The sequence below is a fragment of the Globicephala melas genome, chromosome 9 (assembly GCF_963455315.2).
Source record: "Globicephala melas chromosome 9, mGloMel1.2, whole genome shotgun sequence".
In the NCBI taxonomy this organism is placed as follows: Eukaryota; Metazoa; Chordata; class Mammalia; order Artiodactyla; family Delphinidae; genus Globicephala; species Globicephala melas.
The window spans coordinates 51,861,700-53,015,132 of NC_083322.1; the positions used below are offsets into that span (position 1 = coordinate 51,861,700).

The 1,153,433-nt window shown below is 36.9% G+C and overlaps 2 protein-coding genes, 1 long non-coding RNA gene and 1 other non-coding gene across 5 annotated transcripts; 3 read left to right on the forward strand and 1 right to left on the reverse strand.

The window, feature by feature from the left end:
• The first annotated feature begins 311,521 nt into the window (after positions 1-311,521).
• ZNF804B (zinc finger protein 804B) lies at positions 311,522-816,677 on the forward strand. The gene is made up of 4 exons (XM_030857352.2): positions 311,522-311,785; positions 733,757-733,900; positions 806,174-806,304; positions 812,322-816,677. The coding sequence occupies exons 1-4, from the start codon at positions 311,678-311,680 to the stop codon at positions 815,980-815,982; spliced, it is 4,044 nt and encodes a 1,347-aa protein (XP_030713212.2). The 5' UTR covers positions 311,522-311,677; the 3' UTR covers positions 815,983-816,677.
• TEX47 (testis expressed 47) lies at positions 351,883-352,644 on the reverse strand. The gene has a single exon (XM_030857353.2). The coding sequence runs from the start codon at positions 352,642-352,644 to the stop codon at positions 351,883-351,885; it is 762 nt and encodes a 253-aa protein (XP_030713213.2).
• Positions 540,372-540,482, forward strand: LOC115853964 (U6 spliceosomal RNA). Its single transcript, XR_004039807.1, has one exon. It is a non-coding gene; the product is annotated as a U6 spliceosomal RNA (small nuclear RNA).
• A 21,401-nt stretch (positions 816,678-838,078) lies between the features above and the next one.
• Positions 838,079-1,112,768, forward strand: LOC132597833 (uncharacterized). 2 transcript variants are annotated; one of them, XR_009565198.1, is made up of 6 exons: positions 838,079-838,173; positions 972,705-972,830; positions 1,065,644-1,065,751; positions 1,071,238-1,071,532; positions 1,071,935-1,072,093; positions 1,112,599-1,112,768. It is a non-coding gene; the product is annotated as an uncharacterized lncRNA (long non-coding RNA). The 2 variants fall into 2 exon arrangements; XR_009565197.1 differs by lacking the exon at positions 1,112,599-1,112,768 and having other exon boundaries at positions 1,071,935-1,072,413.
• The last annotated feature ends 40,665 nt before the right edge of the window (positions 1,112,769-1,153,433 follow it).

Here is a 1,153,433-nt window from a genome sequence, read left to right on the forward strand (position 1 = left end):
AGGCCACAACAGTGAGAGGCCCGCGTACCGCAAAAACAAAAAACTTTATTGCTAAAAAATGCTAACCATCCTCTGAGTTTTCAGTGGTCATAATAGTAACATCTGATCACAGATCACAATAACAAATATAATAATAATGAAAAGGTTTGAAACATTGTGAGAATTACCAAAATGTGACACAGAGACACAAAGTGAGCAAATGCTATTAGAAAAATGGTGGCAATAGACTTGATCAACACAGGGTTGCCACAAACCTTCAATTTGTAAAAAACACAATATTGAAGTGCAAAAAAGCAAAGGGCAATAAAATGAAGCATGCCTGTGAAATATTGAGTTTCAGAAAGACACAGAGATACCAAGTATTAGAGTGGGTAGAAAAATTAAGTGAATCTATTTTTTTTCATTCCCATCAGCTAAAGTTAGAATTGTCAAAGCCAAATGAAATAGGTGACTTGTTCCTTTTTTTTTCTACTGAGGGCACTCTTCCTACTATGTACTTTCCTACTTTCTGGGACCTTGGTATTGAGATGTGGGTCTAGATTTGAGAACGTGTGCTGTTTGGACATAATTTAGAAGACTGTAAAGAGTGGAGGTCCTGGAGTCAGATGCCCTGACCTTGGGTCCTAACTCCCCCATAGAACCTTTGGTGAGTTATTTACCCTCTCTGAACTTCAGTTTCCTTACCTGGAAAGCAAGAGTAATGGTAGGACCTGCCTTTTTCAGTTGTTGTGAGGCATTTAGAGTGGTTAGCTAATACTATTATCATGCTGGATTAAATACTATCTAGCCAAATACTTTATTTTTTATTTAAAAAAATTTTAAAAAGTCTTTATTGAATTTGTTACAATATTGCTTCTGTTTTATCTAGCCAAATATTTTAAACAAATTATGAGCTAAGATGGCTCCTCTGGGACTGGAATATTTTCTCCTAGCATTTAACTTCTAATTAACTGACAGTGACCCTTAGTTAAAATCACATAAATTTTTAGTTAATTTTTTTCCTCCCCTCTCCCTTCAACCAATTTCTAATTGAAATGAATCCTGCAATGGTCATTTTCTAGTTTTACATTTGAAGTAAAAATCTGTATATAAATTTTATGAATTGTGGAAATTAATAAACAGAAACCTCAATTAAAATAAAGTTAGAATGCCAGAGGGGGAGCTCTCATACTCTTCGATGATAGCAGAGCCCAACAGGAAGAAGAAAGACTTCCTCTTATTGTCTAGTAAGAGCTCAGCCAATGAGAGACTGTCACAACTCAGCCAAAAAAACAAACAAACAAAAAAAACAGGCCACTGTACTTCAAACTCTCAATTCCTCCAATGGACACTTTGTTTACCACAGGCGTCCCAAATTCCTTTCCCCTCTTTAAAGAGTTCTCCTCTCCTTGTGGCATGGGGATTTGAATGTGACTCGACATGGTTGCAGACCCCAAACTGCAATTTTTTGCTGATCCTAAGTAAACCATTTTTGCAGCAGAAGTAACTGGCAGTATATTTGTTTAAGGTCAATGGGATAAAATAGAATTTTCCCATTACTGAGTTTTTGTCATGTGGTCTGAATTTCTAGTTGAAGAGAGAATAACTGGAAGAGCACAAAAATACATCTGAGAAATATAAATTTCAATATCTCACTCTGACTAGGCCTTTCTTTCACATGATCTGATATTGATTTGCAGAAAGGAAATGGATAGAAAAAAGAATTATAATCAATTTAGGTAATTAAAATAATTGAGCAGAAGGAAATTTAATATTGCTCCATTTGCAATGCAGTAATAAATTCTCATTTGTGACATATACTGTTTAGCATGAAATTGATAAAGAATAGGGCTTTCTTCTTATAATAGCATTTAAGCCATTTATTGACTATACTGCTCATGTCTTTCAGGTTAAAAATAGTTTTAATTGCCAAAAAGTTTGTTTTCTATCAAATTATAATGACATAGGTAAATTTATGAATAACTAATTTTTAAGTATTATTGGATGATACTAGGTCTTTGAGAGTCTGAATTATTTTCATTTGATACTCTAAATACAAATATTCTAACCAGGTAAAACTGTAGAAACTGGACTTTTAAGTGAACACAATATCCTCACCTGGAGTTCAAAGACTAGGGCTTCAAAAATGTATGAAAATGCTTTCCTATAAAACTGTTAGTTTCCAAATAATGCAGGCCATTGAATTGGCTATGTAGATGGCCTTGAAACATAACAGCATAAAGATGAGTGTTTGGATTTAATCTTTTTCTGAAAAGTTAAAAAGTGTTCTTTTAGAATATTCTTAAAGAGTTCCTTTTTGGAAAGGTTAAAGAACGTTTATAGAAGTGGGTTTGGCCTAGCACCTTTAATTTTGGCTAAAGATACAGTGATTTTAGTCATAGAGTATGCAAGCTAGAATCATAATGTGTTAAAAAAAAGAAAAAGCGAAAGAAGCAAAGGATGGCTTTATGTTTGACCCTTCTGACCATTGACAGAACTGTATGGACTCTCTGTCATTTTTATGGGACTAGCTAAATACTCATTGTTGACTAAAGGGAAGTGGCACATTGGTAAACATTCCAGGACCAAAGGGTTATTAATAATGTTGTCTTGGTTTGAATTCCCAGAGGAAACATGAAACTGATTTTCTTTATTTGAATCTGCAACCTTAAGCTGAAGAGATGTGGCCTGCTACAGTATATAATGCTGTGTTTGCCTTAAGCACAATGTGACTGTCATTAAAAACTGTATGCTACATCTCCTTGGGAAAATGAGTTGTATAATTCCTTAAGGAGTCTCTGAAAGCAGTGGGTGTGGTTTCTGAGATGGTGGAGTAGGGAGACCCTGAGCTTACCTCCTTTCATGGGCACACCAAAATTACAGCTATTTACAGAGCAACTGTCCATGAGAATGACCTGAAGACTAGCAGAAAAGACTTTCTGCCAATAAAGATATATAAAGGAGGAATCACAATGAAATAGGTAGGAGGGGTGGAGATGCAGGATAGTTAAGACCCACGCCCCCAGGAAGATAACCCACAAACGGGAGGATAATCACAATTATAGAGGTTCTCCCCACGGAGCGAGGAGTTCGAGGACCCCAGTGTGGGGTCCTGGCAACAGGAAGACATGCCCCCAGAATGTCTGGCTTTTAAGACTAGCAGAACTTGTTTATGGGAGAGCTGGAGGGCTATAGAAAACAGACTCCACTCTTAAGGGCTCACACAAAATCTCTCATGCTCTGAGACCAAGTGCAGAGGAAATAATTTGGAAGGAGCTTGGTTCAGACCCATCTGCTGATCTTGGAGAGCCTCCTAGAGAGGCAGGAGGCGAGTGGGATTCTCCTGGGGACCTAGATGCTGGTAGCAGCCATTTTGGGGAGCTTGTTCTACCAGGAAGATGGTGGTGCTGGCAAGCATCATCATGGAGTCCTCCTCTAGTAGATTAGTGCCAGGGTCTTAGCTACCCACCATCTGGTCAGCACCAGTCCCAAGGTCCCTCAGGTGATGCAGACAGCCACCCTAGAATGTGGTCTCACCCACCAGAGAGGTGGTACCAGCCCTGGGACCACCTGGGCCTCACAGCCACCTGTGCTGGGACCCGGTCTCACCAACCAGTGGGCATAGAATTTGCCTAACACCAGGCATCACCACTAGCCATGCTGGATGCTGCCCTACCTACGAGCACACCTAAGCAACCATTTGAGGCAGGGCCTGGCAGCCAACTGGGCTGGGGGCCAGCATGCCTACTGGTGCACTGACAGTAGCTGGTCCTGCCATAACAAAAGGGCCCACACAGCCCACAGGGGGCACCCCTAGATCATATAGCACTGGTGACCAGAGAAGAGTATGTTGCTGGGCCTGTAGGACATCTCCTACCTAAGGCCGCTTCTCCAAGATTGGGAAACAACTGATATAGCTAATATACGGAAATAAAAACAGAAATAGGCAAAATGAGGAGACAGAGGAATGTGTTCCAGCTGAAGGAACAAGAAGAAGAACTAAGTGAACTGGAGTTTCAAAATCCTAGAAGAACTAAGTGAAGTGGAGATAAGCAATTTACCTGCCAAAGAATTCAAGGTGATAATTATAAAGATGCTTAATAAACTTGGGAGAAGAATGGGTGAATACAGTGAGAAGTTTAACAAGGAGTTAGAAAATAAAAAGAAGAACCAAATGGAGCTGAAGAATACAATAACTGAAATAAAAAATACACTAGAAGGACTCAACAGTAGATTATATGATACAGAGGAACTTGAAGACAGAGTAGTGCAAATTACCCAAGCTGAACAGAAAAAGAAAAAAAAATTTAAATGAAGATAGCTTAAGAGACCTCTGGGACAATATCAAGCTTACTAATATTTCTCCCAGAAGGAGAAAAGAGAAAAAAGAAGCAGAGAACTTATTTGAAGTGATAATAGCCAAAAACTTCCCTCACCTGGAAAATAGACATCCAGGTCCAGGAAGCAGAGAGTCCCAAACAAGATGAACTCAAAGAGATCCACATGAAGACACATGGCAAAAATTAAAGATAAAGAAGGAATCTTAAACTCACCAAGGGACAAGCAAGAGGTTCCTTATGAAGGAACTCCCGTTGATTATGAGCTAACTTTCATCAGAAACTTTACAGGCCAGAAGGGAGTGGCATGATATATTTAAAGTGATGAAAGGGAAAACCTATAACCAAGAATTGTCTAGCCAGCAAGTCTGTCATTCAGATTTGAAGGACAGATAAACAGTGTAGCAGACAAGCAAAAGCTAAGAGTTCTGCACCACTAAACTGGCTTTACAAAAAATGTTAAAGGGACCTCTCTAAGTGGAAAAGAAAAGACCACACTAGAAATATGAAAATTATAAAAGGAACAGTCTTATTGGTAAATGCAAACATACAGTAAAGGTAGTAGATCAACCACTTATAAAGCTAGTAGGAAGATTAAAAGACAAAAGTAGTAAAGTCATCTACATCCACAATAAGTAGGTAAGGGATACACAAAACCAAAAGATGTAAAATATGAAGTCAAAGATATTAAACATGGGTGGCGGGAGTAAAAATTCAGAGTTGCTAGAATGCATTTGAACTTAAGATGTCATCAACTTAAAATAATCATCTATCTATGTCTATTTATCTAGCTATCTGTCTATCATCTATCTACTATCTATCTATCTATCTAGCATTATATATAACTTCCTGGTAACTATAAACCAGAAGTCTATAATAGACACACACAAAAGAGGAAAATGGAATTCAAACATAATACTAAAGATAGTTATCAAATCACAAGGGAAGAGAGCAAAAGAAGAAGCTAACGAACAAGAACTACAAAACCAACCAGAAAACAATGAACAAAATGGGGAATCTAAAAAAAATGATACAAATGAACTTAATTACAAAAGAGAAACAGACTCACAGACTTAAGAGAACAAATTCATGGTTACCAGGGGGAAGAGTGGGGGGGAGGGATAGTTAGGGAGTTTGGGATTGACCTGTACACACTGCTATATTTGAAATGGATAACCAACAAGGACCTACTATATAGCACAGAGAACTCTGCTCAATATTATGTAACAACCTAAATGGGAAAAGAATTTGAAAAAGAATAGATACATGTATATGTATAACTGAATCACTTTGCTGTACACCTGAAATCAACACAACGTTGTTAATCAACTGTACTCCAATATAAAATAAAAAGTTAAAAAAAATAGTGTTGGGAAAACTGAAAAGCTGCATGCAAAATAATTAACCACTTTCTCACACTATACACAAAAATAAAGTAAAAATGGATTAAAAACTCAAATGTAAGACCTCAAACTACAAAACTCCTAGAAGAAAACATAAGATGTATACTTTTTGACATTAGTCTTAGCAGATATTTCTTTTGGATCTGTCCTCTCAGGCAAGGGGGAAACAAAAGCAAAAATTAACAAACCCCTTCCCTCTGGCAACCATCTGTTTGTTCTCTATATCTGTGATCAGTGAAATAGGTGAGGCAGATCAAGAGGTACAAACTTTTAGTTACAGAAAAAATGAGTCTTAGGGATGAAATGTACAGCATGGAGAATATAGTCAATAATGTAATAACTTTGTATGGTCACAGGTGTTATCCAGACTGATTGTGATGATCATTTTGTAGTGTACAGAAATACTGAATCACTATGTTATGCACCTGGAAATGACATAGTGTTGTAGTTCATTTATACTTCAATAAAAAAGTATTTGTTTACTAAAAATTAATAAATTTAAACTAGTTAATTAATAAAAGCAGTGGGTTGTATATCATAGTAATTCAGAATGATAGTTTTCCTTTCGGTTTCGTTCAAATTTGGTTAATATATTTTGGGGCCATACACTGTGCCAAGCACTTTGCTAGGCAGTTGGGGCTATAAAAATTAATATAACTCAGTCCAGTCCTGAAGGAATTAATAATACATGGGTGACATGGACTCCTAAAAAACAAAACCAAACAATCAAATTAAAATCACAAACTAAAAACACTAAATATAATGCGAGTTACTAGATTGAAGTGCAACTTAAATAAAAAGGCTTCACTTCATTTAGGACGGATTTTTTTTTTTTCAGGAGGAGGAAGGAAAAGGTTTTCCCAGTTGAGAAATATGATGTGTCAAGGCATAGAGTTATGACAGTTCATACTGCAATTAGTGTGTGGTCCAACTTGTGGTAAATTATAACATAGTTTGTTCAACACTTCTGATAAACTCCAAGAACTTGGTTCTTTTCTTTAACTGTCTTTCTACTTTATTTCTGATGAGTACTGCAGTGTAGCACTTGTACCACTCTCTGAATATCTATTTAAAAGATACAGAATTATAATCACTGAATACTGAATTAAAAACTGATCCATGGTGTCACCCAGTTTTTTTTGCTGGAATGCACCATTTGACTTTATAAATGTTGCAACATTTATTAAAGATCTTGGAGTTGGATGGAAGTGCTGTTTATTGTCTAGTCAAAGAACCTCTCTTGAGGATTGATTATACTGTTGAGTTAGAGATTACGTCAGAGCTTTACTTTGAAACATTGAGTAAAAAGTAGATCTAACTGTACTCACAGATGGCTTCACCTTGGAGGTCAAACTTTTCATCTGTGTAATTTTTAAATACCATGGTTCTCAGATTACAGAAATACCTGTATTGTATTTTTCAGAGTAGGTTTTTGACAAATATTTGTGGAAAGAAGGAAGAGAGGTATGAGGACACCACATCTCCCTTGGATCAGATAAAGTCATAAATATCTGCTTAGACTGTTTACATTTTACACTGGAGATAAATGTCATGATCCTTGGAGTCTCTATTCCAGAATAATAAAATAACCTCCCTGGCAGAATGCAAACTCCAACACTGAACTCCAGTCTAGACTGTGGGATAGAAAGAGTTAACTGTTTAGATAGGAAAGTTTTTAAAAGAGCTGTTAGAAGTAGTTTGTGGTGTAGTCCAGTAATTGTTGATTATAAAAGTCACTAGCTTTTAGTATCTGCTTGTGGTTTTAATTAGTTTTAATGAATGTAAATCATGCAGTCCTCTACTGCCCTGCTCAAGTTCATTACTCACTAGGTTGTCTGCAGTTGGCTGTTTCCGGATTATCTATCATGCTTAGGAAGAAGGGGTCTTGTTACACAGCTTCAAGGAAGGACAGTTTTCTTCCCCGGGGAATGAAATTCAGTACACAGAGCATCTGACTTCAGTGTTTAGCTTGTATGTGTGACCCCACAGAAGGCGTGGGAAGACTCACAGATGCCAGGTGGGCATAGACCCTGGATTTCATGTATAAAGTGAACCCCAGAAATGCCTTTTGTGATATTTGCCTTATTGGTATAATATATCCATATTTATTATTGATTATACTGATGAAATTTGATCTCATTAAAAAAGCTGGGGGGAAGATTTAAGGCTTAAACTCAATGTACCATATCGTGGAAACATTTTACAGGTGAAAGTAAGTTCCTTTAGTTTCATGATTTTCAAGTCTGGTTGTGCTTTTGAATCACTGGGAGAGTTTTAAAAAAATCCTGAATCCAGGTTTCACCCCGAATCAATTAAGTAAGAACTTCTAGGTTTACTGATTCTATAGTTCTGGGATTGGGAACTTTCCTTCTCTTTCTCTAATTTTTGTTTGGAAATAATTTAAATCTTACAAAAAGGTGATAGAACTCAATTATACTCTTTGTCTACATTTAACAATTTTTAACATTTTGCCACATTTGCTTTATTGTTTCCTCTCTCTATGTATCTTGATATTTTTTCTGAACTATTTGAAAGTATGTTTGACAATTTTATTTTTTTAAACTTTTTAAAAATTATAGATTTTCCCCAGGATTATTGAGATATTATTGATATGTAACATAGGTAAGTTTAAGGTGTACAACCTGATGATTTGACATATGTATATACTGTGAAATGGTTACAACAATGAAGTTTACTGACATCTTCATCCCGTCACATCATTACCATTTTTTCTTTTTTGTGGTACTCACATTTAAGACTAACCCTCTTACCAACTTTCATGTATCTAATACAGTATTGTTAATTATAGTCACCATGCTGTATATTAGCTTGTTAGAACTTATTGATATTAATCTTACAGCTGGAAGTTTGTACACTTTAACCAACATCTCCCATTTATCCCACCACCCAGCCTCTGCCAACCACTGTTCTACTCTCTATTTCTATGAGTTTGGCTTTTTTTAGATTCCACTTATAAGTGAGAACATACAGTATTTGTCCTTCTCTGACTTATTTCGCTTAGCATAATGCCCTCAAGCACCATCCATGTTGCTGCAAAAGGCAGGATTTCCTTTTTTATGGCTGAATAATATTCCATTGTGTATATACATACATATATTTTTCTTTCATTATAAATTTATTTATTTATTTATTTTTGGCTGTGTTGGGTCTTTGTTGCTGTGTGTGGGCTTTCTCTAGTTGTGGCGAGCGGGGGCTACTTTTTGTTGTGGTGTGTGGGCTTCTCATTGCAGTGGCTTCTCGTCGCAGAGCATGGGCTCTAGGCGTGCACGCTTCAGTAGTTGTGGCCTGTGGGCTCAGTAGTTGTGACTCACGGGCTCTAGAGCACAGGCTCAGTAGCTGTGGCACACGGGCTTAGTTGCTCTGCGGCATGTGGGATCTTCCCAGACCAGGGCTCGAACCCGTGTCCCCTGCATTGGCAGGCGGACTCTTAACCACTGTGCCCCCAGGGAAGCCCGATGCATATATATCTTTATCCATTCATCCACTGGTGGACATCTGGTGCAATTCATCCATTGTATCCATGTTTTGGCTATTGTGAATAATGCTGCAATGCACATGGGGGTGCAGATATCTTTTCAAGATATTGATTCCATTTTTTTCAATATATACACAGAAGTGAGATTGATGGATCATATGGTAGTATTTTTAATTTTTTGAGGCTCCTTCATATTGTTTTCCATAGTGGCAGCACCAATTTATATTTCCATCAGCAGTGCATGAAGATTCCCTTTTCTCCATATTCTCAACAACACTTGTTATTTCTTGTGTTTTTGATAATAGCTATTCTGACAGGTGTGAGGTGAGATATTGTCATTTGATTTGCATCTTCCTGATGATTGGTGATGTTGAGCATCTTTTCATATGCCTGTTAGCCATCTGTATGTCTTCTTTGGAAATATGTCTATTCAAATCTTCTGCCCATTTTTAAGTTGGACTATTTGTTTTTTGCTATCAATTTGTATGAGTTCTTTATATATTTTGGGTATTAATCCTGTATACGATATATGGTTTATACATATTTTCTCCAGTTTAGTAGGTTGCCTTTTTATTTTGTTGATGGTTTCCTTTGCTGTACAGAAGCTTTTTAGTTTGATGTGTCCCACTGTTTTATTTTTGCTTTTGTTGCCTTTGCTTTTGGTGTCAAATCTAAAAAATTATCACGAACACCAATGTCTAGGACCTTATCCCTTAAGTTTTCTTCTAAGAGTTTTATGTTTTCAGGTCTTACATTCAAGTTTTTAATCCATTTTAAGTTGATTTTTGTGTATGGTGTAAGATAGTGGTCTAGTTTTATTCTTTTGCATGTGGCTGTCCAATTTCCCAGCACCATTTATTGAAGAGACTGTCCTTTCACCATTGTATATTCTTGGCTCCTTTGTCATAATTTAATTGACCATATATGTGTGGTTGATTTCTGGGCTCTCTGTTTTGCTCCATTGATCTATGTGTCTGTTTTTATGCCAATACCATACTATTCTGATTACTATAGCTTTGAAGTCAGGTAGTGAGATGCCTCCACCTTTGTTCTTCACTCTCAAGACTGCTTTGGCTATTTGGGGTCTTTTGTCATTCTGTACAAATGTTATGATTGTTTGTTTTATTTCTGTTGTAAATATCTTTGGAATTTTGATAGGGATTGCATTTAATCTGTAAATAGCTTTTGGATAATATAGACAATTTATCAACATGCTTATTTCTTCTTAGTCCTGAGCAGTATTACATTTTCTGGGTGTTCTACAGTTTATTTATCCATTTACTTACTGAAGGATATCTTGGTTGCTTCCAAGTTTTGGCAGTTATGAATAAAGCTGCTATAAACATCTGTGTGCAGGTTTTTGTTGTATTTATTTTGATGATAAAATTATCCTAGATTTGACCGGAGTCCCATCAAGCTGGCTGTAACTTCTGGTAAATATCATATTTTTTTGAGTACTTTCTTTTTTTCTGGCGTAAGAAGGTGTTCCAGATGCATTTTGGATTCCAGCCTTGGGATTCAGCCATTTTTCCAAGGACTCATCGTTCTTTTTAGTGGGAGAAGTTATTTGGAAACCAAGACATGGGTGATATTACATCCTTTTAACAAAGTCAAGATTTAGAACGAGCATAGTGATGTGTGATTATGGGAGCACATATTCTGAAAACTAGATTGTTTATTTTGAAGTAAAGTTTGCTCACCGATTGCTGAAACCAAGAAGAATACATTTCATTAAGGAAATAAATAGTTAGACCTTACAGTTGATTTTTAGTTTTAAAAGAAGCATTATTAGAGTCGAGAAAAGGAAACTGAAATTTTGTAATCTGTGATTTTCTTACCAGTAACCAGTGTTATTTTTGTTACAAGAAACTGTCATAGCCACATGGGAACACCCACATTTCTCCCTGTTGGGGATTGATATGTATTCTCCTAAAATTCATATGTGGAAGCCCTAACCCCCAATATGATGGTATCAGAGAAGGGACATTAGGGAAGTAATTAGCATTAGATGAGGTCACAAAGGGTGAAGCCCTCATGATGGGATTAGGGACTTTAAAAAAAGAGGAAGAGAGAGATTGCTTTCTCTCCAGCATGGGAGGACACAGAGAAAAGGCTGGAAGCCAGCAAGAGAGCTCCTGTCAGGAACTGAATTGGTTGGTACCTTGATCTTGGGCTTCCCAGCCTCCAGAACTGTGAGAAATAAATGTCTGTTTCTTAAGCCAACCAGACTATGGTATTTTGTTATAGCAACCTAAGCAGACTAATACACCCCTGTAGTCACATATGGGATGCAAACTTGTATTCAAACTGCTTTATTAATTTATCCTAAGATATCTTAACAGAAGGGCTAGAAATACTTGAAGTCCTGTTCTTGATGAATTCTCCCTCCACCAGCAGAGTTACATGGAAAATCAGTTCTTAATCAGACAGTGATTGGGTGACCATGGAATTAGAACAGGAGGCATTAGATGAACTGAATGTTAAATAGATGGCTTGACGATGGTGTTAAAAAATCCAAGGGGAAGTTTTCTCTCCTCAGTAGTTTTCAGCTCAGCTGATCATCTCCTTTATTTTTTGAGCCATACCTCTCTTTGCTCCTAAAACATCAAACATTCCCTGTTTTCCTCCCATCTCTCTGTACCTTCCCAGTCTCCTTGGATAGCAGTCTTTCATTGGCCTCAATATATTGTTGTAAGCAAAACATGTGTTTTCACCTGAACATGTCTTGAATGTTCCTGCCTTTGTACTTTTCTCTTAGTCCTCTTTTTTTCCTCAAATGTTCACCTTCCTCCTTTCCATTCCAGCAAACCAACTACCTTTAAGAATCAGCTCAAGTTATACCTCCATTGTAGAATCTCTATACAGGAGTAAACTTGTTTTTAAATCTCCTATAACTTAACTTTTAGACTGGGGAACAGTTATGGGAAATCAGTGAACTGAATGTATTACAAATACGTGTAACAACATGGATGAAACTTGGAAATAAGTTTGGAAAAATAAGAAGTACATGCAATGCAATTCTGTTTTCATGGAGCTCAGAAACATGATAAATACATATACACATATATGGTAAAACCATAGTAAGAAAGATAGGAACTATAAGCATAAAATTTAGCATAGTGATTTCTTCACTATGGATTTGAGGATAGGATCTAGATGTAGCAAGCAGGTGGATGCAATGGTGAAGGTTATGGTGTAGTTAAGTTGGTGTGGGAATTCACAGATACTCATTTGATGATATGCTTATAACTTACAATGCTACATATATTCTTGAATAAGTATCAAATATTACCAAGTGAAACGTGAAAAAGTTTTATTTGCCACGTATCAGTTAAAATATTCATTCAAAACTTAATAAATTGCACTTTATTTAAAAATTCTGCTGCCTAACTTAATGAGGCATCACCTGGGTAGACTGGCTAGAGGCCCAGACAAGGTCTACTGGGGCACAGACCACTTTAAAAGGGAGCATCGTATAGGGCTTAAAGACACAGGATTGGGAGCCAGACTCTGCCACTCACCAGCTGTGTAATCATAAGCAAGTTCCTCATTTTCCTTATCTGTAAAATGGGGCTAATAATAATTCCTACTGTATAGGGCTGTTGTGAGGGTAAAATATATTGATGTATATATAAATTGCTTAGAGAATGTCTGGCATATGGTAAGAATGAGTTAAATGATAGCTATTTTTATTTGTTGGGGAAGTTATAGGTGTGTGGTGCTCAGCTGTGAACTATGTGAACACAGTCACAGTATCATGGTGATAGATGTAAATCAACCCAGCTTGCATGGGAAGTTGTATAAACCCTATGGCTAACTTACTAGTACTCAAGGAGTGGTAACTTTTTCCAATGATAGAATGCCTGTCTCTTATCCAGATCATCTACTTTCCTGGTATTGAGGGACCTCGAAAATTCAATTTTATTATCAAATGAATATTTGAGGTCATGGCTTCAGAGAAAAAGGGAAGTATTCATTCCAGGCCAGTGTAAGGCTTGATAAATCAATTCCCACCACCCAGCTAGCTAGATATGCACCTCTTGGTCGCATGCAGAGTATTCCTCACCTGGAAAGTGCTGGGAAACGGTGTCCGCTTGGGGTCTTAGAGTTTCTTCAAGTCTCATTTTTCCTTCCACGTTTGTGTTGACTATATGTCTTCTATTTAGTCTTTTTCCTGAAAGGTTAGAATGCAGTTGGTTAGTTTCAGTTCAGCAAAAAGCAATCAGAGTTCTTTTTCCCTGAGGGGGTTAACTGTTTCTCTGTGTTTGAGTTTGGGGTGTTTCTAATCTCACATTTAGGACATTCTTTTCAGCATTCTTCTAACCACAGGCAAAGCAAGGCCCTCCTGTTTTGTGGAAGGGGCACATGTGTTGGGCCTTGGGCCTGAGCGAACATTCTGTAAAGGGTACGCTTATTCCTCCTGGTCCCAGAACTCCATTTCCCATCTGACTTTTCCAGGAAGTTCTAAACGATGACATGGAGAAAGCAGATGCAGTTGGAGAGAAAGAGAAAAGAAGATAGATTTTAAATAGATGCAAAGAACAGGACCAGAGCGGTGAGTGAGCTACAACTTTTCAGTTATAGGATTTCAGGGAGAAAAAAAGGGATAATCCCTCCTCCCCCCCCCAAAAAGGGATAATCCCTCCTCCAAAATTTCTTTCTGTTTTTTGGATAACATTTTCTAAATAGTTCTATTTTCAAGGAAATAAATTCCTTTTTTTCCCTCTGGGAAAATGAGGGAGTCTGTATCCCTTGTCCCCAAATCATTCCTCATGCTACGTTACGAAAATAACAGCAACAACAGCAACAAACTATTACATGCCAATTTCACTGGCAGGCTCATGGCAGTAACTTATTAACAAGTTTTCAGGAGCTATTTCACTATCTCCTCATGAATGGTTTACAGGGAGCATGGGAGGAAAGTAATAAGGAGACTCAGGGCAAGGAAATGGGGTCAGTATTATAGGAGCCCCCAAAGTGCTCCCAGAAAGTCATCAAGACCTGGGAACCTTCATCCTGCTGTTGGCTGATCAAGAGGTCCTCCCCTGGGAGAAGGGAGAGGGACGGACTATTTATGGCGTGACCCAGGAGGTGCTAAAAGGACTGTCGGAAAATAACTTCCTCACAGGCTCGACATGGACCTGTCAGTTTCCACCATTGGAATGACTCATCATGGTCTCCAGAAAAACCTCTGTTAAACATAAATGTTATCTTTGAGGCAGTAGCACATTAGTAAATGCCAGCTTGAGAATAGCGTGCCCAGTAGCTGTACGTTGGAAGGGACTGGGGTGTGAGCAAGGTCGGCAGATTGCGTAGGAAGGTTTGGAAGATGGAGTGAAGTGAGCAGGGAGCAGTAGCTTCCCATTGACCCCACCTCAGCAGAGGACCTTGGATTCTGAGCAGCTGATGAAGGTGGGGAGGTGGGGGGGTCCCAACTCTGTGTCAGGTGGGACAACTCTTTGCTCCGTAGCCCTTGACTTTGCTTGTATTTAAACGATATTGCATGAGCTAGCCAAATCCTAGATATTTGTGCAGAGCAGACCATCACTGAACTTCAAAGGACATTTTTTTTTAAGTTTTCTAAATTCTACTTGGCAGTTGTTTTCATCTCCTGGGAAGAAAGCATAATCTATAGCCTGGCCACATTAAACTAGCTACACTTGGATGGCATTCTAAGTCAATTACGCTGCTTCATTTCAACAAGGCCTTTCTCCAGTTTAGAGGTGTTATCACACAGTCAAGATCACATATTTTTCTGATCCATGGCTTGACAGATCCTGAGTGTTCCTCTTTAGTTTCAGAAAAATAGGAAAGGCTCTCACGGAAGACATCCCAAGTGGTCTTCCGGTCTGCGATCTTTAAATTGGAATGGAGCCTGCTGATTTCCAAACGAGGCATGTGGTTTTCTCTTTTTTGGGAAGAGATATCTTTCATTATCTTAAAATTGATCATTTTATGAGTATGTGCATTATCTAAGTATCTACAAGTTTGTAGGAGTGTCTGTTTTTGTTGTTGTTTTGTTGTTAATTGTATAAGACCTAGCCATGACCAGGCGAATTGTTAGTATTTCACTTTCTATGACTCCAGGATTTAGTTCCTGCAGGATTGATAGTATTGTATTTACAGTGATGTACTGTGTCCAAAAAGTAATATATCTCCACATGACTTAAGGGACTTGATATTTGACATAAAATTATGATCATGTACAGCTCTGAAGCTATGTACAAAAAAGCTGAAACAATAATTTCATTGAATACAGTACATTTTCTTCTCAAAGAAATTGATTTTACATGAATTCCCTTCATCTATTCCACCCTGCTGGGCCTGGCTGCTTGCTGTGAGACACAGCTAAACAGGAAGGAGGCTGTTGTTATTTGATGGCAAATTAATTCAACGATTTCAACAAACATTTATCGAATGCCTACTATATGCCAAATATAATGCTACATGCTAGGCATACAAAGAGGAATCAGATACAGTCCTTGCTTCCAAGAAGTTCACTGTTGAGCGAGGCCAGAGAAATGTTTAAAATGAAGCACAGCGTAATGTGGTAAGTGCTGTCTTAGTGACGATGCACAGGGCACACAGGGAAGGAAACGATCTGTTTTCTTGGGTGACATCTCCGCGGGACTTTGACTCCTAGCAGGTGGAAATCACAGAATGGATGTTTCAAGGAGAGGCAAAAAATAAGAACAGCATTCTGTAAACTCTAGGTCACCTGCTGGGTATCTGGCTACAGTGGGCCTTTGAATCTGGGCTAGGAAGAGAGATGAGGCTTTAAACCCTCCCTAAAATGTGTATAAAACTAACATTTATATAATGTCTTATAAGAGACAAAGTACTTTCCCATGAATTAGGTTATTTATGCCTTACAAAAAAGCCTGTGCAGTAAGAATTACAAAGTTCCTCTGCTTACAAACTTCCATTTATGAACTTTTCCTAATCCAAATGGAGCTACTCTGCAGAGTAAAGGCACAGCAATTTGATTGCTGCCAACAGATGGTGATGGCAGCTGTTCACTATCTTCGTAGCTGCTCTGGGTCTCTGTAGTCGCTCATGGTCAATTGAAGGTGTTGTCTTTGTGCTTAGTTTTGAGTATTTCACAAGTATTATTAACTACAGTATGTGGATTAAGTGCAAAGGCAGAGATAATACGGTCAATGTCTGTTAAGGTAAGTGCAGCAGATGCCTCTGGTGACCCTGTCATGTTCCCTTGGTCCACTTAATTTTTTTTAATTGAGGTATAGTCGATTTACAATATTGTATTAGTTTCAGGTGAACAATACAGTGATTCAAAGTGTTTATAGATTATGCTCCCTTTAAAGTTATTATACAATATTGGCTATATTCCATGTGCTGTACAATATATCCTTGTAGCTTATTTATTTTATACATAGTAGTTTGTACCTCCTAATCTCCTACCCCTATCTTGCCCCTCCCTCCTTCCCTCTCCCCACAGGTAACCAGTAGTTTATTCTCTATATCTAGTAGTCTGTTTCTGTTTTGTTATATTTATTCGTTTGTTTTATTTTTTTAGATTCCACTTATAAATGATAACAGTATTTGTCTTTCTCTGACTGTTTCACTTAGCATAATACCCTCCAGGTCCACCTGTGTTGTTGTAAATGACAGAATTTCCTTCTTTTTATGGCTCATATATACTATATCTTCTTTTGTGTAGTGGAGAAGCTCTGTGGTCTTTGCAATAAGTCATGCTTTCCAGTGACCATGTCAGAAGGGAGTCAGGGGTGGTCATCCAGGGACCACCATGTTAGAACTTAGTGCATATGAAGCTTTGCTTCTGGCCCACAGTCATCCACTGCTGCTCTCCTGAACCACCATTAGTAAAACTTTAAAATGAAAAAAGCCTTCTTAGTTTATATAAGCAAATCTGTGTTTGGAGAATTTCCCAAGAAGCCTAATTTGGGGGAGAAACTCCAAAGTTAGAGTAATTAGAAATAGTCCTTCCTCTCCTGCACTCTCCCTCTAGCTTATACATGACCAAAGACACCGCATGTCAGACTCCACACAAAAAAACACCCCCCCACACATACCATTACAACACACACACACACACACACACACCATTACAACACACATGCATGCATTTGCACACAGCCGTGGTGAGAACAATGACAGAATGCCACTAAAAATATCTTTCTGCAATGTCTATCAACAGGTGAATGGATAAACAAATTGTGGCATAGCATATAATGGAATACCACTAGGCAACAAAAAGGAATAAACTATGGATACAAACTATGGACAAAAACATGGATGAATCTCAACAATATTATGTTGAGTAAAAGTAACCATAGTTAAGCATATGTGCTACCTGAGTCCTTTTATAGTAGTCCCGTTATCCGTGGGGGGATGCATTCCAAGACGCCCAGTGGATGCCTGAAACTGTGGATAGTTCTGAACCCCATATATTCTATGTTTTTCCCTATATTAGTTGCCATGTATTATAGCAGTGGTCCCCAGCCTTTTCGGCACCAGGGACCAGTTTCGTGGAAGACAGTGTATCCACGGATGGGGGTGGTGGGGGGATGGTTCACGCGGTAGTGCGAGCGATGGCGAGTGGCAGATGAAGCTTTGCTTGCTTGCCACTCGCCTTCTGCTATGAGGCCCGGTTACTAACCGCAGTAGTGGTCTGCGGTCCGGGGGTTGGGGACCCCTGTATTATAGCATATACAGTGTGGATGTGCTGCACAAAGGGTTGATTCACGTCCTGGGCGAGAAAGAGCAGGATGGCATGAGATTTCATCACTACTCAGGATGGTGCACAATTTAAAATTTATGAATTATGTATTTCTGGAATTTTCCATTTACTATTTTTTGGACCCCCAGTTGACCACCGATAACTGAAACTACAGAAGGCGAAACTTTGGATAAGGAGGAACTACTGTGTATGAAATTCTAGAACAGGGGAAACTAATTTACAGCAATAGTGGATTAGTCGTAGTTTGGGGCTGGGGATTGGCGAACTGAATGCAAAGAAGTATGAGGGAACTTTTGGTGGGATGGAAATGTTCCATATCCGGGTTGGGGTGTTGACTAGTTGATCCCATGGTTGTACACATTTATCAAAACTTATAGAACTCGTACACATAAAATAGATGCATGTTATTGAATGTAAGTTATACCTTAATAAAGTTAATCTAAGGAAGAAAACAGAAAAGATCTTTTGTGCCCCTTTTGACATGGATGTTCTGGCTAAATGATATTGTGTGAAGCTCAAATATTTAATGTTCTGAAGTACTATTGCCCTATATATTGTAAGTTATTTGTATAATAGCATAAGATGTTAGAATACAGTAACAATAGGCTTAATCGTGCTCCCAAATTAGAAAACTTCATACATGTAAATTCTAAGTTTGAATTGTCGATAAATTTTGAATATAGTAGCTTCTAAAACTTTCTCAAAATATAGTTTGTCATAGGCTTAAAAACACCCATGATTTGGGGGATGTAAATAGTGGCCCACTCGTGACATTTTAAAGGCACTTCTAGTCATTTTGCCTGCAGGAGAGATGGGTATACACACATTTTCAAATGTTTTTTCATGTGTCTCAACTTCTAATGTTGTTTGTTGTAATAAAGGAAAAAAATGTGGCTCTCAAGCCATTCATCTCTCTGGGTACCAATGTGTTCTTAATAGCAGGTTGAGTGCAGACCATTCCAAAACAAAGGAGGTCCACAAATTAGGTATAGGATGTATCTTCTGTTACATATAAAACTGTCAGCTCAATTCAAGTAACCATGAGGCATAAAATATGACCTGGTATAAAAACTATCAAAACCCAGGCACTCAGTAGACATTTCTGTTTCAGGTAGAACTTCAGGATCTTGAAATAAATGTAAAACTAGATGAGTTCAAGCATTTTCTCAACTAAGCCCGATAAAAAATGTAATTAGTTAAGTGTGTCATATCCCATTGTGCCTGGGGAACTGAATGGAGTAGCTTGGAAAGTTATAAAGGAATTTGAAGACTCAGTTCCTTCTTGGGTTGTGGTTTAAAGATAAAATTAAAAATAAGAGATGTTTGACATCTACTATTAAGCATTATGTTTGACATTGGAAATCCAGGGTGGGTAAAGGTACTGCTGAAGTTCATTTTCACTGAGTGCTAGAGATTTGGCCTGGCAACTCAGTGGATCCAAAGGGTGGAGGCTGCTTCATATGTTCTACCACTGCCTGATTTTCCCCAGCACCTTAGCTTTGAGCCTGGGGTTCTGGTTCCACTCGTCACTTCCCCTGTCTTATTCCCTTCCTACCCAGCCCCACTGCCGTGACATCTGGTAGAATGGTGACATTTGTAAGTGTCGTTAGAACAAGTCAGACGTTTCTTGTTTACGTAGGTGTTCCCAGTGACAAGAAAAGTATCTGACACATAACAGTCATGAAATACATATATGGTGAATGAGTGAGTGGTGAGAACTACAAAAGAACAAGTGTGTTTCCTTCTGAATAATGATAAATGAAAAAATAATGGCTCCAAAGTGACTCACACCATAGGAAACAGTCCAGACATGCAGGAGGGTGGGCAGTGGCAGAGGTGAGGGCGATGTGGAGAAGCTGGGGAGCCTAAACTAGATATGAGACCAGATTAGGTAAGAGTAGAAAGCAGGTACTAGAGAGGCTGAAGTTACATTTTAAATTCCTAAACTTCTGTCATAGAGGAATGCTACCATGAGAGAAGTTTTTTTTTTCTTTCTCTTCTGAATGGACGAGTTGCCAGAGAGAATAAACAATAACTATGTGCATCTGTTGTCTCCCCATATGCACACCCCACTTATAGAAGAGTTCACTTTATTTTCAAGGAAGGTAAATGTTGGAGTTTTCAAAGAGTGGTCAATCAGAGTGTCCTGCTGTCCATTGCCATGAAGTACATAAAATATGAATATTTACTTCATTATTTATCGCTAAAATTTGTCAGTAAGTACAAGCCTACATTTCAGTGATGTTACTTACACTGATAACCTAATGTGAAGAAAGCAATTGTACTACAATTCTTTAGATACCTTCAACTGTAATAGGATCATTATTGAATACACAATATTGTGTAGAAGTTGATGACATATTCTGTCTGTTCTGTGAATCTTTGTTCTAATAGAGCTTCCATGTAGCAGACTCTGGTCAGTGACCTTCGTGGGAAGCTCTGGTTCTATATGTACACATACTGAGTATGTAGATATGGCCCATTTGTTTCATGCCGAATCAGTTCTCTGTCCAATTTAGGTTGACCTGCCATTGTGGAGTTTCAGGTGCATAGATTTGATATACCCATTTTAATATGCATACATTATTTATTTCAGTATAGAAATAGACATTACATATATTTCCAGTAGTGTTGTACACAGTTGGTACCTAGTATCTTATTTTGAAATTGTGTGATGAGAACCATACATTTATGGAAACATGGCTGTGTTTTTAAATTGAACAATTAGGTAACACAAATTGCAGATGATGTGTAAGAAATAACTCACTGTAACTGAATATGTCAGTATGTCATTATGCAATTATATGGTACCTTATGTACCAATCAATTGACAATACAGCCAACTAATAACATCATATAGGACATAAATACTACATTTAGACCAGACAATAACCAGGTAGGAGCCTTGTGAAACATGGTATGCGTTCATTAATGTTTAAAATGAAACAACCTTTCTATTATGCTATCTCTCACTGAAATCAACATGATAGGGGTAGTTTGTTTTCATTTTTTATCTAGCTAGTATATTTAAGGATATTTAGTATTTGAAATTTTAATATTTCTTAAAAATCCAGCTGTATTAACCAGTGGGATTGATCTGATGATCAATTGCACAACTATTAAGCAGACTGAGATAATTGATCAGTGGCTTCAAAATATTTTATTTTCTTCCAAAATACTCCTTTTGTCTAGTAGTGTTACCCTTTCTTCTCACCATGTGCTATTACAAGTTCCCTTTACTCAGCTGACGTTGTCACATTCTCATTCTGATAAAATGACCAGCTTCTCTTTAAGGCAGAATATAACAATTCAGACTTGCTCATTTCCCTATCTTTAAATTCTCTGATTTTCCTCAGCATTTTCTTTGCTATTTATGAAGTGTCTTCAGCAATCTATTCTTCGTATGGAATTTCTCCAAGTATGAGGATCTTTTCAGAATGAGATATTTGCATTTGAAACCCTAGATTATTCCTTTAGAATATATTTAATTAATACAGCACACACACACGCGCGCGCACACACACATTTTCTTGCTCAAGGTCCCAGTGTAGGAATTAAATGTGTATATCAGTGTTAGAAAGTTCAACAGAGTGCAGTGGTAGAATGATATATGTGTTAGAAAGGGAGCAAACTAAGAGGCACTGGTCTCAAAATAAACTTGGGGGCTTCCCTGGTGGCGCAGTGGTTGAGAGTCCGCCTGCCGATGCAGGGGACACGGGTTCGTGCCCCGGTCCGGGAGGATCCCACAGGCCGCGGAGTGGCTGGGCCCGTGAGCCATGGCCGCTGAGCCTGCGCGTCCAGAGCCTGTGCTCCGCAACGGGAGAGGCCACAACAGTGAGAGGCCCACGTACCAAAAAACAAAAAAACAAAAACTTGGGATCTATTCTTAACTCACTTCAGTACTTTCGCCCATTAAAGAAAGCCCATTGGACTGTGGGTAGTGCAGACAAGAGGAGCATCAGGACCTTTCAGAGCCCGGATAAATCAAAACCTGCAAAGAACAGAGGCAATAGCATTTTATAGGTGCTAGGATCAAAAGCTTTCTCCTTCAGGGAAAAAATTGCCCTATTATTTTCCATTTCTAGCCTTGGGGTTAGAATTCAGATTGATTCTCCCATGAGTGTAGTCTGGCTGGAGCCTTCTGCAAAAAAGGATTTCACTTACCTGATTCCTTTATGTAACTTTGGCTCTCTAGTGGTGGCTTCAAAATTTAGGACCTCAGTGGAGCAATTGCAGAAACATCCCAGGGATGTACAATTGTCTATTTTATTTTTCAACCCCCTGAACATAGAGATTTATGGGCTATTATGGAAAATTCTTGAAATGAGAAGTGTGTCTGTGTGTGAGAGAGAGACGGAGAGAGAGAGAGAGATCAGTAAATAATCACCTATGAAAATATAAGTACTTGGCATTTAATTCCACATGTGTCCGTATCTCTGTTTACACTGAGTCAATGATCAAAATCATGACTAATACAACTGCTATAAACTCCATATATTTACTCATTAGAGACAAAGTTCATTTGCAGCCTATATCATACCTTTGTGTATGTGACTTGAAATATGTTTCCTTAAAGGTAGCAAAATATGAACACAGTTACTGTCTCCTCGCTAAGTTCATGCCTTCAAATATTAGGCTTCTATGTTAAGAACTTCCATAGTACGTTTTCTCCTTTTCTTAATTACAAGGTATCAGACTACCAGGGAAGGAATCTCTTCCTTTTAGAATCTTCTGGATGTAAATGCAGGGGATGATCATGCAGAGCACACAGTGCATTTTTCATCTGAGTGTTTAGAAGAGGATCCTGTAATCAACAAGATTTGAACCAAGCCCTTATAATTGAAAAGGACCTTAAAAATGACTATAGCTCACTTCAAGGTCCAAAAGTAGCAACACAGTCTATAGCTCAGAAATGGAGGAATTGACCAGGTAAGATGTTCCAATTATACCCTCTCTAGATGAGGTCAAAATATATCTGGTGGGTATGTATGGATGTGCCATTTAGTTAGTTTTTTCCAAGTGACAGACACTGTGTTATATTCTGTGAAGTAGGTATCATGACCTCCATTTTATAGTGAAGGAAATAATCCTAGAGGTCTGAAGTGATTTGTCCAATAACCAATAGCTTATAAGTGACAGAGAAGTAGGTTTCAGTCTTGATCTGCATGTTTCCAGACTTGTGCTCATAACTGCTTTACTTCTACAGACCACAGTAGTTTAAAGTTTGTTAGTAGCTTGCTGATGCAGAAATATTCCCACCTGTCTGTGGAATAACAGACTGCGGTCTGTTATTCTGAAGGCAATAATGGGCATGAATAATCTGTGTGGTTATTTTTACAGGCTCTATAATAACTTTAGATTGACCATATTATAGTTGATTTAATCAATATATTCCCTCAAATAAAATAAAAATAACTTCTCAGCTAGGTTTCTTGGGAAGTTGCAAAATTTAAACCTAATAAGAAGACCTTAAAGATTATCTGGCTAGATCCTCTCATTTTATAGAGGAAAAGATTTCAGAGTTTTTGTTTGGTCATAAAATATGTGAGATTTCCTGAGAGTCTGCTGCTGTGTGTTTGTATGTCTATGTTGGAGGTAAGAAGGAGGTTGTCATATTCATTGGGAGAAAATATAATTGTGTTGCATCTGAGAGCCTCCCATCCAAAGGAAATGGAAATCTATAGTCTGTCAGAGGAATTAACATGAGTCTGCTTCTTCATTTATGTTGAGGCAGTCAAAATCATGACTGAATTAATTTTCTGTAAACTTCATATGCTTACTTAATAGAGCCAGTATATTTGCAGCCTGTATTACACCTTTTTGTATGTGAATTTAATTTCATCATCTTATTCTAGCTCACTATTTTCCAATTTCTTCAAGTATGAGAATCACTTTTTTAAAAAAATCAAAACATTATTGGAATTTCCATACGATAGTAATAGTATTTTTAGCATTTACTAATTGAGAAAATATACAATTTCAAAAAGTTACTTTTAATTCAATAACCCTTTTAAATACATGTATATTTCATGAATGTCAAAAGCATCTCCACACATGTGAATGATAATAGTACATATATGTATGGGAACTATTTCTTCAGTATATAGACATTATCTGATGTGCACATGGAATTTTATAGATTGCCAGAATACCACTTCATTCATTCATTCATTCGTTCGTTTATTCATTCATCACATTAACTTTTCATTTAAAATGTATTGACAGAGCGCGCACTACATGCTAAGCACTGTATAAAGCAGTAGGTATACAGAGGCAGCCAAACAGGCTGGTTCCTGACTTCTTAGAGTTCTGAGTATGAAATGTGCAATGGAGGAAGTTTACGTGGTACCAGAAGGGCATTAGTCATGGCGCTCTGCCTAGTTTGGGGGTCAGGGAATACTTCTTGAATCAGTGACTCACCTGGTCCTTGAAGGATCTGCAGGTTTAGGGCGGTTGCAGGAGTATGGCCACAGTGCAAAGGGAGCCATTGGCTGCAGACCCAGCTGCAGTCCAGAGCTGTCTCCTACGGAGGAATAGAAGCACATATTACAGTCTCATTATTCTCCATTGAATGAATCATGCGGAGTAATTGAGACCAGGTTAAAATGTCTAGCAAGGCCCTAGTGAAGGCGTGGGGTTATCAGCGTAGAGGACTTACATGGGAAATTCTTACAGTGGGGGAGCCTCAATATGGATTCTTTCAGAGTCTCTGAGCCCAAGGCCCATCATGTGGCTGAGTCCCTCCCACAGGTAAAGGCTAGCCTTCCCTCCAGACACCTGGTAGAACTCTCATGTAGCCATTTATTTAATAAACAAACCTTTATTAAGTGCCTCCTATGTGCTAAGCACTCCTCTGGGCACTGGGGATATATAAAAATCCCTGTCCTAAAAGTTTCTATTTTAGTGGGTAAGAGGAAAGAGATAAATATGAGGCATATAAGACGGTGATAAGTATTATGAAGATAAAGCATATTAGGCAGAAGGGAAAGCTCCAGGTGGGGGTGGAGAGGGGTGCTATTAAGTAGAAAGTGTGCAGGTTAGGTATCTCTGACCAAATGCCATTTCAACTGGCGAGAGTAAGAAAGTCCCTTTGCTGCCTGGGGGCAGAGTCCACACTTCCCACTCCCTGTCAAGTCAGAGAGAATAATATGACCCCTCTGTTTCTATTCTAAAGGCCTACCCTCGAAGGTCACGTTTTCTGCCCATGATTTGCTGCATCTTAGGATGACTGACAGTGTTAATATTTATTGCATTCAAGAGAAATCTGAAGGGAGGAACTAGTTTCTGAAGGTCTTTTGACCCTGTCTAGCTTCTAACAAATCTCTCAGTTTGGTCCACTAGTTTCAAATGGTTGCTGACGCCTATAATAAATTATTATAACCTTTGCTACTTTAAGGACAATTTTTGGACCTCACAGTGTGGTTTTATTTTGTCTTTTTCAATGTTACAGTCCCCTAAGAATAAGGTGGAACAAATAGAGCATACATGTTAGTCATTAGGGCCTGCTCAAAAATGAAATTTCTCTCACTCTGGGATTTAGTAGGATTGTTTTTCTCTGCCAGTTTGAACTTAGCCTTGGCCATGTGACTTCATTTGGACAGTAAAATGTGAGCTGAAGTGATTGATGTGTGTAACTTCCATGAAGAAGCTCTAAGAGCCGTTGTATAATTCACCATGTTTTTTCCCTGCCTCTGAGATCATGGAAATGATGTGTTGAGATAACAGTCTTCCGTTAGCTGGGTTCCTAAGTGATAGTGTTGAGTAGAGATCCCTGGCTTATATATGATAGAGTGGGCAATTAATAAACCTTGTTGCTTTAAAGCCACTAGATTTTGGTGTGTGTGTTTTTTTTGCTGTTGTCGGCCTAGTTTGCCTTAGTTTATCCTGGCTGATTCAATAGGGCAAGGAGGCAAGTGTTTTAGTCCCACGCACAAGGCTAAGAGTAGTCAGTTTGGCATTTACCTGTAAAAGGTTCCATCTGAGCTAGGAGCAGTATTATCCATGGAGAATATGAGAGATGAAAGTGTAGCTAGGAAAGAACTGGAGGTGAAGTCCAGGAGCAATTGGATCTTACATCAAGCTGAAGGCCCTGAAATAGTATCAGTGATCTTCACTGAAAAGACAGGGAGACAAATGGAGTGACTCTTAGGATGCTAATAAGGTCAGGCATTTAAGAAACAATAGGCCTGTGGCAGAAGATTTCTTTTTACAGGATCTGCAATATCCTGCTAGAATTGCGTGGCAGCTAAAACCACCGCTGAGGAATGGACAAGTGCATTCCTTTCTAATGAATTCTAAGTGAATTCCTTTCTAATCAACCCATGCCCTGATATGGGATAGTTTGTTGAGTACTTTACATTTGCTCTTCCAGAAGCATTCTGTATCCTTCTCTATGCTACTCTCTTTGCAGGGAATATGACCTGTATGAGTTGCCTTGATCTTTGGCTTTTAATTAAGTTTGGGCAATGGGAGGCCCCATCAGAGGATCGAGGATGAAAGGAGAATGAAGCAGCTGTCCTTGGTCTGCGGGCTCTACCCCTGCACAGTTTCTGTGGGTTGGCTGTAACCCTCTGCCCAAAGTCACAGCTCCTGACAGCCACCCTCTCCAGACAGACCTTTTCTCAGAGTGCTGGAACTCCTCCCTCCTGTCATTGCTCTGGTTGTGTAATAGCATCAGCCTGCTGTTTCTGGCTTGGGACACTGCACCTTTCCTTGCTGGTTCCCCTAAGCCTTGCCCACACTTTTGTAAATGGCTGCTTTAATGAACTGCCCTTCATGACTCCATCTGAGAGTGTCATCTGTTACCTACCAGCGGTCTGACTAGTAGAGGCACCTATTTTCTTATTCTCCTCTACTTTTTTCTGTTTCTCTACCTTCTCCAGTGCAATCATCAGGGCAGTCCTTGACTTCATGTTTGAGACACTTATGATTCTCAAAGTCAGAGTCATCATTTATTCTGTGGACTGTCATGGTCTTCATAGGACTCCCTGGGTTCTGTCTGGATATCATAAAATTTGTGAGGTTGGAATGCCAGTTATGCCCTTACTGGGATCCTTGCCATTTTAAAAATTTTCATTTATAGTTTTAAACACCTAAGCAAAAAGTAGTCATTGTAGAAAAAATTTCAAATTTTTCTACAGGTAATGATAGCTAGTAATTGCCAACATTTATGGGTAGTGCATATTATATGTTGGGTACTATTTTAGGTGTTGTGCATGTATTAACTAAAAAAAAACCTGAAATACTGTGTACAGAGGCACAAAGAATTTTGTTGTACATCCTTTGATTCTTCTTATGCAATACCGCATAATTATTTTTAACATAAAAGAGATCCCATTATGTATGTTATTTTGTAATCTAGTTTTTCATGTAGAATACGTGTGAACATTTCTCTAGGCCAATATAATCTACATCACCACTTCTAATAGAAGTGAAATTTTGCATTTTATATTGTATTTACATATTCTTCTATTGTTGGACATATGAAGTTATTTCCAGTTTTTCGCTATTATGAACAAAGTGGCGACGACCATCCTTGTAGATAAATCTTTGCCACATTTCTTATTATATCTTTAGGATAAATTCCAGTGCCTGGAATTACTGGGTGAAAGAATATGAACATTCTAAGACTTTTGTAAATATTACTAAAGAACTCTATCGAGAGCTGTATCAATTTTTCCTTACCTCAATAGTGTAATAGTGTTTCTACATATCCTACCCCAAAAGGTTCTCATTGTTAATGTTGATCTTTCTCAATACAAGTTTGAAAAGTATCTCATAGCATTTCTTTAATTGCTAGTAAGACTGAGAATATTTTAAAATGTTAATTGTTATTTATATGTTATTTCTCATTTGGTGAAATGTCTCAATGCCCTTTGCCTGATTTCTACTAGAGTGTTTGGCTTCTTATTATTGAATTTTAATGTATTTATTTATTTTTATTTTTTTAGTTTTTTTTGCGGTACGCGGGCCTCTCACTGTTGTGGCCTCTCCCGTTGCGGAGCACAGGCTCCGGATGCGCGGGCTCAGCGGCCATGGCTCACGGGCCCAGCTGCTCCGCGGCATGTGGGATCTTCCCGGACCGGCGAACGAACCCGTGTCCCCTGCATCGGTAGGCAGACTCTCAACCACTGCACCACCAGGGAAGCCCTAATGTATTTATTTTTAATCAAAGTTACATATGCACATAGTTTAAGGAGTCACTAAATGCATAGTTTAAGAAGACAGTAGTCCTGGGAATTCTCTGATGGTCCAATGGTTGGGCTTGGAGCTTTCACTGCCATAGCCCAGGTTCAATCCCTGGTCTATCCTGCAGGCTTCACGGCCAAAAATAATAATACTAATAAAATAAAGAAGACAGTAGTCCCATTTCTCCTGCCCTCCATTCATTTCCTCTTCCCCAGAGACAACCCCTTTCCATACTTTGAGTTGATTCTTCTAGCATTTATCTCTATATCTGTAAAACACTCTAGCTAATTGATCTTCCACTATGCAATATGAACATGCAGCTCTTTTTCCCCATTATTTCCCCAGCATGCATGTGCTCATCTCTCCATTCTCATACTATATTTATACCATCATTTTGGTTAACTCAGTATTCATTGTTTGTGTTATTATGAGTATGTATTTTTAGAGATAAGTCATGTTAAACTATGATTAATTTCCTTTCTGGCACAAATTTTTGTTTCTCCTGGGTTAAAATCTTTTTTTGTTTTTTAAACCAACTTGTCTTTTTTCTTTGTTTGCTTAGTTTCAATAGCTGAACTTCAAATTGTCTTCCAAGTTCCTAATCTCATTTCTATTAGGTTTTCTGTCAAATTCACCCTCCTTTCTTTGCCAGAGTTGTAACTACTCCGGTATGGACTGGTGGTCTTCTATACCTGGAACACAGATGGTGTCCCGGGATCTCCCTTTATTCTCACCTATATGATTTCTTTCCTGTTTCTTTGGTATTGCATTTCCTGTGTCCTGTACCTCAGACGTTCCTCTTTTTGTGTTGATTCTCTCTCATTCTTTGTACCCTCCAGGTTCATGGGGTTAAAATTTTAGATTTTAAAGTCTGATAATGTCTTTATTTCTACATACACACTCGACTGGATTTTGGGCTGGATAGAGAATTCTAGGTTGTAAATAACTTTTCCTCAAGAATTTTGAAGCATTGCTTCCATTTTCAAATCTGAAGCTATTTTCTTTCCTGATCATTTGACTGTGATCTGCTTTTCCTCTCTGGACACTTGGGAGATCTCCTTTTAGTGTCCAGTGTTTTGAAATTTTACAATGATATGCCTTGGTGAAAATCTGTTTTCATACAGTGCTGAAAACTTGATGGGTCCTTTTAATTTGGACACATATTCTTCAGTTCTGAGTACTCTGAACAGTTTCTTTAATAGTTTTTCCCTTCTCTGTTCTTGGTTTTTTGGTTCTCCTATTATTCAATTGTTGGGCTCTGTGAACTTTATCATTTTCTTATTTTTCTGTTTCTCATTTTCTATCCCTATGTTTTTAAAAATCTCTTCCAGTTGAATTCTTCAAATTTATCTTCCAATTCTTCTAATGAGTTTTTTAAAAAACATGTTATTACATTTTAAATGTAAACCTTTTTCTCTTTCGTTATTCACCAAATTTTTCTATGTGTATGGCATCCTGTTCTCATTTATAGTCCTGGGGATTGATTATCTAGGAGTAATACAGTTACTGGCCATTGCCAGTGAGACTTGGGTTTTCTTTGGCAGTTTGGTTCCCTCAGAAACCTAGTAGGCTTCTAGTCTAGTTGCTTCCAGTGGATTTAAGTGTGAGAAACTACAACAAATCTGTTTAAGTTTGAAGCTTTAGAACTTCTGGCTTTTGGCTTCTGTGTTTAGAACACCCTCATTAGCTTAATGGCTGCTGCTTTGCAGAAATCTGAAATAACCTCTTGGGTAGAATGACTGCCCTTACTATGGGCTTAGCTCTTTTGTTTCCTGCCAGAGAACTTTTAATGGAATGTGCTTAAGAAAGCCCAGGGTCACCAACTTCATTTTCTGTCAAGGTTGCTACTTTACAACTTGTAAGAATTTCAATATGGGGTACAGAAGTAATTGGCTTTTTTACCCTGAAAGAATCCTTACTGGGGACTCTCAGTCAATCTAGATTGCTTGCTGAAGGCAGAGTGTATCTCAGTAATGTTGTATTACTTTCCGCTTGTGCAAGCAGAACGGCTTTCTCTAGTGTGAGTTTAACGTTTTTGCTGTTGTTGTTGTTTTTGTAGGAATTGGCTGAAAATTGCAAGAACTAACCATCATTTCCCACATTCTGAAAAGTCCCATTTTAAAACCACATACTGTGTTGAACTCCTGGTTTGTGTTCCAGAATGGGTCACAAATATTCTGCCTCCACGGGACAAATGTCTCTACATTGCAGCCTGGAATGTCTGGGTATTTGATATTCGGTTGTTACCGCCACCTCTCAAGCAACTCTATGTTTTAGGTTCTGTTGCTTGCAGTACCCTGGTTTTGGTCTCCAAATTCTGTCTGAATGAGTTATTAATTTCTTTACCTGTTAGTAACAGAAAACAAAATTAAGGGTGGTTTAAGCAGGTAAAGGTTTTTTTATTTTCTGTTTTCACATAATGTGTCTGGATATTGATAATGCAGTTGCTCAAAGACATCCTCAGCATTCCAGGCTCCTTCTTTCTTCTGGACTTGCCATCCTTAATGTGTGTTTTTCACTCTTGTGGTTGTGAGTTGGCTGCTGTGCCTTTAACCGTTTAGGGAGAAGGGGAAAGACAAATACAGGCCACTTGCTTTTTTACCTTTGAGAAAGCTTTCCAGAAAGCCCTACGCAGCAACTTCTGCTTATAGCTTATTGGCTTGCCGTAGGTCACATGATCCCCACTTGCCCAATCCCTGGATGGGACAGGTGTGCTGTGGATGAAAGTTGGGTTGGTCAACCTATAGTGTCAGCACAGACTTTGTGCCTGAGTTATTGGGACATTTGTCCTAGCCCTCGGCCTGTCTGTGCTGACCTTTTATTTCAACTCTCTTGGATGTGATCTCTCTCCTGACCAAGATCCAATCTGAGTCTAGTCTCACACAGACTAGTGAGCTTTTCAGACTTCTAGTTCAATTGTGCAGAGCTGTCTGGCCTTCTTCCTTCTGTAGGTGGACTTCCCTTCTGCCCTGAATCAGCCTCATTTTCTCTCTATCCATATTCTCCTGTCTCTGCCTTGTTCAGTCAGACCCTATTTATAGGAAGTTTCTTATTCAGTGCTTTAAACTATAATGCATTCATTCATTTAAATGAACTCTAAAGATTTTACAGTGTGGTAAAGTTTTCCAACCTTAAGCAAAATATTCAATGCAAATTTTAAATGCATTTAAAAATACTTCAAGGCATGTAAATAGATCTGTATTTAATTTCTGGTTCTATTAGAGGGAAGATTGACAGTAAGAAAATCCCTTATCAATTTACCTGATCATATATAAATTTGGCTTTAATGAGAATGCAGGGGTCTCTATTTTCACATTATCACTGTCATTCTCATGTTGATCTTTCCTTGTCCTCTAATTTGTCTCTATTAGAGCCCAAAGTCACCTGGACACAGAATTCAGAACCTCTTCAAGTTTCTCTCAGTCATAAGAAAGCATGAATAAGCACAGTAGATTTTACTGAAGGAGACAAGAGGTAGGAGGGGATTTATATCTTGCACCTCACAGAAAACAATATCTATTTTAAACAAAGTCCTTTCTTAGTGGTTCTGCCATGGGAAGTCTCTCTGTGACCATTTCCCAGTAAGTGCTCCACTTTTATGCAACCTCTTCTTTCCTGCTGGATTCTAACCTCTGCCCTCCTTCACCTCACCTTTTGCCTTCTGTTATATGGAACAATTCAGTTCTGACCTGACTCCCACATGGAAAGTTGTACACACAAGCTCAGAAAGGGGCTTATTAAAGCAAAGCTCTGTTCTCTCCTTAGAAGACAGATAAAGTTGCTTTAAGGGAAAAAAAAAGTTTTTTGTTACAATATAATCCAGTAATTCTCAAACTAGACTTCAGTCAGGAGAACTAAAAATATATTTTGTGGAATTTGATTATTTCAAATGAGTTGTTATATTTTTGAGAGACATGCTGGTCCATAGACCATTTTGGCTAGGTAGTCTTTGAAATTTTTATTCCAGATAGACCACAAAGGTAGAGTAAGAAGATGATACTAAAAGGGTAGAACTCCTCTGTTTCTCTATATATTTATCGATACATCTTTATGCATTATGACTGAGAGTCTTGGCTGTTCTCTTTTATAATAGAATCCCTGATTCTTTCTTGCAGCTAGGTGTAGACTTTTGAGTAATTTCTCTCCAATGGGATGTTATCAGAGTGTTGTGTTAAATTTACAAAAAGTGTCTTTCTTTGTCCATTTCTCTTTATTGCTGATTGGGATATAGATATGATGTCTGGAGCCCAAGAATTCATCTTGGATGATGAAGGGGAAGCATGTGTGTGGATGGCAGAGGAGTTAAGACAGAAGGAGCCTGATATCCTGGGACGCCAAGTTAGCTCTTGGATGCTTATCTCCAAAAATTTGTTTATGTGAAAAAGAAACAAACCCTGTCTTGTTTAAGCCACTCTATTTTGTGCATTCTGTAACATGCAGCAAAACCCATTTCTAATGACATATCTATATTTGATCCCAAGGATTTGATATATAACCAAAGAGTTGTCACTTTGTAGCTAGACTGACCTCTAAAGACATGCTTTCCAAAAGGAGTAACTATATACTGCAATATGTGCAAGATACATTGGGATATAGGAGGAAAATAGTAGAGCATTTCTGTTTAAAAAAATCTAACAATAGGGCTTCCCTGGTGGCGCAGTGGTTGAGAGTCCGCCTGCCAATGCAGGGGATGCGGGTTCGTGCCCCGGTCCGGGAAGATCCCTCATGCTGCATAGCGGCTGGGCCCGTGAGCCATGGCCGCTGAGCTTGCGCGTCCGGAGCCTGTGCTCCACAACGGGAGAGGCCACAACAGTGAGAGGCCCGCGTACCGAAAAAAAAAAAAAAAAAAAATCTAACAATAATGTAATAATAAAGAATTTAAGGGTTACTCATATTTAATTAATGAATTGACTGCAGTATCTTGACTCTGTCTGGATGTTGGATAATCATGTAGCCCAAGGGAAATTCTACAACTTGGAAGGATTGGTGGTCACAGTCTCCATTCTTGGTTTCTTTTTAGCATATTGCAACATTCGGCATTTTACTTGCACTAATTAAGAAGAGTTACAAATCATATTCTCTAGTTTTAACTAAACTAACCCTCACAAGATGGCTAAATGACTGAATAATATTTCAGGAAATAAACTATAGATTGAAGATAATGCTAACACAAATGAACACCAAGAAAATGACACTTACCCTGTTCTATGACTTGAGGTCACTCTTTGACTACGTTATGGGATGATTGCATCACACCTATTTTACTTCACTAAGACATTATTATTATTTTTTAGTGTGAGGAAAATAGTTTAGTACTATTAATAAACACAGTAAACCTCTCAAAAATATTTATTCATATTAATTTTTCATTTATAATTTCTATTTTTGTATCTGTTTATAGTATACATAGTATGAATAATGTATAATTTTATATATAAATATATATATATGGGGTGAGGTATTCTTTTTCCTGATGGGGTGAATTTTTCAAAAGTTCATTTTTTTAAGTTTGAAGAAATTGAAAAGCTAAAAGCCTGAATTTCCAAATCCTCTGTAACTGAGATTTCAAAACACGAAGTGAAGGATGGACCTCCTTCCTGCAGTTAAGTCAGGCTATTTCTGAGCTAAAATTGTGATAACTCCATGACTAGCTTGAAAGAAGATTATGATAAACACATTTTGTTTCTTCTCTTTCGAGTGTCCTAGCAGGTCTGGCCTGAGGCCCTGAATGAAAGGAAATATGGAACTAGGGATAATAGTAGAAATAACCAATGTCTACCAGTGAAACTTATCATAATTCTTGAACCATCTTTCCTGGATCAGGCTCACATGTTGACACTGGGCAGTGAAGTCAGCTCATTTCAACTCACTGGATATGTGGGATCACTGTTTGTAGGGAAAATATTTCCTGGTATTAAAATTGAGAAATTCTCAAAGCGTTGAAAAAATACAGCTACTCTTTTCATCAAGAGCTAAGATTGTAGGCAATACGTCCTTTGTTTTTGCTACCATGACAATAATTTCATGGTATAAATTTCTTTCAGTCTAAGGCTAAGAATACTCATCAACAGAATTTCAGAAGATTTAGATCTGACTAGGGTAAATGCCAGAAATGTCTACTGTTACACTGAAATGCAGAAAAATATCATTTTCCAGAAAGGCTGATCACTCGTTTCTTTGCCCCCAAGAATGAGATTCAAAGTAGAATCCAAGGTATAAGATATTCAGAGAGATGCACAGTGCAACCCATGTGGATGAATTTTTCGTCAACCTTTCTGTCTGTCCTTTGTCACTCTGATATTGACTAAATGGTATGAGTGACTGGTACTTGATCCTTGCTGGGATTTTCTGAAGAGCTTTATAAAATATATTTCCGAGCTGTTCATCTGTGGGACAAAGAGGAGAGTATTTATCAGTTCACATTCACACATTTGTCAAGGGTGATCCCTAGGGCATTAACTTCTGAGATATGCATGATGTGTGCCAGGCTGGTTTCTGATGGCATCTCATGCTGCATTGGAGAAGCCATGGGGTAGGAAGCAATACAGGTATACCCCACAGACACCAGGTGACGGGTTGTCAGGTGGTACCTGCACTCAGCTTGTTGAACCTCCATTGAACTCATTATTGCAGGAGGGGCTGGAGTAGGAGGTGGACCAAGAGGATCTGAAGTGGTGCACAAGTGGCATCTATTCCAATAGGTAACAGAAATACTATAGATTTATGCAAAAGCCAGCAGGCACAGGGTGAAGAAAATATTCCTAAAGATCCCTGATGATTAAGATGAGGTAAACTAGTATTGTGAGTAATTTCTGGTAATAATGTGGTTCATTTGAATACTAATTAGCAGTTCATTGTTTTTGAAAATATCTCATTTAATCCTTAAAACTCTGAGAGGTGTGTATTTTTAATTCCTTTCTTTTTTTTTTACATCTTTATTGGAGTATAATTGCTCTACAATGGTGTGTTAGTTTCTGCTTTATAACAAAGTGAATCAGTTATACATATACATATGTTCCCATATCTCCTCCCTCTTGTGTCTCCCTCCTTCCCACCCTCCCTATCCCACCGCTCCAGGAGGTCACAAAGCACCGAGCTGATCTCCCTGTGCTATGCGGCTGCTTCCCACTAGCTATCTACCTTACATTTGGTAGTGTATATATGTCCAAGCCTCTCTCTCGCTTTGTCACAGCTTACCCTTCCCCCTCCCCATATCCTCAAGTCCATCCTCTAGTAGGTCTGTGTCTTTATTCCTGTCTTACCCCTAGGTCCTTCATGACATTTTTTCCCTTAAATTCCATATATATGAGTTAGCATACGGTATTTGTCTTTCTCTTTCTGACTTACTTCACTCTGTATGACAGACTCTACATCTATCCACCTCACTACAAATAGCTCAATTTCGTTTCTTTTTATGGCTGAGTAATATTCCATTGTATATACGTGCCACATCTTCTTTATCCATTCATCCGATGATGGACACTTAGGTTGTTTCCATCTCCAGGCTACTGTAAATAGAGCTGCAATGAACATTTTGGTACATGACTCTTTTTGAATTATGGTTTTCTTAGGGTATATGCCCAGTAGTGCGATTGCTGGGTCATATGGTAGTTGTATTTGTAGTTTTTTAAGGAACCTCCATACTGTTCTCCACAGTGGCCGTATCAATTTACATTCCCACCAACGGTGCAAGAGGGTTCCCTTTTTTCCACACCCTCTCCAGTATTTATTGTTTCTAGATTTTTTGATGATGGCCATTCTGACTGGTGTGAGATGATATCTCATTGTAGTTTTGATTTGCATTTCCCTAATGATTAATGAAGTTGAGCATTCTTTCATGTGTTTGTTGGCAGTCTATATATCTTCTTTGGAGAAATATCTATTTAGGTCTTCTGCCCATTTTTGGATTGGGTTGTTTGTTTTATGGTTATTGAGCTACATGAGCTACTTATAAATTTTGGAGATTAATCCTTTGTCAGTTGCTTCATTTGCAAATATTTTCTCCCATTCTGAGGGTTGTCCTTTGGTCTTGTTTATGGTTTCCTTTGCTGTGCAAAAGCTTTGAAGTTTCATTAGGTCCCATTTGTTTATTTTTGTTTTTATTTCCATTTCTCTAGGAGGTGGGTCAAAAAGGATCTTGCTGTGATTTATGTCATAGAGTGTTCTGCCTATGTTTTCCTCTAAGAGTTTGATAGTTTCTGGCCTTACATTTAGGTCTTTAATCCATTTTGAGCTTATTTTTGTGTATGGTGTTAAGGAGTGATCTAATCTCATACTTTTACATATACCTGTCCAGTTTTCCTAGCACCAATTATTGAAGAGGCTGTCCTTTCTCCACTGTACATTCCTGCCTCCTTTATCAAAGATAAGGTGACCATATGTGCGTGGGTTTATCTCTGGGCTTTCTATCCTGTTTCATTGATCTATCTTTCTGCTTTTGTGTCAGTACCATACTGTCTTGATTACTGTAGCTTTGTAGTATAGTCTGAAGTCAGGGAGCCAGATTCCTCCAGCTCCGTTTTTCTTTCTCAAGATTGCTTTGGCAATTCGGGATCTTTTGTGTTTCCATACAAATTGTGAAATTTTTTGTTCTACTTCTGTGAAAAATACCAGTCATAGTTTGATAGGGATTGCATTGAATCTGTAGATTGATTTGGGTAGTATAGTCATTTTCACAATGTTGATTCTTCCAATCCAAGAACATGGTATATCTCTCCATCTATTTGTATCATCTTTAACTTCTTTCACCAGTGTCTTATAATTTTATGCATACAGGTCTTTTGTCTCCTTAGGTAGGTTTATTCCTAGATATTGTATTCTTTTTGTTGCAATGGTAAATGGGAGTGTTTTCTTGATTTCACTTTCAATTTTTCATCATTAGTGTATAGGAATGCCAGAGATTTCTGTGCATTAATTTTGTATCCTGCTACTTTACCAAATTCATTGATTAGCTCTAGTAGTTTTCTGGTAGCATCTTTAGGATTCTCTATGTATAGTATCATGTCATCTACAAAAAGTGACAGCTTTACTTCTTCTTTTCCGATTTGCATCCCTTTTATTTCCTTTTCTTCTCTGATTGCTGTGGCTAAAACTTCCAAAACTATGTTGAAAAAGAGTGGTGAGGGTGGGCAACCTTGTCTTGTTCCTAATCTTAGTGGAAGTGCTTTCAGTTTTTCACCATTGAGGACGATGTTGGCTGTGGGTTTGTCATATATGGCCTTTATTATGTTGAGGAAAGTTCCCTCTATGCCCACTTTCTGCAGGGTTTTTATCATAAATGGGTGTTGAATTTTGTTGAAAGCTTTCTCTGCATCTATTGAGATGATCATATGGTTTTTCTCCTTCAGTTTGTTAATATGGTGTATCACGTTAATTGATTTGCGTATATTGAAGAACACTTGCATTCCTGGAATAAACCCCACTTGATCATGGTGTATGATCCTTTTAATGTACTGTTGGATTCTGTTTGCTAGTATTTTGTTGAGGATTTTTGCATCTATGTTCATCAGTGATATTGGCCTGTAGTTTTCTTTCTTTGTGACATCCTTGTCTGGTTTTGGTATCAGGGTGATGGTGGCCTTGTAGAATGAGTTTGGGAGTGTTCCATCCTCTGCTATATTTTGGAAGAGTTTGAGAAGGATAGGTGTTAGCTCTTCTCTAAATGTTTGATAGAATTCGCCTGTGAAGCCATCTGGTCCTGGGCTTTTCTTTGTTGGAAGATTTTTAATCACAGTTTCAATTTCAGTGCTTGTGATTGGTCTGTTCATATTTTCTATTTATTCCTGATTCAGTCTTGGCAGGTTGAGCATTTCTAAGAATTTGTCCATTTCTTCCAGGTTGTCCATTTTATTGGCCTAGAGTTGCTTGTAGTAATCTCTCATGATCTTTTGTATTTCTGCAGTGTCAGTTGTTACATCTCCTTTTTCATTTCTAATTCTATTGATTTGATTCTTCTCCCTTTTTTTCTTGATGAGTCTGGCTAATGGTTTATCAATTTTGTTTATGTTCTCAAAGAACAAGCTTTTAGTTTTATTGATCTCTGCTATCATTTCCTTCATTTATTTTTCATTTATTTCTGATCTGACTTTTATGATTTCTTTCCTTCTGCTAACTTTGGGTTTTTTTTGTTTTTCTTTCTCTAATTGCTTTAGGTGCAAGGTTAGGTTGTTTATTCGAGATGTTTCCTGTTTCTTTCTTTTTTTTTTTTTTGTGGTACACGGGCCTCTTACTGTTATGGCCTCTCCTGTCGCGGAGCACAGGCTCTGGACGCGCAGGCTCTGCAGCCATGGCTCACGGGCCCAGCCACTCCGCAGCATGTGGGATCTTCCGGACCGGGGCATGAACCCGTGTCCCCTGCATCGGCAGGTGGACTCCCAACCACTGCGCCACAAGGTAAGCCCTCCTGTTTCTTAAGGTAGGATTGTATTGCTATAAATTTCCCTCTTAGAACTGCTTTTGCTGCATCCCATAGATTTTGGGTTGTCGTGTCTCCATTGTCATTTTTTTCTAGGTACTTTTTTATTTCCTCTTTGATTTCTTCAGTGATCACTTCGTTATTAAGTAGTGTATTGTTTAGCCTCCATGTGTTGGTATTTTTTACAGATCTTTTCCTGTAATTGATATCTAGTCTCATAGCGCTGTGGTCGGAAAAGATACTTGAAACAATTTCAATTTTCTTAAATTTACCAAGGCTTGACTTGTGACCCAAGATATGATCTATCCTGGAGAATGTTCCATGAGCACTTGAGAAAAATGTGTATTCTGTTGTTTTTGGATGGAATGTCCTATAAATATCAATTAAGTCCATCTTGTTTAATGTATCATTGAAAGCTTGTGTTTCCTTATTTATTTTCATATTGCATGATCTGTCCATTGGTGAAAGTGGGGTGTTAAAGTCCCCTACTATGAATATGTTACTGTCAATTTCCCCTTTTATGGCTGTTATTATTTGCCTTATATATTGAGGTGCTCCTATGTTGGGTGCATGAATATTTACAATTGTTATATCTTCTTCTTAGATCGATCCTTTGACTGTTATGTAGTGTCCTTCTTTGTCCCTTCTAATAGTCTTTATTTTAAAGTCTATTTTGTCTGATATGAGAATTGCTACTCCAGGTTTCTTTTGGTTTCCATTTGCATGAAATATCTTATTCCATCTCCTTACTTTCAGTCTGTATGTGTCTCTAGGTCTGAAGTGGGTCTCTTGTAGACAGCAAATATATGGGTCTTGTTTTTGTATCCATTCAGCCAATCTGTGTCTTTTGGTGGGAGCATTTAGTCCATTTACATTTAAGGTAACTATCGATATGTATGTTCCTATTCCCATTTTCTTAATTGTTTTGGGTTCGTTATTGTAGGTCTTTTCCTTCTCTTGTGTTTCTTGCCTAGAGAAGTTCCTTTAGCAGTTGTTGTAGAGCTGGTTTGGTGGTGCTGAACTCTCTCAGCTTTTGCTTGTGTGTAAAGGTTTTAATTTCTCCATCAAATATGAATGAGATCCTTGCTGGGTAGAGTAATCTTGGTTGTAGTTTTTTCCCGTTCATCAATTTAAATATGTCCTGCCACTCCCTTCTGGCTTGCACAGTTTCTGCTGAAAGATCAGCTGTTAACCTTATGGGGATTCCCTTGTGTGTTATTTGTTGTTTTTCCCTTGCTGCTTTTAGTATGTTTTCCTTGTATTTAATTTTTGACAGTTTGAGTAATATGTGTCTTGGTGTATTTCTCCTTGGATTTATCCTGTATGGGACTCTCTGTGCTTCCTGGACTTGATTAACTATTTCCTTTCCCATATTAGGGAAGTTTTCAACTATAATCTCTTCAAATATCTTCTCAGTCCCTTTCTTTTTCTCTTCTTCTTCTGGAACCCCTATAATTCGAATATTGGTGTGTTTAATATTGTCCCAGAGGTCTCTGAGACTGTCCTCAGTTCTTTTCATTCTTTTTTCTGCTCTGCAGTAGTTATTTCCACTATTTTATCTTCCAGGTCACTTATCCGTTCTTCTGCCTCAGTTATTCTGCTACTGATCCCATCTAGAGTATTTTTAATTTCATTTATTGTGTTGTTCATCGTTGTTTGTTTCATCTTTAGTTCTTCTTGGTCCTTGTTAAATGTTTCTTGCATTTTGTCCATTCTATTTCCAAGATTTTGGATCATCTTTACTATCCTTATTCTGAATTCTTTTTCAGGTAGACTGCCTATTTCCTCTTCATTTGTTAGGTCTCTTGGGTTTTTACCTTGCTCCTTCATCTGCTGTGTGTTTTTCTGTCTCCTCATTTTGCTTAACTTACTATGTTTGGGGTCTCCTTTTTGCAGGCTGCAGGCTCGTAGTTTCTGTTGTTTTTGGTGACTGTCCCCAGTGGCTAAGGTTGGTTCAGTGGGTTGTGTAGGCTTCCTGGTGGAGGGGACTACTGCCTGTGTCCTGGTGGATTAGGCTGGATCTTGTCTTTCTGGTGGGCAGGTCCATGTCTGGTGGTGTGTTTTGGGGTGTCTATGGACTTACTATGATTTTAGGCAGCCTCTCTACTAATGGGTGGGGTTGTGTTCCTGTCTTGCTAGTTGTTTGGCATAGGATGTCCAGCACTGTAGCTTGCTGGTCGTTGAGTGAGGCTAGGTGCTGGTGTTGAGTTGGAGATCTCTGGGAGATTTTCACCATTTGATATTATGTGGAGCTGGGAGGTCTCTTGTGGACCAGTGTCCTAAAGTTGGGTCTCCCACCTCAGAGGCACAGCATTGACTCCTGGCTGCAGCACCAAGAGCCTTTCATCTACACGGCTCAGAATAAAAGGGAGAAAAAGTAGAGAGAAAGAATTAGTAGAAGTAGAAAGAAAGAAAGAAAGAAAAGAAAGAAAGAAGGGAGGGAGGGAGGCAGGAAGGAAGGCAGGAAGGAGGGAAGGAAGGAAAAAAAGAAAGAAGATAAAGTAAAATAAAGTAAGATAAAGTATAATAAAGTTATTAAAATAAAAAAATAATTATTAAAAAAAAAAGAAAAACACACCAGAAAAAAAACCGGACGGATAGAACCCGAGGACAAATGGTGGAAGCAAAGCTATACAGCATAAATCGTGCTCTCAAAGTCCACCTCCTCAATTTGGGATGATTCGTTGTCTATTCATGTATTCCACAGACATCAAATTGATTGTGGAGCTTTAATCCGCTGCTTCTGAAGCTGCCGGGAGAGATTTCCCTTTCTCTTCTTTGTTCTCACAGCTCCCAGGGGCTCAGCTTTGGATTTGGCCCCGCCTCTGCGTGTAGGTCGCCGGAAGGCGTCTGTGCTTCGCTCAGGCAGGACGGGGTTAAAGAAGCCGCTGATTCACGGGCTCTGGCGCACTCAGGCGGGGCGGGGCGGGGCGGGGCGGGGGGGGGGGGTAGGGAAGGGCACGTAGGGCGGGGCGAGCCTGCGGCGACAGAGGCCGCCATGACGTTGCACCAGCCTGAGGCGCGCCGTGCGTTCTCCTAGGGAAGTTGTGCCTGGATCCTGGGACCCTGGCAGTGGTGGGCTGGACAGGCTCCCTGGAAGGGGGGGTGTGGATAGTGACCTTTGCTCGCACACAGGCTTCTTGGTGGCGGCAGGAGCAGCAGCCTTAGCGTCTCATGCCCGTCTCTGCCAACCCCAGTCCTCTCCCAGCGCTCGGACCGAAGCCCGAGCCTCAGCTCCCAGCCCCGCCCGCCCTGGCAGGTGAGCAGACAAGCCTCTAGGCCTGGTGAGTGCTGGTCGGCTCCGATACTCTGTGCGGGAATCTCTCCGCTTTGCCCTCCGCACCCTTGTTGCTGTGCTCTCCTCCGCGGCTCCGAAGCTTCCCCGCTCTGCCACCCGCAGTCTCCGCCCGCGAAGGGGTTTCTAGTGTGTGGAAAGCTTTCCTCCTTCACAGCTCCCTCCCACTGGTGCAGGTCCCATCCCTATTTTTTGTCTCTGTTTATTCTTTTTTCTTTTGCGCTATCCAGGTACGTGGGGAGTTTCTTGCCTTTTGGGAGGTCTGAGGTCTTCTGCCAGCGTTCAGTAGGTGTTCTGTAGGAGTTGTTCCATGTGTAGATGTATTTCTGGTGTATCTGTGGGGGAGGAAGGTGATCTCCGCGTCTTACTGTTCCGCCATCTTCCCGGAAGCCCTAATTCCTTACTTAAGAGGGGGAAATGGAGGGTCAGAGATGATTAAATCACTTTCTTAAGGCTCCACAGTGAATTTTGTTTCTGCTCAGTACTTAGTGGAAGCTCGGTGAGAGAAATATTGATGCTGTACTGTCTGAGGTAAATATACTCTATACAATATACTCTGTTTCTCCAGGTGAGGAGTTTCAAACAAGTGTGAGTTACAGGGACCAAGCAGGCAGTGCTGATGTCTGAGGTGGCAGAAAGGGGACAATGGCTAACAGGATAGCTGATCTTCAGCTTCCAGTGACCTCCTCAAGTTGGAATGGGTTGCCAGTGGGGCTAGACCTACTAAATCAAATCAAACACACACTGGAATTGGATCTTATTTGAAACTCCCAATTTAAATGTGGGAAACAATAATAATAACATTAACAATAATAATACAACCCCAATGAAAATACATTTATGGGCTGGATGTAGCCTATTTTCTGCTCCTTTGTGACCTCCTCTTCAGAAACTTTAAGCCCCCATCATGGGACTGGTCATAACACGTCATTCTTTTTTGTAGAATCGGTTTTACAGCATTGTGCTTTTGGAATATTGTACTTTCGGCTTACATCGAGGTACATGAGGTCTATGATAAGAAACTCATTCCTGCATTTATTCTAAGGCTATTTGGAGGACATTATTCACTGCGTTGGTCCTTGTTATAAAAACCCAATGGGAAAAATTTCTCTCTGGACTCAGTGTTAGTAATAGTTGCACTTCTCATGAATAACTGTGTTTAAGTCTTATGGACCCTGTAAATTATGTAACTGAGCATGCTTTTTCACTTGTCTTGCTTGCCAGAAGGTTTGAAACCAAATTTGTGGTCCATAATAACAAAAGATTGAGGTAATAGTGACACATTATTTGCATGCTGATCTGACTGTGAATTTTATTTCATTTCCTGCTTTTATTTTATCTTTGCTCCACTTTACTTATTCTTGAAAATAACCTTGTATTGAATGCATTTTAAAGCTGCTACACACACACCACAGGGTATAAATGATATATATCTAGTAAAGGTTAGAATCCGAATTTAAACTCAGAGCTGCAATTCTAAGTCCAGCCTTCTCTCCTTTAGGACACAATTTACTCTTGCTTTTGGACTCTGAAACTAAAAGTAGTTGGGTTGGAAGGGATGTGTAGTTGGTTATTTCAGTACAGTGCAATGCTTTTTTAAAAAAACATGCTTCTTGGTGTATGAATATGTGTGCATGTGTGTGTGCATGCGGACATGTGGGATGCTGTGAGGTTTGAAGGGGTGAAGGGGTTGCTTGAAATTGATAACTCTTTTATACATTCACAGCAGGGCTGCAAAAAATTTGACTCTGAGCTTAATGAAAATTAACGTCTTCCTTCTCTCAATTTCAGGCCATTTAGATTTATTTGGATAGAAATTGTGTTCTTGAGAAAGCTCTGAATGTGTGTGTGTGTGTGTTACATCTGGCTGTGTATACTCTGTTTGCCTGGAACCAGAGGTAATGCTTAGGGGAAGGCAAGATGACAATGGCAAAATCAGCTCAGGCCGGGAAGATTGTACAGCTGAAATAAAGAAAAGCATGTATTCTGCTCACCTACTATCCCTTAGGGGTCACTACAGAACGTTAAGATACCACATTTGCTCTCACACACTCCTTCAGTCCTAAAGTTTTTGAAAACTCATTGCGAAGCTTCAAAGGAACACCAAAATTGTCCCTGCCTAGCCCATTACTGTATTATTAACTCATCATCCGAAAACCTATTCAATTTCTTATTCTCCTTTAACTTTGGGCGTTTAATTTATCTAAAACTGTATAGAGCTATGCAAGCTTTCCAGAGGTCATTAGTTTAGCCTTCTGCTACCAAGCAAGACTGCATTTTTCAGCATTTCCACAGTCATAGATTTTATAACCTCCTTTGGAAGCACCTTTGGACATTTAATCAGTTCTTGCCTTCTACTTAGCCTTCATCCCTCCAGCTGTATCTTGAACACAGTTCTTTCTAAGTGACAAAGAAAAAAACATCAATGATCTATACCAGTGTTTCTAAAACTTTGTATCAGAATAACCCAAGTTGCTTGCTAAAATGCATATTCCCAGGGCATCAGCATCAGAGGGGTAGATTAAAAGAATCTTGGGTAGCATCGAGGAATCTGTAATGTTCTAAAGCACTGGAGGCAGGCTGCTGTTCCATGCTTTAGGAGGCATTATTTTATGCCTTCAACCAGTGAGCCTCAGACTTTAGAATAGAGTTTGTTGATTTTAAATTTATTGCCTAGCCATCTTCCTGGAGAACCAGATTTTATAGATCAGATATTGGACCTGGGAATTCAGAGAAACTCTTGATGATGTTCAACAGTGTTTGAGATGTATATCATTAGGTCACCTCTAATCTCCTCCATAAATTTAAAGTTATGTAGTTTCTTTTCGCTTAAAGTCAAAACTTCTATGTGTTACGTATTATAGTTAATATTTCAGAGATATTCACACAATATTAAGTAAGGTATAAGTATGCATATGTCATAGTTGTTGTCATCCTGGAGAAAAATTTCTTTTTATAGATACTAAGAAAGTCATATTGTTCACTTACAGGGGTAATTTTGTGTAATAGGTTAAAAACAAACCCAAAACCATACAGGAAAGTAGGGAGACTTACATAACAAATACCTAGATACCTAGTACCTGGATTTAACAAGTGTTGCCATGTTAGTGTATTTAATTCATATTTCTTTTACTTTTAATAAAATGTTATAGATAAAACTGAAGCATCCTTTGAATCCTAACCTCTTAAATTTCCATTCCCCCTGTCATGTTCTTGTAAGTAAATCTTAATCCATATGTATATTATTCTTCCTTAGGCTACATTTCCAGAAATCTAACTGATGAGCCAGCTTAAACAAAGATTTAAGATCTTGACAAAATTGCTCCAAAGAAAGAATGTACCAGTTTGCATGATTGCTGTTTTTTATATATATATATATATATATATATATATATATATATGGTTGCTTTTTTCTGTTAGGCCATTGCCAAACTGCGGGTTTGTTATTAACAATAATACCTAATTTTATAGGTGTAGGTAGTATATTATTGTTTGAATTTTTATTATTATTATTGAGTTTACACATTTATGTACATTTTTAAATTTAGTTTTTTTGAATATAGTAATATATTCACATTTTTCAAAACCCAGAAAGTATTAATAGGTATATAGTGAAAAGTCTCTGTTCCATCCTCGATAGCCAATCCCCTCACAGATAACTATTATTTTTGGTAAATTTGTCTGCTTCCAGAGTTTCTGTATGTATATTTGAATATAACATGTATATTTCACTAGACTTCCATCCCTTTTTACCCTTGACACACCAAAGTTAGCATATTTATTCACTGTTCTGTATATTGATTTTTCCCCACATAACAGTATAGCTTGTAGATGTTTCTACAATGGTATACAGAAAAGTCTCATTTATTTTTTCCTGCTGCATACTATTCCATTATACACCTGTACCATACTTTATTTAACCAGCCCCTATTGGTAGATATTTGGACTGTTTCCTTACTTTTCCTATTACACATGGATTTTACATGTGTAATAATGTATGGCAGTGAATTTGTCAAGTCCAAGGGTATATTCATTTGTAATTTGATAGATATTGTCTTATTGTCCTCCTTAGGTGTTGTACCAATTTACTTCACTCAAGAAATGCATGGAGCTCCTATTTCTTCACAGTCTTACTGAAGTGTGATCATACTTTTGAAATTTTGCCAATCTGATAAGTGAAAAAGTTTTCTAAGTGTATTTCTGTCCTAATTTTCTATTATTTTAAGTGAACTGAGAATCTTTTTTTATATGTTTGAGAGCCATTATTTTTATGTGAACTCTGTTCATATCTTTTGGCAATTATTATATTGAGTTGTTCTTTTCCTTATCAATTCTAACACTCTTTTTTTTTTTTTTTTTTTTTTTTTGCGGTACGCGGGCCTCTCACTGCTGTGGCCTCTCCCGTTGTGGAGCAGAGGCTCCGGACGCGCAAGCTCAGCGGCCATGGCTCATGGGCCCAGCCACTCCGCGGCATGTGGGATCTTCCTGGACCGGGGCACAAACCCGTGTCCCATACATTGGCAGGCGGACTCTCAACCACTGCGCCACCAGGGAAGCCCTAAGACTCTTTTATGTATTAGGGAGGTTATTTTCTGTCTCTCATATGACTTGAAAATTATTTTTCTCATTTTCAGTTGTCTTTTGACTTTACTTATAATTTTTATCCCCAAAAATACTTTAAAAAATTTTTGAGTCATTAAATTTATCTATGACTCAAAATCCAAAATGTACATGAAAATCTACCTTATCGCATGTAGATTCTGGATTTTGAGTCACAGATAAAATGACCTTACAACATAATTCTCCCATGTCTTCTCTTGCTACTTTTACCACTTCATTGAAAAAATATTTAAATCTTTGTTCCATGTGTAATTTACCCTAGTGTGAGGTAGGAATTGCATATTTAACTTTATTTTTCCACATGGCTACTGAATTGTCCAACACTTTATTGATTAATCTATTTTCTCCACTGGCATGAGACTCCATCTTTATCATATAGTGAATTACCATAGGTATTTGGGTCTATTCTGGATTTCCTTTTCTATATCAGTGGTCTATTAATGTCTCACTACAATACTGATTTGATTATTGGTATTTAATAAAATGTTTTAATATCTGATAATTCTAATCCCCCCTTTGATATTTTTTTTCCACTTTTTTCCTGACTATTGTATTTGATTATTTTTCTATATGAACTTAAAGATCTACCCATCTAGTTAAAAAAACTAACTTTTAGGGATTGTTAAATTTATATGTTTCTTTAAGGAGAGAACATGGTATATATTTCCATTTGTTCCTGTCTTCTTTTGTGTCTTTTTGTAGCATTTTAAGGTTTTTTTCATAATGGTCTTGTTCATTTCTTACATTTATTCATTGGTATTTTATCTTTTTCAATTCTATTCCATATGCAATCACTTATTCCATTTTGTTTTCTACCTGGTTGTTATTTTTACTTATGAAAATATATATTTCCTTATCTGCTGTGATTATAGTTATCTATTGAATTTTAAATTATAATAACAATTTTTATATTCAGAGAATTTCTATTTAGTTATTAAAGCTCAGCTGGAGCTTTTTTCATAGTTTCTAGTTATTGTTTTAGTTTCTTAATAATTCTAAATAGTTTATTTTATGGTCTTTTTCAGCTGTCAGGGGCCAACTTCTCAGGGGAATCTGTTTTGTCCCTCATGGCACTACCTTTTCTTAGGAGATTTAAAATTTTTGCTCTGAGTTCCTCTTCAGCTGAGCGACTTTTCCCCACAGGAGTCCCTTGAGCTCTTGGTTGTGAAAATATTCCTAGAGTACTTTTGTGGCTGCTTGCTCCAGAGCCTTAACATTTTCAGTGGTTGTGGAGAGGTCTGTTTCTTAATTTCTTGTCGTCAGGATGCCTTACCATGTAATTAGTGTAGGTTGAGACCCTGCCTGCCTGGGGTTTGGTGTCTCATGAGTTTACTTTGATCCCCCCTTAGATCCCTGGACATATGGCAAATTTTCGTGCTTTTTCCGCAGGCTTTTCAGTTTTTTTTGTTTTTGTTTTCAATGAAAGCAACAGCTCTTCAACACTGTATTTTGCAGAGGGCTCCACTTCAGCCTTTCTGCTTGCTGCAGGCAGAGACCAAGCCAATCTTCTCTCTTCCAGAGGGAGTGGTAACACTCCATGCTCTCATGTGCCGTTGGCCTATGTCTTCTTTAAAGAATCTTAGGACTGATAAGGCAAGACTGTCCAAACAAATTTAAATGAATAAGAATGTAACACTGGGAAATATTGGAAAAGAATAGTGTGTGAACGTGGAGAAATTTCTTCCCTTTCTTATAGGGAAGTATTGGAGAGAAAGTCTGTAGTGCTTTTTCCCCAAATGAATGCCTCAGGGTTTATGTCAATTTGTACCCTTGCCTTAAGAAAAAGTTGATAAGGTCTGCATTTTCTTTTCTCACCTTCATTCCTTTTTATGTCAGAAGTTAATTATCCAGTCTCTCTAATTATTACCAGCACACAGAGTCTCAGGGCCTGCAAGAGGTTCAGAATTACATATGGGCTTTTATTTAGCAGTTTACACAGTATGGGCTTTGAGCCAATTTGAGAAACACTGAAAGCCATTATCATCTATCTGTAAAGTGCTTTGCCCTGTGTTTGCTGCCCTCAGAACAGTGGGTTACAAGAAAGCCACAAAATACTGGTGAAATAATTGGGCATGCAGTTCTGGGCATTTTGTAGACAGCCATTTGCTAGCTGCACATCCATTGTGTGCTTATTGGCTTTTTTCTTTTGAGAAGTCAGGCAAGTTTTTCTTTTGTTCTGGAGAATCACTATCCTATTCCAGCTAATCATTCCCTTCAGAAGATTTCTTTGCCATAATCCAATCTTCCCAGAAGACAATTGATTTTATTCCAAGTCTATGAGTGCCACATCCTTGTTGGCTGGGTCAGTCATTTCAGAGTGATATAGAGGGTTTTTCTTTCTTTCTTTTCATTGAGTCTAGGGATTGAGGAACTGGATTTCATCCAACAGTTGACTTTCTTCACTGTTCTTTCTCTACTTTCTATCTCAGCATTTTTCCCCCGCCCCCAACCCCGTAGGTATTCATACTAGAAGTTATCCAAGCCTTTGGAAATACTGTTTTTTTACCTTTTATAGTCTTTGGTAGACTGTTTCTATCTTGTATGTGAACTACTGTTTGGCTATGAAGAAAATTCTTTTAAATTATTTCAGTCTCTTGACAGTGATATAAGATTATATCATCTTTTCACTAGGTAAAAGACAACAGCACTCTGCCTTCTTAGAAAATAAACAGCATCACACACCAATCAACAAGGTACCTACCACGGGAAACCTCCAGTCCGTGAGTGAGTGGAATAATGAGGGGAGGCCTGAGTTTTGTTTCATTCCCAGACCTCACATACCCTACTGAACTCAACTGCACATTTGGCTGCAGATTCTAAGAGTAAACCATACCCTTGTGTTGTTATATGGAAAGAAACACATAAGTTACAAAGGAAACACATAAGCCTCAGGGATGCTTTGCCCAGAGCACGTGAGCCAATTTTGTGGCCAGACTTAGCATAAACTGAGATTTGCCAGCAGACCCAGAAATCTGCCTTTGGTGTTCCTAAGTTAATACCATTTTCCCTCAAGACAAAAGACATGCCACCTAGAATGGGGCCTCGGATGCAGAACTGGTTAGAAATGAGAAAGTCCTTCTTTCTAATGACAGAGATTCCATTTGCACTGCACGCTGATTGCAAGAGCAGTTTTGTGGGGCTCTCAGGCCTCACTAGGGATATATTTGCGGGAGAATGTGATGAGGATGGCAAAGCGGTACCTCATTGTCTTCCTGGGCTTCTTGCACAGATGTGCTGATTTAACTCAAGGATATGCTGAAAAGACTTTCTCTGCTTGGAATACAGCTTACAGAGAGAAGCACTCTTGCAGTCCATAAGAATGAGGAGATGACTATTTGACCCAAGAGCATTTATTCCCCACTGGAATAAATGATCTCAAGATTTGATAATTATAATTGTTGTGGTTGGGCTGAAAGTAGGCCTCTCTCTTCCTAGGCTGACTGGGTAAAATGGTCTCTTGGTTGATGTGAGCATTACAAGTGTGAATTTGCTGACGTGGTTGGTCCACGTGATATTTCAGGAGAGGTGGGCACTGTGTCTGGCCTGTGGGATGGCAGATAATTGGCTACATGTAGGGGCAGAGAAACAGTAATTTACTTTAAACACCCACTTGCCCCGTCCCCTCCTTCTTGCAGAGAATTGTGGGTAACATACTTTAAACACCCACTTGCCCTGTCCCCTCCCTCTTGCAGAGAATTGTGGGATAATTTGCTCTAAAGTAACTCCTATCATAAAAGAAAACATATTCTCTTGGCATGGGCAGGGCCTATAGTAACATGATGATTTTATATACTACTTTTCCTAAGGAAATTCTGGTTTTATCAAATGAACAACCTGGCAGTACAAAACTCTTCTAATTTTTCTCTTACCTTAATCTCCTATAAAAGGCATTCAAACAGCTTGAATGAACAGGTTCCATTTTATGTCAGGTTTTCTGCTTCATTCAAATAGAATCCACTTTCAGTGCACTTTGTTATGAACATACGATGCTGTTATTTCTAGGGCGCATTGTTTAGGAATTGACAGGTATATGAAAGATATGTGAATCCTTCCACTAGGGGAAGTTTGTTACTTCAGGAAAGGAGTTTTGGTTTTCAAGAATTAGACACACTATTAAAATACCTGTAAATTACGGTGAAATATTACACTTGGCTAGCTACCCTCTCACCAGTCTAGCTTTATTCAGCCAGCTTTTCAGCAACTCAAAACACTTCACAATTTGGCTACAGCTGTTTGAGAAACTTGCCGGCCCTGAGTGTGACATTATTTTCTCCTTATTTACTATTTTGTCTCTGATGCAGAGCCCTTAAATTTAAGGGTCCTAAAGCATCTTTTAGAAACAACAATAAACACAAAATCAAAGTGGAATTCAGTTTATGAAAGCATTCCAACTCACTGGTGCAGGTTGAATCCATGTTTCCACTTATCTTTTCACCAATGTGATGGGTCCCTCTCGTCATTGAACAGAGCTTTACTAAGCCCTCAGTGCTAAGCACTGGCAAGAATGCAGACCTTTACCAAAATCTGTATTTCCTCCCGAGTGTGACCCTCCCACCAAATAATCCTATTGTTTCCCATACTACTGGTTGTGAGAACTTTTTTGAATTTATTTCATAAGAACTTCCTTTTTCTCCCATGTGTAGGTGACCCTCTTCCTCCATGGTGGGAACATGGGTGCATGGGTGGTACTGGGGGGAGGGGAGTAGGGAAGGAAGCTGTCAGTTCATTCTGTGTGGGAAATGAACAGTTTAAGCTTCCTTGAGTAGTGTAGCACGGGTTCTCTGTAATTCTCAGTTTCTCCATTTTGGAAACGTCTTTTCTAAAGTGGAACCACACTGGCTTTAATCCATTTCATACATTTAGAGTTTTACTGAAATAGAACGGCAAGTAAGGGTATGTAATTTGGATTCGTGTATAACAGTGCTCAAATCTGGGCTCACCACTTACAATCTATGTATCTCTGAACAAATTCCATTATCTCTCTGAGCTCAGTTTTTTCATTGTAAAATAAGGCTGATAATCATAGCAAACCTATTACATTGTTTTGAATATTAAATTGAATACTAAATGTGTACTGTCTGTTACATAGTAGTTCCCTTTCTTTTTTTTTTAAATATAATAAATCTGCCAGGAGACTAGTATCTCTATTCGAAATTCTGCATTCACTTCTTGACATCTCAACATCAGATGTTAAATTGGCAAAAGTGAAGGAAATTTAAAAGAAAGGGAGTGGAAGCAATTGATGTCATAAGATTTATTTACACAAGTAATAAGGATAGATGTATTTTTGTATAAACCATGTGGAGAACACACTTCTGCAAATAATTCAAATATAAAAGCATTTTAAATTTAATTTTTAAGTTAATTTATCAAAATGCTTATGCTTTTACTCAAGGATTTTGAAGTCTTTACCCCCGTTTTCAGTAAGTTTTCAGAATCCCATGAGGAAGGTATTATCTCTAAATTGTGGATGGGAGAAAAAAAGATGCATAGAGATAATGTGATGGGAGCAAAGTCACACAATGGATGAGGAGCAGAGACTAGCGCGGGCTCTGGCCAGGCCTTCACTGTTCTGGTCCAGGAGCCTGAATGTACAAGGTCACCAGTAACTATTCAGGAATGTAACACATGCCACCTTGGGTCTCCTTCGCAGAATCTGTTCAAATAAGAGGGATTAATCAACGAGTGACCTGCCACTTTCACTGACCTACGTCCAGCATAACCTCCATGCTTGGTGGCTATAATCCTTCTTTTGTCCCATTCCCTTCATTGTACTCACTTGTACTCTCCAACCACAACTCTGGTTAAATCCAACTCTCTAATTTCTCCAGGCCAGCACCCATATGACTTAAGAAAAATACGTAACGAGGCTGACTAATCTCCTTAAATGCTTGACCTTGAACCTCATCTGGGCTCTGAGTGCCCACCGACAATCATTCCAAACTTTCCCTATTCTGCTCTGCTTGATAGCTAGTTTACTCTTTCCTGCTCCCCAAGCTTCAACACTTTCATTACCTTCATTTTTACAGAGAAAATTCGGGCATTGGAAGAGCATTTCCACAGCTTCTCATGACATTTACTTTCAAAGCCCTCTAGGGTCTGCACCCACATACTCTGCTGTCCTAGCTGTGACCATGGGTGGGTGTCTGTACCCCTATCTCAGCCCCCCGGGTCCCATCTTCTCTCAGCTACTCAAGGACATTCCTCCAGAAATTCTCCCCTCCCTCTCTGATGTCATTAGGGTTTTGTTTGTTTGTTTTACTGGTCTACTGGGTCATTACCATCAGCATTTAAACATGTGGCTGTTTTTATCTTACTAAAAACAAAAAACCAAAACAAAACCCAAAACAAGCAAGAAAACAACTCTTCTTTGACTTCACTTCTTCCAGCTCTTGTTGCCCAGTTTCTTTGCAGCAAAACTCTTTGAAGCAGAGTGGTGTAAACTCAGTTTCCAATTTCTCTCCTCCCATCTCTTTTCAATTTGGCTTTTATCCCCCTACTGTCCTCAAACTACTCTTGTCTGGGTCACTGATGTCTTCCTTATCGCGAAATATAGTAGCCATTTCTCAGTACCCATCTTAGTTCTGTAGCAATGGGCACACTGCTCTGTCTTCTCTTTAATAGACTTTCTTCCACTGGCTTCTAGGATACCATGCCCTCTGTTTTCTTTCTACACCATTGGCTCCTCCTTCTCAGGTGCCTTTGCTTGTTCCTTCTCATCTCCCAGACCTCTTAACATCGGCACGCCCAGGGCAGAGTCCTTGGATGCTCTATCTGTGATCTCATACAATCTTGTGGCTTAAATGAACAAACAAAAAGTAACTCCCAAATTTACGTCATCCCATCAGATCTCTCTTACTGTCTCCAAAGTGATATTTTTGATTATTTTCTGCTTAGATGTCTAATAGATATTTCAAATTTAATGTCTCTGAAGCTGAGCTTCTGAATCCATCTTTGGATGACAGCAAATCCATCTTTCCAACTGCTCAGGCCCAGACCAGAGAAGTCATCTTTCACTCTTCTTTCTCTCATACCCCACATCCAGTTTATCAGAAAATATTGTTAGTTCTTTTTGCAGTGTATCTCCAGATATGCCAGAATTTGGCCACTTCTCACCACCTTGACTACTCCCACTGGTCCAGGGCTCTGTCACCTCCCCTCTTACTTGATAGCCTTGTCACATGGGCCTCCTGCTTCTGCCCATATCCCTCTGCCCATCTCCCACTGCTTTACTGTTTACTCAAAATATAGCATCCAGAGTGAACCTTTTTAATGTGTTAGTCATACTATGTCACTTTGCTACTCAAAATCTAGCAGTAGGTGCCACTTGGGATAAAACCCAGTCCTTACACTGTTGTACAAAGCCTTCCATAGTCAGACCCCATGCCCCTCTCCATCCTATTACTGTGCCTCATGTCCACTCCACCCGGGCAGCACAGCCCTCCTTGCTTCTTCAAACTTGTCAAGCAGGCTTCTGTCCTAGGACTTTTGTACGTCTCTCAGGAACCTTCTCCCCCAAATGTGCACATGGCTAACCACTTAACTTCATTTAATCCTTTGCTCAAATATCAGCTTCTCCATGGAGTCTAACCTGACTGTCCGATTCAAAATTGCAACGCGTACCATCTGCACATTCCTGAGTCCCTTTGCAATACTGGATATTTTTCTATAGTCCTAGTCACCTCCTGATACCTGTTGTATGATTTGCTTATTTATTATGTCTATTATTTCTTGTCTTTATCCTGCCAGAATTCAAGCTCCCCAAGGGCTAGAATCTCCTGCTTTTTTCACTGATATATCCTGAGTAAGTACAGTTGTATCAGGCAAAAAGTGGATGCTCGAAACACATTTGCTGAATGAATAAATGATTTTAGGGATCCTGCTGCCCTAGGGATGCAGTTATAGACAGGGTTTGCATTGGAATATTTTGGGGTTCGTGGTTTTCTATTCCTGGGCTGACATTATTCTTTGTTGGAAAGAGTCAGGATATTCTGTGGGGCACTATTGTGGAACCCTGACCCAGTATGGATTTCACTTGGAGGACTCCAAAATTCTTTTTTCCTAAGATTTTACAAAAGTATCCCACATGTTTAGCACATTATCTGGTACATTAGCGAATGAAGGAAAAAAGCTCCATTTGCATTCTTGTAAAATAATATGAGTTCTAGAACATACTTCCTGGAGAGCAGGGAACCAGCTGGGTCTCCGTTGTGGCCAGCTCCTTGGGCCTCGTGGCCACTTGGCATATACTGCGGCATTGGAAATCTATTGGACTATGCAATGATTGTTAAATAGTTCATGCTGAGGTGGAAACAGCACAAGCTTGAAGTCAGACAGATGTAGGATCAGGTCAGATCCTAGATTTAACGCTCCAAGCCTCTTTTTCTTTACTATAAGGTCATTGCAAGGTTCAAATGATATAGTGTAATGTTGCCAGCTCAGGGCAGGCACGGAGCAGGACCACTAAGGGTGAATTTTTTTCCCCTGGAAAAGAACTCTCTGCATTAACTCCTGTTATATTATTTTCTGGGCATCACAAAGGAATTTACCTTGCCTCAATATATGAACATACACCAAAGAGATTAATTTATGAACTGGAAGAAACAGAACAAAGGACTTCTTGCTTCTCTTTTATTAACTCTGAATGCCTCAGATTTACAATAGAAATTACAAGACTACAGTAGTTTTCCAGGGAATATCAATGAAAAAACCACAGATCATCAATTCTGGAGATAAAAGAACTCAGTAGCCATTTAAATTTCCACTAAGAATATGTGATTGTGAACATTTATTGAGAACCTACTGTGAGCACTATTAGGTGTCTTGTAGAACGGAACATAGAAGAGATGTTAATGTGCTTTAATAGCACTGGGTGAAATATTTCTATCAAGACTACTGAAGTGCTTCTAAGGGACTTTCTCAGAGATTGTTAGGCACACTTTAGAGGATGCTGTTAGGAAGCTTTTAGGGGAGTTGTGCAAATGCATAGTCAGCTTAAAGCTGTTAAACGCATTAATTAAAGCCAATTATTCTCGTGTGGTGGCCATAGTTTCAATTGAAAATGACTCCACCGCATCTGTTTCCTTCAGGCACAAATTTAGGCTTCATTTGAGAGAGTGTGTAGGAGCTCAAGGATTTAAAAAAAAATCCTTAGGAATGGTAAGAAATTCAATTCCTGTGTAGTCCTCTAAAAATCACCTTCCCATTTAGTGCTACAATTAATTCACCTGTGAAATAGAAACAGTAACAATGCAAACAAGAATTATTTTTCTGGAACTTCTAATCGAAGTTCTCCAAAATTGAAGTGGGCTGAAAATGGCTTTGGAAATTATAACGCAGTGTAATGACTGAGGAAGCTCAATTTCGTTAGAAGGCTAAGTAGATTGAACCAGTGCTTGTTCCTGTTTCCCTGAAGTTGTTGCTGCTTACACCAGGAAGATAACACTTTGGTAGCCAGTGCGAGTAATACCAGCTTTGAATTGAATTTGTCTAGTCTTCCATACTGAGTTATTTTCAGCCATTCAGAAAAATATACAAATGTCATACTTCTAATGATGCAAAACCAGTTTGGACTATTGGAGCAACTTTAATTTATTTTCAAATAATTGCAACTAAACAACTGCTGCTTTCTAAGTATTAACTAGGTTGACATAAGCGATGACTTTAAGATACACTTTATTTTTTAAATTAAAAATATTTTTTAGCATCTTTATTGCTTTACAATGGTGTGTTAGTTTCTGCTTTATAACAAAGTGAATCAGCTATACATATACATATATCCCCATATCTCCTCCCTCTTGTGTCTCCCTCCCACCCTCCCTATCCCACCCCTCTAGGTGATCACAAAGCACTGAGCTGATCTCCCTGTGCTGTGTGGCTGCTTCCCACTAGCTATAAGATACACTTTAAAAGTGCGGCAGTAATTAAGTTACATATATAATTTGGTATGTCCTCATCAACAGCTAGGTGAAAAACCAGAACACAAAATTGAAATCAAAACATGATCTTAATTATGCAAAGATATTTATATACTTCACATTTTCTTCATGTATGTATGCAATAGAAAAATATTGGAAGTAGACATGGCAAATGTTAGCAGTGGTCATCTCTAGGTGATGAGATTACTGGTGTTCTTCTGTTTTCTTTGTATTTTCCATGCTTTCTGGGTTCCAGTGAAAATCTATGAGTCTGATAGTAGTAGAAAAAAGCCATTAAAATTGTGCTTAGATGTACTTTGCACAGGGCCAGGGGCATAGAACAGTAAATGCTGAGTGAATGAATGGGTCGATCAGGAAAGCTAACGAGCTTTACCAATTCTCTGGCAGCTTTGTCCATCTTTCTTGTAGGATGAGAGTAAAATGTCACATCATGAAGGTTTTGTTACAAAATAAATGATGACATGTTATAAATCACTACCATAAATAATAAGCATGGACTAATCAAGTCCATTTTGTGAAGAGACGGCCCTAATTGCTTTTTTTTTTTTTTTTTTGCCGTACGCGGGCCTCTCACTGCTGAGGCCTCTTCTGTTGCGGAGCACAGGCTCCGGACGCGCAAGCTCAGCGGCCATGGCTCACGGGCCCAGCCGCTCCGCAGCATGTGGGATCTTCCCGGACCGGGGCACGAACCCATGTCCCCTGCATCGGCAGGCGGACTCTCAACCACTGTGCCACCAGGGAAGCCCCCGAATTGCTTTTAATTTCACGCTTTCCCTTACCGTACTTGCTAATTCTTAAATTTGTAATATCCAGTGTTCTCTCAGTCACTAGCATAAATTGGCGATGTTCTACTGTAGGCAAATCAGTTGGCTGAAAAAGTCAGTTGTGTGGAAAATACTGTAAATAACCTTTTTCAACTCAATTAAACAATTTTGGCGTGATACCCCAGGCTTTAAGGAACAAGTAATTCACTACAGCAGTTAAAAACCTCTGGGTCCAATCCAGAAAACCTTATACAGACAAAATTCTCACTTTCGTCAGCACTAATCTTATACTCCTAAGGGTATCAGGATAAGGCCAGAGATGAAATCCTATGTGGACAAAAGAAGAGGATGTGAGCTAACTCTTACTGAATGCTGCACGCACTATCATTATTCTTAGTTTCCAAAGTAAAAATGGCGTTGGACATACACACTACTATATATAAAATAGGTAACCAACAAGGACCTACTGTATAGCACAGGGAACTATACTCAGTATTTTGTAATAACCTATAAGGGAAAAGAATCTGAAAAGGTATATATGTGTTTGTGTGTGTGTGTGTGTGTGTGTGTGTGTGTGTGTGTGTATGTGTATCAGTGGTTTTCAATGGGCAATAGTCCCCTCTGTGGGATATTTGACAATGTCTGGAGGCATCTTTGGTTGTCATGTGTGTGTGGGTTGCTACTGGCATCTAGTGGGTAAAGGCCAGGGATGCTGCTAAACATCCCACAATGCACAGTACAGTTCCTCACAACAAGAATTGTCTGGCCCCAAATGTCACTCATGCTGAGAGTGAGAAACCCTGATGTGGATCAGTGGTTCTCAGAATGTGGTCCCCAGACCAGAAGTATCAGCATTAGCTGAGAACTTGTCAGACACGTACACCCTCAAAGCCTCACCTTGGGCCTCCTATTCAGAGTGGGCCCAGCAGCTGTACTTTGACAAACACTCCGGGGGATTCTGATACATGCTAATGTTTAAGAGCCACTGAAATGGATATTTCCATCTTCTTCTTTTTCAGCCACTTTAAAAAATGTGCTTTAAAAAATTCTTGCTTTCTGTTCAACCTTTGTCTTTGACCAGTAGCTAAAGTCTGAAATCAAGACCCTTCACAGACTCCAATTTCTTCTACCCTCAAGAACCTTCTTGTCTGGTGGCCTCTCTCTAGTTCTCTGTCCCAAAGAAACCCCCTTCTCAGGAACAAGCTTCTCTTCTCTTGCATTGTTCTAAAATACAACAGCCAGTCCTGTGCTTTGGTCTCCCACAACTGGTCCACCACACAGCTTGTCTAAAGCTAGAGCTTTGTCCTCCAGTGAGTCAGTGCTAGTAAGTGGAAGTTTCACGCAGTTGCTCAACATGTGGCATCAAAGGGCTTTTGAGGTTAGCACTCTGGGTCTTCTTTAGTTTTGAACCTGTTACACCCACTTTTTCAGGAGTTTGGGGCGGTATCCCTTTCCCAGTCTGTCTCCTCACACCCGCCAAATCATTTACACTTGGGGTTTCGCTCAAAACTAAAATCCACCCTGTAAAATGACTCACAGCGCACATCTCAGATGATGGGGAGTTAACATGGGCTTCTTCATGTATGAACAAGTGCACCACCCTTTCTTCCTGCCTGTAGTACAGGAAATGGAACTTCCAAAATTGTGAGACCAGGAGGTGAATTTTATAGCTTATACCTTTTGGTAACTTGAGAAGGACCTTTAGTCCTTAAGAAATACTGTTAGGAAGGCATTTGATTTGCCAATCTGTCCTTTCTCCATCATGCATTTAAACTCTTATTTCAGTGAAGGGAAAAAACAGGTTTTGAATAAGCTTTTATGATGGAGTGGAGAAATGTAAATCTTATAATTAAGAACTCAGTCTTCATTATGAGCCTGCAAATCATACAATAAAATAAATCTGGGACTTCCCTGGTGGCGCAGTGGTTGGGAGTCCGACTGCCGATGCGGGAGACGCGGGTTTGTGCCCCGGTACGGGAAGATCCCGCGTGCCGCGGAGCGGCTGGGCTCGTGAGCCATGACAGCTGAGCCTGCGCGTCTGGAGCCTGTGCTCCGCAGCGGGAGAGGCCACAGCGGTGAGAGGCCCGCGTACACGCAAAAAAAAAAAAAAATAAAATAAAATAAAAAATAAATAAATAAATAAATCTGGCAGACATGGCCAAATGTTCTTACTCGATTAATTTGGAAATATATTCATCTGTTGTGGGCTGCTATTGAAGCTGACAATTTTGCTTTTCTTCATCTCTATTAAGGTTTCTGGCAAGTGGTGCTGCCAAAGGCAGTGAGAACCTGAACAGGGCAATTGTTGCAAATGTGGAGGAGAGGTGGACCATGTCACCACCTGGAGTTTTCTTCCTGAATCACCCCCTTCATTTCCATGAGTGGTGGAGACTTCTACCGATCGTAAGGCTTTTCGACCAGGTGATGGCCACAGAGCCACAATGAAGGAAGCATTAACATACATCCCACATTGAAGATAAACTTCTGTTCCGACCTGCCACCTTGTCTCCTCACATCTCATTCAGTGTCATTCTTCTAGAATGGAGCGGTAGTCATGCTCTTCATGGCCCTAGACTCCTTTCTTTTTCTTGGTGTCCATAAAGGAGGGGTTGGGATCTGAATTTATTCTGTCAGCTTTTATCTAGTTTATTGACATAAATTTGCCTACTTTTTAAGTAGGCAGGTTTTTTTCCCCTTAAAAATAGCCCCAGTGTGGCTTCTTATGCTTTGAGGTAGCAGAACCTGTTTCTGCTCTTTAAAAAGTAGTGAGGTTGCTGGGTTTTTTAAAGATGATCAATAAAATACACGCAGACAGATTCCTTCATAACAGTGATCACCCATCGGAACAGACAATTTAGGGATGACACTAATCTAGCAGACTTGTTTTGTGAGTGTGTTTGCAAGGAGAAAGCAGTTTTTAATTCCCTAAATCTGTGCTTTGGGGGGAGGGGTTAGTGTGGGTGGTGATAGTCCTTGTTGAGGGGGTGTGTGTGTCCCTGACTGCAGTAGACAGTCTGGGGGATGGCATGGACTCAAGGAAGGAATAGGTGTTTCAGAGTAAGAAACAGTGGGTTGCTGGGGTGAAATCCTTCAGGCATTTATCAAATGCTTTCTAGGTCAGGCTTCCCTTTTTGGAACCCCTGCCTTAAACACTTTTTTGTCCTTAGCCATCAGTCATTTCTCAATGCCACTGCTAATTCCTTTCCAAACAGACCCTTTCCAGAAGAGTTGCCTATCTGTACTCTGCCACTATCATGCTTATCAGAGAATTCAAGGTTCTGTTTCATGAGCACCGGTAAATATAAGATACATTAATGTACCAGCATAAAATTTAGTTTCCACTCCTAAAACCTAGAAAGAAATAGAAGGGATATGGGGCACATCTGTTGCTCTGTTAATATGATTTTACACCATGCCTGTCACATTGCTAGAATGCAATAGTTTGTATCTTGAATGAATGAGTATGCAAGCAAAGATGAATTTGACTCCATTAGAAAAGCTAATATGGTTACCAAGAACCAATAGAAACAAGGGGTGCTCTTACTGGTCACTTAAACCATTCCTTTCTCTTGAAATGAAATTGTACATAATTTACTTCAGGTACAATATGAAAGAGAATTTTACAGTTGCCTTGTTCAACTGAGTTATCCATCCCAAACAGGACAACTTTGCCCAAACTAATGTAGTGACTCTGCTCCCCAACAATAGGCTCGAGCTTGTTCTACTTCTAGACTGTTGCTTAAGGATACAGAGGGGCAGTTACCCAGGTTAGTTGAGAATACTGATGGTAGGCAGATTTCAACTCAGTATCTTGGGGGGAAAATAGGAGAGTAAGAGCCACATCTGATAGCCAAAAGAGCTGATATAGGTAGGGATAAATGTTACCCGACCTTCTAAATTCTGCATTGCTCCCTTCGTATCTCTCTTCTGGAGAGTTTTTCTCCCTTTTGATGGGTCCCTTCATCATTGTTTTCAAAGTTAAACACCTTCCATTCTTTTCTAGTAGTTGGTAGATGTTTAGATTGTCTAACTTTCTAAACTGACTGACCTATTCCCTTATTAGCTGGGTACCTCGAAGAGCTTGATAAATAGATGGCTTGGCAAAATACGAGATTTGAGGTTTTTGAAAGGTCCCCGCCAGGTCGATTTATCAGGTCAATTTCAACTGCTTATCTTGCTGAACATCATGCTTATTGCCATCGCAGAGGGAGAGGTGCTAGCACGTACTGCTTAAATTCACACTCAGTTTGCTTGAGTTTCAATCCTCCTTCCGTCACTTTCTAGCTGTGTGACCTTAGGCAGGTTACTTAACTCTTCTGTGCATCAGTTTCTCCATTTGTAAAATGGGGTTAATAATACTATATTTAAAATGGATAACCAACAAGGACCTACTGTATAGCACAGGGAACTCTGCTTAATGTTATGTGGCAGCCAGGATGGGAGGGGAGTTTGGGGGAGAATGGATACATGTATATGTATGGCTGAGTCCCTTTGCTGTGCACCTGAAACTATGACAATATTGTTAATCAGCTATTCTCCAGTGTAAAATAAAAAGTTAAAAAAAATAGCTCTATATCAAAAAAACAAGCAGCCCAATCCAAAAATGGGCAGAAGACCTAAATAGACATTTCTCCAAAGAAGATATACAGACTGCCAACAAACACATGAAAGAATGCTCAACATCATTAATCATTAGAGAAATGCAAATCAAAACTACAATGAGATAGCATCTCACACTGGTCAGAATGGCCATCATCAAAAAATCTACAAACAGTAAATGCTGGAGAGGGTGTGGAGAAAAGGGAACCCTCCTACACTGTTGGTGGGAATGTAAGTTGATACAACCACTATGGAGAACAGTATGGGGGTTCCTTAAAAAACTACAAATAGAACTACCATATGACCCAGCAATCCCACTAGGCGTATACCCTGAGAAAACCATAATTCAAAAAGAGACATGTACCACAATGTTCACTGCAGCTCTATTTATAATATCCAGGACATGGAAGCAGCCTAAGTGTCCATCAACAGATGAATGGATAAAGAAGATGTGGCACATATATACAATGGAATATTACTCAGCCATAAAAAGAAACGAAATTGAGTTATTTGTAGTGAGTTGGATGGACCTAGAGTCTGTCATACAGAGTGAAGTAAGTCAGAAAGAGAAAAACAAATACCGTACGCTAACACATATATATGGAATCTAAGAAAAAAAATGTCATGAAGAACCTAGGGGCAAGACGGGAATAAAGACACAGACCTACTAGAGAATTGACTTGAGGATATGGGGAGGGGGAAGGGTGAGCTGTGACAAAGCGAGAGAGTGGCATGGGCATATATACACTATCAAACATAAGGTAGATAGCTAGTGGGAAGCAGCCGCATAGCACAGGGAGATCAGCTCAGTGCTTTGTGATCACCTAGAGGGGTGGGATAGGGAGGGTGGGAAGGAGGGAGACACAAGAGGGAGGAGATATGGGAACATATGTATATGTATAACTGATTCACTTTGTTATAAAGCAGAAACTAACACACCATTGTAAAGCAATTATACTCCAATAAAGATGTTAAAAAATAATAATAATAATTGGGGACTTCCCTGGTGGTACAGTGATTGAGAATCTACCCACTAATGCAGGGGACATGGGTTCGATCCCTGTCCCGGGAGGATCCCACATGCCACAAAGCAACTGAGCCCGTGTGCCACAACTACTGAGCCTGTGCTCTACAGCCTGCAAGCCACAACTACTGAGCCCACATGCCACAACTACTGAAGCCTGTGCACCTAGAGCCCGTGCTCTGCAACAAGCCACCGCACCACAAAAAAGAGTACCCCTGCTCGCTGCAACTAGCGAAAGCCCGTGTACAGCAACGAAGAACCAATGCAGCCAAAAAAAAAAAAAAAAAATAGTACCAGTATCAGCATATAATTGTACTAATTGGGTCGATATGTGTAACACTCTTAAAACAGTCCCTGGCATATAGTCAGCACTTGGAAAATGTTTTTATTGTCCTTTTTGTCTGTCTCCCTGTAGAATTAAGATGGTTCCCAAACAGAGAAAGACGTGGCTTCTTGTGGCAGCCATGGCTACCTCTCCATAGCATTATAGATTCTAACAGGGAAGGAGAGAAGCAGGACTTAAAGACACTTCCCTGGAGGGAACTGTGAGGGAAGGAAACTTTAATTGGCATAGTTTGCTTCTCTTTTTTCCCATTTTTATATTGATGGCTAGCATATTTCTAGGGAAATTAAACATTTTTTATCAGTACAATTTGGGTACCTTTATTCTACCTAATCCATTTTTAGGAATGGGTGACAGTAAGATAATGCCTGACAGGTGGAGATTTATTTTTCTCATGACACGAGAAGTCTAGAGTATTGATTAATTGCTCAGTGGCTGAGGGTTTTTATGGTTGTGACTCTAATTCTTGTGGCCTTGTCTTCATATTTGTTACTTTACTGTCTGTCCCCTCCCACCTGAGAAAACCAAAGCTTTCCCAGAACTGCCTCCATCCCCACCCTACCTAATATCCAGGAACTTTCTACTCAGGTCTCATTGGCTAGAAACAGGGCACCCCACAAGCTCTAACTGCAAAGGAGGCTGGGAGAGTGGGGACAGGGTTGTCAGAATAGGTCTAAACAGATCATGATTCACTGCTTGGAATTAGACACTGACTGTGTGCATTCTCAGAAATCTGTTTGCAAAGAAAGCGGGGGGCAAAGATGGGCAGTGGCCGGGCCGTTAGCAAAATGTCTTCTAAGTCAGCATCCATTTTACTATTCTTGCCTGTCTCAGTGGTAAGCACTTTTATTTGAAATAGCTTAATTATTGGTCAAGACAAATTTATAAGTAGGTATCTCATCTTGTAGTTGAGAAAAATGAGGAAGCTAGTAGGTGATGGGGACATGATTCCAACTCAGGCCCTCTGATGTCATGCTGGTGCCCTCACCCACTTTTCCATAGTGATTATATTAGAGCTAGAGACAAAGTGATTACCTGGCACCTCCTGAGAAAATGAAACATGATTTGTCAGACTTATTACTAGAGAGAAGACTCCGGAGTTTTCTCCATGCGAGTCCTGAGCTGAGAATTTCTTGTCACAGCAAGTGACCCAGAATTTCCACGAAGCACAGCCTCTCTTCTGAGCCCCGAGACACTTTCATCTCTGTACCCATTTCAGGAATTCTATCTTGATCTTTTGTATCCTTCTGCCTGGGATCTCCTTTTTCTGTCAAATTATGGGCAAGTCCCAGGAAAGTATAACTCCTATAGTGTGGGTGACCCTGGCCATTTCTTGATTTGTGTCAATTACCCTTCTGTAATGAAATCTTTTCAAGAAACACACACAGTAAGTGTGCCTCCTTTCAGTGTTGGGGGGAGTTCACAGTTCACCCAGGATGCTGTTGCATATCTTCCACTCGGATGACGCTTACACTTGGTTTGAGGCCCGTCAGCTCTGGCCTGTGTGTCTAGCTGCACAACGGCAGAGGGTGTTGGTACTGGGCTCGCGTGTAAAGGGAGTTTAGCAGGACTCTCACAGAGGAAATCTAGAAGCCTCTTGTTTAGACTAGAGAAATGCTAGGGCATTCATTTTTTACCTCTGCTTTTTGGCTGTGGCGGACCTGGGCACACTGTGGTTAGCACAGTAAAATGCGATGCTCTCACACCTGTCTGTTGGTATTGGGGAAGCAGACACTCTTCCCCTTTAATCCCCCCAATATCAACACATACTCTTAGCACTGGTCCTTCTCCTTTCCAACCTCCAACACAGAAATGAAAAGACATTCCATGTATCTGACACATCATTAGCATTTCAGTGTAAGTGTTATCTGGTCTCCTCATAACCTTTCAGAATCTGAGACAGGTTTGGAGACCTTAGCACCACCCTCTAGAGCAGAGGTCAGCAAACTTTTTCTATAAAGGGCCAGATGGTCAATATTTTAGATTTTGCCGGTCATACGACTTGTCAAAAATACTCAACGCCATCTATAATATGTAAGTAAATGAGTATGGCTATGTTCCAATAAAACTTTATTTGTAGACTCTGAAATTTGAATGCCACATAATTTTCACATCCTAGAATCTTCTTCTTTTATTTCTTCCAACTATTTAAAAATGAAAAAAACCTCCTTATCTCATGGATTGTCAAAAAAAATTGGACTATGGGCTGTAGTTTCTTGAGCCCTGCTTTAAAGCACCTCTGTTTAATAGAATATTCTGTAATGATGGAAATGCTGTATAACGTCAAACACTTGAAATATGGCTAATGCAACTGAGGAGCTGAATTTTTAATTCTAATTCATTGAAATTGAAATCTGATTTTAAAGAGCCACCTGTGACTAGTAGCTATTGTATTGGACAGTCCAGAGCTCTGCTGTTTATCTGAACAAGATTCAAAATTTCCAGTTTTTGTGTCTTTTAGATTAGAATTTTAACTTCCTGGAAGAAAATGTCTGGCCTAGTTAGGGCAAAATCACATAATGTAATAGACACTTGGCTTCTAGGAGTTCCCCTGTTGGTTGGGGTCAAGAGGGGGTGGTTCCTGCAGAAGAGAGCCTGAATATACAACACAACATGGGTTTGCTACAATTTCCTGAAGTCTTGCATTTCAAAAAGAGGTCTCTAATGGAAAGGAAAGGAATGATTTCAGAATGACACACTGTTGGTAGAATCAGCGCAGGAGAGAGATTTTGTGGCCGTACCTCATAATTCATACTGCAATGTTGACTTGTGTAACCCCAGGCCTGTTAGAAAATATAACTTATCATTTTAAAAGATGCTATTTGTGTAGTTGGTCAACAAGCATTGTAAAGCACCTGCTATGTTCTAGGCACAGTGCTAGGTGCCCTTCACAAACTGTTTCAGATTTATTTTTCATCTCATGAACATTCTCACACAAAATGCTGTTTTATGAAGAATTAAAATGAAATTAAATGACCTTATCATGAAAATATTATGGATTATTATTCTGTTACAGAGGGCATTTCAAAACTATATTATGAAAAAGTTAAGACTTGAGCCTTATGTCAACGTCTGAAACTCTGAAAAAGTTTATTGACATTCAGAGCTTTGTCTTTACAAATTAATGGCATGTTTACCAACTTAAGCTGCTGGTCATTCTTACCTGCTATTGGGAACCCCTTACCATCTCTGGAATGTCCTTATTTGTGTATGATGGGTGTGTGGAGATGGGGATACTAATTCTGAGTGAGAAATAGGGTAAGGCACCACTGACATTTCATTTAAGACTTAGTAGTAGGAAGGTGCAAGTTAGGAAGGTTTGGGAGTAGAGATTACTAGGAACAGCAATTGTAGAAACTCTAAAGCAGGAATGAGCTTTCTTTGTTAAAGGAAAGGAAGGTGGCCAGAGGGGCTTGGAGTATAATGTAGCAGGAGGACACTGAGAGGTGAATTCTGAGGGCGGGCAATGGTCAGATCATGACACAAGGCATGTTAAGCACAGACCCAGGAAGGGATCTCATATTAGCATACAGTAGACATAAGTGACATCACTGACTTTGAAGACTCAAGGCTGTTAGTTTATGGCTGAGTTGAAGGTGAGGGATCAGCCTTCATGAATGGACATGCATCCAGCTGAAATAGAAAATAGGTTTATAGAATCATGTCCCCAGTTTCCTTTAAGGTATCGCAGACCAAGTAGTTCAGAATGAAATGTCTCATACGGAATGCAGCAGAGGGATCTGGCTGTCCAGAAACCTCTGACTATGTGTGAATTAGAATGCTGGTAAATTGAAGGACTCAGATGACCAAGAGATACTAGCATATCAAATCACAGAAGATGTAGAGCTAGGATATCTGACACAATTTGCTCTGAACAGAAATCAACAAAAATGCTAAAGAACTAGAAAGTAAAACAACAAACAAATCAAAACAAATGTACAAACCTATGAACTCTCTAGAGCCCCAAAGAAGCTGAATATGCCACTTAGTCTGTAGTCTGGTTGCTGGAGCCTGGCCACAGCAAACCAAGGGTTTGAATCAGAATTGGTAGAGGTGCCATGACCACAGTGTTTTAAATTTCTATGAATGAAAGAAAAAATAGGATTCCATGATAGAGATAATTCACTTATTTCATTATTAATGTTTGGAAATATACCTATGAACAAGGAATTTACAAGGTAGTGTTTTCCATGGAGGACATTGAAACCATTTTGAACACATTTATTTGTGGTGGTAAAGTGGGGATGACAATTATTACTGAAAAGGCAGGCATACGTGACTATGGAGACAGAATGTGACTCTAAAGAACCTGTTCAAATCCATCAACCCTGTCGTACAGGCCACTGGTTTGAGGTTTCTGCCCAGTTTTTGAACACTGGCACAAAGGTGGTGTGATGTCACCATCAGATGTAACTTACTCAGTTCATTATGGGTATCAAAGTTATTAGAAATCACACTTTAGAGAATACAGACTTGGTGTTACAAAAAATGTTTTTTAATTTATGAAGATGCAAAATTTTTATTGTTAACAATAACAGTGGCTTAATAGTATGTAATACAGAAAAGTACTATAATCCCCAGAAAATTTTATCAAGATTTTAAGGCCTTTTTATGGTTATTTGAGGGAAGATAAGGCAACAATGCATATTTTCCAAGAACTTTAAATATAAAGCTTAAGAATTCCCAAGTTTTAAGTTGTTAATGAGGTCAGTTAGATATTTTGTGTATCTGATTCATCCCAACCATTCTACTTTACTTTTAACCATTGAAGAAGCTTCTTGATGACATGAGATGAGCATAAATGTGGTAAAGGAAGGGGTTGCAAAGGCAGTGAATGTGGACTTGTAGTGTGGGTGTGGGGAGACGTGATCCATTTTCTAGACTCCACTGTATCTTTCTGTTTCAAAGATATAATTGGAAATTAAAAAATAAGCCACTATACTTAACTCAAGCACAAATGATAACTGTGGCCCAGGGATAAGATGTGATTTTTATTGTATAAATATTAACTATCATTCTGTTTCTAGCGAGGCTATTTCACTGTACCTGCTGAGCTGTATAATTTCTTGTAAGTTTCAAAATAAAACAAAAAAAAAACAAACCCACTTCAGTTCTGCTTCTTCTAATTAAATTATATCTTATATTACATCTTTGCAGCTGAGTAATCACCAGCCAGTGCCTTCGGCCCTAGACGGTGTAGCTTAAGAGGACCATTTCTCCTGGCATTGCGATATTGATCAGCCTTGCTTCCTCCCATCAGATACACTTGGCCTTTTCTGGTAAGCCCAGTTCTCATATATCTCTGAGTCCCAAAGGCAAGCCAGGGATGAAAAGTCATTTTTCTGCAGTATGACAGAATGAAGCCCTACATAGAGATACCTACTCTAACTTCTTTTAAAAAGTGCTTACTTGACTGTAAAATAACTCAATTTTAGAAAATGCTCTTTTCCTATTCCCACAATCTTAGGCGCTTTCTTTTAGCACCATGCACATAATAGTAGAAGTAAAGTGTGAACGGTGAAAATACCACCTGAGAAATGAATTATGGTTAAAATAATTGTTGAAGGAGAGCGAAGGTGATTTGAAGCCCACGCAGTTCTAACCCTCTGCTTCCCCCTAAAGGAGGATTCTGCCAGGAACACCATATGATATAATCAGGGGGGAGGGAGGCTTTCCAAAGACCGCTGAGCACTTATATTCTGGTAACCAGGTCATGTCCTATCCTATTCCTGTAATCTTTTTTGACAAACAAGAACAAGTTTTCTTCACCTTTTGGACATCAGAGAAATCTGATGCCCCCAATATTGACTTTTTAATGTAATTGCAATCTCATTTGATGGAATTTCGAACAAATAGGAGTAACAGTCCTGGATGTCAATTCGAATATATGCCCATTAAAAGACTTGGTGATGCAAATACACGTACACACGTACAAATACTCTTTTGGAATGGAATGAAGTGATTCTGATGGTTTTAGATTCTTCTTTAGAAAGATCATCAATTATTTAAGTTTTGAATGCAGCCCTCCAGGGGAGAATGTAATCTATAAGTGGCTGAGATTTTCAATTATACCTAGTCATTTGTCAAATGTTCACTTCACTTAGCATGAATGTTTATTGATAATTTTTATAGTCTCTAGGTTACGATGTCTGATCTTTTTGATCACTTTTTTCTTTTAATATTTATACCTTCAGATATAATTAGTGATTGCTCATCAATTTAAAAAGCTACTTAATAGCCTTTAAATATGCATTTGTAAATGTCCTTGGCTGGTTTGAATGTCTTTGTGTGTGTGTGTGTGTGTGTGTGTGTGTGAAGTTCTTCCTAAATAGCCACAATACAAGAATAAAGCATTTAAGACTGGCTTAAATATACATACTGTTCAGTTCAATCCTATGTAAATTATCTTGGGTTCAATTATGTTATTCCACCTGTTTTTATCATCTGTTGTTACAATACTTTATCATTTCTACATGGTATTAAAATGTAAATGAATCTAGAGGAAACACATCTGTGGACGGTTAGTTAATAAAACTACATTCGGCAAGTGAGCTGTCATAATAATTAATTAAATTTCACTGCCCATATACGCTTGTAATTGTATATTTAGTGTTTATTTGCATAATCACATAATGGGATCTATATGATTCATGCTTTGTTGAGCATAATCTGTATACACAAATTACCACTTCCTATACACAAATTAACCACTTCCAAACGAGTTACTGAATTTTATTTTATTTTTATACAGCAGGTTCTTATTAGTTACCTATTTTATCCATATTAGTGTATATATGTCAATCCCAATCTCTCAGTTCATCCCACCACCCACCCCTCCCCCGTGCTTTCCCCCCTTGGTGTCCATACATTTGTTCTCTACATCTGTGTCTCTATTTCTGCCTTGCAAACTGGTTCATCTGTACCATTTTTCTAGGTTCTACATATATGCATTAATATACAATATTTGTTGTTCTCTTTCTGACTTACTCTGTATGACAGTAGGTTACATATTCTTAAAGTTCAGCAAAGTAACAGACTGAAAAGACAATTCAGGTTACAGACAAGTCCTGGCTTTGTTCTTTGAAATCCTGCTTTTAAAAGTGCACTGGTATTGTATTTAGTAGTTTTTGATCAGGGAAAGATTTGCTCTTTTGAAGAGGTGGTGTGAACAGGTTAGATTAGGTATTGTTCTGAGCCAGGTTATATTTTAGGACCCCATATACAAGAATTTTTGATTCACTAATATTCCACTTAGTCTAATCCCACAAATAATTGATTCAATTTTTCAAAATGGAGCCTAGATAGTTGTTTTAGGACCATATCCTGGGGCAAAATTGTGCATACTGGCCTTAAATTCTTAGATGTATACAATTTACAACATTTGCTGAAGGTGACAGGGGACACTTTTCAGGAGTGACATACTGTAAACAGCAGGCTCTAGACCACCTCCACCTCCTCAAAACCCAGTCCTCTCCAGTTGCCCTGTGTTGAGCTGATCAAAATAACGCACAGCAAGTTTTGAGTGACAAAGGCTTAACCTCTCAGGTTTATCTGCATATTGAAAATGAAGCTTTTAATCAATTAGATTTTAAAGATGTCAGTCTGCTCTAACCACTCCCATGCCTGCTACCATTTCCTGCCCCCTCAGTGCATCAAGTTCAAGTTTAAAATTCTCAGTGCATTTAGCATTGCCTGTCAGGTCCTTCATCATCTGATCATCTTGGCTTTCCTCTTCTGCCTTCCTCATCTCTCACAGTTGTCTGTCTATGACTTAAGAACTGAATTGCCAAGAAACCTCCGGTGAGCACAGGTTGAGTATTATTTTTTTAAAATTGAGAAAATGGTGTCAGAGACTAGACTGTTTCAGTCTCACAATTATATTCTTCCCTGTGCTAATGCCAGATTAAGGAGTAGGTCAGTTGGGTGGCTGTTCCAGGTACAGTCACTTGAAAATGCTGAAATGTGATTGGAACAAATGAGAAATATGGAACCAGTTAACTCATGTATCTAAGTGCAATACCTTTAATAACCGGACAAAATTAAAAAGTGCCCCTTATTCTGCCAAAGGAGATTGTGCCCTCGAGTGAAAATAAAAACGCAGCACATCACAGGTGCTCCGCACTGGTTTATCCACTGAGCACTCTTCCAATGGGCAGAGCAGATTCAAGCTGCAAGTTGAAGAGCTAGGGCAGGCCACCAACCCAGAGAACAACCAGAGGCACAGTTAACTGAAATTCCAAAGGAAATCAAACATTACTGATCTTTAAGAATGAGCGGGTTTGTTTTGGTATTTACATTTTAAACTCTTTTTGGAAAATATATGCTCCCTCCTTAAAAAAAAAAATTCTTCTCAAAAATTTAAGAAAAACCTGCACGTAGAACAAAATCTATAGAAAAGATGGAAATACTTTGTTGCCCTGGAAATAAAAGAAAAGAACATAAACATTTTAAACATATTTTGAAAAAGCCTAATTGGGAAAAAACTCTCTATAATTCATGACATTTTCAAATAAGTTAAAATGCGATATCACATCAGTGCATTTAACAATTACTTATTTTGAACATAAGGAAGAGACGTGATTTTGATTAAAATAACATGTTTCTCCCTGTCTCTGCGAAACATTGAACCCTCAGTTTCCTTCTGTGTCTCCTTGTCAGCAGGAACAACTCCTCCTCTCCTACGTAGCCTTCTCTCTTTTTAAAACTTTTAATTCTGAATTAATTTCAGACTTACAAAAACTTGCAAAAATAGTACAAAGAGTTCCTCATACACTTCAGCCAGCTTCTCTGTGAATAATGCTTCTGACAGTACACCATTGGTAGACTCATGGATGACTTACTCAGCCTAAAGTGATCCCACACAAGAGCATATCTGACAGAGGAAATCATTTCACAGCACAAGTGAGCCTGTGGGCCACGGAATCCTCTAGTTATAATTTACCCTGTAACCCAGAAAAAGTTGGCTTCATAGAACAATGGAATGGCCTACTGAAAACTCATTATGGCTCCAGCTGGGATATGATGCCCTGCAAATTGGTGATGCTGTCCTACAAGATGCCACGCATGCTTTGAATTGGCAGCTAATATAGAATGTTCTTTCTCCCATAGCCGAATCCAAGGGGTAGGAGTAGGAGTGATTCCTCTCACTGTTATATCTAATAATTCCTCCCTTCCCCACAACTCTGGTCTCTAATGACTTTTGATTTCATTCCCACAACCTTGATTTCAGATGTTTCAGAAGTTTTTGTTACTAGGGGAGAAGGCTTCAATAGGGGTATGGAGGGGTGGCATAAAGATGGTTTCCGTGTGTTGAATTGGAGTTGAAGTTACCACTTGGCCACATTGGGCTCTTCATGTCACTGAACCAGTAGATGGAAAAAGAGGTTACTAGCCTCTTTTAGTCTAGTCTCAGCTAGTCTTAGTCTGAGAAGACTGATTCCAGTTGACAAGGGAAAGTTGGATTGCTCTTGCAATGGAGATGCCTGGGACCCAGAGTATTCACTGGGCACTTAGCACTTCCAGATAGAATAAAAAAAGTTAATGTGAGACCAGAACAATCCAGTAAAGGCTGGACCACTAAAGGCTGAGCTTCTTCAGAGAAGAATGTGTAGGTCACTCTGCCAGGCAGAGAATCTCTACCGCCAAGGTGTTGGCTAAGGGCTAAGGGCAAAGGGAACATGGAATGGATGGTAGAAGAAAGATGTGTTAAAATAGTAACAATCACTCATGATCGGTTACTAGAAGGAAGACCAGAAAAGATATGCATATTTTATATATGTGTGTGTGTGTATTCATATGTATAATGAATATGAGTTCTGTGTATATTGAGAAAGAAGAAAAGTAGCCTCCGTCATCTGGTAGCTGGTCTGCTGCTCATAGGTAGCCCAAATTATTCTCCTGTTGGATATAAACAGTTTCACAGAACATCAATATCAGACAAGGTCAGTCTGAGACCACAATGAAGTGAGACAAAAGCAAGGCAACTGAGCCAGCCACAAACAACCAAACATCCTCTTCTCCCAGATAATAAGAGTGACTGCTGCTTCTTTTTCGGTTTCAGATTTATCCTCGTTCTAGTTTACCCCCATTATAGATAAGGTTTTTTGAGTTACCCCATCATAGACGGCTTTCTGACAGCGCTCAATCTAAGGGGAACCCCCACTTCCTCAGAGCATCCTCAAATCACCCAGCTAAAGCCCGAGTCCTACCCTGTAACAGGTTATTTTTCACACCACCTTACCAAGTCAACTCTTGGTTCCCATGGCATGTGTTCTCCCTTGATGCAGTAGGTATTAAACCCAACTTGTTCAACTCATTCAACTGATGGCCTTTGGCTGAAGGACACTGACAATATTAACCACTCATTTCTCTTTTCTACTTTTCCCTTGCTCTACTATTTCATATAAGAAGTGTGCTCCTTAATTTCACAAGTAGTTTTTAGGTTACAGAATACCCTGGTAGGATTTTGAGTGAGTTAGATGAGAAATTCACACAGATGGGACATTCTCTCCCTTTTTGAAGGAGAAGGTGAGAGTATGTTAGCTTGTATGAAGGATCTTTGCATCACGATAGGCAGATACAAGTAGTTCCTGTTGTATGAAGGGTAGAGAGTGAAGATGGATGCTGAGGAGCAAACATCTGGTGCTTTACTCTCAGATGGAGCCCTTTCTTCCTCTACACTGCTCTGTTTCAGGGGGGCCTGATTGCTATAACCCACACTACCCAGGCTCCCTTTCCCACTGGCTTCTGGTTGGGCTTGGCTGAAGGGAGGGCTGCCAGGACATTGGCAAGCACGAGTTTAGAAGAAGCTGGTGGTGCTTCTAGTGATGTTCAAGACAGTGGCTACATCTTTGTGGTCCTGGATCCAGTTATACACACTACTATATATAAAATAGATAACCAACAAGGACCTACTGTATAGCATAGGGAACTATACTCAATATTTGTAATAACCTATAATGTAAGAGAATGTAAAAAAAGAATACGTACATAAAATAAAGAATAAATATATATATAACTGAATCACTTTGCTGTATACCTGAAACTAACACAACATTGTACATCAAGTATATTTCAATAAAAATTCAAAACAATGGTGTTAATACCTGTGGACATTCACATCCTAATAAGGCCACCAATGACATTGCTTAAAAAAAAAAAATGAAAGAAAGCCACTCCCTCCTAGTCACTTCTGCCTGGTTCCAGCTCACACACGGAGGCCTTCTCAACTTGCTTCTGATAACACCATCTACTCTATCTGCGCACTTGCCCTTAAATGGTAGCAATTTCCTACTGTTGTCATTTTCTGGTTACCTCATCTTTCCTTGTTTTCATCTCTTCTCACATCTCTGTAAGTAGTTATCTGTACTAAATTTCCTCTCTGTGGATACCTGGATTGAATTATGTTTTCCTCATCTTACCCAAGATGGTACACTCTGTAAGCTTAATTTATAGATTCCTTTGAAACATCTTTATAGAAAATAGATGATGAGTCTTGGCACTGGTTATTTTGATAAAATTACATTTTCCGAAATGGGACAGCCTAATTCTAAGAAGCTCAAAGTGATTTTTGATAACCAAATCCTGTGCAAACACAAACCACAAAAAGTAGACACAAACCCATCTGTTTCTCCACATTCTTGCTTTATTTTCCTTCGTTATATGCAGTTTCACTAACACTTATAAATATATGAACCAATTAAGTGAAAACATTCTAAATAGTCATTTTCTAATTGTTTGAGATTATAAAATAGATATAATGTGACAGGGGTAGGGGGGTTAAAATGAAGCATAAATCTTAATGATTCTTCTGTCCCCAGAAACTGGTAGAAGCATATGAATTTCTCTTTTTGATGCACAACTGCCCTGGCTTTAGCTAGAGTTATACACAAATCTAGCTGGAGAAGAGGATCTTAATTTTTTATGCTCTCAGTGGGCACCTGTCTGGATCTTCTTTCTCAAGGCTAAACGATACTTGAAGGTGCTTTCAAGATCAGAGTTGAGTAAGTCTCAAATGCTCGATATGTCTGTAGGAGACTTCTGGGGTAGGTCATCATCTTTGCAAATTGCCTCACACCTAAGCAAGGGGAAATAAAATCTAAGTGTAAAAAAATACAATTAACAAAACACTTGATGTCTCTAAACTTGGTACAGTTTATCATTGGAGTTGTGTTGATTCATCTTTTTTGTTGGTATTTTTTCTTGGCTGCTACAATTATAGTCATATCTGGAAGTTTTTTTTAAACAATATTTAAATTGTGAAGAAATAATTCATTTTAGAATAAGAGTGTCAGTCATTGGTGGGCATTCTGCTTGGCTTTGGTAAAACCAAAACGCAGAGTTCTGCTTCCTCTGTGCTAGTTAACATGCTGCAGAGAGCTTGATATTTCCCACTGGCTCAGGGAAGACTCCTTACCCATCTTTGGGACTCAGGGGAATTTTGTTTCTCTTTTGGTTTTTCACTATATATTCAGCAAATGGGCCCCTTGTGGCCTGAAAGAATTAATGCACCACCTTAACTGTCCACATTACCTTTGGGGAGTGACTTAGAACTGTGGCAAATCTGGCTCCATGTCTTTGAAGAGCTTTGAGCAAGTCGGATGAAAGCAATTGCCAAGAAGCAAGTAGAAATATATGCTATTTATTGAAGTGTTGAATATGTTTATTAGATGAGCCTATTAGCTACAGGGGACATTTCAAAATTTTAGTAAGTAAACATCCAAACCAGATAAGCTTTGTGCATGCCTCTCTTCACATACTTGAGCGCAGAAGTCATTTTATAGACTGACTCTTCCGTTGATTCAGGAAAGGTTTCTTCTCTCCCTTTTCTGTTGTTAAAGAGGCAGGAAAGTGGGTAGAATCGTAGAGCTCAGTAATGTCAAGGAATCAGCGTGAAGGAATGGAGATTTCCACTGTGTATACAGTACACACACAAGTCCAGGGCTTGAGGCCTCAAACCACAAGTCATTTTAGATAAAGATTAAAAATATAACCCGGTAATGTGTTTTGATTCATACCTATTTTCCTATGTCTGAGCCACTTCCCTTTTTTTCTGCCAATCTAAATATCACCTACTTCTGAATGCCCAGTTCAGATCTCCCCTTCCTCCAGTGGGAGTTTTTCACCAACAGTTTAATCTGTAAAGATCTCCTGGGGCTTCCCTGGTGGCGCAGTGGTTGAGAGTCCGCCTGCCAATGCAGGGGACGCGGGTTTGTGCCCCGGTCCGGGAGGATCCCACATGCCGTGGAGCGGCTGCGCCCGTGAGCCATGGCCGCTGAGCCTGCGCGCCCGGAGCCTGTGCTCCACAACGGGAGAGGCCACAACAGTGAGAGGCCCGCGTACCACAAAAATAAATAAATAAATAAATTAAAAAAAAAAAAAGATCTCCTTCCTTTGAAATCTCATAGCTCCTATCGACTGTATCACTCTGAGGCAAAGTATAAGGTATTTAAGCTCAATCGATATTACTGAAATGAATCAATCAGAAACTTAAAATATTTTATTACCTTGCATTGTGTTGGAAAATCACATCACTTGCATGTTATTTTCATTTTCTCTTTGCATTTGCATTAAGATTTATTTCCCTTTCCAGACTATAAACTCATTGAAGACAGGGATTAGTTTTCATTTCAGCTGGGTATTATTCACAAAGCCTCCTGCAGTCCTCAGGTTATATATATACACCTATTTTTTAGTTATTGATGACCCCTGTCATGACTTTTTATGGTTGGCCTAGGGCACTCTGAGATGATTCCAGTACTCTTCTCCAGGGGTGGTCCTCGATCAGGTGGCAAGTGATTCAGCACCTAGAAGCCTGGGTGATTACCTTGTTAATTTCCCATGAAAAAGGCTCACTTCTTAGCACCGATCTGATCTATATTTCTTCAGACATAATGTTGCTCCTCTGAGTTTGGTGGGTCATAATTTGCCATTATGTTGTCACTTTGAAGGACGTAGTATCTCAGACATTCCATTTTTGGTAAAAAAATTTGTTTTAATATGATTTTTTTGCCCCAGGGAGCAGAGCTTCTAAGTGATTTAAAGCAGGTTCACAACCTTTATCGGAAGAAGCATTTTCATTTCTCTCCTTACATCTGCCCTTAGAAATTATGAAAGTTCAGAAATGGAAATAGGCTGTGTAATTTGCTCAAAGGCTGCTGTGAGGCTTGCTACTGCAGGTTTCTGGAAATTTAAATAAATGAAGATGGTACTAATATTTTCAGAAAGAGCTTCTTTGTTAAATGGCTCAGTATTGATAAAGGCTTTTTCATATAGAACCACAGGGCCTGCTGAGATCTCAGAGTTCTATTGTGATTTTGAAGGGAAGAAAAGCAAGAAAATAGTCTTTAAAGGTCTTCTTGAGTCTAGCCAATAAAGCACAAAGAGGACTCAGTGCCTTCTGTGTGCTCCTATGCTAGGTCCTGGGATAAATGCAAACCAGCGACAGGCTCTGCTTACAAGAAACTCATAATCTAATGCAGGAGACAGAATATACTTAATAGCATGTGAAAAACTGCAATAACGAATGCGTGTAGAAGATACAGAGATTGCGTAGATCAGGGGATGATTATTTCTCCTCTGAGTTACCAGAAGGCGGGTGACAGTAAAGCTTTTTGCAAGCAGGTTTTGAACTGGATTTTGAAGTTGGAATAAGAATTATCCAGACAGAACACAGGAGTGTGTATGTGGGTTGTTTGTGGCAGGACACGGGAAGGTGGGCATTCCATGAGAGACAACATCATTTATAAATAACAGGAGATGCCAGATGACATGGGCATGTAAACGATGTGGTGCTCTTGAGATGCTGTAAACTGTTCAGAATTGCTGGATCAAGTGTGAGAAAGGAGTAGCAGAAGATAAGTTTGTAAAGTTAGTCCATCCATCTACAATCGTGATGGGCTTGTGATGCTGAGGAATTTGGAATTTGGTCTGTAAGGGACTGGAATCCATGGAAATACTAGAACAGGAAAGAGACATGATAGATTATCATTTTAGAAATTTCTCCTGTGTGTTCAGGAGGTTTGTGAAGGGACACAAATAAAAGCAGGGAGCTCTAAAAGGGACTCTACAGTTTATGCAGTAAAGGAGCACCCACTATATCTCCATTTATAGAAAATTTAAAATTGTTTATTGGTTTTTGACACTGTTCTTCTCGGTGGAAATTCATATTTGCTGGAAAGGAAGATTAATTTCGTATTAGCAGAGATGTTTCTGTATTCTCAAATATATCTTACCAATTATTACTTAGGTATCATCCTTTAACCTGTGTGTGGACTTAAGTTTTAAGGTTAGCTTTACAGATTCATATATGATAAATATATTTTTAGTTAATAAAATTTAAAATATTTTAATTAAATTGATTACTGAATATTTATTCTTGTGTATCTGACTATGGGAATCTCTAAAATCCCAGCACTATTTTATTTTCTTAGATTAAAATAACATTTTAAAATAACTAGACCAGGCCAAATTTAAAATTTTAGATTATCAAACATTCAGAAAATGTTGAGAAGTAATTGCCTTCTGTCAACGGAAATATATTTAAAAACTAAGTCTGTGAATGGCATTTAAGGACTTCGGTGAATTATGAAAACTTTCATCTAGTACCAGAGATATTACACCCATTTAGGATACTCGCAAGTGGTTCATATGTACAATAGTCCAGAGAAGACTTTATCTTTCTGGTGTAAGTTATTTAAAATTTGTAAGAAACTAGACTCTTACTCCTCTTACACATTTTTAGCACATTTTAGAAGCATAAGTAGCCTAGGTAATGATTTAAAAATCTTTTGTACTTATTTCAATACCCCTTATCAAATAATTCATGGAATGAAATTTTATTAAGTGGTACTGATGTATCAGAATATATATCACATTCAATTCCACTTATATCAGTGGTAAAAATATTCACCAACATATACAAAGTAGAGTATAATTGATAGGTTTCTAGACTTTCTATTTTAAAACACATCAAAGACTTAAGCATTATGGGCAGTTTTCTTCTAACCCATAATGCATGGAAAAACAAATGTAGCAAATTATAGCAAACATTCATATAGGAGTTATGTGTCTGGCACATTTCAAGTGTTTACCAATATTGACTCATTTGAATCAGCTGGTATGTTATTCTATAAATTATGCCATAATGTATAGGATTCGTGTCCCAATAGTTGTCAAAGGCAATAATTATTGTCAAGGAAAGTCTCAGTGGTGTCCAAGGAATAATACTGTAGACTCCTGAATAGTTCAAATTATGTTTATGACCAACATGGCCTACTTCTCAAACTTAGAGAGTACACATATAGTCACTCCTCTTATGGTCAAAAATATTCGTTGAGTCCCAGACTTCATGTTGGCAGGGACCACACTCTCCTTTGCCAAATTATCCAAGGAAACTGGGAACTTACTTAATCATGGTGTCACTGTTGATGCTGAGTTGTACATCCCATGGACACTTGTCCATTATAACCTAGGCCCAAACCTGCAGGCAGCTGTGGTTCTTCTAGGGAGGAAGCTTGAACTCCACTCCTCCACCCCTCCACCCCTCCCCCACAAGTGATGAGCACCACCAAAGGGTGTATATACTAGGCTTCCCAGGACGCCAACTGTTTAGTTTACCCAACATGCTCAGCCATTTTTCCTCATTATTCCCAATCTCCCCACCAAGCTGGCTGAACCCTAAAGGTCTTCCAGCATTAGAAATGTACTGTTCAGAAAGCAACTCTCCCCCTGTACTCTTAGTATGAATCCAGTGTCATCAGCCTTGATGGTTATGTTATTTTGGGGCTTCCATAACTATACCCTGATACCAGAGTGTGATCAGGATTATCTAATATATCCTGAAAAAATTTCCCTAGTTTCAAATTTCAGAGAGTAGAAATTAGGCTTTAAGGACTATTTATGTATTTATTTATTTATTTATCATATGATCTTTTTTTATTGAATGAAAGTTTCTTTAAATTCTGTAACGCTCTACAATTTTCAGAAAGTTTCACATGTGTGATTTCATATAATCCTGTAATAACCCTTTTTTTCCCCTTCCCCTGTATTGCCCTTCCCCTCTTCCCGCTCCCCACTGGTAACACCTAGTTTGTTCTATATATCTGTGAGTCTGCTTCTTTTTTGTTTTATTCACTAGTTTGTTGTATTTTTTAGATTCTACATATGAGGGATACATACAGTTTTTGTCTTTCTATGTCTGACTTATTTCACTTAGCATAGTGTCCTCCAAGTCCATCCAAGTTGCTTCAAATGGCAAAGTTTAATCCATTTTTATGGCAGAGTAGAATTCCATAGTGTATATGTACCATATCTTCTTTATCCATTCATCTGTTGATGGACACTTAGGTTGCTTCCATACCTTGACAATTGTAAATAATGCTGTTATGTACATTGGGGTGCATGTATCTTTTCGAATTAGTGTTTTTGTTTTTTTGGATTATACTCAGGAGTGGAATTGCTGGGTTATATGGTAGCTCTATTTTTAGTGTTTTGAGAAACCTCCATACTGTTTTCCACAGTGGTTGCACTAACTTGCATTCTCACCAAAAGTGTAGGAGGGTTCCCTTTTCTCCACATTCTTGCCAACATTTGTTATTTGTGTTCTTTTTGATTATAGCCATTCTGACAGGTGTGAGGTGATATCTCATTGTGGCTTTTGATTTGCATTTTCCTGATGATTAGCAACGCTGAACATCTTTTCATTTGCATGTTGGACACCTGTATTTCCTCTTTGGAAGAAAAAGTTCTTCTGCCCATTTTAAGTGGGTTATTTGTTTATTTGATGTTGAGTTGTATGAGCTGTTCAACAGATTATCAGAAAGAGAAATTAATTCCATTTAACATTGCATCAAAAAGAATGAAATACCTAGGAATAAACCTACCTAAGGAGGTAAAAGAGCTGGGAAAACTATAAGGCACTGATGAAAGAAGTTGAAGACAACATAAAGAGATGGGAAGATATACCATGTTCTTGGATTGGAAGAATCAACATTGTGAAAATGACCATACTACCCAAGGCAATCTACAGATTCACTGCAATCCCTATCAAGTTACCAGTGGTATTTTTCACAGGACTAGAACAAATAATTCTAAAATTTCTATGGAAACACAAAAGACCCTGAATAGCCAAAACAAGAACAGAGCTGGAGGAATCATGCTCCCTGACTTCAGACTATACTACAAGGTAGTATGGTTCTGGCACAAAAACAGACACAGAAATCAATGGAACAGAGTAGAGAGCCCAGAAGTAAACCCATGCACTTATGGCCAATTAATCTATGACAAAGGAGGCAAAAATGTACAGTGAAGGAAAACCAGTCTGTTCAATAAATGGTGCTGGGGAAAATAGACAGCTAGTTGTAAAAGAATGAAATTATAACGTTCTCTAACCCCATATACAAAAATAAACTTAAAATGGATTAAAGCCCTAAATGTAAGACCGGATACTATAAAATTCCTAGAAGAAATCATAGGCAGAACACTCTTTGACTTAAATCACAGAAATATTTTTTTGTATTCATCTCCTAAAGTAAAGGAAATAAAAGAAAAATAAACAAATGGGACCTAATTAAACTTAAAAGCTTTTGCACAGCAAAGGAAACCACTGACAAAATGAAAATACAACCTACTGAATGGGAGAACGTATTTGAAAATGATTGGACCAGTATGGGGTTAAAACACCTTTTAATTCTAAAAGATGCTTTTTTCCCCCCACAAATTGATTTTATTTTGCCTTATCGATAATCTGAGTACAAGAGTTGCAAGTAGTAGCATCCCTCAGCCACACCTTAATTCAGAACAGTAGGTGTGTGTTTACTCTAAATTTCTATAAGTATATAAACTCCTTAAATGATAAAGAATAAAACTTTTCTTATTAAATATAATCAAACCAAACCACATTGCACAATGTCACACCAAATCAAACTAAAACACAGACAAAAAACAAAACAGAACAAAATATCCCAAACTGTATGAAGCTACATGCATATAAAAATGGTTATATGAATTTCTTTGGTTGCTCATCTTTTTTTGATTTAAATATATTCTGTCTTCCTGAGCTGGACTTGAATTCAAAATCCATAATCCAAGTAGGGCATACAATTTCCTTTGTAAATGACAGTCTGATCCTGTACTACTTAGGAGTGAAGATTAAGCCTTCTGTAAAACATTTTAAGCCCAGCAATATCCTCCACTCTCATTCCTCTTCTTACAGAGAAAGATAATAAAAATAGAGAGGGAGAGGGCAAGGGTGTGTGTGTGTGTGTTGTGTGTTGTGTGTGTGTGTGTATGTATTTCTTAATTATTGGCTTAAAGGATGGAGTAGCTACAAAAACTATAGAACAATTTTGAAGGTGAGGAGGCAATATTCAAGGTAAAAGTGGCTCACAAATTGATCTTACTGAGTTGGTTTATATAAAGTTTTTATATACCTGGATATTGAGATTTATAAAAGAAGAAATACATATTTGGTTTTTATCCTGTTTCTGACACAGAGTTCTTAAAACCCTTGGAGTTTCCTAAGTGATGAGAACAATAAAGGTCTTTTATTATGTGAATAAGGTAACTTTAAGGAAGCACCTAAGAATCGGGGCTGGTTGCCAGGAGAACCAACCACGTGATTGTGATTGGAGGGCTGGAACTTTCAGTCCTACTCCTCAACTTCTGGGAAAGCGAGAGGTGCTGGAGGTTTTCAGTCACCAATGGCCAATTATTTAGTCAATCAGGCTCCATAAACCCCCCAAAGGACAAGGTTCAGAGAGCTTTCAGGTAGGTGAACATATGAAGGTTTGAGGAGAGTGGTGTGCCTGGAGAGGGTTTAGAAGCTCCACACCTTTTCCCCATATCTTGTGCTATGCATTTCTTCCATCAGGCTGTTCCTGAGTTATAACTTTTTATAATAAATTGGTGTTCTAGTAAGTAAAATGTTTCTCTGAGTTCTGTGAGCCACTTGAGAAAATTAATCCAACTTGAGGAAGGGGTTGTAGGAACCTTTGATTTATATTCAGTTGGTCAGAAGCACAGGTAACAGCCTAGATTCATGACTGGCATCTGCAGTGGGACAGATGGCAGTCTTGTAGGACTGAACTCTTAACCTGTGGGATCTGATGCTACCTCTGTGTAGATAGTGTCAGAATTGAGTTGAGGTATAAGACACCCAACTGGTGTCCAGAGCATTGCTTATTGGTGTGGGGAACACTGCCCCCAACCCCACTGGAAATTGAGTCTCAGAACACCCTAGTGTACCCTCAAAAGGCCATCATTTGACATATGAAATGAAAGCCAGGAGCCTAGATTTTGAGACTCAGCTGTTAGGCTTTGTCCTAAATGCAATGGAGTGCTGATAGAGCTTTAAGGAGAGTGATGTGATCAGATTTGCTTTTTATTTTATTTTTATTCTGGAGAATGGATTGGGCAAGAGCGAATATCAGATGATCGGTTAGGAGGCCATTTCAATTGTGCAGATAACAGATGGTGGTGGTCTTATGGTGGGTGATGAAGTCTAAAGGACAGTCTTTCTGATAGTTTTTCCTGATTTTATCCATTCAGAAGATTAGCTCATGGCACCAAACCTGAAATATCATGTGTAATTTTTAGTTCAGGAAGAAAGAACACATGGTTTTCATTGCTATTCTTCAAAGGGTTGAGGAAAGACAAGTTGAGGAGAAACTTATTTTGGGAGAGGTATATAGCTGTCACATCATTGCTGAAAGGTCTTCAGACAAGTAAATGAATGCACTCACTCCTGTGATATGTTTCAAGTTTTAATTTACATGATTTCCTGATGGAAGGAGAGTTGATTAGAAATAGATTTCTATCAAAATCACATTTATTATATTGACATAACATTTTAGTCATTATCGTTTATTAATTACATAGCTGGGACTCAAAAGATGACTGTTGACTAAAAACAAATTATTGTAATTTTGGTGTCTCGCATATTAGTGCACAGATATTGTGGTCCTGTAGCTCAGTCAATTACTATGGAAAACTGGTTTGCTCTATGAATTAGTAAAGATCTGGGGAGGAAATGAGCAGGCAGTTTTGAAGCTCAATGCCCTGGGTAAAGGATTTTTAGATACTTTGAAGCTCAATGCACTAAGTAAAGGACTGTTAGTTACTTAGACTTATAAGCTGAAATTTTAGAATATCCTCTTCCCGAAAGATCAGAGAAACATAGGTATGTTACCATGATGAGGATTTTAAAAAAGTAGAATCTGGCTCTTGAGACTAGGAAATTCTAAAACTAGAATCGTGACTGGACAATCTTCATTCATTCAAATGAGAAAAAAAAAGGGAGAGTATATATTCTTAAAAGTGTTTTCTGATGATAAAAGTTAGAAAATTTTGAAATTTGGAGACTACAGAAAAGTATATAGTGAAGTATTAAAAAATATTACTCATTATCCTACTAAACGAAGATGGATTACTTTCTAGATACCTTTCTAGGGTTTTTTTTTTTTCTACCTGAATTTACATGTTATACATATATGAGAACATATGAAAATTTTGTTTTCTTGCTTTTAAAAGACATATTATTATATAAAACACATTTTACCGTATTATTAGGAAGTCGATAAAAATGCCTCTTTTGGATAGTATATGAAACTATCAAATTAATGTGTTGTTTTTAATTTTTTTAACCTTTAATGGTCATTTTCAAATACATAGAAATAGAGAAAATAGCATAATGGATTTCCAAGTTTTGGCAATTAACCACATTTAGATAATTTTGCTTCACTGATCTCCAAAATATTTTTTTTTAAGTGGAGTATTTCCTTTTTAAATTGGAATACTTAAAATTCCAGATGTAATTCCACTTGTAAATAGTTCCAAATGTATATCTGATAAATTTAAAAACTATAACTAGAATGGCATTATCACATCTAAAATAGGTAGCAGTAATTTCCTAATTTACCCAATATGCAGTTTATATTCAAATATTTCCAATTGACTCAATAAATATCTTTTTGATAGTTGACTTGTTTAAATAGAAGCCAAACACTACATTTAGTTGTCATGTTTATTAAATCTCATTTAATTTCTAATAAGCTTCCAGCCCCCCACTTCTAATATCATGTATTTGTCCCCTAGTGTGTTCCACATTGTTGATTTGACTGGCTGATTCTTCATGATTTGTTTTACTTCTTCTCACTCCTGTATTTCTTGTAAATGCATAGCTATATCTAGAGACTTGATTGGATTCAGGCTCAATTTCTTTTTATCAAGAATATGTCATAGTTTGTGATGTTTACTCCTTATTGCATTGCATCAAAGGCCCATATCATCTGGTTGTCCACATTTAGTGATGTTGAGGTAGATCAGGTGTTGTCAGCCCACTAGAACTCCCCTCACCCTTATTTATAATCATTAAACATCCATTGATGAGGATTGACTAGATCCATAACTTCATTAGGACTTTGCAAAATGGTAATTTTCGAATTCTACCTCCCCTTTTGCATTTAAGATCCACAAAGAACTTTCCCTCATTAACAATTTGGCTACTTCAAAAGATTGTACAGATAAAATCTTATTCTTTCTCTCTATTTCTCACCTTTCCTGATAAAGAATTGGTGCCTGAACAATCTCCAAGGGCGACCAAAGAGGTGTTTTGCTTTTTAAATTTCATGGTGAATGAATGCATTTTCATACGACAGTTTTTATTCTTTTTGATAATCCAATTGCCCATCTTTTGTCAGTGGGAATACGACAGTTTTTATTCTTTTTGATAATCCAATTGCCCATCTTTTGTCAGTGGGAATACCTTTAGATTAGTTCCTGTGTCCCTTTGACATGACCCTGTTTATATTGGATGTGTTCCTTGCTTTCTGGCACAAAGAAAAATATTCCCAGCTCTTGTGAATCTCTTGTCCCAAAAGTGGGAACAGTGGTTTCTCCTTAGTACCCTGGTACAAATTAAGGGAAAATCATATCAAACTCTGAAACATTTATAAGACATTGTCTTACTTTAAAACTTTTAATTTTAATAAAGATTTCCAGGGTTAACATTTTTGCAGAGAACTTTCTTAATTTCTGATAATTTTATAAGAATAAATTTTAAGAATTACTCTGTCATAGAGCATCATTGTTTTAATGCTGTTGTTTTGTATTGCCAGATTGTCCCTGAAAAGGTTATATCAATTTGTATTTCTACCAGCAGTATTTAGAAGTTATTCTATACTCCTGTCAATTTGCTGTTATCCTTAACAAAAAGCAGTAGAAGGAAATGGTTTTTTAAAAAATTTTCTTTGTCTTTAATTATTAGTGAGGATGAACTTTTAATTTTTGAATGCAGGGGCAAGTTTTTGAGTTTATTGCACTCTGTGAATCATAGCACATTCCTATTATGCATGCATGCAAGACTGCTATATATCCACCTGTCAACCACCCATCCATCTACCTCTTATCTATCGTTACCTATCCATTCACCCATCATTTATTTATCTATATCTACTGATGTATTGATTCCTATGTATTTCATGCTTCATTCCCATTCTCTTGGTGTTGCATGTAACTATTTTATTATATTTCATGTATAACTTTTGACTCAAAACTTTTCTTGTAAAATGTGTATTATTTTGTTTATATGTATTTTGATCTATATTGGTCATATTATGTTATATATATCATTCTTTTTCCTGTTTTCTCCTATTAACTATTAAGTTCTAGGATCTATCTTTGTTGTTATTTGTATAGCAACTCCTTTGCTCTGACCACTGCAAAATTCTCCATGGTGTGCCACGTTTTGCCCATTTCTTATTTCCTTTGGTGGACTTCCAGGGAGCCTTCAATATTTCACCATCAAAAATATTCCCATATGGACCTTTTTGAAAATTTCCCTGGAATTTATGACTGTTGTATGCAGTAGTTAATTTGACTAAATAGGATCGTGGGATTTATTTCTATAAGCAGTACAAAAATTTTGCTATATACGCACATCCTCATCAACATTTGGTGTTCTAATTTTGCAGACTAAAATATGTATTGTCTCATTGATTTAATTTGCATTTCTGCAAATATCAATGAGTTTTGGCATCCTGTAATATGCTTGCTAAATTTATGTATGCATGTGTGCATTTCTAACTGCCTAATCGTATGGAGATTTTTGGAAGATGATCATTATTTTCCCAATTACTCTCCAGCCCTATCACAATCAATGTTGGGGTTATTATTCATATATTCTCTTTTCCTATTCTTTGATCTCAGCGTTAAAAACAGCAATCACTTTATTAAGGTATTGATAAACCCCAATTTCCACCTCTCTTGCAGCCTCTTCTGGATTGTTCTCTTTTATTTGAAAACTTATTGCAAAAATATTTTCAGTGTCGGCTTTTGGTGGTACATTTTTTGAGGGAATATACATGGACTTATTTTTATTTTGCTCTTATATATATTTTTTCACTTTTACATTTAAATGATACTGTGCTATATAGAAAATTGTAGGTTTCAAGTTCTTTTAGCATTTAAAAATATATTTCTTAGTTGTGTTTTGCATAGAGAGAACTCTGATGGCAAGCTTGTTTCTCTGTAAAAGATTTGCTATTTTTTTTTAACGTCTTTATTGGAGTACAGTTGCTTTACAATGGTGTGTTACTTTCTGCTTTATAACAAAGTGAATCAGCTACACATAAACATACATCCCCATGTCTCCTCCCTCTTGCGTCTCCCTCCCAACATCCCTATCCCACCCCTCTAGGTGGTCACAAAGCACTGAGCTGATCTCCCTGTGCTATGCGGCTGCTTCCCACTATCTATCTGTCTTACATTTGGTAGTGTATATATGTCAGTGCTACTCTCTCACTTCGTCCCAGCTTACCCGTCACCCTCCCCGAATCCTCAAGTCCATTCTCTAGTAGGTCTGTGACTTTATTCCCGTCTTGCCCCTAGGTTCTTCATGACCATTTTTTTTTCTGAGATTCCATATGTATGTGTTAGCATACGATATTTGTTTTTCTCTTTGTGACTTACTTCACTCTGTATGACAGACTCTAGGTCCATCCACCTCACTACAAATAACTCAATTTCGTTTCCTTTTATGGGTGAGTAATATTCCATTGTATATATGTGCCACATCTTCTTTATCCATTCATCTGTCAATGGACACTTAGGTTGCTTCTATGTCCTGGCTATTATAAATAGAGCTGCAGTGAACATTGTGGTACATGACTCTTTGAATTATGGTTTTCTCAGGGTATATGCTCAGTAGTGGGATTGCTGGGTCGTATGGTAGTTCTATTTTTAGTTTTTTAAGGAACCACCATACTGTTCTCCATAGTGGCTGTATCAATTTACATTCCCACCAACAGTGTAGGAGGATTCCCTTTTCTCCATACCCTCTCCAGCATTTATTGTTTGTTATTTTTTGATGATGGCCATTCTGACTGGTGTGAGGTGATACTTCACTGTAGTTTTGATTTGCATTTCTCTAATGGTTAGTGATGTTGAGCATCCTTTGATGTGTTTGTTGGCAATCTGTATATCTTCTTTGGAGAAATGTCTGTTTACGTCTTCTGCCCATTTTTGGATTGAGTTGTTTGTTTTTTTGATATTGAGCTGCATGTAAACTTTGGAGATTAATCCTTTGTCAGTAGCTTCTTTGCAAATATTTTCTCCCATTCTGAGGGTTGTCTTTTTGTCCTGTTTATGGTTTCCTTTGCTGTGCAAAAGCTTTTAAGTTTCATTAGGTCCCATTTGTTTATTTCTATTTTCATTTCTCTAGGAGGTGGGTCAAAAAGGATCTTGCTGTGATTTATGTCATAGAGTGTTCTGCCTAAGTTTTCCTCTAAAGGTTTTATATTGTCTGGCCTTACATTTAGATCTTTAATCCATTTTGAGTTTATTTTTGTGTATGGTGTTGCAGATTGTTCTAATTTCAATCTTTTATTTGTAGCTGTCCAGTTTTCCCAGCACCACTTATTGAAGAGGCTGTCTTTTCTCCATTGTATATTCTTGCCTGCTTTGTCAAAGATAAGGTGACCATATGTGTGTGGGTTTATCTCTGGGCTTTCTATGCTGTTCTATTGATCTATATTTCTGTTTTTGGGCCAATACCATACTGTCTTGATTACTGTAGCTTTGTAGTATAGTCTGAAGTCAGGGAGCCTGATTCTCCAGCTCCATTTTTCTTTCTCAAGATTGCTTTGCTATTCGGGATCTTTTGTGTTTCCATACAAATTGTGAAATTTTTTGTTCTAGTTCTGTGAAAAATGCCATTGATAGTTTGATAGGGATTGCACTGAATCTGTAGATTGCTTTGAGTAGTATAGTCATTTTTGCAATGTTGATTCTTCCAATCCAAGAACATGGTATATCTCTCCATCTGTTTGTATCCTCTTTAATTTCTTTCATCAGGGTCTTATAGTTTTTTGCATAGAGGTCTTTTGTCTCCTTAGGTAGGTTTATTCCTAGGTATTTTATTCTTTTTGTTGCAATGGTAAATGAGAGTGTTTCCTTAATTTCTCTTTCAGATTTTTCATCATTAGTGTACAGGAATGAAAGAGATTTCTGTGCATTAATTTTGTATCCTGCTACTTTACCAAATTCATTGATTAGCTCTAGTAGTTTTCTGGTGGCATCCTTAGGATTTACTATGTAGAGTGTCATGTCATCTGCAAACAGTGACAGCTTTACTTCTTCTCCGATTTGGATTCCTTTTATTTCTTTTTCTTCTCTGACTGCTGTGGTTAAAACTTCCAAAACTATGTTGGATAATACTGGTGAGAATGGACAACCTTGTCTTTTTCCTGATCTTAGAGGAAATGGTTTCAGTTTTTCACCCTTGAGTACGATGTTGCCTACTTTCTGGAGGGTTTTTGTCATATATGGCTGTTAATTTTTGTCGAAAGGTTTTTCTACATCTATTGAGATGATCATATCGTTTTTATCCTTCAATTTGTTAATATCATTTAACACATTGATTGATCTGTGTATATTGATGAATCCTTGCATTCCTGGGATAAACCCCACTTGATCATGGTGTATGATCCTTTTAATGTGCTATTGGATTCTCTTTGCTACTATTTTGTCGAGGATTTTTGCATCTATGTTCATCAGTGATATTGGCCTGTAGTTTTCTTTCTTTGTGACATCTTTGTCTCGTTTTGGTATCAGGGTGAAGGTGGCCTTGAAGAATGAGTTTGGGAGTGTTCCTCCCTCTGCTATGTTTTGGAAGAGTTTGAGAAGCATAGGAGTTAGTTTTTCTCTAAATGTTTGGTAGAATTCGCCAATGGCTTTGGTGAAGCCATCTGGTCCTGGGCTTTTGTTTGTTGGAAGATTTTTAATCACAGTCTCAAATTCAGTGCTTGTGATTGGTTTGTTTATATTTTCTATTTCTTCCTGGTTCAGTCTTGGAAGGTTGTGCTTTTCTAAGAATGTGTCCATTTCTTCCAGGTTGTCCATTTCATTGGCATATAGTTGCTTGTAGTAATCTCTCATGATCCTTTGTGTTTGTGCAGTGTCCGTTGTTACTTCTCCTCTTTCATTTGTAGTTCTGTTGATTTGAGTCTTCTCTCTTTTTTTCTTGATGAGTCTGGCTAATGGTTTATCAATTTTGTTTATCTTCTCAAAGAACCACTTTTAGTTTATTGATCTTTGCTATTGTTTCCATCATTTCTTTTTCATTTATTTCTGATCTGATCTTTATGACTTCTTTCCTTCTGCTAACTTTGGGTTTCTTTTTTTTTGTTCTTTGTCTAATTGCTTTAAGTGTAAGGTTAAGTTGTTTATTTGAGATGTTTCTTGTTTCTTGAGATAGGATTGTATTGCTATAAACTTCCCTCTTAGAATGGCTTTTGCTGCATCCTGTAGGTTTTGGGTTGTTGTGTTTTCATTGTCATTTGTTTCTACGTATTTTTTTATTTCCTTTTTGATTTCTTCAGTGATCTCTTAGTTATTTAGTAGTGTATTGTTTAGCCTCCATGTGTTTGTATTTTTTACAGATTTTTTTCCTGTAATTGATATCTAGTCTCATAGCATTGTGGTCAGAAAAGATACTTGATATGATTTCAATTTTCTTAAATTTACCAAGGCTTGATTTGTGACCCAAGATATGATCTATCCTGGGGAATGTTCCATGAGCACTTGAGAAGAAAGTATATTCTGTTGTTTTTGGATGGAATGTCCTATAAATATCAATGAAGTCCATCTTGTTTAATGTGTCATTTAAAGCTTGTGTTTCCTTATTTATTTGCATTTTGGACGGTCTGTCCATTGGTGACAGTGGGGTGTTAAAGGCCCCTATTTAATTGTGTTACTGTTGATTTCCCCTTTTATGGCTGTTAGCATTTGCCTTATGTATTGAGATGCTCCTATGTTGGATGAATAAATATTTCTAATTGTTATATCTTCTTCTTGGATTGATCATTTGATCATTATGTAGTGCCCTTCTTTGTCTCTTGTAATAGTCTTTATTTTAAAGTCTGTTTTGTCTGATATGAGAATTGCTACTCCAGCTTTTGATTTCCCTTTGCATGGAATATCTTTTTCCATCCCCTCACTTTCAGTCTGTATCCCTAGGTCTGAAGTGGGTCTCTTGTAGATAGCATATATACGAGTCTTGTTTTTGTACCCATTCAGCCAGTCTGTGTCTTTTGGTTGGAGCATTTATTCTATTTACATTTAAGGTAGTTATCAATATGTATGTTCCTATTACCATTTTCTTTGTTGTTTTGGGTTTTTTATTGTAGGTGTTTTCCTTCTCTTGTGTTTCCTGCCAAGAGAAGTTCCTTTAGCATTTGTGGTAAAGGTGGTTTGGTGGTGCTGAATTCTCTTAGCTTTTGCTTATCTGTAAAGTTTTCAATTTCTCTGTCATATCTGAATGAGATCCTTGCTGGGTAGAATAATCTTAGTTGTAGATTTTTCCCTTTCATCACTTTAAGTTTGTCCTGCCACTCCCTTCTGGCTGGCAGAGTTTCTGCTGAAAGACCAGCTGTTAACCTTATGGGGATTCCCTTGTATGTTATTTGTTGTTTTTCCCTTGCTGCTGTTAATATTTTTCTTTGCATTTAGTGTTTGATAGTTTGATTAGTATGTGTCTTGGTGTGTTTCTCCTTAGATTTATACTGTATGGTGGTCTCAGTGCTTCCTAGACTTGATTGACGATTTCCTTTCCCTTATTAGGGAAGTCTTTAACTATAATCTCTTCAATATTTTCTCAGTCCCTCTCTTTTTTGCTTCTTCCTCTGGGACCCCTATAATTTGAATGTTGGTGCGTTTAATGTTGTTCCAGTGGTCTGTGAGACTGTCCTCAATTCTTTTCATTCTTTTTTCTTTATTCTGCTCTGCAGTAGTTATTTCCACTATTTTATCTTTCAGGTTACTTATCTCTTCCTCTGCCTCAGGTATTCTGCTATTGATTCCTTCTAGAGAATTTTAAATTTCATTTATTGTGTTGTTCATCATGCTTTGTTTGGTCTTTAGTTCTTCTAGGTCCTTGTTAAACATTTCTTGTATTTTCTGCATTCTATTTCCAGTATTTTGGGTCATGTTTACTGTCATTACTCCGAATTCTTTTTCAGGCAGATTGCCTATTTCCTCTTCATATCTTTGGTCTGGTGTGTTTTTACCTTGCTCCTTCATCTGCTGTGTGTTTCTCTGTCTTCTCATTTTGCTTAACTTACTGTGTTTGGGGTCTCCTTTTCGCAGGCTGCAGGTTCATAGTTCCTGTTGTTTTTGGTGTCCACCCCCAGTGGCTAAGGTTTGTTCAGTGGGTTGTGTGGGCTTCCTTGTGGAGGGGACTGTTGCCTGTGTTCTGGTGGATGAGGGTAGATCTTGCCTTTCTGGTGGGCAGGACTGCGTCCAGTGGTGTTTTTTGGGGTGTCTGTGACCTTATTTTGATTTTAGGCAGCCTCTCTTCTAATGGGTGGGGTTGTGTTGCTGTCTTGCTAGTTGTTTGGCGTAGGGTGTCCAGCTTGCAGGTCATTATGTGGAGCTGGATCTTAGCATTGAGGTGGAGATGTCTGGGATAGCTTTTGCTGTTTGATATTACGTGGAGCTGTGAGGTCTCTGGTGGACCAATGTCCTGATCTTGGCCCTCCCACCTCAGAGTCACAGGCCTGACACCCGGCCGGAGCACCAAGACCCTGTCAGCCTCATAGCTCAGACTAAAAGAGAGAAATAAATAAATAAATAAATAAATAAATAAAATTAAGTTATTAAAATAAAAAATAAGTATTAAAAATAAAAAAAATAAAATAATTAAAAAAAAAACAAAAAATATCTGGAGAGACAGAACCCCAGGACAAATGGTAAAAGGAAAGCTATACAGACATATCACAAAGAAGCATACACATACACAGTCACAAAAAGAGAAAAAAGAATAAATATATATCTATACATAAAGAAAAAGAAAGAGAGCAACCAAATCAATAAACAAATCTACCAATGATAATAAACTCTAAATACTAAACTATGATAAACATAAAATCAGAAACAAATTAGATGCATAAAGCAAACCTCAAATCTACAGTTGCTCCCGAAGTCCACCTCCTCAATTTGGGATGATTCGTTGTCTATTCAGGTATTCCAGAGATGCAGGGTACATCAAGTTGATTGTGGAGATTTAATCCACTGCTCCTGAGGCTGCTGGGAGAGATTTCCCTTTCTCTTCTTTGTTCGCACAGCTCTTGGGGTTCAGCTTTGGATTTGGCCCCGCCTCTGCGTGTAAGTCGCCTGAGGACGTCTGTTCCCGCTCAGACAGTATGGCGTTAAAGGAGCGGCTGATTAGGAGGGTCTGGCTCACGCTGGCAGAGGCCGGCGTGATGTTGCAACAGCCTGTGGCATGCTGTGTGTTCTCCCGGGGACGTTGTCCCTGGATCAGGGGACCCTGGCGGTGGCGGGCTGCAAAGCCTTCCGGGAGGGGAGGTATGGATAGTGACCTGTGCTTGCACACAGGCTTCTTGGTGCCTGCAGCAGCAGACTTAGTGTTTCATGCCCATGTCTGGTGTCCGTGCTGACAGCCGTGGCTCGCGCCCGTCTCTGGAGCTTGTTTAGGTGGTGCTCTGAATCCCCTCTCCTCGCACACCCCGAAACAGTGGTCTCTTGCCTCTTAGGCAGTTCCAGGCTTTTTCCCAGACTCCCTCCCGGCTAGCTGTGGTGCACTAGCCCCCTTCAGGCTGTGTTCATGCAGCCAACCCCAGTCCTTTCCCTGGGCTCTGCGGAGCCTCAGCTCCCAGCCCCAACCTGCCCCGGTGGGTGAGCAGACGAACCTTTCAAGCTGGTGAGTGTAGTTGGCACTGATCTTCTGTGTAGGAATCTCTCCGCTTTGCCCTCTGTACCCCTGTTGCTGGGCTCTCCTCTGTGGCTCTGAAGCTTCTACCCGCCACCTGCCATCTCAGCCAGTGAAGGGGCTTCCTAGTGTGTGGAAACTTTTCCTCCTTCACAGCTCCCTCCCAGAGTTGCAGGTCCCATCCCTATTCTTTTGTCTCTGTTTTTTTCTTTTTTTTTTTTGCCCTACCCAGGTACATCGGGATTTTCTTACCTTTTGGGAAGTCTGAGGTCTTCTGCCAGTGTTCAGTAGGTGTTCTGTAGGAGTTGTTCCACATGTAGATGTATTTCTGATGTATTTGTGGGGAGGAAGGTGATCTCCACGTCCTACTCCTCCCCCATCTTGAAGGTCTCTCCAGATCCGCTGTTTCTATCTGGAAGCATTTAGAGTTGTATCATTGCCTTCGTTAGTCTTAAATTCACTATATGTCTTTGTAGGATTTTTACTTGTCTCTCACTCTCTGAGCCTTTTCTGTCCACAGCCTTTTATTTAAATTTTTGTGACTCTTTGTTTAGCTCCTTAATACATTTTAAAGCCTATGTTATGTTTTTTTTTTTTGCGGTACGCAGGCCTCTCACCGTTGTGGCCTCTCCCATTGCAGAGCACAGGCTCTGGATGTGCAGACTCAGTGGCCATGACTCACAGGCCTAGCCGCTATGCGGCATGTGGGCTCTTCCTGGACTGGGACACGAGCCTGTGTCCCCTGCATCGGCAGGCGGACTCTCAACCACTGTGCCACCAGGGAAGCCCTATGTTATGTTTTTCATCTAATTTTTTGAATAAATTCAGCTGATACATTTTATCTAGTTTTTAAAAATTCCAGTGAGATCCTTATACTTCTTATTTTGTGAACCCATTGTCACTTGGGGGATGAGCTACTTTGTTTAGTAATGTGAGTTGAGAAAGGGCTGAAGACAGGCTTCCAAGTGTTTGCCTGTCTGGTGAACTTAAGGGGTGAAGGGGATGAACCCCAGTGCAGAGAGCCTCAGGTACAAAAGACCCAGTCTTGATTACTCCCATTTTCCTCCTGTATATCATCTCTCTTCTGCCTTCTCTAAAGCCTTAAGGAGAACAGCATTAGGAGGTTACCTCCCTAAGTTGTAACTCGCCAGCCCCGGGTGATTGGACAGGGAGGGATGTAAAAGCAAATGTCTGGGGCAGCTGCTTAATGGGCACCTGTTTATATAGGCCACATACACCAATGGGGCTTTTGCTCCTTGGACCATCTGCACTGGCATCTGAAAAGTTGCCACTGATTTTTATGGTGAAGACATAGGAAATGATGATCCCAAACACACAGAGGAGAGGCCAGAGCAGTATTTACAAAGTTATTCTAACATATCCTGTCACTGGTCCTCCAACTGTCCTCTGTCCCAAGCTTCAGGCAACTACCTCCCCTCAACATATCTTTTAAATCAGCTTTAGTATCACTATGGAAAAGTTAGTTTCTGAAATACATTTTCCTTCTCACTTCTATAGTTATTCCAGGGTTAATTTTATAGAGGGAGCCAGAAGCCCCATGTTAAGTTGCCATATGGGCAGGAACCAGAAGTTCCTACTATGTTGAGTAAATATTTTTTTCACAGGCTGATGTCCTATTTTACAAAGCATCTGTTCCTTTTTTTTGCCCACTTATCCTTTGGGGTCTTTATTTTTTAAAATTGATTTTATGAGCTATTTATGTATTATGGATATCATTATATTTCCTGCTATTTTAATACAATTTTTTTTAAAATGGTACAACCACTTTATTTATTTATTTTTGGCTGTTTTGGGTCTTCATTGCTGCATGTGAGCTTTCTCTAGTTGTGGTGAGTGGGGCCTACTCTTCATTGTGGTGTGCGGGCTTCTCATTGCGGTGGCTCCCCTTGTTGCAGAGCAGGGGCTCTAGGCACGCGGGCTTCAGTAGTTGTGGCACGTGGGCTCAGTAGTTGTGGCTTGCGGGCTCTAGAGCACAGGTTCAGTAGTTGTGGCACATGGCATTAGTTTCTCTGTGGCAAATGGGATCTTCCCAGACCAGGGATTGAACACGTGGCCCCTGCATCAGCAGGCAGATTCTTAATCACTGTGCCACCAGGGAAGTTCAATAGAAATATTTTAATGTAGATATTGAAATAAGGATATTTTCTCATTTTTTTGCTTTCCTTTTATATGCTGTTAGTGAATAAAATAAATTTTATATTTTCAATACAGGTAATTATATCTACCATGTCCATTAAGATGTCCTTCATTACTTTTAAGCTTAGAAAGTTCTAGGGATCAGAGGAAGTCAAGGTTAGGAAAAATTTAAATCACTTAAATATATAGGCTATATATGTGTGTGAACATCCTGATAAACATAAAGTAAAAAAAAAATCGTGTCCAATAAATGTAAAAGGCATATACATCAATGACTAGTAATATGGAGAAAAATGCTCAGACAAAATTGAGGCTTATATAAATTGATTAAAATATATAGAAAACAAATCTTTTAAGACATTCTTTGGAATAAGGATATCCCAGGATCCAGGAACCAGGATCCAAGAGTCTTGAGTTTTAAAGGCATTTGAAACTTTCTAAAGGATAAGCTTACATATTATTTAGCCTCTTTGAGTCTGAACTTAAAAAACCTTTTAAATGATGATGATAATATAATTGAAAGTACATAGTTTTAACATTTTAAGCATTTTAAATTTAATAAAAACTTTTATATTAATCAATGGTAATAATGTTAATAATAAAAGTAACAAGAAATGACCAACTGTAAGAAAATAAGAGAGAGTTAGTGGGCTGTTAAATTTTGTGTTCACCTTCTAAGAAGGATTATATAATATCCAGAAAGAGTATAACCCCCCTCCCCAGCCAAATGATCTCGCTTCACTAATGTAAGAAAATGATAGAATAATACTTAGGTGTTTTCTTTTTTTTAAATTTATTTTTCTATTGAAGTATAGTTGATTTACAAACATTGGTTAATTTCTGCTGTACAGCAAAGTGATTCAGTTATACACATTATATACATTTTTTTTTGTATTCTTTTCCATTATGGTTTATCCTAGGATATTGAATATAGTTCCCTGTGCTATACAGTAGGACCTTGTTGTTTATTCATTCTATACGTAATAGTTTGCATCTACAACCCCAAACTCTCAGTCCATTCCTCTGCACCCCCCTCCCCCTTGGCAACCACAAGTCTGTTCTCTATGTCTGTGAGTCTGTTTCTGTTTCATAGATAGATTCATTTGTGCCATAGTTTAGATTCCACATCTAACTAAGTGATATCATATGATATTTGTCTTTCTCTTTCTGACTTACTTCACTTGTTTGATAATCTCTAGTTGTATCCATGTTGCTATAAATGACATTATTTCATTCTTTTTTTATGGCTAAGTAGCATGCTATTGTATATATGTACCGCATCTTCTTTATCCATTCATCTATCGATGGACATTTAGGTTGTTTCCATGTCTTGGCAATTGTGAATAGTGCTGCAGCGAACATATGCATGCATGTATCTTTTTGGATTATAGTTTTGTCCAGATATATGCCCAGGAGTGGGATTTCAGGATCATATGATAATTCTATTTTTAGTTTTCTGAGGAACCTCTGTATTGTTTTCCATAGTGGATGCACCAACTTACATTCCCATCAACAGTGTAGGAGGGTTCCCTTTTCTCCACACCCTCTCCAACATTTGTTATTTGTAGACTTCTTAATGATGGCCATTCTGACAGGTTTGAGGTGGTACCTAGGTGTTTTCAATGATTCCAGGATCAGACATCATATTTAAATCCTTCCACCTATTTTCCATTGCAACATGCAGGAGTGATGAAATGCACACACACAATATACCAGTGAATGCCTATGGACATTGATTAAACTCTTGATTGGTTCATAAAGTAGATCAAAGGTCAACACTATTGTGTTGCTTAACCAAGACATAAGTTCAGCTGTAGGTAACAGAAACTAAAAAAACAGTGGCTAAATTGAGATAATTTCATTTTCTCAGACATGTAACTGTTTTTAGGTAGGTGTTTGATAGCTGATATGGCAGCTACGTTCCGGACACCTACACTCCTTCCATCTTTTTTATTTTCTCTGAAATATAATTGACATATAACTTTGAGTAAGTTTAAGGTATACACTGTGATAATTTGATGCATTTATATTTTGCGGTGTGATTACCACCATAGCGTTTCCTAACAACTCCATCCCATCACATAATTATCATTTCTTTTTTCTGTTGAGAACACTTATCATCTGGTCTCTCAGCAGCTTAGAAATATATAGTACAGTATTGTTGACTACAATCACAATGCTGTGCATTAGATCTCCAGAACTTGTTCATCTTCTATCTGTAAGTTTGTCCATTCTATCTGTCCATTCTACTCTCTGTTTCTGTCCATCCTACTGTCCGTTCTACTCTGTTTCTATGAGTTTGACCTTTTTTAGATTCCACATATTAGTGATATACAGTATTTGTCTTTCTCTGTCTGACTTATCTCACTTAACATAATACCCTCAAGTTTCATCCGTGTTGTCATATCTATATCTATATCTGTAGCTGCCTCATGTCTTCTTTATCCATTCATTTGTTGACAATGCTTAGGTTGTTTCCATGTCTTGGCTATTGTGAATAATGGAGCAGTAAACATTGGAGTGCGGATATATTTTCAATATCCTGTTATCATTGACTCTTTCCATTTAAATGCTCTGCTAGAATGCTGCCATCATCTGTCTAATATGGCTCACCCCCATGATTATACTCAAAGCAGCAGGATGGAAGAAAGCAAAGAAAAAGATCATGTCCCTCCCTTTAAGAATATAATCCAGAAATTGCACACTTGCTTTCTCTTACCTCTCAATGGCAGACCTTAGTCAAAGGTCTATTTTTGCTACAAATTTAATGGGGAATTTAGTCTTTATTCTGCACAAATATTGAGGTAAACATAATACTCTGAGAGTGAAGCAGAGGATGGATATTAAGGGGACCATCAGGAACCTCAGCATATTGGCTCTTTGGGCATTAGACCGCTTTCCTACTCAAATCCAAATTTGTATATTTTCCTTTGATTTGGAATTGGTTGTCTATTATGTTGTCTTAAATTCTTAATAATTACAGATTTGTAACCAGAACATGGATTCCCAGCAAGTTTTGAATAAACATTTAAAGAAATACAAAGTGATCACTCAGATTCTACTTTATAAACCCATCAAGATTGATTCACTATCAATAAAACCTTTGAGATTAATGAATAGTAAGAAAAGAATCATTGGATAGAAGGAGAAAAGTACAATCTAATAAAACATACTAATTCCATTATGCATTTTAAGAATGAATATTTATTAAGCACCTACTATATTTCAGATACTGGTCTAGACACTGTCATTAAAATGGTGAGGCCAAGCCACCTTGGTCCCTGCCAGCAAGAAAGGGAGCATGGAGTTACTCAGATCATCACACAAATAAGTTTGATTGGAGCTGAGGTAATTGCTGTGAAGAAAGTTAAATGGTGCCAGGAGAACATATACTAGGGGCATGTACCCAGTGGAAGAGATCAAGGGAGTGCTAATTTAACTATGAGCTGAAGGATGAATGGTCTCTGAAAAGAGATCTAGTTCTCATAGAAGCAAGAAGTCCAAAAGATCCCTCCTTCTCCCTTCTTCATTCTCTCCTTCTCTCTCCCTTCTTTCCCCTCCCCTTCTTCCTTGTCTGTCCTCCTTATCCCCTTTCCCTCTCCTTTTCTTTTCCTTCCATCTTCCCATTTGCCTTCTTTCTCCTTCCCTCCTCCTTCTCTGTTTCCTCCCTTCCTCCTGCCTTTCCTACCTTCCTTCCTTCCTTCCTCCCTTCCCTCCTTCTCCTCTATACGTAGATTGTACCCATCTCTGCTTATTTTTCTAACTGGGGTCATGCCACTGTTCTGAAGATAACTTGGCTCCAAGTCCAGGTTTTGTAAATAGCCTATGTGCAAGTTAAGGTTCCATAGAGATTTTTAAGAAACTAGGGCAGGGGTACCAGTAAGAGTTGGGGTGAAATTTACACACGATGAATCATTTGCCAAATAGGTCTACTTTCTTTACTCTAGCTGATTTTGACTGTGTTTTGGCCACTCTTATAGTAATGGAGAAAAATCCTTGATCTTGCCGTTGAACGCCTCTGGCTCTCTTAAAATTTAAAACTTAGTCCCTCTTTGATGAATTCAGTCTCTCTCGTGTCAATGATCAGTTTCTTAGCACCTCTGCCCTCTGTTGTTTTTTACATCCCGCCCTCTGCTTCCTGGCCAGTATCTCCTCACTACCACTACTGTCACCGCCATAGGCCTGCCTCCTGCCAACATTCAGGACCAGAAGGAAGCTTATAGAACATCATAGTGATGGGGAGTGTGGTTCACTGGCTCCTGCTGAGCTCTGGTTGAGGTGTAGCTCGTCTTGCCAGCTCTTTGGTTGTTGATTTATTTCCTTGCTGTCTTTGCTCCTGACTTATCTGTGGCTGCTGTAACTTGTAGTCTCCTTTCTCAGCATAGGCAGTCCCTGGTAATTGCTCCCATGTAGACTGGCCACCATCTCTCTATTATGTCTATCCCCTGCCCTCAACCTTTCACTAGTACCACACATTCCCAGAGATTCCTCTTTTGATTCCTGGTTTGGGAAATTGATGCTGTGTCTTTCTGCTGGAAGATCACGATCTTGCATCTTCAGCTATCTTCTGAATCTACCAGTAAGACAAAAAGGAATTTCTGGATTCTCTAAATGCCAAACACAGACTGAGCAGAAACAGGGAGCTATTTCAAGTCCATTCACCTGGGCCCTCCCCTCAGTCATTTCTATTCTTATCACTCAGGCACCGTGTTCAACATATTACCACGACAACCTCAGAGCTCCTCTGAAAGGCATGCAGTCTTTGGAGATTGTGAACAAGCAGTAACTCATTTATTCTGGAAATCTACTGAACTATTTGCATGTATTTACAGTCACAACTTCTCCCATCTCCCCCAGTCTCCCTGTTTGACTTTGGGGCTTCCTTGGAGGGTTATATAAAGAAGGCTTCCATCTTCCCCTCAGACTTCTTTTTTTCATTTTCTCTTTCTGTCAGGCAGGGGTAGTCCTAAGTCACTTCCTTCTGCTTCCCAAGATGGTATTTGCCCTCCACTTGCCTATGGAAATAAGAACTAAAGTCATATCTGTCTTAATAGCAGAAGAGCTGCAGAGAAAAATTCAAATTACACTGGGAAAAGTACCATCAGGGAATATTTTAAAGTGTATCACCCTGCTATAGGGTGAAGGGACAGATATTCCAGGCAGAAACAACAGTGTGTAGAGAGTCTCTGAGGTGGGAAGGAGCAAGGCCACTTTGGTGGGAATGGAGGGGGGGACGGTGGGGGTCCTAGGAGATGAGGCTGGAGGCGATGCTGACCAGATGATGTAGAGCCTCCTAGACCATGTGAAAGGAGTTTTGTCGAAAATGTTTATATCCAGGTAAGGAACCTGGCTGTGGTTTTTTCTGATTTCGCAAAAAGCACAAACGAACAGCAGCAAAAAAAAAAAAAAAAAAAAAAAAAAAAAAAAAAATCCTTCCTCTTCTGGGCATCCTGTTGCATTTTATTTCAGCCTAAGATCTGATACGTTTCATGCTTCCATGCAGTAAGTGCAGAATAGATGATGACACAGAAACCCGTGGATGATCAGCCCAGGGTGAACATAAGGGGATTTATGGGGTGGGGGTTATTGTGCTAGAGATGTGTTACTCCAGCAGAAATGTGTTCATTTCTGCTGTCACCATTGCTAGTTGTGGCAAAGAGAAAAGAGGAAACAAATTCCAGGTCCAGACTGTACCAGGGTCTTATAGGCCTGCTGGTCATCTTGGTGACAGTTTTAGAATCTGATTATGGTCTCTGTAGACAGCAGAAAGGAGAAGATTGAAAACGTAAGGGAAACATTTCAAAGCAGCATGTGCAGTCTGAGTTGTGGGCCTTTCCTTCAGGTCAATGTGACCAAGAACTACACTGCCTGTCATATTACAGCTTACTGTTACCATCCAGGAAAGAGACAGGATGGAGGTTTCGGTAAAGCTATTTGTTCAGGTGGGTTTGCAACACTTGTTGTTTATCTTGCACTCTTTGGAATAATATACCACCTCAGCCTAAACTCGGCATTTGTTATTTTCAGTGTTCGAATGCACTTTATCTTTTTTTAGTGAGAAGAGATTTTGGAGAGCAGCCTAATGAGATTTCTTGTCAACAGTTTTTGTTTCCTGAGTTTTAAAAGGTGGTTAGTGTGACTTTGGAGAGCAGATTAAAATTGTTTGAAATTGCGAGAAGAGAAAGTAATCCTTCATTGAATCAGGACAAATCAAAATGAAAGAGAAAAAAAGAAAAGGAAAAAGGTCACACTTTCAAGTTTTCAAATATATGTCTTCTGAAAACTAGTAATTTCCACAATTGAGTTGAGACATCTGATCTAATTCCAGCTTCAATACTAATGATCTTTATGGATTTGGACAAATCCTTTGATATGCTGGTGGTTCAACTTTTGGAAATTAAAAAAAAAAATTGCATAGATGAGATGCTATCTTATTTTTCCTCTTATGTCTTACTGTGCTGTAATAGTTAATTTTGACAGGACCATTGTGTGCCCAGACATGTGGTCAGACATTATCCTTAGTATGTCTGTGAGGGTATTCTAGATGAGATTAACATTTGACTCAGTAGACTGAGTAAAGCAGATTGCCCTCCCTAACGTGGGTGGCCCTCATCCCATCACTTGAAGGTCTGAATAGAACAAAAAAGACTGACTCTCCTGTGAATAAGAAGGCATTTCCTCCTGCCTGACCACCTTGAGCTGGAACATAGGATTTTTATTCCTGCCTTCTAACTCAGGCTGAAACTTTGGCTCTTCCTGGGTTTCCAGTCTGCAGACCTATGGACTTGGGAACTACCCCATCATCTCTCCTGGGTCTCCAGCTTCCTGTCTGCAGATCTTGGGACTTGTCAGCCTCCATAACTGCATGAGCCAATTCCTTATAATAAATGTTTATGTATATATACACACACAAACACACACACACACATATATGCACACATATATATATTCACACACACACACACACACACACACACACACATATATTCTTTTTCTCTGGAGAAATCTAATACACATGCTGATGACTTTTTTAGCAGCTATTCTGGAAAATGAAGACAAACTCCTCACTGGCACCATGGGCCTGCTGTTATAAACCAGTTTTATTGTTTGCTTCTCAGAATGTGTATCTTTTCATTCTGAGAGGAAAGGGTGTTGAAGAAATGTATTGCTCGTTGACTTTTGCTGTGTGGCACACATCTCTAATTCCTTTCTGAACCACTTCTGAACATAAATGAAATAAACACAATCAAAGGATCAGATTTTTCATAATTAACAAGTCTTTGGTATAAAATTAGAGATCAAATATTTTGTCTTCCCTTTATCTTCTGTCATTTTGCTTATTTGCCATTCACTTTTACTGCCTTTAGGCTATTCCTGGCTGACTCAGCCTCATCTCAGGAAGGAACCACTCATCTGGAATCTGGCCAGGTGCACAGCTTGGCTTCCAGAGCCTCTTTCATCTTTCCAGGGAGCTGCCAACTCACATCTTAGTTTGCATTTCTGGAGAACATCAGTAGGAGCATGGGCCTAAGCACTCATGTAGAAGATGTTGGGGAGCATATAATATACTTCAGTGCTAAAATTATAAGGAAACATATACCAGCACTTTATTTAGATTCAGTTTCTTATGGAAATTCTCCCAGATTTAAAATTCTGTACTTATGGCTTAATGTCTAGTTGATAATTGAACATTTTTCTATAAACAAATAGGTAACTTGTTATTAAAATATAACAACAGAGAATACACTTCTTGTTTAATTAGGAGACTTAGCTGATTTTCCCCTCCAAAATCCTAAAATTAAGGCTTTTCATGTCTACCTTTATGTCTTGAACATCTGAAAAATAAGCATAAATACTGAGAATTTTATCATTGATATTTCATGAAAAATCATGTGAAATGCTCTTAGAGATATGGGGCAGGTCTACACCAGAAAATAAAACAAAGATTTGAGGGAATTATCCAGATATTTTAAGCAAAACATGCATTTTTATTTTAGTATTACTTTAAGACCCTTCTAGCACTTATATGTGATTCATTCCCTTGCTGTTTTTGAATTTTAGTAACTGATTTATATCTATACCGTATTTGGTTAGTATAGACAAGTATAGTCATGAATACAGAGGTAATTTCAAGTACTAAATGAAGATTTTTATAATATAATCAAAATGTTTTTACCGTAGTCCCTATAACACACTGGTGTTTTTACAAATGAATTTACACACTTATTTAGCAATGTGCTTCACCATAAAAATAGTATAGTATTCATTGCTAGCAAAAAACTAATAAATGGAACTAAAATCATGATAATTGAAAACCTAAATCTGAAGGTGAAAAGCTTCAAGGCTAAGCTGTGTTTTGCTGCAAATGTAGGTGAATTATAGGCTTGTTCTTATAATTCAGGTGTAAAAGCCTGAAGGTATTTGAAACTGAGCAACATCAAGAATTAACACGCTTAGGGCTTCCCTGGTGGTGCAGTGGTTGAGAGTCCGCCTGCTGATGCGGGGGACGCGGGTTCGTGCCCCCGGTCCGGGAAGATCTTGCATGCCGCGGAGCGGCTGGGCCCGTGAGCCATGGCCGCTGAGCCTGCGCGTCCGGAGCCTGTGCTCCGCAACGGGAGAGGCCACAGCAGTGAGAGGCCCGCGTACCGCAAAAACAAAACAAAACAAACAAAAAAAGAATTAACATGCTTAGAATTAAATTGTAATAAGAGAAATTCAAAGGAAATTATTGTCATTGGTATACAAATTGTCTTTCTAGAATACTGTTTGTCATTTTTCTTACCCATATTTATTACTCACATTTATTCTTGTATAAGATCACTTTTTTTAACCCCTTAAAAAGCATAAAGTCCCTATGTAATATATATTTATTACATATACATGTATACCTTTTTAAGGGGTTAAAAAGGTGATCTATCTACCTATCTATCTATCTATCTATCTATTGAGAGAAAAGAGGGGAGGAGGAAGGCGGGAGGGAGAAAGTTAGGAAAGACAGAGGGAGAAGGAGGATCTCAGAACCCGGAGTAAATATGCTCTTGTTGGACTAAGCTGTTCTAGAAAAGTTTTTCACATAGACATGTCTTTCTGGTCAGAATAGGGTTATCATTCTGCTTGTCAGTTCAGTCATGATTATTTCCTCTCTTCTATGCCAATCAAATAAATTTCCTTTCATTTGCAGATTATATCAGGAAATCAATATTGTTAGTAGATTGAGTCTGATAAGAGCCTTAGATTCAGAATTAACTTTCTTCCAATGAACACATCATTGTCAAATTTCTCCTGGCTGGTGCATAGGAAAGACATGAATTATACTGTGGAACTGTTATACTATGGAACTGTTATGTCACTTTGCTGGTCTCATGCATTCAATCAGCTCTTCTGCTCATTATACAATTAACAATTCACTGCAGTGCTGCTAAGGTTGTAATGATATTTTCCAACAGTGCAAAACACACCAGGAATTTAGATTTTTTAGGGAAGCCCTAAGCATGTTTTAATTATTTTTTTTTCCCACTGTATATCAACAACGACTTAGTCTTTAAGACACAGACCAGGGCGTCCTTCTCTGGAAAGCCTCCTTCGGTACCCTCAGCTGTTCTCTCATATCCCCTGTGCTTTCTTTTAACGTAGCAAATTTTTTATTATAATGATAATGTTAATTTTCTATATCCCCAACTAGATTTTCAGCAAGTCAAGATTTATTGGTCCTTATCTCTAAATATTCAGTATCTGGTATATAAATAGGGACTCAAATATTTGCTGAATGAACAAATCACTGGGCAAATTTATAGAAATTTTCACTTCCCTAAGTCCATTTCATTCTAGGAATTCACCAGGTAGAAAAAGAGGATGAGCCATATCAGGCAAATCATACAGTATGGACAGAGAGAGGATAGGTGAAGAGTTTGGCGTATTTGGGGGACAGCAAAGAGTTTAATAGGGGCATAGCACTATGTGTACTGGTAGAGACTAGGGAACCACTGTTTGTTCTTAGAGACAGTGCTCAAATATTCTCTCTTTGGAAAAGACTCATCAGACCTTCTTCCTTTTCTTTCACCCCAACCAGAATTTATTACTCTTTTTTTTTGCCATTACTTCATAATGTTCATATTTCCATTGTACTTTAAATATTTTATTGCAAGTGTTTACTTGCCCATCTTTCTTGCTTCAGCTCTTGGCAGAATAGTAGAGAGAACCTGGAATTTGCAGTTTGACATATTTTGGTTGAAATCCTGACTTTGCTACTTAACTGGGTAATTAATGATAAACAATCACTTAGTTTCCTTGAACCCTAGTTTCTTTGTCAGTAAAATGTGGAAAATAGTACAAACTCCATAGCAGTGTCATGATCACATATATTAAGTGCATGACAGATGCTCAATTATATTTCCCTTTCTCTTTCACCTTCCCTGAAGACAAGAATCATGTTTTATTAATTTACTCCTAGCAGGTACATTCCCTGACACCTAGGGGATGTTTAATAGATGCTGTTGAATGAATAAAGTATGTGTTTATTTAAATGTCTAATATAAATGTGTGTGTGTGTAAGAGTAGATATTCAGGAACTTTATTTGTAACTTATAACTTCTAAATTTAGTATTTCAGGGCATATACTACTACAGTAGTTCCCATATCTATCTACTCTACCATCCTGGCCAAATTTCAGGCCAGCCTGAATTTATATGTGGAAGATGGGAGGAACGTTCTAGGCATTCCACTTGCTCAGGGCACTCCTATAGGAAAAGCTGGGGCAATAATCATGCATGACTTAGCACAGCTACCACGTAAGTACGAATCATTTTTCAGCCTACCAAAATTTATGTCTTCCCTTCCCTGAGGAGGTGCACAGACAGTTAAATAAATTGAATCGGTGCTGTTTGTTACTGGTCTATTATAAGCATCGAGTGAGTGCATATTATTAACTAGGTTGCTTTAACGTGCCATCCTCTTTGCATTCCCAAGCATAATTGCTGATTAAAGATTGCTTCCAGGGAGGCTCAGCTTTTCCTTTTGGCAGCACGTGCACATGAACATCTTATGTCATTTCTATAAATATTAACTATCAGCAGGGTTGGATAAGGTGCAAGGCAAGGTCTATGGATGACTCAGTCTCTTTCAACTTTTCATTTCACTCTGGTATTTGGAATTGGTTGGGCTTGCTTTTTCTCTCTTCCTTCTGCTTTTCTCCTCCTACTCTTTTCCTGCCCTTCTTCTCTTCTCACCTCCCACTCTCCTTCTCCATTTTTTAATTGGCCCAATAGCTGGGCCAGTGACACAGACTGTAAGACTGCCTGGCTACATCAAGAATGTGATGAGGGCAGGTAAACTTTTTACCCTGGAAATCCCATTTTGGCTGACTGCTGCCTGTTGGGAAAGGTGGCTTCTCCTGCTACTCATTTGGAGAGTCCAATTACTTTGAAAAGCTTCAGTGTTTTAGTGAAAGAAAGTGGAGAAATGAGATAACGTGGTTACGAGGGGAGGCCTCTTCTACTAAGTAATTTATCTGTTATCCTAACTGAGCTCTCAGTATTCAGTTATTATTGGTGGGGGCTGTGTAACCTAGTTGAATTTTCTAACTTTTTACAGTTACATTAATAGGAGTAGGTTTTACTGCAGAAAACTGTTAATTCCCAGGTGAATTTTATCTTATGTCATTTGATGTCATTCTTAAATTTTTTCAAATTAAATGTAGAATAATTTTACTCACAGAGGAAACTTTCGTACATTTCCTTTCTCATATTTGCTTTGTGCCAAATTCTCTTTCCACATTAATAAACAGCCATCAAGAGGTGTACCTTCTGTGATCTCTCCTCATCCTTCAGGGTATCTCAGGATTTGTTTCTGGATGCTCTTCAGTGTGTGGTACTCAACAGAGTCAAGGTATAATCTAAAGAAAACTATGCATTAAAATCTTAATTCTCATTAAATAATGGAAGAGTCTAAAGGTTGTATTGAAGAATTATTTTCCCAGTACAGGTGAAAAGGATACTTCAGACTGACTTAATGCCTGGTATATAATAAATAGCAAGCACATTTATAAGATTTACAGAAGCATATTCAGATATTAAAATAGTTTCTCTAGGTGTGCTGAAAAGCTGATGTGTATTAAGGAAGAGTCCAGTGCTTGAAGTGTTTGTGTGTTACAGGAGCGAGGTATTTTTCTGGATTTCTTGCCCTTCCCATTGTGGAAGGCAGGCTTTACTTCAGCTGAGCTTGTCAAAGCCTATAGCCTGGCACTCTGCCTCTGTCACTGAACTCAATTCAGCCTTTTAAGAGAAAAATGAAAAACATCAACATTCTGTGTTTACACTTTGCCAATTGTTGTACATAAAAAAATCCCTTTTTGATGTTTTATATTTAAGCAATGTATTTACACTGGCATTTTCTTTTCACTAGTCAACGAAGTGTAATTGAAATGCAGCTAACTATACTATGTATTTAGGGGTTCATCCCACTATCTTTGATATAGTTTTACATGTGCTAATGCCATTATTCTTTTTTCAAGTAAACAGTAGGTTGAATTAAAGCATATTCTATAAAATGGATACTCCTTTACGGTAGAGAAATTATATTCCATTTCTTTATATGTTTACGGTAGAGAAATTATATTCCATTTCTTTATATGTTTTCTTATATTAGAAACAGTGACATTAACAAGGGGAAACAAATGATGTACTTAATATTCAGTTATGTCTATGAACTGGCATTCTTTCCACTGTGTTAGTTTAAGTAATATACAGGCACAAAGAATGGAGAATATTATTATTCCTCCCTGTTATGGACTGAATTGTGTGCCTATCCCTCCCCCCCGCCATAATTCGTATGTTGAAGTCTGAACTCTGAGTACCTCTGAATGTGAGTGTATTTAGAGATGGGGGTTTCTAAAGAGGTAATTAAGGTTATGTGGGGTCATATGAGTGGGCTCTAATTTGATTGGTGTCCTTATGAGAAATGGAAGACACATGGGATGCATGCAGAGAGGAAAGGCTATATTGTCATGAGGACACAGTTAGAAGATGGCCACTTGCAAGCCAAGGAGAGAGGCCTCAAAAGGAATCAAACCTGCAACACCTTGTCCTTGGACTTCTAGTCTCCAGACCTGTGAGAAAATAAATTTCTGTTGTTCAAGCCATTCAATCTGGAGTATTTTGTTAGGGCAGCTGAGCAAACAAATTGCACTGTCTGATATTTCTTTGAGGAAGCCTGATGGTACTCATTCTTCCTGAAGGAGAGAGAGAGAGAAAGAAGGAGAGAGAGAGATGGGGAGAGAGAGAGGAGAGGAAGTAGAAGAAGAAGAAGGGAGTGAGGAGGAAGAAGAAGCTGCAGCAACAAAGAGGAGGATAGAAGAAGAAAACATGATGGGATGGTTTATAGAAGCAGTGTAGAGGATATGTCACAGTTTTATTCTCTCAGAACAAAAGGGGAAAAAATAACAGTTAATGGTGAGAGAGTTTTAAATGCATCAGGATTTGTGCTAAACACTGTATGTGTATTAACTCATATAATCGCCTGAATCCTATCAAAAAGTATTATCATTATTTTTGTTCTAGTTCTGTGAAAAATGCCACTGGTATTTTGAGAGGGATGGCATTGAATCTGTAGATGGCCTTAGCTAGTATGGTCATTTTAACAATATTCATTCTTCCAATCCAAGAACATCAGTTTGTGTTGCCTTTAATTTCTTTCATCAGTGTCTTATAGTTTTCTGAGTACAGGTCTTTTGCCTCTTTAGGTAGGTTTATTCCTAGGTATTTTATTCTTTCTGATGCTGTGGTAAATGGAATTGTTTCCTTAATTTCTCTAATATATATGATATATATATATATCCGATATATATCAGATATGTATATACACAGTAGAATACTACTCAGCCATAGAAAAGAATGAAATTTTGTCATTTGCAGCAACATGGATGGACTTGGAGGGTATTATGCTAAGTGAAATAAATCAGACAGAGAAAGACAAATACTGTATATATCACTTATATGTGGAAGCTAAACAAATACAACAAACTAGTATATATAACAAAAAAGAAACAGACTCACAGATATAGAGAACAAACTAGTGTTTACCAGTGGTGGAGGGGGCATATAGGGGTGGGGGAGTGGGAGATACAAACTATTGGGTGTCAGATAGGCTACAAGGATGTATTGTATAATATGGGGAATATAGCTGCTATTTTGTAATAACTGTAAGTGGAGTGTAACCTTTAAAGATTATATAAAAATTAAAAAAGAAAGAAAAAAGGTATCCTTATTAAGCCTATTAGTCTTATTTTATAGATAGGGAAACTAGGGTTTATTGAAATTAAATAATTTTGCCAAGGTCACATATATAGGCAAAAGAGAGGTGGGATTTGAGCAGAGGTCTTCCTGATACCACAGCTGATGCTCCTAGACGCTATACACTATATTCTCTTTTTTTGGAAATAAAAGCCCTCAGAACAGTGAAATTGTGTTTTTCACATTTTCTCTCCAAGCACCAAGCTGACGTTTTCAAGTCTATCATATTTGGCACAATCCAATTTAGTAAACATTCTTTAAGTATCTAAATGGGAAGGAAGAAGACACGTACTCGAAGCAAAAATTCAATAGTAGTAGAACTGATGGTGAGTGCAGTAATCCAAGAATGTTGAAGATAGAGAGGAAGAAATGACACAATTTCCCAGGGGGTTGTGGTAGTGCTGCTGCTGATTTGCCATTTTAGTTTTTCTTCTTTAATATTTTCATGTTCTCTTATATTTTTTCAATGTCTTATGCCATATCCTTGTTGTCAGTTTGATATGCAGAAACAATACTGATTGATCCAGAATTAAAATTCCTTCAGAGGCTTTGCATTTAAGCAATACATTAATATCACCATTGTTTTCATTGGTTGTATTTTTGAACAATTATTTTATTTCCTAGATATTAGGCCCTCTCTGAACTCGTTCAGTAACTTGGCTACCTGTTTCAGAAATGATATTAATGTTGATATAAAAAAATCACATGGCCAATATAGACATATTTTATTTACAGATATGATTGGCTCTCAGCAGTTTCAACAACCTCACATGATTCTCTACTACTGTCAAGTTATCAGCCTATGCCTCTCCTTCCTTCAGTCACCAGAGTATCCAACATCATGGTCTCCCTATCCCTTCTACATGGTTTCTGATCAGATTTCTGCCCCCACAGCTGTCCTATACCAGCCTCATCAGAAGTCACCAGTGACTCTTACCCACCAATCACCTCACCTTTTCTCATCCTCCTCTTCTTTGATTGGTCTCTGCTCAACACAAGACTTTTCTCAAAATGCTCTATTCCTGGATTCCATGACGTGGCCTTTCTTGGTTTCCCCTGTTGTTCTCTGAAAGGCTCCCATAATCTTTCATGAAGTCCTCTTACCTTCACTCCTTAGTGACAAGGCTTTTCACATCTTTTTCCTTGAGGATTTCATTCATGCCTGGGACTTGAACTCTCATCTCTCTAAGGTTGACTTCCAATGTCATCTACTCTTCTAAGCTTAAAATCTCTCAATTAAACTTTACTCTTATATTTCTTAATACCTCCTTTTCTCTCTTGTTATAAAACACCAGCATTTAAAACCAAACAGATCTCAAATACTCTTTTAAGGACATATCTATTTCCATTTTTAAAAAAGACCTCATTTTTCCAGTCATCCAAATTAAAACTTTTATCATGGCTCTAAATCTTCCTCTTTCAGCCACAGTACCAGTTGCTAGTTCTGCCTGTAAACTCTATTCCACGAGGTTTCTTACATCCATTAGTTAGGATTTAGACTTTAGAGCCAGAATGCCAAGTTTGAATCCTGGCTCTTCCAATGAAATTCTGTCATTTTGGCAATAACTTTATTTCTTGTGATTATATTCCTTCTTCTGTAAAATGGGATACTAATAAGGGAGTTGCAATCATGACTGAATGTGTTAACATATGTAAACTATTTCAAATAGTGCTAGTACAGGAATCACATGGTCACCATCATCACCATCACCATCATCTCCTTTCTATTTTTAGATCCATCCTGTTTCAGGTTCTCATTATGTCTTGTTTTGTCCCTTATAGATCTCTCTAACTGTTTTCTCCCATCCTCAATCCTTCCTTATTCTACTCCATTCCATAACATATTTTGAAACCACCATTGCAGAAGCAAGACCAGATCATTATGGCCCCGTCTGGAAAAGCATTCAGTAGTTCCCCAGTTAATGATTTGTGTGATGTCAGCAAGTCACTGAACCTCTCTGGCTTTAGTTTTTTCATCTCTACCACTAGGGGTAGGGCTGAATGCTCGCCGCAAAATGATTGATTCTATAACTTTGATTGCCCATCGCCTGTACAGTGCAACACATATCCCTAATCATGACATTCAAAGATTTTTCTGCTTTGGCTCCAAACCGCATTCCTGGCATTATCTCATTCTTTTTTTTGTGACTAACCAGCCAGAATGAAATATAGTATTTGTTATTCTGTAAAAATATCTGGTGCTGTCCCACCTCCATGAATATAATTGTGACTTTCTTTCTGCCTGGAATGTCCTTTCTTCTTTATTTACCTTACAAAATTCTGACCTTTTTCCCATGTTCAGTTCAATGCCACTGCTTTTATAAATCTGCCCCACAGATAAATCCCCACACAGAATTACAATTCCTTTCTCCTTCATAATCGTATATGACTAGATAGTATTACATACTTGTTTATCTGTCTTTCCTCCCTTAATTGCAACTTCCTTGTGATTTAGGGACCCACTTTTGTTTATGATTGCCTTCCCTGTCCTCACACCTGGCATATGCACTGTGCTTGCCACATAGGTTCTCCGTGGATATTTGTAAAACAAGTATGTTGGACACCTAGTGTCAGCACTTTATGTGGCTCACCAGAAACTTACTGAAATGCAGGGGACACAGTATTGCTATATAAGGATCCTATGGTGGAAGAAGAATCTTCGCTGTAATATAGTCACGGAGAACCCCAAGTTGTATCACCCCATAGATGGTCCTAAGCCATACAGAGAGACCTTTTTCTCAACGGCAGTGATTTGTGAGCCTGTTTCGATTTAGCTTTTTCAGATGACTTCTTATTCTTCTGTGCTCAGCTATTGGATTAGTCTCTTCTTTCCACTTCCGTGAGGACAAGTGCTGTGTCTTAAATAATATATGGGAAGTTATTGAAATGTGACCTTCTTATTCACAATGGCATTTGTAGGGCCTGGCAAATGGTGGGTTCTTCATGTGTCTTTGGGCGGGGAGCTGTAAGATCATGCCTTGTGGGTGGTGCATGACAGGCCCGTCTGAAGCTTGCATTCAATAGCCAAATTCATCTATGCCAGGGTTTAGCACATGGAGGCAGTAGAATCAGGGTCAACCAGAAAGACAAACTTCATAGTCTCTCTGAATAAATAACGCTAAGCTGAGTGACGCTAATGTCTATTTTATTTAGAGGTTTCCTAAAATATATACATTTTAAACAGGTGTCTGGTATTTTTTTCTGGTCACTGAATTTCCAGAGACTTTTTAAGTTATCAGGGTTAAAATAGTACTGTCCTTTGATTTAACATCCATGCATTACTTAGATGAGTCTGGTGTTATCTGTAATCTATTGCCATCTGTCCTTTGAAAGTTAATTGCTCTTCCCAATTCTAATGCAAAATCTCCATAAACAGAGAGAGGGTCGCTGGATTATCTAGAATTGAAATTCTACTTATTAAGCCAAATTCTCTTGATGACCACATAGAGCTAGCCCACAGTGTAATTGCCAATTTTCTATCTGGTGGAGAAAGTCATAGTAAAATAAACTTAAATAACTTGGCCGAGTTTGTATAGCAAACTAAGAACAAGGATAGGAATAGATGTTGAACAATGATGCAGTGTCTACAAACTCTTGTTTCCTCTGCTACTCCTGAGCCTTTCTTTAGCCTTTCTTTAGGGCCATGAGTAACTTTACCCCTGCTATTGTGTTTGGCAAAAATAGAATGATGCATAAAGGTTTTGGCTTGTGAAGTTATCATCTCAGTCACATTCAAAATTCTACTGTGTCTTAGTCTCATACCATGTTGGATTACTACATTTAAATTATAAAAAAATAATGAAGTGACCCTGCTATCACATTTAGTTAGTGTATGCACTTGGAGACAAGGGTTTCCTAACGAAATTTAAGAAATATAGTTGGTATAGAAATATGAGTAGTCCTCAAAGCCAGAAGCATTAACATGAAGGGAGGTTCAAAGTTCAGCTGACTTCTGAAGATCTTTGTTTCAATTCATTATGTAAGCATACTTTTCACTACTTTGCATGTGTTATTTTTGAGTTTTATAACCAGCAAAAAACAACAACAACATTTTATGCTACAACACCAATCCTTTAACAAGTGTCTTGAGATCTGGATTTTTACAAAGAATTTGGTTTGCATTTTTTTATCTACAAAAGCCCCATGCACAAAACTCATTTGTCATTTAAGTATATAGATCAACAATCCTCTCCTGAAACTTCCCTGGTAAACAGCTCCCAAACCAGTAAATTTGTGAGAGAGTGCAGCAGAGAATCATACCTATTAATAGAGTATACAGCAGAAGAACAGTGGTAAAGTCCAGATGGCAGCACCCATAAATCATACAGTGTCATCAATGCCACGTTACTCATGTAAAATGGATGTTTGTTCCAATTAGCCCAACATTCTTTCAGTGTAATGATGCTGCTGCTGAAAGAGTATAGTGCATGCTAAGTATTAAGTACTCTGGGTATCTGATAAGTGTGTCTAATTATGCCGCATCATCTTTCATGGCCCCTTATTATTCTATTAAATAATGGCCCCAGTTTTAACCCTTTCGGCCAACCACCTCATTCCAATACAGTTTTTGACCTTTTCATGGCTATGTTGTCTTTCTTGTTACTTATTTAAATGGTTTCCTCCTACTTCTCCCACATAGTTGGCTATCAATTTCTTCTTCATGTATTCAAAATACCACTGAAAGATAATTTCTTCCAGGAAACCAACCCCCAAGTCACCTTGTAAAGTCAGAACTCAGATCGAGTGAAACTCCCTAACAGATTCAGCTGTATGGAATCTTTGGAGAGATAAATTCATTCCCCAACTATGCATTGAACATTTAAAATATGCTACAGCTATGCTCATTTCTATGGGGAATATAAATACTCAAAGGTCTCTGCTTTTCAAACATTGCCATAATGAGTTGTGATAAATATTAGGAATGAAGAAATGTGTATTTAGCTAGAAGGATGAAAAGGGAGAGTATTAGTGTAATATTGTCTTTGGAGTTTACTCTCAAAGGCCTAAATATCGATAATGACAACCAGCATTATCAGAAGCAAGGAGTCCTTTTCCATTACATAAATACTGAATTTACTCTTCACAAAAGAATGGGGGATTCTTAAAAAACTTTGTCGTGTGTTTCAGAATTTAAATTTATAATAAACTTTACCCCATATCAACAAATGAAGGAAATGGGGGAAGCAATTAATGAAAATAACAAAATGAGATAAAGAAATATGGTAACAAAAAAAATAGAGTGAGCATAACCTCTTCTTGAGTTTTCAAAGATGCAAATGATCACCAAAGCCACATGAAAGTTGCTTTCAGCTTTTAAGATTCTAAAGAAATAAGAAATTCAAACCCCTGGAAGATGGAACAGAATGTTAGTAAATTTTAAAAAATGAAGTACTATTTTTAGAGAAGGGCAGTTGAAGTGAAGCAGTCTTTAAACTGCTTTTTAAACTGCTTTTATTTTTTTCTACTTTATTTCTAAAAATTTGAGAAAGATAAGGAAAATAAATTAAAATAATAATTTATATTTGATTTCCTTTCCTAGACTCGGAACACTAAGGACTTTCCAATGGAAAGGTTATGCTTTCTCATTAATGTTTTAATTGCATTATTAGGGTTTACAGTACAGTATGGGTGGTAGCTTCCTTGCAAAGTCAGTATTCTTGCTGACAAGTACACTGAGTTAAAACAACAGGAGCCAAAGAGCTTATTCAGAGTTGTTAAAATTTCAAAAGGATAATGTAAGTATCATTACTTAATCTTCGTGCTTGACTTGCGTTAGCTGTAAGAACCTAGTAATCAGAACAGCGCCATCATCTGGTGAGGTGTTCGAACAGGATTGTATTACATCGGAGAAACTTCCTTTTTGTTTTGTTCAAGTCCTAACTTTGCCAGTTTCCGTTCAGAGAAATGAAGCATTTTCATGAATATAACATCGTTTGGTTAAAGATACCACAGTAAGTCCATGTTTAACCCTGAAATGATAGACAAATATGATTCTTTCAGATAATGGTGGGTTGAACCGTAAGACACTGCTCATGTTTGGCCATTTTTGACTTAGAAATGGCGTGTTCATATGGTTTAACCCATCAGTAGGCAATATTTATTAAGTGCTTACCACTGCCATACCCTTTTCTAACCCATGTTACACGTATCTGTCATCTTCTTCGTAACATCCTTTCAAGGTGGGTACTATTGCTACTCTCCATTTCATAGATGATAAAATTGAGGCACAGAGAGGTTAAGCTGCTTGTTCAGTGTTCCCAGTGATTAGGAAGGCAGCCATGAAATTCACCAATGTTGTATCTGTGAAGAAAAAGTTTTGAACAAATTAATGACTGGAGAGACTGTTGATAGGATTTTAGAAAAGTCACTCTTGTTCCATTCTATCTATCATCTGACAATTGGACCTCTCCATACCTCAGTTTTCTTCTTTTTTTTTGTAAATTCAAAAAAATTGGGAAAATTTTTAACATCTTTATTGGACTTTAATTGCTTTACAGTGTTGTGTAAGTTTCTGCTGTATAACAAAGTGAATCAGCTATATGTATACATATATCCCCATATACCTTCCCTCCTGTATATCCCACCCACCCTCCCTATCCCACCCCTCTAGGTGGTCACAAAGCACCGAGCTGATCTCCCTGTGCCATGAGGCTGCTTCCCACTAGCTATTTAGTTTACATTTGTTAGTGTATATATGTCAAGGCTACTCTCTCACTTCGTCCCAGCTTACCCCCCCAAACACCGTGTCCTCAAGTCCATTCTCTAGGTCTACGTCTTTATTCCTGTTCTACCCATAGGTTTTTCAGAACCATTTCTCTTTTTTTAGATTCTATATATATGTGTTAGCATATGGTATTTGTTTTTCTCTTTCTAACTTACTTCACTCTGTATGACAGACTCTGTGTCCATCCACCTCACTACAAATAACTCAATTTTGTTTCTTTTTATGGCTGAGTAATATTCCACTGTATATATATGCCACATCTTCTTTATCCATTCATCTGTCGATGGACACTTACATTGCTTCCATGTCCTGGCTATTGTAAATAGAGTTGCAGTGAATACTGTGACGCATGACTCTTTGAATTATGGTTTTCTCAGGGTATATGTCCAGTAGTGGGATTGCTGGGTCATACGGTAGTTCTATGTTTAGTTTTTTAAGGAACCTACATACTGTTCTCCATAGTGAATTTATAAATTTACGTTCCCACCAACAGTGCAAGAGGGTTCCCTTTTCTCCACACTCTCTCCAGCATTTAATGTTTGTAGATTTTTGATGATGGCCATTCTGACCAGGGTGAGGTGATACCTCATTGTGGTTTTGATTTGCATTTCTCTAATGATTAGTGATGTTGAGCATCCTTTAATGTGCTTGTTGTCAATCTGTATATATTCTTTGGAGAAATGTGTAGTTAGGTCTTCTGCCCACATTTGGATTGGGTTGTTTGTTTTCTTGATATTGAGCTGCATGAGCTGCTTGTATATTTTGGAGATTAATCCTTTGTCAGTTGCTTCATTTGAAAATATTTTATCCCATTCTGAGGGTTGTCTTTTCGTCTTGTTTATGGTTTCCTTTGCTGTGCAAAAGTTTTAAGTTTCATTAGGTCCCATTTGTTAATTTTTGTTTTTATTTCATTTCTCTAGGAAGTGGGTCAAAAAGGATCCTGCTGTGATTTATGTCCTAGAAATCAAGAAACATATGCTTATGTTTTCCTCTAAGAGTTTTATAGTGTCTGGCCTTACATTTAGGTCTTTAATCCATTTTGAGTTTATTTTTGTGTTTTATGTTAGGCAGTGTTCTAATTTCATTCTTTTACATATAGCTGTCCAGTTTTCCCAGCACCACTTATTGAAGAGGCTGTCTTTTCTCAATTGTATATTCTCGCCTCCTTTATCAAAGATAAAGTGACCATATGTGTGTGGCTTTATCTCTGGGCTTTCTATGCTGTTCCATTGATCTATATTTCAGCTTTTGTGCCGGTACCATACTGTCTTGATTACTGTAGCTTTGCATTATGGCCTGAAGTCAGGGAGCCAGATTCCTCCAGCTCCGTTTTCCTTTCTCAAGATTGCTTTGGCTATTCAGGGTCTTTTGTGTTTCTGTACAAATTGTATAATTTTTTGTTCTAGTTCTGTGAAAAATGCCATTGGTAGTTTGCTAGGGATTGCATTGAATCTGCAGATTGCTTTGGGTAGTATAGTCATTTTCACAATGTTGATTCTTCCAATCCAAGAACGTGGTATATATATCCATCTGTTTGTATCGTCTTTAATTTCTTTCATCAGTGTCTTATAGTTTTCTGCATGCAGGTCTTTTGTCTCCTTAGATAGGTTTATTCCTAGGTATTTTATTCTTTATGTTGCAGTAGTAAATGGGAGTGTTTCCTGAATTTCTCTTTCAGATTTTTTATCGTCAGTGTATAAGAATGCAAGAGATTTCTGTGCATTAATTTTGTATCCTGCTACTTTATCAAATTCATTGATTAGCTCTAGTAGTTTTCTGGTAGCATCTTTAGGATTCTCTATGTGTATTATCTTGTCATCTGCAAACAGTGACACTTTTACTACTTCTTTTCCGATTTGGATTCCTTCTTTTTCTTCTCTGATTGCTGTGACTAAAACTCCCCAAACTGTGAAGAATAATAGTGGTGAGAGGGGGCAACCTTGTCTTGATCTTAGAGGAAATGGTTTTAGTTTTTCACCATTGAGAACGATGTTGGCTGTCGGTTTGTCATATATGGCCTATGTTATGCTGAGGTAAGTTTCTTCTGTGCCCCCATTCTGGAGAGTTTTTATCATAAATGGATGTTGAATTTTCTCAAAAGCTTTTTCTGCATCTATTGAGATTATCATATGGTTTTATCCTTCAATTTGTTAATATGGTATATCACATTGATTGATTTGTGTATGTTGAAGAATCCTTGCATTCCTGGGATAAACCCCACTTGATCATGGTGTGTGATCATTTTGCTGGTGAGTGCTGGTCAGCACCGATCCTCTTTGCGGGAATCTCTCCACTTTGCCCTCTGCACCCCTGTTGCTGCACTCTCCTCCGTGGCTCCAAAGCTTCCCCCCCCCCCCACCAGCCCCTGTCTCCACAAGTGAAGGGACTTCCTAGTGTGTGGAAACCTTTCCTCCTTCACAGCTCCCTCCCAGAGGTGCCAGTCCCATCCCTATTCTTTTGTCTATGTTTTTTCTTTTTTCTTTTGCCCTACCCAGGTACGTGGGGATTTTCTTGCCTTTTGGGAAGTCTGAGGTCTTCTGCCAGCATTCAGTAGGTGTTCTGTAGGAGTTGTTCCACATGTAGATGTATTTTTGATGTATTTGTGGGAAGGAAGGTGATCTCCACGTCTTATCCTCCGCCATCTTGAAAGTCTCCTCAGTTTTCTTCTTTATAATGGAAATAATATTATTCCTACCTCATATGTGGTAGTAGGCAGCAAGTATTTTCCTACCCTGCTGTTTCTTTCTGTATCAGCCCTATTGTCTGCAGACAGGCCAAATTCTCACACATCAGTCCTTTAAGTAACAAAGGTAGTGTTTGAATCTCCCATCTATCAAACCAATAGTTTGTTTTTCAATTGATTTATAACTTAGGCATGGAAACGGTTTTTGTTCTCCTCAAATCCCTGACAAATAGGGTTGGTAAGAGGGCTAAATAAGAAAAATGTATACAGAAAGTTTACAAAGTAGACTTTGGTAGTTATTAAGCCCTTATTACATTTACTGTTATTACTTAAATATAATCCCTGTAGCAAATTCATACTTTAAAATTCCTCCAAGGTCTTTAAGTTGCAAATTGCCCTTAAGACTAAAGTTACTAAAACTGTATTTTAAAAACATTCTCTACAATTCAGATCTTTTGCTTTTACTAATTTGAAATATTTTACTAAGAAATAGTGAGGTTTAAGTATATCATATTTCATCTAATCCAAAATGCCAACAATAGTAGCATATGTTTATTTTATATGTCATTAAGAAAGAAAAATGCTTCCAATTAATTCTAAGATGAAATAGATTAAAGACACATCACAATATTAGAGGTTTAAATATGCAAAAAATGTCTTAGAATTGATAAAATATGGTAATAAAATCGATGAGTCTGATTTTTCCCTTCACCCATGAGTTGGGATAATTTGAGGCAGCAGGCAAGGCCATCCATATTTCTGAGCTGTATTAATGATTTCCCAGATCTTCCTGGCAGTACCAATAGGCTTCTGTTTCAAATGGGCCAAATCTGGGAAATTAATATGGACTGTACATTCCACAAAAATGTCCCTTTATCATCATGGACATCAACTATGTCCTGAAATGAAACCAGTATTAAGTTGCTGAATTTCAATCCATATTCAAATTCTGCTGTTTTTCTAAGGCACTAGCAAGTCAAAACTTTTTTTTTTTTGAACATTCACAATGTACTCATGGATGTGTATGCGTGACGGTTTGCTGAACTGGCTTGAAACAGAACATTTAGTTTACAAAAACTACTTAATGCAAAGCTAAAACATTAAAATAAACTCTGCAAAGCACCTCACATGTGTCAGTATTTCTTTTGATTTGAGTCAGTGTTTCTAAGAATGAGAGATTTAAAGAAACCAAAATGAATGTATACACTTTATGCAAAAATATCACCAGGAATATTTACAATTTTAGTGATGTATCATATCTTTCTGCTTTCCATTTTCAAAGCCATTAAAAAGAGAGAGTGAATATAAAATTCCCCTCAGCAAAGCTTTTTTCTTCAACTACTGTTTCTTTTTCTTTTAACAGTATTCTACTGCCCCATGGGCATGTTTATTCATGTGTCTCATTGATTCATGTGTATACTATACTCATTTATATCTAGTGCACAGTTGGTAGTATAAAGTATGGGTTTGTGGAGTAAGACTCTTGATTTGAAATAGCTGGCCAATAAAACTAAGCTATTAGATTAACAAGTCATTGCTTTAAAGGGAGGAATCAACACAAGGTTGATTTTCAGTCTGTTTATCGCTTCCTCACCAGATGAGAAAAAAGAGTGACTTGGTGTTTACATAGTTCTTTGGTCTGTCTGGAAAGATTTGTGTTCTTTGCTAATGTGCTGGCAGCAGTTCAAGCTTATAGTCTTCTGACTATCCATTCTATGTCCTTTCGATATTTTGTGGACTACTATACGATGAGACTCACCCAGAATGGCAGTAAACAAATACATATTTTATAGCAATCCACTAGTACTCTAGTTTCCTGATAATTTCCATCCTTCAAGGCCAACAACCAAGATACAGGATATTTTCTGTTTCTGTATGCAAAATTTATTCTGTTTGTGGGGCAGTTCCGGGTCATAGGTTTCTTGAGCAATACAGGTTACAGAATATTTCAGGATATTTAGGACAATACCTTATCAAGGAGCCATTTAAAAAGAGCATGGCAGATTTTAAAAGGATGTTTTTTCAGTGGACTCTTAAATTTGAGGTTTAAAAACATTGTTACTGATTGAGTGCTAATAGGGAGAGGTTGGACTTGGTCAGTATTTTCCCACCTCTTGGGCAGTGGCAGAAACCAAGTAAAGATATGGAAGTTAACTCATTTCCTTATCTCTTTCAATCTTTCAGAAGCCTGGATCCCTGATGTACTTTGCCTATTGACAGAATGGTAACAATGGGATTGATTTTGATTTTGTTTGCTTTACCTCCTATGTTATAGAGACTTACTGCACTAACTATGGGCTGCCATCTGAGCCATCTGAAATGGGCTGAGACTCAAACTGTCCATGGGAATTGGAGGCTTAAATCCAGGCCCTCATGGGTTCTATTTGTAAGAGACAGGACTTATCAACCACACTACTACTTCTAGAGCCTATTTCTCACCTGCTCTCTGTGCTAAGGATTGCACAGAGTGTTTAGGGGATGTTAAAGTGGATGGCAATCTTACTGGGCACCTGCTAAGGTCAGGTTACACCACAGTTCATCCATTACTCCTGATTCAGAGACCTCCGTTTTAATGTTCTCACTCAATTACTTACTCGCAGTTGAAAAGCACAGAGAACACTGAGGCAGGGCCTCCAAAGTTTGATGCTTATTTCTTTGACTAAGCATTTTACTTCAGCATGGAAGAAAAACTGATCTGAGCAAATGTTTTGCCCTGATTCCCTTGTTAAAGAAACAAATATCTAGAGCAAATACATAAATTCCTTGTAACCACCCCCCTCTCCAAAAACCAAATGCCAAAAAACCCAGCATAGAAAAATGACTAAGTCATAGACAGGCTCACTTGAAATCTGAAGAAATGGTTATGTGAAGTAATAATAAGGTGCTCTCAACCATGTTCTACGGGGTTCAGCACACTTCCGTTATCCCATGTCCTCTTAAAAGATATGACCTATCAGAGACATGAAATTGCTCCCTAGATGGATTGTTTCAGAACTTATAGGAAAGAATATCTGCTTTGGAATCATTCCAATGTGGATTTGAATCCCAGCTTTGCCACTTGTTAGCTGTGTGAACTTAGGTAAATTCCTTCTTATCTCTGAGCTGCGAGTCCCTCTTTTATCAAACTGGCATCGTAATATCACCCTGCAGAGCTATTGTGAGGGAAAAGTAAGATTATATTAAATACTTACAGCTGTTACTAGAGCAGCATAGATATACTGGCAATGCTCTCCTGCCCTGACTCCCTCAGGATGAATTCAAAATCCTGAGAATTTCCTTGCTGACGGTATGTTTATGTGAGGGAGATAGTTCTTAACTAGATTATACTGTTAGATTCCGAAACTTTTCCCCCCATTTTCTGTCTCTTTCTGTTTTTTTTGGTTCTCTTTTCTGGACATCCTTATTCAGCCTCATGTCTTTGATGATCACACCTGTGCAGAAGACCAGTGATTATCTACCTTCAGCCCTGATCTTTCTCGACAGCTCTCGTCCCCCATTTCTAATTGCCTGTGGACGCCTCACATTTGCTCTCCTGTCAGCACTTCTAAATAGGAGCGCCAAACTGAACCAATAACTTTTCCTCTCAGACCTGTGCCACTTTCTCCTTGGCTTTATGTCAGTTTAACCAACTAGCCTGGGAGGCTTGGGATTGTAGTTGATTCTTCTGTCTGCCCCTGTCCTTGACAGTCCAACAGTCAGAAAGTCACATGGAACCCACTCCTGGAAATTTCTCACTTCCATCCTGTTCTGTCAATTTCCTCAGCCCTCACCATGCCTTAGATCTTGTCGCGTTCTACCATCATTGTGGGGGAGGCCTTTTCACTGATTTCCCTGACACTTCTCTGTTCCCTTTTTGATCCATTCTTCACTCAGCTCTGAGAGTTGTCACAATCTCAAGGCTGTCATTTCCTTCTTAGAAAGCTCCCCTATTACTTTTAGATTACAGTCTAAAACATCAGTGTGGTAGTCACGTTTATGTCCCAATTTGGCCCAGACCTATTTTTTATTTTAAATAAATATTATTTTAATTTAATATAAAACATTTGAAACATGCAAGCAAGTACAAAGATTATATAAAGGAAACTAATATACCAGTTACTTAGAATTAGCATTTGTTGATATTTTCCAAGTTTCCTTCATATTTTTGTTCTATTTACATATTTTAAAATAAAATCTAGGGCTTCCCTGGTGGTGCAGTGGTTGAGAGTCCGCCTGCCGATGCAGGGGACACGGGTTTGTGCCCCGGTCCCGGAAGATCCCACATGCCACGGAGCAACTGGGCCCGTGAGCTGTGGCCACTGAGCCTGCGCATCTGGAGCCTGTGCTCTGCAACGGGAGAGGCCACAACAGTGAGAGGCCCGCGTACAGCAAAAAAATAATAATAATAAAATAAAATCTAAAACCCTACCTCCTCATCTCCTTCCACTCTGTCCTTGTTATCTCTCTACCTTATTTTCCCCTTCCTTTCTCATATTTCATGTTCTTGGTGGTTGTGATGAAAGAGGGCTGGTATTTGGGGGATGAGAGAAGATCTCTTAAAGTAGGGCTTCTAAGGAGGTGATCTGAGCAGACGTGACTTCTCTCAGGGTAATATCTCCATGTTATATCACTGACACGTGAGGAATAGGCAGCATAACAAAGTGATTTCTAATCATGGCTACGACACTCGCAAGCAAGGTACTCAACTTCTGTAAAGCCGAGTTTTCTCATATGTACATTGAGTGTCACCATACCTACCTCAAGGATCATTGTGAAGGTTACCTGAGATAATGTACATTAAGTACCCAGATCAGAGCCTGGCATCGATATGTCAGTTGAGGAATTGGAATAGACCATAATGGACTAAATGATACAGGCCTGTTCTTTCCTTGCAGGAGCAATGCAACCTGAATGTACAAGAGCTGTAAAAGTGGCCCCAGGGATTTTTAGGGGGTTATCATGAAATATGGAATGTGTGCATTTGGTTTGAACTTGAAGCTGGCAAATACTAAAGTAACCAACTCTCCCTCCCTTTAGCCTGATCCTCTCCACCAGCCTCTGTGTCAGCCCGGGGTTAAAGTGCATAACCTTGTGTCAAGGTATTCATCGCTAAATGTCCCCAGGGAAACTACAATGCGGTTGTTTCATTAAAGACCTTGTCTCCTGCTACGAAAACCATTTCATGTCCCCCATTTCATTCCATTTATGTTTGTATTTGGGCTAAGAAATAGTTAAATGGGTTTCTAACATATCTTTGACTTGAGTCATGTTTAAGTGACTTCCTGAAATAAGAAACCAATGTTACATCTGTCACAGAAGCCAAAAAGAAATCCTACATATGTGAATGATTATATTCCTTGCCCAAGGTGTGAGTCCCCCAGTGCTTCAGAAAAGGCCGTCAATCCCTGCAATATCCCTGACTACTGCATGTTACATCCAGGTCTTAGAGTTACGGAGAGATATGTAGGCCTTGTGACAGACAGAAAGTGGGTTGGCTATAGCTCTGGGGAAGTTCTTGTGCCTTGCTTATTCCTGCTGTTCATCTTGTGCTCCTGAAGACTGGTGCTGTAACACTGCTACCTGCTGACAGGAGCTGAGTAACTTGTGTATGGCTGAAACATATGTCCTGTTGAGAAACCTCTCATCTTTGACTATTGGTTAAAGCCCTTCATGGATAATATAATATCCCATTTAATATAGGAACTAGGAACAACCTTTCTTGTTCTGATATTGAAACTAAGTCTTATATGAACAAACATCAAAACATTGTTACATGAAAACCCAACATTTTGCATTTAAAGAAAGAATGATGTGTTTCTCATGCCTTAGGAAATTTTGAAAAATGTATTGACAAGGGCAATTCCCAAGTAACAGTTTACTAACTGAAAATTCAGATGGCATAGAGCTTAGGAAAGGACAGAAATTGTGGCTGGATTCTTCATATTTGCCTACTATTGAGAGTAATTTAGGTTGAGGAAATACATTTCCATAATTCACATACATTAGTGAATGAATGAATTCAATTTTTATTGAATAATTTTCATCAAGGATCTATACCCGTGAAAGCTGGGTTGGAAAACATGGGTTGATGTAATCATTGCTTATACTGAAGGGAGGAAATGTGGTTGAGTAGGTTGAATGCAGGGAGTGCTGAAACAGTACTTAATTTAAGCTTTCAAACTGGGAATAATGAATCAACTATTAAAATTTGAAGGTGGCAAAGCATTATGGATTAGCTATACTTCCATAAAAAATATAAATTTTAAAATAATTTATTAGTTGGTTCTTTTGTTGTTAACTTCTATATCTCTAAATAATATGCTTATATTGCTATGTTATTATTTGAAAAATTTTAGGCTTTATCTTTTGATTTTCCACTAAGGATTTAGCTCTCTGTTGCCAAATTCTCCCATTTTGCCACTACTCACATACACATCTCCATTTCCTCCAGTGTCCCATTTTATTTTTATCATTGTTTTGGTTATATTAATATTCATATTTATCTTCCTAAAATATGCAAATTATTTAGGATGGAGCCGTGTAGTAAACTGTAATTATCCTATTTCTTGCTTAATTGAAGATTAGTTATATTGTTTTTGATGAATCTAAAAATATATTTGTTACTAATACAACCTCACCTATTCTCTAGTGTTAGTAATTCTGTTGTTTTTGCTTGATTTTTGGAAAAGGTATTTATCAATAATTTAATCTCAATATCTCTTCCAGATATCTAAATCTTTTCAAGGTGTTCGTTCCCTTCAGGTATTATATTAGTTATATCTGTTTTTCTCAGAGCATTCTGACTTGCTTCTACCTAGTCTGGTTGCCCTCTATAGATACAGTTGAATTTCTGAGATTTTTCATGTCTGAAAATGACATCACTTTATCCTCACAGTTGACTGGTAGTTTGGATGGATATACAATTCTAGGTTGGACAACCTTTTCCCTCGTGTTGTTGAAATCTTCTATTTTCAAGTATCTAGAGTTGCTGTTGAGAAATCTTAGGACATAATTTTTGACATTTTACAGCCCTTTTCCCCCCTTCCTGTAGGCTTGTAGTGTCTTTCCTTTATCCCTAGTGTTCTAAATGTTCTTTGGTCTCTTTCTGAGTCAATGATCTGTTTTTTCAGTTTGTTCCTTTTAGTATGAAAACTCATGTCTTTCAGTTATAGAGAATTTTCTAAAATTATTTCTTTGATGATTTCTGCTTCTTCACTTTTTCTGTTTTCTGTAACTATTACTATTTCAGATATTAGACTTCCTTCATTGGTCCGCTATTTAAAAAATTTTTTCCCTGTCCTATTTTTAATTACTTTGTGCTTTGCTGTATTTATCAACTTCATCTTCCAACATTCTCCAACTGAGTTTTCACTTTCTGCTATCATATTTTATATGTCCAAGTATTTTTTTTTCCAGAATGTTTCTTTTTATAACATTCTGTTCTTGTTCATGAATGCAGGATCTTTTCTTACCCACTGGAAAATATATTATTGAAGTTTATCTCTACGCACAGTCTTTGCTGTCTTTACGCTGCTTATTTCTGCAGGTTGTTTTAATCCTTGTCTTTCAGAGTAGAGATTTTATATCAGTATCTGGTGATGCTTGATTATATGTTCATATATAATTATGGGACATTTAAAAACATAATAGTTGCTCTATTCTCATGGACTAGGCTGGGCAATTGTGGAGTTCCCCATAGGATGATTCTACTCTTACCACTTGCTTAAGAAATTCCTGCTATCAGTATCTTTGTGTCTCTTCTCTGGTCTTGTTGGATTCTTCAGGTGGTTTTCTAAATTCTTACCTGAAGGGTTCTGGGAGCCAAACTGGGTAAGCAAATTAGGAGCCTGATTATCCAGGATATTAATCTTTCCTTAATTTCCTTGTTTACCCTTCTACACTGTAAAGTACTACCAGCTTTTTTTTTTTTTAACATCTTAAGTGAGACTCTATGATTTATGTAAACCCCTGGTGCTCTGCCAGGGCTGGAGTGGGGCTGCCACCTGGTTGCATGGAGTGGGCAGATGGGATCTGGAAGCCCCAATGGTTCTTTAACAGATTTTTCAACATTTGTTCCTATTTTTGGCTATCATTACCTCTACTATCATACCCATTTCAAGTTTTGCTGTGTACGCCCATTTCTTTTTATTTAAACATCTTTATTGGAGTATAATTGCTTTACAATGGTGTGTTAGTTTCTGCTTTATAACAAAGTGAATCAGCTATACCTATACATATATCCCCATATCTCCTCCCTCTTGTGTCTCCCTCCCACCCTCCCTATCCCATCCCTCTAGGTGGTCGCAAAGCACCAAGCTGATCTCCAAATGTACACCCATTTCTTTATAGTTTACTCCACTGTCAGTTCAGGATTCAGTTTTCTCTGATTTGCTAAATCAATAAACATTTCTCCAGCAGATTTTTAATGTATACGTATATGTAAGTGTGTGTGTGTGTGTGTGTGTGTGTGTATATATATATACACACACACAAACACACACACACATCTCAATCTAATTTATATATATATCAATATATGCAGACATATATATACATATGTAATTAGATTGATAACAGTGTCAGTCCTGGTTCCAGCAGGGATTAGATGGGATACTCAAATTAGAACATTTCGAGTAGAGTTTAATAAAGGGCTCTCATATTCACAGACATGAGAAGAATATAGATATACCAAAAAGGATCAGGCAGCATGCTGGAGTTAGTAACAAGAAGATTTTACTAATCCTAGGCCTTAAGGTCTGAAGAGAGGTCATGATTACCTGTATCTGGAGGTAGAGACAGCTGTATAAGGAGAGGGCTGCTTGACAGGAATGGGTTTAGGTTGGATAGATACAGCCAGCTCATGGCAACCTTGCAGGAGGGAACCAGGGGAATAAGTACTGTGACCAATTCCATTTCCTCCTGCCATCTCTTGATGGTGCTCACGTTTGGTCAAGTCCACGAGAAAATGTTAATGCCACTGATCCAGGTCAGTGAGTTATCTCCCCCACTCCCACATGCACATAACAAAGTGAAAAAGAAGAGAGATGGATCTGGAGAGGGAAATGAAAGTTAATCCTAATTGACTCTGTGATTACATTGTCGTCATCATTTATTTTAGGAAAAGGTAAAGTTGAAGGGATTTAAACTGTATACAATTGAGCGGTAAGGAATAACTAAAGAATGTTATTCAAGACATTAGGAAAAACATAAAATGAAGTAGGTATTAGGTTTAATTATATACTTTACCTCTTTGTGATCTCACAAAAATGATGAATTTGACTCACCAAGTTATATAAACATACTTAATGTGATTTGATTCTTGTGGCTTCTGGACAAAATTGCTCCCAATTGGATTTCACCCCAATATCTTTTGTGTTTACATTTCACAAAGATGACTTGCAATTACTGTTTCATGAATGGCACCTGTAGAATAAATGCTATTCACGTGCTTTTGCATTTCAAAATGATATGGTGGAACTTTTTCCACTCAAAAACTCTAGTGAATATAGCAATTAATCTTGAAGTTCTATTTCAAAACTAATCAAAGTAGACTTCCTGAGTTCAAATTCAGGTTCAAAGGCAAAGCAAGGATCTTTTCAAGTAACCTTGGTTTTAGTGAAAGTGTTTCTGAGGGACCTAATTATAAGTAGAATATTTTCTTATTGTGTTTCTCCCTGTTCTTCTAATCCTAGAAAAGACCACACAAATTTTGAACATGATGTTAAGTACACACAAAAGAGTTCAAAAGTTTAAAAAATTGAAGGGAGAAGTTCTTCTAGAAGGTATTCAATGCATTAAAACAGAAATAGAAACTTGTTTCTCCCAATATGATTGGTCACTGAAACCATTTCCATGCATCTGGAATAAATTAAACAAGATAACTAGATATACCATCCTAATACAAGTGTGAAGACTCACATATTACAAAGTCAGAGATTATATGATTATATGTAAAAGAATCAAACAGCAAAATATGGACTTTTGAGAAATTTTCTCTACTCCGAAGTCAATATCAATAAAACGGAAGTGTACTTATGTCCATGTGTGTGACATTTAGAAGTAATGACCTGCTCTTTTCCAAAACAGTAACTCTAATAGTTGGTAGGCATATAACTTTTATGTCTCTGAACATCCATGGGAGATTAAGAAGTCTGTGACACGGTCAGCTATGACAAGGAAAACTGGGTGTTTCTCAGATGGCAGAAATGGCCTGCAGTTTTTCTCCCTGAATACAAGAATGAACAATGCAAGCCTGTGTAGTAGTGTGTTGGGAAATTAAACATTTTTCAAATGTAAGAGGTCAGATCCCTCTCGGCCTCACCTAACCATTTGAATACTTTTCCCTGAGTCTAGTCCTTGCCCTTCTCTTTGCTTTTCACACGTGCAGCTAAGGGGTGCTAGTACATGCACACCAGCAAAGTGTTGTATGAGGGTAGCCAATGTGTAAAGTGGGAGTGCTAGAAAGAGCAAAATGTTAACACACAGCTAATGCCCAGTTAAGAATACAGGGTATAGGAAGCCACAGATCATCTGTGGTCAGAACAGGTTAGCTGCTACAAGTTGGATAACAAAAAACAAAATAACCTTTGGTACATCATGAGACCAGAATCTCGATGTTATGGGTTTAACGTATGACTCCCCCAAATCCATATGTTGAAGTCCTAACTTCCGGTTTCTCAGAATGTGACCCTATTTGAAAATAAGATCACTGCCAGTTAGCTAAGGTGCTTCCTCAGCAAAGATCCCAAATAAACAGGTTCAGTGAAAAGGAAACATCAATACTCATCATGTCTCTTTTTATTAACTTTTACAGAATCTGAAAGATGGAATTTTAGGAGGCAGAGGTGCATGAAATTAAGCCTTCTTTATATCTAAACCCTATCAGTTATCCTGTCTTAATTTTTCAAAACTTTTGGTTTCTCAGAAGGATTAAGATGGGAGCCTAACAAAGCCCCAAGATCTCATTTTACAGATTTAGACCTTAAAACATCTGGACAGGGCTTCCCTGTTGGCACAGTGGTTGAGAGTCCGCCTGCCGGTGCAGGGGACACGGGTTCGTGCCCCGGTCTGGGAGGATCCCACATGCCATGGAGCGGCTGGGCCCGTGAACCATGGCTGCTGAGCCTGCGCGTCTGGAGCCTGTGCTCCGCAATGGGAGAGGCCACAACAGTGAGAGGCCCGCGTACCGCAAACAAACAAACAAACAAACAAAAACATCTGGACATGTGATTTTTCAGTGCTCAGCATCTATTCCCCCTGGCTTTGCTAACAGTATGCCAATTGTCCCCTGGAAAAGGATCCCTCCCTCATCCTGCTTGGTCTTAGTGGATGGTCAAGGGAAGGGCCGCATCTCCTTCCCTGGCTAGGATTTATATGTGCAATTGAGGCTAAAAGAATCAGATTCATTCTTCTGGGAATCTTAGCCTTGTCACAAGGACAGAAAACATTTGGAATCAGTCCATTTTGGTGGTGGTGCCTTGAAGAGACTCCTTTTGTTAATGGCCAGGAGAGGCCCCAAACTACCTGCCCCTGTTTTTCCCAAGATCTTAACTTTTTCTTGGGATTCTGTGAGATACTCAGTATCTGTCTAGTGAATACAGTTTTCTTAAGTTAATAAGGGTTGTTTTCAGTTGCATTTAGTCAGAGATCCTTAACTGATTCAGCCTACCATCCTTTTCCAGTGTTATAGTTTTCTAGTATTCTGACACTGGTATTTCCAGGGATGATAATAGTCATAGGGAATTTAAATTACTCATTTGATAATTACTGTTTTGGAGATTTTTTTTTTCTCTCTGAAGCATCTAAATAGGCATTTTATAAATTGATCCTGGATCATTAAGTGGTTAAATTTTGCAGGGGAGTACAATAACTGGGAAACCATCCAGGGTTTTAAGTTTTGTGGGGGGGGATTTTTTTTATTTTAAAGGGCTTCTCAATAATGTATATTGTTTCCCAATTCCTTTGTATATTGTCCTTGAAGAGTAAGATTAAAACTAGAGGGAATGTTTTCAGTTCCCTGAAAATATAAATTGCTGGAGGAAAAGGGAAGGACATTCATGGTAGCCTACATAGCACTATATAAATGATAATTAATGTTTTTGAAAATGCTTTTTATCGTTCAAGAGAAAGATTAGTTTGTTTATGTATTATTTGTCACAATTAATGAGAGTAAAGAAAAGCATCCTGAATTTCAGCAGCAAAAATGCAAAAAAAGCTCTAAGATTATATAACCAAAACAGAAAAGTCTGTTTTAGTTCCTAATCCTTATAACACTCAGTTTAATAATTGTAAATATATAAAATATTTCTGATTATTCTGGTAATAATTCTAAAGATGCATGTAACTTTGACAAGAATGTATAATTATAAGGTTTCTAATTATTGGAAATTACCCAAAGATTAATTAGAAGTCAAGATTGTTTTCCAAATAAACAAAAAAGTCTGTATTTTTTCTAAATAAGGAGATAATTTAAAAAACTCAGGATAGTTGGTTTGTATAAACAATTCTAAAATTTCAGACTTTTTTTGTTAATTAAAACTATAAACAATTTTATGTTTAAAGATAAATTTTAAAGTTTTCACTAAAGAAAACTAAAACAACAATATTTTAATATGCTACACTTGAATTTGTGATTTCGATTACTTCCATTTTATCCTACATCTGCTGAAAAATTATATGCACGTGTGTATATGTAACACACACACATACATACACATGCACTTGTGTTCAATTAAATACATTAAATATTTTTCCCTTTAAAATAGATGTAAAAATGCTCTGCATTTACAGTAAAAAAATCTGATAATGAAGTTCATTTCTGCTACTTACTACACTTGTAGCTGTTGCCTAATACAGTCTTGAAAATGTCCCTTAGTTTCTCTGGACCTCGGTTTTATCTGTTAAATATGACTGTTTTGCTTGCTTATATCAGTCATATAGGGTAGGTTATGTTGTGCTAACAAATGACCTACAAATCTCAGTGGCTTTAATGAACATTTAAAATTTTTCTCTCACTTAAGCCAAACATCTAACAAAGATTGGCAGGAGATGGTGGGGTTGTTCTTGTCACTTGGGGACCCCAGCTAACAGAGCATATTGAATGATGGCTGTCTCTATGCCAGAAGAAAAAGAGAGGGCTCAAGAAACTTACATTGCCAGCTAAGTGCTCTAGTCTGGAGATGACAAATGTCACTTGCATATTCAATTCATTGCCTGGTCACATGGTCCCATCAACCCCAGGGGGGCCAGAAAATGCCATTCTATTCGAATGAGAGAGACAGATATTTTGTCAACAGTACTAATGGCTACCATATCACTGCATAGCATTCTTGGGCTTTGTAAATAAAAGGGCTTTGTAAAATATGAAGTAATATTTATACTCACGTCTTTTGGCTCCAAAGCCCCTCTTTTTTCCACCATAGCAGATTGCTGTTAAACTTCATTGCCATCCTTTTGATCTTTCATTTAATTAGCACATATTTATTGAGTGCTTATAAAATGCTAATCACTGTGCAAGGGGTACAAATGTGGATAGGGCAGGCTTTGTCCTCAAGGCCTCCGAAACTCAGTGGAGAAAAAGAAAACAGAACTCTGCTACCATGAGATTAGTTCTATGTTTGTCACAGAGAAGAGGATGAACGTTTCTGCTGGGGTAGACTGAAAATAGCATATATGAAATGGGCTCTAGGTCATGATGAGGCTTTTGGGGTTCTAAAATCACTGAGTTTTCCTATCACATAATCTTTGCCCCAATCCACTTAAAAGGATAACACCTAAGCTGGCCATTAAAAAAAAAAAAAGAAAATAAAGAAGACCATGTGCTAGTTCTGTCAAATGAACAAGATAATTGTTTTGCTGCATGGCCACAGTTATTGGGCACCTTTAAAACCAAGTTTAGATAACTTATTTTTAAGCTGCTTTTCCCTAAAAACAGACGCTTGCTTCAAATAGAAAAGCAAGTCACAGTTCTGAGAAATCCCATCTGTTTACCTTTAGCAGTACTTGATTTTAAAAAGGCACATTTAAAATTCTTTCACCTTTACGTATTTTAAAAAATTAGTCCTGAGTCCTTTAAAAAAGAAACCTCTTTCTTTTTTCTAAGTCATTTCAGCTGAAACAGGAAGGACAAGTAGGTAATAAAACCCGAGAATGGTGTCTTTTAGAAAAATTAAGAGTGTGGTGGAAACTGCTTTAGTCAGTGGCATTTAATTCAGTTAAACATCTATTATTATAGGTAAGCCATCAAGAGATTTACCAACTCGTGGGGGAGACAGACAAAAATAATCTATATTATAAGTTAGAATGGAAGTGGGGCACATATGTGTAGTGGAAAAACATCAGGGGCACAGAGAAAGGGTGATGATTCTGCTCACTCTGATGTTTCTGATAATGCTTTACAGAGCTCTAATCTAAGCTGGACCTGGAACAATGAATAGGATTTCAAAAGCAGGAAGGGAGGAAGAGAGTGGAGGTGGGACTGGGGTGAGAGCATGAGATTGAAGTCAAAATACGAGGGAAAAGCATAGTGACAAGAAAATGCATATGCCCTATTTGGGCAATGGCAAGCAGTCTAGAATGATAGGGCATTTTGGTGTGTGTGTGTGTGTGTGTGTGTGTGTGTGTGTGTGTGTGAGGTAAGTACAGCAGAGTAGATTGAGGCTAGCTCATGAAGAGCCCTGAACATCATGCTAAGGTGTTCAGAGTTCATTCTTTTTTTTTTTTTTTTCAAGTCCTCTTTAATGGAATAGATTGTTCCAAAACAAACTTTGAAATATATTAATTTTAAAAGGTTTCACTCACATCTTTAATCTTGAATACTATATAAAATTTTAAAAAATCAGAATTTAGTAAGAATATATTATAAACTGGTGATATATTAGAATTGAAATTGTATATTATGATATTTCTTTTTTTAAACGATTTTTAAAAAGATTTATATTGGAGTATAGTTGATTTACAATATTGTGTTTCAGGGGTACAGCAAAGTGAATCAGTTATACATATACATATATCCACTCTTTTTTTTTTTTAGATTCTTTTCCCATATAGGCCATTACAGAGTATTGAGTAGAGTTCCCTAGGCTATACAGCAGGTTCTTATTAGTTATCTATTTTATATATAGTAGTGTGTATATGTCAGTGCTAATCTCCCAATTTATCCCTTTCCCCCATCCCCTGGTAACCAAAAGTTTGTTTTCTACATCCGTGACTCTACTTCTGTTTTGTAAATAAGTTCATTTGTACCCTTTTTTTAAGATTCCACATATGTGATATCATATGATATTAGTCTTTCTGTGTCTGACTTACCTTACCTAGCATGACAATCTCTAGGTCCATCCATGTTGCTGCAAATGGCATTATTCTGTTCATTTTTATAGCTAATATTCCATTGTATATATGTACCACATCTTTTTCCATTCCTCTGTTGATGGACATTTAGCTCGCTTCTATGTCCTAGCTATTGTAAATAGTGCTGCAGTGAACAGTGGGATGCATGTATCTTTTTGAATTCTGGTTTTCTCTGGGTATATGACCAGGAGTGGGATTGCTAGATCATATGGTAGTTCTATTTTTAGTTATTTAAGGAACCTCCATACTGTTCTCCATAGTGGCTGTACCAGTTTACATTCCCACCAACAGTGTAGGAGGGTTCCCTTTTCTCCACAACCTCTCCGGCATTTATTGTTTATAGATTTTTTGATGATGGCCATTCTGACCCATGTCAGGTGATACCTCATTGTAGTTTTGATTTGCATCTCTCTAATAATTATTGATGTTGAGCAGCTTTTCATGTGCTTCTTGGCCATCTGTATGTCTTCTTTGGAGAAATGTCTATTATATTTTGCCCATTTTTTGATTTGATTGGGTTATTTGTTTTTTTTTTATATTGAGCTACATGAGTTGTTTGTATATTTTGGAGGTTAATCACTTGTCGGTTGCTTCATTTGCAAATATTTTCTCCCATTCTGAGGGTTGTCTTTCTGTTTTGTTTATGGTTTCCTTTGCTACTTTAAAGAATGAAATCTAGCTGCCCTAAGAGGGTGTCAACTTGTGCTTTACAAATATAGTTCTTTTATTTTTAATTTTTTTTAGTAAAAATGGTATATATTTGAGGTGTACATGATGTTTTGATCTACATATACATAGTGAAATGATGTTACAGTCAAGCTAATTAGTATATCCATCTCAACATAATTATCTTTTGTGTGTGTGTGTGGTGAGAGCACCTGAAATCTACTCTCTTAGCAAATTTCCAGAATATGATACAGTATTATTAACTGTGGTCACCATGCTGTACATCAGATCTCTAGACTTATTCCTCCTGCGTAACTGCAACTTTGTACCCTTTGACCAGCCTCTCCCCATTTCCTCCATCTCCCTGCCATGCTAACCATGGTTCTATTCTCTTGAATCTGAGTGAAGAATGATGTGGTTAGACCCTGTGGAAGAAAGAGCAGCTAGGAGATCCAGGGATGAGAAGCTGAGAAGCAAAACCAGAGCAGAGGTAATGGAGAGGAATGACTGTAGAAGACTGTGGAAGCGGACTTGATTGGCCTTGGCGACTGACTGCATATGGAGAGTGAGGGAGAGGCCAGAGTTGGAGGGAGACCTGCTGTTCTAACTTGGGCGATGTCCAAATCTTCTTAGCTTTTTAAAGTTACATTCCCTTCTCCTAGGAGTTGCTCAATTACTCCCATAAATGCAGGGGATTTCCCTGGTCTCTTCTCTAGTTTTCCCCTTTTACATTCATTCATATTGTTGGACTGACTGGTGCCAGATCCATCAGTTTGAGTCTGGGTTTTGACTCACTGCCCACACCTTTGGAACTGATATACACACAGGAAAAGAAAGCATAAAAGTAATTCTATTAAAAGGACAGTGCCCCACTGATCTTTCTTTATTCCTCATTAGGGATAGTATCACTGCATCCAAACTTAGGCAGTCTCCATACCTTTTCTCTTCATTCTTAGGTAAGAAGAAGAAATATAGTTGTTTTAAATAAGGAGAATGTATGGTCAAATAATAACAAAACTCAGAAAGGGATTTAAAGTTAAAACCTACTCCTACCACTTCTTTCCAAGCTGGGGCCTGCTTTGCAATGGCTGCTGGCAGCTTCACTCCTAGCATTATTTTTCTTTCTTTAATTTGGCAGAACTTGGAGGGGGGAGGAGAGATAAGGGAGATGCAAAAGTTGCTACTTCTTTGCTACCATTATAGCATGAATGTGCTCTCTCTGAGCCTGACAGATGGATTAAAGCTGATTCTCTTGTTAGCACATTTGTGGGGTCTTTGAAGACCCTGGCACATCCAGAGTGCCTCACCTATAGTGCCTTGATGCAGTTCAAAGTTTCCCTATTTCAGTGAGTCACTTACTTCCTCTGCAGTTCTCAGCAATTCCTTGGTCCTTCTTGAGCATTTATCTGCTGAGGGCTTATCACAAGTGGTCCTTATATATAACTCACATGTTGGCTGACCCTCATCTGATCCATGGAAAGCATGAGCCTGTTTTTAGCCCAGACAGGCTCTAGGAAAGCACATTTATCCTAACTCGGCAGCGTGGTGCTTCTAAACCGGCTCTCCAGGCCATCTCAACATCCGATTGCCCCAGTTGGAGTCAAGCAGAAGGTACATGTCCACAAATACTGAGGATACATTGAAGTCTGAGTGATCCCTAGGAACTCCCTCTCACCAGTCTGCAATGAGGAGCAGGCTTCTGCTGCTTACCCAGCTGCTCCTCCAGAGGTGGGACTCTGTTACAAAGGTAGAAATCCACTAAGGTGCCTTCCACACCAAAATGCTCCCTACTTCTGCTCTTATGCCTATTTTTTAACCTTCAAAATGGCTGAGATATTTGAGAGGATCATGGAATCAATGATTAACTCAGTATTTTGAAACATTTCATATAGTGTAGCGCCCCCTTTTTAATGCAGCATTTATTATATTTTGATATTTCAGTTGAAATTTCCAACTTAACATAACTTTCAGTCACTATCCATTTGATTTTTGAGCCTGTTTTTACCTTGGAGCCCACCCTACTGTATTCAGGCCCCTGTTGCTCCATGACTTCCAGCTGCTTTAGTTTCAAATCCAGCTGTGGAGGCTTCTGGTATCCACATCTTCTCCAGAGCCTTGGGTCACTGGTTTGGCTGGAGGGGAGATGGACAAGTGAAGGGATTAGAGCAGTGTATCTCATTACTAGCAACATTTGGGGACAGATAATCCTTTTTTGTGGGCACTGGCCTGTGCATTGTAGGATACTTAGCATCAGTGGCCCTACCCACCAGCTGCCAGTAGAACCTGGCAACCAAAAATGTCTCCAGACATTGGCAAATGTAAAATTCCCTATAGTTGAGAACCAGTGAAATAGAGAGGAGCAAGTTTAAGTTTTGTTTCTTGTTGGGGAAAGTAATGAATTTGGTTTTTTATGTTATGAGAGGAGATATTTAACAGTTATAGAACAGTTATTAAACATCTGGAGTTATTTAACAGTCTACTAGAAATTGAGGTCTTGCATTCATGAGCAAAGTCAAGGTTCGACTTGTGATTTGGGAATCGTCTGTACACAGCTGATACCTTCACACTTGGGTGTGGAAGCACTCACTTTGTGGGATGAGGAGAGAGAAGGGCCAAAGAGCAATCATTGAAAAACATCTCTGTTTAAGGCATGGACCACTGTCATTGGAGATAGGAGTAGGACCAGAAGGGTTCGGTGGGGCAATCAGAAAAGGAGAGAATGTTTTAAAAAGGAGAGGCTGGCAAGAGGTGTTCAGGGATGCTGCTCTGTTATAAGCCACCCAGACCGGGGCCCACATAGGACACATAGATGTTCTGGGCTGGTCCTTAGTCCTGTTAAATGTGTGGAAAGCTCAGTATGGGGTCTGATATGCTGAGGATCTAAATAATTTTAAAGTAATTCATCATACACAATAGCAACATGAAAACTCTGACATCACGGAGTTTTTTGTTTTGTTTTTAACAATAAAGCTCTTAGATGTCCATGATGGCACAATGCGTGTTGTTCAGAACAGGATCCATGAGGTCCGTCTGTGGAATAGCATCATCTGATGTACCATTCCCTCGAATGGAATTATTGACAAACTAATTTGTCTGTTTCAAAAGTAAGGGTAAGAAGACTTTAGACTATCTTAGATTTTGTAAGGTAACATACAACTCAAAGTGGAACAATATACCACACAAAGACTATACACAATAAGATAGGTTATGGATGCTTTAGATCAATGGTTCTCAAACTTTTTGGTGTTAAGACCGCCTTATACTCTGTTTTGTTTCATTTTTTGTTTGTTTTTTTTTGGCCACGCTGCATGGCATGTGGGATCTTAGTTCCCCCCACCAGGTATTGAACCCGTTCCCCTGCAGTGGAAGCACAGAGTCTTAACCACTGGACCTCCAGGGAAGTCCTGCTTTATACTATAATAATAGACCCATTGCTTATTAACATAAAGAACATATGTTTATTAAAAGGAACTATAATTTTCAAAACATTTCAGTAAAATCATACAGTACTTTTCTTTCTCTGACTTGATTCACTAATACCTTCAAGGTCCGTCCACATTGTTGCAAATGTAAGGTTACATCTTTTTCTATGACTGAGTAGTGGAGTTAATAATCAATCGTGCCTATTGATGAAGCCTCCATAAAAATCCCAAAAGGATAAGGTTAGGAGAGCTTCTGAGCTGGTGAACACATCTGCATATTGAGAGGGTGTGCTACAGCTTGAAAATTTTTCTAATTCAGGGCTTCAGGGGCATATAAATCATGAGTCCCCCAATCACATAGACAGGTTTGTGCACCAGTCAACTCCCATGACATCTTACCTGGCATTCCCAACAACACTGAAAGCTCTGGGATAGATTCATAATATACAGTGAATTTATCCCTTGTACCGTGGTTGATCAAAGCAGGATATTTTGACCCCAACGTTTTAACCACAAGAGCGTTTGACTACACTGACTTCTATTGAGATGACATTCAGTCAGCATCAGAGAAAATTAGAACTCAGCCTAAAGTAATTGGAAGTACACAGAAGCACTGGTTTAGAAGTTCCAGACACGTAGTCGGCGTTCAATGAATAGTCATTGTTGTGTATGTAATGTATATTGAGTAACAAGTCAGATGTACATAAGACATTTTTCAGTGAATGTTGAAGCACCTTTTTTTTTAAGGATATGGCATTTTAAATGATTCTTTTAATTCAGTAATGGAAAACAGATTTTCTGGCTAAGGATATTGCTTCTCTAGAATGAAATGGCTACTCCTGAGGCAAAGAGATGAAATTAGATATACACAACTATTATTTCACAGTCTTGACCAGATCCACTGTGTTTGGTGGCTGCAGTTTTCCTCTTTATACTGCAGAGTTTCTTTATGTCTTAAACTTTTTATTCATACACAGCATAGTTAACTTCTGTCTCATGAGTAAAAGAACTATTGCTAATATTTTTTTAATCTTAAATTTTAAAGAAAATCACTTCACTATATATTTATGAATAAAATAGATTGTTTTAATGCTCAACTTACAGAATATATTTCATACTTGGTTCATAATTGGTGTTCTCTTGGCATATTGATACTGTCCATTTTGGGGAATGGACAATTCTATAAGCAATTCCCATTTGCAAATATCAACACTTTATCTTTCCCTTGGCACCATAAACATAAATATATTCAGTGTCCATGCTGGAGTATTAAGGTCCACGATGGAAGTGTACATGTACAGACAATGTCATGAATTATTCAAATAGAATAGAAGGAATGATGAGCTAATGTATAACTTTGGAGAAATTTTACTCAGTAAGCATTGGTTGATCACCAAGAACATTGTAAAGACGGGTTTCTGTGGCTTTAAATACTCTGCATCCAAACCTCAAAGTGTTCAAAATTATGACATGAGATGAATACAAATATTCCATTTACCAGCAGTTTAGCTACTCTTCTGGTAAAGTAATAGTGAACAAGTTAGGACCAAGCTAGGACTTACGTAGAACATTAGAATTATAGCTAGAACATGATAACCTACAGTGCTGGATTTGTAAAGGAGGTATCTGTCTCTCTTCATTTCCACGTAGGCAGATCTGGTAAAAAGAAGGATTGTATATTGAGTAATCTCTCAAGCTGAAAGAAAAGAGTGGGATCCCTGTCTCTTATTGAGGATGGGGCATAAAGTAGGCACAAATCACATAGGACACAATAAAAACAGCAATATCAAATGCTAAGTCAGCGCTACCTTGTGGGAGAAGAAACAGTTGCTGAAACTGCCATATTCGAATTCTGGCTGCACATGTACTAGCTGTGTAACTTTGGATGAGTTACTTAGACTATACAAATCCCTCAGCTTTTAATTCCCTAAGGCAGAGATGAGATTATTGTTAATATTAGATGAGACAATGCTTATAAAATGATTAAAATAGTATCTAGGGCTTCCCTGGTGGCGCAGTGGTTGAGAGTCCACCTGCCGATGCAGGGGACACGGGTTCGTGCCCCGGTCGGGGAAGATCCCACATGCCGCGGAGCGGCTGGGCCCGTGAGCCATGGTCGCTGAGCCTGCACGTCCGGAGCCTGTGCTCCGCAACCATTATGAGAAAGATGAGAAGACAAAGTATTCCTAAATTTTTGCCAAAGATATAGCAATAACTCAGTTTCAGTTTTTTCGTACAAGTGGCTTATAATTCATTAGGTTCAGGTAAGCTTAAATTTTTTTTTCTTTTTTTTAGGGTAGAAGAAAACATTTATTTTCTAAATGTGTCCCTGTTATACTTTTACATGTGCAGGATTTAGAAATAACCCAAGGGCACTAAGGGTTGAAAAAAATAAAAGCATATGGCATTTACCTCTACAACTTTTTAATCCTCTTTTTAATCAACTTAATTGTTTTAAAACATTTTCTGTTAGATTTATTGACTGACTAATGGGTGGCTAGCTCCACTAAATTTTTTTTTTTTTTTTGCGGTACGCGGGCCTCTCACTGTTGTGGCCTCTCCCGTTGTGGAGCACAGGCTCCGGACGCGCAGGCTCAGCGGCCATGGCTCACGGGCCCAGCTGCTCCGCGGCATGTGGGCTCTTCCCGGACTGGGACACGAACCCGTGTCCCCTGCATCGGCAGGCGGACTCTCAACTACTGCACCACCAAGGAAACCCTCCACTAAATTTTTTAAAAATTAAAAATACAAGAGACTGCACAACAGGAACGATAAGATTTACTTAAAGGTTTAGGGGAAAGGAGGTCTTCATCAAAATGGTAATGCTTAAACTGAGTGTTGAAAGATTGGATAAAATGTTTATTAAACAGGTTAGGGAAGAGCTAGGGAAGGGAGGATGTGATGAGGTAGGGAAGGGAGGATGTGATGGTGGCAATCCAGGTAGAAGGAGCAAATTCAAGGAACAATAGTTTTGCTGGATCATGAAGTATGAAAAGATGGCTTAGTGCAAGGTAAGGATGACAAGTTATGCAGGGATCAGATCATGTAGGGTTTTACATTTTATGTTGAGAAGTCTGAACTTCATCCTGTAGGCACAAGGAAGTCATTGGAGGACTTCAATTAGAGGAGTGGCATGATCATATTTCACCCGAAAAATATAATGTTAGTGGCAATATGAAATGTATATTAGGGACAAGAATAGAGACAGAGAGACTAGTTAGAAGTTTAATGTAGCTGTCCAGCTGAGTTAAATGACTGCCTAAATTAATTTTTTAGAGTATGATGTTTAAGAGAAATAGTCAAGTAGTAGCATTGGCAGATTTTGGTCACTGTTTGAAATATGGTGCTGAAGGAGAGAAGGAGTTTAAGTATTTAAGGTCACTGTTATTGAATAAGAGAAGTGAGAGTTTTGAGAGGAAAGAGGGAATTAATTGTGTCAAACGTTAAGAAGATGGCAGGTAAAATGAGAACCAAAAAGAATTAATTAGAATTTTTAACTAGGTTTCACACATACATGTATGTTGTATATGGAGGAAGGTCTGGGAGGATTAGTGGCAATTATTATAATAGCTGCTTTGGGGCTGTAAGATTGTGGAAATAGTTTACTTCCTACATTTCTAATGAATTATAATTATACTTGAAAAATGGACAAACACGAGGAATAAAAAAAGAGAGGAAATAATGTGTTTTTTTCTTTGTTTGCTTTATTTGTTTGTGTTAAAAGCACTGCAGTTATGAGTGACTATCTCTCATGGTAAAACTAGTGTGTTTCAGATTTGGGTCAATTTAGGCCCCAAATTATCTCAAATAAATAGAAATTGACTTATTGCATGCTCATTGCATGACATTTTATCAGAAGTTTCATGAGGGCCACATCAAAACTTAATTTTTGCAATTATTTAATGAGAATTAAAAAATAGTATAACTAAACTTTCGAGGACTTAAAAATATAGGAGGAGTAAGTTTATAATTTTCCATTAATACGGCACTACGATTACACATTTAATGCAGGGAAGGAAGGTTATTGGGGATATTTGCCTGAGATGTTTCAGGACCATAGTGGGCCATCGGGTCCCAGGACGAGCGAATGGGAGACAAGGCTGTGGGGAAAGAGAGGTGTTTGTTCTGAGGGACAAAGTGTGGAGTCGCGGTGAGTAGAAGGTGATAGCTGGAGGGGGACACCAGATGGAGAGGGTGGGGGTTTGGATATGTTTTTAACCTGGGAAGGAGCCGAGTGTATTTCCAGGCTGTGTAGAAGGAGCAGGGAAAGAGGGGCATTTGAAAACACAGCAGAGATGGGGGTTGGGGGTCCAGGATGGAACAGAGTCCTTGTTCCAGAGGAGATGGGAGGGAGGGCAGATGAGATCAAGCTCACAGGTGCAGGGACTGGCCTGAAACAAGACCAAAGGACACTTCAGCTTTTGAGACTTGAAAGGAGGGAAGTGAGGTCCTGATGTTTGTTATCCAGAGGGCAGGAAGTGGAAGGCTGTTCTTTCTGACAGCTTCAATTTCTCTGTGAAACAGAAACAAGGTCATCAGCAGAGGAGAGCTGGGGAGAGGGAGGGATTGGGGTGGTGCTTGAGAAGCGGGAAGAACTCTGCGTGTGGCTTTTGTGAGGATGGGGGAGGTCTGGCCAGGGAAGGATGAACGGTTTTGCATGGGTCCCACCTGCATGCTTGTGTGATTTTCTGCAGCCCCATTCAGCAGTCTCCCATCTTCCAGTATAGATGGAAAATAGAACGCCCAGATCTGTATTCTGTCTTCTTTTGTACACTTTAAGGTACATTTTAACGATTGAGCATAAAGCATTTCAATCAGCTCATTTAAAAAGAATCATTGAATTGCCATCTTCGCTGAAGGAGATGCAGTTAGGCCTTAGGTGACTGAGGTTATTTTTCTGACCTAACTGTTTCTGAACATGTCTGGTGCTTAAAATAAGTGTCCTCTTGTCTCTCTCATTATCTTATAACTAATTAACTGAATAACAGAAGTTTTCCTCTAATTTTTACTACTTCACTGCTCTTTGCCTTGTTCATCTGCCACAACTCATGTTTAAATGGCTCTGCTTCCTGTATGTGACTTCACACAGGAAAAAACAGAACAAAACAAAGACACCAAACCCAGCATATTTGGGTGAATCTCATTCAGTTGGAAATCACATTCTTGTTCTCTTTCAAACTCTCACTATCTGTAAGCAGACAGGTTTAGAGTAGGGACCAGCAGACTATGGCCTGTGTGGCAGTTCCAGCCTGCTGCCTGGATTCTGTATACCTGGCCCATGAGCTGAGGATGAATTCTGCATTTTGAATGGTTGAAAAAAAATCAAAAGTAGGATAATATTTCATGATCTGTGAAAATTATGAAATTCAAATTTGAGCATCCATGAATAAAGTTTTATTATGACATATCACACTCATTAATTTATGCATCATCTATGGCTGGCTTCTCCTTTACAATGTCAGAATTGAGAGGTTGCTACAGAGATCTGTATTGCCTGAAAAACCTAAAATATTCACTATTTAGCCTTTTACAAAAGAGTTTGCTGACCCCTGGTTTAGAGGTGGTCTCTGCATATATTGTGTTACCATATGTTTAGCCTTTTTTCTTCTTGCTCTTTAGTGGACTTAAATTATTTAAAGGGACAAAGTTTTGACACTCTACATTTAATTCTTTTTGATTGACTAACATGTTTGATAAACTATTTTATGGTAGAGACATTGCCTCTGTCATTAATGTTTTCAGTTGATCTTTATTAAATCCCTACTAGCCTCTTATATTCACAGACACTGTGAATATAATTCTGGGTAAGATGAATATGTATAGTATATTATTATATAGTATATTACTCGGCTCTGGAGTCAGAGAGCCTCAGTTCAAATTTCCTGCTGTGTAAAATTAGATAAGCTATTTTGGTTTCTTTATCTGTAAGGTGGGATATTACCCAAACTTACCTCAGAGTTCTCTTTTGTTAAAAGCAATTAAAGAAGACAATTTAGTATAACTGAGTCACTTTGCTGTACAGCAGAAACTAATACAACATTGTAAATCAACTATACTTCAGTTAAAGAAACAGGCAGTTGAGGTGATACAAACTTTATTCAGCACTTCATGAAGTGGGCAGTCTCTTTTTTCAAGGGTCCAGAGAACTGCAAAATGGAGCAGAAGGCAGGAAACTTTTATAGAATAAAGAATAAGGGGGCTTCCCTGGTGGCGCAGTGGTTGAGAGTCCACCTGCCGATGCAGGGGACACGGGTTCGTGCCCCGGTCGGGGAAGATCCCACATGCCGCGGAGCGGCTGGGCCCGTGAGCCATGGCCGCTGAGCCTGCGCGTCCAGAGCCTGTACTCCGCAACGGGAGAGGCCACAACAGTGAGAGGCCCGCGTACCGCAAAAAAAAAAAAAAAAAAAAAAAGAATAAGGAACAAGGAAGAGCAAAATAGAGAATGAATAAGAAACAAGGAAATAAGTATTGAGCTGAGTTGGCTCAGCGTTTGGGGATTGGCTGAGTGGATATGCTCTGTTTCTGATCAAGTAGAGCATTGGCAGGGACAGGAAAGTTACCTAAGTTTTAGTTTGCTGATGTGGCACCCTGGACAGGAGCATTCCATCTTGGCCCTAGAAATTTATTTCAACACTTGTGACTCTCTAATGAGATAATTCGTATAGTAAAGTATCTGGAACACAGTAAGTACTCAAGGTGGTGGTTGTTGTTCTTATTAGTCTGTAATAATTTCTATGATGAGGGAAGAACCTGGTGCTATGGAAATCAGGAGGTCAGCTGAAACGTCTTGGGTGCTTCAACTTGCACTCAGAAACCTGGTGGGAGACACTCTGCTTCTTTGAATGCTCAGGAAGCATTCCTGAGCCACTGCCAGGGCGTCCAGCACTTTTGGCCAGGTCACAGTGCTTTCTGCTTTGAAGGTGGCTTCCTGCTTTGAGGGCTCAGTAGTCTTCATGATAAAATCTCCTAGAACTCAATGACAATCATATACCAGTTTCCGTGGTTGGTAGAAATCCTTTAGAAGGAGCATTTCTTTGCTAGTATAAATTCTTATTCTCACAAACCTGCATTGTTAATAAGAACTGTGCATTTAATTTATGGTCCCACTTGCAGATGAGCTTTATAAGATGCCCACCTGCCTTATTCTAGTACTCTTCATTGATAACCACATGACGGGGAAATAATTAGACCCACTGCAAATGTGCTCTAAAAACTCCCGTTCTTGTTGCTACTGCAACTGACTCTGGTTTCATAAATTAGTTAAAATTAGAAACAGGTAAAGGAAAGTACAAAGGAAGATACAACTAGGAAGTAGAATTAGTGGGAAATCCAGGTAGAATTCTGTCTGTTAAAAAATCATACCCATGGGGCTTCCCTGGTGGCACAGTGGTTGAGAGTCCACCTGCCGATACAGGGGACACGGGTTCGTGCCCCGGTCCGGGAAGATCCCACATGCCGCAGAGCGGCTGGGCCCGTGAGCCATGGCCGCTGAGCCTGCGCGTCCGGAGACTGTGCTCCGCAACGGGAGAGGCCACAACAGTGAGAGGCCTGCGTACCACAAAAAAAAAAAAAATCATTCCCACGGTCTGAAAGCATCTTGACGAGGACACTGTCCCTACAAATGGAGAACCTCTGCCTTTTGCAAAATATCAAAGTAGCTGATTTGAAATGGTGACCAAGTTCAAGGCTGATTTTACTTGGATTGTGGCAACCTCAATTATGCAGAGACTCAGAAAATATTTCCATGAGTGGGGAGCTTTTGGTCCAAATATTTCTGGTAACAGCATAGTCATACATTTTACTTTGAATAAGCAAGTCTGTCCTTACCTCTTTTTGAATTATTTGTTGTATTTTGACAATGGAATCAACACAGTGGAGTGCCTAAGGGAAATTAGTTTTGGAAAGAAAACTTGTTGGAATCTTGGTATCACATAAGTTGTGTGATCTTGGCAAGTCTTGTTTTGTTTTTGTTTTGTTTTTCTTATTATTATAAGGTGGGATAATAAGACCCATCTCACAGGATATTGTGTGGTGTATATTAGTAAATATGTGTGAAGTTCCTGGCATATCTTAAGCATTACCTAAATTGTAGCCATTATCATATTAGAAATGATGCCTCTTTGCCTCAGATTGAAGGCGAAGATACAGTCGTTCTGTCAACATCCTTTTTCAGAATCATTTATCCTGGAATAATTTTCTCTAACATATCAATGCAAACTACCACTTAACTGTGTTTTAAAATGGATTTTTAGCAGCAGCATTCTATCACAAAATTTGCTTTTCAGACAAAAAAGAAGCTTATGTCCTCATTAAACATTAATTTACAGAATGAGAAAGTCCATTTAAATGAACAAGAAACAGATCCTCTTGGTACTTAGCTGATAGCTTGGTAGAAATTTAAATAGGTAATTTTTAAAGATTATAACTAGAAAAGTAACAGTGGTTTTTAGGCGCTGGTTTAGTTACTTGGAGTACAACCACATTAGGTTGAGAAATTATGTTTCTGATGAGGAAAGAGCCCAGAAGGATCGATGGTGATTAATAATAAAGCATGTGGCTGTTAACCGTTTTTCTTCACTGTACAAAAACATGTATTTCACAGGACAGGAATGAGAAGCTAGCCATAATTAAACATTTATATAGATTTATTTTTATGCCTGACTCCATGGATGGCCCTAGCAATGTAATCTGTGGCAGAGGAATATAATATAGTACCCTGTGAACTCGTTTTCACTACAATATAGTGAAAACGAGTTCACGAGGCCTAAGGCCACAGCCTCAGGTGAAAGGCTTAATAAAAACTCATGAAGAATTCTAATTAAAATATAAAATAGTTTATCTCTAAATTATAAAGCACCTTTTCCCCTCTAAAGTTTATATAATTGCTGTTCTTTAGGAAAATGGTAAAACATGTATATCACAAATTTCTTCTGAAAACAATACTTACCCCTAAAAATTCATATAGAAATCGGCAAATATTAGTGGAGTGATTATTCTATGTCAAGCACTGTTCTTGTGAACAAAATTGATAATGAACAGAGCAGGCAGGAATCTCTTCCCTTGAGGAGCTTACCTTCTTGTGGTCAGAGGCAGACAGTTATATTAATGTGTACGTACGCGTGTGTGTATACACACGTGTGTATATGCATATCTGCATGTGTTTGCACGTGTGTATGTATGCTTAAATAGTGATAAGAACTATTAAGAAAAACTAAATAAGGAAGGAGTATGTGAAGGGAGGGGGTGCAATTTAAAATAGGGTCTGGGAAGGCTTCACACTGAGAAGGTGACATTTGAGCAAAGGTTAGAAGACAATAAGGAAATGCACACAGGGGTTTCTGCAGGATGAGCCTTTCAGGCCGTATGGTCACGTAGTGCAAAGGCCCTGAGGGGGCAGTGACACTGGCACTTTGTTGCACGTCAAGTCGGCTGCTGAGGCTGGAGTGTGTAATAGAAGATGAAACCAGGGTGGTCATAGTTGGGAAAATTAGATTATGGGGCCTCATAGGTCTCTAATGACTTTCATTTTTACCCTTGGTGAGAGCGGGAATCATTGATCTCGTGAGTGAAATAATCTATCATATTTTAAAAGAACTGCTCTGGTTGCTGGGTGACTCTTGGACTGTAAGGATAAGAAAGGAAGTGTTTGGGGCAGTTAAGAGGCTTTTGTGTATTTTAGGTGAGCTATGATGGCAGCTTGGACCTGGTGGTAGTAGTGGAGGTGCAGGAGAAGGTTGAATTCTGGATATATTTTAAAAATAGAACCAACGGGATTTGCTAACAGATGGCATGTGAAGTATACAATTTTTCCCCTTGAGTATTTGAAGGGTAGGGTTGCCAACTACTGAGGGGAAGATAATGGAGGAACAAATTTTGGAGTGGGGTCAATAGTTCAGTTTTACAATAATAATTTGAAATATCAATAGTATCCAGCTGAGTTGGTAGTTGGGTGTAGGAGTCTAGATTTGAAGGGAGAAATCCGTGCTGGGCTTTTAGATATATAGAATAGAAGTTTCAGGCACCTAGATGGTATTGAAAGTCTCTGGTGAGATTACTAGAGGAATAATGTTTGATAGAAGAGAAGGTCCAAGGGCCATTCCCTGGGGCAGTCCTAAAATTCGGGTAGTGTTTCTCAACTTTAGCTGCACATTGGAATTAACTAGAGACCTTTAAAAATACCCTTAATGGGGGATCTCCCCCATAATGGTTCAGATTTAATTGTGCCAGTCAGGGAGCAGCCCGAGTGCCATGGAAGTTACATCCCATCACATTTGCTGTACTTATCCTCATCATTAGAAGCAAGCCATGAGTTCCAGTCCACACTTAAGGGGAGGGGATTACATAAAGGCATGAACATAAGGAGGTGGGAATCACTAGGGCCATCTTTCAAAGCTGTCTATCACAGTAGTTATAAGTTTATCTCAGTGCATATTTGAAAAAGATTCACTTTTCCCACTTAAACCATAGTGATAACATTTTCTTTATAAAGAAAATTATTTATTATTAATTGAATTAATAATAATAAATAATTATTACTGAATAAAATATATTGAGTCACAGAAAAATTTGGTAAATAATAATAGAGGTAATGCAAAAATTCAAGACAGTAGTAGAAAGTATATACAGTTGGGAAATGATGTATTTAAATAGGTGACATTCTGTGTGTTAACATTATCTGCTACTTTCTACTACTGATATTAATGTTCCCTTGGCTGATATAGAAAAGAGAATCATAAGCCACTAGGCTCTGCCTGTTAGTAACTTCTAAAAAGTATAATTCAAAAATATGCTATAGGAACCATCAAAAATGACATTTGAAAACTAAAAGACAATAATCTCTGTATAGAATCTTTATTTTGCTGAAACTCAGGAATGGTGAACTGCTGTAGCAGCAATTATAGCAGTTGTAGAATTAAAGAGTGAAATCCTCCTTCCTTCCCAGACAGCTGCAAAGTTTGAATATTAATTATCATATTACGTCTGGCCCAAATAAAGCATGCAGTAACACAATGAAATTGAAGACAAATGCTCATGGGAAATTTTATAGAGAAATTTCAAAATAGATACTCAGGGCTTTTGCCAGTATTATCATTATTATGAGATCTTTCCTGCTTCTGAGGGCCAACCATCTTATTCCTCTTGCATATTCCTCAATAGAACATTATCCCATGAAAACAGATTTAAGATTATGAACTGAAATCGGAAACATTTAGGCTGAGCTGTGCGGAAGAAAAGGAAAGCACTGGTAAGTGCCTGTCATTAGTAAAAATTTTAATTTTGTTTCTTTCACTACAGCGTGGAGTGAGGCTCTTATAAACCCACAGAGCATTCTCTGCACCTGAGGATGTCTGAGTCATGGAGAGAGTCTAGTCTGAGAGCCAGGAACCATGTGTGTAGGGTTCTGGTCCTAGATCTTTGAATAGAGATGACCATCTATGTAACTAGTTTATGGATCGAAGAGAAAGTTTATGGATCTAAGACACCTTTTCTTTCTTATTTCATGGATTCCCCTAACCCTCTTCTCCAGCAGATTGTGGCACAAGTGTATTTTGAAATGAGACTTGTTCTCTAACTGTGAAAGACTAGCAGCCAGTCTTATATTGGACAAAATTTTTAAACTAGGAAATTGAAAATTACATCTGTACTAACTACCCTTGTCCTTTTACCAAACAGTCTTGGCCAATTGTGAATCACACCACCATCACCCCTTTGTAAAAGCCAGAAACTGAAGGGTCTCCTCTCATTTCTCTCATGCTTTATATAAAATCTGTAACTGAATTCTGTAGGCTTTATTTCCTAAATATCTTTAAAATCTCTTCACTTTTCTCCATCTTTACTATAAATAACCAATTTTGAGCTACCATCACTTATTTACTTGGATCGTTGCAATAAGGAAGTGAATTTCTTAAGTTATGATTTTATGGGCATCAGAAAAGGCCTTGAAATTAGACATGTTAGACTTTCATATGATTGCTATGGAATAAGAAATGGTTCGATTTTGGAAGCCATCATGTTGAGTCTGTCATTTAAAAATTAGGAAACTAGGGCCCCAGTGGAAAAGTCTCGTCAAAGGTTATATAGTTATTTAGTGTCAAAGCCACAGATAGCTGTTCTTCAGAGTCCCAACCCCACATGCCCAGGTGAAACTTGGTAGGGGGTTGGGGTGCAGGGGAGGAGAGGCAGACTATCATATTGATTAGTAACATAGGGTTTGGAATGGGGAAGCCTGACCTTGACCCTTGGTACTGCCACTTACTAACTATATGGTCTTGGGTGATTTTCTAAATCTCCCTGGTCTGTTTCTTCTTTAGTATCTTTTCTTCAGGTATGCCATTCCTCCTCATCTTCTTTACGGGATTATTTTAAGTATCCAATGCTACAACATAAGGAAAGTAGCTGGCATGGTGTTTGATGCCCACTAAGCTTTCAGTACGTCCTGAAGTCATACTTCTGTCTTGTTCAAAATTCAAAAGGTTTAAGATATTAGAATGAATTTTTTTCAAATTATGATCAAAATATTACACAGTTTTCTAAAGTTTCACAGCTGGAAGGATCTTAAACCCAACATCTTAATTCTACAAATGAAGAAACTGAGGTCTAGATAAGTGAGATCATGTGTTCAAGTTTACATAGTTAATTGATGATGTGATGTGAACAGGAGAGGCTCCAGTTCTACTGAGATCCCTTAGGAAGATACATGCCTACATTTCCCTCTTCCCTTGATCAATTTTATCAATGATTTGACATGCACAATCAGAATTTACTTTGAACTCTGCCAAGGAATCCTTTTGCATGATGCAGATAACAAATATCTTTGTAGCAGTTTGACAAAGTATAATGACTTCTAATAATCCTTCACTGTGTACTATGTCAGCAAACTTAGAAAGGTTATCTAGCTTCTGCAGGGAGTTAAATGAAATTTCCTCCAATCCATTTCATCTTTAAAATATTGTGAATATTTATTTTACCACCTGTATAAAATAAGACATAAACTCGAAGTAAATTGGGGACTAACATTTAACAACCAGAGATGATGACTTTGCATTCTTTAGACAGATTTCATTTCATATTTTAAAACATACATGAAAATTCATACTGAACATGAAATAGACATTTATATAATTATGTGTGATAGAAGGGGAAAAATTACATGGGAATATGGGCAATGTGCCTAGACCAGAGATCACTTTCTGAAAGGAGAATAACAAAATTCCTATGAGCTCAAAGTTTTCCATAAAATAGTCATAAAATAAAATTTGATTGATTCTCCAAGAAGTGGTTAACAGATGAGTGAAAAGCAGGTTTACTAAAATGGTAGCTGCACAAAATACTTTTGGCTGCATTTAATTACAATTACATTCAACTTAAAAAGTATCCTCGTAAAAAACATGTTTTTCCTAATGAATATTTGTTAATATACATTTTTTCCTTTCTAAATAGGGTGACCATAAAATTTATAACCCACAGAGACAAGCATAAACCAGGACTGTCCTGGGCAAACCACAGTATACGATAATCCTATCTCTGTTATGAATGTAACCAGTTAGAATAATGCATAGGGTTGACAAACTGGGACATGGGTGAAGTTTATTTTTGATACCTTTTTCTTTCCCTTTCCTCACACTGTTCACCTATTCTGATGCTTTCTCTTTCACTTTGCTACAGGCTCTTTTTTTTTTGCGGTACAAGGGCCTGTCACTGTTGTGGCCTCTCCCGTTGCGGAGCACAGGCTCCGGACGCGAGGCTCAGCGGCCATGGCCCACGGGCCCAGCCGCTCCACGGCATGTGGGATCTTCCCGGACCGGGGCACGAACCCGTGTCCCCTGCATCGGCAGGCCGACTCTCAACCACTGCGCCACCAGGGAAGCCCCTCCAGGCTCTTTTGACGCTCCTCCTATCCTGCCGTCCCTAGGTAGTGTTCCACATGCCACTGTTGTTGTCTGCAGGTGAAAGCCACCATGGTCCCCCATGCTCAGTTTTCAGCTATGTACTGGAATCTGATCCAATCAACCAAGTCATACTATGTATAAATCATAACTTGTTCTAGAGGAAAAGCACATTAAAAAAAAATTAAACAGCTCTGGGTTTGAATTGTGTTTCCCTACTCTGGCTGTGTGGCTCTGGACAAGTTTATAAGCTCTGCAAACTGTCTCTAGAAATATGTGGACAGTACCTGTTTATGGGATTAAAGCAGTATGTCCAGTTAGAATGGGGTGAACTCTGCTAGATGCCCAACTGGGACAGCTAAAAAAAGAACAACTCTCCTTTCCTACCTTTTGCTTCTTTGCTTGGAGACAGCTGTAGTGCTCCAGGATCTGAGACATAGAGTAAGACATTGTCTGAGTGTAATTCTTACATTTTTAAATATTAATACTTGGCTTGACTATGGTCATCAGGTGCCAAGATGTTGAGTTAAATGTAGATTGTTGAGACTCACCAGAAGACAGAACAGAATCTCCTAGGGAATTCCCGAGCTAAGATACAGGATTGGATTATGACGGAAAGATAAAGCAGGTGTTTTTTTCCTTTTTTAAATGATTCTTCAGAATGTTTATTTGGAGATTTTTCCTTTTTTTGCTCCATTGCCCCAAAGACATCAAGACATTAATAAAATCTATAGTGTTGTATGGAACACTAATTTCTAAGTTATCATAGGACTTAAGGGGCTACTGTTAAAGTCATGACCTTGGCACCTAAAATAATACCTAATTAAAAAAAGTTTCTCAAGAATTAAATTAGATAATGCCAGTACCAAGTACATAACTAGTTGCTTAAACATAGATTTTCTTCCTCTAGCAACTCCCTAGTTTTTGTCTGAGTTTACATTTCAAAAGAAAGATACTGGAAAATAATCTAACAAGTCTTTTAGTGTTTAATGAAGGACATTTCTGAGGGTCTGACAGGTTTTGGGGAGATACTTTTGGGCTTAGGGAGGGAAAACTGCGTTTTTGCTACCAAACCTTCTATTCTGAAAAATTTTTTAAATATACAGAAAAGATGGAAGGATTGTACAGTCTCTACCTAGATTCTACAATGAGTATTTTGCTATGTTTGCTTAATCACATATCTCTCCATCTATCCTTATCTCTATCCGCCCATCAGTCTATCTTGGTTTTTGAATGAATTTCAAGTGAGTTGCAGGCATCTGTACACTTCACCCTAGAAACTTCAGCATGCATATAATTAACTGATTCTACACTTACGTTTCCATTTTTAAGGTAAATTTTACCTACAGGGAAATGCATACATTTTAAATGCATACATCTTAAATTTACCTACAGGGAAATGCATACATCTTAAATGCATACATCTTAAGGAAATGCATACATCTTAAGCACTTGGTGAGATTTAACAGATGCATAGACATGTGTAATCCAAACTCCTCTCAAGATATTGAATATTACTGTGAATCCAGAACTTTTCTTTCTAAGTTAATACCTACTTCTACCCTTCATACTCAGTATGTAGCCATTATGATGATGTTTTTCAGCATTGATTAGTTTTTTTTATAGAACTCCATATAAATGAATTTATATTATATGTACTCTTTGGTGTCTGAAACTCATCCATGTTGTTGTGTGTATCAGCAGTTCAGTCTTTATTGCCAATAATAAAGAATTGCCTTTTAGGAGCCCCTTTAATTATAACTCAAAGACAATATATTTCTCTGTTCAAGGGTAAAGACAATCCACAGTATCTTTTAAACAAAATGGGAAAAAAGTTACAGGCAGATTTTTATCTGAATTCCCCTGTATTAGGATCTTCCATTTCAGGGTGTTTTTCTTAGCTGTTCCCTTAAGAATCCAACTTCTCCTTGTCCTTGTTACCATAAGAATTTGTTCCTGCGGTAAAGAACGTGATTATTTCATGGGGTTGAAAATGGACGGCTGTCCTTACTTATTATTTTTCTTTGCTTCCTGAATATACTTATCACGTACAGACAGCTGTGGCAATACACAGGGTGGAGAAGAGGAGAAAACTCAACATGTACGCCTGTTTGCTTCTGTCATTAAGTTGATGTGGGAGTGTTGGGAGTATAGTCTCTCGATTGCACAGATTTTTTCATTAGTTCCCGTTCTAAACCACAGAAAGCTTATGTAAAGAAAGCTTGACAAAGACCATGTTTTGCAATTGACACTCATTGGGTATGGATAAATCTATGGCAGGAGTGGAAAAAGAGATAAGCAACCAATTACCACTGTCATTCCAAGGATATGAAATTGGCTCTAGTTTAGGCCTGAAGCCACTGTTAAAAATATGTGCATGTGTGAAAAATTAAAGGAACGTTGTTGAGATGATTAACAAATGAAATAAAATGAAAAGAAACTCTAAAATCTGTTTCATTAAAGCCCATAGAAGCAATATAAATATTTTACCCAATAATGTCAATGCTAGAGCAAATTGCCTACGCTTGAAAGCAAAACTGGGGTGGAGGAGGGAAATAAAAAGTTAAAAAAAAAATGCTGCAAAAAATTGTCTTAATCTCTCTGGCATAATTTTTGTCAAAACTTCTCCTTTACAAATAAAAGAAAACCAAACCAAACCTCCATATCCCTGCATCTACGTTTTTGTTGTGTTTTTGTTTTTTCTGTTTTCTATCTTTGGGTGAAGTTATGTTCTTTTAAAAAATTTTTGGAATGTTTCAGAGAGATACTTTTTAAAAATACAATAAAAATAAATTACTAGAAAAATGAAACATAAAAACTAAAAAATACAAGTCCAGAGGGTTGTTTTTTTGGATTAAAAAAAGTTTTATCATGGTAATTTAAAAAAAGTAGAAAATGAAAAGCATATAAAATGCCATGTATACATCATCCAGCTACAACAGTTATCAACATTTTGCAATGTTATTTCCTCTATCTTTGCACTTCTTTTTCTAAATTATTTTAAAAACAAATACTAGGTACCATAAATTCTTCAGAGCATATTCTAATGGCTAGTGACTTTTTTCATAAATACATTTCCATTATCATAATTAATAATATCAACAATACCATCTAATGATCAGTCCATGTTCAATTTGCCACTTATCTAAAACATGTCTTTTTACAATTTGTTTAAATCAGAATCTAAACAAGGTCCAAATATTGTACTTGCTTAATGTTTATATAAATTTTTTTTCCTCTCTGGCAGTTTCTGCATCCCTTTTTTCCCCTTGCCATTTATTTGTTGATAAAGAAAGTAGGTCTGGAAGACTTTTTCACATTCCGGATTTGATTTTTATTAGATTAAATGGATATAAAAATCAGTCTGTCAATAGCTATGAAAGTTTACAAACACATCCTTTGACTTCCTCTGCTTATCATGTGTGGACCAGTAGCTGACAGTCACGGGCAGCAGTGCTGACTTAATAAAGGCAAGCGTTACTGTGTTTTGAAGGTTAATACGCCAAAAGAAAGAGACGAACATGAACAAATCTATTCTTATTTTTTAATTCATATTTTATTGAGGTAACATTGGTTTATAACATTGTATGGGTTTCATGTGTACAACATTATATTTGCCCTTCTGTATAGCCTGTATCCTGCTCGCCACCAAAAATTTAGTTTCTCCCCATCACCATACAGTTGATCCCCTTTACCCATATCACCCTCCCCCCACAGTTCTTTCTTTTTTTCCCTTTCTTAAAGAAAATTTTTATTGGAGTATGGTTGATTTACAATGTTGTGTTAGTTTCAGGTGTACAGCACAGTGAACCAATAAGGACCCACAGTTCATTCTTTAGAAAAACATTTACCCTTCCATTTACAGCTCGTAGAGAGTTTACTGGTTGTTAGTAGCTTCTGTATCATAAGTTGATAAAGTGTTTAATTTCATAGGATAAATTTACACTTAACATTTTAAAACAAGCCAATATTTTCAATAAAGCAGAGTTCTTAATACAGAGTTATAATCTGAAAAATGATTGCCCTTCATAATAGGACTATAAAAAGTACCATAATCAATGAATTTGTTAATAGACATTCTGTTACAGATACGGTTAGTTTGATTTTCCTAAATATGTAGTCTGTTAGAAAAAATATGGAGGGTGTATCCTCTCCCTTTTCATCCCCTCCCTGCCCTACTTCCTGTTGCTTGATACATTTTGTCCAGTTCCCCCTCTTTCAGGCTTCAATTGCCATAAATACACCATGGCTTTTATGTAACTCCAAAGCAGCAGAGGGCACTCATAGTATTTTCACTATTACCTGGCAAAAATAAATTCCTTTGTTGTTCGTAAGACACTTATCAAAAAGATAAAGTGCATATATCTTCCAAAGCAATGCTAACTTATCTGTAATTCTACAAAGACTTATCTTCACACCAGAAGTGTTAAAACAGACAGAAACTCTATCACTTCAAAAAGTGCCAAATTAGAAATTTAGCTTTTGAGTTCAGAGCACAGAGCATTCACGCCCACCAAATACACAGTGCCCAACAGTTTCATAACTTTCATTTCTAATAAAGTTGTTTCAAAAATGCATGCTAATTTTTTACATCTTGAATGTATGATTTATTGTACTTAACTGGCTGTATAATGAGATTTTGCATGAAGATTGATTAGTGTATTGCTAGGTCAATCAGTATCATAAAAGGTTAAGAGTGAAAATATTAAAACCTGAATGAGCAGTTAAAACAGTGGAGCAGTGAGTTGATAGAGGAAACAGCTGCTGTGTTTATTATAGTTTTGTCCGTCTATGTTTATGATAGTATTGGATGACATCATAAACAGTTCATAAATTATGTACATTCCCAGCTTATTTCTTCTTGCAGTATCATAAACAATGGCTCTTTTACAGTCACTGCACCTCTGTGTGTTTAAGGGGCCTTGCTGGGGGTAGTGCTGTTTTTAGCAGAAACTCATTACATTGCAGACATTTCTGGAATTGGATATAAAAGCAAAGAAAAACCCTGGAGCAGAGATACCCAGCAAGAAGGAAACGTAGCAGAGAAAATTACTGGAAACAAGGTCCCGACTAGCCAGAAGTCAATGGACACCATACTCTTCCTGGCCTTGAGAAATGATGTGGTTGAAATAGATTGATATAGAGCCACAGAGAGTGGCTTATCTGTTTATTTTGTTTATGTCTGTCTCTCCCCACTGGAGTGTAAAAATCCATGGACATTTGTCTTTTTTATTTGTCACCAAATCCTCAGTGTTTGGCACATAGTACTCATTCAATATAGTAAATATTTGTTGAATGAATGAATGAATGAATGCCTTGTCTTTCTGAATGGATGGGTGGGAGGGACATCCCTTCCACCTCAGGAACTAGTAGACCACCACGAAACACTGCAAGGGGACTTGGATATGGTAGCTTTTTACATTATATCCTCTCTTCAAACGATAGCAGTTTAAACATTTTTAGTTAACTTAAGAAATATTGTTTTAGTTGAGAGAGACTACCAACAAGTACTTTAAGTAACCAGTGGGTCCACTGGGCCCTATCTGTATCTGAGGGGGAAACTTTTAGGTTAGTAACAATACAGTTTTGTTTTGTTTGTCTCTTTGTTTCATTTAGGTTTTTGTTTTCATAAACAATCCATCCCTCACTTAACCAAGATAAAACGAATAATGAGAACATGCTGATGTGTTCTTGAGAGAACATAAAGACTGGGCACAGTATGGTGCAGCACAGGGTTATTTAGCCTTCCCAGGTGGCTCTACATCAGGCAGACAGTGAGTGAAGATTTGGAGTCAGCAAAAGCACTTGAGGACAGTAACAGTGATATTGGGCAGGACCTCAGTGTTTCATGTTGTTACCAAATGCAAGTGAGGCCAAACAAACCGAAACATCTGAGCTTGGAGCAGAGAAATTTTTATTGCAGGGCCATGCAAGGAGAATGGGTAGCTCATGCCCCCCCCCAAACCCTGAACTCCCCAAAGGGTTTCAGCAAAGCATTTTTAAAGGCAAGGTGAGGGAGAGGCGTGGTTGACTGTTGCAAACTTCTTGGTGTAGGAATCCTTTGTTCTTGCAGCTGTCCACGTAGCTCAGGTCACAATGTTCCTGTAAACTTTCAGCAAGACAAATGTTCTTCTCTGTTCTGCAACTTTTTATCTCTATATGAATGAAAAAATGTTATACCCTTAAAGGTCAGAGCCTTGAGAATGGGCTGTCCTGTATATATCATGCTATAGGCAACATTCTTAACTCGAAGCAGTAGCGATAGAATACAAAGGTTAAAGTAAAAGAAACAAATCTGATATGGAGTCAGATTTGTTCTTCCCTATTACAATATGGTTACACAGGTCTTTTGATTTTCCGATATTCTTCAGTCACAGTAGTTGCTGAAGGAGAGCTGTTAAGCGCAGGAGAGTAATAAGCAAGTCTTGTTCTGCACATCCACCATATACCCCTTATTTTGCCAAAAATTTGACCATAGTTCCCTAATTGTTCTCACTTTATTTTTGCTTTAATTCTCCACCCTCATTATTTTCCATCATTAATGGCATTGTTTCTGGGATATGAGCTGGTAATTAACATGTGAGGTTCTTCAAGTTGAGATTTAACAGTCTTACATCCTATCTTGTCATCTACCCAAGCCTCTAATAGCACAACAATGTGGCACAAAACAAATAAGAATATCTAACTTTCTTATTTCTGAATGATATGGAAAATACAATGAAATCCGTCAAGGAATAAGTGACCGTATTACATGATTGACAGAATGGAAAATAGGCTAAAAGTTAATGTGATTTCCTTAGTGGGATTTCAGATTTAAAATATGAGTACCTCTTTGGGTAGAAATATGGATGTCATGACTCTACCATGAACTTAGATATTTTTTCATGTTTAATATCAAGTATGTTAGTGTATAGCCTGTAATTCTATACATCTCTGTGTATACAGGTCAGTTTCAGATCATTTCCAGAATACACACACATATCACACACACACACAAATAAAATGAATAGGTTCAATCAAATTAACAAAATTTAATTCACACACTAAATTCCTATTGTTCAGTAAGGAGCATGGTTACAAACAGTCCAAATTCATTCTGGATTATAGGTAAACAAGAGCTACTTTAAAATACTCTGTCTTTTCATTCAAAAATAATGGATGTTTTTATTCACATCTTCTGTTACACATCTGAATTAGTGTTTGTAGTTTTCTTCATAATGGTCTATATTTTGTTTGTGTTGTTTGGTGATTGACATCTTTTTCATCATGGTTTCTCTTTGTTTTTATATAAGGAAGATATTGATTTTTGCATACAGATGTTGTGACCAGTCACTTTTGTGGATATCTCATATGGGTTCTAATTATTTTAATATAGTCTCTTGGGATTTTTATATAACAAGTCATATTGTGTGCCAAAAATAATAAATTTGACTAATTTCTAATGCTACGTCATTTCCCCTTGCCCCATGGTTTTTGAGTGGTGGCCATGTGATTTAGCCATGGCTGTGTGTTTCTACCTGGGAATGTAAATCTTGTGGAAGGAAAGCAAAGGGAAAGACAGAGGAGAGGTTATTTGCTGTAGTTGTAGAGGGCTTGAGAGCCCAGTGGTATAATGATGACTGTCCAGTGACACTGGGGGCCTCCTGAACAGATCATTTCTATAAAAGGATCTGAGCTTTCTGCCTTCCTTAATTTCCTTCCAAAGGATCGTGACTGGGGGGTGTGGGTGGGGACTGGAGTAGAGGATGGAGATGCAATAAAGGCAGAATTTAGAAAATCATGATTAAATTTGGAGCAGCAAAGGATGTTCGGATTAACTCAGTAGTAGGGAATAGATTAGAATGACCGGTCAGAGAAGATTAGAGAGGGCTTTAGATCATGAATCTTAGACTAAGAAAATAGCCTATGGGCTTTATGAGCATATGGTGATTTTTCATAAAAGTGTGAGTTAAAAATTACTTTTAACAGACTGTGAAAATAGAACTTACCTTAATTTCAGTGGAAATTGAGAATAATTGAACAGGGGTCAAATACCTACTTTGGGTCCTGCAGGACTGCCTACTGCAGAACATGCTAACGGATCGGAAATGTATTGCTACCAGTGTTGTGAATGCCCACTTCCATTTTCTAAATGTGTGGAAGTGAAAATACTAGAGGGAGAGAGTTTCTTGGGACAGGGGTGTCTGTGCATTATATGTCCACCTGTCCCCTACCATGGGGGAGAGCTAGGGACTGTGTCCTGGGAACTGCAGTCAGCAGTCCTAGTAGAGGAACTTTGAAAAGCCAATAAAAGTGCTTCCCAAGTGAGAAATGAATCAAAATGAAACAGTACTTGTGCATGCATTACATCCAGAAGAAGGAACACCTCTAATAGCATGTGATACTACACTGCTTATCTCTAATTACCTTTTATGCGTGGTCCTGGTTCTTGAGGTGTCAGACAACCAGGAATAGAGAAGGTGAAAGAGGAGTAGAGAAGAAGCAAAAATGTCCCCATGCGCCATTGCAGGCTTAAGTCTGATGCAGATGCTATCAGGGGCAGGGGGATGGGGGAAGGAGGAGGAAGGTTTTTAAATTGTATTGAACCAGATTGAGACAGTTTGTCACTAAAGGGCCTTAGAAATTTGGGGGAATCTGCCTGCGACTTGTGGTGGATTCAGGGAAAGAATTAGTTCGTGAGCATATTTGAAGGTAGAGTGGGAGAAAGAATAAAGGTGTTTTCTGCTTGTATCCTATTGAGTCCAGAGGATTCAATGAAATATTTACATATTGTTGTATGAGGGGAAAGTTTACTATGAGGAGACATAGGAAATAAGAAAATCAGGATATAATAACAGCTAGCTAGGAATGAGTTTTTTAAATCCTAAAGCTGGCAGTGGCAACAGAAAGAACTGGACAGATGTGAGAGAGATTTAAAGGATACATTATTGTATTTTTTTTTTGATGATGGCTAATTGAATTGAACAAGAAAATAAAAGATTGCTTTGAAGTTTCAAGCCTGGAATAATGGTGGTACTATTTACAGAAAGAGAGTAATCAAAAGGGACTCGTTATTGAACAAATGAGGAATAAAAGGGAAAAAAGGAATGTGTTTTGGAAAATGAAACTAAATAATAAAAAGAGAAATATTCGAAGGTCTTTGAAATCAGAACAATGTAGGAGCAAGTCACTCTTCATAGAAGACTAGTGATAGAAGATAGTGATAAAGGGAAATCGTTTACCACAGAACTTGTAACATCTCTGACACTGTCTACAAATCCCGTATAACAACAACAAATATAATAATAATTTATGTCATTGATACTTGGGGGAATACTTAATAGAATTTTGAGGGCTTACTATGTGCCATGTACTATGGAAGTGCTTTAAATGCATCACCTTATTTAGTTCATATAACAGCATTCTTAGGTTTATAGCATTATTATACTTACTTTAAGGAGAAGGAATAGGAGAATTACTAAGTTTAAGGAACTTGCTGAAGTCTTTTATTTATCATTATTTAAATATCCTGGTACTGATGATATCCAAAAAGGATTATCAGATATAGAAATGATCCATTTCACAAATAAATCAACAGATAAGGAAATAATCTCCCATGTATAGAATTTCAGTCACAGTGATGACTAGTAATTGACTAGCATTTTCTACGCTTATGCTCTGTTTGCTTCTGTTGTTGGAAATTTGAAGATTTCCTTTCTGTTACTTGCTTTTTAAAAATAGTATATTGTGATTTTGGTTCTCATGTTCTGATTTATTGTTTTTCATGCAGCTATTATTTTCTCTAAACTTGCTGCCCCATTTCCTTTTTCTCAAATATAAGCGTTTTATTTTAGAACAGTTTTAAATATATAGAATTATTGGGAAGATAGTACAGAGAGCTCCAGTAGACTGCATATCTACCTTCCTCTACTGTTAATTTCACACATTTGTATGGTACGTTTGTTACAATTAATGAACAAATATTGATACATTATTATTAACTAAAGTCCATACTTCATTCACATTTCCTTAGTTTTTCCCTAATGTCCTTTTCTTTGTTCAGACGGACCCAGTATATTGTTTATATTACATTTAGTTGTCATGTCTCCTTGGGGTCCTCTAGACTGTGACAATTTCTCAGATGTTTCTTGTTTTGGATGACCTTGACAGTTCTGTATGGATAGGTGTTTTTTTTGAATGTTTCTGAATTTGGGTTTGTCTGATATTTATCTCATGACTAGACTGGTGTTATGGTTTCTCAGGGATAAGAACGCAAAGGCAAAGTGCCATTTTCATCATATCATATCAGGGGTATTTACCACATGACTTACGACTGTTGGTATTGACCTTGGTCACCTGGCTAAAGTAGTGTCTGTCAAATTTCTCCACTGTAAAGTTACTCTTTTATTTACTGTTTTCCATATTTATTCTTTGGAAGAATGTCACTAGGTGCTGCCCATTAATGTAATGGGGAGTTATGCCCCTCCCTCCTTGAGAGCAGAGTATCTATATAAATTGTTTGGAATTCTTTTCCATGAAAGACTTGTCTCTTCTCCCCAGTTTTTTAAAATTAATTCCGTCATTTATTTATATCAGTATGGACTGATGGATATTCATTACTGCACCTTATTCTCCCACTCCCTTCAGTGAGATTTCATACATTTGTAACACATTTAGATTCTTTTGTCATACTAATATACTAGTCTGCATTCCATACTAACATCTACCAACCTCTTAAGTGATTTTTAAAAAAATTTACATACATTAAGGTTTACTTTTTGTTTTGTAATGTTCTATGAGTTTTGTTTAATATCTTATATTGACCACTGCAGTATCATAAAGATACTGCCCTAAACAATACTGCTTCACTGACCTAAAAAATCCTTTGTGCTTCACTTGTTCAACCCTTCCCAACATGTTATTTTTCTATATCAGTTATCTCAGTACTTTGAAAAAAATTCAAGACCTGTAATTAATTTATCCTTATATGAGTGTGTGTGTATAATACACATGCACACATATGTATGTATATATGTACACAGTTAACAAATTGGTTGCACCTTTTTAATAATGTAGGAATCACTTTAACTTCACTGCTAACTATGAACAGAAAGTGATACTCCCACTTACAAAGTTATCAAAGTGTCAAGAATATTGGTACCGTCATCACATGATGAAGTATGTTTGTGAGCTTAACCACTGAAGGATGTTGTATTACCTAATCTGTGTCACAAATCTGGTGAAAAACCTTCCGATTGGAAAAGTTTAATGATATCATTCTGTTTATTCCAAGGGATTGATGCTGAGTCATAGAAAAACAGACATCAAACACATATGTTTTTTTCATGTCCTCCCAAAGGCTTCATTCTCATGCCATTATTGTTTAGTATTTATTAACAATTATCTAATTGTCTTCAGGTGTTATAAATGAGACCCTAGGGCTAAAGATAGATAATTCAAGAACTTGATCAATTTGCAACAGGTAGGAAGAACTAAAGCGCAAATGGAAATTATTCAGGACCTATCAGTATATAACTAAAATGATGCTCAGTAATTGCCCGGTCAATTTGCCAAAATTGGTCTCTGAATCTTCTACACTGCTGCCCAGAAGACAAATATGCTGCACTTTTTATTCTTTTAAAAAGCCAAAGATAACCTTAGTCATGTATTTAGTATCACCTTTTCATTATCTTTAAGAAGAAACTGATGAAGCGGGCTAAAGTTTCCTTGGGAGAAGTTCACATGGGATTTGTAAAAGTGCTCTGGGCTACTCCTCATTACTGGGTACCAATGAGAAGCAAGTTTTTCATTGAATGTTGAAAAACTGTGTACTTAAATCTGGTTCTGCCACTTTCTAGCTATGTTACTTGAGGCAAGTCATTTAATGCTCTAGTTTTATCAGTAAAATTGAAATAATAATACCTAACTCATAGAACTATTTATCTATTTATTCATACAGTCAATAGATATTTGTTGAATGCCTCCTGTATGTCAGATGTGTTTTGATAGGCCCTGGAAATACAGAAAGGATCAAGAAATGTAGGTTCCTATCTTCATGAAGCTTTTATCCTAGTTAAGAAAATAGACATTGTACAAATAATCAATTGCCTTTGTGAAAAATATTACATAGAATAGATGTATAGCATGTTATGAGTTTTATGTTGTGAGGAACACACAATTTAACATACAAAAATACATAATTTGTTGTACATATTTGGTGCTCAAAAGATGTGAATACCATCTACCATTACCATTTAGGTATTCATTTACTGAGCTTGCAGTTATTGACATCTTCTACATGGTAGTGGAATGTGTATGAGCAGGCACCATGTGTGTTTGTTACAATTAATAAACCTACATTGATATATTGTAATCACACAAAGTCCATAGCTTACCTTAGGCGTCACTCCTGGTGTTGTATATGATGTGGGTTTAGATAAATGTATAATGACATGTAGCCATCTTTATAGTATCATACAGATTATTTTCATTACCCTAAAGATCCTGTGTGTTCCATTTTATTCATCTCTACCCTCCAACTCAGCTCCTGGCAGTCTTTTTACTGTCTTCATATTTTTGCATTTCCAGAATGTCATTTTATTGAAATCATACAGTATATAGACTTTTAAGATTGGCTTCTTTTACTTAGTAATATGCATTTACAATTCCACCATGTTTTTTCATAGCTGGATAACTCATTTATTTTTAGTGCTGAATGATATTCCATTTTCTGGATGTAGCACAGTTTATGTTATAGTTTTCTCATAGATACTCTTGGGTTTTCTATGCAGACAATTATATCTCCTGTGAAAAATGACAGTTTTTGTTTCTTTCCAATTTTTATTATTTGATTTCATTTTTTTCTTACTTTATCACATTGATTAAAACTTTAAAAATTACATATCAAATTTTGTAATCATGATTATACCAGAAGAGTCAAAGCGTTTAGTATAATTGGTCTAATATTATCTGGTTTAATGTGTTTTAGAGGGAGAAATGATTTTTCAGTAGGTTTTTTGTCTTTTTATTATTTTATTTAATTATTCTTGAATCAGTTTTTATAATTTATATTTTTTCCCAAAGTTGTTTATTTCATGGTTTCAATTCTTGACAAATCATTATCATATTACTTCTAATTTCTATATTATGTACCCATTTTCCTTTCTAATATTCTTTATTAATGCCTTTTTTTCTTGAACAGTACTTGTAGAGATTTGTTACTTTTTAAAATTTTCTCTAAGAAACTTCCTTTGGTTTTATTGATATTCTCTATTCCCTTGTTTTTATATCATTAATAATATCTTTTATATTTGATCATTTTTTTCTTCTATTTTATTTATGTATGCAATATCTTTTAGATTCTTAAAATTAGCTCGGCTTCCAAAAATATATCCCTGTGCTATTGCAGAACTGATGATTTTATTCACCATCAGGATTGATCTTAGGTATCCTCACTAAACCCTGGTTTGGACTAAGGGCTCCACCTGTCCTGTGCACCATTGCACCTTGTGAATCTTTTCATTAAACCATTAAGTGTTAGAATTGAGTTGGTCTCTTCATTTCTGTATCTTCCCAAGTATGCCCCAACTACTCCAGGATAAGAGTCTTGTCTTAATTCATTTTAAAATAGATGTTTTATTTTGAAATAATGCCAGATTTATAGAAAAGTTGCAAAGATGGCACAGAGAATCCCTGTAAAATCCCCACCTGATTTTAGTTTCTGTAGTGCTATCATCTGTGATTTAGTTTCTCAGTGCTATCATCTGTATTTGTCAAATCTAAGAAACCAACATTGACACATTAACTAAACTTCAAACTTTATTTGGTTTTCACCAGTTTTTTCATTAATTTCCTTCTGTTCCAGAATCCAATCCAGGATATCACATTTCATTTAGTTGTCATATCTCCTTAGCCTTTGGGGATCTATGACAATTTATCAGTCTTGTTTTGTTTATTCAGTTTTATAACCCAGCAACTAAGTAATCTAAACTGATAACTTAGAAAATAGACAATGAAGTATTCTGGTTTTGATAGTTCTGCTCTCTCAGTTTGCTGTTTGCGCAGTTCTGATTTTTCTAACTGCTGCTAAAAATTTGCTGCTTTATGCTGTGCACAGATTTCTGGCCACTAGTTCCAGCTAGCTTTACCTTTGGGCTTTATGCTAGTTACTTCTCACTCATAGGGCTTTCCCACTTCTTTTGGGCCCACAGAAATTTCTTGGATGGCTTGGATGAAAAGGTTGCATACATATGGTTAAAGGTTACAGAACTGAGAAGCTACAGTGTTTCGTATTCACTGACTGCTCAATATAACATCAAGGGGTAAGGTGAGATCCCACAATTCTTTGGAGCTCTTGCATTGTAAATGCAATACACTTCACGTCCATAAGACCAGATGATATCAGACCCTCCTCAGTATTTGGTACCATCGCCTCCTCGCTGGCTACAGAAGGGGATAGCGTGCTAAGGAACATCCATTACATATACAACAAACCTCTCTTTGGAGTAAACCCCCGATGTATGGACTCTGACCTTAATTGGATCAAGCAGCAGTGAGAATGTGCCCCAGGGCTGTGTATATGGCACTGGCACCAATAATTCACTACTTGGAACAGCATAGAGTGGTAAGATGAAGAGTTCTGGAAATACCTGTCTGCAGCTCTGTAGCTTTAGGCTTAGATTGTTCACTCACCTAAAGGCTCTTCTTGAGCCCCATGAATGACAACTTTGACCTAACAGACATGCTTTTAGACAAAGAATTTTTGTTTGGATGCTTAACTTTTATTCCCTTGAAGTCTTCAATGATACATAAGCCTGCCCTAAAAGCAACGAGTGAAAAAATTACCTGATCTAACTGGATACAGAAAGTAATTTTATAAATTTACTAACAATATCCCAATAGACTTTTCATATTATCCCCTATATAACCCTTGGACAAAAATACAATTTAGATAAACTACAGCTTTGGTAATACCTGCAGCTGAGAAATACAATAACGAAGATTATAGAGTTTTTCATGAATGTCATCCCCAAAGAGTTACAGCCAAATTATTTAGAACCTATGGGGAAAAATAAAACTCAGGATTGCATTTATATGTAATTTTATTTGTCCTGAGGCCAGCCTGACTACAGAGGAGCAAAGGCTGATGTAGGGCACAAGGTTTTGCTCAAGATAGATGTTGGACTTTTGTATGATACCTGTTAACACAGTAATTGGTACATGCGTAATTCCCTAAAAATTATATAATTACATAGGATACAAATTTAAAGCCAAATCTGGAAACCTTGGCCATCAACATAAGACCGATAATTCACTACTGGCTCTGTCTGAAAAGCAGTTGTTTAATTCTTTTGTTCATCTTGCTAAATGTGTACACAGCAGTCCCTATCTGCCAGCACCTGTTCACAGAACCCTCTGTAGTTGGGCGACTAGTCTAGAGACTTGTACAAAGTAAGTAGGTGATCAAAAGGTACTTGTTGATTGAATACATGATGGTGAATTTAATTAATATGATAAGTTTAATGGAGCAGTCCAATGCATTTCTGGACTCAAAGAATTATCTTAAACTTGAGACTGACTTTGAGGGGAAAAAAATGGTTACGCTTCATAAAACTAGAGTGGACTTTAGGTGCCAAGTGAGTTTTCAGCTTTTGTTTTTGGGATAGGGGAATATTAGGTGAGCCAGTAGTACTAAACAAGATTGGTCATTCTCCATTCCCACAGAAACTCTCCCAACCCAGTCTTTTATGAACTCTCACAGGACCCCTGTAAATTGCTTCTTCATGTCTTTCCTTTACCTTAGAGAATGTTGCCTCATTAACTCTTTTTTAAGCACAACTCAGATCATTTCAGAGCTGCATGAGGAAAATTTTTAACAGCTTTGTTGAGGTATAATTAATATGAAACATACTATACTTATTTAAAGTGAGCAATTTGATGAGTTTCGACATCTGGATACACCTGCAGATCCTTCACCAGGGTGTAGATAATGAGCATAACCACTACCTCCACCAGCTTCCTCGTTCCCCCTTATAATCCCTTCCTTCAGCCCTTCCCACCCACCCCTTCCACCCCACCTCCATCCCCAGGCAACCATTGATCTTCTTTCTGTCACTGTTGATTAGTTTGCATTTCATAGAGTTTTATATAAATGGAATCACACAGTCTGTACTCTTTTTTTCCTGGCTATGTTCACTCACCATAATTATATCAAAGTGTAGCAGAGAACAACAAACCTGACTCCATATTGGATCTATTCCATTAGCTCTAACCCTTGTGCTTTGTCGCCTGTGTGTAGTCACGCTGGCTTTGCACCTTTTAAAGGAATGTTGCCTCTACCCTGAAACACACATGCTAACCCATTCTCAAGGTTCTGACCTTTAAAGGTATAACACTTATTTGCAGAACAGAAAATAACACTTGTCTTGTTGGAGGTTTATAGGAACATTGTGTCCAGACCTACACTGACAGCTGCGAGAGCAAAGGATTCCTGCACCAAAAAGTTTGCAACAGCCAGCCACATCCCCTCACCTTTTAGTATAAAAGAAGCCTTAATTCTTTGGGACACTAGTCCACCATCTTCTCAGTCTGCTGGCTTTCCAGATAAAGTCCCTATTTCTTTCCCCAACAAATCATAACTCCATTTATTGACCTGTCCTGCAGTGAGTGGTATGAGCTTGGACTCTGTAACAAAGGTTCATCCAATAGCCTATTCCTTTGTATTGATGAGTAGTATTCTGTTCTATGAATAAACCTCAGTCTGTTTATCTGCTTACCTGTTGATGGATATTTAGGATATTTTGAGTTTTGGCTTATATTAATAAAGTTGTTCTGAATAAGACACCAGACTTTGTATGGGCACATTCTTTCATTTCTCTTAGGTAAATACAAGGACTGGAATAGCTAGGTCATGTGGTATGTGTATATTTGACTATTTAAGAAACTACCCAACTGTTTTCAAAAGTGCTTGTGACATTTTACATTCTGATCAGCAGCACATGAGAGTTCTAGTTACTTCACAGCCTCATCATCACTTTGTATGATAAAAATTTTTTAATTTAAGAAATTCGAGGACAACTGACCTTCTAGTGAGCAGGATGCATCCGGATCCCAGGGTGATGGCGGGGACTCATTGCTGGACCCCCAGGCCCATGGCTTCCTCCCCATCCACCTGCTGCCCATTTCTTGGCCCAGGGCTAGGGCGGGGACCCAGGACCTGGGCAACTTTTTCCTCCAAAGTCCCTGGGCCAGGGATGAACACCGGGGAGGGGAAGGATTCCTCCCCAACACTCACTCCTCCTGGCCCATGATGGACCAGCTCAGGCACTGGAATTCGCTTTGAAGTTTCACTGATGGCTGACCTCAGCAGGCAAGCATATTTAGAAATTTTCACCAACTGAAAGACGTCCCTCCTGCATCACTTTCCATCAGTTGGACACCATTTGTGCATGGAGAAATTTTACTTTTTTATTTCCACTGCTACAATGAAGAAACATCAGTAAATTAGAGGAATAAAAATACAGTAATATTTTAAAAAAGAAATTCTAATCAGTGTATACAAGTCTTATACCTTCTTGGTTAACTCTCTTCCTGAGCATTTTATTCTTTTTCATGCTATTGAAAATGGGAATGTTTTCTTTTTTTTAAAAAAAAAATTGAAGTATAGTTAATTTACAATGTGTTATTTTCAAGTGTACAGCAAAGTGATGCAGATATATATATATATATATATACACACACATACATATATATTCTTTTTCAGATTCTTTTCCATTATAGATTATTATAAGACATTGAGTATAGTTCCCTGTGTTATACAGTATGTCCTTATTGTTTACTTATTTTATATGTAGTAGTGTGTATATGTTAATCCCAACCTCCTAATTTATCCCTCTCCCTCACCTTTCTCCTTTGGTAACCATAAGTTTTTTTCCTAAGTCTGTAGGTTTGTTTCTGTTTTGTACATATGTTCATTTGTATCATTTTTTTAGATTTCACATATAAGTGATATCATATGATATTTTTATTTCTCTGTCAAGGTTGAGAAACGTAAACAACCTACCACATACATAAAAATACAAATAGCAATTTAGACAAAATGAGGTGACAGAGGAATATGTTTCAGAGGAAGGAACAAGCTAAAAACCCAGAACTAAGTGACTTGAAAATAGGCAACCTCCCTGGGTATGTTTTCTTAATTTCCTTTTTGAATTGTTCATTGTTAAGTTTATAGAAACACAACTGATTTTTGTATATTGTTTTTGCATCCTGCAACTTTGCTGAATTTGTTTGCTTTTTAAACTATATGAAAGAGATCAAATAAAATCATCAAAATGGTAAATCCCTTTCTTGCTTGGAACCTTGAGAAAAACATAAATTGGATAATTTTTATAGAGACATCGAACAATATAATGAGAGGTGTCTTCAGTAGCAGTTTTATCAAAAGTTTCTTCATAGAGCTCGTTATTATATGAGCCCTCAATAAAAGCTGAGGACATAATGCTAAATCATAGTACTGCAAAGACATTTCTATGATTTCTTGATTTCCAACTATGACATGAACTGGAGGAAAATATGACAGTGTGACTTCCTTGTGCCCAGGACTGATAGGCTTATTTCTGAAGTCCACATTGCAGGGATAGAAAAAAAAAAAAAAAAAAGAACTTTGTAATAAGTTGTGAAATTATACTCAAATACTAAAAATAAGTGTCTTTTCCACTTTCTGTAGTATAATACTAAATATAATTACTTCTATATTAGCCTAAAATAAGAAATGTTTTATTGATTTATATGAATTTTTGAGGAACTTGGTGTAGAAGTCCATCTCAGTTAAAGGAGAAGCTCTTAGTCTTAAAAATCTTAATTATAACCAGAAGGTAGCAAAATCTTTAAACGACTTACCATTTTGGAAACTCTTGTAACTTAAATTGTGAAACTCTCAATTTCTACTTTATATCTTTTAAAAAGGAGACCCAATTAAGAATCTTTATATAAAGCACTTTAGACAAAACTTCTTAAATGAGGTGTAAACACTAAAGTAAACAGGAAGGTAAGCTATCACTGCAATAAGGAAACAAAATGAAGTGTGTGTAAAAGTGTTAATAAGAATGCAACAGGCTTCTACAACACTCAGGAGAGAGATGGGGGCTTATATATAGTCTTTTTCTTTTTAAATAAATGAATAGAGGAATAGAATGTAGGATAATCAAAATTGCTGGGACACAGCTCTTTAAAAATAAGTTTTCAATTTGCACAACTGAAGGAATAACATTATTTTCTCTAAAGCCTCATGAGGAAATACAAGTAATAAAGCAGTAGGCAAAACAAAATAGAAAATATGAATGAAACAGAATGGTTTGCATTTGGGATACTGAAATCAACCAGCTTGATTTAATTATTTTGGGGAAGCCAAACCGAACTTGAAAACAACAGTATTATTTTTTTAAAAAAATTCATTTTATAACAAACAAAGCAAAGATTTATGTAGTGAATTCTACCTCAATATTTATTACTGACTAAATCTGAGTAAGTAAAAGAAGAGGGAAGGGATGCTGATGCTTTTTATGGGAAAATTAAAAATGATAATGATTAGTGGTGATACTTTGTCCCACTTTTCATCATGACTCATGAGCATGATCATTGTGATCACATGCTCCTATGTGGCCTGCAAAATCTAAAATATTTACTACCTGGCCCTTTATGGAAAAAGTTTTCTAATGCTTAGACTGATAGCACTTGAATTATCTTCCACCTGGTTGTTCCATCTGCAAGAGATATGGAATAAAAAGCATTAGTAGAAATGATTGTACGTACTTGATAATATTGGAGTCTAATATACATTTGTCATGACAATGAGCAACTTAGTAGTAGGAAAATGCCTTTTTAAGGGTTTGTTTCTGAAAGAATATAAATTCCTCTTGTTTGATAGTTTGATTTCCAAAATTCAGTGAAGAGAAATAGTATTTTATTCTTCTTTCTCAGTGACCTCAAAATCATTTTCAACCATTAATTAAGCCTCATTGCAAATATTATCCCTATTACAAATACAAAAATGAGAGCAGTGAGAACTCAAATTACTTCTTTAGAATCATGTGGTAAAATGATAGAAGGATTGGGAACAAAACAGTTCTCACAAGTCAGTATTTTATCCCTTTGATTATTCTCCAGCTCCAGCACACGGTTTAAATGCTTTTAAAAATGTTTCCATTTCTTTTTTTTTTTTTTCGCCTCTTGGGATAAGAGTAAGAATACTCACCTGGGATGTTGTGACTATTTCGGCCATTACAATCAAACAAGACTGCAAAAGAAAACTTGACCAACACCTCATTCACATTCTTAATCATCCCTAGAATGTAAGAGTCAGGTGAGGACCAAGTAAAACAAAACATACAGTTTCAGAGGAAATTGGAATTTTTTGCCATGGAATAAAGAAGGAATTTAATAAGGCTTAAAATGCACTAAAACTGTTCTTTCATTCCTTTCGGAAGTGTCAGTACATTGGTTGAAGCCAAGAAAACATCAAAGTATACTAAGTTGTTGGGCAAGGAGACATGGTTTCATAATTTTCATTTCATTCTGCAAGAGTAGAATCACCAAATCACTAAGATGAGAGAAAGAAGAGCCTGAAGGATTATGCCTCTTCTTGAGACTGAAGCAATTATCTCTCAATATCTGAAATTCTGCTTCTTTGTCAAAGCACAGTTCAAAGGCTGAGTCCTCCATGAAGTTTGCTTCTGCTTTGGAAGGCTTATCACACCTTCCTCTATGCTCTCTTACAATTCTGTTGAACCTCTATCACAGGGGTTCTGAGTGTGGCCCCGGGACCAAGCAACATGCCTATCACCTGGAAACTTGTTAGAAATGCAAATTCTCAGACTCCTCACAGGTTTTCTGAGTCAGAAACTCAAGGGGTGGGGCTCAACAGTCTATTTGTTAACAAGCCCTCCAGGTGCTCCCAATGCCCACTGAAATTTGAGAACAATGGCTTTCACAACTTGTATTTCATTTGTGTTTTGTTGTAGCTTGCAACAGTTCCTCCAAGGGCTCTCCAAGACTGCAGGTATGTCCATTTATTTATTTTTTTAATCTCGAATTCCTCGTATTGCTAAGACCATAGAGTTCACAGTAATTTGCATTCAGTATTTACTCGATGAATGTTTGCTGTTAAATTGATATCACACTTTGGTGTTTCAGTATGTCACGTTAGTTGTATTTATAAAATATATACTACTGGATCATTTTCCTGGGAAAATAGCATAGTACTTGAGATAATAATATTGCATATTTTCTCTGATCAGATGAACCCTAAAAAAAAAGCTAATGAAGATTTTCAAAGTTTGGTGTTCCTTGTACCATTCTCAGAGAAGGTTCCTTAGTGATTCTGCTATGTGCTTCTTATCCTCTTGGTGAAAGTGTAATGATTGAGTGCAAGCTTTGAAATCAGATCGATATCCCAGCTCTGCTACTTTTTCTCTGGGCTTATTCAAGTTACTTAACCTTTTTTATGCTTGAGTTTCTATCTGAAAAATAGGGTATCATGTTCATTTTGCTAAGTTGTTATGAGGTTTAAAAATACTGTCACATGTCAAGCAATCAATAAACGTTTGCTGTTATTTAATTACTGGTTTTATTATTATCAACTTGAGGGAAGAACAAATATACATTATCTACAGTGAATAATCATAGCATGCTCAGCTGATTATTCTGAAAGTACTGCATAATTGCTTTACTATGAAAGAACATAATATTTCTATGCTAGGGAAAAAATGTCTGGACAATGGTTTATTCTCTAAATTGTCCAATTGATGAAATTACTATTTTCTAAAGAACTCAGTTGTTACAAATGCCCTTAAAAGAGACAACATGCTGTTTGAGAAAGAACAGTAGACCTGAAATCAGAAGGCCTGGGTTAGAGTCCTAGTTCACTTCTGGTATGGTTAGGATTTGAGTTTAGGTGACAAATCAAGGTGCAAGTTACTTAGCAAATCTGAACTTCAGTTTTCTACCTCCATAAAATAAAAGCAATAATAATTTGTAAACTAGTTAATTTCATAGAGTTGCTAAAAGAAATAAATCATAAACATAAAAGTTGTTTATAAAATGCAAAGCAGTACATAAATACAAGGTACAAAAACACCTTGCTATTGCTATTATTATAGTTATTATAAAATTGAGGTTCTCCACTGCTCATTATTTGCTAGTCTCTTGTGTTATATGGACATGTTTGCTGTTGGAGTGCCAAGTGAGAGCAAATTGAGTAATATTCTTTCTTAAATTTATTTTTTTAATTATTTTATATTGGAGTGTAGTTGGTTTACAGTGTTGTGTTAGTTTCAGGTGTACAGCAAAGTGATTCAGTTATACATATGCATATATCCACTCTTTTTCAGGTTCTTTTCCCATATAGGTTATTATAGAATATTGAGTAGAGTTCCCTGTGCTATACAGTAGGTCTGTATAGCAGACCTGTTGTTGATTATCTATTTTGTATATAAGTAGTGTGTATATGTTCATCCCAAACTCCTAATGTATCCCTTTCCACCACGTTCTTGTCAATGTAGTCATACCTGCTAAGAATGGGGTTCAGAACTTTGAAACATTTCACACGTGCTAATAAAACGCTATTGGATGCAAATGACTTCTGCTCTGACAGCTGACCCTGCTTGGATTTAAATTGGTGTCCGTGAGGAGTGTGGCATTGCACTATATCTTTCAGGGCTATCAGATTCTCTGCCTTTGAAGAGAAAATGTATTTTCTGGCTTACTGTCACTACAGTCCTAGTTAATCATTTCCCTGGTGCTTCTCTTTTATGACTCCAGGCTGTGCAGTAGTTGTGCCGCAAAACTACATTCTCACAGGGCTCTTGATTTTATTTGAAGTTTTCGTGCTTATGCTTGAGTTTTCTATTTCTTAATATTTATGAATGGTCCCACAAACCTGATGGCAGTTTTAGAATCAGCCAAGAAATCCCCCAGGATATCTGATCCGGCTGTTTTTCTGAAAGAACAGCCACCACCAACCCCTCTCCTTTGCTTACTCTGGAGGTTCAATCAACAGAACCATAAGACGCATGCCTGAAGTCTGGAGCTTCTCTTGCTTTTTAGATTGAGGGTTGGAGATAGATCCAGCGTAGCCACTGGATATACTTAATGTGATACATACATCAAGGGACGTTTCTCTAGAAAGGCAGACAGAAGGATAAGCTTGGCTCCCTAGGGTATAAGACCTTGATAAAGAGCGATCTCAGCCATTGAGAATCCAGCTCAGGGTTGAAGTAAATTCCAAAACCCAGTTGGAATGGAGGGTCTTGACCTGGATACTAAGGAACGAAGAGAACATAAGCTGTGCCCACAGGGATAATACAGTATGTGAAATACAGAAAAGCATGAGAGGACAAATGAAAGTAATATTAATATAACCATGTAGTATATTATGTTTCTTCTGTATCTTCCAAATTTTATGTGGTGGACATGTATTATTTTTGTCAACAGGACAAATGTGCTGTGAGATATCTGAGGAAATAGTGTAACTACTTACAAGCTTCTTTCCTTCTCCATCCTTGTATTTCCAGAGGCTAGTATAGTGCCTGGAATGTTGTAGGTACTCAATAAATATTTGCTGAATGGAAGAATTAATTCATCTTAAAAAAACGTTGCAGAGAATTATGTCTCATATGACCATGAATATATTAAAAAGAAAAATATGATGAAATGGATAACATTACAATATGTATGAAGTCATTGGATGGTTTTGGTCACATGAGTGATATAACGTGAATAATATTTTACAAAAAGATCACTGGATACTGTGCAGAAGTGACCTTTGGAGAAGAAAGCAGAAATGTTTGTCCAATTAGAAAGCTATTCTGTATGATAAGCATGAACCGAAGTGTTTGGTAAGGAATGGCTGCTGTTAATTGTATTTTGGCATAGCGCTACAGTTCTTGTTAGCAGATTGGACATAGGCTGTGGGCAACAGAGAGTGGTAAAAAATGACTGCAGGTTTTTTGGCGTGAGCTGCAGGATCAATGATGTATCATTTCCTGAGAAGGAGAATAGTGGCGGGGAGGATGTCTGGGGGGAAGGGGAGAGTACATAATTCTCTTTTGGTCATAATACATGTGAATTTCCCGTTATATATAAAAGATGCTCAGTTAATACAAATCTTATTTATTTATACAAATCTCTATGGTTTAGGAGAGAAATCAGAGCTGAAGATATAATTTGTGTGTTGTACTGTCATTAAATATCTATACACTTAAACCATGGGACAGGGTGATTCTGCAGATATATATATGTGTATACACACACACACATATACATATATACATAAGTGAGGGGAGAGAGAAGGAGGGAAGGAGGGAGGGGAGGGGAAGGGAGGGGAAGAGAGGGAAAATGATGCAGGTGGGTGACAGGTTAAATGCAGGAGCAGTATCCTGAAAGAGCAAAAAAGGATAGGATCCAGGGGCTGAGAAAAATGTTTGGATTTACAAAAGATTAGAGACAGTACCTTATAAAAGCATGGGAGAGAAAGGAGAGTATTTACACACACATGTAGGGAGGCCAATAGGCAGATTAGGTGATTAGAAGATTGTCTAACTGAGAGGGAGTGAGGAGTGAAGGGAGTGTATCTGCAGTTTGGATAAAGAGAAGGTCTGAAATAATATCTTAGCATGTGGGAGAACCAACTGACTATGACTAGACACGTGCTGAGGGTCTGCTTGAGATTTGTGCTTAAAAATATTAGGTGAAATCAGTCAGCAAGGTTGAGTGCTTTTCCTTAACAATTCTCTGATGCTTAGGTGCAGGTGTGGAATAGGAAGACAGTTGGATTTAACCAGGGCTTACATTCTGTAAAATGAGTATGATGGAGTGAGAACAAGAGAATGGAGGGGATATGAAAAGGAGTGATTTACAATTATAGTGAACACCCTACTTTACTGTATAATGTGAAAATTTCTCATGTCGATCAATATTCTTATAATATTCTAAGTATATATCCAAATCAATTTATAATATATCCAAAGCATCCCATCAATGCATAATCATTCTTTGATGTCTATCAATATCGACGATGTCTTCTTTTTGTACTAGAACCCTTTACACCTTCAAATATGTAAAAAATGCTATGAAAAAGTAGAGGTTGCTTTTCCCTGTGCTTATTTCAATAAAAGTTAGTGAACTCTATTGCCGGGTACCAGGAACTTTTTCTCTACAATCAGTTTGACCAATGATTTTCAAAATTGCTTTGTTCTCGAGTCCGAAGGTACCACTTTCTCTCCTTCAGTCCAGAATTTGGTCCTGCGAAAAATCCCTAAGGATGCGCTGAGAGGGAACACACTGAGAAAAACGCTGTTCTTCTCTCGGGAAGGAATCCTGGCCCCTCATGGGACCCAACAGCGTTCCCTTTTGGGTTTGGGCTCGTGGCTGGCCCTACCTCTCAGCCTTCTCTTTTCAGCTACAATGAATCTCTGGTCCAGCTGCGACAGGAAAGCACATTTTACTAGAGAAAAGCAAATCCTTGACAATCGACAAGAAGATTCACAGCCCCGGCAATTGATGATAGGATAACGTGTGGCTGACTTCATAAAATGGCTGCAGTCAGACAAAAATGTGCCGACTGTTAGGAAATGAAATGTAATAAACCAGCTACAAAAATAGATTTAGAACACCATAATGTAAGGAGAAACTGGAAGCCACGAAGGGAAAGTGGTAGGCCTATTAGAAAGCTGAGTATTCAAGCTCTCATTAGACTTGGCTGCGGTCGATGTTCCCAGGTTAGTGGTATGAACTGTTTAAGGACTGTTCAAGTTGACTCAGTTTTATTTAGGGGCCTTTTTTTCCTTTTATAGCAGTATACTACTGTAAAGAAGGATTCTAACATTTCAGAAGTGCCCTTTTCCCTTTATAGCCAAACTTGAACTCCTTTTAGTGTCTGCTTGAAGCTTTGGGAGGTGTACTAACTCTTTTAGGTCACTAAGCAAACATTTAATTAATAAGCATTGTTGAGCCAGGGGAAAGAGCCAGGAATATGTGTTGATCAAAAGGAGGTCAGGCTGTAGGGTTTCGGTTCCCGCTAAAGTGACCAGGGATGTGGACAATTCCCATGTTTGTGTGACATTTGTCCTGGACAACAGAGATTGTCCTGTTGGGACAAGTCAGTCTTCTGTTTGCCTAATGCCACAGCATGACATTTCACAGCGTGAAGGTGGGAGGAAAACCCTTCTGCATAAAGAAGGCAATAAAGAAGCAGAGGAACTAGGGAGCTCTTCTTAATCTCCCTCTGGCAGCCCAAGTAAAGTGAATTGTAAAAGCCTGACTTGGAGCCACACTGTTTTGAATGTAAAGACAAGGCCCAAATGTTCTGAATTTACTCCTAGGGAGTGCTCAGTCCAGCTGACTGTAACATAAGGAATTTAATAAAGTAAAAGCAAGTTATCTAATCAGACCTCCTGCTGCTTTTTTATATTATCAAAATGAAAATAGGCTTAATTTGGTGTTATTGTAATCGAATTCATTACAATATCCAAACATGTTTTATGCTTCCCCCCCTTGGATATTATATTGCCACTGACTGTATGGATGGGAAGGAGGTAAAATGCTCTCTTGCTGAATGCAGATTAACTAATTCTCGACAGTGAGGTATTGTTCAACAAACTTCACAGATGGCAATTTATAAAAGGGTTATTTCAAATGGAAATATGATGGTTAAACTGAGTTCTCTTATTTTATTTAATAAAGAGTTTACTGGGTGATTTTATATACAAGCTTGTTATTAATCCAACATAAGGAGTTGTTTTCCATGAACTCATTGTAAGTGCGAAAGAATAAATTTGTAATTATCAAACAATTGCTATGAGCCCTGGTCTGCTAGGAGCTATGTGGGCTTCCTCACATAATAGGAGTGTGCTCTCTGCCCATGAGGCTGGTCAACTAGACAAAGGAAGCACGTCAGAAACTGAGCCTTAAGGAATACAGAGGACAATAGAAGTGTCAGTCATGAGAGTTCAGAGAGTGAATTCAAGCTATTCCTTTGCTTGAATTCGTGTTATATTACCCCTTAAATAGAGAATTTAAGTTTTCCAACTTCCTATATGGTGATTTCTTGTATCTCTCATTTGCCTTTTTGAAGATTGTGATGAGCTGGGTTTCATTAAGAATAGGTGAAGAAAGATCATTAATTCAGGATAATCAGGCTGGCTCATCGGAATGTACTAAAGATAACAAGCTGATGCTTGTAGAAAACTTGTGTTTAACATACAATATAGAAATAGGAAGTGATATGTATATGCTGTATTCAAAACTTCCCAAATGATGATAGAATAGGCTGTTGGCTAAAAATGTTAAGCATGAAAAGGGTGGTGATATATTCCCAGATAGAAAATTGCTTGTAATGCATAATACAAACCATCAGTCAATACAGGGAAGACTTCCATAACTAAGAAAATGGGTGGGATATACTTACAGACAAAGGGGCAAGGCACACCATCTGTCTACAGAATGACGTTGATTGCTCGATTCCCGATTGTTAATTTATGTATCAGGTGATGACCAATTGAGGGAAGAGCAACTCCAAAATGGAACAGAGACACAGACCACAGACAGTTCGGAAGTCTGTGAGGAGGCTTCTTAACTTCTCTGGTCCTTGTCTAGGTGCTGTGGGTTGATGGTTGTTTGGACTTGCCATATTTTGTTTGTGTGTTGTGGGTTAGGATAGGACATTTCTCCTTTGAGTCGATACTTAGAATAAAAAGATCATATGACATCTTCCTCTCCTTACTCACAGCCCTTGATTTGTGTTGGGGAGTTGTTATTCTCCCAGTCAATAGAGTGTGGTACCCTCCTTCTAGAGGAGCCTGACTTTGCCTTTGTTCTTGGTTCTTAAGTAGTCTTGGGATGTAAGTATTAGTTATTTACCCTAGATAGGACTTTGGAAATTCAAACCCAACACAGTATTTTAGGATTTATATTCATGGAGAAAGAAGTGACCACAGAGTAGGACTGATGAGGAGAATAGAATATTGTCTCTCAGTCAAGATAAAGCATGGTCAAGTTATCAGTAACCCATAGAGTATTTGAATATGAAATAGGAATAATATCTCCTTCTAATTCACCCTCAGAGCACTGCTATCTAACTGCAAGCCCTAAGCGTACTGATGGAAGTGATTGCTAGCAGAGTAGCCTCAAAAGCGAGATGGGAAAATGTTCTCAGTAGTTAATAATAATAATTCCTTATATCTCAATGGAACTCTAAAATTTAAAGTAAGCTCCCACATATGCTATTTTATTTGATCATCAGTACAACCCCTGAACTGTGAAATAAATCCAAGTGGTAGGAAAAGAGCACCCACCCCCATTCCCTCAAACAGCTCATGATCTGTATGAGACAATATCAGTCCAGTCCATATTATACTGGACATCAATAACTCATTCATTGCTTTTCTAAATCAATACCAATATCTGTGGCACTGTATTTTATTAGATTAGGATGGCCACATACACTTCTAGAAACCAAGGACTGAAGATAGAAATTAAATTACACAGGACCATAAAGCAATTAGAAAGTGAGCTGAAATTAGAACTCAAAATTCTTACTCTTATTCTAATGCTGACAAGGAAGATGGTCTCTGCTAATTATTTAATAAAGAGGAAGTCTGAGCTTATATATATATACCTATATAGAGAGACATATATATATATGTCTCTATATATATTTGTAATGGACACTGGCCACATCCTTCTCAATTCAATATCAGTAGCGTATGATACTTAATTTAAAATTATCATTAACTTCCCAGTCAGCATGTGGCATTCTTCTTTTCTCACTTTAGATCACTTCATTCTGAAAGTATAAAAAAAGACCAGAGGCAGCAGTAAGACTTAACTGGACACATTTTCAAGTCAGTGATGCACTGGATTTCAACATTTGTGTCTTGTAATCACAAGTTTGTACTAGCACTTTATATGTAAGGATATTAGCTGAATGGCATGGGGAAGATAAATTGTCCTCAGGTGCCCTTGCTGGCATTACAAAGGAGTTATTTTAGAGAGAACTTTTTATATCAAAGCCTGTTCAAAGAGCTAGTTCAGGGAACCATTTGGTATTTACAAAACTAGTATTTCTAAAACTGCAAGGCTCACATTCTATTAAAAAGGATTCTCACTTCTCAAAAATTTAAAGAACCCCTAGAATGCTAAATGTAAAGCTCTTTTAAATAGATGAAATGGACCAGCAGTGGAGAAAAAGCTGCAGCATGATCCAGTGGAAAGCAGTGGTCACAAGCTCTGGCTCTATCACTCTAGGTGTGTGACCTTGAGAAGGAAATATTGTTTCGGCCTCAGTTTCCTCATCTGAGATCAAATGAGGTTGGACTGTATCACATGCAAACACCATTTCCGTTTTAATAACCTATGGTCATAAAACCTGTATTTTATAGTATTACGTATTTGGATTTCACTCCCTCACCAGCCTCACCAAATAAGGTTGTTTTAGTATTTCTACCCAGATTTCACTGAACACGTTTCTTCTCCTTTTTCCCAACAGACCTCAGCCTTTTGAAAAGTTCACCCATGTATTTCTGGAGGTTCCTGGGGGCGTCTTGCACATGCTCATGAATAAATCTCAGTGTGCCCAGTGGCCAGAGCTCCCCGCCGAGCCTCTGTCAGGGGCACTCAGCTCCACCACACCCACCAAAGCTTTGCTACTGCTCTGCTGGCCAATAGCCACCTTATCCAGACGCGGTCCCCTGGAACTCCCGAACTGTAGACCTTTGAGATGCAAACACTGTGCTGTATTTCCCACAGTCTCACTGCATCAGAACCAGTTTAGAAATGCATTTGCCTCCTGGCTTCAGCTCCAGTCATGGGACTGAACTGTGGATAAAGGCTGGAACGTCTTTATTTTCCTTAGTCACAGGACCCACACAGAAATCTCCTCCTCACCAATCCCTTTTCCGCTTAAGCAAATCATCGGTGTCTAGATTCCTGAGAGGTTGTGGACCCCACAAAAGCCATCTCAATTTCAGCCAAGTCAAGTCTTCTCTTTTACTGTACATTCACAGATATTTGTTGGTGAGAATTAATATTTTAGAATGGTACAGAACACCTCCTGCAACAATTAACTGCAGTCTTTTTAATAAAAGGGGGGGCAGTTAGCACGAGGACACGTGCCTTCAGATTAGAAGTGTCTTCTTGGAGCACATTGATTTTCCTATTAAAAGGTCTTTCATCTAATGTTTACTCTTAGGACACTAAATTGTCTGAGTGATATGGGTTGCCACCATCAAGTAGATGTTCATAATTGTGACTTCAAAAAGAGGAGGTAATACTAATATTGGTATTGATTTAGAAAGGCAATGAATGTTATTAATGTCCAACATATTGATAATATGGACTGATACTGTCTCATACATATTATGAGGTGTTTTAGGTAAGCAAGGAATAATGGGTACACTTTTCCTATCATTTATATTTATTTTACAGTTCAGAGGTTGTATTCACAATCAAATAAAATAGTGTATGTGGGAATTTACTTTAAATTTTAAAGCTCCATTGAGATATAGGAGTTGTTATTATTATTTTTATTATTAACCACTGAGAAACTGTTCCCATCTAGCTTATGAGGCTACTCTGCTAGCCATCCCTTGCATCAGTATGGCTTAGTGGAAAGAGTTTGGGATTTGCAGTCAGACGTGTGGGATCAAATCTTGACTGCACCACTCACTGTATAGCAGAGCAAATTATTTACAGTCTGAACCAATTTTCTCAGCTATTAAATGGAGATAATAATGCATAACTTGTAGAGCTTCTCTGAAGATTAAATGAGCCAATATGTGTAAAGTACTTGATACAGTAAGCCTTAACATATGTCATATCTGAAGGAGTTCTTTTCCATAATGATTGGTTTCTTCTAGATTGTCACTACCTCTTAGGATATAGGGAGTGCAGAATGTTACTGTGTGACATTTATTGTGAAAGTAAATTTACTTCTCTGGTCTTTAGTTAGCTTAATGGAAAAATATGAAGTTTGGCTCCAAATGATTTCTAAAGTCCCCTGGAGCTCTAAAATTAGTGATTCCATAATTTTTAAATGTTTCATTCATTAGTTAAATAATATTACCTTTTCTTTTTGATACCTGTCAAATTCACTTTAAAAACTATTATCACACTTCATTTATTTCCTAATAAATTTCTGACAGCATGAATTAGACATTCAAGGATCCCACTGAGTTTTGTTAAATTAAGCCTACGTAATGCTAAGTGGGGTCTGAAGAAATAAAATCTTGTATTATGGTTATCACACATATTATTTAGTGAAGGATCATATGGAGTTTCCAGATGGTACTTATTTTTAGTGGGAGGTGATAATTAGCTTAATTCTGTCTATCAGGCAATGCACTATATGTCCTTTCATCACTTATTTCCATTGCTCTATGTATGCAAAAAATCAACTGACTAAAATCAATAATTTTCTTTTTTATTGAATATAGTTGGTGTACATGCTATGTTAGTTTCAGGTGTACCACGTAGTGATGCAACATTTAAATGCATTAAAGATGATCACCACAATAAGTGTAGTAACCATCTGTTCCCATACAAAGTTATTACAGTTTAGTGACCATATTTCTTATGGTGTATATTACATTCCTGTGACTTATTTATTTTATAACTGGAAGTTTGTATCTCTTAATCCCCTTTACCTATTTTGCCTAATTCCCCAGCCCTCTGGGGAGTTCTCTGTATCTGTGAGTATGTTTTCGTTTTGTTTTGTTTTATTTTTTAGATTCCACATGTAAGTGAAATTGTAGGGTAATTTTCTTTGACATTTCACTTAGCATGATACCCTCTAGATCCATCAGTGTTGTCACAAATGACAAAATTTCATTGTTTATGGCTGAGTAATATTCCATTGTGTGTGTGAATATCTATATCTGTACACACCTGTTCTATATCCATTCATCTATCAACGGATACCTAGGTTGCTTCCATATCTTGGCTATTATAAATAATGTTGCAATGAATATAGGGGTGCACATATCTTTTCAAATTAGCGTTTTTGTTTTCTTCAGAAAAATATCCAGAAGTTGAATTACTGGATCATATGGTAGTTCAGTTTTTAATGTTTTAAGGAATCTCCATACTGTTTTCCATAGTGACTGTACCAATTTACATTCTGACAAATAGTGTATTAGGGTTCCTTTTTCTCCACATCCTCACCAGCACTTGTTATTTATCCTTTATTTGATGATAGCCATTCTGACAGATATGAGGTTAAATCTCATTGTGGTTTTGATTTGCATTTCCCTGATGATTTATGATGTTGAGTATATTTTCACAAATGTGTTGGCCATCTGTGTGACTTCTTTGGAAAAATGTCTTTTCAGGTCTTCTGCCCATTTTTTAATCAGATTGTTTCTTTTTTTGATATTGAGTTATATGAATTCTTTATGTATTTTGGATATTAACCTTTGGATATTCACCTTATTAAATATATTGTTTACAAATCTATTCTCCCACTTAGTTGGCTACCTTTTTGTTTTGCTGTGCAAAGTCTTTTTAATTTGTTGTACTCCCGTGTGTTTATTTTTGCTTTTGTTTCCCTTACCTGAGGAGATATATCCAAAAAAATATTGCTAAGACTAATGTGAAAGAGCATGTGTCTGTGTTTTCTTTTGTCTATGTTTTCTTTTAGGAGTTTGATGGTTTTGAGTCTTACATTTAACTCGTTAATCTATTTGAGTTTATTTTTGTATATGGTGGGAAAGAGTGGTCCAGATTCATTCTCATGTAGCTGTCTGGTTTTCCCAACACCATTTAATGAAAAGGTTTTCTTTTTCGCATTTTATGTTCTTGCCTCCTTTTGCATAGGTTAATTGACCATATAAGCATGAGTTTATTTCTGGGCTCTCTACTCTGTTCCATTGATCTATTTGTCTGTTTTGTGCCAGTGTCATACTGTTTTGATTACTGTGGCTTTGTAGTATAATTTGAAATCAGGAAGTGTGATACCTCCAGCTTTGTTTTTCTTTCTCAACTTTGCTGTGGCAAATTGGGGTCATTTATGTTTCCATAAAAATTTTATAATTATTTGTTTTAGTTCTTTAAAATATACCATCGGTATTTTGATAGGGATTGCATTGAATCTGTAGATTGCCTTGGGTAATATGTATATTTTAACAATATTAATTCTTCCAATCCATGAGCATGGTATAGCTTTCCAATCATTTGTCTCATTGTAAATTTATTTCATCAATGCCTTATAGGTTTCAGAGTATAGATCTTTCACCTCTTAGGTTAGATTTATTCCTAGGTATTCTATTCTTTTTAATGCAACTACAAATGGGATTGTCTTTTAATTTCACTTTCCGGTAGTTTGTTATTAGTGTATAGAAATGCAACAGCTTTCTGTTTGTTAATTTTTTTATCCTGTGATTTTGCTGAATTCACTGATTAGTTCTGAAAGTTTTTTTTAATGGAGTCATTAGTGTTTTCTATATATAGTATTATACAATCTTCAAAAAGTGACAGTTTTACTTCTTCTTTTTCAATGGATTCCTTCTATTTCTTTTTCTTGTCTGATTGCTGTGGTTAGGACTTCCAGTACTATGATGAATAAAAGTGGTGAGAGTGGGCATCCTTGTTTTGTCCTGATCTTAGAGGAAATGCTTTCAGCTTTTTACCATTGAGTATGATGTTGGCTGTGGATTTGTAATATATGACATTTATTATGTTGAGGTATGTTCCCTTCATACCCATTTTGTTGAGAGGTTTTATCGTAAATGGATGGTAAATTTTGTCAAAAGCTCCTTCTGCACCTACTGAGACGATTATATGATTTTTATTCTTCATTTTGTTAATATGGTGTATCACACTAATGGATTTGCAAATATTGAACTGTACTTGCATCCTTGAGATAAATTCCACTTGATCATGTTGTATGATCCTGTTAATGTTTTGTTGAATTCATATTGCTAATATTTTGTTGAGGATGTTTTTGTTCATCAGTGATATTGGCCTGTAATTTTCTTTTTGTGTGTGTATCATCTTTGTCTGGTTTTGGTGTCAGGGTGATGCTGGCCTCTTAAGAGTTCAGAAACCTTCTGGAATAGTTTGAGAAGAATAGGTATTAACTCTTTTTTAAATGTTTGGTAGAATTTACCTGTGAAGCTGTCTGGTCCTGGACGTTTGTTTCTTGGGAGTGTTTTGTTTTGTATTGTTTTTAATTACTGATTCAATTTCATTACTGGGAATATATCTGTTCATATTTTCTACTTCTTCCTGATTCAGTCTTGGAAGATTGTATGTTTCTAGGAATTTGTCAGTTTCTTCTAGGTTGTCCAGTTTGTTGGTGTATAATTATTCACAGCAATCTCTTATGGTCCTTTGTATCTGTGGTGTCAGTGGTAAGTTCTCTTTCATTTCTGATTTGTTTATTTGGGTTCTCTCCCTTTTTTTCTTGATGAGTCTGGCTAAAGGTTTATCAATTTTGTTCAGCTTTTCAAAGAACCAACACTTAGTTTCATTGATCTTTTATATTATCTTTTTAGTCTCTATTTTATTTATTCCCTCTCTGATCTTTATTATTTCCTTCCTCTGCCATCTTTGTTTTTCTGTATATATAGGTCCTGGAGAAATTTCTGGTCACACTGTGTCTTTTGATTGGAACATTTATTCCACTTACATTTAAAGTAATTATTGAAAGGTATGTACTATTGTCCTTTTGTTAATATCTTCTGGTTGTCTTTGTAGTTCTTCTATTTTCTTCTTCTTTTACTCTTTTCCCTTGTGATTTGATGATTGTCTTTAGGTGTAAGGTAAGGTTTTTATCTGAGATTTTTCTAGTTTCCTGGGGTAGAGTTGTATCACTCTAAATGTCCTTCTTAGAACTGCCTCTGCTGCATGCCATAGATTTTGAATGTCATGTTTCCATTTTCATTTGTCTCCAGGTATTTTTTGATTTCCTCTTTGATTTCTTCAATGACCCACTGGTTGTTTAGTAGCATATTGTTTAGCCTCCACGTGTTTGTGTTTTTCTCAGTTCTTTCCTTGTAGTTCACTCCTAGTTAATAGCGCAGAAAAGATGCTTTATTTGATTTCAGTCTTAAGTTTATTGAGACTTGTTTTGTATCCTAGCATGTGATCTCTTCTGGAGAACATTCCATGTTCTTTTGAAAAGAATGTGTATTCCGCTGTTTTAGGATGGAATGTTCTGTCACTGTCTTTTAAGTACATCTATTCTAATGTGTCATTTAAGGCCTGTGTTTCCTCATTGATTTTCTGTCTGTATTATCTGTCCATTGATGTAAGTGGGGTATTAAAGTCCCTACTATTATTGTATTACTGTCAGTCTCTCCCTTTATGTTTGTTAATATTTGCTTTATGTATTTAGGTGCTCCTGTGTTACGTGCATATATATTTACAAGTGTTATATCTTCTTGTTGGATAAACCCCTTTATCATTATATAATGCCTTTCTTTGTTTCTTATTAGTCTGTGTTTGGAAATCTATTTTGTTTGACATAAGTAATGCTACCTGGTTTTCGTTTCATTTCCATTTGCATGGAATATGTTTTTCCATCCTTTCATTTTCAGTTTGTGTATGTCTTTAGATCTGAATTTCAGGCAGCATGTATATGGGTCTTGGTTTTGTATCCATTCAGCCACTCTGTGTCTTTTGGAGTATTTAATTCATTTACATTTAAAGTAATTATTGATAGGTACATACTTATGGCCTTTTTTGTTATTGTTTTCTGTTTGTTTTTGTAGTTCTTCTCTTACTCTCTTCCCTTGTGATTTTATCTATCTTTGGTGTTATGTTTGGATTCCCTTCTCTTTATTTTTTGTGCATATATTGTAGATTTTTGGTTTGTGGTTACCATGAAGTTCACATAAAACAACCTGTGTAGATCAGTGTCTCTTTTAAGTTAACTATCTCTTAAGTTTGAAAGCATTCTAACAGCCCTACATTTTTAATTTCCCCAACATTTTCTGTTTTTGACATCATATTTTACATCCTTTTATTTTGTGTATCCCTTAACTACTTACTGTAGATATAGATGATTTTACTACTTTTGTCTTTTAACCTTCCTACTAGCTTTATCATTTGTTGATCTACTAGCTTTATTGTATGTTTGCCTTTACCAATGAGATATTTCCTTTCCTAGTTTTTATATTTCTAGTTGTGGCCTTTTATTTTCCTCTTAAAGACATTCCTTTAACATTTTTTGTAAAGTTGGTTTACTGGTGCTGAATTATTTTAGCTTTTCTTGTTTGTAAAACTATCTCACCTTCAAATAAGAATGATAGCGTTACCAGGCAGAGTATTCTTGGGTTTTTCCTTTCATCATTTTTAATGTATCTGGCCTGCAACGTTTCTTTTGAAAAGGCAGCTGACAGTCTTATGGGATTTCACTTGTTTGTAACTAGTTGCTTTTCCCTTGTTGATTTTAAGTTTCTCTCTTTATCTTTAATTTTTTACATTTTTATTATAATATGTCGTGGTGTGGAGCTCTTTGATTTCATCTTGCTTGACACTCTCTGTGCTTTGTGGCCCTGAATGTCTGTTTCCTTCCCCAGGTTAGGGAATTTTCAAGCATTATTTCTTCAGATAAGTTCTCTGCCCTTTTCTCTCTCTCTTCTCCTCTGGTACCTCTATAATGCTAATGTTAGTATGCTTGATATTGTCTCAGAGGTCCCATAAACTATCCTCAGTTTTTAAAATTCTTTTTCTTTTTCCTGTTTAGCTTGGGTGATTTCCAGTACTCTATCTTCCAGATTGTTGATCCATTCTTCTGTATCATCTAATCTACTGTTGAGTTCTCCTAGTGCATTTTTCATTTTAGTTATTGTATTTTTCAGTTCTGATTGGCTTTTAAAATATTTTCTAACTCTTTATTGAAATTCTCACTGTGTTCATCATTCTTCTTCTGAGTTTGATGAGCACAGTAAAATGAGATCTCAAGGGCTTCCCTGGTGGTGTAGTGGTTGAGAGTCCGCCTGCCGATGTAGGGGACATGGGTTCGTGCCCTGGTCTGGGAAGATCCCACATGCCGCAGAGCAGCTGGGCCAGTGAGCCATGGCTGCTGAGCCTGCGTGTCCGGAGCCTGTGCTCCGCAACGGGAGAGGCCACAACAGTGAGAGGCCCACGTACCACTAAAAAAAAAAAAAAAAAGAAAAAAATGAGATCCCAAAAACGGCTGCAACTAGTTTTTGTCCCCAGGGGGAAGTCCCAGCTGCCTTCTGCCTCACTGGGAGGCTCTCCAAGGTCAGCAAGTGAGTCTGACCCACGTGCCTTTTAAACTATTGCATTTGTGTGGGATTTGGAGTGTGTGAAGCTTTGTGTGTGCCCCTTAAGAGTGGAGTCTCTGTTTCCTTTACTCCTCTGGCTCTCCCAAATGTAAGCTCTGTTGGTTTTCAAAGATGAAGGTTCTGGGTGCTCATCCTCCCTCTGTAGGATCCCTGGACTGGGGAGGCCAATGTGGAGCTCAGACCCCTCACTCCTCAGGGAGGACCTTTATGGTTGTGATATCCCCTGTATTTATAGATCACCAAACCAGGGGTGTGGGTCCTGACTAGATGGCATCTTGGCCCCTCCTACCCATCTTGTTGTGGCTCCTTAATAGCTTTAGCTGTGGAAAATCCTTTCTGCTAGGCTTCAGGTCCTTCTCACAGATAGTTGCTCTGTAAGTAGTTGTAATTTTGGTGTACCTGTGGGAGGAGGTGATTTCAGGATCTTCCTACTCCACCATCTTGATCCCGCTGCTCATTTTCTGTGTGTCAGTTGAGTTTAGTTGTGCCAGAAGAATTTAATTTTGGAAGAGTGAAAGGTGCCAAAACAGCTTTGACAGCATAAGTTTAATAGATAGACATTTTTGTGGAATAGAGCCACAAATCAGTCCCCTTGCAAATCTGTACTACTGCAAAACTAGCTAATGCTATGATATTCCACTCCATTTTAAAATGTTGAGCACAGTTAATTCCCTCACTGTATTCCATTATTATGTGAGTAAGCAATTTTTGGGTACCTGTTTTCCAAAGAAAATGTTTTAAATTTTTTGGACAATTTTTTCAACTTGCTTTTCTCTTTTGAAAACATAGTCATCATATGTTTCCTTTGTGTTCTTTCCAGAGTTGACCTTTTTAAATAACTTTTTTCCCTACCATTTCTTCAGAACTCAATGTTTGCTTTTTATTTTTCTATTCAAAATCAAGACCCATGGACTTTCCTTAAAAATAATACATTTCATTCTTAGTAATATCTTTACATATTTAGCTATATACATTTACATTAAAACACTAAAACCTAAGAGTGAGGAATTAGTTTGAATAATTTTTTAAAACTTACCATGATTACTGCATTAACTGTTTATATTCCATATGAATGAAAATGGAGCAGCAGCAATGAACCCAACATATCTCTGAACTGGTGAGATCTAGTATTTCGGCTGCAAAATTGTCACTTTATGCATTTGTAAAGGGCACTAGCTTCTCACTTGAATATTCTTTTTTTATTGCTGTTTTTCTATCACTAGATGGTTTGTTAGTGCCGGTATCTGGCACATGGTTTCTAGTATTTCAGTGTATGTAGTATCAATAGACTCATTATAAAAACCTGTGCCAGTATTCCTACTGCAACCTCCAAGTATCTCATATTCCTCATAAAATTTATACACTGATTCTGTATTTGCTTTTCACTATCTAAATGCAAGAGATCATTGATTAAAACACACATTTTCAAATTTTTTATTAAAGGATGAAATGAAATAATTTTATTAAAGAATGAGAATAATAAGAATTATATCATTTTCATTACAGAAAATTAGAAAAATGAGAAAGTAGGTAAAAATAAAAGTCATTCATCTATACCTTTATGTCTCTAATGTAGCCACTATTAGTATTTACACTTGAGCAATGTGATTTGTTGGCTTTTAATTAGTAAGGTGCTTTCTTTTCTCTTATTTTGAAAGTGAATTGTTTAAATGCATTATATATGCTCTTGGCATTTCTGAATGACAAATATTTAGACAGGCAAGAATTAACCTTAGTCTAAATTTCATGTGAGAATCTGAGACTGAATACCACTCATTGGAATTTAAAAAAATAACATAATTTTATCTTGTAGAAATTAAGTAGAAGAAAAAGTATTATATAGAGATTGAAACAGATGAAAATATTGTGACATTTGGGAAACATCCAAATCCCAGAATTGTATAACTCTTTCAAAGATACATGCTGACCTATTCAGAAGAGAAAATAATCCTGATCCACAACCCAAATATCATGAATTCCCTTTTCATGTCCTCAAGCACTAAAGAGGAGCAATACTCATGTTAATATAAATTTTCTTTGCTGTCTTCCAAAACTTTACTACCTTTCCATCCTTGACCTGATTATATAAGACAAACAGTAATTATTTTGCCTGTACATTTACTTATCTCCTAGTTTTGAGCAGAGAGAATGCGTAGTCACAAATGGAAGAATAGAGAACAAAAGGTAGGAAAAGGAAACAAACGGAGTAGTTATTTGTGTCACAAAAGCATTCATTAAAAATCACTTTAAAAAGTCTTACCTTTTTTTCCTAAAACATGGTTTAATTTAATCACAAAACTTTAAAAGCTAATAAAATGAGGGATATTGGATTAGAAATTTTAGTGCATTTCCTTTATAATCTATCTGGTGGGCTTATTCAAGAAATATTTATTGAGTACATCTTTTATAACACACTTTTTAAGCAAATATACTTGCCCTATTTGGGGAGGCATTGTTTAATACTAACCATATCAACATTACTGACAAGGAGCTATGGTGAGTTTTGCAGTAAGACTTGTTTTAACAGTTGTTCCAGATATTTTTTCTTATGGTGTGAGATTTAGCACTGAGCCAAGAGCTAAATGGATTCTGAATTGATATTATTTTTTTAGAAGATACTATGATCCTACCCCACAGCTGAAGAAATTATCTAGGAAAGTAACAGTGTCTAATATGTGCTAGGAAAATATTACTTTATATTCTGTTTTTGGTTATCTTACTTCGGGGGGTTAGAAAGAAAAAATTGACAATGATCAGTCGGTGTAAGGGATTTCGTACTTAAGTTTTTTGTCCCTTGGACAAGATAGAAAAGACAGCATTAATATTTAAATAGTAAGCATATTTTGGAGAGAGACCTTCAAGGTGGCAGAGGATTAAGACGTGGAAATCACCTTCCTCCCCACAAATACGTCAAAAATACATCTATATGTGGAACAGCTCCTAGAGAACACCTACTGAATGCTGGCAGAAGACGTCAGACTTGCCAAAAGGCAAGAAAATCCCCACGTACCTGGGTAGGGCAAAAGAAAAAAGAAAAAACAGAGACAAAAGAATAGGGACAAGACCTGCACCTCTGGGAGGGAGCTGTGAAGGAGGAAAAGTTTCCACACACTAGGGAGCCCCTTCACTGGTGGGGACGGAGGTGGTGGGCAGGGGGGAAGCTTTGAAGCCACGGAGGAGAGTGCAGCATCAGGGGTGCAGAGGGCAAAATGGAGAGATTCCCGCACAGAGGATCAGTGCTGACCAGCACTCACGAACCTGAGACACTTGTCTGCTCACCCGCTGGGACGAGTCGGGGCTGGGAGCTGCGGCTCAGGTTTCAGAGGTCAGAACCAGGGAGAGGACTGGGATTGGCTGCGTGAAGACAGCCTGAAGGGGGTTAGTGCGCCACAGCTAGCCAGGAGGGAGCCCAGGAAAAAGTCTGGACCTGCATAAGAAGCAAAAGACCATGGTTTCAGGGTGCACAAGGAGAGGGGATTCCCTTTGTGTATGCCCACAGAAGGCAGAGCACCGCCTAAGTGAGCTCCAGAGATGGGCGCAAGCTGCAGCCATCAGCTCAGAACCCAGAGATGGGCATGAACCACTAATGCTTCCACCGCTGCCACCAAGAATCCTGTATGCAAGCACAGGTCACTACCCACCCACCCCCAGGAGCCTGTGAAGGACACCACTGCCAGGGTCCCACCATCCAGGGACAAATTCCCCAGGAGAACACATGACACACCTCAGGCTGTTGTTATGTTACACTGTTGCTGCAGGCTCGCCCCGCATTCCAATTATGACTACCGTACCCCTCCCTCTCCCCAGTCTGAGTGAACAAGAGCGCTCTAATCAGCTGCTGCTTTAAACCCCTCCTGTCTGGGCAGGGAACAGATGCCTGAGGGCAGCCTACACACAGAGGCAGGGCCAAAACCAAAGCTGAAACCCAGGAGCTGTGTGAACAAAGAAGAGAAAGGGTAACTTCTCCATGCAGCCTCAGGAGCAGCAGATTAAATCCCCACAGTCAACTTGATAAAACCTCCATCTGTGGAATACCTGAATAGACAACAGATGTTCCCAAAATTGAGGGGGTGGACTTTGGGAGCAACTGTAGACTTGGGGTTTGCTTTCTGTGTCTGATTTGTTTATGGTTTTATGTTTATCTTAGTTAGTTTTTAGTGCTTGATATCATTGGTGGATTTGTTTATTGGTTTGGTTGCTCTCTTCCTTTTTTTGTATATTTTATTTTTTTAATTTTGAAAAATTTTTTCCCTTTTTTCTCTTTTTGTGAGTGTGTATGTGTATGTTTCTTTGTGTGATTTTGTCTGTTTAGGTTTGCTTTTACCATTTGTCCTAGGCTTCTGTTTGGTGTTCTTCTTCTTTTTTTTTTTCTTCCCTTTCTTCTGAGCCAAGTGGCTGGCAGGGTCTTGGTGCTCCAGCCAGGTGTCAGACCTGAGCCTGCAAGGTGGGAGAGCCAAGTCCAGGATATTGGGCCACCAGAGATCTCCCAGCCCCATGTAACATCAATTGGCAAGAGCTCTCCCAGAGATCTCCATCTCAACACTAAGACCCAGCTCCACCCAACAGCCAGCAAGCTACACTGCTGAATGCCTCATGCCAAACAACTAGCAAGACAGGAACACAAACACACCTGTTAGCAGGGAGGCTGCCTAAAGTTATACTAACTTCAAAGACAACCCAAGACACACCAATGGATGCAACCCTGCCCACTAGAAAGACAAGATCCAGCCTCACCCACCAAAACACAGGCACCAGTCCCCCCCACAACCAGGAAGCCTACACAAGCCACTGAACCAACTTCACCCACTGGGGGCAGACACCAAAAATAAGAGGAACTGCAAACTTGCAGCCTGCAAAAGGAAATCCCAACCCCAGTAAGTTAAACAAATGAGAAGACAGAAAAATATGCAACAGAAGAAAGAGCAAGGTAAAAACACATCAAACCAAACATATGAAGAGGAAATAGGCAGTCTACCTGAAAAAGAATTCAGAGGAATGATATGATCCAAATATGATCCAAAATCTTGGAAACAGAATGGAGAAAATACAAGAAATGTTTAACAAGGACCTAGAAGAACTAAAGAGCAAACAAACAATGATGAACAACACAATACATGAGATTAAAAATACTCTAGAAGGAATCAATAGCAGAATAACTGAGGCAGAAGAACGGATATGTGACCTGGAAGATAAAACAAGTGGAAATTACTGCCACAGAGCAGAATAAGGAAAAAAGAATGAAAAGAATTGAGGACAGTTTCAGAGACCTCTGGGAAAACATTAAACGCACCAACATTCGAATTATAGGGGACCCAGAAGAAGAGAAAAAGAAAGGAACTGAGAAAATATTTGAAGTGATTATAGTTGAAAATTTCCTTAATATGAGCAAGGAAATAAGTCCAGGAAGCACAGAGAGTCCCATACAGCATAAATCCAAGGAGAAACACGCCAAGACACATATTAATCAAACTATCATAAATTAAATGCAAAGAAAAAATAATAAAAGCAACAAGGGAAAAATAACAAATAACATACAAGGGAATCCCCATATGGTTAACAGCTGATCTTTCAGCAGAAACTATGCAAGCCAGAAGGGAGTGGCAGGACATATTTAAAGTGATGAAAGGGAAAAAACTACAACCAAGATTACTCTACTCAGCAAAGATCTCATTCATAATTGATGGAAAAATTAAAACCTTTACATACAAGCAAAAGCTAAGAGAATTCAGCACCACCAAACCAGCTTTACAACAAATGCTAAAGGAACTTCTCTAGGCATCAAACACAAGAGAAGGAAAACACCTACAATAACAAACCCAAAACAACTAAGAAAATGGTAATAGGAACATACATATCGATAATTACCTTAAATGTAAATGGATTAAATGCTACCACCAAAAGACATAGACTGGCGGAATGGATACAAAAACAAGACCCATATATATGCTGTCTACACATGACCCACTTCAGACCTAGGAACACATACAGACTGAAAGTGAGGGGATGGAAAAAGATATTCCATGCCAATGGAAATCAAAAGAAAGCTGGAGTAGCAATTCTCATATCACACAAAATAGACATTAAAATAAAGACTGTTGCAAGAGACAAAGAAGGACACTACATAATGATCAGGGGATCAATCCATGAAAAAGATATAACAATTGTAAATATTCATGCACCCACATAGGAGCACCTCAATATACAAAGCATATGCTAACAGCGATAAAAAGGGAAATTGACAGTAAAACAGTAATAGTAGGGGCCTTTAACACCCCACTTTCACCAATGGACAGATCATCCAAAATGAAAATAAATAAGGAAACACAAGCTTTAAATGATACATTAGACCAGATGGACCTCATTGATATTTATAGGACATTCCATCCAAAAAAACCAGAATACACTTTCTTCTTGAGTGCACATGGAACATTCTCCAGGATAGATCATATCTTGGGTCACATATAAAGCTTTGGTAAATTTACGAAAATTGAAATCATGACAAGTATCTTTTCTGACCACAGCGCTATAAGACTAGATACCAGTTATAGGGAAAAAACTGTAAAAAATACAAGCACATGGAAGTTAAACCGTATGCTACTAAATAACCATGAGATCACTGAAGATATCAAAGGGCAAATCGAAAAATACCTAGAAAAAAATGACAGTGAAAATGCGATGACCCAAAACCTATGGGACGCAGCAAAAGCAGTTGTAAGAGGGAAGTTTATAGCACTACAATCCTACCTCAAGAAACAGGAAAAATCTCAAAGAAGCAACCTAACCTTACACCTAAAGCAATTAGAGGAAGAAGAAGAAACAAAACCCAAAGATAGGAGAAGGAAAGAAATCATAAAGGTCCAAACAGAAATAAATGAAAAAGAAATGAAGGAAGCAACAGCAAAGATCAATAAAGCTAAAAGCTGGTTGTTTGCGAAGATAAACAAAATCGATAAACCATTAGCCAGACTCATCAAGAAAAAAAGGGAGAAGACTCAAATCAATAGAATTAGAAATGAAAAAGGAGAAGTAAAAACTGACACTGCAGAAATACAAAGGATTATGAGAGACTACTACAAGCAACTATATGCCAATAAAATGGACAACCTGGAAGTAATGGACAAATTCTTAGGAAAGTACAAACTTCCAAGACTGAACCAGGAAGGCATAGAAAATATGAACAGACCAATCACAAGCACTGAAATTGAAACTGTGATTAAAATCTGCCAACTAACAAAAACCCAGGACCAGATGGCTTCACAGGTGAATTCTATCAACCATTTAGAGAAGACTTAACACCTATCCTTCTCAAATTCTTCCAAAACATGGCAGAGGGAGGAACACTCCCAAATTCATTCTACGAGGCCATCATCACCCTGATACCAAAAGCAGACAAAGATATCACAAAAAAAAACCTACAAGCCAATATCACTGATGAACATAGATGCAAAAATCCTCAACAAAACATTAGCAAACAGAATCCAACAGCACATTAAATGGATCACACACCATGATCAAGTGGGGTTTATCCCAAGAATGCAAGGATTCTTCAACATACACAAATCAACGAATGTGATACATTATGTTAACAAATAGAAGGATAAAACCGTATGATAATCTCAATAGGTGCATAAAAAGCTTCTGAGAAAATTCAACACCAATTTATGATAAAAGCTCTTCAGAAAGTGGGCATAGAGGGAACTTACATCAACATAATTTAGGCCATATGTGACAAACCCACAGCCAACATTGTTCTCAGTGGTGAAAAACTGAAACCATTTTCTCCAAGATCAGGAACAAGAAAAGGTTACTCCCTCTCACCACTATTATTCAACATAGTTTTGGAAGTTTTAGCCACAGCAATCAGAGAAGAAAAAGAAATAAAAGGAATCCAAATCAGAAATGAAGTAGTAAAACTGTCACTTTTTGCAGATGACGTGATAATACACCTAGAGGATCCTGAAGGTGCTACCAGAAAACTACTAGAGCTAATCAATGAATTTGGTAAAGTAGTAGGATACAAAATTAATGCACAGAAAATATCTTGCATTCGTATACAATAACGGTGAAAAATCTGAAAGAGAAATTAAGGAAATACTCCCATTTACCATTGCAACCAAAAGAATAAAATACCTAGGAAAACCTACCTAAGGAGACAAAAGACCTGCATGCAGAAACCTATAAGACACAGATGAAAGAATTTAAAGATGATACAACAGATGGAGAGATATACCATGTTCTTTGATTGGAAGAATCAACATTGTGAAAATGACTATAGTACCCAAAGCAATCTACAGATTCAATGAAATCCCTATCAAACTACCAATGGCACTTTTTACAGAGCTAGAACAAAAAGTTTTACAATTTTTATGGAAATACAAAAGACCCCGAATAGCCAAAGCAATCTTGAGAAAGAAAAACGAAGCTGGAGGAATCAGGCTCCTTGACTTCAGACTTTACTACAAAGCTACAATAATCAAGACAGTATGTTACTGATACAGAAATGGAACTATAGATCAATGGAACAGGATAGAAAGCCCAGAGATAAAACCACGCACATATGGTCACCTTTGATAAAGGAGGCAAGAATATACAGGGGAGAAAAGACAGCCTGTTAAATAAGAGATGCTGTGAAAACTGGCCGGCTACATGTAAAAGAATGAAATTAGAACAGTTCCTAACACCATACGCAAAAATCAACTCAAAATGGGTTAAAGACCTAAATGTAATGCCAGACCCTATAAAGCTCTTAGAGGAATACTTAGGCAGAACACCCTATGACATTAATCACAGCAAGATCCTTTTTGACTCACCTCCTAGAAAAATGGAAATAAAAACAAAAATAAACAAATGGGACCTAATGAGACTTCAGAGCTTTTGCACAGCAAAGGAAACCATAAACAAGATGAAAAGACAAGCCTCAGAATGGGAGAAAATATTTGCAAAGGAAGCAATTGACAAAGGATTAATCTCCAAAATATTCAAGCAGCTCATGCAGCTCAATATCAAAAAAACAAACAACCCAATCCAAAAATGGGCAGAAGACCTCAATAGACATTTCTCCAAGAAGATATACACATTGCCAACAAACACATGAAAGGATGCTCAACATCACTAATCATTAGAGAGTGCAAGTCAAAACCACAATGAGGTATCACCTCACAGTGGTCAGAATGACCATCATCAAAAAATCTACAAACAGTAAATGCTGGAGAGGGTGTGGAGTAAAGGGAATCTCTTGCACTGTTGGTGGGAATATAAATTGATACAGCCACTATGGAGAACAGTATGGAGGTTCATTTAAAAACTAAAAATAAAACTACCATGTGACCCAACAATCCCAGTACTGGGTATATACCCTGAGAAAATCATAATTCCAAAAGAGACATGTACCACAATGTTCATTGCAGCAGTAGTTACAATAGCCAGGACATGGAAGCAAGCTAAGTGTCCATCGACAGATGAGTGGAGAAAGAATATGTAGCACATATATACAATGGAATATTACTCATCCATAAAAAGAAACGAAACTGAGTTATTTGTAGTGAGGTGGATGGACCTAGAGTCTGTCATACAGAGTGAAGTAAGTCAGAAAGACAAAAACAAATACTGCATGCTAACACATATATATGGAATCTAAAAAAAAGAAATGGTTCTGATTAACTTAGGGGCAGGACAGGAATCAATGCGCAGAGGTAGAGAACGGACTTGTGGACACGAGGGGAAAGGGTAAGCTGGGATGAATTGAGAGAGTAGCATTGACATATACACATTACCAAATGTCAAATAGATAGCTCACGGGAAGCATCCACATAGCACAGGGAGATCAGCTCGGTGCTGTGACCACCTAGAGGGGTGGGATAGGGAGCATGGGAGGTAGACATAAGAGGTAGGGTATATGGTGATATATGTATGCATATAGCTGATTCACTTTGTTATACAGCGGAAACTAACACACCATTGTAAAGCAATTATACTCCAATAAAGATGTTAAAAATTTTTTTAATAAAAAGATAAATAGTAAGCATATTTTGTATCAAAATGTGTTCAGGATATAAAGATAACTTTATGCTGGTTCTAATTATCCCAGCCAAAGAATGTTCTCATTTATTAAATCTGTCTCTTTAAGTCATCAAAAACGTTTTTGAACCAGTAGATCTTAGAAGGAAATACATGAATGCGCAACGAGCACTTCATCTGCTGCTTCTGAGGTAACAGTATTGGATTGAGAGGCTGGTTGAGAAGCTAATTTTGCTTTCATGTATGGAGTTTTGAGGGGTTGTTACAAAAGTCAGCTGTGTTCGGCATTACATTTATTCCATTAGGGTGATTTGTTATGAATGAACTTGACTTTTGCTTAAGGATTAGAAAATTAATCTTTGTGCCAAGGATGAGCCATTGACATCACTTCCACTCAAAGTCACAACTTGCCCTCAGAGAGCATGCTCCGGCTCATTAGCTTTCCTTAGAATGTGACCAGGAATGAGAGAAGGTGAAAGGGAGTTATGGTGGGGGAGCAAGGACTGAGAAATTGATGTGCTACCATTTCTCTCTTTCCCTTTCCATGCACATACCCAGTAAATGGACATCTAAGCCTCCATTTAAAAAATGTGCTTAGATCACTTGATCCTTGTAGAAGGACTGTGAAAACTAAACCAGGCAATGAGTTGTTGAAATTGGTTAATAAGCCATTTTGTAACAGCCAGATGTATTGTTGTTGTCATTTCACAGTGTATAGAAATACCAAACCATTATACTGAATACCTGAAACTAATATAATGTTACATGTCAATTATATCTCAAAAAAATCTCTCTGTACTCTATGTGAATTTAAATGAGATTTCATTTTGTTGTTGTTGTTTAATAACCCCAAATAACCTAAAATATTTGAAGTTGGTAAGCATTTTTGAAACATTCTGAAGCCACTTGACTATATCAGTTTTTATACATCATTAGAGAGGTTTGTATATGTTTGATAATTGCCACAGAACTTGTTCTCTGTTTTAAACTGATATTTTAAAAACTTTTTATTATGGAAAAACTTAAACATACACAAAAGTATAGAGGTTAGCATAATTTTAACATATATAAAATATAGGCAATATGTTCTCGCTTCGTTCCATAGGGCAGTCAAAGAAGACATAATGGTTGTCCTTAAGTAGCTTAATTCTGCAAAGGAGACAAAAAAAAAAAATCAATGACTATGGTGCCACACAGTACAAAGTGTTATGATCGATTATCTATCTATCTGTCTGTCTGTCATTGATCATCATCTATTTGTATCTCCTTAGAACGATAGAATCCTACTGGATTGGTTTAGAAGAGGGCTTCTGGAAGAAGGAGACACTGGTAAGGGGATCTAGTGAGATCAGTAACAGGGAGATGGATGCACTTTTCCATAATGCCATGAGTGCATGTGCCAGGGCTCATGAACACTTGAAGCTACAAATATTACACCAAACAAGAATTCTAAGTGAGTTTGGGAGAATGTCAGGAGCTGAAACGGAGAGGTAGTTAGAAGACCAGATTCTGGAGGACTATTGGTTTTAAAAATTCCAAATTTTGTCCTTAAAGCTATAGGAGACACTGAAATCCTTTTTTAATCCTTATCGGCTTTATACCGATAGACACCGAGTACAGAAATTTTCAGTCTTAGGTGGTTTTAGTTGTTGATTTATTACATCATAGAAACGATAATCATCTATTTGATATGTGTTATTGGGTGTTTGGTGTTCTTCAAATATTTAAACCAAACTTTGGACTACTAATTATACTTCTCTCTGTGTTTTGCTCACTTCTGAGCTCAGGAGCTTTGAATCTGTCGGTGGTGTGTGGGGTTCTAGTGAGTGAGAACTACCTTCTTAGGAAAAGGTAGAAAATAGGTACGTAGAAGTTTGTTGTGAATGGCAGTGTGCTGACAAAAATGCTTGAAACCTCCATATTCATTTCTTTAAGAAGTAAAGTTCAAGTGCTTCCGCAAAGGTTTTCTAATAGCAGAAGCATGTAGTTCTCTGTAGAATCTCAGGTGTTGTAGCAGTCTGTGTCAATCTTACATTAAAATGACAGGAAAAAAATAAACCCTCACCAATTAAAAAAATAACCTATATTCTGCTCTAACATAATTAACATGTAGGAAATTTGTGTACACTTTGACTTAAATATGAAAAAGTATCCTAAATGAAGAGATAGTTTTTAACTTTGTTAGGAATAAAACTTAAAAGGTAAAAGAGCAAACTGCTCCTTTTGGAACCCTTCTTCAGACTGATTAAGATAACAGGGTATTTATGAATATTTTCTCCATTTATCTGATTAAGTTGTGTTGCTTTTTATTGATCCACCTAGTTTATTTGGTTGAAAATAACAAAATAGCACTTCGGAAGCAAACACACAGAACACTCTGTATTATAATGAATTTAAATATCAAAATTTACAGATAATCCATAATATGTATACAGATTACTGTGAATTTACACATACACGTACACACACACGTCCTATAAATATATGTACACAATATTGAATGTTTTCTTTTTTAAGCACTTGTTAATTTTTTCCTAACGTGTGTGTTTGAACTGTTAGTAATTTATTCAGCTGCATTTGATAAATCACTCATGAAGTTACTCACATTTTTTATCATTCCGATATAGCAGTACAGTATTGCCCTAGGTTAATTTACTATATCCAGTAATCTTGAGTAGAACAATGACTCCTGGCTAACAAATATTTTAGGCTGATTTCAATTTCTATGTAACCTACTCCATTTTTGAATAGTCATTATTTAAGAGATTATAATACACTAACCTCAATGGAGGAAATGGGGAAACTCTGCAATAAAAATATGATGTTTGCAAAGTTTTTTCAATTTGAAAAGTTGTTTTATCCAGTATTTTGTAGAGCTTTTTAGTTCATTATTTTAAAATATTTTAAGTAAAAAATAACTTCCATTTATTGAGTACCTATGTTGAAATCCCTTCTGCACCACTTATTAGCTGTATGAACTTGGGCAAATTTTGTAGCATCTGTATATTTCAATTCCAGCATCTGTAAATAGGGTATAATCATACTAATGACTTCCTCGGTTTTGTGAAGGTTATATAAATTAATACATGTAAAAACATTTAAAGTAATCAATGATGGGTAACAAACACTTAGTATTCATTATATTGTTGTTGTTATTTTACATGGAGGTTAAGTAACTAAGTTTCTGTATCTTGTAAGTGTTAGGGCAAGTTAGTTGCATCTGATTCGAAATTCATGTAAGTGCAATATATAATATCTCTTTGAATTTTCTGCAAGCTGTAATGTTATCACCCTTTCCCCTTGCTTCACTGGTTTTAATTATCCTACTGAACTTCCAAGGATTCACATCTTCTGTTAAGATTTGTCTAAACATCTCATCCTATAAAGCTCCTTCTTTGTAGGCATCTTATCTTTTTGATGTATCTTTGCAACAAGAGTGTATTAATGTCAGAGAGATTTGTAACTTACCCAGTCCCTTGCAGAGTATGTGTTTGGTTGATAATTCTTTCTCTTTCTTCCTCTTCATTATCATTCCATAAATGATACACTAGGTTACCTGGATCATAGAAAGACTGAGTGAATCATTATCCAAATTATCTTACTCTTTCCAATATGTCACCTTTGTTAGCCATAACTCACCCATCCTTCCATAGGTCTTTATATTCAGCTTTTCTTTTTTAGAACCTTTCTGTACCTTAGCAGCTAAAGTTATATTGGAAGGATTACTGAAAAAAACAAAAAGTGCCACAAATGATATGCATTGGTCTTTTCCTAAATCACCTATTTGTTCTAGAAAAATTCAAATTTGATTGGCACAATTTTCTCCTTTAAGAAAAAAGCAGCTTTCAAATAGGGAAAGTGAAATCTTCATCCTACTGAGTATCATTACAGAACTGTGGCCCAGAACTGAAGCTTCCTAAAATTCTAAGAAAGCTTAATTGGATGTTCTATCCTACAGTGATAATGAGAGAGCTGAGTCTTTTGTGATACTCAAAGTGACAGGTTTTTGTTTTTGGTTTTAATTTAAGTATTTTGACAAAACAAGATTTATGCATTCAGAGATTAATTTATACATTGAGATAGAGTTTGATTCATAGATCAAAATATAGAAAGAAAATTCAACTTATTTTATTATTATTATAGGCTATTTTTAGTGAAATTTTAGTAGACTTTTAGCATTTCAAAGAATGACCTTCCTGAATGGAATCAGATGATTCTTTTATCTTTCCATTTTTGGGGTATAAAATTTTGGATTATTCATGATAAATGAAGATGATAACAAAGCACTTTGCTTTTCAGACAAATGTGTAGAGAATCTGCCTGCTTCTGTAAATAGTTTGTGACCCTCCAAACAGTGAAATACCAAAATGACAGTTTGGAGTGACCTCTCCACAGAATGTGTTGGAGGCCAAGTGGAGAGAACTCATCTCTGTTTTGACAAAAAAAAAAAAATCTCCATTGTGAATGTCAGCACCTTTGGAGACACTGGGATGGCCAGGAATCAGAAAGCTGAAAGCAAGGATCCAAGCGTTCTGGTGCATTTTACTTACTTTAATTCTAAAGAATGGCATGCTTTTTACACAATTGTGGTGTATTAAAAATCGATTCCCTTTTATGCCACGCTTCTCTGTATACCTCAGTATGCCTCCATGGCAATTTTCCATCCTGTATCCAATTTTATAGTCTTTCCTAAAAGTAGACTGCCTTTTATAGAATCAGGATACCTATGATCTGTGTTCTGACTTGGCACTTATAGATGGGCTATCCATGGACAAGTATTTTGACCTCTTCCAGTATTCCATTTCCTAATCTGTAGATGAGGCTTCTGAATTAGATAACATCAGGTGCCTTCAAACTTCCAGATTCTATTTTTTTTTATCACGTTTGATCAATCTTTCAACATTTCCCCTTCCCTGTTTCCCTCCCTTCCTTACTTCTCTCCTTCCTTTTGATGTCAGAACAATTCTTGGAACAAAACATACAATGCCTCTGCCTTTATGGAACTTATATTGATCATAAGTTGAAGCAGAATAGGTATATGGCTCCCTAATGGGAGTGGCAGTAAGATCAGTGCAATACCCCAGAGTAGGTGCATAGTCTGGCAAAAGACTTTATACCAACTATGTCTCATTAACCGTATGTTCTAAGGAAATAAAATTGACTGTTCCTACTTCATTTAATTAATTAAGCCCCACTTAATTTGCAGGAAAACTTAAAAATTCCAATCTGAATCAACCAGATACTCATTTTATTGCCACATACTCATTTTATTACCTAATTTTCTGAGCTGAGCATCTCCCTTCTTGAACAAGAGGAAGCTTAAGAAAATGATGCTATTATAACACTAAATGTATGTATTGGGAAAGTTGTTCCAACCTTTCTTCAAATGGGATGAGTTGATCTAGTAAATACATAAGAAAAGAGATATTTAAAAAATTGGGGGAGACTGTTGGATCCTGGCTTAATGCTTGCACTAATTCCTGATGTTACAGAACATCACTGAATTCTACTAGTAAGGGGAGATATTGAGGGTAAGGGAATAAATGAAAATGAGCTAAATATGCCTAAGAAGACAATCAATAGGGCATAAAGCTCCAGAATTTCCCCAGTTCCTGATTGTATAATTATATAGGTGTGCTGGAGCCAGCTTGTATTTACTTACAGAGCTGCTTGTGTACATCTCTTTCCAACTCTGCAGTTCAGTGACATCATATTGCTAGCTCGAACTTGGCAATGGTGAAAGTGTTTATGGAAATTAACAAATGCTATAAATCAAGACATTTTCCCCCCAGAATGCTGTTGTTAACAATTTACCAGTGCATGGCAAATAGCAAATCCCTATACTGGTTCCCTTTAATTTTTAATATGAGTTATTATGTTGGGAAGGCAAAGTGGAAGTTCGGGTATTGCTATAGGGGAAAGAATTCTGGTTAAGTTGCAGGATATAAACTGGAAATTGTGTGCTGATGGGGAGGAAGTACGTGTGCGTGGGAGAGTTTAGATCTTATTAGGCGGTGACATTTTTGGATTAAGGAAATAAAGGTGTATGTGTGGTGAGTGTGTGTGTGTGTGTGTGTGTGTGTGTGTGTGTGTGTACATGTGTTGAGAACCAAGTAAAAAAGAACGTAATGGATTTATGTAGAGTTGGGGACTTCCCTGATGGTCCAGTGGTTAGGGCTCTGTGCTTCCAGTGCAGAGGGCACAAGTTTGATCCCTGGTTGGGGAACTAGGATCCCGCAAGCCGTGGCACAGCCAAAAAAAAAAAAAAAAAAACTAGAGTGACTCTTCATGTGCACATGATGCCCCCATGACTGTTACCAAGCCTTGTTTCTGGCCATGACTGATTAATTCTAGGAGAGATAGCAGGGCCACATTTGAATTTACTGTCACTGGGATTTGAATTTGAGCCAAGGTATCTGGAATATGGGGGTCATAAAACTCTGTAATCTATGGCAGGGTGACATTTTATTCCTGGAGAGTAATAATGCAATCTTGGCCCCACTGAGCTGGGCTTATTCCACCTCTAGTGAGATCATGGATCACATTTTTACCCCCACCTTGTTCACTAGAATTATCAGCCTAGTAAAGTGTTTTTCAAAGAAACTACGACTTTCATCACCACTTTGTTCTTTTTTTCTTTTAAATTCTTTAACATCTTTATTGGAGTATAATTGCTTTACAATGGTGTGTTAGTTTCTGCTTTAAAACAAAGTGAATCAGTTATACATATACATATATCCCCATATCTCTTCCCTCTTGTGTCTTCTTCCCACACTCCCTATCCCACCCTTCTAGGTGGTCACAAAGCACCGAGCTAATCTCCCTGTGCTATGTGGCTGCTTCCCACTAGCTATCTATTTTATGTTTGGTAGTGTATATATGTCCATGCCACTCTCTCACTTTGTCCCAGCTTACCCTCCCCCCCCATATCCTCAAGTCCATTCGCTAGTAGGTCTGTGTCTTTATTCCCGTCTTGCCCATAGGTTCTTCATGACCTTTTTGCCTTAGATTCCATATATATGTGTTAGCATACGGTATTTGTTTTTCTCTTTCTGACTTACTTCACTCTGTATGACAGACTCTAGGTCCATCTACCTCACTACAAATAACTCAATTTCGTTTCTTTTTATGGATGAGTAATATTCCATTGTATATATGTGCCACATCTTCTTTATCCATTCATCTGTCGATGTACAGTTAGATTGCTTCCATGTCCTGGATATTGGAAATAGAGCTGCAGTGAACATTTTGGTACATGATTCTTTTTGATTTATGGTTTTCTCAGGGTATATGCCCAGTAGTGGGATTGCTGGGTCATATGGTAGTTCTATTTTTAGTTTTTTAAGGAAATTCCATACTGTTCTCCATAGTGGTTGTATCAATTTACATTCCCACCAACAGTGCAAGAGGGTTCCCTTTTCTCTGCAGCCTCTCCAGCATTTATTGTTTGTATATTTTTAGATGATGGCCATTCTGACCAGTGTGACATGATATATCATTGTAGTTTTGATTTGAATTTCTCTAATGATTAATGATGTTGAGCATTCATTCATGTGTTTGTTGGCAATCTGTATATCTTCTTTGGAGAAATGTCTATTTAGGTCTTCTGCCCATTTTTGGATTGGGATTTTTTTTGATATTGAGCTGCATAAGATGCTTGTAAATTTTGGAGATTAATCCTTTGTCAGTTGCTTCATTTGCAAATATTTTCTCCCATTCTGAGGGTTGTCTTTTCATCTTGTTTATGGTTTCCTTTGCTGTGCAAAGGCTTTTAAGCTTTGTTAGGTCCCTCTTGTTTATTTCTGGTTTTATTTCCATTTATCTAGAAGGTGAGTCAAAAGGATCTTGCTATGATTTATGTCATAGAATGTTCTGCCTATGTTTTCCTCTAAGAGTTTGATAGTGTTTGGCCTTACATTTAGGTCTCTAATCCATTTTGAGTTTATTTTTGTGTATGGTGTTAGGGAGTGTTCTAATTTCATACTTTTACATGTAGCTGTCCAGTTTTCCCAGCGCCACTTAATTGAAGAGGCTGTCTTTTCTCCATTGTATATTCTTGCCTACTTTATCAAAGATAAGGTGACCATATGTGTGTGGGTTTATCTCCGGGCTTTATATCCTGTTCCATTGATCTATCTTTCTGTTTTTGTGCCAGTACCATACTGTCTTGATTACTGTAGCTTTGTAATATAGTCTGAAGTCAGGGAGCCTGACTCCTCCAGCTCCATTTTTCTTTCTCAAGATTGCTTTGGATATTTGGGGTCTTTTGTGTTTCCATACAAATTGTGAAAATTTTTGTTCTAGTTCTGTGAAAAATGCCAGTGGTAGTTTGATAGGGATTGCATTGAATATGTAGATTGCTTTGGGTAGTAGAGTCATTTTCACAATGTTGATTCTTCCAATCCAAGAACATGGTATATCTCTCCATCTATTTGTATCATCTTTAATTTCTTCCATCAGGGTCTTATAATTTTCTGCATACAGGTCTTTTGTCTCCTTAGGTAGGTTTATTCCTAGATATTTTATTCTGTTTGTGGCAGTGGTAAATGGGAGTGTTTTCTTAATTTCACTTTCATATTATTCATCATTAGTGTATAGGAATGCTAGAGATTTCTGTGCATTAATTTTGTATCCTGCTACTTTACCAAATTCATTGATTAGCTGTAGTAATTTTCTGGTAGCATTTTTATGATTCTCTATGTATAGTTATCATGTCATCTGCAAACAGTGAGAGCTTTACTTCTTCTTTTCCAATTTAGATTCCTTTTATTTCTTTTTCTTCTCTGATTGCCGTGGGTAAAACTTCCAAAACTATGTTGAATAATAGTGGTGAGAGTGGGCAACCTTGTCTTGTTCCTGATCTTAGTGGAAATGGTTTCAGTTTTTCACCATTGAGGATGATGTTGGCTGTGGGTTTTTCAAATATGGCCTTTCTTACGTTGAGGAAAGTTCCCTCTATGGCTATTTTCTGGAGGGTTTTCATCATAAATGGGGTTGAATTTTGTCAAAAGCTTTCTCTGCATCTATTGAGATGATCATATGGTTTTTCTCCTTCAATATGTTAAAATGGTGTATCACATTGTTTGATTTGCGTATATTGATGAATCCTTGCATCCCTGGGATAAACCCTACTTGATCATGGTATATGATCTTTTAATGTGCTGTTGGATGCTGTTTGCTAGTATTTTGTTGAGGATTTTTGCATCTATGTTCATCAGTGATATTGGCCTGTAGTTTTCTTTCTTCGTGACATATTTGTCTGGTTTTGATATCAGGGTGATGGTGGCTTCGTATAATGAGTGTGGGAGTGTTTCTACCTCTGCTATATTTTGGAAGAGTTTGATAAAGATAAGTGTTAGCTTTTCTCTAAATGTTTGATAGAATTCGCCTGTGAAGCCATCTGGTCCTGGGCTTTTGTTTGTTGGAAGATTTTTAATCACAGTTTCAATTTCAGTGCTTTTGATTGGTCTGTTCATATTTTCTATTTCTTCCTGGTTCAGTCTTGGAAGGTTGTGCATTTCTAAGGATTTGTCCATCTTCCAGGTTGTCCATTTCATTGGCATAGAATTGCTTGTAGTAATCCCTCATGATCGTTTGTATTTCTGCAGTGTCAGTTTTTACTTCTCCTTTTCCATTTCTAATTGATTTGAGTCTTCTCCCTTTTTTTCTTGATGAGTCTGCCTAATGGTGTATCAATTTTGTTTATCTTCTCAAAGAACCAGCTTTTAGTTTTATTGATCTTTGCTATCATTTCCTTCATTTCTCTTTCATTTATTTCTGATCTGATCTTTATGATTTCTTTACTTCTGCTAACTTTGGGTGTTTTTTGTCCTTCTTTCTGTAATTGCTTTAGGTGTAAGGTTAGGTTTTTTATTTGAGATGTTTCTTGTTTCTTATGGTAGGATTGTATTACTATAAACTTCCCTCTTAGAACTGCTTTTGCTGCATCCTGTAGGTTTTGGGTCATTGTGTTTTCATTGTCATTTATTTCTAGGTATTTTTTGATTTCCTCTTTGATTTCTTCAGTGATCTCTTGGTTATAAAGTAGTGTATTGTTTAGCGTCCATGTGTTTCTATATTTTACAGATTTTTTTTCCTGTAATTGACATCTAGTCTCATAGCTTTCTGGTCAGAAAAGATACTTGATATGATTTCAATTTTCTTAAATTTACCCAGGCTTGATTTGTGACCCAAGATATGATCTATCCTGGAGAATGTTCCATGAGCTCTTGAGAACACTTGAGAAGTATGTGTATTCTGTTGTTTTTGGATGGAATGTCCTATAAATATCAATGAAGTCCATCTTGTTTAATGTGTCATTTAAAGCTTGTGTTTCCTTATTTATTTTCATTTTGGATGATCTGTCCATTGGTGAAAGTGGGGTGTTAAAGTGCCGTACTATGATTGTGTTACTGTCGATTTCCCCTTTTATCACTGTTGGTATTTGCCTTATGTATTGAGGTGCTTCTATGTTGGGTACATAAATATTTACAATTTTTATATCTTCTTCTTGGATCGATCCCTTGATCATTATGTTGTGTCCTTCTTTGTCTTTGTAATAGTCTTTATTTTAAAGTCTATTTTGTCTGATATGAGAATTGCTTCTCCAGCGTTCTTTTGATTTCCATTTGCATGGAATATCTTTTTCCATCCCCTCACTTTCAGTCTGTATGTGTCCCTAGGTCTGAAGTGGCTCTCTTATAGACAGCATATATATGGGTCGTTTTTTTGTATCCATTCAGCCAGTCTATGTTTTTTGGTGGGACATTTAATCCATTTACATTTAAGGTAATTATCAATATGTATGTTCCTATTACCATTTTCTTGTTTTGGGTTTGTTATCATAGGTCTTTTCCTTCTCTTGTGTTTCCTGCCTAGAGAAGTTTCTTTAACATTTGTTGTAAAGCTGGTTTGGTGGTGCTGAATTGTCTTAGCTTTTGCTTGTGTGTAAAGGTTTTAATTTATCTGTCAAATCTGAATGAGATCCTTGCTGGGTAGAGTAATCTTGGTTGTAGGTTTTTCTCCTTCATCACTTTAAATATGTCCTGCCACTCCCTTCTGGCTTGCAGAGTGTCTGCTGAAAGATCAGCTGTTAACCTTATGGGGATTCACTTCTGTGTTATTTGTTGTTTTTCCCTTGCTGCTTTTAAGATATTTTCTTTGTATTTAATTTTTGATAGTTTGATTAATATGTGTCTTGGCTTGTTTCTCCTTGGATTTATCCTTTATGGGACTCTCTGTGTTTCCTAGACTTGATTAACTATTTCCTTTCCCATATTAGGGAAGTTTTCAACTATAACCTCTTCAAATATTTTCTCAGTTCCTTTCTTTTTCTCTTCTTCTTGTGGGACCCCTATAATTCGAATGTTGGTGAGTTTAATGTTGTCCCAGAGGTCTCTGATACTGTCTTCAATTATTTTCATTCTTTTTTCTTTATTCTGCTCTGCAGTAGTTATTTCAACTATTTTATCTTCCCAGTCACTTATCCGTTCTTCTGCCTTAGTTATTCTGCTATTGATCCCTTGTAGAGAATTTTTAATTTCATTTATTGTGTTGTTACTCACTGTTTTTTTGCTCTTTAATTCTTCTAGGTCCTTGTTAAACGTTTCTTGTATTTTCTCTATTCTATTTCCAAGATTTTGGATCCTGTTTACTATGATTAATCTGAATTCCTTTTCAGGTAGACTGCCTATTTCTTCATTATTTGTTAGTCTTGGTGGGTTTTTAACTTTCTTCTTCCATCTGCCGTGTGTGTTTCTGTCTTCTCATTTTGCTTAACATACTGTGTTTGGGGTCTCCTTTTTGCAGGCTACTGGTTCGTAGTTCGCATTGTTTTTGGTGTCTGTCCCCAGTGGCTAAGGTTGGTTCAGTGGGTTGTGTAGGCTTTCTGGTAGAGGGGATTAGTGCCTGTGTTCTGGTGGATGAGGCTGGATCTTGTCTTTGTGGTGGGCAGATCCACGTCTGGTGCTGTGTTTTGGGGTGTCTGTGGCCTTATTATGATTTTAGGCAGCGCCTCTGCTAATGGATGTTGTTATGTTCCTTTCTTCCTAGTTGTTTAGCATAGGGTGTCCAGCACTGTAGCTTGCTGGTCGTTGAGTGAAGCTGGGTGCTGGTGTTGAGATGGAGATCTCTGGGAGATTTTTGCTGTTAGATATTACGTGGAGCTGGGAGGTCTCTTGTGGACCAGTGTCCTGAACTTGGCTCTCCCACCTCAGAGGCACAGCCGTGATGCCTGGCTGGAGCACCAAGAGCCTTCATCCACATGGCTCAGAATAAAAGGAAGAAGAAATAGAAAGAAAGAACAAAAGAAAGAAGATAAAATAAAGTTATTAAATTAAAAAATAAAGAATAATTATTAAGAAAAAATTTTAAAACGTTAAAAAAAAAAAGATAGGCAGAACCCTAGGACAAATGGCAAAAGCAAAGCTATACAGACAAAATCACACACAGAAGCATACACATACATAGTCACAAAACGGGAAAAATATATATATATATCGTTGCTCCCAAGGTCCACCACCTCAAGTTTGGGATGATTCATTGTCTATTCAGGTATTCCACAGATTCAGGGTACATCAGTTTGATTGTTCACATTTAACCCGCTGCTCCTGAGGCTGCTGGGAGAGATTTCCCTTTTTCTTCTTTGTTCACAGAGCTCCTGGGGTTCAGCTTTGGATCTTGCCCCGCCTCTGCGTGTCGGTGTCTGCTGGTGTCCTTCGCTCAGACAGGACGAGGTTAAAGGAGCTGCTGATTCAGGGGCTCTGGCTCAGTCAGGCTGGGGGGAGGGAGGGGTATGGATGCGGGGTGAGCCTGGGGCGGCAGAGGCCGGCATGACGTTGCACCAGCCTGAGGCGCGCCGTGCGTTCTTCCAGGGAAGTTGTCCCTGGATCCCGGGACCCTGGCAGTGGCGGGCTGCACAAGCTCCCCGGAAGGGGGGTGTGGATAGTGACCTGTGCTCACAGACAGACTTCTTGGTGGCGGCAGTAGCAGCCTTAGCGTCCCATGCCCGTCTGTGGGGTCTGCGCTCATAGCCGCATTTCGCGCCCTTCTCTGGAGTTCCTTTAAGCTTTGCTTTTAATCCCCTCTCCTCGCGCACCAGGAAACAAAGAGGCAAGAAAAAGTCTCTTGCCTCTTCAGCAGGTCCAGACTTTTCCCCGGACTCCCTCCTGGCTAGCCGTGGCACACTAGCCCCTTCAGGCTATGTTCAGGCCACCAACCCCAGTCCTCTTCCTGCACTCCGACGAAAGCTTGAGCCTCAGCTCCCAGCCCCCACCCATCCCAGAGGGTGAGTAGACAAGCCTCTAAGGCTGATGAGTGCTGGTCAGCGCCGATCGTCCATGCGGGAATCTATCCTCTTTGTCCTCCGCACCCCTGTTACTGCTCTCCTCTGTGGCTCTGAAGCTTCCCCCCTCTACCACCCGCAATCTCCCCCCGTGAAGGGGCTTCTAGTGTGTGGAAACCTTTCCTCCTTCATGGCTCCCTCCCACTGATGCAGGTCCCGTCCCTATTCTTTTGTCTCTTGTTTTTCTTTTTTCTTTTACCCTACCCAGGTATGTGGGTAGTTTCTTGCCTTTAGGGAGGTCTGAGGTCTTCTGCCAGCGTTCATTAGGTGTTCTATAGGAGCAGTTCCATGTGTAGATGTATTTCTGATGTATCTGTGAGGAGGAAGTGATCTCCATGTCCTACTCTTCCACCATCATGAAGCTCCTCTCCACCACTTTGTTCTTAATTGAAAAGTAGAGTGAACAGTTGTCTGAACCCTGGCAATGAACACAGTGCGGGGATGTATGGGTGAAATGTACAGGATGGATCCAATCTAACATTACTGTCTCCTGCAGTCTTTGAATTCTTTCTTTGACATCCAACTAAGGGGTTTCTTGCTTTTTAATATTCCATAGCATGGGTCACCTTTTAATCTAGTTTTGCTTTGACTAAACAGAAAACTTGTTGGAATCATAGTTAGCTGCCTGCAAGGTGTTGAATTCCAAATTGCTATGTGTTTACCAATAGCAAATAATTAAGCCTTATCCAAAATCATACTCTGCTCCTTATGACTGAAAGCTCTCAAAAAACTCATCTCCAAATTCCCATTTTTTTATGATATAAAATTTTAAAGCCATGAAATCTTTTCTGGGTATAATTCTTTTATTCTCTGACTTTTTAAATTAAGTTGTTGGGGAAATTACGAGGCTACAAATGTTAGAATTGAGTAAGTTATTAGATCTGTGCAGTAAGAAAGACACAATGGGAATATTTTAGAGCAGTTTTACGGGATGGGGTTCTCCAAATCCTATGAATGCTCCTAGATGCCTTTATTTCATTGAGCAGGATTCCCTAATTTTCTATCAATATCATATATTTTATAAAGACATTAATGATACTATAAATTCAACTAATATTTTTAGTTAAGCTTCCCATGGAATCAGTTTCTATATTTGACTTTTAGCAGCTTCAGCTCTATGGCTACAAGAGATAGAGTTTTGTTTGTTTGTTTTTTTAGCATGGTAACATATAGGAATTAAGTATGAATCCCAGCCTTGAGGTAGGACTGTCAAGATTTGCTTTTAGGGTTCTCTCATTTTAAGTTACTCTGTGCTGTTAGTTGTAGCAAAGATCCTATCATAGCCCTGGGAGTTTTCATCCTTTGTTGTTTCTCTAGTAACCATAGTTACCAACTTGATTGACTAATTTAGCACTTTGTACATGGGCTGGCACTTTCCTATCCTGGAAAACGAGCAAGTATCTCAACACTTTTGCTTTACAACAACCTGACGACAAATTCCCAAAGGATAAATTTCTCTGAGAATCTATGGCCCTTGCCCTACTCCTAGTTTCCAATTCTGTATTTGTTGGGGTGTTTGTGGTTGTAAGCAGTAGATAAAATTGTGATAGTGCCTGCCACAGACCTGCCATCATTACATGGTTATGTTGCATAGAATGTTAACACAACAATATACATTTTCATTACTTTATAATCTGCAGAGATGGCATTGGAAGCATAATACAAAATTATACATAAAAGTTGAGTAATAGGTTGTAGGTTACCTGGCTTTCTAAATTATTTCAGAGTCACAAAAGATTATTATCTTATAATTTTAGGGCCATAAGGTTGATGGTATAAGAGGTCTGTAAGCCTGTAGTAAGCCCTCTTATGGCTTCCCATGACCTGTTAGGATCTAGGGCCTGAGTAGGAGAATACCATCTCCACCAACCTAAGTATATTATCCATAACAAACTGGAGAGTATCAAGAAGCAACACTCACCCTAAAGCTTCTTCCTTTGTGCTTCCTACATGTTCCCTTGAGAATGTACCTTCTGTATTTTTTAAATGGTACCTTCTCTCAGAAAAATATGAGAATTCTTTTTCTCCAAGCCTCCAACCTAACCTTTTAGAAGATTGAGTCACAAACTTTGGCTAATATGAGGAAAAAAAAATGTTTCTTAGAAGGAAAGTGGTACAGTTTACAAAGCTAAATAGCTGGATAATTAGGTCTCAGGAAGGACAGAAAATCCAACTCAAATTGCCTTAAACAATGAAAAAATTCATTGGCTACTAGGACTGCTATAGTGGTGTTTGACCAAAACTTTCACCAAGAAATTAGCTTCTTTCTTTCTCTCCCCCTGCCTTTTATATCCTTCTAAAGTTGACTCCTTTCATAGTATCATAGGACTGCAACCATAGGCTCCTAAGACTACATTCTTCCTTGTTTATATTGAGAGTGAGAGATTGAGTGTTTCTGTGTGTGTGAGGGACAGAGAGAGAGAGATGTTTCAGTCATTGCATAAAAGTCCCAGTCTTCACTGTGATTGGACTGATTTACCGCTTGTTTGTTCATGGAAAGCCATATACTAACTAGCTGGCGTAGGCATTGGTTTCCCGGTAAATGATGAAAATCAGCTCTCTGAAAAAAAAAATAACCATGTACATATGTACATAAGTTTATTATAAATTTTACTCGTGTAAAGGATGTTTAGCAAACAATTTGTGAATAATAAGTATATAATACTTTTCAATGTAAATTCCATATGGCCAATTAATTTTCACATAATACTTGTGTTAACTTTTGCCAGACTTTTGTATCTGTAGCCAGCCTATGGTTGCAACCCAGTCATGATTTGAAAATGTTCTAGCTGTTGGGATTGGTTCATTCATTGATGATGTGAATTGTTTGCTCACTTGGACAATACTTTTAAAATACTGCAAGAATATATATCATTTGGCTATCAATGTGATGTCACTGACTACAGAGTTGGGAAAAGGTATGCAGTTGCCCACCATTATATAGAATTTCCACCCTGCACAGTAAATGTGAATAATCTCAAGAACATGGATGCTAATAAAGTATAGTAAAATCATACAAAATAATTAGAAATTGATATATTTTGCATATTTATTATCTTTTCATATAATTTAGATATGAGTTTGTATATAATTTTTAATAATGGCACTGTTAGTAAGTGACTTGAATGTTTGCAAGAAATTTAGCACCTGGCTCTCAGGAGCTGGCATGAGCCAGCTCTAGCACACCCCAGGCTGAGGTCCGGGTTACATATCCCTAATCTAAAAGTGGTGGCATGGGGATGGATTATGCTGTTGGTTTCAGCTGTTGGCTTCAGCATTTTAGGACAGATCTCGAACTAGGGATCAGATAATACCATTCAAACTACATGAATGGGGCCTTAGGTTACTGTTATGGCTGGGGAAGGGAAGGTGAATGTTAGAAAGGTAACTACAAATTTCTGCCACCAATAGGAACCTGAGCCTGCTGGGGTCTGCAGCAGCAGGAACTTGGGGTCTTTTGCTATAGTGCTGCCCTGGCATGATTCAGCTACTTCACTTTACAATTCTGTGTGTCTTTTCCCAACCTTCTAATTCTTGGGGTAAAGAATAGGTTTGGTCCGGCTTAGATCACCAGGAGTCAACATTTCCTCTGAATAAAATGGCTAGATGCAATTGAAGTAAGCAAAATGACTCTAATATATACTACATAAAATATAATTGTCTCATTTTAATTCTCACAGTTGATAATAGATTACAAATTTAAACAAATGAAATCTCAAAGCATTATATTTTGGGGCATTGTATAACTGCATCATGAGTAAGAATTTCAGGGTCTTTGTATAGCCCTTGCTCTTAGATTTACAAAGTTTAAAAAAAAAAAGAAGAAGAAATGAATAACAATCTGATTGCTTATGATTGTGTATTAATTGAATTAGGTTTGGTTACAGGTAACAGAAAATCTCATATAGCAGTGGTTTTTAATAAAAATAAGAAGTTTCTTTCTTTCCTAAGAGTCCAGAAGTAGTTGAAAGATGCTGTGACACTGCAGAGTCTGAAAACCACGTGATTTCCCTTTTTTGTTCTGCAAAGACCTCAGTTCCCAAGATAACCTCATGGAATGAGATGCCTGCTTCAGTTCTAACATTTATCCTCATTCCATCCAGTAGAAGAAAGGACATATTCTAGAAGTTTATATTTGCCTCTGTTCACATTTCATTAGTCAGAATGTAGAGGGCTACTTTGTATTGCTGCAAGATATGCTGAGAAATGTAGCATCTGTTCTAGGACACCATGGTCCATCAGACTATTGAGGAGAAACAGATATCAAAGGCCAAGCAAATACTGAGAGAAAAATAGCCACTTCTGCCACAAAATTCGGCTAACCTCTTCTTTTTAAACAACCTGTTTTTTTCCCATTGTTAAAACCAATCTTACTATCAAGCATCTGGCTCCTGAAAAATCTCTGTTGATACAATGTTTCCCTACTTAAGATATTTTTCATATTATCTTAATTTGCTGAAAGCACAATTAGACCCCCAATACTATTACTTTAGAAAAATACACAAGGTTTTACATTTTTACATAAATATTATACGTAAAAAGGAAATGTTATATTATAGTCATAAATGGAAAATCCATCATCACTTCCCATAACTAGAAAGTAACCATACACATACATTAAATGTAAGTAATGTTAGGCCTCTGGCTTATCCAGATGCCAGTTTTACTCTATGAAGTGGAGTGAGTCTAGAGAATTCCTTCTTTGTTTTATTTTATGCAGATTTAATTCATTCAAATCTTTTTTTCTCCTATTCTTCCTTTTCCTTTTTTAATGTTACACAATGGTTTTAATTTTCTTTTAAAATATACTTAACATATATTTAAATGTAAATAATGTATATGTGTATTAAAAGGAGAAAATATTTATAAAGACCTCCCTGAACTGAATCCACCACGCAATCTAAGTACTGCAACATCACCAATAACTTTCATTTCCTATGTGTTCCTCCCCTCCCATTACTCTGCCACTCCCCCAGGGGAACCACTTGCTGAATTTTATGTTTATCCTTCTATGAATTCTTGTGGTTCATCACATATTTATGTATTCCTAAATAATCAATTATTTAATTTTCTTGTTTTTTGTTTTATTAAATGTAGTACTTTTCACTCAAGTTATTGTTCATTTCCCTGGCTCACCCATTGTTTTTCCTTTGCAAACTTGAAAAAATAGTAATATACTTGCATGTTTGTGTCATGGAAAAAACATAGGGACTATAGTCAAAACAAAAGACAGATTTTTGCGCTGAATTTCTGTAGCAATATGCATTTGCTTAAAGATTTTTCAAAGATATCTGGCTGTGTTATATATAGATATTTAAAAATAAACTATCAATGTGGGTTAGGTTTAGTGATTTTAAGCCAGTATTTACATCAATCTCCATAAAATGAATGAAGCAAATAGGCATTGGGTCTTATTTCACTATTATCTATTTTTTCATATAGTAAATTAACAAATTAAAGCCATATATTTTTTGTATATTAATAGAATAGTATTCTCTCTATATGTTTTATAAACACACTGGACATTCTTGAAAAGAAGGGATATTTGGACCATCCTAAGGAAAATCCACCAGTGGAAGGGACTGTTTGTAGTATATATAAGATGAAAAGGAAATCTGTATTTGAGCAGTAGATATACATTCATTCATTCATTTACCCATCATGTAATTATGCATCATTGATATACTGACACTCTAATCTGTGTGTACAAGGTGAACAAAACACGCACATGGATCTCTGGAAATTTAATGATAGACCCTAAACAGGTTAACCAACAAAGAAATATTTGCTTATAAATTACGATTAGGGCTGTGAAGAAAATAAGTAGATAGCCATACAAGGTGGAATATTATCAGTAAAATCAATGGTAGAAATTAATTTCCCTAAGAGGTAAAATAAATAAATCTGGGAAAGCTTCCTGGAGAGGCTTTTGTTGGGCTAATAGAATTTATAAAGATTAATAAAATGGAGATAAGCTTAGAAAGGGAATTTAAATATATAGAAAACATAAGAAAAATCAGACATCCAAAAATGTGGGATTTGTTCAGAGAGTATTATACAATCCTGTTGGTTGAAGTTAAGAATGTGTGAGTAGTAATAGGAATAATCTAACACTTAAACAGCATGTACTCTGTTCCGAGCACTGTTCTAAGTAGTTATTTTCATTCATTTACTCTGCATAGCCACGATTTCAGGTAGATTCTTTTATTTTTCCCATTTTCAGATGAAGAAATTGAAGCATGCAGTGGATAACTAACTTGCTTACATTCACAGAGCTCTGATTTTAGAAGGTCTAACTCTGGGGTCTAGTCTTAACCCTTGGACTATATTACTTTAAAATTGGAAAGTTGACTCTGTGAGGGAGGGCCTAGATGGTTATACTCAATAATTTAGACTTTATTCTGTAGGCAGTGGGGAGCTACTGAAGACTTTGAGTAGAGGTAGATGGACTTGTGTTTGGGGGATATTGGCCTTGTATTTGTGGGCAGCGCAGATAATTAAATAGACCAAGAATGAAGTATTATGTGGGGAGGTAGTAGAAATGACGCAAAGAAAATCAGTGTGAACCTTGACTGAATAATGAATAAAGCCTTGGAGAGGTTCTCTGAGACTGTAGTTTTCTTATATATAGTGCATATTCATAGTAGAATAAAATAGAAGGAAATGTTGGCTATTCTTCGGCCATGAGGTTTGTGTATTGATTGTTGATCCTCTCTGCAATATGAGGGTGAATTCAGGAAGGAGACAGGAATGTTTATTAAGCATCTGCTTTGTGCCTAGAATCAACTTTGGTTCATTTTGTTTCTAATCCTAACAATAGAACCATATGAATTAGGATTTCTCATTGAATTTCGTGCATCCTGCAGGTGACGAGAACGTGACTAATTTTTGAATGGTTTTGTCAGCACATGGTAGAACTGGAATTTGGAGTCAAGTCCTTTTTTTCCCTTACACTAGATAACACTGATGGCAGTGCTCCGCTCAGAAGGTAAATTTGCCAGTCACATAGGTTCCAAAGGCTTGGCCATGTGCTCATCTTTAGAAATGTTCTGAAATAAATATTCCTTTGAAATAGTCTTCTCTGAGACTACCTTGGCTTTAGATCCAAAGAACAACAGATTGAAGCACGATTGAAGAAATCGTATTTCTGAGGTACTCACATAATTAACTTATATGCACAAATCCGAAGACCTCTTCATTGAGAAGAAGAAGATGCTAAGTGTTCCCTGAGATTCCCAAGCTTTCTTGTTTCATGGAGTTTTCAGTGTCTCACTCATGTCCTCACCATGTCCTAAGGCCAAAAGAAAGACTTAACAGTTCCACTTATTAAACAGTGAAGTCCAAATAATTCAATAAACATTTATGTCCTAATAATGTATTAGATGTTTGAAGAAAATAACACATATAAATTACAAAAAAATATATTTGATATTTAGATAAGCACAATTACTTACTAGTGGAGATATCTAAGCACAGTTACTTACTAGTGGAGATATCTAAGCTTATCTCCAGTTTATTAATCTTTACAAATTCTTACTATTGGGGGAGCTTCAAGATGGCAGAAGAGTAAGACGTGGAGATGACCTTCCTCCCCACAGATACATCAGAAATACATCTACATATGGAATAACTCCTACAGAACACCTACTGAATGCTGGCAGAAGACCTCAGACCTCCCAAAAGGCAAGAAACTCCCCATGTATCTGGGTAGGACAAAAGAAAAAAGAAAAAACACAGACACAGAATAGGAACGGGACCTGCAGCAGTGGGAAGGAGCTGTGAAGGAGGAAAGGTTTCCACACACTAGGAAGCCCCTTTTCGGGTGGAGACTGTGGGTGGCGGAGGGGGGAAGCTTTGGAGCCATGGAGGAGAGCGCAGCAACAGGGTGTGGAGGGCAAAGTGGAGAGATTCCCGCACAGAGGATCACTGCCGACCAACACTCACCGGCTCTAGAGGCTTGTCTGCTCACCTGCCAGCACGGGCGATGGCTGGGAGCTGAGGCTCGGGCTTCGGAGCTCAGACCCCAGGGACAGGACTGGGGTTGGCTGCATGAACACAGCCTGAAGGGAGGTAGAGCACCACGACTAGCCAGGAGGGAGTCAAGGAAAATGTCTGGAGCTTGTTATCATTAGTGAATTTGTTTTTTGGTTTCATTGCTCCCTTTCTTTCTTTTTTACTTTTATTACTTAAAAATTTTTTTTATTTTAATACCTTTATTTTCTTTTTCATTCTTTCTTTTGTTCTCCCTTTTATTCTGAGCCGTGTGGATGACAGGCTCTTGGTGCTCCACACAGGCATCAGGGCTGTGCCTCTGAGGGGGGAGAGCCAAGTTCAGCACATTGATCTGCCAGAGACCTCCCAGCTCCACGAAATATCAAACGGCAAAAATCTCCCAGAGATCTCCATCTCAATGCCAAGATGCAGCTCCACTAAATGACCAGCAAGGTACAGTGCTGAATACCCTATGTCAAACATCTAGCAAGACAGGAACACAACTTCACCAATTAGCAGAGAGGTCCTAAAATCATAGTCACAGATACCCCAAAACACACCACCAAACGTGGATCTCCCCACCAGAAAGACAAGATCTAGCCTCATCCACCAGAACACGGGCACTAGTCCCCTCAACCAGGAAGCCTATACAACCCACTGAACCAACCTTACCCACTGAGGGCAGACACCAAAAACAACTGGAACTATGAACCTGCAGCCTGCGAAAAGGAGACCCCAAACACAGTAAGGTAAGAAAAATGAGAAAACAGAGAACAACACAGCAGATGAAGGAGCAAGGTAAAAACCCACCAGACCTAATAACTGAAGAGGAAATAGACAGTCTACCTGAAAAAGAATTCAGAATAATGATAGTAAAGATGATCCAAAATCTTGGAAATAGAATGGAGAAAATACAAGAAATGTTTAACAGGGACCTAGAAGAACTAAAAAGCCAACAAACAATGATGAACAAAGCAAGAAATGAAATTAAAAATTCTCTAGAAGTGATCAATAGCAGAATAACTGAGGCAGAAGAACGGATAGGTGACCTGGAAGATAAAATAGTGGAAATAGCTGCTGCAGAGCAGAATAAAGAAAAAAGAATGAAAAGAATTGAGGACAGTCTCAGAGACCTCTGGGAAAACATTAAATGCACCAAATTCGAATTACAGGGGCCCCAGAAGAAGAAGAGAAAAAGAAAGGGACTGAGAAAATATAGGAAGAGGTTATACTTGAAAATTTCCCTAATATGGGAAAGGAAATAGTTAATGAAGTCCAAGAAGTACAGAGAGTCCCATACAGGATAAATCCAGGGAGAAACACACCAAGACACATATTAATCAAACTATTAAAAATTAAATACAAAGAAAAAATATTAAAAGCAGCAAGGGAAAAACAACAAATAACATACAAGGGAATCCCCATAAGGTTGATAGGTGAACTTTCAGCCGAAACTCTGCAAGCCAGAAGGGAGTGGCAGGACATATTTAAATGATGAAAGGGAAAAACCTACAACCAAGATTACTCTAACCAGCAAGGATCTCATTCAGATTCGATGGAGAAATTAAAACCTTTGCAGATAAGCAAAAGCTAAGAGAATTCAGCACCACCAAACCAGCTTCACAACAAATGCTAAAGGAACTTCTCTAGGCAGGAAACACAAGAGAAAGGAAAGACCTACAATAACAAACCCAAAACCAGAAAATGGTAAAAGGAACTTACATATCGGTAACTACCTTAAATGTAAATGGATTAAATGCTCCCACCAAAAGATGTAGACTGGCTGAATGGATACAAAAACAAGACCCGTATATATGCTGTCTACAAGAGACCCACTTCAGACCTAGAGACACATACAGACTGAAAGTGAGGGGATGGAAAAAGATATTCCACACAAATGGAAATCAAAAGAAAGCTGGAGTGGCAATTCTCATATCAGACAAAATAAACTAAAACAAACACTATTACAAGACACAAAGAAGGAACTACATAATGATAAAGGGATCAATCCAAGAAGAAGATATAACAATTGTAAATATTTATGCATTCAACATAGGAGCACCTCAATACATAATGCAAATACTAACAGCCATAAAATGGGAAATCGACAGTAACACAATCATAGTAGGGGACTTTAAAACCCCACTTTCACCAATGGACAGATCATCCAAAATGAAAATAAATAAGGAAACACAAGCTTTAAATGATACATTAAACAATATGGACTTCATTGATATTTATAGGCCATTCCATCCAAAAACAACAGAATATACTTTTTTCTCATGTGCTCATGGAAAATTGTCCAGGATAGATCATAACTTGGGTCACAAATCAAGCCTTGGTAAATTTAAGAAAATTGAAATCGTATCAAGTATCTTTTCTGACCACAATGCTCTGAGACTAGATATCAAGTACAGGAAAAAATCTGTAAAAAATACAAACACATGGAGGCTAAACAATACACTACTTAATAACCAAGAGATCGCTGAAGAAATCAAAGAGGAAATCAAAAAATACCTAGAAACAAATGACAGTGAACACACGATGGTCAAAACTGATGGGATACAGCAAAAGAAGTTCTAAGAGGGAAGTTTATAGCAATAAAACCCTACCTTAAGAAACAAGAAACATCTCAAATAAACAACCTAATCTTACACGTAAAGCAATTAGAGAAAGAAGAACAAAAAAATCACCAAAGTTAGCAGAAGTAAAGAAATCAAAAAGCTCACATCAGAAATAAATCAAAAAGAAATGAAGGAAATGATAGCAAAGATCAATAAAACTAAAAGCTGGTTCTTTGAGAAGATAAACAAAATTGATAAACCATTAGCCAGACTCATCAAGAGAAAAAGGGAGAAGAGTCAAATCAATAGAATTAGAAATGAAAAAGAAGTAAAAACTGACACTGCAGAAATACAAAGGATCATGAGAGATTACCACAAGCAACTATATGCCAATAAAATGGACAACCTGAAAGAAATGGTCAAATTCTTAAAAATGCACAACCTTCTGAGACTGAACCACAAAGAAATAGAAAATATGAACCGACCAAAAAGCACTGAAATTGAAACTGTGATTAAAAATCTTCCAAGAAACAAAAGCCCAGGACCAGATAGCTTCACAGGTGAATTCTATCAAACATTTAGAGAAGAGCTAACACTTATCCTTCTCAAGCTCTTCCAAAATATAGCAGAGGAAGGAACACTCTCAAACTCATTGTACGAGGCCACCATCACCCTGATACCAAAACTAGACACAGAGGTCACAAAGAAAGAAAACTCCAGGCCAATATCACTGATGAAAATAGATGTAAAAATCCCCAACAAAATACTAGCAAACAGAATCCAACAGCACATTGAAAGGATCATACACCACGATGAAGTGGGATTTATCCCAGGAATGCAAGGATTCTTCAATATTTGCAAATCAATCAATGTGATACACCATTTTAACAAATTGAAGGAGAAAAACCATATGATCATCTCAATAGATGCAGAGAAAGCTGTCAGCAAAATTGAACACACATTTATGATAAAAACCCTCCAGAAAGTAGGCATAGAGGGAACTTACCTCAACATAATAAAGGCCATATATGACAAACCCACAGCCAACATCGTCCTCAATGGTGAAAAACTGAAACCATTTCCACTAAGATCAGGAACAAGGCAAGGTTGCCCACTCTCACCACTATTATTCAACATAGTTTTGGAAGTTTTGGCCACAGCATTCAGAGAAGAAAAAGAAATAAAAGGAATCCAAATCAGAAAAGTAGTAAAGCTGTCACTGTTTGCAGATGCCATGATACTATACATAGAGAATCATAAAGATGCTACCAGAAAACTACTAGAGCTAATCAATGAATTTGGTAAAGTAGCAGGATACAAAATTAATGCACAGAAATCTCTTGCATTCCTATACACTAATGATGAAAAGTCTGAAAGTGAAATTAAGAAAACACTCTAATTTACCATTGTAACAAAAGAATAAAATACCTAGGAATAAACCTACCGAAGGAGACAAAAGACCTGTATGCAGAAAACTATAAGACACTGATGAAAGCAATTAAAATGATACAGTCAGCTGGAGACATGTACCATTTTCCTGGATTGAAAGAATCAACATTGTGAAAATGACTATACTACCCAAAGCAATCTACAGATTCAATGCAATCCCTATCAAACTACCAATAGCATTTTTCACAAAACTAGAACAAAAAATTTCACAATTTTTTTGGGAGCACAAAAGACCCCGAATAGCCAAATCAATCTTGAGAAAGAAAACAGGAGCTGGAGGAATCATGCTCCGTGACTTCAGACTATTCCACAAAGGTAGAGTAATCAATACAGTATGGTACTGGCACAAAAACAGAAGTATAGATCAATGGAACAGGATAGATAGCCCAGAGATAAACCCACGCACATATGGTCACCTTTTCTTTAATAAAGAAGGCAAGAATATACAGTGGAGAAAAGACAGCCTCTTCAATAAGTGGTTCTGGGAAAACTGGACAGCTACATATAAAAGAATGAAATTAGAACACTCCCTAACCCCATACACAAAAATAAACTGAAAATGGATGAAAGTCCTAAATGTAAGGCCAGACACTCCAAAACTCTTAGAGGAAAATATAAGCAAAACACTGTATGATGTAAATCACAGCAAGATGCTTTTTGACTCACCTCCTAGATAAATGGAAATAAAACCAAAACTAAACAAATGGGACCTAATGAAACTTCAAAGCTTTTGCACAGCAAAGGAAACTATAAACACAACGAAAAGACAACCCTCAGAATGTGAGAAAGTATTTGCAAATGAGGCAACTGACAAAGGATTAATCTCCAAAATTTACAAGCAGCTCATGCAGCTCAATATCAAAAAAAAACAACCCAATCCCAAAATGGGCTAATACCTAAATCGACATTTCTCCAAAGAAGATATACAGATTGCCAATAAACACATGAAAGAATGTGTTTAATCATATTCTCAATCATTAGAGAAGTGCAAATCAAAACTGCAATGCAGTATCATCTCACACCAGTCAGAATGGCCATCATCAAAAAATTTAGAAACAATAAATGCTGGAGAGGGTGTGGAGAATAGGGAACCCTCTTGCACTGTTGGTGGGAATGTAAATTGATACAGGCACTATGGAGAACAGTATGGAGGTTCCTTAAGAAACTAAAATTAGAACTATCATACAACCCAGCAATCCCACTACTGGGCATATACCCTGAGAAAACCATAAATCAAAAAGAGTCATGTACCACATTGTTCATTGCACCAGTAGTTACAATAGCCAGGACATGGAAGCAACCTAAGTATGCATCGACAGATGAATGGATAAAGAAGATGTGGTACATATATACCATGGAATATTACTTATCCATAAAAAGAAACATAATTGAGTTATTTGTAGTGAGGTTCATGGACCTTGAGTGTGTCATACAGAGTGAAGTAAGTCAGAAAAAGAAAGACAAATACTGTATGCTAACACATATATGTGGAATCAAAAAAAAAAAGGTCATGAAGAACCTAGGGGCAAGACGGGAATAAGGATGCAGAGCTACTAGAGAATGGACTTGAGGACAGGGGGAGGGGGAGGGGTAAGCTGGGACGAGGTGTGAGAGTGGCATGGACATGTATACACTACCAAATGTAAGGTGGATAGGTAGTGGGAAGCAACCGCATAGCACAGGGAGATCAGCTCGGTGCTTTGTGACCACCTGGAGGGGTGGGTTAGGGAGGGTGGGAGGGAGGGAGACACAAGAGGGAGGATATATGGGGATGTATGTATATGTATAAGTGATTCACTTTGTTTTAAAGTAGAAACTAACACACCATTATAAAGCAATTATACTCCAATAAAGTTGTTAAAAATAAAATTCTTACTATGCATCAGTTGAGGACTGCACAACCCCTCAGATTTTGGAACCAAACTAGATACCACCAGTACCCTCATTTTACCTGTTCCACATTGGTTTTTGCTTGTACTTACTTTTCATCACAGCAATCACTGAAAATCCAGCTATGCAAAGATATGCCATTGAGAGTAATTTAGCACAATCTACTTCTAAAACAACTTCCTCAAGCTAGTTGTTTGCAGTAATCTGACAGATATCGAGTTTCACTGTGTTACCCTTAAAATTTACCATATTCCATAGTGCCTGATGAATTTGCTGTGACATCCCAGGGCACAGTTGCAGTTTGGGAAACATGGGTACATATTATTTGACCCATATTAAGAATTTTGACCTGAACACATTACAATTTACATTCAAGCATAATTCAAAAAATATTTTTCAAATCTCATGTTTCTATTCCAAATACAGATTATTTTATAGATGTATCCAGTTGCTGGAAAAAAAAAAAAGCATGGATTTGAAGTCATATTGTTTTATTATTAACCAGCAGTTTGTCTCTGAGCAAGTTACCTAACATCTGTTAGCCTTTTTGTTTTTAAATCTTTTAAGTTGGAAATATTAATAAGTACTTCTTATGGTGATTGTCAAAGTATGTGTAAATATTGTATCTGAAATACCTAGCACAATACTTGGCACCTTTTGGGCTTCAGTGAATGTTGCTTTCCTTCTTCCTTCCTCTACAAAGAGAGATTGTCTCATAAATTGACCATGTTTCTTTCCTACGTAACACGTATTTAAAATGAGAAATCCTTCTGTAAAGGCTGTGAAGGGCAATGATTTTTAAATTAGCAAAAGGAGGCTAACGTAGATGAGATCAGATGTTTAATTCTGGAGAACTTGCTGCCAGAACCATTAACAATCTCCTTTCCAGGAACAATTATCTCAGCAGCCAAGTAACCACTGAGTGATACAGAAGCAAGAAGTAGTAAAGGAAAAGACAGACGAATCAAGAAAGGTTGAATAGACAGGTGTTCTATAACAAAATATGTTTCATATGCTTCTAAAACATAAGTTCTAGGGAATAGTGTTCTTCCTGAATTTTTCCTTTATGTTAAGTGTGCCATTGATCAGCATTCTCATTGAGATGAATAATTCCTAACACATAATTTTCTGTGTTTATGTCATGACTGATTGTGGCTGAGAGAGATTGAACCACTGGATTCCCTTGCCCCTTCCACTAATCTTTTTCTGGATCAGCCACATGCAGTTGGGAAAACTGTTTCTACTGGAGAAAAATCTCTCACTCATTCAGCATTCCTCAGAGCTACATCAGATCATTAACAAGGATTTTCTCAATTAACTACTAAATCAGCATTTAAGGCTTAAGAGATACCTACTGCAAATAAAAGGGTTATTGATTTTAATTCAGTCACATCTTTTCATTATGGATATTAGTCACACAATCTTTAACTGTAAAATACTACTCTTCTCACCTGTTAAACATAGCAAAAGGAGGAAAAGTTCAATGATTTCAAGTGGAAAAATGGTCATGAATTAGGAATGAGACTGTACAGTATGGCACTACATTAAAAATAAAAGTCTGTATGCTTTACAACATAATTTTAAAATGACTTAGAATTTATATTTAGGCTTAGTTAAAACTTATCAGGCATGTAACACATGAGCACATTCATTGAAGGACCATATACAATTATAGTAATGAGAAGGCAACATGATACATGAACAGTTAAAGCTATATATACTCTTGCTTGTACAGATCAGTACATATGCCAAATCATGTTTTCATTAACATATTACATGGAAATGTAATTTGTTAAAAATAATAATGGGAGAGTGGTAAGAGTAGAGTACAGTAACCTAATGAATTCTTTAACATTTAAATTTATTAAAATAAAAATTCAGAATTTTTTTCTATCTGGATATGCTCATTTTAGTCTATGAGAATATGTAAAGTCTCATAAAAAATAGAAAAAATCCTGCAGCCCACCACCTTCTCTCTTTTACCAGATGGCAAGATTTTCTTTAGCATTCTTTCATGTTTGTCAAAGCTCCAGCTATCAGCCATGTGTTAAGTTTTGGCAACCTGGAAGACACAGTACTGATTCTAGTGGACATTGTTACAGTTATGCACAAAAATTTTCCTTGCCCAAAACCAATTCTATTTAGGCTTTGTTAAAATTAGTAATCCCAAACTTCATGCTAACTTATATGAGTGACAGCAGACTTTTCACAAAAGGATAGTTTCTGTTTATATCTTTATCAAATGCTACTCCTTCTAGTCTACCTTTTCATGATTGCAAATTAGAAGTATTTTTTCCTGTCCTAAACGGGTTCACAAGTGTCAAAGCAAAAATTGTTAAATAATTAAGGAAGACTCTATTCAGTGTTTTCTGTATCGCAATAGAGAAGGCCAGACTAAAGTCTGAACTCAGTTCCACCGAAACAAAGGGTAGGAAGATTTTTAAGCACTGGTGTGAGAGGGAGGACACCGGCCATCTGTGTTGGCTAATTGGTTTTATTTGAAAGAAAACTAAACCTTGTCGTGTCTTTGTGATAGGAAGTAGTTTCACAACTTGGAGTAAGGCGTCCACTGAAGCTAGGCTCTTATCCCCTACAGAGATTGGGAGATTGCACTACTATATCTTCCTTGATTGACTTATCAAAGAGATGGTTTCTAGGTCCGGAGAAAGACAGTCCTGGGTTGTAAAACTGACAAGCTTTTTAAAAAATTTGCACCACAAAGGGGCAGAGAAAGAATTTGCAGTTACAAGTTTTTTAAAGTAAATGCTGCAAGAAAAGAGATATCAAGGGCCTGGAGTCAGGAATTAGCTGTCTAAAGTTTAATCAAGCTGACAGGAACTTTAAGTCCATTTTGATCACAAGTGTTACTGGGAGTTACTTGTGAGAACTGATGTGAATGATGAAAACCTGATAATAATGGCACATGGTTGGATGGATTTCAAAATTTAGTAGCTAACATATTCCAGTGTTTATTCCTCCCAGAGTCAATTATGGTTATGATGATGTACTCATTCAACACATTTTCAAAATCATTATGAAACCCATTCAGAAGGTGATAGTTTATTTTGTGCCCATTTGTATGTCATACTCTTCCTTGATTCTCACTTTTTCATATAAATATGTAAGATTGAAACTCCAGAACCTGTCATTGTTTCCCCTGAAGCCATGACCTTTCTATGGATTTAACTGATTTTCAAATTTGAAGAAGCAGGTTATATAGTAAGATTCTGATCATAGCTATGTGTCAAACACGTGATAGTGTTTATAGTTTCAAAAGTACTTTCTCATTCATTTTTCATTTGATCCACACAACAACATCTTGAAGCAGAGGGGGACAGATATTATGACCCAATTTTTATAAGAGACAAAATTGAGGTTCCCAGAAGTTAAGCAACTTGTCGAAGGTCACATAGACAGCAATTAGTAGAGCTAGCATCTACTTTGATATCTAGCTTTTGATATAAATTCTTCCCAAATGCTACTACTACCCTAATCCTCTACTTATAACTCAGCCAAAGTGAGATTTTTTTGAGGCACATGTTTTTTTTTGTTTTTTTTTTTTGGTGGGGTGGCCTTTGAACAAATCTGTCTTATTATTGAAGAGATATTGTCCAAATAAGTGAGCCAACATTAGGATGAATAATGTTGTCATTCCTGTCTTTTGGATGTTCCTCCTAATTTCTGTGTACTTGCTTTTTCAAATCCTCATCAAATATTAAGATAATCAAAAACAACATTTGATTTCTTTATTTATTCTTATTACTTGTAAATGGGTAGACAGCCTTATATTTCTTGTACATCCATACGTATACATTTATTTTTATCAGCAAAACTTTAGTTTTGTATGCTTCTCAAATTCCTTGATTTCTAACGTTTACAAAATATTATTTCATCATTAACACTTTCATAGTTTATGTTAGAGTTAGTTTCCTTATTTTGGGGCCAAAGCTATGATTCTCAGAGTGTGCTCCATGATGTATCCTCTGGGAATAAAGTGCAGAATACAAATAGTGAATGAGAATAAATGAGAGTGGGTACAAAGAATCTTCATTTAAAGAAGGTTCCAGAGGATTCTGTGTACATTGTGGTTTAAGATACACTGGCTTTGATTTTTTAATACTCTCAACCATACATCTTGATCAATCTATTTTTTATTCTTATGAAAATCCTCACGAGAAACAAGTCTATCAGTGCTACTACTACTATAACTTACTAAATAATAATAATGTCAGTGATTTCATAGCACCTGTATTTCAAAATATTTTAATCTTCTTGTTAAATCCTTATGACCACATTGTATGAGGAAAGAAAATAACTTCCTCAGAAAACTTTGCAAATGAAAATCAAAGTCAAAACTAAAATTGTAGGCATAGGGGCTTCCCTGGTGGCGCAGTGGTTGAGAGTCCGCCTGCCGATGCATGGGACACGGGTTTGTGCCCCGGTCCGGGAAGATCCCTCATGCCGCAGAGTGGCTGGGCCAGCAAGCCATGGCTGCTGAGGCTGTGCGTCCGGAGCCTGTGCTCTGCAACGGGAGAGGCCACAACAGTGAAAGGCCCGCGTACCGCAAAAAAAAAAAAAAAAGAATGCAGTTTTGGAAAATGTTTTAAATGTGGTACTGTAGTCTAATTCTTTTTGCAATATATATACATATATATATTTTACCTGTTAGGCTGAGGAGAATGTGTTTGATTTTGGAAGTGTCACTGTGATAGAATAAAACTGCCTCAGAAGAGAGGTGATTGTCAAGGGCAAGCAAGTACTAACACACTAACTAGTTCTAAACACAGTATTTGTATCATCTATGAAGTGGTGGAAAAATTTCCATGGTACTCTAGTAAATATTTTATATGAGTCACCATACTTTATAACTTGTAAGTGATTTTTATTGTTAAACTATATACCGTTCATTCCTAATTTGTCAGAAAATTTGTGGCAAGCTCTTTAAAAAATTTTTTATGGTAGTATAATTGCTTTACAATGGTGTGTTAGTTCTGCTGTACAGTGAATTGAATCAGCTATATGTATACATATATCCCCTCCCTCCCCCGCAACCATCCAACCCATCTAGGTCATCAGAGAGTGCCGAGCTGAGCTCCCTGTGCTATATGGCAGGTTCCCGCTAGCTATCTATTTCACACATGGTAGTGTGTTTATGTCAAACCTAATCTCCCAATTCATTCCACCTTCCCCTTCCCCCGTGTCCACACGTATATTCTCTACGTCTGTGTTTCTATTCCTGCTCTGAAAATATGTGCATCTGCACCATTTTTCTAGATTCCACATATATGTGTTAATATACGTTATTTGTTTTTCTTTTTCTGACTTACTTCACTCTGTATGGCACACTCTAGGTCCATCCACATCTCTACAACTGACCCAATTTCATTTATTTTTATGGCAGAGTAATATCCCATTATATATATGTACCACATCTTCTTTATCCATTCATCTGTTGATGGACATCCCGGTTGTTTCCATTTCTGGCTACTGTAAATACTGCTGCAATAAACATTGGGGTACATGTGTCTTTTTGAATTATGGTTTTCTCAGAGTATATGCCCAGTAGTGGGATTGCTGGGTCATATGGTAGTTCTATTTTTAGTTTTTTGGGGAACCTCCATACTGTTCTCCACAGTGGCTGTATTAATTTACATTCCCAGCAACAGTACAACAGGGTTCCCTTTTCTCTGCAGCCTCTCCAGAATTTATTGTTTGTAGATATTTTGATGATGGCCATTCTGACCTGTGTGAGTTGATACCTCATTGTAGTTTTGATTTGCATTTCTCTAATGATTAGTGATGTTGAGCATCCTTTCATGTGTTTGTGGGCAGTCTGTATATGTTCTTTGGAGAAATGTCTATTTAGGTCTTCTGCCCATTTTTGGATTGGGTTGTTTGTTTTCTTGCTATTGAGCTGCATGAGCTACTTGTATATTTTGGAGATTAATCCTTTGTCAGTTGCTTCCTTTGAAAATATTTTCTCCCATTCTGAGTGTTGTCCTTTCATCTAGTTTATGGTTTCCTTTGCTGTGCAAAGCTTTTAAGTTTCATTAGGTCCCATTTGTTTATTTTTGTTTTTATTCCCATTTCTCTAGGAGGTGGGTCAAAAAGGATCTTGCTGTGATTTATGTCATAGAGTGTTCTGCCTAAGAGTTTTAGAGTGTCTGGCCTTACATTTGGGTCTTTAATCCATTTTGAGTTTATTTTTGTGTGTGGTGTTAGGGAGTGTTCTAATTTCGTTCTTTTACATGCAGTTGTCCAGTTTTCCCATCATCATTTATTGAAGAGGCTGTCTTTTCTCCATTGTATATTCTTGCCTCCTTTGTCATAGATTAGGTATGGTGCGCGGGTTTATATCTGGGCTTTCTACCCAGTACCATTGATCTATATTTCTTTTTTTGTGCTGATACCATACTATCTTAATTACTGTAGCTTGTAGTATAGTCTGAAGTCAGGGAGCCTGATTCCTCTAGCTCTGTTTTTCTTTCTCAAGATTGCTTTGGCTATTTGGGGTCTTTTGTGTTTCCATACAAATTTTAAAGTTTTTTTTTCTAATTCTATGAAAAATGCCATTGGTAATTTGATAGGGATTGCATTGAACATGTAGATTGCTTTGGGCAGTATAGTCATTTTCACAATATTGATTCTTCCAATCCAGGAGCATGGTGTATCTCTCCATCTGTTTGTGTCATCTTTGATTTCTTTCATCAGTGTTTTATAGTTTTCTGAGTACAGGTCTTTTGATCCTTAGGTATGTTTATTCCTAAGTATTTTGGAATACACATATATACACATATATATGGAATTTAAGTTTTACTTCTTTTCCACTCTGTATTCCTTTTATTTCTTTTTCTTCTCTGATTGTCGTGGCTAGGACTTCCAAAACTATGTTGAATCATAGTGGCGAGAGTGGACTTCCTTGTTCCTGATCTTAGAGGAAATGCTTTCAGTTTTTCACCATTGAGAATGATGTTTGCTGTGGGTTTGTCATATATGGCCTTTATTATGTTGAGGTAGGTTCCCTCTATGCCCACTTTCTGGAGAGTTTTTATCATAAATGGGTGTTGAATTTTGTCAAAAGCTTTTTCTGCATCTATTGAGATGATCATATGGTTTTTATTCTTTAATTTGTTAATATGGTGTATCACATTGATTTATTTCCATATATTGAAGAATCCTTGCATCCCTGGGGTAAATCCCACTTGATCATGCTGTATGATCTCTTTAATGTGTTGTTGGATTCTGTTTGCTAGTATTTTGTTGAGGATTTTTGCGTGTATGTTCATCAGTGATATTAGTCTGTAATTTTCTTTTTTTGTGATATGTTTGTCTGGTTTTCATATCAGGGTGATGGAGGCCTCGTAGAATGAGTTTGGGAGTGTTCTTCCCTGTTCAGTTTTTTGGAAGAGTTTGAAAAGGATAGGTGTTTACTCTTCTCTAAATGTTTGATAGAATTCGCCTGTGAAGCCATCTGGTCCTGAGCCTTTGTTTGTTGGAAGATTTTTAATTACAGTTTCAGTTTCAAGACAAGAGAGTAGGATAGCAAGGTGGCTGAAGATGTATTAAAAGGAAATGAGTGAGAGAGAATAATAGAGGATACAAAATGGAAGAGGAGGAAAATGTTCTTGGAGTTACATTACCCGAATAACTAAGTCCTGATTAGGTAATGGCAGCTTGGCTTCTATTCCAACCATTGTTCATGGCATTTAAAGGTTCAGACTGTTGGAACAGGAGAAATTGTGCTAGGCTGTCCTGTGTGGTTGCTACCAGACAAATATGGCTATCTAAATTTGAATTAATTTAAATGCAGTTAAAATCCGTTTCCTCAGTTGCGCTAGCCACATTTCAAATACTCACTAGCTGCATGAGTTTTGTGACTACCGTATTGGGACAAGAGAGATACAGAACATTTCCATCATCATAGACATTTCTACTAGACAGAGCTGCTCTAAAGGGAGGGTTGGCAAACTTTTTCCATAGGGCCATAGAGAAAATATTCTAGGTTTAGTGGCCATGCATGATCTATGTCTCATATTTTTTATAACTTTTAAAAATATAAAAACCATTCTTAGTTCATGGATTGTACAATAATTCACTGCAGGCTGAACACAGTTGATTTCTGCCACTCTAGAGCATGTCATTCCTTTCTCCTGATAGACACAGGACAGGAGGTCAGAAGTAGATTCATGAATAAAAAGTTTTGCTCCATCCTAAGATAGGTATTTATACCTCAGGTTGAAAGTTCAGTGAGAACTTTTGCCTCTACTAAGGAACATGATTTAGTCTGTAGAGTTTCTCTGCTATGCTCTGCTGAGCAGCGTCATATCCTTTATTTCAGTGATCCTAGATGATGGAACTTGAGAAAATGTGTTACAATATTATAATATGATTGCTCTGGAAGCATCAGTCTTTTCATACATGGTAATTTTATATCAATAAATTACTGAAAATATGTATTGATGAAATGTTTCTATGCTCTGATGCAATCTCATTGTAATTGTCTAAAAAATTCCTCTAAATGTTTAAAAAAGTGGTACAGTAAGATCTCTTATAGGGTATTTAGGTTCCTTTAAACAATCTTATTGATATTTACAGTGATGATTGAAGTTCATGTAAATTTTTTGCTTCATGAAAATGTGATCATCTATTTTTTTATTATTACTCTTAAAATATTTGATTTTATATTTCTGCTTTAGTCATCACCATTTGTAATAGTAACTTTGGGTCTTACATTTTCACTTGCTTTAAAAACAGGAAAGTAAAATCTAGGAGTATTATTTAAAATATTTATGCCTGCAATTTAACAAGATTTGTTGAATATTAACTATGTGCCCAGCACTGTGGGTACAAAAATCAATTATGTAAATTCCTGATCTCAAGGAACTCACATGTAGCAGGAAGGCAGGCACATAAATCTGTAAAACGGTATATGAAATGCTATATAAGTTGAAGAAAAAGATGTGGAAACCTGGAGCAAAGAGCTATATTAGAGTAATGTCTATAAAACCTTCAGAAGAGAAGAGGAATCTCTTTTGGGCTTTTATGGATTGATAGATGAATGAGATATTTTGGAAGTGAGAGAGAGAGCCAAGGCATAAAACAAATAGCATTATAAAACAAAGAGCTGTATAAAACAAATAGCATGGCTACATATATGCATCTCTCTCTCTCACACACACACACGCATGCACACACACATACACACACACACACACACACACACACACACACTTGGAATAAGTACTCAGAGAAAGGAGGGGAGTATAGTTTGGCTTGAGTAGAAGTTGTGAATGTAGGAAGGTAACATATGTGTCTAGATTTATGGCTAATCTGTGTAGCTTGCTAAAGTTATTGAATGCTATAATAAAATAGGCAATGAGGTGAATTTAAGCATAGTCTTAAGCTTAGTCAGAAATATGATTCTGGCAGCAGGGTATAAAATGGATTGGATAAAATAATTAAAGTAGGGAGATGCCCTAGGAAGCTCTTTCTATAGTTAGGGGAAACAGTATTGAGAACATAAAGTTAAACAAATAGTACCACAATAGAGGGGCTTAGTAGGATTCTCCAGTATTTAGGAATAAACTTGAGCAGAATTTGATCAGTTGGTTTGGGGTAAGGAAGAAATTAAAAAATGGCTCCACATTTTATAGCTTGCTGTCCAAGTCAGCTTTGTAACTGTTAAAGGAGACAGGAAACATGGAAGAGAATAGGGTTTAAGAATGGAAATAGAGATTTTAGGTTGGTGAGGCTGATTTTGAAGAACCAATGGATCATATAGACAGAAATGTCTAATAGTAGTATAGTTATTGGTCAGAACAGAAAAAGCATTAAATTACCATATGATTATCACCTCATCAACACATTGTTTGTGAAGTGTTAAGTACTGTATTAAGTGTTTATCATTCACTGTGTAGTTTATTCCTTACAAAAAGCTTGTAGGGGGCACTATTATTTTACTCATTTTAGAAATGAGACAGATTTGCTTATTTCTGCCAGGATTATCTTTTCTCCACTTATATGATTCAGAAAAATGAGACTATGTTTGAAAACACCTAACAATGCTTGGTTCACAGTTAAAACTCAACCCATTCAGATAGTAGAATATGGTAGTTAAGAGCGTGAGTTCTGGAATCAAACTATGGTTTCAAAATGCACTCCTGGGGCTTCCCTGGTGGCGCAGTTGTTGAGAGTCTGCCTGCTGATGCCAGGGACGCGGGTTCGTGCCCCGGTCCGGGAGGATCCTACATGCCGCGGAGTGGCTGGGCCCGTGAGCCGTGGCTGCTGAGCCTGCGTGTCCGGAGCCTGTGCTCCCCCATGGGAGAGGCCGCAACCGTGAGAGGCCCACGTACCGCAAAAAAATCCAAAAACAAACAAAATGCACTCCTGTACCAAAAACAGACAAAGACATTATAAGAGAGGAAAACTACAGACCAATATCTCCTGTGAACTTACATGCAAACATCCCCAACAAAGTATTAGCAAATCAAATCCAACAATGTATAAACAATTATACATCACAACCGAGTGGATTTATCCTAGGTATGCAAGGCTGCTTCAAAATTCCAAAATCGATTAATATAACTCATCATATTAATAGGCTAATAGAGAAAAAACATAATTACATCAATAGATCTATAAAAAGTATTTAAAAGGAGTCTAACACCCATTCATGACAAAAAATTCTCAGCAAATGAGGAACATAGGAAAACTTCTTCAACTTGACAACATCCACAAAAACCCTACACCTAACATCATATTTAAATGATGAGAAACAAAACCTTCTCCCTAAGATCAGGAACAAGGCAACGATGTCCCTTCTCACTACTCCTATTCAGCATTGTAGTGGAAGTCCTAGCTAATGCAATAAGACAAGAAAAGGAACTAAAAATTATACAGAATGGGAAGGAAGCCATAACGTTGTCTTTGTTTATAGATGACATTTTTACATAAAAAATCCCAAAGAACCAAGAAAACAACTCCTTGCACTAATAAGAAATTATAACAAAGTTGCAGGATACAAGGTTAATATTAAAAAATCATTTCCTGTATACCAGCAGTGAACAACTGTATCTGAAATTAAAAAGACAATACTGTTAATATGAAAATAAAAACACAGCACCATTTGTATTTCAAAAAATGAAATACTTAGGTATAAGTCTAACAAAATTCATACTACATCTATATGAGAAAAACTAGAAAACTCTTGATGAAAGAAATCAAAGGAGATATAAATAAATGGAGAGATATTCCATGTTCATGCATGGGAAGATTCAATATTGTTTAGATGTCTATTCTTCATAACTTTATCTATAGATCCAATGCAATGCCAGTTAAAATCCCAGGAAAATATTTTGTGAATAATGACAGACTGATTTGAAAGTTTATAATGAAGTGCAAAAGATCCAAAATAGCCAAAACAGTAATGAAGAATAGAGTTGAAAGACTAACAGTCTCTGACTTACTTATCATACTTACTATAGAACTACAGTAAACAACATTGTGTGGTAATGGTGAAACAATAGACAAATAGATCAGTGGAACAGAATAGAGAGCCCAGAAATAGACCTACAAAAATTGGTAAACTTATATTTGACAAAGAAACTAAGGCAATGGAAAAAAATCTAACACCCAATCATGACAAAAACTCAGTGGAGATAGGATAATCTTTCCAAGAAATGGTGCTGGAACTACTGGACATCCACATGCAAAAATAAGTAAATAAAAATAATCCTACACTTTTAACTAAAGTTTACTAAAAGTGGATCAGAGACCTAAATGTAAAACACAAAACTATAAAACTTCTAGAAGATAACTTCTAGGTGACCTTGGGTTTAGGGATGACTTTTATATATAAACCAAAATCATGATCTAAGAAAGAAAAAAATAAGTTGGACTTCATTAAAGTTAAAAGCTTCTGCTCTTTGAAAGTCGCTGTTAAAACAATTAAAATACAAGCCATAGACTTGAAGAAAATCTTTGCAAAACACATATCTAATAAAGTATTGTCCCTAAAATATACAAGGAACACTTAAAAGCTCAATAATAAGAAAATAAACAACCCAATTAAAAAATGGGCAAACAATGTGAATAGACAACTCTGCGAAGAAGATATATAGATGGCAAATAAGCATATAAAAAGATGTTCAACATAATATCTCATCAGGGAATTGCAAATTTAAACAGCAAGATACCGCTGTACACCAATTAGAATGAGTAAAATCCAAGACACTGACAACACCAAATGCTTGTGAGGATGTGGAGCAATAGGAACTCTCACTCATTGCTGGTGGCAATGCAAAATGGTACAGACATTTTGAAAGACAGTTTGGCATTTTTTTTTTAAACTAAGCATAGTCTTACGTTATGATCCAGCAATTGCCCTTATTGTGGATTGATTTGCATTGCCCCAGAAAGATACGTTGAAATCCTAACTCTCAGTCCTTCACATTGTGATCTTGTTTGGAAACAGAGTCTTTAGAAAGTTTATTAATTTAAAATTAGGTCATTAAATTGGGCCCTAATCCAACATGATTGGTGTCCTTATAAAACAGGGAAATTTGAACACAGAGACAGATGTCACAGCAAAGACAAAGTGATGACACAGAGGAAAACACCACATGAAGAAGGCAGAGATTGGAGTAAAGCATCTACAAGCCCAGGAACACCAACGATTGCCAGCACATCACCAGAAACTAGAGAGTAGCATGAAACAGATTCTTCCTTGCAGCTCTCAGAAGGAACCCCTAGTGCTGACATCTTAATTTCAGACTTCTAACCTCCAGAACTGTGAGACAATAAATTTCTGTTGTTTTTAGGCACCCAGTTTGTGGTACTTTGTTTCAGCCGCCCAGGAAACTAACACAGAGCTGCTGGGTAATTACTCAAATGAATTGAAAACTTACGTCCACGCAAAAAAACTGTATATGAATGTTTATAGCAGCTTTACCCATAATCTCCAAAATTTGGGAGCATCCAAGATGTCCTTCATTAGTTGAATGAATAAATAAACTTTGATGTTTCTAAGCAAAGGGATAAAAAATTAGCTATCAAGCCATGAAGAGACATGAAAAAACTTTAAATGCATAGTTGCTAAGTGAAAGAAACCAGTCTGAAAAGACTGCATTCTGTATGATTCCAATGATATGACACTGCAAAAGGCACAACTATAGAGACAGTAAATGATCAGTGATTGCTAGGGATTTGGCAAGAGGGAAGGAAGGATGAAAAGTAGAGCACAGGTAATTTTTAGGGAAGTAAAACTATTGTCTGATACTATTATGGTGAATATGCGTTTGTCAAAACCCATGAAACGCTATAACACAAAGTGAACCCTAATGTAAGCTATGATTTTATTAATGACAGTGTGTCATCATGTAACAAATGTACCATAATAACAAAGTATTAATAATAGGGGAAACTGTGTGCAGGAGGTTGGGGAGGGGGAAAAGAGAGTATATGGGAATTCTCTATACTTTCTGCTCAATTTTCTGTAAACCTTAAACTGCTCTAAAAACTGGTCTGTTAATTAAGAAAAATACACTTTAACCTTTAGTAGTTGTGAGGCCTTGGAATGGTTTAACTTCTCTGTGCCTCAGTTTTCTCTTTTGAAAAAGGGCCAATAACAGAACTACTTTATAGAGTTGTTGTGAAAATTAAACGTGATAAGACATGTAAATTGCTTAGTACAGTGCCTTGTACTTAGTGGGTAGTCAAGCGTGTTCTAATTATTTAAAGAGAAGTCAGTTTCATAGATGTCACATACTTGTATTTGTTTTTGAAATAGAAGTTTTTGCCATAGCTAGGCACTAGCCTGTTAGAAATTTAATATATACATTTGCATAGAGTTTAATTGCATTCCATTTCACTTTGAGCTTGTGACTGGTACATAGTGTTGAGACAGTCATCTTAAATGAAAGAATCTACTGGTAATATGTGTTTTCCAACAAGGGCGAAGAACCTTATGCAGCTTCTTTGCCTTATGCAGCAGATGCAAACATTGCATGAAATTTACCAAGTGGAGTTACTATGACAGATAACTGTGGACACATTTTAAATGCCTCATCCTTTGTGCTCTATTAAAACCATCCTGTTCAGACAAATAAGAATTTAGAGCCATATTAGTGCACATATGAGATCTTTAGGGACATTTAATAATGGTTTATCTCTTCTTATTTTATTAGAAATCTTGCCTTTATTAGCAGGTGAGGTTGAAAATCAGCTTTATGTTGTCTAACTCAATTTTCAAGCCCTAGCAACATAAAGCTTATAGGCTGGTAGCAGTATTTGTAAATTAAAGATTGCTTTAATCTTCAGTGACAGAGATTTATGAAATATTGCTTTAAATTTGTGCTTCATGTGGTAAAGCAAATTGAATTTATTTTATAGACAAAAGCAACTTGAAGAAACCCATAGATTACTTTGGCCACTGAAGGGTATAAATTATGTCGAACTAAATTTTGTCAGTGCTGTGTTTGAGCTATTTAGATAAAACATGTTTGTGACATTTATTGCAAAATGATACCTTCTTCTAGACTCCTGCATTCTCTGGAGTTGAGTATAGAATGAATCATTATGGGAATTAGTAATCCTTCTCTTGACAGGAATTGCATTATCCAAGGATATGAAAATTTGAATGTATTTTTCTAAGTAAATTATTATGAAAAAGTATCCAAACCTATTATGATGAATTTGAGGCAAGCCAAAACATTATACAACCCACATGCATAATTTCTAGCCAAATTCACTGCCATTATTTAGGATTTTTAATGTACATTCATTCCCACAGGGTGTAATCCCACGTACAGGCAAGGTAAGTAAATCACTGTGATTGTGGTACTTGTTTGTTTGAAGTAAAGCAGTTCTTACAGAGCGTGAAGCTTTCTAGTGGACACCCCACCACCAGTGTTTGTGTTCCTGTTATTATTTCTCTCAAGAAAGAGAAGAAAGCCATCCATTATGAACAAAGCTTTGCACTAGAAAGAAAAAATATATATGTTTTAAGACTCCAAGGACACAAGCGTTTATTGGGCAGAAGAGGCTAATGTGTACATGTATATAAACATTAAAACATAGACAACCAACCTCAGGGCTCAACAACTGGGGAGGAATGAAAGACAAAGCAAGGGTAGATGGTTTAAAAAACTCTATAACTGGATCCAGAAAAATTATTATTTGGTTATTATTAATATTTATAATCAAATTAGTGTAAGATTCAAATTTATTTATATAGCAAATGCCACTGAACAGCATTTCAATTTAATAATTTGATTATGAATTATATTGGCTGTCATTAATTGGGAAGGAGATAATAAGTCTTTGATTAACAGTTGTTCATCTTTTTCTTGCCAAAAATGTTCCTCTAGACAAATATAACCCAAAACATTGCAACTTACATTTATGTTATTTATATTGACCCATAGTGGCCATGACATGCATAGCATGTAGCCCTCTCTCCTACCATTACGTACTGCTCCACACAAAGGGAGAATCACAACAGTTGGTGGGCTTCTCTGAATATTAAAGTTAACATATTTCATATCTGAAGATGCTTTTTCAACCCGTTTACTGAGTAAACTTCAGATTTTGCAAGGAGCCCAGAACAAAAGAAGGATCTGCAATAGGTCGAGGTTTCAGGGCAACCTGCTTTAACCCAATAGATCCAATTGCACTTAAAGGATAGAAAGGGACAATGCATGGAGCCTCTGCTTCATCCCAAAGAGACCATAATGCAGACTCCTAGGGTTTTCGAGTAAGTTTCTCCTGTGTGCTATATTCTGTGGCCAAAATGGGACATGATGATAGATTCCGTACCAGAACCAGACTACCGTGTTTCCAGGTCAGTGAAGAGTGTTTTGTTGTTAGTTTGGATGATATCTCGATATTCCAATGGTAAATAGAACAATATCTCAAATTCTGGAACTGTATTGGGGTGTATCCACAGTTGGATAGGCAATGCTTCTGCAAATCAGAGGCCCCTGACTACCCTTTTGGACCAGTCACTTAATGAGCTTAATCTTGTAGGGAGAGGCTACAGTTTTGTTGGGTTTTTCTTAACATCTTTATTGGAGTATAATCGCTTTACAATGGTGTGTTAGTTTCTGCTTTACAACAAAGTGAATCAGGTTTACCTATACATATATCCCCATATCTCTTCCCTCTTGCGTCTCCCTCACACCCTCCCTATCCCACCCCTCTAGGTGGTCAAGGTGAGCTGATCTCCCTGTGCTATGTGGCTGCTTCCCACTAGCTATCTATGTTTAAAAAAAAAAAAAAGTTATGAAGAACCTAGGGGCAGGACAGGAATAAAGACGCAGTCGTAGAGAATGGACTTGAGGACACGGGGAGGGACAAGAGTAAGCTGGGAAGAATTGAGTGGCATGGAATTATATATACTACCAAATGTAGAATAGAGACTATAGTTTTGAAATCCCTTTTGTCTTCATTTCTGGGAAGTTCTGAGCCCTCTCCTTATATACCCTGTATCTTAGGTTTTAAGCAGTTGGTTCAATTCCACCCACTCTTTTGAAAGTTGAAGGAAGCCCCCATTCCTACCTCCCAGTACTTCATTTTATTAATCTATTTTATTTTATTTTTAATTTAACTTATTTATTTCACATAAATTAAGACTGGGAACACCATCAGTCTCATCATATTTGGCTTCTTTATCTACAAGCCATTATACAGCCTTGCAAGAGGGAGATTCCTTAGAAGGGTCTATTGAGTGATTCTGTCAGTTTACTTGGTACCCTTGGGTATTACCTGTCTTTCTGGGAGGAGGGATAGTCAACCAGGCCATGCATTTTAGGCCATTTCTATCTTTATTTCCTTTTACATAGAACACGTAGCACCCTAGCAACACAATCCTGTCTTGGACTACTGTACTTAGTTTCAGAGGAAGGTGAAAGATGAAAGATGAAAGAATAAGAGCATCATTCCTCCCATATAGCTTAGCAAATTGTAACTTTATTGCCTACTCCTCTTCATGGAACCTGCTTATTTCTGGGAAACTCCCTTCAAGACCATTAATAACAACAAAATAATGTTATTCTTGGTTTCTGGTTCAGGATACAGTCAACACAGGAGATAAGTGACAAATTAGTGACCTGCAATTCGAATCATTATCATTGATGAACTCTACTACTCCCAGAAGAGTACTTTCTTAACCTCCCTTTGATATGTTTTTGATCTTTAGTCCCTAGGATCCCTTTGAAGGCTGTGATGGGTTTGGCTTTCTGCACCAAACTGTCAGACAAATGAGGACAAGTAACCCAAGAACACACACATCAGGCATGGAATGATGTTTATATTGAGAAACTTCTGATATAGGAGGACTAGTGGATTTGTAGTTCCTCCTGTAAAGGCAATGGAGAAGCACATAGGAATATAAGGCATCTAGATATCATGATGAGAGCTAGTCCCTGGCTGAAGAAGCATCATCACATGACCTGGACCGTGGGCTGAGGATTGAAGTCACAGCTCTATAATGTGATAGAACTTTGTCCAGCAGCACTGCTCTGCCACAGTAGGAGAGCACAAGCCCCTCTCCTATGATCAAGGACTGGGGTCTATGCTTTGCAATTGTAGATATATGACAGAACAAATCACTGGCTTCCAACCCTGATCCACCACTGCCTCAGCATTCTCACATAATTGAATTCCTTAGTGCTTCTCTGTACCTCTTTTCTATGGAGCAGTTTGAGTTTCCAACTAGCCTTGCTCTGCATTTACCCAACACTCTCAGGAAGACCAGCCTATAGGGAATCAGCCTGGGAAATTTAATTCTTCTTACTTTTCATTTAGAATCTCTGAAGGGAAATGCTGAGAAAAATTATGTGATTTGAAATAAACCAACAGAACAAACTTTGGAGATGACATATTCACCTGGTAGATGAATCCTTTGTAAAAAATAACAGCGTATTGAAATACTGCAAAGCTTTGTATGTTGATGGTGCAGCAGCGATGTGGAAGGTTTACACATTAAGTTCAATTCGAAAACTCTGAAATTGAAGTATTACATTTTTCTATTCACAGAGAATCTCTGATATGTAAAGATTTGCCTGGAGTTCTGAAATCCACATTAAATAATGCTGTCAAAATGATGAATCTATTAAAATTCAAGCCTCAGCATTCCAATTCTATTTTCAGCTTTATTTAAAGAAATAGGATCGGAACACCACACTCTACTGCTTCATACTGAAATATGCCCATTATAAAAAGCAAGAAAATTGTGAAGAGTTTGTGCATTAAAAGAACTGTTGCATGTGTGTGTGTGTGTGTATGTGTGTGTGGGTGATGTGCGCATCTGTGTGATTATCACTTAGGAGATATTATTGAAGGAGACTTATTGGGTTTCAAGAATGACTTACCTAATGAAAATTTTGGAACATTCAAATACAGTTACAGAAAAGTACAAAGATTATATATATATATATAATTTGCATATGTATACTGAAAAGGTTTGTGGATTCACAGTCAAAATTCAGCTTTGGAAAAATGAAGTTTAAAATGCTTCCTAATAGGGAGAGAGCCCTTTGGGTGGCTGTGGCCAGGCTCTGCCACCCAGCATGTGCCCCTTTGCCAGCTACTTCATTTTGCCAATTTGACTTTCTACAAAGTGTGCACTGGACCAGTGGGTGAGCTGCACCTGTGCCAGTTTGGGCCCCGCGTGGAGGAACTGGTGCTCCCTGCCTTCCGCACGTTGGCGCTGCACCACCTGTGCAGCTGCATCTTCCAGCTGCATGTGGCCTGCGAGTTACTGTGTGCACTGCCACTGGGTGACTCCTGGCTGTCCTTCGAGGCCCAGCATGGGCAGCTCATCAACTTCTACCCCTGGGACCACCACGGGCTGTCCCCCAGCTTCTGTGTGCCGGGCCTCAACACGTACTGGGTTTTGCAGCTGTCACGCAAACCGATATTCAAGACTCAGTGACGCTGGGCTCTGTTCAGAGCCTCCCCTTCTCTCGCCTAGCAGTTTTCCAACCTAGTTCTGCAAGCCATGTGGCTGACAGGGTCTTGGTACTCCGGCTGGGTGTCAGGCCTGAGCCTCTGAGGTGGGAGAGTCGAGTTCAGGACATTGGACCACCAGAGACGTCCTGGTCCCAATTAATATCAATCGGCGAGAGCTCTCCCAGTGATCTCCGTCTCAACGCTAAGACCCAGCTCCACTCAATGACCAGCAAGCGCCAGTGCTGGACACCGTATGCCAAACAGCTAGCAAGACAAGAACACAACCCCACCCATTAGCAGAGAGGCTGCCTAAAATCATAATAAGGTCATAGACACCCCATAACACACCACCGGATGTGGTCCTTCCCACCAGAAAGACAAGATCCAGCCTCATCCACCAGAACACAGGCACCAGCCCCCTCCACCAGGAAGCTTTCACAACCCACTGAACCAACCTTATGCACTGGGGGAAGACACCAGAAACAATGGGAACTACAAACCTGCAGCCTGTGAAAAGGAGACCCCAAGCACAGTAAGTTAAGCAAAATGAGAAGACAGAGAAATACGCAGCAGATGAAGGAGCAAGGTAAAAACCCACAAAACCAAACAAATGAAGAGGAAATAGGCAGTCTACCTGATAAATAATTCAGAGTAATGATAGTAAAGGTGATCCAAAATCTTGGAAATAGAATGGAGAAAATAAAATAGACATTTAACAATGACCTAGAAGAACTAAAGAAAAAACAAACAATGATGAACAACAGAATAAATGAAATTAAAAATTCTCTAGAAGGAATCAATAGCAGAATAACTGAGGCAGAAGAAAGGATAACTGACCTGGAAGATAAAATGGAAATAACTACCGCAGAGCAAAATAAAGAAAAAAGATTGAAAAGAATTTAGGACAGTCTCAGAGACCTCTGGGAAAACATTAAATGCACCAACATTCGAATTATCGAGTCCCAGAAGAAAAAGAGAAAAAGAAAGGAACTGAGAAAATATTTGAAGAGATTATAGTTGAAAAATTCCCAAACATGGGAAAGGAAAGAGTCAATCAAGTCCAGGAAGTACAGAGAGTCCCATACAGGATAAATCCAAGGAGAAACAAGCCAAGACACATATTAATCAAACTATCAAAAATTAAATACAAAGAAAAAATACTGAAAGCAGCAAGGGAAGAGCAACGAATAATACACAAGGGAGTCCCAATAAAGTTAACAGCTGATCTTACAGCAGAAACTCTGCAAGCCAGAAGGGAGTGGCAGGACATAGTTAAAGTGATGAAAGGGAAAAACCTACAACCAAGATTACTCTACCCAACAAGGATCTCAGTCAGATTCGATGGAGATATTAAAAACTTTACAGACAAGTAAAAGCTAACAGAACTCAGCACCACCAAACCAGCTTCACAACAAATGCTAAAGGAACTACTCTAGGCAGGAAACACAAGAGAAGGAAAAGACCTACAAAAACAAACCCAAAACAACTAAGAAAATGGTAATAGGAACATACATATCGATAATTACCTTAAATGTAAATGGATTAAATGCTCCAGCCAAAAGACATAGACTGGCTAAATGGATACAAAAACAAGACCTGTATATTCTGTCTACAAGAGTCGCACATCGGACCTAGGGACACATACAGACTGAAAGTGAGGGGATGGAAAAAGATATTCCATGCAAATGGAAATCAAAAGAAAGCTGGAGTGGCAATTCTCATATCAGACAAAATAGACTTTAAAAACTATTACAAGTGACAAAGAAGGACACTACATAATGATCAAGGGATCAATCCTAGAAGAAGATATAAGAATTGTAAATATTTATGTACCCAACATAGGAGTACCTCAATAAATCAGGCAAATGCTAACAGCCATAAAATGGGAAATCAACAGCAACACAATTATAGTAGGGGACTTTAACACGCCACTTTCACCAATGGACAGATTATCCAAAATAAATAAGGAAACACAAGTTTTAAAAGATACATTAAATCAGATGGTCTTAATTGATATTTATAGGACATTCCATCCAATAACAACAGAATACACTTCCTTCTCAAGTGCTCATGGAACATCCTCCAGGATAGATCGTATCTTGGGTCACAAATCAAGCCTTGGTAAATTTAAGAAACTTGAAATCATAACAACTATGTTTTCTGACCACAGTGCTATGAGACTAGATATCAATTACAGGGAAAAAAACTTTTAAAAATGCAAACACATGGAGGCTAAGCAACACACTACTAAATAACCAAGAGATCACTGAAGAAATCAAAACGGAAATCAAAAAATACCTAGAAACAAATGACAATGAAAACATGATGGCCCAAATCCTATGGGATGCAGAAAAGGCAGTTCTAAGAGGGAAGTTTATAGCAATACAATCCTACCTCAACATCTCAAATAAACAACCTAAACTTACACCTAAAGCAATCAGAGAAAGAACAAAACACCCCCGAGTTAGCAGAAGGAAAGAAGTCATAAAGCTCAGATCAGAAATAAATGAAAAAGAAATGAAGGAAACAAGAGCAAAGATCAATAAAACTAAAAGCTGCTTCTTTGAGAAGATAAACAAAATTGATAAACCATTAGCCAGACCCATCAAGAAAAAAAGGGAGAAGACTCAAATCAATAGAATTAGAAATGAAGAAGGAGAAATAACAACTGACACTGCAGAAATACAGAGGCTAATGAGAGATTGCTGCAAGCAACTATATGCCAATAAAATGGACAACCTGGAAGAAATGGAAAGATTCTTAGAAGAGCACAAACTTCTGAGACGGAACCAGGAAGAAATAGAAAATATAAACACACCAATCATAAGCACTGAAATTGAAACTGTGATTAAAAATCTTCCAACAAACAAAAGCCCAGGACCAGACAGCTTCACAGGCGTATTCTATCAAACATTTAGAGAGGAGCACCTATCTTTCTCAAACTCTTCCGAAATGTAGCAGAGGGAGGAGCACTCCCAAAACTCATTCTACGAGGCCACCATCACCCTGATACCAAAACCAGACACGGATGTCACAAAGAAAGAAAACTACAGGCCAATATCACTGATGAACATAGAAGCAAAAATCCTCAACAAAATACTAGCAAACAGAATTCAACAGCGCATTAAAAGGATCATACACCATGACCAAGTGGGGTTTATCCCAGGAATGCAAGGATTCTTCAAAATACGCAAATCAATAGATGTGATACACCATATTAACAAACTGAAGAATAAAAACCATATGATCATCTCAACAGATGCAGAGAAAGCTTTAGACAAAATTCAACACCCATTTATGATAAAACTCTCCAGAAAGTAGGCATAGAAGGAGCTTACCTCAACCTAATAAAGGTCATATATAACAAACCCACAGCCAACATCGTCCTCAATGGTGAAAACCTGAAACCATTTCCACTAAGATCAGGAACAAGATAAGGTTGCCCACTCTCACCACTATTATTCAACATAGTTTTGGAAGTTTTAGCCACAACAATCAGAGAATAAAAAGAAATAAAAGAAAACCAAATCGGAAAAGAAGAAGTAAAACCGTCACTGTTTGCAGATGACATGGTAGTATACATAGAGAATCCTGAAGATGCTGCCAGAAAACTTCTAGAGCTAATCCATGAATTTGGTAAAGTAGCAAGATACAAAATTAATGCACAGAAATCTCTTGCATTCCTATACACTAACAATGAAAGATCAGAAAGAGAAATTAAGGACACACTCCCATTTACCATAGCAACAAAAAGAATAAAATACATAGGAGTAAACCTACCTAGGAAACAACAGACCTGAATTCAGAAAACTATAAGACACTGATGAAAGTAATTTAAGATGATACAAACAGATGGAGAGATATAACCATGTTCTTGGATTGGAAGAATCAACATTGTGTAAATGACTGTACTCCCTAAAGCAATCTACAGATTCAGTGCAATCCCTATCAAACTACCAATGGCATTTTTCACAGAACTAGAACAAAAAATTTCACAATTTGTATGGAAACACAAAAGATTCCAAATACTCAAAGCAATCTTGAGAAACAAAAACAGAGCTGGAGGAATCAGGCTCCCTGACTTCAGACTATACTACAAAGCTACAGTAATCAAGACAGTATGATACTGGTACAAAAACAGAAATATAGATCAACAGAACAGGATAGAAAGCCCAGAGATGAACCCACGCACAGATGGTCACCTTATCTTTGATAAAGGAGGCAAAAATATACAATGGAGAAAAGACAGGCTGTTCAATAAGTGGTGCTGGGAAAACTGGACAGCTACATGTAAAAGAATGAAATTAGAACACTCCCTAACCCCATACACAAAAATAAACTCAAAATGGATTAAAGTCCTAAATGTAAGGCCAGACACTATAAAACTCTTAGAGGAAAACATAGGCACAACACTGTATGACATAAATCACAGCAAGATTCTCTTTGACCCACCTCCTAGAGAAATGGAAATAAAAACAAATGGGACCTAATGAATCTTAAAAGCTCTTGCACAGCAAAGGAAACCATAAACAAGATGAATAGACAACCCTTAGAATGGGAGAAAATATTTGCAAACAAAGACACTGACAAAGGATTGGTATCCAAAATATACAAGCAGCTCATGCAGCTCAATATCAAGAAAACAAACAACCCAATCCAAAGATGGGCAGAAGACCTAAATAGACATTTCTCCAAAGAAGATTTACACATTGCCAACAAACACATGACAGGATGCTCAACATCACTGACCATTAGAGAAATGCAATGAGGTATTACCTCACACCTGTCAGAATGGACTTCATAAAAAAGTCTACAAACAATAAATGCTGGAGAGGGTGTGGAGAAAACGGAACCCTCTTGCACTGTTGGTGGGAATATAAATTGATACAGCCACTATGGAGAACAGTAGGGAGGTTCCTTAAAAGACTAAAAATAGAACTACCATATGCCTCAGCAATCCCACTACTGGGCATATACCCTGAGAAAACCATATTTCAAAAAGAGTCATGTATCACAATGTTCATTACAGCACTATTTACAGTAGCCAGGACATGGAAGCAACCTAAGCATCCATCAAGGATGAATGGATAAAGAAGATGTGGCACATATATACAATGGAATATTACTCAGCCATAAAAAGAAAGGAAATTGAGTTATTTTTAGTGAGATGGTTGGACCTAGAGACTGTCATACAGAATGAAGTAAATCAGAAAGAGAAAAACAAATACTATATGCTAACACATATTATGGAATCTAAAATAAGAATAAAAAGGTTCTGAAGAACCTAGGCGTAGGACAGGAGTAAAGACGCACACATAGAGAATGGACTTGAGGACACGGGAGGGGGAAAGGTAAGCTGGGACAAAGTGAGAGAGTGGCATTGACATATATACACTACCAAATGTAAAATAGATAGCTAGTGGAAAGCATCTGCATAGCACAGGGAGATCAACTCAGTGTTTTGTGACCACCTGGAGGGGTGGGATAGGGAGGGTGGGAGGGAGACGCAAGAAGGAGGGGATATGGGGATATATGTGTACCTGATTCACTTTGTAATACAGCAGAAACTTACACAACATTGTAAAACAATTTTTTGGACACCTATTTTTTGAGATATAATTGACATAAATGTATAAGTTTAAGGTGTGCGTATTGATTTGATACATTTATGTATTTGTAGTATGTTAACTACCATAACATTAGCTAACAGCTCTTATTATGTCACAAAGTTAGCATTTATTTTTTGTGGTGAGAACCTTTAATATCTAGTCTCTTAGCAACTTAGAAGTATATAATACCTTTTTGTTGACTATAATCACTGTGTTGTGCTTTATCCCTCCAGAACTTACTCATCTTCTAGTTGCTAGTTTGTACTCTTTGACCAACATCTCCTCCATTTTCCCATCCCCCAGCCCTTGGTAATCACCATTCTACTTTTGGTTTCTAAGAGTTCAACTTTTTGTCTTTTAGATTCCACTTGTCAGTGATATCATACAGTGTTTGTCTTTCCCTGTGTGACTACTTTCACTGAGCATAATGCCCTCAAGGCCCATTCATGTTGCAAATGTTAGAATTTAACTTCTTTCTCATGATTGAATATTACATATATATATATATATATATACATATACACACATACATAGATGCAATGTGTATGTCTGTATCTCTATCTATATCCAATACACATCTTTATCTGTTCATTTCTTGACAGATAATTAGGTTGTTTCCATATGTTAGCTATTGTGAATAATGATGCAGTGAACATAGGCATACAGATATCTTTTCAATAATCTTGTCTGCATTTCCTTTGGATATACCCAGAAGTAGGATTGATGAATCATATGATAATTTTATTTTTAATTTTTTCAGAAAGCCTATGCTGTTTTCCATAGTGGCTGCACCAATTTACACTCCTGCTAACAGTGTGTTGATACAAGGGTTCCCTTTTCTCCGCATCCTCACCAACACTTATCTCTTGTTTTCTTGATGATAGCCATAAAGACGCAGATGTAGAGAATGGACTTGAGGACACGGAAAGGGGGAAGGGTAAGCTGGGATGAAGTGAGACAGTGGCATGGACTTATATATACTACCAAATGTAAAATAGATAGCTAGTGGGAAGCAGCCGCATAGCACAGGGAGATCAGCTCAGTGCTTTGTGACCACCTAGAGGGGTGGGATAGGGAGGGTGGGAGGGAGACGCAAGAGGGAAGAGATATGGGGATATATGTATATGTATAGCTGATTCACTTTGTTATAAAGCAGAAACTAATACACCATTGTAAAGCAGTTATACTCCAATAAAGATGTTAAAAAAAAAAAAGCTGTGAGGTGATATCTCATTGTGGTTTTGATGTGTATTTCCCTGATGATTAGTGGTGTTGAGCATCTTTTCATGTATCTTGGCCATTTGGATATCTCCTCTGGAAAGTTGTCTATTTAGATCTTCTCCCCATTTTGTAATCAGATTGTTTGTTTTGTTGTTGTTGTTACTGAGTTGTATGTGTTATTTATATAACTAAAATAGACGACCGTATACCTTAAAAGTATAAGAAAGCATAGGGACGAAGCTCCTTGATGTTGGTTTTTGCAATGATTTTTTTAGATATGACAACAAAATCACAAGCAACAGAGACAAAAATCAAGCAGGACTACATCAAACTAAAAAAATTCTTCACAGCAAAGGAAGCAGTTAGCAAAGTGAAAAGGCAACATACAGAAAGGAAGAAAATATTTGCAAACCATATCAAACAGAGGGTTAATATCCAAATTACATTAATACTTAAAAAATTTTAGAATATTTTTAGATTTACAGATAACTTATGGAGTAGTATAGAGAATTCTTTTATACCTCACACCCAGTTTCCCCTGCTTAATAACATATCAAGTTAATATGCTATATTTGGCACAATTTATGAACCAGTATTATAATTATTATTAAATAAAGTCCATTCTTTGTTCAGACTTCCTTACTTTTTACCCCAAGTACTTTTTCTGTTCCAGGATCTCATCCAGGGTACCACACTGCATTTAGTCATCAAGTCTCCTTAGGTCCTGTTGGCTATGAAAGTTTCTTAGGCTTCCCTTATTTTTGAAGACCTTGACAGTTTTGAGAATTACTGTTCAGATATTTTGTAGAATCTTTCTTAATCAGTTTCATCTCATGTTTTTCTCATGATTAGAGTATGGTCGTGGGTTTTAGGAGGAAAGCCATGGAGGTAAAGTGCTGTTCTCATCACATCAAGGGTACATATTATCAACATGACTTTTCATTGCTGATGTTAACTTTGATCCCCTGGTTTACGTAGTGCTTGTCAAATTTCTTCAAGTTACTTTTACCCCCTCTTTCCATAGTGTACTCTCCAGAAGGAGGTCACTGTATAGTCCACACTTAAGGAGTAGGGGGTTATGCTCCAGCTGCTTGAGCAGACAGTATCTGTGTCAGTTATTTGGAGTTATCTACATAAACTATTCTCCCCCATTTATTTCTTCAGTCATTTATTTTTATTATTATAGACTCATTGATACTTATTTTACACTTTGACATATAATCCAACACTGGTAGTATTACTATTGGTAATAGTACTTTATTTATTAATAGCAAAATTTGTTCCATCTTCAGTTATGAAGAGCTCTTTCACTTGGCTCCTATGTTGCTACTGGCATACCCTCATTATTATATTTTCCTTCCTAACCCATGGATTTACATATATCTATTTCTATAGGTACCTATCTTTATATTAGGTTAAACAGGAGTTTATACTAACGTCTCCAACTCTAATCTAATATTACATGGACCATTCTAGCCTTCATCCTTGTTTATCTGTAACCTTCTATTCCAAAATTGAGAAACCTGGATCCCACCATCTGCCATTCATTTGCTTAATTATTAAATATAATTTTTAAACATCTTTATTGGAGTATAATTGCTTTACAATGGTGTGTTAGTTTCTGCTTTATAACAAAGTGAATCAGCTATGCATGTACATATATCCCCATATCCCCTCCCTCTTGGGTCTCCCTCCCACCTTCCCTATCCCACCCCTCTAGATGGTCACAAAGCACTGAGCTGATCTCCCTGTGCTATGCGGCTGCTTCCCACTAGCTATCTATTTTACATTTGGTAGTGTATATATGTCCCTGCCACTCTCACTTTATCCTAGCTTACCTTTTCCCCTCCCTGTGTCCTCAAGTCCATTCTCTACGTCTGCGTCTTTATTCCTGTCCTGCCCCTAGGTTTTTCAGAACCATTTTTGGGTTTTTTTGGTTCCATGTACATGTGTTAGCAAGTGGTATTTATTTTTGTCTTTCTGACTTACTTCACTCTGCATGACAGACTCTAGGTCCATCCACCTCACTACAAATAACTCAGTTTCATTTCTTTTTATGGCTAGAGTTGATTTTTAAGTCTCAGAAAAAAATCATGTAAGAGGCAGGCTCTTCTTACTATGGCAAATTTGATCAGGAAAGATTGGCCATAATGAACCAAGAGGGTAATATCATGTGGATGCAAGAGCTCTTAACTTTATTGCTTCTCTTAATGAGGTCTCTCCATCATATTCCAAAAACATTGTAGTCTTAGCCCTGCCATGTCTCCTCCTGGCTGCCCAGAGGGAGGCTGTGCTTCCACCCTCCTGGAGGGGCCTTGAGCAGTTTACTTGCACTCATCTTGTCCAACAGTACAAGGCAGGCAATGGCCAGCCTTTTGACTTATCGATTGATTGAGTCATTCATTCATTTATTCATTCATTTATCTATTTCTAATAACTGAAGGACTGGAAATAAAATTTGTATACTCATTTTGAAATGAGTTCAAGACACTGCACTTAAAATTCATTTAGTTTCAAATATTCAGGTTCATTAAGAGTATGAGGGCAAGTGATCAGCAGCAGGCCTTCCACACAACTCTTTGAAAACTTCTCCTCCTTTCAGTGCTAATAAGAGTGTGGGCTTTAGAAACAACAGCAGGAAAACAAGCCCAAACGGTTAGAAACAAAGATTAGAATCTCATAAATGCTTGGGTTGACCCCGTGACATTTCTAACTGTCTATTTATTGTGCTATACATTAGCCAGCTTAAGTGGACTTATTAGTAACAGGCTCATGCACGATCACATTGAGTGTATGAAGCTATTAGTGCTGCCGGATCATTTACATGCAGCAAACGCAGCAGGAGGTTCTCATACACTGCTTTCTACCTTTAATTGGAATTTTGTATTAAAAGTTCCCCATGAAGGAAATATTTAGCTTCAGTTGGACAGACAAAAGAAAACCATGCCAATGCCATTTTTATCCTTATGCTCTGTTCAACTCATATTCATTTATTTATTCCACAAATATTGATATAAAATTTAAAATAATCTTCTGTATATATATATAATACACATAAGCTTAATATATGTTTAAATTTATATGTATACATAAACTTAATTATATATACATACATATAAAATTAATGTAAAGGAAGTATTGTAAAGGAGTGTCTATGGATGCATTTTTTAAGTAAATGATATTGAGAAAGCTTGCTCCAGAGAAACTCAAGGTAAATTTTCACATCATACCGTACGCTAATTTCCAGATAAATTAAAGACCTAAATGTAAAATTTTAAATCATAGAATACTGGGGAAGATATAGAAGCATAAAGTAATGGATAAAATTTTAAAGCTAAATTGATAGGTTTGACAATATACATTTAAAAAAATTCTGTACATTACAAACATAATACAAAATAGTAATGAACAAATGATGTAACTAATTAGAGAAATAGTTTCAATAAATATGTAAAGAGGTAATCTCAATGTATATAAATAACACAAATGAATAAGTAATGATCAAGGACTTAAATAGACTAATTACAAAAGGAATGAAGATGGTCAAGAAATTGAAAGCTATTCAGTATCATTTATAATCCAGGAAATAAGTGGGATATTATCACTTTTTCCCCACATTCTTAAACATTTGAAATATACAATATTGAATTTTACTTTCTTCACATTCACAGCTAACATTTATATATACTAAATATTTGCTAGGCACTGTTCTAAGCACTTTGTATATAGTCGCCAATGTAATTCTCATGATACACCTGTGAGCTTGGTACCACTATTATCTCCTTTTTATAGATAGGAAAATTGAGGCTCTAAGATATTACGTAAGTTTCCAAAAGTCACAAAACTAGTAAGTGGTGACCAGGAACTAGAATGTGTGCGTTCTAGCTTTGGCTTTTTTTTTTTTTTTAACATCTTTATTGGAATATAATTGCTTTACAATGGTGTGTTACTTTCTGCTTTATAACAAAGTGAATCAGCTATACATATACATACATCCCCTTATCTCCTCCCTCTTGCATCTCCCTCCCACCCTCCGTATCCCACCCCTCTAGGTAGTCACAAAGCACCGAGCTGATCTCCCTGTGCTATGTGGCTGCTTCCCACTAGCTATCTATTTTACATTTGGTCATATATATAAGTCCATGCCATTCTCTCACTTCGTTCCAGCTTACCCTGTCCCGCCCCTAGGTTCTTCATAATCATTTTTTTTTTTTAGATTCCATATGTGTTAGCATACAGTATTTGTTTTTCTCTTTCTGACTTTTGATTCTCAGCCCTTCCTACTACCTTGCCTCTCAACTCTCAGTAAGGGCAGAGTGAGTCAGACTCCACGTGTGCTCATCAAATTGTATATTGATGGATCAATTCTGGAAAACAGTTGTATGGAAGCACACACACATATACACACGTATTAGTTTCCAGGAACTTTAGTTATATAACACAAAGAAAAACCTAATATTAGGCATTGAAATCAGAGCATAAAGTTTTCTGTATAGTATGACACTCACATGGGGATGTTAGCCATGGATGACATGGGGAAATAAGTTTCTAGGTGATGTTTTTAAAGCATACTTTTCTAGGTGATGTTTTTAAAGCATACTTTTCTAGGTGATGTTTTTAAAGCATACTTTCCTGTGTTTTAAAATTTTCCTAAAATGATTTGTATAACCTTTTAGTCCAAAATCTCTGTAAAATCCTATTCAAATGTTAAAATAAAAAATAGTAACACATGGGTCTCCTTAAACCTTAGAGAGGTTACAGGTTAGACTCACTGACTACAAAAAAGGGTGATCTTGTCAATATTTATCCTTTGTTTGCTTTCCCACTTAAGTAGGCTAAAAATAAGGAAAAGCCCTAAGCCTGTATCAGTTACATTTGACTCACTAATTAAAAAAATACTAACTGTGGGCATTCTGTGTGCTAGGCATTCTTCTCAGGATATTGTAGCAAACAAAAATATACCTAGTTTCTGCACTTGGTGGCATTTTCATTCCAGTAGGGAAAGAGAAACAATAAACAATCAAATATGTGATGAACGAAGAAGAAGAAAGCAGTAATCGGACTAGAGATTTACAGGGGATGCTATTTTTATAGGCTGGTTAGAAAAAGACATCCGCATTAAGTGATATTTATGCAAAGACAAAAAGAAGTAAGAGAAGAAGGTATTTAGGGAAGAGCATTCTGCTCAGAGGGAACAGTAAGCATGAAACCCTGGGGTGGGATTGTGTTTAGTTTGCTGGGGAACAGCAAGGAGGCGATATGGCACGTGTGATGTTGGAATGAGGAATGGGGAGGAGGTCGGAGACAAATGCAGTCTAAGTAGGGCTTTGTAGGGCATTGTTAGAACTTTGCATTACATTCTTAATGAGTGTAGGTTTTGACCAGTGGTGTGAAAAGTTCTAACTTAATTTCTCAAGGCTCATTCTGAATGTTGGGTGGCGAAGAGATGCTCGGAAGGCAAGGATGGAGGCAGGAAGACCAGTGAGAAGACTGTTGCCATAACCCACATGTGAGATAACTGGAACTCGAGCTAGTTTCATACATAGCAGTGGAGAGTGTGAGACACAATCCAGTTTGGGATAGATTGTGAAGGTAGACCTAATAATATTCTCTAATGGAGTGGATGTTGGGTATAAAGAAAGAGGGAAGTAAAAAATGACTCTAGAGTAAGAGAAAAAGAGCAAAGTCAATTTTGCTTAAATGATACAATACTTCTTGCTCTTCCACGTCAGAATCCTGCCCCCTTTTAGTCCCGCCACTTTCTGGGCAACATGGGAAAGTGCCTCCCCTTTGTGATTCCCCAGCATCCTAAGTTATCTTTTTGACCAATCCATGAGCCTCTTGGAGAGGGATATTGTGCTACTGTTATTTCTATCTTCAATACCTAGTACAATGCCTGGCATGTAGTAGGTAGTCCATGTAATATTTGTTGAATGAATATACTACTTGCTTAAATGAGTGATTAATTAGATGAATAAATAATTATTGGATTTTCTGTATAATTCATTATAATGTTTTACTCTTTTTTCCAGGGTGGACTCAAATTAATAAATTAATTATATCTATGTGTTTATTAAGGTTTCTTTCATTCTAGGGAGTCTTGAGTTTAGTTTTTCAAGTTGTTTTCCTAAATTACATATACTAAGCAACATGTAATTATTAAACTGGTCTCCAGATCCCCTGGCAAAGGTCCCAGAACCACAAGCTGGGCTCAAATCAAAATACTAATTCACTTTAGAGAGGCATGGAGCCTGCCCAGTGGGGATGACTAAGATGTTATATATCCTGAGTGTTGGGAGCTTCATAAATATTTCTGATGGCTTGATTTGAAAACTTGAGAGCTATTTTTAACTTTTATTTCTTTTTTTTTTTTTACCAGCCATAAAACCTACCAATTCTTCCTTTATAGAAAAATTTCCATTTCTTCATTCTCATGTATTTAGGCAATTATAACTTCAAGCCCAGATTACTATGATTTTCTTCTAACTGATATCAGCTGTGATATCCGCCCTTCTTCCTAATTCCTTCCTACATATCACTTTCTAATTATTTTTTCTGAACCTCAGGATTCATTGGATCATTCATCTTAGAAAGAACTTAAGATCTCCCCTTCAGTCAGGGGATAGCTCAGGTTCCTCAGCCTGATTTTCTAGGTGTCTTCAATTCTGCCCAGTATTTATGGAATGGCTCCCTGTGCAAGACACTTCTCTATATCACCTTACCTCTCTTCTCCAACTGGATTGCTCACACTCCCCTGTTCTAGGTAGAGAGACCTCTTTGCTGTTTCCCTTCTCTGCACTGCAACTGTATGATTACCATTTCTGTCTTTGATCTGATATCTCTGCCTTTTGAGCAGACTTTCAAACTCCTTTATGTCAATCTGAAAGCTGAATAATCTTTCAGGCTGTATCCCTGCACACCACCAGCCATCTCAGCCTATCCTCTCCCACCCAGCTCTCCTGAGGAAATTATGTACTGCATGCATTTCAAACCTTTAAAGATGTTATTATATTGTAAAGTTCCTACAATTTTCATATGAGTTTTCTATTTCACTAGACTGTAAGTGCCTTGAAGGCAGAGGATACATATCTTCTTTCTATTCCCAATTTTTTCATTACCTCACATAGTTTAGTATACTGTGAATTGTTAATAAGTGTGTATTGCCTTGATTTGATTTAAGAAGTATCATAGTAGATGTTAAACATCTTTTATATCAAATTTTGTGTAACCTTATTTTACATACAATTGAAAACTAGCCTGACTCTACAAAGGAATAAGGTATAAAAGAAAGCTTTTTGATAGTTACTTTTTTGGTGGTCCATCAGCCTCAACTTTTAGTCTCCTGGCTTATGTGTTGACAACTTTTTTTTTTTTTTTTTTTTTGCTATACATGGGCCTCTCACTGTTGTGGCCTCTCCCGTTGCGGAGCACAGGCTCCGGACGTGCAGGCTCAGCGGCCATGGCTCATGGGCCCAGCTGCTCCAAGGCATGTGGGATCTTCCCGGACTAGGGCATGAACCCGCGTCCCCTGCATCAGCAGGCGGACTCTCAACCACTCTGCCACCAGGGAAGCCTGACAACTATTTTTAATATGATTAGTATTATTGTAATACAGTCTTTGACTAAATTCTGCTCTCAAGGAGCAGGTTTGTGTATTACAGGATTCGGGATTGGCAGCCACTACTACCCAAGCCTTCATCTTGTGACCACAATATCTATTTTTATTGAGCTTCTTGTCAAAGATTTAATCTTAGTCTGTGACCTCAAGTATTAAAAACCAAGCTTTATAAATTATATAAAAATGCATTTATGATATCTTGTCCATTTATGACTTCTGTTATGATGATTTGCAGAGTCAGTATAGCTTGGTAATGGTGAAACAGAGATTTTTGGAGTCAATCAGACAGGAAGTAAAATCCCAGATTCACTTTTATTTACTCTAGGAACGGGCGATATTGTTTCTCTAGTCCTCTGTTTTCTGTACAATACTACAGATAATAATACTAACTGCTTTATAGAATTGTAATGAGACATGCATGTAAGGCATATAAAACAGTGCTTGACACTTGGGAATCCACAATAAATTTTAGGAATTTTTATTTCTACCATTATTATCATCATCTTTATTATTGTTAGTAAGGTACAACATGGCCTCATTTAGTCAAAGACTATATTACAATAATACTAATCATATTAAAAATAGTTGTCAACCCATAGGCCAGGAGGATAAAAATTGAGGATGATGGACCTCCAAAAAAGTAACTATCAAAAAGCTTTTTTAATACTTTATTCCTTTGTAGAGCCAGCCTAGTTTTCAAAATTGTATGTAAAATAAGGTGGAATAGAAACCACAAGTTCATCCTGTCAGTAATAAGATACAAGAGTTGATTAAAAATAAACCTAAGAATTAGAGAATAGAAGTAACAAAAAATAAAAATTAGAAAAATTGGGGGTCATTTTGTATAAGTAACCTAGCATATTATGAAATAAAATCCTGAGGATATCATTTATTGTACCAAAATACTATAACTGATATATCAAATTACCATAAATTATCAAAAAGGTAAAATTATTTACGATAAACACTGTTTAAGAAAATAAAAAAAAGAGAATAGATATTTCTGCCAAATAGAATAAGAATATTTTATTAACTTGGACAATATATAGCACATCCAGCTAAAACTGTGATGTTGAGCACACAAATTTGTATCACCTCGTCCTGAAATACCACTAAAATAATAGTAATGGCGTTTTAAAATGGGTATAACACTCTTGGACGAAAAGTTGGGAGAGAAGAGAGGAGAAAGTAACAAAATCTTATTAACTGGAAAGCAGATAGATGAGTGGTAATGACCTAGCAAACCCAAGAAAGTTGAATTCTGTGTCAGTTGTGGTGAAGATAACTGACTTGCAAATAAAATTTCTCCAAAGACTCTGGTTTTAGTTACTTCTTGTTATCAACCTGCTATCTCTAGTTGTAGAGGTGAAGGAGGGACTAAAATCAGAATAATTAGTCAAGATACTCTGAGAAACAGATACACAAGGGCCCTTCTCCCATTCCGTCCAACTGGGTAACTAGTCGTCTCCCACTCTATCACAAGAGAGTAGTTTTATTCTCTTGAGATGGTAAAACCAAGGATGCTGCATTGTCCAAGTGAGACCTGCAAACACTTCCTCTACTCCAGTTCAGAGCATTGCTGATGTGGCCAACTCTCCTGTGCTGCTGTGGGTCAGCCAAAGGGAAAGTACCCCTGTAAATGATCAGGTCGATTACCTCACAGGAAATTCCATGGGCAACACACACAAGGAACCAGTGAGCTTTCTAGTGCTTCAAAATTGAATGTGAAAGAAAGAGATAATTAACAACAGTAGTAGCTTTGAAGAAGCAATTTCAGGGAGGAAAGGAACACTTCTGACCCATTATTATTAGGTGCAGAGAGATAAAAGTTGGTAAGCGTCCATGAATAAGACCCTGGTGAAATTAAAAAAAAAAAAAAAGAATTATCCAGAGAACAAAAAGCGCTCTTGGATATTAAAAATATGCAGTAAAAACTAAAACTTCAATTAAATAATTACAAGATAAAGTTGAACAATTCTCCCAGACAGTAATTTTTTATATTAAAATAAGAGATGAAAAATAGAAAAGCATTATAAAGAGAACTATAAAGAAACCAAAAGTCTATTCCAGGAAGTCCAGCATGTATGAAATAGGAGTTCAAGAAAGGGTGGGGAAAAGAAATGGAGGAAAGGACATCATTTAAAAAATTGATTCAAGTAAATTTTCTAGAACAGGAATATAAGATTCCAGAATTTTCTATCAACTTCCTTACTGAATGGATGATAACCACAACTAAATGCATCACTGATATTCCTCAACAGTGAGGAAAAAAAGATCTTGCAACTTTCTAGAGAGAAAAATCAACTTAATACGAAGTATTAAGCATAAGGATGGCACTGGATATCTTAGAAGCATAGTTGGAAGCCAAAAAACATTGGAGAATGTCTTCAGAATCCTAAGGAAAAGAGTTTCTCAGGAGACTATTAAAGGATGTCCTCCACAAAAAAGAGGGTAAAACCAAGAACGAGAAGAAAAAGGGATCCATAAAAGAGGAACTGCAACCCAAGTGAAAAGAGGAGAAAATCTCCAGGTTGATGGTGAAGGGAGATTCTGTCTTAGATTGGATTCCCTCAAAGCAGAGCCTACAAGGACTTGGGTATGGTTTTTGTGGGGGACAATCGCAGGTATCAGGAGTAAGGGAAGGGGTAAGTGAGACAAAGAAAGAGGAAAAGCTAATATAAGAATACCTTTATTAGGGTCACATTGTAAGCAACCATAGCTCAATTCCAGAGGACTTATCTGAGAAGCATCTATAATGGTCCTCAGAATTGTTCTCTTGCAGGAGAGGAAGCTGTAACAGTAATCCAGTGGCTATCATTCCAGTTGTTCAGTGTTAGCCATGGAAGGTTAACTCCTCAATTCTAGGCCACGTTTGGGGGTAGGCTAAGGCACTGAGTTAGAGGACAAAAAGGCATTCAAAGACAGCATGAGATGGGATGATGCCAAGTAGAAGATAAGCCTGAGATCACAGGGCACAGTCTACCCCAGTTTAGCTGAAATCAGAGAAGTGGAGAGAATTTGAAGTGAGACAGCAGAGGTGGCTGCTGTAGATCCCTAGGGTTCAGGGCTGCAGAGCTCTTATCTGAGATTGTAGCAAGTCATAATTCTTCAGAAGAGTTCTTCAAGAAGATGAACTGGGTAGATTATCTTGACTTTTTAACATAACTGAAGACACAACAGATGAGAGAGGGTGGGCTTAGAATATTTACTTATAGATTAGATCTGTAAGTAAATAGAAAACTAAGTAACAGGAAAAAAATTATTAATTCCAAGGAAGATTATTATTGGGCATTAAAGGATAACAGGCATAATCTGTTACATGCCTCAACAGTATCATTTACATGGTAGTAACAGTATAAATACTGAATAGTGAGCTAACTAAAATTATCATATAACTACATTGAGAGTTGTGGGTACAGGGAGTATTCATTTAGAGGTGAATGAAAGAGTGAGGTGCCAATAGTAGTGACTAAAATCTTACAAGTTAAAAGTAGCAATATTAGAACAGTCAATCCTTGAACAACTCGGTGTGGGGGGGATGTTAGAGGTATTGATCCTCCACACAGTTGAAAATCACGTATAACTCATAGTCGGTCCCCCTGCATCCTTGATTTCCCTGCATCCTTTCCAGATTCAGCCAACTGTGGATCCTGTAAACCCCTGTTGTTTAAGGGTCAACTGTATATCATTTAGAAATATGGAATACATCAGGAAATGATGTGACTATTTTCATGTTTCTGCATGGTCAAGTCTTTCTGAACAATGGAAATTAACATTCTATAAAGATAGAGAATGCTTTCTTCCCCAGGCTGCTCTTCACGCCCTTAAGGGTGTAAACACTTGTCCTTCATCTTGGAACCATCTTCTCCCACTAAAGGACAATTAGGGTAATAAAACCTTTATTTCCCCCAGAGCCAAGAACCTACATTTGAGGGTAGATACCTTCCCCTGTTTTCCAAAGAGAGGTTCTTTGTCTCTGTCACTGTCTCTCTCTTGCTGGAGGGGAGGAGGAGTGAATGTGCAGCTCCTGTATCTCCCAATTTCATAATTTCTGGAATTAGAGATACAGACACCCACCCCACCTCCACATACCGCAAAGTGACATATTCCATCATCTTGTCGCCCTGTGGATGAAAATGGAATGTGGAGAACAGAGGCAAGATATTCTGTAGGAAAATAATAGATCTGCCTCTGATACAGAAACCTAATGTTTACTGTTAGGATAAAATAAATGCATATATATATAAAAACTTATAAGAATCATCCGAAACAATTGGATGATTTCAAGATTGGTTAACAGAGGTGGAGTCAGGCAGCAACCTGCTGTTCTTACTACAAGCCTTGTATATCTCTTTCACTCTTGAAACTATATGTGTAATTTTGATAATAGTGAACTTTGAGTTGAAATTTTAAATGATCACCTATAAACCTCATTATCACAAAAGAAGGGTAACTATTTAACATTATCTAACCAATTATATTGACCTTAAAATCTGCACTTGTATGATGTTTACATAGCAGTTTGATTTTTTTTTTTTTTTTACTGAATTGTTTGCTATATCTTACTGAGAATGAATTAACCTGCATTACATACTTGTGGTTCAACACATGAATTCAAGAGCTTTATGGTTAAAGGAGCTAGCTACATGCTATAATTATTTAAGTATGGACACAAATAGCCTTCAAAGAGCACCTTGGGATTTTTTTTCATTTTCACTGAGTCAATACCTTTCCTCTCCAGGACCTTTTGCTGCAAATGTAATTGCAGTTTATCAAGGCAGTTAGTCATACACAAAGGATTTCTGAGATGCCAGTTTGAGAAGGTCTGCACAGTGTTTTCCTAGCTGCTATCAGCTATATAACTTGGTGACACAAGGGTTTTATTCTCGTCGCACATTTTTGTTTCTTAACCTTGAACAGTACTTCTTTGTGTATCACAGTTATGTGAATAGCTTTTGTTGAAAAATAGATGAAAATGGTCCAAAGAACTGTTAATACATTTTGATATTAACATGAAATCTGCCACTTCAAAGATGGAGATTGCTAAATAATGAGTAATGTGAATTTCCAAAATTTGCTGCAGGTCTGAATTTATTACCTATACAGAACTTATTGCTTCTTGCATAAATGCTATTTTTTTCTGTAACTGAGATGTTTTATAGACTTTATTTGGGGGAGTCTTGAAGACTAAAGTTTTGGGAAGTTTCCTTCAGTGATATATCATTTTCTCTGCATAATTTAATTTACTTTTAAAATTTATATTCCCATTTAGTACTTAGTTGCCACTAAAATTATTCTGAGAAAAATTCATTTAAAAATATAATATCATCATTACCATGATTTATTTGTCAGGTGGAGAGTAGAGATAATAGCTAGAGGGGATAGTGGAATAAAGTAACTTTCAAAAATAATTTTTTTTTTGTTTTGGGGGTAATTTAAGATTTACAGAAAAATTGCATAGAGAGCAGAGACTTGTGTTGACTGAAAAAAAGTGCACAACATGAGACTGTGATTTTCAGTTTTACTTGGGGAACCTACTGAGGACTATAGCCTGGGTGACAGCTTCTCAAATAGCTCTGAGAAACTGCTCCAAAAAGATAGGGGGAAAAGTCAGTACATATGTGATTTTGGAGAAGGGGTACACGCGATCAAGCATACATCTCAGTAGGAGGTTCCTGCTAATCACTAGGAACTCAGTTAATGATTTTAGTGCTTATATAGGAAGATGCAGGAATCCAGGTTCATAAAAAAATTTCTCCTGTAGTATTTCTAACTATCTAAGGGTATGTTAGTCTTTTCCCAGAGCACAGAGTGCCTCATCCTGATCCTTGCCCTGAATTCCTTTCCGGGTGTATTTTATGTAGGTCAGTGACTGCTGTGGCTAATGACTTCATTCTTGTAGAACTGGATGGTGGGCCACATTCTTATTTTTACAGTTGCTACATACCCCTCATCCTGTTTCAGTTTCCCCTAATGTTAATAACTTATATTGCCTTGTACATTTGTCAAAATTAAGAAACTGGTATTGGTGTTTTACTGTTAACTAAATACTTCATTTTATTTGGATTTTGCCAGTTTTCCCATTAATGCTTTTTTTTTTCTCTCTTCCATAATCCAATCTAGTCTAACATATACCATTTAGTAATCTTGTCTCCTTAGTCTCCTCTGGACTTTCATAGTTTCTCGGTCATTGCTATATTTGACGGCCTTGACAATTTTGAAGAGTGCTGGTCAAGTATTTTGTAGAGTTTCCTTCAATTTAGATTTGTCTGATATATTTCTCATGATTAGAAGGGGGATATGTACTTTCAGAAAGAATACTGTAGATGATGTGCCTTTTCATCACTTTGTATCAGGGTACATGATATCCACATGACATCATTGGTCATGTTAACCTTGATTACTTGGTTAAGATAGTGTTTGCTAGGTTTATGCACTGTAAAGTTACTATTTTTCCCTTTCCAGATTCTATTCTTTGGGAATGAGTCACTAAGTCCAGTGCATACTCATTGGAATTGGGAGTGGGAGAATTAAACTCCACCTTTAATAAGACAAATTTGTCTCTTTTCCTCCTATTTATTTATTCAACCAGTTATGCATTTATTTATTTAATAAATACACTCATGTATATTTACTTTATAATTTAGATTATAATCCAGTACTACATTTTCCCCCCCACCTTTGGCTATTAAGGGCTCTTTCAAGATTTGCTCTTGTGTCTCCTTGACGTGGCCCTATGGAATTATTTTTGTGCACTTTCTTACTTTTTGATACTTTAAGATACTCCAGGCTCTTGTGTTTTTACTGTTCAACCCTACACTCATCCAAGGAGCTCTGGCTTTTTGAAATGGAGGATGGTACTAGAAACCAAGATATGGGCACTGATGTTTTATATATGGGAGACTTGTACATTTGGTTAAGGGAGAAAAGTTCTAGTGGAGGAGACTAAAATAATAAAAGAGAATGTTACAACTGAAGAGATAAATAATTGGTAATAGGAATTAACAGCACAAATAGTCAGGTAGACATTAAGTGAAAGGCACACCCGTGTCTCTGATATTTAAGGGAAGAATGAGAGTGAGTCAGATATAGCTTGAAATGCAATTGATGGCAAGAAAAAAAACACATATGAGGTTTCCTTTTATTTATGTTATTTTATCACTTCATTTCATTTCATTTCAGAAGTAAGGTTACCATCCAGAACCACTGGTGTTGAATATGGGATTGAAACCTTGACTTGATTAGAAGGGCTTTTAAACAGTTGATGGAATGAACAACAGATGATCTCTTAGAGATAAGTAAAATTATGCTAAATAGCAGGGGTGGTATCCATTTGAAGTTAGAAGAGCTAGCACTGAGTTAAATCAGTTTCTTGTTTCTCCAGTAATGCTCTGTAGAATGAAAGAAAATGAAGGAAAAGGTGAAATTACTTGCCCAGTAATGGTGTGATTTGGGTAATGATAGATACTAAGTATTTGTAAACACAATGAAATGTTTCCCAAAACAGAATTTTAAAACATTGTCACTGTTACGTTTTCAGGATTTTGCATGCTGGTTTATATCCCCTTGGTAGCTTGAAATTGGTCCTGATGGGAGTGTTTATATCATGCATTGGAAAACACAAACTATCAGGCCTTTTATTTCCCCAGAGATGGTTGTTGAATACATAGCAAAACACCACTGCCTCTGCTCTTGTCATCCTACTTTTAGAGAAGGTTATCTGTATCTTTTGCTCAATTTTGCCAACCTAAAGAAAACACTAAGGCTGAGCAATGGTATTCCCATGGAACAAATGGGCAATTTAACTTAATATCCCTCTCAGGTGGAGGTGGACGGACTTGTTTGTAAATCCATATGTGCTTAGAGGGCCAGATGGAATAAGCCTTGGGGGAAGAAGAAGGGAAAACTCAGGATCTGAGCAGATCACAACACTTCTATAGCCCCAAGTTCAGTGGTTACAGTCCTGAACTTTCGGCAGATATTTGGGGTGAAGATAAAAATTGAGGCTCAAGTGCCTTGCAGTGGGTCTAAGTGGCAAGTGGGAAGCAGTCCTGTGTGAACGTGACAAGACTCGTGTGTTCCTTGTGTGAAAGGAGCACTTCCCTGGGACTAAAAGTGATATCGTCTCATATGGTATCATACAATATAAGGGTGTTTGAAGAGGATGAAAGTATGAGACTTTGAGGGCATGAGATTAGGATGAAGGGACAGCCAATTGGGAGGAGAGATGGTTTCCGTGGCAATGATTTAAGCAGCCCCACAATACTCTACAACCTGAAGGACCCCATGCTTGGTTTAATAATTTACTATTGCCATTTTGATATTCTTAATAATTTTATACGTGTATTTGTTACGACCAGGGCTCTTGGCCTCCTTAATCAATAGAAATTGATCAGAGGCCAGAGAAGAAATTCAGGCAAGGCTTTATTGGGGCCCCTGCTGCAGCAGGGGTGGGTGAGAACAAACAACAGGTTCTCTTGCTTGCTCCATCCCCAAGGGGGGCTGAGCTTGTTCCTTATATGGGGTGAGGGTAGGGGTGTGTCCAGGGGTCTGGTCGGAGGGGTGGCTTAGGTGGCTTGCCCATCCCTTAGGCGATGTTGTGTGCAGGGGGCATGCGCAGTACCCTGCTTTTGCTCTCGTCCCCTGCTTTTGCTCTAGGCTCTTCAATAGTGGCTTTTGCTCCAGGCTCTTCAGGAGTTGGGGTTTTTGGTCTCTTTGTATCTTTTGTCCAGAATTTGCCCTAACTGCATGCATGCATGCATGCAGTTATTTTTAGCCCCATATAGTTTCTTTGTATTTTGTTGCTTGAGGAGAAGTGTGTCCAGGTGCAAGCATTGCAGCACTTCAGCAAAGGGTCCCAGCCTGTCTCATATTTATGATTTGTAAGAGAATGATGGGAGCATGCATGTGAGCAGAGGAGATATACACAATATAGCATATCTAATGTTCCTTGCTTCTCCATTCACATGTAGAGTTCATTTGGCCCCATGAACACAGAATTACATGGGTAAACAATGTGTGGGAGTTCAGCAAGACTCAAAGGGAGTACAAAAGCAATGATGTTACTTTTTTTTTCTTAACATCTTTATTGGAGTATAATTGCTTTACACTGTTCTGTTAGTTTCTACTGTATAAAAAAGTGGATCAGCTATACATAAATTTATATCCCAATATCCCCTTCCTCTTACCTCTCGCTCCCACCCTCCCTATCCCATCTCTCTAGGTGGTCACAAAGCACCGAGCTGATCTCCCTGTGCTATGCGGCTGCTTCCCACTAGCTATCTGTTTTACATTTGGTAGTGTATATATGTCCATGCCAATCTCTCACTTCGTCCCGGCTTCCCCTTCCCCTTCCCCGTGTCCTTAAGTCCACTCTCTACGTCTGTATCTTTATTCCTGTCCTGCTCCTAGGTTCTTCAGAACCATTCATTTTTTAGATTACATATATATCTGTTAGCATACAGTCATTGTTTTTCTCTTTCTGACTTACTTCACTCTGTATGACAGACTCTAGGTCCATCCACCTCATGACAAATGAACCAATTTCATTCCTTTTTATGGCTGAGGAATATTCCATTGTATATATGTGTCACATCTTCCTTATTCATTCATCTGTCAGTGGACACTTAGGTTGCTTCCATGTCCTAGCTATTGTAAATAGTGCTACAATGAACATTGTGGTATGTGAATCTTTTTCAGTTATGGCTTTTTCAGGGTATATGCCCAGTAGTGCGATTGCTGCCTCATATGGTAGTTCTATTTTTAGTTATTTAAGAAACCTCCATACTGTTCTCTATAGTGGCTATATCAATTGACATTCCCACCAACAGTGTAAGAGGGTTTCCTTTTCTCCACACCCTCTCCAGCATTTATTGTTTGTAGATTTTTGATGATGGCCATTCTGACAGGTGTGAGGTGATACCTCATTGTAGTTTAGATTTGCATTTCTCTAATGATTAGTGATGTTGAGCATCCTTTCACGTGTTTGTTGGCAATCTGTATATCTTCTTTGGAGAAATGTCTATTTAGGTCTCCTGCCCAGTTTTGGATTGGGTTGTTTGTTCTTTTGATATTGAGCTGCATGAGCTGCCTGTATATTTTGGAGATTAATCCTTTGTCAGTTGCTTCAGTTGCAAATATCTTCTCCCATCCTGAGGGTTATCTTTTCATCTTGTTTATGGTTTCCTTTGCTGTGCAAAAGCTTTTAAGTTTCATTAGGTCCCATTGGTTTATTTTTGTTTTTATTTCCATTTCTCTAGAAGGTGGGTCAAAAAGGATCTTGCTGTGATTTATGTCATAGAGTGTTCTGCCTAAGTTTTTCTCTAGGAGTTTCATAGTGTCTGGCATTACATTTAGACTTTAATCCATTTTGAGTTTATTTTTGTGTATGGGGTTAGGGAGTCTTCTAATTTCATTCTTTTACATGTAGCTGTCCAGTTTTTCTAGCACAACTTATTGAAGAGGTTGTCTTTTCTCCATTCTATATTCTTGCCTCCTTTATTAAGGATAAGGTGACCATATGTGCGTGGGTTTATCTCTGGGCTTTCTATCCTGTTCCATTGATCTATATTTCTGTTTTTGTGCTGGAACCATACTGTCTTGATGACTGCAGCTTTGTAGTATAGTTTGAAGTCAGGGAGCCTGATTCCTCCAGTTCCATTTCTGTTTCTTAAGATTGCATTTGCTATTCAGGGTCTTTTGTATTTCCATACAAATTTTGAAATTTTTTGTTCTAGTTCTGTGAAAAATGCCATTGGTAGTTTGATAGGGATTGCATTGAATCTGTAGATTGTTTTGGGTAGTATAGTCATTTACACAGTGTTGATTCTTCCAATCCAAGAACATGGTATATCTCTCCATCTGTTTGTATCATCTTTAATTTCTTTCATCAGTGTCCTATAGTTTTCTACCTACAGGACTTTTGTCTTCTTAGGTAGGTGTATTCCTAGACAGTTTATTCTTTTTGTTGCAATGGTAAATGGGAGTGTTTTCTTAATTTCACTTTCAGATTTTTCATCATTAGTGTATAGGATTGCTAGAGATTTCTGTGCATTAATTTTATATCCTGCTCCTTTGCCAAATTCATTGATTAGCTCTACTAGTTTTCTGGTAGCATCTTCAGGATTCTCTACGTATTGTATCATGTCATTTGCAAACAGTGACAGTTTTACTTCTTTTCTGATTTGGATTCCTTTTATTTCTTTTTCCTCTCTGATTTCTGTGGCTAAAACCTCCAAAACTATGTTGAATGATAGTCGTGAGCGTGGGTGACCTTCTCTTGTTCCTGATCTTGATGGAAAATGGTTTCAGTTTTTCACCATTGAGGACGATGTTGGCTGTGGGTTTGTCATATATGGCCTTTATTATGTTGAGGTGAGTTCCCTCTATGTCTCCTTTCTGGAAAGTTTTTATCATAAATGTGTTGAATTTTGTCAAAAGCTTTTTCTGCATCTATTGAGATGATCATATGTTTTTTATCCTTCAGTTATTAATATGGTGTGTCACATTGATTGATTTGCATATATTGAAGAATCCTTGCTTTCCTGGGATAAGCCCCACTTAATCATGGTGTATGATCCTTTTAGTGTGCTGTTGGATTCTGTTTGCTCTTATTTTGTTGAGGAGTTTTGCATCTATATTCATCAGTGATATTGGTCTCTAGTTTTCTTTCTTTGTGACATCTTTGTCTGGTTTTGGAATCAGGGTGATGGTGGCCTCGTTGAATGAGTTTGGGAGTTTTCCTCCCTCTGCTATATTTTGGAAGAGTTTGAGAAGGATAGTTGTTAGCTCTTTTGTAAATGTTTGATAGAATTCTCCTCTGAACCCATTTGGTCCTGGGCTTTTGTTTGTTGGAAGATTTTTAATCACAGTTTCAATTTCAGTGCTTGTGTTTGGTCTGTTTATATTTTCTATTTCTTCCTGGTTCAGTTTCAGAAGGTTGTGCTTTTGTAAGAATTTGTCCATTTCTTCCAGGTTGTCTATTTTATTGGCATAGAGTTGCTTGTAGTAATCTCTTAAGAGCCTCTGTATTTCTGCAGTGTCAGTTGTTAGTCTCCTTTTTCATTTCTAACTCTGTTCATTTGAGTCTTCTCCCTTTTTTTCTAGATGAGTCTGCCTAATGGTTTATCAATATTGTTTGTCTTCTCAAAAGACAAACAAAATTAAGTTTGTTTACTGATCTTTGCTCTTATTTCCTTCATTTCTTTTTCATTTATTTCTGATCTGATCATTATGATTTCTTTCCTTCTGCTAACTTTGGTTTTTTTTGTTCTTCTTTCTCTAATTGCTTTACGTGCAGGGTTAGGTTGTTTATTTGAGATGTTTCTTGTTTCTTCAGGTAGGATTTTATTGCTATAAACTTCTCTCTTAGAGCTGCTTTTGCTGCATCCCACTTTTTGGGTCGTCGTGTTTTCATTGTCATTTGTTTCTAGGTATTTTTTATTTCCTCTTTGATTTCTTCAGTGATTTCTTGGTTATTTAGTAGTGTATCATTTAGCCTTCATGTGTTTGTGTTGTTTACAGTTTTTTTTTCCCTGTAATTAATATCTAGTCTCATAGCATTGTGGTCAGAAAAGGTACTTAATACAATTTCAATTTTCTTAAATTTACCAAGACTTGGTTTGTGACCAAAGATATGATCTATCCTGGAGAATGTTCCATGAGCACTTGAGAAGAAAGTGTATTCTGTTGTTTTTGGATGGAATGTCCTATAAATATCAATTAAGTCCATCTTGTTTAATGTGTCATTTAAAGCTTGTGTTTCCTTATTTATTTTCATTTTGGATGATCTTTCCATTCGTGAAAGTGGGATGTTAAAGTCCCCTACTATTATTTTGTTACCATTGATTTCCCCTTTTCTGGCTCTTAGCATCTGCCTTATGTATTGAGGTACTTCTATGTTGGGTGAATAAATACTTACAATTGTTATATCTTCTTCTAGGATTGATCCCTTGATCATTACATAGTGTCCTTCTTTGTCCCTTGTAGTAGTCTTTATTTTAAATTGTATTTTATCTGATAGGAGAATTGCTACTCCAGCTTTCTTTTGATTTCCATTTGCATGGAATATCTTTTTCCATCCCCTCACTTTCAGTCTGTATGTGTCCCTCGGTCTGAAGTGGGTCTCCTGTAGATAGCATATATACAGGTCTTGTTTTTGTATCCATTCAGCTAGTCTGTGTCTTTTGGTTGCAGCATTTAATCCATTTACATTGCAGGTAATTATCGATATATATGTTCCTATTACCATTTTCTTAAATGTTTTGGCTTTGTTATTGTAGGTCTTTTCTTCCTCTTGTATTTCCTGCCTAGAGAAGTTCCTTTAGCATTTGTTGTGAAGCTGGTTTGGTGGTGCTGAATTCTCTTAACTTTTGCTTCTCTGTAAAGGTTTTAATTTCTCTATCAAATCTGAATGAGAACCTTGCTGGGTAGAGTAATCTTGGTTTTAGTTTTTTTCCTTTCATCACTTTAAATATGTCCTGTCACTCCCTTCTTCGTTCAGAGTTTCTGATGAAAGATCAGCTGTTAACTCTATGGGGATTCCTTTATATGTTATTTGTTGCTCTTCCCTTTCTGCTTTCAATATTTTTTTGTGTGTTTAATTTTTGATAGTTTGATTGATACGTGTCTTGGCGTGTTTGTCCTTGGATTTATCCTGTATGGGACTCTCTGTGCTTCCTGTACCTTGCTGACTATTTCTTTTCCCATGTTAGGTAAGTTTTCAACTTTAATGTCTTCAAATATTTTTTCAGTCCCTTTCTTTTTCTCTTCTTCTTCTGGCACCCCTATAATCCAAATGTTGGTGCATTTAATGTTGTCCTAGAAGTCTCTGACACTGTCATCAGTTCTTTTCATTCTTTTTTCTTTATTCTGCTCTGTGGTAGTTATTTCCACTATTGTATCTTTCAGGTCACTTATCCTTTCTTCTGCCTCAGTTATTCTGCTATTGATTCTTTCTAGAGAACTTTTGATCTCATTTATTTTGTTGTTCATCATTGTTTGTTTGCTCTTTAGTTCTTCTAGTTCCTTGTTAAATGTTTCTGGTATTTTCTCCATTCTATTTCCAAAATTTTGGATCATCTTTACTATCATTACTCTGAATTGTTTTTCAGGTAGACTGCCTATTCATAGTTGTTTTTGGTGTCCTCCCCCAGTGAGTAAGGTTGGTTCAGTGGGTTGTGTAGGCTTCCTGGTGGAGGGGACTGATTCCTGTGTTCTGTTGCATGAGGTTGGGTCTTGTGTTTCTGGTGGGCAGGACTGCATCAGGTGGTGTGTTTTGGGGTTTCTGTGAACTTATTATGATTTTAGGCTGCCTCTCTGCTAATGGCTGAGGTTTTGTTTCTGTCTTGCTCATTGTTTGACATGGGGTGTTCAGCACTGGAGTTTGCTGGTCGTTGAGTGGAGCTGGGTGTTAGCGTTGAGATAGAGATTGCTGGGAGAGCTCTCGCCAATTGTTATTCCTTGGGGCCGAGAGGTCTCTCGTGGTCCAATGTCCTGAACTCGGCTCTCCCATCCCAGAGGCTTAGGCCTGACACCCGGCCAGAGCACCAAGACCTTGTCTGCCACACAGCTCAGAAGAAAAGGGAGAAAAAAAAGAAAGACACAGAATAGAATAGAACAGAAAAGAATAAAATATAGTACAATAGAAGTTATTAAAATAAAGTGTATATTATTAAAATAAAAAAATAAAAGAAGTAATCAACAAAGAAGAGAGCAATAAAACCAATAAACAAATCCACCAATGATAAAAAGTGCTAAAAAGTAAACTAAGGTAAACATAAAAATCAGAAACTAGTCAGTCGTCTACAGCAAACCCCAAGTAGGCGTTCAGTAGGTGTTCTTTAGAAGTTGTTCCACACATAGATGTAGTTTTGATGTATTTGTGGGGAGGAGGGTGATCTCCACGTTTTACTCCTCTGACATCTTTTTTTTTTTTTTGTGGTACACGGGCCTCTCACTGTTGTGGCCTCTCCCGTTGCGGAGCACAGGCTCCGGACGCGCAGGCTGAGCGGCCATGGCTCACGAGCCCAGCTGCTCTGAGGCATGTGGGATCCTCCCAGACGGGGGCACGAACCCGTGTCCCCTGCATCGGCAGGCGGACTCTCAACCACTGCGCCACCAGGGAAGCCCTGTATGTCTTTTTTGGGAAAACATCTATTCTGATCTTCTGCTCATTGTTTAATTAGATTGTTGTTGTTGTTGTTTTTGCTATTGAGTTGTATTTTTTCTTTTCAATATTGTTTTGGCTATTTGACGTCCCTTGAGACTTCATATGAATTTTATGATGGGTTTTGCAGTTTTTGCAAAATATATCATTGGTATTTTGATAGGGATTGCATTGAATCTGTAGATTGCTTTGCATAATATTGATATCTTAATATTAAGTGTTCTAATCTATGAATACAGGATGTGTTTCCATTTATTTATATTTTTTAAAATTTCTTTTAGCAGTGTTTTGTAGTTTTCATTGCATAAGTCTTTCACCTCCTTGGTTAAGTTAATTCCTAAACATTTAATTTTTTGATGCTACTATAAATGGAATTATTTTTGTATTTTCCTTTTCAGCTTGTTTGTTGTTGGTGTATATAAATGCAACGAGTTGCATTTGTTGTGTGTTTACTTTGTAATCCTGCTACGTTTCTGAATTTATTTTTTAGTACATATAAGATCATAGTTTATGAACAGAGAAAATTTCACTTCTTCCTTTCTAATTCATATACTTTTAAAAAAAATTAATTTATTTATTTTTGGCTGCATTGGGTCTTCGTTGCTGTGTGCAGGCTTTCTCTAGTTGTGGCGAGCGGGGGCTACTCTTCGTTGTGGTGCACGGGCTTCTCATTGCAGTGGCTTCTCTTGTTGTGGAGCACGGGCTCTTGGCACGTGGGCTCAGTAGTTGTGGTGCACAGGCTCCGTAGTTGTGATGCATGGGCTTAGTTGCTCCGTGGCATGTGGGATCTTCCCGGGCCAGGGATTGAACCCGTGTCCCCTGCATTGGCAGGCGGATTCTTAACCACTGCGCCACCAGGGAAGCTCTCCAATTCATACACTTTTTATTTCTCTTGCTTGCATAGATATTCTAGGTAGACCTTCCAGTGCTCTGTTGAGTAGAAGTGATGAAAGTGAAAAATTTCAGTCTTTCATCATTTAATTTGATTTTTTTTGTGAGTTTTTCATGTATGTTGTGAGCTTTTATTATGTTGAGGTAATTTCCTTTTATTCTTAGTTTGTTGAGTGATTTTATCATGAAAGGATATTGAATTTTGCCAAATGCTTTTCTGCATCAGTTGAGATAATCATGTTTTTTCCCCTTCATTCTGTTAGTTTGGTGTATTACATTGATAGATTTGTTTGTGAAGCCATCTTTACATTCCAGATACAAACCCCACTTGATCATGATGCACAATTCTTTTATTGTGTTGCTGAATTTGGTTTGCTAGTACTTGATTAAGAATTTTTGTATCCGTCTTCAAAAGGAATATTTTTCTGTTGTTTTCTTTTTCTGTAGTGTCTTTGTATGGCTTTGGTAGCAGGATAATGCTAGCCTTCGTAAAATGAGTTTAGGAAGTGTTCCTTCCTATTCAATTTTGAAAAGGTTTGATAACGATTGGTTTTAATTCTTCTTTAAGTATTTCGTAGAATTTACCAGCAAAGCCATCTGGCCTAAGACATTTCTTTGTCAGAAGATTTTGATTATGTATTCAACTGCTTACTAGTTATACTAGTCTATTTAGATATGTTATTTCTTCATGATTTAGTCTTGGTAGGTTTTCTATTTCCAGAAATCTGTCAGTTTCATCAAGTTTATCCAATATGTTGGCACACAACTGTTCATAGTACTCAATTATAATCCTTTTTATTTTTATAGAATCAGTGAAAATGTTTCCACTTTCATTTCTGATTTTAGTTATTTGAGTCTTCTCTTTTTTTCTTAGCCCATCTTGCCAAAAGTTTTATTGATCTTTTCAAAGAACCAACTTTTGGCTCCATTGATTCTCTCTATTGTTTTTTTATTCTCTATTTTGTTTATCTGAATTCTAATCCTTATTATTTCCTTCTTTCATGTAGCTTTGGGTTAAGTTTGTTCTTTCTCTAGTGTCTCAAGTGGTAGAGTTAGGTTGTTAATTTGAGATATTTCTTGTTTTTTAATGTCTGCATTTACAGGTTTACATTTCCCCCTTACCATCACTTTCACTGTTTCAAAGGTTTTGTTATGTTATGTTTTCATTTTCAGTTTTTTCCAGTTTTACTTCTGGTACTGATTTCTAACTTCATTCGTTTGGTCAGAGAAGATACGTTCCCCGATATTTATCTTTTAAAATCTATTGAGATGTAATCTGTGGCTTAATATATGGTCTATCCTGGAAAATGTCCCATGTTCCATTGAGATGAATGTGTATCCTGTCGTTGTTGGGTAGAGTATCCTGTATATGTCTTTTAGGTCTAACTGGTTTATTACATTATTTAAATCCTTATTTCCTTTCTTAATTTCTGTCTTCTGTTGTATCCATTTTTGAGAGTGATGTATTGAGGTCTCCAACTATTATTGTAGAGTTGTCTATTTCTTCCTTTAGTTCTATCAGTTTTTGCTTCATATATTTTGCTAGTCTATTATTAGTTGTGTAAATAATTTTAATTTTTATATCTTCTTGCTGTGGTGGAACTAATAATATATACTATCCTTCTTTTCTCGTCACTGCTTTTGATTTAAAGTATTTTATCTCCTATTAGTATAGCTACCCCTGCTCCCTTTTGATTTCTGTTTGCTTGGAATATAATTTCCCATCCTTTCACTTTCAATCTATTTGTGTCTTTAGGAGTAAAGTGAGTTTTGTAAACTTTATATAGTTGGATCATGTGTTTTTATTCATTCTGCCAGTTGCTGTCTTTTGATTGGAGAGTGTAATCCATTTTATTTAAAGTAATTACTGATAAGGAGGGTTTGACTTCTGTCAATTTTCTATTTGTTTTTCGTACACCTTATAGATTTTTTTGTTTCTCATTTTGTGCATTACTGTCTTCTTTTTTGTTTAATTGATTTTTTTTTTTGGTAGTGAAAAATTTAAATTCTTATTTTCTTTTATATATATTCTGTAGTTGTTTTCTTCGTGGCTACCATGAATATTACATTTAACATGCTAAAGTTATAACACCCTAAATTGAATTTAAAGAAACTTAAATAAAATACAGAAACTCTGTTCCTTTACAGCTCCATGCCCATCCCTTTCAGTTTTTGATATCACAAAATTATATCTTTATAAATTGTGTACCCCAAAACATAAACTAATAATTATTTTAAAGGCATTAGTTTTTTAAATTATGTAGAAAACAACGTGTGGAGTTACAAACTGAAGTTATAGTAATAACTAGCTTTGGACTAATTTGAAAAATGTATATTAATCTCGTAAATCATGTAGAAAACAAAAAGTAGAGTTACAAATCATTGTTACAATATTAGTAGCTTTTGTAATTGTCTATTTTTTACCTTTATTGAGGTCTTTATTTTTTCATATGGCTTCAGTAACTGTCTAGCATCTTTTTATTTCACCTTGCTAGATGCTCTCAAACATTTCTTAAAGGGCAGGTCTAGTGGTAATGGATTCCTTCAGCTTTTGTTTATCTGGAAATGTCTTAATTTTACCCTCACTCTCAAAGGGTAGTTTTTCAGGATATAGTATTCTTAGTTGAAAGGTTTTTGGTTTTTTTTGGTTTTTTGTTTGTTTGTTTTGTTTCTCTTTTAGCATTTTGAATATATCATCCATGGTCTTCCAAATGCCAAAGTTTCTGGTGAGAAATCTGTTGACAGTCTAATTGAGGATACCTTATGTGTGCTCATCCTGGCTCCCATAATCTGTGTGCTGGCTTATTTAGGAACATGTGCACAGCTACGTGGCACCGGCATTGGGGTGGATATGAGTAGATGCTACTGTGTTAAGAGCTGAAATTAACTGCAGTTTCCTATTCAAGCCTTCCCTTGAAAGTTGCAAGCCTTCAATAGACACTAGAGTTCCAAAATAGTTATATCAGACAGATTCTGCAAGTGCAATTTTGTTGTCTATTTGGGGAGACAGACTCCTGGTGCTTCCTACTTTACCATCTTTCCAGAATCCTCCCCCATTTGGTTCTCTTTTATAGTTTTTTATTTCTTCTCCAAGGTTTGATTTTCTTTTCTCATCGTCATCATGTTCTTATTGAGCACAGTTATAAGTTATTTTACACCTTCTTATAATTTCAGTACCTGATTCTACTTGGGATGGGCCTCAGTTGACGTTTTTTCTAGGATCTTGTTTACACATTGCTGATTCTTCATGAGTCAGGTAATTTTTAATTGTCCTGTGCATCATGGATTTTATGTTGTGGAGTCTCTGGATTTTGCTATATTTCTCAGAACTGTGTTGGTGATTTGTTTTAGTAGGTCATTCATTTGGTTGGAGTCAAATTACAAACTCTGCCTCTTGGCTGGCAGCTTAAATATCAGTTCAGTTATTTTATCTTTAGCTGTACATATTTGAGTTTTCCCAGTACATGTGTAGTTCAGGGTCAGCCAAGTATATGAACAGGGTATATAAGCAGAATTTTGGGCTCACATCTATGACTTTCTTACTTCTTTGAATTCACCTTTACTTTTGAATGTCTGCGATTTCCCTGAAATTTTCTCTCATCTTCTAGTATAGAAAGGCTGTGGGTTTTTTATTGAAATTTTAGCCACTTTTGTGGGGCCAAGTTCAGTTTGCCCTCAGGATAAAAGCTATAGTAACTGAAAACTTACTTTATCCTGGTTCATTCTGGTCCTGTAGAAACTTAGCTATTATGGAAGCCTGTTTTTGCAGTATTTTCTAAAATTTTATGGACTTTAAAAATACTTTAATATCATAATTTAGAGCTTTATAATATTACTTCATTTTATATTCAAATGCTGAATATTTCATGATGATTAAATCTTTCCAAAGACTCCTTCAAACACTTTCCAAAATTGAATTTTTCTAAATTATATTCAGATACTGATAGAATGATTTTACAGCTACCAAAATAGAATGTTTTTCACTTTAGGCATTTAAATTAACCAACTATATGATTAAACTCAATTAGGATGCTGAATATTGTGAAGCAAACTAAAAGTTTATGAAGAAGGTATTTCAGTATTCAGAAGGCGTTAGTGGGAATTTTGTCTCTGTAAAGACCAAAGATTTGTGATCTGTGTTGGTAGTCACCTTAGAAAAAAAATCAAGGGAATAAATTATTGTGTCAAAATTACCTTTATAGGTAATGTTTTTGATGTCAGAGGGCAAACTCTGCTTTCCTTTCTTCTTATAATTGTATCGGTTTCTCACTGTTAAAGAATTCCTCATCCCAAGCTACTCTATTATGTCTGGAATTTGTAGAAAGGTCAGTGAGTCTCAGGAGTTGTGATTACTTTTTCTAGCTGACATTTATTGATCTCATTACCTTCATGCTCATATTTCAAAAACTTCTTTTCATTCTGTTACCATTTCAAAGATGACAGAAATGCTGCAGTGCTCACTGTATTAGAACTGTATGTAATTAAAATCTGTACTCTGTGTTTCATCACAATTTCACTGTCAGAACCACAGCATGTATTATTTATAAATAAGATTGTAATAATTAGAATACACAATGTGCATAAAATCAAGGCTGAACATATAACATATATTTTATTTCTTTTCAAAGAAATGAATGTTGTAAAATCTTTGGGCATAAACCTTTTTCTATTGGTGAATGGTTCACTTGATTCTCACCTCTGCCTGTACTTAGTTTTAAATGACTACTTTCAGAGAAGTTTACACTTTTACATAAGCAGTTATGTCCTATAAAAAAAACAAGGGGTAATAAAGAGATGTGAATAGAGGTGATTAAGTAAAATTAGACATAAACGTCTTTCGAATCTCCTTACTAAGACTGATTCGCAAATAGATATATTTATCAAATAAATATATATCTATTTCTAAATAGTTAAGTCCACAATTCTAGCCCAATTTAATTTGTTACATCAAAAAACATTTAAAGGAATTGTGAAAAATTTTTAAGTTATATTTAGATAAGGAGTAATAGGAGTATATATGTAAGAATAGCCCTATCTTTTTTCTGTTTAAACCACAATTATACTTAGGGAATCTTTCCTTCCTATTTGCTAAAAGTCCATTCAACCAGAAAGATTTAAGGAGTCTCTCTCTGAGAATCAAAAATAGGCCCAGGGGCGCAGTGGCGCAGTGGTTGAGAGTCCGCCTGCCGATGCAGGGGACACGGGTTTGTGCCCCGGTCCGGGAAGATCCCACATGCTGCGGAGCAGCTGGGCCCGTGAGCCGTGGCCGCTAAGCCTGCGCTTCTGGAGCCTGTGCTCTGCAATGGGAGAGGCCACAGCAGTGAGAGGCCCGCATACCACAAAAAAAAAAAAAAAAAAAAAAATAGGCCCAGGGCATTCAGCTGTTATGATGAATCAGAAATCTAATTTATGAAATATTTTCTAGAGGATGTTTTAGGTTGATTAATTAACAAATGGCTCTAATTTACAGATGCTAATAAATTGTACTTGATTGTTATGACTGAAACCACTATTGAATAGGTCTGCCATTGTTTACTATGTAATCTTAGTTGTTTTTGCTACAGATTTGACTCCTATTAATTCATTTCTGGGAATCACTAATTTCTTTATTCTTCCTCCTAACTTGAGAGATAAGGTTTGGAGAAGCATGGTCTGCCTCTCAGTGCCATGCATGGTTTTGAGGGATCTATTTAAGACTCTTAATCTAGAATTTTATCCGTGTTTTTTTAATTTGAAGTTTCTTGCTTTACTCATATCTGTATGATGATCACTGACACACTGTATTTGTCAGGCAAATGTCAACCTTAAAGTTTGGCAAAAACAAAGGTATATATAGTAATTTTGACTTCAAGGCAAACGCCAACATTAAAGTTTGCCCAAAACAAAGATATAGTAATTTTTGAGCCAATTAGGCTAAAAATAATTTCTGGATTGAAGACTCTGCTAGCCTTAATAGAATATGCTAAATCCGGGAAATAAGTGTTTTCATGGACCATTTTATAATATATGGATAATATATGTAGAGTTGAGAGGTTCTCTTTATAATAATTGAATTCATCTAGGTGGGCCATAAACTAGTTAAAAAAAGAAAAGTGGTCTATTTTAATGATACCCATGAATTCAGATGTTGGAGGCCACATCTCTGCTTGTCATCACCAAGAAGCTTTTTGTATGAGTATCGTTATGGTTAAAGCTGATTATATGAAATCAAATCAACGTATTTACTGAATATTACATTGGTTAGGTACCATGCTACCTTTAGTAGAAAATATGAGAAAGGTTCTGGTACCAAGTACTGGGTTAGTCAGTTACGAGTGTTATTTTATTTGTTCCCAGCAACATAGAAAAGTGTATTAGTTCCATTTTATAGCTGATGAAATAGGTTCTTGGTTAGTAAGTAGAACAGAAATGATTAGATCCCAGGAATGCCAAAATCTAAAGCCCCTTGTGCTATGGTAATGCCTTCAAACTTCTTTGCTCACATAGCCTTTGAATGAATTGTGAAAAATATGTTACTCATGTAAGTTTAAGTAGATAGCTAAAAATTTTAGTTGAAATTTTCAATAGTCATAAAAATACAATTTGACCTATTATAAACTTTCACATAAAAATTAATCTTGGGCTTCCCTGGTGGCGCAGTGGTTGAGAGTCCGCCTGCCGATGCAGGGGACACGAGTTCGTGCCTCGGTCCGGGAAGATCCCACATGCCGCGGAGCGGCTAGGCCCGTGAGCCATGGCCGCTGAGCCTGCGCGTCCGGAGCCTGTGCTCCACAACGGGAGAGGCCACACAGTGAGAGGCCCACGTACCGCAAAAAAAAAAAAAAAAAAAAAAAAAAAAATAATTAATCTCCAGATCATTCTCTTAAAACTGTGTCTAATTAAACCTAAGTGCCACAATGATTTGATGCTCTCATTTATTTTTTAAAAGTACACAGAGATTATTTTTATGTTTAGTAGTTTTACATAATACCTTTTTCTCCTAGATCTCTGAGTTTCATTCTACAACCTTCAAAAAATTTTATCTTGAAATAGTATTTTTAGGCTTGACATCTTTTATTGATCATCCTATTATACTTTTCTGTAACAAAAATATGTATAATTCAAAATTATGTTTTAAAATTTCCTATAATCATAAGGCTCTAACATACTAAGAAATATCTTTATAATTAATCTGTGAATACAATTTTTATTAGTTCTAATGTGATCAGAACAATATACATATATTAAAAGACTGATAATTATTAAATATGAGCATTAAGATTTATTGGTCATACATTTCTAAATGAGAAAGATGAAACTTTTCCAACTCTTCTATCTATGGATGAATATTAAAAATCATTAGAATAAGGTAGAGTTCAATCAAGTCTGTTGGTTTTAGTTTCTGCTTTTATGAATGTAATTGCTGAGAATCCATTTCACATAATTAAGTGGATGGGAGTAGAAGTATCAATGTTATTCAATTTTTTTGAAGTTTTTATAGACATATGCCAAAAGGCACAAAAATTGTTTTTAATAATATGTTACTGATTTGACTGGACATGCCTTCAATTTTGTTGAAAGAATTTAAATCCAACTGACTTGGAAAACAAGTTGTTAAACAGTCATTAAAGTCATTCACTTGGTCAACATTAACACCAGTTTTTCAATCAAACTGAACTTTCATTTGATGCCTGGGATAGTTTTATTGGCTAGGGTCAGACTTCACAGCAAGATTCTGGATAGTGAGAGAGAATCTTTTCTTGTGTAAAGTAGGAGGAAGGGTTATGAAAGGGGAGTTGGGAATAAAGAATCGGCAAAACCTATTCTTCCTCAGATCATTATTGGAAGGTCCACATAGAAGCTAAAGGTATGAAAAGCATCAATGTTTCTTTGGAAACTAACCACCCTTTAGAAAGTCTTTGTGTATCCTCTGGTATATTTGTATCCAACCAGTATGAAAACCATAGCTCCATGCCACACTGTGGAAATTGCAGTCTAATTAAAAAGAGTGAACAGGTATTTAATTTCAATAAAACAATACAAATTTTAATAAAAGTAGTTCAAATCCACAGTAAAACAAATGTCACAAGATTGTTTCCGATTAATTGCAATCACACCGCATGTATTTTTTCATTCCATAATATGTCAATAATGTTCATCCAAACACTGACATTATATATAAGCCAGCATGCAGTATAAAATGGAGTCAAAGAGATCTAACATTCTTTTTATAGTTTAAACACTCAAGTTTTTATATATCTTATCAAATAAAGGTAAAAGAGCAAGAAATTGGTTTCCCTTCAGGCTCTCACCCCAAGGTTGCCCTTGAACTAAGGGCAGAACTGAAATTAGGCAAAAGTTATCAGCAATAATCCCCATCCATACTATTTCTCATCTGTTCTTACTGCCACCAACCACCATGCTCCCTTAAACATATAAACTCTGTGAGCCCCATCTGAGTTTGACAAAGATGTATTACAAACTCTCACAAACATCTTTCTGTCAAATCCTTCAGTCTCATGTTTGACTTTATGTGTTTCATGTAACAGACACGTAGAAGTGCATGGCTATTACAGCTATAGGGTAGATAATAACCCTTTGGTCAGTGTAAACAATCCTCGTTGCCTCTGCAATTTTTAAAAATCTACTCTGTTAATGTTGACACTTCTACTTTCTTCTTCTTTTTACTTTGGCAAACTTTTATGTATTGTTATATATTTAATATTTCTGAAGCATTTTGCTTTAGATATATTTCTTCTAGGCGTAATATATTTCAAATCAGATGAATCAGTTTCTTTTGCTGAGGAATTTAAATGAATTATATTCATTGATATAACTGAGATGTCTGTTGTATTAGTTTTCTAGTGCTGAGTAAAGAATAACTACAAACATAGTGGCTTCAAACAATACCAATTTATGATCGTACAGAACTATAGGTCATAAGTCCAGGCACAGAGAGACTCGGTTCTCAGCTGGTTGTGTTTTCCTCTGAAGCTCAGGTTCTTCCTCCAAACTGATTCAAGTTGTTGGCAGATTTCAGTTCCTTGATGCATGCCTGCTAGGGAGTCACTCTCATGCTCTCAAGTCCATGCCTCATGACCCCTCTATCTTCAAAGTCAGCAATGGAGAACTTCCTGCACATCAATTCTGTGTTCCAGAATTTGAATCTCTTTTCCAGGAAGAGGCTCACCTAACTTATCCTCACCTATGCTCAGGCCCACTAAGGATAATCTCCCTTTCTTAAGGTCAACTGTGCAAGTAGCATAACCTAATCACAAGAGTGACTGTTCCATAATATTCACAAAGCCTGCCTACCCTTCACAGAGGGGATTATAGTGCAGAAATTTTGGGACCATTTTGGAATTATGCCTACCATACTTGCCTTTACTTTTATAATCTTACTTTATAATTTATTTGGGCCTTTAAATTTTTTTTTCTAAAAATTTTTAAAAGACTATTTTTTAGAGCAGTTTTAGGTTTATAACAAAGTTGATAGGTAGGTACAGAGATTGCTGGAAAAAAAAACCCTGCACGCACACATGCATAGTCTCCACCATTATCAACATCACTCATCAGAATAGTCCTTTTTTTTGTTTTTTGTTAACCAAAAATAAACATAAGGAATTTTTCTTTGTGAACAAACCTTAAATTATAGAAGTAGGGGCTTCCCTGGTGGCGCAGTGGTTGAGAGTCCGCCTGCCGATGCAGGGGACACGGGTTCGTGCCCTGGTCTGGGAAGATCCCACATGCCGTGGAGCGGCTGGGCCCGTGAGCCATGGCCACAGAGCCTGCGCGTCCGGAGCCTGTGCTCCGCAACGGGAGAGGCCACAACAGTGAGAGGCCCGCGTACCACAAAAGAAAAGAAAAATTATAGAAGTAGTTTGGGTAATGATTAAGCGTATGGTGGTCAAGGGCATAGCTCTGAAGCCGTCACTTAGATTGAGATCACACCTCCTATTCTATGTGATTCGGGGCAAGTTACTTACCTTCTCTTTGCCTCAGTGTCTCATCTGTGTAATGGGAGCAATATTACCTACTCCCCAGGGCAATTTTGATTATTAAGTGACTTAATTTGTGCAAGGAACACAGGGTCCAGGAGAACAGCATTCAGTAAGTGTTAGCTATTAGTATTTCTCTTTCACAGTTACATGGAAGATACTTATCCTGTTTTAAAACCTACTAGATTTCCACTATATGTTGAAACTATATTTCTCTAATCACATATAATATCTACTTCTATGTAATATCTAATGATGAGTTTAGCAAGTATTTGCTGTTATGCATGTCCTAGTCTTTATTAACATTCTATTTAATGTCAGGCCTCTATGATAAGTTAACAGAAAATTGAAGAAAGTGAAGAAGCCTGCAGTGTTGGTTTATGTGGAAAGGAGATTCATAGGCAAAGTGAACACAGGCTCCTGGGATGAGCAAGGGTCAGATGTGTTCTAGAAAATAGAAATTATGCCAGTGTGACTAGAGGTAAACGAGATGGAGTAGTTAAGAGTTGGGATCAGAGAGAGATCTTTGTTGGGCTAGATGGTGAGGGCATGGACTTTGGATTTTATTCTGAGGATGCTGGAAAGCCATGGGAGGTTTTTAAGCTGAGGCAGGACATGATCTGACTTTGTTTTAAAAGGATGGCTAAGGCTCCTTTGTGAAGAACAGACTGCATGGAGACAAAGGTGGAAGGAGAGAGCGCCCGTACTTGAAGTGGATGTTGATAGTGACTTGGACCAGGGTGGTAGCCATGGAGGTAATTAGAGTTAGATTACCTCAAATTATTAGATTATGGATATATTTTGAAGAAAGAGTTGAGAGTATTTATTGTTGGTTATATGTAGTTATAAGGAAAAGAGAGAACTCAGTTACACCTCCAGTGTTCTGATCTGAACAGCTGGAAAAAATGGAATTACCATTTACTGAGATGTGGAACCATGGGAGGAAATGCTATGGGGGAGATCAACAATTCACTTTTAAATATGTTAAATTAAAGATGCTCCTTACTTATGTAGCTGGAGAGGTTAAGTAAGCTACTTGAATATATTAATTTAGAGTTCAGGAATGAGGTTTAGCTTTGAGACACAAGTGAGGAATTTCCAGTAGATTGAGAGTATTTGAAGACGTGCGCTTGTGTAAGATGATTTAGGAAGTGGATGTAGATAAAGATGAGAAGATTACAAGGACAGAGCCCTAGGGCATGCCAATACTGTGCACAGTGATACAAAAGAGGAAGAAAGGGAACAGTCACAGGAGTTATTTCTTTGGGTAGTCCATAGGGGATGGCATCCAGTGAGTGAGTAGAACAACTGAGTTTAGATAAGAACTTTGTCAATTCACTCATTCCAACAAGGGAGAACGCAGTCTAGTGCTTGGCATAAGAATTTTGCCTGGGTCGGTATAACATGGAGAGAGAACACTTTATTTTTCTAGTGTAAAATAATATCTTCTTAGGCATAGTAATTAGGACAATAATAGACCCCTATCGCTTTAACAGGAACTGGAAGGAAATCAAAAGAGAGATAAAGCTCCTTGCTTTGAGTGGAGAGGGCTCAGCAGTGGCTAGAAGCTAAGGGGAAGGGTCACAGAGAAGGAAGACAGGGTAAGGGCCGTAGCACTGTCAAAAAGCAGGAAGGCTGAGTGCACATATCTTGGTTAATAGTACTTTAAAACTCAAATAAAGAACACCTCAAGGCTTCCCTCATAAAAGTCAAGTGTCCAACGTGGTTTCAAGATCGTCATGCACTTGTCTGGGGTTGTCATCTCATACCAGGGGCCAAACAGTGTACCTATGAAATTAGATTAGAAATATTTAATTTTATTATTAAATATTATCGGTGACCATGGATAGGTCCAACCACCCTTACTCCAAAGTAAAAGAAGAGAAATATGGTTTCTTGGACAGGAGGCATGTATTTGGAAAATATTATACTCAAATTAGAGTAAAATTACTGGTACTAAACACCAAACAAATATTTATAACTATCTCTTATTGACAAAAATGCAAATAATTTATTGATGAGCTGTTAGAATTTTTTTAACTGTAACAAGACAGAAATACCCACATCCAACTAAAGAGGCTAAATAATCAATCTTAAGACAGATCCAACTTAACAAACTATACAATTTTGACAGACTCTACTGGAATATATTAAACTTTATTTATGTGTTTTTAAGACTGCCTTTGTGGACATTCCCTCCACCTGACCCCAAACTACACATCATTACACATTGAAGAAAATTTTCAGAGGAAAAAAGTGGAAAATGGTTGATAATTTATGAAAATGGTTGATAATTTATGAAAAGAAATACAATTTGAAATAAAATGAGACATCATATTTGAGTTAACAAATTAGCAAAAATTAAAAATGTTGATCTTATTATTTTTTGGAGAGAATATGGAGAAAAGGTACTCTCATTTGTTCTTGGCTAGAGTTTAAATTGACACAGCATTTTTGAGGAGCCATGTGGCAATATATGTTAAAGTTGTAAAGTGTCATCAGTTCAATTTCTAGGAATTTATCCACACAGAACACTCCCACCAGTGTGCAAAGATGAGTGTTCAGGTAAATTCAGTGGAGCATTGTTTGTACCAGGGAACAATAGAAAGAGCTTAAATATTTATCAATATAGGATTTAATAAATAAGTCATGATGCATCCTATAACCTCTAGATATTATTATAAATATTATTTATATTTATAATATAAATAATATAAATATAATATATTATTATAAATATTCTAAAGAACATTTATTAACTTAGAAAAAAGTCCAGCATATGCAGTTATATTTTCCATTTAAAATATAGAGAGTAGTGATTAAACTGGAGGGTGGGCATGGTGGAGACAATCTGTCTTGAGTGCAGGCAATGTGGGCAATAAAAATGATAGAGAATTTCAGCACAGTAATAAAACCAACTACAAGTGGTCTGCCTTTTATTGTTACCATGAGCTGGTAGTTTACACAATATAAATCAAAAAATGCCCCTCCCTCTGGGGTAAGTCACTCCCATTGCACACTTGGACCCCTGCCCTTGATTGGCTACTGCTGAAGATGAGAAGATGGGTGAGTAAGAGATGGAGAGAGGAGAGGAGAGGGGAAAGAATGCTAATAAGTAGTAAATTTGGGCATGGCCCTGAGTATTTCAAATGTGGAATCGTAATGTAAGTTTTTGCTGTATTATGAAGAGTCTTATATGCTGTGACATGGGATTTAGCAAACAGAGTCTTTGTAAATAAAGTTTTATTGCAACACAGACACGTTTATTCTTTTATGCTTGTCTAGGTTGCTTTCTTCCTACAGTATCAGGGTTGAGTAGTTGCAAAAGAAACTGTTTAAGACCTGAAAAGCCTAAAATATTAAGCATCTGACCATTTACAGAAAAAGCTTATGGACCCCCTGCTATAAGTAATGGAATATTTTAATTATATTCAAGAACAATTATTTCCTATTAGGTTTGAATTACTTTACTTAATTATTGAATTAGATGTTAATGGCTATTTTGGTCACCAGCAATTTCTTTCACATTTAGTAAATGTTTCGTATGAATTTCTAGTTTACATATTTCAGCATTTTTGTGCGATTTATGAGCAATCTATGGGAAAGTTGTCAGCCTTTTAACTAAATAACTGAGACTTTTCTATTCAGTAAGTAGTCCTTATTTATAGAGCCTTGTTTGAATGCTGGGGGTTTTGTGTCTCCTGACTCTTTAGAAGTAATGTAATAAATATTTTAATTTAATAAAATATGAAGGTAAAAAAAAATTATTTTATTTCTGCCCCTTTCCATAAATATATGTAGAAGGCATGATTACCAAGTTGCTACCTAGTTTTGGTGAATATGTCTTACCTGTCCCCGCAATTAAGTGCTCATTAAGTTCCAGGAACAGACCTACTATGTTTACTCAAAACTACATGACTTCCTTTAAATTATAGAATCATCCCCTGAAGGAAGTCCAAGTGATTTACACAGGGCCACATTTTAACATACAGTTTATGTTGTGCTCTCACTTGAAAGTCCATTATTTTTTTATGAACCCACCTCCTACCCTCAATGGTTTACAGGTATCCTCCATATCTTTCTTAACAGAATGTTTGCCAGTAGCAGCTGTTCTATAAACTTGAATCAATTGAATTGTGTTTTCTTCTGATCTCACATTGAAGTGATCGTTGAATAGAGTGATAGGAAACCAAAGCTCCCAGAATATAAGGAAAAAGAGATTGTTGTTATTTGGTAGCATGTTTTCAGAGAAGACCAGGTCTCTAGAGTTTTACCACACCTGCCCTGGAGTTAGGCCTGTCCAGTCCTAATCAACTTTTCCCGCTGGAGATTCATTTCATTATTCGATCTTATAAATGGCACATCACAATATTGGTCATTTTTTTTTCTTTTAAAATCATTGCCTTCCTCTGATTTATTCATTTTACCGTTAACTACTGAGCACTTCGCATGCATGAGACTCTTTTCTAGCCGTACGGGAGTATTAAACTAGACAAAATCTCTGTCCTCAGAGGAGCTTATGTTCTACATTCAAATGTAGCTATTCTTGTTCATATTCGCTCCCCCTTTTCCACCCCCGCTCCTGCTCATGTCTTCAAATTTTATCATTACTAAACTAAACCTTTTGCCATGGGATTCGTAGTAAAATGGCAGCCTGAATGCTTATCAATTCTCCACTTCCCAATTGTTTCTTTGTTGAAGGAGGCAGCAAGAATACTCTGTCACTCCCAGAGAGGCTCAGCCCTTGCAGACCTGTGATTTCCCTGGGGGAAAGTAATGCCCACCTGTCCATGCCGAGTCCTGGCAGGGTAGGCTCTGTCCTGCTGACCTTCAGGACCTGCAGGAAAGTTAAAAGCTGAGAGAGGGCTGCCTCTTAAACTTAAGAAAACTGGAAAGATTCTCAGTAGTTGATATCTGGTCTGCAGTTTTGTTTTGCAATCATTTTGAGTGTTGTTTTTGTTGACCTGAAACAAATAGACTGCCAGATGTTTCTCTAGCGTAGATGGGTTTAGTCAGGGGCAGCAGAGAATTGTACTTGGGCGTCTGCAAGCATGGTGAGCTATGTGCAAGTCCCAGCCGGGCAAGGGAAGGAGAAAGCTTTTATAGAGAGGAAAAGGAAGTTGTAAGAACAAAAAAAACAAAAGGTCTGTGGCTTTTCATTGACTGAGTCCTTGCCAGGAAAGAAGAGGAGCTTTCTTCTTCCTGTTGGGCTCTGTTACTATGGCAGGGTGTGTGAGCGCCCCCTTCTGGTCTCCCAACTCTATTTAATTGAGATTTCTGTTCACTAATTTTTACATTTCTAAATTATATACCCCAGCAAAAGATGTATGGAAAAAAATGAAAGAAGAATAGCAACATCAGGCGATAAAGTGGATGGTTTATAAAGTAGCAAGCACATATATGTAAAATACAACCTCAAAGAGTACGTGTAAAGAAATAAACTAACAGATGCAGTGTGGTTGAGAGAAGCTGTCTGTGGAGAAATCAAGCAATGACTTGAGAAGGCATATTGGAAAAAGAATTGAATTTGAATGAGATTTAGAGGGATCAGTTTAATGAGGAATTGTGTTTAGCTGAACAGAAGCTAAAAAGATAATTTGAATGGAGCTAAACTAAAATTTCATGAAAAATGTTCATGTGTTTTGTACACATACCTTGAACTTGTAGAAAATTGTGGTGTTGGTATTTACCAAAAACTTTCCTACTTTGGACTGAAATTTAAAATAATTTCAACAATTTGCTTCATTCTAAATATTTGATCCAAATTATGCTTTTCATACTTTTTAGAATACAAATCAGCTAAAGCAGATTTTGCTCGTATAAATCACACACACACACACACACACACACACACACACACACACACACACACACATATATATGTAATGAGATTTTGTATAGTCCAAATAAAAATTGCCTTTTCTTATATACTCACAAATAAAAGAGATTTGATCACTGTTTTGGAAATGTCCACCAAATAATAAAATCTTCTCTGGGGACGTTATTAATAGGCCAATCTGATGAAAAGGAAAAGACACATTGAAATGCAGAACATGTTCTTCTTGAAAAGATTGATGTATTAAATATTTATACAAGCACATTAAATTGGCAAGTGTATGAAAACATTATTACGTATTCATCACCTTCAAATCTCATCTTTTTGAAAAGAACTTCTTTCCTATAAAACTAAAATGGATGAGTATAAGTTTTCCAAAGTCACATTTTTCAAATTTCATAACACGGACTAGTTTGTTTTTCAGAGTTTATATTAATTCACGTAAATAACAAAATGAATGTTGGAACTAGAAAAGACTCCTTATATTTATTCAAAATACAAGGAGTCAAGTACCGTTTCATCCTCAGCCTTTCTCCGTAACCCTGCCCTGGAGCCTCTTCATATAAAACTTGCTCCCCAAGAGTGAATATTCACTTTGGGGAATAAATGAGCTCTTTTAGGTCATGGAATCATTTAGCAAACAACTGGTTCTGTGGCCTAAATGTCAAAAGGGAATTAATGTATTTCCAAAGTACCTAGCTTCTCCTAGAGTGTAAGAAGTCCAAAATTTTATGGTCTTTGGAAAGTGTTACTTAAATTAAAATTTAAATTGACTACACTTCTCATTAAAAGCTAGAAAGTTGAAATGATTTTATAGAGGCTCTACAAATATTCATGTTTAATATAAACTTCCATATTCTGCTGATATAGTGTTCTGTGTTCTAAGCTTGCTTTCTTCTCCATTTCTACCCCTTTTTCCAGCTGAACTCTTGTCCCATCTCTTACAACGTTTCCTGACTTCAGTGCTTATTTGATTTTTACCCTACTTCTATTACTGTGTGCTTATTTGATTTTTACCCCACTTCTATTACTATTTTACTCCTATAGCATCCAGCTTTTTCATCCCTCTGCCCATTTCCACAAGCTTCTCTTACTTTACTGTTCCCTTCTGCTTGCATCTCTTTCCTTTTTCACCTTTCTCCCCGTCTTTGATGTTTTAAAGACTGCCACTTTAATGTGTTATCTTTCCTCACTATGAGTCCTCACCATCTCTGTGTTTTGATAGTTTATTCTTGGTAACAACCCTAGGGTGGGGTAGGAAGTCATTGGTGTTGGCTCTGTTTAATTTAACTTGCCTATTCCTACCATACATCATAGTAAAAAATAATCTATATTGTAACATGGAAGAGATGAAGGAGGAGGAGAAAGAAAAAGATCAGAGTGTGGCTCTAGTTGGCTAATTTTAAAAGAAACTAGGAGTTTAAGGCTGGCTGAAATTGACTTCTTCTGTAATCCAAACCTCTGTCTGTGTGTGGCCATTCCGTAGCCGTTTTTCCTTTACTATCCAAATGCAGTCACTGCAACCCCATCCTATGTGCTGTATAAAAGGTCCCCTGCCTCCTCCAAATCTCTGAACATTTTCAGGTTTTTGTTCACTGCTCATTACTACTCCCATGCTCCTGCTGAAGGTTGGATTCCTTCTCTGTTTTTCCCCTTTCCTGCACTGCTTTCTCTTCCCCGTCCTGTCTCTCCATAGACATGAAATGCAAACCATGTTCACTCGAACCCTAAAGCACCATTTTTTAAGAAAATCAAAAAATCATGTACTGAAGAATGGGGGGTAAAGGATAGTGATTAAGCTCAGGACAGCACAGAAAAGACAGTAGCATCAACGTAAAACTAAGTTGTTTAGTTTGACAGCTGCCTCGTCATGCCCACCTCGGTCCTGCTTGCCATTTTGTGCCAGATTATTTTCTCCCAAGAGATTGTTTCCCACATCCTCCTCTTCCCCCCATTCAGGGACCTCCAACCATGTTCTCCTGTGGTCAGGAAAATATTCTATATTCTTGCTACTTTATTATGCAGAGTGATTTATTTCATTTTGTATAACCACTCTGTATTTATTTCCCATGGCTGCTGTACCAGTTTACCGCAAACTGTGCGGCTTAAAACAACAGAAATTGATTGTCTCACAGTTCTTGAGGTCAGAAGTCTGAAATCAAGGTGTCAGCAAGGCCATGCTCCCTCCGAGGCTCTAGAGGAGATTCCTTGCCTTGCCTCTTCCCAGCTTCTGGTGGTGCCAGACATTCTTCGGTTTGTGGCTGCATCACCAATTTCTGTCTCCTTCTTCGCATGACCTTCTCTTCTCTGTCTCTTATAAGGATACTTGTCACTGGATTTAGAGTCCACTTGAGTAATCCAAAACAGTTTCATCTCAAGATCCTTAAGTTAATTACATCTGCAAAGACACTTTTTCCAAGTAAGGTAACCTTCACAGGTTCCGGGAATTAGGGCATGGGTATATCTTTCGGGGAGCCATCACTCAGCCCATTACACAGTCTATCTAAGCAGATTTTGGTTTTCTCAACCTTCACAACAAGAGATAGACAAAATTTTACCATTTAATTTAAAGAAGAAAAAGTAATTCTGTCCCTCAGCATAATTCTATAGTCCTTCTAGGGCTCTTAGAGTGAATTACTGTTAGATTTTAAGTGATGTTTGTCTTCTCATTAAAAGACTCCAACCCGTTAAAAATGGTTAAAATGACATAACAGTTTAAAATATGGGAAAATTATTTATACTATCAAAAACTTAAATAAAGTTTGTATATATTTATACAAATGCCTTTATAATTTATATATGTGTTTGTGTATATACATGTATTTGTAAAAGTACGTTTGTAATCATGTACTATAGCTGTGTATTGTGCTTAATCTTAACAAATGATAAATCTTTTCAATATTTTAACATATTTTTTAATTTACTATTTTTATTTTTTAATTTTAGTTAATTAGGACATATTTAATCATTATAGGAAATATAAATAAACAGAAAAATTAATCACTTGAAATTCTACCACAAAAAAAAAAAATAACCAGTTTTGGGACACATACATCCTTATTTTTCTCAAGAAATTATGTCCACATAAATCCATACCTGTAATAGGTATATGAGTCTATACCTGTAACAACATCTACATTTATTTATAATTTTGATTCTAACAAAGTTGAATCATACAATACTGTTCTATACCAGATTTTTTCATTTCTCCAGTTAATGTTATGTTACACTTTTAATTTTAAATTGTTTTATAATAGTATCATTATTCCATATATAACATATATGTATATATAGTACATCATTGTTTTGATGCTCCATAAATTATTATCATTAGAGATTATTTTCACTATTAAAATGAACACTGTTGGGGCTTCCCTGGTGGCGCAGTGGTTGAGAGTCCTCCTGCCGATGCAGGGGACACGGGTTCGTGCCCCGGTCCAGGAGGATCCCATGTGCCGCGGAGCGGCTGGGCCCGTGAGCCATGGCCGCTGAGCCTGCGCGTCCGGAGCCTGTGCTCTGCGACGGGAGAGGCCGCGACAGTGAGAGGCCCGCATACCGCAAAAAAAAAAAAAAAAAAATTGAACACTGTTAATAAATATACTTTGTTTATTACATCTTTATAAACGTGTATAATTATTCCTTTAGGATTGTGTATAATCTTTATAAATGTATATACTTATTTCTTTAGGATTCTCATGGATGAATTTGTTGGGTCATAAAGTGTGTGGTATGTTGTGGCAGAGACTGCTAGTCAGTCACCTATCCAAATTTCTATTCTTCTTCGCCTCCTGGGTAGTACCAGGAATTTCATTTCCCAGCCTCACTTGCAGTTGGGTGTGACTGAGTTCTAGCCAATGGAATAGAAGAGCGTGCCTCTTTTATGCCATCTGTGGGTTAAGGTTATTAACAAGCAGATGTACTTCCTCCAGGTCCTCTTCCCCTAGGCTGCCTGTAAACAGCAGAGGAAGAGGTCTGAAGGACAGAAGAAACCTGTGCCCCTTAGCTACTGTGTGGAGGGAGCTATCCTTTCACTGGACCAGGAATATCTACCTCAGGGGTTAGTCGATGGAAAAATAAACTTCTGTCGTTTTTGAGCCGTTACATTCTTAGGGTCTTTGAACAATTACTGTTCTATGCTAAGTAATACACTTGGTTTTAGAAGTTTTGATATGTACTGTTAAATTGCATTTCTCAGTCTAAGCAGTGGGGTATCCCTGCTGCTTTTCAACCAAGATTATACTCAAATGTTTATGATTAATTTTAATATTTACTAGAAAAGGCCTGCCAACACTTTCTAGAGATTCTCCTACATTTATTCTCGCACATGACCATTATAATCATGTTGCCAATTTTCCTAAAAAGTCTTAGGGCAGATTGTTAAGGCTGCAGCTGATGTAAAACTATTAACTCTATCATTCTTTCATCTTTAAACCTTATATAGTCTTCTAATTATTGATTGTTATGTTGGTGTGATAAAATGTTTTCTGTATATAGATTTCCAGAGGTAGATTATTTCCTTGTATGAATTTCCCAGAAATGTGGGAATTTGGAAAAATGATAGGACTAAATATACAATTTTCCATATGGGTTGTAGTTTGTCTTTTATAAGGAATATGTAAGGACAGTCTCATCAGAGTAAGATGTAAAGACGGTCTCATCAGAGTAAGACAATTTGGCCCCTAAGTCATTATCATTGTGTTTTGATATTAATATTTTAAATATAAAGAAAAAATTTTACCTCAAGGTTAATTTAATTGCATTTCTTGAGTATCAAAATTGAACTTTAAACGAGGTTCAAATGGTTTAAATTCCTTTAATGTAAATTATTATCTTTGTCCACTTATTTTTTGGAGTCTTGATTTGAATAAAGTTTACATATTATTGATGGATTATCCTTCTGGTGATCTGTATTTAATTAAAGCTTCTTTGATTTGATTTTACTTAATTAAACAATTCATCAGGAACTTAGATTCATATAAGGTGTGTGACCTGTGTATCTAAATTAATTTATCCACAAATTTCTAATTAATTATTGTCATTTATTAATTAATATTCCCTTCTCTGTTGCTTCCATATGTTACCTATGTCAAATAAAATTTTTTGTTATAAAGTTTCTTTCAGACATTTTTACTATGTTGTATTCTCTTTATACTTATCTTTGTTCTAGAGCATAAAGTTCTGATTATTGGTGTTTTACAAAGTGACTTGATACCTGATTGAATTGGCCTGTTATTCTACTAAAAATATTTTTGAGCATCTCTCTTATTATATTTTTGCATTTTAAAAAATGCTTGTTCAATGGCAAGAAAAGAACTGGGAACTATTTTAATGGGCATCATACAAACTCCACAAAGCAACTTATGTAAAAGTATCTTTTAAAAACTGATAGAGGTGGACGTTCAAGATGGCGGAAGAGTAAGACACGGAGATCACCTTCCTCCCCACAAATACATCAAAAATACATCTACATGTGGAACAACTCCTACAGAACACCTACTGAACGCTGGCAGAAGACCTCAGACTTCCCAAAAGTCAAGAAAATCCCCACGTACCTGGGTAGGGCAAAAGCAAAAAGAAAAAACAGAGACAAAAGAATACGGACAGGACCCGCACCTCTGGGAGGGAGGTGTGAAGGAGGAAAAGCTTCCACACACTAGGAAGCCCCTTCACTGGAGGAGATGGGGGGTGGGTGGTGGGGTACTTTGGAGCCGTGGAGGAGAGTGCGGCAACAGGGGTGCAAAGGGCAAAGCGGAGAGATTCCTGCATAGACGACCTGTGCTGACCAGCACTCACCAGCCTGAGAGGCTTGTCTGCTCACCCACTGGGGCGGGTGGGGGCTGGGAGCTGAGGCTCGGGCTTTGGAGGTCAAATATACATGTAAGTTGCAGAGATTTTTGCCTTACTTGAAATATCACCAGTTGCATGCCCATCATCCGTGATAACTGCATTGTTCTCACATTCTGCATTTCCTTTAATATGGTAGTCTAGAAACCTACAAAAAGATGAGACACAATGTCTTACAAGGTTCAAGGGTTAAAAATGAAATGTTCAGTATTGTAGGAAATCAGGAAGTGAAGGTTTCTGTGTGGGGAATGGAAATCTATTTATATCTGAAAGTTAATTAGATATTATGCCTTATTTATAACTAATATAGTCTAATTCATAATGAAAGTATTTTATGAAAAAATATTTAAATTTTCATTAAGACTTTTTGTGTTGGCAGTTTGCCTGTGCAGATGATTTGCATGAAGTGTGATTAATGATAACTAAAGAAACAGGCTAACAGGTAGAAGGAGATGAAAAATTACCCTAATAAAAGAACATTTTATAGGATAACCATTTCAACAACAAAAAAACCTCGATTCTTTGAAATTTTGTGACATAAAACAACTATGTGAAATGTTAATAAAGATAAACTTATAAGCCAGTGTTTACTAGTTTGATTTGTTTACACCAGGCATGAGTTTTCTAGGATAAAGTCTCACAGTTCCACTTCTTTGTAGAAACTGCACAAGGTCACAAGGCAAATAACCAGTTCAACACAATTTGACAGCACAAATGGAAACATTACAAACCAATTCATCTATAACTAGTTGAAAATGTTAAAATAAGCATAGTAAAACTGAAGTTTTCTGGTATATTATTATTCTACTGCTAGATTACATTCTCTGTTTCCTTTCCTTTGAAAGCAGGGACACCCTTGAGAAGGCCAGATCCATTTTACAGCTCATATGGTACTTTTTATGTTGCTAATGGCATAGATGTTTGTATATACCTTCCATAAAATATAAGAGCCCTGAGTCACATGATGTGAATGACTAATATATAAATTTATATTTGAAATACAATATAATAACTAGTTAATATTAAATAATATTAATAAAATTATGGAACTTATATATGGAATGAGTACATTGTAGGGCTCATTTATTTCAACTGTGGTTCTTGACAAAGGTATAGTGGCTCAATACAATCTTTATTCTGGCTGAGTGACTATGGATTTTTTATAATTATGGGAAGAACACTGTACCATATTCCACATTCTTACTTGTAATAAAGGTGTGCTTCATGGGCACGTGACCTATGTGGTTGCATAGGGTCCCCCGCTGTAAAGAAACTCACACTTGGTTTAATGTTCTGGCATTGCTTTTCTGAAATTCTTGATAATATTTGAACAAGAGGTCTCTCCTTTTCATTTTGCGCTGGGCCCTGCAAATTATGTAGCTCTTCTGCCTGTAACCAAATACTATAGCCAAGACTTCCTTGTATTAAATTATCAGTTACCTTTAATGCAAAACTTCAGTCCTCTGCAAAAATATATGGGTTTTTTTCTCCCATACTTTTGTGTCCTTAAGGTTCAAAAAGAGAAATTATCAAGAGTGAGACCAGCATGGTTTTTCTACCAGTCATGTGACTTTTGATTTTCGACTACAACTCTTGCAGTTTTCTTCCTCTTAGAAAATATACATAACCTCATATTTTCTCCCTCCAACAAAAAAAAATACAATAAATTCCCTTATATACTTCGCCTAGATTCAGTGATTATTAACTTTACAGACTCTGCTTTATCTCTCTCTATATATTCATACACACATATTTTTCTTCTGAATCATTTGAAAGTAAGGTACAGACATTTTGACATTTCACACCTAAATAATTAGCTTATATCTCCTAAAAACATTCTCCTGCATAGCCTCGGTACCACCCAAGACATTTAAACTTGATACAATAATATTATCTAATATTATTCTGATTCAAATTTCTCTAATTATCTCTACAAATCCTGTATAGATTTTTTTAAACCTAGCATCCAATCCAAAATCATACATTATGTTTGGTTCTCATGCCTCTAATTTAGTAAAAACAGCCATATTTGCTAATGTTCCTCCAGAGGATTTTCTACTTGATGAAAGTAGGAGCCTGTGGCCTATCCTTCTTTGATCATCCAAGGAGGCTGAATGATATAGGATGCTGTAAAGAGTCTAGGCTTTGATTCAGATGCACATGAATTCTAGCTCTACCACTTAGCTCTGTGACCTTAGATACAGTCTTTAAATTCTCTGAGCTTCAGTTATATTACCCACATTAAAGCAATTGGTGCGGAGATGAAATGGCATAATGAATATAAAGTACCTGGCATGTGGATGACACTCCATAAATATTTCCTCTTTCCATCCTTCTGTCAGTTTATGCTGATAGTGAGATTTTGGTATTGTTTCTTTTTTTCAATATGCAGTGGGGGATTGAGAAGAAGAAAAAAAGGAAATTTTCTGTCTGCTCGTCTTAAGAACCTACATGTCTTGTACCATCTCCAAAGTGATGAGAACAGATTTGATAACATTTCAAGTATACTAAGATTCATTTTAAATTTGAAGAGTATATACAATCAGGTTGTATTTTAGAAATGTGGCACTGGGAAATCAGGAACAGTCAAGTCTGGAAAAGGCACTTTGTGTTTAAATGAATGGTTCCTGCCCTTGAGTGTGACAGGGCCATGTTCCAGGAAAAGCAGAAGAGGGTCTCAGCTACAATGAATTACAGTGCTGTCCATCCTTCCAGACTCTAGCGGGATTCTGAGCACCAGTAGATATGATGGTGGCAGTATTTCTTGGCATTTGCTGGCAGCAAGGCTCTCTTCTTTCTGCACAGTGTTGTCAAATTAGCGCCATAGCTTTGGGAAACAGTGAAATGAGAACAGCAAAATGCTAGGTAAGCAGCAGGGACTCCTGTTTCCCTTTCTTTGATTCTGTCATCTGAAGTCTTTTTCCAGCTCCCGTGCTTCAGGGACTCTTCTTTGAGGAGAGGGAGGAGTGTGGAATGGGATTGGGTGCTCTGCAGTTGGAGATTTTTGGATAGGTTGTGTTTGATTGGTTGTGTATCTCAATTATTGTGGGGAGGCTTTGTCTTTCTCTTGATGACTCAGGGCAACATCAATCAGTATCAGTAGTTTCTCTATGATGTAGTTTTCATTAATCCAGATTACTGAACTGAACTTTTTTTTGTTGTTTTCTTACTTGAAGGCATATCTTGGAAAATACTTTTTAACTAATTCCATGAGGTCAGATTGGTTTCATATCCTTTGCCCTATATTGTCATAGTTCACAGAATAAATTTAGCTGTATGACTTGCTGATGTCATTTTGCAAAATTAGTTATTGAATCTAAGTCTGAGGGAACCTTATCCTAAATTGTTTTCTTGACTTTCATTAAATCATCATACTGTCTTTGTTATTTGATCTACTAGGGGGCAATGCTCAAAATATTAAACCTTGTGCTTTAAGGGAGACAGGGCCCTTTAGTCACTCTCAACCCATTTTTAAACTCGCTTGGGTTCATTTCAGGGGGAAATATCACTATCTTAATGATTTTAACATGTTGCAGAAGAAGAATGCTTTCTCTTCCTCCCTCCTCACCTTCCTTCCTCTCTTCTTTTCTTCCCCTCTTTTTTTTTTTTTTTTTTCTTTCTGGCTATCTCTCTTTCTTGGAATGCCTTAAGCATAAATGGAACTTCATCCCTGAAAGTTTGTATTTAGTCATACAATCTTAATACTTAATTTTAATGAAAGAATCACAATATATCTGTGGTCTCTTTTACATATACTTCTGATAAAGTTAGGAAACTCATACCTGCTTCCCTCCCTGGCTCTGTGGTAGTCCAGGTCAGCACTGTCAGGGCAGCAGGGTCCTAGATTTCTGGTCTTCTAGCTCTGTCCCGTCACAGGAAGGTGGCCTATGTCGCCTATGTTAAGTGGAGCCTACACTGAGGAGGGCTCACATTGAGGGTGAAGGCCTTCACCTACTTCATGGTGGTTCCGAGCTGGGAGTGAGCATGATGAACACTTTCCTGAAGAGCGCACAATATCTGAGTTCATTGCCTAACCCCATCTCCACATCAGGTCCAACATGTTTCCTGGGAAACTGGTAACCATGCTCTGTTCATAAGCCTCATGTGAATCCACTTCCCACCAGCGATAAAGGTGAATAAAGAGAACCCAGAATGCTACCCAGTCACTGGGGACCACAGCACTGGTTTGGACTGTTACTCTGCACATGGACCAGAAAAGTACATGGGATTTTAAGCTCACCTCCTTTACTGGTATCAAATGATGACCAGTATACTGATCTTTTGTCCCTTTGCTTGTGCAGGAGATGGCGTGAATGAATGAATTAGCGACCTTAGATTGGTCACAGGAAGAAAGCCCCAAGAAACAAAACAAACAAAATAATCCACCAGCGTGCCAGGCAGTGGGAGACCAGCTCCATCTCCAATTTGTGTGAGTTGAATATTTTTAAGCTTCCTTGGGTTCTAGTGTCTTCATCTGTAAAATGAAAGACTTAACTTTTTAAAAATATACTTTAAAATTTGATTTTGTAACCTATATTAAGGAATGTGCAGATCATATGATGAATATTATCTGCCCCCCAGAATCAACCTCTGCTCCGCCTCCTCTACTGCTTTTAGTGGTTACTAACTACCTTTAGTGGTTACTAAAGGTAACCACTAACCTGACTTCCAACATCATAAACTAGTTTTTGCCAGTTTTTGAATTTCATATAAATAGAATTTTTATTGTTTTATATTGGTTTTATATGTTTCTGGCTGTTTTTGTTCAGCCGGATGTCCGTGAGATCCATCCATTTTCTTTTGTGTAGCAGTTTGCTTGTTTTTATTGCTATATGATATTTCACTGTATGAGTTCACCACAATTTTTATCCAATCTACAGTGGATGAACATTTGACTTGTTTCCATTTGGGGGCTATTATGACTAATTCTTCAATAAACATCTTGTATGTGTATTTTGTTGATCACATACATATATGCATGTGGCATGGAATTGCTGGGTCATAGGTTAATGTGAATACTCAGTTCTAGGAGATGTTACCAGCAGTTTTCTAGAATCGTTGTATTAATTTCAGTACATAATATGTTGAAGTTTCCATTATACCTTATCCTTGCTAATATTTGGTACTGTGAGCATCATTCACTTTAGCTATGTTGGTGGATATGTATTAGTATCTCATTGAATCTTCAGTTTACAGCTCAAAAAATTTTTATACACAAATTCACATACACATAACACTTCCCAGATCAAGATATAGAGAATTGACAAGACTCAGGAAGGCTCTCATATTCATTGTAGGGCCGTGTGCCCCACCTAGGAGATAGCCACTGTTCTGACTTCCATCATCATAGATTAGTTCTGCTTGTTCTTGAGTTTTATATAAATAGAATCATGAAGTTTCTACTCATTTATCTGTCAATTCTTTTGCTCATTTTCAGGCCAGTTATATTAATCAATGTTATTACACATATCAGTCACTTTTCCTTTTCTGTTGCTACATGATATTCTGTTTAATATGTTACATTTTATTAACCACTCTTTTGCTAATGGGCATTTGCTTTGTTCTAATTTTTGGCTGCTAGGAGTAAAGCACCTACTAATATTCCTGTATGTGTCTTCTGTAGACATAAGTACTCATTTCTCTTTGGTATTTACCTAGGAATAAGATTGCTGGGCCATAGTATAACTATAAATTTAGCTTCAGTAGATATTGCCAGACAGTTTCCCAAATTGTTTTTTCCAATTTAAACTCCCACCAGTGATATAAGATAATGCCAGATCCTCACCACAATTTAATGCTTTGGCTTTCTAAATTTTAGTCATTCTGGAGGGTGTGTAGTGCTGCTTCAATTTACATTTCTCTGATGAGTAATTAATTGAGCATCTTATGGTTATTGACTGTGTCAGTATCTTCCTTGGTCGAGTTTCATTGAAGTCTCTCTCTTACTTTTTAATTCTTTATAGTGATTTGTAGTTCTTTATATATTCTAGATGTAAATTCTTTATTGTGTCTCTATGTTGTCTGTTTCTTCTCCCAGGGCAACTCGCCTTTTCACTCATAATATTGTGTTTTTGTTGAAAACTCCCACTGTATTAAAAATACACTCTATTAGTTACCAATATTTAAATACTAGGTTATTTTGTATAAAAATACTGATTTATTATTTTTCTTAAATTACTACAAGGATTCTGCAACATTCTTCTTGAAATCTCATTTACCTGAGACTCTCAGTAGCTGCCCACATGAGATGCCCACCATGGTCCCTGTTGTTTCCTACACCAGCATAATTCACAGGTTCACATTCCCAGCCCAGTGTGGCACCCAGTATGGAATCCTGGTCTAAGATCTTCTCCATTTTAAAGTCTGAGTTCTGCTAACCAGACCTCTTTTGCCTTGATGGACTTAATCAGTTTAAGGGATAAGAAATGTCACTTTGGGGTGTCATGCACTTAAGAATGCCAAATCTCTGGCCACCAAATAATAAAGACTTTAGTTCAGTGAGTACATAGTTTCTACAATAGTTAATTTTCCAAGAATCAGGCTATAAAGCATGGCATTTGGGAGGAGAAGTTAAGAGTTCAAATGGTGTTTAATAATAGTGGAATTATTTTAGTTTAAGTAGAGGAAATAGTGGAATTTGACCAAATGTTTCTTAGGATGCAGACCTAAAAAAACTATGCAAACTAAAACTAATAAAAACCAAATTTCAGAGTTTCTTATATATGTATGTGTACACACAAATGCATGTGATAATACAGAAATAAATGAACTGTGCTATTAGCAGGTTAAAATAGAAAACACCTATTCATTCACTTCCCAAATGTCAAATAAGAACTGCTGCATCGGCAAGGTATTGTTTTAGGTGTTAGGACCACAGAAGTGGACAAAATGGAGACATTCTCTGCTTTCATAGTTGTCACTCAAGAATGAGAAATAGTCAATACATAAATACACAAAAAATATTAAAATATCTAATAGTTTAAAGTGCTAGAAAATAGATTCTTGTAGTAATCAAAAAAAGAGTGGTATTGGTGAAAGAATATACAATGAGATTAATGGCACAGAATAGAGAGCTCAGAAATAAATATCCCCCCCCCCAAATCCAGCCAATCAATTTTTGACAAAGGAGCAAAGCTAATTCAATAGAAAAAGAACAGTTTTTTCAACAAATGTTGCTGGAACAAATGGACATCAACTCACACACACACACACACACACATCTAGACACAGACCTTATACTTCTCACAAAAATTAACTCAAGGCGGATCATGGGCCTAAATGTAAAATGTAAAACCATAAAACTCCTAGAAAATAGCATAGAAGAAAATCTAGGAGACCTTAGATTTGGTGGTGACTTTTTAGGTGCAGCACTGGAAGCACAAGCCATGAAAGAAAAAAATAATAAATTGAACTATATTAGAATTAAAAACTTCTCTGCAAACGACATTGTTAATAAATAAAAAGACAAGCCACATATTGGGAGAAAATAGTGGCAAAACACACATTTGATGATGAAGGAGTGGTATATAAACTATACAAATAATTCTTAAAACTTAATGAGAAAATAAATAACCCAATTATAAAATGAACAATTGATATGAACATACACCTCACCAAAGAAGAAACACAGATGGCAAATAAACATATGAAAAGATGCTCAATGGCATTTGTCATTAGGGAATTGCAAATTAAAACAGCAATGAAATACCACTACACACCTTTTAGAATGGCTAAATCCAAAACACTGACAACACCAAATGCAGTGCTGTGGACCAACAGAAACTATCATTCATTGTTGGTGGGAGTGCTAGATGGTACAGCCACTCTGGAAGACAGTTTGGTAGTTTCTTATAAAACTAAATATAAGATAGGGGTATTTATCCAAATGAGTTGAAAGCTTATGTCCACACAGAAATCTGCTCATGGATGTTTATAGCAAATTTATTCATAATTGCCCACACTTGGAGGCAAACATGATGCCTTTCAGCAGGTGAATGGATCAACACATTGTGGTACATCTACACAATGTGTATTAGTTTCCTACAGCTGTCTGTAACAAAGTACCACAAATTGGATTGTTTCAACAACATAAATTAATTGTTACACAATTCTGGAGGCTAGAAGTTTGAAAACAAGGTGTTGGCAGGATTGGTTTCTTCTAAGGGCTGTGAGAATCTCTTCCATGTCTCTCCTAGCTGTGTGCTGTCAATCCTTTGCATTCCTTGACTTGTGGCAGCATAATTCCAATCTTCACATGGTGTTCTCTGTGCCTCTGTCCCTGTGTCTAAATTTCCCCCCTTTATAAGAACACAGTCATACTGGATTAGGGCTCACCCTACTGACCACTTCCTAACTTGATCATCTGCACAGAACCTATTTCCAAATAAGGCCATATTCGAAAGGGGTTAGTACTTCAATATTTGGGGGGACATGTGGGGGCGTAATTCAACATAATGGTTAAACTATTCCAACAATAAAAATGAATGAGGTATTGAGCCACTGTGAGACATGAAGGACATTTAAAATGCATATTGCGAAATGAAAGAAGCCAGTCTGAAAAAGTGGTATACTGTATAATTCCAACTGTATGACATTCTTGAAAGGGCAAAAAAGGGAGACAGTAAAAAGATCGTTGCTTGCTAGGGATTCAGAGGGATAAAAGGAGGGAGGAATAGGTAGAGCACAGGTGATTTTTAGAGCAGTGAAACTATTCTGTATGAAACTGTAATGGTAGATACATGTCATTTTACATTTTTCAAAACTTGTAGAACATACACCACCAAGAGTGAACCCTTATGTAAACTATGGACTTTAGTTAATAATATGTATCAATATTAATTCATCACTTGTAACAAATGTACCACACAAAAGCAAGACATCAGTAGTAGGGAAAATTGGGAGGAAGAGGGGGAAGGGAAAATATGGGAGCTCTATACTTTCTGCTCAATTTTTCTGTAAACGTATGATATGAAACCATCAGATGGTTTAATAGGGATGTATTAAGATATGTTTAAAAAATATCACTCTCGCTGTTAGATATAGAGAATAAATTGTATATGGAGGCAACATTGGAAGCAGGGAGATTAGCTAAGAGGATACTGCAATAGTTCAAGCAAGAGGTAATGACAGTTTGGGCTAAGGTGGGACAGTGGATATGAGGATATGGGGATCAGTTTGGGATGTGTTGATAAAGAGAGGATTTCTCATGATATCAATCATCTGGTACTCAGCCATGAATCTGGAATCATGTGGAAATGTCGGATTGGTTATAGGCTGAAATCCATGCCCTTTGCCGCTCACATCCCCTTCTGTGGAATGAGAACTCATCAGATCAGATATTACTTTAAATAAATGGGCCTTGTAAAATTGCACATGATTTTTACTTTTCATATTTGTTGTAATAGGATTTGACTTGTATCTAAAACAAGATAGGCTTTAACATAGGCTTAAAGTGTTTTACTTTTCTTTCACTTTTTCTGAAAATTTTATATTACTGGAGTTGGGAAGAAAGTCTCTTCATTAATAAAGAAGTTAATACAACTGATGAACTTTGTATTTATAGCAACTCTGCAAATAAAAACACACATTTCTGTTATTTAGATTGGGCAAACTAAATCTGAAATATAGGCCAGCAATGATGGAGAATTGTTACATACAATGACATCACACTGATAGACATCAGTCGCAATCTGGCAAGGAAAAGAAGGGAATTGTTCTTCTTTTGTTTGTTTTAAAAACTATTCTTAAAATCAGCTGAGAGTAACAAATGTGCCATTTTTTTTTGCCTCAATATTTTAAGATGGGTGGCAAAAAAAATTAGAAGGCAAAGAAGAGAACAACCATAATTGATTTTAAAACATGGCAAAGTAACAGAATTCGCATCATTCATTTCTAATGAACAAGGACCTCAAAAATTAAATAATTTTTAGAAATTAGAAAATCTTTAAGAATTTAGGAAAATTACTCTAGCCTTTGAAACATTACTGTAAAAGGGATTACTGTGTTTCCTATGGGAAAACTCAAATCCACATAGGATAATAGTGAAATGAACAAGATCACCAGGATAGCTAACAGATCATTTAAATAACAAAATAATAATAGGATGGTATATTTGAATTGTGTGATTTACTTAAGTCAGTCCTTTTCAGAAAAGCATACCTAATTCTTTAAAATAATCAAGCATTATTAGGAATCATATTCACTTGTAGAAGGCAGAGTGTCCTTGGAACTGTTATTTACAGCATGTGACATCATTCATTTTTCTAGTCCATTCAAGGATGTTTACACTTAGGTCCTCAATGCTGTTTTGCTACTTACATTTATGAAGAGTGAGATAGTAATTATAGACTAAGCCACACTATCTCCTTTTAAAATTCCACTTTTCTGGGGCAAGGATTTCACCTGATTTTGAAATTCATTCTTTGCAAATACATTGTTTCCTTTGCATAGAATATATCTAAATGTCTGTATATGAGTAATATTACTTACTCTCAGCTTCATGAAACATTTTACAACTCTAAGCTGAATAAACACAGCATTGTTAAACACATCCAGCATCTTCATAGAAAGGAAAAGGTGGATGTGTTGTATCTATTGTTTCTGCTATTTTAATTTCAAAAGTTCTTACCAAGATAGTTACAAAGTAAACAATTCCTACAGAATTTACATGGCACTATCTCAGTCTCAGTAATTTTCAATTCAAAATTTGCAAGAAATTGACACTTTCACCTTATATACTAAGACACTTTCTGGTATGTAAACACTTTAAAAAAAACACTTGAAAAGGACAATCTAAAACCTTTAAAATATTAAGGATATAAGCTATTGTAATAATGTAAACAGAGAGTCAAGCCTTTATTGGGTAGTTACAAAAGTTGTATTCATTGGACTATTTTTTGCTTAAGAGTTTTATGAGTTGCCTGAATAGGAGAATTCTAATTACGTGCTTTCATTTACTGGTTTCTATCATTTGTGAGAGGTCCTCAGTGTCAACCAGGATGCAAATGAGGATTGTGTTAGAAGAGAAAACTGGGGAGAGGACTGAAATTAATTCCAGTGCTAAAGCAAAAGAAGGGAGGTGACCTTTCATCTTCTCCCAGCACAGACCAGGTGAGGGGGTGAGAGAGGTTACACTCAACCCTGTAAGGTCAGCTGTGAGGGCTTCCTTCTTTCAGAGCACATTTCTGCACGTCTTTAATTCTCAGTGCAGCTCACTCCCTGGTGGCTTTATTTGCAGTAAATGACATAAAGTCCATTAAAAACAACACTTCTGAAGGGTGACTGTTGGGGGTTGTGAAGACACAAATGTCCTATATAGACCAAAACTATCTGCCTCTTTAAGGAAACAGAAAGACTTGTAAGCAAATGTTTATAACTCTGGAAATAGATGATAAAAGGATAGATAGATGATAGATAGGAAAAAAGATAGGCACAAGTATACATGTTTCATCTTATTCCTTACGCAAGTTTTCTATCTAAAACTTGCTTCCTCCTCCATCCACTACCCACTCTAGCGCGCCTCATCTGTCTGCCCTGTTTGGGGCTGTACAGCACACCTTTACAGCTCGCTGGGGAGCTGTTGCTTCCGCCTGCGGCGCTGTCAGCCGGAGTACGGAAGAAATGCTGAAGGCGAGCCGGGAGTGACGGTAAAGAGAAGGCTCTCCTCTTGCGCACCTCCTCCACCGCGCCCTCCCGTCATCCCGCCCGCCTCGGCACAGTGCAAAGTTGGCCCAGAGACCGGGTGGAGGGACCAGGGGGCCAGGGCGGCTGATGGCGGGATGCTGGGGCTTCGCGTCCCGCAGCCCGGAGAGCCTCCAGCCGCCGCAGCCGCCGCAGCAGCCGCAGCAGCTGTCACCTCCACGCCGAGCCACGGGCGTGCCCCTCGCCTCCCGGGTGGCTCCGAGCCGTCGCGCTAACAGCTCCCACTCACAAGTCTCCGCGTCCCCAGTTCTCAGCTCTCACCCCAGCCTGCCCCGTCGCCTGCCCCGCCCCCCTCCCCGCCACTGCAGAGGGGGGCAGCGATCTGGCGCTCCGAGGACCCCCAGCCACTCTCCCGGCACAGGCTGCTGCTGCTGATTCGCGGCACCGCAGGGCCGCGGACGCTCGGGCCAGACGCTGGGCGCCCGCGCCTGAGCATCCCCTGCGCGCGCACTGGGTGAGAAGGCGGGGGCGGGAGGGAAAGAGAGGAGGACTTGCTGATTCCCTAGCGGACCCAGGAAGTTGTCCTTAAAATTATATATATCGCCGTCCGCGGCTGAGCAGCCACCTGGCCAGAGCAGCATGTGGACTGGCTCGTCGGGTCACCTAAGTGCTCTGTGGCTGCCGCTGCCGCCGCTGTCAGAGCAGCTGCTGCCGGCAGCAGGAGCCCGGCGCTGGGCGAGGAGCGGGGACGCGCGGCTGCAGCGTCCCCTGCTTACTGCTGGCCGCTTCTTCTCCGGAGGTGGCAGTCACTGTTGCTGCTGAAAAACCAGCCCACATTTCCACGGCTGGTCGCCTGGTGAGGAGTTGAGACTCTACACCTACCGCCCGGAACCCACATGGCTTGTTACCTGGTCATCAGTTCGAGACATCTCAGCAATGGGCACTACCGGGGCATTAAAGGAGTCTTCAGAGGGCCCCTCTGCAAGAACGGATCTCCCTCTCTGGTAACCTGCGCGCACACACACACACACACACACACACGTTCAAAATCAATATAAACAGAAAGAGATATTGTCCTGGCACAATGAGGGGGTGATGGATAAGCTACCTTGCCCGTAGGTATATTGTGTCTGTTTAGACAGTTTATTGACAGACTGTTACACAGTGAGGGGTGTGTGTTTACATGTGTATTTTCAACACAGTCATTAGCATCTATAGTGCTAGGTATGCAAATATTTACTGAATGCATTTAAGTGCAGGCTTGTGAAGGTAGCTCCTGTGTGCTGTGTCAAGTTATGAATCTGCTGATTTGGTCAGTATAGAAAGTTTTAGTGGCACTTTATAACCATACTTCATGAAGTCATCAGTTGGGATTAGTTTAATAATGCTGCATTTACTTTATAAGAAAATAAACTCTAAACATTTTGCATCAGGGTCCGGGCAAAAGGAAAAGTGTTGGATCCCGATAGGATGAAATCTAATGCTTCACTATGTAGGTTCTTCAGGGAAAGCCAAAGAGTTCTTTGTGAAAATATGAATTAGACAGTTTTTTGTACTATATACAGATGTATTCATGTGCAAATTTGAGTGACTGCTATTTAACTTAGTAAACTATTCAATTTAGTTTACTATTTGATGTATTTTTTGTTAAATGATTTTGACCAGAATCTATGACTTCAGTATATTGTCAGTTCATCCCTTAGTACATACTATAAATCATTTTTTTTTAAAGGATTCAAATGTGTTTCAAGAAAAAAAAGTCATGATTTATTTTTTAAAGTTTTGGATTTTTAGTAAGTGACTAAGGGTCTAAACTTAAAGAACGATTTTTCTAGTGTAAGGTGAAAACTAGTACTTTAAGTTTTGTATGATATAAAGAGGGAAAATTGAAGGTGTCTGATTTTTATTTATTCATTTTTCGGTTCTCTCCATCATGGTTTAATGTTTCACCGGCATGAATTATTCAAAACTGCAATATATTATAAAAACCTGTGATTAAGGGCTATATGTGATTTGCATGAAAAATCTGAAATCAGAAAGTGCAGGTACCCAGAGATATCACTAGGACTCCTAATTGTGAAAAACTATTGCCTCACATGCTTTCATGTACTGTACAAAGTAGGTCATTGCAAACCCCCTGCAACTATTTAGTATTGAATTAAAAGTGTAAGATGGAATATACTGTTTATATGGGCATTTACAATTAAATTCACAGGGTTAGAAGCGTCTTGAAGGGTTTTAGATGCATAAAGCCCACATTCAATCTTTCTGAGCAGCTGGTCTGAATCTTTCCTATTTTTAAAGATTCTCAGGATCAGAATTTCCGCAGTCTCAGCAAACCACCTTAATGTTTAACAACCCATGCTGTCAGAATCTTCCTTAGAGCAGTCTTAAATTCTTCAAATTTTTCTTTAAGCTCATTTCATCTCGAAACCCGAGAATGTTCCATCTTTCTCATAGATTATTTTTCCACCCTTTGATAAGCTCTGTGGCTGTCTTCCCAGACCCTCTCTGGTTGTGGAAATGTGAATTGGGTAGTACATTACAGGGTATGTGCCTTAATCATTCACAGTGTAAAGGGAGAATTACTTCATAGTTCTTACATTGTTTGGTTTCATTTAAGTTAGTTAGAACGTGGTGTTAATCTTCCAAAATCTATAGGGTTTGCAGAGGGAATTTCTGTCACAAGGTCAAAAGGTGTCCTGCCTCCCTCCCACCCCGCACCCCTGCCGCCCCATTATGCTCCTTCATCTCCCAGGGGCCTGAGTGACCCCATAGGGACTGGACATATGAATGTGGATGTAAGAAGACAGCCCATAACCCACATGGCCCTGCTGGCTGACCAGAGGCTCACACCCACAGGACGCTATTCTTATTCATTATTGGGCTGGTTTTCACTAAAATACTGATTCGTTTACTTTTACCTAGGTTCCACACTTTGATTCACTGGGCTGTTCTCTCCAATGTTTACACATTTGACTGTACTTAAATTACATTTGCATCATTTTAAAATATCTGAATTAGTCTGCGTAGGTATTTCCTAAACCTGATTTATTTTGTCTTCTTTTACATTTTGCTATGGAATTCGAATGACTTTTTCAAGGTTTGAAAAGTTTCTCACATGAGATGAGCAGTATGTGAAAATTGATGTTCATTCATTCTCTGTCACGGGCAGGTTGTTAAGTCAGAAATGCATTCACATTGCATAACATTTAGTCTTTCTCCTTAAATTGAAATAGGTCGCTATCTTCTGGACCGTAGACCCTTGAGAATTTAAGTAATAGTTCCCTGGTCCAGATGAGTTTATATTTGCCTTCTTCATTAATGAGTTGCAAAGCATAAAACTGAAAGCTGGTTATACATCATTTTCTTTTAATATTCAGAAATACACCCCCCCCCAAGTTACTTTCAGGTTAACATAAGTTTATTGATGTTTTTTAATCAGTACAAATATTAAACTCACAGATCCATAGTATACAGTCATTTATTTTTTATTAAACTATATATCTACTCTGACAGTAATTTTTTTCCAGACTTAGTTCCCAGAATGGCCTCAGATTGACCTCTATGTCAATGACTTAGTTATTTCCAGTCACTGAAACTCAGTTTATCTGGGATTATGGATTGGGGTATGACTCACTGATTTAACTCATTTTCACTAAATTCTACAATGATCTCAACTTTGGTTCTTACTTTTTCAATCTGAGTGTTCTGCCTATTTTAATCCATACTTTTCTGCTTTAGTAGAGCTGTTTAAAAGTAGCGCATAACACAGTTATTGAATAAGACTATTTTGTAACTTTCTTATAGAATGGAGAAAAACCACACTTCTTTTTTCCTATAATGAGTTTCTTCTTTGGTAGTTCTGATATAAATACACCTGGGTCATATGAATTTAACATGTCAGTGTCTTATAATTCTTCAGGTATATATTTAAAGCAATTGTATAATTTGTCATGTTCAAATCACGTCTGTAGAATCTGAACACGTGATATTAAACTAACAGTAAAAAAGGCAATGATTATATTTATATACACTTTTATTTCAAAGAATTTCATTTAGAAAACATTGAATCATTATATGGAACTCTTGTAGTAAATACTCAATGGGATACTTGAGAAATAAATAAAGCATTGTTTTCCCAAACAGTTTTCACAGATCAGTGAACTGAAAATCCTAGAGTGAAATGCAGTTCCTATCTTCAAAGTGAAAACATGCAAATGTCTTATCTGTTACATCTCTCTTCTTTTTGGTGACTTGGTATGAAAAAAATAGCTTATTGCTTTTCATCCTAATTAGGATGTGAATAATTGATTTGAGTTAGTTTATGTTACTTTAAATCCAGGGATAGATTAAAGAAAAGTGACAGAGAGTATTGCATAGTGCTTATTGGTAAGTCTTCAATTTTAGAAAGTAAATTTATACCCTCCCACATTTTAGGATATTTATCCCCCACCATATTCCAAATCTATAATATGAATGAATGATGACTTTAAAAATCATACACACATGCGCGCGTATTTACACGTAGATAGAGATGTAGATACACACATTGTTACCAGTGCTCAAGTATAGGAAGTTACCTATATATTACGTTATAATCTTTACTGTCAGATATGTTAAAGGTAAAACTTACAATCCAGGAACTTAAAAGTTCTTTTACCACCATGTTTGAATTCAAATAAACAAGTAATATCCTCTTGTAGTGTCAAAAATATATTTGAATAGATTCTTAGTTATCTTAAGTAATGTAAAATATCATCTCAAATTTAGAGACAAGTGTGGTTTGTTATAGTTTATTTAATCTGTGTGTGGTCAGTATTAAGACTGTCATTCAGGATATGTAGTGATTAAATGTTAATGATAATCATTCTTTTATATTTTTTCTGTGGTACATGGTTAGCTTATTAGAGTGATACTTCTTAAGAAGTGCTTATTCCTGGGAACACTATAGATAGACACCAGGAATATCTGTTTCTGGGAATGTCTGTTGTCTTCCTCTGAAATATTTGATGTGAAGGAAATTCTTGGGATTTTCATCTCAGCAACAGATCAGGGTCCTTGGATGTTGTTGTTTACTTGTTATTTTGTTTTGTTTAGTGATCTTATTCTAAGTTATATATCTGACTAAATTACCTAATTGAAGGAGGTGGCATACAAACAAACAGGCATTTTAAATGGACTAAAAGATTCTATAAAGTTCTCTTTTAAAAATTATCAGTGTATATGTATAACTGAAAGAAGTTCTAGAAAAGATTAATTACCTTGAGGATGTATCTATTCAGAGAATCCCTTATGAGGAAATGAGTGCAGTTACAACCTTGCTCTTTTTTCTAATGCCTGTAATAATTGCATGTATTTCACTTATGCTTAATAAGTACATGTTAAACACATCCAAAAATGCTCTCAAACTGATGCACTTTTCATGTACCAAATATGATTATGAAGATATGCTCTCCCGTAGAGAAGGCACCTGCCTCCTCTTCTTTAATTCATGAATACATATACTGCCTTTTATGTTGAAACTTTCAGATGTTTTCAGTAAAGAAGACTCAGTTACAATTCTTACAATGCATGTTTTCTTTATGTCAAGTATTGTATTAAGCAGTCTCCTGTCCTCTAGTTGCCTCTTCAACCCATTTCTTCTCTCCCCCAGCTAACTGATTTCGGAAACTTGTAGTTGGCATTATGCTTTCCAAAATAAGTCTCAACTTTCTAGGACTTAATTTATGTTTCTGTAACTTCAGAAGGTTTTCATGATAAGAAGAGTCCAGTAAGTATTTGAGTGCTATAATGTGTGACTTTATTAGCTCATACTACATTTATTTCACAATTAAAATTTGACGAGTCAGTCTCTTGATTTGTTTCTTTTAGACTTACAATTAAGATAAACTGTATTTTAGGTTTCTGCCCTATATTTTGGAAACAAAATAAAATGTATTTTCATCATGTGTAGGCTAAACGGGGATGGTATTTAGCATAGAACTTAATCATTTGTAGTTTTTTTTAAAAATTAGCCTTAGTTGTAACTGTGAAATCTTTGTTATATAATGTATATGCACTAAGATACATACTTTCCATGTGTTAAATATTAATAGGGTTTGAGATGTCAGTAGGATTAAGGCTGTACTGGGAGCAAAGATCAAGAAGAGTAATATATATTTTGAATAACTTTATGAAGTGCATTTCAGTATGAATTTGGTTTGTCAAAATACACATTGGCAGAATAATTCTTTAGTACATATGTACATATTTTGTAGAAAATAATTTGAATCAAAATTGAAATAAAAATGCTACTTTGTTTGAAAATGTCTTTTGGTTTTAACAAATATAGTGTTCCAGGTAATTCCTATAAAATGACAGGTGGCAGCCTTTTGTAGACAGATTTTGTAAATCAGGCTTACTTAGTGGATAAGGTCTAGAGAGAGAAATTAAATATTTGATATGTTCTCATGCAGTGTAGAGTTATGATGATAATAGGAATATATAAATCACCGAGTTCCAGAGTCTCTCTTGCATTGGAAATACTTATTGGACGTGAAAAGAAACTGTGGAAAGATGAATTACTCCATAGTTAGACAGCATTCTCAGTTGTAACTAAGACATTGTTAGCTTATTGAAGACAAAAAATGCAAAGGAATATTATACAGTATTTAAAATGGAAAGGGATTTTAAAAATATTCACTAATGATCCTACTTTTCCCGAAATGGACCCCTGATAACATGCATTGAACTAAATGCTTCTTTCATTCAAATTTGATACCTAAAATTTAAATGTTAGCTTCTAAAAAACTGACAGTGTAATTTTCCTTCACATATAAAGAAAGCTATAGAGCTAACTATCTTTCCTTTCTTCTTTGGCTGTTGGGAAACCCAGAGACAAATGTGTGCTTCACACGTGATGGGGATTGACGTTGGCCTTCAAAACAGCATGATGTCCTCACCCCTACTCATCTCCTATTCCCGGTCTAACTCTTATTTTAATTTTATTTTCCATGACTTTCATTCTTTTAAATTTATATTTATTGTTTTAACGTATAAAGTTTATTTTAGATGACTTAGGTCTGCTGCGAAAGCAAGCAGGCTATAAATAAATAATAAAATATAGACCCTCCAACTCTAGGGATGCTGCTCAGGATTTTAGACTGGACAGTCTTGAGCGTGATTCCCGGAGAGGATGCATTTTGTTCATTTGTAGCAAATATAATTAGGGCTGCCAATTTTTTGCTTTGAGAATTGGCAGATTCCTTTTGGCAAGTTTGCTTTCACTTTTGTGTGGGTGTAAGAGGCAGAACATAGTTTATTTTGAAACGCGTACTGCCAATTTATTTTGTTTTTCTAAACAGTCTTTTCCCTCCCCGTTATTCTTCTTGCCATTGATCCTTATTCCTTTCATTAGCATGGTCACTGTTTTTTTCCAGCATCTTTTTTGGTTCCTGTATAAATGATGGCATATACTTCGAACTCCAGAGGCACAGGCCCCTGCAAATGGTGAGAGACACCCCGTTCTGTCTGCTGCCCCACCCAAGCCTGCAGGTTCCTTCTCTGTCCACCATCCACACGTAACATTCATCTCTAGCTCAGAATTTAGAGCTTCCCCCATATCTCCATTCAGAACCCACCTCCTACCAGTGTTCTTCCCCTGCCCTCTTTCTCACAGCTATTACACAGCACTTCATTTGTCTCGTGTTACCTCCCAGCAACAGAAAAATACCGTCAATTTCCCCCCACATGTGTCCTTTTCAGATCTCCATTTTGCTATGAATAATTATATTCCCTAACATGTTCCTTGGCAAGCAAAGGTGATATGCATTTCCTCTTTGTGAATGATATAAATACCAGATTCTAAAGAGAAGATAACTATTGAACGCCTTATTGAATGACGGAGGGGATGGAGGAGGCTCACTGAAATCTGACCCTCCCTGTTGATTTGCTTCATCTAAATGTGAAGTCAAGAGACAAAGAGGTGTCCATACTACGTATTTTCTTAGTATCTGAACATGTTCATAGTCCTTGGGTGATATCTAAGAGTCTTCATGATCTAGCCCCCACCTACCTCTTCAGCTTTAACTCTTTTCTCCCACCTGATCCTATGGTCCAGCCATACTGAGCTACTCAAAGCTCTTGACTGTGATGGGTGTTTATAGACCTTTATGTCATTGCCTATGCTGTTCTGTCTGCTACAAATCCTCTTTTTGCCATCATTTTTTGGGACATATCTTATATATTCTTTCAGACTTAATTAAAGAGTTGGGTCCTCATGTGAGTCTACACGAAGTTCCCTTGTCTCGTGGGTCAGGTGCTTCTTTTTCAGGCTCTAGTCACATCCATTGCTTGCCTTGATAATCACTGAATTGTGTTTGTTTATTGGTCTCCATTTTGCCATGAGATGTGAGATCCTTGGGGTTGTGTTTGCCATTGTCCTTAGATCCCCAGAGCTAAGCACAGCTTCTGGTTTATTATTGATTTCAATAGAAAACAAAAGGATTTCAATAGAAATTTAACTGGTATAAATATGTTCCCTTTGTTCCTGCTGGTAGCTCCAAGAAGAAAACTTTTCCTTAGAGAATTTTTTTCCCAAGTAGTTAGTCAGAATCTTTTAGAATGCAAACTGTTCTACTGGATTAAGTGGCCACTGTTTTCATGGTGATCCTTCTTACTTTCAATTCTACCAAGATCCTGTGGTCAGTTGCCTCAAGTATAATTTAATACTTCCTATTATTCCCAGTTGCAGAGTGCTTTATTCCGTGTAACCGTTTCTGAACATCTTTTGTTAAAGGCCACAAGAGGCTGAAGATTGGCTATATATAAATGGATGAAATTCATACCTGAGTTAGTCAAGCCATATTTTTCATTGGCACATATTTAGTAGCTTATGTGAAACGAATTACAAGTTAGGAACTTGACCATTCCCTTCCTATTTAGGAGTGTGTCGTAAGGAGGAAAAATAGTGGTTCACACACCATTTCTCCTTTTCTCACTCTCATTTTTCTTTCTTTTGAAAAAGAGACAATAATTTCCTGATCACTGGCCACTGTATCCCTTGAGAAAGCACCATCCTGGAGCAGCTACAGGGTGGTTATTGCATAATTGCCAACCCTCTCCAACTTATCAGTCACACACTTTCCAGCAAGGTTTTGCTAGTACTTTTTTTGTCTTGGATTAGTCAGGATATGGTCACTGTTCACAAAAGAAGCTTGAACTTCTTCTGAACAATGAACTTTAGCTAAAATATCCAGCCATCTCCAGTGGACATACAGAAAGATAGTAATAGTCTCTAGAGTGGAGAGAATCAGGTCTTTTGTATGGTCAGTTTCTTTTGCTACAGTTGTTAACAAATATTTGACTTCTTTGTCTTATTTAGTGGATATAAACATTGAAAGGACTCTTAGCAATCTGGTTTAGCCTCCCCCTGTATATATTTTAATATAGCACTATGATAGCAGAATAATGACTTCCCAAAAATGTCCACATTATAATCCTCAACACCCTTGACTCTGTTAACTTACATAGCAAAAGGGACTGTACAAATGTGACTAAATTAAGACATTGAGAAGGTTTTCCTGGATTATGCAGGTGAGCTCAGTGGAATCACAAGGACCTTTATAAGAGGGAGGCAGAAGTGTTAGAGCCAGAGAGAGAGAGCTTTGAGATGCTGTGCTGCTGGCTTTTGAAGATAAAGGAAGGGGCCACAAGCCAAGGAATGCTTACGACCTCTTGAAGCTAGAAAAGGCAAGTAAATCGATTTTCCCATAGAGCCTCCAGAAAAATCACAGCCGTGCTAACACCTTGATTTTAGCTTAGTAAGACTTCTGACTTAATGGACTATAAGATAATAAATTTGTTGTCTTTTAAGCCAGAAAGTTTGTGGTAATTTGTCAGAGAAGCCATAGGAAACGAACACAACTACTCTTAACATGGGTGAACATTTCCAGTGGTAGGGGACCTCTCTGCTCACCAACGTGATTGATCCTCTAGTGAGACTAGTATAATTAATGCTATGTCTCCTCTGCCCTCCCCAAATGTCTCTGCCTCCTTCCATTCACTCACTGGTCCTCAGCATGCCCTTTGGAAGCAAAAGGATAGATCTACAACCTCTTCAGTGTTAACATCCTTTCAACTATTCAGAGAGAGTTAGTGATTTTTCATTAAAGGACTGAAAAATTTGTGAGAACTAACTAACCTTCTTCCATGTACATCACTTGCTTTATTTTCTTATATATTAATTGAACTTTGTACAACTCAAAATGCTTGATTACACTTTTTAATGTGATAGATGTTTTGAAGTACAATATACTGATGTTTCTTACATTCTTGAAACGTGGTAAACTCAATAAAATATTTTCATATATTTAGACAAATATCATCCACACTTTCAAATCATGTCTACTTTTTCCAGATAGTTCCCTTTTACACTGTATACATCATTTATACAGAAGATAAACTTAAGAACACAAAACCAGATCATTTTAAAGGCACATTTTAATGCTATCTTTCTTAGTTTGTTTAGTCTTTGATTTAGATATCTGAACATTTCCTAGGGGGCAAAAAAAGCTAGTTATAAATAAAAAGTGATGGGATGAGTTGAAATTATAATTTCATGAAATCTTCACCATTTTCTATTCTAGACATAGTGGTATCTAAATGGAAAGTTATTTTTTAACTTTTGTACTGAAGTATAATATAATATATAAATTGTCACAAATCATAAGTGTACAGCTTTTTAATGCCTCAGATGTAGTATAGAATATTACAACTTCCTGGTAGCCCCAGGCATGCCCCTTACCAAGCACCACCCAACCCAAAGGCAACTATTGTCCTAACGCCAGATCATAAACTGCCTTTTTTTTTAAAAATGATATTAAAAAGGATGTAGTAAAAAACATATGTACTTGCAGCTCAACTGACACCAAGGCCCTCTTTTTGGGTGGGGATAGGTAACTAGACAATGTTTCATCTGCTTACTGTCCTACTTCACTTTGACTGACCACAGCTAACTTAACTAGTTGAAACAAATGAACAAAAGAAGATAATTACATTTATGTCCCTTTTACTTTCCTGTTCATGATGATGATATACTTTTTCTTTATGATCTAGTGTTCTTGAACCAGGCTTCTTATTACTTGACTTCAACAAATCCATAGTCAGCTAAAATTGGATCATTTTTGTTTTTCACAGCATGTAATAAAATCGGAATTTCTTGTAATTATTTCCCCTGTTGTAAAATCACCATTTCTTTTGTAACTTTAAATAAGAATGCTTTATAAATATATAATTATCTCCCAAAAAAAGAATACTGATTTGGTAAGTATGAATGGATTTATGCTAATACAGCACAGGGATTATATCCAAGGTGACATTTGTGAAGTATTTCATTATCTTTCCCTTAATTGTACATGTTGAAATGCAAAGATCTGACCATCATGTAGATTTCGATATCTCTTGAGAGTCGTTAGGAATGGCTCTGTTGAGTTTTCGTTATTCGAGGGGAGATGTGAATTATGTATTTAGTGGAAAAATAGTAAATGATTAAAAGAAAGAAACCTCTAGCTTGGAACTCTCATAAAAAATGAAAGTTATGTGCAAATGATGTGTAAACTTTATTGCAAAAGTTGTTAAAATTTCACACGCACGCACAAAGGTAAAATACAAGTTTGTGTTACTATGGAAACAGGATTATTGCCAAGGAGATTATAGATAAAACCCAAACAATGCTTATATTAATCAATCCTAAATTAAATGAATTTAAATATGTTTAAAGAACTGATCGTGTATTTTCAATCAAATGTAATGCTCGTCTTCCAATATCCATATGCTACATGGTATGAGTTCAAGAGTTCTGCATTATGTTGCTGGAAGAAGTTTTAGTGACGATCACTGATGATGCTTTCTTATGATTATAGAAGGAAGATTTGTGAAATTACATTATAAAGGAAAAGTAATAAACTGCAGTACATTTTCCTTTATGTGTTCCTTCCAACAGTGTCACTTTGCTGTAAATTTTTTTAAAAAATCACACTCAGTTCCGTCCTTTGTGATCATCAGAATAGACTCCACCCCTGAAAGTGATAGAGAAAATCAGTTTTCCACAAGGAACAGAATAGGTGAGAACACATAACTGGAGAAAAATTATAATTGGCATAAACATATTCATAGGGAGTGGTCTTACGTGGACTTATATAGTGTATAAGCATCACTTAATCTGCAGATCCTAGAATTAGATCCAGTAGACAGTAACTGGAATACAACTTCTGATCTACTTGTGTGACAAAAATTTGGGAACATAAAGTTTTAAATTCTTCATTAAGTCATGAATATAAGACTAGTTCTAAGGTTCAGTTTCTGACTGTGATGAGCACTGGGTGTGATGAAGTATGGAAGGACCTTCAACCTCACGGTTTCTTACCCGTCTGTTTGGAAACAAGTCACTAATGTTTGACCAGTGGTTTTCATGTTTCTGTAGTTGTTGTTTTATTTTTCCATGTATTCTTTGTTCAAAGGAGATCTTAGGAGCTAGGTAAAAGGCTCCTAAAGGTGGGGGAGAGAAGCTCTTGGATAGTGAAAGCCTCCTCCTTTTCCTCTGTATCTGGGCAAGAATGCTGGGCAGGGAAGACACATCTGGGCATAAGCCCTGTAGCTTTTTGATTTGAATACCACTTAGATGGACCATGAAGGGTAAGTATCCGCTGTTTCCAAAACATAATTAAAATGCATATATCTTATGCAGAGTAACTCAATTAACTATTTGACACATTGCCAGTTAATTCCATCACTAGACATTGATTAGATATTACTTTCACTCTAAGTTTGCAGTTTTTAAGGTGACTTTGGGATTTCAGAACACCTTCGTGAATAAGCTCGAGGAAGCTCAAGTTTTTTCCTGAGCTGAGTCCCTGAGGAGACTTTAGAGTTGATGGGAAATAGCCAATGTGTGGGACAGAAATCTAGATAGAGGAGCCTGGTCTGGGAGAAGCCTAAGATTTCTAGAATTGAAAACAGAAGAACATTTCAATTGAGGAGTCAAAGTCATTCATTCACTTATTCATCCAATCATATTTAACAAGTATTGTAAGGGTCTGCTATTTGCCCAACCCTTATTGGCCATGTAGCAAAACTGAAAGATAAATCACACTATGGGAAAAGAAGATATATTTTTCATGCACCAAATACTCCTGGGAAGTAGTTCTACCTACCAACTTTGGTAAGTGACCAAACTCCTTTGGATAAAGCAGAAGAAAGAAGGTGGGGGGGAGCATCTGAAATGGATGAGCAGAGAATGTGGTTCAGTTGGCCCATGGCACTGAGCACTTAGGTCAGAGTTTAAAAGTAATTTTGACCTAGACAATTCTAAACTTTTATCTCTAGGCTTTATCATTTTGTCCTTTTGTTTTGTTTTCCTTTGGATCTTAGTAAAATTTTCTTTTTTTTAAACTTCAGCTGACCAAGGAAATGACAGCAATTGAAGTCAGGGTTCCTGTGATCCTGCTGACATTATTGTGGGATGTAGCCTACAAGGCCAGCACTGAAAGTCTAATCAGCTGAGGGATGAAGGGATGTGGTAGACATAGTCCCTAGAAGAGAGAAAGCATCAGAGCACTAGACAGGGCTTCATGTGGTGGTGTGAGGGCCTGAGTGCCTCCCTTTCCCTTGAGGTTCTGTATGTGGGGGAGGCATGGTTGGCCACCCCCATAGAGAAGGTCCTGTCTCTATTCTTTGGAGAATCTTCTGTTCTTAGTGGCCGATGCCAGACGTTTCAATTTAGATGCTGCTAACTGCAAATATACATAAGAAACATCTCTTCATCCTGCTACTGATTTAGTCTTTGATGTGAATAAAGAACCTGGAAAAGATTCTTCTCATAACCTAATACCTCAGGTGTTAGGTCCCTAAAAGAAAAAGAAGGAGACCACCGAGGAAATGAAAGCATAGGAAGGGAGCAGTGAAGATGAGTCTTACTTCAAAGTTCAGCTTTGGAAGGGCTTTAGGGGCTCCTAGAGAGTGGAGATCACCAAGAGGAAGGCCCCAAGAGAACAAGGAGGACCTAAAGGGCCCTGGTTGGAAGAGGTCTATGCTATCCTGCTTGGAAGATATACACACCTGTCACCCCGGGTTCCCAGTGGAAAATTCTCAGGGCAGTTATAGCTCTGCCTTGAAGCTGATGGAGTTCAGATCCTAAGTTTTCACAAATGATTTGGGGCCCTTACTACATGTTGGGCACTGTCCAAGGTGCTGATGATAGTGAGGTAAACACAATCGACATGGTTGGTATCTCTCCCAGTGGAGACTACAGACAGAGAATGAAGATAGGCAGTAAACAGATGTTTATTTCACAATACCCCTAGTTATAAATATACAAGTTCTTCTGAAGAAAAAGTAACTGATTCTAAAGAGGGATAACCCTCCTAGTGCTAGGACCATGGAAAAATTCCCAGAGTAAATGATGGCTAATTTGAGACATGAAGAATGAATAGGAATTATCCTGACACAGAGCCTTGAGGCAGGACCCAGAGAAAGACTCCCAGGCCTGGGATTTGCGTGTGGGCTGAGGGACTGAGGGGGTACAAGACAAGGCAGGACTGGCAGGTAAGGGTCAACCACGTCTGCTCCTGTAGGCTATGTAACAACGAAATAAGGAAACCATCTCAGGTAGAAATATGGCTTTTAATCTTAGTACAGAAGTAAACAGTCTGTGGTCCTGGCATGAGTACTTCTAATTACTTCCTGTGGGTTGTGTGAGATAGGAGGAAACCATGGCTTTTTCTGCTATTGTTACAAACAAAAATCAGAAATGATTTATAAACAAGAAAATAAGAGTACTGGAGTTGAATCATCATTAATCTTAGTTTCCTGTGTAAGTCCATTAAAACTAGGCTGTATAGGGCTTCCCTGGTGGCGCAGTGGTTAAGAGTCCGCCTGCCGATGCAGGGGACACGGGTTCGTGCCCCGGTCCGGGAAGATCCCACATGCCGCGGAGTGGCTGGGCCCGTGAGCCATGGCCGCTGAGCCTGCGCGTCCGGAGCCTGTGCTCCACAACGGGAGAGGCCACAACAGTGAGAGGCCCGCGTACCGCAAAAACAAACAAACAAACAAAAAAAACCCCTAGGCTGTATAAAGAGAGAAGAATTGAGAATTAACTTTATAGATCTGCACACAAGAATGATACTATGATTTAAGTTTCACTCAAAATACTCCTCTTTGATGTTTTAGGGTAACCGGGGGTGGTCTGGCCGAATGAGGGTTTTCTTGCTTTAAGGGTAGATAACATTTGTATCCAGAAAGCAAAAGAAAATGGAGGGGTTTTAGAATGTTTTGAATCAATTATAAAAACTCATTTTGTCTTTGTTAGGAAAATTTTCTCAGAAGGTATTAGACACCATTAATATAATAACATTGAAGACCCAAGGTAATAGTAACTTCTTTAGATGAGGTACCTCTCTGGATCTCTGAAATGCCACTAAAAATGTATCCCTTCTAGTGTTGTATGGTGACAAAGGTTGCATGTTTTTATATCAAAAATTTAAAATAAAAAAACCATGATGTGAGGAGGGCTTTACGGTGCCGTCTATCTACATACTTTCCCTTGTTTTATGCATTTACTCCTCCACCCCTACACTTTTAAGGTGAGAGCATGGATATTTTCCCTTCATATATTAAGTATAGAGAAGTGGTTAAGCATATAGATTTGAGTTGGACTGAACTGGTTTGACCTCTGACTCCAGCTCTAACTAGTTGTATGACTACTTCAGTACTAAGAGCTACAGCTTGTTCATTGGTGATGCTACTCGCCTTACGGGGCCATTGGAAGATGTGCGTGAGCAAATGGATGCTAAGTGCTTAGCAGATTTTCTGGTGCATAGTAAGCGTGAAATGAAGACAGTCGATGGTTCCTCCTGGAGCACGTGGATTGTTCTGTTACTCCTGCAGCACGTGGATTGTTCTGTTACAAACAGGTTTCCTTGACCCCTTAAAGTGTTCTAAGCACCTACTGCAAACTTAGCACTTGTATCAAATTGTTGAAACTGTTGCTGCTTTGGATGGTACTTTAAGATGGCTCTTTACCGTAGTTGTGTTTTCTTGGAGGACAAGTATAGGCGTGGGGGCCGATTAGCTTTCTGTTTAACGCAACACTTGCAAAAAGAAACCCCGGGTTTTCACAACTTTCACAATGAAAATGCTCACTGTGCCCTACTTTCCTGATACACCTTTAATTCAAGACAAGGATACATTTGAAGTGGCTTTTCCATTTGTCCTGTTTTTGTCAAAGCGAATTGAGTTAAGCAGATAAATTGTTTTTATGATCTTGCTGCCATGTGGAAGGAATTTTTCTCTTCCTTTCCATACAGATAGATATTTAATCTAAAACTACTAACTTTGTGATGATAAGTATTCACCCTCTTACCGTGTTTAAATATCTTTATTTCACTGCCTTTGAAAATTCTAGGGAACCAATCATGTATTTTTCTCTCCCCAATAACAACCTGCTTTAATAGTAAAATATTTGAAGTGAGGACATACTAGGTAACTGAGGATTGTATATGTTACACCTATGTTCACATTATGAGCAAATATTAAGGTCCATGTGTAGGTATAAACTTTTGTGCACATACATTCTGCTCGGAAAATATTCAGTCATTTTGTTTCATTTGCCACTTTATGATGCAAAAAAGCATTTGTATCTGTCTAGTCAGGATAACAGAACCATTCTCAGCTTTTCAAACAGAGGGAAGCAATGCAAGGAATTGTTTACAAATGTGTTGAAAAGGCTGAGGGAGAGAAAAGGGGAAGATGCTATTACCCAGAGGTTAATAACTGCAGGAAATCGCTGCGGCCTCTAGGGTTGGAGGAGCAAAGGAGAAAGTGGTACCTAAACCCTACAAGCCTTACTCTGGTGGTGATGCTGCTTCTGCCACCACCTCACCACTGCTCTGCAGTCATCCAACAGCTTGCAGTCCCACTGGGGCTGGTGGATTTGTTGCCTGAGTGGCTGGTGCCTACAACTGGAGGCTGCTGGCACCACTGTGCTGCTACTGCAGAGGCCAGCAGTTGTCTGGTGCTGCCGCCACCAGTACCAGAACCCGTGAGCGCTAAGTGCCAAGGTGGCTGGACAAGCCGAAGAAGGAAAATCACGGCTTTCTTTCTTTTTCCTCACTTCCACTCTGACACCAGTCTTCCCATTGGCAGACCTAACCAGAAACCAGCTGGCAAGGAGCTCTGGGATGCACAGTTTATGGGTTCCAGTCCCCAAGGAGAGAGGAATGATGAGGATAGAACTGATTGCCAACAGAGAAATACCGAGCACTGCAGTTACACCACTTTCTTCAAGATTGCAGAAAGTAAGAGGGAGAGGCATTAAATAATAGAGGAAATTATGTTTTATCTGTTATATAGAAATCCGAAGGATATTTATGTTCAGCCTAGACCTTATGGATATTAGGTTCCTATTGCTGCTGTAACAAATTACCACAAACTTAGTGGCTTCAAACAACACAAATTTATTATTATTCAGGTCTGTAGGTCAGAATTCCCAAAGAGGTCTTGCTGGGCTAAAATCAAGGTGTAGGTAGGGCTGCTTTCTTTCAGGAGGATTTAAAGGACAGCCCATTTCTTTGTCTCTTCCAGCTTCTAGAATTTGCCTATGTTCGTTGGCTCATGGCTTCGCATCTCTATGTTCAAAGCCAGCAAGTTCTCCTGCTGCCATCTCTCTGATTCTCTGTAGCTGGAAAAAAACTCTGTACTTTAAAGGACTTATGGGATTAGATTGGGCCCACTTGGATAATTCAGGCCCCTCTCCTCATCTCAAGGTCCTTAGTTTTAATCACATCTGCAAAGTCCCTTTTGACATGTAAGACAGTATTCACAGCTTCTGAGAATTAGATCGTGGGCATCTATGGGGAACATTATTCTGTTTACAACAACTCAGAATTTTGGATTCATAGGCATCTGTGGTTATTCACTCTTTATTATCTCCCATAGACATCTCAAACACATAATATCCAAAACTAAATTAACCTTCCACCAAGTGCATGCTTTCTTAGTTAGGGACATCATCTTCATTTAACGGTGTAGGCTTGAATCTTGAGACTATTTTTCTTTAATTCCTCATCAGATTGGTAAATCTGCTCATTTTAACTCCTAAATATTTCTCCAATCTACCCCTTCCCTCCAACTTTCCTACCACTCCTACCTTCTTGAATGCAAGCATTTTCCATTTTCCTGAAAATAAAATGATCCTTGATTAACTGTATGGCATTTATGCTAGCTGGTGGAGCTACCCCACGTTGTCTGCTCCAATGGAGTTTACAGCCTAGAATGGAAACACACACGTTAAGCAAATAAACCTGTATTATATATGTTCTAGAAGAGGACCTTTCTCATTTTTCTGATTATGATTCATTTTTCAAAAATTTTCTGAATATTCTAGAGAAAGGCCATCAAGTTGGCTGATTTAAATTCAATCAATAGTAAGTACTCTTGGTATATGTATGTTGCTTCCCCTGATTCTGGAGGATAGAGAGGGAAAATAAGACTGCTAAATTACATATCATATATGGCAACTTAGTTACTTGTAGTAAACTCAAGCGAGAATGGCCTTAAGAGCTCATCTTCATCTGTTGTTGTTTAAATGGGGTTAAACTAATGATCTGAGGCCTCTACACTGGACTTAAAGAATCACAATGCCTTGGGTGGGGCCTGGATGTGCAGTTTAAATAAGCAGCCCACGAGTTTGTTGTACACATTAACATTGTAGAATTATTGAACCAATGTGAACTTACCAATACTCCTTGGATTTACTTGGATTTAGAACTTCAGAGGCCAGAGCTGAGGAGGGTTTTATGACTTGCTCACTCTCGTTTCTTCACTGGTAATTCCTATGGGAATCCCCTGTGATGCTTGCTTGGAGTTCAGAAACCTGTCAAATGCCCAGTTCACAATGGTAGTAACAGGTAGGGAGCACTTATTCTACATCAGACATACTGTGCCCAAACAAGCCTTTCACACATTGTCTCATTTAATTCTTAAAACAATCTTAAGATGGAGGCACTATTCCATCTGCTGCTGAGGGGCAGAGAGCTGTGGTTGGACCCAGGACCTTCGGAAGCCAAAGCTCAGGTATGAAACCACTTGACTGAGAATTGATTATTCTCTCTCTATGCCCCCATGACAATTTTCACTTTCATTTATTACAACAGAATGGCATTTTAATTGTCCACTCACATACTTGTTTCTCTTTCGTTGAGTCTCCTGGCAGTAGGACCTGTCTCTTCTTTATCCAGGTAAATGACAGCACCTGGATGCTACAGAGTCCGGGGCTTAGTAGGCATTCAGTGAAACTCTTATCTCCTTGGTCATTCTTTTACACATTCATTCAATCTTAGTTGATTAGAATGGGTCTAAATGAAAATATTAACTGAAAAGTAAAATTCGAGTATCTATACATATGACAAATTTAAATAAAAATTTGACAAAATATTCAGTTGTACAGCAATGTGTAGGTATAATTAACAAATGTTCGGATTTTAGTAAGGAACTAATGGTGCAAACTCTTGTAATTGGCAATTACACAAAACTATAAAGCACTTTCCAGGAGCCCAAAGACACTAATAATGTGTAATAATTAAAAAGTGAGGCACTTTTCCGAAATTTTATCTCACATAAATTGCAAATAACATTATAATTTTTCAAGGTGAAAACCCCAAATTATCTCTGTCCATAGGAGAAAATTAAAATGTGTATATTGCTTCCATTATTGTTATGTACTTTTTCTTGCTTTGTCATATACTAATTTTGCTCATAGGTATGAATATTAAACATCAATTTATGTATGTCAGGTGACAAGGCACAGTGGGGTTATTACCTTTTTCCTTCGGGTACATATGATTAAGCAGCAAATTTTTTATTAGAAACATATAATGGAAACAAAAACCCATAAAACCAACATAAGTCCATCTTCATCTTTTTAGAATTTGAGCTTTTTAAAATAATAATTAAAAAATTCCTTCATAAATATATTAAGCCACTTAATTACAATGGTGGGTGATTTTTTAAATGTTCACATTATTATTGAAGAATATAAATTGGGTATTCACAACACACATTAATAAAAGTTAATTAACTGATCAGGGTCCAATTGTCAGAGTTGGTATTTGAACATCTATCAAAGGGTAGCTCAGATTCTTCCCGCGGATATTAAGAGCAGCAGCGAAAGCCTGCTGGAGCACTTACTCTGTGCTTACCCTGCTAGGAGATTTTCTGGAATATCTCTAGACTACTGGATCCTTGCTGTGGAAGCATTATGTATCAACAGCTTGACTAATTGGCCCAACATTCTTGAGGTCTCCCAAAGCTGTTGGTCAGAATTCAGACCATCTCATGCCCTTGTCACAAAGCTTACTGTCATAACTGCATTATGGAAACGGCAAACTTTCAGAGCACACTCTGAACTCTGATGAATTCAACAAACACTTATTGAGTTGCTGGTTATTTTCATGTGTATTTTATCTCATTGAATATTTGGGTGCTCATTCAATTTATAGGTGAGCAAACAGAGGCCCAGAGAGGTTAAATAACTTTCTCCAGGTCACAGTCAGCCAGCAGAACATAGGAGATTTGAACATGAATCTTCTAATGTGAAACTGAGAACTCTTTGCACTGTGTGAGTAGGTTGCTTTGACAAATATTTGTCAGGCTGATAAGGAATTAATTGCTTCAAGAGGGAAAAAGATACCCACCCCTGCCAAACCACTTTAACTGACTTAAGCAAAGGAGAAGAAATTATTGGAAGGAGTCAGGTGTAGAAAATGCCACCAGGCCTCAGCCAGGGCTGGGAAATAGAATCAGGAGCTGAAGTGATTCTGTCTCTCCACTATTCCCAGGCAACTCATGTCTGCTTCTCACTTCAGCTTCATCATTTGCTGCCTTATATATGGGCTTTCTCTGCTCCCGGTAGATAGTACTAATCCAGGCTGTATGCTGTGTGTGTGCACGTAATAGAGCAGAAAGAGAGAGATTAGGAGGAAGGGAGGGTGACAGGGTCACACAGTTGTGACCCACATGCAGAGCTTCTCAGATGGGAGTCAGAGTAGGGGTGAGGGAGGACATAATTGGTAGAGAAATGATCTGCATTATTTATACAAAGACTTTCTTGTACTACACTGTTAAACTTTGATAGTTAAATCCCTGGTTCTCACACTTGATTGGGAGCAGATTTATGAATCTTAATTGGTTTCTCTAGTTTGGGTTTATATATATATATATATATATACACACTGATCTCTCTTGTCATCTATCTACCTATCTATCTACCCATGTCTTTAATTATATTCCAAAAATGCACATAATTCTATTTATGCAAGCATTTTATTCCTATTAATCAACTGAGAGCTTCATTAAAGAGATATTTTGGTGTCTCTTAAAAATACAAAAGGGAAAACATTGTCTTATTGTCATTCATAAACTAATTACTTGTGCTTATACAACTGTCATTTGGTTAATATTAGCAAGAAGAACCAGGTAGAGCCAGAGATAAGAAATGGCACTTCTGTTAGTAGAACACGCCGACCTTAAGCTGTGGGTTTCCAGCTCCTCTGACGTAATAAAATACTCTGAGTAAACATCTTTAGCAACAGACATGGGTGAGTGGTCCTCCTAAGAATTATCCCCAAAGCAGTTTTTATGGACAAGAGAACTCTTGAGGAAAACATCACACTCTTCTTAACTTAATATTATATGAAAGCCCTAAACTCACTTTCTAAAATCTTCTGCTACTTATACAAGGTCAAAAGTGAAAACGTCAAACCTATAATTACCTTCCTCTGTATGTGGTGAAAGGAATACAGGAACTGCTGAAATTATCCCTTTATAAAAATCATCTTTCTAAAAAAAGTAAATATTGAGTACATTCTTGGATGACGTCCTGGTTTTTAACCAGGACGTTGGATGTTTTTTAAACATCCAAGGTAAGAACTTTCTTTGTTTCTTACAGATCATCACTGAGCTGTTCACTCTTCAAAATTCAACTCAATAATCATGTGGCTAATATGTCAAAGTTTAAAAAACTTCATGTTGTTTGTGCTTTGTAAGACCGTAGAAAGTAATAGTTTGTGGATTTGGGGACATATTCTGTACCAAGAATAAGGCAGTAGAGCTGTAGTCTTGATTTCACCAGAAGGAATAAGATAGGTGTGGACAATGTCTAGTTCTTACTTTATTATCAATCAGTACTGTGCTTTGTTAAGTCCCTACTTGCTCATTTTCCTTACTGAGGAACTAGGCTGGAACAGATAATATCTAAAGCTCCTTCTAGTTCTAGTATTCATGTGCTTTCTTTTTTTTCTAATTAAAAAAAAATTTAGGGGGTTTTCTCTGATTTTTTTAAATTGAAATATAGCTGATTTACAATGTTATGTTAGTTTCAGGTGTACATCAAAGTAATTCAGTTATACACACATATATATTTATTCATATTCTTTTTCCTTACAGGTTATTACAAATTACTGAGTATAGTTCCCTGTGCTATACAGTAGGTCCTTGTTGGTTATCTATTTTATATATAGTAGTCATGTGCTTTCTTAACCTATAGTATATTAAAGAGATAATAGTCATGCTTCTTAACAAACAGTAAATTTTTTTGGCGGGGCGGGTAACGTCGTGTGGCTTGTGCGATCTCAGCTCCCAGACCAGGGATTGAACCCAGGCCACAGCAGTGAAAGCCCAGAATCCTAACCACTAGGCTACCAGGGAACTCTCAACACAGTAAATTTTTAAGAGGTGCTGATCATTGTTGAAGGTAGGTGATGGGTATATGGGTTTGTTTTACTATTCTCTTTACTTTTGTGAAGGAAACTTTTTAGAGAGACAGAGAAAGAGGACCATAGCTGTAGAAATTGGTAGCAATAATGAGGAAGTGCTGCAAGGAGTAGATGAAACATCTGCATCCTAAAAATCATGGTATGTTAGTTTATTTTCATGAGTCACCTGAACATGAAATGTGATAGAAGTAATAGGATGTAGTTGGAAGCAGAAATAGGGAAATTGGAAAACCTTGCAAGTCCCCTTGAGTCATTTCCGTTGAAATGCTTTATCATTTTGTTGTGAATGCCATATGAGGTGTACTTAGAGTCAAGTTTAATGAATATACATTACAGAGATAAATGGTTCATGAATTCACCATCATTTTGGATTATGCATTATTCCTCTTTAAAATCATTAGTTTGGAAAATTGAGATTTGATTGTAATTTGCAATTTCCTAGCACGCCCTGACTGGACAAAAAAGGAAGCAATTTGGAAAAGGGCCAGATTTCAGAGCAAAATTTACAGATGCAAAGTGCTTGATCCATAAAGTAGATAAAACACGTAATCTGCAATCAACTGTAAAGTTTGACAATGGAAATTGTTGAACCCAAGTTCATGTGCCCAATGCACAGTGAGGCCAAACAAGCTGAAATGTCTGAGTTTGGAGCAAAGTTTATTAGTCAAGGAGGTGCCAATCTGGAAGATGGGAGACCTAGACTCATCTCAAATCCATCTTGCTGGCTGGCCAGGGTGTAAGATTTTTAAAGGAAAAAGGGGAAGAGTGGTCTCTGTGATCAGATTTCGGATAAGATCTCAGTGCAGACTTTTTGGTGCAACCTTATGACTTCCTTTGGCCCCAGGGGTCATGATTATTCTATATGTTCCTAGTCTGGTCTGGTGATTCTTTAACTTTCCTCTAGGAGAGAGCAGAAACAGTAGATGAGGCATTTTATTATTAGTTTAGGGCCTATGTAATGGTTCAAGAGTTTCAGTTCTCAGTTGACCCTTCCTGTGTTATCTATTTTTAAGTCTGCTTGGGGCCAGTTGGTTGAAGCCACAGGGCGTTACCTTAACAGTTTGGGTCATAAATCAAGGTATTGGCTTAAGCTAACATCATGGAAAAGATTATGTGGGGCTTGCTTTTCTTTTGTTTCTGCATTCCCTCACTTAACTGTTTGAATCCGATCTTTGGAACTCAGGGAAGGTCTATGAGACTAAAGCCTTTTTCTATAAACAGAAAGGCATATGTACATGAGAGTGTCTCTTAGGGTCCTGCTCGGTTTCAATCCCCCCTTTTCTTTGATACTTATCAATTTTGAGGGGAGCAGGTGTGGGACAAGAAAGGGAATAGGGGTTAATCATAAACTCGGCAGGGGAATTCGATTTTAGGGGGCAACTCAGTTTCAGAAATACGATAGAATAACCCAAAGTTTGAGCTGTAACATCAGAGCACACACATATTCTGAAGTCACTTTCTGGGCTTCCCTGGTGGTGCAGTGGTTAAGAATCTGCCTGCCAATGCAGGGGATACGAGTTTGAGCCCTGGTCCCGGAAGATCCCACATGCCGCAGAGCAACTAAGCCCACGCACCAAAACTGCGGAGCCTGCGCTCTAGAGCCCATGCTGCACAGCAAGAGACGCCACTGCAACGAGAAGCCCACACACCACAAACGAAGAGTAGCCCCTGCTCGCCGCATCTAGAGAAAGCCCGCACGCAATAATGAAGACCCAACGCAGCCAAAAATAAATGAAAATAAACAAGTAAATAAAAAAGTACTTTAGCAAAAAAGAAAATATTAAAAAAAGTACTTTAGCAGTAGTTTTAAAAAAAATAGTCACTTTCTGTGCAGCTAGGTTTCTTCTAGAGATTAATGCAATTATTTATGTAACCCAGATGTTTATTGAGCAAACTTTCTTTTCCAGAACTTTACAAACAGTCACTTGAGGACCTTTACGGTATAAGACCATATCTTTGCCATTTGAAACTGGGTAGAGCTCTTTTCCTCTTGGGCCATGATTGGATATTTAATCTCACATAAGAGGACAGATTCCTTCCTTGAAACCAGAATAAACCAGTGGTCTTCCTTTTAATAAAAATTTTAGAGTTTTAAAAGGGAATTTTACTTGACCCTGCAAATTCACTAACAACTCAGCACCCAAGCTTTTAAAAATGTTGTGTGTACTTGGTCTATTTTCTCACCCAACACTCACTGCTCAGCCTGCTGCATCCTGCTTTTGCCTCCACTACTCTATGTAAGTCGCTCCAAGTCACCAAAGACCTCCTTGTCATAAAATATACTTTTTAGTCCTTGTCTGACTTGACTTTGAGACAGCAGTTGATGCTGATGAGTACTTTCTTCTTTAGCAAATGTTCTTTTCCATGACACTACCCTCTTCTTTGGTCTGCTTCTGGACAATTTAACTAAGGACATCTTAGAATTCTTTGTGGGTCCATGTTCTGCCCTTTGCATTCCCCAGGGTTTTAAAGTAGGCTCTCTTCCCTTCCACTCCATATACTTGTGCCAGGTGATAGCATTACTCTTGAATGCTATCGTTGTCTAGGGTGATTTTCAAGTCACCATCTCTATGCCAGACCTATATTCTGAGCTTCAGGGCAATATATCTACTTCTCTTATTGAGAGTTTAACATTGATGTTTCTCATAAACCTCAAATTCCGCATATTCAAAATGGAAAACTTCATCTCACTCCCTGTGTAACTCCAGCCTGCTGCTCTTCCAGTATTGTTGTCTCAGGGCACAACACCACTGCCTGCCAATTGTTCCGTCCTTGACCCTTTTCTCTTCTTCACACTTTCTGCTTTCAAACACCAAGATATCTGAACTATCTCTTGATTTTTGCCATCTCTTCTATTCTTGTTGCCATGATTTTTGCACAGACTTCCTATCATCTCTTTCTCTGATTACTGTAATAGCCTCCGAAATAGCATACCTATCCTGTCTAGTTACCTAGTTCTCTTTCAATCTCTTCTCTCAGTTCAAAATGGTCCTTCTATGATGCATGTCTAATCAGGGTCCTTCTCTGATTAAAACACGTCTGTGTCCTGTTTCACTTGAGAAATCATTGTACTTATGTAACTTTAAGTGTCTGCATAATCTGGTCCCATGCCTAACTACTATCCAGTCTCATCTCTTATGATTTCCCTTTGTATTTCAGGTCCTGCCTTACTGAAATTCTTTCTGTTCTAGCACAGTATGGCTCTTCTTGCCTTTAGGTTTTAGAACACCGCTCTGCTAGGGTGTGTGTGTGTATATATATATATACATATATATATACACACATATATATACATACACATATATATATACACACACATATATACACATATATATACATATATGTATATTTATTATATATGTATATATATATATATATGTCTCCTCTGCCAGGAACACTCCCCTCCTATTCCTTGCCTTTTATTTGGTTCACCTCTATTTAACTTTCAGAAATCCTTGTGTCTTTCTCCCCTCAGAGGCTTCCCCTAATCCTCTAAACTAGGTAAAGTTAGGAAACCATTGCAATTTGTATATCCACAATGATAACAATTATCATAATTGTTTCATTTTCTTTTATGTGTCTGGGGTAGAGGGAGACAGAGACTGCATACTCTCCAAGGTAGAAATGATGTTTATTTGCACCCCTGAGCCCCCATGCCTGACAAAGTGCCTGACACAGTTTTTCAGTTCATACTTGCTGAATGACAAAATGCAGAGAGAGAGAATAAAATTCGATGTATGAGAAAAGGAAGAGGCAAGTCATTTCAGTATAATGCCAAAGGACAGCTTTTCACCTAAATTTTTATTGCAAATGGAATAAATGATGTACCAGTGGATTTGGAAGGGGGCCCTATGGAACCATTTATATGTTTATGGCTTACCTGGCTCCTAACACATGACTGTACCTATAGAACTCAATCAATAATTATTGAGTTAAATGCTTTGAATGACTTTTATTTGACTAAGGGAAGGAATTAAGCTTAATAAGTGCTGTTGATTTTATGTTTGACTCCACTGAATACAGATATAAGATTCAGGGGAGCTGTGGTGGTGAATATTAGACTCAGGGTAATGTTTGGGATAATTTCTCTTTCAGCTTATTTTTTTAAATTTATCAAACTGCTTTCTTTCACTTTTCTTTCCTAGAAGTTACTTACTTATATGGGAAAATATATATTAGTACTTAGCCATTTCAACAAAGTATGAGATTTAGTATAATGCATATGCTCTAAAGCTCATCCAAAGATATTGATCATCGAAATATCAAACAAAGATTGTTCCAATCTGATGTAGCTATAATATGTCAGTAATTAAAAGGACAATATTTTCCTACAAACCCCATACTCCTTGTATATTTTCAACCTCAGGAATGGTACCATCTTGTTGAAAAAGCTAGAAAACTAATGTATTTGACACTTTTTTCTCTCTCATAACCCAGGTTCCTTTACCTCCTGATTATGTCTCAAATTGGTCCCCTAGATCTATTTCTACCGTCATTAATCTAGTTCAAGCTCTTATCATCTCCTGCCAGAAGACTTGTGACAACTTACTAAGGAACCTATCTGCACCAGCGTGTCCCCTGCCAGCCCATTCTCAACTCGGCAGCCAAACCAATCTGATTATGCTGTGCTTAAAATCTTCAGTGGCTTCTCATCAGCCTTACAGAAAAGTGCCCCCCTCTTCACTGTTTTTCTGACACAGTGCTACCAAACTTGATATTTAGATGTCATGATTTCGTATATCAATTCCTGGCTTTTCAGTTTCCCATCCATCTTTTCACTGAAATGGATGCAACCAAGATAGTTTTTTTTAAAGGAAAATGTTGGTATTTCCTTACAAATACTCTCCAATAGGGTAGATTAGTCATCCATTCAGACATTAGACTTCACAATTTTAATAAAAAATACCTAATCCTACCCTCTGACTGCCTGACTATGAGTTAACATAGTCTTTCCTTTTGGCCATGTTTTTGGTAAGTTCAAGGGCTCATGGGCTTCTTTTATGATGCTTGTAGATTCTACGATGTAGATGAGCAGACACCCCCAAAGGAATAAATCATTTGTTCAAGGGCACATAATGAGAGTACGTAACAAAGGTCAGTCATCTCGCATCAATGTTCTTTTCACTTTTTTCATTTAGATTTTGGCTGGAATAGGGTATGTGTTCAAGAATTGTCACTGTGTAGTATAGAAAGTGAAGAATCAAAGAATTAAAATGCTACAAGGTGTGAAGTTTTTAATCTGTGGTAAAATACACCTTCTTGTCGAGTACTCTAATATTTTTGCTTTCCAAAGGCAAAGTAGCCTATAAACTGGGAAGAGAGGGAGGAGAAAGGTGAGACTTGAATCAGAGAGATCCCTGAGTGGAGGAGATGATTACATTAGTGTGCATTTTGGTAAAATGTAAATATGTTCAATACTCAGACATTTGTTTCTTCCTTCATAAATCAAAGCTTTATATTTAATGCATTGTTTTAAAAATAGTGTCCTTAAAAATGGCTTAGTATTTTAAAAACAGATCAGAAATGTGAACTACATAATTAAAATGGAATCAAATTTACACTTTTATAACCTAAGCAAATATAGAAAATAAATTGTAGTCTTATCAAGCATATATCTCAAAGAACAGATAACTATGGCTAGTGAAACAAGGACTTAAAGAACATAAAAAGAAAGCACCTTTAAGTATGGAATAAAGGTTGTATACCTTATAAGTAGCTTATTCAGAAAGAGTATTTTTAATCCAGTGAATTGGGAATGAGCTCCTGTACTTGGTTCAGTGAGTAGTATTATATAAATGCAAAAGTTTGACTGAATCACTCCCAGAATATATTCCTGGTATCCTTCCAAATTCGGGTGGAAGAAATTATTACGTGGGTAGAAGTGAAGATTTCAGAGAAGGTGCAACCATTATATTTTGACTTGCTATTTTAGAGAGCTTCAGAGACAATGGCCAAACCCTGATCAGTCAGATATGAATATTTTAATGCATTGAAACTTCATAACCATTTTGAAAAGGTAAAATTAACCTTATGGAGAAATTCTTGCAGCTATTTTAAATGACTCGTTTTAAAAATGAGGCACTAAAGATACAAATACCAAAAAATTCCCATGGTAATTGCTTACAAGTTGCTGGGAAATGAGTATAAAAATAAACAGCAGCAATAAGACAGAAGATTTGCTAGATTGTGGTTGAGGACCATGTACGATGAGGACAGAAAAGGGTATCTTGAGTTTGCCAGGCTTCACGGAGGAAATAAGATTTGATCGATAAGGAGAATCTTTTTTTTTTTTTCCTATCACAGTAGCTTTATTTATTTATTTATTTATTTAAACATCTTTATTGGAGTATAACTGTTTTACACAATGGTGTGTTAGTTTCTGCTTTATAACAAAGTGAATCAGCTATACATATACATATGTCCCCATATCTCCTTCCTCTTGCGTCTCCTTCCCACCCTCCCTATCCCACCCCTCTAGGTGATCAAAAGCACCGAGCTGATCTACCTGTGCTTTCTGGCTGCTTTGAACTAGCTATCTATTTTATTTATTTATTTATTTATTTTTAAATTTATTGGAGTATAGTTGATTTACAATGTTGTGTTAGTTTCAGGTGTACAGCAAGTGAATCAGTTATAGATATACATCTATCCAACATTTTTGGCAAATTAAAAAAAATGATAATATTAGGAGAAATTAGGGAGTTCCTCCTTTTTCTTTTTTTTTAACTTTTGAAGAAGAATATTCTTTTATTTTCTCTTCTTGTGCCAATGCTCTTCTCACTTTTATTTAATTTAATTTTTAAATTTTATTTATTTTTTTATACAGCACATTCTTGTTAGTCATTAATTTTATACACATCAGTGTATACATGTCAATCCCAATCACCCAATTCATCACACCACCATCACCACTCCCCCGCTGCTTTCTTGCTTGGTGTCCATACGTTTGTTCTCTACGTCTGTGTCTCAGTTTCTGCCCTGCAAACCGGTTCATCTGTACCATTTTTCTAGGTTCCATATATATGCGTTAATATACGATATTTGTTTTTCTCTTTCTAACTTACTTCACTCTGTATGACAGTCTCTAGATCCACCCACGTATGTACCACATCTTCTTTACCCATTCGTCTGTCAATGGGCATTTAGGTTGCTTCCATGACCTGGCTATTATAAATAGTGCTGCAATGAACATTGGGGTGCATGTGTCTTTTTGAATTGTCATTTTCTCTGGGTATATGCCCAGTAGTGGGATTGCTGGATCATATGGTAGTTCTATTTGTAGTTTTAAGGAACCTCCATATGGTTCTCCATAGTGGCTGTATCAATTTACATTCCCATGAACAGTGTAAGAGGGTTCCCTTTTCTCCACACCCTCTCCAGCATTTGTTGTTTGTAGATTTTCTGAGGATGCCCATTCTAACTGGTGTGAGGCGATACCTCATTGTAGTTTTGATTTGCATTTCTCTGGTAATTAGCGATGTTGAGCACCTTTTCATGTGCTTCTTGACCATCTGTATGTCTTTGGAGAAATGTCTATTTAGGTCTTCTGCCCACTTTTGGATTGGGTTGTTTGTTTTTTTAATATTGAGCTGCATATATATTTTGGAGATTAATCCTTTGTCCATTGATTCTTTTGCAAATATTTTCTCCCATTCTGAGGGTTGTCTTTTCGTCTTGTTTATGGTTTCCTTTGCTGTTCAAAAGCTTTGAAGTTTCATTAGGTCCCATTTGTTTACTTTTGTTTTTATTTCCATTACTCTAGGAGGTGGATCAAAACAGATCTTGCTCTCATTTATGTCAAACAGTGTTCTTCCTATGTTTACCTCTAAGAGTTTTATAGTGTCTGGGCTTACATTCAGGTCTTTAATCCATTTTGAGGTTTTTTTTGTGTATGGTGTTAGGCAGTGTTCTAATTTCATTCTTTTACATGTAGCTCTCCAGTTTTCCCAGCACCACTTACTGAAGAGACTGTCTTTTCTCCATTGTATATCCTTGCCTCCTTTGTTATAGATTAGTTGACCATAGGTGTGTGGGTTTATCTCTGGGCTTTCTATCTTGTTCCATTGATCTGTGTTTCTCTTTTTGTGCCAGTACCATATTGTCTTGATTACTATAGCTTTGTAGTATAGTCTGAAGTCACAAAGTCTGATTCCTCCAGCTCCGTTTCTTTTGATTCCTCCAGCTCCGTTTCTTTCCCTCAAGACTGCTTTGGCTATTCGAGGTCTTTTGTGTCTCCATATAAATTTTTAGATATTTTGTTCTACTTCCGTAAAAAGTGCCACTGGTAATTTGATAGGGATTGCATTGAATCTGTAGATTGCTTTGGGTAGTGTAGTCATCTGTTGGTATCATCTTTAAATTCTTTCATCAGTGTCTTACAGTTTTCTGCATACATGTCTTTTGTCTCCCTAGGTAAGTTTATTCCCAGGTATTTTATTCTTTTGTTGCAATGGTAAATGGGAGTGTTTCCTTAATTTCTCCTTTGGATTTTTCATCATTAGTGTATAGGAATGCAAGAGATTTCTGTGCATTAATTTTGTATCCTGAAACTTTACCAAATTCATTGATTAGCTCTAGTAGCTTTCTGGTGGCATCTTTAGGATTCTCTATGTATAGTATCATGTCATCTGCAAACAGTGACAGTTTTACTTCTTCTTTTCCAATTTGTATTATTTTTATTTCTTTTTCTTCTCTGATTGCCATGGCTAGGACTTCCAAAACTATGTTGAAAAATAGTGGTGAGAGTGGACATCCTTTTCTTGCTCCTGATCTTAGAGTGAATGCTTTCAGTTTTTCACCATTGAGAATGATGTTTGCTCTAGGTTTGTCATATATGGCCTTTATTATGTTGAGGTAGGTTGCCTCTATGCCCAATTTCTGAAGAGTTTTTATCATAAATGGGTATTGAATTTTGTCAAAAGCTTTTCCTACATCTACTGATATGATCATATGTTTTTTCTTCTTCAATTTGTTAATATGGTGTATCCCACTGATTGATCTACATATATTGAAGAATCCTTGCATCCCTGGGATAAATCCCACTTGATCATGGTGTATGATCCTTTTAATGTGTTGTTGGATTTTTTTGGCTAGTTTTTTTTTTTTTTTTTTTTTTTGCAGTACGCGGGCCTCTCACTGCTGTGGCCTCTCCCGTTGCGGAGCACAGGCTCCGGACGCGCAGGCTCAGCGGCCATGGCTCACGGGCCTAGCCGCTCCGTGGCTTATGGGATCCTCCTGGACCAGGCCACAAACCCATGTCCCCTGCATTGGCAGGCGGATTCTCAACCATTGCGCCACCAGGGAAGCCCCTGTTGGCTAGTATTTTGTTGAGGATTTTTGCATCTATGTTCATCAGTGATATTGGTCTGTAGGTTTCTTTTTTTGTGACATCTTTGTCTGGTTTTGATATCAGGGTGATGGCGGCCTCATAGAATGAGTTTGGGAGTGTTCCTTCCTCTTCAGTTTTTTGGAAGAGTTTGAGAAGGATGGGTGTTAGCTCTTCTCTAAATGTTTGATAGAATTCACCTGTGAAGCCATCTGGTCCTGGACTTTTGTTTCTTAGAAGATTTTTCATCCAGTTTCAATTTCATTACTTGTGATTGGTCTGTTCATATTTTCTATTTCTTCCTGGTTCAGTCGTGGAAGGTTATACCTTTCTATAAAATTGTCCATTTCTTCCAGTTTGTCCATTGTATTGGCATGCAGTTGCTTGTAGTAGTCTCTTAGGATGCTTTGTATTTCTGCGGGGTCTGTTGTAACTGCTCCTTTTTCATTTCTAATTTTATTGCTTTGAGTCCTCTCCCTCTTTTTCTTGATGAGTCTGGCTAATGGTTTATCAATTTTGTTTACCTTCTCAAAGAACCAGCCTTTAGTTTTATTGGTCTTTGCTATTGTTTTCTTTGTTTCTACTTCATTTATTTCTACTCTGATCTTTATGATTTCTTTCCTTCTGCTAACTTTTTGTTTTGTTTGTTCTTCTTTCTCTAGTTCCTTTAGGTGTAAAGTTTGATTGTTTATTTGAGATTTTTCTTGTTTCTTGAGGTAGGCTTGTATAGCTATAAACTTCCCTCTTAGAACTGCTTTTGCTGCATCCATAGGTTTTGGATCGTCGTGTTTTCTTTGTCATTTGTCTCTAGGTATTTTTTTATTTCCTCTTTGATTTCTTCAGTGATCTCTTGGTTATTTAATAATGTATTGTTTAGCCTCCATGTGTTTGAGTTTTTACGTTTTTTTCCCTGTAATTCATTTCTAATCTCATAGAGTTGTTGTCAGAAAAGATGCTTGATATGATTTTAATTTTCTTAAATTTACTGAGGCTTGATTTGTGACTGAAGATGTGATCTATCCTGGAGAATGTTCCGTGCGCACTTGACAAGTGTAATCTGCTGTTTTTGGGTGGAATGTCCTATAAATGTCAATTAAATCTATCTGGTCTATTGTGCCATTTAAAGCTCGTGTTTCCTTATTAATTTTCTGTCTGGATGATCTGTCCATTGGTGTAAGTGAGGTGTTAAAGTCCTCCACTATTATTGTGTTACTGTCAATTTCCTCTTTTATAGCTGTTAGCCGGTGCTTTATGTATTGAGGTGCTCCTATGTTGGGTGCATATATATTTATAATGTTATATCATCTTCTTGGCTTGATCCCTTGATCATTATGTAGTATCCTTCCTTTTCTCTTGTAACATTCTTTATTTTAAAGTCTATTTTATCTGATATGAGTATTGCTGCTCCAGCTTTCTTTTGATTTCCTTTTGCATGGAATATCTTTTTCCATCCCCTCACTTTCAGTCTGTATGTGTCCCTAGGTCTGAAGTGGGTCTCTTGTAGACAGCATATATATGGGTCTTGTTTTTGTATCCATTCAGCAAGCCTGTGTCTTTTGGTTGGAGCATTTAATCCATTCACGTTTAAGGTAATTATCAATATGTATGTTCCTATGACCATTTTCTTAATTGTTTTGGGTTTGTTTTTGTAGGTCCTTTTCTTCTCATGTGTTTCACACTTAGAGAAGTTCCTTTAGCATTTGTTGTAGAGCTGGTTTGGCGGTGCTGAATTCTCTTAGCTTTTGCCTGTCTGTAAAGCTTTTGATTTCTCCATCGAATCTAAATGAGATCCTTGCTGGTTAGAGTAATCTTAGTTGTAGGTTTTCCCTTTCATCACTTTAAATATGTCATGCCACTCCCTTCTGGCTTGTAGAGTTTCTGCTGAGAAATCAGCTGTTAACCTTATGGGAGTTCCCTTGTATGTTATTTGTCATTTTTCCCTTGCTGCTTTCAATAATTTTTCTTTGTCTTTAATTTTTGCCAATTTAATTACTATGTCTCTCGGTGTGTTTCTCCTTGGGTTTATCCTCTATGGGATTCTCTGTGCTTCCTGGACTTGGGTGGCTATTTCCTTTCCCATGTTAGGGAAGTTTTCGACTATAATCTCTTCAAATATTTTCTCTGGTCCTTTCTCTCTCTCTTCTTCTGGGACCCCTATAATGCGAATGTTGTTGCGTTTAATGTTGTCCCAGAGGTCTCTTAGGCTGTCTTCATTTCATTCTTTTTTCTTTATTCTGTTCCACAGCAGTGAATTCCACCATTCTGTCTTCCAGGTCTCTTATCTGTCCTTCTGCCTCTGTTTTTCTGCTATTAACTCCTTGTAGTGTAGTTTTCATTTCAGTTATTGTATTGTTCATCTCTGTTTGTTTGTTCTTTAATTCTTCTAGGTGTTTGTTAAACATTTCTTGCATCTTCTCGATCTTTTTTCTCCATCTCCATTCTTTTTCCGAGGTTCTGGTTCATCTTCACTATCATTATTCTGAATTCTTTTACTGGAAGGTTGCCTATCTCCACTTCATTTAGTTGTTTTTCTGGGGTTTTATCTTGTTCCTTCATGTGGTACATAGCTGTCTGCCTTTTCATCTTGTCTGTCTTTCTGTGAATGTGGTTTTTGTTCCACAGGCTGCAGGACTGTAGTTCTTCTTGCTTCTGCTCTCTGCCCTCTGGTGGATGAGGCTATCTAAGAGGCTTGTGCAACTTTCCTGATGGAGAGGGACTGGTGTTGGGTAGAGCTGACTGTTGCTCTGGTGGGCAGAGCTTAGTAAAACTTTAATCCACTTGACTGCTGATGGGTGGGGCTGTGTTCTCTCCCTGTTGGTTGTTTGGCCTGAGGCAACCCAACACTGGAGACTACCTGGGCTCTTTGGTGGGGCTAATGGCAGTCTCTGGGAGGGCTCACACCAAGGAGTGCTTCCCAGAACTTATGCTGCCAGTTTCCTTGTCCCCATGGTGAGCCACAGCCACACGCTGCCTCTGCAGGAGACCCTCCAACACTAGCACGTAGGTCTGGTTCAGTCTCCCCTGGGGTCACTGCTCCTTCCCCTGGGTCCCAATGCGCACACTACTTTGTGTGTGCCCTCCAAGAGCGGAGTCTCTGTTTCCCCCATTTCTGTCGAAGTCCTGCAATCAAATCCCAGTAGCCTTCAAAGTCTGTTTCTCTCGGAATTCCTCCTCCTGTTGCTGGACCCCCAGGTTGGGAAGCCTGACATGGGGGTCAGAACCTTTACTCCAGTGGGTGGATTTCTGTGGTATAAGTGTTCTCCAGTCTGTGAGTCACCCACCCAGCAGTTACGGGATTGATTTTATTGTGATTGCGCCCCTCCTACCATCTCATTGTGGCTTCTCCTTTGTCTTCGGATGTGGGGTGTCTTTTTTGGTGAGTTCCAGTGTCTTCCTGTCGATGACTGTCCAGCAGCTAGTTGTGATTCTGGTGTTCTCATGAGAGAGAGTGAGAACACGTCCTTCTACTCTGTCATCTTGGTTTAGGGCCCTCCATAAGGAGAATCTTGCTAAGAGAAATGAGGAAGGAAGTTAAAGGTATAAAGGCATAAAAGCATGAAAGTATTGGGAAATCATTAGAGAACAAAGTGTGAGAAAGGGAATGATGAGTACAGATGAGGGTGGGTAGCTTAGTAAGCAAGAATCAGAGAATCAAGGCTTTGCAGATCATGATAGAACTTTGCTTTTTATATGGAAGATGAAATGAAAGCCACTGAAGAATTTTGATCAGAGGAATAACATTTATTAGTGTTCACTGTGTGCTAGGATCTTGCCACCATTATTTCATGCAGTGTCCATAACCAGTCTTATAGATACTGTTAATCACACTTATTTTGTAGATGAGGAAACTGAGGTGCAGAAGGTTAAAGAAACAGATTGCATCTCTACAGACTTTCAGAACCAGGTTTCAGTACAGCAATTTGATACCATAGGTGACTCTCTTACATCTTTTGCTATACTGCCTTTAACTTTGATAGACATATTACATAGACTAGAAAGACAGAGAGGCGGAAGAGAAGATTAGAGTGAGGGAGATCCCTAAGAATGGCACAAAAACAAGGCCAGACACTAGAAACACTTACTGTGGAAAATGAGTGGGGCCTGGATTGATTGGCTGTCAGTGAAATAAAAAGGAAGGGAGGAAATTAGGACAACGTTCAAGTTCCGACTTGGCAACTGTGTGGAGAGTGGTCCATTTTACAGCAACGGGGAGTGCAGGTGGGGGAGCAGATTAAAGGGATAGTAGAGGCAAGGAATGATTCTTTCTATCCAGGACTCTTGCAGATGGAGGTGCCTGTGGAAATCCAGTCGGGTGTCTTGAAAAGGCATTATGTGAGGACTGGAGCACAGAAGGTATTTGGCGTAGTAGTGAAGAGAGCACTTAGAGTTAAATCCAGACCCCTAACCATGACTACAGTTAACTATTTAAAGTGATGAAGTGGAAATAGGGGACTAGTATTACCAACTCTTGCTTTTACTGTTGGCAAAGCACTTAATGTCTTTTTCTGCACAACAGTGTGGCTGAGGGGGCAGGCAGGTAGAACAGACATTTGACAGGTACCTTTGGGGCTTCTCTTTATATTTTCTTATAAACTATGCTCTGTATTTATTGTGTAAATCGTATCAGCAGGTAATCTGGAAATTTACATAATTGACCACAAGGGGGAGAACTCTAATTCTACATTAAGTCACTTACTAACAACATGAAATATTCTAAAAGTACTTGCTATATTCAGTTGTTGTTAAGCTGTCCCATTTCCACTTCCTAATGGAAGCTGGGGGAATTCCGTGCTAGAGATAGGTTTCACTGAATTGAAATGCTGTTTTGTCGTGCTAAAGTTATGATAAAGTCACTAAATGTAAGAATCTGTTTGTACTAAGCAATGATTCTCCAGGAAGGGATTCAGATGCTTCTTTAATTAAAATGAAGACAGTAGGGCTTCCCTGGTGGCTTGAGAGTCCACCTGCCGATGCAGGGGACACGGGTTCGTGCCCCGGTCCGGGAAGATCCCACATGCCGTGGAGTGGCTGGGCCTGTGAGCCATGGACGCTGAGCCTGCGCGTCCAGAGCCTGTGCTCCGCAACGGGAGAGGCCACAGCAGTGAGAGTCCCGCGTGCCGCAAAAAAAAAAAAAAAAGAAAAAAAAAAGAATGAAGACAGTACAAATTTTAAAATTCACCCCAGGAGGGTTTTTCCCTCCAAATAACATTATTTCAGTTGTCCTTCAAGAAAACTATAACCTTCCTGGAAGTCCTTGGTTACACTGAAACAAGAACAAGATTGTCAGCATGTCAGTCTATTGTAGAAGATATCAGTATCAAAACAAAAGGATGGGAATGGTGCTGGCCATGCCACTTAAATGTCGTATGTTCCTCAGATATATATGAGTATATGTTATATGGTCATTGTTATATGAACAGTGAATGTTGTATGTTCAGTGTTTAAATGCTCATTTTCTATTTGATTTAACTTCTGTGCTCTGGTTTTATGTAAAGTTTCATTGTAAGAAAACTATAACCCTCATTGGGGTGAGAATTACCTTTTGAGGCTTCCTAACGCTTGAGTCACATTTTTGGACTTCATCAAATTAAATTACATTTGTCAGGTATGAATATAGTATTTCTGCATTTTATCTATATACCGAAACAGACACAGCTAATTGAGTGTTGTCCCCTTTAAAGATGTGATATTGGTAAGCTCTGTAGGACTCTTAATAACACAACTGTTACTGGAAACATATCTGTATTTCCCCTTAGAGGCAGTGTCACACTCTTTTAATATGTTCAGTGACAGCAGATCTTCCTTTGAGAGTGAGTATAATATTTAAAAATAAACCTTTCTATGAATGAAGTTTGAATATTAAGGTCACCAATCAAATTGCAATATATATTATTTGGGGTTCAGAAAACTAGATGTAACTAAAATATTTTAACTCCCTTTGATTTATAAACCTCCTTAATTTATCTGCCATTAATGAGTCACAAAATGTTTTTAGCAATGATGCTGTCACTGAAATAAATATAAACTCTCCTAAGGTGACTACTTGCATTTGAATAAACTCATTCTAGAGTGTCATTTAAATAAATAAATAAATAAATAAGTAGTTTATTTATGCTTACTTTGTGCTTATTTTCCAATTATTTGCACAATTCATGCTTCAGGAATCCTTTAAATGTAAAGTAACAGTCTACTAAGTAAATCAGTGTTTTCATTTAGATATTTTCTATAACTTCTTCCAAAAATGACTGAGGTTTTTTTATGTTTTTTTTTTTCTTTGGCCAATGAATTAATTTTCTGTCAGTATTTCTCACACCAGAAAGTATTATAGACCAATAGAAGTTCTATGCTAGGCAGTGTGGAGGACACACGTCTTACTTCTGCTTGTATATCCAGTGACTACCACAGTGCTTGGTGCCCTGGTAAATATTTACTGGTAGATATTTAGAAAATATTAGTTGCATAGATGAATGAATAAATAAATGATATGTACATATATCAATAAAATGTACATACAAAATTATTCTTGTTATATATTAGTGTTCCAGACTGCTGCATGAACATTCACCCAAAACTTAGTAGCTTGAATCAACAACAATAATTTTTGCTGTTCACAGATCTGCAGTTTAGGCAGGGTTCAGTGGGAGCAGCTCATCTGTACTCTACTCCTCCACATGGTGTCAGTTGGTCTGGCTTGAAATCCAGGGTTGGCTGGGAGGCTAGAGCCTGGAGTCACCTGCAGGTTCACTCAGTCACATGTCCAGTGGTGATGCTGGCTGTTGCCTGGGAGTTCGGCTGGGGGTGTCATCTGGAAACCTGCTTGGATTGCTCATAGCATATTGTCTAGGTTCCATTCAAGTGATCAAGGCAAAGTGCAAGGCATTTTTATGACCTTGGAGGTCACATTGGATCACTTCTGTTGTAATGTTCATCTAGGCAGTCACAAAGAAAAGTCTGCCTGATTTCAAGGGAAGGGTATTTAGAACCCACCATGCGATGGGAGGTGTGTTGAGGTCACGTTGTAAGAAGAGCGTGTGGGATGGGATACATTGCAGTGGCCATTTTTGGAGAATATAATGTGCCGTACTTTTATATACTCAAATATGTAGTTTTACTTGTAAACTACTTCTGTTCATTTTAACTTTAGAAAATATTGTTCCTAAACAAAATTTACCCCATTAAATGGATTCCATCTGGTCCAATAAACATTTTTGGTTCATTTTCTCCTTCCTGCTTTTGCTCGTCTCTGTTCTCTTAAATATGCTCATCTGCCCTCCCAAACCTCTTCCTTACATACATTCAAAGACTGACTGAGGCTTACTCTCTTTCTCTTTCTTTTTTCCTTCCTTCCTTCTTTCCTTTCTTTCTATTTATTTCCTCCTCGTCTTCTTTTTTTTTTTTTGGTGGCCTGGAAAGCATTAACTCAACTCCACTCACTTTGTCACTAAACATTTACTATCAATGGGTGCCTTTTCAGTTCAAAGAGTAAATAGCACATTGCTGAATATGAGGCGTTTGATATTTATCAAACTGATAAAATGTTTGTAAATTATATACTCTTTCTTAATCGGAAGAATTTTAATTTTCTCTAAAATATCCTTTATGTTACTAAATTTAAATGAATGGAACTTCAAGTCAGCTTAAAGTGAAAAATGTCATTCTTTTTCTAAAACTATATTACTAAATTAAAAAATAGGAATGGTCTTTCCTGAAATTTGATTCTAATATGGAACAAATTATGGTATTATCTACATATGACAAATTTGAGGTACATACTGAGATGGTTCCCCCCCCCAAAGAGACTGAAAATCAAATAAGCAATGAGAAATGAAGTTAAAATTATATAACAGTATTTCTTCTATTCATTCCAAAGTTGATTTCATAGGATATTGAAGCAATTTTGGATAAATATCATTGAAGTAGTAAAACATTAATGTTACTTAATTGCTTGAACAAACTAGAAAAATTTAAATAGTGTGAAAAAAGCATTAATCTTGGGTAAAGGAAGGGAGAGACCAACTTGAAATAGGTCATATAGAAATTGCATATAATTAATTGCTTTCTAGGAATTAAATTGAAGAAATAACCAATTTGTTTATCTTACATAAACTCATTTAGAAGTATGTTTCCCAAGTGAGGAGGGATCATGTCTTCTCTGGACCCTGACATATCCCTGTCGTTTGGCAAGTGTCTGTCCTGTGAAGGGTGCTCAATAAATGACTTTGCATGAAATAATACAATTACAGTGCTTTCTGACAGTGTATTTTCTAGTCATTTCAAAAAGCTATTGTGTTCTTTAGCTTTATAATGTCCTCAGTATTCTTGATTATATCATCCAGAATATGTGAGCCTTGGTACTACTTTCAAATTTTAGGTTTTGTTTTCTGATTTCAGCGACCATACATAGCGAGATTACTCCCTTACTTTGTTCTTACAGTCTTTTCTGCATATTGCGACTATAATAATGATCATATCATACATCATATCATGCATCATATTTACTTTTACACATATTTGCCTCCAAGCTTAGGCTGCAAGCACCTCAAGCATTGTATATTTCCCCAAAATTTTGTACTCTCAGAACATAATACTGCGTGGTGACAGCTGCTCATTGATGGTTGAAAGAATGAATGAGAATCTGAATCACGTGTTTGTCCTTTTTCATCTCTACTTTTCATTAAAAATTAAGTCATTTCATCAAAATGATGTTAACCTTGAGAACTTATTATGACCTTATTAAACCCCTTCATTATTGAAAATAATGTGTTGATCTTAATATTAGACCAGATAAATTTTCAAGTTTAACTCAACATACTCTGTAAAGATTAGTCTATTACCTTTGTGTAGATTGCTGTGTTGTTTCTTTCCTTTTTTAAAGAGAAAAGTAACTTTAGAAATATTTTCCTTTTATTTAAGTAGCATACATTCCTTAAGAGATTTGACTACACTGACCACATCATCTCTCTTCATCCTAGAAGCTGGAAGGAGTGGGCCATACCACCTCAGAATCCAAGGTGACATGTATGGGTTTATTATACATGTTTATGAAAGTTTCTGGGTCCATTAATTCTGCAGAATTGCATATGTACTTTATTATTTGTTCTGGAAGGAGTAATTCAGGTGCAACTTGGTGCAAATTATCGCCTGGTCCTTTAGTGCCCACTTTCACAGTCTTAAAAAGATGGAGTACTAGTTTATGGGTTTGGATGAGAAATTCTGTCATGACCTCTTGTAGGGACAGTGACTGTGTCACGTCATCAAGATACATAACTGGCGCTTTTATTACTGAAACATGCCATTGCATAAAGAGCCTTGTTGGTATACTGTGTACTGTGACTATAATTTTCATTCCTTGGATAAAAAATTCTGTTTCATCCTTTTCATGGCTAAGATAATCCAAAAGAATTTGGTAAAGAGTACCATTGGAGGACTCCAGGATATGCACAATGGAATTAGGATATATGAGCAATAATCCTGTCACTGCTTCTCCTGGGTGATGTTTCAAAATTGACTGAAACAATTGTTCATAGTATTCACCAATATCTTTTTTTTCTATGTTTGCTGTTACCCTGGCCACTAGGAACATCCTATGAAGAAGGAATTTCTTTAGTTGTAGTTTTTGCTTTTCTTCCTGAAAATGCAAGTAATTACTACGTGGAACTTGTGGCATTAGAAGACATTCCAGTGGAAAATTCTTTTTGTTGGTCTTTCGGGTACGGGCTGAGAAGGACATGATGAGTCCTATTTATTCTTCTAGATGATTCCAGTTTTTAGCTTATTACAGTATTTACATTATTAGGCTACCTCTTCAGTGATGAACTCTGTTTCTTCAGGAAAAAAAAAAAAGTTTACTCAGTTGATCAAATGCTTTCCAGTGTTATCAATAAACAATGTCTTTGAAATTAAAGAGAATGTTGAAACAAGAATCAATTTATAGAGTTTTGTTTTAAAGTTTACAATGAAATAACTAACACTCACATCCTAGGGAAAAAAACTCTTCAGTAAACTGGGGGGTAGGGAGAACATAGAACTTACTCTAGAATAAGTTTGTTATGTTGTTGTTTACATTATTATTTTCTTTTTTGATTGATAGGATATTTTTTTCTCAGTGCCCATCCTTGAATCGTACACACACCAACACACACACAAAGAGGAATGTATCTGCTGATACTCACTGACAGTAGCATTGATATTACATTAAAATGTCTTTTCATTTATGTAATGATGAATGCAGATTGTCCTTATTTGGTCAAATTTTTCTTAAAAAGGTATTTTTATGATAATTCCCCAATTTCTTTTATAAATTTAACTAGTCAATAAATTTTTTAAAAATCTGGGGATCTCTTAACTACTAATTGACTTATTTTACCTTTACTCAGTACTCTAAAAGTTAATAGTATTGCTTGGATAATTACAGTAAACTTTTGAAGTAACTAGTTTTGGTTCTTTTTTATTTAACTCCTATCAGTAAACCGCAGAAATGGCTCTTTTTCTTTCTTTCCTTTTTTTTTGGGGGGGGGGTTGTTGCTGTAGGGGTCAGATGAAAAATTCTGTTACTTTTTTTTTTTTTTTTTTTTCGGTACGCGGGCCTCTCACTGTTGTGGTCTCTCCCGTTGCGGAGCAACAGGCTCCGGACACACAGGCTCAGCGTCCATGGCTCACGGGCCTAGCCGCTCCACGGCATGTGGGATCTTCCCACATGTTAAGTTGCAGGTCAACTTAACATTTCTTTCTTTCTTCAAGTGCTTCTTCCTTTTACCTGTCCTCGAGGTCCTGCTTGTCCTCCATCATCACTCTTCCAACTGCCAGTGTCTTGGGTGCTCTCACCTGTCCCGTATTCTATTCTGGTTTCCATAGTGCCCGGGCAAATCAGAATGTCGGTGCTGTTAAAGGGCCAGAGTGCACTGGCAACTCTGATAAATGGTGGACCTGGATATCTTCCTAGACATATTCTTTTCTTTTTTCTTTTCGTCCACAATTTATAGAAGAGGAAACCAAAGCATGGATTAGTTATGTACCTTGCACACAATTCACATGTGCTCTCGACAACCTCCCTGTCTACTGAGGGTAAAGAGGTATTTATGCACTAATTAAAGACTATAAGAACACATACCAGATTCTGTGTAATGGTGACTGTTATAAGAACGTTCTTCTATAGGGTTTGGTTTTCTTAATTTAATGTAAATTTAAGTTACTTTTTATTTTATTTTTTATTTTTAAATTAATTTTTCTTTTTGGCTGCACCACACGGAATGTGGGATCATAGTTCCCTGACCAGGATGAACCTGCACCCCTTTCATTGGAAGCGCTAAGTATTAACCACTGGACCACCAGGGAAGTCCCTTAAGTTACTTTTTAGAATAAAAATTAACAATATATCTTAAAATTGCATTCACATGAGCTCTAAACCACAATTTTAAAACAAGGTTAGAAAACACCCTTATTCAATTAAAAAAATTAAACCTTAGAGTATGTTTCCTCCTCCCCCCAAAGGTTTGTGTTATCCAAACTAATGATCTGGTTTTAATAATATGCAGGGATAAATTGTCCCAGAAAGTGGAGGCTAAGAGGTGATTTGATATTCCTTAATTGTGTGGTACATAAAAATTGGCTATAATTCCTCACTGTGGTTCACTTCGTCACCCCCTGATACAATACAGTCTTTCCCAGGGTGCACAGAAACTTATCATTGCCCAGGGTAGAGATCGTTCTTACCCTCATTCCTACTGCTTTGCAGAATGTAATTATGTTGACAGCTTCCTTTATAGCCATCTCCACTCCTTTGGTTTCTATGAGTCTGTACGTTTCTGAATTTCTCCCCAAATCTTGATTTGTGGTCAAGTCCAGTTCCTTCTCACACCCACCTCTGGGCAACGCTGAGGCTCTGTAATCATCACACAGCTCCTCTGAGTCACTTTATCTCCTTGACCAATTTGCTTAGCACCACCTGTGTTTCTGTTTTGTGAGGTCAGGTGGGTGGTCCTTGATACCATGCTTCACTACAGATAGAATGATTGACATTGCTGATTGACCATGGAGTCTTTCCTGCTGAGTCCAGCTGTAGACTTGGACTGCTTCTCAATCTAAGGCTCAAGACAGATACAACTGATTTGCTGGGTTTGACAAAAAAGAAAAAAAACTGAGTTCCCATTCCAGTATTTTTTTTCTGTACAGAAGACTCCCAACTTGTAATCTTATTTACAACTCTTCTCCTTGGATGTACCTCTACCCTTTCAAATTAAAAAATGCCAACATTGTAACTGTTGTTTTCTTTATATTTTCCTTTACAAATATCCCAATTTGTGACTCACTTCACATTTTTCTCTCATCTCCTAGGCCAACATCCTTGGTCTTGTCTTTTCATGTTTCCTAAAAGTTACCTCCCAACTTTATTCTGTTGCTAAGTCCTTTTACTCACTTTGAAATGTATCTTGATTACCACTGCCTCCTTCATAATCCTAGCTCTTTATTTAGATTATAGTAGGAGTCTTCTACCCTCAATGTTTTCTAGTCTTTTCCACCTCACCTGTTCAGCCAAGAGTATGAAACTGTAAGACCTTATGATACGTCTGCTTCATAAACTTCAGAAGATACTGATTTTACGAAGTCTTTCTTGTTTATTTCCCTTCCATAGAATTCTGGGAGAGGGAGCTTCTGCCTTTACCAGGTCCAGAGTGATTTCTGGCACTTACTTCCAATCCACAATTATGGATTATAACAGAGAAAATGGGGACATGCAACTGCAGGGTTTATTACTTAACACTGGCATTGATCAATGTCAGTGGGAGAATTTATAGGGCAATGCTACCCAGAAGCTCCTTTAGAACACACAAACTTAAATTAACCTTTTATACATAGTTAAGGTTCTTCCTCTTCATGACACCATTCTTAACTAAAGCACAACTGTTCTACTTTTTTTTGCCCCTATGAAAAGGAGCTCAGTTGTGATTTTTCTCCCCATGTGTGCTTTGTGTTTTCCTTTTCTTTCATATATCTTGGTTCTTCCAATATAAACCTGATAGAAAAATGATAATCTTTCATCATTATAATTTCCCATGTAAACCACATTAAATATCACTAAACCATCCCTTCTTCAATAGAGTGATAATCTCTTTTTTGGTGTTGGCTTAAAACATATAAGAAACTGATGTTGACAATTTTGTATGGTTCGACCTAAAACATTTAGAAACAACGAATTTTACCACCATAGATAATAGTTTGGTCTACATTTTCCCAGTGTATTTTTCCATTTCTTGATGCATTTTTAATTACTGGGGGGTTTCTTCCAAATTTTAGTTTCACTGTCACATGGCGATCTGAAACATTTAAAGGCAGCTAACCTTGTTTCCTTGCCTTTCATCAGTCGTATTTTTAAGTGTCAAGAGAAAAGTTTTGAGCAGATAGGAATAGAAAAAACACAGTCTGGTCTGTTTTTGATTGATTGGTATATGTAATTATAATCGTAGACTCTCCTTTTAATGGACACTTAGCATTTGAGTTTCCAGATGCCACAGTCCTTGTGTTTCATCTGTTAAGGGTCAGCTATTTGCCGTCATGTGGTGACTCAAGCGGAAGAACTCTTCTTTCTATCCAATGGGATGAAAAGACTTCAGTGTTTCTCCTCCCAGAGAGATCTGTTTCGAGTAGATACCCAAGTTCAAACAACTAACAAGTGGCAGAACCTGAACTAACATTTATTATACTGAGGAGTCCTCTTCCAATTATTCTATCTATCCATCGTTGTTATCCAACTTATCTCACATAAACACACAACATATATTTGTATTTCCGTTCAAGCAGTGCACCTCAATATTCGCTATATACTTTACACTCTGGTTTTATTATCTGGAGCCAAATGTTTCTGAAAAAACAATCTTCCAGTGTCCTTTTGTCTTTGTAAGGTGGAAGGAACAGATTAAAAAGATTAAATACCATTAATTGATTATTTACCATGCATCTTCTACTAGATGTTTTTACACTTATTAATCTTTACAACAAGCCTATAAGGTAGGTAGAAATTTTGCCAACAATTTATAATAGAGGAAACTAAAGTTATTGGGGTACATAGGTACCTTGCACACAATTCAAAAATGCTCTCAACAAACTCCTTACTCTGTCTACTGAGGGTAAGGAGAAGATGAATTGTTCCCTCTGTCTATTCATGATCACAGGGTCATTCTTTGCTCCTCTATGACATGACAATTCTTCTGGAAATGGAGGATAGCATATAGTTTGGAGAAAGTAAATTGAAAGGAAAATTCCTACATTATGCCTGTGATCCAATAAAATTGATGTACTGTCTTTAACTTCCCATTCATTTCAGATTTATCTACACCTTTGATATGCCAGGTAATATCACAGGCACTGTAAGAAACACAAACATGAAAAACACCTGGTCCCTAATTTTAGGAGTTTAGAGTCCAGTAGGAGTGTGAGATGTCCATGAAAAAACAATAAATACCATGCAAATGTTGCTCAGTGCTTTAGAAACACTGAGGTAGAAAGGGTGGCTGGGATTTCTTAGAAACTTTAATGAGAGAGTTCATATTTCGGCACGGCCTTCAGGGAAACAGATTTGGGGAGTGGCTTTGTGAATGTTTCTTGAATTCATTACTTTAGAATGTCAAGATGTGCATTAACAGAACTTGATTTCTACCTGGAATATCAGATCCCACTCTAACCTTTCACTTGTCCTCGTGTACTAGAAAAACAGAAAACTCTAAATCCCGTCCGCTATCTTTCTTTGTGTTTTGACATATCTAAATAATTAGTGTAAGAGAATTAATGGTCTAAATAAATGGCTAATAACTTGGGTAGAACTTTTCACTAAGCGTATACATAAACTATTTTTTCTATTATTTTTTAATTGAAGTATAGTTGATTTATAATAGTTCAGTTACACATAAACTATTAAGTAGACAACATATACTTGATTTAGCAGAGCAAACCAGAGTGAGCTTCATTACCAAATCACTAGATATTTTAAGACTTATAAAAAAAGAAAACTAGATTACCTTCTCCAGCATTGCTTCTTCTTGCCAAAGCATTATGGATCAGTGTTTGGTAATTATTTATCAAGGAGAATGCAGGCTAGAAATGCTTTGTTATTTAGCGTAAACGTTTAACATATGTCTACTCTTTGTAGAAAAATATGCCAGACACTGTGGAGACCTTCTTGTGAATCAGATATTGTATCTGCACATGAAAAATTCAGTTCTCTTAAAGTCTCCACAACTATGTTTAATACAGGGCTGGAGAGAAGAAATACTATAATAAAGACATAAACAATGGACACTGAAAACATAAATACCAGAACAATTAAATGTGGCTGGAAGAATAAGCAAAGCCGAGCATAAAAAATGATGTGATTTGTATGTCTGAGTGTGTGTAGGGAGTGGCAGTGGGGCAGAGATGGGAATCAGGGAAGGTACAAACAAACTGTAAGCTTGAAGCATAAAGGGCAAAGGACATACATTCACTTCATTAAGAAAATGACAATAGTCTGGTTTGGCTAGAGTGTAGTTCTCAGACCACAGAATCTGCAGCTTTGTTAAATTGCCAATTCCTGGTCTCTAGCCCTAAACGGTGTGAGTCAGTACGCTTAAAGTGAGGGCCAAGAATGTGCCTTTTTGACATGTTCTCCCAGTGGCTCTCTCTATTTCGCTTTAAGGCAGAATGGGCTGGCTTGTGGTAATTTAAACCTTGGCTATTAGAATCATCTGGTGGAGAACTTTTTAAAAAGTCGGCTCCTGGTTCTTATTTAATTAGTGTGGAATGGAACTCTATATATTTGCGAAAGCCTGTCCGGGTGATTCTCTATCTGGAGGAGAGCTGCTTGCTTAGACTCGAGGGTGAGCAAAGGAGAGAAGTGGAAGAGAAGGAAAAAAAGGAAGTTGCAGCCAGTGTTTGGAGGACCCGGACGCCATGCTCAGAGGTTTGAATTTTACTCTGTGTGTAGGAGGGAATCACGGATTTTTTGAGCACCTATAATCGTAGCTGTGTTTAGAAAGTTGCCTGTGAAGAACAGAGGAATTAGAGGTGAGGGATGCTGGGGGTAGCCAGAGCAGTTTTAAGAATTCTGTAATTGGTGAATGAGTGCCCTTACTCTTTGCCAGTCAAAAAGTAAGTTAGTCCAAGTTTTCTGGAAAGTAATTTGACAATATGGATTACAAGCTTAAAAATCTCATACTTTTTGACTAAGTAATGTGTCTTCCAGGTACATATCATAAAGAAATAAAATTATTGACAAAGATTTTAATGTAAAGATGGTTATTATAGGAATTAAAAGAGGACTTTGAAAAATTGAATAGTTGTATTAATTATGTATTACTATGGTGCCTTGAAACCATTTTTGAAGAATATTTTAAATGCAGGGAAAAATGGTTATTCTCTAAAGTAAATAATATAATACACAAAATTATATGTAGCATGTGATTCTAATTTTTTTTTTTGGATATAGAAACCAGAGTAGAGAGAAATCTAGCCAAATGTTAAAACTGGTGGAATTTGGTGATGATATTTGTTTTGTATATTCCAAATGTTCTAAGCCTGTCTTCATTATTGTTCTGTTCCAAAGAAGAAATTAACACTAAAAAAAACCAATAAGGCTGTGGTCATGGTTTGATAAAAGGTAATGCACATGTTGTTCTCTTTGTGAGTCTGGGAGAGGCTAGCTTAACAGCCTCCTGATGGGTAGAACTTGTAAAATGGCAGATCCTGAATCAGGTTCAACAAGGGGTGTCTGGGCTTAATGACTGAGAGTCAAGATAAGAAGGCACAGAGATGAAAGATGGAGCAGTTATCAAGACAATGCAGGAGGCTCAGTCCAGAAAAACCTTACAGGACATGAGATCTTTATATAACTAGCCTAAGGCATACTACCGAGAGAAGGATTGGTCTTTAAAGATTTTAGCCCAGTTGGATAGTTAGAATCTGAACTAAAGCAGTTGCTGAGATTGAGGAAGATATGCAGGTCATCACCAAGCTATTCATGACTTAATCAACTGTATGTGGGAGGTGAGAGATGCAAGGATTTAAAGATGACTCTGTGGGCTTGAATGTCAGTAACTGAGAGATCTACGTTTTTGCGTTCTTTTTTTTTTTTTTAAATACAGATGGAGGATAGAGCCCAGATTTTGGAGGAAAAATAGTTTGTATGTATTATGTTGAAGTGGAGTTGCCATAGAAACATGCAGGTATAAATGCAATTAGAATCTGGAGAAGTCTGGATTGTGATGCAAATTTGATAGTCATCTGCGTTGAGGGAAGAGTTGAAATCACCAATGTGATTGTAAGATATTGAAAGGAAAGGAGACAGTGGAGGTGGAGAAGAGTACCATGTAAACCTAATTTTAAGAAGTGGGCAAATGGGACCCAATGAAAGAGTGGCAAAACATCAGAGGTGGAGAACAAAGAAAACACAGAGCCTTGAAGGTCAATATCGGAGAGAGGTTTAAAAGTGGATGGTACTGATAAAATTCTAAAGAGAGGTCAGAAAGCTTGAGGACTGAGGTGACCTTCTAATGTTGGCAATTATAAGTTTCCTGGAGGCTTAAAAAAGTAGATTAAAAAAAAAATAGATTCAGTAAAATGGCTGAGAGAAACCAGTTTGCAGTTGATCAGTGAGTCCATGTAGAATAAGTGGTCAAATAGTAGACCACTCTTCAAAACATTTGGTGATAAAGAATGAAAGTACTTTGATAGTAAATTACAGAGGAGGAAGATTATAGGGTAATTATGCTTCAGTGATCCTAGGTTTTTCTCTGTTAAAAACTAGCATGCTGTGTTTTTCTAAATTGCTGTTGTGTCCAGCCATGAAGGTGGAGTCTAAGAATGGAATGCATTTATACACTTTGAAAATATTTTAAGATCATCACTTCTATACAGAGATGTTGGAGACTGCTAATAACACTGAACTCTGAGTTATGTTTACTTTTCCTCCTTTATCAGATTTATTTTCTGGTTCTTTGGCAGATGGATGGGCTCTAAAGATGTATGGCTTACTAACACACTTGTTGTGTGTTTTATGTCATGTGACATCAACACAACAAATCTTAGTTTTTCAAAAATCTCTGAGTAATGGAGAAGTTGCTTTCTATACACAAAGATAATTATGATTGGAGTAATCTTTATATTTTCAGTACAAGTATCTACTCTGGTCCATATAATATACTAGAACACATCATCAGTAAATTAATATCTATTTTGGTGTTTGCTTTTGGTTTAACTTTGATCAGTGTGCTGTGGGGAGTGGAGAAAAGTGAACTAATGAAAGTTTGGAGTTGGGAGGGAACTTAGCACCACTGACAACAAATTCCTCTTACTGTTAAGGAAGACATGGCACAAAGAAGCTAATTAATAATATGGCGCTCCAGTTGCTTATCTTATAGAAAGGTTGACAAAAACACATATACGTGAAATACTGAAAGAGAGAGGTAATATTTCTTACTAGAGTACTTTTCAGGAAATATGGTAGATGTTTCAATGAGTAAAGTGGTGCTAGAGCTATTCAAAAAATAGTTATAGGAATCTGAATTTTGTGATGTGCAATAGAGAACCTTTAAATGTTTTGACCCAGGGAAGTAATATGATGGGTGCCACGTTTAATGGTATTAATAATTGTATTTGAGATGTTTGGAAAGGCATGATTTTAGAGTCAGAAATACCTGCTAAAATATTGTTGTATTCCATATATATAATGAGGATTTAGGCTAGAATGAAACTTTTAAAAGCATTTCTTTTTAAAGGAAGAGTATTATTAATCCAAGTCTAAGTAACCTCGTAATTTTTATTTTATGTAACCAGAGAAGCAATGTAGTAAAAACAACATAGTGAAATATTTTAAAAAATTGTCTGTGTCCTAGACATCTAAATAGATTTTCATTAATTTAGCCAGCAAGCGTTTATCATCCTGCACCCTTTCCAGCCTATGATGAATTCGAAGCTCTTTTGCTCATTTTAATTCAGGAAAATTCCATATTTCTTCAGAAACTACACCCACTAACATTGGCAATTTGGGACATTTCAGAGCCTCATGGGATACTAAATATCACTGGTTTAATATATATAATTATAAGGAGCAATCACTTTATTTTTGAAGTGAGTTACAGATTACGAAAGTATACTAGGGTGACTACTTTACTTGGGAGGACAAATTCCCAGGATCTTACGTAACATGACAGTGGGGGCAGTGTAGGCATCTGGTCCTCCATCATCATTTCTCAGTGCTAGCATCTGCTGGAGATGCATGAATGCTTCTCTGGTCCATGCCTCATCTGTTACTCTAGTTCCTTGTTTCTATGACAGGGACCTCTCAGCATATATTGCCACTGTTGACCTCAAAGAAAAACCATTTCAATATGAATACTTATCCCAGGAGGGATCCTAGGCAAAACTACACTGGACTCGGTGTGTCTTTGTGTGCTGAAATATTGATAAATAATTATGTTGTGCCTCTTTTAGCCTCGAGAAGTTCTAAGCATTACATTTTGTAAGATATTGGCTGAAATAATTAGAAGGTCTAAACTCCTAACCCAGTGATCTAGTTAGTAGAAATAATTACGATTTCCATGTGAATATTTTGTGTTCTTGTAAAACTTTTAAATTTTCAGTTGGCTAAGCCACTTTTGTTCAGTTGTGATATACTCAGAAAAATCTAACCATCGATACAAGATGCCTAAAAGCATAACTATAAAGGCAAAATTCTCAGAATCATATAGTAAGTTTTAGGGTCAAATATTAAGATCATCTGGATCTCCCACTCCTTAGAATTTTCAACTCTTTTGGCCAAACAGCTTGAGTATTTGTTACACTTGCTGTTGCCTAGTCTAGTTGCCTGGCCTAGTCATTGCCTGACAGGTTAAATCTCTATCTATTCCACAAAATATTGTACCTAATTACTGTGGAGCCGTATTCAATGTCTATCTCATGTGTGTGTGTAAATTTTCAGTAATAAGACAGCACTACAGTAAAAAGAAAGCATACTTTTAAACTTCAACTCTTGACTAAAGGCCTACTATGGATTCAGGCTCACAGGATTGTGGGAAGTGATATTTAATGAGTTTCCAGATGTGGAGGTGAATGGTGTGACTTGTTTGCGGTATCTCATCCTTAGTTGTAGAATTTGCCTCCAATGATATATTTAAGAACCAGGCTAGTCTTATATTTTTTATAAAGTCGTTCTCTAAGACCTTTGCCTCATAAAAGGAGGAAAATTGTTCTATTGTATTGAAAAACAATACTGGCCTAGTACATATCATTTTTGCCTTTAAGAAACTGTAAATTAAAAAATAGTCAATAGCTTTTTTGACTGAAGACAACTCTCCACTTACAACTTATACTTTTAAAAAGTGGATCTTTAGAAAAAGTAAAATCTTTTCAGGGAAAACTAAAGCACTCATGCTCTGCAAAATTTTAAAAATATGTTATCAGGTGTGATTGCTGTTTTCTATTTGACTTATTAATTTGCTTTAAGTGGCATAATTTTACTATCATCCTTTAAGCCATTTTTATATGGTGAAATAAAAAGGTGGGCAATGAAAGGAGCAAATATAAGTTTATGTTATGAAAAGTTAAATTAAAGAAGAAGAGATTTGTATTGGTAGGGTGATGGTAAAGTGAAATAAAATTGAGCCACAGCATACAGGGAGCTAGATTAAATCTTGAATGCTTTGTGTTAACGTGAGTAGAAAAGAACCATCCCTCTGAATACCTGATAACGTCTGAATGGAGAGAGTGTTGCTATACAGCAGTATCTGGAATATACAATATAATCAGGGTATCTGAAGCCAGAATCTATTTGTCTTAAATTAATCATTTTTCTGAGTAGGCCGATGATAATCCTGGTGCTGGATGCCAATGTCTTTTTATTCACGGCACAGATACAACCGGAGCTCTCCTAGATTGGTGAGAACTATACAATATGAAGGATTTCAGCTGTAACTCTTTTGTAAGTTTATGGACTGCTTTTTTGATTTTTTGACATTCTTTCGGCATTGAGAATCAGTAAATAATTGTTTCTAAAATGAGCACATTTAGAGCACAATTGAGCACAATTAAGTCTATTTTACCTTTCTGCCTTCAGGAGAGTATAAACAGGGTGTTCTAAGTATGAGGCGGCAGCATCGTTTCTCCTTCGCTATTAAATTCTATAGTCAAATGGTGTTTCTATAACTGAAGTGAAAAAGACTCCACTAAGGTGCTGAGCTCTCTGGGTGTTGGGACTCTGCTGTCAGTGGGAGCTATAGGGTGAGGGGCAGCATGGTGGCTGTGATACAGCTAACTTCCTATGCCCATGTGACACCACATTGCAGGCCAAGCAATTGAGCTTGCACTCTACTTCACTCTCTCTTCCAAAAAGTATACTGGAGAAGTGGTCTGATTCTTTTTAAATAAATTAATAATAAATTTTTAAGAAGTAGAACTTATTTCCTAAGCTTTGTCAGTTAAGTGTTATATTATCAACTTGCCTGGAGTAGAAGGTACGGTAGCAAAAAGACAGTGACGTTTCTTTGCCCCCAAACTGAACGGTTTACCAGTGATTTAACGGTCTTCTTACTCCTGCTTTCTCTCCAAATCCATGTGCATATATACATGTTCATCAGGAGAAAGACTTTAGACACTGTGACTGCTAGCTGTAAGAGAGATCTAAAATTCAGTCAAATGTTGTGGAATATATGTATATGTAGGAATTGTGGTCCTAATGGAAAGAAAGAATCTAAAAATAATTCAGAACTGAATGAAGCAGTGTCTCAACATTGTTGGATTTAATTAAATGGCATAGTTAGGATGAAAGTTAATCTAACTTAAAAATTTGAGAAGGGTATGAGTAAATCTGGAATATGGGCTATGTCACTTTCAACATTTTGAACTCAACCCTCGCTAAGTTACAAAGTCCCTGTTATAGACTATGAATAGGTCTCAAAGTGACCCTTAATGGCACTGACCAAAATCCAGTCAGCAGCTTGGTGAAAATCTCCAACCAGCATACAGCTTCAATTGGCTGAGAAGGTAACCTCAAAACTATTTGTAGTGATATCCATTCCTTCATGGATAAAGAGCTTTTAACCTTGGAAGATTTATAATTTACAGTAGAAATATTTAGCCTAGTTAAATGTTTAGCAGCAATATTTTTGTGTTAAGAAGAGATCTGTGCGTACTTGATATTTAAGGATTTCTAGTCTGTAAGAGAATTTGCCCCACCAAGTAACAGCCTAGACTTTTGATTCTATCTTAAAATGTGTAATAGAATAAATTATTTAGATGTTTTGATTGATTCACTTTAAGTTGAAATCTTAAGTTACTTATAGTATTGGATCATTTAAGATTTTACATATTTATCTATAATCTATCCATCTGTTTATCTACCTATCTATTCAGTTTTTCTGACAGACAATTTTTAAAGGGATAGATTTTAAAACAAGAATTATTTTTTAAAATTGGACCAGTTATTAGTCAAAATCTTCTTATAAGTTACTATTAAAATATTTTAGACTAATAATTTGTAAATTGATCTAAAAACTTAAGGGTGAGTTAGGCTTTTAAATTTGCACCTTGAATAAATTTAATATTAAGCTTTCAAACCAAAGGAAACCTAGGAATGTTCTTTTCTATGCATAAAATCTTCTCTCAAGGACACAGAAACACTCTTTATTGACAACATTGATTTGTCTTCTCCCTTATCAGAATGTGAGGAGATAGCAGTCAGTACTTTCAGTTAGTTCAGAGTGAATGCCTCCTGTCCAGGTGTCCTCAGCCTCTCAGCTGTGTTGCTTCTTCTGACAGTGGAAGGTTGCCGTTATTAATAATGGTGATTAGTGCCCCCTCTCAGAGACCAAGGTAAAGCAGTATAAACAAAACTGGGAAGTGGTTCATATGCATTCTGGCCAGGTTTCCACTCCTTTATTATTTTATATGACCAGGTCATATACATTTCTTATAGAAAATTTTGAAAACAAAGAAAAGGAACAAGAAGATCATATTTACCTGAACATCACAATTCAAGAAATTAACAATTATGCATATTTTGTGATTCTCTTTTTCAGTTGCAGCTGTGTGTAGTTATGTGTTTAGTTTCACATATAATGAGTTTTACTTAATATACATCACTGATGTTGTTACACACACACACACACACACACACACACACACACACATACATACACATACATTTTTCACCCTGTGTTATTATGGCTTTCTACTTTGCTTTTACCACTTAGTAACATATTATGAATGCCTTTTAGTGTTAATAAAACAAATAAATACAAAAGTACATTAAAAGTATATTTTAAAAACCTGTGTAAAAGTATATAAAGGCATACACAATGTGTTAATAAAACATAAAGCAATAAAATTATGTTTAGTGGCTACGTAGATTACAATGTACAGATGCTTTTATTAACAGATCCTCTTGAGCATTTTAAATTGTCTAAATCTTTCTTAAAATAAGCAACACTAAATGAACATCTTTGAATCTTCATTTTTGTTAATTCTTTTCATAATTTCATTAAGATAATTCCAGATGTGAAATATCTGGAGGAATGATTATATATTTTGTAAGGGTTTAGAATCATATTGTCAAGCTCCCCTCCAGAAATATGGGGAGCTACTGCCCATACCAGTTACTGCCCAGCTATTTCTCTAAAGAGCCCTAGTTTCTTTTAGTTGAGAATGATGTTTAGAAATTAGTATCTGGGCCCTAGGTCTACTAGTTGCTGTTGAAATGAAACTGATCCCAGGCCCTCCTCAGTGGACAGTCCACACACACACACACACACACACACACACACACACACACTCACTCACTCACTCTCTCTCTCTCTCTCTCTCTCTCTCTCCCCCTCTCTCTCTCCCTCTCTCTCTCTCTCTCTCCCCCTCTCTCTCTCTCTCCCTCCCTCCCTCCCTCCCTCCCTCCCTCTCCCTCCCTCCCTCCCTCCCTCTCTCTCTCTCTCTCTCTCTCTCTCTTAAATTGATATTTCTCTGTATATATATTGAAAATCATTTGTTCATGCTGATTGATACCTCCAATTTCAATTCATCACCACAGGATAGTGTTCTAGTTTTCTTTCCATGTTTGTAACTCCTTTCTTTAACAGCAGGATGCCTGTTGCCTTCTCCCCATGTGATTACTTATTCACCACACTTGAACTCCTTCCTTAACAAGCTGCCCTCTGCATGGGTGGTTAGTACTGCCCCACCCAGTGGCTTTGTGACTGAATTATCCATGAAGGGGAAGAAAGGAAAGGGAAAGGGTAAAGAGAAGATATTAGGGCCATTTTTTCCTGTTTAAAACCTTTTTTATTTGTAATTGTATTTATAAAAATAAACTTTTGTTTTAGAATAGTTCTGGTTTACAAAATAATTGCAAATATAGTACAGAGAATTCTGGTTTACCCCACACCCATCTTACCTGTTGTTAAGATCTTACAATAGTATATTTGTCACAACTAATGAACTGACGTTGATAGATTTTTATCAGATATAGTCCATACATGATTAACATTTCTAGTAACATTTTTAAAGGGAAAAAATAATTTTATTCCTGTGTTTTCAATTTACACTTTATTTTCACTGCTATTTTCCCCACTGGACTCGATTGTTATTCAGATAGAGAACACTGAAATTGCTGGTGTGGTAGGAATTCATAGGAGATCATCCTCCTTATTTATAGATTTTCTGGGGTTTTGCTGCAGCAACCTGTTATCTGTAACCCAGCGTGCTTTATTTATTTATTTATTTTTACTAGACAGATAATCTTATGAGATAAGGTCTGCAAAGTGCCTGGCACAGTGCCCAGGCCATGTTATTTACCAGGCACCAAGTGCACAGCATTAGGGGGCCATGGGTTTTGCAGTTGCCTGCAAAAATAGGTTTGAGACCAAGAAAAAAAATCTCTTCCCTGGAAATTATGAAAAAAGGCAAACTCTAAATGAATAAATGTTTTATTAAATGTCTGTGAAGTATAACATTATTGTCAACTTCATGAGTTGTTAAATGTAGTATTCACCAAAAATGTCATATTTGAAAACAATTGTAGGCTAGATTTTCCACAGAATGATTGCTGAGAAATCAGAGCTTATTCTAGTTAAATGAACAATGTGTAGTCAATAATTTCAAAACCAAAGTGATAATAGTAATTATGTCTAATATTTTTCCCAGCTGAAATTATTTTAATATGGGATCAGAATGAATTTTAATATGCTTGTTAGAATACCTATGATGATCGTAAAAATTTCCCACCTAGCATGTAGTGAGTGACCAGCAAATGTTACTTCTCTTTCCTGCTCTTTCTCTATTTGAATGAATACTTTATACCATGGGAAATAATGACTTGATAATGTAGAAAATACACTCAGTGGCAAATTCCAACAGATTTGGCGATTTTAATTCGTTTTGAGGAATAGAGTAGAAGTAGGATATAGTGAGAAGAAACCCAGACTTATAGGCTGAAGTTGGCTGACTTTCTGCTCTGCCACTTACTTGCTCCTAAATATCAGGGTGCTGCATGCTGTCTGACTTTCGATTGCATCATCTGTAAAATACTAATTGCAGCTGTGTTTCTACACTGAAGTAATGCTTCTGAAATCACTTAGTGAATGGTCAGGTCTATCAAAATGATAAGTGCAATTACTGATCATGATTCTTATTGTTGGCACTACTATGGTGTTTATTTAGATATATGTCAGAAACAATAAGATTGACATAATCAGAACATTTTAGGCTCGTCCCATAGTATTTAATGTCAGTTTTTACAAAGTACAGATTCTGTAAGTAAACAACAACAGGAGATATTAGAGTGCTTGGCTGTATTCTCTCCCTTGCCCATTGTAATTCCCTATGAAAGTAATCCCCACTTTCTCTGTCTCCTTGATTTATTCTTAGTTCCAATGAAGAGTAGGATGCTTGAGGCATTTTAGGACCATCACCCGATGATAGTTTTCATCAACTTCTACCTGCTGTATTAGATGATACACACTCATCTAGAATGCTTTCTCCTTACTGATTTGTCCCAGAGACACAATAATGCTTTGGCTATACACTTTCTCATAGGTTTTAGAAATCGATGAAGATGGAAAAATCTATTAAAATCTCCCCCCTGAACAATTATATGAAGAACATGAATTTTTAGGTAGCAAGTCATTATAAAAATCTATAAATTAAAAAAGACCTATACACCAATAAGTTTAGCAAAATTGTTCTAGCACTAAAAGAAATTACGGTTTTCCTGTTTAATTGACAGCCTGGCATTTATTGAAGATTCCTCAAAATGGTTGGTACCTATGTTTTGGGATCAACCATTTCTAAGCACAAGAAACTGATCCTGGTTTTGCTCAGGAAGTATAGTTTGTCTTGTTAAGCTTTTTAAAAGTAACTTTTGAAGATCCTCTAGACATTTTTCATCAGTTTTCTGAACTTACTGTCATTTTAAGTTGTAATGAAAGCTCTATCCCAAGTGTTGTATGGAATAAATACTTTCATGCCGCTTCTTTCTTTAGCAGTACAGGCGTGACCTGAAATGAGAAAAGCTTTTCTTTTAGTTCCAAGCTAATTTAAGAACTCTAAGGTGGACATACAGATTCATAATTGGTGATACCTTTCACAGGATAGAGGCAGTCTATACTTTATTATATAATACATTCTTAACAAATATGTTTGAGAAATCAAATGTCTGAAAAACGAACAAAATACTTGATTTTTTTTTAATGGAGCGGGTGTGGTGTTCCATTTTTGGAAAGCTAAAAATTAGCACTATTTTGTTAAATACCATCCCTGCAGGCAATCCAGTGGGTGGGTGTGAACCTTTATAGGCACAAGGGGAAGCAACAGCAGAATGGAATCCTGTCAGCTCCCTCCTAAAAACCAGAGATGTCAATCTGTGAACCTCCCTCTCACAGAACTCCTGCTTCTGTCTGATCTCTTCCAGGGGGCCTTGATCAGAATGTTGGGTGGCTTTCAGCCTTTAAAATCTCCTAGCCTGGGTGCTCACAGTGTTCTAGAGCACAGCTAAGACAGAAGGGAGCGGGGCAGATAACCCACACTTGTGCATGGGGCCCCGGGGGTGAGGAGACTCCCCCGCTGCCCTCCACAGGAGCCTCCTCTTCTTATTGCCACTCTCATTGCCTGGAGTTGAATTAGGACTGAGGAGAAAGAAAGTGTTTGGAAGGAAAGGGGAGACTCAATGGCGTAAGGGGGTAATTCTAGCTGTGGATGATGAAAATGCATTAACACACAACTTGAGGTGTCCTCTAGTGCTAGGAATCTGCCTAGGACTCCTCAGCGTGGAAGAGAGAGGGGGATAGAAGAGACTGTGGCTATCTTGTGGTGAACATGGTCACAAAGCATTTGGAGTGTTTGGTTTCGCCGGTGCTGCAACAAATAATAGTCTACAAATACCACCGTCACATCATGAAGGCTGACCTCCCTTCCCTTGCCCGAATCTCCATGGGTTTCTCTAAATCACTCACAATCACTTCTAGTGGGAAATTTTGAATTTGGCCTATGAAAGGTGGCTTAGGGCATGGATTTATAATACACAGCAGTATCTATTGTGTAAATGTCAAGAACGACCTTTGTAATGTGAGTTTACAAAGAAACTACAGTAAAACCATAATTCCCTGGTCACGATAAATCCTGGCCAACAAGTCCAGGTCCAGTGGGCATCACTAAGTGTTCATAGTAATCGCAAGACTGCAATTTGTGTTTGTTGAAATCTTACTTCAAATGAAAGAATTAGTTTTAAATAATGACCAGATAAAAAGAATCTATTTGTGATTTAACTCAATATTCTTAGTTTTTCTGTGTCTCTGTTTTTTCTCTAATAGATCTTTATTGGAGTATAATTACTTCACAATACTGTGTTGTTTCTGTTGCACAACAAAGTGATTCAGCCATATGCATACACATGTCCCCATATCCCCTCCCTTTGAGCCTCCCTCCCATCCTCCCTATCCCACCCCTCTAGGTCATCGAAAAGCACCGAGCCAACCCCTGTGCTATGCCGCTGCTTCCCACCAGCCAACTATTTTAACATTTGGTAGTGTGTGTATGTCGATGCTCCTCTGACTTCGCCCCAGCTTTGCCCACCCTACCTCATGTCATCAAGTCCATTCTCTATGTCTACCTCTTTATTCCTGCCCTGAAATTAGGTTCATCAGTACCATTTTTTTTTTTTAGATTCCATATATATGCATTAGCATATGGTATTTGTTTTACTCTTTCTGACTTACTTCACTCTGTATGACAGACTCTAAGTCCATCCACCTCACTACAAATAACTCAATTTCATTTCTTTTTATGGTTGAGTAATATTCCATTGTATATATGCACCACATCTTCTTTATCCATTCATCTGTCGATGGATACTTAGGTTGCTTTGATGTCCTGGCTATTGTAAATAGAGCTGCAATGAACATTGTGGTGCATGTCTATTTTTGAATTATGGTTTTCTCAGGGTATACGCCCAGTAGTGGGATTGCTGGGTCATATGATAGTTCTATTTTTAGTTTTTCAAGAAACCTCCATATTGTTTTCAATAGTGGTTGTATCAATTTACATTCCCACCAACAGTGCAGGAGGGTTCCCTTTTCTCCACACCCTTTCCATCATTTATTGTTTCTAGCTTTTTTGATAATGGCCATTCTGACAGGTGTGAGGTGGTACTTCATTGTAGTTTTGATTTGCATTTCTTTAATAATTAGTGATGTTGAGCATCTTTTCATGTACCTCTTGGCCATCTGTATGTCTTCATTGGTAAAATGTCAATTTAGGACTTCCACCTATTTAACTGGATTGTTTGTTCTTTTGATATTGAGCTCCATGAGCTGTTAGTATATTTTGGAGATGAATCCTTTGTCGTTTCATTTGCAAATATTTTCTCCCATTCTGAGAGTTGTCATTTTGTCATGTTTATGGTTTCCTTTGCTGTGCAAAAACTTTTAAGTTTAATTAAGTCCCATTTGTTTATTTTTGTTTTTATTTCTGTTACTCTAGGAGGTGGGTCAAAAAAGATCTTGCTATGTTTTATGTCAAAGAGTGTTTTTACTATGTATTCATCTAAAAGTTTTATAGTGTCTGGTCTTACATTTAAGTCTTTAATCCATTTGGAGTTTATTTTTGTGTATGGTGTTAGGTAGAGTTCTAATTTCTTTCTTTTACATGTAGCTGTCCAGTTTTCCCAGCACCACTTATTGAAGAGGCTGTCTTTTCTCCATTGTGTGTTCTTGCCTCCTTTGTCATAGATTAGGTGACCATATGTGTGTGGGTTTGTCTCTGGGCTTTCTGTCCTGTACCACTGATCAATATTTCTGTTTTTGTGCCAGTACCATACTGTCTCGATTACTGTAGCATTGTGGTATAGTTTGAAGTCAGGGGGCCTGATTCCTCCAACTCCGTTTTTCTTTCTCAAGATTGCTTTGGCTATTTGGGGTCTTTTGTGTATCCATACGAATTGTAAAAATTTTTGTTCAAATTCTGTGAAGAATGCCATTGGTAGTTTGATAGTGATTTCATTGAATCTGTAGATTGCTTTGAGTAGTAGAGTCATTTTCACAATGTTGATTCTTCCAATCCAGGAACATGGTATATTTCTCCATCTCTTTATGTCATCTTTGATTTCTTTCATCAGTGTTTTATAGTTTTCTGAGTAAAAGTCTTTCACCTCCTTAGGCAGGTTTATTCCTAGGTATTTTAACTTTTTGTTGCAAAGGTAAGTGGAAGTTTTTCCTTAATTTCTCTTTCTGATTTTTCGTTGTTGGTGTATAGGAATGCCAGAGATTTCTGTGCATTAATTTTGTACCCTGCAACCTTACCAAATTCATTGATTAGTTCTAGTAGTTTTCTAGTGGCATCTTTCGGATTTTCTATGTATAGTGTTATGTCATCTGTAAACAGTGACAGTTTTAATTCTTCTTTTCCAATTTGTATTCCTTTTATTTGCTTTTCTTCTCTGATTGCTGTGGCTAAAACTTCCAAAACTATGTTGAATAATAGTGGGGAGAGTGGACCTCCTTGTCTTGTTCCTGATCTTAGTGAAAGTGCTTTCAGTTTTTCACCATTGAGTGTGAAATCAATGCTTGGTGTGGGTTTGTCATATATGGCATTTATTATGTTGAGGTAGATTCCCTCTATGCTCATTTTCTGGAGCGTTTTTATCATAAGTGGGTGTTAAATTTTGTCAAAAACTTTTTCTGCACCTATTGAGATGATCATATAGTTTTTATTCCATAATTTGTTACTGTGGTGTATCACATTGATTGATTTGCATATATTGAAGAATTCTTGCTCCCTGGCATAAATCCCACTTGATCATGGTATATGATCCATTTAATGTGCTGTTGGATTCTGTTTGCTAGTATTTTGTTCAGGATTTTTGCATCTATGTTCATCAGTGATATTGGTTTATAATTTTCCTTTTTTGTGGTATCTTTTTCTGGTTTTGGTATCAGGGTTATGGTGGCTTCGTAGAATGAATTTGTGGGTGTTTCTCCCTCTGCAGTTTTTTCAAAGAGTTTGAAAAGGATCAGTGTTAGCTCTCCTCTAAATGTTTGATGGAATTCACCTGTGAAGCCATCTGGTCCTGAACTTTTGATTGTTGGAAGATTTTTAATTACAGTTTCAATTTTATTACTTGTGATAGGTCTGTTTATATTTTCTAATTCTTACTGTTAAGTCATGGAAAATTGTACCTTTCCAAGAATTTGTCCATTTCTTCATCATTGTCCATTTTATTGGCATATAGTTGTTTGTAGTAGTCTCTTATAATTCTATGTATATCTGCAGTGTCAGTTGTGATTTCTCCTTTTTCATTTCTAATTTTATTGATTTGTGTCCTCTCCCTTTTTTTTTTGGTGAGTCTAGGTAAGGGTTTATCAATTTTGTTTATCCTCTCAAAGAACCAACTTTTAGTTTTATTGATTTTGCTCTTGTTTTCTTCATTTCTATTTCATTTATTTCTGCTCTGATCTTTATGATTTCTTTTCTTCTACTGACTTTGGGTTTTCTTTGTTCTTCTTTCTCTAGTTGTTTTAAGTGTAGGGTTAGATTGTTTATTTGAAATTTTTCTTTTTTCTTGAGGTGAGATTTTATTGCTAAAAACTTCCCTCTTAGAACTGCTTTTCTATGTCCCATAGGTTTTGGGAAGTCGTGTTTTCGTTGTCATTTGTTTCTATGTATTTTTTATTTCTTCTTTGATTTCTTCAGTGATCTCTTGGTTATTTAGTAGTGCACTGTTTAGCCTTCATGTATTTGTGTTTTTTACAGGTTTTTTTCCTGTAATTGATTTCCAGTCTCATAGCGTTTTGGTCAGAAAAGATGCTTGATATGATTTCAATTCTCTTAAATTTTCCAAGGCTTGATTTGTGACCCAAGATGTGATCTGTACTGGAGAATGTTCCATGTGCACTTGAGAAGAAAGTATATTCTGCCACTTCTGGGTGGAATGTTCTATAAATATGAATTAGATCTATCTGGTCTATTGTGTCATTTAAAGCTTGTGTTTCCTTATTTATATTCTGTTTGGATGATCTATCCATTGGTGTAAGTGGGGTGTTAAAGTCCCCTACTATTATGATGTTACTGTTGATTTCTCCTTTCATGGTTATTAGTATTTGCCTTATGTATTGAGGTGCTCCTATGTTGGGTGCACAAACATTTATAATTGTTATATTCTCTTCTTGGATTGATCCCTTGATCATTATGTAGTGTCCCACCTTATCTCTTGTAACAGTCTTTATTTTAAAGTCTATTTTATCTGATGTGAGTATTGCTGCCCAGCTTTCTTTTGATTTCCATTTGCATGGAATATCTTTTTCCATCCCTTCACTTTCAGTCTGTATGTGTCCCTAGGCCTGAAGTGGGTCTCTTGTAGATAGCATATATATGGGTCTTGTTTTTGTATCCATTCAGCCAGTCTGTGTCTTTTGGTTGGGGCATTTAATCCATTTACATTCAAGGTTATTATCAATATGTATGTTCCTATTACCATTTTCTTAATTGTTTTGGCTTTGTTTTTGTGGATCTTTTTCTTCTCTTGTGTTTCCTGCTTAAAGAAGCTACTTTAGCATTTGTTGTAAAGCTGGTTTGGTGGTGTTGAATTCTCGTAACTTTTGCTTGTCTGAAAAGCTTTTTACTTCTCTGTCAATCTGAATGAGATCCTTGCTGGGTAGAGTAATCTTGGTTGTAGGTTTTTCTCTTTCATCACTTTAAGTATATCCTGCCACTCCCTTCTGGCCTGCAGAGTTTCCACTGAAAAATCAGCTTATAACCTTATGGGGATTCCTTTGTATGTTATTTTTTATTTTTCCCTTGCTGTTTTTAATATTTTTTCCTTGAATTTAATTTTTGTTAGTTTGATTAATATGTGTCTTGGTGTGTTTTTCCTAGGGTTTATCCTATATGGGACTCTCTATGCTTCCTGGACTTGGGTGACTATTTCCTTTCCCATGTTAGGGAAGTTTTCCACTGTAATCTGTTCAAATATTTTCTCATACCTTTTCTTTTTCTTCTTCTGGGACCCCTATAATTCGAATGTTGGTGCATTTAGTGTTGTCCAAGAGCTCTATGAGATTGTTTTCAATTCTATTCATTATGTTTTTCTTTATTCTGCTCCTCTGCAGTTATTTCCACCATTTTATCTTCCAGTTCAATTATTCGTTCTTCTGCCTCTTATTCTGTTATTGATTCCTCTTATTCTGTTATTGATTCCTTCTATTGATTCCTTCTGTTATTGATTCCTCCTAGTGTATTTTTCATTTCAGTTATTGTGTTGTTTATCTCTGTTTGTTCTTTAGTTCTTCTAGATCTTTATGAAACATTTCTTGTGTTTTCTCAACCCGTGCTTCCATTGTCTTTCCGAGATTCTGGCTCATCTTTACTATCATTACTCTGAATTCTTTTTCAGGTAGATTGCCTATTTCCTCTTCATTTATTTGGTCTTGTAGGTTTTTACCATGCTCCTTCATCTGTAGCATATTTATTTGCCATCTCTTTTTTTTTTTTTTTTTTTTTATGAGTAGGAGTATGTTCCTTTTTTACTGGTTGTTCCCCTGAGGCTTCCAATACTGCAGTTTATATGCTATTGGGTAGAGCTGGGTCTTGGTGCTGAGGTGAGGACCTCTGTGAGACCTCACTCCGATGAATATTCCCTGGAGTCTGAGGTTCTCTGTTAGTTCAGTGGTTCAAACTCGGAGCTCCTACTGCAGGAGCTTCTGCCCAACCCTGGGCTCATGAACCAAGATCCTGCAAGCCGTGTGGGGTGAAAAAGAAAAGAGAACAGTAGCAAAGTAAAAAATAAAATTAGACTAGGAAACTAACAGATATGTTAGAAAGAATGTAAAAATAAAAATATAGATGCATCAACAACCGGAAGGTACATCAGTAACACAAAGGAAAAAAAGAGGAGGAGGGAAAAGAAAAAAAAGGGGGGGAGGAGGCCTTGGCTGTGGAGGGCGGAGCCTAAGCAAGGGCGAGATTTGGGTGGTGAGCAGGGCCAATGGAAAAGGCCCTGGGGGCTGTGGGGGGTGGGGCTTAGGCTCAAGGAACAGAAGGGGCCCAGGCCTGCCCCCCCACCCCTGGTCTCAGAGGGCAGGGGACCTCACCTGGGAGCCCAGCAGGCTTCCTGGGCTCAAGTGAACAGGGCAAATGCCCTCCTCTCCTCTCCTGCTCCTCCGGTTTGGGGTCTGGGAGGGCCCCTCCCGCCTGCCTCTCCTGATCTCCCCTGCCTCCCTCCTGTGCCCCCAGGACCAGTGCGGTGGGGGGAGGGGGGCCGTGGATGGCAAGGGACCTGCCTGGGAGCTCATCAGGCTCCTCGTGCCGGAGTGCACAGGGCAGTTGCCCTGCGTTCCTCACCCACTCCTCCCGGAGGGCCCCTCCCGCCTGCCTCTCCTGTTCTACACTCGGCCTCCTTCCTATGCCCCCAAGGACCCACGTGACCTGGAGGGGGTTTGGGGGGCAGGGGATCCACCTAGGAGCTCAGCAAGCTCCTCGTCGTTTTTCTGTGTTTTGAACAACCACAAACAGCATTCATAAATCCACGTTTCCAGCACAGATTTATTTTAAATTTTGAAAGCTGTCTCTTGTATATGAACATGGGAATGAGGAAAAGATAGTATTGCCAAAGCAATATTAGCAAGTATTGTGAAGGGGTAGGAGCTTCAAACTCAGTGACAGTTACTTAGCAGTGACTCTTACCTGTAAACAATATCCTTTAGTTATATACAAGGTTATCAGGTACTTGCAGAAATTTAGAATTGCAACCTCATAACCAACCCTCATGTGTAATTCTAAAAGAGAAATACCAAAGTCACACATTTTTTCTGGAAAATGTTAGTTTCTTTTCTTTAAAAATTTATTTCTAACTAATATTGTGTTTATCAAAACCAAAGAAAATACCCTACGGTTCTTAAAGAAGACATCTATTTTCTTGCCAGTTGGGAAAAATAAGTTATTATAACACATGTATTGTAACATAATCCACCCTATTACATATACACAGCATTTAGATCATAGGTCTACTGCTGATTTTAGTCTGCCACAGTTTATACTATTGGTGCTTTATTTGAGGCGCTTTATATCATGAGAAGGAATACTGGAGCATCACTGGCTTTTGGAAACATTCTTTTCTATTATGGTAATGCAATAGTTTGCTACAGATGGAAAACCAAAATTTTCTCTATGGTATGGTGATAGTATGAACTACCCAATATTTGGATATTGATATCCAAATCCAGCTGCAACACTGTTTAGAAAGATTATGTGAATATAAGACCAACTAATGATATTACATTTATTTATTTTGTTTTACCATAGTGATATTCTAAGCAGAGTTCTCAAGGCAATGGAACTATGCAGAAAAAGTCTTTTATTGTTGTGAGTTGAGATTTTTGGTTGTTTTTTTGTTTTTGTTTTTCTAAAGCGAATTTTATGGATTTTTAAAAAATTTTATTTTATATTAGAGTATAGTTGATTAACAATGTTGTGTTAGCTTCAGGTGTACAGCAAAGTGATTCAGTTATACATATACATGTATCTATTCTTTTTCACGTTTTTTTTTTTTTCCCATTTAGGTTATTACAGAGTATTGAGCAGAGTTCCCTGTGCTATACAGTCGGTCCTTGTTGGTTATATATTTTAAATGTAGCAGTATGTACATGTCAATCCCAAACTCATAATCAGGTTGAGACTTTGAAACAGCCTCAGTTTCATGAAAATTTGTTTTACAAAAGTGAAACATCAAAAACAAACTTATTTTTATGGGAACAACAACAAAAGAGGCACTAAACATTGATCAGATAGCCTCATGATAGTCTATCCACAAGTAATCCTGATTTGTTTGGTCATTTTCTCTGCTTAAAGTTCATTAACATTATTGCCACCCCTGTTTATAGTTATTGATAAATGCAGCCCACAGGCCAGCTGGTGATGAGGGGAAGCCCTTTTATCCTAGAATGTTTAATTATCTCTTTCAGCCTGGGAAAGTACGGGCAAAAAGATAGTGAGCTTTAGTGTGAGAACAACTGAACAAAGTTCTATTTATTCTGATGCTTTTCCTCAATTGTAAAAAAAAGAGGTAATCCCACAGAGAAGCGGGGTGGAAAATGATAAAATTCAATGAGACTTAACAGTAGCATCACAATTTTTAAGTGACATAAATTCCAAGAATAGCTCTGTTCATGACTACTTTTAAATACAAGTAAAATAAGCAAACACAATATGAATGATTTTCCCTTTTAATTTAGTCACCTCCTTGGTTCTGTCTCTTATCTTAAGTAATCAAGGGTTATCTAAACAAGCATTCACTTGGTAGAAAGAATTGTGTAAGAGTTGACAAGGTACATTGTTAGAATTACCTGTGTGAATCTACTTATAAAAGTTCAATAAAAACATAGTACGTGTACACATTAGGGCTGGCATCAAAGTGTGAAGCACTGAAAATGAAACCCTCAAAAGCCATCTCCATGATGGCTATTACAGTTTCAGCCTGCCCAGGGCAGTGGTCCTTCCAGGGGATGTAAGAATTTGAAGGCTATCCATATTGGAGGTTTGTAGATATACTGAAATGTTTGGCAAATTCAGTATCCCCTAACTAAAGCCCCAAGGATGGGACATTTTGGACATCTCAAGTTTCTAAGAGCCAGACGTCACCATAAGAACATTAGGAATTGGCAGGGGGCACCAGACTTAGGATCAGGGCCTGAATGCTGGGTGTGAAGGGAATGGGGAGGAGAGTCTGATGAGGAACGGCATTGGTTTCCAGTGCAGTGAGCTGAATACACTTGGCCACAACCCTTCTCACTCCCCAGACAGCATGAACTTCTGGCAAACTGGAAAGCGCTAGATGGATAGGATAGCGTCTGCTGTTGGGGCCGATCCACTTGCTGATGGCTGGACCCTGGAAGAGGAGGATGTTTCTTTACTGGTCTGAGATGATGATGAGATGAAAAGATGTGGAAACCAGAAAACTGATAGAGGCATTAAGTCCCCAGGGGCAACAGAAGCCAAGGGTTCCCACAGGGGGGACCCCAGAAAGAATGGGCAGCAGCCTCAATGCCTGAAAGGGAGAGGGGAGTGAGGCAGCTGTAGCTGAGAGACCACTGTGCTGACTCTGATTCTGTGGTTTGCTTTATGCATGATAACCTTCTCCCCAAGCCCCATTATTCTGAGAGAATTTGAACAGACAAAGAAAGAAGCTTGAGTGTCTTGGTAAAGAAGACTACCAATTCAGTAGAAAACTACTGGCAGGGACCAAATTTTGTCCAGCACCTTCAAGTTAATTTTGTTTAAACACCACTTCTTGACCTGTTCCTGGCCCCTTGCTTTATCTTTTGCCTGCTTCTTTGCAGTCTCCTATAAGCCTGATGTTGAATACAGCCCCTTTTGCATTTTCATTGACTTTCTCGCTCTGTTCTTAATTTTTAGATTACGTCTGAACCCTATCCCAGAATTCAAGTTAAATTTGTCCTATCGTTTTGGCGGGTGGATTTGCCAAAATAATATAAGCCAGAGTTTTACAATCAGCAGTAACGATTAAATAGGTCTACGAAGGAAGCTTAGGACAAATGGCTCATGGATTATAAGAGTTTTTAGTGAAGAAGGCAAGATTAATCAACTGTAACCATATAACTGAAGGCAAATCCAACGCTCAAGGTTTTTACAGAGGCCTTAGAAGCTCACAGGCCTAAAAGGCAATGAAAGATTAGAGTTTTCTGGTACCTCTTTGTCCTCATCTAGTTCTATGTTCAAAGCGTTACCATTTTAAAAAAGCAGATGGAAGGATGGGTTAGGGAGAGTAGGATGAGCTGAGTGGGATCCTGTGGGAGATGCTCCTGGGCAGAAGTGAAGATACTGATCTCATTTTCCAGAATCACATTTCTCAGAACGTCAGGTACTTGATGGGCGGAGCTACAGGCCCAGCCATTGGCGAGAGTGATAATACCACAGTTTATATGCTATGGAATTTCTCTCAGTCATCTCCAACAATCAACAGAGGAAGAAAAGACTGCAAGAGAAAGAAATGACTTAAATTTATGGAATCCAAAGACCACAGGGTACTAGCCTCTGAGCATCTGGTGTGTGGAGGGCCAGAGGTACCAACCAGATACACTGGGATGCCAGGGGAACTCTCAGATTACAACCCAGGTGCACCCTGGCCTGTCACTCTATCCCTGACTTCTTTACACATGTGGTGGCGTCCAGATACCTGGTCTCCACGGTGTGGTGAAGTCAAACAAGGTATTCTATTCTATAGTACAGAATAGTCTGTTACATCCCAGGAGACCTGGCCTCTAACCTTGACTTATCCACTGACTTTAAGTCACTCTTTTCCTCTGGCCCTCAGTTTCCTCATCTTTTTTAGAAGAATTTGAGTCTAGGTGATTTCTGACGTTTCTTCCCAAACTGTGGATATTTCACTTTATCTTTTGATAAAATCTTGCCGAGTGCCATTCTGTGCCTATATGATGATGCCTCTGTCTTAAGTCCTTCTTATGTCTCAACCAAGGTCCACCAAGTTCTGTTTGACTCAGTGTCCTTTCTGAATCAACACTGGCGTGGTCCATTCCTGCCTCATCTAAGACAGAACAACATAGGATGAAGAGCATTTATTTTATATGTGTATGTCCTTTTGGAGAATTCAGTTTTGAACTACAAAGTCAGCAAATATTTTGTTGTGGACAAGTCAGCTTGTTTTTTAATAGAACAGGAAGGTTTCTCATAAAAGATGATTCAAAATTCCTACAAGCCTTAATGATCTGTGCACTTAAAGTCATCATGAATGAACTATGTGAAAAAATACTTGAAAATGAATGATACAGTATTGTCAGGAAACACTAATCTCAGTGCTCATACTTAAATTCAATGAGTTTAATACTTCTATTTCTTTTTCTACAACTGATTTTCTGTATTTGATTAGAGGAAATAGTTTGTAACATTTCAAAACCTTTTAATTCACACAATATCCTCTCAGTAATGGTAACAAATTTTGATTTTGCAAACTGCTTCTAAGCAAGTCACTTAACCTCACTGGATCTCCTTTTCCTCATCTGTAAATTGAATGGCTGATCTTGAAGGTACCTTCCAGTTTGCAAATGTTATGATCTGATGTTGCTTCTCATTTATTGTACACAGTGAGAACAACTGTTTCAGCAGCCAGGCACAAGAGAAAACCTAGTGATAATGGCTTGAACAGGGGTCTAATTAGGGCTTTTAGATATAAATTCAACTTATGCTAAGGTCTTTCTCATGAGACTTGGTTAGATGGTGGCTTTAAGGAATATTAGTAAGCTTCGGTGAATTCCAGTGCACCTTTATTTCATGGATCCAATATTTTTGCTTTACAGTAGAGTCATACTAACTTATTGTTATAAGTTCACAGTGTAGAAAGACTTTGACAATGGGGAATATTTTTTTAAAGGGAGAATGCTGAATATATTTTGCATAGGGTTACATAATTTTAGAGACAGAAGGGATCCTGGAAAATTTATGCTGACTTACTTGTATAGGAACAATGCTAAAAATAAGGCAATATATGGACCTGATTCATGAGTTGGAAGATTTTATATGGAGAATTTTTTAGCAGAAAGGAGTATTTGAGGACTAAATAATAAAAGTGAATTTGTTTCCAAGATAAAACAATTGTCCCCATCATTCTTGCCAGATATCATGTAGAGAAATAAGCAGCAAAACTGAAAACAATTTTGAAAATTGTGTAGATTAATATTTTAAATATCATATACTCTGAACATTAGGTCTGTAAAACCTCATTGCTCAAAAATGGGCATTGTATTCAAATAAATTGGGGAAACAAAATTAAGTCATATTTTAACTATAGAATTTTTAGGAACCTTGGTATTCTAGTTTGTGTTATATACTGTTAGTGTCCAAGAGAGGGATACAGCACACAGTTCTGTTGAATAAATATTTGAATCAGGGAACCTTTAAGAATTTAGATATAGATTAAAATATAACTTAATAATTATAAAGAGAGGGTATCAGTATAAAATTTTAAATTCTATGTGTTATAAATGTTATAAAACATTCAGCTTAAAAATATTAGTGGTTTGAGTTACTTGTGCAAATGTGTCTGTTTGTTAACTAACAATCACTTGGGCAAATATTTAGAACAACTTTTGTGACAATGCCACTTGCCTTTGATGTTCTGATCTGTCTCCCAGAGTTTCATTTTCGGTTTTCCCTCTCATCTGAGCTCTAGGTACACTTTTTAACTTGCACTCGGGCCCTCAACAGTGAAAGCGTAGAGTCCTAACCACTGGACCACCAGGGAATTCCCTTAACTTCTTAGTATCTGAACTGAATGTGACCCAACCTAGATTCTTCATCAATTGCCCACCTTCCTTGTCATGCACCTTCTTCTTTTTTTAAAAAATATTTATTTATTTATTTGGCTGCGCTGGGTCTTAGTTGCGGCACATGGGATCTTCGTTGTAGCATGCAGACTCTTAGTTGTGGCATGCATGTGGGATCTAGTTCCCTGACCAGGGATGGAACCTGGGCCCCCTGCATTGAGAGCGTGGAGTCTTAACCACTGGACCACCAGGAAATTCCCCTTCATGAACCTTCTTCAGCATGCCACATCTCAGTAAACATGACGCACTTTGTCCTGTATGTCAGAAATCTGCGGGCCATTCTTCCCACTGATTATTACCAAATAATGACTAAATCCTGTTAATTTGACCTTCTAAGGCTCTCTTGAATCCATCCCATTCTTTGTCTCTGCTGCCAACAAGTTTAGATTAAGGTACTGACTTCCTTCCTATGCACAAGTGTAATAGCCTCCTAATAATCTCTCCAGTATACTTTTCCAAGTTCTTTTTCTTATTGTCATATTGATAAACACTTGAAACACAAATGCCATCATACCTCTCCCTCGCTCAAAATAAGTCAGTTTGAAGAATAGAATTTTTCTATAATAAAATCATAGAAAAATGGGTAACAGTTCTGGCAGGTTTTCAAAAATAATAACACAAAGGGAGACAGTTTTGAAGAGGATCCAGTGTTCATTTTGACAATTTCCTGAAACCAGAAGAACTCTAGTTTTTCTTTATTGTTGGTCAGTGAGTTTCCTAAGATATCATCAAATTTAGGGAAAAATTTTAGGCAGAATTTAGGGGACAAAAAATACATTAAATTATCTAACATTAACTATTCTGTAGTAGTAGGAGTGCCCTGTGTTCTCATTACTGCTCCACCAGATAATTCAGCTACTGAACTGTTATGAGGATAGAGAGAGGAAGAAGAGAGAAGAGGAGGTAGTTGTTTTATTGGGCTATTCTATTATCCTTTATCTATTATCACGTATCTATTGTGGAGATTAGCTGTCTTGTTTTTTTTTTTTTTTTAAATGATCTATGAGGTCACTGTGAGGGCTCTGTTGACCAGACCATAGTGCTGAATCCCTTCTACCAAAGCCACATGGGCCCAAGCCTGTTCTCTAATTAAATATCAATCATTATTTTAGGAATGCCTCCTTGGTGAGACATCCCTTCCGGCGGTAATGAATCATAAAGCGCAAAGAAGACAGTTAAAGGAGTAACTAGTGAATCTGCATGGTCCTCTTAAAGGGAAAGTGAAAAACTCATTTTAGCCAGATATGAGATTAAACTTCGCAATTGATAATTTAAATGATTTCCCTTACTGAGAAAGCCAAGGAAGTTTCATATAACAAAATGAGCTAATATCTCATAGTATGTTTTAACTAAAAAAAAAAAATACACTGAGAAAGTTGGTAATGTGTTATTTTAATGGCTTATGTGACTTTTATTCATGAGTTCCCCGAAGACTTTTTGTAGCCTGGAAGCAGTCATTTGTGAAAATGTTAAAGAGTTAAGATGTTTATTTTTTCATATAATATCCTCTTTGAGATGAAAATTAAAAAGTTGTGTTATTTAATCTTAAGTTGTGCTATAATATTTTTCTCTGAATATGTTATTGCACTAATGATTCTGATAGTATCATTAATTATGCTGTTGATTGTAATCATCTTGATTACCCTTACATCTTTTAAGGGTTTTTTCCCCTATATTAAAGGCATTTCTTTTTTTTTTTTTTTTTCTGGTTGCACCGGGTCTGAGTTGCGGCTGGCGGGCTCCTTAGTCGCGGCATGCGAACTCTTAGTTGTGGTATGCAAGTGGGATGTAGTTCCCTGACCAGGGATCAAACCTGGGCCCCTGCATTGGGAACCCGGAGTTTTAACCGCTGCACCACCACAGAAGTCCCTGAAAGGCATTTCTAAACCATATATTTCTGTTGTTTGAAGAAAGTTAGTTAAGCTGCTATTTCATCTCTAATTTATGATTCTATAATCTCTCATGTGTCCACTGACATTTTGGCACAGTGCTGCACTGGCATAATTTGCTTAATGAGTGTGATGTAATGGGGCTAAGAGGGAAAGAAAAAATACTGCAGGTACTTCTGGAGGATTTCTTAAAACCAGCTCACACCTGATTGTTAAAAAGGAATTAGACTGAAGCTTGTATTGCCAAAGGGCATTAGGGAACTCACATTATGTAATTAAAGTGTTTATGCTGATCAAATTAACCAGAGCACAGAGTAATCCGTAATAGGGATAAAAAGTTATATTTTTTAAAAAGCTTGTCAAATTGAATGAGGCATGTTTTATTTTGGAATGATTTTAGAGTTACATGAAAGTTGTAAAAATAGTACTTTTTCTGTGTACTCTGTACCCAGCTTCCCCCAGTGATAACATTTTATATAACCAGAGTACAATGATCAAAAGCTAGAATTGACCTTGGTGCAATACTGTTGACTAAAGATCTCATTTGGATTTTGCTAGTTTTTACACACACTCTTTGTATATGTTTTGTGAAATTTTATCTTCAGTGTAGCTTCTATTTGCATTTCTTTTATGGTAAATGAAGTAAATATCTTTTCATAAGGTTAAACATCATTTTTACAGTTTTTATGTGAATTGTCTGTTCATGTATTTTGCCCATATTTCTGATTTTCAGATGACTCACCTCAAATTTTAAGAGTTATTAAAATAGTAGGGAATTCGCTCTTTATTTGTGATATATGTTGCAAGTATTTTACCCAGTTTGTTGTTTGTGTTTTGACTTTTCTTACGTTATTTTTAATAACAGCTTTATTGAAATGTAGTTTACATACCATATGATTCACCCATTTAAAGTGCATAAGTCAGTATTTTTAAGTGTATTCATGGAGTTGTGCAACCATCACCACAATTAATTTTATAACATTTTTATCACCCCCCCAAAAAAAACATGGCCATTAGCAGTCTCTCTCAATTTCCTCCCCCAAACTCCCAGCCTTACCCAGCCACCAACTTTCCTTCTAGCATTAAAGATTTGCCTATTCTGGAAGTTTCTCCTGAATTCTTTAATTAATTTTGTACAATACGGTGTTTTTATTTTTATTTTTTTTTTGCGGTACGCGGGCCTCTCACTGTTGTGGCCTCTCCCGTTGCGGAGCACAGGCTCCGGACGCACAGGCTCAGCGGCCATGGCTCATGGGCCCAGCCGCTCTGCGGCATGTGGGATCTTCCCGGACCGGGGCACGAACCCATGTCCCCTGCATCGGCAGGTGGACTCTCAACCACTGCGCCACCAGGGAAACCCAATATGGTGTTTTTAAATGGCTGCATTGTATTCCATGGTAGTCATGCTTCAATATTTACTTAAGCCATTAATGATTATTAAATATTTAGATCATATTCCAAATTTTCACATTAAAAATGATACATTCAATTAACATCCTAATGGATTTCTGTTCATGTCCTAAAGATAAATTTTAAGAAATCAAATTGGTTAAAGTGCAGGCACATTTTTAATGCTTTTGTTACATTTTGCCCCATAATTTTGAAAGATATTTCCAGTTTAAACTCTTTTCAGTAGTGGATGATAGTCCTTTAACCTTTACCAAAAACTAGAATTAGAGATAAAAAAAAAAAGTATCTTATTTGAAAGGTGCTTCTAACTCTTTGCTTAACAGGGATTCTAAACTTTTCTTCCCCACATTTATTGGATATTTGTATTTTTCTCATGATGGAATGCCTGTTCATGCTCTTTGCCCCTTTAAAATTGAAATGATTGTCTCTTATTGATCCCAAAGAGTTGTTTATGTGTAAAATAACAGATTTTCTGTTATGTCCGTTGCCAATTTTTCTCTGCACTAGTCGCCTCTCTTTTAATTTTGTTCTTGCTCTTTATGTTGTATAGATCATAAAATATTTATAATTATCTTTATCAATCTTTCTATACCTGAAGAAATGTTTTTCTAATTCTTTGATTCATTCTCTTTTACCCATTAATATATGTGGAACTTACTGACTTGCCATGAATATTAGGTGGAACTTTGTTTCTCCAATTAATTAACCAATTTTGCCGTATGTGTTTTGTAGAAGGCAATGCTCATGCATTTCAGCCCAAATATGCACTATTCCTACTCAGAAAACACATCAGTGAAAACCGTTTCGGGTCTTCCCATCCCATAAACACTGAAATTTATCTTATACATTTGCTACTGCTTAAAGTTATTGAAATCATTACATCACTAAACATTTACTAATTTAGGATCTCATATATTTTTGTTTTTCCTTTTGGCTCCCAGTCTATAATTAGAACACAGATCGTCTTGGTCCCACAAAAAATCAAGAGAAGGATTAGTACTAAAAATAGTGTTGATTGTCATTTTCTAAATCAGTCATCTTAAGTGTTACTGACTTTAGTCATTGCTGTTTGAAACAACCAGCACATCTCCCCACCTGCTTTTCACCTGTGGGAAAAGCAAAGCAAAACAGTATGGGCCAAAAAAAAAAATCAACCTTCTCCTACCATCTTGTCCTTAGGAGCATATCTGATAGCCAAACTGAAGAAGCAGAGCTGTTCTACATCTGGTCTAGCCATTTATTTTCTTTTCCTTTTTTTTAAAAATTTATTTTATTGTAGTAAGAACACTTAACATGAGATCTACACACTTAACAGAACTTTAAAGTATATAGCCATGGAATCTGAAGGATTTAAGCTGGACTGTCAGTTTGAAAATATCTCAGTATCATTAGTATAGTGAGTCTTTTCAGTGCTAATCTCAATTCATATCCAATGCTTTTATTCAACCGGATATAAATTTAGATTCGGGTAATGCAAATTTTGAAATTTAACGTTCCTATCCTTTTTACAGTGTTTCCTTTCTGCTTTCTTTTGTTCACCTGTCTTCCTCTTCTTAAGAAAATATTTTATTGGTGATGTGAAATGAATCCTCTTCAAGGATTTCAAAGAAAAAAATATTTACCTCTGTAATTAGAGTTAACCACCTTCTAAAAAATTAATTATCTTATTTTTGGCTGCGTTGCGTCTTCGTTGCTGCACGCGGGCTTTCTCTAGTTGCGGTGATCGGGGGCTACTCTTGGTTGAGGTGCGCGGGCTTCTCATTGCCGTGGCTTGTTGTGGAGCATGGGCTCTAGGCTCACAGGCTTCAGTAGTTGTGGCATGCGGGCTCAGTAGTTGTGGCTTGCGGGCTCTAGAGTGCAGGCTCAGTAGTTGTGGCACTCGGGCTTAGTTGCTCCGTGGCATGTGGGATCTTCCTGGATCAGGGCTCGAACCTGTGACCCCTGCATTGGCAGGCAGATTCTTAACCACTGCACCACCAGGGAAGTCCCACCACCTGTTTTTTAACATTAGAATATTTGACAATGCAATCTTACCTTTGTCATTTACAATCCCTGGGATTTCAAGGCAATTACTTAACCTTTCTGATCCTATTTTCCTAATGAAAAAAATGGATTGAAAACAGCTAATCTTTTAAGGTGGCAGTGAGGATTAACTGAGGGACTTCAGTTAAATTATAAGAAAAATTAGGTGATTACTTGTGCCTGGGATGTTTCTGGGGTATTACAATATTAAAATGAGGAAGGTAAGAACTTAGCCCTTAAGAAATTTTAGGACAAATAAAGAATATTGAAAGATAGAGTCTGAGAGTTTGAAGAAGACTGGTTCTAGGAGGCCAATGTAGTTTTAATTTCATTATTTCTGCTAATAATATAATGAAAAAAGTCTCTTGCCATCCTATTTGAATGTCTGTTTTTTGAATGAAGAGCTTTAATTCTATTGATCTAATGTGGGAAGGCCAAGCTTCTCAAATAGCCTGTGCTATTTATAAAATAACCCCCCCCCCAAAAAAAAGTTTAAGAATAGCTGATTCTGCACTTGTGAGTTTATCTCACTTGGGTGAGGAAACTGAGAAGCAGAGATTTGAGGTGACTTTCTCAGGGTTTAGTGATAAGAACAGGGCTAGGTTCAGGTTCCCAGTTGTTTTATATATTATAACACATTTCCAGTTACACAAAAATCGCTGAATTTTTTTTTTTTCTGTCAGAAACACTATTAAGAAAATGAGGTCAGACTTTTTTAGGTAAATAATACAACTTTAAAAAATTACAGAGAAAGGTCTTCTCCATGAATAGGGCTAATTTTCAGCATCTGTTTACTTTTTAATACACACCAGTGAACTCTAGTCATTTGAAGTATAGATTCAAATGGGAGGCTATAATCAGAAATAATTTGAACTCCACATATTAGAGATACTTTGAGAGTAAGTGGCAGTTCTGTGTAAAAAAAAAACTTTGTTGTTAAGAAAAATTATGCAGAAAAAGTCTCTTTATAACTTTTTTAACCAAATGCAATTGTAATAACATAAAAATGACAGAGGAATATAGCCTATACTGTCATCTAGTGTAAAGATTTATACTACCAAATATATAAAGATTCAATTAAATCCCTATCATTATTCCAATGGCATTTTTTCACAGAAATAGAATGAACATTCCTAAAATTTGTATGAAACCATGAAAGACCCCGAACAGCCAAAGCAATTTTGGGAAAGAAGGGCAGTGTTGGAGGCATCATGCTCTCTGATTTCAAACTATATTACAAACCTATATAATTAAAGCAATATGTTGTTGGCATAAAAACAGACACATTAGATCAATAGACCACAGTAGAGAGCCCAGAAGTAAATCCATGCATGTATATTAATTGATTTACAACAAAGGAGCCAAGACTATACAATGGGGAAATTATAGTCTCTTCAATAAATGGTGTTGGGAAAAGAATGAAACTGGATCACTATCTTACACCATACACAAAAATAAACTGAAACCATAAAACTCTTAGAAAAAACACAGGCCGTAAATGCCTTAACATCAGTCCTGGACATGATTTTTTTTTGGATTTGACACCAAAAGCAAACGCAACAAAAGCAAAAATAAATGAGACTACAACAAACTAAAAAGCTTCTGCATAGCAAAGGAAACCATCAACAAAATGAAAAGGCAACCTGTGAATGAGAAAAGGTATTCGCAATCATATATCTGATAAGAGGCTAATATCCAAAATATATGAAGAACTCATAGGACTCAAATCAAAAAAACAAACAGTTCAATTTAAAAATGGGCAAAAGACCTGAATATATTTTTTTCCCAAGAAGATACGGAGATAGCAAACAGGCACGTAAAAAGATGCTCTACATCATTAATCATCAAGGAAATGCAAATCAAGACCACAATGAGATGTCATCTCACTCCTTTTAGAATGGCTATTATTAAAAAGACTAAAAATAAAAAAAATATTTAAGAGAATGTGTAGAAAGGGCACCCTCATGTACTGTTGATGGGATTGTAAATTGGTACAGCCACCATGAAAAAGAAGTCTGGAGGTTCCTCAAAAAAATGAAAATAGAACTACCATATGATCCAGCAATTCCTCTTCTGGGTATTTGTCTGAAGAAAACAAAAACACTAATTGGAAAAGATACATACAGCCCCATGTTCATTACATCATTATTTACAATAGCCAAGGTATGAAAACAAAGTATCATCAGTGGATGAATGGGTAAGGAAACTGTGATTGATATATACATATATAATATTATATATAATATTCCATTATATATGGAATACTATTCAGCCATAAAAAAGAATAAAATCTTGCCATTGTGACAACATGGATGGACCTCGAGAGCATTATACTAAGTGAAATAACTCAGAAAGGGAAAGACAAATACCATATAATCTCTCTTATATGTGGAATCTAAAGAAAGAAGGAAAATAAACTTATGGATCCAGAGAACAGATTAGTGGTTGCCAGAGGCATGGGGTGAAGGTTGGGAGAAATGGGTGAACTGTTTTTGTTTTTTTTTAGTTTGAATAAATTGAAATAAAAATTATTAAATTGTACTGCAATAAAGTAGAATTAACAAAAGATGAAGTTGAAATTTGACATCAGATTCACTGTTTACCAAATAGTTTATTTTTCCTTATTCAGTCTCTTAGCTCCTTATAATTTGGGTTACTAAAAATGTAGCCCTTGGGAACAAAAACAAATAATTCTTTGAAAAATGTATAATGATATATTCACTTGCAAAATAGTACAATATATGATGAAATTTTTTATATCTATGGAAATCACCTGCTTTCCACAGAGTTCAGCAGCAGCATTTTGTACACAGTGCTACCCAGATAGGAGTCCAAATGGTGTTGTTCTGGGTTCCTGTCCTGACTTAAGGGAAACTTTTTTAACGTCCAGAGTCCTTGATGTCCTGAAAATGAAGGAGGAGGATGTCCTCAAATTCCTTGTAGCAGGAACCCACTGAGCTGGCACCGACCTTGACTTCCAAATAAAACAGTACATCTACAAAAGGAAAAGTGATGGCATCTTACATCATAAATCTGAAGAGAACCTGGAAGAAGCTTCTGCTGGCAACTCATGCTGTGTTGCCAGGGAAAACTTGGCTGGTGTCCAGTGTCCTATCCTCCAGAAATACTGAGCAGAGAGCTGGGCCGATGTTTGCTGCTGCCACTAGAGGTACTTGTGTTGCTGGCTGTTTCACTTCTGGAGCCTTCACTCACCAGATCCAGGCAGCTTTCAGGGAGCTGCTATTTCAGGTGGTTACTGATCTCAGGGCCGATCACCAGCCTCTCACAGGAGCATCTTATGCTAACCTGCCCACCACTGCTCTGTGTAACACAGATTCTCCTCTGCAGTTTGTGGACATTGCCATCCCAGGCAGCAACAAGGGAGCTCACTCAGTGGGTCTGAGTTGGTAGATGCTGACCCAGGAAGTTCTGCACACCTGCGTTACCATCTCCAAAGTAACATCCGTGGGAGGTCACACCGCATCTCTAGTTCTACAGAGACCCTGGAGACATTGAAAAGGAAGAGACATTGAAAAGGAAGAGCCAGCCACTGCTGAAAAGGCTGTGAACAAGGAGGAATTGTTCAGGGTGAATGGACTGCTCCAGCTCCTGAGTTAACTCTAGTCAGCTGAGGTTGCAGAGGCGTCTGGAGATGCAGGTGTCCTGGGGCCTGGTCAGCAGTTTCTCTAGAAGATGGGGGCGCTCAGCCCACCACTGAAGACTGGTCTGCACTCCCACTGTTCAGGCCACTGAATGGGTGGGAACAAGCCTGAGTGGCCTGAAGCTGTTTGTCCACATGTTTAAACAGAAAATGCAGATAAGGTTGACAGAAAATGTTTCTTTAAAAAAAAGAAAAAGGAAGGCATGCACACGGAGAAAAAATACCCCTGGACTTTCCATGTCCTCTCACTCCTGAACAGAACTACAGTGCTCATTTGTCTTAGTCAATTGATTTTTATATTACTTTAAAATCAGAGGTGTTAACAGAAGCAGCTACATCTTCTCACATGTACCACCTCATGCCAAGATTTTGATTTTTAATCCCAATCACAAAAAAAGGGAACTGGAGTGTCTTAGAGAAGATTTTATTCTATTCTAGGACAGAGAGGTTTCTGAATGGGCAGAAAACTTTCTATTATTGCCAAAAGTAGGAAAGTTTTAAAAAACATATCATGACTATTACAAAATAGATGAAGAATCAGCTGAAGGAGGCTGTCATCAGCTTAGAGAAGAAAATATAGGCTTGAAATCATAAATAACTGAAATAATTCAGGTCTATTAAAGGCCATGAGTTCACAATGCACTCAAAAAGTGAGAATAAAATACGCAATGGGGTAGTTGTAATGCCAAAAAAAAAAAAGATAATCTTTTTTTATCTATATTGGTATATGGTTGGTTTTTATTGATTTTAATGTTTTATAGATTTTAATAGTTTTAGTACATGTGTACATGTACTCTACATGTACATCTGTTTCAACATTTAAGTGTAAGTATATATAAGTATGTATGTATTATATTACGTATATATGTATAGTTATTACTGATAAGCAAGATAGCAACATATGCCTACAAGAGGAAGCCAATATAAATATATTGAGTTTACTTTTTCCTGCATATGCAGATTATATGTGTGTGTCTGTGTGTCTGTGTAATCAGAATCTATAAAAAAGAATGAAGAGGACTAATTTTGAGTAGACATATTCTCCATAATAGTAGGAATTCTGCCAAGAACTATACAAGATAGGACATTGTAGATGCCTATTTACCAAATAATTCCAGCGCATGATAACTAGGTAGAGAGATTGTCCATCAGTTGATCAACTCTGGTGGTCATACACACTAATTAGTTAACATCCTGTTTCAGGATGATAATTTAGCCAGATGTTCTAAAGGGAAGAATTACTGTGTCGGATTCTAACCTTCATTTTCTAGTAGATAAAATGGCTGGATGAGCATTCTTTTTTCAAAAAGTTTTTATTGAAGTATAGGTGATTTACAATGTGTTAGTTTCTGGCGTACAGCAAAGGGATTCAGTTATAAACACACACGCACACACACACACACACACATATATATACACACACATAAATATTCTTTTTCACTTTCTTTTCCATTATGGTTTATTACAGGATATTGAATATAGTTCCCTGTGCTATGCAGTAGGACCTTGTTGTTTATCTGTTTTATATATAGCAGTTTGTATCTGCTAATCCCGAACTCCTAATTTATCCCTCCCTGACCCCCTTTCCCCTTTGGTAACCGTAAGTTTGTCTTCTGTGTCTGTGAGTTTGTTTCTGTTTTGTAAATAAGTTCATTTGTATCATATTTTAGATTCCACATATAAGTGATATCATATGGTACGTGTCGTCTCTTTCTGACTTACTTCACTTAGTATGATAATCTTTAGGTCCATCCATATTGCTGCAGTGGCATTATTTCATTCTGGAGGAGCATTCTAATGATTTTAAATTACAGATAAAGCCAACAGACGTTTTTAATCTTAATGAAAGATTTGTATAGGTAACTATACAAAGATAATGATTTAGGTAATACTGACCATTTACAAGTAAATAACAGTGCTTTCTGGAAATTATGGGAAAAGATTGGACTTGTCCCATGATGCAACAAATCAAATCATCTAAGTTATGCCAAGAATCATTCAATCCTTAAGCCAGAACCAGCAATGGCATTTAACCTGAGGTAGAATTCTTTCTATTTTGAAGTGGTCAAATTTATTGTTAATCTAGCAAGTTTCCAAAATAAATATCTAGTTAAAAAGCTAACCCTTAAGAGTAGGAATAATAATAATAATATGACAACATGAATAAATGAATAAATACATAAACAAATTAAAAATAAGTATATTGCTGCTCCAGGCCCTAATGAACTCTTGAGGGAGACCCTCTAAAGATTTCCAGGGCTTTCTCTTCGTGTAGTTCACTCTTCTTTCCTGTGAACACTTAGACACTTGGGTTCTCAGTCTCCTCAACTCAGAGAGTCCATCGACACTGCCTCATTCCCTCTCTTTAGGTCATGACCTGGAAACTCTCTCAAAGGAATGAATTAGGACACTGTAGAACTGGCTTCATTCGTTTCCCATCTGTCAAGGATCAATGCTTTTTTGACTGACATCCAGTGTCTTTGAAAGCATTTGATTCATACATTTTGTCTGTATTTTTGGTTGTTGCAAGGGGGAGGATCAGTTCTGTCCCTGTCAGTACATCTTGTCCAGAAGCGAGAGAGCACATGTCTGTTTAATATTTTGTGTGATGAATTGAGAAGTATACAAAAAGCATTTTGCTATATCTTGAACTATGATGGTTTTCTTAAGAAAAAGCACTTGTCCATTTGAGTTGAGAGCTGAACAACCTCCTCCTTTCCATGGAACACAATTTTTAGTTGAAAGATTAACTGACAGACAAAGTATGGTTTTTTTTTTTATAGTTGAGTATTTGGCACAGATTTACTTAAAAATAAAAGAAGTCATCTTGTCACTTCAAAGGCAATCGACTGATAGTATTTGTTGACAATGATGAAATTCAAGCTTTCAGGAGAAAATTAGAATTTGGGAAAAATTGCGATAGCTACTGTGAGCTTGAGAGCTTGCCAATCCTTACAGAGTTTTCTGATAACAATGGTGGAGATATTAACAAATATATTTTTATAAAATATGTTAATATTTGAAAGAATGGCATAACTCAGTGAACCAATATTTTTCAAGTGATCAATGTAGAAAATCATTAGAAAGTGAAAGATCAATCAAAGTGCAAAATAGACCATTCAATGTAACAGAGTAGCAATGTTCATTGATTTGGTTTCAGATTTCACATTGCAGTGAAGTTTTAGTAGACAACCACTTATCAAATTTTGGTGTTAGTATCAAGAGGAATATACAAAGTTTTCTGAAAAGTCTATTAAAATACTCCTCTTATTTCCAACTACATATCTGTGTGAGTCTGGATTTTCTTCAAATACTTCTATCCAAAGAACATGCTGAAACACATTGAATTCAGAAGCAAATATGAGAATCTAATGTCTGACTTCATAGAAGTCAGGTAAAGAGCTGTGCGAGGGTGTAAAATACCGCCACTCTTCTCATTATTTCTTGGGAGAAAATATAGTTGTTTCCTATTAAAATATACTATTTACTTTAACCTATTTATTATTTTAAAATTAATGTTTTAATTTTCAACTTTAATTTCTTACATGGTCAATCTTGATACACATAACCAATTTAAACAAAACATCTTGGGATTCTCAGTAAAGGGATTCAGAGACCAGAAAGTTTGAGAACTGCTTCTCTAATCACTGTGATATTTTTAGATGTAACTAATATTTTCAAACACTGACCATATGCCTGGTGTTATCAAAGCTCTGCTAATATACTGTTGACTCACAATAGGACAATGAGATAAATATCATAGATAAATATTATGATAACCTTCTTTTCATAGATGTGGAAAATGAGGCACAATTTCCCCAAAGTCATACAGCTATTAAGTGGAAGAAATCAGAATTTGCATACAGGTGATATGGTTCCATAGTCTGTACTCTGAAACATCATTCTGTATTTCTATGCTATGTGGTGTCTAAATCTTACAGTGGTTTCAATACTTAAAGGAATTTTTATTAGAAGTATTTTAAATCAAATATTTATAGTGTTTTATTAAGTTTATAGTCAATTTTTAAATGTTGGAGATAATTTGCCAAATTCATAACTTTTAATTTATTTTTGTGTCAGTAGTGAGTAAACATTGAAGAATATTGATTGTTTAATGTCTAAAGAACGTTCATTGTTTATTGGAGTTTGAAGACTTGTACGTTGAATGTTAAACTGAGTTAGAGGGAGTAGTAAGGGCTTCTCTCCATATACAAAAGCTGAAGTACTGAGAACAAGCACCATCTGGATACCAGACATAATTGTGAAAATGATGGCAAATCACGTAAGAGCCTTGAGATGTACTTGGATTCAGCATGTAGCAACCCTGTGATTTGTATATCTTTTTAATTTGAGGATGATGATAGTACTTGACTGTGACAGGAGAATTTACTAAAGGCTCACAGGTATCTTTGCTGGCAATTCCAGGCAAGGGTCATTCTATTCATATTCTAACTTTCTGAATTGGTTAAGATTTATAAGACTTGGGTATCTCTTGATTTAGACTCACTTATAAAACTAAGATACAGAAAATCAAATTAAGAATATTCCCAATAAAGCACCAAATGAATTATTTGTTCTTAAGGGATTCATGTGGAAGTATTAGGAAGTGAAATACCACAGTGTCTACAACTTAGTTTCAAATGATAGAGGAAATCAAACCAAATCGAAACAAAACACCAACCCATTATGTGTGTGTGTACTTAGGAGGAAAACTTGTGCAGAGAGTTGAGTAATGTGCTCAAGGTTGCACAATAGTAAGTGGCAGTTCAGAGATTTGAAGTCAGGCCGACCATTTCATTCCCTGAAAGCTATTAGCATCTGTAGCCTTCTTAACCTCAAGGGAAAACATTGAAATAATTAGATCCATTGATAAGCCTGTCCACAACACTAGATCCAGAGCAACTGGGCCATTCGGTGTCATCCTGCAACAGTTGAGACAATAGTATGGGGAAAGAATATTCTTTGGAGTACTATAAAATGGGGATTGACTCTTTCACTGGCCACTTTGGCAGCTTCATCTGGGGGAGGTTCTTCAACCCTTGTGCACCTCATTTCTTCATCTGAAAATAAAAATAGACCATAATAGTCTCCACCTTATATGATAGCAGGAGGATTGAATTAATAATCTATACACAGCACATGACATATAATAAGCATTCATTATATGTCATCTTGCTCCTTATACTGGGGACTATTTTTACTTTGGCTACAAGTAGTCATTTCCCACTAGAAGAGAGCTCTTAAAAAAGACACCTGTCCTTGAAATTTCTCTAAGTGCTGGACATGTGTTGGCCCCTTTATGATGAAAACCAAATCATTTTAGATGATCCTTAGAGAAGTGTAATAAAAATTGATATCCACACAGGAGACATGCTTTAGAGAAAAATATTCCTACAGGCTAGTACCACATTCTGGCATAGCAGCAGCATACCTGCAGCCTTCCGTGGACACAGGGGTGTTTTTTAGCCCCATTCATGGCAAAGCTATGTTTTGACCCTCTGCAATCAGTCGCTCTGCAATCAGTTGTTCATATAACGTGTTTCCTTCCTGATGATCATCGTCATTAGGGTAATTTGCTTGATTGGCAGCTTTTTCTTTTCTTATGCTGGGTTCTCTGCTTATAAATATTCCCCATCTGGATGAATATATTCTGAATGGAACTTTTCATGGAAGAGTAATAATATACAGTTTTGTTTATACAACATGTATTTATAAAATAAAAATGCCTCGTATTTTATTTATTTTCAGAGTAGCACCAGTTAATCTTGTTAGTTTTGAAAATGTTAATCCTTATGAATAATTCTCCTTAAACTGGGAATACTGTAACCATGTGTTAGAATTGATCAGACTCAGTAACTAGGATTCCTAAAATATTTAACTTGGTTCTATTTAATGGACATTAACTCATTCCCATCAAATTAAATTATCTTCCATGGGGTAGTTTTAAACTGAAATGAGACTGAACTGAAAACATTAACTAAGAAGTCACTGGACTGGATGGAGGGAGAACCAAGAGTTAGTATTGCTATAGTTGTGTTTAGGGAGGAGGGGGCAAGTGTATGGGGTATGATGAAAGGCTTTCTTAGTGAGTCAGAAAACAGCTGAGGGTAGACATGGATCTATAAAAATACTTGCTGATTAAAATAAAATGGTTTGAGATTAAAATGCTTTCATAAGTCCCAATTGTGGAAAGGTTATGCATCAAACTACATAAACTGAATAGTCATTGACTTCTAGGGAATAGAGTATTTGAGTGGGCAGTTATACTGTCCTAGTTAAGAAAGTTCACAGAGAGTAAAACTAGAGATTCACAATGTACTTATCTACTATATATTTTTTAACTCCACACCTAAGTGTGAATGATCATTTAATATTTATTGTATAGTAAAGAATTTGGCCTTGGCCAAAGCAATATCTGGTTTTTTCCCTAGCCTTCTCAGAGGTCATCTATTTAATACCTGGTAGGAGCATCTTTGTTTAGAGTAGGGGCTGGCTACACTGGATCTTGGGGTGAGGTCATCCACACCCAATAGCTTTAGGGTTGGGGCTGGCCCCAGCATCAAGACCAACAGTGTGACCTAGGGTGGCGACTTTGGCTCATGTGGTATCAGTTGAGCTAGAGACTGGGTTCAGCCATGTGAGCAATCAACCAGTGTTGTTCAACCAATGAAAACTAAAGACACAGAAGCTTGGTTGAGCTTCCTTATTTTCAGTACTCTGTGTCCATTGTTACAAGTCAGTTCTAGGAAAGGAGAATGGAAGCTTCATGTTTGGAATCCTCCTAGACTCTGCTCTATGTGTCTCTTCCTTTGACTGCTTGCAATTTTTATCTTTTCCCTATAATAAACAGTAACCATAAATATAAGTTTTCAGGGAGTCCTATGAAAATTATTGAATCTAAGGGTGGTTTTAGGAATCCCCCGAACTTGCAGTTGGTGTCAGAAATTGGGGCAGCATTGGAAACTGTACTCTCGTACTTCACAGTTTGACTATTTCTAGGCATTCTTAATAAACATTGTAAGCATTGTTAAATCCTGAGTTGCCTTCTGAATTTTTTCAGCCTAAATTATATTTAGTGCAGTTATTTGGGGAATGTTCTATTTCTTAGGAAGAGATAAACACTAAAGTAATAATGTTTATTGATTACCTATTATCCATGTCTAGTTGATATGTATGATTGTTTTATTACTCCAGATATTTCTTTGATAGGGACATGTCATAGTTTCAGCCACGCTCCACATTCTGAATAGACTAACCAATATAAACAGTACACTCTTTCATTTAGTGATACACCATAAATATTTGGGTAGAATAGTCACATCCTATTCCAAATCCATCTCAATTTTTGTATTTTTACCATGGGGCAAATTAAACATGGGTTTGGCACTTTTTCCCAGTCTGATTTTCCCTAAGGTTGTCTTAAGACCTAAGAATAGTAAGACTAATTATTTTGTTGTGTCCTCATCACTTGTACAGATTCATTGAACCAGCTGAGTAAGTTGGTTCCATTTGATTAGTTCCCGCTCGTTTGGCTTCAGCTATGGTCAGTTGTTGGGAAATGAGCTTACAGAGACCAGCTGTCCCATGAAGTGGAGCACTGCCAACTCTGTTGAGGGAACACACATTCTATCACAGTTTTAAATCTATTATTAATAAAACCTTGCACTGTGGGCTTCAGCCTGCAGTAGACATTTATGAACAGGTCAGAAAATGAGGAATGGAAATTGAAACACGGAGCCTTTGACAACAGCTGCATAAATGGTAGCACTATAGTTACCGAATTGCTAAAAATCAGTTAAGGAAGGTGGCCACCTGATCTCCCTGTGCATAATCTATTTAAGTAGGTAGTCTGCTTCTGAAATCAAATGTTTCTGGACTCTGAGACTTTTTAACAGGATGCCATTTTACTTAGAAAGTATAATCCAGAGATTTCATGGGCCCTATTGTTTCAAAAACATATATAAGAAATAATTGCACTTCTCTGCACCAATTATCCAATCTCTAATGCAAGTTTATTAGGGAAACTCATCTGGTACTCTTTCAAAATGTAATACAGTTTTTGCAAATTAGTCTTGAAACCTCTTGAGTATTTTATAATTTTTACTTTACATGCTCACTAACAGAAGTAATCTGTATTGAATGATTCTGCAATACAGAAGAAAAATCTTTCATTGAAATGTGTCTGTACTTATAATTTTTATAATCTTTAAATCATTAGAATTTAGGATTTTGATTCTACATTTTAAGAAATAACTAATCTACATTTTAAGAAATAGATTTATTGCATATGCAATAAATTTTGCTATAATTCTTCAATAGGAGGACTGTTTAAAAGTAGATGAAGAATGCTCTGAAGCAGAAAGAATCTTTTGAAAACTAGTCCAGTAAGGGACCTTTCATAATTATATTTTTAGTGTCATTGACACCACTGTTTATAATAATACCACCATTCACTTAGTTATCATTGAATTCTAGCACCTTATACTTAGTAACTGACTTATTCCTCATATGATAAATTTATTAATATTCTCATTTTATAGCTGACAAAATTTAAACTCAGATGGTTTTAGCAACTTGAGCAAGTAGATCTATGGGGCATCAAAATTGAAAATTCACTGATTTCTGGAGGATGGTTTTTCTGTGATGTGACGATAAATCATTTGTTGAATGAGGAGAATAAATGAATAATGAGTGAACAAATGAAGTCAATGTCAAACTCATTCTGTCTTACATCTAAATCACAATAGTGATTATAAATCTTTTTTGGCTGTTTTAGAAACATTTTTTATATAAAAAGAAGATTCCTATTGATGCCATTAATCCACTTAGGCATAAAAAGGCAAAGAAACTGTTTAACAATACAAGTTAATGTCACAAGTTAATATCACACAATTGCATCAATTAAAAAAATCCAGTTTTTTATGAAAACTTTCAATTATGTGGAAAAATGTAGATTATAACGTAACTCCCATATACCCATTACCTTGATTTAACAAATGTCAACATTTTGCCATATTCCCTTTTCTCATTTTCTTGCTGAATAATTTTAAATTGCAGATATAACATCTCAAACCTAAAGATTTTTGTATCAACTCTAAAATGGGACATTTTCTACCATTAAAACATCAGAGAGTATCATTAATGCACCTAACAAAGTTAAGGGAAGTTCCTTAAAGTAATTTAATATCCATTACATTTTAAAATTTCACCAATTAACCAAAAATGTTTTATATGTTTCATTTGTTTAAACAAATTGGTTAAGGTAAAGCATTGTTTTTAGTTGCTATGTTTCTTTGATCTCATTAGACTCAGCACCCTTTCTTCCCTACCCTCTGCCCAACTTTTTTATGACATTTACTTACTGATGAATGGGTCCCACCTATTTGTCTAATTGCTTCCTCCACCTGATAGTGTCATCTAACTTGTTCCTCTACTCCTTTCATTATTTACCTGGAAGCAAGAAGTTAGATTTAGCAGCTTGGTTATAAACCTGTTATTAGATCTTATGAAGAATCCCTCATAGGTGATGCTGTAGACCCATTCCATTCTATTTGGATGCATACAAAGTCTGCTTGTCCCAGGATTCATTTTGCTGAGAGTGATCTGTGGGTTCAGGCGGTAACATTCTGGATCCTCTATGGCAGATTGTACTTTACCCTTCCTCATCTGGATCTTGCTGTGCAAAATACAGCTGGAGGCTATATGTTTTTAGTCTTGAGTTTCATGCTAATTGCTCTAAGTCATACCCATTTTCCTTTACCCATTACATTTTCCTTTGCTTGACATATAATTCTGGTATTTATAATAGGAGACATGAGGAGCTCTTCCTTGAATGTTTATGGCCATATTCTAATTTGATAAGACTTCAAAAAATATGAAACTGCTCATAATGTCTGTGGTTTGCAAGCTGGAAATTTCCTCAGTAAAGGAGAACCATCAGAGAAATCCTATTCTGTAGGTTTATTTATTTTTTATTTTTATTTATTTATTTTTTGTAGGTTTATTTTTGAAGGGACCTCGTTTCCTCCTTTTTTATAATTCCACAAGGCAAGCAGTGCAGGGTTTGCTTCTGGAAAACTTACAAGGCAAGTTGTTGATGGTTTAGTGAGGCAAGTGGTCATTCAGTGGAAAATTCTACTAGCAGATGGTTCTTTCTTCAGCCAGATCAGGTCACCTCCCTCATCATCTATTTTTTGTTGGACCTCTGATTCTATGTAAAATTTTACTTAAGGTTGTATGGTATAAACAGGACAAATAAAAGCATGCATATATACATGTAACAACATGCATTACACAATAAAGGGCCACTTCTTGTCCATGTAGATCTTAGTACATGGTGTAGGGGCCTGAGAATCACTCAGATGGCATCACCCCCAAGGAAGAAGCTGGCAATCCTGATCACTGCAGCATTCTCAAGACGAGGGGCTCTAGAAAGCCCTGTAAATTTTGCTAGTGTAACCCATAGGCATGGCCTGTAAAATATTTTTATCATTTTTCAAATGAGACTGTCTATTTCAAGTCATTGGCTTTTGCTCAGGCTTGTTTTTTCTCTTGTGGGACTGTTCTTCCTCCTTTTGCTACCGTGACAACTCTTAATTGTCTTTCAGGTACAGTATACAAGTCTTCTCATCTCTAAAGCCTTCCCTGAGCCTGTCTTCTAGCTTCTTAGTACAAAACTTACCAATTTGCAGATGATCTGTTGGTGTTAACTGTTTTCTGTCTAAACTGAGAGGCCTCAGAGTTAGGTACCATGTCCTTTGCATCTCTGCTAGTGCCTAGAATCTTGTAAATAATAAATACTATGTGTTTAATGAATGAATGAAAAAAGATTGTATGCCTCTGTAACACTGGAAAAGAGGTAAAGAGGAAAAAGGAGAGTAGTAATCAATATAGTGGTCTGAGATGTGGTTTAAGTCTCTGGCTTTGGAATATCACCAACTTCCGGTGCAGAAAGGCACCAGTGGTCAAAGATACGCAGACACTGGCATAACATTGTACATTAAGCCAAACATTTGATTTAACTATTTATGACATTAACTTAATGTCCATAAGTCTTGATGTCCAATAACCCCCTTATTGTTTTAAACTCTCAAATGAGCATCTTTTTGAGTATGATGTACTGGAGCTGAGTCTAATGCATTTTGTATTCATAAAACCTCCCACACAGTCATGAGTAAGTATTAGATATGCTTATTGAGCTGAGCACACATAACTGTCTGCCAAAAAATGATAATCACAAAGAAGCATCCCAAGAAGAGACCAGAAAGTTTCCAGCTTTCTGAAAGTTTATGGAGCCTCCACAAAGGAGAGGAACCAAGATTGTGGGATAAGAGGCTCCAAAAGACAAACATCATCTGGTATTTCCTCAGTGTCTTCCAGGATGTGCTAGTCAGAATCTGTGAGCCGACATTTATCCACATACTCACTTTAGATGCCTTGGAGTTTGAGGCTGTCCAGTATTACCTGGGAGTAGCATAACCAGGGATTGGAGCTCACCTATTCACAACACTTCTTTCCCGGGGCACAAGGAGGAACAGGAAGGATGGAGGTTCATTTCCTCTTTAGTTTCACATTCTGTTCAGTGGGATGATGAAAAAACAAATGGTGTGTGTGTGTGTATATTTCATATGTATGACATATATAGACATATGTGAACTACACACACACACACAATTATTTAAGGATATGCCACTAACAAATATTGCCCAAGAAACTTAGAAGAAAATAGAAAATGATGGCAAAGAAACTGGAAACAATCCTTCAATTTTTGGCAAAGATAACAAAAGTAATATTTTAAATTTGAAAATGGATACGGAATGCTTGAAGATGCTTTTAGTCCATAGTAGTGTTTATTAAATTTAGCAAAATGACCTATATTTTAGAAAACACAAAATGGTATTTATATATATATAAGTGAAGTGAAAAAGTAAAGCAGAGAAAACTCTTTAGCAAAATGCTATCCATTGTAATATTATTCAGACTCATTGTTGTGAGTTATTAAGATTTTTCTGTTATGTTAATATCCAAACAAAAATATTTGTTGCACAAAAGCTGTGTTTTATTAAGAAATAAAATGTTTATTTCCTTTAATAAAATTTTTCTTTTTTATAAAAAGATATATAAGCTTTGAAGCTTGATTTTTAAACCATTTCTGTTTTTAGACACTTTTCTAAAGCTTTTTTAAATTTATTTTTTATTGAAGTACAGTTGCTGTACAACATTATGTAAGTTACAGTTGTACAAAATAGTGATTCACAATTTTTAAAGGTTATACTCCTTTTATAGTTATTATAAAATGTTGGCTATATTCCCTGTGTTGTACAATATATCTTTGTACAACAAATAAAATAAAACAATTTTATGTCTACCACTGTTATTAAAATCATAAAATAAATAGTAAGGGCTTTGAATATGGTTGAAATAATGTGTGTACAGTTTGTGTGATCAGGAGAATCAGCAGAAGAGATAATATTGAATGTTTTCTTCAATGACTGGTACATACATGCCAGGCATGAGCCTACAGGAATGGTTTGGATTCACATTATCTTCACATTCGTTTAAGTGAGGTGGATCTTAAGAAAATAAATTATGAGGAAGTGTGATGAGTGCAGCAGTGGGAAAATGCACATGATCTACATGTGTAATAGCAATGAGAAGAGAGAGATAAATTCTGCCTAGGGACCTGGTTATGCTTGATCAAGACAGTGACCCCTGAACTATTGTGGTGGTTGTTGTGGTAGTCATGGTAGTTTTTTGGTAGTTACTTTATTTCTTTGTTGGTTTGTTTTCTAAGTGTGAATACAATTCTTCAAGTTTTCACTTATAGGAATATAAAGGAGAGAAGAAATCATGCTGATAGAGGCACGGACACACGAATCAGCATGTAGTGTTTGGGGAATTATTACTAATTTGGTATGGCTGGAGCAGTGGTTCTCCATCAGGAGTCATTTTTGCCCCCACTAGAAGATTTGACAATGGTTGGAGATATTTTTGGCTCTAATGGGGTCAGGGGTAATGTAGCATTTAGTGGGGAGAGGACAGTGATGCTACTAAACATCCTACAGTATGGACAGGACATGCCCAACAACAAAGAATTACCTAGCCCAAAATGTCAGTGATGCCAACCTTGAGAAGGCCTTGGCTAAAGTATGAAAACTCAGGTGATAAGAGAGGGAGAAGTAGAAGGAGAAAAGGCAGGTAGTGTCTATATTGTGGGGAAGGTGGGGTGGCTTTGAATATCAACCTCAGGAATAAATGAATTGCATGAGTATTATCAGTGATAAAGAAACAAAAAGATAAGGAGAGATGCAGGCCCAAATATACAACTGCTCAGGTATGCATGGAACAGATCTAGGGAGTGCATTACCTAGGTTACAGTGCATATTGTTTCCCCTGGAGTTGTGCAAGGCACGACCTCCACAACCAGTTGTTGTGAAGAAACCTATTTACAGGTATAAGTTAAGAAGAAACTGTGAAAGCTGAAATAATGGTACAGTAGATTTAGGTTTCTTCAATGTTTTATATGAAAAGTTTTTTTTTAAAAAAACAAGTTTGTGTCTTATTTTAGAGATTATAGCATAATTATTCAAAAGGTTTGGGAACAGCGTGTACATGGGTACAAAATGGGGAGTCTCGGGGACGAGAGGTCAAGAATTACATCATAGAAAAGTCTGGTTTAAATGGAGGGGGTGGGGACTCTCCTGACAGTCCAGTTGTTCAGACTGTGCTTCCACTGCAGGGGGCATGGGTTCGATCCTTGTTTGGGGAAACTAAGATCTCGCATGCTGCTCCGCGGGGCCAAAAAATAAAATTAAAAAATAAGTAAAAATAAAGTTAGTTTCTAAATAAATAAATGGGGGGGTAGTATGGGAATTACTGAGCTATGAGATAGAAAAACAACATTATTTTATGGAGAGCTTTGGATGCTTGTTGTTGGAAGTTTAGGTTTGATGCAGAGAGTTAGCAAGAGTCCTTGTAAGTTCCTGAATATGAAAGAGATGAATGAAAATGGCCTTTGAGTAATATTGTTTTTCCAGCCCTGCGTTAGACAGATCATCGCATGAAGAAAATGAGGCATGTGACAGGGTGATCAACTAGGAGACTATTGAAGTTCCGCCCTCAATTTACAAACAAAATACTGCTTACTGCTACCCATAAAATATCCTTTCATATACATGAAACGTGCTGTTAAGTTTCAATTTTCTTAGGTATGTACACTTACTTAGTCTTTTAGGCTTTCCTCTTCAGGCACATTTCCCAACATTTCAGTGATTTATTTTGCTCTTGCCTCTTTACTCTCTCCAATTGTGTTTTTTCCATATTTCCCTTCATTTACGATCACAATTCAGATGGAACAGTGTATTCTAATAAAGTTCAGATCAAAACTTATCAGAAGGAAAGGATATTCAAAAGGGGACATTTCATATATATATATATATTTTTTTTAAGGAATTGATTTAAAAAAGAAGCATAGATTCAATCTAACATTTTATATTTTTTCATAAATATGGAAGAGGTAATATGTGAATAACTGATTAACAAATGTGAGAATAAAGAAAAGTAGTATGTTAAAGATTATTTCTTACAAATATAAGCTTTAGTCTTCACTCAGAGCCATTGCAATTAAAGTAAAACATTTTTAAAATAATAATTGCAGCTAAAGCAAGGTTATTTTAAACCTGTAGAGTTAAGTTCTCCTCATATTCTTGACTAGTGAAAAGAATCTGCCATCCTCTTGTCTTTCAGTATAAATATAATAAAAATTCACCAGCAAAATACTTGAGTGTAAATCAATGCAGAGATTTTTCTCAAGCTCAAGACAGATTAAATGATAAAAAAGGAAGAGATTTCCACATCAGACAATAGACTGGATTTACCCATCTGAAACAAGTTAAAAAAGAAAAAAAACAGTCAAAATATTTTTAACATCGACTCTCAAAACATTTTACATCAGACACTGAAGACAGAGTTCCCTATGAGGGGGGAGAAAAAAAGAAAGGTGAGCTGTGTACCATATGACTGTCCTAGTTTACTGCCTGGAGAAATTTTCTAGGCACAACACAAGAACCCAAGAAGAGCTTGGCAGTTTTCCTGAGTTAAGGAGATAGAGCTGCGAGTCCAGGGAAGCCAAGATGGTTCAAGTATACAGGACAGAGATACACAGAAAGCCCTGGAGATTTGCATAGGGTCCCTTATGATTATTCAGTAGAGTTTTTATCAGTTCATATATATGTGAAAACTACATGAGACTTGGAAGACAATCACCTAAAATGATTAGAAAGAATATTTGGGAATAGTGCCTATTCCCATCAGCCAGAGTGGAAAAACTTGTAAGTCACAGGGGAGAGTACTCAGAATTGTCTTGCCTCTGTATAAACTTTATCAAAACAGAATGCCTAAGAAGCTTAAAAACAAGACCCAAGAGTCAAACTATTTTTAAGGAAGTTAACCATGCCACAAACAAGGATCAAGAATATTTATAGGAATAAGAAAAATTCAGTGCCCAGTAAATTAAAATCCACAATGAATGGTATCCAAACAAAAATTACAAGGCATGCAAGAAAGCAGAAATATATGAGATTAATAAATTACTCAAAACTAACCCAGAAGTGACAAAGATGATAGAATAAGTAAAATGTTATTGAGCATTTGTTATAACTATATTCCATATGTTCAAGAAGCTAGAGGAAAAGTTGAACATGCTAAATAGAGTTATAAAAGATACAAAGTGGACTTTTAAAGATGAAAAACTACAGTGTCTAAGAAAATATATCTAGATCTATATAGTGGTTGGATTTAACAGCAGATTAGACATTGCAGAAAAGATTAATGAACCTGTAAATAGGAATAGAAAGTATCCAATGGGAAACACACACACACACAAAGACTAAAAAATAGAAGTAGAACATTAATGTTGAACAACTTCAAGTATCCTAATATATGCATAATTGAAGTGCCTGAGGAGGGATTAGGGGCATAAAAATCTCACAAGAGATAAGACCTGGATATTTTCTAAATTTGATGAAAATATAAACCCACATATACAAGAACCTCAATAAACACAAGAAACATGAAGAAAAGTACACCAAATCATATTACAATCAAATTGCTTAAAACTAGTGATAAGAAAGAAAATCTTGAGTTGCTGATGTAGAAAGGTATGTTATGAAACAGAGGAACAAAGATAATGATGACAGCAGATTTCTTTGAAAACAATGCAAATTAAAAGACAATAGAGCAACATCTTTAAAATAGTGAAATAACAAAACCATAAACTAGAATTCTTTGGCTGGTAAATATATCTTTTAAAAACTAAGGTGTAATAAGACTTTTTCAGACATACAAAAGTGAAAAGAATTCACTACCAGCAGACACACACTACAAGAAAAAAAATATATTACCAGTTGGAAATCTGGATCTACACAAAGGAATTAAGATCATTGAAATGATAACTGTGAGTAAATATAAAGAGATTTTTTCCTCATTATTTAAATCCCTTTATAAGTAACAGTTGAAAGCAATGCTAATAATAATGCATCATGGAGTTTATAATACATGCAGAAGTGAAGTGTGTGAAAACGACAGTACAAAGTTTTGAAGGGGAGAAATAGATGCATATCATTGTATGGTTCTTGTACAGTATGTGAAGTAGTATAAGGTCTCTTGATAGTAGGCTGTTAAATTAAAGATGTGTACTATAAACCTCAAATAACCAGTAATATGCACAAAAAAGAATTGTTGCTAAGGAGATAAAATGGAATTACAAAAAATTCTCAATCTGAAAGGTAGAAAAAGAGGGAAAAAGGAACAAAGAAGAGTTGGAACAAATAGAAAAAAATATATAGAAAGATGGTAGTTTAAAACCCAATCATATCAATAATACATTAAATACAAAGTTAAAAAAATGTAAGGCAGACATTGTCAGGTTGGATAAGAAAAAATCAACTTTATGCTGCCTATAAAAATCCCACTTTAAAAGTAAAGACACACATAGGTTAAAAGTAAAAGGATGGATAATAAAGTAAAAGGATGATAATAAATGTACTTTACTCATACTAATCAGTGTAAGGCTCCCTCGGGTGTGTGGACTGTGGGCAGACACTGAGCTCCTATAGGTTGGCTTTGTCTGCATCTCGTAACTGACCTGTATTCCTATCACAGTGCATTTTTCAGCAGTTTCCTAAGTAACTTAGAGAATGTGCTAGGTTATGGTACAAAGGCCACTAGGTAATTTCTGCGTACATTTATGTCTCACCTGCCTATAAATTGGTGAGCACTGAAAACAAACAGGGGTTAAAAATCTTGTAAAAAAGATACTTTTTCATAATTTTCAGAGCATATTTGACTCTATGAAATGTGAAAGGAAGGAAGCAGAGGCCAATTAATACATAATTAATAGATAACCACTTTCCCCCCTTGGTGTCCATACGTTTGTTCTCTACATCTGTGTCTCAATTTCTGCCCTGCAAACCAGTTCATCTGTACCACTTTTCTAGGTTCCACATATATGCGTTAACATATGATATTTGTTTTTCTCTTTCTGACTTACTTCACTCTGTATGACAGTCTCTAGATCCATCCACGTCTCTAAAAATGACTCAATTTCGTTCCTTTTAATGGCTGAGTAATATTCCATTGTATATATGTACCACATCTTCTTTATCCATTCGTCTGTCGATGGGCATTTAGGTTGCTTCCATGTCCTGGCTATTGTAAATAGTGCTGCAATGAACATTGGGGTGCATGTGTCTTTTTGAATTATGGTTTTGTCTGGGTATATGCCCAGTAGTGGGACTGCTGGATCATATGGTAATTCTATTTTTAGTTTTTTAAGGAACCTCCATACTGTTCTCCATTGTGGCTGTATCCATTTACATTCCCACCAACAGTGCAAGAGGGTTCCCTTTTCTCCACACCCTCTCCAGCATTTGTTGTTTGTAAATTTTCTGATGATGCCCATTCTAACTGGTGTGAGGTGACACCTCATTGTAGTTTTGATTTGCATTTCTCTAATAATTAGTGATGTTGAGCAGCTTCTCATGTGCTTCTTGGCCATCTGTATGTCTTCTTTGGAGAAATATCTATTTAGGTCTTCTGCCCATTTTTGGATTGGGTTGTTTCTTTTTTTAATATTGAGCTACATGAGTCTTTATATATTTTGGAGATTAATCCTTTGTCCATTGATTCTTTTGCAAATATTTTCTCCCATTCTGAGGGTTGTCTTTTTGTCTTGTTTATGGTTTCCTTTACTGTGCAAAAGCTTTGAAGTTTCATTAGGTCCCATTTGTTTATTTTTGTTTTTATTTCCATTATTCTAGGAGGTGGATCAAAACAGATCTTGCTGTGATTTATGTCAAACAGTGTTATTCCTATGTTTTCCTCTAAGGGTTTTATACTGTCCAGTCTTACATTTAGGTCTTGAATCCATTTTGAGTTTATTTTTGTGTATGGTGTTAGGGAGTGTTCTAATTTCATTCTTTTACATGTAGCTGTCCAGTTTTTCCAGCACCACTTATTGAAGAGACTGTATTTTCTCCATTGTGTAACCTTCCCTCCATTGTCATAGATTAGTTGACCATAGGTGTGTGGGTTTATCTCTGGGCTTTCTATCCTGTTCCATTGATCTATATTTCTGTTTTTGTACCAGTACCATATTGTCTTGATTACTGTAGCTTTGTAGTATAGTTTGGAGTCAGGGAGTCTGATTCCTCAAGCTCCGTTTTTTTCCCTCAAGACCATTTTGGCTCTACAGGGTCTTTTGTGTCCCCATACAAATTTTAAGATTTTTTGTTCTAGTTCTGTAAAAAATGCCATTGGTAATTTATTAGGGATTCCATTGAATCTGTAGATTGCTTTGGGTAGTATAGTCATTTTCCCATTTATCATAAAAACTCTCCAGAAAGTGGGCATACAGGGAACCTACCTCAACATGATAAAGTCCATGTATGACAAACCCACAGCAAGCATCATTCTCAATGGTGAAAAACTGAAAGCATTTCCTCTAAGATCAGGAACAAGACAAGGATGTTCACTCTCACCACTATTATTCAACATAGTTTTGGAAGTCCTAACCATGGCAATCAGAGAAGAAAAAGAAGTAAAAGGAATACAAATTGGAAAAGAAGAAGTAAAACTGTCACTTTTTGCAGATGACATGATACTATACATACCACCAGAAAACTGCTAGAGGTAATCAATAATTTGGTAAAGTTGCAGGATACAAAATTTATGCTCAGAAATCTCTTGCATTCCTATATACTAATGATGAAAAATCTGAAAGAGAAATTAAGGAAACACTCCCATTTACCATTGCAACAAAAAGAGTAAAATACCTAGGAAAAAACCTACCTAGGGAGACAAAAGACCTGTATGCAGAAAACTATAAGACACTGATGAAAGAAATTAAAGATGATGCCCACAGATGGAGAGATATACCATGTTCTTGGATTGGAAGAATCAATATTGTGAAAATGACTATCCTGCCTACTGTTCTTATTTGATCTTCTACATGGGCAGCTAAAGTTGAAGAGGAATATCCTAAAATTGTGCAACAAATTTATGGTTTCCCTAAGTGGGTCCTCCAACCTAATAATAATAATAATTACATTTATTTATTTTTACTCTAAGCCAGGCAATGTGCTAGCCTCTTAACAGGAGTTACCTTGTTTAAACCTCAAGTAACTGTTTAATTAACTATTTTACCTATTTGATGGATGCCAAACAAATGCTTAAGTAAAGTTTTCATTTATCCCAGTTTCACACACTTAGGAAATACTGGGACCCACCCTTAAAATTGGGAAATTTGATTCCAGAAGCTGTGCTCTTAAGTAGTGCATTTCTTTACCTATAATTATCTGTTCTTCCTGATCCATAATTTCTCTAATTCATAAATAGCAAAGGATATCTAAATACTTCCCCCCATCTCACATTAGAATGATCTCTGGCCGTTTCTAGATGGGTCTTCCCCACTTAAGTTCCCTTTTTCAAAGTTTTCTCTTGAGTATAAAACCTCTTGTGGCAGTAAGAGTTAAATTTGATGAAATTTTGATCCTTTCTTGCAAAAGATAGAAAGTAACTTTAACAAAAACAAAAAAAGAATAAAAATCAAAACTAAGAACTCACACAGCTTGAAGTCAAGGAATAGAGATGGGGTTATAATTCCTTCTGTGGATTAAGGCTGATCATTTTTTACACAGATTTTAATAGTTAAGATGAGACAGAGAGAATAGGACATGCAACTGAATTTGATGAATATTTTATAGTAGATGAAAAATACAGAAAATATTCAATAAATGCTGCCAAATTATATGGTCCCTGAAGTGCTAGGGCATGATGAATACAATGAAGGACTTTGAGACAAGTATAGACCTGGTAAGAAAATCGTTGACAGGGACTTCCTTGGTGGTCCAGTGGTTAAGAATCCACCTTCCAATGCAAGGGACACGGGTTCGATCCCTGGTCTGGGAACTGAGATCCCACATGCCGTGGGGCAACTAAACAGTGAGCCCATGTGTCACAACTAGAGAGCCCGTGAGCTGCAACTAAGACCCGAGACAGTCAAAATAAAATAAATATTAAAAAAAAAAGAAAATCATTGACTGTAATACCATAATGAATTATATTTATATTAAAATAGATTAACAATGTTATTATTAATGTTAATATTTCATAAAGAGTTTTAGAAGTGTTATAGCATAGAAAAATGCAGTGATATTCCAAAGAATAATGACTTTGAAAAAGAAGTGTTAGTATTATGCATTTAGGAAAACACATCAGCAGCAACTGTGGACTTGGCGATGCCAGTATTTTCCAGCTTTATTCTGTTTTTCTGGTTCTACAGCTGTAAGGTGGACATATTTTCAATAGGGTTTTCAAGAAATAAAACAGCTTGAGATAGAGATTATTAATGGGGAGACTTATAAACATTTCCTGACTGTCTAGGGATAGATATATAAATGAACAGTCTTATGAAAGCATTAAAAGTAGTATTGTCATTTAAGTATATATTTTGCTTAACAGTGGGCCTCTTTGTCCAATGATCAGGTAGACTTCATTGGGTTTATTTTCAGGCAACACTCTTCATCAATAAGATGAAGGAAAATGTAGAAATGTTATACCAAGAGCTCTGTGTGTGTGTGTGTGTGTGTGTGCACGTGCGCGCGTGTGTGTGTGTGTAGTATGTTTCTGTATAGGTCATGTGGGCGGGATGTTTTACCTGTAAGTATTTACAGAACAACTCAATGACTTACCAAAATCAATGAATTAAACACAAAAATTGGATCAGGCCATTTTTTCCATGTATTTTGCAAAAGTTAACATAAGCCATATGTTAATAAAAGGGCTCAACTTTTCTCTAACTGGTGATATTATCAGGCACTGTATAATTATAGTTAATTCTATCTATTTTATGAGTAGACATGACTTAGCAAAATTTTATTTGGGGAATAAGAATAAATGTACTCTTCTCTTTGATGTTCTCTCCTACTAGTTTGAAAAAACTCTTGGCACCATAATTTACAGACACATAAATAATGTATTTTGGTTTAGACCTTAGAACTTAGATCTGGCGATTTGAAAAGTAGTTTGTCAGTCATCAGACTAAGGTTAAAATATTTTCCACAAGCAACTATATGCAGCTAAGGTCCTGAGGGAACGTTTGCATATGTATCCATATGTGCCCATGTAAATATAGTTTTATTTAGATGTAAAATGATATCTAGTAAGTAAACTAAGATTATATGATGGATATTTGAATAATCAGATCAAGAACATGTGCTTATAGTCAAGAGTATTTTCTAAAACTTATTACAATCATTTTGAAATAACCAAATGAATGTAAATTTCATAGTCTACCTCATAAAGAATACAGTTATCACAGAACTACGTGTGTAAATTTCTCTATTGAGAAAATCAGTAATTTATAAATATTTAAAATTATAGAAAAATGTAAGATTAATTTTTGATGTTTACAAACTCTGAATTATATCATCTTATATCCATATTTCTTTTCAAATCTGGTTACGTGGACTTCTTTAGATATGATTAACTCTACTTTGTTACTATTTGGAAAATCAAAGTTTATCAGATCTGATCTGACAGAAAATTCTCTTGCTCAGGGAGATCTGGCTTTAGATTATTACAGTAGAAGATATTCTGGAGGATAATGCTGTATTTGACCACATTTTTTTTTAACAAATAACAAAAAAAGATATAGAATTAAGCTTACATTTATACATGTGGAATTTAATATATTTAATGTTTTAAATGTTTTTGCTTAACATTGGAGTATACTTTCTACTTCCTCTAAAGTACTACAGGTGATGTATTTATTGTTGATATAAAAAGTGAATTAAAATGGGCTTTATTGGATATTTTTATACGTACCCTGGTGGGTAGCAAAACCATGTTTAGATATCTTTGGCTTCAGTAAATTTTTTATTTTTCATGTTCAGAAATAAATAATCTCTTTAACTGGATCAAAGCAAGTTGCCCAAATTTCATGTGGACTCTTTCTCAATAGGATATTGAGTTATGAGAATCTAAGGTTCGTATTTATAGGCCTGTGTCTGAAATAATTGGATTGCTTTTGCAAAGAATTATGTTAACAAAAGAAAAATGAAAAGAGAGTGAGAAAAAAAACTCGATTCATATAAATAGGAAGACACAAATGAAAGAAGTGAGTTAGTCACTACATTAACTAATGAGAATCAGAATATTCCATTTGTTTAAAACAGTGGACCCTCAAGACTTTTCCTGGTCTTTAGCTGACATCTTCAAATGCCAATTTTAAAAAATAGCCGCAGAACTTTGATTACATTATACTGTTTTGGGTAACACACTTTAATGTTTTTATTCCATATTCAAAGTAAGCTATTCATTCCTGGCAAAAATAAAACTTGAGCAAAGTCTATCACAGAATCACACTAGTTAATCACACTAAATTCCTGTCCAGGTTGCTGACTGCTTTGTATTAAAGTATGAGTCTTTAACTTATTTCCTTATTTGCAGTTTTATTATTGTTTTTCAACATCTATATATTAATCTACCACAGTGTTGCAGACATTGTTTTAAGTGCCAGAGAACACAAAGATGAGTGAGATGTGATCTGTCTCCACGGGGATCTTAGTCTACTACAGCAGAAATCCTGTACATGAAAAACACGGACTTTTAACACAAATTGTTACCATTTAAAGCACTAGTTAAATACCACACTACAACTAAATGATCTCATTAGCTCCGTTAACATTTCCATAGTGTGAGTGGATACAGAATGCCATGGAATCAAAGAAAAAGTTGGGGCCAGGAGGCTTCAGAAAGGAGAGAGTAGTGCACTAGAGAGAGAACTTTTTCTGCTAAGGAAAGACATTTAAGTCAGGTTATGGAAGGGCATGGAGGCTGGAAACTGAATGCTGCAAATACCAGTTAATATCTAATTGCAAGGTGTTTAGTATATGATACTCGGGATTTTGGACTCTATGCTTAGCAGAAGTGGGAAGCCACTACATATTTTTCTTTGCACGGGTGTTACGGATCTCTTAGGTCTACCTGTCAAGTTTTCTGCTGTGGTCCCTAAAATCTTTGATACCCACAGTCTCTAGCATATTTTCACTTCAATAACTATCCTTTTTATATCTTAAATCTGTACTCATTCTTTACATTTTCAGCAGACTTTCAAATAAAAGATCTCATTTTATTCTCATCAGAATCTTAGGTAGGTAGAATACACTTTATATCCATTTTGGAAAAGGGAGAACAAAAACAAAATGCCCCAGTAACCAGCATAATATGCCTTGGGTATTTATCAATAGAAAAAGTCTAGAATCAGGAGAACAAGAAAGAGACTCAGCAAAGTGTTTTGGGGGAGAGTCGGTGGTGTGTTAGGGAAGGATAGATGAGAATAGGGACAACTTGCAATCACTGCTGCACCTTCCACCAGCCAGCCTCACTCAGAAACTTACAACATTGCTTCTATAACAAACCACTATTTGGTATCACTGGGGAGTAGGATGTTTTACAAAATCAAATATTCTGTTTAATGTAACATTTAGATCGAATTATGTGCTTTCAAATAAGTGGATTAAAGACACGTAATATATAAAATTATGCAGCTCGTATTTTAAGCATTCTTTGATCATTCAAAATTTACTTTAGGGTTACTCAGACCTTCTAGATCTTCATAAACTAAAAAAAAAAATCTTCATAGATTCAAAGCACCGTGTCTGGCACTGGGAATGCAAAGAATACAAAGATGAAAGGCCCTTAGGGAGCTCACCAATGAGCCAATGATGCAATCTTCCCATTGATTAGACAGCATCTAATTATTCATGACAAGGTGAACAACAGACCTAAGAATAGTGATGGAAAACACAAGAGGATAGAAGGGAACATTAAACCCAAGGAACATAGAAAACAGTGTTATGAATTGTAGCTATCACTATAGATATGCAGAAATTGAAAGTCATAGAATATTCTGGGTGATAATTTGTGCCATGGGTCTTAAAATCATCCCTTCATAGATTACTTGTTATATTACTTCTTATTATTATTAATTTGAAAATGAAAATTTCAATTTATGAAAGGTTAAAAAGCTTGTGTTATTTTTATGAAATACATAATCACCACGTCATGTTTGTGTGGCACTGACTAGGACAAGAGAGTAATTTCCCAATCCAAAAAGATTTTATTATTTTATTTTTATCATATTATCATTTTTATCCTTTTATCATGAGTTCATTTTTGTAAACTGACCTCTCCCCCTTGTACTCAGCAGGTGCCAACTATAAAAGCAGATTGTGTTGTTCTTGATTCTTGGATGTTTATACTGTGATTTTATTTTTAACTCTGTCCTCCTTGACAGTTATATCATTCACTCCTGTGCACTGCTTTTCACTTTGCCCTCACCCTTGTCTCACTCTGAGAACCCACCATCTCACACCTGAATGAACGCAGTGGTTTCACCCATCACCCTACCTCACACTGTGGTCAAAGGAACCTTTTTGAATGATAAATCTGATCATATCACCCCTCTTCATAACACACCTCATTGGCCTTATAGGATCAGAACCTCTAATGTGCCACAAGGCCCTTCAGTGACCTGATGCCTGCCTCTCGCTCCAGCTTCATCTCCTGCCACCTTTCCCTTGCTTGCTGTGCCTCAGCCAGACGCACCTACTTCAGGTCCAGGAATGCGTTCTGCTGCTCCCTGTCTCAGGGCTCTCACATGCTGTTCCCTCTCCTTGGAATGCTCTGATACTCTGCCCCTCTGCTCCCCACTTCTTGACCCCCTTAATGCTTATATATCCTGTTAGCAGCTCAAAAAGCGCTTGCTCAGGGAACCCCTTCCTTGTCTTTCAGAAAAGGCTGGATACCTTTCTGCCTTTGCCGTGCCCATTCATAGCTTGAATCTCAATTTGTAATTATTTGGTCATTTTAAAATAATTTCGTTCATCCATTAGCAAGTATTTACTAGACACTTACTATGTTCCAGACACTGGAATTATATTGAAGAGAAAGTAGGACAAGCTCTCTTCTTTCACTGGGCTTACATTTAATGCAATTTCACATAGTCCTAGTTGCTATACATAAAATAAAACAAGGTGATTTGGTAGAAAGTGACATGAGTAGATGTAGTAGGGTTAGGCTACAGAATTTCCAAGCAAAGGGAAAGGCCAATGCAAATGTCTGGAGGCAGAGACAGGCTTGGCAGTTGGAAGAAGAGGCAGGTTAGTGTGGCATATTTAATTCAAACTGGCCATCGTGTGCCTGTCTCCTTCGCTAGATTGCAGTGTCTGAAGCGTGGGCCCCGGCTCCTTTATCTCTGAGGCTTTTTGTACTGAGTCACATTTTAAAACTTGGCTCAGCACTTACCTCCTTTGGGGAAATTTTGTGTCCCCCCCCTCCTGCTTCCTGGCCATCCCTGCCACATAGACACACACCTACAGTCACCCTGAATAGACCGCTCTCCATTTGTAATTCCATGCTACTGCATTCATACTTTTTCCTTAACAGGAAGAATACTTTCTTGTACTCATTTGTTTTAATACCTCTCTCCTTTCTATCCGTGTCTTGAGGGTATGGATTCTTTCTGATTCATTTAAATATTTCAAATGGCTGGCTTAAATGCTTGTCATATAAGCTAATAAGCATTCAACACATTTTTTTTTTTTGCAATGAATAAGACAATGAATGTGTACATGCCTGTCTCTACTATGGACTCTATTTTAGTCTTGGTTGAGGTTTCCTGGAAATCAGAATCTGAGGTAAGACTTAAGTGGTAATGTGGTTATTGAGATATGCAGTCTCAGGGCCTGGGAAGCGGGCAGTGAGACAGGCAGAATGTGAGACAAATATGAGATGATGTTATACAGTTGGTTCCCAGGGAGACCAACTAGATTCTTGGCCATGTGAGATAGCTCCAGGTGCGCTGTACAGAAAATTCACCCCTGGGGGCCATTCAAAAGAGGGAGCGGGGAGGGAACTGATCTGTTGGCATCGTCCTTCCTCTTGTTTCCCATTAGGCAATGTACTGATATTAACACCCCTGGACCACCTGGCGTCTCCGGTGGCCTCTGGGGAAGCTAGATCCCATGCTTGTGTTTCATCTGAGATGCAATGGGAAGAACCAGAGCTCTGGTGTTGGTCTCAGGCAGTGGGCGCATGTGGGTGCACTCACAGTTCGTTGCTGCACTGGCAGCTGTGATGGAGCAAATGGCCAAGGACCTGGGAGGCAGGTGAAGCTGAGAGACTCTGAGAAGGTGCAAAAGCAATGATTAATGAAATCATCAAACTATTTCCTCCTGGGCTCCTTCGTTTCAGTCTGTAAGAACATTTAAGTCAACCTAAAAAATCAACAACAAAAATAAAAAAGAAACAAACTCCTGTGACCCTAAATTCTCCTTCATTTCTCTACCCCATTTTTCTCTCTCTTTTCTGTCCAAACTTATGTCTAGCCTCTCTGTGTCTCACACTTGACACACCACATGGGGCCAGAACTCGGCTGCCTTTATAGCTCTATGTCCTGTCTGTTCTTACATGGCTTCACTCTCTTTGATCCTGCTGTCACATCTACCTTGAATGGCCTTTTCTGCTGCTTCCTCTCTTTGTGACTCAGTCTAGATGGCATCTTTGCCAGGAAAACTTTGCTGACCCTTCCCCAGTTCAGAGTGTTGTGCTTCTCTTAATAATTGTGACATCCTGCCCTTACCCAAATGGTAATACTTATCACATTGGTCTAATATGGTATATTTTATACATCCTCCTAAAATATTGTAAGATTGAATTCTCTCACTTTTTTCACTCATATTTATATATTAATTGTTTGATTCAATGTCTGGTTCATATTGGGCAGTAAATAAATGGTTAAACAAAGCTATACTAGTTGGACTAAATGGTCCAAAAATCTTGGGGAGCAATATAGATCTTTTTATCTTACCTACTTTAACCTGGGAAAAAAAGGCCAGTAAATATTTCTATTTTCACCTAAACACTAATAAAGTAAACTCAGGCTTTAGTTGTTATAATAAAAAATAATATTCTAAAAATCTATTGAAGCAATATTTATCTAGGATAGAGTTTTAAAAAATGGGCCTGGTCAATTATTTCCCTTTCTGTGTATGTTGCTTTCCCATCAGGAGGTAGTGTCTATTCCCTCTCCTGTTAAATTTAGGCTGGGTTTATGACTTGTTTTGATCAACAAAATGTGGAAGAAGTGACTGTAAGAAGATTAATGGCTTTCATTTTCACCTTGGGGGCATTTAGCTGCGATATGAGTGGTATATCTACCCTGATACCATGATACTGTCAGGAAGACCAAACTACTCATGTAGAGGAAATGATGCCACGTGAAGGAATACTGAGGCACCAGATATATGAGTGAAGCCCTTCTGTACTTTTTAGCCCAGCCCGGCAGCCAAGTAAAATGCATCCAAGAGTGTAATGCCATCCACTGCCACCTGGAACAGAATAACCACTCAGCTGAGCTCTTCGAACCAACAGAAATAACAAATCATTGCTTTAATCCATAAAAGTTGGGTGGTTTGTTGCACATCAATGGATTACTGAATTACCAGGTTTAGCTTTTCATTTCCTTTATAAATCTATCTTGATTTGATAACTTAGTACCAAAAAGGTTGATTGTTGATAATGGCCCTAGCTTTGAGGACAGTCAAGCATGATCATACGGTTTACAAGAGTCCATTGAATGTTTATGTGGGTAGAACCTTACAGAGTGCACTATGAGATGGACCCAATAGAACTGTGCACCTTGCCCAGTGGTAATAAACACACAGTAGACCCTCATTAGTTGAATAATGAGTACAAAAGACATATGAGAAAAGAGCAACTGGTAAGGATACTCTAAATAAAGGAAAAGCATTGACATAGTTAAGGATAAACTTACTAACTGGAAATCATATGACTCCCTAGCAATTTGTCCAATATAATGTAGTAATGACAGTAATCATAAGAAAATGTATTTTTATGGAGTCCTTATATGTGCCTAGCAAATAGCATCTCATTTAGTACTCAGAGCAATCATATAAGATAGTTACTATGATTAAATCAACTTTACAATTGATGAAACTGAAATATAGAGAAGTTAAGTAACTTGTGCCAAGCCGTACAGCAAGAGTTAAAGTCTGACTGAAAAGTTGTCTGACACCAGAGCCTTCACTGTTAACTAATAACTATACTAATATGTAATTTTTGGTTGTATAGTCATTTATATTATAGATGTATATATATATATAACATATACAATATATATAGAATCATAAACCTATGTATGCATATATAAGTGTACATATATATTATTTATTTATTTATCTTAGTAATGTATACTGCCGTTCTGAAATGTTTTGGAACGTTAAGGTAGTGATTAGCTTTGGTAAATGGCATCCCTTTACTGATAGCCTGACCACACCACCCCTCCCCTCCTTCCATCCCTTACCTGGAGGTTGTCATTAGAATAAACTTCTCAAGTCCCACCTGCTGCTCATTGGTCAGCCTATGAGCCAACTTGGCCATGTGTATCTATTATTAAAGAGTGACCATCTGATGATAGGACAGAATAAAGACATTTTGAATATAGTGAAATCTGTTATTTGCTCATTGCTACTACCCCAATTAATTATTATCCCCTAGTTTTCCAAGTAGGAAAAATTCTTTTTACCTACTCTGTGATTACTCTTGGAAGATATGCCGTGACCCGAATAGAAGGGTTGGGGAAGTCGACTTTAACCCTTCAGGCAGAATACCCATGTAAACATACCAAATGCTATTCCATCTGTCAGCTCTTTGCCATCAGCAGTTATTTGACTCACACCATGGCCAACCACTGCCAGCTTCAAATTGCTGACTGCCTTTATTGATGTTTTCAGGACCCAAGACCTTTGATTCATGTTCCCCATTAATCTCAGATGCTTTAGAGCATATCTAAAGAGAGGAAAACATATTGGGTCAAATTTAGAACTATCTTTGAACTCAGTGGTTGAACCTGCTAAGCCAAATCTAGATTTCAGCCAGCAAAGTAGCTTTGAAATGCTGGTTTGAAAAAACTCAAAAGCTTTCTTAGATGCCAGTTCCTCGTGAGAGAAAAAGAAGGAAATCTCATTTTAATGACATAAGTCTAGTTATATCACAAGCACGACATATTTATCTTATTTATTTATTTATTTTAGTAGTGTGAGAAGTATCACCTATTGAAGATGCTTTGCTGTATACACATATTTAGCCTGTTTTCCTTTTTTAAATACAACCCTATCACATATTAGAGAAACAGTGCATTTGTAAAAATCATATGCTTACATCTTAGAGGATGTCTTGGTAATAAAATAATTCTTAGAATTATGAGGCAAAAGCATATTAAGATGTTCATACTGGCTTTTGAGTATTTTTTAAAGCTTTTCATCATAATTCCTTGGAGAAGAGGTCTGGCATCAGCCACAACTGTAAAATACAAATTTGTTTTTGAGGCACTTTCACCTTTCTTCCAGTTCCTTTTTTCCCCCCACCAGGAAAACCCATCCTGGGACCCATCCCTCAGTGTTTGAGCTCACAGCAATAACCTATCACTGTTAAAGTCAATAGTTTCTACTGTGGGCAAAACTAAGAAGTTATTAATCAGCCCTTTTCTGATCTTTATAACAGTTTTCAACATTCCGCATCTCTCGTTACCTCATCTTCCTTCAGGGTTAGAAAACTTCCTCTTTCCTTCAACACCCCATAAGGCAAGGAAAACAGATATTGAGGATCGTTTATTTTTTCATTGTCTAATCATAAGCCAAAACAGCCTTTAAACCAGATGTGTACTTTACCAAAATTTGTTAAGTTCTAAGTTCTAATTGTGGTAATGTAAGGTCTTAGCCTCTCTTAAACATATTCTTGAGTATTAGAAAATGTGTGGGGAAGTGTTTTGAGGATAAAGGGCTCCTTGAATTGCATGTTTAACCTAAGGGTAGGTCTGAAGTTATTAATGATGTGGAGATTGGAAGGATGTTGTGGGGAAGGCAAAGCCCCCCGTGTCTTTCTTAAGAGAACAGGTAAGTCACAGGGTCACAAAGCTTTTCCTGTTACTTATTTGTCCCTGGTTTTGAGGACTGCATCAAGCAGAGTTCAGTCACATATAGATAATTGCAACCAGCCTAGCAATTTTAAGAAAAATGATTTAAAAGTAGGGAAATACACAATTATAAAGTAGTTGGAAAGGCTGAATGACCAGGCACTAGGTTGGCCACCATAACCTCAGGATAGAACAGTCTCTCTCCATGGATGCTGCTAATTGTCGCCAACAGAAAGGTAGGCAACTGGAAAATGGCCACTTCCTATTGGTCTTAGCTGAGATTCAGAGATCAGGAAACTGCCTTGCCATCTTGTTAAAGCTACATCAGCTGAAAATAGATGTGTCAAAGCCATTGCCTCCAGCTGAAAATGGATGTGTCAAAGCCATTGCCTCCATCCCCAAACTTAATTTAAATCCAAATAAAAATCTTACCAATGATTGTGAGAACCTGTCACTTTCAGAGACCTAGCTGCAAGGGAGTCTTGACAATGTAGATATTTTTTAGCTTTCTATACTCTGTAGTACAGAAAGATATTGGAAAAGATGCCAAAGGGAGTCAATCTTGTTGTTTTGTTCAAAATTCAAGTGCTTAAGAACCATTTTTATCTCCCATTTAAAGTTACACATGGCAAAAGAAAGCATTACATACATAAACAAAACATTCCTGATTCATTTGTTGTAAACAAGGACATTTTGAGGAGGGCCTTTGTTTATTTTTAAGACTTTTTTTGTTTATATTTATTATTGATGTTAATTAGATATTAATCTCTAATATGTTTTCTATAAGGAAGAATATTAACTGTTAATAAGATTCAGTAATTATATAGTAATTTAATATCATTTGCTTCTCACTAATTCCATATTAATTTCAAAAATTAATAAACACAGTCTGACCATATGATCCAGCTGTCACGCTCCTAGAAATTTACCTAATAAATTTGAAAACTTACGTGCACACAGAAACCTTCAGGCAAATGTTTATAGAAGCTTTATTCATAATTTTCCCAAACTGGAGGCCATCAAGATGTCCTTCCATAGGTGAATGGATAAACTGTGGTACATCCATATAATAGAATATTATTCAATGATGAAAAGAAATGAGCTATCAAGCCACACAAAGACATGGAGGACCCTTAAATGCATATTGCTTAGTGAAAGTAACCCATCTGATGAGGCTACATGCTTATGATTTCAACCAGGTGATATTCTGGAAAAGGCAAAATTTTAGAGATAGAAAACAGATCAATGGTTGTAAGGGATTTGGAGAGGGGGGAGATTGAATACATGAAGCACAGAGATTTTCTTTAGGACTGTGGAGCTATTCTTCATGATACTAAACTGGTGGATATGTGCTACTACCACATTTTTAAAAACTTCTAGAACTACATAGCACAAAGAGTGCACCTTACTGCATGCACATTTAAAATCAGTTAAGAGATTACAGTATTCATGTCGGAATGCAGAATGATGAAAGAGTATAAGTATTAAAATGTGTATAAAACAACCTAATTGAAGTGGGGGATTAAGGTTTGTTTAGCTTCGTTTTACTTTCTTTGAACTGTTATAATTTAGGAAATTATGGGAGATGAGACTAAAGATAAAAGGAACTGTACATAAATACTATACTCTAGTTGATAAAGTTGTTTCCAAAGGAGTTTAATTCTGAAACCATTATACTCATGTATGAAGGTTGAACAAATAACGTAAATTCATGGCAGATGGTGGAAGCCAGGTTTCTCAGTGTTGAAGGGGGAAGTTACAGATAAAAAAGGGGGAAGGCTGGAATGAACCTTGTGAAAATGGATTAGAGTTGGAGGCATCAGTATGACTCTGTATTTAGCTTAATATAGACACAGATGTATACACAGAGAAATATTTATAGATATGTGTTAATGTACACACGGGTAAGTGTACAGAATTAAGTTCCTAGCTCCATCCTCTGAGAGGACCTAGAAGCTGAAGAGCACATCCAGCCCCGAAATCTTGGTATCTAATATCATTCTCCAATAAAAGAAACAGAGTTCCTTGAAGAATTGCCTGATTCTAGGTCTGGAAATAATCAAGATGAGCCTAGAGCATCTTGTAGTGCTAGAAAATAAGGAAGTGCCCCATAAACAAAACGATGGGGTGTGTTGAAAGGATAAAGGAACCAACTGCAAAAGCTCCCTGTGGCCAAAGCTAAAACAACATGAACAACAAAATAAACTACATTGGATTATAATCAAAAGTATAGAATGACTATCTAGAGTCTGTACTGATATAAATAAATGATTGAATAATTAAATGGGAGAGAATAGACAAGTTTTCCTTGTGGAATGCCAAATAATTTATGTAGAAATGATTCCATCAAAAAGGTGGATCAGGGCTTCCCTGGTGGTGCAGTGATTGAGAGTCCGCCTGCCGATTCAGGGGACACGGGTTCGTGCCCCGGTCCGGGAAGATCCCACATGCCGCGGAGTGGCTGGGCCCGTGAGCCATGGCCGCTGAGCCTGCGCGTCTGGAGCCTGTGCTCCGCAACGGGAGAGGCCACGACAGTGAGAGGCCCATGTACCACACACACACAAAAAAAAACCAAAACCAAAACCAAAAAAAAAAAAAAAAAAAAAAAAAGGTGGATCATAACTCCCCACTCCTTATGTGTGGGCTTCACATTGTAATTTCATTCCAAAGAGTAGGTGATTTAAAGGGTAAAGGGTAGAGAGAGTAAGTACAATAGAGAAACTTGACAAACACTACCTCAGGGTATGAAGCTTAACATCATTAGTGATGCGTCATGTTGACAGAATGTACCCTTAACGTGATGTGCTGAGATAATGCTTTATCACTGTGGTCTTACCCACCCCCTCCCCACAAACCCTCTACCCTAGTCTAACCATGAGAAAGACAGCTGAGGAAATCCAAATAAAGTATGGAGTTTATAATAATTATAAGATTGAGTCATTGTGTCAAATAGATGATGCTAATATAAGATGCTAATATGGAAAATTGGGTGTGGGGTATGTGGGAACTCTGTACTATCTCTGCACCTCTTTTGTACATTTAAACTATTCTAAAATGAAAAGCTGATTAAAACTGCACCGAAAATCAAAGGAATATTGAAAGCAAAATTCACGATAGTGTTTGTCTCTGACAGGGAAAAAGGAGAGGAGTGAGGCACGTTGGGGACTTCATAAAGGTGGGTAATATTTTATTAAGTAGGTGATACTTATATTTTATTATTCTTAATATTCACATATACCTCACAAACGCTTTTGTATGTATATTTTACAACTTTAAAAAAGGAGCGTTTACCTGAAGACAAGTGGTACAGAGATGGAAGAAATTTTAAGGGTAGGCTACTCAGAGAGGTTTTTCTGAGAGGTAATACTTACTCAATTGGCCAATCAATTTAATTAGAATGCTCTAGCTATAACTGATTTGGATTGGAAGTTGGAGTATGAAACAGCAATTATGTGATGTGCCCAGTACTTTTATAAGAGGAAAGTTGGAAAGGTCATCTTTCCAATGTGGGAAATTTATTTGGCAGGGCATTTGAAAGGGTATGCTCTGAGAATTATGCATATTAACTCTCTTTATAAAAGCAAATAATAATGCCCAAAGTGATAATAATAGCTACACTTTATTTATGCCTATTATAAGCCCAGTCACAAGCTGACTGCTTTCCAATTCCTGCTGAAGGCTGTGCATAGAGAATTGATAATCTAGAGAGATGTTCAATAAACTTTTATTGCTCTTGTTAGTACTAATTTTATGATTACTCATATTCTACCAGCCACTGTACATACATTGTGGTAGGCTGGATAATGAAAGATATCCATGCACTAATGCTCAGAACCTGTGAATATATTGTGTTATATGGCATAAGAGACTTTGCAGATGAGATTAAATGCAGGACCTTAAAATGGGGAGATCATCCTGGATTATATGGGTGGGTCCACTGTAATCACCTGGATCGTCATAAGAGGGATGCAGGATGAGTCAGTCAGAAAAAGGAGATGTGAGCATGGAATCAGAGGTTGAAGTGATGTGCTCTGAAGATTGAGGAAGGGTCCACGAATGCAGGCATACAAGCAGCTTCTACAAGCTGGAAAAGACAAGATAACAGATTCTCTCCTTAAGCTTCCAGAAGGAGCACAGCCCTCCAAATCTGACACTGATTTTGGGCTTCTGATGTCCAAAAATTTAAGAAACTATATTTTTGCTGTTTTATACCACTGAGTTTCTGGTAATTTGTCATAGTGACAATAGGGAACTAATACATTATGTTATGAGATCCGACAAGAAGTCTAAATTGGGACTCAGATTCCTCAGTTTATAGATGAAGATTTAGTTTCAGCAAAATTAAGGAATGTGTTCAGCTTCTCTTGGCACAGCTGAGATTTGAACCCGGGATCGTCCTCCTCTGAGTCTATATTCTTTCAGCCCTTCCGCCAGCATAGTGCCAAGGCTCTGGAGCTAAGCTGCCTCAGTTGGAATCCTACTTTAGTATTTCCAAGGCAGAGTTACTTAACATCTTCAGAAGGAACCATAACTCCATTTTGCCTAGAACTCTTCCTCAACAAATGGTAGAATAACGGTACTTAACCTACAGTTTTGTCATAGAAAGTAAAGGAAATAATCTAAGTATTTAGCAACACATCTTCATATCTACCTAAATAGTCTGGAGTCCTTTTTAACCAAATATGTCCACAATTTAATTTATTATCCAAATTCTCAAACCTGCCCCACCTCCTATATAATCTCTGATTTCTTATAGCTTCATCACCCACCTTTTTTGTTGCACCTTCTCTTCTGACCTCCAGCTAGAAACCTTGTCGTCTATGACTTCCCCTTCTGCTGTACACACATTCTGGAAATCTAGTCGTTCACATGTAAAATACTTCACTTGGAATCCAAGTATGGGCATCACATCTCATTTATACAGTCAAATGTCTTCCCCTCTCCCCTCCCCAACAATCTATTGTAGAAGCCTCTCCTGCTGCTATTACCACTATTTCTAGGATCTCCCCCTTCAGGCCTTAACCTTCCCTTAGAAATTGTTAAAGAATTCCAAAAACTGATTCCATTCAAAGCAAGTCGCTTTTTCTTCCAAGTGCTAGATGAAGCTTCACACTGCCCTTGATGTTGCTGCTAAAGAGAGGCCTGGGGGCTTGTTTACTCTGCAGTGATGTCACTGCTGGTCCAGGTCCCAGCACAGGCCGCAGGTGCCCATGGGCTACTGCTCCATGGTTGTGGCTCCCTTGGTTCATGTCATCATGCTCAGATATTGTTTCCTAGAACCGTACACCCAGGCCAGGTTGGTGGGTCCTGAATGCATGCAAGCTTTTTTTTTGTAAATTACTATAGTTCCCTTTTTTTTTTTTTTCCTCTTTTTTTTTTGCGGTACGTGGGCCTCTCACCTCTGTGGCCTCTCCCGCTGCAGAGCACAGGCTCTGGACGCGCAGGCTCAGCGGCCATGGTTCAGTGGCCCAGCCGTTCCGCGGCATGTGGGATCCTCCCGGACCGGGGCACGAACCCGCATCCCCTGCATGGGCAGGCGGACTCTCAACCACTGCGCCACCAGTGAAGCCCTATAGTTCTCTTTTTCTAAAAATTTTATTGGAGTTTTTGATTTACAATGTTGTGTTAGTTTCAGGTGTGCAGCAAAGTGAATCAGTTATACATATAAATATATCCACTCTTATTTAGATTCTTTTGCAATCTTAAGCATAGTCTTTTCCAGAACCAACCAAAACCCAACATTTTAGTTCTAGTTCTGAGCCCAAGTCAATAACACAGACACACATCCCCACTCAACACAACTCACCAATTTACAGTAAGTTCCATTCTGGGGCCCTTTCTTTCCTTCAGACATCTTCCTGGTTCATAGTGATATAGTTTCTAATATTTGAGCAGTGTGAGAAGAAAAGATTAATATTTTGTTCATAAAATTTTGACAGTTTTATTCCAAAAAAACTGGGCTCTTCATATATGGTATTTAAGTTTTTTTTCTCACACTCTCATGTACACCAAGAGATACTGGAAAGGAACAGCTAAAATAACTCAAGGGAATGATCCTGTCAAAACTTTCTGCGGGCAATGATTACCTAGTCATCTTATGTAACCTCTCATAATAAGAAAAATCTGCTCCAAATTACATACACCTCCATATATAGACATTCAGATGATGTAATTTCCACAACTGTGTCTCACTAGTCATTCTATTTCACCTTGTTACTGGATTACACAGTTCTCACCTCTCTGGAAGCTGACCTCTCCTGTTCATATTCAATGTCTTAGTCTTCATTCAAGCCTACATCACTTTTCGCTTGAGACATTGCCTCACCTTCTAACTAGTCTTCTCATCTCCAGAGTCTCCCTTTTTTAGTCTGTCCACTACTTAGACATTTCTCTTCAAGACAGAAATAATGGATTATTCTTTCTTTTGCTTAAAAACCTTTTTTTTAAAAGAAATTTCTCATTACTTACGGGATCCATTTCAATGTAATTCAACAAATTTCAACATAAAGTCCACTAGAAATGGGCTACAACCTAACTTTCCAGTCTGAACTCCCAGCACTATCATCCTTAGTTACCCAAATCTTCTATATACTATACATAAAAGCCATGGATCCAAAGCATGTGCATTCTATAGACAGACATTTTTTAAAAGGAGAGAAAAACTGTAAGTCCTTACTTTCCACATTGCTAGCTTACATATTTATATGATTTAGTTAATATATGGCTTTCATATGTAGATTAAAATGAATTCAGGTTGAAACACTGAGATTTATGTGACATAAAGTATTATGAATCTGGTGTTTCTCAAAATTTAAACTTCATGAATAGTACAATGAAATAATGAGCTTGTTTTCTAAGGCTATGTTTAACATTGTAGGTTGAGAATTCCAATTTCTTTTGAGGTTACAACAAGACAATAGGTTTTAAAAATTGGTTTTAGGGCAACAGTGTTAGCTGGCACATGCACTTTACGTGTAATGATTTGGATTTCTTTTGATTTATGCAATAGAGCAGCAAGAGAGTCAGTGAGTAAACACAGATGCAAACTGAATAGATTTCCTGTACTATAGAAAGTAGCCTAGGAAATAACTCAAAGTGCCTTCTCTGTGGAATTATTCACCCAAGTAACACGATAGGGATTTTAAAGAACTGATTGTGTTAGTCTTCAGAGTGAAGGAAATTACTTCAAATTCATTCATTAAAAATAAGTTAAAATAAAGAAAATAGATTCTCAGAGTAAATGTGGCACTAATTAATTGAACTTTGTTCTCTTATGAAACATTTGTCTCATTATAAACTCTAAATATCTCAGAGAGAAAACTTTGTTTTCCTATAAAATATAAGCTATTTAAATATTAGTGACTTGAATGCGAAAGATTGATAAAGTCACTCATGTTAAAATTAATGAATGTGTAGTAAAATTTTAAAAATAATGTTATTCCATTAGAGGAGGCTTAGTTGGGACAATAAATGGAAAAATATAGGTATTAATATTTTCATTGCCCCCAGGAATCAGACCAGAAATTGTTATTCTTAAACTGAAAAATGCAGATAAGCCAAACTCTGTTTTAACTATAAGCTTCTAGTATTTCCCTCTCCACCAGAATTTTTTTTTTAACATCTTTATTGGAGTATAATTGCTTTACAATGGTGTGTTAGTTTCTGCTTTACAACAAAATGAATGTTATATATATACATATGTTCCCATATCTCTTCCCTCTTGCGTCTCCCTCCCTCCCACCCTCGCTAGCCCACCCCTCCAGGCGATCACAAAGCACCGAGCTGAACTCCCTGTGCTATGCGGCTTCTTCCCACTAGCTATCTACCTTACGTTTGGTAGTGTATATATGTCCATGCCTCTCTCTCGCTTTGTCAGAGCTCACCCTTCCCCCTTCCCATATCCTCAAGTCCATTCTCTAGTAGGTCTGTGTCTTTATTCCTGTCTTAACCCTACGTTCTTCATGACTTTTTTTCTTAAATTCCAAATATATGTGTTAGCATACAGTATTTGTCTCTCTCTTTCTGACATACTTCACTCTGTATGACAGACTCTAGGTCTATCCACCTCATTACAAATAGCTCAATTTCATTTCTTTTTATGGCTGAGTAATATGCCATTGTATATATGTGCCACATCTTTGTCCATTCATCTGATGATGGACACATAGGTTGTTTCCATCTCCGGGCTATTGTAAATAGAGCTGCAATGAACATTTTGGTACGTGACTCTTTTTGAATTATAGTTTTCTCAGGGTATATGCCCAGTAGTAGGATTGCTGGTCGTATGGTAGTTCTATTTGTAGTTTTTTAAGGAACCTCCATACTGTTCTCCACAGTGGCTGTATCAATTTACATTCCCACCAGCAGTGCAAGAGGGTTCCCTTTTCTCCACACCCTCTCCAGCATTTATTGTTTGTAGATTTCTTGATGATGGCCATTCTGACTGGCATGAGATGATATCTCTTTGTAGTTTTGATTTGCATTTCTCTTAATGATTAATGATGTTGAGCATTCTTTCATGTGTTTGTTGGTAGTCTGTATATCTTCTTTGGAAAAACATCTATTTAGGTCTTCTGCCCATTTTGGGATTGGGTTGTTTTTTTTTTGTTATTAAGCTGCATGAGCTGCTTATAAATTTTGGAGATTAATCCTTTGTCATTTGCAAATATTTTCTCCCATTCTGAGTGTTGTCTTTTGGTCTTGTTGATGGTTTCCTTTGCTGTGCAAAAACTTTGAAGTCTCATTAGGTCCCATTTGTTAATTTTTGTTTTTATTTCCATTTCTCTAGGAGGTGGGTCAAAAAGGATCTTGCTGTGATTTATGTCATAGAGTGTCCTGCCTATGTTTTCCTCTAAGAGTTTGATAGTTTCTGGCCTTACATTTAGGTCTTTAATGCATTTTGAGCTTATTTTTCTGTATGGTGTTAGGGAGTGATCTAATCTCATACTTTTACATGTACCTGTCCAGTTTTCCCAGCACCAATTATTGAAGGGGCTGTCCTTTCTCCACTGTACATTCCTGCCTCCTTTATCAAAGATAAGGTGACCATATGTGCGTGGGTTTATCTCTGGGCTTTCTATCCTGTTCCATTGATGTATCTTTCTGTTTTTGTGCCAGTACCATACTGTCTTGATTACTGTAGCTTTGTAGTATAGTCTGAAGTCAGGGAGCCTGATTCTTCCAGCTCCATTTTTCTTTCTCAAGATTGCTTTGGCTATTCGGGGTCTTTTGTGTTTCCATATAAATTGTGAAATTTTTGTTCTAGTTCTGTGAAAAATGCCTGTGGTAGTTGGATAGGGATTGCATTGAATCTGTAGATTGCTTTGGGTAGTATAGTCATTTTCACAATGTTGATTCTTCCAATCAAAGAACATGGTATATCTCTCCATCTATTTGTATCATCTTTAATTTCTTTCATCAGTGTCTTATAATTTTCTGCATACAGGTCTTTTGTCTTCTTAGGTAGGTTTATTCCTAGATATTTTATTCTTTTTGTTGCAATGGTAAATGGGAATGTTTTCTTGATTTCACTTTCAGATTTTTCATCATTAGTGTATAGGAATGCCAGAGATTTCTGTGCATTAATTTTGTATCCTGCTACTTTACCAAATTCATTGATTAGCTCTAGTAGTTTTCTGGTAGCATCTTTAGGATTCTCTATGTATAGTATCATGTCATCTGCAAACAGTTACAGCTTTACTTCTTTTCCGATTTGCATTCCTTTTATTTCCTTTTCTTCTCTTATTGCTGTGGCTTAAACTGCCAAAACTATGTTGAATAAGAGTGGTGGGAGTGGGCAACCTTGTCTTGTTTCTGATCTTAGTGGAAATGCTTTCAGTTTTTCACCATTGAGGACGATGTTGGCTGTGGGTTTGTCATATATGGCCTTTATTATGTTGAGGAAAGTTCCCTCTATGCCTACTTTCTGCAGGGTTTTTATCATAAATGGGTGTTGAATTTTGTCAAAAGCTTTCTCTGCATCTATTGAGATGATCATATGGTTTTTCTCCTTCAGTTTGTTAATATGGTGTGTCACGTTGATTGATTTGTGTATATTGAAGAATCCTTGCATTCCTGGAATAAACCCCACTTGATCATGGTGTATGATCCTTTTAATGTGCTGCTGGATTCTGTTTGCTAGTATTTTGTCGAGGATTTTTGCATCTATGTTCATCAGCGGTATTGGCCTGTAGTTTTCTTTCTTTGTGACGTCCTTGTCTGGTTTTGGTATCAGGGTGATGGTGGCCTCGTAGGATGAGTTTGGAAGTGTTCCTCCCTCTGCTATATTTAAGAAGAGTTTGAGAAGGACAGGTGTTAGCTCTTCTCTAAATGTTTGATAGAATTCGCCTGTGAAGCCATCTGGTCCTGGGATTTTGTTTGTTGGAAGATTTTTAATCACAGTTTCAATTTCAGTGCTTGTAATTGGTCTGTTCATATTTTCTATTTCTTCCTGATTCAGTCTTGGCAGGTTGTGCATTTCTAAGAATTTGTCCATTTCTTCCAGGTTGTCCATTTTATTGGCATAGAGTTGCTTATAGTAATCTCTCATGATCTTTTGTATTTCTGCAGTGTCAGTTGTTACTTCTCCTTTTTCATTGCTAATTCTATTGATTTGAATCTTCTCCCTTTTTTTCGTGGTGAGTCTGGCTAATGGTTTATCAATTTTGTTTATCTTCTCAAAGAACCAGCGTTTAGTTTTATTGATCTTTGCTATTGTTTCCTTCATTTCTTTTTCATTTATTTCTGATCTGATTTTTATGATTTCTTTCTTTCTGCTAACTTTGGGGGTTTTGTGTTCTTCTTTCTCTAATTAATTTAGGTGCAAGGTTAGGTTGTTTATTTGAGACGTTTCCTGTTTCTTAAGGTAGGATTGTATTGCTATAAACTTCCCTCTTAGAACTGCTTTTGCTGCATCCTACAGATTTTCAGTCATCGTGTCTCCATTGTCATTTGTTTCTAGGTATTTTTTAATTTCCTCTTTGATTTCTTCAGTGATCGCTTCGTTATTAAGTAGTGTATTGTTTAGCCTCCATGTGTTTGTATTTTTTACAGGTCTTTTCCTGTAATTGATATCTAGTCTCATAGTGTTGTGGTTGGAAAAGATACTTGATATAATTTCGATTTTCTTAAATCTACCAAGGCTTGATTTGTGACCCAAGATATGATCTATCTTGGAGAATGTTCCATGAGCACTAGAGAAAAATGTGTCTTCTGTTGTTTTTGGATGGAATGTCATATAAATATCAATTAAGTCCATCTTGTTTAATGTATCATTTAAAGCTTGTGTTTTCTTATTTATTTTCATTTTGGATCATCTGTCCATTGGTGAAAGTGGGGTGTTAAAGTCCCCTACTGTGAATGTGTTACTGTCAATTTCCCCTTTTATGGCTGTTAGTATTTGCCTTATGTATTGAGGTGCTCCTATGTAGGGTGCATAAATATTTACAATTGTTATATCTTCTTCTTGGATCGATCCCTTGATCATTATGTAGTGTCCTTCTTTGTCTCTTGTAATAGTCTTTCTTTTAAAGTCTATTTTGTCTGATATGAGAATTGCTACTCCAGCTTTCTTTTGGTTTCCATTTGCATGAAATATCTTTTTCCATCCCCTTACTTTGAGTCTGTATGTGTCCCTAGGTCTGAAGTGGCTCTCTTGTAGACAGCATATATATGGGTCGTTTTTTTGTATCCATTCAGCCAGTCTATCTCTTTTGGTGGGACATTTAATCCATTTACATTTAAGGTAATTATCGATATGTATGTTCCTATTCCCATTTTCTTAATTGTTTTGGGTTCGTTATTGTAGGTGTTTTCTTTCTCTTGTGTTTCTTCCCTAGAGAAGTTCCTTTAGCAGTTGTTGTAGATCTGGTTTGGTAGTGCGGAACTCTCTCAGCTTTTGCTTGTCTGTAAAGATTTTAATTTCTCCATCAAATCTGAATGAGATCCTTGCTGGGTAGAGTAATCTTGGTTGCAGGTTTTTCTCCTTTATCACTTTAAATATGTCCTGCCAATCCCTTCTGGCTTGCAGAGTTTCTGCTGAAAGATCAGCTGCTAACCTTATGGGGATTCCCTTGTGTGTTATTTGTTGTTTTCCCCTTGCTGCTTTTAATATGTTTTCTTTGTATTTAATTTTTGACAGTTTGATTAATATGTGTCTTGGTGTATTTCTCCTTGGATTTATCCTGTATGGGACTCTCTGTGCTTCCTGGACTTGATTAACTATTTCCTTTCCTGTATTAGGGAAGTTTTCAACTATAATCTCTTCAAATACTTTCTCAGTCCCTTTCTTTTTCTCTTCTTCTTCTGGAACCCCTATAATTCGAATGTTGGTGCGTTTAATGTTGTCCCAGAAGTCTCTGAGACTGTCCTCAGTTCTTTTCATTCTTTTTTCTTTATTCTGCTCTGCAGTAATTATTTCCACTATTTTATCTTCCAGGTCACTTATCCGTTCTTCTTCCTCAGTTATTCTGCTATTGATCCCATCTAGAGTATTTTTAATTTCATTTATTGTGTTGTTCATCATTGTTTGTTTCATCTTTAGCTCTTCTAGTTCCTTGTTAAATGTTTCTTGCATTTTGTCTATTCTATTTCCAAGATTTTGGATCATTTTTACTATCATTATTCTGAATTCTTTTTCAGGTAGACTGTCTATTTCCTCTTCATTTGTTAGGTCTGGTGGGTCTTTATCTTGCTCCTTCATCTGCTGTGTGTTTTTCTGTCTTCTCATTTTGCTTATCTTACTGTGTGGGGTCTCCTTTTTGCAGGCTGCAGGTTCGTAGTTCCCGTTGTTTTTGGTGTCTCTCCCCAGTGGCTAAGGTTAGTTCAGTGGGTTGTGTAGGCTTCCTGGTGGTGGGGACTAGTTCCTGTGTTTTGGTGGATGAGGCTGTATCTTGTCTTTCTGGTGGGCATGTCCACGTCTGGTGGTGTGTTTTGGGGTGTCTGTGGACTTATTATGATTTTAGGCAGCCTCTCTGCTAATGGATGGGGTTGTGTTCCTGTCTTGCTAGTTGTTTGGCATAGGATGTTCAGCACTGTAGCTTGCTGGTCGTTGAGTAAAGCTGGGTGCTGGTGTTGAGATGGAGATCTCTGGGAGATTTTTGCCGTTTGATATTATGTGGAGCTGGGAGGTCTCTTGTGGACCAGTGTCCTGCAGTTGGCTCTCCCACCTCAGAGGCACAGCACTGACTCCTGCAGCACCAGGATCCTTTCATCCACATGGCTCAGAATTAAAGGGAGAAAAAGTAGAAAGAAAGAATTAGTTGAAGTAGAAAGAAAGAAAGGAAGCAGGGAGGGAAGGAGGGAGGGAGGGACAGAGGGAGGAAAGAAGGAAGGACAGAGGGAAGGAAGAAAAAAAGAAAGAAGATAAAGTAAAATAAAATAAAGTAAGATAAAATATAGTAAAGTTATTAAAATAAAGAAATAATTATTAAGAGAAAAAAAAAAGGACGGATAGAGCCCTAGGACAAATGGTGGAAGCAAAGCTATACACACAAAATCTCACACAGAAGCATACACATACACGCTCACAAAAAGAGGAACAGGGGAAAATATCATAAATCTTGCTCTCAAAGTCCACCTCCTCAATTTGGGATGATTCGTTGTCTAAAAGAGGGAAGGAGGGAAAGAAAGAACGAAGATAAAGTAAAATAAAATAATTAAAATAAAAAGTAATTATTAAAAAAATTTTTAAAAAAACGGACAGAACCCTCGGACAAATGGTGGAAACAAAGCTATATAGACAAAATCTCACACAGAAGCATACACATACACACTCACAAAAAGAGGAAAAGGGGAAAAACATCATAAATCTTGATCTCAAAGTCCACCTCCTCAATTTGGGATGATTCGTTGTCTATTCATGTATTCCACAGATGCAGGGTACATCAAATTGATTGTGGAGCTTTAATCCGCTGTTTCTGAGGCTGCTGGGAGAGATTTCCCTTTCTCTTCTTTGTTCTCACAGCTCCAAGGGGCTCAGCTTTGGATTTGGCCTCGCCTCTGTGTGTAGGTCACCGGAGGGCGTCTGTTCTTCGCTCAGACAGGACGGGGTTAAAGGAGCCGCTGATTCGGGGCCCTGGCTCACTCAGGCCGGGGGCGGGGGGGAGGGGCACGGAGTGCGGGGCGGGTCTGCGGCGGCAGAGGCCAGCATGACGTTGCACCAGCCTGAGGCGCACCGTGCGTTCTCCCCGGGTAGTTGTCCCTGGATCCCGGGACCCTAGCAGTGGAGGGCTGCACAGGCTTTACAGAAGGGGGGTGTGGATAGTGACCTGTGCTCGCACACAGGCTTCTTGGTGGCAGCAGCAGCAGCCTTAGCGTCTCATGCCTGTCTCTGGGGTCCGCGCTTTTAGCCGTGGCTCGCGCCCGTCCCTGGAGCTCCTTTAAGCAGCGCTCTTAATCCCCTCTCCTCGCGCACCAGGAAACAAAGAGGGAAGAAAAAGTCTCTTGCCTCTTCGGCAGGTCCATACTTTTCCCCGGACTCCCTCCCGGCCAGCCGTGACGCACTAACCCCCTGCAGGCTGTGTTCACGCCGCCAGCCCCAGTCCTCTCCCTGCGCTCTGACGGAAGCCCGAGCCTCAGCTCACAGCCCCGCCCGCCCTGGCGGGTGAGCAGACAAGCCTCTTGGCTGGTGAGTGCCGGTCGGCCCTGATCCTCTGTGCGGGAATCTCTCCGCTTTGCCCCCCGCACCCCTGTTGCTGTGCTCTCCTTCGCGGCTCCGAAGCTTCCCCCTCCGCCACCCGCAGTCTCCGTCCGCGAAGGGGCTTCCTAGTGTGTGGAATCCTTTCCTCCTTCACAGCTCCCTCCCACTGGTGCAGGTCCCGTCCCTATTCTTTTGTCTCTGTTTTCTCTTTTGCCCTACCCAGGTACATGGGGGGTTTCTTGCCTTTTGGGAGGTCTGAGGTCTTCTGCCAGCGTTCAGTAGGTGTTCTGTAGGAGTTGTTCCATGTGTAGATGTATTTCTGGTGTATCTGTGGGTAGAAAGGTGATCTCCGTGTCTTACTCTTCCACCATCTTCCCCTCCACCAGAATTTTTAAGTGAGGAACAAATAAATAGAAAATTAAATAACTACCAATTAGAGTTTATCCATCTAGGTGCCTTGCTCATCTTTCGATGGTAGTATTAATCGACAGAAAAATGGCGAAATGGCTGGCTGCAGTAAGAGGGAAAACCAGAAGCTAGGAAGCTAGCTGGATAAGTCACATACTGGATAATCAAACCTGAATCCAGGTCATGATAGATAGTCTAGAATGCCTAATTAATAATGCAAACAAAAATTTGAAGAATATGTAGTTTTGATATTTGAGTCTTATTTTAGGAATATGGCTAGAAAAGTCAGGGCAGCTATGAAAAACAATATGGTATTAGGTCAGTTCAAATAGTATGCCTGGAATATAGAACCAATAGTGTGGACATTGTGGATTTTTATTTTATCAGGGCTTTTGTGCTTCTACTTCTCACTTTATCTGATCACTTTGTTTTGTTTTTTTTTAATTAATTTTTATTGGAATATAGTTGATTTACAATGTTGTGTTACTTTCTGCTGTACCTCAAAGTGAATCAGTTATACATATACATATAACCACTCTTTTTTAGATTCTTTTCCCATATAGGTCATTACAGAGCACTGAGTAGAGTTCTGTTTGCTCTACAGTAGGTCCTTATTAGTTGTCTATTTTATATATAGTAGTGTGTATCTTTCAATCCCAATCTCCCAACTTATCCCTCCTCCCCCTTCCTCCCTGGTAACCATAAGTTTGTTTTCTATGTCTGTGACTCTGTTTCTGTTTTGTAAATAAGTTCATTTGTACCATTGTTTTAGATTCCACATATAAGCTATAGCATATGATTATCTGATCACTTTGGCTTAATCCTGCTCATTTCTTACCAAAATACTGGCCCTGCCTCCCACCCTGCACACCCCAGTGAAGCCTTGTTTGAATTTTCGAAGTGCAGTTGTTAGCTCACTGGTGTATGTCTTGACATATCATGTTGGCATTGTGAACTCATCTTTATGTCCCTTTTACACAGTCTGGACATTTTAGACTTGCAAGAAATATGTATTTATTGAATCAGTGAATGCAGTTACAGATTAATATTCTTGGAGATAAATAAGTAGAGAAAATCTGTGCTCTTAGTGGCACTCTGAGATGGACATGGAGAAGCTTATCAGGTGTAGAAAAAAAAAATGTTCACTCCCTGTACCATATCCTCTGGGCAGGCTGGCTACTCTCTAGTAGCAGCAGGAAGCAGGGAGAGTGACAGATTGTGGCCACAGTCACTAGTGACATAAACCAGCAGACAGAAAACACCTCAAGAGGGAGCCTTGCTGTTTCTCAGCCCAGGGGTTTCTTGACACAGGTGTCTGGACAAGGACAGTGCTGTCGATGTGCATCTGTGAGCACCTAGTTTATTCACTATAGTCACCACCTCGTCACAGGAAAACTGACACACAAAGTAGTGCAGAAATTCAAGGCTCAGTGCAGACCTTTTCTGCAGAATCCTAATTACTGTCCTTTCCAGAAATTCTTCCCAAACTCCACTTTCCCACTTTCTTGCAAACAAACACCTCTGAAAATATCTAATTTTATTGGCTCAGTTCCATATCTTTCTGCCAACAAAACACAAAAATAAACATACTAGTAGCTAACATGGATGATCACAGGCACATCCTTACACGTGTTAGATTAACAACATATTTCAATCCTTTTTTTAAATCTTATCACTCTCTCCCATATGTTGGTTTAATCCTCAAATTTTAGTACTATCCATAATATGGTGATGGTTTGACAAACTATAAAAGAATCATTGAGCATAATTCTATAAGAAACTGTATAAAGTTTACTACATATTTAGTGCATAAAGTATAAAACTGTTCAATTTTTTTTGTCTGAGACTTCTAGTAAGAATACATTTTATTCTTTTCCATTATTGTTTATCACAGGATATTGAGTATAGTTCCCTGTGCAATACAGTAGGTCCTTGTTGTTTATCTATCCTATATATACTAGTTTGCTTCTGCTAATCCTAAACTCCCAATCCTTCCCTCTCCCACCCTTGCCTTGGCAACCACAAGCCTATGAAAAAGAACACATATATGTATAACTGAATCACTTTGCTGTGCAGCATAAATTAACATAATATTGTAAACCTTCAATAAAATTTTAAAAAGAATACATTTTATATTTCAAATTATACATATTCCTACCTACATACATATTATATTTTTTATGTAATTAAAATTACTTCAGGTAATGTTTAACCTGAATGTACAATCCAATAAAGCCAAATTAACATAAAATCATTTTATTATAATTTAACTACAATCTAGAAAATATACCATTTTAAACAATTAAAAATATTTCCTACGAGCCACTAAATTGATTTTGTGAACTTCTAGTAGGTGATGGACTATAGTTAAAAAAAAAAAAAAAAGAAGAAAAACCACACACAGTGCATTATAATGCTTTATAATGGAAGTACTTCACCTTGTTATTCAGTTTTTGAAGAAACCAATTAAAAACCAGTTGTTTCCTCCCTCTTAGAATATGTATATTTAATACTAAGTAAATTGGAAAGCATCAAATGATATTTTACCTGTTTACTATGTAAATTACGGTTTTGTGTTTCAGCTAAGACTAGGTTCAGTGAATACCAATATATTCAGTAAAAAAAAAAGTATGTGTATTAATCATTCTCAAAATTAATTTTATTATGAAACCATTCATTTCTCTTCAAATTGGTTGATATTACATGTTTCATTGTTACTATAAGTTTTATAGTCCAGTAACTGAGCTCACTTAGATGAACAGATAAAAATTCTTCTCCATCAAGAAATCTGATAACTTTTCTCTCCATTTGTCAGTATTGGCTAGGAATGATTCTTATATCCCTGTTTAGGAATTAGTATATTATGACTAATATGTACATCTACCTGAAGAATAAGAGATATTTTATCAGTAAAGAACTGAAAAAAATATTTTTAAAAACAAAGATCAAAGGAGGGCAACAGAGTCTGTGAGAAGACTGCCAAGGCAGAGGTGATTAAAGGTCGATGGAGTGGAAAGAAAAGAAATCAGAAGAGGTCTTGTAGTTTCCATGGACCTCCTAGAAATTCTTACCTCCATTAGTTGAGCCAGCTCACACATTAAAATGCATCTGGATGCTCTGCTAACTGCAACCTGGGCTATCTCACTCAAGGTCTTCCTTATCTGTAAAAAGAAAGGGAAAGGGGAAAGAGAAGTTTTGGATAAGGGAGAGAAAGAGAGAAGCATAGGAAGCACAGAGCAGAATAGATGAAAACAAAAAGATAGAGGGTGAAAGTTGAGACATAGAAGGCAGAAAACGAAGGGCATTTGACTTAGAATTTCAAAGTAATTCAAAGTATCTGGGCAAAGCCTGCTCACAATATATATGGATTCTGGAAGCTCTTGTGCAAATTGACTCCCACTGGGGTGCAGAGGAAAGTATCCGGACATTAGTGATAGACACACCTGGAACTGGGTCCAGTTGTGTAACCTTAAGTAAGTTAACCAATTCTGAAGTACAGTGGTCTCGTGTAAAGGGAGGTTAAAAATACTCAGTGTGTACCTTTAATGCAGAGATTCCATACAGACATAAATCACTTGGCATGTCACACCCTCACAAATGTGAGTCCCCGTTCTCTTGAGGGCATTTTGTTAAATCTTTGTTGATATGTTGGAGTGGACTCATAAATTTCCATTTTTATAGTCTGATAATGGAACTCATTCAGATATGTGTGGGTAATGGAGTGTTCTAGTTAAATGTTACTTAGATAACATGGATACGCAGCAGTTGTCTAAATCATGTGCTCAACCTTGACTACTTATGTTTACCCCAATAGAGCGTCGTTTTACAAATTGGTTAGAACTTCATCAAAATTTAAAACTAAATAAAAGCAGACAGAGTAATTTTTCTAATTACTACTGGTTACCATTTTAACTCTTCCCCTTCTGTGCTGTAAAAATGTATTGCTGTTATGATGCATGAAGTAAAGTTTGCTCTCAGACAATCTGGCAATAATATAATTTTATAAAGTTTTAAAAAATGCAAAAATAGCTGCCTGCACAGGATCTGTGCTCCTGACTGTAGGGCCATACAGAGCCATGATACTTCTGTTCAACTTAATACTATATAATTCTGAGGATGTATATGGAGACGGCAGTGATATCCCAGGTGGGCAGAAGGATAACGATATAGAAAAAGTTGTATTTCTTCATAGAGTTTTGTCCTCATGTTTCCTTTATTCCTCCTACTCAACCAAAACATCCGTTGCAATATGTCTGCTGAATCTGTTTTTTCTTATGTCACAAGTGGGTTTTTTCCCTGGTTTAAATAAAATGGGAAAAAATGTCATTCTAGATACATTAAGTCACGTCAGTCACTTACTCCTCAGAGTAAAGAAATAAATCAAATTCCTTTGCGAGAGCCAAACTCAAAGGTGAGTAAGCAGCGAGAACATAAGAAGGTAGAGCTCTCATGGGAGGCGGTACAAGTAAGACAAGAAAATGATGCAGAACAGGGAGACTTGCTGGGAGCTGGGGGTATTGTGTCACTGAGACAAATTTAAATGAGTACAGTTAATCCATAAAAATATACTACTCCAATAACAACATATGTATTTCATGCATATGAAATATGTATAATCTGAATTCTAAAATAGGATGTATTAATATTATTGCATAGCATCATATAGAGATTTGATAAAAGAAAAATTTCATGAGAGATAATTACGTGTGATGATAACATAGAAAAAAAATTTCAAGGTGCTAACCACTTCAGTGTGTGAGCTCTTTTCTCTGCTATTTCTTCCATGGCATAGTCTATTCACATAGAAGCAGATTATCCTTTACAAATGAATGTCAAATCCTATCACTCCTCCTCACTGGTTTCCCATTTCACTGAGAGTAAAAGCGCACATTCTTATAATGTTGCCAGGACTGATTCAGTATGGCCCTTGCCTCTGACCTAATTTTCTATCTTATTCCTTCATTCTGTTTCTGCCACTCTGGCCTTCTTGGAGTTTCTGGAACACAGCAGACGTACTCCTGCCACTTTGCTGTGTCTTTTGTCTGAAATCCACTTCCCCCCATACATCCTCATGGCTAATGTTCTCATCTCCTTCCTGTCTTCACTCCATGAGGCCATTCCTGAGCAAGAAATGTAAATAGAAAACTCCTTTGCTTCACTTGTTTTCCGTAGCATTTAACACCTTCTGACATGTTATGTGCCTTACTGTCTGCTGTTTTGTCCAATGCTATCTGACTATCATCTAGAACAAGTCTGGCACACAGTAGGAATTCCATAAATAGTTGGTGAATAAATGGAATAAGTGAAAGAATGAGCATGGCATTCTACATTTCTTTATTGTCAGGCTTTCTTTGAACACATAAGGATCATCTATGTGTTTGTAAACATTTATATCCACCTAATCACCATGAATGTGTCAACATACAACACATAGAACAATACTTTTAAATGCTTGACTATAAATAAAGGCCTCTTACTGACATTAAAACCAAAGCATTTATAAATAACTGAAAAGCTTGCACAAAATGATCCATGAGATATATATTTTTTTTTTTTTTGAAACTTACATGATAATAAATATTCAGGTATCTGGTCAACTTTCCTTACCTTTAGTTTTGAGTACATTTTTATTTAGATCATTTTATTTGATTCTTGGATTAGAAATCATTACACATGATGAACCATTCAGGTACCTTAAATATATATATTTAAATGGAAATGAATAAAGATATGGGTACTGCATTTCTATTAGACTTTACTGACTAAAAAAGGATGCTGAACAAAATATATTCGAAGATTTATATAAGCCAGAATACTTAAGAAATAGTTTGAAATTAAAAGACTATTACAAATGGAGAAATTTTTTCATTTTCATCTATGAACTTCATGATAATAAATTTCAGTTAAATTTGGTGATTCCGAGAGCATTTGTTAAGCACCTGGTGTGCACCAGGCATTGTGTTAAATGTTGGGAAAAAACAAGAAAAATGCCTTTGTTATTGAGACGTGAGTAATATACTCCCCTTCCAGCTTTAGACAGGTATATGAGCTAGTAATTACAATACTATATAAAAAGTATTGATACAATGTCTTCTGTACTTTAGATGGTCATCACATATTTCTGTTCTCCTTATTAAGTTAATGCTAATAATTTTAAGTGCAAAGGAGATTAGCTGTATTATCAGGTTGATCCATGTGGAAAAACTTCATATAAATTTGTCCTACTTTTTGTTTATATTCAGGGCAAACAAAGGAAAAATATATGTTTAAAATAACTATTCTATAAGATGGCTCAAAAAAGTAATTTAATGATAAATATTTCTAGAGGTTTGTGACTTATTTTCAATTTATCATATGTATATTGTTTTTCTTTCCTTTTTTCAAGTTGTTAGTGGCTTTTTTCTACCTTTATCCAGACTAATCTCTTGGTACTCAAAAGGTATAATCATATTGAATTGAGTTTTTTCTTCAATGGAAATTTTATGAATGAGCTACCTTTTAAAATAATTCATTAGAATCAGAGCTCAACATTTTATCCCTTTTCAATATTTTTTCAACATTAACATTTCAATATAAAATCAAAGAAATAATCATTTAGGGCCAAGTACATTAATTCAATTTACTTGTCTGAAGGGAAGTTGTATAAACCCAAGGCTTAAAGAAATTATTTTCTATTCAGTGTATTGACAATTCATTTCTCATTTAATTACTGATATATTTCCAGGAGTTTTTAATAATCACTTTCTATAGAATTCACCAAATCTTGGAATTAGTGTTTGTTCTTCATTCCATAAAATGTATAACATTACCAGCATAAAGCAAACCTGCAAATAAGAAATAGCAAAAGCAGCTTTAATATTTGCATTCCATTTTCCTTAATCATGGCTTTAGGATTAACTAGGAGAAGATCTTTGCAATTATCTTGGTAATTATTTTTCTCTTCTTCTTATCCATCTACATATTTATTGGTGTTAAAATGGTTATATAGACTTGTTGGGGTGGAGGCAGAGCTATTCTGGGTTAGATTTGGTTCAAAGATAAATTTTCAGGGGATAAAATTGGAAGCTACAGGCCTTAAATAAATTGGCCACTCAGTACATGTTTGTTGAATTGAGTTAGGTTGCAAAAATTCAGACTTTGAATTCACATAGTTTTTCTAGTATTGTTGGAGTAATCATAATGAATACTTAGAGATATGTTTTATTCTGGTAGTTTAATATGTTACTAAAGACAAAAATAACTTATTTTTAAGCCTATGTTCTCATTGCAATTCTAGAGAAGCTTCATAAAATGTGATCAAAACACAACATCATTGTGCCACCCAAAGCAGGGGATAATAAATATATATATATATATATATGCATAAGTGAGCTATTTTAACATTAATCGTAACTGGATGAATATTTCTACATTTATAATTAGATCTGAGGTCTTGCTCTTGAATTTGGGAGGTCCACAGAGAGTTTCATGGCTAAGCCACATGCTCATACATTCTATAAAATATTCAATTTTGATTTCTTTTAACTAGAGTGGGATAAAGGTCTCTGAGAAGCCATCTTAAGATACAATTCTAAGTTTTTATTATTTTCAAAAAGATATCATAATTGTTTAACCCAAATCTATTTTGACAAGTTTTTAGTAACATACCTTTGTAGAACCCTCCCAAAGCATTCAAATTAATACCACAGCACTATAACTCCTTTTCTCAGTCTAGTACATATTATTACTTTTTAATTTAATTTTATAAATACAATAAAAGCATAAATGGTAAATAATTTGGGGAAATAGAGACTACTGATTTTGGATGGAAATAACTTACATGGTTAGAGCAGAAATAAGTGGGCATTAGTCAATAAAAATACCGTTTGTCTTCCTTCAGTAAATTGCATTAAATAGAGGCATTTTGATGTTGAGTAAAAGTTAATGTGGTCAGTCCATTAAGGGAAGGGTGATTAATGTTTTCCAAGAGCTTACGTAAAAAAATGTACTAGAGAAAAAATAATTTCCTACCTCTTTTCTACTTTAAAAATCATCAGTTCTGAAAGTAAATTTATTTAAATACTGTGTCTTGTAAAAGAAAATATATTGTAATACATGAGAGCACGGCTACGTTCTTTTAAAATACGGAGATGTATTTATTTCTGAGTTTCAGTCAAAGCAAGAAATAAAAGCAGTAAATCCCAAGGCGATATTTGCTATCTTTCAACACAAAACAATGTGAATTTTCTGTTCCAAAGGTGGAATACTAGTTTGTGATTTTAAAAGAATCATTTTTTTGTATATTAATAAACTACTACTATAATAATAATAACAACAACAAAAACCAACACTACTATAGCATTACTATGTACCAAGAATTAATTTAATCCTTCAAATAACTCTTTGAGTGAGGTGCAATTATTAATGTCCATGTTATAGGTGATGAAGTTGAGGCACCGACAGATTAATTAATTAGCCCAAAGTTATAAGGCCTTTAACCTTGTAAGTGGTAGAGACGGCATGTAAAACCAGGCAGCCTTGGCTCCAGAGTCCACGCCTGTACCACTTTTTTTTTTTTTACAAAACATGAAACCAAATCCCATGTGCCTGAATTTTAGCCTTCAATTCTCCCCTGACAAACCCATTTATTCACTAACAAGGTCAGTTTTAATCACCAATTAAATAAATCCATGTTAACTGACTTCATTCAATCAGAAAAATCAGTCTGTTCAATCAAACAGCTGGTTTAAATATAATTTTTTTTAACTGCATTGACCATATGACTAAATTGGCCGGGACTACACGCAAAAACTGCCGGACTGTGAATTAGGAGCTTAGGAACAAAGAATCTTGGTGAGATTCCTAGTTAGTCAGTTAATATTTATGGAATGCCCTCTTTGGGAGGGTAAGAAAAGATATATACGATGTTTTGTTCTGGGTGCAAAAGTAATTGCCATCTGGTGGAAAGCTTATAGTCTTGAACTCCAGAACTTTGAAATTGATGCTTGACTGATACTATTCTGAAATCATTATGATACAGTTCACAGGCCTTGGTTTTTTTGTTTTTTGGGTTTTTTTTTTGCCGCATTGGATTTTCATTGCAGCGCGTGGGCTTTCTGTAGTTGCAGCGAGCAGGGGCTACTCTTCATTGTGGTGTGCAGGCTTCTCATTGCGGTGGCTTCTCTTGTTGTGGAGCACGGGCTCTAGGCGTGCGGGCTTCAGTAGTTGTGGCACGCGTGCTCAGTAGTTGTGGCCCGCGAACTCTAGAGCGCAGGCTCAGCATTTGTGGCGCATGGGCTTAGTTGTTCTGCGACATGTGGGATCTTCCCGGATCAGGGCTCGAACCCGTGTCCCCTGCATTGGCAGGTGGCTTCTTAACCACTGCGCCACCAGGGAAGTCCCTGCAGGCCCTATTTTTAAAGATCTTTTCTGTAGTCTAAGTGTAGTGGATATATGTGTTATACTCTGGTTGGCTCTCTAGTGTTTTGGGTCCTGTTTTTCTTCTGAATTATACTTATTTCAAGAAAAATAATTAATGCCTGCATTTTATAATTGAAAAAAAATCACAGCTTTTCTTTCACAGATGGCTAAAAATAATCATATTAAACTTTGGCAAGCACATCTTTTATTACCTGAATAAATGTTGCTGAAAATGTGTTTGAAACAGATTAAAAACACTTCTACCTTTGTTCATGTAGTCATCTGTCATTTTCAGAAAATATCTGTTAGAACTCAAGAGAATCTTCAAAGCTTTCTAAAAATATTTTATTGGAGTATAGTTGATTTATTTTGTGAAAGTTTCAGGAGTACAGCAAAGTGATTCAGTTATACATACCCATATATTCATTCTTTTTCAGATTCTTTTCTCATATAGGTTATCACAGAATATTGAGTAGACTTCCCTGTGCTAAGGCGTTTTTCAAAAATATATATGTTGACCAATTTTTTCTTTTTATGCTGACTTATACTTTGCCAATCCTCCCCTCTCTCAATTGACTTTATAGAAGACTTTTGAGAAGAGGGGGAACATTTCACCTACTATGAACATCATATGATTATTTATAAAGATGTGTTCACTATCCATTCAAGGTGGCATGATGTGATGAGAATAATACCAGCTCAGGAGTGGGGAATCTGTCCCATCCTCCATTCGCCACTCTTACAGTTCAATAAGGAGCAATTCTGCTTATCTCTGAACATTTCTATTTATTTATCTAAAAAATGATGGGATCGGGACAGATAAAGTATAAAATTTTATCATTTTTGAAGTATTTCTTGAGACATACAACACTGCAGATAGGGCAAATTCAAAGATTTAATATGGCAAGTATCCTGACCGCAAAAAGATTACCATTCAGTGAAAGTAGATGAGAAAAGAGAATCAATATTTATTTTTAAGAAGTTACGAATTGAAACAAATGGCAGATATTGGTTGCAAAATAAAGCCAAACATTCTCAGAACAGTTAGAGAACCGAAACCAAATTGTTCCCTCCCTCTATTTTCTTCAACTGTAGATTTTGCTCTTAGGAAGATGACCATGATTAAAAGGTCATCGGATGAAAAAGTATCTTTTCTTCTCTACATGAGAGTAACAAGAGTGAAGAATACGCTTTCTTTGGATTCTTATATTCAAATTGCTGAGTATTTTCCAAACCTGATGGAGAAGATAGTGATGTCAGAGGCAATTTACTAGAGTGCTTTTCATTGTGCATCAATAAGCACTGAAAAGGCAGAAAATGGCAGGGCAGGACATAAAGAAGGTGATTTTCTTTGTCTTCCTCTTCTTCCTCCTTCTCCTAAAATTACAGAGCAGACTTCATTTTATTTCCTAGTAAATATTCCAATACCACAGTTAGCTTATGTTTTATTATAAAGTCATTCACCAATTCTCTTGTTCAACTTTTCCTAATTCAGGAGATTTTACATTGCACAGGCTTGGAGTTTGCTTGATTGCCTTGTTAATGCTCTTATTCCCTAGCAATCATTTAGTTTGATATTTTTTATACAGCCTAGTGAATTCCCTTCACTTGAATTTCATTTACAATTTTTCCCTACTTCCTAGCAATCAATTTGACTTGGTTGCTATTTACTTCCTGACCTGTTGATATTGCAGAATTGCTTAAGTGCACTAATTACCTTCATGTCCACATGCAAATTTGGTTTTCTCCACATATTTAACATTTCTGTTGTTAAATGGCTTTGCGTAAACAACTGCGTCTTTAATGCAGCTTTGTACGTTTGCTGTCAGGTGGACAGTAGCTGGAATTTATAATTGCTTATTTCTAACTTGGAATGTAAAAAGCATATTACATTATCACGAGATATATTATACCTATTATTTTACAGAAATCTCCACTATATTAAAAAACATAACCAGGGGAAAGACTGAATTGGTAGATACAGAAAGACTGTGGAGACAGCCTCAGGCTATCTTAGAACACAGCAGGCATACCCTGCACATCAGGTCTCTCTCTAACCATTGTGAATTTTTTAAAAATAAAGTAGGTCACTAAAAATGGTCTCTGTTTCTGAAAGTAATTTCGGACAGCACTGATAAACTGAATAAATTCTTCAGTATTCCAGACAGTCTGAAACAAAGATCCCTCAGTTTAAATTGCATCAAGTTGAAGTAGAAGCTTCTTTGGAATATCATATTTCTAATAGTTCTCTGAGAAATGTAATTTTATGTCTGCTATTAAAGCAATGCTTTGCTTAATTCCACGAACTGTCATACTCACTTAAATAAAGATTTTACACTCAAATAACCCTAGAGTATCTTTAAAACATGGAAAATTAGTTCTCCAAATGGTCTATTCAGTGTCTGGTAAATAGTAGATGCTCATTCAAGGTAGAGAAACTGCTCTCGGATCTATTTTATAACCTAAGAGTTTCAAACTGTGAATCTTTATGCTTTCCTTCTTTTTATTTAAGTAAGAGTACGTTTCATCTGCTCTCTACCTTAAGCAGACTGTTGTATAATCCTACCATTGGCTCAATATTTGTGGAGACTAGATGCAATGCAAGTGTGATTGAAGAATCAAAAGGAAAGATGTTCTGCAAAATGAGATCAGTGTCTCTCTACATCTGGTAGTCCTATCAGCTGTGAGAACTCACAATATTCCTTCGGCAGTGCTTTCTGCATGCCTGAATCTTCCAGGTATCATTAGAGTTAAAAAGTTTCAAATCTAGAAGAGTAATAAACACTGTGTTGCTGAAATAACTTTGGAATAAAAACAATAGCTTAATTGGCATTTATATAAAGTGCGAGAGTGGTTGCATGAAGGTCAGGTAATCATGAACAATTTAGAGGATGTAATTTATGATCTTAATCCTGGCTTGAAGAAATTTATGGATACTTTAGTATAAAAGGAGAAAACAGGGCTTCCCTGGTGGTGCAGTGGTTGAGAGTCCGCCTGACGATGCAGGGGACACGGGTTCGTGCTCTGGTCCCGGAAGATCCCACATGCCGCGGAGCGGCTGGGCCCGTGAGCCATGGCCGCTGAGCCTGCGCGTCCGGAGCCTGTGCTCCGCAACGGGAGAGGCCACAACAGTGAGAGGCACGCGTATGGCAAAAAAAAGAGAAAACAGCAAAATAATATCAGGATGACAGTTTATCTGGAGGCAGGGAGGTTAAAATGGGCACTCGAGCCTAAGCGAGAGGAAATTACATAGTATGAAAGGACACTCGCAGAAAAGTTCAAAATCATAGCCTAAGGAGAATTTTACCTTAATACACAATACAAAGATGCTATTGGGGAAAGAAAAATTTCCCCCTACCCTTTCTAAGTTCTTCTGGCTGGTCTAAGAATTAAATTGATGTGAGACAGATTAACAGAAGAAAAAACAAATTTAATTATGCACGTGTGGGGCATCAGAACATGAGAGTTTTCAAAGACAGTCAGGTAAGATGAGGAATATATGTCATCCTAGACTAAGGAGAAGGAGGTAGGGGTTTGAGACTTCAAAGGGAAGGAAGATAAGTCAGAGGGAGATGAAAAAGAGCAAATGCTTAGTAAACACTACAAACATGTTTGTAGGACAACGATGGGGCACAGAAAGGAATTTTAAGAAACAGACCTTCCTAGATTCTTCCCTGTCTACCACATCCAGCCTATATTATACTATAGTTAACTATGGTGATAGCACCCTTCCTGTAACAGGTCCTCTATCTAAATTGTTTTAGGCAGTTGGGAAGGTCAAAGGTTATTTGAGTCTTTTGGGCCTTGATTGTTTTAAGCTTGAAATAATCCACATGCCAAAGAGATACATTTTAGGGTGGCAGATTTTGCTCTTCTAAAATGCCTTTGCTTTTTCTGACATGATAAGCTTTTTAGCATCTGAATATTTCTTACTTTGTTCACCCCTTTGAAGAAGGCCTTCTGCCTATATTTTACCATTCAAATTCTATTTCTTGTTTAAGGCATAATACAAATGTATCTGCCTCTGTGTGTGTGTGTGTGTGTGTTTGTGTATATATGCTTAATAATATGTATATATATATATACACACACACACACTTAATTAATTATAAGGCTACACCACCCCAGAATGTATATCTCTTATGGTCCACTCACTTAACAATTAATCTGTTATTGTTTCAGGGCAGGCTTTTATTTTTGCTGTTATTTTTAATTGAGTATAGGTTACATACAAAAGAAAACAAAAATCTTTGCTGTTGTGTTTCGTAGTTTGTTCTTTTGTGTTACTAAGTAATATTTATTGTATGAATATAAAAAATTTACTTATCCAGTTTTCTATCACACATCTGTGTTATTTCCAATTAGAAAATGATTGGTGTATGTTAACTTTGTAAGAAACCCTGAAAAGAGTTCTCCAGGAGGTTGTACTATTTTGCAGCCCCACCAGAAATGTGTGAGAATTCCAGTTGCTCCACATCCTTGTCAACATTTATTGTTGCTGGTCTTTTTGATTTTAGCCACGTTAACAGTTGTGAAAGAGCATTGTTTTATTGTAGTTGCAATTTGCGTCTCCCTGATGACTAATTATGTTGAATACTTTCACATATGCTTTCTAATCATTGGTATATCTTCTCTTGTGAAGTGTGTGTTCAAGTCTTCAGTCTTTTTCATTGGGTTGCTTGTTTTTACATTGTCAATTTTTAAGAACTCTTCATACATTCTGGATACAATCTTATGTCAGATATATATATATATATACCGAATATATTTTTCCCAATCTGTGTCATACCTCTTCGTTTTCTTAAGTTTCTTAATGTTGTTTTCTGGTGATCAGACATTTTTAATTTTGATCAAGTACAGTGTACCAGTGTTTTCCTTTTATGGTTACTACTTTGTGTGTATGGCTTAAAGCAGCGGTCCTCAACCTTTTTGGCACCAGGGACTGGTTTCGTGGAAGACAATTTTTCCATAGGCTGGGGGTGGGGGGGTGGATATGAGGGTTCAGGCAGTAATGCAAGTGATGGGGAGCGGCAGATGAAGCTTCCCTCACTCGCCTGCCGCTCACCTCCTGCTGTGCGACCTGGTTCCTAACAGGCCACAGACTGGTACCAGTCCATGGCCAGGGGGTTGAGGACCCCTGGCTTAAAGGACCTTTGCTGACACACAGGCCACAAATACATTCTCCCATGTATTCTTCTGGAAGTGTTATAGTTTTAAATTTCACATTTTGTCACATAGCCATCTCAGATTAATTTTTGTGTATGGAATGAGATAAAAATCAAAGTTCATTTATCTCCATTAAGCCTTATGGGTTTTTTTTTAAGCAAAATTTATTAATAAGCTCTTCATTCGTTGTATCAGTCAATTTTTTTTCACATGAAAGCCTTATCTTCTTAACTCAGTTGTAAGTCTATTGAGAACTGAGGTTGTTTTTTCATATTTCTTTTTTCTTCATGGTATAGATTTCCATTGGAGTTTTTTGCTTTTTTAAAAATAAAAGTTGTGTTTGATTCTAAATTATTACTATTATTATTATTATTAGGCTTAAAGTGCTTAGTTTTACTTACCTAGATTCATTTATTAAAATGAATCACAACTTGTAATAGGAGTTGCAGATGGAACAAAAGGAGAAAACTATAAAAAAAGGAAAAATCAGTATTTATTAGATGCTTTCTCTCAGAAACTGTTAGAATAACCTTTTGGAATTAGACTGGTCTTAATATTTTCAAAACATTAGATGAGGTTTTTTGCACTATTAACAGCTTAGGTAGTTTTTTGGTCAATGAAGACAGCATTCCTTTTTTTACTTACACAAAATAAGTGGCTTCACAAGCACACAGCAGTATCTGATGGAGTTACCTCAGTGCTTTGCATGTATTTGCATTTATTTAACTTCCATTGTGCTGTATGATTCCTTGAGAGATGAGATTGGAAAGTAAAGAGTTAATGAAATCATTGTAATATTTTAAAAAATATTATACCTCTCTTTATGAAGAAGATGCAGGTGTAACATATTTAGGAAAATGTATTTCTTAAATTCATTACATCTGCCAGTTTCTGGAAATGGTACAAAGAGCAGTATCATTTCTATTCTTAAGAAGCTTAGAATGTGATGAATTTTTTTAAGCATCATCTGTACTCTTAAGCAGTATATAGTCTTTTCGTCTACATGACACAAATGGACTTGCTGATGAAATCATTTAGTTAACTGTCAAAATGGTCATAATTTCTAGCAAAAATAGTAAAAGATAACCTGCTTTCCAAGAAGGCTGACTTTACTTTGTGAATGCCTGAGGATGGCTAAGAGGCTATGGCTGTTAAAGTGTCAGGCTGTAAATAGAGGGGACTGAGCAAAGTTGTCATGGGAAATTGGCAGACTTTTCCAGAAAGGGAGAAGCACTGATTGTAGTTGAGGTCTGGGCCTCTGTGGGAAGAAGTCTTATTGATTCCCATTGAATGTGCCTAAGGGGCTGCTAGATGCTAGGTGGGTTTGTGGGCAGATGTTCTGCCTGTTTCTCTACAACTTCCCTTACACTAGTTCCACTTTAAATTTAGGACTTCAGATAACTAAGGGTGACAAATTAAACTAAAGTTTGAAATTGAAAATGAAGCTCCTCTTATGCAAACTTCAGCTTCACTTTTATTCCAATCAAAAAAATTGAAAATCTAAAATCCCTTAGAGGACTTCATAGGACTTTTCATACTAGAAGGGTCCATGTCTGGCACAGCCTCCCAATTTTCCTTAGGTTTTTTTTTTTTTTTCTTCCCTCTTTTTCACTAATACCCCTGCTAATTCCTCTAATTACAAATGAGATAAGTGTGGCCTCAAAAGGTTTTCTTTCCTGGGGACAAATGACCAACACCAGACATGGAACACCAATCTTTTGACCCTAGGCAGGGCCTGATCTGTCTCTGAGATACATTAGAGACTGCCTGTGAGCCACCAACACAGTAATTAGTAGAATCTCTCACACAAATAATGGCCAATGTTAAAAAAAAAAAAAAGCCAGTTATTTTATTGGTAAAGTGAACTTATTCAGGAATAGCAGAGAATTGCAACTCAAGACAAGTCAAATATGGAGAACCATAGGCAAGTCCTAAGAACAGAGGAGAGGGTGTGGCTTTTGTAGAGGAAAGGAGAAAACTGGAGAGGACTGTGCTGCCTCTTCATTGACTGCAGGTGGTGGGCAGATTGTTGTTTCTGGGTCAGAAGGAAATCTTTCCTCCTGCTGGGGTCTGTAAGCTGTGGTGGGTGATACTTGCCTGAGAACTCTCCCTTGAGGGCTTCCAGACTCCATTTTAAATGAGGTTTCCTTTATTCCTTTTCACACCGAAAGTGTTCCATTTTGGTTTCTTTTCACAGTTCACTAATACATGTTTTAATGGTTATGTTTCATTGTAATCATATAGAAATAACTGAGACTCATTAATAGATAAATGAAAAATGGAAACAGTCCACTGCAAATTGAATATGTGGAATATTTGAATTTGAATATTTTCATATTGAATTGAAAACCCACCTAGCATCTAGCAGCCCCTTAGGCACATTCAGTGGGAATCAATAAGATTTTAATTTTTCAAAAGATATTGTTGACAAATGGATTATATTTTAACTTAAATGTGATTTGTATTTTGGTATACATCTTTGGTTTGTTAACCAATTTAAGTTGTAGAAGAAAATATAACTATAGGGATTTATTAGCATACACAATATTACATTCTTATGATAAAAATTCTTTAAGTTAGGATTTAAAATGTTTCCAATTGGGAACCTTATTTCTAAGTTGTATATAGATTTAGATTTAACCCAATCCAGTTTTTAAAAACTGGAATGGCCTATAGCACATTATCTCTCTCTACCTTCTTTTAGCAAGCAGTTATTATTTATTAATCTACTAAGAAGAGTTGGATTAGATATATATACTGTATGTATACTTTTAGGTAGCTGGGCACCATTTTGATAATATTAATCAAGTATTACAAGAAAATAAGTTGCTTATCTTTAATGGGAATTTCTACTACCACTGATTTTTATTTTAATAGTACAATTACCTAACAATACAAACATTTTCCAGATACATGTCCTTACACTATACACTGCCAATAATTTTACCTGCTCTGATTGGCAGTGTTGGTTCGTGAATCCTCAATTCTCAAAGTGCTTATTGTCACAAACAGAATCAACGACATATTAAAACTATCTCTGGTTATGCATGAAATGCTCTCGGACAGATGTTCCCAATAGAGATTCTGTTCCACCTTATCTAGAAAATTAAAAATGAGTACACATGATGAACAAATTACATAGCTGAATTTAGAGGCTGAGATGGCCTATGCTTTTATAAATGGAAGGAAGATTAATGGAAGAAGATTATATTAGGTATCTATTTATGAATTTTTTAATTTTCAGGAAGAGATTTTTTCATTTCATATTTACCTTTTATGTTTTAGAGCCTTACAGAAGTTGAACCCTAAAGTGTAGGTTAGTGGACACTGAATTATTTTCAATAGCTAGAACTTAATAATATGATCCCCCCAAAAGCTAGGAAATATTTAAATACAGTGTTATATCAGAAATAGAGAAGAATTGGAAGGATGTGAATACAGTTATTTAATGGCAGTAGTTAAGATTCATTCCCCAAAATTAAATAGACACTTGCTGAAATTGTACGTTCATCAGAAAAATGAGTACTGTAATAATGCCTATAATGTAATGTTTAAAACTATATATTAAAAATGTTATGAAGGAATTTGTGCCCTATAGTACAAAAGGTTTAGTTAATCAGTGGTATCAAAAATACTTCAAATGGCTCCAATGACAATTATTTGGAATGTATACATTTAAGATTATAAATCATCTTATACATATTTTGTAAAGAAAGCAAAATATCTCAGTCGACTTAAAAACCACATTGGTCGTTTAAAATGAAAACTCTTTTGGGAGAAGTTCTTGAGCTGTATTGACTTCTAAGACCCTTTTGACTTTTGTAGGAAGAATACGGGAGGCCATGGAGTTTATGTGTTTCATTATTTATTTCAAAATTAATGTATAGAACTGGATCCCAGATTCTTTTGTGTCACATGTGGAGTCAAGATATAGGCAGCTCAGATTTGAACAGTTTGAACTCACCTAGTAAATGTGAATGAATGATAATCACTAATTCTCATAGACACTTAAGGATTTAAGTAAAATAATGTTTATAAGGTGTTTTCTGAGAGTCGTGTACATTATAACCTGTCATAATGATATTGGTAACGAAAGCAATGCCTGTGGTTGTAATTGACCATAATTGCCCCACTGTATTGTGTTGCTACTGAACTACTTTGGAGATTCCATGCACCTTGGAAGATTTAGTCTGACAAAGAAAAATTAAAGATTATGTCTTTGACTCAATAGAATAAGATATAAACATCTTGTGCTGCTGACTTTTTTCCCACTATTTAGAAATCTAAAGGAATACCTACTTAATATATACAAGTTAGATTATATCATATTTCTCTGTGGCTTTTATTACTATCATAATAGCATTGAAATGTTATAGAGTCCTTTATTTAGTAACGTTTTAATCTGTTGCATTATAAAACAATACTCTGTACTTTCAGACAGATATTATATTATGAATCACCAACATCTACTCAAAATTTAAGAAAATTATGCAGTGTGGTTTTGGAAGGAACATAATATCATTCATATTAAGGCTATGTGTATATTTATGAGTTTCAATAATATAGTTTCTAGTGTTTTTAGTGAAAGATTATTTGTTCAAATATGCAGGGCTAGGCTCTCCAACTGACAGAACTAGCTGAAATATAATGTGCTTTAAAAAATTAATATTTAACTGATCTGAATATACTGACTGCAGTAGTCATAAAGCTGTTGTTGGAATCTGCTAAAATGTTGATATTTGTACAAAGGCTGTGGTTGTACATGTTGAAAATAATAAAGAATATAAAGATTCTACAGAAAATACAGCTGAACATTTTTGTTATGGATGTTTTCCAGTTGTGTACAACATTTTGGTCTGACATATTATTTGATTTAATTGGTGATAAGAGAGATTCAACAGCTTCCTCTTTTTGAAGTGTATCTTTGGAATCAAGAGACCAAAGTTCTGTTCTCAGAATAAAGTGACACCCATTATACAACCCTCATATAAACTCAACTATTTCTTTAGTAAAACAATGATTATAAGATAGTTTCTGAGAATCTTGAAAATTGCATCAAGATTTCCAGGCTAAATATGATGACTAAGTACTAAATTTTGATGATATAATACAAAAAAGATGTGTGGATGCATGGGTAGTTTCTGGCCATGTGCGTGGTTCTGGAGGATTGCTCTGAAAACCCGATGCCATTTCTTCCATTTTATTTTTTAATTAGAAGAAAGTTGTGAGCAAATTGAAGGAAATCCAGAGAAGTTGTGAAGATTTGAGTTATTCAGAATACATAGATAAATCAGGAAATGTGGAGTCAATAACCAAAAGAGAGGAAAGTACCATTTAAAGAAAGAAACAATTAATTTGAGATTTATCTAGAAATAATAAAAATAAATGGAGGAATATGTGGACATTATTATCAGCAAAAACTACCTTAGTAATGAAACTTGAGTAATAAAAGAGAGTGATTTCTTATGGAAAGGTAATAGAATTTCTCCTCACTTCGAGCATTTTGAAACTCAGAAAGATAAACCATCAGCAGCGGTGCTAATGTCATCCAGAAAAAACAAGATAAGCGGCTAGGGAATCTCAGTTTTAGTTTCACAGATCAATAAATCCTATTAAAGAAACATGAGAATTCATTGCCTTGTGTTTTTAAGGAAGTATAAATTTTTCAAATTATTGCAATATTTGAATTACATAAGCTGTTGAATTTGCAGTTTTTTGGGTTCAATTCAGTTATGATTAGGAGATTTTAGATTTCTTACTGTCAAGTCAAAATTCAGGAGCAGCACTGGCTGGTTCATTCAAGGGGCATCTTTTGCGTTAAATTTCATGATGATTCTTTGCATGAGTTATCACTCTATCTGCTGAGCAGAGTTGAGAAATAAGTGTCTTATTTCTCTAGAATTTTACTTTAATTGTAAACATTTACAGAAAATGTATACATTACAATAAAATTTACAATAAGATTTAAAATTTCACAGTGGAAAATGATTTGTAGAGAATCATTCACGCCTCTTCATATTCAGAAATTAATGTAATTAATTGTACTGCTCTCAAACATTATGTAGTAGTTTCTCAAATGGGACTAGACTGGTTGCATATATTCATAAATCGAGATGAATTTTTATTTTGGTAAAATGTTCTATGGCTTCAATGCCTAAGGCTAGTGAGAAAATATAGAGTCTTCCCGATTCTGTGGTAAAATGAGTGTTTCCCAGTGAGCTTGGATGTATGCACATCTGTTTTTGTAGTGAATTCTCTGACTATATTTCTTACATACAGAGTGGAAAGCATTTGAAACCCTTCAAAGGAATATATGGGATTCAGCAAAAGGCGACAGAAAGGATGACAATTTTTAGTTGACTTGGGCTAGGAAAATCAAGTTAGTTAAAGTAATGCTTTATTTGGGGGAGGGAATTTACATTGCTCAGCTTTCCATCCTGAATCATATTATTTATTATTTCTGGATATGTTATGTTTCACTTTAGAGCTTCATGTTTAAATATAACTGTAGAAGTAGCATAAGCTGTATTTCTAGATCCTTCTTTTTGTGCTTGGAGAGTCTTGGATAGATCTTACTCTTATAAATTGTTGATGTTTTTAAGGCAAACTTGTTCACTAAGAAGTATAGTGAAAATAAAAGAAAATCTTAAAATAATTGGGATTTAGTTATTGGGTAATATGAAACATTCATTCATTGGAATAGAGAAGAAAGGGAATTTTAATGATGCATGGGAAAATGGAAATCAGGCTCAATCGTTAACCAGAAAAAGATGTTGTACTCTGGACCAAAGGAGTACTGATAGCCCATATATTGAGAAGGATGGTATTCTTTTTTATCTATCTATCTATCTATCTATATAGATAGATAGATAGATATAGTTTTTTGTTGGTTTTTTTTTTTGCGGTATGCGGGCCCCCCACCGCTGTGGCCTCCCCCGCCACGGAGCACAGGCTCCAGACGCGCAGGCCCAGCGGCCACGGCCCACGGGCCCAGCTGCTCCGCGGCACGTGGAACCCTCCTGGACCGGGGCACGAACCCGCATCCCCTGCATCAGCAGGCGGACCCTCAACCACTGCGCCACCAGGGAAGCCCCTATCAATATATTTTTAATTGAAATATTGTTGATTTACAGTGTTGCGTTAAATTTTGCTATACAGCAAAGTGATTCAGTTATACAAATATATACATTTTTTTATATTCTTTTCCATTATGGTTTATCATAGATATTGAATATAGTTCTCTGTGCTATACAGTAGGACCTTGTTCTTTATTCATTCTATATATAAAGGCTTACATCTACTAACTCTAACCTCCCACTCCATCCCTCCCCCAACCCTTTCCCCCTTGGCAACCTCCAGTCTGTTGTCTATGTCTGTGATTATGTTTCTATTTTGTAGATAGGTTCATTTGCATCATATTTTAGATTCCACATGTAAGTGATATCATATGGTATTTGTCTTTCTCTTTCTAACTTACTTAACTTAGTATGATAATCTCTAGTTGCATCATTTTGCTGCAAATGGCATTATTTCATTCTTCTTTATGGCTGAGTAGTATTCCATTGTATATATATACCACATCTTCTTTATGAGAAGGATAGTATTCTTAAAGCAAGACATTTTAACATCCATTGGGTCCCTTTCAAAGGAAGCACTCTGTAATGCAACATTAAAATTTTGCTAAGGAAAATGAGTTCTATTCTTTAAAGACTTGTTATATTGGCTCACAAGTAGCTATATTTTAATATCTGTGATTCCAAAATTTTCAAATTGAATGAAAGTAGTTTTAGTCTAGTTTATTTCCTGTGGTCACATAGATCTGATCCTAGATTGACTCAGAATCTATGATCCGGGTACACTTCATCATAGCACTACTAAAACTGCAAAAATAATAGATTTCCCTGCTGTAATAATTCTGATTAACAGCCTAAATTCTGAAAAAGCCTGATTCTGAATGTTAGTCATGACCTCCTATATCCTAATCATTACACAGATCAGTAGAGAAGAAAAATAGTTGAATTTGTATTCAGACATGTGTTAAGTACAGAACCCACCAGAGGTGAAGGTCTGTCCTTTAAAGCAGTTCAAAAGAGACAACAGCCAAGAGCTCTGAGCCTGCATATTATGAGGTAGTCTTGACAGATGTAGAAAGAAGAACTTTAGGTAAATACAATTCAAGCATAGTTAAGGATCACCAAAATACAACCAGATTAAGTACTGAAGTTAGTACAGAAGGTTTAAAAAAACTCTTTAAAATGTAGAACTATTTTTAAAAATCAACCTAAGTCAGGACCCTCCTTAATAATTGTCTGGTAATTTAGAAATTGTTGTCTATAAAATTATATTGTTATTCAAAAGGGAGCTAACTCTTAGTTTTATATTCTTAATTTTACATAATTGGAATCATGTTAGAGATTTTTACTACTAATATAACATTACTACTAACATTCATCTGGTAACTTTCAAGCTAGATGTGCCATCTCACTATTACCAGGTTTTGGTCTGGTGAGGGCAGGCAGTGTTCCATGGGGCTGAGTGACAAATGAGCTAGATTGCAGTTCATTGTGACAATTGAATCAAAAGTTTATTTTCAGATATAGTAGTCAATAGACTCTAGCAATAAATGCATTTATGTAACTGTAATTTTATTTATCTTGTACTATTCTAAAAAGTATTCGACGCAGTTTGCAAAACTGTGCCCTCTAAATGAGAAAAGTAAATCCATGAAAAAAATCTAGGAGAGACAGGAATGTGGTTACAACAATTAAAACGAAGCAAGGAGTTTAAGTTAGCAAACCAAATGCATGTTGTGACAGTGCTTACCGTTGCTGGAGGTGAACGTTTAATTTGACTCTCGGTTCTCCAGGGAACAATGGCAATAAGAAACAGGATCAGTCGTTTTCCTCTACCCACTTGATAAAAACAAACAAATTGTCTAGAAATACTGAAACGTAGATATTTCTCTTATGAGCCTAGTAAAAAGGGAACTATAATTTTACCAAAGTTTTAGTAACATGTTTTAGGAAATATGGTACATGTGTTCAGATATGCAAAGATCAAATCCTTCCCGATTCTACATATAGAAGATAAAGTAAAAGTAAAATAGTGTGACTCCACTTTTTTTAGGAAAAATTTTAATCCTTTCCCTCAATGTAACATAATAAATATTTATATTGTGTTTCTTACTACAAATCTTAGCAAATTATTTAAAGATGGTGTTTATAACCTGTTTCCTATAGGACAGGCACAGTCAAGAGTTTAGTTGAAATCAAATTTGCTAATACCAATTTACCTGAAGATCTTCATGACTTAAAATATATTTTATAAACACATGTAGAGTAGAATAAACCCCCATGTTAGTAAATGATTTTTTCCTTAAATGGATTATACAAATCTCAAATCTAGACTTAGAAGTAAGCTTATTGAATCATCTAATTCATTTGCTCTTAAGCCTCATTCATGCTCAGAATATCATAGAGTATTAGAAAATTTCAGACTCTACCACAATCTATTGAATCTGAATCTACTTGGGGAGCAGTGTGTGTAGGTGTTGTATCCAGGAGGTGGAAGGTGGAAAGAAAAAACTGGAAAATTGAACCTTAATAGGAATCACTAGGGGATTTTGATGATGATATAAATATATAGGAAGCAATCTAGTGAAAAACCATTTTATAGATACAGAAAATTATTAATTCATTCATCTATGTGCATATTATTGAACAATTCAATGTAGATATATAATCGTCTAAGAATAATTAAAATAAAAATAGATACTGTCCCTATCTGCTAAGACTTTGTAACCTAAAGACATGGGATGTGTAAATATTTGCATCACAATTCAACTCAACAGGGAATAAATTGTCAAAGTCAGTGGTGTAATTAGCAAGATGATAGCAAGAGCTATAATATCATGAGAAAAGCCCTGCTTTGGAAGTTATTATCAGCTCACAGAATTTTTCTGGAAATATGTGTCCTCCTGGATGAGAAAACTGAATTAGATTTTCTCCAAGATCCTTTGGCTCTACAATGTTAAGAGTCTGTTATTTCAGAGAAGGGTGGTGTGAGGTGGAGGGATGTGTAGATGGCACTTGAGGCCTGGTAAATGGATAAAGTAAGGATAGAGAGAGAAACAGAGCTGGTGGAAGAGGAAGAGTGAGTTAACACAAACAATGGGGTGGTCAAGTTAAGTATTAAGATTTATCAATAAATTCTAAGATATAAGCAGTTTAGAAACATGGGTGAATCCAGGAGGCCTCTGGGACTCCAAACTTAGCTCTTAAGGTCCTACCTTCTCACATCAAATGCACCTTCTGGTCCAAAATAATAGAAGAGGTGTCTGTTCGAGGCGTGTAGGTGACCTCATTCAGTAGGGAGTGTTTTAGATGATAAAACATCTCCATTTTATACACAAATAAGTATATAGCTTATCTGGTATTTTTAGGGAGCCATACTCCATAAATCCATAGATTCTAGGTTTGTTTCCTAGAAGATATCCAGAAATCCCAAACCACAGACCAGCTACTCAAAGAGTTTCATAGATTAGGACTCTCACTATCAAGAGCCTTTTGTTTCATGGGAACCTGCCTTCTTCTCATAAACATCCCCAATAACAGGTAAAGAAACAGATGACACACTAGCTGCTGAAAACCTTTCTTCCCAGGGAACAAGATGTAAATTTAGGAATAAACATGATGTAGCAAGATGACAGTGAAAGTATAATTTGGAGATAAGGCTCTATTTTAATAGTAACAACATTTTAAAATTTGTTTGAGATTCGTTTCCACTGATATATAATTAACTGATCTTCACTGAATAAAGAAGGGTTTACGGTAAAGTTTTCAAAAATGCAAACCGTTCTGAAAAAATACATTTTATTCAAAGTTGACCCTTATGTTCAGAATCCATGCTTAGATGATGCCTTCTGGGAATAGTCTGTAGTGAGAAAGAAATGGCAGGAGATTATGACAGATCTTCAGGATCAACAGATTTCAGAATTTCCCCACCCTGTCCATTTTCCTATCCTGCTTCTGTCTGTGTGTATGTTAAGATTAATACCCAAAGTAAAGCATGACATGTGCATTTAAAACTCATTTTATCACTATTATTCTTTACCACTGGTAAAGCTTATCAACACCTGTTACTGGGGGCTGTCATATTTCTCAGTTAGATGGAATGATTTAAAAAAATTTTTTTAATCAAATTTAAGATAAGAGACATCCTCTGTCCCTTTAACTTTATGCTGTGGTCATCTGAACTCAAAATTTTAAAATAAATTTAGCATTGGAAGTTTTACTTTTTATGAATTACAGTCAGATTAACGTTTACTAGACTGCTGTAGACCTAACATTATTATGATGACATGGCCAGCAAGTTAAGATATCTGTATAATTCATACGTACACACATATTTTTATAAAATAACATTTATGTACCAAAGATTCTCAAATCTTACAGAAATTAGTACTTAGCACTAAAAGCTAATTATAGACACATTAATATTTTTATTTGCCTCATTGATAAATGTATAGTTGGTAAAGGATGTAGCACCATGTGATCTTTACAACCACCATTGTGACAGCAATCAATCTATGATATAATTACTTCTAACATCTTTATTGGAGTATAATTGCTTTACAATGGTGTGTTAGTTTCTGCTTTATAACAAAGTGAATCATCTATACATAAACATACATCCCCATATCTCTTCCCTCTTGCATCTCCCTCCCTTCCACCCTCCCTATCCCACCCCTCTAGGTGGTCACAAAGCACTGAGCTGATCTCCCTGTGCCATGTGGCTGCTTCCCACTAGCTATCTGTTTTACATTTGGTAGTGTATATATGTCCATGCCCTTCTCTCACTTTGTCTCAGCTCACCCTTCCCCCTCCCCGTGTCCTCAAGTCCATTCTCTAGTAGGTCTGAGTCTTTATTCCCATCCTACCCCTAGGTTCATCATGACCATTTTTTTTTTTTAGATTCCATATATATGTGTTAGCATATAGTATTTGTTTTTCTCTTTGTGACTTACTTCACTCTGTATGACAGACTCTAGGTCCATCCACCTCACTACAAATAACTCAATTTCATTTCTTTTTATGGCTGAGTAATATTCCATTGTATATATGTGTCACGTCTTCTTTATCCATTCATCTGTTGATGGACACTTAGATTGCTTCGATGTCCTGGCTATTGTAAATAGAGCTGCCATGAATATTGTGGTACGTGACTCTTTGGAATTATGGTTTTCTCAGGGTATATGCCCAGTAGTGGGATTGCTGGGTCATATGGTAGTTCTTTTTCTCCATAGTGGCTGTATCAATTTACATTCCCACCAACAGTGTAAGAGGGTTCCCTTTTCTCCACACCCTCTCCAGCATTTATTGTTTCTAGATTTTTTGATGATGGCCATTCTGACTGGTGTGAGATGATATTTCATTATAGTTTTGATTTGCATTTCTCTAATGATTAATGATGTTAAGCATTCTTTCATGTGTTAGTTGGCAGTCTGTATATCTTCTTTGGAGAAATGTCTATTTAGGTTTTCTGCTCATTTTTGGTTTGGGTTTTTTATTTTTTTGATATTGAGCTGCATGAGCTGCTTGTAAATTCTTGAGATTAATCCTTTGTCAGTTGCTTCATTTGCAAATATTTTCTCCCATCCTGAGGGTTGTCTTATTGTCTTGTTTATTGTTTCCTTTGCTGTGCAAAAGCTTTGAAGTTTCATTAGGTCCCATTTATTTATTTTTGTTTTTATTTCCCTTTCTCTAGGAAGTGGGTCAAAAAGGATCTTGCTGTGATTTATGTCATAGAGTGTTCTGCCTACGTTTTCCTCTAAGAGTTTTATAGTGTCTGGTCTTAACATTTAGGTCTTTAATCCATTTTGAGTTTATTTTTGTGTATGGTGTTAGGGAGTGTTTTAATTTCATTCTTTTACATGTAGCTGTCCAGTTTTACCAGCACAATTTATTGAACAGGCTGTCTTTTCTCCATTGTATGTTCTTGACTCCTTTATTAAGGATAAGGTGACCATATGTTCATGGGTTTATCTCTGGGCTTTCTATCCTGTTCCATTGATCTATATTTCTGTTTTTGTGCTGGAACCATACTGTCTTGATGACTGCAGCTTTGTAGTATAGTTTGAAGTCAGGGAGCCTGATTCCTCCAGTTCCACTTTTCTTTCTTAAGATTGCATTGGCTATCCGAGGTCTTTTGTGTTTCCATACAAATTGTGAAATTTTTTGTTCTAGTTCTGTAAAAAATGCCATTGGTAGTTTGATAGGAATTGCACTGAATCTGTAAATTGCTTTGGGTAGTATAGTCATTTTCACAACGTTGATGCTTCCAATCCAAGAACAATTGTATATCTCTCCATCTATTTGTATCATCTTTAATTTCTTTCATCAGTGTCTTATAGTTTTCTGTATACAGGTCTTTTGTTTCCTTAGGTAGGTTTATTCCTAGCTATTTTATTCTTTTTGTTGCAATGGTAAATGGGAGTATTTCTTTAATTTCACTTTCAGATTTTTCATCATTTGATTTTCATAATGGTAATGGATTAGTTAAAAAGGTCAAAACTAAATGCTGCATTTAGTCTTTGATTTTTCAATTATTCTTAGCTTTGGAGGAAAAAATAAATTCAATTTATGGCATTCTAATAAATTAGACAGATACAAGTTATTCATCTTATGTTTCTATAATTGGAAAGAAAAAACATTGGGTATCAATGAAGGACATATAAAGCTATATGATTTTAAACCACATCCAATTCTACTAATAGATTAAGTACTTATTGTAGACAAAATAACTCAGAGAGAAGCATTTTATATTCCATATCTTCCCTGTCTCTCATCATTTTATGTTCTTAATTATGAGGCTTGGCATATTAGATTCTCATCACTGATAGCTGAAAACAAAGATCAGATGGATGCAGGCTTTCTGTTATGGTATCATGGGTGATAGTAGTTTGCTCTGATCATAAAGATATCTGAGAGAGTGTTCATTACTGAGTTTATTTGTACTTAAGAACAGTACAGAATTCTATAACGTTGTTTTGGGAGTCTGTGCCATAGGACTGCCTCATGATAATTTTTCGTCAGTGGATAAAGATTCCCATCAAGTCCCTTTCCATTTTAAAATCTGCTTTTTGGTCAGTTTTATTTTAAAAGTTAAATTCACACTGGTCACTTCTGGACAGTTGTCTTTCACTCTTTCTGCTGTTGGAGTAAATGGAAAAGTCTGTAATGTCTCCCCCTCTTTTTTATTTATATGATTAAGGTTGCATTTATCAAAGGCAAAGTAACTCATTTAACTTGTTCAAAATGGTCAACTCACTGACATGTTCAACCTAGTTATATGGTACTGTGGAGACAAAAATATGGCTGAAAGATATCCCTTCTCAAATCTCTTCAAAGGATATGATTTAGTGGAAAGGTCACTTGAATACATGTTTTTCTCTTAAAAAATAATAGTAATTAATTCTATCACCTTTCCTCGTTTTCCTTCTGAGGTAATGATTATTATCAGCATCATATATATCTTTTCACACCTTACTCTGTCCTCATGCAAACTTATAGAAATAAGTATAGACATAGATAAAGGGGAGGTATCTTTATTTTACAAAAACAGGTAAGTTTGCTTTCTATGTTTAAGATATCATAGCTGGGGCTTCCCTGGTGGCGCAGTGGTTGAGAATCCGCCTGCCAATGCAGGGGACACGGGTTCGATCCCTGGTCTGGGAGGATCCCACGTGCCGCAGAGCAACTAAGCCTGTGTGCCACAATTACTGAGCCTGTGCTCTAGAGCCCGCGAGCCACAACTACTGAGCCCGCATGCCACAGCTACTGAAGCCTGCACGCCTAGAGCCTGTGCTCTGCAATGAGAAGCCACCACAGTGAGAAGCCCGCGCACTGCAATAAAGAGTAGCCCCCACTCGCCACAACTAGAGAAAGCCTGTGCACAGCAGCAAAGACCCAACACAGCCAAAAAAAAAAAAAAAAAAAGGTATCATAGCTATTTCTTCAGGTCCACAGAAATAATTTAAAACTCATTTTAAATAGTTGTATAGTATTTGCTAAGTAGAATATACTATGATTTATATAGTCATTCTCCTACCAATATACATTTATGTTGTTTCTAGTTGTTTTTTTTTTTTTCTCTGCTACTACACATAATGTTTCAGTGTACCTTTCTAACTGGCACACTTTTCACTTTAGGGTAGATTTCTAAGAATTGAGTTGCTGAGCCCGAGGATGTATGTACTTTTTTTTTTTTTTTTTTTTTTTGCGGTACAGGGGTCTCTCACTGTTGTGGCCTCTCCCGTTGCGGAGCACAGGCTCCGGACACGCAGACCCAGCGGCCATGGCTCAAAGGCCCAGCTGCTCCACAGCATGTGGGATCTTCCCGGACTGGGGCACGAACCCGTGTCCCCTGCATTGGCGGGCGGACTCTCAACCACTGTGCCACCAGGGAAGCCCTGTACTTTTAAAAGATATTGTTGGATTGTCTTCAAAAATGGGTAGAGCAAGTCTGTACTTTTCTCATCAACTTATAGGCACTCGATGTATATAAACATCAACCATTTATTTGTTGCATGTTTGGCATTTATTTTTTCCTTGTAAGTTATTTCAAAATAAGGCACCACCTACTTCTGTCACACTGTGTCTTGCTTCTTTACCTCCAGCTTATACCAGCAGCCACCCTGATTTCCTGAGCATTCTCCAAGCAACCAAACATTTGCACCCTCTAAACCTTCTACCTACAAATCTCTTCCACGAGGGGTCCACATGGCTCCCTCATTTTCTTCAGGAGTGAAATAACACTACTCTGACTCTGTTTCCATGTTCAGCTTTATTTTTATTCATAGAAATAGCATTTCTCGTTACTACGTATTACATATCTACCATTTTGTTCGTGATCTCCTCTGTGATACAGCAGTCTCCATGAGAACAGGAATGTCTTTGTTTTGTCCACTCCTGTGCCCACAACATCTAAAACTGCCTTACTTACAGTAAATACTTTAGATTTGATGAGTAAATTATTTACTTGTATTTTCACCTTAATTAATGGTGCCTATAATGTTAACAAATCACTGAAATCTTTCAAGTAACTTGTAATAAAATTTTTGACCTAGGACTATGTCGTGGGTGTAAATTTGGTTAAAACACTTCCTCTTCCAAAACTTGTGTGTAGTAATATAGACAATGCTTAGTATTAGTTCCCAATGATCTGCCAATGAATTATTATTTATTTACTACTCCTAAGTCTCAAACCAGTAAAGTTTTTGGCAATAATTATGTAGGTAAGCATACGTACCATTCTAGAGCCTCTGCCACCAGTGAGGAGATTGGTGCTTCCTACCTGTTGTGGGCTGAATCATGTCCTTCCTAAGTCCGTATGGTCAAGTTCTAACTCTCAGCACCTCAGAATGTGACCCTATTTGAAGATAAGGTTTTTAAAGAGGTTATTAGGTTAAAGTTGGGCTCTAACCCATACTGACTGGTGTCCTTCTAAGAAGAGGAAATCTGTGTACACATAGCGACATCAGGAATGTGTGCTCTCAGAGGAAGGGCTATTTGAGGCCATAATGAGATGATGCCCATCTGCAAGGCAAGGAGAGAGGCCTCAGGAAAAACCAAAAGTGCTTGATTTTGAACTTCCAGCCTCCAGAACGGTAAGCGAATGAATTTCTATTGTTTAAGTCACCCAGTCTGTGCCATTTTGTTGTGGCAGCCCTAGCAGACTGATACACTACCACATTCCTACTCTTCCACTGGACATAAACCATATGCCAGGGGGAATATATGAGCCTCGTCCTCAGTGGCTCTGAGCTTTCTATGATATCTATGTCCAAGGAGGCTTAGTTCTTCCTAAGTTTAATGCCCTGTTGTGAGGGCAGCTGTAGCATCTGAGGACAGCATAGCCTTCACGGGGTCATGAATAAAAGGAAAAGTCTATGGTTCATTGAGTCTCTAGTGATGCAGCCAGGGATCTATACCTACAATTTAGTTTAATGTTTTGGTTAGTACTTGATAAATTGAAGATACGATATAATACCTAATTAAAATGTTATTTCTGAGGGAAAAAAATGACCCATCTGAATACAACACATATTTGAGTACTGAATTGCCTCTATTTGCCTCTATTTTATTATAACTGGAGCTGGCCTATATATGAAGGGTACTAGGAATTTAAAAAAACAAGGATAATAGAAAAGAGAAAAATGTCATTTCTGGATGCCCTTCTCAAAGAAGCTGAGGAAACCAATCTGGCTGCAGCAGCTGGCCCCGGCAGGAGCAGCTGGGCCGTGGAATGCATAGAATAGAAAGGATGGGATAAGTTAGCTAAGAGCAGTCAGGGGTCAGTGGCAAGGGTTCTGATCCAGCAGACAAAGCAAAGCATGACAGAAGAGAGAGCCCTGGAAGTAGAAAAGACTGAAATCAGAGTAAGTGGCTAGGTGATGATTCTAGGTGAATTCTACAATTGTGGCATGTTCCCTATGAGGCACAGTCAAATCGGAGGCAGGAGATGGAAAACCTGGGCTGGTTGCTAAGGGACCCACCTTGTAGACTAGAGTTAGGTCTCGGCAAGAAATGGGTTTTCTGGGCCCAAAACTTAAAACAGAAACCTCATTCTTTCGACCAGGTTATCGCAGCAGGCGGCAAATAGGAAATAGTTTATATCAGTCTGTGGCAATTTAGAATTCATTACTGCATTCCAGACAGCAAGCTGAAGCACCTGGTAAACCTTCTGATGCAGACATGGCTTGAGGAAAAAGGTGGCAGCCATCTGTGGTTTCAGTGAGAAGGTCTGGGGAAGCTGAGGCAGACATTTAATCTGCTTTCTTCTTTTTTCTTCTTTAATTTAATTTAATTAATTTATTTTTTAACATCTTTATTGGAGTATAATTGCTTTACAATGGTGTGTTAGTTTCTGCTGTATAACAAAGTGAATCAGCTATATATATACATATATCCCCATATCTCTTCCCTCTTGTGTCTCCCTCCTTCCCACCCTCCCTATCCCACCCCTCTAGGTGGTCACAAAACACCGAGCTGATCTCCCTGTGCTATGCAGCTGCTTCCCACTAGCTATCTATTTTACATTTGGTAGTGTATATATGTCCATGCCTCTCTCTCATTTTGTCACAGCTTACCCTTCCCTCTCCCCATGTCCTCAAGTCCATTCTCTAGTAGGTCTGCATCTTTATTCCCGTCCTGCCCCTAGGTCCTTCATGACCTTTTTTTTTTTTTTTTTTTTTTTTTTTTTTTAGATTCCATATATATGTGTTAGCATACGGTATTTGTTTTTCTCTTTCTAACTTACTTCACTCTGTATGACAGACTCTAGTTCCATCCACCTCACTACAAATAACTCAACTTTGTTTCTTTTTATGGCTGAATAATATTCCATTGTATATATTCCATCTTCTTTATCCATTCATCTGTTGATGGGCACTTAGGTTGCTTGCATGTCCTGGCTATTGTAAATAGAGCTGCAATGAACATTGTGGTACGTGACTCTTTTTGAATTATGGTTTTCTCAGGGTATGTGCCCAGTAGTGGGATTGCTGGGTCATATGATAGTTGTATTTTTAGTTTTTTTTTTTTTTTTATGTTCTCCATAGTGGCTGTATCCATTTACATTCCCACCAACAGTGCAAGAGGGTTCCCTTTTCTCCACACCCTCTCCAGCATTTATTGTTGTAGAAGTTTTTGATGATGGCCATTCTGACTGGTGTGAGATGATATCTCACTGTAGTTTTGATTTGCATTTCTCTAATGATTAATGATGTTGAGCATTCTTTCATGTGTTTGTTGGAAATCTGTATATCTTCTTTGGAGAAATGTCTGTTTAGGTCTTCTTTTGTTGAACATCAAAGGAATTGTCCACATCGTATGATTTCTTTACAAAGCCTCAAATGGAGGTGGAGGGAGTAATATCATATCCCACGGTTGTTAGCTAGCATTTCCTAATCCATCTTTCCCCCATCTACATTGACACATACATGATATTAGCTACTGGGTTATTTTCTTAATTCCTATTCAGAATAACCTGTAACACCAGTCTAAGATAACACCAACTTGCATTTATATATTGAATAGAACTTGTGATTTTTGCTAAATGTTTTGTATCTATGACTTCATTTTTTTTAAACATGCTGCTTTATTCTGATGTCTTAGGGTCTGCTAAAGTACAGATCGCGGCTAGATATTTGCCAGGAAAAAAAGAGAGAAACAGCGCTCTGCAGTTTGTTACACAAGTGCAGGTCTCCTCAAAAGAATTAAAATGTGAGTGGCAGCTCATACATTCTGGGGATTTAGTGAACAGGAACTAGGTCCTTCAAGATCTTGTTGGAAATGTTCCTCTACTCCCAGGTGTGCCCTGATCATAAAAGCAGTGCCAAAATTGACAGATTTGGTTTTTTTTAGAATTTTTAGAACCTATAATTCAGATATGGTAAGTCAGAGCCAATTTTCAAAACTGCCTCATTGAAGACAATCATTGGAGCAGCCATGGGGGAGTGAATACTCATTCTGTAGCATCAAATGCTGTTAAAGACTTTGATTAAATTAGATATAGAAATAACGACGTTTTTTAAAAAGAGTTTCAGAAAATCAGATGCATTTTTGAGAAAAGCAGAGTCATCTTAGTAAAGAAACAAATGGGTATTGCTTGTACTAGAAAACAATATTGTGGCTTAAACTGAGGGATTTTTATTTCAGTGCTTTCAGTGTGATGAGAGGCATCACTTTGTGGGGGGACAAGGACACCTTGCTCACTTGGAGTCATAGTTTAAGCATGCAGAGAGAGCCGCTTGGATCCGTGACCCTATGTATTTCTCATCTTATAGGCAGCCTGAAAATTGGCCTTATCTTATCCCAGTCCTTGAGACAAGTCTTGTCACAGGACACAAGTTCATTGACTGCAGAATTTCTCTGACTCCTTCTCTCCTGTTCCCTCTCCCTTCTCCCCTCTCCCTTCTCCTGGGGTCTCTTTCTGATCTAGACATCACAGTTTCCAGTAATTAGTTTCTAGCCTTTTCCCAAGTCATCACCACTTCACTTTCAAACATGCATATGTCCTGGTAACTTTTGCCCCTTTGTCAGTTTCACAATCATATCCTCATTTACAGTAATAGGAAGTATACCTTGTTTGAACCTTGTCCTTGAATTAACATACATTTAAATTTTTGCTCTACATGCTTAATTTTTCTCATGACTGAATTATTTTGTGAATCATTCTTCCACAAGCCTATATTTTCTCTTCCGGAACCTCAATTTATCCATGACTGTATCCCTAATATTGCTTGTGAAACCTCGTCAGTGTTATCATTGCCCATCTTTACATTTCCAAGCTGCTAGGTCCACTCTGGCTGCAATACATAGTGCAGTCATTAGAATTCTTGTGGAAATTTAGCTAATGAGTCCTGTCTGCCTCTTCATTCTTGTAGAATGGTCTTAACTTTTGATACCTTCCTTTAGATTTACACAATCTATTGTCTGTCCCAGAATCACTGACCCTTGACTTTACGCCTATGTTTAGAGAATTTCTTGAGCTTCTTGCACTGATCTTCTCCATTCTGAGCCATCCTGCTTCCACCTGAGCTCTAATTATGAAAACATATTCCGAATAAATGATACTAGGAAAAACAATCTTTGACTTATAAAGTAGCATTATACAGTGTAAGTATTTTTAGCTACCAGCTGTGCAGGCAATAAGTAAGAGACTTTTTGAAGTGCTAAAAATATTTGGGATGTGTCAAGTGGGAGTTGGCAAATACCCTGGGGTGAGAAAAGCCCTAGATAAGGTACATCTGGCACACATTTTTAGGCTGTCCTATTTTTAGTCTGTATTTTGATTTCTGAAGAGATCCATGGGTGTTTCCCTAAAAAAGAAGCAAAAATGACAGAACTACCTTTAGTGAACAAGGTAGTCTCTGAAGTATTCTCTCTCCCTTCCCTCTGCCCTTCAAATTAAAATTGTCATGATGCCTGACTTTAGTCTTGAATCATAGATAATCAGAAGCATTTGGATGAAAATTGATATATAATATCCAATTATGAGTGATAAAACACAGAATGTAACATTAAAGTGTTTTGTTTTTTGGTTACAGCTCTGAATGTTATCACCGCCATCATTGTTTTCCTAGTTATTTTTATTGACTAATTGTTACAAACCTTCCAGCAAATCCTTTTTGGTTTGTTTCACATCTGACACATATTTTGTACAATATATTCAATTGAATTCTTGCCATAAGTAGTTCAGTGAATAAAGAATGAAATCCAAGGAAAAATAAAATTTTGTGATAACTTAATTTTTTTGTTCTGGTCCTAATATTACCAGTTCTCAGCATATTTCCTTACTTCTATTCTCAACTTGAATATAGCATTGAGTCCCTAGGTAATGTCCTTTTATCATATTCAAAACTCAGGCTGAAAATTTTCTGTGGCCATCAGTAAAAATTCAACACCCCAAACCTCCTAATAGGTATGGAAATGGAGGAGGGCGAGAAGGAGGATGTGAGTGTGCTCCTGCATAGTGGTGGGGTAGCTAGTTAAGATTTCTTAGTGAATTCTACTTTTTACTATATACTTAGGGTCCTGGAAAAAGAAAAAAATGATTAATTTGTGGGTTAAGAAGTGTCTCAAACTTACCAGAAATGTTGTTAATCAACAGATTTTTAGCTGAAGGTGAGTATTGATCCTCAACAGGTCTTTATCCAGTTATCACCTCTGACCTCCATTCATGCTATGGATTATGGAACCATTGCTTTCTTGTCAGCTCTCTGTCACATCTTCTACAGTTTGTATAAAGGACACTTGATGTTCAGGCCTTTCTTTAAAAATCTGCCACTTTCTCCATGTACATGAAATTCTCATTCTCTCTTTGTGATAGTGTTGGGTTGCTGTAAATATTTCCGGATTCTACTTGTCAAAAAAGTGTATTGTTTGACAAAATAGCTCTATTTTGGAAACAATATATTTGAGGGGTTCTATTGCAATTCTCTCATAACTATAGTGGCGATTTTAAAGTATTTTCAAGATATAATCATTTTGTGATTTATCTTTTCTCAGTGATTTAAATTTACAAAAAAATCAACTTATTCACAATGATCATAAATCTATCCTTAGTATATTTATGTCTCCAAAACCATTTCAAGCTTTTGATGATCCCAAATTTTTTTCTCCAATTAAAAAAAATGCATTTAATTTAAATTCTCTTTAAAGAAAGAAGGTTCAGGAAAATGTATGTTTGGGTTATAGTCAGCGTAGTTGTGGAGTACCCATGTAAAAATTTACAGAAATCTTAAATTTCTCATATTTATTATTCTCTACAGAACTTAAAATGTTCATAAAACCAAAATGTTAGGTTTCAGAATTCACTAGGAGATGAATTGTAGTTGTAACAACATTTAATATTACTTATATTTTTTTAAAGTTTCTATTTTGATATTTTGTCATAATGTCTCACGTTTTAAATTGCATTTAAAAATGCAGTGAGAAGAGAAATTTACTTGATTGTCTGCTGGGACACAGCTGTCAGCAATATTGACATTTGATAAGTGTACTCTAACATCTTTGAGAAGAGATGGAAAGTGTTTCTGTTTCAGATTTCATCACAAATAGCCAACTAACACTGTGACAATGTAAAAGGCAACCTGTTTGATCCTCTCTAAGACAGAGAGATTGCTGGCAAGAAAAGTATATCTTTAAAAAGTCATATTTTCTACTTGAACAAGTATCTAAATATAAATCTGAGACTTGCTCCAAAACAAGTCTCAGATTGTATTTGAAAAGTGCTTCAATTCGTGTCTCTTGAATTAACTTTATGACTCATGTATTGAACTTTTAGTACCATTAAAGAGAATTATTGAATGTGTATGCACGGGTGAATTAAGACACTATGTTTCGTGATAGTTGATAAGAGAGAGAGAGAGAGGGAGTGTTAATGGCTTGGTGTGCTGCCCTTTTCCAGACTGTTGAAGAGAGTATTCACCAGGAAAGGGAAAAGTTTTGATGCTTCCGGCATTAATGATTCAGCAAATAAATTAAGGGTTATAGAATCTTCTTCTTACCACCACCCAGAATCAGAGAGGTGTTCCTTTATTTTATAACTTTACCTATTAGATTATACTGCAAGTGCTGAAATAATATAGAGAGTTATCCAAGGCTTTTTCCCTACAAGAAAATGTCCTTCCTGTCATCAGTAGATAATAACAGTCCAGCCATCACTGGCCATTACACTGGCTTTCTCTTCTTGATCAATAGCTTAAGAATTCAACCATAACATTTATAAATCTATGGTTTCTACATACCTGTCTACTTTGTCACTGGCTCAGTGGAATTTGATGTATGTGTTTTGCCTCAGTAAGTCAGTTTATTGGTGCTCTTGTTGTAAGAATTGCATTTACAGGATAAACTTCCCTGGGAAAAATGCTTCTTGCCGTAAGACAAAGTTACTCATAAAATAATTCTAATTTTAGCCTACAAGATCTAAATTTAGGCATGAAGGCCATAAAATCAAATCCATGGTTAATTCATGCATGATAATTCAGAGAAGTAAATAATTAGTATTTATATTTGAGACAAGTTCAGTATTTCAGCACAAAGATTTTATGTGTCTCTAAAAGTGGGATTGCTGTTACTGTTTCTTGAATTCACTAGTCTGTGGTTTAACTGTTGTGCAAGGCTGCTTACTTTATTATTTAGATAATGATATAGGCAGAGCATAAAGGAATGCCATCCCACCATCATAGAAAGAAATTTTATGAATCTTTAATACTATGTTAAATGTCAATACATGTTTTCCTCTTGAAAACAAAGATGAGGAGAGGGCTCCCTCATGGAATCTGGCATAAGCTTCTTAATAGATGTGATTGCAGTTATACTTTTATAAGTATTTATTATATGATTTTCTATATTCTGTATCTGATTATAAGCTCCACATAATCAAGAGTTGAGTTGAGTTTTGCTCATCATCATCTCTAAACTTTTTAACTTGTCTGGAATCTAGTTAATGCTCAGTAAATATTTGTTGAATGAATTAGTGAATAAAAGGAAAAGTAATCCAATATTTAAACAACCTCAAAACACTTTGCCATACTTGATCAACTGAACCATGTGGAAAAAAGATTAGACTGTGATTAATGTTAATTTTTTTCCAGAACTATTGATGCTTCCCAGAAAGAAAAGGGAAAAAGCAAATACGTATGCATTCACTCTAACACTCCAGTTTTGTATTATTTTCATTGATTTCTATTAGAATATAGTTGATTTACAGTGTTGTGTTTGTTTCTGCTGTACAGCAAAGGGAATCAATTATCTATATCTATATCTAATCTCCACTCCTTTTTATATTCTTTTCCCATATAGGTCATTATAGAGTATTGAGTAGAGTTCCTTGTGCTACACAGTAGGTTCTTACTAGTTATCTGTTTTATATATGGTAGTGTGTATACGTCAATCCCAATCTCCCAATTTATCCCTCCCCTACCCCTTTCCCCCTTGGTAACCATGTTTGTTTTCTACATCTGTGACTGTATTTCTGTCTTGAAGGTAAGTTTATTGGTACCGTCTTTTTACATTTCCACATATAAGTGATATCATAGGATATTTGTCTTTCTCTGTCTGACTTCACTCAGTATGACAATCTCTATGTTCCTCCATGTCACTGCAAATGGCATTATTTCATTCATTTTTATGGCTGAGTAATATTCCATTGTATATATGTACCTCATCTTCTTTATCCATTCATCTGTCGATGGGCCATTAGGCTGCTTCCATGACCTGGCTATTATACAGTAAATAGTGCTGCACTGAACAATGGGGTGCCTGTATCTTTTCGAATTATGGTTTTCTCCGGATATATGCCCAAAAGCCTTTGCACAGCAAAGGAAACCATAAACAAAATGAAATGACAACCCACAGTATGGGAGAAAATATGTGCAAATGACCAACAATAGATTAATCTCCAAAATATGCAAACAGCTCATGTAGCTCAGTATCAAAAAACAACCCAATCAAAAAATGGGCAGAAGATCTGAATAGACACTTCTCTAAAGAAGACATGCAGATGGCCAAAAATCACATGAAAAGATGCTCAACATCACCAATTATTAGAGGAATTCAAATCAAAACTACAATGAGGTATCACCTCACACCAGTCAGAATGGACATCATCAGAAAATCTACAAACAAACAAACAAACAAAAATCTACAAACAATAAATGTTGGAGAAGGCATGGAGAAAAGGAAACCCTCCTACACTGTTGGTGGGAATGTAAATTGGTACAGCCACTATGGAGAACAGTATGGAGGTTCCTTTAAAAACTAAAATTAGAGCTACCATATGATCATATGTTTTTATTATATATATTTTATGAAAATTATTTTAAAATTTGTTCTTTTATTTATGGAAGTTGATTCAACTAATTATGATTTCAAGACTTTAATCCTCCTGAGAGTTTGAACTTTCTTCCTCCCTCCCTCCCTCCCTCCCTCCCTCTCTCTCTCTCTCTCTCTCTCTCTTTCTCTTTCTTTTCTTCCTTCCTCCCTCCCTCCCTCCCTTCCTTCCTTCCTTCCTTTCATAACATCTACCTGTGGACCTAGAATTCTATCATTGAAACAATCTTGGAAAGTGACTGCCTCATTTTAAAGATGAAAATTTAAGAGTGGTCATATTCCCGGTATTACACTGTTATTTCAGTAGCAGAATAAAAGCTTCAAAAATAGCTAATGACTCCTAATTTATGTCCATTATATTTATGCTAGGCTGGGAAATATAGCCACAAAAATATTCATAAATGAGATAGAAGTAATTATATCTGTTTATAGATTTATAGTTAGATCTATAATTATAATCTATATTAATCTATAATCTATAATATAGATTTATAATTAGATCTATTTATGTATTTATAGACAGGGATATATTGGAGTGATTAGGAGAATTCCAGCAAAACAGGAGACTAAGTTGACGCAAATAAGGCTGACTTCCAGCCACAAATACAGAGAAATAGTGGAAATATTACAAAAGCAGCAAAAAAAATATTTTTATCCACATAGGTGAGTTTGAAAGAATGTAAGATTACCCAAAGGCCAAAAATAAATGGAAAAATTAAAAAGAGAATGACATGCAGAGGCCCATTCTGTAATGATCCACTAGAATTCTGTGATGTAGTCCACAAGGACTGTGGGCTAGAGAGCTAGCGCCCATTTCTATATAAAGAAATGCTTCATCTCAAACAGTGGACTAGAACCTAGATCTGCACATTTAAGAAAGAGTCTGAGATTGTTCTCTGTTCTTACGGAGTAGGAAAACTCTACTCACTGACCTGTAAAACAGTAAGGAAGCTGTTTAATCCAGTGGTTTGAATCACTGGGGGGGAGTATCACTGATAGTCAAAATCCCAGTTGCCCTATGCATGGATGAAGGGTTTGAAGTTATATTAACTACAGAGTGCAGGAATCTACAGGATAAGAAATGTAAAAATAGGGCCAGGATAACTGATACTATTTAAGCACCAGACAAAAACAAGTCTCAAACTTCCTTGTAATGGCATTTTCATAGTCTAGGGCACATGAAACTTCTATACATAAATAATCTAATATAGCTAGTAAGATGACTAAAAGAAAAAATAAAGAAAATGAATAAGAACCAATGGTCAAAGAGATAGTGGTTAATAATGTTTTCAGAAATGAAAAGTCAATATGCATCTTCATAGTGAAGAATCACAGCGAGTCTCAAACTGCATAATCCAAAGCCCCACCTAAATTTAACTACCGAATACTAAAACAAAGGGAAACAACCTAAATCTCTGAGGAGAAGAGAGAGAGAGACAAAATAAAAACACAGCAAACCACACCTGGTTATCGAAAAAGGAATAATGCCAGTGGTAGTTTGATAGGGATTGCATTGAATCTGTAGATTGCTTTGGGTAGTATAGTCATTTTCACAATGTTGATTCTTCCAATCCAAGAACATGGTTTATCTCTCCATCTGTTGGTATCATCTTTAATTGCTTTTATCAGTGTCTTATAATTTTCATTATAAGGTCATACAGGTCTTTTTTCTCCTTAGGTAGGTTTATCCCTAGATATGTTATTCTTTTTGTTGCAATGGTAAATGGGAGTGTTTTCTTAATTTCTCTTTCAGATTTTTCATCATTAGTGTATAGGAATGCCAGAGACTTCTGTGCATTAATTTTGTATCCTGCTACTTTACCAAATTCATTGATTAGCTCTATCAGTTTTCTGGTAGCATCTTTAGGATTCTCTATGTATAGTATCATGTCATCTGCAAACAGTGAAAACATTACTTCTTCTTTTCCGATTTGGATTCCTTTTATTTCTTTTTTCTTCTCTGACTGCTATGGCTAAAACTTCCAAAACTATGTTGAATAATAGTGGTGAGAGTGGGCAACCTTGTCCTGTTCCTGATCTTAGTGGAAATGGAGGGAGGGAGATGCAAGAGGGAAGAGATATGGGGACATATGTGTATGTATAACTGATTCACTTTGTTATAAAGCAGAAAATAACACACCATTGTAAAGCAATTATACTCCAATAAAGATGTTAAAAAAATAAAAAGGAATAATGGTTGGAGCAGAAGCAGAAGTCTCATCAGCAGAACAGTGGGAAAAAATACAAAGTGTTGAGAGAAAATAATTGACTCAGAGTTTATATCAGCATATTAACAAGCAACCCAATTAAAAAATGGGCAAAAACCCTGGACACTTCACCAAAGAAGCTATAGAGAGGGCAAGTAAGCATATGAAAAAGAGCTCAACATCATATGTCAGTAGAAATGTGCAAATTAAAGCAATGAGATATCACTATACTTCCGTTAGAATGGCCAAAATGCAGAACACTGACAACACCAAATACTGGTGAGGAAGTGGAGCAAAAGGAACTCTGATTTATCGCTGTTGGGAATGCAAAATGGTACAGTCACTATGAAAGAGAGCTTGGCAGTTTCTTACAAAACTTAACATATTCTTACCATACAATCCATCAATCATGCTCCTTGGTATTTGTCAAAATGAATTGAAAACTTAGGTCCACATAAAAACCTACACACAGGTGTTTTGCCCAGACTTGGAAACATTCAAGACGTCCTTCAGTAGATGAATGGATAAATAAACTGTGGTACACCCAGATAATGGAATATTATTTGAAGTTAAAAAGAAATGAACTATCAAACCATGAAAAACATGGAGGAAACTTCAATGTGTATTACTAAGTAAAGGAAGCCAATCTGAAAAGGCTATACATACTGCATGATTCTAACTATATGACATTCTAGAAAAGGCAAAAATATGGAGACAGGTAAAAAGGTCATTGGTTGCCAAGGATTAGGGGGGAGTGAGGGATGAATGGTTATAGCATAGAAAATGTTTAGGGCAGTGAAATTATTCTGTGCGATTCTATAATGGTAGATACATGTCCTTATACATTTGTCAAAACCCAGAGACGATACAATACCAAGAATGAACTCTAATGTAAACTGTGGACTTTTCATGATAATGATGTGTCAATGTAGTTTCATCAGTTGTAACAAGTATACCCTCTAGTACAGGATATTGATAATGATGGAGGCTGTGATTATGTGGGGGCTCAATTTTGCTGTGAACCTAAAACTCCTGTAAAAAGAATAAAATCTATTAAAAGATAGAGCGTATCAACAAGCCAGTAAAATAGAAAATTTGGGGATATGGCATGAAAAAAAAAGACTTGAAATTTAAATATAAAATAGGCAACATAACTGTAGATTCAATAGTAGTTTTCAAAAGTATGGAAAACTCATTCTGATAAGGTAAAAATTAGAGGAAGTTACTCATGAAAATTGACTCATGAAGAAATAAAGAACCTTCTGTCTATAAGCATTAAGGAGAGTACATCACTGCATAGATGTATAATACTTTTTTATCACAAAAAAATGTTACAAGAAGGAAAAGAAAGGAAAATCCGTAACTATTTATGGTTACTTTAATCTTGATAGCAGAAGCAGATTAATAGCATTTTGAGAAAGAAAAAACAAATACCATTTATGATAATAGACATAGAAATCCTAAATAAGTATTAACCAGCTAAACCCAACAATTTATGTGAATATCCATACCACAGTGTTTAACAATAAAACATTATGACCAAGTAGAGTTGGTGTTTTTTTTTGGTCCCCAAAATGCACGTGTAGGATGCCACTTTCAGATATTCTACTCCCTTCCTCCCTGAAACTCCCAGTTTTGACTCTCCTGATACTAAATTACATCAGTGAATTTCCTTTATTTCTCAAAGACTTTTACTCTTGGCCTCCTGTCATTCTCTCTGAAGATACTCTTTTCTGAATTCTTAGATACATGGACATGTAGATGGTGTTTCCAATACCCTGACTGCTCAGATTCCCTTAACCTGCTCTCCTCAAGTGATCTTAACTTCTCTCCTGTATCATCCATTCACTTCTATGGTCACATCCAAAGTTTTTCATTATCAGTAACTTAACTGCACAACAATTTTGTTTTATGTAACTCACTTTCTGATCTAGTTTTGTTTTGTTTTGTTTTTTTTCCCCCAGCATGCTTCCTCTATTACCATCTACAGATATGCTGGCAACAAATTCTCTTAGTTTCCCTTCATCTGAGAATGTATTTATTTCCCCTTCATCTTGAAGAACATTCTTGCAGGATAAACAACTCTGGGTGAAAGTATTTTTCTTTCAGCATTTGAAAACTGTCATGCCATTTCCATGGTTTCTGCTGAGAAATCCATTGTTGTTTGACTGTTGTCCTTTATATGTAATGAGTCATTTTTCTCTCACTGCTCCTAAGATTTTTCTTTGTTTTTGGAGTTTGAATATGATACATTTTGGTATTTGGCCTCTTTGGTTCATTCAGCTTATTGAGTCCTTGACTTATGTCTTTGTCAAAATCGAAAAGTTTTTATCCATTATTTGGAATACTTTTTCATCCGTGTCCTCTTTCTCATCTCCTTCCAGGATTCTGGTGACATAAATTTAGATCTTTTGTTACAGTCTCTCGGCTCTTGAGGTTTTTTCCTTTCTTCTCTCTCTTTCTTTTTTAGTATGTTTTCTCTCTGTTCAAATTTGGTGATTTCTATTGTTCTACCTTCCAATTGAGTGGTTCTTTCCTCTCTTCCCTCCATTCTGCTGTTGAGCCCCTACAATGACTTTTAAATTTTTCTTATCATATTTTTGAGTTCTAAAATTTCTATTTAGTTCTTTTTCATATCTTCAGTTCCCTTCCTGGAACTTTCTATCTTTTGCTTGTTTTAAGCATGCTCATAATTGCTTTTTGAAGTATGTTTTTGGGGGTTTTTTTGATGACTGCTTTTAAATTTTGAAAATAATTCCAACATCTTTGTCATTTTAATGATGTCGTCTGTTGATTGTCCATTTTAATTCAGTTTGAGATCTTCCTGGTTTTAGTAAAACAATTGATTTTCAAATGAAACCTGGACATTTTTTGTATTACATTATGAGACTCTGGATTTTGCTTAAACCTCACATTTTGGCTGGTTTTCTCTGCCACCACTCTGGCAGGGATGAAGGTGTTGCTACCTTATTACTGCCAGGTGGGACTAGAAGCCCCGGTTCCTAAATTGGCCTCCAGTGACTCCTGGGATGGGAATCCCTCATAACTGCTGGGCAGGGGTGAGAGTCCTGGCTCCCCACTTGCCCTCCTTGACATCACTCCAGAGGAAGCATGAGGAAAGGGCACCTCTTTGCTTCTTTATTACTTTGTGAGGGATGGAAGTCCAGGCTTCCCTCTGCACTGACACTGGGGTGGTGGTGGAGCCTGCTTGAAAGTCCCAACTGTCTATTTGGCCTTTCCTGACACCACCTTCGTGGAGGGGTTGGTGTGCCCTCTTATAGGCTGAAGAGTGTCGAAGTTTAGGCTTTTCACTCTGCCTTTGCTGGTATGAGCATTTGTGTGACCAAAGGTTTTTCCTTAGATTGGCTGAAGTAGAGAAATTATTGTATAAGATTTCCATCTTGGTAACCTGCCCCTGTCTCATTTTTTCTTCTTTTGCTTGAAAGAACCAGCTTGTGTTGTGGCTTTTTGTTTGCACCCATTGGCGTTTCTGAGTCACCAGCTTCTTCAGCTCCAAGTCTAGAATATATGAGGCAAAACAAACAAACAAAAAACAGGTAACTCATCCTCACATCATTCCTTGGGTTCTGAAGTCACTGGTCAGTGTGTTTCTTATCTCTACCTTTCAGAGTCTCCTTATGTTTATTTTATATAGAGTGTCTTAGGTATTTACTTGTAATTAACTGGAGGATGCTCTTTTGTTTTCTTGGAAGTAGAAGTCTTCTTTCCCACTTACTGAGAAAATTGAAGTAATCCAAAGAGAACCTCTAAAAACTCCCACAAACTATTCATCCATCTATGATTATTTTTGCTTGCATACTCTTCTCCCACATCCTAGACTAATTATGTGCTCTTATCTAAAAAAATCCCCGCAACTCTGCATTAGATCCCTTCTAATTTGCCTACACCAAGTTATTGCTTCAGCAGTTCCTTATTTTTCTTTCATTATCAACTTTTCATTTTCTACTAGATCTTCTCTTTCCACTTTCCATTTTCTATTAGACCATTACCTTCAACCTTGTCTTGAATCAAGTTCCCTTGTCAGATAAACATTTTGCAGCAAGTGGATAGTTGACAATAGTGTGTTGGAGATTTCATGCAATGAAATGCTGTAGAGCAGCTAAATATAATTGACTACATTTACATACAACAATTTAGAAATTTTAAGTGAAAAAAATTAATTCACAAAATACTTGTATGATTTACTGTTTCTCTGTACATTTAATATCTCTGTATATTTAATATCTCCCAAAGGTGGCTATACATGTGTGCATGTATGTATATATATATCTATATAAATAGTTTACAGAAATATATTTATATATTAAATATTATAATATATATTATATTACATCTATCTGTATATATATATATATATATATAATAAAAGCAGAAATACATTTCAATAGTAGTTACTTTTACCTTTTTAGGGGGATGAGAAGAAATGAAGTGGAGATGGTCTGGAAAGCTATAAAAAAATGGGCTTTGGCTGTCTTCACAATACTTCATTTCTTTAAAAAATCTTGAGCAAAGTGTTAACATTTGTTAAATCTGTGTAGGGTAGATTTTGGAGTTTGGCATATATTTGAAAATTTCCATAATTAAACAATTAAAATGTGTTTACTCATGTGTATACAAATGTCTTCAAATCCATTGTGAAATAGTAATAAAGTAGTGTTAATATGGAGATTAGCAACTTCTGTATGTTTTCATTTCTAGGTAAATAGTTCACATCAACAGTCATGCATTCAGACCTCGTATTTAAGTAGATATTACTTTTATATCTCTCACTCTGGACTTCCATAATATTCTATTTATTTCTGTATTGTCTTATCAATGTTTTGAAATGATCTATGTGTTTCTACCTCTACATTGACTCTATTCATCTTATTCTTCATTGTACTATCATTGGCTAACATTTTGCCAGTTGCACAGATGGTGCTCAGTAGAACATGGCCCAAATTAGCCAATAGTGCTCTGATATTTTCCTGACATGTGTAAGACCATGTAAGAGTTTTCTTTAAAAATAGTAACTTAATTTCACTATGGGATGTGTTAGGGAAAAGGTAAGTAGAGATTGAAGTAGAGTGGAGTGAGAGAGATTGTGTTTTGGGATAGGTGTTTGCATTTTATTTTCCTTTTTTTGTTACTGAATTATTGTGGGTCTTTGTCTATCTTACCCACTGATGTATCTTTTCATCCTGGAAAAAAAGCCTAGCATAATCAAGGTGCTCAATTAAAACTTTGAATGAATGTATGAATAAACAATGAATTACAGGAGACAAAAGGCCAATGGTACTGAGACTAGACCAGTGCTAATATCTAGTGAAAACGTGAAGAGGTCTTTACTAGTCTTGAGCTCTTATATATGAATGTATATTGGTTCTTCTTGACATCTTTTTCTTAAACATTTCTCTTCTCCTTTAAGTGTTTTTTTCATTGTCTTTTATATAATCACCACTGTGTATCTTATGGCACCGACTATAGCAGACCTCATTTTTAGGGGCAATATTAAGGTGCATTGATCTGGAGTCATGTAACAACATTTAGATGCAATAAGTTTCATTTGTGGCACTCTTTCCCAAAGACCAGAATGACAGTTGTATGCATGAGTGTGTGGGTATGACCTGTCATACATGCAGATGCATTTTACCATTATGTTTCCCAGCTGTAAACAATCATCATACAAGATCCTTAATAATTTTAATAGAGCAAATTATAAAGAGGAAAAAACTTCTCCCTGTCTGTTTTCACTTAGCTTTACTAAATACTGAATATCAAAAATAATTTATCAGGATTTAATAGAGTTTTGTGGTTTCAGAAAGGATATTTCTCTATTTTATGTAATTGAAGTTGAAAGCAATCTCTCTCGGAGCCTGTTACCCAGCAGCAGTTCCCTCCACCCCTCTCTGGGCCCAGAAAATAGAGGTGTATAAACTACAGGAGTGTGATTACCAGCATAGGTATTGAGGGAGCGAGAAAATATATTTTCTCCCTGAGACCATGTCTCTTCATACTGAGTCAAGAGGATTAATGTCCATGTTTTCAAAGTCAAGAAGTGGGCTGGGATATTGCACAGTGTTCATATAATAGCAAACATATTTTAGGAAAGATAGCAAGAATATTCTAGAATATTCTAGACCACACAATCTTTCAATACAACTTTGTTTCAGTGTTTGGTTTGTTTCTGTATCAATGGGACTTTTATTCATGCCCAAATCAGTCAGTATTTTCTGTGTTTCAGTGTATCATAAGGAACCGAGAAAAATAGGACATTGTCCCTGCCACTTGGAATGCTGTGAGTCCTCACTATTAAGAATTTATATTTCTGATGATTCTTTATTTATAAGATACTGCCTAAGATCTTTGATACACTTTTTTTTTTAAGAAGACTTAAAAAGTCTTGGCATTTGAAGAGAGCCTTAAAGGACATTTAATCTAACCATCATCTAGAACATGCCCTTTACACTACATGATGCTCTTACAGTCCCTTTTACGGATTACATGTTGCACACACTAAAGGCTCTAACAGAAGCCGAAAAGAAAATGTCTATTTAATATTGCTTAAACCAAGAGTTCCCAATATTTTTTGACCACAAGATTTTTTTCTTTGCTACAGCTATTAAAATGTGGTTTAAGAAACACACCACAACGTCCTCTGTAGGCAACGTACTACACTTGGACTGTTAGCAAGTACTTCCTTATATTGAAATACTTTTCTTTCAAATTTCTGACTGCGAAGATCCATACAACAGTGAAGTGTCTATAAACTGAAAAGTTTTGAGCTTTAATATCTCCTTTATAGGAAAACCAATGCCTAGCTTTTTGCTTGCTTTCTTGGTCTGGTTTGTTGAGTTATGATAAAATAAAATTTACCCTTTTTAGGGTACATTTCAATGAGTTTTGACAAATGTAAACAGTGTTAACACTGTTACAATCAAGATATAGATTATCCCCATGACTCCAAAGAGCTCCCTTTGGCTCCTGTGTTGTCAGTCTCCTCCCTACTCCCAGACTTTGGGGAACAGATCTAATTTCTGCCACTATAATTTTGAATTTTCTAGAATGTCATATAAATTGAATCATACAATTATATACCACCCTGTATCTGACTTCTTTCACTTAGCAAATACTTTTGAGATTTATCCATATCACTGTTTGTGGCAGTATTTTATTTCTTTTTATGACAGAGTAGTATTCTGATATGTGATGTATCAGTATTTATCCATTCACCATTTGTTGGACATGTAGGTTGTTTCCAGTTTGGGGCCATAATGCACAAAGCAGCTATTAACATTTACAAATAAATTTATGTTGAAAATGTTTCATGTTACTTGAGTAAAAGCCTAGGAGAGATATTGCTAGATTTTGGTGGGTGTTTCACTTTATACAGAATATCCCAAGTGTCTTCCAAAGTGGACAGTATTATTTTGCAATCCCACCAGCAACATATGAGAGTTCAGATTTCTCCATATTCTTGCCTTGCAGGACTTCAAATTGTCATTAAACAAAACAAAACGAAACAAAAACAGTGTTAGCCATTCTAGTAGGTGTATAGATGTATCACAAAGTAATTTTTGTTTGCATTTTCCTAGTGAATAATGATGTTGAGTGCCCTTTTATATGTTTATTGGGATATGTATTATTTCCATGAGGTGTTCAAATATTCTGCCTATTTTTATCATTTTTTGTCTTGTAATTATTGTTACAAGATTAATTTATTCTGCACACAAGTCTTTATCATATACGTGTTTACATACACTTTGTTCCTGTCTGTAGGTGTCTTTTAATTTTTTCAGTGTGTCTTACAAAGAGCAAACTTTGTTTTGTTTTATTTTACTAGTTTTTAATTTTGATGAAGTCCTCTATACCAATTTTTATTTAATTTATTTATTTACGTTCTTTTTTTTTTTTAACATCTTTATTGGAGTATAATTGCTTTACAACGGTGTGTCAGTTTCTGCTTCCCAACAAAGTAAATCAGCTATACATGTACATATGTTCCCATATCTCCTGCCTCTTGCATCTCCCTCCCTCCCATCCTCCCCATCCCACCCCAACAGGTGGTCACAAAGCACAGAGCTGATCTCCCTATGCCATACTGCTGCTTCCCACAAGCTATCTATTCCACATTTGGTAGTGTATATATGTCCATGTCACTCTCACACTTTGTCACAGCTTACCCTTCCCCCTCCCCATATCCTCAAGTCCATTCTCTAGTAGGTCTGTGTCTTTATTCCCGTCTTGCCCCTAGGTTCTTCATGACCGTTTTTTTTTTTTTCTCTTAGATTCCATATATATGTGTTACCTTACGGTATTTGTTTTTCTCTTTCAGACTTACTTCACTGTGTATGTCAGACTCTAGGTCCATCCACCTCACTACAAATGACCCAATTTCGTTTCTTTTTATGACTGAGTAATATTCCATTGTATATATGTGCCACATCTTCTTTATCCATTCATCTGTTGATGGACACTTAGGTTGCTCCCATGTCCTGGCTATTGTAAATAGAGCTGCAGTGAACATTGTGGTACATGACTCTTCTTGAATTACGGTTTCCTCAGGGTATATGCCCAGTAGTGGGATTGCTGTGTCATATGGTAGTTCTATTTTTACTTTTTTAAGGAACCACCATACTGTTCTCCACAGTAGTGGTATAAATTTACATTCCCACCAACAGTGCAAGAGGGTTCCTTTTTCTCCACACCCTTTCCAGCATTTATTGTTTGTAGATGTTTTGATGATGGCCATTCTGACTGGTGTGAGATGATTTCTCACTGTAGTTTTGATTTGCATTTCTCTAATGATTAATGCTGTTGAGCATTCTTTCATGTGTTTGTTGGCAATCTGTATATCTTCTTTGGAGAAACGTCTATTTAGGTCTTCTGCCCATTTTTGGATTGGGTTGATTGGTTTTTTTGATATTGAGCTGCATGAGCTGCCTATATATTTTGGAGATTAATCCTTTGTCAGTTGCTTCAATTGCAAGTATCTTCTCCCATTCTGAGGGTTGTCTTTTCGTCTTGTTTATGGCTTCCTTTGCTGTGCAAAAGCTTTTAAGTTTCATTAGGTCCCATTTGTTTATTTTTTTTATTTCCATTTCTCTAGGAGGTGGGTCAAAAAGGATCTTGCTGTGATGTATGTCATAGAGTGTTCTGCCTGTGTTTTCCTCTAAGAGTTTGATAGTGTCTGGCCTCACATTTAGGTCTTTAATCCATTTTGAGTTTATTTTTGTGTATGGTGTTAGGGAGTGTTCTGATTTCATTCTTTTACCTGTAGATGTCCAGATTTCCCATCACCACTTATTGAAGAGGCTATATTTTCTCCACTGTATATACTTGCCTCCTTGATCAAAGGTAAGGTTACCATATGTGCATGGGTTTATCCCTGGGCTTTCTATCCTATTCCATTGACCTGTATTTCTGTTTTTGTGCCAGTACCATACTGTCTTGATTACTGTAGATTTGTAGTATAGTCTGAAGTCAGGGAGCTTGATTCCTCCAGCTCCGTTGTTTTTTCTCAAGATTGCTTTGGCTATTCAGGGTTTTTTGTGTTTCCATACAAATTTTGAATTTTTTTGTTCTAGTTCTGTGAAAAATGCCATTAGTTGTTTGTTAGTGATTGCATTGAATCTGTAGATAGTTTTCGGTAGTAGAGTCATTTTCACAATGTTGATTCTTCAAATCTAAGAACATGGTATATTTCTCCATCTATTTGTATCATCTGCAGTTTCTTTCATCAGTGTCTTATAATTTTCTGCATACAGGTCTTTTGTCTCCTTACATAAGTTTATTCCTAGGTATTTTATTCCTTTTGTTGCATTGGTAAATGGGAGTGTTTCCTTAATTTCTCTTTCAGATTTTTCATCATTAGTGTATAGGAATGCAAGAGAATTCTGTGCATTAATTTTGTATCCTGCTACTTTACCAACTTCATTGATTAGCTCTAGTAGTTTTCTGGTAGCATCTTTAGGATTCTCTATGTATAGAATCATGCCATCTTCAAACAGTGACATCTTTACTTCTTCTTTTCCGATTTGCATTCCTTTTATTTCTTTTTCTTCTCTGATTGCTGTGGCTAAAATGCCAAAACTATGTTGAATAATAGTGGTGAGAGTGGGCAACCTTGTTGTGTTCCTGATCTTAGTGGAAATGGTTTCAGTTTTTCACCATTGAGGATGATGTTGGCTGTGGGTTTGTCATATATGGCCTTTATTATGCTGAGGAAAGTTTCCCTCTATGCCTACTTTCTGCCAGGCTTTTATCATAAATGGGTGTTGAATTTTGTTGAAAGCTTTCTCTGCATCTATTGAGATGATCATATAGATTTTCTCCTTGAATTTGTTAATATGGTGTATCGCATTGATTTGCATATATTGAAGAATCCTTGCATTCCAGGGATAAACCCCACTTGGTCATGGTGTATGACCCTGTTAATGTGCTGTAGGATTCTGTTTGCTATTATTTTGTTCAGGATTTTTGCTTCTATATTCATCAGTGAAATTGGTCTGTAGTTTTCTTTCTTTGTGACATCTTTTTCTGGTTTTGGTATCAGGGTGATGGTGGCCTCATAGAATTAGTTTGGGAGTGTTCCTCCTTCTTCTATAGTTTGGTAGAGTTTGAGAAGGATAGTGTTAGCTCTCTATAAATGTTTAATAGAATTCGCCTGTGAAGCCATCTGGTCCTGGGCTTTTTTTTGTTGGAAGATTTTTAATCACAGTTTCAATTTCAGTGCTTGTGATTGGTCTGTTCATATTTTCTGTTTCTTCCTTGTTCAGTCTCAGAAAGTCGTGCATTTCTAAGATTTGTCCATTTATCCAGGTTGTCCATTTTATTGGCATAGAGTTGCTTGTAGTAATGTCTCGTGATCTTTTGTATTTCTGCACTGTCAGTAGTTACTTCTCCCTTTTCATTTCTAATTCTATTGATTTGAGTGTTCTCCCTTTTTTTCTTGATGAGTCTGCCTAATTGTTTATCAATTTGTTTATCTTCTCAAAAAACAACTTTTAGTTTTATTGAACTTTGCTCTCATTTCCTTCATTTCTTTTTCATTTATTTCTGAACTGATATTTATGATTTCTTTCCTTCTGCTAACTTTGGGGTTTTATTGTTCTTCTTTCTCTAACTGCTTTAGGTATAAGGTTAGGTTGTTTATTTGAGATGTTTCTTCTTTCTTAAGGTAGGATTGTATTGCTATAAACTTTCCTCTTAAAACTGCTTTTGCTGCATCCCATAGGTTTTGGGTCATCGTGTTTTCATTGTCATTTGTTTCTAGGTATTTTTTTATTTCTTCTTTGTTTTCTTCAGTGATCTCTTGGTTATTAAGTAGTGTATTGTTTAGCCTCCATGTGTTTGTCTTTTTTACACGTTTTTTCCTGTAACTGATATCTAGTCTCATAGCGTTGTTGTCGGAAAAGATACTTGATACGATTTCAATTTTCTTAAATTTACCAAGGCTTGATTTGTGACCCAAGATATGATCCATCCTGGAGAATGTTCCATGAGCACTTGAGAAAAAAGGGTATTCTGTTGTTTTTGGATGGAATGTCCTATAATTATCAATTAAGTCCATCTTGTTTAGTGTATCATTGAAAGCTTGTGTTTCCTTATTTATTTTCATTTTGGATTATCTGTGCATGGGTGAAAGTGGGGTTTTAAAGTCCCCTACTATGATTGTGTTACTGTCGATTTCCCCTTTTATGGCTGTTAGTATTTGCCTTATGTATTGAGGTGCTCCTATGTAGGGTGAATAAATATTTACAATTGTTATATCTTCTTCTTGAATTGATCCCTTGATCATTATGTAGTGTTCTTCTTTGTCCCTTGTAATAGTCTTTATTTTGAAGTCTGTTTTGTCTGATATGAGTTTTGCTACTCCAGCTTTCTGTTGATATCCATTTGCATGGAATATCTTTTTCCATCCCCTCACTTTCTGTCTGTATGTGTCCCTAGGTCTGAAGTGGGTCTCTTGTAGACAGCATATATACGTGTCTTATTCTTGTATCCATTCAGCCAATGTATGTCTTTTGGTGGGAGCATTTAATCCATTTACTTTTAATGTAATTATTGATATGTATGTTCCTCTTACCATTTTCTTAATTGTTTTGGGTTTGTTATTGTAGGTCTTTTCCTTCTCTTTTGTTTCCTGCCTAGAGAAGTTCCTTTAGCATTTGTTGTAAAGCTGGTTTGGTGGTGCTGAATTATCTTAGCTTTTGCTTGGCTGTAAAGGTTTTAATTTCTCCATCAAGTCTGAATAAGATCCTTGCTGGGTAGAGTAATCTTGCTTGTAGGTTTTTCTCCTTCATCACTTTAAATATGTCCTGCCACTCCCTTCTGGCTTGCAGAGTTTCTGCTGAAAGATCAGCTGTTAACCTTTTGAGAATTCCCTTGTATGTTATTTTTTGGTTTTCTCTTGCTATTTCTAATATTTTTTCTTTGTATTTAATTTTTGATAGTTTGATTAACATGTGTCTTGGTGTGTTTCTCCTTGGATTTATCCGGTATGGGACTCTCTGTGCTTTCTGGACTTGATTAACTGTTTCCTTTCCCATATTAGGGAAGTTTTCAATTATAACCTCTTCAAGTATTTTCTCAGTCCCTTTCTTTTTCTCTTCTTCTTGTGGGACCCCTATAATTCGAATGTTGGTGCGTTTAATGTTGTCCCAGAAGTCTCTGAGACTGTCCTCAGTTCTTTTCATTCTTTTTTCTTTATTCTGCTCTGCAGTAGTTATTTCCACTATTTTATCTTCCAGGTCACTTATCCGTTCTTCTGACTCAGTTATTCTGCTATTGATCCCTTCTAGAGAATTTTTAATTTCATTTATTCTGTTGTTCATCACCGTTTGTTTGCTCTTTGGTTCTTCTTGGTCCTTGTTAAACGTTTCTTGTATTTTCTCTATTCTATTTCCAAGATTTTGGATCATCTTTACTATCATTATTCTGAATTCTTTTTCAGGTAGACTGCCTGTTTCCTCTTCATTTGTTAGGTCTGGTGGGTTTTTCCCTTGGTCCTTTATCTGCTGTGTGTTTTTCTCTGTCTTCTCATTTTGCTTAACTTACTGTGTTTGCGGTCTCCTTTTCGTAGGCTCCAAGTTTGTAGTTCCCGTTGTTTTTGGTGTCTGTCCCCAGTGGCTAAGGTTGGTTCAGTGGGTTGTGTACGCTTCCTGGTGGAGGGGACTAGTGCCTGTGTTCTGGTGGATGAGGCTGGATCTTGTCTTTCTGGTGGGCAGGTCCACGTCTGGTGGTGTGTTTTGGGGTGTTTGTGGCCTTATTATGATTTTAGGCAGCCTCTCTGCTAATGGGTGGGGCTGTGTTCCTGTCTTTCTAGTTGTTTGGCATAGGGTTTCCTGCACTCTAGCTTGCTGGTCGTTCAGTGGAGCTGGGTCTTGGCATTGAGATGGAGAGCTCTGGGAGATTTTCACTGTTTGATGTTATGGAGAGCTGGGAGGTCTCTTGTGGACCACTGTCCTGAACTTGGCCCTCCCACTCAGAGGCACAGCCCTGATGCCTGGCTGGAGCACCAAGAACCTTTCATCCGCACGGCTCAGAATAAAAAGGAGAAAAAATAAGAAAGAAAGAGAGAAAGACAGAAAGAGAGAAGGAAAGAGGGAAGATAAAATAAAATAAATTTATTAAAATAAAAAATAATTATTAAGAAAAAGATTAAAAAAAAAAACGGACAGACAGAACCCTAGGACAAATGGTGGAAGTAAAGCTATACAGACAAAATCTCACATAGAAGCATACACATACACACTCAGAAAAGTGAAAAAGGGGAAAATATATGTATATCTTTGCTTCCAAAGTCCACCTCCTCAATTTGAGATGATTTGTTGTCTCTTCAGGTATTCCACAGATGCAGGGTACATCAAGGTGACTGTGGAGCTTTAATCCGCTCCTCCTGAGGCTGCTGGGAGAAATTTCCCTTTCTTTTCTTTGTTCACACAGCTCCTGGGGTTCAGCTTTGGATTTGACCCCGCCTCTGCGTGTAGGTCGCCTGAGGGCATCTGTTCTTCGCTCAGACAGGACGGGGTTAAAGGAGCAGCTGATTCGGGGGCTCTGGATCACCCAGGCCGGGAGGAGGGAGGGGTATGGAGTGCGGGGAAGCCTGCGGTGGCAGAGGCCTGTGTGACGTTGCACCAACCTGAGGTGCACCGTGTGTTCTCCCGGGGAAGTTGTCCCTGGATCACGGGACCTGACAGTGGCGGGCTGCACAGGCTCCCCGGAAAGGGCGTGTGGATAGTGACCTGTGCTTGCACATAGGCTTCTTGGTCGCGGAAGCAGCAGCCTTAGTGTCTCATGCCCGTCTCTGGGGTCCGCGCTGATAGCCGCGGCTCACGCCTGCGTCTGGAGCTCCTTTAAGCGGCGCTCTTAATTCCCTCTCCTCGCGCACCAGGAAACAAAAAGGCAGAAAAAGTCTCTTGTCTCTTCGGCAGCTCCAGACTTTTTCCCGGACTCCCTCCCGGCTAGCTGTGGCGCACTCGCCCCCTTCAGGCTGTGTTCACGCAGCCAACCCCAGTCCTCTCCCGGGGATCCGACCTCTGAAGCCTGAGCCTCAACTCCCAGCCCCCACCCGCTCCAGCGGGTGAGCACACGATCCTCTCGGGCTGGTGAGTGCTGGTGGGCACCTATCCTCTGTGCGGGAATCTCTCCGCTTTGCCCTCCACACCCCCATTGCTGCGCTCTCCTGCATGGCTCAGAAGCTCCCTGCCTTTGCCACCCGCAGTCTCCGCCCTGGAAGGGGCTTCTGACGTGTGGAAACCTTTCCTCCTTCACTGCTCCCTCCCAGAGGGGTAGGTCCCATTACTATTCTTTGTCTCTGTCTTTTCTTTTTTCTTTTACCCCACCCAGGTACTTGGGGAGTTTGTTGCCTTTTGAGAGGTCTGAGGTCTTCTGCCAGCGTTCAGTAGGTGTTCTGTAGGAGCTGTTCCACATGTAGATGCATTTCTGATGTATGTGTGGAGAGGAGGGTGATCTCCGCATCTTACTCTTCCACCATCTTGAAGCTCCTCCCAATTTTTATTTTAGATATGTACTTTCTGAATGCTGTATCACAAATGTTTACCTAACTGTAGATCAGAGATGTTTTCTCCCATTTTTTTCTCTAGAATTTCATAGATTTAAATTTTACATTTTGATTTCTGATCCATTTGAATTTATTTTTTAAATTAACTTTGTATATTATGTGAAATATGAATCAAGAAGGCCTTGGTAACTTTTATTGAAAATTAGTTATATAAGTATGGATTTATTTTTAGATTTTGTGTTCTGTTCTACTGATATCCCCATCCACCATCACACTGATATCACACTTATATTAGGTAATGTGAGTCATCCGAAGTTGTTGTTCTTTTTCAAAATTGTTTGGCTATTCTTGTCCAGGGTTTCTCAATTGTGGAATTATTGGCATTTTGCACAAGATAATTCTTGGTTGTGCAGGTTGTCCTGGGCATTGTAGGATGTTTAGCAGCATTTCCGGCCCCTTCCCACCAGATGTTAGTAGCAGCTCCCCTAGCTGTGACTTCCAATGCAAGGTTGATAGTAATTGTGAATGTACACAATTCTTGCTTTGTTTCTGACCTTAGGGGTAAAGAGTTTAGTTTCTGCTCATTATGTGACATTTAGCTGCAAGGTTTTTGTTGTTGTTGTTTGTTTTAAGATAGATGACCGTTAGGGACTTGAAGAGGTTTTGAAGCCAGCTAAAACTCTAGCTTGCTGAAAGTTTTAGATCAGAGGTGAATATTGCATTTTGTTAAATGTTTTTTCTGCATGTACTCTATTCTGCATCTGTTGAGACTGTGGTTTTGCTGTTTTAGTCTCTTAGTAAGGTAAATAACATTCATTAATTTTGAATATCAGTTCAATGCTACATTCTTTGTAAGATTCATTTAGTCATGGTATATTATTCCTTTTTATATATTGCTGGATTTTTTGTTTGTTTGTTTGTTTTGCGGTACGCGGGCGTCTCACTGTTGTGGCCTCTCCCATTGCGGAGCACAGGCTCCGGACGCACAGGCTCAGCGGCCATGACCCACGGGCCCAGTCACTCCACAGCATGTGGGATCTTCCCAGACTGGGGCACGAACCCGTGTCCCCTGCATCGGCAGGCGGACTCTCAACCCCTGCACCACCAGGGAAGCCCCCTATATTACTGGATTTTATTTGTTTATGTTTTAAGGATCTTTTGAGTCTATATTATTTATGGATTTTTGGCCTGTAGTTTTCTTTTATAGTAATATCTTTGTCTGATTTTGTTATTTGAGTAATACCAGCATCATAGATTGAGTCAGTCTTTTCTCCTCAAATTTCTGTAACAGATTGTGTAGAATTGGTACTAATTCTTCCTCAAGTTTTTCTTCAGAATTCACCAGTGAAGCCCTCTGGATTGGAGCTTTGTTTATAAAAGACTTTCAACTATATTTTAAATTATCTACAGAGACTTTCAGTTTATTTATTTGTTTCTGAGTGAGCTTTTGTCATTTTGTCTTTCAAATTATTTATCCATTTTACATAGCTGTCAAAATTATTGGCAAAAATTCACTCATAAGATTTATTTATTATAATTTTCTGTATCATCAGTGACGACTACCTTTTATTCTTGGTATTGGTAATTTTTTGCTCAGTATAACTAGAAGTTTGTTAGTTCTATTGATTTTTCTTTAAAGATTCAGTTTTTGTTTCATTGATTTTTCTTTACTACAATTTTCATTGATTTCTACCTTTATCTTTATTATTTTTTCCTTCTGTTTGCTTTGGATTTCATTTGTTCTTCTTCATCTAATTTCTTAATGTGAAATCTTTGATTATTATTTTGACTCTTATTTTTTCCAAGATAAAAACATTTAATGCTATAAATTTTCCTCTAAGAATTGCTTTGTAATGCATCTCAGGAATTTTGATAAGTTGTGTTTTAATTTTCATTCAATTAAATAAGTTCTAATTTTCCTTTTGATATCCATTTGACCAATGGCTATATAGACGTGTTATTGATTGCTAATGTAATTCATTTCCAATATAAGAAAACATTCTGTGTGATTATTTTATATTTGTTTTGCAATCTCAACTTTCTTATGAGCTTAATAAAAGCTATGATTTTGCAAATCACACTACTTTTTCTTACAGCTTTCTAAATCTTAAGCAGAACTCCTCAGTTTTAAACATAATTACTAACAATGCATATTTCTATAAATAGAGACAGTACATCTGCATATTACTAGTACAGATTTTTTTTGCATTGTATCTGTGGTAGTAAAAATATTTCCATATTGCCTGTTTAATCCTTACCTATAAACTGTCTCCTCCATCAAATAATTTTCAAAAAAATTTTGAAAAACAAACCATTCAATAAAGTAGATAACCAGAGTTTCTTTTAAATTACAAAGCTTAAAATGTTTTCTATCTAGCTGTTTATTATCTCATTTTGTATTGGGAATCTAAATAGCAATCACATAACTTTGAGTGTATGGAAACATAAGTAGAATTCTTTATTTCTCCCCAGTGGCTGACATGTAGACTGTAGCTTTATAGAATATTTTGGACTCAATGCCCTCTCCTTCCATTCATAAATCTCTGTGCTATTGATAAGCCTCTGTAAACCAACAGAAGTTTAGTCAAAGTAGTAAGAAAATTATATTTTGTGTGTATGAAAAACACACATTTTTTTCTCTTAATGTCTTTGTAGGTTTCAAGAAATTGCTAGCCATATTTGAAGCCTTATATTTGTTATAATTGTCAAATTAGATTATGTATATGAAATTATATTTTGAGCTGTAAGATGAGAGTAATAAATGTAAATGAGGGAGTAAATAAATATTAGTAATATGGTTTATGGATGCAGTATATACTCCATAAATACTTTTTGAATTGGCAGTGCTTTTAGGGATGCAGAAAATTTCCATACAACCTTCAAAGCCTTAACAAAAAAGGAAAATGAGTTATGGATTGCTGCTATAATTTTATTCTAGTTACTATTACATAAAATACTTTGGAAAAAATTACCAAGCAATTAGGAAAGTGTTGCTTTTGTGAGATTAGGAGTGTCATCTTTTAAATGCCATCCAACCAATGTACAAAGTGCCTAACAAATGTTTATGCTTTGCAGGAATTTGTGCAAGTTCTGTTGAATAATAAATATCTGAAGAACTCCAATATGGTAAAAAGATTTCAGTGGTTCTGAAGTATCTAGTACCACATAGAGCAAGGATGGTGCTTCTTTTCTGTGTTAGTGCTCAGTCTTTGCTGTGCCAACTTTAATCCTTCCTCTGTCTTCTCGCAAACATTTTCGAGTAGAAAACTAAAGAAAAAGTTATACACTCGTCATATGTTTCACTATTTAGTATTAAGATGAAATCTTTGGCCAGTAATCATGCTAATTTTGATTTGAACTAGAAAATGAATTTGAATCCTACCCTATTCAAAGGGCAACAGATTTTATAAACACACACACACAATCTATATGTGTATATTAATACATATTATGTATAACCCCCATTATTATCTTTTGTCATCAATTCAGTCATGATAAAAATAATGTCTTTTGTTGATAGTCTTTTAAAAATATTTGAAAATTTTAAGATGCACTTTCTGTGACAAATTATTTTTACATTCAAAACATTCAGGATACCTTTCTTATTACAAAAGGTTTTTTAGGAAATATAGAACTATATATACCTGGACACAGGAGATTGCCATTTGGGGATAGGCTAAATGACCGTCAAGTTGGCTAAATGACTCACCAACTGCACTCAACTCAAACATTTTTAAAAATACGAATTAATGGAAATGTAGGTAAGTCCTTCACTCTTTAACATATTTCTGAATAACTTATAAAAAGACAAGTTAAAAAAAAACAAATGATGAAACTCCAAATTTAAAATATATAAACACTAAAAGAAAAAAAAAAGCATTCCTTATCCAAGGATAAATTTCTCTTTATTTATATCTGTACCCAGCTGGCAGTGGGTGGTATCTCATTCCTGGAAATTCCTATCTTGAAAAGCAAATGCTTACGGGAATATTCATTTAGCTATGAGCAATGGCGTCTCCAGCTCTGAAATGTCATTTTGAGAAGTCCCTGAGTGCAGGGGAGAGAAATGTGGCTGTGCTTTGGCAGACTCTGTAATGCTCACTTCTCTCTCATTGATGGGTCTTTGTGAATACTGATGGCTTCATTGCCCACGCTATATACAGCAGCTTGATGTGACTGGGCTTATGCCATATCCGCACTGATAGAATTATTGTCATTAGTATCATTAATATGCATGCATTCTCCTTTTTCTCCGGATTTGTTTGGAGTTTATAGAGGAGCCGACTCTTGGTGAAGCTTCAAACTGATGACCATGCCATTTTTATTTTTAAAGCCAGAGCGATGTATTAATAACCAGACTTGGGACTGAGTTGGAGAAATTGGAAGGACATATTAAAATGATGTGGTTCAGAACAAAATGAATTAGGTTTTTGTATGTGCAGTTTTGGTTTGTGATATTCTTTGTCTCGTTTGTTACAATCCCTTCTTACGTTTTAGTATTCTGGTGTTGCTGATTTTAATGGCATCCCCAGGCTTTCATAGATCTAATAATAAACCAGGTTAAAGAAGGGGAAAGTCTTCCACTATAGATTGATTTTCAAACAGCTTTTATTCTTGATTACCAAAAGTAAAATATTGTCATACTAGGGATGTTGAAAAGCACTGGAGTGAGAAACCCCAAACAAAACTACCTACAACCTCTTATTCCCACAGACATTTTTGATAATCTGGATCTGTTTGTCTTTCCCAGCTTAGGGAACATTGGCACCAAAGTTGGGTTTCTAAGTATGAGGACTTGAACTCTGTCCCTAGGTTTGTGTCAGGCCATGTCCTCACACAGTGAGTAAATAAAAGAAAGAGTGGCAGATACATTAAGAATATACTATTCGTTTTCCCAGCACCACTTATTGAAGAGGCTGTCCTTTCTCCACTGTACATTCCTGGCTCCTTTATCAAAGATAAGATGACCATATGTGCGTGGGTTTATCTCTGGGCTTTCTATCCTGTTCCATTGATCTATCTTTCTGTTTTTGTGCCAGTACCATACTGTCCTGATTACTGTAGCTTTGTAGTATAGTCTGAATTCAGGAGCCTGATTCCTCCAGCTCCATCTTTCGTTCTCAAGATTGTTTTGGCTATTTGGGGTCTTTTGTGTTTCCCTACAAATTGTGAAATTTTTTGTTCTAGTTCTGTGAAAAATGCCAGTGGTAGTTTGATAGGGATTGCATTGAATCTGTAGATTGCTTTGGGTACTATAGTTATTTTCACAATGTTGATTCTTCCAATGCAAGAACATGGTATATCTCTCCATCCATTTGTATCATCTTTAATTTCTTTCATCAGTGTCTTATAATTTTCTGCATACAGGTCTTTTGTCTCCTTAGGTAGGTTTATTCCTAGATATTTTATTCTTTTTGTTGCAATGGTAAATGGAAGTGTTTTCTTGATTTCACTTTCAGAGTTTTCATCATTAGTGTATAGGAATGCCAGAGATTTCTGTGCATTAATTTTGTATCCTTCTACTTTACCAAATTCATTGATTAGCTCTAGTAGTTTTCTGGTAGCATCTTTAGGATTCTCTATGTATAGTATCATGTCGCATAGGCAGAACACTCTATGACATAAATCACAGCAAGATCCCTTTTGACCCACCTCCTAGACAAATGGAAATAAAACCAAAAATAAACAAATGGGATCTAATGAAACTTAAAAGCTTTTGCACAGCAAAGGAAACCATAAACAAGACCAAAAGACAACACTCAGAATGGGAGAAAATATTTGCAAATGAAGCAACTGACAAAGGATTAATCTTCAAAATTTATTAGCAGCTCATGCAGCTCAATAACAAAAAAACAAACAACCCAATCCAAAAATGAGCAGAGGCCTAAATAGACATTTCTCCAAAGAAGATATACAGGCTGCCAACAAGCATATGAAAGAATGCTCAACATCATTAATAATTAGAGAAATGCAAATCAAGACTACAATGAGATATCACCTCACACCAGTCAGAATGGCCATCATCAAAAAATCTAGAAACAATAAATGCTGGAGAGGGTGTGGAGAAAAGGGAACACTCTTGCATTGCTGGTGGGAATGTGAATTGGTACAGCCACTATGGAGAACAGTATGTGGTTCCTTAAAAGACTACAAATAGAACTACCATATGACCCAGGAATCCCACTACTGGGCATATACCCTGAGAAAACCATAATTCAAAAAGAGTCATTTACCAAAATGTTCATTGCAGCTCTATTTACAATAACCCGGGGATGGAAACAACCTAAGTGTCCATCATCGGATAAATGGATAAAACAGATGTGGCACATATATACAATGAAATATTACTCAGCCATAAAAAGAAACGAAATTGATCTATTTGTAATGAGGTGGATGGACCTAGAGTCTGTCATACAGAGTGAAGTAAGAAAGGGAAAGATAAATACCATTTGCTAACACATATATATGGAATTTAAGGGAAAAAATGTCATGAAGAACCTAGGAGTAAGACAGGAATAAAGACACAGACCTACTGGAGAATGGACTTGAGGATATGGGGAGGGGGAAGGGTAAGCTGTGACAAAGCGAGAGAGTGGCATGGACATATATACAGTACCAAATGTAAAATAGATAGCTAGTGGGAAGCAGCCGCATAGCACAGGGAGATCAGCTCGGTGCTTTGTGACCACCTAGAGGGGTGAGATAGGGCGGGTGGGAGGGAGGGAGATGCAAGAGGGAAGAGAGATGGGAACATATGTATATGTATAACTGATTCACTTTGTTATAAAGCAGAAACTAACACACCATTGTAAAGCAGTTATTCTTCAATAAAGATGTAAAAACAAATAAATCAAATAAATGTGAAAAAATAGCAATTCAGTAAGAAAAAAAAAGAATATACTATTCGTGGTTGATTTGCAGGTGATATCTCTGAGCACAGGCAATGAGAGACATCCTGTTAAGCTATGAAGTAGTCTGTGTTGGTACATTGTCCCTGGACCATAGTTCTTGGAGGTGTCCTCTTGCTTGTACATAGTTCTGATGCCCCTAGCAACATATGTCTCCTGGTCCCCTGTTCCAAGCCTTCCCACTGCCACATGTTGACTCTGCACTGATGTCAGGATTGAGTCACCTGTCCAACCTCCCAGGCTTATAACTTTTTCCCTGATTTTTCTTCATTCTAACCTTGGACCTTAGATTACCTACAAAGCCCTACATGATTTGGCTCCAGCCTTCCACTCCAAATTCATCTCCTATCATCGTCCCTTTTGCTCAGTGACAGTCAGTTTTATATTCCTTCTTTCTGTTTTATTCCTTGAACATGTCAAACTCATTCCTGACTCAGAGCTCTGGACTGAGTTAACACATCTGGAATGCTCATGTCCTTGATCTTTACTGGTTCTGAGCCCAGATGTCACCTCTCAGATAGGTGTTCCTTGACCACCTTCTCCAAGTAACTGGTTCATCAACACCTTCACTTTTATTGATCCCATTAAAAAATTTTTTTTAATTGAAGAATAGTTGATTTACAATGTTGTGTTAGCTTCAGGTATTCAGTGATTCAGGTATATATATATTCTTTTTCAGATTCTTTTTCATTATAGGTTATTGTAAGATACTGAATATATTGATAGTTCCCAGTGCTATACAGTAAGCCCTTGTTGTTTATTTATTTTATATATAGTAGAATGTATCTTTTAATCCAAAACTCCTAATTTATCCCTCCCTGCCCCTAGCTCCTCTAAAAATAGAGTTACCATATGATCCAGCAAACCCACTCCTGGACATATATCCAGAAAAGATAAAAACTCTAATTCAAAAAGATACATGCACCCCAGTGTTCATATCGGCACTATTTACGATAGCCAAGACATGGAAGCAGCCTAAGTCTCCATTGACAGAAGAATGGATAAAGAAGATGTGGCAATTATATATATATATATATATATATAAATATTTATATATATATATATATGAAACTCAGCCATTAAAAAGAATGAAATACTGCTGTATGTCACAACATGAATGGAACTAGAGATTATTATATTAAATGAAGTCAGACAAAGACAAATATTATATATCACGTGTGGAATCTAAGAAAATGATACAAATGAACTTATTTACAAAACAGAAATAGACTCACAGACATGGAAGACAAACTTATGGATCCCATTTTTTTAATAGCACACATTGTTTAAGATTGCCTTGTGACTTATGAATTTATTGCCTGTCTTGATTCTCGCCCACTGTCGCCCACTTGTTCTCACATTAGAATTTAAGCTCCATGTAAATAGGGAGTTTGTTTTACTCACCTCTGTGGTTCCCTTGTTTAGATGAGTCTAGCACAGAGGAAGTGCCTGATAATTAAATGCTGAATGAATGTTGCTTATTAGAGCCTGGTTATCCCATAGGATGAGTGTGATTTTTGGACAAGTTCCAGATCATGGAATTGCAAGAGTCTTTTTACACTCTCCTGGGACAGTGGGGGCCTCACCCTCAAAAATAAAAAGTCTGTCCACCTTCCCCAAAGACAATGAGCAATAATTTTCATTCCATCCTTATGTAAATACATGCTATACTACAGCATGATTTTTAATGACTGTGTAATATTTTGTCATATGGATATAAAACATTTTAAATCACCAATCCCTTATTTTTGACCTTTTTTTTTTTTTTTCATTCTTCTCCAATAAATTTTATTCAAACAACCCTCCTCAGTTTTCTCCTAATCACTAGTAAGAGCTGACCTTCCCTTTGTCTCTTTGGAATTGCCTGTGGTTCACCATAGTTTACATTTTTCTTTTTTCTGATGACCTTGGGTGTTTGTTTGTTTGTTTTTAACATCTTTCTTGGAGTACAATTGCCCCACAATGGTGCATTAGTTTCTGCTTTATAACAAAGTGAATCAGCTATATGTATACACATATCCCTATACCTCCTCCCTCTTACTTCTCCCTCCCATCCTCCCGATCCCACCCCTCTAGGTAGTCACAAAGCACCGAGCTAATCTCCCTGTGCCATGCCGCTGCCCCCAACAGCTATCTATTTTACATTTGTTAGTGTATATATGTCCATGCCACTCTCTCGCTTTGTCCCAGCTTACCCTTCCCCCTCCTCATGTCCTCAAGTCCATTCTCTATGTCTCTGTCCCTATTCCTGTCCTGCCCCTAGGTTCTTCAGAACCTTTTTTTTTTTTTTTAGATTCCATATATATGTGTTAGCATATGGTATTTGTTTTTCTCTTTCTGACTTACTTCACTCTGTATGACAGACTCTAGGTGCATCCAACGCAGTACAAATAACTCAATTTCGTTTCTTTTTATGGCTGAGTAATATTCCATTGTATATATGTGCCACATCTTTTTTATCCATTCATCTGTTGATGGACACTTAGGTTGCTTCCATGTCCTGGCTATTGTAAATACAGCTGCAATGAATATTGTGGTACATGACTCTTTTTGAATTATGCGTTTCTCAGGGTATATGCCCAGTAGTGGGATTGCTGTGTCATATGGTAGTTCTATTTTTAGTTTTTTAAGGAACCTCCATACTGTTCTCCATAGTGGCTGTATCAATTTACATTCCCACCAACAGAGCAAGAGAGTTCCGTTTTCTCCATACCCTCTCCAGCATTTATTGTTTATAAATTTTTCTTTAACATCTTTATTAGAGTATAATTGTTTTACAGTGGTGTGTTAGTTTCTGCTTTAAAACAAAGTGAATCAACTATACATATACATATATCTGCATATCTCCCCCCTCTTGCGTCTCCCTCCCACCCTCCCTATCCCACCCCTCTAGGTGGTCACAAAGCACTCAGATTATCTCCCTGTGCTATGCGGCTGCTTCCCACTAGCTTCTACTTTATATTTGGTAGTATATATCAGTCCATGCCATTTTCTCACTTCATCCAAGCTTACTCTTCCCTCTCCCCATGTCCTGAAGTCCATTTTCTATGTGTCCCTATTCCTGTCCTGCCCCTAAGTTCTTCAGAAACATTTTGGTTGTTTTTTTTTAAGACTCCATATATACGTGTCAGCATATGGTATTTATTTTTATCTTTCTGACTTACGTCACTCTGTATGACACTCTCTAGGTCCATCCAACGCACTACAAATAACTCAATTTCGTTTCTTTTTATGGCTGAGTAATATTCCATTGTATATATGTGCCACATCTTTTTTATCCATTCATCTGTTGATGGACACTTAGGTTGCTTGCATGTCCTGGCTATTCTAAATAGAGCTGCAATGAACTTGTGGTACATGCCTCCTTTTGAATTATGGTTTTCTCAGTGTATATGCCCAGTAGTGGGATTGCTGGGTCGTATGGTAGTTCTATTTTTAGTTTTGTAAGGAGCCACCATACTGTTCTCCATAGTGGGTGTATCAATTTACATTCCCACTAACCATGCAAGAGGGTTCCCTTTCCTCCACACCCTCTCCAGCATTTATTGTTCATAGATTTTTTGATGATGGCCATTCTGACTGGTGTGAGGTGATACCTCATTGTAGTTTTGAGTTGTATTTCTCTCATGATTAGTGGTGTTGAGCATCCTTTCAGGTGTTTGTGAGCAATCTGTTTATCTTCTTTTGCGAAATGTCTATTTAGGTCTTCTGCCCATTTTTGTATTGGCTTGTTTGTTTTTTTTGATATTGGGCTGCATGAGCTGCTTGTAAATTCTGGAGGTTAATCCTTTGTCAGTTGCTTCATTTGCAAATATTTTCTCCCTTTCTGAGGGTTCTCTTTTCGTCTTCTTTATGGTTTCCTTCACTGTGTAAAAGCTTTTAAGTTTCGTTAGGTCCCATTTGTTTATTTTGTTTTTATTTCCATTTCTCTAGGAGGTGGGTCAAAAAGGATCTTGCTGTTATTTTTGTCATAGAGTGTTCTGCCTATGTTTTCCTCTAAGAGTTTGATAGTGTCTGGCCATACATTTAGGTCTTTAATCCATTTTGAGTTTATTTTTGTGTATGGTGTTAGGGAGTGTTCTAATTTCTTTCTTTTACCTGTAGCTGTCCAGTTTTCCAAGCATCACTTATTGAAGAGGCCGTCTTTTCTCCATTGTATATTCTTTCCTCCTTTTTCAAAGATAAGGTGACCATATGTGTATGGGTTTATCTCTGAGCTTTCTATCCTGTTCCATTGATTTATATTTCTGTTTTTATGCCAGTACCATGCAGTCTTGATTACTGTAGCTTTGAAGTATAGTCTGAAGTCAGGGAGCCTGATTCGTCCAGCTCTGTTTTACTTTCTCAAGGTGCTTTGGCTATTCGGGGTCTTTTTATTTCCATACAAAATGTGAAATATTTTGTTCTAGTTCTGTGATACATGCCATCCGTAGTTAGATATGGATTGCACTGAATCTGTATATTGCTTTGGGTAGTAGGGTCATTTTCACAATGTTGATTCTTTCAATCCAAGAACATGGTATATCTCTCCATCTATTTGTATCATCTTTAATTTCTTTCATCAGTGCCTTATAATTTTCTGCATACAGGTCTTTTGTCTCCTTAGGTAGGTTTATTCCTAGATATTTTATTCTTTTTGTTGCAATGGTAAATGGAAGTGTTTTCTTAATTTCACTTTCAGATTTTTCATCATTAGTGTATAGGAATGCCAGAGATTTCTGTGCATTAATTTTGTATCCTGTTACTTTACTGAATTCATTGATTAGCTCTAGTGGTTTTCTGGTAGCATCTTTAGGATTCTCTACATGTAGTATCATGTCACCTGCAAACGGTGAGAGCTTTACTTCTTCTTTTCCAATTTGGATTCCTTTTATTTCTTTTTCTTCTCTGATTGCTATGGCTAAAACTTCCAAAACTATGTTGAATAATAGTGGTGAGAGTGGGCAACCTTGTCTTTTTCCTGATCTTAGTGGAAACGTTTCACTTTTTCACAATTAAGAATGATATTGGCTGTGGGTTTTTTATATATGGCCTTTATTATGTTGAGGTAAGTTCCATCTCTGCCTACTTTCTGGTGGGTTTTTATCATAAATGGGTGTTGAATTTTGTGGAAAGCTTTTTCTGCATCTTTTGGGCTGATCATATGGTTTATCTTCTTCAGTTTGTTAATATGGTTTATCACATTGATTGATTTGCATATATTGAAAAATCCTTGCATTCCTGGGATAAACCCCACTTGATCATGGTGTATGATCTTTTGAATGTGTTGTTGGATTCAGTTTGCTGGTATTTTGTTGAGGATTTTGGCTTCTGTGTCCATCAGTCATATCAGTCTGTAGTTTTCTTTCTTTGTGACCTCTTTGTCTGGTTTTGGTATCAGGTTGATGGTGGCCTCGTAGAATGAGTTTGGGAGTGTTCCTCCCTCTGCTATAGTTTGGAAGAGTTTTAGAATGATAGGTCTTATCTCTTCTCTAAATGTTTGATAGAATTTGCCTGTGAAGCCATCTGGTCCTGTGTTTTTGTTTGTTGGAAACTTTTTCATCACAGTCTGAATTTCAGAGCATGTGATCTGTCTGTTTATATTTTCTATTTCTTCATGGTTCAGTCTTGGAAGTTTGTGCCTTTCTAAGAATTTGTCCATTTCTTCCAGGTTGTCCATATTATTGGCATATAGTTGCTTGTAGTAATCTCTCATGTTCCGTTTTATTTCTGCAGTGTCAGTTGTTACTTCTCGTTTTCATTTCTAATTCTATTGATTGTAGTGTTTTCCCTTTTTTTCTTGGTGAGTCTGGCTAATGGTTTACCAATTTTGTTTATCTTCTCAAAGAACCAGCTTTTAGTTTTATTTATCTTTGCTATTGTTTCCTTCATTTCTGATCTGATCTTTGTGATTTCTTTCTTTCTGCTAACTTTTGGGTTATTTTTTTCTTCTTTCTCTAATTGCCTTAGTTGTACGGTTAGGTTGTTTATTTGAGATGTTTCTTGTTTCTAGAGGTAGGATTGTATTGCTATAAACTTCCCTCTTAGAACTGCTTTTTCTGCATCCCATAGGTTTTGGGTCATCATGTTTTCATTGTCATTTGTTATTAGGTATTTTTTGATTTCCTCTTTGATTTCTTCAGTGATCTCTTGGTTATTTAGTACCATATTGTTCAAACTCCATTTTTTTGTATTTTTCGCAGATTTTTTCCTATTATTGATATCTAGTCTCATAGTGTTGTGGTCAGAAAAGTTACTTGAACTGATTTCAATTTTCTTAAATTTGCCAAGGCTTGAATTGTGACCCAGGATATGATCTATCCTGGAGAATGTTCCATGAGAACTTGAGAAGAAATTGTATTCTGTTGTTTTTGGATAGAAAGTCCTATAAATATCAATTAAGTCCATCTGGCTTAATGTATCATTGAAAGCTTATGTTTCCTTATTTATTTTCATTTTAGATGATCTGTCGATTGGTGAAAGTGGGGTGTTAAAGTCCCCTACTATGATTGTGTTACTGCTGATTTCCCCTTTTATGGCTGTTAGCATTTGCCTTATGTATTGAGGTACTGCTGTGTTGGGTGAATAAACATTTACAATTGTTATATCTTCTTCTTGGATTGATCCCTTGATCATTATGCAATGTCCTTGTTTGTCTCTTGTAATAGTCTTTTTTTTTAAGTCTGTTTTGTGGGATATGAGAATTGCTACTTCAGCTTTCTTTTTTTTTTTTTTGTGGTACGCGGGCCTCCCACCTTTGTGGCCTCTCCCGTTGCGGAGCACAGGCTCCGGATGTGCAGGTTCAGCAGCCATGGCTCACGGGACCAGCCGCTCCGCAGCATGTGGGATCTTCCCAGATCAGGGCATGAACCCGCGTCCCCTGCATTGGCAGGTGGACTCTCAACCACTGCGCCACCAGGGATGCCCCAGCTTTCTTTTGATTTCCATTTGCATGGAATATCTTTTTCCATCCCCTCACTTTCAGTCTGTATTTGTCCCTAGGTCTGAAGTGGGTCTCTTTTAGACAGCATATTTACAGGTCTTGTTTTTGTATCCATTCAGCCGATCTATATTTTTTGGTTGGAGCATTTAATCCATTTACATTTAAGGTAGTTATCTATATGTATGTTCCTTTTAGCATTTTCTTAATTATGTTGGGTTTGTTATTGTTGGTATTTTCCTTCTCTTGTGTTTCCAGCCTAGAGAAGTTCCTTTAGCACTTGTTGTAAAGCTGGTTTGGTGGTGCTGAATTCTCTTAGCTTTTGCTACTCTGTAAATATTTTAATTTTTCCATTGAATCTGAATTAGACCCTTGCTGGGTAGAGTAATCTTGGGTGTAGGTTTTTCCCTTTCATCACTTTAAATATGTGCTGCCACTTCCTTCTGGCTTGCAGAGTTTCTTCCCTTGTATGTTATTCGCTGTTTTTCCCTTGCTGCTTTTAATAGTTTTTCTTTGTATATAATTTTTGATAGTTTGATTAATATGTTTCTTGGCCTGTTTCTCCTTGGGTTTATCCAGTGTGGGACTCTCTGTGCTTCCTGGACTTCATTAACTGTTTCCTTCCCATATTAGGGAAGTTTTCAACTATAATCTCTTCAAATATTTTCTCAGTCCCGTTCTTTTTCTCTTCTTTTTCTAGGACCCCTATAATTTGAATGTTAGTGCATTTAATGTTGTCCCTGAGGTCTCTGAGACTGTCCTCAATTCTTTTCATTCTTATTTCTTTATTCTGCTCTGCAGTAGTTATTTGCAGTATACCATCTTCCAGGTCACTTATCCATGCTTCTGCCTCAGTTGTTCTGCTATTGATTTCTTCCAGAAAATTTTTAATTTCATTTATTGTGTTGTTCATCAGTGTTTGTTTGCTCTTTAGTTCTTGTAGGTCCTTTCAAAATGTTTCTTGTATTTTCTCCATTGTATGTCCAAGATTTTGGATCATCTTTACTATCTTTTCTTTGAATTCTTTTTCCCATAGACTGCCTTTTTCCTCTTCATCTCTTTGGTCTGGTGACGTTTTAGCTTGCTCCTTCACCTGCTGCATGTTTCTCTGTCTTCTCATTTTGCTTAACTTACTGTGTTTGGGGTCTATGTTTTGCAGGCTGCAGGTTCATAGTTCCTGTTGTTTTTGATTTCTGCTCCCAGTGGGTGAGGTTGGTTCAGTGGGTTGTGTAGGCTTCCTGGTGGAGGGGACTGGTACCTGTGTTCCAGTTGATGAGGCTGGATCTTGTCTTTCTGGTGGGCAGGACCGTGTCCAGCTGTGTGTTTTGAGGTGTTCGTGACCTTATTATGATTTTAGGTAGCCTCTCTGCTAATGGGTGGGGTTGTGTTCCTGTCTTGCTAGTTGTTTGGCATAGGGTGTCCAACAGTGTAGCTTGCTGGTCGTTGAGTGGAGTTGGGTGTTAGTGTCGAGATGGATATCTCTGGGAGAGCTTTCGCCATTTGATATTACATGGAGCCGGGAGGTCTCTAATGGACCAATGTCCTGAACTCGGCTCTCCCACCTCAGAGGCACAGGCCTGAAAACTGGCCAGAGCACCAAGACCCTGTCAGCCACACAGCTCAGAAGAAAAGGGAGAAAAAAAGAAAGAAAAATAATAAAATAAAGTTTTTAAAATAAAAAAGTTATTAAAACTAAAAAAATTTTAAAGTAATTAAAAAAAAGAAAAAAGAGAGCAACCAAACCAATAAACAAATCCACCAATGATAACAAGCGCTAAAAACTATGTTAAAAAAAGAAAGAAAGTATGGACAGATAGAGCCGTAGGACAAATGGTAAAAGCAAAGCTCTACAGACAAAATCACACAAAGAAGCATACACATACACACTCACAAAAAGAGAAAAAGGAAAAAAAAATTATATATCTCTATATATATAAAAAAAGAGGAAGAGAGCAATCAAATCAATATACAAATCTACCAATGATAATAAACTCTAAATACTAAACTATGATAAACATAAAACCAGAACAAATTAGATGCAGAAAGCAAACCCCACGTCTACAGTTGCTCCCAAAGTCCACCGCCTCAATGTTGGGATGATTCGTTGCCTATTTAGGTATTCCAGTGGTGTAGCCTACATCAAGTTGATTGTGGAGCTTTAATCCGCTGCTCTTGAGGCTGCTGGGAGAGATTTCCCTTTCTCTTCTTTGTTCACACAGTTCCTGGGGTTCAGCTTTGAATGTGGCCCCACCTCTGCATGTAGTTCACCTGAGGGCATCTGTTCTTTGCTCAGAGAGGAAGGGGTTAAAGTAACAGCTGATTCGGGGGCTCTGGCTCACTCAGCCTGGCGGGGGGGGCGGTGTATGGAATGTGGGATGAGCCTGCAGCGGCAGAGGCCAGCGTGACATTGCACCAGCCTGAGGCACGCCATGAGTTCTCCCCGGGGAAGTTGTCCCTGGGTCACGGGACCCTGGCAGTGGTGGGCTGCACAGGCTCCCAGGAGGGGAGGTGTGGATAGTGACCTGTGCTCGCACACAGGCTTCTTGGTGGCAGCAGCAGCAGCCTTAGCGTCTCATGCCCATCTCTGGGGTCCGCACTGTTAGCCACGCTGGCGCCCAGCTCTGGAGCTCGTTTAGGTGGTGCTGTTAATCCCCGCTGCTAGCGCACCAGGAAACAAAGAGGCAAGAAAAAGTCTCTTGCCTATTCGACAGCTCCAGACTTTTTCCCGGACTCCCTCCCAGCTAGCCGTGGTGCACTAACCCCTTCAGGCTGTGTTCACACGGCCAACTCCAGTCCTCTCCCTGGGATCCCACCGAAGCCCAAGCCTCAGCTCCCAGCCCCCACCCGTCCTGGCGGGTGAGCAGACAAGGCTCTTGTGCTGGTTAGTGCTGGCCGGCACCAATCCTCTGTGCAGGAATCTCTCTGCTTTGCCCTCTGCACCCCTGTTGCTGTGCTGTCCTCTGTGGCTCTGAAGCTTCTCCCCCCGCCCACCCCCTGTCTCCACCAGTGAAGGGGCTTCCAGTGTGTGGAAACGTTTCCTCCTTCACAGCTCCCTCCCACTGGTGCAGGTCCCGTCCCTATTCTTTTGTCTCGTGTTTTCTTTTTCTCTTGCCCTACACAGGTACGTGGAGAGTTTCTTGCCTTTTGGGAAGTCTTAGGTCTTCTGCCAGCGTTCAGTAGGTGTTCTGTAGGAGTTGTTCCACATGTAGATGTATTTCTGATGTATTTGTGGGGAGGAAGTTTATCTCTACATCTTACTCCTCCGCCATCTTGAAGGTCCTGATCATTTGGTTATCTTCTATCTTTTCTGTATTGTGAGTGTCATTTCCATAGATATCTTTGTACATATATCTTGAGTACAGTTCTGATTATTTCCTTGAGTACAATTCCGATTATTTCCTTCATCTACATTCCTTGAAATTAAATTGCTGTATTAAAATGTATTCCCCTCCTTGAATATTTTCCGTACTATTATATGAAAACCTAACTCAACATATTTGTGGTTGAGACACTTATAAGAAAAAAATAGATCTTTTCAGAAAAGTTTAGAATTCTTGAATCCACTCGTTTAACTTTCTAGTTTTAATTTCAGTTTAATTGCATTATTGAAGTGAATAAAGATTGATTTTTTTCCAGAAGAAGAGCCAGAGAAAATTAATTTGTCTGTCTCACTCTAGGGCCGGTTCAGCCAAAATAGGAATGTGAACCCTTTCAAGTTGTCACTCTTCCTTTATCTTATTTACTGTGTTACTCTTTAAATAAATGAAGTTCAGAAGAAACTAGGCTCAAAATATACCAGAAAGCAATAATATCCGTACTGCTCATAATTTTAACAAATAGAATCCTTTAATCTTACTTAGAGAGATGTGACTCTCTTTCCTTAAAAGTTAAACTTTATATTTTCTCTCAAAGGATGACAGTTCCTTGTTATAAAAACGGTTTCTAAAGCAGGTGGGGTTTTTTTTGTGTTTTTTTTACACTTGGCGTGAGCAAAGATATGTAATGCACTTGCTGCCCTGCAAAAAACACCAATCATATTGTACTCCAGAAATGTCTCACTTAAGAAGGAACAAAGACTTATAATATTTGGCATTGGTGGTCATACTCTTACCATACAACTTAGCGATCGTACTCCTAGCTATTTATCAAATTTAGTTGAAAACTTCGGTCCACACAGAAACCTACACAGAAATTAATAGCAGTTCTATTGATAATTGTCAAAACATGGAAACAAGTAAGATATTCTTAAATAGGTGAATGGAAAAACAAACTATGTTGCATGCATACAGTGAAATACTACTCAGTGATGAAAACAACTAAGCTATGAAGCCACCAAAAGACATAGAGGAACTGTAAGTGCATATTACTAAGTGAAAGAAGCCTATCTGTAACAGCTCCATACTGTGTAATACCAACTGTATGACATTCTGGAAAAGGCAAAACTATGGAGACAGTAGGAAGATCAGTGGGTGCCAGGGGCTTAGAGGGAGAGAGGGAGGGATGAATAGGCAGAACACAAGGGATTTTTAGTTTGGTGAAATTTTGAAGATACTCTAATGGTTGATACCTGGCATTATATATTGCGAAAATCCACAGACCTGTAAAACACAAATATCAAGCCTTAATGTAAACTGTGGACTTTAGTTATAATAAGTGATTGATATTGCCTTGATAATTGTAACAAATGTAACACTAAAGCAATATGTTCATCATGGGGGAAACTGTGTGCAGGGAAAGAGTGATATATGGAAACATTCAGTGCTACCTTCTCTATTTTTCTGTAAATCTAAAACTGTTGTAAAAATGAAGTCTGTTAATTAAAACAAAAATCAAAAGTGGCTTTTTCCTCCTATATCTATCTCTTCAGTATGGTCTAGTGACAGGTTATACCTAATTTGTTTTTGTTTTTGTTTTTTTTGGATAGAACTATTTCTTCAATTTAATATTACAAACTCTCTGACATAGGCTTTCTTAATTAGGTGATTGTATCAGTCAGTCATTGTTTTCAACGTCAAGCTCTCTCTTGGTCTTCTGGAGCCCTGTATTAAAGCCTGAAAGTGATTATCCAAACCATTGTCTTTGTTTGCTTGTTAGTTTGGACTTATATTTCTGTGGTACAGCTGTATTACGGTTTTGTCTGAAAAATGGTAGAGAGAATGTTGAGTCTGTAAAACCTTTCATTCTAGGATGCAGCGTAGTCTATATTATCTGATCTGATGTTAAAGGGAAAGATAGTGTCTATAAGTCTACATTCTAGTTTTCTTTCAAATCAAAGTATGTCCATGACCTCGCTGTTATCATCTTGCCTATAAAGTTTAAATTAATAATGTCAGGGCTTCCCTGGTGGCGCAGTGGTTGGGGGTCCGCCTGCCGATGCAGGGGACGTGGGTTCGTGCCCCAGTCTGGGAGGATCCCACATGCCGCGGAGCGGCTGGGCCCGTGAGCCATGGCTGCTGGGCCTGCACGTCCAGAGCCTGTGCTCTGCAACGGGAGAGGCCACAACAGTGAGAGGCCCGCGTACTGCAAAAAAAAAAAAAAAATTAATAACATAACAGTAACAATTTTCATGACACTCTATTTCCATATTATAAAAAATTAGCTGTATATCTACAAGCAAAGAAAGGGACAATATCTTGAATTTTAGAGAAATTTCTTCCATCTAAATATTTAATTTTCTAAGCTAAATTAATCTGAAAGCAGAGTAAATGGCTCTCAAGTGGGCTACCTGTAACTTGGATATAGTTTTTTAATGTGATGGACAGAGGAAGAGAAGGAAAACTATTAAATGTAGTTGATTTCACTTCCCTCTGTAATTCATTACAAACACGTTCATATAAAATTGATGCCACCCTGTACACGTTATTCCATACTATGGAAATCATATTGGTAAGACTCCATGCCATTCAGTGTTTCTCTAATATTATCTATAAATGCTAACACAGGCACTGTGTTCCCTGTGTTGCACCTGCTTTTCTCGTGTCATGAAAGTTCAATTTAGATACAGCAAACTGTGTGTCCTTATTCATGCTGCAATAATTAGGGCAGCTTCTTTTCTTCCTTAGTGGATGAATCGTGGCTGAGAGTTCTGATATTCTATCTCATGTTGATGAGCAAATTCCTTTAGAACTCCTTGAATGGCAAGTGCGTGAAAGCTCAATAATAGGACTTTGAAACTGTCACCTTGCCTTTTCTCAGCTTGACTCAGTACCAATGTTGTGTATTTACAGAAGGAAGTCCATTTGAAGTAGGAAGCTTCTAGTTCCTTTTGTGCTTTAATGTTTCCTTTCTCTTCAGTTAGATCAGTGTTTGTCCAGAAGACTGATTTTTGTGGTATAATAATTGAACATGCTCAAAGCTTTTGTTCATTGAGCTATCCTAAATCTTGCTTTCTTTCAATTTAATAATTAAGAAACCTTTGACTAACAACAACTACATCATAATTTGTTCAGAGAACAGTAGCTTTTGCATCAGTGTCTGCTTATTTATAGGCAGAATAAAGAAGCTAAAGTAAATTTATGTAGATTTCCTCAAGCACAATTATACACTGATAGAGCATTACTGTGTGAATAGTACCTGAACAGTAGTATGGGTGTTTCTTTAATGCAGAAGTTATCAAACATATTAATTAAGTAAATAAGTATTCAAGGTCTGTAATAACTAGATAAAAATTATTTTATGGTATTCTTATATAACATATGAAAGACAATTGTGGTTATATTTTTTAAGGTTTTTGGATCATTCTCACTCTTGGATGGAATTTGGCTTTTAATCAGATGGGATTTTGAGGAAAAAAATCTATTATTTTGAACAAAAATTTTCTAGCATAATATTAATAGAGAAATTCAACTCTAAACTACAATTTCATTGAGTTATTAAGTTTTTTTCTTCTCTAGATCTCTAAATTTTCTTCTTGGTCTTAACTCTTTAAAAAGAATTTCTCTAAGCACAGAAATATACCTAAAAGGAAATTATAATTGGTAACTTACTTGTAAAGTATTGAGCTAGTGTCTGCATTCGCATAAATACATATATGAGTGTGTGCATATATATACACACACACATATATACACACACATATATAAATGTATATATAGAGAGAGATAGAGAGAGGGAACTACTTATATTCTGTATTTATACATGTACTCAATTTGGAATGGAAAAACAGCTGACAACATTTTCTTAAAGGCAGATTATGTTCCACAACAGTGAACGATGCCATCAGATCATGGCATCCCAGACTTCTTAGCCGCAAAAATAAGATACCAACCCAAAGGCAGGAACCATGAATATTTATCATGGACAACACTAGCTAAACATTTGAAGCCCATTGGATCCAGACTTTCCCTTAGAAATTCAGTTGATTTTGACAGTTGGTAATTTGTCTTCATATGTCTTTATTTCTCGTATGAATATTTTATTTTGTAAATTGAATGGATCCAAACACCAGCAATAAGACTCCACCCTGCCCTCAGAATGCTCATGATCTACTGTGATGGAGGGAGCAGGAAACAGACCTGCATGGTGTAGTGTGACTTGAGCTCTGCCTGAAGCTAATGTGCGAACACAGGCGGTGTTGTCTAGCCTGGAAAGGAAGTGGAGGAGTCATGGGAAACTTCTTGGAGGGAGATAATCTGGCATATTGGGGCATGAGCAGGGAGGAAAATAGGAGAATACAAGGAAGAAATGTAGAAATCGGGAGTGATGAGAAATGTCATGGAACAGTCTCTTAGGTGACCCTAAGGTAAGAGCAAGCTTAAAAAATACAGACTACTGTTAGCTTTCTTAGAGATCTTTTTGTTCAAAATACTACCTTTTTGACTTTTTAAAGTATCTTCTTTTACGGTCATGCAGTCAAGTTATCTTTTTCCTTTCTGAGAGGTAGCACTGACTCCTATGAGCTTTGTGAAAATATATTCAGCTGAAAAACTACCTACATAATATAAGTTATATGCCTGAGTGAATTTCATCTCCTTCAGACAAAGTGTAGGTTTTTTTAAACAATAAATAGCTATTAAAAAAAGAAGAAAGATACATCATTTAACTGGCTGTCAATCTTCTATTTGGATAAAAGCAAACAAAAATTTTGCTACTTCTTTCCCTTCTGAATTCACCAGTGATTTTGTCATTTACGAGTAGCCTTAGATAATTAAGATTTATTAAATATAATACCTCTGAACAGATAGTAACTACGGAGAGTTTTAGTGTGTGAAATATATTTTAGACATTAAAGAACTGAGTGTGAGTCAACCCCCAACCTGCATCCCATCACATGTGCTCTAAGGCACAAATAAGGAGAAAAGTCCCAATTCTACTTCAAAGAACTTTGTCCTAAAATTTAACATGTCTATTACAGCACAAAGGAAAGTTTTTAAAGTGAAGACTAACAATGTTTAAATATTTATAGATCTATTAAAAAACAGTCAGAGTAGTTAGTGTCTTATGATTTTAAATGGACAGTATATATCTTCTTTGGTTGTGTGGGACCATCCTTCACTGATTTTTAAAGTGGTCGTTTGCTGGTCTTCTCCAATTATGTCTCATAGTCTGTGTGATTTGTAAATGTTCACATGCTGGATGAAAGTTGATTTTTGTCCTGAACTTGACTTTGAGGTAACCACAAGGGACAGCATCTTTGGTGATGTCTTTTTTTTTCTACATGACTATTTTGTTTTTGAGTTTTCAACAGTATGTATCCCTGAATGCAGCCGTGACCACTTTATAGCTTTTATTTAATTTATTATTTTTTCTTTTTTTTTTTACATCTTTATTAGAGTATAATTGCTTTACAATGGTGTGTTAGTTTCTGCATTGTAACAAAGTGAATCAGTTATACATATACATCTGTTCCCATATCTCTTCCCTCTTGCTTCTCCCTCCCTCCCACCCTCCCAATCCCATGCCTCCAGGCGGTCACAAAGCACCTAGCTGATCTCCCTGTGCTATGCGGCTGCTTCCCACTAGCTATCTACCTTACGTTTGGTAGTCTGTATATGTCCATGCCTCTCTCTCGCTTTGTCACAGCTTACCCTTCCCCCTCCCCATATCCTCAAGTCCATTCTCCAGTAGGTCTGTGTCTTTATTCCTGTCTTACCCCTAGGTTCTTAATGACTTTTTTTTTCTTAAATTCTATATATATGTGTTAGCATACGGTATTTGTCTTTCTCTTTCTGACTTACTTCACTCTGTATGACAGACTCTAGGTCCATCCACCTCACTACAAATAACTCAATTTCATTTCTTTTTATGGCTGAGTAATATTCCATTGTATATATGTGCCACATCTTCTTTATCGTTTCATCCGATGATGGACACTTAGGCTGTTTCCATCTCCGGGTTATTGTAAATAGAGCTGCAATGAACATTTTGATACATGACTTTTTTTGAATTATGGTTTTCTCAGGGTATATGCTCAGTAGTGGGATTGCTGGGTCATATGATAGTTCTATTTGTAGTTTTTAAAGGAACCTCCATACTGTTCTCCATAGTGGCTGTACCAATTCACATTCCCACCAGCAGTGCAAGAGTGTTCCCTTTTCTCCACACCCTCTCCTGCATTTATTGTTTCTAGATTTTTTGATGATGGCCATTCTGACTGGCATGAGATGATATCTCTTTGTAGTTTTGATTTGCATTTCTCTAATGGTTAGTGATGTTGAGCATTCTTTCATGTGTTTGTTGGCAATCTGTATATCTTCTTTGAAGAAATGTCTATTTAGGTCTTGTGCCCATTTTTGGATTGGGTTGTTTGTTTTTTTGTTATTGAGCTGCATGAGCTGCTTATAAATTTTGGAGATTAATCCTTTGTCAGTTGCTTCATTTGCAAATATTTTCTCCCATTCTGAGGGTTGTCTTTTCGTCTTGTTTATGGCTTCCTTTGCTGTGCAAAAACTTTGAAGTTTCATTACGTCCCATTTGCTTATTTTTGTTTTTATTTCCATTTCTCTAGGAGGTGGGTCCAAAAAGATCTTGTTGTGATTTATGTCATAGAGTGTTCTGCCTATGATTTCCTCTAAGAGCTTGATAGTTTCTGGCCTTACATTTAGGTACTTATTCCATTTTGAGCTTATTTTTGTGTATGGTGTTAGGGAGTGATCTAATCTCATACTTTTACATGTACCTGTCCAGTTTTCCCAGCACCACTTATTGAAGAGGCTGTCCTTTCTCCAATGTACATTCCTGCCTCCTTTATCAAAGAAAAGGTGATCATATGTGCATGGGTTTATCTCTGGGCTTTCTATCCTGTTCCATTGATCTATCTTTCTGTTTTTGTGCCAGTACCATACTGTCTTGATTACTGTAGCTTTGTAGTATAGTCTGAAGTCAGGGAGCCTGATTCCTCCGGCTCCGTTTTTCGTTCTCAAGATTGCTTTGGCTATTCGGGGTCTTTTGTGTTTCCATACAAATTGTGAAATTTTTTGTTCTAGTTATGTGAAAAATGCCCGTGGTAGTTTCATGGGGATTGCATTGAGTCTGTAGATTGCTTTGAGTAGTATAGTCATTTTCACAAAGTTGATTCTTCCAATCCAAGAACATGGTATATCTCTCCATCTATTTGTATCATCTTTAATTTCTTTCATCAGTGTCTTATAATTTTATGCATACAGGTCTTTTATCTCCTTAGGTAGGTATATTCCTAGATATTTTATTATTTTTGTTGCAGTGGTAAGTGTGAGTGTTTTCTTGATTTCACTTTCAGATTTTTCATCATTAGTGTATGGGAATGCCAGAGATTTCTGTGCATTAATTTTGTATCCTGCTACTCTACCAAATTCATTGATTAGCTCCTGTAGTTTTCTGGTAGCATCTTTAGGATTCTCTATATATAGGATCATGTCATCTGCAAACAGTGACAGCTTTACTTCTTCTTTTCCTATTTGGATTCCTTTTATTTCCTTTTCTTCTCTGATTGCTGTGGCTAAAACTTCCAAAACTATGTTGAATAAGAGTGGTGAGAGTGGGCAACCTTGTCTTGTTCCTGATCTTACTGGAAATGCTTTCAGTTTTTCACCATTGAGGATGATGTTTGCTGTGGGCTTGTCATATATGGCCTTTATTATGTTGAGGAAAGTTCCCTCTATGCCTACTTTCTGCAGGGTTTTTGTTATAAATGGGTGTTGAATTTTGTCAAAAGCTTTCTCTGCATCTATTGAGATGATCATATGGTTTTTCTCCTTCAATTTGTTAATATGGTTTATCACATTGATCGATTTGCGTATATTGAAGAATCCTTGCATTCCTAGAATAAAGCACACTTGATCATGATGTATGATCCTTTTCATGTCCTGTTGGATTCTGTTTGCTAGTATTTTGCTGAGGATTTTTTCATCTCTGTTCATCAGTGATATTGGCCTGTAGGTTTCTTTCTTTGTGACATCCTTGTCTGGTTTTGGTATCAAGGTGATGGTGGCCTCGTAGAATGAGTTTGGGAGTGTTCCTCCCTCTGCTATATTTTGGAAGATTTTGAGAAGGATAGGTGTTAGCTCTTCTCTAAATGTTTGATAGAATTCGCCTGTGAAGCCATCTGGTCCTGGACTTTTGTTTGTTGGAAGATTTTTAGTCACAGTTTCAATTTCAGTGCTTGTGATTGGTCTGTTCATATTTTCTATTTCTTCCTGATTCAGTCTTGGCAGGTTTTGCATTTCTAAGAATTTGTCCATTTCTTCCAGGTTGTCCATTTTATTGGCATAGAGTTGCTTGTCATAATCTCTCATGATCTTTTGTATTTATTCAGTGTCAGTTGTTAATTCTCCTTTTTCATTTCTAACTCTATTGATTTGAGTCTTCTCCCTTTTTTTCTTGATGCGTCTGGCTAATGGTTTTTCAATTTTGTTTATCTTCTCAAAGAACCAGCTTTCAGTTTTATTCATCTTTACTATTGTTTCCTTCATTTCTTTTTCATTTATTTCTGATCTGATTTTTATGATTTCTTTCCTTCTGCTAATTTTGGGGTTTTTTTGTTCTTCTTTCTGTAATTGCTTTAGCTGCAAGGTTAGGTTGTTTATTTGAGATGTTTCCTGTTTCTTAAGGTAGGATTGTATTGCTATAAACTTCCCTCTTCGAACTGCTTTTGCTGCATACCATAGGTTTTGGGTCGTCGTGTCTCCATTGTCATTTGTTTCTAGGTATTTTTTTATTTCCTTTTTGACTTCTTCAATGATCACTTTGTTATTAAGTAGTGTATTGTTTAGCCTCCATGTGTTTGTATTTTTTGCAGATCTTTTCCTGTAATTGATATCTAGTCTCATAGCGTTGTGGTCAGAAAAGATACTTGATACGATTTCAATTTTCTTAAATTTACCAAGGCTTGATTTGTGAACCAAGATATGATCTATCCTGGAGAATGTTCCATGAGCACTTGAGAAAAAAGTGTATTCTGTTGTTTTTGGATGGAATGTCCTATAAATATCAAGTAAGTCCATCTTGTTTAATGTATCATTGAAAGCTTATGTTTCCTTATTTATTTTCATTTTGGATGATCTGTCCATTGGTGAAAGTAGGGTGTTAATGTCCCCTACTATGAATGTGTTATTGTCGATTTCCCCTTTTATGGCTGTTAGTATTTGCCTTATGTATTGAGGTGCTCCTATGTAGGGTTCATAAATATTTACAATTGTTATATCTTCTTCTTGGATCGATCCCTTGATCACTGTGTAGTGTCCTTCTTTGTCTCTTCTAATAGTCTTTATTTTAAAGTCTATTTTGTCTGATATGAGAATTGCTACTGCAGCTTTCTTTTGGTTTCCATTTGCATGGAATATCTTTTTCCATCCCCTTACTTTCAGTCTGTATGTGTCTCTAGGTCTGAAGTGGGTCTCTTGTAGACAGCATATATATGGGTCTTTTTTTTGTATCCATTCAGTCAATCTGTGTCTTTTGGTGGGAGCATTTAGTCCATTTACATTTAAGGTAATTATCGATATGTATGTTCCTATTCCCATTTTCTTAATTGTTTTGGGTTCATTATTGTAGGTCTTTTCCTTCTCTTGTGTTTCTTGCCTAGAGAAGTTCCTTTAGCATTTGTTGTAAAGCTGGTTTGGTGGTGCTGAACTCTCTCAGTTTTTGCTTGTCTGTAAAGGTTTTAATTTCTCCATGAAATCTGAATGAGGTCCTTGCTGGGTAGAGTAATCTTGGTTGCAGGTTTTTCTGCTTCATCAGTTTAAATATGTCCTGCCAGTCCCTTCTGGCTTGCAGAGTTTCGGCTGAAAGATCAGCTGTTAACCTTATGGGGATTCCCTTATGTGTTATTTGTTGTTTTTCCCTTGCTGCTTTTAATGTGTTTTCTTTGTATTTAATTTTTGACAGTTTGATTAATATGTGTCTTGGCTTATTTCTCCTTGGATTTATCCTCTGTGGGACTCTCTGTGCTTCCTGGACTTGATTAACTATTTCCTTTCTCATATTAGGGAAGTTTTCAACTATAATCTCTTCAAATATTTTCTCAGTCCCTTTCTTTTTCTCTTCTTCTTCTGGAACCCCTATAATTCGAATGTTGGTGTGTTTAATGTTGTCCCAGAGGTCTCTGAGGCTGTCCTCAGTTCTTTTCATTCTTTTTTCTTTATTCTGCTCTGCAGTAGTTATTTCCACTATTTTATCTTCCAGGTCACTTATCCATTCTTCTGCCTCAGTTATTCTGCTATTGATCCCATCTAGAGTATTTTTAATTTCATTTATTGTGTTGTTCATCATTGTTTGTTTCACCTTTAGCTCTTCTAGGTCCTTGTTAAATGTTTCTTGCATATTGTCTATTTTATTTCCAGATTTTGTATCATCCTTACTATCATTATTCTGAATTCTTTTTCAGGTAGACTGCCTATTTCCTCTTCATTTGTTAGGTCTGGTGGGTTTTTATCTTGCTCCTTCATCTGCTGTGTGTTTTTCTGTCTTCTCATTTTGCTTATCTTACTGTGTTTGGGGTCTCCTTTTTGCAGACTGCAGGTTCGTAGTTCCCTTTGTTTTTGGTGTCTGTCCCCAGTGGCTAAGGTTGGTTCAGTGGATTGTGTAGGCTTCCTGGTGGCAGGGACTAGTGCCTGTGTTCTGGTGGATGAGGCTGGATCTTGTCTTTTTGGTGGGCAGGTCCATGTCTGATGGTGTGTTTTGGGGTGTCTCTGGCCTTATTATGATTTTAGGCAGCCTCTCTGCTACTGGGTGGGGTTGTGTTCCTGTCTTGCTAGTTGTTTGGCATAGGGTGTCCAGCACTGTAGCTTGCTGGTCATTGAGTGAAGCTGGGTGCTGGTGTTGAGATGGAGATCTCTGGGAGATTTTCGCCATTTGATATTATGTGCAGCTGGGAGGTCTTTTGTGGACCAGTGTCCTGAAGTTCGCTCTCCCACCTCAGAGGCACAGCACTGACTCCTGGCCGCAGCACCAAGAGCCTTTCATCCACACGGCTCAGAATAAATGGGAGATAAAGTAGAAAGAAAGAATTAGTAGAAATAGAAAGAAAGAAAGAAAGGAGGGAGGGAGGGAGGGAGGAAGGAAGGAGGGAAGGAAGAAAAGAAAGAAAGAAAGAAGATAAGGTAAAGTAAAGTAAAGATAAAATATAATAAAGTTATTAAAATAAAAAATAATTATTAAGAAAACAAAAACAACAACAACAAAAATGGACGGATAGAACCCTAGGACAAATGGTGGAAGCAAAGCTATACAGACAAAATCTCACACAGAAGCATACACATACACACTCAGAAAAAGAGGAAAAGGGGAAAAAATCATAAATCTTGCTCTCAAAGTCCACCTCCTCAATTTGGGATGATTCGTTGTCTGTTCATGTAGTCCACAGTTGCAGGGTACATCTAGTTGATTGTGGAGCTTTAATCCACAGCTTCTGAGGCAGCTGGGAGAGATTTCCCTTTCTCTTCTTTGTTCTCACAGCTCCCGGGGCTCAGTTTTAGATCTGGCCCCGCCTCTGCGTGTAGGTCACCGGAGGGCATCTGTTCTTCGCTCAGGCAGGACGGGGTTAAAGGAGCCGCTGATTCAGGGGCTCTGGCTTACTCAGGTCGGGAGGAGGGAGGCGCACGGAGTGCGGGGCGAACCTGCAGCGGCAGAGGCCGGCGTGACGTTGCACCAGCCTGAAGCACGCTGTGCGTTCTCCTGGGGAAGTTGTCCCGGGATCCTGGGACCCTGGCAGTGGCGGGCTGCACACGCTCCCCAGAAGGGGCGTGTGGATAGTGACCTGTGCTCGCACACAGGCTTCTTGGTGGCGGCAGCAGCAGCCTTAGCGTCTCATGCACATCTCTGGGGTCCACGCTTTTAGCTGCGGCTCGCGCCAGCCTCTCGAGCTCCTTTTAGCAGCGCTCTCTCCTCGTGCAGCAGGAAACAAAGAGGGAAGAAAAAGTCTCTTGCCTCTTCGGCAGGTCCAGACTTTTCCCTGGACTCCCTCCCGGCTATCCGTGGTGCGCTAACCCCCAGCAGGCTGTGTTCACATCGCCAACCCCAGTCCTCTCCCAGCGCTCGGACCGAAGCCCGAGCCTCAGCTCCCAGTCCTGCCCGCCCCGGCGGGTAAGCAGACAAGCCTCTCGGGCTGGTGAGTGCCGGTCGGCACCGATCCTCTGTGCGGGAATCTCCCCGCTTTGCCCTCCGCACGCCTGTGGCTGCACACTCCTCCGCGGCTCCGAAGCTTCCCCGCTCCACCACCCCCAGTCTCCGCCCGCGAAGGTGCTTCCTAGTGTGTGGAATCCTTTCCTCCTTCACAGCTCCCTCCCACTGGTGCAGGTCCCATCCCTATCCTTTTGTCTCTGTTTATTCTTTTTTCTTTTGCCCTACCCAGGTACGTGGGGGGTTTCTTGCCTTTTGGGAGGTCTGAGGTCTTTGCCAGCGTTCAGTAGGTGTTCTGTAGGAGTTGTTCCATGTGTAGATGTATTTCTGGTGTATCTGTGGGGAGGAAGGTGATCTCCGCGTCTTACTCTTCCATCATCTTCCTCTCCTCTCCCACTTTATAGCTTTTAAAATGGAAAAAAAAAATATCAAGCACTGGTTTGTAAAGCACTGAGCTGAAATGAAATTCTTCAAGAGCTCGAGTATTCAATTTATCCCATATCTTCTCACAGAATTTGCCCTCATGGGCATGATGTTAAAAAAAGTAGATCTCAGTGGTTCATAATTAATGTCAGGGAACTATGATCCTGGCATGACACAAACTATATCACCAAAAGAAAAAGGTAAAGAAAAATGATGATTGCTCAGCAATGTACACCAGAGGATGAAAGGGAAAGGCATTTTAAATTAATGGCCCTAAAGCCTTGATGTTACCCTGCCAGATTCCATCAGTCTTTTCTGAGTTGTATCTTCTATGAAAAGGGGACCTCACAGTCACTTAGGGAACACCAGACAGCAATTTTTTCAAAAGAAGGCGGCTTTTAAATTTTAGTTTAGAATTTTCTCTATAGTCCATAAGCTTTTAGTGTGGAATTTGATTAAAACAAACTCTGCTTGGCATGGACTAATATATACTACCAAATGTAAAATAGATAGCTAGTCGGAAGCAGCTGCATAGCACAGGGAAATCAGCTTGGCGCTTTGTGACCACCTAGAGGGGTGGGATACGGAGGGTGGGAGGGAGACGCAAGAGGGAGGAGATATGGGGGTATATGTATATGTATAGCTGATTCACTTTGTTATAAAGCAGAAACTAACACACCATTGTAAAGCAATTAAACTCCAATAAAGATGTTTTAAAAAAAAACACACTCTGCTGCCTGGAAAACCTTTTCCTTATAAAACGTTGTCTAGTTTTATTGTCAAAATGGTATCTGACTGCAGTATCTTTAATTGCCTTGAAAAAACTTGTAGTTACAATTCATTGTCCTGAGCCTTTTATAGACGTGAAATGCATTGTCTCTGTACTCACTTCCTTAAGGACCAGGAAGTTGGCCTTTGTAACATTTGAATAGAACATTTTTCGTACTGGTAAATTGTGATCTGTCTTCTTTACATAGCATCTGTAGGGCTCTCTCTCTCTCTCTCTCTCCACTCAATATACTATCTAATGCTTCAGTTTATGTAGCAAGCAGATGGCCAGAAGAGGATATGTAGCTGTATCAAAATAACTGTAGAACATCACTATTCAGTTACCTGGAAAGGAAGAGTAATGAGGGCTGTGATTTTGAACTTTCTCCTCACTAAGCTCAGTATTGCTCCATTTTAGGTCATTTTTCTAAAGGCACAGAAGGAATAGTGCCGAGGAGAATGGCCAGGCGTCAATACTCAAGAGGAAGCATAGTTCATGACTGTTCTATTTTACAAATTGTGTCTAAGTTTTGAGCTAATTATACATTATACATTTGAGCTAATTATATATTATATATTAATATATACAATATTTTTTTAAAAAATTATTTCATTTATAGATGTGTGCAGTTAACAAAAGTGGCTCTGTGACATTACCTGCTTTTCAGAGAAGAGTGTTGAATACACATACATATGAATATATATATATACACACCACATATACACATATATATAACTTCATACATACATGCACATATATATGCATATATTTAGATAGTTCACATGTAGAGAGACCATGATTTGCCTAGGCATTCATTGCAGTTCAGAGAGAACTCTTGGGTGAGAGTGTTCTGTTTGAGACATTGATTTTATGGGATATGAAGATTTGTAACATGCAGGGTATCAATTCCAGGAAAGAATGTAAACACTTGAACTCTTAAATGTTAAAGGAGAGAAACAATATAACAGGTAGAGGTGTTTTTCTTGACAAGACCACATCTTCATTCTACCTTTATTTCATTGTGGTATGATCACAAATTTCACCTTGATTTAGCACTTGGTTTCCTTACAGGAATAACTTTTTTTTTCTTATATCATGGGCTGAAATTATGTGTTCAGAGGACTTGGAGACAGTATAGATCAGGGAGATACCCTATTGGTTTTCTATCTGATTGGGATGCTGGAATCAATGGAATTTCTTAACACCGTTAAACAAATGAATCTGTATAAGTCCACACATGGAGTGGATGTATGAGTAGAAGCTATTTTCTGCTCATAGAAGAAAACTGAATATTCTTGTTGAATATTCTTCTATAAGAAAGTTTAACCTTGAAAGGGAGAAATGAGAGACGGCAACCCACATATGAGGATTGCCATTTTCCCCTCAATGTTTGGCTATCACAAATACGTCTGAGCTATGAAGAGATGAGAAACGTGAAAACAGATGGCCCATCTGCTTCTGTCTATATGAATTGTAGAGCATTTGAAAGAAACGTCAATCACATTAATTGAAATCTAAGAGTACTCTACCATTCCATAAGTGTGTCCTTATAAGCAGTTTGTGAATCTCTGCCATATCTTTTCCTTATTCCACTGAATTGAGAGTATTTGCTGCTTATTAGGATAATTTTGATATTTAATAACATGTCATTTATCTGTAAGTAACACAAAGCAAACAGGGATTGATATGGCAAGCAACTAGAATCATGTGACTTTTCCTAAATGATCATTATAAGTGAATAATACCAAATGAAGCACAATTATGAAGTAGCAGAACTGGGTGGAAGATCACAAATTTAGGAGGCAAAAATGCTGAGTTTAAATTATCTTAAGTTATTTTAATTTCTGTGTTACCTTCCATTAAGTGGGAATTGAGGAATTCATATATATATATATATATATATGTAATAAACCTCTTACAAGGAAGAAAGTCTTTCATAAATTATTTTGCATAGATTAAACCCTGATGACAACTTTGCAATAATCCAAATCTCTCCACCATGTTCTTTAGAGATTTCTTGTTAATATCATATATAACAACTAGTATTGTATGTATACGTACATATTTTACATATACATACTTATTTATAATATAAATAGTGCTATGTGTAATTTTATTGGATATATGTTTTTATAATTTTATGTATGTGCCATAAAACTTCCAGGTTTTTTGGGGGAAGGGGGAGAGAACAGGCATAATGATTAACTAAGATAATTCTAACATTCGTCTATAACTACTATAAAGATATAAACAATCAGAACTGTACATCAGAACCACAAGGGGAACTGACTGAAAGACCAAGATGCCCGGACCTCACCTTTTGAAATTAATTTGGAGGGTTTGGGATAAAGCTAAGCATCATCTGTCCATTTTAAAAGGACTCGCCCTGGAAATTCTCACTTGCTTTCTCTAGTTAATATTTATATACAAGAATGAAACCTCAGCATTTCTGTATTAGAAAATTACCCCCTAAAATATGTTATTATTGTAACCCGTAGGTAGAATAAATGAGACAAGATGGGTTTATTTATTTCCCTTTCTGTCCTTCTAAACTCATGCCAAGGGGCTATCTTTCCTAACTGTGTGTGAATTTTTGGTAGTTGGTCTCCATGACTTTTAGAGTCATTTTCAAATAACAGTAGTCATCTGGTCACTCACACATACAGAGTATTCTCAGTTCAGTTATTAGTATTTCCAGACCGGTGTAATACTGTAAATATCTCTAAAAGAGCTTCCGTCAGAGTTAAAATCTCCCCTTACCCCAGCACAGCTTTGGTGATTAAACTGCTGTTTGTTGCATGTCAGAGAAGCCTGCCACCCACAGAATCCATTATGGATTTTTCAGGTGTAAGTCAGCCTCAGTCCACGGTGTCCTCCAAAGCTGAGCTAGGAGACACTTACCAAGCTTCTAAATGGGTAACTTGGAACGTCTTTCATTTTACTTACATATAGTTTACAGAATAACATGTAAATTTTTCAGCTTCAGTAGTGTAAAAGGAAAGGTATAGCTAATAGATTTGGAGGGGAGAATTGAGGAGAAGCAGGTAAGGGAAAGGCATCATTATGTATAAATGTCTAAGGTTGATGATTATAAGAGGCAGAGATTTAAGAATACAGTTTAAATTTCAAAGGGAACCAATAGTGTTACTAATAAAAGAATAATAAAAATTTTTGAGGAGGCAGGAGAGAGCAGTTGATGAGTGATATAAATGGACATGTTCTTATCTTTCAGGGTGGGGAGTCATAAATAATGACTAGAATTGATAAACCAAGAAAACCGCGTATAAAGAGGATTATAGATAGAAAAGTTAACAACAGAAATTTTAAAATATTCTACAAACACCCTCACCCTAAAGTGTAAGAGTGTGGCGCAATATTGTGGCCCTTCTCTAATACTAACTTCACTGGAGTTAATAAAAGCATTTTAAAATAATAATATGAATTTATTATTCAGTCATTTCTAAAATAAATTCATTGGGCGAGTCCTTTCTAGGTATACTGGAAATTTAATAATAAAAATTGTCAACCTTAATTTTTTTACCAGTAATAATTATCAATAAATGATGTTAGATACTTATCATGCTAATGATATTTAGTAAGGCAATAATTAAGTTGCTGGGGACCTTACATTATGTTGAAATTTACTAATATCATTATGCTTTTTTAAGCAATGTTTTGTTAAAGCAGCAAGGAGGCTCTCAGTGGTCAAAAATCAGTGCACAAATTGTACCTTCCATGATGCAGAAAAATCCTGACTCCTCATTTCCTTCTTTAAGTGAATCTTCTTTGCTCCTGTCACTAATTTGTATCCTTTTTTCTTTTCTGTAAATGTGAATGCTCTCCAGTGTTCTCAGTTCTTTGCTCTCCTATTATCTGGCTATTTCTCTCCACTTTCACAGTTTTATGCACTTTGATATTTTGCTGCTTCATATTTTCCCTTACCTGCAAGATTGTTTAGTTTCGACAGATATTCTAAGTATCAGGATAACACAGTGTCTGGAGCATGATGCCTACAGTGAATGGGGTGCCTAGGATGGGCGAGGTTATGAATGAACAAATAAATGAATTTATAGAAAAGAAAGATGTATAAATTGCTCTAAAAATATAAGGACATTCTTCAAACAGGAAATGTTGTTCCATAACATTTAATTACAACAGTAATTACTCCATAGCATTTAATTACTGATAAAGTCTCAACTGTTTCCTAATCAGGAACGGTAACCAGAAGCACTGTGCTACCTTGGGTAGTTGACTATATCCTGTTTACACCCTTAATCCATATGACGTGTGCTAGGTTTGATTTCTAAATATACACAATTTTCTTGGACATATACCTTTTTCACATATATATTTGTTATTAAATATACATTTTAGAACTTTGCAATTCTGTTGTCTTACATACAGAGTGTTTATGTTAACCCTTTATCAGATCAAGTATTTCCTTTTTCACTGTCAAGTAGAAATTGGGTTTTTGTTAAAGTAGCTGATCTTTCCCTAACTTCCTTCAGTTATGTTAAAAAGTGTCTATCTCTTGCTTTTATGGATCAAAGAACCCATAACCCCATCAAAATAAAAACTATTTGCTACTGATTACATTTGGTTCACAGTGACATGAAATTCATTTTCCGTGAGGACTCCGTTACTGAAGCTTCATTTAGTTACCAGTAATGAAGATTCTGACTGTCTTAGTCACCCTCTTATTATTATAGCAATGTGTAACATTTAAAAGTGAGTGGCTTGATGTTAAATTCAATTTTATAAAACATCAAGGTACATTTACTTTGCCCTGTATAAGAAACTGATGAGTATGCAAGATGAGGTTAATGCAATGGGTAAAATAAATCAATTCCATGTCTCAACTAATAGCCTTAAAAGTTTAACAAACCACATAAAAGTTTGCTTTTAAATGGACACTTAGGCTAATTTGACAGCGTGCTTGCCATTAGGCAACAATTACTGTCATTAGAGTGACAATTTTTCTTTTATCCCTAATCAAATCTAGGAAAAAACAAGAGGGAGGAAGAAAGGAGGACAAACTGTTTACTTCTAACATTAAATTCTGGTGCCTGTGAGTCAAACTCATTATGTTTGTATAGCTGAAGCAACCAATAAATTTTCACAGCCAGTACCTTGCACCTGAAACCTTTTGTGTGTGTGTGTGTGTGTGTGTGTGTGTGTGTGTGTGTTTAACATCTTTATAGGAGTATAATTGCTTTACAATGTTGTGTTAGTTTCTGCTGTATAACAAAGTGAATCAGGTATATGAATACGTATATCCCCATATCCCCTCCCTCTTGCGTCTCCCTCCCACCCCTCTAGGTGGTCACAAGCACCAGAGCTGATCTCCCTGTGCTATGCAGCTGCTTCCCACTAGCTATCTATTTTACATTTGGTAGTGTATATATGTCAGTGCTCTCTATGTCTGTGTCTTTATTTCTGTCCTGCCCCTACGTTCTTCAGAACCATTTATTTTTTTAGATTCCATATATATGTGTTAGCATATGGTATTTGTTTTTCTTTTTCTGACTTACCTCACTCTGTATGACATCGTTTCCAATTTATCCAGGCAGTTTTAATTGTTCCAATCTCTGTGTTAAAATAGCCCATCGTTCAACTCTTGGTTGCAATCCCTCACATTTTTTTGTGGGAATTATGTATTTACTTGTCAGATTCTTTTCTGAATTGTCAGTCAGCTTTCAGAGGTCAGGAAATTGTGTTTCACTCATATTTCCCCCCAGGCTCCAACATAGTTCCTGCCTGACGTAGCATCCGCGCTTAATAGTAATAGAGTATGATTGAAAAAAATCCCCTATTCATTATCATTTTTTTCGTAAAGACACATTTAACCAGAAAATATAACACTCTTTTGAAAAATAGAAGAGGGTTCTTATCTAAGAGGATACTTGTAGATCAACATTTAATCATCTTTGGAACTCATTGTCACTTCAACAAATATTTTGTTAGAACTGATAATGTCAACAATATTTGGAGACTGCTGAGGCTGATAACAAAAAAAAAATCAGAACTCTAAGGCTTCTGTAATTCTCCTTCCTAGTAGTATACCTGACTCTAAATCGAAAGGGGAAGATGTGTTGGTGAAAGGTGACATATTTGAGTCAATATAGTATTATGAGTGATAATTAGACTTGCACATTGAATTTCTACAGACTTCTAGGCTAACCAGGCCTTATTATGGGATATTAAACTGTGTTACTATACTTATTTCATAATTTTTAAGAGGTAAATTCTCATATATTCCAAAACCAATGCCTGGCATATAGATATCCCCCAGAGATTAATGAAATTATTGATTGAATATGGAACTAACGGTATTTTATTTTATTTTATTTTATTTTTTTTAACTTTTGGTATTTTAATGCTTTTCTCCTGAAGAAAATTCAGCCACTCTTTACAGCCACAATAGTTGCTTCTCACATATGTCACTTTCAAGCGTTCATTGAAATAATGCAGAGGGGTTTTCTGTACATATTGTAATCCATCATGTCCTTTAAGCAATGTAAGTTTATCTTTAGGGAGGGACCCTGTATCCTTGTGAACACAGTTTAGTGCATGATAGATAACACCGGGTCAGCTCACTTCAGAGCTCATAAGTTCTGAAATAATAGGAAATATTTTGATTTGAAATAATAGGAATCAAAAGCCACAAGAAATATGTTCAGCGAAAACAGGTCAATTATGGTATATTTACTTGTATATCTTTTTTTAAACCTGCAGGTTGATATGTTTCCATCAAAACCCAGCATGCATCAGTAAAACCTACAAACCTATTTAATTGTGCTTTTTAATGTCCTAACAGGCAATGTTCCCTTCTAGAGCACTTTAAAATGGATTTTTTTTCTTTTGTAAGAAAAATGTTATTGACTCAAAGATACAAAATAAATGCAGATATGCTGTTAACAGGAGACTTCAAAGTTAATAATTTTGACAGACTTTCATGCTATTGTGACCTACTCTCTTGATCTTGGGAGAAAATGTGTATTTTATTGACTATTCATGATGCCATGATAAAGTTCAGTGTTACTTCTAGGCTCCAGCTTTTGTTTGTAATTGACTAAATGATCAGTGGTTTCCCTTTTCATCTAGCCTTTGCTTATTTGAGGAAAAGAAGTGCAGATAGTGCGTATAGGACTTTGTGCAATGCTTAGTCTTTGTATTAAACAAACAGGACTCACAAGATGCCATTATGACACTGACACAACTATCCTTTTGCTCCCCACAGCCCCTTCTCCTGTTCCTATAAGAAAACAGTGCCAAATTCATGACTTTTCTGAACTTTCTTAGAAATTATAAAGCCCTGGATTTACTTTAGGTCACAATCATAGTACACTTCTGAAGTATGAATATCTATTTTCTGACCATAATCCAAAGGCAAATGATTAATATCAGAGTGTCTCCCCTCCTGACATGGGGCTTCCTGCAGTGGGAGTGGGTGCCTGGTCCTTCGCTCTCCTTGAGCTCTTCCCTACCTGCTAAGAGTCCTTACAGACCCTTCCCAGTTTGGAATGCAGGGGTTCAGGGCTGTTTCTTAGTTGACCTCTCTGGGTATGTAAAAATATTAAAAATACTAATCACAAGTAAATAATAATACATGTTTTCTACATATGGAAATATGTATCATATATATATAAAGTATTTTATAATATTTAACATACTCAAGCTGATTCTTTCCCTCATGTGTGCTATCATAGAATTGTAAGAGCCTCCTGTGACGTGCCCTTCCAGCTGCAGCTCCCAAACTGGCACTGGTGCCCTTTTTTGTTTGTTTGTTTTTGTTACTGAGTAGAGTTCCCTGTGCTATACAGTAGGTCCTTGGTGGTATCTATTTTATATAAAGTAGTGTATATGTGTCAATCCCAAACTCCTAATTTATCCCTTCATCCACTTTCCTCTTTGGAAACCATAAGTTTATTTTCTGTGTCTGTGGATCTATCTTTGCTGTGTAATAAATAAGTTCATTTGTATCTTTTTTTTTAACATCTTTATTGGAGTATAATTGCTTTACAATGGTGTGTTAGTTTCTGCTTTATAACAAAGTGAATCAGTTATACATATACATATATCCCCATATCTCCTCCCTCTTGCTTCTCCCTCCCTCCCACCCTCCCTACCCCACCCCTCTAGGTGGTCACAAAGCACCGAGCTGATCTCCCTGTGCCATGCGGCTGCTTCCCACTAGCTATCTATTTTACATTTGGTAGTGTATATATGTCCATGCCACTCTCTCACTTTGTCCCAGCTTACCCTTCCCCCTCCCCGTGTCCTCAAGTCCATTCTCTAGTAGGTCTGCGTCTTTATTCCCGTCCTGTCCCTAGGTTCTTCATGACCATTTTTTTAGTTCATTTGTATCGTATTTTTTTTAGATTCCACATATAAGCAATATCATATATTTGTCTTTCTCTGTCTGGCTGGGGCTGTTTGTTTACAGGCTATCCTCCACCAGCCCACAGTTTTCTCTGCTCCATTAAACTCAGGCTGTGGCTGTGAAATCCTCTTGTACCTTTCACGTCATCCTCTTGGTCAGGACTAAAAAAGTTTTGAGGTTGCGTTTCTTTCCTGCAGCGTTCACGTTTGGACCACAGGAAATACACAGGCATCCATTTACCCATCTTAAAAGGGAATTTACTCCCAGACACAGCACTACCCACTTGGACTCCCCTGCCAGAGTAACTCACTGCCATCATTCCTACTACCCAGGTATCATGGGCGGGAACTTGATGACAGATCACTGAGTCCTCCAAACTCTAGGAGAACTACCTCAAACTCTTCAAGTGGCCCTCTTAAAGTCCCTCTTGCTAAGCTTTAGGTGAAAGAAGTAAGACTCTATCATGCCTTGAGGGGAGATGGGACTTGCGGCTCTTTCTCCAATAATCTGTCTTATCAAACTCTCCCTACCCTCCTTCAGATTCTAGATCTGTGGTTCTCAACCCTGGGGGTTGAGCACCACTGCTCAGTCCTTTGTCACTTGTCATCTGGACCAACCGCATCCATATTACTGGGAGACTGTTAGAAGTGAAACAGCTCAGGCCCCTACTGAATCAAATTCCACATGTAACAATATCCCCAAGCGATGTGTATCCACCTCAGTATTTGAGAAATGTGCTCTTTTAGACTAGTGGTGCTCAAACTTTAGTGGATATCCTAATCAGCTGGAGAGCTTGTTAAAACACAGAATGCTAGGTCCCACCTCCAGAGCTTCTTATTCAATAGATCTGGGATGGTTCTGAGAATTTGCACTTCTAGCCAAGTTCCCGGGTGATGCTGATGTTTCTAGTCCAGGAATCGCACTTTGAGAACCACTGTGTTTATACCTACACTGTCTGATGCTACAGCCATAGTCACGTGGTGTTATCAAGCACTTGAATCGTGCACTGAGATGCGCTCTAAGTATAGAATACACACCTGATTTCAGATTTAGTATTTAAAAATGCAACATATCACGTGTATTATTTTTATGTTGATTACATGTTGAAATGCTATTATTTAATGAGTTAAATAAAATATATTATTAAATTATTTTCACCATTTTTATGTTTACTATTTTTGGCGTGACTACTGGAAACTTTCAAATTCCATATATGGCTCCACTTGTATTTCTATTGACCAGCGCTCTTTATTTTGATCTCCCTCTGGCTAAGGGGTTTCTGAGGGATTTCTGAAACTGATTCTTTGTCACCTCGATTGCAAATTTATTATTTGGTGGTGCGTCTTCCTTTGGTATGCCATATCTAACAAATCTTGGCGCCTCAGGGAAAATTACAGTTTTAACATTTTGGGTTCCACATACAATAGCTTGTTTAATTCTCATAAAAATCCTACGAACAGGCTATTATTCTCTGCTTTTTTTCAAATGAGAAACCTGAGAAATAACTTACTGAAGTTCCTCTACCAGCAAGTGAAATCCAAGGATAGGTTTGTCTGACTTTCAAGCCCACACTTTTCCACTTTACTGTGCAGCCTCCACTCTGGGACAGCAATATGTGAAAATCTGTTCTTATGAATTATTTGGAAACTATCTGCTCAACTTTGTACAAGTTGAAATCTGTAGGAGTTTTACATAAGAGTAAATGTTGTCCTGTTTTTTGAATAAGGCAATCATTTCTTCTTAATGAAGCAGTGTAATTCTTCATGTTGCAAACGTCAGTACTTTTAAATGCATTGTCACACTTTAATTGCTTTTTGCTGATAGGCCAGTTCAGTTCTGGTGTTAGACTCGGACACCATTAGCTATGTTGTATCATTGTTTTTTGTAGTTAACGTTTGATTATAACACATTCATTCTATACAACTGGACTCTACCTTTGGCAATTTCTTCTATATTTGTGCCAGACTTCTGAGAAGCCCTTCTTCTCTCTGACTTCATGAATGGTCCAAACAAATGTAATGATGCAAAGCGATAGGTTGTATCAATGGAAAAAATCCTTGACTATTACATTCCAAGTTAGCTCTCTGGAGCTAAATGACTCAAGCCATTTGATGTACCTCTGTGTGATGTTTTCTATAATAAGTAGACAGTATCTTTCTCCTCTAAATTCCTATAACCTTTCTTTAATTCTTCTAATTACATCACTTAAAACACTTTATTGAAATTGTCTATTGCATGTTCATCTCTCTGATTAGAAGATGATTCTCTTGAGGACAGGGATTAAATATATATATATACATATTAAATATATATACATTATATATATGAACATGTATGCATGCAGTGAATGGTCTTCCTTGAACTTAACCCAATGTTGAAGTGGTTTTTAAATCTATAAGAGAAATCCTTTACCTTCATTCATAGTTTTCACTTGACTGTCAAGATGAGCACCAAGAGTTACAGTTTTATAATGTTAAACTTTTCATTTGGGGGATGTCAGAATATCTCTATTTTTAAAGTTCTATAGTCTGTAGTAGTAGTTTATAGGTATATGGGTGAATGGACTAACATTTTTCAAAAAATATTGAAAATCATATTTTTATATTGCTATGTAAAACCACTAAACATTTGTGTTTGTTTAACCAAAAAAAATACACAATCTCACTCATTTTCTGAAGAAGGTTATTTTTAAAGAATGTAATCTAAAATAGAAAACAATTTTTGAAAATATAAATTTATTTAACATCTTTATTGGGGTATAATTGCTTTACAATGTTGTGTTAGTTTCTGCTGTATAACAAAGTGAATCGGCTATCTGTATACATATATCCCCATAACCCCTCCCTCTTGCGTCTCCCTCCCACCCTCCCTATCCCACCCCTCTAGGTGGTCACAGAGCACCAAGCACCGAGCTGATCTCGCTGTGTTATGCGGCTGCTTCCCACTAGCTATCTGTTTTATATTTGGTAGGATATATATGTCAATGCCACTCTCACTTCGTCCCAGCTTACTCTTCCCCTTCCCCGTGTCCTCAAGTACATTCTCTACGTTTGCATCTTTATTCCTATCCTGCCCCTATATTCTTCAGAACCATTTTTTTTAATTTCCATATATATGTGTTAGCATACGGTATTTGTTTTTCTCTTTCTGACTTACTTCATTCTGTATGACAGACTCTAGGTCCATCCGCCTCACTACAAATAACTCAATTTCGTTTCTTTTTATGGCTGAGTAATATTCCATTGTATATATGTGCCACATCTTCTTTATCCATTCATCTGTTGATGGACACTTAGGTGGCTTCCATGTCCTGGCTATTGTAAATAGTGCTGCAATGAACATTGTGGTACATGACTCTTTTTGAATTATGGTTTATTTTTATTTAAAAATTTAATACACTACTCTCATCATGCTCTGTCTTCCATGAACTCTACTTGGCACTGGTCCATGGACTAGGAGAGGGCAGCTTCTGTGAGATGCGCGCCATAGTATAGACGTGTGAAGGGTGGTGAGAGGAATCTAGTGACGCCCCCTTGTTTGCACGGCCTTCTGTACACAACACACAGCAGAAGCTCCTCTGTGATCGGTTCATGTGTCTGAGTTAGTTAACCTTGCATCTTTAGCTTAGTAGGACTGTCATTACAGAAAAAGTAAGTAGCACAAAAATTTATGCTCTAAAAATGTTATGTCCTGTTTTAATGGGAAGATGTGAATCAGCATGCCTTATATATAGGGAAAGGATCAGAAATACTAGAAGACTGTAACAGGCACAGGAACCACAGACCCTTTGGCATTATAAAAACATTCTGTGCACACCATGGGTGATTTACTGATTCTTACTTGTTGACAAACTGATTGCATACATGCCAAATGAATTGGAAGCAGAAGTAAATTCAGATGTAAACAAAGCCATTATGGAAGATACATTTTCTTCTAACAGGAACCAATAAACCCAAGTATTCCTTCAACATAATGCATCCTGTGCCTCAAATATCCCCACGTAACTGGAAATATATTTTCCAATAATTTATTTCTTTGGATGGGTCCTCCATTTATAAAAGGCTAACAGGGCATATGCAAGTTCTGGCAAACAAAGACTCTGATAGTCATAAAATACATTAATGTAATATTAAAGCAGTAGAGCCAAGAAAGACTGCCAAATTGTTTAAATTCCTTCTCCCTTTTTCTAGTCCCTATTCCAACAGTAACTATTTTCCAACATCCTCATTTATTTCTTCTCATATCTCCAATCTCTTTAAAGAAACGAGGAGCTAATGACAACTAATGATTTGTGATTCACCTTATTTTTAGTAATTGTGGCATTTCCTTCCTGCCCCACAGCACAAATAATCTGTTTTTAGAAAATAATACCAGTCTATTTTCTTGCTTTTGCTGTGTTTACCTTCTTATCCGAAGGAATAAAACCAAATTCCTGCCCAAAGTGCTTAATGCTTACTGCCTACCCAAATGATGAGCATTTCACTCTACCTAATATACTTAAGAACCATGCATCCAGTAGAAAGAAACTCCAAGGATCCCAGTACATAAACAAATTCCAGTCCTCTTTCACCTTGCCCTGCTCTGTAGCTTGCTTTATTCCCTGTTGCTGACATCTTACACCCTATAATACTTTTCTTTGTTTGCTCCCTACCCTTTGTTTCCCTTTTACTTGATGCATCTCCTCTGGCATTCATCTCTGACTCACCTTAGACACCAACCTGCATTTGCCCTCATCACAGTCTACTCTGGAGCTTGACATCTATCTTTTCTTCTACCCCCAAAGCTAGTTCTAAACCTTTAGACCCTATGTCAGTCCTATTTCATCCTACAAAAGAAAAGTGGGCTCAAAACTAAACAATGATGAACTACTTACTAAATAGTTAAGCTTTTTTTAGTGGTACCTTATTTCCAAGTAAATCATTTTTTAAAATAATGGTGATAGTTCCTTAACTTGAAACAATTTGAGTCATTCCTTTTCTTGGAGTCTGTTATGCTAAATCCTCTATCAAATAGCTCTATGTAGCACAGCTTGGGGTTTTTTTTTCCATGCTTTTCCATAAGATTGGTTATTTACATGACCCTCAAATGTGTGACTGTTTCACTTGTATGTCATTTTCTTCCTTACAATAAACGTCTGTAACTCTTTCAAAGCATCCTTCAGCTCAAGCGCCTTCAATAATCAATCAAGCATATCCTTATGACAGCAGCCATGTGGCCTCACCTATTTCAGAGTGCACATGCAGGAGCTTGATTTGTATAGAATTTATATTATTACATTGTTCTAAGGAGAATTTTCAAGTGTAAGGTTTATCTCCCCAACTGGACTCCAAGCACAAGAAAGAAATCAACTGTGTCCATATATCTTTGTGTTGCTTGAAAACCTAACATATTTCTGATAGGAACATAATAAACATCAACAGCCTGGCTTTGTAAGGAATCAGTCTCCCTTTTCATACTTCAAGTTTATCATGAGAACACATTTCTTATTAGTGTATCAAAACAAAACTTGTCTGTAGCCTAAAGAGTAAGAACACACTAAAAGCTTTTTACCACCCATAAAAAGAAAAAGAGAAAATCTCTCTATATCATGAGAGTATGGATTCAAATGACAAACAAATGAGATGGGGAATGACAATAAAATATCACCAGAGAGATATCACAGCTTTATTTGTTCTTTTGAAACTGTGGAGATTTGGATGTTCAGAGTTATTGCCTGAATTGTTTGTCAACAAGAGAGAGATTTGCTGCTCTCTTTTGCATCAAATGATACTTGACATGGGAGCATATATTTTAAATACCATTGTCAAATAAGCAATGAACATCATGCATTCACTAATGTGTGTATAGCATAAATGCTTAATTATCACGATAGTTATTGCAAAACTTTATATAATACAAGAAGGAGCAGAGATCAAACAAGGGGAGTAGAGAGTCCACAACTAATATTTAAGAGGAATTATGTCAATTATAGGGAATTATTTTATTACCATTTCCAGTATTCTTGAAAAATAGCAATAACAAGTGGATGTGGATCTTGATATAGAAACTTTAGACAGATTGATTGATTGATTGATTGATTAAATCCTCTTAAATATGTGATTTTTGCAACCACAGAAAATAAGAATGACACAAAGAAGAATACCTCTGTAGGAAGAAGGAAAGTTGATATAAGAGCACAACTAAAGGAACTTAGGGAAGAGAAAGAAGAGACACTTTAACACTGATTCACACTACAAGGATTAATGTTGCTTTATCTCTATATGCACATGAATAGACCTTCCATTAAATCAGTGATTTCCAACTCTAATTGTACCTTAAAACATCCTGGGGAACTTTCACAAAATACTGATGCCTAGGTCCCACCCTCAGAGATTCTGATTCAACTATAAGTTTCCCAGGTATGACTATGGCTTCATTGTAGCCAACCATTGCAATGGGTAATTTTAAAGGAAACTTTACTTTGTTCATATCAAGAGTGAGTACACCTCAACCTACATTGCCCATGAATAAGATGACTAACCATTGGACCCATCTTGTCCTCTTTGCATTAGTGCCTCTTCATCAGGGACACAGAAAACCTGTGAAAATCATTCCCAACCTAAACTTTGATTTCTCTCAGGGGATCGTTTGAGCCATAGCTCTGGTTGCTCCACCCAAGGGCCACCATATGTTCAGGCTTGGAGTAGCCATGCAAGAATGATAAAGCATGCAATTTGTCCTCTCCTCTGATGTTTTTAGAATATGTCCGTAGCTGTAGTCAGATGCCTCCAGTGACCATTTGCCTAGTGATATCTATAGATAACCTATAACTTTGCTCTTTTGTGGGGAGAAATCAAAGCAGCATTGATATGAGCCATCTGAAAATTTAAAAAACAAAACAAAATATTAATTAGTGCTTGCTTCGAAAGCACATATACTAAAATTGGAACGGTACAGACAGAAAAGACTAGTGTGGCCCCTGTACAAGGATGATATGCAAATTTATGAAGCGTTCCCTATTTTTATCAACAGATGATTGGCTTAAGAAGACGTGGTATACATATACAATGGACTATTACTCAGCCATAGAAAAGAATGGAATATTGCCACTTGCAGCAACACGGATAGACCTAGAGAGTATTATATTTAGTGATGTAAGTCAGACAAAGACAAATATTATATGATATCACTTATATGTGGGATCTCCAAAATAATACAAATGAATCTATATACAGAACAGAAACACACAAACATAGAAAACAAACTTGTGGTTACCAAAGGGGAAAGGGAGGGAAGGGGTAAATGAGGAGTATGGGATTAACAAAGTACCATACATAAAATAGCTAAGCAACAAGGACTTACTGTGTAGCACAGGGAACTGTATTAAATATCGTGTAATAACCTCTAATGGAAAAGAATCTGAAAAAAAAAATAACTGAATAGCTTTGTTGTATACCTGAAACTAACGTAATATTGTAAATCAACCCTACTTCAATTTAAAAAAACCCCACTAATTAATGAACTAGCATCGTGAATATATGCAGCCTAGAGCCCTAGTCAAGACAATCACTGGAAAACCTAAAACTGGTCATGTGACCCAAGGGTCGGTCAAGAGTGCTATATATCAGGGCTTTTTGCTTCAGTATTCCACACTGGCAGGCTCACATATGATATGGCCACAATCCACGAGTCACATTCCATGAGGGCCTTTCATTCAGTAGCCTGAAACACGGAGCTAAACATAGAGAATGCTTTAGATAATGTTTCCAAAGTGAGAGGGAAAAAATGAGAATACTGACATTTCTCTCTCTTTACCTTTATTTCTGTCTTCTGCCTCACTCTCCCACAATCCTCAGGGATCATAAAGCTTTGGTTATTCTTTTACTTCCTCTGTGTCAGCTCCTTCTTCTTTCTATTCCAGTTTCAGGGTTAAACTTGAGGATGGACAGTATGGGAATAAAGTCCATCATAAAACCTAGCCATTGATGTTGTAAGTGGTGCAAAAGAGTCCTTAATTTCTTCTTCTCTTCCAAAAATTTGGTTTTAAGCAGAATATATTGCTTAAAAATTATATTTTGAATATTAGTGGTTAAATAATAACTCTCTTTTCCCCTGTCTTTACAATGCTTTGTAATAGCCCTAATCCTCTCTCTGTCACCTGTCTTTTCTTAGACTTTGGACTTATTTAAGGTCCCGTCAAGGTTTAAACAATCTACAGTTCTATATTACTTCCCTATGCTCTCTTAGCAAATTGACACAATTTTGGTGACTTAAAACAACACGCAATTATTATTTCTTAGTTCTGTAGATCCCAAATCAGGGTGAGCTCAACTGGGTGCTCTGCTCAGGGTTTCACAAAGTGTCAGCACTGCTGGACCCTTACCTAGAGGCTCTGGGAAAGAATCTGCTTCCAAGCTCATTCAAGTCAGTGGCAGAATCCAGTTCCTTGTGGTTGTATGACTTAAGCCTCTGTTCTTGCAGCCTGTTGGTCAGGAACTGCTCTCAGCATCTAAAGGCCGCTCTCAGGTCCTTATCTTGTGGCCCCATCTATCTCAGTAATCGATAAATTCTCTAACTCTGTCTTCTGCTACCAGTCGGAGAAAACCTCTCTGTCTTGTAATGGCACATGGGATTGTTTTAGACTCAGCTGGGTAATCTCCTTTTTCATTAACTCAAAGTCATCTGATTAGTAACTTTAATTACGTCTCCAAATTCCCTTTTGCCACGTGAGGTAACATAATCAAATGTGTGGTGTCTCATCATATTCACAGTTCCAGGGATTAGGGAACAGAATCTTGGTGGGTCACTTTTAGAATTCTGCCCAAAACAGTTCCTTATTTTAAATCAGAAAACTGAACGGTGGGACTTGTATAACTCTATTGTTTACAGTAGCCTTAAGAGTGCTTCTCAGAGTTCATAGAAGCTGTGATAAAATTATTCCAGGGATGAAATAATATTTATACTTTTTAAACTTCTATTGTGAAAACAGTGATAATTTTTTTGTTGGTGTTGTTTTAGAGGCCACATGATTTATTAAAAGAAGATGGCACAACATAAAGAGATGCCTGAACTACAGGCATACCTTGGAGATATTGTAGATTTGGTTCCAGACTGCCAGAGTAAAGAGAGTCACATGAATTTCTGGTTTCCTAGTGCCTATAAAAGTTACTTTTACACTATACTGTAATCTGTGAAGTGTGCAATAGCATTCTGTCTTAAAAAAAACAATGGACAAAGCTTAATTAGAAAATACTTTATTGCTAAAACAATACCATAATCTGAGCCTTCAGTTGGTCATAGTATTTTTGCAATAGTAACATCCAAAAATTGATCATAGATCACTCTAACAAATATAATAATAATGAAAAATTTTGAAATATTACCAGAATTATCAAAACATGATACAAAGACATGAAGTGAGCAAATGCTGTTGGAAAAAATGGTGCAGATGGACTTGCTTGAGGCAAGGTTGCCACAAACCTTCAATTTGTAAAAATCACAATATCTGCAAAGTGCAGTAAGGCGAAGCATAATAAAACAAGGTATGCCCATAAAATTTAGTTTATAAATATTTAGCTTTTTGGTATTCTTTACACATGTGCTCATTTTCATTATGAAATGCGGTGTTTAATTCTGATGCTTTCAAAGTATAGAAAACATATTGCCTTCATTTTTACTAAATATTATTATTACCATTAGCAAGAAGGTATGAAGGAAGTAACACTACTTTCTTTGCATACGGTTGTTATTTCATTATTCTACAAATCATTTGAATCACCTTCTCCTAAGAATGTTGAAATTCAGAAAATATGAGGCAGATTATGTTAGCCTTCCCAAATCTTTGATGATCAGAGTAGTGTTTTGCAAAACGAGGATGAGACTAGGTTGATACTTGACAACATAAAAAGTTAAGTGAAAGAAAAATAAAAGTTGATTAAATTCAGAATGAGTATAATGAAATATTACCTTTTTATTAGCTACTTGGCCTGCATAATTTAATGAACAAGAAAAGTCAGTGATTCAAAAAGAGTTGTTACTACTTGCATTAAAGATACGGCAGAATTGCTGTCCTCTCCCAAGTATTCCTCAAAGCTTTTTGTTCAACTCCCCCCAAAAAGTGCCAACAAGGCCATCAGAAATAAGCATCTGCTCATTTCAAACATGTAAAACTCATTTACATGCTAGAATATCTATGTAATACATAAATGGAGGTATAGGGTCTCATTAGTGGGTTTTGAGAAAAGCAATACCATTATTGGAGCAAGGCTTCGTTTCATTCATTTACAAAACGTTTACTTGATTTTATTCTTATAAAGCTAATTAGTGTTTGTTCTGGGCAGTGGTGAGAAATAGAAAGTTTGAAAGGAAACAAGTGATCATCCAGGCTCACAAAAGCTTTCACTGTCAATATAATATTAGATGTGTTTGTTCCATCTTTCTTTCTGAGATTTTTCATAGTTTTGATCATATATGTATAGTGATTTATTCACTTAATATTACAATTTCTTCATAAAATCAGTTTTGTCTCATTGATTCATCTTACATAAATTTCATCATCAATAATATCATCTTACACTTGATTTTCGCTGTGCTTGAGTTAATGTCTTTAAATTTGAGTGATTTAATCCTTTCATCATATGCTAACTCTTCCCCCATTAATTTCTTTTATTCAACTGATTTCTGCCTAATGCACTCAGTTATAGAAAATTTTGAAATAAAATTCATTAGCAGTATTATTATAAGTATTTTCCCTGTTTCTATAGCAGCTCTTTATAACCATTAAGCATGCAGAAATGAGAGTGATGCATTTCTGTATTTTTGACACATTACAACATGTAACTGAAATTGTTTTTTTAAGCTATTTCATGACATTTTCCATTAATTTTACTCTAGATATCTAATTCCAAAAATTGACCAATTCTTAGAGAAAATTTAGGATATTGGTTTAGCCAAAGTCATCAAAAACCTAGAAAATTATAAAAGGCCTAAAAGCTCATAAACCTCTGTTTCCCCATCCAAAGTTACTGTTTCTAAATATTTATTTTATTGATGAAACAGAATTTGAAATAGAATTGCAATGTAAACCAATCATGTGAGTAACAAGTGTGGGGAAAAAGTAGCAGTCATACTGCTGTTACAAGGTGGCCTGCTCTGCAAGGGTGTGTCTCCAAAGATTGCTAGCAGAGGTTCCAAAATCTTTAAAAATAAATTAATGGGGGCTTCCCTGGTGGCGTAGTGGTTGAGAGTCTGCCTGCCGATGCAGGGGGCGTGGGTTCGTGCCCCGGTCCGTGAGGATCCCACGTGCCGCGGAGCGGCTGGGCCCGTGAGCCATGGCCGCTGAGCCTGCGCGTCCGGAGCCTGTGCTCCACAGCGGGAGAGGCCGCAGCGGTGAGAGGCCCGCGTATCGCAAAAAAAAATAAAAATAAAATAAAAAATAAATTAATGTTTTTAACCAAAGTATCTGGAAGAGATGTGGAAATGAGTATTTTACCACTTTGCACACAGCCACACTTTGTAAAAACTATTCAAATTTTGGCCCCAAATTTTCCTTCATCTTGGCTGCTGCCCAATTTTCTCTGTCGTTTAAAAATATGTCTCTCTACTTTCCCAGACTTTCTAGGTTATTTTCTGTTTCCAGAAGTATCATCATGTCCCTTCTCATAGGAATCCATCTCTCCCTTCTCTGTCCTACTTCATTCTCTAATTTTGATTCTAATCAGCTCAACAAAAGCCTGATTGGACAAAGAAGAAAAGAGCCTTTCTCCTTACAGGCAGTGGATCTGATTGCACACATCTGCTCTTAGGTGCAGTGAAATGAGGTTCCCTCACACCCTGTCTCTTCCTCTGCACACACACACACAGACACACACACACACACACACACACACACCCCTAAACTCTCTCAGTAGCACTCAGACAGTATAGATGGAATACCCCCATCTCTGGCGCATACACACAGACATGCCTAAGTTTGTGATGGATGAGGACAGTGGCTATAGAAAGTAGAGCACAGATTCAGATATATCTTGGGGTCTACATACCCTGGAGAGGGCACCAAGTCTCTTTCCTCATCTTGATCCTTGAGTCAGGTGTTTGTGATACAGGGATGGTCTTGTGGAATTATACTGGAAAAACTTCACTGGGCCCCCAAATTGCTATGGGAGAGTCTAAAACCGTACCTGCCCTGAGCTCTAAGAAAATAAATAGGTTTTCTATCTCCCTTGCTTACATTTGGTATTTTCGGAGTTGCCTTATGGCTCTGTAAATATCAAAGTACCACATGAGGCATTAAAGGGATACTAGTATTAGTTCCAGTTCACTGGTATAAGAATTCATTCATTAACTCAGCAAATACTTATTGAGTTCCTGTTATTTTCCAGGCACTCTTTTAATTTCTGGAAATACTGCAACAAACAAAATACATGAAACTGTCTACTCTCAGTGACCATACATTACAGTACGGAGAAACAAACAATAAGCAAACTACTTGTTAGGTGGTATACTAGTCTGAGCAAATGCTGTTAAAGTCCATAAAAAAGAATGAAATAATGCCATTTGCAGCAACATAGATAGAACTAGATATAATCATACTAAGTGAAGTAAGCCAGACAGACAAAGACAGATACTACATGATATCGCTTATATGTGGAATCTAAAAAAGAATGATGCAAATGAACTTATTTACAAAACAGAAACAGACCCACAGACATAGAAAACAAACTTATGGTTACCAAAGGGGAAAGAGGGGGGATAAATTAGGAGTTTGGGATTAATATATACACACTACTATATATAAAATAGATAACCACCAAGCACCTACTGTATAGCACAGGACACTATACTCAATATAAAGGAAAAGAACCTGACAAAAAATAGATCTATATGTATGTATAACTGAATCACTTTACTGTACACCTGAAACTCACACAATATTGTAAATCAACTATACTTCAATAAAAATAAATTTTATAAAAACTAACCAAAAAAAAAATCCAAAAGCTGGCTCAATTTCTTAGTAAGACCCAAGGCTTACATAATGCCAATAGTAATAGCTGACAGTAATATAGCTTCTGCCTCATAAAGGCACTGCTCCATATATTTTATACATATAAACTGATTTAATCTTCATGGTCACCCTAAACAGAAGATATTATGATTATTCACATTTTATAGCTAGAAGAACTGCAGTAACACAGAGATTAATTAATTTACCCCCCAATTTTGCCAGGATAAAGGCAAAGCCAAGATTTAAACCCAAGAAGTCTACTTCCAGAAAACATTCCTGAAAGCGTCTTGATATTGAGGGCCACATACTCCAAACTGTTGTGACATGCTGTAAATATACCGCATTGGAGAGTGGAGTCCATATGTGTGGTTTATCTTAAAGGTAGCATTTCCAAAGGTCATTCATACACCTGTTACGGCTCATGGAAAAATCTTCGTGGCAAAAAGAGAAAGTTAATGACAATTCATAATTGTTTCATAAAGCTAATTTAGATAATAAATGAATCTCTTAGGATCAAGAATCCTTTGGGAATTAGATATAAAAAACTATTATTTTTAATTTATTTTATTGAAGTATAGTTGATTTACAATGTTGTGTTAATTTCTGCTATACAGCAAGTGATTCCGTTATACATATATATACATTCATTTCATATTCTTGTCCATCATGGTTTATCACAGGATATTGAATATAGTTCCCTGTGCTATACAGTAGGACCTTATTGTTTATCCGTTCTTTTTCGTTAATTTTTATTGGAGTATAGTTGCTTAACAATGTTGTGTTAGTTTCTAATGTATAGCAAAGTGAATCAGCTATACGTATACATACATCCTCTCTTTTTTGGATTTCCTTCCCATTTAGGTCACCACAGAGCACCGAGTAGAGTTCCCTGAGCTATAGAGTAGGTTCTCATTAGTTATCTATTTTATACATAGTATCAGTAGTGTATGTATGTCGATCCCAGTCTTCAAATTCATCCCACCCTCCTGTCCCCCCTTGGTGTCCATTCATTTGTTCTCTACATCTGTGTCTCTATTTCTGCTTTGCAAAAAAGATCATCTGTACCATTTTTCTAGATTCCACATATACACATTAATATATGATATTTGTTTTCCTTTTTCTGATTTACTTCACTCTACCAGAGAAAACCATAATTCAAAAAGAGTCATGTACCACAATATTTATTGCAGCACTATTTACAATAGCCAGGACATGGAAGCAACCTAAATGTCCATCAGCAGAGGAATGGATAAAGAAGATGCAGCACATATATACAATGGAATATTGCTCAGCCATAAAAAGGAATGAAATTGGGTCATTTGTAGAGATGTGGATGGACCTAGATATAAAGGAAACTTTTTAAAAATCTGCTTTGGGAAATATTGGCCTTGTACACCATTGGTATTCAGTTTTGTTTTCTTAAATAATAGAAATATTTATTTAATAAAAATCTTAAGCAGAAGCCCTATATGTAAAATTAGATAAAAATGAGCAGCTGAATAGTTGCACTGACTGAAGCAAGGGCAGCAGAAGTGCACATCTCAGAGTTTACTCCGCGGCTCTCTGCCCCTGTTACTTTGGCAGCCCCTGAGGTGCTTCCTCTGTACTCCTAAGTCTTTGTATACCACAGTTTGTCAAAAGACCATTACAGTTTTTCAAAATAGGTAATGCTTTGTTCTACATTTAATTTCACTGGTCTAATATAAGCTTCAATGGCGAAGTGTGAGCAGTGTCTAAACCTGATAGGATGAGGCCCTGCTAGTTTCTAGCACTACAGGGACAGTCTGATCTCCTCAGACTTCCCAGGTATCCCAGCCTCAGGGCAATAGGTCACTCGGTGGCTCTAGATGCATGGTTTCCAAGTTTTCTAAATCTTCTCTTCCCCACAGTTTTCTCCATATTTAGTATTTAGTGCATTTCTCATACTACTCACAATTACCTACCAACAAAAATGACCTTGTCAAAGAATTGTTACATATAAAATCATTTCTCAAATGCTTAAAGCTTGCATTCCCCCAAGACAAAAACCATACTCCTCAATTTGTTGTTCAAGATCCTGCAGAATCCATCCCCAGCCCAGTCTCACTGCTCTCCCATATCTTCTGCATGAGATTTATTACTTTTTTCATGATTCCCACTCATGTCCATCTCTGTCAGGCCTTCATGCCATCCATCCTGCTATCTCAATTCTTTCTAGAATCCATTGCCCATCTTTATTTCTCCAGACTCCTATTCATCCTTTGAGTTTTCTACTCAGGATGGTATTTATAATTTCCCCAAGACAGTAATATACGAATCTTTTCTTAACACTACTGATACCAAAGAACATTGTATTCTACTCTATCAGTATTCCTGTCTGTCTCTTCCGTTAGAGTGCTCACATGTTCTTGTTTGTCTAGTATATTTCTCAGTTCCCATAGCAGATTAGAACTAAAGTTTTAGAAAATTAATCAATGCATTTTTCATAACTTTTATTATGTTTGTTTCAGTGTATCTACAAAGCCTCAAAAATATCTGAAAAAATAGGGTTGATTTAAAAAGCAGACAATATTTGTTGGCATGGAAGTTTTCAAATGGTAAGCTAAATGTTGAAATTTTCTCTTGGTTACTTTTAATGTTACTAGTGTAGACTTTGGCTGCTTTTTTGTTAGCTAAAAGCTTCAACTAAGATATTATTGTATTTATTCAGATTGTGTTTGACTCAAAGTGTATACTTCAGGAGTCTTCCATAGAAATGTTCCTATCTTTAACACCATCCTTCAAGAATAATGATTCTATTTAGAGATCTTCCCTGCTTTATTGGTTCATCACATATTTATTTGTTGCTACAGTTTCTTAAAAACACTCAAATTGTTTTTGCTTTGTTTTAGTCACATTCATTTATTTTTATCACATTCATTAGTATAATAAAGTTTACATATGAGATGAGTATAAAAACTTACCCTCTTCATCAGTTTCCTGCAGATCCATTTTGCATAGAGAAGAAACAAATTATAAAAATTAATTCCAGGCTATATGCCAGCTTCCAGATTGAAATCAGTTAACACAGATGAAGAAACAACTGATGGTCTGGACTAGATTGTTTGATTTTGTTGTTGCTAATGTCATTTGTTTTGTTTTGTTTTCTGGAAGAAAAATGAATGCTAAGTGATGACTAGTCCTTCAAGAGCTTCAAATTTCCAGAGATCCTGGCATATCACCTGCTTTTCTATTGCTATGGTCCTATTCTCCCTGTACCCACAGGTGTGTAAACAACATGAGAAATAATGAGAGGGAAGATAGAGGTGTCATAGAAGGAAGGTCCTTGATTTGCACATGGGAAAATAGATAAGCAAAGATGAAATTAAGTGTTTAGAAAATTGAACCTTTGTTATAAAATATTATTATAAGTAGTTATGAACTTTAAGTCACACATGAAATACACTATAGTAATAGAGCATATAATACACATACTATCTAACTGGCAAGGAAGGTTCTAATTTTATCGAATTATATCCCAAGGAGATCCCTAGGAAAGCGTTATGAGTAGAAATCACAACAAAAATAATCCATGGTGTTGTTCCAATATCATAAAAACATGCATCTGACTCAAGATTGATTTTGTACAAAGAAACAGCCCATTGCATATTTCCTCCCTTAGACAATTCTCTCCCTAAATTACAAACACACCCACCTCCAGTTGGACTGACGGTGCCAACTCCCGGCTGGAGCCTGGTTTGGCGATTCCTTGGGCCTTTGTCCCACTTTCTTTCCTCCCTCTCAGAGAGATGCAGTATAGGCTGTCTTCACCTCATTTCTTCTTCTGGTACTTCTTATAGTTATGAAGGTACATCTTTGATAATCTTTTCTTATAAATACACATAAATTCTTTGTAACAACTCTCTACCCTTTGTGTTTTCCATTTTCTGGCAGGTATCTTAGGAAATCACTTCCGGTATAAAATATTATAAAAATACCTGAATTATGAATGAAAGATAAGACAGACTTCTCTTCTTACCATATACTCTGTCTTGATTAATGGCACCATCAGATGCGCATTTTAACTTCCCCATCTCTCAAACCAGTAAAGAGGCAATCATAGATGTTCATTCCTCCCTCACCCCAATGATAACAACCAGTAATTGAGACCAAGTGTCCATCTCTTTATCATCCCTCATATCTGAACACTCTTCCTGTTCCTCAAGAGTACTGGATCATTAACGTAGTTCTCTTGTTTTCACCATTTCAATATTTTCCTAATTGATCCTGCCTCTTTTGTTACCCCTTTCTTACCCATCCTTAAGATTGTCATCAGAGTAATGTTAAGTCAAAAATGAGATCATGCCATGCCTTTGCATACAATTCTTCATTAGCTTCCCATTCCCCTAAACTTAAATCCCATCTTCTTGGCATGGCACATGAAGCTTACGATAATTAAGTTTCTGCTTGCCTGTCCAGGCTCATTACAATCCACTCTACATCCCACTCTGTGTATTCCAGCAATCTCAGAAGTCACCGTGCTGGTTTGCCCCTTCACAGATCTTTTCTCTGCATTTAATGGACTTCGTACTCTCAACCCTTGCTTTCTTTGCCTAAGCAACTATATTCTAAGATTAATACAACACTAATTCTCATTTAATTGTTTTAATGTTGCCCTTTGTACTTACTAATGTTACTTTCTATTATTTTTTATTGCATATATATACCCTTACAATTGTATTCTGAGTTAAATAGGCCTTTGTGAGCTAGCCTAGAAATCATACCATTATTTATAAAGTGTTTCAAAACAAAAGCCACAAGTTCCAAATGACTGACTGGAAAGCAAACATTTGGAACATAACCTATTTGTAATTTTGGTCCCAGTGGTTATATCACCAAATGAGGTAACAAGATCAAACCTCAGAGGAAGATTTGTTTGTTGTTAAAACATATGGTGCTGGTGATGTAGGTATGAGAGAATAAAGGAAGGTATATCTCTATTTAACTTCTTAAATTAAATGTTAAATGCTATTTACACACGATAAAAATTCTGGAAACAACAGGATTTGGCTCTAAATTTAAATAAAGTAGTAGGGGATTGACCCATTAAATAAATAATGAATGGCAAACGGTAGAGCCAGGTTTCTTACTGTTGGAGTGGGAGAATATAGATAAGTAAGGGGAGAAGTATGTTTAGAGGAGAATTATACACACACACACACGCACACACACACACACATACACAGGTTAGTATACATATGTATATTATCTTGCTTTGTCATCTGCGAGGGCCTAGAAGGCAATGACACCCCAGTAGCACAGAGCATACTTAGCACCCATATCTTGGTTTCTAACATCATTCTCCAATAAAAGAAATCAAGGATCATTAGAGAAATGCCTGATGGCCTGATTCTAGGGCTGGGCAGTGAATATACAAGATATCTTGGAGCATCTATAACAAGATAGATGCTAGAAAACAAGGAAGTGCTCAAAAACAAAAACAAAAAAACATCGATGGTTGTACGTCAAAGAGACACAGGAGTCTAGTGAAATAGCTACCAATATCCAAAACGAGAAAAATTGGAGCAAAAAAAATATAAAGAATATATAAAGTAGTATTGGATTATAACCCAAAGTATAAAATAAATATCCATGAGTCCATGATGATATAAAAAAGTGATTGAATAAAGAAAGAAATGAGAGCATAGACAAATCTTTTGTGCAATAGAATCCCAAATAATTTATGTAGATATTCAGTCCTCTAGGAAGGGGAACGTAACTGCCCACTCCTTAAGTCCAGGCTGTGCATCATGACTTTTTTTCCAAAGAGTATAATATGGAAAGGAGGGAAAAAAGAGTAAATTTACAGTAGAGAAACCCGACAGACCCTTTAGCCAGGTGAGAAAGTTTAACCTTAGCAGTGATAAATTATGTTGATAATATATACCTTTGCTATGATGTAATAAGGATGGCTGTTAACCTCTGTGGTCTTCTTCCCCAAACCCCATAACACTAACCTGATCATGGTGAAACCAGACAATTCCCAACCGAGAGACATTCTGCAAAATACCTGGCCAATATGCAAAATTGTCAGGGTTAGGACCTGAGAAAATACGATGACTAAATGTAATGTGGTATCCTGGATGAGATCCTGGAACAGAAAAGGGCATTCAGTAAGAAAATACGAATAAGCTGTGAACTTTAGTAGATCATATGTATCAATATTGGTTTATTAATTTTTACAAATGTATCGTACCAACATGATTTTAATAATACAAGAGATAGGGAAAGTCTCTTGACTACAAATTGTGTGCATTTTCAAAGAAAATATCTTGTACCTCCCTCCTGTATTTTCTGTATAGAAATAGTGAGCTTGTATAGTGTTTTTGCATAAAGGAACTTGTATCAGATGTAAACCTTTCATCCTTTGGGAAAAACGTTGCATTATGTTCAGCTGGCCCATCCCACTGCTAGTGTTCACACCCAGAACGTTCTCTCATGTCGTTCTTGTTCACTGGCTATTGAATGCAATTCTCTCTCATATTTAATGCTCTTGGAGTATCCTTCTGACACATTTTAGTGAACAGACACCATTATCTATCTCCCTCACGTGTTTTTTTAATCGCCTATTAACATTACCTTTACCATGCCTATCTGAACCAATACATTGTGCTTTTGGATGATAGCTCTGAATGGGAGGTTCTGAATAATACAGTTTAAATATAACAATTTAAATTTAGTAGTGTTTGAACTTTTTCCAATATAGAGAGTCTGGTTATCACAGGCTATTTACTTTAAAGCAGTAATATGGCTTTTTTTCCCTTATTATTTATATTATTTAAAACATTTACAACATAGAATGACAAAGAACAAAATGAATCAATACTCTATTAAGTAGCAAAACTGTGTGAATGGCCTCAAGGGGAATTTGAAAATCTTGACATAATGAGATATAAAATACAATTGATTGATAGGGAGCCAGGACTGAGGCCCTCACTACCATGACATTAAGGTTGGAAGATATCTGTAGTGTGCTTCCATCTGACTCAACAGATGGGCATGGTAAAAGGTGTGTGCGCATGGTGTGTGCGTGTGTGTTTATATAAGCTAGACCTGCTGTAGCATATTGAATGCAAGTCTTTATTAGAAATGTTCTGTATAACTTTTTATAAGCAATATATGTTTTTTTTTTTTTTTTTTTAGCAATATATGTTTTATTGACACACATTTGGAATGCTTAACGTATGAGCTGGAGGCCACCATCCCAAACTAGATTTGGGAGATACACTGAGGACCAATTAATCAACCGTTAAATTAACATCATTTTTCATTTCTATCATCACTTATTTATTTAAAGTAGTCACCTTTTTTTGTGGTTATCATTACATCCAGTTAATAAGAGGTGTGATTGAATTTCACACATATGTTAATTTCACATCTTATTTTCTTAGCGGTGACTCAGCCTCATTAAGTCCTTCAAAGGAAATTATAACATTTCTTTGAAAGGCATGGAGTTTTATTTAAACTACAACACTACCTGATCTTTTTTTAATGAAAGAACGACAGAATCCTTATTAAGGAGGTTGCTGGTAGTTGCTTTTTGTTTTTACGTATTAACTAAAGTTCTATTTCTAAGCATAATGGTAATTCCAAATGTTTACATGTGACACACATCCCTAGAAACTTTGAGTAAAATATGACATCAACATCTGTTTTACCTTCAGGAGTGTCATGTCTACTGGCAGGAACAGCCACCCAGATGCTTGAAAGAATCACCTATGTAGAAAAAGTGTTAGGCTATATCTACGTTACAGATTTTTGCTTTAATTCATTTAAATTGTTCACAGACTGATTCTTTCAGCCATTGCTTAATGAATTCCTTCTGCCAAAACACTTCCTCTCCTACTGCATCTCTCAAAATTTGACCCATCCTTCAAGACTTAGATTAAATGCTATTTGCCATTAAGTTGATCCTAATCCTCTCAAATATGTATGATCTCTCATCCTTCAGAATGCTGGTAACCTTTTTTTTTTTGTGCGGTACGCGGGCCTCTCACTGTTGTGGCCTCTCCGGTTGTGGAGGACAGGCGCCGGACGGGCAGGCTCGGCGGCCATGGCTCACGGGCCCAGCTGCTCCGCGGCATGTGGGATCTTCCCGGACCGGGGCACGAACCCGTGTCCCCTGCATCAGCAGGCATACTCTCAACCACTGAGCCACCAGGGAAGCCCCTGGTAACCTTTTAATATTATCTTTTTGAGATTTTATTATAGTCTGCCTTGAATGACAGTTGTTTCTGTACATGTCTTGGTACCAATACCCTCTTTTAGCCTGTCTCTCCTGGAGAGGACTGTCTGCCCCTTTATCACCCTTAGCCTCACCTGGCACAGGCCACTACGTCCTCCAGGTAAGGTCACTGACCACAACCTTATATTTCCACCCTGTGCTGTAAACTTGTGCTCTTCCTACTCACATCCCTGCTCTGCCCCCGCCCCCCCCCGGTCTGTCTTCTCTAGTCCTCCTGCTTTGAGCATCTATTATTTCTAGTATGCTCCCTGTTCATCTAATCCTAGTTGGTCTTCTACTCATTTCCTATCCATAAACTTCAGAGCTTCTGGGGAGGATATTCTAATCCCACAGGGTTTTGAAGAAAATGGGGAAGTGGAATCTGCCCTTCAAAATGGAAGCATACGGGTGCCAGCTCCAAGTGTGCATGAAGAAAGATGGAAGACAGACTGGATGTGCATGAAGAAAGATGGAAGACAGACTGGATGTGCATGAAGAAAGATGGAAGACAGACTGGATGCAAGCATGCACGGAAAAGAATATTCCATGGACTGGAATCACAACGGGTGAGAGAGGTCATCCTCAGGAGATAAGAGCAGAGGAGGAGATGTTATTTCCAAATTTACCTAATCTTAAAAAGTACCTTGCCCACTTGTTAAAAATGTAGATTCAGGAGACCCACCCTAAGCCAGGAAAATCATAGTCCCTTGAGGAAGGGGTCTAGAAGTCTGATTTTAAGAAGTTCCAGGGTGATCCTTAAGATTGGTTAATTTTGAGAAACCCTGGATAAATTGATGGTAAGGTCACAGAGACATAAAACGTCAAGAGAACCAGCAAGCAGGAGCAGTGACCTTCCTCATCCCACAATGTGGGATAATTGGACTAAAAGCAGGGGCGCAGAGCAGAGTCCTAATGCACAGAGTGCTGTGGCTTCCTGAATGAGCCTGCATTAACTCTGCTGGCCGCAAATACTTCTCAGTAAAATATGAGGAAAAAGGCTTTTACCATAAGGCTACCAAGATTTTGTTAAATATGTTTAACCATTAAGGAAAATGTGGGAAACTGACATGTTTTCTTCTTCTGAAGCAATTATTCACTATTAGTATTTAGCCATAAATTTACTTTATTCTCTTTTCTGTTCTTAGTTTCTCAACCTGTGGCAGTGGACTTGAAAACATTATTTGAATGACATATGGAGAAATCGCAAGATTTCCCTATTCGTTTTAGAGCAAAGCCAATAATTTATGTTTTAGAGACCATCAGTTTATTTTAAGAGAATCATCCTAGACTGTTCCTTACTGATAAACCTGAAACAAGCACAATTTAACTAAAAGTTCTTTATAAAAATAATACATATTTCATAATATTAGTACTAAAATGTCCCATACCAATGGCATGTCAAGTTGCTGTCCCTATATTAACCTAAAGCCTAGCACTGGAGGAAAATAATAAAATTCACTTATTCATCATGTTTTATTTATTTTTTTCAACTGGATTTATAATCTGGACTATCGAAAGAGAAAAGTGTGGACAAGGGCAATTCATAATTAAAGAATTTGTCATAACTTGTTTTGTAGTATCTACTGATTTGATTATTACTTCTCCAATAAAGAATTCCATTTCTCATTCAGTGCACATAAAGTTAATTGTAATCAAAGCATTTTTATTGCCTTATGCTTAATATAGTTGGTATTTTTCTTACTAAAACATGAATAGCTGTTTGAAATTAAAAACAGTTTTTGGAGAATGGGGGGATGAATGAATCAGTATATCAAAATGTTTTTCCTTTTCATAAAAAGCTTATTTAATTTTTAACACTCAATTCAAAAAGCTTACAAAGGGATAAGCAGAAGGGAAGTTTGGCTGTGTATATTCTGACAGTCACTTACTAAAAAACCATTTATTTCCAGATATTTTCTTTAGGCACATAATTAACATTCAACTTAGTCTAATCCCTTTGAAAGTTTGTTAACAACTATATTCTTTGTTTCATCTCTCAGTGATATGTAACAATAAAATATCTTTCTTTAACTCAATGCATAAATGAGAAATCCCTTGATTATTCAATACTTTCATCATTTCCTTGAGTAAGAGTGAGAAATATGTTATTTGCTAAGAAAGAATCCAAGGTTCTAGAAGACTTTTGGAATGGCACTGTCTTTTAACACAATCCTGTTGTCCCAAGAAGACTCAAAAGGGCATCAGGGTCTGCAAAAATTGTTACTAAATATCTTCTTACCTATTCTGTCCTAATTCAAGACATTTTCTTTTTTTCCATGAGACTTTTTTAAACTTTTATTTTATATTGGAGTATAGTTGATTAACAATGTTGTGTTAGTTTCAGGTGTCCAGCAAAGTGATTCAGTATACATACACGTGTATCTATTCTTTTTCAAATTCTTTTCCCATTTAGGTTATTACAGAGTATTGAGCAGAGTTCCCTGTGCTATACAGTAGATCCTTCTTGGTTATCTATTTTAAATACAGCATGTCAATCCCAAACTCCCAATCTGTTCCTCCCCCGCCACCCCACCTTTCCCCCCTGGTAACCATAAGTTCATTTTCTAAGTCAGTCTGTTTCTGTTTTGTAAATAAGTTCATTTGTATATATATATATATATATATTTTTAGATTCCACATATAAGCAATATCATATGATATTTGTCTTTTTCTGTCTGACTTACTTCACTTAGTATGATAATCTCCAGGTCCATCCATGTTGCTGCAAATGGCAATATTTCATTCTTTTTGATGGCTGAGTAATATTTCATTGTGTGTATGTATGTACCACATCATCTTTATCTGTTCCTCTGTCAATGGAAATTTGGTTGCTTCCATGTCTTGGCTATTGTCAACAGCACTGCACTGAACATTGGGGTGCATGTATCCTTTCGAACCATGTTTTTTTCCAGATATAGGCCCATGAGTGGGATTACTGGATCATATGGTAGTTCTATTTTTAGTTTTTTAAGGAACCTCAATACTGTTCTCCATAGTGACTGTACCAATTTACATTCCCAGCAACAGTGTAGGAGGGTTCCTTTTTCTCCACACCGTCTCCAGCATGTATTGTTTGTAGACTTTTTGATATGGCCATTCTGACTGGTGTGAGGTAATATCTCATTGTAGTTTTGATTTGCATTTCTCTAATAATTTGTGATGTTGAGCATCTTTTCATGTGCCTCTTGGCCATCTGTATGCCTTCTTTGGAGAAATATACATGACATGAACAAAAAAGATAGATACGTTTTCTGGATGGTGGTGAAGGTTATCTAAATTCAAAATATACTTGTCTTAAGTTGTAGTTTCAAGAAATATAGTTTTATATTCTATGATACATATAGGTGTCTGACTAGAGGAAAGATGCATTATTAACATGGATTTTACCTTTAGGCAAGATAATTGTGATTATGATTGATTCATATTTCATGTAGAACAACAGTATATCATTAAGCAATGGATTGTAGAAGAATAATGTGAATTTGATTATTTCAGTAGATCAGTGTTTTGATCACAGTGTTTTGTAAGGTGATCCCAAGATAGATCCCCAATTTCCTGATGAAATTCTAAATGAATCTTTAAATTCTGAAAAGAAAAACAGCATCAAAAGGTATCCACTCCAATAACTTTACTGCTTTCCCATTCATCTTGTGGACAGACTTTTTGGGAAAGAATTTCATACTTCCTGCCTTCCCTTGCTCAAGTCTCATTCACACCTCAACCCACTAGTGTGCTAAACCAGGTTTCGGTGGTAACAAAAGTCAGCTCCTAATTTGCAAAATCCAGTAGATCCTCTGTGGTCTCAACCCCCTTGTCTACTGTAGCATTACTGCTGCTGACTCAGGTCTTCTTGAAGCATTCTCTTCTTTTGTGTACATAATATTACTTCCCTTGATCCTATTTTGTCTGCTCAGTACTCTCCAGGGTTCTAGTCAAGATCTTCCTCTCTCCTTATTTTATAATCCTCTTTGTAAAAAGAAATTTTTATTGTAGTATAGTTGATTTATTGTTGTGTTAGTTTCAAGTGTACAGCAAAGTGTATAATCCTCTTCTTATACAATCACACATATGGCCATGGTCTGTATGCCAGTGACCCCTAAAACTCCACCACCAGGCTCCAAACTCTTTCCTACATTCTTGACATTTCATTTCCATCCAGTTTCTGGATATAACATCCAGGTATTTCAAGTACCAGATGACCCAAATAAATGTGTTACATTTCCACACAGGCACCCTCTTTCTACTCCTGAGTAATCTGTGTCTCCTTAATGGCATTACCATCCATCCGCATCTTCAAGAATGTCCATTACGTTCTTTCAGACTCCTCCCTACCACCACATTAGATTTGTCGTCAATTCCAGTTGATTCTTACTCCAAAATATCTCAGGGTATAAAGTCGGCTAAGAGTCGGGATAAAATAAAATCAGTGAGCATTTGCAGTAGTGGTGGAAAAGGAAAAGGAGGGGACAGATTAGACACAATTCTCTTCCTATCTCCCCATCCTCCCCTTGATTAAAATTCAAGTATGTCTCCATATTTCTTACTGGATAATATTCAAAACTGCTAACAAGGCGTGATCATATCCAATTCTTTTCCTAAATGCCCTACATTTTTTCCCCTGTTGAATGACCTTTTATTCATGAGTATATCTTTCACTTCCATACTGCTGTGCCTTTATTCATTCCATTTTCTTCTCCTACAATGTCTTTCTCTTGTATTTTCTTCTGGAAACTCCTTCTTGTCTCCACCAATTCTTTCCCTGGAGCCTCCTGTGACAACCCACAAGTACCATTCCATCCTCTGTGCTTCCAGGACTTTTGTAGGTCTCCTGTGGCCCCTTCTTCACTAGACAAAGCTTACTTCCCCATATGTCTGTCTGCAAGTTTTGACCTCTTCAAGGATGGAGACTGTTAGACACTTAGCACATATTCACCCAGAAAACAGACACTGAAATGATAAGTAAGTGAATGATTTGTTTAAAGAATATTCACATTAGGTAACTGTAGGGGAAGTTAGTTGATTCTTCAAATTCTTTTTATATCAATAATGGCCAAACCAAATTTTCTCATGTTTAGTCACAGTTACCTATTTTTCCTACTTCCTGTAGCATAAACTGAGTATAGCATTTGGTGTTCCCTTAGTCACATAGATCATAACAAATGGTAAAGGCTCAATAAAGAAAACTTCACTGGGAATGTGGTTGTTGTCATAAGGGGAACTACAGCTTCTATTCAGTACAGGCTGTTAGCTCTGTCATGCTAACAGTGTAAAAGCATTTGCTCGTTCAGTCAACACATGTTTACTGAAAACCTGAAACAGCTACAATATGCACAATATAAATTAAAGAAGGATGATTTATCTTGTAAAAGATGATTCCAGTTTTTAGTCATTAAGTTCTATACAGGGAGCAATCTTCTATTGCTAACACAGTAACTGAATGAGTAAAGAGCAAGGCTCCATAGTTACTGGCTCCTGGAGCACTTTACAGGATTCTATGGGCAATTCTCTTCTCCTTTGGTCTTTTGACGATCCTCTCTGTGAATCCAGTCATTTAAATCCAACTCTATAACACTCCTGGGAAGGGAGGGCAAATAGGAGAGAAATGCCCTTCAAACAGAAGCTCACACACTCTGGAGATACCTGAGAAAGAAAAGAAAGGAGATAAATGCCTACTTCTCTGCTCTACCTAAGCCCAGTTAAATGAAATGGGAAGAGAGCATCATTATTACTTGACATTCTACAAGGATGAATCATTTCCCACTTTCCTTTGTAAATGTGATGGAAGCAGCAAGGGGCTGATTGTGATGAGAAAGATGGATGGTCAACAACCCAGAGGGTTTCAGTTCCAGAATCTCAGCAAGCCGAGGCACAGCTTGCTGTGGCCTTGGGCAAGTCATTTCTCTTCTCTAGGATCTGAAGGTTCTCACAGTCTCTTTGCATAATGATGCAATGCATATGGTGTCCCAGAAAGCACATCCCTACTCTTGTGAATTCCATTTGCCAACTAATTCCAAGAAAGATTAGCCGGTGTACCATGAAACATCAAGGGACAATTTCTACACTGACTCAAAGAAGTGGCAGTTTAAAGAGGCCATTTCGTTTGTAGACAAAGAGAAGATAAAAGCTTTTTACTCAAAAGTACTGTTACTAACTGTTGTTCTTTAGATAAAGGATTTGCCGTGTCACCACGCACAATGGGCAACTTCTTTGGATGCAAACTAGGAGTTTTAAATGTACAAATTTTATAATATATGTAAATTTAAAGCACTTCTAAGTAACTATCGTATAAATGATTTTTGAGTGTAATGTATAGATAGGGCCATACTATTTAAGTGCTTGATTTAGTTAAACTAGAAAGTAAACTTAGTCTAAGATTTAATGAGCTTCACAGTGAACAACAGTTTACAAATCCTACTTCAGAAATTCATATGCAAAATCTAATATCTTATAACTTGTATATTTTTTTCCACAGTAATATGTTTGCATTTCTCTCACTTTCCATATTATTGAGCACTTACTATGTTCAGGTCCGGTGTTAAGTACTTTACATGCATTGTGCATTATCTCATTTAATTATAACATAAACCAATTGAGTAGGTACAGTTTTTGTGAAAACACTTTGTAGATGACAAAAGTGATGATACAAAAGATGAAGTCCCTTGTTATAAATACTTGTGAAGGTACTGGAATCCACAACTATTTCCCTCCAAGTGCCATGTTCTTAACGTTGTATTGACCCTGCCTTTCATGGACTTGAAAGCCCTTGTGTGATATACAGGGAGCCAAATCAACTGCAGCCTTCTCATCTCATGTGGGAGGATATCTTCAAGCTAGCTCTGTGAACAGTAAACAATTGGCTGAGAAAAAAGGAAAGTGAGCCAAATGTGTTGGGGACAATATAGTCATAAAAAAGGTAGAGGGGAATGAGGCCAACAACTGTTAAAAAATCAACTGATCACGCTGCTTTCTACATCAGCACAGCTGGAGTCCATGCTGAGGTAGAAGTCAACTCAGTTCTTAAATGTGAATTCGGTCGAATTCTGAAGGAGCCTTCAGTTGTGATTTGAGGCATAGTTATTACACAAGGTCACCAATTACAATTGTTTTCACACTCCTATCCTGTACTTTTTCCACAATCCTTACCAATTTTCAGAGGCCAGGGTTGGAGTAGGCAGATGTCCCACCAGATGCATTTCAATTTCACTTGCAGAGTAACAGCTAACTGTTTCCTATCTGGGAAAGCTCTTCTAGACTACAAAAGCACAGAAAGGGTATATCTAATTTGTTCTCAGGTTCCTTAACTTCTTTAGGATGCAGCGATGTAACAGAGTTCTCCAAAGGAGAAACAGCCACGGTTGAATATGAGAATAAGTCACTGCAGAGCTAACCCAGACATTTGATTTTAAAAAGCCCATAATGCCTTTAGTTGTTTTGCTGGACATCGTGCAGATATTTTGGAAGAGTACGCTTCACTTTGCCAGGTTCAAAATGCTCAGTGGCATAATTTGTGATCTGGAACTTGCTGAGATGCATGTAAGAGCTGAGACGAATTGGCAGAGAGAAGGTACTGGCAACACTTTTAGATGCAATTCCTAGAAACTAAAGAGCTATATGACCAGTATACAGAATGACTTTCGATCATAGTGTTTTAGTACCAGACTGAGTCATTTAGCATCAACTCCCTCAATTTATCAGTGAAGAAACTAAGGCTCAAAGAAGTGACTTGCCTGAAGTCAAATGAGTGTCAGAATCAGAATGGAATCTAAATTTTCAGATTCAAAGCCAAGTACTATATTGAGCTTCTTGTCTCATGCTGTCTCATCAATCTACCTCTGTCTCACAAATTTAATGCAATTATTCAACTTATAAATAGTGTTCTGTTTTCATAGCCAGGATATAAATCATGTGGATGAAAACCCATTCATTAATGGTGACAATTCAGTTATATCAATTATGTTTAAACATGTGGTAGAGTCCACTCTGACTACCTGTGAATACCATGTCTCAGAAGGAACAATTTTGTGTGGCCATTCTGAAAACGGAGTTTCATGCATAAATTTGTATGTTCAGTTTGTCAAGTAACTAACAGGATGAGAGGGGTTTTGCAACATAACGTGCAAATCAAATTCTGAATAATTTTTTAAAAAGGACATTAAAACAATTCAAAATGTGTTTTCATGTTAGGCAAGGATTGGTAGATTTGGCATTGGTAATATCTGTTTAGAGATTTTTAAGTGTATCAGGAAAAGCAAATCAATGAAAATTAAGTGATCTATAAATAACACTTAACTGTCATTAATTGAAACAGTTGATATAAAATCGACCTATTTAGGAAAGAGTGATTTTTTTTGTTTGTTTTTCTTATGAATTTCATTATATATATTCAGAAGAATACTTTTTAAACTTTGAGCTCCCATGAATAATTTAGTCATTTTAATATGAAGTGTGATCATAAAGTTAAGGAAATGCATATGGAACAGTTGAATTACACAAGGAATGCAAGTTTATATTATGAAGCTGTGGGCCTTGTTGAGTTAAATAGTTTCTGTTTGCTTTGTTTTTTTGCATCGTCGTTGCAAGATTATTTTGTATTACGTTAGGCTATAATTGTGTTATTCATAGGAATGAATTGTATAATCATAGTGCGGTGATGGCATTCAGGTAACCATGACTACTACTATTGTTCCATCAATTTTTGCTTTATGCAGCAGTGAATATTTTTAGTTGTTCTATTATTTGCTCTTTTAAAATTTGGAACCTAAATTATGTCACTTCTATTTTTTAAAAATCTTGCATAATTTTATATAGTGTTTCCTCCTTTTAGATACTTAGGTATGGAATACCATAAAGGAAGCTTGGGCAAGAGTCTTCTAATTTAGACAATAAATGTCTGTCAGTGAGGCCACTGTCTTCCTCATTTCCCAGGGTATAATATTTACATTTCTTAAAATTTCTTTCTAGCCTTTCTTTCCCTATAATCATTAGTTTCTTTATTATGAGAATTCTAAAAACCTTCCCTTATAGCCCATTCACAAACACCAGGCCTTCGCCACTCATACCTGGGTCATTGAGATACCCTTCTGACTGGGCTTCACACCATTCTCAACATTATGTGTGACTTAATCTCTTCCCACTAACCCCTTCTGCCTGATTCCATTCCTCCTGATTCCATTCCAAAGCAGCATCTTTTCTATTACAAAAGGTTTTCCAAAACTGGGCATTTCTCCTAATGTCAGAGATTGTAGAACTTGATGTGAATATAAAATGAATTATTCTTTAAGTAGGGAGCATTATTGGTTTTATGGGGTGTCCCACTGGCTGGGTACAAAGCTCTGAGTGTCAGGGTACTTGGAGGCTTTGTAGTATACATCACAGGTTTTTTTGTTGTCTTTCTTTTGATAGTTATGAATTTGTTGTAAGCAAAACTCCAAGGTCAAGGGTGATCATACAGTTGAAATACTTCTGAGTGTGTAGACTGAAGTGCAAATAAACTATTGCTGTTAATTTAGATGAGGCAGTTTATTTTTCTCAGTTAACAACAAAATACTCAAGAAGATAAATAAAACCCTTCATTAGTGAGGTTTTCTACTGAGGAAAACTTAGTTATTGCAGATGTAAAATACTCTATGCCTGATACGAAAACTACTCATAAATTCTAGAGCCACTAGTGCAATCTGAAAGCAGTGTTATGATCAAAGGAATAGAGTCCAGTAGTCAAAAGTTATATCAAATAGTTCAAAGTCTTTACTTGCATGTCTTGAAAAGTGTGAAGTGTTTCAAAACATAACACTAATAAAATTCTCCTTTTTCCCCACAATCTCTTCCTTTGCAGATCTGCAACACTCCTCAGAAACCCACCCCTCCAACCAGATTGAGTCTTTTTTTTTTTTCATTTTCTGCCCCAGATTTTTTATTATGTAAACACATCTGACAGTTCTCTACAAGGCATAATTCTTCTTCTTTAATTTAGGGAACAAAGAAAACTGGACTAGATATTCTCTTTGGCAGGATGAAGAAGGCGGACACCTCTGAGCAATTTCGAGTTGATTTTCAGTCATGAAAGTACATGTTTTTGTAACTAGATTTTTGAAAGACAATTTTATAAGAACGTATACATGATGGTATAGTAGAACAGACTGTGCTGGAATTTGACAACAAATCCTTTGGATTTCAAGGGGGTTCAAGGCAAGAGAACTTAGTGCTAAATAAAATAATGATTTTTTTTTATCACTACACAGTCTTTTCCTAATCTCCCAGATTACAACCCAGAGAGGTTTCGTTTTTGTTTTTTTTTTTTTCTTTTTTCCTTTATTTATCATTAGACCAATATTTCTTCTCTGCTTAATTCACTGTATCTGAGATGCCTTTTCACATGGATAGGAGTCTCAAACAATTCATTCTTAAGACACTTTATATTTTAACTGGTCACACATATAAAAGTATCCAGCAGAATGTACAAAGATTTTATATAAATCAAGTTTGAAACCTATTCATTTTGGTCATTGTGAAGACCAATATTTTGCTTATCTGATTTTCAATCTAATATGGAATAATACTTGGGAAAATACAAAACTTTATTAAAATAATTAGTGATTATTTTATTTATAATAATAATATAACAAAAATTACATGTGGTTGGATGCCATGACCATATCAAAATTTTGTTACATTCAATGTCTGTACTTATGTAAGATAAGAGTGAGATAAGAGGGAACAAAAAGCTCTAAAAACACTTCTCTGGGGCTTCCCTGGTGGCGCAGTGGTTGGGGGTCCGCCTGCCGATGCAGGGGACACGGGTTCATGCCCCAGTCTGGGAGTTTCCCGCGTGCCGCGGAGCGGCTGGGCCCGTGAGCCATGGACGCTGAGTCTGCGCGTCCGGAGCCTCTGCTCCGCGGCGGGAGGGGCCGCAGCGGTGAGAGGCCCGCGTACCGCAAAAAAACCAAAAAAACCACTTCTCTGACCCTCAAGCTCCACAAGGAGGCACTTTTTTCAGGAGAGGCTTCTCAGCTATTTGACTCACCTGAGCTCCTCTGTAAATGTAGATCTTCGGACTTTTTTTTTTTTTGATTGACCACATATATTATTTCTTATGCACTAACAGTGTCACCACAGGCTATTAAACACTTTTTTGCAACTGAATGTGCCCTTCTTAATAACCGGGGCAGCCCTCCCCAGGGCCGGTGGCTTGGCCGGCTGTGGAAGCAGCTGTCTACCTCCTCTGCCTTCTGGCTGAGGGCCTCTGTGCCAAGCACGATTTTCACCATTAGATGCAACAGCTCTCATCTGGTTGCTCCTTTTGATTTCATTCCAAGCCCCAAGTCCCTTTAATTCCTTCTCAGTCTTCGCAAGAGGGAGCGGGGAGCTTGGCAGTCTTCCAAGGAAGAAGTGGCTCGTAGTGGATGGAGCATGATTTTTTTTAAAGTAGGATTTTATACTAGATCTGGAAGAGGCATCCCATAATCTACTATCTATGCTAAGTGAGCCTCCATCTCTTAATTACACTTTACAAAATGTAAAAGGCATTTTACAAAATATCTCTTGTTGTTAACCTAATTTATGTTTATATTTAGTCAAGTTCACAAGGTTGGGGTGGGTATTGGGTTAGGTTTACCAGGTTCAGGAAATTCTTAAGAGGAAGTCAGTCTTTGAATGTGTTATATAAAGCTATCCATGATACAATTAAAAAAATATATATATATATGTTTTTTAAAATAAAAATATTGTAATGCTTTTAAAAATTGCAGGGACAGATGAATATTTAAAAGCTTTAAAATATTTAGAAAGAGCAGTTGTAAAGAAGGAAATAAAAAGAGACTCAGATATTACGACCTGCTAAAAAGAGAAATATAAAGAATATAGGCAGTCAGGGATGTTGAAATAAGTTTGCTAATTCATGTAAAACTAGTTAATTACCTGCAGAGCAATAAAATGTCATGTTTTCTAGAGAAGGGAAATCAATTGTATCTTAAATGAAATTCATTTGCATTGCTATGGACAGTAATCTTTGCATGACAATCAGTTCCATTAACTTCAACTTCTACTAGTCTAGTTAATAGAAAATTAATTAAATGTACCTATCCCTATTGAATAAGAATTTCTCATTAGTTTCCCATCTCTCCTGCTCTGCACATTCTCACCTGTACCACATGACCTTACCCTCTACTTAAGAAGAAATATTGAGACCACCTGGCATACTTTCCCTCATGTATTTCTACCTCCTACTTTCAACAGGCCTCCCAGAATTCCACTCAGCATAAGAGGGAAAGGTTTTCTCCCTCCTTCAAGGAAATCCTTCTACTCTTTTCATTCCCATCTCTTTGAGTCTATCCCAGGTTTAGCCTCTCTTTATAAGTATTTTCAACTTTCCTCTTCCAATGACTCTTTCCTTTTTACCTACGTTGAGGTTTCTCTCACATTACACATTTTTACTGAGCTCAGCTACCTTTCTTACTCTGAAGACTTTCATATGCGTGATGAACTCCTGGATGATGAGTTCCCATCCTCTCTGCTTCCACAAGGTAATTGTTTATTTCATTATTAAACTTTGGGAGTTTACGGTTCGCTTTTGCTTGCCATGTTACTAAAAAGTCCTTTCTCAAACCTTATCTTCTAGTGTCAGCATTATTTCACAATCCTGTAGTATCGGCGTCTTGATTTTCAGCTTTCTTTCTTACACCTGCGATTCGTCATTCTCCTGAACCTCTGCCTTTTCCTTGCCACTCTCTTTGCCTGGCTATGACAGCATTTATTGTAAAGATTCTACCCTTGATTCTTGATCCCTCTCTAAATATGAGCCACACTCCTAATTTCATTGTTTTAACTCTTGAGCCAAAAATATAGCTCCAGGTTGAACCTCTCAAATTCCAGTCACATAATTCCAATTGCTTACAAAAGATAAATACTTCTCATGGCAAGCTTAATATATCTGAAACTGAAAACACTTTCTCTCTTCACAAATGGAGTTCCTTTTGGACCAAACTAGTTTCAAAGAATATTAATACATTTTTCCAAATCTCATGGGAAGACTTTCATTAAATTCCATATACACAATGTTATTGAATCTTATCAGTGTTCTTGAATGTTGTTTCCCAAATTTATCCTCAGCTTCAAATCCATCACCAAATCCTTATATTAGTATTATATTTAGTGTTTTTGTGTATACATTTATTTCACTTCCCTACTAGATTATAAGCCACCTAAACAAAAGGATTGTATCTCTTGAACAGGTCAAGTAATTAATAATTAAAAATACAAATACATTGCATAACTTTATAATTTTCAAAGCACATTATTTATTTTCTAATGTACTCTAATGGCTGAAGCTCAGAGAGGTCAAGGGGTATTGCTCAAGGTTTCAAAGGCTGTAAGAAAGAGAACAGGAAATTGTGTTGCTGAATTTGCATCCAATGCTTCTTAACAATATTCATCAACTACTTAGTCACGTAGAATGATATAACAGAAAAAAATTAAACCCATATTTAACTGTTAATCTAAAGCTGTCGTTACTAATTCTTTCTTAGTGTAGAAATTCTCTCTTTTTCTCTCAGCATTTAAGTAACATGAGAATTCCTGGGGTGGCACGGAGGGTTCTTGGAGTAGAAAAAGATTTGGAAAATTGAGAAGTTTCTCTACTAAATGGGCAACATTTGCTTACTGAAAATAGTCTCCACAGAAGCATTTTATAGGATCTTTTCACTCCACTTTGGAAAAGCAAAGTTTTATGAAGTGTTATTTGCTTCGTTTTCCCACCCAGAACAGTGAGAGCAGATATCCTTGCTGTAAAGAATTATTTTTACATCTTATAAAACTCTCTCGTTTAAGGGCTGCATTTCTCATCCACCATTAGGGAACGAAAGTTATTGTGTGTTTCAAACCAGAGTCTACAGCTGTTGAAAGGTCATGTAAAATTTACAGCTTTTTTAATCCCACTTTGGAACATGTTTCTTCTATAAAATGTTAGATTTTGATTGCTAAGCTTCTTCACAGGATAAGTCCAGGATGTTCTGTTGTACGGAGATAATTTATTATTGGGCAGAAGGTTTTGATAGAGTAAAAATATAGTTACTTCAGTATTTTGTCCTGATAGTAATAAGATTTTATCAGAGAAAGGTCATTTTAAATTAGTCATGCACCTGAGAGCAATTAAGAGAGAAGAAACAGGTGGGAATTAGAAAGCTAGTACTCACTATTAAAAAAGCTCTAGCTGGTGAATTGTTTACTTCAAAATGAAGCATTGAATCTACCAGCATGATCTCTCATTTTCTCATGATGGTGGACAGCTGTCATCTGTGCCCTGCGAGGGCTGTATTTATGTGGAACATACCTTCCTTTCGGCGCTTAAATCTGAGAGTCTTAATTGTCAGGCTGTATCTTAGGTTTTTGTTGTTGTTTTGTTTTAAATTTATTTTTTCTTAAAATTCTAAGTTTTTGTTGAAACTCTAATTTAAATATCTTTGCTTGTTTGTGCTGTCAATGATTACTGAAGGGCCTATAGGCATGTGGGACAGTGTTTTCTATAACTTCCTAAAGGGAAGGTTTCTTGATCAGAAGTGCCTCCTTTGGAAAGAAGCTTGAGGGTTGCTTCCCTAATTCTTAGATAAGGGCACGATATCACAGAAATACTCAACTATTCTTAACATCTACTTTTTGCTCATCAGTGAAAGAGAACATGGGATACTGCATGTGAGTAAAGCAAGGCAAAATTAAATAGAAGAAAACAGGCTAGATGGAGAAAGAAACTAGAAGGGAAATCTAGTGTTTTAAATAAAAATAACCCACTTTCATCCACCTTAATCCATGAAACAGATCTCACATACTCTAAGAAAAAACTTAACTGGATGGATAAATAAATATACACAGCAAAAGAACTGACTTCCACAAATTTTTGTCGTCGAGGACAATGAGAGAAGTTAGCCATATCCACACATCAGACTTCCAAATCCGTAAATATCAAATGTCTATCACGAAAAGAATCATACAAGAATTTGATAGGAATATTTGCTCCTTCATTTGCTGGTGTTCCTTTGCCAGTTCTACCACTTTCTTTAATAGTTGAATAGGCAGGTGGTAGCTACCTTAGGTGTTTTTTCAAATGCAATTTCCAACAGTAAACAGCATAGTATGAACTTCCCCTGTGATTCTGTCTTCTCACTAGTGAACTTGATTGGCTCAGTTTGTTCAAACACCCAACTGAGGAAACTAAAGCCCTGTGTTTATAAGTCCCTAGTGGGAAAATGTGTTGGGATGATAGACATCTTTCCTCACTGAACATAGTGGTCAGTATGTCTTGACACAAACAGATTATCATTCCTCTGCTTCAAGGAAAATAACCTCAAGAATACTGCTTTGTTGATGATGCAGAAATGAAATAAGATCATACATGAAGTTCAGCTAAACTAATACTTAAGGTGATATTAATTGATTTACAATGATTAATTGGTATACATTGATTAATTCATCTCTACTAACCATTTCAAGGGACTTGGACATTTCACCAAATTGAGTAATTTCCCATTAGGCATGCAGTCTTGTGCAAGTCTCAATGTCTCCTCAAAGCACTAGGTAAAGAAAAATCCGTTTGTTCACACCAACAGCATTCAAGAGTAACATAGTTTTGCATGAAAATGCATGGAAAATCAGTCCATGGAGAAGTAGTGTCCTGTACAATGCTTTTTTCATTAATTCTCTTTGACCATTCTTGACTCCCACTTTAGCTGCTCCTTCCTTTTAGGCCTCAGCTCATGTACCTAGAATTTTCTTGACTATAGCACAGCATCACTCTTGCCTCATTGTTCATCTCACTTTTTCCCATGGAATAGGAAGTTCTAATTGGAGAATAAAGTATAATGAAACTAAGCTGATGTAGGATTCTTAACTTTGCCAAATTGTAGGCAAGACTCTGACAAGTGGAAGGTGTCTGGGGCTGCACTTTGACCCTCACTGTATGTCTTCTTTCACCCCATGACATGTCCTTTGATGCTTTTACATATTTTACATTAAAATAATGAAGACGTCTTTGCCAAGCAGGTGTAATTTTGCAGAGCTCTCGTGTCTAATATTATCCCATTGAGTAGATGAGATGTAACTTAGCCCTCATGAAACAAGACTATGAATAACCATTCATTTGTAGTTGAGAGAAAGCAGGCATAATTTCTAACAGGGCCTATCCCATACTTTCCTTTGCAATATTAGATAGTCGTTTTTTTTAGGTGACAATATGTAGGGTGGGGAGGTATATTTCATTGCTCATTGATTATTATGGCATCTTAGCCTCTCCCTCCTGAATAAACAATTTAGCCCACTAACTTATGGTCACCCTTCCTTTTACATATCATAACACCTGCAGATGATAATATTTGTTTTACACATTGGGGTAAAAATGTGACTGTCCCTAGGGCTCTGTCCACTCCAAAGTCTGGACAATCACTACCTTCACATATGCTTAGCTGTTTGTTTATAACCAGTGGCATAGTTATTAGGTGGTTCTGTAACTATCTCTGTTCTGGGACTTGCTGAGAAAGCTATTACTTTCTTTATAAACAGTTTCCAGGATCCTCTCAGAGAGGGGTGTCACTCTTTTTTCTGATGAGTAACTAGGACAGTGTTCATTCCTTTGGGTGGTCCTGATTAGTATCACTTCCTGTGTGCCTGCATGATCTACACAGCCATCAGCCCTCATTCTTCCTGTCAGATATCCTGGTATTAAAGATTCTCACATGTTAATACTAATGGAGAATCATCCTGGGGCTAGTCTTCTGCCTCAATTATAGTTACCTCAGAATAGAAGAAATAAAACAAATGAAAAACAACAACAAAAAATACCCAAACAGCAGGTAGAATAGGAAAAGGCTCACCCTATTCTGCAACTCTTCTTCTTTCCCTTTTAAACCCAATCTTCCTATATCAAGTTTATAGCAGGAGTTCAGAGATAGTTTTGAGGTTGTAAGAGCACGTGTAAAGAGCACAATACAGTCTCTTTGACAGTAGTATGGAGGATGACAACATAGCTGGAATTGGGTAAAATACACAACATTTATTCCCAGAAACCTTCACTTGTGCTGCCTCAAGTTTCTCCCCAGTTTGTTTCAAAATACATGCAATGTTGGTACCTTCCCAAGTCAGTTGTTGCATAGCCTTTTATGCATTCCAGCTCTTATCAAGCCTGGGCTCAGAGACAGACAGACTGAGTTATACCTGGAGTTGTTACTATTTCTTGCAATGTAAAAAGAAAGCAATCACAAAGAAATGTCTGAGAGAACTGGGATTTCCTTGAAAGCACTAATAACCAGAAGCATTGCCTTAGCCAGGATTTGAAAAAAAACTACATTTGCTTTAGCTTGAATCTCAAAATATCCACTAATCGCAGGTTTCTTTGGCCTCTGCATTGCAGGATCCATTTACAGTTGTCTTTCAAAGGAACCCCTAAAGGCTTGATGGCAGGAGAAGTTAGGACATAATCTGAGCTTTGGGTTTTTTTCTTGGGAAAAATTTTTTTTTCTGTCAGGTGTTTGCACCATGCCCAGACATGGCTATCCAGTACCAAAATGCATTGGTGATTAATGCTAACAGGCCTTAAGGTATATACCTATATGAACCCTACCAATTAAGAAGTGTATCTTAACAGAAACATATGGTGCCCATTTCAGGCCTGTAGGGAATGGGAAGGGATGATATCTTTCAAGTAGCTGGTTATGCCTATTCCTATGGGGATAGTCACACAACCCACTATAATGGTATATGATTTGCCCACTTTTACTACTTCTCAAGTCTTTTTTACTTTCCTTCTCAGTGCTTACTATACAATTTAAAATAGTGATCTAACGATTAGTCTTAAACATTTTCTTGATTTTCAAGTACTCATAAACTGAGTTTGAACTAATAGAACTCAGAGATGTTTTAAACCTGCAGAGTCAACTCAGCCATGGCAATAGAGACAGACTTTTTGCTTTTAAATGAAATTTAAGTGGGTGGATGTTGTGCTTGATGAGTGATATAGGTCTTGTTATTTGTAATTAGTTAAAATATAAAATTAATCGTTACAGTTTGAGTCCTTGGCTTGTCATTTGTTATGAGACCAGCGGGCTACAAAGTAATTCAAGCAAGCTCTCTACTAATTAAGGTATGTCCTAAAAGTGCATGTGATATTATTTGCATATTCAAGGTGCCATGTCTGGAGACCATTCCAGAATTAAATATAATTTTATTTAATGCATTGTATAGAAAATCAACCTGCTTTGAGATTATTCACATGTTTAATAAGACAAATTGTTCTCTTTCTTGGGCAGTTTCAAACTACTGCTATAAGGTGGTAATCATATTCATTGCTCTGTTTCCTCATAGTTTGTTAAAATGAAATTTCATTATTTTTACCTTTCAAAAGCAATTATACATATATATGTACCACATTTTCTTTACCCGTTCATTTGTTGATGGACATATAGGTCGTTTCCATATCTTGGCTATTGTGAATATTGTGAATGCTGCAATGAACGTGGGTGTACAGCTATCTCTTTGAGGTCCTGATTTCAACTCTTTTTGGATATATATCTAGAAGTGGGATTACTTGATCATACGGTAGTTCTACTTTTAATTTTTTGAGGATCCTTCACAGTGTTTTCCATAGAGGCTGCACCATTTAGTAATCGCACCAACAGTGCATGAGGGTTCTAGTCTCTCCATATCCTGGCTGACGCTTGTTATTTTCTGGTTTTTTTTGCTTTTGAATAATGGCCATCCTAACGTATAAAATGATGTCTCATTGTGGTTTTGATTTGCATGTCCCAGATGATTAGTGATGTTGAGCATCTTTTCATGTACCTGTTGGTCATTTGTATATCTTCTGAGTCCTTTTTTCCATTTATAAATCAGGTTATTTCTTTGTTTATTGTTTTGCTATTGAGCTGTAGGAGTTCCTTGATATTGATACATGGTTTACAAATATTCCTCCCGTTCTTTAGTTTGCCTTTTCACTCTGTTGATTGAACTTTTTGGTTTGATGTATTCCCACTTGTCTAATTTTGCTTTTGTACATTGTGCTTTTGGTGTTATATCCAAGAAATCGTTGCCAAGCCCAATGTTATAAAGATTTTCACCTATATTTTCTTCTAGGAGTTTTATAATTCCAGGTCTTACATTTAATTCTTTAGTACACTTTGAGTTTATTTTTGTGCATAGTTTAAGATAAGGGTCAAATTTCATTCTTTTGCCTGTGGGTATCTAGTTTTCCCAACCCTACTTCTTGAAGAAACTGCCCTTCCCCCATTGTGTACTCTTGGTACCCTTCTGTTCCATTCATCTATATGTCTGGTTTTATGCCAATACTGTACTATTTTAATTACTATAACTTGGTAATATCTTTCAAAATCAGGGAGCATGATACCTCCAGCTTTGTTCTTCTTTCTTTAAGGTTGCTTTGGCTATTCAGGGTCTTTTGTGGTTCTATATGACTTTTACAATTGTTTTTTCTATTTTTGTAAAAATGCCATTGGTCTTTTTATAGGGATTGCACTGAGCCTGTAGATCACTTCCGGTAGTGTAGTCATCTTAACAATATTAATTATTCCAATCCATGAAAATGAAATGTCTTCCCATTTGTCTGTGTCTTCTCTAATTTCTTTCATCGATAATTTGCAATTTTCACCTCCTTGATTAAGTTTATTCCTAAGTATTTTAATATTTTAAATGGGTTTGTGTTCTTAATTTCCTTTTCAGGTAGTTTATCATTAGTATATAGAAATGCAACTGATTTTTGTATGTTAATTTTATATCTTGCAACTTTACTATATTCATGTATTCTAATAGTTTTGTGTGTGTGTGTGTGTGTGTGTGTAGTCTTTAGGATTTTCCACCTCTAAGATCATGTCATCTGAAATATCAATATTTGAAGCATCAATAAGGAAGAAAGAGTTCACAAGTGAAATAAAGAAAAGATGACTAGAAAGCCAGGAAGAAATAATGATAAATTAAGAGAATTCATGGGATACAAAGTTTCAAAGTGTTGATAGATCAAATAACATAAAGCATTGACTGAGAAGTGTCCATTGGTTTGTGTAAAAAGCAAATTGCTGTTGGCTTATATGTTAGTGATAGAGATTAACATGTTTATAATGCCAGAGGAAAGGAGCCAGAAAGGAGAAATATTTGAAGATACAGAGAATAGAAAGAAGAATCTTTAGAGCTAGCTCTCCGAGGATATTGGATGGGATAACATTCTGCACAAAGGTGGATGGATTGACCTTAACACAGGAGAGGGATTTCTTCTGTTGCAATAAAGTAAAATATAAGCAAAAATGTAGTTAGGTTTGTAAGATTAGAGCCTATAAATGAAAAAAGGAACCAACCTTAGATTTCTTAGTACTTCTTCCTGCCTTGCAGCTGGCTAAGTAAAATTTTGTAATTTTGACATTCAGTCGCTAAAACTACAAATTCATTTTTGAGGGTACAGTAGCCAAAATAAGGAGTATTAAGCGTATTGTTCTCTTTTTTCCTTTTCTTTTTTTCTTTTTGGTTAGATATAGGAAGAGAGGACCTCTTCTAGATGACTCTGCATTAGTGTGTGTGAAACTTAAATGCAGAGACAGAGACTGTTGTGGAAGAAACTGTTCTTAGAACATGTCACTTTTTTGCATGGCAAAATCATTTCCCTAGGGATTGGTTTATGGCAGATGCAAATGTTAATCTCATCTCTGAGAGAGTCAGGTGACTCTCTAGCCTAATGGCCCTACCTGTCTCACTTTACACCCTCAGTGTTCTGCTTCTTGTTATAGGAAAGAATCAGCAGTTTCTCAGCTCCTTATTTGGCCTGTCTGAAAATATGGAAGGCCTATCAGACTGGTCAATTGGTTAATTCTTTGACTTTTTACCTCTGGAATTTGTTTATTCTCATTTGTCTAACAGAGATCTTTCTTTACGTATTTACTGAACCCATGATTCCTGGGCTCATCGTGTTTATCCAACATGGGACCTTAGGCATATTTAGTTTAACACGTGATTATATAATGGTTTGTTATATGCTACTTTAAAAAATACCAATATATAACATAAATCACACAGAGGGGGTGTTTTCTACAGTAATCTTAACCCAAACATTTTCAGGAATTTGAGGTGATTACAAACAGTAACTTGATTAACTCCCATGAAATAGAAAGCAGAGCCATGTACTAAGAGTGAGCAGGAAGTAGGGTATTTGTTGGTTTCAGTATGATGGGAAAGCATGAAATGACATTGGAGAGAACACTCTAGCAAGAATGCTGGAAAACTTCAGAAGCTATTTGAGGTTGGAAACCATGGAGATATAGTGACCTGATTGCATGCAGTTGTCAAATGTGCAATGTTGTTGGTGCATTTATGGCACTATCTCTGTGGCTTTGAATGCCCTTGCTACTATTAATTTATTAAGAGAAACCTGACCCTTTAAGAATCAACTCATATGCTTCATTCTCTGTGAGGCCTTTCCTAATTTTCAAGCAAGAAATGCCGCACAATAAGCATTTCATAAATCCTTGTTAGAAAGATTAAAATTATGCTTCCTTTTTGCTTACTCTTCTATGGTGATTTTCTTAAGTTCTTTGTGCTTCAGTTTCTCTACCTGTCAAACATGGATAATAACAATGCCTATTTCTTAGGGCTGTTTTCTAGGTTAAATGAGTTCATACATATAAAGAACCTGAAGCAGCGCCTGGCACAATTTAACTGCTCAATTGAAATTACTCATATACATTACTATTTATCAATGCTATTGTTATTATTATACTTAATGGTATTCCCATCATTTATGTACATGAATTGATCTTATATTGGACTGTATATCACCCATCAAAGTTGTCTTTATGTTTTCAAGAGCTAAGTATGGGCTTAACAAGTGTAACAGCTCTATGTCAAGTGCTTGTTGAACAAATGAATGACAGTGGATGAGATAATAAGTACATTTTTTGGAAAAGTTGATATTAACAGAGGAAGGATATCCTGAGATGAAATATGCAGTAAAAGGAAAGAAATATACAGGCTTTGGAATCATACTGAGTTTCTAGCTGATGATCTTGAGCAGATTGCTGAATTTCCCTGAGCTTCCAGTTGTTCATTTGCAAAATGAATATAAGGGTACTCAACTTGTGGAGTTGTGGTGATGATTATACATACTTTCACTAAAGACGTAAATGTTTGGTTATTGCTGTCACCAAAACCACAAGTTTCATCACTGAGGTCACTGTTTTCATCCTCATGTCACTTTTTACCTTTCAATTGTTAGACTTAAAATGTTATGACAGGGCTTCCCTGGTGGCGCAGTGGTTGAGAGTCCGCCTGCCGATGCAGGGGACACGGGTTCGTGCCCCGGTCCAGGAAGATCCCACATGCTGCGGAGCAGCTGGACCCGTGAGCCATGGCCGCTGAGCCTGCGCGTCCGGAGCCTGTGCTCCGCAACGGGAGAGGCCACAACAGTGAGAGGCCTGCGTACCGCAAAAAAAAAAAAAAAAAAAAAAAAAATATATATATATTATGACAAAACACCTTAGTAATAGTAATTTTTCTACTTCCTAAAACGTAACTTTCATTTTCATTAGCTTCTCTAACCACTAACATAAATATCTTGAGTGGTGGAAGTTGGAGTGATGGGTGCTGCCTAGGAATTTCAGGTGGTACGATGTTAGTAATATTCTGATGTTTGCCTAAATAACAGGAGCAGCAATTCTGTACAAAAAGACAAGGCTCAATTTTGACACAAAATCTGATATACAAAGAGACCTATTTTGGGAACAAAACAACTAAAAATACCAGGGTTGTGCTTAAGTTACCAGCTGTAGGCATTAGTCATGACTGTGTTACAAAAGAGTTAATTAAGTTCTTTGGGTGAAGGAGGTGCAGGAGGAAGTCAAACACAGTTTTCTGATGAGATGAGTCACTGTGATCATATCAGGAAATAACGCAGGGGTTGAAAAAAGCTCTGACTCCTAGTTGGATGCTATATTGCAAGATCAGCCTCTCTAAAAAACCGCAGACCAGTAGGAAGCTCAGAGAAAAATAGTGCTGTGTAAAACCTCATTAATACATAAGAAGTTTGAATTTTACGATTACATTTTTAAATTGTATTTTCAAGGGCCAGAGGAAAGTGAACCAGTTCTTAGATTCTTAACATTGGTGGAAGTGAGTGAGGGTTGGGTATTGGGAGTCGTGTTCCCCATCTTGAATCAAGGTGTTAGAGAGTATATTTATTTATTAATTAACATGTATGTCTGTTTATGACAAAGCAAGCTTAAAAATAAGTAAACCCATTAATACTTCTTTCAACCTCATGGTTTACTACCTTGTTCTTATTTTTCTCCTTCTCCCTCACTCATTGGTCTTATGTTCTATGATTCTAACCTTAAATATCCACCCCTTTTGGTCCAGCTTCATTTCTCAATTAAATTTTGTAAAAAGTGGTTTCCATTTCCCTGTATTTGTCCTGAATTATTTTACACAGTATATGAAAAATATCATTCTCAAACCCAAATCAGTCACATCACTTCTGTTCAGTTTCTCCCCTGGGTTCCCACATTCACTTAACATTAATGGCCCTTAATAAGGATATGTAACCTTGACTGCCATTCCAGTCTTACTGACTTGTGGTTTCTTCCTCTGACATTATGCTTCATTTACAGTTGTTGCTGTTTAATATATGTACCTTTTGTATATATTCTTACTGATGTTCCTTTGTATATACTGTGAGCCTTTCCTGGAATGTCCTTCCTTTGGCCTTTATCACTTGTCAAATGCTGGTTCTTCCTTCAAAACCCTATTGAATTATTTCTTCCACTGTTAAACTCTCCCTGACTGTATCTCACATAGGCTGAGATATTCACTCTTGCCCCTGTGCCACCATGCACAAAGTTCTCCTATGGTTGTCTCACTGACTCTTCCCATCATAGGTTTATATATCTACCTTCACCACTGGGCACTGACTACTTAAGGGCACAGCACATTCAAATTCTTCTCTTTAATTTTTAAAAGGCTTGACACAGGGTAGAAGATAAACAAAATTTTGTCGAACTTAATTCACAAATTATATAATCTAGATAATGAAAAACTTCATCAAGATCATAGGATAAATGGGAGCATAAACAGTGCATCCGATTTTGCCCTGGAGTCCTAATGATTTCACAGTTTTCATGAAGGGACAGTCTTCCTTCGAGGATATTAGTAGCACTGTTTTTGAAACTGGAAGAAAGTCAAGGAGAGGTAGGAGATAAATGCAGTAATCCTGCGTACTGATATGCTGATACTCTTAATGGAACTGAAATCTAACAAGGAAGGGAATAAAAAAGAAAGTCGTTTTAGGACAAGGCAGTTGAAACACCTACTGAATGCTGGCAGAAGACCTCCGACTTCCCAAAAGATGCCTGAGGGTGACCAACATGCAGAGGTGGGGCCAAAACCAAAGCTGAACCCCAGGAGCTGTGCAAAGAAGAGAAATGGAAATCTCTCCCAGCAGCCTCAGGAGCAGCGGATTAAATCTCCACAATCAGCTTGATGTACCCTGCATCTCTGGAATACCTGAACAGACAATGAATCATCCCAAAATAGAGGTGGTGGACTTTGGAAACAACTGTAGACTTGGGGTTTGCTGTCTCAGACGTATTTATTTCTGATTTTTATGTTTATCTTAGTATAGTTTATAGCACTTGTTATCATTCGGGGATTTATTTATTGGTTTGGTTGCTCTCTTATTATTATTTTTATTTTCATCATTTTTTAAAATTTTATTTTAATAATTTTTTTAATTTTAAAAAAATTATTATTATTTTTTATTTTTCCTTCTTTTTTTTCCCTCCGTTTTCTTCTCAGCTGTGTGGCTGACAGAATCCTGATGCTCTGGCCTGCTGTCAGGCCTGAGCCTCTGAGGTGGGATAGCCGAGTTCAGGACACTGGACCACCAAAGACCTCCTGGCCCCACATAATATCAATCAGTGAAAGCTCTCCCAGAGATCTCCATCTCAACACTAAGACCCAGCTCCACCCAATGGCCAGCAAGCTCCAGTGCTGGACACCCTATGCCAAACAAGTAGCAGGACAGGAACATACCCCACCCATTAGCAGAGAGGCAGCCTAAAATCATACTAAGTTCACAGACATGCCAAAACACACCACCAGATTCAGTCCTGCCCACCAGAAAGAAAAGATGCAGGCCAAACCACCAGAACAGAGGCACCAGTGCCCTCCACCGGAAAGCCTAACAACCCACTAAACTGACCTTACCACTGGGGGCAGACACCAAAAAAAACCCGGGAACTGTGAACCTGCAGCCTGTGAAAAGGAGACCCCCAAAACAGTAAGTTAAACAAAATGAGAAGACAGAGAAATATGCAGCAGATGAAGGAGCAAGGTAAAGACCCACCAGACCAAACAAATGAAGAGAAAATGGGCAGTCTACCTGAAAAAGAATTCAGAATAATGATAGTAAAGACGATCCAAAGTCTTGAAAATAGAATGGAGAAAATACAAGGAATGATTAACAAGGACCTAGAAGAACTAAAGAGCAAACAAACAATGATGAGCACACAATAAATGAAATTAAAAATTCTCTAGAAGGAATCAATAACAGAAAAACTGAGTCAGAAGAATGGATAAGTGACCCGGAAGATAAAATAGTGGAAATAACTACCACAGAGCAGAATAAAGAAAAAAGAATGAAAGGAATTGAGGACAGTTTCAGAGACCTCTAGGACAACATTAAATTCAACAATATTCGAATTATAGGGGTCCCAGAAGAAGAAGAGAAAAAGAAAGGGACTGAGCAAATACTGGAAGAGATTATACATGAAAAATTCCCTAACATGGGAAAGGAAATAGTCAAGTCCAGGAAGCTCAGAGAGTCCCATACAGGATAAATCCAAGGAGAAACACACCAACACATGTTAATCAAACTATCAAAAATTAAATACAAAGAAAAAATATTAAAAGCAGTAAGGGAAAAGCAATAAATAGCATACATGGGAATCCCCATAAGGTTAACAGCAGATATTTCAACAGAAACTCTGCAAGCCAGAAGGGAGTGGCAGGTCATATTTAAAGTGATGAATGGAAAAAACCTACAACCAAGATTACTCTACCCAGCAAGGATCTCATTCAGATTTGATGGGGAAATTAAAATCTTTACAGACAAGCAAAAGTTAAGAGAATTCTTCACCATCAAAACAGCTTTACAACAAATGCTAGAGGAACTTCTCTAGGCAGGAAACACAAGAGAAGGAAAAGCCCTACAACAACAAACGCAAAACAGTTAAGAAAATGGTAATAGGAACATACATATCGATAACTATCTTAAATGTAAATGGATTAAATGCTCCACCCAAAAGACATAGACTGCCTGAATGGATACAAAAACAAGACCTGTATATATGCTGTCTACAAGAGACCTACTTCAGACCTAGGGACACATACAGACTGAAAGTGAGGGAATGGAAAAATATATTCCATGCCAATGGAAATCAAAATAAAGCTGGAGTAGCAATTCTCATATCAGACAAAATAGACTTTAAAAGAAAGACTATTACAAGAGACAAAGAAGGACACAACATCATGATCAAGGGATCAATCCAAGAAGAAGATATAACACTTGTAAATATTTATGCACCCAACATAGGAACACCTCAGTACATAAGGCAAATACTAACAGCCATAAAAGGGGAAATCGACAGTAACACAATCATAGTAAGGGACTTTAACAGCCCACTTTCACCAATGGACAGATGATCCAAAATGAAAATAAATAAGGAAACACAAGCTTTAAATGACACATTAAACAAGATGGACTAAATTGATATTTATAGGACATTCCATCTGAAAACGGCAGATAACACTTTCTTCTCATGTGCTCACGGGACATTCTCCAGGATAGATCATGTCTTGGGTCATAAAGGAAGCCTTGGTAAATTTAAAAAAATTGAAATTGCATCAAATATCTTTTCCGACCACAACACTATGAGACTAGATATCAATTACAGGAAAAATGTAAAAAATACAAACATATGGAGGCTAAACAATACACTACTAAATATCCAAGCGATCACTGAAGAAATCAAAGAGGAGATCCAAAAATACCTAGAAACAAATGACAATGGAAATACGACAAGCCAATACCCCTGGGATGCAGCAAAAGCAGTTCTAAGAGGGAATTTTATAGCAAAATAATCATACTTCAGGAGACAAGAAAAATCTCACATAAACAACCTAAACTTACACCTAAACCAGCTAGAGAAGGGAGAACAAAAAAACCCCAAAGTTAGCATTAGGAAAGAAATCATAAAAATCAGATCAGAAATAAATGAAAAAGAAATGAAGGAAACGATAACAAAGATTAATAAAACTAAAAGCTGGTTCTTTGAGAAGATAAACAAAATTGATAAACGATTAGCCAGACTCATCAAGAAAAAAAGGGCTTCCCTGGTGGCACAGGGTTTGAGAGTCCGCCTGCCGATGCAGGGGACATGGGTTTGTGCCCCAGTCCGGGAGGATCCCACATGCTGTGGAGCGGCTAGGCCCGTGAGCCATGGCCACTGAGCCTGCATGTCCGGAGCCTGCGCTCCGCAATGGGAGAGGCCACAACAGTGAGAGGCCCGCGTACTGCAAAAAAAAAAAAAGAAAAAGAAAAAAAGAAAAACGGGAGAAGACTCCAATCAACAGAATTAGAAATGAAAGAGAAGTAACAACTGACACTGCAGGAATACAAAGAATCATGAGAGGTTATTACAGGCAACTATATGCCAATAAAATAGACAACCTGGAATAAATGGACAAATTCATAGAAAGCACAAGCTTCTGAGACTGAACCAGGAAGAAATAGAAAATATAAACAGACCAATCACAAGCACTGAAATTGAACTGTCATTAAAAATATTTCAACAAAGAAAAGCCCAGGACCAGATAGCTTCACAGGCAAATTCTATCAAACATTTAAAGAAGAGCTAACACCTATCCTTCTCAAACTCTTCCAAAATGTAGCAGAGGGAGGAACACTCCCAAGCTCATTCTACGAGGCCACCATCACCCTGATACCAAAACCAGAAAAAGATGTCACAAAGAAAGAAAGCTACAGGCCAATTTCACTGATGAACATAGAAGCAAAAATCCTGAACAGAATCCTACAGCACATTAACAGGGTCATACACCATGACCAAGTGGGGTTTATCCCTGGAATGCAAGGATTCTTCAATATATGCAAGTCAATCAATGTGATACACCATATTAACAAACTGAAGGAGAAAAACCATATGATCATCTCAGTAGATGCAGAAAAAGCTTTGGACAAAATTCAACACTGATTTATGGTAAAAACCCACCAGAAAGTTGACATAGAGGGAACCTACCTCAACATAATAGAGGGCTTATATGACCAACCCACAGCCAGCATCGTTCTCAATGGTGAAACACTGAAACCATTTCCACTAAGATCAGGAACAAGACAAGGTTGCCCGCTCACACCACTATTATTCAACATAGTTTTAGAACTTTTAGCCACAGTAATCAGAGAAGAAAAAGAAATAAAAGGAATCCAAATAGGAAAAGAGGAAGTAGAACTGTCACTGTTTGCAGATGACATGATAGTATACATAGAGAATCCTAAAGATGCTACCAGAAAACTACTTGAGTTAATCAGTGAATTTGGTAAAGTAGCAGGATACAAAATTAATGCACAGAAATCTCTTGCATTCCTATACACTAATGATGAAAAATCTGAAAGAGAAATTAAGGAAACACTCCCATTTACCACTGCAGCAAAAAGAATAAAATACCTATGAATAAACCTACCTAAGGAGACAAAATATCTGTATTCAGAAAAGTATAAGACACTGATGAAAGAAATTAAAGACAATACAAACAGATGGAGAGATATACCATGTCCTTGGATTGGAAAAATCAACATTGTGAAGATGACTATACTACACAAAGCAATCTACAGACTCAGTGCAATCCCTATGAAACTAGCAGTGGCATTTTTCACAGAACTAGAATAAAAAATTTCACAGTTTGTATGGAAACACAAAAGACCCCGAATAGCCAAAGGAAACTTGAGAAAGAAAAACGGAGGAATCAGGCTCCCTGATTTCAGACTATACTACATAGCAGCAGTCATCAAGAAAGTATGGTACTGCTACAAAAACAGAAATATGGATCAATGGAATGGGATAGAAAGCCCAGAGATAAAGCCATACACATATGGTCACCTTATTTTTGATAAAGGAGTCAAGACCTACAATGGAGAAAAGACAGTCTCTTCAATAAGTGGTGCTGGGAAAACTGGACAGCTACATGTAAAAGAATGAAATTAGAACACTCCCTAACACCATACACAAAAATAAACTCAAAATGGATTAAAGACCTAAATGTAAGGCCAGACACTGTAAAACTCTAGAGGAAAACATAGGCAGAACACTCTATGACATAAATCACAGCAAGATCCTTTTTGACCCAGCTCCTAGAGAAAGGGAAATAAAAACAAAAATAAACAAATGGGACCTAATGAAACTTAAAAGCTTTTGCACAGCAAAGGAAACCATAAACAAGACAATAAGACAACCCTCAGGATGGGAGAAAATATTTTCAAATGAAGCAACTGACAAAGGATTAATCTCCAATATATACAAGCAGCTCATGCAGCTTAATATCAAAAAACCAAACAACCCAATCCACAAATGCACTTCTCTGGTGGCACAGTGGTTAAGAATCAGCCTGCCAATGCATAGGACATGGGTTCGAGCTCTGGTCTGGGAAGATCCCACATGCTGCAGAGCAGCTAAGCCCGTGCACCACAACTACTGAAGCCCATGCACCTAGAGCCTGTGCTCTGCAACAAGAGAAGCCACTGCATTGAGAAGCCCACACACCACTGCTAGAGAAAGCCTGCATGCAGCAACGAAGACCAAACACAGCCAAAAATAAATTAATTAATTAAAAAAAAACATTTCTCCAAAGAAGACATACAGATGGCTAAGAGACCCATGAAAAGCTGCTCAACATCACTAATTATTAGAGAAATGCAAATCAAAACTACAATGAGGTATCACCTCACACCAGTAAGAATGGGCATCATCAGAAATCTACAAACAACAAATGCTGGAGAGGGTGTGGAGAAAAGGGAACCCTTTTGCACTGTTGGTGGGAATGTAAATTGATACAGCCACTATGGAGAACAGTATGGAGGTTCCTTAAAAAACTAAAAATAGAACTACCATATGACCCAGCAATCCCACTACTGGGTTTACACCCTAAGAACACCATAATTCAAAAATAGGCATGTACCACAATGTTCATTGCAGCACTATTTACAATAGCCAGGACATAGTAGCAACCTAAGGGTCCATCGACAGATGAATGGATAAAGAAGATGTGACATATATACAGTGGAATATTACTCAGCCATAAAAAGAAACAAAATTGAGTTATTTGTAGTGAGGTGGATGGACCTAGAATCTGTCATACAGAATGAAGTAAGTCAGAAGGAGAAAAACAAATACCGTATGCTAACACATATATATGAAATCTAAAAAAAAAAGATGTTTCTGATGAACCTAGGGGCAGGATAGGAATAAAGACACAGACGTAGAGAATGGACTTGAGGACACGGGGAGGGGGAAGGGTAAACTGGGACTAAGTGAGAGAGTACCATTGACATATATACACTACTAAATGTAAAATAAGTAGCTAGTGGGAAGTACCTGTATAGCACAGGGAGATCAGCTCAGTGCTTTGTGACCAGCTAGAGGGGTGGGATAGGGAATGTGAGAGGGAGATGCAAGAGGGAGGGATTTGGGGGATATATGTATACATATAGTTGATTCACTTTGCTATACATTAGAAACTAACACAATATTGTAAAGCAATTGTACTCCAGTAAAGATGTTAAAAAATCAAACCAAAAAAACAGTGCATCCTATATGTTTTTGTTGCTTTGTCATTAAAATTTATTGGATTTAGAAAAGGCAGATATTCTCTATGGACTTTTGTTTTCCCCATATTTACAGAAACAGTTGAATAGATAATAGGCAAGTCCCTTTTCAGAAAAATTATGTTTTAAGCCTATATTGAGACCACTGTAATAAACTGAATAAACCTCTCTTTATGTCTTAAAATATCTGCATGACCTTATTTTTCAGACAATTTATATCATATCATGCAAGTTTCATATTCCAGAGGCTAGTCAGTTACTTCCTAGGAAGGACTGTTGAAGGTAAGTTTATATCTTTAGGTGAAAGGCAACCTTTTCAAAAATCAGTATGGTTCCAAAGCTGAGAAATCATTTCATATTGGCCAGTGTTTTAATATTTCTACACTTGTATATAGTTTTTTCCTGATACAACCTGTTCAGTGACTTGGAGGCAAATACTCTGTTGTCTCCTTTGTTTGCAAGCTTTCATTTTTGGTGTATGGATAATATATTAGCTACGTTTCAGGCCAAGATCACGCAAGCCATTTTACTTTGAGTTGAAATAAACCTGAAGCTATTAAATATGATAGGACTAGCTAATCTTGCAACATTTTCAGAAGGCTGATTTTTTTCCTCAATTTTTATGTCATAGTGATATGAGTATTACAAAGAAAGCCAGAAATGATATCGAATTTTTGTGGTTTCAGTTGTGGGAAATGTATGCCCTGAAAGTTTTTTATTATATATTCCAGGGACCTGAAAAGAGTGCATTGGCCGGTGGGGTGTGTGAGAGAGAGAGAAGGAGGGAGAGAGAGGGTGAAAGGGAGGCAATAAAGAGAATGTTTTAAGGGGAAAATCTTAGACTCAATAAATATTTAAATATTTCCGGGGAAAATTTGACTAGATTTTAAAATAAATGTTAGGAACTAATACATAGGAAATAAGAGTAATGAGGTTTTCATTTTAAATGAGGCAGGCAATATACTTACCTTTCTTTATCTTAGCTTCAGAATATTTTTAAAATTATGAGATCAGCCTTACTTTAATGAGGCTATTTACATTTAAAGAGATGTCATATTCAGAAACATGATAATACACATAAAGCTGGGTGTTAGAAGCAGTGCAAATACATACATGGTCAGGGAGCCTTGGGACTTTACAAGTTGAGCAGCCTTGAGTATGAATGTCAGTCTGAAAATAGGAGGGACATCAATGAGTAGAAGATAGATGTGAAACTGTTAAAATTCCCAAGCAAGACCTACCTGGGAATGCAGAACCCTTTACCTTAGTGGAAAACAAATATATTTCCTTTTAAGTTCAAGGTGAAGTTTAAAACATGAATTTATAAAACTTCCATTTGTGTGTTTTTTCCATAAAGAAAAAAATGCCATCTTAGATAAATGACGTAATTAAAGAGACTGGAAAAGAAATATCAATCCAAAGACTGGTTATGGTTAGCCTTTAGAATATAACTAGGAAATAATGAGAAGTTTATTAATAGGCAGATGAGAGGTACTTTGTTTTGAGCCTTTGGATTTTCTAATCATAACATTTTTGAGATTAACCACTAGCTAGTTAAAGAATTAATTATGAACATCATTCACTACATAATTTTTAATTTTATTTATCACTAGTATAACATAAGCATTTACAAGTATGTGTTTCATTATTTTTTTAAATACAAAACATATTAAAATATGCTGTAATAAATGAATTTTGAAGTATAGTCTCTTCCTACATATTCATATTTATGGTATATTTGGCATTGAATACCAGCTAAATAAGTTCAAAATCATTTTATGTCTAATCCACTCAGTAAACATCTGTTGAGTACTGCATGCATTAGTTCTTGTGGAGATTGGAGGTAATAGATTAATAAAATGCAGTCTCTGCCCTATAATCAAATAGAAAAGGTTTTAAGAAAACGATTGTTAATTATATCAAATCACATCCACTAAGCCCAATGTAGTATGCTTGAATACGATTTTTCTTCTCTTGTTCAATATAATTTATTAGAAAAATGAAATTTAAATGTTCCTGCATAATTTATTCATTATTTGCTGTTCTCATTCTATAAGAAATTTTGAGCTGATAGTTTATCACTCTCTAAATTTTCTATTGAGGAAATGGTAGAGACTGAATTTCTACAATTGTACATTGTGCATTCACATATCACCATAGACAGTTACATTCGGAGATGAGATTATATGTGCATAAACATTTTGGAGAAATACAATGGTGAAAGCGGTATTTCAAAAGAGGATTTTTTTGCGGCTTCGCTGGTGGCGCAGTGGTTGGGAGTCCGCCTGCCGATGCAGGGGGCACGGTTTCGTGCTCCGGTCCGGGAGGATCCCGCGTGCCGCGGGGCGGCTGGGCCCGTGGGCCATGGCCGCTGGGCCTGCGCGTCCGGAGCCTGTCCTCCGCGGCGGGGGAGGCCACAACAGTGAGAAGCCCGCATACCGCAAAAAAAAAAAAAAAAAAAAGGATTTTTTAAAAGTGCTTTAAACCAGATATCACTTATTTTTTTGTTACACAATCTATTTGGAAAAGACCCACCTGCTCAAAAAGAAAGAGCAAACATGATTACTGTTGTAATTATTCAGAGGGGATGCTATGTGAGCAGGAATATCACAGGCAATTCAATAAAAAAAAAGTCTTGGTGGTTTCTATCACTAGCAATGAATAGGGTTTAATTTCATTTCATTATAGTTCAAAAACCTCCCGAGGGTGTAATTCTGACTTCTTGCCACAGGAGCCAGTTGTGTTATTAGAATAACAAGATGTTGTGCTTTTTAATCACCTACGTTGGCTTTTTATTTTGAAGATAGTGGAGCATTTGTGTGTATATGTTTAACACATGATGAAAGAGATGAGTTGAGTGCGACATGCATGTTTAGAATTAAAGCCTGGGAGCAAAGTTTGTGTTCTGGGCAAAGCTCTAAGTGACAAGCTTTTGATGAATGTTTCTTTTTTTTTTTTAAACCCCACATTTGTTTATTTATTTATTTTTGTCTGTGTTGGGTCTTCGTTTCTGTGCGAGGGCTTTCTCTAGTTGTTGCAAGCGGGGGCCGCTCTTCATTGCGGTGCGCGGGCCTCTCACTATCGTGGCCTCTCTTATTGCGGAGCACAGGCTCCAGACGCGCAGGCTCAGTAGTTGTGGCTCACGGGCCTAGTTGCTCCACTGCATGTGGGATCTTCCCAGACCAGGGCTCGAACCCGTGTCCCCTGCACTAGCAGGCAGATTCTCAACCACTGCGCCACCAGGGAAGCCCTGATGAATGTTTCTTATCCTCAGGCAATTTCTTGATCAATTAACAATAAATTAGGCTTTGAGACATTACTTAGCTGGCACGGTCCTATTTCAAAAATGTAATGAACAAAAGAAAAGGTTTAGCAGTTGCTAAAATCTATGAAGATACTGATTCAAGCATAATGGACACATTCAACTGTGGTATTTTTGTTAGTACATTGAACCTACAACATATGGGAAAAACAACACACTGGGAAATTTGCAGTCATTCAAATATATATGATTTCCTTGTTATTTATGGTTTGAAACTCTTTTCCTCTCTACATTTGTTTGATGTGGATTATAAAAGTAAACACAGGATTCTAGTTTAAAGGAACAGAACAAAACACAGTATGAGGCACCTACAATGCTCACAGCAGTTAAGCACTCAATGTTAACTCTGAATTTCCAGGAAACCAAAGCAGAAAGTGACCTATATTGGAATATATAGTTCTTAGATTTCCTGAGTTGATATTTTGACTCATCCACTTAATAGCTATAGGTAAACTATTTACTTTCTCCGTCTCTAATCCTCAAGCATAAGAGAGGATAATAATAGTACCTACATAATGGGGCTTTTGTGAGAATTGCAGCTATTGTTACATGTAAGACACTTAAAAGAGTGCTGTGTACATACCAAATGCTCAGTATAGTTCAATAAATATTAGCAATGCATATTAATAGTGTTAGTATTATCTGATAAGTGAGAGTATGTTCATTTATATAGGGAGTTTCTTCCTCCTTTTCCCTCCCCCAATAATTACATTCAAAAAAGCACACAGGGGGCTTCCCTGGTGGCGCAGTGGTTGGGAGTCCACCAGCCGATGCAGGGGACGCGGGTTCTGTGCCCCGGTCCGGGAGGATCCCACATGCCGCGGAGCGGCTGGGCCTGCGCGTCCAGAGCCTGTGCTCCACAACGGGAGAGGCCACAGCGGTGAGGGGCCTGCGTACAGAAAAAAAAAAAAAAGCACACAGGGCCAGGATAAACGGAGGAGAAATTGGTTAATATAATACACTCCTTATTTAAATGTGACATTCAAAAAGACACATGAATATATTCTACAAAAGGACATTTCTTTTATCAACTCTCCGCAGAAACCGAGACCTTAACATTAATGCATAATGCAGAAAAGGCTTTGTTATGGCAAAGTGCCGAAACAGTATGGTGTGGACACCTGATTTCCCAGTAATCTACTACAGGAGTAAAGCTTTGAGAACTTGGGGTGCTGAACACATGATGCTGCCCCTTCCAATCACTAGGAGTCTGAAGTAGCCTATGTTTGGCTGGAGTCACTTCCAAGCTGAATTCTTTTAAGTGAAGAGGCACTATTCTGTCTAATGAGTAATGTGAAGTCTACATGCTTAAGTTATCAGACATTAAAGAGCCTGACTTGGCATGCTGCTGTGAAGATGTGGAAACCAAAATTGTTTTCTTGCTACAAGGTTTATCTACTTTCTCACATCAGTGAGTCTTTGGAATGCCTGTAGGTATAACCGATATTTTCCTGCAAAATGAGCTTTAAATCTCTTTAATTACTTGGTACATTACATGGATGAGAACATTTTAACCTAAAGAAAATTTAAGGACAGATGTTATCAATAAATCACCCTAACCCCCTCCCAAAAACAGAAAAAAAGAAATTTGCATGAGTCCTATGAACGAAGTCCATATTTCAGTAGAACTATTTTCGAATTGGCCTGCCAGAATGAACTGGCTCTTAAAAACACCAGGAGGAAGTCGAACTGACCAGTTAAGATTACTAGTACGGGCCACCTAAAAGGTTGAGAAAGGTCTCTGAATAGTATTTTAGTGTTGACATTGTTCTGTGATGCCAGATTGTTGCTTTGGGCCTCATACTGTATTTTACCAGCATATAATAAATGCCATCATACTAGAAGAAGCTGTTGATTGTGCTGGTTTTGGTAACTGAACTGAATCAATTTAACACATGTATCAAAATATAAATTTAAAGTTGAATTCAAATTTAAAGTTAAATTTAAATATAAATTTAAAGTTAAATTTAAAGTTAAATTTAAATATAAATTTAAAGTTAAATTTAAAGTTAAATTTAAAGTTATGGTGTGTGCATCTAGAACATAGAAGTGATATTAAGTTTTAAAGTTAAGATTCAGAGTTATTTTTTAAGTAAACTATTCCTGCCAGTGGAGTCAAAGCATGATAAAAGATCAAAGAAGGCTGAGACACGAGTTACACTTTTTCTAGTTCAGCTCAACTATAGACAGTAGCAAGTACTGGTAAAGAACACACATTCTGGCTATGGATTCAGAGAAGGAGTTGGACTTTAGTCTCAGTTTTAATATTTGCTTGCCATGTACTTGCTGTATATAGAAATGAGAATATCTCTGAAAGTTCTGCTCGAAGTTCTTTAACTTCGGAAGATGAAAAAAGCCTGTTTGAGGAGTTTCATGAGGATTTTTCTAGAGAGTATTGTTAAAGTTGTCTCACTTTGGATAAGATGTAGGACATGCCTACTTGGTATTGATTGAGATAGTGAGAATGATTTGCCTTAAAATGTTTACAAAATGAGACTTTTCACTACTGACACTGAGCCATATTAAAGGGTTGGGATTCCTAATGATTTCTAAACTTTGTTTTCTTATATAATTAGGTTACGATCTCTGTAAGTCTTAGGGAAAAAAGTTCCATTGTGAAATGAGCTCTAATTTCAGCTATAATAATTTGAGACTAGTGCAGAGCTGGTCCCACTCAGAAGGATAGGATAGAAATGTGTTCTACTTTATCAAGTACTCCATCCCCTCTAAGATAACCAAGGGAATCACTGATGACATTGAAATCTAGAGTTTGTGAATGAGTTTTATCCTCTTCTGCTTCTTAGGCAAAATTAGCTCAAAACACTTTTTTTTTTCATAGACCAGAATGTATCATATTTGTATTGTGGAGATATGAGGTGGAAGCAGATTTTTAAAATCTGGAGGAGAGGTAGCAAAATACTGTATATAATATGTACACAATACAATATTAGCAATTCAATCTTTGCTAATAAAATATGAGAGTATATTCATTTCTGTGCTTCATTACATAAAATATGCCTGTTTTACTGACTTCTTGCACAGGAATTGTATGTGTAAAACTAATATGAAAATCAAGGATAGCTGTGAAGTAAATCACAGTCAAAATGCTGAAAGAAGAAACTTGAGATGCTCCTTTAAAAAAAATAAAATGATTTCTAAATCAACTCATGGTTGTCTGACGTTCCTCCTGATTAATGCCAGGATGCTCTGAGGCATGCTAATAGGATAAACAAGGAAACATTTAACTTATTGACATAGAATGAGGGTCATTTTAAAGATATGCATGCCCCATGGGGCTTCCCTGGCTGTTCAGTGGTTAAGACTTCACCTTCCAATGCAGGCAGTGCCAATTTGATCCCTGGTCGGGGAGCTAAGATCCCACATGCCTCGCAGCCAAAAAACCAAAACTTACAACAGAAGCAGTAATGTAACCAATTCAATAAAGACTTTAAAAATGGTCCACATCAAAAAACTCTTTAAAAAAATAAAGATATGCATGCCCTTTATCTTTTAATTACAGACTTATCTTTTAATTACTAATGTCTGCAGCCTAAGGCAGAAATTTCTTCTATGTGAATATTATAGAGTTAAACACAATAGTGTTAATATCATTTTACATCATCACCCTTCATTGTTTCAAATATAGCAAAATAAAACTAACTCCTACTATTAATTGCAAATATCTAAATGAAATGTTGAATTAAATGAAATATTTTCTGAATGGGTTATAGAACACACTTAGTTATGGAAGTGCTTGAAACGATGTCGTTGAGAAACATAGTATCAGCCATAAAATGTCATGGTTGATGAGAAACTCACTGAGAGCCATTCAAAGCGTTTCTCTATTAACTTTTGCAAATACACACTTTGAATCTGTAATTCTTTTTTTTTAATTAATTTATTTTTATATTTATTTTTTTGGCTGTGTTGAGTCTTCATTTCTGTGCGAGGGCTTTCTTTAGTTGTGGCAAGCAGGGGCCACTCTTCATCACGGTGCGCGGGCCTCTCACTATCGCGGCCTCTCTTGTTGCGGAGCACAGGCTCCAGACGCACAGGCTCAGTAGTTGTGGCTCACAGGCCTAGTTGCTTCATGGCATGTGGGATCTTCCCAGATCAGGGCTCGAACCCGTGTCCCCTGCATTGGCAGGCAGATTCTCAACCACTGTGCCACCAGGGAAGCCCAAGAATCTATAATTCTTTATGGGAAAACATTTTAACAAATGTACTGTGGTTTACATTTAAAAGCACTGTTTTGTTTATAGTGAAAAGCAATTATGATTCACTCTGCTCATCTAGTTAAGGGCAAGGTGCTCACAGAACACAAAATCTACAACATTTAAGAACAGTAACGATTGTTGTTTAAATTCAGAGCATCAGCCCCCCTCCAAAAGGGGTCAGCAATATCCTTGTAATAAGACCAGCTTCACAGAATACATATTAAGGGATATTAGGAGCTAAAATAAGTTAATAGAAAAGGAAACATGAAAAGATGGTGGTAGAACTGCCTGTTGCCTGTATCTACCAGTGTATTCCCAGATGCCCTCAGACTTAGGAAAAAACTCATGACCTCATCCTCTCCCCACTCCTTGGCAGGTTATTTCTTCTTTTCCTTATGCTTTTTTAGTTAGTGGTGTCATCTTGTATCCAGTTGTTCAGTTAGAAACCTCAGAGTCATCCAGAAGTCCTTTCTCTTCTAGCTTCTCCCATATCCACACAAATCCAGATCTTAAATTTCTCTTTTTATTTATTGTCATTATCTCTTCTCTTGTGGTTTTCTTGCCTCCATCTCTGTGACTCTTTTCAGTCCATCCTCCACTCTGTGGCCAGAGAGAACTTTAGAACCACAGCCTCAAATATGTCTCCTTGAACATTTGACTGTTTACCCCTTTCACAGAATTAAGTCCAAGTTCTCTAGCATGGTGCTTAAGGGTCTTGAAAAGCCTTTTCTATGTTCTAGTCCTGTTTCCTGTCTCATTCAGCCCTTTCTGACCTTCTTGTTATATTTCAGTTACTTGTTGCTTTTCTTGCTTCCAGATCTTGGGTTACTCCTGAATACCTCCCTCTTTTGCTGTGTGGTAATACATCTGCTATTTAAATTACTTCAAATTACACTTCTTATCTATAGCTCTTTAAAAAACTCACTTGATGTCTTCCTTGTGTATTTTGTGACTCCCTTTTCACAAGAGTTTTGTACTAATTTCCCCACTGTATTATGACATTGATTTGCCTTTCTGACTCTCCTGTACTCAAACAAAAAAAGTATCTTATTCAACTTTGTATTTCATAGTCTAACTTAGATTTTGCCCTGTTTATTACTTATTTATTGATTGAGAAACTAACTGACAATTAGAAGGCCTAGCCTGTAATTCTGACTTAATGCTAATTTACTACCAGGATCTTAACAGGACACTAAATTTTGCTAAGTATCTATGGAATGAAGGGTGGGACAAGACAAGTGGTTCTCAGACTTTACTAGTTCTTTAATACAATCTAAAACCAGTGCACATAGAGAATATAACCTGTATTGTGTTGGCTCACATCGTGGGAAGTGGCAAACAATTTTCCTGCAAAGTTTACATGTCTAATTTTTTTTAAAACTTTATTTTACTTTTTATTCAAGATTTAAAATATATATATATATATATATTTAACATCTTTATTGGAATATAATTGCTTTACAATGGTGTGTTAGTTTCTGCTTTATAACAAAGTGAATCAGTTATACATATACATATGTTCCCATATCTCTTCCCTCTTGCGTCTCCCTCTCTCCCACCCTCCCTATCCCACCCCTCTAGGTGGTCACAGAGCACTGAGCTGATCTCCCTGTGCTTTACAGGTACTTCCCACTAGCTATTTATTTTACATTTGGTAGTGTGTATATGTCACTGCCACTCTCTCACTTTGTCCCAGCTTACCCTTCCCCCTCCCTGTGTTCTCAAGTGCATTCTCTACCTCTGCATCTTTATTCCTGTCCTGCCCCTAGGTTCTTCAGAATCTTTTTTTTCTTTTTTCTTTTTAGATTTCATATATATATGTTAGCATATGGTAGTTGTTTTTCTCTTTCTGACTTACTTTACTCTGTATGACAGACTCTCGCATTTCATTGCAAGGGACTGAGCATGATTAAGATCAAGTCTGACTGGGATGCCAACATATAGCCCACAGCTAACATCATAGTAAATGGTGAAAGTAGAACGACAGGGTTCTGATGGGCTGAATAAAGCCTTCTCTCCTGTGATTGTTTGAAAAAATGTCTAGATAGGTGGATAGTGTGGTTAGGTAGCTAGTTCAGTGAATCCCCCTAAAGCATTCAGGCTTGTTAGAATCATAAAGTTATTGCTATTGCAAATGATCTGGAAGATATGTTTCCGATCTTGGAAATTTCAGTTTCGATTTTCTATTTTGACCAATTTTGAAAAAAGAAACTGGGAAGTTTGAGTTAGTTTGAGATTGCCCATATAGTTCCTGATTTCCCAGGTGTTAGATATATCCTGCTACTTGCTGTTTTTCAGCCTCCAGAGAGAGTGATTCTAATGCAAATATACCCACAAGATAGAATATAATTCATTAGATCACTGATCTAGTCTGGTTATTATAGCCAGTTGAAATTTATTTCTTACAACCATTATTCCTCACTTGCTTTAATAGCTTCATATATTTGGACATAGTCATATATTCTTGAGACTATACCCTGAATAACTTAATGAACTAACTTAATGAACTTACATTTTTTCATATGCCTGAAGCTGTCTGTTTTCTGACTCTTCCTTAGGGCAGATAATTTTTAAAGATGGTTGAACTTATCCTTTATTTCTGAGTTTAAAATTATGTTAAATTCCTGTGGTTAACTTCAAGTTTTGGATTGTACCTCACATTACTCTCCTCACTTCTTTGTGCGGACAAGCATCAGCAGCCACAGATAATTCCTTAACACCAGTAACATCATTGTTGTAGGATTTCATGTCTTGGAGTTTATGGTGTATTGGAAGTGATGTTGACTTTTGGGAGATTTAGATGATCAAATACCATTAAGCAAAGGCAAATCTCAGTAATGCAGAAAACAAGAGTTCTCTTATTTAAAAAATATGGAAAATATAGTGTAGACTATCAAAATAGACAGACCTGAATTCAGATCCTGGCAGTGATATATTTACTGGTTGTGTGATTTTAAATGTTAGTTAATTTCTCTAAACTCAGATTTCCTCCACTTACTCATAGGGAAAAATAGCAGTTTTCTGGCATTTTTACCAAAAATATTAGAGATAATGTATATTGAAAGATCAAGAATAGTGATTGGCACTTTTTACATAATACTACGATAATTATTTTAATAAGTGATAATACATTGCAATTAAAAATAAGTCCTTAATTCAATTGTGTTAAGAAGGTAACTTAATTAGAATATAAGCCTGCTACTAGATTGAAAGATGGTCTTGAAATAAGAGAAGTTGTATAATGCAAAGATGATAGAGATAGAAAATTCAGAGTTTTTGCTACAGAAGTTTCCTTTGCTTAACTGGTTATAGTACCTGTCTCACCATTCCCTAAGGACTGCTCTTAATTGTTTCCTTTCTTTGGATTAGTTAATGGTTTTGCTTGACCTCTTGTAGATTTTATGAGATAAATCAAAGCCAAGTTCAAGGTAGAATAAGGATTACTTTTAGGTAAAGCAAAGTAGGATCTTAAATATGGAATCTGTATGACAAATTGTCTAGCCCTTTGCTTCAGTTTCAGGGTTATGCTTTTGTATAAAACACATACTGACAAAGTAAAAACATAATTTTAGTTTCTCAGTAAATAGCAAACATATTTGTAGTCACATTTCCCAAGTGCTTCCTCTTTGGATTATGAAAACTCGCTATTGCCATCATTATTATATCATTAATAATCATGTCTTGTGAGCATTTAATAATTATCTAGCTGTGTTCTGGGGCTCCTTGAGGTACCATATATACAATAAGAATGGGAAATCACCTTGGTTAGTACAGGGTCATTGAGCAGGCTATGTGGGAGAAGATAGGCAGAATCACGTTTTCCCACCAAGCCAAATGCTCCACCAAATGGAGGCTGCCATTTGCTTCTTATCAGGATGATCATCACTGTTGGAAGATTGGGATGACCTTATAGTACACTTGGATGATGTGTTGGAGCTGGCTCGTATTGGTTTGCAAGAGCTGACTATTAGAATTTTAGGAACTTTGCCACCTGGTTTTTAAATATTTGGTAGCTTGAAATTGGCCATAGTGTAAGTATTTATACCACATACATTGAAAAATGCTTCTGCCCTTCTATCCCTCAAAGATCCTATTGTTCAACATTCATTAGCATATCTGGTTCATTTCCACAGCTTCAGCACTCAGTCAAAATGAATGTCACATAACCATAAATTTAAGCACTATGAGATGGAGATGCAGATATAAAGAATTGATTGAGAAAATCTGACTTCTGTTTAATTGAGGTATTACCAAAAGCAACAGGATCCTGATGGATATATTTATTCTTTATTATCAAGTTTCAAGTGAAAAAGTTTTAAAGATATATGCCAGAATCTATACTTCTCTGGATATAACTCCTTTGAGCAGTTGAAAATTTCCCTCTAAATCCAGAAATAAATATATGGAGAAATAAATATCGTTTTCCATTAATGAACAGGGTACCACAGCTTGGCTGTTCTAGGTTCAAAGTGCTGATGCTTTCAATTTAAATGCATATTTTAGAATATAGATTAAAGTTTTAGAACATTTTTAATGGAAATGACAAAAAAAAGATTATTACCAAGTGACTTACATATGGAATTTTATCCATCAATGCAGCATCATGAACTTTCTGTAAGACTTCCTTTCCAGTCCCAGATGAAATGGGATTATAGTTTATTGCCACAGAATCAGAATCTTAAAATAAATCAGTATTCAAGTGGTCTACAATAATTGCTCCTGTAGAACAAAGTCACACCATTTTCAATCTATAATATAATTAAAATGGAAAATTGGCAAAATTCCAATGCTTGCTCTATGGTTATGGTTTTACAACTCATTCCTTATATCATAAGTGCATGAGCCTTGGAGTCATGTCCCAGATAATCAGAGAGTCACTTTATTAATTCATGTGTCCATCAGGACTCACGTATGATACTCTTTTCTTCCCAGATACTGTTTAAAGTTTAATAGAGAATACAATACCGATGTTTTAAAGGTGCATTAAATATCTTATTAAAAGACCTTTCAATAAAATATCTAGGAAATGTTCTTCCTTTTTCAAAACAGGGTTCATTATTCATTTAACAAAATTTGCTTTTTAATTACCTAATTTATTTATTTATTTTTGGCTGTGTTGGGTCTTCGTTTCTGTGAGAGGGCTTTCTCTAGTTGTGGCAAGCGGGGGCCACTCTTCATCGCGGTGTGTGGGCCTCTCACTATCGCGGCCTCTCTTGTTGCAGAGCACAGGCTCCAGATGCGCAGGCTCAGTAGTTGTGGCTCACGGACCTAGTTGCTCTGCTGCATGTGGGATCTTCCCAGACCAGGGCTCGAACCTGTGTCCCCTGCACTAGCAGGCAGATTCTCAACCACTGTGCCACCAGGGAAGCTCAAAATTGCTTTTTAAACAATAGAGAAAAAGTTAATCACTACAGTTCGTCTTAATTCTTACCTTCCTGTGCTAACAATTTTTGACAATGTGTATGTCATTTCACATCATTCTCAAAATATATACAAATACATACACAAATTCATATATTCATTATTATTTTGTTTGAGATTTTATTAAGATGAAAGAACAGCATAAACTTTGTCCTCCAACTTTTAGATTTTTAGTTAAAAGAATATTATAGGTATCACTTTTGGTCAATAGATACAGATGATACTCATTCTTCTTACTAGCTACGTAATGTTCCTTGACATAGATATGTCAGTTTTTTCAACCATTCACCTACTCACAGACCTGTGTGTGCATGCCTGTGTGTGCGCTGTTACTACAGTATAAAAGAATCTCAGGAGAGTTATTGCTATCTGAATTTTAATTTTAATAGATATTGCCAGGTTTCTCTTCAAATATATTCTTTAGTTAAAGTCAACTGTGCTTAAAATCATTCATTTCTTCCATAGCATTGAAACATTTTAAACATGATCAAAAATTCTGTTGATACAGATCATTAAATTTAGATATAAATATAAGAGCTTCATCATATATTATTTTGCAAAATTGAATAGAATCTGTTTCTTCTGGGAGAATTTTGTAAAAGACATTTTGGTTGTGACTTCTATAATACTAGCTGTCAGAAGGATATTCTGTCAAATGAATGAATAAGTGACATTACTTTAGTCAAAACCATGCCCTTATTGCATTTACCTTCTCATTGTCTTTATAGCAGAAAGTCATAAATTCTATTGGACAGACACCTGGAATCTTGTTGCTGAACTCAACCATGTTTCTTGTCACTTTTCCTTTACCTCAGGTGCTCTCATTTCTGTGTTAACTCCAGCATCTAGAAAAAAAAAAAATATATATATATATATGCAACTTAAGCTGAATAGTAAAGTTGATTTGGGTGAATTCTCTCTTCAGCTAATTTTGAACATCTACTGAAGTAATATTAAGAATAATATTAATATTAAAATAAACCAATTTGTATTTGAACTTTCCAATGGGGATAAAAGAAGAGTTTTGTATAAATGTTATTATTTTTGACAGAGGCTTACATATTGATTTTTTTTGTTTTTGGTTTTTTGCTATAGTCATTGTCTTTTCAGTTCTAACAATCATTGTTTGTAATTTACTTCTTCCCTTCCTCACATTGTTTTCTTCTCTCTCTCTCTCTCTCTCTGTCTCTCTCTTTTTCTTTCTGTCTTTTGTTGAATAAAACAGATTAAATGTCTCTTACTGATTCTGAAAAAAATCCCAAGACCTGTAGGGACACTCTTATATTGACAGTAATAGTATGAGAGTAATATGAGAATTGAAGGTAGAAACTGAAGTTCTAGCATAATGCTGATTACTGGTCTTCTCTTGATAACACTGTTATAGAAGGGAGAACATAGGGAATAGGTTCTATGTTGAAGTGTTATTGCCACTTTTGCCACTTACTGTCCAATTTCAGCACTCACATGTGACTTTAATCTCTTCTTACCCTGTACAGTTACATTTTCACAACTGTAGCCATGATGCTACTTAATATACAGTGTTTATCCTTAAAACTCTTCTTTTTTTATATATAGCAGTGTGTATATGTTAATGCCAATATCCCAATTTATCCCTCCCCCCTCTTGCCCCCTGATAACCATAAGTTTGTTTTCTACATCTGTAACTCTATTTCTGTTTTGTAGATAAGTTCATTTGTATCCCCCATTTTTTAGATTCCACGTATAAGCAATATCATACGATATTTGTCTTTCTCTGTCTAACTTAGTTCACTCAGTATGACATATATACACTGCTATATATAAAATAGATAACTAATAAGGACCTACTGAATAGCACAGGGAACTCTACTCAATACTCTGATGGCCTATATGGGAAAAGAATCTAAAAAGGAGTGGATATGTATATAGGTATAACTGAATCACTTTGCTGTACACCTGAAACTATCACAACATGGTAAATCAACTCTATTCCAATAAAAATTAAAAACAACAACAACAAAACTCTTCTTTACCCACCAAGTTTCATGCAGAGTTCAGAACCCTGTCTCTGTCTCCTAGAGTATGTGACTTACCTGGCAGGCGGAGGCTTTCATTGGAGTAAGTGTCCTTATTAGCCTGGTCCTCTTCCTCAGTGTCCTTCTTCCTGGCATTCACGCTGTCTTTCAGAAAACTAATTCCTACCTTGTGTGTTCACTATGTAATAATAAAATCATGCAGACCTTCAGGGGTGGAAAAACATTGCACACCAGTACAGTGCCTAGCACATAGTACAAGTTTGATAAATATTTGATGAATTGGTTGTGAATATATGAATCAGAGCAGAATAGATTTTCCTCTAAAGACTAGTTTTTTGGAGAAATGCCTGGAACATACCACTGGTTAGGAAATGGTTGTGACATAGGAATGAAGGAAACCGAGAAATGAGAACCAAGAAGGGACAACCAGGCACTAGGTAAATCTGTTTTCATTTTTGTTATTTCTCAGCTGACACAGGGCACTAGGAATGTCTGTCTATTTTATGTCTCCATCTTCCAATAGACAAATGCCCTGCCTATTTTAAGAGACACGTCTGAATCGTTCATTCATTCATTTTTACAGTGTGGAATGAGGAGGCATCAGATATTTTCTGGGAGGCTGATCTCTGCTTCTGTCTGATCCTAGACCCTCCCTACCGGCATCTGTCTTTTTCCTCTCCCTACCTTTTATCTTTTCTTTCTTCCTTGTCTCCCTCCTTCCTTCAACAAGTGTTTATTGAATGTCTACCATGCTTTAGGCTCTGTTCATGGCAATGAGATAGATCCATAAACACAATGGGCAAGACTCTTGCTACTGTGCAGCCTTACATTTTACAGCTGGGAGACAAATAATGAAAACAAATTCTTAAATGCAAAATGTTAAGATCATTATTGTTGCTATAAAAATTAGTGTGATGAGTTATAGAACAACGGGGGTATTGTTGAGGATTAAGTTAGATTGGGTGGCCACGGAAGACCTACCTGAGAAGGTGTATTCTGGGACAGAGCTTGAACAAGAGAGAAGGGCCATTTTTGTGAAGATCTGGGACAGAGGGAGGAACACTTCTGAGGAAGGACTGAGCTGGTAGAGGAGGTCCTTGTGGATGGAACCTGGGGAGTAAAGGACAGATGGTGGAAGATGAGATCTTGGAGGCCACTGTAAGTTCAACGGGAGGCAAGTGGATTGTTATAAGTAGCAAAATGCTAAGATCTCATTTGCAGTTGGCTCTTGTGTTGAGAAAGCATCGTTGTGGAGCAGCAGAGAGATCATTCGGTGGGGGCAGGATAAATTAATGGGCATCATACTTAGGATGATCAGGTCCACCTCTAAGATGTGTGGTCCTCGGGCAAGAGGGCAAAGCAAATGGAGGATCCTGGCCGAACAACCTCCTTCCCCTCCTGTTGGGACCCTCTTTCCCTCTGCATAGCCTCACACATACAAGTGAACACTCCAGCCACTTGGGCAGGAAATTCCATGTCCCCTTGTATTTGGAAATAGATATAGAAATGGGATTGTGGAGTGTTGAGAGGTGTGAATGCTTGGCCCCAATGATTCCTTGCCCTGCAGGGAAGGGTGAAGCTGGAGGTGGGCAAGAGTGGGCCTAGTAAAGCTGGGAGCCCAGGGACAGGCACCCTGGTTGCTTGGCTACAAGGGACGTGCTGATGCCAACCTAAATAAGGAGAGAAGTAGAGATACCATGCATGATTGGAAGTTAAGTCAAAAGAGGGGTCAAGGGGGTGTGTTGAGGAAAATAGACAGCATGTGTCTTCTTTGTCGCAGGGAAAGTAGGCATAAGGTCAGGGGAGACTACTATGATAAAAACTAGTAGCCCTCTAATACGACAAAGAAAACCCGTCCCACTTGCAAACCCGTGTGTCTTTTGTGTGGGGCATATTTGTTGTCATGACACTCAAATAGACAGGACTGAACCAATGCAGGAAAACATAACACCATTCAAATTTTAGAGAAGCAATCAATGAAATACTTTTCTTTAAATGGGATGATATGGAAGGTTAATTATCTGTCAAAATGAGTTTGGATCTGACCAGACAGGCCTAATTTCCTGAAGCCAGCTCGACCTCTAAGCAGAGGACAAGAGGGGGAAGATTCAAGAGAAAGGGAAACCAAGAAGCAGGTTGTACAGTCCTAGGCAGTGACAGGGTTTCAGAGTGAGGACCACAGCTCCTCCAAGGACAGCAGAAACAAGACAGAACCCTCTTCATTTAATTTTTTTAACTGGTTAATTAATAAAAACTATTTACTTCTGGGCATGGAGAAGCGTAAATAGAATTACGCCTGCCTTCATGAATGTCGAGGTACTGAGGGCATTGAGACAAGTGTGGGGAATGGAGAGAGATAGGCCTGGTCAGAGCAGGGAGAAGTCAGATGATATACGGCCACTGAGAGAAGCAGTGGGAGTGCATCTGTGGAGTGGACTTGGGATGGGGTCAAGTGGGGATTTTTTTTTTTCAAATGAATGAAAGAAATACTGATTCTGTAGTTTGATCCTGTGCTATTAAATTATTAGTCTGAAGCTTCTTGACTCCCTCCCCAGATTGAGGAGTTTAGTGCCTGATCTGAGAGAAAACGCTACTTGGATGATTAGGCTAAGACATCCTCGTGTCCAACATAAAACAAAATATGAAATTGAAACTATAATCAGCTTAAGTGGAAACAATACTATCTGCTTGTGATTGCTATTCCCATCATCAGTTGAATTAGCAAACATCCCGGACTGCATGACACCAAGCTAAAGGCTTTCAAACACCCACGGACTGCTGTTCAGCAACGCTGCAGAGTCAATCACGGAGCTGGCCAGCGGTGACCCTTTAGGAAAGCTCCTGAAACTTTATGAGTCTCAGTTTCTTTATTCACAAAATTATGAAAGCAAAGTCTGTGCTGCAGGGTTGGAATGGGACCCAGTCAAATAAAATAAAAGGTGCTCGTTTATTACCATATTGATAAATCAGGTTTAGTTCTTCTTAGGAACATCTTAATTATGTGGGGCACTAAATTTAAAAAGAAAAAGAAATGCAGGGGTGGGTAGTAAGTACATCATTACAAAACCTAATGTCGATGATGACCTAACTTAAGTGTGGAATTGAAGGAGGAAACTGAGGGCTTTATCAGTACTCTGTCCCAGGAAAGGAGAGAAGTGTTGCAGAGTTTCTGGCGGGGGGAGGTCAATTTTCAGGCTTAATAACATCAAAACAACATTAATGTAGCATCCCGTATCACTGACTTGATTACATTTTTCAGCATGCTTACTTGCCCTTATAACTGGTAGTAAGGTGGTTTCCTTATATTTATTAGAAAAGCAAACTTTATATTAAAGATCTGCAAACAGAATGTGTTGAAATATGGGAACATTTTGAAACTGCTTAGGTATGGTAGAGGTTAATGATTTCAGTTATATCTTAATAATTACTGTCACTGGGTTTTTTATCCTTATAGCTTTTTAATTGTTTAAAGATGATAAACCAGAAAATTTAACACAAGCTTGAGAAAGATCCTTTATGGTATAACATAATTTTATGTTGATATTATCACTATAAAATGCTTCACCAAAAAAGTATCTTAACGGACTTTACTTTCCTCACTTCTGATTAGTATTTTTACTACAATATACTGTGCACTCTGTAGCATGCTACAACATTCCTGCTAAATGAACATTATGCTTTTATTTAAAGCAAGCATTTTAAAGTTTTACCTTTTACCAGGCATACCATGAGGTTGCAAAATGAGGAACAGGGAGGTCTGACAAGATCAAAGGACAAAGGAAGGTTGTACTATACCGGGAGATGTCAAATTTATCCCTCAAAACCCTCACAGAGAATGGTTGTTTTCAGGCCAAGTAATCCTCTTTTGGCCAAATTCATTTGTCTCATTCAAACATGTTGAGACTACTCATGAACCTCCCTGTGTGTGTGTGTGTGTGTGTGTGTGTGTCTTAGTATCAGGGGAAAGAATACATCAGAGAGTGTGAATTTCATCTGTGTTCAAAGATTTAACTGCCACCTGTGTATTTGATAATTCTGAAATGTACATATCCAAAACTGTTCATCCTCTCTCCAGAGACCTACACTTATTTCTGAGAGGCAGTGCTATTGTGGATGATGCAGGGACTTTATTATTTTTTTTAATAAGACAAGAGAAATGAAGGAAAATAGAAATGAGTGGGGAGAGATGAAGTGTATTATATGTAGACTTTGTGCCAGAGTCTGTGTTTGGCTCCATCTCAAATTCTTCTTGCCCTGTTGTACCAAATGGTACAACACCCATCACAAACAAGCCCTGCCAGTTCGCAATTGTGTTAACCTTTCGGATGAAGGAACTCATCTCCTCCTTCCAGTATTGCCCGTGTAGCCATTTTTTCACGCAACGGACAGAATAGTCTTCCTTAAAAAAAATCTGAATATAACACCTCCTACGTAAAAAAGTTCAATAATCTCCAAAAGTCCTTGATAAAATGTAAGCTTTGGAACAAGATGATTTTAGTCAAGCCTTATACCAGCTGTGCGAGCATGTAAGTTACTTACCTCTTTGCGATTCAGTTCCTTCTCATTAGGTTGCATAATGATCGGAAGGGTTAATATATATGAAATGCTGAGAAGAGTGCCACATAAATGATTATATTTATCATTAATATCATTTCTTCTGCCTCTTGCACATCTCTCTGGGGATGTCTCACAAACACCTAAGCTCAGTATGCATCATTATCTCTCTCCCCTCCCCTCAATACCCTCCTCCTGTCTTATAACAAATGTTGGCTATTACCCAAGTCAGGAACCTTGCTTTTCTCCATTCATCCATCTCATCTAGTTAGTTCCACAATCCAGTAGTTATGCCTCCTATACTTATCAAAAATGCCATCCTCTTCATCCCAGCTGCCAGTGCCTAGCTGGACTTACACCATGTCCAGGCTGGACCCCCATAATAACCTCCTGATGAACTCTGCTTCCAACCTGAGGGCACTTCTACTCCATCCTTAACACTGTTGCCAGAGGGATCTTTCTGAAATACTGATAAGAAAACACAATCCTATCAATCACTTGCTTGACAATCCTTCCATAGGTCTTTATTCTTCACAGAAGAGCATCTGAACTTCTTGACAAGAAGTGCTCGGCACTCATGGTTACTTTCCCAGCAGCCTCTTGCCTTTTGCCCCCAACCTCCTGCTGGACCCTGTTACCTCCCCATTTTTATCCCTCTCAAACACTTGCTTTAAGCAATAGTGAAATGTATACTCATATTATTAAATATACTGTTAGATCAGGCTTCTATGCCTTCGTCTGTGTTGACCCCCTGCCAGAATGTACTTTCTAGGTACTCCCTCACCCACCTATTTCCTATTTATCCTTCAGACAGTTAAAGGGGAGCCTTATTTGTGGAGGATTCCCTGTTTCAACACACCTTGCACCCCCCAAAAGTTAGTCCTTCCTCTCTGTGCTTCAGTCAGAGAGGAATAATCAGTCCCTCAAATCTGGCATTTGTCGTATTATCTTAGGACTTCTTGTTTATGTGTTGATTTTTGTCTTTATATGACCATAAGCTCCTTGAGGGCAAGGTTATACCTTATGACTTTTGTTTCCTGGTACCTAGAGTAGAGCCCAGAACACATTAGACATTCAAATAATATCTGTTGAATTAGAGAATAAAATAGTCTGAGATAAGTCAGAGAAAATGATAAGATAATTACGATGGTGGAAAATATTTTCACCTATTATTTCCCATAGAGTGGACATAATCAAACCAACTCTTAATTTCGTAGATTAACTAAGGTGAGTAGAATTGATAATAATTCAAATATATATGTATACTTTATATTCAAAATTTTATGGTCTTTTCTTACTTTCTGATATTCTAAGGGTTCACTTACGAAACAGTACATTTACGTCACCTGAAGAAACTTGTTATATTAGAAGTTAAGAATGGACTAATGACAGACGTGTTTTGAATCTTTACTTTGCTCTTACTAGTTATTTGATCTTAGGTTATATACTTTAACTTTCTCAGGTACATTCTCACATTTAATATAATAATAAAACTTTCTTTCACATGGTTTTTGTGAGAAAATAATCCAGTTACCGTACTTGGTACAGTGTTGGACATTCAAGTAAGTGCTTTGTAACTACTAGCAATGAATATTATTTAACCACAGCAGCCATGCTCCTCCCCGCTGGAAAGAAGTGCTAGTCAAACTAAGCAACTTTCTCCACTCTTTACCATCATAAGAGGGGTTAAATTTGGGCCATTTGGGGGACCTTCTCTGTATCGGATGCTGTGCTAGACTCTGAGAGTATAAAGCTATGTAAGACTGAATCATCAATCCAGGATCTCATCGTCTATGTTTCATCCTCTTCAAAATGTTCATCCTGGAATGTGGGATGGAAGCAAAAGAAAAGTAGAGACCCATCTTAAATGTAAATTGAACTGGAATGTCAGCAGAACAAATGATCAATCAACACGTACCTGTTAGGTTTCATGCCATGGGCGACTCACAGGAGGAAGTTTAACACTATTCAGATAATTATTATGGAGGAAGATTGGTAGTGAATAAGGTGGGCAATCAGAGAAGTATATGCAGACTACCCTATACACCCTGATTTATAGAAAGTGAAAAGAATGGAGAATAGCTTCATGTGGAGAAAGAAGAGGACCATGAAAAAGCTTAAAATACTGCCCTTGCTTTCAAATGATTTAACTAAAGTTGTTTGCATCTGTGGAGGAAGAGCTTAATATTTCACTCAATCATCCATTTCTTTGTTTATTCACTAACTGTGTTCTAAATAGCAAGGCATATAGAAGACAGTGAATCGCAATTTGTTGGATAGATGCGTGAGTAGCTAGGCATTGTTCTTGGTGCTGGTTATAGCTAATCAATAAAAAAAAATCCCTGCCCTCAGCAAGCTTCTGTTTTAGGACTACTAACATTGTGTATTACTCTTAATAAACTGTCCGCTAATGTTTATTGGACGGTTGAGTGTTGGGGTTTATCAGTGATACAGTTTATGTCCTTCAGGAAGCAGACTCTGAAAGAGGGTTTAGGGTTCAGGATGTTTACTAGGGAAGGAGGTGAAACAGGATTTGGAAGAAGGAGAGGTACAGCTGCACTGCAGGCCTGAACAACAGCCATTACTGACCCCACAGGGAGCTCTGGACCTTAAATGACTACTCAGAGTTGTCCAGAGTTAGGTCCAAATGGCCGCACCTCAGCAAGTCACCAGATATTGTCTGCCCCAGAAGAGCTTGACTTCGGGTGAGGCAGTTCTCTACTTTGGAAACAATCCTTGAAGGGCTGACAGCTGACTATTCACCAACAACACTCCCTGCATCGGGGGGGCAACAAGTCCTTCCTTGAAGGGGAAGTAGCCCAGTCCAACTCCATGTCTACCATGATTGGTTAGGGAGCTTTCAGTTGTAATAACTTGAAAACAATCAAACTGGCTTAAATAATATTGGCTCACCTAACTGAACACTTAAGAGCTGGGTAAACTGTAAATGTGGCTTGGATTAGAGCTCACATCTAGCTGTTTGTTTATTATTTGTTTAGAGAAGTCTCTTCATAAAACTATGGAACAAGAGTCCTGAACTTTGCTCGATTATAAGGAACAGTAGGGTTCCTTTCTGGTGGGGTACACTGTAGGGTGTTTGGCAGCCACCCTATCCTCTACCCTCTAGGTGCCTACAGCAAACTAGAGATGTCCTTGTGATTAACTCTAATCCTCATTACACGTTGGTGGTAAATATTATTAGCCTCAGTTGAAGGTGGTTCTGCTGAGGCTCAGGGTGGTTAAGCAGACACGCTGTAAGTGGCAGAAGCAGATTTGGATTCTGGTTTACTCCCAAGATATTGCTCTCTTCTCTAAACCACACTCATTTTACCTAAGAGTCATCCAAAATGGCAAGAATTGAGGTGGGTACGGGCTTCTATGATGGTCTCCAGAACAGTGTTAAGTAGATGGCCAGCAGGGCAACTGCTTGGGAAGTCAGACCACAAAAGCCACTAAAATATAACTGGAAACATAATGAGTTTGGGGGAAAAAATCACCATCACTTCTCCCAGGGGAATGTATTTGGTTAAAAGAAATACTTCAGTGAGCCACCTGACAAGAGGAAGAATCCTCTGAGAGGAGCTAGCTGGAGCAGCTGCCTTCTAAGGCATGCCGGTAAATTAACTGCAGAGCATGTGTTTAGAGGAATGAGGCAGGCACACTGAATTAGAAATGAATTGTTCAGAGTAGTATTGCCCCTGGCTGCCTTTCTTCTCAGCCTTAAAGCCAGCCTGCTGGGACCAGCACTGAGTTTTTTTCTTATATGTATACCAAACAAAATGTATTGCTTGATGGGGCACCATGTTACTAGCTGGCACAGGGCACTTCTCCACCTTGACTGTCTCCCAGGGCTTAGGGCTTCTTCATGGAAGCATCTACATTTTTTTTTTTTTTTTTGGTGTATGGATGTTGCAATGGAGCTTATGCTTCGGAACCCCTCACCAGCATGGGATCCCTTTAGAGCCCTGGAAGGGGCCCAGCAAGGCATACACATGTGTATTCGTTTCTTATTGCTGCTATAACAAATGACCATATAATGGGTTAGAGCACAAATGTCTTCTCTAACAATTCTAGAGGTCAGAAGTCTAAAACCAAAGGGTTGGCAGAGCTGTGTTCCTTCTAGAGGTTTCTCGGTTGGAAATCTGTGTCTTTGATTTTTCTAACTTCTGGAGGCTGCCTTTGTTCCTTGGTTCTTGGCCCCTTCCTCTCATCGTTCTAATCTTTAGCGTTCATCCTTATGTTGTATTCTGTTTTTCTGATTTTCTGCCTCCCTTTTATGAGAACACTTAGGACTCATTGTGCCCACTTCCTGATAACCCAAGATAATCTCCCCATCTCAAAATGCTTAATTGAATCACATAGGCAAAGTCTCCTTTTCCATAAAAGTGGATTTGCACAGGCCTGGGGATTAGGATGTAGCCACGCTGGGCAGCTGTTACTCAGTTTACCAAATATGATCATACGTTTGTATGCAGTTTGTAGAAGTAAGATACTTCATGCACAATCAGTTAAGATGGCCATCTCTTTCAACTTCTTTTAACTCAAGTCTGGTAGTGTTGGAGTACTTGCCGGCATTTGGGGTTCTAATGGGAATTTGGGTTGAGAATACACTTAGTTTGGCTTCAATAGGATGTCTTCATAAGGTGTAGCTGGCTGTCAGGTGTGGGAGTGGCTTCCAGGAGTCCTACTGCCTGTTGTGCCTACTCACTAAACATTGTGCCTTGAAGGTTCTGTGCCAAAGGTCCTATTGCAATACAAATGCATCCTAGAGTACCCCAGCCTCTGAGTATATAGGTAATGAGGGAGAATAGGGCTCAAAATACATGGAGCCTGGAGCCAGTCTGTGGAAAAGTATTGCAACCATCAAACGTGTTACAATTATAAGTGAAGAACTGGTTTTTATCTGACATCTGGTCAAAATTATTATTAATAAAAAACAAGTTTCAGTCAACTGTGCTGCAGAACAGACTGTATTTTTTAATTCTCTTTATAGAAAATGGTATTACCAAATTTTCATTAAATGGAGAGACAATCAAGTAGTAAAATGTTAAAAATTTTAGAGAAAAAAGTATTTTAAAGCTGTGTCAGACAGTTCACAATAAAAATGGACCATTTTTCCGGGTTATGTGATCTTGTGATATTTGTCAGATGTTAAAAATTTATTTCTTGTGAGTCTTTTATCAACCTAAATACTTATTTTGATACCTCAATATCCACATACACTCCAAACTGTGTAAGCTTCAGGCCCCACAGAATCAGAATCTGTCACTGATAGTGCTTGTATCAATCATGGTTTAATCAGAAAAGCAGATTATCTATCTATCTATCTATCTATTTTCCATCTATCTACCTATCTACCTACCTACCCACATACCTATTTATAGGAAGATGTGTAGTACAAGAAACTAGTTTATGTGATTATGTGTGAAGGCTGGTTAAGCAAGTCTGAAATCTATAGGGCAGGTAGTGAGAAAGGGAAAATCCAGGGAAGGGGCAGTAATTGTAGTCTAAACTGCTGTTAGGGGTCTCTTTCACCAGGAAGAGTTTAATTCCTTTTAAAGGCTCACCGGGTTACGTCGGGCCCATCCAAGATAATCTCTTCTCTTTAAAATCAGCTACTCAGGGCTTTAATTGTACAGTTGACCCTTGAACAACATGGTCTGAAGTGTGTGGGTCCACTTACACGTGGATTTTTTTCACTATGTACTATAGCACTACACAATCCACCACTGGCTGAATCCATGGATTTGAAACTGCGGCTACGGAGGAACCATGGATACTGAGGGCCTATTACAAGTTATGCATGGATTTTCAACTTTGTGGAGGGTCAGTGCCCCTAACACCTGCATTGTTCAAGGGTCAACTGTATTTGCAGAAATCCCTTCACAGCAGCACTGAGATTAGTGTTTGTTTGAATAACTGGGAAAAGGTGTGTGTCTGGTACAAAACGACTGCTACCCTCCCTTCCTTTCCCATAGCTAAGTCTAGTGAAGTTGACACATCAAAACTCCATGACACTTCTCTTAGGGTTATTGGGTGAAATAACAATGAGCATTGGAAGACTGTCATCCTCTTAAAATTCTCTTAGTACCTGATTAGCTTCACATGTATTCCAGGCAGTAAATTCTTAGGAATTGAAGCAGGTTAATATCAGTAACTAACTATAGGAGCTCTGAAGCCACATGATCTAGGTTTAAGTGCAGAGTCTTCATCATATTCCATCTGTGTGACTTTAAGTAACTTACTGAACCATGATAACTTCTTAGAGAGCTAATTACAAATTTAAAAAGCTTGAATGAGATAATACATGCAAAATGCTGAACACAGGATAACACAGTACCTAAAGTATTGGTAATTAAGAGCATTTTAAATATCCATCCTTTTCTACCAGATAACATACTTAATTATTTACACCTTTTCATTTAATCTTTATAATTATTGTTGGAAAATTATAAAGACAGGGTTGGGTGATTGGGAAAATACTGTGAGCTCTGTCTTTTTAGAGTTGTGGCAACATGCCCCATCTTGTGACTTTTTATATATTACGTAAGTATGACATTTAGAATGGTATTGTATATATTACCGCAGCCTGATACTATTTTTATTATATTCTACCTAATTAAGTACCTGTTGTGTTATATGAATATTTTATGAAGTTGAAACAATGTTCCTGAAACCTAAGTGTTTGCCTGCAGTCATTACCAATTTATAAATAACTTCTATTCACTGATCTCTCTCCAAGGGGAGTGAATGTGATCAGAAGTGTGAGCACATTACTAAAAAGAAACACTTTATTAAAAATAAAGTTATCCTTACATTTTTCTAAATGCCTTCCTATGCCAGGTTTAGTTGCCCTGAATTGGGACTAGAGGGCAAAGTATTAGAAAGAGAAATAAAGCTACAGACTAGATATGTTATAGTCATAGAGTATAAGAGGTCTATCTGGGATCTTTTAAAATTTGTGATTTGCCATTTAAAAATCAGCACTGTGACTGAGAATCTCACCATTAACCTCTATGTGAACAGATTAATTCCAAAGTCATCTAAGAATGTATAATTGAGAAAAGAGCCAATATTGTGCCCAACTAGTCTAGAAAATTTTCCACTGTGAAGAACAAGACACTTAGAGACACTTAAAAGACTGCAGACAGTTGTGGAAGCTGAGCTGAGTTTGTGCCCGGAAGAAAAGGCCTCTGAAATAACTGACTAAAGTCCAGTGCTCAAGGCTGGTGACTGGGATTCACTGAGCATGACTTGTGATTGGACAACAGAGAGGATGGGCAGGCACTTTCCTACATCAACAAAACCAGCAGAGACTTACCAATACCCAGTAGGCAGAGGACAAGAGAGGGAGAATTTCCAGGGTTGGCCTGTTTATTTACCATGTGGCTGCATTTATGAAAGAAGGAAACATATATGTACAAGGCCTGTTTGCCATAATGACCTTGGGCAAGGTAGCAAGAGAAATTCTTTAAACCTCTTTATCCAGAATGATTCAGTTAAATAGAATGTGAAGGGGTACAAAGGGCTTGAAGGGCAAGGCCTTCCCCTCAAAAGACTCATGTGTCATTAGAGTCTAAATGTCTCTGATGAGACTATGTATATGAAATTAAAAGTCCATGCCATTACAGAAGTTTATTACAAGCTCATTAAGGATAAGTAGGACGTTTTTTAAAGTTAAGAATGTTTGTATAGAGTGATTTCATGGGGTGAAGGGGTCAGGAGACTCAGACAAAGGCATGATTATCCAAGAAATATATAAATGAAACTGTGGTATCAGAAAGGAGTACTTCCCATAGAACATTACTCACAGCAGTAATCACTAAATGGCCAATTCAGGCACTAGCTTGTAGCCTGTTCTTCTGTCTCATTAGAGCACAATTTTCTTATTCTCAAATTCAGGTCCATTTTGCTATATTTCCAATTTAAAATGTATGACAGGACCACATTTTAACAACGTAAATATGCTTCTCTGTGAGTATAAATATTTGCAAGTATTTCTGTAAATAAAAATTTTCAAGTATGCAGAAGAGCTTTGTGTGTATGTACACACACACACACACACACACACACACACACCACACTCACACATAAACATTTACCTTCCAAGAGCATCCTTCTGAGAAATGCTTCTTTCTCCCTCCCTAATCATGAAGTCCTTCTTGTTATTCCTGTAATTTTCTTACAAACTCTATTTGTTCTCTGTCTAATTTGTCAGAGTTGGGACCTGTCCCAGCCTGGGTCTAGCAAAGACCAATATGCCCTGGTGGCAAGTGATTAGAATGGGGAAGAGAGGTTGACCTAAGCTAGGCATGTCAGAGACCTTTCTCCAGAGTTTCAAGCTTGGAAAGAGAAGGGTTAAGTGTTAGCTCCTCTAACACTTAGGTGGAAATATGAGGCTTTACTTAGAGGACTGCTTTCCATGACCCAGCCCTTAAAATGATTTAGTCTGAAATAGGAAGAAATAAGGTCACTCAGCAAAGGAGAGAAACCTGCATAAATGTTAGAAGGATAACACTCTTGTTTTCCATGTTCTTGAGTCCAGTTTTCTCTGAGGCCCTAGTAACATTTCCTTTCTACACTTGGGAAGGCACCTCTGGAAACTTTAGGAGTCCAGGCTTATAGAAAGTCCTTCTGTGCCTTCTTTTCCTCTTTCAGTTCCTACTGCCCAGCAGATTGTATACCTACAAACCAATGCTTTTCAATAAAAGACTGAGCACTGGACTATACTTGAAATATTCTTTCAACAATTCTTAAACATGTGGGTATCTGATAGAGTATGAACTTTCTTTAATTCATCCAAACTGACCTTCTCTTCGAAACTATTACCTGAAATCTGGGGCACTGCAGCGGAGGGAGCCAAATCATGTACTCTCCCTTCAGGTATCTGGGTAGGTGACTTAATATATCAGTGTGAATAAAAACTCTACACAAACTGAATAAGGAACTCCCCAAAAAGATGAATTCAATAGAGTGGCATGAGGATATATAAATATAATCAGAAAGGCAACACAGAATAACCTATTGTTTAAGAAGAACTCTAGGGATTCTTTTTGTTATATTTTTTCTTGTTTCAACTATATTCAGAAAGTGAAAATACACAAAGAGGGAATAAGGCTCTTGCTTGGGAATCGCAGGTGTGAGCTTTTTAATTTTTACCTTCTCCTACTATATATCATAAAGAGGAAACTCAAGCCTCAGAAATGCACTTGGGTAATAAACCATTAGATTTTTGAAATGCATTCAGGTCAGGGTATTCTAAGAGCTTGTTCAAGAAATTAGGAAGCAGTTAAAAATCTTCAATCAAAGATTATGGAGAACCAAAGTCTGAAATGATGACCCAATATAAAAATTGATAAAATAATAAATTCCAGAAACTTTTATAATAATTTCTGTCAAAACATGTTTAGTGAATTTTCAAAAGATTAGTTGTTATTGACTAAAAGAAGATAGTGGCCACTGGAAGAGAGCAAGAAAAAAAGTAACCCAGGGACACTTTTGATTCAGTCCCTTATAGCTTTGTAGAAATTACGTATATACTTTGCAAAATAGCCCTTTGTAAGTACAGCCTGGAAAGTATTTAGCTTGTACCTTGAGGAGGTATGAACTCATAAGATGAGGCATTCCCTACGTGGGGGGAGGGTGTTCAAATGTTCTGAGTGAACAAAATGATGCCCACTAAAATAGATTTTTAGTAGAAAAAACAATTCTCCTATTGCTATTCTACTTAAAGTTTTTATTATAAAAGGCTACTTATTTTTAACTAAATGGGTTTTCTGAGTATACTGACATATGATGTGATCATTCCCTTAATTTTGATAGATTTCCTACATCAGACCATTCTTGCATTTCTGCATTTGAAATGCTGCTAGATTCTTAATGTTTTCTGGAAGTTTTTCTATATTCATAAATGAAATTCATCTATTTTGTTTTTACCCCATCTTCTTCAGTTTTGTTGTATTGGTTTTGTTGGATTCACGATAAAATTTGGTATTTAAATAATATCAGAATGACTTCTTTTTAGAGGTTACATAAAAGTCAGCTGTAAAATAACTGTTGCCTGTCGATCTTTAAATACTTTTAACCTATCGACTATGTTTAACCCCTGGTCCCTGAATTATTATTATAAAATTATCCTTTGCTTCTAAATTTTAACTTTGTTGTCAGAGTTTCACATCATATTCAAGATGGTGCAAATCTTATATTCCCTGTGTCAGGTTACGAAGATTGATTCTGAGATGATCACATGATCCCAGTCAGGAATTTAGCATCCGCCCAGGTCTTTTGCTGCTCTTAATAGGATTATTCACCTGTGGTGCCAGGGGACACCACAAGGAAAATATCAGTCTGTAGGAAACAACACAACACAACACAAAACAAAACACCAGGGAAAGTAAAGATGAGAAACAGGGACAGGTGGAGTACTGATAATATTATTTAAGTATCTGGATACAGCTGTGTCTGAAATAAAAACTATCTCCTGGAGTGTTCATTTATGTTAGTCAATAAATTCCAATTATGTTATGCCAGTTGGAGTTGGGTATCTTGTATAGTCAAAAGAGTTTGATTAAAATAATCTGTACTCCCTTTTCAGGACAAAAAAAATACAGACATACATATTCAGGTAAAGGAAAAAGTCAGTTATAAAGAACCTCCTTATACACATAAGAAGAACATTGGTGAGCTGTGCAACTACTTATGTACAAATAATTTTTGATAATATGGTTGTGATATTTAATGTAATTGTTACTGAAAGATTCTTAGAAGAAATTTTTGTATAAAATGAAATGTAGTAGCTAAGCAGCATGATGTGAATGAGAATCTTTAAAAATGCTAGAGGCTTAAGCATGTTTGCAGGCTGACAGGAAGGATAGAATTGTGAGTGGGTGAATGTATGAGAAAAAGAGGTGATGCTAGGATGGTTTTCTGAGAACAGGAGGGGTTGGGAATGTCCACTAAAAAATATACACAACCGAAAAGTTGAGAGTTATGTTTTATTCCGTGGGAATTTTTAGGACTTCAAGCCCAGGAGGCAGCATATCAAGTGAACCTGAGAGAACTGCTCCGAGGTGAGGGAGGACCCAGTATATACAGGAGTTTTGCAACAAAGGGCGGTAGTAGGAACAAAAGATTACCATTAATTAAAGAGAACTAGAAGTCTCAAGTTAAGGATTTGAAGTGCTTTTCTCTGTATGGGAACTTGCAAGAGTCTGGGCTCACTGAAATCATTCCTTTGATATACACCTCAGCTCTCTGGGGCCAGCATCCTGTGTTTTCAAATCCTGAGTTTCTGCAGGGTTTTCACATCCTGCGTTTCCTCAGGGCTCAGCTTCAGGAGTGGCTGCAGTCTGATGGCTGCTAGATGGCAGGTATTCTTTTCCTTCCTGAGTTTCCTCAGGGCTCACCAGCTTACCATTGGCTGTGGCTGCAATCGCTGATGACTGTGACATCCTTTATTTACTGATATGGCAGGCAATATTCCATTTATCAGGAATTAAAGCACTGCTGGAAGAATGAGGTGAAGGCAATGGGAAGAACAGCCTAGGGGTGGCCCACAAGGGGCCGTATGGAGTGTATTAGGTCAGTGAGAATGGTCCTGTCTAATGGCTTCAGTTTCCTACAGAATATTAAGTGAGATAATCTAGCGTCAGAGGATATGTGCGGGGACTGTAGTTAGGAGGACAGTGGAGGATATTTGATATAGTGACAGTGAAGAGCTATCTACACAGACAGTGTAGAACGCTCCTTTGATGTTTCTTTCCCTGTAAATTCAGACTCAGTAATCAGCTCTATTGTGTCACTTTCTTCAAAAGACTTGGTTGCCCCAGGGAAGTTACAGGGACGCAGTTTCATGGGATCCTTAAGAGCTGCATAAGAGTTTAGATGGGGAGGGAGGAGGGGAGTAAAGGCAGAGAGATAGGAGGGTGTAGAATTTTGGCAGGAAGGTTATTGATCGAAATAATGGACAACAGAATCATAGTAAATCAGTGAAAAAAGAAGTTTGACAATGTTTTTTCAGTTTTATTGATGTATAATTGACAAATAAAATTGGAATATGTTTAAAGTATACAATGTGTGATTTGATACACATATACACGGTTAAAGGATACCCAAATCGAATTAACACATCCATCACCTACATATTTACCTTTTTAAAATTGTGAATGCTTAAGATCTTAGCAAATTTCAGTGATGCAGTACAGTACTGTCAAACTATAGTCACCACATTATACATTAAATCCTCAGAATTTATTCATCTTATAACTGAGAGTTTGTACTCTTTATCCAACCTCTCATCATTTCTCCTACCCCCGAGCCATTCTACCCTCTGTTTCTATGAGTTTGATTTTCTTTTCTTTTTTGTGGGGGGAGGCGGGTGGTTTCCACATATAAGTAATGCCAAGCAGTATTTGTCTTTCTTTCTCTGGCTTATTTTCCTTAGCTTAATGCTCTCCAGTTTCATTCATGCTATAACAAAGGACAGGATTTCCTTCTTTTTTATGGCGGAATAATATTATTCCGCCTTAAAAAAGAAGGTATATATATATGCCACATTTTCTTGATCAATTTATCTGTCAATGGAAACTTAGATTGTTATTATGGATATGATGAATAATGCTGCAATGAACATGGGAGTACAGTTATCTCTTTGAGATAATGATTTCATTTCCTTTAGATATGTACCCAGAAATTGGTTTTCTAAATCATGACAGTTCTATCTTTAACTTCTTGAAGAACGTCCATACTGCTTTCCATAATGGCTGTATCAGATTACTTTCCTACCAGCTCTGTACAAGGAAGCGTTCTCTTTCCTCCACACCCTTGCCAGCACTTGTGATCACTGACTCTTTTGATAATAGCCACCCCAACAGGTGTGAAATGATATCTCACTGCGGTTTTGATTTGCAGTTCCTGACAGTTTTTAAAGTAGAAGTTCCTAACTTCTATAACGGACAAAATTGCTTACAAAAGTTACGCATTTAAAAATTAGAACTGTTTTAACTGGCTGTTGTTTTGAGGGAGATGATTTAATGAAGTGGATTATTCTTCACAAAGATTTTGAAATAACAGAAAGAGGAAAAGTGAAAACCTCATGGCCCTTGGTGCTATAGCAGTTTATGTTCTGCTCAAGTTAAAAGCTTTTTAAAAGTCATGAATTTGAAAATATGATTGTGTGGTATTTTAAAATGTCAGAAACACTGCTTCTGTTAGACCTGCGCGGTCTCCTAGGAGTTTCGACTCGCCCAGGAAACAACAAGAGTCGGAAGTCGATGCAAAACGCAAGAGGTTTATTGAAGGCCGGTGCACCGGGGTTCCTTGGTCCTCACGCAGGAGGTCGAAGAAGGAACCCTTTTGGGCGCGAATATGTCAGTTTTATAGGTTCCCACTTCCCCGTATGTAAATTATAGATTTGGTTGTGTTCTCCTGCTGATTGGTCCCGGCTTAGGCTCGGACCAGAGAGGGAACTTGTCCCCAGCTGCCTGATTGGTCTTTGACAGACACCTTTTTTACATTTTGTTATCTCCCTCCTTCTCCCCAGCTGTCTGATTGGTCTTTGACAGACACGTTTTTTTACATTTTGTTATCTCCCCTCCTTCTCGGAAGGGGGCCGGACATCCTGGAAATTCACCCATTGTCTAAGAAGCCCCTATTGTCTGGAGAGTTTCTTAATCATTAGCTGGAACAATGTCCCTCGAGTCCCACATTCCCCCCTTTTTCTTGTGACTCTTGATTCCAATCATGGAATCTCAACCTTCTGTTCGTAAACTTTGGTACTGTTGTCTTAACATTAGAACTTGTACAGTACTGATACGTTCTCTAATAAATGCTATCAAGCGATTTAGAACACATGGTCCAAAAGTTAAAATCAACAATAAAACAATAAGAGGTCCCAACAGAGTAGAGATTAAGGTGGTAAACCAGGGGGACTTATCAAACCATGATTGAAACCATCCTTTTTCGTTCTCTCTCTCCCTTTGCCTTTTATCTAAGCGTTCCCTTAGTTTATCCATGGTTTTGGTAATGGTTCCTGAATGATCAATATAAAAGCAACATTCTTCTTTTAGAGCGGCGCATAATCCCCCTTCCTTAAGAAACAGCAAATTTAGGCTGCAACACCATTTCTGAAAGTGAGGTGAGTGATTCCTTTAGTTGAGTTATGGAACTTTCTAATGCTCGAAGGTCGATGTCTACAGCCTGTCTTAAACTTGCATAATACTGGGGTTGTTGTATGAGGGCTGTGGTTCCTGTTCCTATCCCGGCAGATATTCCTAGTCCTAGAAGGACAGCCAATGTGAGGGTTACAGGTTCTCTTTTGTTTTTTGTTTTTCCTACATATTCATCTAAAAAGGATGAGTCTGAATGGTAGATAAGTCTAGGGACTAATTGCACTAACACACAAAAGTCAGCTGAAGTATTAAGAACCTCTAAAGAGACATAAGGGGTGAGCCCCGTGTTACATGTCCACCATCCATCTTGAGGAGGTACAAGATATCCTGAGCCTGAAGGGAGGCTAAAATCATGACAAAGGTGTCTATGGGACTGGGGAGGTGTTCCTATACAAGTACCATTTCCAAAAACCGAGGACAGGGTTAATTTACTGTTCCCTTCTCGCTTCCATCGACATTGGTCTGAGGAGGTAGAATTAGTATAGTTGGAGCTATATCCTATAGCATCATAATAAGGGGGAGGGGCAGCATAGCAAAGCCAACATGATTTTGTAGCCTCTGGGTTTGTAGCATTGAGAACCGTAAAGGCTGCCTGCACCAAAGAAAGCATCCTATCCTGAGGAGTCCCAGGCTTAACTGTGGGTTCTTTGGATCCAGAGGTTTCATTAGCCTCATTCTTTGTTGATGTAGTTGAAGGGGCCGGGGGAAGCAAAGGGGGGCCAAGTATGGGATTTGGGCCTATTGATATAGGAGCAGGAGTCTCAATCTTTAGCTTAAGGGTCATTAATATTCCTAAATCATATCCCCTCATGTAAAATCTAACGCCCCAAGAATGACCATTTATCCATTTTTTATCTCTTTTTCCGGGATTACTAAAGGAAATTTTAAGGGGATGACACCATCCTGAACATTTACTCCGGTGTCCGGTATCCTCATTATGAGAATAATTAGCCGTTACAGTAATAAAATCCCAAGTTGAGGTGGGTTTCCAATTAGTATCCCCGGTAGTTTCACATCCCCAGCTTTTGCAATAAAAGTTTTCAGTTCCACCACATTTATAATTCAGAGATCAAGGGCGGTGGAACCCGGGGCATACGTAGAAAGTGAGGATACCAAGCATCATTCTTTTGCCTGCATTTTTGCAACCCGGCCCAAACCAATCAGTTTCCGAAACTTTGGAAGGGGCAGTGTTCATATCATGAGAATCTTCTGTATCCCAATAAGGTGCTCCTATAGCCAATTTACAAACATCAGGAAAAAGATCTGGCCACCAGGTCCAGGGGGGTGCAGTATGACTAATGGACCAGGTTACATCTCCAGTCTGAGAAATTACCTGCCAATTTAAACGTTGGGGGAGGTGAGGGCTAAAATCACTTACAGTCAGTAAAGGCAGTAAAACCAAAATTATAAGTCTTAGCTTCGTAGAAGCTTGAGTTTGAGCGGGTTGTCGGTTCTTTGGGCCCGCCATCCTGATGATGCCGTCGCTGGTGCAGCCTTCACATGTGAAGCATGGATCCAGGCAGCGATGCCGTCCACTTTTATGGCCGTTGGGGTGGTGAGGAGGACGGTGTATGGTCCTTTCCATCGAGGTTCCAACGTCTGGGTTCGATGCCGACGGACGTATACGGAGTCTCCGACTTGGAAAGGATGAGTTTCTCCCGGTGTTCCCGGTTGGTAGGCCTTGGCGAGTTGGGACCATATTTCTTTCTGGACCAATTGGAGTCCCAGTAGCCTAGCATATAAGTCAGTGTTATTTTGACAATCAGGTTTTATTTCTTTTCCTAAAGTGAGGAGGGGAGGCGGGGCACCATATAATATTTCAAAAGGAGTAAGATGGTATCGGGAAGGTGTATTTCTAACCCGGAATAGGGCCAAAGGAAGGAGCACCGTCCAATCGGTACCGCCAGTCTCCAAGGACAATTTAGTTAGGGTCTCTTTTAGAGTCCTATTCATTCTTTCTACCTGACCTAAACTTTGGGGTCTATAGGCACAATGTAATTTCCAATCAGTCCCCAAATATCTGGCCACATCCTGACTTACCTGGGCGACGAAGGCTGGACCATTATCAGACCCTATTACCTTTGATGCTCCAAATCGAGGAAAAATTTCTTCTAAAATCTTCTTGGCTACTACAGCAGCTGTTTCTTTCTTTGTTGGGAAAGCCTCTATCCATCCTGAAAAAGTGTCTACAAAAACTAAAAGGTATTTATTACCGTACCTTCCAGGACGCACTTCGGTAAAGTCCACTTCCCAGTAAGTTCCTGGGCGGTCCCCCCTGAGTCTCTTTCCAGTTTCAAGTTTCCCTTTGTGAGCATTTACCTGTTGACATGGGACGCATTCCTGCACAATTTGTTCAGCTAATTTTGTCATTCCAGGGGTTTCGTACCCGGCTTTTTGTAACAAGGCTACCATCTTTTTAGTCCCCAAATGTGTCCATCTGTGCATCTGTTGTAACATGGATTCTGCTTGCTGAGGGGACAAAGTTCCTTTTGTTGTGGCCGGGATGATTTCTTCATCGCGGCCTGGTTTTTCAGGAACTTTATCTGACAGTCCTAAAATGACTTCTCCCGATGCTATTTCTCGGGCCACTTGGTCAGCCATATTATTTCCCCTAATTATTGGGGTATTTCCTTTTTGATGTCCAGGGCAGTGGATGATACTGACTTTAGTAGGAAGCATGAGTGCAGTCAACAAAGCCACGATTTCGTCTTTGTTTTTAATTTCTTTGCCACCTGAAGTTAGTAGCCCTCTCTGTTGGTAAATGGCACCATGGATATAAGCGGTAGCAAACGCATATCTACTGTCTGTGTAGATGTTTACTTTTTTATTCTCTGCCATCTCTAATGCCCTCGTCAGGGCAATTAATTCAGCTCGTTGGGCTGAGGTCCCTTGTGGTAGCGCCGCTGCCCATATGACTTGTTTTCCGTCTACCATGGCTGCCCCAGTTCCACGCTTACCTTCCTCCAGGAAATTGCTCCCATCTGTGAACCAGGTGAAATCAGCATCAGGGAGGGGCAGGTCCATCAGATCTGGCCTACTGCCGTGTGCTGCGGCTAGTACTTCCTGACAATCATGTATGATGGTGGAGCCTTCCAAGTCAGGATCAGGTAGCAAGGTGGCTGGATTGAGTCCTGTGGCTGGAGCAAACTTGATGCGATCTGAGTTTAGCAACAGGGTTTGGTAATGAGTCATCCTGGCATTAGTTAGCCACCTATCCGGTGGTTGACGGACTACATTTTCCAGGGCATGAGGAGCTGTTATCGTTAGATTTTGTCCTAAAGTTAGTTTGTCAGCATCTTTGACTAGAACGGCCACTGCAGCGATTATCTTTAAACAGGTGGGCCATCCTGATGCCACAGGGTCCAATTTTTTGACAAATAAGCAACTGGGCGATTCCAGGGACCCAATTTCTGAGTCAATACTCCTTTTGCAATGCCCTTATTTTCGGCCACATATAAATGAAAAGGTTTGGTTACATCTGGCAGTCCTAGGGCTGGAGCTGAAAGTAAAGCTCGTTTGATTTGGTCAAAAGCCCGTTGTTCCTTATCGCCCCAAACGAAAGGAGTGCTGTTTTTGGTTAGGGGGTACAATGGGGCTGCCAGCTCAGCAAACCCTGGAATCCATAGTCTACAGAATCCGGCCGTCCCCAAAAATTCTCTAACCTGCCTGGCGTTTTTGGGAGCCGGAATTTGGGCCACCGTATCCTTTCTGCTCTCCGTGAGCCATCTTTGCCCCCCTTTTAATAGATACCCCAGGTAACTGACCTGTTGTTGGCATATTTGTGCTTTCTTGGCTGAGGCTCTATATCCCAGGGTTCCAAGTTCCGTTAACAGTTTTTCAGTACCCTTGATACAATCTTCTTGGGTCTCAGCAGCTAATAAAATATCATCAACGTATTGGAGTAATGTTACCTGGGGATTTGATTCTCTATATAATGCCAAATCCTGATGGAGGGCTTCATCAAAGATGGTCGGGGAGTTCTTAAATCCCTGAGGTAGCCGTGTCCATGTCAGCTGACCAGACATTCCCGATGTTGGATCTTTCCATTCGAAGGCAAAGTAGGGTTGGCTCAGGGGAGAGAGTCTTAAACAGAAAAAAGCATCTTTAAGGTCCAAAACAGTATACCACATATGTTGAGGTGGAAGAGTGCTCAGGAGGTTGTAAGGGTTTGGAACTGTGGGGTGGAAGTCTGCCACCCGTTTGTTTACCTCTCGTAGATCCTGCACCGGCCGATAATCATTTGTTCCTGGTTTCTTTACCGGCAGGAGAGGGGTGTTCCATGCTGATTGACATCTTATTAAGATGCCCAAGTCTAGTAGCCTCTGTATATGGGGACGGATACCGTCTTTGGCTTCTCTACTCATGGGGTATTGACGGACCGTTATTGGGGTGGCAGTTGCCTTGAGTTCCACTAGCACCGGGGACCGATTTTTGGCCATCCCCATTCCGGCAGTTTCTGCCCAGGCTTGAGGGAACCGAGTTACCCAATCAGTAACATTAACTCGTGAGGATGAAGGCTGCTCGTATAATTTATATTCATCTTCTAATTTCATAGTCAATATTTGAAGTAACCTTCCCTTATTATCAGTTATGGTGGGACCTTCTGGCTGAAAGTGGATTTGAGCCCCTACTTTGGAGAGTAAATCTCTTCCCAGCAAAGGATAGGGGCATTCCGGAATAATCAAAAATGAATGGGTTACTCGTCCAATCCCAAGATCTACTGTCCTTCGTGTGGTCCATGAATATTGTTTATTCCCAGTGGCTCCTTGTACCCATGACCTTTTAGCTGAGATAGGACCTTTTGAGTGGAGAAGGACGGAGTGCTGGGCTCCGGTATCTACCAAAAATTGAACAGGTTCCCCCTCCACTTTAAGAGTTACCCGGGGCTCGGGGAGAGGGTTCGAGCCCTGACTTTCCTAGTCTTCTTTCAATGTTAAGATTTTGTTTTTGGTTGGCCTTCCTCCATTCTTTTTCTTAGGGCATTCTCTCGCCCAATGTCCTTTTTCTTTACAGTAGGCACATTGGTCCTTGTCTAATGGCCGCCTTCTGTCTGCCGTTCGCCCTTCCTGCCTATTTCTATCCCCTATATTTCTTCCTCCAACCACAGTGGCCAGTATCTTACTTAAATTCCTCTCCTGTCTCTTATCCCGTCTTATTTCACGGGCTTCCTGCTCTTTCTGCTTTCTTTCTTCCTTCTCTTCCTCTGTTTCTCTTTTGTTATATACTTTATCTGCCTCTTTTACTAACTCCTGAAGCGAAAATCCCTGCAAGCCATCTAGCCTCTGTAATTTCTTCTTAATATCAGGGGCCGCTTGATCTATGAAAGCCATTGCTATAGTAGCCCTGTCCCTCCGAAGTTGGATCATAAGGGGTAAAGCGTCTAAAGGCTTCCATTAAACGTTCCAGGAACACAGTTGGCGATTCCTGGGGCCCCTGAGTTACTTCCCTTACCTTAGCCAAATTAGCGGGCCGTCTGGCCGCTCCATGGAGACCCGCCACCAGAGCCTGGCGATACATTTTCAGGCGCTCCCTACCTTCCGGGGCATTGAAATCCCAGTTTGGCCTGACGAGTGGGAAACCAGCATCAATCTCGTTAGGCAGCTGGGTAGGTTGCCCATTGGCGCCTAATACATTTTTTCTGGCTTCTAAAAGAACCCGTTGCCTCTCCTCAGTCGTTAGGAGAGTCTGGAGCAGCTGCTGACAATCATCCCATGTGGGCTGGTGGGAGAAAACAAGAGATTCTATTAAAGCGGTAAGGGCCTGTGGATTTTCGGAAAAAGTTGGGTTATGCATTTTCCAATTATAAAGATCTGCAGAGGAAAAGGGCCAATATTGGAGAGGTCTATTCCCTTGGCCATCGGGGGGGCCATATTCTCTAAGAGGTAGGGCAGTGGAGTCCGGGGAGATAGCCCTCCGGCTCCTAGTGCCCACTGAGGGACCCTTTTCTTCTTCCATCATGGATGGTTCCCTTGGTGCCGAGGGCAGTGGAGCTGGGGGTCCTCTAGGTGGTAGGGGATTCGGGGCCGGAGGATAAGGGGGTGGGGAATCCAAAAGCAGCAAATCGGACTGCGGGTCAGGATAAATCGCCTTCGGTAGATCCGGGGCGTCGGGTAGCTTCTCCGTGTTGGGGTTTTTCTTTAAGGCTAATATGTCCGACGCTGCTGATGTATGCGCGGACGTACCTGTTGAGGAAACAAAGGGCCGGACCCACGGAGGTGGGGAGAGAATTAAATCTTCCCAGACCAAGACATATGGTACTTGGTCTGGATGTCCGTGGGGATCTATATTAAATATCTTAGACTTCAGCAGCTTAATCTTGTCTAATAAAAAGGATCCTTCGGGGGGCCATCCTATCTGAAATGTTGGCCATTCAGAGGCACACAAAGTCTGCCACTTTCCTTTCTTTACCTCTACCGAAAAATTATGGGCTCTGGCCCGAACTTCGGTCCAATAGCTTAGGGTAAGGGAAAGAGGAGTCGTCATAGTTTGTCCCATTGTCGTCCGTCAGAGAAGAAGAATAGACCACAATACAGAAACAGTTAAAACTCCACGAAACACATATACGTATGGGCCACCGCGAGCTCGCTTCAAAACCGAAACTTCTTCAGATGGCAGTTATCACCAAGGGAACTGCCGAAACCGAGTGAAGGGGAGACAGAGTTTGCCTCTCCTTCCAGATGAGCTACTAGGGCGTCCCCTAGGGCTCATGGACGCCGGCTATTAGCACGTCTGCCTAGCCAGAGGTCCGATACAGATTCCATAATAAGCCGATTCTTACGGCTTTCCTCCGATAATGGCCCACAAAGAACAAGGGACAAGCAGACAATCAAGCTCGAGCTTACCTGGTACCTCCAACTCCCGATGTTCTTGTGGTCCGGGGCGAGTGGAATCCCGGACGAGCCCCCAAATGTTAGACCTGCGCGGTCTCCTAGGAGTTTCGACTCGCCCAGGAAACAACAAGAGTCGGAAGTCGATGCAAAACGCAAGAGGTTTATTGAAGGCCGGTGCACCGGGGTTCCTTGGTCCTCACGCAGGAGGTCGAAGAAGGAACCCTTTTGGGCGCGAATATGTCAGTTTTATAGGTTCCCACTTCCCCGTATGTAAATTATAGATTTGGTTGTGTTCTCCTGCTGATTGGTCCCGGCTTAGGCTCGGACCAGAGAGGGAACTTGTCCCCAGCTGCCTGATTGGTCTTTGACAGACACCTTTTTTACATTTTGTTATCTCCCTCCTTCTCCCCAGCTGTCTGATTGGTCTTTGACAGACACGTTTTTTTACATTTTGTTATCTCCCCTCCTTCTCGGAAGGGGGCCGGACATCCTGGAAATTCACCCATTGTCTAAGAAGCCCCTATTGTCTGGAGAGTTTCTTAATCATTAGCTGGAACAATGTCCCTCGAGTCCCACACTTCTTCCTAATCACTTATTTTTTCTTTTATGAAAAACATTATATTAGATTCCCCAAGTTTCTCCCTTTCTTAAGCTAATCAAGGGGATTCAACGGAAATTAGGTGAATTAACAGTGAAAGATATTTAACTATATCAGTATATAAAAGCACCTAGAGTGTTCTCCAACTTAAAAATATTTCCAGAAAGGGCATCAGGGAAACTTTAGTATATGACATCTGGTTGAACTATTGTTCTCACTTTTATTAATTGCACGTCCTATTAGAGCCACTTTCATATTAAAATAGTTTCTGTAGTAAATAAACAAGGCTAATAAGAGCTATATTCAGAAGGCATTACTCTTTAATAGATGCTTTCTATGGCTGTTGAGAGTAGAGAGGACATGATTTTATTAGTTAACATTAAATGTTTACAAACCTACTAATGGGAGAATGAGTTAGAATGTCTCAAGTGTCTGAATTGTTTCCCATTAGTAAGGTGGGTTGTACCATGAAGACAAACTAATTTTTCAGACTTCCACAGTATCTCGAAGTATATTATTGCTTCAATGACTTGAGCACTGAGGGGAATAAAGTGTAATCAGTACATTCTTTGCTGGGTAAATAAATTCCAGTTTTTACCTCCCTTTAACATAACATGAACTCACTGGAAGTACTCAATTAAGAATTTTAGAAATGGTTGGTCTTGCTTCTAACGTGTTATATCCTCTAAAGACCGGTATGCAACAGTCTTTGGAATTAATAGATTGTTGAGAAAATAGAATCTATTAATTCCAAAGACTGTTGCTTACCAGCCTTTAGAGAATATAACACATTAGAAGCAAGACCAACCATTTCTAAAATTCTTAATGGCAAGAAAACATACAACACATTTTCTAGCTAAAATAGCTAGAAAATGTGTTGTATGTTTTCTTACCATTCTCTACCAATACACAAGAGTTCATGACATTTTATTCCCATCAATGAGGGATATTTACTATGACAGGAAAGCCTGCCATAGGAAGAGTTTTCTTTCTGCTACAATATTATCTAAATATTTCCTACTTTGGTGAATGAGATAAGGCGTTAAGGCAATATAAAACCAAAGAATTTCAATTTGTCTACAGCTGTGTTTTAAGAGTTTGTTATCTGTCTTAGATATTTACTTTCTACCTAAAACTTTTTCAGTTATTTCCAGAAGAGTTTCCAGTTTTACCTGCTTCTCTGTAAGGGGGTAAAATGAAAATTGAAGAAGAAATGAAGGAGTCTGAGAAATAGAATTTAAAAATTTTTTCTTAACTTCCTTTTCTTACCATCATTACTCTTTTGAAAAAATATTTTACCTTTTCAAAATTTTCCACTGGATTTAAACCATGATATTATAAGATAAAACGAGGCCAACTTTATTCATTCAGGAGATAGAAGGAGATGGAGTATGGGGCTAACTGTTTATTATGACAGTTCTGAAGTAGCGGTTGTGGCTCTTGTTCTTTTCCTCCATTTTATTTTTTTTATTTTAATTTCTTTTTAATCATAACTCTTTCAGCTTTGAAAGGCTCAAAATGGAACTGCCACTTCTCATGTTCAATTGTATCAAATCTCATTTAATCTTCCAAAACATACATACCCATTTAACAAAGAACACATTTCTGTAAGGACTAAGAGATACAGAGATTCCATTTTTGAATGGAAGATAAGGGTATAGAAGTGCAGCCCTGACAGTGGTTCTTGAATATAGATATTAGCTGTTCTAACTGGAGCTGGAAAATTAAATGTTACTTGGTCATTTCTCCACCCAGAGTCAGGTTCTAGGGTACATGTTTTCTATCTGGACATTCTCTTTACGGTTCTATGTTTAGAAGGTAGCAAATGCAGCTTAAGAAAGTTAGGTCGCTGTCACAGATTAGTAAGTAAAACATCATGAAATAAGAAAAAGACCAAATTTGATGACAGGGTCCTTTACTCTTAGCCATATGACCTTCAATTAATTATTCAACTTCTGGGAGCATCACTTATTTAGTCAACAAATACTGATTAAGCACTGTCCCTCTTCCAAACACTCTTGGGGGTATTGCAGATACTGCAGTGAATAAAGCTGTCCTTATGAAACTTACATTCTAGTTGGAGCAGACAGGCAACTCAAAAAGATGAAAAAGTAAAATGTATAGAATTTAGATATTAAGTGGAAGTGAAAAAAAGGCACACAATGAATGGGGACAAGAACTGATATAGGAGTGCTATTATTTTAGATAATGTGACCCAGAGAATGCTTCTCTCATAAGTGACTTCTGAATGAACTAACTATGCAGATATCTAGTGGCAAAGTTTTCCAAAAAGAGGAAATACTTTGTTAAAGCTTTGAGATGAGATTCATCCTGACATGTTCAAGGAGCAGCAAGAGGCCAGTGTGGCTGGTATATAGTGAACAAGTTTGGCAGTAGTAGGAGATGAGAAGATGAAAACAGAGTCACTTAGGAGCTCAATTATGGAGCCCTGTATGGGTCGTGGGAAACCAGTGAAGGCTTTCAACATAGGCGTGACATGGTTTGACTTATAATTTTACAGAATCACTCTGGCTGCTGGGTTGAGAATAGACCAAAGGTACGCAAGTCCAGACACAGGGAAGGCAGTTAGGAGATATTGCAATAATTGAGGAGGAATATGGTGGCTTGGATCAGTGTGGTGATAGTGGCAGTGGTAAGAAGTAGTCAAATTCTAGATATATTTTGAAGATATTTCAATCAAATCCTATTGAAATTAATTAAATTTGCAGACTTACTGTGCATGTGAGAGAATGAGAAGACTCTTGCAGTTTCAGTCTATTCACCTGAAAAGAATGAGCATAATTTTTGCTCTTTTGCTTGTGGGATTGCTGTGAAATACATGTTGTAAGAATTAAATAAATTACAGTTATTGTTATTTGGTGCATTTGCACTAACTAAAATCAGAGTTTTCCAAAGACTGAATGTGCAGGATGACATCATTTTCAGGAGGAGAACTTTCTTTCTGAATATAGGAAACTCTATAGTAAGCTCTTTATGTCCAAAGAACATTTCTTTCATTTGCATTTGTTAGGATTTTGATTAATAAGGAACTGATCTATAAAGATCCAAGCAACCCTTCATAGTTCATCAATGGCAGCCATGTCATCTGGCCTCAGTCCAGTTGGTTGTGTGTCCTGAGGAAGATCCCCTTTTGATGAGTGGACCAATTCAGTTCTGCTTCAGCTTTGCTCAATCTAGAAATCCCCAGAAATGTGAGAGGCGATCTGTTATAAAGAGCGGTCTTCCTATAACTTTTAAGTACATTTTGTAGCAAGTCTAAAACATATTATGTTTTTCATTTTTATTTTTTATAATAAAGAATCCCCACATACACACCTTAAACTTATTGGGGAAAAATAACTAAATCTTTACTACATATTCAAATCCATCCACAGTTAGAAATCTATCAAAAATTAATGAACTGATGATTTTCTTTACACTGAAATGTGAAAAGCATGATGTTTCCTGAGTGTTTTGGTTTGATACATAAAATTTGATGAGGGGCGCTACAAATGCTATAACAAAGCTAGACTTTCAGAGACAGGGGACAGTTAGCCAAGGGATGTTGGAGCAGCAGAGATGAGCTAGCTTTTGCTATTGTGCACCTAATAGAGCTAAGGTTGCTCTTCATGTTTGGAGGGAAAAAAAAAACAGCCTTCATCAGGGACCGGAAATTTGAAACTTAGTGCCAGGAAAAGAAAAAAATAAATAGACAAAATTGAAGGTAGGATTGAATCAGATAGTAGTAGCCAGGGAAGGAACTGAGTGGGATAGAAGTAGCCAGGGAAGGAACTGAGTGGGATCACCTGTTCTTCAGAAACACCTTCCTAACCTTTCCAACTTGATATACTTCCTTCTATTGGCTGTTCTCATAACTTGTTGAATGCTTCCTTATGAGTCATAAATTTACATTTCTTTAGTTATTTGATCAATATTGCTCCCTTCTAATCCACTGTAAGCTTATAAATTCCTCCAGGGCTGGTTTTGTTCACCACTACGAACATTATGCATAAGCTCAGCCTATGGTAAATAAATGAACACAATCAGTTGTTAAAGGAAATAAGGGAGAAATGAAGGAAAATAGGTCATCAGAGGATCAAGATGTTAGCAAATTAATTTTAAATTACATGAAGACCATTCTGAGGTATAGCTGCAGATTTACATGATCTCTAAAATGAACATCTTTGGAAAATGGATTTTTCTTATATATTCCTTCACTATTTAAAAAATCTGTGCTCATTCTTCTCACTTTGCTGTCTCTACTGAGCAAGTTTTTCATCTTGCTGTATTTTAGTCTTATGGATTATTCTGTCACTGACCTATGAAAAGCAAATCACTCTATATCCAATTTTCTATACTTTAGTTTTTTCTTTGAAACAGCCCTTATATCTGAAACAATTTATTCTCTTCTTCAAATCTAAAGAGCCCTCTTCTCTTCCTTCAAACTCCATGAATTTAACAAAATGATTTCTAAGCTTCAGGAAGCTCTAACATTATCCAATTCTAAGAATTATTTCTTGGTGGAATACCAAGTGGAACCTTTCAGTCTTTCTGCTTGTACGTTTTGGGACAAATATTGTATCAGTTGTTCAAGATCTATATGGTACTTGTCTCTCCATGAGCAATCAGAATACCCCAAATACACGTGAAGGGACATTGGTAAATAGCCCCTGCAGATTATCTGTAAATGTCGATAATAAGATTGAACTGGTGAGATAGAATAAGTACAAAGAGACAACTTATGAGCCATCCTAAATTATTATTTTTTTTTTTTTAAAAGAAGATGTTGAGGGTAGGAGTTTATTAATTTATTTTTGCTGTGTTGGGTCTTCGTTTCTGTGCGAGGGCTTTCTCTAGTTGTGGCAAGCGGGGGCCACTCTTCATCGTGGTGCGTGGGCCTTTCACGATCGCGGCCTCTCTTGTTGCGGAGCACAGGCTCCAGACGCGCAGGCTCGGTAGTTGTGGCTCACGGGCCTAGTTGCTCCGCGGCATGTGGGATCCTCCCAGACCAGGGCTCGAACCCGTGTCTCCTGCATTAGCAGGCAGATTCTCAACCACTGCACCACCAGGGAAGCCCCATCCTAAATTATTTTAAGACTCGAATATAAGTGTATGTTTAAATGCAAAATAGATCATTTAAATAATCAAAAATAAGATCCAGAGTGTCTCTCTGTTTTATCCACATATGTTTCCCAGTTAGGCTTTCTTGAACTCAGAATTGTATATTGGGAAAAACGGGTCTTAAGCATTCCTTACCATTTCTTTTTCTCACAAGTGCCTACTATCCTAATATTCTCTTTATATTTTTCCATTCAAATCCAAAATTCAAAACAGAATAAAATACTTTAAATCTTTTTCACATGAAGGAGAAGGCTATATTATACAGTTTGTTGTATGACCCACATGGAGGGGAAAAAAAAAAAAGCAAAAATAATTCTCTCTTTGAGTGAAAGGCCATTGATTATCAAGTTGAAGATAGGTTTTGGAGTAGGAGTGGGCTTGGGGTTTGTAGATCTGAAATTGTATGCTTACTTTCCTTCTAACTAAGCTAACCTGTAGGGCTAATCTAAGTAGTTAAAATAAAATCACCAACTCATATGAACCACTCATTTGGAAAAACGTGATTCCCAGGGATCTCACAGTTTTCAATGAAAAATATTCATGGTGACCTATATAAGTGCAAAAATCTTCTGCAGTGTAAAGGAAATTAACTCTCTGAAGATAAGTTCAGTTCTTCAACTAAATTAGCAGCAGTTGACAATTCCCTAGATATTCAATTTTTAGGTAACCACATTTATTGGCAATTTGATGATTGATATCTACTATTAACATAAAAAGTATTTTAATAACAGCCTCTGTTTTCTTTGTTGCTCAAAGAAAAGAACAAATCAATGCTCTTTGGAGTTAAGAGTTTTCAAACGGATCTTATTTTTTAAACTCTTGACATAAAGATCCTCTTCGTAAAAAAAGAGAATTTTAAACAGAAAATTTTTTAGCGTACCATATAATTTGAAATTCTGCTAATTGGCCTAGCAAGGGTAAATATACTACATTTACTGTAAGTAAATATAGTGTGGAGCACATTCCACACACACACACACAGATAAAAGCTTAATATTCCAAAGTTTTCCTGAGTGAATATGTGCAATTATTTTGACTTTCTGAAATATTGTGAATGCTGTAAGAAACAGTAGGTGTTTATAATCAAATTTGTTAGTAATTTCAGTTCATTGACTGAATCCTTTCCAAATGAACTCTCCTAGTTCTGAATTCCTAATCATCTGGGGGCAAACCAGTGTTATTAAAAAAAAAATAAAAGACCAAGCCAAGAAGGAATGACCCTGTTTGTTATTGTAAACTTCAGATACTCTTATTTTCCACTTCTTCCCAAATTGGTTATTATAGTACATATTCAGAAACCCATGTATTTGAGGATGTGTGTCTAACTTTATATGGTTGAATAAGACCTGTTCACACATTCCAAGCTTAGAAAAACCCATATACTTTGAAAAGAATTGCAACCAGTATAAATACTAAGTTTCCTCTAACTTAATCTAAGTATAGGAATAAAAACAACCCATATTAAGACAGTTTACCTTTGAAGATATTTTTGTTTCCAGAAATTAAAAGCTGCAACCTATGGGGCACGTTCATACCTGGAGAGAAACTTATTTCTCCTGTGTCTTTGTATTGAACCTCAGAGGATGGGAAGATGTGGTGGTTAAGTGTCTCCAAAGGTACTTCAGATGTGGGTAGGGCCCATGTGATCATGCCTGAGGCCCAGTGTCAGTATAGAACCATTTCAGCCATGTTGTTGTATCTTCAATGGTTTTTATAAAGCCTCGTGAGAACAGTTGGGGAAATGAAAGAAGCTGGACACAGAAGAGACAGGACAAAGATAACTGAACAGCCTGTAGGCCAGCTGGTCTTGGGGAGTGGTCCAGGTGTTCAAGTCACTGGTCAAAATGGCACATGAAGAAACTGGATCTACAGGTAGAGCCCAGAAGATGGAGAAACCCAACTGTCACAATCCCATAAGTTAAAAGAGGAACATTATTCTAGGAGATATTCACAGCCCATGAGTATCTATTGCCAGTCTCAGAGAGTGGGAGTGGGTGGGTAGAAGAGGGTTGGGAAGTGGGAGACAGAATGATAGAACCCTAGCAAGCTGATTGGATTTCAAGAGAAGGCTCAAATCTCAGGAGCATCAACTATTGTCAAATTGAAACACTGAAAGAGAGGTTGGAGGATACAGAATAAACTGTGCTGTGTTGTTAGCAGAAGTCTGTAGATCACAGATCTTCATCTCAGGCACAGTGGATACCAGGCTATGCCCGCCCTACTGGGCGGTGGCTGCTAATAATATTTCCCACCATGGCAAGGGCTTAGCATTGCTATGCATGAGGAGTCAGTCTCAATGACACCAGAAATAGGCTTATTCACATCAGTATTGGGACTCTAACCATTTAGTTTAGTACTGCTGGAACTGACATAGATTTTTGTAACAAAAAGGTCAAGTAAGTGGAACGCATTACTGAGACTGATTTTAGAATGTCTCCATAAATGCCTGGAAATGTTTAGATAACAGCAAGTAGTTTTATTTAACAAAATAGTTTCCCTAAATTAAATAATTCTCTAAAATAACTACTAATTATTTATTATCTGATTTCCTTTTTACATATTTTTCTTTTTCAAATCAGATTTTTAGAACTTAGGCAATAAAATATTTTTTACTAATGTTTTCTAATAAATAAAATTATCATGGTGAAACCTGGAGTATGGCAATTTCTGTAAATAATCATTTAGACTACCATTTTATTGTAATAAAAAGATGAACATGGGCTTTGAAAAACATGCACTGTAGCTTTTTTCATTTCAAGGGGATGAATTGATTCTGTATAAATGTCATTTTCCTGGAACTCTCCTTAGGTTTATGTTCCCAAATCAAGTAACCCTGTTCAGTGTTCATTCTGTAAGTTTAGAATATGCTTGTTCATATCGAAGCTGTCTTCAAAAATCAATGCTGCCTTTGTCGCTGAGCATTTATAAATTGAGATGTTTTCTCTGTTTGAGAAGTTCTACCTTCTTCCCTTTCTTCTGTACATTTTAAGGTTTACAGTAGTTTGCCAGAGGAAATGATTGAATCTTTAGTTTTTATATAATACCAAATAGGGAATCATCTATTGTTTTTCTTGGATACCTATAGTTTCTGAAGAGTTTTGAGCAGGAACTTTTATTTCCCCACCTAAGGAGAGCTTTTCTAGTTGTTGAGAAACATGCTTGGAGTTGATGAATCGAAGTGTAATTATTTTCTGGCTTTTAATTGCTTCCCAAATCTGCTGTGTTCATTCTGCAAGAGTGAGTGTTAACCCATTGAAGCATAGTTAATTGTGGGCTTGTAGATTCAGTGATGTTTGGATGTTTCACTTGGAAGCATGAATACTCTGTGTACCACTCAAATGACCGCATTCTGTTTGCCTTACAAGTGTCTCTGTGACACTTTGTAGGATCTTTTGTCTCTGTGCAAAGGAGGCACACAGCTGTTAATTGACAAGGTAAGTAATCTTCTGATTACAGTAGTTAAAAGCTGTTCTCTAATGAATTTTACTTGTCATTTTTAATTCTTTTAAATCTTTGCATTTCATTAGGATGGCTTTATCATTCAGATTGCTCTCCTCTTGGTTATTTTGATAGATTTAATGGTTTATCTTCAAACTGTGGCAATCCCTTAAAAATATGATAGAGTGATATTTAGATTCTTCAGGAACTTTTTACACTTCATTGCTTTTCCAACCCATTTTTCCTCTCTTACACTTTACATTTTTGCAAATCAAGTATTTTGCATTTTCTACATGCCCTGAGCAAGCTTCTGCTTTAATCTTTCATGACTTAATCTACTGACTAAATATGAGATAGTTGGTGAGGCAGCGAGGAAAGACTGTTATTATTTCCTGTTCTGCTTGCCTGCTGTGATTTGATTTTTTTTTTTTTTTTTGATTTACAAGCAATAGGCTTTCACTGTGCAGTTTCCTAAGAGATGATTCAGGTACTGACAAAAATATTTGTAAGCCTTTTTAGGGTCTAGTGATAGCACGAAAGTGAATTTGTAAGAATGGTTTATTATGCATTTCATGATGCAAAAATGTAACATTCAGCCATTATTTATTCTATAAGAGAGCATTTTTAGATCTTGCATATGATCTCCTGTATATGAAAATGACAATTCACATACAAATATGTATCTTGAGATCATATCTCACTTCTCTATAGCTAATGCATTTATCAAATAGCTCTTTTATAAGGTATACTCTAATTAGTAAATTATGCCAACCTAGGTGTTTGGTTGGTGGGAACAATTAATTCATGTAAGAGCAATATGGAAGATAAGAAAATGCAAAGAGTTTGGTAGTAGATAGAGATAAGATAGAGTATCTGGACCTTTTTGTACTTAATAAATTGGGATAATATTGTCCTTAGCTGCAAGTACAATTGAATCATTTAACAGTCCTACCTGGCAAAGGTTATATGATGTAGAACCATGCAGCAGATGGTAGAATTACAGGATGCAACATTTCATGGGTCCTTTTGCAAAGTTTGCTACAGTGAGATCTAGTACATGGCTTTAATTACAAGTTAATTCTGCCTGGAAGCTTGTATATAAGTAATTTGTCAATTAAGTTATAATGGAAATCTGTCTTTGTATAAAATGGAATCCACGCCAAATTATTCTTTTTAGTGTTCAGAGCATAGATTCTCAAAATGAAAGGAAGCACAATTTTCAAAGAACTCAGTGTATGTATTGATTTTTAGAATGCATCAGTGAAGTGGAAAGACAAAATTGATGTATGCTCAGAGGTTAAATGGATTTCATTTTTTGGTAATGTAACCAAGAGTTTTAAAGCATAAGTATGAAAATGGACAAGACAAACAGTGATCATTTTCAATTTTTGATTTTCCCTTATTTAAAATGCAGTTGTGCCAAATTGATATTCATCTCAATTATTGTATGTCTTCTGATTATAAAAAAGGGTTCACATTTTAAGTAGTAAATGTGACTATTAAGTTTGAAAATCCTAGAAGTCATCTCAAATCCTTTAAGTGACTGGGTAGAGAAGAAACAAACAAAGATCAACATTAATTAGAAAAAACAAAACCCACAGCATCAATGTGAAATGAATAAATATTAAAATTTGTTGAATATACAAGCACAGTTGCTCACTTAAATAGTTGTAATATATACTTAAATATTTTTATTTGAATATTTCAACGCAAATCATATATTTGACTCTATCTTTTAGTGTCTGCTGATCTTTAAATGTTAAAATATACTTCACTAAAAATTTTTGAATTGTGGAACCCATTGGCATGGAACCCAAGTGTTCCATTTATGTTTGTCTTCTGTGTAACACAGACAACTGTGTGATTGGTTCTGTTTTTCATTTTTTGCCTTTTCCCAAATCTTTTATTGTTTCTTCTTACTACCTACTACAAGAAATATATATTGTATGCTGGGTAGAGTCCTCTCTTCTTGGCCAGACCCAAAGTTAAAGAGATTGTAGAGGAGATGGCCATGTTCAGTTAGAAAATCTTCTGCAATAAAGATCTCTCAACAAACATATGGCTGTGATTCATATAGCACTTATACTTTGCCAGGCACTTGTCTAAGTGTTTTTATATATTAACTTATTTAATTCCCAGCACGACTCTTCAAGATAGGCATGTTTGATATTATAGGCAAGAGAATAAGTTTTCCCTGGGATCACACAGTTTCTAAGAAGTAGAGCCCACATTCCAACTCAGTCAGGTTAACTTGAGAATTTGCATTCCTATCAGTGTTCTGGGGCTTATGTGTTTTACGGTTTGGTAATTGTTAATGTTAAAGCATGAGAAATAAGGTCAAACAGACAGGGGAAAAGATCTGAAAACTAGATCAGTCAGATAGATACTGAAAGGAAATGACAAGTAAAAAAATCCCCATCCATGAATATCTGAAAAAAACAAAGTGGCAATAGGAGACAGTAATGGATCTTGAACCATTAAAAAGTCTAGAATATATGATAGTTCCTTAAAGTCCATTACAAGCTATTGCTTACCTATGACATGTTCTCGTTGGCTTTTAAAAATGATTTGTATTTGGGCTTCCCTGGTGGCGCAGTGGTTGAGAGTCCGCCTGCCGATGCAGGGGACAGGGGTTCGTGCCCTGGTCCGGGAGGATCCCACATGCCGCAGAGCGGCTGGGCCCGTGAGCCATGGCCGCTGAGCCTGCGTGTCCGGAGCCTGTGCTCCGCAACGGGAGAGGCCGCAACAGTGACAGGCCCGCGTACCGCAAAAAAAAAAAAAAGCTGATTTATAGTTGATTCTCAAATAGAGTAAAGAGATGTATTGTGAGTTAGACCCATAGGTAAAGGCCCCAGGTAACGTGGACTGGATTCAGTTGATACTTCACCCTAGGTCCTCACACTTGCCTTGCTTTCTGGCAGGAATGGCCGTGGTAATACTTGCAACACTCCTGTATCCTGGAGGCAGGTTGGCTGCTGCCTCTGATGTTGCTTTTGTTGTTTGGAAGCAAAACAATACAGTGGTCCATGCCTCCAATTTCTGGGTTTCCTTGTTGCCTTGGACCAGCTCCACCCCACCTGAACAAACTGGGAGTTAGCACCTTGTGGAGGGGAACTTGAACAGTGGAAGATCGGAGCTAGCAGCTATTTTTCTCTCTTCTTCCCCTAGCTAGATTTTTCAAAGACACAGTAGCTACATAATGCTTCTCTGAAGATGTCTGGTGAGACTGAGCCATCAGCCTGTTACAGAGCTGTGGTCAGCTCAGCCATGCTCTTCTTTGTACTCGCTGCCCCTCCTCCTCTGCCTCGCTCTGCTTTATTCTTACTCCTCCTTCCCTGTGCTCCTGGATAAAGTGTTGTCACATAAGCTTTGGCCTCATATTCTCTTTTCTCTAACCCTAACCCTAAAGAACACTAAAGCATAGCATAATAGCTCAATGCACTTTGATTCCTATGAAGATTCCACATAGTGGCCTTCAAGAATTGTCCTTAACTGATGTTTATAGATATTTTATATAGTAAACAGTATTTCTCAGCTCAGTGCTAATTCTTGAGCAAGGAATTCTACAGTGTTGAAATTACTATCCTCTTGATGTAACAAGACATAATGTTTTATTGTGTTGTATTAGTTGCCTGAAAATATGCTGTGCTTAGATACAGATTACTGTGTCTTGGGAAACATTTTCACATTTCTCTGGATAGGTATCTATAGAATCACACACCTAAGTATGTAGTGTTTTTATTTATATTCTGCTATGACAGCAAATAATGTCTCGAATATTTCCTAATAGCTCCCTTTGTAAAGTAAAAGTGAGCGGTGCTTTAAATCAAATATCTTTATTTTAAAATGCTTCATAAGAGGTAGGGAAAACTCTTTTTATTTATTGTACCTACACACACACACACACACACACACACTCACTCACCCAAGCACACTTGCCTATCACAAAGGCAGAAACACCTTCAAACAAAACACCTAAATATGTTGGAATATAAATATTCAAACATAATTAAGATGAAATTCAATTCATTCTCAGGTCACTGTAATTTTAATTTGATACTAGGTACTTGCAAATGTGCAAGTAGCAAGTGCATATTCAAAATGCAGATGTTGTATTTTCTGCTAACTTTACTTTCTAAAGACATTTCGTGTACTGATTCTTATGGAAAACTATACTAAATAATCCTCAGCTAGACAGTATTTACCTAGAATGGATTCTAGGCTGAGCTATCTGAAATATATGAGGGAGAACCTTCCAGAGATCTGTATATTTGGATTATTTAGAAAAAAAATTACAGGGCCAGAGTTCTTTCTCAGATTTGAAAAGTACTTGTTAAATTTAGAGAAAGTAAAACAAATATATCTGGTCATTACAACTGCGAAACACAAAAAGAAATTAAACACAAAGCATATTCTGAGATTTAAATATCTAGTGGGCAATTGGGCTTTCTCATCTTATTATCATTAATTAGTAATGGATGAGTGACTACATTCATGCCTCATATACTAAACTTTTCTCATCAAAATCTCAGTATTTAAGTAGGAAGAGAATAAAAGGTCCACATGAACAGAATTTCTGTCTGTTTTGTTCATTGCTATAGCTCTAGCTCATAGAAGGCTTCCTGGCATATAGTAGGTGCTCAATAAATATTTGTGGCCTGAATAAATATGAAAATAAAACAATGTTAGAAAAAATATAAGAAGAGATGAAAAGTGTCAGGGAGAATGGTAGGTACTCAGGATGTGTTTTCAGGATGTGATTACTTTGTTTCTCTTTATCTCCTAAATGAATAGTATGAATGTTTAGCACGTAGGAAAGCAGCGTTATCAAAAAAAATTGGTAAAGTAAATTTAAACCAAATCATTGTGTACAGGTATAGTTTTAGTTTCTTGACTACTTCTGGATAATCGGTTGCCTCATGATGAGTATTAGACTACAAAGATGGGAAAAATAGAACATTCAGCATTACTGTCTACTTTATCAAGAAAACCTATCTGGTAATTTGGGTACTTTGGGCTGCCCAGTTCCCCATAATATAAAGACCCTCCATAATACAGCCCCCTATAATACAAAGGCTTTTCCATACCCCATTTACCATTCAAAAAATTCAAAAACACTATTTTGATCTTTAAGAGTTTTGTGATTTATTTTGGTAGACTGAATACAAACACATGCATACACGTATAGACACACACACACCAATGCACACTTCTATACACAGAATATAAAGGCACCAAAAACATTTAAAAAGCAATTAATAAGCACAGTTTGATACAGGCTAAGTCAAATGCAAAAATGCTGAGGGATCACGTATGTCATTTAAAATAAAGGGCAGCGAGTAACGCATTTTGAGGAAAGTTTGGATATACATTGAGCAGAGAAGAGCAGATTTTACTTATTTGTCTAATTTTTGCTATCCCCTTCATTTTATCTTCTTATGAATTCTTCATTTTTATCAAAAAATTTAATGATAGTTTTATAATCAGATTATATAAAAGATTGGCTTTAACAATTTGGAGCAAGGCTAAAATTTCATGGGTTTTGGGATGCCAATCACCTTAGGTAATGCCAGTTAGGAAAAAAAAATAGTAGTTAGTCTTTCAAATTAGCTAACTTAGATGTAAATCACACATCATTTTAAAGAGTGACAAACAATTTTCTTTCAAACACGGTAAAACCTAGCTAATACAGTAACAGAAATAACTGGGTAGTAACAGGTGTCACATTTACTGCAGGGCAAATGGTTTATTCTTTTACAACACTCTTCCACCAGATTTGCCTCAGTTTTTTGGGGTATTCTCACAGCTTTGAGTGAATACGTCTAACTAAAAAGAGAGCACAGATAAGTCGCCTCAGTCAAACTAAAAGTATGTACAAAAAAAAAAAAGAAGAAGAAGAAAACATGGTACAGTCTTGGTAATAATCAAAAGAGAATAAATAAGCATTTGATTGCTGGGAATTTTGAATATATTTTGCCAAGAGCAATAATACCTAGTAGTAATGGGCTGGCTTTTGTCTTGACTTCCTGTCTGTGTCCCATTCTCCTTTTCATTGAAACCATCTACCAGGATTCTGTGTCTTCCTGTGGCACACTGCACAGGACTTCCCACCTAGGGTTTTAGTAAATGAGTGAAACTGTGAGTTCCAGGCATTTTTTTTCTTTCCTTTTCCTCATCAACATGTGCCTGTTCAGAGTCTTCTGCTCTACTTGCTTGGGTGGGCAGTCTCTACTTAGAGTATGTGGAATTCTTAGGGACAGAGAAAATTTCTATTCTCCCTATTTGTTCGCATGTATATGGACTTACAATATTTATTTTATACTTTGAGTTATATTCCTATATTTACTTTAGTTATTTTTTTGCTCAAGTTGTTCCAGCTTTGGCCATTGGGAGCTCTTTCAGTTGGCCTTTTGGTCCTTTTACATAGTTCCATCACTGTCACTATTTTTATTATTTTTTTAGAACTTCCTTACTTGCTTGCACCTTAAGATGTATCAGCTCATCTTGCATATTTCCAAGGATTCCTGGTCCCTTTTATTGGAGAATGATATTGGAAACCAAGATATGAATGTTAGGTATACTCACTGCTACTGATGTGTCATTGCTTCTAGGCCCTTTCGGCTGAAACAGCAAGGAAATTATATGTGTATACTAACCCATGCATACCCATAGATCTATAAGTCTTTCTATATGTAATTGTAGGTACCTATATGAGACTGAAAAAGAGTTCATTCTGTTCTCTCCAACTTTAAGCCATTACCACATGGATTTTTCTAGCTTTCTCCTTTCACTTGTCTGTGATCTCCCACTCCGACTGTGAGAAAACTAACTCACTAAGTTCATTTACTGAACTTTCCACTTCTAGTATACATGAAAAGTGGTTTCAGAAATGTTATCTGTACCTCTGTGGGGAATAAATTCTTCAACTAGAGTACAGTGCTATGTACAGTTCCTTTTGCCTTTAGTCTTGAGGACTCCTCTCGTTTCCAAAGTTAGTTAGGCCAGCACACTTTCTCCCTACTCTTTAAGTGAGATCATTTCATAATTTGTAAAATAGTGAGATTCTTTTGTCACATTCTGCATTCCATTCTAGGAATCCCTCATACTTCTAAATGATTTGTTTAAATTTTATACATTAAAGTTTACTTATTGTGCTTTAAAGGGGTCTATGAGTATTGACAAATATATAGCTTCATGTATTGACCCCTACTTGTTGTGACTGCCCTAAAAATTCCCTGTGTATATTCACATTGCCCTGTTTTTTTTTGTTTTGTTTTGTTTTTCTGCGGTACCCGGGCCTCTCACTGTTGTGGCCTCTTCCGTTGCGGAGCACAGGCTCAGCGGCCATGGCTCACGGGCCCAGCCGCTCTGCGGCATGTGGGATCTTCCCGGACCGGGGCACGAACCCGTGTCCCCTGCATCGGCAGGCGGACTCTCAACCACTGCACCACCAGGGAAGCCCTGCCCTGTTTTTAAGGCTCTCTTAGGGACTGGTATTTGTTAATTTGACTCTATCATTGGTCAAGAACATGTTCTTGCTTGGGAGATAGAGAATTTAACCTATACACTTGTATGCATAGGCGTAGCACGTGTCTGAAGGTGCCACTCAGTTGTTTTGGTCTCCTGGTGAGCTTGCTCACCAGTGGGTGTAGAAAGAGCCACACTGTCCAAGGTTGGTCTTTTAGTAGTTCAGGTATTGAAATACCTTTTATCTCAAGACCTGGGCTCTCAACCAAAATGACCTCATTTGTCTGGAACTGAGTTAACTTTTTGAAAAACCACTCAAATTTTTGAGGGTCAGCTCTTTTCATTATTGGTTGGCAGCTAACTCCAGTTCACAGGGCTCAGAAGCCCACCAGGGTAAGGGACTTACTGTTTACTCATTGATTCCATAAATATACTGGTATATTTTGGTCAGGCACTCTGTGGTACTGTCAAGCATTTGGAAGAGCAGAAGAAGGAAAAAGAAAACAAGGCTAATATTTATTGACAGCTATTGAAATGCAGGTATCATTCTAGGACCTTTAGATCACATACATAAAAGTTCTGAAAATCTCAACTAACAAAGATTTTACTCTGTTAAACCAACATCATGATGCCTATACAAATTGTCCGTTCCCATACGCCCTTCTTTTCTTCCAAAGCAAGACTGTGACTTCCACTGTTTTCAGATGTTTATTTTACTTCTTTTCAAAAATGTATATGGTAATGTTGGCAAAATGGCCGAATCAATGTTCCTCACAAGGGTTCCCCTTCAACAACAATAATTTGGCATCCATCACAGTGCCTTTGTGGGAGCTTTGGGACGCAGGTAGGAGACTGTGAAACCATAATGCAGTTCCAGATCAAAGAGTACCATGTTGAGAAGGCAGGCTCTACCTAGGCTCACGCACCAACCATGGTGGATACAGAAATAGAAACAGTTTGGCACTCTTGAGAATTCAGCTAAAGCTTCGTCTGGCTTTGGATCTGTCAGCAGCATCATAAGCCAAGGAACCCAGGAGGACTACATGGGTAATAGACATACAGACCTCGGTCCAGCTGTGCACCATGAAGTTGTCTGTGAGCCCCTGAAGATGAGCTTGACAAGCTTGGTCAGAATGTAGATTCTTGAAAGTCCGTGTAACTGAGCTCCAGCTAATCCCAGCCATAGTCTGCAGAGCCCTGTTGGCACAGGGACCCAGTAGGAGACACTCCTGTTTGCACTTCTGAAGATGCTGAAAGGGCCCTGTACACAGGAGCAGGTTCCTTATAGCCATAGTCTGCCAGTTGGCCAGCAGTCCTGAGGGTCAAGGGGCCCACAGGAGATTCTACCATATGCACCCCCCAGAGATGGTGAAAGGGCCCTATATTTGGCTCCAGACTCTCTCATCCACTGCCCTGGGCCAGTCCTGCCCACCCAGGGACCCATCCAGTGACCAGGCAGCAGCCTTCTCATGGACCTAGCAGGAGCCACACCCTGCACATCTGGTAATAGGCCCTCTGTCGCAGGCTCCAGCAGTGGACCTTGATGTCGATACTTGTACCAGTGCCATCCTACCCACTGAATACAACACTGGAGGCAGTCCCATCTACCCAGGAAGCCAACAGGACCCGAGCCCCTGGTAACAAGCCCTCCAGGTGCAGACTCCACTGCCCAAGGACCCTTATAGACAGCTCCAACCCAGGAAGACCATGATTCCCTGCAAACCTTTGTACACTGTTGGTGGGAATATATTGATAAATTGGCGCAGTCACTACGGAGAACAGTATGGAGGCTCCTTAAAAATATTAAAAATAGAGCTACCATATGATCCAGCTGTCTTACTACTGGGTATGTATCTGAAGGAAATTAAATCACTATCTTGAAGAGATAGCTGTACTCCCATGTTCATTGCAACACTATTTATAATAGCCAAGACATGGAAATAACTAAAGTGTCCATCAACAGATGAATGGATAAAGAAAATGTGGTATAAACATATGTGTGTGTGTGTATATATATACACACACAAGTATATACATATATAGAGAGAGAGAGAAAGAGACAGACATAAGCACAATGGACTGTTATTCAACTATAAAAAAGGAAGGAAATCCTGTCATTTACAACAACACAGATGAACCTTGAGGACATTGTGGTGAAATAAGTTAGAGAAAGACAAACAATGTATGATCTCACTTATATGTAGAATCCAAAAAAATCCAAACTCACAGAAACATAGAGTAGAAGAATGGTGGCTGCCAGGGGCTGGAGGGTGGGGAAAACGGGGAGATGTTTTTCAAAGGGTACAAACTTCCAGATGAATAAGATGGGTAAGTTCTGGTGATCTAATACTAAGTATGGTGACAATAGTTACCAATATTCTATTACACACTTGAAAGTTGCTAAGAGGATAGATCTTGAATGTTCTCACCACCCACTCATAAAAATGCAATTATGTGAAGTGATGGATGTGTTAACTAATTTTATATAGTAACCAGTTCACAATGTATATGTGAATAAAATCATGTTGTACACCTTCAACTTATACAACATTATGTGTCAATTATATCTCAATAAAGCTGGGAAAAAAAACCCAATATATGTCTGACCTCATTTAAAATGTTGTACTTCAATATCTTGTAATAACTTATAATGGAAAAGAATCTGAAGAAGTATATATATATATATATATATATATATATATATATAAGCTGAATCACTTTACTCTACACTTTAACACAACATTGTAAATTAACTCTATTTCAATAAAAAAAAATATACGAATACCTCTTTCCTATTGCCTCTTTCAAGTTTCCTAAATGATAAGGTCCACACTTTTCATCCTTTCTAAGTATTGCAGGGTTTTCTTTTCCCTATGTTAGTGTCCCAAGAGAACACCTCCACCTCGGTTCTGCTGTTCATAAAATAATTCTTGGACGATAATGTGGGTATATTTTTAAAACAAGCAAAAAACCTGGAATTTTGATGCATTTGTACCTGAAGTGTGGTCCTTTTCAGACTCTGACTATGGGCACTTTCCTCCATTCCTACAATGTAGTTCTTATTAATAGCAAAACCTTGTTTATACATTTTGAGTCTGTCTTTTTTTTCTAAAACATAAATGGTGATTGCACTTTTATATCAATTTCAGTATGAGCTGAAGTCTTTATTTTGCTTATATAAGAATTGATGATGTTAATATTCACATTAAAAAGTCAGTGCACATGACAATAGACCTAAAAAGATAGTTTGCCTTGTAGTCTCAGGAATACAATTCATGAGAAGCTTTAAAGGGGAGCAGCAGCAAATATTATTTGTTTCAAAGTTAAGTCTGTAGAAATATCTATCACAGACTGTATTTTTTCATAAATATAAAAGCTAAAACATAAGTTTTCCAAAAAAATTAAACATGAAAATTCTTATAATATGCTATTGTGTCACAATACAGTATGTTCTATTACACATAATTGTACAAGAGACAATTGTGCCAAAATGAGAGCATGTGTTGAAAGGCATATCTGAGTCTTGCCTGATGTTAGACCATTGATTACAGAGACATGCACAAGTATGAAATAAAACAAAGATCAGTGTAAATCATCATTCTTCCTAATCAGTGATAAATTTACAAAATTTAACTATATGCTATGGGAAAGCAAGAAAACTGTTACAAGATTGTACAAAAGTGAATTATCAGGTAACTACAAAAGTTAGCAAATGAGATTTCCAACATGTTAAAATTTGATACACAAGGCATTTACATTTGTTTCAAGTTTTTAAACTCTTTAAAAATTTATATAGAAGTATTTTTGGTTAAACTTCTGCAGCTATCCTAGAACTTCCTGTAGGACTCATTAAAAATTCATCCACACAGAACCCAGTTTGAAAAGTCAGTATTCCAACAAATAAGAAATGTATTAATTTCTGGTGATATAGGCAAGGATGAGACAAGTTTGATAGGCGGAAAGGAACCATGGAGGTGACAGTTGTCCAAAGATTGAAAGGGCACTTCTTGGGGGAATTGATCCTGAGGCAGGTGTCGACCAGTAGTTCTCAAATGCTCCTTTTGGTTGGCCTTGCCTAGAGCCTTCTTTGGTTATCTTTTGTGGTCCTTTTTGACCCAAGGTGACCTATGCATTGTAGTATGAGAAGTCATATGTTTGCTGTTATTACTACCCAAATTGTTGCTTGGGTGGGTGGTTTTTTGTTTTTTTTTTTCCCCAGTTCCTGATTTTAAGATAATCTAGTTTGAAAGATAAGTAAGGAATTTCAGAAAGATGCCTTAATTTTTTTCTGTATCCCTTAAAAATGAGATGATCTGTTCCATTTATATTTTTGAATGCAGGTTTCCTATTGCACTCCTCTTCAAAGTAATTTTTATTATATGTGTACTTTTTCTAAGTTGATTAATTTTAATCTAGATGGCTGACAAACAGATCCTTTATATAGGGCACCACATCTGTATAAAAGGAAATCAAGTTGAAATTATGCCATAACTCTGGGTATTTTAGTCTGCTCTGGACCTTCCCAGCAGACACTGTTCTCAGATCATCCTCACAGTGCAATGTTGAATTATTCCCACCTTACGTTTCATCCCTAGCATTGTTGATCTTTGATCTTTGCTTACCATGAAAGTCATTCTGGTTGCAAAGACCACCTTTCTCAAAGCCTCGCAGATTGCTTCAGGCTAAATCCTGTATTCAGGTTCAGGTTCATGCTGAATCCCCATGCAAAATTAATGAGAAACGTGCAACTGCATTTCCGGATGGACCTTCTCTTCCCTCGCCTCCTTCAGTCCTCCTCACTTGCCTTTTAAGCACTTGGAGGGCTGTTGCGACTGCTTCAGATCAAAGCACACACTCTGTTTTGGTGACTTTCTTGCTGGCTCATTTCACTTGAAGGCTGAATTTTCTTGTACTTGGGCCACAGATCAATTTTAGTAGCGTGGATGCTTGTAATATACATTAATGATGTGGATGAAGGCAATGAAACAAAATTTCTGAGTCTGCAAATGAAGCTAGAATTGGAACCAGAGAAAATAATGAAGTGCAATGAAACCTGATTCAAGGAGAAGAGGGTTTGAGTGTGAGTGCCAACAGGCACCCAATCAACTTAAATGAAGACAAATATTAAATAACTTACGAGCAAAGAACCACGCTGGAGACTATCTGTTAATTAGAATAATGAATCAGCCGTCCAATCAGTATATGGTTTGAAAGTTATTATAGAAAATCACAAAAGCTTTCAGCTCAAATAAAACCTAACAAGAAATTAATAGAAACACAATAATGATTTATATTTTGAAAGTGATAGGATGCCTATCACAACAGTGAAAAAATTACAGTACAGCACCTTGATTGTATCACTGTAGAAATATTCTCATTTACTTAAATTCGTAAAGGACTTTATTGAGTTGGAAGTCCCACGAAGATGCAAACTCTGATTTTTTTTGTGATGAAGCTTCTTTTAGGAAATTTTGTTTTACTACAAATGCACTGCCCCCTTTTTGTATAAACTTTATAAAACATTCCAGTAAAATTATCTACTTTGATAAGATTGTGCCTACTTCATCATATCATGGAGCTGCCATATACTTAGCATTTTAAAAACACATTCAGAAGTTCTATAATAATGTAATAATTTAATGCTGATAGTGTTCTAGCTTGGGCACTGACCCAAACACTTTACATTTTACATATATTATCAAGTTTAATCCTTTACAAAAATCCTTTAAGGTAGGAACAGGGAATAATTTATATTTCAATTTTAAAGCCAGGCTGGGGGGCAGGGGGAGCTGAGAAGTTAAAAAACTTGTTTGAGGTCATGCACAGTAAGAAAGGGAGCCTAGTTTCAAGCCCTGGTTTGCCTTCAGAATCCATGTTCTTAATCACCGTGTTATCCTTACAAATTCTGTGCCAAGCAAAAAGCTTGTAGTAACTTTTACTACTGAAGAAGCTGAGGTACAGAGTAGTTAAATAATGTCATAATGTTACATAGCTATTAAATGGCTTCACATTCAAAATTCCAATTGTCTTAACTTTGAACTGCATTCTCTTCCTATGTGACATATGCTTCCTACTCTCCCAAAACTCTTACCTTTCCACCTTTGGGTACAAAATGGGATAAAGGAGAAAAACCCATGACTCTAGACTGTAAACTGCCAGGATGAATCACTTCAATAAATAATTGTTTACTTGCTCAGATACCTGTCCAAAGTCCACCAAAACTTTGTATTTTTACCCCTGGTCATAATGAGCATTGATAAACCAATCCCTCCAAAAGTTTTAACCATAAATAGCTTAATCAACTTTTCCTTATAGTAAAACCTGAATGTAGTTGAGACACTCTCTTAAGTGAGATGCCTTGATTCTATCCACACATTAAGGAATATGTGAGGAAATATAGTGGCTGAGATAGTTATTAATAAACACCTTGTGTTTTATCAAACTTTTTTTCTAAACTGAGTACTTTGTTCAGAAATATACTAAGAACAAAGCAATAGACTGTGGCTAGATACTGTGATGAGAACTTCATCTTGGAAATCCTTGAGGATACCCCCAGAAGGTGAAATCATAGAGCTAAGACCTGTGAAGTGCCTGCTCTTCTGCTGTATCATAGCTTGACATCCTTTCTTTGAAATGATCTAAAGATTGCTCTGCAAAAAAATGGTAAAAGAGAGAAGAGAATGCAAAGCATCATATTTTCCCCAAAATGTTAAATTACATGGCACACATGTCTCATATGTGTGGAGACATGTTTTGAAATCTACCTGCTCACTGGGAAGCAGCAGTCACTAGGAAATAGACCCAGTCATAGTGGCTGGGAAACGGTACAGTTCAGTGAAAGGAAAATGGTATTCAGATGTGACAAACAAGCGGAGCTGGAGGTTTAGGCAGACAATGAGCATCATGGGTATCAAGCCATTATAATGGAAGTGCTGTGGTGGGGTTGGTGGATGGGCGTGGTGAGCACGAGTTCAGGCCTGAATCACGTCCATGATTTTCTCGTTGAGAGATCTCTGCATGGGCAAAAAGCTCAGTAGGGTTTGTACTGGGATTTTGAAGTAAGACATCATCTCACCCAGGGAAACTGACAAGAATAAGGCAGACCTCTAGTTTTAGAAGTGTTAGACAAGTTATAAAGACAAGGGTCAGACTCAGAGATGCAAAGCAGAAGCAGCTTGGGTACAGTAACTGGGTGGCAGGATATCTGAACTGAACTAACTGCAGATCCCCAGACAGGTGCACAAAAGCATCTTTTTTTTCTTTTATCTGGAAGAGGCTTCAACCTTTGAGTGTTCGGTCATATAGCTCATTGGAAAGAAGAGGTAAATTTTGAAACCTAGAATCCAGGTGGAGGCTAAAAGTATGCATTTAAATCACCTCAGATTAATTAAACCAGTGTTTCAAGCACATGTATTTTACCAACACATTTTCCCTCAGGAAAATGACAACAAGAAACCATATTATCAAGGTAGTTCCAAGGTTATATACCGTACGTATGGTTTATATATATCAGGTTGGTTTATATATGTCAGGTTTATATCAGGTACGTATGGTTTATATATATCAGGTTTATATTGATATTAGATACATATTTTACCTGTGTTTCATCAGAAACTTTCAGATGTGATTCATATCAAACTACCGCCAGAAATAAATTAACACATTCTTTCTATTTTAATCATTTTTCTTGAAACCAGAATTCATTAATGGAACACAAAAAGCAATGCAATTTCAGAATGAAATCCTTTAATGTGGCAGTTTTAGTGCACACAAACTGATTCGAAAGCATCTAATTTTCTCACAGTCACTACAATAAAACTCAATAATCTGTATTTATTGTATATAACAACTCCTCCAGGAGGCAAGCTTAGCTTTGAGCTATTTGCATGGTGTGCAGATCGCCAATTTGGCAGGGTTGGCATTCAAACAGGTCAGAAGTGAATATTTTGCATTATTAATCAGATATATTTCATTTATGACAATATTGCTATACTTCTAAAACTCTCTTCACAATACTCTCCATTCGATAAACGTAGTATTGTTTTAAAGGTGAACATAAATAGCTACCCTCCCTTTAAAATATAAAATTAGATCTATTTATAATAGTCAAGTATCTTAATTATTTTGCACTTTTTAGATTATAAAGCAGTTTAACTCATAAAAGGAGTAAAAAGTCCATTACTTCTAGCAAGATGGGCTGGAAGGTGGGAAGACCAGGTAGAAGGTTACTGTAGCAATACTGGCATGAGGTTTAAAAAAAAGGCTGAACTGAGATGTGGTAGGAAAAATTTATACGATGGAAACAGGACCAGTTGAACATAGAGGAAAGACTAGAGTAGGAGGAAGAAAAGATGGATCAGGTTTTCAAGCAGGAAGCAGGTGATATGGTTGAATATACTGGGGACACCAGGATTTTGATTTTGGAGATGATAACTTTGGTTTGGAGCTGAGGGATTTGATGACTGTGACTCCTACTGGAAATGTTCAACAGGAGTTGTAAATATAGTTCTGAAACTCAGATAAAAGAACATATATGGAGATGGAGCTATAGTTGTTAAAGACAGAGTTGTTATTATTTTTTAATTTATTTATTTTATTTATTTATTATTTTTGGCTGCGTTGGATCTTCATTGCTGCACGCGGGCTTTCTCTAGTTGCGGCAACTGGGGCCTACTCTTTGTTGTGGTGTGAGGGCTTTTCATTGCAGTGGCTTCTCTTGTTGCGGAGCATGGGCTCTAGGCGTGCAGGCTTCAGTCGTTGTGGCTTGCAGGCTCTAGAGCGCAGGCTCAGTAGTTGTGGCGCACGGGCTTAGTTGCTTCGTGGCATGTGGGATCTTCCCGGACCAGGGCTTGAACCCGTGTCCCCTGCATTGGCAGGCGGATGCTTAACCACTGCGCCACCGGGGAAGCCCCAAGACAGAGTTATTAAAAGAAAAGGAAAAGGAAGAAAATGGGTGAGCTTTTCAAGAATGCAGTCCAAATGGAAATTAACCTACTAGTTTTAAATATTAGTTAATAAGTAAACCACTTTTATTTATAATTAATGTCATAAGTTTATACATTTCACTAGTGTAGTAATTTTTAATTCTTTTGATGTTGAGATTCACTTTTTAACATCATGCATGATGAGGGTTATTCTCTTAATGTGTGTTGACTTGAGAATGTACTGATCAACTATAAATTCAGTGATTCTTATACAAGAAAATTTATATTAATCACTGCCACTAAATACATTTGGAATATTTTGCATATTATGAGGTATCTATGATGGAGTAGTATGTGAAGTACAAGTTGATGAGCTTTTTCCAGACTTCCTGTTTCAGCCACTGACACTCTTGTTAGCAGTTCTGTGAAAGGACTCCTAGTGCCTTAGACATATCTATAGCTGAGACCAAAGTTTTACATGTTTAAGATTCTAAGTTTTAACGGTAGGAGTTATAAATTGATTAAGGGATGCATGTGAATAGATAAACCCAGAATTTTCCTTGCTGTCAGGCAAGATATTTGAACCTGTTGACTGGAGAGAATTGGGGGATGGAGGTGGATAATTTGGGGGAAGAAGAAAGATTCGGTGTGGTCATGCACTCTGTTCCCTCCGCCCAGGAATCTGGGTGGTTGGATTCAGGTTCCTTGGAAGTGTGAGAGCATGGCAGAGTTGTGTCCTACATCTCAGACTTGATCTACACAGAAGGGACAAGTGGAGAGGGCCAGCAACAACTTATAAAAGTTCTCAACAATTACTAAGCGGCATGGGAGGTAGTCTGTAAATTTCCTGTGGGCTCTGTGTAGGGTGGCAAATTGAGATGACAGCAAGAGTGGGTGCTCCCCAGGAAGCTGCCTGATTTGGGTGAAGAGCTAAGCATCACAAAGTTGTGGTGTGGGTCACATGTCTGGTGCTAGAGAAGGAAATATCTCAGTCTCCTAGGACTGTCAGAGCCAGGAAGTCAAAGAGTCATCAGAGGAAAGAAAAGGCAATCATGAAACATCTGAACAATATAAATAATTAATAATAGAATATAATTTTGCTATACGAAAAAGAGGAAACATAGGCATAAACAATTTGAGATTAAAAGAACTTAACCATTTCCTCCCTTTCACATATTAGTGGGCATTAGTTATGATAAAATGAAATTAATTAGTTGTTTTATTTTCTTCTCTTCCCATCTACAGAGAGCTGGGATGGGTAGATCAGACAAAATTTATTGAGAGAAAAGCATAGACTGGAATGCTGATCCTTCAGGGGTTTCTCAGTTAGGGAGGGGAGGAACCAAACCTGTCATGGTGTCAATGGTTTCTAAAGAAAGATGAGGCATGAGGTAAGAGAAAGATGGCAGGCCATCTCCACACACAATAAGGAAGTAAAACATTTCAAGAAAGAAGTATCAAATACTTTTTATATTATAGAATAGTTTCCAGACCTTGGCTCAAAAGGACCTCACTTTTCAAAACTTTTCCCTATTTCTAGAATGATTTCACTCTCTTGAAGTAATCTTACAGGTCACCTCTGGAAGGATGATCAGACTTATTTGGAAATGCAGGAACAATGCAGCAGAAAGGCCACAGAAGTTGAATGAGGATGATTCTATTAGATGTGGCAAGATCTAAGACAGTAGGGACCTTTTAGGGAACTATTTCTGTAGAAGGGCAGGCAGAAGACAAATTGTGAGGGGTTAAGTAAGAAGTGCATGAGGAAAAAAAGAAAGAAATGGCTGAAAGTCAAGATATGTGCCTACAATAAAGGGGTTGGTAAACAGGCAGTTGTTAGAAAGAATAACTTATGTAAAACGTAAGCCAGAAAGGAAGACTCCAATGGAGAGATATTGCTTGAAAACCCTGGAGGGAGAGAAGAGAGAGAGAAAAATAGCTCATGATTTGCTGTTACATTTAAACTGTAGACCTATTTAATATATAAATGCTTTCCTGCACAGTTGTGTCATTAGCATAGGAGAAAAAATGTCCAATAGTTATCATCTATTCATAAACATGAAGTAAATCATGTTGGAGTATAATTAGTAAGAGAGCATCAATAAAGGAAAAAAAATATTTTTAATCACAATAGCCCTGGAATAAATCATGCATTAGGTATAATTACTGCGAGAATACTTGGATCATTGCAAATAACTTGACATCATTCTATTTAGTTTACGTACCTGTTTTAAATGAAAACATGAGGCTCGTTATGTATTTTATCGTCTGTTTGTTATACCAGCACACTGAAGTGAGAATAAGATTACTGTGAAATAGTAAAGAATCGCCTGTACTCCTAAAGAGTTGTGAGAATAGCCAAGATAGCCTAACTTAACATCAAATTTTCTAACATTAGAAATCAGAAAAGAGCACAGACACGAGGAGAAAAGTTAATGTTTCAGAAAAATAAGTTGGTGGTTGGCGTGCTAGGTACGGGTGGTAGTTGAATCAGGGGTGCCCCAAGCAAATAAAGTAGCACAACAAAAATGTCATACAATTTAGTACATTCACAAAATTGTAATTAGTTCACTATTGCCAGATGACGAAAGACAATGTGGGTTAAATGGCCAGTGGGGAGGACCTAAATGATTTGAAACGGTGAGGTACCATAATACATTTTTCAATGTAGAGCCAAATATGTTGGAAGCAGTGTGGAGGATCGATTTGAGTTGAATGAACTAAAGGCAAGTTAACTAGAGAGGGCTATGACAGCAAGATAGGTGAGCTGTAAAGTGTGTCTGGATGAAGAGAATGCCAGCATGGATGGAATACAGGTAACAGATTTAAGTGACAGCTCAGTGCTCTTCTTTCTAATTGATAGATTTTAGGCTTTAGAGTAGTTTTAGGTTTGCAGAAAAATTGAGCAGAAAGTACTGAGATTTCCATATACTTGCTCCACTGACACCCCAGTTTCCCCGATTAGATACATCTTGTATTACTGGGGTATATTTGTTACCATTAGTGAGTAATGCACGGATGCATTATCATTAACTAGAGTCCATAGTTTACATTAAGTTTCACTCTTTGTGTTGTACAGTTTTATAGGATGTGAATCAACAGGAATGCACACTATCATGTCCACCGTTACACTATGATAACAATAGTTTCTCTGCCTTAAATATACCCCGTGTTTACATATTCATCCCCTACCTCACTAAATACAAGGAAACCACTGATCTTTTTATTGTATCTATAGTTTTACCTTTTGTCATATAGTTTGAATCATACAGTATGGAATCTTTTTAGACTGCCTTCTTCAACTTAGCAATATGCTTTTTTTTTAAACATCTTTATTGGAGTGTAATTGCTTTACAATGGTGTGTTAGTTGCTGCTTTATAACAAAATGAATCAGATATACATATACATATATCTCCATATCTCCTCCCTCTTGGGTCTCCATCCCAACCTCCCTATCCAACCCCTCTGGGTGGTCACAAAGCACCGAGCTGATCTCCCTGTGCTGTGCAGCTGCTTCCCACAAGCTATCTATTTTACATTTGGTAGTGTACATATGTCCATGCCACTCTCTCACTTCGTCCCAGCTTACCCTTCCACCTCCCTGTGTCCTCAAGTCCATTCTCTACATCTGCATCTTTATTCCTGTCCTGCCCCTAGGTTCTTCGGAACCATTTTTTTTAGATTCCATATATATGTGTTAGCATACGCTATTTGTTTTTCTCTTTCTGACTTACTTCACTCTGTATGACAGGCTATAGGTCCATCAACCTCACTACAAATAACTCGTTTGTTCCTTTTTTTTTTTTTTTTTTTTTTTTTTTTGCGGTACGCTGGCCTCTCACTGTTGTGGCCTCTCCCGCTGCAGAGCACAGGCTCCAGACACGCAGGCTCAGCGTCCGTGGCTCACGGGGCCCAGCCGCTCCGCGGCATGTGGGATCTTCCCGGACTGGGGCACGAACCCGTGTCCCCTGCATCGGCAGGCAGCAGGTGGCAGGCGGACTCTCAACCACTGCGCCACCAGGGAAGCCCTCAAGTTTGTTCCTTTTTATGGTTGAGTACTATTCCATTGTATATATGTGCCACATCTTCTTTATCCATTCATTTGTTGATGGACACTTAGCTTGCTTTCATGTCCTGGCTATTGTAATAGCCTCCCCCTTGCATCTCCTTCCCACCCTCTCCCTTGCATCTCCTTCCCACCCTATCCCACCTCTCTAGGTGGTCACAAAGCACCAAGCTGATCTCCCTGTGCTATGCGACTGCTTCCCACTAGCTTTCTATTTTATATTTGGTACTGTATATATGTCCATGCCACTCTCTCACTTTGTCCCAGCCTACCATTCCCCATCTCCGTGCCCTCAAGTCCATTCTCTATGTCTGCATCTTTATTCCTGCCCTGCCCCTAGGTTTTTTAGAACCCTTTTTTTTTTTAGATTCCATATATATGTGTTAGCAGATGGTATTCGTTTTACTCTTTCTTACTTCACTCTGTATGACAGACCCTAGGTCCATCCACCTCACTACAAATAACTAAACTTCACTTACTTTTATGGCTGAGTAATATTCCATTGTATATATGTGCCACATCAACTTTATCCATTCATCTGTTGATAGACATTTAGGTTGCTTCCATGTCCTGGCTATTGTAAATAGCGCTGCAATGAACATTGTGGTACATGACTCTTTTTGAATTATGGTTTTCTCAGGGTATCCCCAGTAGTGGGATTGCTGGGTCATATGGTAGTTCTATTATTATAAGGAACCTCCATACTGTTCTCCATAGTGGCTGTATCAATTTACATTCCCACCAACAGTGCAAGAGGGTTCCCTGTTCTTAATATCCTCTCCAGCATTCATCGTTTGTAGATTTTTTGATGATGGCCATTCTGATTGGTGTGAGGTGATACTTCATTGTGGTTTTCATTTGCATTTCTCTAATGATTAGTTATGTTGAGCATCCTTTCATGTGTTTGTTAGCAATTTGTATATCTTCTTTGGAGAAATGTCTATTTAGGTCTTCTGCCCATTTTTGGATTGGGTTGTTTGTTGTTTTGATATTGAGCTGTATGAGCTGCTTCTATATTTTGGAGATTAATCTTTTGTCTGTTCCTTCATTTGCAAATATTTTCTCCCATTCTGAGTGTTGTCTTTATGTCTTGTTTATGGTTTCCTTTGCTGTGCAAAAGCTTTGAAGTTTCATTAGGTCCCATTTGTTTATTTTTGTTTTTATTTCCCTTTCTCCAGGAGGTGGGTCAAAAACAATCTTGCTGTGATTTATGTCATAGAGTGTTCTGCCTATGTTTTCCTCTAAGAATTGTATAGTGTCTGACCTTACATTTAGGTCTTTATCCATTTTGAGTTTATTTTTGTGTATGGTGTTAGGGAGTGCTCTAATTTCATTCTTTTACAGTAGCTGTCCAGCACCACTTATTGAAGAGGCTGTCTTTTCTCCATTGTATATTCTTTCCTCCATTATCAAAGATAAGGTGACCATATGTGCATGGGTTTATCTCTGAGCTTTCTATCCTGTTCCATTAATCTATATTTCTGGTTTTCTGCAAGTACCATACTGTCTTGATTACTGTAGCTTTGTAGTATAGCCTGAAGTCAGGGAGCCTGATTCCTCCAGTTCTGTTTTGCTTTCTCAAAATTGCTTTGGCTCTTCAGGGTCTTTTGTGTTTCCATATAAATTGTGAAATTTTTTGTTCTTGTTCTGTGAAAAATGCCATTGGAAGTTTGATAGGGATTGCACTGAATCTGTAGATTGCTTTGGGCAGTACAGTCATTTTCACAATGTTGATTCTTCCAATCCAAGAACATGGTATGTCTCTCCATCTGTTTGTATCGTCTTTAATTTCTTTCATCAGTGTCTTATAGTTTTCTGCATACAGGTCTCTTGTCTCCATAGGTAGGTTTATTCCTAGGTATTTTATTCTTTTGGTTGTAATGGTAAATGGGAGTGTTTCCTTAATTTCTCTTTCAGAGTTTTCATCATTTGTGCTTTGTGACCACCTAGAGAGGTGGGATAGGGTGGGAAGGAGATGCAAGGGAGAGGGGATATGAGGATATATGTATACTTAAAGCTGATTCACTTTGTTATATAGCAGAAACTAACACACCATTGTAAAGCAATTATACTCCAATAAAGATGTTAAAAAAAGAAATTATGCATATTTAAATAATGATAATGTTCTAAGAAAATTTCATTGTGGCCTTAAATGAAAAGTAAAAATTCTTCACAGGGTTTTACCTTTTGTGAACATGTCTAATTTCTTAACAGAAGATCAAGCTTTTGGCTAATTATGGTTATAATTATTAGTGAATATTAATTAGTCAGTTATTTAGAAGTCAGTGAAAGGGAGTTTTTTTAAAATTGAGGACAGAAAGAGTAGACCATGTCTGCTGAATAAGGTTTTTGTATTGTCTGTGGTTCTGTATGTATACAATTTATGACAGGCATGGTTATTAAAAACCTTATGTTACTATGTTAATTAAAAGACCTGGAAAACACAAGGTAGCTTTGCTATTACTGTGTAATCTGCATCTCCTGCTCCATATGAAAAGTTCTCAAAAGAGTGAGTCTCCATTTCCATATTTGGCCCTTAAATCCCCAAATAGGTTATTTTGAGTCTTCATAATCTATGATTAAAATAAAATTACCAACAACTATGTCTTGTATAACTTTGAAGAAAAATGAAATAAATTATACCTAAAATTTATTTTAAGGGTTCACATATTAAGCTTCAGTTCTAGAGATAATAAGGTCTTCTCACCAGTTATGCTGATGACTAGTGCAGAGACTTCATTTTCATAAAAGTTAGTGACATACTCATAGGCTTCATTTTTAATTGATTTACCAGCATAGTTCTTTATATCTCCTTCTTCCAACAACAAAATTTGGAGGTAATAATTGGAAAAAAAATTTTTTTGCCAAGAGTAGACTCTTAAGTAAAATGGATTCCATTAGAACACTGTGGTAGACTGAATAATGGTCCCCACAATACCAGATCCTGATACCTGGAACCTGTAAATGTTACCGTATATGGCCAAGACTTTTCAGATATGATTAACTTAAGAATACTGAGATGGAGATATTATGCTTGATTACTATGGTGGGCCCTAAATGCAATCACATGTATTTTTATAAGAGGGAGGCAGAGGGAGATTGGACTACACAGAGAGGAGAAGGAGATGTGAAGATGCAGCTCTGAGAAAGTTAAGGATGCTGGCCTTGAAGACTGGAGTAATGTGCCATAAACAAAGTAATTCTGTTAGTCATCAGACACTGGAAGAACCAAGGGGTAGATTCTCCCCTAGAGCCTCCAGAGGGAGTGTGCCCAGGTTGACAACCTGATTTTGGCCCAGTGATACTGATTTCAGACTTCTAGCTTCCCAGAGTATGACAGAATAAGTTTCTGTTGTTTTAAGCCAACAAGCTTGCAGTTATATGTTACAACAGCCATAGAAATCAAATCAGGCACCATGCATTACCTATAGATAATAATATTTTATGACAACAGTTTGGTTATGTTAGGCCAATATCATTCTCATATGTTTCTTTCAAATTGAATATTACCCAGATAATGGAATTTTCCAAACATCCTTTAAAAAAAAAACAAAACTACATTCTTTGTTGTTATGGCTTATTCACTGCAATTGATTAACTCCCTGGTTATAATTTAAAATAATTAATATTGTACTTTGTGTAGACTTTCTCCAATCGTGAATCAAAAGAGCCATTACCCAGTTTGATACCCAGGTGGATAAGTTCAAGTAATTTGCTCATTGAGGTGAAGTCTGAAAAGGTTCAAATACTGATTCTTATCAGCCACAGTGTTGATGCTGTCTTGACTGAATTGTAGGTATATTAAACTTAGGGTATTTTTGGTGGTGAGAAAATTTCTTATTCAAATTCCCATATTCATAAACCATGTGACTGTTGAAAAACAAGCTTTAAAAGCTTGTAATCATGATGCTTTCTTTTAGAGTTTGCACATAAATATAAAATCATACTTAGAAGTTTTAAAAATATTCCGGTAAAGTTTTTAGAGTTTTAGTTTTGTGACATTTTCTCAAAGTTGTTCATGAATACTTTTTCTTCATTTCAACTACCTTTAAAAAAAGATGGAAAATGTACCATTTGTCAGCAGACGTTCGATTGTGTTGTGAGCTTGATGTACGTTAGGAAAAATTCTTTTGTGCCCAGAGGAAGGTTTCTGCATTTGACAAAAGAAAATTGCAGTCAAGGAGCAACCAATCTCAACCTAGACCAGAAAGAAACTGGATACACCTTCTTTCACATGTGGACTGAAAAAAAATTGTTTTGCAAATTGACACACATATTTGAATGCTACCACATGCTGCACTCTTAATCTTACAATTATTTTATGAAATATTTATTTTTATTCCCATTTTACAGCTAAAATAGCTAAGGCTCAGAGCAATTAAACATCCTCCCTTGGAGTACTGAGTCAGGCCTGGGAGCCAGGTCCAACTGGTTCTTCCGTATCTCCATTTAGCATTACCTTAATAACACAATCAGTTAACTAATTATTATAATAATCCCATAGTTCCTAGACCACTTAACTTTATTTGTATATAGGAAATGGAATTTTGACTGCACATTTTGCAAACTCCATCTTCTCTCAGAAATTACAGAAAAAATGTCATTCATTCAGCAGATAATGTAATGGGGCTTAGTTTGATTAAACAAAAACAAAATGTTACCTCTTGAGTTTTACAGTGCAGTGTAATGAGTTTTTCAGAAGAAAGGGGTGGGGGGGAGTTATAACATAAAGTGCACCTGGATCTCATACTTTTAATGTCATGAAATTAAGTTCCATCCCAAAGTGCAGTGACTAGTTATCATGTTTGGATTATTTCAGTTGTTAACTAAAAGGTAAGCAGGGCCAAACTTGTTTTGGCAGGAAGTTATAGAACTCTAAGTCCTCATTAAAAATTGCAAAATTTGTCCTCATCATACTTCTGTCTGACATCCCCCATTCATCACTCCAGAGTTCCCTGCAGGAAGGGCTGTATAGAGATTAGATGAGGTCAGTGATGATGATGATGATGTTGATGATGGCAGATCTGACATGAAAGAAAGTTCAACCATGGAGAATTCTGTGATCCATTCCCAGTTATGTCCATGTCAATATTAGATTTTTTTCAATATATATACCCTTTTTAAATTTTATAAGCCAGTTTCATCCATTAATGCATCATTGTTAGACTCAGTTCAGTGAAAGAGTAAAGGAGTATGACATCTGAGTACTTACTATGTTCCAGGCACTAGACTGAACCCTTGGCATACATGACCTCACATGACCACAGTGGTCCTTATTATCACTAACAGTGATTTCCCACCCTGGCTGTAAGTCAGCATTATCTAGAGACATTGAAAATTATTGATGCCTGGCCTAGACACCATTCCAGAAAAATCAGAATCTTTCAAAAGGTCTGAGACAAATATCAGGTTTTGTTTTCCCTAAGTCTCCCATGTGAATTAAAATATGAAACCTGGATTACAGAAGGATCATCAACTTCAAGGTAAAAATATTATTCCATCTTACCTCTATTTGGTCAGTTTATAAAATTCAGGAGGCCTTTCTTCATTGAACAATCTTTCTGGCAAAAAATACCTCTATAAAGTATGAGGTATTGAAGTATTAATTCAGTTTGCTTTCCCTCATTCTTCCTCATAATCAAAATAAATCAATAATCATAAAATAATTTACCCAAAGGACTCTAACTCTGATACACTTTATCTTCTTTGTCCTCAATTTAATGTTTCCTTCTGTAAGTCAAAAACATGTATCTGGTCTGGGGAATTCCAGTGAAGAGAATTAGAAATTAGAATAGGGAGCATGAAACATAGCACCTGGCTGTGCCCAGTTACTTCAGTCAGGACCAGCCTTACTTGATAATCCTAACATGGGAAACTACTAAGGCATAAAAATCAATTAAAATTACATAATTTTTTAAAATATGAGTTTTTATTGATTTTCTCTCTACATATTTGTTTGTTTACCCAACACATTCGATATCTCCAGCAAAGTTTACTTCCAAGTGGGTTGGTTTCCCTTGACCTGTCTAGCATCTTTTTTCATCTCATGGACTGAAAAAGAGATGGAACGAGGTATAGAGTTACTAGTAAAATTCAACTATTGACCCTCATGAGGTACAGAAGAGTTATCACAAACAGAAAATTCTTTCTTAAAATAATACTATTTCAGGTGCAGCTTTTTTTGATCCTTTTAGAAACAAAGATTAAAAAAAAAAAAAACCCAGCACTCTTCTCCAAGTTAAAAAAAAAACAGAAAACAAACCCTGAAACTACTGTTAATCAACACCTAAAGTTTAATGACTTGGATTTTAATTTAGGTGTTTTTTATTTGTTTGTTTGTTTTTACTTCCATTTTGATGTGGCAGAAGACACCATTTTTTGTCAACTTTTCAAATATTTTGCAAGGGAAAGCAATAATAATACTAGTAATTATTATTATTTAAAAGTAGGCTTCTCAATAGAGGAAGATGTTCAACTGTGTTAATGACTACTATGTTGAGTGAGGTACTTTGGGAAACTACATTGCTTTTGCCAATAAAAGTAGAGCTACCATTGATGTGGCATGTACAGTCCAAGACATTCTGCCTATATTATCTGACTTAATCATCACAAAATTTTCTTTTACTTCCTCATCTTGTAAGGGTAGCAGCTGAGAACCAGGGAGATTAATGAACTTGCCTAAGAGGTGGCAGAACCAAGATGTGAATCCACAGCTCTTGTATCTCATACCAGCAAACCCTCTACTCCTCAAGACTTTGTGGCACATCAGTAGAGAGCTAATGCTCTGTGGTTAGAGTAACAACTCACCATTTGGCTGAAAAGTCTTGAAAGCCTCTTGGTTTCCTCTAGGGGTTGGGTTGATGTCTAAGACACATATGAGTCCCACGTATAATTTTACCTGGGAACACATATTCTATGAAGTCTCTATGTGAATTGTTAAGATGTCTTCAATACGGTGGTGTACCTAGCATACTTGACAGCTCATTTTTAACATTTTCCTCTCTAGTACAGAAGTATTTTTAGTAATAATCATGGAATGAAATAAATGATGAAAATGACCAAAAAAGTAATGCAGTTAAAGTGTTTATTGAAATTTTACGTAAACATACTTAATTCAGGAAAACAAATAAATGTGACACTACAAAAAAGCAATATGTAATACTTTTAAATTACATAAATTTATTTTTAAAAAACACAAAATAGCTACATATTGGTCTATCATAATAATGGATAATAACATTACAAGTTCTGTTTCTAGTCTTCTGTCAATTTCTAAATTTTTAATACAGAGACTAAGAGTTATACAGAAGGATAGATAAAGTAAGTCAACTTCTCTTTCTCCATTTTTATAATCATTATGTTATTAATGTTATGAATGGAGATCTAGGTAGTGCCACAGAGACATGAACTGCACAGGAACAAACTTTAATGATTCCAAACTGCTTTGAACTTATTCTCAAAACGAATTGTGTGTAACTGGGTCTATGTATGTAGGAGGGCAACTGTATAACTAAAAAGTATCTGAAGTAACACCCACGTACAATATAGTGTTTATTAAAAAATAGGTAACCAAATGTGCTAATTAAAAATGTATATATCTATACATGCATATGTATAAATTAATTTATTATATATTAAACTGTATAAAACTAATATATATTAAATATTTATATAATTAGACCAGTAACCACAGTAGTTCTTTAGAACTGTGCTGTCCAATATGGTAGCCACTGGTTCCTGTGGCTACTTAACATTAAATTTATTAAAATTAAAGAAACTAAGAGTTCAGCTTCTCAGTCACATTAGCCACATTTCATATACTGAATAGCCACAGGTGGCTGTGACTACAGTAAGGGACAGCATAACATTTTATTGAGTAGCATTGATTTGAATCTTAGATCAGTCAAAACTTTTATTGATGAAAACTCCTTTATTACTAACATTGTTTAGAATTGCCAGTGCAAGAGAATGATGAAAAGCAGACTGACTTTTAGCAGGTGTTGTTATTATCTAAAAATTCTCTAAAGGTGATGCACTCCTCATTGCCTTTTCTGGGGGCCTCATTCTTACTGGCCTCTCCTGGGGTTACCACTGTTCTGTGGATCCTCGAATGCTTCTGTGTCTCTCCCCTGAACTCTCACAGCTATGCAGTGGGAAGTAAACTCTCCTCACCCCCTTATCAAGCTTTATGCAGGGCATGATTCATGTGGTTTGGATGCCAAGTTACCCACCCCCTCAGGGAACACACACCATCAACCATTCTCCATCTTTACTTATTGGCAATTCATCCTCAATGTAAGCACGCATGTCTCACCCTTATAAAAATTCACATTCTTGTACCTTGGTTGTGTCTTGTATCTCTAGAGAACTTTGAACAATTACCTTTCTTTTCACACTCTGATCTCCTGAAATAGTATTCCATGGTTACTTTGTTCCGTTGTACTCTATATTCCACAAAACCTTTTCTGGTCATAGCCACCCCGAGGTCTATAGGAACTCAGCCCTGGCCCACTTCTGTGCTCCTACAGCATCTATGCATACTGTTTTCATACTACTTTTTACAGTGTACTTGACAGGGGAATTTGCTTGTCTCTTATGCTTGAGAAAATATGAACTCTTAGAAGATATCAGAAATGTCTTCTTCAATTCTGAGTCCCCAGGATTCAGTTCCGTGCTCATTTATAGGGGTCACTAAGTAAACATTTACGGAAGAAAGGAAGGATAGGAAGAAGGAAAGAAGAGGGGGGAGTTTTACTATTATTTTGAACAACTTAATTGTGAGTTAGGGGTAGGGGCTAGAGGACCAGCGATTAAAATGAAGTACATGCATGTCAGCTACATGGTCAAGACTGTAGAGCACTTAAGATGATGTATTAATATGGCAAATAAATTATTTTGCATGTATCAAGATTCTCCCTAATGTTCAAATTATTACAGGTGTATTGATGATCTATTATAAATCAATATTCTGAAACTCTTCATGGCTCTATTCAATTCAGTGTAAAACATATAATAAAGGGCTTGCTTTGGGTTGAGCACTCTGCTAGATAATGAGGATACTAAGGTGACAAAGATGTTATATCTGCCCTTAAGAGGTAAATTGATTTGTTAGGAACAAGACACAAAAAATTAAAGATAATTGTGATGACAGTGATAGATAATGTTCATGTAGCACTCACCATTCTTCAGCGCCAAGGGCTTCTCATGTCTTTCCTAACAGCTTATAAGGTAGGTAGTAACCTTATTGCCGTTTTACATATGAGGAAACTGAGACAAAGAGAGGATGAGTAAATTACCAAAGGTCACACAGAGAGTAATTGGCAGAGTTGAGATTCTATCTAGGTATAGTGAGACAATTTTGGATATTTTTAAGGCTTTGTAAGACTCCCCAGGGCATAATTACCTATGACCTTCATTTTAACCCAAAAGATGTGATGTGGTAAGAGAGAGTACACGCAATCATTGGGGGTCTAAGACACAACTAAGTGCAAACTCCCCTCAGGTCCTTATTCACACCAGTTGGGCTTTGCCCCCGCACTGTACCACCAAGAGCTTAGCAATAAAACTCTCTTGGCTTTGAGAGAGTTTCAGGTAGGAGTTGCTGGCAGGGTATGTTATGCCCTTGTAGTCACTAGTCCAGCCTGGCTGTCTAACAGGTTATGAGCCATGAAAAGCATCAGTAAACAGATGATTCTGAAGGTAGATGGGGGAGCTCTGGACTTAAACAGCACATCATAAACCCCACTGTTCTTATCTTGAAAGAGTCAAAGCCAGGTGTCCTGGTATCCTCAGGTATAAAATACACTTTCCCAGTCTAGATGTAAATTAACCTTGTCCTGCACAGAAGGGCTAGACATGGTAATGAGGATGCAAGGGAGAAAGCTGGGAAGAGAAAAGTTTAAGGGAAGCATACGGATGGTCCATGGGTTAAAGCACATAGCAAAATCATAGGAGTGAAGGATGTTTTCCTAGTGCTCTGCCTGGGCAAGGGATAGACTTGAATGTCAATAATAAAATAACATTAGCTGACATGAAGTACTTACTGTAATTGTGTGAAGCGCTTCATATATGTAAACTTTAACCACACAGTAACCCTGTGAAATGATAGTGATCTCTCATTTACAGATAAGAAGGCTGAAGCTTAGTGAGATAAGCAATTTGTCAAAGTTTAGTTGAAGAGAAAATATGTTAAAGCTCTATCAGCCTGTTTCAAAAGTCAATGATTATACTTTTACAGTGTGGTCTGTAGGTGAAGGCCAATGGAGATTTGTGGTTCATTCAGGACCAAATGCACGAAAGGATCACGTTGGTAATTCCAATGTACAGTTTTCTGGTCCTTGCTAACTTCAAGGTCCTTGAAGAAAGTGTTAGGAGCAGTCTCATCCCAGAAATATTTGCTGTCTTTCAAGCATCCTCTTCTGGTCCACATTTGCAGGACATTCTAGGGTCATCTGGGTAGGGTTATGTTCTTTATTGTTCCCAAGACCAATGCTTGGTCTGCTGATTGACCTTCACTCTTCTCAAGAGAAAAACTCTAGAGACATTGTTTCCTAGCTCTTTAATTTTGGTGTGCCAATATGGCAGATATCAGGGAAACTTCTTGGCTTTCTACTTAATCTCTTAAGCTTAAGTGGGTGTCGAACAGCAGACCTGATTCTGGTGATGAGCTGGCTGTCACATCTGTAAGTAGCACTAAGGAGGAGAGCTAAATAGAGTTTTAGAACTTAATGGTATACTAGTAAAATTATTGTAAACAGAAGTAGTCCATTTCTGAAGTGGTCTTATGAATATGTATTATATTAGATATTGATATGAAAATATATGCATGATATATTTATACAAGCTAATTAATCACATATATATTATATATGATTCGTGGGTGAATATATGTATATAATATGAGTGATTAGTTTGTCAGAAATATAGATTTTCAAAATAAGTTATGCTTCTACTGACTTCTAAACTTCTTGCTTTTATTTTTCTTCTTAATTCTTTAGGTCAAAGTAACTAATTTCTACCAAGATAAATCTCTACTTTTTTCATTTCAATTTAAAAATCCTAATACTCTTAGTAACCAATATAGGTTACTGTCAAACATTCACAAGTATTCAATTAAGGAGAAAGGAAATATGGGTATGGATTTTAACTTAAATTTTTTTTTTTTTTTTTTTTTTTTTGGTGTTATGCGGGCCTCTCACTGTTGTGGCCTCTCCCACTGCGGGGCACAGGCTCCGGACGCGCAGGCTCAGCGGCCATGGCTCACGGGCCCAGCCGCTCCGCGGCATGTGGGATATTCCCTGACCGGGGCACGAACCCGTGTCCCCTGCATCGGCAGGCAGACTCTCAACCACTGCGCCACCAGGGAAGCCCTTAACTTAATTTTTTTTAATCAAAAAAATAAAATTTAAAAATTGAGCATACTATTTTTAAAGACTGAAATTTTATTATTGCCAGGGTAATGGATGTACCTCTTTTTCCTTCAGTGCATGCCTCTAGGTCTTGACATTTTGTTACAGAACAGGGTGAGCAAATTATAAACATCATTAGTTTGTGTATGTGTCCTTTGCTCTCAGGTGCCTGCAACTGCTAATTTTAGAGCACTATGTTAAAACTCCAATAATCTAAAATAATTTAAAATGAGTATACATATGTTTATGATAGAACAAAATGTATTTTATACCAGATATTTTTCATCAATCATTTCAAGAGTGGTTTGAGTAACATATTGATATTCTGTTTCCATGACTTGTTAGTAGATATTATTTAAGGAAATGGATTTTAGGGGAGGGAACTGAAAAATTCTGGGCAATCCATATTACATAAAGTTTTTTTTTATATTAGTCTGTAATATGCTGATTTTCCTTACAAGTATCTAAAAGGTTAGTGCCATATACTGGATTTTCCAAAAATTTTCACCTCCAAATCTTTTTTAAAGAGCAGCTTCCTGATGATTCCATGGTCATGGAATGCCCTTTGGGAAATACTGGATTAGAATAGAAAGTCTTAAGGCTTCTGGGAAATAGAGCTAAAGCCAGTCTTAAATTAACACCAATTTGCAGTCTGAACACAAAGTAATCCACACAGACTGCTGAGTTTGTTTTATTCATGATGCCTACTTATCTTACAAATACTAAGTTTTAGAATTCATTCATGTCAAAAAATCAGAATACAAGTCAGGAGAGTATCGTTAGTTATTAAAAAACAAAGTATCAGAATTTTATATCATATTGTTGGAATTTAAAGATTCTTTCCTTCTGCTTTTTGCAAATTTTAAAATGAGGTTTGGTTTTCTTTTGGTGACCCTATAGTTTTTGAAATACACGAAAGACCCAAGTGTTCATATTCTTCTACAGATTCAGGGATCAGGGATTCTTTACTTATCAAGATCCTTTGAGAGTAAGATATTCTGTTCCTTCCATAAATTTTACACGATGTGGTCTCACATGAAGACCTGTAGGCTGTTAAAGCACTGTTAGTATACTGAGATAGTAACATGATAAATAAATCTTACACAAATAGTTTTACATTTTGGAATGCAGATTTCTCCTAGGAAAATGATACCTAAGCTATCTACTTCACAGGGCTGTCAGAAAATAAATATGAAAATAATACACTGTATGTGAAATTCTTTTGTAAATTGCAAAGCAGTCTACAAAAGACAAGGAAATTTGATAATGATAATGATCATGATTCCTAACTGTACCTGATGGTTTCTGGAAGATAGAACAGCTCATAAGTTAACCAAAGCAAAATATTCTCTGGCTCAAATACAAATTTGTCAAGGCAAATGTTTACTTCAAAACATAATTCATTTTGGAAAAACACTAGAAAAGTAAATATTGACACTGATTTTCAGGGGCTTTCAAAAAATTCAGAAATCAGCTCTTCAAGAAACCAGGAAAGTAAAAATAATTGAGTGGTAATTTTTTTGTTTTGAGGTGATTTGTTTTTGACTATTTTTCTTCTTACAACATTGGAAGAACACAATACAAAAACGGAGTTTTTTTGTTTGTCTTTTTAAGTTACTATGCTGTTCAACGTAGAGTTATTTTAAGTTCAAATCTCTGAGGCAGTGAAGAAAATATACTGAAAGTGCCTCAATGAACAGGAAGTTTTCTTCTTGGGAAAGTTGTACACTTATTTTAAAAATACATGTCAGAATTTGTCTTTGCTCTCAATTTTGATTTTTATATAACTCCCAGATGTTTCTACAGCAGCTGGATCTCTATGGATGTAGTTAAGGGAAGGAAATGTAAACCCAGCTAACATGTAGTTCTTTTTGGTCCCATAGGAAGGCCATACTGGTACATTACTGAATAATATATGTTTAGGTTAACCCAAATCACACATAAATCTGTTTTAAATATAATTAACACATTTTTTAATTTTAAAAGAGAAAGATGTAATTGTACTTTCTGATGAAAAATACAAGCAATAACAAAGCAAAAGGCAAAGAAAAATCATCTAAAATCCATTTCTTTTTAATTTTATTTTATTTATTTTTTTATACCGCAGGTTCTTATTAATTATCCATTTTATACATATTAGTGTATATATGTCAATCCCAGTCTCCCAATTCATCACACCACCCCCGCCCAGCCACTTTCCCCCCTTGGTGTCCATACGTTTGTTCTCTACATCTGCGTCTCAATTTCTGCTCTGCACACCGGTTCATCTGTACCATTTTCCCAGGTTCCACATATATGCATTAATATATGATACTTGTTTATCTCTTTCTGACTTACTTCACTCTGTATGACAATCTCTAGATCCATCCATGTCTCTACAAATTATCTAATTTCGTTCCTTTTTATGGCTGAGTAATATTCCATTGTATATATGTACCACATTTTCTTTATCCATTCATCTGTCGATGGGCATTTAGTTTGCTTACATGACCTGGCTATTGTAAATAGTGCTGCAATGAACATTGGGGTGCATGTGTCTTTTTGAATTATGGTTTTCTCTGGGTATATGCCCAGTAGTGGGATTGCTGGGTCATATGGTAATTCTATTTTTAGTTTTTTAAGGAACCTCCATACTGTTCTCCATAGTGGCTGTGTCAATTTACATTCCCACCAACAGTGCAAGAGGGTTCCCTTTTCTCCACACCCTCTCCAGCATTTGTTGTTTGTAGATTTTCTGATGATGCCCATTCTGACTGGTGTGAGGTGATACCTCATTGTAGTTTTGATTTGCATTTCTCTAATAATTAGTGATGTGGAGCAGCTTTTCATGTGCCTCTTGGCCATCTGTATGTCTTCTTTGGAGAAATGTCCATTTAAGTCTTCTGCCCATTTTTGGATTGGGTTGTTTGTCTTTTTAATATTGAGCTGCATGAGCTGTTTATATATTTTGGAGATTAATCCTTTGTCCGTTGATTCATTTGAAAATATTTTCTCCCATTCTGAGGGTTGTCTTTTCTTCTTGTTTGTAGTTTGCTTTGCTTTGCAAAAGCTTTTAAGTTTCATCAGGTCCCATTTGTTTACTTTTGTTTTTATTTCCATTACTCTAGGAGGTGGATCAAAAAACATCTTGCTGTGATTTATGTCAAAGAGTGTTCTTCCTAAGTTTTCCTCTATGAGTTTTATACTGTCCTGTCTTACATTTAAGTCTCTAATCCATTTTGAGTTTATTTCTGTGTATGGTGTTAGGGCGTGTTCTAATGTCATTCTTTTACATGTAGTTGTCTAGTTTTCCCAGCACCACTTTTTTTTTTTTTAAATGAAAGGTTATTTATTTATTTATTTATTTTTGGCTGTGTTGGGTCTTCATTTCTCTGTGAGGGCTTTCTCTAGTTGTGGTGAGCGGGGGCCACTCTTCATCGCGGTGTGCAGGCCTCTCACTGTTGTGGCCTTTCTTGTTGCGGAGCACAAGCTCCAGACGCACGGGCTCAGTAGTTGTGGCTCATGGGCCTAGTTGCTCCGTGACATGTGGGATCTTCCTGGACCAGGGCTCGAACCCGTGTCCCCTGCACTGGCAGGCAGACTCTCAACCACTATGCCACCAGGGAAGCCCCTCCCAGCACCACTTATTGAAGAGACTGTCTTCTCCATTGTATATCCCTGCCTCCTTTGTCATAGATTAGTTCACCATAGGTGCGTGGGTTTATCTCTGGGCTTTCTATGCTGTTCCATTGATCTATATTTCTGTTATTCTGCCAGTACCATATTGTCTTGATTACTGTAGCTTTGTAGCATAGTCTGAAGTCTGGGAGTCTGATTCCTCCAGCTCCGGGATTCCTTCTTTTTTAAACTCAAAAACAAAAAGGCTATTTATTTATTTCCACTGAGTGACAGGAAAAACTAAGAAGCATGAGGTGATTTTCATCCCAGCATGGAGAAGATCTTCACCTACAGAGCAGGTGGAACAGGACAGGGAGGGAACAGGTCCCTTTCTGCATTCGCCTGACCTAGTTCAACACCTATAGCAAAGCAGTGATGTTAATTTGTCACAGTTCAAATGTATATATCTTCTGAAGACCCTCTAAAAACATGACATTAAAAATTGGAATTCTAATGATGTCACTGGCAGAGATGGCCACCTATTTCACTAATCCACAGAGTAGGCTTAAAAGTCCTCGAAAATATCTAAGATAAAATTAGATAATATGCCTATGAAAACTGTGCAGCCCACTGCTTGGCACAGAGTAGCATTCATAAACGTTTGTCTTTTCCCTAAGGAAACAGGGTATTTTCTTACTAAAGAAACAAAAATGAGAGAAGTTACATCAAGTTACCTGTATTTTAGGAGCTGAGGGACTGAGTTTTGTGAAATCCTTTTATGAACCCATGTGTAAAACTCAGATATAGCCTATAGTTTTGAAGAACTGTTCCATCAATTTCTTTTATCCTGACTCATTTCTATTTTCTGTATAGAAGCATGGGAGCACATCTCATCAGTTTCTCCTTTAGATTGTGATAATCCTGATATCGAAGCCAGAAGTGGTATGGCTTTGGATTCATGTCTGCCCCTTCTTACAAAGGTTAAAGGCCAAGTTCACATATCTTCGAAGAGCTTTGATTGCAGGGAACATAGAACTGAAATTGACTTTACGTAGCACTTTTTATAGAGAATTAGGTGGAAAAAAAAAAAAGCCTAATATCTAAGTCTGCTTTGTTCTAATTTAAAGGATAATCAAAATGTCTTCACTGTGGGAGGTCTCTCAGTAAACAGGGATTTATATTTAGCACAATTTATTTGAAAAACAGAAAGGCTGCCAAAATGATCCAAAGATTAAATTATTTCACTTTTAGAGGGCAGATATTAGTGAGAAGTAATAAAATATTGCCAGCCTGCATAAATAGCTCATCATCACTACTGAGAACTAGACAGGATGAAAAGACCGATTATGCCTAACATGGACAAATGTTGGTTAAAGGGTAGACCGCGTAACTGCCAAGCCATGTCCGAAGGCTGTAATCACAGAGCAGGTAGGGAAAAAGGGCTCAAAACAACAGCAAAAGCTGCAAGGAGGAGTCATCTGATGAAGGGGGCAAGGTGGGAAATTTTAAAGGAAAATGTCAGAGGAAATTGCTTGGTAAGAGCTCTACTCATGCATGACTCTTAAGGAAATTGTCTTCTTAGGAAATTATAAGTTCCCAAAATGTCTTAAATAAAAAAATGGACATAACTAAGCATTCTGTAGGTCACGTTTAGTATTTTCAGACTGTAGAGAAATTGTTTCCACATGTCATAGCTCCTCACTCTTCTGAGGAAGACTCAGGATCTGCCTGATCTTGGGCTAATAAAGGAGTTCCAAAGAGACACTTGCTTTCCATTCAAGTCTGGTAACACAAAGGTTAAGCTAAGATCCCATCAAAACCTAATTGGGTAATGTTGTATGTGAATAATTACACACAAGTTCAAATGAGATAGCATGTATAAAATGCATAGTACAGCACTATACAGACAAGGTGGTGTTATGCATAAGACGTGTATTGAGTACTTACTAAAATGAACTCAGTACTGTGCTCTGAATAGAAGGGATAAAGAAGTCCTAGTTTTCAAGGTACTAGGAGGCTATTAGGGAGAAAACACATGCATGAGAAGAATTTTAAAAACAGTATGATGCAATGTGTAATTAAGTACTATATTATAGAGCACAGGATTATGAGAGTTCAGAAAAAATAAATGTAATGAGACTGGAAGGATCTTCTGGAAAAGGAAGAACTTAAAAGTGGGGCTTGGACAGTGTATAAGATATAGAAATTCAGAGGTTGAAAGGGAGGATATTTCATGAAAGACGAATAGCAGCCCAAATATTCAAGGGAGAGAGAGGCAAGGAGATTGGACTAGGGAACCAGTGTAGCATAGTAACTAGGAACACAGGCTCTGGAGCCAGATTTATCTGGATTTGAGTCCCAGCAGGTGTAATCTTAGGCATTATGTGATCATTCCGTGCCATACTTCCCTTGTCAGTAAAATAGCACATCCATTTTAAGGGAATATTTTGAGCATTTATGGGTTCATATACATAAAGCACTTATACTAGGACCCAGTACCAAGAAAACATTCAACAAATGTTAGTTATTATTACTATTATTATTGTTGTTGGGCACTATTAGAAGATGTGATTTTCATGGCTAGAATGAAACCAAATTATGTAACAACAGCAACTACCCCTTATTACAGTCAGTGATGGACCCTGTGCTCAACACTTTGCCTGCTTTTTCTCTTGTGTTCCCAGCAACCACCCCCTGGAGAGGGAAATATCATTTCACTCACTTTACAGATGAGGGAGCTGAGACTAAGAGAAGCAATTTTCTCAAGAATTCTATAGCTGGTAAAGAACAGTCAAAAGTTTGAAGTCAGGTCTTTTGGCCTCACCCCAGTGTTTTAAACTGCTGTGTTACCTTGCTTTTAAGCCTTAGGGGGTCCTGAGATTTCGGCAGGGGTCAGACACAAGTGCACAAGATGAGTTCAAAGTAGAAGAGGTGAAATTCAGGAACACCAGCCAAGTAGATGTTGGTGGCAGTGGCAGTACTCTAGGTAAGGTGAGGTGAAGGAACCAAGATGGCAGCACTGAGCCTGAGAAGGCAGAACCAGGATACTAGATCCCTTCAGCAGAAAAGAAATGGGTAAGATGTTATTCTGGGTCCTGAACGTAAGAGATAGTGACTCTTGGTTATGGAGTCCAAAGGACTAGGAGAATGGTGGCTTCTGAAGGGCTGACATGGAGGGAGTTGCAACTCCTTTCACGTAAGCCCAGAGCTAAGGGAGCCTGTCTCCTTATTCTTTATGATGCTAGCTGGGCTGGTCTTTTATTGCCTTCATGAGATTGGGAATTAGCTTTCCTGTTGGCCTGCATTGCATTTCACTTGCCCCTTGGGGGCTCTTGCTGACATTCTCTGAGCTGCTTGCTGTACAAAAGTCACTTAAGGAAGGACAAAGTAGTTCTGGAAGACAACGGTTGCTCCTAATGCAGTTGAGAGTTGTCTATTTTGTAGCCTCAGACACTTTACGAGCAAGAAGTAGAAATAGACATCAGAGCTAATGCACTTCAGCAATATAAAAGGTTTCTACAAAGAAAATGCTGCTAACAGTAAATGGTTTATATAAAACAAAGATAAATCATAATGGAGTGGAAATATGAGTTTCAATTGTACCTCTGCTTGGGGAACTCCAAGTGCTCAAAAGACACTAGCTCATTACTATCTTGAGTACCTCTGAGAAATATGTAAAAAGCATCATTTTCTCCAATTTTTGTATAAGAACCTAAGTCACAGGGAATTTAAGTGACTTGTTAGTGCATAGAAGTGGATTATTTATTTTCATGAAAAGGATTGTTTCAGTGAACTGGCTGATTGTCTCATGAAATTAGTCACTCAATTTAAGGGAAAAAAAAACACAACCAAAATCCCCCATTAAAAACAAATAAGCCGGGGCTTCCCTGGTGACACAGTGGTTAAGAATCCGCCTGCCAATGCAGGGGACATGGGATTGAGCCCTGGTCCAGGAAGATCCCACATGCTGCGGAGCAACTAAGCCCGTGCACCACAACTACTGAGCCTGCGCTCTAGAGCCTGTGAGCCACAACTACTGAAGTCTGCATACCTAGAGCCTGTGCTCCACAACGAGAAACCACCATGATGAGAAGCCCACGCACCGCAACGAAGAGTAGCCACCGCTCTTATCTACCATAACTAGATAAAGCCTGCGCACAGCAACAAAGACTCAATGCAGCCAAAAATAAAAATATAAAATTTAAAAAAAACAAGCCAAAAAAATACCTCTTAACCTATTTCAATACGTATTTTGGCAACACTTTGTAGACTTGTTTGAGCTTAATAAATAAAACTAGGTACAGAATATATTCTACTGACTTTGTCCATTAGAGTAACTCATCACATCATTATTTGAAAGTTACTGGTGAGAAAGATGAAATTTTTCAGAAAAAAGGTCGGAAACCTGAGGCTTCTGGGCAAATGCGTGGCCTCCACTGTCTCAATTAGGCCAACTCTACTCAGTGACAAATTGACATCCTCACCAGAGCATGAACTCTGCACCCAGAAATGACAGTAAAAAATGATATATCGCTTTCTTAGGTTTCTAAGGAAATTGCAGTGACGTCCGTTAACTCACTTAGGCGTGCTGCTCGCTGGAGCACCTACCACTCACTGCCCAGCCAGAGAGGGCCGTACTGCTTACCTGCACACCGTTCCCACAACCCTCCCCATTGCCCCCAGCTCGCCTCAGGTGTGTAGATTCAGGAATCCCTCAAGTCAGAGCATAGTTCTGGAAGATTCTAATGCTTATCATCTTTGGTGATCTTTATGGGCAAGTTGTATGTAGAGAAATTTAGCTTATTATGTTTGATCTTTCTTCCTAGAGTTAGTATCCCATATTTCCATTGCTGTTAATTGTATCTATTACTAAACATCCTATTCTCCCATTAACCCACTTTCAAAGGGAAACTTTTTTAACTGCTGAGTATAGCCTTCTTTATGGATGCAGATCTCTAGCCAGTAATTACAATTTGTTATTTTTAAATAGTTTTATTACCTTGACCATATACATATATATATATATACACATATACATATACATATATATATGTTTCAGTGGTGGAGAAGGATACTTGGATAGTAAACCCTACATTGATGGTCTGGTAAATCTTTCAGCATGAACCCTTATTCTCAGTTACAAAGTGATTAGAAAACACTAATTGTATTTGGTAATTATAAAGTTGATGAGGACTGAATTTACATATTCATCACAATTCTTCTTCATGCCTGACCTCCAATAGAAACCTACGAGTGTTAATCCCCAAGGTACTTTTTCTGATCTGGAAAACCTGAGAAAGTTGGGCATTCTTTGGTGCATATTTATGTGAGGTGTGGAGCCATATACAAACCCAGAAAGTAGCTTAAGTATTCACTGTTCTTTGATATTTCCGTAAAGGTGTCTGTGCAACTGTCTTTTCTCTAAGTGAGCACCTGATGGGTCTGTTCCTTCTTTACTCCTCCTCAGCAGCTCTTTTTTTTTTTAATATTCAAGATATTTATTAAAATATTTTTATGCTGCCCTCCCCCCTAAATAGGGGAAAGGTCATATAAATTATGGTTCATCTAAATGATGTAATCTTATGCAGTCATTAAAACATATTTTCCAAGAATGTTATAATAAGAATATAATTATGGTGTTAAAAGTACAAGATATAGAACTCTATATGGGGTAAGATTCTATTTATATTTATACAGATATTTCCATGGGGAAAGCATTGGATATATACAAAAATGTTATTAGTGGGTTTCTTTGAGAGGATCTTTGGTTATCTTTATGTTATCAGCAGCTCTTGATAGTCATATTTTCTTCTGTCTGTATCAGAGTTTAATTTGATTAGCCACATTTTGACTTTGAAAACTTATGACTGAATAACATTTGCTTTATCTCACGTAGCTGTTTCACATCAGGACTCATATCACGAAAGTCTTTGTTGGTTGTAAATTTCTTTAACTGTACAAGCTATTAGATATGTTGCTATTCTTATATCTTTCTTGTATTTTCTATAAAACACATACCCCATCTGAGGCACAGAGATGGTATTCAGGTGAAGGCTTTTTCTTAGCTCATTGTCATCTTATCCTACTATCAGAATTGATTTTAATATATTTTTGTTATGAAAAGAGGTATAACATATCTCCTATCTACTTTTGACATCTTTCCACATATTCTTGTCTGACAGGAAACATGAATGTGCCTCTCACCAACTTAGATGTGTTAACCCCAAGAGAGAAGACAAGATTACTGATCTATATGTTCTAAAACACATTTGAACCTGTTGTAAATTAACAGAATGCAAAGCTCTCATTTGGGTTAATATTCTTTATTGATAGATTATATCACAGTAAAGACAAAACTCAGAAATCTCAACTGCATTTTTGTATTGGAATTATTTTTTAACTGTGAAAAATAGTTCAAAATTTATGACCTTGGTATTTATTTGTGGCATGCTGATGTCATGTCCTGAAATGATAACACCATAACCAGCAGATTTTATGTAGAGCATTAGAATTCATGAGATGATTTTTTTTAATATAACCACAAGGATTCTAAATACTTTTCATTTTTTTCCATTGAAGAGGAAACAAGCCCAGACATTTTGACATTTCCTTTAGATGAAGGTTCTTTGCCCTTTTTGTATTTTGTGTGGCCTGATTAATATTTTGTTAAAAAGAATACTTACCACATTTATTTCATCGGGTAGGAATATTATTTGTACTCTTTTTTACTGTGGTAAAATACACAGTAAATAATATTTACCTTTTTAATACTTTTAAATATTTTGTATAGTTTTTAATCACTCTGTACCCATATTATACATTTGTAACCTATTCTTTTTTTACTTTATTGTGAACACAACATGAGATCTAGCCCCTTAACAAATTTTAAGTGTACAATACAGTGTTGTTGATTATAGGCACAATGGTTATACAGCAGATCTCTAGAATTTACTCATCTTGCATAAGTGAAATTTTGTGCCCAGTGATTAGTAACTCCCCATTTCCGCCTTCCCTTAGCCTCTTGAAATCACCATTTTACTCTGATTCTGTGAATTTGACTATTTTAGATACCCCATATAAGGGGAATCATATCTTTAAATAAAAGTATTTTCCTTTTAAGTTCATTAAGGCGTTAAGTTCATTCACATTGTTGTACAGTCATTACTATTCATTTCCAAAACTTCATCATCATCATCCCAAACTGAAATACTATACCCATAAATAATAATTTCTCATCCCCCCAATGCCAGCTTCTGGTAACCACTATTCTATGTCTCTATCAATCTGACTATGCTAGATACCTCATTTCAGTGAAATCATACAGTATTTGTCATTTTGTGTCTGACTTCTTTCACTTGGCACGTTTTCAAGGGTCATCCATGTTGTAGCATGTATGAGAATTCCATTCCTTTTTAAGGCTGAATAATATTAATTGTATGTACATACCAAATTTTGTTTATCCATTCATCCATCAGTAGACATTTTTGTTGTTTCCACCTTTTGGACTGTTGTGAATAACGCTGTCATGAACATGGTTATACAAGCGTCTGTTCAAGTCCCAGCCTTTAAAACCATCAGATTTTGATTTAAAGAATGGTTTATACCTTATAAAACAATTGTAATCCTAAACAAGATCATAAAAGATGATCATAAAAGATGATTCATTCCACAAACATATACTTATTTCCCACTGTGGGGCAGACCCTGTTCTCCATGTTAGTGAGCGGAGGTGATGAATACAATGTGCTTCCTTACCTAGGCTGCTTGGAGACATTTCTTACAATTGATTCTGGATCAGTGCACTAATCCAGAGGATAAATTCTCTTTTTATTTTTCATTTTCAGTTAATTCTGTAAAGCTTAGGTTAGGTTAGGGAATTAAAAGAAATAAAATAAAATCTGTTCTTAACCTTTAAATTTAAAGTCACAAGAATTAGACATATTTTCCATTTACTTCCTGAATTCTGTGCTGCATTAGCCACTCTCAGAAAGTTTCTGACATGATACCAAAATGAACTGGGATCATCAGCATGCTCTGAATCAGTCTCCAAATAAAGAGGTCATTGAGCTCCCAAATGATGTTTAAACTCATTATCCTCCAAGGGGAAACGTTAAACTATCATCCCCTAGAAACATTATTACCAGGGAACATCTGTAAACATCAGTATGTGGTCAAAGATATTGACGGGATCCACCTTTTTGTAAATTTAAACATACTCAAAAGATGGTTTAAAAAAATCAATGAACATTTTTCAGTAATGAGTCAGAGAAAATGACCATATAGCTTCAGCCCCTTTTGTTGGATGTAATAATGTACTCATAAAGCTACAGAATTACTTTTAAACATATTAGGATGTTACATTAATCTAAATGTGGGGATAATGAACATGACAATAGAAATTGCCAATCAGAAATTTCTAAGAGTGCTTGTATTGAAATTATGAGCCATCTAAATTGTATTAAATGTAAAATCCAACAGTGGGTGTGATTGACAATCTGGAGGTAGTTTTCCCATAGATGTCCTTTAGATGTTAGCATCTAACGTCTGAAGATGCTATTTATTTTTCTTTCCTAATGTCTTCCATATAAATAGACAATTCTCCAAATGGTACACCTTGAAATATTTCAGAAATAATTCCTGCACGTTTTTGAAACTAAGGAAATCAGAATAGTCAAGGTAAATATACTTGGGCAGACATGTATTGTGTGGCTCAGATGAACCAGGATAAAATGAACTCTGTAAATTAAAAGTGTTAAAGATAAATCACATAATTAAAGTGTTTATACATGAACATGTAAAGTATTAAAAAAATACATGACCACAATATGGGTCTGCAAGCAGTCATAAACAAAATTTATCATGTTACAGGATGCCATGTGTATGCTTCCAGCCTCTGACCTATCATCATCTGAATCTCTAACCCAGATATTGGAGAGCAAAGACCAGGTTCATTGGTTCCATTATCAATTAAAGAATGATAATGATTCCATTTCTCATCTTGCACCTGTTGATTTTCCTATTAGCAAGTACTAGCAGATGATATAAAACGTGATCTAATATTAATGGGGAAAATGTCAAAATCATTGTCATGTTGAATTAAATAGCCTTATTGTTTTAGTTCTCGAATATAGTAACAATTATTACATGATTTGCATACATATAACGTGAGGAAATGTAGTGCAGAAAGGAGGTGCTCAGAAGTCTGGCTGATGTGGATTCTCATTCCAGTTCTGCTACCTTTGATGCCTGTAATCTTGGACAAATCACTTAACCTCTGTCAATTTTCATTTTCCAAGCTGCACAAGTAGGGTGGAATATCTATATCAGAGGGTTGTTATAAATAGTTAATTAAGCTACTTCTTGTAAAATATTTAGCAGGGCACCTCACACATAGTACTTTCCCAACATTTGTTAGCTATTTTATGGATTGATTATAATTCAGTTATATTAGTTGCTAGTAAAATATTCCCAGTGTGTATAGTATAAGAAAGAACAGTACGGTTTCCAGATACTTCTAGCATACAGCAAATAAGAGTATATGAGCAAGAAAGAGAAGAGAAGTAGGTAAGATGCTCATTCTCCTGTAAAATTCAATATCTTATTTGTATTTTATTTTTAACTCTGTCTACTATGGACAAAGAAAAATGTGGGTTATATTACCGAAGCATTTCCAAAATAATGTTATCTATTTTAAAATATTAGTATCAGTATCCTGCTGTGTAAAATAAAAACTAATTTGGAAATTAAATCAATATTTTCTCTAAAGAAATCAAAAGAACCTGATACACACCACACACCCCCTACTTGAAATGCAGGCACTTAAGAGGCCTGTGAATAGAACTTTTAATAATCACATACCACAGGCCCTCTTGTCAGATGGACAATACCTAGAAGAATATGGTAAATTATGTGGTATTGATTTGCATCTGTTGAATAGTCCCTTATGTGAACTCAAGTTTTTTTCTATTCTCTGATTTCAATTTCAATTTCACTCCCTTTCTCTCTGTTGCTGCCTTAAAAAAAAGGAGCAAGCTAACCATAAACAATCAAGTTGACGGATGCCTATGAGAATTATGTTACTCTTCCTGAGTCACTCCCAGGGCTTCCTTGGAAACTCTCTGAGTTTCTGCCCTGGAGACTTAGGCTGATTTTCTGCTTCTGACTACTCATCCTGTCACTTTATAGAAGGCATTAGAATGTTACCACTGAGCTGAAATTGAAGTCAGAGCCACTGACCCTACTGTACGAACCTTTCATTTTGTTCCCTAGGATGGGTCATTTCTTACTTGTCCATTGTAAAATTTCAGTGCCTACTCACTGAATTCCTATTCAGTATTTTAAATCAATTTCCCAAGGGCTTCCTAGGAAAACAAGCCCAAAAGAACAGAATTTGAGCTGCCAGGCACGAACTTAGCTGTCTTATCTTTGCAAGTGGGATCCATTCTAAATAAAGCTGTAAAAGCTTGGTCAAGAATTTGAATTTAGGGCTTCCCTGGTGGCACAGTGTTGTTGGGAGTCCGCCTCCCGATGCAGGAGACACGGGTTCGTGCCCCGGTCCGGAAAGATCCCACATGCCGCGGAGCGGCTGGGCCCGTGAGCCATGGCCACTGAGCCTGCGCGTCCGGAGCCTGTGCTCCGCAACGGGAGAGGCCACAACAGTGAGAGGCCCGCGTACCGCAAAAACAAACAAACAAACAAAAAGAATTTGAATTTAAAAAAATATATAGAGTCACAAAGTTGTCGTTCCATTCAAAGTAATTATAGTTACCCTATGTTAGCTAGTATTGGTAATAAATTAACAATGGAATTATTATTTTGCTTCTTCATAAATAATTAATATGTAGTGAGTGAATATACAAAGGCAGTAATTTATGTCTTCTCAGCTATTGTAAAAATGGTAAGGCACTTTTGAAATCTTAATGTCAAAATAGTCATTATCTAAAACCTGAGATAAGAGTTTTATCACTTAACATGTAGTGAGGAAAATCCTCAATTCTATTTTCGTTGTAAGTGCTTAATCTCAGAGATTCCATCCTTCCAAAAATTCATGCAGTCCTGGCACAAGGAAGCAAATAGTAGACCCCTTCTTGAAACACAAGCTGGCAGGAGCAAAGGGGCTTATATAGGCGTCTTCAACAATATATGAAGTCAGCACTGAGGTTCATCCGGAAAATACCACTTCAAAACATCCATTGCTGACAGCTGGTATCTTTTTGGACTAGATTTGACTCCATTCTGGTTTTTTTGTTTGTTTGGTTTTTTTTTGCGGTACGAGGGCCTCTCACTGTTGTGGCCTCTCCCGTTGCGGAGCACAGGCTCCGGACGCGCAGGCTCAGCGGCCATGGCTCACGGGCCCAGCCGCTCCGTGGCATGTGGGATCCTCCTGGACCGGGGCACGAACCCTTGTCCCCTGCATCGGCAGGCGGACTCTCAACCACTGCGCCACCAGGGAAGACATTTTTTTTTAAAAAAAAAAAAAAAAAAAAAAAGATGTTGGGGGTAGGAGTTTATGTTATTTATTTATTGTTGCTGTGTTGGGTCTTCGTTTCTGTGTGAGAGCTTTCTCTAGTTGCGGCGAGCGGGGACCACTCTTCATCGCGGTGCGCGGGCCTCTCACTATCGCGGCCTCTTTTGTTGCGGAGCACAGGCTCCAGACGCGCAGGCTCAGTAGTTGTGGCTTACTGGCCTAGTTGCTCCGCGGTATGTGGGATCTTCCCAGACCAGGGCTCGAACCCGTGTCTCCTGCATTAGCAGGCAGATTCTCAACCACTGCACCACCAGGGAAGCCCTGACTGCAGTCTTAATGGTCCATATCTGTGTCATAATGATTATTAAATATTTTGAATACTGTAGGTTGCTGTGCCATTGGAAAACCTGATTCTGTGATTAGAATGGTAGAGCCCGGGAAGGGCCCAGGAAGCTACAAATGTATAAGAAAATGCCTTCTCATTGAGGTGATCTAGGGAACACACTTAGAGAAACATCTTGTCTTGTTAAGAGAAGCGTGGCTAGGAATCTGTTGGCCTGACCTCCAGTCTCACTTTTTGTACTAGTTAAATCTCTACTCTTAGGTAGGTCACTTAACTGTCTCTGCATCTCAGTTTACCTGGAAAGTGTGAGTTTTAAGAGGGTTTAAAAGACATAAGAGCTATAGAGGTCATAGATCCTTCTAATAGCCCTTTCATTTCTAAAGTGATATTTCTAGATTTGGTCGTTGCTAATAACCATCAAGAGATGTAGTTGGGAAATTAAGTGCTTCTACCAACAGACAAAATGGGAAAGCTTGAAAAGAGGCAAAATAGTGAGCCATGTTCTGGAAAAGGAGGGAGGAAGGTAAGCCTGGATCAAGCTTTCTGAAGAGCTAATCTTTCCTGGAGTACATTGTAGGCTCTTTGGATGGTGTCTCAATACTGTGATGTCCTTAAATATTATTCTGTGAGTTTCTACTTATGAAGCTAGTACACACCTTAAGCAGGTGAGAAATTGAAATCTGGACTTAAGGTGTGTTAGTCAAAAGGGGAAAGGATACATTATTAAAAATTAAACTAAATTTAGTATATTAGAACTAGTATAACTGCTATAGAGTATACTGGGGTAGACATCTTAGAGAGAAAAGAAAAAGACGAAAGAGATCTGGAAATCAAATTATTAGATTGTGAAAAAAATCATGTTTGTTTTGATCCATTTTTCAAAGTAATTAACTTAAACACAGAAGACTCAATTGAACATCTCCTTTCCCAGCCACTGCCACATCTGAGATTTGGAATACTGCATTTGATGTTTAGGTGAGAATTGGGGGGAAAATAAGATGGCATTTCTTGACCCTTGAAACGTCTTCATTCCTAGTAAAGACTGCATGGAAATTTTGCTGTTTTATTGTATTATTAACTCCTTGATCCAATTTATTATTTTATTAATTTGCTTATTAATCTATCTGATCTATCATTGGCACCATGACCTATCCATTCCTTTGTGATTGTAAGACACATACTCCGATCTAGAAATAGTTGTAAATATTAAAACACCTGTGGTCTCTCTTCTTAAGAAGCAAGTTAATTGCCAATGTGGAACTGAGCTCACAGAAAATAACTTATTTCATTGAGTAGAGAGACCACAGGTGTTTTTCTTGATTACTGTGATTAAGTTTCATCCTTCACAATGTGTTTCTGGCTACGAGATGGTAAATGAATTTACTACAAAATGTATACAAAACTCTTATATGTACAGAAATGTACAAACCTCTTAAGTATTCAAGAATATATACCAAGATGTGACAGAGAACGGGCATCTAAGTAAATCTATTCTGACCTCCTAAAAAAGCAATTTCCCTCAAAATAAGTGGCAGCATCCCAAGAACCCTGTCTCAAGAGCCTTTGGTTAGAGCTGTAAATCCAGAGCACTAGTAGGCAGGGGAGATGGAGGTGCAGGAGAATCCACACTCATGGACCATCTTTGCTGTTGAAGATCTACCTGCAGGGAGGAACATTGTGTAAGGATTAAGCCACAGGATGCAGATATGGTCTTGTTTGTTGGTTTGTTTGCCTGTTTTTCAGGTATGGGTGTTAGACATTATTGAAAAATTGGGGGCATTAATTTTGATAATCCTTTTTTTTCCTTTCTCTTTCTTAACTGTTAACATACGAATTCCACTAGTAGAAATATCAATGTTAAACCATCCTGGTGTTCCTGGGGTTAACACAACTTGGACAATATGCACTATTATTTATATTGATTTATAAATAATTTACATTGTTTATATTGATTTATTATTTATATTTATATGGATTTGGATATGTTAGAGTTTTCCCACGTATTTTTTTACCATGAAAATATTTATTGGTGTTAATCATAAGTCAGTAAGACCAGCACAGACAGACACGGCCTCTGCAGCTCTGGAAGGGGTTTTATGTTTATAAACATATCCACATGCTCACAGTGGGGCTGACAGACCATTGGGCTAGTGAAACCACTGCCAGATCCACAGAGACGGCCCCTTACAGCTGTGTCCCGAGGCTTCATCACTCCCCTGAGAAGCTGCCAAAATCTGAGCTCTCAGGAAGGACTGGGGTGGCATTGACTGGCCTGAGTCGGTGCCTCAGTTCTCCTTTGGGTCTAGTTTTGCAATCGTTGGCCAAAATCCCAACTAAAATTCTAAATTAGAAAGTATGGAGATTTAAAGCCCAAAACATTCAAAATATCACCCACATACTTCTTATCCTTCAGGGCTGCACGGAGTAAATTAAGAATTCACTTCCATTTCCCCAAGCATCAGCAGCTACTCCCATCATCAAGATGACAGTCCCAGATATTCTGCGAGTTGGAGTTTCCCATATATTTTTAAGTGAGATAAGGGAGATAATTTCTTTATCTTTCATAGAAAGGAGTGAACTAATGTGCTTTCAAACTACAGCACATTTTTCTTAAACTACCAATTTGGTTTTCAACTTGTCCTTACTTTAGGGAGATAGTTTAGGAACTCATAGATCTTATTAAGAAAACATTTGTCTAAAGTTCAGCAATTTCTTCAGCTTCAATGTACTTCCTTTTCTTCTGCTACATTCAAATAAAATAAAACATTTTTAGGTAAAAATTTTGTATGATCCTATTTTTCAGTCCATTGAACATTTTGGACACATGCAGAAAGAGGTGTCCAAAATAATGGTCTTACATTTTAAAATGATCACTATTTCTCAGTTTTAGTTCATTTAAAATTTTATATTCTCAGTCTTTTCTATTGCTAAATTTTTTCATAAACATGCTTTAATCTTTCAAGGAAAAAAAAAGCTGTATTCTTTATAGAAAATACAAGAAATAGTTACTTATTTTCTTGCTGTTAATATCGACTAAACTTAATTCACCTCGATATTTTCTTGTTCCAAAATGTAGTCTAAGTTACTATTGCTGCTGATTGACATCTTTGTGTATATCCTGAGCTTATGCCAGCTAATGTTCAAATGACAAGCACCCGTAGGGTGTGAAGGCTGGAGCATGTTCCAGATCATTGGCCATTTGTTCTGATTGGCCTTTCCCGTGTCCCTTAGTCCTTAAGCATTTTGGATATCATCCATGGGTGTATGCACGGATATTAGCAACAAAAACTAAAATGTCATATCTTTTTTTAAATGAAGATTATAAACTATTTTAACATTATTAGATATCCATCATTTTACCCTGTTGTTATGAGTCTGGCTTTATATCTATATCTATTTATCTATCTCACATATAAGTGAGATCACCCAATATTTGTCTTTCTGTATCTGGCCTATTTTACTTAGTATAATGTCCTTTAGGTTTAATGGTGGTTACCAGAGGCTGGGGTATGGAGGAAAACTGGAGAGGAAGGATGGAAGGAAGGAAGGAAGAAAGGAGGGGAGGAAGGAAGGGAGGGAGAGAGGAAAGGAAGGAAGAAAGAGAAATGAAGGGGGGGGAAGGAGGGAGGAAGGAAGGAAGGAAGAAGGGAAGAATGAAAGAAAGAAAAGAAGGGAGAGAAAGAGCAAAAGAGGAAAAGAAAAGGAAGGGAGGGAGGAAGGAAGGAAAAGAGATAGAGAAAGAGGAAGGAAAGAAGGGAGGGAGGAAGGAAAAATGAATAGTGGTTGCCAGGGGCTGGGAGAGGAGTGTCATAGAGATTATCATTTAGTGGATACAGAGTCTTAGTTTTGCAAGATGAAAGAGTTCCAGAGATGGCTGGTTGTGAGGGTTGAACAAAAATATGAATGTATTTAATACCACTGAACCATACACTTAAAAATGATTGATAGCAAGTTTTATGTATATTTTACCACAATTTTAAAAAAAGGCATGATGGCAAAAAAATTATTAGGAGCTAAGACTAAAAAGCATGCTATTTTGTAAATATCTTATGTTTTTTACACAACATGAAAATTACATGTGCTCTATAAGTTCATATATCATATGGTTGTTTGAAACTTTGGGAGTACTCCAGTCAGATGATGGGACAACAGCCTGAGTAGAATGAGGGATGGAGAAGTGAGGAAAGCACAGAGAGGACAGGAGACTGAACTTCCAGGAGGTTTTAAACCAGCAGGGGTGAGGAAAGAGGACAGAGTTGTTCAGCTTCTGGTTTGATGTCTCTAACTGGCTGCTCCGTGGTACTTAACACTGGATGCATCGGGCACATCCATGTGATCATCCAGCCTGAAAGACAGGAGTCAGCCCGGATTCCTCCCTTTGCCAAATGCTCCGTGTTACTGTCTTCGCTGAATATCTCACCATCTCTCACTGGGATAATTGCAAAAGGCTCCTCCTACCTGGCCTCCCATTCTCTGATCTGCCTTCCAATCCGCTGTCAGCAAGTCTTCGAAAATGCACATCTGATTGTTTTGTTCTCTGCTGCTGCTTTTCTCCATTTTCTGTCAAATCACTCTGTGTCGTGGCATGGGGGTCCTTCATCACCTGACTTTTTTTCCTCTCGCCAGCCTTCCTCTCCCTGTGCTCGCTCCACCTTGCAGTCTTGCCGTTAGTACTCCAACCACCCTGAACGCCTTGCACTTTTCTAAACATAACAGTCTCTCTTGTGTCTTTATGTCATTTCTCATTCTATGATCTTTGCCTAGAATGCCTTCTTTGATTATGAACACTTGCTTTCTTTTTCTTTTTTTCCCCCAACGTTTTCTATAAACATTGCCCTTTCTAAGAAGTTTCCTGACCTCCTCTTTCACAGGAGGAATTTATTTCCCTGGCATGTGTTCCCTTGTATGCTTTAACGTTACTTCCTTTATAGTGTTTACATTGGTATCACACTTGTTTGTTCATTTGTCTCATCCTCTCTCCTAGATTATATCCCCTTCCAGATAGGAATCATGTTTTCATTTTTGTAAATTCTTATTTGCCTGTATATTAGAGGTACTTAATATAAAATTTACAGTGAGTGAATACAAGTGAAAAATGACATTTCTTTGAAAAGATGTGGTATGGTATCAACAGGAGAACCAGACTTTGAAGTCTTGGCAGGCATTTTCTGATGGTCTGAACTTGTCATATAACAATCCTCTCTGATAATCCAGTTCATGGCTATAAAATGGAAATAATAACACACGCTTCTGAACACGGCTGTGAGAGTAAAATGAGATAAGGTACCTGAAAATACCAGGAATGCATAGTAGGTATTCAAAAAAGTATTGACACTTTTTCTTTATCTCTGTGTCTTGGTAGAAGCTTGCCTCCTCTGGAGAGAGTTTTATTATTATTAATTTCTTTAATTAACTGGTTGCTTTTGTACCACTTCCCTTAGACAGACAATGTTAAAATAGATTTCCTTTTGAAATTATCTCTAAGTTTGGAAAAAAATGAGAGTTGTAAGTATATATCAGTATACATCAAGACTGAAGTTCTACACCTGTCGAGGACAAAATGGCTCAAGTGATTGTGCCTTACCTTTCTTCTCCAAAAAGGACAATTACTGGGCTTTTCATTGCTGCAGTGAGAGTGATTCAGAACCTGATAACCAGTGAGAGAAGAGGAAGGAGGAAAAGCCAGTGGTCGGATTTACCCTTCTTCCTTTCCCCTTTTTCTCTCACACATGAGTCTAATCAGACTCATGTCCTTGAGACCAGCACAGAGGTAGAAGGAGAGGCATAACAAAACCGCTGTGGGACAGGCCCTCTGCTAGGGTTGCTGTTTATATTTAAGCCAAGGACACACACACAAAAGATAGGACTTGCTGATAACCAGGGCCTGAGGTAGCTCCCTACATATATGGGATACAATTAGGTTGGACAGGGCTTCCCTGATGGCGCAGTGGTTAAGAGTTCGCCTGCCAATGCAGGGGACACGGGTTCGTGCCCCGGTCTGGGAAGATCCCACATGCCGCGGAGCGGTCTGGGAAGATCCCACATGCCGCGGAGCGGCTGGGCCCATGAGCCATGGCCGCTGAGCCTGTCCGGAGCCTGTACTCCGCACCATGAGAGGCCACACCAGTGAGAGGCCTGTGTACCGCAAAAAAAAAAAAAAAAAAAAAAAAAAAATTAGGTTGGACATAGGTAAATGCAAGATTTCTCTTATTCTTTCGAATCATTTTAAACATAAATAGTGTTATCTGAAATACAAATTAATTAACACATCCTATGTAATAAAAAGGAAATGTCAAGATCTCCTAAGCTAATTAGTGATTCATCTTTCTCAACTATCACTTATCCTCCCCAATTAGCGAGAAAGCTTTTGATTGTTGTAGCTGTCATTTTCTCTTTTTCTAAGCTGTAAAACATGTACTCAAAAGCTTCTTTGATGAACATATTGTCACCTACTAAAATGTAATGGGACGTGAGTGTTTTTCAACAAAATGATAAAGAATAAAAGTCTTTGATAATAGTATTCTTTGATGTTATAAAAGTTATCAGATTTCCAGTCTGGTGCCTGCAATTTTGAAAAGGATCCATTAATCACAGTGGATCTTTGGCAGTCATCTTTCTCTGAGTCATTTCATGACTTTTCAAGTCAGTCTGAAGGGGAATGTTATTTTAGAGTTAAGGGGAATAGAATATTCATAGTGTTTGGTGAAGAAAGAGTTCCAAGTACAAAAAGCTGTATTTAAAAGACTGTGTAGTGAAATAAGCACAGCCCCATAATCATGTAATGACCTCCAGAGCTTAATCCTGTGTCTACTGAATTGACATTGACCTTCAACATGAACAAGGAACTGGGTGTTGCACAGTAGATTGTGTGCGGATGAACATCAAGATTTCCTAGATGTAACCATATTGGGCTTCACTCAACTCCCCAGGTGTGACTCATATAAATAAACTCATATACTAAATAGATGGAAGGCACATCAGGCCAAATGTTTCTCTAGTGCCTGGTTCAAACATTTTTCATCTTCTCTTTTGTTTCTGCTCACTTATATAGAGAAGGTAAAAGACAGGTCAGGTGAGAACTTGACTCTGAGCCAGGAAAGCAGGTGTAATTTGAAAAATTACTTTCAAAAAAGGCTGAGAATAGATAATTGAGGCTAAGGTAGAAAATATACTGTAAAGTTGATACTGTCAATTAGATGAACTTGCCAAATATACTTAGCTTAATGACTAACAGCATAAAATGCAATTGATGGAAATTAATAGTCTGTTCTTTCAATATTTTGGAATATATGAATTAATTTCTGAAAACGTCATAGGGATGTTCTTCTTATGACAACAGGCCTAATTTGACCCTAACCCCAGCTTGGGGCTTAACAAAGGAATATATCTCAACAGACTCACAGGATGAATATAGTTTGAATTATTTTCTTTGCTCTAGCGTCGAACTCATTTATGAGATCCAGACTCTGGTTCAGACAGCTGCTAAATGATCCAGAGTTGTTCAATTCAAAAATGTTTGTCACTGGATTTCTTATCTCCCTAAAGCAGGGGTCCCCAAGCCCCAGGCCGCAGGCTGGTATCGTCCTTGGCCTGTTAGAAACTGGGCCGCACAGCAGGAGGTGAGCCGCGGGCGAGTGAGCCGCTCCCCATCGCTCCCCATTGCTCGCATGACAGCCTGAACCATTCCCCCTCCAGCCCCCATCCGTGGAAAAACTGTCTGCCATGAAACCAGTCCCTGGTGCCAAAAAGGTTGGGGACCAATGCCCTAAAGTAAATCGTCATATAGTATTTTGTTTAAATTAAAGGCACTGCCCTCCATAAAATCTCCTCAACTCAAAATCTCGTAGTCACCTTTATCTCCTGAATCCCCTCTTTCATCCTCCGTCCTCATCCTGTTGCCAAGTTCTGTCAGCTTCATCTCTGAAACACCTCTTGGATCATTTTCTCTTTTCTATGCTCAGGAACATTGCATTAGATCCTGCTCTCATCTTTTCTAACATTGATAATTACTATGACCTTCTAACTGATGTCTTGGTCCTATTCTCACCCACTCTAATTCTGCTTCTAACTGCTGCCAAAATCATTGTACAGAATATAAATCTTCTCCCCTTGCTTAAAATGCCTACTTATTTTTCAATGAATTACAGTTTATATTTATTGAAGCGTATGTTACCTTCTAATATGACTCCAAACTGTTTTCCTAAGTTCCTCTCCTACACTTCTTTCTTCCCTTCTCCAATCCACCTTTTCATCCTCCGTGTGTTTGAAAAAGATTTTCCTCTACTAAAAGTTCACGTTCACAACCTTACATAGGTCTTTCTCCACCTGGCAAATGAATAGTCATTCTTCAGGACTCTGTTCAAATGTCCCTTTTCTGTGACAAATTTTCCTAAAACCCCAAGAAAGATCAACCACTTCCTGCTATGAACTTCATCAATACTTTTAGAAAATACTTATCTATCATATAAGACATAGTTGTTCCTAAACTTTCTGATTGCCGGGATCACTTGAGTAACTTTTAAACAAAAGAACTACACATTCCAGGACTCTTCTATTCATTTCTGAGTTATTTCTGGAGATGGAGTCCCAGAAGCTTCCAGTACTTGAATGCAGTGGATTTGCTTAGGCATCTCTTTATTCCCAACCTCAAGGGTGTTGCCTTGTACACGAAAGTACATTAGTGAGTGTTGGCCAAAGAAAAGGTGAACTCCATTAGTCAGTCAGTCCTCCAATCACATCTACAAGTTCACTCTGCCCTCACCTTCAACCTTAATCTGGAGATAGCTTGGGCTAGTACCTACTGAAGCCCAGAGTGGATGAGCAACTGGAAATCCCATGGGCCACAGAACTTTGTAGTGTCAAAGAGCTCATTACAGAGTGAATTGAACAAGGGTTTTGGAGATGGATAGAGCCTGGATTTACCATTTTCTAGTTCTGTGATCTTGGACATGTTACCCAATTAATCTGAACGCCAGTTTTTTCACATGTAAAACTGTTACAAGATTACATTGCTATAGGGAGTTGGAAGAATTAAAGTAGTTGGTGAAGCAAAGCACAGAATAGGCGTATATTAAATGGTGGCTCCTAGTATCACAAACCTTTAATGATCTTCACTAACTTCGTAAGTCAATACCTGATAATATTTCATAAATGAGTACTTTCCTCCAATATTTATCTCTGAAATCTTTAACTGTGAGCATAGAATTATGCTCACTTACTTGAAACACTTACATGGCTTCTGCTCAGTAATCCTTTAACAGGAAAATATTCAGGGTAAAGTAAAAACTCTCCATCCATGGTTTAAAATCCTGCATCAGTTAAGGAAAGTTTAAGAATGAGAATCAACTTAAAGAATTTAAATTATTTGGAAAGTTCCTCAGACAGCCATCCTTTCTACAGGGTCACGGGAACACTTTATGAGCACTCAAAGCAAAGCAAAGTCCACATCAAGCTAATATCTGGTACAAAGATAGCTACCTAGCTAAGTGATGACATAACAGCATTTGTGTGGCCAAATGATGCTGTGACATTCATATCTACTCATCATTTTCTCTTCATCTTGATACCTTTAAATGATGGTAATGCCAGGGCAGACACTATCCTTTAGAATATCCCATTCTTAAACATATTTCTGAAAGAGTTCTTAATTGATCATTGATAGTGAATTATTTTGGCTTGGACAATCTAAAATTTTGGCAACTGCATTTTGGGACAGCATTTCCTGTGATATCTTTGTTTACACTTTGTATGTGTGCATGTGTGCAATAAATCAGGCTCAATAGCGTCTCTCCTGTCACATTCCATCGTGTCGCACTAATAAAATTTGACATGCTCTGGGATGTGGTGATAAATAACTGTATGTGGTGACAACTTGGAGAATGCTTAAAAATTATGCTCTGCTGTGGTTTCAGAACCTTACGTGTACTTCCAAGTTGTTGAAGTAACCCTTACAAAATAAAATTCTCCAGCCATGAAAAGATCAATTTAGGACTTTAGTACAAAAATCACCGAGAGAAATTCACATTAAGCTTATCAATAACCATTAAATAACACAGGGTGATAAAATGGAACATACCTAATATTGCAAAAAAGACATACCATATTTTATATGAATGAGGATACCAGAGCTATAAGACACTGATCAGAAAAAATAAAGACATTTATCATAGATTAAAGTACCTTAATCTGTATGTTTTTTTCTTTTGGTTGGCTTTTGGATGAGTCTGTCTCTTGAAATAGTCATGATTTATATACTGTGGAACTACCTTCTGAACTGAATGCCCTGTCCATGCTAAGCACTTTATAGCACCTAGTTTTGCTGCCATCCTGTATCGTTATTCCCATTTGCTAGTTGAAGAAACTGAGGCTGAGACAGTGGAATTAGTGGGTCCAAAAGTCACACAGCTAATAAGTAGTGGAGAGAAGATTAGAATCTGAATATTTTGTGCTGTTTGCAAAAACTGAAATTTCCTGGTTCTGCTACTCACTTGTCCCCATTAGACCAAGCTGAACATCCTGCCAGGACACCATATCCTTGTGGCACTCAAATCCCCTTTCCTGGAGAGCTTTCCTCATGGCTAGGATTCCATTCACCAGGAGGGAAGGGCTGGTGACTTCTGCCTGAGAGCTGAGGACCTTTGTCGCCTGGGAAAGCATACTGTGCAATTCTGCTCTGAATAGCAGCACAGCATGACTTCTGAAATCAAGCAATTTCTAAAACCCAACAGGATTCATCTAGAGAAAGCCCTGTCAACACTCTTCTTGAACCTACACATACTAAATTCGGTGCTGAGCTTTGAAACTGAAGCCCACAGAACATTCCCTGGGTGGAACGAACTCAACATGCTACAATTTTATATTAAAAACAATTCTCCTGTTGGAATAAACTGATGTTCCTGAAACACTGGCTAAGGCAATATAGAGTGTTCATGATTTTATTAGTATTTAACTTGCAGGTGGTAAAAGTGGAATTAAAATGATAAAAGAAACAAGGGTTTTATTGCTTTCATTTAAAAGTTTTTTTTTTTCTGAACGGGAAATTTTTAATAAAGAATTTCTTGCCTTTGTACAGAGAATTGGCAAAATGTCCCCAGATTTGGGTAAAAGTGAATGAACATCATTAATTCCAGTTTGAACAGATATTAAATTATGAAAGCATTCACTCATACTTTCTGACCTAGGAAATACATTATCATAGGGATTTATAAATGGTTAATTTCTATACCAATACGGGATAGTGAATTTTATCCCACATTTATTACATGTAACATGATTTCTCATAAATAACATGTTGATAATGGCTTACATAGAGAGTGACTGGACAATGTGATGGTTAAGAAGAACTTATTTAGGATTCAACATGTGATGTATTATTTTGACACTCTAATAATATCAATTATTCTGGAATCAGCTTAATGTCTGTACTTTAGTCTGTAGCATGTGGACAACATCACTACTAGGGGAAAAGAGAAAAGTTTTATTGAATGTGAATATAACTTGCTACAACTGGTCACTATTTTGAAAAAGAAATATAGATATGTATCTTCCTAGCCCTCTTCCTTCTCCTTTTATTTTTTTCAAAGATTCAACTCCCCAGTTAGTTCTGAAGCTTTATTAGAAATTCATCTTATGACCGTATGCAGGACTTTAAAGTTGGGGTTGGAAGTGACTATACCATCTAACCCTATTGTTTTTCAAATGCTTTTTTCAAATGCTTCAAATGTTTTAGCTATAGGACCAAAATCAAACTCCTAAGTAGCTTTTGAGCCAAAAATAGAATCTAGGAAAATGCAGTGCAGTTGTTGATTCAATGCACTGTAATGTAGATATCAAATAAATTTTCCCTCCAGTTTGGAAAAAAAATGCTCCTTAATTCATTTCAGTTACACACACCTTTTATTTTTTCCAGTAGTGAAACCACAGCTACCAACAGAGGCCACCAGCAGCCTTAAAAACTTTCACACTTGTAGCCAAAGATAGGAGCTCAGTATTCCTTAACTTAAAAGCTTTGTTTAGTGTATGTCACTTTTTAAATTGAGGAACTCTTCTTTTTCTTTTCCCTTTTTTTGGGGGGAGGGGCGGGGAGTGGGGCCTTAATGTATCAATTTGTTGTCTCTGTGACAGAGAAAATGTTAAAAAAATCAGCCAATGCAATGACGGTATACACTTTTGTGAAAGATGGGAAAAGTGAGTTAACTCTAATGCTCCCATGTCATTTAGTGTTATTCTTCTTTCCTTTGCTTATTTGTCTTATTTCCATCACTCCTGGGTTATCAGTAGAAAATCTAGCCAACAAAAGGCAGTTATAACTGAAAGTGTTATCTAGATGTAAGAATAAAGATATCTTTATGAATCATTTATGAATTTTCAATGTATTATCTAGAGTTTGACTAGATAATAGAGCAGTGGCTTGAATCTGTAACTTCTTCATAAATCTTTTCCACATAGAGCTTCAAGTGAAAAAAAACAAAAGATTATCCTAAATGCAGGCATTGTCTTTTTAATCAGTTAGGACTATTTTCTTCTTTCATTTTTCCATTATTCTTTCTTTGCCTTTTTCTCCCTTCTTCTCTTCTTCTCTGCTTTCCTTCCTTCTTTTCTCCCTTCCTTTTTTCTCTGTTCTTTCCTTCCATCCCTCCTTCCTTCCTTCATTCCTTCCCCCTAGATATCTTGGCAAATATTACCTGATATTTTCACACAAGGGAATGACCGTTTTGCATTTTCTTAGTTTGAAAGGATTTTTTTTAGCAGCTAAACCAGTATCTGTCAAACAGTGCTTCCTGAAGCATCCTTTAAGAGCGAAAAAAATTTATCACTCAACATTAACAACATTGCATCATACATTTGAAAGTTGCTGAGAGAGTAAATCTTGAAAGTCCTCACCATAAGAAGAAAGAATTTGTAACTGTATGAGGTGATGGTATTAACCAAACTTACTGTAATCATTTCACTTTACATGCATATAGCAAATCATTATGTAGTACACCTAAAACTAATACAATGTTGTATGTCAATTTTATCAAATAAGCCTGAAAAGAATAAATAAATGTGCCACCCAGAATACTCATTTTGTAATCAAATGAGTTTTTACAATATTGCATTGTCTACTATAAAACAATCTAGAAGAGTCTTATTGACATTAGCATATAAAGGGTCCTGAGAATAACTGCAAAAATATCTTTCTCTCACCCATTAACATCATGTGGCACTGTTTTCCCAGGCACAGCAATTTAAGAAACACTGAACTGAGCCAATTATAGTTGTATGTCACCATTCATGTGATCTCACAAGTGTCCCATTTCTTTACATTTCTGAGGAAAGTATCACGGGGAATTGGGTAGAATTATGAGTAAATTAATTTTGATAGATTGGATATTTTGTGAAGCAAGCAGAATGCTTAACATTGGTTAAGCATTGGTTCTGTTTGTTCTGTTGTAATAGACTGAGGGAAGCTCTAGGGAGACTTCAGGAACTTACATGATCCTCTTAGTGTTGTGTGTGGCAAAAGGGCACAGCATAGTTTTTGTTCTTGATGTTGACATTCGCAGTAACTCTCTCCATCATGCCTTTAAACAATATTGAAAAAAATGTTCTCTTTATGTGTTTATTTCAATTCCAGACTTATCTTTATCTTTACTATTTTGATGACGAACTTTCTAATATTTATAACAGGCTTCTCTATTTTCTTAAAGACTATAATAATATAATTCTGACGGTTTAGATGCATGGCAAACCCTCTTTTACTGTACTGAACATTAATACTAATGTCTATAACCTGTAGGTATTAAGGACCATTTGTTTCTATCCTAAATAATGAGAATAATAATTTAATAGTGACAGTTTACCAAGTGTTTTCTGTGTGACTGGCCGTGTGCCACATATTTCCCTTGTTATGTCATTTAACGCTCACAGTAGCTATATATGTCATTATTTCGACCTTATTTTAAAATATGAGTAAACTGTGTTTCATTAAGACCAAATAGCTTACCCAGTATTACACAGCTAATGGGTAGAATAGTCAGGATTCAAACCCAGATCTACCAGGTTCAAAGCTTGTGTTCTAAACTGATTATTCTGCCTCATACTCCAACTAGAAATCTACAGAAGGAATTAGTTTGATTGTTTATAGTATTTTCTGCCTTTCCTCCAGTGTGGAAATATATGTATAACTGAGGCACTCCATCCACCACTGAGCTATCTCTAAATTTTAGGTATTCTGCTAATGAGACATGGGCTCTACAGATAGTGAAGTGTCTGGGGTCTCTACAAGGTATGGAGGATACACAGAGTAATTACAAAAGGTGAGAAACACAAGAGAATTAGATTGAATTGATGAGGATAATGACAAAATTTTATTTCACAAAAACATAAAAAATGGCAAAGTAAAATGAGGGAAATAAAAGAAATGAGAAAGCTTGGTGGGGGTGGGGACACATTTGTCCAATGATAGAGATTTTAATAATTTTTTTGGAAGTCACAGACCTCTCTGACGTAGCTCAGAAGTAATCTAAGACAGGAGTTTTAGCATGGAACTTGCAGGAAGATTTTGTTTACAGATTTTGTAAAGAAGCCAAAGAAAAGGTAATCTAACAAGAACTGAATAAAGGCACCAAAAAGCAACATCTGGAATCACCTGTAGAGACATGTTTAAATGCCTGTCTTATGGGTTAGCCTATATCCAGCTGAAATTAATACAAAGACTGTAAGTGTAATTATTTTTTTTCTATTTACAGTCTGTAAAGGAAATTTGCACCCCAAACAGCAGATTCTGTTTAGAGAGTGTGATTGTGAAGTACTGTGCCAGGCTTAGATTCTAGAAACTCAGACTTTAAAAAATACATAAATTTGACTCACCTTCTCTGAGGAAGGTGAAGTTAAATGAAGTTAAACAACCCAAGTATACAATAATGTTGTTAGATGATTTTAGAGGAGAAATAAGAGAGTTCCTAAATAGAATCATTGCAAGTCAATGTGGACCTACTGCATAGCATCCCATGTGTTTGTTATCAGAATGTGTTTTAGGTAGTTTTATAAAACATTTTACTTTATGCCTTGAAAAATTATATTGTGTTTGTTTATAAAATGACTTTTATATTGCTAGAGACTCTTTTGGGCATAGAAATGATTTCAGAATGCCATCCTAGTTTGCATAATTCTTAGAAAAGAGTTTCTGGACTGGCATTCTCCCCTCCTGTCCCTACACATGCAATGCTTGCAGGTTATACTGCTTAGTAGGCCATTATCTTCTTGAATATTCATTTTTGTACATCAGGATTCCAACATGAAATGAATTTCCATGCATCAGAAAAGCATGGGACTTCATCACCAAGCTGGATTTTAAACAAAGCAACTCATTCCTGACAAAGGAAGTTAGCACATATGCAGAGTATACTTGCTTCTACAATGCTTTTAAAAGATTATGAACAGTTGGGATAAGAGTTGCCAAAATTAAACAATGGCTTTTATGAGGAGAATAAAAGAAAAGTCCTGCTATAAAAATGCTTTAGAGTTCATTGAACTCTGCATATTCCAGCTCAGGTAGAACTGCAAATTATGACATTCATTATGAAACTAGGCTTGAATCTCTAACAGAGAAATGAGGGAGCCCAAGTGATGACCATTAAATTATACAACTTATCATAAACTCTCTTATTATTCTATTATTCTATGTAGCCTCATCTTTTATTACATCTTAAATACAAACTAAAGAAACCACCAAAAAAGACCTTTTCTAGCAAGAACAGTAAAGTAAAATAGTCATTAAAGCACAGATACAAAGATTTAATAATAACATACGGTACGTATTCAAACAAAATCAGTACGTTATGCTTAACTTTGAGTGCCAGTAATCTATATTTAAATGTGATATTCAATAAAATGATTAGGGAAATTAATCATCTTATTAACAGAGACAGCCTTATCCACCGAGAAAATAACTATCCCATTACTCTCTCTCAAGGTGGGCATTTTTTCTTTTATTTCTCCCTTTTATAGTTTTCATAGTATTTATATATTGATTATCATATGCTTTTTCAGTGAAGTAAATCCTGTTAAGAAAACACAAACCAGTGGCATGAAAATGAGTATTTGTTCACAGACCTTCTGAAGCTAAATGAAATCCCTATATGGTTATTTTTAGATATGTGGGCAAACTGTTCCACTACGTTTTTTTTAACACATCTCAGAGCTAAATTGAGGGAGAGAAAAAAGTTAATAAAAGGTTGAGCTCTAGTTGTGCTAATACCTCTTAATTTTTTAAATGCATTTAAAAGGGAATTTGATATTCTTTGTGCCTTTTAAGTCCTAACGGGCAGTTGAAGCCTTCTTAGCTAATGCTATTGGGACTTGTGGTTGGTGGTTGGTTAATAAAAACTGATCCATCAGGGGCTTCCCTGGTGGCGCAGTGGTTGGGAGTCCGCCTGCCGATACAGGGGACGCGGGTTCATGCCCCGGTCCGGGAAGATTCCACATGCCGCGGAGCGGCTGGGCCCGTGAGCCATGGCCGCTGAGCCTGCGCGTCCGGAGCCTGTGCTCCGCAACGCGAGAGGCCACACCAGTGAGAGGCCCGCGTACCGCAAACAAACAACAAACAACAACAAAAAAACTGATCCATCAAAGCCAGAGATTATGAGACATAATGCATACAGAGTTTACAAATTTTAATTTTGAATATTTTTTTAACATCTTTATTGGAGTATAATTGCTTTACAATGGTGTGTTAGTTTCTGCTTTATAGCAAAGTGAATCAGCTATACCTATACATATACCCCCCCCCCCCCGTATCTCCTTCCTCTTGCGTCTCCCTCAGACAGTGTGGTTTAGAAAGGACAAGAAGTTACTGGTAAGCCTTCAAGTCAGTTCTTTAGAGATCAGTTCAGAGTGCTTTTACTGAAAAATTTCAAAGGCCTCTGGATAAAATGAGAAACCAACTTTCAGTGCACCTCAAATCTACTTCAACTTTCTGTTTGTACACTTAGAACAGATCTAGGAAATAATCATTTGGAAGGCATGGTAGCTACTGACTTTAAAATGAAGTCACTAGGGGCTTCCCTGGTGGCGCAGTGGTTGAGAGTCCGTCTGCCGATGCAGGGGACACAGGTTCGTGCCTCGGTCCGGGAAGATCCTACATGCCGCGGAGCGGCTAGGCCCGTGAGCCATGGCCGCTGAGCCTGCGCGTCCGGAGCCTGTGCTCCACAACGGGAGAGGCCACAGCAGTGAGATGCCCGCGTACTGCAAAAAAAAAAAAAAAAAAAATGAAGTCACTAAACATTTTATTTTTTTGCGAAGTTCTGTGTGAAAACACATATTGAGTTGAATTAGGTACGACCAGAATTATAAAATTTTACTCTTTATATCAAAATGGGGGAAATAGATATTTTATCTTTTCATACTGTCATAATACCTCAAGTTTGCTGGCATGACCCAGAATGATTTGCCTAATAAATGAATGTGTTCATCATTTGTTTTCATTCAGTAATGGACATACAGATTCAGAGACTATAGGTACACCGATGCCTTTTCCCTTGTTCTTTACCACAGTGAAATTAGAGATGACTTCACCTCTAGACCTCTCTAAGCATGGGTTGATCGTTTTTTATTAAGCCTACAAATTGAGAAGGAATGGAGGTTTATTTCTTCCAGTTTATACCTGGGTGAGCTAGGAATGGAGAGGTTGGGGCACTGGAGGAAGGAAGTGCTGAACAACGTGCCTCACTAAAGGAGGACACTTGAGTCCCCCATAGAATCTAACTTTGTAATTCAAGGTTGTGGGCTTGTAAAGGAAAAATCACAGGAGCCACATTCTGTTGTTCTAAGCAGAGCAGAATGCTCTTCTCTACCTTGCTTACTTTTCCCCCTGCAGGGTGGTACTGGAGGCATTCAGCCATCTGGGCTTTCCTGACTCGCCTCTGTCTGTCTTTACATCTCTGTACGTGGGTTTCCTCTGCCTCAGAAACCCTTCCCTCATCCACAGCCAAGCAATTGTTAACTCATCTTTCAACAGTCAGTCCAAAGGCCAGAGCCTCTAGGGTAGCTCCTTTGATTTACTCCTTTGGCATGATCGTATCCTGGGCCTATTTGAGAGTAACACCATAGGACACAATAAACCAGGAAATATGTTTATGTGAATGATCAGGAAGGTTAGTCTGACCTAGCCTGAATTAAACTCTGGGTTTTGGTAATTTGAAACATGTGCTTATGCTGTTCATTTCTACTTAAATAAACAGTAAAAATAACAATAATGATTGATTATTTGTGGTTTAAAGAGTATAAATACTCGTATTTAAATTCATCATCTTATACTGATCCTTTCAGAACTGGACTTGTGTAATTGACCTACAGTATAGGATGGCTGTCAAAAGGCTTCATGGTCTCGTCAAATCCTGCACTGGAGGGGCACTTTGAGATCTTGGTCCCATATTTTATTTTATTCTGCTTTATTGAAGTATAGTTGATTTACAGTGTTGTGTTAGTTTCAGGTGTACAGCACAGTGATTCATATATATATATATATATAATTTTTCAGATTCTTTTCCCTTACAGGTTATTACAAAATATTAAATATAGTTCCCTGTGCTATACAGTAGGTTCTTGTTGGTTATCTATTTTATATACAGTAGTGTGTATATGTTAATACCAACCTCCTAATTTATCCCTCCCCCCACCCTTTCCCCTTTGGTAACCATAAGTTTGTTTTTTATGTCTGTGGTCCTATTTCTGTTTTGTAAATAAGTTCATTCGTATCTTTATTTTTCTTAGATTCCACATATAAGTGATATTATATGGTATTTGTCATTCTCTTTCTGACTTACTTCGCTTAGTGTGATAATCCCTAGGTCCATCCATGTTAAAGCAAGTGGCATTATTTCATCCTTTTTTGTGGCTAAGATTCCATTGTATATATGTACCACATCTTCTTTATCCATTCATCTGTTGATGGACGTTTAGGTTGCTTCCATGTCTTGCCTATTGTAAATAGTGCTGCAGTCACAAGACCCATATTTTAAATAAAGCTAGTCATATAAAAGGAAGCATGGTAGATTAAGGACTGGTAACCAAGACACTCATAGAACAAATGAAGAGACAGAGGAAACTAGAATATCCAACTGAGGATTTAAAGATGCATTTGATTTGGAAAATAAAAGTTTTTGATGACCTTTGAGAGAATAGTTTCAGCAGGAGATGGAGGAGAGCACAAGTTTGCATTAAGAGTAAATGGGGGCTTCCCTGGTGGCGCAATGGTTGAGAGTCCGCCTGCCGATGCAGGGGACACGGGCTCGTGCCCCGGTCCGGGAAGATCCCACATGCCGCAGAGCGGCTGGGCCCGTGAGCCATTGCCACTGAGCCTGCGCGTCCGGAGCCTGTGCTCCACAACGGGAGAGGCCACAACAGCGAGAGGCCCGCGTACCACAAAAAAAAAAAAAAAAAAGAGTAAATGGGTAGTAAGGAAGTGATAGCAGTTAGTACAGTCTGTCTTTCAAACTGTTTAGCTAGATATCAAAGTCAAACTCTTCAGTTAAGCAAAAAATCATGTCTAGGGTGCTTGTGACTATGACAGTCAACTATCTATAAATAGAAGGTCACCTGGCAATAAGGGTTGATTGTATTCCCAGCAATGTATTTTTTTTTTTTTTTGCCTTGTTAGCTGTTTTCCTGACTGTAGAGTCACTTTTTTTCCCACCTAAATAGAATAAACTTAAGATATCCTACCAGGTATGTTTTATAGTCATGTAACAAATTGAATGTGCTTAATTTACATTTGTAGAACTCGGTATTTGAAATATAGGTGTTTATAAATAACCAGAATTTATTGTGGTTAGGCACAACTCAGAGAATTGTACCTCACACATAGCTTAAAATTTAAAGCAGGCTTCTTCTCCTCTGCCACTGCACTCCATTTTGAAGTAATAAAACATGATCTTAGCTTAGGAATTGGCCTTTGAATGGAATAAAAGTTCCCTCAAATTTTTGATGTGTATATTTCATCCTCATCTGTACTCAAAATGAATGAACTTTGAAAAGCAGAGCTAATTCTGTCACAGTATTGGGTGAAAATGCTTAAAACACAAGGGAATGAGTGATTCTAGTGGTGCCATAGAGCCCCAGGGATCCTAGAAGTAATTCAAGGCACTGATTGCAATTTGCAGTTGCCGCATGAGCCCTCCTGGGGCATCAGTTAATCGCTTGAACTCTTCCTGATCTACATTATTTAACAAGGGACCTAAAATTAATGGTATTACTTCTTTGACTCAATAAGTTAATGCCTGACTGTGTGAAACATGTGTCTGGCTCTCTTTGTAAATTGTGATGCAAAGTTATAGAATTTTACATTTTATCCCACCCTCAACCAATCAACAGTAATCTCCTCTTTTCCCTGTATTTTTGAATTATTATAGCGGTATCTGTATTTTCCATATTTATGCAAATTTTAACATTTGAGTAATTTGATGTAATGTATTATAGACTACTGAATATCATGTAAGTATGAAAATGTTTACATTAAATCTGCATATAAAATATTTGACAAAGCTGAACATTTGTGTATGTTATGACCGAGCAATTTTACTTCAAAAGATACGTTAAAATATTTATAACAGTTCTATTCAATATAATACCAAACTGAAATCCACTCAAATTGAGAATGGAATGGATAAATTAATGATAATATATTCCTATAATGGGATACCGCATAGCAATGAAAATGAACAAGATATCATTACACGTAATTATATAAGTTGATCTGAAAGCTACAATTTTGAGTAAAAGAAGCAAGACACAAAAGCACATATGTTGATGAGTCTAATTATCTATCTACCTACCTACCTTTCTGTTATGAACTGAACATTTATGTTTCCCGAAATTCATATCTTAAGATCTTAATCCCCAATGTGATGTTATTTGGAGGTGGGGCCTGTGGGAGGTACTTAGGTCTAGAAGGTACAGCCTTTGTGAATGGGATTAGTCCCCTATGAAAGCAGCCTCAGGGAGCTCCCTTGCTCGTCTTCCCATGTTAAGACAAAGCAAGAACTGTTCACAGAACTGTTATAAATAACGCATCTTCTGAAGTGGAATTACCTTTTATGAACCAGGAAGTGGGCTCTCACCAGACACTGAGTCTGCTGATTCCTTGTTACTGGACTCCCTACCCTTCAGCACTGTGAGAAATTAACGTTGTTTAAGCCACCCAGTTTATGGTATTTTTGTTATAGCATTACAAATGGACTAAGACATGATGTATCACAGGCAAAAGTGGACTGTACTAGAGTTAAAAGTCAGGGTAATGAATATCTCTGGGGAGTTTGCTGTGAGAGGGTTGATGATATTATGCAGCACTGATGATTTTCTGTTTCTTGATCTGGGCGCTGGCTAAAAGGATGTGTTTACTCTATGAAAACTCATTGAGCTCATGATTCGTTCCCTTACTGTATGTAGGTTACGTTTTAACAAAAATTGGACTTTAAAAAACATACTTGCTAAGAGAAACTTCCTAAGATGCCTGTTATGTTCCAGTTTATTCTCTATTAGCAAACAAATCAATAAAATGCAGTCTTAATATTTCAGCCTGTGAGCTTTCTGAATTCAGAATTAATTGCAATGGAAACTGCAACAAATTAACTTGAGCAGATGACATTTAATTCAAATAAGATCAAATAGGAAATTGCCCTTTCTTAAAGATACTATTAGAGTGATGTGCTACCTAATTAAAAATACTAAATCACTTGCTTTTGTTCATTCTATTTTTAAGAAGCATGGTGTGGTAGGTAGCATTCATGAATCAAAAATTTAAATGTGAAAAGACACCTAGAGGTACCGTTAAAGCACGTTCTCCAAAGTCAGACGAAGCTAATTTGAGCTTAACCTTATCAACAATCCAAATTCAGCAAATACAGCATACTGTGATATTCATGAGAACTATATGTGGCAGTAGAAGACTTTAGGTTTCAAAACATGGTAAGAGAGGACAAGTATAGGTGTAGCTACTGTCCATAATAAGCATGTACTAGGTAAAAACCCAAGGAATAATTTCTTCTTATTGTTGAACAACACTCCTTGGGAAATATGCTTTAAAATTAGTTATCAGAAACACAATTTTGAAGTGACATAAAAGAGGGAATTTTTTTTTTTTTTTTTTTTTGCGGTACTCGGGCCTCTCACTGTTGTGGCCTCTCCCGTTGCGGAGCACAGGCTCCGGACGCGCAGGCTCAGCGGCCATGGCTCACGGGCCCAGCCGCCCCGCGGCATGTGGGATCCTCCCGGACCGGGGCACGAACCTGTGTCCCCTGCATCGGCAGGCGGACTGTCAACCACTGCGACACCAGTGAAGCCCCAAGGAGGGAATATTAAATTTAGTTTTTCTTGATTACTTTGTAAAAGTCAAGCTTACCCCTCCCTCCAGAAAACGAAGGCAGACAGTGTAACTGCTTCTCTGCCTCTGTTTCCATAATGGTGGGTACTAGAGAAAATATGCAGTGATTATGGAAAGTTATTGCTTAGTGGAAATTATCAGAATTGAACTGAATACTATTATCGCTGATCTGTATTCTCTGATTTGATCTAGCAATGATCACATTCTGCTCATGATTGTGTTTTGGCTACAACTAGAGTTTCTCTGTCCACATGTGAGGGGAAGACATTTCCATTTATTTGTTCAGAAACATATACTTTGAATGCCTATTTTGTACCAGGAAATGTGTTAAAAATATGGAAATAGGTGCGTGATCTGTGTTTTCAAGAAATAGACACTAAAGACAAGGTATATAGGAAGGAAGAAATTGATACAGGGCATATAAAAAGAATAGAGGGCAATGGGAGCTCATGGCAAAAGATTTCCTTTGACCAGCGTGACAAAGAAGGCTTCATGGCATAGACAGAGTAAATGAGTTGAGTTGGCTGAAGTTTAAACGTGAGAAGGCAAGAGAATGACATTCCAGGGAGAAGAGTTAGAGCAAAGGAACAGAGGAGGAAAAATAATGGACACGGATAATGACAGTGAATCATTTACTGTGATGAGAACATAAGATATGATAGGAAACCATGAGAAGACTGAAAAGTGTACTGGAACCAGATCACAGAGGAATTAAGCACGGGCATTTTGTTCATTAGGCAAGTAACCCGAAGGACATTATTTATTGGGCAGCTGTATGTAAGATGTATTACTGCATACAAAGAACCCCTGAAAACCCCGAAGGAATACTGTAACTTGGTCTGCTCATCTATACAGGAGAAAAGTCAGGGTAAAGACTGGCAGAAAGAAAAAAAATCTACAAGATGCATCTGCTGTTAAAAAATATTTCTTTTTTTCTTTAAGGAAGGGACGATGTAGCAAGCTTTCCTCACGCTAAATATATATATTTTTTGTTCCTTTATCTCCAAATCCTGCATTCCTAAGTACCTTTGCAAGCTCAGGTAGAGCACATCTCAGAAGTGAATAGAAAATGGAATGCCTTTAATTTTAAAATAATGCCTTCGTTATTGGAAAAATGGCTGTGACAAGATTAACCAGAAGCATAGCACCCATTTTAGGGAGAAAAATAAGAAGTCATTGACAGTCATTTTACTTATACAGCCATCTGCACATTCATATCTAAATCCTTCTGGCATTTAAATATGCAGTTTCCAAATTCAGGATCTTGTTGAGAGGCCTGAGTTATTCAGAAGCCGGCAGGAATGACAGGCACCAACAAATCTTTTTGTGGGCCCTTCATTCTAATCTTTTATACAGTTAGCCTTTTTATGAGCTGCTGTCACTGTGGAATCAAGCAAATTCCAGTAAATAAGCACACAGTTTCTTGGCTCTCCACCATACAAAGGCTGGTCTGGTGGAAGATGAGATGTATGGAAGGTGGTTCAGAATAAGCTCAGAATAGAATGATGGAATCATTGAGTCTGTGAGGTGAAAGGCCCTTAGAGATGGCCTAGCTGAGCATTACATTGTGCAGAGATCCTGTAGAGAACTTTGGACAAGCCCTAGGGTTGCAGGGAGTCCAACCTACATACATAGCCACATGAGCACACAGACACACACACGTGCATACACACTTCAATCAAAGCAGCACCCCTTTGGTCTGCTTTAAATATAGTACTGAATTTTCCTCTGATAAATAACAGTAGAAACTGCATGCCTAGTAGAGCAGCTTATGGAATCCCAGTTTATGGATTCATTTCATGGATGCTGTAACAGTTTAGAAAAGGATAAATGACCTGTCTTTTTCCTCTTCTTCCCCTAGCCTTCTCTTAGAGATGAATGGTTAATAATATAATATAGTCTTTTTTTTTTTAGTCTTTACAAGGTATTTAACATAGGGTATGTTAACTTTAAATGCCATTTCTTTCTCCTGTTAAATTCCTTTTGAGTTCTGTGTTCATGATATTGTATTTCATGATTTCAATATTTATAAAGAATGCTTCTTTGGTGCTTTTTTTTCTGGTATTTAAAGAACACTCCTAACTTTCTTCCTTGCTACAGACACAGATTTCATCATCGATTCTATAGTTTCTATGAGTTTGTGGTATCCTGCTTTACAGAAGCTACTCTCCCCACCTATTACCATGTTTAGAGGCTAAGACCCAAGTTGTTCTAGAGTTTCTAGAGAACCATATTTGAGGCAACCCACAATTTATGTATTAACCTAGATGCCTATTTGATATCAATATTACAATTAACGTATTTTCCAAACCTAAAATTGGTTGTCCTAGGGACAACCAAACAGGATATTTGACATTAGGACTCTCCCAGAAAATCCGGGAACATTTTTGAGTTTTAATTTTGATTAGTGTTAGTGCCTTAAAAGCCTTGCTGCTTTAAAAAATATGGAAGGCATGTGAAATGATTCTATCACTGCATTACAGTTTATTGTGCCTCCACACAAATATTGATATATTAAACTATTTGAACGTGTACTTGTACAATGAAAAGTTAACCATTAAAAAGAAACCATGAAAATTTAACAATCAATAAAAACATGCATATGTTGACAATGTGAATAGTGATAAAATAATTTTATAAATAAAAGATGTAAAACACCCCTTGCACATATATAAGGAAGGTGAAAGTATTTATAAAACAAATTACCACTGCCACAAATGGGGATAATCTTAAAAATATTATTATACACAGTATAATGCTAATTCCTGTTTTAGAAAATTTGATGAACTTTTAAAAAGTTTACTTTGTGCCACCTAAAGTTAGTCTTTGAGTGAGTAAGGAGATACCACACTATAAATAACATTTTTATTCTTATATAGAAAAAGTCTTTGCTTGTTTGATATAGTAATATTTATCTGATATTATTTTATAAGAACTACCCCCAAAATTAGGGGCAAAAAAAGTGAACACTGAAAGAAAGCGATTCCTGTCATGTAGCCAAATGCATAAAACCAAACATCTAAACATAAATACTTTCAGAGTTCATTTTCCCCTGTATTTGCATTTAAAGGTTACATTCCCCGTCCCAACTCTTCATTTGTGCAGAGAAAGGCAAAGCACTTTGTCCATATCTGAGGGACAGTTCCTGGTATGCCTTATGCCAACCATCTGCTTTTGAAATAAGTAATCCCCCCCATAGTAATCTTTTCTTGATTAAAAATGACGTTTATAAAAAGGAAACAATATATTTGTTCACCTACAGGAGCCATGAGTGATACGGCTTAGTAGTTGTGTTGCATTTATAAATACATCTTTTGGCAACTGAGAAAATCACTTTTATTCTGCTCACTTAGAAAATGATGAGAGCCCTTCGCAATATAATCTCCAAGGAAACAATCATTCCGAGGACCTCGATAGACAAGACTCTGCCTTTCTAATCTAAATCTTTCTGTCAAGATCTGATAGATTCTTTCAACGGTGATGACTGTCTTAGAATGTAATTCCAAAGGTACTCTCAGCATTTTGTTTGCAAAAGCACAAATATCAGAGTCCTTTGATTTTTTTGGAGATTGGCTTCCTCCTTAGCTCTGCACTTGGAATGTTGCCTTGTGGGGCTCCATATTTGAAATGCAATGGCATATCTCCTCTAATCAGTGCATTCACCACCATCAGCAGAGAGTTAACCTTGGCTCTTAGTGGTTGGGATTGATCCTTTCAATTTTCAATGTTTTTCTTTTGTTTTCTGACATAGAAGCTCATTTAACCAAAAGAGAACATTTTCTACCTTACAAATTTCAATCCATCATATCTTTTTTGTTAGTGAACTGCAAATATGACAGTTCAGCAGTAAAAACATTACATTAATTTCTTTGAGTCATTTATCTTGGCTGAGTAGAAACTAAGGGAGCACCAAACAAACAAACTGAAAACAAATAAAAACAAAGTAAAAAACAGGCTAAATAAGTGGGTGTCACACATCTAGACGGTAATTGTATAATCAGATGTCTTTGTTTTTAAAAAAATATTTTAAATTGGAGCATAGTTGATTAACAATGTTGTGTTAGTTTCAGATGTACAGTAAAGTGATTCAGTATACATATACCTATTGTTTTTCAAATTCTTTTCCCATTTAGGTTATTATAGAATATTGAGCAGAGGTCCCTGTGCTATACAGTAGGTCCCTGTTGGTTATCTATTGATATTTTAAATATAGTAGTGTGTACATGTCAATCCCAAACTCCCAATCTATCCCTTCCCCTCACCATCCTTCCCCCCTTGTAACTGTAAGTTCATTCTCTAAGTCTATGAGTCTCTTTCTGTTTTGTAAATAAGTTCATTTGTATCATTTTTTAATTCAGCATATAAGCAATATCATGTATTTGTCTTTCTCTGTCTGACTTACTTCACTTAGTATGATAATTTCCATGTCCATCCACGTTGCTGCAAATGGCAATATTTCATTCTTTTTGATGGTTGAGTAATATTCCATTGTATATGTGTACCACATCTTCTTTATCTAGTCATCTGTTGATGGACATTTAGGTTGCTTTCACGTCTTGGCTATTGTAAACAGCACTGCAATGAACACTGCAGTGCATGTATCCTTTCAAACCATGTTTTTCTCCAGATATATGCCCAGGAGTGGGATTGCTGGATTATACAGTAGCTCTATTTTTAGTTTTTTAAGGAACCTCCATACTGTTTTCCATAGTGACTGTACCAATGTACATTCCCACCAACAGTGTAGGAGGGTTCCCTTTTCTCTGCAACCTCTCTGGCATTTATAGTTTATAGATTTCTTGATGATGCCCATTCTAACTGGTGTGAGGTGATATCTCATTGTATTTTTGATTGGCATTTCTCTAGTAATTAGTGATGTTGAGCATCTTTTCATGTGCCTCTTGGCCATCTGTATGTCTTCTTTGGAGAAATGTCTATTTAGGTCTTCTGCCCATTTTTTGACTGGATTTTTTGTTTTTTGATAATTGAGCCACATGATCTGTTTGTAAATTTTGGAGACTAATCCTTTGTCAGTCACATTGTTTGTAAATATTTTCTTTCATTCTGTGGGTTATCTTTTCGTTTTGTGTATGGTTTCCTTTGCTGTGCAAAAGTTTTTGAATTTAGTTAGGTCCCATTTGTTTATTTTTGTTTTTATTTCCATTACTTTTTCATTTTGGCACAAATAAGTTGAGTCAAGATATTTGGAAGATTTTGATATGCTATTAAATCCTAGGAATGTGTGACAGGTGACATTTAGTATAATGTCTTCTTGTGCCCTGGGCTTTGTCTACAGTGGAAAAAGGTTGGAGAAGCAAGTGAGTATCCATCCATTCTAGATGAGTGAATCCCTGTGGAAACCAGGGAGCCTGAAAAATTCAGGTTCCTCTCCCCAAAACACTTTCCTCACTTTTGCATTTTATTGTCAGAAAGATTCTATTAACCAACTCTTTTTCTCCTGAAAGAAACACATCAATATTTAAGAAGACTGTCCCCAAAAGACAAAAATTAATGGCATAGTCTTAGAGTTCAAAAGATACTTGTCAATTAACCAAACCCCTATTTTAGAGATAGGAAAACTAGAGATAAGAAGTCACACATATCAGGCTGGTTGTAAAGCTAGGTATAAACTTACCTAGTTTCCCTGTCTCCTACCTCAAAAGAAGAGTCAGACACCATTTATTTCATTTTCTTCATAAGAATGACTTTTTTAGATTATATGTCCAATTTAGGTAAGATAAATGTTTGCTGACACGGAAGTTTTAAAAAATCAACCTAAATTGAACCAAGTTTTCAAGGATAACATAAATTTAAAAATACATAAAATGTGTAAAGTGTTCCTTTTAAATACCAAATTATCATAGGTATTTCACAAAAGTATTTTAATATAAATATGTATCAATGTTTTAATTTTTAATATTTATTGTGAACCTATAAAATATTCAAGTGAGCAGTTAATTTCAATATATAATTCATTGTTGATTAGCCATCATGTGCAGCAACCACTGTCAAGTTGCCATAAGGTACAAAAAAAATATCTTTTATGACACAAAATTGTCACCTAAATTCTGTTAATGCCTCATAAACATGGACAGAGTGCAAAGAAGGGTCCACCAAATTAGTGAATTTGCTTTCAACTCAATGCTGAATAATTTATCAGCTGTTACGATTATGCCTACAGAGTATGAATTAACTATCTCATCAACTGAACCACTTGTTATCACTTCAGTAATGTTTTAACCTCTTTATAATGAATCATGAAATCTATATTAAAAAAAATATTTGAACGACATTCCATTGTATTCTCATCCTGCACGCAAGCATTCTCTACCACCTTCATAAGACAAAGGTAAAATATACCACCAGGCTAAACAGAATACATGAAAAAAGAGGAAAATACTCGCCTGAGGATATTATGTAGGGAGCAGAATAAAAACGCTGTAGCCAAGTGGTAGGGGAAAGTTCTGAACTGGATTTTTTAGAAGTGCATCTACCAAGCGTATTTTTCATATAAGTTGTACCTCACTCATGGAAAGGTAAATGTGTGAAGAAACTTTATCAGGCAACAAAATGATTCTTGACATTTATGCAAAATTATGAAAGTAGATTGCATTTTTAGGATGAGATAAAGAAATAGCTATATACTGAAAAAAAATACAGGTTTCCACAAAAGTCTGACAGAAAGAGGGTAAAAAGCAGATGCAAAATATATTAAAGTTTTAGGGGTTCCCTGGTGGCGCAGTGGTTGAGAGTCTACCTGCCGATGCAGGGGACACGGGTTCATGCCCCGGTCCGAGAAGATCCCACATGCCGTGGAGCGGCTGGGCCCGTGAGCCATGGCCGCTGAGCCTGCGCGTCCGGAGCCTGTGCTCCGCAACAGAGACGCCACAGCAGTGAGAGGCCTGAGTACTGCAAAAAAAAAAAAAAAAAAATATATATATATATATATAAAGTTTTAGCTTTAGTCACAAAACCAGCTCTCCATTTGTTGCTGGCTTCACTTTGCAAATTTGTCTTCTACCAAAGAACATATCTGCATAATAGCTCTTCCATTTTTTTCCCTTTTCCTTCCACTGGCTGAATACAATCATATTTTATATGTGTTATAAGTTTTCACATCTTATCTCCATTTTGTAACTTCTACATTAATATAAAAAGGAGAGAAATGTTTTTGAAAGTTTACTTATGAGGAAACGGGAACCTTAGCTATTAATTTAATATCTTTGTCACTTGGTTACTCATTGGAATTCATATTTAGCTCATAAGAACCACTTAGGGTCTTGATTTTTTCCCTTATTATAATAGATGGTTTATGCATAGTTTGGTGCAGTTAATTTAGTTAAATGGAGACACCAGAAAGTAGAAATTTTTCTGCATTTTTAGTTTTGAATATTGAAGAAACTTGATCTCATTTTTATCTGAATAAATTATTCTTCAATCAATTAGCAAATTGAATGCTTAGATGTTACTAAATATCTTTTAAAGTAATGACATATTATTGGTTTATTTTGACATACAGATCTGCTCATTAAAGATTGATGAATAGAACACTGACCTTATCCGAGTTATCCAAGGTTATCCAAGTTTTCATGAAAATATTAACTAAATGGACAACAAAAGAACTGACAAACATCAGCAGATAATTAAAACTTTACAAACTTATGTTTGATTATAATACTAGCTTGATCAACTCATGAGTTGATTTAAGGCACATAGGTTAAATGGGAATATTTTTTGGAAATGCTACCACATAAACACATATACACACATAAGTCATTTTTAAAGCTTTTACTTGCTAAACAGGCAAAATAATTGGTGTGGGTCTTGACAGCCTTTTTAGTTAAAGCCCATAAAATTTATCCTTGCCATTTCGTTATTAATAATAAAATGCCTAATGTTTAAATCACCTTCCAAATTTGTGGTCACACTGAGTGAGTGCCTATTTCTGTACAATAATAGTGGCATTTGTAAGAATACACTTTTTTCTTCTTTTAGTGAAAACATTATAGAACCAATTAGGTCATAATGCAGTTAGTGAAAGACACTAAGTTGGCAAGTGTTTTATACTAAATAAAAAATAAACCTTGAGACCGTGATATTTGTTATGTTACCTAAGGAATATTGTCACATAAATGTAACAAAAATTAATACACATCCTTGCAGAAAGAGTATATATTGTTAATCTCCAATGTAGATTTCTATATGTTATACATTAATAAACTTTCAAATCATGGTTTTTGTATAGGGTAGTAAAAATATAACAGAAAATATCTAAAGCTTTTTTTTTTTTTTAAATAACAAAAAATGTCCTTAAAAAAATTAGTCTCTCTGTACTCCTGCCAAAGGCAGAAATCCAAAAGATACAGTAGCAGAAGGCCAGGTCAGGAAGTCAGCTCAGCTCACCATCTATAGTAGAAAGCAGAGCCTGTTTACAGAAAGAAAAATGTATGTTTAATGCAAAGAGCATTATTTCTAACAAGTAACTTATCCAGAATATGGTACCGTGGGACGTTTAGAAATAAAAGAGTCAGCAATAACGGGCACTCGTGTCCTCATAGGGGCATGATTAAGGGTCTGGCTGAGGTTTCCACTTGTTTTTGCGTTGGATTTTTTTCCCCTTTAGTTTGCAACACAAAGACAGGTCCCATAGAAAGAAGAACTTGTCATCCACATAGTACATCACTCAGTTGGGTACAGATAACTAAATCTCTCCCCTGTGGGAAGAAATGCTTTTTATTGGACTTTGTGGGCCCGTTCTTTGTACATTGTTGGATGTCAGTTATGGGAAGCTCGACTCCCCTTTCCTAGTTGAGCTAGCATCTTTTAGTGCAATCCTCAGGGATCACCCCCGCCCCGCCCCCATCAAGTCTCCATTCCCAACCCAGACAGTTCTGCTCTCAACCAGCCAGATATCTGTCTTCAATTGTCACTGTGTATCGCATTCAAATCTAATGATGTGTTTTTCTATTTGCTATTAAACTGTATAAAAACAAAACCTAGAAAATATAAACAGATAGCAATATTAGGCTGGTATTATGCCAAGTGTTTCATTTGATTTGCTTCCACAATCAGAACCACCATCCTATGAGTTAGTATCATGTGCTCCTGTTTTGAGATGAAGACACAGATAAAGATGGAATTGCTGGATCTTCCCGCCCCCCATCATGAGGAACAGACCTTTGATTGAAACTCAGTCTGTCTGATCCAGAACTACACTCCTAACCACAAGGACATATTGCCTCATCTATTTTTAATAACTAATTTCAAAACTTAGAACTTCCTAGACACCCTTCCTCCTGGCCTATTTCCACTTCGGCCACTACTTCAGCATTTTAAGACTATAGTTTTTTATCTATAGTTATCGATGGTAGGTAGGTAGATAGGTAAGTAGGTAGATAATGTGACTGCTGAGTGGTACCTGGAATGGTATTAGGTGCCTTTTATGTTTGAACTTATTTAATCATTATAATCATCATGTGAAGGTGACATTACTATCCATGTTTTACAGAATTTAAGTGATGCATTGAAGGCCATGGAGTTTGCAAGCAGTTGAGCTACGATTCATACTCTTACCTTGATCTCTGTTCCTCCCTAGATGGACATCCAAAGTGCAGCTATTGTGGTATTTGGGCGCACAATAAACCAGGAGGGATGCTCCTTTGTGAGTGTTTGCTGCTACTCTTAGGGAGTGCCTAACGGTATTTACTTACAAGTTTACGGGCATTGTCATTTCTTATCAGTGAAGGTTCTCTTTTCTTTTTATACTATAATGACTTTTTTTTTCCTACATGTCCCTGATATCACTGCCGCTAGAACAGAATAGAGATTTGCTGACAAATTCATCCACTAGTGAGAACACAGATTCCAGCCCCGAGTTGTAACAGAATATTCATGCAGAGAGCAGTCAAGATTTTCCATGGCATAATTGATGGAGGCAAAAAGTTCTATAGGAATTAATTTTTAAAATCACTTAATTGTGCTTTGGTGATCAAAGTGAACTCAGACTTTGTGTAAAGACTCTGAAACAAGAAGCAGTGAGTCCAAGAGAGATGTCCTGGGAAAATAATCACGAGGAGGACACTAAGGAACGACGTGGGCAGAATCATAATTCTTATGTTAGTTACTGGTCAGAAATAACACCAGCTGTAATAGAAGAGGAGACAGGGAATAGGATTCCATTCTCTCTAAAGTCTGTATGGCTTTTTGTTTATCAGTACATAGAGTGAAATCTGTATTATTCTCATAACAAAATGTAGGTTGATTCATTCTCAGAAATACTTTATGCCACCTTTTTTTTTTTTTTTTTTTTTTTGCAGTACGCGGGCCTCTCACTGTTGTGGCCTCTCCCGTTGCGGAGCACAGGCTCCGGACGCGCAGGCCCAGCGGCCATGGCTCACGGGCCCAGCCGCTCCCGGCACGTGGATCCTCCCGGACCGGGGCACGAACTCACATCCCCTGTATCGGCAGCCGAACTCTCAACCACTGCGCCACCAGACAAGCCCTATGCCACCTTCTTAAACTCCAGAATTAAAGACTGATGAAGTGACATTCATTTTTTTATATGTAAGAGTCAAATACAAGACCATCAACTTAGGCTCTTTATAAAATTCTATCTTAATACGTTTATTCTACTTAGGTATATAGGCACATTACAAAGCATCATGGTATTTTCCCTTCTCTGAATACATATAGCACTTTAAATCCCCACCATATTACTGTATATTCCTTTCTGTTTTCACTTGCAATTTGTGAATTAATTCTGTCCCTTCAGGTGGTCTGAGAGTCTCTTGAAGACAGGAATTATGTGTTATTATTATCTTGCACAGTAGAATAACACAGTAACTAATCCAAACCTTTATAATACAACTAAATCCCCACCATACATTAAATTCCTTCAAGGGCAGCATAGAAGTTAAAAAAAATCATTTTAGGTATGAATTCTTTTATCTTCTGCTTTTTCTTCTCTTTCATCTAAGATATCCCTCCAATATCAGAAAAGAAGGTAGCTTCCTCCTTTCTAAAGCCAGTTTTAGCACTGGTTCAGCTCAGTGCTCAATCCACTGTAACTATAACTAACAATCTATGGACTAGCTAAGCTCTTAATATATATATTTTTTTAAGCTTAGGAGAATAAAGGGAAGAGGAAGTCCTCTACTGAGAGTGATTCTGTCGTCTTCTGTAGGAGATGGTTTAAAATTGAAAATTTTCTATTTCCGGCATTCCAACAGTGAGAACGTACTTTCTAAATATGATGTTAAATAGATTTTGACTGTGTTGTTTAAGAAAAGAAAGAGAATATCTTTAGACCTATATCAGCTTAAAGACTGCAGATACTCATTTATCCATTTCAAGGTTCAGAGATGCAAAATTTGGTCATCTAGCTCAATCTCCCCTTCCAAGTAAGGAAACAGGCCTTGTAGAATTTGTGGCTCTGCTATTGTTCTCCAAGGTTGGAGTCAAGGACTTGAATTAGCCCAGATCTGCTACTTATCATTCTACATCAACCTGGGCAAACCAAAGAACTTCTGGATTAAATTTATTTAACTAGAATAGATTTTCTAAAGTCCCTTCCATGCCTGTATGGTGATTCTGACTTTTTTATTCCACTTCTTTTACAGTGGACCCACAACTTCTGTTCTATTGTAGCTGGCTCTCTTTCCAGACTAACTCTATGAACAGTGCACACACGCACACACAAAATCACACACAGTAGACTGGGGCACGCTATATGGCTTATTGAGTGGGTGCTAGTGTTAAAAATAAGTACGGATCCTCCAACTGCTCAAGCAGCTGTGAAAATCTGTTTCAACTCTTCACCACAGTCTGGGTGGGCCGTACTATCAGTTCTGCCTTTATGACACATACTAACTTTTGCCTCAGTTTCCAGCTCATCAGCCTTTCTGACTTCAATTGACAATTGTTTTTATTTTCAATAAAGCAAGAGTATATCCATAAAACTGGTAAACACCCTTTCTTTTTGAGGATTTCTGAAGTCAATGACTCAAGTTTTATAAAAGTTCTATGAGAATAATAATTAATAGATAATATATGTGACAAATATTTCTTCCAAAATATATGCAACAGAGCCAAGTTTTTTTTTTTACATCTTTATTGGAGTATAATTGCTTTACAATGGTGTTTTAGTTAGTTTCTGCTTTATAACAAAGTGAATCAGTTATACATACACATATGTTCCCATATCTCTTCCCACTTGCGTCTCCCTCCCTCCTACCCTCCCTATCCCACCCCTCCAGGCGGTCACAAGGCACCGAGCTGATATCCCTGTGCTATGCGGCTGCTTCCCACTAGCTATCTACCTTACGTTTGGTAGTGTATATATGTCCATGCCACTCTCTCCCTTTGTCACAGCTTGCGCTTCCCCATCCCCATATCCTCAAGTCCATTCTCTAGTAGGTCTGTGTCTTTATTCCTGTCTTAACCCTAGGTTCTTCATGACATTTTTTTCCCCTTAAATTCCATATATATGTGTTAGCTTATGGTATTTGTCTTTCTCTTTCTGACTTACTTCACTCTGTATGACAGACTCTAGGTCTATCCACCTCATTACAAATAGCTCATTTCGTTTCTTTTTATGGCTGAGTAATATTCCATTGTATATATGTGCCACATCTTCTTTATCCATTCATCTGATGATGGACACTTAGATTGTTTCCATCTCTGGGCTATTGTAAATAGAGCTGCAATGAACATTTTGGTACATGACTCTTTTTGAATTATGGTTTTCTCAGGGTATATGCCCAGTAGTGGGATTGCTGGATCATATGGTAGTTCTAGTTGTAGTTTTTTAAGGAAACTCCATACTGTTCTCCACAGCTGCTGTATCAATTTACATTCCCACCAACAGTGCAAGAGGGTTCCCTTTTCTCCATACCCTCTCCTGCATTTATTGTTTCTAGATTTTTTGATGATGGCCATTCTGACTGGTGTGAGATAATATCTCATTGTACTTTTGATTTGCATTTCTCTAATGATTAATGATGTTGAGCATTCTTTCATGTGTTTGTTGGCAGTCTGCCTATCTTCTATGGAGAAATGTCTATTTAGGTCTTGTGCCCATTTTTGGATTGGGTTGTTTGTTTTTTTGTTATTGAGCTGCATGAGCTGCTTATAAATTTTGGAGATTGATCCTTTGTCAGCTGCTTCATTTGCAAATATTTTCTCCCATTCTGAGGGTTGTCTTTTGGTCTTGTTTATGGTTTCCTTTGCTGTGCAAAAGCTTTTAAGTTTCATTAGGTCCCATTTGTTTATTTTTGTTTTTATTTCCATTTCTCTAGGAGGTGGGTCAAAAAGGATCTTGCTGTGGTTTATGTCACAGAGTGTTCTGCCTATGTTTTCCTCTAAGAGTTGTTAGTTTCTGGCCTTACATTTAGGTCTTTAATCCATTTTGAGCTTATTTTTGTGTATGGTGTTAGGGAGTGGTCTAATCTCATACTTTTATATGTACCTGTCCAGTTTTCCCAGCACCACTTATTGAAGAGGCTGTCCTTTCTCCACTGTACATTCCTGCCTCCTTTATCAAAGATAAGGTGACCATATGTGCGTGGGTTATCTCTGGGCTTTCTATCCTGTTACATTGATCTATCTTTCTGTTTTTGTGCCAGTACCATACTGTCTTGATTACTGTAGCTTTGTAGTATAGTCTGAAGTCAGGGAGCCTGATTCCTCCAGGTCCGTTTTTCATTCTCAAGATTGCTTTGGCTATTCGGGGTCTTTTGTATTTCCATACAAATTGTGAAATTTTTTGTTCTAGTTCTGTGAAAAATGTCAGTGGTAGTTTGATAGGGATTGCATTGAATCTGTAGATTGCTTTGGGTAGTAGAGTCATTTTCACAATGTTGATTCTTCCAATCCAAGAACATGGTATATCTCTCCATCTATTTGTATCATCTTTAATTTCTTTCATCAGTGTCTTATAATTTTATGCATACAGGTCTTTTGTCTCCTTAGGTAGGTTTATTCCTAGATATTTTATTCTTTCTGTTGCAGTGGTAAATGGGAGGGTTTTCTTGATTTCACTTTCATATTTCTCATCATTAGTGTATAGGAATGCCAGTGATTTCTGTGCATTAATTTTGTATCCTGCTACTTTACCAAATTCATTGATTAGCTCCTGTAGTTTTCTGGTAGCATCTTTAGGATTCTCTATGTATGGTATCATGTCATCTGCAAAGAGTGACAGTTTTACTTCTTCTTTTGCGATTTGGATTCCTTTTATTTCCTTTTCTTCTCTGATTGCTGTAGCTAAAACTTCCAAAACTATGTTGAATAACTGGTGAGAGTGGGCAACCTTGTCCTGTTCCTGATCTTAGTGGAAATGCTTTCAGTTTTTCACCACTGAGGACGATGTTGGCTGTGGGTTTGTCATACATGGCCTTTATTATGTTGAGATAAGTTCCCTCTATGCCAACTTTCTGGACGGTTTTTATCATAAATGGGTGTTGAATTTTGTCGAAAGCTTTCTCTGCATCTATTGAGATGGTCATATGGTTTCTATTCTTCAATTTATTAATATGGTTTATCACGTTGATTGATTTGCGTATATTGAATACTCCTTGCATTCCTGGGATACACCCCACTTGATCATGGTGTATGATCCTTTTAATGTCCTGTTGGATTCTGTTTGCTAGTATTTTGCTGAGGATTTTTGCATCTATGTTCATCAGTGATATTGGCCTGTAGTTTTCTTTCCTTGTGACATCCTTGTCTGGTTTTGGTATCAAGGTGATGGTGGCCTCGTAGAATCAGTTTGGGAGTGTTCCTCCCTCTGCTATATTTTGGAAGAGTTTGAGAAGGATAGGTGTTAGACCTTCTCTAAATGTTTGACAGAATTCACCTGTGAAGTCATCTGGTCCTGGAATTTTGTTTGTTGGAAGATTTTTAATCACAGTTTCAATTTCGGTGCTTGTGATTGGTCTGTTCATATTTTCTATTTCTTCCTGATTCAGTCTTGGCAGGTTGTGCTTTCTAAGAATTTGTCTATTTCTTCCAGGTTGTCCATTTTATTGGCATAGAGTTGCTTGTAGTAATCTCTCATGATCTTTTGTATTTCTGCAGTGTCAGTTGTTACTTCTCCTTTTTCATTTCTATTTCTATTGATTTGGGTCTTCTCCCTTTTTTTCTTGATGAGTCTGGCTAATGGTTTATCAATTTTGTTTATCTTCTCAAAGAACCAGCATTTAGTTTTATTGATTTTTGCTATCGTTTCCTTCATTTCTTTTTCATTTATTTCTGATCTGATTTTTATGATTTCTTTCCTTCTGCTAACTTTCGGGGGTTTTGTTCTTCTTTCTCTAATTGCTTTAGGTGCAAGGTTACGTTGTTTATTTGAGATGTTTCCTGTTTCTTAAGGTAGGATTGTATTGCTATAAACTTCCCTCTTAGAACTACTTTTGCTGCATCCCATTGGTTTTGTGTCGTCGTGTCTCCATTGTTATTTGTTTCTAGGTATTTTTTAATTTCCTCTTTGATTTCTTCAGTGATCACTTTGTTATTAAGTAGTGTATTGTTTAGCCTCCATGTGTTTGTATTTTTTAGAGATCTTTTCCTGTAATTGATATCTAGTCTTATAGCGTTGTGGTCAGAAAAGATACTTGATACAATTTCAATTTTCTTAAATTTGCCAAGGCTTGATTTGTGACCCAAGGTATGATCTATCCCGGAGAATGTTCCATGAGCACTTGAGAAAAAAGTGTATTCTGTTGTTTTTGGATGGAATATCCTATAAATATCAATTAAGTCCATCTTGTTTAATGTATCATTGAAAGCTTGTGTTTCCTTATTTATTTTCATTTTGGATGATCTGTCCATTGGTGAAAGTGGGGTGTTCAAGTCCCCTACTTTGAATGTGTTACTGTCGATTTCCCCTTTTATGGCTGTTAGTATTTGCCTTATGTATTGAGGTGCTCCTATGTTGGGTGCATAAATATTTACAGTTGTTATATCTTCTTCTTGGATCGGTCCCTTGATCATTATGTAGTGTCCTTCTTTGTCTCTTGTAATAGTCTTTATTTTAAAGTCTATTTTGTCTGATATGAGAATTGCTACTCCAGCTTTCTTTTGGTTTCCATTTGCATGGAATATCTTTTTCCATCCCCTCACTTTCAGTCTGTATGTGCCTCTAGGTCTGAAGTGGGTCTCTTGTAGACAGCATATATATGGGTCTTGTTTTTGTATCCATTCAGCCAATCTGTTTCTTTTGGTTGGAGCATTTAGTCCATTTACACTTAAGGTAATTATCGATATGTATGTTCCTATTCCCATTTTCTTAATTGTTTTGGGTTCGTTATTGTAGGTCTTTTCCTTCTCTTGTGTTTCTTGCCTAGAGAAGTTCCTTTAGCATTAGTTGTAAAGCTGGTTTGGTGGTGCTGAACTCTCTCAGTTTTTGCTTGTCTGTAAAGGTTTTAATTTCTCCATCAAATCTGAATGAGATCCTTGCTGGGTACAGTAATCTTGGTTGCAGGTTTTTCTCCTTCATCACTTTAAATATGTCCTGCCAATCCCTTCTGGCTTGCAGAGTTTCTGCTGAAAGATCAGCTGTTAACCTTATGGGGATTCCCTTGTGTGTTATTTGTTGTTTTTCCCTTGCTGCTTTTAATATGTTTTCTTTGTATTTAATTTTTAACAGTTTGATTAATATGTGTCTTGGCGTATTTCTCCTTGGATTTATCCTGTATGGGACTCTCTGTGCTTTCTGGACTTGATTAACTATTTCCTTTCCCATATTATGGAAGTTTTCAACTATAATCTCTTCAAATATTTTCTCAGTCCCTTTCTTTTTCTCTTCTTCTTTTGGAACCGCTATAATTCGAATGTTGGTGCGTTTAATGTTGTCCCAGACATCTCTGAGACTGTCCTCTGTTCTTTTCATTCTTTTTTCTTTATTCTGCTCTGCGGTAGTTATTTCCACTATTTTATCTTCCAGGTCACTTATCCGTCTTTTGCCTCAGTTATTCTGCTATTGATCCTATCTAGAGTATTTTTAAGGTCATTTATTGTGTTGTTCATCATTGTTTGTTTCATCTTTAGTTCTTCTAGGTCCTTGTTAAATGTTTCTTGCATTTTGTCTATTCTATTTCCAAGATTCTGGATCATCTTTACTATCATTATTCTGAATTCTTTTTCAGGTAGACTGCGTATTTCCTCTTCATTTGTTAGGTCTGGTGGGTTTTTATCTTGCTCCTTCATCTGCTGTGTGTTTTTCTGTCTTTTCATTTTGCTTATCTTACTGTGTTTGGAGTCTCCTTTTTGCAGCCTGCAGGTTCATATTTCCCGTTGTTTTTGGTGTGTGTCCCCAGTGTGTAAGGTTGGTTCAGTGGCTTGTGTAGGCTTCCTGGTGGAGGGGACTAGTGCCTGTGTTCTGGTGGATGAGGCTGGATCTTGTATTTCTGGTGGGCAGGTCCATGTCTGGTGGTGTGTTTTGGGGTGTCTGTAGACTTATTATGATTTTAGGCAGCCTCTCTGCTAATGGGTGGGGTTGTGTTCCTGTCTTGCTAGTTGTTTGGCATAGGATGTCCAGCACTGTAGCTTTCTGGTCGTTGAATGAAGCTGGGTGCTGGTGTTGAGATGGAGATCTCTGGGAGATTTTCGCCGTTTGATATTATGTGGAGCTGGGAGGTCTCTTGTGGACCAGTGTCCTGAAGTTGGCTCTCCCACCTCAGAGGCACAGCACTGACTCCTGGCTGCAGCACCAAGAGCCTTTCGTCCACACGGCTCAGAATAAAAGGGAGATAAAGTAGAAAGAAAGAATTAGTAGAAGAAAGAAAGAAAGAAAGAAAGAAAGAAAGAAAGAAAGAAAGAAAGAAAGAAAGAGGAAGGAAGGAAGGAAGGAAGGAAGGAAAAGAAAGAAAGGAGGGAGGGAGGGAGGAAGGAAGCAAGGAGGGAAGGAAGGAAAAAAGAAAGAAAGAAGATAAAGTAAAATAAAATAAAGTAAGATAAAATATAATAAATTTATTAAAATAAAATATAATTATTAAGAGGAAAAGAAAAAAAAAAACAACGGACGGATAGAACCCTAGGACAAATGGTGGAAGCAAAGCTATACAGACAAAATCTCACACAGAAGCATACACATACACACTCACAAAAAGAGGACAAGGGAAAAAAAATCATAAATCTTGCTCTCAAAGTCCACCTCCTCAATTTGGGATGATTCGTTATCTAAAGGAGGGAAGGAAGGAAGGAAGGAAGGTAGAAAGGAAGGAAAGAAAAGAAAGAAAGAAGATAAAGTCAAATAAAATAAAGTTATTAAAATAAAAAAATAATTATTAAGAAAAAAATTTTAAAAGAAAACAATGAAAAAACGTACTGATAGAACCCAGGGCAAATGGTGGAAGCAAAGCTATACAGAAAAAATCTCACATAGAAGCATACACATACACACTCACAAAAAGAGGAAAAGGGGAAAAAATCATAAATCTTGCTCTCAAAGTCCACCTCCTTAATTTGGGATGATTCGTTGTCTATTCATGTATTTCACAGATGCAGGGTACATCAAGTTGATTGTGGAGCTTTAATCCGCTGCTTCTGAGGTTGCTGGGAGAGATTTCCCTTTCTCTTCTTTGTTCTCACAGCTGCCAGGGGCTCAGCTTTGGATTTGGCCCCACCTCTGCGTGCAGGTCGCTGGAGGGCGTCTGTTCTTTGCTCAGACAGGTCGGGCTTAAAGGAGCCGCTGATGGCGGGGGCTCTGGCTCACTCAGGCCGGGGTGGGGGGTGGGATGGAGGGGCACGGAGTGCTGGGCGGGCCTCCGGCGGCAGAGGCCAGCGTGACGTTGCACCAGCCTGAGGCGCGTCGTGCGTTCTCCTGGGGGAGTTGTCCCTGGATCCCAGGACCCTGGCAGTGGCGGGCTGGACAGGCTCCCCGGAAGGGAGTGTGGATAGTAACCTGTGCTCGCACATAGGCTTCTTGGTGGCAGCAGCAGCAGCCTTAAGCGTGTCATGCCCATCTCTGGGGTCTGTGCTTTTAGCCACGGCTCGCGCCCGTCTCTGGAGCTCCCTTAAACAGCGCTCTTAATCCCCTCTCCTCGCGCACCAGGAAACAAAGAGGGAAGAAAAAGTCTCTTGCCTCTTCGGCGGGTCCAGACTTTTCCCTGGACTCCCTCCCGGCTAGCCGTGGTGCACTAACTCCTGCAGGCTGTGTTCACTCCGCCAACCCCTGTCCTCTCCCTGTGCTCTGACCAAAGCCCGAGCCTCAGCTCCCAGCCCCGCCTGCCCTGGCGGGTGAGCAGACAAGCCTCTCGGGCTGGTGAGTGCTGGTCGGCCCTGATTCTCTGTGCGGGAATCTCCCCGCTTTGCCCTCCGCACCCCTGTTGCTGTGCACTCCTCCGCGGCTCCGAAGCTTCCCCCTCCGCCACCCGCAGTCTCCACCCGCGAAGGGGCTCCCTAGTGTGTGGAAACCTTTCCTCCTTCACGGCTCCCTCCCACTGGTGCAGGTCCTGTCCCTATCTTTTTGTCTGTGTTTATTCTTTTTTCTTTTGCCCTACCCAGGTACCTGAGGAGTTTCTTGCCTTTTGGGAGATCTGAGGTCTTCTGCCAGCGTTCAGTAGGTGTTCTGTAGGAGTTGTTCCATGTGTAGATGTATTTCTGGTGTATCTGTGGGGAGGAAGGTGATCTCCACGTCTTACTCTTCCACCATCTTCCCAGAAGCCCCCGAGCCCCAAGTTTTGTACATCATTTCATGATCTTGAAATGAATGTAATGTTGTTTATAGCATTTCCTTTAGCCCTTGTGAATGCCTTCCTCTCAAAGAAAACTAGCATTTTAATAGATTTCCTTTACTTTGACACATTTTCCCAGCTTGAAGTTAATATTTCAAGATTTGAGACACAAAGCCTCTGTATAGCATACTTCTTTCACAATTGCTAGTTTTCTCTAAGTTTGAAAGTAAATTACCTATTAGAATTTCAATAGATAGAACCCTGGAGCAGCCAGTTTGAAATAATGAAGTGCCTTTGTGAGCACAATCACTTTTTAAACATCTCTGGTTATAGAACAAGTAAACCAAATGTAGCAGACTTTTTAATCCAACAAGATAGCAAATGTTCAGAAAAAAACAGAAAGAATGTCCTTGGAGTTTTGGCATTTTTCTGGTTTTTGTGTCCTTTTTTAAAAGCAAAAACTTTTTCTTTATACTATTTTAGCACATCATTTTAGGAGTTTCTAGGCCTGTTTTAGCACATGTAGAACAGAAACACGGCTTTTTAGAATTGTACAGATGAATTCCAGAGCAACCTGAGAAGGCCTTAGAACAGGAAGTGACTTAACGATCACCTGAATCTTTTTGAAGGGAGCATATTTGCCGTGAATTCCCATGCAAAAGTGAAGCAATGTCTAGGTCAGCATCTCTTAATGACAATTTCTCCCCTAGATAGCTGTTACAGATGTTGAATTTTTAAAAAATGGTTTGTAATTCAGCAGGTGTCACTAGCAACTTTCCAGAAAACTTAGTTAGCTGACATTTTTTATTGATTTCTCCTGTATTAGAAAATGAAATGTCAGACACTATTAATTGCATTTTTAAAATAAGTAGTTACAGCAGGAGTAATGGGTAAATGAAAGTACTTCCTGTCTAATGCACAATAGATGTATTCATTTAAATGTATTCAATTTAGATGAATGCAATATGTCTGTATTCATTACAGTTATACATATCTGTGGGCTGAATTGATGGAGTGGTAATTACTACCTTTATAAATGGGACACTATTGTCAGTCTGGGGGAAGAAAACTCATTTTCTTATCATATTTTACACACCCACAGCATAGACTCATTCTAAAATCTTTCTTTCAAATATAGAAATTTTACCCGTGAATTTCCAGCGGATCTAATGATTATAAATATGGTCTGTCAGTAGTCCTACTTTTCTCAAGGATTGCTGAGGGTTGTTCTCTCTCATGGAAAATGACAGAACGGAATTGGGGATCTCAAGATCTCTCCATACAGAGGAGCCCTCCTTGTCACCTGGCCCCACCCCTGGAGCTCAGCCATGTACATTACATAACATGGATTAGATTATTTTTACATCATGCATTGCTTTTCTTTGAGTTCAGTGAAGGTAGGACTATAAAAATGTGATTTCGTTGTACACTTTTATTTTCTAAATACTGGAGTATTTTTTAAGGGTATTTTTAGGTTCATAGCAATATAGATCAGGAAATACAAAGAGTTCCTGTATACTCTCCCCTAATTTTATATATAGTTTCCCTTATTATTAACATTTTATATTAGTGTGGTGGGTGAGTGTGTTACAATTGATGAACTGAAATTGATGTGTTATTATTAGCTGAAGTCTATATTCCACATTAGGGTTCACTCTTTGAAGTGTACAAGTGTATGGGTTTTAACATCACCATACTCATTTCAGGTTTTCCAGTTCTCTCCCCTTTAGCACAATAACTAAACAGGAAAAAGGTCAGAAAGAAATTAAATGTATTCATTCCTTCACTCACTACATTTATTCATTCATGAATTCATTAATGGACGTTTATTGGGCATGAACTCTAGGCCAAGGACTGCTATTTAATGGATTCGACCTTGTCCTTGACCCTGGGTAAATTTACATATATTTTCATGTACTCTCTTTTTGTCTCCCACCCAAAAATATTGCCTGTTTTTACTGGTGAGGGCTGGGATGTTCTGTGTTAAGAGACTGGTAGTCCTTGCATCTTGATGGGCTCATACTACACTGTGTCCAGTAAATCTCATTGGTTTACATGTATTTTACTGTTTCATTAGTTGTTAAAAATACTCTGAAAACCAATGCATAACCTTTATGAACTTGTGCAATGCAACATCCGTATCCCATTGGTAAGCAATATGGAAATTATATGTGCGCCTTTTTTCCTTTATGGCAGACATGCGTAGTTAGGTAATAAAGCAATAGCTACTGTCATGATTATTTTAGGGTACACCTGGGACTGCATTATATACTTATGTGTTTTTCTGGTAGAGGAACTGTATATTAATTTATGCTGAGGAAGATGAAGTTGGTGGTGTAGAATACTGATGAACAATGGTTCTAACAGATATGCATGTGTTTTTCAAAAATAACCTCTGTTCAAATGCAGCCAATTGGGAATCTTCTCCAAAATAAGCAGTTATACAAGCAAACTTTAAATATTTAATTGTTGCTTCATGAACAGAAATGAAATCATTACTCTGGCATCTTGCCAGTAAGTCAGAAATTCATCATTCTTTCCAAATTAGAAACGATGCTGAGATGTTCACAAAGCATGCCACCCAGTGATAAGTTCACATATTTAATGTGGTTGTATTCATCTTCTCATCTGGGCAGCTTGAATGAATCACTAATAAGAGGGGAAAAGCTCTTTTTCAAATCCAGGCAGTGGCTGACATTATACCTACCTGGGCATTGCTGGAAAGGTCTAACTTTGGTCGTGTCCAGTTCAAGTCTGGGAAACCAACACTTGATTCTCAACAAATTTTAAGGAGAACTATTGATTATGGTAAGACAGGAGGAACATTGGAAATCAATAATCTGTAGTTCTGATTGTGAATCTGTATGCAGTTACCACCCTCTATTACTTTAGGCTAATTCTTCAGTAAGCTCCTTAGACCTCAGAATCCGTATTTTTTTAAAAGATTGTTCCAAAATTTCCATATACTTAGAATCATACTCATCTGTTTATTCTGCCATCATTTCAGCAGTTTAATTCCCCATGATATAACTTAACATTGCCACAGTGAGCCAAGCTATCTATTACTTAGTGGGAAAAGCATTCTCTGGTTTTTATTCATTAATTTAACTTATTCAACAAATACTTACTGAGTTTCTTCTAAGTAACAAGTAACATGCTAGATGCTATAGAATGCAAAGACCATATAAAAGAAGCCCGTCACATCTTTAGGGAAATCAATATTAGTAATATTAATGTTAATTAAGGGCATCCAGTGCTCTCTTGACTGTGTGTGGGATTTCTAAACAGTCCAAAAGTTAAAAACAAATTGTGAGGGCTTCCCTGGTGGCGCAGTGGTTGAGAGTCCGCCTGCCGATGCAGGGGACACGGGTTCGTGCCCCGGTCCGGGAAGATCCCACATGCCGCAGAGCGGCTGGGCCCGTGAGCCATGGCCGCTGGGCCTGCGCGTCCGGAGCCTGTGCTCCGCAATGGGAGAGGCCACAGCAGTGAGAGGCCCGCATACCGCAAAAAAAAAAAAAAACAAAAAACAAAAAAACCCCCAAAAAAACCCAAAAAAAAACCCAAAAGAAAAACAACAAATTGTGAGATAAAAACATCTGAAAATCATATTTATGGAAACCAAATTTGTTTTTCTATCAGGGATTGTGCTTTCATATGAGACAGTGGGTTGAAGAGAATAAGGATTCCTATCACTTGCTCAAATTTTCATCAGAAAATGAAAGTTGCTTTATAGACTCAGAATGGTATTATTTTAAAAAAAAATTTTAGTGTCATGTGGATACAACGATACCCATACATATAACACAAAGACACATACACACAAAATATCCAAACATCAAGTACCTACTTTTAGCATACACTGTACTAAGTGCTTCCATGAAACTGATCTCATTTTATACTCACAACAATCCTTCAAGCTACCCACTACTCCCTTTAATTTATCCTGAGAAAACTGAAAATTTAAAGTTTAAACTGCTGTAAGAAAGAGGCTGAGATTCAATTTAGTCAGTCTTCAAACACTATTTTTTTTCTCTATCACAAAAATAAAATAAATACATGAAGAAACCCATCTAAATCAAGTTTCCCATTACCCAGTCTATTACAGAGGTGCAAGGGGACAATGGGGACGAAAAGAGATTTTTTGAATCAGCGACAGCCACTTGATCAAAGGAGGAGGAGAATTCACTATCTTTGAGACAGGATTTTATCTGGGGCCTGTGTAACAGAACAGGTTAGAGAATGTCAGAATTCTTAAAGCAATCTCTTACACATAACAGTGAAAGGTCAAATGTGAAGTTTCATGCAAAGAATGTGAACTCAGTTCTCAAAGCTCCGAGCTGGTATTGCCATCAGGGAGATACGAAGAACAGCAATTGATTTCTTCTCTTTCTTTTCAATAATCAAGGCACATATTCACAACCAGCAGAACAGGACTACCACCTTGTATTTTCCTAGCGCCCATCTCTCAGCTTCAAGAGCTTTATAGATTTTTAAAATTATAATTAGTCCTCTTACTCTCTCTGGGAGCGAGGGGCTCTGTATCATTCCAAATCTACCAAAACAGTTAGCAGAGACAGCGCAGAATTATGCAGCATCTGGATAAAGGCTAATTAGGGCAGCCACGAGCCTGGTGATTAATAGCTCTGAAGACAGGCAGATCTGAGTCTGAATCCAGTCTCTGCTCTTCAACGTTGAGTGAGTTTCTAGATGTGTTTGTGCCTTGTCTTCCATGTCTTTATACGGGATAATAAGAGATGATACTTAGTAAAGTCGTTGTGAAGATTGAGTTAACAAACATGAAGTGCTTGGCAGATTTCTATTTTACAAAGAGAGAGCAATGGATTTTAGTGTGTAAGCATCATTACAATAATAAAAATGATTTGGTAGCAAACATACATATTTCTAACTAAACACATTACTGTAGTCAGAATACTTGCCACTTTACAGATACACTTGTTATATGCATGAATGTAAAATTCTTAGTGTGAAAAAGTATATTTACTCTCTTTGCACCCAAAATGTTAATTATGAAAAGTAATTAATTACTATGGAATTCTTACTGAACTGCAACATAATTGCCCACTGGCAATGCCTAATGTTTTAAAAATGACTTATTAAGATAACTCACATTCAATTTATAATTCATTTTCAACATTTAATGGATCATTGAGAATGCTTAACAAGAAGTTTTCTTTTATTTCATAAATGTTATTTTTTCTATTAAATAAGCTTCCGAAGTCTCCTCTTCTAGGCAGACTGTGAGAAGGGAAATTTGTATGACTAGCAAATCAATGATACAGCTATACATCAAATGTTATATGTCTAATGTATTATTATAAATTTTATTCACTTTTAATTTTAAAAATATACTGAGAATAGGTGGCTATTTACTCCTTTCATGTTTACTCCATATCTCAATATATTTAAAGACTGTAATTATTTCAGAGAGTAAATCTCACCTTAATTTGCCCTCAAAGCTATTTGACCAGTAAAAGTATCTTGTCATTAAACAAAAAGGCAAGAAATGCTGAGAACTTACAGCGTATCTAATGCTATGTGTGAAGAAGGGAGAGAGAGAAAAAATCTGACTTTTTCTTCAAATTATTCTTAACTAGTATGAACTAGGTAAATTCTATAACAACTTATGATTATCACTGTATTGCAATTTATAGTGTTTACCTGTTCATATGTAATTATCCCATGCTAGACTGTAAAACTCTGAGGTAGAGACCTAGTAAGAAACTGACGATTACAGGTTGCTTAACAAGAGGTTCTTGACTGTTTAAGTGCTTGATAATAGTGGGATGAATGTGTGGTTAAATGAACGGATGAATGATTGAGTGGATGGGGCAGCGTGATACAATGGAAAGTGCGCCCCTGCTTTACTGTTAGCTGATTTTATTCAAATCATGAAATTGCTAAACATCAGTTGCCTCTTCTGCTAAATGGTAGAATTAGATAGACTACATGATTCCTCCCCTACTAGTCTGAGATCTTACCCTCCAGCCTCCTGGCACATAGAGATGGGCCAACTCAGCTCCATCTCCACAGGTAGTCCACTTTGACACTTCAGAGTAGGTCTACCTTATGCTGAGTAATACCATGGACCACTAAGTTATAGTTCTTTTACTAAAAGTCAGCTCCAACTCTAATCTCAGTTTTCAAGTTTCGCCAAAAATTCTTAAGGATTTTTGTTTTTCTTTTCCTCTATGATTCCTCTATCCTTACCCAACTCGGCTTGTAGTCTCCTTTGCCTGATATTTCTACTCTCAGACCTCAGTTTCCCCATTTCTATTCCCTAGTCACTGCTGTTGGGTCTATGCTTTTACTTCTGGCTTTGAGGGACACACTGGATTGTGAACTCTGTATGTTTTGCTCATGACATTTATATCCCACCTGTGCATCCTTCCTCTCTTAATAAGGGGACTAGGATATGCTGTGGGAATATCATTAGTCCCTTATAGGGAAGAGAAACGGGTATATCAGCACTATTTCCCGGCAAGAAAAATGAAGCAAGAAACGGGGCATGTAATTTAATCTGACGGCTTTGTAAAATGTAAACATTTGTAGGAGATGGTATATGACTAAAATGTTGGTAGAACTCTCATAACATTTTTCATTGAGAGTCATATATTATAATATCATAATTAAAGGGAGTTTTAGAGATAAAAAATGTTTAGATATAGATGCCAAGAGTAACTGGAAAAGCTCCACTCCTGGCCATTGAGCTATTGTCACAAAATCCTCTCCAAAATCTGGAATAATTAGAAAGCGCATTTTTAGCTACAGATTCACCCTGAATTCTCAGTCGCCACCCCTACTCCACTCCCAGTTAACATAGCTGAGGCAGAGTTGCTCAATATCCAAGGCACATGGCCAGTTTTCTGAGGCTGTTGTTCCTGCCTCATCATAAAGTAAGAACTATGGGTAAACCAAAGTAGTCCCTGTTCCAATCCAATCCCTGCAATTATACTGAGAAAGCGCATAACAAATTTCTAGTGAGAAAGACTGGACGAAAAATAATGGTTTCCCCTGATTCTAAGTGTACTGCATCAAAAGATATGCTCTACCTCAATGCTATACTGCTCCCTCAGTTATCAAGTGACTATATTATCTCCATTCGTTGAGTAACTGGGTTTTTGTCTTGAAATCGGTATCCACATTCTCATTACTGCATACATCCTGTCAAGTAGCTTTTATTTGCCTCATCGGCTTAGAATGTAACCACATTTCTACGTCAACTCTCTTAGATAGGCAATCCAGATATTTTGTCTAGTTTGATCTTTGTTAATGTTACTTCCTTTCTGCTTCTTGCCATGTGTTTTAGACACTTACATTTGGGCTTGAATCATTATGTTCCATGTCTGAATTAATTGCCCCATCATTTCTCCCAACCCTGTAGAATCTGCCTAAATTCCCTGTGTTTGCTTTCTTGTCTGGGTAGTGATAGCCCTATGATTTAGGTTTATGGCCTAAGTTCTTTTTATAGAAGGTTAGTCATTTTGGAGAAACAAAGCTGAAATCCATTCTTTATTTTGTTCACCCATTCTTTATGCATATTTATTTGGTATCCTCTAAGTGCCAGTCATTCTTTTATTTAGGCCTTGGGATAATAGAGAAGAACTTACAGAATGATAGGAAGCATGAATATGTAAGCCAGCATTATCTATTAATTTATGTAATGCATATTAAATAAGCACCTATTCTGGGCTAGACAATACGTTTGGCGCCGTGGACACAAAAATGAATAAAACAGCTCCTGCCTTCAAAAGATTTATGGGAGCCATAGACATGAAAACAAATCTTTTAATATCATGTGGCATGTCTGCTAATAGAATTAAAGAGGGTAACATGGGAGCATGGATTGATATAAATGACACTGATGAGGTAGGAAGGAGCTTGTATGGTATATTAAGGGGATTGGCCTTAAAGGGAGATGGTAAAGCACAGCTGTTTACTAACAAAGGAGGTAGGCATTGGTTATTTGAATTCAAATCCTTTCTGCACTTGGTAACTCAGGGACCACAAGTGTGTGATCTCTCTGAGTGCTGGTTGATGCATGTGCAAATTGTAGATTAAAATAGAACTTATTTTTATAGGGTCGTTGTGAGGAACAAATGAGATAATTCACATACTTAACCTAATACCTGGCACATTGTTTGTGCTCAATAAGCATTTGTCACTATTATCCTATAGGCAATGAGAGAATTCAGGCGGATTTTAAGCAGGAGGATGATGTGGCCAAAGTTCTGTTTGAGATAGAGCATAGTCAAAATTGTAAGCGTAATAATTTTGAAAACTGTGCAGTACACTCATTGGCAATGTCTAGTAGGAGCTGATGCTTGTGGGAGAAGCTTAGGCTGGAGGTAGAGATTAAGGATAAATAAGGCTCTAACTATAGTATGAATGGGGTCACTCAGGGAGAGTGTGTAGAGTGGATAATTCAGTTGGCCGAAGATGGAATTGTGTAGAATCCAAAAAATGTAAGGGGTAATATCAAAGAAAGAAATGTCCATGAAAAAGACAAAGTAGGGATGATCATAGATGTGTTTAGTAATAAGCAACTTAATGGAGGCTTTCTCCTCCTTGAAATGTCATGGAAAATGATTCCCAGAGGGGGCAAAGAGCTGGGTATTGGGAAAGGAGTAGAAGCTCACCAATTTAATAAGGTGGGAAAGGCACTGTGTGCAGAGAGAATAGTAAGTCCCAACACATGATCTCAGGGAGGCTAAAAGTGAGCAGTAGGTGAACAATACAAAACAATGCAATCAGTGCCCCAATAAAATATTGTCGTGGAGAGGTCTTACAGTGTTTCAGATAGGCTATTGGATAGGCAGAGGAAATGGGGATGAGTATTCCAGCAGAACCACACCTGGAAATGGATGGCAAGAAGAAGAATGAGTAATGACCATACTGCAGCTGAGGGCTCCTTTATAATAAGTCATTGTGTGTTTATTGATAAGTTAGGGATAAGGCTAAGCTGAAAGTTGCTTCCACAGTGCCATGAATTTCTGAAATGTAATGTGACTAACCATATCCTTTTAGTCACAGTAAAATTAAATACCAACTTGATTAATATGAGATCTGATTATGCTATTAGAGAGAAATGTAACCAACATTTTTGCCTTTTTTTTTAAGGATTTTCCAGAAAAGGAGAAGTCCACAGCAAAGGCCCTGGAAGATGTAAAGGCAAACTTTTACTGTGAATTATGTGACAAGCAGTACCACAAACACCAGGAGTTTGACAATCATATTAATTCTTATGATCATGCTCATAAGCAGGTAAGTCGAAGTGGGAAATAGCCTTCATATTCCTGGATTTATACCTTCAGAACACAATATATGCAACTGGCCTTATTTATCCTTGTCTAAGATGCTGAGGTAAAACCATTTTATACCTTTTTTTTCTTGAAGGTCGTGTTTTCTGTTTAAATATTGGGTGAAATACTTTTTCCTAGAAGGAATGTAAAACTGTAGGTTAACTTACAGATGATCCAAGGGTAGATTGACATTTATTTTAGAGTTATGTATGTGGGGGAACCAGGACCCATTAAAAATAGGGCCAGATTCAAAACCACCTAGCTACTTAGTGGCAGAACTAGAACACTGGACTAGTACTAGGACAGAATCTATCATAGAGTTCTTTCAAGAGTTCCAAGGTATAGGGAATACTAAGTCTTTGGGGAAAAAATTTTCAATATAAGGTTACATTTTCCCAAGAATACCCTCTTAGGAGGGTCAAAGTGATTACTTAATAAATGAACCATCGCAAACAAAGAAAATCTTGACAAAGGCAAAGTTGAGGGGTAATGGCAGGTATAAACACTTCACATTTCATTTTCTTTTTCTACACATGGAAGCTAAGATTCTCTATTTCTATCTGTCTGTGAAAGAGGAGGTTATTGTTCTCATCTGTTAAATTTTATCCTTGCCGCATGAGGTATGAGAATACTAGCCTTTTAGGAATTAGGAGTGTTAAATACCACTAAGAAAGAAATTCCACATGGCCAGAGGATTATTGCTAAGAGCTGAGAAGGTGCACACTCCTAATATCTTTGAATATATGAGTAAGTCTTGTATATTCTAGACCTAGAATGTTTATTCAGAGTGAACAGCAATAAAGGTTTTGACTAGCATCACTAATATTTATTGAGCACATATAAAATATATGGCTTTGGGAGATGCAAGACACAATTTCTAACTTTAAAGATACAACATGCATATATAATTGACTGGATGTCTCTGACAAGAGCAAGAACAATGGGATGAATTGTTTAGGACTATGATTCCCAAATCTTAGTGTGCATAATCATCACTTCGCAACCTGTTAATAATGCAGATTTCCAGATTCTCCTTTAGATATTCTAATTCAATAGTTCTAAGATGGAGGACAGGAGCTTGTATTTTGAAATGACACAAAATAGAATTTTTCAATCATAAATAAAAATGAACTATGTGGCTACTATCCAACTCCAATAGCAATCAGTCTTGTTTCATTTATAGCACCACCACTCACTTCCCCACCCCTGCTACCACCGTGCATTATTTTGAAGCAAATTCCAAACATTGTATCATTTCATCTGAAAGTATTTCAGGATGAATAATGATGCTTAAACAACATAGCCATCATCATACCTAAAAATTAACAGTATCTTGGTATCAGTGGGTGGTCTTGTTTTCTCATTTGTCTAATAAATGATTTATAAATTTGGGTTTGTTGAAATCAGGATCCAAACCTATCACACTTTTGGTTGACACATCTTTAAGTTTCTTTTAATATATATTTAAACTATGGGTTTTTCACTCCCTCTTTAAATTTTACTCCTTGCAATTTATTTGTTGAAAAACTGTATTGTTTCACAAATTTGAGATTTTACTGAATACAACCCAGTGTTGTCTTTGCACGTTTTCTGTCTTCTATATTTCCTTTAAACTTGTTGTTACAGATAAAATCTGGTCAAATGCAGGTTAACATTTTTTTCTTGGTAAAAATATATTAGAGGGTGTGTTGTGTCTTTCCATAAGGAGGTGTATGATGTCTAGTTTTCTTTCTTTTTTATGACTTGAAGTTTGATCAGTGGGTTCAGATACTATTGCCTTGATCCATCCATCATTAAGTACCCCACCAACCTTTTTCCACTAATAGTTCTTGTATCCATAGATGATCATTTGCTTAAACCTATTACTTCATTTGGAGTTGTAAAATGATGATTCTAATTCTATCATCCTTTTGTCATTTATTAGATAGAATATGTCTATAACGGCAAACTTCCCAAAAGTATCACCTAACGTGAATTTTATGTAGGAGTGCTTCAGGCTGCATATTAAAAAAAAGTCACTCTGGAGATTCAGAGAAATAAGTGACCACAGAATGTCTCAGGGGATAGTGACATTTGACCTGTGCTTTAAGTGTGCATGTGTAAATGTTGAAAAAGAGGCTCAAGATGGGATGGAATTCTTGAAAGTGGAAACACAAGGAACTAAGGTGAGGAAATGGAGGGGTATGAGGCCTCTTTTGAAAACAGTAGAAAGTATTGGACTACCAGAGGGTGAATTCTCCACCCTCTACAGTCTGCCTTTCACTCTGCAATTCTGCCTCATCAATTTCCCTTTTTATCACTTTCCTCAATCTTATTTCCATTGGCTTTCCAACATGTTGATAAAACTACCTTTCCTCAATCTTTATATTCCATCTATCTGCCCATTTCTGTCTTTCTTTAGGCTTACTAACACTCTAAGATTCCTAGGCATACTCGTTGTTCAAACAGTGGTTGAGTTTCCACTATGTGCTACTGTGCTGGCTGTTGAAAGTGGACAAATTTAATCCCTAATTTCAGGGAGCCTGTAATCTGACTGGGGAACCTGTAATCTACCTAATCAATCTGTAAAATACATTGATTTAAATATTGTAGAATTTGTATATCTAGGATACTAAGAGAACATATAAAAATTATTTAAGAATGAAAAGATGACAGGTGAGCTAGAAGTCCTAAAGAATGAATTATAAGTTAGCTATGTTAACCAAGAATGGAAAGTCCATTATGGTAGAAAACCTATATCAAGGCATGGGAGCCTGTATCAAGCATAACCCAGAGAAGCTGCAAAAGATTTACTGTGATCACTAAAGTCACCATCAGTCTCTTGGAGAGCTCTTTAAAAATCTTTGAAACTGTCCCTCATTCCTCCCATTCTTCTCTTGCAATAGACCTTGTTCTCATTCTTCCTTTTGCATTCTCTTTTCACCATTCATGTTTAATATCACTCCTGATTTTTTGCTAGGGCCTTCTAACTGGACTCCCTGCCTCCAGTATTTTCCCTTCTCCACACCAACCTATCCATTTTCAGCCAGATTGATCCTCCCGAACTACCATATTTATTCTATCACTCCCCTCCTTGGAAAGCATCAATGGCTGCTGGCTGACTTTTAAAAAACTCTGAATTACTTAGTCTGTCATTCAAAATGTCCACAGTTTGGCTCGGGCATCCATTTCCAGATTTATCTCCTGCAACCCCAGAACTTCCTTATAGTTTCTTAAAAGATTCATTATGCTTTCCCACCTGCTCTTATTGGCTCATAATCTTCCCTCTGTCTGGGATGCCTGGGGGCTGTATTTCAACATATACTTCAGTAGATTTAATACATAGACTGACAACTTATATCCAGATATAAAAAAAGCTGAGATGTCATGCTAAGCCGATTTAACAGCATTTTCCAAATTCCTTTTGATCAACACATTCATATTGTACAGAATTTTGTACATGCTGCCCACTTTGGGAAACATTGGAATAATTAAATTTGCCATAGACCTCATAAAACTGCTTTCTTAGATAAATGTTGAAATACTTCCATCTAAAGATTTATTTGGGCCCAAAATATTTTGAAAATTACCTGAATTCTAAATGAAGCTGAGTTTACAATTTGCCTTTTAAATGAAACTGAATTTTATGTACAAGAAATAGGAAATATGCACTAAAGTAAAATATGCAAAATCTTTTTTTTTTTTCCCAAATCCCAAAGCTAAATATTTCTACTTGGTTCTTGCTGGGGATTTGGATGAGAGTATTTTCTGGCCTAAATAATATGAACAGTTGCCTTAATTTTATTTTCCATGTGGATTCAGAGTAAATATCTGGCCTCTTGTGCTGAACTTCCAACAATATGGTCTTTTGGTACACTTAGAAGTGAATCCAAATTCACATGGAATTAATTCTATTACTCATTAATGAATAGTTTAGAACTAGAAACAGGGTAATCTGCATTACCTCTCTACCTCCTCTTATTTATAATTACTCAGGATCCTTCATTTTAATAAGTGATTTCTAAAGCTTTTGTGTTACCTTGTATCTAAATTGCAGTCCTATGTGTTTATTTTATTGCAAAGCTTGTATTATTTACAGATTTATTGTAATTCTAGAGAAGTAAGCTAATATATAACTTTAAATAATAAAGTAAAATAATCTGGGATTCATAGCTTTAAAGTAATTCCATTGGACATTTAATAATGTTTTCTATAATTTAATAAAACTTGAGATATGTTTCTTGTAGAAAAAGTTTATCAGTAACAAAGCTGATTTTTTTCTGTTTCTTCAACAAGGAAAAATTGAATTTCCAGTTTTGACAGCCACATTCTATACCTAACTCATGTTTTTGGAAATAACTCGATTGTTTTAGCTATTGCCTTGAACTTTTAAAAATTCTGTGTAAATGTTGAGCATTATTACTAAAGCAATTTGAACATGTATACAAATTACAATAAAGAGAGTTGTATTGGATAAAAAGAGCACTGTAACTATTAATATAGCTAACATGTCAGTAACAATTAATTACTTCTGAGACTACCAAGTCATAATCCCTTTCTTGGGACTATTAGCTGCTAATGCATAATATTGAAACAAATAATACACATCCTCACAAGCAGCACAAGTCTCTCCTGCCCCAGAGACATACTGGCTCATCTCAGCTTAGAAAAAACAAATGAACCGGATCCCCGTACAATTAACCCATTAAAATACCTTCAATAATAAAAAACAAATCCACTTTCAGATCCTCCACATGTGACACTTAATCCTCCTAATCTTCGTTTGCTTCACAATAGAATTTATTTTCACTCTGGAGGAGCTGTTCACTTCTCAAGCCTGGATTTGAACTCCAACTGATTCATTCTTAAAATGTTATTTTGGATTCTCCCCATCTCTACCTGCTCAAGATAAAATAAACAAAACAGAATTATCTTTTGTCATCTTGACGCCAAAGGGAAAACATTCCCAAAGCTGATAATTGAATTTAATCCAGTTATTCTTGCTTTGTTCCTACAATTTGATTTATATTTTATCCAAAGACTGCCCAATGATACATTTCAGCATAGTATATTTAAGCTACTAGTCATCTTAATATGGCAACAGGATTTAAAAGTATAGTTAATTTGTAGGCTTGGCAAGATTGAAGAAGAAATATAGACTAGAGTGTCTAGAATGAACACTGAGAACCATAAATGTTGGTAAAATAGAATAATACTTATTTCCTGCTGTATTTTGTATTCCATAAACCCAGGTTTCTGGTAGATTTTATATTTCTATATCTGCGCCACCACCCTCCCCCAAGAATTACCCAGCAGTAATTGGAAACTCTATTAGCAAAGAAGTACAAAAGAACCAAAACTGATCTTAGCTTCTGAATCATAATTCACCTCTTCTAAAATACTGCTTTCACCCTGGCTAAGAGACCTTTTGATCTCAAGGTGAGCTCCCAACTGAAAAATAAATTAAAAATATATGTTCTTGTTCTTTCTGTTTTTCAGATGTGCTAAGTGATTTCCTGCCTTAGTGTGTTTGCCATATCTCTTTCTTCCAGAGCTGTTTTTTCAGATGACTTTCAACTTTCTGATTCCTCTTTTCATTTGTGTCTTAGCTCAATGTCATCTCTTCTGTAGGATCTTTCCTTTGCATTCTAACTCAAGTTAGAATGTTGCCACTTCTCCAGATAATACCCTATTGGCACTGTCAGTGGTGGTTGGAGTCGGGCTACACTGGCTCTCCAGAGCCAACTGTTTAATATTCAAAAAATTTGTGAGCTGGTTCTTAAGCCACTGGTAGATTGAAATCAGCCATGATGGGAGATCCACACACACTACAAATAGGGCTTTATATGTTTCATTTGATTTTTCCAGAGTTGATATACCAGCACACCATACTGACCCTGCTACTCTGTCCTTTGTCAATATATTCTACCATCATTGACTAATCACTTCTTTTTTTCCTTTATTGAGATATAATTGACATATATCACCATGTAGGTTTCAGGTTACAGCATGATGATTTTTTTAATTTACCATTTTAATTGTTTAAAAATGTACAATTCAGTGATTTTTGGCATATTCCCAATTTATTTACATATATCATGAAGTGATAATTATGGTAGGTGTTGAGTTATTTGTTTTTGTACTGAGTTGTATGAGTTCTTTATATATTTTGGATATTAACCCTTTATCAGATACATAACGATAATATTTTTGCCCTTTCATAGGTTATCTTTTCACTTTGTTCCTGGTTGGGATTACTACTTGGGCACTGTAGGTCTGAACTCAGTCTGCCAAGATCCAAGTGTCGTTAAGACCCCTCACCCCAATTCTCTGTCCCCATGGTTGAGCCCTGAAGATTCCCTTGCAATCTGGGGCAAGATCAGAGTAGGGGCTCCCACAAAGTGACCCACAATGCTGGGGGTAGGGATTGGTTGTCCGCCCTGGGTTTTCTTTGCTCATTGGAGAAACTGGAGGCTGAAGGGAGACCTCTCCATGTGATGCTGCACTGGCCTGGGGGAGGGACAATGCAATCAATGTGTAACTTCTTCTCTCACCTTCTGATTTAGTGTCTTGGTCTCTGTGGTGCAAGGGGTACTTTAGCCTCACCCCTGTATTGTAGGATTTTCTCAGTGATGTCTTATTCTTGAATAGTTATTAGTTGTTCTTCTCCTGAGGGGGAACAAAGTCAGCAATCACCTATGTCACCATCTTGGTGATGTCACTCCTTAATCACTTCTTAGGTAGTTAGAGTGAATACTATAATGAGCAAAATTAGCTCTCTAATCCCAAGTTCTTTATAATTATTGAGCAAAACCTGTCATGAAAACACATTTTTATAATTTAAGAAAATACTTGAGCCCATATTAATGCTGAAGTAGTGTTCCACTTGAAGAATTTTAGACTTTACTCTATGGGAAATTGCTAGTCTTCATGGGCTTTTAAGCAAGCAAATGATATTATCAGATTTGTGATTTAGAAGAAAAAACCTAGAAGCAGTTTAAGGGTTGGAACACAAGGAAGAGAGCTTGGCTCTGCCGTCAGATGGGAGCCTAAGAGCCCAAGAGATATGACTGAAATATTTACAGCAGTGACAAGGAGAGGAAAGGAGAGGGGTACATTCAGAAGACTGTCAATGACTTACAACATATGAACACATGGTCTACCTCACTTGTAATCATATAAATACAAACTTGAAGAGTTTTTCAAAAAAATGGTGTCAAATATGAAAAAAGAATACTACCCAGTGTTGACAAGATGTGAGATAATAGATACGGTTAAACATTGCTTGTGGGGATATAAATTGTCTCAATTTTTTGATGTTCAGCTTTGGATTACTTATCAAAGACTTAAAATGTGAATTTTTCCTATGAACAATTCCATCTGGCATGTATTCTAGAAAAATAATCACATTAATTCCAAAGATTTATACATGAAGATATTTAAAATAGAAAAATACCAGAAGCAATCTAAACATACAATGAAAATAAAGTGGCTAAATTATGATGCACATAAACTGAAATACTGTGTAAAAGTTAAATTACATTTTAGATCTATCTATCTATCTATCTATCTATCTATCTATCTATATATATATATATATTTTTTTTTTTTTTTTTGCGATATGCAGGCCTCTCACTGCTGTGGCCTCTCCCGTTGCGGAGCACAGGCTCCGGACGCACAGGCTCAGCGGCCATGGCTCACAGGCCCAGCGCTCCGTGGCATGTGGGATCTTCCTGGACCGGGGCATGAACCTGCGTCCCCTGCATCAGCAGGCAGATTCTCAACCACTGTGCCACCAGGGAAGCCCTGGATCTATATTTTATACAAAATTAATTCTTAAAAGGAATGCTTAGATACTTGTTTATATTAAAAATTAAGGAATATATAAGTATGAAATGTTAAGTAATAGCATTTAATTACAATTTGGTCCATATCTTTTTAGATAAGTTTCTAAATACTTATTATCAAGTCATAAACTCTTGTATAAAACATAAACATAAAATGTGATTATACTATACACATTATTCTGCCTTCATAGGTTTTCACTTATATCTTGTCAGTCCATAGGGATTTGTATTTTATTGTGTTAAGTCAATGATCAGAATTTATGTCACTGTGACTTGTAGTTTTTTTTTTATGTGACCCTCATAAGGTACTGTGATTACTTTATAATTATATTTTCTTTCTTGTATACCTATTTTTTCCTGGAGTTAGAAACTACCTTATTTTTATATTTGCTCAATTTTTTAAAACCACTGCCTATTTCTAATTCATCTCTGAACTATTTACCGTACATAAGAAAAAAGTCTGATTCAGACATCAAATTCAAAACATCAGATAAATGAAATAATAGATCAGTCCTTGTCCAGCCCCTCCCTCTTCTGGTGAAGTCCTGGGTCTTTCTGCTCCAGTGTTACCTGGTTGCCTTCCAGACCTGCTGCACAGCTGTTCTTTTGGGACTTCTCTTTATCATCATCCTATGAATGCTTTTGTTTCTCTCTTAGGCTGTAGTCCTTGTTTCCTTGATCTCATGATTTCCTATATCTTATTTTATTCCTCCTTTTGGTGGAAACTATTTTCCCAAAGCTTCCTAAGGAAGAATACACACAAGGTAAAATTTGGGAGCCCTTGTCTGTCAGTAAATATAAATGCGTTTATTCTGTGCTCACATTTTATTTATTTTTCAACTGGGTTTTAGCCTTTAGTGTTGCTGTTGAAAAGTTATATGTCATTTTGGCTCTTAATCCTTCTTTTCACAAACTTTTAGACTTTCCTCTTCATCGTTTCATTTTATAATGATGAAACGTTATAAAAAGAATTGAGGACAGTCTCAGAGACCTCTGGGACAAAATTAAATGCACCAACATTTGAATTATAGGGGTCCCAGAAGAAGAGAAAAATAAAGGGTCTGAGAAGATATTTGAAGAGATTATAATTGAAGATATCCCTAATATGGGAAAGGAAATAGTCAGTCAAGTCCAGGAAACACAGAGAGTCCCATACAGGATAAATCCAAGTAGAAACATGCCAAGACAAATATTAATCAAACTGTCAAATATTAGACAAAGAAAAAATATTAAAAGCAGCAGAGGAAAAGCAACAAAAAAATGTACAAGGGAATCCCCATAATGTTAACAGCTGATCTTTCAGCAGAAATTCTGAAGGAGAGTAGGAAGTGGCATGACATATTTAAAAGGATGAAAGGGAAAAAACTACAACCAAGATTACTCAACAAGGGTCTCATTAGGATTCAATGGAGAATAAAATCTTTACAGACAAGCAAAAGCTAACAGAATTCAGCACCACAAAACCAGCTTTACAACAAATGCTAAAGGAACTTCTCTAGGCAGAAAACACAAGAGAAGGAAAAGACCTACAATTAAAAACCCTATGAAACTATGAAAATGAAATGAAACTATGAAAATGGTAATCGGAACATACATATTGATAATTACCTTAAATGTAAATGGATTAAATGCTCTAACCAAAAGGCACAGACTGGCTGAATGGATACAACAACAAGACCCATATATATGCTGTCTACAAGAGACCCACTTCATACCTAGGGACACATACAGGCTGAAAGTGAGGGGATGGAAAAAGATATTCCATGCAAATGAATATCAACAGAAAGCTGGAGTAGCAAAACTCATATCAGACAAAACAGACTTCAAAATAAAGACTATTACAAGGGACAAAGAAGAACACTACGTAATGATCAAGGGATCAATCCAAGAAGAAGGTATAACAATTGTAAATATTTATGCACCCAACATAGGAGCACCTCAATACATAAGGCAAATGCTAACAGCCATAAAATAGGAAGTCGACAGTAACACAATAATTGTAGGAGACTTTAACACCCCACTTTCACCAATGGACAGATCATCCAAAATGAAAACAAATGAGGAAACACAGCTATAAATGACACATTATACCAGATAGTCTTAATTGATATTTATAGGACATTGCATCCAAAAAAAACAGAATACACTTTCTTCTCAAGTGCTCATGGAACATTTTCGAGGATAGATCATATCTTGGGTGACAAATCAAGCCTTGGTAAATTTAGGAAAATTGAAATCCTATCAAGTAACTTTTCCAATCACAATGCTGAGACTAAATATCAATTACGGGAAAAAAAGTGTGAAAAGTACAAACACATGGAGGCTAAACAATATGCTACTAAATACCCAAGAGATCACTGAAGAAATCAAAGAGGAAATCCAAAAATACCTAGAAACAAATGACAATGAAAACATGATGACCCAAAACCTTTGGGATGCAGCAAAAGCAGTTCTAAGAGGGAAGTTTATACAATACAATCATAGATCAAGAAACAAGAAAAATCTCAAATAAACAAATTAACCTTACACCTAAAGCAATAAGAGAAAAAAGAAGAGAAAAACCCCAAAGTTAGCAGAAGGAAGGAAATCATAAAGATCAGTTCAGAAATAAATGAAAAAGAAATGAAGGAAACAGTAGCAAAGATCAATAAAACTAAAAGCTGGTTCTTTGAAAAGATAAACAAAATTGAAAAACCGTTAGCCAGACTCATCAAGAAAAAAAGGAAGAAGACTCAAATCAGCAGAATTAGAAATGAAAAAGGAGAGGTAACAACCGACACTGCAGAAATACCAAGGATCATGAGACATTACTGCAATCAACTATATGCTAATAAAACGGACAACCTGGAAGAAATGGACAAATTCTTAGAAAAGTACAATCTTCAAAGACTGAACCAGGAAGAATAGAAAATATGAACAGACAAATCACAAGCAATGAAATTGAAACCATCATTAAGAATCTTCCAGCAAACTAAAGTGCAGGACCAGATGGCTTCACAGGTGAATTCTATCAAACGTTTAGAGAAGAGCTAACACCTATCCTTCTCAAACTCTTCCAAAATATAGCAGAGGGAGGAACACTCCCAAACTCATTCTACAAGCCACCATCACTCTGATACCAATACAAGACAAAGACGTCACAAAAAAAAGAAAACTACAGGCCAATATCACTGATGAACATAGATGCAAAAATCCTCAACCAAATATGAGCAAACAGAATCCAACATCAATTTAAACGGATCATACACCATGATCAAGTGGGGTTTATCCACTTGATAATTCTTCAATATATGCAAATCAATCAATGTGATACACCATATTAACAAACTGAAGGAGAAAAACCCTATGATCATCTCAGTAGATACAGAAAAAGCTTTCGGCAAAATTCAACACCAATTTATGGTAAAAACCCACCAGAAAGTTGACATAGAGGGAACCTACCTCAACATAATAGAGGGCTTATATGACCAACCCACAGCCAGCATCGTTCTCAATGGTGAAACACTGAAACCATTTCCACTAAGATCAGGAACAAGACAAGGTTGCCCACTCTCACCACTGTTATTCAACATAGTTTTAAAAGTTTTAGCCACAGCAATCAAAGAAGAAAAAGAAATAAAAGAAATCCAAATCAAAGAAGAAAAAGTAAAACTGTCACTGTTTGCAGATGACATGATAGTATACATAGAGAATCCTAAACATGCTACAAGAAAACTACTAGAGCTAATCAATGAATTTGGTAAAATAGCAGGATACAAAATTAATGCACAGAAATCTCTTGTATTCCTATACACTAATGATGAAAAATCTGAAAGAGAAATTAAGGAAACACTCCCATTTACCATTACAACCAAACGAATAAAATACCTAGGAATAAACTTTCCTAAGAAGACAAAAGACCTGTATGCAGAAAACTATAAGGCACTGGTGAAAGAAATTAAAGATGATCCAAACAGATGGAGAGATATACCATGTTCTTGGATTGGAAGAATCAACATTGTGAAAATGACTCTGCTACCCAAAGCAATCTACAGATTCAATGCAATCTCTGTCAAGCTACCAATGGCATTGTTCACAGAACTAAAACAAAAAATTTCACAATTTGTATGGAAATACAAAAGACCCCAAAGAGCCAAAACAATTTTGAGCATAACGGAGCTGGAGGAATCAGGCTCCCTGACTTCAGGCTATACTACAAAGCTACAGTAATCAAGATAGTATGGTACTGGCACAAAAACAGAAATATAGATCAGTGGAACAGGATAGAAAGCCCAGAGATAAACCACACACATATGGTCACCTTATCTTTGACACAGGAGGCAAGAATATACAATGGAGAAAAGACAGCCTCTTCAATAAGTGGTGGTGGGAAAACTGAACAGCTACAGTAAAAAAATGAAATTAGAACATTTCCTAACACCATACACAAAAATAAACTCAAAATGGATTAAAAACCTAAATGCCAGTCTAGACACTATAAACCTCTTTGAGGAAAACATAGAACACTCTATGACATAAATCACAGGAAGTTCCTTTTTGACCCACCTCCTAGAGAAATGGAAATAAAAACCAAAACAAACAAAGGGGACCTAATGAAACTTAAAAGCTTTTGCACAGCCAAGGAAACCAGAAACAAGACGAAAAGACAGCCCTCAGAATGGGAGAAAATATTTGCAAACGAAGCAACTGACAAAGCATTAATCTCCAAAATATATAAGCAGCTCATGAAGCTCAATATCAAGCAAACAAATAACCCAATCCAAAAGTGGGCGGAAGGCCTATATTGACATTTCTCCATAGAAGATATACAGATTGCCAACAAACACATGAAAGGGTGCTCAACATCACTAATCAGTAGAGAAATGTAAATGAAAACTACAATGAGGTATCATCTCACGCTGGTCAGAATGGCCATCATCAAAAAATCTACAAACAATCCATGCTGGAGAGGGTGTGGAGAAAAGGGAACCCTCTTGCACTGTTAATGGGAATGTAACTTATTACAGCTTGTTACTATGTTACAGACTTGTTACTATGGAGAACAGTATGGAGGTTCCTTAAAAACTGTAAATAGAACTACCGTATGACCCAGCAATCCCACTACTGGGCATATACCCTGAGAAAACCATAATTCAAAAAGTGACATGTACCAAAATGTTCATTGCAGCACTATTTACAAAAGGCAGGACATGGAAGCAACCTGAGTGTCCATCGACAGATGAATGGATAAAGAGGATGTGGCACATATATACAATGGAATGTTACTCAAACATAAAAAGAAATTAAATTGAGTTTTTGTAGTGAAGTGGATGGACCTAGAGTCTGTCATACAGAGTGAAGTAAGTCAGAAAGAGAAAAACAAATACCGTATGCTAACACATATATGTGGAATCTAAAAAAAGAAAAAGGTTCTGATGAACCTAGGGGCAGGACAGGAATAAAGACACAGAGGTAGAGTATGGACTTGAGGACACAGGGAGGGGGAAGGGGAAGCTGGGATGAAATGAAAGAGTAGCATTGACATATGTACACTACCAAATGTATAATAGATAGCTAGTGGGAAGCAGCTGCATAGCCCAGAGAGATCAGCTTGGTACTTTGTGACCACCGAGAGAGGTGGGATAGGGACCGTGGGAGTGATGCACAAGAGGGAGGGGATATGAGGATATATGTATACATATAGTTGATTCCCTTTGTTATACAGCAGAAACTAACACAAAATTGTAAAGCAGTTATACTGTAATAAAAATGTTAAGAATAAAAACAAGAGCAGTGAATAGAAAAGACTCACAACTATGGTAGATATTAATCCAACTATATCGATAATCACTTTAAATGTTAATGTTCTGAATTCATCAATTAAAAGATAGAGACTGTCAGAGTTCATTAAGTAAAAGAGAGAGAGGCCCAAATATATTTTGTTTGGAAGAAACCCACTTTAAATATAAAGACACTTTAAAAGTAAAGTGATGGAGAAATAGATGCTATGCTAACACTAATCAAAAGAAAGCTAGAGTAACTATATTAATTTTAGACAAAGCTGCCTGTAAATCTAGGAAAATTATCAGGGATAAAGAGAGGCATTACATAATGATAAAGAGATCAAAGCACCAAGGGACATAACAAAACTTCATGTGTATGTGCCTAACACCAGAGCATCAAAATACGTGAGACAAAATTTGTTAGAACTTCAAGGAGAAATAGATAATCCACTATTATACTTGGAGATACTAACACTTATCTATCAGTAATTGATATATTGAACAGGGAGAAAAGCAGTAAGAACGTGGTTGAACTTAATACTGTCAGGTTCAACTGCCGTCTATAGAATACTTCATCAAACAGTATCAGAATACATACTCTTTTCAAGCTCACATGGAATATTCACCAAGATAGACCATATTCTAGTCATAAAACACAACTTATCAAACTATAAAAGAATAGAAATCACCCAAAATATGCTCTCAGATGAAAATGCAATTAAAGTAGAGGTCAATAATGGGAAGATACTGGAACAGCCCCCCCCAAATAATTGGAGATTAAACAAGATATTTCTAAATAGTATGAATCAAAGAAGGAAGTCTCAAAGAAAAAAATTAAAATATTTGACCTAAGTTAAAAGAAAATATGATTTATCAAAATTTGTGGGCTGCAACCAAAATAGGTCTTAGAAAAAAAATTAAAGCATTGAATGTTATATTAGAAGAAAGATCTAAAACCAATAATGTAACCTTCCACCTTAGAAAACTACAGAAAAAAGAGCGAAGTAAATCCAAAGTAAACAAAAGAAAATACATTTAATAATTAGAGCAGAAACCAATGAAATTAAAAACAGGAAAGTGATAAAGTCAGTAAAACCTAATTCTGGTTCCTGAAAAAGATCAGTAAAATTGATACAACTCTAACCAAGCTAACTTAAAAAAAAGAGACAGAAGACACAAATTACTAATATTAAAAATGAAAGAGGAGCCATCTCTACTGATCTCATGGACATTAAAAGGATAATAAAGGAATGTTAAGAACAACCATATGCCTACAAATTTGATAACCTTTTTTCTTCTAAAAGATTTTTCACCAAGCCTGAATCTTTAGAGCAACTGTAGCAATGGCTTTCATAAAGGTAATTCTATGGGAGAACCAAAGAAATTATGCCAGGGTATAAATATATGTGGTTTTATGCATTACTTAGAAAGTAATTCTGGGCAGAACAATCAGTGCATAGTGAAGTCTTCTTTTGATAAACATAAATTTGAGGTGTTCTTTGTAAGTATGAATATAGTCATTTCATTTACAGTTTAAAGACATACCCCTGTGTTTGGTCCTGTGAAAGAAACAAAATTAAGTTCATCTCAATGTGGAAATGGGCCTTTGTTTAAGGAGTAGGTTGGAGGAACACTGAAAAACACAGCCAAGATTTTTCTTAACAAGTAGTGTTATATCTATTCCAGTGCAGAGAGTAAAGTCCTCAATATTTTTTAAGGGAGCTTAACTCAATTTTAGACAGAAAACAGAAATGAAGTCTCATCTGTTTTGTAAAAAGTGAACTATATCTTCAGCTTAGCCATAAAGTCATCTCAGTCAATAACGATTAGAATTTTTAGCTCAATAATACAGCTCTCTGACTTATACCCCAAGAAGAACTGTAAAACACATACCTAGCTAATATAATGAGCTTGTTCTCAAAGTGGAATTATTAAATACAAGCCAATTAACGGTTGAAGTATGTAAACTTACATTTATTCCTTTCGTTTGGAATTATTATTCTGTGCTAGATTTTTCCCCTTTTCTTTCTTTTTTTATTTGTGGTAAAATCCCTTTTGTTTTGTAATAATCAGCCCAGTGGGAAGAAGTGTATTGAATTGACTATGAGGAAAAGAAATCTTGGAATCAGACTAGGTTCTAACCCTAGATCTAAAAATCTACTCAAACTCTTTAAGCAGTAAGTGATACCTACTTCATAGGATTTCCAAAAAGTTAAATATCGTAATAAAATTGTTCAATGCAGTGCTTGATCCAAATAAATACTACTTCTATAATAAAGCTTTTTTAAAAAATCTATATATAATAGAATCTTAATCTTGTTCTTTTCTATTGGGAGTGTCAGTTTTCTAGCTCATCAAATACCATCAAACGACAAACCTAAAAATTAAAAAGATAATCAAAATTTTCTTTACTGGAAATTGCTATCTGATAAGTCCAAAGAAATATCAAAGAATCTGAATTTTGAGGTATAAAAATCTTATGAGCATTAGCAGACAGTAGTGTATTGAACATTCATTTCTTATACTGCAGCCAGATCTTCTTCATAGAGTCAAAAGCTAAAGGGAAATAAACAAAATGAGATTTTTCCACAAAATAATGGTGATGAATATGGGCTAGATGTATAAGAAAGTCTGAATGATCTTCAGACTTTATGGAAGTCCATATGTTCAATGCATCATTAAAGAAACTGAAATACATTTGAGATTCAATTTTGAATAAGCTAATGTGCATAAAAATTTGAACAGTATAAAAGCTGCCCTTTACAAAAAAATTCTGGATCCAGACACATAACTGAAAAAAATAACTTAATTGGCCATAATACTAACAGTCATGGTCACCTATTCTTCAGAACAGTTTTTTTGTTTGTTTGTTTGTTTTTAATGATTTTGGATAGCAAAGATATTTTTCTTGCACAGGAAAAACCTGATGACCATCTTAATTTGGGCCAACATAATTATTTTGAAGAATTAAACAATTGGCAAAACTGAAATAAAATGGTTTTCTTTTTTCAAATTTTTTTTCTGAAGTTATTACAAAATATTGGCTTTATTGGCTATATATAATATTGGATATATAAAATGGTTTTCTTAGCACTTTCCACAATGTATACTCAGAACAAATGTTTAGTAATAGGTCCTAAATTAATATTTATTAAAAAATAAAAAATTTTAAATATTTTGAATCAAAACTACCCTTTAAAACCACTTTCATTCTGAATAATTAATTGGGAACCACATATGTATTTTTAAAGCTGAGTCCCAAGTTTGTGTAGCTTCTTAAATACAAATCAGATTATCAAATTACACTTCCTTTCCTTTCTTAATTCGGTTCCTGGACTTCCTTCCAGCTATTAGCTGAAGCCAGAGCTGAAGTCCCATTGAGAATTTTGTGCACTGCTAGAAATACTATGATTCACTCAGTGGGCAGTTCTGAATTTTTTTTTTTAATATCTTTATTGGAGTATAATTGCTTTACAATGTTGTGTTAGTTTCTGCTGTATAACAAAGTGAATCAGGTATATGAATACGTATATCCCCATATCCCCTACCTCTTGCGTCTCCCTCCCACCCTCCCTATCCCACCCCTCTAGGTGGTCACAAAGCACCGAGCTGATCTCCCTGTGCTATGCAGCTGCTTCCTACTAGCTATCTATTTTACATTTGGTAGTGTATATATGTCAGTGCTACTCTCACTTCGTCCCAGCTTACCCTTACCCTTCCCTGTGTCCTCAAGTCCATTCTCTACATCTGTGTCTTTATTCCTGTCCTGCCCCTAGGTTCATCACAACCATTTTTTTTTTTAAGTTTCCATATATATTTGTTAGCATATGGTATTAGTGAAGTAAGTCAGAAAGAGAAATTCTGAAGTATTTTTAGAAGGAATATGTCTATAAATCACCTCATGATTATATCAGCTTTGCCTGGGATTGTTTATACAAAGCCCATCGTGGGGTGAAAGGCCTTTCCCCTCTCTTCTTTTTTCTATAAAAAGTGTGTTTTGGGGCTTCCCTGGTGGCTCAGTGGTTGAGAGTCTGCCTGCCGATGCAGGGGACACGGGTTCGTGCCCCGGTCTGGGAAGATCCCACATGCCGCGGAGCGGCTGGGTCCCTGAGCCATGGACGCTAAGCCTGCGCGTCCGGAGCCTGTGCTCCGCAACGGGAGAGGCCACAACAGTGAGATGCCCGCGTACCGCAAAAAAAAAAAAAAAAAAAAAAAAAAAAAAAGTGTGTTTTGTGCCACTGGCATTGCCTTATGGTTACTTTTTTTTAAGTGAAAAATCAGTATATAGTTGGCCATGTATCTCATGTCTCCCTAAATAACTTCTGCTATTTATAACTTAGAAATGAATTTTCCCCTCACTGACCTCTTGTTTGATTTATAATTATCATAGCTCTTATATTATCTGCTTGTACCCTTATTTCATATTTGGTACATCTCAACTGCTTTTATTTTATTTTTTTCTTTGTCTTAGATTTTGTTTTCTACTTTCATATTCATCTTCTTCAACTCTCTACTCCAAGTATTATTATTAAAACATAGTCTTAAACCTTGGGGGGCAGAGCATAACTTCTTACTCAGCACTTAAATTTTTTCCTATTAAATAGTAATCTATAATTGCTTTATCCACTGGTTATTAAGAAGATAAGCCTTCAGTATTTCAAAATGTGCTTGGTATATTGTTTTAAAGACATGATAGACTCATTTTAGCCCATTCATAGTTGTGCTTTAGCCTTTATTTAGATTTTAATTACAATTCCAAACTGTACAGTATCTGTAGCAGACACCCACAGTGCCCCATCCTCATAAGTCAGAACTTCCACTGTTCCCTGGATTTCTCTCAGCTGTCAGTACCTACACCGCTATGCCTGAATTGTTTGTTTTTGTTTCTCTACCTGAAACCACAGATGCCCACTCTTATGTATAAAAGAGGCTGTATTAACACCGCCCCATCCTCAGGAATCCCAAACAAATGACTGCTGACTATAAATATCCCATTCGAATTCTCCGTAGACAGGAGAATTCCCAGGCATGGGTTTCATCTCTTTCGCCATACAGATATCCCCCGCTTTTTGAAAGTTTGCATTACATCACTTGGCTTTTCGGAAACACTTACATTAGTACCTGTTTTCTGCTAACAGAAAGAAATCCAAGGAGGATTTTCGCTTTTACAAAAAGAAGCGAAAAGGGAAAATAGTGTTCAGCGTTGTTTGTTTTGCTGTGAGTCCTTGTAGAGGCAGTGTACAGCCGGAGCAGCAGGGCGGTGCCACCAACCGCCTTCCCTGGGAACTACTCTCAGCATCACAGCGTCAAGCCTGCACAGCTTCGGACTGTGTCTGTGAGCATCTGTGCTTTATCTCAGTGTTTTGCATCCATTAGCAAGAGTGTCCTAAGGTAACGCTTTACACCATTTCAGCTTACAAAAAGTTTTCACAGGAACATTCTACTTTCAAATAACAGGGGAAGCATGTACTTTCCCTGAGATGAAGCCTCAGTTGCTCACTTAATAGTTAAATAGTATACCTTTTATTGGCCTTCTTCCCTACTTTCTACCACCACCCCTACTCCCTGCCAGTTTTTCCTTGCCCTCCTAAATACACTTCTTGCCCTCCAGTCCTTGTCTCAGGATCTGCTTCAACATTATTCTTGCAGTTATAGTTCCCTCATCTATAAAGGAGTAAGGACACCTTAATTTGGGGAGAATTAATGTACAGATCCTAACTCATAGTACATGCTCTAATATCATTGTATCTGGTTAAAATAAGTGTTGTCTTCTGCAGCTGAGTACTCTCTCCAAGATATAATTTTGTTTCTTCTGTATCTCAGTAGGATGAGTTATTTCACACTGGATGGAGAGGGCCATCCCAGTGGTCACCAATGTGACAAAATTCAAGGATTGCCTATGAGGAGTTCACACATTTCTCTGTCAGTGATATGGGTGATTCCATCAGCAGTCATACATTTCCATGCGGTGAGAATAATCTTTTTCTTGCAGTCCTATTTCAATCACTGCAAACACTAAAGAGAAGGATAAAGTTCAATGAAAGGCTATGGAAGAGCCTATCTTTTAATTTTTCCTTTTCTCCCCCATAGAAGAACAATCTACTGTAATCTTTTACGCTTTCCACCAACTTCTCTTCACCAGACTATTTACTACTCACCTTGTAAAAATCAATTTATAGGTCTTCTACAAAGCTTGTCATCCTCCTTCACAGCTTTTGGATTACCTTTTTTGTAACCTGCCCTAGCTCACAGTATTTATTCCTATCAGAGCATATCATCTACTGAACTAGTAACTCCCTGTTTATCCCATTAGCAAGATCCTAAATCAATTGGACTGGATTATTTATTATTGCAACTCCAGCACCTAGAACAGTATTTAGCATATACAGACACTAAACTGTTAGATAATAAATTACACTTATCAATAGTGTTGGAAATAAATGTTATTGCAAGATATTGAAGTGGTTTTAATGAAATCTATACAGTTATGGAATATTTGCTATCGCACTGCCTCAAATGAGCATAGTTGATTGCTGGCCTTCTCGTGTATCATCCCTACTTTTATGATAATATGCAATTAGCCATATTCCTTCGTTTCCAATTTGTGACCAACATTAAACTTGCTGGTGGTTAATCTCTGAATACTTTTGACTCTAGATACAAAGAAGGCATTAAGTCATCTCTTGCAGCATAAAAAAAGTAAAAACAACTTAAAGTAATACAATGTTTGAATTTTATTTAATTTCTGCTTAAGTGAAAGCAGGGAAAACTAGATGTCAAAATGCATACTGTTTCCAAAGCATGTGGAACATAAAAATAACATTTAATTATTTCACTTTTTATGTTTATAATAATCTATCACTTAATTTTTTATGTATTGATCTTCTAAATGTTGGGACATAGAGTTTATTAGTTTAATAAAGGGTTAAATAATGTGCTTTACTTACTTATTAAATAACTATGTATTACAGCAATGCTGCGGGAGAAAAACTTAAATGATCAAATACCACTGAGCACAGGCCAGTGATTGCTTTTGCCTTAAGGCAACAAATTCCAGTTTTAAATGTCAGCTTACACAATTTGTTTTTAATTTCAAATATATGCGTTTGTGAAGACAGCTGAGCTGTATTAAGAAATGCTGTACCTGCCACACTGGGAACATTTTATTTTATGGCAAAGAAAGCAAATAAATCAGCAATTTTAATATTTGGAAACAGTATGTTTGAAATAATTTTATTTTAATCATTACTCTCTAAAAAGTATCTAGCAAACAGAACAGGGATCCCTTTACATTTAATGGCTAGATAAGCTATTTGTTATTGAATGTTGGTTACAGAGGAATTACATTTGCCACATTTTAAAGTGAATGCTAATCAACATGGAAATGAGCAATTTAACCCTCTTTAAATTAGAAAAAACCCTTGGGACAGTTATTTCATTGTTGTTATTGATGGTCAAATCACTTAAGATGATTCTTTACAGAAGCACATTGCTTTTGTATTTAGAACAGAATGAATGACATTCCTGACTGGCAGAGAATATTTTATTATTTTGTTTGTGTACTGATGTTTTAATTCTTCCGGAAGAGTTGAAACAAAAACATCCAGATGGAAACTGTGGATGTGTTAGGTGGGGGTGATGCAAGAGGAAGGGTTGTCGCAATAATGTTCTGCATCATATACTGAACTACCTAAGATTTGAGTAAATTCAGGTAACAGAGTTACCTAAAGCCCTGAGATTTTTACCCAAAAGCTTTTCTATCCCAGACCCAAAAAGCAGGGCTACGCTGCTCCTTATTGCTCCTTAGCTCTTTGGGTTCTTGCAGCTATATCTCTGGCTGACAAAGTCTCTTCAGATTCTGATGTTGGCCAGCATCACATTTTTAGGACTGAAAAGAGCAAGAAAATCTGAGAAGTCCATGAGGTCTGCCTTGTCCATCTGTCTTCCAGATCTTGATCTCTACTTATGCGTGGGTTCAAGAACACTAGCCTGCTCATTTACTAAATATTTCATTCAACACATACTTATTATGCACTTATAGTATGGCAGTGACTTTTGGTCCACCCAGTAAGTCCTAGTGAGAAAAGCTAACTCCAACTGATAACTGAAGGAAACTTACCTTCTGAGCAATCACAGTACCTTGAGACCAGAAGTTTCTTCCTTGAATACCAAGTAAAGCAGAAGATAGCTATAACTCATTAAGGTAAATGGTGGAGCATGGAGGAGGGTGTATGAATAGGGAGCTGTAGTTGGTAAGCTCTAACCAAGTCATAACTCTCACCCTGAGATAATTCCAAAGATCTAAGTACTAATCAGGTACCTATGAGCCATTTGAAGTGGGTCTGCTAAATTAGTGCTTAGATAGGGAGATCCAGATCTCAGCATAGCACTTCCATGTGTAGTTGTGCTGGTCATGCATCACAGACCAAAAGGCAACCATCTGCAGTTCACTGTCTTTGTGGACATGTGTGATGACTCCTATAGAATGAGGTCAGATTCCTGGAAGTCACCAGCTTATAACTATGATTTAAGCCAAAAGACTGGATAAGATCTCCTGGAAGATACTTTTGAGTCAAAAGAGTACCTAGGACTCAGCCTTGAGGAACTCCAACATTTTAAGTTTAGGTAAAGCAGGAGAGGTCAGCAGTAATCTTTATATGGAGTGACCAGAGTGGATGAAGGAATCCAGCAGTGTGTTAAAGTGGAGAGTTATTCCATGCAAAGGGAAAGGTCAACAGTGCTAACTACTGAAGAGAGGGAGAGTTGGGATTCAAACTCACTTCTGTCCACCCAAAGCTGTACATGTTCTTGAGAAAAATCACACTATCCCTCACTAAATGCATATTAAAAAATCCAGTATTTTTGAATCTGGCACTCAGGGATGTCATATATGGTTGGCTAATAAAGCTTTCTAGGCAGTCTCTGATCACAATGGTATTAAATTAGAAATCAATTATGTTTCAAATAGAAAATTTCACATATTTGGAAATTTTAAAAATTACATCTAAATTTTTGTGAAACCAAGGAAACATCAAATTAATCAATAAAATATTTATTTATAATTGAATAAATATAAAGTAAATGCATTTCCAAACTTCTGGCATGTACTAAGGTAATACTTAAAGGAAAATTTTAGTTTAAGATCTTAATTTAGAGCAGAAATAAGGCTAAAAGATAAGCTAGATATCCAACTTAAGATATTGAATTTTTAAAAAAGAGGATAATTTAAAGAAACAAAAAACAAGGAAATATAAAAAGTAAAAATTAATAAAAAGTTCATTAGAGAAGATCAACAGAGCCCAAAGAGGGTTATTTGAATAAACGAATAAAATATATAACTCCCTGGATGATTAATAAAAAAGGCACCCAAAACACACTAATTTGAAAGACAAAATAGTTATGTCTAGAGATGCTATTGGTATTACACAGCTAATAAAAGGATATTATGAAAACTCTATACATATAAAACTTAGATACAATGAATAAATTCTTATAAGAATTCAACTCATCCAAACTGATTCCAGAAGGAATAGTCAATCTGAATGGTTTTATCACCATCAAATAAAAAAAAAAAACAACACTTTCTTTTTAATCTTCTCGTTGTAGTAATATGAGGTCCATGTAGTTTCAAAGGCAAGTTTTTTTATTCAGATAATTTCAATTTACACCAGTTCTTCCAGACCATATAAAAAAAAAGAAAGACTGACAACAAAAACAAAAGAGTATAAAAAATTAAAAGGGAAATTACATGCCAAAACTATTCATGAGCAGAAATGCTAAATACATCATTTGCATCTAAATCCATTTATGAAATAAAAACATATAATCTAAGATGGATTTTTCCCAAGAATTCAAAGTCCATTTTTTACTAGAAAATGAATCAATGTAATTCACCTCTTTATTCCTACAGTAGATGTAGAGGGAAATTTTAACATTCAGTATCATGTCAGGTTAAAAATTCCTAGGAAACTAAAAATAGAAGGGAACTTCCTTAGAATGGTAAATGATTCTTACTAAAATATAATAGATAACACATAACATCATGTTAATGGTATATGTTGAAAGCTCTCAGTTAAAATTAGGAATAAGGAACAAGTAAATCTTTCCTGATTATCACAATTTCTATTTAACATTGCACTGATCCAAGCTAATGTAGTGAGATAAGACAAAATATAAAAATAAATTAGAAAGGAAGAAACAATGCTGTCATTATATCTAGATAACATAATTGAACTCACTGATTAATAGAATTAATAAAATAATTAGTCTTGTTGGATAGATATCAGTATTCAGAAAGAAACTACATGTTATACAACAGTAAAAATCATTTGGAGAATGAAATTGTGCTAAAAGATAGTAATTGGGCTTCCCTGGTGGCGCAGTGGTTGAGAGTCCGCCTGCCGATGCAGGGGGTGCGGGTTCGTGCCCTGGTCTGGGAAGATCCCGCATGCCGCGGAGTGGCTGGGCCTGTGATCCATGGCCGCTGGGCCTGTGCATCCGGAGCCTGTGCTCCGCAACAGGAGAGGCCGCAGCAGTGAGAGGCCCGCATACCACAAAAAAAAAAGTAATTACAATAACATCAAAAATATAAAATACCTAATAATTAACAAAAAATGAGCAAGCTCTTTGGGAAGAAAAATACATATGAGTTTACTGAAAGATATTTAAAAACACCTAAATAAAAAGAAAGAAACAACATGATCTTAGATATAAAATTTCAGTATTTTATATGTGCCAATTCTCTGTTAACTTATGATACCCTTTCTCAAAACAACGACAAAAACAACTCAACAGTATTTTCTGTGGAATGTGGTGAAGTGATTCTATATACAAGAGTGAAAGACCAAAAACAGCCAGGGAACCATTAAAGAAGAAAAATAAGGTGAGGGAATTTCCTTTTAAGCATCCAGTTTTATTAAAAACTATAGTGATTAAGACTGAATGATACTGATGAAGCGATAGGCAAGTAAACAAATGGAGTAAAATAACAAGTCCAGAAACCATCTCATTCATGAATGCAAATTTTGTTTATAGCAGAGTGGGCACTGAAAATCAGTGCAAAAAGGAGAGCCTATTAAATAAATATTGGGAAACTTGGTCATCTATTTGAATAATAAAATGAAATTAGATTTCTACACAAATAAATATTAGATGGATTAAAGATTGACATGCATAACTATAGGAAAATATTTTATAATTGTGATGGAGGGAATTTTTAAATCAAATTATAAAAAGTACATATCCTAAAGGAAGAAATTGATAATTTTAACAGTATAAGACAATTTAAAACAAATTAAAATAAAGACACTTTACAGATAAGCAAAATGCAAGTAGTAATCTAAAAGATATTTCCGCTATTTACAACTGGCAGAAAACTGTTTTTTTTTAATATAGTAATTTTGTATTTTTTGTTGTTTTGTTTTTGTTTTTTTGTTTAACCTCTTTATTGGAGTATAATTGCTTTACAATGGTGTGTTAGTTTCTGCTTTATAACAAAGTGAATCAGCTATACATATACATATATCCCCATATCTCCTCCCTCTTGCATCTCTGTCCTCCCCTCCCTGTGGTCACAAAGGTGGTCACAAAGCACCCAGCTGATCTCCCTGTGCTATGTGGCTGCTTCCTGCTAAAATTAATATTCAGGATACAAACAGTAAGAACAGGTGGTTCATGGAAAATGGGTGAAAAACATGAATAGGCATCATGCAGAAGAGGAAATATAAATGTTCCATAAACTTATTTTTAAAACGCCTAAACTTTAATAGTAGTCAGGGAACTTGACATTAAAACCACACCCAATTCCCAAATATAGCCACCAGATTGCAAAAATTAATAATTTGTTCAATATTCATGTTGGGATGAGTATAAACGATAAAAACAACTTTGGTGATTTTAACTAAAAATAATTTAGCATGAGTGTGCTTTGTCACCAAGCAAATCTATTCCCATACATATAGACTAATGTTTTCACATTTTTTTCAAGGGATACCTATAAGGGTAAATTCTTAACAAAATTGTTTGTAATGGCAAGAAATTGGAAACAACCCAAATAAGCTATCAAAAATAGTTGGCAAAAAGTACTGAGGAGGAGTTATATAGTGAAATGCTATAAAGTGTGGAAAATAAACATTCTATCACTAGTATATCCAGATGGATGACCCTCATGCATAATATTGACCAAACAAAGCCAGCTCATAGGAGAAGGCATACAGTGTAACTCCATTCACATAAATCTGCCAACCATATGAAGCAATAAAATATTGTCTAGTCTTACACGCCTTGGTGGTAAAATTATAATGAAAGTTAAGTGAGTGATTTACCCTCTTGATGAGAGTAATTACCTCTAGGGGGATTAGGGGAGCAGTTTTGCTACAATAGACACCTTTATAGTGCTGACAGCTGATGATACTTTCTTAAATCTGGTAGTGATTACACAGGTGCTTTTAAAATTATTATTCTCTAAACTGCATATGTTTAATTTTAGTTTACTTTTAATTTATGATAGATATCAGAATTATTAGTTTTTAATATAGCATATGCTTATGGAATGTAAAATGCCATCGTGGGCTAGGTGATTGAGTTAGACAAGTTGCTGCTTTTCCTAGTGTGTTAGTACTCTATAAAACGGCTCATGAAAGAACAAATTTTTGGACATTTTCTTCTCATCAACTGTGCTGAGTTTAATTAAAAACACACATAATAACCTGAGCTAAGAGACTGGATTCTCTCCTGTAGCAGAAGAAATTTCCCTCAATTACACAGTGACATTAAATACTGAAATTAATTCCTAAAGGAAATTATCAAATATCCTTCTATGAATCCTTTTAAAATTTGCTTTGAAATCAGCATATTATATACTTAAAGTTCTGCATGGTTGGTGCTAAATAAAATGCTATATTTCACAGTGTAGCAGGAAGAATACTGAAAGAGGAATCACAATTTCAGTTCATGTTGGTTTTGTCTCTTATAAACCTAATCTCTGAATCCTAATTTCATCATCCAATGTCCATTACTTGTGTTGTGTAAACAGTTACATGAAATTAAGCTAACAGCAGTGCCCTTTACATATGAAGGAGGTCACTACTCTTTGGCTTTAATCACTGTTTCAATGAAAAGCTCTACCTGTCTTTAAAGTACATTATATAGACTTTGATATCTCATAGTCACCCCATCCAAATTTGCCAACCTTGAATGATACCTCATCAAAATACATCTCTATTCCTCTTAGTTGCTCAAGATCCTGCTCTCCTGAGCTAATGAGTAATGAACATTTAACCATGTCAGAGAAGCTATGAGTAATAATGTCAGGGTATAATTATTAATTTTGACTGCATAGTTGTACTGTAAGAAAATAATTTAGGAAAAATCAGAGAGGCTGAATAAATAGGCAAAGCAACACGCTTGTAATTGGAGAATGAAATACAGGTGGAGATAATAAGAAAATTTATAGATATAATTAGGTATTATTATCCCATAGCTTAGTCATTTGGATCGTCTTTCCGTCCAAGTCACTCTCTCTGGGTCAGTTATAATGCTTGTATTTATGTTTGCATGTTGATTATCTAGAAGTATTTTTGGAAAATACAACTCTAGGATTTAAGGATCTTTCCCTAATTAATCTGAATTTGAAAGAAGAAAGAAGTTTTAGTACATCTTTTATAGGAATGAAAACACCTTGTGAATTACAGAAACACACATTCTTCCATTGTCAACTTTGTTGATTATCCTGGACTCTACAAAAGAAAAAAAAACTGAGTAGAGATGGGGCATTTGTCATTTTGGTTTCTTTTATATTTTAATCATTTCTGCTCTCAGAGAAGTTCTGGTCTTTCTTCAGTTATGGGAGTTTCTCTACTACGATTTATTTAATTATGCCTCCTGTCCAAGCTTATTATTTTCATGCTCCAGCAGTTTAGCATAATGATTAAGAACTGCTGTGGGTATGATATCCTCCTCTATCTCTCTGTTAATATATATTAAGCATACATTTTTAAAACTCTATTTGGATTGCTGTTAACTCTTTGGACACACATACATTTTCCATTGATTAGATTTTCTGTCTCTCTTTCAGGGTTGTTTAATATTTGTGGCTTAGTTGTGCACTTAGCTCTGTAGCCGAGGTGTTCTATATGACTGTCTCCTCTTTTTTGTTCAGAGAGATGTACGTGAGCTGATTTGTGGCTGTTCTCTTTTTTGGTGACTATAAGAGTGGCATCCCTTGGCAGTTGGTCTTCTGAGACTGGGTACTCACAAACAAGTGCTGTTAACCATTTGGGATTCATTTGTGCCTCCCTTTTTCTAAACTGCTTCACTTACCATTTCTACCTGGAGAACTTCCCTTCATTGCTGCCAAGAGTGACCTAGCTGGCTGCTCCTGTGATACCATAATTAATAACTCTGTTTGTTTCTTCCCAGACCCCTCCTCTTCATGGGCTCCACACCCTCCTGGTATAGACTATCATGATGTTGCTTCTATATTTAACACTGTGGTTTGCTCTGTGGCTCTTTTTCTTTCTGCTTTCTATTTCTCAGGGATTCTCTAGAGTTTCTGGTTTATGTAGAATGACTCCTTTGTTTTTGAGTGGGGTTATGTATTTCTTTATTTTTGTATAAGACAAAATCATGTCATGTCCTCCCATATCCTACCTTTGTACCTGATTTAAACAATTATTTTATTCTGGTGTATGAGATGTTAAAATTGGATCTAGAATGATAACTCATTTTTATCTCAAGCGCTATGTCCTATTGTTTTGTAGGGGCTGCCTAAAGTGAGGGCTGAGAAGGATAGTGAGGTCACCTCCAGAGTCAGAAGAAAGACTGCTACAGTTGATGACAGATAGACAAAATGGCAAGGCCGGGGGACACTAGCAGCATCTGACCCTGAATTTATTTTCCAGGATCATAAGATTATAAAAGTCACAGGACAAGTGTATATTTGTGATTTGTGATAAATTATTATAGCAAATAAATGGATGAGTCCAAAAAGGATGTGTTAGGCAGTGGGAACAAAACCAGCAAGAACTAGAGGGGGAAAAGGAAACACTAAAGAGAAGCTTGAAATTTAATTTGTGTAGAGCTGAAGCTCCCGTACGAATGTAGGTGATGGGAGAAAGTTAGGTTGGGCCCTAACTGATTAAAGCCATCCATGCCAAATTAAAGATTTGCTATTTAAAATAATATGAAAAGATAGAATCCTGTCCTTTCTTGTATTGCTGGAATTTATTGTTTTATTCTATTTGAGCTTACTTTTAAATTCCTTTATAGGGTAATTTGAGAGAATAAAATGATACAATGACAATAATAATTATTCTAAGATAATAGAAACATTTTGTGAAAATTCAGGTTATTTTTCCACTTTAACTAAGAATAGGAGTAACAGGAATAAGGCATCTTCTGTCTGCAGTGTCACCCACCATCTGTTTGTTCCTTGATCCCTGGCAATAGTTCCAGGCAAAGATGAAAACCAGCCCTGGGGTGGATGCAGTCACACTAATTTGCACTAGGGCCTCAGAGTAAGTTCCCATATTGCAGTCCTTTTAGGGCGAGACCTCTGGTCACTCCACTTTACGACAGACATCTCAGCTAATGGAAGAAGTGATAATTTTACAGATTCTCTATAGCCATGAGCACAAGTAATTGACACAAGTATTCTACTATTGTCTGCATTTATACTTTTTTTTTCCTCCCACTATTCGTCAGAGGATTTGAGGTTTACAAATAGATTCTTGAAGATGTCATTCAGGGCTTTCACTGACCTCTGAAACAGGGCCATTTCTATTCCTCTTCTGAGCCACTTGTCTATTTGTCTTTTACAAGCCACCAGAATAGCTGCCCTAACACCCCTGCTGTTGCTATTTCTGATATTACCAGTCTTGCACCAAGGTTGACTTATTTTTACTCTTTTTCCATCGTCAGCTAGGAAAAAAAGAACTGTTCTTCATGATAAAGGTCATATTTACATTTCAGAATTTTGAGTGACTGCACTGCCAGATGTTAACGCATTTTATAAATAATATGGACTCCCAAATTTCTAAGTAGCATTGATTATAAATAAATATACCTCAGTAAGAACTATAGGAGGGCTACATATCAATGATCCTATCCAGTTACAAAAATGTAGATTTAACTTAGAACATTCTTTTCTCTGACATACAATTCTACATATGCAATCAAAATGACAAGTACAGTCCAAATAATTCCACAGTTCTTCTTGCATGAATCACCTTCTACAGATGTTATCCTAACATTGATCTCTCTTTTAACTTCAAAGAGAACTAACTTTTCACTCTGAAGAATCAGACTTTGTACTTCATTGGTCACTTTAGCCACACATTCTTTCTCATTATGTTTCCTTATTTAATTCTAAAATTATTGCTGTTATGATAAGTAGAGTATATTATAAAAATAATTTTTATAATATATATTATATTATTAAAAATATTTAGTTCTCCTTTTCAGGAAATAAAGAAAGGTGGAAAATGGCCCCATAAACCTAGTAATACGATTTCAGATTGTGTGTGTGTGTGTGTGTGTGTGTGTGTGTGTGTGTGTGTGTGTGTGTGTGTTTGGGGGATGTGGACAATGCAGAGAATTTTACTAAAGTTGCATATACTGAGGTGTATCGATATCTTGTAAATCAGTTGGAATAGATATATGCTACTAAATTGGGCAAATTGCCTATCTGAAAGGGAGTTTTCTCATAATTGAGAAGTTGATTGCTTGGAGTGCTTTGGCCAACTGGTTATTTTATCATTCTTCAGATCTTGATTTAAACCCTATTTTATATCCTTGCATTACCTCCCTTGATTTTGTTGATATAGATACTTTGTTTCCTCTTATTGTTCCCTCTAGACTATGGAATGCCCCTACTTCTTTTCAAAAATATACTTCCCATTCTGGTGATTGGATTCCCCTCCTCCTCCTCTGTGAACTTACTCCATCCATTGTAATTTTTCTGTTTTGTGTATTTTACCTTCTTTATAGTAGCTATTTGATTTTAGCCGATATTGTCAGGATTCTGGTGTTTGCAAATGACAGACCAAACTAGTGTAATTATCTGTGGACATTTATTGGTTTACAAATTTGAGAAGCCAAAGAAAGACCTAGTCTTACACATGACTGCATCCAGGGACTCAAGTGATAATATCTTTCTTCCATCTCCTCACTCTACTTCTCTCTGTGTTTTGGTTAAACTTGCTTCCACCAAATATGGTCTAGTTCCACATGGGTCCCTATAGACATAGACACTTTATTTCTCCAAGCTAGTGCCTTCAGAAAAAGAGAGGACTTCCAGTTGTCCAACATACTCTAGGTTAGAACTACTGCCAGAATCAAACAGAATGGATAGTGGGGAAAGAGTTCTTTTCTAACAGAAGAGTTTTTCTTATTGGAAGAAGGGAGGAAAGAATATACAAGCAACAGAAGTCCTCTAAATATGTTTGTTTCTCAACCCTCCTCTATGACTCCCCATTTAATTATTCCTTTATTTGCAGATGACTCTCTCTTTCTCTCACCATATAAATGCTGCCTACATTTCACATTACTCTTGCTACTCATCTTGCTGAGATAGACCCTTTGACCCAAAAGTCTACTGAAAGTTTTCCTCCTATCTTTATTAAGGACATCATCCTTCCTAAAATTACTGACTGCTTTTCTTTTTTCATAGTACTTGATCACATCAACTTTGGCATTGTTCAAGACTGCTTCTTAGCCAATATAATACATCTCTATCCTGCATAATTTTCTAACTTGCACCTCCTTTTGAATTTATTTCTTTTCCTCTTCTTCTATCTATTCATTAAATAAATCTTCCCCAGGGTGCTCTTATTTTATTCCAACATGCAATCTCCTTTCATGTTTGATTTACTTGTTTGTAGCTTTGATTATCCCTAAATGACAATAAGAACAAATTCATTATCTTTTGCCCAGAACATTATCCTGAAGTGCAAGCCAATCTTTCCAACTGCCTGTCAATAGGTACAAGCAAAAAACACAATCTATAAATAAATCAGACTTTCAGTAATCACCCCAAATCTTTCCCTTTTCGTCTGTTTCTGTATGATCGAATGACTTTACCAAATTCTCAATTAAAGCACCTATGAAGATGAGTTAATATTGGCTTCTCTCTTTTTCATCTGCACATGCAAAATGTCAGCAGATCTCATCTGGAGTCTATTTCCTACTTTCCAGTGAAACAGTCTTATCAACAAAACTTCCTTAAACTGTTTTGATAGCTTCCTATTGTGTCAATAGTCTCCAGTCTTCCCCCATTCTAGGCAGCAAGCATAATGCTACCTGATTTATTATTCTACCAGATAAGTCTTTCTTTTAGGAAACTGAAGATTGTTAAAAACTTTCAGTGCCTCTCTTGCTTATAGGGTAAGGTTCAAACTCCTTAACACCAAAATTTTCAATTATTGTCCTTCCTCATTACAGCCCCACAACTGCCCATTCCATATTTCAGCCACCTTAAAATATTTGCCATTTTTCCCACATGTTGTGCTTCTTAACACCTCCATCTCTTTGCTCATTCTGTTCCTTCTGCCAGGAAACCCTTCCCCACTGAACTCATACTCATAGGACCAGAAAGTGCTTGGTACATAGTAGATGCTCAAAAATTATGCATTGAATGTATGAAGAAATTAATTAGTACTTAATTTATCTTCATTTTCATATTTTCTAAGTTGGGATAAAAATTTATGCCATGAGTACCTCACAGGCAAAATGAAGAAGGTTTTTTCAAAATCGATTAAAATTTATTAATTAAAATGCATGTTTTAATCATGTGGTGATGTGATACCTAATGTGGTAAACCTGTTCCTTAAACACAAATAATACAGGAGCCAAAAGAAACAGTATACAAGAGTATGATTTTTTACTACATTCCACAAAATGACTATTGAGATTTTGTTACCGACTCAGGTTCAGCCGCTCACTGCTCAGAAGCCAATAATCAAGAGGTAAGTGTCAACAGAAAGGAAAGATGTTTTAATCAGAAAAATCAGCAATCTGAAGGGAAGGTGGACTCGTGTCCCAAGGAGACCAACTCCAAAGATTCTGCTCAGCCATGACAGTTTTTAAAGGATCAAAAGGGGGATGAATCTCAGTGAATCATTGAGGCAGGAGGTTGGATTCTGCATCATTCTCCATTGCATGAAGACTGCTTGACTCTCTCTTCAGATGTTATATTGCCCGCGTGATCTTCCTGCAGGATTGCTAAGGGGGCTGTGGGGCAGAGAGCTAGTCATTCTTTAACTACTTCGTTCTTTTAATCTAGGAAAAGAATCAATAGGTTAGGCAAGGCATGGTGTGCGTTCAGGAGAGCAAAAGTCAAGAGTCAGCTTAAATCGCCTAGTGATCTCATTCCTATAATTAGGTCTTTCAAGGTTAGAGGGAAACAGAAATGGGAAAACAGGAAAGGGGCAAAAGAGCTGCTTTCGTTTTGTGACTATCCCTTTATTTTCCTGTCACTTCTTAAAATGATCATTTGAACTTTATTTGTAGCACAGCAACTCTGAGAGTTGTAGAAGAAAAACTGTATTCTTCTCTCTTTCTCTTTCTTAGATTTATAGGTAAAATATTTTTAGATTTTTTAAGAAACAGTATACACACCACCCACCATCACAAAATCAAACAAACATTTAATTAACTCTCTCAGAACATTGGAAAGGCCAACTCCAATTCTGTTTATCTGCTCCTCAGCTTTTGAAAAACATTGCATTTATACTGCCTTCATGTTTTCTGACAGCGTTTGTGAATCAGAGAAAAACAAATATTATTAAATTGATTTTCAAATGCTTGTGTAGCTTCAGGTTTAAAAAATAAAACAGTTCTTTCTTTTGATTCTAGAAAATGTTTTAACTGATTAAAAGACTGTTTCTCAATTTTTATAACAACCCTAAGCACTGTGTCCCTATAAGTAGTTTTGAGGATATTTTACTAAAATCAGAGTTTAAAAGAAAAAGTCAACTTCAAACAACAGACTAAAGCAGTAACCTCATGCTACTCACTACAAAGAGGCAACTTTAGACAATAGGGCCGTCAAAATGGAAACCATGCCAAGTCTAATGAAAGGAAGGCACTAAATTTCTTTTCACTCTTTCAAAGAATACTTTCATCAGGATTTCAAAAGATCTCCTGGATTACAGATAAAAGGCAAGTGCAAGTGGCTAGGTGGGGTTATTGGTTAAATGTTTCATTTTATTACAATTAATTTCCAACTTAAAATTATTTAAAGTGTTCAGGTTCTAACTCAATATTAGAAATTCATCCACTTTTAGCTGGTTTATAAATATTTACCACCAGAAGCTCTCAAACAATTTGCTCAGTTTGATATTTTTCATTTGCAAGGTATAATGTGATTAGGAAATTGACAACTGAAAAAGATAAATGGAATTTAATCTATCATTTCTGGAATCTTTTTCATATTCATGAAGCTTCCCTTGTAAATCTCACCTTGATACCAAGCACATATTATAGGCTCAAGTACCTAACGTTTTATCGACATGCAGATACATGGTGGGTGTTTTGAGTGGTAGATTTAAATTTTCCCCAGAACTCCCATTTAATTCTCATTCCTTAGGTCATCAGAATTTCCAACAAGTAAAACACTGAAGAAGAAACAAAACAAAATATGGACATCTGTCTGAAAAATGATAAAAATGACAACATATTGGGGCAGTTGTCTTCTGTATCAATAAGATTACATGTTAATTTCAATAAAAGATCTTCCCTTTTTTCTCAAGTCAGTCACTGCATTCTGCACCTAATAGTCCAAATAGGGGTCTTCCAGATCTGCATCTTGGTTATAAAGAGCAGTCATACTAAAAGTCCAGTCTTTATGTAACCACCCACTCTGATAGATGGCTATTTCACATCCTCTTCTCTGCACTAACACTCCAACACTACCTCTCCAATCACTATTCTTAGCTTATAACATCTTTCCTATTTAAGTGAGAAAATAGACAAACTTAGAAGAGAAATTTCCCAAACTCCCAGCCACATAACCCACTGCCAGCTTCTGTGATCATTTCTTCTGCCTTCCCTCCAGTTATGAAAAGTCTGTACATCCATCCAAAGCCTTCTATCAACTCCTCTATTTGTATTTATTTACTTCTCAACTACTTATTCAAGTTTTTCTTCCAGGACACTACTCTACCTGGCTTCTCCTTCACTTTCACTGACCACTCTTTTTCAGTCTGACTTGTGTATTTATCTCCCAACTTCTAAATGTTGGAATATCATGGGACTCAAGCCATGGACTTCTCTCTCTTCGACATTTATGTAGTCCCTTGGTGATTTCTTCTGGTCTCATTGAGATGGAGAATAGAAAACTTCAGAATTTACAGCTATAGAATGAACCTCTCTCCTGATTCCAGATTTTTATGTGGATTAACCGACTAACATCAGCTTTTGGATTTCTAATAGACATCTCAAAATTAAAATGTCCTTAAAAGAGACAAAAAAAACTTACTCTTGATCCTTCTCCTCAAAAACCCACTTTTCCTCAAGGCTTTCCTTCTCACAAAGTGGAAAGTCCAGCCTTTCAGTTTCTCAAGGCAAAAACATTGACTTCTCTTTTTCTCTCTTACTGCATATAAAATCAGGAAAACATGTTGTCACTATAAAAATGTAGCAACTACTTACCACCTTCTTGGCTATTACCCTGGCTTTGTCTGAATAACTGTAATAGCCTTTCAACTAGTCCACCTGGTTCTGCTCTTGCCCATTCCTCACTTAGTCTACTCTCAGAAGAATAATAAAATCATTGTTATCATTGGATCAAAACCCTCCATCTCTTTTGCACCTCTCTCAAAGTAGAAGCCAAAGATGACAAAGATTCACCCCTCATACCCCTTTCTTCTAATTCATTGCTCTCTAAGCACTAGCTACTCTGTCCTCGGTGCTCTGGCACTTGTAGTTTTCTCTGCCTGGAATGTTCTTTCTCCAGTATCTACGCAGCTAATTCCCTGATTTATTTCCGATCTTCAATCCAATTCCATTTATCTCAATAGAGCCTTTTCTGACTGTCTACTAAATTTGCAACCTATCCCTTTGTTATTTCACATCTCTCATTTCCTGCTTTGTTATTTTTTACAATTTTCATTATCTCTTATGCTATATATACATCTTTATGAATTTATTTTTTGTCTTCCTCCTACAAGAAAGTAACTGCCATGAGGACAAAGATTATTCTTTGTTCCTGTTGCTAATGTTTCCCCAGCATCTAGAAAGTTTACCTGTACCTATTAGACATTCTAAAAGTGACCTGTTGGCTTTGGGTAAATTACCCAATGTGTTTACATAGGTAACCTGTCTACATAAAATACTTTTTGGATATATGTATATCTAGTATATATCAGTTGAGTGTTATATTTGTATAGAATGCAAATTCCCTAAAGCTGTATTGTGTTTTTATGGGGGAGATTTACTAAAATATAAACAATTTTAAATTTACCAAAATTATGCTTTTTTGAGAGTACAATAGAATTGAAAATTCTGAGATAAAGATATGTTTAAAAAGCTATTTTATGCATGTTTTAAGAGGGAGATTTTAAATACATTGTGACAATCAAAATAAAATCATAAAAATTTAATCCAGGACTTATAGTAGAGTTTGAGGCTCTTTGAAAAGACATTTGACTATAATCATAATACCTCTATAACTGGACATTTGACCATATTTAGATTAATTTTGAAATTTTCTGGTATTAAAATATTTGGAGAACTTATCATTTTAAAACTTTACTGTGTAAGATGGCAGTGTAGGAAGATGCCAAGTTAGCATCTCCCCACATCTAGGGCACCTGCCAGCTGCTGGTGGGGGATCCTGACATCCAAGGAGACAGGAGGAGCCCCCAAGTGAACCGGTAGGATGTGGGGGGACTGAGGGGAGAGAAGTGGAGGCCAGACAGGATGCGTGCCCCTGAGGCTGGGAAGATCAGGAGAGGCATGCAGGAGGGACCCTCCGGGAAGAGTGGGAGAGGAGCAGAGGTTGATTGCCCCACCCACTCGAGCCGGGGGATCCTGCTGAGCTCCCAGGCCAGTTCCCTGCCATCCAAGGCCCCCTCTCCCCACAGGAAGCCTGCTGGGCTCCCAGGTGACGTCCCCTACCCTCTGAGACCAGGGGTGGGGGGCACACCTGGGTCCCTTCTGTTCCTTGAACTTAAGCCACACCCCTGCAGGCCCAGGGCTTTTCCAGCCCTGTGGGTCCTAAGCATAAGCCCTGCCCACCACCCAATCCCCTCCCTGGCTTAGGCCCCGCCCTCTACAGCCAAGGCCTTCCCCCCGCTTTTTTTTCTTTTCCCTCCTCCTCTTTTTTACTACTATGGTACTGATGTACATCCCAGTTTTTGATACATCTATATTTTTATTTTTATATTCTTTCTAACGTATCTGTTAGCTTCCTAGTCTATTTACTTTGTTACTGTTCTCTTTTTTTTTTTTTTGCCACACCACATGACTTGTGGGATCTTGGTTTATGAATTTGGGGTCGGGCTGAAGCTCCTATAGTGGGAGCTCCAATTCCAAACCACTGGACTAACGGAGAACCTCAGTCACCAGGGAATATTCGTCAGAGTGAGGTCTCACAGAGGTCCTCACCTCAGCACCAAGACCCAGCTCTACCCAACAGCCTACAAACTCCAGTGTTGGAAGCCTCAGGCCAAACAACCAATAAGACAGGAACACAATTCGATTCATAACAAAAAATAGAGCACAAAAATGTGTCACAGATGAAAAAGCAAGGTAAAAACCTACAAGGCCAAATAAACGAAGAGGAAATAGGCCATCTATCTGAAAAAGAATTCAGAGTAATGATAGTAAAGATGATCCAGAATCTCAGAAATAGTATGGAAACACGGATTGAGAAAATACAAGAAATGTTTAACAAAGATCTAGAAGAACTAAAGAACAAACAAACAGAGATGAACAACACAATAACTGAAATGAAAAATACACCAGAAGGAATCAATAACAGAATAACTGAGGCAGAAGAACGAATAAGTGAGCTGGAAAACAAAATGGTGGAAATAACTGCCAAGGAACAGAATAAAGAAAAAAAGAATGAAAAGAATTGAAGACAATCTCAGAGACCTCTGGGACAATAATAAACACACCAACATTCGAATTATAGGGGTCCCAGAAGAAGAAGAGAAAAAGAAAGAGACTGAGAAAATATTTGAAGAGATTATAGTCAAAAACTTCCCTAACATGGGAAAGGAAATAGTCACCCAAGTCCAGGAAGGACAGAGAGTCCCATACAGGATAAACCCTAGGAAAAACACACCAAGATACATATCAATCAAACTAACAAATATTAAATACAAAGAAAAAAATATTAAAAACAGCAAGGGAAAAACAAAAAATAGCATACAAAGGAATCCCCATAAGGTTATGAGCTGATTTTTCACCAGAAACTCGGCAGGTCAGAAGGGAGTGGCACGACATGCTTAAAGTGATGAAAGAGAAAAACCTACAACCAAGATTACTCTACCCAGCAAGGATCTCATTCAGATTTGATGGAGAATTCAGAAGCTTTTCAGATAAGCAAAAGCTGAGAACTCAGCACCACCAAACCAGCTTTACAACAAATGCTAAAGAAACTTCTCTAAGCGGGAAACACAAGAGAAGAAAAAGACCCACAAAAACAAACCCAAAACAATTAACAAAAGATAATAGGAACGTATATATCGATAATAACCTTGAATGAAAATGGATTAAATGCTCCAACCAAAAGAAACAGACTGGCTGAATGGATACAAAAACAGTACCCATATATATGCTATCTACAGGAGACCCACTTCAGACCTAGGGACACATACAGACTGAAAGTGAGGAGATGGAAAAAGATATTCCATGCAAATGGAAATCAGAAGAAAGCTGGAGTAGCAATACTCATATCAGATAAAATAAACTTTAAAATAAAGACTGTTACAAGATATAAGGAGGGACACTACATAATGGCCAAAGGATCAATCCAAGAAGATATAAAAATTATAAATGTTTATGTACCCAACATAGGAGCACTTCAGTACATAAGGTAAATGCTAACAACCATGAAAGGAGAAATTGACAGTAACACAATAATGGTAGGGGACTTTAACACCCCAATTACACCAATGGACAGATCATCCAAACAGAAAATAAATAAGGAAACACAAGCTTTAAATGACACAATAGACCAGATAGATTTAATTGTTCCTTATAGAACATTGCACCCAAAAGTGGCAGAATACACTTTCTTCTCAAGTGCACACAGAACATTCTCCAGGATAGATTACATCTTGGGTCACAAATCAAACCTTGGAAAATTTAAGAAAATTGAAATCGTATCAAGCATCTTTTCTGACCACAATGCTATGAGACTGGAAGTCAATTACAGGAAAAAAAACCTGTAAAAAACACAAACACATGGCGGCTAAACAGTATGCTACAAAATAACCAAGAGATCACTGAAGAAATTTAAAAAAACCTAGAAATAAATGACAATGAAAACACAATGACCCAAAGCCTATGGGATGCAGCAAAAGCAGTTCTAAGAGAGAAGTTTATAGCAATTCAGTCTCACCTCAAGAAACAAGAAAAATCTCAAATAAACAATCTAACCCTGCACTTAAAACAACTAGAGAAAGAAGAACAAAGAAAACCCAAAGTCAGTAGAAGGAAAGAAATCATAAAGATCAGAGCAGAAATAAATGCAATAGAAATGAAGAAAACAATAGCAAAGATCAATAAAACTAAAAGCTGGTTGTTTGAGATGATAAACAAAATTGATAAACCTTTAGCCAGACTCATCAAGAAAAAGAGGGAGAGGACACAAATCAATAAAATTATAAAGGAAAAAAGGGGAAATCACAATTGACACTGCAGAAATACAAAGAATTATAAGAGACTACTACAAAAACTATATGCCAGTAAAATGGACAACCATGAAGAAATGGGCAAATTCTTGGAAAGGTACAATTTTCCAAGACTGAACCAGTAAGAATTAGAAAATATAAACAGACCTATCACAAGTAATGAGATTGAAACCAAAATTAAAAATCTTCCAACAAACAGAGCTCTAGGACCAGATGGCTTCATAGGCGAATTCTATCAACATTTAGAGAAGAGCTAACACCCATCCTTCTCAAACTCTTCAAAAAATTGCAGAGGGAGAAACACTCCCAAACTCATTCTATGAAGCCACTGTCACCCTAATACCAAAACCCGAAAAAGATATCACAAAAAAAGAAAATTATAGGCCAATATCACTGATGAACATGGATGCAAAAATCCGGAACTAACTACTGGCAGAGTCCAACAGCACATTAAAAGGATCATACACCGTTATCAAGTGGCATTTATCCCAGGGATGCAAGGATTCTTCAATATATGCAAATCAATCAATGTGATACACCATATTAACTAATTGAAGGAGAAAAACCATATGATCATCTCAATAGATGCAGAAAAATCTTTTGACAAAATTCAACACCCATTTATGATAAAAACTCTCCAGAAAATGGGTGTAAAGGGAACCTACCTAAACATAATAAAGCCCATATATGACAAACCCACAGCAAGCATCATACTCAAGGGTGAAAAACTGAAAGCATTTCCACTAATATGAGGAACAAGACAAGGATGTCCACTCTCGCCACTCTTATTCAACATAGTTTTGGAAGTTCTAGCCACAGCAATCAGAGAAGAGAAAGAAATAAAAGGAATCCAAATCGGAAAAGAAGAAGAAAAAATGTCACTGTTTGCAGATGGCATGATTCTATACATAGAGAATCCTAAAAATGCTACCAGAAAGCTACTAGAGCTAATCAATGAATTTGGTAAAGTAGAAGGATACAAAATTAATGCACAGAATTCTCTTGCATTCCTATACACTAATGATGAAAAATCTGAAAGAGAAATTAAGGAAACGCTCCCATTTACCAGTGCAACAAAAAGAATAAAATACCTAGGCATAAACGTGCCTAAGGAGGCAAAAGACTTGTTCTCAGAAAACTATAAAACACTGATGAAAGAAATCAAAGATGACATAAACAGATGGAGAAATATACCATGCTCTTGGATTGGAAGAATCAATATTGTGAAAATGACTGTACTACCCAAAGCATTCTACAGATTCAGTGCAATCCCTATTGAACTACCAATGGCATTCTTCACAGAATTAAAACAAAAAATATTACAATTTGTATGGAAACACAAAAGACCCTGAATAGCCAAAGCGATCTTGAGAAAGAAAAATGGAGTTGGAGGGATCAGGCTTCCTGACTTCAAACTATACCACAAAGCTACAGTAATCAAGACAGTATGGTACTGGCATAAAAACAGAAATATAGATCAATGGAACAGGATAGAATGCCCAGAGATAAACCCATGCACATATGGGCACCTAATTTATGACACAGAAGGCAAGAACATACAATGGAGAAAAGACAGCCTGGGAAAACTGGACAGCTACATGTAAAAGAATGAAATTAGAACACTTCCTAACACCATACACAAAAACAAACTCCAAATGGATTAAAGACCTAAATGTAAGCCCAGACACTATAAAACTCTTAGAGGAAAACATGGGAAAAACACTCTTTGACATAAACCACAACAAGATTTTTTGACCCACCTCCTAGAGTAATGGAAATAAAAATAAACAAATGGGACTTAATTAAACTTAAAAGATTTTGCAGAGCAAAGGAAACCTTAAACAAGACAAAATGACAACCCTCAGAATGGGAGAAAACATTTGCAAATGAAATAACAGACAAAGGATTAATCTCCAAAATATAAAAACAGCTCATGGAGCTCAATATCAAAAAGAAAAACAATCCAGTTAAAAAATGGACATTCCACCAAGGAAGACATACTGATGGCCAAGAGGCACATGCAAAGATGCTCAACATCCCTAATTATTAGAGAAATGCAAATGAAAGCCAGAATGAGGTATCACCTCATGCCGGTCAGCATGGCCATTATAAAAAAAGTCTAGAAACAATAAATCCTGGAAAGGGTGTGGTGAAAAGGGAACTCTCCTGCACTGTTGGTGGGAAAGTAAATTGATACAACCAGTATGGAAAACAGTATGGAGTTTCCTTAAAAAACTAAAAATAGAACTACCATATACCCAGCAATCCCACTACTGGACATATACACTGAGAAAACCATGATTCAAAAAGAGACATGTACCACAATGTTCATTGCGGCACTATTTACAGTAGTCACGATATGGAAACAACCTAAATGTCCATCAACAGATGAATGGATAAAGAAGATGTGGTGCATATATACAATGGGATATTACTCAGCCATGAAAAGAAACGAAATTTTGTTATTTGTAGTGAGGTGGATGGACCTCGAGTCTGTCATACAGAGTGAAGTAAGTCAGAAAGAGAAAAACAAATACTATATGCTAACGCATATGTATGGAATCTAAAAAAGAATGGTACTGATGTACCTAGTTGCAGGGCAGGAATAAAGATGTAGATATAGAGGATGGAGTTGTGGACGTGCGATGGGAGGGGGAAGCTGGGGCAAAGTGAAAGTAGCTTTGACATATATACACTACTGAATGTCAAATAGTTAGCTAGTGGGAAGCAGCAGCATAGCACAGGATGATCAACTCAGTGCTTTGTGATGACCTAGAGGGGTGGGATAGGGAGGCTTAAGAGGGAGGGGATATGGGGACATATGTATGCATATGGCTGATTGACTTTGTTGTACAACAGAAACTAACACAGTATTGTGAAGCAATTATACTCCAATAAAGACCTATTAAAAAATAATAATAAACTGTTAGAAACAACTCTATGGAAAAATATTATATGGTATACTGTTTGCAAATTGTTTTAAAAAATCAAGGAAATTTGCTGTAAAAATTTCAATTCTTTCCATAGTTCATATATAATCTCTATTTTTTCAATTCATAAACTAATTTTTAAAATAAACTGATTTTCTTAAAAAAAAACTTTATTGTGTATTTGTACTTAATATGAATCTAGGGGTGTTGCAATACCCCTCAGAGTCTTTTTTTTTTGCCACGGCTCACTGGCCCAGCCGCTCTGCGGCATGCGGAATCCTCCCGGACCAGGGCACAAACCCGTGTCCCCTGCATCGGCAGGCGGACTCTCAACCACTGCGCCACCAGGGAAGCCCTCCTCAGAGTCTTTTTATCACATCAATCTGTTTAACGGTGTAGATAGCATTGTCTAAATCATAGAAGTGGTGTTTATAAGTTGCTTGTTCCCTTTTCCTGAAAATTATTATGTCTGTGTTTTAGTGTATATGTTTTTATTTTGGGGTTGTTTATACATACAAAATTTGCTTGCATAGGCAATAGAAATGTATACTCAAATAATTGAATGTAATTTTCGTTGGTTTTCAAATTTAATTGACTTTTTCAGTTTAGTACAAGTGTGTGTGTGTGTGTGTGTGTTATTATTCATATCTGATGCTAAGATCTACCAACAAAAACATAAAAGAATTTTTTCAAGATGCTTACATTTTAATATCTGTGATATAATAGCTAATCTTTGTTTAATCATTAGTGTCTTGTAGTAAACTTCAAAAATATCATGACCATCTGCACCTTTCACTTCATGATTGATGTTGAGAATTTAGTGGCATAATTATGTCCTGTGGACCTACTCATGTATCCTGGTGCTCATGGATTTGTATTGTAGAATATTTTTCTTTAAGGGATACTTCCTTAAGGTTTGCATACAATTATGATGGCTATAAATGATTGTTTGGCATGGTATTGAATTTATTATCTAACTTGGTCTGCAAACATTAATAATCTTTTCTTTAGCTCCCAGGGGAGGAAGATAAAAACAGCTCTACATTAATTATTTTGTGTGGGAGTCTTACCAACTTCTGCTGAATTGGATTTTCACCAGTATTCTCTCAAATGCTATGATAACATTTTAAATGTCCATAACTAATGCTAAATTACAGTGGATCATCTAAGGAAATATATGTATCTTACATTAACATGAATGTATTTCAACCAGGATAATTTGTGATAATTCATAATATTAGTTTTTTTTCAAGTTAATACCAGTAAAGGTATTAGTAAAGATACTAATTAGTAAAGATAATAAAAACAACTAAAATTTCTGGTCCAGATGACGTGACAAGCCTAGGTTATGACACAGCTCTCTGCTTCAAACACTTGGCCGAGCCAAGTACAGTATGAACATAGACAGCAACAACAAATGATAGAGCTGGGTTCCAAATGAAGGAAATATCTCAGTAGATTACAAATAGATCAGAAACACAAAGCATGGCAAAGTCCTGGTAGATTCTGAATCCAAAAGCAAGAAAAAATATTCCCACAATTGCAAAGTAAAGAGCAATAAACATAATGAACTCGGACAGAGTCTAAAACTCTGCTGGAAATATGGCCTTGAGTTAGGCTTCCCCACACTGGAAAGAAAGGAGACAAAACATATAACTTCAACAGTGACAAACCACCAACTGTGGCTACTGCTTTTAACAAGTTGCCAGCCAGGGAGGGTATCAACCTTATGACTAGGAACTGTGCACGTGCCTGTGATGTTAGAAATATCCTAATGGGATGGAAAGTCCAGTTGCAACCAGGAGACCTGATTAGCATAGAGCACCCAGGGACAGGAAACTTAAAAAGTGATGAAAGGAAGAGTTGACAAAAATAAAGAAACCAACAGCAACAAAAATAAAGACTTTGCATTCAAAGTAAGCCTCAAGGTAAAAAGCCAAAACAGTGAAGAAATCAAATGATAAGTGTAGTAGGCAGAATAATGGTCCCCCAAAATATCAGGTTCTAATCCCGGCAACCTATACTTGCTACATCATTTGGATAAAGGGCCATTACAGATGTGATTAAACTAAGTATCTTGACATTGGAACTTTATCCTGGACTATCAGAGTTGGCCTTAAATGCAATCATATGTAACTATATAAGGGGAGACAGAGAAATTTGACCTCACAGAGAAGAGCTTCCTCTCCCGTGTCATTATGGAGACAGAGACTGGAGTAATGCAGCCACAAGCCAAGGAAGGCTGGCAGCCACCAAGGCTGGAAGAAACAAGGAACAGATTCTCCCCTAGGGCCCATGGAGGAGGTTTGGGCCTCTCAACACCTTGATTTCAACCCAGTGAAACTGATTTCAGACTTCTGGTTGCCAGAATTGTGAGATAATATATTTCTGCTGTTTTTAAGCCACCAAGTTTGTGGAAATTTGTTACAACAGTCATAGGAAGCTAACAAAACCAATCAGAGCATGAAATAAAGGGGAACTTATTTTACTGAGATTTTCTATCCCTTTTCTCATGGCTGATGGGAACAATGACCTTGCCAGATTTATACATTCTAAGCAGAAGCCAGAAATCTATTTTAGATTTTAACTCCAATGTCTTTGAAAATATTTGTGTTTTTCCCTCACATAAGAATGCTGATTTAATAAAGTATAAAATTTGAGATTCAAAATCATTTTCCCTCAGACTATTTATGATACAGCTCCATTGTAGCCTAGTAACCATACTGATAATGAAAATTGTGTTTCTTCAAGTTCTGTGTGAAGAGTTTCACGGCACTAGTTTCCCTCAATTATGATGATTCTTGGCAGTGTATAATTTCTGTGTTTGCAAATTCCTGCTGACTGGTCTGAGGATGGTAGTTCAATGGGTCTTATTCTATCTCCGGTAATTATGTAGGAGATCAAGATGTGTCATTGTCTGAGAATTCTGATAGTTTTTATTTTGAAGGTGAGGGCTTATGTAAACATAAAAGAGTTACAAGGTCAGGAAATTGAAGATTGAGATAACACTGTTTTCTAATGCCCATATTCAAATTTCACCAGTTGGATCAATAATGTCCTTTAGAGCTATTGTTACCTGGGACTAGGATCCAATCCAGGATCAGGCATTACATTTATTTATATCTTTCTTGTCTTCTCTAACCTGAAATACTGCTAATCCATGGTCTATTTGTTTACAGTTCTTTTTTTGGGGGGGGGGTAAAATTTCTATATAGTGAGCTTCACATATTTAATGTTTTGACAAATGAAGGTAATCAGCACTGCTATCAATATACAGGATATTTCCAACATCTCAGTTCTCCTTATAGGTGGAAATATACAGTATGTGATATTTTGTGTTTGGCTTCTTGAGCTCAGAATAATGACTTTGTAACGTGCTCATGTTTTTGCAGAGAGCAGTTGTTCATACTTTGTATTACTATCTCATTATTTGCATATATCACGTGTTTATTCATTTAGCAGTTTGAAGTGGTGGGAAATTGTTGCTTTTTTTGGGATGTTATGATAAAATGGCTTTGAAACATTTTGTACAAGTTCTTTTCAATTTAATTTGGTGTACATATATTTTAATTTCTTTTCAGTAAATACTTAGGGATGAATTGCTATATCATAGGATAAATATAAGTTTACTTTTACAAAAAGCTGGCACAACTCTTTCCAAAGTGGTTGGTTCATTTTATATTCCTACCAGCTATATGTGAGAGTTGCCAGTTCCAAAACAGGTAAAAGTTAAAATTAAAAGTTAAAGTTTAAAAACATATCATGGGACTTCCCTGGTGGCACAGTGGTTAAGAATCTGCCTGCCAATGCAGGGGACATGGGTTCGATCCCTGGTCCAGGAAAATCCCACGTGCCGTGGAGCAACTAAGCCCACGAGCCACGACTACTGAGCCTGCATGCTGCAACTACTGAAGCCCATGTGCCTAGAGCCCGTGATCTGCCACAAGAGAAGCCACCTCAATGAGCAGCCCAAACACCACAAGGAAGAGTAGCCCCAGCTCACTGCAACTAGAGAAAGCCCATGTGCAGCAACAAAGACCCAACGCAGCCAAAAAAAAAAAAAAAAAAAAAAAATTAAAAACATATCATGTTTTTAAACCTTCAAAAATGCAAACAAAAATTCCAACAATAACAACAAAACTCAGCTGCTTCATTTTAAGTGCCTTCAGCAATGTACTCATTTGGGGAGTATCTAATTTTCATTGTGGATTAAACACCTCTGACCTGACTCACTGCTTTAAAATCTCCAGTGCCTGATAATAAGGTTTAGTTTTATTTTGCCTAAGGGTCTGAGGTTTAACTGCTTCCTCCCATTTAGCTCTTAAAAATAAAATGTATGAGTCTATTTACAATATCTCCTTCTCATTATAAGAACTAAGCTACTTGTTTAATTATACCACTAATGGCCTTAATCAAAGGAAAATATCTTACTGAAACAAATTATTTATTTTGGAAATAGTAGTGTCAAGAGTGCAAATAGATCTTTAATTTATGAGTAATATCCCAGCAGTTAATTCTGCTGTCTAAGTATTCCCCTCTGCTAGCCCCTCCTCACACTGCTTCTCATTTTAGGTCAGGACCCCATCATCTCCTGCCTGGTTAGTTTTCTTGGCTCCCATTTTGCCCTCTCCCCTCTGCTACCAACCTCATCTTTCTAAAATGCAGTTATAGCCATATCACACTCCTCTGCTTAGAACATTTCATTACCTTCCTTCTCATGTACCACTGTGTAGTTCAAAATAATGCTTAACCTCCTTATGTTGACTTAAAAAGCTCTGCAGATCCCAACCTACCTCTCCTATCTCATCTCTTACCTTTCTGTACTTTTCACCCCTACTCTGCTTGCAACTATATTCTAGCCTTATAGGTGCACTTCTGTGTATGGAACTTTGTGCATGCTCTTTCTTTGATCTGGAAAACTCCACAGTGGTTTTTGCCCTTTACCGGTTAATTAATATTCTTCCATGGTGTACTAGTGACTAAGGGAAGGAGATGGCAACTGTTTTTAATTGGTAATGTATGGGTCTCTGACTGCATAATCCTAGATTCTGAAGATGAAAATATATTGGCATCTAAGGAGAAATGAGTATAGTCCAGAAAGGACATGATTCCTGAGTTGGGAAAGATTATGGGAGTATTAAAGTAATAGAAAGAAGTCAGCATAGCTGAAGAGCAATAGAATGGGATGACTAGGGTAGGGAAAATGATAAAATATAAAGCTGGAAAGGGACGGAGTGTTTAAATCATTTGTAGTTTCAAAGACTATTCAAAGGATTTGGATTTTAGTCTTAGATCATTTCTAAACCACTGATAAGTTTTAATCAGGCAAGAGGCTTAATCTAAAGATATTTTAAATGATTTCTCTGTTTGCTTTACGAACAGTGGATAGATGTGAGGGAGATTGAAATTGGCAGGTGAGAGCACAGCTAGAAAATTACTATGATATTTGGAAAGGATATGATGATGGCTTGAGTTGGAGTGGAAGCATTGGATAAAAAAGCTATTAATATAAGCTATAATTTAGAGGTAGAGTCAAAGAGACTTGCTGATGGATAGGGAGTTGAGGAAAACTGTCTTGCATTTAGGTAGAGAATTCAGAGAATCGTATTTCTCAAGTTCTTTCTTTTCTATTTTCTTTTCTGAAGTGATAACAGCTGATAGACAAGAAACAGTAATAGATGCCTTAAGCTTAACACTTACTTTTTTTGACAACTTTCCACCTTATTAGACTTTAGCTGATCTCTTGGTTATCCAAGTTCATTCATATAAGGCTGCAAGATGCTTATTATTTATATCATCTAATAACGTGTACTGCAATAGATGATCTTGTCAGGACAATGCAGTAGTCTCCTTGCCAGATTCTTATGGCATCTTATTCCCTCTCCCAACCCAACCTGTAAACCCTTTTCACTACCATCACACTGACTTTCATCGATAACAATTTCTATTAATTTTCTCTCCTGCTAAACATGGTTTTCATGACCCACAGTGCTCAGGAACAGATTTACCTTTCAGGATTGGTATCTCTTATACATCCCGTGTTTCAGCTAAAAACAGTTGCTCAGTGTTCCTTAAACACTCCAGAATTCTACCATCCTCTTGCCTTTACTCTTGTAATCTTCTACAAGACATATCAGAATCCTATCTCTCTAATAAAAGTCTACCATCATCAGGGCTTGGAATGACAGTAATGCACAGTGGGTAAGAGAATTAGCAAAGAAACATGGGCTAGAATCTGCCTCTGTAAATTATTAGATATGTGGCCTCCAGTGAGCTCTTAGCTTCTCCTAAGGGCGAATTTCCCTTTCTCTCAGATGGGGAAAATAATAGTATCTATTTATAGTCTTGCTGTAAAAATTAAATGGCATAATACATTAATAGATTTTATAACAGTTTGACATAAATTAAGCATTAAATTAATGATTGGTATCAATATCTTTATGAAGGCTCACTTTAAATGCTATAACTGTATACAAAAAAAAGCTCATGACGCTGGTTAGAACTATCAAATGTGGTGTTATATATTACAGTTCTTTATACACACACATGCATGCACACACACATGGTCACATATACGTGACCAAAAATAACCTCTTACATTTTCACTATCATAATAATTTGTCCTCCTCTCTTGCATACTTCTTATCACATTCTGCTGTACATTAAGATTAGGTATGTACCACTCAATTTCCTGTGCTGAACATTTTCTCCTTTGCCCTGCACCCAGTTCTTACAGGGCTTACTTCCTTTTTTCAAACTTTTACCTGCAACTCCTGCTAAATGAGAGTTAAGCCACAGCTCTCACGCCCTCTGTCAAAGGTTATTGGGATTGGATGGATCCCTGGCCCTTGTTTTGCAAGGTATATTCTTTCCCTTCTTGACATAGAAATCAGAGTTAGAGAATCTGTCTGTTTCGGCACAGTAAAGCCGGAGCCTGGAGTGGCCATGTTCGGGTCTAATACATTCCAAAATAGAGAAAGGCATGCTGGGAAGAGATAGAAGAATGGCATTTGAGTGCCCAGAGAAAAAGAGATGGAGATCATTCAATCCTCTGTTGACAGATAAAATCATCTCAGTTCAAAGCTTTCTTGTTCCTGGTGTCAGTCCCTTTCGTAGCCTAACCACACTTCCTGCCAGGTCTCTGAATTGAGATACCTGGTGCCCTTCCATGAAATCATCTCCAGTTTTAGTAGATTTCTGTTACTAACAAGAAAATCATCCTTGTTGGAGACCACGTCCTTATCTTCTTTCCCTTTGCGTGCCTGTAGCTGTGTGAGCATCTTTTTCTCTCATCCAGAACTCCTAGATCAGTGCCTCACACAGGTCAGCATTAACAACCTGGATAACTCTCAATTGTTTTTACCATTTCTAGATATCTTGAATTTAATACCATACTGCTCAGAGTACTGAATCAGACTTATTTAAAAGTAAATTGATTTTCTTTGAGGACTTTGGCAGTGTTTTATAAAAATCCTTGAGATTTTCTTTAAGACCCTGGATTGTGGCAAACCTGTATTGGGAATTACTAAATTGGACTGAAGTATATTAAGGAGCATAATTGGCTTTTCTTATTAGTAATTCACATGCATTTGGAAAAAGTAAAGCTATTTCCTGAGTTGGACCCTTACTCCATTAAATAATAATTTTTCTGAAGTTGAATTGTATCCCAGAGGTTTCACTTGTTAACCAAGGAGAAGGCAGATGTTTTCATGTTGTTGGCCCAGAGACATTCTAAGTTTCAGATGCTGAATCCCAAGTGAACATTTCAAAGCTTTCATAGGTGCATGTTTTTAAAACTACAGTTTAAATGGAATGGAAAATATAACTTGTGAAATGTAATTTAAAAGTCTTGGTCCTGTGAGGATGGTAATGTCATGATTCTAAGGGTGAGTAATGATGGGTTGCAAAGTACATAAAGAATCTATCAGAGAAAATAGAGTGTAGAGGTTACCAGCCAGGGCTTAGGGGTCAAGCAGTATGGACTTCAAATAAATTTTATAAAACTGATTTTTAGTTGTAGAATTCTGAGCAAGTTACTCAGCATCTCTTAGCCTTGATTTTCTCATATTAAAAAAAAGTGAGATGTGGGTACGAATAGCAGTTACAGAGTCTGGGGGGAAATTAAATCAGGTTATTTAAGTAAAGGGCTTAGAGTAATGTCTGACATGTGAAAATCTCATAATTCATGAGAGTGGATGCTGTTCTTGTTTTGTTGTTGTCATTATAGACAGATTTTCATCTGATTTTAATTGTTTCATGGCTCTGTTATGAATTGGTTGGAAAAGACTACAAAACTTCATGAAGGACAAAATTTTTATTTATAAAGAAATGATGCATGAACCTTAAAAGGGCAAACACCAAAATGTTAACAGGGATCTTTGCCAATAAATTAGGTTAATGAAGATTTTTAATTCTTTCTACGTGGTGCAAATACATTTTCCAAACTCTCTACTGATTAAAATGGCCTTAATGCTCTCCTCAGTTTTATTAACTTTAGACAGGTTTCTTCCTCACTATAGGCCCCTGACCTCCCTTTTCTCAGAGCATTTCCTTTGGAAAACTTGTAAATTTTTTCTCTGTCAGTTTGAGATGTAAAGGTTCTATAATCCAGAAATGTCTTTCTTAAGACCTGGGAGTCAGACCTTTGAAATGTAATCATGGGAGGAGAGAGAGCCTGAGTCTCTGTGGGAGGAAGAAGGCCTAATTTCAGTAAGGGACCACTGATAAACACAGATGGCCTACTCACATTGACTGAGGTATTAATTTTTAAGATGAGATTTTTTTCAGCCCACTTCTATTTGAACTTCATAAGAAATTGATTCACTCATGGTTTCATACCTGTTTATATCTGAATACTGATGTGTGCTTTTTTATGATCATATTTATTCTAATAATTTGTAAATCAACTAACGGTTAGATGACTTTGTTTAGGAAAAATGAAATGTGTGGCCTTCTGAACTTATCACTCCTAATAGATTTAATAATTTTTTTGTCCAAGTTTTGAATTACCATAGTTAATAAGGTTTAGGAAATTTGATTAAAAATAGTCTAAATGAAATAAGGGGTAAATAAAGAGCACCATTAAATAGCTGTTGATAGCTGAGTTATCTAAACAGATTTCATTTCCAGGCGTAATTTATCTCCAATCAACAACCAATTCAGATGTCAAAGAAAATGTTTTTTACTTGAATTGCAAATTTCAGTTAATTGCATAATCACATTAACTAAATATCTTATCCCATTATAGTTGTATTTTCATGGCATTTTTTGATTTAAAAGTGAAAACAGGTACTTTGACTCACAATTGTGAATTTTAATTTTTAGTTGCTTAAAGCACCCTCATCTCAACTGATATTCTATTCTATTTTATTTTATTTTATAGAAGGATTAAAAGCTGTGGTATTATGTGGCTCTGACACAGAAGGTAAAATTTGGAGGCTATAGATTCTTTAGGCACTGAGTTTGATGAATTCGTTAGACTCAAATATTTCTTAAGGCAACAAAAACAGCAGAAGTGATGTGAAAGACTTTCTCTTTTTTAATTTTAATTCAGCTAATTTCAGAACTAAGGGTAAAGAAGATACTTACATACCAAGGAATAAAAGCAATACAGCTTATAGACCATCGTTATAACTTGCATATCATTCCCAGAAAGAAGCTGTCACAAGCAATTTGAGTAGTGGTTAAGAACAAGGACTCAAGAATTAGACAATTTTTTTTTCCTAAACTTAATTCCATCAATATTATCACAAGAAACAGCCTTTGTTCAGTTGTGCAAATTTATCTGAAGGATGCATTCTAGACAAGGAATTACTGAGCCAGTGGGATAGTACTTATAGAAATATAATTGCTGTTGCCAAATTCCCTTCTGAAGGGATTGCATCAATTTATACTCACACCAAGAGTGAATGAGTGTGCTGGTTCCTCATGTATCTAATACTACTGGGTATTATAAAACACAATGACTTTGTTAGTTTGAAAGGTGAGAAAAATGGAGTCTCTTTGATGGTCGTATTATGTTTCTTTATGAATGAGATTATTTTATTTTTAAAAGTCAAAATGAATATAAGTAGCCTTTCTTAGTGCCTCTGCATTTCATCCTAGAAGTTTTATGTAATAAACATATTTGGAGATACAAAACACATAATGAATAATACAGTTTCAGAAAAAGTATAGACATAACTAATCCTTCGGGGTTTTTTTGTTTGTTTGCGGTACGCGGGCCTCTCACTGTTCTGGCCTCTCCCGCTGCGGAGCACAGGCTCCGGACGTGCAGGCTCAGCGGCCATGGCTCACGGGCCCAGCCGCTCCGCGGCATGTGGGATCTTCCCGGACCGGGGCACGAACCCGTGTCCCCTGCATCGGCAGGCGGACTCTCAACCACTGCACCACCAGGGAAGCCCCCTTTGTTTTAATAATATTTAAAAAATAGTGAATAGCATTCCTCAAAATTTTAAGTCATTTAAACCCTGGCCAAATTTTATATAAATGTTATACATTTGTCTAAAAGCACACTTATGTTTATATTCTACTTACATATCAAAATTTACTGAAAAACCTGAGAAAGTTAATTTTGAAACAAATTCAGAAGTTTAAGTTTTATGAAGTATCTTGCCATTTCAAACTAAAGTGTAAGTTTGAGCTTAGCGGTAATACATTCATTTGTAATCCTTTTCTAAGAAGCTTTTGCAATCACTAAAAGAAAGAACATGTGAAGTGCTATTTTTGAGTAGTAATAGCTATGGATGTTGATAAAATTTTGTGCAGATGATTTCAATTTCACAAAGAATACACTGCCAATCAAATTATTTGCTTGTCAAAGAAGCACTAACTATTGTGAAAATAACTAAAGAAAAATTTGTTTTTATTCTCTAGGAAGTGAAAATTTTGAAAAAAAAATTCTTCTCTAAAAATAAATAAAATCCAGTTTATTTCAGGAGGTAAAGAAATCAAGAGTTAAATTAAAAAGAGAAGATGCTCACACAGCCTTTGCCTAAAATCCACTTTTACTCAAGTATATACTCAGCTACAGCCTTGGTTTCCCAGACTCTTTCGATTAGCAGTGAGGCATGCGATATAATTTCCCACAATGCACTTAATAAATGGAGCTATACTTTTGAAAAACAAAAGCAGAATAAAAATATTTAAGAAAACTACATATCATTTTCACTTGCATAAAACAAACAAACAAAAATACCCAAAAAACGGTGAGTCTTTTTTAGTGTTACTCAGAAACGATGCTCTTTGTTTTTGGAACGTCCAAACACTCTTGACTTAACTCTCTATATTTTTCTTATTTATTTTCTTTGCCTCCAGGCAAAGTATAGAAAAGACCATGAATCTCATATCTGCCTAATGTTGTTTTCTGTGAACAATGCCAGAGAAACACTTGAAATAAGTGATGATTCAATCTGCTGCGTTCTGAAAATTAATTGTGCATTTAAGTAGTTCTGGGGGATTCTATTCAGTGAGAATATTCAAGGCTTGATTTGTTAGCAAAGTCAGGCTTGATTCAGTTAGACTTCCTGTAAGAAAGTTGGGAATGTTAAAACTAAGTCAACATCTTAATAGGAATACAGGCATATCTTGTTCTATTGCACTTCGCAGATATTGTATATTTTTACAAACTGAAGGTTTGTAGCAACCCTAAACTGTCAGATAACGTTTACCCTTTTTTGGGCAACAAAGTATTTTTAATTAAAGTCTGTGCATTTTTTAAGACATAGTGCTGTTGCACACTTAATAGAGTACAGCAGAGTGTAAACATAACTTTTATATGGACTGGGAAACCAAAAAAATTTATTGTGACTTGCTTTATTTTGATATTCACTTTATTGTGATGGTCTGGAACTGAACCTGCAGTATCTCCGAGGAATGCCAGTACTAAAAGTTATCCCATAAGCACTGGAGGTCTTGCATTCTGGAGTTTCTATTACTATCAGTTAAATAAGATTGGATATTCCTCCAAATACCGTTGTGTCTTTTTCCCACCACTATCTGCTTCTTTACTGTTTTCCTTGACCTGGCTGTTTCTCACTGGGAAAGTATCTCATGTGGTGTGTAAATATGGAATTAACACCTCCCGCATCCTGAACTAAAAAGAACAGGGCTGTTTCTCTCACTGGGGTCGGCAAATGTTCTGGAAAGGGTCACATAGTAAATATTTTTGAATCTGTGGAGAATAGGGTCTGTTGCAAGGACTTACCTCTGCCATTAAAGTAACCAGAGATGAGATGTAAAGAAATGGGTGTGACTGTGTTCCAATAATACTTCATTGACAAAAATGAGCTGAAGGCCAAATTTGACCCATGGGCCTTAATTTACTGACTCCTAATTCTAACACTGCATACCTAAGTAGAAAATCAATTCCAAATCTTTTTGAGAGAATTAGTAATTTTAAATTAAGGCCTCTGTAAGGATGTGGAGTAAAATGATCTGGAAATTTCTTGCTATCCTGTTTTGCAGCCCAGTGGCTTAGAGCTTGTAGAGGGGAATTTTATACCCGAAAGAAGCAGTGTGCTTGATTGAACACTAACTGCACCCATTCCTTTTGGCCATATTTAGCAACTTCAGTAGGACAGATACTGCTGGTTACCTACTCACTGGTCCATTCCACCATCTTTCCTTACCGATAAAATCCAGATTTATCTGAGGCCTGGCCACATGCCTAGCTAAAATCCTGAATTTCCCCAACCCCTTACTTAAATGTCAGTAGCGTGTGACATCCCCTTAGCAAATCGTATTCCAGTGAAGTCTACTTGGTACAGCTTCCACAAAACTGTCGTCTCTAAGGTAAAAATTGTAGAGTCAGCTTTTGCCTTTATCTCTTCCTTCCTCCTACTTGGAATGCAGTTTTGATACCTGATATTTCTCAGGTATATTGCAACCAGGAGGATAAAGTTGCAAGAAACTGAGAGCTGAAAGAAGATTGGGCTGTGGACTTCCTTAGAAAGTATAAGTGCCATGGTATGCTTGAATATAGATTCTTGGTTAAGAGTAAAATAAACCTCATTTGATTATGTCACTGTAGCCAAGTTTCTGATACATGTAGCTCAACTCATTACTAACTGATATCTTTAGCTTTAAAACATCATCTCTATTTATTGTATGAGTCACATGATCCAAGATTCAGTTTTATACCAGAGTCTAATTTCACTGATTTCTCATGTCTGTTCCTGTCTCTATTTTAATAGTTTCCTCTCAAAGACAGTTCTATTTCAGAACAACATTTAGGTAAGGAATTGAAAAAATCTCAAGAACACTTTCTCTGCGCTAAGACGGTCTTAGTTTGCAGGTATGTTCAGATTAACTACTTCTGCCTGCAGTATTCTCAGCAGGCATTGCTGACCCTAAACTAGGGTATGAAAGAGTGGGAGGATGAAGTGGAAACTGAAAGAGCTTTTAAAAATCAATATAATGTTAGGTTGTACAAGGTGCTGAAATACAAGAAATTGCTCTTAAAGAAACAGCTGGAGAGCTGGGTCAGAGTGCATTAGGTGAAGATTTCTTTATGAACTGAATTAGGAGGAGGCGACCATAAAGGCATCATACAGCTGGGGAAGAAAGCTGCAGAGCAGATAATAACCTGCCAAATACAGATGGCCTCGTGACAGCAACCAAGCAATCTTCTGGGAGGGCAGAGGCTGGCCATGGGATTCTCTTAAGATTTCTTTTTTAGACTCCTAGGGCCTAGTGCAAAAACATTTACTTCCTAGAACGTCCCCACAAGGAATGTGATTAATTCTCTTGATCTTTAAAAATAAATAAATGAAAGATTCCCTTAAGGCCTTAGTCTCTTCCACATGTAACCGGGAGTGTTAGAAATTAGCATCATGCAGAAGAATCTCCGTAACTGTTTGTTTTGATACCCATTCTAACTCTGTATTTTGATATTTAGAGGTATTTCAGAAAGAAAGAGATTTGTAAAACTTATTTAAGCATTTTTTGACATGAATAATACTTTTTAAGAAAAATTATAAGTAATTTACATACTTGCCTATAAAGAATGTATGAAACATTCTGGTACTTTCCACTTTTTCTCTAAGGAAATAATTCTGAAACTTTGTTGCATGAGGAAAATTGTCTGGATTTTCCTGGTCTTTCTTTTGCTTCTCACATTGAACTTATTCTCCATGGTCTAGACTGTGATAGAATGCAAAATTATTTTTTCAGAAGCCTTGTTAACCAAGTATTAGTCTAATCAGATATTGACTCAAGACATAATCTTTAATTAATGAATTTTCATTTGCTCATTCCAGAAATGGTGGACTTCTCCAAACCTGAATATACTCTCTGCAGACACTTCATGGGAATTAATATTTTTCTAATGTGGCAGGTGTGTTCTTATCACACTGTGAACATGGAGAAGGGTGGAGATTAAAAGCCCTTTGACTTCTACTACTAAACCAGTCTAAAAAGCAATTCCCATTTCTAATCACCAAAGCAAAGTGCTTCCTTTGTAATGCTGTTAATCATTTCACAACAATAATCACTAGAGGTAATCGATATTGACATAGTATTGGCTATATTCTTGCATGATTTAATATGGCTTACAAAGGCACTACCAACTTTAGCTTTGGTTATGCCGTGGTGCAGAAAACAATAAACCTTGCAGTTAAAACCAAATAAAAATCTGTGCTTTGTATCACTGCTGACTTGGATCCTGACCATAATAGCTAGAGAAAGGAAGGAACTGGGTAACTTCTCAGAAATAATGGGAACACTAGAGCCATCCATTTGCCCTTTGAGGACTTCTCAGGGAATCCTGGGCCTTGCAAGGGGATGGTCTGGTGACTTGCTTGGGGCATATACCTTAATCACCTATGTATATGCTCCCCCCTAAGCCATGGAGGTATCCCAGGCTGCTCTGAGTTAGTAAGAAATTTTTTTTTTACATGAACCACATTTGCAGGTTGTCCTAGAATCCAGAAACATCCCCAAACTAGCACTTAGACAGCGGTGTCTTCAGGCTTGGCTATATCTCTCCTGAGCATCAGGGTCAGCCCATCCAAGAGCCCAAAAATGAGCCCAATAAGGCATCTCCAGGTCCTGACTGTCAAAGCACAGTTGGCTGACCACCAGCAATTAGATGTAGAGACTAGGAATTCATATTCCAGAATGTATAGGAAGAATCCTTCAGATCCTGTTGTGAAGTATTTAACTTAGCACTTGTAAAGAAGAGGATGGGGACAGAGTATCAGCCCCAGGTTCATTTCTTCTCAGCCATTCTTAGCTTGCTTGTGGCACGATTGGTCCTTGGAGCAGGGAATCCCATCTAGAGATTATACTCAGATGCATTCATTCTAGGCACCTCCTCCTGGTCAGTAGCCTGAACTGCAGCTTCTACAATGGGAGACTTAAAAAAAATATTTTAGGTTGTTTCAGTGTCTGTGTTTGTACAGCTACCAGATCGCAGAAAAGATAATGGCATGCAGAAAAAACAGGAAATAAGGAAAGCCCCATTTCAACATGGAGAATTCTTTTGACACATACTACTTTTCATGTAATTTAATTCTTATATCTTGATCATATTGTTGTTCAAATTATATCAACTCCTGTTCTCAATTATTGTTTAATGATCTATAAATGTCTTCGAAATCATTTTGGTACAAAACATTTTGAAACAATGAACAATACTTCAGAACTGGATAGACTTTTAATTTCATAAAATGGAACTATTGTCAATTTCTAGACTTTTACATACATTGTTCTGAGTTTTCCATACGCTAATGAACATTAGACATCCTGTTTTCAAGTCACAGTTCTTTTCTTGGCCTCTTCTTTGATGTGGATCAAGTCATTCAACCTTCTATATGTTTGTTTCTTCATCTCTAAAATGAGGGTAATCATTTTGACCTTTTGCACTCGGGTTTTGCTCTGCTGTGAAGAAAAGACATTAATGCCTGCAAAGTGCCCTGGGATCTATGGAGGAAAGTCCAGCGATGGAAGGATTTATTCTGTTTCAGAGAGGAAAAAGCAGATAGATACGCTTGCATAAATTCATTTCACATGTGTGTTCTGCTTCAGTGAAGGTGAACGAGAGTGGTTACTGGAGTGGGATGCTGTTCGCAGGCTTGTTCTGACTGGGAAGCAATAATATTGGGAGTATTGCTATTCAAAACACATGGAGACTCACTGCCCTGATCAATTTGCCTCTTTATTCATAGCTGAATTCCACTTGCAATGCAGGTGCCAAGCATTCTTGTTGGCAGGTAGGGAAATAAAGATTGCTTAATTTGCGCTTTTAAAATGAACCTGAGAAAAAAAATTAAGTCCTACATATTTCATAAATGTATTTAAGCCAGTATATTTCCATAAGCCTTATTTCGCTTGTTGCTGAGAGAGAATAAAAAGCATTGTGAAAGCTGCAGAAGATACGTGAGAACTACTTTTCCTTCTTTACCTTGACCTCCGCGACAGTCCTTTATCGCATTGCTTCTGACCTGGGCAAAGACCATGTCAGGTACCCTGCATTCAGGACCATGAAGACCATCTGCTTTGCCATTTCCCCTAAATCCCTTTTACAAATACAAGGACATGAACTAGATGTCCCTGTTTCCCTCTAGAAAATACTAGATGTCTAGTCTTTTACCCTATTTCCTGATTGAGTTCTGTTTTGGATAATATTAATACCCAACAGCAAGCTTCAAATAAACTTTATCAAAGAAAAGTTTGACAACAAATCATGCTTTAATCCAAAATTTATGATTTTCTTCAGTAGTGACATATGATCTTAGATTCCCCAAAATTACAAATATTTCCATTAACCATTATAAATTATTCAAGACAAGGGTGAGGAATATACCCAACATGTTTCCTTTTTCTGTCCTTTCCTTTAGAGAAGGCTCCAGCCACAGATCTTGTAAAACCATCCAGATGAAAACTAATCAAACATTCCGTTTTCAATAAGAATATGAGTCAAATGCTCTTAATGGCTCCCCATTGCCAATTAAATCATGGGCTTCTTGTTCATCCTGTTCCTTGTTCGGTTCCATAAAATGTAACTGTTAATCTTACTTGTAAATTGATAATAGCTCATATTCATTGTGCATTTGCTGTATAGCAGGTGCTGTATATCAGGTGTTTTACCTTTCCCAACGCAAATAATAATCCCAAGAACTCTACAAGGTAAATCCTGATAGTTTGCCAAATTACAAATGTAAATGAACTTAGGGAAGACTGAGTAACTTTCTTAAAGTATCAGAGCTAGTGTTACCGAATCCAAGCTTGTACTGCTCGCCCCATGACAGGTCAATAAATCGAGAATTTTTGGGACAAGGAATAGTGACTTTATTTGAAAAGCCAGCAGACCAGAAGATAGTGGTCTAGAGTCCCAAAGAACGATCTTGCCCGGGTTTGGGTGCTAGTTTTTTTTTTTACAGAACAAAGAGGCGGGAGGTGAGGAGGTAAAGTTAAAAAGGTGATAAGTTGTTGCAGATATCTCCTGGCTCCTGCCAGACTCTGGAAGGGATGTGTTAATTTCTTCTTTCCTGCAGCCATTCACAAGTGGGCCTGGTCAGGATGTTTCCTGTGAGCTTAGACAAAGGTATTTTAGCTTGACGCTCAAGCATGGGAGGCAGGATTCCTGGAGATGGGTCATTTGATATTTTAAGCTATAGGCAACATCCCTTTAGTGATTAACTTGTAGCAAACACAATAGAATACAAAGGTTAAAGTAAAAGAAATGGGAGGAATTTCAGTGGTCCAGTGGTTAAGACTTGGGCTTTCACTGCTGTGGGCGGGGGATCAATCCCTGGTCAGGGAACTAAGATCCCACATGCTGCAGTGTGGCCAAAAAAATAAGTAAAAGAAATGGATCCAATATGGAGTCAAATTTGTTCTTCCCTATTACACTAGTGAGTGACATAGACAAGATACAAATGCAGGTCTGATTTCAGAATCGTTGTCTTAACCCCTACAGGGTGTTGGCTACCATCCAAACCCCTCTGGAAACCAGAGACTGTTTTAGTCCCTGTATTGTTAGGTGCTACTTTCTGTCTCCTTACTTCCCCTCACAGTGAGTTTCAAACTCTCACCTGCTCTAACGCATTCACTCTGAGTTCCTACAGCTATGCAACTTATAACTGAGCTTCTGTATTTCTTTGTAAATGTGTGAGGGAGCAGTTTTTCCTTGTCTGGATCTGATCTCATTAAGAGCTGACCTACTATTTACCCACAAGAAACTTTTGTTTTTGTCCAAATGTTTTTGTTCTTTAAATTGAGTAATATTACTGATACTTATAATGTGCCATTGCTTAAATAAATGAATTTTTATCAGAAAAGGGGAAGAAAAATAGAAACTTGGGAAAATCTGAACTAAATGATCTTCCTGGCAAAATTTGACCTCTGGATTCTTGGAAATCCTCTTTAACTGTCCAGTATCAAACAGTCCTCATTTCATTAGACAAATCAACTCCTGGAAGGGTCTTTTATAACAGGCATGGTCCCCTTGAAGTAACCTGTTACAGAAATGTTGGACTTGCAATTAACATTTTGTTGTAGTTTTGTGGATGGGCGTTGAAAACTCCTATTATAATAATTGTGGATTTAACTTTTCTCCTTGTAGTTTTATCCATTTTTTCTTTGTGATTTTGAAGCTATGTTATTAGGTGCATAAACATTTAGGCTTATTTGTTAACCTGATTAATTTACTTCATCGTATGATGAAATACACTTTCTTATTCCTAGCAGTATATCTTTGCTTTAAAATCTATTCTGTTTCATAGTGATAGAGCCCCTCCATCTTTGTTTTTTTTTTTTTTGACATATTTATTGGAGTAAAATTGCTTTACAATGGTGTGTTAGTTTCTGCTGTATAACAAAGTGAATCAGCTATACATATATATATATATCTCCATATCTCTTCCCTTTTGTATCTCCCTCCCACCCTCTCTATCCCACCCCTCTAGGTGCACACAAAGTACCGAGCTGATCTCCCTGTGCTACGTGCCTGCTTCCCACTAGCTATCTATTTTAAACTTGGTAGTGTATATAAGTCCATACCACTCTTTCACTTTGTCCTAGCTTACCCTTCCCCCTCCCCGTGTCCTCAAGTCCATTCTCTACGTCTGTGTCTTTATTCCTATCCTGCCCCTAGGTTCTTCATAACCTTTTTTTTTTTTTTTTTAGATTCCATATATATGTGTTAGCATATGGTATTTGTTTTTCTCTTTCTGACTTACTTCACTCTATATGACAGACTCTAGGTCCATCCACCTCACTACAGATAACTCAGTTTCATTTCCTTTTATGGCTGAGTAATATTCCATTGTATATATGTGCCACATCTTCTTTATCCATTCATCTGTCGATGGACGCTTAGGTTGCTTCCGTGTCCTGGCTATTGTAAATAGAGCTGCAGTGAACACTGTGGTACATGACTCTTTTTGAATTATGGTTTTCTCATGGTGTATGCCCAGTACTGGGATTGCTGGGTCATATGGTAGTTCTATTTTTGGTTTTTTAAGGAACATCCATGCTGTTCTCCATAGTGGCTGTATGAATTTACATTCCTAACAAAAGTGCAAGAGGGTTCCATTTTCTCCACACCCTCTCCAGCATTTATTGTTTGTAGATTTTTTGATGATGGCCATTATGACTGGTATGAGGTGATACCTCATTGTAGTTTTGATTTGCTTTTCTCTAATGATCAGTGATGTTGAGCATCCTTTCATGTGTATGTTGACAATCTGTATATCTTCTATGGAGAAATGTCTGTTTAGGTCTACCACACATTTTTGTATTGGTTGTTTGTTTATTTGATATTGAGCTGGCTGCATGAACTGCTTGTATATTTTGGAGATTAATGCTTTGTCAGTTGCTTCATTTGCAAATATTTTCTCCAATTCTGAGGGCTGTCTTTTCACCTTGTTTATGGTTTCCTTTGCTGTGCAAAAGCTTTTAAGTTTCATTAGGTCCTATTTGTTTATTTTTGTTTTTATTTCCATTTCTCTAGGAGGTGGGTCAAAAAGGATCTTGCTGTGATTTATGTCATAGGGTGTTCGCCTATGTTTTCCTCTAAGAGTTTTATAGTGTCTGGCCATACATTTAGGTCTTTAATCCATTATGAGTTTATTGTTGTGTAGGTGTTAGGGAGTGTTCTAATTTCATTCTTTTACATGTAGCTGTCCAGTTTTCCCAGCATCAATTTTGAACAGGCTATCTTATCTCCATTGTATATTCTTGCCTCCTTTATCAAAGATCAGGTAACCATATGTGTGTGGATTTATCTCTGGGATTTCTATCCTATTCCATTGATCTATATTTCTGTTTTTGTGTCAGTACCATACTGTCTTGATTACTGTAGCTTTGTAGTATAGTCTGAAATCTGGGAGCCTGATTCCTCCAGCTCCGTTTTTCTTTCTCAAGATTGATTTGGCTTTTCGGGATCTTTTGTGTTTGCATACAAATGTGAAATTTTTTGTTCTAGTTCTGTGAAAAATGCCATTGCTAGTTTGATAGGGATTACATTGAATCTGTAGGTTGCTTTGGATAGTATAGTCATTTTCACAATGTTGGTTCTTCCAACCCAAGAACATGGTATATCTCTTCATCTGTTTGTATCATCTCTAATTGTTTTTTTCAGTGTCTTACAGTTTTCTGCACACAGGTCTTTTGTCTCCTTAGGTAGCCTTATTCCTACATATTTCATTCTTTTTGTTGCAGTGGTAAATTGGAATATTTCCTTAATTTCTCTTTCAGATTTTTCATCATTAGTGTATAGGAATGCAAGAGATTTCTGTGCATTAATTTTGTATCCTGCTACTTTACCAAATTCATTGATTAGCTCTAGTAGTTTTCTGGTAGCATCTTTAGGATTCTCTATATGTACTACCACGTCATCTGCAAACAGTGACAGTTTTACTTCCTCTTTTCCAATTTGGATTCCTTTTATTTCTTTTTCTTCTCTGATTGCTGTGGCTAAAACTTCCAAAACTATGTTGAATAATAGTGGTGAGATTGGCAACCTCGTCTTGTTCCTGATCTTAGTAGAAATGGTTTGAGTGTTTCACCATTGAGAACAATGTTGGCTGTGGGTTTGTCATATATGGCCTTTATTAGGTTGAGGTAAGTTCCCTCTATGCCTACTTTCTGGAGGGTTTTTATCATAACTGGGTGTTGAATTTTGTTGAAAGCTTTTTCTGCATCTATTGAGATGATCATGGTTTTTCTCCTTCAGTTTTTTAATATGGTGTAGCACATTCATTGATTTACATATGTTGAAGAATCCTTGCATTCCTGGGATAAACCCCACTTGATCATAGTGTATGATCATTTTAATGTACTGTTGGATTCTGTTTGCTAGTATTTTGGTGAGAATTTTCGCATCTATGTTCGTCATTGATATTGACCTGTAGTTTTCTTTTCTTGTGACATCATTGTCTGGTTTTTGTGTCAGGGTGATGGTGGCCTCATAGAATGAGTTTGGGAGTGTTCCTCCCTCTGCTATATTTTGGAAGAGTTTGAGGATAGGTGTTCAGTCTTCTTTAAATGTTTGATAGAATTCGCCTGTGAAGCTATCTGGTCCTGGGCTTTTGTTTGTCGGATGATTTTTAATCACAGTCTCAATTTCAGTGATTGTGATTGGTCAGTTTATATTTTCTGTTTCTTCTTAGTTCAGTCTCAGAAGGTTATGCTTTTCTAAGAATTTGTTCATTTCTTCCAGGTTGTTGATGTTATTGGCATACAGTTGCTTGTAGTAATCTCTCATGATCCTCTGTATTTCTGCAGTGTCAGTTGTTACTTCTCCTTTTTTATTTCCAGTTCTATTATTATGAGTCTTCTCCCTTTGTTTCTTGATGAGTCTGGCTAATGGTTTATCAATTTTGTTTATCTTCACAAAGAACCAGCATTTAGTTTTATTGATCTTTGCTCTTGTTTCCTTTATTTCTTTTTCTTTTATTTCTTATCTGATCATTATGATTTCTTTCCTTCTGCTAACTTTTGGGGTTTTTTTTGTTATTCTTTCTCTAAATGCTTTAGGTGTAAGATTAGGTTGTTTATTTGAGATTTTTCTTGTTTCTTAAGGTAGTATTGTATTGCTATAAACTTCCTTCTTAGAACTGCTTTTGCTGCATCCCATAGGTTTTGGGTCATCGTGTTTTCATTGTCGTTTGTTTCTAGGTATTTTTTTATTTCCTCTTTGATTTCTTCAGTGATCTCTTGGTTATTTAGTAGTGTGTTGTTTAGCGTCCATGTGTTTGTATTTTTTACAGATTTTTTCCTACTACATAATTGATATGTAGTCTCATAGCATTGTGGTCACAAAAGATACTTGATACAATTTCAGTTTCCTTAAATTTCCCAAGGCTTGATTTGTGATCCAAGATATGATCTATCCTTGAGAATGTTCCATGAGCACTTGAGAAGAAAGTGTATTCTGTTGTTTTTGGATAGAATGTCCCATAAATATCAACTAAGTCCATTTTATTTAATGTATCATTTAAAGCTTGTGTTTCTTTCTTTATTTTCATTATGGATGATCTGTCCATTGGTGAAATTGGGGTGTTAAAGTCCCCTACTATGATTGTGTTACTGTCGATTTCCCCTTTTATGGCTGTTAGCATTTGCCTTATGTATTGAGGTGCTCCTATGTTGGGTGCAGAAATATTTCAATTGTTATATCTTCTTGGATTGATCCCTTGATCATTATGTAGTGTCCTTTTTTGTCTCTTGTATTAGTCTTTATTTTAAAGTCTCTTTTGTCTGATATGAGAATTGCTACTCCAGCTTTCTTTTGATTTCCATTTGCATGGAATATCTTTTTCCATCCCCTCACTTTCAGTCTATATGTGTCCCTAGGTCTGAAGTGGGTCTCTTGTAGACAGCATATATACAGGTCTTGTTTTTGTATCCATTCAGCCAGTCTGTGTCTTTTGGTTGGAGCATTTAATCCATTTACATTTAAGGTAGTTATTGATATGTTTGTTCCTATTCCCATTTTCTTAATTGTTTTGGTTTTGTTATTGTAGGTCTTTTCCTTCTCTTGTGTTTCTTGCCTATAGCAGTTCCTTTAGCATTTGTTGTAAAGTTGGTTTGATGGTGCTGAATTCTCGTAGCTTTTGCTTGTATGTAAAGATTTTATTTTCTCCATGGAATCTGAATGAGATCCTTGCTGGGTTGAGTAACCTTGTTTGTAATTTTTCCCCCTTCATCACTTTAAATATGTCCTGCCAGTCCCTTCTGGCTTGCAGAGTTTCTGCTGAAAGGTTAGCTGTTAACCTTATGGGGATCCCCTTGTATGTTATTTGTTGCTTTTCCCTTGCTGCTTTTAATATTTTTTCTTTGTATTTAATTTTTGATAGTTTGATTAATATGTGTCTTGGTGTGTTTCTCCTTGGATTTATCCTGCATGGGACTCTCTGTGCTTCCTGGATTTAATTGACTATTTCCTTTCCCATATTAGGGTAGTTTTCAACTATAGTCTCTTCAAATATTTTCTCAGTCCCTTTCTTTTTCTCTTCTTCTTTTGGGACACCTATAATTCGAATGTTGGTGCATTTAGTGTTGTCCCAGACATCTGAGCCTGTCCTCAATTCTTTTCTTTCTTTTTTCTTTATTCTGCTCCGTGGTAGTTATTTCTACTATTTTATCTTCTAGGTCACTTATCCGTTCTTCTGCCTCAGTTATTCTGCTATTGTTTCCTTCCAGATAATTTTTAATTTCATTTATTTTGTTGTTCATCATTGTTTGTTTGCTCTTTAGTTCTTCTAGGTCCTTGTTAAACGTTTCTTGTATTTTCTCCATTCTGTTTCCAAGATTTTGGATCATCTTTACTGTCATTACTCTGAATTATTTTTCAGGTACACTGACTGTTTCCTCTTCATTTGTTTGGTCTGGTGGGTTTTTACCTTGCTCCTTCATGTGCTGTGTATTTCTCTCTCTTCTCATTTTGCATAAGTTACTGTGTTTGGGGTCTCCTTTATGTAGGCTGCAGGTTCATAGTTCCCATTGTTTTTCGTGTCTGCTCCCAGTCGGTAAGGTTGGTTCAGTGGGTGTGTAGGCTTCCTGGTGGAGCGGACTGGTACCTGTGTTCTGGTAGGTGAATCTGGACCTTGTCTTTCTGGTAGGGAGGACTGTGCCTGGTGGTGTGCTTTGGCGTGTCTGTGAACTTATTTTGATTTTAGGCAGCCTTTCTGCTAATGGGTAGGGTTGTGTTCCTGTCTTTCTAGTTTTTTGGCATGGGGTGTCCAGCACTGGAGCGTGCTGGTCATTGGGTGTAGCTGGGTGTTAGCATCGAGACGACGATCACTGGGAGCACTCTCACTGATTGATATTCCATGTAGCTGGGAGGTATCTGGTGGTCCAGTGTCCTGAGCTCGGCTGTCCCATCTAAGATGCTCATGCCTCACACCCGGCCAGAGCACAAAGACCCTGTCATTCACACAGCTCAGAAGAAAAGGGGGGTAAAAATAGAAAGAAAGAAAAAAATAAAATATTTAAAGTTATTAAAATTAAAAAAAAAACATTATTAAATCTAAAAAAGTAATAAAGAAATAAGAAAGAAAGAAGAGAGTTACCAAACCAATAAAGAAAACCACCAAGGGTAACAAGCACTAAAATGCATAGTAGAAAAAGGAAAAAAAAAAAAAAAAAACGGACAGACAGAACCCTAAGACAAATGGTAAAAGCAACCTATATGCACAAAATCACACAGATAAGCATACACATACACACTCTCACAAAAAGGGAAAAAGAAAAAATTATATATATATTAAAAAAAAAAGAAAGAGAGCAACCGAATCAATAAATAAATCCACCAGTGATGGTAAGTTCTAAGTACTAAACTAAGATAAAAATAAAACCAGAAACAGATTAGATGCAGAAAGCAAACCCCAAGTCTACAGTTGCTTCCTAAGTCCACCGCCTCAATTTTGGGATGATTCGTCGTCTATTCAGGTATTCCACAGATGCAGGGTACATCAAGTTGATTGTGGAGGTTTAATCCATTGCTCCTGAGGCTGCTTGGAGAGATTTCTTTTTCTCTTCTTTGTTCGCACAGCTCCCAGGGTTCAGCTTTGGGTTTGGCCCTGCCTCCTCATATAGGTCCCCCTGTTGCATCTGTTCTTCACCCAGACAGGAGGGTGTTAAAGAAGTGGCTGATTAGGGGGCTCTGGCTCACTCAGGTCAGGGGGAGGGAGGGGTATGGAATGCAAGGCGAGCCTGCAGTGGCAGAGGCCTGCGTGACGTTGCAACAGCCTGAGGCACGTGTGTGTTCTCCTAGGGAAGTTGTCCCTGGGTCACGGGACCCTGGCAGTGGTGGGCTGCACAGGCTCCCAGAAGGGGAGGTGTGGATAGTGACCTGTGCTTGCACACAGGCTTCTTGGTGGCTGCAGCAGCAGCCTTAGCATTTCATGCCCATCTCTGCTGTCCGCGCTGATAGCCGTGGCTTACGCCCATCTCTGGAGCTCATTTAGGAGGTGCTCTGAATCCCCTTTCCTTGCACACGCAGAAACACTGGTCTCTTGTCTCTTAGGCAGTTCCAGACTTTTTCCCGGTCTCCGTTCCAGCTAGCTTTGGTTCACTACCCCCCTTCAGGCTGTGTTCATGCAGCCAACCCCAGTCCTCTCCCTGGGATCTGACCTCTGGATTCCGAACCTTAGCTCCCAGCCCCCACTCACCTCAGTGGGTGAGCAGACAAGCCTCTCAGACTGGTGGGTGCTGGTCAACAGCGATCCTCTATGCAGGAATCTCTCTGCTTTGCCCTCTGCACCGCTGTTGCTATGCTCTCCTCTGTGGCTCTGAAGCTTCCCCCCTGCCCACCCCCATCTCTGCCAAACTTTCCTAGTGTGTGGAAAGATTTCCTCCTTCACAGCTCCCTCTGAGAGGTGCAGGTCCCATCCCTATTCTTTTGTCTCTGTTTTTTCTTTTTTCTTTTACTCTACCTAGGTACGTGGGGAGTTTCTTGCCTTTTAGGAAGTCTGAGGTCTTCTGCCAGCGTTCAGTTGGTGTTTCGTAGGAGTTGTTCCACATGTAGATATATTTTTGATGTATTTGTGGGGAGGAAGGTGATCTCTATGTCTTACTACTCCACCATCTTGAGGGTTCTCCCCTCCATCTTTTTTTGACTAGTGTTGACATGATATATCTCTTTACATTTTTTTCTTTTAACTCATCATGTCTTTATTTTGAAGTTTGTTTTTATAGTCAATGTATAGTTGATCTTGCTTTTTTTTTTAATTGAAACTGTCATTCTGTACCTCTTAATTCCAGTGTTTAGACCATTTACATTTAATTTGGTTAGCGATATATTTAGATTTTGTGGTATTGCTATTTGTTTTATAATTGTCCCATCTATTTTAATTTCCTTTTTACTTTTTTATGCTTTCTTTCGGATTGAGTAAATTTAATTATTTTCTTTTATCTTCTTTGGTGTCCTATTGGCTGAAACACATTGTTTTGTTATTTAAATGGTTGCTGTAGGATATATAGTATATTTCTTTAACTTATCACAGTCTGCCTTCAATTGTTATTATATTATTTCATGCATAGAATAAGGCCTATCAATATTATATATCATTTCTCCTCTCTTGGGCTTTAAGCTATCATTGTCAAATATTTTATTTATAAATTTTTTATAAACACCAAAAAACATAGCTATTGTCTTTTTGTTAAACAGTCCAGATACGTTCAAATAATAAAGAATATGTCTTATTCATCATTATATTTACTATTTCTGGTGTTCATTCTTTTTGGTAGACACATATATCTACCTGTTAATATTTTCCTTTTCTTCAGTGATATTCTTTATTTCTTATCATGTGGGTGTGCTGCTGTTAAATTCTTTCAGCTTTTAGTGTTTGAAATCATCTCTATTTCACCTTTTTTTTAAAAGGATATTTTCACTGGGTATAAAATTTTATTTTGAATAGTTTTCAATTTTCTTTCAGAAATTTCAAGTTGTTGCTCCATTGTATTCTCAATTGCCTTTTTCCAATGAGAATTCTTCTGCCATCCTAGTATTCATTCTTCTGTACAGAAATATATCTTTTCTCTCTGGATGCTTTTAAAATTTTTCATTTTTTTCCTGGTTTTGAAAAATTTGATTATGTTGAGCCTTGGTGTAGTTGTCTTCATGTTACTTGTGCTTGAGGTTTTGGGGGCGGGGGTGGGAATCTGTGGATTTAGAGTTTTCAGAAAATTTGGAATATTTTCACCCATTATATTTGCAAATATTCCCTCCCCTTTCTTCAGAGACTCCAATCACGCAATTGTCCACTGTGTCTTTTCTACTTTTTGAATATATGGTATACAGTTATAACTGTCTTAATGCAGTGTTCTGCCAATTCTATCATCTGTGTCAGTTCTGTATTGGTTTTAGTTGGTTGACTTCCTCATTTTTGGCTGTGTTTTGGCACTTCTTTGCATGTCTAAAAATCTTTGATTGTATGTTGGATGTCATTAATTTTCCCTTGTTTGTGAATTTTTGTATTTTTAAAATATTCTTGGATTTGGTTCTGAAATGCAGTTATGTTACTTGGAATCAGATTTATACTTTTACTTCTTGATAAAATGATGAAAATCATTTGTTAGGCAAATGTAAAATAGTGTTCAATCTATGGCTAATTTTTCTCTAGTGAAGCAAGACTCCCTGAATTCTCTACTCAATGTCCCAAGAGCTTTTCTAATTTTGTTGGTAAGAGCAGGCACTCTTCCTGGTTCTATATGAATGCTAGGCATTGTTTCCTTTAGTTATTGCGGGTGGTTCTTTTCTTGGCCTGGAATATTTGCCTCACACACATGCACTGCTGATCAGTATGGTGAAATTTTGAAGGGCTCCCTCTGCAGATCTCTGGGGGGATTCCTCTGCATAGTCTTGAGCACTCGGCATGGGCCAAGCCAAGACTGTGGCTAGAGGTCTTCTTCCAGTTTTCTGTGTTCCTTAAAAGTATTTTAACTTTGCTGACTTCCTCAACACAGCAATGCTCCATCCCACCCCCCAATCTATCTTAACTTTTCCTGTGTGCTTCCAAAGCATCTTGTGTCCACTCCTGTTAGGAAACTCAATACCATCTTATAAAAGTATCTGTTCATTTGTCTGTCTCCCTTGAGGGAAAAATAGTTGATTTGTACATTTCTATATCCCTAGTACCTAGTAGGAGTTAACAGTATTTGCTGTTGGATGAATGAGACCAAATTCTCAATCATTTCTGTGACTCAGATATAGGAGTACAGTATTGGAATCTGAAAGGCTAATGAAAGAAACAGGTATACCTGGAAGTTTCAAACAGGATTCCAATAATGAGATTAAAGTATCAGGTATTGTGAGTAAATGAATCGGCTTCCTCTCCTAGGTGGTTCAGGTTTTATATACTAGTAATATCAAATATTAAATAAATATATTGTAGAGTATTTTATGTTCAAAAGTAACTGAGAGTTAAAAAAAAAAAAAATCCCTCTCCTCTTCACCAAAGTAACCATGGTCTTTCTTTGATGCAGTTGAACTACATTCTCTGTGGGCTCCTAAATTATGTTGCATGATTTCCAAAAGGTCTTTACTCATAAGATAAGCCTTAACCCCAAGAACTAGATGATTGTGCACATGGGGGCTGAGGAAGTGTGAGTAGAAGGGTAGTAGAAATGCAAATTTTTATAAGCCTTTCTGTCTTCTGACCAAGGCTATACTTTAAGGTTTAGACCCTGTGCTGTTATCAGCTCTAGAGAATTGTTGATCCTTTTTTTTTTTTTCTGACAACACATGGGCCATAATTTTATTTTTTGAAAACGTCTGGTTTTTAAAAGGCTCTGAAGCTTTTGTCAAAAACTGAGTTCAGGTTGATACTACTCTTCTCCCTGTGGCTGTTTGTTAAAGGTCTTGGCACTTGTTCTATGGGTGGGGGAGGGGATAGTCTACTACAAAGGTATTATCTCACTTGATAGCTATGTAGTTTTTGTCATTCCTGGAAAACATGTTTTTATACTTGATTTGAGAAATAAAAGCAGATTAAACGGACACAGATTTCAGGTCGTTTAAAGTCACTTTATATGGGTTAAGAAAGGCTAATCTTCAAACATACTCTTAAATCAGGATTAAGACCCAAACTTCAAGATGCTCATTTGATTGTGGCTGTTTCTCAATTTGTTCAATATCATTAGGTGAGCTTAGTGACAGATTCTGAAGTAGAAATCTGAACAGGTAATGAGTAACATCCAATCTTCATGTAAGCCAATTGTTTTATAGAAAAGATTAATTAAAAGAAGTAGTAACTAAATTTAAATCAAGCAAGGCCAAGTCTCTAACCTGAGTTTAAATCCCTGACCCATTTTTTTCCTTCTGGATACAATACAGAAATTTGAATTGGATAAATATCTCCACCAGAAAAAAAATGAGTTAAGAATTGCATTTAGAACTTTGAACTAAATCTTTTCACAATAACAGATGTTCTTTACTGAAACAAGCTCATTTCACCCAGTGTATTTAATCACACCAATTTTCAGGAATGAGAGTAAATATGTTTTATAAGTGAGAGGGCTGGAGACAGTGCATGGATGAAAGTGCATCCCATAACTTCCTCTCCCTTTATACACATTTATATATTGCACATTTTCCCCATTTATGTTTTCACAGGCACAGAGATGATTGCAAATACATACCCAGGGTGGTTCTTGTCAGGACTGGGGTCCAACATTGCAGCACATTTCTGCAGTGACTGTGACAAGCCTTGATAAATAACCCAGTTGACAACTAAATTTATCTTGGAGCAGAGAATAGAATTGATGGAGAAGTTGCTTTTACTCTCCCTATCCAAAAATTCACCTTTGTGCCCAGGACAAAGTTTAAAAAGGAAGTTTTTGGATGGAAAAAGATATATTACTTATTCATAGTGTCCTTTCTGTTTGTCTTCTTTTGTCCACAGAGACTGAAAGAATTAAAGCAACGTGAATTTGCTAGAAATGTAGCTTCCAAGTCATGGAAAGATGAAAAGAAACAAGAAAAAGCACTTAAGCGACTTCATCAGCTGGCTGAGTTAAGACAACAGTCTGAATGGTAAGAATTAAAGGTGCCTAAGATGGTTCAAAACTCTCTTCAACTTCTGGGGAAATTTCAGTGATAAATTTACTTGGTTCACTATAGCAATGTAAACAAATTATAATTAATCAACAGATATATCTGAAGGCAAATGTTCCTAATAGTTAAAAGTCTATAAATTAATGACTTTGACATCTGGGTTTTTTCTTTCCCAATATTGTTAATGTGTTCTTTAATGAAATGATCCAAGAATGATTCTAATATACTAGCATTTATTCTATCCAGGTGATTAATATGGATCTATATATCTCTTTCTAATTATTTTGAGTTTTGTAATATTAATTTTGAAAACCATAAATAGCAATGCATCTTTTTGGGGAGGAACTAAATCTTCTGTGCATTCTTCTGCACACACCTGAAACTAGAATAAACGGCACTATCATTGTCTGGATGACAAACAAGATGTAATTAATGCAGTTAAATTTACCACACAGTGCCGTTTAAGTTGACAATTATAACAAGCATTATACTAATACATTCTTGTAGCTGAAAAATAGAAGTTTTACATGAACTTAGAACTGCTGAACGTTTTGAAGTGAGGAGATTGTTACCTGGAACTCAATTACATTTGCAAATTGTGATTTGTGTTCATATGAATCATAATGTAGAACACTAATGTAGCTAATTAATGTAGTTGACAGCATTCTGGTGAATTGTAACACTTATAGCTCTGTGCCAGAATTTAAACTCCTATTGTTTAAATGAAAAACAATATACAGGACTTCCCTGGTGGTGCAGTGGTTAAGAATCTGCCTGCCAATGCAGGGGACACGGATTCGAGCCCTGGTCCAGGGAGATCCCACATGCTGCAGAATAACTAAGCCCGTGTGCCACAACTACTGAGACTGTGCTCTAGAGCCCGTGAACCACAACTACTGAGCCTGCGTGCCACAACTACTGAAGCCCATTTGCCTAGAGCCCATGCTGTGCAACAAGAGAAGCCACCGCAATGAGAAGCCTGCCCACCACAACAAAGAGTAGTCCCTGCTTGCCTCAACTAGAGAAAGCCCACATGCAGCAACAAAGGCCCAAAGTAGCCAAAAGTAAATAAATAAATTTATAAAAAAAAGAAAAAGAAAAACGATATACAATAAGCTTGGGAGTGAACAACTCAATTATATTAGCATAAAATATTAGACCTCATATTTACTTTTAAGAAAATATTTATTTTTTAGGATCAATTATGAGTAAAGACACAGTATTCAGCCTTCAAATATTCATGTATTTGCACCACTGTCTTAGAGTAATTTAATTTGCCTATAAAAATATACGAAAATATAATCATATTAAAAATAAATGAGAAATTTGGTATAAAGAAAAAATAAAGGTTGGAAGACCATGTGTCCAGAGGTGAGGTTAATACAAAAATGCATGCTCTTAGGGAGCATATGATCATAGAAACAGGACACATATCTGGTACTGAACTTTTTACTTGCCAACACAATGAAGATCTTAAAATATGTTATTCAAACACATTGTCAATAAGATATCAGACAGCCCTTGTCAAAACAGGACTTAGAAGGAAAAGTCTAATGGTTATTAGGTGGCATGCAGGAGAAAATTGAGGGAAGATATTTAATTCCCGGGTGATTAATTATGAGGTACAAAAAAAACTGAAAAAATAAGACAAGGCTTGCTATAGAGATACACACTTTAGATAGGTTCTTTAAGGCCACACAACGAAAAATCTGAGTAGCCTTAATGTAATTTTGGTTCATCTGTTACTATGCAAGTTGTCACACTTTGACATTTCTCCTTACTGATTCTGTATTTTTCTTTTGGAAGAAATAGACAAAGGATCAGAGGAGCCTTAATGATGATGATAGTGATGGTGATGATGCTTTCATTTAGAAGTTCTAAGTCTGTAGATCTACCCATGAAGTGTCTTCCAAAGTAAAAGAAATTAACAGATATACTCTACTGGGGTTGAGCTGCCCTTTTAAAATCTTATCAGTTAAACAGACACAAACCTAGCCATATCCTCTATAGAGTAGGTAGGCTCTCTAAGTCCCAATCTGATCATATTGTTAGGGAAATGATGGGTATTCAACTTTCCAGATACATAACTTGGAACTAGGCAAATTACTTCATTCTTTTTCTATCTCCAGGCAATTGTTCTCTCTGATTATGTAGCCTCATGGCCTAAGGGAAGTCACTTAATAGCATTATTAAATATTTTCATTTTGGCAGCTGAATTGACAAGTGAAAAAAAAATCACCTGGGTTACTTCTTCCCTGGAAAACCTTTGTCCTTTATTCTCATAAAGAGGGCTTCTGAGTAAGATGCTACAGATAACAAGAAGGTTCCTCCATGGCCCTGTGGAGAAGAGAGGTGAATTTACTGGTAGTAAGAATATTTGAATCAGACTGATGAAAAAAATGACGGCAGAAAACTGTTAATGGATCTTGAAAAGGGCAGTCAACCTTGGTCAGCTCTTGGGTAGATCAACCCAACATGGTTCCTCAGCAAAACTAGTTCTTTTATTGGGGGAAGGGAGAGATTCACTCTGTTTGCAAACTTCTACTATGTGTAAGTCTAAGTATAGTGCATCTTGATATGGACATTTTTTCAAATTTTAAAAACTGTAGAACCATTGATTCTGAGAATATAAAGGTCTTTACGTAAGAGCTGGATAATGTGGGACATTAGGAAATTATATCACTTAAAGAAATCATGTTATTTTGATGTGCTTTGTTTCCTGTTTGGAAAATGTACTTCTTGAACAGGAGAGAATTAAATTGTGCATATGCTGAGTTACCAAGAACTAGAAGTTGGGGGGAACTATCAGAGTGGACAATCCATTAATAAGAACTAAAGGGCTAACTAATGTCATTTTAAAATTATAAATAAAAATAATTATGTAAAAAATACAGAAATAAATTAAATGTTCTAGAGGAGACAGTGAAATCATAAATGAGGGTATGACTATAAAGATTAAACCTTTAACTATGTCATAAGGCATAAACTTGAATTAAAATAATAGAATTTTAAATACCACAAAGATAGAAAACTAGGATTTTAAAAAATAATAAAAGTAAATTATATTTAAAATAGGGGTAGGGCCTTCCCTGGCGGTCCAGTGGTTAAGACTTTTCACTTCCGATGCAGGGGGCTTGGGTTTGATTCCTGGTCAGGGAGCTAAGATCCCCCATGCCTTGCAGTGTGGCCAAAAATAAAAAAAAAATTAAGATAGGGGAGATTAAAGTTTTCAAAGCAATGAGATAAAAGTTTAAAGCATAAAAATAAGAGGTATAAAATATTAATAATGAGGATAAAATGTTAAACTTGTGACAAAATATAATCATAAGTGTATATTGAACTGTAAATTGAGAACAAGAATAAGGAAAAGGAGAGCAAAATGTAATACAAAAACAATAAGAGCAAAGAGGTTTAAAAATATTTGAAAGAATATAAAAGGAAGAAGCTTACACATATTAGAAAGATAAATGGTAAAAGGAAACAGCAATACAGGAAAGAATGTTTAGACTAACGTAAATCAAAGCAAGAAAATGCACAAAACCCTGCCAGAATAATAAGCAAAAATATTATATTATTAAGGAAAAAATGGAATATAAAAATAGTCAAATATCTGCATCATAATGGAATCAGAAGGGGTAGAGTGATGATATACATACACCAGACTTTTGAAATAATTTTTGCTAAGTGTAGCACAGATAATATCAGATTGAAGTTGCTAGAGAAGGTAACTTAATGCAGATGTATTACTCCTACTTACTCCAAAGTAATGGAAAATATGGAAAAGAATCTTTTTGGCACTGAGGCAAAATTCAGTGCTGCAGATATTTCTAAACCTCATCCTTCTATCCACAGGCTACAGACACATTTTTAAAAGACCAATAACTATAGTAAACCTCTATGCTTCCTATTTCTCTTTATGTTTGAAAGAAACATCCAGTAATTTGTATACCATCTTAGAGTATTTCCATTTCTCATATTAAATATGCCTAAACACCCTCTCTAAAGAATGTAAAACATGATTCAAAAAAGAAGATTAATGTGATGAATAAGAGAAAAGCTTTCATTATGAAATAGTTACTGTAAGGAGCAGACGCTTTAAAATTTTTTCTGAAATTAGTTTTCCACAAGATTCAAAGGCGCACTACAGCTCTAAAGCTACAGACGTTATTAGTTCATGGAGAGAGGACAATCTGAAATTATGAAGGACTCGTGGCTAAAATTATTGTTTGTAAATTAAAATTTGTATGGGTATAGTAAACAACATATTGGTCACTGTAAAATATTGAATCCATAAAACGGAAATTAAAAACAAATTTTTTTTCTGAACCAGAACAAAAGACTAAAAATACTAGAGTACTAATATAAGTAGTAAGACTGAAAGATATATTCCTGAGAGCAAATAAATGTAACTTATAAATTCTAGGATAAGAAACTAGGACAGGGAAGAAGAAATAATCAGAGACGTCAGAGAAGAAAATGTATCTGAGCTGAAGAAAGTTGAATTGAAAGTGCCCAGAAATACTGGCAAAAATTAACCAAAAGAGATCAATTTGTAAATATGACCTGGTAGTGTTATATATATATAACACTTATGTGTGTGTATATATATATATATATACACAAAATTTGTTGTATGTAATAAATATAACAAAATACATTGTATATAAATAAAAAGGAAAATTTACAAAACCATATAAATACATGAGCAGATCTGTTTCAATACGAATGAAAGGAGACTAATTAAATATGTCTCTGTAATAGTAAACATATAAAGACAGTGAAGCAATGTACATGAAATTTGGTGGACAAAAGGAATATGACACCAGAGTTCTATGACAGTTGGCTGAATAGTTAAGTAAAGGCAATAAGAATCTCTCAGATGGGGGGCTAGGAAAGGACTCCTCCCCATTAGAATTTAAGCTACATATGGAAAAGATATCAGTTGTTTTAGTACTGTTTACTCAAGCAATAAATGACTGCATAAAAATGAAGTAAAATTTGAAAATAGAAAAAGGCCGACAAAACACATCCAAGAATATGAAAATAAGGAAAAGAAAGCCAACTCAAAGCAAACACGCAAAGCAGCTCAAAGCAAGAAAAAGGAAAAGAAAGCCAACTCAAAATGATGTGATTTGTATTGCTTTCCCTCCAATAAGATTTGTTTTGTCATAGGGGTTTCATAGATAGAACATTAGAGGCAATTTTAATCTGAAGAGTTTCATCTCTTGTATGTATGACTCTTTCCAGTTTTCTGACTGAATTACTAGTTAAGCTCAATAGAATGAATAATCTTTAAAGATCTGTTAAAAGATAAAACATGTATGCAAAAAAAAGATAGAAGAAAAATATTTTGGTGAGTAAGAAGCTAAAAAAAGGATTTCAGACTAATTGAAGATATTGAGATGGCATGTAAATGTGTATTACTTTCTTATAATTGATCAAATTAATGACAAATCATAAATAAAGAACTAAGCATCCTGTTTCAAAAGGAAACAAACATGAAAGAATTTTAAGACTGAGGAAACAAAAATTATAGAATGCTAGAACTTTAAACAAAAAAGCAAATAAAAGAGATAAGTTTATGCTTTGGAAGTGACTTTTAATTCCATTTTATTTCCTATTTAGGTGAAGGCACTGATTGGAGAACTCTTTGCAAAATAATGTTAAATCTGTATTCCAAAGAATTAGTAGGTTCTGGAGGACATAATGTGATGTAAATGCGATACTTTATTTTCTTTTGCAGCACTAGCATAAGATATTCACCTGCTATTGCTTTTTGCTAATTTCAAAAGAATTCACTTGAGATGCATTTTAGAAATAGCCACTATAAAACATAGATATACTGAGTTATATAAACATAGTGAAATTGTTACATTACAATAGACATAGTTAATAAATAGTTTCAGAAGCCATCATCAAACACTATAAAATGTTCACATATAGGTAAGATTTCAAATCTGATGTCTTAATCATTTAAATATTTATTCTATTTACAGTGTTTCTGGAAATGGACCAGCATACAAAGCCCCCAGGGTAGCTATAGAAAAGCAACTCCAGCAAGGAATTTTCCCAGTTAAGAGTGGCAGAAAGGTATCGTGCATGAAGAGTGCTCTTCTCCTTAAAGGAAACAATCTCGCCAGAAGCATTTCTGATAAACAGCAGTCCACCACACCAAATCAACACCAGTTACAAACGGACAGATGTTTGTTTGGAAATCAGGTACCACAAACACCCTCAAATCTTAGCAATGCAAATCACAGGACAGGAGTGTCATTTTCTTTTTCCAAAAAAGTGCATCTAAAATTAGAATCTTCAGCATCAGTTTTCAGCGAGAACACAGAAGAAACCCACGACTGTAACAAGTCACCCGTCTATAAAACAAAACAAACCGCAGAGAAATGCATGCGCTGCAGGTTTGCAAATGAAGATACACACCTCACTAAGGAAAAAGATAGAAACATCTTATCAAGCCATCTGGAAAGTATTTTACACAATACCTTCTCCGTAAGTTCTGAAATTTTGCAAGACAAAAATGACTCTGTTGATGAAACACTAGAAGATTCGATTGGCATTCATGCTTCATTCAGTAAATCTAACATTCATCTTTCAGATGTGGATTTTACTCCTTCCACCAGAGCAAAGGAAACTAGAAATACAGTGAGAAACAGTTCAGAAAACCTCAATAATCACTCATGCCAAGCAAATGTTTCCTCCGGCCCACCAAACATTTACAAGCACAGTGATGCCAGGATATTTGAATGTTTGGATGAGCTTCCATCAATAGAGCCAAGTGAACAAAGCAGTACAGTTCATCTGAATCCCAACTCCAGAAAGGAGAAAAAAGAAAAATCATTAGATAAAATAGAAAGAGTTAGCAGAAATGTACAAAGTCTTGTGAGAGAGGCATATCCCCGTGATCTGAAGTCCAAACCACTGCCTTATCTCCACGTACAAAGCAAGGATGGCCATACCACTCTCCAATGGCCTACAGAACTGCTTCTCTTTACAAAAACAGAGCCCTGTATCTCTTATGGCTGCAACCCATTATATTTTGATTTTAAGCTTTCTCGAAACACAAAGGATGGCCATTATCCAGAGGACTTAAAGACAGAAGTGCTGAAAGAGCCCTCAGAAATGAAGACTACAATGGAAAACCAAGTCTCAGGTTTAATTAAAGGCCAACAAAAACTGATCCAAGAAGATAATCCGTCTCTGAAACCAAAGATGATGTTAGCTAATCCAGATTGGGAGAATTTCCAGAGAAAATATAATTTGGGCTACAACAATTCTGAGCCCAGTGCGAGTGAACATAATTTTAGTGCAAGTGATTTGGAAATGAAAAATCCTGAAGTGCCTGCTTACCTTGATATGTCTCTAAAGAATTGTGTAAGAAAGAATAATAATAGTGATAATGAACTTAAGGAACCTTCAAGGGCCCATTGGCAAAGCTGTCAAAGGGCAATTCTAAATGATGCAAATGAAGGCCTATCTTTTTCTCCTTATATCTCCAGGACTAAAAAACATAAACTGATTTCCTGTGATCCTCATTTGGATTTTGAAGATGGGAATAAATTCACTTGGAATTCTAGTCCTTACACAGTAGGGGGCCACAGTGACCATGGGAAGGACTTCAGTGTAATTTTGAATAGTAACCACATCAGTATGACCAGCAGGGTTTCTGGATGTGGAAAAGCAAGTTACAAGAGAAGTTCTCCAAAGGTGTCTCTGAGTACATGTTCTAGCCCTTCAGACACATCCCCTGGCAGTACATCCAGCTTGAGAAGTACTTGTTCAAAGCATAGGTCCAGTAGTCATGGTAGAGGTAACTTGCTCTACTTTTGTAAAAGAGAACACAACTCAGTCGAAAGGCACAAACGGAAACGCCGAAAGCACAGCTGTCTCTTCTTATCTGATGAGCTAGCAAAGAGTGACTGCCCACAGTCTGAAACCCAGAGTGACAGGGGCTGCAAGTTGTGGGAATCAGTTAAAAATGAAAAATATTCAAAACATGGTTATGGTCACTGCAGAGAAAAATATAAACTGGGCAAAAATCAACAATTTTCAGGGTCAAAATCCAAGAGAATCACCCGTTGTGATTCTAGCTCACGGTTTTCTTGTGCTGGAAACAGTGAAAATCCACCTAATTGCCAGGGACCTCAGCACAGCAGATTGGGCTCTTACTCAAGAGACAAAATGTATTACTTAAATAAAAGTGAAAGAAGTCAACAGTCTTTGGATAGCCCTCATATTTGTGATCTGGAAAAAGTAAAACCCATGCAATGTAACTCTGGGAATATCAGCTGTCTTCTAAAGAACTGTTCAAGCAGCCCTTCAGAAACCACAGAGTTGAACACTGTAGAAGGAGAGAGGACTCCCCTGACAGCCAAAGGTCTTTTAGAAAGAGTACAAGCCAAGAAATGTCAGGAACAATCAACTCATTTTGAGGTCTCTTCAAACAGCTGTAAAAATGAATCGGAGGCTCCTTCACAAATCCCATGCACAGTGCAATTTACACCACCAGGCTGTAACAGACATGCATTGCCTTTGTCTGAAAAAATACAGAACACAAGTAGAAGAAGAAAGGATAAAGGTAGTGCAATGCAAAGAACTATTGACAAAGACAAAGTCAAAAATTCCCAGACAAATGATTTTACTGTTTTAGTAGACACTGATTGTGATGATCATCTTTCTAAAGGTATAATTCACGTAGTAGCAGAGTCTCAGTTACCAAACATGAAAAAGTATCCAACAACAAAAGAACAATCAGAGTCATTAATTAGTGAAGTCCAACCTTTTATTCAAAGCTGTGACCCAGTACCAAAAGATTTCCCTGGTGCTTTCTCATCTAATAGATATACTGGTGTTACTGATTCAACAGAGACCAAAGAGGACCAAATAAATCTAGACTTACAGGATGTAAGCATGCATATGAATCAGGTAGAGGGGAATATAAACTCTTACTATGACAGAACTATGCAGAAGCATGACAAAGTAGCAGATGACTTAGAAGTGTGTCATAAATCTCTCTCTCCCCCATTAATTCAACAGCCCATAACATTTTCACCTGATGAAATAGATAAATATAAGCTCCTACAGCTACAAGCCCAGCAGCATATGCAGAAACAGCTCCTAACAAAGCATCTTCGAGTTGTGCCTGCTGCAGGGCCCACTGCCTTCTCTCCAGCCTCTGCTATACAGACAGTTCCAGGTCACCAGCAGGCTTCTCTCACCACCATCCACCACACGTTCCTGCAGCATTTTGTTTCTGCTTCCATAAATGCCCACAGCAGTCACCTCCCTATAGCTCATCTGCATCCTCTTTCCCAGCCACATTTTAATCCATTCGCATTTTCAACTCTGACTCCAACCATCATCCCTGCACACCCCACTTTCTTAGCGGGTCATCCCCTGCACTTGGTCACTGCTGCTCCCTGCCACCCATCTCACATAACACTTCAGCCCCTGCCCCCTGCAGCATTTATCCCCACATTGTTTGGCCCTCACTTCAACCCGGCCACAACTTCTATCATCCACTTGAATCCTTTAATTCAACCACTGTTTCAAGGTCAAGATCTTTGCCATCATTCTTGCTCCAGTCAGATGCAACCATTAAATGGAGTGAAAGAGGCCTTAAATGTGTCAGCTCACTTGAACTAACAGGTGTTAAAGCCCCTCTTCTGGATAAATAAAACAAATTGTCACTACCTACAAAATTATGTATTTAAAGTGGTCTGATTATTATAAGATTTAAAATAGTGGTACCAATGCAAAATGTGACCAATATAGAAATATGAACTGAATTGCCAATGTTGAAATACAAGCATTTTAAGGATTTCTTTTAATTTGCAAAAATAATTGGACACATTTAAAGTAGTTTGATGGCAAGGTAGAGGGAAACGTGTTAAAGATATTTTTGAATGAGTTCTCACATAATGTTATAAAAAATAGAAAAAAGTTAGGCAGATCATTAATATTACAAAGAAAATTAAATGAAACATAATACTCTATCTTCTAGGTGTTCGTTGAACGAGTGAACAAGTGAATGAATGAATGCATATTTGGTTTTATTTATCAGGTAATAATAAAAGGTCAGTGAAAGAAAATTATGTGTTAAAAATTGTTCGTATGGTTCACTGTCGACTAACCTTTCAATCAATACAATGTTTCAACCAATATAAACTATATTTTCATAGGAAATAAGAGATGGCAAGAAATTTTCTGACTAATTCAAATTGAAAACTACTCTTCAGTGCAAAACAGTCTTATGCAGACTGTATGGCTGAGTTTCTGTGGAAGATTGAATTAACTTCATTTCACACACTTCTATGTCAAGAGCATTTTGTAATTGTAAGAATCACCAACATCTAAAATTAATAATGTTTAATTTTTGTATAAGAAAACATATAAACTATCATTAGTATTTGATAATGCAAAATAAAAAAATAAAGTATACTCAGTAATATTTTGTATATATTGGTCAAACTTTCAAATATTATTGGGGCTAAAATGTTAAGTTTTCTTTATTCTCCTACTCAGAAATCTATGTTCAGCCAACATATGTATAACTGGAGAGGTAAAGCTTTGGAAATGTCAAAAATTTTACATGATATTTATTGAGAAAAATCTTAAAAGTATTCAGTGTATTTTGTTCAATTTTACTAGATATTTATAAAATACCATGAATGATGATGAATAAAATCACCATTCCTATAATTTTGCAAATGATTTTAAACATTCATCCAAAATGTTTTCTGACGCACAGAATTTGCATTTCTTATATCTGTATTTCTCAGTGGCCCTCCAGTTAAGTTTATTATTTTATATTCTTAAAAGAAAGAAAACTTGTGTGGCTGAACATTCCCCATAAGCATGGGTTTCAGAGAAAGTCAAATTAAACAAAAATAGAGGTAATCAGTCATCACTACTGTGTGTATGATGATGCAAACTCCTCTACCACTAGAAGATGAGAAGGATGGCTTATACAGCCTTGGCTTCACAGGAATGAGAGCTGTACTTACTGAAGGCCTACTGTGCACCAAGATAGGTTGAGGACTAAGGCCTCATTATCTCACTTACTCTTCACAAATGTATTGGTATTTTGAGATCAGTATTATCATTCCTCTGTACAGATGAGGAAAATGAAGTTAAAAGGTTAAGTTCTTAACACTTGAAAACAGTAGGAAAGGACATCTTTGATGCTGGTGAGGGAGAGATGAAGAGAGAAGAGAGAGAGAGAGAATAAAGTGAATTAAAAACTTTAACATAAACAACGTAGTTTCCTAGATATCACCAGAAACTTGTGGGATGGAAATTTTGACTGGAGTATGGCAGTGAAAGAGCCTAGCTTATCTAAAAGGAATAGAAAAATGGAAACAAGGCATCAAATAGCAAGAAATTCTATACTTGTGTAGAACTCCATAAAAGTGATTATAAAAGAACATTGATAAACATTGAGTGGATCCAAAAAAAATGAAATAAATGGAATATTTCTTAAAAAAAAAAGATGACAAATGGCCCAGCACATAAAAGGAAAAGTAACGTGGATGACTGTTTCCTAAAACGGATTACAAAGCTGATGTAGCGCCAAGAGAGAGTAATTATGAGAATTCACTAGAAGTCTTATTATGAAAAAGACAGCACCTGGTTAATATTTATAATTCTCTTGGTGACAATTTAACCTCTCAGTAGGTTAGAATAGAGAACCTCTACTGGGCACTTAATTTTGACTAACAAGGATAGATTGATATGAATTGACGGCATGGAAATGACTATCTTGTATTATCAGCAATGAAAATGTTCACTGAATATACTTACTGTCTTGGACTAAGGGAAAGCAGACTTCACCATTTAAATAAAAGATAACTTGTACTCCAGGGTAGGAAATTATAAAAGTTATAGCATCACATGAGTAAAGCTACCATTACAAAAGATTCCAATGAGGCAGAAAAATGTAGTCCTTTAAACAGTCCAATATAAACGGAATGAGGAAAACATTCAGAGTAATTGTTCAAGTACCATACATACATAAACAGTAAGACAATAGCTATGGATCAAAAATGAAACAGAGATTAAGTTAATGCCTTTTAAATATCCCATTTATTGGGAAAATCAAAAGGTTTTTTTTTTGCTTCTGCATACTGCTAGGCAGATGATCTAATAACAACAACAACAATAATAGTAAAGTAGTGTTACTTAAATCTGATTTTGTTTTGTTTTCCCTATTAAGGAGAAAGTTCTTCAAAGTGGAAATTATAGAACCAACATGGATAAGAGTTTTGGAACATACAGAGAAAATTATTTCCTTGCCATTTCAGATAAGTTTGAATCTTCACATTTACAAGAATCTTACCATAGAATATTAAAATTTCCTAAAGAAGACCTCATGACTTCAATCGTCCTTGAGAAATTAGGCAGACTGGAAGAGAAATTAGAACAAGCATCTCTACTTTTATGAAAGGAACAATATTTAATATAGGTATTACTGATTTAAAAGTTAGCATATTTATAGACAAAATTTTAAGCAGAGTGTTTAATGAAGATGAAAAGATAATCATTAGTAACTAACAGGTATACTAAAAACAAATAGTACAAAAACATAAGTATTTTATTTTTCCTTTATTCACTTTATTTTCTTTCTCATTTAACAAGTATATATTAAGGGCCATGTGCTAGGCAGTAATCTAACTGGTGTTGATATAATAATAATCAAAACTAGAAATAATGCCATAATATAATTTAATTCTAATTGAGTCATGCAGACAAAAACCAGAATAGACAAGTGATATAATACTATGCCAGATGATGATAAACACTACTGAGGAAAATAAATAGGGAAAAGTAGATAATGGTGCTTGGGCAGGAGTAGTGGCTAAAGTACAATTTTAAATAGGGTAGTCAGAGGAAGCTTCACTGTGAAAGTGATATTTCAGCAAAGACCTGAAGGAAGTGAGCATTCTAGGCTAAGAGAAGACCAGGTTTCAACAACTCATTGGGTATGCTTGTCATACTTAAAAGATAGTATGAGAACACTGTGCCTGGGAAAGAAGGTTTCAGAGACAGAATTATGGGAGATAAAGTCAGAGAAAAAATTTTGGAGCAAAATCATGTGGGATCATGCCAAACATTATAATGACTGGCTTCTGATGGAAACTATTGGATAACTTTAGCAGATGAGCAACATGATTCTTCTTAGATTTTACCAGGGTCATTCAGCTATTGCATTGTGAATAATTGCTAGGGGAGTGAAGATTGGAGTACGAAGGCCAATTAGTAGGTTGAAATGTTTCAGGCAAGAGAATGCAGTGACTTGCTCAGTGATAGTCTAATGGAAATGTTGAGATGTGGTGAGACTCTGGATTTATTTTGAAGGTAGGGCTGAGAAAATGTGCTTCATATTGGGTGTAAGGTATAAGACAAAGAAAGGAATCAGAGGTGATATATCAGTACTTTTTGCACAAGCAACTAGGAGGATGTATTTACTGATAACTGAAATACAGAATACTGTGGGAGGAACAGGAGAGGAGAGAAGGATTGGTTTAAATATTCTATTTGAGATGCCTGTTAAATATTGAAGTGGAGATATTGAGTTGGTAGTTGGAAATATGAATCTGAAGTTTGAGTAGAGGTGTGAAAAGAACAAATACTTTCAGGAATTATTAAAGTATAGAAAGAATCTGAAGCCATTAGCCTGGGTAATACCAACAGGGGTAGGTAGGGTGGATAAAATGTTCAGAGACTGAGCCCTAGTTCACTCTGATTGTAAGAGTGGAAGTAGAAGGAACCATATATCCATTCTTTTTCAGATATTTTTCCCATAAAAATGAGACCATGATGAACTTCCAAGTTTCATAGGAAAAAATCAGAACAATGTGTGCCTATAAGGCAATTAAAGAAAGTGACTCAAAGAAGTGAGAGTGATCAACCCAGTCACATGTTGCTGAGTCAGGTAAGAAGAGGATAGAAAATTAAGTATTCCTTTAGTTACGTAGAGCTTGGTTGTTACCTTGACCAGAGACATTGTGGTGAAGTGGGTAGTTGGGGGCAAAAGATAGTAAAATGTGTGGGTATTTTATAGAGAGACATTTTATGATTCTTATAAATATCCTTATGGACAATAGTCAGTGCTATATGACAAATGTGCTTTAATTGCTAGTTAAACAACTATACCCCAAGAGTATTGATACTTGGACTAATTTCATTTTCGAGGGAGGGTTGTAGAGACTGGTTACAAGTCTTTGCGTTGTAGTCTGTTATATTCAACATTTCATAAAACGTGGACAAAATCATGGAAGGCATGTCTAACAGATAGGAGGAAAACACAAACCCAAGAGGACCAGGAATGGAGTGAATGGCACAATACCATGTGAAAAAAATTCAAAAATCATAAAAATGGGACAAAATTTGAAAGGTGAAATTCAGCACGAATAAATGTCAAATCATACATTTATCTTTAATTAACAGAGCCTTGTACACATAGATTGTTGAGGAGACAGAGCCTAATTCTAGTTTATCAGTAAGATGAAGGGTTTAGTAGATTACAAGCGCCATGGGACACAGTGATGTTAAGAAGCTGGTGAAAAGTTATGAAATATTAGGTTATTCTAAAGGAATTATACAGAATTAGAAAAATGGCATTATTTTAAGTTTTTAAAATTAATTTTATTAATATATAATTTATATAACATTAAGGTGTAAACCATAATGATTTGATATTTGCATATATTGCAAAATGATCATCACAATAAGTCCATTTAACATTCATCACCATATGTAGATACAAATTTTTTTTTCATGATGAGTACTTTTATTATTTTTTAACACCTTTATTGGAGTATAATTGCTTTACATTGTTGTGTTAGTTGCTACTATATAACAAAGTGTATCAGCTATATGTATATGTATATCCCCATATCCCCTCCCCCTTGTGTCTCCCTCCCACCCTCCCTATCCCACCCCTCTAGGTGGACACAAAGCACTGAACTGATCTCCCTGTGCTATGCGGTTGCTTCCCACTAGCTATCTATTTGACATTTGGTAGTGTATTTATGTCAATGCCACTCTCTCACTTCGTCCCAGCTTACCCTTCCCCCTCTGCATGTCCTCACGTCCATTCTCTATGTCTATGTGTTTATTCCTGTCCTGCCCCTAGGTTCCTCAGAACCATTTTCTTTTTTTTTTTTTTTAGACTCCATATATATGTGTTAGCATATGATATTTGCTTTCTCTTTCTGACATACTTCACTCTGTGTGACAGACTCCAGGTCCATCCACCTCACTACAAATAACTCAATTTCGTTTCTTTTTATGGCTGAGTAATATTCCATTGTATATATATGCCACATCTTCTTTATCCATTCATCTGTGAATGGACACTTAGGTTGCTTCCATGCCCTGGCTATTGTAAATAGAGCTGCAATGAACATTGTGGTTCATGACTCTTTTTGAATTATGGTTATCTCAGGGTATACACCCAGTAGTGGGATTGCTGGGTCATATGGTAGTTCTATTTTTACTTTTTTAAGGCACCTCCATACTGTTCTCCATAGTGACTATATCAATTTACATTCCCACCAACACTGCAAGAGAGTTCCCTCTTCTACACACCTCTCCAGCATTTATTGTTTGTACATTTTTTGATGATGGCCATTCTGACCAGTATGAGGTGATACATAATTGTAGTTTGGATTTTCATTTCTCTAATTATTAGTGATGTTGAGCATCCTTTCATGTGTTTGTTGGAAATCTGTATATCTTCTTTGGAGAAATGTCTGTTTAGGGCTTCTGCCCATTTTTTGGATTGGGTTGTTTGCTTTTTGATGTTGAGCTGCTTGTATATTTTGGAGATTAATGCTTTGTCAGTTCTTCATTTGCAAATATTTTCTCCCATTCTGAGGGTTGTCTTTTGGTCTTGTTTATGGTTTCCTTTGCTGTGCAAAAGCTTTTCAGTTTCATTAGGTCCCATTTGTATATTTTTGTTTTTATTTCCATTTCTCTAGGAGGTGGGTCAAAAACGATCTTGTTGTGATTTATGTCACAGAGTTTTCTGCCTATGTTTTCCTCTAAGAGTTTTATAGTGTCTGGCCTTACCTTTAGGTCTTTAATCCATTTTGAGTTTATTTTTGTGTATTGTGTTAGGGAGTGTTCTAATTTCATTCTTTTTCATGTAGCTGTCCAGTTTTTCCAGCACCACTTACTGTAGAGGCTGTCTTTTCTCCATTGTATACTCTTGCCTCCTTTATCAAAGATAAGGTGACCATATGTGTGTGCGTTTATCACTGGGCTTTCTATCCTGTTTCCATTGATCTATATTTCTGTTTCTGTGCCAGTACCATACTGTCTTGATTACTGTAGCTTTATAGTATAGTCTGAAGTCAGGAAGCCGGATTCCTCCAGCTCCGTTTTTCTCTCTCAAGATTGCTCTGGCTATTCAGGTTCTTTTGTGTTTCCATACAAATTGTGAAATTTTATTTCTAGTTCTGTGAAAAATGCCATTGGTAGATTGATAGGGATTGCACTGAATCTGTAGATTGCTTTGGGTAGTATAGTCATTTTCACAATGTTGATTCGGCCAATACAAGAACATGGTATATATTTCCATCTGTTTGTATCATCTTTAATTTATTTCATCAGTGTCAGAGATTTCTGCATACAGGTCTTTTGTCTCCTTAGGTAGAATTATTCCTAGGTATTTTATCCTTTTTGTTGCAATAGTAAATGGGAGTGTTTCCTTAATTTTTCTTTCAGACTTTTCATCATTAGTGTATAGGAATGCAAGCAATTTCTGTGCATTAATTTTGTATTCTGCTACTTTACCAAGTTCATTGATTAGTTCTAGTAGTTTTCTGGTAGCATCTTTAGGACTCTATGTATACTATCATGTGATCTGCAAACAGTGACCGTTTTACTTCCTCTTTTCCAATTTGGATTCCTTTTATTTCTTTTTCTTCTCTGATTGCTGTGACTAAAACTTCCAAAACTGTGTTGAATAATAATGATGAGAGGGGGCAACTTTGTCTTGTTCCTCATCTTAGTAGAAATAGTTTCAGTGTTTCACCATTCAGAATGATGTTGGCTGTGGGTTTGTCATATATGGTCTTTATTATGTTGAGGTAAGTTCCCTCTATGCCTACTTTCTGAAGGGTTTTTATCATAAATGGGTGTTGAATGTTGTCAGAAGCTTTTTCTGCATCTATTGAGATGATCATATCGTTTCTATTCTTCAGTTTGTTAATATAGTTTATCACGTTGATTGATTTGTGTATATTGAAGAATCCTTGTATTCCTGTGATAAACCCCACTTGATCCTAGTGTACGATCCTTTTAATGTGCTGTTGGATTCTGTTTGCTAGTAGTTTGTTGAGGATTTTTGCATCTTTGTTCATCAGGGATATTGGCCTGTGGTTTTTTTTCTTTGTGACATCTTTGTCTGGTTTTCGTATCAGGGTGATGCTGGCTTTGTAGAATGAGTTTGGTAGTGTTCCTCCCTCTGCTATACTTTGGAAGAGTTTGATAAGAATAGGTGTTAGATCTTCTCTAAATGTTTGATAGAATTTGCCTGTGAAGCCATCTGGTCCTGGGCTTTTGTTTGTTGGAAGATTTTAATTCACAGTCTCAATTTCAGAGATTGGTCCATTTATATTTTCTATTTCTTCCTGGTTCAGTCTTGGAAGTTTGTGCTTTTCTAAGAATTTGTCCGTTTCTTCCAGGTTGTTGCTTTTATTAGCATACAGTTGCTTGTAGTAATCTCTCATGATCCTTTGTATTTCTGCAGTGTCAGTTGTTACTTCTCCTTTTTCATTTCTAATTCTATTGATTTGCGTCTTCTCCCTTTTTTTCTTGATGAGTCTGGCTAGTAGTTTTTCAATTTTGTTTCTCTTCTAAAAAAACCAGCTTTTAGTTTTATTCATCTTTGCTCTTGTTTCCTTCATTTCTTTTGCATTTATTTCTGATCTGATCTTTATGATTTCTTTCCTTCTGCTAATTTGGGTTTGTTTAATTCTTCTTTCTCTAATCGCTTTAGGCGCAAGTTTAGGTTGTTTATTTGAGATGTTTCTTGTTTCTTGAGGTAGCATTGTATTGTTATAAACTTCCCTCTTGGAACTGCTATTGCTGCATCCCATAGGTTTTGGATCGTCGTGTTTTCATTTCATTTGTTCCTAGGTATTTTTGGATTTCCTTTTTGATTTCTTCAGTTATCTTGGTTATTTCATAATGTGTTGTTTAGCCTCCATGAGTTTGTATTTTTTTACAGATTTTTTCCTGTAATTGATATCTAGTCTCATAGCGTTGTGGTCGGAAAAGATACTTGATACAATTTCAATTTTCGTAAATTTACCAAGGCTTGATTTGTGACCCAAGATATGATCTATCCTGGAGAATCTTCCATGAGCACTTGAGAAGAAAGTGTATTCTGTAGTTTGGGGATGGAATGCCCTATAAATATCAATTAAGTCCCTCTTGTTTAATGTATCATTTAAATCTTTTGTTTCCTTATTTATTTTCATTTTGATGATATGTCCATTGGTGAAAGTGGGTTGTTGAGGTCCCCTACTATGATTGTGTTCCTAGCGATTTTCCCTTTTATGGCTGTTAGCAATTGCCTTATGTATTGAGGTGCTCCTATGTTGGGTGCAGAAATATTTACAATTGTTATATCTTCTTCTTGGATTGATCCCTTGATCATTTTGTAAGTGTCCTTCTTTGTCTCTTGTACTAGTCTTTATTTTAAAGTCTATTTTGTCTGATATGAGAATTGCTACTCCAGCTTTCTTTTGATTTCCATTTGCATGGAATATCTTTTTCCATCCCCTCATTTTCAGTCTGTATGTCCCTAGGTCTGAAGCGGGTCTCTTGTAGACAGCATATATACAGGTCTTGTTTTTGTATCGATTCAGCCAGTCTGTGTCTTTTGGTTGGAGCATTTAGTCCATTTACGTTTAAGGTAATTATTGACATGTATGCTTCTATTACCATTTTCTTAATTGTTTTTTGTTTGTTATTGTAGGTCTTTTCCTTCTCTTGTTTATCCTGCCTAGAAAATTTCCTTTAGCATTTGTTGTAAAGCTGTTTTGGTGGTGCTGAATTCTCTTAGCTTTTTCTTGTCTGTAAAAGTTTTGATTTCTCTGTCAAATCTGAATGAGATCCTTGCTGGGTAGAGTAATCTTGGTTGTACGTTTTTCCCTTTCATCACTTTAAATATGTCCTGCCAGTCCCTTCTGGCTTGCAGAGTTTCTGCTGAAAGATCAGCTGTTAACCTTATGACGATTCCCTTGTATATTATTTGTTGCTTTTCCCTCACTGGTTTTAATAATTTTTATTTGTATGTAATTTTTGATAGTTTGATTAATATGTGTCTTGGCATGTTTCTCCTTGAATATATCTTGTATGGGACTCTCTGCACTTCCTGGACTTGACTATTTCCTTTCCATGTTAGGGAATTTTCCAATTGTAATCTCTTCAATTATTTTCTCAGACCCTTTCTTTTTCTCTTCTTCTTCCAGGAGCCCTATAATTCGAATGTTTGTGCATTTAATGTTGTCCCAGGGGTCTCTGAGACTGTCTGCAATTCATTTCATTCCTTTTTCTTTATTCTGCTTTGCATAGTTATTTCCACTATTTTATCTTCCAGGTCACTTATCCATTCTTCTGCCTCAGTTATTCTGCTCTTGATTCATTCTAGAGAATTTTTATTGCATTTATTGTGTTGTTGATCATTGTGTGTTTGCTCTTTAGTTCTTCTAGGTCCTTGTTAAACTTTTCTTGTATTTTTTCTGTTTTATATCCAAGATTTGGGATCATCTTTACTATCATTACTCTGAATTCTTTTTCAAGTAGACTGCCTGTTTCCTCTTCATTTGTTAGATCTAGTGGGTTTTTACCTTGCTCCTTCATCTACTGTGTGTTTCTCTGTCTTCTCATTTTCCTTAACTTACTATGTTTGGGGTCTCCTTTTTTCACGCTGCCAGTTCATAGTTCCCATTGTTTTTGGTGTCTGCCCCCAGTGGCTAAGGATTTTTCAGTGGGTTGTATAGACTTCCTGGTGGAGGGGACTAGTGCCTGTGTTCTGGTGGATGAGGCTGGATCTTGTCTTTCTGGTGGGCAGGACTGTGTCCAGTCATGTGTTTTGGGGTGTCTGTGAACTTATTATGATTTTAGGCAACGTCTCTGCTAATGGGTGGGGTTCTGTTCCTGTCTTCCTAGTTGTTTGGCATAGTGTGTCCAGCACTGTAGCTTGCTGGTTGTTTAGTGGAGCTGGGTCTTTGCATTGAGATGGAGATCTCTGGGAGAGCTTTCAGCATTTGATATTATGTGGAGCCAGGAGGTCTCTGGTGGACCAATGTCCTGAACTCGGCTCTCCCACCTCAGAGGCACAGACCTGACCCCTGCCTGGAGCACCAAGACCCTGTCCGCTATCCAGCTTTGTAAAACATTCAGGTTCAGCTATTTTGCATTACATTTGACCCATCCATTCATTGCTCGTTTCTCATTAAATTCTGGGTGACAACCTTAGGCTTCTAAAAATGCATCTAAGCGTCCACTGCATAGAAGTCTGATTTTCTCCTGTTGTAATTCACTTTCTAGTCCTTGCACAGTGGCTCTGTTAGGTCACTTTTTTGATGCTCAGCAAGGCTCCTCTCCACTCCAGTCAGTGGCTCATTCCCTGCCTTAAGTGGGAAGATCAGACAGAGGGGAAAGGTTTCTCACTGTGATTTTGTTTTTTATTTCCCTGATGATTAGTGATGCTGCAGATCTTACACACACATATTGGCTATCTGTATGACTTCTTTGCAAAAATGTCTATTCAGGACCTCTGCCCATTTGTTAATCAGAATTTTCTCTTGCTGTTGAGTTGTGTGAATTCTTTATATATATTGAATGTTAACACCTTATCAGATGTATGACTTGCAAATATTTTCTCCTATTCAGTAGATTGCCTTTTCATTTCATTGACGGTTTCCTTTGTTGTGCAGGAGCTTATTAGTTTGATGTAGTGCTGCTTGTTTATTTTTGCTTTTATTGCCTTAGCTTTTGGCATCAAATCCAAAATATCATTGTTGAGACCTAAGTCAAGGAGCTTACCACCTATGTTTTCTTCTAGAAGTTTTATGGTTTCAGATCTTACATTGAAGTCTAATCCATTTTGAGTTAATTTTTTTGTGTTGTGTAAGATAGCACTTCAGTTTATTCTTTAAGGGTATTTTTTTGAACTTGGGGGAAAAAAGACCACTTGTGGAAAACTATGTATTGTTTTAGGACACAATTATTTTTTTAAATATTTTTATTTATTTATTTGGTTGTGCCAGGTCTTAGTTGTGGCAGGCGGGCTCTTTAGTTGCAGCTCGCTGTCTCCTTAATTGTGGCGTGTGAGCTCTTAGTTGTGGCATGCATGTGGGATCCAGTTCTCTGACCAGGGATCAAACCTGGGCCCCCTGCATTGGGAGTGCCGAGTCTTAACCACTGCACCACCAGGGAAGTCCCTGTTCTGGGACACAATTTAAGAGAGTTATTCGTGAACTGAAGTGGATCCATAAGTGGCAGACCTGGCCAATTAAGAGACCCGATTAATTTTATTTTTTTACACTGATGAATCATATGAGTTCTATGAATTTACAAAAATTATTAACTGAATACAAGTTCAATTTTCAAATATTTTAGAGAAATATTAGGTTAAATAGTTTTATTTCTTTACTTTGGCATATCTCAGAATATTTGACAAGCAATATCCACTAGACATTTTCAGAAGAAGAATAGAATATATTGAATTTCCAAAAGTAATGATAACAGAAATATATATATCATTTGCCTGTGCACCATCTCATGGAATTAATGTTTTGTAGAACAGACTCTGGGAATTGCCATGTGAAAAATGAAACCAATGTGTGCATTCCAAAGAAAAGAACACTTGCTGAGGAAAGAAATAGATGGGAATAACTTTCTAACTTTAAATATCTGAAAGGTTGCACAGAGCTGTGTACTGTGGAAGATCATATTCATTCTCTTTAGGGCAGAAAAAGTAAATACTACAAAAAGGTAGGTGTTGACTCAACATGAAGAATAACTTGACAATTTGAGTTATTCATATTAAGTTGTAAAATCTGCATCCTGAAACATTTAAGAACTTTTTCACATTTGGATGAGCAAAAAGCTTAGTGATTTTCAGAATACTTTTCCCGGAATTTTGCTTGTGATCAATGATATATCCAGTTATTCTCTCGGGTAATTTCCAAATTTCAGATGGTTGATTCATAGGGCTTAGTTTTGGATTAACATTTTTCTTCTGATCATCATTTTTCTCCTGATATATTACTGCTATAGAGAACATTCTGAGCCATCCTCTTACTTCCCCCAAATTAGTCAGTGTGGGCTCAAACATTTTATTTTTTATTTCACTTAAGCAAAGGAGACTTTGAAAGAAAATGAAATAGCAAGAAGTCTAATTATATATTGAATTCTAAAATAGATTATTTTTTTTAATTGCCACTGTGATGAATTATATTTTCAGCTGTTTCTTTCCACTTACACAATTATTTATTTAACAGTTGATTTTCAGCGTTAAACCTCTTTTATGCCTATTGCTTGGTATTTATGGGATAATTCTTTTTATGCGATTACTCTTTCACACTTGACTCATAGAGGCAAGTTTTTGTATGTGTCTTAAATTATAAATGCTTAATTAAAAACTGAAAATGTTTTAAGAAAGACTGTAAAATCTTTACACACACACACACACACACACACACACCCCTATCTATATATTTTTCTTAGAGGTTAAGAATGAGCCTAGCCTCTCTGGATTCAAGGGATAGTTAGACAAATGCTTTGTATGAAGAACTGTAAATTTGAAAAACTTCATCTACTTTTTCATTCCCTGCCATATTCAGCAAGAAAAATTAGAGTGAGTTATAAAAAAACTATATTTCAATATTTCCTTTGAGTTCACTTTTATATATGATATAAAATATAGAAAAGAATTAGAATATAGGGAATAGTTTGGAAAGTTGAAAGTTCCCAGTTCCCAGGATTTTTTCCTCAGGCAGACGTTTCACGAAATGATCCCCTGAAATTTCTATTTCGTTCACAGAAAGTGGATTTGACAATGACTCCTTTTATTCAGTTTTTGCCAGGACTTAATGGAATCTCCCTGTTTTCTCTGAATAGAAATATATTCAAAGAAACTAGTCCTATACAGCTTTCCCATTAAATGGACTATTTAATCAGTAACATTACTCAGGATCATATTTCCAGCTCCGGCCGTCTCCTTAGTGCATGAAGTTTTTGGTTCCTTACAAAGTTCCCAATGATGGCAGCAACACAGCTTCTAAATTTTACCATAATACTTTCAAGCTGATCTAGAAACTTGATGTATTTCAAGCATTTGGAACAATATTTGGAGATACTGGAGATGGCTCTCCCGCTTAGAGTACCACTTGGTATCCCAGTGTTCTAAATGTCAATGAATGAAATGTCCAGTGCCCTCCCCGGGCTGTATGGAGAGTTCACTGCCTTTTTATTAGTGAAATGACATTGCTGATCGTCTCAAACCAGTAGCATATTTTTCAGTTTTCCTTAAAAATTTCCCCATGTGTTTTCAGAAAGGTGGTTGAACATTCTGAAGAAAAATATGTAAATATCAGATCCAGAGAATCCAAATCTCACACATCAGTGTACGTAGCTAATGGACCTAGGAGCAAAACTGAGCTAGTGCTTATCTCTGGCCCAGCAGGGCTCAGGAGGAATTTTAATTTTGATTCTTTAAATGAATGGACTCCTGAAAAGAAATGTGCTCTCATTGGAAAATAGAGTATTAAAAAGAAAGCACATGACCACTTCCATACAGTCGTCAGGCAAACAGTTGACTACCCTTTGTGTCTCAGACTGAAACTACTTCAGTAAGATGGAAGTTTCCTCCTAAAATATGTTTTCCTGCCAATAGACCTGGGTCTAGAGGATTTTCAAAGGTTATCATTTCATTCCAGCAAAAACATTATCCACTTCTATTAGGCAGACATTTGAAGGTGATTGCTGTATTGCTTTGGATTAAGCTATGTTAAAATGGATGCCTTGGCGGAATCGGTAGGTTTAGAATAAGCCAATAATTAGAGAGATAAGCTAAAGGATCTTTTTTCATTTTATGCAGCCATGTATCAGAGGGAGACCTCCCAATCCCTTTCTTAAATCCTTTCCCAAAGTCACTGCTTCCTTTTGCTCCTCACCCCCTTTGTTAAATAGCGAGAGCAAGACCTTCTTGACAAAAAGATAAATCAGGCAAATTGGAAATCTACAAAATACGTGTGTGTGTGTGTACATATGAGTGTATATGTGTGTGTGCATTCTTAAAAATAGACTCTTCACTGTTTAGTTATAGATCTTGATCTTTGTTCAAAATAATGTTTTTCAAAACATATCCACATATTGAAACAATCAACTTCAAGGTTTCTTTGCCACCATGCGAAATTGTCTATTCCTCCTATTTGTGAGAGATTATAAAATAGTTGATAATGTAAAATGGTTATGTAGCTATTTAAAACAAATTCTCACTTTAATTCTATTTAAAGTATTTACTTTGTAATTAAAGTAGATAATAATCTGACAATATCATACACAATCCAATAATTTTATTTTGTATCCTCTGTACAAACCTTTTTTTTATTATACTGTGGCTAAGTAAATTGCACTATTGTACATGCAAAGCAGCTTTTTTAGTTTTTCAATAAATTACTTGGACTGTAGTTCAATGCAATAATATTATTTTCAATAAAAAGCTTAATGGTATAAGAGTGTTAGTCATGTATTTCTAACAAAAAGCATACCAAAATATAAGAACAAAATCAAAAGCAAGATGGTATGGAAATATGCTGTATTTTACACTGCTGAATTTAACATTTTATTTATTATTGTATATATTTATATTATATATTTAAAAGCTGGGATTTCTTAGGCTATTTCTTAAAATTTTAGTGTTATAAAATAAAGCTGTTTCCTCAAGCTGAAAATAAATACGACTTTAAAAGTTCTATAGGTGTATTCTTTGTTGAAACCTATTATGTGTATACTGTGTAAAGCCCTGTTTCTGTTTGTTTACTTAAAAAAAACTGTGATCTAGTTGCTTGTAATGCTTTAACAAAGCTCTATAAATACTGTCTAGAATATATCCTCTAACTGATAATATACTATAGACATGGTGGCATTCTGCCTATTATAATAATTTTAATGTAAACTTGGAAAAATACCTTAATTAATAACCCCAATAAGCTGTTATTCTCAGAAGGACTCAACTCACTAGGAACTCTCTTTAATGGAGCATGACCAATGGTGTGGGAATATGGCTTGAGACTCCACTTAACTGTCACTCCTCACTTTATTTCGTCTCTGCCTTTCCCAAGACAACAATACAGAGCCCTTATCTGCTAGACCTTAGTATGATTTATTCTGTGCAGAAACTCAGACCAGACTAGAAATGACCACAAGATGCTCTCTCTTTCTTGAATCACGCTGATCCTTACTCTTACCTGTACCCTCGAACAAGCTTTAGCCAAGTCCGAAAGCTCCTTGCTTCTGCACTTTAATTGGATGCCCTGTCACTACCTGTGTGTTAATGGAACGGGACTCTGCTTTGCACTCTAACCCAGTGGTCGAGTCCGAGCTTTCAATGGAGAAATGTTTCAGCTGCCAATCATCTGCCTCCCCAGACTTCTACCTTAGATTCTCTATTACTATGTTGGATTCTTTTTCAGAATCCTCCTGAGGAATCAAGAAGTACCTTGCACACAATACACACACGAATGCATATGCACACATACTGCTGACAAGAGTCATGACAGACAAGAGTCATGACAGAAACTGTCGTTTCTTAATTGTCACCATTTATTGATTACCTATGTGAACCCTGTTCAGCTTTCCTCCCCACTAGCTGAATTCCTGGATTCCCTTTGAGCCGGAAAATCAATTTTACTTGCAAATGAAAGGAAATGATATTACTAATTGAACAGAGATGCAGAAGCAAATGTGATGTATGGTCTGTATATTCAGTGTCTGCCCCTCTCTCGTGTGTGAAGCTTCTGCCAGTCAGAGCTTTGTTCACCTTCTGTGTAATTTTTGGTTCATCATGGAAATATTCGACACTGACATAAAATGGGAATCACATACTCTTGAGGTTGTGTTCTCTTACTATATCTGGTAGAATTGAGTCAATTTCCAAATGGCATTTGTTAATGCTTTGAATCATACAGATAAAATTAGCAGAACTTTGTTAGTTTGCTCAGCAATAAATAAATGAGAGCTACTCAGCAGCCTGGCACACTCATGAGAGTGCCATGCTACTTTAAAAAATCTTTGGGTATTTGTTTTTCTCTTTCTGACTTACTTCACTCTGTATGACAGACTCTAGGTCCATCCACCTCACTACAAATATCTCAATTTCGTTTCTTTTTATGGCTGAGTAATATTCCATTGTATATATGTGCCACATCTTCTTTATCCATTCATCCGATGATGGACACTTAGGTTGCTTCCATGTCCTGGCTATTGTAAATAGAGCTGCAATGAAAATTTTGGTACCTGACTCTTTTTGAATTATGGTTTTCTCAGGGTATATGCCCAGTAGTGGGATTACTGGATCGTATGGTATTTCTATTTTTAGTTTTTTAAGGAACCTCCATACTGTTCTCCATAGTGGCTGTATCAATTTACATTCCCACCAACAGTGCAAGAGGGTTCCCTTTTCTCCACACCCTCTCCAGCATTTATTGTTTCTAGATTTTTTGATGAGGGTGGGAGAGAGGGAGACGTAAGAGGGAAGAGATATGGGAACGTATGTATATGTGTAACTGATTCACTTTGTTATAAAGCAGAAACTAACACAACATTGTAAAGCAATTATACTCCAAAAAAGATGTTCAAAAAAAAATCTTCAGGTGAACAGTTTACAAATTAAATATTTTCTTCACCATTTTATCAAAGAGATAGCTCGAAGACATGGTATTTCAATTATTTGGCTCGGTTATAGCATATAACATCTTCAGAGGAGGGATTAAACCCCGATTCTCTTCATGAGACTGTTTCATTCATTAAAAAAATATTTTAATAGACACTTGTCCTTTGTCATTAGTTATTCATAGTTTGTGGGCAAAAAGATTTATTACACATTTCTGAGATTTTCAGGGAGTAAAGATAAGTTATTATAGAAATAGTTCATTAGGACACAGCAGTGCTATAATTTTCCCTCTTTAAATTACTCATTCCTTAAATAGTTGTTAGGAGGGCTATTCAACATTGACTAAAACAAAGGTCAAATTAATGATGAGTGGAAAAAAGTATGTGATGGGTCTAGTCATTTTGGATTACTTTTTCATCTGGACATGTATCCGTATCTGTATATGCTAACATTGACTATCAAACTCTCAATTTAAGACAATGAAATTACATTATCCAGTCAGAGCTCAAAAATTTCCTTTAACTTGACAATTATAATCTTAATACAAGTATACAGATAATTTTTAGGATTGTACAAATTGCAAAAAGCCTACTAACTTCTATTATTCTAATCCATAGCCAGTGTTTACAGAAGAGTCAATGTGCTCAATAAATGAAGTGTGCAATGTGGGAAAGTCTGGCATAATTGAATTTCAGAAATGAATTCAAATACATTGTATTTGAAGCACTCAGGACATGAGATGAATGCAAACATCACATCCTAATCGGCCAGAACATTCCTGAGAAAGGTCCCTCTCGAACCCCATGATAATCTATTCTCAACATTTATTACTCTTCTTATTTGAAACAATTTCTTCATTTTTGACTCTTGAACACAATGTACTTTGATTGTCCTTAAGTCTGATGGGTTTCTTCCTTGTAGCTTTTTTTTTCTTCCAGAGCTTCTTTGTGTTCCCAACCTTTAAATGTTGTAGTAACCTAGGGCTTATAGTCTTCAGTTATCACCTTGTCTCTGTTATACAAACTATGTGATCTTATTCAGTATCAGGCCTTAAAGCATCTTTTATACACCAATGGTTCTTAACTTTTTACCTTCAGGTATGACTTTCCCTTAACCTCTGTACTTGTGTATTCAATAGCTCACTCAAAAGCACCACTGAATGTCTACCAGTAATCAGGAACTTAAGGTCCAAAAAGAACTCTTGGTTTGCTTTCACAAATACATTCCTTCCCCAGGGCTCCACATCTCAGGAAAGAGCTCCATCAGCTCCCCAGGTTCTCATATTTAACTCTTAAGCTTCCTCCTGGATCTCCTTCTCACATCACACATCCTTATCACCAACTGATCATCATGTACTTCTAGACCTACCTTCATGATGTATCCCACGCTGACATCTTCTCCTCATCTCCATTTCTACTTTCATCATCTTCTCCCACCTATAATATAGTAATAACCTCCTACCTAGTCTCTCTGCATCTCATGGTCCGAGAGCCTAATTTGCAGAGAGGAGAGACTACTATCCTAAAAATAAAAGTCTTTTCAATTGTTTCACATTATTTTTGGAATAAAATCCAATGTTCTTACAACAGTCTTTAAGATTCAATTTCATCTGACCTTGCAGTTTCTCAAACAGACCAAGCATATCCCATGCAGAGTCTTTGCATTTGCTGTTTTCTTTTCTCTGACCAGAAAGCTCTTTCCTCAGGTTCTCTCATGATTCCTTTCTCTTTTCATTCAGGTGTTTTTATAAATATCTCCTCCTCTGAGAGACCTTTTTTAACCACCCAATCTAACAGAATATTTACTTTATTATTCATACAATTAGCTTTGAATTATTTCTTCCAGCAATTAGTAATCTACTAGTCTACTGTACATTTACTTTTATACCTATGTTTATATATTTTTTAACTCCATCTTCCTAGAGTCAAAAAATAAACTTTTTGAGAGGAGAAATTTTATGGGAGCAGAAATTTTTCCTCTGTTGTCCAGGACTATTTTTTAATTTCTTAGACTCATACTGGGAACATATGTGAGACCCTATAAACATTTGTTGAATAATATAATGTGATGAAGAAGATTCTCAGATTGTCAGTTGATTTGAGGTAATATTAATTTACTGAGCACCAGTGTGCAAAGTTTCATGCAATTTATTAAATAAATTATAATTTAAATATTAAAGCCTATTTCTTCAACCAGAGAGTAGATGTGAAAAAAAAAAAAAACCTTCTTGATTAATTGATAAAATATATGGTGAACATGAGGTGTTATTTAGTTTATTTTCAAATTATCCATAGGTCATGATGTATTTTCCTGAAGATGGAAAATGTACAGGCCTACATAAAGTGTTAATACATACTTGAAAGTTTACATTGATTTGTAAAAGTATTCATCATATAATTCAGGGACTGTGTTTGATCCTGTTGGTCAGAGACAGTATAACCGTTATCATCTGGGTGCATGTTTCTACTCCATACATAATGCTCCTACTACTCTCTACAACAGGTGAGACAAGCTGGAAATCCTGTGGGGAGTGGTTTTCTCAATGACTCAATAAATATATAGTAAGTAGCTACTATATGCAAGACAGATATAGCGGTACATAAACATTCAAAAATATTCTTATGGATCTTACCTTTTACTGGAGGAGAAAAAACAAAATAAATAAGCAAACTATGTGTTAGGATAAATGATAGCAAGCGCTAAAGAAGTTAATGGCAGTCTGTGCATAATGGAAGAGGCTGTATGTGTACCCAGATCTCTGTTTTGTTCCCAAATCCTTTTTTCTTCTATTACATGAAATGGTGTAAGATAGAAATTACTGTCTGGTTAATAATTAATAATGCTTCCTTCTGTTTGGTCGCTTCCTTCAAAGAAGTATGATGAATTGAGGAAAATCCGTTTCTTTTGAATGGCCTGAAGAGAATCTTTATAGAATTTACCCTAGTGTCACCTACATCTTGACTTTGAGACTGTAATTACATTAGTTCAAAATCTGTTGCTATTGAATAATTTGAAATGTGATGGATATGCTTGGGAGAGATAATAATGACATATGGACTCATGACATATTTACATAGATATGAGAATGTGCTGTGGTTAGATTCTACTGCTGTCATCGGCAACTAATGCATGTCCAGAAAGGGAAAAATCTGATTTCAGAAAATGACAGGTGAAGTTGTCCTTTGAGAGCTCTGTTTCAGGAAAGCAGTTTTGTATGAGGCAAACTTAAAGCTTTTGGCAAACTTTCCAGAGAAATTTCATTTTATTAAGAGGCTAGGTACTCCAGGATTTGTTGCTACTCAGTTTAACTAGTTCCTGTGTTTATTAACGTGTGACTGTTTCTTATATCTCTGATACGCAGCCATTTTCTTATGTATTTTATAGCCAGCAGCCCTTCACTATGCTTTTTTGTTGTCTGTTATCCCAATCATTTCATTTTTCTCACCAACTTGAGTAATAGCCAGATTCCTTTTTATCCCAAGTCTAGGAGCAGAAGGAAGATAGTAAAAAATGCCATATGAAAACCTGAATTCCCTAGGAGAGGTATCTTCCTGATTTCTGATTGGTTGTCTTTGCCAACGATAAAGAAATGTACTATCATTAAAGTCTGGCTGATAAATGATACTTTTTGGCAACACTGTTATACAGGCAATGGTGTCTTTTGGTCCATATCCAGTATTTCTCCTTGGAAGATCATACTTTGAATTGCAGCACCAGCCTTGGCTTCTTGTTTCCAGTTGAGCTATTTCACCTTGATGGCAGCGTGAGATTGGTACTGTCATTACTTCTAGAGATGTTGTAGTGCTTCTGGCTGATTTCTGGCACCTCCTTGAAGCATTACCCTGCCCATCCTGAATGCTTCTGTTTCTTATATGTTCTGCCCTCATCAATTTTCCTCACATGCCAATCCTGTCAGAGTTGAGTTTTCACAATCACTGTGTCAAATTTGAAGAAGCATATGCATCCTGAACCCTGACCAGCGGGGATTTTATTCTGCCTGCTGAGGTTGTGTGGGTGGTATTTGCATTAGAATTCAGAAACCGGCTGTTTTTTGTAAAAATTGCCGTTGGAATCTCTATAGGGATTGCATCAAACCTATAGAGGCTTTGGGTAGTATGGATATCTTAACAATATTAATTCTTCTAATTCATGAACACAGGATACTGTTCCGTTTATTTGTGTCTCCTTCAATTAATTTCATCAGCGTCTTGTAGTTTCAGTAAAGAAATCTTTCACCTCCTTGGTTAAATTTAATTGTCAGCATTTTGTTGTTTTCATTCTATTATAAATGGGATTATTTTCTTTATTTCTTTTTAAGATACTTCATTGTTATTGCATAGAAACACTACTCATTTTCGGATGTTAATTTTGTATTTGCAACTTTACTGAATTTGTTGATTAGATCTAACAGTTTTCTGGTGAAGTCAGGACTGCAAGACCAGTTAAAAAAAACCTCTCAGGTGTTCCCAATTAGTCTTTCTGATTGATAAGGGCCAGGAGCTACACTCAGCAGTGGGTGGGCCTACGAATTCTCTCTTCAGCCTGGTGAAGCAAGGGAAACCTCCAAGCCTGGCAAGTCTTTTAGTCTGTGGTCTTGAGCTGACCTGCTCTCCAAGTTCCCTGGCCAAATGGTGCCACTGGCTTTGCTCTGTGGACTGTCAGCTCTGCCTACTATACCCTTGGCTCAAGCATTGCTGGGCTATACAGCTTCCAGGTGTTCCTGATCAGGCTCTTCTGTCTGGGAGGAAGCCTGGGAGCTACACTTAGCAGTGAGCCACGCCATGACTCAGCAACCTTGCCTGATGACTCAAATCAGGCAAACCTGCGCCCCGCTGCGTTTTCTCGTCAGACTGTGCTCATCTTGGCTCTGCAGAGGAGCAAAGTTGCTGGTTGGGACTACGACTTGGGCGCTGCAGGTAGGAGCCCCCGTCTGCCAAGATTCTAGTGCTGGTTGTTGCAAACCCCTTCCCCTGTGCTCCCTGTCACAGGTTCCCAGCGGTCAAGGCCCACAGATTCCCCTCCAATCCCCACGGGGGAAGACCAGAATGGGTACACCCAAGAAGTGAGCCTAGGCTCTCTTTTCGCACTGGAGGAAATTAGACTTGGAGAGACCTCTGAGCATGGTGTTGTGCGGGCCTGTGGAAGAGAGAATGCAGTCAGCATGCAGCTGCTTCTCTTACGCTCCTAGTGCAGTCTGTCTTGGTCTTTGCGGTGCGGGAGGGCCTTCAGCCCTTGTGTTCTAGGATTCTCTCAGTGTTGTCTTGTCCATAAATAGTTCTTGTGAAGGGAAGCGAAGTCAGGAACGACCTATGTTGCCATCTCAGGGACGTCACTCCCTTTCTTATAAATGTAAAAATTTCTAGCTATAGTTCCTACTTAATATATATATGTATACAGAGTTATAGTTATACATTTTGGAATTTACATAAAATGAGAATATTTGTGAGAGCTTCTACTGCCTGTTCTTTAATGGACTACAAATAATACCACGCCTTAATCATGCTGCATGTTTTTATTCCTTGACTTGCGTGCCTATACTTTATACACTATCCAAACATGTAATTGTCTGACTAGGAATCAAATATTCTCCTCTAGGATCTTGTTTCTTGGCATTGCATTTCCCATATTTCCTTTAAGAAGAGAAAATCGCACTAAAAATAAACGTCAGCTAGCCATTTCCGAGCTATCCATAATGGAAAACTTCTGTTCCCACGGAACGTAGTATCACAGATTCTTACAGTTAAGAGGCTTTCGAGCTTGTTTAGGGCCCAGAACGATGGCTACAACCTTGTGGACGCTAGGTAAAAATTGTTTGAACTAATGAATAAATCAAGTACCAGGCTTCATTTTATACACAGTGTTTTTAAAAAGTGTGTTCCAGAAATACAAATGACTTTGCCAAGGTAACCTGGTGTTCAATAAAAATAATTAGCTCTTCATTATAATACTCTGCCATCTAGATTTGAATGAATGGCTAGATTTAAGAGTATTAGTAATAATTACCTGAAGTATGGACTTTAGAATCAGACTGTCCAATTTCAAAAGCTAGCTCTTCTTCTTGTCAGCTGTGTGACCTGAGGCAAGTCCCTCAACCACTTTGAGCCTCAGTTTCTTCATTTAAAAATGTAGATAATGATAGCACATACCTCATATCTGTGTAATGAGAAATTGGGCTGGGAGGTAGGCTCTGAACCCTTGGAAAAAGAATTTGGTTGGTCTATGACCTGGGTTCCTGGGAAGCAGCTTCTAAATTCATGGAATTTCCTGAGTAAGGAGTGTCTTTGCTATTCATGGTGGGCCCTGATCGTTTATCCTAATGAGGTGACTCAGGGTCTGACCCTAGAAAGTTTAAGCTCATGACTCAGGATTGAAGCCGGCTGTGCCAGAAAGACCAATCATGTGTTTACAGGGTTGGGACTTTAAGCCACATGATATCGGCCCAACCTCTAGGGAGAAGAAGTAGACTGGAGACCGAGTCTAATGGCTAGCAGTTCAATCAATTATGCTTATGTAATGAAGCCCCAATATAAACTGTGAACAGCTGAGCTAAGGTACCTTCCCTGTTTGGTAACAATCCGTGTCCTGACTTCACAACAGAACCATGGAAGCTTTGCATTTGGAACCCTCCCTGACCTTGCTCTATATGCTGCTGCTTTTGGATGGTTTTGATTTATTTACTTTTGGCTGTAATAAAACTATACTCACAAGTATAGTGTTTTCCTGAGTTCTGTGAGTCATTGAACCTGAGGGGTTAGTAAGAATCTCTGAATTCCTAGCCAGTTGGTCGGAAGTGAGGGTGGCCTGAGGACTCTTGAACTTGAAGCTGGTGTCTGAAGTGAGGACAGTATTGGGGAGGACTGTGCACTTTGTCTGTGGTGTCTGTAGTGACTGTGGGTAGTTGATGTCAAAAGTTACTGGAATATCTCCAAGTTACTGCGAGAATGAAATGGTGTTCACTATTATAATTAATGGTTCAGGTTCTTCATGACTGATAAATATGGCAATAATAATAAGTGTTAGTCATTGTTTACTGAGTATGTTTTATTTAACCCTTAGAACCATTCTATAAGATGTTTCTATAAAGCCACTTTTCAAATTGTTTGTTTAAGGAAATATATTTAGTAAGTGATGAACGGACATTAAATAAAAAGTCTGTGCTCCTTAGTACAATGTAATACAGCTTTTCCCACTTATTCTAGCCTAAGGCTGGCATCTCATTTTCCAGAAGAAATTATTATGGGTACAGTCTCTTAAAATTTTGGCCTGATTTTTTGTTGGTAAAAGAAGAGGAATGGAAAATTTACCTCTATATTTCCTTATAATGGAACTACTCATTACTGTATAGAGTGTTTGGCTATCTGTCATAACAAATAGACCCCAGAAATTAAAATAATGCAAGCTCAATATGCTTATTTCTTAATAAACTTTATTAAGGTTTATTTTTATTTATTTATATATTTTTTTCTGCGTTTCGTGGGCCTCTCACCGTTGCGGCCTCTCCCGCTGCGGAGCACAGGCTCCGGAAGCGCAGGCCCAGTGGCCACGACCCACGGACCCAGCCGCTCCGCGGCACGTGGGATTCTCCCGGACCGGGGCACGAACCCACGCCCCCTGCATCGGCAGGCGAACTCCCAACCACTGCGCCACCAGGGAAGCCCAAGGTTTATTTTTAATAGAAGTACTGGGTTTATAAATACATCCATGGGGCTGCTTCTTGTGGTATTCAAAAAAAACCCAAACTGATAGAGGATCTTCCATCTTCAAGTAATGGCTCCCAAAGCTTCCTTGGGTGTCATCTCCAATTAAGCTGAACAGAAGTGGTGGGAAAAAATGGGGATAAAATAGGAAATGTTTATATGGTTTAAGCCTAGAAGTAATTTCAGCTCACATTCTATGGACTAGATCACAGTCGTATGGGCACATCTTAACTGCAAAGCAGGCTGGGAAGTACAGCATAGCTGTGGAAGAAGAGGAAAAATGCAATACTAGCAGTTTAGTATTTCACTGTTAATTTTTCATATACTTTCTTTGCAGCCCCATTAAATCCTGGCAGAAAGTAGTCAATAACAATTAAGTGACCATTGATTATCTCCTTAAAGTCCTCCCCTTCCATAAAAATACCCTCTTGCCTGCCACAGCTGAAAAATGTTATTCTTTTACACTGGCTGGTTCCTTTTGCCTAAAATTCCACTGTAGACATTTCAAGCTTTTGGTATTCACTGTAGAAATTTACCATAGGCATTTCTGGCTTAATTCCTTATTAAAATGCAAATTACATCATCAGGGATAAACGTTATCAGCCATTTATACCTTGGAAAGCACGTATTTATCAGACACTTTGCTACTGGCTCTAGTTCATTGAAAGAGTCTTTTCACTGGTGGGAGTGGGGAGAAACATAGGCAGGCAGGTCACCAAGTGAAACGGGCAAATGCAAAAGCTCCATCGCATCTATTGTCACAACGCTGTCTAGAGAAAGCTGGGATTCATTTATACATACTCCAACACGTGTGCTGGGTGTCTTCTTCAAGGAGAGTGAAATAATAGATCTGATTCTGGCAATCTTAAATATTCATTTCTTCTGAGTAAATGAAATATAAAATGTTTAAGATTCTTCCTGCCTTTTTTTCTTTTCTGCTTTTTATCATAAAGCTGAATGTTTGCTTCTCTTCCTCCTTCTCTTGGTCTAAATCCTGTGGCAAAAAAAAGAGTGGAGAGATGGTGTTTGCTAGTCCCATGGATATGGAAATATATAATTGCAGAACCTTGGGGTTAAGGAATGGAAAACTGTCCTGTTTTGATTGTGTAGTGTGATCCAGACCTCTATTTTATAGCAGGTCAGTTATGTACCCTCTGACTCACACCACCCTTTCTCCTGATATTTTCTGTCTTTTAGTTCCAAAATATTATTTTTTTAAAAAACTGAACAGAAGAACTAACATTGCTCTATTGCAAGTAGAGTTTCTTAAACCTTGCACCTATGACAGAATTTCCCATACCACACCTTCCAATTCATTGAGGAACAGCGTATTTCACTGCATAACTCCTAATCTTGCAGGTCTATTTCAAAAGCCTATGCAATAGACAACCACAGGCTTTATTAAAGTTCTTACCTATAGGTGCTTATCCAATTGACATATGTAATTACATATTTAAAACTGACAAACATTGCTTATGGTTATAACACTTCTTTTTACTTGATAAAGTCCTGGCAAGTGAGCAGACATAGTCAGGCTGCATTCCCTTTGAACAAAAACTTCCTCTCTCTTGCATTGAGGTGGGAAAGAATCACCAAAATGAGCACTTAGGATGTCACAGCAACCCTAGATCCTCACAGAATGTGACCTTTCCTGAGGGTAAGCGTAGCCTAGGTAGAATGTTACTTAGAAACAATGCTGCAGACATACAGTAAAGGGAGGACCAGGAAGGAAGGGAAGGAGGAGGAGGGAGAATTCTTTCCCATCAGTGGTTTCCAGAAAGGTGGATGAAATTAGACATTGCCACCACTTGTTTTCAGAGTAGACTTTAAGTGGTGGCTAAAAATGATCAATTAAAAACTAATAGAAGGGAGATAGATCAAAAATTCAGGTGGTGAGAATTTAAGGCAATGACATTTCATATTGATATTTTTCTTAAAGAAAAAGTATCCATTTGAAGTGTCTTGATTTGTCATAGATAATCCCCTAATATTTCTTCCATTCTTTATGCATTTATTTTGCTTTCTCATTTAGGATTCTGTATCTACATAAACATACACATACACAGATATACTGTAAAATGTATTTTCTTTCATAACAGTCTTGTTTTCAACCAGAAATAAAGATGGCAGGAAAGTTAAGGACCAATGGGAGAAAAACTGAGACTCTTTTATCAAAAGAATTTGAACTGAACAAATTCAGATCAGCTCAGAGAATATTTTGATGTTACGTCTGGTTTTCAATCCAGCACTTTTATATAACATACAGCTTTGTTTCCTCTTCATCCTGGTTCATTTAAGCCTTATTTTAGAAAACAAAACAAAGCAAAAAAATGAATTTGGGCCACATATCAGGGGGAAAAAAAGCCTATTCAAAACCATGCAAATTAGCATAATATCCTAATAGCATGTAACAAGTTAAAATGAATACATTCAGGCCAAGTCATGGCTGATTTCAAGACTGAGTGCCTTAAACTACAACATTTAGAGTCCAGCACAAATAAGGGTTTAGTTAGTATTGACTATCGGTAGGATTGCTTACCTTCCATTTAAAAGCAAAATATTTTACCAAGGTAATGAGAATGGGGGGAAAAACCCTCAGTTTGGGTTTGGCATAAAGAAAAAAGACTGTAAGCCTCACTCCCCCTTAGATGGACTCAGCCACTCATGCCCTTTTATTTCTGGTCTCTTTGCTTATCTGTGGACTTTAGGGTAAGGTAAGAATGGAACCCCTGCTTTCCTCAATTGCCTTGATTGACCAGGCCCTAAACACACCTGCTTCTTTGGACCATATATCACACTGGTATTAATATATAAAATAGCATCCTGTCGTACCCAGGAGATTCAGCCTTGATTATCTTGGAGAAAATTCCAAAATAGGAAAACTTGCTATCCAAATCATTGATATCAGCAAGGATCACATAATCTTGTCATTAAAAATTATTTTATTCATCTCCAACTTTCCACCTGTGTGAAGTAGTGTCTTCTGAGAAGCAGATGCCAAATTGGGATTAGCTGTGCAAGAAATTTATTGGCAAAAATGCCTGTGAGGAAAACTCAGGAATAAGTCAGAAAAGATTCAGAGAATTGTCAGACCAAGATGCAGGTCTAATTCCTATGAAGGAGAGAAGGAAGCAAGGAAAGTTGAGTAGAAAAAGGTTTTGACTATAGAGCAGTTCAAAGGAAGTTTTAGCAAAGCCAATGAGGAGCTCTCGAGCCAGAGTCACCAATCATAGGAGTTGCATATCTCCCAGGAAATGGCCTGGCTTCATATCCTTGTTGCATTCAGTCACTGGCTGTGAGCAATCTGGTGGAAAGCAGGGCCGCTGAGCAGACACATCAGGAGATTTCAGTGTACATCACTTGGGTCCACCGGTCAGTTATGCTCCCTGTCGTGAGATATATGAGAGGCTACTTCATGGCCACCAAACCATCTGATGCTTGAACCTCTTCCTCTATGCTATCTCCTCTCCGTAATGATGAGATGTCACCACCTCCTCTACTCAGGCACCAGCTTGGCTCCCCATCCCCTTCCCTCTCTGCCTTTTCTTTTATCTCAACTGATTTTCAGAACACTCCTTAGGCCTTTGACTGTATCACAATAAACTCCGAAGACCACTGTGATGTTTAAATTTTTTGTTTAGGGTTAACTACTAGCCACACTCTAGATATATAAAATGTAAATAATAATTCCCAGAGCAAGCACGATCTCCAGTTGTTATTGCTCTTTGCCAAGACTGATAAATTGTGGTAGAGAACCAATGACATGAAACTTTACAGACTCAGAAGGACAGATCAGAGTGTTAAAATGGTGTAGGCAACAGTCTGCATTAATATTGTGCTTTGTTCATTGATGATACTTACGATCTGATTGTAAGAACAAATGAATATTCAAATATCCTGAAATCTTTCCAAATCTATAAACAATAAGCTTTCCCTTTTTTGCTTTCATCAGTGTTTACTAATTTAAACAATGATGGAAAATGATAACCAATGATAATAAAGTCAATTACAAAATGGACTTTACAGAAAAGAGCATTAAACTTCAAACCAGTGACAATAATCAGTTTACCAAGCTTCCAAATGTACATAGGCCAAACAGTTCTCGTTAATGTTTTCAAAACTTTCAGATGTGGTAGAATTTTATAGCAAATTGTAAATGACTTACGAAAAGAAAAATTTGTAGTCAGTCTCTGGCTAGAGAAACAGAGAAACGGAGAAACTCCCAGAGCTAATTCCACAGTGCTTTGCAGTTAGCTTTATTAATTCCAAATGCCCACATAAGGTAAAAAAATCACATTTTTTCCTCTAGTGTTTTAGCTCAGGTTTCCACAACAAAATACCACCGATAAGGTAGCTTAAACAACAGAAATTTATTTCTTACAGTTCTGGAGGCTGGGAGGTCTACCACCGAAAGCCAGAAAGGTAGATTTCATGCTGAGGCCTCTTCTTTTGAGCTTGTAGGAGGCCACCGTCTTGCCGGGTGCTCACATGACCTCTTTTTTTGTGAATATGGGGAGACAGAGCAAGCTCTTTGGCGTCTGTTCTCGTAAGGACACTCATCCTGTCATGAGCACCACCCTACACTCATAAGTAAATTCAACCCTAATTACCTCCCCAAAGTCCCATCTCCAAATATTATTGCATTGGGGGTTAGGACTTTAGTTTGTAAGTTTTTGGGGTGGGAGCAAAAATGTTCAGTCCATAATATAAAGTAATTGCTGTAGCTTCAGAGCTCACATCTGTAACACAGCATGAATCACAGCATGATCAAATTACAGTACCTCCCAGCTTAGCTGGAGGTCCATTCTTTTTCATCTCCAGTCTCTTTGCAGATTCTCTCATGGATCCCCAGGTTCTTGACAAAGATCTCTATTTTATTCCTTCTTTGTATGGAAAGTTATCAGCTGTGAAATTGGGGTGTCAGGGGTGTTCCTCAAAGCCAGCTGCCGTAACAGTGACGACCTCCTGGTCTGCTGTTTTGGGCTACTTCCAGGCTGCTCACCACAGCCAAACTGAGATCTTAGAGTTACTGATTAAACCATTACAACATGAAGCAATGCCCCATATGTAGTATAGCATCACTGCCATCCCAGTGCCATCTTGCTGCCTCTGTGGTGCTGATGTAAGTCTCTGCTGATTCTTCCAGGACTCTGTGAACAACCCAGGTGTCCTACAGCAAAACCCACCAAGTATTACAGCTCTTTGTCATCCAGATTGTCACACACATGCAACATGCATGCATATACACAAATACACAAACACAGAATTGTTTTCCCAACAAGCCACCTAGAGTGATATCAGTGGTTACTTATGATACAGAGACCAAACTCTCTCTGCCTCAATACTCGGATGGTGTAGAGTATTAAGCACAAGTCCAGATTCTTCTTCCCTTATGGTTAAGTTTATCTCAGAGGCCTCATTGGCCTTTTATCTCCATATTGCTCCGCCAGGCTTCTTCTGTTTCCTTCTATAGATTTCAGTACACATAAAACTTCAGAGAGAAAGGTCAGAATCTATGGACAAAGCTGGTTTGATGCTATGGTCAGCCAAAAGTTTCTGTTGTAACCTTCTTCACAATGAAATGGGTACATGCCTTATATTGAGATATATAGATAAATAGGTAGATAGGTAGGTAGATAGGTATGTAGGTAGGTAGATAGATAAATAATGGGTTTTTATTCTGAAAATTTAATCTGATAAGAAAAGCATTATAATTGACTATAGAGCACAGGGAACTGTATTCAGTATCCTGTAGTAACCTACAATGGAAAATAATCTGGAAAAGAAAATATATATATCCATATATATTCTTATATATATGGATAAGAATACATATATATATATAATATCTATATCAATTCTGTATACCTGAAATGTAAATCACCTATACTTCTAGAAAAAAAAAGAAAAGCACCGTATCCTATCAACCCAAACAAACAATGACAGGGCCTCATTGTGGACGTCAGTGCTGTGGGGAAATAATCTTGATACTCTGGACTGCTTTTCCTCTGACTCTAACTTTCATGCTATATTATGAGGTTGAAGAACAACAGAATAAAAATCATGACAGTTCCAATATGTACTTCCTCAATATGCTTTGAAAACCTCATCCTTGGGGTGAAATTCTACAACTTTCTAAGTGTTAGTATCAATAGGTCTGACTTTTAAAGGAAGCTCCACAGGTGAAAGATACATGTGCAGGTATCTGAGCTCCAGAGGAATACACTCGCCTGGTTCAAATCTTGCCTTGTGGGGCTTCCCTGGTGGTGCAGTGGTTGGGAGTCTGCCTGCTAGTGCAGGAGACACGGGTTCGAGCCCTGGTCTGGGAGGATCCTGCGTGCCGCGGAGCAACTGGGCCCGTGAGCCACAACTACTGAGACTGCGCGTCCAGAGCCTGTGCTCCGCAACGGGAGAGGCCACAGCAGTGAGAGGCCCACGTGCCGCAAAAAAAAAAACAAAAACCTGAGCTCTGAAATTAAAGCTGCGTTATATCAAGTGTCTTGGGAATCTGAGATTTGTGTCTTACTGGCTTCCTCAAGTTTCATTTCTTAACATGAAAAAAATTCTCCCATTCACGTCTTAGGAAAGAGAGAATACGCAGACTTTAGGAATTTAACAGCATCTAATCACAGCAGCAATACCCACGGTAGCAGATCTGTAGACACAACAGCATGGAAGTTTAACTGCTTGTTACTCATAAATCTGCTTGCTGTCACTCTAGCTGTCCCTCTGTCTCTTACTGTCTCTCTGTCATGCCACGCTAGGAACTGATTTCATAGTTGACATGTTGGTCTCATTTCCTAAACTGTAGCTTCCTCCAGGCCAAAGACCACATCCTCTTACCTAGAGCATCTGGCAAGTCCTGGGACATGGTCAGTGTTCCATCAGCATTTGATTTTAAAAGAAGAATTAAAAAGGGCCTGTTAAACCTGCATTCAGACTGCTTCTGGGAGGCAACTTGATGTAGAATTGCTAGCCCAGAGTATCAGTATTTAGCTGGGGCTGCTCTGGTGATGGCACGCTGGCTGGTTCTGTGCCCCTTTCCCCAGAGGGAAGACGCAATGTCCTCCTGCATCCCTCATGACAGTGCTCAAGGGTGATTCATGGATGTAGGTCCAGATGGAAGACATATACTGCTTGTTATAGAGTAATTAGCAATCTGATGGGGCTCTACCCATATTAGGAAGAAAGTATAGCATGGGTAAATGGGGAGACTTCAGTCTTTTAGCCTGAATTTGAGTCCTTTTCAATTACTAGATGTATTACTGTGAACTAACACTCCTGAACGTTAGCTTTTTATTTTCAAAATGGAGAAAATAGTATCTTCTTTTCTGTGGGTTTTCATATATATGATCTGAAATAGTACAAGTAAAAAAGCCTTGTAGATCATAAAATATCATTGGAATAAAAATATATCATTATTGCTATCTTATCTATAATAAATTTACTGATGGTAAGGCACTGAAATCTTCTATCAGATACTCTTGCAAAGTCTGGTCACTCAGTGTAAATTATGCAAGAATTGGATAATTTTGTAGTAAGTTCTGAAATAAATGCAAAGCCCTCCAGTTGCAGTTTGCATTGGGTTACATATTGAGATATAGGTGCAATAGGTACTCCTAGCAAATGAGGCAGCACGTGAGACCAGTCTCCAAACTACCTGATCCCAGTTAAGAATATCAATGACTTAAAAGAAAATTCCTACCAGCAAAACCATAATAACTTACCACAGGAAGGACATGGCTTACAGGACCATAAAATGAAAGCTATATTTTGTCTGTACATGTAATGAGAAACAAGAGTTGCAGTGGAGGCAGCCCCGGGAATCATACCCCACAGAAGCATGCAGGAGCCCTAAATAATCACTGGTGCCCTAAGACCTGAAGAAGGGGACGTGTCCTGATATAAAAGATGCAGTAGCCCCTGTGGCAGCCCCAGACTTGCTGATGCCCAGGAGAATCCTCCCCTCATCCAGGGTGAGGCTTGGAGCAACTGCCGCTGCTCTTGTCGCTGCAATCAAGGTTTCTGGAAGCTCTCCCCCACTTCCCTTGACTTCAAGCCTTCAGTAACAATGTTCAACCTGCCCCCAATCATGTGCATTTTTTCTTTCATGAAGAAATGCCTATACTTAGAGATGGGGGATTACTCTTTGTACCAAAGCATTCTCTGTATTTTCAAGTTGATGGTATTAATATATACATGCCATGCGGAATATCTCAGTTGTGTTGACAGAGTGATACCATAAACTGTTTAGTCATAATGAGTCGTAGCTTTTTAGTTTAAGAGCTGTATAATTTTTTTGGGGGGGTGGGGTGGGTTCTACTTAAAGTGACAGTGGAACTACATTAAGTCCCTAGGACCAGAAACCTAAAAGTAAAAACAAGGCTCCATAATTTTGTTGGAAGGCATCTTTCTGTAAATTAAACAAATTGCCCAAATGCCTCTTTCTCTGATTGCAGAGACATTCTTCATGAGTAAATTCCCTCTGGGAATCAAAATGTACATCCAGTAAGAGTTTCAGTAAAGCATCTAGGAATCTAGGCTTTTGATGTGTGATTAGCTTTCCCTCCTGATGTGTCCTTCCTACGCATCGAGTTTAGAGAGTTGTTTTTGTCCTGCGCCCAAGTCTCACTGTATCTGTCAAAGAACAGCCCAGTTCAGCACACAGCAGATTCCAAGGCTGCAGCTTTCCATATGCTTTCTATCCCATAGCATTTGGGTCCAAGTACACATTCGTTCTTGTTTCTTTTTTTTTTTTAATTCAGGCATTCTCAGAGTATTTATTAGAATCTTGCCAGATGAATGTGTGAACCGGTAATATAGAGGATTACAGTGAGGTGTACAACTGCGTTCTTAAAGTTAAGAGCTTTGTCATTCAGAAATAAAGACAGGAGGCCACTGTTTGTTTTGCATGCTATCTTATCTCCAGAAAATATTATAGATTCTGGCACATAGTAAACCTCCATGTTTATCAGATGAATGAATGACTTAATAAATGAATGAGTCATTATACTACAAGGGGTCATGTAAAGTGTCTTAAGAGAAAAAGAAAACACTCCACCTTTTGGGATCTTTGACTACCCTTATCGTGGGGCCAGAGATGACACTTTGGGTGAATACTCTTCAATTAATAACCCCCAAACACAGCTGGGAAAGTCTACAGCCCTACATTTACAACTCTTTTATTTTGTTTTATTTTGTTGCGAGATGATCACCGCAGAAAGTCAGTCTAGTTAACGTCTGTCACCATACAGTTACAATTTTTTTTCTTGTGATGAGAACTTTTAAGATCTACTCTCTTAGCAACTTTCAAATATGAAATACAATATTAACTATAGTCACCGTGCTGTACCTTACATCCCATGACTTGTTTATTTTATAACTGGAAGTTTGTACCTTTTGGACCCCCTTTATCCATTTCGTCCATCCACACCCACTGTCTCTGGTAACCACCAGTCTGTTCTCTGTATCTATGAATTTGCAGGGTTTTTTTTTTTATTCCACATATAAGTGAGATCATATGATATTTGTCTTTCTCTGTCTGGCTTATTTCACTTAGCATAATGCCCACAAGGTCCCTTATTTACTGGACTCTCTTGAGTGGACAGGGTACAGCTTTAGTTGGAAAAACCTGGACGAGTTCACCTTATTTCTACACTGCTACACTTTTTGTTTTTTATCCAAGTTCAGTATTTGATATCCAGACACCAAATTAAGTCCAAATGTTCCCTAAAGGCACTTTGAATAATTGTTACCGATGCCAGGTCACAGTGGATTCTGAAAACAGGGAGGGCTTTCCCGTGCAGAGATAGGGATCATTGTACCATATGGAAAGATGCTCACAAGTAAACTCCCGAGGGGAACAAATACACAACACATTCAGAGAAATAGGAGAAATATTTCAGTGTGGTGTTTGGGTTTTCGGTGAAGGAAGAACTGATGTCTAGAAGGACAGGTTTGGGCAAAGCAGTCTTCTTTCTGTCCCTTATTTTGTGTCCCATGTCAAGGTCCTTGTTATTTCGTCTATTGGGAAGGTCGTTTACCTATATCATTTCGTGAATTTTTCCTTCACAACATTCAGACACAACTCAAATTTCCTCTCCTCAGAGATCCTTCCTTGACTACCTAACTGAAGCACTTCCCTGTCATTCTATAATGTTAGCCTATTTTATATTCTTCAGAGCACTGAACAATATTTTGTTTCTTCATGTTCACCATGTTTATGCCACTTATACTCTCTTTGCAGTCACCCCTCTCCATTGCTATGTCCAAGTGCCTGGCCAAGGATAACTTGGCGGAGACTAACTGAGGGGTAGTAAAGGGCTTTGAATTCTAGATTTTTTTGAGTGGACAAAAGGGATTCATTGGAATTTCTTTAGCTATGGGAGGGCACACGTCTAGAATTGTGCCTCAGAGAAATTACACTGGTGGCAACATGCAGTCTGGACTAAAGAAGAGAGATCCTGACACAGAGAGTTCAGGAAAAATAAGGATGTTAAATTTCTTTTTTCACTATTTGATGTGGAAAATATTGCTCCAAGTTATATTTCTTTGTACAATATAGTAGCTGTTTAGACTAGAAACAGGTTTTAAACTAAAGGAAATCTATTATTTAAGACCTGTTAAATATCATGCATTATACGTATTTCCCAAAGCAGCTATTAGTGTGTGTGTGTGTGTGTTTAACAAAGTCTCATTTGGTTGCTAAAAGCTATCAACATGGCTCTATAAAGATGAAGACAACTGTTAACCAAAGGACCTAAGCATTTTAACCCAGACAATGCAAAGCGTCTTGGAATTCAGAATCTACTGTAATTATTGCTGTTAAAAAATAGTGACGGCTATTTAAAAAGCTTCCTGTCTTGAGATGGCATGTCCTTGTGTTCCAGGAACTTAATGAGGGATAATAATAATGATTATGATAATGATAATCTCATCAAAATCATGCAAGTATCTTTAAAAAGCCTAAAATGAGTTTCCTATTGAGATGATGAATAGGATTGTTTTCAGGCCAAGTAGAGAATTGAATTTCTACATAGTCCAATTAACTTCACACAGAGGAAAAAAAGACCATAACTATTACGTGGCTCCATGCTTTACTCTCAACCATGTGCGACAACCACAACAGATCAACAGTATAGTTATTGAGCAACTAATGTGCTAGATACTGATGGTTGAAAACTATTTACAAATATATGTCACCGGCCAATTAGGAAACTATATAAAGTGTGGATAAGTCAGTACAAACATCGCACGTACTGGCAAATGTTAGGAAAAAAAGTCATTCAAACCAAAATAATCTTTTGGGGCATTCAAGAGCTTTCTGTTGTGTATATCTCTTGATCTCTTATGACTTCTCTATATTAGATTGTTATAATTTTTCAGGAAAAAAGAAAGTAATTTATTCCCATATTTTTATCACATGGCTTTCAAACCTCCACTTCAATTCTGTGGTGTCTATTTAAAAGACATGATGTATATGAGTCAAATCATTATGTTGTACACCTTAAACTGATACAGAGCTGTGTTAATCATATCTCAATAAAACTGGAAGGAAAAATACAAATAGGTAAATTTGTTTTTAATTAATTAACCAATTAATTAAAAACAGATCTGATCATGATTCTTTTCTGCTTATAACCTGTTAATAGCTACCCAGAATCAATAGAAAAAGGCCAGCCCTCTAAACGTGACACATAAGGTCCTCCATTGCTGGTGCTTTGCCTAATTCTCCAGCCGTGTTTCCCAAAACCCTCTACTTTACACTTAGTATATTAATACCAAGCTGATTTTTGTATCTATGCAGTTTCTCAACTGCTTGTTTCTACTCATGCTGCCTGGAATGCCCACCTTTCCTACCCCACCTTCTTACTTCCTCTCCTAACTCTTACTTAACCTTCAATAATAAGTTTAAACATCTCCTCAAAGATGCTTTCTCTATATCTTCACTTAAGGCTTAGTTAAGTGCCTTTAATCTAGACTTCCATTGCACTCAGGATATTTCTATCATATACTTATCATTAACCTTATTGGTACCTACTTACATCACTCTACCTAATTCTTCAATAACATCTGGACTCATTTCATTACAAAAGTGCATCATTCTCACTAATTCTTTCAAATGGCTCATGAAAGAGTCACCAAGGCCATCCTTTATATGAAATATAAATCATTTAACTGTTACTGTATTGTTTGACTAGTTGCAATATTTATGTAGTTGAACATTCCAAATTTTAACAAATTAAATAATTTGTTAAAGTATAGTATAAAATAAAGTATAAAGTATAGTATAAAGTATAGTATATATAAATTCCATAAATTATACAGGTACAGGTTAATAAAATTTTTCATAAATTGAAGATACCCATGTAATTACCACACAGGTCAAGATATCAAGATATAGAATATTGCCAGCACCACAGAAGCCCCATCTAGGACCTCCCTGTCATGATCACTAATTCCTATTAAAAGTTAATTATCGAAGATTAATTTTGCCTGATGTTGAACCTTATATAAATACAATAACATTATTTGTACACTTTTGTGTTTGGAATATTTCCCTCTAGACTGGGTTTGTGAGATTCACCGTGGCCTCTCATGCAGAAATAGTTCATTGCTTTACAGAGCCGGGTAGAATTCCCTTGTATGACTATATCATGAATTGCTTACATATTCTTTGCTTGATGATTGTTTGGTTTCTTTCCAGCCTGTAGCTATTGAGAACAACTGTGCTCTGAACATTGTGTACTTGTCTTTTGCTGTAAATATGTATGTGTTTTTATTGGTTATGTGCCTAGGAGTAGAAAGTCAAGTCACACGGTATGCACGTGTTAATCTTTAGTAGATACTGACAAACAGTTTTTCAGACTGGTTATATCAATTTAAATTCCCACAAATAGTGTCTGATAGTTCCTCTTGTTCTGTATCATCTCCAACAGTTCTAATTTCAGTTGTTTATTTATATATGCAGTTAATTTACTGGTGGTTTTAATTTGCAATTCCCTCATCACAACGATGGGTTTTGTTTTTCCTCACCTGAATTAATATATAATTGGTATATAATGTTGTGTAAGTTTAAGGTGTACAATGTGATGATTTGATACATATCTATGTAGATATTACAAAATGATTAACACAATAAGGTTAGTTAATACATCCATCACCTCACATGTTTACAATTTTATTTTTTTATGGTGAGGACATTTAAGATTTATTTTTAGCAACTTTCAAGAATATAATACATTATTGTTAACTATAGTCACCATGCTGGATATTAGATCCCCAGAATTTATTCATTTTCTAACTGGAAGTGCATATCCTCATTTCCCCCACACCCCAGTCCCTAGCAACCACCTTTCTGCTCTGTTTCTATGGGCTGGATTTCTTTTTAGATATCACATTTAAGTGAGATTATACAGTATTTTGTCTTTCGATGCCTGACTTATTTAGCTTAGCATAATGCTCTCAGGGTCCACCCATGTTATTCCAAATAGCAGGATATCCTTCTTTGCCATGACTGAATAATATTAAATTGTATGTATACAACCACGTCATCTTCTTTATCCTTTTATCCACTGACAAATAGGTTGTTTCCATATCTTGGTAATTGTAAATAATGCTGCAACGAACATGGGAGTGCAGATACTTTTCAGTATCCTGTTTTCGTTTCCTTTGCATATATACCGAGAAGTGGAATTGCTGGATCATATGGTAGTTCTATTTTTTATTTTTTGAAGAACCTCCATAATATATTCCATAGTGGCTGTGCTAGTTTACATTCCCACCAACAGTGCCCAAGGGTTCCCTTTTCTTCACATCCTCACCAAAACTTGCTATATTTTGTTCTTTTGATGATAGACATTCTAACAGGTGTGAGGTGATATCTCACTGAGATTTTGATTTACATATCTCTGATGATTAGTGATATTGAGCATCTTTTCAGATACCTGTTGACCATTTGTATGTCTTCTTTGGAAAAATGTCTATTTAGGTCCTCTGCCTAATTTTTAATCAGATTGAGTTTTTCTGCCATAAGATACATGAATTCCTTATGTATTTTAAATAGTAACTCCATATCTGATATATGGTTTGCAAATATTTTCTCCCATTCTGTATTTTAAGCTAATAACAACTTACCTTCAATTGCACATGAAAAATCTATACTTTTACTTCTTCCCCCACATTTTATGCTACAGAGGTCACACTTTGTATCTTTTTATATTGTGCATCCGTTAACAAATTATGGAGTGGCTAGAGCCGAGTTTAGGGACCTTTTAAGAGTTTTCTCAGGTACAGACATGAGTGTCTCCCATCTGGTCTCTTTGCCACCAGGACTGCTCATGGACTGTGGCTGGAAGGGGTTGGAATCAAATATAGGGTGCTTTCAGGTTCTCCCAGAATGCAAACAGAAGTATCTCCCACTGTGTCCCTGGCCAGCAGTATCGCTCATACTGTGCAGGGATAATCAAATTTTGGAAATAGACCCTGTTGCTTCTCTGTGTTTTGATGCTACCAGGAGAGGAATAAGGCAGTCGTACCCTCATGAACTATTATTTGATGAGGTAGGCTCTGACAAAATAAATAAATAACTACAAGCAGTGTAATAATTACCAAAAATATCCTGAAGCTACAAGTGAAGGAGAATGAGTAGAGTATCAGTAGCAGGACAGTGATTACCTAAAGTTAACAAATGGAGGTGAGGAAAAGTTTGAGCTGCAAAGCTGATCTGGCCCCAGGGCCTAGAGCAGGGCCAAGTCAGGTGACAGAGTCCACCATACAATTTGCTGCAACTCTCACCAGCACAGCTTGCTCCATATATAATATGTAGACCCCTACTTTCTAATTCACTCTGCATCCCAAACACAAGTGCCAAATATTATAATTGATACCTTCCCACAGGAAGAACAAGTTATTTGGCTTTCTGCCCACTCTTTAGTTAAATACCAAAAGTTGTCAGGGTACTCTTTAGCACAATGGTTCTTATTGCTCTATTGAGTCCCTGAAATGGAAACAAAGTTTTTCTCTTAAAAAATAAATTAAGATAAAAATTAAGTTTAAAGTGGAGTTAAAATTGAGACATCTAAGAGATGTTTTTGTTATTTCAGCTCTGTGAAATATAAAAGCTGAAGAAACATCAATAAAATTTAAAGGAACTATGAAATTGATTTGACTCAGTACAATCCTAAGTGGCAGCTTTAAGTAAGCCTTCCTCTTTCTTGTAAATTACCTTGACCAGAGCTCTTTTTGAAATAACTTGCCACTTAACCAAAATCCTGTCTTGGTGTTTTACTCTATTAGTGAATATCTTCCATTAAGCTTGGGCCAATTACAGAGCACAAATGCGGTCTGAAGTTGTTTTTATTTATTTTTTTCTTCCTGCCAACACAAAGGTCAAATGTCTGTTTGGGTGGATTGAGTTTTCTTCTGGGGATGCTCCCAATTCTTGGAGAAGGCTTTGAAGCTCCTGACATTCATCCTTCCATCCCTCTTCAGGCTACAGTGAAGCAAGTGATGAATTAGCCGCAAGGACTTTTGCATGATGTAGCAATTTTTCTAACTAGTGGCGCAGTCGGGTAGTAACAAGGGGTTTCCCAAGCACACATTGTTGGTTTTGCTCCAATCTGTTTTTAAAGCAGATTTACCTTTCTGGTTTAGCTTAGTTGAGGTGAACTGTCAAATGTGTTGGTTTCTCCTTGGAGAGTAGAACCTGAACTCTGTTGGATGCCAGGATAAATGAGCCTGTCATTTCTATATCTGTGGGTCACTGTCCACAGCACTGATGGACTGTATTTGTTCTTAAATGATAGCAAGCTATGTAGTGTGGCTGCTCTAAATATATTACATGGTAATAATTTTTATTAATCCCATTGTTCTTAATATGTTTGAAAGTACTTTCAAAATGATTTCAGTAAATTCGTGAGGCCTTAAACTTGACCATTAAAAAAAACAATTTGAGAGAAAATATAACATATATTAGTGACCACAAAAGCATCACCACTTTTGTATATAATAATGTCACTTTTTTTCCTCTGAAGTGTTATTCCCAGAATGATACTAGTAATGGTCACCAAATTACATGGTGATTTGGTCAAAATTACATTTGGTAATTACATTTTGACATTTCATGCATTCTGAGAGTTTGTAATCTTCATATATAACTTGCTTCTAATCTTTTGTTAGGCATGAAAGTTAGTTTTAAATAAAGAAATATAATTACTTTACATGTGGTCCACCAATTTGTGAGCCTATACATTTTCAGTTCCTTGACTTGAGAATTGATGGTGATTTTCTCGAGCCCCACATTAATACCTAGAAGCAAAAACATGAAAAAAAAAATAAACCTTGTGTTAAATATATACTATTTTAGAAACAGCTGGTGGGATGATAAATACAACTTTCTGCAAAGGAAAAGAAACGCTCTCCTACATAACTTAAAAAAAAATTTTTTTTTTTTTTGAACGCTGAGTGTCAGTTTTATTGTGGTGGATTTCCCCTCATGTCTTCACAACTCACAGCAGCACTGAGTGTGACAGTCATGGTGCGGAGGGCAGTCTGGGCTCAGGAAACAGGCAGCTGCCACTCTGGCATCCCAGTGGGCTCACATGCTCTTAGGGCAGCTCTGGAGCTGAAACAGGTGGGGCTGGTAATTGGCTGCCTCAGGCAGAATAGGAGAGGAGATGGACAGGCTCAGGGTGAGTTGTCCTTTGTTTCTAAAGGTCTACTCAGTGGAATCTTCCTCATTCATATCCTAGTATTAGGTGGAAAAGTTATGGACAGAATTGCTCACTGAAAATAAAATTATAAATAAAATATGAAATTATTTAATGTAAAATTGCATCCATGAAATTGAATATTATACTGTCATCAAAAGGAATAAAATAGAACTATGGTTACAGACGAGAGTGCTGAAATATGTTTTTACAGGAGTGAAATAAGGCAAATTGTTAGAGTATATGATAGATATAGATATGCATATAGATTGCAAATATGCCTACTTGTGGTTGTTCATGAATATGCATACAGTATATACTCCATATTGATAGTAATAGCAATTTCAGCAGTTTCCATTATTGTACTCTTGCTCTAACGCTATTGTTTAATTACTATAACTTCATATCTTGATTTTTATAGTCAATGATTTTATGTGAACCCAACCTTGTACTTGTTTTAGAAATTGCCTTTTCTTTTTAACACAATTACACTTTTAATTAATTTTTTTAACTCACCTGTGAGGGTTCATAAAACTCTGGTGGGATTTTGAAAGGTATTAATTTGGATTTATAGAGTGATAAAAAAAGAATCTATATCTACATAAAACTGACACCATCATTCCCAAAATAGCATGACTCTGGAATTTAAGACCCTTTTTGTTTTTCTATAAACCTCCGTGGATTTTCTCCATAAAATTCTTCCACCACGTTTTATAAATTAAAAAATTTTCTATTTACATTTTGTAAATGTAAAATACATTAGTTTTGTTGCTGTAATGCATCATTTTTCTATTATAAGTTTTAATTGGTTGTTGCTTTTGTAGAGAAGCACAATTGAATTTTTATGTTGATCTTGTATACAGCAAGCTTGCTGAATTTTATTACTTCAGTGCATTTTAAATTTGTTGATTCATTTTGTTTGTAGGAAAAAAAACCCCTATATTTTCTTTTATCCTTAAGTAATGCCTTGTAAAATCAATTGGTCTGTAACCCATCTGGTTCTTTGCTCTAAAACAGTTTGTATAAAATAATAATTATTTTTCCTTGAGGAGTATGTAAAGATATTTGAGCTTATGGTAATTTTGTGTATGTCTGTGTATGATTTAATTATATTTTAAATTTGTTTTTAATAATATTTGGCAGTTCATCCCTAGAAACTTGTCCATTTTATCATTTTATCTAGATTTTCAATTTTACTGGTATAAATTTACTAACATTACTCTCTTATAATTTTTAGTTCTTTTTTTCTACCAAAATATTTAAATTTTTAAAAAGTAATAGTAAACAAATAGTAAATTAAACTATTTAAATTAAAATTAAACAGTTTAACTATTTGTTTAATTACTATTTGCTTTTCTCTGTAATTACTCCCAGTGTCTTCTCTCCCTCATTAAGTTGCAGTTTTTTGGGGGTTTTTTTTTTAGTGATTTTTCTTTGCAAGTAACAATCTTTAATTTTCCCTATAATTTTGTGCTCTTTTGTTTTTTATTTTATGTTTAGCTTACTTGTTTGTTGGAGGGTGTTTTTATTTTTATTTTTTTTTGCTTGATTCTGAAAGGATCTTTTGGTTCACTATATATTTTTCAACTATATATAATCTGCTCTTTACCCATATATTTTGTTTCATATCAACAATTCTTTATTAGATCTCTAATTTCTTTTCTTGTATTGTCATCTTTTTTGTTTTATACCATCCTGTTTTCATTTCAGTAATGGTTCCTTTCATTGTCTCATAGACTCATTTTAAAGCTCTTTTCTGATGTTTTAGTAACTAATTTCTTTTAACATGAGATCTCCTTATTGTTGTATGTCTATCAAAATATTGACCTTTTTCAGATTTTTTTTCCCCCCTCAATCTCTGTGAATCTTTACCAGCCTGGTAGCTACAGCTGTAGCTACCTCTGTAGCTACACTGAGTTGACCTCCTGGGATGGTAGACCTCTAAGTGTTTGCAGGTGGGACTGTGCCACCTTTTGGGATGGCCTTGTCTATGGCAAGCACTGGGTTTACCCTGAAACATCACTTGTTAGGCATGCCCTATAGCTCCTGCCTGCTGTGAATCCCTCTTGCTCTTCAGGAGTTTGCATTTGTATTACTAAGTTTAATGTTCATATATTGTCTGCCATTTTTCAGTTTGCTTGTAGGTGGGGAGACTTGAACATGAGTTCATTACCTGGATGTACAAAGTACTATGTTACTTATAATGAAAACTTTTTTTAAAGTTAAAGTCTACAGACTTGGAATGTATTAATTTCCTTGTAAAAGTCTGTTGAACTGAATTGAATTTTATAGTTTCTTACAGTTAAAATGTAATAAGCATAGATCTTAATACTTAATCAAATTTATCTTTTTCAAAATCAAACAAGTCTTTATTACTATTCATTTCCAGATAATGTACACTCTTATAATAACACGAAGCCATTCATTTACTTTACTGAATCACAGTATATGCCACAGTATAACTTCTAGGCACAGAATCTAGACCCACTACATGCCTGCCTTTTATATGGAAATTCTAACTAACCTTCATTCATTATCACTTTCACAAGTCATCTGTCCTTTACAGTGAAAAATGCATATCTTTATAGGATGTCTTTTTTCATTGACTTCCTCAAAAATGATAATTAGCTGTTATAAATTAAAAACTGGCATTTACCTGACATGGCGGGGGTGGGGAATTTTCTCTTCTAATTTTATTTACGGTATAACCTGAAATGTTACAGATACTCATGCTCAGAAACTTACTTTAACTTGGCAACTTTTTCTGCTGATTGCACCTTACTTGCCTCTTGCTCCCTAAGTTCTGTAATAGACTTTGCCCAAAAGTAATAGAGTTTGACCTAAATATAAATGAAAGAAGTTTGCTTTTGAGATGAACTCTGAAGTTAAACTTATTTAAAAGTAATCATTTCTTAAAGTATCTGAGCAATTTAATATTATTATATATATGTATTGGGCTTTCTCAAAGAAAGGCAGATATTAATATATCTCTCATACATAGAATGGTCTTTCCTCTAGTTTTGAACAACAGAGAGATCATATGATAAAATGTTAATGTAGAATGAGAACCTTAAAATAATGCTTTACAGACCTGGTCAAGTAATACTTTTTCCAGTGTTCAAGCTAGTTGCATTCTTAAATTTCAGGACTCACTCTTCCTCTAAATACTGAGCATTCTCCAACATACTAGCAGCAGGCTCATGGACATTATGCCCACAGAATGATTTTAGATGATATGATAACCTTCTCAAAAGTATATCTTACTTAAATATGATATAGGACAGCTTGAAGAAAGTGAGTAACATTGCAGTTGAGTATTAAAAGAGTGTGTCATTTTTTATTCCATTTTATACCAGATAAACCACATCACAGTGATACTGGTGCAATTTTAGGTTTACATCTCTTTTCCTTTCTTCCACTTTCATGGTTTCTGTGGGGAACTTATTGATTATAGAAGACTTTACTAAGAAGATTTATTGATTGTTTGGTTGGTTTCATTTTGAAATAACTGAGAACATTTTATTGGAATGAAAATTGATGAGCCTAGTGTTACAATACATGATAAAGTCTCCACTGTTCATTACAATGGGGGGTTTGCTCCCCCCATTGTAAATCCCCACTGTCAGTAAGGGAGGTGATTTGGGAACCAGGACAGATTCTTTTGCAGAGAGAATGGCCTCTTACTGAAAGGTAGCTTATTTCTAGTTGAGTTTTGGTCGGATTTATGAAAAAATATTCAGATGGGATTATCTTATGCTAGTTTGTGTTCTAATTGCACAACATTAAACAGTTTTGAAATCCATTTGAGGAAAAGGGGAACCTTTTTCCTGTCCTAATCTCTGTTCAAGTTCAGTTTTGCTTTCATGTGATGAGTATCCAACATGGAGAAAACCATCCACGTGACTTTCTTCAAAGGCAAGATCTGAAAGGCAGGATCCAAAAGAGTGGGATTGCCAGGGTGGTGGAGTTGAACTCATACTTACACCTTACACTAGGCTACAGTTTATTTCAGTTGATCAAATATTTAAATGTAGAAAATTAAACCATAAAATTATTGAAGAAAGCAATTATATTCCAATAATCTTGGAATATAAAAGATCTTTCTAAGAATGTTAAAAATTGATTAAAGTCACATAAGAAAGGTGAGATATTTAGATAACATACAGAAAATTGAAAGGTAATAGACAAACAGGAAAAAATAGTTGTAACACAATGTCTAATCATATATATATGTGAGGTATGTTTGTGTGTGTGTGTTTATATATATTTCTAATAGAAAAAGGAGCAAAGACTACCAGACTACCCATGAAAAGTTCATTAAAAGATGCAAATAATCTTTTTTAAAAATAAGAAAAAAAAATTCAACCTCATTTAAATAGAAATTCATTCTGAAATTTTAAAAACAAAATTAAAAAGATGTGATATATTCAACCAATAAAATTCTACACACAACATGAAAAAATGAATTACCAACATTTGAAGGGACATTGTGTTGCATTAAAAAATCAGAAATGAAAATGCATTAAAAAATCAGAAATGAAAATATTCATAGTATATAATTTATATTCAAGAACAAGCAGGGCTATTCTGTTGTGATAAAGGCCTGAATGCTGTTTGTCCCTTGGAAGGTTGGATATTGACTTGAAAATGAGCAAAGAGAGATTCTGGGATACTGGTTATAAGTCTTGATTTGGGTAATGGTTGCACAGGTGTATACATATACAAATTTTCATTAGACTGAACACTTTTATTATATACAAAATAAATGTCAATAAAAAACAAAACTTCAATGAGATATAATATTTTATCTCTCAGATTAGCAAAGATAAAACAATCTAATATTGATGTATATATCTAATAATTATATAATCTAGTAATATATCTATGATGGTTGATTGATACACAGCTACATAGAAAGGTAATGTGGATAGCAAATTGGTATAGCCTCTGTAGAGTACAATTTAGTAATATCCATTAATATTACAAATAGATATAGAATAGGTGTAAACTGAATATATGAAGCACTGTTTGTAATTCCCAAAGAAGAAAAGAAGGCTATTGTCAGTCAGGAGGTTGTGTAAGTAATCCATAGACGAGAACACCTAACAGCAATCATAAAAACGAATGAGGAAGCTCTTTGCCATCATGGAGTAACTTCTAAGATATATTAATTAGAAAAAGCAAAGTACAGGGCAAAATACAGCACTATTTCATGTTAACAATGGATTGAGCTAAGAGACCTTTGCTTGTATGTGCATAAATTATTTCCAAAAGGGTACACAAAAAATGGTAAGATTAATTTCCCCAGGAAGAAGAACTTATGTGACTGAGGTTGAAGGTGGGAGCAAATAAATGTTTGTATATTTTTTGTAACTTTACATGATTGAACCACATGAGTACAATATGTACTCAAAATAGTAAAATAAAAAAACTGAAGACGTTAGTTTGTGGATAGACAAGTGTCAGAGAGTGGTAGTTGCCTCTGGGGTAAGGCATAATAGTGGTGATAGAATAGGCTTGAGAAGGAGACTATTTTTACAGTACAGTTTTCCCCTGGTATCTACAGTGGATTAGTTCCAAGAGCCCCCCCTCCACCCCCCAGGATCCACAGATGCTCAGGTACCTTATATTAAATAATGTAGTGTTTGCATATAACGTACGCACGTTCTCTTGCATACCTTAAATCATCTCTAGATTACTTATGATACCTAATACAATGTAAATGTTATGTAAATAGTAGTAAATACATGTAAATGCTATTTAAATAGTTGCCCAGTGTATGGCAAATTCAAGCTTTGCTTTTGGAACTTCCTGGAATTCTTTTCCCCCCAATATTTTCAGTCTGTGGTTTGGTTGAATCCACTGATGCAGAACCCACAAATATAGAGGGTTGACTGTATACACGTTGATATATTTTGAGATTTGTCTCTCTCTATATTGTACTATTATATTTCCTGTGAATAATCAATGACAGACATTTTGCAGAACACTGGAAGAAGTAAATGATTTGGGAAAGATAGATAATTAGGATGATCACTAAATGTGTTTAAAGCAAGTTCCTATGGAGAAATAGGTAAAGACCCTGGCCTAAGCATGTTACTTCTCATGAGAGACAAGAATGACACAAGAATCATATATAGGCCACCTAAAAGAAAGTGAAGGCAATTGAACAAGAAGATGAGGGACTGATACTTTTCCTGACTCTTGTCTGGTGCAAATCAATTTAAATTGTTTCACGGTAAACAGATACTGGGAAATACCAGCCAGTACTCCCGATAGCAAGTCAGTTTGTCCTTTTTTTAAAGAATTTTTTTTTAAAGGGACAAAACTTGACTCTTAGTCAAGTATGACTAATTCTTGGTCAAGCAAATAAAAGGAATAAAAAGTTTAGTGTAGGGATCCCTGAGTCAGGCTTTATAAAGTTTTATAAAATTAGGGTTGGAGCTGGCATTATGTTCCTCTCTCACTGAATCTGAAAGAGTTTGTTTCTCAGCTTCTCTGATTTTTCTCCCCTTTTCTTTTCTGTCCAGGTCTGCCCTTTCCCACATAGAGCACACTGTGCCTCCTCGTGATCAGTACAATACCATTGCCAGGCTTTGGGTCTATACGATCCTAGTTTCTTAGTTTAGCTGCTCATTGAAAACTGAACTGAATTTATCAGTGGTCTAATTTATGGACCTTTGAGAGGGAAGAATCATACTAATTCAGTCCACTTGATGCTTGCCCTTGAATTCAGGGGGTCTGTTCAAGTCCTGATAGCCATGACCAACATGTGTGGGATGTGAAGGGTATTTTGTTCAATTACATCAGAAAGGGCAAAGGAAGATTACTTTGTAATGGCAATGACTTGTATCCTAATAGCATTGTATATTTTGTGATCAAGCAGACTGTATGTTTACATGGAAATAATTCTCATACCCATAGGTAATTTATTTATTTTGTAACTTATCATTTTGTTTTCTCCATAAAAATATGAATTTTGAAAACAGCAGCAGTAAAGCAAACCCTTCTAAATACAGTTATAGAAATATTTGTCTGGGTGGACTCTGCCTCTCTTATAGTCAAGATATCTGTGCTTCAAATAAGTCATAAAATACCTCTAACACCACACAAAATGATGTTTTCATTAGGTCTTGTTCTAGGGGAATGTGACACGCAGTCAATGTACATGTAGCTTTGAGAACAGAGAATACGGATTTGTAAGGATTCTTCCTAACACTGTACCACTTAAAATACACTAAAACAGACACTAGGAGAATGAAATCTGTCTGTTCTTTTAGCAGTTCACATCAGTTTGAATCAGTTAATCTTGAGGAATAATATGAGAGTGAAATTTAAGAGCCCTGTTATATTCAGAAGGTCTAATGTAAAATGTTTCAGGAAACTACAATATTTACAGTAGTCTTTCTACACGGCCATGAGTACTAGGTGAGTTACCACAGTGAGTGGTATTTCAAAGATTAATAAAGATTTTAATATTCTTAGGTCTTTTGTGTTACTGAGCTCATGTTTATGATAGCTCAGATTATGATAGGCTCAGATTATGATACCCACACATATGTGTGGCAATGCAGTGAACATGTCAGTATCCAGTACAGGACACAGAAAAGTGAGCATGATGGTGAAGTAGGAATGTCCCTAGACTACTCTTGCTTAGGAAATGTTTAATGATGCTACATCAAAAGGTGTTTAGTCTTGGGCAATGGACCATATGCAGTTAATCAGAACAGAGACCAAAGATGGTTCTTCCTGCCAAAGAGAACAGAATACATTGCCCCAACAGTAGAGAAAAAGCATCCAGCAGTGAAAGCACTGATAGCAGCAGACAACAAAAGTGAAAAGGATAAAACATAGAAAAGCAATTCCAGGTTAACAAGAAAAGTGTATAACAAATATTTTGTGGATATTACTGGAAGTAGCATACTTTTATATAAATTGATGAAGAACTGTAGACCTTTATAAAACTTCACAAAAGAACCTTACAAAAAGGACCCTGGGACTTAATCATTCTGTGGACCAGTAACAGTACCTGGGACACATAAGAGACCATCATCAGATCTGTGATAACACCAGGAGTCTTAACTAGGCTATCCATTTGGAAAAATGAACCAAGCATTGATTGGGATTTTTGAGAAGACTATAAATGCTTATACCACTTGATAGTTTCATTAATATAATTGGCAATGCACTCCCACTTTTCCACGAAACAGAACTATGAAATTGGCTAAATATTCGTATTGATTTTTCTAAAAAGAATGAAAATTGCTAATTTTTCTCTAAATTTTTAGATGTCCTTCTGGCATTATTGCAAGATACTGATGTAACTAACAGTCATCACTAAGTATTATATTTAGCTTTGATATTGAGAATAGAGTTTATTTGTTGAGCAAGGATCATAAGTGAGATGTCTAATAAATTGTTGAACTGAAAGGACTGTGTAGATTAGCCAACGAAATTTTTCATAGTTAATACATTACATCAACTCCTCTGTAAGCTAATGATAATAATAATAGAAATATCTCACAATTATGACACAATTGCCAGGCTCTATGCTAAATGTTGATATCTTTTTACTAACCCTCGGACAATGCTATAAAGTAAGTACTATTGTTATCATCATTTGACAGATGAGAAAACTGGCTTAGAGAGGTTATCAGTCAAGACCCTGTTAGGAAACAAATAAATACTATTGAAAGAATAGCTAAAGGGACTATTTACAGAAGTGTAAGAAAGGTTAAGGAAACCAACCAGGTATAAGATATTGAAAACAGACAGTGAAAAGTTGCTATACCTCTAGGCTTGAGTGGTAAGAAGAACAAGAGAGGGAACAATGTTATTGGAAATGAGTAAGAGCTGAAATGGTATAAAAAGGGGCAGTATGGAGGTTCCTTAAAAAATTAAAAATAGAGTTATCATATGATCCAGCAATCCCACTCCTGAGCATATATCCAGAAATGACAAAAACTCTAATTTGAAAAGATAATGCACCCCAGTGGTCATAGCAGCACTATTTACAATAGCCAAGACATGGAAGCAACGTAAGTATTCATCAACCAATGAATAGATAAAGATGTGGTATATATACAGTGGAATATTACTTAGCAATAAAAAAGAATGAAATAATGCCATTTGCAGCAACATGGTTGGACGTAGAGATTATCATACTAAGTGAAGTAAGTCAGACAAAGACATATCACATGATATCACTTATATGTGAAATCTGAAAAGTAATACAAATGAACTTATTTACAAAACAGAAATAGACTCACAGACATAGAAAACAAACTTATGGTTACGAAAGAGGAAAGGATAGGGGGAGGGAGAGATAAGTTAGGAGTTTGGGATTAACAGATACACACTACTAAATAGAAAATTGATAAATGACAAGGACCTACTGTATAGCCCAGGGAACTATATTTAGTATCTTATAATAATATATAGAAGAATCTGAAGAAGAATACATATATATATATATATATATATATATTTTTTTTTTTTTAAAAAGGGCCACACTCTATCAAACAGAACTCTGGATACTTGCTTCTCAGTCTAGTTACCTTTTCACTGTAGCATGCAATTAAGCAGATGGCTATCTTAAGATGTGCCCAGTGCCATAGCTTCAACCGACAGGTGAAAGATAGTATCTAGTTTAGATTTGGTTAGTTGTCTATGGGTTCAACATCTCATCCCTCCTGCAGCAAAGTGGGGTGTGGAGCATTAAATGCATCTGGGGTATAGTAACTAAGTACTATGTGGTCATGAGTGTCATTTGCTCAAGGAAATCAGATAAACCATCCCAGTGACCTTTCATCAATAGGGGTGGAGGGAGAGGCAATGGGAATGCAAATCAGGAAAAGTATAAGATAGTTTGAAATGGGGAATAGAGACAGAGCCTGGTAAATATTCTAAGATAATCTTATAATAATCATTTAATGAATCTTAAATTTTTTGAAAGCCCATCATACTTTGCATAACGTGGATCCTTTTGGAGTATTTCCTAGAGGCTATATTTTTAAAGGATGGTTGGCCAACACGTGTATGTACAGAGAAAGCCAAGGAGGAAGTGTGAGATTCTGGAAAGCCTGTGTACCAGTGCTGAAAGAAATAGGTTTATCCAGGAAGAGGAAAAAAAAAATTTCAGTGGAGTCTAGTATTAGAATAAAACTTATCCTGTCTATTTATAATGGGCAGAACTGGGACCAGTAAGAAAAAAATGATCAGAAAGCAACTTGATTTTGATGTAGAAAAACAAGGTTCTATTTATAGTTCTAATTGCTAAATTCTGTCTAAAATGGGTTGCCTTGCAAGGTGGTGAGTTCCTTGTCGCATGAGCTATTCCAGCAGGATGTCATAAAAGAAATATCTAATGTGAGATTGAACAAGATGTTATCAGAGATACTTTTGAAGTTTAACATTCTGTGAAACGTCATTAAACTAAAATAGCAAATTTAGTAATATTTCTGGCCTCTCTGTGGTTTCTTATCTTACAGAGAGATATTTGCCCTGACAGTTCAGCTGGCTGAAAGTGAGTTCCCAAAAGTTTTCAAAAAAGCAATTTTAAAATTATACTTTTTTCTTCTAAATTACTTTTTTAATGAATTCTAAGTAAATTTTAAAACTCAATAGGATATTGCCAAAATATATAGAACTTTTATTGTTCTATTTTCATTTGATTAGATCTTTGCGGTACACATCAACTCTTTAGCCAGAATTCAGAGAATGAGAAGTTTAACATATTTCTCCCATTAGCATTCTACCATTAGTACGCTAAGCAAGTTAAATTTCTGCTGGTGCAACATACTCTGCCTAAGACAATGGAAATCTTTTGCATTAAGGAAATTCTTCAAGGTGCAGGGTATCATATCACTAACTCAGCACCTTGTGACTGTACTCTTCATATTAGAGTATAATGAGAGAATCAACAATTCTGTGAGCTTGGAGTGGATGACATATGAGGCTTTGCTGGAATAAAAGGAATCACAAAATGGATGGCAGATTCTAAAAATCAACATATCTGATATGTCTTTTTTAAAGATGAAATTGCCATGTACAGAGAGCCTTTTATAGCTCGGTACATTTCAGCCAGTCATAAGGCACTGTCATTTTCCTTGAAGGAATTAGTGGCTCCCAATCTTATGACTCTGACAGAAGTCTTGCTCACCAAGACCCTGCTTCCTCAGCAGAGAAATTCACAACTTGAATTGTGGGTCATTGTGGGTCAAGAGCAGCAGCCCTACAGCCAGAGGCAATAAACACATTTGGCTAAGGAGTGGCACCTCCTGAAATCTCCAGGAAGACCCTGACACATATCTGATGGGGAAAGTTATTTCCTGCTTTCTTGGTTAGCTCTCATTCCCACTTCTTTCCCATATGATCCTTAATTGTCCAGACACTCCTCCTACCAAAACCTTTCTGAAGAAGAAAGCTGAGATATTCATACACACTAATGATGTTCTAGGGATATTTATATTTTAAAAGCACTCACATACCTAATCCCAAGAATACAAACAAATGGACTGTCAAAAGACAACTTCAGGTACTTGTCAGGGGGCCTCCCAGCACCCGGGCTCTGTACCCAGAGTGTTCCTAAGATCAACCCTGCTTGTCCCTCTGCTCCAGCTACAGTACTTCCCATGTTGCCAAAGTACAAATATGAGTGACTGAGGGAATCACAGCAAAATTGTTCAAGTCTTTCAAATTGTAGACTAAAATATGAAACAGAACAACTAAAAACCTGAGGCTCAAAAGGGATGAAGGCACTTGATTGACACAAAGTACAGCGCTCCAGTGTCAAAGCCAAAATGAAAACTCATCTTCCCTATTTGTATTGTAGCAAACATTTCCCCATCAAACATTCTTTGATACGCTACAATTTTTGATGTAATATCTCATTGTTACCTCGATATTCCTTATATATGGGGAATATTAAAGTAAAAAATGTGATTTTTAATGTACAACTTCAGCCATGTGATATCTAAAAGTTTATTATTTTTAGAGGAATATTTTGATGAGTGAGTGTGTGTGTGTGTGTGTGTGTGTTGGTAGGGGCAGAAAATTAATGTCTGAGGGTAAAGATGTATATTTTTTATGCTCTTAAGTCAAACTCTATTTAAAAATTTGTTTTTATCTTACTGTACATCATTGAACTAAGTGGCCACCCTTGTGTTACTGAGCTGTTCCTAAGATAATAAATTGGCTACAATAAGGTAAATACAAGTTATAATGGAACTTGCTGTAGTCTAGGGTACCTGCATGCAGGTAACACACATATATACACATTCAGCAAGAGAATCCAGCAAGCAGCTGTGTACCCATAAACTAAATCAGAACATAAAAACATGGTAAAAATTAGAGAAGTGTTTCCAGTATTTCAACTGCATTTAACACATTTGTAAAATACTGGAAACATTAACCATCTTGGTTTAGTAGATAAAACTTTGTCCCATCAGTTCTGTGTATTCAGCAAATTCAACATTGTCATTCCCCTAAATTCTGTAGGTACTTCTGTAAAAAAAAAAAAAAAAAAAATTAGTAAGCATTTGTCTTTTAAATCTATTTTAAATAAACTCTCAAAAGCCTAAAATGGAGCTATTAACTGATGTAAAGTTAGTTTTATTTCTGCCAAAGATTCCAATTCAAATCGTTCTTGATAACTCAACTTTAAGCAGAGATGACATATTCATTGTTTCCCCAAATCAGGAGCTGCCAAATGATGCTCTCATTTTGGTCTCACTTGAGAATTATATTGAGATAATTCGACAGCCTCTCAGATATTTATGATTGCTCTTCATGGGGAAAATAATAACCAGGTTTGAGTGTTAAAATGAAAAAGTGTCAAGAAAGTAATAATTTTCATAGAGGAAGGCATTAAAGCAGCCTCTTATGATCAACCTCTTTCCCATTACTGGAGATAAGCTCTCTGGGGGAGAAAAAGGGCAGGTGAATAGTTGTCCAGAATAGTTGTCTTTAAAATTTGACGTTAACTGGATCTACTGTCATATAGACTGCTTTAGTTTACTAAAAGGAGAGTCCCTATCTGTGGAATGCTTTTAGTAAGATGCTCCTAGTGTAGGATTCCTATGGGTAAACAAATCTAGAATCTATGGACTCAGGAGGCATGGCGCCATGAAAAATGTTTTAACTGCAACCTGGTTTCCTTGTGAGAATAGTGCCTCATAAGAGTTCTTTCACATGGAAATTATTTTATCCTTCACATCTCTTGTCTCACCTTGCCCTTGTCTTTGCCTTTCACCTCCATTGTTTATCATTCCTTCAGTCTCACACTGACTACACAACTTGTTTCAGGCTTCCGACACCTCTGATGATTCATTCCTTGTTGATTTTGGTTCTTGGTTCACTATAATGTGATTCATCAAGTTTAGCTGTTGCCCACAGACACACATTGCTATGAAAATTCCTATATATGCATCTGGCAAATTTTTAAATGGTCTGAGGTCCAAAGAATGCCCTCTTCTTTAGAACCTGAACCCCTGTCATCAAAGATATGTGTATACTCTTGTCCAATTCTTTCCCACATTTATTTAGACGATATTTCTAATAAGCTGGCCTCTCAGTTCCTTGATCTCCTCTTCTCCAGTGACCTTGACTTTCAGTCCATCTCAGGCACTCATTCTTGTTTATAACTTAGACATTTAATTCCTAATAATTGTTCTAAACTCTGAAGTCTCAATCCTTATTTTTAAAACATTTATACAGATATAGATACAGATATAAACCCAGATACAGATACAGACATAGATAGGTGGAAAGAGATTTAAAAGGAACATTTTGAGGACTTCCTTCCTGACCCACCATCAAAGAAGCTGGGCATTTCTAGAGGACGTTTGGTTGTGTTTATTTAGCTTTTTGTAGATACCAAATGAGTCTTCAATCTTTCCTATATAATTATTATATAGAGATTTTCCCTCTGATTTTTACTTCCATATGTAGTGATACTCATGTGGTATTATAAGATGAATTTTGAACATTCAACAATTGAACAATTCAATTGAACATTCAATTCAATATTAAAATTTTGTTTTAGACATTTGGTCTCTGACCATTACATTCAAATTATCTACTTATCATTTCTTATATTTGCCACATGTTAAGTGTGTAACCGGAGGAAGTAGAGCGCAGAAATGTGTTTAAAACAGCAGAGGCAACTGAAGAAGGGATTGTGTTAGCTAAATAGGGGTGGATAGGCAGAAGAATAAACAGGGAAAATAATAATTAAAATTTATTTTATTAAGGTGTAATTTACCTGCATTAAAGCAGGCAGGTATTAATTATTCAGCTCAATTAGTTTTACAATCATATACACCCATATGGCCACCACCCAAAACAAGATATAGAACATTTCCATCATTTCAGAAAGGATTCCATTCTCCTTTCCAGTTTGGACTCCCCACTTCCCTCCAGAGAAACTTGCCAACAGGTTCATTTTTCCTTTGTTTGGACCACATAGAAATGGGATTTATATTGTTTTACTCATGAGAGTGAGAGAAAAATCTAATATTATAAGAAAAAAAGGTGGTTATTTATTTTAAAAAGAAACAAGAAATTTTAAGCCAACAAAGATTAGTTTTTAAATGGAGAGAAACTTTGCATGACTGGTTCCACATAAAGCATATATAATAGAATGGCCTTTCTCTCCCTCTCCGTCTCTCCCTCTCCGTCTCTCCGTCTCTCCGTCTCTCCGTCTCTCCGTCTCTCCGTCTCTCCGTCTCTCCCTCTCTCCCTCTCTCCCTCTCTCCCTCTCTCCCTCTCCCCCCCCCCACACACACCCCTTCACATGCAAAATATTATAAATACAGTGAGGATGAATAGATCCTTAATCTATGGTAGAAAATGGATGGTGTAGGGCTGAAGAAAGTAAGGAAATTCAGGCAGCAATCCAGGAATTTCAGGCAAGTGGAGCCATCGGCTATTTGTAAAAATTAAGCTCCACCGGGTACAGAAGGCCTGAAAAGCTAAAATTCTAATGAGCCACACAACAGCACTAATCAGCTGTGCTGACTTGGTAAAATGTCGCTGGCAAAATACCAACTGGCTGCACTCCCAGTATGGTTCCATGCCTAACTATTGATTTCACATTTATTCAAAAGGTTTTATTTTTATAAAAGAAAATATTACAGCACCCCACTCTGATGCAGTTGACTTGTTGTAGATGGATCGGGGCGGGGGGAAGTGCTTACAGTAAAATACTTAACCTCTAACAATTCATCCACATTATCTCATTTCTCCTTGATTCTAATCCTTTTTTCCCCTGAAGCATACACATTAGAGACAAAATAGACTGTCCTAAACACAGATTGCCCTCTTCACTGTGGGTTCATGCCCTATATTGGTCTTAATGTTTTGGCATAAACATGACAGCACAATGCCCAATAAGATGAGGAACTTTCTAGAGTACATGTAGTTTCTCTTCTAATTATAATAGTCACCATGCTGGGTCTTGTCTGCAGTCTCTAGATTTTTTGAAAAGAATGAAGAAAGTCACTGTTGCCTGTCAGCTAATACCAGCAATTTCCAAATATTGGTCCTCCTCTTTCAATAAGAGAACTCATTTTTAAAAGGAGATCTCAAAGCAAAGCCTAAGAGGACATTTTTCTTCTTCCTCCCTAACTCTGCTTGATAAACCCTCAAAATTAGAAAAGGTTTATCAGCAAATTTAGCAATGGATATCTACAGTTCCACATACAGTATTCTCATGTATCTAGAGAAATTTTAAAATTTAATTACCAGTGTTATTAAAGTGAACATGAAAATGATCTACTGATCTCTATTCCTGAATAAACACAGGGAGATGGGTTCTCACCAGCCTAGGAGACAATACAGAAGAAAATGCTAAAGGAAAATGTATGGTTGGCATTATGCAGCCAATTTTTACTTTATTATCTGCCAGTTGTCCAAGCTAAAAACCTTGGAGTCACTCTTAACCCTTACAGACCAATTGGATCACTTCTCACTGTGTGCACTGGCTACAACATAGTGTCAGCATCTCCCAACTAACTGCCCTACTTCTGCCCTGACTTTCCTAGAGCGCATGCTCAGAAGAGCAGCCTCTAGCCTATACTTGGAAAGCACGTGTCAGATTACACCACTTCTCTGTTCATACCTTTCAGCGGGTAAAGCCCAAGTCTTCCTGATGTCTTAGGAGCCCTATCTAATCTGCCCAACAGCAGCCTATTACATCTTGTCTTCTACATCCCCCACTTCATTCTGCACCAGCTACACTGATCATTTTGCTCTTCCTGGAAATAGACCCACCACTGCTTCGATGTCTTTGCATTGGCTGTTTGCTTGGTCTTCCTCCCAACTTCCGTCATGTCTTGACTCAAATGCCACCTACTTGGAAAGGCCTTACCTACACACTCTACCTACTGAACTCTCAAACTGCACACTATGGAGACTTCTTTCCTTCTTATTTTTCCCAGCTCACTCATGGTTTGCCTTATATTTAGAATGGAAGCAACTGATGGCACTGAATTGTTGCAAAGGTTAAAGAAGATAATATATGAACACATATGGCTCATTATACAGGCCCAGTGAATGATTATCTCTTATTTACTATTAGGAAAAATATATGTGAGAGACTATATGTATTATATAGGTCTCTAAAGCGATTATACCAATATTCACTTCTGCCAGTAGTATACTGAGTTCTCAGTATTCCATATTCTGACCACAACTGTGTATAGATAGTTTTATGTTTTCCAGTTTAGTAGGTATAAAAGGGTATCTCATTATGAAATTAATTGCCCTGATTACTAATGAGCTTGTGCATCTTTTCATATTTTGATTAATCATTCATACTTCCTGTCTTGTGAAATACCTCTTCATGGTTTTTGTTTTTTTTTCTCCTTTCCTTTGTCTACACTGAGTGGTCTAAGTTTTTCTAATTAAATTGTCTCTTTTTAATGCTGGCTTCTTATTAATTTGTAAGACTTTTAACACATTTTGGATATAAATTCTTTTTTGATTAAAAATGTTTTAAAATATCTTCTCCAAGTTTGTGGCTTAGAGTATCTTTGAGTCATGTTAATGTAGTCAAATATGTAAATCTTTTATGATTTGACCTTTTTTGCATCTTATTTTAAAAATCCTCCCTATTCCAATGTCCAAATACATATTTTAATTTTTTTATACTTTTGAGGATTTGTCACTCATACTTGTCAATTTTTTTGAAGTATAGTTGACTTACAATATTATATCTGTCCAACGTAATAATTCAGTATTTTTATAGATTATACTCCATACAAAGTTACTATAAAATAATGACTATATTCCCTATGCTGTACATTACATCCTAGTAACTTATTTACTTTATATCTAGTAGTCTGTTCCTCTTAATCCCCTTCACCTATTTTCCCCTCTCCCCACCTCTCTCCCCTCTGGAAACCACTAGTTTGTTCTCTGTATCTGTGTCTGTTTCTGTTTCCTTATGTTTGTTTGCTTTATTTTTTAGATTCTACATACAAGTGAAACATACAGTATTTGTCTTTTTCTTTCTGACTTGTTTCACTAAGCATAACCCCATCCAGACCCATCCACGTTGTTGCAAATTTCATTATAATATTCCGTTGTGTATGTATATGTATATATATATATATATGTATGTATATACCACATCTTTCATTTAATAGGATTTTCAACAATATTGTGAGATAGAAGACATAGTTTACTTTCATATGTATTGTTAACTAATTTTCTCAGAATCATTAAGTAACCATTTCTCTGTTGATGTCCATTGTAATACATCAAAGTTCTCTATGTCATTTACCATTTCTATTGATTTTTGATCACAGTGTAACCTTCCCAGTGAGGAATTCTTTGGTTTCCCTATCTAAAATTGAATCTCATCTGCCCCTTCACAAACACACATGTACTTTCTACTGCCTCCCTCGCTTAATATATATTTCTTCACAGGACCTATCACCATCTAATATACTATATTTTACTTATTCATCTCATTTATTGCTTTTGCCTCAGCTATACCTAAGCTCCACAGAGTTTTAGTTTTGTTTGCTCTATCATTGCTGTATCACCAAACCTTAAAACGAAACCAGAATATTATAGGCATTGAAAAAAATACTTTAAATTGTACTGAATTGATCGTCTACATGCCTATTGCCATTCTGATACAAACTGTACTTTATAATAAGGTATTTTGCAGCTTGATCCCTTCCCCTGGTCTTCATTAAGAGTATCTCAGACTGAGTCTTTGATCTTCCAGGCACATTTGAGAATTAGCTTTCAGCACACCAACTTGGAAGGGACTGAAATTTTTATTACACAGAGCCTTCCTCTCCACCAATATTATTTATCTTTCCCTATGTAAAATTTAGGTCTTAATTGCCTTCAAAAACATTTTATACTTTTATACATAAAATTCTTACATACATTTTGCTAGTTTAAGTTCATTATATATTCATTGCTACTGTGAATAATAATTTTTAAGATTAGAAGTTGCCATGATGGGAAATAAAATGGAAACATGCACTCACTTTACGACAGTAGTTTTTAACATTACTGCACATTAGAAACATCTAATTTATTAAAGAAAAAAAACTGGGCCCTATTCAACACCAATTAATTCAAAATCTCTGGGTGTAGTGTTCAGGTATTTGTAATTGTAATGTTTTTGTAATCCACTAAGCAATTCCAATAAACAGCCAGTGTTGAAATATACTGTTCTAGGAAAAGTACATCCCAGGAAAGCAACCATAAAGATATTTTAAAAGAACATATTAATAGGCAACACTATTGGATGATAATTAATACATTGAATTCCCAGACTTTAATTTTTATATCTTCTTTGACTTAGACTCTCCACATCCCGTGGCTAATTAAAAGATCAAACATTATATTTCAATATTAATGTCCCATAACAGGTCTTTAAATGTATATAAAATAACAAAATATCATTTTAGTTTTCAACTGTTTAAAAGTGGAAAAAGTATTTTGAGATCAAAGGATGTACAACCAGAATCACCAGATAGTAAACAATAGCAAACAAAACTAAGTGTAACAAACATCTCAATATCGATCAAAAGGAAAAATGAACTTTTTCATGGATTTGATAATTTTCAAAATGGCCAAATTCTTAGAAATTTTATTAAAATAATCCACATAAAACAAAGTTTGTATTATTCTAAATACAGCAATATGGGAAGATTCTCTGGATAATAGGGTCTGCAGCATTTCAGCTACAAAACAAAGACATGAAGACACCTGAGAGGGAAAAGAAAGAAAAAATAGGCAGACCGATATTGAGCATAAGATTTAAACACAAAGTGCTTATGTAAGAATTTGTCTTAGGAAAACAACTCTTTTTAATTAGGGAAATTGGGGGGGGACCTTTTTGAGTGTTAAATGTGACATGTGTCCCTCTCCATAGCCAGAATGGGAATAAAGAAATAATTAGTATCAATAAAGTTGAGATTTTTTTAATTTCTTGATACAACCTAAGAGAATCAGGGAGAGAAAACACTCAGCAACATAGCAGAATGCCAGAAGAAGCCTGAGGGAAGAGGCTGACAAGATTTGATTTGCCCTAGAAGAGAAATCATGGCTACATAGAGTGGAAAGAGGATATCACACCAAGAAGGAACCTACAATTTGGAGTCCTTATCCATTTCATTTCATTTCATTTTAAATTTTAAAAAGAATGTGAACTCTATGTGGCTGGAGGACTTGAGGCTTTCTAGGCAAAAAACACCTGGGTTAAGCACACATGACAAGCCCTGCTAGGTAGCCTGGAAATAAAGTTCACTAATGTCAAAAATCTAAATCCAGGAATCTCAAATCAGGGCACTGCAGAGCTGGCTTTTGTGTGGGAAAGGAGAGATTAAGATGTAGGATAAAGGTCATCCTAGAGTTTGGTCCTTGAATTAGGGTATGCACACTGTGGGTTACACAAAAACTTTACAAGGGGGCAGCATAGATGTAAATATTAAGATAATGTTCAAATTTCAATTTTCCATATTTACTCCTTAAAAGTATTGGGCTGGCCAAAAAGTTCGTTCGGGTTTTTCCGTAAGACGTTATGGAAAAATCTGAACGAACTTTTTGGCCAACCCAATACAACTGCAGTCTAGGTCTCTTGTTAGCTCTCTATTCCCACTTTTTCTTTCAAAATGTCTCATCTCAGTCTACAAAAGAAAAGCACTTTTCCCCAGCCTGTCAGAACCTTTCCAAGCTGCATTGTGATGGAGTGCAAAAACTTCTAGAGAACAAAGTGACAATTTTAATTATTAGTATTGAGAGGCTTCCTTTTAATCAAGACATCAGAAACCTGTAGTAGGCTTCGCATCTCTACATGCTTTTTACATATTAATGTCCAGGACAATGGGTGGTATTAGAAATAGGATACGTTGGCCTGTGTTGAGATATTCTGAATTCAAGTGTATTGTAGAGCACGGTGGTGAGATTGATGACAATTTTCACGTAACCACTTTCCTTTTCCTTTCCAATAACCGTTGTCAAAGAATTCATTATTCTTGAGGGAGAATTCTTTGAGATTTTTGGTCAAAAATTATACATATAAAAGACTTGAATTTATCTCTCTTCTAAAACTATAACTTACAAGATTTCCAGAACCTATTATTTTTTAATTAGAAAAGATGAATATTAGTAAAATGTAAATGAAACTAAAAATATTTTTCAGTCAATATTATCATGGAAGCCTCTTCCAAATTAGCTTTGCTCCATGTGAAAGCTAGAAATTATACATGATTGTAGAATACGTTGTAATATCTGTGGCACTTATTCACAGTTTAAAAATATTAGATGCCAAACCTATTGTTACAATTAAATTGGTTTCTCCTATTCAAACAGCACTATACTTTGTAGACATCAGGTAATAGGGAAGATTGTTCAATACATTTTGACAGAAATTGTTGTAAATAAAACATATATACCTTGGGTACCGAAGATCCAGGGATATTTCTAGTCATTGTCAGTTAATAATATATGTTCACATGTACAGGAAAGAAAATCAGCATTAGTAATTATGGTATGGTGTGCAATTCTTGCCAAATAATCACTTGGTAAAGAGATTTTCTGAACATTAGACAGTGTTGAGTTGATTCTGGCTGGATGGGCAATGGTCAGGTACAAGAATGGTTTATTGTTCATCCCTGCACTTGAAACCTTAATTTATTTTGAGAATGCTGTTTTTTTAACAGTCTGTTTAAGTTATGTGTCAGCTGGGAACTTGAGTAAGTATTGAAAAACAATAAGTTCAAATATAATCTTAAAATCAAAAATAGACTAAGGTAATATGAGATTTTAAGTACATAGATCTGAAAAAATCAAGTTGTTAATGATGTTGTCAAAGAAACATGTACCAGGGCTGGTGAAGTAGACAGAACTAGTCAATCTGAAAATGGTAGAACGTAATTAGAGGCTTTAGTAAAACATGAGTTTTATATTTATGGAGAGGGAAATTAGTGTTGGAAATAAACATAAATTTACCTATTTTTTCTAGGCTGAATATTCTTAATCAAAAGGCAAAAAAATGTGTTTAATTTCCATGTCAAGATCAGAGCACTAAAAATAAATTGAACAGTTGAGTGAAGAATGTTGATCACAGCAACAGTAAACATGCTATTGTTTTCATTCATTGATACTTGATACATTTACAGGTCTATAATCTCTTATTCTCAATTCCAAAATCCAAAGTCTTCTGAAAACCAAAATAGTTGTATAACTTATTTGGGAACAAAAACTGATGTGAAACTACTTTTAGTCTTTATGTTACTTTATCTTACTGAGTATATGTTGTTATACCTTTCAATGCAGAGGCAGTAATAGGTTTGATTATAGGGTGCTGTTCTAGACTCAGCTGAGAATGTTTCATAGTATATGATGTATTACTCAAAAACATTACAATATCTGAAAATTCTGAATATCAAAACATACCTACCCTAAACAATTTAGAAAAGATATTGTTGACCTGCTCAGATTATTAATGTAAAATAAATTACAGGAATCACTAGTCATCTTTCTATGCTGAAAAGACCTTTGGCCTGGGTTCCCCTGAGATGATAAAAGAGGCTGACTGGCCTGTGTGGGACCACGTCAGCCATTCATTTGAACTGAGCAGGAAGATGACACATAAGATTGTGTTCACCAAAAAGAACCCTGAAAACATCACTTTTCAGTATCTTTGGCAGTACTTTCGATTGCCAAAACACTGAAAAAAAAAAAAAGCTGTAACTGCATGCTTGCACATATTTGTGTAAATTCAGCTTTCAAAATATTGTAACACCAAACTGAGAAAAATGTTACCCGGAACGTGAACATAATATGTCACTCATTCACTTAGCAACTATTATGGAATGCTCCAAGTGTGCCTGACAGTGTTCTAGGTGCTGGGAATGCAGTGGTCATGCACATTTGCTTTGGTTTTTTTGGCCATGGAGCACATTTTGAACAGTTTTCTTATATCTAGGGGACTTTCTATGTTAAGAAAAAAACTTCTCAAATGAGAAGGGAAACTCACTTTTCTTGCCCTTGATCTAGAGTTCAGCTCTGTGACCTGGAATTCACTAATCAGATGCATGTACTCAAGACTTTGGTCCTGAAAAAAAGAACTATAGGAAGCAAATACTAACGGGGGTACTTTTCTAAATGCTTTTCCTGATAGGTCAGAGCCCATAGCCAAGATTTGGGGGTTCCAAAGATAGCCTGTCATCAGCAGGTGGACGATGGTATCTGACTCTGGTGGCAGTCGCGATGGAGTGGGTTGAACCATCCACACTGTGAGGCTTCCGCACTTTTCCTGGTGGCTTAACCTCCAAGCCTGGGTAATCTTGCACTCTGGAGAGTCCATGAGCACCCTACTAGCTTTTAATAAATTTGTTACTTTTTATGATAACTATGGGTTTGGTTCTTTTGCAGTTAATAACCATGATTCATATAAGCAATGAAAAATGTCCCTGACCTCATAGGGCTAGCATTCCAGGAGGGGAAACGGGTAATTTAATATGCCGATCAGCGTGAAATAGAGTATGAGGTTATATTTTTAAAGAGCACATGGGTGGAGGAAGAGGAAATACTATTTTAGAGACATGGTAAGGGAAGAACTACCAGAGAAGAAGGCATTGAAACCTAAGTAAAATCTAACTGAAGAGAGGAAGTAAACTATGTGAATATCAGGCAGAGAAACCATGAATGAAGCTTGCTTTACATATTTGACGAACGGCAGGAAAGGATTGCGAGTCAAGAGAAATTTAGAGGAGACGAGGTCTGAGAGGTAGTCAGGGGCAAGCATGTGTAAGTCTTTGTAGGCTGCGTTGCTGCATTAAGGACTGGGAGGAATATCCATCTGTCTGTCTGTCTATAATGGAGAAATATTATTTGAGTCTTTAATCAGCCCATTTTACAAAATCCTTAGTATAAATCTAATAATGCCCACTAGTCAATGTGACAAGTCAGAAAATTTAGTCTTTGTGTTTTTTAACGAGTTAATAACATTTAAAATAAACTATTTTAAATAGTTTAAATAACTATTTATAACTATATAGTTATAAATAGTTTAAATAACTATAACTATTAATAACTATAACATTTAAAATAAACTTTAAAATAGTATCATTAAACTACAAACTATTTGAAATAGTTTTTGTAGTAAAATGAAGAGCTACATTATGTGGTAGGATGCAAATTTTGCATGAGTTTTAAAGTTGTAACAGGAGAGCCCCAAAGATAGTTTAACTTTGTGGACAATTTAGAGTAAATCTCCTTTGGGTATGGGTTTCATGTTAATATCTTGCACATTTAGGTATCCTTAGTAGGAAAAGTTTGAGAAGAACTACATTGGTAAGCAATGTACAATGAGAAAAGTGAGTCAAATGTGAATTAAATGGATATTAACAAAGTTTTACTCATCTGTGTAAAACAATGTGATTTAGTGAAAGAGCGTGGAATTTCAAGTATTTGAATCCAATACTGGATTCAATCCAATACTGTTCTGTTCTGGCGTTTACTACCCAGATGACCATGGGAAAGTTACTTTAATGCTCAGCACTTGAATTTCCTTATCTGTAAAATTAGGGAACATGAAACATACACAAATTTTTATAAATATTAATTAGGCAGCATCTCTAAGGAACAAACTGAGATGTTTCCCATAAATGACAAAATTATATGTTAGTTTTCTTTTTAAAAGCTTTATGCTTTTATTTGTTTTCTAATTTGTTTCACAGCACAGCTCAAGAGCTGAAAGGGAAGCAGAAGGAAAAAAATATGCTTAGAGTAATATTTTATCCTCACAACGGCAATAAAAACAAACGTTGTTTAACAAAAAACCTTTCTATGAGTTTCCATATCATACTATAGCTTGGGAACTTCACGCCTGTTGATGAAATCCATAGGTTTTCTGTTGAAGTTACCATCGTTTTCTTTATTGCTCCCTATCTCTTCAAATCACCTGGAGATATAAAAGCTAATAGGAATAAATCAACATGCTTCCCACACCTGAACGTAGAATAGGAATAAACTCAAGATATTGACTTTAAATACAACTGGTAGATAAGGTTAGTAAACATTGTAAATCTTAAGAAATATACCAGTGAAGGAAGAGCTCAGAAGCTAACATTGAAGACATGTAACACTCCAGAATATACTAGGACATATATATTTGGATACAGGTTGGCCATCCAGAACTGGAGCCAACAAGAAACCAATATAAAGATACAACCGTTAGGAATCTAAGAAATTCTAAAAGATATGTGCAGAGAAGAGGCCACACTCAGAAATATAAAAAATTAAAATTTAATAACATAATAAAGCAATTAACGAGTATGTAAAATATCTCAACCCCGTAGGGAAACTCTGAGGGACTATGAATAGAGGGGCATTGGGTAGAATAGTGCGATCAGTAGATTTTCCACAGTTATTGTACATCAAATGGAGAACATTACTAGCAGAAGGAAAACTTGGGGAAAGACATGGAATTCGTTAAGGGACCAGAAGGGCTCAAATTGTAAATAGCAATTCCTTAGCACAACACAGCACCAGGGAGTTATTGGTGGTGGGTTTGGGGGCATGAGTATATGAGCATCCAACGGGTATGGCAAATTTGTGTTGCATTTAGTTAATAAAGTGCAAATAGTGACCTTATATTGCAATGCAGGATTTACAATTTATTGGTATCATTACACGTATGGCTTCAAATCTGCCTCTTCTATGTAACTGTTAGTGTAGGCTTGGGCAAAGACTCCTCATCTGTAAAGCAGAAATAGCAACTCCTATCTCATAGCATATATAAAACAACTGATAGGTATCTAGTAGGTACTTGAAGCAACATTGTTATTATTATTTTGTTATTGATATTATTAAAAGTCAACATGAACTTCCCTTTTCATAAGTCTATTTACAATCAAATTTAGATATCTCTGCATCTCTTTCTGAAACTTTAAAATAATATACATTGTTATATGATACTGTATTCTTTTTTTTTTTTTTTTGTATGCGGGCCTCTCACTGTTGTGGCCTTTCCTGCTGGCAGAGCACAGGCTCCGGATGCGCAGGCTCAGCGGCCATGGCTCACGGGCCCAGCCACTCTGCGGCATGTGGGATCTTCCCGGACCGGGGCACGAACCCATGTCCCCTGCATCGGCAGGCGGACTCTCAACCACTGCGCCACCAGGGAAGCCCGATACTGTGTTCTTATATCGACTATTCAAAAATATGGGAGACTGTTCAAGATCAAGATATCATATTAACATATTATTAGCTCTTGTTATTTCTAAGTAAAACATGAAACATCAAGAACATCAGACTATAAGGCCTAAGGGAAGGATGTGGTCTTTTCAGTCAAAAGAAACAAGATACTGCTAATGCTTCTGCATGATATGACTGAGACCTTGATATATTGTTTCAAATTCTTTCCATTTAAGTTTAAAGATAGGTATTATTTATTTTATTTTCCATAAGCAGATATAAGCTATCTGGTGTTTTAATTCTCTACCAGTGCCCAGACATTCCAGTAGCTACTCTGGGCATTAAAGATCCTACCAGAGGTTTAACTGGCTTCAGTTAAAAGAATTATTTCAAAAGCATCAAGTTCAGGGGAGAGTTTTCCTCTGGAGAATTTAAAGGATGGTGGTGCTAAAATATGCAGCGTCCAGAAGGTTTCAGACCCGCACGTTTTTTATCGGCTTTCTCAGAGCACGGCAGGATTTTATCATTCTATATCTCTAGCTCAGCCTGTCTCTCTAGTAAGTACTGTGGGTCCTATTGTTGATCAACCTCCCTATCAGTTTGTGCCCAGGTACTGAGGATAGTTACTAGATTAACAAATCTTGGGATTTAAACTTGGCGAGTACTTCCTCTCTGACAGAGAACACAGGCACTGGAACAAGCTCCCATTTCCTGCTCTTTATTAAAATGCTAGGAAATAATTTTTAACTTCTGAATTTATATTGTGAATTAAATATTTTTCCAGCAAGTTGACTGACATTCTGGGGAAATGCATATTTGGAGTTTGATTTTCGGTTAACCTGTGAGCCTGGATGTAAAATTGGAGCCATCCTCCACATCAGTTCATTGAATATGCAGCAAGAGTGGCAGCCCAGAGGGCTTCCCTGGTGGCGCAGTGCTTGAGAGTCCGCCTGCTGATGCAGGGGACACAGGTTCGTGCCCCGGTCCGGGAAGATCCCACATGCCGCCGAGCGGCTGGGCCCGTGAGCCATGGCCGCTGAGCCCGTGCGTCCGGAGCCTGTGCTCCGCAACGGGAGAGGCCACAACAGTGAGAGTCCCGCGTACCACAAAAAAAAAAAAAAAAAAAAAAAGAGTGGCAGCCCGTGTGGAAACTGATGGGCAAACAGTGCAGTGGGTCAGCTTGATACCCCTAGTCATGACCATTTAAGTCAGTGAAAGAAGAGAAATTAATTTTGCCAAGACTTCAGTAACAGTGGTAACTTCCAGATGTTCTACTATGTGAAAGTAGAGTCAGTATTCTGGCATTTGAAAACTTACTGGCATTTAGACATTTATCGAACACCATTTCACTTTCTCATCAACAGAAATTTCTTTGTAGAGCTACAAATCGCCCAAGACTAGACAAAGTCTTTTGTCCTAAAGAGTTATTACCCCAAAGTAGAGAAATAACTGTCATTTCGAGGATTGGTGTCATAGGAGGAGAGTTTTCTTGCTGGGGGAAGAAATTGAGAACAGGCTCAGGGGAAGAAAAATAGCCAAGGCAGCATCACTTGACTTTGTCGACCCAGCCAGCACAAAGCAATCGTTGTAAAGGTGTTTTCGAAATATACTCAGGTAATCATCTCAATTCGTCCATTTTGCAGATTGGATAGATTTAATAACAAATTGCTGTTTAGATAGCACTGCTCATAGGAAGAGCACAGTCTAGGTGACAAGGAATGGGTGGAAAGCCAATTGTCAAAATTATTTCTTTGCCTACCTTTCTCAGGTGTGTGTTATTAATGCCTTCTGCCCTTTGAAAGCTTCCATGCTGGGCAATAGTCCCAGTGTATGCTGCATGGATTTTAAATTAGGATAAAATGTTAGATGCTCCCTCAGCTTCAGGACCAGGGAAGAATGAACTTGCCCATGGTGGACGGAGATGGCATCGTTTGAATAAGCAGCTTTAAAAAGTTAGGCGAGGTATCCAAAATTCACAGATCACTGAACTCAGGGGAATTACATAGCAGTGCTCAAGAAAAGAAAGAATATAGTGTGAAACACTTTGCAAAGCTTTTCGCTGTGCTTTTGTATTGTCATTCGCTCTCTAATCTACTTCAAGAAACAAACTCTAGGGGAAAAAAATGAGAGAGGATACTTGAAAAATCAGCCTCAAACATATTGTCAGTAACTGCCTAAATAGTCTACACACTTTGAAAAGTCAAGAGATTCTTGGTTCTGGCATTGGGCAATGCTCTCGTCTGATGAACAGACACATATCGATATGCCTAATGGCTGAAAACTGTTACTAAATTATTAAACAGTCATTTTGTTTGTTAGTGCATAGTAGCTGTGAGGACTATTTTTGTGTTAGCCAGAAGCACTGTTTACTTTTCCACATGTTCCCAAGAATTCCCCATGAACTTGCCTCTTTAAATTTGCCTTTTATTTAAATATTCTGAATAAATGCTACCATACAAGAAAAGCTGTTCATTTCAATTTTACCCTCATGGTGGCTGTTCTACCAAAAACAGATCAGAGCAATTTCTCAGTCTCAGACTTCTATGAAATAAGCTTCTGGCTTTTTCCCATCTTATTTTTAAATAAAGAAGGGCAACAAAAATGTATGGGTGTAAGCTGGACCAAGGCAATAAGTGGGAAAAGTGAACTAGCAGTGCTGGGATTTAGTCCTGACTCTTAGTCATATTTCTGGGCCTCATTGTCCTTTTATATAAGATAAAATAATCTAGATTAAAATGGCATCTAGAGTCCTTTTCAACTGTGAAATATCATGAGTCTTTTATTATACTTTCATGACCTGTGTATGCACAAGAAACAATAGTGTCTTTCATTTTGGAAGTTCTGTAGTTTTCAAAATTTTATTAATAATGATCCAATCCACCTTTATCTTTAAAAAATCCATTTTTAAATTTTTTTTTAATTTTTTATACAATTTTTAAAGGTTACTTTCTATTCACAGTTATTACATCCCCTTGGTGTACGATACATCCTTAAGTCTATCTTACACCCACTAGTTTGTCCCTCCCGCTCCCCCACCCCTATATTTCCGCTCCCCCTCACTGGTAACCACTGGTTTTTCTCTATCTGTGAGTCTGCTACTTTTTTGTTATATGCACTAGTTTGTTGTATTTTTTAGATTCATGTATAAGTGATATCATAAAGTATTTTTCTTTCTCTGACTTGTTTCATGTAGCATAATGCCCTCCAAGTCCATCCATGTTGCTGCAAATGGCAAAGTTTCCTTCTTTTTTCTGGCTGAGTAGTATTCCCTTGTGTGTGTTTGTGTGTGTGTATGTGTGTGTGTGTGTGACTGTATGCTGCCGCATCTTCTTTATCCATTCATCTGTTGGTGGACACGTAAGTTGCTGCCATATCTTTGCAATTGTAAATAATGCTGCTGTGGACATTGGGTGCATGTATCTTTTCAACTTAGTGTTTTGGGGGGTTTTTTGGATATATATCCAGGAGTGGAATTTCTGGGTCATATGGTAGTTCTGTTTTTAGTTTTTTGAGAAACTTCCAGTGTTTTCCAAAGTGGCTGCACCAGTTTACATCCCCACCAACAGTGAAGAAGGGTTCCCTTTTCTCCACATCCTCACCCACATTTGTTATTTATGTTCTTTTTGATGATAGCCATTCTTAGAGGTGTGAGGTGATACTTCATTGTGGTTTCCATTTGCATTTCCGTGATCATTAGTGATGCCTAAGGTGCCTAAAAAACCAGCCATTTTTAAATAACACTAACATGGATTAAAATCTCTATACTCATGCTCCAGTGACAGAAAAAAAAATCATTAAAAATAGTTTCAAAGGAAAAAATTAAGAGAAATGCCTAGGTAGATATGTATATGGCAATAAATATATATAGCTAAGATATCTACATCTGTAGAGATAGCTAAATCAGGATATACGGCTGACCAGAAAACAGTATGAAAATACTGTTTACAAATACTATAAAACTTAAAATGTACTAAACTGTGTAAAATGAAGAACTACTGACTGTTAAGAAGTAAATAAAATAGTATTACGAGTGAATTGGCCTTGTTCTAGCTGTATTGAAAGCCTGACACTAATATTGCTCAGGCCAAGGCTGGAAGGGAAATGTATTGGCCTGAGTTCCCTAGAAAACAGAACCTGAGGCAAAAAGTTATACCCTGATATGTTACTGCGGTAGCTAAGGGGACAGTCCCTGGAAGCAAAAGTGAATGACAAAAGGGAGACCATATGGAAGGAGAACAAACCACAAGGTGGTTTGTTACCATATAGGCCTCAGCTTCAAGAGCTGCATAGTGGATAGCTCTATTCTGTGAGTTGTTTAAAGAGAAGCTGTAAAAGAATTCTGTGCTTGGATCAATAGATCTACTGGGGATTGAAGGAGGGAGGAAAGCCTAGTGAATTACCTCTTCGTTCCTTTTCCTCGTTACTTCTAGATTGTAGCACCTGGACTAGCTGGGCAACTTTGGAGGAAATTGGGGCTTCCAGAGGTCCAGCCCAGTCGATGCTTTGTGCAGCAGACTCCTCCAGGGTGTTGTATGTGTACGTGTGGAGGAGGGGGAGACTTGGCTGGCGATGGTTGTGACTGCTTGATGGCAGTGGCAATGAGCTAGGCTTTATGATTAGGATAATGGATGAGGCATCTCTGAGGCTGTTCCAGCCAGGAGATAGAGTAAACTGCTGAGACCTGGGGGATGAGGTAAAGTCAAGGAGGTTTAGAAGGCCACAACTCATATTCACTCACAGCCTATAACAATCTTCAGGTCTCACAGGAGAATACTTTGCATCCATTTCTTCCCTGGGAAGGGAGATGTAGATCTAATCCTTTAGGTGATGGTCAGCGCAATCTCCTAAACTTAAAGAGGTTTAGGGAAAAAAAGCTATATTCAAACTGTTGCGGGTGGTGCAGAATTGATACTTCTCATCCTTCACCCAAACTTTCTGGCTTTTATCCTCTCCCATCACTTCAACTGTTGCTTGTTTCAGGAGGTGACACAGCATTCATTCTTAATGGGTTTGAGATCTTAACTTGCCTTTGTTGGGTCCTGGCTGTTGAAATTTTCATTCATAATTATCAGTGGGTATAGTAGCATGAAAAGATGTACCAGTGAGTCTCCTAGGCCATAGACATACCCCACTCTGCCTCCGTTGTGTAATGGTAAATGTATCCAGCCTTACATTCCTGGTTCGTAACCATTAACATTAGGCTCCACTCCCACATTGGTTCCCTGGTTCCTGCTGGTGTATATCGACCAGGGCTTTAATTTCTTTGTGATTTAGGCCATTTCTTCCCAGAGCAGAGCCTATTCTTCCCTTCTTGAACTGTGAGGAGACTTGATCGGCCTGGAGCCAGTGGGGCATATTAAGGGCAGACCTCGTGGAGAACAAACATTATCTCTTGAGACCTCTGGTTTAGGTCAAGTCAGTTCACAGTACCAAGGAAAAAGCAGGTTGTTCTCTTCTGACAAGGTCTTTTAGGGTTGTCTCTATTGGACAAGAAGATTAAGGAAAATTCAGGAAATTGACATTCACAGGTTGATTCATCCAAATATAAGCATCTCAGCTCTTAGGGTCCCCCTCTTTCCCTATCAAGGCCGTAGTTTAGCATATGAGACTTGTTAAGATGACACATTTAGTCTTCTTTCCAGGTATACTATCCTATATTGAGACCTTAGACTTGCTTTTCAGCACCATCTACCAGAAGAACAATATGTGAAAGACTTTTGAAAGCTTTCATAAAGGTCCCTTGGTTTACATGGGAAATAGGTGTTGTAAGCCTTATCCTTTTATTTTTCGCAATGTTCCAGTGTTCCCAAAAGCTCAGTTATGACTGTCCCCATAATGATTAATGCAACAGCCACGTGATCTTCCAATGCCTTGCCTTCCACTTGCACTCAATTCTAATTAACCACAGGTCAAAACATTAGCAATTATGATATCTCTGAATATACCCTCCTCCACTTACCATGAACTACATGGTCACTTTTGCCTTTAAACAGGTAGAGAATCCAACTCCATATCCCATCCTAAAGGGTATATGCCGTCAGAGGCCACTGCCTAGGATTTCCTCAGAAACAGAGCCTGACAGAAAAAGGAAAAGGAAAAGGAGAACTCAAACAAAGAATACCTTGCTCATATATTACAATTATTTATCTTCCTCGCCCACCTCCAAAGTCTGGAGGGAATCTTTGCTCAACACCCTCTAAGACTGGAACCTCAGGAGTTGCCCATTCTCAGGCTAGTCCACATCCAGGCTCCAGAAGTTTCTGAAAATTACCACTTAAGTGTTGCTAGCAGTTTATAGCTCCAGGAATTTCTACTTCAGGTAAACTTCTCTCTCCTGTGACTCTAAACTTGCCTGTCTTTCCAGATTTTGAGGTGACAGTTTTCCCTACAACATCAATTCTCTGATGAGTCCAAGGAAAGTCAATGATTTTAAGTTTCTTCGACTATTTCTTACTGTAAAAAGAGGAGTGGCAGATTCTAAGCTTTTTACATTTTGGCTTAAACTTGCAAGTAGAGTTCATTTTCTGTTTCTATTTCATTCACTGTTGAAAATATAATTTTCCTTTGATACTTAGACAAAATATAAACAATAGTCAGTGACGTGTCACTCATTTTTTGATACTTGGGTCAACTTGAAGAAAAGCAGTATCAAGGCTTCCATTTGCTTTTCCTGATTTTGCCCTACTTGGAGCAAGGAGATTAGCGATGAAGGTCAGGTCGTGTCTGGAGTTAGGACTACAGGTGACTCACAACTTGCCTTTTATGCACTCCCAGCACAGACTTTTTCCTCTATAAGAAGTAGTATTAATACTTACAGATAAAGCAAACTCAAATATGGTCACAGAGTCAGCACTTTTTAATTATCCTCAGGCCTAAAATATGGAAAAAATATACTACTATTAAAAAGATAATTACAGCTGCTGCTTTTCCTTTTTTATCATTTTTGTCTCCCTCTTCCTTTTCCTTCCCATTTTCTTTACGGAAAGCATTTTTTTTATAACCTAGGATAATTAGAAACCTAATAGTAATATATTTCAGCAAGAGCACAGTTCTTTCTACTTTATAAAGCTGGTCAAACAAAATGGATAATATTAATCTCAGTTAAATTGGTTATTTTACTATAGACAGATGGAAAAAGGAGTCATTATTCATCAGTTTAGTAAGTTTCACAAATCAACTGTTACAACCAGAAAGGATAGTCTCTCGAGGGAAACATTTTCTCATTCCTTCAAAAACCCAGAGTTCTTCATTTGTAACGCTTTGGTACCCTCATTTCCCTCTCTCTGGGTTACACAATCCATTGACATTCAAGCACAGTAAAAGAAAACACTAAAATTTGATCATGAATATTAAAGCACAAGGGTTTCCTGTGAATGGTGAGAGATTTCCTGCAGAGGGTTACTTGTCAATACTAAGCCCAACATATTGATAGAACGAAAATAACACCTAACTCCCTGGTAAAATATGTACTTTCAATAGATGAAAAATAATCTTGTCTTCTATTTATTGAGAAAAAGTAGTTTAAATTCTAAAGTGTAAAAAGTATAGTTTTTAGACAAAGATACCTGAATTTTAATCCTGCACTAGCTAGGTAGCTTCAGTGAGTCAAACAATCTGTTTCCTTACTCTTAAAATGTATGTACTAATACTAAATTGGCAGGGTTGTTGAAATAGTTAATTTGTTTCATCAATGTAAAGAATGTAGAATGGTAGTCAATAAATGATAACTATAATTATTTTTAATATTTTAAAATAGTCACACAAGCATATATTTATTTAAAAATAAGAGTTACAATTTGCCATTTGAAATGGATAGAGAGAGATCTTTCACTCTGGTAATCTTATACATCTAGATAACATGATCTTTTTGCCTGGAATAAAAATAAGAAAAGGAGGAAAGTCAGGAGGAGGAAGAAGAGAAAGAAGAAGAGAGTATAAGATGAAGATGGCTGCATTCCAGAATATTTTTGTATGATTTGGTATTTAAGCACTTCATCCAACCCCTTTGAGAGACAGTAGGAAGCCTCTACTACTTTTATTCATGCCTAGGGAAGTCTGTATCTTGACCAAATTTGATAATAATGAAAGTTTGTTTTCAGGTTCCTCAGGACTCTCGTTTAGTGCTATTTCCCACTCCAGATTAGACCCTCCCACCTACACTCAGAATTTTTAGGTCTTCTTCACTTGATTCTGTTCTCTCGGAAGGACTGATAGCCTTTATATATTACCTTTCTCAGATACGTTGATATTTGAGGTCTTATTTCTAATTAGGGAATTGTGGGTTAGGGATATTGTAAGGAATAGGATAAGGATATTGCAGCAGAGATAGCATAAAGGATTCCTAGGTAAGGGGTCTCAGGCATCATTCAGAAGGGAAGAATGATGTGTATGTGTCTGTGTGTCCCAGCTTATGGCCCTGTGGACCTTCGTGTAGAACATGGATGGTAAGGATGCCAAGTAGACTGAGAATATAGATATTGTTACATTTGGCCATGCAAAGGCGTGCCTTTTTTTGAATACTTGTTTTCAGAAATCCTTAAAAAATTAAAGTTCAACAGAGAAAGAAAATATCACTTTCCCAGTTTATTTCGTAAATTGGAAACAATTTGTGAATGTTTAAAATGTGTTATTTATTCCAAAGAAACTCATAAAACATTGAGAACATGAGCAAACTATGCTTAAAATACCTTCATAAAAACAAACCACAAGTATTGAATAAGCAAATTGATTTCAGCTTTCAAAACCTGAGGTTTTTGGTTGTTGTTTGAGATAGTGCTGTTGGTGGTAATGTATGTGTTTGTGTGTACATGTGCGTATTTTAAATTATAAACGGCTCTGAAATCTTTAATACCGGAACTTCAGCTTTCAAGTGGAGTTTCACCAAACTATGTGTGAAAGACTAATGAGAGGGTAAAAAACTTCACAGTTTCCCAAGAAAAGAAAATCATGAAATAAATCCACCATTTAATTCTAAGTGGTACTACAGCCTCATTGAAATAACAAGGAAATTATAACTTTTCCAAACAATAAAAAAAAATTAAAGCAGCTTAAAAATAGCCCTAAGTGAACACATGACAACCAAAAACAAAGGTGAAGAATAGAAATTCAGCTCCTACCTTACAGCTGAAGAAATTTAAGTCATTGGTACCCATATAATTGGGTTGGCCAAAAACTTTTTGGCCAACCCAATACTTTGTTTCTCTAGTGGTACAATGAAATTTAAAGATACTTCTAAAGTGCCTTCAGTTTTCACATACAATCAAGCCTCCATCTGAAAGAAACAATCATTTGATTTTCTTAGCAAATCATAAGGGCACTTATGAACAAAAGCAATCATTTGAGGAGGACAAGAACGGTTTTCACTTTGGATGAGTCGAGCTAGAAGTTGCCGGAATTCCAAGTCCATTAAGCTGATGTCTATAGACTAAGTGGCAGGCTGAAAAGCAAACAAATGAAACCCTACCCATAAACAAACAAACAAAAACTTTTTAATTAACTTGAATTGTAAAGTGCCAGTTGAGAGAAATTGTCAAGGGAAATGATATCTTTTTCTTGGTCCTGTTGGAGAAGCAGAAAAGGAAACCAACATTTGAAAAGAATATTCCGCATCAGATACTAGAAAGAATTGTATAACATCTAGTTAATGGTAAAATTTGGGATAAAAAAAAGCAAGTAGTTTCCAATCTCCTCGTACCCACAAACACATACCCACATTCTCTCTCTCTCTCTCTCTTTCTCCCTTTCTCCTTCTCTCTCCTCTCTCTCTTTAATGTTATTGCTTTGGAATTCACCAAGTGATATTTAAAAGCATAATTACCTTCCCCATTGTAATTGTTATTCATGTAAGTATCAGAATATACTCCCTGACCGCATACTGTTTCTGTGATCCTAATGTGAGATAAAGGGCATCTATCCTAAGAGGTTTTTTACTGGTGATTCTTTCTTAATTTTGTTGCCAATTTGATACAACTTCAGGTTTATTTCTGTTATAAAGACCTCTTTACATATCCATATATTCTAAAAGTCTACATGAAAATATTTTAATAAAGCCAATTTTAATTTCTAGTTAATCCATATTGTAGTTTTAGAGATGCTATAACTTCATTCTTTAAATCTTTCTTTGAATCAGCTTTATTGAGGTACAGTTTATGAGTAATTAAATGTACCCATTTTTGGCATAAGTTTCAATAAATCTTGACAAATTTATATACCCATGTAGCTACCAACACAATCAAGATACAGAACATTTCTATAACCACAAAAAGTTCCCTGATGCTTCATTCTAGTAACCCCTGCTCCACTCCAGTCCCAGAGAACATCTGATCTACTCTCTAAAATAATATATTAGCATTGCCTTTTCTAGAATTTCATATAGGTAGAATCATACAGTATGTACTCTCTTGTATCTGGCTACTTTGGTTCCACACGATGATTTTGAGATTCATCCATGTTGTTACATATATTAAGACTTCATTTCTTCTCATTGCTAAGTAATATTTCCGCTGAACTGCTTATATATTTGCCAGCTAATGGGCATTGTTTCTTCTCAGTTTTTGCTATATAAACAAAGCTGCTATGAATCTATGAACATATAAATACACATCTTTGCAAGGACATATATTTTCATTTATTTAGGATAAGTAATTTCCCTGATGACTTACCTTGTGAGCTTGACAAACATTTTAAGATTTTCCAGGTATGTTTTTGCTTTTGATTTATAGTTGAATTCTTTCGTATTAATAGCACATACCTTGCACTTTGTAACATTTTTGACGCTTATTTTATGGCACAGAATATGATATATTTTGAAAGCTCCTTGTATACTTGGAAAGTGTATACTCTGCTTTTGAAAAGACATTTCTATAAATCTCAGTTTGAACAATTTGTTTTATTTTCCTGTTTAAGTCTTCCATACTCTTAGAAATTTTGTGTTTACTTTTCCTGTCCTATCAATTATAGTAAGAGGAGTGTTGAATTCTTCATATATAACTATAGATTTATCATCTTTTTCTTCAGATTTTTAATGTACTTTGAAGCTCTGTTATTAGTTTCATATATATTTGATATTTTAACATTTCTTTTTATTGAGGTAACGTTGGTTTATAACATTAAGTGATTTTCATCTGTAGAGCATTATATTTATATTTCTATATACACTACAGTGTTCTCACCACCAAAAATTTAGTATTTGATATTGTTATGTGTTCTTCAAACAGACCTCTTATTATTATGAAATTTCTCTTTATTCCTTTATTAATACTCTATATTAAAGTATGCATTGTCTGATATTAATATAGTCCTCTATCTCTCTTTTATTTAGTATATGCAAGATATATCATTCTCTATTATTTTACTTTTAACCTTTCTAAACTTTTAACACCTTTAGAAATCTTTCTAAAGCATGTATTTCTTACAGACAACATATTTTTGGTCTTACTTTTTTTTAATCCAATATGACCATCTCTACCATTTAATGGGAATATTTAGACGATATAAATTTAAGGTAAAATGGTAATGTGTGTAGTAGGCAAACTAATGGCCCCCTAAAGATGTCCATATCCTAGTCCAGAGGACCTGTGACCATGTTAGGTTACATGGCAAAGGAGATTAAAGTTGCAGATGGAATTGAGGTTACTAATCAACCAATATTAAAATAAGGAGAATAATGTAGTTTATCTGAGTGGGCTCTAGATAATCCAAGTCCTTAAAACTGGAAAAGGGAGGCAGAAGAGAGAGATGGTAGCATGGGGAACTTGGCCCAGCGTTGTTGGAGAAAAGGGACCATAAGTCAAGAAATGTGTGTAGCCTCTACAAGCTGATAAAGGGAGGGATATGAATTCTCCTCCAGAGTATGTAGAAGGAGTATGGCCCTACTGACCCCCTTGTTTTAGCTCACTGAAACTCATTTCAGAGTTTTGTTGTCCGGAATTGTAAGATACAAATTTATATTGTTTAAATCACCAAGTTTATGATAATTTATCACGAAGGTCATAAGAAAATAATTCAGGTGTCACATAGAGAGCTTACCAAATAAAACTAGTTGGGGCCACACTACTTTGTCAAAATCAGAGGTATGTGGGAGGAAGTAATGTAAACAACTTCCAAATCTGGCCATCTAAAACATCCTGTGGCATCTTCCACCTCTCTCTCTCAGTTGCTATGACCTTCATGGCCCTGTGGTCCAGGTAGCATAGCTATAGATGGGGAGAGGCTTTGCTTCATGAACCACCACTTGTAGGAGAACCATTTACATTATGAGAGATGCTGGATCCCCATTACATGTAACAAGAGCAAGAAATAAACCTATATTTATTAAGCCACTGACATTTTAGGGCTTAATTGTTGCTGTATCATATCCCACCCTGTTTACAGATATTGAAATAGGTTTTTGATAGTACCTTATTTATGGAAATGCTGATAATGTATTGTGTAGTAATAAATCACCCTTAGATTGGCAACCAGAGAAACTAGATGCTTCACTGTTGATGCATTGTGACCCCTTACAAATACACCCTTACTTCCTCTACTGAATATCTGATTGAACAAATAAAGATGTCTTTATTTGATATAACCTAGGAGAAATGCTACCTATGACAAGGTGGAAGCATCAGTTCGTTACAGTCTTTATTTATTTATTTATTTTTTGTGGTACGCGGGCCTCTCACTGCTGTGGCCTCTCCCGTTGCGGAGCACAGGCTCTGGACGCGCAGGCTCAGCAGCCATGGCTCACGGGCCCAGCCGCTCCGCGCATGTTGGATCCTCCCGGACCCGGGCACGAACCCATGTCCCCTGCATTGGCAGGCGGACTCTGAACCACTGCGCCACCAGGGAAGCCCCGTTACAGTCTGAAAGAAAAAAATATCATTTAAGTGTCAGATTTTCATTGGCTTTAGTCTTCTGTCAAATAATTAATCAAATCTGACATTAAGTCATTAGACCTTTATGTTATTAAGCCCTAGAAGTATATAATTTTTAATCTAAGCTATCAACAGTTACAACTTTTAATTATCTATTTGGATAATTTTGAGTCCAAATGTGTCTGTAAGTAAGAATTTTTAACTGCTTTTTTAAAATTATGCAATATCTACTTTGTCTAGGGCAGTTAACTCCAAAAGAATTTGCAGTTCATTTTGGAAAACCAAGCTAAAATGACACAAAAGAATTAGATAACAATCAAGTTTAAAAGAGGGGTACAAAATGAGAAGCAGTTAGATACAGGCTTTGTAGTCAGACAGACAAGAAATAGTGTCTGTTGGTATCCTGAGCGCTTACAAAATCACCCTAAGCCTCAGTTTTCTGACCTGTAAACTGATATATTTGTGTCATTCTCAAAGCTCTAAGAAAGAAACAAGATATAATGGATATAAAGTTCTTAGCACACAATAAGCACTCAACAAATAATGTGAAACTGTAGCAGCCATCATTTTCATCATTGTGTGTGCTATGAAAATCAGGGAACGTTTCTGAAGAAGATGGGTCTTAATCAAGGACTTAGCTACTAGGAATGGAATTCAAAGTAGTGACAATAGAATGGGAAAAGGTAGGGAATTGAAAATAAGCATGATGTGTGTCAAGGGAAGGAGGAAAGTGGAAGAAGTAGCAGAAATAATTTATTAAAAAGCATGTGTACAAGGTAGAAAGCATAAGCTTTGAAAACAGAGAAATGGAGATTCAAATTCCACTTCTATGACTTAGGACAGTTATTTATCCTCTCCAAGCTTTAGTTTCATTATCTAAAAATGGGAATAATATCTTCGGGGGGATTTTTAGAATAATTAAGGTAGAATATATATAATACATTTAAAGCAAAATATTATACATATAATCTAATATAATCCCTGGTACATGTGGATGCTCTATACTTAAAATGGATTATTAGACATTAATAACAAATGGCATGCAGGGCCTTAAAACCTAGAGAGAAAAATCCTATTATTTTGGTAGGTAATTCTTATTTGTACAAATTGATTGTAACATCACAATGGGGAGCAACCTCATCCTAAATGATAAAGAGATTTTTAGGCAATTATTCTCTAAACAAAAATGAACATTTATGATTTATAAATGAATCTACTTCTGGGAAATAATATAGAAAAGTGAAAATTGGATGAAACTTTTCATCTCATCAGTTGGGATACACATACTCCCCTTCCACACACACAATTTAATCGTATTTTAGTGCCTTCATTACGTAATTTGGTAGATTCAGAAGTATCTGTCCCTAAATAGGTTATATCTAGTGGGCATGGTATATAATAACTGGAGGAATTATAATACAAAACATTCTATGATATTTAACAAAAGTAAAGCACAAATTGAATAAAAATGCTAACTAAGGGATAAAATTACTAATCTGTTGTACCAAATGGGGACTGCACAAGTCTCTATGGAAAAGTTTGCATGTGAAATAGATATTGCAGAGAGCTCTTAAATGCCTTAACTAAGAAGTATGGACTTTAGTCAACAGCTAATGGAGAAGACGAAAAAGAATTTTATCTTTTCCTTTTTAAGTCAGAAGTCATCAGACATCTATTTTAGGAAGATTATGTTGATGGTGTTGAAGGAAGAGATGAGAGTGGTAAGAATACGGGGGAGGGGTGTCTAGTCAAGAAGCTACTGCAATAATTCATTGCTGAGAGATAAAGGAATGAGCTCTGTAGTGTTAGAACTACAGAGGGGAGACAGATATGAACATAACAGGGGTAAAATAAATGGAGCTTGAGGGCAGAAGAATCATGGGACGATGAGTGCAGGTCCTTTGGAAAGAGAATGAAATTTATCAGAGAAGAAAACATGATTCCAAGGATCTTCCCAAGCTGTCCTGTCCCCACAAAATGCCTGTGTCTTTGGGGAAGAATAAAAGCAAGGTTTACCATGTATTTGTCTCTGTTAGGCGACAGCTAGAGATATTGTATAAAGGAGAGCTAAAAAGACACGTAATTCATACAGTGGATCTCCTGAGTTTCACTTTTAATGATTAAATTCCTTATCAGTTTGGTTTATGTATTATTATTTTCATGTATTCATCCTCTGCTGCCAGTGTCTTAATAATTTGATTAATCATTATCATGCCCACCAGATGCAAAGAGAAAGGGTGGTAAAATGGAACTCAAATTAGTTCCCTTTGCTACTTGCCAGCAATATTCTGAAAAAAAGTTAATAAGATGTAGGTTTATAAATGGGTTTAATCTATATTTTCCATTAATATACAATTGAGAGATGAATATAAGTAGGAAGCATACTGTATTTGATCTTTGGAAACCTTCATAACCAAGACTTTTGTTCACCTAAGATTTCAAAATTAACAAGCATGAGAACTGAGAAAACGCTCGATTGCTCACTCCATGGACTTGTAACAATAGATTCTTATTTATGCAGAAGTGTGAAATTATTCTTTAACATCTGTCCCTTTGTGATGTCTCACCTGGAAATTACGTCCCAACCTCAGGAGAAATATTAGAATATTCACAGGCATATATATATATTTTTTTAAAGACTACTAATTATCACAACATAATTCTAATTTACAAAGCAATTAAACATTGCCTATTTTAATATGTATTATGGAAAGAACCTGTAATTTTTTATTTTCCCTAATGGGTTATCTGTAATAAAATAATGTAATTTTGTTTAGAAAACACTGTTATTTATAGGTATAATATAAGGAAGCCATTGGAAATTAAGCAGTTATTTTCCACCAAACTTCTTAGAGATCACTCTACCTAACTTATAGAATACTTGGTCCTTGTGGATGAATAGCACAAAGACCTTCATAGAGGATGATTCCATTAGCTCTCTGGGTTATGACAATGTTAATGGGGTAGGGGATATAGTACTGAGTTCATAAGCTTTTCCTCCATGGATTTTTGACACTGCCTTGCAAACCACCCCCTACTGAATTAAAAGTCTTTATTACTTCAGAAAGCGTGTATTTGCCCTCGAGATAGGGAGATATTAAATAAGCAAGTAAAAATAAGAAAGGTAACTGAGAATCTAAATGTATTTCTTATAACTCATAGCAAGATACCATGCTTGGGCTTCCCTGGTGGTGCAGTGGCTGAGAGTCCGCCTGCCGATGCAGGGGACATGGGTTCATGCCCCGGTCCGGGAAGATCCCGCATGCCGCGGAATGGCTGGGCGCGTGAGCCATGGCCGCTAAGCCTGCGCGTCCGGAGCCTGTGCTCCGCAACGGGAGAGACCACAGCAGTGAGAGGCCTGCGTAACGCAAAAAAAAAAAAAAAAATCATGCTAAAAATCTTTTTTGATTTTTCAATCGTATATGTTTTTGAGGAGGAAAAAAAGGAATCTTATGAGTTCAAAGAGCTTGGCTTAAAATATTAAAAGATGTGGGCTAGTAGGTAATGCTTAGATGACAAAATAAAGATGTTAAATGATACAAAATCTGGCTTTCCTTCCCCAAAAGCAATAAAGTAGGCTGGTTGGCAGAATGAGGGACAGCTGGGAGCCAAAGAGTAAGAGTGAAAGGTTATATTTTAAAATTTGAGAAATGACCTCATCACTCCTTGCTCTCAGCCCTTCTATCTGTGACAAACTGTTTATAACATCTTGTTCCAGGAACATGTAGGAAAGAGTTACCTGCGTTGCACACTATGAAAGATCATAAATTCTGGAAAATTCATTTCTAATAACACATAGAAACAAGACTTTAAAGTGCAGCTATGTTTAGACTTTATGCCGATAGACCAACATCTCTTAAATTTATTAAGTTATTAGCAAATTTTAAAAATAAGAAAATGACTTATAACTGATGACTTCATGGGCAGAAGGACTCCAAGTTTTGGAGAAAACAGAAAATCACTTCTCAATTATTTCTGCAATTTATGTCAACAGTAAATCACAAAGTTCTCAATCCCCAACCTTCCAAAGGGGAGCCTAAAGGAAGAGATACATGCTGCTCATTTGTTAACAAGGGGACTAGCAAGAAGCAGTTACAATGCAAAGATGATGTTTCCTCCTATTGAAATTTATTTCTGGATGTTGTTTCCAAATGTGGGTTTTTGGCTGCAGCGAAACAATAAACACTTTTAGAACAAATATATAGCGGTAACATCACTACCAACAATGACCCAGGACTTCAAGTCAGGGTGAAAAACAGCAATAATTATTGCCCTCCCCCCCTCCAATCTCCAAATAACATGCAGTTTTGTGTTTGAGGAATAAGGAAGGAGGAATAAGTGGAAGTTAATTGCAGAAAGAGGGAAACTAAAAGGGAAAAAGGGAAAAGAAATGTGCAAAAACCAGGAAATGGGAGTGCTAGGCCAGGTTTTATGGCTACCTCTGCTGCTCTGGTTACACACACCCATCTCTTTCCTGGTCCCAAGAGTTCTAAAGATGCTATGTACAAGCAGCAATGCAATCGTGCCAGAGAATAATTTCTGTAATTCATTAGGTCTGTAACAACTCTCATTCTCATTCTCATGATATTACCTTTTACATTCCCTGTTCCCAACTCAGAGTGCAAAATGCAGATGGCAAGTTCCTTTGAGAAGGAACATTGTTTTTGTTGCTTAGTGTTTCTAAATGAAGATGTATAATGAATTGTGCATAGCACGTAATTACAGCTTATTTACTGTATTTAGAATTGAACAATTCAGAACCAGATGCAAACGTCTGAAGAAAACCAGGAGGGTCTCTTACTAGGCACATTCTACAACATGTGTAGACTTAAATTTATAAACCATAAGCATAAGCACTTTTGAATGGAAATACTAATAGATATTTGACTACAGTGACAAAAAAAAAATCATGGCTCTAATAAAAATTTTCAAAAGTCCCATCAGGCTGAAGCTAGACAAAAATAAGGGACACAGAATTTTGCCGCCCCTGCTGTTATTCGTTTGTTTATCATTAGGAAAAGAAGGAGAAGCTGTAGTATCTAGCCTCAGGTAATACATGTCTGGAAGCTGTTTATAAAGAATACCTCAGCAAGAGAGCTGACAAATTCTAGTTACGTTGTAAAACATCAGAGGTTTATATTTATTCAACTGTTCAACGTAAAACATTATTCATAGTCAAAAGAAAAATCCTTAAGCCTTTTATTAGAATTTCTCATAATGTTATTTAGACACACTGCCAGCATGCCTTTATAAGATTGCCTTACAAAGCAGATGTAAAGTTCTAGGCTGTCTTTGAAACAGGGTTAAAAGTGATTTACGTTTTATTCCAGTAATACATACCTCATGGAAATGGACTCCTGAGTTTTGCTTGTATGTTTGAAACTAAATGAACATGAGAATAATCCCATCACTTTCATCCCCCTCATGTTCATAAGAAAAAGAATAAATATTTCTAATTATTTGATGTTTGGTAAGAGTGTACAATGGACTCTTTCATTTTGTGGATATAACATTTGAGTCATTTTGTAGATATAGCATTTGAGCAAGTTTGCTGTACGTAAAGAAATTCTTTAAATGAGATTCATAGTATTTGCATTGTGATATATCTACTTTTTCATTAAGGTATTAACCATGCTTAATTTTATTTTTTATTTTATTTATTTTTTATTGACGTATAATTGACTTGCAATATTATGTTAGTGATTTGATATTTTTATACATTATGAAATGGTAACCTTGCTAAGTCTAGTTACCATTTGTCTCCATACAAAGTCATTACAATATTATTGACTATATTCCCTATGCTGTACATTACAGCTCTGTGACTTATTTATTTTGTAACTGCAAGTTAGTTCCTCTTAATCCCTTTTCCCAATTTCTCCCATCTCCCCACTGACCTCCCCTCGGAAATCACTAGTTTGTTCTCTGTATCTGTGAGTCTGTTTCTGTTTTGTATCATTGGTTAATTTGTTTTGTTTTTTAGGTTTCACATATAAATGAAAACATACAGTATTTGTCTTTCTCTGTCTGACTCATTTCACTTAGCGTAATACCCTCTAGGTCTACCCTTGTTGTTGCAAATGGCAAGATTTCATTCTTTTCAGTGGCTGAGTAATATACCACTGTGTATACATGTACGTGTGTGTATGTGTGTGTATATATATATATGTGTGTGTGTTACATCTTCTTTGTACAATCATCTATCAATGGACACTTTGATGATTTCCATATCTTAGCTATTGTAAATAATGCTGCAGTGAACATAGGGATACATGTATCTTTTCAAATGAGTGTTTCTGTTTTCTATAGATAAATACCCAGAAGTGGAATTGCTGGATCATACGGTAGTTGTATTTTTAAATTTTGAGGAACCTCCACACTTTTTTCCATAGTGGCTACACCAATTTATATTCCCAAAAATAGTGGGTTCTCTTTCCTCCACATCCTTGCCAATTTATTTGTTGTCTTTATAGCCATTCTGACAGGTGTGAGATGATATCTCACTGTGGTTTTGATTTATATTCTCCTGATGATTAGTGATGTTGAGCATCTTTTCATGTTCCTGTTGTCCATCTGTATGTCTTCTTTGGAAAAATGTTTATGTCCTGTACTCATTTTTTAATCAGATTATTTGTTTTGCTGCTATTGAGTTGTATTCATTCTTTGTATATTTGGATATCAACCGCTTATCAGATATATCATGTAAACATCTCCTATTCAATAGTTTGCCTTTTTGTTTTGTCAGTGGTTGTCTTCATTATGCAAAGCTTTTTAGTTTGATGTAGTCACATTTGTTTATTTTTACTTTTGTTGCCCTTGCCTGAGAATACAGATTCAAAAAAATAATGCTAAGACCAATGTTAAAGAGTGTACTGCCATGTTGTCTTCTAGAAGTTTGATGGTTTTAGTCTTACATTTAAATCTTTAATCCATTTTGAGTTTATTTTTGTATATTGTGTAAGAAAGTGGTAAGTTTCATTCCTTTGCATTTATCTGTCCAGTTTTCCCAATACCATTTATTGATGAGAATTTCTTTTCCCCATTGTATATTATTACCTCCTTAGTCAGAGATTGATTGACCATAGAAGCATGAGTTTATTTCTGGACTCTTCATTCTGTTCCATTGATCTACATGTTTGTTTTTGTGCCAGCACTATACTGTTTTGATTACTGTAGATTTGTAGTGTAGTTTGAAATCAAGGCACATGATACCTCCAGTTTTGTTCTTTTTTCTCAATATTGCTTTGGCTCTTTGGAGCTTGTGATTCCATACAAATTTTAGAATTATTGGTTCTAGTTCTGTGAAAAATACCATGGATATTTGCAATACTTCAACTTAAAAAAACCATTTTATATCCTCATTAAAAACTTTGTTTCCATTCCCCCTAATGCATGTATGCACACACACACCCTTAACTCTTGATAGTGTTCGTGATGGACGACAAAGTCATAAAATATCTAATGCTTTATTTCATTTTATTGAAAGAACTATACGGGGATATAAAAAGCATTCATGAAAACTTCCTTGTTGTCAAAGGTCAGTTGAATAACTTGAACTGTTTGTGACCTTAAATTACATTTCCCCTGAGTTCCAACCTTGTATAATTCCTACTCAGCATACCTACTGGGGTGTTAATTGGTATATCAAACTTTAACATGCCCCAGACAGAAATCCTGATATCTACCTCCTTCCTCTTCAAATTTGCTGTTCTTTGAGCCCCCTTCACTTTTTCAGTTCATGGTTCCTCTTTCCCTTTCTTCTTCCTTCCTTTCTTCTTCCTTCCTTTTTTATTTCTTTTCTTTTTTTACTTTTCTTGCATGACTTTCTTTCTTTCATGTCCTCCTCCTGCTCCTTCTTCTTCCTCTCTCTCTCTCTGTGTGTGTCTCTCTCTCTCTCATTTTTTTTTTTTTTTGGTGTAATTACAACCAGAGACACAATACAAAACATTATATATCTATATCTCCCTATACACATATACTAGAGTTTCTTCAGGGTCTAAATCAGGGCTGTCCAATAAGAACGTCCCGTGATAATGGAACTATTCTGTAATCTGTACTGTCAAATAAGGTAGCCACTAGCACTTGAAATATATCTAGTGAGACTGAGGAACTAAATTTTAAGTTTTATTGATTTTGAATAAGTTTAAATAATTTAAATTTACATGTGGCTAGTACTGGAGAATTGCAGTCTATTCCAAGGAATGGAGTTGCTAGGTAATCATTTATGCATATTTAAACATGAGCTGATGTCGACTTGCTCTCCAGAACAGGCTTCAGTGTCTCTATGCAATTATATATTTGATATCTTTTATATGCAATTATCCATTTCTTTACCTCCTTGACTATATTTCATATTATTAGGCTTTTACACTTTCTGTGTAATTCAGTGGGTGTGAAATAGTATCTCATTAATGATTTAATGTGTATTTCCCTGCATGGTCTTATATTACTCATACATTTATAGGCCTGTCTTATTTCTTCTTCTTTTAATTACCTACTTATTTTTCTATTGAAACATTTACCAGTTTCTTATTAAAAGGTGTGCTCATATTATGTTCTTCCAAAGAGGAAGTAGGACTCTTTTAGTTTAAGTCCAGTCTTTAATGATATTTGAACTTGAATTCTCTAAATGAATTTGAAAATAATTTTTTCATGTCATGGAAAACTGAAGGTTTGATCCTAGTTTCATAAAATATAAATAATTTGAGGCCAAGTCTTCTTATCTACAAAAATGACATATGTTCCAGATTATAGATTTTTCATGTTCATAAATAGCATTTTGTACATTTCTCCATGTTTTATTTCCCAGTTAGTATATACGTTTATTATTGTGAATCATACCTTTTTCACTTACTATATTTTTAATTGATTATTAAAAATAATAATAGAATGATGTTAACTTTTAAAATGTAAATCTTCAATAAACATGGTGAGTTACAAAACCATGAGCTAATACAGGATTATTGTTTTAAGCCACTGAGTTTATGATAATTTGTTATATAGCAATACAAAACTAATACAATTGACTTGTCTTTAGTTTTAATGTAAATATTTCTAAAGTTCCACAGTTATATAAGCTGTTTTCTTTATGGTCTTAATAAATGTATTTTATCAAATTAAAGAATTTCCTTTCTGTTTCTCATTTATAATTGTTTAAATTAAAAATCAATGTAAGAATATGTTTAATGATTTTTCTGCAACTGTAATATAATAATATGGTGTTTCTCTATCAATAGTAAAGTTAATATGTAACATTGGATGTTAGTATTGTTATATTTCTTCCTTGTATTTCTGAATTATGATCACTTGTTTTATTATTATTTTATACTAAGATAACAATTTGTACTTGTCACTAATCTCTGGAATCTATCTATGGTGCATATTTTCTCTTATTTTTATATTCTACCGGACATGTTTTGAATCATCTTAGGGCGATGGACAGAGGTGCTTAGACAAGCATGCTTAGGTTGATTTCCTATCCAGAAGCTGTAACTAATTGCTATTGAAAGTACATCCTAGCCCAAGGACCTTGAGAGATAAATTAAAAGATGGTGAGATATAGTCATGGGCAGGTCCTCCTAGGAAGTAGATTTGGAGAGAGCTGAGCATGCAGCTAAGGATTCACTAACACCCCTGGAAGGAAAGGGAAGAAGGCAGGAGTGGGCCATGGGTAAAGTGAAGCTACTGTACAGTGTCAGCCTGGGGAGTCCTGCACTTGGAATGTTCCTTCGGAGCTGTCCTGAGTTGGCCTGAGATGACCAAGCTTTTATATACCCACGTTGTTTAGTCGTTACTCATGGGTCACCCCAGGAAGGGGTGTGAGCTTGAATAGGGCAGGTCTCTGCAGTTGAGACAGTCCCTGAAGGCGCTGAGAGCAGAAAGCTGTCTACTGTCAGTGCTCCCAGCAGCTGGAGCAGCAAGTTCTTCCTTGAAGAAGAGTTGGTTGCCCCCTCAGCCTCTACCACAAATATGAAGAGATAATGAGAAAACTTCTTTAGGCCTGAATGACCTGTTTAGACACGGGCAACACTGATTTTAGGTGACTTATATGGGATGGTCAGGTACTCCAGACTAATCTCGGGTACATTGAAAGGGACCTTGTGTATGATTGTAGATATAAAAATAGTATGTGTTGCTTTGTAGCCCACACGTCTAAATTAGTGGAGGTACGTGCAGAATGACTGTTAGACATTTTCAGTGTTTGTAGTTTCTCTCTTCTCTAAAGCCTATGGAGACTATCACTGGTCAAAATAGCCTTCTAGCTAGTGAGAAGTAGGAAATTAGCAGATATTCTGAACCAGAATTGCTCAAACTGCAAATTTTGTGAAAGAAGAGTAAACATCTGGTGTCTGAGGTTTTAGTTGCAACAGTGCCTGCCCTCCTCCAGAGTTGTGCCCACATGGGTGGTATAGACAGATAATGTCAAGTTTAGTCCCCTTACTTCTCTCCTAACCTTTACTTTCTCTTTGGTCCAGCCTCCCTCAAATGCCTAGTTGATTAAGAGGTTGTTTTATTCTGCTCAGCCTAAGAATTTCATTTCAAAAGAAGAGCGGAAACCAGGGAATACTTGATTTACGCTAGTGCTACATCCAAGGGCTCTATGGAAGAATAATATACTTTTTTATGAGATAGCAGTGATGTAAGTAGGTGTACAAAATGGGAATGGATTATGGTTTGGCCACAAGCTCGTAGTCCAGACACCAAAGCCTTAAGTTTCTGCTCATTTGTTAGCAGACTTCAGACCAACTCGTTTCACCTGTATGGGATTTATTTTTCCAGTCTCCCCAAATGGAAATGATAAACTATATTGTTGAGATTTATATTGCAATTTCACACTGTTTCTTCCATTTACTCAATTCAAAGAATATTCAATTCAAAGAACTTTCCACACACTATTTTACTTACTTGTATCTCTATAGAAGTGGCATGTCTTTCATTAAAACCCTTTGTTGGGGCTTCCCTGGTGGTGCAGTGGTTGAGAGTCCGCCTGCCGATGCAGGGGACGCGGGTTTGTACCCTGGCCCAGGAGGATCCCACATGCTGCAGAGTGGCTGGGCCCGTGAGCCATGGCCGCTGGGCCTGCGCGTCCGGAGCCTGTGCTCCGCAACGGGAGAGGCCACAGCGGTGGTAATTGTTTTAATGGTCATTGTTTTAAAACAATGTTTTATTGTTTCAATAGCCTAGATTGAAAACCTAAGTATTTGGAAGTAAGATACACAAGCGTTTGCCACACTGCTAACATTTATGTTATGTTGTGGCTGGCAAATGATTATATCCTTAATAGGTGGTCCAATTCCAAGAAAAAGTCTGGCTCAGAAACCTTATTTAATCTCTTTTGCTTTTATAGTTTTCTTATCAGTGTGAAATATTTTTGATTTGGTGACTGATAATTTATCCCTTCCAGGAAACTTTAATCCTTGTTTAGCTCTCAAATTTCAACATTAAACACATTGAATGCAAATCTTAAGTAAAGTTCATCTTGCTGAAAAGTAAGGACATTCTCTTTACTCATGTAAAATCACTCATGTAAACATCCAAAACTGTCAAGAGTCCCATAAATTTTATATTTCAAATAGAAAGACTTTATATGAATTATATTGCTAAATGTATAAATAGGCAGTAAGTTAAAACAGGCTAAGTTGTTATTGATATACATATTTTCATACAGAATAGGACAACAGTGATTTCTCTTGTATTTCTTTTTTGAAAAGAAATGAGATATAGAGGAGATTCAATATTTTTAGCAATCAGAACAGTCTTGGGTAAGATTTTTTTAAAAGATAAAAGTAAGACTGTAAGAAGACTACTGATCTGAGAGTCTGAAGACTCAGAATAAGCAGGACTTTAAGTCATGATATTTCCCCTTAGGTTAATACACTGATGTACTGTGTATTGCGATATGTTGTGATCTAATGTGGATTAGAGTTGAAATACTCTCAGTCCCAGGTATTTGGAAGAGATTAGATTCTTAGTTTCTATTTAACTAAATTTAAGGAATCGAATCACTCTCTCTGAATGTTATTTGGCTTTAACAGTAAGGTATACACACATCTTTCTAGTGTCACTTCTTTAAACAGTGGCCTCAGCCATTAGACTCAAATGAGAGAATGTATGTGAAAATACATAAATCCACCATGCCAATGAAAGAATTATTATTTTTATTGTCTTCACATATGATGCAACCCTGGTAAACACCTTCAGAAGGGAACATTCATTAATAACATTCATTAATAATTCTAGAGATAAAGATATAAACCTTATTCCTGCCTTGGAGAATTTCTCTGATGGTCAGTTGCTCACCTAGTTTTGCCTCCCTAGAAGTTAAAATCCTGAACTTCAGAGAGAGGAAAACAGTACTATTATTTCTTAATGAGTACTCACTGGGCATTAAATTAAGGGCAATAACTACAACAACAGCAACAACAAATAAGAAAATATGACAATACCTGCTTGAATTCTAAGACAGTATGTGACCTTTATTCTCTTTTTTTTTTTTGTTACCTCTATGTTAATTACCTATTTTCCCCTTGACACTTGACACTTTCCCGTACTTTACTGTAGGATATATTTAGATTTGTGGGATTTTCTAAATGATATGGAGGAAGTCTCTTTCTGAGGTTTTGTCAGAATCCTTCCCTAACCTATCAGAATGGATTAAAATTAGAGCTTGGAATATCTACTGGTGGCAACTGGCCATCCATTTTTCTTAGTGTAATCTAATATTAAGGAAATTAATTGCTAAGCTGGAGTACCCACCAGCATACATGAAAAGCCTCCAGCCTGCCATTCCAAGCATAAACGTTTTCAGCATGGTTTTCCAGTCTGTAGTATCCAGATATTAACCAAGTCCTGTGCCCATTTCCCTCTCTAATAATAACTGATTTCTAGTAATAGTTGCTGTTTTGGTTAGTTTGTTTTTTTATTTTTCTATGTTTATTCTTCACACCTCTCACCTCTGATTCCAATGTACTAATTATTATAATTTAACAGTTCTGCTTTAAATATTTAAAGCTAAAATATTTTTAAATATTTAAAAGAGAAATTAAACAACATTTTTTATTCCAAATATATAAGCCTACACTTAAGAAGCTAAAAACATGTCTCGGCCCCCATTTCAAACCATCTGACTTTGGGGACATAATTACAGGCAGAAACTATGACTTAGGTCCAATTACAAGCTGGGTCCAAGTTGGGTGCCTCCTGTTTTTCAAAGAAGAGTAGCCAGAATTAGAATTTAAATTGTCAGCTCGAAGAAACCCAGGGTATATATTTGCTTTCTGCTAGTTAAAGTGTCATATGGGAGCCCAGAGGGGCAGACTCCCATGTCATTCGCTTCCTTCCCTGAGTTGACCCAAGCCGAGGTTTCTCAGAAACTGATAATTAAACACAGCTCTTCTCAATTACTTATCTTTGCTCTTTATGAAAATACTTCATTGCGAGAATGTGTTTCTATTCAGTATGAATGAACATAACTCTATTCTCCCACCCTGCATATATGGGATGAGAGTGGAGGGGGAAGGGAAATGGAAGGGAAAATGAAAACCTCTTGAAATTATATAGTAATTAGTTTCACTATTTGAAAGCTCTAAGTTTCATTAAACAGCAATGATAGCCAGCAGTAAACTGCTACCCCTGGGAGAGGGGAAAAATGTTAAATTTCATTTTGAAAAGACTTTTGAAAAAACGCAGACACAGTCGATTCAGTTTTATTCTGAAGATTTATTTCATACCAGTCAAGCTACTCAAGATTAATTCAAACCTGTCTCCCAGATGCAATAAGTGTGAAGAACTAGAACTTACTGTCGGATGATTTTGTCACATCTCGCCGTCTCTAAATATCGTATACTGATGGCAGAAATAATACTACCAAAATTCTGTGTTAAGGAAGTTTTAGCTCAAACAATATATATACTGGTATAACATTGTATGGGCGTAGTGTGTGTGTGTGTGTGTGTGTGTGTGTGTGTGTGACAGAGAGAGAGAGAGATTTTTCTTTAGGGTAATCCATTTGTGTATATGCAAATTTCCCTTTCTTATCACGTAAGTGTAACACAAAGGGAAAAAATTATTTTAGCCTTCTTAAAAGGAAGGTCTTACTGCCAGATGCTACGTTAAATGATTTCACTCACCACTAGAGAAGTGACATGTTAAAAAACAATACAGCAATTCCTTTGAAACTATACTAATGAGTCCCAGAATTAATTCAGGGGATAATTAACTGGTTATAAGGCCAAATCACAACATATGTGTTGCAATTAAAATAGTAAACAATCATTTCACTCACTGTATGACCTGTAAACTGACAAAGATCCATTGTAGAATATGGTATCAGGGAACCTAGTCCATGCATACTTAGAAATATTTGTAGTATCTCTAATTCCTTTCAAGGTGGATTGGAATCAAAATAGTTTAAACAAAAGGCAATACGTCTCAAAGAAGATATACAGATGACAAATACATAAAAAGATGCTCCACGTCACACGTCATTAGGGAATTGCAAATTAAAACAACAGTGAGATATCACTATACACTTATTAGATGACCAAAATTCAGGAGACTAACAGTCCCAAATGCTCGTGGGCATGTGCAGCAAGAGGAACGCTCATTCACTGCTGGTAGGAATGCAAAATGGTGCAGCCACTTTGGAAGACAGTTTGGTATTTTCTTACAAAGTTAAACATACTCTTACCATATGATCCAGCAATCTCTGTCCTTGGTATTTGCCCAGAGGAGTTGAAAACTGTCATGTACACAAAAACCTGGACACAGATGTTTATACAAGCTTTTTTCATAACTGCTAAAACTTAGAAGCCACCAAGGTGTCCTTCAGTAGCTGAATGGATAACTAAACTATGATACAGTTCAGACAGTGGAATATTGTTGAACAGTAAGTATAAATGAGCTACCAAGCCATGAAAAGACATAGAGGAATATTAAATGCATATTACTATGTGAAAAAAGCCAATCTGAAAAGACTATATACTGGAGGATTCCATCTATATGGCATTCAGGAAAAGGCAAAGTTATGAAGACAGTAAAAAGGTCAGTGACTGCCAGAGGTTGCTTATGATCACCAGAAACCTAGGTCCATCGACACTGAAAACAGTTTCACCTCTTGCCAAGAGGAAAATAATTGGATGGGATTTTGAAAAGGGAGACCTTCACACAGAATCCAAGAGAATAGGCCCTGCTGATAAGTGAAGAGATGGCTTTCTAGATTCTTCCTTAATGCAGGGGCCAGACCTACATGCACTTTGACATAATTCCAAAACCAAAGAAATATTTTTTCTGCACAAGTGAATAAGCTAAATTTCTTTTTTCCCCTAAACTCCTATGTGCTAGTATATGTACCATTAAGGTAGCCAAAAGGAAAGATTTTTGTCAAACTGTGTCTTATGCCACTCCCCTGCACTACCTAAAAAGCTATAGTATACTTTTCCTGGCCCTTCCATATATCCTTGATTTAAATTTGCTCATATGGTTCTGTAAATTTTTTTTTTAATTGGGGTATAGTTGCTTTATAATGTTTTGTTAGTTTCTGCTGCTGTACAGTGAAGTGAATCAGTAGTATGTATACATGTATCACCTCTTTTTTTTTTTTTTCTTTGAAGATGTGTGTATTTACCCCAACTCTACCACACAGCAGTCTGAGCAGGTGCTGAGCTTTCTTTCTATAACAATCCTAACTGAAACACCTTGACGATGGGAAGGCAGGGATGAAGCGTGAGTCACCGCCACACATTTCTTAGAATTCTCCACAGCCCGGCTCTGTTCCCAGGGTTAAGCACTTCCATTGAGGTGCAGAGAATTTTCCTTTTATCCTACACCTTTTTCTTCCTAAGCTATATTTTAGGTATCCATATTTACCCCCTGTTTTTTGGATTTCCTTCCTATTTAGGTCACCGCAAGCATTGAGTAGAGTTCCTAGTGCTATACAGCAGGTTCTCATTAGTTATCTATTTTATACATAGTAGTGTATATATGTCAATCCCAATCTCCCAATTCATCCCACCCCCGCCCCCTTTCCCCCTTGGTATCCATATGTTTGTTCTCTAAGTCTGTGTCTCTATTTCTGCTTTGTAAATAGGTTCATCTGTGCCATTTTTCTAGGTTCCACATATATGGGTTAATATATGATATTTGTTTTTCTCTTTCTGACTTACTTCACTCTCTATGACAGTCTCTAGGTCCATGCATGTCTCTATGAATGACCCAATTTCATTCCTTTTAATGGCTGAGTAATATTCCATTGTGTACATGTACCACATCTTCTTTATCAGTTCATCTGTTGATGGACATTCAGGTTGCTTCCATGTCCTGGCTATTGTAAATAGTGCTGTAATGAACATTTGGGTGTATGTGTCTTTTTGAATTATGGTTTTCTCAGCATATGTGCCCAGTAGTGGGATTACTGGGTCATATGGTAGCTCTATTTTTAGTTTTTTAAGCATCCTCCATACTGTTTTCCATAGTGGCTGTATCAATTTGCATTCGCAACAGTGAAATGAGGGTTCCCATTTCTCCACACCCTCTCCAGCATTTATCGTTCGTAGATTTTTTGATGATGGCCATTCTGACCGGTATGAGGTGATAACCTCATTGCAGTTTCGATTTGCATTTCTTTAATAATTAGTGTCGTTGAGCATCTTTTCATGTGTCTTTAGCTATCTGTATGTCTTCCTTGGAGAAATGTCTATTTAGGTCTTCCGCCCATTTTTTGTTTGGGTTGTTTGTTTTTTTGATATTGAGCTGCATGAGCTGCTTGTATATTTTGGAGATTAATCCTTTGTCAGTTGCTTCATTTGCAAATATTTTCTCCCATTCTGAGTGTTGTCTTTTCGTCTTGTTTATGGTTTCCTTTGCTGTGTGGTCCTGTAAGTTTTTACAGCTCAGTTCTGAAATGGATTTTGTGTCATAACCTTTCTTAAATTAAAAAAGGTCTTTTTCTGCACTGCTAAAAAACTACGTTTGGGGCTTTACTGAAGAAATATGGGGTCCCAATATACTTGTTAAAATAAGAGTGTTGGCCATATGATACAGCTTGAAAGGAAAATAATATACCTTTAAAAGAAATAATACATCTTTAATAGAAAGTAATGCATCAACACCAGTAGCCAGTTTTTTGCATATGCAGTGTAAAAGCTCTAACTGCATTTTGCCCATAGGTATGACTATTTTAATAAGTCCCTAGCACTCCTACCCCTAAGTGTCCTTGTATTCTTTTTATAGGTATGACAATATTATGAAACATACCACAAGACACATGCAGAATAAAATTCTGCTGCTGATTCAGTTTCTTTCACATCTTAATAGTGGTATATTGACAATGAAGACTGTACTGTACAGTATATTTTTAAATTATCCTTGTATAAACCTGAGTGAAATATAATTAAAATGCACTTATTAGAGAACTACAGTATGAAAGGTCTATTATGTTCAGGGACACATTATAGGAAGTATAATTGATTTCTTAACAAAACTACGAACTCTTTTGCAAAACCAAGAAAATTAATTTATTCGCTGGGTAGATTTATTAGCAGTTATTCTTATCCTAGGCTAAACAGTTGGAAGAAGTAAATGTTTTATAAGATGGTAGAGTTAATAAATGCACAGTGATTCCACTTCCTCCCCCCAGAATTGTTTCTACCCACAGTTCACTTAAGGAAAAGCCGGCTGATTGTTCTATTTATTTTAAAAGTTCTCACTCGCTCTGTATCTCAAATGTACCTTGTAGGTATTGGCTCTAGTGTTTCATGTTGGCACATTGTAGTAGGATTATTGCTATAGACCAAAAAAAAAACAAAACATAAATTTTCCTTTAGCAGTAACACAATATACTTCTTGTTATTGTGGCTAAATTCTCATCAGATAAAACAACTTAGCCTACATTCAGTACCATCTGCAATTAGTTATTTAATCTGTACCTATATAAGACAGTTATTTGTTTAACACTAGTACAAACCAAAAGACCACCATATTTCTCTTTCTCTTTCATGCTATCATTGAGAATCCAGAGAAAGATTAATAGTCCTTCAGCAAAATTGTTCTTAATAAGTCAGACACTCTTCATTAAACAAACATTTTGATGAAATGTTTAAGTATAATTCAAAATAATTATAAAAACCAGAGTGTATATACAGTTGTACTTTTCTTCCATAAAAAGTATACCAATTATTTGATATAAAAACCTGATTAAGTATTTTCAATTTGGGAATAAAGTAAGATGAAGATAATTCTGTGATCAAAATAGGTTAAATTATGAGGTTAGGTTTCTTCAAAGAGATATTTGGTTATTAGGATTATTACTTCTAAATCTATAATCTTAGCTACATAAGTATGTTAATCAAATAGGTAAGCTGCCTGTATTTTTTTTTTTTAACATAGATATGATAGTTTACACTTGACATTTTCCAGTTAGTATCAAGTAAAACATTGCTGGTCAGAAGTCTCTAGGAATAATTGAGTTCAAGCTTTTATTTTCCTTTCTAATACCTGACAATTTATGATATGGGCTTTCCCCTGGAAATTTCCTCATTACCTCTGGAATGTCTGCCTCAAGGGTCATGGAGTGGCTAACTCAATTGGCCTTCAGTAAATTTCCATGATCTGGTTATTTTCAGAAGAACAATGTTATGTGTGTGATTTAGTCAGTGATAATAAGAGTGTGCTAATTGGTCACTTTGTGGTCAGAATACTACAAACGTGGTCAGGTTCCAAAATAGATATTACAATCTCAGTGAAAACTTGCTGTATTTGTAAAATCTGGTCATCTATGAAGAGCTAAAAGCAGCGAGGGGATGGCTACGATCTCAGAGGTGAGTTGATAATTCCCAGGGATCCCACAGGACATTTTCTCTTCCCTCCCGAGATTCGTAGGCAAAGGGAGAATATTATTTGCAAAAACTATCAGTTTGTCCTTGGTCAAGGTCATGAGCAGTTCAGCAATAAAGCATAAAACGAATGTACTGCATTCTTAACATTTTCAAGTGCTAGAGACACAGACATAATTTACTTGACAATAATAGCAAACTATCACAGGCAGGGCAGAAGTACTTTCAAGGAGATTGAATCCATGCTCTGCACAATTAAGCAGTGCTACCCACCCAGTGAGGATGCTTTATAGTGTCTCATATTTTTATAACAGCCAGACAGTTTGGTAAATTTAAATGAAAGGTTTAGTGGGTATAACAGTGACTGACCTGGCTAATGAGATGTTAAATCAATGAAAGAAAAAGAAGGAAAGAAAGAAAGGAGGGAAGGAACAAAGGGTTGGAGGGAGGGAGGAAGGAAGAAAAGATAGATAACTTATTTAAACACAAATCACAATTACAATAAGACATAGAGGCTAGATACATAGCGGTTTAGACTAAAGCTGTGCTTTGACATATAAAAAAGGGATAAATCTGTAAGATAAGCACAATAAATAGGTCCTATGGCTATTGGGATATAATGTTACAGTAGCTTTGCTATAGCTTCAAACTAAAAATGCACAGTATTAAGTTTTAAATTTATTGTTCCCATAGAATTTTAGCCACAAACAAGTTGAAAATATTCGGTAGCAATGGCTGCAATTGCCATCATGAACCCAAGTTTGAAAACCATGGTACAATATTAATAGAACCTAGCATTTCAATATTATGATTAGTCTTTTGCCAAAAAAACTTGTACTTGTAGATATATATTTCAGATTAGAGGGCAGAAGGAAGGGAGTAAAGGCAATATTTTTTTTGAGTGCCTACTGTGTGTCTTGGTGTATTCTGTTTTATATCTCCATTAAATATCACAGTGATTTTGCAAAATAGGCCAGTTGATAAAAACTGAGATTCAGAGAAGTTGTCTAACTTTGCTATTAGGTGGGGTAAGTGGGGTTTACCTCTAATCTTGTTTTTCCCAGGTATGCTGAATTATTAGGAATGGAACTGCCATTCATCTGGTCACCAAACCAAGATTAAACAAACAAATTTTAATTCATGCAAAGTGCTTCGTGTAACAGCTAACACAAAATAAGCTCTCTATAATGTTTTAATGATGATAATGATCATCGTATCAGAATTCTCCTTTGTATCTGAGTAGTCCCACACATCTCTCCGTATTATCTGCCTAAGATTCTCTTAGCAGTCCCTTTCTTCAGCTCTCCATTCTAAGCCTTCATTCAAGCTCCTGTCATCTCTTGGTTTGACTATCATAACAATGTCCAAATGATTTCTTACCTCTAGTTTTTCTGCCTCTTCCCAAAGCTATGTCCATTCTTCCTATAATTGTCACTGTGGTTTTTCTAAAATGAAATTTATGTTACTACTCATTGCTTAAGACCCCTCAGTGGTTCCCAGTAGGAGGTATGGATCCTTCTTTTCATGGTATATAAATTATCTTATCATATATCTAAAATATAAAACCTAATATTTATTTATTTATCCCATTATATATTAGCTCTCACCATTTCTATTACCCAATAGCAAAATTAAAATTCTTACATGGTGTAAATGATCCTGCGCTATCTGACAGTTTGCCCTGTGATTACCTATTAAACATTATCTCTCACCACTCCCATTTAGCATATATTCTAGGACCCTGAAGTCCAACTTTCAGTTCCTTAAATCTCCCAGAATGTATCATGGCTTCATGCCTCACACTGATCCCTTTGACAAATGAATTTATTGAAAGAAATATATATTTAAATATAAATATTACTTAGGTGCAAAGGCTGTGTTGAGAGGTGCAGTTTTAGGCCAGAAAAGTTGGGGGAAGGAGGAGTTGAGGAGAGAAGGAGGGAAAGCAAATATTTTGGAGTATGAGAGCAATCTGGCTATAGAGGTGTATGAGAACTCAGCTGGTTGTTTGTCATGAGAAATGTCTTCCAGAGAAGCCATGTAGAATCACATTTCCTCAGTCTAGTTCATTGGGAGGAGGAAGGGAAAAATATTTACCTGCTATATCCTTAGAATCTCTTCTCTCTCATTTTAAAATATTCTCCCCATGGGCATTAAATTCCCTGTTCTTCTGGGTTGTCTTCCCCAGCCTGTTCAGGCAATTGCTGGACAAGCTATAGATGTTGCATCCTGAGGCTGAGCTCTTCCAAAGAGTTAGAAAGAGGTGGAAGGGGACAGTGACTATGTGGGTACAGTTCATGAGACTGCATTACTAGAGTTGCTCTGAAGACTTTCTGCCTATTTATGTAGGTCTGTCCACATACATTTCCTAGATCTATTTTCCTTTACTATGTCAATATTGCTTTTTTCAGGCTTCTGACCAACTACCCTAGGTATTCCTTATTTCCCAGGAGTTAGTGTGTTATCTATATCTATGATTGATTTTCCCTCAGTAAGAAGTGGATGTTCAAGCATACTGCTCACAGATCTAGCCACTGGAAGAATGTTTCTTTACCAGTGGTTTAAAAAAATCACTCTCTAATGGGACTGTAATCTAGCAACAGATCAATTCTAGCTAGTATCATCATATCATGCAAAATTACTCAAGGTCCAATTGTCATAATCTGTACTAGAGCACAGGACCTGCAGCTTAATACATTCATTTAATGAGCATTTTTAGTTAAACAACACACCGATAAATAACCTTCAATTAAAATATGAAGTCTTGGAGGAAAAATTAAAAATGCATAAAGGAAAATACAACATATCAAAATTTATGGGACACATCACAAGCAGTGACAAGAAGGAAACTTCTGGTCCTAAATATGAAATTGGAAAGCAGGAAATAATCTAAACTCCCACATCATGGACATAGAAAAGAAGAGAAAAATAAAACTAAACCAAGCAGCAAGAGAAAAAATAATAAAGATAAGGGCATAAATCAAAGAAATTAAAAACAAAAAAGATAGAGAAAACCAATACAACAAAGATCTGGTTCTTCGAAAAAGATCAGTGAAATTGACAAACCTCTAGCAAGACTGAACAGAAAAGAGAGAGAACACAGTGTACCAGCGTTATGACTGCAACAGAGGATTTCGCTACAGAACCTGCAAACATCAAAAAGATATGAAAAGCTCTATACACATAAATTTGACAGCTTAGATGAAATAAACCCTTTCTTGAAAAACACAAATTACTACAACTCACTTAATATGAAATAGATCATTTGTATAGCCACATAGGTATTAAGTAAATTTAGTTCATATAACTACCATTTATTCCCCCTGAAAAAATCTCTAGGCCCCAGATGGTTTCACTGGAGAATTCTACCAAACTTGAATGGAATTTTTAATATTAATGCTACACATAAAAATATTATAAAAGCCAGACATTCTCTACAATGTAAAAAAGAGCCCCGAAGGAAACAAAATCCCAATATGATGTAGCCACGTAGGAGATTATGATTAAATTCAGGTCCAGGGATATGATCATAAGGGTATCAAAGCCTCCATGGATATTAAACTAGCAGCCTCTAAAGGTTTTTTATGTTAATGCCAGCATCGTTACAGAAAAATTGATTAGATTGGGAAAATTCAAATGGATAAACCCAAGACTATTGACTTTTTAAATTCTTCTTACCCCTCCTGCCTGATACAGGCAGTCCCTTGCCACTTACCAGAGCTTCCCCTTTGCATGGAGACCCTGCAAAGACCTCACCTAAGCAGGTGTCAAGTAAAATGCTGTCCTCCTGAAATCCACCCCACCTATTGCCTCCAGCCCAATAACCAGAATCAGGTTTCAGCACATCATAAGTGGACTGGAAAGCAATTCTCCAAAGTAAAAGAAGGAGGACACCTGGAAATATGAACCAGAAGCCACTGAGTACATATGTATGGTCATGGATCATAAAAGTATTAGAGCAGAAGATGCAAAAGATAAAACTAAGTAGAAGAGAATTCATGCATATGAGGGTATGACTCAGGATTCAGAATGTTGGCAAAAATACCTGTAAATGCACCTAATAATTTTATGGAATGGGTTCTTGAAGTCTGAGCATGACAACAGTCTACAGTAAATGAGATAGAGAATCTGTACGTTTATTTGACAAAGCATTGAAGAAGGACTCAGGAGCGTTAGGGAGTTGGAAAAGTTAGAATGGATTTATTCTGTAATGCCTAGGAACAAACAGTCTTTCTATTTTTATGAAATAAGCCCAAAGATACTTTAAAATTTTATTGAGGTGGTGAGGAATACCTTAATAAGTGAAGCATCTGAACTTTGAGACGTTAAGTGATGGCTGGCGACTGCAGTCCATAGGCAGTGAGACGTGTTGCTATATAATTAGGGTACCTAATCTCGATGGGAATGATGGGAATCCAGAATAGCACAGCCCAGGGAGCAGAACTTAGCTGTGAGAAGTAAGGGAGGCATAATTACTGTACTAGGCAACAACGTTTCTTCCTATTAGAGACTATGGTAACAGCTAATAAACCATGACACACCTAGGGATTTGACAGATGGGTACCTGACAAGGATATTCCTCCACTTATATAACAAAACAATCAAATGCTGGCAAGCAGAGTGTTGATAGTCCTGCAGTGGAAATTATAAAAATCTCAGAGTACATGAAATATTAAAAGCACTATGCATTTTGATAATCATTAGTAGTATCCTCCTTGGGATAACTCTTTAGGGAAAAGCATGTCATTTTATACAGAAAGATGATCTTTTAATGGTCATTAATGTATAATAAAAATTTCTCAGATTGTTTCTTTTTTAATGGTCAAGTTGAAGGCCTCACCAACTTATTGAAAGGTTCAGCTGAAATCATTTTGAAAGTGCTTTCATTATCATAAGAACAATGGGATTAATAAAAATTAGTATTGTCTCATATATTTAGAACAGCCATGCTGTATAGTTAGCTCTCACTTAAGAACAAATACAGCCCAATTCTGTGGACAGTGGTCCACAGATATAGCAATGACAGGCCCATTTATTCTGGCATCCAACAGAGTTCAGGTTTCACTCTCCAAGGGGAAACCAACACATCTGACAGTTCACCTCAACTAAACTGAACCAGAAAAGTAAACCTGCTTTAAAAACACAATATTCATCAAGTCAAATCTATATGACATAGGATTATCCCTGCTTTTCTGGATGATCTCTGCTATTACTCTACTCCATCGGCAAGGGGAAGAGAGGGTGGGCTGTAATCACATCTTATCCATAGATAGTATTTGAAATCATATTTCTCAAGGGCCTTCACTAAGTTATCTTTAGAAAATGACAGGCATGTTCATTTACACCCAAATGTTAAGGTGTAGTGAATAATTAAGACTAACTATCCAGTGCTGACAGGAACACTGAGTTTGTATACCAATGAGTAAGAAAATAGACCAATCATGGGAAATCACCAGCTGCAGGAGTTTGTGTCCCTACTCTTGCTGTCCTCGTTCATATTTATGGAAATGGAAATGTTAATTTATTTGGGATCATATCCCAATAGAAATGTTAACTTCTAATCAAGAATATTAAATGTATTGATTCTTTTATTCATTTTTCCCTTTGTCTCCTCCCAGATAGGATTTATAACAGGTTGATCATTTCAAGATGTTGAAGTTAGTATCCAAATAGGAAGTGGAAATCTGATACTCAGTGGGACACATGAAATCACCGTGTAAAAATACGATCAGAATACTATAAAATATTCTCGTCAGAAAGACTCTAGCCAAAGAGATGTCAAAAGCAATGGAATCTTATGCAATTAAGTATAAAACTGCATGAAAATCTATTAATAAAAATTAAATTGTCAGCTCTGTAGTAAGCTAAGATTGACCTTAACTAGTTACTGTTTCTCCTAAATTAATTTTGCAAATTGAAGCAAAACCAACAGTTTGTGCTGGGAAATCCCTTTGTTACTACCCACTGTGCCACTAGTTAGAGAAATTGCTACATCATGCAAAAATCCTTGAAACTAATTTATTACTTGCTCAGCTGGAGCCTGAAGAGGGGTGTAAAGATGAACATCAGGGACATCAAAAGCCTTCTCCAATAACTGAGGGCATCCCAAGAAGAAAACACAATCCATCCAAACAACAGTTTCTCAGATATTTGACCTTTGTGTCGGCAGGAAGAAAAACATATTAAGCAACATATGTGCTCTGTAATTGGCCCAACCTTAAGGGAAGGTATTCACCAGCAAAGCAGAGCACCAAGACAGGAGTTTAGCAAATGGCAAGTTATTTCATGAAGAGCTCTGCTCAAGGTAATTTACGAGAAAGAGGAAGGCTTACTTAAAGCTGCCACTTAGGATTGTATCAAGTCAAATCAATTTCATAGTTCCTTTACATTTTATTGATGTTTCTTCAGCTTTTGTATTTCACAGAGTTGAAATAACAAAAACGTGTCTGAGATGCCTCAATTTTAAGTCCACTTTAAGCTCAATTTTTATCTTAATTTGTTTTTTCAAGAGAAGAGGTTTGTTTCTGTTTCAGGAACTCTGAATATAGCAATAGAAATCATTGTACTAAAGAGTATTCTGACAACTTTTGATATTTAACTAGGTTGTGGGCAGAAAGCCAAAGAACGTGTTCTTCCTCTGTGAGGGTATTGATGATAATATTTGGCACTTGTGTTTAGGATAAAGCATGAAGAAGAAAGGAAGGCTTTGCACATTATGGGGCCAGCTGTGCTGGGGAGAGTTGTAGCAAATTGCAAGGTGGACTCTGTCACATGATTTAGCTCTGCTCTAGGCCCTGGGGCCAGATCAGCTTTGCAGCTCAAGGTTTTCCACATTTCCATTTGTTAAAATTAGGCAATCATTGTCCTGCTACTGATATTCTACTCCTTTTCCCTTACTTGTAGCTTCAGCATATTTCCAGGTAATAATTATATTTCTGTAACTACAAGATAACATCTTGCTTTGTCACAGCCTACCTCACCAAATAACAGCTTTGAGTGCCTTGTTCCTTTCCTGGTAGAATCAAAACTCAGAGAAGCCAAGTGTCAGGGTCTATTCCCAAAATTTGATCATTACTACTCAGAAGAGACACCCATATTACTTTGTAATATTGATACTTTTATGTGCTTTTAACATGTGTGTCTACATTATAATTTCCCCACTTCCTTGAGTGTTAATGTTCAAGTTATTTCTATGTGTTTCTTCCTGAGTAAAACACAATGGTTTCATTTTTTTCTGCAGGGATTTATAGTTTCATATAATTGCAATAACAGAATTTTGTCCTTTTAGTTTAATAAGATTGTATGTTTAGTATTTTCCAATGTTTTTACATTGCTTTAATAAAACATAGTACACAATGATCCATGGTGTTTATACATCATAATTTACTTAACTGATCCTCTACCGGTGAACATATAGGTGATTTATAGATTATGCTGTTAGATTGAGACTTTCAGGAAATACATATATTCTCTTCGTACACTTTGCCCCTTTTCTTCTAATGAATAATTATTTTTAGAGTAAATTGCCAAGAAGGGAATTTTTTGATCAACACTATGAACATTCAAACAACTTCTGATATATAGTTCATCATTATTAAAACTAGTATTGTTGGGCTTCCCTGGTGGCGCAGTGGTTGAGAGTCCGCCTGCTGATGCAGGGGACGCGGGTTCGTGCCCTGGTCCGGGAGGATCCCACATGCCGCGGAGAGGCTGGGCCCGTGAGCCATGGCCGCTGGGCCTGCACGTCCGGAGCCTGTGCTCCACAACGGGAGAGGCCACAGCAGTGAGAGGCCCGCGTACCGCAAAAAAAAAAAAAAAAAAAAAACTAGTATTGTAATTATCCAACATCTAAAATATAGAAATATGAAAATAATAAAACTGATACCTAATGTATACCACTGAGATTTAATTTAATAAATTGTCACATTTTGCAATGTTTATTCATATACCTTATTTTCTTTTAAAATAAAATGTTAGAGATAGCAGGTCCATGCTTTCTAACACTTTATCTTCCTGCCTTCACCTTAAGTTCTACTCTGAAGGCGGTGTGGGTGCGTGTCATTCTCAGAAATGCTTATGTGTTTTACTACATGCACATGTATCCAAAAAATATATAAATTACTGTTTAAAGAGTTTAAACCTGCATAAATATTATTACATTATCCTATTCTGTATATCCTTTAGCTGCTTGCTTCTTTGTTCCTTTTGAGAAAAAAAATTTTGAAGTATAGTTGATTTACAATGTTATATTTGCTTTAGATGTACAACCTAGTGACTTGATATTTTTATAGATTATATTCAATTTAAAGTTTTTTAAAAATATTGGCTATATTCCCTGTTCTGTACGTTACATACTTGTATCTTATTTATTTTATACCTAGTAGTTCAAACCTCTAAATTCCCTTCCACTATCTTGCCCCTCCCTGCACCCCTGTCTCCACGGTTTGTTCTGTATACTATGAGTCTGTTTCTGTTTTGTTATATTCATTTGTTTGCTTTATTTTTTAGGTTCTACATATAAGTGAAAAAATACAGTATTTGTCTTACCCTGTCTGACTTCCTTCACTAAGAAATACTATTCAAATACATCCGTGTTGCTGCAAATGGCAAAATTTCATTCATATTTATGGCTGAGTAGTATTCCATACCACATCTTCTTTTCCATTCATCTGTTTATGAACACTTAGATTGCTTCCATATCTTGACTACTGTAAATAATGCTGCTGTGAACATTGGGGTGCATGTATCTTTTTGAATTAGTGCTTTCATTTTCAGGAATATACCCAGGAATGGAATTGCTGGATCATATGGTAGTTCTATTTTTAATTTTTTTCCTGAAACCTCCATACTGTTTTCCATATTGGCCGCACCAATTTACATTCCCGCCAGCAGTGTACAAGGGTTCCCTTTTCTCCACATCTTTGACAATATTTGTTATTTGTGGTCCTTTTGATGATAGCCATTTTGATAGGTGTGAGGTGATCTCACATGGTAGTTTTGATTGGCATTTCCCTGATGATTATTGATGTTAAGCATCTTTTCATGTGCCTATTGGCCATCTGAATATCTTCTTTAGAAAAATGTCTCTTCAGGTCGCCTGCATATTTTTTAATCAGGTTGTTTTTTTGATATTGAACTATATGACCTCCTTATATCATTTGGTTATTAATCTCTTATCAAACATGTCATTTTCAAACATCCTCTCCCATTCAGTAGATTGTCTTTCATTTTGTTGATGGCTTCCTTCGCTGTGCAATTTAAGTTTAATAACGTCCCATTTGTTCATTTTTGCTTTTGTTTCTCCTGCCTGAGGAGACAGATCCAAAAATATATTGCTAAGACTTATGTCAAAGAGTACTGCCTATGTTTTGTTCTAGGAGTTTTATAGTTTTCATTCTTACATTAATGTCATTAAACCATTTTGAGTTTATTTTAGTTTGTGGTGTGAGAATGTGTTCTAATTTCATTCTTTTACATGCAGCTGTCCAGTTATCCTAACACTACTTATTGAGGAGACTCTCTTTCCCCATTGTATATTTTTGCCTCCTTTGTCATAGATTAACTGACCACATGTGCTTGGGTTATTTCTGGGCTCTCCATCCTTTTCCATTGATCTATGTGTCTGTTTTCATGCCAGTACCATACTGATTTGATTACTGTAGCTTTGTAGTATACTCTGAAGTCACAGAGTGTGATACTTCCAGCTTTGTTCTTTTTTTCTCAAGATTGCTTTAGCTATTCAGGGTCTTTTGTGGCTCTATATAAATTTTAGGATTATTTATTATAGTTCTGTGAAAAATGTCATGAATAGTTTGATAGGAATTGCATTAAAATGTACAGTTCTTTGGGTAGTATGGACTTTTTAACAATATTAACTCTTCCAATCCATAAACATGATATCTTTCCATTTCTTTGTATCATCTTCAATTACCTTCATCAATGTTTTATAGTTTTCAGAGTATGAGTCTTTACTCTGAAAGAGTAAATAAACTTAACAGGTTAAGTTTATTTCTAGGTGTTTTAAATACTTTTGTGATGGGATTGTTTTATTGCTTCCTCTTTCTGATTATTAGTGTATAGAAAAGCAACAGATTTCTGTATATTGATCTTGTTTTCAACAAATTTACTAAATTCATTTGTTCTAATATTTTTTGTAGAGTCATTAGAGTTTTCTACATGTAGTATCATGTCATCTGCAAATAGTGATAGTTTTACTTCTTCCCTTTCAATTTGGATACATTTTATTTATTCTTATGTGATTGCTGTGGCTAGGACTTCCAATACTATGTTAAATAGAAATAGCAACAGTGAGCATCCTTATCTTGTTCCTGACGTTTTTAGGAAAAGTTTCTAGTTTTTCATCATTGAGTATGATCTTAGCTGTGGGTTTGTCATAAATGGCTTTTATTATGTTGAGATATGTTCTCTCTGTAACAACTTTGTTGAGAATTTTTATCATGAATGAGTATTGAATTTTATCAAATGTTTTTGCTGAATTTATTGAGATGATCATGCAATTTTTATTCTTTTTTTTGTTAATGTGGTGTATCACATTGATTGATGTGCAGATATTGAACTATCCTTGTATCTCTAGAGTAAATCCTAGTTGATCATGGTGTATGATCCTTTTTATGTGCCATTGAATATGGTTTGCTAATATCTAGTTGAAGTTTTTGCATCTATGTTCATCAGAGATATTGCACTGTAATTTTTTTTGTAGTATCTTTGTCTGGTTTTCCTTCCAGGGTGGCCTCATAGAATGAATTTGGGAGTGTTCCCTCCTCTTCAATTTTTTTGGAGTTGTTTGAAAAGATAAATATTAACTCTTCTTTATATATTTGGTAGAATTCCCCTGTGAAGCCATCTCATTGGACTTTTGTTTGGTGAGAGTTTTTTGATTATTGATTCAATTTCAATATGATTAATTGGTCTTTTCAGATTATCTGTTTCTCACTGATTCAGTCTTGAAGTATTGTCTGTTTCTAGGAATCTTTCTGTTTCTTCTAGGTTGTCCAATTTGTTGGCATATAACTGTTCATAATATTCTCTTATGGTTATCTGTGTTTCTGTGATATATGTTCCAATTTCTAGTCTTTCATTTCTTACTTTATCTGGGTCCTCCCTCTCTCTTCTTAGTGAGCCTGACTAAAGTCTTATCTATTTTGTTTATCTTTAAAAAAATAGCTCTTGGTTTCATTGTTTTTTTCCTATTTTTTTGTTCTTTATTTCATTTATTTCCACTCTGATCCTTATTATTTCCTTCCTTCTGCTGACTTTGGGTTTTGTTTGTTCTTTTCCTAATTCTCTTAGATGGTAGGTTAGGTTGTTTCTTAAGGTATGTCTGTATCACTATAAACTTCCATCTTAGAACTGCTCTTGCTGTATCCCATAGATTTTGGAAAGTTATGTTTTTATTTTCATTTGTTTTCAGGCATTTTCTGGTTTTTTTCTTTGATTTATCTGTTCACCCATTGTTTTTTTTAGTAGCATGCTCTTTGTGTTTTTCTCATTTTTCTTACTGTAATTGATTTTTATTTTCTTACCATTGTAGTCAGAAAAGATGCTTGATGTAATTCACACCATCTTAAATTTGTTGAGACTTGTTTTGTATCCTAGCATGTGATCTATCCTGGAGAATATTCTATGTGCACTGAAAAGTATGTGTATTCTGCTGTTTTGGGGTGGATTGCCCTGTAGCTGTCTACTAAGCCATCTTGTCTAATGTGTCATTTAAAGCCACTGTTGCCTTTTTGATTTTCTGTCTGGATGATCTCTTCATTGATGTAAGTGGTGTGTTAAAGTCCCCTACAATTACTGTGTTACTTGTTAATTTCTCCCTTTATGTCTGTCAATATTTGCTTCATATATTTAGGTGTGCCTATATTAGGTGCATATATATTTACAAATGTTACAGCCTCTTCTTGCATTGATCCCTTTATCATTATATAGTTTTTTTCTTTGTCTTTTATTACAGACCTTGTTTTAAGTCTACTTCGTCTGATATGAGTATTGTTATTCCACTTTTCTTTTTATTTCCATTTGCATGAAATACCTTTATCCATCCCCCTCACTATTAGTCTGTGTGGTCTTTAGCTCTGAAGTGAGTCTCTTGTAGATAGCATATAGAAGGGCCTTTTTTTGTTTTATCCAGTCATCCACCCTATGTCTTTTGATTGGAGCATTTAAACCATTGACATTGAGAGTCATTATTCATAGGTGTGTATAATTGTTTGTTTTTGTCACTTGTTTTCTGGTTGCTTTTGTAGTTCTCTGTTATTTTCTTCTTCCTTTAGTTTCTTCTTTTGTGGTTTGATGATTTTCTTTAGTGTCATATTTATGTTTCTTTCTCTCTTGTTTTTGTGTGTCTGTTGTAGGTTTTTTATTTGTGGTTACCGTGGAGTTCAAGTATGTTGACCTATACTTGTATCTGTGTATTTTAAACTGATGGTAATTTAAGGTCAAACATACTCTAAAAGCTCTATGTTTTTTTTATCCCCCCCCCACACATTTGTGTTTTTGTTGTCATTTGTTGTCATATTTTATATCTTTATGTCTGTTCCTTAACTATTTATTGTAATTTTAGCTGATTTTACAAGTTTTGTCTTTTAACCTTCAAACTAGCTTATTTAAGTGGTTGATTCACAGCTTTTACTATGTTTTTGCCTTTGCCAGTGGGATTTTTCCCTTCCTATAATTTCTTATTTCTCATTGTAGCCTTTTCTTTTTCACTTAAGACCCTTTAACACTTCTTATAAGGTTAGCTTAGTATTATTGTTGAACTCTTTTAGTTTTTGTTTGTCTGAGAAGCTGTTTATCTCTCCTTCAATTCAGAATGATAGCCTTGCTCGGTAGAATATTTTAGGTTGTAGTTTTTTCCCTTTCAGCACTTTAAGTATATCATGCCACTCGCTGCCTGCCTATAAAGTTTCTGAAGAAAAATCAGCCCTCAGCCTTATGGGAGTTCCCTTGTATATGACTCTTTTTCTCTCGCTACCTTTAGAATTCTCTCTTTATCTTTGACATTTGCCATTTTAATTACGATATGTCTTGGTGTGGTCTCTTTGGGTTAATCTTGTTTGGGACCCTCTGTATCTGGCCATCTGTTTCCTTCTTCAGGTTTGGGAAGTTTTCAGTCATGATTTCATCAGATATATTTTCTAAGCCTTTTTATCTCTCTTCTTCTGGGACCCTTATAATGCAAATGTTAGTACACTTGACGTTGTCCCAAAGGTCCCTTAGATTATTCTTATTTTTAAAATATGCTTTTCTTTTTGCTATTCTGATTGATTTCCATTATTCTGTCTTCCAGATTGCTAATGCATTCTTCTATATCACACAATCTGCTGTTTATTCCCTTTAGTGATTTTTCCATTTGAATTATTATATTCTTCAGCTCTGACTGGTACTTTTTATATTTTTTTAGTTTTCATTAAAATTCTCACTATGTTCATCTATTCTTTCCTATGTTTCGTTAGCATTCTTATTACTGTTGCTCTGAACCCTTTATCAGGTGAATTATTTATCTCTGCTTCATTAGGGATTTTTTTCCAGGTTTTTTCCTTTTTCTTTCATTTGAAACATATTCCTCTGTCTTCTCATTTTGTTTAACTTTCTCTGTCTTCATGGAATTATGTGACACAGTCATCTATCCTGGTCTTGAAGGTGTGTACTTGTGTGGAAGTGTCCCTGTGCAGTCTGAGTGTGCCCAGGGGCTTTGGTGGGAGAGCTGGATCTAAAGGGAGCATAGGCTGTGTCTTCCCTGGGGGTGTGCTGGCAGCTGCAGCCTTGGTGGGAGGTAGGGTTAAAGTTGGAGGGGCCAGATTCAGAACCAGGTGTAAGCCCTGGGGCTTCTTTTGTGTTCAGTGGCCTCATCAAGGACAGGGTGGACCCAAGGGCCTGGAGCAGGAATCTTGAGCGAGTTGGGTTTCTCCCAGATGTAATGGAAGTCTCTGACTTCATTTGGGGTATGGCTGGGTCTGAAGACTTGGGACTACAATTCTGTGCTGCCTTCAGTTTTTCCCCTGGTGTGCATGCCTTGGTTAGAGGTTAGTTGTGACCAGAAGAGGTGGTGCCACACCACTGATCTATCTTTGCATCCTCCCAAGTGTGTGTAGTTATGGGTGCTCCTGCTATGGCAGTGTCCGCCCTGGAGTTAGTTTAGCTTCCTCCTGGATATGTGTATTAAAGTGCTCGCTGGCAACAGCAGCGTCCACCTTAGTAGGGAGCAGCACTGGAGAAAGAGGGACTGGAGTAGGAGCCTGGTGCAGGTTTGGGTAGGGGGACATACTGACGTGGTCCTGGCAAGCTGGCCAGAGTCCCAGACAGTTTTTAATCTGCTGCCTCCATGTTGTGACTGGGAGTAAGCAAGTCTGTGCATGTACTCTTAGCAGAGTCTTGTTTTTTTGGTTGTTGTTTTGTTGTTTCTTTTTTTGTGTGTGGTACGCGGGCCTCTCACTGCCGTGGCCTCTCCCACAGCGGAGCACAGGCTCCGGACACGCAGGCCCAGTGGCCATGGCCCACGGGCCCAGCCGCTCCACAGCACGCAGGATCCCCCCGGACTGGGGCACAAACCTGCGTCCCCCGCATCGGCAGGCGGACTCCCAACCACTGCGCCACCAGGGAAGCCCTGTTTCTTTTTTTTTTTTTTTAAGTAGCCCTCCAGTAAGCCCCACTGGTTTTCATGGTTTTCAAACCAGTTAAGGGGCTTGTTGTCCTTGTGTTGGACTCTAGGGTCAGGTGCCTAATATGTGGCTTGAACCCTTTGCTCCCCAGGAAGGATCCCTGAGCCTGTGATATCTCCTTCCTCTTCTGTGTCCCCCTCCAGGCATGTGGGTCCTGACCAGATTGCTCCTCCTTCCTTCCTAGCAGACTCTGTGTGAATCTTTGTTTACAGCCCTGGTTATAGAATAGCTATCCTGCTAGTCCTCATGTTGATTTCAGTGAGAGTCGCTCTATATGTAGTTGTGGTTTTGATGTGTTTGTGAGGGAAGATGAGCCCAGTGTCTTCCTACTCTTCCATCTTGATCTTTCCAAAATTGTTTTTGAGGTGTATCCGTGTTGTTGCCGACAGATATAATTCATCAAGTTTAACATCATTGCATGTTTATTTATCCATTTTCATGCAAAGGATGCTGTTTTTACTTTTATTAAAATTTTTGAAATATTGTAATAAACATATTTGTCAGCTGGGGCACTTACACAAGAGTTTCTTCACGATCCATACCTAGGAGTAGAATTGTTAATTCCCTTTTACCCATATTCTCCCTTGGTGTTACAGGAACTGTGGCACTTCGCCTATTGAGATGATATTAAGTTGTTTTCCATTTTTGTTTTTATTTACTTTTTCATGTTTGCTGCTGAAGTTGAGCTTTTCATATATTGGGCATTTGGTTTACTTCTGTGTGCATTGACTATTCATAACTTTGTCCAGTTTTCTCTTGGGTTGTTTTTTATTTTGGTTAGTGATTTCAAAGACTGGTTTAAATTATGGAAAAATTATTTGTTGGTATTGTGCTTTGTGGCTTGTCTTTTCACTTTTTTATTCTGTATGTCATTATAAGGAAGTTTTCATTGCAGTGTAATAATATTCATAAATCTTCTCTTTTGAATTTGGTTTGTTCTTATTGTTTCTTGTTTAAAAATTATTTCCCTCCCCAGCATCACACAGATACTCCTCACCACTTTTTAAAAAAAAATTTTCAGTCTGGCTTTTCACATTTATGACCTTATTCAATAAATAATCCATTTTTTTAGTACTCAGTTTTGCCAGATTTTTGCATTTGCTCTTTTTCAAATAAAATGTTTTGGAGTTTTATCTCTAATTTTTGTTATTTGCTATTTAATAATTACTGTCATTTAAAATTTTGTCTTATTTTGATTACCTTCTTTCAGTTTGCTCTTTTTCTTTTTCCTTATTTTTTGAGTTGGGAAGTTTATTAATTCTGTGTTTATTCTTTTCTGATATAAGCATTTAAGACCAAAGAGTTTATGAAACTACTGCTTTACCTACATTTAACAAGTTTGGACACATTGTATTTTCATTGTTAATTCAGTTCTAAATATATTTCAGTCTCCATTATAACTCATTTGGTCCATGAGTCAATTGGAAGATTCTGAATGATTATCTTCTATGCAAATATTTTGGGAAGTGGACATTAGCTTTCTACTGTTAATTTCTAACTTTTAAATTTAACTGACTTTTGGTCAATTCTATGTGATTCAGAGTCTTGGGTATTTCTTGTGATAAATTGTATAATCTATTACTTGGTAAATTTTTTATGTTTCCCTTGTAGGCAGTAGTCAGTAGTGCTGTTTAACAAAGTATTTCCAAATCTTTCCAGTTGTTATGAAACGTGTACTGTATTGCTAAGTGTCTATAATCACCATGACTCAGTGTTTAATTGCATTGTTATTGGGTTGGCCAAAAGGTTCGTTCAGTGTTTTCCATAAGATGGCTTTAGTAGCATTCAGTTGTCTTTAACTTCATTCAAAACAATTTTGTTAGATTGTATGTGACAGCTGTCATATCAGCATGCATTAAAAAAAAAAGACATCAAAATTGGTGAATTTTTGTGTAACCATTTTAATATTGAAGAGGGAAGAAGAAAAGCAACATTTTCAGCATATTATGCTTTATTATTCAAAGAATGGTAAAAACGCAACTGAAATGCAAGAAAAGATTTTTGCAGTGTATGGAGAAGGTGCTGTGACTGATTGAATGTGTCAAAAGTGGTTTGCAAAGTTTCGTGCTGGAGATTTCTCACTGGATGATGCTCCACAAGTCAGGTAGACCAGTAGAAGTTGATAGCAAACAAATCGAGACGTTAATTAAGAACAATCAATGTTATACCACATGGGAGATAGCCGACATACTCAAAATATCCAAATCAAGCGCTGAAAATCATTTGCACCAGCTTGGTTATGTTCATCTCTTTGGTGAACATTTTTTCTCTTAACTTATGGTTCCACATAAATTAAGTGAGAAAAACCTTCTTGACTGTATTTCCTCATGCAATTCTCTGCTTAAACGTAATGAAAATGTTCCATTTTTAAAACAAATTGTGACGGGAGATGAAAAGTGGGTACTGTACAATAATGTGGAATGGAAGAGATGGTGGGGCAAGTGAAATGAACCACCAACAACCACACCAAAGGCTAGCCTTCATCCAAAGAAGGTGATGTGTATATGGTGGGATTGGAAGGGCGTCCTCTATTATGACCTCCTTCCGGAAAACCAAAAAATTCATTCCAACAAGTACTGCTCCCAATTAGACCAACTGAAAGCAGCACTTGACAAAAAGTGTCCAGAATTAGTCAGCAGAAAATACATAATCTTCCATCAGGATAATGCAAGACTCAATGTTTCTTTGATGACCAGGCAGAAGCTGTTACCGCTTGGCTGGGAGTTTCTGATCCATCCACCGTATTCACCAGACATTGCACCTTCGGATTTCCATTTATTTCGGTCTTCACAAAATTCTCTTAATGGAAAAAAACTGTCAATTCTCTGGAAGACTGTAAAAGGCAACTGGAACAGTTCTTTGCTCAAAAAGATAAAACGTTTTGGGAAGATGGAATTATGAAGTTGCCTGAAAAATGGCAGAAGGTAGTGGAACAAAAGGGTGAATACGTTGTTCAATAAAGTTCTTGGTGAAAATGAAAAATGTGTCTTTTATTTTTACTTTAAAACCGAAGGCACTTTTTGGCCAACCCAATACGTGGCACCAGCATAAAATACGTTTCTGTTGTGTTAACCCACTGAGATTTTGATTCTTTTTGTTACTGCAAGATTATGAACCAATCCTGATTTGTGGGTATGGGGTGATGATGTTAGAATCCTGACAGTGGAAAAGGTAGCAATTCATGTTATACATTAGCAAAATATTTAATTAAACTATCACCTGCTATTACTTGGATGTCCAGCCATGTATCTAATGATTATGTAGCACTAGGAGAAGTGGTTGAAAATCCAAACAATATTAGCATGTATTAGTTGTTATTAGCTGTTCTTATCAAGTTATTATGAAAGAGACTCAAAGAATGTGTGCTTATAAAATATATTTTATCTTATCATTTGGCACAGGGTTCCATTCTAGTCCATCAGATCAACTTGCTAATTGTGTTGTTGAGATCTTCTATATTTTTACTAATTTCTTTCTGGTTGAGCTATTACTTTCTGAGATTATTTTAAAATCCCTTACCATGTGCAAGGTAAACATTTCTTAAACAGAACCTAATAAGTATTAAGCAAAAACACTCTTAACAAATTACATGTTAATAGAATTACAAATTTCTGTCAGTCAAAAAACACCAATAAAATAGTAAAAAAGGCAAACCAGAGAGTAGTAAAAGATATTTTCAATACAAAGAGCAAATACTTCAGATCTACAATACTCAAAACTTCCTGTTGTTGTTAGAACAACAACAACAAAAAACAGACAACCAAAAAAGTCAAACCAAAAGAAAAAATGTATAAAGACTATGGACACTTCACCCAAAAGGATATTCAAATAGCCAATAAACATTTGAAAAGGTTCTTAAGGCAATGCAAATCAAAGTCACAATAAGAAATTATTATACATGAAAAACGGTACAAGTGAAAAAATAAAAAATACTCTCTTGCACTGCTGCTGCGAGTGTAAATTGGTACAACCTCTTTGAGAAACTGTTTGCAGTATCAAAGCTCAAAATATGCATATACTATGACCGGACTATCCCAGTCACACAATAATGATCTTTGAGGATCCCAGCTTTATGTAAAGGAAACTCTCTGGACTGGCTAGGCTAGTCGTAGGACTCATCTCATTTGTTTACCCTGTCTCAGGAAGAACTGTTCTGTGTTGCTTGTTGTCCAATATCTTAAAATCACTGTTTCAAATATTTAATTAGTTTTTAGTATTTCAAGGCAGGAGTTTAAACTGGTTCATAGTGCTCATCCATCTTGGCTGAAAGCTGATGTCATGTGTGACTTTTTGTTGGCTAACTGCTCTGGCCATTTCATCCCCTGCTGGGTCACAGAACATGTAGCTGCAGTTGTCCTAGTAAGCACACCTGTGCTATGATGTCTGTCTCAGTTCCAGGAATTTTTGCCAATAATCTGAAACACTTTAAACCCATGCATAGTTGGTTTGTGATTTTTGAATTTTTCTATTCTTTTTCCAGGAGTTAGACAGGAAATTAAAAATTCTTTCCTTCCACATAATTTGATTTTTTAAAAATCTCTTTATTATAAACCCATGTTCACATTTCCCCACGTGGAAATGTAAATCCTAGCTGATAATTGTATTTCAGTTTGGGAGTTTGCAATGAGACCACATATTTGAACTTGCTTTCCTTGTGTTTTCATATGTTGATTACAGCAGAAAATGCTATTCTTGTGTATTACTAAATTTTATGATAAAACTCTCTAAAACACTTGGGATTGCTTATTAAGATGTTATAAAACTAAAGTTGTTCTTTAACTTAAAATTTTTATGAAAAAGAGTAAGCTACTAAAATGTGTGATGGTCCAAATGTAAAACAACGGTAGTTTAATTTCTCTTTAAAATCAATCTTTTACATCTTACTTTATCCAGCAAAGAACCAAAAGGTGCATTCTTCTGATATTTTGTTGCTGTTGCTCTTGTTGTGGAAGCAGTATGTATGTAATCAGGGTACCATTAAATAGCCATGGTAATTAAAAGTGACTCAGATAGAAACTTACTAAAGAACCTGCATTTAAATATTTTTAAATTTTTTATACAATTTTTAAAGGTGACTTTCCATTTACAGTTTTTACAAAATATTGGTTATATTCCCTGTGTCATATAGTACATCCTTGAGTCTATCTTACACCCAGTAAGCTGTACCTCCCACACCCCCATTTTTTTAACTTCACTCCTTTGTTTAGCAAGGCACTGGTTGGCAAAATGATTGAGTAGCTAAAGTTGATGTTTTGGTTCACTCCCATTAATTTCACCTCTTCTTCCTTATTTTACCTCTGAGGTAGCCTGCAGCTCATGTGCCTTTCCAGGATGTTAGCACCCACGGCCACGGAAGTTGACATTGTCCTTTTAGGTTCTCTTTTGCCTTCTTCTCTACAAAGTATTCACTAGTATATATTGAATCTCATAAGCATAGTTCAGAGTTAGTTGTTACTAATGGTTTAGCACAGGGTCAGCTACTTTCTCTCTAAGGGGCCAGATAGTAAATATTTTTAGTTTTTAGGCCATACAGTCTCTGTTGCACCTACTCAACTCTGTCATTGTGACACAAAAACAGCTCTAGGCACTATGTAAATGAATTGGTGAGGCTGGTACCGTTAAGACTTTATGTACAAAAGTAAGCAGTGGGCCAGATTTGGCCTGTGGCCATAATTTGCTGAGCACTAGTTCAATACGTTATCCTTCCCAAAGCAGAATGTTGGAATTTTAACAAAGACCTCTGGGAAACCTTGTAACTCAAATTTTAAAAGTGGGCTTTCATGTGGCAATTTCAGGTCCATTAACAGAACTGTAGGTCATATATATTTTAAGCCACTCAGCATCCAAAGCAAATAGTGTTACTGAATAGATGCATATGCATATGAGGAGCGCCTCATGAAAAAGACCGTTTTCACAGTTTTTCATATTTGCTATAGGCACTATATGAGAGTTTAATGTCCACTGCAATTAAAGCAATACTGAAAAAGAGCAAGGCTGGTTTTTATTAACTTTCAAAAGCGTTGTCAACTGATGATTATGATACTTGAGAAACATTTAAAAATAAGAGAAAGTATGTAATGGTCAGATATGGGAGTCTGGTAAATTACTTAGTCTCTCATTTAAAGGAAGCCTCGTTATTTTGCAAAATTATTTTCTAATATGGCTATGTATCCTTGTTGTCTGAGTGGAGATCTACCCTAAAATATCCAAATGAAGATCCGTACATAAGCCATAAGTCTCAGTGGGATGAAGGAACATGAGTATGATTTTCTGTTAACTAACTTTGAAAAATACTGTCATTGTAATTTCTCCCTAACAAAGGAGCAGTTGTCTACTGGTTAATGTTTTTGTATCTGTGGCTATATGTAGACTGTAAAATTGCATTTCTTTCTTTTTTTTTTTTCAATTCTAGTCACATTTCAATTTTAGTCAAATAAAACTAAAACTAAAATTTTACTAGAAAGTCGTATGATGGATTTGAAGACTATGTTCAAAGGACAGATCCATGGTTTCAGGTGATTTGGGGGAAAAAAATCAGTCAACCGGCGTTTTCTGCCATACTGTCACTTCTAGTTCTTTAAGTCTCTTTGTGTTGGTAGCTTTGCAGTAAAATAGTTTTGTTTTACTGAGATATATTTGGCCATTGCAATGACATTCTTTTCTTGGCTAAATCCTGGTAACTTAGTAAGTTTCTTGAAACTACATACAAGAATTGAAAGTATTATTAAACCATTTAGAACATTTTTAAAAAGCATAATCAAAGATTATTGTGGTCACCAGGCAGGAACATTCCCTTTCTTATGCCAGTAAGAATTCAATGAGCTTTTATAATACCACATAGGTCAGGATCTCAAGTAATTTTTCAAGTCATTTCACAGTAATTCCAAAGTTATACATTTATTCTTGAAATTAATAGCACATCATAAATCCTGACTTTCATTTTTACTTAATAACTCATGCCTTCATTTTTTCAGCAAATGCATGTTAAACCTACTATGTGCTAAGATTTGGGAAGTCAAGGATGAACAAATTAGATGTAATTTCTGCTCTGATAAAATTAACATGCAAGCTAGGTGAATCAGACACTAAACAAGTAGAAATATATATATATATAATAATTTCAGATACATACTAAACAGATACATATGTATATAATAAGTGCCTCATGAAAGAAACTGTCTTTTCACAGTTTTTCGTATTTACTATGAGCTCTATATGTGGGTTTAATGAAGGAAATGACCATGTGACATTAAAGAGTGACAGTTATTGGACCCTGTACCAACCAACAAATGAGGATCCCAGCAATTCCTCTGCTAAGGAAAAGTGCAAAACATGAAGCAGTATGTCATTGTTACTCTGTTTTCTAAGGAGTTTTCCTAAGGAACAGAAGTTTCCTAAGAAATAAGGGCTATTTCATAACAGAAGTAACCTGTAGAATGAAAAACCATTTCAAATTTGTAAACTCACATCAAAATGATTTATGATTAACTTTAGTTTTTCAAGTTTCTCAGCTCTGTAATCCCATGGACATGCCCACAATAATCCTTTATTCTTATAAGTTCAAATTTGAGAAACACTTAGGTCCCTCAACCCATTGCTGCTCTGAGTGGGAGGCTGCGAGTCAGAGGGAAGAGGCCACAGGACATCTCCCCGCCCCCCTCCAATTGACAGGTGGTAAATTTCTCTGTAAATCTGACGTCAAGAGATGGAGACTAAACTCCCACAGAATTGTTTCTTCTGCAGTGTCAGGCTTCTGTGTACCCAGGGCACTCTTCTGAAATGGAAACAAGATTCAGGGCTTTCATCTCACTTCTGATTTAACTATATTTCATATTAGTCCATGTGTGGAAAGTGGTGGTCACTCCAGAGAGCTTATTCTTACTGTTCCTCTGGATATCTAAACACCTGCATAGCACTCTCAAATCCAACTTAATGCCTAAACTTAACAGCTGAAAGAAGGAAGCACTGTGAAAAAGTCACACCTCTGCAAGGGTATGAAACACAGAATGGCAAGTATATCAAATGGTACTGCATTTTTCTACAAGCAACAGACAACCTGGAAAGCAGTGGTTTAAATTACTAATCAGTCTATTTTTCTTCTTGTAAATAAGAAGTAGGCAATCCACTGTTGATCTCATGGAGTCATCAAAATCCAGTTTCCCTCAAGCTTTCTGTTCAGCCTTCCTTAGCGTATAGTTTTCATTCTCAAGTTTTCCCCTCAGTTATTCTCAAAATTTCAGAATTTTACACTGACATCGAACAAACCAAGTTTACTTTTTCAAGAAGGTAAAATGCCATTGGATGCTATATAGTCACAAAACTTTCTAAAATCCGGAGAGCGCCAGGCAGCAAAGAGAGAAAGAACAAACTGCTTTACTTATATTCGACATCAGTGTTGTCTGAAACTTGACAAAGCACAGCACTGGCTCTGAGGAACCAAAAGGCAGAGCCTTGAAAGCTTGCAGGACTAGAGATGGAGGAGAGGGAGGCAATGTGAGAAGAATGCTGCCCATGGAAACTTGTGATGGCAAAGATGGAAGGACAAATGGTGCTGCCTCCTTCCTGCCAGACTGAGGTGAACATTTAGGATCCCCGTATAACTGACACTGACGTTGTGCATGGTGAGGGAGCCTCAGCGGCTGGAGGGAAGGAAGGTCCTTCCTCCCTACTTAATCTTGCCTAACACCAACCCAGGGGGTTGGGGGCGCCTTTTATAACTCCATGAGGGTGGAGATCTAGGCTAACCACTTGGCCTTTGCTGGGGTGAGCAGGGGTGGTCGTCCACAAGTTTTTTTTCTGCAATGTTTGGCCGGAGTAAAGTGGTTATTGTCTAAAAGTTTTCTTTAGCTAGACTGCCCTAGACTGTTCCTTTGGCTAAAGAGAGTGGACTTCTCTGGTGCTTTTGTAGTGTGCACTGTTGACATTTCCACATTGTGGATTATTCAGCTCCCAGTCCGGGATATGTGGGGCAAAGAGAAAACCCAGGGAACACGCCACTGTGTCTTTCCTCAGGTTGCAAGTTTCGTAGCCAATTGGCCTTGTTTCCTCTACCTTTTGGCATCTTCTCATGACAGTTTTATATATAATGTCCAGGATTTCCCATTGTAGTTAGTGGGAGAAAGAGGGAAAAGTACATTTACTACATCTTCTTGGAAGCAGAAGTTGGCTAGAGCCATGCACATTTTTTTATTTCTGCATGTAGCTATATTGAATGTTGAAAAAATTTTAAACTTTTTTCCATAGAAGTCCCTTTTATTTAACCCAGTATATTCAGAAAACCTCAGAAATTCAAAATGTTGTTGATTTCAATATACTTGTGCCAGTATAACTTACTTTCTAAGTAAGTTGAAAAACTTACCACTAAACATAGTATTTCAGGTCTTCAAAAGAGCTCCCCCTACCCCCAAAGCTAATGGCAAGTCCAGGAGATGAATAGTGAGAATATTTGAAACAGATTACGTGTATTTAAATACATGAAAGAAGCCATTTTTAGCACCCAGTATTTCTTACAGATTGTCTCCTGTTTTGCTCTCAAGTTGACTCCCCACAAGAGAAAGTCTTTGTCGTTAGCCACAGGATAGAAGAGTTGAGGTTAAATTCACTAAAGGAAATTTGCCATCATCCCTTTGCACACTCAACTGATTTCAGAATGTTTCATTGAGGGCCAAAGTGTCCTCATTCTAATGCCATGCTTGACCTTTAAAAGGAATGACATGCTTTATTTGTTCTGAGGTGCCTTTTTCCTCCACACATTACCGTCTCTTGAAATCAAGTGCCTCTCGCAATCATGATGGGGTAATGATTGTCATTTCCTACACATGTGCACTGCAAGATCAAAAGGTGTAGATTGGGCGTCAGTGGCTTAGAAGCGAATCTCAAAGACAATACTGTAGCACTCTTTTATTTCCTAGGAAGCAAATAGCTGTAAGATGGCTAAATGTGGTCAAGCAGAGGGTTGTGCTTTATTCCCAAACCCAGAAAACAAGCAGGCTAGCTGTATTCAGTTGCAAAGCCACGTTAGGAATTATCTCTAATGACTTTTAGTACTTGTAAGATTATTTTAAGAAGTCCTGTGCCACCAACGCTTTTGATGCAACAGAGGTAGATATTTTGTGGGAAAATATGGACATTCATTACTCTAGATAGAAAAGGGATTCCAAATTTCAAACTGTAAACTTGAAAAATATTTAGGAAAATCTTAACCAGTTTATTTCACTTATGTTTTTGTGCATGCATAGAAGTAATATGTGATAAAATTCCATGAAAACATATCTCTCAGTAAGTATAAAGTAAAATTTTGTGATAAGAAAATGTGTCATAGTTCAATTGGCAGTATGGGTTTCTTTCATAGTTCTTAATAATGGACAGGTTCTTTGATAGCATTTTAGAATATATATTATGTATATTAATAGTAATATATGCATAATTTATTGTATATAATATTATATATATTATATAGTACAAGCGTACCCATTTTAGGTGCCAGTAATTTAAGTTACAAATATTAAAAAATTATTAATCTGGAGCAATTCTCAAAGGCTTTACTATGTGAATGCTTATGTTGAATTTTTAAAGTAATGTTATATTCAAATTTTATACACATTTTTTTCTTATAGATCCTCTTACTGAGACACCTTGGAAAATGGTTTGCATAATATTGTTCTAGCTTCTTTTATGTTACGGTGCTCTCATATATATTCTAATTTTCTATACACTGAAGTATTTAACATAGTAACAGAGATCATATTCTTTGTTAATATTTTCCTCAACATCTGTGATAAATTGTTATTTATGTTAGAAAGGTTTTTAAACATAATTTTATTAACCTATAAGACATAAATAAGCCTGGATACATAGTAGTTGTTCCATAAATGCCCAACCAATAGGATCACCCAATATTTTCCTTTCCGCCATGCTCAAGAGAGGAAACCTAGCAATGATTTGTTGGAGGGAGCGTCCTTTGCTGGGGCTGTTACACATGTTATACTATATATCACCCTTCTATACTTAGCACTTCATTAAGTCTATGAAAAATCAATCCTTGTATCTAAAATAACCAGTAGAACAAAAATTCAAATTGAGGCCCTTTGAGTGCATCTTCTTTCCAAATTATATTGATTATCATTTTAATCTAGCGCCTTTTTTCATGTTGCTGAAGTATTCTGAATCATGTAGGAGATTTATTTTCTTCTGACATTTCTCTGTCATTCTCCAGGTGAATGTCTCTTTTAGTCACATGTCTATTTCCCTTGGACCCAAATTCCCAAACGATGGAATTATTCTTGTAGCAGTTACCATTGACTCACTGAAATGTCTGCTACATGCATGTTGAATGACAAAATGCAAATCTGACATATTTGTCAAAGAATCAAGAGGAGAGAAGGTGAACAATTAAAAGGAAAACCTTTGCATAAGATGGATGTCTATCAGATGTTCTCCAGCATCATGATTAAATTTTCCATGTTCAAAGAAGGTTGAAAGGGACTAGGCAAGAAATATTTTGTACAAGGAAATAGTCACCTCTTTGAAGCACATTTAAATGTTTGTAAAGCACATCTTTAAAAACATTACACAGAAAATACAAAATTATAAGTGATTCACTTTTTGTTATTATAGAAAGGTACATTTTGGTGGGTAGTAAAAGTGTTGGGCTTCTTTCCCCTCTAATAATAAACTTATCATATGAAGTATTTGGTTTATTCATAGTGGTTCATGATGGGACTCAAGTTATTCAGTTATTTTTCCAGAAAAAGTAAACAATCGTTCATTTAAAACAGGGAGTTGAGTAGGTGAAGCATAAATAAGAAGGAAAGTACAGGCAGTGAAGCCTCAACTTTCAAAGCACTGGGTTTTTTCTTTCATTTTCTTCTCTTCCCCGCAACTCCCCTCTCGCTCTCCCCACCCACTCTGTATTTCTACTCTCTACCTTGCATTCTGAGGACTGCTCATTATTCTTTTTTAAATGCCAAGGGCCATTCCAACCTTATTAAGTGGAAACTTGACCGATAGCAATGAAAAGGTCACTTGTAATTCAAGCTACAAGTGATAAAATTTTAGGGGTTAAGATCAACAGAGACTGGGAGGAATATTGAAAAAATAGAAATAAAGATTTATAGACACGAGGCTATTCAAAGAAGACCAATCCCTGCCAGTTGCTGAGAAATCAAATTGATGACCAGAAAATAAGATCAGATTAAGAAATATGAGGTTGGTAGCGTCTCTTGAGGCACAGGCAGGGGACGGGACTCTGAGATATATTTTTAGTCGATTATGAAGGGTTTGGGAATGGATAACTCTGAAATCCTTTTACACTACATCACAATATGTCACATATTCCTTGAGAAACTCAATTACCAAACATCCCAGACAACATGAGTGGCTCTTGCTGAAGTGAGAAAAACTTTGAAAGTGACATGAAATGCTAAATTGGCTTTCAGGGTTCAAGATAGTATTTTATAAGTAGCCTAAACTCTGATTTTCTTCAGCACAAGAAGCTCATATCTACAGGCAACTACCTGTGACCTGTGAAAGGTAACTAAGTAGATTTTAAAAAGGTTTAAGATTGTCCTGAGCCCTTAAAATGAGCACAGACATGCATTTTTACTTGTAATTATTTAAGGTCTCTTCTCTTTAGTTTATCCTTCCTCAGCTTTAATTCACCTGGGAGAAGCACTTAGGAACTCCTCAAAAGTAAACAAGTACAGGAGGTATATAGGTTGAAGGACTGCTTGTGAAGGAAAGTGGGAAAGAGGTTTTTGTTTGGTTTGGTTTTTTTTTTTAAGGGATGGAACCAAATAGAATTTTTGAAACAAATATTCAGATAAATAAATATTTTGAAATAAATACAGTAGGTAACATTCAAATTCAAATCTTGGTATGTAGTAAGAACTATTCTAACTTTTGATATAGGGAGTTTGATTACTATACCCACTTTACAGGTGAGAAAACAGAAGACTAAGAGAGAATAACTCCCCAGGTCTGAGCTGAGCCAGGCTTTGAGTTCAGGAATTGTAGCTTCTGGGCCTTGAGCAACTATGTTGTACTGCGTCAAGAGCAAATACTTCTTCCTCTTACTTAATAAAAATAGACTGGGGACTACTAATTGTAGTAAAAATGTGCTGTGTGCTCTTGCCCTTTTCCAAGCTTTACCTTTGTTACATTATTTAACTCTTCAAACAACTCTGAAAGGTACTTATGGTCATTATCTCTGTTTGAGAGGATGGACCTGAGCTTCTATGAGGTTAAGTAACTTGACCTAGGCCAGTGGTTTTCAATTTTGAATGTACATAATCATTTCCTTGAAAGTTCATTAAAATATAGTTTCCTAGGCCCTGACTCTGGAACTTCTGATTCAGTAGGCTCAGGGTATAGCCAAGATTTGCTGACGTTCCTGGTCAGAGGACCGCACTTTGAGAACTACCTCTCTAGGTGATAATGTTAGCAATTGAACCCGGACAGTCTACGTTCTGAGCCCTTAATTTTAGCAACACATGTGCCTATAGAATTTTTGTGATGTTTATTAAGTCCATATTGATTGATATATCCTTTCTGGATGAGAGCACCTGCCAGTTGAGCCCTACATTATGCTCCAGCTGCTTCCTGGCTTCTTGATGTATCTTCTAGTCCCTTTGGCTCTGGAGATGATAAATCTTACCATGTCAGGATGACTGGGTGCCTCAGTATTGTTTCTTTGTCATTGCTTTGCATTAACATATCCTGGTTTGAGCCATCCTGATGCTGAATCTGGCCTCTGTACCTCAACACCGAATTAAATCTCAGAGACAGAGTTTGGGGCTGAAGTAGAAAAGAATAGCTTTATTGCTTTGCCAGGCAAAGGGGGCCACAGTGGGCTAATGCCCTCAAAACTGTGTGTCCCGACCTGGAGAGGGTAGTGAGGAGTGTTATAGTAATAATGGCTCAAAGGGGAGGGCATGATCAGCTTGTGGACATTCTTCTGATTGGTTGGTGGTGAGGAGGTTGGGAGTCAGCATCGTCAACCTTCCAGTTCCAGCTGGTCTGGGGTCTACCTGTTTGTGGGCAGCAAACAGTTAACTTCTCCCACCTGGTGGGGGTTACAGTATCTGCAAGACAGCTCAAAGATATTGTTATGTATATCCCTTGAGGGAGAACCAGGACCCCGCCCCAAGGCTGCACTATTGTTTCTTGACTGTTCCTCCCTGGTCTCCACATCCCCTCCCTTCCCTGATTAACACCTGTTTGAACCTGCTCTTTGGAATTCAGGGAAGGTCATGGAGGCTGAATGAAGCCTATTTCCTGTAATCAAGAAATGGGTGACACAGAACGGCTTTCATGCCCAGGAGCCCCACAGGGTCCTGCTTGGCTTCAATCCTTTTCCTGCAAAGACCTTACTGGACACAAATAATCAAAAAGGTTTATAGTAAACCTTCAATAAATTGTAATTTCTCCATCCAAAACATGTAAACAATAAGGCATCGCTCATGAATGTCTTCTGTGGACTGAAGATGCAATAGCTATAAAATATTTTGCAGAGTTTCTGGCATACACTTGGTACTCTATGCTATGACTCTTCCTAAAGGGTTGAATTGAGTGCATGTACATGGGGTTAGTTTGTATGAGCTTTTTAGCAAGATGATAAATTCAAAGCAGAACTGTGAAGTATCAGTTTCACCAAGCAAATAGATGTTTCCTGGAGCTGGCATGTGAATGGCAATTAAATCAAATGGACTTGGTTTGGCCCCCACTGGGTGCCTGAGAACTTGCTGGTGTGGCAGTAAAATGACTAACCCTGCTCACAAAATGGCAGACCCATTTGCATGGGGGCAAGAATGAGGTATGATGCCCAAGGAAGAGCACAAAGCAACCCTTGATCAAAGTGCAGAGAACAGAAAGATTGTCAAACTAGCCCTCCTTACCAGAAGGCACTTGGAAGGGAGGGGAATTAGAATTTGAAATAGTACCTCCTTGACAGGTAGGATTGATTTCTTAGAACGTCCATTTTCACTTGATACAAAGGCAGTTACTGGGCTGCAAAGTGGAGTAGCTGCCTCAGGAGGGCCAGCCACCTGAGGTTCACTGAGGAATGAAGCCCAGAACTCATGCAGGTAATATGCCTGCCTGGAACTGATGAAGCCAGGAGAACCCAATCTCAGTAGCAAGGGGCAAAGGAGAGTGAGAGGACCCAATCTGGCGATGAGACACAGAGAAGGCAACATAAAGGCCAAGGAGGGAGCCCTTAGGATAATGGAGTCAGTTATTCTCAAATGTGAGTCAGAGCAGAAGAGATTTGTCTTTTATATCTGGATTTTGAAAGGCTCTGAACTTTCCTTCTTTGAGGGTTAGAAGTGTTAAAGGGCACGGCCCAGGTGGGCTTTAAATCAGAATATGCTGTGGGTTGAATCATGTCCTTCCATGAAATCCTAAGCCTCAGGATCTCAGAATGTGACAAGAATGTGATCAGGTCTTTATAGAGGAAATCAAATTAATAAGAAGTCATTACAACGATTCTATCAATCCCAAACTATTTCATTCAGTAATTTGTTTCTGAAAAGAAGAATGTATAATTAAACATTTCCTACTTTTTAAAAGTATAATTGGTTTACAGTGTTGTGTTAGTTTCAGGTGCACAGCAAAGTGATTTTTCATTGGAAAAATCATTTAATATTTTTGGTACTCATTCTACTCATCTGTTAAAAAAAGTCTCATGATCTGATCTTAATATGCTGTGATTTCTGTGATTTATATAGTAGCGGACCCCATGGATCTAACACAGCCATAATTTTTTGTAGTGTTTAGGTAAGCTTTCTTTTTTACAGATAACTTCTTTATTAAATTTTAAATTAAAAATTATTAATTTAAAAATACCTTGATCATGAAAGACTTGTATACTCATTGTTAAGCATTTTTATGCCGAATTTATGGAGATGGTAAAATTGTTGACATAAGTATGATTCATAGACAACTACTGCTAATATACATATATATATATATATATATATTTTTTTTTTTTTTTGCGGTACATGGGCCTCCCACTGCTGTGGCCTCTCCCGTTGCGGAGCACAGGCTCCGGATGCGCAGGCTCAGTGGCCATGGCTCACGGGCCCAGCCGCTCCACGGCATGTGGGATCTTCCCGGACTGGGGCATGAACCTGTGTCCCCTGCGTCAGCAGGCGGACTCTCAACCACTGCGCCACCAGGGAAGCCCAATATTTTTATGTATTTTATCCAAGCTATTTTTTAGGACGGATCATACAATTTAAGTTTATTTATTTATGTATTTGGCTGCATTGGGTCTTCGTTGCTGTGCACGGGCTTTCTCTAGTTGTGGCAAGCAGCAGCTACTCTTCGTTGCAGTGCACGGCTTCTCACTGCGGTGGCTTCTCGTTACAGAGCATGGGCTCTAGGCGTGCGGGCTTCAGTAGTTGCAGCATGCAGACTCATTAGTTGTGGCACGTGGACTCTAGTGCACAGGCTCAGTAGTTGTGGCGCATGGGCTTAGTTGCCCCGCAGCATGTGGAATCTTCCCAGATCAGGGATGGAAGATTGTGTCCCTTGCATTGGCAGGCGGATTCTTAACCACTGCACCATCAGGGAAGACCTTCATGCAATTTGATAAGAGGACACAATATTGATTTATTATTTAACCCTTGTTTAATGTCTGTATTATTGTGTCTTTTAAGTTGCAACAGACATGTTTGTAAGAAAGCAGAGATTTTTATGCATAAGGAGAATTCATTTGGAAAATGTCTTTTGCAGCTACTTTATCAGATTCAATTAAATGTAGACATCACCTTCCTTTAAATTAGAGTGGCTTATCAAATATATACCATAGGAAATTCATTCATGCAGATTAAATTATTTATCTCTAAAAGTCTTAGGGGTAAAAAAGTAACATATCAGTCACACAAAGATGTTGGGAAACAAGAAGCATATACTTACAAAGAAAAATTGTAATCTTCAAACAAAAGTGACCACCAGAGAAGCACAACTGGGCATAAATCTTTTGTACAAAAACAAGCTGATGGAATTGAGAAACATTCCAGACACCTGATAAAATAAATGGCTGAGGACACTACACAGTAACTTCTACCTGTAGCCACTGCTTCTTCTCTTAGATGAACAACAGTATAGCTCATTGAACAAAACACATTTATCCATTTATGAAAAAATTTAGCTCTAATATAAATTATATTTGTATTGAAAATAACATTATGTTCCGTTTCTGTATTTGAAAGCAGTGGCTAAATGATACTTTTTTCGAAGGGCACACACACACACATACACCCACCCACACACACCCCTCCAGAATGCTGAAACACAAGAGGCAATTGAAATTTAATGTAAGTTAATTGGGAAAATTATGTAGAGCAATCATAGACTCTCACTGAAGATCATTCATATGCAAAAATATTCATAGATGTGGACAATCTTTAATAGCTAAACCCTATTCTGATTACTTTTCAATATATAAGAGCTTGTATATGCTATTCAGCCTACTCCTGGAATCTGTATTGCACTTGTATAGTAGACATCCAAAGGGAAAATGCTCTGTGGCCACTCACTAGTCCTATAATGAAATTAAGTTCTGATGACAAAGCAAAATATTATTGGCACTCTTCTAAGCAAAAATAATCTTTCTAAAACTCATCAACTCATAATCAAAAAGCCACTGACATGGCCATAGGGATGTGGATTGAAACACACTAGAATAAGAGTAGAAAATTAGGGGAAAATAGCAGCTTCCAGGATAGCACTTGCAAGAGCTGGATTAAAGGCTTCAATGAAAGCAATACAAGCAAGTTTGACTCTTCAGAGAAGAGAAACTGTAAAGAGAGAAATTGGCCATTAGGCTTGATTGAAGTAGATTGGCATTTGTATACAGGAACTAGGATAGTTCAAGATTTTAAAATATGGAAAGGTATCTCACTGTTCACTAAACAGCTTAACCCACATCACTTGTAGAATCCATCAGGAATATGTTTCATAGAGGAGAGCACCCAAGTTCTCTTAGGCCAGAGAATTTTCCTAGTAGCAAAGAAGGTATTGTACTTTCATTTATCCAGTCTACCAAATCCAGTGCAAAAAGACTGAGAGCATAGATGCAAAAATAAGACAACAGGGCTTCCCTGGTGGCGCAGTGGTTGAGAATCTGCCTGCCAATGCAGGGGACACAGGTTCGAGCCCTGGTCTGGGAAGATCCCACATGCTGCGGAGCAACTGGGCCCGTGAGCCACAGCTACTGAGCCTGCGCGTCTGGAGCCTGTGCTCTGCAACAAGAGAGGCTGCGACAGTGAGAGGCCCGCGCACCGCTATGAAGAGTGGCCCCCGCTCGCCGCAACTAGAGAAAGCCCTCGCACAGAAATGAAGACCCAACACAGCCAAATAAATAAATTTATAAAAAAAAAAAAGACAACATTAGCATTTGTCCATTTCAACTTAAATTTTTATGCAAAATCGAATTTTTCTAATTTAAAACATGGCTCGTTAACAGAGCACTTCAGACCTTTGGCCTTCTCTCCTACTTCCCGTAGCTCCCAGTCCATCATAATGATATCAGAAGACCTTCCAGCTAAAGATCAAAATTTCAAAAGAAATATTACATCCAATAGTGCTCATGAAATAAAATGGTGATATTGACTTGACTGACTTATTCATGAGTGAGAAGTTGTAAGAGACAGAGGTGGAAAACTTATCTGTAAATTATGTTTAACAGTTATGAAACCATTTTCAACGAATTACTTCATGGCATCCTCAAAACTGTGCTGAGCTAGTAAAATAGGCATCACCAGCATTTGAAAGGCACGGAAACTAAGACTGTGAGGTTTAATGAAATAACCAAGGCTGAAGTCTGTGTTTTTTTAATGGTAATACTACGACATCAACTACGATTCACTACTCTTGAGTATTTCGGTTGTGTATTTTATATATAATTATATAAAACAGCCACAAAGCCTCCTCCCCTACCTCTTTTGTCAGATCAAATCACCAAGGCTATATTATATTGGTATATAATCCTTTTCTATTAAAACTCAGAAAATAGTACTCATTTGTTTTCAAACATGTCACATGAGTGACCAAATGTCGTGCCCACTGATCACTTGTATGTTTATTGGAGACATGTCATATTTTTCTGGAAACGTATTACAGTCTTCTGTTTTATCTTTGTGCTCTGAAACTTCAGAAGGTTTTAAATATGTGGGACTGACTATTCTATAGATCCCTGGAGGACCATATAATCTAAAGATTTTTGTCTTTCTTAAACTATGAGAAATCAATTTATTTCTTATAAAATATTCCCCTCAATCTTTTTCTGATATTTTATCTTCTATAACAAAGATTTTATCCCCTTTTACTCAGTCTTTGCATTCTGCCCTCTGCCAGATCTCTCTCTCTCTCTCTTCCCCTCTCCCCCCTCCCCCTTCCCCTACCTCCCTCTTTGCCCTTCTTCCTCTCTGTGTGTGTGTTTTAATTTCCTGGTTTCTGAATGTTGCCTTTTCAGTACATTTTCTGCTGATTTTATAAATTTGTCTGTGTATACCAATTAGAACTTTTAAAATCTCTTTTACTTTCTGAATTACCGCTATAAGTTTTGGTCTTTTGGGTCAGCAGTTCTGTTCATTCTCTTCTGATGTTGAAATCAACATTTCATTTGTCTAATTATCCTTGACTATTCATTTATATTTAAAGAATTAGAAATTTGGTTAATCTAAATAGCAGGTATGCATTTCCTCCATTGTGTATTTAAGTCTCTTTCCCTCATCAGGTACACACCAAAATGGAAAGTTTGGCCAGACATACTATAAAAAAGTAGTTTGTGGTAGGTGTAGTGTGTCAATTACTAGGTTCTGCTTCGGGTCTAAGTGGTCAGGATATTAGTTGGAAAGGTACAGATGCCAGAATACGAAGGGTTTTAATCAACGGTGGTGACAGCCACATCCATGGCCCTGTTTCTCCTTTAAATAGAGTCAAAACTTCAGTTAACACTCCAAACAATTTTAAAGACAGAAATAAATGCCTACAGCTATAATATTTAGACTTCCCATGGCTATAATTCTATATCTTCAGATATTGGTTGGTAAATATCTTAGAAATAGTAATCCTTTCGAAATCCATTCAGCTACTCTATTTTTGTGTATAATAATTATGCTCTCAATAAAAAATGCGTGGACTTCAGGAAAATCCCAGTGTTCAGGTGGAATTTTTTCAATTTCACATGTAGGTTTTATACTGAATTTTATTTACTTGCGTGAAGATTATTGCAAGAGCCTCAAGCTAGAGAGACTAGCAACAAAGCTAATATCAAGACCATGATTGCTTCGGTACAATGGATTAAAACGGCAGAGTGATATCTGGGAAGGGAGGATGATCTATAGCCAAGAACAAAACAAACCTAGGAGGAAGAAGACCATATAAATATTGAATAGTTAATGGCACATGCATTTGAAGGAGAATTGTAGCATCTGCTCTAAAGGCGTTCCAAGTGTATGCAATTATCTGATGGACTGTGCAGCAGGGGAGGATGCTGTATGATGAGAATCATTAGAGGGAGATGAAAGAAAGTTAAGGTGGAAGTGAGCCATGCAGGGCAAATTTGCTTACCTGCAAGATACCTCCATAGGTTGCTAAATGAGTGGTGACTGGAGCTGTGCAATTTGGGTAACCTCCTTAGTGGAGCCTAAGACAGATTAGAGTAAAAACTTTTCTAAAATACCAGTGGCGTGAATATTTCCATTAGGATATAACCCTCTTCATGAGAGACCCCATCACATGGGATGTGGTTGGGAGTGTTATGGCGGGAGGGGTAAAGGAGATGCAATAGGGTTTTTATGACAAAATATATATAATAGCTACATGATACTAGTTGCTTTGTGAAGGTCAATCAAAGAAATTTCCAAATAAAACAAATAGGATCCATCACTGATGAAAGAATTTTCTCAAAACAATATTCTAAAAACGGGATGTGAAGTTCATTGCTTACGAGATTTATTAGCCACAAGTGGGCAAAAAGTTGGATTTTTAGCTTTACCCCCATATTGTGAAAAAGTTCTTAGTTAATTCATAGCACAGAGCAAACAAATGCTAAAGTCAATGTGGAACAGTAAATAAGTAAAAAGGACAGCTTGAAAGAATCTCATTCAGAAGTGAAATCACAAGATAAGCTTTCATTGTGAATCAAGACAACAGTCTTCACCGTCCAAATAGCCTGGTAATAGCCCGAGCACGTGATCACCAGAAATAAAGCACAAAGTCCCAGCCTCCCTTTCTGAATGGCAATCACAGGAGCCAGATGCCTGCCTTTGAAAGACCTCTCACTAGCAGCAGGATCTGACATACTGGCAGGCTTTTCAGATAGTTTCCCTGGCAGCTTTGAAGTTGCCTCTAAGTCAGTTATGTGATTAGATTCTTCAGGGAGCCTGGGTTTGCTTATCTTCCTCTGTGCCATATCTTTGGACAATGCAGCTTCTCACAAAGACAGGTAACTGTGAAGTTCCCATCAGTTTGGACTGTCAGTTTTCCAAGAGTGAATATCTATTTTGTTAAATAATCACAGTCAATTTTCTAGAATATACTTGCCTAAGCAAAAAATCCTGAGTGGACAGAGAGAAAACATGATTATTATGTTTTGACTCTGGGTGCCTGGTCTTTCTTTCTTCCTGGTCCCCTTGCCTACTTTAGAGTTTCCAAAGATTTCTTCTTCATCTTCTCTTACCCTAAGTAACCAACCACTTCCTCTTGGATCTTTCTAAAATTACATTTTCTGGTAGAGTTAGGGGGAAGAAAAACAGAAGTTCAGAAGAAAGGAAGATTAAGAATGGTCACTGGAAATGTCTTCCTAGTTTATATCATCACTAGGTGTTTTACCAATGCATGGAACTTGAAGACAGATGTGTTTTTTTAAAAAGTTTAAATCACATAGCATTAAGGAAATCAACAACAAATAACCCTTCTTGGTAAGCTTTATATATAAAACTTTTAGAGTAGATTCAGTTGAGTCCATTTACTCAGGGCCCTGAGAGGACCAAACTTATGCATATATTATTCTAATGATGTTCAGTGAAAGCGTGATGCATCTTATTTTCAAGAACTTAAAAGCAATGCCAAATAATATATTTAGTATATAAGTGGCGGTGCTTATTTTTTCCATTGTGCCAAATTCAAAAGAATATAGGAAGGCTGTATATGATAAAACACCTCCTTAAAGTTTCACATGGATAACATAATTAATTTATCATTTCTCTTACTAGTAAAAATGTTCTTTCCTACCTCCAAAGAGCCTTTCTACATTTTAATGACAGTGCATATTTGATTTATTAAAGGAGGGATCACTGTGAAGTTAGAAATGAAATAATAGCATGTCATCTGTCTTCAGCTCTCTCTACTACAGGACTGTGTAGTTTTTATTTTTTCTGTATACTTTGCTCTCCATTCCCATCTGGCAAAGGAGGTCTGCCTAGTTATAGCAGAGGTTGCTCTCACTGGGTCCAAGGGTGGAAGCAGGTGTGTTCAACCTCAGAACCCTTTTCCTTAGCCAAGGGTACCGAGAAAATTACAAATGAGACAGGCTTGATCTTCAGCCAGGGGAGACGGTGCTCATCAATCTTAACCATCAGACCATCCCCTGCTTGAGTTTTCAGCCAGCTCGAGAGAAGGTTAAACAGAACTTTTTCCCATTTTCTTTTTTTCCCTTCTTTTATTATTTTTGCTGGTGTTGTAAGAAAAAGGAGGGATGGAATTTAAGCAGTAGATTTTTTATTCAACATATCTACTTTATGACTCCCAAAGTAAAGCTTTCAGCACTGTAATTGGCTGGGGAAATTAACAGCGTAATATGTAATGTGTGAACTATAAGTTTAACTTGTTTCTAGAAAACCTCATTTTATCATTTGGCTAAAGAGGAGATTTGGAAGTCGTCCTCTTTGAAGAGAACAGAGTACAGATACTGACCCAACATTTCAACATAGTAGATTCTGGATTGACATTCATAAAAGCATGAATGTTATATTTTGGAAGTGTGAGGAAATAATTTCCTTTCAATTTTAAAAGCAAAATTCCATCTCATTTGGGTGGTGGCACCTTCCACAGCAAATGTATGAATCAAGTCATGTTCATTTTCTTCCATTTCCATTCTGTCCAATCTGCTTTTACCACTTTCCATTATAGAACTTCTTTATTTTTAATTAGTTAGGGCTCCAAGTTGCTCAATTGCCAAACTTTGATAAATAAGTAAAAACTCAAATTATCTTTGGTATTAATATCACAAATGTGTACAATGCTTTACTTTTTCATCTTTCACGTGTACCGTGTGTCATTTGAACCTCATGTAGTGTACCCAGGGGAAAGGGTTATTATCTGAGTCTTACAGATGTGGCAATACAGGTTCAGAGAGATTAGGTGAGTTTACCAAGTTAGTAAGTGATACAGCTAGGATGTGTTGCTTTTTAGATCTAAAGCCAGAGATCTCTAAGCTGTGGGTTCCACTATTTTGATCTCCTTAGCTTTTCAGTTGCCAGGCAGAGTTTAGGTGACACTAATCACCTAACCACTTGCCTCCACCTGTAAAAAGCCTCATTCTTTACACCTGTGGGCCATACACCTATTGTCATGTTTTTTATGTGCCCTATGATAGGAATATAGTAGGGAAATATTGCTACACACTATCACTGTTCCCTAAAACATTTACCTACATAGTTTAAATTTTATTCTAAAATTGGATTAGTAAATCTTTTTTTCTCGTGTTTGAGACACTTTTGTGTTTCTGCTTCAATCAGCAAAAAACTATGTCATAATTAATACAGCGATTTTATCAATCCCAAACCATTTCATTCAATAATTTGTTTCTGAAAAGAAGAATGTATAATTAAATATGTCCTACTTTTTAAAAGTATAGTTGATTTACATTGTTGTGTCAGTTTCAGGTGTCCAGCAAAGTGATTGTTATACATATATATATAATATATATATGTTCTTTTTCAGATTCTTTTCTCTTATAGGTTATTACAAAATACTGAGTAGATGTCCCTGTGCTATTTAGTAGGTCCTTGTTTGTAATCTATTTTATATATAGTAGTGTGTATATGTTAATCTCAAAGTCCTAATTATCCCCCACTTCCTTATCATGTGGGTTCACGTAAATTTCTTTCTTCAGACTACATACCAATCCCTAACCAGAAATCTCTTACTATTTTTCAAGAAGAGAACAGATAAAAGAATATATGTGTATATACATCAGGGAGAGAGAGAGGGAGAAGGAGAGAGAGAGAGGTAGATAGTGTAGGTATACAGGCATACCTTATTATATTGTGTTTTGCAGATATTGTGGGGGGGATTGTTTTGTTTTACAAATTGAAGGCTTATGTCAGCCCTACGTCAAGCAAGTCTATTGACACCATTTTCCCAACAGCATAGTCTCACTTCATATCTCTTGGTCACATTTTGGTAATTCTCGCAATATTTTGACCTTTTTCATTATTATTGTATTGGTTATGGTGATCTGTGATCAATGATCAGTGTTACTATCGCACAAAAGATTATGGCTCTCTGAAGGCTCTGATGATGGTTAGCATTTTTAGCAATAAAGTGTTTTTTAATTAATGTACATACATTATTTTTTAGACATAATGCTATTGCACACTTAATACCCTACCATATAGTATAAACCTAATTTTTATATGCCCTGGGAAACCAAAAAATTCATGTTAACTCACTTTATTGCAATACAGGCTTTATTGTAATGGTGTGCAACTGAACCCACAGTATCTCTCAGGTATGCCTGTAGATATAAACTATATTTGTTGCTCTAAATCGGAATGTGTCCAATTAATTAGCCATTTTCTTCTTAAGATGAAGTTGAACGTATCTCTGGAAGCCATGACAATATTGAAGCCTCATCCCCACTCAGTAAAAGTAACCAAAAAATACTTTTGAAAGTTGATTTGCCATTCAAAATTTACCAGCTGCTTTTTTTTTTTTTTACATCTTTATTGGAGTATAATTGCTTTACAATGATGTGTTAGTTTCTGCTTTACAACAAAATGAATCAGTTATATATATACATATGTTCCCATATCTCTTCCCTCTTGTGTCTCCCTCCCTCCCACCCTCCCTATCGCACCCCTCCAGGTGGTCACAAAGCACCGAGCTGATCTCCCTGTGCTATGTGGCTGCTTCCCACCAGCTATCTACCTTAAGTTTGGTGGACATATATACACTACCAGGTGCTTTTATGTGTGTTTTCTGTTTTGATATCTCACAACAATTTTTTTGTGAATCAGCTATTATTATCGCTGAGTTTCAAATCAGAAGGTGGTTGTGAGACATAAATTCTCCTCCAATTGCTTTAAAGTCATGTCTCAGTCTAGAACTTCCTAGGAGTTCTGAGTAGTGATCCTGATTCACAGTGTCATTTCTGTCCAACTGATGCTTCCACTAATGTTTATCACTTGGTGCCCCTTGTAATAACCCATGAAATTCTTGAGATATTGCTGTTTCCTCTTTCTTTGCCTGAGGTATCCTGAGACTAAACAAGTTGCCCAGTTCTCAGTACCTAGGTTGTTAACCCCAGCCATCTCCTCACACCTTCAGGATCCTCAGACCCACCTAAGATAAATGGTTTAAAATGAATTATAGTTTTCAGTGTAAAGATAGATTAATATCACAGAACCATTGAGAGACATAATTTCCACCAAGGGAAGAAGATGGCCATTTCATCACAGAAAGTTTTCATAACTGGCATCCCTCGACTTGCAGCACATTTGCTAGTGGTCACCCTTAATATTAGAGGATAATCAGCTCACAGCAGTGGAGGACGAGCACACACCATCAAGTAGGAGCTGAGAAGCCAGAAAACCACATGACCAGAATAGATCCAGAATTCCAGATGGCTTTAGCTACTGCCAGAACATTCTGACTCTGAGCAAAAATATTACCATCATTTGCTCCACGGCCCCAAAGTCACACTCAATCCCCATCCTCACATAAATATTTCGTACTATAACACCCCTTCAGAGCCCTAGAGCTCTCGCAAGCTTCTTTCAAAATGACGGATGACCCTCTGCCCCACAGAGACAGATTTCACTGACTGCCTCAATGTAAGTTTCGGATGGAGTGTTGTGTGATGAATTTTAGTAACAGCAGTTATTCTGCTGCTCACAAGCCTAATAGCCAGACAGCAGTGTGGAGCCTTGACACCAAATTCCTAGCCTTAGGTTCAGCAGTGCGGACAGCAATCGACTTGGATGTCTGGTAGACATCGTCTCCGCCTCGGTGCTTGATACATGGCAGGTCATTAACTTCAGAACCGTCAGACTGACAAACTAGGGAGACCATCATCTAAAGAGAGCCTGAGATTTGGAATAGCTTGTTTTTAATGTTAGGTAAGGACTTGTAGGAGTATATATTCTAAATGACCATTATCCCATTATATTATGTAAAGATGTTAACAACACTGACCTAAAAACACCAACAGTCTCAAGAAGTTTCTTTAACCAAAATGTTTCTATTCCTGGACAAAAGCCAGATGTTTTTCATCTTCATCAGCCTGTAAGTTTCTTCAGTGTCCCCAGACTAAGTGTCAGACACACTTTCACTCTGAATTCCACCACACCCAACATCACAAGAATGTAGTGAGAAGAGGAGACGATTGTGTTTACAAAGCGTTTTCCTGTTTTATCCATCCGTCCATTCGTTCATTATCCATTCAATCATCTACTATATTTACACAGTATCTACTGTATGTTGATCAGTGTTCTAGGCACTGCCTATAGAGTGGCAAGTAAGATAAAACCAACATCTAGTAGCAGTCATGAATTATGAATCCTATATTCTACTGGAGTCATAGGGAGTGTGTGTGTTTGTGCATTTGTCTGTCTGTGTGTTTAAAACGGTGCTAGGAAATAATACTAATAGGTACCCATGTGCCAGATAATATAGGACTTTATAGACTACAGAAGAGAAAGTTTGTACCTTTCTAAGTATTCTACTTTTTATTTTTTTTATACAGCAGGTTCTTATTAGTCATCAATTTTATACACATCAGTGTATACATGTCAATCCCAATCGCCCAATTCAACACAGCACCATCCCCATAGCCCCAGGGTTTCCCCCCTTGGTGTCCGTATGTTTCTTCTCTACATCTGTGTCTCAACTTCTGCCCTGCAGACCGCTTCACCTGTACCATTTTTCTAGGTTCCCCATACATGTGTTAATATACGACATTTGTTTTTCTCTTTCTGACTTACTTCACTCTGTATAACAATCTCTAGATCTATCCATGTCTCTACAAATTATCCAATTTCGTTCCCTTTTATGGCTGAGTAATATTCCATTGTATATATGTACCACATCTTCTTTATCCATTGATCTGTCGATGGGAATTTAGGTTGCTTCCATGACCTGGCTATTGTAAATAGTGCTGCAATGAACATTGGGGTGCATATGTCTTTTTGAATTATGGTTGTCTCTGGATATATGCCCAGTAGTGGGATTGCTGAATCATATGGTAATTCTATTTTTAGTTTTTTAAGGAACCTCCATACTGTTCTCCATAGTGGCTGTATCAATATACATTCCCACCAACAGTGCAAAAGGGTTCCCTTTTCTCCACACCCTCTCCAGCATTTGTTGTTTGCAGATTTTCTGATGATGCCCATTCTAACTGGTGTGAGGTGATACCTCATTGTAGTTTTGATTTGCATTTCTCTAATTAGTGATGTTGACCAGCTTTTCATGTTCTTCTTGGCCATCTGTATATCTTCTTTGGAGAAATGTCTACTTAGGTCTTCTGCCCATTTTGGATTGGGTTGTTTGTTGCTTTAATATTGAGCTGCATGATCTGTTTATATATTTTGGAGATTAATCCTTTGTCCGTTGATTCATTTGCAAATATTTTCTCCCATTCTGAGGGTTATCTTTTCGTCTTGTTTATGGTTTCCTTTGCTGTGCAAAAGCTTTGAAGTTTCATTAGGTCCCATTTGTTTAGTTTTGTTTTTATTTCCATTACTCTACGAGGTGGATCAAAAAAGATCTTGCAGTGATTTATGTCAAAGAGTGTTCTTCCTATGTTTTCTGCTAAGAGTTTAATACTGTCCGGTCTTACATTTAGCTCTCGAATCCATTTTGAGTTTATTTTTGTGTATGGTGTTAGGGAATGTTCTAATTTCATTCTTTTACATGTATCTGTCCAGTTTTCCCAGCACCACTTACTGAAGAGACTGTCTTTTCTCCATTGTATATCTTTGCCTCCTTTGTCATAGATTAGTTGACCATAAGTATGTGGGTTTATCTCTGGGCTTTCTATCTTGTTCCATTGATCTATGTTTCTCTTCTTCTGCCAGTACCATATTGTCTTGATTACCGTAGGTTTGTAGTATAGTCTGAAGTCAGGGAGTCTGATTCCTCCAACTTCATTTTTTTCCCTCAAGACTGCTTTGGCTATTCGGAGTCTTTTGTACCTCCATACAAATTTTAAGATATTTTGTTCTAGTTCCGTAAAAAATGCCATTGGTAATTTGATAGGGATTGCATTGAATCTGTAGACTGCTTTTTGTAGTATAGTCATTTTCACAATATTGATTCTTCCAATCCAAGAACATGGTATATCTCTCCATCTGTTCATATCATCTTTAATTTCTTTCATCAGTGTCTTATAGTTTTCTGCATGCAGGTCTTTTGTCTCCCTAGGTAGTTTTATTCCTAGGTATTTTATTACCTAGGTAAATGGTAAATGGGAGTGTTTCCTTACTTTCTCTTTCAGATTTTTCATCATTAGTGTATAGTAATGCAACAGATTTCAGTGCATTAATTTTGTATCCTGCAACTTTACCAAATTCATTGATTAGCTCTAGGAGTTTTCTGGTGGCATTTTTAGGATTCTCTATGTATACTATCAAGTCATCTGCAAACAGTGGCAGTTTCACTTCTTATTTTCCAATTTGTATTCCTTTGATTTCTTTTTCTTCTCTCATTGCCATGGCTAGGACTTCCAAGACTATGTTGAATAATAGTGGTGAGAGTGGACATCCTTGTCTCGTTCCTGATCTTAGAGGAAATGCTTTCAATTTTTCACCATTGAGAATGATGTTTCCTATGGGTTTGTCATATATGTCCTTTATGATATTGCGGTAGGTTCCCTCTATGCCCACTTTCTGGAGAGTTTTTATCATAAACGGGTGTTGAATTTTGTCAAAAGCTTCCTCTGCATCTATTGAGATGATCATATGATTTTTATTCTTCATTTTGTTAATATGGTGTATCACATTGATTGATTTGCATGTATTGAAGAATCCTTGCATCCCTGGGGTAAATCCCACTTGATCGTGGTGTATGATCCTTTTAATGTGTTGTTGGATTCTGTTTGCTAGTATTTTGCTGAGGATTTTTACATCTATATTCATCAGTGACATTGGTCTGTAATTTTCTTTTTTTGTGGTATCTTTGTCTGGTTTTGGTATCAGGGTGATGGTGGCCTCATAGAATGAGTTTGGGAGTGTTCCTTCCTCTGCAGCTTTTTGGAAGAGTTTGAGAAGGATGAGTGTTCACTATTCTCTAAATGTTTGATAGAATTCACCTGTGAAGCCATTTGGTCCTGGACTTTTGTTTGTTGGAAGATTTTTAATCACAGTTTCAATTTCATTACTTGTGAGTGGTCTGTTCATATTTTCGATTTCTTCCTGGTTCAGTCTTGGAAGGTTATACCTTTCTAAGAATTTGTCCATTTCTTCCAGGTTGTCCATTTTATTGGCATAGAGTTGCTTGGAGTAGTCTCTTAGGATGCTTTGTATTTCTATGGTGTCTGTTGTAAATTCTCCTTTTTCATTTCTAATTTTATTGATTTGAGTCCTCTCCCTCTTTTTTTTTTTTGACGAGTGTGGCTAATGGTTTATCAATTTTGTTTACCTTCTCAAAGAACCAGCTTTTAGTTTTATTGATCTTTGCTGTTGTTTTCTTTGTTTCTATTTTATTTATTTCTGCTCTGATCTTTATTATTTCTTTCCTTCTGCTAACTTTGGGTTTTGTTTGTTCTTCTTTCTCTAGTTCCTTTAGGTGTGAGGTTAGATTTTTTATTTGAGATGTTTCTTCTTTCTTGAGGTAGGCTTGTATAGCTATAAACTTCCCTCATAGAACTGCTTTTGCTGCATTCCATAGGTTTTGGATCATCGTGTTTTCATTGTCATTTGTCTCTAGGTATTTTTTGATTTCCTCTTTGATTTCTTCAGTGATCTCTTAGTTATTTAGTAACGTATTGTTTAGCTTCCATGTGTTTGTGTTTTTTTACGTTTTTTTCCATGTAATTCATTTCTAATCTCATAGCATTGTGGTCAGAAAAGATTCTTGATATGATTTCAATTTTCTTAAATTTACTGAGTTTTGATTTGTGACCCAAGATGTGATCTATCCTGGAGAATGTTCTGTGCACACTTGAGGAGAAAGTTTAATCTGCTGTTTTGGATGGAATGTCCTATAAATATCAATTAAATCTATCTGGTCTATTTTGTCATTTAAAGCTTCTGTTTCCTTATTTATTTTCGTTTTGGATGATCTGTCCATTGGTGTAAGTGAGGTGTTACAGTCCCCCACTATTATTGTGTTACTGTCGATTTCCTCTTTTAGAGCTGTTAGCACTTGCCTTATGTATTGAGGTGCTCCTACGTTGGATGCATATGTAATTATAATTGTTATATCTTCTTGTTGGATTGATCCCTTGATCATTATGTAGTGTCCTTCCTTGTCTCTTGCAACATTCTTTATTTTAAAGTCTATTTTATCTGATATGAGTATAGCTACTCCAGCTTTCTTTTGATTTCCATTTGCATGGAATATCTTTTTCCATCCCCTCACTTTCAGTCTGTATGTGTCCCTAAGTCTGAAGTGGGTCTCTTGTAGACAGCATATATATGGGTCTTGTTTTGTATCTATTCAGCAAGCCTGTGTCATTTGGTTGGAGCATTTAAGCCATTCACGTTTAAGGTAATTATCAATATGTATGTTCCTATGACCATTTTCTTAATTGTTTTGGGTTTCTTTTTGTAGGTCCTTTTCTTCTCTTTTGTTTCCCAGTTAGAGAAGTTGCTTTAGCATTTGTTGTAGACCTGGTTTGGTGGTGCTGAATTCTCTTAGTTTTTGCTTGTCTTTAAAGCTTTTGATCTCTCCATCAAATCTGAATGAGATCCTTGCCGGGTAGAGAAATCTTGGTTGTTGGGTCTTCCCTTTCATCACTTTAAGTATATAATTCCACTCCCTTCTTGCTTGTAGAGTTTCTGCTGAGAAATCAGCTGTTAACCTTATGGGAGTTCCCTTGTATGTTATTTCTCATTTTTCCCTTGCTGCTTTCAATAATTTTTCTTTGTCTTTAATTTTTGCCAGTTTGATTACTATGTATCTCAGCGTGTTTCTCCTTGGGTTTATCCTGTATGAGACTCTCTGAGCTTCCTGGACATGGGTGGCTCTTTCCTTTCGCATATTAGGGAAGTTTTCGACTATAATCTCTTTATATATTTTCTCTGGTCCTTTATCTCTCTCTTCTCCTTCTGGGACCCCTGTAATCAACTGTTGTTGTGTTTAATGTTGTCCCAGAGGTCTCTAAGGCTGTCTTCATTTCTTTTCATTCTTTTTTCTTTATTCTGTTCTGCAGCAGTGAATTCCACCATTGTGTCTTCCAGGTCACTTATCCGTTCTTCTGCCTCAGTTATTCTGCTATTGATTCCTTCTAGTGGAGTTTTCATTTCACTTATTGTATTGTTCATCTCTGTTTGTTCTTTAATTTTTACAAGTATTTGTTACACATTTCTTACATCTTCTCGATCTTTGCCTCCATTCTTCTTCCCAGGTCCTGGATCATCTTCACTATCATTATTCTGAATTCTCTTTCTGGAAGATTGCCTATCTCCATTTCATTTAGTTGTTTTTCTGGGGTTTTATCTTGTTCCTTCATCTGGTACATAGCCCTCTGCCTTTTCATCTTGTCTATCTTTCTGTGAATGTGGTTTTTGTTCCACAGGCTGCAGGATTGTAGTTCTTCTTGCTTCTGCTCTCTGCCCTCTGGTGGATGAGGCTATCTAAGAGGCTTGTGTAAGTTTCCTGATTGGACGGACTGGTGGTAGGTAGAGGTGACTGTTGCTCTGGTGGGCAGAGCTCAGTAAAACTTTAATCCACTTGACTGCTGATGGGTGGAGCTGGATGCCCTCCCTGTTGGTTGTTTGGCCTGAGACCAACAACCTGGGCCTTTGGCCTACCTGGGTTCTTTAGTGGAGCTAATGACAGAGTCTGGGAGGGCTCTCACTAAGGATTACTTCCCAGAACTTCTGGTGCCAGTGTCCTTGTACACATAGTGAGCCACATCCACCCCCTGCCTCTGCATGAGACCCTCCGACACTAGCAGGTAGGTCTGGTTCAGTCTCCCCTGGGGTCACCGCTCCTTCCCCTGGGTCCCGATGCACACACTACTTTGTGTGTGCCCTCTAAGAGTGGATTCTCTGTTTCCCCCAGTCCTGTCGAAGTCCTGCAGTCAGTTCCCACTAGGCTTCACAGTCTAATTCTGTAGGAATTCCTCCTCCCGTTGCCAGACCCCCAGGTTGGGAGGCCTGACATGGGACTCAGAACCTTCACTCCAGTGGGTGGACGTCTGTGGTACAAGTGTTCTCCAGTCTGTGAGTCACCCACCCAGCAGTTAAGGGATTTGATTTTTCTGTGATTGCACCCCTCCTGCTGTCTCATTGAGGCTTCTCCTTTGTCTTTGGATGTGGGGTATCTTTTTTGGTGAGTTCCAGTGTCTTCCTGTCGATGATTGTCCAACAGCTAGTTGTGATTCTGGTGTTCTCACAAGAGGGAGTGAGAGCATGTCCTTCTACTCTGCCATCTTGGTTCCTCTCAATACCTTTCTAAGTTTAACTAGAATTGAATTAAGGGATTTGAGCAAGAGAATGAAATGATGAGATTCACTTTGTTGGAATATCCCTTTGGCTACACTGTGGAGAATTTGAGAAACTGTAGAACCTGAAAGATCAGTTGGGAGTCTAAAGCAGCAGTGCTTGAGAAAGCTGAGGGTACTTGGGGCTGGAGTGAGACTGGCAAGGGGATAAAAAGTTGAACAATTTTGAACCAATTTTGAAGTTTGACGTGATAGGAGTGAATGGGGGTCTGAGAAAACACTAGTGAAAGGCTGTTAATTGTTCATCTAAACTGCTGGATGTCTGGTGCCATTTACTGAGATAGCAATCAAGAGTTGTGTATTAGGGGCTTCCCTGGTGGCGCAGTGGTTGAGAGTCCACCTGCCGATGCAGGGGACACGGGTTTGTGCCCCCGTCGGGGAAGATCCCACATGCCGCGGAGCGGCTGGGCCCGTGAGCCATGGCCGGTGAACCTACGCGTCCAGAGCCTGTGCTCCGCAATGGGAGAGGCCACAGCAGTGGGAGCCCCGCGTACTGCAAAACAAAAAAGTAAAAATAAAAGAGTTGTGTATTAGATTTAGAATTCTGAGATGTCTTTTAGATAGCCAGTGGAATTATTATTTTGGCAGTTGGAATACAGGTCAGGGAGAGGTTGGAAGTGAACTTACAAATTGAAGACTGATTCATCCACTACATAGGTGATGTTTAAATACAAAGCATTAGGTAGAATCACTTATGAGTGAGAGTAGACATAGCAGAGGGGTCTGAGGACTGAACTTTGGAGCACCTTATCATTCAGAAATAATGAAGGGAATGATACCTCAAAGGAACCTGAGGCGTGAATGAAGTAAAAGGAAAGCCAGGGTAGCATACTTCTTGTTCATATTATTATTGGCCACAGGAATCATTGTGGGAAGAGCATCGTTGTGTTACCAGGAAGAAGTTACCAGAGTTTATCTCATGTTTCTTTTTCACATTGTACAGCTCTGAAATCAGGATGCATCTTGTAATTGATGGTATCTTAGGACTGTGTCACAGTTTATATGGCAGAATTTTTTCTTGAATATTGGCACATAAAATAATAGTGTATCTCCGAATTGATGCTGTTTTAGCTCTAATGAAATTTAGTATGATGACTGTACAGCACAGCACATACACAGGCAGATTAGTAACATTCATATTCTCTCTCTTTTTCTGTCTGTCTGTCTCTCTCACATCATTAAGTATTTGAACACTCTTTCTTGAGAAGGCTTGAGGATCCCATAAGGGAAATTTCATTTTCTTAATATAAAATAACAGGAAACAAATGAACAAGTTCCTGTATATGATATTTGAGGAGGAGGATATTCTAAAGTCACATGGTATATTATCTACACGTTTCTTATTGTATGTCAACTTTGTGATTTGGTGGTAAATATGTTATGCTCAGATTATAAATCCTTCCAATCACAATTTACTCCTCTATCAAGCACATAATTTCCAGTAATTCTTATAAATTTCACAACTAAGATATATCTTGATAAAAGTTATTGAGTACTTTCAATTTGCTAGAAATAAAGGAAAATCATTGCCATGAAAGAGCACTAATAAGTTTTTGTTTGTGATGATTTTACAACTGAATTTTACCTTCAAACATTTAAGAATTGTTTTTAAAATAAAAATTGACACTGAAAATGATTTTAAATTATACAGCTATCAAAAGTCTTATGTAGGGCTTCCCTGGTGGCGCAGTGGTTGAGAGTCCGTCTGCCGATGCAGGGGATGCAGGTTCATGCCCCGGTCCAGGAAGATCCCACATGCTACGGAGCAGCTGGGCTCGTGAGCCATGGCCGCTGAGCCTGCGCGTCTGGAGCCTGTGCTCTGCAACAGGAGAGGCCACAACAGTGAGAGGCCCACGTACCTCAAAAAAAAAAAAAAAAAGTCTTATGTAACTTGAAGTAGCAAACAACTCATTATTTTACCAAAGCGTAGTAAGTTTTACAGTACATATAGTCATTGAACATTGGTCATGTTCAGGAATTGTTGCATTGTAGCAAACTGATATTAAATATTGGAAATAATATTGAAATTAAATACTGAAAAAATATCAGCAAATTTGCTAGATGTATGGATATAGGACATTACCAATTTATGCAGCTTATTACTGCTCTCAGTGACTTTTTTTTCTTTTTTCTCCTTCAAGTTCTGTATTTAATTCATCAGTAAGTTCTGGCAGCATTACCTCCAAATATGTCCCAAATTTGACTACTTCTTCCCTTGTTTATCATCAAAATATTAGTCTAAACCACTGACATCTCTTACCTAGTTTACTGTAAATTCTGTCTAACTTGCTTCCCTTCTTCCTCTCTTGCTACCACACAATCCACTCTTCACACAGCGGCTAGAGTGGTCTTTTTTTTTTTTTTAACAGACTTTATGTTTTAAAAAAGTTTTAGGTTCATAGCAAAATTGAGCAGAAAGCACAGAAAGTTTCCATGTACCCCTGCCCCGATGCTCACCTAGCCTCTCCCACTATAAACATCTCATACCACAGTTGTATGTTTGTTACAATTGATGAGCCTGCATTGACATGTCATTATCACCCAAAGTCCATAGTTTATACTGGTGTTTGCTCTTGTTGTTTTAAGAGAGTATAGTTTACATTAGGATTCACTTTTTGTTTTGAAAAACGTAAAATGTCATCTATCCATCATTATAGCATCATACAGAATAGTTTTACTGCCCTAAAAATCCTCTGTGCTCCACCTGTTCATCCTTTCCCCCCCCAACCCCTGATCTTTTTGCTGTTTCCATAGTTTTGCCTTTTCCAGAATGTCATATAGCTGGAATCATACAGCATGTAGCCTTTTCAAACTGGCTTCTTTCACTTATCAATACGCATTTATGTTTCCTCCATGTCTTGTCAAGGCTTGATTGCTCATTTCTTTGTGCTGAATAACATCTCATTGTCTGGATGTACCAGTTTATTTATCTACTCATCTACTGAAGGACATCTTGGTTGCTTCCAAGTTTTGGCAATTATGAATAAAGCTGCTGTCAACATCTGTGTGCAGGTTTTTGTCTGGACATAAGTTTTCAACTCATTTGGGTAAATACCAAGAAGTCCAGTTGCTGGATCGTATGGTACGAGTACGTGTAGTTTTGTAAGAAACTACCAGACTGTCTTACATACCATTTTGCATTCCCACCGGTAATGAATAAGAGTTCCTGTTACTCGCCAGCATTTGGTGTTTTCAGTGTTTTGGATTTTGGCCATTCTAATAGGTGTAGTGGTATCTCGTTGTTTTATAGAGTTGTCTTTTTATTTTTATTTATTTTTTTAAAATAATTTATTTTTATTTATTTATTTTTAACTTATTCATTGCTGTGCCACACGGCATGTGGGATCTTAGTTTCCTGACCAGGGATCAGACTCACATCCCTTGCAATGGAAGCATGGAGTCTTAACCACTGGACAGCCAGGGAAGTCCTCTAGAGTTGTCTTTTTAAATCCTGAATTTGATTGTGTTGCTCCTCTTTTTAAAGCTTTCCAGTGATTTTCCATTACAACAACTCTCATTTCCAAACTCCTTATGATGACCCACAAGGCCCTGCATAATTTGGCCTCTGCCAAGCCATTCCTTTCTGATTGGTCTACACCTGTGTCATGCTGGTCGTGCACTTTGATTTCCACCCACTTCTTCACCTCATCAGATACCGTTCTCCTCATGGCCACCAGCCAGCTTGGCCCTCTTTCATTCTTCAAACATGCCATGCTCATTTCTGTCTTAGGGCTTTGCACTTGCCATTCCTTTTTCTTGAGGTGTTTTTCTGCCAGATCTGCCCATGACTGCCTCCTTCTCATCAGTCAGGTCTTGGCTTAAATATTAATCTCTAAGAGAGGACTTTCCTAACTCCAGGCACATCTGGATGGATGGATGGATGTGGATCCACTGAGTAACACTGCCAGTGTCCTTCATCAGAAATTGGGAATGATACTGCATCCTCCATGAGCAGTGATGAGGAGTGGAGTCGATCGTGCAAAGCTACTGGCATAGGAGAGGATCTCCATAAAAATGGCCGTTGTTAAGATGCCCGACTCTGCCTCTCCAAGTCTGTACCCATGTCTGTGTACCTTTAACTATGGCCCAGCATTCCTCTCCTCAATGTCGCTCTGCTCTAGTCTCACTCTAAAGGGTCCCTTTCTTTGCATGGTTGGCATTTCTCACAAATGTCCATCAGCAGCATTCCCGGTTTCCATGACCGTGGTCTCTTCCCATCTCAGAAGCATGCCCTGCTGAGCCTCGGCTGCCTACGACTCAGCCCTCCTCTCCGCCCCCCCTCCATCACTACTCTCTTCTCGTGCCACATCTTCTATTTCACAGCTTCTCCAGCCCTGTGGGTGCCAGGGTCCATGTCTGAACTCTAGGTCAGCCCTAAGCCGATCAGAGAAAGTCACTCTTTACCCATCAGCTAAATGCCCTCCTTTATGTCCGTCAATGCTGCATCAGAAAGTAGGAGAAAATCCTCCTCAGACTGCCACCCTCAAACACACCACCCTTGCAGAGGGCTAGAGGAGAGGAAGCAAGTTAACATTGTTGCCTGAACCTCAGGGCACTCACTTCAGAAGGCTTCTGGGAAAGTTCAGGAAGATCCTGAAGCACGATCCTGATAGGAGGGAATTCATCCACGGATCCAAATGATGCCCTCCCTGGCCTACAGAGAGGAGAGAGGATGGACCAGCTGTGGGGTCTCCGGCTTGACAGGGAAAAAAGTCCGCAGCTCCAGGCACCGAAACATCAGAGTTTGGAGAAGAGAAAGGTTTTATTGCAGGGCCGTGCAAGGAGATGGTTGGCTCATGCCCTAAAATGCCTTGAGCTCCACAGTGACTTTTAAATGTTGGTAATTGAATAGGATACTGCTTGACTGAGGCCGTTTTATAATTTCCTTGTAGTTTGTTTTCATTAGTTTATTACATTGTTATTCTGTTTCGAAGCTGGAGATGAACTGTTATCCTGGCTTACCATTTTGTAGGCAAATATTCATGTCTGTGTCCCTGAGTTGTTCAGCTTCAGTAATGAGTGAAAGATCAATTAAGCACAGCCCCATAATGGATCAAGGCACAAAGATTTTTTTTTTCCAATCCATTTGAATTTAGAAGGAGACAGCCTGGTTTAATCTGTCTTCTGAAACGCAAGGTCAGTGGACTGGAGGATATTGGCTGCCACTCTTTTTGACACCTTCAATCAATCAACCTTGATTGGCCATGCGGTTGGACTTTGGAGTTAAGAAAATGATGTTTCTTGCCTCCTCTACTAATGCTTGAGATGAAAGTAAAATGAATCTTGATTTCAAATTTTAAACAAATGGCAAAGTTTAGTTTTCATGTATTATTCAAGCCTGGTCTGTAAGACATACAAAATATATTTCAATGAAGAGCTAGGTTGCATTATTTTCCTTTAAAAATAGAATTAAATTTGAAAACAACCATGATGAAAAAATAACTTACAAATATGTGTGTCACAGAATCCTTTATTTTTTACCCAAACATCATATTTATATCTAAAGGGACAATGAATTCTTGCTAATGAGATGAAATAGAAAAATAGCTTGTTAGTTCACGTTTCCCTGATGATCATGAAAATGGTTTGCATTCCAGAGATTGGTGTGTACATGTTTATTAGAAGAGTTATAGGTTCAGATGGGACCCAGATAATCTGTCTACAAAGACAAAGCTAAGCAGAACAGTGGAAGCAGAATGATCCAGAACGTTTGGGCTTCTGCTCATACAATATCCAGAATTAGAAACTGGTCACTTTATTTGTTGCAGTTGGGGTGTGAGGGTGGGGAGGGGTCACCTAAGCGGGATTCTTTGTTTTATTTGGTGATGTTTTCCTTGTTTGCCCAGATTTGTTCTGTGGAATGGTTGTACAATTTAACACTGAGCATGACAGCACCATCTCCTTCTCCTCACCCCCTCTTCCCATCCCTGATGTTTTTTCCACGAGTGTGGCCTTGGTCTTGGCCTTGGCATAGCTCATGTTAACAAAGCCCAGCAACGTATTCTCTTTGAGCGGGTTGATTCTCTTTTGCTTGGAATGTCTGGTGGAGGGAACTTTTTACTTACCCTTGTGGAGATTCGTTTCCAGCATGTTCTCCAGCAGTGTGATGCCTAGTCTTTTGGAGTCATGTTTGGGTTGAAAACTTTGACATGTTTCATGTTACTCAAAAAAAAAAGCATATTTTCTGCTTTAGATTTCATTTCTGCCAAGAGATAGGCTCTATTACATGTCCACACATGTTGTCCACTTATTTCTAAGTGTTCTTAGAGGAATAGTAACATTCCAGTTTTGGAAACGCTGCAACATTGCCTAAGCCTTCCTTACAGGTGTTTTTCCAAAAACATGGCCATAGTCAGCATGTCTCCAAAATTTTTATCCCAGTGTTTCTTTGTGGCTTCTACATGACAGATTTAGATTTAGATTTTGCCTGTGAATTGGTTTCCAGAGTTCTAGGCTGTGAGGGCCTGTAGAGGCCCCTAGAGTCCCTGTTCCCTAAAATGTCTATGGAAAAGCACACCCCCTTCCCCAACATCACACACACAATAAATAACCTGCAGTGGCAAAATGATGACAAGGACCTGAATAATTCAGCACAAGTTTTGTTTTGGGTGGAAAAATAAAGGGAAGTCTTCCTCATCCATATTTTTACAGGGTCATTTTCCTAGGAAAAAAATGTCACTTCTGACTGTAAATCTAAGAAGGATTGAGCAGTCAGGCTATGGTCAGTACTAGAAAAAGATGAATGGAAACTGCTGTGGCATAATTAGGTATCAATATGGAGTCAGAAACACATCAATTTCACTCCGGAGTAAAACATAAAGCAATCAAGAGGTCCAAGTGAGGATAACCAGTCATGATGACAAACACTGGGAAGTAGAGTCAGATCCACTAAACAGAAGTCAGCAAGGGTAGCTACAGAGGTTGAGGAAATTCAGGAGGAAGATAGAAGGGTCGCCAGCTAAGAGGAGGTGGCCTGGGAGCCCTAACTCCAATGATCAAGTGGGTGCTTTGCCTAGCTTGTAAGTTACTTCTCGGAGATTCCAGGTCCCTTTGGATCTACTAGCCTATGGCGCTATGAACTATGACTGTCTCATAGAGAAGATAGAGAGCAATAAGATCTCTCCCATCATTGTCTGAAGGTTTCCTATCAAATGGCCCTCCTTCAGATTACCAGGCATTGATTTTAGTTGTTAAATCATTAAACATATTAAAATTTCCACTGAATTTGCCAGGATAAACCACGGACTTCAGTACATATGCCTCTACAGTGGAAAATCCCATATTGTTGCAAAGGTGAGAGTACCAGTGGGAATACACCACTGAGGTGGAATATAGAGAGAGGAATAGAGAGAGAAATAGAGAGGCAAAATACATATTATAAGTCCAAGAGCTTATGATATAGTGTGGCAGACAAACAGACAACTACAAATATAGTTATGCTATTGCATGAGATAATTTCAACTGGGACATATATAAAGGGCATCTACTGTAGGTAGAATGAAACACTGCACTCAGTAACATTGAAGAAATAATCTGTGTAACAATACTATATGGCAAAGTGGGCTCAATGTCATAGGAGGAATAAACCACTCCTCAGAGAATCAGGGAGGGAAGCTAATTCATGAATGATAGTGCAAAAGTATGAGGTTAAAGAGAAGTAAGGGCTAGATAATGCAGAATTTGTTTACAGATGGTAGTAGTTAGTTTGGAGTACAGAATATGTTAATAAAAAGAAGGAGGTATGGATAAAATTAAAAGTAAAAAAAATTAATATTTCTTGTGAACTTGTGATACTTTGGCCATGGTATATTGAAATTTACATATATTACTTCATTTATCTTCACAACCACACTATCAAGGTGAACATTATTATCATCAATTTAGAAATAAAAAGATCAAGACCCAGACAACTATAACTTGATTTAGATCAAACAGAAAATAAGAAGGGAAGCCAGAATTTGAACCAATGATATTGGAGTCTTTCCATTACAACATGCTGCATCGTAAAAAAAAAAAAAAAAGTCAGATGAGACCAAAACACTCTCATAAACCAAAGCCTGAGAGCCTCCTGGGTTCATGCATGAACTACATGAATTCATTGCATGAATTGTCCTTAATAATAATTTAAGAAACATCTACTCAAATTTTTTCACACTCTTCCACCTCACCCATCACATGCTCTGGTTTCTGATAAGAAAGTACAAGCCCAAAATACTTGTTCATTTTCCTTCCAAAGTCAGAATTAAATGTGGTAAGTTCTGTTCAAAAGCTTAGAATAGGGTGAAGGAAATGTAGTCCCACATTCTGCAGTGTTTTGCCAAAATTAGTTGTAAGCATGACATTAATTCTTCTTCAATCATACATTAATTCATTAAATCACTTAACATTATTATATTACTGACAAGAAAACAGCAATACTATGTGGGTTTGTGCTCTTTACTAACTATATTTACTCTTAAAAATACACAGAATATCTTTTGTTTTCTGAAAACTTATTTGCAGTCCTTAATCATAAGGCTTAAATAGATTGAATGAATGATGTACGAGAAAGTGGCTAGCCTGGTGTCTGACATATTTAGATTATTAAATGCATATTAATTCATGCATAGAATTTAATTACATTTTATTAATTGAAACAAATCAGCTGTGGGGAGTTAGTTTAGATATCAAAATAGTGCCCATGATACTCACTGCATGAATTATCCCCTCCCAAAATGTAAATTTGTTTTCAGACAATATTTTATAGCATAAAGTATCAGAAGGCAGTATCATGTCTTTTTAATTTGCCTTGTAAGAACAATGCGAACAGGAAGTAGGCACTGGATTCTCTTAACAAGGATAACTAACTCATCTCCCTTTCTGCCTTCTACTCTCCAAATAATTACCTTTATTTTTTCCCCTATTTATACTTCCTATCCTTCTGAGCATTTTGATCACTACTGACCACTCTCAAATCCATTGCTGTGTTTGAGGAGCAATAGGAATATTGAGGGTAAATAAAACTTTAAAATGGCGAAAGAATTCTTGGATGTAGATTCGGAAATAAAAAGATGCTTTTGGACAAAATATGCTTTCTTAGGTTGGGTTTCCTAGAAACAAAAACTGAGTTGTGTGTATTGTGCAAGTGGTTTACTAAGCAGAAACCTGTGGGGAAGTGAGGGAAACACCACGGGATAGTAGAAGAACCTTGGTAAAAAGATAAAGTCAGCCGAAGGCTAGCCACAGTCTCATCTCCTGTGGATTTCAGGAGAATGGACCACACCACAGAATTGTTCTGATTTGCGGCAAGGTAGCTGGACTTTTACATCCTATTTCAGTCAGTTATTGACTCTGGAGGGTGAAACCTCCCAGGAATCCCTGGGAGAGGTGACACTTTTCAGTCTAGATCAGTTGTTCTCAATGTATGGTCCCCAGATCAGCACCACCTGGGAACTTGTTAGCAATGATGGTTTCTTGGACCTCAGCCCAGACCTACTGAATCAGAAATTCTGGGGGTGGAGCCCAGCAATCTGTGGTTTAACAAGCTCTCCAGGTGATTCTGATGCACAATGAAGTTTGAGAACCACTGGCTGAGGGCAATTCTCCAGAGGAGAAAGCTGTGAGCCCTTAGCAGCTGATCTGCACCGTATTGTTGGTTCAATTGCCCTGGATGCCGACAGCATCCACCACGTAGGCAAATGCTTCAATTGTGTTATAGTAAGTCATCCTTCTTGTTTTAACCACCATTGTAGCCTCTGTAAGCATCATAGTTTAAGATCTGCCCTCCATGCATACGCTAGTTATACCTCATTCTGGAGAACCAGACAATCTACCTAAATCACTTTGCTTTGGCATCTTGCCTTCATCATTACTTACTCCCCTTCTCAGGAAGAGTCCTCCTCCTGGGGACTAGTTTTCAAATATAAACCAATCAATCCAGAGCCCACTTCCCCCAACCCATTGGGCTGTGTCCCTACAGACCACTACACACCTGCCCAAATGACCCCCAAGGCCAAGTAGGAGACAACTTGGGACAGCCCCTTTGCCCCAGAGCCCACTGAAATTATTTGAACTAGCCAATCCTAAACTTGCTTATTTGCCTCACCTGTTCCTTCCAGAGCACGCCACAATCAAGACCCTTGCCCACAATTCCTCTCTCTCCCTCTGCCTCTCGACCTGCCTGGCTCTCAGAGCTTCCCTGTGTGTCCTCCCGTGGCGTGGCCTGCCTCGCCGTCTTGGGAAGGGTGAGTAATAGCTTATTACTATTTTCCATGGCAGTTGTTTTCCTGACCTGTTGGCCTTACTGTACCTCAAATTTCCATTAATATGCTACATTTAAAATCACCTCTCCTTAACAATCCACTCATAGGAGGTGCACATTAGATTCAAAGGTGGATTGAAGCGTCATACCACAGTGTGTGTGAAACCAATTGGCAAATCACTTCTGCGGATTTGAATTAAAATTTCAAGTTGGGGTGGATAAGGGGAAAGAGATTCCAAACAGATGCCATATAAAATTCTATCTCACGTAATTCTCACAATGTGAGAGCAAACAGACTCAAAGTTCACTGCAGAGCTAGGGCAAATATTTGAGTCTTCCACATAAGACTTTGCCTAGAAAAGAAATTCAACTTGCCCTCTGTGTGAGGATTTAAATAATCTTTTCCTTTGAACATCACGCTTTGATTGCAAACATCCCTTTTGTGCTCACATGCAAAACACAGTTAAGATTTTTATTATGAAAGCTGTAGTATGTATATTTTTGGTCAGAACAAAATAACAACGAACGATTCACTGTTCGCTTTCACAGTGAGAATATACATGCCAAGGTTGAAACTGAAGGTGAGAAATAAACATTAAAAATATTGAGTATAAAACTAATGTAATTATATTATGAAGCAATTTTCCTGCAGTAAGCAATGTGACATGTATTCTTCGGCATTGATTTGCATTGATTATTTCTATGAATTGTTCAGAGTCAGAGGCGGTACTTTATGATGTGTTGATTCTTGTTCATGAATGTGTGTTTCAATTTTGAGTGAAGATATTTTGTTTATCATGGACTTAAAAAGTGTGAACACAGTCCCAGCTCTGGTGACCTTGTCTTTCAGGTATTCTCTGGTGTACCAAACAGAGAAAACTGCAGGAGATGCATTTATCTTCATCATGTGTGTTTGATAGCAGTTATTGAATTTTTAAACTTAAATAGTTTTCAGGCTATTCTAGAGTCCAAAATTTTCTGCCACATTTTCTATCTTATAAGTGATTTATTTGTGGGTCCAAAGCACCAGAGGCTATAAAGCTACGGGCCAAAAGATTCTTGCTCTGTATATAGATTAAAAGGTTTACCTTACTGGAGGTACAGCTCACTCTTTGCATAGATGCCAAAACCCAATGGTGTGTGACATGGACAACAGGTCGTATAATCTCCAGTGGTCAGAGCTGGGCTGGACATTGGTATCTTTCTCCGTTGTTAAAAGAGTTAAAAGAGTTTTCAGTTACCTGATGATTAAGAATCATTACCTGCATAATTCAAGATTTAATTCTACTTCTGATGTTAGCAGAACAATGGAAAGAATAATGTTTGATTGTTTACAGGACGGTTATCTAAGCTTTTAACTTGGGGAAATGTTAGACGGCTTAGCAATACCAGGCAAGACTAAAACTCACTGTGATGATATAACAGAGGCTCTATTCCAAGACACATAGATTTGTTTATAAGATTTAGTTTTTACTTGGGGGGAAAAAGATTAAGACTTACAACTCGAAACCCACAGCATTTAAAATGCATTATTCTCTCCAGCTGGTAAACTTTTTAAGCACAGAAAATTGCTTTCTTTATTAGTACCTCCTGGTTGTCTGTTTCATCACTCCTAACAAATTCAATTAAACATGATTGTGGCAAAATAAGGGTAATGGTAATGACAATATTAGTAATACTAGCTGTAATTTCATAAATGTTTGTAGGTATCAGACCTTGTCCTAGGTGCTTTGGTTGTGTATTTTCTTAATCATCAGAGCAATCCCATTAGGTTCATTTTCCAGGTGAGCAGAAGTTGAGCTCATAAGCCTATATATGGGACACTGGAATCGGGCAGACTGGGCTCAAATCCAGGCTCTGCCACTGGCAAGGTGGGTGACCATGGGTGTATTACTTGACCTCTGACACACATTATTTGACCTTTAAATAGTTGACTACTTGAAGGATCCTTAAAGAGAATGCTGTTTATAATGTGAATAATACCTCTGATACGGATTGTTAGCTTTTCTTCTGTCATGTCCCTTGATTGAGTTCCCTCCTATCCACATTCACAGTGGCTTTATGGTTTATTTCACCTAGACAAAGCCCATTCTTTTCCCTTGCCACCAGTGATATTCTAGAGCAAACTGTACTGGCTCATGAGAACACATGGTTAAATATTCAGGAATTCAGAAATCCTGTTATTAAACCATTGGCAGCTTGAAATCAGCCACAGTTGGGAGTGTTTACACCAGGTAAATCTGTAAACTCTACAAATCAGGGCTTTTCCCCACCCATGTCCTGCAGGAGATCCAGTTTACCAGCACGTCAACCTTTACACTGCCAGCAGAGGAATATTCAAAAACATGCATTTAATCACTTTTTGATACACTCCTATTCACTTTCCAATCCTAGAGTCCAGACTACTCAGGGATCACTTATAATTATTTTTATACTTGAATGCAGTCAGGCTTTCCAGCCACTCCAACTCTCACTTTTTGGTTCATACGTGTTTACACTGTATTAGAGCAACTCTTGACCTCTTATTCCCCAGACATATCATGAACTCCATGTTGTCATTCATGCTGTTTTCGTCTGCCTAGAATTCCCTTCATATGATGTATACTAAGCAAACTTATTTTTTGAATCTTTCATTGTTCAGTTTTGTCTTCTAATCTGTCTAACTTCTTAAAGCCCCTCATACCCCCGGGGAGAAATGGGGAGGGGGACAAAATCTCCCATAGCTCTTTTTTACAGCACATGTGTAAATGTGAACACTGTGCTTATCACACTCATTTATATTTGCTTAGTTATCTAGCTGAGTATACTCAACGTCTGAGGTGATGGTTTATTACCTAGAATACAGTAGGCATTGGTCAAAGAAAAATTGCACCAGATGGAGGTAAATAAGCAAGGAAGACTTTAGCCAGTACTACCGCAACAGGGGAGATAGAATGAACTCAACTGTCCTGAGAGAAAAGTTAAGAGAGTTCTTAAGCACTGGGGTGAGGGAGTGGAAGAGTACTAAATGATGTTGGATAAGCAGGTTGGTCAATGTGATTACTGCCCTCCATGTAACTGGCATTATCAAAGTTGGGATTTTACACTCCCCAGAGACAGGGGTATAGGAGCTCTGCTTTTGTGATGATTACATTTCAAAGAGAGAGTTTTCAGGTCTTTTTTTCTTAGTCTTTGTTCAGTTTTACTGAGATTATCGACACACAACATTGTGTAAGTTTAACGTATATAACATAATGACTTGATAAGTGTGTATATTGTAAAATGATTATCACATAAGTGAGTTTGGTTAATATACATTAGCTCATATAATTACAGTTTTTTCCTAGTGATAACTTTTAAGATAACTTTCAAGTATACAAGGTTGTTCACTATAGTCTTCGTGATGTAAATTATATCCCCAGAACTTATTTATCCTAAAATCGTAAGTTTGTACCTTTCGACAAGCTTCACACATTCTACCCACTCCCCTGTCCCCACCCCCTTCCCCGCCTCTGGCAACCACCAGTGTGTTCTCTGTATCTATAAGCCATGAGTTTGTTTTCTTGTTTGTTTCTGTTTTTAAGATTCTGTATATAAGAAGTGATATCATACAGTATTTGTCTTGCACTTTCAGACTTAATTCACTTAGCATAATGCCTTCAAGGTTCATTCTTGTGGTTGCAAATGGCAGGATTTCCTTTCTGTGGCTGAATAGTATTCCTGTGTGTGTGTGTGTGTGTGTGTGTGTGTGTGTACGTGTACATATTCACATTTTCTATGTTCAGTCATCTGTTGATGGAAACTTAGGTTATTTTCATGTCTTGGCTATTATAAATAATTCTGCAATGAACATGGGAATGCAGTTATCTTTTCAAGATAGTGATTTTGTTTTCTTTGGATTGCAGAAGTAGAATTGCTGGATCATATCTCCATCCTGCTTTCCACAGTAGCTATACCAATATAAATTTCCACCAACAGTATACATGGGGTCCCTTTTCTCCCATCCTCACCAGCGTTTATTATCGTTTGTGTTTTTGATGATAGCCGTTCTCATAGGCGTGACCTGAGATCACATTATGGTTTTGCTTTGCATTTCCCTGATGATTAGTAACGTTGAGCCCCTTTTCATGTACCTGTTGGCCATTTGAATATCTTGGAGAAAATGTCTCTTTAGGTCCTATGCCAATTTTTTAATTGGATTGTTGTTTTGCTACTGAGTTCCTTATATATTTTGGATATTAACCCCTTACCATATGTGTGGTTTGCAAATATTTTCTTACATTCTGTAGGTTGCCTTTTCATTTTGTTGATCCTTTCTTGTGCTGTGCAGAAGCTTTTTAGTCTAATGTAGTCCTACTTGTTTAACTTGGCATTTGTTGCTTGTGCTTTAGGTGTCATATCCAAAAAATCATTTCCAAGACACGTCAGGAAGCTTTTCCCCTATGTTTCCTTCTACAAGTTTTACGAATTTGGACCTTACATTTAAGTGTTTGATCCATTTTGCGTAAATTTTTGTGCGTGGTTTAAGATAGGAGGTCTATGTTTGTTCTTTTTTACTTTTTTTTTATAGAGTATTATGAAATATCTTTAAAACCCAAATGCACTTTATTTTTTTTTAAATATTATTTATGTATTGTTTGGCTGCATTGGGTCTTTATTGCTGTGTGTGGGCTTTCTCTAGTTGCTACGAGTGGGAGCTACTCTTCATTGCAGTGCATGGGCTTCTCGTTGTGGGGACTTCTCTTGTGGCAGAGCACAGGCTCTAAGCACATGGGCTTCAGTAGTTGCAGCACATGGACTCAGTAGTTGTGGCTTGTGGGCTCTAGAGTGCAGGCTCAGTAGTTGTGGTGCACGGGCATGTGGGATCCTCCGGGACCAGGGCTCGAACCTGTGTCCCCTGCATTGGCAGGCAGATTCTTAACCACTGTGTCACCAGGGAAGTCCTATGTTCATTCTTTAGTATGTGACTATCCAATTTTCCCAGAACTATTTATTAAAGAGACTGTCTTTCCCCAAGGAGGTTTCTTGGCTCCCTTGTCAAATATTAGTTGACCTATATGCATGAGTTTATTTCTGGTCTTATTTCTACAGTCAGGAAGATACCTGTCTAAAGTCTAGTCAAGCTGAGGGGAACATCAAGTTGATCTTTTCTTTTCTAAATTTTTATTTTTTTATTGAAATATTTTTGATACATAACACTGTGTAAATTTAAGGTGTACAACATGTTAATTTGATACATTACTATTTAATATGATTACTATATATGTTTATATGTAATATGATTACTATCCCCAGTGTAGTCATAGTTAGCACCTCCATGTTACATGATAATAATTTCTTTTTTGTGGTTGGACTAATTAAAATCTCGTCTCTTAGCAAGTTTGATGTTTATAATACAATATTGTTGTCTATATCACTATAGTGTGCCTTCAGTCTCTAGGACTTATTTACTACTTGTTGCAAGTGTGTGCCCTTAACATCTCTTTCCTCTACTCCCTACCTAGCCTCTGGGAATAACCATTTTATGCCCTGTTATTATGAGTTTGGCTTTTTTAGATTCCACAGATAAGTGATATCATACACTATTTATCTCTCTCTACTTGATTTACATCACTTAGCATAATGTCCTCAAGGTCCATCCATGTTGGGTTTTTTTCTTACGTTTTATTATAAAAATTTTCAAAATAAAAAAAGTAGAATAATATAATGAACCCCCAAATATTTATCACCCAGTTTCAAAAATTATTAATTTGTGACCAATCTTATTTTATCTCTATTCCTACCTACCTACTTTGCCTCCAGGGTTTTTTTTTCCATCAGAATTTTTTTTTTAATTGGAGTAGAGTTGATTAACAATGTTGTATTAGTTTCAGGTGTACAGCAAAATGATTCAGTTATACATATATATGTATCTATTCTTTTTCAAATTCTTTTCCCATTTAGTTTATTACACAGTATTGAGCAGAGTTCTCTGTGCTATACAGTAGGTCCTTGTTGGTTATCTATTTTTAATATAGCAGTGTATACATGTCAGTCCCAAACTCCCAATCTGTCCCTCCCCACCAGTAACCATAAGTTCATTTTCTAAGTCTGTTTCTGTTTTGTAAATAAGTTGGTTTGTATCATTTTTTTTTAGACTGAGCATTTAAGTGATGTCATGTGATATTTGTCTTTCTCTTTCTGACTTATTTCACTCAGTATGATAATCTCCAGATCCATCCATGTTGCTGAAAATGGCATTATTTCATTCTTTTTAATGGCTGAGTAATATTCCATTGTATATATGTACCACATCTTCATTATCCATCTATCAATGGATATTTAGGTTGCTTCCATGTCTTGGCTATTGTTAACAGCACTACTATGAACGTTGGGGTGCATGTATCCTTTTGAACCATGTTTTCCTCTGGATATATGCGTATGAATGGGATTACTCGATCATATGGTAGCTCTATTTTTAGGTTCTTAAGGAACCTCCATACTGTTCTCCATAGTGGCTGCACCAATTTACATTCCCACCAGCAGTGTAGGAGGGTTCCCTTTTCTCCACACCCTCTCCAACATTTATTGTTTATAGAATTTTTGATGATGGCCATTCTGACTGGTGTGAGGTGGTACCTCACTGTAGTTTTGATTTGCATTTCTCTAATGATTAGCAATATTGAGCAGCTTTTCATGTGCTTCTTGGCCATTTGTATGTCTTCTTTGGAGAAATGTCTATTTAGGTCTTCCGCCCGTTTTTTTTTTTTAACATCTTTATTGGAGTATAATTGCTTTACAGTGGTGTGTTAGTTTCTGCTTTATGACAGAGTGAATCAGCTATACATGTACATATATCCCCATATCTTCTCCCTCTTGCATCTCCCTCCCACCCTCCTTATCCCACCCCTCTAGGTGGACACAAAGCACCGAGCTGATCTCCCTGAGCTATGTGGCTGCTTCTTACTAGCTGTCTGTTTTACATTTGGTAGTATATACATGTCCATGCCACTCTCTCACTTTCGATTGGGTTTTTTTTTGGTATTGAGCTGCATGAGCTCTTTGTAAATTTTGGAGATTAATCCTTTTTGGTCTCATCGTTCGCAAATATTTTCTCCCATTCTGTGGGTTGTCTTTTCATTTTATAGTTTCCTTTGCTATGCAAAAGTTTTTGAGTTTGATTAGTGCCATTTGCTTATTTTTGTTTTTACTTCCCTTACTCTAGGAGACAGATTGAAAAAGATATTGCTGCGATTTATGTCAAAGAGTGTTCTGACTATATTTTCCTCTAAGAGTTTTATAGTATCCAGTCTTAAATTTAGGTCTTTAATCCATTTTGAGTTTATTTTTGTTGATCATGCTTAATAATGTCTTAAGAATTACTTTGACCAGTGATGTGAATCCCATTAGTCAATGCATTCTAACCATGTTTATGGCTAAAAGCAATTAATATGCTAACTTTTTATACAGACTTTTAGTAATTTTCTAAATGGTTACTACCAACTGATGTTATTTTGGGGGTATTTTCCTATCAGTCTATCTAAATATGTGTTCCTGAAGAGCTGTGTGCAAATAAATGTTTTATAAATAACATCATATTTTAAATATAGTAAAATAGTTGACTATTTAAAGGTCCCTTCAAGGGAAGGTTATTTATATTGGTGATAATACCACAGAATTAAATGTTTTATAAAAATGTATCTCTTATACTGATCACCCTTGAAAAGAATTGAGGTACTTTTGGTGTGCTAGGGATATTCTGTTTCTTGATTTCAATTCAGGTTACACAGGTGTTCGTGAAAATTCATTAAACTTTACCTTTATATGTGCACTTTTTCTGAACATAATGTTCCTAAATGCACATTTTTCTGACTATTTATTATGCCTCAGTATAAAAAGACATAGAAAAAATGACTTGAAATTTGGAATTCAGGCCTTGGCTTACAGACCTAAGGCAAGTTGCTTAACTGCTGTGTGTGTCAGTTTCTGGATCTGTAATGTAATATCACTTACCTGATGTACTTATTGTTTAGATCAAAAGGAATCATGTGTAGAAAGTACAGTATATAAACCATGTTATGTAGAAATATGAGTTATTATGAATATATTAATGTTCATAATATTCCATCTTATTTAGGGTTTGACTTGTAACCCTGTAGTGGAAAATGATTGACATACTATGCAATTTGTTTATGCTAAATTAATTAATTTTATTTTATTTTTCCTTTCCTTTTTTTATTGAAATATAGTTGATTTACAATGTTGTGTTAGTTTCAGGTGTACAGCAAGGTGATTCAGTTATACATACACACCTATTTTTTTCAGATTCTTTTCTTTATAGGTTATTACAAGATACTGAATATAGTTCCCTGTGCTATACAGTAGGTCCTTATTGGATATTTATTTTTAATAAGTATGTATATGTCAATCCCAAACTCCTAATTTATCCCTCCCCCCTCTTTCCCCTTTGGTAACTGTAAGTTTGTTTTCTATGTCTGTGGGCCTGTTTCTGTTTTATATACAAGTTCATTTGTATCCTTTTTTTTTGGGATTACACATTTAAGCAATATCATATGATATTTGTTTTGTCTGGCTTACTTCACTTAGTATGATAATCTCTGGGTCCATCCATGTTGGTAAAATGGCATTATTTCATTCTTTTTAATTGCTGAATAATAGTCCGTGGTATAAGTATACCACAACTTCTTTGTCCATTCATCTGTCAGTGAACATTTAGGTTGTTTCCATGTGTTGGCTATTGTAAATAGTGCTACAATGAACATTGGGGTGCATGTATCTTTTCGAATTATGCTTTTCTCTGAATATATGCCCAGGAGTGGGATTGCAGGATCATATAGTAAGTCTATTTTTAGTTTTTTAAGGAAGCTCCATACTGTTCTCCATAATGGCTGTATCAATTTACATTCCAGCCAACAGAGTAGGAGGGTTCCTGTTTCTCTACACCTTCTCCAGCATTTATTATTTGTGAACATTTTAATAATGGCCATCGGACAGGTGTGAGGTGATACCTCATTGTAGTTTTGATTTGCATATCTTTATTTTTGCCTTTAATAACAAATTTTCATCTCCTGGTCTTATTATAAGGATTTTATCTGGGGGAGGAAAATCTTGTTTCCACTTTTTAACATTTTATATAAAAATTCATAACAGAGTAAAGTCGAAAAAAAGTACAGTAAAACTTGTACATCTACCGCCTAGGTTTTCCCATTTCCTTTTTTTTTTCAATATATAGTTTTTTACTTCAAGTAAAATTAACCTATATAAGTGTACAGTCTTCTGAGTTTTGATAGACAAATACATATGTGTCACCACCACCATATGAGAATATATAATATTTCCTTTTCCCCAAAGGTTCCCAAGTGCCAGTCTGTGCTTATTCCCTGCCTCCTCCCCACCCAGTACCTGGAAAGGACTGATATTTCTGTCCCCAATAGTTTTGCCTTTTACAGAATGTTATTAAATGGACTCATCTAGTATTTAGGCTTTTGAATTGGATTTATTTTTCATTTAAAATAATGCCATTGAGGTTCATCAATGTCATTGTATTTATTAGTAGTTTTTTTCTTTTTTCTTGCTGAATATTATACCATTATTTAGCTGTACCATAATTTATCTATTCACCAGGTGGTTAACATTTTAATTATCTCCTGTTTCTGGCAATTATGAATAAAGGTGCTAAAAAGATTCACCAGTTTATTTTTTTTTTTTTGTATGGAAGAAGCATTGTAGTCCTAAGGAGTGAAATTTCTGAAACTTAAGATAATGTGTATGTAACTTCAAATGACATTGGAAAACTATTTTCCAAAGTGGTTGTATCACTTTGCATTCTCACAACAATGTATGAGGGCCCTAATTGCACCTCATCCTCACCAGAACTTGGAGTTTTCAGGGGTTTATTATTTTTTTGTAATAGATATGTAGTGATCTCATTATGATTTTAGTTTTCATTTCCATAATGACTAATGATATTGGGTAACTTCATGCTCGTATGCTTGTTTGCTATCCATGTCTTTCCTAGCATGTTTGTGAAAAGTTTGTCCTTTAAAAAAAATGGAATGTTTATGTTCTCCTAGGGAAATTGTGAGAATTCTTTTCATTTTCTGTGTGTGAGTTTTTTATCAATATTTCTTGCAAATATTTCTCTATTTTCATATTTGCATTTATATTCATTTTCAGTCCAACTTATTTTTCCTCCCTTCTTTCTTTGGGTTTAGTTTTCTCTTCCCTTTTTAATTTCTTGAGATGCAGGATTAGATTTACTTTGAGATTTTTATTTTCCAATGTAAACACATTATGTATAAACTCTCATTTAGGCAATATAGCTGCATCTCACACATTTATATGTATTTTTTATTCCATCCAGAATGTTTGTTAATTTCCTTTGTGACTTCCTCTTTGACACAGTGTTATTATCAGTGTTTCTAGTATTCAGGTGTTTGGGGGGATTCTTCAGATATCTTTTTAGTACTTACGCTGTTCAGTTTGTTCCCAGTTCTTTAAATCTGTTGAGCTTAATTTTAAGGTCCAAAATATGGTCACCTGGTGAATGTTTCATGCATGCTTGAAAATGTGTATTCTGTTGTTGTTTGCTGGAGGGTTCAATTAGACCAAGTTGATTGATGGTATCGTTAAAGTCGTATATCCTTAATGTTTTACTGTCTCTGGGAAAGAAGTGAAGTCTCTACCTTTAATTGTAATCTTGTCTATTTTCTTTCAGTTCTATCGGTTTATTCATAAATTTTGAAGAAAATGTGCATATACCTATATAATTGCTATGTCTTAATGAATTGGTTTCATCATCTTTATGAATTTTCTTCTTTATTTCTGATAATATTTTTGGTTCAGAAGTCTACGTTATTTGATTTTGGTGTACCCAATCCATCTGTCTAATTACTATTAAACATTAAACATCTTTCTGTTTTAATTTTAACATATCTGTGTTCATATATTTAAAGTAGATTTCTCTTAGGTTTTTAAAAAACCAAGAAATTATATACTGTCTGCCACTCTGTTTTTTTATTGGGTGTTTAGAATAATTGCTATAGCTTAGTTGATGATGGAATTTAAATCTGCCATCTTGATTGTTTGTTTTGTCCCATCTGTTCTTTTTTCCTTTTTATTCCTTGTTCTGAAAAACAAAACAGTGTTGTTTTTTTTTAATTGACTCCGTATTATTTCCACTATTGGCTCTTTAGTTTTTTCTTTTTTAATTTTAGTGGTTTCATTAACACATAAACTATACAACATTAATATATCATAGTCTATGTTTAAACAGTATTATATCATTTCACATAGTATTTAAATCTTGCAGCAATATAGTCTCATTCTTCCATGTCATCATTTATGCTATGTTTGTCATACATTTGAATTTTGCATATAAGTATCACAAGACAGTGTTATTTTGTTTTAGGTGGTTAGTTTCTTTTCAAGTGAGTAAACTTAGAAAAAAAAGTTATTCTATATTTATTTTCATCTTACCATTATTAAGCACTCTTTTTCTGTTTGCATGGATCCAAGTTTTCATCTGGGATCCTACTCTTTCTGTGAAGAACCACCTTTAACATTTCTTGTAGTACAGTCTTTCTGGCAATAAATTATCTCAGCTGTTGTTTGTCTTATAGCAAAGTCTTAATTTTGCCTTTTATAAAAATTTATTTATTTATTATTTTTGGCTGCAATGGGTCTTCATTGCTGCATGTGGGATTTCTCTAGTTGCAGCAAGACGGGGCTGCTCTTTGTTGAGGTGTGGGGGCTTCTCCTTGCAGTGGCTTCTCTTGTTGCAAAGCACGGCCTCTAGGCATGTGGGCTTCAGTAGTTGCGACATGCGGGCTCAGAAGTTGTGGCTCACGGACTCTAGAGTGCAGACTCAGTAGTTGTGGTGCACAGGCTTAGTTGCTCCACGGCATATGGGATCTTCCCGGACCAGGGCTCAGACCGTGTCCCCTGTGTTGGCAGGCAGATTCTTAACCACTGCACCACCAGGGAAGCCCCTGCCTTTATTTTTAAATGTACTTCTGCTAGGATAGAATTTTAAGTTGAAAACTTGTTTTTCTTTAAGTGCTTTCTGTGTGGTTTGCAGAACTTCTGATAAGTCTGATGTTAAACTTCATTTCCCTGTCTTCTCCTTCTGGGTCTCTAGTTTGTACATATGTTAGATTTAAATGGCTTGATAGTGTATCATGACTCTTGGATACCCAGGTATTTTATTTTTACTCTTTTTCTCTTTGTGTTTCATTTTGGATAATTTTTATTGACATACATTCAAGTTCCCAGATTCTTAACATTTTTTATTCTTCTGATAATCCTATTGAAGGAATTCTTTGTCCACAATAGCATGGTTATATTTCTAGCATTTTCATTTGACTTTTTTCTATGGTTTTAATCTCTCTGCCAAAATTGCCTACATTCATGTATGTTATCCATCTTTTCCCTTAAATCCTTTAACATACGAATCATAGTTATTCCAAAATCCTTGACATATTTTATTAAGTAGTTAAATTTCAAGATAAACTTTTTTAAAATTTAAGACATCCAGGTATAATAAGTCACAAAGGAGAAAAAATAAGGTGGCCTCAGACTTAACATCAGCATACAATGTCCAAAAACAATTTAACAATGTTCAATAAAATTGTATCCAATCAAACATACTTAAGTTCCAATGCAATTAGGCATTTGCAAACATGAAGGAACTCAAGGAATTTGCTAGCATTTATTAACTAAATTTTTAGGAAAATCAGTTTGATTATTTATCGCGCATTAAATTGGTTAAAATATGAAATGATATAGTCCTATTAGGAAAACTACAATCTGTGGTCAATTGTATTTATCTCTGTTTTTTGTGTACATGCACAGAAAAATGTCTGCAGTCACCAAATGCAAAATATAATGGTTTATGGATGGTGCAAGCAGGATAAACCTCACTAGTAAATATGTACTTTTGAGTATTCCTACAAAGTAAAAAATGATCATGTATTAACTTTACGAATTGTTTTCCTTTCAAAGGAATTTTATCAAATTAAGTTATACAATTCCAGTTTAAAAACACTCTGCCTATAGAATACTCTTCAGCTGATTTTTGTGGCTGAAGCTTTCTTTGAGGTTTTGTTTTTTTAAATCATTCCCCATAGGATATGTTTCTCAATTTATAACTGACCAGTAGTCTTGCTAGGTCTTAAAGGGTCTGTTTTAAAAACTGAAGAATCTGTACTTTTCCTGGACAAAAGGATAGTATGTATATTTTTCTCTTTGGATTATCTTAAACTGAGTTACTTTATTTCCAGTATTCTGATTCCGTGTTTTTCATTTTGGCTGAGAAAGTTCATCCAGAAACTATACCAATTCTGATTTCCTTCTTCTGTCTTGCTTTGCTAACCCTTATACATTTCCATCCACCTGCCTTACTAGCAAGCTCCCTATGTGCTTTACTGTGACAACTAGATACTAGTCAGTCTACTAGTACTGTTTGGGAAGCTTTGTAGTAGCTTAAATTATCCTGGATAAATTCCTGTTGTTATGCCTTACCACTTTGCTCTTTCTTACCCTAGAGCACTTTTTTTCAAAGTGCCCTCATTAGTATCTCTGTCCAAAGAAAGCTGAAAAGTTCCTATGATTTAGCAACATAGATTTTTCTTGAAATACATGAATATACATTTGTCTAATTAATTTTTAAAACATTCACTATTTTAAAGAACTATTTTTATACCTTCCACTGTCTCTTTTCAGTAAAGCACTTTACAAGGTGAAATTTATCCCCATAATAATATAAAAACAATAACTATTCTCAGGCATTATCCTAAATGTTTTATATATATTAACTCATTTAAAATAATCCTATGAAGCAGGTAGTATTATCTCCATTTTGAATATAATGAAACTGAAGCATAGAAAGCTTAGAAAGCCTAAGTAACATGCCTAAGTCCTAGAGTATCATGTGGTACCACTAGGAACATAGGTTTTGGTAAATTTTACTTTATGGTCATATTATTGTAATTTCATGAATAATTTTTATTTATCCTTGTTTTTATAAATAATATGAAAATTTTGCATATATGTTGAAAAATATAAAACATGTTTACTGTTTAATTAGTAAATTTATGAAACTGTGCTTTGCTATCAAATAAGACAAAATTTATTTCTAAAAATTTGGATTTTAGAATAACATGAGGATTGTTTAAAAAGAACCTGTGTTCTCTCCTTTTGTAAAATCAGTGAAAGCTACTGGTAAATGCTACTGCTTAAAGAACTAAAAATATGCATGGATTAACAAATTTAATGGAAATAATAACAGTGCTGTGATTGTTGTGAGCTAGGAATACTTTTCTCATTATTTTATTCAATGTCTCTAAATGACTATAGCCCCCAAAAAAGGGTTAATTTCCCTGATACTCTTTAACTGTTAGTATCTATGGAAGAAGCACTTACATTAAAAGCGTGTCCTATGTAGAAACTGAGAGAGAAGGCTTTTCAAAATGCCTAAATACAGAGTACAAGAATACTGTTATAAAAATAATGCTATCATGTAATCAAATGCATAATCATGACTAATTTAACTTATTGTCATAATTTTACAAAACAATAGAACCTATGGAATGGGTTCTTTTCCTTTAAAACATATGAAACTAAAAGAGATCAAACAAGCAAGCAAGTTTGAAAATGACACATTAATTTTAAATTCTTCTATTCAAATGGTGTCTACCATGTATTAATAGTGACAACTGCAAAATGCCAGGCCATTTACTGTTCATGTGTTTCTTTTTAGTTCAGTTCAACATAAATCTGGAATGCAAAGAGTACTTCAGATGTGATTTTCAAGGATTTCATCAGACTCAGAGAAGGGAAGCCCTGGGGGAAAAATATCAACCTATTCTTAGAGGACATGAAAGATGGAATTTTTAATAATTCTGAAAACTGAATGAAGTCAAGTATTATCCTTTGACTCTCGATCGAAATTTTGTCAATCACTTGACTTGTTTATTCTTACGCCATCAGGAATGTCAGGACAAGTCGAAACCATATTACTAGTCAGTCATTATGTCCTATTGATTCCTTTCAGCACTTTTCCCATCTCCAATGACCTTGCCTAAGGTCAAATTGTCTTTTTGATACAAACAATCTCTTAAATGGTACCTCTGCCTTCATTCTTCCCTTCCATATCACAACCTCTGTCCCCTAAAACCAGTCCATTTTCAGTGCTGTCATAAGGACTTCCTAAAATTCATATCTGATGGAGTCACTCTTTAAAATCTTGAACACGGAGCCAGACTGCCTGGATTTGAATCCTGGCTCTCTTATCTGGTAGATTTGGAACTTTGAGAAAGTCATTTAATTTCCTAGTGCCTCGGGTTTTTTGTTTCCATGTATAAAATAGGGATGATAATGGTAGCTAACACCATAAGGTTGTTACAGAAATTGTGTTAACGTACATAAATTGTTAAGAGTAGGACCCAATACAGAATAAACAATATAAGCACTACTTTGTGGAAGAATAAAAGAAAAAAAAATAGTAAGCAGCCATTACATTTAGTTATATATATGTAAATGTATACAACTAAATGTGATTTTAGTTATATAGGTATAAGACTAAACGTAATGGCCACCTATGCTTGTTTAAAGGTGTGTGTGTATAATACATGTATACGTGTAATATATAAAATATAAGTATATATTATAGACACATATATTCATATAAAAGTATTGGGCTGGCCAAAAAGTCCACTTGGTTTTAAGTAAAAATAAAAGACACATTTTTCATTTTCACAAAGAACTTTATTGAATGACATATTCACTAACTGGACAAACTTTTTGGCCAAACCAAAAAGTTGACATTAGAAATTTTTACTCACTGCCAAAAGCCAGGATTAGAAGAAATGTAAAATTGTCAGAGTGGGAGTTCAAAGAAACTTTAATATCTTGTTCTAGATACCAGAATGAGAAAGCAAGCAAAGTAGACATGGACCCAGGTTATGCTGGTGGCAGGAATCCCCTTTTTCTGGGATATAGAGAATGGGAGAGATCTAACCCTTGGAAGGAATCAACCAATAGCAACATTCAGTTTAGGTTCAGGTTCTGAGCATCATATAGAATATAGTATAGCACAATGAGACAGAAAGAACAGGTCTATGTCCAAGGCAGGTGGGCAGGATATAGAGAGTCTGGGAATCTTACAGGGATTTATAGGGACCTAACCATGAGCAAGGACCTATCCAGCATCTCTGGAGCTTGATGTTTGCCTTTGATTTCAAATTTTACTCCTGTAAAACTCTTAGAGAAAACTTTTGCCAGAAGGTTTGATACTTTCTACACGGTTACTCTCCAGTGGTTTTGAAGCAATCAGAAGCAACCCTGAACACATTGCTTCAGACCTAGTTCTCAGATGGGTGACAAAATAGAATCAAGCAGCAAATTCAACCGTTCTGGTGGTCCGTTGGCTACTGGGACTATGTCCTAGACCACTGACCTCAGACCACTTTATCTGCAGTCATTTGACCGTGCTCTACTTTTTCAATTATTGTATATTATGTCATTGCTACCCACCTGTATGGACAGCAGAAATGTCAATATGTTTTGATCTCTAGTTCTTGTAGTTTTGTTCCTTAGTTTTCCTGCAAGTTCTTGTTACCCAGTCTTTGCATTAAGTGATTTCCAGTTCTTTCAAATAAGCCCACCCTGGAGCAGGCAGGTCTCATTTTCAGGGATGTTCTGCTATAGATATGAGCAGATTCTGGGACACTCCTCTGATTACTCCAGGCAGATTAGGAGATGCCATTTATATACATTCCCATTGCAGCAATAATGGTATTATTGTGCAATGTTTGGTCTACTTGTGAATCTCTCCACTAGATTTTAAACATTTTGGCTAGAACAATAATTTTTTACTTGTGCATTTATCCCCTGTGCCTATGTCAGTGCCTGGTCTAAAATGAATAATATAGAAAAATAATTTTAATAAATCAAGGACCCAGTTGACCAAAGGTATGAACTAATACTTGGCAGAAAAAAGAGCTGAATCCATTGCCAGACAAATATTGATAGGGAAGCTGTGCAAGTATCTTTTACAAAAGGAGGCATTTTCTTGAAATAGTCTAACTTTCCAAGATTTATTTCCTTGCTATGCTAACTTATTCGAGTCTCCCCTTTTTATGGCAAGAATATTTATATCTCCATTGTTCTGAGAACTAGAAACCAAAATAGTTATAGAGAATACATTTTTAAGCTGTATATACTGTCATTCACTTTAAAACAGTGCTACATCTTACATATCTATTTTAAATAAACTTAGAAAATTAAAGCCTTCATATCTCAAATATGTGTTAACTCATTTGTAGAGAAAAGTTCTCATAGATTGGAATTCTGGTTATATAATCCTGGAGCTTTATAGACCCTATAAGGAACTGAGCTATTTCAACTGGAAAGGGATGATCGGACGTTTAGGATCTTAAGTGGAAGACATCCATGAATGAACATAATGTGAGCTAAAGAGGAATCAAAGTAGGAACATTTAAAAAATAGCTTATGACTTTTCTTTACTGCTGTATACTCTGGAAGTTAGAAGATAACATACCATCTATCTCCAATCTTTACGTGACATGATTTAATATGTTAAACTTTGCCATTAGAGAATTTTCAAAATTTCATGTATGGTTATATTTCATGATTGGCATCTCTCTTTATTCCCTTCTCTAAGCTTGACTTTCCTTCAACAAGCATATCAATGAATTTCTAAAGCAATCAGAGCAACAAAGCAAAATTTCCCTTTTTTGCCAGGTTGGTCCTACAATTGGCATGAGCTACAATAGCAATAGAACATAAGTGTATGTTTGGACTAATATGAAAAGTCTGTTTCTTGCTCATGTGACATTTATATCCTGGAGTAGGAGGGGAAGGGGAGAAAAATGTCAAATGAACAAGTACATGAAAAAATCATTTGCAAAGTGCCATGCAGGAACAAATCTGGGCAATAAAACAGTACATGAGGGGGCAACATTAGTTACGGTTGTCAGTCAGGCTATGACATGAATGACAGGAAGGAATAGACCAAAGGAATATTTGGGGGGAAGAGTATTACAGGCAGAGGAACCAGCAAAGGCAAAGGTATGAGGCTGGGACAAGGCTGCTGGCTTAACGTGACCAATAGGACACTAAATGGTTAACAGTCAGGTGGCAGAGTTTGGCAGGGGTCAACTTATAAAAACAAAATTATGTGTAGGACATGGTAACAATCTGGATTTTCAAAGTACCCTGAAAACTATACAAAGATTTTCAGCAAGGCTGAAAACATCTAATTTTCATATACATTTTGAACGACTGATTGGCTGCCATCAGTGAATGACTTTTACCTGACCAAATTCATGTACGTGGAAAATTCAGTTTAGATGTCAGTGCCATGGCCAATGAGTAATGATAGTGTCTTAGACTAGGGTGACAGCAATGAATAAGTAAAAGAGTGATCAAATTTGGTGTGTGTATTAGAAGTAGACCCAACATGATTTAACAGTGAAGTGTGTGTGTATGTGTGTGTGTGTGTGTGTGTGTGTGTGTGTGTGCGCGCGCGTGCGCGCGCATGCTGAGGGGAGTGGTGGTGAGGGAAAGAAAGGTGTTAAGAATGGCTATAGGGTTTTTTTTGGTTTGAGCAACAGAGTGAATGACTGTGTTCTTTACTGAGATAGGGAAGATTGATGGAAAATCTTGTTGTCGGGGGGAAGGCACAAATCAAAAAGTTCTATTTTAGACATGTTTAATTTGAGATGCCTATTAGTCATGCCGGTGACAGTTGGGTTTATGAATTTGGAGCTCAGGGGAAAAATTAGACATGGGGACATATGTTTGGAACTTACTGCCCAGTTCATAGTATTTTAAGCAATGCAACTAGGTGAGATGATATAGGAAGAATTTTTAGAGAAATAGTAGAATGGGGCTTAAAACCAAGTTCTGGAGCCCTTCAATATTCAAAAATTGGGTAGAAAGAGAGTGGTATCTACATAACAAACGATCAAAAATAGGAATGAGATAGTTGTCAATTATGTTGAATGCTGCGAAGCATGGAGATCATTAGTAAAATTAATGAGAGCAATTTTAGCAAAGTAGAGGACAAATGCCTGATCAAGGGAGGACTTGAAAGAAAATGGAAGATGAGGACAAGGAAAAAGCAATATAATTAATTTTAAGTTATTCTGTGAGAGGGTATGTAAAAGAGGCAAATGTTGGAATGGAATGTAGCATAAAAGTTGAGACTTTTAAATAATAATATTTTTCTTGTAAGATTAGAAATACCAGAGCACATTAGTGTAATTATTCAATAGAGCAGAAAAAATTATTGGTATTAGGTAATAAGAGAGGATAAACAGAGTGAAATGCTTAGGAGGACAAGAAGGGGTAGGATCCAAGTCACAAACATAGAATCGGCCATTAGTAAGAAAATGGACACATCTTCATAGTAATAGGAGGAGACACAGCTTGGAGAAACCTACCAAATCCAAAAGGTTATAGGTTTGTTTACAGGAAGATTAAATCATTCCTTTCTGTTTCTGTCTTGGTAAAGAAATATAAGGTGAGGTCATAATCCGAAATTGGAATGTTGGAGGTGTCATGATATTAATGGGTTCAACACAAAGGGTACAATCACAGTAGGAGATGATTGTGGTAGAATATAGCCCATTTGCATTGGAGATGAGGAGGTCAAATAGCTCAAAGTGAAACTTTTGCATTAGAATAAATTTGAGTATCTCTATAGTTTCACACCTCCTCTTCCACATTCATAACTCTAATGAGGAAATCAGCAGGGAAACTATGTATTTTACTTACTATGGTTTGGCATTCTCTTTGTCAGGTCAGAATCCTACAAAAGGACCTCAATATTGTTCCTCAGAATAAGTACACTTTTTAGTAAGTTGAGGTAATCCATTGTGTGTTAATGTTGAAAGAGTCCTTCAAGCTGTGATTATTTAAATTATAGAGCCTAAAAATAAAACTTAATGGTAATACAATAAGAAAGAGATACCTTTGACTTATACTGTACAAATAAAACTCTAAGCATTTTGGTTTATCAAAAAGATTGCAGATTCTTTTGTAAGACGGTGGTATTCAAAGTTGGGTTATTTTTCATATTTTGAAAATACAATCGCCAATTGCACTGAAAACATATCATTCAGAACTTTGGATAATTCATTACAAGCGTTCTCTAGCTGCCAGATAAAAGATTTTGAGTTCTTGCTTCCTTTGTTCACTAAAGTGGAAGTTTTAGTCCTTTCCTCTAGGTCACTTTCACAATGATCTTTCTGCATTTGACCTAAGTACCACTGAGAAGATACTATTAAGGAGAATAACTCTGTGTTGGGACTAAAAGTCTGTTCATGTTGCTACTGGAATGAGGAGCACCACATCCATTAGTTGTTGCCATTTGTTTTTCCTCTGTTTAACATTTTTCACAGACCTAGGAACTGTGAAATACATTTGTCGTAACTACATTGCTTCTTGCCATTCTTATTTCCTTAACTCCTAGAATAAAACTTAGCTATTAAAATAGTAAAACTGCTTAATTTTGGCTTTGACCATATGGAATTAAAGAATGCAAAGGATCTAAATTCTTCAAACTTTCAATTGTCAAACATACAGACTTTTAAACACTTTTGGATAACTTATATTCTTTTTATCGATAAATATCAACACAAGCCTCTTACATAGCCTCATCCAACAGAGGGCAGACAGCAGAAGCAAGAAGAACTACAGTCCTGCAGCCAGTGGAACAAAAACCACATTCACAGAAAGATGGACAAGATGAAAAGGCAGAGGGCTATGTACTAGATGAAGGAACAAGGAAAAAAACCAGAAAAACAACTAAATGAAGTGGAGATAGGCAACCTTCCAGAAAAAGAATTCAGAATAATAATAGTGAAGATGATACAGGACCTCAGATAAAGAACAGAGGCAAAGATAGAGAAGATGCAAGAAATGTTTAACAAAGGCCTAGAAGAATTAAAGAACAAACAAACAGAGATGAACAATACAATAAGTGAAAAGAAAACTCCACTAGAAGGAATCAATAGCAGGATAACTGAAGCAGAAGAACGGATAAGTGACCTGGAAGACACAATGGTGGAATTCACTGCTATGGAACAGAATAAAGAAAAAAAGGATGAAAAGAAATGAAGACAACCTAAGAGAAATCTGGGACAACATTAAATGCAACAACATTTGCATTATAGGGGTCCTAAAAGGAGAAGAGAGAGAGAAAGGACCAGAGAAAATATTTGAAGAGATTATAGTCGAAAGTTTGCCTAACATGGGAAAGGAAATTGCCACCCAAGTCCAGGAAGTGCAGCGGGTCCCATACAGCATAAACCCAAGAGAAATACGCTGAGACACATAGTAATCAAATTGGCAAAAATTAAAGACAAAAATTATTGAAAGCAACAAGGGAAAAATGACAAATAACATACAAGGGAACTCCCATAAGGTTAACAGCTGATTTCTCAGCAGAAACTCTACAAGCCAGAAGGGAGTGGCATGGCATATTTAAAGTGATGAAAGGGAAGAACCTACAACCAAGATTACTCTACCCAGCAATGATCTCATTCAGATTCGATAGAGAAATCAAAAGCTTTACAGCCAAGCCAAAGCTAAGCCAACTCAGCACCACCACACCAGCCCTACAGCAAATGCTAAGGGAACTTCTCTAAGTGGGAAACACAAGAGAAGAAAAGGACCTACAAAAACAAACCCAAAACAATTAAGAAAATGGTCATAGGAACATACATATCGATACTTACCTTAAACGTGAATGGATTAAATGCTCCAACCAAAAGACACAGGCTTGCTGAATGGATACAAAAACAAGACCCATATATATGCTGTCTACTAGAGACCCACTTGAGACCTAGGGACACATACAGACTGAAAGTGAGGAGATGGAAAAAGATATTCCATGCAAATAGAAATCAAAAGAAAGCTTGAGTAGCTATATTCATATCGGATAAAATGGACTTTAAAATAAAGAATGTTACAAGAGACAAGGAAGGACACTACATAATGATCAAGGGATCAATCCAACAAGAAGATATAACAATTATAAATATATATGTGCCCAACATAGGAGCACCTCAATACATAAGGCAACTGCTAACAGCTCTAAAAGAGGAAATCAACAGTAACACAATAATAGTGGGGGACTTTAACACCTCACACCAATGGACAGATCATCCAAAATGAAAATAAATAAGGAAATAGAAGCTTTAAATGACACAATAGACCAGATAGATTTAATTGATATTTATAGGACGTTCCTTGCAAAAACAGCAGGTTACACTTCCTTCTCAAGTGTGCATGGAACATTCTTCAGGATAGATCACATCTTGGGTCACAAATCAAGGCTCAGTAATTTAAGAAAATTGAAATCATATCAAGTATCTTTTCTAACCACAATGCTATGAGATTAGAAATAAATTACAGGGGAAAAAAACGTAAAAAACACAAACACATGGAGGCTAAACAATACGTTACTAAATAACCAAGAGATCACTGAAGAAATCAAAGAGGAAATCAGAAAATACCTAGGAGACATGACAATGAAAACACAATGATACAAAACCTATGGGATGCAGCCAAAGCAGTTCTAAGAGGGAAGTTTATAGCAATACAAGCCTACCTCAAGAAACAAGAAAAACTCAAACAATCCTACCTTACACCTAAAGGAACTAGAGAAAGAAGAATAGACAAAACCCAAAGTTAGTAGAAGGAAAGAAATCATAAAGATCAGAGCAGAAATAAATGAAATAGAAACAAAGAAAACAATAGCAAAGATCAATAAAACTAAAAGCTGGTTCTTTGAGAAGGTAAAACAAATTGAAAAACCATTAGGCAGAGTCATCAAGAAAAAGAGGGAGAGGCCTCTAATCAATAAAATTAGAAATGAAGAAGAATTTAGAACAGACACTGCAGAACTACAAAGCATCCTAAGAGACTACTAAAAGCAATTTTATGCCAATAAAATGGACAACCCGGAAAAAATGGACAGGTTCTTACAAAGGTTATATAACCTTCCAAGACTGAACCTGGAAGAAATCGAAAATATGAACAGACCAATCACAAGTAATGAAATTGATACTGTGATAAAAAATCTTCCAAGAAACAAAAGTCCAGGACCACATGGCTTCACAGGTGAATTCTATCAAACATTTAGAGAAGAGTTAACACCCATCCTTCTCAAACTCTTGCAAAAAATTGCAGAGGAGTGAACACTCCCAAACTCATTCTATGAGGCCACCATCACCCTGATACCAAAACCAGGCAAAGATACTACAAAAAATGAAAATTACAGACCAATATCACTGATGAATATAGATGTAAAAATCCTCAGAAAAATACTAGCAAACAGAATCCAACAACATATTAAAAGGATCTTACACCATGGTCTAGTGGGATTTATCCCAGGGATGCAAGGATTCTTCAGTATATGCAAATCAATCAATGTGATATACCATATTAACAAATTAAAGAATAAAAACCATATGCTCATCTCAATAGATGCAGAAAAAGTTTTTGACAAAATTCAACACCGATTTATGATAAAAACTCTCCAGAAAGAGGGCATAGAGGGAACCTACCTCAACATAATAAAGGCCATATACGACAAACGCACAGCAAACATCATTCTCAAATTCTCAATGGTGAAAAACTGCAAGTATTTCCTCTAAGATCTGGAAGACAAGAATGTCCACTCTCACCACTATTATTCAACATAGTTTTGGAAGTCGTAGCCACGGCAATGAGAGAAGAAAAAGAAATAAAAGGAATACAAATTGGAAAGGAAGAAGTAAAACTGTCACTGTTTGCAGATGACATGATACTCTACATAGAGAATCCTAAAAATGCCACCAGAAAACTACTAGAGCTAATCACTTAATTTGGTAAAGTTGCAGGATGCAAGATTAATGCACCGAAATCTGTTCTACATAGTAGTTCTTTCATCTACACTAATGATGAAAAATCTGAAAGAGAAATTAAGGAAACACTCCCATTTACCACTGCAACAAAAATAATAAAATACCTGGGAATAAACCTACCTAAGGAGACAAAAGACCTGTATGCAGAAAACTATAAGACACTGATGAAAGAAATTAAAGATGATACCAACAGATGGAGAGATATACCAGGTTTTGGTGGAAGAATCAATATTGTGTAAATGACTCCACTACCCAAAGCAATCTACAGATTCAGTGCAATCCCTTTCAAATGACCAACGGCATTTTTTACAGAAATAGAAGAAAAATATCTTAAAATTTGTATGGAAACACAAAAGACCCCGAATAGCCAAAGCAGTCTTGTGAGAAAAAAACGGAGCTGGAGGAATCAGACTCCCAGACTTCAGACTATGCTACAAAGCTACAGTAATCAAGACAATATGGCACTGGCACAATAACAGAAATATAGATCAATGCAACAGGATAGAAAGCCCAGAGATAAACCCACACACCTATGGTCAACTAATCTATGACAAAGGAGGCAAGGAAATACAATGGAGAAAAGACAGTCTCTTCAATAAGGGGTGCTGGGAAAACTGGACAGATACATGTAAAATAATGAAATTAGAACATTCCCTAACACGATACACAAAAATAAACTCAAAATGGATTCAAGACCTAAATGTAAGACTGGACACTGTAAAACTCTTAGTGGAAAACATAGGAAGAATACTCTTTGGCATAAATCACAGCAAGATCTTTTTTGAATCACCTCCTAGAGTAATGGAAATAAAAACAAACATAAACAAATGGGACCTAATGAAACTTAAAAGCTTTTGCAAAGCAAAGCAAACTACAAGCAAGACAAAAAGACAACCCTCAGAATGGGAGAAAATATTTACAAATGAATCAACGGACAAAGGATTAATCTCCACAATATATAAAGAGCTCATGCAATTCAATATTAGAAAAACAAACGACCCAATCCAAAATTGGGCTGAAGACCTAAATAGACATTTCTCCAAACAAGACATACAGATGGCCAAGAAGCACATGAAAAGCTGCTCCACATCACTAATTATTAGAGAAATGCAAATCAAAGGTACAATGAGGTATCACCTCACACCAATTAGAATGGGCATCATCAGAAAATCTACAAACAACAAAAGCTGGAGAGGGTGTGGAGGAAGGGGAACCCTCTTGCACTGTTGGTGGGAATATAAATTGATACAGCCACTATGGAGAACAGTATGGAGGTTCCTTAAGAAACTAAAAATAGAATTACCATATGATCCAGCAATCCCACTACTGGGCATACACCCAGAGAAAACCGTAATTCAAAAAGACACATGCACCCCAATATTCATTGCAGCACAATTTACAATAGCCAGGTCATAGAAGCAACCTAAATGCCCATTGACAGACAAATGGGTAAAGAAGATGTGGTACATATATATAATGGAATACTACTCAGCCATAAAAAGGAACAAAATTGGGTCATTTGTAGAGACATGGATGAATCTAGAGACTGTCATACAGAGTGAAGTAAGTCAGAAAGAGAAATACAAAATCATATATTAATGCATATATGTGGAACCTAGAAAAATGGTACAGATGGACTGGTTTGCAGGGCAGAAATAGAGACACAGATGTAGAGAAAAAAACATATGGACACCAAGGGGGGAAAGCGGCAGGGGTGGTGGGTATCGTCATGTGATGAATTGGGAGATTGGGATTGACATATATACACTAATATGTATGAAATGGATAACTAATAAGAACTTGCTGTATAAAAAATAAATAAAATTCAGAAAAAAATCAGAATGTCTGCTGTGTCCTGGACATTATGTTAGGTGCTCAAGGCGCATTCAGTGAAAAAGACAGGCATAGCCCCTGCCTTTGTGGATCTTGTTCTTTATTGGAAATGATGTATTTTTTTTTTAATATCATCTACTATTACTGTTTTTTCTTTCTGGTAGTAGTATTTTATTTTATTAATTTTTATTTTATATTGGAGCATAGTTGATTAACCATGTTGTGTTAGTTTCAGGTGTACAGCAAAGTGATTCAATTATACATATTCATGTATCTATTCTTTTTCAAATTCTTTTTCCGCTTAGGTTATTACAGAATATTGAGCAGCGTTCCCTGTGCTATACAGTAGGTCCTTTTCGATTATCCATTTTAAATATAGCAGTGTGTACATGTCAGTCCCAAAGATATTTAAGCACAGGGAACTACAGGATGTTAAAGGAGTACAAAATGAGTGGACCTCAACAAATCGATGAAATCAAGGAAGACCAACTGGCAAAAATGAGACTTACCTTGTTATCTGGATGATAAAGGTTTTCCAGGAAATCCAATTCTTCTAGGCAGAGAAACCGCATATTCAATGATTTTGAGGCAAGAAAATTTAGAAAGCATTTAAGAGACTTAAAGAAATTCAAGAAGTTTAGATTGTATAATGGGAAGGGTCAAGATGGTAAGGGATAAAAGAGAAAGAGTGGAGGGGCCATAGGGAGTCTGCAGGGAATTGGCAAGTCTGCAGGTAAGTGACTGGTTTTATTCATATGTTCATAAAATCACTCTAGAAAAAGAATGGAATATCTGCAAGAATAGAGTAAGATTAGAAGCAGGCAGGGACAAAGTTATGAGATTGTCGAAAGTAGGTCAGGGGAGATAAAATGGTGGTCGGCAACATTCATTAATTCATTCAGAAGATATTTACTGAATAGTCATTATATTTCAGGCAATACACTATGTATACAGTGGTGAATCACCACAGCTAATAGAAATATGCATTAAGAGTATTTATAATGCTTGGTGATTATTTGGATTGGGGTATGAAAAAGGGGCTTGAGTAACTTGGTGGATTCAGGCCACATGAAAGTAGGAACAAACTTAAGGTTGTGTGCTAGGAGTAGAGGATGCGTTGTTTGGGGCATGTTTCATTTGAAGTAAGATATCTAACAAGCAGGAGGCTAACGAGTCTGGAGCTGTAAGAGATCTAGGACAGAGTTAGGGGTCACCAACTACTAGATAGTTACGAAAGCTTTTAGGGATAGATGAGCTTCCACAAGAAAGGTGTGTGCAGAGAGAACGAAGTGGGCCTAAGATAGCTCTGTGCAGAAAGTAGCCTGCAGGGGATAAGTGAGGAAAGATGACTACAAAGGAGAGTGGGAAGTAAAGATCATGCATTTAGGGTAAAAGTTCCGGCTTTGTTTCCGGGGAGCCTAGGGAAACAAGCGTTCCAAGGTGAGGATTGATCGGTAAACATACATGAAACCTCTTGACCCCTCCCGTCATCAACAAGAAGACAAAGGAAAAATAAGAAAGCAGTAGTGGAAATATTCTTACTCCAAGTCTGAAAGAATTCTTTCAGTCTCTTTGACTGAACTCTTACTTGAGGATGGCTGAAAGCTCCCCACAAACCTACCAATCTTCATTATTTTATTTAAAAATAGCAATATTTTGTCTTATTCAGCAAAATTTAAAGGAGTGGAAGATATGTTTTAATAATATTGCTTAAGACACACAACAATTAACATCCTCCTCCCCATACAGTTTTCCTTTTTGACAACTTTTTTTTTCTATAAGTAACTGGAACTTTCTTTAGATAAATTAAGCATTTTTTAAAGCCATTTATTGGAAACGTGTCAACTAGCTGACAGAATTCTTTTTAAAAAGGGCTACAGAACTGGGCTCAGAAAACAATAGGAAGCAGGAAGCTTCAGTGTTCTAGTTATAGAAACTCATCTGTAGTTTTTTTGTTTTGTTTTAAGTCTTTATGGCCAGGTTTAATAAACTCCAACTACTTTAGTCCCCTTAAAACTCTTTACTCAAGAACGATTGCCTGGGGAGATACAGAGTGCACTAATTCTATTTTGATTATGTGTCCCCTCCTTAATGAAGGTGGTCAGGGCAATGTACTGAGGGTCACTCTGGGACTGTACACAATGAGGAAGAGTCACTTACCCACACAGGAATCAGTATGCCATTATCAAAGCAGGAAGGAATGACCTCTGGGTAGCTACAAACCTGTATTTTATTCTTTATTCTTAAACAGACATTCGTATACTACATTCTTAATGTAAGCAAACTACAAATATTTTGAACTTCAAATTGCATAAACTCCATTTTTCCTGATTTATTCTTTTGTATTCTCTGATTTTTTTTAAAAGCAGGGTTATTGAAATATATGGAAATACAGCAAACTGAACACGTAAAATTTCACAGGTTAGGTTTTGCATTTGTATATACCCTGAAATCGTCTCCATTACCAAGACAAAGAACATACACCCCACCTTCAAAATGTCCTTACACCCATTTGAAATCCCTATCTCCTGTACCTCTCCACTCCATCCCCTGCCAGCCCAAGGCAACTGCTGATCTGCCGTCTGCTAATACTAATTTCCATTCCCTAGAATTCTACATAAGAGGAATCATGCAGTATATACTCGGTTTTGTCTGGGTTTTCATTCAGCATAATTATTTTGATATTCATCCATATGATTACCAGTATCAACAGTTCATTTTTTTCCACTGCTTAATATTTTATTGTATGGCTATACGAGTTTCTTTATCGAGTACCTATTAAGTTTTCAGTTTTTGTCTATTCTAGATAAAGCTGCTATGAACATTCATGTACAATTCTTCGTATGAACACAAGATTTTATTTCTCCTGGGTAAATACCTATAACTAGAATGGTAAAGTGCTAAGACAGGTGTGTATTTCACTTTAAGCATAACCAAACTATTTTCCAGACAGTTGTTTGATTTTACATTCTTACCTGCAGTACATATGGGTTTCAGGTGCACCACAACCTGGCAAATAGTTGGGATGCTCCTTTTTTTTTTTTTTAACATCTTTATTGGAGTATAATTGCTTTACAATGGTGTGTTACTTTCTGCTTTATAACAAAGTGAATCAGCTATACATATACATATACATATATCCCCATATCTCCTCCCTCTTGCGTCTCCCTCCCACCCTCCCTTCCTACACCACCCCTCTAGGTGGTCACAGAGCACCCAGCTGATCTCCCTGTGCTATGCGGCTGCTTCCCACTAGCTATCTGTTTTACATTTGGTAGTGTATATATGTCCATACCACTCTCTCACTTGGTCCCAACTTACCCTTCCCCCTCCCCATGTCCTCAAGTGTATTCTCTACATCTGCGTCTTTATTCCTGTCTTGCCCCTAGGTTCTTCATAACCACCTTTTTTTTTTTTTTTTTTTTTTTAGATTCCATATATATGTGTTAGCATACGGTATTTGTTTTTCTCTTTCTGACTTCACTCTGTATGACAGGCTCTAGGTCCATCCACCTCACTACAAATAATTTCATTTCTTTTTATGGTTTAGTAATATTCATTGTATATATGTGCCACATCTTCTTTATCCATTCATCTGTCGATGGACACTTAGGTTGCTTCCATGTCCTGTCTATTGTAAATAGAGCTGCAGTGAACATTGTGGTACATGACTCTTTGAATTATGGTTTTCTCAGGGTATTTGAGCAGTAGTGGGATTACTGGGGCATATGGTAGTTCAAATTTTAGTTTTTTAAGGAAGCTCCATACTGTTCTCCATAGTGGCTGTATCAGTTTACATTCCCACCAACAGTGCAAGAGGGTTCCCTTTTCTCCACACCCTCTCCAGCATTTATTCTTTGTAGAATTTCTGATGATGGCCATTCTGACTGGTGTAAGGTGATACCTCATTGTAGTTTTGATTTGTATTTCTCTAATGATTAGTCAGGTTGAGCATGTATTTGTTGGCTATCTGTATCTCTTCTTTGGAGAAACGTCTGTTTAAGTCTGCCCATTTTTGGATTGGGTTGTTTGTTTCTTTGATATTGAACTGCATGAACTGCTAGTAAATTCCGGACATTAATTCTCTGTCAGTTGCTTCATTTGCAAATATTATCTCCCATTCTGGGGTTTGTCTTTTTGTCTTGTTTATGGTCTCCTTTGCTGTGCAAAAGCTTTGAAGTTTCATTAGGTCCCACTTGTTTATTTCTGTTTTTACTTCCATTACTCTAGGAGGTGGGTCAAAAAGGATCTTGCTGTGATTTATGTTATAGAGTGTTCTGCTTATGTTTTCTTCTAAGAGTTTTATAGTGTCTGGCCTTACATTTAGATTTTAAATCCATTTTGAGTTTATTTTTTTGCATGGTGTTAGGTAGTGTTCTAATTTCATTCTTTTAAATGTATCTGTCCAGTTTTCCCAGCACCAGTTACTGAAGAGGCTGTCTTTTCTCCATTGTATATTCTTGCCCCCTTTATCAAAAATAAGGTGACCATATGTGCGCGGGTTTATCTCTGGGCTTTCTATCCTGTTCCATTGATCTGTCTTTCTGTTTTTGTGCCAGGACCATACTGTCTTGATTACTGTAGCTTTGTAGTATAGCATGAAGTCAGGGAGCCTGATTCTCTAGCTCCATTTTTCTTTCTCAAGATTGCTTTGGCTATTCGGGGTCTTTGGTGTTGCCAAAAAAATTGTGATATTTTGTGTTCTAATTCTGTGAAAAATGCCATTGGTAGTTTGATAGGAATTGCATTGACTCTGTAGATTGCTGTGGGGAGTATAGTCATTTTCAAAATGTTGATTCTTCCAATCCAACAACATGATATATCTCTCCATCTGTTTGTATCATCTTTAATTTCTTTCATCAGTGTCTTACAGTTTTTTGCATACAGGTCTTTTGTCTCCTTCAGTAGGATTATTCCTAGGTATTTTATTCTTTTTGTTGCAATGGTAAATGGGAGTGTTTCCTTGCTATCTCTTTCAGATTTTTCATCATTAGTGTATAGGAATGCAAGAGATTTCTGTGCATTAATTTTGTATCCTGCTACTTTACCAAATTCATTGATTAGCTCTAGTAGTTTTCTGGTAGAATCTTTGGGATTCTCTTTGTATGGTAACATGCCATCTGCAAACAGTGACAGCTTTACTTCTTCTTTTCCAATTTGCATTCCTTTTATTTTTTTTTCTTCTCTGATTGCTGTGGCTAAAAATTCCAAAACTGTGTTGAATAATATTGGTGAGAGTGGGCAACCTTGTCTTGTTGCTGATCTTAGTAGTAATGGTTTCTGTTTTTCACTATTGAGAATGATGTTGACTGTAGGTTGGTCATATATGACCTTTATTATGTTGAGGTAAGTTCTTTCTATGCCTTTTTTCTGCAGGGTTTTTATCATAAATGGGCGTTGAATTTTTTCAAAGCTTTTTCTGCACCAATGAGATGATCATATGGTTTTTATTCTTCAATTTGTTAATATGGTGTATCACATTGATTAATTTCCGTATATTGAAGAATCTTTGCATCCTGGAATAAACACCACTGGATCGTATGATCCTTTTAATGTGCTGTTGGCTTCTGTTTCCTAGTATTTTGTTGAGGAGTTTTTCATCTGTGTTCATCAGTGATATTGGCCTGTAGTTTTCTTTTGTGACATCTTTGTCTGGTTTTGGTGTCAGAGTGATGGTGGTCTGGAAGAATGAGTTTGGGAGTGTTCCTCCCTCTGCTATATTTTGGAAGAGGTTGAGAAGGATAGGTGTTAGCTCTTCTCTAAATGTTTCATGGAATTCGCCTGTGAAGCGATCTGGTCCTAGGCTTTTGTTTGTTGGAAGATTTTTAATCACAGTCTCAATTTCAGTGCTTGTGATTGGTCTGTTCATATTTTCTATTTCTTCCTGGTGCAGTCTTGGAAGTTTGTGCTTTTCTAAGAATTTGTCCATTTCTTCCAGGTTGTCCATTTTATTGGCATAGAGTTGCTTGTAGTAATCTCTCATGATCTTTTGTATTTCTGCAGTGTCAGTTGCTACTTCTCCTTTTTCATTTCTAATTCTATTGATTTGAGTCTTCTCCCTTTTTTTCTTGATGAGTCTGGCTAATGGTTTATCAATTTTGTTTATCTTCTCAAAGAACCAGCTTTTAATTTTATTGATCTTTGCTATTGTTTTCTTCATTTCTTTTTCATTTTTTTATGATCTGATCTTTATGATTTCTTTCCTTCTGGTAACTTTGGGGCTTTTTTCTTCTTCTTTATCTAATTGTTTAGGTGTAAATTTAGGCTGTTTATTTGAGATGTTTCTTGTTTCTTGAGGTATGATTGTATTGCTATAAACTTCCCTCTTAGAACTGCTTTTGCTGCATCCCATAGGTTTTGGGGCGTCGTGTTCTCATTGTCATTTTTTTCTAGCTGTTTTTTGATTTCCTCTTTGATTTCTTCAGTGATCTCTTGGTTATTAAGTAGTGTATTGTTTAGCCTCCATATGTTTGTATGTTTTACAGATTTTTTCCTGTAATTGATACCTAGTCTCATATTATTGTGGTTGGAAAAGATACTTGACATGATTTTAATTTTCTTAAATTTACCAAGGCTTGATTTGTGACCCAGGTTATGATCTATCCTGGAGAATGTTCCATGAGAACTTGAGAAGAAAGTGTATTCTGTTGTTTTTGTATGGAATGTCCTATAAATATCAAATCTATCTGGTTTGTTGTGTCATTTAAAGCTTTTGTTTCCTTATTAATTTTCTGTTTGGGTGATCTGTCCATTGGTGTATGTGAGGTGTTAAAGTCCCCCACTGTTATTGTGTTACTGTCGATTTCCTGTTTTATAGCTGTTAGCAGTTGCCTTATGTGTCGAGGTGCTCTAATGTTGGGTGCATATATATTTATAATTGTTAAATCTTCTTGTTGCATTGATCCCTTGATCATTATGTAGTGCCCTTCTTTGTGTCTTAAAATAGTCCTTATTTTAAAGTCTATTTTGTCTGATATGAGAATTGCTACTCCAGCTTTCTTTTTTTTTTTTTTTTGTGGTACGCAGTCCTCTCACTGTTGTGGCCTCTCCCGTTGCAGAACACAGGCTCCGTATGCGCAGGCTCAGCAGCCATGGCTGACGGGCCCAGCCACTCCGCAGCATGTGGGATCTTCCCAGACCGGGGCATGAACCCATGTCCCCTGCATTGGCAGGCGGACTCTCAACCACTGCGCCACCAGGGAAGCCCTCCAGCTTTCTTTTGATTTCCATTAGCATGGAATACCTTTTTTCCATCCCCTCACTTGCAGTCTGTATGTGTCCCTAGGTCTGAAGTGGGTTTCTTGTAGACAGCATATATACAGGTCTTGTTTTTGTATCCATTCAACCAATCTGTGTCTTTTGGTTGGAGCATTTAATCCCTCTACATTTAAGGTAATTATCGATATGTATGTTCATGTTACCATTTTTTAAATTGTTTTGGGTTTGTTATTGTTGATCTTTTTTTTCTCTTGTGTTTTCTGCCTAGAGAATTTCCTTTAGCATTTGTTGTAAACCTGGTTTGGTGGTGCTGAATTCTCTTAGCTTTTGCTTGTCTTTAAAGGTTTTAATTTCTCCGTCGAATCTGAATGAGATCCTTGCTGGGTAGAGTAATCTTGGTTGTAGGTTTGTCCCTTTCATCACTTTAGGTATGTCCTGCCACTCCCTTCTGGCTTTCAGAGTTTCTGCTGAAAGGTCAGCTGTTTAACCTTATGGGGATTCCCTTGTATGTTTTTTGGGGTTTTTTTCCCCTTGCTACTTTTAATATTTTATCTTTGTATTGAATTTTTGATAGTTTGTTTAATATGTGTCTTGGCGTGTTTCTTCTTGGGTTTATCCTGTATGGGGCTCTCTGCGCTTCCTGGACTTGATTAACTATTTCCTTTCCCATATTAGGGAAGTTGTCAACTGTAATCTCTGCAGATATTTTCTCAATCCCTTTCTTTTTCTCTTCTTCTTCTGGGACACATATAATTTGAATGTTGGTGTGTTTACTGTCCCAGAAGTCTCTGAGACTGTCCTCAATTATTTTCATTCTTTTTTCTTTATTCTGCTCTGCAGTAGTTATTTCCACTCTTTTATTTTCCAGGTCGCTTATCAGTTCTTCTGCCTCAGTTATTCTGCTATTGTTTCCTTCTAGAGAATTTTTAACTTCATTTATTGTGGTGTTCATCATTGTTTGTTTGCTCTTTAGTTCTTCTAGGTCCTTGTTAAACGTTGCTTGTGTTTTCTCCATTCTATTTCAAAGATTTTGGATCATCTTTACTATCATTATTCTGACTTCTTTTTCAGGTAGACTGCCTATTTCCTCTTCATTTGTTTGGTCTCGTGGATTTTTACCTTACTCCTTCATCTGCTGTGTTTCTGTCTTCTCATTTTGCTTAACTTACTGTGTTTGGGGTCTCATTTTAGCAGGCTGCAGGTTCGTCGTTCCTGTTTTTTTTGGTGTTTGCCCCCAGTGGGTAAGGTTGGTTCAGTGGGTTGTGTAGGCTTCCTGGTGGACGGGACTAGTGCCTGTGTTCTGGTGGATGAGGCTGGACCTTGTCTTTCTGGTGGGCAAGACTGTGTCCCGTGGCGTGTTTTGGGGTATCTGTTACCTAATTATGATTTTAGGCAGCCTCTCTGCTAATGGGTGGGGTTTTGTTCCTGTCTTGCTAGTTGTTTGACATAGGGTGTCCAGCACTGTAGCTTGCTGGTTGCTGAGTGGAGGTAGGTCTTAGCGTTCAGATGGAGATCTCTGGAGAGCTTTCACCGTTTGATATTACGTGGAGCTGGGAGGTCTCTGGTGGACCAATGTCCTGAACTCAGCTCTCCCACATCAGAGGCACAGGCCTGACACCCGGTCGGAGCACCAAGACCCTGTCAGCCACACAGCATTAAGTGTCAAGAGATACGCTTCCACATGGTGGTTAAGAGACCAAGGCTTTTTTCCATCTTTTGTTCCGCCATTCCTCCAAGTCCTCTTCTGAATGGTCTGCAACTGGAGAAGCATCGCACAGCTGCTGCTTGGTTTGGTCCTTTTAAAAAATAGTAGACATTCCTACTTGGTATGTAGTAAAATCTCATTGTGGTTTTCATTTTCCCTAATAACTGATGTTTAACATTACTTCCTTTTTTTAATTTGCCATTCATATAGCTTCTCTGAGCATTCAAACCATTGCCCTTTTTTTCTCTTGAATTATCTTATTGAATTTTGAGACTGTATATTCTAGATGCAAGTCCTTTATCAGATATGTGATTTGCAAATATTTTCTCTCAGTCTATGGCTTGGGGTTTTGTTCTCAACATCATCCTTCAAAGAACAAAATGGATTTTCTTGGTAGGTCAGATTTATTTTTTCTTTTAATACTTTTAGTGTTGTAGTTAAGAAATATTTGATTAAACCAAAGTCAAAAAGATTTTATTCCATCACATTTGATTTTAGAAATTTTACAATTTATGGTTTTATATTTGAAATTCCCTGGTACTCTCCCTTCTAAGGTTCCTCTCTTCACTCTTTTTTTTTTTTTTAAGTTTTATTTTGGAGAATTTTGAACATATATGAAAGAGACAAGATAGTGTAATGAACCCCCATCATTTTGTCCTAACAATTATTAACTCACAGCCAGTTAGGCTTTATTCACACCCTAGTCACATCCCCTCTTAATATTATTTTGAAGCAAAACTGACATCATATTATTTTACTTATAAATATTTCAGTATGTATCTCTAAAAAAAGTTCTGTTTTCTAAAATCACAGTACCATTATTACATCACAAAAATTTAAAAATAATTTCTTCTTATCATCAAATAGCCTGTTAGCGTTCACATTTCCAAATGTCTTAGAAATATCCTGTCTTTCAATCTATGCAATGTATGGAGCTATAGCTCCATTTTTATTCCTATTATTATTTCTTTTCTTTCACAATTTAATTTTTTTTGTATTTATTAACTTTTGTCTGTTATTTTTTTATTGAAGTATAGTCGATGTACAGTATTATATGTTACAGGTGTACAATACAGTGATTCACAATTTTTAGACTATAGTCCATTTATAATTATTATAAAATAATGATTATATTCCCTGTGTTGTGCAATATATCCTTATAGCTTATTTCATACCTAATAGTTTATATCTCTTAATTCTCTAACCATATATTGCACCTCCCCCTTTCCTTCTCCCCACTGGTAACCACTAGTTTGTTTCTTTTTTGTTATATTTACTAGATGGTTGTATTTTTCAGATGCCACATATAAGTGATATTATACAGAATATGTCTTTCTCTGTCTGACTTACTTCACTTCTCAACGGTTTTGTTTTCTCCAACCTTTCATCTGTGGATTCTCTAACCTGAAAGACAGTGAGCTTCCTATTAGAGTTTTAGACACTGCATCCCTATAACAACTGGAGCTGCCCTCACAGCAAAATTACACAAATATGAAACATTACAGGGCTTCCCTGGTGGCGCAGTGGTTGAGGATCCACCTGCCAATTCAGGGGACATGGGTTTGATCTCTGGGCTGGGAAGATCCCACATGCTGCTGAGCAGCTAAGCCCATGCACCACAACTACTGAGTCTGCACTCTAGAGGCTGTGAGCCACAACTACTGAGCCTGCATGCAACAACTACTGAAACCAATGTGCCTAGAGCCCTTGCTCCACAACAAGACAAGCCACCGCAATGAGAAGCCCGGTCACTGCAACGAAGAGTAGCCCCCACTTGCCGCAAATAGAGAAAGCCTGCACAAAGCAATGAACACCCAACACAGCTAAAAATAAATAAATTAAATAAATAAGTAAAACATTACATTGCTTCCTCTAAAAATTTTTGTCAATACACTGTGAGAGGATTCTCACCATCTAGTTAATTAACATCATCACATTCATGGTCTCACATTTTGTTTTCAGTTTTGTTTGTTTGTTTTAGTGAGAACATTTACTTCACTCTTAGCAAATTTCAGTTCCACTTGACCATTGAACAATGCCAGGGTTAAGGACACAAACCCTCTGCACAGTCAAAAATCCCAGTATAACTTAGAGTCGGCCCTCCAGATCCTCATTTCCTCTGGATCCTAAAATTCAACCATCCAAAGTTTGTGTAGTACTGTGGTGCTTACTACTGTAAAAAATCTATATGTAAGTGGACCCAGGCAGTTCAAATTTGTGTTGTTCATGAGTCGATTATATATGATACAGTGCCATCAAGTATAGTTGCCATGTTTCATGTTAGATCCTCAGACCACTAATCCTATACCTGAAAGTTTATATCTTTTTACCAGCCTCTCCCTATTCCCCCCACCTCCTGCTTCCAGCAACCACTTCTCTACTCTGTTTCTATGAGTTTGACTCTTTTCTTTAAAAGTTTCTTCATGTAAGTGATGCTGTGCAGTATTTGTCTTTCTCTGACTGACTTATTTCCCTTAAAATAATGCCTTCAAGGTCCATCCATGTCATCTGAAATAATAGGATTTTCTTCTTTTTTATGGCTGAGTAATATGTGTGTGTATCACATTTTGTTTTTCTTTTTTTTTGAATATTTTATTTATTTTTTTATACAGCAGGTTATTAGTCATCAATTTTATACACATCAGTGTATACATGTCAATCCCAATCGCCCAATTCATCAGACGACCATCCCCACCCCCCTCCATGGCTTCCCCGTCTTGGTGTCCATATGTTTGTTCTCTACATCTGTGTCTCAACTTCTGCCCTGCAAACTGGTTCTTCTGTACCATTTTTCTAGGTTCCACATACATGCGTTAATATACGATATTTGTTTTTCTCTTTCTGACTTACTTTACTCTGTATGACAGTCTCTAGATCCATCCACGTCTCAACAAATAACCCAATTTGGTTCCTTTTTATGGCTGAATAATATGCCATTGTATATATGTACCACATCTTCTTTATCCATTCATCTGTCAATGGGCATTTAGGTTGCTTCCATGACGTGGCTATTGTAAGTAGTGCTGCAGTGAATATTGGGGTGCATGTGTCTTTTTGAATTATGGTTTTCTCTGGGTATATGCCAAGTAGTGGGACTGCTGGATCATACAGTAGTTCTACTTTTAGTTTCTTAAGGAACCTCTATACTGTTCTCCATAGTGGCTGTATCAATTTATATTCCCACCAACAGTGCAAGAGGGTTCCCTTTCCTCCACACCCTCTGTAGCTTTTGTTGTTTGTAGATTTTCTGATGATGCCCATTCTAAATGGTGTGAGGTTATAACTCATTGTAATTTTGATTTGCATTTCTCTAACAATTAGTGATGTTGAGCAGCTTTTCATGTACCTCTTGGCCATCTGGATTTCTTCTTTGGAGAAATGTCTATCTAGGTCTTCTGCCCATTTTTGGATTGGGTTGTTTGTTTCTTTAATATTGAGCTGCATGAATGTTTATATATTTTGGAGATTAATCCTTTGTCCATTGATTCATTTGCAAATATTTTCTCCCATTCTGAGCATTGTCTTTTCATCTTGTTCATGGTTTCCTTTGCTGTGCAGAAGGTTTTAAGTTTCAATAGATACCATTTGTTTATTTTTGTTTTTATTTCCATTACTGTAGGAGGTGGATCAAAAAAGATCCTGCTGTGATTTATGTCAAAGAGAGTTCTTCCTATGTTTCCCTCTAAGAGTTTTATAGTGTCCAGTCTTACATTTAGGTCTCTAATCCATTTTGAGTTTACTTTGGATATGGTGTTAGGGAGTGTTCTAATTCATTCTTTTACATGTAGCTGTCCAGTTTTCCCAGCACCACTTATTGAAGAGGTTGTCTTTTCTCCATTGTATGCCCTTGCCTCCTTTGTCATAGAGTAGTTCACCGTAGGTGCGTGGGTTTATCTCTCGGCTTTCTATCTTGTTCCATTGATCTATGTTTCTGTTTTTGTGCCAGTACCATATTTTCTTAATTACTGTAGTGTTGTTGTATAGTCTGAAGTCAGGTATTCTGATTCCTCCAGCTCCGTTTTTTTTCCCGCAAGACAGTTTTGGCTATTAGGGGTCTTTTGTGTCTCCATACAAATTTTAAGATTTTTTTGTTCTAGTTCCATAAAAAATGCCATTGGTAATTAGATAGGGATTGCATTGAATCTATAGATTGCTTTGGGTAGTTTAGTCATTTTCACAATATTGATTCTTCCAATCCAAAAACATGGTATATCTCTCCAATTGTTGGTATCATCTTTAATTTCATTCATCAGTGTCTTTTAGTTTTCTACCTACAGGTCTTTTGTCTCTCTAGGTAGGTTTATTCCTAGGTATTTTATTCTTTTTGTTGCAATGGTAAATGGGAGTGTTTCCTTACTATCTCTTTCAGATTTTTCATCATTAGTGTGTAGGAATGCAAGAGATTTCTGTTCATTAATCTTGTATCCTGCAACTTTACCAAATTCATTGATTAGCTCTAGTAGTTTTCTGGTGGCATTTTTAGGATTCTCTATGTATAGTATCATGTCATCTGCAAATGGTGACAGTTTTACTTCTTCTTTTCCAATTTATATTCCTTTTATTTCTTTTTCTTCTCTAATTGCCGTGGCTAGGACTTCCAAAACTATGTTGAATAATAGTGGTGAGAGTGGACATCCTTGTCTTGTTCCTGATCTTAGAGGAAATGCTTTCAGTTTTTCACCATTGAGAATGATGTTTGGTGTGGGTTTGTCATATATGGCCTTTATTATGTTGAGGTAGGTTCCCTCTATGCCCACTTTCTGGAGAGTTTTTATCATACATGGGTGTTGAATTTTTTCAAAAGCTTTTTCTCCATCTATTGAGGTGATCATGTGGTTTTTATTCTTTAATTTGTTAATATGGTATATCACATTGATTGATTTCCCTATATTAAAGAATCCTTGTATCTGTGGGGTAAATCCCACTTGATCATGGTGTATGATCCTTTTAATGTGTTGTTGGCTTCTGTTTCCTAGTATTTTGTTGAGGATTTTTGTATCTATATTCATCAGTGATATTGGTCTGTAATTTTCTTCTTTTGTAGTATCTTTGTCTAGTTTTGGTATCAGGGTGATGGTGGCCTCATAGAATGAGTTTGGGAGTGTTCCTTCCTCTGCAGTGTTTTTGAAGACTTTGCAAAGGATGGGTGTTAGCTCTTCTCTAAATGTTTCATACAATTCACCTGTGAAGCCATCTGGTCCTGGACTTTTGTTTGTTGGAAGATTTTTAATCACAGTTTCAATTTCATTACTTGTGAGTGGTCTGTTCATATTTTCGATTTCTTCCTGGTTCAGTCTTGGAAGGTTATATAACCTTTGTAAGAATTTGTCCATTTCTTCCAGGTTGTCCATTTTATTGGCGTAGAGTTGCTTGTAGTAGTCTCTTAGGATGCTTTGTATTCTGTTGTGTCTCTTGTAACTTCTCTTTTTTCATTTCTAATTTTATTGATTAGAGGCCTCTCCCTCTTTTTCTTGATGAGTCTGGCTAATGGTTTATCAATTTTGTTTACCTTCTCAAAGAACCAGCTTTTAGTTTTATTGATCTTTGCTATTGTTTTCTTTGTTTCTATTTCATTTATTTCTGCTCTGATCTTTATGATTTCTTTCCTTCTGCTAACTTTGGGTTTTGGTTGTTCTTCTTTCTCTAGTTCCTTTAGGTGTAAGTTTAGATTGTTTGTTTGAGATATTTCTTGTTTCTTGAGGTAGGCTTGTATAGCTATAAACTTCCTTCTTAGAACCGCTTTTGCTGCATCCCATACATTTTGGATCATCTTCTTTTCCTTGTCTTTGTCTCTAGGTATTTTTTGATTTCCTCTTTGATTTCTTCAGTGATCTCTTGGTTATTTAGTGACGTATTGTTTAGCCTTCATGTGTTTGTGTTTTTTACTTTTTTTTTCCCTGTAGTTTATTGCTAATCTCATAGCGTTGTGGTCAGAAGAGATGCTTGATATGATTTCTCTTTTCTTAAATTTAATGAGTCTTGATTTGTGACCCAAGATGTGATCTATCCTGGAGAATGTTCCAAGCGCACTTGAGTAGAAAGTGTAATCTGCTGTTTTTGGATGGAATGTCTTATAAGTATCAATTAAATCTACGTGGTCTATTGTGTCATTTAAAGCTTCTGTTTCCATATTTATTTTCATTTTGGATGATCTGTCCATTGGTGTAAGTGGGGTGTTTATTATTATTATAATATAATATTATAATATTATTGTGTTATTGTCAATTTCCTCTTTTAGAGCTGTTAGCACTTGCCTTATGTATTAAGGTGATCCTATGTCAGGTGCATATATATTTATAATTGTTATATCTTCTTGTTGGATTTTTCCCTTGATCATTAAGTGTCCTTCCCAAGTGTCCTTCCTTTTCTCTTGTAACATTCTTTATTTTAAAGTCTATTTTATCTGATATGAGTATTGCTACTCCAACTTTCTTTTGATTTCCATTTGCATGGAATACTTTTTCCATCCCCTCACTTTCAGTCTGTATGTGTCCCTAGGTCTGAAGTGCGTTTTTGTAGACAGCATATATATGGGTCTTGTTTTTGTATCCATTCAGCAAGCCTGTGTCTTTTGGTTGGAGCTTTTAATCCATTCACGTTTAAGGTAATTATTGATATGTATGTTCCTAAAACCATTTTCTTAATTGTTTGGGGTTTGTTTTTGTAGGTCCTTTTCTTCTCTTGTGTTTCCCACTTCGAGAAGTTCCTTTAGCATTTGTTGTAGAGCTGGTTTGGTGATGCTGAATTCTCTTAGCTTTTGCTTGTTTGTAAAGCTTTTGATTTCTCCATCAAATCTGAATGAGATCCTTGCTGGGTAGAGTAATCTTGGTTGTAGGTTCTTCCCTTTCATCACTTTAAGTATATCATGCCACTCCCTTCTGGCTTGTAGAGTTTCTGCTGAGAAATCAGCTGTTAACCTTATGGGAGTTCCCTTGTATGTTATTTGTCATTTTTCCCTTGCTGCTTTCAATAATTTTTCTTTGTCTTTAATTTTTGCCAGTTTGATTACTTTGTGTCTTGGCGTGTTTCTCCTTGGGTTTATCCTGTATGGGACTTGCTGCGCTTGCTGGCCTTGGGTGGCTATTTCCTTTCCCATATTAGGGAAGTTTTCAACTGTAATCTCTTCACATATTTTCTCTGGTCCTTTCTCTCTCTCTTCTCCTCCTGGGACTCCTATAATGTGAATGTTGTTGCATCATGTTGTCCCAGATTTTTCTTAGGCTGTCTTCATTTCTTTTCATTCTTTTTTCTTTATTCTGTTCCACAGCAGTGAATTCTACCATTCTGTCTTCCAGGTCACTTATCCGTTCTTCTGCCTCAGTTATTCTATTGATTCCTTCTAGTGGAGTTTTCATTTCAGTTATTGTATTCTTTATCTCTGTTTGTTTGTTCTTTAATTTTTCCAAGTCTTTGTTAAACATTTCTTGCATCTTCTCGAGCTTTGCCTCTGTTCTTCTTGTTCTTCTTCCAAAGTCCTGGATCATCTTCACTATCTTTATTCTGAATTGTTTTTCTGGAAAGTAGTCAATCTCCACTTCATTTAGTTGTTTTTCTGGGGTTTTATCTTGTTCCTTCATCTGGTACATAGCTCTCTGACTTTTTATCTTGTCTACCTTTCTGTGAATGTGGTTTTTGTTCCACAGGCTGCAGGATTGTAGTTCTTCTTGCTTCTGCTCTCTGCCCTCTGGTGGATGAGGCTATCTAAGAGGCTTGTGCAAGTTTCCTGATGGGAGGGACAGGTGGGGGGTAGAGCTGACTGTTGTTCTGGTGGGCAGAGCTCAGTAAAACTTTAATCCACTTGACTGATGATGGGTGGGGTTGGGTTCCCTCCCTGTTTGTTTTTTGGTCTGAGGCAACCCAACAGTGGTGCCTACCTGGGCCCTTTGGTGGGTCTAATGACAGACTCTGGGAGGGCTCTCACTAAGGATTACTTCCCAGAACTTCTACTGCCAGTGTCCTTGTCTCCATGGTGAGCCACAGCCACCTCCAGCCTCTGCAGGGGACCCTCCAGCGCTAGCAATTAGGTCTGGTTCAGTCTCCCCTGGGGTCACTGCTCCTTTCCCCTTGTCCTCATGCACACACTACTTTGTGTGTGCCCTCCAAGAGTGGAGTCTCTGTGTCCCTTAGTTCTGTTGAAGTCCCGCAGTCAAATCCCACTAGCCTTCAAAGTCTGATTCTCTAGGAATTCCTCCTCCCGTTGCCGGACCCCCAGGTTGGGAAGCCTGATGTGGGGCTCACAACCTTCACTCCAGTGGGTGGACTTCTGTGGTACAAGTGTTCTCCAGTCTGTGATTCACCCACCCAGCAATTATGGGACTTGTTTTTACTGTGATTGCACCCCTCCTACCATCTCATTGTGGATTCTCCTTTGTCTTTGGATGTGGGGTATCTTTTTTGGTGAGTTCCAGTGTCTTCCTGTCAATGATTGTCCAGCAGCTAGCCATGATTCTGCTGTTCTCACAAGAGGGAGTGAGAGCATGTCCTTCTACTCTGCCATCTTTGTTCCTCCTCTGTATCACATTTTCTTTATCCATTCATCCATTGATGAACACTTAGGTTGTTTTCATGTCTTATCTATTGTAAATAATGCTATGATGAACATGTGGGTGCAGATACCTTTTCTTTTCCTTCAGATGAATACCTAGAATTGCGGTCGCTGGATTACATGGTAGTTCCTTTTTTTTTTTTTTTTTAATGTTTTTGAGGAAACTCCATACAGTTCTCCATATTGGCTTTGCCAATTTACATTCCCTCCAACAGTGCACAGAGGTTTCTCTTTCTCCAAGTCCTCACCAGCATTTGTTATCTCTTGTCTTCTTGCTGATAGCCATTCTAACTGATAGGAGGTGTTATCTCATTGTGGTTTTGATTTTCATTTCTTTGATTAGAGATGTTGAGCACCTTTTGTGTACCCATTGGCCATTTGTATGCCATCTTTGGGAAAAAATGTCTATTCAGTTCCTTTGCCCAATTACAAAAGTATAAAACATTCCATTGCTCCCTCTAATTTGACTCCCCTTCAAAGCAGGTCCCCTCCCTGCTTTTGCTCACTTAATTTTTCCAGAATTTATGATTGTTATTTGTATTGGAATCACTTGTGTGTTTTTTTTGTTTGGGGTTTTTTTTTTTTGGATTACATCTTTGTAATCCAGAAGCTGGATTGTCAGAACTTTAAATACATTTTTTCCTGCATATCCATGGGGGATTGGTTCCATGACTCCCACAGATAATGAAATCCATGGATGCTCAACCCCTTATAAAAAATGGCATAGTATTTGCATATAACCTACTACATATGTAAATAAATTCCAGGTACATGGCATATTCAAGTTTTGCTTTTTTGAAATTTCTTGAATTTTTTTCACAATATTTTCCATCTGAGGTTAGTTGAATCTGCATATGTACAACCTGCTGATATGAAGAGCCAACTGTATATTTAATATATAGCTGTTGTGTTGGTTTTAGCCATTTTTATCAAAAATCAAAAACAGGTAAATTCAAAATTAGTAAATAATGTATTGGGCATCTCCTATTTGGCTCATCAACTCTCCCTTTAAGCCACTGATGGGTTACTGGCTTCACACAGGTGCAACCTGCCATCCTGTTGCTTTGCACCCATGCAGTTAACCCCTCATGTCCTGCTCTGAGACTTCAGTTATGTTGTTAAATGCCTATGGAAATGGCTCAGTACTCACTTATGACTGATATATTTTTAAAATTTAATGCCCCAGATTTCAAAAATATCCTCAGGAAGTTCCATGGGGCTGTGTGGCTAAGCACCATTTTCTTGTAGCAGTGGTCAGCTCAGTAATGCCTATTTTGTATTGATTTTTATCCACTTTTGTGCTTCAGGTCACAAGTGTGTCACTCCTGCTCCTTGGGGTCATATTTCGAAGTTAGTGATCTGCATGTAAATCTTTGTTTCCAGCTCTGCCTTCTGAGAACCCAAGCTTAGACTAATTTAGTTTATGCCCCAAGTGACCCTACTAAGCAGACCTTTAGGGTGGGATTATAGAGCTGGATCACTCACAGGTCAGACAGCAATGTGGACATAGTTCTTGATGGTAAGTGGGATGATGAAATCCCCTGATACTTGATAGCATCACAGTTATGGTGATTCTCATCCATGGATTGTGAAGTGATGCAAAACAATGGTGTGGTAACTGTGGCCCTTGAACAATATGGGCGAGGTGGTTATTATATGTATTATGAATTGGCTGGAGTTTGTTAACTAATATGGAAACATTGAATAAAAGAGTATCAGGATCAAGTCAGCCATCTACAAATTCAGTGAACTCTGAGATTCAGGTAGCTTCTAGGTCATCTTTTAAGGAGATCCTCATCTACTGCATCTGCATTTAAGATTATACAGTTGACTCTTGAACAACGTGGGGGTTAGGGGAGTTGGCCCTCCTCGCCATTGAAAATCTATCTATAATTTTACAGTTGGCCCTTTGTATCCACCTTTCCACATCCACAGATTCAACTAGCCACAGATTGTGTAGTATTGTAGTCCATATTTATTGGGAAAAATCCATGTGTAAGTGGACCCCCACAGTTCAAACTTGTGGTGTTCAAGGGTCAACTGTATTTAAAATCAGTTACATAAATTAAAAGGATTTAATAGAATTGCCCTAAGGTAAGGCACTTCACTCGATGGTTTGTGGGGTTTTTTTCCAATTTTGGAGACATCATATCCTACACTTAGGAAAATTTCCATCTGTCCCATTTATTATTCTAGAAGTTAACACACTTTTTCTATGAAAAGTAAGATTAGTAAGTATTTAAGCTTTGCAGACCAAGTGGTTTCTGTTGCCACTACTCAACTCTGCTGTCTATAGCACAGAAGTAGCAACAGATGGTACATAAACAAATGGGTGTGCTGCTGTTCTAATAGCATTTTTTTTTAAGTGGCAGATTGGATTTGGCCCATGGGCCAGGTTTGGGTGACTTGGGAACTCTACTAGTCTAAAGTGGGGTCCAGAGAAAGCAGCTGCTTTGTAATTCCAGATCCAAGTCACAGGTCCAGACTGTGGGGAAGGCTTCTCTGTTACCAGGCCATGTGACCCAGCAGATCTGATGCTACTAATCTTATTTATTGTGTATAAGATGCTGAGTAGAGCCTCTGGCAAACTGCAAGAAAGGTTGTATTGTACCGACCAATAAGCAGATCCTCACCTCAGAACACACTGATTACTACTTGATTTCTGCTATGGTACTTCTTTGATACCATTGTATATGAAACCCTGCAGCATCCTGATCAGCACTCATGCATATGTACCCAGGAAGTCCAGGGTAATTAACTCTTCGTGAACCAACCTGGATAAGTTGTACAGGAACTGATGGTCAAAGGCTTTTGCCTTTCATCACCTGGGTAGACAGTTCTAAGATATATTTTATAAGACTTGCCAGAGACAACTGTGGGAGAGTACTAACTGTCCATAGTGATGGCCAACTCACTTATGCAGCCTTCTGTTTGCTTTCCCTTCTGCATTTACTTTCCTCATCTATCAGTTTGGCTTCCTGGGATTACCTTCCCCAAAACATCACCTATATCCACATATTTGTCTCAGACTTATTTCAGCAGAACGCAGTGTTAGATACCCTGTTAAAACTCATTTTATATGCACAAAACAAAATTGCATTATTCTAGTGTTCCAAGATAAGAGCAAGGTTTTTTTTTTTCCTGCATGCATTTAATTATAAAGAAACAAAATATCCCCCAAAAAACTAATTTAAAATACAACAAAAATAGAGGAGGGTGAATCTTCTTTTCTTCCTCATGTAAATGAAGGAATGATATATTTGAATATAGATTTAGAAATCAAATGTAGTCAAACAAGTATGTCAACTGAGCTGGTCAGCAGTATTTGATATAATTTCAAGTTTCATAAGTGATACCTCTGTAGCTCTGTGTAAAGAAATTAAATTCAAAGCAATTGGTTTTTTACAGATGCAAACACACATCAGTTATCCCTTTGAGAATTTTTCTACTTCCTCTAATCTTTTGTGTGGTTTCCTTCACTTTATTTTTGTCAGGGGAAAGTTTGGCAAAACTGAGGTAGAATATTCAGGAAAGGGACAAAGGGAAAAAAAATCAAGATAAATGGTAGTTTTCCCTACTCTGTTTGAATATTTTTTGTTCTTTAATTCCCTAAACTAGAGATGTGCTGTGTGTAACACAATATGTCACTCTTAAATGGGTTGCTACTTCTAGCTGTCACTTTTGATCAGAAGGCACACTGGTTTGGGGCATGAAACTTGCAAATAAAAATCAGGGAAATAAAAGCAATTTCCATTTCCACTTAAAAATTTACAAACTGTGGTGCTCTGAACAGCATGGGATAGTTAAAAAACATGTCTTTCATTTGTCTTGCTTCTACAGAAAATACAATTTGGAGAAAGCAAATGCTGAAAATATATCTTTTGGCTTCTTGAATATTTGGGAATGCTGTGAAGAAATCACTTAATTTTTAAAAAAAAGGCTATGAAGTCTTGTTTCTCTCCTGTCTTGGGCCTAACGTGGCCAAAGAGGCAATTATATGACATTTTAACTCATTGGTTGATAGAAACATTTTGTATTATCTGCCCAAATAGTCAAAATTTCCAAAACAAAACACAGCTTTTGAGTTCCCCATTGGTTCCTGACTCTATAAATTAAGTGCTTTCTTACGACAGCTGTGACAGTGGTTGATATAACAGAAGCTGAAACAGCACTTAGAATAAACAAATAATCAACACCTAATGTCATGACTAGTTAAACCTCTGCTTTCTCTGTCTGCAGAATCTTATCTGCCACAACGACTCCTATTAGAAATCATATTATTAATTTTCCGTTTTTTCTCAATGGATCATGACTTTTCATTCCTCTTTTGCTAGTAGAATCTCCACGAAACAGAATTCTTCACTTTTTATGACTAAAAAGCCCCATGAGATAAAAACATATTTTATTGTGTATGAAACAATCATGGGCCTACTGATTCTACTTGTTTTAGGAAAAAAATCGCACATTTATTTTTAAAAATGTAATTCTTTTAATGCTTTAATATCACTTTGATCAGTTTCGGGTGACATGTGTGTCAAATCTGGTCAACTGAACCCAACTAAAAGGTTAAAATGATTTCCTCAAAAGTGATTGTGTATGGCCATCAGAATGGCCAAAATCTAGAACACTGTCAACACCAAATGCTGGTGATGACGTGGAGCAACAAACTCTCAACCACTGCTAGAGGAATGCAAAGTGGTGCAGCCACTTTGGAAGAGTTTGGTGGTTTCTTACAAAATTAAATATTCTCTTGCCTTATGGTCGGACAATAGTGCTCCTTGATATTTGCTCAAAGGAGCTGAAGGGCTTCCCTGGTGGCACAGTGGTTGAGAGTCCGCCTGTTGATGCAGGGGACATGGGTTCGTGCCCCGGTCCAGGAAGATCCCACATGCCGCGGAGCGGCTGGGCCCATGAGCCATGGCCTCTGAGCCTGTGCGTCCAGAGCCTATGCTCTGCAACAGGAGAGGCCACAACAGTGAGAGGCCTGTGTACTGCCAAAAAAAAAAAAAAAAAAAAAAAGGAGCTGAAAATTGATGTCCACACTAAACCTTCACACAGATGTTTATAAAAGCTTTATTCATGATTGACAAAACCTGGAAGCAACCAACATGCCCTTTAGTAGGTGAATGGGTAAATAAACTGTGGAACATTCAGACAGTGAAATATTAATCAGTGCTGAAAAATGAATGAGCTATCAATTTACAGAAAGACTTGCAGGATTAAATTTAGGGTGGTCGGTTTTCCAGAGTGGTAATTCATTCAAGTCAGCTAGCATTTATTTAGTGGTTACTGCGTGCCTATCTGTTTTTACGTAGAAATAAATCATAGTTTGATATTTTTTTAAAAAAAGACATGAAGCAATTTAATGCATATTACTAAACGAAAGAAGCCAATCTGAGAAGGCTATACTGCAGGAGTCCAACTATATGATGTTTTGGAAAAGACAAACTGCGGAGAAAACCCATTGAATGTACAACACCAAGAGGGAATTGGGGGATATTAAGAATGGAGGAGTCTATGCATGTGTGGTGGCAGAAAGTATAGGGGAGTGGCTATATTTTCCTCTTAATTTTGTTGTAAACCTAAAACTGATTTAAGAAAAATAGTAAGAAGTGCTGACTGGGCAAAGGTAAAGGTTGGGGAGTGGATATGTAGAGATCATTATAAGAGAAGTAACAATTTGGAATTAGAAGATGCTGCATTACCAGTTAGCAGCTTGGCAATCAATCAGGGCCAAATCTCTTAAACTCTTTGAGATTCCACGTCTACGTTTGTCATATGAGACTGATAATACTTGTCACACCAGGTTTCTCAGGGAGAATATGAGATAATATATATGAATATGTATTTTATCTATTATTACTCAGACTGCAGAATCTTTAATATAGATAAAGTATATCTAATTATAGGATAGCTTATAAAATAATAGTGATATCTTACAGATTTATTATGCATTAGAATCAACTGAGCTAACACTCAGAATTTTTTGGTGTTTGGTAATTCTTCTATTTTTAGAAAGCTACTCAATGATTACTTGTCTATTTATAATTCAGACTATGATACATTTTAGAACTGAGAATTTTTATCCAATGTCATTTATTGATTTTGCTGTAAGTCCAAAGAAAGGAAAATCTACTTTCCAACCTGGGCATTTCTGCCCTGAGGTCATATTTAAGCACATACATAGGAAGCCAGTGTCTTTTGGTTAGATCAAAGGTGGGGACAGTGACTAAATACATCTGTGTTCCATCCTCTCACCTTTGGGAATCGTTACTTTAGTTTTGTTTTAGCCCAACAGTTTCCCCTGAGGTCTTGAGATCTGAAATAGCAGTGACTATAGGTCAGGAGTTCTGAGAAACCAAAAGTCTTGGTGATAATGAAGGAGAAGAAAACTAACACTTTTCCAAAAGGGGATTCCGAGAAGGATTTGGAGTGAATCTAAATTGCACTCTACTCAGTCTGCTTTAGACTTGTCTTTGAAAGACTAAACTCGGATTATCATTTCAGTTTTAACTTCCATTCAGAATTTGATTCCATAAGTTTTTCAGACAAAAATCCATATATTTTGCCTGAAAAAGAACAAGTGCATCTAGTGCTACTACTTGATAGAAAGAAGCATGTCTGTGACAGGAGGAAAAAGAAGATGAACCCAGAACATCTTAGGCTATAAAGTAAAGAAGTACTCAGAAAGTGAGGAAGACTTGTCAAAAGGATATAGGAGCCAGCTTGCAGTGGCTCCCACAGGCCAAATGTGGAACAATTTAAAATCAAAATAAACAATATTAATGGGTTATAATTCACGGAAAAAACAAGAATCCATGAGTCTTTATGCTCACATAGATAAGTGTAAAAATTGGAAGTTTAATGAGATAGGGATATTTACATAGTTTCAAAGTACCTCCTCACAAAATACTTTTTAATTCAGAGGACAAAATGAACAACTTTACAGTGAAGTCTGGGAGACACCATAAGATGTATGGAGTCTTTGATTATGAATCATGTGATCAAAGCAAACATCATCAATAACTAAATAAGTTAAAATACTTTGCCACTATGTAGCATGCAATAAAAAAAAAAAAAACAGTATCCCATGTACTCCATGAAGAATGTGAGCTTATTCCAAGTAGAAGGATATGCTACAGAATAACTGGTCAGTAATTTTCAAAGGTGTCAAGATCATAAAAGCTAAGACCAAGGAATTGTTTAAAATTGAAAGAAACTAAAGAGATAATATTTAAAGGTATTGTGAGTCTCAATGTGATCCTTCTGCTATAAAGGACATTACTGAGGTGACAAAGCCTGAATGACTACTGAGGTTTAGATAGCAGTAATGTATCAATGGTAATGTCTTGGTTTTGATGGTTTTAGTCTGGTTACATAGAGAATGTATTGTTTTTTAGAGAAGACACACTAAAATATTTGAGGGTTGTAGAGCATCAGGTCAGCCACAGAATCTCGATAGTATCAGGGAAAAATGTCTTTGCATGCACTTGTGACTTTTGTGTAGGTTTGAGATTATCATTTATTTATGACTCTATCAAAAACCAATCATTAAGGTTAGTAGGAATTAAGCCACAGAAAGGACTTTGCTTATTTTAATGACTTATTCCTTTTTAAACTACATAAAATTATCAGTGAAAATAATAGAGAATTATATATCGTGAAAAGTAAAATTTCTCTCTCAGCTTTCCTCCTTCCCAATCCGCTCTCCAGGAGTGAACACTATTAGTGCCCTCGAGTATATCCTTCCTGGCCTTTTCCTTTGCATGTACTAGTATGAGAATGGGCAATATAGTTAAGACCACACCATGTAGCCAGCCTGACTGACTGAGTTCAAATCCTTCTGCTTAGCATTTCTGCAAATATAAGCACATTACTTAACTTCTCCTTACTGGAATTTATTTCTGCAGTGGGCTGATAATTGTGTCTACCTAATATGTTGGCTATAAGGATTAAGGCATATAATACATGTGGAGACCCTGGTGTGTCTAGTGTGTCTAGTTTTTTACACACACTCAGAAAACGATAACGCAATGTCTATATAGTTGTGCGATTTTATTTCTTCCATAATCAACATCCACATTGGTTTTTCATTTCAATAAAAATTATGATAATTTCCTAACTCAGATTGTATCATAATCACATCTTTTCATCTATAATTCCAGAAGAGAGCTGATTAGATTATCACACTCAGTTCAAAATTCTGTAACTTTACTGGTTATCCATTTTTTCACCAGGGACCCAAGGTTTTCCACTCAACAGTAGCTTTGTTCAGCATCGCCTTTGAGGTAATCCTGACAGCACCAAGAGGTTCAACAATTTGAGAGCACAATTGCCCACTGGTGCCAGGCCACGGGCAACAGCTGATGTGCTCAGCCGTCAGGAGGGGTAACAGGGGAGCCAGCATTAGGAGAAGGGACCAGAAAGATGGGGAAAGGCTTCCCTTTAGTCTGGAAGTTGGTGATAGTGGTTGAGTTGAGGATCCAGTACCGAAAAGGATCAGACTTGGAGTCTGAGTGGGTGCTTATGACACCAGAAGTCACCGATGCTCCAGGCAGCCTGCAGAATAGGAACCAGAGAACCTCAAAGGCTTAGGAAGGAAGGTAGCAAGCCTCAGGCTCTCAGCCACGAAGGAGACAGAGTTCAGCCTGGAAAAGTGGGCTGTGAAGACAAGTAGACACAAGCAGCAGCAAGAAAATCTATCCTTCCGACACTGCACCAAAACTCTGCTTTAGTTCAGGACATTTTCTATGAAGGCAAGGACCAAGTCCCAGCCTGTGTGACCTGAGTGTGGCAAGAAAAAATGGCCACATTTAGTTGGACATGAGGTACCAGGAGCAAGCAAGTCCTGACAGCAGAAAGCCTAGAGCCTGTCGTCAAAGATGGCATGTAGGCTGAGTGTGGAGGCCCCAAGCCAGCTAAAATGAAAATCAAGGATTTCCAAATATTCTTCAATTTCTGATAATATGCAGCTCACAAGACAGAAATAAACTTTATTGAAACAGCATTCTGTCAGGGATGTTTTTTTACTTTTTTTAACCACCAAGAGCACCAGAATCTTTGCCATTGTAATAAAGAAGTATTCTCTCTTCCAGGAAATAATTTATGACGCTTATAATAGGGAGTATTTAATTTGAAGTTTAGTAAAAATGGGAAAATTAGTTGTGGATATTGGCAGTAACCACACTGAGGAAAGAGGGAACTTCATGGGTTTATTATTATTTTATTGGAGTACGGTTGATTTACAATGTTGTGTTAGTTTCAGGTGTACAGCAAAGTGAAGCAGTTATACATATACATATATCCACTCTTTTAGATTCTTTTCCCATATAGGTCATTACAGGGTATTGAATAGAGTTCCCTGTGCTATACAGTAGGTCCTTATTAGTTACCTATTTTATGTATAGCAGTGTGTATATGTCAATCCCAGTCTCCCAATTTATCCCTCCCCCCCTTCCCCTCTGGTAACCATAAGATGGTTTTCTACATCTGTGACTCTGTTTCTGTTTTGTAAATAAGTTCATTTGTACCATTTTTTTAGATTCCGCATATAAGTGATATATGCTATTTGTTCTCCTCTGTCTGACTTACTTCACTCAGTATGACAATCTCTAGGTCCATCCATGTTGCTGCAAATGGCATTATATTGTGTTTTAAAATATATCAACTTGAATAAAGAATAGAATTCTAATATCCAGTTACAAAGTGTTCTGACAAAAGGGGGAATCTCTTTAGCCTGGGTGACAAAGGAAGAAGTCATGTTCTGCCCTAGTTTCTGAGGCTTTGGACTGTGCTGGGGTAAGCGGGTAGTACCTGCTACGTTGCGCAACTCCAGAATGTCTCCTTCACATCGTGTTGTATTGTTAAGGGTCCGCCCTAGTGTTACACAGTGAACGCATCCTGCAGAGGCAGAATTAGCAGCCTTGCTGCTCATCTTTTTCTTTAAAGCTTGTTTCACAGTTGTCTGTACTAGATTTAGCTCCTTCTGTAATTATATTTATATTCTTGGTCTCCTCTTTCGCAGTTGTTCAAAACTGACTTTAAGAACTGAGTTTTTCAACTGATATCTGTAGCAGCTCTTATCCCCTCATTCCCCTCACAATGCTTCCCGTATGCTAAGCCTTATGTGCTGTCTTTTTTTTTTTTTAAACATCTTTATTGGGGTATAATTGCTTTACAATGGTGTGTTAGTTTCTGCTTTATAACAAAGTGAATCAGTTATACATATACATATGTTCCCATATCTCTTCCCTCCTTTAAGCAGGATCTCTGCCTCACCAGCATCGTCTCCTCGGTCTCGTTTTGCTTCTTCACTGTAAAGGGAGAACTTTACTTTCATAAGCGAAAGAAACACATTCCAAGTAGCGTCTTAGCTAAAACTATACTGTGACATGCAACTTTTTTTTTTTTTTAACATCTTTACCGGAGTATAATTGCTTTACAATGGTGTGTTAGTTTCTGCTATATAACAAAGTGAATCAGCTATATGTATACATATACCCCCATATCCCCTCCCTCCTGCATCTTCCTCCCTCCCTCCCTATTCCACCCCTCTAGGTGGTCACAAAGCACCAAGCAGATCTCCCTGTGCCATGCGGCTGCTTTCCACTAGCTATCTATTTTACGTTTGGTAGTGTATATGTGTCCATGCCACTCTCTCACTTCGTCGCAGCTTACCCTTCCCCCTCCCCATGTCCTCAAGTCCATTCTCTACCTCTGACATGAAACTTCTTGATACTACTGGATGAATATTGGTGTTACTCTCTATTAATATCACTTAATATTTTTAGACTACAAACTACTTTGCAAGATGTGGCCTGCTATAATGATATGGTAATATTAACATGAATAAGACCTGATCTCTCTGCTCAAGTTGCTTATAGCTTTGTAAGGGAGGAGGACAGGAACACAGAAAATTAAAATTCTGTGTAAACTCCTTGAGGGCGGTGTAATTTCACTGGCTCCTGGAGGGCAGGTACTCCTATTCTTCCTGTTTCCAGTCTCTAGTACATACTTTACCATTTGGTGATTAAACAGGTGCTATTCTAGAATATAAATAAAAGGCTGAATTAGCCTGGCACATGACAACAACTCCTACCAATTGGTTGAAATCGAAAAAGCTACCAATGAGGGAAGACTAGTCTATCTCAGCTTTGAAAGATAAGTAAGGTATTGGTAGGCAGAGAAGTTACGAAAGCATTCCTGACGTAGACAATAGTGGGACCAAAGCCAAACATACATGTTCTCTCTGCCTGGTGCTCTCTTCCCCCAGACATCATGTCTCACTCCTCACTTCATTCAGGTGTCAGATGTCACCCTACTGGAGTCTCCTGCCCTGATGACCTTTTCTAAGGTAACTCTCCCTCCATCAGTCTCTTTCCCTTGCCTCTCTTAAAGTTTTACTTCTTGTTACTCACATATGTATGTATTTTATCTATTTTTTAGTGTCTGTGTCCCCTCATTTAAATATAAGCTCTGTAAGACGGAGAAAATACTATCTATTTTGTCTAGTGTTGAAGCTTCAGATTCAAGAATGATGTGTAATACAGAGGAAGTATTTAATAAGGTTTGTTTTGGTTTGGAGATAGTGAGGCAGGTAGGAAGGAAATATAACTGGGAGTTATGATTATTAAGGATAGTTTTAACTAAGGTTTTTTTTCTTCCTTGGTTCAGCTCCATGGCAAAGTCAATACTTGGCCACCATATTCTCTGTTCAAGAGGTCACTGGGGTTACCACCATCACTCCCCCATAGAAGCCCTCTCTGCTCCTTCCCCACCCCCAAAGAACAGGCACTTCACTATTGGCAAATTCAGTCATCTCCCAGCATACTTTTGCACTAGCAGAGAGACGATCTTTGCAATAGAAATAAAAATGTGCCTGATTCTGGTTATATCTGAACGGATACCGCCATGTGAGATTGCTACCTGTAAATGCTATTTTGCAGCTTCACGACCTGTGTCTATAATCAGCAGCTCTGATAAGCTTTGCCTTCCTTATTGTTCCGTTTCAACGTTCACATCTTTATCATTTTTCTTAGTTATGACTTTTAGCAGAGCACATTTCACACCCCATTTCACCCACATTTGCCCAAGCATGGGTAACTATTTCATTGTCTTGAACAGCAGCACTCTGAACCTAGTCAAGTGCTGCTTTCATATTAGCGAAATTATGCCTATCCTTTGCCTGCATCATGTGTCACTATTTTACTTAAGACACAATTTTCAACATGTGCTGCTTGATCTTGAACCATTCTTGATAAAGTATTTTACATGCTGAAGTTCAGTCTTATCAGGTTAGCAAAGTTCTCTAATTATCAAAATAAGGTATAAGTGCCTAATTATTAAACCTACCCTTTCTAACACCCAAATTGGTTTTCTTAGCAAACTTGGATTGCCTTAGTACAGAGAGGTGAGTTAAATTAACTGTAATGCTTCAAGTGCTGTTTCATGTCGGTTGCCCTCCCCAGGATCTAAGGAAGCAGGGATACTCAACACTTTTCATAGAGCTTTTTTCCTCCAGAATTTTTGATCTGACCTGGAGGTAAAACTGAACAGTCAAATCTCACAAAACTGGACAGTTCAGGACAAATTTATTCTATGAACAGAATCCTTTTTTTAAAAAAACTGTTCTAAGAACTGTTTATTTATAAAAGAATGCCAGCACAAAACACTTGGAATTTTAATTGGAATTGGAATTCCACCCAAACTATAGGTCAATGAAATTAAAAAATGTATATGTATATATATTTATATACATATATATACACATATGTATATGTTCTATATATACACATAAAACTATAGATATCTAGATATCTAAAATTCTCTGCATAAAACTCTCTCTGTAGAACTATATATATAAATATATAGAACTACATTGACTCTCTCCCTCCAAAAATATATCACTCTATTTAGCTGTTTTAAAATATCTTTCAATAAATTTTTTGAATTAAAAATAGTGCCCAGAATCAGATATAGTAGGAGTATAGGAAGACCTAAGAGCTGGTAAACAGAAATCTCAAACAAAGCTCCCTATGGGATTTTTGTGAGGAATCTAATGCTTGTGCGTATCCATACATCTAATTGGACTGCTGTGGAAACATCACTTTGTCTGTTCCTAATGTGCTCAATGGAGCATGAGCCATAGGCTCATAGTTTCAGGCTATGGTAACGGAAGACAGCCCTGAGAGATTAAGACATTTAATTAGACTTGTAGTTAGAGACAGAGTTAGAGAGCAGAACTCCTGTGATTTCAGTAAGCAACTCCAGCACCCAAGTCACTTATGCTTAATAAATATGTATATATGTATTGGTGACTGAATGGATTAGTGAATCTAAATTTGTTCCATAACTCATTTCATTTTTAGCATGGGTTTTACAGATGTCACACCCACACTATGTTAAGATTTCTTTGTTCACGAAGAAAGTTAATCCCCAAAATGACATTGATCTAGTGGCTTAAAAATAAGTCTAGACCATACTAGGGACATGTGTAGGTAACTTTGCTTAGATGCAAGACCCTTAAACCTGTCAACTATTCTGAGTTTCTTGGTCAATAAGGAAAGAACTTTTTAATCTAATGGTTTATAGGCAAGCCCATTTTAATAACTTTATCCAAACACAGTCTATATTATTATTCTTCTTGTCCAAGTAGAATTCTCCCAACTATTCTTTTTTTTATCCTGTTAGGTTATGCAGTTTTATTTATTTATTTACTTATTTACGGCTGTGTTGGGTCTTTGTTGCTGCGCATGGACTTTCTCTAGTTGTGGCGAGCGGGGGCTACTCTTTATTGTGGTGCACGGGTTTCTCAGTGCAATGGCTTCTCTTGTTGCGGAGCATGGGCTCTAGGCACGCGGGTTTCAGTAGTTGTGGCACGTGGGCTCAGTAGCTGTGGCTCACGGGCTCCAGAGCTCAGGCTCAATAGCTGTGGTGCACAGGTTTAGTTGTTCTGTGGCATGTGGGGTCCTCCCAGGCCAGGGCTCGAACCCGTGTCCCCTGCATTGGCAGGCAGATTCTTAGCCACTGTGCCACCAGGGAAGTCCCTCTCACCTATTCTTAAAAACCCTAAGCAGGGAAATAGATTCAGGACTAGGACAGTCAGAACACATTACCATACCTTTGCAATGTACTTGTATACTTCTTTTAGGAAGTAAAGAAAATACAAAGGATAGAAACTTGATTCCCAGCTATGTCAAGAGAAGCATCGTTACATTCCTGTCCTTACTCTTTATTCACATCATTGAGAATTGCACTTTGCTACAACTCTCTGTTCGGTAGCTCTAGAGCACGTCAATGTTGATTACATGATTGTAAATAATGATATAGAGAAGTCAGCAGCTAGAAGGAGGCCAGAAAACAAGAAACTGTAGCTGTATTAAGGGTCATGAAAATAACACAGAACTTGAAGTAAGAAAAATTTTGATTCAAATCACATCTCTTTTACTTATTTGCTGAAAGATCATGGACCAGTTACTTAATCTTTTTAAGATGCACTATGTCCAATATAATGGAGATGCATTCCTGTGAGGACTAAATTAGCACTTTCTGTATATTTCAATACTACTGGGATGTTCAATATAGTAGCCAGCAGCCACTTGCAGTTATTGAGCCCTTGAAATGTGACTAGTCTGAACTATGATATGCTGTAAATATCAAAAACACCCTGAATATTGGGAGACTTAGTGCTAAAAAAGCAAAATGTCTCACTCATAATTTTATATTGATTGCATGTTGAAATGACATTTCAATAATATTTAACTTTGTGTATCTAAACTTAATTTTACTTTTATTTACTGTATTATTGTAGCTACTAGAAAACTTAAAATTACAAATATTTCTATTGTACAGCATTGTCCTGTATGAATATTTTGCCTTTTCTCTCCCCACTGGACTAAAACCACTCTGAGAGGAGGAATCCTCTTATTTATCTTGTCCCAATATCATGTGAAAATTCTGCAAATGTATGTAAAATTTATGTTGAATAAAAATAGTAACTTTAATCAGGAGTGTTTAATACAGTTTCCTAAAAAAGCATTGTTTTCTCTATTAATAGGCAAATTCAAAACCATCTTTCTTGATTTTCATCTCATTTATTGCTCAGAGTTCCAAATAACATTTGTTTTGGTCTCACTGTTTCATATAACCAATGGGTTGAAGGAGAAACTACAAGAAAAATTAGAAGGCATATTGAATTAAATGAAGGTTAAAAAAATCCACATATTCACATTTGAAGAATGCATTTTAGTTAGTGCCTATAGCATTACATGGAAAAGAAATTCTGAAATAATCTAAACCAGCACCTCAAAAATAATAAAGAAGAGCCAAGTAAAGTCAAAGTAAGCAGAAGGAAGGGGATAAAAATTTTTTAATGAACATATTAGTTAAGTAAAAGGAGAAAAATAGAGGAAAATAAATGTACCTAAAATCTTATTTTTTGAAAGATAAGAAAAATTTATAAATCCCTAGACAGAGAGCTCAGAAAAAAGGTCCTATGTTAAAGGCATAATAGGAGACTATTACAAATTATTGTCGATAATTCAACATAAATGGAATGGAAAAATTCCAAACTAGCAAAACACTAAATAAATAAATACCCTGAATCATTTGTATCTGTTATGTTAATTGAAATTGTAGCTTAACACCTTCCACAAAGAAAAGTCCAGACCCATGCGGCTCCAATGCTTAATTCTATCAAAGAAGAAATATCAATTTTATGCATACTCTTATAAAAACTAGAAGAGGAAATATGTGAGGTGATGGATATGTTAACTAACTTAGTGGGGGGAATTCTTTCACAATGTATACACATATCAAATTATGTTGTACACTTTAAATATCTTACAACTTTATGTGTTAATTATACCTCAATAAAGCTATAAAAAATTCCAAAGTACAGATCAATATCCTTTAGGAACATAGAACAAAATTCCTTAGGAAAATTTTAGCTAACTGAATCCAGTAATATGTAAAAAGAGTAACTTATGACCAAGTATACAGTTCAAAGATTTTTTGGCAAATGTACAATTCCAGGAATTCAAGGTTAGTTTAACATTATAAGTAATTATTGTAATTCACAATATTTATAGACAAAAAAGCAAAACTATTAAATTACCACAACAGAGTCAGAAAATACTTTGTCAAAATGTAACTCCCACTGATGATAAACAACAAACACAACACAGTAACTTGTGGCAAACTAGCTAACATCGTACTTAATGTTGAAAGACTAAATATTTTCACCCAGGATATAGGAAAAGCCAAGTGTATCCACTCTCAACATTACTATTCAAAATTGTATTGGAGGCCCTAGCCAGTGCAATAATACAAGAAAAAAAATGCAGTGTGTAGGTAGAAAAGAAGCAGAAAAATTATCTTTGTTCATTTATAATATAATTCTAAGGAATCCATAGAAAGTAACAAAGTCAAAATAAAACAGTTAAGTAAAAATTTATGAATGATTTGAACAGAAACGTCACTAAATGACATGTTAATTGCTTAAAAAGCACATGAAAAAATGCTCAGCATTATTAGTCATCAGGAAGATGCACATAAAATCTACAGTGACATACCCACTAGGCATCCATCAGAATGGTTAAAATAAGAAAGACTGACTATATCAAGTGTTGATGAATATGTGTAGTAATTGAGAACCTTAAACATTTCTGATAGGAGTTTAAGTGATACAACCAGTTGGGGAAATATTTTTTGCAATTTCTTAAAAACTTAAATACTTATCTTGTTACTCATCAATCCTCCTAGGCATTAACCAAAGAGAAATAGGCATATATGCACACAGAAACTTACATATGTATATTTATAAGTTTTATTCATAATATTCAAAAACTGGAAACAACCAAATGTCCAATAGCAGATGGATAAACAAAATTTGGTAATATTTATACAATAGGTTATTACCTGGCAATAAATAAGAATGAAGCACTGATCTGTGCCACCACACAGATGAATCTCAAAAAGAATTATGCTGAGCAATAGAAACTATAGATATAAAAAAGTAAGTACTATATGAATGCATTTATGTGGAGTTCTAGAAAAGGCAAAACTAGTGTTAGAAAGCAGATCAGGGCTTCCCTTGTGGCGCAGTGGCTGAGAGTCCGCCTGCCGATGCAGGGGAAACGGGTTCGTGCCCCGGTCCGGGAAGATCCCACATGCCGCAGAGTGGCTGGGCCCGTGAGCCATGGCCGCTTAGCCTGTGCGTCCGGAGCCTGTGCTCCGCAACGGGAGAGGCCACAACAGTGAGAGGCCCACGTACTGGAAAAAAAAAAAAAAAAAAAAAAAAGAAAGCAGATCAGTCCTTGCCTTCGTTTCAGGGTGTATGTGAAGGGGTGTGGAGGTGAGAGCGAATTTTATTGTAAGGATCATGAGTAAAATCATGTGGACATGTTCTATATTTTGAATGTAGTGATAATTTGTCAAAATTCACTAAAACATTTAAAATGAGTTCATCTTCTGGCTTGTAAATCACACGTCAATGATGTAAATTTAAATAGTGAAAATGAATTGGTTGCTAGGGAGAGGGAATAGATATGAACAAGGTAAGCTCATGAGCAGAGGCACCTAGGGAGGAAAGCATATGGCATGTGTGGGGAACAGTGATGAGTTCCATTTGACTGGAACAAAAGATAAATGAGTAAGAATTGTTGCAACACAAATTGGAAAGGTAAATAGAGTTAGAACATGCAAGGTCATAAATATCAGAATAAACATTTCAGATATTATCTGTGAACCAATGAATGATGGGGCATCAGTTTGTTTTGTTTGCCTTCCCCTTATCCCTTCCCTTCCCTTTCTTAACATTTGGAGTGACATCCTCAGACAAGTGGATAGACAAGTCTCCAGCAAACCATGGGAGAAAGCATGCTATGGTTCCTCCTTAAATGGTAGGATCTCTTTGTTGTCTGATTTGCGTAAGCTCCCTGCCCATCAGTGGCAATGTTCATTAGTTTCTATCATGTCAGCCTTTCTCACAGATACCATCAGCAGAGATCTTAAACACATATGTTCACACAACCAAAATGGAATCACAGTGGTGGGCTCTAGGCATTTCTGGAAAAATTTTAAAAAGCATTGGGTAACAATCAAATATTTTATCAAATATATATTTTAGGTACTATTATTTTAGTCTTTCTTTCCAAAATAACTGCCTTGAGATTTGGATGGAAATATGAAGGCTTTGTCAACTATTTATTCCCAACTCTCAAGCTTAATTTCCATTTGAAGAATCATAAGGATTGGTCACATATACTGGAATATTCCAAAGGCTAGAAATTCTTTATAAACCTATAAATATGTTGAGCTCAATATTAGGCAAGACAATGTTTTTCAATCCAGATGGCTAATTTGCATGGCTTCATTTAACACCTGACTTTTCTACATATGTTTGCTTATTGTAAAGACTGTTATAAGAAATGCATTACCTAAAATTTTGAGAGAAAAAATAGCCTGCAAAAACTGGCTGCCAGATTTGTCTTGCTATTCATGTTTCTAAAATGAAGAAGAAAAGAGGTTTAAAGGATTTGGGGCTTTGAAAAGGCAGTAGCTGTTTCTGCAGCCTCCAGTGAATTAGTCTTCTCTTGGATTAACAAGCTATTAAAGTTTCAGATAGGAACATTTTAATATAAAGTCTTACCGGAAAAGTACAGAGTCAAAATTCAAGTGCTACTGTTATTTAATAGTTAAAACTGTAATACAACATTTTTCAAAGGTTTCATAATAAATAATAAAACAGCTAAGTTAAATGGAATTTATTATGTTTATATCCATATGATATAGAATTTTGACATCATTCCTTTTAATGTCCCATCAAGCAGAGATTCACAATCCTTGTCTTCAAGACTAAACACTACCAATAGTATTACCTATTTGTGTGTGGGATTCCTGATAATTATTTCTTCTTAATGATTATTTTAGCACATTTTTATAATACCACATATCCCATCCATCATTGAGAACTGGATTTTACAGAGTAGCTCAGAAGCATTGTCTGGGGTAGAGATGATGAGATATTGCGACTTGGTCATTTCCGTTCCTTCTCTCTGAAATCCTCATTCTGTGTTGCAGTGGATTTGCACAATCATTTCATAGTTATCACAACTGCTTTCTCATAGGCAGCTAAAGGGAGGGTGGGGAGAAAGCCAGGCAGGAACAGAATAAAAGACAACATTTGAAATTATAGAGATTCACAAACAAAAGGCATTTGGGAACAGGGAGATCCTAGACTTCAATTTTGTCATTATTCAGACTGAAGCCAGAGAGATCGAAGCTGAGATTTGAACTCTACTTCTCCGAGTGTTGCTTAGGAGAAGTGCAAATTCTCTTGACCTCAGTTTTGTCAACTATAAAATGATAAAAGCTAACTATACATAATAGGGTCTTGTGAGGACAAAGATAATTTGTAAAATTTTAAACTAAATTAAACATCATAGATAGCTACATGGTAACAACATCAACATCAACAAAAAGCCCCAATATGTGGAAACTTGAATTTGAGTCTTGACTCCAGAATTGTTAATTAGATGAGCTTGGCATGTTTTCTAAATTTCTCTGAGTCTAATCATTTTTGGATGATAATAATTTCATAGAGCAGTTGTGAGAATTAAGTGTTAGTCTTTTTATGGCAACATACAAAATGGCTGGTTTTTGCTGTGATAGCAATTCTAACAAATTCTAAATGTTGAATACCAGCCCTATGGATGAAGTGGCTCTCTCTTCCATTGGCTCAAAATAAAGGCAAGCTCTTCAAACATAATTCAGGCAGAAAATATAGTCAAAGTTCTTTATACTTCTCCAATAATTACTACTTCCAGTTTTGCGGGGGGGGGGGTTGTTTTGTTTTGTTTTAGTCAGAATGAATGCTTTCTCAATAATCAGGCTGGTGTTTTTCTTTATAATATTCCATAATAAATGCTATCCGGGTATGCTAAGGGACCAGTACTCAAATTTAATTCTGTATTCTTTCTTCCCCTCAACTACTTCTAAAAAAATAATTTTCATAATTCATCTATGTCCCTAAATTGATCATTTCTTTTTCCCATTTTCTTCTGTTTCTTATGCTCAGGAACCTGACCTGTTTTTTCAATAGGTTAAAAATTATCATTTTCTACACAAATTAAAAACCAACTAAAAGATCAGTAGAACACAGTTTTTAAAATTCTATTTCAATTAACCAATTTTTCACGAGTCAGTTACTTGTAGAAGGTATTGTGCTAAGCCCCATAGGGAATTTTTTAAAGTATAGATCTCAGTATACTTATAATTTAACTGTAGATTTGAAAAAATGTACCTACCATGTTCAGAAATTATGTTAGATACACTATATTTTATTTATTTAGTCCTCACAGTAATCCTCTAAAGGTGCATTATTACCATACAGTTGGGGAAACTAAGGCTTAGAGAGATTCCTTGTCTTGCCCAAGGTCACATGACGAGGAAATTTGAATTGAATTGAATCCAGTTTGGCTCTGTATCCTTTATTCTTTTAATTGTGCTTACTAACACATGACTTGGCTATGTTTTTTAAAAAAACACTCTATTACTGCATTTGATTTGCTAAACATTTTTCAGGGACTTTTCATAAAGGATATTGGTCTCTAGGTTTCTGAGAGTGGTTTTGTCTGGTTTTGATATCAAGGTTAATGCTGGCCTCATAAAATGAGTTGGTACATGTTTCCCCTCTTTTATCATCTTGAACATTAGTATATAATAGGTATTATTTATTTGTTTGGTAGCATTCATAAATAAAGCCACCTGCACCTGGAGTTTTCTTTGTGGGAAGGTTTTTAACTGTGACTTCAACTTTTGAATAGATAAAGGGAAATTTTGGTCATGTATTTTTTTTCTTGAATGAATTTTGGTATTTTGTGTTTTTCAGGAAATTGGTCCATTATAAGTTGTCAGATTTCTTGGAAAAAGTCATTCCTGGTATTTCCTTATTTCCCTTTCTATGTCTGTAGAATCTGAAGTGATATGCCTTTCTGCCTGGTACTGTCAATTGCTTTTTTTCCTCTCTCTCACTGTCACACATTTATTTTGGTTACTATGGACTAATGTTTGCAATCTTCCTGATCTTTTCAAAGAACCAATTTTTAATTTCATGGATTTTTTCTGCTCCTTAGATGTTTCATAAATCACTAATTTCAGCTCTTATTATTACCATTTCCTTTATTCTGCTTATTTAGAATTCAATTTGGTTTCCTTTCTCAAGTTTCCTCACATGGGAGTTTCTTCAAATAAAAGTTCAAGTGATTTGAGCCCTTTATTTCTAATTTAAGTAATTAGTTCTATTAATTTATTTCTAAGGACTCCTTTACCTTAATCACAAAAATTTGATATGTGTGTTTCATTTTTGCTTACTTCAAACTATTTTCTATTTTCTCTTGTCATTTCGTCATTGTCCCATGGGTTATTTAAAAATGTATTGTTTAGGGCTTCCCTGGTGGCGCAGTGGTTGAGAGTCCGCCTGCCGATGCAGGGGACACGGGTTCGTGCCCCGGTTCGGGAGGATCCCGCATGCCGCGGAGCAGCTGGGCCCGTGGGCCATGGCCGCTGGGCCTGCGCGTCCGGAGCCTGTGCTCCGCAACGGGAGAGGCCACAACAGTGAGAGGCCCGCGTACCGCAAAAAAAAAAAAAAAAAAAATGTATTGTTTAATTTGCACATATTTGGGTATTTTCCAGATTCCTATCTTACTAATTTCTAGTTTAATTCTGTCATAGAGAACATATGCTGTATTATGTCTAATCACATAACTTAAATGCATTTTATGTCTCAGAATATGATCTATCATATAACTTCAGTATCCTTAGAGATTTCTACCTACTTGTTATATCAATTATTGAGAGAGAAGTGTTAAATTCTTCAATTATAACTGTGGCTGTATCCATTTCTACTTTTAGTTATACTAGTTTTTGCTTCATAGGTTGAGCTCCTCTTTTTAGGTGCAGATAAATCTAGGATATTTATTTTTCCCTTCGTAAATTGGTTTTTCTTTGTCATTGTGTAATGTCCCTCTCATTCTTGGTTCCCATATTTCTTATTCTGAGGCTTACATTATCTGATGTGAACATAGCCACTCCAGCTTGCTTTTGATTAGTGTTTGCATCATGCATATTTTTCCATCAGTTTACATTTAATCTGTTTTTTTTTCTATTTAAAGTTAGTTTCTTATAGACAGCATCTATTTAGATATTGCATTTTATTGAGTGTAATAATTCTGCTTTGAATTAGAGTGTTTAGCTCATTTACATTTAATAAAAAAATTTTACATGGTTAAATTAAAATTTATCTTGCTATTTGCTAGTCTAACCCTTTTCTTCTTTGTCTTTATTTTGATTTTTCTCCTAATCTATTTTATCTCGTTATTGGCTTTTGTTTTTGTTTTATTTGTACTAATTGCTATAGATTTTCTAAAATTCACTTTTAGTTTATCACAGTTCAACTTCAAATAATATAATTACAACTCACATACGATATAAGAACCTGACAACACCATGTTTTTATATCTTCCCACTTAATCTTGGTGTTATTGCTGTCATGCATTTTGTTTCTCTGTATGCTACAAACCCTGTAATATATTACTATCTTATTTTAAACAATTATCTTTTATACTATTTAATAACAAGCAGCATTGCATTCTAAATATACCCATTTTCCATTTCTCTCACTCTTGTATTTTGTGTGGATTCAGATTTCTATCTGATATCATCTTGCTCCTACCTGATGACCTTTCTTTAAGTTTTCTTTCTTTTCCTTATATTTATTTTTTATTGAAGTATAGTTGATTTACAATGTTGTGTTAGTTTCAGGTGTAGAGCAGACTGATTCACATACGTATATATATTTTTCAGACTTTTCCACTATAGGTTATTATAAGATATTGAATATAGTTCCCTGTGCTATATAGTAGGACCCTGTTGTTTATCTATTTTGTATATAATAGTATGTATCTGTTAATCCCAAACCCCTAATTTATCCCTCTCTCCTCCTTTCCCTTTTGGTAACCATAAATTTGTTTTCTATCTATTTGTATCTTGTAAATAAGTTCATTTATATCATTTTTTTAGATTAAACATATAAGTGATATCATATGATATATGTCTTTCTCTGACTTACTTCACTTAGCTTTTATTATGGAAGCTATGTCTATGTAGAGTTTCTGCTGAAAGATCATCTGTTAACCTTATGGGGATTCCCTTGTATAGTATTTGTTGCTTTTCCCTTGCTGCTTTTAATGTTTTTTCTTTTTGTTTGATTTTTATGTGTCTCAGCATGTTTCTCCTTGGGCTTATCCTATATGGGACTCTCTGCACCTGGACTTGATTGACTATTTGCTTTCCCATGTTGGGGAAGTTTTTGACTATAATCTCTTCAAATATTTTCTCAGACCCTTTCTTTTTTCTTCTTCTGAAATGCCTGTAATTAGAATGTTGTTGTGCTTAATGTTGTTCCAGAGGTCTCTGAAACTTCTCCATTCTTTTCATTCTTTTTTCTTTATTCTGCTCTGCAGCAGTGAATTCTACCATTCTATCTTCCTGCTCACTTATCCGTTCTTCTGCCTCAGGTATTTTGCTATTGATTCCTTCTAGAGTATTTTTAATTTCAATTATTGTGTTGTTCATTACTGTTTGTTTGCTCTTTGGTTCTTCTAGGTCCTTATTAAACGTTTCTTGTATTTTCTCCATTCTATTTCTGATATTTGGATCATCTTTACTATCATTACTCTGAATTCTTTTTTGGGTAGTTTGCCTATTTCCTCTTCATTTATTTGGTCTTATGGGTTTTTATTTTTCTCCTTTGCCTACAAGATATTCCTCTGTCTTCTCATTTTGTCTAACTTACAGTATTTGAGGTCTCCTTTACCCAGGTTGCAGGGTCATAGTTCCTCTTGCTTCTGTTCTCTGCTCCTGGTTATAAGGATGGTCCAGTGGCTTGTGTAGGCTTCTTGATTGGAGAGACTGGTGCCTGTGCTCTGGTGGGTGGAGCTGAGAGTTTTCCCTCTGTTGGGCAGAGCCATGTCAGGTAGTGTGTTTTGGGGTGTCTGTGAGCTTAGTAAGACTTTAGGTAGTCTGTGTGCTGATGGGTGGTTTTGTGTTCCTGTCTTGTTTCTTGTTTGGTGTGAGGCGTCCAGCACTGGGAGCTGCTGGCAGTTGTGTGGAGCCAGGTCTTGGATTTAGATAGAGGCCTCCAGGAGAGCTCTCAGTGATTTATCTTCCTAGGGCCGGGAATTCTCTAGTGGCCTAGCATCCTGGACTCAGTGCTCCCACCCCAGAGCCTCAGGCCCAACTTCAGTTGAGGAACCAAGACCCCACAAGTCACTCATCCTGCCAACAAAGGGGATTAAAAAAAAAAAAAAACTAACAAAACCCCAGACAAATGGTTAAAAGTAAAGTCAAACAAACAAAAACAGAAACAAGGGAATACGTGCGCACACACACACACAAAAGAAACAAAAACAGAACCAGATAAATCAAAAAGCAAGAGAACAACCAAACAAAAGAACCCAAGAACGAAATCAAACAAATAAAACAAAAAATGACAAAAACACAAAACCAAAAAACAAAACCAAATCAGAGTGCCAACTGAAGAATGAAGCAAAGAAACAAACTGACAAAATTGATAAAAAAAAAAATATATATATATATATATATGAGTAATGGGAAAGAAGACAGAAGAACAGAAAAGCAATGTAGAAATAGAAATATATATATAAAAAAAGAAAATATACTAAAGAAAAAGACAAAATCCCAGAGAAATGGTAAAAGCATAAACAAACAGAAACAAAGGAACACACACGCATGTAAAAGAAACAAAAACAGAACCAAATAAAACAAAAAACAAGAGAACAAACAGAAGAACTCAAAAATGAAATCAAACAATTAGGATTAAAACTAACAAAAACACATAACCTAAAAACAAAGCTAAAGCAGTGTGCCAGCTGAAGAATAAAGCAAGGAAACAGAACAAACTGATAAAAATGATTTCAAAAATAATAAAATAAAAAGGGAAAAAACAGAGGACAACAGAAAAGCAAAGTAGAAATGGAAATATAAAAAAAAAAATGTTATAAAACACGGAGATCCCAAAAGACTAACTAAAATAACAAAACAACAAACAAATTTTTGTAAAAGAAAGAAAACTGGAACAAAACAAAAAGCCAGAACCAACAACAGAATGAATCAAAACATAATAAAATTAATAGTAATAATTATGTTTTCCTGGGGTCTCTGCTGTAAGTGTCCTTGCACACACTGTGAGCCACAGCCCACCTCCACCTCCCCAAGAGGGTCTCCTCTGCCTCTGGGCTGGTCTCTGGACCTGATGTGGGCCCTGTGGGGACCACTCAGACTCTGACCTGGCCCAATTCCTGCATGTGCTTGACCCCAAAGTCCACAGCTGCCAGAGCTAGACTGTTTTCATTTGTTGGAATACTCAGTGTCTACTCAGATATTCCATAGTTGTGGGGTCTGCCTAGCAGATCGGGATTTAATCTGCAGCTTGTACAGCTGATGGAAAGATTTTGGATCTTCTTCCTTAGTCGCCCAGTCCCTGGGGTTCAGCTTTGGTTTTATCCCCACCTCTGTGTGTGGTTCACCCACAGGAGTCTGGTCCTGAGGCTGCCTTGGAGCTCTTGGTTCTGCCCCAGTGAGAACATGGTGCAGAGGTGGTATGACTGCTTGGATCATGGGAGCCCCAGCAATGGCAAATGTGCAGGGAGGCCAGCGGCCATGGGCACAAGAGATATGGCCCTAGTGCGGGCCTTTTCTGGTGCCTGGCAGCAGGCATGTGAGGGCCACCCCTGAGAGGGCTTTTTTTTTTTTTAATTGCCCTGCAGCTGGCATGTGAGGGCCAGCTCTAAGGGTTTTTTTTTTTTTTTTTTTTATTGCTCAGCAGCCGGCGCCAGCATGTGGGGAGAGAGGTTACAATAGTGGCTCTTCCCACTGCATGTGACTCAGCAGTAGTGCCCTGCTTCCATGGCAGTCTGGTCTTCCTCCATTCCCTGCTGCAGATTTCCTCCCTCCCGCCCCCTCAGTCTATCTCCCCACAGCCAACAGCAGTTCTTGCTTCGGGCCTGTTCTCCAATCCCCACACTCCAGCTCCCAGCCCCCTTGCAAACCTGTGAACACATGTCCCAGTCCGGGGCATGTAGGGCCGTGGTACGGACCATCTGTGTATTTCTCACTCTGTCCCACGTGCCACAGATTTGCCGGTACACCCTCTTCCAACAGCCTCCAACTCTTCCCTTCTGTCCCAATCGATTTCCCCGTCAGAGAGGGGGTTTCCCCCAATCTGGGACTCTCTCCTCTGCTTCAGCTTCTTCCTCCTCCTCCTCCCTTTTTTGTTTCTGTCCTACCCAGTTATGCAGGGATCTTTATAGTCCTTTCCCGTGTCCAAGGTGTCCTGCTAGTTTTCAGCCAGTGTTCTGTGAGAACTGTTGCATCGATAGATGTATTCCTGATGCATCCGTGGAGATAGATGAACTCCACGTCCTCCTCCTCCTTTGACATCTTGAATCTCCCTCTGGGCTCTTATCTCTTAGAATAGTTCTGTCCTGTTCTTACTCTCATTACTTTGTAAGATACTAATTCTACATGTGGTAGATGGTTTGACAATAGCCCAATGTTTTGGATGTTCTGTTAAACTGATTATCATGTTTTTCTTTGTGTCTTTCAGTTTGGATAATTTATATTAAACTATCTTAAAGATCACTGATTCTTCCTGGAACATGTCCATTTTATTGCTAAAAGCCTACTAGTGGAACACTTCATCTCTGATAATCTTTTCATTTTTTAAGTTTCTTACAGTTTTATATAATTTTCATTTCTCTGATGAAATTCCTCATCTCTTCATGTGTGTTGTCCATATTTTCTTTTTACTGTAACTTTTAATATATTAATCTTAGTTATTTTAAAGTGTCTGACATTTCAAGTATCAGGATAATCTCTGGGTCTGGTTTTGTGAATTGACTTATCTCTTGACAATGGAATGGGCCTTACCTTTTTTCTTTTTTTTTTTTTGTGGTACACGGGCCTCTCACTGTTGTGACCTCTCCCGTTGCGGAGCACAGGCTCCGGACGCACAGGCTCAGTGGCCACGGCTCACGGGCCTAGCCGCTCCGCGGCATGTGGGATCTTCCCACACCAGGGCACGAACCCGTGTCCTCTGCATTGGCAGGTGGACTCTCAGCCACTGCGCCACCAGGGAAGCCCTTACGTTTTTTTTTTCCGTGCATTTTTATGTCTCAAATTTTGGAATAAATTCTAGGCATTGTGATTAAAAGTGGAGACTAAGTTAAATAATATTTACACCCAGAAATACCCCTTCTTTTCTAAGCCATTAGTGTAGAGGATTGAGTTAATCTAGCCGCCAGTTGGTTTGTTTTTAGGTTTTGGTTTTGCTATAGTTTCCTTCAGAGTAACACACTTTGAATTCCTCAAAAAGTGGACTGTAAATACTCTGTGACTAGTCTGAGTTTTGGGATACAGGAATATTTTTCTTACTGTTCCTGCTCCAACCTAGCTTTCAATAACCTCAGCATGTCTGACCCAGAGAAGGTCTCCATGCTCTTATGTCTCCCCCAGAGGTAAACTATTAGTTCATGAAAAGATTCACAGTGGGAACTAGGGGCATTTTCTCAGTTATCTTGTAGTATCTTCATGATTTTTCATACATTGTGCCCTTAAGCCCCAGGAGTGGTTTCCTGAGCATTCCTAACATTTTCTTCCCTATGAAGAGAACTGGGCACAAGACTTTGCTGCTCTTTCTTCAGTGATCACAGAACTCTGCATTGTATCATCAGAGGATCCTAGGCACAAGTAGGTTTCCTGACCTTTCCACAGTGGAAAATATCCTCTGCTTCTGTTTATCCCCAAGTGAGAGAGGAGGAATACAGTAAAGAAGAGTTCACTGACACTCCACCAGCAACAGTCTTTTTTTTTTTTTTTTTTTTTACTTCCAATGAGAGAAAGGTCCAAGAAACTGAATAAGCTCTGGCTTATCATCCAACAGCACCCAGTTACTGTTTGCATGTCTGTGTCACTAAGGCATACTAATTCAAGTGTCTTTCCTGTCCCTAATCTTCCTTCTGCGGTCTCCCAAGAAAACTGTCAAATAGGTGATAATTCCTGTTGTGTCTGGAACTCCCAGTGATTCTCAGTTATTGGGTAGGCACCTACTTAACCTTTAAAGATTTACTAAATTGTTACTTTTTTTCTTCTGCTCGCCTTTATATCTGTTACCTCTTCTTCTCATGCTCTGTTTAATAGAGACACAGTTTATGTACTCCATCTCTCCTCATGGGGTCTTATTTCTATGAAATTCAGTTCAACTTATTATTTTATGTTTGTAGCTTGCTAATGAGCCTTAAAAGCATTTGATTGCATAGATTACCCAGATTTTACATTTAATAATGTAGAATCTCTTGCTATATTCTACATCCTAACCAGAAGTGGAACTTGAGCACAGGAACATTTGGAATACAGTTTTTGACTATTTATCCTCAGACCAAAGACTGAAAAAGTATATAAGCAAATATTGAATTCTAGCTAATATGTTTGTATATATGTATTCATATTCCCTTTCCCTCTTTTGTACAATGAAATGACAAATTATAAATGCAGAAGGAATGGTACAGTTAGAAAAGCACATCTTGGCAATCAACACACCAATTGAGAAAAGGATTATAAATTAATACTAAAGCTTATGGGTGAAAGTTTGATGAGGAACAAGATACAGTCTCAAAATATCTCCCTAAGAAATACTTATAAATTACAAAACCAAAAATAGAAACACCTGGCTGCCACCACCTTAACCATGGGCTTAAAGCTGTCATAAACAGGATTAAGACAGGAGGATGTGTTTCTCCTGACAAGATGAACTGAAAATGATACAACACCACTTCTGTGATAATTCTGCCAAATATAAATCACCTGAATCTGATCATAAGGAAATATTAAGCAAACTCAATTATTGCACATTGTACAAAATAATTGGATATCTCTTTAAAACTGTCAAAGATATGAAAGACAAAAAATGATAATAATAAAGACCTAAGAATTATAGTCTACATTAAAGGAGGCTAAAGGGCATGACACTAAGTGAATCACATCTTGGACCACAATAACTTTTGCTTTTGCTCTAATCAGACATTATTGTTTAGTTTGTTAACAAGATCTGTAATTCAGATGATAGTGTATCAGTGATAATTTAGTGATTATGATTATAACATGGTGGTTATGGAACTTTTTATTAGGAAATATACAATAACTTATTGGGGTGATAAGATGTCCTATCTGCAACTTACTCTCCAATGGTTCAGAGAAATATATTCAATATACATATACAAAGATAAAGAAAATGTAGGAAAAAATCTTAACAGATGGGGAACCAAGTTGAAAGTTATACAAAATTTCATAGCCTTTTCTTGAAATTTTTCTATAAGTTTGAAATTCTTTTGGCAATGTAGATTTCTAATACTTGATAGTGTAAATCTCACTAAAAGATTATGCTCTATGTTTTCCTTTGCTTTTCTTTTGTGTCTTCCCTCCAGCTTTATTGAGATATAATTGACACATTTTGTAAGTTTAAGGTGTACAAAGTGTTGATTTGATACATTTATATATTGCAGAATGATCACCACCATAGGATTAGCTAACACTTTCAGTTATAATTTCTTTTCTGTAATGAGAGCATTTAAGATACACATTTTAGCAACATTCAAATACATAATACAGTATTATTAACTGGAATCACTATGCTCAACATCAGATCCCCAGAAGTTTTTCATCTTATACCTGTAAGTTTATACCCCTTGACTGACATCTCCCAACCCCCCTCCACTACCCTCCCCCTCAAGAACCATCATTCTAGTCTCTGTTTCTATGAGCTAGGTTTTTAAAAAATTCAACATATAAGCAATACCATGCAATATTTGTCTTTCCCTGTCTGGCTTATTTCACACAACATAAAACCCTCAAGGTCCATTCAAATTTTCACAAGCAGCAGGACTTCCCTCTTTTTCATGGCTAAATAATATTTCATTGTTTTGTATATACCACATCTTCTTCATCCATTCATCCATTGATAGACATTTAGGTTGTTTCCATGTCTTGGCTACTGTGAATAATGCTTCAAGTAACATTGGAGTGCAGATATATCTCTTTGAGATACTGATTTCATTTCCTTTGAATATATAAACCCAGAAGTAGAATTGCTGGATCACATGGTAGTTTTATTTTTAATTTTTTGAGGAACCTCCATATGTTTACCATAGTGACTATACAAATTTGCATTCTCACCATGAGTGCAAAAGCACCCCCTTTTCTTCTCACCTTAGCCAACACGTTATCTCTTGTCTTTTGATGATAGCTATTCCAACAGGTATATGACAATAGCTCATGTTTTTGATTTGCATTTCCCTGATGATTAGTGATGTTGAGCACTTTTTCATATTGGTCATTTGAATATCTTCTTTGGAAAAATACCTATTTAGTTTCTCTGCCCATTTTTTAAATGGTCGTTTTTTTTGTTTTTTTGTGTTTTTTTTGGCTATTGAGTTTTATGAGTTCTTTATCTATTTGGATATTAAACCCTTAACAGATACATGATTTGCCAACATTTTCTCTTATTCCATAGGTTGCCTTTTTATTTTGTTGATTACTTCTTTCACTATGCAGAATCTTTTTAGTTTGATATAGTCCCACTTACTTATTTTTGCCTTTGTTGCTTGTACTTTTGGTGTCATGTTCAGGTAATTGCTGCCAAGAACAATGTCAAGGAACATTTTCCCTACGTTTTCCCTCGTGGTTTCAAGTTGTAAATTTATGCAATCTATGTTGAGTTTATTTTTGTGAGTGGTGTAAGATTAGGGTCTGATTTCATTCTTCTGCATGTGGTTATCCAGTTTTCCCAACACCATTTACTGAAGAGACTATCCTTTCCTCATTGAGTGTTCTTGGCCCTCTTGTCAAAAATTAGTTGACTATGTATGTGGGGGGTTATTTCTGGGCTGTCAATTCTGTTCCATTTATTTATGTTTTTATTTTTATGCCAGTACCATACTGTTTTCATGACAGTATCTTTGTAGTATAGTTTGAAATCAAGACGTGTTATATCTTCTCCTGTGTTCTTTCTCAGGATTGCTTTGGCTATTTGGGGTCATTTGTAGCTTCTTACAAATATTAGGGTTGTTGTTTTTTGTGAAAAATGCCATTGGAATTTTGATAGGGATTGCATTTAATCTATAGATGGCTTGTGTAATATGGACATTTTAACAATGTTAATTCTTTTGATGAAGGAACAAGGGCTTTCTTTCCAATATTTTGTCCATTTTTCCATTTCTGCATTTTTCCATTTCTTTCATTAAAGTCTTGTGGTTTTCATTGCACCATTCTTTCACTTCCTTGGTTAAGTTTATTTCTAGGTATTTTATTGTTTTTGATTTTATAGTGAATGGAATTATTTTATTTTTTAAATGTTTTGTTGTTAGCATATAGAAATGCAACTGATATCTATCTGTTGATTTTCTATTCTGTAACTTTACTGAATTCATTTATCATTCTAGCAGTTTTTTGTGGGGACTTTAGGATTTTCTATGTATAAGATTATATCATTTGCAAAGACAATTTTACTCTTCCTATTTGGATGACTTTCATTTCTTTAAAAAAATTTTTTTATTAATTAATTTATTTTGTCTGATGGCTCTGGACTTTCAATGCTGTGTTGAATAGAAATGGTAAGAATGGTCACCCTAGTCTTTTTCCTGATCTTAAAGGAAAAGCTTTCAACATTTCACCATTAAGTATGTTGTTGGTTGTGGGTTTGTTATATATGGCCTTTATTTTGATAAGGTATGTTCCTTTTAAAACCAACTCATTGAGTGTTTTTATCACGAAAGAATGTTCTGTTTTGTCAAATGCTTTCTTTGGATTATTGATAGGATCATATGATTTTTTATTTCTCTTCTTTTAATGTGATATATTACACTTATTGATATGTGTATGTTAAACCATCCTTGCATCCCAGGGGCAAATCCCACTTGGTCATGGTGAATGATCCTGTTCAATGTGGTGTGTTAATATTTTGTTGAGAATTTTTGTATCTCTATTCATCAAGGATATTGGTCTGTGGTTTTCTTTTCTTGTAGTATCCATATCTAGTTTTGGTATCAGGATAATGCTGACCTGGTAAAATGAGTTTGAAAATGGTTTCTCCGCTTCCATTTTTTGGATGATTTTGAGAAGTATCAGTGTTAATTCTTCTTTAAATGTTTGATTAAACTTACCAGTGAAACCATCTGGACTGAGGCTTTTCTGTGTTGAGAGATTTTTGATTACTGATTCAATCTCCTTATTAGTAATTGGTCTGTTCAGGTTTTATGTTTCTTTATTACTCAACCTTAGTAGATTATATGCTTCTAGGAATGTATCCATTTCTTCTAGTTTCTACACTTTGTTGGTGTGTATATATTCACAGTAGCCTCTCATGATCTATTGTATTTCTGTAGTATCATTTGTAATGTCTCCTCTTTCACTTCTGATTTTGAGTTTTCTCTCTTTTTTTCTTAATCTAGCTATAGATTTATCAATTTTGTTTTTTTTCAAAAACCAGCTCTCAATTTCCTTAGTACTTTCTATTATTTTTCTGGCTTCTATTTTATTTCTCTTCTGATCTTTGTTATTTTCTTCCTTCTACCAAGTTTGGGCTTGGTTTGTTCTTCTTGTTCTGGTTCCTTGTGATATAAACTGAGGTTGTTTGAGATCTTACTTGTTTATTAACATAGTGTTTATCTCAATAAACTTTTCTCTTAGAATTTCTTTTGTAGCTTACTATAGGTTTTGATAGGTTGTGCTTCCATTTTCATTTGTTTCAAGATGTTTCTTGATTTCCTTTTGGCTTTCTTTGACCCATTGGTTGTTCAGGAGCATGTTGTTAAATCTTTACACACTTGTGAATTTTCCAGCTTTCCTCCTGTTATTGATTTCCAGTTTCATACCATTGTGGTCAGAAAAGACACTTAGTATGATTTCAATCTTCTTTATTTGCTAAGAAGTTTTCTGACCTATCTTGTGATTTATCCTGTATAATATTCCATGTGCAGTTGAGAAGAATGTGTATGCTGTTATTATTGGGTGAAATGTTCTAAAATTGTTGGTTAAGTTCATTTGACCTAATGTATGGTTCAAATCCAATGTCCATGTAGATTTTTTTTTTCCTGCATTATCTATCCATTGCTAAAATTGTGGTATCTGGAGTCCCTTACTCCTACGTCATTGGTTACTACTTTTCTCTTCAGCTGTTAGTATATGCTTAATATATTTAAGCCTCTGATGTTTGGTGCATATATATTTACAATTGTTATACCTTCTTGATGAATTGACTCCTTTATCATTATATAATTACCTTCTTTATCCCTTGTTATCATTTTTGCTTGAAACCTATTTGTCTTATATAGCTACCTTGCTTTGTTTTGGTGTCCATTTGCATGGAATATGTTTCCATTCCTTCACTTTGAGCCTATACATGTACTTAAAGCTGAAGTGAAGTCTAGTAGGCAGCATATAGTTTGGCCCTGTTTTTTGTTTTGTTTTTTTTGTTGTTGATTTTTGTTCTTACAAATGCCACCTTACTCATTGTTTTATGGCTGTTTTGTACTTCCTTTTTTCTTCTTTTTTTGCTGGCTATCTTTGTAAAGTGATAATTTTACATGGTGGTATGCTTTGATCCCCTTCTATTTACCTTTCGTTTATCTATTGTAGATTTTGCTTTGTGGTTTCCATGAGGCTTATATAAAAAACTACACACACACACACACACACACCCCCTACACAGAGGCCTATTTTAGGTTAATAATAATAATTTAACTTTAATCACAAAAAAACCCTCTGTTTCTTTAGGCCCCTCTTTTATGATTTGCTGTCACCATTTATATCTTTTTAATTGTGTATCCATTAGCAAATTGTTCATGCTATAGCTACTTTTAATACTTTTGTCCTTTGACCTTTATTCTAGAGTTAAGTTAGCATGTCACCATATTACAGTTAGGATATTCTGAATCTGACTGTATGCTTATCTTTACCAGTATTGTATGTTTTCAGGTTACTAGTTAGAGATCTTTTGCTTCAGCTTGAAAACTCTTTTCAACATTTTTTTTTTTGGTAAGTCAGGTTTAGTAGTGATGAGTTCCCTCAGCTTTTGTTTGTTAGGGAAAGTTTTTATTCCTCCTGTAATTCTGAAGGACAGCTTTAATGGGTAAAGTATTTTTGGTTGGCAGTTTCTTTTTTCTAGTACTTTGAATATATCATCCCATTCTCTCCTGGCCTACAAAGTCTGAGGAACCTACTGATAACCTTATTGGGTGCCCTGGTATGAAAAAAATCTTTTGTTTCTCTTAGAGATTGTAAAATTCTTTCTTTGTCTTTAGTTTTAGACAGTTTTATTATTATATGTCTTGGAGAAGAACTTTATGGATTGAAATTTTGAGGTGACCTTTCAGTTCATAAACTTAGATGTCCAAACCTCTCCCCAGGTTTGGGAAGTTCTCAGCCATTATTTCTTTAATAAGCTTTCTACTTTTTCTCTTACTCTTTTCCTTCTGGGACTCCAATAATGCATACATTATCAATTTGGTGGCCTCTCCTTAATTCTCATAGGCTTTTTTCATTCCTTTTCATTCTTTTTTCTTTTTTTCTCCTCAGATTGGATCATTTCAGTATGCCTTCTTGCTCACTGATTCTCTCTTCTGCCTGTTGAAGATGGCTAATGAAGTTCTCTATTGAATTCTTCAGTTCAGTCATTGTATTCTTCACCTCTGAAGTTTCTATTCGGTTCTTTAATGTTTTTTCCTCTCTCCTTGTTGACTTTCTATTTTATTCATGTTTGTAATCCTGATGTTAATTGTGTGTGTTCTCTTGTAGCTCTTTCAGCATACGTAGAACTTTTGAGTTCTTTGATCTCCATTTCTTTGGGGTCAGTTACTAGAAGTTTGCTATATTCCTTTTGTAGAGATATGTTTCCCTGATTCTTTGTGATCCCTGTAGCCTTATGCAGATGTCTGCATATTTGAAGAAGCAGCCACCTCTTCCAGACTTTATGGACTGATTTTGATAAGGGAAGCATTCACCTGTGAATAAGAGCACACTACATCATGCTGTGACCCTGGGTCTGCTTGTATAGGGTGTCAAGTTCAGGGGCACATGGCAGCACCTAGTCTGGGCAGGATATTATGTCTCTGAGGCCACTGGGGTTCACAGTATCAACAATTGTGTTCTCCTTGGTGAGTACTGTGGTGGGTGGTGGGTCCACAGTGGCTACAAAGGGTGTTAGGGTCTTAAGGGGCACCTCCTATTCCAGTAGCTAACAACCAGGGCAGGCAGCAGTGGTGTCTAGAGCCAGTGGTTTTCACATCATCAGCTGTGGTGACTAGCTGCAGGTGCCTATATGGTGGCAGAGGCCAGGTGCAGACACACTGATAGTGATGGGGGTCAAGGCAGGTAGCAAGGCCAAAGCCAACTATGGGCTCACTTGCAGCTGTCAAGGCCCTGGCTGTCAGGGTTCTCTCCTATGGCTGTGTATTCTACACTGGGATGTGTGCAATGCAGTGGAGGCTGGTGATAGGGGTCAGGCAGCTGGGCATGCTGATGCACATATGGAGGGGCTAGTTATAGGTTGGCACAGTGGTGCCAGCCATAACAGAAGGAAGGGCCTGCTCTGGGCCTGCAAGCAATTGCATGGACCCTGGGATCAGTGCACTCACAGGCAGCCTCACAGTCCCCCTCTGAGCATACACACTGCAGTGGAGGCCAGTGACAGGGGTTTGGCTGGGAATGTGCAGGTGCACAGCTGGAGAGGCTGTCTAGAGGTGGACTCAGTGGTGCCAGCAAGCACCAAGTGTGATCGAGACCCATGAGCAGGGGCCCTGGATGTTGGTGTGTTCTTCTGTGGTGTGCAAGCTGCCATGGAGGCTGGTGATGGGGGCCACACTGGGCCATGCAGGTGCACAGCTGGAAGGGCAGAGAGGGATTGAGGTGGTTAGTGTTAACAAATGCAAACACCTGTTGGGGTGACAACTTGTAGATCTGAGGGAGGTTCTCAGTGGTTGTACTACCTGGTGACTTTGTCAGTGGTGGAAGCTGCTGTGTTTGTCTGCAAAGTCTCTGTGAACCACAAACATGCCCATGTGTGACTGCTAATAGTGGTCTCTGCTTTTCTTCCTCATTCCTTGCTGACTCTATGTATCTCAGCTTTGCCAGTCTGGGTGGAGTAAACTCAAAATAGGACCTTTGCACAGTGCTTGGAGAGGCTGGTTGTTCACACCATGCTGCTTTTCCTGGTGAGAGAAACTCTTTCTAGCTAGGAAATTCCTTTTTGGCACTGAACAATGCTGACTTGGGGGATGTGATGATACAGGTGAAATGAAGTTTATTCCTTCTCTTCTTGAGTGATTATTCTGGGTTTTTTTTGTTCCATGGTGTTGCTAAAATTTCCTAAGTGGTCTTCCAGAGTCTTTTTTGTTTGTGAATAGCTGTCCAGTCATTGATCTTTGTGGGGGGATGGGGAAGCTGGGTTCTTGTATATTGCCATTTTTTCCTGCAACCAACTTCTTTTGTGTCTTGATGAAAGTATTGTAATATTACCCTGTAATAAGAAGAACCATGACTTGAATACTTACACATTCATTGCTGTTTCACAGAAGTTTTGCATATTTGTTGCATTTGTAACTTATAAAATTATTTTTCTGTGAGATGCCCTCACAAAGTATCTTCCAATATTATATTTACAGAGAAAATAATTCTTACAGATAAAAAATAGAATCACTTACCTCATACAGGCTTTATACCTAGGTTTCTAGTATGATGTAAAATTTCCTTGTTAATTAATACATGATGCAGGTATAAATCAGTCATGAAGAACCAAACATATTTGTTTCCATATGTTCTCACTGATTTCACTAAGTTGAAACCTCATGGATAAACTTCTGTATAATTAGATGAGCATGATAACTTCCCAGAAAGACAGGCTTTCCTGGGATACACTACTATCCAAGTGCATGTGAGTTTGGAGAGAAGCAAGGATGGATGTATGCATAATCATATGGGTACACTAACCAATGAATAAACTTGAAACAACCAATCATTTCAGAGCTATTAAGAAAATACTGAATGTGGCAAAATGTGATCTGCTAATATGTTTTGCTAAAATACTATTTTAAAAACCATAGATCAGACTAAATAGACAGGGTTATGCAGTACAGGCTGAATAAATCTGTCTCTCTCTGGATTGGGTCAGTATTTAAGTTCTTTAGAGAAATGTATGCCATGGTGACTAGACTTAACATGATAATCATTTTGAAATGCACAGAAATATAGAATCACTATGTAGTGTACCAGGAACTGACATAGTGTATTTCAATTATACTTCAAAAACAAAGTCATAGAAAAAGATCAGATTTGTGGCTACTAGAGTTGGCGGGTGGGGAGAGGGCGAACTGGATGAAGGCAGTACAAAGGTACAAACTCCCAATTATAAGATAAATAAGTATTAGGGATGTAATGCACAACATGATAAATACAATTAACACTGCTGTGAGTTACATATGAAAGTTGTTGAGAGTAAATCCTGAGAGTTCTCATCACAAGAAAAATTTTTTTCTATTTCTTTAATTTTGTATCTATTTTGAAATGATGGATTTCGCTAAACTGTGGTAATCATTTCATGATATATTAAGTCAAATCATTATGCTGTATACCTTAAACTTATACAGTGCTGTATGTCAATTATATCTCAATAAAACTAGAAGAAAAAAGAAAAATATATGCAGCTCTCCAGACATAATACATTAAGAAAACCATGTTCTGTCTTTTAAAAAATTGAAAAGACATAGGAATGCATATAGTCTGATTTTTTAACCGGAAGTCAAAAAGAGTAAATTTTTTATATTCATGATGAACTCACTGAAAACTCAGTTCATGAACTTGATATTAAAAAGAGTTACGGCAAATCTGAACAGATACTTTATTGCAACTGCCAATTTCTTTTTATCTAATTAGATTTTACTTTTAGTTGTTTTCAGAAGAATTAGAACTATACAGAGTTGTGAAATAAAAATGAACTCTAACACTCTGAACCAAGAGATATGAAAAGTTTATAAATGATTGAAAAGTCAAAAGAACACATTCCTTTGAAAAAAAGGAAGAAGGCTAGAGGAAAAAAAATATTTAATGGAAAAATAAATGAATTAGAGAAATGTCATAAACCAAATATGCATTATAGATCAAACATTTTCAATCCTGTTGATACAATCTAAGTATCAACACAACGCTCCTGTGAGAAATCAAATGGAATTTTCAATGACAAGTGTAAAGGCTCTGTGCTACAACACAGAATTGAAGTACTTTGTTAACTCCCAATTTTGACAAATTTAAGAAAATCCTTCTGTTAGAATCTGTTTTATAAACTATTGATGCACTAAAGAAATAAAGTCTTTGGAGATAAAGAACCCTTTTACTACACTAATATGATTAAGAATGTAATAAAATAATTGTGTATTAATAGATCATTCTAAGAATATTCTAAGTGTAGCTTTAATTCCTACAGATTAACAGAATATAGATATCAGTTACTTAGGTGAAGAGCGTGGTAAGAAGTTCCAAATGTCATGGTAGAAATAAAGCAGTAGAGGAGGAAATAAAAAAGAAATAGGTCTAAGGCTAGCTGGTGGAAACACAAATAATTCAGCATTTACAGACAGGATAGAATTTGTAATTGCTAATGGTGAAGGTCAGGGATACATGTTGTTGCAAATGGCAGAATTTGATTGTTTTTTATGACCGAGGAATATTTCATTATATATACACACACACACATATATATATATATATATGTACACCAGGTCTTCTTTATCCATTCATGCATTGTTGGACACTTAGATTGCCACCACGTCTTCTTTATCCATTCATGTATTGTTGGACACTTAGATTGCTTCCATATCTTGGCTCTTGTACATAATGCTGCTGTGAACATTGGGGTGTACTTCTTGGCTAGCATTGCAGGTCTTGCAGACCAAGAACATTTTTGTCAGCACAGAAATTTATATTAAGCAGGCTGGTCTAGAATACATCGTGCTTGTATCATTTGTTACTTTTTTTTTTAAACGTTTTGTGTTTTTTTAATTGAGACAAAATTGATGTATTACATCCTGTAAGTTTAAGGTGTACAACGTGTTGATTTGATACATTTATATATTGCAAGATGATTACCACCTTAGTGTTAGTTAACACCTCTATCACATCACATAATTGTCATTTCTTTGTTGTGGTGGGAGTAATTAAGATCTAGTCTCTTAGCAACTTGCAATACAATATTATTATCTGTAATAACTATGCTGTGCATTAGGTCTCCAGGACTTATTTATCCATTGGTTGCAAATTTGTACCTTAAACAACATCGCAATTCTCCCACCCACGAGCACCTGGTAACCACATTTCTACTCTGTTTTCATGAGTTTGGCTTTTTCAGATTCCATACATAAGTGAGTTTTTGGTTTTGTGTGTCTGACTTATCTCACTTGGCATAATGTATTCAAGTTCCATTCATGGTGCAAATGGCAGGATGTTATTCTTTCTCATGGCTGAATAATATTTAATTGTGTGTGTGTGTATACCACATTTTCTTTATCCATTCATCCATTGATGGACACTCAGGCTGTTTCCATATCTTAGCTATTGTGAATAATGCTGCAATAAACATGGGAGTGCATATATCTCTTCAATATCTGTTTTCATTTCCTTTCAGTATATACTGTGAAGTACAGTTGCTGGATCATATGGTAGTTCTATTTTTAATTTTTTGAGGAACCTCCATATTTTCCATAGTGCTTGAACCAAATTACATTCCTACCAAGAGTGTACAAGTCTTCCCTTTTCTCCACATCCTCACCAACACTGGTTATCTCTTGTCTTCTTGATAGCCATTCTAAAAGGTGTGTGGTGATACCTCACTGTAATATCTCACTGTGGTTTTGATTTATATTTCCACAATTATTAGTAACATTGAGCATCTCTTCATGTAGCTGTTAACCATTTGGATGTCATCAATGGAAAAATGCCTAACTCTTCTGCTCTTTTTCAATTCAATTGTTTGGCTTTTTTAAATTCAGTTGTATAGATTCCTTGTATATTTTAGGTATTAGCCCCTTATCCAATATATAGTTTGCAAATATTTTCTCCCATTGCATAGGTTGCCTTTTTGGTTGTTTATTTTGCTGTGCAGAAGCTTTTTAGTTTGATGTATTCCTACTTGTTGATTTTTGCTTTTGCTGCTTATAGTTTTGGTGTCATATCTAAAAAATCATTGCCAAGATCAATATCAAGGAGATTTTTCCCTATGAATTCTTCTAGTACATTTATGGTAACAGGTCTTATGTTAAAACCTTCAATATATTTTGACTTCATTTTTGTGAGAGTGTAAGATCCAGTCCAATTTCATTTTTCTGCATGTAGCTGTCCAGTTTTCCCAGCACCATTTATTAAAGAGATTATTATTTTCCCAATTGAGTGTTGTTGGCTTTCTTGTCAAATATTAGTTGACTGTAAATGTGTGTGTGGGTTATTTTTGGGCTCTCAATTCTGTTCCACTGGTTTATGTGTCTATTTTTATGTCAGTACCATACTGCTTTGATTACTATAGCTTTGTAGTATATTTTGAAATCAGAAAGTGTGATACCTCCTTCTGTGTTCTTCTTTTTAAGGATTTCTTTGGGTATTCAGTGTCTTTTGTGGTTCCTTAAATATTATAGGATTCTTTTTTAAAAAATTGTGATCCTTGCAATGCTGTTGGAAATTTGAAAGGGATTGCACTAGATCCATAGATGGCTTTGGATAGTATGTACATTTTAACAATATTCTTCCAACCAGTGAACAAAGGATATCTTTTCATTTGTGTCTTCTTTAATTTCTTCATCAAAGTCTCATAGTTTTCAGTGTATAGATCTTTCACTTTCTTGGTTACATTTACTCCTAGTTATTTTATTGTTTTTGATGCTATAGTGAATGGGGCGGTTTTCTCTAATTCTTTTTCAGAAGTTCTCTTTTAGCATATGGAAATGCAGATGATTTCTGTATGTTGACATTGTATCTTGCAACATTGCTAAATTCATTGATTAGTTCCAACAGTTATTTGGTGGAGTCTTTGGGGAGTTCAGATCATTGCAGATCATATTATCTGCAAATAAAGAGAATGTTACTTCTTTCATTCCAGTTTGAATGCACTTTATTTTCTTTGCCTTGCTTAATTGCTATAGTTAGGACTATCAGTATTGTGATGAATATGAGCGTGAGAATGCATACCCTGTCTTGTTCCTCATCTTAAAGAAAAAGCTTTCAGTTCTTCACCACTGAGTACTATTTTAGCTTTGGGTAGGTCATATATGGCGTTCATTATGATGAATTATGTTCTCCTTATGCCCAGTTTGTTGAAAGTTTTTTATTAGGAAAGGATGTTGTATTCTGAGATGCATCAATTGAGATGATCATATGATTTTTGTCTTGCATTTTATTATTGTGGTGTGTCACATTTATTGATTTGTATGTGATGAGCCATCCTTGGGATAAATCCCACTTGATCCTGGTGAATGACCCTTTGTAATGTGCTGTTGAATTTGGTTTGCTAATATTTTGCTGAGAATTTTTACATCTATGTTCATCAGGGATATTGGTCTATAGTTTTCTTTTTTTGTAGTGTCCTTATCTGGCTTTAGTAAAAGAGTAATCCTGGCCTTGTAAAATAAGTTTGGAAGTGTAGAGGAGTTTGAGAAGGATTGGCTGTAATTATTCTTCAAAAATTTGATAGAATTCACCATTGAAACCATCTGGTCTGGGGCTCGTCTGTGTTGGGAGCATTTTGATTACTGATTCAATCCCCTTACTCATTATTGGTCTACTCACATTTTCTGTTTCTTCCCAATTTTGGTAGGTTGTGTGTTTCTAGGAATCTATTTCTTTTTAAGTTATTCAATTTGTTGACATAATATGGTTTATAGTAGTCTCTCATGATCTTTTGTAATTCTGTAGTATCAGCTGTAATGTCTCCTTTTTCATTTGTGACATAATTTGAGTCTTCTCTCTTTTTTCCTAGTTTATCTGAGCATATTCTGTCTACTGGAGCTTGATCTCATCTCATTACTGCACTCAGGAGCTGGCTGCAGAGTGGGAGGAGGTGTGGATAGGGTACTGGGGGTGATTGCTGACTCCCGTAGGGAGTGCTCCTGCTGTGTGTACATGTGTGGTACTCCCCAATACTCATGGGTGGACTTCCTGCTGAGCACACGCATCATGGTCTGTTTTCCTGTAATGCCCTTTGTTATTCTTATTTCCCTGTTTCCTGATTTCCTCCCTCTTCTCAGTCATGAAGGTCCTGTCCTCAGGACTCTGAGTGCTGCTGGAGAGAAAGTTTTCTCCAGCTGGGTTCTGTATCACTGGGGTAGTTGGACACTCACTCACTGCTCTCCTTTTCCCCTGAGGGACAGGTCACCACCACCTGACAGTTCAGCACTGTGCAGGCTTGCCTTGGGTGGGGGCAGCACTGTTGAAGTTGTTCTTACCAACTTCACTGCACCAATGGCATGCTAGAATACCCCTTCAGGAAGTCAGGAAGGCTGGACTTCTGAAATGTCTCTCGTGTCTGTGGATATCTGCTCGGGTCAGCACTCTTCAGGCTTTTTCCCAACTGTGGCAAAAGGTGCTGGGGCAAGTTTGCTTCTCTTCTGGTTCCATAGTCCATACTAAAGTCTGTCTACCTCTTGCTGGATACACAGATGGGTGAGACTCCTCTTACGTCCCTTGGCATATGGTGCTGGATGCCACAGCTCCCACAAAGGCACTTTTGTTCATGAATAAATGTCTAACTTTTTATTGAAAAGGGCGAACTAAAAAGAGGAACCATGATGCTGACATCACTTCTGTAATTACCTTTAATTTACCAACTAGACTATATCTCACACTACTGAAACTTTCTCCTATACATTTTTGTTTTAGTTAGTTAGGTTTCTAATGTCTTGCTAACAGAAACAAATAAATAATAAAATGTTTTCCTGATAACTTTTCTTCCCCCTTCAAGTATCATTACATCAAAATATCCTCCTGGATTTTATTTGCACAAGTAGTCTTACTCTTAATTTGTATTCCATAGACAATAATTTCCCTTTAATTGTTTTCCTAGTCTAATGATTTCTTATTTAGTCTCATTTATTTAACAAACATTTTAAATGCTTACCGTAATCATAGCTAACATCCACTAAGCCTTAGTATGCTGAGTGTTATAACAGGCTCTTTACACTGAGTCTGTTTTAAAATTTTCACAACAGAATAAAATATATTATTCTTTCCAATTTACAGATAAGGGAAATAACTGAGGTTGAGAGGGTAGATGATTTGCCTAAGGAAACACAGCTAGTTTTTAAAAAATTCAATGACAAAATGTCATAGTCTGCCCTCTTAACTACTGTGATATTTCCTTTGTGCCAGCTGCCTTAGTACCCTTACCCTGACTGTGTGGAGAAGGAATGAGGAAGGGGGAGAAAAGATAGTAGCTACAAGCTTAATAAGATAAGACATGAAACGTCAGAGAATAACAGACAAGCTCACCTCTGCTATAGAAACAGGAATGAAAGCTAATACGTATGTCTACCTATGCTGTGTAGAGACTTGCAAAATGCAGTGTGATTATGCACAAACCCTTGGGTCACTGGCCTCAGAGGAATCAAGGGACAAATTATGTCCATTTGCAGATAGAACAGTAGCTGCTGTAAACAAAAATCGCAATGTTCTGTAGTAACCATTTTCATAGGCCAAAACTGGATCAAAAACAGACGGAGATCTTCTCAACTTGGGCAGAAGCAGGCAGAGAAGATAAAAGAGCAAGCTGGGGAAATGGACCCATTTGTAGGATTAGCTCTTTAGAAAACAGGATAGGAAGAGAGAGTCATGCTATCCAATTGTTAGTGACTTAAGAGACAAAGCCTTCTCTGATTTGATCAAGTCAGAAGTTGAAGTCCAAGCCAAAATCTGGATCACAGGCAAAGAGCCCAGAAAGCAGGTAACAGGGAAAAACAGGTTTGAGTTGGAAAGCTCATCACTGTAAGATCCTAGTTAGTACTGAGGATATAGAAAATAATTCGTCACCCAGAAGACAGGGTTTCAGACAGTGTTAAAGTGTCAGCTGCAAACAATAGAGCTGAAGTTCTAGGTAAGGCTTCAGCTACAGCAGACAACTGTAGTACCAGGCAGAGTCATGGAGGAAGAACCCCAGGCCGAGGCAGTGGGGCAGAGGGTGGTACCAGTTTGATCCCCAGGGGTCACGTGGTTATTCAAAGCTCACACTATTATACACGGGACAACAGATCTTTGGCAGTAGATGTATTCTATACTTAACCATCTGGTAAAGCTGGAGCTCTTTGTATATACTCCTTGATTAAGGTAGAGATTAGTTAGGTCAGTCTGTGTACAGCAACTGAGAGGGTCTGGAAAAAGGCAAAAGGTGGCATTCTCCATTGAACAAAGGTGGTTCTGATCTCTAATTCTGGCATCAAAAAATAGTCTTCTGACTTGCAAAGTACTTGTCAGTCACTGATAAACTGCCTTAGCTGTTTTTCTTGCATAAGCCCATCAAAAGCAAATTTGTATTCATCCATATATTTTCTAGTAGGTTCTTCTCCCTCCTTCCATAACCATAGAAAATGTATTCTTGGTATATAGATCACTCACAGCCTGAAGTATATCTAACATAGAATTTTAAAATACTCATTGTGTATTCTTAGTGAAGCCCGTGTGGCTTGGTCATATGGCTTTATAAGCAGTATATAAGCAATATCCACTTACAACACTTGATTAATGCTATTTGAAAAGATTCATTTAAATAATAAATTTTCTGTTTTCATACCTGGATTTTTATATTTGTTCACAAAATGTTCTCTTAATTCCTAAGAAGTATTTTGAAGCTCTCTTCGTAAGAATCAAGAAAAAACACATAAGGGATTTTCGGCTTTTTGTTTTTTCTTAAAACATTGATAAACGAGTACCCGGATTATTACAATTCAATCCCACAAGTATTTAATTTGTGTACATACACTAGAGACACAGAGGCGGATAAGATGCTATAACTACTATGAAGAATCTCAGTCTATATCAAGAATCTCAGTCAATCCTGGGTGAAGGTAAAGAGACACACATTCACAAGTAACTACAATGCAAGTCCACAGTGATAAATGGTGTAAAACAACTGTAAACATTTCCTGTGGGAGCAAAAAGGAAAAAGTGATTGAGATTATGGATATTAAGAAAGAGAAGCCTTGCAAAATATGTAACATTTGAGTTATACCTTAAGGTTAGCTATATCAAGGCAGAGAAGGAAAATGAGAGAAGGGGTAAGGGAAAAGGCTGTTTTTGGCAGAGGAAGGAAAGATTCAGAGACCGAAAATTGCATGTTTTATTCAAGGGCAGGAAATAGTATCCTGTGTCTGAAGTACAGCGGGTAAGGAGAAGGGGGAACGCTGTTGGAGATAGCAGATTCTGATTATGAAAGGCATTGAACACCATATTGGGGTTTAATTTCAATCCCTAGGAAATGGGAACCCCTAAAAACAGAACTCATAATGGAGACTCAGTTAAGAGAATATCATAGCAGATTTATAAAGTTTGAAAACTCCTTGCTTAGATTCTGGAAAGGTTGCTTAATAAAGAAGCACTAGTGGTGGTAAGACAAGTTTGACTTTCAAAATGATTATGTAAGAGATATTGTTATCTACACTAGGGTAATGGTTTAAAACAATGCACTTCAGTGTAGAGAGGTCCATTTGTATATTGTTGAGACAGCACCCTCAAAGAGCCGAATGGTCTTCCTTTGACTCCATAATCAAATAGAGTAAAATAAAGATTCTACATTTTATACATTTAGAGAATGAATGGAGGGAGATATAATCAAACACATTAGGAGGATAGTAAAGGGAAGAGGTGTCAGGAAACAATGAATTTGGTTTGAACCTTTTGTCAGAGGTTTCTAATATGGGCTAGCCACATACCCTGTCTACATTTCCCAGAGTCCCCAGTAGTTAAATGAACCACGTAACTGAGCTCTATGCAAGAGAATATAACTGCAGTGATGTGTACCACTTCCAGACCTGGATAAAAAATTCCCCTGTGCATATTTCTTGTTTTATCTTCTCCTGCCACTGAATGCAAGTGACTGTGCTGTCCTAGAGAAAGCAGATGGTGCCTCAGTTCATGGATGAGAGATACCTGAGAACTAGACATACTTTCCTTGAACTGTTAACTTGAGTGATCAGTAAACCTCTATTGTTTTTGAGACATTGTATTGGTTTTGAGACATTGGGGTCTCTTTTATTCTGAAGCTCAGCTGAACTGAATACAAATGTATTGAGTTTAAAATTTCTATAACACAATGGTTACAATGATCCACGAGACATAAATAAGCAGGGTCCCAAGATTACACAGAGGAGAAGCACCTAACTCAGAATGAGAAGGCTGTGAAAGCTCCCAGAAATTTACCTTAAGCTGAGACCAGGAGTTTGATGAGATAGAAAATTACTGGGGAAGGCACTCCTCAGAGTAAGAAAGAGTCATCTGGATATGAATATAATATTGAACGCCAGGCTTTTTGTGAATTTTGTTTATTGCCATTTGGATTCTGGAAGCAGAGATAGCAATTAGTTAGTCTTGCTGAGATGTATTAGTTTTATTAAAAATTATTTTGTTAGGGCTTCCCTGGTGGCGCAGTGGTTGAGAGTCCGCCTGCCGATGCAGGGGACATGGGTTCGTGTCCCGGTCCGGGAAGATCCCACATGCCGCGGAGCGGCTGGGCCCATGAGCCACGGCCGCTGAGCCTGCGCGTCCGGAGCCTGTGCTCCGCAACGGGAGAGGCCACAACAGTGAGAGGCCTGCGTACCACAAAAAAAAAAAAAAAAAAAAAAAAAAAAATTATTTTGTTAAAGGTACAACTCTAAGCAGGTTCTTTTGTCTGTTGGATCAAGGAGGTCTTTATTTAATACGTAGTCTTTAATGACGTGGCGAAACTTTAAGCAAGCTTTAATTCAGCTACCTATGCTCCCTAGACTAAGTTTTGAAGCAACTAAAGGTCCCTAGGCCAAAAAAAAAAAAGTGGTTTCTTAGCATTACATTAAGGTAACTGCAGAGACTGTCAACAGAGAACGGGGGCGGGGGGCAGGCGGCAGGGGGGAGGTAAAAGTATTTTGACAAACTGTGGTGCCAAAGGAAATTGGATTTTCCCTCATTTTGTCAGAGGAGGAAAAGCGCTTTCTAGTGAGTGTGAGAATAACAGCACAGACCAAATTCATCTTCTGTTACTTAAATGATTCTCCTTTGCATTTCATATAAATTTTAAAATGAACTTGTTAATTTCCGAAAACGCAAAATAGGTAGACATTTTATTGGGATGACAGTAAAGCTATATATCAATTTATGTAGGACTGCCATCTTTATAGTACTGAATCTTTCAATCAGTAAACATCATAAATTTCTATACTTAGGCCTACTTTAATATTTTTTTGTCAATGGTATGCCACTCTTTTTCGTATAGAGTAGTAGCACTTGTGGCAGTTTTGTAGTAGCGGCTGTTGAAAAATTAGATCTATTCCTAGAAGTTTGCTGGTTTATAAAATGGTAACATTTTCCCTACATAGTTGAAAACTTTTAAAAATATCATGTCTAGTCGTCTGTTGCTGATATATAGACATGCAATTGATTTTATATACTGATCTTATATCCAGTGATCATGCTAAATTTGCTGATTAAGTCATTTATTCATTCTTTTGGATTTTCTCTAATCACAGTCATGTCAACTATTAAAAATGGCAGGGGCTTCCCTGGTGGCGCAGTGGTTGAGAGTCCGCCTGCCGATGCAGGGGACACGGGTTCGTGCCCCGGTCAGGGAAGATCCCACATGCCGCGGAGCGGCTGGGCCCGTGAGCCATGGCCGCTGAGCCTGCGCGTCCGGAGCCTGTGCTCCACAATGGGAGAGGCCACAACAGTGAGAGGCTCACGTACGGCAAAAAAAAAAAAAAAAAAAAAAAGGCAGATCTGTCTCTAACTCTTCTTTTTCATGACTTACAGCACGGGGTAAGACCTTCAGTACAATGTTTAATAGAAATGTTGTAAGCTAAGCTGACATCCTCTTATTCCTAATCTCAAGTAGAAAGTTTTTAGTATTTCACACTTAAGAATAAACTCTGCCAAATATTTTTTATAGATACCATCTCTCAGATTAAGAAAACTACCTTATGGTCCTAGTTGTTTTTTCTACTACTGAGTGCTGAACTTTATCAAATACTATGTATACATCCAGCAGTATGATCATATGATGTTCCTCCTTTAGTACCGTAATTTCCTTTGTAAATGTATACCTTTCCTTACATAAGTTAGTAGTTTTTTCAATCAGATGTTAGATTTTTAAATTAGATTCAAAACCCACTGAAACTCTGCATGGAAGATTTTAATCTGTTAGAAAAATTCTAAGTGTCTACACTTATAATTTTATAGAAAAGGTTTTTGATAATATGTATGTGATTCTGAAGCCAATACAGATAAAAAAATTTTAAATACCATTTTAAAAAATGCTTTCTCCAAAGGATGTTTCTCTCACATACATTTTTTGCTCCCCAAAATGTTTACTTTTGAGAATTTAAACTTCAGGTCCCCTTGCACATTTTCGAAAGGATGTGTAAGTCACTGCAATTGTATTTGTTAAGAGCAACAGGAGAAAACTTATGTATCAGAATAGGCGATGTTAGGTTCAACAGACAACACCACAATTGTAGTGGTTTAAAACAGGAAACTTTTATTTATTTCATCCTCCATGCTCAGTGAGGGTCTTTACATGGGCTCTGCTTAGAGAATTTATTCACCTACTAGAAGCTTATGGAACAGGAACTGTCCGGAAACACTGAGGGCTGCGGTGATGGAAAAGAAAATGTCAAAGTCTGCCCTATGCTATAAAAATGCTGACCGTATCAATTCTATTTATTTATTTATTTTGGTAAAAGCAAGGCACATGGCCAATTTTGGCCAATGAGAGTAGTAATTTGAACATAATTCTCTTCTATGGTAGGAAACTGAATATTAGTGAACTAATAGGACTGACCACAATCTTCAGATCAGCAAATCTTTGGTTTCCTCCCTCTCTCACTTACACACTCACCTCCTCCCCAGGGAAACTACCCAAACACCCCGTCCATTTACTGCTTTGATCTTCAAGCCCTAGGTCTCAGACAGTCATTCTGGCACACCCTCTGCCAGACCCAGAGTAGTGAGACAAGGACAGCATACCTGCTATGAACACCTCTATTCAGACGGAGAAATACTGAGAAACATGCAGCAATTACTCACATTTAGCAAGGCCAATTCACGCTGGCCAAATGCAGAAGAAAGTGGAGAATAAGCCTCTGATTTGTCTTCCTAACCTAAGAGTAATTCCCAGTCCACAGCGATCCATGGTCCTTGAGTCCACCCTCTGGGAGGTAATTCTTTTTCCATTATCTTCCTAGGCTACAACTGAAGAAGACATGTGACAACATAACTTTTTAAGTGGTGCAAAGCTTTCTCAGCCCATTTTCTGCCCACAAAGAGAAGCACAACAGTCTACTTCAGTCCAGGTTAGTGTTTCTCTTCATAGTATAACTCTGAAATAATTTATTGACCTCTTATTTATTTGATTTCAATCATCATTAGGTACATACCAATAGCCACAGTCAGATTCTTCCCAGGACATTCCCCTCTATGTATACTTAATTGCAGATACCTTGAGCTATCAGAGTTATATTTTAAAGAAAATCACATCCTTAGTCTTTTTTTCACTAAACCATCTTTCCAACAAAAAAATGTATTGCCGGCCACTTAACCTGTTCAAATGTTTTAGCTCTTATTTTATGGTCCATATGTTTTATATGATCTTTGCTACAAGGCTGATTTCACAGGCTTTTTCTCTTAATTTTACCTTTTACAGTTAGAAATCAAGACACAATTTCCTCTTACAAGCCTCAAGTCCTAACTTTCAGGACTGTCTTCTTCCTTTTCATTTTTCCTTTCCAACTGCCAATTTCTGCTCTGGGCTTATTTATTTCTTCTTCAAGTATAGTTAACAGTAGACAACCCACACTACTAGTATTCTGTTTTACAACCTTTTCACCAAACTATAAAGGATGTTACTAACTTGCAAGTTACTGCAGACTACAGTTTTATCACTGGTTCTCCAAAGCTTAATGTAGACCTCCATCCTTCCAACTTACTTAAAAATTTTTTTCTTGCAACTTATTTCCTAACCAGGATGACGATGACACGTAGGTCTATGTTATGGTAGCACACTAATTCTGGTATCATTTTTCATATCAATCATGATATGGTAACAAATGAAAACATACGCCTTGTGGATTTTAGCAGTGTTTAGCACGGGTCCTAATTACTGTACTCCTTCTGGAGTACACATGGAAAGAGTACCCTTTTCCAGGTTGAAAAAGGAATTGTACTGGTTTCACTGTCTGGTTAAGAAGAAGGAGAGGGAAGGGTAAGAAAAGAGAGAACATGACAAAATATTCACTGTCCCTTAAAGTTTGTACTGTAAGAGATATGTCACTGCTACTCATGTTTCATTGGTCAAAACAAGACGTGGCTGGAAAGTGATAGAGAAGTGTGATCTCAAAGGTCAGGAAATGGATATTGCTGAACACAGCCTACCACAAATGGGACTTGTAAATTAATTGTGGGAAATCCATATAAAAAATCTCAAACAGCTATTTTAAAAATAAGAATGATGATGTATGGTATGTAATGATATAGAAAGACCTCCAAGACTAGTGTTATTTAAGTTTTGACTTGTATGTATAATATGCTAAATTCTGTGTGAAAAGAGAGAGGGGGAGATAAAAATGCATTTTCTTATATAAAGTCTGGAAGAATATGCCAGAGACTGGCTAGAGAAAGGAGGCTATTCACTCACTCTACACTACTTTTTATTCTTGCATTTTGAACCACATAAATGTATTTCCTCTTCAAAAAAAGCTATATTTTAAAGGGGCAAATTGTTATGCTTTTAAATTTAGAACAATCTGCTAGGTAACACATGACTGACAACTACATCACAGAAAATGTCAACTCCTGTAAAACCCCTGGCTTGGTGAAAAGAAAATGTTCAATTTAACTCTGCCAATTATTTTTACATTCTTTACCCTAATACCCAGGTAACCTTTTTAACATAACAAAAGTCTCAAAGCCATTACCCATGTCATTACATAATAAAAATCTTTACTATTGAAGGTCCTGTTTTTATAAAACTAACCACATTGATGATAGTATTTTGTTCACTGGGGGTTTTCATGTCTGTTTCTGAAATGTTTCTCTGAATGATGTAAGGACTGCATTTCAGGCATATAGCTATAGCTGGAAACTTACATTAAATTCTTCTTAAAATCACAGATAAAACAGTTCCAACATTGATAATGACATTTGCAAGTTGTTACCTGATAATATTTTGTTATGGAAAACATTTATTGTCAATAACTTATTTTTTTCACAGGACGTTAAGTACCAGAAATGGGTAAGTTTCTTTACTAAAAACAGTCTATGGCAAACAATCTAAGACGAGTTTTGAAAATCTATTTTTAAGCCACTGTATAGCAAACTGAATACATTGTTTTAAATACATTGTTCTCAAATATATTCAATACACTTTTTATTTTAGGAATTTCTGTTTTCCAGCACTAGATGCTGACCAAGGTATGTGACTAGTTAGGTATTTGATGTTTTAACTTTTACTACTAAGCAGAAACTTCAGAATCACCTGACGAACATTTATCAAATTTAGTGAAAACATTCTAAAGCACACATTGTTGTGCTGAATTTCAGATGTCCCAAATGAAGTAAAGAGTAAAGTTTTTCCTTATATCCTTGGGGCTGAACTTTTGAAAATTTCCCTAACCACGATGACTTCAGTTTCATCATTAATCATAGACTGCTAAAGAATCTTCTTGACAATTTTGAAGTTTGAAACAGGCTTCTTGTTACATTTATTACTTTAACCTCATCATCTACCCAAGAAAGAGACTATTCTCCAATTTATGTGAATCACCTTGAGCTACATTATTAGACATAGGAAAATCTCATCTATAGATTAAGGGAAGACATCATTGTTAACCTATATATGAAACCTAAAAGATTTTAATATTTAACTTTATTTTTAAAATACAATTTGCCTCCCTCTCTAATAACTCTCTTAGTGTCTACTGATTCCACTGGTCGATGCACCCCCATATGGAGACTGTAAGTCCAATAGCAGAGCTGTGAGTATGATTAGGGAATCTATTATACTAGAAGGTCAGGTACATCTTATAAGAAACTGGATTTACTGCATCTTAAGTAATTGTTCATAGTATCTGCCTAACCTGCTACTGACTCTTCTATGAATCTGTCCAATATCTTCAAACTCCATTCATTTACAAACATATTAGCTATATAAAGTTCTCGAACATATAAAGTATTGAATATAATAGCCAACCTTTCATTATCAACTAACAGTAGAATAGAGAAACTCCCATCACTAAAAATGTTTGAGTGAAACAAAGCTTTTTCAGATACAAAACAAAAACTCACCTGAAAAACCATGTCTGAGATTTCACTTGGAGTAAACTTCCCATATAGTGAAATGAGGTCTCTTCTCACAGAGTGTGTTGCAGCTATAGTTGACCCTTGAACAGTGCGTGGGTTAGGGGTGCCCACCCTCTGTATCTGTGGTCTGTATCTGCTGAATGTGTAGCACTGTAGTAGTTACTACTGAAAAAAAGCTGCATATAGGCAGAGCCACACAGTACAGAGCCACATTGTTCAAGGGAAAAGTGGATATATTTTGCCAAAGCACTAACCCCATATTATTTTGTTCAGCTTGCATTGAACTTTATAAAAATGTAACCATAGTGTAGTTAATCTTCTACAAGCTTATTTTTCTGTTCAATATTATTTAAGATATATACATGTTTTTTACATATAGCTCTAGTTTATTTTCACTGCTTTAAATTATGCTATTGAGTGAATGTACTATAATTTATTAATCATTAATTTTGATAGCCATTTATTTTTCTCCACCTTTTCAGTTACAGCTGTGTTGCTAAGAATATTATTTTCCATATGCCCTAGTACATACCAGTGATTTTTTTCCTCTACAGGAAGCTGTAATTGCTACTATAGACATACATTCAAGTTTACTAGCTTATTCTTGTTTTTCAGGACTCCCATCAGCACTTTATGACTTGGCATTACACTACATTGCCAAAACACTTGGTATTTTCAAACTTTTTGCTAACCTGGAGGGTTTGAAATAGGATCTCCTAGATGGACAAGATTTTATATGCTAAAAGAATTTAAAAGATATTATTTACTACTGGAAAAATTGGTGGGTATTGTCAGAATAGTGTACTTAAAAAGTGAATTTTCCAAGATAATCTTTTTTTTAAAAAAAAGTTTTTACTATTATGCACTTTCCTCTTTCTGTGACACAATTCAATGCTGCACTCAGGGTGCCTGTGCTACATGGTCTCATCTTACCTGAAACATTTTTTTCCTCCTCTCTTGATAGCATTTGCTCAGGTTTCTGCCTCTCCTTGTATCATTGCACTTGCCTCTAGTGATGCCAGGTCCCTCGTAGTGGTGTTTCTAATAGGCAGTGAGCTGAGGAACAAAAAACCCAATCTTCTTACTTTAAAATATGGATGTATGTATGTAGATATTCGGCTCTGAGTTATTAGGCCTCCTCCTTCTAATAAAGTTTCTGGCTATGATGACTGTTTTAGTTGCCTAGAGATGGTTTTCCCATCTTACTTCAGAATTTAAAATACGTCCCAGAGATCTGAAGTTGTTAGTGACTCAGCTCTGGATAAGTGCTTAAAAATTAATGCATTTAAAAAAATGTTTTCATGTCTGATAAAACACAATTATAATAGTATTCTTTTTATTTTAAGTTTTCCTTTTTTCTTCAAAAAGGCGAAAACGATCTACTTTCACATTCTTGCTAAGGTATCAATGGTTTTTCTTTTGGCATTGGTAATATGCCTATTTTTATTTTTCTGAAAAGTAAGGGCAAGTACTTAATCAGGCAAAAATTTCATTTCATCTACTATACATGAAAGAGAAGAGTGAGTCACTGAAGTCTTAGTAGTAAAATAGCAGAGAATTGGCCAGAGCTCTAAATACAGACTTTTATCCTCATGCCACAGTCTTGCAACCCTAGCAAGTACTATAGACTGTACTGACAAAAGAAATATCTACTTAGCAACTGCTCTCACAGCCAGATACATTAGTACCTGATTTCCCCCTGCCTAAATTTATCAGTATATGTAAACATTTTTCAGAATCCTCAAAGAACTCTGCTCAGGGAATAGATTATGCATAAAATAAGCTGATGTATTAAATCAGTGCAGCAATTGCAAAATATCCAAAGGTAGTTATCTACGATGTTGCCTATTTCAGCTGTAAATTTTCTATAATAATTTTTGAGTTCTACAAAGATTTATCCAACTGTAATTTCCAGGTCCACCTCTCATGGTAAATATTAAAAGCAACAAAATTTAATTGTACAGTAAGAAACATGTAACTAAAAATAAGTTATGCTATGTAAAAAACAATACGGTGCATCACCAATAATCCCCAATCATGTCGGTCAAAATATAAATGCTTTCATTTCCCCCAGGAATGTGAAGGAAAACGTCTTAGGGGATTATGAAACTAAATAAAGCTTTTCTTAAGCGTGATGAATAATAAGTTATATATTTTAAGTGCACATTAATACAATAACTTAGTTTTCCAGTATCTTTTAAGAATCTTTTTTGGGGAAATGAAAATTCATCTACTTCCACAGGGGGTAAGTTATGAGAGGAAAATTGGAAAATAAACTCTTATAAGCCAAGTGATTCCTTTACTTATATTTTGGGTTTAAAAGGTAAAATGTTTTAGCCCCCAAAGATTGCTTTTCTCATATTCTTCTCAGGCATATTATTGTAATTTGGAAAGAGATTCTGAAAATAGAGGCAATAAAACTGTTTCTGCTTGCATGCTGTGAAATCTCCCCACAAGGTTTTAAATTGAACTTGCTCAACAGGCAGAGAGAACCGCCTTCTTTCTTCAAAGACGTAAGAGGATTTGCTCAGTAAAAGGACTAACAGCATTCTCTGAAAGGGACACCTTGAGAGCGCCTGTGATTGCCGCTCCGATCAACTCTCCTCCTATCAATCATCAGAACACACCAAAGAAGCAGAATGGGATGCATGGGAGTCAGTTAAAAAACAAGCTAACCTAACTGGCTGCAAAAAGACATCTTAAAAATTTGCTTTGTGGTCTGAAAGTCCAAAAGGACCAGTGCTTAGTATATCTATAGCTTCCTCAGTCTGCTACAGGTAAAACTGGAAATAAATTCCATTCTCCTTGATACAGCAAGGTGTAAGACTTGCTTAGACTTTGACTCTAGGTTGGGGGGGAGGTAAAAGGAGGATAGGGAAATATTCTATTATTCATGTTTTCTATAATAATGAATTCTTTTTAGTCAGTTCTTCAATAAAAGCAAAAGTGATTTTAACTGGAAATACATACTATGAAGTTCTAATGAGGTTTGAATCATAAGCCTTTCACATATTTGGTAAGCACTTTGTAAAAATACAGTACCATTTCCATTTTTAGACTTTTGCATGTGGGGATAACTGAAAAGATCAATTAGTTCGAACTGAGTATTTGTTACAATGTTTGTGTCTCCCTAAACTTCATATGTTACAATCTAATTCCCATTATGATGTTATTTGTAGGTGCTCTTTTAAGAAGAGGTCAGAGATATAGATCAATCTCTTTCTGCCACATGAAAACACAAGGTGAAACTCAACAGTCTGCAACTATGAAGAGGACCCTCGCTAGAACCCGGCCATGTTGACAACATGATCTGAGTTCCAGTCTCAGAACTTTACGAAGTAATTTCTGTTTATAAGACCCCCAAGTCTGGTATTTTGTTAAACCAGCCAAACTAACTAAGACACAATTTGACCCTATCCAGACACTTCTTGCTTGGACTCTGCAAGGTAAAAAGGTGGTTGTGAACACATGAGGGGAGAAAGGTACACTGAAGAATTTAGATAAATGATTAGATAGGAAAATCTGAATGTGAGGTGCCTGTAAAAGGGGTGAAAAGTGGCATCACAATGGGATGCTTTGAACTACTCCAGAATATAAAACTAACCCTCAGGAAAGTGTTTCGAGTAGCTAAAAATAAAAAAAATAAAAAAAAAAAAAAGGAAGACATTCTTAGACCCCCACATAGAGGAAGGTTGCTTCAGTCTTCAACAGAGAAAAGCACGTAGAGCTCTGACTTGTCCATCACAAGTGATGATGTTGGACCATTCGGCAGCTCAGCCTTGTCTCAATGCTAATATTGCACACTGCTGGCTTCCCACTCTGGAGCTTTCCTACTGTCTCTGATGATGAGACATGCAGAACCCTCTTCACACACAAGGTACCGGCAGACAGAGCTCTGCTCGCTCATACCTGTTTGCTAGCCAGCCATGGTTGCTGTATTCGTATGGGATCTGGCTTCCCTGAAGGCTGTTTGGAAGGGCCAGATGACGTCACGTGAAAATGTTAACACCATTTAGGATGAATTTTAACCAATAATGGATGGGAAACAGAAAGAAGCCAAATAAACGCCTTTCTCCTCTTCTCCCCTAGTAGATACATCACCCTTGTAACCAGCTGTAACTTTCCAGTAAAACTGTCAACTCTGCAATGCACCACTTTCTCTCCTTCTCTGCCCTGCTTGCCTTTTATCCTCACATTTGTTTCTAGAATGTTGCACCCCACACTCATTGAATACAAGTAGTATGTATGTCTTACCTCATGCTCTTCTAGGAAATCTGAATAATTGAAAAGGGGGTTATTAGGAAAAATAGAAAATGGCTGTTTTTTGCAGCTATTTCTCTTAACTATGTACGAATGAAAGGAAATTGCAAAATAGAACAAGTAAGCAACTATGCAAACAGGAAAAGAAAGAAAATGAACAATAAAAACACTCCACTCAGTTATAAAACTCAACAGTTGAGGCAAGAATTATTAGCTAAGTTGCTTTACTTTGGACCACAGCTTGGTAGCATAAGTTGGCAAACTTTAAAGTGAATTCACTAAGATTTTTTATAAAGGTGGTCCAGGTTTCTAGGACTTTTATGTATTTTATACATTTTGAGAGTCATTAACTCAAGTAAATAAGATCTGGTGATGACTTTCAATTATGTTGCATGAACTTGAGAAAATTAATGAGAAAAACTTTAAAAGAAGTAATTGAAAGAATTATCTGAATTCTTTCAGATAACACTGCTCAATGATGTAACAATATTGGTTGGGGTTATATGGGTGTGGTGATTTTAAAAGCTACTGCTAACGTCTTCAAATTTAAGATTGGCACTATATACCCATGATATGCTTACAAGCAAACCAGGATGTCTAGATTGCTTCTTAGCTACACCCAAGTAGCCATGTATAAGGATTTTAGCTTTTCTTTCCTTTTCACTTTTGATACAAAGTCCCTGACTAGGAGGCTTGGAAGCAGACTCATATTTTCTACGCAAAAATCTATGCTAATTTTTTACTGAAAATGCCAAAGTTGAAAATAACGAGAAATAATATCTTAAAAGGTTGGGTGAAATCACACACAAAGAGTCAGCTGATTCCCATGAGGCAAGTAAAGCCATTTAGGCAGAGGATAAGAACTCCTTAAGAAAACACAAACTGCCTTATGCAAATGCAAGGTCAACCTTCATGATTGCTTTGCAAGTTGAAATGTACCTCTGCGACTTCATTCCAGCTTTGCTGCAGGCCAGTGACTAAGATATCCACAGAATAAAGAAAAAAGCAATGGAATCACTGTTTAGTTGTTGGAAGACATCTGACCCAGTGCTGTAACTGAGCACACCCAAATGGTCCAGGGGAAGAAGTAGCCACACAATAGCTAGAAATCATCTGCTCCTCTCACTATGGAGCTGTGGCAGAAGTACAACAAAAATTAAAAACTATAAAAGGTGCAGTATGGAAGTCACTAATATTATCAGAAGTAGGGGGTGACAGCAAACCTCATTCACATTACTAAACTAGGAAACCTGAAGGAAACCATAAACAAGACGAAAAGACAACCCTCAAAAGGGGAGAAAATATTTGTAAATGAAGCAACTGACAAAGGATTAATCTCCAAAATTTACAAGCAGCTCAATATCAAAAAAACAAACAACCCAATCCAAAAATGGGCAGAAGACCTAAATAGACATTCTCCAAAGAAGATATACAGACTGCCAACAAACACATGAAAGGATGCTCAACATCACTAATCATTAGAGAAATGCAAATCAAAACGACAATGAGATATCATCTCACACCAGTCAGAATGGCCATCATCTAAAAATCTACAAACAATAAATGCTGGAGAGTGTGTGGAGAAGAGGGAACCCTCTTGCACTGTTGGTGGGCATGTAAATTGATAGAGTCACTATGGAGAACAGTATGGAGGTTCCTTAAAAAACTAAAAATAGAACTACCATATGACCCAGCAATCCCACTACTGGGCATATACCCTGAGAAAACCATAATTCAAAAAGAGTCATGTAGGGCTTCCCTGGTGGCACAGTGGTTGAGAGTCAGCCTGCCGATGCAGGGGACATGGGTTCGTGCCCCGGTCCAGGAAGATCCCACATGCCACGGAGTGGCTAGGTCCGTGAGCCATGGCCGTGGAGCTTGTGCTCCACAATGGGAGAGGCCACAACAGTGAGAGGCCCGTGTACAGCAAAAAAAAAGTCATGTACCAAAATGTTCGTTGCAGCTCAACTTACAATAGGCAGGACATGGAAGCAACCTAAGTCTCCATGGACTGATGAATGGCTAAAGAAGATGTGGCACATATATACAATGGAATATTACTCAGCCATAAAAAGAAACGAAATTGAGTTATTTGTAGTGAGATGGATGGACCTAGAATCTGTCATACACAGTGAAGTAAGTCAGAAAGAAAAACAAATACCATATGCTAACACATATATATGGAATCTAAGGGGAAAAAAAAATGTCATGAAGAACCTAGGGGCAAGACAGGAATAAAGACACAGACCTACTAGAGAATGGACTTGAGGATATGGGGAGGGGGAAGGGTAAGCTGTGACAAACTGAGAGAGTGGCATGGACATATATACACTACCAAACGTAAAACAGATTGCTAGTGGGAAGCAGCCACATAGCACAGGGAGATCAGCTCGGTGCTTTGTGACCACCTAGAGGGGTGGGATAGGGAGGGTGGGAGGGAGGGAGATGCAAGAGATATGGAAACATATGTATATGTATAACTGATTCACTTTGTTATAAAGCAGAAACTAACACACCATTGTAAAGCAATTATACTCCAATAAAGATGTTAAAAAAATAATAAATAGGAAACCCAGAATGAAATGCAACAGTATATAAATATTTCAAAAAGAAAATGGCCATGGCTTGCTTTCTTAAAACCTAGGTTGAACTGAATCTATACATAATATATATGTTAAGAGGGAGAGTCAACAAAATCTTAACTTTTTTGTACTATTGTTATAAAAAAGTAAAACTTCAGAATGATTTTTTACAATCCTTTGAGAAGACTGCATGTAAGAGCACCAGGAGAGTAAGTGTTATATCTCCCATTCCTAGAAGGTCCATGAGATTATTTATGAGGATTGGGAAAGTTAGCCTCACCCAAACATGATGCACTATTTAAGATTTATCATTCTTGAATAAGCAGTCCTTTCTCTAAAATGCCAAGTGCCCCAATAGGATTAAGTGCATGATTAATAGTTATTAAAAATTCATGTGAATTCAGTGAATTAAATGCTTTCCCTAAGGCCAACTGAGTTTCCATCAAACATACAAGAGGATTGTATGTACTAGCTAAGGAGGAGGAAAGTATGTGCCAGGCTGGATAGCCAGGCTGGATAACCAAGCTAGGGATATGCTAGGATCGTGGGAGCTACCTGGGACTGCAAATGGAAGAATAACATTTGGTCCTTGAAAACGTTGTACATGTCTGACTTTCCCTACTCTTTTTTCTACCAGTAGCAACTTCAAGCTCCCTCTGAAAAATTAACACTAACAAGACTGTAAATGAAGCAGAAATTTTTTGCCGTCTAAGAACTAACCAAGATATAGCAGAATAGGTATAGTTTTTAAAGAAAGCCTACTGATCTCCATGGTGCATGTAAAGTGGCCCATCTCTAGCCATGACCTCAAATGAACCGTATTTTTTCTTTGCCTCACTTCATCATTTTCCTTTCTTCTGTTTTCTGTTTCTATCTTCCCTCTCCCCACCTTGGTACTGAGAGTTTTGGTCCAAAAACCAGCAGCACTGACATCACCTTGGGAGCTTGTTAGAAATTCAAAATCCTGAGTCCCTCTTCAGATATTAAATTAAATTTTGCATTTTAACAAATTTCCCCAGGTGATTCATAAAGTTGCTTATCAAATTTTATTTGTAAATTTAAACGTTTTTTACATTATTTGATTTTCTTTCCCTTTCTCACCTCTGTTTTCTTGGATCTCTTCATCACTTTCTTTATGTGATGTATTTTTGCTCTTTTTTCATTACATCTTTAGATGATATTTCCTCAATAAGTCTCTAGTAATGCTTTCGCAACTTTGCTCATGAAACGTCTGTCAAGAATGGCCTTCTGCTTAATGTGTTGGTATTAGAGCTGGATACAAAAGGTTATCATTTCAATGCACGCTTCTCAATGAAGTCAGTGATAACTCACTTTTGTAACTCTTGTATCACAGTTTCCACAAATCTTGCATTAGCTACATTTTCTCTTATTCGATTTTAAATTATTGGAGGGATTTAAATGAAATCCCTAAAGGTCAACATGCTTTTAATAAATCCTATGCAAATCTTGGCTGAAACATTGCTGGCTTCCTTTCACACTTGTTAAAGGCTGAGCTCGCCTGGTTTTTGAATAAAATGCCCTTCTCCAAATGGGACACAACCTGCTGAAGTTTTTAAAGAAAGCCTACTGATCTCCATGGTCCATGTAAAGTGGCCCTTCCCTAGTCTTGACATCAAATACCTTGCTAACTGCCTAAAAGAAATCCCAAGGGGATACTGTAAGATTTGTCCATTTCCTGAAAGACCAATTAAACTAACCTCATTATATCTTACATTGCTGCACGCCTCCGTCACTGCCAAAAACTCAAGCCTCCCAGAAAGGCCATCATGACCTAGATATAAAACAGAGCATACCTCTGTACATCTACTCATCAACACCATTTTCCACCTGGCTGTTATTTCCCATCCACCATTTCCATTGTAATTCAAGTTCTGATATCAGTACAATCTACTCATCTACCTCTTCTCTGAAAACTCCTCATACTACTTGCTCTAATCAAAACCTTGCTGTAACCCAAAGACACTGTTTCTCTTAAAACACTCTCAAAAGCATTCTTCTCTATTCTTGACAGACCTCAGAGACTCTGAGTGGATTAGGTGCCTCTTTGATACTTCCAGTTTATATTTCCTCAAAAATACTCTTCTACTGAAACTTTCTTTTAGACTGTGCTATCATCTGTACTTATTTGTTGAATATTTTAGCCTTCCTCACCATAACTGCACCGAAATTCTTGGAAATTTCAATACCCACATATACTATTTGTTATAGTACCTCAGCCTTCACTTCCTTGACCTCCTTACTGCCTACATCAGGTTATTCGACCTCATCTCAGTCATCTTCTGTCATGAGGAAATACTTGATCTTCTCATCGAAAGTATTGTGTTATCTCCAAAATCTCTGATAGCTTCTTCCTTTGTCTCCAGTTAATATACACCAGGAATAATGCTTTGATCTATCAGGGCCAAGTAGAGAACCAGATCTTTCATTTTTCCATCCAATAATCAGGTGTCCCTATTTGTGGTGTCAGTGACAACCATATGAATAACTGGACCTCCCACTCCCATCCAGCAGTAATGAGAACTTTCCCTTGGGTTTCAATGAAAGCCAAATGGTGAAAGCATACTCTACATTCACCTGCCAGTGATGAGATAACACCTCTCATCCCTAGCAGGAACAGTATCAGACAAAAACAACTAAATAGGATTAAATAAGATGCAGAGTCTCTTAAAAAAAGTACTACAAATGTCCAGGTTCCAATAAAAAAAAATCAGTCATTATATCAAGAGCCACAAAGATCTCAAAGAATGAAAAAAGACAATCAATAGAAGAGAACACAGGTGACAGAGATGTTAGAATTTTCTGACAAAGATTTTAAAGCAGACATTATATAAGTGCTCAACAAGTACTTGTTCACATGCTTGAATCAAAGAGCAAAATACAATGACTCAACAAAAATACAGAAAGTCTAAGCAGAGAAAAGATATAAAGAAGAACCAAACAGAAATTTTAGGATTGAAAAAAAACTTAGATATTTAACTAAGGAGATTTCCAAGCAAAGTGTTGAAGCAAAGCATACTATGGCCTGATTTCTTCTTGCTGCTTTTAGTAAAATGCAAGAGGAAAGACATAAATTAAGAGACAAAATTTTAAACATAAAGGAACCAGGGCATGACGACTGTAGAAATCCTCACCTGGCAAAAAATGCTGAAGTTAAGGGATTTACTGTCAAAGTATCCTATAGAGAAAAATCTGAGACTGAGGCTTCATAACTTTTTGCTAATACTTTTGAAAGATGAAAAGTTCACAGTATGCAGTTACATAAGTCTCTTTAAAGAAATTAGAGATTAAACAAGGATTTACTATATAGCACAGGGAACTATATTCAATATCTTGTAATAATTTATAATGGGAAAAAATTGAAAAAATATACGTATGTATAACTGAATAACTTTACACCAGAAACTAACACAATATTGTAAATCAACTATACTTCAATAAAAAAAGAAAAAAAATGAAATTAGAGGTTAACTCATTCATCCCCTCTACTATGTCAGTAAAAACAAAAAATAGAGATTACCTCAAGAAAGAGCTGTGCACAAATCTCATGATTAATGGAGTAAATCCCTTTGGCATACATGGGAGATCTACAGCATGCTTCAGAATGTTATAAGAGTAGAAATGCTACCAGTTTGGCTTGAAAGAGAAAGAGGGAAAAAATGAAAGATGGCTGTTGGACCTGCAATATTTTTCAAGCAGGATAACAGGTTGATAACACTATTCAACTGTAGACACATTCTACTATACATGAAAAAGGATGAGTGACTCAGAAGGTGGAGTCAAGAGCCCATCGCAGTTATGATTCCAAAGAGTGGATCTGTGAGCCTGGTAAAATTATTCCCAGGCCCAGACAACAAAAGGAGATTGCCCAACTACATTTGAAAATTGCTCAGGACCAGTGACTTTGTTTTTCCTTCACCTTTTCTCCTTTTGAATGTGAATATCTGTAACTACTACCCTATGCCTCTCTCATTATATTTTTGAACAGATAACTTGAGTTCTGAGTTTCAAAGGTCCACAAACAAAGATAAATTGTGCTTCAGGATGGATTATACCCAGAGTCTCATCCCTGTCTTATATTTATTATTTAGATAATAATACTTGGGACTCTTGAGATTCTATGATTTAGATGAGATTCTGGATTTGAGTTGATGCTGCAGTAAGTTGAGATTTGGGGGAATGTTTGAATGGGGTGAATGCATTTTGTGTGTAGTAGGGTGGTAAATCTTTGGGGGCTATAATGTAGTAGGCAGAATAATGCCCCCTGCCAAAGATGCCCACACCCAGAACTTGTGAATATGTTTCGTTAAATGGAAAAAATTAATTAAGGTGGCAGATAGAATTGAGGTTGCTAATTACCTGACTTTAAGCTAGGTGGGCCCAATGTGATCACAAGGTTCTTTAAATGTGTAAGAGGAATGCAAAAGCATTGGTGTCAGAGAGATACATCTAAGAAAGATTTGACCAGTCATTACTGGCTTTGAAAATGGAAGGGAGCTACAATTCAAGGAATGCAGAAAGTGTCTAGAAGCTTGAAAAGGTAAGAAAAACAAGTTTCCCCTAGAGCCTCTAAAAAAGAATACAGCCTTTCCAATACAATGACTTTCAACCAGTGAGACCACTAAAACTGTACGATAAATTTATACTGTCTTAGGCCACTACAGTTGTGGTAATTTGCTCTAGCAGCCATAGGAAAATAAAGATTTCAATACTAACACTTACAACCATTTGTTAGAATTACCTGACAAAGTTTTTAAGGCAGATATCACAAAGAAGCTCAACAAGCAATTACACACATGCTTGAGAATAATGAAAAAATTAAAAGCCTCAACAAAGAAATAGAAAGTTTTAGGAAAGAAAAAGAAGTAGAAACAAATGGAAATTTAGAACTGGAAAGTGTAATACTAAATAAGAGGCTCAGTGAATAGACTCAGAAGCAAAGTGGAGGAGACAGAGGAAATATCTGAAATTGAAAGATTAAAAAATAGAAGTTCCTCAATTTAAACACAGAGAATTAGATTGAAAAAGATGAGCACAGTGACATGGAGGGTTATAATAAAAGATCTAACATTTATGTCACTGAAGTCCCCGAAGAAGAGGACAAAGAGGGGAGGAATGAAAAAGCTCTTGAAAAAAAAATGGCTAAAAACTTTTCAAATATGGCAAAAAACATAAAAATACAGCCTAAAAGAGCTAATCAAGTCCTAAATGAGACAAATCAATGCAAAGCCACATAAAAATTAAAATTCTGAAAACTAAATACAAAGATAAAATGTTAAAAGGCATCAGAGAGAAATGAAACCATACCTGTGGGGAAAAGAGACTTCAAATGACAGTGGATTTTGCATCAAAAACTATGGAAACCAAAAGGAAATGGCACTATATATTTCAAATACTGCAAGAAAACATCTGTTATAACCCAGAATCCTAGATCCAGTAAAAATATCCTACAGGAATGAAAGAAATTAAGACATTCTAGAATTAAAGAACACTAAGAGATTTGTCACTAGCAGACTGACCCTAAAATAATAGCTAAGGGAAATTATGTAAACAAAAAGAAAATGATAAAAGAAGGGACTTTAGAATATCATAAAAGAAGAAACAAGATGGCAAATAAAAATATGGGTAAATACAACAGACACTCCTCTTTATTTTCTAAATTGTTTACAGTTGAAGGAAAAGTATCACACACTCTGAAGTGGTTCTAAATGTATTTAGAAGAAAAGTTATGACAATTTACTATAAATGCAGGAGGATAAAGGAAGTTAATTTGAAGGACTTTTTCTACACTTTAACTGGTAAAATGATGAATACAAAAACTGTGGCAAGTTATGGATAAAAAAATTTTTGAACTAAGTAAAAATAAAAACACTACTTTTCAGAATTTGTGGCCTGTAGCTAAAGCAATGCTTAGAGAAAGTGGATAACACTAAATGCATACATTAAAAGGAAAGAACAATCTAACATTAATAACATAAGCTTTCACCATATAAAACTAGTGAAGAGCAAATAATCCTGAAGCATACACAAGAAAAATTAAATGAAAAATAGAACAGAAACGAGTGAAAACAATAGAGAATATCAACTAAACAAAAAGATGGTTCCTGGAGAAGTGCGGGGGAGAATACAATTATAAACATCTAACCAAACTAATTAAAAAAAAAAAAGATGTAAAACAAAGATTTCCACTATCAGAAATGAAAGGAGTATCATCACTACTGCTACCATGGAAATTAAAAGGACAATAAAGAAAACTGCAAAGAACTCTATGTGAACAAAGCTGATAAATTATATGACATTGCCTCAAAAAACAGACTACCTAAACTCATCCACAGAAAATACATGTGTCTGGTGCTCCAATTTTTACAGCTGCTGCTGGGGGACACCTGTACATTTCCTGACTCTGGTGGCCAGTGGGGCTTACATTTTTGGGTCCCACAGGACTGTAACCAAAGAAGAAAATGTTCTTAAACAACTACCACCCCCAGAGCATAGCAAGAGACAAGAGACCCAGGAGCTTGATCTGTGAAGGAGGCCCTGTTATCTAATTGTTATGACTGAGGCCTGAAGGGCAGGCTTCTAATTAAACACACATTTAGAACTGATTGTAATCCTTTCCAGGGACCTTGGAGGGTAGGCACTATATTTGTGTTCACCCACTGGCATGTCCCAGAGCATGAGTTCTTCTTGGAGGCGTGATGTACATGCATCTTGTGCCCTGGTTTTTATGTCTGGTGCCCAGGAGACACCCCTTGATAACCTGGCTCTGGTGGCCAGGGAGATTTGCATTCCTGAATCCCATGGGACTGTGGCATGTGTGAGAGATGGTTCTTGACAGGCAACCACCCACAGGACACTGCAGGGATGTATGGACTAAGGCACATCTCTCCAGGCTTTCTATGAAAGAGTCCCCTTTTCTTGTCCTAGAGCTTCAGCATGAGGGACAGGCAGAAAGAAAAACAGGCATAAATATTATTTGAAGAAATAATTGCTGAAACCTTCCATAACCTAGGGAAAGAAACAGACATCCAGATCCAGGAATCCCAGAGAATCCCAAATAAGAGGAAACTAAAGAGACCCACACCAAGACACATTATAATTAAAATGTCAAAAGTTAAGGACAGGGCTTCCCCGGTGGCGCAGTGTTCGAGAGTCTGCCTGCTGATGCAGGGGACACAGGTTCGTGCCCCGGTCCAGGAAGATCCCACATGCCGCGGAGTGGCTAGGCCCGTGAGCCATGGCCGCTGAGCCTGTGCGTCCAGAGCCTGTGCTCCGCAATGGGAGAGGCCACAACAGTGAGAGGCCTGCGTACCGCAAAAAAAAAAAAAAAAAAAAAAAGATGGTGGAAAAGTTAAGGACAAGGAGTGAATATTAAAAACAACTTGTTATATATAAGGGAAACCCCTAAGACTATCAGTAAATTTTTCAGCACAAACCTTGCAAGTCAGAAGGAAGTGGCATGATATATTCAAAGTGCTGAAAGAAAAATCTTCCAGCAAGAATACCTTGCCTGACAAAGATATCATTCAGAAGTGAAGGAGAGATAAAGTGTTTCCCAGGCAAGCAAAAGCTAAAGGAATTCATCACCACTAAACTGGCCTTACAAGAAATGTTAAGGGTCTTTCTTTAAGCTGAAAAGAGTGCTAATTAGTAACAAGAAAACACATGAAAGAATAAATTTCACTGGCAATAAGATAAATATGTGGTAAATATAGTGCATTAATTACTTATAAGGCTAGTATAAAGGGTAAAAGATAAAAGTAGTAAAAATAACTATGATTACAATACTTAGCTAAGGAATACACAAGATAAAGAGATGTAAAATACGACATCAAAAATATTGAATGTGGGTGACAGTAATAATGTTGAGTTTTATAATGGAATCAAACTTAAGTTGTTATTAATATAAATAGACTGTAATAGATATAAGTTGTTATATGTAAGACTTATGGTAACCACAAAACAAGAAACCTACAGTAAATACACAACAGATAAAGAGAAAGGAATCTAAGCATACAACTAAGAAGAGTCATCAAATCACAAGGGAAGAGAACAAGAGAGGAAGAAATAGACAGGAACTGCAAAAACAGGCAGAAAACAGTAAACATAATGGCAATAAGCACATACCTATCAATAATTACTTTAAATGTAACTGGACTAAATTCTCCAATCAAAAGTCAGAGTAGCTGAATGGATTAAAAAAACAAAATGACTTATCTATATGCTGCCTACAAGAGACTCACTTTAGATGTAGACACACACAAAGAATGAAAGTAAAAGGATGGAAAAAGATATTCCATGCAAATAGAAACCAAAAGAAAGAATAGCTAAACTTATATGAGACAAAGTGACTTTAAAACAAGGATTATGATGAGACAAAGAAGGATATTACATAATGATAAAGGTGTCAATCCAACAAGAAGGTATAACATTATAAATATTTATGCACATGACATGGGAGCACCTAAGTATATAATGCAAATATTAACAGAGCTAAAGGGAGAAATAGAGAACAATACAATAATAGTAGGGGACTTTTTAATATCCCACTTAAATAAATGAACAGATTAGCCAGGAGGAAATCAATAAAAAAAAAAATTGGCCTTAAATGACACCTTAGACCAGATGGACATAACATATATTTATAGAAAATTCCATCCAAAAATCAATGAAATACACATTCTTCTCAATTACACATGAACATTTTCCAAGATAGATGATCTGTTAGGCCATAAATCAAGTAAAAAAAAAAACACAATTACATGAAGAAAACAGGAAAACTCACAATTATGTGGAAATTAAACAACATACTACTGAACAAACAATGGGTCAAAGAATAACTCAAAAGAGAAATGAAAAAAATATGAGACACTGTACACCTAAAATTAATATAATATTGTAAGTCAACTGTACTTCAATTAAAAAAAACCTTGATAAAAATGTAGTGGAAATTTAACATATCAAAATTTATGGGATGTAGTCAAAGCAGTTCTAAGAGGAAGTACATAGCAATAAATGCCCACCTCAGGAAACAAACAAAAAAACCCAAAAATGTCAAATAAGCCCCTTAATTTTACACCTCAAGAAACTAGAAAAAGAACAAATGAAGCCTAAAGTTAGTAGAAGGAAGGAAATAAAGATTAGAGTGGAAATAAATGAAACAGAGACTAAAAAGACGATAGAAAAGATCAAAGGAAAATAAGAGCTGGTTCTTTGAAAAGATAAACAAATTGACAAACCTTCAGTTAGCCCCACCAAGAAAAAAAACAGGACTCAAATAAATCAGAATGAAAGAGGAGATTTTACAATTGATACCACAGAAATACAAAGGATCATAAGAGACTACTATAAACAATTATATGTCAACAAATTAGACAGTCTAGAAGAAATGCATAAACTCCTAGAAACATACAACCTACCAAGACCGAATCATGAAGGAATCAAAAATCTGAACATAGTGATTCCCAGTAAGGGAATGAATTAGTAATTTAAAAAAACTCCAAACAAAAGTCCAGAACCTGATGACTTCACTGGTGAATTCTACCAGATATGTGAAAAAGAATTAACACCAGTCCTTCTCAAACTCTTACAAAATATAGAAGAGGGGGGAATGTTTCTGAACTCATTGTATGAGGCTAGCATTACCCTGAGACCAAAACCAGACAAGGATGCCACAAGAAGAGAAAACAGGACAAAATCCGTGATGAACACAGATGCAAAAATCTTCAACAAAACATTAGCAAACTGAATCCAACAAGACATTAAAAAAATCATAGACATTGATCAAGTGGAATTTATTGCAGGGATGCAAGGATGGTTCAAAAATCTGCAAATCAGTCAGTGTGACACACCACATTAACAAAATGAAGGATAAAAATTATATGATCACATCAATAGATGCAGAAATCCCATTTGACAAAATTCAGCATCCATTTATGATAAAAACACTGAACAAAGATGGTAGAGAAGGGATGTACCTCAACATAATAAAGGCTGTATATGACAAGCCCACAGCTAGCATAATACTAAATAATTAAAAGTTGAAAGCTTTTCCTCTAAGATCAGGAACAAGACAAGGATGCCCACTCTTGCCACTTTTATTCAACACAGCATTAGAATTCTTAGCCAGAGCAGTTGAGCAAGAAAAAGAAATAAAAGGTATGCAACCTGGAAAGGAAGAAGGAAAACTGTCACTCTTTGTAGGTGACATGATATTATGTGTAGAAAATCCTAAAGACCATATCAAAAAAACTGTTAGAACTAATAAACAAATTCAATAAAGTTACAGGATATAAAATCAGTATGTAAAAATCTGTTGTATTTCTATACACTAATTATAAGCCATCAGAAAGAGAAATTAAGACAACAATCCCATTTATAATCACATCAAAAACAGTAAAATACCTAGGAAGAAACTTAACCAAGGAGTGAAAGACCTGTACACTGAAAAGTATAAGACATTGATTAAAGAAATAGAATAAGACACAAGTAAAGGAAAGATTCGGTGCTCATGAATTGGAAGAATATTTGTTAAAATGTCCATACTACCCAAAGCAATATACAGATTCAGTGCAATCTCTATCAAAATCCCAATGGCATTTTTTACATAAATAGAACAAACAATCCTAAAATTTGGATGGAACCATAATCTTGAGAAAGAACAACAAAGCTGGAGGCATCATACTCCATGAATTCAAATTATATTACAAAGTTACACTAATAAAAACACTCTGGTATTGGCATAAAAACAGGCACATAGATAAATGGAACAGAAATAAACCCACACACATATATTTAACTGATTTACAACAAAGAAGCCAAGAATAGAGCTACCATATGATCCTGCAATCCCACTCCTGGGAATATAACCAGAGAAAAACATGGTCCAAAAGGATACATGCATCCCAATGTTCACTGCAGCTCTATTTACAATAGCCAAGACATGGAAGTAACCTAAATGTCCATTGACAGAAGAATGGATAAAGAAGATGTGGTACGTATATACAATGGAATATGACTCAGCCATTAAAAAGAATGAAATAATGCCATTTGCAGCAACATGGAAGGACCTAGAGATTGTCTTACTGAGTGAAGTAAGTCAGACAGAGAAAGAGAAATATCACATGATATCACTTATATGCAGAATCTAAAAAAAATAGAGATTAAAAAAGAAGGCAGGCAAGAATATACAAAAGGGAAAGACAGTCTCTTCAATAAATGGTGTTGGGAAAACTGTACAGCCATATGGAAAAGAATTAAACTGGATCACTATCTTACACCATACCCAAAAAATAACTCAAAACGTATTAAAGACTTTCAGACCTGAAACCATAAAACTCCTAGAAGAAAAGCTATGCAGGAGGACCTTCAAGATGTCAGAGAAGTAAGACGTGGAGATCACCTTCCTCCACACAAATGCATCAAAAATACATCTACACGTGGAACAACTCCTACAGAATGCCTACTGAACACTGGCAGAAGACCTCAGACTTCCCAAAAGGCAAGAAGCTCCCCACGTACCTGAGTAGGGCAAAAGAAAAAAGAAAAAACAGAGGCAAAAGAATAGGGATGGGACCTGCACCTAGAGGAGGGAGCTGTGAAGGAGGAAAACTTTCCATACATTAAGAAGCCCCTACACTGGTGGAGACTGGAGGTGGGTGGGGGTGGAGCTTCAGAGCCACAGAGGAGAGCACAGCAACAGGGGTAGAGAGGGCAAAGTGGAGAGAATCCCACACAGAGGAATGCTGCGGACCAACACTCATCAGCCCAAGAGGCTTGTCTGCTCACCTGCCAGGGTGGGCGGGAGCTGGGAGCTGAGGCTCAGGCTTTGGAGGTCAGATCCCGGGGAGAGGACTGGGGTTGGCTGCATGAACAAAGCCTGAAGGCGGCTAGTGCACCACAGCTCACCTGGGAGGGAGTTGAGGAAAAACTCTGGAACTAAGAGGCAAGAGACCACTGTTTTGGGGTGTGTGAGGAGAGGGGATTCAAAGCAGCACCTAAACGAGCTACAGAGATGGGCGCGAGCCACAGCTATCACCAGCAGACACCAGAGATGGGCATGAAATGCTATGGCTGCTACTGCAGCCACCAAGAAGCCTCTGTGCAAGCACAGGTCACTATCCACACTCCCCCTGGGAGCCTGTGCAACCCGCCACTGCCAGGGTGCCGTGATCCAGGGACAACTTCCCCACCACGCCTCAGGCTGTCGCAACGTCACACCAGCCCCTGCTGCACAGGCTCGCACCACATTCCGTACCACTCCCTCCCTCCCCCGACCCCAGCGTGAGTTAGCCAGAGCCACCTAGTCAGCTTCTTTAACCCCGTCCTGTCTGGGCAGGAAACAGATGCCCTCAGACAACCTACTTGCAGAGGCAGGGCCAAATCCAAAGCTGAACCCCAGGAGCTGGGCGAACAAAGAAGAGAAAGGGAAATCTCTCCCAGCAGCCTCAGGAGCAGTGGGTTAAACCTCCACAGTCAACTTGATATACGCTGCAACTGTGGAATACCTGAATAGACAAAGAATCATCCCAAAATTGAGGCAGTGGACTTTGGGAGCAACTGTAGACTTGGGGTTGGCTTTCTGCATCTAATTTGTTTCTGGTTTTACGTTTATCTTAGTTTAGTATTTAGAGCTTATTATCATTGGTGGATTTATTGGTTTGGTTGCTCTCCTCTTTCTTTTTAAATTACTTTTTTATTTTTTCATTTTAAATAATATATACATTCTTATTTTAATAACTTTATTTTTTATTTCTTTTTTTCCCCCTTTTCTTCTGAGCTGTGTGGATGACCTGGTCTTGATGCTCCAGCTGGGTGTCAGGCCTGAGCCTCTTAGATGGGAGAGCTGAGTTCAAGACATTGGACCACCAGAGACCCCATATAATAGCAAATCACGAAAGCTCTCCCAGAAATCTCCATCTCAATGCTAAGACCCAGGTCCACTCAACGACCAGCAAGCTACAGTGCTGGACACCCCATACCAACAACTAACAAGAAAGGAACACAACCCCACCCATTAGCAGAGAGGCTGCCTAAAATCATAATAAGTTCACAGACACCCCAAAACACACCACTGGGCATGGTCCTGCCCATCACAAAGACAGGATACAGCCTTACCCACCAGAACCCAGGCACCAGTCCCCTCCACCAGGAAGCCTACACAACCCTCTGAACCAACCTTACCCACTGGGGACAGACACCAAAAAAAACGGGAACTAAGAACCTGCAGACTGCCCCGAACACACTAAGTGAAGCAAAATGAGAAGACAGAGAAATACACAGCAGATAAAGGAGCAAAGTAAAAACCTACCAGACCAAGCAAATGAAGAGGAAATAGGCAGTCTACCTGAAAAAGAATTCAGGGTAATGAGAGTAAATATGATGCAAAATCTTGGAAACAGAATGGAGAAAATACAAGGAACGTTTAACAAGGACCTAGAAGAACTAAAGAGCAAACAAACAATGATGAACAACACAATAAATGAAGTTAAAAATTCTCTAGAAGGAATCAATAGCAGAATAACTGAAGCAGAAGAATGAGCAAGTGACCTGGAAGATAAAATAGTGGACATATCTACCACAGAGCAGAATACAGAAAGAAGAATGAAAATAATTGAGGACAGTCTCAGAGACTTCTGGGACAACATTTAATGCACTAACATTCGAATTTAGGGGTCCCAGAAGAAGAGAAAAAAAGAGGGACTGAGAAAATATTTAAAGAGATTGTACCTGAAAACTTCCCTAATATGTGAAAGGAAATAGTCAAGTCCAGGAAGCATGGAGAGTCCAATACAAGATAAATCTAAGGAGAAACACGCCAAGACACATATTAATCAAACTATCAAAAATTAAATACAAAGAAAAAATATTAAAAGCAGCACAGGAAAAGCAACAAAGAACATACAAGGGAATCCCTGTAAGGTTAACAGCTGATATCTCAGCAGAAACCCTGCAAGCCAGAAGGTTGTAGCAGGACATATTTAAAGTGATGAAGGAGAAAAACCTACAACCAAGATTACTCTACCCAGCAAGGGTCTCATTCAGATTCGACAGAGGAATTAAAACTTTTACAGACAAGCAAATGCTAAGAGAATTCAGCACCACCAAACCAGTTTTACAACAAATGCTAAAGGAACTTCTTCTCTAGGCAGGAAACACAAGAGAAGGAAAAGGCATAGTATAACAAACCCAAAACAATTTAAAAAATGGTAATAGGAACAAACATATCGATAACTACCTTAAATGTAAATGGATTAAATGCTCCCACCAAAAGACACAGACTGGCTGAATGGATCTAAAAACAAGACCCATATATATGCTGTCTACAAGAGACCCACTTCAGACCTAGGGACACATACAGACTGAAAGTGAGGGGATGGAAAAAGAGATTCCATGAAAATAGAAATCAAAAGAGAGCTGGAGTAGCAATTCTCATATCAGACAAAATAGACTTAAAGACTATTACAAGAGACAAAGAAGGACACTACATAATGATCAAGGGATCAATCCAAGAAGAAGATATAACAATTGTAAATATTCAAACACCCAACATAGGAGCACCTCAAAATATAAGGCAAATGCTAACAGCCATAAAACGTGAAATTGACAGTAACACAATCATAGTAAGAGACTTTAACATCCCAATTTCAGCAATGGACAGATCCTTCAAAATGAAAATAAATAAGGAAAACACAAGCTTTAAATGATACACTGAAAAAAATGGAATTTACTGATATTTATAAGATATTCCATCGAAAAACCAAAGAATACACTTTCTTCTCAAGTGCTCATGGAACATTCTCCAGGATAGATCATATCTTGGGTCACAAATCAAGCCTTCATAAATTTAAGAAAATTGACATTGTATCAAGTATCTTTCCTGACCACAACGCTATGAGACTAGGTATCAAGTACAGGAAAAAAATCTGTAAAGAATACAAACACATGGAGGCTAAACAATACACTACTAAATAACTGAGATCACTGAAGAAACCAAAGAGGAAATCAAAAAATACCTAGAAACAAATAGCAATGAAAACACAACAACCCAAAAGCTACGGGATGCAGCAAAAGCAGTTATAACAAGGAAGTTTATAGGGATACAATCCTACCTCAAGAAACAAGAAACATCTGAAATAAACAGCCAAACCTTACACCTAAAGCAATTAGAGAAAGAAGAACAAAAAAAAACCCCAGAGTTAGCAGAAGGAAAGAAATCATAGACACCAGATCAGAGATAAATTAAAAAGAAATGAAGGAAACGACAGCAAAGATCAATAAAACTAAAGCTGGTTCTTTGAGAAGATTAACAAATTTGATAAAGCATTAGCCAGACTCATCAAGAAAAAAAGAGAGAAGACTCAAATCAACACAATTAGAACTGAAAAAGGAGAAGTAACAACTGAAACTGCAGAAATACAAAAGATCATGAGAGATTACTTCAAGCAATTATATGCCAATAAAATGGACAACCTGGAAAAAATGGACAGATTCTTAGAAAACCACAACCTTCCAAGACTGAACCAGGAAGAAACAGAAAATATAAACAGACCAATCACAAGCAATGAAATTGAGACTGTGATTAAAAATCTTCCAACAAACAAAATCCCACAACCAGATGGCTTCACAGGCAAATTCTATCAAACACTTAGAGAAGAGCTAACACCTATCCTTCTCAAACCCTTCCAAATATAGCAGAGGGAGGAACACTCCCAAATTGATTCTAAGAGGCCACCATCACCCTGATACCATCATCAAAGATGCCACAAAAAAAGAAAACCACAGGCCAATAACAATGATGAACATAGATGCAAAAATCCTCAACGAAATACTAGCAAAGAAACAGAATCAAACAGCAGATTAAAAGGATAATACACCATGATCAAATGGGGTTTATCCCAGGATGCAAGGATTCTTCAATATATGCAAATCAAAAAATGTGATACACCATATTAACAAACTGAAGGAGAAAAACCATATGATCATCTCAATAGATGCAGAAAAAGCTTTCAACAAAATTCAACACCTACTTATGATAAAAACCTTCCAGAATATAGGCATAGAGGGAACTTACCTCAACATAATAAAGGCCATATATGCCAAACCCACAGCCAATATCATCCTCAATGGTGAAAAACTGAAAACATTTCCACTAAGATCAGTTTTGGAGGTTTTAGCCACAGCAATCAGAGAAGAAAAAAAAATAAAAGGAATCCAAATCAGAAAAGAAGAAGTAAAACTGTCACTGTTTGCAGATGACATGATACTATACATAGAGAATCCTAAAGATGCTAACAGAAAAGTACTAGAGCTAATCAATGAATTTGGTAAGGTTGCAGGATACAAAATTAATGCACAGAAATCTCTTGTATTCCTATACACTAATGATGAAACATCTGAAAGAGAAATTAAGGAAACACTCCTATTTACCACTGCAACAAAAAGAATACAATACCTTGGAATAAATCTACCTATGGAGAAAAAAGACCTGTATGCAGAATACTATAAGACACTGCTCAAAGGAATTAAAGATGATACAAACGGATGGAGAGATATACCATGTTCTTGGACTGGAAGAATCAACATGGTGAAAATGAGTATACTACCCAAAGCAATCAAGAGATTCAATGCAATCCGTACCAAACTACCAATGGCATTTTTCACAGAACTAGAACAAAAAATTTCACAATTTGTATGGAAACACAAAAGACCCCGAATAGCCAAAGAAATGGAAGTGGAGGAATCAGGCTCCCTGTCTTCAGACTATACTACAAAGCTAGAGTAATCAAGGCAGTATGGTACTTGCACAAAAACAGAAATATAGATCAACGTAACAGGATAGAAAGCCCTCAGATAAGGTGACTATATGTGCATGGGTTTATCTTTGACAAAGGAGGCAAGAATATACAATGGAGAAAAGACAGCCTCTTCAATAAGTGGTGCTGGGAAAACTGGACAGCTACATGTAAAAGAATGAAATTAGAACACTCCCTAATACCATACACAAAAATAAACTCAAAATGGATTAGAGACCTATATGTAAGACCGGACACTATAAAACTCTTAGAGGAAAACATAGGCAGAACACTCTATGACATAAATCACAGCAAGATCCTTTTTGACCCACCTCCTAGAGAAACGGAAATAAAAAGAAAAATAAACAAATGGGACCCAATGAAACTTAAAAGCTTTTCTCAGCAAAGGAAACCATAAACAAGACGAAAAGTCAACCCTCAGAATGGAAGAAAAATTTACAGACAAAGCATTGATCACCAAAATATACAAGCAGCTCATACAGCTCAGTATCAATAAAACAAACAACCCAATCTAAAAATGGACAGAAGACCTAAATAGACATTTCTCCAAAGAAGATATACAGAGTGCCAACAAACACGTGAAAGGATGCTCAACATCACTAATCATTAGAGAAATGCAAATCAAAACTGCAATGAGGTATCATCTCACACCAGTCAGAATGGCCATCATCAAAAAATCTACTAACAATAAATGCTGGAGAGGGTGTGGAAAAAAGGAACCCTCCGACACTGCTGGTGGAAATGTAAATTGATATAGCCACTATGGGGAACAGTATGGAGGTTCTTTATAAAACTAAAAATAAAACTACCATAGGACCTAGTAATCCCACTACCAGGCATATACCCTGAGAAAACCATAATTCTAAAAGAGACATGTACCACAATGCTCACTGCTGCTCTATTTATAATTGCCAGGACATGGAATGAACCTAAGTGTCCATCGACAGATGAATGGATAAAAAAATGTGGCACATATATACAATGAAATATTACTCAGCCATAAAAAGAAACGAAATTGAGTTATTTGTAATAAGGTGGATGGACCTAGAGAGTGTCATACAGAGTGAAGAGAGTCAAAGAGTAAAACAAATAACATATGCTATCACATACATATGGAATGTAAAAAAAAAAAAAAAGGTTCTGAAGAACCTAGGGGCAGGACAGGAATGCAGATGTAGAGCATGGACTTGAGGACATGGGGAGGGGCAGGGTAAGCTGGGATGAAGTGAGAGAGTGGCACAGACATATATACACTACCAAATGTAAAATAGATAGCTCGTGGGAAGCAGCCACATAGCACAGGGAGATCATCTCAGTGCTTTGTGTCCTACTAGAGGGGTGGGATAGGGAGGGTGAGAGGACCATGTAAGAGGGAAGAGTTATGGGGCTTTATGTATACGTTGTAAAGCAATTATACTCCAATAAAAATGTAAAACATAGAGATAGATAGATAGAGAAAGGGAGGAAGGAAGGAAAGAAAGAAAGGAAGGAAGAAAGAAAGAAAGAACAAGAAAGAAAGAAAGAGAAAGAAAGAAGGAAAGGAAGTAAAGCTAGTCAGTATGCTCCTTGACTTTGGTCTTTTTTTTTGTTTTTTTGCAGTATGCGGGCCTCTCACTGCTGTGGCATCTCCCGTTGTGGAGCACAGGCTCCAGACACGCAGGCTCAGCGGCCATGGCTCACGGGCCCAGCTGCTCCGTGGCTTGTGGGATCCTCCCGGACCGGGGCACGAACCCATGTCCCCTGCATCAGCAGGCGGACTCTCAACCACTGCGCCACCAGGGAAGCCCTTGACTTTGGTCTTGATGATTACTTTTTAAACCTGACACCAAAAGCAAAGCAAGAAAAGCGAAAATAAGCAAATGGGACTACATTTGCTTCTAAAAAGCTTCTACACAGCAAAGGAAATCATTAACAAAATGGAAAGGCAACCTGTGGAATGGAAGAAAATATTTGCAAGTCATATATCTGATAAGGGGGCAAATACCCAAAATATATACAGAGCTCGTACAACTAAAAGGAAATCTGATTAAAAACTGGGTAGAAGATCTGAATAGAATTTTTTTCCAAAGAAGACATACAGATGGCCAACAGGTACATGAAAAGATGCCTGACACCATTAATCATCAGGGAAATGAAAATCAAACGAGAATGAGATATCACCTCACACCTGTTAGAATGGCTATTATGAAAAAGATTAGATATAACATGTATTTGAGAGCATGTGAAGAAAGAGGAACCCTCATGCCTTGTTGAAGGGAATGTAAATTGGTGTAGTCACTATGGAAAACAGTATGGAGGTTTCTCAAAAAATAAAAAAAGGAACTATCATACGATCCATCAATTCCACTTGTATTTATCTGAAGAAAATAAAAACACAAACTTGAGAAGTTATTTGCATCGCCGTGCTTTTGCAACATTATTTACAATAGCCAAGATATGAAAACAACCTAAGTGTCCATCAATGAATGAATACTTAACTGCGTGATAGATACATACGTAAAATATTATTCAACCAGGGCTTCCCTGGTGGCGCCGTGGTTGAGAGTCCGCCTGCCGATGCAGGGGACACGGGTTCATGCGCTGGTCCGGGAAGATCCCACATGCCGCGGAGTGGCTGGGCCCGTGAGCCATGGCCGCTGAGCCTGCGCGTCCGGAGCCTGTGCTCTGCAACAGTAGAGGCCACAACAGTGAGAGGCCCGCGTACCGCAAAAAAAAAAAAAAAAAGTAATACTATTCAGCAATGACAAGGCATGAGCTATCAAGCCATACAAAGACATGAATGAATTTTAGTTATTTATTGAAGAGTGAAATAAGGCTACATTCTATATGATTCCATTTATATGGCATTTGTAAAAAGTAATTATAGAGACAGTAAACAGATCAGTGGTTGCCAAAGGTTTAGGGTTAGGGGGATCTGGAGGGTTAGACAGACAAGGTACAGGGAATTTTTTAGGGTGTTTATTTTATGTGATACTTAAATGGTGGATATATACAACTATGCTTTTTGTCAAAACTATTAAAACTTTACAGCACAAAGAATGAGCCTTAAATATGAAAACGTTTAGGGAGCTGAGGACCCCAGGATGGGATACAGGCTGTGACACAAAAATCTAAATATAGTACAAATATATGAAACATCTAAAGAGGCTGGGAGGAAAAGGTGCTAAGCTAAATAACTTCGGAAATGTGTGGTTTCTGTAAGAATAAAGGCAAAAGGAACTACACATAAGCATTGTGCTATAATTGATAAAGTTGTTTCCAAAGGAGGTATGAGTAAATAATTCTGAAATCACTACATATTTATACTAGAATTAAACAATTAAGAAAATGAATGATGCATGATAGGAGCTGAGTTTTACACTGTTGACATTCAAATTACAGCAAAGCAAGGGGAGAAGACCAGAATGATCCATGTGGTAATGGAAACACCAGTTTAGAATCATGTTTAGCTTAATATAGATACAGATATCTAGAAATATTTATAGGTATGTGTATATACACCAGTTAGTATACACAAATATATTTCTTTTATCTGTCTGCTGAGAGGGCCTAGAAACAGTGGCACCATAGTAGCAACAAACATACCTAGCACCCAGATCTTTCTTTGTTTCTAATACCATTCTCTAATAAAATGAACTAAGGCTCCTTGGAAAAATAGTTGACTCTTGGGCTGGGGCAGGAAACTTGCAAGATGAGCATGGGGCACCTTATAATGCCAGAAAGTAGAGAAGTACTCTGGAAAAAACCCACAGTGAGGGGGTATGTCAAGAGACACAGGAACCAATTTGAAGAGCTTACAGTTGCAAAAGCTAGAACAATCTGATAAGCAAAAAGTGACATTGGATTATAACTCACCTCGAAGTTTAAAATAAATATAAGTATATACTGATACGGATAAGTGATTGAATACATAAATAGAGAATAGACAAATCTCCCTTGCAGAAGAATACTACATAATTTATGTAGATAATCCACTTTCAAGGAGGTGGAACATAACTCTCTAGTACGTAAGTTTGTGTTGCACAATAGTGAATTCTTCCAAAGAGCACAAGGGGAAAAAGAGAGTAACTTTAGAGTAGAGAAACCTGACAAGCACTACTTCAGCCTTGTTGATAAAGGTCAACATCAAGAGTCATAAATCATGTTGATAGTATTTATCTTTGATGTGATGTGAAAAGAATGGTATTTAACCCCTATGGTCTTACTTCCAAAAACCCGTAACTCAAGTCTAATCATGAGAAACACATCAGACAAATCCCAATTGAGAGACATTCTACAAAATATCTGACCACTACTCATCAAAACGGTCAAGGGCATCGAAATCAAGGAAAGTCTGAGAAACTGTCAGAACCAAGTGGAGCCCAAGGAGACACAACTAAATGTAATATCCTGGCTGGGATCATATGGGAACAGAACTAGGTGAGAACTAAGGAAATCTGAATAAGATATGCACTTTAGTTTATGATAATGTAAAAATATTGTTTCATGAATTGACACAAATGTGCCACAACATGTTAATGATAGGGGAAACTGGCCATGGGTTTATCAGGACTCTGTTATCTTTACAACTTTCTATAAATCCACAACTATTCTGAAATAAGTTTGTTTTTAAAAAAAATGCATGGATCAACAAGCACGTATATCTCAAACTTTTACAATGGTTCTACATAACTAAAAATGTATTTACAAAGACAGACAATCTAATGTCACACCCCAGTTAGATACCAGGATTTTGGAGCCTACTTCTTTGCGTGTGGCAAACTCTGGATGAATCAGAGCTTCCCAGTCTGGGTGATGACACAATCTGCAAAGTGTTTTAAAAACACAACTTCTGGAATCAAATCACCCATTGTGGATACCAGATAATTCCTTGACTGGTGTGGGTTAAGGATGGAAGGTTACTTTGCAGGGATTGCTGTAGGGCAGGAACAATCATAGCCCTTTTTTACATGTTAATTTCTTGTCAATACCACTCTCTTCAAAGTTGAGTAGAATTTGGGGCAATTTGCATTTGGTCCACTCCAGAGGCGTTACTGAATCAGGATTCCTATATCTATAGCTTACTCTGGAGATTGTTTTTGTTAGCAGCAGGCTTTGGTGTTCTTGACAACTCACCATCCTACCCAAATCCCCAATCAAGAACTCAGCTTAATGTCTTCAGTCTTGGTTTCTAAGAAAGTGCAAAGCAGAGTAGCCTAGACTGGGCAGTTACATTCTCTCCCTTACTCCAAAGCTAGATCTCTTCAGAGACTCCTTCTAGCGTCTGTAGTTCTCGAGGTGTTACAACAGGGAATATGCCACAAAGGAAGACTGAGAGGGAGCTGGTAGACAGAACAATAAATAGATTGGCTACTTGGTTACTTGTAAATTACTGAATCAATTACTGCATTCAAGAGGAAGGAAGGTCCTAAAGGACTAGGCCTGCATCAAGGCACCATCTCTGAAATGGGATGCAGACAGCCACATCTGAAATACATTATACAAGAATGAAAAAAATATGGATGTTCTTACTAGAAGATGTTGGAATTAATGCTAAGTGGGCAAAAGCAGGAGATACCCACTATCATTCCCTTGCCTTATTATCTAAAGTTTTATTCAATAAAATATGAAATCCAAGACTTGGCTTCTTCATGGCTATTCTTTTGGGAAGCAGGTACTGAGGCACCACCTGCTTCTGTTTACTCTGCTCAAGTGTATATTACTCCCATACATATGAAAATAATAATTTGTTCACACTATTCCACCGACTCTCAGGAACAATATAAAAACTCATTAGGTTACAGCTGTGAATCGCATCGAGTATTTATGAGGGCAGTGTCATTTAAGCATAATTTACAGTGTTATTCTTATTGAATAATTTTTGGTGACCTGTGCTCTGAAAATTTCCACTTGTTCCTCTTTATAGTTAATGATAAAATGTCATTCAAGCAGCAATTGAAAAAAAGATTTAAAGCAGATGTTTAAATAAGCTGTAAGACTGATTTTCTGAAGTGACTGATAGAAAAAAAGAACAATGAAAATAATTCTAGCGTGGAACAAAAAAGCATTGATATAAATTTGTAAATACTTTTTCAATAAAAATTGTAAAGTCAAAACGTGTATTTTCACACATAGCTCAGAGATCACATAAATGCCAAAAGAAGTCGCTGAAATAAATGTGTTTTTTATGAAAAGCAAAGTAGTAAAACAAGCAAAACAGATGCATAAAATGGGTAAATTTTCAGTGTATTAGTTATTGCTGCCTCAGGGAAGCTGTAAATTACAAATATGTTTTTAACTTTTTTTTTTGGTATTCATGAAAATATTTCAGATCTGTTCTTCCCTCTACAGCCCTTGTGATTTGACCCTTTCCTGATTTATAATCTTTTTTAAAGTTTATAAATCAAAGGGTACCAGATAGTTGGAGAAAAGATTCATGTACAAACTAAAATGTGAGGGCAGATAAGATACTAACTTTAGAAATATCATTGTTAAAAAAGGTTTAAAAGTTAAAATAAGTGCAACACAGTTCATTTCATCTCCCTTTATCAAAAAAGTTACTTTTAATGAATATAAAACTTATTATTTTGCTTTTTTCTTTCAAAAAATGGGCAATGCTACATACAATGACTCTGAAAGATTTAAATGACAAATTCTCATTCATCTGGTCTAACCTTCCTCATAGGTCAAGGTGATTAACTCTGCAGTGAAAACATCTGTAATGAGATACAGAGAAAAACTATAAATTAAAAATGCTTTTATGGCCTGGCAATGAATCCTTTACACAGAAAAGTCATTTTATTATCTTATATCGAGGACTAAACGTTTCACCCCAGCACCTTGAGCCACAGAGAACAGAACAGAGAAAATGAACTTCTGAATAGCATTGCTTCCAGAGGACTACATACCCTAAAGCACACACCTGGCATCCGTTTATGCAATCACAGTTAAGAACTGAAGCAAAAATGGCAAGAGCTATTAAAAATGTTTGGTTCTCCATCTCTTAAGCAGAATATCAGACCTAGGACTGAAATTTAAATTAACTGCCAAAGGTACCGATTGTAAGAGAGTAGTAGGTTAAAGTTTACAATTAATGTATAACTCTTTTTCATTTTTTCCCAGACTTATTGAGGTATGACTTATAAATAAAATTGTATATTTTGAGGTGTTCTGATAAAATGTATACACTTTTGTGTATACCACAAATCAAGCTAATTAATATATCCAGTACCTCACACAGTTAGATTTGTGTGTGTGTGGTGAGAACACTTGAGATCGATTGTTAGAAAATTTCAAGATACAGTATGTTATTACTAACTGTAGTCACCATGCTATACATTAGGTCGCCAGAGCTTATTCATCTTATAACTAAATGTTTTTACCCTTTGATCAATATCTCCCTTTTTCCCACCTCCTAGCCTCTGGTAACCACCATTCTACTCATTACTATGAGTTCAAGTTTTCTTTTCTTAGATTTCCCATATAAATAAGATCACACAGTATTTGTCTTTCTGTACCTGGCTTATTACACGTAACACAATGCCCTCCAGGTTCATTCATATTGTTATAAATGGCAATATTTGATTCTTTTTTGAGGCTGGACAATGTCCCATTGTATATAAATGTATGGATAGCTAGGTAGGTAGGTACGTAGGTAGATAGGTAGATGGACAGATGCATAGATGCATGGATGGATGGATAGATAGATAGACAGATAATCACATTTTCTTTATCTATTCAATTGTTAATGGACACTTTGGTTGTTTCTATGGTGAATAATGCTCCAGTGAAAATGGAAGTACAGCTATTTCTTTGAGATACTGATTTTGTTTCCTTCAGATATATAATCAAGTAGGATTGCTGGATCATATGGTAGTTTGAGGAGCTTCCAAAATGGCTGTATTAATTTTCATTACAATCAACAATGTACAAGGGTTCTCTTTCCTCCACAACCTTGTTAACGCTTGTTATCTTCTGACGTTTTGGTGATAGCCATCCTAACAGATGTGCCATAATATCTAATTGTGGTTTTGATTTGCATTTCCCTGATGATGAGTGATGTTGAGCATCTTTTCATATACCTCTTGGCCATCTGCATGTCTTCTTTGGAAAAATGTCTACATTTGCCCATTTTTAAATTTGGTTGTTTGGTTTTTGTGCTGTTGATTTGTACGAGCTCCTTATACATTTTAGATATTAACCCCTTATCATATATTTGGTTTGCAAATATTATCTCCCATTCCATAGGTTGCCTTCTCATTTTGTTAACTTTTCTTTTCTATGGAGAAACTTTTCAGTTTGATATAGTCCCACTTGCTTAATTTAATTTAGTTTTTAGTCATGAATGGATGTTGCATTTTTTCAGCTGCTTTTTCTGCATCCATTAAGATAATCATATGATTTTTACCTTTTATTCTACTCACTGGATGTTTCATATTCATTGATTTGTGTATGTTGAACTATCCTTGCATTGCAAAGACGAATTCCTCTTGATCATGGGTATGATTCTTTTAATGTGCTGCTGAACTGAGTTTGCTAACATTCTGTTGAGGATTTTTGTATCTGTATTTATCACGGATATTGCCCTATAGCTTTATTTTCTTGTAGTGTCCTTATCTGGCTTTGGGATCAGTGTAATTCTGGCATCAAAAAATGAGTTTAGGAGGGTTCCCTCCTGTTCTATTTTTGGAAGAGTTTGAGAGGGATTGGTATAATTCTTCTTTAAATGTTTGGTAAAATTCACCAGTGAAGCCACCAGGTCCTAGGCTTTTCTTTGTTTGAAGGTTTTTTATTTGATTTAATCTCCTTACTCATCAGTGATCTGTTTAGATTTTCTGTTTCTTCCTGATTCAGTCTTTGTAGGTTATATACTCCCAGAATATTATACACTTCTTCTAGGCTATCCTGTTTGTTGGCATGTAGGTGTTCGTAGTAGTTTCTTACGATCTTTCGTACTTCTGTGCTATCAGTTGTAACAATTTTTCTTCGTCTGGTCCTAAGGTAGCAAGTCCCTTTGAGATTTTCTACAGATACGTAGGCTCTTCAAGATATTTCATACCTATTTTCCATGCTGGATGAACATACTAAGACTTTACTGGAATTTCTCATTCATCATCTTTCACAGAAGCACTTCTGATCTCTGAGCATGGAGTCAAACACCTTTCAACATTGAATGAAAAAAAGTTTTGTTTCTCCTTGGACGACATATTTCAGAGCATATGTTAGAAAGTCATCCATTATTTATGTTTAAATGCTGATTTTTTTTAACTGGATTTTTGCTTGTTTTCTTAGTTATAATAGAATGCTGATCCAAGCCACAATCACCAAACTGTTCTCATGTTGGTCCTCTCCTAATGGTTTCCTGTCTCTACCATTAATCCTTCTGTTCCAACCTGTTTATAGAGGCAGAGTAATCTTTGTAAAACAATCAGATTATCCCTCCCCTGGCTTCCGTTTTGTTATCAAGGCCTACAGATGCTACAGGATTTGGTCCTGCTGTTTACCTCCCTAACTCTTTTCACTCCTCATTCACTGCTCTCCATCACACTGGCCTTCTAGCTGTCCTTCAAACAGGCCAGCGGTGATACCACCTCAGGGGCTTTGCACATGCTCCTCCCGTTAAATAATTCTCTTCACTGAAATTTTACTCCGACATTTTCTTTCTCGTTATTCATGTCTCAATTTTGAGGTGGCTCTTCAAAGCAGTCTGCCTTAGCCACATCACTAAAGCAGTATCCCTAATGCTATTCTTCCATTTTATCTGTTTAAGAGCACCTGGCAGCTCTAGAAAATATCCTAGTTAATTTAGTTAGTTAGCTAGTTAGTTCACGTGAGTCAAGAACAGAGGTGGTCTGAAATTTTACTTTACCTGCAACTTAACAAGTTAGTCTGTCATATCTTTATGGTTGCTTGCAAAAGACAAGAGACTGCTGGGTAAAGGCAAAGTACATTAGTACTCACAGCAGTAGCATTTGTTCACCCATCTGTTAGGGTGACTCAAAGAGTCAGGTAAAATGTGAACGCAGAGTGAGTTGTGTTATAGGAGAGAAATTCTGAGCCTAGGAAACTTAAAACTTTTATACTGGATTTAAGCAAACCTCTGCTACAAAGGAATACACTACATATATGCTATATATTCCAAGGGTGTTCCCTTTACAAAATACTATCTTATGTTTTCACCGTCGTGTGTATGCTACTTATTAATTTATCACCTCTCACCTTTGAATTCACCATTTAATATACATTCTGTGATAACAGATGGAATTCCTTTAAGTATTTCTCTTTTAATGTGAGCATGACTTTAAGCTCTCTCCGTACAGAGTGCTGGAGGGAAACTGCACATGGAAGGGGCCCTCCAGTATCTTCCAGCTGTAGCACAGGGTGGAAGTGTCAGAAATATGGATGTGAGGATATCAGGTAAAACTCTGCTGTAGCCACTGGCCCGGAATGCAAGAATCTTTGGCAGCCTTACAGCCCTGGCCTGGAAATAAGCTTTCTATGGCTCACTTGACCGAGACAACCGTTGCCCTAACAGTGTCTCATCCACATCAGCACCAAGATTTCCTCTGCCGTTCCCTGAGCAGCATGCCTGCAGCCTGAGGAATCCCATGCCCTCCTGTTTTCTCTGCAGTCCTTTGTACGGCCCACCCATGCCCCAGGGAATGCCCACGGAGCCTCTACTAACACTCACAGCTCTCCTGCAGCCCAAAGTGTTCCCACCTCTCTAAACTTCTGCTACCAGCTGCTGAATGCCTACTCCTTGCCTGCAATCTAGACGGTTGCCTCCTGCTTGCCCAATGATGGCAGATAAGCTCCAGCTTCTCTCTACTATGGTTGAGCTTGAAGTGAGCTCAACCATACCTTCTCCAAATATATTTGTTACATCAGTCAGATATATGTGTGTATATATGCTTTCATATATATATATATGTTACTCTCTTTGTAGAGTTTAATGATTCTATTTTAAACCTCCCCTGTGTGTATCTATCTCCTAATTGGATCCAGATGGATACAATGCAATTAACCAATTCATATTGTGAACCTATTTGCTGTTCATAATTTTTCACTATCATTAAGAAAACAGCAAAGAACGTCTTTGATCATAAACCTTTGCATGTGTCTGTGATTATTTCCTTAGACAAAACTGCTAGAAGAGGAAAATTATATACATTTTTGAGACCTTGATATATTGTTTCAAAATAACCCTCCAGAAAGGATGTAATAAAAGTATACTTCTAGGAAAGTGTAGAATGCCTAAGTCCCATTACCTTATAATAATCATGGTTTACAGAAAGAGAAAAAGAAAAAGAAATGCACTAAGATTGCCCAAAGCCTACAAAACATCTACCAAAGGTGAGTAAACCCACTTATCACAGCTTGTGTTGGACTCTTAGAGGTTATTACTTAAAGAAATAAAAGTAGTTACTGAATGGAAAATTATTTCTAGGTCCCTCTTGACTTGCAAACCCACCACACCCCAGTGCCCTCTCCACTTTCACCGGAAACCAGAACCTCTTCACATCTCATCTCTTCATTCATTAAAAACCTCAAAGGAACTCAAAAGGCTTACAGCTAAGCCAAGTGTGAGTTTAAAACGCTGATCAGTCACCTTAACCATCATTTACTGTCTTCCTGGAAAAAAGCATTCTGATTTCCAAACATATTGTACTGTTAAAAAAAAAAAAAGAAAACTTTTTTTTAAACTAATAAAGTATTAAACTTTATTTCCTCAGTGAAGAGCATGATTAAATTCTGAGAATTGAAAGACATTTGCCACAAACACTGAAAATCTGAAATTCCTGATTGTTGATCTGGCTTAAATCAATAGACATCACTTTAAATGAATAATAACAGTCCACTGAATTGTACTTGTACAGACAACAGATCAAATTTTAACAAGCTGGTAGTAAAAATTAAAATTAAACTAACTAGGAAAAGGCAGTGAGTCGAGATGACTATAGACTTGGAAATCAATTGACTCACCTCCCAGTAAACCTGAGAAATTCACTTCAGCTTCTGGCCCTTTTCAATCATTAACTAGGAAATCCAGAACCACCTTATATACTTTTTCAGAACCACCTATATTTAACAGGTGTATTTAGAAAGAGGTAAATGTCTGTGCTCTAAGGTCTAAGGCACTTCACTGTTCCTAAATATTTGCTATCTACTCAATCACCTAGATTCTGGACCTAACTCTTTCTTTAGACACTCAGCAAGTGTGGCAGTCTTCATTTATTCCAAATGTATCAACTGCTTTGCCCAGGTACCTGGGCTCCCACAGGTCATGCTACAGTGACTTGATAACCAGGCTGAACCTCCTCATTGACTCTCTCTTTGTTCCAAACATTTTCCAGACATGATACTAATTGATCACCCATAAGAACATAAAAAAAGGACTAAATTCTCAGGCTGCTTGATTTGGTCACTTGTATAGATGTATCCTTCATATTTTGAAATAAGGCAATAGTTTTCCTACATTCTTGCTCATTAAAGTGTGAAGATTAGTGGCTTACTGTTTTTAAAAGCTTTTTGGTGTCCTCAAGAATAAGATCTCACTAATAGGCAAGGGGTCATTATGTCTCCACTGTGTTGCTTCATAACTGCACAGAGATGAAAAATCTAGTAACCTAATTCCATTCTCATTAGTTCCATGAATTTACTATAAACTCCTGGTCAGAGCCTTGGCACTGTCCTATTAATAGACATATGAAAAACCAAGAAAAGAGAGCACAATCTTTTGAACTTGAACTCCTCGTTGACAGGAAATGAATAGAGCAGTGTTTTCTTTGAGAAGTCCCTGCACTCAGCAATCCCAAAGCTGAGGCTGCTTCAAAGAGGCTCCCTGCAGAGTGACAGACTCCCTCCCGAGGAAGAAAGATGGGAATGAAAGCTCTACTGGATCTCAGCATCACAGGGTTCTGCACATGGCAGCATTTCAAAGTCTCCCTTATTCCCTTCTGCGGGACAATGTCACTTGAGTAAAACGCGACTACGTAGAAAAGTAAAGTGAAATCATGCAGCTTTTTGTCACCTACTCAGCACCTCTAAAGCTCTATCACATCCCCCACTTTGTTGAGAAGATAAAAATGTTCAATCAAGTTTTGGGTATCCAAAGAGTTCAGAACTCACAATTTGACAATGACATTTGCAGAACTGTGGTCAGCTGAATAATGCCCCCGAAGACGTCCACATCCTCATTTCTGGAACCTGTGGATATGCTACCTTACATGGTAAAGGCTACTTTGTAGATGTGCTTAAGTTAAAGACCTTGAGATGAAGGGGTTATCCTGGATTATTCAGTTGAGCCAAAGTAATTAAAAGTGATCAAAGTCATAAAAAGGAGATGTTACCATGGAAGCAGATGTTGGAGTGCAGAGCTTTGAAGATGGAAGATGGGGCCACAAGCAAATGTACGCTGGTGGGCCCTAGAAGCTGCTAAAGACAAGGAAACTGATACTCCCCCAAAGCTTCTAGAAGGAATACAGTCTGGCCAACTCCTTGATTTTAGACTTCTGAACTTTAGAACTGTAAGAACATAATTTTCTTAATGTCACTAAGTTTGTGGTAATTTACTACAGCAGCCATAGGACACTAACACAGGAAGCAATTAACATATATCAAGTGTCTATAATGAATTTAGGTTTGTGACTGCTTAGGGATCTCATAAGGATGATATTCATGACAAAGAATGAGTGCCACTAAAATCTCCAAAGACACAAGAAAGGAACATCCCAGAGACTGGTAGGAGCTAAATGGTGGCCTGGGATAGAGGCCAGAGCAATTCTCCGACAAACCCAAAAACATCATCCTAAAATCCATCCCCTTATTGAGTCATGTTCCCACTTGAAAAGTCTTTGGTCTAATAGATTACTTGTGAAAACATTGAATGTGGTATTAAAACATGTTGATATGTTGTGTCCAGTCTATCTCTTGGGCCTCATTTCCTCCTTGTACAGCACATGCCAGATGCATCCCTCAAACAAACTCCCCAGTGCTGGGCCCTCTGATTAGAATGCCTGACTTACTTGGCATATGTCTACTAGCTCTTCGGGGCATCCAGGGTACACAACCTCTTTTCTAAAACACCTTTCCTAACTCTCTGGATTCCGTCCCTGAAGGCCTAAATACTTTGTTTAACAAGACATTGCACTTTCAGTTTTATTATTAATGCGATTTATAGTATGATATAATTTGTCTTTTTAAAAATCTGCCTACCGCATTTGTTAATGGTCTTATGAAGGATGAGGAGAGACCTATCTTATGAATTCTTTGATTCTTGATATTTAAGTTTGGCACTCAGAAAATGAATGAACGAATAAATGAAGGAGTGCACGTTTTTAAAGTACGGTATAAGGCACACAAATGATTGAATGAGTTCAATTAATGTAGTTCAGTCAATCTACAGGGGGCCTGGAGATTTCAACATGTTCTGTGGCAACACCATGCCAACTCCTGGCCATAGCTAACAGGGCCCTGGGTCACTTGGCTCCAGACACGTCTGTCTCGTTCCTGCTTCCTTGCACTGGTTCCCAACCATGCTAACCATCTTCCAATTACTCAAAATCAATATTCTTTTCCTTGTCTTAGGAATTTTGCAAATGCCTCTGCCCATTATACAACCTACATTGACCAAATCCATTTTCACCTTCCATTCCGCATTGTTAGCTTCTTTCTATCCAAGAGATCTCACATTAAATACCAATTTTCATAAAGGCCTTCTGTGACCACCCAATTTAAAGCAGATCCCCTATTATTATACTCTCTCATGGCTCATATTCTTTTCCTATATATCACAACTTGTAGTCATATGCCTATTTATTAGCTAAATTTAGATCCCTCCCACTGGAATTAAGTTCTACAAAGACAGAGGCCATGTCAGTTTTCCTCCCCACTACTGTTATCCCTATACCTTACAAGGGCTGTACACAATGTCAGTGCTCAAAAAATATTTGTTGTATGGTTGACTAAATGAATGATACATCCATGAAAAACACATATGTGATCTCATGGCCAAAGTTTCCTAACCAGAGATGGATACTTTACCATATGTTTTGTCACAGAGAATCAGTTAAGTAAACACAAATTGATGAATCTACCACTGTGTTTGTAATACGTGTTCAGATCTGTCCATTCTAATTCGAGTTTGCAGAAACACTTGCTATGTATCATGATAAACAGGTGCTTATTTAAATAGGAATTACACTCAGGAAAGAAATAAAATGCAAACATTTTATACAAACATCAAAGTTTCTGTTGAAGAAAATAAAATGAAATACATTTGACACTAGATTGCCGTTTGCCCCAACGGTAAATATTACTTCTGAACTTAGACAGTCCCTTTCAGCCAGAGATTCGGAGTATTACTATTGGTTCCTACCTTGCACTTAAATGTGTTTTCAGGGAATAATAGAATTTGTACAAATTTCTTACTTCACAATTTGCTTTCTGTTTTATTTATGTGTTGTTTGTTTCATATTATAGAGAAACAATTCTATGGTACTGTATCAATATGTTAAAGGTTCTACCTTCCGGAAGGTGTGAATTCTCTAGTCTAGAGTGATGGCTCCATTGCAGTCACCAGTCAAAGCCCCATAATTTTATCAGGCACAAGTAACCTTTTTAGAGTATTTTTAAAAGGTAATTATGTTAATTGTGACTCTTACTAAAATAACCTCCAAGTTCTTAAAATAATTAATCTCTTGTTTTTAAGACCTCTTGAATTTCTGCTGTTTTCTGGGGCTAAGAGACTAAGAAGCATATACAGGGTAATGATAATAATTATAACATTTTACTTACGTTTTTGCAATTTTGTTCTTAAAGCACATAAGCACTTATTCTTAGACGAGGCTCAGAAGCATACTAAAGGTTTTGTTTCTCCTCCATGTCCCCTTATCACTGTAAACATCTTTATCACATTATATAAAAATAAAACTTTATCAACACTGTTATCTAAATAACTATGAACCACTAGATAGATAAATAGATAAATATTTGTTTCCCATACCAACAAAGATTCTAGTTTATTCTTCTTGGTATCACAACCCTCTACAATACCCATCACACAAAAGACCTCCAATAATATTTACTGAATTGAACAGACTGGAGTAGTGGTTGTATATATTAAATATCTTTTAGAAATCAGAATTTTAGGTTAAGTGTGCAATCTATTTATAAGGTTCAAAATTGACAAGTAGTAAAATCTGGACTAGAAGTTACCTGATAGCCCAAGTAAAGCTCTTTCCATGAAATAGCATCTCTGAGTGTTTTTTGCCATGTTTACATATCCCTAGGAATTAGAAGTAATTGGCAGAACTGATATAGCAAATTATTCAAAATAATATAATGAATAGGTATGTAAAATATCATTTCTTTGAATTTTGGTGGGTTTGGAGTTAGTACAGTTGTTTAATCACAGGCTACATGGCTTTTTAATAGTGATAGTGGAGGGAGGGCTTGAGCATAAAAAGGATGGTTGGGATAGGTGAAGTCCCTTTCATCAGGAAAAGTCCATGGCTCTATTTTTGCAGAGAACTGTACTTCTAATGAAAAAATAATAATAAGAAGAAGTATCCCTTCATATTTTATTTACAAATCCTTTGTGATCACTAAAAATTAATATGGAAAAAACCCCACTAGATCCTAATCCAAAAATAGGGTTCTAAATCTGATACTGTTGACCTGGAAAAAGTAATGATAGCACAGTGAAATGGTTCTGAGTGGGAGATATGGAGTTATCCTTGTTGAACGTAAGTCCTGACTTTACTTTTGTGTCCTAAGCACATAACTTAACTTCTATGAGATTCAATTGCCTCATCTGTAAAGTGGAGATTATGCCACCATGAAGTTTCTATCAGGAGTAAATAAAATAAAAGCTATAACATGCTTAGCAGAGTGTCTGACCTGGAACATAATACACGGTCAATAAATGTCATTCCTCTTTCCCACCCTGTTTTCTCAGATGTAAAACAAAAAATTGTGTTAGATCAGAAATATCAAATAAGATAGTAAGGGTACCACCAATCTCACACATATAGCACACATTTCCAAGCAACTGCCACACAGAATCCTGAGGCACCAGCCTGGTTTTGAGAATTCTTCTCAACACAACCAATAGCTACTAGCAGTTGACCAAAACTGGCAGAGGAATTGGACCAACTTGTGCTATCCAGACTCGAAGGCACTAAGATTACTTGCCATTCTCTAAAACAAAATAGCAACTATAGTAAATGATACAGGGTCACAGGACTGTAGATGTGATGCCATCATTTATCTTTTGAAAATTCATTTGAAAATAGAGTAAATGCGCGTATGAGCGCACACACGCACAATCACAGTGGGTTTTACTGAACTGAATCCTTATTCACTGTCCACGTTAGAAAAAGAAGCACTTTTTCCTATTCACTATCTCCATCTACCCAAAGTCGTATGAGAGCATTCCAAAAGAATGGGCCATGTCAGAATGATGAAGAAAATTCTAAGCTTATAGCATCAATTATATCACATATACACATTATTTCTCATAATCATGTAGTATCAGATGCATAGTGTAAATAGTTATTTGGGGTTAGAATCAAAAGAAATGAATATATTTTCTTTTCAGTGAGGTCTGACTGGAATGTGTTGGTATAGCCAATTTAGAAAATGTTAAAAAAGTAAATTAATTTTCACTTGATATACTCTCTTGCTTATTTTTATCATCTATCTTTATCTGTTAAGTTATGGAAATATGTTGTTAAACAATGGGAACAAACTGGAAAAAAGGATTAAATGCCTTTACTTAAGGTGCATTTGTTAACAATTCATATACATTTAACAGTTCAAATGAAAGAGAAAATGGTGCTAAAATTAATGGAAACCAACTAGAATAATCTGTGCCCTTCATTCCTCTTACTAAAGCTCAGTTGCACCTACTGTCTTCCTGATGGTTGGCTATCAATCAGTTGAGTAGTGTACACATGGTTGTCAATCACATGACAAACAGAATGTGGGAAACTAGAAAATCTGAGGTTTCAAGTAAAGCAGCCAGATAGATTATCAAAATCCATTTTGTTGTCTTTTGTGATTTTACATTTGAAGACCACTATCTACTATTTGGGTAGAGAAAATTATGAGAAATTAAATTCTCCGTCTTCCAACTCTGGCTTTTGTGACGCTACAAAAATGTTTTAGCAATTGTGATGCATGTTGATGATTGTCTTTAGATGTAATCTGATAAGCATTTGATTCATCTGTCCCAACTTTATAGCTAGTTATCTAAAGCAGCATTTTAACAAAGACATTTGATAAACAAGTTGCTTTCATTTGGTTTGGTTTGAATCACATCTCAGAAAAATCGTAATGTCTCTCAGGTGTATATTAGCAAGGTTTAAAAAGTCATAAAGAGTGTTCTATAGAACAATAATTCATTTGGATTTATCTTAGCATAAAGCTATCAGTCTGCCTGCCTATACAAACACTAATGGTGTAAGGGAAGGTATATAATAGATAGAAGCCTGAAATCAATCTGTGCATTTCATAAGTTCTAATGATTTGAAGTATTTAAATTGCTGAATATATCAAGAAATAGAAAAATGTGGAAAGGAAAAGAGCAAGAATCAAGAAATAGTTCTCAGATACAAAACAAAATTTCTGTGCCTTTCTCCAAATTTTAAATGCTATCCTTGAGAAACGTTCTAAAATCAAGTATTTCACAACTAGATGGTAGCAAATTATTCACGGGTAGTTGGGTGAGGTATGAAATAATAATACAAATATTAGTCTACAGAAAATCTATTGTAATTTTTTATGATTGTACTTAAGAATAACTACTGTCCTCTAGAATGTCTGAATGTAGCCCAAAACATAATTTTATAGACAAATGGACCATACGATATTGACATTTTTAAAAAGTTTTTATTTTTCAGAAATGTCAGTTTCATAGGATTCAATCTATTATTTTTTTTAACAGAAAATACTTCTAAATGCAAACCATAAAATTAAATTGTACCAAGTAGTGGAAGATTAGACTTAAGCTATCTCAGGAAATACTCTAGTTTTCATAGGAATGATTATATCAGAATGAATGTTCAAAGAGAAAGTTTTTTTAGGTTTTCAGAAAGTAGTTCAACAGGAGGAGTGAACTGGTCTGGAAGTTTGATTTGTCTACAGTCTAGACTACAATATTATTGTGAAATATACTATACTGTGAAATATACTATATTATTGTGAAATATACTATATTGTGAAATATACAAGCAAAGCATTTTCTAAAAATAATTAATAAAAAAGTAGACAGTACATATGCAAAATAAACCTTTCCTACTCAACTCAAAATGTCACAATCCTCCAATTGTTGAATCTTACTATGTCATATTTACATAAGGAATAGAAATCACTTTTAAAGTTATATATTACTATGTTGTATTTATATAATCAATAATAGAAATCATTTTTAAAGTTTAAAACATAATAAGACAATGTTATAACTGCCTTTTAACAGGCATAGCTTAATTTTTTTCACTAAAATGTATTCCTCGTGAAAGTGGTTTTAAAGAGATAAATCTATAAAAGAGAAAAAATACGTTTTACTGTGCTTCAAAGATCTTGGGCAGTAACAAGTTGAGCTTTTTCCTTTCACAACCCATAACACCCCTTCTACACACACCTCCTTTTATAATGTAAAGGGGGGAAAATACCTTAATTTTCAGCTAGTGGAAAAGAAACATGCAAAATGAGAGCAGGTGCAGGAATTTCCGGTCTGAAGGTCAGACCAGGCTGTCATTCTGTTAAAATTAATGTGGTCACACCCCCAGAGGTCACAGAAAAACGTTTCACCTGGGGAACTCCTTGAGCTGAAGAGCAAATGAAATCTGAGAGTGTTTAATAGCAGTAGTAGTAAGATGTAAGAAGTAATGACAGCCTGAAGTCACAGTCCCAGGGAGACAGTTGACGAGAGTAATTTACCTAACACTTTGGAACCTCTGCAGTCTCTATCTCATAATTATCTGCCTGACTTGCCTTCTCTTCATTTATCCACTCCCTCTTCAGTCATTCTCTTTAATTCTGGGAATGTGCTTCCACAGTCTTGCTTCCTGACTTCTTAATTTGTCTGAGCCTGTCTCTACAATTTGAGCACCTCACCACCACACACACACACACACACACATTAACGCCACATTTATATTTTCTTTCCTTTTCTCTCTTCCTTACTAGGCCTATAACCTGCTTCTTAAGGAACTGCATTGTGAAACTCAAGGAGAAGATTAAATATTGATTGTACCGGGCTTCCCTGGTGGCACAATGGTTGAGAGTCCGCCTGCCGATGCAAGGGACACAGGTTCGTGCCCCGGTCCGGGAAGATCCGACGTGCCGCGGAGCGGCTAGGCCCGTGAGCCATGGCCGCTGAGCCTGCGCGTCCGGAGCCTGTGCTCCGCAATGGGAGAGGCCACAACAGTGAGAGGCCCGCGTACAGGAAAAAAAAAAAAAAAAAAAAATATTGATCGTACCCTTTAGAATAACACTTCATTTTCTTTTTACTGTAAAACTCAGATGAATAAAATATTGCCTGTTTCTTTTTAGAATTTCTAACTAAATTAATTTGCCTTTCACTTTTATTCAACTACCACTATATAGCTTAGGGAACTGGAATAGAAAAAGTTATGCCACTATGATGTATCCTCACCAAAAATATATTTTGGCATAATTAAATCTTATGGCAACAATGAGAACCCAGAACCTTTGCCAGTTTTAAATATATTTCTGTATAATTTATCTATGAAATTTTGATCTAATCTTTGGAGTCACAGAAATAATTTAGGTAGAAAAAATAGCTGTAACTGATATTGTATTACATCTCTCAAATTTATTTTTCTTTTCCCACTAATCTGACTTTCCCTTTGCTCTTAATACAAACACATCACTTCAACAGCATTCACTAAAAAGTTATTCAAGCATTTTGCACATTTATACTTCCAGCAAATCATTTAAGAAAATCCAGCACCTAAAATCTGGATAGTAGTCTAAAAAGTCACAATTTTTCAGTTCATTTCCTTCTTTGGCACAATCAAAATCTCTTTTCAGAGATAAATTACAATGCTTGGCTCACACAACAGATATCAGTTGATTGGACTACCATATCAGGCCACAAAATGACCTTATTAATTGAAAGTCATTGCAAGAAGCAGCAGGGATTTAACAAGACTGGACTCTCAAACGATCAAAAGGCTCACTGAATCCAGGAAAAAATGCCCCTGAGTATGGTATAATGGTGATGTGTGATGGCTAATGATACAGTATTTATTTATGTCTTGTTCTGATAGTCAAGCATACTGAAGGGTGAACAGGATCAATTACTGAATGTTAAAAATTAATTAAGGTTGCAAGTATAATTCTTCTAGAAAATGGGATTTTCCCCCTAACTCAAAACACTTGGAAAAAGTCAGTTTGTCATCATGATTTGAGCAAATCATGTCAATGTCAAAATAAAAGCAGCATTCAGCTTTTCTATCTAAAATTGCCCCCTAGCATATACAGTTAGGTAGTTAGGTGCACATTTGTGTGTGTATATAGTCCTGCACCTTGTTTTGTCCCTTAACCATTTATTCAAGATCTGGAAGCTCCTTCCCACTAGTTCATGAAAAGTTGTTTCATTCTGTGTAATGGCTCTGCAGCAGTCCACAGCATGAATTTTACATAATTTATTTAGCCTGCTATGTATTGTGGACATTGTTATTCCCATTATTATGAGATTACAAACAACACTGCAATGAACATTCCTGTATGTAAATCAACTTGGACATATGTGAGTTTATTAGTAACAATAGTCCTAGATGCAGAATTTCTAATTCAAGGGTCATGGCTCGTTTGATAGAATTCATCAAAATGCCATCCAACAAAAAAATATATGGAAAGACATTTCCTTAAACTTCACCAGCGGTATAATCAAATGTTTTGATGTCCAGAAAGTATTTAGGTGAAAATGCTGTCGCCTTGTTATTTTAATTTACATTCTCCTTAAAAGCGTCTTGAAAATGTCTTTTATGTTATCTTTGTTTTTGTGTCTAGTCTTTGCCTATTTTTCTATAGGTTATTAAAATGTTTTAAATTGTATTAATTTTCTTACATTATAAACAATTGAGAATTAGATCTGAAACACACAATACAAATTTTCCATGCTGTCATTCGCCTTTTGACTGTTATATTGTTTATTTCAGCTGCACTGAAGCATAATTTACATGCAATAAAATTCACCCATTTTAAGTGTACAGTTGTGTTGTACCATGTGATATAGAATGTTTCTGTCAACTAAATACCTAAATAGTATTCTCATCCCCTTTTTCATCATTTCTCTCCTCTTCATCTTCCCAAGTAACCATGATCTGATTTTTATAACTACAGATTAGTTTTCTTGTTCTAAAACGCTCTATATAAATGCATAGCATATACTCATTACCTGGCTTCTTTTGCTTAGCATCATGTTTTAGAGTTTGTCTATATTATGTGTAGTCTTCTTTATTCCTGAGTAGTAGTATACTGTGTGAATATACAAAATGTGTTCATCATTTCATCAATTGATGGACACTTGATTTGGGTTGCTTCCAGTTTTGGGCTAATATAAATAAATTTATTTACAAGCCTTCATGTGACCATTGTTTTTATGTTTTCATTTCTTTATATGACACTGTTTAACCTTTAAAAAAAATACCAAACTGATTTCCAAAGTGGTTGGAAAACTTTACTCTCCATCCAGCAATACATGAGTTCTGGTTGCCTGATGTTATGTCAGTCTTTTACCTTTAGCTGTTCAAGGTGATGTGTAGTGGCATCTCATTGTGGTTTTACTTTGAGATGATCAATAAATAAATATGTTGAATATCTTTTAATACGCTTATTTTCCAGTAATATATTTTATGGGGATGTTGCTCAAAATTTTCTATTGGGTTGTCTTTATTTTATGGAGGTTTAAGAATTCTTTATATATTTTGAATGCAAGCTTTTTGTCAGCACACATACACACACAACTTTCACCCAGTCTGACCTGTCTTTTTATTTCCCTAACACTTTAAAGACCAAATGTTAAGTTTTCAATATTAATGAAATCTGATTAACCAATATTTTTCTTTTGTGTTCTGTTCTTTGTGTCATATCCAAAAAAGATCTGCATCTCCAAATTCCTGAAACTCTTCTATGCTTTGCTTTAAAATTTTAGGTTTTACATTTAGGTCTACAATCTCTTTTTAAATAATATCCATGTTTTGAGTTAGGGGAAGATGTTGTCTTTTGCCCATAAATACCTAATTGTTCCAGCACCATTTCTTGCAGACTATTTTCCCCATTGAATTACCGGGGCACCTTTATTAAAAATACATTTTCCATGTATTTGTGGGCCTATTGCTAGACTCTGTTCAATTCCATTGACCTATATATCAATCCTTTCACAAGTGCTATGCTATCTTGATTACTATAGCTTTATACTAAGCCTTGAAACAGCCAAAGTCTTCCTATTGTTTTCCTTCTTCAAATATGTTCTGGCTATTCCAGTATATTCTAAAATACATGTTTTAGAATAGCTTGCCATTTTCTTTAAAAAAAAAAAAAAACACTGTAAAGATTTGGGGTAAAATTACATTGATACTGTGTATCAATTTGAGAACAACAGACATCTTAATATTGGTATTGCCAATCTATAACCATGGTATGTTTATATATTTATTAAAATCTCTTAAAGTTAATACCTTCTGTATTTTGTGGTTTTCCATTAACAGGTCTTGTACAGTCTTTGTTGCATTTACCTCAAGTATTTTTTGTGTTTGGATGCTATTACAACTGGTATTTAAAATTTTTCTTTTCCAGTTATATGTTGATAGCATATAGAAATAGAGTTGCTAAAGTCACCTTAGTTTTCATAGGTCACTGTGGATTCCTTCAAGTTACCTATATACCTGCACATGTAGTTTCCAAATAAATACAGTTTTACTTCTTTCTAATATATATGACTTTTATTTCCTTTGCATGACATATTGCACGGGCTAGGATCATAAGTACAATGCTGAGTAGTAACAGTAGTAATAGTAAGAGGCAACATCTGTACCTGTACCTTTTTCCTGATTTTGGAGGGAAAGTATTCACGATTTCAACATTAAATGTAATTTAACTAGGTTTTTTGGTAATTTGTTTTATTAACTTAAATAAAACTATATTGCTTTTTTTTTACAAACATGCTTAGGTTGCACTTAGCCCTATGTGCTTGCTTTTAAAAGTGAAATTTTGGCATTTTGTTTAGTCTGGACATTTAATCCAGACTAAAGCTCTTTGGTATCGTGACTTAAAAGGTCTTCCAACGGCCAAGATTTTGCAGCTTGGATAATATCTTTGAAAAGGTTAAATGAGGCAATTTTCTAAAGCCGTTGTGGGCACAAGCACAGGACTTTCTGCCCTGCTGAAAACGGGGTGGGGGGGGAAGGGGGGAACGGGGTTCTCCCAGCCCAGCCTCCCCTCCCGTCTGTCCGCCTCTGGGTCCACAGGGATCTGCCAGCGCTGCGGGGCCGCAGGCACTTGCACCAAGCATCCCGGCTGCATCGGGGAAGGCAGGACCACCTCCGTCTGCGTGGCTGCGGCCTCCCAAGAAACTGCAGCAGGATCCGGAGCAGGCCAAGGAGGAACATGAAATATGAAATCTTCATTATTTACTAAATTTGTGTACGTATGTGGCCATATTTTTGCACTCTATTGATTTTTACTATTTGTGTACAATTACCTCATTTTAGTTACTTTGGCTTTATTTTATTTACTTATTTTATTTTATTTTTAAATTTTTTTGCAGTACGGGGGCCTCTCACTGTTGTGGCCTCTCCTGTTGCGGAGCACAGGCTCCAGACACGCAGGCTCAGCGGCCGTGGCTCACGGGCCCAGCCGCTCAGCGGCATGTGGGATCTTCCCGGACCGGGGCACAAACCCGTGTCCCCTGCATCGGCAGGCGGACTCTCAACCACTGCGCCACCAGGGAAGCCCTGGCTTTATATTTTAATGACTGTTATGAGTAGACTAATTAATTACTTCCCCTGCCTGACCCCAATTTTCTGGCATTCTTCTCTTTTTAATATATAAATTTTATAATCATCTTCTCTAGCTCTTCAGAAATTCTACTGTTACTTTTATTGGGATGTTGTAATTTTGATAATTTATATATTAGATGATATTTATTATGATGATAATGAGTCTATCTTATCCAAAGCATTTTTTCCAAGTCACCTTTTGTGTTCTTCAACAGCATTTCAGAATTCTTCATAGAGAACTTGTCAGTTTATTGTTAGATTTATTCTTGTGTCTTTTATCTTTTAAACAAACGTTTTTGTAAGTAAGTCTCTTTCTTCTATTACATCTTCCTGAAGTGTCTGATTCCTTATAATGGCCCTGCTCTTATTAGGTTGCTGAAGTCTTTCAGCTATTCAATATGCAAACGAGACACACTGCCGAATTTCTTGAGGTCAAAACGTAGTCCAGATGGCATTTTCAACTTCCAAATTCAACAAAGCCATTGATGTGTCTCCTGATATAAGCATTCTTCTTTGAAAATCATGATTGGGAAAGCAGCAAAGAGCAGCGTTAGAGTACAGAAGACAAAAATTCTGTAACTGGGTAATTAGGTGACACAAGAGATGGCCACTTCCACTTCTACCCCTCAGTTCCTAGATATGTGCATTTTGGTCAATAGGTTAAAGTTCATATTTTCTACATAGGACAGCACCCAACTCTTCAGGAAGTTGTCTCCCAGCCCAAACTGTAACATAAGCTTCAGTGAGCGATTCCACACTTCTGTAAGGCACATGCTTCTAGACCTGAGGTCTGTGATTAGACCAGTGATTCACATGGGCAGAAGCATGTGGGAGACTGATCGCTTCTAAGACATTCTGTAAATCCGGTAGTGGTGGTGATGGGAGAAGCACTGCAGGCTTCTAACATCAATACAAGTAAGTGCATATCAAATAGGTATATATTGCAATGAGAACAAATCCTTTATCTTAATGAAGAAAGAATATCCAATCTTCTACAAGGTAGCTGGCTGCCACTCATCTCTTGGAACAATGTTTTGGATTCTGCTATTGGCAAGTTGGGAACTTGGCAATGGTAGAAGCCAGAGAACACGCTGCCAAAGGCAGAAGCCTAGCAAACATATTTTTCAGGGGTCAGTTCCTGTGATACAGAGAAGAACAGGACAGTAGTGGATATGAAAGTAATCAGGCAGACGACCGAGGAGTTGTCTTGTGATTACCCTCATACATACTTCTACTCTTTTCTCTCCACAAGACTTTCTTTCCCTCTACGACTAGATTGTATCTCCTTTGCTTATTTTTCTTAGTATTTCCAGTGTTTCCCCTTATGCATTTAAATATACTTATATCCTATTGCTGATTTTTTCAAGTTTACAGTGATAACTTTTGACCCATAGTTTTAAACGGGTAAGTCAATCTGCATACTAACATCACTTCTGTCCCCTTTCTTTCCGGTTCTATTCGCAGAGTATATTGGTACTATCATTTTTACTTTTTCATGATTTTCAATATTTATTTTTTATTCTGAAACTGTAATTGCTCGGTCCTTCAGTTGAATAGGTTTACATTAGTCTTGGTCCTTCAGTTGAAGGTTTGATGCTCATTTCATGTTCTATTGTCACCTATTTCTCCATTAACCTCTCACTTGTCTTTGAACCCTTATTCAAAGGATGAAAGCTTAAGTTTCTCTAATCCACAGCTGTATATTTGAACACAATTTTCATCTGGTTCATGAAAACTTTTTTTATGAGTGTTCTTCATCTGTTAATTGTTTCTGTTATTCCTCTTAAGCAGATTCCTTTTTGTTTACTATTCATCTTTTTCAATAAAGTTTTTTCTGGCACAGTTAATTGTAGGCAGTTCATATTGAGTAGAACGGGACACTGCTTCAGGCTAGTAGGGTTTCTCTTAGGTTCATGTAAGTATCGTATGAGATAGTTTATGCTATGACTGAGGTTTTTTAAAAACTCAAATTTTAGATTCCTTTTTTGGAATGAAACCAGATCTGTGCTCTTTACAAGGTTATTTCTAAACTGCAAAAGTTATTTCCCTTCCTCTCTCCATGTTTTTGCACTTCCTCCACTCAATCCTGGCTGCCATAATCAGACAGAAAATACAAGGACACTTCTCTCTTGCATCTGTAGTGAAAGCCTTAGTGAGCTGGTGTTTTTTAGTTTGTTTTTCCATCTTTACTTCTCCTTCAGTGACAAAACTCAGTAGATGCATTCTGGCTTTCCCCCTTCAGAATTTTTTTCTCCAGCTCACCAAAAGGCACCGCTGTGTGTTTCCTCATCAGCCTCACCTCTGATTGTCAAGGGGGTTGAACAGAGTTCTAGACAAAAGTCGATACACCCATTTCTCTTTCATAAAATTTAAAAATAATTTAAAATAATTAAAAAGAGCATTTTTAAGTTTTGGCCTACATGGTACCACTTTATTTACTATGGAGAACTCTGTACGACTACTTTTCCCTAAGATTTACAGTCATGGTGTCCTCTGTATAGACCTTCCCTTCCCTTTTTACTCCATTCCATAAGAGGTCCTTCTCTGCTAGTTACAACGAATTATGAAAAGAGGAGCTTCAATTTTACTGACATCCTCATACTGGAACGATGCAAAAACTGATATTCAATAACAGACAGTTCCATTGAGCTTACAAAACATTCATAGATTTATGCCCCTGTCAATTACAACAACGTTACATATATTTTCTTGCCGTTTCTTCTTGCAAGAGAAAAATAATCACATGTTCTTAATCCAACTTTCCCTATTAATGTGCAATTCTATGAAAACCAAAAGGTAAAAATGAAAGGAAAATTATATTGATCCTACTGTTGTTTCATCATTAGTATACTTACGTCTGTTCACTTGTCCATTTATTCAAAAATTATTAATTACCCACTAAGTCATATAACTATATTAGGGTCATGGATGAATAACCCAATCACTCTCAGAGTAAAAAAAAAGACATGAAAGTAAATGATATTCAATAAATGTTAAAATAGATATGCATATAAAGATGCAATGGGAGTACAAAACAGAGAGGCCCTAAACCACAGCTTTTATTCTGTGTCAATGTGTAGATAAATTATAAAGATACAGCATTAAAAATCAGGACAACTTGTTAGCTATTTCAGTATTAAAAATTGTTTGCTGATAGTCTGATGCCCTTTGGTAAAGAAGAGATAATGTTAGAAACTGAACTGAAGCTACCCTAAGGATATATAATCTTCAACTACCTATCATTCTGTAAGAATTTGATGAACGGGCAGATGTAGGTAACAATGGATAAAATAGGGTATCAGAGGTTTAGAAGGGAAAAAGCCCATTTAGATGCTTCTGAGGAGTGATGAATGAGAGTGCTGCGAGAGGTATAAAAACTGAGTCATTTCTATAAATATCGCCACCTGGGAGGCTTTCTAGCTAAGCAGTGGTTCCAATTGCCTTGATTTTTAAATATGCGTATGCATAATTTTTCTCAACACATCCTTTCAGATCTTATTTGAAATACAAAAACTTTTTCCTCTGTCCTTTTCCACACATTTCTCTGCTTATCTTGATGGCTTTCCACCAGAGAGAGCAGCAATCTTTGTTGATACTTCTACATTTTAAAGCCACAAACATCAGATGTGAAATAATAAACTTATAGCAATGAAAATCCACAAAATTGATCCATTCAATCAAATTTTCATTCCTTGGAATCAATCTGGAAAATGAGTGTTTGGAGTAAATCAAATGATTTTTAAGCTTCATATGTACATTAAGAATTTCTCAGGTGAACCGATGGGCATACACACAGCTTTTGCAACCGTAACTCTAGACACGGAGGTCTTTCATCTGGAAATTTTCTTGAATTTCAGAACTAGGTTTTAGTGCATCTATATCTAATAACATCTGGCATACAGGAACAAAACTTTTATTGACTAAATTTTATAATAATCGCAATAAATCAATTGGGTTATATAGAGCTAACATTTTAAGTAGATTTCAAGGTATAGTCATCGAAGTGTAGGGTTTCTTGATTTATCATTTTCAAATAAGGAATCATTTTCAACTGATCTAAATTTATAAGAGGTTTTAGAGGAATATCACTTTCATAAACACTGGTAGTTTACCACCTTCAGACCCCCAAACCTTTCTTCCTTCACTTAGAGGTTTTCGAACGGGTAGTTTTATAGTGATCTCCACCTCCTCATTTCCATCCATTCTCAATTTATTACAAGTTGTCTCTGCCTCCATTATCCAGAAACTGGTCTCATTAATGAACTCTAAACTGCTATCCAAGAGACACTTTCAATCCTGATTTGAATTCTGCATTGGATGAGATAATGTTTTCCTCATTGAAGCTCCCCTTCTTTGACCTTAGGGACCCTCTATTTTCCTGATTGTGTTCCATCCTTCCTTCATTGTCATTTTGGGGTTATTCCTCAAACATTAGTGTATCTGAGGATGCTATCATCATCCTCTTTTTACCTACTCTCACTGAGTGATGTCATCCAACCCTACTAATCCAAACACTACCTATGGAAGATTGTATTTCTTTCTTCAGAATGCTTCCTACCTTTTCTATAGGTCCCTCTACAGAGGGCACATTATACTTCCTGGCCCTTTTGATGGTGGACTTAGCCATGTGATTTGTTTTGGTCGATTGATTATGAGCATAAGGGCAATTTGCTGGGTGCACCCTGAGCTTTTGCTAGCTCTCTTAGCGTTTTGCCATCATCCACTATGAAAAGAACATCTCTTGAGAAATTTCTAACCCAGGGTAAGGAGACACATGAAGCAGTACTGAGACGAACTGCAGCCTGAAGACAGTGCAATTGAGTCCAGCAGAGCCACATCTAATCCACAGACCCAGGATCAAAAAATAAGTACTTGTTATAAACCACTGAACTTTGGGATAGTTTCTATTTAGAACTTTTTAAACAAGTATTTGCTACTATGCTACTTGTTTGCTAATGTCTCTCAAATCATTCTCCTGAATTTTAAACAAAAATATCCAACTCTCATTTTAATGTAACCCATCTGGAAGATTCATGGGTACCTCAAATTTAATATTTATAAAAATGAACTTACCTTCTCTCCAGGTAAGCTAATTTCCCCATGTTATTTCCTATTTCAGTAAAGAAGAATTGCATGTGTCTACTTCCCAAGCAAAAAATCCAAGGCACTATCCTCTCTTTCTCCCTCTTCCTAGACCTAATTGATCAATCACTAATTCCTTTGATGGTAATATAATCCTAAGAGCTACCATGTTTTTCTGCTGCATTTTATATATCCCTAAAAGCTACTTTAATTTTTTTTTTTTTTTGCAGTATGCGGGCCTCTCACTGTTGTGGCCTCTCCTGTTGCAGAGCACAGGCTCCGGACGCGCAGGCTCAGCGGCATATGGGATCTTCCCGGACTGGGGCACAAACCCGTGTCCCCTGCATCGGCAGGCAGACTCTCAAACACTGCGCCACCAGGGAAGCCCTAATTTTTTCATGAAATAAGGCAGAATAGAAACAACCAAAAGAAAAATTCCTGCTGATTATTTTTTTCTCCTCATCCCGACTGCTACTACATTGGTTTAAACGCTCATCATTTCTTACAAGGAATACTACATGTACACGTCTAACTTCCTCCAAGTTACTTAGTCTCCTATGTATTTCTCCACTCTTCTTTCAGTGTGCCTTTTAGTGTCCCTTTGAGCTACTTAAAATCCTCATTTGCTAGCTGTTTTCGGCATAAATACGACCAAAGAACGTATGAACCCAACTTGCTATCCAAATATGTTAACACACTACAGCTCATTTACATGTTTCTTTAAAGTAGTCCCCTTGTCATGGAATCATCCCTTGCCTTCTCCCCACAGTCCATCCACTCTGCTGACTCCTACTCATCATTCTAGCTCCATTTCGCCGTTATCTCATCTGCTGATCCTTTTTAAACCACTCTATACTACCTCCTCCACAGTTAGGCTGAGTTAACTCACCCTTGGGAACTTGTGAATACATCTATAACGTCTTACAATACTGACTTATGCCCCTGCCTTCTGCTTCACAGAGAACACGAAAAGTGTAATTTATTATATCTAGTTTCTGGGGAGTAGTCTTATTTACCACTGTATCTCAAGCATCTATACATGAACAGTCAAAAATATTTGGGACATGAATGAACGAATGTAAATAGTTAAGGGGTAGGCAATGCTTTAACTTAGGGGTCTATGTCTTCAAATAAAATTAAAATCTACCAGAAACTCATCAAACTAATTTTCATTTAAGACACAGAAATTCAAGAAGAGCCTCCACAGAAAGTCTTCTTCAATCTGCCAAAGCAAGAGTTGGACACCCAAAGCGGCTTAGCACGTTATACAAACTTTAATCATCACAACATATGGTTATGATTTGTTTTCAAGCCTGACTTTCCCAGTAGACTGTGAAATCCCTCAGGCCTAAATGTCAATCTCATTAAGTTGTAAAATCCTAAAATGAGCACAGTTAAATCCCCAAACTGAATGCTCTTACTTTATATGTTACTGATCAATGCTTGTTGAACCAGATCATTCACTTCTTCAACAGTAATAGAGCTTTCTTATGTGCCATATACAAATCCCAGAGGTGGGAATAGAGTAGAGGTGTCACAGGACAATCAGCTACACATATATACTATGAAAACTTGTAGTATGGAATTCAGAAGAGGAAAAGGTGGTTAATTTTGTTCTTTCTACAGTTACAGGATATTTGAAAATCTAAAGGATTTCATCTTTAACAGTGGCTTCAAGAAACTGAGTTGAATTATCCCCAAATAAGCCAGTATTTGTTACTATTCTATTACCAATTGAAGTAATGTATAATTGCACTTAAAGATTTATTTTGGTCTCAATTCAATATGGTCCATAATATTAAAATATAACAAAATCTCATTTTATAAAATCGTTACTAATCCAACTGACTTCTATTATTATATTTTATGAGTGTAGCAGGTCTTTTCCTAAGCTCTTCAGTGCTGTTGGTTTTAATATGCATCTATATTTTTTATGTCTGTTTTCAAGCTCTTATAAAAATATTACTTTTGATGGATGTCCTGATTTTAAGAATTGTGTTTTCCTTTTTTCATATTGCATATCACCCTAATATTAAGTCATTTTAATGACTACTTCAAATGTGTAAGTGCTGCTGGGTGACACTCTCATTATATGCTTTATATCACAAATTCAGAGTATTTTATTATTATTTTTGAAGAGCTCTGAAAAATCAGTAAACTCATCATAAAAGAGTCTCTAAATTCTTTATGGATTTATCATCAAGATTGTATTTAAAATACATAAATATTATGATAAATATTTAATTAAAAACTCTGCTTTGAGGATATAGGTATATAAATTAATAATATTCTTCTGTAACCTAATAAAACACTATGGTATCTAACATATATATAATGCCATATATTTCACTTTCTTCTACAATTAAAATGGCTAAGCAACAGTAAATATGACTCAGAACTTAAACAGTGACTTTACTTCTACCAATGTGAGGCATAAAGAATTCCTTGATTAACAGCTGTGGCTATTGATAAAATTAGTCTATCTATTATATAGTCTTACTTTGTCCTTTTGAGTCCAAAATCATGTGGGGATAATTCAAATTCTAGGTGTATTTTTTATAGATGACATATTCTTACTCCATGTTTTCCTTTGTAATTACAGTCAAAAGCGTTTCAGGTATTTTCATTTAAAAAATGAAATCTGGGCTTCCCTGGTGGCACAGTGGGTGAGAGTCCACCTGCCGATGCAGGGGACACGGGTTCGTGCCCCGGTCCGGGAAGATCCCACATGCCACGGAGCGGCTGGGCCCGTGAGCCATGGCTGCTGAGCCTGTGCGTCCGTAGCCTGTGCTCCGCAACGGGAGAGGCCACAACAGTGAGAGGCCCGCGTACCGAAAAAAATAAAATAAAAAATGAAATCTGAGGTCACCTGAAAATCTCACAATCAATGACCCTAAGACAGAGCCCTTCCCCTACACTGCCTCTCACAGCATCAGAGTGAAGCTTGCTAATTGCCCTATATTCTCTTATCTCCTAATCCACGTGGCACATACATGGTATCCACTGCACATGAGAAAATACTATTACACTTAACCACAAGCTCTCCAATTGCACACATCTGGGGTGCACTTAATTTCAATGAACTTCATTCTGCCTGGTCCTGATCATATCTTCAATTTATAAAGATCACTTGATAATTAGGTCCTACTATTTACTCTACCTGCCTTGAAATAATCTGTAAACTTAATGATCGAAGCCTTAATTTCAGATTCAGTCACTGATGAAAGATTGCTATATTCCAAACTTGACTGCTATATGATCTTAGAGTTGACACTATCCACTGTTAAATATACTGATCTTGAAGGGAAGCATTAAAACACTGTAATATATTAAGATAGATTATGATGATTTTTAAATTCTTTCATTTTTTCAAAATTGATAAAAGTTATTGAAAGGGCTTTGTTCTTTATGAAGATACTAATTCATATTAAATTCCTGATTTCACTAAGGGATACTGAACACTGTACTGAAACATTATGATTAGGTATATTACAAACTTTTATTATACTATATAAGCATAACTTTGCTTAAAATATTTTTGATTTCTGAGCTTTCTTTTAAATTATTCATCATTTTTTCTGTTGATTTAGTATGCTACTAATCAGAAATTGCTAATTAATTGGTCTAGCAGACTTGAGTCTTAAAATTGCAGACGGTGATTACTTTTAAGAAATTTCTATTCAAGTTAAAATTATGGCAATAATGCCAAAACTCTGGGTAAACATGATAAGTGCTTCCATATCTACTGCCCAGTCTAGAACATATTAGAAGGTTACTGGGATACACTTTTTTTTTTCTTTTAAAAAGCATTTTATTTTGAAATAATTATAGATTCATAGGAGGTTAAAAATCCTGTGCACCCTTCACCCACCTCCCGCAATGGAGACATCTTTTATAACTTACACATGTAATACCAAAACCAGGAAGTTGACATTGGTGTAATACTATTAACTAGATACAGACCTTATTCAGATTTCACTACACTTTTGAAGGAAACTGCCTATATCACTGAAAATAATAATAATAAAAATCTTACATGTCCATGCCATTTGATTTCTGCTTCCCAATTACAAAGTTATTTCTCAAACTTTGTACAATCATAAAGCATATTTTGGACCACCTCATTACCAAAGAATGTTGGAGCTAGAACAGCCATTATAGATCAACTAATTCAAACTGGTCAACATGCAAGGAAATCGAAGTCCCAACTGACAGAATATACTACCTTGAAAATGGAGAAGTTTGGACAGGACAGATCAAGAATCAGAATCCAAATCTTCTAATTCTCAGGCCAGTGTTCTTCCAGGTCATTTGATGAGACATCATGTGAGGCAAAGAGTGAGGATGCAGGTTAGCATGAGGGAAAAAGAGCCTAAAGGGAAATTTTGGCAAGGTCCAATTACAGGGTCAGCCTCTGTGATGTCTCTCAGAACTGAGGGAAGGGAAGGGGAGGAGATGAGATGTCTGATGAAAATTAGATTTTTGCTTTTGCTTTGTGTGTGTGTGTGCACTGTCCCTTTGTATCCTTGCATGATTCTCTCTTATCCACTGAAATTAAGAAAATTTACTGAAATATATCTAACTGTGGGTTTTTATTTCTTTTATCTTTCCTGACTTTCAGAGCCCCTTCAGTTTGCAAAGTCTTGCCTTTTCCTAGGTAAAGATGTTTTCTTCTTCAGTTATTTTCATTGTTTCTCCTCACTCTCCTGCTTTGAATATTGCTGTTCTTTAACACTTCTGGAACTAACAGTCCTCATTTTCAGCAAATCTATGATCCCATCTACAATAAAATTTAACTCAATTTCAGAGATATTATAATGCAAAACAAATAAAGCAATAGGAATTGTAATATAGTATAGATTGCTAGACACATCCTGCTTCCAGAGTTATTGATATATGGAAAAATTGCTCCTGAAAAGCAATAAATAAGGAAAATCTTATGGTTTTTAGAAAGTAATTGATTTAGTCCTCCCTCATAAGTTCAAAGTCTTTATTATTCTAAATTCTTTTAGCATATCTCAAGCCCATCTTCTAACCATCAAGTTTAATACAATAATATCCTGTCATTGCATACTGGATTTTACATGGAATAAACCATTGTAATTTTAATAATCATTGTTTTAACTTCTGGAATCTTCAGTTCTCTTCTTCTTTGGAACATTCTAGTGTTGTGTTACGCTCTCTACATGTCACTCTCATTATTAAACAGAATAGTTTTCGCGTATTTAAAACTATTTGATTTGAGTGCTCAGGGGCCCACACTGTTAAACCTCAGGGTGGATTTAACTCATTCTAACTCACTTAATGTTGGTAATTATTAGCTGTCAGAAACTGCAGTCACATCTCATTTTTATCAGTCCCAAGTAAAACAGACAAAAATAGAATATACAAATACAAAAATAAGAAAATATAAAAATTATAAAACTTACTTTATTTTTTTTTTAAAGCTTCAAGATCCAGTATGACTGCCATGGGAGATGGGATAGAGTTTTAGGCAAAGAAAACCATAATTTCACAGAAACTGATTTGTGTGAGTTAGATGCCAAATGCTGCAATGCTTTTTAGCTGTGTGCGGTAGGTTGCCCAGGCTCCTGGATGCCTGTGTGCAAAGTTTATGTGACTTCTATGGGTTACTTTACTTTGAAGCTTCTGGCATTTAGCAAAAAGCCTGGGATCCATCTCTCCAACTCCTTGCCACAGTTTCAAAGCTCATCCTTTTGTTCAGAGTTTACTTTGAATTAAAAGATGTTATTGGGGTTCTGAAGAAGTTGGCATGGGAAATATTGAGGAATCACTTTACCTACTTCACTGAGGCCTCTATTCCATCTGATGAGTTTTCTCAACTTAGCACTGACTGACAATAAGCTTGAAAGTATCATATACACGATTGGAACATCTCTTTTTTCTATCTATTTAGAATGCCTTAACCCTTAATACATTCATTGATATATTCTGGGAAATAAAGAGAAGTATAATATAAAATATCCATAGCTTCAGTATACCATCTTGATTTGTGTATTTAAATTCCAGGCTATACTTTCTAAACTGGAAACTTACTATTACAATTTTTTGTGTGTGTGTAAACTTTGCCCATGCCACTTATAAAAAAGGGCAGACTCATTAGAATTGCAAGCTCCTTGATAGCATGGTCTCAATCTTTTCAAAGACATTTCCCAGAATACTACAAATGCTCACTAAACTTTATTTTTAATAGTTAGTCGTAGTTCCCTGAACCTGTTATGTTCTTTCGTGCCTTATTTTGCTTCTTAAGCCTGAAACATGTTCCTACACATTTGCCCAAGAAGTATACCCCTGCTCATCTTTCTAGACTCAGCGCAAATATCATCCATTTCATGAAGCTCTTCCTGGCCCCTTCTACCATATTTGGACTCCCATAATGCTTTTTTTATAGGACTTATGTGATAGTCTTCTAATGATTTATTTACGTGGATTTGTTCCAGTGACTCAATTTTCCACCATATATGGAAAGTCAAAGGCCTGCGATATGGGGGTCAAAAATCCTAACACTCTCCCCATCCTAATCCCTCAATGGCCTATTTTACAAGCTGCAAGGAGCCCCAGTGGTAGCCTATGAGTTCTGCTTATGGCACTCCTCAGAGCTATATTTTTGTCATTTAATAATTAACTAATACAAATATTGAATGCTAAAAATAGGTTGTGCATGTTTTAATAATAAATGAAAAAAATTTTATAAAGGCAGGGCTAACCCAAAATGATATTTTCCATGTGAGGGTTATATCAAAACATTTCTTTGGCAATCTCAACTCACATCTTTCAGAGTCTCCTTCCCATTTCTAGGTGGTACATCCTTTTACCAAATTCCAGACCAATTACCTGGAGCTCTTAGTTCATTATTTTGGTTTTTCACTGTTATTATTCCTAACTCTGCCATGTGCCTAACACTTTCTGAGTACTTTACATACATTAACTCATTTAACTGAATCCTGAAAACAACCCTAGGGTGCGGGTGCTATTATTATTTGCATTTAATAAAGAAATAGGGAACAAAAGAGGAGATTATCTTTGACTCTATAAGTCTTTCCAGGCTCCCTCAAATTGTATCATTATAGTATCATAGTACCATTGTTATTGGTCACAATAAAATCTTATCAATATTAGAATAGAATGTTTGATATTAAAATATTAACATTTCCTTATATTTGTATAGTGCTTTATCAGTTAGAAAACACTTTTATAAACATGATCTAATTTATTTTTTTGCAATGACACAGTAATACAAGTCACACCATATCCACGTGAAGGGTGAATAAAACGGAGGCCTAGAGAGGTTGAGAGGTTAATTTGCACCAAAGTGCTTATTTTATGCCAAGATACCATTCTTTGTTTAAACTGGGCATTGTCATAGGCTAAATAATGGCTTCCGGCGATATCAAGTTCTAATCTCTGAAAAAATGTGAATGTCACCTTGTTTGGAAAAAGGGTCTTTGCAGATGTGATTAAGTAACTTGAGATGGGAGATTGCCTTGGATTACACAAGTGGGCCCTAAATGCCATCAAGTATAACCTTACAAGAGAGACAGTGAGAGAATGCACACAGAGAAGGTGATGTGAAGGAGCAGACAGAGATTTGAAGGTACTGGACTTGAAATCTAGAATTACATGCAGCCACAAGCCAAGGAACCCTGGCAGCCACCAGAGGCTGGAAGAGGCAAGGAGGAGATTTTCCCCTAGAGCCTTAAGAGAGAGTGTGGCTCGGCCAACACCTTGATTTTGGCCCAGGAAAACAGAGTTTGGACTTTTGGCCTCTAGGACTGTAAGAAAATAAGCTCCTGCTATTTTAAGCTGCAATGTTTGTGATAATCTGTTACAGTGGCCACAGTAAACTAATACAAGCATGAACTGAAATGTACATTAGTTCTGGACTGATTAGTGATTAAATGAACACAGGTGTCCCCTAGTTTCTTGCTATATAAGGTCCAAAGAGTGAAAAGGAATCTAGTAAATCTCAATTTCTATGCATTCAATAGGGAAGAGTCTCTTAATTTCCCCAATTTCACAAGAAAGAATATTAAAAATAGGCAACTTGTTGCTATCGTTTCAACCCAATTTTCCTGCTGCATCAACACTCATCTTAAGACATCAAATGCATACATAGTTGCCACCTCTCAGCTACTGTCCTTGAAATTCTCCTTTTGTCTCTAGATTATTGTCTTCTGGACTCTCTTGTTTGCTTCCTCCTTCCCCATGATTTATGCGTCACCAACCACTCACCTCTCTCATTGGGTTTCTGTCCTCAAAGCTTTCTAAGACATGTCCCTCTTCTTCTACTATACTCTCTAACTATGTGATTCCCATCTTCCCCCATGTTCTTAGCTTATTTAATTCTTTAACCGCTTCTTCATCCACCTCCTCCTTTCTGGTTTCCTGAAATTTCCGAGATTTTTAAACTTACTTCCTTTGCTAATGTTTACTCATCAGGTTTTTTTAAAGCTATTGCTATGAACTCTTTAAAAGAGCTTAGCGTTAACAACAAATTCCCATATCCCATGTGCAACAGAGTTGTATAGCATCATTTTTCTAATACAGTTTACATTTCTGAAAATGTGAGAGAGGTGTGATGCTTTGATTTGTAACAATCATTCTTTTGCTGACGTACCACATTCTGTGGGTCTGTGCCAGCATACTTTTTTCCTAAACTGAGCTGACACAGCTTTTGAAGTCATTATTGAAGGACCTTAATTTCTTAAAATGCCCATTTTACATCCTTTGAATCCAGTTACTGTCTAAGATAAAGAAACGAGACACTAGAGTGGAATCTTTATCAGTAGGTCCAAATCATAATCTTTATAATGCAACGCCTGGGCCTTGCCACTGGGGTCTATTGACAAGACCATAACAGCCAAGCTGATGATTTAGTGTTCAGTTCACCCAGTTTAGCAGGACTGACAGCTGAGCATCAGAAACTCTGCCTACCTGCAAATCCATAAGTGGTTCCTGCAAATCCATAAGTGGTTCCCGAATTTTACTCACGTATTTGCTTATTTATATCCTGACTAGCTCCAAACAAGAATTTAAGGCAGCTAATAGAGATAAAATACATTAAAAGAGGGTAAGACCAAAAAAGGGGAAGCATGTTGATCATGTGAGTCTTGGCCAAAACTTCAGCACCAAGATTTCTAAGCAGGCAAAGAGGGAAAATAATTGTAACTCAGTTCAGTGAACTCAGCTCTTCTTCATCTGAAAACTACAAAGAAATTTCTCCCAAAGGTCCTCAAGAAAAAGATCCTGCACAGGAGATGAGCACTCTCCTTACATGTGACACCACAAACTTCCACAGGGCCATTTACAGTACTCATAAATATAAGTCCTTGGTATCAAAGTATTAGCGAACAAAACACTAGTCTAAGGGAAGGTGAAAATTTGATCTGTACAATTCAGCTATGCTATCGGGAATCCCACAGTCCAAACAACATATCTGACACTTTCCCAAATCTCTCTGTTTTTACTGTCATTTCCCATTACTACTGGTAATTTCTCTTTATATCTTTAAGTTCTGAAAAGCTACAGATCTGTCAAAGGCTAGTTCAGATATGACATTCAGGCATGTAATAGAGTGAATAAGAGCAGAAGATTTGGAGTCAGAAAGAGCTAGGTTAGAATCCTGGCACATTTCTGTACAAACTGTGTGACCTTAGGCAAGTTAATTAAATTCTCCAAGCATCTGCTTCCATATCTTTACAACGGAACTAAAATTCTGTCTCATAAAATTACCAATAGCTTTAAATCTAATACTGGAACATAAGAATTCAATAAATGATAATGTTAGCTGGCTGGAAGAGCATTTTTTAACGTCATTTCTCTCTTCGTGTTCACGCAGAAGCATGGTGTAGTGTAAAGATACATAAGATATGCAGCCATGCTCTGGGAGGACCTTCAAGAGGGTGGAGGACTAAGATGCGGCGATCACCTTCCTCCCACAAATACATCAAAAATATATCTACATGAGGAACAACACCTACAGAGCACCTACTGAATGCTGGAAGAAGACCTCAGCCTTCCCAAAAGGCAAGAAACTCCCCACATACTTGGCCATGTGGCTGACAGGGTTTTGGTGCTCTGGCCGGGTGTCAGGCGTGAGCCTCTGAGGTGGGAGAGCTGAGTTCAGGACACTGGACCCCAGAGACCTCCCGGCCCCACATAATATCAATCGGTGAAATCTCTCCCAGAGCTCTCTGTCTCAGTGCTAAGACCCAGCTCCACTCAACAACAAGCAAGCTCCAGGGCTGGACACCCCATGCCAAACAACCAGCAAGGCAGGAACACAACCCCACCCATTAGCAGAGAGGCTGCCTAAAATCATAATAAGGTCAAAGACACCCCAAAACACCCCACTGCACGTGGTCCTTCCCACCTAAAAGACAAGATCTAGCATCATCCACCAGAACACAGGCACCAGTCCCCTCCACCAGGAAGACTACACAACCCACCGAACCAACCTTACCCACTGGGGGCAGACACCAAAAACAACGGGAATTATGAACTTGCAGCCTGTGAAAACGAGACCCCAAACACAGTAAGTGAAGCAAAATGAGAAGACAGAGAAATATGAAGCAGATGAAGAAGCAAAGTAAAAACCCACGAGACCAAACAAATGAAGAGGAAATAGGCAGTCTACCTAAAAAGAATTCAGAGTAATGATAGTAAAGATGATCCAAAATCTTGGAAATAGAATGGAGAAAATACAAGAAACATTTAACAAGGACCTAGAAGAACTACAGAGCAAACAAACCACGATAAATGACACCATGAATGAAATTAAAAATTCTCTAAAAGGAATCAATAGCAGAATAACTGAGGAAGAAGAACAGATAAGGGCCGTGCAAGATAAAATAGTGGAAATAACTACCACAGAGCAGAATAAAGAAAAAAGGTTGAAAATAATTGAGGACAGTCTCAGAGACCACAGAGACAATATTAAATGCACCAACATTATAGGGGTCCCAGAAGAAGAGAAAAAGAAAGGGATTGAGAAAATATTTGAAGAGATTACAGTTGAAAACTTCCCTAATATGGGAAAGAAAATAGTCTATCAAGTCCAGGAAGCACAGAGAGTCCCATACAGGATAAATCCAAGGAGAAACACACCAAGACATATATTAATCAAACTATAAAAAATTAAATACAAAGAAAAATATTAAAAGCAGCAAGGGAAAAAAAAAAAACAACACACAAGGGAATCCCCATAAGGTTAACAGCCGGTCTTTCAGCAGAAACTCTGCAAGCCAGAAGGGAATGGCAGGACATATTTAAAGTGGTGAAAGGGAAAAACCAAGATTACTCTACCCAGTAAGGATCTCATTCAGATTTGACAGAGAAATTAAAAACTGTACAGACAAGCAAAAGCTGAAAGAATTCAGCACCACCAAACCAGCTTTACAACAAATGTAAAAAGAACTTCTCTAGGCAGGAAACACAAGAGAAGGAAAAGACCTACAATAACAAACCCCCCAAAATTAAGAAAACGTTAATAGGAACATATATATAGAAAATACCTTAAATGTAAATGCATTAAATGCTCCAACCAAAGAAAAACGCTGGCTGCATGGATCCAAAAACAAGACCTGTATATATGCTATCTACAAGAGACCCACTTCAGAGCTAGGGACACATGCAGACTGAAAGTGAGGGGATGGAAAAAGACAGTCCATGCAAATAGAAATCAAAAGAAAGCTGGAGTAGCAATTCTCATATAAGACAAAATAGACTTTAAAATAAAGACTACTGCAAGACACAAAGAAGGACACTACATAATGATCAAGGGATCAATCCAAGAAGATAAAACAATTGTAAATTTTATGCACCCAACATAGGAGCACCTCAATACATAAGGCAAATGCTAACAGCCATAAAACAGGGAATCGTCAGTAACACAATCATAGTGCGGGACTCTAACACCTCACTGTCACCAATGAACAGATCATCCAAAATGAAAATAAATAGGAAACACAAGCTTTAAATGATACATTAAACAAGATGGACTTCATTGATATTTATAGGACATTCCATGCAAAAACAACACAATACACTTTCTTCTCAAGTGTTCATGGAACATTCTCCAGTATAGATCATATCTTGGGTCACAAGTCAAGCCTTAGTAAATTTAAGAAAATTGAAATCATATCAGGTATCCTTTCTGACCACAATGCTATGAGACTAGATATCAATTACAGGGAAAAAACTGTAAAAATACAAACACATGGAGGCAAAACAATACATTACTAAATAACCAAGAGATCACTCAAGAAATCAAAAAGGAAATGAAAAAATACCTAGAAACTAATACTAGAAACTAATGACAATGAAAACACAATGACCCAAAACTTATGGGATGCAGCAAAAGCTGCATTTCCCAAAAACTAAGAGGGAAGTTTATAGCAATACAATCCTACTTCAAGAAACAAGAAAAATCTCAAATAAACAACCTAACCTTAGGCCTAAAGCAATTAGAGAAAGAAGAACAAAAAATGCAAATATGCAGGAGAAAGAACTCATAAAAATCAGATCAGAAATAAAAAGAAATGAAGGAAACAACAGCAAAGATCAATAAAACTAAAAGCTGGTTCTTTGAGAAGATAAACAAAATTGATAAATCATTAGCCAGACTCATCAAGAAAAAGTGAGAGGACACAAATCAATAAAATTAGAAATGAAAAAGGAGAAGTAACAACTGACACTGCAGAAATACGAAGGACCATGAGAGATTACTACAAGCAATTATATACCAGTAAAATGGACAACCTGGAAGAAATGCTCAAATTCTTAGAAAAGCACAACCTTCCAAGACGGAACCAGGAAGAAATAGAAAATATAAACAGACCAATCACAAGCACTGACATTGAGACTGTGATTAAAAATCTTCCAACATACAAAAGTCCAGGACCAGATGGCTTCACAGGTGAATTCTATCAAACATTTAGAGAAGAGCTAACACCTATCCTCTTCAAACTCTTCCAAAATATAGCAGAGGGAGGAACACTCCAAAACTCAATCTACGAGGCCACCATCACCCTGATACCAAAACCAGACAAAGATGTCACAAAAAAAGAAAACTACAGGCCAATATCACTGATGAACATAGACGCAGAAATCCTCAACAAAATACTAGCAAACAGAATCCAACAGCACATTAAAAGGATCATACACCATGATCAAGTGGCATTTACCCCACAGATGCAAGGATTCTTCAATATACACAAATCAAACAATGTGATACACCATATTAACAAAGTGAAGGATAAAAACCATATGATCATCTCAATAGATGCAGAAAAAGCTTTCAACAAAGTTCAACACCAATTTATGATAAAAACCCTCCAGAAAGTAGGCATAGAGGGAACTTTCCTCAACATAATAAAAGGCCATATATGAAAAACCCACAGCCAACATCGTTCTCAATGGTGAAAAACTGAAACCATTTCCACTAAGATCAGGAACAAGACAAGGTAGCCCACTCTCACCACTATTATTCAACATAGTTTTGGCAGTTTTAGCCACAGCAATCAGAGGAGAAAAAGAAATATAAGGAATCCAAATTGGAAAAGAAGAAGTAAAGCTGTCACTGTTTGCAGATGGCATGTTACCATACAAAGAGAATCCTGAAGATGCTACCAGAAAACTACTAGAGCTAATCAATATATTTGGTAAAGTAGCAGGATACAAAATTAATGCACAGAAATCTGTTGCACTCCTACACACTAATCATGCAAACTCTGAAAGAGAAATTAAGGAAACACTCCCATTTACCACTGCAACAAAAAGAATAAAATACCTAGGAATAAACCTACCTAAGGAGACAAAATTACCTTTATGCAGAAAACGATCAGACCTGGTCGGTGCAGCCATTTCACACTAGGGACGAAGGGCCGTGTTAGGCCTCTGCATGAGGCACCCTGTGATCAAGTGAAACTCGACTCGGCTCCAGATTTGTTCAGCCAGGTTAGGCAGCCTGGTTTCTGTAGCCAAGTGGCTTTCCCAGTGGTGTGTCTGTGCTTCCTTCTGGATACAAGGTACCATGGGGAGTTGAGGAAGATGGTGGAAGAGTAAGATGTGGAGATCACCTTCCTCCCCACAGATACATCAGAAATACATCTACATGTGGAACTGCTCCTACAGAACACCGACTGAACGCTGGCATAAGACCTCACCTCCCAAAAGGCAAGAAACTCCCACATGCACCCGGGTAGGGCAAAAGAAAAAAGAAAAAACAGAGACAAAAGAATAGAGATGGGACCTGCACCAGTGGGAGGGAGCTGTGAAGGAGGAAAGGTTTCAATGCACTGGGAAGGCCCTTCGCAGGCAGAGACTGCAGGTGGCGGAGTGGGGAAGCTTCACACCACGGAGGAAAGTGCAGCAACAGCGGTGCAGAGGGCAAAGCGGAGAGATTCCCGCACAGAGGATTGGTGCCGACTGACACTCACCAGCCCGAGAGGCTTGTCTGCTCACCCACTGGGGTGGGCGGGGGCTGGGAGCTGAGGCTTGGGGTTCGGTCGGATCGCAGGGAGAAGACTGGGGTTGGCGGCGTGAACACAGCCTGAGGGGGGCTAGTGCGCCACGGCTAGCCGGGAGGGAGTCCGGGAAAAAGTCTGGACCTGCCGAAGAGGCAAGAGACTTTTCCTTCCCTCTTTGTTTCCTGGTGTGCAAGGAGAGGGGATTAAGAGCGCTGGTTAAAGGAGCTCCAGAGACGGGTGCAAGCCGCGCTGTGACCCCAGAGACGGGCATGAGATGCTAAGGCTACTGCTGCCGCCACCAAGAAGCCTGTGTGCAAGCACAGGTCACTCTCCACACCTACCCTCCTGGGAGCCTGTGCAGCCCGCCACTGCCAAGGTCCCGTAACCCAGGGACAACTTCCCCGGGAGAACGCACGGCGAGCCTCAGGCTGGTGCAACGTCACGCCGGCCTGTGCCGCCACAGGCTCGCCCCGAATCCATACCTCTCCCTCCCCCCGGCCTGTGTGAGCCAGAGCCCCCGAATCAGCTGCTCCTTTAACTCCGTCCTGTCTGAGCAAAAAACAGATGCCCTCAGGCGACCGACATGCAGAGCTGGGGCCAAATCCAAAGCTGAACCCCAGGAGCTGTGCGAACAAAGAAGAGAAAGGGAAATCTCTCCCAGCAGCCTCAGGAGCAGCGGATTAAAGCTCCACAGTCACCTTGATGTACCCTGCATCTGTGGAATACCTGAATAGACAACGAATCATCCCAAATTGAGGAGGTGGACTTGGAGAGCAAGATTTTTTATTTTTTTCCCCCTTTCCTCTTTTTGTGAGTGTGTATGTGGATGCTTCTGTGTGAGATTTTGTCTGTATAGCTTTGCTTCCACCATTTGCCCTAGGGTTCTGTCCATCCATTTTTTGTTGCTTGTTTTTGGGTTTTTTACCTTTAAAAAAACTTTTTTCTTAACAATTATTTTTCATTTTTTATTTTAATAACTTTATTTTATTTTACTTAATTTTATTTTACTTTATCCTCTTTCCTTCTCCTTCCTTCCTTCCTTTCTTTCTTGCTTTCTTATTTTTTCTTTCTCTCTTCTTTTTCTCCCTTTAATTCTGAGCCATGTGGATGAAAGGCTCTTGGTGCTCCAGACAGGAGTCAGTGCTGTGCCTCTGAGGTGGGAGAGCCAACTTCAGGACACTGGGCCACAAAAGACCTCCCAGCTCCACGTAATATCAAACAGCGAAAATCTCCTAGAGATCTCCATCTCAACACCAACACCCACCTTCACTCAATGACCAGCAAGTTACAGTGCTAGACACTCTATGCCAAACAGCTAGCAAGACAGGAACACAACCCCACCCATTAGCAGACAGACTGCCTAAAATCATAATAAGGCCACAGACACCCCAAAACACACCACCAGATGTGGACCTGCCCACCAGAAAGACAAGATCCAGCCTCATCCACCAGGACACAGGCACTAGTCCCCTCCACCAGGAAGCCTACACAACCCACTGAACCAACTTTAGCCACTGGGAACAGACACCAAAAACAACGGGAACTACGAACCTGCAGCCTGTAAAAAGGAGACCCTAAACACAGTAAGGTAAGCAAAATGAGAAGACAGAAAAACAAACAGCAGATGAAGGAGCAAAGTAAAAACCCACCAGACCTAACAAATGAAGAGAAAATAGGCAATCTACCTGAAAAAGAAATCAGAATAATGATAGTAAAGATGATCCAAAATCTTGGAAATAGAATAGAGAAAATGCAAGAAACATTTAACAAGGACCTAGAAGAACTAAAGAGGAAAAAAGCAATGATGAACAACACAATAAATGAAATTAAAAATACTCTAGAAGGGATCAATAGCAGAATAACTGAGGGAGAAGAACGGATAAGTGACCTGGAAGATAAAATAGTGGAAATAACTACTGCAGAGCAGAATAAAGAAAAAAGAATGAAAAGAATTGAGGACAGTCTCAGAGACTTCTGGGACAACAGTCAAATTATAGGGGTCCCAGAAGAAGAAGAGAGAATGAAAGGGACTGAGAAAATATTTCAAGAGATTATAGTTGAAAACTTCCCTAATATGGGAAAGGAAATAGTTAATCAAGTCCAGGAAGCACAAACAGTCCCATACAGGATGAATCCAAGGAGAAACACACTAAGACACTTATTAATCAAACTATCAAAAATTAAATACAAAGAAAACATATTAAAAGCAGCAAAGGAAAAACAACAAATAACACACAAGGGAATCCCCATAAGGTTAACAGCTGATCTTTCAGCAGAAACTCTGCAAGCCAGAAGGGACTGGCAGGACATATTTAAAGTGATGAAGGAGAAAAACCTACAACCAGGATTACTCTATCCAGTAAGGATCTCATTTAGATTTGATGGAGAAATTAAAACCTTTACAGACAAGCAAAAGCTGAGAGAGTTCAGCACCACCAAACCAGCATTATAACAAATGCTAAAGGAACTTCTCTAGGCAGGAAACACAAGAGAAGGAAATGATCCACAATAACAAACTCAAAACAATCAAGAAAATGGGAATAGGAACATACATATCAATAATTACCTTAAATGTAAATGGATTAAATACTCCCACCAAAAGACACAGACTGGCTGAATGCATACAAAAACAAGACCCATATATATGCTGTCTACAAGAGACCCACTTCAGACCTAGGGACACATACAGACTGAAAGTGAGGGGATGGAAAAAGATATTCCATGCAAATGGAAATCAAAAAAAGCTGGAGTAGCAATTCTCGTATCAGACAAAATAGACTTTAAAATAAAGACTACTGCAAGACACAAAGAAGGACACTACATAATGATCAAGGGACCGATCCAAGAAGAAGATATAACAATTGTAAATATTTATACACCCAACACAGGAGCACCTCAATACATAAGGCAAATACCAGCAGCCATAAAAGGGGAAATTGACAGTAACACAAATATAGCAGGGGACTTTAACACCCCACTTTCAACAAAGGACAGATCATTCAAAATGAAAATAAATAAGGAAACACAAGCTTTAAATGATACATTAAACAAGATGGACTTAATTGATATCTACAGGACATTCCATCCAAAAACAACAGAATACACATTTTTCTCAAGTGCTCATGGAACATCTCCAGGATAGATCATATCTTGGGTCACAAATCAAGCCCTGGTAAACTGAAGAAAACTGAAATCGTATCAAGTATCTTTTCCAATCACAACACTATGAGACTAGATATCAATTACAGGAAATGATCTCTAAAAAATACAAGCAGATGGAGGCTAAACAGTACACTACTTAATAATGCAGTGATCACTGAAGAAATCAAAGAGGAAATCAAAAAATACCTAGAAACAAATGACAATGGAGACACAACGACCCAAAACCTATGGGATACAGCAAAAGCAGTTCTAAGAGGGAAGTTTATAGCAATATAATCCTACCTTAAGAAACAGGAAACATCTCAAATAATCAACCTAACCTTGCACCTAAAGCAATTAGAGAAAGAACAAAATATCCCCAAAGTTAGCAGAAGGAAAGAAATCATAAATATCAGATCAGAAATAAATGAAAAAGAAATGAAGGAAACGATAGCAGAGATCAATAAAACTAAAAGCTGGTTCTTTGAGAAGATAAACAAAATTGATAAACCATTAGCCAGACTTATGAAGACTAAAATCAATAGAATTAGAAGTGAAAAAGGAGAAGTAACAACTGACACTGCAGAAATACAAAGGTTCATGAGAGATTACCATAAGCAACTCTATGCCATAAAATGGACAACCTGGAAGAAATGGACAAATTCTTAGAAATGCACAACCTGCCAAGACTGAACCAGGCAGAAATAGAAAATATGAACAGACCAATTACAAGCACTGAAATTGAAACTGTGATTAAAAATCCTCCAACAAACAAAAGCCCAGGACCAAATGGCTTCACAGGTGAGTTCTATCAAACATTTAGAGAAGAGCTAACACCTATCCTTCTCAAACTCTTCCAAAATATAGCAGACGGAGGAACACTCCCAAACTCATTCTACAAGGCCACCATCACCCTGATACCAAAACCAAAGAGGTCACAAAGAAAGAAGACTACTGGCCAATACCACCGATAAACATAGATGCAAAAATCCTCAACTAAATACTAGCAAAGAGAATCCAACAGCACATTAAAAGGATCATACACCATGATCAAGTAGGGTTTATTCCAGGAATGCAAGGATTCTTCAATATATGCAAATCAATCAACGTGATATGCCATATTAAAAAATTGAAGGAGAAAAACCATATGATCATCTCAATAGATGCAGAAAAATCTTTTGACAAAATTCAACACCCATTTATGATAAAAACCCTCCAGAAAGTAGGCATAGAGGGAAATTTCCTCAACATAATAAAGGCTATATATGACAAACCCACAGCCAACATCATCCTCAATGGTGCAAAACTGAAACCATTTCCACTAAGATCAGGAACAAGACAAGGTTGCCCACTCTCACCACTATTATTCAACATAGTTTTGGCAGTTTTAGCCACAGTAATCAGAGGAGAAAAAGAAATAAAGGGAATCCAAATCGGAAAAGAAGTAAAGCTGTCACTGTTTGCAGAGGACATGATACTATACATAGAGAATCCTAAAGATGATACCAGAAAACTACTAGAGCTAATCAATGAATTTGGTAAAGCAGCAGGATACAAAATTAATGCACAGAAATCTCCTGCACTCCTACACACTAATCATGAAAAATCTGAAAGAGACACTAAGGAAACACTCCCATTTACCACTGCAACAAAAAAAATAAAATATCTAGGAATAAACCTACCTAAGGAGACAAAAGACGTGTATGCAGAAAATTATAACACACTGATGAAGGAAATTAAAGATGACACAAGCAGATGGAGAGATATACCATGTTCTTGGATTGGAATAATCAACATTGTGAAAATGACTCTAGTACCCAAAGCAATCTACAGATTCAATGCAATCCCTAGTAAAGTACCACGGGCATTTTTCACAGAACTAGAACAAAAAATTTCACAATTTGTATGGAAACACAAAAGACCCCGATAGCCAAAGCAATCTTGAGAAAGAAAAATGGAGCTGGAGGAATCAGGCTCCCTGACTTCAGACTATACTACAAAGCTACAGTAATCAAGACAGTATGGTACTGGCACAAAAACAGAAATATAGATCAATGGAACAGGATAGAAAACCCAGAGATAAACCCACACACGTATGGTCACCTTATCTTTGACAAAGAAGGTAAGAATATACAATGGAGAAAAGACAGCCTCTTCAATAAGTGGTGCTGGGAAAACTGGACAGTTACATGTAAAAGAATGAAACTAGAACACTCCCTAACACCATACACAAAAATAAACTCAAAACGGATTAAAGACCTAAATGTAAGGCTAGACACTATAAAACTCTTAGAAAAAAGCTTAGGCAGAACACTCTATGACATAAACCACAGCAAGATCCTTTTTGACCCACCTCCTAGAGAAAGGGAAATAAAATCAAAAATAAACAAATGGGACCGAATGAAACCTAAAAGCTTTTGCACAGCTAAGGAAACTATAAACAAGATAAGAAGACAACAGTCAGAATGGGAGAAAATATTTGCCAACGAAGCAACTGACAAAGAATTAATCTCTAAAATATACAAGCCGCTCATGCAGCTCAATATCAAAAAAACAAACAACTCAATCCAGAAATGGGCAGAAGACCTAAATAGATATTTCTCCAAAGAAGATGTCCACATTGCCAACAAACACATGAAAGGATGCTCAACATCATTAATCATTAGAGAAATGCAAATCAAAACTACAATGAGGTATCACCTCATACCAGTCCGAATGGCCATCATTAAAAAAATCTATGAACAATAAATACTGGAGAGGGTGTGGAGAAAAGGAAACCCTCTTGCACTGTTGGTGGGAATGTAAATTGATACAGCCACTGTAGAGAACAGTATGGAGGTTCCTTAGAAAACTAAAAATAGACGTACCATATGACAAGGCATTACCACTACTGGGCATATACCCTGAGAAAACTATAATTCAAAGAGTCATGTACCACAGTGTTCACTGCAGCACTATTTACAATAGCCAGGAGATGGAAGCAAACTAAGTGTCCATCGATAGATGAATGGATAAAGAAGATGTGCCTTATGTATACAATGGAATATTAGCCAGAAAAAGAAATGAAACTGAGTTATTTGTAGTGTGGTGGATGGACCTAGTGTTTGTCAAACAGAGTGAAGTAAGTTAGAAGGAGGAAAACAAATACCGTATGCTAACACATATATATGGAATCTAAAAAAAAAAAAAAAAAAAAAGTGGTTCTTAAGAACGTAGGGGCAGTAGAGGAATAAAGACACAGACATAGGGAATGGACTTAAGGACACAGGGAGGGGGAAGGGTAAGCTGGGGTGAAGTGAGAAAGTGGCATGGACATATATACACTACCAAATGTAAAACAGATAGCTAGTGGGAAGCAGCTGCATAGCACAGGGAGATTAGCTCCGTGCTCTGTGACCACCTAGAGGGGTGTGATAGGGAAGGTGGGAGGGAGACCCAAGAGGGAGGGTATATGGGGATATATGTATATGTATAGCTGATTTACTTTGTTATACAGCAGAAACTAACACAACACTGTAAAGCAATAATACTCCAGTAAAGATGTTAAAAAAAAAAAAAGATGCATCCATGTTTAGTTCATTTTTTATCAGCTATGTGACACTACTTACATTTAGGTACTCACATGGCCTCAAAGATTCCTGCCCATTGGTTTACATCTCCTAGCCTGTTTCTGGGTTTCTGAGCCACAGGAAGTGAGATGATAAGTACTGTCATTTTAAGCTGCCTAAGATGTGTTAATTTGTTACACTGCAATACAAAACTAATACAGGCATGTTGGTCAACCGTTATGATCTTAAGCTGTCTCGTGTGTAAAATGAAGATAATGGCATTCATTGTCCAGAGGTGTTGTGAGGGTCAATTATGATTATAAGTGTACACATATTTATAAATACCAAATAATATAAAATCTGGGATGGCCTTATTAATCTTAGAAACATATGCCACTTAGGGATCACTTTGGTACTCTGGTAATTTCTTCATGGCTCTTATCTCCCCCCATTATATTGTGATCTATGGAAAGAGGAAGCTTCTATCTTATTTCTCTTTGGATCTGAATAAAAAATTCTTGCAAAATTAGTCATGATGATAGAAATCAGAATAGTGGTTGCCTCAACAGGGCAGAGGAGGAGATGAGCCTGGGAAGGGATACCAGGAAACTTATGGAGTTTGAAAATAATCTGTATCTTAATTTGGGTAGTAAATATATGTAAAATTCTTATGTATACATGTACTCGTGGATTTTTTTGTATTTAAATTATCCAATTTTTGAAGATGCTGTTGAATTAATCCATGATAAACATAATATTATTTTTAGTGGAATATATATTTTTTATTACCTAAGCAAATTTGACAGAAAATGAAATGGACACATACTAGGTTTTCCAGAGTAAAAGCCACAGCAGCAGCTATACTACACTTTCAAAAATGGCAAGATGAACATCCTGTCCCTGGGAGAGAGTCTCAGGATTGTCAGGGAAAGCTTTACAGATAAGTGGCTTCAAAACAGATCTTTCTAAAAGCAATAAATGAATAAACAAATAAATAAGCAAATCAAAATCATAGAAGTAGCTCATTCAGTCCTAGCTTGTGACTTAGATATTCCTATATCTCAGTACCTCCAGGGTTCAATAATCAAATATTACAGTCACCAGCATATTTAAAAATTAAAATTATGTATTTAAATGGTATTCACAAATTATTTAGCTTTGATAAGGAAAATAAAAGACATGATACTCATGGAACACCAAGGCTAATAGTAAAAATAGCAAAGGGGTACGTGCTTCTGGGACCCTTTCTTGAAACAACATTGAACTCTCACTGGCAGTGTCAGCAGGTTAATGAAGAAATCTCTTCGGCACAGCACGTGTTCAGTCCAGATTGACATCACTTGAGACATCGTTTTAACAAATGCTGGTTCATCAGTACTCAGCCAGCTGACTGACCTGAGTTAAAATTGGAAAAATGCCACTTGCTTCAAGGACTGAATGCCTGCAAAATCATTGCATGGAAGAGTGAGAGGCAACCATCTGAGGAAAATCAGAAGATACACAGCATTCAGTGAATCTAAAGCCTGTTTTAGAAAGTAGCACAGCAGACACTTTTCATGACTTCAATCTCAAGAAACTAGGGAAATCCTCCTATTATCATCCTTAACTTTCAGACTTAGTCTCAGAGCTTGAAGAGACTCAGAGATCACCAAATCCAAACTCCTCTATTTGCAGGGGAAAAAAAATACAGCCCAGAGATTAAGCTTCTGGGAGAAGAGAGGATCAAGAAAGGACTTATGTTAATGTAATCATTATTCTCATTTTACTATAAGACAAATATATCAGTGTAGTAATTAATTTTAAGAATTATAAAACATCTACTTTATGGAAAAGCTTGTAAAGGATTTTGAAAAACTATTTTCGGTTCTCTGGTGAGGTAATAAAAACTCAAAACTTTCTTCTGGTCACTGAGAAATCTTTGGTCAATGAAATACAGAGGACAAGAATAAATGCATTGTCACTACACAATTTGTGGTCAGTGGAGAGGGAAAAGCAGAAAACACAGGTGGAGTCTGAGCAGGTTCAAGCACAGATTTAACTTTTCTTGTCCCCCAACCCTCTGGTTTCCCTGATAACAGACATCCCTCCTTGGGTCAACAAGAAATGACTACATAAATGAAGTTAATGATATTTAGGAGGCTGAGAAACTGCAATTAGAAAGCCCCGCTTGGGGGCTTCCCTGGTGGCGCAGTGGTTGAGAGTCCGCCTGCTGATGCAGGGGACATGGGTTCATGCCCCGGTCCAGGAAGATCCCACATGCCACGGAGCGGCTAGGCCCGTGAGCCATGGTAGCTGAGCCTGCGCGTCCGGAGCCTATGCTCCGCAACGGGAGAGGCACAACAGTGAGAGGCCCGCGTACCGCAAAAAAAAAAAAAAGAAGCCCCATTTGGAAAGGTCTGGAGAGAAATTTAATAAGTGTTGGTGCTGCAGACAAATGACTAGACTATGGGAGGAAAAAAAACTCAAGTGTTTTAAGAAAGGCATTAAACTCATCTGAATGATCAATCACTCCTTACTGCTGCACGTATCTATTCTTCCTCTGGTTTGGACACAGTCAAGGTCAACATTGTGAATGTTCACAAATCCATGTGGTCTGCCTAGGACTACTTGTCAGCATGGTTACCAGAAAGAGTTTTGATCTGGGGTGCTACCAATTTCAATGAGCTGGTAAACTAAGTAGACTGGCTGGAAATTAGAGCAATTTAGCCACTTGCTGTTTAGATCACTCTCCCTGCTGCTTAGATATGCCTAAGAGTGTCAAGTCTGCCCAGAGGGTAGTTGGCACAGAAGCAGGTATCAATGTAAGGAACTTGTGCAACACTACAGCACTAGTCACAGAAGCTAGCACCCAAACAAGGCTTCATGATTCCCTACCCAGTGTTCTTTCTACCCCATCAGATATTCACCCATGAAGGTATCTTCCAAATTCACTTCTACCCTGTACAAATTTTGAATATATGCATTTAACAGTATAAACAGAAGCTAGAGGCAGACCGAGTACAACAGTTATATGAACAGTTAGTCTTTGTAAAAGCCTCTCTAACTCCACTTCTGGACAACCTTAAGTAACATTCTTCTTCATTTTCCATCACACTACCTTTACCAATTAGAATCACGTTTACATGAGGATAGCAATTCCCCTATGGGAACACTACCCCAGGTCTCAGAGTCTTCAAGTTACGTCTCTAGTTGCTACTGTCCAATCTGATACAAGCAACTCCATCCTCTGTCCCACATTTTATTTTCCTCAACTTCTCAGCAAGTTGCCTGCCCTGTGCCTCCTTCCCACCTAGGAGGCATGCTCTTTAATCAACAGCAGCTAATGAATAATTTGCAAGCAATTATGTTTTTATGCTTTGCTCCATTTAGAGCCAGAAATACCAAGGTAATCTAGTTCAAGCTCATCATTACATAAATGAAAAATGTTAGCCCACAGAATTTTACACTTTATCTAACATCCTAAAAATAGTAGAACTACAACCCCCAATTCTGGACACCTAACAGTGATTTTTTTTTCTACCTTACTATGACGCCTCGAATCATACTGATCACGCTACCTCTGTAAAGAACTAGCTAAAATGCACGAACCATTCTAACATGTTAACCAGTATTTTTTTTAATCTTCAAAAATAAAAATAAAGTTTATCCACAGAGATATAAGTATATTAATATGTAAAAGTATACACTGCTGTGAAATTTGTAAGATAACAAAGGATTAGAACGAGGCTTGACACTCCAAGCACTCTGTTTATTTTTAAACACAAATACAGTTGCCCCTTGAATAACTTGATGTTTGGGGGTTCCAACCTTCCACACAGTCAAAGATCCACGTATAACTTATACTCGGCACTCCATATACGTGGTTCCTCTGTATCCATGGTTCAGCATCTGTGGATTCAACCAACCCGGGATCATGTAATACTGTAGTATTTATTACTGAAAAAAATCCACACGTAAGTGGACACATGCAGTTCAAACCCATGTTGTTCAAGGGTCAACTGTATTCTATTTAGCACGAAACTGAAGCTCATTTCAATTTTGCCACGAAATACAACTATAATGTTCAGATGGTACTTGAGGAAACTAGAATTTTCATAGAACACATTACAACCTGTTTTTTTTTTTTTTGCAACTCTTTCATCCAGGAAAAGTATTTTCTAGCCAAAAACGAAGGAATTATTTTGACATATTCCACCTGATGCATTGATAAATAAAATTTCTTCCATCTTTGAAAAACATTCAAAGTAATTATTGGGAAAACGTTCATTTTCTTCATTAAAACCAGTTATCTAAAAAATTACCAGATAGGAAAAGAAAGTAACAGGATAAAACTGTGTTTTAGGAGTAATGAAGAAAATTTCTGGATGAATATAAAAGCTACTGGATAACAGAATTGCATGGCAAACCCAAGATCTTTTTTTCATGTAATCTGATAAACTACTGCTATTCCTATTTCCTTCCCACTGTTAATGGTGTTAACTTTGTCCCAATTACTCACTCAAAATCCAATCTTATTTAATTTTTCTCTCTCTCTGACCACCTCTCATTCAACGAGTAATCAGTTCCTACTGGGTCTATATTCTCAATGTTTTATAAACAAACATTCTTCTTTCCCTTCCCACTATTACAGTCTCAATACAAATATACCTGTTGCTTGCTTTCCTCCAGTCTCACTCAGTAGGAAGCATCAGGCACCTGATTGCAAGAGTGATGTTCCACAAGCACAGTGTAGGCTTGTCACGTCCTTTTAAAAAACCATCATTCTCCTCTGAGAATATAGCTCAAATTTCTTACTATTGCATTTAAGAATCTGTGTAATTTGAGCTAAATCTACTTTCTTTCATTTCTCAATAATTTCCCATTGAGGTCTCCATGCTCTAGAGCAATGCTGTCCAATAAAACTTTCTGCAGTGATGGAAATGTTAGACATCTGTCCTGTCCAATACGGTGGCTACTGGCCACCTATGCCTACCGACCACTTGAAATGTGTCTAATGCAACTGAGGAACTGAAATCCTAATTTTATTTAATTTAGATTTAAATAATGTAACAACATGTTTCTGGTGGCTACTGTATGGGACAGCTCATCTCTAGTGGTTCTCAAATTTTATCATGCATCAAAGGCACCTGGAGGGCTTGTGAAAACAGATTACTGGACTCTATTCCAGAGTTTTCGAGTTTGGAGTCTGGGACGAGGCCCAAGAATCTGCATTCCTGAAAAGTTCTCAAAAGATTCTAATGCTGCTGGTTAGCCTGCGGTGCACATTTGAGAACCACTGTCCTAGACAAATTTAAGCCCTATTGTCTCTTGAACAAATCTAGTATGTAGATGTATTTATATCTGCATAGGTTTCTGTTTGTAACTCCATTCTGCCTTGTGTTATATTTACTTGCATACCCATTATCTCCTTCATAAATTATAAGTTACTTGAAAACAAAGACTATGTCATTTTCATGTGCAAGACTTGCAAACAAAGACTATGTCATTTTCATGTGCAAGACTTGCAAACAAAGACTATGTCATTTTCATGTGCAAGACCTAAAATGTCTCAGTCAGTCATATAAACGTAACAAACATGCAGTAGGGGTTGTTGGATTAAATTAGAAGTCAGTTGTTTTTAAAAAATGTTTAACATTTTAAATTGATTTCATTCATTCTAAATTTAAATTCTGGTTAGATGGAAGAATTAGTTATAAAACTATGCAGATCTCCTTAAATTTTAGAATTCAGATTACATAAATTTGAGATTCTCATGGTTCTCTATCGAAACAGTCATATAATTACACTCCACTGGCATTGGTAATTATATTTCTGAAGTAAAAATGACAAATATCACAGAGGTATTAGAGAGAGTGGCTAAAGTCACAGTATTATAAACTTGAAAAAAATAAGAAAAACTGACCTCTCTGTGCAGAATTTTTTAAACTAATGAGAAACTTTTTTAGCAGCTTTAAACATTTTACACATGATTCTGCTTTTCAAAAAGTGAAAATAGCTCACATTTTCTGTGGAAATGAGGCTCAATACAAGAAGAGTAAGGCATCATTAAAATGAAGCTCAAGGTGATACAAACACCACGAGAAGAAATATTTTCAAGACTTCTTACCACAGTGAGTGTAGTTAACATTGGGCAATTAGTTTACTGTCATCAGCCACCGTTAAACCTGCAATTTTAAAGAAACCACCTAAAAGGAAATCACTTCCACTTCTTTTTAAATTATAGTAAGTCACCACCAAATTATTTTTCTGCAAATTATCAAAGAAGTTTACTCAGCACATTTTAAAAACAAGCTTGCACTATATTAGAGACTCAAATAATGTGTGGCTGTTTCACTAGCCAAATCACTCTTTCCCATTTTCCACACAAATATGGGCCTTTATATGAACATCAAAGAAATATGGTTAATGAATAAACACTCAAAATCTTAGCACAGGGATGAGTCTAGAGGGCATCATCTGGCCTTAGTGCAACATTATCTGTTGCTAGGTAACCAGAGATAATAAAAGGAGATCTGAAGCAAGCCTGCAAAAGAAAACCAGCCCCAGCCCATCTTTAATATCAGCTCTGCTGCCACCATTAAGATTGTAGGAGGTCCAAAATCAAAATGCAGCATCAACATTAGAGGAGGTAAAGTTGACTTTACGCTGTGATCTAATGCCAACCTTTCAACACCAATAAAAGGCTTAGCTGACAAGAACTTCTCTAAGAAAAAATACTCCGTTTTGGGTGTAGTCAATGTCACTTTGAACTTGAGAGTCATTTCTAATATTCTATGACAGCCATTCAAATATCCACTCAGTAAATACGTGACAGCTTAAAATGTATTCTGCAAGAGTCTGGGGAGAATAGTTTGTTTTGGTTGACAGTATTTTTGTTTTGTTTTATTTTGTGGTCTGTTGTTTCTTGTTAATATAATTTACGACCTAAGAATTTTAAATCTCTTCAGGAAATAATATCTACATGGGCAAATCAACAAACAACAATAGTGGCCCACAACGCCAATTAAGGACCAAAGGGCACACACAAAATTTAGATCTAGATTCAGAAACTTCTGTGTTCTACATTCGCAGAACAAGACCTCATGGAATAGGTGGGGTTTTGGCTCTGTCTCATCTAAGGGATTATAATTTATATAGGAAGAAGCAGCAACTATGCACAAGGAAATGGGAGTCAAAAGAGCCTGATGTGTTCAGGACAAAGTGATGCTTGCCTCAAGAGGAAAGTTCATTATTATTTTATTAGTGGTAGTTCATTGAGAGTCTATCCAAAAAAGGAAGAAAAAGAGAAAAGAAAGAAGTACTTTTTGTACCTGATCTCATTAACCATGTTGGCAACCCTCTGAAGTATGTACTATTATGTCAATTTTATAGATGAGGATAGATGAGTAGATGGATGGATAGATAAAAAGAAATAACTAATACCAAGCCTAAGACATTTAAAATTTGCCTAAATTCACACAACCAAAATCTAGGTATGTCTGACTTCCAAGTTCAAGTTCCTAATTACACTTTACAATCCCCTCTACAAATACTGGGAGACAGAAGAACAATGCAGGATAGGTAAAATTAAGATAAATGATCAGAATTCAAATTTGATTTAGTGATTCCATTCAATATGGATACTAGAGAAAAAGTAGGAGAGGGAAAGAAATTAATATTAAAACCATCAGAAGAAAATTTCTCAACCTAACCACATTGCCATTTTTTTAAACAGGCTATATTATACAGATATGTCAAAAATATATTTAACCAGTACAATATTATTGAAAATTTGATTGTTTCCAAATTCTTGTCTACTACAAACCAGTGCTACAAAGAATATCCTCCACACATATCTTGACAAATCTTTGCAATTATGTCCATGAGCTATATTTCGGGCAGGAACACATTTCTGTTATACCTACAGGAACATGGTTAGGATTTTGCTACCAAAGTTAGGACAGGGGACTTTGGTCTGTAGGGATGATCCTGTAATGAGGCTGAAACATTATAGGCACTAACGCAGGGTTAAGTTATTTTTATTCAAGGCAAACTAATTTTAAGCACTAGAATTGAAAAACCTAGATCTGGAGATAGATGAAGTGGACACTTCTCAGGGGGAATAAAGTAAATAATCATCTATTATTGTTTCCTGTCAACCTTAATCTGAGATGAATAAAGAGTCATGGTACAGGCAGGACCTGATGAACCCTCAGAGCGACCAGGTGAGCTGCATCAGCCCATTTGGGCTTCTACGCCAAGTGGACTCAGGTATGGCACAAAGGGCTGGGCCTTGGGGGCCAGGGAAAAGATTTAATGATACATCAAGTTTATTTTTCAACACAAGGCATTTTTAATGGATTGAGAACATGAATGCACAACATGAAGTGATTCTAAGACTTTTTATCGCTTACAAGTGCCTGACTTTTGACCTTACATAGCCTGCCTGACTTTTGAGCCAGGAAGAGGAAGGACTACTCCAGGCGAATGAATTTTAAAAGGAAACGGGAGAAACACAACGTGGTATATACATACAATGGGTTATTATTCAGCCATGCAAAGGAACGGGATTCTGACACACGATGGATGAGCCTTGAAAACATTATGCTCAGTGACAAACATTACGCTAAGCCAGACACCAAAGGACAAATATTCCACGATTCCACTGATTTGAAATATCTAGAATGGGCAAGTTCATAGAGACAGAATGTAGATTAGAGGTGACCAGAAGCTGGGAGAAATGGGGAGTTCATTATTGCCTAATGGGAACAGAGTCTGTTTGGGGTGGTGAAAAATTTTGTCAATAGTGGTGATGGTTATTCAACATTATGAATACACTTGCTGCTGCTGAATGGTACACTTAAAATGGTTATAAATGGTAAATTTCATGTTATATATATTTTACCGCAGTCAAAAATAGTATTGAAAAAGGAAAGATGAGAGAACAAAGAAAACTGCTTTGATAATCATATCTCATAATCCGCAGTGTATATAACACTATGAAAGACAAGATGAGAACCACAGAGGGTAACCATGGGCTAGGTGAACAATATCAGATCCATGAAGCCATTTTCTAAAGGTAATGTGAAGGGAAATCAAGAAAAACCAGTGCAGAGGGAGGAATGATGGGGGCCACAACCTGGATAGATATATAGGAGGAACTAGCTGTTTCAGGGGGCTAGCATTCAGGAGAGCCCCAAAAGAGGAGAACATAATATGTCTCTGTGAGGCTTCTACCACCTTATGATAGAAGGCCTGAGAAACAGCGGGGGGTAAAAAATAATTAGTATGATGAATTGGAGCGTAACTCTCCACCCCCTAAAACCCCCTGTGGCCTCTGGGAATGACAGGGAGGAGAGGACCGCCATTCAGGATGCCAGGCAGGGAGCTCCAACCGGCCCCACCAGGGTAGTTAAGGCTGGGCACAGCCCAGGCACACATTAGTGTGAAAGCTCTCATCAACGTGCTGCAGCAACTCCTGACCATGTGGAAAATCAGAACAACAACAAAAAATCATAATGGGAAAGAATACGAAGAAGAACATATATATAACTGAATCACTTTGGTGTATACCAGAAACTAACAAAGCATTGTAAATCAGCTATATCTCAATAAAAATAAAAATTAAAAAAAAAACAGTGATTCCTTCGTCATGATCCCATTGTCCCATGAAGTTAACGATTTATGAGATTGACATACATTCATACCTACTACGTGAACATATTTTATTTACCATAATGTCTGAAACTATTTTA

Coding starts and splice junctions, on each gene's coding strand:
- ZNF804B (XM_030857352.2), top strand. CDS start 311,678: ATGGCTTGTTACCTGGTCATCAGTTCGAGACATCTCAGCAATGGGCAC. Junction 311,786..733,756: donor AGAACGGATCTCCCTCTCTG/GTAACCTGCGCG, acceptor TTTTTTTTTAAG/GATTTTCCAGAAAAGGAGAA. Junction 733,901..806,173: donor ATGATCATGCTCATAAGCAG/GTAAGTCGAAGT, acceptor TTTTGTCCACAG/AGACTGAAAGAATTAAAGCA.
- TEX47 (XM_030857353.2), bottom strand. CDS start 352,644: ATGTCCTTCTCAGCCCGTACCCGAAAGACCAACAAAAAGAATTTTCCA.